We start from the raw sequence: 1148433 nt of genomic DNA on the forward strand, positions 1-1148433 counted from the left end.
GTTATTAAGCGACCAAGTTCTAAACAAATGATTTGGACTACGTGCAGATAGGAAAGTAGCACATTGTTACAGGAAATAATGGAATTCATTGTCGGTATTGTGACCTAGTTCAACTGCTCTTAGGCGGCAGATCCAAGCTGCCTCCCTCTGACGCAGAGTTAATTCTCTGTTGCCTCCTCTAGGATGAGGTGGAATATGGTCTATCCCTTGAAACCAAATATGTGCATCATTTGGGTGAGACAATATAATGTGGGAAGTGAGTGGATACTTGTTGTCATTATTCTTGATAGCACTTATGTGTTCCTGTATTCTTAGTTTTAATGGTCGTATAGTGCTGTCCACATAAATCTTGTTGCATATACATCCTAAGACATAAATCATGAATTTAGTATTACAGTTGATGAAATGCTTAATAGTACATGCCCTAGTAGTATTATAACAAAATTATTTGGACTTATCCAAACCATGAGCACAGATATTACATTCATGACATGTGAAAAAACCAATTGGTTTCGTGGAGAGCCAAGTGGTTGTATTTGCGATCAAGACATAACTGGGGCATAGTTGGTCCCTAAGTGTTATCCCTCTACGATAGGTGATCTTCGTTATTCTACATACAAGTCCTTTAAGTCCCGGAACATCAGTCAGCAAGTGCAAGTTGAATATCGGGTCACAAAAGACAGCTGTTCTGTGCCTTTCCTTTTCTCCTTCTTGGATTTCCCAGTAAGGGTATCTTTCCTAGAGGTTCCCATAATGTGTTTTTCCACTTTAGAAAGGATCTTGTCATTGTAACCTCTTTTAATGAATCTTTGTTTGACATGTTGAATTTGTATGAGAAATGTGTCTTTAGTACTGCAATTTGTGTCTCACACGCACCATCTCGCCAAAGGGAATGTTTTGGATCACAGATTGTGGATGGGCACTTGTAGCATGAAGGAGACTATTACAAGCTGTAGATTTCCTATATAGGACACTCTGAATACAATCATGTTCTACGACAATCTAATATCCAGAAAATCAATTGAATCTTTGCTATTGTGTAAACTCAGTTTAACATTATAAGGGTTATCATTAAGGAAAGCATAGTACATAGTTAGTTGTTCAATTGTCCCATTCCATAATATAATGATATCATCTATATATCTCCCCCAGAAGACAATAAATTCCGTCCACGGGGAAACATATTTCCCCCAAATGTGTATTTTCTCATACCAGCCCATAAACAAACCTTATAGTTGAAAAATCTAAGTATCACTGGTCTCAGTGAGGACCCCAGGGGAGGCTTAGCCCGCAGCCCTCTATGAGCCCATTCTATAGCAAACCAAGGTGTGAGGGAACTCGGTGGCACCCAAGATTTAAACTAGTCCTCTAGGTGGGAGGCAAGGGAGGAAGTCTCTTTGTTTTCAGCGACACCAGTTATGCAAATGTTGTTGCATCATGAGCGATTTTCGGTGTCCTCTGCTCTGCAGTGTAACTCAGATGTCTGCACAAGAAGCTGGGCGACCTGCATTTTAAGGATACTCATTTCGTCTTCCACGTTGGACAGTCTGGATTTCACCTCAGTGATCCTTGCAGTTGTGTCCGCAGGTCTTGACGCACCAGGGCCACGTCCACTCTGACCCCCCAAATTTGTGTCTCTACTGCTATTTGGGAGGAATGTATGGCCTGAAGGATGGTGGTCACATCCCCTGAGTGGGGGGACTTCCCTCCTGTCCCCCCTCGCCAGCAGAAGTCGAGCCCGCATCCGTGGCAAACTGGTCTATGCACATTTGTGCCGTTGTTGACCGGGCCGCTATAACCAAAGCAAGTATTTTAAGACTCCAACGTCTGTCACTCCAAGGTCCAGCGCAAATCGATGTGGAGCTCTCCGCCCACATGTCTTCCTTGCGCGGCCTGCGGCCGTACCCTTCCTTCCTCAACATCTGAAGTAGCTACCCAGTTCACTGGGACCCTCTCCTATATCCACCAAATTCCAGCAGGTCTGCACCGCGGTGCCTCTCGCCCCTCTGTGTTTGTGCTGCCACCCCTCCTCCTCAGATCCGCACCGCAGGGCACTTTAGGTCCTCTCTGGGTGCCACCAGTCTCCAGTGTGGGCCTCCCCTGATATCAGTTGGGCCCCCCGGCGGCTCTAGCCAGATCACTCAGGGAGAAGGGCCATCATAGTCTCTCATTCAAGGAGGGGGGGGAACCGGCAGTCCAATCCCCCTGCCTCGGTCCACAGTCCCTTGCCCCCCTTTACCTCCACTGTCAGAGGAGGCCGCGGGTTCCCTGGACCCAGGCTCCAAGCACTGCTGCTTCTTCTCTGGGGCCTGCCGAGTCGCGGACCCAGCCAGTGGCCCACATCTGGCGCAGCAGCCACACGGTCAGTCTCGGTCCTGTCCTCCACTGAGCTGCGTGACTGATGGATGGGGTGTGGGGATCCCCCCTCGCAGTTCAAGGCCGCCGCCCCTTTCAACCCAGTCGAGCAGCGGCACACCCAGCAGCCGCCACCTTCCAGGCCACAGCCTCAGTGGGGTCACCCGCCCTGGACCCTAATCCGGCCCCCAGGTACCTCTTTTTAGGTTCCTGGGCATCGGGCGGCCCTTCCTACTGCCATGATTGCAGAGATAACAGCTTCTCATACGGGACCCCAGGCTGCACCCAGGCCCCCCAAGCAGATGGGGCCCGGTGGGCGCCTCTCTAAGCCACCTCAGCACATCGCCCCTGTGTCTCTTCTCTCCTCGAGCGGCCTGAACTCAGTCGCTCCCAATGCCGAGGGGCCGCACCTCAGCTCGCTGCTCAGCTGGCGGCCACCATTTTGCGGGATGGCACCTTGATCCTCCAGATCTGCCCTGCCGGAGGTCTGCTCGCCCCTGGCACTCTGCAGTCAGAGCCCCGGGTTGCCCCAGGCTCCTGAGGCACTGGAAACTCCAAGAAGGACAGGGGTTTGCTGCGCTTAGACGAGGTCGGATGACCGAGGGCTCGGGAGCACTTCTAAAGTGCGGCCGCCATCTTGACGCCTCCGAAATTAGCCAACTTTTTAATAGCTACAATTAGAGCTAGAAAGAGAAGAGGTTGATAGCGACTCTATGTGATGAACTTTTTTGTTTCTAACTTTATTTTATTTCTAGCCAGCATGAATTTTTGAAGGATTTTGGTATGATTTTTTATTTTTATTTTTCAATCGATTTTGCACTCATGTTTCTTGATCATAATGTACTGACTGTATTTTTTATGGTATTAAGTAACCGAATAAGGATTAATTTGTTGTTCTTGCTCTCCAGTATTCAGAGTACAGCATCCAAGATTTTCAGCATGGATGTTTTTATGTGGAAATCATGGTTGATTTTCTTCTAGTGCATATTCTCTGGTAATGGTATTAGTTGATCTGTGATCCATCTCTTCGTATTTCCCTAGCCTCGGAAGGTTGGATACAGGGTAATAGTTGGACAACAGATCTGGATCAAAATTATTCTTTTAGTATTTGATAGGGTATCCAAGCTTCAAACAGTGTAATAAAAATAAGAATGTTTTTTGTTTGATATTTGCAGGTACATGATTTAGATAAATAGTCAGTCTGTGCAGCTTAAAAATGACATTTCAAATATAGTTTTTGATTGAGTTGAAAGAGTCCCAAGAATTTGTAGCTTGTTTTAGTGGTATATCCTTAAATGAAAGGTAAGCTATATGTTTGCTTTTAATGGAATGTATCCAGTCAGTAAAATAGTGGAAACCTTCCTCATATTTAGCTAATGAATGTGAGAATGTGGTTCTAAGCAAGGGATAAAAGGTGTCCCAGTGTTTCAGAAGATGTACTAAGGATACTTAGGTGAAGTGTTTTGATGTGTTTTTAGATAATGTTGGATTTGGTAGGGATTGTGTATTTGTAATCTCTAGTCATTATTTTTAGTTTGGTGTGGAAAATGGCAGATTTATTAATTTCCTATTTATTTAATACATTTCTGTTCAGTCTTCTATTATTGCATTGTAAGTCATAAAAAGCACAATCTTTTAGGTATGTTTTCAGTTGGGGAGGGCCCATTGAGTTGACTTCCATATTATTGCTATTAATATAAGCAAATGGACCGTAATGTTGCCCAAGTTTTACTAGCAGGTGAGATCAATTCATGCATTCCATCCATCACCTTGCTATTGTTGTTGCAGGTGATGCACTGAGTGTGATGGGTATTCCCAGACGGAGGTCCCGTGCACACTGTGCCACTGAAATCAAGCTATACCTGACAAATGAGCCCTAATAAGGGTGCAACTGGTTCTGGGTTGCTTGTGTTCCAGTTCAGGGAGGACCTGGCCTGGCAGTTCATGCTGGACTGTTCCTATTGTAGCAGGATCACAACTGATTTGCATATGACTGGGTCCAAACTGAGGTGGCATGGTGGACGAAAAACAATGGATTGATTGCCAGTGGCTGAGATTTATTCAAAGATTCCATCCATCAACTTGTTGGTATTACAGTTACTAGAGTCCTTGGTAGTGCTATTGGTGTCAGCCACTAGTTCCAGTTGCTTTATTTTAGGAGTAATGATGTCTTGGAATATGGTGACCAAATCCCTCTTTTTGTGATTAAGGTATTATAAATCAAGGTTAACGTTGAGGCATGAATGTGGAAGGGAACGTGATCTCACCAGTCACTTTAAATGGGTAGCCTATTTGCAGAGGTCTAGATCAATGACAATGAGATAAAAAACACAGGCAGTTTAAATGACTCCCTTCCACTCTGATTTTACAGATTTGATATGTGGAGTCACACAAGGGGCTGCTATTAGCCCTGCACTTTTTAATCTGGATTGGGATCTGTTGGATGACTTGATTGCCTTCTTTAGCTTTCAATCATGTGCTTACGCTGACGACACTGAGATCATCCTGCATTTAGAAGGTAATCGTCCTGCCAGGGGAACCACATGGGCTAACTTTAGGAGAAAAGCTCTGTAGCATTGGGGAAAGCAAGGGCTTGTGTTGCCGGATGCAGAGGTGCCTTGTACAGGAGGTCATTCTCTCTATAAATGGAGTGATCTTCAGAGGTTTCGCCAGCTGCCTGGGTTTCAGCTTGCCGCCTCATGCCCTTCAGGGTTGGGCATTCCTACTGTGCTTGTCAGAACTCCTCCCTGTTGGTTCTCCCTTCTGCTTGCTATCCAGCAAGCTCAGGCATGTCACCAAGGGAGGCAATGTCCTCCTCAGTGGGCTCTCCGCGGCCTCCTCTGCCACCTCATCCACCTGCTCTGGGAGACAAACAGTGGTTAGTTTCCCCCCCCCCCTGCCCTCCCCTATCTTGGTAGCTGTCTAGGCCACTTTTCCAGGCTCCAGACTTTCTTGACTTCCTTTCTGGGCAGCCATGGACCTGGTGGTCACACAGACCCACTGAGACAACCCCAACATTCCAAGGTTTGGCCTGAGCTCCACTTCCTTCCAGGCAGTGTGTGTAGGAAAGTACCATCTTCCTTGGCATGTTACCCTCTACCTGTATGTCAGTATGTTTTTGCATGTCTCACTGGGATCCTGCTGGTCAGGACCCCAGTGCTCATAGTTTATGGCCTAATGTGTGTGTCTTTATAGTGCTTGACTGTGTCACTAAGGCTCTGCTAACCAGAACCTCAGTGCTTATGCTCTCTCTGCCCTTTTAAATTTGCCACTGTAGGACAGTGACTTCATTTACCAATTTCAATTGGCACACTGGACCCCCCTTATAAGTCCCTAGTATAAGGTACCTAGGTACTCAGGGCATTGGGGTTCCAGGAGATCCATATGGGCTGCAGCATTTCTTTTGCCACCCATAAGGAGCTCAGACAACCCCTTACACAGGACTGCCACTGCAGCCTGTGTGAAATAGTGCATACACTATTTCACAGCCATTTTCACTGCACTCAAGTAACTTATAAGTCACCTATGTGTCTAACCTTCACTTGCTGAAGGTTAGATGCAAAGTTACTGTAGGAGGCTGGACTGGCTTGTAGTGAGTACCAAGGGCTACTTGCACCTTGCACCAGGCCCAGTTATCCCTTATTAGTGTATAGGGTGTCTAGCAGCTTAGGCTGATAGATAATGGTAGCTTAGCAGAGCAGCTTAGGCTGAACTAGGAGACGTGTGAAGCTACTACAGTACCACTTAGTGTCATATGCACAATATCATAAGAAAACACAATACACAGTTATACTAAAAATAAAGGTACTTTATTTTTATGACAATATGCCAAAGTATCTTAGAGTGTACCCTCAGTGAGAGGATAGGAAATATACACAAGATATATATACACAATAGCAAAAATATGCAGTATAGTCTTAGAAAACAGTGCAAACAATGTATAGTTACAATAGGATGCAATGGGGAAACATAGGGATAGGGGCAACACAAACCATATACTCCAAAAGTGGAATGCGAACCACGAATGGACCCCAAACCTATGTGACCTTGTAGAGGGTCGCTGGGACTATTAGAAAATAGTGAGAGTTAGAAAAATAACCCTCCCCAAGACCCTGAAAAGTGAGTGCAAAGTGCACTAAAGTTCCCCTAAGGACAAAATAGTCGTGTTAGAGGAATAATGCAGGAAAGACACAAACCAGCAATGCAACAACTGTGGATTTCCAATCTAGGGTACCTGTGGAACAAGGGGACCAAGTCCAAAAGTCACAAGCAAGTCGGAGATGGGCAGATGCCCAGGAAATGCCAGCTGCGGGTGCAAAGAAGCTTCGACTGGACAGAAGAAGCTGAGGTTTCTGCAGGAACGAAAAGGGCTAGAGACTTCCTCTTTGGTGGACGGATCCCTCTTGCCGTGGAGAGTCGTGCAAAAGTGTTTTCCCGCCGGAAGGATGCCAACAAGCCTTGCTACACGCAAATCGTGCGTTTGGCGTTTTTGGACGCTGCTGGGGCCCAGGAGGGACCAGGAGGTCGCAAATTGGACCTGAAGAAAGAGGGGACGTCGAGCAAGACAAAGAGCCCTCACTGAAGCAGGTAGCACCCGGAGAAGTGCCAGAAACAGGCACTAAGAGGATGCGTGAAACGGTGCTCGCCGAAGTTGCACAAAGGAGTCCCACGTCGCCGGAGACCAACTTAGAAAGTCGTGCAATGCAGGTTAGAGTGCCGTGGACCCAGGCTTGGCTGTGCACAAAGGATTTCTGCCGGAAGTGCACAGGGGCCGGAGTAGCTGCAAAGTCGCGGTTCCCAGCAATGCAGCCCAGCGAGGTGAGGCAAGGACTTACCTCCACCAAACTTGGGCTGAAGAGTCACTGGACTGTGGGGGTCACTTGGACAGAGTCGCTGGATTCGAGGGACCTCGCTCGTTGTGCTGAGAGGAGACCCAAGGGACCGGTGATGCAGCTTTTTGGTGCCTGTGGTTGCAGGGGGAAGATTCCGTCGACCCACGGGAGATTTCTTTGGAGCTTCTGGTGCAGAGAGGAGGCAGGCTACCCCCACAGCATGCACAAGCAGGAAAACAGTCGAGAAGGCGGCAGGATCAGCGTTACAGAGTTGCAGTAGTCGTCTTTGCTACTATGTTGCAGGTTTGCAGGCTTCCAGCGCGGTCAGCGGTCGTTTCCTTATCAGAAGGTGAAGAGAGAGATGCAGAGGAACTCGGCTGAGCTCATGCATTCGTTATCTAAAGTTTCCCCAGAGACAGAGACCCTAAATAGCCAGAAAAGAGGGTTTGGCTACCTAGGAGAGAGGAAAGGCTACTAACACCTGAAGGAGCCTATCACAAGGAGTCTCTGACGTCACCTGGTGGCACTGGCCACTCAGAGCAGTCCAGTGTGCCAGCAGCACCTCTGTTTCCAAGATGGCAGAGGTCTGGAGCACACTGGAGGAGCTCTGGACACCTCCCAGGGGAGGTGCAGGTCAGGGGAGTGGTCACTCCCCTTTCCTTTGTCCAGTTTCGCACCAGAGCAGGGGCTAAGGGGTCCCTGAACCGGTGTAGACTGGCTTATGCAGAATTGGGCACCTCTGTGCCCAACAAAGCATTTCCAGAGGCTGGGGGAGGCTACTCCTCCCCTGCCTTCACACCATTTTCCAAAGGGAGAGGGTGTCACACCCTCTCTCAGAGGAAGTTCTTTGTTCTGCCATCCTGGGCCAGGCCTGGCTGGACCCCAGGAGGGCAGCTGCCTGTCTGAGGGGTTGGCAGCAGCAGCAGCTGCAGTGAAACCCCAGGAAGGGCAGTTTGGCAGTACCAGGGTCTGTGCTACAGACCACTGGGATCATGGAATTGTACCAACAATGCCAGGATGGCATAGAGGGGGCAATTCCATGATCATAGACATGTTACATGGCCATATTCGGAGTTACCATGGTGAAGCTACATATAGGTAGTGACCTATATGTAGTGCACGCGTGTAATGGTGTCCCCGCACTCACAAAGTTCAGGGAATTGGCTCTGAACAATGTGGGGGCACCTTGGCTAGTGCCAGGGTGCCCTCACACTAAGTAACTTTGCACCTAACCTTTACCAGGTAAAGGTTAGACATATAGGTGACTTATAAGTTACTGAAGTGCAGTGTAAAATGGCTGTGAAATAACGTGGACGTTATTTCACTCAGGCTGCAGTGGCAGGCCTGTGTAAGAATTGTCAGAGCTCCCTATGGGTGGCAAAAGAAATGCTGCAGCCCATAGGGATCTCCTGGAACCCCAATACCCTGGGTACCTCAGTACCATATACTAGGGAATTATAAGGGTGTTCCAGTAAGCCAATGTAAATTGGTAAAAATGGTCACTAGCCTGTCAGTGACAATTTGAAAGTAATGAGAGAGCATAACCACTGAGGTTCTGGTTAGCAGAGCCTCAGTGAGACAGTTAGGCACCACACAGGGAACATATACATGCACACCTATGAGCACTGGGGCCCTGTGTGACAGGGTCCCAGTGACGCATACATATAGGCCACAAACATATGAGCACTGGGGTCCTGACCAGCAGGATCCCAGTGACACATAACAAACATACTGAAAACATAGTGTTCTCACTATGAGCACTGAGGCCTGGCTATCAGGATCCCAGTGAGACAGTGAAAACAGTGACAAACACTCTGACATACACTCACAAACAGGCCAAAAGTGGGGGTAACAAGGCTAGAAAGAGGCTACCTTCTCACACAACCCCCCCCCAAACAAAGGACAATAAGGCTAACCTTGGCCAGTTGAGACTTTATTGTCTAAGTGGTGATAAGTAGAGAGTAGCTCTGCAATAGACTGGTTACTCCCTTTATCATCCACTATATGGTTACTTCCCTGTGGGGATGTAAACCACCCTGTTTGAAGTTTTTTAGCTAACCAACAATGTGAAGATGTATTTTCAGAGTTTCTATCAGTAAGTTTTAGATTAGAGCAGTGGGAATTATCCACTGAACCTATTTGTAATGATGGAAATGCCAGACAGGGATGCTGTCTCAGTAAAGCCATAGCTGGGCAAAAACTTTGTCCATTTGGCTGGAAGAGAGAACAGGGATGCTGTTTCTCTTGAGTTGGAGCAGGGCAGGGATGCTGTCCTATGAGCTCCACACTAGGGCAGGGATGCTGTCCTAAGTGTTGTGAGGTAGTGCAGGGTTTCTGCACTAAAGTTTCTCTGGGAGGGTTGGAGGGATGCTCCATGTTAACTAAAATGGTGCTGTTTTTCTCACCAATGTTAGTTATCCCACAGAGAGGTACTTCCACCTCAGGGAGTCCAGCTTTTCCAGCTGATGATTCCCTTGGAACAGGTGCCACCCCAGGAGAGGTTTCTCCCACCACAGGAATAGTATCCTGAATGGTAGGGTGGTTAGGGGATACTGTGATACCCTTTTTACCTGTTGATGGAGAGGGATCCTGAGTTTTCAGGCCTTCTCTCCTTTGCTTTTTCATTTCATTTGAAATGAGAGGGAACAATTCCTCAGGGATGCCCAGCATGGCTGCATGGGCATAAAACTCTACATCAGCCCAACCTGAGGCCTCTAGGTCATTACCTAAGAGACAGTCTACAGGTAAGCTAGGTGATACCACCACCTGCTTAGGGCCAGTAACTCCACCCCAACTAAACTGAATTATAGCTAAGGGAAGAAACTTAGTGGAGTTATGGACATCAATAATCTTATACTGTTGTCCAATGATGTGTTGTTCAGGAGGCACTAGGTTTTCAGTCACCAAAGTGAAACTGGCACCTGTGTCCCTGTAGGCCAAGGCCTCAACACCATTTATTGAAACTGTCTGCCTGTACTTATCCATTGTAAGGGGACAAGCAGCCAGTGTGGCAAGGCCAATGCCACTAGTTGTGACAGAAACTGTCTTGGGACTGATTACATCAGTTTCCACTATGGACCCATAAGTGAACCCAACTACACCCTTTGCTTGACTGTTGCCAGCAGTCCCACCACTAGTACCACTACTGCTAGGGGCACTAGAGCTTGATGTATTAGTGGTGGTAGGCTCAGGGGGTTTACCTGGACAGGACTTATCCCCTGGCCTATGGCCTCTGTTTTTACACACAAAGCACCAAGGCTTTTTAATGTGTGCATGTTGGGAAGAAGAGGAAGAATTTGTTTTATCCCCACCCTCTGAAGAGTGTTTAAGATTTGAAGTGGGATCTTTGGTTTTACCCTTATCCCCATGCTTATCTTGAGATTTTTCACCATCTTTCTTCTTATTGCCATCTTTGTCACCCCCTGTATGAACTTTTCTGTTCACCCTTGTTCTGACCCATTTGTCTGCCTTCTTTCCCAATTCTTGGGGAGAGGTCAGATCAGAGTCTACCAGGTACTGGTGCAACAAATCAGACACACAATTATTAAGTATATGCTCTCTCAGGATTGTGTTATACAGGCTTTCATAATCAGTAACTTTACTGCCATGTAACCACCCCTCCAAGGCCTTCACTGAATGGTTAATGAAATCAACCCAGTCTTGTGAAGACTCCTTTTTGGTCTCTCTGAACTTTATCCTGTACTGTTCAGTGGTTAAGCCATAACCATCCAGGAGTGCATTCTTAAGAACTTGGAAATTATTAGCATCATTTTCTTTCACAGTAAGGAGCCTATCCCTACCTTTTCCACTAAATGATAGCCATAGGATAGCAGCCCACTGCCTTTGAGGGACATCCTGTACAACACAGGCCCTCTCAAGTGCAGCAAACCACTTGTTAATGTCATCCCCCTCCTTATAAGGGGGAACTATCTTGTGCAGATTCCTGGAATCATGCTCTTTTGCAGGATGACTATGGGGAATACTGCTGCTGCCACCATGGGTATCTAAACCCAACTTCTGTCTTTCCTTCTCTAATTCAAAAGACTGTCTATCCAAATCCAGCTGTTGCTTTTTAAGCTTCAGTCTGGTTTGTTCCACCCTCAACTTATTGAGTTCCCTCTCTAACATTCTGTCATCAGGGTTGGTGGGAGGGACATTTCTAGAAACAGAGCTATGATGGGAATGAACAGAAGGAGACCTGTCCCTTACAGAAGCCAACTTAACAGCTTGGTTTACAGAAACATTACTACCAGTATGGTGAGAATAAATGCTTTTGCTATGATGTGAGACAACACTATTTATTTGGTGTGGCTCATCATCATTACCATCTATGCTAGATTGTCTAGTAATGGGCAGGCTAGGAAGTTTCTTTCCTGAATCTTTTCCTGGGGGAGTCCCTGAATCAGATTGGGAACTATTAGGTACTTTTTCAACAGATGGGGCACCTATGGCCTTATCCTGTTCTTTAAGCATGTTAATTAACAGTTCCAAGGCAGGATTCTTCCCTACACTCAAACCTCTCTCTATACAGAGACTCCTTGCTCTTTTCCAGCTAAGGTTGTCATATGCAAGTTTGGACAGATCAACACTTTGGCCTGTGGCAGACATTTTTTAGAGAGAGTTAAAGTGATAGAGAAAGAGACAAAAGTTTTCAGAACTTTTTGGAAAGACAGAAAAAAAACTTTTAAAACTTTTAAGAACTTTTTGAAAGTTTAGGAGTACTTTTCAGCACTTAGAAAAGAGTGAAAAGAGGAAATGCAAAACTTTTTGGCTATGTGTATATACACTGACCTTGTTTTGTATATTTTTCTCTTATGAAAAGTACAATGACAAGAGTGGTAAGTAGTCTCAAGCACTTATCCCACCACTGCACAACCAATGTAGGAGGCTGGACTGGCTTGTAGTGAGTACCAAGGGGTACTTGCACCTTGCACCAGGCCCAGTTATCCCTTATTAGTGTATAGGGTGTCTAGCAGCTTAGGCTGATAGATAATGGTAGCTTAGCAGAGCAGCTTAGGCTGAACTAGGAGACGTGTGAAGCTACTACAGTACCACTTAGTGTCATATGCACAATATCATAAGAAAACACAATACACAGTTATACTAAAAATAAAGGTACTTTATTTTTATGACAATATGCCAAAGTATCTTAGAGTGTACCCTCAGTGAGAGGATAGGAAATATACACAAGATATATATACACAATAGCAAAAATATGCAGTATAGTCTTAGAAAACAGTGCAAACAATGTATAGTTACAATAGGATGCAATGGGGAAACATAGGGATAGGGGCAACACAAACCATATACTCCAAAAGTGGAATGCGAACCACGAATGGACCCCAAACCTATGTGACCTTGTAGAGGGTCGCTGGGACTATTAGAAAATAGTGAGAGTTAGAAAAATAACCCTCCCCAAGACCCTGAAAAGTGAGTGCAAAGTGCACTAAAGTTCCCCTAAGGACAAAATAGTCGTGTTAGAGGAATAATGCAGGAAAGACACAAACCAGCAATGCAACAACTGTGGATTTCCAATCTAGGGTACCTGTGGAACAAGGGGACCAAGTCCAAAAGTCACAAGCAAGTCGGAGATGGGCAGATGCCCAGGAAATGCCAGCTGCGGGTGCAAAGAAGCTTCGACTGGACAGAAGAAGCTGAGGTTTCTGCAGGAACGAAAAGGGCTAGAGACTTCCTCTTTGGTGGACAGATCCCTCTTGCCGTGGAGAGTCGTGCAAAAGTCTTTTCCCGCCGGAAGGATGCCAACAAGCCTTGCTACACGCAAATCGTGCGTTTGGCGTTTTTGGACGCTGCTGGGGCCCAGGAGGGACCAGGAGGTCGCAAATTGGACCTGAAGAAAGAGGGGACGTCGAGCAAGACAAAGAGCCCTCACTGAAGCAGGTAGCTCCCGGAGAAGTGCCAGAAACAGGCACTAAGAGGATGCGTGAAACGGTGCTCGCCGAAGTTGCACAAAGGAGTCCCACGTCGCCGGAGACCAACTTAGAAAGTCGTGCAATGCAGGTTAGAGTACCGTGGACCCAGGCTTGGCTGTGCACAAAGGATTTCCGCCGGAAGTGCACAGGGGCCGGAGTAGCTGCAAAGTCGCGGTTCCCAGCAATGCAGCCCAGCGAGGTGAGGCAAGGACTTACCTCCACCAAACTTGGGCTGAAGAGTCACTGGACTGTGGGGGTCACTTGGACAGAGTCGCTGGATTCGAGGGACCTCGCTCGTTGTGCTGAGAGGAGACCCAAGGGACTGGTGATGCAGCTTTTTGGTGCCTGCGGTTGCAGGGGGAAGATTCCGTCGACCCACGGGAGATTTCTTTGGAGCTTCTGGTGCAGAGAGGAGGCAGGCTACCCCCACAGCATGCACAAGCAGGAAAACAGTCGAGAAGGCGGCAGGATCAGCGTTACAGAGTTGCAGTAGTCGTCTTTGCTACTATGTTGCAGGTTTGCAGGCTTCCAGCGCGGTCAGCGGTCGTTTCCTTATCAGAAGGTGAAGAGAGAGATGCAGAGGAACTCGGCTGAGCTCATGCATTCGTTATCTAAAGTTTCCCCAGAGACAGAGACCCTAAATAGCCAGAAAAGAGGGTTTGGCTACCTAGGAGAGAGGAAAGGCTACTAACACCTGAAGGAGCCTATCACAAGGAGTCTCTGACGTCACCTGGTGGCACTGGCCACTCAGAGCAGTCCAGTGTGCCAGCAGCACCTCTGTTTCCAAGATGGCAGAGGTCTGGAGCACACTGGAGGAGCTCTGGACACCTCCCAGGGGAGGTGCAGGTCAGGGGAGTGGTCACTCCCCTTTCCTTTGTCCAGTTTCGCGCCAGAGCAGGGGCTAAGGGGTCCCTGAACCGGTGTAGACTGGCTTATGCAGAATTGGGCACCTCTGTGCCCAACAAAGCATTTCCAGAGGCTGGGGGAGGCTACTCCTCCCCTGCCTTCACACCATTTTCCAAAGGGAGAGGGTGTCACACCCTCTCTCAGAGGAAGTTCTTTGTTCTGCCATCCTGGGCCAGGCCTGGCTGGACCCCAGGAGGGCAGCTGCCTGTCTGAGGGGTTGGCAGCAGCAGCAGCTGCAGTGAAACCCCAGGAAGGGCAGTTTGGCAGTACCAGGGTCTGTGCTACAGACCACTGGGATCATGGAATTGTACCAACAATGCCAGGATGGCATAGAGGGGGCAATTCCATGATCATAGACATGTTACATGGCCATATTCGGAGTTACCATGGTGAAGCTACATATAGGTAGTGACCTATATGTAGTGCACGCGTGTAATGGTGTCCCCGCACTCACAAAGTTCAGGGAATTGGCTCTGAACAATGTGGGGGCACCTTGGCTAGTGCCAGGGTGCCCTCACACTAAGTAACTTTGCACCTAACCTTCCAGGTAAAGGTTAGACATATAGGTGACTTATAAGTTACTGAAGTGCAGTGTAAAATGGCTGTGAAATAACGTGGACGTTATTTCACTCAGGCTGCAGTGGCAGGCCTGTGTAAGAATTGTCAGAGCTCCCTATGGGTGGCAAAAGAAATGCTGCAGCCCATAGGGATCTCCTGGAACCCCAATACCCTGGGTACCTCAGTACCATATACTAGGGAATTATAAGGGTGTTCCAGTAAGCCAATGTAAATTGGTAAAAATGGTCACTAGCCTGTCAGTGACAATTTGAAAGTAATGAGAGAGCATAACCACTGAGGTTCTGGTTAGCAGAGCCTCAGTGAGACAGTTAGGCACCACACAGGGAACATATACATGCACACCTATGAGCACTGGGGCCCTGTGTGACAGGGTCCCAGTGACGCATACATATAGGCCACAAACTTATGAGCACTGGGGTCCTGACCCGCAGGATCCCAGTGACACATAACAAACATACTGAAAACATAGTGTTTTCACTATGAGCACTGAGGCCTGGCTATCAGGATCCCAGTGAGACAGTGAAAACAGTGACAAACACTCTGACATACACTCACAAACAGGCCAAAAGTGGGGGTAACAAGGCTAGAAAGAGGCTACCTTCTCACAGTTACTAAGTGTGAGGGCACTCTTGCACTAGCAAAGGTGCCCCCACATAGTTCAGGGCCATTTCCCAGGACTTTGTGAGTGCGGGGACGCCATTACACGTGTGCACTACATATAGGTCAATACCTATATGTAGCTTCACAATGGTAACTCTGAATATGGCCATGTAACATGTCTAAGATCATGGAAGTGTCCCCCCATTCCAAATCTGGTATTGGGGAGCCAATTCCATGCATCCTGGGGGCTCCACCATGGACCCTCAGTACTGCCAAAGCAGATCTCTGAGGCTTGCACTGCAGCAAAAGCTGGTGCAACCTCACAGACAGGGTTTTGCCCTCCTGGGGTATGGGCAGCCCAGTCCCAGGAAGGCAGAACAAAGCATTTCATCTGAGAGCAGGGGGTTACACCCTCTCCCTTTAGAAATAGGTGTTAGAGGCTCGGGAGGGGTAGCCTCCCACAGCCTCTGAAAATGCTTTGAATGGCACAGATGGGGCCTGGGGTGGTGCCCACAGCTCCTCCAGTGTGTCCCAGACTTCAGCCATCTTGCTTTGCAAGGTGTGGGGGCACTCTGGAGGGCTCTGAGTGGCCAGTGCCAGCAGGTGACGTCAGAGACCCCTCCTGATTGGTCCATACCTGATAAGGTAACCAATGCCCCTCTCAGGGCCATATAGGGTCTCTCCTGTGGGTTCTCTTCAGATTCTGCTTGCAAGTTTCCTTCAGGAATCCTCTGCAACTACTTCATCACCCTCTGACCTTGGATCAACCACAGCCTGCTCCAGGAACCGCTGTAACTGCAACAAAGTATCCGCAAGGGATATTTTTACTCTGCAACCTCAGCTCCAAGTCAGCAACTGCAACAGTTTCCACAGTGTGCAATCTCTAGGGACTCCCTGTCTTCATCCTGCACCAGAAGGACTGAAGAAATCTCCAGTGGGGTGATGGAGTCACTCCTCTGTTCCAGCAGGAACCTTCCCAGATGACAACCGGTACCCTTGGACTCCTCTCACAGCGACCAGCATGCTACTAAGGACACAGAGGGTGGACATCGTCGACATAGACTGTCCTGAGGTCCTGCTGATGCAATTTGGAGGAGGTAAGATCTTGCCTTCCCTGAGAGCGACGGTACCCCTGTGTACTGCGTTTTCTTCACCTCCTGAGGCCTCTGTGCACTGTTTGCAAAATTCCTCCGTGCACAGCTGGCCCAGGTCCCCAGCACTCGGTCCTGCAACGTTCAACTCGCTGAGTTGTTCTCCAGCACCGTGGGACCTTCCTTTGTTTTGCTGCATCAACCACATTTTGCACCGCCTTTGTCCCTATGTCCTGGAACTCTAGGGGGTCCTGGCTGGAATCCTGAGGGCTCTCTAAAGTGCTGGGAGCCCCCTCTTCCTCTTCACACAGAGTTGAGGCCCCCAGGTCCCTCCTGGGCCCATTCAGCACCATTTTGACACAAAACGCACCTTGGTCATAACCAGGGCTTGTTGGTGACTTCCAACACGAAATCACATCTTCAACGATCTTCACGCCGTGGGACATCCTTTGCATCATGCAGGAACCTGCTGGCATCTTCCTAGGGTGCATTCCTGCAGTCTTCGACTAACCAGGGACTCTTCTTTTGCACCCTCTTCTGGGTTGGCAGGGGCTCCTGTCCTTCCTGGAACTTCTTTCGACTTCTGGACTTGGTCCCCTTCCTTTGCAGGTCTTCAGGTCCAGGAATCCAGCAGTTGTTGTTCGCAGACTTGGTTGGTTGCTGCAAAATCCCAATCACGAGATGTAGTGTGTCCTAAGGAAACTTGCAGTACTTTACTCCTGCTTTTCTGGGCTCTGGGGTGGGGTAATTTACTTACCTTTACTGTATTCTTACTCTCCCAGCGATTCTGCACACACTACACTTTTCTAGAGGGGGAATTTGTGACTTGCATTCCACTTTCCTAGTATATGGTTTGTGTTGCCCCTAGACCTATTTTCTCCCATTGCATTCTATAGCATTTCTTATTGTTTGCATTGTTCTATGACTTTTTACTTGTCTAATGTTGGTGTCTAGTGTATATATTGTGTATAATACTTACCTCCAGAATGAGTATTGTCTCTAAGATATTTTTGGTAACACTGATTATTGTCTTTACTTGTGTATAAGTACTGTGTAACTATAAGCGGTATTGCAGGAGCTTTGCATGTCTCCTAGTTCAGCCTAAGCTTCTCTGCTATAGCTACCTCTATCAGCCTAAGCTGCTAGAACACTACTACATTTCACTAATAAGGGATAACTGGACCTGGTGTAAGGTGTAAGTACCCAAGGTACCCACTAAAAACCAGTGCAGCCTCCTACAGTGTGCTCCAGGTCATTTGCTAGAAGACAGTCTACAGGTATGGCAGGTCTCACAGTGAATTTCAGAAGACCGGAGACACCCCCTCCGCTCAAAGGGAACTAAAGCCACAGGGTAGCTGCTATCCCGGTTGTCTGCTACTACAACCTGGTGGAATGTATTAAGAATAAATTGCTGTGAGGACACCAAATGACACTGTATCATAGTCATACTGGCTCCTGTGTACCTCAGGCCCTCCACTCACTTCCCATTTATGGTGACCCACTGCCTATACTTTGCAGTATTGGGAGGCATGTGGGCTTTAGGCACCATCTTCTCTTCACCAAGGGACACTAGGATAAGCTCACCCACTTCTCCCCTACAAATTTGGCCAAATCCTCCCCAAGACTACAATCACCAACCATAAGGGCTTACCTTCAGTGGGAGGCTGTTCCCTCTTGGGGCACCTGGGATCACCTTTGTAGTGCTTATATTCATGACACTCATAGCACTTGAGGTTGGATTTGTTCTTGTTTAAGACACCTTTCTTCTGGTGGTCAGCTTGGGATTGTGACCCTCTCCCCTGAGAACTAGTTTGTGGGCTTGATATGGCTCCTTTCTTTTATCTCCCCCTCTTTTTTCTGGTGGGAACCCTGACCACCCTTTTAGGAGTCTATCCCCCCCCCCAGATTCCTTTTTAAACACTCTGGGGGGGACTTCTGGCCCAGAAGTCTGCCTCCTTAGTAAGCTTCCTGGCGTCATTCAGCTTGCTGTCTACTAGGTGTTGGCGCAGCTTAGTAAAACAACTATTGAGCATGTGCTCCCTCAGAATGAGGTTGTATAGCCCATTGAAATCGTCTACATAGCTGCCCCTTACCTAGTCCTTCAGTGCCTTGCTGGCATAATCGTTGAAGTCTACCCAAGACTGGTTTGGAAGATTGTGGGTGTCCCCGAACCGTTACCTGTATTTCTCAGGGGTTAACCCAAATTTATCAAGAAGAATGGCTTTCGTGGGAGCATACTTGGTCTGGTCCTCTATCTATTGTGTCAGAGTGTGTCCCACCCCTCCAGAGGCATATACTTCCACAAGCTCCCTCCTCTTCTGGACCCTTATGTACACTGAAGACTACCTCATAGGCTGAACGCCATGTGTCTATATCATCCCTCACCCCATAACTGGGCACCATGTCTTTCGGTATGCGGACTCTCACCTCTCCAGTAGACACTGCTGATTCCCTGCTATGATTGCTGCTGGTCCCCACTTGCTTGGCTTTAATTCCCAGCTCCTTGAGTCTGAGTTAATTTTCCATCTTTTTCTCATGTATTCTCAGCTTGGCCAGCTCCAACTTGAGCTTCCTTTTCTCCCTCCTGTCCTCCAACTCCACTTGTGACAGGCCTCTGGAAGATCCACTGCTCCCTGCCCCATCCTGGGCTTCCTGGTTCTCCTCTTGGGTGCAGGAGTGTTCCTCTTGCAGCTCTGGGTTCTCCTCATGGTCCTGGTTCTCATCCCAATTTGGTCCCAGATCCTCCTGAGGATCGTCCTCCTCTGTCACTGCTTGCAGCCTCTTGATCTCCTCATAGGCTCGGATGGCTATCTGTAGGTCCAACCTGGAAGCCTTCTTGCCCACATTCAGCCGCCTGTCCTTGCAGAGGTTTAGCAGATCAGCCCTGGTGAGGTTGTCAACATTGATCAGCTCCATCTCCATGGTAGGGTAATTAAGAAAAATCTGTTCTCATGCCAAATTATATATCTAGGATTTTGTGTAACACACATCACTGTATGGTACTGCACAAACACAAGTCCTGAACCACACTGCTGATCACCAATGGGAGAAATTGGGTTGTTGTTGACTGGGGTGTGACCCCTGATCAAGCAACAGTCACAATCCCTTGCAGGGTGAACCACAAAAAACATAAGTCACTAATTTATCCTGTGTTTAACCCTGGGTAGCTCGGCACAAAAAGCAGTCAGACTAAACTTAGAGGCAATGTATTTCTGCAGTACAAAAACAGCAAGACTGTGAAAATACAGCACAATATAAATCCCAGACCAATTTAGACAAACAGAGAATATTCTAATAAATCATTTCACACCAAAACCATGAAAATGCAATTAGCAGAATCAGAGTTATGAATTTTTAAAGCTTAAGATTAAAAATAGCAAGTCCTCAGTTTTAGAAAATGGCCACCGGGGCACCTTTAGCACCACAACCAAGGGTCCAGGAATGGATGGAGACCACTTGGGGGCTCAAGACTCACTCAGGCTGGGTCTGGGTTCATGTTACACCCAGTCGTGTGACCTAGAGCAGGATGCAGGCACAGAGGGCTAAGGGCAGGAAAATGCCAACTTTTCAAAAGTTGAATTTTCAAACTTGTAATGATAAATCCAACTTTACCATTTAAGGGGGTTTATCATTACAATTTCATAGATACCAAATATGACATATTAACCACCTCTGGTTTAGGAATTACAGCTTATTAAATATAATAAGGAATTCCCAACGTTATTCTATGGGAGGGCTAGGCCTCACAGTAGTGAAAAAAGGGATTTGAAAGTTTTTCAGTACTATGGCATGTAAAACTAAAAGGTACATGTTCTAACTTTTAAATACACAGCACCCTGCCCTATGGGCTACTTAGGGCCTACCTTAGGGGTGACTTATTTGTAATAAAAGAGGAGTTTAAGGCATGGCAAAGGGTTTTTAAATGCCAAGTCGACATGGCAGTGGGACACTGCCTTCAGGCAGCAATGCAACCCTCGGACATGTTTTAAGGTGCTACATAAGTGGGTGGCACAATAAGTGCTGCAGGGCCATTAGTAGAATTTAATTTACAGAACCTGGGTATGGTATACCACTCTACTAGGGACTTACATGTAAATTAAATATACCAATCAGCTGTATGCCAGTCAAACCATGTTTAAGGGAGTGGGCACATGCCACGACCATGGATCATCAAGGGAAGAAAATATCCTCCTCTTGTTTTGGCATACTGGGACTTCTTATAAAGATTTTCAAAATACTTCCGTCCATTGCAAAGAGGCTCATCATACAGGCCTTAATAATCTCTCGGCTGGATTATGGGAACGCCCTGTTTCTTGGTGCACCAAAATATGTTATGAAGAAATTGCAGGTGGTGTTGAACACTGCTGCCCGCCTTCTCTTCAATCTACCCAGGCATGAATCAGCCAAATCAGCTTTATCAACGTTGCACTGGCTTCCTTTGGAGCAACTGATAAAATTTAAATCTTTATGTTACATTCATAGAGCTCTATATGACAAAGGCCCACCAACACTGCAAACCCTGGCTTCTTTTTACAAACCTACCAGACATCTTAGATCATCCTCCACGACCCTAGCTGTCCTTCCCCCAATAAAAAAGGCCAAATGGGGAGGGAGATCAATATTGTATCTTGGAGCTAGACTGTGGAATTCATTACCACTGAATCTACATCAAACCAGCCACAAACCGTCGTTCCGGCGGCTATTAAAAACTTGGGGGCATATTTATACTCTGTTTGCGCCGAATGTGCGTCAAAATTTTTGACGCACAATCGGCGCAAACCCTGCCCCATATTTATACTTTGACGTCTGACCCTGCGGGTGTCAAAGTTCCACCATGTGCGTCATTTTTTGGAAGGGGGAACCAGCCTTGCGTTAATTATATGCAAGGTAGGCGTTCCCTTCCAAAAAATGACTTTAAGGCCTGTGCGCCTTATTTATACTGTGACATCATTTTGATGCACAGGAGGGGGCAGGCCTTAAAAAACGGCGCCCAGCCTGATGGCAGGGCAGGCGTTAAGGGACCTGTGGGCTCAGAAGGAGCCCAGAGGTGCCCTCCCATGCCCCCAGGGACACCCCCTGCCACCCTTGCCCACCCCAGGAGGACACCCAAGGATGGAGGGACCCATCCCAGGGAAGTTAAGGTAAGTTCAGGTAAGTTTTTTTTTCCATATTTTTTTTGTGGCATAGTGGGGCCTGATTTGTGCCCCCCTACATGCCACTATGCCCAATGACCATGCCCAGGGGACATAAGTCCCCTGGGCATGGCCATTGGGCAAGGGGGCATGACTCCTGTCTTTGCTAATACAGGAGTCATTTCAATGGGGGTTGGGCGTAAAAAAAAATGGCGCAAATCGGGTTGAGGCCAAAATTTTGCCTCAGACCTGACTTGCCCCATTTTTTGACGCCCAAGCTCCATTTTCCCCTACGCCGGCGCTGCCTGGTGTGAGTAATTTTTTTTGACACACACCAGTCCGCAGCGCCGGCTAACGTCATTCAATAAATAAGGCGCCCGCATGGCGCTTTGGAATGGCGTTAGCCGGCGGTAACATTTTTGACGCACAACTGCGTTGGCGCAGTTGTGCGTCAAAAAGTATAAATATGGGCCTTGGTTATTTTAGTTTGTGTCCCAAAGCCGTATATTCAAAGGTTTTTCTGTATAGCGCTGGGAGGCCTTCGGGTAGCTATGCGCTCTATAACTTTTCATAACATAACATAACTTTAGCAGCGGTTAACTGTGGTAAATTGCACAGAGTCCTAAGGCCAAGGCTGACAGGTCTGACAAATGAGAACATAACTATTCAGTAATGGAAGTTGTTTAGGGAATCATTTAATCTTGTGTACTGCAAGGGACCAAAAAAGATCTCGCAATAACTATAGCACACAATGCTCAGTTCACATTTAAAACAGATAACTCTCATCCAAGAACTGTTTTGATGAAGTTTGGGGATTATCGAGTTTATAAAAAAAGCTGACTGCAGCTTTAGGATGAAAAGAGTTCAAAGTAAATAATAAATGCATTTTTCAGGAGAACAAAGATTCATCAGTGACACTATGGGAAGCCTTTTAAACGGTACTTCAAAATAGAGCCCAGAACATCATAGCAAATAAACGGAAAAGAGAAGTGAATGAATTGGGAACTATAGAAGAAAAACTGCTGGCCCTAGAGGAATATTTGGGAGCAGAACCAGACACTCCGCACTCAAGAGATACTCCGAGGAGAGTATCGAGTCTGGCAGATAAAAAAGTGAGGACACAAATCTAAGCAACACAGCATAGGTTATACGACGCATGCGGTAAGGAGGGTAGATCACTGGCCTGATTGAGGCATGAAGAAGTCGAGGTTCGCTGAGTACACATGATGATAGATTAAACACACACAGTCCACAACACCAACAAAGCGATAGCCCAAGCATTTGCTCAGTATTACTCAGATTTCTATAGAGCACGTCCATTAGCAGACGCCCCACAAATAGATCAATACCTATGACATATCCCACTACCGACCCTACCAATAGATGACCATAAAACCCTGGAAGGCAAAATCGCTCTCCCAGAGGTAATAGACACAATAGCACGCCTTAAGCTGGGCAAGTTGCCTGGCCCCAATTGGCTGCCGGAAGAATTCTTTAAGAAAAACACTAATATCCTAGCACCTGACCTCCTACAACTCTATAACAGGAATAGAAAAGACGGGCACCTCACACCTGACTTGAGAAAGGCAATAATAGTGGTCATCCCAAAACCAGGAAAAGAAGCCACACAATTTGCCTCCTATCGCCCATTCTCTCTCCTCAATGTAGAGACCAAAATATTGGCAACAATACTGACCACGAGATTGATAGTGGTGATCTCTCCAATAATCTGAAATGAGTAATCTGGCTTTATGCTCAAAAGATCAACTAGATACAATCAGCGTAGAGTATATAACTGGATAGAAACAGTCAAGGAAAGGGAAGACCCAAATGCCTTACTTACATTGGATACTGAAAAAGCCTTCGTTGTGGTGCAATGGCCGTCTTAATGAAGGTCCTAGGGAAGTTTGGCATAGGACTCAAATTTCAGGAATGGATAGGCCAGAAAGTGTGCTTGCTGAAGGGAAAAGAATTTCGGTATACACCGATGATATCCTATACGTTTGAGACCCAAAAGAAACTATCCTGTGATATTAGAAGTCTTTGACACATAAAGGGCAAACTTTGGTTATACCATAAATTGGGGTAAGTCAGATCTTTACCCGTTGTAAGAACAACAAGAGATGAGAACCCTCCGTAGACAGCTGCAAGTCAGGAGAGAGGGCTTTAAATATCTCTGCATCTTTGTCACTTCAGCCAGATCAACACTTTAACCACAACTTAAGCCGCATTTTGCAGGATTTCCAGGTAGATGTAGACAGATGGAGGAAACTCCTGCTGACATTGCTAGGACGTCCAGCAATGTTCAAGATGATTACACTACTTAATTTTCTCCATATCCTCCAAAATTAGTACTATCCTATCTCAGACAACTACTTCATCAGACTTAACGGGGAATTCTGTAAACTACTGTGGGACAGAGACCACCCCAAAATAGCGCTACAAACCCTACAGCAGAATGCATACAATGGACGAAGAGCACTTTCTAATATTCAGGCATGTTACTAGGCAACTTACCTGATAGCCAGCTGTAGACACCAACCGTCATTCATTCCACATACACAGTGGAACGTCTCCAGTTCCAAACTAAGTTGTATCTGTACTACCTCTACAGAGGCAAAGGAGTACAGACACTGCTACCGGCAACACATTTAACTGTAGATGAAATGGACCAAAACATAAGATGCATAAGATGGAAAGGGAAACACACTAGGCAGACCCCGCTTTGGCTTGGAGCAAGGCTTTGTGAGATTAGCAAATTAGCAGATTTTAATGAGTGGGATCTTATCAGGATCTCCACACTAGGAGGCATACTTGAGAATGGAGAGTTAATTACCTTTGTCTCTCTCCACTCCAACAAGGCTATTTATTGCATGACTCACAATAATGTAAGTACATGCGACTACAACATGCATGGCGAGCAGAGAACCTAGATGTGACAGACATCCTGGGCTACAGCCCTCTGGAAGGTTGACTACTCCAGGAGGAATTAGAAAAGAAGATTATCTCATATATCTACAAAGCTGTCAACAATAATATGCCAGACAAGTGAAAGCAGCCAAAGGACAAATGGGAGGGTGAAATAAGGAACCTAGATGACACAGGCTGGGAAGCAGCCTTGATGCACCCAAGGGAATTGGCAATCAAGTTAAGGCTCTGATTGATCCAGCACAAAATCCTTTATGGAGCCTACTATGATCGGGCTCGAATTTACATAATTTTGGAAGGGCAGAGACACCTAACTGCTTGACATGTGGGGAACACAGGGGATCATTCTATCATCCTCTATAGGAATGTCCACATATACTGTAGATACATACTGGTCAGAGATTACTGTAGAACTAAACAGAATCCTCACCATAGCAATTCCATTAGACCCCCCAAATACATAATTCTTGGTATCCCGATGTATTTAGACATCCCAAGGGACCAACTCCTCTTGTGGTGATTGAGGCAAAAAGAGGTGTAGCAAGACATTGGGGAGCCTCAGAGATGCCTACCTTGGCAGAAGGGTGCAGGGGGATGGACCAACATATGGTAGCAGAGCAGGTCACGTATAAAGCGAGAGGTTGCCCAAGGAAGTTTGCTGAGATCTGAGGACCATGGTGTAAATACTACAACCTGATTGTGCCGACTGAAATTACACCGACACACGATTGATACCTTTGGTTGTCTCATGGTAAATAACCATGATGCTGTAGAGTGGTAGGGCGTAAACCTGACTGGGATAAGTGATAGCGAGGCCAACACAGACTGCCGTAATAATGTGAATCAATGTGTGTCGTTGGGGAGGGGAGTGAGGCTTGAGGACTTGATGAGTTATTTTCTTGTATTTTTTATTAGGAAAACAAATACAAATATTTAAAAAATAAAAAATAAATAAATTAATTCAAATTTCAAATGTTCTATGAAATGTGTTATGAAGCTGCAAGAAGGAAAATAGAGCTAAAACAGGAAATTCCTTCTTTCAAAACTTAGGAGCGCAAACAGTCCTCCTTCAGCCCGCCAAATTAATGATACTAACAAAGGGCATATTTACAATCTTCAGGGATACTGCATCTGCACGACCATACCTCTGCGATCTAGAAAAAGAAGGACTATTATAGCCTCATTTCGCATAACTAAGAGTGGTTTTGAGCAGTGAAAAAACATTTCCCTTTTTGCTCCGCATTTCCCCCTTTTTTAATAGGTTATAACTTTGGCTTCAGTGCATAGGGGTAGGGAATATGCTATATTGTGCTCAAAATGTGTACTGTTATTGGAGTGTATGTACATATCAGTATAAGTTTGTGCTGTCCTGAATTACTATGAACCCATGCATCTTTGAAGCATATAGGCAAACATTTGGCATTCTAGGTACCTAACTTTTTCTCAGTGTTAGACCTGGGTATTTCGTGGTGTGTATAACTAAGGAGTTGGGAGCTAATACCTGCTGGTCTATAAATCTTCCCTGGCCCTCCTTTTGTGTTTTGCATGACTAATTTCATACCTTATCCCACCCATTTAGGTAGTCTCATTTGGAAGTTTGCTAGGCTGGGATGCCACTTGGTAACTCTGTGTTAGCTAATGGGGCTACTAACTTTATCCACAGCAAAACAACAATTTTGAAGTGTTGCTTTTAAGACATATCCAAAAACATATGTCTTACTTACCAAAATACTACTCCCTGTCATAGGGCTCCGTGTGCCTTCCTTAGGCTGAGACTTATATGATAAGGGTGGCTTTGCCATTGGTTTAAATGCCAAAGTCGAACAGGAAGTTACAACACTGTCCTTCCAGTCCACAGTGGCAGACTGGGAGCCATTTTGTACATTATCACATGAAGAGTAGCACAAACAGTGCTGCTGCCCTGAGTGGAACCTCTGTTTTACATACCCTGGGTACCATGGGTACCATATACTAGGGACTTATATGTAAGTCAGTCCCTGCCAATTGAGTGTATTCAGTTCGACATGTAATTTGTATTGGGTTAGAACACTAGCACTGAGGTCTCGTTAGCAGGCCTCCGTGCACTCTCAGAGTCAAAAACCAACAGCATCAGTACACAAATGTGGGGGTGAACATGCAAAAAAAGAGGCAATTAGTTACAAGTTACATACCTACTATAGCACAGTGACCTATGAGCTGTTGTCAAAGAGCTATATGTAAACTGCATGGCATAGGTTAAAATGTTATGTGCGTTCCCCAGTCTTTCATTATCCTAACGTTGCTATAACAGTTTCATTTGGTGCTCATTTGTAAAGCAAACCCCAACCAATGTGGTACTTTTTAAATCCTGAGTTTCTCCAGACCAAACACTCTTAAAATATACTGCCTACAAGTATGGATAACATTTGATTCCTACATCTTGTAATCCTTATTGTCTTATGGAACATTTCCTAGCCGGTAGCAAGGGTTGTGAGGATACATTTGCCCTTGATGTTAGAGATAAATTATTAGCTTACAGCCTTATTCCCAGGGATTTGACAGCCAGATCACTCTCAAACCCTACAATGAGGTTCAAGCTGCATAGACCATCGACTGACGAATGCTCTCTACTAAGAATCCAAGATGCCACTTTTAGACAGCCAACTTACAATCATGACTCAATCGACCTTGAAGGAGTAGACTGACTGAGCAAGATTACAAAAACAGGCCACGGCCAAGAACCAAAGGGAATTCCATACTCAAGTCTGCATAGGGCTATGTGTCAGGCACCACAGAGGGACTGAAGAGGGAGATAGGGCAGCAGTCCCAGCGCTAGTCTAAGGCAAGAGGTTGCACTAGGTAACCTTAGTAAGCCTGATCTAGAATCCATAAGCCTGGTCTGGTGGGAACGTGGCAGGACTAAGGAGCAAGCTAATGGACCCAGATTGGCATTTATACATCGAACAGTTCCATCTCTGCCTCTTACAGGAGACCTGGCTACTGGACCCCCCACACATACAAGCTAGAGTTCAAAACCTAACATATTAATGCAATCCCCTCTCTGAGTGGTAGACCATCAGGGGGGCTGGCCCTGTGGACAGAAGTCTCCCTAAATGTCTCAGTGAGTACCTACCATATAGATTTGCCAGATAACTTGGGAGTTAAGCTAAGAGCTCATATTAGGAGCATGCTACACTTGTTCAATGTTTATGTAAGACCTAAGAGGAGTAACCTTGAGTCACAGGCTTTAGAAATACTTGATGGCCTAGTGCAAATTATGGAAGATGAGGACTTGGCAAGAGGCATCCCTCAATTAGTAGCCGGTTCATTGGTACCTTGCACAGTAGATGCCATGCAACTGTTACACCTTACATTAGAACATTGCGTGCGAGTGTTCAATGGCAGGATAAGTTCAGACACTGCTAGCTTACATACATTCAAAAGGGGCAGCACTCGATCAAGGCTCGATTACATCCTGCAAGGTATAGCAACATGGAAAAGGATATCTGCCTTTTAAATAGAGAAGACAGTGATAACTTCCTGTTATGTTTAGAGTTGGAAAGGTGTATGCCAGAAACATGCCTTCTTAGTAGGGGCACAGTACTAATACAACCGACCATTGGAAGTAATCATGTCAGTAAAATTACCTTCCATTTTGCCCAACTTTGGGACTATGGCCAACATTTACAACAACTTTTGTGGAGTAATGAGCCCATATGTTGACAGTGCCTTATGACATATATCAACTGCAGATATTCATTAATCCCTGGTTACAACTCTAATGCCATATTTAACAAAAGCACCAGTGCAGAAGAGGGACAGGGGGTTGCCTGTGCTACTCAGCATAACCCTTGGTGCACCAATGACTGTAGGGAGGCCATAAAGGTATTAGTCAACTACAAAGAAGTATTACGCAGGGCTGAAAGGAACTGGGAAGAGACAAACTGGAATAATCTACTCCATGCTGCTAAATCCAAAGATTTAACCACATTCTGGAAAATAGTTGCCCATGGGGGCAAAGATGCATTATCTAGCAATGAGCACTATTTAGACCCCAATTCCTGGACTAGGTATTTCACTGGCTTGTACTCTAAACCTTTGGGGCATTCACAAGAATTTGTAATGGGCCTTGACTAATTCCACAAATAAAGCCATTGAACCCCCCCCCCCCCCCCCCACCCGTCTTTAGCATGAAAGAAACTTTGGAGGCTATTGATGCCATCAAACTGGGAAAAGCCCAAGGCTTGGATAAAATCGTGGGAGACGTATTTAAACTTAGCAAGGATGTATGGTCTCGTACATAAATCTAATCAGTAAGGCAGTGGCTTCAGGAGCACCAGGCCCCCACCTGCATGGAAAGGGGTAGTCATAGTCCTGATATACAAGAAAGGGAGCAGGCAGGACCACTGTAATTATAGGCCTATAAGTCTCATACATGTACTCCAAAAATATATGCCCAACAGGTACTGAAGAAAGTGAACAATTGGATGGATGCTAATAGTACACTGTCAACCTCCAGGCAGGGTTTAGGTTGCCTGTAAGTGCTGTCGAACAGGTCTTTAGGTTCATGTGCATCCTGTGGAAGTACAGCAAACGGAGGGGAGGGCACATGTACATTGTATGACAGATCTAAGGGCGGCCTTTGATTTTGTTTCCAAAGGCCCTTTGTGGGCCTCACTGAAAAATCAAGGCATGCCCAATGACTTCCTGGCCCAGATAATTAGGTTGCATAAAGACAACTACACTAAAGTTCAATGGGGTTTGCATGTCAAGCTCAGAGAATCTATCCATGTAAAAAGGGGAGTTAGGCAGGGTTGTGTGCTTACACCAGCCCTATTTTCACACTTTGTAAATTATGTAGTTGACCACATCAAGAAGTACAGTCATGAGTTCCTTAAGCTATGTGGGGTCCCCGTCCCAGCACTAATCTTTGTGGATGATTCTAACTTGAGGTCTCAGACACCAAGGAGACTCAAAATCCTATTTGGTGGGTTCAATGAAAACTGCATAGCAAAGATGCTAGAAATTAACACCAGTAAGACCAAGTATATGACCATTATCCCCCATTTGGGCCTTCAAGAAAAATCTCTCGGGCTAAGAGCTAAAACTTGAGCATGTATCCAACTTTAGTTACCTAGGAATAACGCCCTATGCTAGGCTGTCGCGGTCCTTCACATGAACAAAGCAAAAGTGATCCTCGTACACAGCTCAATGGCTATCGCTAACAAACACCAAAGATCAATCTCACCCTGGCCAATGAGATCTGTAGATACAAGGCACAAGCTTCCACCTTATATGGTGCCCTAGGAGAAAATAAGTTCATGAGGGGGGTGCGGGGCCTACTTGCGTCAACACCATTGATATCCATGTACCCGGCTGTAAACTACAAACAAATAGAACAGATAGCAGCACTGAGACTCGTGCTTTATTGGGTAAAACTGTGAACAACCCAAGAACTGGTTCACTACAAAGAAGCTCTCAGGGAATTGCTGGAGCTCAATCGATTTGTAACCTTTTCATGGTTCTGACATGTTAAGACCTGTTTGTTACACTCAGCTTACCTTCGTTTTGGAACGAGACGCAAACATTTACACCACACTCAAAGGAGCAACTGAAACAAATGTATTGGGAGTATATTTTGAATACCCTTCACTTAAAGTCCATTCAAGGGAGGCTGACAGCACAATTTCTCATTGTCAGTGCTAAATAGACGTTTTTAGACACCACACAACCCCGTTTAGTAAAAACACTATATATGAAATTTCGCTATGAAAGCTTAAAAATCAAAGGCTTCGCTACAGAATAGAAGTCTCACAACAACACTGGCAAAGACCCTAGCTGCACTTTGTGCAGTAGTGAAAACATGTGCATATTGTTTTCTTGCAGGACTTCAACAAAGCTTAGAAGGAAATGGATTTGCCCGATCTGTAGAAACATGGTGTTTAGAAAACATATAGAAGCTCATCAAGAACGCCTTACGACACAGCCAAACCTCCGCCCTCCTAAGAGACATACACTGGCTGCCTATCGGCAAGAGAATCATTTTAAAGCTCCTGACCCACGCCTACAAGTCCTACACGATGCCGGACTAGCCTACCTCAACTACAGACTCTCCTTCTACACTCCCGCTAGACAACTCCGCTCCACAGACCAGGCCCTCACCAAGGTCAGAGGAAGATCCTTTTCCCACATCGTTGCCAAGACCTGGAACACCCTCCCCGTCCACCTCAGGCAATCTCCCACACTGTCTCAGTTCAGGAAGGACCTCAAGTCCTGGCTCTTCGACTGATCCTCAGCACCCCCTTCCTTTCCACCCCCAGCGCCTTGAGACCCTCACGGGTGAATAGCCGCGCTCTACAAATCCCTGATTGATTGATTGATTGATTGAGCTTTAAGAGTCCTAAAATATGATACAACTCCCCATGAAGGTTTTGCTCTGAGCAGCTATTTACTTGCGGTCGAATTTGTACGGGGAAAGCTGGGGTTGACATTTTAAACTTTCATGATTTTAGTTAATGCCCTGCTTGTTTTTATTTTGTTTCAGAAAAGCTGTATTACTACGTGAATCGAATTACAAATAAAATTGTTTGCATGTATTGATTTTCTAGCTAATGTTTGTGAATCGTATATATGCTTTTAATGTTTTTTAACCAAAATAAAAGTTGTGTTGTTGTTGACTATTGCAACGGGTGCCACCAACGTTAAAGCCAGCCTTGATGCAGTAACTCATGTTTTATAAAAGGTCTAATAAAACATCAATCACACTCAATTATTTAATATGAAAAGAGGCTTCTGAGCAACATAGCAGCTCTGCGGGGTGAACGTTTTTAAAAAGAGTGCAATTTAATGTGCAGGGGCTAGTGTTTTTCACTCCTGACTTTTTTTCTAATATCCTAGAAGATTGCCCGAGGTGTACAGAGCCTGAAAAATAGATACACATGATTTGGATGTGTCCATCCCTCCAGGAAATCTGAACCAATATTTGCAGTTATATAATACATTACTAAGAAACTCCGATAAATCCAAGTGCGATTTCAAAATTGTTAGTCTGTACAGGAGACTTGGGAATAAGACTCAAATCAATAAGGTGATGGTGGTGAGAGAGCGTAGCTTATATAATATATATTAACATGAAATGTTTATGAATTAATGTGTGATAATGCTGCATAGAAACTATAATAATAATTTTGCTTAAAACGTGCACTTGAAATGTGACCACAGGGAGTGGCAGCCAATGTATACGTAGACTAATAATGATGACTAAAATGTTTATATTGTGTTTAAATAAGTTTATACTAATGATTGCGTTATTGAATCTGTGCGGAAATCCTCATAGGCCTTAAGTTAGCTTGAGCCGAAGCTTAGTTGCTTGGCTGACATATTAAATGTATTTTTCCATTTTGCAGTGTGCTGACTCATAAAAGGACATGACCCTGTATGTTCTTTTTCTTCAAACTAGAGGACGAATGTAATCATGTTAGATCAGTTCTCATAGCCTTTCCTTGCTTGCAGAATAAATGTTAAAAACAAAATGAAACAATGTAGATTAATGTAATGTACAAGGTCATTCAAACCGGTGAAGACAATGGAGCTGCTGACCAATAGATGTGCAAAGAATTACAGAAAGATGAAATCATACCGGACGTGCCACCTCTGAAGACGTCAATTATGGAGACCAATCAAAGACTTGTAAATAATATGGGGTGAAGAGTTAGGTGACCTAATGTGTTTTCTGATAGGTGAAAGATAGTGGGGTATAACAAATGTCCAATAAAATTTTATGGGAATGTACAATGAAAAAGGGATAAAAACCCATGACACGGGAAGCCATTGTGAATTAGGTAGGGAATGCTATTGATTTTATCCAGAAACTTTGTCACTTTGCTTGGTGACTTGTTGCTTTACTTAAAACCATCCTCACCCTTAGATTTGTCCATTTTACACTTTACCTCCTTATGAGGGAAGTGCCCTTTTTGCCCCGGAGTTCTGACTGATGACGAATTGACTGATGTCCTGAAGACGAAGACTGAACCTGTGCGCTTACCTAAACCTTGGAGGGTAATTATGACAATGCATTTGTGATTTGTCTGTTTGCTTTTCCTTTCTAGGTACCAACTGCTTATTTTTGACAGAGACCTTAATTAGATGTTTTCCAAATTAGTGTTCTAAATTGTTTTGCATGAAGCCCAACATGCGAATGCTAATCAGTGGTTAGGACAGGTGTTCACCAAAACCGACGCAAGTAGACAAACGACCAAGACTATGCTTTGTTGAACTGACGCGTTATTGACACTCTCTTGAATTTGATCTATGTTCACGCCGTGTTATGTTCTGATGTTTGTGATTCTCGCTTTAATAAAATCTTACCAAAGTTGCCATATCGTGACTATGCTATTATGTTTCTTGGTGTTGAGATTAACACATCTGCTTTTAGATTGTAATTAATAGGGAATACAATTTATAACATTCTATTAAACTGGTGTGGTTATTCATGGCTGCAAGGTCATGGTAGAGTCTTGAATTGATTAATGACTTTGACTAAAGTGAAATGTATTGTCATGATAAATATTGAAGACATTATTGACGTATTGATTGACATATTGATTAGCTATCTTGTACGAAGGTGTCTCTCAACTGGGTCAAAAGATTCATTGGCCTAAAACGCGTCCTGATGTGTAATAAATTATCATAAAGGGACGCGTTAGCAGTTTAATATTGCAATTCTTACAGTAATCCTACCAATTGACAGTCACGAGCTCCACCACTATTTTCTGCCTGGCATGATTTTTTTTTTAAAGTGTATCATAGGGACAAAATAAGAATAACGAATTGGTACATTAAAGAAGTTCAGCAAGATCTAGATACATTATGAGAGGTATATTGAAACTAATTGATCTGCTCAATTTTATTGGGAGTAATGTAAGAGCATTTGAATAATATGGACATTGAGATGATTGATGATGTAGTAATCTATTTGTACTAATTCATGCATTGATTAGGAAACATAAGAATAAAATAAACAAGCATCTGCAATGCAATGGGTCTCGCATTTCTCCGAGTTAGAGCTATTAGCAGTTGTAAACTCCCAACCCGACTTTTCTTGCCTCAGTAAATGGAAAAAACAAGCGCGATCGCGCTGCTAAAAAATGGAAATTGAAATGGAAACGGTCTCGCGTTTGCTTGAGCTTGAGCAATTAGTATTGTAAACCCCTAACCGGACTTTCCTTGCCACATAAATTAAAAATGAAAATAAAACAGTTTCACATAACTAACTGGACTTGTCTTGCCATATAAACTGAAAAGTAAAAGTTTCACATAAGCGAGCTGATGGCCGCCATCAGTGCAAAGCAGTCACACAAATTGAAATAACAGTTCACTCGTAGTGAAACCTATTGGCAAAAGTGCAATTATCTACGTAACCGGCAAAAGTGCAATTAACTATGTAACAGGGTCGATGTCACGCAAAGCGCTCGACTTCTGCCAAGCGAGATCGCGCAGCGAAAAAGAGAAAAAGTAGTCCACAAACCAGACGGAAAACAGCGAGCCTCATATGTTTTCAGTACTTGGTCGCTGCGCTCGAGGAGTGCTAACCACCGGAAAAAGCATGACGTATGCATGCCTTCCACTAATGAAAGCAAGCACATTTTAAAAGGCAAGCCCACAAACCAATGAAAGACTCTGACATGACATGGGCGGGGCTCCGAGCCCTTTTCTAACTACTACAGAGTCTCTCAAGCTATACGCATGCGCTAGCGCATGCTATCATAGGCTCAACCTTAAAAACTGACAGAGGAACAGGGAGATTAGCAGTCCTGATGAGGTGGCTTAGTCACGGAGGGGCCCATGGGCCTGCACGATCTGGAATCTATTTGAGACCTGGCCTACTGCTGTTATAAGCCAGACTGACAGATCTACTCGAAATGTGACTTTCCAATGACCACATATAGGTGAATCAACTGAGGAGACAACGCAGACGCTCAACAAAGGCAGGGCCATTTCACCCCTGGTTCTGGTCTTTCTTGGGTTACTTTACTTTCGTGACGCGTGGCAAAAATCTTCAGACGGACATTTGGAAACATGACCCACAAGTAGGACATCTTATGTTGACACCATACAGTTGGGAGAATTCGGTGAGAGTGGCTCTTTCTGGTGCCTGATTGCTGCTGTGCGGAGCATGCATCTGCAACAGGTACTTCATGTTCTCGAAGTATGAGGTGTGTGGGGTTGGGAAATTGATATTTTTGTTATATGGGTTCATGGTTGGTGCAGACCGAGACCCCCAATGCTACTATCTCCCTCAGGATCTCGTGAATGGTAACCCTTAACCTGATGGCTGCGGTTAGTGCTGATTCCCAAGCAGTTCTTCTCGAATGTGAATGGCCAACTCGACAAAATAAAGAGAACAGCAGTGTTGCACCAGTCTAAACCACTACAGTCTTACATTTTATTCCTCCAAGGGACACTGTTAATGGGCAACAAAGTTCAATTTCTGGCCTGATATGGTTACTCCCAGTTCTATCACTCTGGGTTCACCAGGGAATCTAGGGGAATGGTGACCCTGATGAAAAGCAACCTGCCCTTTGTACCCCAGAAAGAATGGATTAACAGACTGGACAGATATGTGTCAGTGAGAAGGCAAAGGCACAGACTAACACTGGTTAGTGTCTATGCCCCACCAGCACAGTCTGGGTGATTTCTAGATACACTGGCATCCCTTAAGAGCAAGCTATCGGAGGGGCTGATGGTGATGGGGGAGGGACTGGAACAGAGTTGAAGACGAAACCCGGAACAGGCCCAGACAGGTGGAGGGGGGTACTAGGAGCCTCACGCTGAAGGCACCATTTATGACAGCAATAGAATTAGTAAACTTTTGGCGACTTAGCCACCTAAGGGATAAGCAGTATGCTTACCACTAAGGGGTGCACAGCACTTTCTCCCAACTTGATTATTTTCTCCTACCCGTGTTGGAAGCACAACAAATTACCCTGGCTCACATACATGCCTGAGGGTTGTCAGATCATTCTTCATTGGAAATCCGGTTTCAATTGGGTCCGGCTAGGTCGCAGAAGAGATGGAGGTCATCTCTCTGGTATCTCCAGAGCAAGACCTGCAGATCCAACAATGGCGAGGTGAAAGAGCAGTACTTCACCCTCAAATGTGATTCAGTACCCACCCCTGGTATGCTCAGGGAGGCCTTTTAGGGTAACAAATAGAGGGCATATCTTAAGTTACACCACTGGGAAGAAACGCAGACTGCTCCAGTTGATTACAGATGTAGAGTTGCAAGCCCAAGACCTGGAAATTCGATATTGCACAAATCAGCAACCAAAACTGGGCATTGACCTTGCATACACCCAAGCACTTCTTCACCAAACTCTAGTCAACTAGGCAAAGATAATGTGGATGGCACCCCGGTCCCAACTTTATCAATGGAGTGATAGGTCTAGCAGTATACTCCATAGGCTTTGTCACGCTATCTGGCATAATCCACTGATATTGTCCCTGGTTATCCCAGAGGGAGTGACAATTATGGGGTTAGGGACATTCCTACACAATTTTGGGGATGCTTCTCTAATCTATACGTCCAATGTGATACTGTATCACATAAACTTTTAGAGCATTTTGTACATAATCTTCCCTTATGTGTTCTTTTACATGCAGAATGCCATTCCTTAGAAAAAAACCTCAAGGAGGGGAAATTCTGAGGAGCTTTAAGCAAGTTGAACTATGGTAAGCCACTGGCCTGGAGGTTCTGCAGCTGGAATTATTTAAGGCCTTCATTCATGCACACAATGAAACAGGTGGCGCCGATGTGAGCCTGCTCCCAGATGTTCGAGAAGCTGAGATCATGGTGATCCCTAAGCCTGCGTGTCCTTCGAACTGTTGTTCCTCCTATCGCCCCATCTCCCTCCTCAACACAGAGGTTAAGATTATTGAGAAAGCGTTGGGGGAGTGGTTGATAGTGGTGGCGTCCTCACTAGTCCACCCAGACCAGGCAGGGATCATGCCGCAAAGGGTGACTAGGCCTATTATCAGATGCTTATACAATGCTCTAGCCCTGGCAGAAATGCTACACTGCTCGGCGGTGTTATTACTGGAAGACATTGGAAAAGCTATTCATTGAGTAGGAAGGCAATACTTTTTGATATTGCTCAGAAACCTACATTTTATTCTCAAATTCTTAAACTATGTACGACTCCTGCACACAGACATTTCTGCTCAAGTTTGGGTGGGACGGGAGGTGTTGGAGCCTTTACGTGGGGCTGCCCCCTCTCCCCGTTACTCTTTGCCGTAGCCATAGACATTCTGGTATTCTGGTACTGAATTGACACCCACATTAAAGGTTTTGAGTGGAAGGAGGGAATTTTCAGTGGAATAGTCCTCTATGGAGACTGTGTCCTTTTGTTTTAACGGACCCAGAGGAGTCCGGCCCACAGGCACACCAACTCCTACAAATCTTCTGTGAGACATCTGGCCTTCACATTAACATGTCCAAGAGTGTGATATTCCTGGCTAATACTAACACACAGAATCTAGGATGGGTAGCAAACCTACAAATAACAACATGGGGTTTCCAATATCTGGAGGTTTGCAATACCCCCAACACCCACATTGGCATGGAAGAAGAATATTGTACCACTGATGGAGAGGCTTGCTATAGATTTGTGTCTCTGGATGGCACTCCCCATGTCGCTTTTGGGTAGATCAGCCATATTCAAAATGGTGTTACTGCTGGGATTTTTATACCATTTGCAGTTTTACCCCTACAACATCTCTCCTCCTTTCTTCCGCAAAATCAACTCCATGCTTCATTGTTTTCTGTGGAATGAAGGCATCTTATGTATTCCCCTGGCTAAGTGCTTTAAATCCACATTTGATGGGGGTACAGTAAACATTGAGTCTTACTGCAGAGCCTCACACCTGATCATATTGAATGAATAGTGGTGCGTTGCTTCAGGAGATCCCACATATGTCTCTGAAAAATTTGCCTTAGTAGTGATGTTGAGCTGACATTTGTTATATGGGGGAAGCCATGTGCTCCTCTTCAGCTGGCGACAAAGGTGGTGCTCCGGCTGTGTAGGCTCACGCTGAGACAAGTGGGGTGGTAGTATAAGTTGATGGGTCTGACTCCTCTGTGGGAGGGCACCCTACTCAAACAGGTGGGGAACTTACCAGGGTTCTGGAAATTGAATATCATAGGAATCCCAATGTTGGGGGATATAATGGAGGGTACAACCCTTGATTCCTTCTGGATGCAGCAGAAAGAATACAGACTTCACTGAAGCTATTTCTGTCACTATCTGCAGCGCAAGCATGCCTTGACCCTGTACATCTCAGATTGAGAAGATCTCCAGGCTTATAACTTGTTGGAGGCAAAACTTTACATGGGGGAATTTGGAGATCACAAAGTCGCACAGGTCAAGTGAAAAATAATCAATGACATGGCTGACTGCTTTACTTCCGTGCAAGCTTCTTGGGAGCAAGACTTAGGGGCACTGACGGCCGAGGCCAAGCCAGCCCAATGGCATTCTGTGGTCTCCTCCAGACCATTCTTGATACAACTGAAGATCCTCCATAGAACTGACCTCATCCAACACAGATTGTGGAGGATGGGGGTGATAGCCTCCCGTCCTTTCTACAATCTGCAGAGCTGTTAGAAATTGGGTCTCTAGTAGGCATTGGTATGCACCCTGTTCAAGCAGGGACCACAATCCAAGTCAGGATAAGTCAGTTACACAATCTAAATTAACCTGTGCTCACCTTCTGGTTCTTGGCACAGACCAGGCAGAATTAACTTAGAAGGCAATGTGTAAAGTATTTGTGCAATACTCAAGCAATAATACCAATGAAACACCACAAAGAGGACTCCACATAAGTGTATTAAAAAATAGAGATCGTTTCTCTGAATAGGTTAAGACCAAAACATCAAAAATCCAATGACAATTCACTTTCAAGAGGTATCATAATAAGCGCACTTTGTATGAGGCTCATTTTAAAGCCTTTACTGTACTTTGAGACTACTGGTGTTCTTCTGTGAGGAGCACAGTGTAGTCTGATCGGGCCTTGGGGACGGACCCAGGTAGAGAGTATGAGGTGTTTACCTTTGGAATGCAGAGAGCGCAGCAGAAGCTGTAAGGCTGCTCAGGTCTTCTTGGTCTGGGAATGCACCACCACAGCTGTGGGTTGATGATGAAGAGACCTGAGTCCGGCCGTCTCAAGGGCAAGAAGAAGGTTGCACCCGGTTGGAAAAGGCAAGTGTGTTAAGCTCGTCTGTCACTTGGCAACACTGAAGCTGCACCGAAGTCCTGATGAGACGGGCAGAGGGGTGCCACAAAGCTGCTCTGAAGTCCTGATGAAAAGGGCCACACCGAAGTCTTTGTGAGACATGCAGCAGGTTGCCAGGAAGCCCCGCTGAAGTCTTGACTAAACAAGCAGCAGGCTGCAACAAAGCCACACTTGAGATCTTTGATGTCCCAAAGACCTTCGTAGAACCATGCGCAAGTCGGCAAGCCCTTGGAATCACACTGAGGGCAATTGTTGATTCTTGGGTTGCAGGGCAAAGATCAGCAGGGAAGCAGTCCTTGAAATTGCCAAGCACAGCAAAGTGGCTTTCCTCCAGCACAGCAGTCTTTACTCTGAAAGATTTTCCTTGAGTCCAGAAGTGTACTGTCTTTAGTGGGTCAGAGAATCAGTACTTACACTAAAAAGTGCCTTTGATGTGGGAATGACTTCAAAAGGTTTCTGTGAAGTGCACAGGTCCTCCTTTCAGCACACCCCAGCTCCGGACTATTAGTAGGAGGTAATCAGCCCTCAGTATGCAGATGAATGCAGATGCAGTTGAGTGTCCTGTGTTGTGTGTGTCTGGATGGAATGCACAAGTGAAGCTGTCACCTAGCCCAGGTCAGACATGTATTGGAGATAGGCTGTAGGCACACAGGACAGTGAGAGCGGAGAAATGCCCACTTTCTAAAAGATCCATTTATAAAATAGTAATAATAAATCCAACTTCACCATTAAAGAGGATTTATCATTACCATTCCAATAATACTAAACATGATGCAGCTACTTTTCTCTGACTTACAGCTTAAAAGTATTATAATGAATCCTCAATGCTGGCCTTTGAGAGGGGCAGGCCTCAGGGTAATGAAAAACTACCTAGGGGGGTTTCATTATGAGGACATGTAAAACCTAAATGTGTATGTCCTGCTTTTTACTTACATAGCACTCTGCTCTATGGGCTACACAGGGCCTGTCTTAAGGGTGACTTATATGTAAGAAAAAGGGAGTTTAAGTCTTGGCAAGAGGTTTTGAATGCCAAGTCGAGGTGGCAGTGAGACTGCACACAGGCTCTGCAGTGGCAGGCCTGAAACATGTTTACAGAGCTGCTTAAGTGGGTGGCACAATCAGCCCTGCAGGCCAACTAGTAGCATTACATTTCCAGAACCTGGGTATATGGTATACTACTTTACAAGGGACTTACAGGTAAATTAAATATGCAAATTGGGGATATACCAATGTTACCATGTTTAGCGGAGAAGCACATGCACTTTGGCACTGGTTAGCAATGGTAAAGTGAGAGTCCTAAGGCCAACAAAATAGTACAACAAAAACAGGAGGTGAAAGGTAAAAGGTTTGGGGTAAGACCACCCTAAGTACGCCAAGTCTAACAAAAGGCAAAGGGGAAGCTTCTACATAAGACCTGGGACTGCCTCAAATTATCACAATACTGGCCATGAGTGCTTTCTTGTCTGGGAGGGTTCCTGGGGTGGTCCATACTGCAGGACCTTATCATACTTAAATTCTGATCTAGATGATAGCAGGATGCAGACTCACGCTGTTAAGGCTCGTGCTCACGGTGGCCACCAGGTATATCGCACGAGTGGAAGGAAGAACAGCCTACAACAGAGGAGGAGTAGACGAAAGGGATGGACCAGTGCAGGAAAATCAAAAGACCAGTGTATGAGGCCAGACGCTGTCCCCATGGGCGAAATATAGAGGAATTTGCCTCCTAAAGGAAATCACCAGGACACACTGGCTTGAGACTGAAATATGCACATACATGGGGTGAAGTCAGAATAGCCCACGAAGGAGGGACAGAAAGTGGACCGTGTTCGAGGTCATGTGTTTGGCTATAACCGGATGGAGGGTAGGAAACAGTATGTTATGCAACTTAGTTGTACATTTTCATGGTCTTAAGGTTAATTTAAAAGCTGCATTACATTACCAAGTGTACTGTACTTTACAAAATGCAATAAAATGTGTTAGAAACAAATATAAAGAAAAGCTGTTGTCACTTATTTACAGTCTTGAGCTACTAGAGATGTGCCCATATTTTAAAGTTGTGTTGTATAAAGTATCGGCACTGTGCGTTGTTGCCTGAGATGAGTGTATAAATCTGAGTCATGGCTGTGTGTTTCTCTATATTGTATTAAGAGCTTGTATTAATTAACAGCTGACTTTTTGCTAGTAGTTATGGAAACACTATCACACGAGGCCAGGGAATTGACTCACGATCCTGATATCCATTAAATAAGAAATATTCCGTGCTGGCACATACTCAGTGGTATACCATTGTGAAAGGAATCACACCTGCATGTGTTAGGGTGACCAGACGTCCCGGATTTCCACGGACAGTCCCGGTTTTTAGAGAACTGTCCCGGTGTCCAGACGCTTCTCTTAATTTTAAATAAATGTCCCGGTTTTTGGGGCAATGGTCAGATCTTTAAATAAATGTCTCAGTTTTTGGAACAAAAGTCAGATCACCCAGGGAAGTATCAGTTAAAAACACCTACAAAGTATGAAATAATTAAAGTCATTTATCTGTTACTGTCAGGCAACACAGTCTCTTGTCTGCTCCCAGTAGAGAGACGGAGTGGGAAGCAGAGAGGGGTGGGTGCAGTGGTGGCTGGTGACTGAAAGCAGTGGTGGGGCACAAATACAAGACGGAATTGCACCTTGTGAGAGAGCCTCACTATCCCTGTATTTCCATTCACCTACTCACCCACTGCCTTTGGTCACCTACCCATTTACTCATCCACATTGTCATCCACTGCCATTCACACAACTCTTATACACAGACACCCACATTTTCTCAGCCACTCTGTCAGGCCCTGCAAACACATTCAAACAAACACACATTGCCTCACCCATCCAGTATCCAGCAGTTTCAGTGATAAAAGGTACACGTTTATTTGAGCTGCAGATTACATGTTTAATATGACATATCACGTCATTAGTCTGCAGAAGAAATAAAACAATAATTAGCCATGATAAATTACTGGAACCATTACTGCCTTTGAGAGACGAAATCACCTACAGAGGCAGTGAAAGGAGAGGAGAGCTGAGAGAACAGATTTTTTTCTTATTGTCTGTAAAAAAGATAGAGCTCCAACTTACTTGTGTGCAGGGTTGTCTTTGACATATTTATAAGAGACAGGGCTGCTGACCTTGAAGATGGGGATTATAAACACAAGAGGGACTGGGAGATTAATGGTCCAGTGTACTTTCTCCCTATGCATGAACCTATAATGAAAATAAGTACACTGTTCCAGGGTGAATTGTCACAGGGGATGAAAAAATAGAGACTGAGATAAAGATTTAGTAGAAGTGCCCTCAAGCATCACAAAAGGATGCTAGGCATCATCATCGGGCTGACTCCTCGTCAGACTGGCACTGCAATGTCTGACGGGCCAACATCCATAAGATGGAGGCACTTCAACCGAAAGGATGTTTAATAGGTCAAGTTGAGTCTGCAGAACATGCTGACAGAGGAGAAAAAGGAGAGTGAGGGGTATAAAATTGGCTCTGAACACCTCATACCTAATTTTAATGCTTACAATAAGGGTCAGGTCAAGATTAAAAACGCAATGGGAGTATTCAGGGAAATAATATACAGGCACGCGACCTCGGGTAGGCTCAGAACGGACCTCCGGATGAGTTGAATGTACTCACCTTGGGTATGAGGTTTTACGCGTCCCTATGATGCCCGGTTTCTACATGGGATGGGCGACTAACTAATTGACTGACTGAGACGACCGATCCACAGACTGTAAGTGACCTTCCAGCATTTATTGTCTCGTTTTCTATGGAGAAGTAACAATTACCGGTCCTGATGAAGCGCCATTGGATCAATTGCTGACCGTGTAGGCGCGAAACATGTCGACCAAGTGTTAGGAGCAAACATTTTTTCTCCTTTCTAGTTTGAAGGAGTATTGGTAGCATTATTTCCCTGAATACTCCCATTGCGTTTTTAATCTTGACCTGACCCTTATTGTAAGCATTAAAATTAGGTATGAGGTGTTCAGAGCCAATTTTATACCCCTCACTCTCCTTTTTCTCCTCTGTCAGCATGTTCTGCAGACTCAACTTGACCTATTAAACATCCTTTCGGTAGAAGTGCCTCCATCTTATGGATGTTGGCCCGTCAGACATTGCAGTGCCAGTCTGACGAGGAGTCAGCCCGATGATGATGCCTAGCATCCTATTGTGATGCTTGAGGGCACTCCTACTAAATCTTTATCTCAGTCTCTATTTTTTCGTCCCCTGTGACAATTCACCGTGGAACAGTGTACTTATTTTCATTATAGCTTGAAGATGGGGAACCAGGTTCGAGCCTCCACCTCAGCTCAACATCCTGTGATTCTGGACAAAAAACACTTAGGGGGTCATTACAACATCGGCGGTAAAAGCCGCTTACCGCCGTGCAGAAGACCGCCAATACACTGCCGCGGAATTCCGCCACAGCTATTATGACACACATCTCGAATTCCGCCGAAATTCAGACACCCACACAAGTCCGCCACACCAAAGGTCAGTGGAAAACTGGCGAAAAAAAAACCTCCACCTCCACGCCAACAGAAACACGCCCATGCTATCACGACCCACGAATCCACGCGGCGGTCTTTCATCCGCGGTATTCCATTGGCAGTACACACCGCCGCGCTCAAAATACACACACATCTCCAAAACACCGCCACATTGGACAATTCCAAATACATACACCTGATACACATACAAATACCATTCCCACATACCCAACACAATATAAAACACACACCCACATCACCCACAAACCCCTACGACCACAATTCACGACCGAAGGCCAGAGAGACAGAGAGCACAGCAACTGAGAACCCCACCACACAGAGGCACACAACACCATCACACATACAACATTACACGCACAATACACCACACACCACTACACATTACCACACACATCAACACTGACACCACCCCGCACATCACCCACACCACCCCATGTCACGCCAAAGACACCCCCGGTTTTCCGAGGAGGAGCTCAGGGTCATGGTGGAGGAAATCCTACGGGTAGAGCCACAGCTATTTGGCTCACAGGTGCAGCACACATCCATGGCCAGGAAGATGGAGCTATGGCGCAGAATAGTGGACAGGGTCAACGCAGTGGGACAGCATCCAAGAAATAGGGAGGACATCAGGAAGAGGTGGAACGACCTACGGGGGAAGGTGCGTTCAGTGGTCTCCATGCACAACATTGCAGTACAGCGGACTGGCGGCGGACCCCCACCTCCTCCCCCACAACTAACAACATGGGAGGAGCAAGTCTTGACCATCATGCATCCAGAGGGCCTCGGAGGAGTCGGTGGAGGAATGGACACTGGTAAGTCAAATCTTAACTATCATATCCCCCACCCTACCTGCATGCTATCACACACCCCCACCCTCACCCCCTCCCCTATCACTACAACTCCTCACTAATGTACCAATAACACAAACCACCCATCCCAACACCAAGCCCTGCATGACACAACTAAGCATGGTCACCCCTCACAAAAGCATGCCCACTGCACATACCCATAACAACCCCCTAACCATCATCACACAAACCCCCACACAGGAATGCTTGCACTGGGGTACACACCCACCCACCCATTGCACACCATTACACACACACATGCAATAATCATGATCTTATGTCCCTGCAGGACCACTAAGGAACGTCACCACACCGGAGGGTCCAGACAACTCCACTCCACCCACAGAAGAGGCCCACAGTGACGATAGCAGCTCTGCCCTACTGGATCCTGATGACCAGCCCGGACCATCGTGGGCCTCGGGACAGTCGGTTCCCCTTGCACAGGCACAGCCCAACACTGACGTTCCACCCTCTGGAAACACTAGCACAGCACCCACTCAGCGGGCCCATACCTCCGTACCCAGGACACGTCAATCAGAGGTGTGTCCACCACTACAGGGAACCCAGGATAACCCACCACCCCAAGAAAATCAGGGACCTGGGGGCAGTGGTAGTGGGCACACGGTCCAGGGGACGGAGGCACAGGAACACAGGGGAACTGGGAGGGCTGCTGTGCGACAGGGGGCGGACAGGCCAAGGGAACCCACTCTCCACGAGGCCCTCTGCTCCATCATGGGGTCATACCACCACTCCCAGGAGACGATGGCTACGGTCCTGGCCAAGTTTCAGGAGACCCAGCGCCTGCAGGAGGAACAGTATTTGGGGTTCAGAGAGGAACTCAGGACCATCAGCTCCGCCCTGGGCACCATTGTAGAGGTGCTGAAGGACATACAGAACACCATGAGGGACACCGTGGCACTCCAAGGGGCCCCTGACACTAGCCAGGACGATGAACTGCCCACCACCTCCGCCAGCGCTAGTGGACAGGACGCCCCGCCACAGGACCACCACACCAGCACCCCACCCTCTGCAGACGGACAACCACCACGCAAGCGGTCCCTGAGATCCAGGAACAGGACAGAGCAAGATGGCAAGACCCCCGCCAGGAAATGAGACCACCCTGATTGTCCTCCCACTGTCCCACTTTGTTACCCTGTCCATACTTAAACTGCCCCATCTCCACTTCCTATGCCCATATGGGCAGTGCACCTGTGTGACCAATGGACTGGACTCTGCCATGGACATTCCTCCACCGTCCCCCATCAACATATTACAACCCCACTCCATTTTTGAGCACTTCAATAAACACCCTTGAACCACAAAAAAATCTGGAGTCTGTCTGTGATTTGGAAAATATGTATTATCAATGACCGTTTCATAATGCGTTTCCAATTGTAAAGCCAACATACCTATGTCACACAACACAAGTCCTTGAAGGATGCAAGCAGATGACACACGTTGGTAACCACACCTGTGAAACCATAATAGAAAGGTACAACTCAGTGACCAAATACTGCTATTAAATGACATACAGGATAGAGGTAGACGTGTGAAAGTTAATTGGATGGTAAAAATGAATATGTTCTCACCTGTGTGTCACTGGAAATATTGCTGTATGACTGACTCTCTGTTGTCGATGTCTTCTTCCTCCGCTTCCTCCTCATCACTGTCCACAGCTGCCACAACACCGTCATCTGGACCATCCTCCTGCAGAAAAGGCACCTGGCGTCGCAAAGCAAGATTGTGAAGCATCGAGCAGGCGATGATGATCTGGCACACCTTCTTCGGTGAGTAGAATAGGGAACCACCTGTCATATGGAGGCACCTGAACCTGGCCTTCAGGAGGCTGAATGTGCGTTCGATCACCCTCCTAGTCCGCCCATGGGCCTCATTGTAGCGTTCCTCTGCCCTGGTCCTGGGATTCCTCACTGGGGTCAATAGCCATGACAGGTTGGGGTAACCAGAGTCCCCTAATAGCCACACCCGGTGCCTCTGGAGTTGACCCATCATATAAGGGATGCTGCTATTCCGCAGGATGTAGGCGTCATGCACTGAGCCAGGGAACATAGCAGTTACCTGCGAGATGTACTGGTCTGCCAAACATACCATCTGTACATTCACCGAATGATAACTCTTCCGGTTCCTGTACACCTGTTCACTCCTGTGGGGGGGACCAGAGCTACATGGGTCCCATCAATGGCACCGATGATGTTAGGGATATGTCCCCGGGCATAGAAGTCACCTTTCACTGTAGCCAAATCCTCCACCTCAGGGAAAACGATGTATCTCCTTACGTGTTTCAGCAGGGCAGCCAACACTCTGGACAACACATTGGAAAACATAGGCTGGGACATCCCTGATGCCATGGCCACTGTTGTCTGAAAAGGCCCACTTGCAAGGAAATGGAGCACTGACAGCACCTGCACGTCAGGGGGGATTCCAGTGGGATGGAGGATTGGTGACATCAGGTCTGGCTCCAACTGGGTACATAGTTCCTGGATAGTGGCACGGTCAAACCTGTAGGTGACGATTAAATGTCGCTCCTTCATTGTCAACAGGTCCACCAGCGGTCGGTACACCGGAGGATTCCGCCATCTTCTCAGATGTCCCAGCTGAAAGTGCCTAGGAAGGACAACAGCGACCACAGAGTCAACAAATTCCCAGGTATGTACCCACAGATACACAGAACACGACACAAAACACTTCCTGTATGTGTGTTGAGTGTAGGCCTAGCTATGTGTGACGCAGTAGTAAATGAAGCCATGTGGGCCCCTGAAATGGCGGCTGCCTGACCTCTAAACCGGGACAATGGGAATGTGAGGTCACTGCGCTGGCGTTGTACCCCGTCACGGTAGGCGGTCGTAGACCGCAGCGCAATGCTGAATTGGTTAACATTGGACCCTATGGGTCCCAGGAGCCAATGACGAAGTGCGCCGGCGGTGATGATACGCACCGCCGCGGACATCACCGCCATTTTCTATCTGTTCAATCACTCGATACCTGATCTTCGACAGGAGAGGACCTACACTGCATGTGCTGCTGTGACCTCGGTCTGGAAGAGACAATGGCTGCTGCGTCTGGGGAAAGGGCCCCTGCCTTCACTGCTCAGGAGTTGGAGAAGCTAGTCGACGGGGTCCTCCCCCAGTACACGCTACTCTACGGTCCTCCAGACCAACAGGTAAGTACACAGGGAGCACGTTGTATGGGCTATGCCTGGGTGGAGAGGGCTGGTTGTTTGAGGGAAGGGGGCAGAGTGCAGTGAACATGAAGGATTGTGAATGCATGTGCCACATGGCAAGGGTAGGGATGGGGGCCACTCACATGGGCGGTGCAGTTGCTAATAACTTCTCTTCTTCCCTTGTGCATGTCATGTAGGTCAGCGCCCACCAGAAAAAGGACATTTGGTGTGCCATCGCCAAAGACGTCCGGACCCTGGGGGTCCACCAGAGACGGGGCACCCACTGCCGGAAAAGATGGGAGGACATTCGCCGCTGGAGCAAGAAGACGGCGGAGGCCCAGCTGGGGATGGCCTCCCAACATGGGAGGGGTGCCCATCGCCCCATGACCCCCCTGATGTTCTGGATCCTGGCGGTGGCCTACCCGGAGTTGGATGGGCGCTTGAGGGCATCACAGCAGACACAAGGGGGTGAGTACACTCTCATTCTGGGGATTTGGCGCGCAGTTGAGGGGTCTGGATAGGGGAGGATGGCTGTGGGTGTACCTAGGCCAGGCAGAAATATGTAGGCTAGGCCCCTCCGTAATGCAGGGCATGTGGCACTCCACCCCACCTCAGTAGTGGGCCAAGTACAGGTACAGGTGCCCCTGTGGCATCCATGTGTGCAGATGTCCACCATAGCCTTGTAGGCCAGATCCCAGCAATTATATCAGAAGAGGCCAAGAGCACGGCGTAGTGCAGGGGGCTGCTGTGTCTGTATTGTCCGCCAACGGTAGCGGTAAGCCATGCACTCAACCTGTCTTTCTTCTGTCGTCCCCTCCCCCTTTTTCTGCTCTCCCTGTTCTTTTGTGCATCAGCATCATCAGGCGGAGGTACAGTGGCACCGGGGCACGAGGGAGCTGCATCCCACATGGCCATGGAGGGCCACACCATGGACTTAGAATGCACCAGTGGGACAGAGGGCGAGGGGTGCTACATGTCGGTCAGCGGATCACCAACCAGCGACACGGACTCGTCTGCCGATGGGAGCTCCCTTGTGGTGGCGGCACCATCTGTGCCCCCCACTTCTACAGGTACAGGCGCCACCTCCCCTACCAGCACCGCCCTCCCAGCAGCCCCTCAGCGTTCGCCCCGTGCCCGCTCACGCAGGAGGGTGGCCATCACCTTTGCCCCAGGCACCTCAGGCCCTGCCCAGTCACCCCTGCTGCCCTCAGTGAGGAGGCCATTGACCTACTCAGGTCACTCACTGTTGGGCAGTCTACCATTGTGAATGCCATCCAGGGTGTAGAAAGGCAGTTGCAACACACTAATGCATTCCTGGAGGGCATTCATTCTGGTCAGGCTGCCCATCATCGAACCCTGCAATCTCTGGCCTCAGCACTGATGGCAGCCATTGTCCCTGTCTCTAGCCTCCCCCTTCCAACTTCCTCCACCCAGACCCAATCCCCTGTACCCCAGCCTGTCCCAAGCACACTATCAGACAAGCATGCATACACCTCAACACCCAAAAGTAGCTCAGGCAAACATAGGCACCACACAACCCACAGGCACACACACAAGCATCACCCACATGCAGACACACCAACATCCACTGCCTCCACTGTGTCCCCCTCCTCGTGGTCTCCCTCCTCCCTCCCATTATCGTCGACACTCTCACCTGCATGCACTACATCTACAGGCACTAGGACTCGCACCAGAACACCCAGCACCACACCCCACTCACCTGCACTCACCACCCCCACTCCCATTTACACGTCCCCTGTGTCCTCTCCCAGTGTGTCTGTGACGCCCCCTCCCAAAGTACACAAATGCGGGCACCCACACACCTAACATCCATCCACCTCACGACAGCCTCCAGTACCTGCACCTGCACCCAAAACACCTAAAGTGACACCGCCTACAACCACCTCCTCTTCCTCCACTCCCAGACCCCCTCCAGCTACCCATCCCAGTGTTCGTCAGAAACTGTCCCTCAGCAACGTTGACCTCTTTGCCCCCCCCACCCCCCCACCCCTGCAAGTCATCAGTCCCGTCGTAGTGCCTCAGCCAAAAAGACTCCAGTACCAGTGGTGCGTGTTCAAGGTGTGTGGAGTGCACCGGCCACCAGGGCAGGCAGTGTGACACGGAGCCAAGACACTGCCAGTCCACCCCCTGTAAAGCATCTAAAGTTGGAATGTGGCCGACGGGACCGGGTGAAGACTCCTGGAGGAAAAACTACTCACAAGGGACCCAGGGGGATTGCAGAATCAGCTGTGACTCCTCCAAAGGTCGGAAACGGCCAGAAGAAGTCTGCACAGCCTGGTGTGAGCAGCATGGCGGAGAAGGGCGGCATCCTTCCCGGCGGGCGGGACGCCACCGCCAGCACCGTCGTCACTGGTCAGGAGACCACCGCCAGAGTCATTGCTCAGGAGGGCACAAGTATCGTCACTGGTCAGGAGACCACCGCCAGAGTCATTGCCCAGGACGGCACAAGTATCGTCACTGGTCAGGAGACCACCGCCAGAGTCATTGCCCAGGAGGGCCCAAGTATCGTCACTGGTCAGGAGACCACTGCCAGAGTCATTGCCCAGGAGGGCACAAGTATCGTCACTGGTCAGGAGACCACCGCCGTAGTCAGTGCCCAGAAGGGCCCCGGCTGTCACAGCCCCGCTGGGCAATGAGGGACCGTCATGCCACACACCAATGTACAGGTCAGAGACCACCATGGCAAAGCACAGCTGAACAAGGGAGTCACCGCCAAGGTGAAGACCGCTGAACAGGGCAAAGCACAGCTGAACAGGTCAGAGACCGCCATGGCAAAGCACCGCTGAACAGGGCAAAGACCACCATGGCGAGCACCGCTAGCCCATGAGCGGCAGGGGCAGTGACGCAACTGGGACCGTCACGGGGAGAGTGATGCACTCTGGGCACCAGTCCCCCTCCAGAACCAGTGGAGAGAGGCATCCACTCTGTCTGTCCTGCACAGGATGAAGCACTCTGAGCACCAGTCCCCCTCCAGAACCAGTGGAGAAAGGCATCCACTCTGTCTGTCCTGCACAGGATGAAGCACTCTGGGCACCAGTCCCCCTCCAGAGCCAGTGGAGACTGTTATCCACTTGAGAGACTGTGGCTTTGCACTCCCCAGGATGGTACAGTGGGCAACCCACCCACTGTAGACACTTGAGAGACTGTGGCTTTGCACTCCTCAGGATATAGCAGTGGGCAACCCACCCACTGTAGAGACTTGAGAGACTGTGGCTTTGCACTCTCCAGGATGGTACAGTGGGCAAGCCACCCACTATAGAGACTTGAGAGACTGTGGCTTGCACTCCCCAGGATACATCAATGGGCATGGAGCCCCGTCGTGGATTTGGCGTGGTGCTGTAATCCGGCTGAGGTGCCCCCCCTTCCCTTCCCCCTGAGGTGCCTGTTGTATTTCTCTCTGATGCCCCGGCAGTGTTCTCTCCGTTTGTGGACAGGTATCTTGTGTGGGCCTCGCCCATGCATTTTTGGACCAGTGGTGCACGGACATTGAGATGTGCATATCTGCACTACTTCTCGTAATGTATATACTTTTGAATGAGTTTATGTATATCTGTATATATTTGACACATGTATTTTGATACATTACAATGCTTGGACTGATTTCCTTTTGTGTTTGCATTCTACCGGGGGGGTTGTGGGCTGTTAATGTGATGTTTGGAGATGCCTTGGTGTGTGTGTTGTAATGTGCGAGGGTGGGGGTGGGGGTGTTTCGTGTGTGTCCCCCTGACTTTTGCCTCCCCCCTCCCCTATGTCGTAGGTGCAGTACTCACCGTTGTCTTCGCCGCCGCAGACGCTGGTGTTCGTAGATGAGTAGGAATACAAGGGCAGGTAGGATTTGTAATTCCGGCTCCATGGTGTCCTCCTTCCTCGTGGGATGTGTTAAGTTGAGCGTTTTCCCATTTCAAAAGCTGTTTCCGCTGTGTTTTTATCCACGGTAAATCCGCCCCGGAAAAAGTGGCGGATTGGCGGGTTGTGATACTGTGGGCGGTACATTGTCTTCCGCCTGTCTGTTGGCGGTGACCGCCGCGCTGCTTGTCTGTACCGCCGTGGCAGGCAGAGTGTTAAAGTGGCTGTCTATGTTGGTGGTTTCCGCCACGGTCATAATTCCCTTTTTTTGTCCGCCGGCCTGTTTGCGGTGTTACCGCAGCTTTAACACCGTCCTCCAGGGTTGTAATGACCCCCTTAATCTCCCTGTGCTACCAAAAATGAATGTGTCCCCATGTAACGTAGCTTGTGCTCATGTAAAGCGCTCCAGTACCTTCCGGTCGAGTTTGCGCTATATAAAACTGCAAAAAATAAAATAAAAAGCGAAGGGCCCTTCTTGGTGTAATGGCATGGTGCGGTTGTGATGGATGAAGGAAGGACTTCTTCTTGCTGGGAGGCTATAAATAAACGGGGAGTTAGACTTCCTCTTGCTGGGAGGATAGAAATAAATGGGGAGAATTGAGTTTGCGGTTCTTATGCCTCAACCTGAGCACCTGTGTGGTCCGTGTTTTTTATGTCACAGCAAGCACACGTGCAGGCCTAGAGAAGTGCCCCAATGCGCTGCCACACAGGCGACAACGGTGGTCCCCCTCCAACACAGGCCACTATCCGTCTGCCACCGGACGGAAGACGTGCCCCGGCCACCTGCCGCCCAGCCCTGCAACACACCAGCATTGCCTGCCGGCAGAGTCAGAAGCCTCTTACCTCCTGTGACAGCCTGGTGACCGCGAGGTGGACTCTAACCCAGTGGACACTACGTGCCTCCTGCCCGCAGCCACTCCTATAGTCATCACCGAAGTCGTCAAAGGCCCGCCCACCGACCACACCCGGACAGCTCTCCGAGGCCTGCCGAGATGCACGCTCATACACTGGCCTGGAAGAAGGCAAAATGTGAACAAATCAAAGCAAAAGAGAAAAAAACAAGAACAGTAGGTATAACAAATAAAGGAGCACATATCACCTTATGCCTGCTGCCACCAGCATTTATTCCAACAAGATAGCAGCGTGACCAGCCCAGTGTGTCGCCTCCACCTGCCCGACAGTGGTTTGCTGCCCAGAGGAAAGAAGTACGGTTCAGTCGCAGAAGAACCATTTCACAAGTGAGTTGCCTTTCTGCCACAAAGTTACATCATCTAAAGGTACCGTGCCACCCATTTGCCCCACGTGCTACCAGTGTGGGCCAGCAGCACCCCACCAACCAAGTATAGCACCATGGAAGTGGCAAGAGACATTGCACCACTCAGCCCACTGACTTGGGAACCTTTGACTCACACCCTGGCTGATGGCCAAACACCAGCCCACAACCCACCGCATCCTCCCCAATAGCACACCATGACAGGAACTTTCCCATCATTCAGTGAGCTGGCTGATCCAGCAACAGGGTCTCCTCACTCGAGAATATGGGTCGGCAGTCAGGAGAACTAGCCAACGAATGGGCAAGCAGCGAGAGAGAGGCTCACAAAACTATGGCAAGACCAGAACAAGCTAAGTTTAACCGAATTAAGCTGGTGCTAATGGACGGGTACTCTAAATATCCAGTAGTCAAGGTCATCGACTTTGCTGCCTTCAGCAACGTGCCACCCCCCCTCGAGAAGACCTTCGCTATGTTCGGGCTACCCTAAGAAATCAAGACGAACAATGGGCCCCCGTTTCAAGGGATGGCGTTCCAAGAGTTCATGAAAAGCCTAGGAATCCGACATCACCAAATCACCCTGCAGTAGCCCCAGGCTAAGACGATGTCGAGCGCTTCATGCACACGCTCAACAAGGCCCTCTGAATAACTATGTGGGAAGGGGGTAACCAGGAGCTCAATCTCCGTTGCTTCCTGAGAGAATATCAAGGAACACCCCACTGCACCACACAGCAAGCCCGGTGGTCCCTCACGCTCTCGGGAACCAGGAGATACCAGCACCTATCCCAGTTGACAACAACCCAGGTACTGCCCCAAAAACACTCAAATGAGACGGGGAGAGACAAATGACCAGGCACGTAGCAAGACAAGTGTGACAACCTGGCACCTACAAATTGGAGACTGAGTGATCATCAGGAACTGAAAACCCGGCTGGAAGTTTTGCACACCCTATGAGCCAAAAGTATTGACCGTTAGCAGTCTGCAAGCACCATGATAATGGCACAGAGAGTTAATGAGACTGTGTCCCGAAACATCTCTTGCTTTCGAAAAAGTGACATACACGGAGCCCCAAACCATGGAACCAGACCTGATCTAACCTCACCTCAAGCCTGGATCAGAAAGTCCGGAACCCCAATGCGCAAGGGACAGGGAGTCAGCGAATGAGCTAGACGCTCTAAGCTCCCCAGAGTTTGTGACTGGTGACCAGAATGCCAAAGAAGGATGTCCTCTGGCTAGGAGGATAACAATATATGCCCCAACCCGAGCACTGTTTGATCCGTGTTTTTTATGTCGCTTAAAGCATGCACGATTTAAGAAATGGCCTTCCATTTGGTGTGGTTTGGAACTTCTGAAACCCTCCAGTTCGGAGAAATGTCCCACTTAGCCAACACCAGACGGAGCCCAATAAAGGTCTTTCCATACCTTTTTAACATCTAGATCTTCAGTATATTCAACAGTGTTATTTGGAGGGTAGCTGTGGTTTAGCTTCCCATTAACTCCGCTGGAACTCTATCTATTGCCAACCCGTTTGCCTAGATGTTCCTGCAGCTCTGTACCTTACGAATTAAAACTGCCTCCTCTAAAAAAAAGATCTTAAACATAGAAGAGGTGAAATCCCTTCTCATGTTCCACAACTGGGTTGAGGTAAAGGAGACACAATGTAAGTAGTTCAATTGTATGAGCTTATAGCCAATTAGGATGGTAATTTCCCCAGATGCCATAAAGGCCAGAGGCCATACCTCATTTTCCATGAAATCCAGATCAGGCTCTCAAGCTATCCTAACTGCAAGGAGTGTTGGGTGTGTGCATGACCAACATTTAGTAGAACTGTGTCTTTATCTAGAAGGCAGATGTTCATTTAGCATGTAGGGTGTTGAAATGAGGCCGAGGTTCCGTGGCCATCAATTAAGATAGAAAAGCGTGTCTAGGCTCCAGGTACTGATTAAATTGCAAGCAAAGGAGGCTAATGTATTCTTCTGCAGTTCAACAAATGACATCATATAATTTAATGGCCCCACAACTGCTAATATGGAGATCCCCGGGGAATCCTACCTCTCTAACCGGATAATGCTGTCGCTTAAAGTAGACATGTGTCTACCCAGAACGATTTTCTGCCATTGATCTCTTAATTTATCCTATTATTCCCGAAGAATCTCTCTGAAATCTGCTCATCACTCTAGCTGCTGAAGGATGGAGTGGAGTATAACCATGCGGTGCTCACCTTTCAGTGCGGTGGGCTGTGTTTGAGTCTTGGCCTTGTCTGATCAATAATAAACACCAAGTGAGAAGCTTGGTAGTAGGCAGAATGTAAGCCCTTCCTAAGCTACTCTCAAAGGTTGATTTATTGCAGTTGGCCATTGACCCAGAAATGCTACGAGCATGCCATTACTTGTTGGAAGAAATGTGTGATAGCATTTTCTAGGGGAAATTCTGTAGCGTTTTTACTACTCTCGAAAATGCCACCATGTTCACCAGAAACACCCTGCTCATCAGAGACAGTGGGAATGGGCTCCAGGTGGGATGATCTCTCCTCCATGTATCGTATAGTGGAGCCACATTACTTGCCCAAACATCATCTTCACTTTTTTGCTTTCTAAAGTGCTACACTCAAGTTTAATGGGTGTGCCCGGACCTGAATCCTTGTTTACTGTACCATAGGACTCAAGCTACAAACTAATAAAGAAGGCCCAGTAGGCGGAAACTGGTCTTGGATTGCTCATGACAGGGTCGGCTTTAGGGCAACTGGTTCATCTGCACCTGGCGCTGACTTTGGTCTGGGGTTTGGTGTTTAAAAATAACTAATGGCTTTAAAAGCAAGTGAACTTCCTCGTGGGTCCAGCAGTTTCAGGCAACAATCAAAATGTCAAAATAACTCTGATGATTAATGTTACTGCTGGTGAGGGATTGGAATGTTGTCTTGTGGTAGTTTTGACTCATCCTCAAGTAGCACAGAGGGATAATGTGTCTACTGCAAAGAATGTGCACCATGCAGATCACAAACCTGAGCGTGAGTGAACAATAAGTAGCACTTAAAGAAACGAAATGTATGTCAGAGAGGGACTAAGGAGAGATTATGGGCTCTGTTGGAGAGTGGTAATGAGGGAATCTGTGGATTGCCAAAAAAGACTGTTGCACCAAGTGCTGCTAGCGCTAAAGCCAGCCCTCGCGTGATCCCATTCAGAGACTACCTGGTATTTTAGACTACAAGGTTCGTATTTGGGCAGAACCAAGGCTGATTTGCATATTTCTGATTCCTGTCTGAGGTGGCATGATGTGTAAAAGAATGAGGAACTGGGATGTGGCTCTGGTGGTTGAGATAAATTCAAGCATTTCTTTCAAGTCTTGATTGCTTTCTTCAGTAGACGCCTTAAGTGTAACTGGTATTCTCAGATGTCACCCTACTCATGAGAACATTTAGGCCAAAACTCAGTCTAAATATTCTCACGCTAGATTGTCAAAGACTTTTTCAAAGTCAATTAGGACTATCGTCAAGGGTCAGCGGAAACTGTCTGCCAAAGCCAGGGAATTAAATAAACTGTATATTTTGGCGCATTGATCTGTGTAGCATGGAACCATTCTGGCCCCTGTAAGTGAAGGAATGAAATATCCTGACCAGCCAATTTGCCAGCACTATATCTAGATTTTTTTTCCCCCACATTGAGGATTTTAATTGGCCTAGAAGACTCCCATTGGTCAGCTGTCCATCTGTACTTTGGAATCACCATAAATCTCACAGCAGCATGCCGCCCAGAGGCAAGTTACATCGTCAATAGGTGTAGAGCAAAGAGGTCTACAAGTATTTTTTAAAAACTCTGCAGAGGAAACGATTGGCCCTCAATGAACAAGCCTGATCCAGCGCAGCCTTCTCTGCATCGGAGAATATGGCAATGGGGAGGTCAGCAGCAAAGGTGAATAGTGCTTCTGGACCTCTGGTGATTCCCAAGCGAAAAATACTTTGGTGGCAGTAATCTGTGAACTCTTTGGCAGTTGCTAGAGCTATTATCACCAGCTGCCAATCTGTAGTCCACACCCCTCTAACACAACAACACTTTTCCTCCCTCTGCCACAGCCAATACAAACATTTCACAGCCTTATTTCCAGGCCCAGAAACTCTACATTGGACATTCGATATGTGTCATCCATCTATTAGAAGCTGCTGGCCTCACAGCCTGGAGTTCCCAGGTCAGGTAAATGTCTTCTGAATGATACCTATAGGATCGGTCTCTAAATTTGGTATACTCGAATTGAGGAATTTTAGTTTGGCCTGATCATCAGGCTTTAATTTAAAAATAAACTCAATTATTCTGTCTCAAACCTCTAGCGTAAATGCCTCCCGAACTGTAATTTGTTATTCTGCCAAACCCAAGTTAATTCGAAAATTAAATTGTGTTTCCTCCCTTAGCAACTCCCTCAATTTTGTGCTGGCAAACCACACCGCATCTCAGTGCCACAGCTGGTGGCTGTTGTCCCCTCCCAAATGTCACCTCAAGTGGTGCACGATCATAGTTGCTTTAGCATAACATAGAGCTGTGTCTCTGTTACCTTACCCAAGCCTGAAACCTAAAAGAAAATTTGGTCAATTCTTGAAAAACATTTATGGGCATCTAAGAAAATGTTGTGGACACGATTGTTGTGTGGCCTAAAAGCCAGATGTCTTTCAAACCATAGAAGGCCACAAAGCCTTCCTAAGCACACGCCTTAGGGGCTGCATCAGTACAAAGATATATTTCTTAGCCCGTGGAACTCCTCCCTAATAATCATAAGCCTCAGGGGTTCCTCCAAAAGATGGTTTCCATTAATTGCCAAAAACCTTTGGTACAGTCTCCCAGTGACCCCGACGACATCACATATCTGCTCAAGCAATCTCGCCAGAGTTGAGTTCCCTGGAATAGGAAATACCTGTTACACACCCCACTGCTCTCTTGCTCCAGGAATGGGTCAACCGTTGATACACAAGGCAGTGACTCTTTGTGGGACAAGGTTGATTGTGAAGTACAACTGATCAGTTGCCCCTTCAGAAAATTAAAGTTTGGCGAGTCCAGTATCCAATTATGTTATTTCCTGGTCCTTCGTCGTCTATCTGTCATCCGTGCTCCAATGAGACATGGTTGTTGATGATTGTCCTGTTTTTAACTTGGCCTCACACTCCGGTCTTGTCTTTCCTCCGGCCAGTCCCATACTGCTTCTAGCATTTTGAAGGAATAGGATTTAGGGCCATATTTATACTTTTTGACGCAAAACTTCGCCGGCACAGTTTTGCGTCAAAAATATTACCGCCGGCTAACGCCATTTTGGTGCTCCGTGCGGGCGTCAGATTTATACTTTGACACACGGCGGCGCAAACCACAGGTGGGAGTCATTTTTTTTTACGCACACCGCAGCGTCAAGTCGTAAAGCAAAACGATGTTAATGTGGCGGAAATGACTGTGGGTCGATTTACGACCCCGCAAACCGGATATGCACTGTTTTTTGACGCAATAGCGTAAAAAAAACGCAAACACTGCCATTTCACCAGAGGAGAGCCAACATGGATCTCAGATGCCACTACAGACCCCAGGAAGATGACAACAGACCAGGAACCAGCCAGGAGGACCCACACAAGAACCAGGACACTTATAAGAAGAAAAGAAAGTGTTGCTTCAGTGCAGAGGAGCAGGAAATTCTGGATAAAGAGGTGACGGAACATCAGCACCAACTGTTTGTCACCTCAAAGTTGCCAATCAGTAGGAGAGAGGCTATATGGCAACAAATTGTTGACAAGATTAACAGTGTGGCAGAAGTACACAGAACAGTCATCGAGTGCAAGAAACGCTGGCATGACTGCAAGCGCAGGACCAAGGAAAAAATGGGCAGGAACAGGAAGGCAGCACTGCAGACTGGAGGTGGGAGTCCAGCACACCAGGAGGCCCTGGACCACATGGAGGAGATGGTTGCAGCTGTCATCCCTGAGGAGATCGTCACAGGGATTCAAGGACAGGACAGCGCAGACTACCAGGAGACAACGCACATGCAGGGTAAGTCGCATGGGGAATTAAAATGCACTAATGTTAACCGTAAGCAGGGGGGGATACCGACCACAAAATGCATGGAAGTCATCATATACATGGAGTGGCATGGGTAAAGGGGCATGGCATGGGGGCATGGCCTGCACAGACAGAAGCTGGGGCACACCATTACACTACACCAACAACAGTCCCATGGGGGCATGCTGTCATGCCAATGATGGAGCAAAGGGAAATCCACGCCAGGAGGGAAGGACACAACGTCAAACTGACATCCCGGCACTCATCAGCAACCATACCCCCCACATTAACTAGGGCCCTCTTAACAACCTCTAGCCATAACAAAAACTGGAATGTAACTGCGACAACAGTTGCCACTACCACTTCCGCTCTGTGTGCAGCTTAAGTAGCCAATGGCAGTAACCTCCCCATGGATCATACACACCTAAATTAGGGGGTTGAGGATGACAACTTCAACAATCCCCTGAAAAAAGACAAAGGTCCCAGTACTGTCAAATGTCAATGCCCATAGTTGTTGCAAACATCAGCCAATTTCAACAACAATAGGAGCTACACAGCACTAAGGACATACCCATGCTGCATTTGTCAGGGTCCATCCTGTGCCTGGGTCACAATGTAACATCCCAAATGTCATACTGCTCAGACAACAGCATTGAGGGGGGGGGGCACATGTAACTGGTCACTGACATACACCTGCACAGTCAGAGGAGGAAATAGGACACTGCTACGACAATCAGGGCAATCCAATGTACCACACATTCCCCAACATCAGCAGTACACATTACCAATGGCAACATCCATTTTGTGTCATAACATTGCTATGCATAGGATATGCCACATGTCGAATACATTTAAGTGGATGTGAAAGATCAGAGATTGGGGCAGGTCCAGATTGTTAAGTGTGCTGCCAGTGCCATCAGAACACCCACAGCCAGTGAAAGGTCTCACCATGAGAATGGATGTAGACGGAGTGTTGAGTAGGACAAGAAGGTGGCAATTCTCTATTTGGCCAAGACCAACATCTAGAAGAGATGATGCAGACAAGTCTAATAACTTAATAACATACATGTGACATGCAGGTGGGCCATAGGCCTGGGAGAATGCCCATCTGAAGGACTGGAGCAATGAACACAAAACAAGATCACAATGTGAATTCATCACAAGGCAGGCATGTCACATCACTCATGCCACAACACAGACACACTATTTGTACCCTGTTTCATTGCAGAGGAAGATGGATCTCCTGCGGATATGCCTGTCCCAGATTACCCTGATGATATGGATGACGAGCTGATAAACATTCCCCAGGAGACTATCCAAAAAGTCCTTGAAACCTTGAAACCCTCCAGACCCCACCTTCAGTCACAAGGAGGAGAACAGAACAAGCAGCCATCGCAGAGGATCCACCCACCACCCCAATTGTAAGACCTGCCAGCTCCAATACAGCTGAGGACTCAGACGACACAGGCACCAGCTTTGAGAGAACTGTAGTTGGGGTACAGCGGGAGCTGGCCAAGGAGGTGCGGGTGGGGATGCAAACTATGGCAGACAGCCTAGAGGGGGTGCGTTCATGCATGATGTCATCTGCAGATCAGGCAGCAGCTATGCAAGCCCTAACATCTATCTTGCAGGAACAGCAAAAAAAACAGAAGGAAATCAGCACAGCTGTAATACAGTTGACCCAACACCTACAACAGCAATCCTGTCAACGCGTGCACAAATGCAACATTGAACCTCTCAGGGCCGACCTGGCTGCCTACCATCGTGATGTGGCTGCTATTCTCAAGAACCAGCAGATCCTCCTTGCTGCCGTACTGCCCTTAAGACCTTCACAGGGAGCAGCGACCGGGATGTCTGACTCCATGTCTTCTAACACTGAGGTGTGTGTTGTCCCTTCACAACCACCACCACCAATAACAGAGGAGGCAACACACACATCAGAAGAAGAAGACATGGAACAGATCACATTCACTAGGAAAAGTACCCGGAAGCACTAGTCCCTGCCACATGGCCAACTATTACCAAGGTCCTGCGCTTTGTAACATGCCAGTCTTGCAACAACTCTACTTATTGACTGTTCTGCTTACCACTGTATATCTTGTCAGCCTGCCCAGTGATTGTCTCTCTCCTACTCATTGGCAAATCCTGTCCCTCTGCACTGTCTGAAACATCACCCCAGCATGTCAAAAGCATTTCCGTAACTCCTTGTGTAGGATCACAATGTAAGATGTCACTCTAATGGACTCACAATCATGGACAATGTACAGATAGCACTACAGCACTTTTCAATAAATAGCACTTACACAACAAATCTATCTCTGGGTAATGTGACATATCAACTGTGCAGTAGATAACTGAAATGTGCCTACTGTCAAATTACATAGCTTGTCAATACAACTGTCCTGATATTATGTAGTCAGAGAAATCTGCACAGTGCCCATGATTGCATCATACACTGCCCATCCTGAGGGACATATCTGATGAAGTGAGAAACCATACACCATCATGCTGTGTTGGACAGAATAATGCTTCCTCAAGGGATATATAAGTCATCAAATAATGGCCGCAAAATGTTGTCACCATGCAATACTAACACATATAACAGTGCACACTAATCTAAGCAAACACTACAAAAACTCCATGAATGAAGGTGTCTGAGTTTACATACAAATAGGTAATCATGCTGAACTGTGTCACAAATGACGTATGTGAGTCATGAAGACAAGAATACTAGAGTGCCTACGAGAACTCATCTTATAAGGGTGTCCTTGATCATCACACTGCAGTCAGACCTAAAACTGTTCCCCCAATACCAAGTCTGGAAGCACTGTTTGTGACATAGAAAACACACTTATCAACAGAAACAGATTGTCATCCATATTAACTGTGATTGGTGGTTGCAACGAAGGGTGGAAACTTTGCAAGGTAGCTCTGGGGTAGCTGCCAATCTTACAGCTCAGTTGGGATTTGTTTGTAGCATAGGACACAAATGTAATAGTACAAAATTCATGTACACTGATTCCAAGCCCAGGATCAAGTACCATTTAACACATACTGTTAAGGGTTAACCAAATATTTATTAAATGCTAATCACAGAAGAGGAAACTGAGGGAAAATCTTACCTACCCTAATCTACCCTGACTACTCATTACCCACAACTGTCCCTAACTAACCTAAGCTACACTTACTTATCACATGTAATGAAACGTTCTAAACATCCACCCCCCACCCCCCTTATGAGATGGGACACATGGAGGACAACACATACTAACCTAAACACATACTATACTATCCTAAACAAATATATATATATTTTTATTATTATAATTTTTTTATTTTTTATTAAACACACAAGAACCCCAACATAGCCCCCCACCCACCCACCCACACATGTAATAAGAAAAAATAGAAACAATCAGGACCCCCCACCTACTAACACTAACTAAGCTAACAGCCTATACTAACCTAACACTAAGCCCCTTAAGCCCACTAAGTATAAGAACAAGCAAAGAGGAGGGAGGGGAGGGAATCATGTCCATATCAAAAACAGTATAGAGGTTGGCCCTGCGGAGGGTCCTCTTGATCGACTTCACACGCCGGTTAATGTGGCGCACATCCAGGCTCAGGTGGCTTAACTTGCGCAGCACACGGTCCATCTTCCGTTCCATGTTGTGGAAGGCTACAGGGTCAACAGATGGAGCTGGGGTAGTCTGGGTACCGGTGGAGGAGGTCTGTGTGTGTGTGGAGCCAAGGCCAGTGGGCTGTCCTGCACCTGTAGCAATGCTGGGGCCTGGAAGTTCAGCAGATGTAGGCACAACAGTCCCAGCTGTGGGTGGGGCCACTTTGCTTGAAGTGGTGGTTGTGCTGGTGGTGGCTGTGGTGGGAAAAGTAGGGCCACCCTGTGGGAAGGCCCTCCATGCCCCAGAGGCCCGTTCATGGTGATATTGACGGGCCAGCCTCCTGAACCCCGACTCCACCAGCAGGATGTGCTGGTATCTCATGGCCCACTGCTGGAATTCACGGACCTGGTCTGGAGTCATGTTTGCAGCTGTGAAGACAAATGCAAATATTCTACATTAGTAACTGCATTGTGTGAAATGGCACAAGAAGTTAATCAGACAATACATCTACTGTACTTGTAACAGCTCATATCACAATACAGATCATTGAATGTCCCTGAGGAAGTACATGGCAGGCCAGCCTACAAAGGTTACATCACAAATAGCACATCCATAACCTACAAGATGGGTAACAACTGGCTTTGACTTGCCATCTGAGTTCTGCCAGTTATCAGCTAACAATCATGTTGCATATCCTCCGCCAAGACCTGGGCTACAAATGTCAGTGTACGGAATGCAAAACTAAAGCCACATGGTCTGCAAGTTGTAACTGGACTTGCCTGTATAGTACCAAGTGCCAAACCTGAGTGTGTATACTAGGTTCCAACCAAACAGTGACTTATTCACATGTATGTGTAACATACTGGTAGCATCAGTACCAGGTACCCCATTCACAAACCCAAGCCTGTGTTTGAGGGTGGGGGGGTGGATAAACAACTATCAATTTCCAACAACATGTACACAGAGGAGTGTATAGAAAACTCCACACGTGTTTGGCTTTATACACACACCACAGGTAAGGTCTATCAACAATTAGGAGTCAGCAAACCCTAGACCAATCATAGGGCCACACATGTCAGGAAATGCAGAACTTGGTACAGAACATATACTTCCAGTAAGGCCAGACTTACATCAGACACAGAGTTGCAAGAACACCCATGATCATGATTAGCATGCACACCTAGGCCATTGCACTCAAGTTCCACATACTTGTAGCACTACATGTGGAAGTACATGCTGCTAGGAGGTTCTACCTACAGTTTAATAAGTACCTTGGTAAATAGGGAAGCAGAAGTCTATTGGAAAGAAATTTGCTGTACCAATCTTGGAGAATGTGGGCCTGACAGGTTGACTAAATCTGAGCTGACTTCCAGTGCAACTCTTGTTGATACAAGTGTCATCCACATGACTCACCCCAGTACTCACTGTGGTGCCTACAGGAATGGACTACAATCCCTAGTTAATACCATAGGATACGCATTGGCCAACTCAAAACATTTGAGAAACTGAAATCCCACTCATGGAACAAGACAAATGATTGCCCAGCGCATCACACCTTGCTATGCGTTCAACACACAGGAGTCCATAACCAGCAAACACAATGCATAACAGACATATCAAAACTTACTGGAGTGGTCGGGGTCCTCAAATGTAGCTACCTCTCCCACAGTGTAGGGTGCCGGTCCACCTGTAAGGCATGGAAGGAAGAATTGTGCTCAAAATCTGTGCACAGACCAACAATTCCATTAACATATACAATGTGTAGGCTGAATAAGGAAATGGCAGCCATTTAGACATGATGATACTGCATCTGATATATCACGGCCAACTTGTACATAGCATGGGTCTCCTGTGACAGTTACACACATATCTGCACACATGCATTGGCCCTAACTATCATGTGGTGGCAAATAGTACGTCATTGGTGACCTGAAAAAAATATGGAGTGTAATCGTCTCATCATGTGCATCCAAGAGAGACATCCAAAGCCTGGTTACTTGAGGACTGCATTACCAGTCAAACATGCTATGTGGCCATGACACATTTATGACACATAGGTACAATGTACAGAGGGACAGGGACTTTTGTAAGCCCTCATGTTGTTACAGTTTATTCATTTGATGTGGCCCAGCTATGGTGATTTGCACCAACCATGGAGATGTGAACCCATGTGCATTCCTTTGGACTGCCATCCCTAATTGGAATGTGGCACAACTAACTCCAACAAACATTCTAAGATGTTAGCTGAGGGCACCTTACACCTTTTCACGATGTTTCCAAATCCAGATCTGACATGTATCCAAAAAGATAAAGGACCACAATAATCCCAAACATTCATAGTACTTCCGTGAACGCTTTCCTTCCACACTCACCAGACTCACATGAGACATATGTCTGAGCCACTTTGCTATAATCAATTGACATGAAGCCAGCACTCATTTTCTGCATCATGCAGTGATTCTAAAGTCAGTCTAGCTATTGCGTCAACAAAGTTATCCAATATGTTGGTACATCTTTACTTCTCTGGCAAAAGTGCCCTATATAGACATGATTGGCTCCTATTTTGTTTGGTTGTCTGACACAAAGGCCGCACCAATTTACTTCACGGAAAAGTATCCTGTAAGTTTGCTGAGCACGTGCTACCTGACAGCTAGCAATTGTGATCCTTCCCATAGTGCATCAATTATCCCTGTATGTTTCCCCAGCATTACACACAGTCAGCAAGTTAGCTGGCAGACATAGTACAAATTATCTGATGTTACTACAGAGCATTTAATCGTGCACATTTACATAATTAGTATCATCATCATCATCAAACAGACTTTATTCGACTTTCAACAAGCCATAAAAGTATCAAATAATAGCAAACTGTACTCCAGTCACTCATAATCGGAAAGGTTACTAGCTGATGGAAGATATTTAAGCGGAATCTTGTAAGAACAAATCGATGTCTGGGATTTACCACGCTTACTAGGTAAGGCTGGACTGCATCTTTCGACAGAATTAGTTGGTTAGACATTACTGTAGATTTTTTTTGATTCCACTTCCCGTCTCTGTTCATCCAAGTGCTTCAAAGTCAGAGCCCTCAAATCTCTCCTGGTTATTTTTTCCAGTGATTGTGGGTTTTGGTAATATGCTTCGCAGCCCATATTTTTAAAAAAGGTCATAATATATCTCAGCCAGGGAACTCTAAGCAAGTGTGTTAGATTCATGCAGTCGGATAGTATGGCCTGGTTTAATCCGGTATGCTCAGAGGTCCACACTTTATGCCATAATAATAGAGGCTGTATCTTAATTAGATCAATTACAAAGTGGACCCCTAGTTCCGAATGGCTAATATATGATGACGTGCTATTTGGTGCCATTAGCAGGTATCTAAGGAAGTCATTTTCCACCAACTGAATCGCATGGCAGTTCGTATACCCCCAGATACATGCTCCATAAGTGGCCGCCGGGATACATTTGGCTTTGTAGATTTTTACCATGTTTGACGGGGAGATCCCCCCTAGTTTTTTGGAAAAGATCTTCAAGGCCGCCGTTGTTTTAATGATCTGGTCTTTTTTTGTTTTCACACAGTGTGCCCAAGTGGCCTGTTTATCGAACATTATGCCCAAATATGAGAAGGTGGGAGCTATCTTCACCTTGTCCTCGTGAATAGTGATTTTATAGGACTTGCTCAGTTTCCTGCCACAGTTCATTATGAACGTTTTCGAGCGGTTGAGTGTGAGGCCCAGGGCTGTCATGTAATTTATACAAGTGGTTAGGAGTTTCTGGAGGGCTAGCGGTGTCCTGGCCATGAGTACTGCATCGTCTGCGTAAAGGAGTGCAGGAACGGGGCGATTGCCTATTTGTGGAAGGTCTTTACATTTGCTTATCAATTCACTTTCTAGGTTGTTTATGTATAATGAAAATAGAAGTGGTGGGAGAACGCAGCCTTGACGCACCCCTCTGTATATGCCAAAAGACTTAGGGGGTCATTCTGACCTTGGCGGTCCATGACCGCCATGGCGGAGTGCGGCGGAAGCACAGCCAACAGGCTGGCGGTGCTTCCTGGGCGATTCTGACCGCGGCGGTAAAGCCGCAGTCGGAAAAGGGGAGCCGGCGGTTTCCTGCCGGTTTCCCGCTGGCCCAGGGAACCCGCCATGGCGGCGCTGCTTCCAGCACCGCCATGGGGATTCCGACCCCCATCCCGCCAGCCTGTTTCTGGCGGTGTCCACCGCCAGAACCAGGATGGCGGGAACGGGTGCCGTGGGGCCCCTGGGGGCCCCTGCACTGCCCATGCCACTGGCATGGGCAGTGCAGGGGCCCCCTAACAGGGCCCCACAAAGATTTTCACTGTCTGCCTAGCAGACAGTGAAAATCGCGACGGGTGCCACTGCACCCGTCGCACCCCTTCAACTCCACCGGCTCCATTCCGTGCCGGCTTCATTGTTGAAGGGGCTGTCCCGCTGGGCCGGCCGGCGGTCTTCTGGCGGTCGGCCGCCGCCCCAGCGGGAAAGCCGGAATGGCCGCTGCGGTCTTTTGACCGCGGTGCGGTCTTTCGGAGGGAACCGCTTGGCGGGCGCCGACCGCCGCGGTCAGAATGACCGCCTTAGTGTATTCCCCTCTCATCCCGTACCTTACTCTTGCTCTGCACCCAGTATACAAATCCTTTATGAAATGGACTATTGTTGATTCGACCCCAATGCTTATTAGAATATCCCATAACTTTTCATGCAAAACACAGTCAAATGCTGAGGACAAATCTATAAAGGCCAGGTGCAAATTACCCTCTCTGGTCTTCGTATACTTCCCCACTAGGATAGTTAAGTTCAGAGCCTGTTCCACTGTACCTAGTCCTGTGCGGAAGCCATACTGCACTGGGGATAGAATGTTATTTTCTTCCGCCCATGTTTGGAGTCTATTTAGAATTATTCTCCCCGCTAATTTGGCTGATGTATCGAGGAGAGAAATTGGCCTATAACAGGCTGGGTTAAGGCGATCCCCCTTTTTGTATATGGGTATGATGATAGAATGGCGCCATGTTGATGATGGGCCTTGTGTGCAAATGGCCCTCAGTACCTGCGTCAATAGAGGGCCCCATAAGTCGATGTTAGCTTTATATAGGTCAATTGTAACACCATCGGGCCCTGGCGCTTTCCCGGCTTTGCTTGTGTTTATAGCTTCTACTACCTCCTCTAAGGTAAACTGAGGTGATACTGCTAGGTGTCGTTCTTCCTCAAGGTCTGGGACTTTTAAAAGGTCCAGTTGAACTCTGTCATTGGGTTGACAGTATATCTTAGAAAAGTACGTGATCCAGTCCTCTTCCGAAATTGCAATTTCCATTCTAGGGGTATTATTGTCACCTAGAACGGGAGTATTTATTATTTTCCAGAAGAGGGCATTGTCTTTCGTCAGACTAGCTCTGTGTAAGTTGTCCCATGACTTCCCTCTCAAAGCGAGTTTCCTCTTTTTTGTGGCTGTCTTGTATGCCAGTCTACAGATACGTATTTCAGTCTGACATCTTATGGGGGCACTTAGGGCTTTTTTTAATCTTGTGTGCGCTTTCGTACAATCGTGGTCAAACCAGCCGGTTTCCCTTTTCTTACCCCCTGCCCCTCCTGTCCTAGTCATGAGGGCTTTTTTTACGGCATAGGTTATCTGTTGGAAAGCACTTAGACATTGTCCTGGGGCCGTATCATCACTAAGGCATTCAAGGAACACTTGGGTATGTTCACGTAATACATCTTTTAATAATACCTGTGGGTCGGTCTGAGTCCATCTCAGTATATAACCATTACCCGGGGCTAGTACAATATCGTTTGCCATCATTACCTCTCTGGCTTTAGCCTGTGTGGCAGGAATTAGTGAAAGTTCCAGGCTTTGAGGGAAATGGTCGCTTATTGCGATGTCGTGGATTATGTAATTAGTAAAATAGTGTGCAAAATGTGTTGACATTAAAATATAATCGATAACTGTATTTGCACCCCTTCCATTAAAGGTTGGTTTAAACTGTAGTTCTTTGGAAAATAATTCATTTACAAGAGACAGATTATGTTTTTGGGCCACTGAATTCATTGCCTCTCCTTGAATGGTATGTGAAAATTGCGGTCCTATGCCGATATCTTCGGTATCCCAACCACACACCTTTCCTGTGGGTTCCTTGCAAAGATGTACATTAAAGTCGCCCCCCCATATGATAAAAGTCTCGCGTCTATTGCTCGCACATATTTCCTCTAGGTCCTCACCCATCTCTGTTAAAATTTTGGGGACTTCTCTATGCGTTGCATTATTATAGAAGTTGATGAGTACTAGGTGCGTGTTCTGATCCAAGTTGCATTCAATCATTTGATAATAGGTTTTTGTGATTTGCATTTTTGGGTTGTGTAGCCATGCCTTGTTTGAGATATATGTGCATAGGCCTCCCTTTGGCCTGCCGTGATTAGCCTGTACAGCTGGTGTATGAAATGTCTTGTACCCATTTATGTGGACTGGATTTAATGTCCAAGTCTCCTGAAGACAGATACAAGGAAAATCCACAATGAAATTTACCCAGAGCTCGTTATTGATCTTATTAGTTAGGCCTGCCACATTCCAGGATTAGTACTCACCAACAGGGCCATCAATCACGATTCCCAGGTGGTCCAGGAGATCCTGCTCCCTGGTGATGAGGTCAGCCCACCGGTGCTTCAGCTGGTGGTCACTCCTCTGGCTGGCATACATATGCTGCAGGTGATGCAGCACCTTTCCCCACCGGATTCTGTGCGCCTGTGTGTGATACCCCTGCATCACCCTGCCCCCTGCCTCGATCATCAGTGGCAAGAAATGGCACACAAGCCATATGAAGCCCCCCAACTCCTCTTCACCCATCCTGCCAAGACGTGGACTACCAGCCATTGTAAAAATATGAAAGGGAATAGGGGTTAAATAAATAGAAAGGGGAAAAGGGGAAAAGTAGGGGTACAAATACAGAAGAAAAGTAAACTTAACCACTAAAAGAGCCCAACTATCCCCAAACTACCACTACCCACAACAGACTCCCACAAACAACAAAAACACTAGATAAATGGACAAATGTACACAAAACACAGTAGGACAGTATACACCAACAATATTTATTTCACAAATTGACAACAGAGACAGCACACAGGACAAAAAAGCACAAAATCTTAGGACACCACTCTCTACACAGCCACACAGTCTAGAAGAATCATAGACTGCAAAGTGAAAGTGAAAGTACACCCACTGTACATGATCTGTAAACAAGATATCCTATTACATCACTTCCTGTATAAAATGTCCGCCCTTTTTCGCGTTATGTGTCATTTTTTGTCCACCAATACTGTATTTGCATCATTTTTTTTGACGCACAGGAGTGAAAATTAGCCCGCATCCAAATAGTACATGGCCTGTACAAATATCTCGATGCGGCCTAATGTTCACTCCTGTGCGTAAAAAAAATGACGCAAATACAGTATAGGTGGACAAAAAATGACGCATAACGCTAGGAATGTCAAAATTTCAGTGCATGAACTGGTTTTGGCATTTTTTCTGTTTTTATGTTATGTTACATTTGGGACACATCAGAGATAGGCTGATGGCACCCACTATGGTGTTGATGGTGTATGTTCACGTGTGTGACATCACACTGCAGCAGTCCATGATCCGCTTCTTCCTTCACAGTATTTTTACGGTTGGCTGACGCACTAGATGGCCATATGCGTGGCCTACATATATGTGTTGCACAAATTGGGCATGTTTGGCATAAGGAGAGGATAGCAATGTGATGCACATATGTACAATACCTAAATGCCTTTGGCTCAATGTGTGTGCTTTGACAACTAATGTATTTGTTGACCAAGTGTGTGTGTATCACATGATGCATTATTGCACATGTGCTTGTATGAATGTGACGACCATGTGTCCAATCCTTAGATGCAAGTCATTGTGGAAACGAGAGAGGACATGTGTTAGTCATACATGTAGCAACATCCGTAATGTGGACTTCCAAGATTTAGGGTAACGTAGACACCACATGTGACAAAGCATGCACCAGATAGATGGCAGACACTTGCTCATGTCAATGGTCCACATTTTCAACATCCTATGTCCTAGAGTTTTGGTAACAGCTTCCTAGGCACTAGTTGGTGAATCCCACAGTGAGTCATTCACATTGTAGGAAAGTGCCATCTTGCCTGGCATGTTACCCCCATATTTCACTGTATATATGTTATTTTAGTGTATGTGTCACTGGGACCCTGCCAGCCAGGGCCCCAGTGCTCATAAGTGTGCCCTGTATGTGTTCCCTGTGTGATGACTAACTGTCTCACTGAGGCTCTGCTAACCAGAACCTCAGTGGTTATGCTCTCTCTGCTTTCCAAATTGTCACTAACAGGCTAGTGACCAATTTCACCAATTCACATTGGCATACTGGAACACCCTTATAATTCCCTAGTATATGGTACTGAGGTACCCAGGGTATTGGGGTTCCAGGAGATCCCTATGGACTGCAGCATTTCTTTTGCCACCCATAGGGAGCTCTGACAATTCTTACACAGGCCTGCCACTGCAGCCTGAGTGAAATAACGTCCACGTTATTTCACAGCCATTTACCACTGCCCTTAAGTAACTTATAAGTCACCTATATGTCTAACCTTCACCTGGTGAAGGTTGGGTGCAAAGTTACTTAGTGTGTGGGCACCCTGGAACTAGCCAAGGTGCCCCCACATCGTTCAGGGCAAATTCCCCGGACTTTGTGAGTGCGGGGACACCATTTCACGCGTGCACTATACATAGGTCACTACCTATGTATAGCGTCACAATGGTAACTCCGAACATGGCCATGTAACATGTCTAAGATCATGGAATTGTCACCCCAATGCCATTCTAGCATTGGGGAGACAATTCCATGATCCCCGAGTCTCTAGCACAGACCCGGGTACTGCCAAACTGCCTTTCCCGGGGTTTCACTGCAGCTGCTGCTGCTGCCAACCCCTCAGACAGGTTTCTGCCCTCCTGGGGTCCAGCCAGGCCTGGCCCAGGAAGGCAGAACAAAAGACTTCCTCAGAGATAGGGTGTTACACCCTCTCCCTTTGGAAAAAGGTGTCAGGGCTGGGGAGGAGTAGCCTCCCCCAGCCTCTGGAAATGCTTTGATGGGCACAGATGGTGCCCATCTCTGCATAAGCCAGTCTACACCGGTTCAGGGATCCCCCAGCCCTGCTCTGGCGCGAAACTGGACAAAGGAAAGGGGAGTGACCACTCCCCTGACCTGCACCTCCCAGGGTAGGTGCCCAGAGCTCCTCCAGCGTGCCCCAGACCTCTGCCATCTTGGATTCAGAGGTGTGCTGGCACACTGGACTGCTCTGAGTGGCCAGGGCCAGCAGGTGACGTCAGAGACTCCTTCTGATAGGCTCTCACCTGTCTTACTAGCCTATCCTCCTTCCTAGGTAGCCAAACCTCCTTTTCTGGCTATTTAGGGTCTCTGCTTTGGGGAATTCTTCAGATACCGAATGCAAGAGCTCATCAGAGTTCCTCTGCATCTCCCTCTTCACCTTCTGCCAAAATATCGACCGCTGACTGCTCAGGATGCCTGCAAAACCACAACAAAGTAGCAAAGATGACTACTGCAACCTTGTATCGCTCATCCTGCCGCCTTCTCGACTGTTTCCTGGTGGTGCAAGCTCTGGGGGTAGCCTGCCTCCTTCTTGCACCAGGAGCTCTGAAGAAATCTCCCGTGGGTCGACGGAATCTTCCCCCTGCAACCGCAGGCAACAAAAGACTGCATCACCGGTCCTCTGGGTCCCCTCTCAACACGACAAGCGTGGTCCCTGGAACTCAGCAACTCTGTCCAATTGACTCCCACAGTCCAGTGACTCTTCAGTCTAAGTTTGGTGGAGGTGAGTCCTTGCCTCCCCACGCTAGACTGCATTGCTGGGTACCGCGTGATTTGCAGTTGCTCCGGCTCCTGTGCACTCTTCCAGGATTTCCTTTGTGCACAGCCAAGCCTGGGTCCCCGACACTCTAACCTGCAGTGCACAACCTTCTGAGTTGTCCTCCGGCGTCGTGGGACTCCCTTTTGTGACTTCACGTGGACTCCGGTTCACTCCTCTTCTAAGTGCCTGTTCTGGTACTTCTGCGGGTGCTGCCTGCTTCTGTGAGGGCTCCCTGACTTGCTGGAGGCCCCCTCTGTCTCCTCATCCAAGTGGCGCCATCATGGTCCCTCCTGGGCCACAGCAGCATCCAAAAACCGTAACCGTGACCCTTGCAGCTAGCAAGGCTTGTTTGCGGTCTTTCTGCGTGGGAACTCCTCTGCAAGCTTCTTCACGACGTGGGACATCCATCCTCCAAAGGGGAAGTTCCTAGTCCTCTTCGTTCTTGCAGAAACCAAAGCTTCTTCCATCCAGTGGCAGCTTCTTTGCACCCTCAGCTGGCATTTCCTGGGCATCTCCCCTCTCTCGACATTGTCGCGACTCTTGGACTTGGTCCCCTTGTTTCACAGGTACTCAGGTCCAGAAATCCACTGGTATTGCTTTCCTGGTGTTGTTCTTCCTTGCAGAAACCCCCTATCACGACTTCTGTGCTCTCTGGGGGTTATAGGTGCACTTTACACCTACTTTTCAGGGTCTTGGGGTGGGCTATTTTTCTAACCCTCACTGTTTTCTTACAGTCCCAGCGACCCTCTACAAGCTCACATAGGTTTGGGGTCCATTCGTGGTTCGCATTCCACTTTTGGAATATATGGTTTGTGTTGCCCCTATACCTATGTGCTCCTATTGCAATCTACTGTAACTTTACACTACTTGCATTACTTCCTTTTGCTATTACTGCATATGTTTGGTATTGTGTACATATATCTTGTGTATATTTGGCATCCTCATACTGAGGGTACTCACTGAGATACTTTTGGCATATTGTCATAAAAATAAAGTACCTTTATTTTTAGTATATCTGTGTATTGTGTTTTCTTATGATATTGTGCATATGACACCAGTGGTATAGTAGGAGCTTTGCATGTCTCCTAGTTCAGCCTAAGCTGCTCTGCTATAGCTACCTTCTATCAGCCTAAGCTGCTAGGAACACCTCTTCTACACTAATAAGGGATAACTGGACCTGGTACAGAGTGTAAGTACCCCTTGGTACCCACTACAAGCCAGGCCAGCCTCCTACACACATGCATTGAGGAAGTGGGTACCATGTTGTTTGCCCAGACAGACAAAGGTGAGTCACAAATGTATGATGACACCACAGTTGAGGTCATAGAAGCGAGCCACAACTCTCAAGTGGCTGTGGTGGACCAGCAGACGAGGCAGCACGTGTCCACATATTTCCAGTGATCAATTGCACATAGGTGTCTTGTTCATGTGTGTGGTCCAATGATGATCCTGTATATTTTTGGGGGTGTAATTTGTCACAGTTCGGTCCAGGACTCATCATGAGTCAGTGGCAGCTATTCCTGTATCTACTGAGTATCCTTTGTTGATCAATGTGATTAAAGTGGATGTGGAAATGAGAACCTACATGGGGATGGTCCCACCCTTTGACTAAAGACGTGTAATGAGACAGTCAACAGGGCAACCTTGGTGTGCTGAGTGAGATAATGTCTCAGGTGTCATGTTCCGGCAGGTGTCATTACAACATTTGTACACAGGTTAGCCTCTGCAATTCCCACTGCATCTGGGAACATCATAGCCTCTGTGCTGATTATTCTCGCAGCTATTCACCACACACGGCCCATCAATATGTTGTGAGCACTGTGATTCTGTGTGTGAACTGTCAGGGTCCTGACATGTGTGGATTTTTCATGGACATTATCAGAGGTTGCTGGTTCTGCTGAAGGCCCCGTACCCAATCCCTGCATACGGCCCTGGGACACTGTCACACTTTGTCATTCATGCATAAATGAGACCCAGACAAGGGATGGGCCATGAATTTTGCTTTTCACAGAGGATTTAACTCATATGGTACAGTTAAAAGGCAGATGATGCTATACAATGTATTTGGGTATGCGTTGAAGAAGCCCATGCCCAAATACCCCCTGATGAATGTGAGGTTTGCTAACGCAAGTGTGGTACATATGTAGACACAGGGATACTTTAGTGTGACGCACAGACAGATGCCAGTCAGGCTGACAGAATGCAGGGTGAATCAGGATCCAGCAATTTGACAAGTTACATAATCAGTGGTCTGACTAAGACTGTTTGGAGGACAAACTAGAGAGTTGACATGTCAAACTGTGTATATCCTGTGTTTTTGAAGGTGACGAATGAACCCAAGGGCTGTGTTACACAGCTTAATTAGTATCAATGCTTAATGGTGTATTTGACAAAATGGCAACTCCTATGCTGTTCCAGGCATCAGCAGGGGCAGTGCTTGTTGAAATGGGTGGTGTGCATGGAGGTGATCACAGGTGTGGGCTGCATCTGTTTCACACAAGTCCTGTAGGTGAGATTTGCATTCTAATGGCCAACAGACTTTTTCACATGGGAAGCAATCTACAGGTGCTAACAGGGCTTAGAAACTAGAAGCCAGTGTATTAATTGACCTGACGTCCATGCCGTCAGATGTTCTATGACAATGGCATACCATAGGAAAGGGTGTAGCACACTGGATTGCTATTGACAGGCTGTGTGTGTAGAGGAGGGAATATCAGGGTACACATCTTAGTATTCCAGGGACCTCTTCAGACAGGTGGGTTGTGACCAGTTTCATGGGTGTGTCAGAAGTTAGGAAATGGGCTGACATGTACATGGAATGTCATGTGCGCAATGCTGCTCATATGTGTGGCACTTGTGCTGTCTATGTACAGCTTCTATGGAACTCTGGTCACAGATAGTCCTTGCAAATATTGGATGCAGTTGGAATAACTGCTGTCAAGGGTCTGGTCAGACATTCCTGTTACTGATGCAAAAGCACATCAACTGCCTCATGTATAAGGCTTGTTTTCCCCTTATTGAGTGATGGTGTCTTAGTTGTGTGCCATATGCTGCGTTGGACCTTGATTTCAACATGTATGTGTTAAATAGGTGTGGTCCTCTGCTATTGGCCTTCAAAGGAGAAATGTACATGATATATGTCATTTACAGTGTGTGTGTATGTGACCATTGTATGTTACGCATCACATTAGCTCTGGGATTTTCAGTGTCCTAATCAGTATATCAGCAATGCTCCATGAGGCAACACTCTTATTCTGATAGTTAGAGATGAAGGTGTGCAAAAATGATTAACCAGACCATGATATGGTGATTATTATAGGTGTTTATTTAAATTAGTTCATTAAAGTGGTGATGGTGATTATATTTAAAAGAAATTGTTCACAATATGTTGCCGCCTGCGTATACCAGCGGCCCTGTTCTGTAGTTCCCCCTCATGTTGCAGGCCAGCATCCTCCTCTTCCTCCTCTTCAGGCATGTGTGGCTCTGGTTCCAGGAGGGGAATGTTCCTTTTGATGCAAATGTTGTGCAATATTGCACATGTTAGGACGATCTTACAGACCATCTCCGGGGAATATAGGAGGCTACCACCAGTGATGTCGAGGCACCGGAACCTTGACTTGAGGATGCCGAAGGCCCTCTCGACTATGGTGCGTGTTCTCCTATGTGCGTCGTTGTAGGCACGCTCTGCTGCAGTACTCGGGTTGCCAATAGGTGTCATTATCCATGGCTGGATGCCATACCCCTGATCAGCTGCAAGAGAAAATGAATGGGATCATGTTGATGTAGCTAGCCCCATTGAAATCACCTCTCATGGCAGTAGTTGTCTTGTGTTGTCTGTGACTCTTTTGTGTTATAATGTCGCATCCTAGGCTTGTAGGATGTACCATCTGCATCGTGTTATTTCCTTGGCTGAATGAGTGTTTGGCTGCCGACCGTTTGTAAGCAGTATGTTTTGGGATTTGCAGTACAGTGTGCCCTCCCTAGCATTGTGACTTGTAATACAGGTGTCTGTGTGTCTTCACTGGGGGTGAGATGATAGTTTCGTACACAGAATCATTTTGACAGTGTTGTTAGCACGTTCATATCAATGTACCATGGACATCCCATACCTCTAGACTTATGCAATGGATTAATGTAAACGTCATTGGGACACTTACAATTTGCAAGGTGACATTTAGGCAACCCACTCCATACGTTGTGATCATTGACGTCTTAACATTAGGCTGTACAGTAATTTCAGATGTGTGACAGGTTCAATGGTGACCTAAGAAACATGGCTAGTGGTGTGACAACCTCAGTGTGTTCCTGTCCACATGTTGCTGTTGTGGTGTATGTGTTGTGTGTCCTAGAGGGTTGCTGTGCAGTGTGTATATAAGTAGGTTTTTGTACTTACCAACAAGTAGTCCATTGCCATACCGTCCATCCTGGAAGTGTTCATTGATGGTGCAGTGACGGAAGATGAAGGAGTCATGGACACTCCCAGGATATTTAGCCACGATGTTGGTGATCAATCCTTGGTGATCAACTATGGCCTGAACATTGATGGAATGTGTGTGCTTCCTGTTGCGGTAGAGGTGTTCAGTTGCAGCAGGTGGCACAAGGCGTACATATGTGCAGTCGATTGCACCAAGGACGTGTGGGAAGCCACTAATGAGGTAGAACCCCTGTTTTGTTTCCTGCTGCTTCTGCAGTGTGTTAGGGAAGTAGATGTGGCGGGGTGAAAGTCCAATGATGGCATCCAGTACTTTGGGCAAAAAGGCAGAGAATGACGGCTGTGATATTCCGGCAACCAGGGCACCAGTTGTTTGAAAAGAGCCACTTGCCAGCATGTGAAGTACGGCAAGCAGCTTGGTTTCTGTTGGGATGGTGCGGGGTGTCAGCAAAGTGGGTGCCAACTGCGGTTCAATGTTGCGCAGCAGCTGCTGAATGACCTGCCAGTTCAACCTGTACCTGTGGATGATGTTGTGTTCCCTGAGGCCATGAAGGGTTGTTCTGGGGCGGAATATCCTCTCCTGCCTTCTGCGCTGCCTTTGGGGTCCCTGCTGGTGTTGTTGTAGCTGCTGTTGTAGCTGCTGGGCTCTGCGTCTGCGTGCACGCTGGATAAGAATCACCTCCATGTCTCCCTTTTGCTGCTCTGCTGCTCTGCTTTTGCTTCTGTGTGTTCTGATTAAATACAGGTGTGTTTGCCCCATTTTAACGCCTGCCCTGACCCAGGCGCTAAATTTTGACGCAAATCGGGCTGTGCGTCATTTTCTGGCTCCGCCTCCCGGACGTGTGTCATTTTTGCCCGAAAGCATAAATACGACGCACAGCTGTTTAAGTCATTTTTTGGACGGGAAAGCCTACCTTGCATATCATTACCGAAAGGCAGGTTGCCGCGTCCAAAAAATGACGCACACGGCGGAATTTTGTCGTCCACGGGCTCGGGCGTCAAAGTTTAAATACGGGGCAACGTTTGTGCTGAATGTGCGTCAACATTTTTGACGCACATTCAGCGCAGACGGAGTATAAATATGCCCCTTAGTCTGTAAGTTTAAGCCTTGCTGGATGTACCAGCATGTAACAGATTCATGGCTCAGAGCTTTTACTTGACACCCTTGAAATATTTTGTTTGTTGCTATAGCTGCCTAGTTTGGTTAGGGAATATCATGATGTAATGAGACTGAAGAAGGGCTAACTTCTTTTCCTGTACTGATTTCAGAATCTCATCCCTGTCCTCATAATTAAATAATCTGGCTATCATTGGTTATGGTGGTTTCCTTGATGGGAGCTTCAGAAGGAGTATGTGGTGTGCTCACTCCGTGAATAAGCAAGTTGAGAATATCCCTACTGAACCAAAACTTATTTTCATTTAATTGAAAGAGTGTTTGTTAGGAGTGCAGGTCATGATGTGAACCAGAACAATATTTGGAAACATATTAGAAGTCACCCACTACCAAACTGGGCACTCGGTTCACAACAGAGAACTTTCTGTCCTTCATAATTACACAGGTACTGTGAAGAACTCGCTGATAGTCCTGGCACACCAGTGGCAACATACACCGACTCCTAGCCCAAAACTGGGTGTCTGAGCCTTTTCCTCTCAACAGGACCCTGGCAAAACTTTCCACAAATCTTAAAGATGCTATTGTGCTCATTACTTCACAACTATGTCCACTCTAGGGACACTGAGACAGTTACACATTCAGTGCAAAAAAAGACTTATACCATAGAGGTTTACCTTTCTCATTTTTATTTTGGGGGAAAGGACCTTGGTTCAGACTTTGTTAGTTTGAGCTGTGGTCCTAGCACAATATCATCATGCTGTTCTCAATCTGTACTGTTTCTGCTTCATAGCAGTTGGCAGTTATTTGTACCACCTGTTGTGAGAGGAAATAGTGGGGAAAAACATAAACTCTGAAAATTAACCACCATAGGTTCTGGGCTATCTAGTGCTGTTGTGTTTCGCTCTTGAGTGTGCCGGGATCCTTCACAGTTCCATACATGGACCACCTCATCCAGGAAAGAAGATGTGGAGATGTAATACAAGCTCTTAAGATCAAATTTCAATTACTGCTCTCTTTCAAACAAATGTAGGAGTCAGTTTGTAAGCAGGATATCCACTCGATCAACAAAAGAAACTGATTGAAGATACTGACCCAGAGACACACCCAGACGCCATCCTGCTCACCACCCCTAATTGTGATTTATTCCCACCCCAAGGCTTCTACAAATCTGCCACGTACAGGTCCAAAAATGCATGTGAGTATTGCCTCATTCCTGGAAACATCTAGGGCCTAGAACAGCTTTGAAAAATGCAAGTTTACATTCTCACACACCAAATGCATCCTGTAAGGATCCGTGTTACACTTGTATCTTTGAAGCTCTGGGTGCCTGAGACACATTGCTTCCACACTGCTTTTTGTGCCTTTAATGTCTTCACTCTGCCCTTCCCTGGTCTCACCTTTTGTTGATAAACTAGGATGGAAGGAGCAGATCTTTTGATGGGTTGGTATAGGCACCTATTTTGGGGTGTTTTTGGTGTCCGTTCCCCTGAAAGCCTTGTGGATGGTATGTAGGACTACGAATTTCATCCTTTGCTGCCAAGAAGCCAATGCAGGGACTAATGGTTGAGGTTCACTTGATCCTGATTCATGGCACTGAAGCCCACCCTGCCCATTTGTTCTGTATTATGGGCAGAAAGACCCCAGAGGATAAGGGCAGCTGGTTGACTTTTATCCAGAGCAGCAAACAGCTCCTGTCCAATGTCTCTCACAAATAGGTATATGTGTTTAAAAGTTCTGGACCATCATTATTAAATGTGAAGCACATTATTCACTTCTACTAAGCCTTGATCTATGGCTCCTGGGCAAGGAATAGTTAAAAATCAGACAGTTGATAGATGTCGAGGGGCAGCCCTGGTTTTTATGAGAAGTGTGTCTATTATAGTGTGTTTCAGTGGGTCGGGTAAGATGGTCATTCGAACTCAAACACTGAGTAGCATGAAGATATTTGGAAGCTCGTTCAGGATGTTCTTCTCCTTGATTTTGGTGGTAGTCTCTCACTTTTGTTGGACTTTTTGGTGCAAACAATGAGAAGGATAGCCTTTGCCATCTCGCCAATGGGAGAAAAGACTATCTGCCCCAAGAGTAGTCAATAGACACAAGGAACTCCATAACTGTTGTTTTTAGCTCAAGCATCATTTAGAAGGTTTTAACTTTTCACACTGTTCGACTACATTCCCTTTCAATTCTCATTCCCTTTTAATATTGGAACACCTTGTGCACCATTGCTCTTTTCAAAGCAAATCTGCTCTTACCTTCAGGTATATCCCCCCAATGCACCAGGTTGATATCTTTGACTGGGCTAGTTTCCATCCTTGCTTCTCTGTGTGGAACATTTTCAATATTCCTGCCAACTGTGCGTGTGCGATGCGAGCTGTGATTGCAATTAGCAATTTTTGGGATAATAAAGTAGGAAGAACAAAGTGGTAATCTACAGTGAGCAATTGTTGAATGCGGGATCCAAATCCCGCTCACTGTTCCTTCAGCTCGCTCTCCAAAAGTAAGTCATGAGCGTCAACAGGTCACCTGAGTCGCAGCTTAAGGTTATGTTAACGATGTCACGCTTATGCGCTGTTTGTAGGCCTCCATTTTGGATATTTACTTGTTCTACAGTTAAGCATGATTTTCGATTTCACCACTGGTCTGATTGCTGAACACCAATCACGGTACAAGCTGGATGACCCTCTGCATTGAAGGCATTTACGTTTTTTTACAACAGCCAGTTTGGTACGATTTTTTTTATTTTTCTTCTGCTTCTATTGTTTCCTTAAGTACTGGACATTGGTATTGATTTTGTGTTATGGCTTCTAGCAATCCATTCAGACTGACACCTCCTCAGTCTTACACATGATTCATAGGCGATTCATCATTGAAATGGCAGGAGTAGCTTAAATATATTTTTAAAATTCTATTTCAAGATGACAATGAAGATTTTACTTCCCAAAAAAGTAGTGTTACACTGCCTGGCCTGTTTAGGTTTGAAAATGTATTATCACATTGAATAGATACCTAGGTAACTCAGTCAAGGCAATGTTTTTTGCAGTGCAGTTGAAGACTTGGATATGTATTACGCACAATAATTGGAAGGTACACATTTTTAACTATAGAAAACACTCTAAAGAAGAATCTATTGAAGACTTAGGGGGTTATTCCAACTTTGGAGGAAGTGGTAATCCGTCCCAAAAGTGACGTAAAGTGACGGATATACCACCAGCCGTATTACGAGTCCATTTTATCCTATGGAACTCGTAATACGGCTGATGGTAAATCCGTCACATTTGGGACGGATTACCACCTCCTCCAAAGTTGGAATAACCCCCTATGTATCAGCATTAAAGAACCCAGCGTTAACATGTTGATTTGATGTGCTACACAATGGACTAATCAGAGATCAAATTGTTATACATGCAACTAATCAATCTATACATGATATCATGGGCTACAGGAGAAGCCTTGCTGCAGGAGGTAATAGATATTGTCAAACAAGTAGATCTCACTGGTTAATGTGCCACGGCAGTACTATCGGAGAACAAATGGGATCAAATGGAAGAAAGTAGATATGAACCCAGAGGTGTGGTCAATAAGGTTAAAACTGGAAAGAAACTCGTTGGGAAGATATGTGAGATTGGCAAGAAACCTGCTAGTTTCCAATAACCTAAATTTAATAAAAAGCTGGATGATTATGATACTGCTGTGAAATGTTACTGGTGTGGTTTCACAGGTCATCTTGCCCATGATAGGAAATATCCTGCCAACAATCAAAGGTGCCCAGGGTGTGGCATTATGGGACATTTCCAGAAGGTTTGCAAGAGAAGGAAGGATAGCACAATCAAAGTTTTGGATTGTGACTCTAGTTCAGAATTGCAGGGCACCGATAATGAGGATACTAATGTATGTGTCTTGAGCAAAGAGACTTCTCTAGAAATGCAGAACATATCTAGAAAAGAAAAAAGCCAACATGTGAACTACCTATTGGAGGTGTAAATGTAATGACTACTGCAGATTCTGGATCGCTCTATATAATAGTAAATGAAGATGTCTGATCAAAGAAATGTAAATCTAAATTAGGAGAAAAAATGAAACCTCCTGGTATTTCTCATACAAACTTCACTGAGGACCCCGTTAATTTGTTGGGATATCGGAAATTGCCTTTTGTATGTAAGAACAGGGAGGCAGATTGTAAATTAAATGTCTCGAATTTCTGGCCTATCAGTGTTGCAATGTTGGGACCAGGGTGAGCTAGGTATTATCCATGATCCCAGTAGTCAAGAACAAGATTTAGTTATTCAGGATAATCCAAAGGAAGAAGCCAAAAAAATAAATTAAGTTGTACCCAGATGTTTTATGGTACAATTACTGAACTAAAAGGGGTATTAGCACAACATTTTAAAAAAGATAATTCAGTTGTCCTTAACTAAAGGTGTGCAATGGTCCACCACCATAGACTTAACTTCTGCACGCCATCAGATTTTACTTCACCTGGAATTTCGCAGACCTACTGCTTTCACTGCCCCCTTTGGCCATTCTAGTTATGGGCACAGCATGGCTCTAAACTGAAGAAGGTTTAGGAAATTGTGAAGGATAAAAGATTAACTGCAGAATATAGCACATGTAGAATTGCAAAAAGAAATGTTACCTATCTGTTACGTTATGAGAATAATTCCTCCTGACAGACTTAGAGAAATGCTACTGGATACGTCACAAAGGACATTTAGAATTACCAAGACCAATAGTAGAGTGAAAGAGCTCTATTGGGGGCCTGGACGGACATGGTGATTGAAAGGAAAGCAAGGGAGTGTGTGTTATGTGGTGATTAAGAAAACAAAAGTAGTCACTTTTAAACCTCCACTAAGTCCAATTACGTATCCAGAAATGCTATAGGAAACACTGGTCTAGACATTATGAGTCCTATTTATGAAGGGGATGTACCCAAGTATACTATTACAGGTTTTGTTTATTTTGCCAAGTGGCCAGCAATTGATATTGGGTGAAGAGATGATTCCCAATTGATAGTACATTTACTGGATAAAACCTTCTTGAAAGAAGGTTTATTTAAATTTATTGTGACAGATAATAGTCTTCAATCCACCTCAGAAGATTTTAAAGCATATGTAAAAAGGAATGGTATTGTGCACAAAACCATTTCATTGTATTATCCCACAGGTCAGAGTGCCAATGAACTCTTCAAACGTGTGCTAAAAAACTCAATACAATTAGCAAGCAGTGCTGAGTTGTCATCAAGGAAAGAAGTATTGATGGCTGCATGGGTGCACAGAATTACAACTTTTGTGTCTTTAGGATACAGTCTGTTTGAACTCATGAGCGGCAGAATTCCATGGAAGAAAGATAATGTGAGGGGATGACTAAATCTGAGAAAAGTGAATGGACACCTGAGGCAGTTACGCAGAATGTAACCAAAGCATAGGAATGCTGTAAGGAGTTTTATGATAGTAAGCATAATTGCGAATAGGTAAACAAATACGCTGCGGATAAAGTGAATGTCAAGAAGCCAGGTGTAAATAAGAAAAGTGAAGTTAGACTTTATCAACCTTTGAGTGTGGTAAGTGTTCTATAGTTTGCTTTTCTGAATGATGGTGAGGTGTGGCATCTTAGGGCCTGATTTAGATATTGGCGGACTGGTTACTCCATGCCAATGCACAGACATCCCGTCCGCCCAAATCTAAATCCCATCATATCCAATGGGATTGAGATTTCAGCAGACGGGATATCCCTCATTGTTGTGACAGAGTAACCTATCCGACAATATCTGAAACAGGTCCTTAGTCCTGTTTCCCTATTCGAAGGAAAAGCTGTGACAGTGAGAGCTAATTTATCTAATACTAAAAACTCAGTATCAACAGCAAAAAAATCTGATTGGTTGTTTGGTGAAGTATTAGGAGATACTCTAAGCATCAGTAATGGATGTGGAATGTGTAACAATGTCACTAATGCTTCCGAAAGGGAAAAGTGTTGTTTGTTTTCATCCTTTAGTGGTTCATCCTTATCCAGCAAAGATGCAACTAAAATGAGAAGGTAGAAGGAGAATTTTTAAACCCACAAAATTCAGGAATTATGGTTCTAGTGATAAAGTTTGTATTTTATTTCACTTTAATTATTTATTTGTATTTGTTGTTTTTTCTGAAGAGGGAGGATGTGATATGAAGTAACACATATGTAATTATATAGGAGTTCTGTTGTACATTGTTATGTATGTAGGGTTATTTATTCCATGTTATGATACATTTGTCCCTTATGTACTTCCATAGTTAACTAGTTTGGAGAGTGTTAAGAGGGAAAATAGAATGTAGCCGGAAATAGAAGCCTAAGAACGGTGGAGAAGCATCAGCTGCTTTCTGTTCCCTCTGCCGTGCCGGGGTGTTAATTGATAATAAATTATACAAGACCTTTATCGGAGTGGTGTGGTTACTACAAAAGATACCGTCACTCATTTGCCAACGGGAGAAAATAATATCTACCCAGAGGGTAGTCCGTAGACATCGGGAACGGCTGACCTGTTTTTACCTCAAACATTATTTAGAAGGTTCTAACTTTTTATACTGTTCAGCTGCATTGCCTTTGAACTCTGATTCCCTTGTAATGTAGGAATACCTTATGCACTATTGCGCTTTCCAAAGTCAATCTGCCCTAGCCTTCATGTATAGCTGTAGGAAAGTACCATCTTGCCTGGCATGTTACCCCAATATTTCACTGTATATATGTTGTTTTAGTCTATGTGTCACTGGGACCCTGCCAGGCAGGGCCCCAGTGCTCATAAGTGTGCCCTGTATGTGTTCCCTGTGTGATGACTAACTGTCTCACTGAGGCTCTGCTAACCAGAACCTCAGTGGTTATGCTCTCTCTGCTTTCCAAATTTGTCACTAACAGGCTAGTGACTAAATTTACCAATTCACATTGGCATACTGGTACACCCATATAATTCCCTAGTATATGGTACTGAGGTGCCCAGGGTAGTGGGATTCCAGGAGATCCCTATGGGCTGCAGCATTCCTTTTGCCACCCATAGGAAGCTCTGACAATTCTTACACAGGCCTGCGAGTGCAGCCTGAGTGAACTAATGTCCACGTTATTTCACAGCCATTTACCACTGCACTTAAGTAACTTATAAGTCACCTATATGTCTAACCTTCACCTGGTGAAGGTTAGGGGCAAAGTTACTTAGGGGGGTCATTCTAACCCTGGCGGTCCAAGACCGCCAGGGCTAAAATGAAGGGGGCACCGCCAACAGGCTGGCGGTGCCCCGCTGGGCATTCTGACCGCGGCGGTTTGACCGCGGTCAGAAGTGGAAAACCGGCAGTCTCCCGCCGGTTTTCCGCTGCCCATTTGAATCCTCCATGGCGGCGCAGCTCGCTGCGCCGCCATGGGGATTCTGACAGCCCATACCGCCATCCTGTTCCTGGCGGTTCGCCCGCCAGGAACAGGATGGCGGTATGGGTTGTCGTGGGGCCCCCGTAAGAGGGCCCCACAAAGAATTTCACTGTCTGCATTGCAGACAGTGAAATTCGCGACGGGTGCCACTGCACCCGTCGCACCTTCCCACTCCGCCGGCTCCATTCGGAGCCGTCGTCCTCGTGGGAAGGTAGTTTTGCACTGGGCTGGCGGGCGGCCTTTTGGCGGTCGCCCGCCAGCCCAGTGCAAAACCCAGAATACCCTCGGCGGTCTTCCGACCGCGGAGCGGTATTTTGGAGGGGGAAGTCTGGCGGGCGGCCTCCGCCGCCCGCCAGACTTAGAATCACCCCCTTAGTGTGTGGGCACCCTGGCACTAGCCAAGGTGCCCCCCACATCGTTCAGGGTGAATTCCCCGGACTTTGTGAGTTCGGGGACACCATTACACGCGTGCACTGTACATAGGTCACCACCTATGTACAGCGTCACAATGGTAACTCCAAACATGGCCATGTAACATGTCTTAGATCATGGAATTGTCCCCCCAATGCCATTCTGGCATTGGGGGGACAATTCCATGATCCCCAGGGTCTCTAGCACAGAACCCAGGTACTGCCAAACTGCCTTTCCGGGGTCTCCACTGCAGCTGCTGCTGCTGAAAACCACTCAGACAGGTTACTGCCCTCCTGGGGTCCAGGCAGCCCTGGTCCAGGAAGGCAGAACAAAGGACTTCCTCTGAGAGAGGGTGTAACACCCTCTCCCTTTGGAAATAGGCGTGAGGGCTGGGGAGGAGTAGCCTCCCCCAGCCTCTGGAAATGCTTTGATTGGTACAGATGGTGCCCATCTCTGCATAAGCCACTCTACACCTGTTCAGGGATCCCCCAGCCCTGCTCTGGCGTGAAATTGGACAAAGGAAAGGGGAGTGACCACTCCCCTGACCTGCACCTCCCAGGGGAGGTGCCCAGAGCTCCTCCAGTGTGTCCAAGACCTCTGCCATCTTGGAAACAGAGGTGTTTGTGGCACACTGGACTGGTCTGAGTGGCCAGTGCCAGCAGGTGACATCAGAGGCTCCTTCTGGTAGGCTCTTACCTCTCTTGGTAGCCAATCCTCCTTCCTAGGTAGCCAAACCTCCATTTCTGGCTATTTAGGGTCTCAGCTTTGGGAATCTCACCAGATAACGAATGCAAGAGCTCACAAGAGTTCCTCCTCATCTCCCTCTTCAACTTCTGCCAAAGGATCGACTGCTGACTGCTCAGGACACCTGCAAAACCGCAACAAAGTAGCCAGACGACTACTAGCAACCTTGTATCGCTTCATCCTGCCGGCTTTCTCGACTGTTTCCAGGTGGTGCATGCTCTGGGGGTAGCCTGCCTCCTCTCTGCACCAGGAGCTCTGAAGAAATCTCCCGTGGGTCGACAGAATCTTCCCCCTGCAACCGCAGGTAACAAAAGACTGCATCACCGGTCCTCTGGGTCCCCTCTCAGTACAACGAGCGTGGTCACTGGAACTCAGCAACTCTGTCCAAGTGACTCCCACAGTCCAGTGACTCTTCAGTCCAAGTTTAGTGGAGGTAAGTCCTTGCCTCCCCACGCTAGACTGCAATGCTGGGTACTGCGTGATTTGCAGCTGCTCCGGCTCCTGTGCACTCTTCCAGGATTTCCTTCGTGCACAGCCAAGCCTGGGTCCCTGACACTCTAACCTGCAGTGCACAACCTTCTGAGTTGTCCTCCGGCATCGTGGGACTCCCTTTTGTGACTTTGTGTGGACTCCGGTTTACTCTTCTTCCAAGTGCCTGTTTAGGTACTTCTGTGGGTGCTGCCTGCTTCTGTGAGGGCTCTCTGACTTGCTGGGCACCCCTTCTGTCTCCTCATCCAAGTGGCGACATCCTGGTCCCTCCTGGGCCACAGCAGCACTCGGAAACCCTAACCGCAACCCTGGCAGCTAGCAAGGCTTGTTTGCGGTCTTTCTGCCTGGGAACACCCTCTGCAAGCTTCATCGTAACGTGGGACATCCATCCTCCAAAGGAGAAGTTCCTAGTCCTCTTCTTTCTTGCAGAACTCCAAGCTTCTTCCAACAGGTGGCAGCTTCCTTGCACCCTCAGCTGGCATTTCCTGGGCTCCTGCCCACTCTCGACACTGTCGCGACTTTTGGACTTGGTCCCCTTGTCTTACAGGTACTCAGGTCCGGAAATCCACTGTTGTTGCATTGCTGCTGTTTGTTCTTCCTGCAGAATCCCCCTATCACGACTTCTGTGCTCTTTGGGGGTAGTAGGTGCACTTTACACCTTCCTTTCAGGGTCTTGGGGTGGGCTATTTTTCTCACCCTCACTGTTTTCTTACAGTCCCAGCGACCCTCTACAAGCTCACATAGGTTTGGGGCCCGTTCGTGGATCACATTCCACTTTTTCAGAGTATATGGTTTGTGTTGCCCCAATACCTATGTGCTCCTATTGCAATCTACTGTAATTTTACATTGCTTGCATTACTTCCTTTTGCTATTATCTGCATAATTTTGGTTTGTGTACATATATCTTGTGTATATATCTTATCCTCATATTGAGGATACTCACTGAGATACTTCTGGCATATTGTAATAAAAATAAAGTACCCTTATTTTTAGTACTTCTGTGTATTGTGTTTTCTTATGATATTGTGCATATGACACCAGTGGTATAGTAGGAGCTTTACATGTCTCCTAGTTCAGCCTAAGCTGCTTTGCCATAGTTACCTACATTTAGCCTAAGCTGCTAGAAACACCTCTTCTACACTAAGAAGGGATAATTGGACCTGGCACAAGGTGTAAGTACCTCTGGTACCCACTACAAGCCAGGCCAGCCTCCTACAATAGCCCCCCAAAATGCCCCAGGCTGATACGTTTGCCTGGCTGGCTTACATGCTTACTCAATATCACCAGCAGTCACTCTCCAGCTTTTCCTACTTGACCCAGCCCCCACTTTCAGGGTCCTCAGGCCCTACAACCTTGATCAGCTCCCAGTGTTCCATGCCCTTCACTAAGCGTCAGACTGTGTACCACCAGTTCTGGGCGTGTGGGTGGAAGAGAGCTTCAGGATAGGATGGAAAGCATCGAGTTCCGCAGTTTATATAATTGTGCTTTTGTCTACAGTAAACACTGGCTTTTCATCAGCGTTAGTGAATAAAAGTTTGTTCATAATATATTATTAATTTTATGTATTTACAGGAATAATATTTAGAGTGCAGTGATCTGTCAGTACTGCTCCGAATTCTTTGTTTCCGGGATTATGCCAGGGTCATAAATCACTTTATGGCCACAAGAGAAAGTTTGATCCCTGAGATAAAGCACACCTATCCCACTTAAAATCTAGCATGGGGCCATACCTGCGCTATCTCGTCAGGAGGCGATCACTGCTCTTCCACTCCCTGACTCAAGTCTCGCTACTTCACTTGGTCAGTCACACCCAGTAAGGCCAGTGACCAGGATCGTACTTGGTTTGGAGCGTCTTAACAACGTTCTGTTGGCTCCCAGGCTGACTTGTTAGCTGTACTCTTTACATTACCGTCACATTGGTTTTGTCTGTGTTGGTCAATTGTCCCAGCCCTTCCTTTTTTCAAATCTGCAGTTGATGTCTACTTTTATATCAGCAATTGTGAAACTATGTACTTTTATAGAGATGTTTATAAAGCACAAAGTTAGCTGGGAAGTAAAGGAGTTGTGAACAGAAAGTGAGAGTCGTTAGGCAGATAATAGGATTTATTACTTAGGATGAAAGTGCTCTTTGACGACATGAGTCTTCAATTTCCCTTGGAGTTTTAGCAAGGTAGAAGCATTCGGATTTCTATAGGGATATTGTTGCAGTTGTTTGGTGTGTAAATGGAGAATGACAGCCTTCTATTCTTTTCCTTATTGCAGTTCTTCAATTCCAGTGTGCAATATCCTCGCTCTAGAAGTGGTGCTGTTCAGCCAAGATGGTTAGTTTTTCAGCTTCGCATATGTGGTGTTTCTGATGTTGTCCGAACCGCCAGTGTGGATGGACCGGCGCAGCCAGCAGCATGCATCTCCAGGCCGGCAGTTTTCCTACATCCATATTACGAGGCTCCACACTGCCAGGATTTCTGGGGGGGTCCCACAAATGATGGCACCACTGCAGAGGGACTGGGCCTGCCTCATCGGAATGTATCCCCACATATCTGCGCCCTTCTGCTCTCAACACTCTTCACAACCTACACTACACCCTCCTGGTCCTGTCATGGCTCTGACCTCTGTGCACACAGGTGACTCTGGCATTCCCAACCTTCCCTGGCTACTGACACCCGTGAGGCATCCGACTACAGCTACTGAAAACAGGTACAAAAAGTCCCACGGTAGTACAAGACGGGTGACTGAGCTGACCATTGGCCGGCTGAAGGGCAGATTCCGGTGTCTGCACATCTCCGGAGGTGCCCTACTCTACACACCACAGAAAGTGTGCCAGATCATTGATGCTTGCTTCATGCAACACAATATGGCCCTGAGATGTCACATCCCATTGCTGGATGCAGAGGAGGTGGCAGCTGTACCAGTGCCTGATGAAGGGGACATGGAGAGTGATTATGAGGAAGATGATGAGGATGCAGCTGACTCTGGAGCAGAGCTGATACAAAAATACTTCCACTGAGATACAGGTATGTGTCATATGTATTGTATATATACAGATCCACTGTCTGGCTTGTGTCATGGTACCACCTCCTGTCTGTAATAACTAGAGATATTGGTGTTCTGACTCTGGGTGGTTTGTGGGGTTTACATGTGGCCATGAGTTGGGTTGTTACTGTGTACAGGTCAGTGCTATTCTCATCTTGCTGTTGTGTTGCTGCACTTGTGACAACTATGTGCAGGACCATTGTTCCCTGAACTGCCAGATCCAGTGCAATATGTGTGCTACAATAGGTGGTTTCCTCTGTATTGCATCCTGTACTGGGATTCGACAATGGGAGGCGGTGCAACATTACTGTTCGTGGCAGTGTGAACTGCCTTACGTGAGGCTCTGTTTGCTGTGAGGGAAGGACCATGTGGGAGGTATGTTTTGTGAATGTGGGTTTGTTATGGCCATATGTTTTTCGACTTGACTTGCCATCTCAACCTTGGCTTCCTGTACTTATAGTGCATGTATGTTGATTTGGCCTTTGTGACACCTATAGTGATTGATGTCCCTGTCTTGTTCTACTTTCAGGAAATTTTTGGGGTTCACTCTGGTCCCTGCCTCACCTGTTGCCTACCTTGACCCATCTCTCCAGCCACTGCCTGCTCCACTGTAATCCTTGCTACGTATCGCTCCCCCTCTGTCACTCACACATACATTGGTAGGACATTGGGTTAACTGTTGCACACATAATGGCTGTACCTTTCGTGCTCATGACAACAAAGCTGTACGCAGTAATTGTGGTCAATGGTGTTTATTTGGGATCTACACGTGCTAGGGGTAACAAGTGGAGTCATGGCAGTGGGCTCATCAGAGTACTTGGGCCAGCTGTGGGTAGCCAAGGTCCAGTATGATGGCCATGGGAGTACAGAGACATGACAATGGACAGTCAACAGGGTGCCTCAGTGACACACAAGGGAGAATGTTCAGGAGAGGGTCACTTCCTGGTGGTGGTCTTGGACTTGGCATCAGTTCCGGCAGGATGTCTGGATGGAGGTCCTTGTTTGCTTGGGGGCTTGTTTTCTACAGAGGTAGGGGTGCTGGTTTCCTGTGGGTCCTGTGGCAGGGCCTCTATTCCACTAGCTGCCGCTGATGTGGAAGGCTCAGAAGTGATGTGGCTAGTGGAAGGGGCCTGCTGGTGGGAGATGGACTCACAAAGGATGGTGGTGAGTTCCTTCAGCACCCCAGTCATGGAGGCCATGGTGGTATTGTGGGCCTGACATTGTTGCATAGCCTCCTGATTGTAGTCACTTTGCAGCCTCTGGGTCTCCTTCACAGTGGTGAAGGTCTGGGCCATGGTGTCCTGGGTTTGGTGGTGTGCACCCAGGATTTGGATGAGGTCCTCCTGGGCAGCCAGTTGCTGGTTCTGCCCTGTCCATTGGGCCACTGCTCCCATCCCACTGCCACTAGCCCCCTGTGTCTGTGCCCCTGTCACAGGGTGCCCACTCCCAGTAGCACCAGGCCCTTCATTGTCTGGGGTGTGTGCCCACGACTCTGGACCTTGTACTGTGGGACACATTTCTGATTGAGAGGTCCCTGGGGCACAGGTTTGGGGAGGAGGGGGTGGCTGAGGTGTTGTATCCACATGGGATGGGGAGTCCGGTGTGTCCAGGGTGGGGCTGCTGGGAGTGGACTCACCAGTTACCCCAGATGGCCCAGCAAACTCGTCCACATCCAGACACCCACTGGGGCCTTCATCACAGGGACGGCTGTCTGAGCCTGGCATCCTCTGCTGGGTGGCAGTGGCAGGGGTACCTGTGGATGGAAAGAGGGAGAGTTTGTATGTGGATTGTAGTTGTCATTTTCATGGTGTGGTGCATGCAATGACTTAATTTGCTTCACAGTGATGGCAATGACACCTGCAGGAATGCAGACATTGATTTTGTTATGGGGACTGTGCCATGGTTTCTATGTGCCATGGTGGGTTGTTGATGGTGGTTGGCAATGCTGTCATTGCCATGTGTTGGGAGGCAATCGTAGAAAACAGTAGGTGTGGGCTGTGATATGGTTGTCCATGCAGGTGTCCCACTGTGAAGTGGTACAGTGAATTTTAGCTGTGTGGGGTGTGATGCATTGCGGGAGTTGTGGTTCTTCACATTGTGATCGTTATCCATGCATGGGGGGCAGTGTGTGGGTATGGTGGGAGAGGGGTGGTGTGGCATGCAGGGGAAAGGCGTGGAGTGATTGGGGGGTTGCAGTAGTGTTGGATGGGGTGGATAGGTGATTGGTGGGTAGGCACCTTCTCCTCCCAGAATGTTAGGTCAAGGAGTGGCGGTGGGGGCCCACTGCCAGTCTTGTTCAGGTCAATCCTTTGCCTGGACGCCATGGAATGGACCTTCCCCCTAAGGTTGTTCCACCTCTTCCTGATATCCTCTCTTGTGCATGGATAGGTGCAGACTGAAATGACCATGTCGACAATCCTTTGCCTTAACTCCATTTTCCTGGCCAATGATGTTTTCTGGACCTGGGCTCCCATCAGTTGTGGCTCAACTCTGACTATCTCGTCCACCATGACCCGCAACTCATTGTCTGTGAACCGTGGGTGCTTCTGGCGTGACAATTTGGGGGGATGCTATGCGAGTAGGGTGCAGTGGAGGGTGATTGGTGCTGTGGCGGTGTTTGGATGTGGGTGCTGGTGGGTTGTGGTGGTGGTGTGTGCAAAGTGTGCAATGTGCAAGTGTTTTTGTATATGGGGTGTGCTTTGTGGCTCATGTCTCTCTGGCTGGTCGTGGTAATCACACAGGATTGCTGGTGTATGGGAGGGTGTTACATGGTGCTGTGGGGAGGTGTCTGTGGTGTGTGTATGTGTTTCAGGTGTGGGGTATTCGAACTGTCCAATGCGGTGTTGGCTACTATTGGTGGTGCGTTTCTGTACCGCAGCGGTGCGGACCACTGTTGGTTTACCGCCGTGCATGTGCTGCTGTGCTGAAAAATGACTCGTAATAGGGCAGGCAGAATGGGGGTCGGCATGGCAGGGCCGGCAGTAGATCAGTCAGCTTTTCACCGTCGGACTGGCTGTGTTGGTTTTGTGGCTGTATTTGAGCAGTTTGTTCTTTGTGATTCGTATTACGGCGGTCGCTGTACCGCCACCACTGGCATTATGGTGATGGCATTTCGCATGGCGGTCTAGCACGAAAACAGTAAAAGTCGTAATGAGGGCCATAGCCTTCCCCATGGTAAAGTCTGAGGCTATACAGAACTGACTGTATAGCCCCTGTTCTACCTATGCCTGTCAGATGAAACACTATTTTGGTGTTATCGATAGCTTGACATCCCTGGATAAAGCCTTCTAGATCTGGATGAATAAAATCCTCCTTCTCCCACTGCAGACAAAGTGATGTGATTTTAGTGCATATTTTCACAATAATAATGAAGAGGGACATTAGGTGATTGGAGTTGCATTGACCATGGTCTTTACATGGCTTTACAATGAGGGATACTGTGGACTCTGTCATAGAGGGTGCGACCAGTCCTTCCTCCATCATTTCGAGGTATACTTTATGTAAGACTGCCAAAAGCATGGGTGCAAAGCATTTGTAGAAGGACGCTGTGAAGCCGTCCGGCCCTGGGGAGTTCGCACTGTCGAGTTTTGCTATTACCTCCAGGGGTTCTACCTGCTGAGGACTGAAGCACCGTCCCCCCATGGCCTGTGCCATTCATATGTACAGTGTGATCCCAGACCAAGGTATTCCTCGACATACAGGCATCTCTCACCCTGGGCTGAATCTGGGGAGTTGCCTTGTTGACCCAGATACCCGAGGTCTGACAGAACTCTGAGAGGGTTTGCTTCAAGTCCGTTCGCACAGAGCCAATTTCCTTTATCGTCTGTAACCATCTGGATCATAAAGCTCTTGGTAAGTTTGTCATCTTCAATAACTAGGTCTGCTGCAGTATTGGGGCACTCATTTTGGAGAATTTTTGGAGCTTTCACACCATCCCCCTCGCGTTTGTTGGCAGTAGTCCGGGGAAGCTCCTTGATGGTGCTGTCTCATGTGGCTCTGGTGGAAAATGATGAGTACTGACAGTATACTTTGCTGAGCCTTGCATCCTAGTGTTTTCAATGTGGTTACAGACAGGGTCGTTAGTGTCCCTCACCGGCCCCAGGAACTAATAGGCACCAGCCGAATCTCTAGTGTCTCCAGGCGGGCAAGGGGAGTGAAACAGGATGAAGGAGGGGGCCTCCCACTGTCTCAGGCTGATCCCAGTGGCCCCTCGATGGTCGCTGCTTGTAGGCCTTAACACCTGTGCTCGCCAGTCCATATATAACAACCCACTGACGTACTGAGTTTGCTAGTCCTGGGGAGATGAGGCCAGTAGGGGAATTTAGAATTTGCAGAATTCCTGTGCCTCCAGACCCCCAGGGGCTGTGTGAGAGGTGGGAACCAGGAGTCAGCTGCCCTCAGTCCTGTGCCGCAGGGCCCATTCTTCTGTGTCTCTTTTTCTTAACAGTCTGTGGTGGTGCCTGATCTCAAGATGGCATCAGTCAACGGGCTGTTGATCCTGCCCCGATCTCGGTCTTTAGCATCAGGTTTGAGTCATAACTCCCTATCTCCTTTCAATGCCCAGGCCATACCAGTCCTGTACAGAGGGGCCGTCAGCCTCCCAGTTGCAGATTTTCCTCCCCCTGCTTGTGCCCAGCTACATCTCCTCGCTTCAACTCAGGTGCCATCCCGCTGCCCTGGGGCTGGCTCAAAAGTGATAGGGACTCCAGGCTATTCTGTTGTATGTGACTGTAGTCATGAATTCCCAGGAAGAGCTATCAGGCCCAGGAGGGACGGGCAGCAGTATAGCTTCAGCAGCGGAATTCAGGATGTGACACCCCTCAAATCCACTCTTGAGTCCTAATTTATGTTGCAGAAATGGAGTACCCTTTCCACCAACATAATGGTCCATCCTCACAATTTAAATGCTGTGGACTTTTTGTGTAACGATAGGGGAGATCACTCCATCTCCAGCGTGATCACACACCTCTCATGACCCACCAGGGTAAGGGTTGACCAGTATGTCTGCCCTCCCGGAATACCCCGACAGTAAGGGGCAGTGAAAACTGCAAAATGTTCCTCTCACCATGGAGGTAACTCCCAAGGCTAGGGGGGGCATGCTTTGTTTTATTTTCAAAATGAAAATCCCGCTTTAGGGTTTTGTTTTTGAAAATAAAAAATATATACCTTTGCTTTCTGGCTCCATTATGTTTGTGAGCTGTACAGCAAAGATAAAATACATTGGCGGGAACCACCTTAATGGCGGTTCGTGTCAATGCTTGAAATGTTGGCTGGCCCGAAGGACATTTCAAAATGTGGTCATCGGGACCACTGCCAAGGTGACAGACTAATTTACTCCATCACCCTGGCAGAGGAGGGCCCAACTTCCAAATTTTAAATGGGACCCTTGGTTTAATAGTTGGATCCGGGGGCCCTGTGTTGGGTCTACCATGTCTGTCAGGTTTTTGACTCGTTCTCGTTTCATCAACATTTTTTGATTATTTTTGTTTTAACTTGTTCATTTTTTGGATTGGGATCTAATATATATATATATATATACACAAATATATATATTGATCGGTTTACCAAAAAGTAGTAAATCTGAACCAAGAAGTACTCCTTGTGCGGGTGTAAATTTACTACTTTTTGGAATTCACAAACATTGGCAGTAGTAGGCTTGGAAAGCTGTGCCAGTCTCATGTTTCCAGGCATACAACTTACAATCAAACATCCACAAGGCGATGGGATGAATGACTGCAAATAGTCTGATCAGATGCTGTCGCTCTTGGAAGCATTCCAACCCATCCTTTTTTGCTCATTGTGCCACTCCAGAGAGAAAGAGCCCACTTAATGCAAATCAAAACTGAACCTATTCCTGTTGGAAACAGTCTGTCTTGAATCTTAGTCGTCTCACCGCTCACCACACTGCAGCCCAATGCTTTTTTAATTGGGAAATATAAGATTTACACCCTGAATTTTATTGACTATGCTACGACCCCTTCTTTACTGCCCTTCACAAAGGGGAAATAGAACAGAAAAGATAGGTCTGCTTCATTGAATTTAGACACCAGAGTAAAGGTTGAGGGAGTTCATTGTTTTTTTCCGTCCATGAGGTTGTTCATAAGGGTTAACTAGCAGACCTGCTAAAGCAGCAATGCGGTTCTTCAGGTTCACAAGAGGTACCTGGGTAAGGATATCAATAATTTCTTTCCTTTAAGCTTTGCCAGCAGGTTTCAGCGAGCAGGGGATTTCCATGGCACTCCCGGCACTTGTTGATAGGGAGGTTCACCTTGATACAGCCAACTCTCACGTCTCTTCTAAACAGGTGACACCATCACAAGGACTAGCATTCAAAAACAGTTTGAAGGTGAGTCTCAATTGTAGATGAGGTCACTAGATGTACAAGAATTGGGCGTAGAAGGCAAAAGAGCATCTTTTATTGCCCATTTTCAGTTAATTCAAGCCCTCATGATGCAAAACAGTGCTGAACTAAATGTCAAACTTCATAATGGAGGCACACAAAAAGGTTGAAAGCTCAGACTGCTTAGCACATAATATTAAAATATGACCTAGGCACAAAACTCTTGAAATTATAGCGCTAATCGTTGGATATTTGTAATCACAAAAAACCTCCCTTCACAAATGTAATCCTTGCTTCAACAAGAATAATGAAAACACTACTCAGGAGATTTTCAGCATTCCATCTGGTAAAATCTGACATCTTATCTAGAATTCTCTCCCCCAGCCCTGTCCCTCCTCATGTTTTATTTGTACACTTTTCTGGCTAGACCGTGACATTTGGCTCAGCTGAGTAACATAAATGGTGGCAGGGGTGGAGGGTTTCAGGAGGCAATAGAATGTCAGAGGTAAAAAGAACAGTATATGCAAGAGTGGTGAAGTAAAGTGAGAAGGGAGGTAGAGATGGGGTAGAGCGAGAGGTAAAGTAGGGATAGACATAATATAAAGAGAAAATATTAAGTATAACGATACAGACAGGCAGAAAGAAGAAGGGGTAGGTAGAGACAGGGAGGTAGAGGGATATGTGATGTTTAAAATAAGGTAGATAAAGCAAAAAAAAGAGAGAAAGAAATGTACAGAGAAGGAGGTGGGTGAAATGTACACAAGTGAGGTAGATGGAGAGTATAGTAAAATGAGAGGCGAATTAGAGAGGGAGAGACCGAGACAGTTAGAGATAGACAGGTGAGGTAATGAGAGAGGTATAGAGGTGCATGGGAGAGGAGGAGTGGTGAGGTAGAGAGAGGCGAAATAACAACTAAGATTACATGAGACGGAGAGAGAGAGAGAGAGGCAGGCGCCAGGCAAAGCGAGTAGTAAAGCAGAGAAAAAAGGAAGAGAGAGTAGAGAATGTCAGGAAGAAATAGAAAAAGGCAGTTGAGGTTAGTACAACGATGGAGAGAGACATAAAGGGTGAGATAGAGAGTGGTGAGTGTAGGAAGGTAGCCTCCTTCTAGCCTTGTTACCCCCACTTTTAGCCTGTTTGTGAGTATATGTCAGGGTGTTTTTACTGTCTTGCTGGGATCCTACTAACCAGGGCCCAGTGGTCATAGTGAAAACCCTATGTTGTCAGTGTGTTTGATATGTGTCACTGGGATCCTGCTAGTCAGGACCCCAGTGATCATAAGTTTGTGGCCTATATGTGTTCCCTGTGTGGTGCCTAACTGTATCACTGAGGCTCTGCTAACCAGAACCTCAGTGTTTATGCTCTCTCTGCTTTTAAAATTATCACTGCAGGCTAGTGACTAATTTTACCATTTCTCATTGGCACACTGGAACACCCTTATAATTCCCTTGTATATGGTACTGAGGTACCCAGGGTATAGGGGTTCCAGGAGATCCCTATGGGCTGCAGCATTTCTTTTGCCACCCATAGGGAGCTCTGACAATTCTTACACAGGACTGCCAGTGCAGCCTGAGTGAACTAACGTCCACGTTATTTCACAGCCATTTACCACTGCACTTAAGTAACTTATAAGTCACCTATATGTCTAACCTTCACCTGGTGAAGGTTAGGTGCAAAGTTACTTACTGTGTGGGCACCCTGGCACTAGCCAAGGTGCCCCCCACATCGTTCAGGGCGAATTCCCCGGACTTTGTGAGTGCGGGGACACCATTACACGAGTGCACTGTACATAGGTCATCACCTATGTACAGCGTCACAATGGTAACTCGGACCATGCCCATGTAACATGTCTAGGATCAATGAATTGTCACCCCAATACCATTCTGGTATTGGGGGGACAATTTCATGCATCCCCGGGTCTCTAGCACAGAACCCGGGTACTGCCAAACTGCCTTTCTGGGGTCTCCACTGCAGCTGCTGCCAACCCCTCAGACAGGTTTCTGCCCCCCGGGGCCTTTGCAGCCTGGTCCCAGGAAGGCAGAACAAAGAATTTCCTCTGAGAGAGGGTGTTACACCCTCTCCCTTTGGAAATAGGTGTGAGGGGCTTGGGAGGAGTAGCCTCCCCCAGCCTCTGGAAATGCTTTCATGGGCACAGATGGTGCCATCTCTGCATAAGCCAGCCTACACCGGTTCAGGGATCCCCCAGCCCTGCTCTGGTGCGAAACTGGACAAAGGAAAGGGGAGTGACCACTCCCCGGACCTGCACCTCCCAGGGGAGGTGCCCAGAGCTCCTCCAGTGTGTCCCAGACATCTGCCATCTTGGATTCTGTGGTGTTGGGGCACAATGGACAACTCTGAGTGGCCAGTGCCAGCAGGTGACGTCAGAGACCCCTGCTGATAGGTGCTTACCTCGTTCAGTAGCCAAGCCTCCTTTCTTAGTAGCCAAACCTCCTTTTTTGGCTATTTAGTGTCCCTCCTCTGGGCTATTCCTCAGATAACGAATGCAAGAGGTCACCAGAGTTCCTCTGCACTTCCCTCTTCGACTTCTGCCAAGGATCAACCGGTGACTGCTCCAGGACGCCTGCAAAACCGCAACAAAGTAGCATGACGACTACCAGCAACATTGTAGCGCCTCATCCTGCCGGCTTTCTCGACTGTTTCCTGGTGGTGCATGCTCTGAGGGCTGTCTGCCTTCACCCTGCACTGGAAGCCAAGAAGAAATCTCCAGTGGGTCGACGGAATCTTCCCCCTGCTAACGCAGGCCCCAAACTTCTGCATCACCGGTCCTATGGGTCCCCTCTCATCCTGACGAGCTTGGTCCCTGGAACACAGGAGCTGGGTCCAAGTGTCTCCCACAGTCCAGCGGCCCTTCTTTCCAAATTTGGTGGAGGTAAGTCCTTGCCTCCCCACGCCAGACAGCAAACCAGTGTACTGTGTGATTTGCAGCTGCTCTGGCTTCTGTGCACTTTTCCAGGACTTCCTTTGTGCACAGCCTAGCCTGGGTCCCCAGCACTTCGTCCTGCATTGCCCAACTCACAGAGTTGGACTCCGACGTCGTGGGACCCTCCTTTGTGACTCTGAGTTGACTGCTGTCCTCAGATCTTCTAAGTGCATGTTCCAGTACTTCTGTGGGTGCTGCCTGCTTCTGTGGGGCCTCTCTCAGTTGCTGAGCGCTCCCTCTGTCTCTTCTTCCAAGCGGCGACATCCTGGACCTTCCTGGGCCCCAGCAGCACCCAAAATCCTCAACCCCAACTTTTGCAGCTAGCAAGGCTTGTTTGTGGTATTTCTGCCTGGAAACACTTTTGCAACCTCCAGCACGCCGTGGAACATCTTCCATCCAAAGGAGAAGTTCCTAGCCCTTTTTGTTGTTGCAGAATCTTTGGCTTCTTCCACCCAGAGGCAGCCCTTTTGCACGTTCATCTGGGGTTTAGTGGGCTCCTGCCACCCCTGGACACTTTCGTGACTCGTGGACTTGGTCCCCTTCCTTTACAGGTCCTCAGGTCCAGGAATCCGTCTTCAGTGTTTTGCTGGTTCTTGTGGTTATTGCAGAATCCCCTGTCACGACTATTCTGTCTTTCTGGGATAGTAGGGTAACTTTACTCCTACTTTTCAGGGTCTTGAGGTGGGGTATCTTGGACACCCTTACTGTTTTCTTACAGTCACAGCAACCCTCTACAACCTTCCATAGGTCTGGGGTCCATTCGTGATTCGCATTCCACTTTTGGAGTATATGGTTTGTGTTGCCCCTGGACCTATGTCTACCTCTTGCACCCTATTGTGATTCTACATTGTTTGCGCTACTTTTCTTACTGTTACTTACCTGTTTTGGGTTTGTGTACATATAATTTGTGTATATTACTTACCTCCTAAGTGAGGGTATCCTCTGAGATACTTTTGGCATATTGTCATAAAATAAAGTACCTTTATTTTTAGTAACTCTGAGTATTGTTTTCTTGTGATATTGTGCTATATGATATAAGTGGTATAGTAGGAGCTTTGTATGTCTCCTAGTTCAGCCTAAGCTGCTTTACCATAGCTACCTTCTATCAGTCTAAGCTGCTAGAAACACCTCTATTCTACTAATAAGGGATAACTGGACCTGGCACAGGGTGTTAGTACCACAAGGTACCCACTATAAGCCAGGCCAGCCTCCTACATTGGTGGTGCAGCGGTGGGATAAGTACTTGTAACTGCTTTTGTCATTTGGTGCTTTTCATAAGAAAATCTTATACCAAATAGTTCAGTATATGTACATTTAACCAAAAAAATTTACTTTTCTGCTCTAAAACTTTTCACTAAGTTTCTGAAAAGTTCTGAAAACTTTCAAAAGTTTTCCAAAAGTTTGAAAACGTTTTTCTCTGTGCTTTTTAAAGTTCTAAAACTTTTTCTCTCACTATCCTTAAACCTTTTCTATCATGTCTTCAGTAGAGCCCACTCCCAAAATTGTTCAAGCAACTTATATGACTTTAAACTATATAAGTTTGAGGGGTCTCTGCCTGGATAGAGGTTGAAGTATAGGTAAGAATCCAACAAAAGAGTTTCTCTTTAACCTGCTCTTACAAGAAGACCAGAACCAGTCTGGCCCATCTCAGGAGAGAGTAGAAAAAGGGGAGGCTTCCCAGTCAGACTCAGAGGAGTTCACTGAAGATGCTGGGGAGGGTTCTTACAAAGACCTGCCCCCTAGCAGGCCACCTAGTGACACTGGTAGTGTTAGAGGGTCACACATTAGTGGGGCATCTTTCACTCCTAGAGGCCAGGTTACTAGGGTCCAGCCAGTTAGGGACAGGTCTCTCTCTGCCAATTCTCATATCTCCTCTGTGTCCAAACATTCCCAAGCCTCCCACCCCGAGGATAGCTTAATGGAAAGGGAACTCATAAAGCTGAGGTTGGAAGAGACCAGACTGAAGCTTAAACAGTAGCAGCTGGCCTTAGACAGGGAATCCCTAGACATAGAGAGGGAAAGACAGAGATTGGGGTTAGTTCCCCATGGTGGCAGCAGCAGTGTTTGAGATAGTAATCCTGTTAGAGAGCAAGATTCCAGAAACCTGCATAAGATAGTCCCCCCTTACAAGGAGGGGGATGACATTAATAAGTGGTTTGCTGTACTTGAGAGGGCCTGAATGGTACAGTTGCTCCCTCAAAGGCAGTGGGCTGCTATCTTGTGGCTATCTTTCACTGGGAAGGGTAGGGATGGGCTCCTTACTGTCAGAGAAAGTGATGCCAATAACTACAAAGTTTTGAAGGATGCTCTCTTGGATGGATTTGGCTTAACCACTGAACAATACAGGATTAAGTTCAGAGACACCAGAAAAAAGGCCTCTCAAGACTGGACAGATTTTGTTGACTGTTCAGTGAAGGCCTTGGAGGGTTGGTTGCATGGCAGTAAAGTATCTGACTACGAAAGCCTGCACAATCTGATCCTGAGAGAGCATATTCTTAACAATTGTGTCTCTGATTTGTTGCACCGCTACTTGGTATACTCAGATCTGACCTCTCCCCAAGAATTGGGAAAGAAGGCAGACAAATGGTCAGTGCTAGAGTGAACAGAAAGGTTCATACAGGAGGTGACAAGGATGGCAAGAAGAAAGAAGGTGAGAAATCTCAGGATAAGCATGGGGATAAGGGAAAAACTAAAGATCCTTCTTCAAATCCTAAACACTCCTCAGGGGGTGGGGATAAATCATCTTCTTCCTCTTCTTCACAACCCACACACATTAAAAAGCCTTGGTGCTATGTGTGTAAAAAATAAAGGCCATAGGCCAGGGGATAAGTCCTGCCCAGTTAAACCCCCTGAGCCTACCACCACTAATACATCAAACTCTAGTGCCCCTAGCAGTAGTGGTAATAGTGGTGGGACTGCTGGCAACAGTCAAAATAAGGGTGTAGTTGGGTTCATTTATGGGTCCATCATAGAAACTGGGGTAGTCAATCCCAAGACAGTTTCTGTCACACCTGGTGGCATTGGCCTTGCCACACTGGCTGCTTGTCCCCTTGCAATTGATAAGTACAGGTAGACAGTTTCAATAAATGGTGTTGAGGCTCAGGCCTACAGGGACACAGGTGCCAGTATCACTTTGGTGACTGAGAACCTAGGGCCTGATTACAACTTTGGAGGAGGTGTTAATCCGTCCCAAAAGTGACGGTAAAGTGACGGATTTACCACCAGCCGTATTATGAGTCCATAGGATATAATGGACTCGTAATACGGCTGGTGGTATATCCGTCACTTTACCGTCACTTTTGGGACGGATTAACACCTCCTCCAAAATTGTAATCAGGCCCCTAGTGTCTCCTGAACAACACATCATTGGACAGCAGTACAAGATTATTGATGTCCATAACTCCACTAAGTTTCTTCCCTTCGCTATAATTCAGTTTAGCTGGGGTGGAGTTACTGGCCCTAAGCAGGTGGTAGTATCACCTAACTTACCTGTAGACTGTCTCTTAGGTAATGACCTAGAGGCTTCAGGTTGGGCTGAGGTAGAGTTTAATACCCATGAAGCCATGCTGGGTATCCCTGAGGAATTGCTTCTTCTCATTTCAGCTGAAATGAAAAAGCAAAGGAAGGAAAAAGGCCTGAAAACTCAGGATCCTTCTCCAACAACAGGTAAAAAGGGCATCAAAGTATTCCCTGCCCACCCTGCCATTCAGGATACCATTCCTGTGGTGGGAGAAACCTCTCCTGGGGTGGCACCTGTACCAAGGGAACCATCAGCTGGCACAGCTGCACTCCCTGAGGTGGAAGTACCTCTCTGTGGGATAACTAATATTGGTGAGAAAAAGTGCACCATTTTAGTTAACATAGAGCATCCCTCCAACCCTCCAAGAGAAACTTTAGTGCAGGAACCCTGCCTCACAACACTTAGGACCGGAGCCCTGCCCTAGTGTGGAGCTCATAGGACAGCATCCCTGCCCTGCTCCAACTCAAGAGAAACAGCAACCCTGTTCTCTCTTACAGCCATATGGACAAAATGTTTGCCCAGCTATGGCTTTATTGAGACAGCATCCCTGTCTGGCATTCTCATCACTTGATATAGGTCCAGTGGACAATTCCCACTGCTCTAAACTAAAACTTACTAATAGGAACTCTGAGAATATAACTTCACATTGTTGGCTAGCTAAAAAACTTCAAACAGGGTGGTTTACATCCCCACAGAGAAGTAACCATATAGTGGATGATAAAGGCAGTAACCAATCTATTGCAGAGCTACTCTCCACTTATCACCATTTAGACAATAAAGACTCAACTGGCCAAGGTTAGCCTTATTGTCCTTCGTTGGGGGGTTTTGTAGGAAGGTAGCCTCTTTCTAGCCTTGTTACCCCCACTTTTAGCCTGTTTGTGAGTATATGTCAGGGTGTTTTTACTGTCTCACTGAGATCCTGGTAGCCATGGCCCAGTGCTCATAGTGAACATCCTATGTTGTCAGTGTGTTTGATATGTGTCATTGGGATCCTGCTAGTCAGGACCCCAGTGCTCATACGTTTGTGGCCTATATGTGTTCCCTGTGTGGTGCCTAACTGTATCACTGAGGCTCTGCTAACCAGAACCTCAATGTTTATGATCTCTCTGCTTTTAAAATTGTCACTGCAGGCTAGTGACAAATTTTACCAATTCTCATTGACACATTAGAACACCCTTATCATTCCCATGTATATTGTACCTAGGTACCCAGGGTATTGGGGTTCCAGGAGATCCCTATGGGCTGCAGCATTTCTTTTGCCACCCATAGGGAGCAACAAAGTAGCAAGACGACTACCAGCAACATTGTAGTGCCTCATCCTGCAGGATTTCTCGACTGTGTCTTGGTGGTGCATGCTCTGATGGCTGTCTGCCTTCACCCTGCACTGGAAGCCAAGAAGAAATCTTCAGTGGGTCGATGGAATCTTCCCCCTGCTAACGCAGGCCCCAAACTTCTGCATCACCGGTCCTCTGGGTCCCCTCTCATCCTGACGAGCTTGGTCCATGGAACACAGGAGCTAGGTCCAAGTGTCTCCTACAGTCCAGTGGCCCTTCTGTCCAAATTTGGCAGAGGTAAGTCCTTGCCTCCCCACACCAGACAGCAAACCTGTATACTGTGTTATTTGCAGATGCTCTGGCTTCTGTGCACATTTCCAGGACTTACTTTGTGCACAGCCTATCCTGGGTCCCCAGCACTTTTTCCTGCATTGCCCAACTCACTGAGTTGGACTCTGACGTCGTGGGGCCCTCCTTTGCGACTCTGAGTTGACCGCTGTCCTCAGGTATTCCAAGTGCCTGTTCCGGTACTTCTGTGGGTGCTGCCTGCTTCTGTTGGGGCTCTCTGAGATTCTGAGTGCCCCCTCTGCCTCCTCCTCCAAGGGGCGACATCCTGGTCCTTCCTGGGCCCCGGCAGCACCCAAAATCCTCAACCGCGACTCTTGCAGCTAGCAAGGCTTGTTTGCGGTATTTCTGCCTGGAACACTTCTGCAGCCTCCAGCACGCTGTGGGACATCTTCCATCCAAAGGAGAAGTTCCTAGCCCTTTTCATTGTTGCAGAATCTTTGGCTTCTTCCACCCAGAGGCAGCCCTTTTGCACCTTCATCCGGGGTTTAGTGGGCTCCTGCCCCCCCTGGACACTTTTGTGACTCTTGGACTTGGTCCCCTTCCTTTACAGGTCCTCAGGTCCAGAAATCCGTCTTCAGTGTTTTGCTGGTGCTTGTGGTTCTTGCAGAATCCCCTATCACGACTATTCTGTCTTTCTGGGGTAGTAGTGTAACTTTACTCCTACTTTTCAGGGTCTTGGGGTGGGGTATTGTAGGAGGCTGGCCTGGCTTGTAGTGGGTACCTGAGGTACTTACACCTTGTGCCAGGTCCAGTCATCCCTTATTAGTGTAGAAGAGGTGTTTCTAGCAGCTTAGACTGATAGAAGGTAGCTTTGGTAAAGCAGCTTAGGCTGAACTAGGAGACATGCAAAGCTCCTACTATACCACTTATATCACATGTACAATATCATAAGAAAACACAATACACAGAGTTACTAAAAATAAAGGTACTTTATTTTTATGACAATATGCCAAAAGTATCTCAGTGAGTATCTTCTGTAAGAAGATAAGATATATACACAAGTTATATGTACACAAACCAAAATTAGGTAAGTAAGAGCAAGAAAAGTAATGCAAACAGTGTAGAATTACAATAGGTTGCAATAGGAGCACATAGGGATAGGGGCAACACAAACCATATACTCCAAAAGTGGAATGCGAACCACGAATGGACCCCAGACCTATGTGAGCTTGTAGAGGGTTGCTGGGACTGTAAGAAAACAGTGAGGGTTAGAAAAATACCCCACCCAAAGACCCTGAAAAGTAGGAGTAAAGTACACCTACTACCCCCAGAGAGCACAGAAGTCATGATAGGGGGATTCTGCAGGAAGAACACACACCAGCAGTGCACTGACAACGGATTTCCGGACCTGAGTACCTGTAAGACAAGGGGACCAAGTCCAATAGTCGCGACAGTGTTGCGAGTGGGCAGGAGCCCAGGAAATGCCAGCTGAAGGTGCAAGGAAGCTGCCACCGGTTGGAAGCAGCTTGGAGTTCTGCAAGAAAGAAGAGGACTAGGAACTTCTCCTTTGGAAGATGGATGTCCCCCGTCGCAATGAAGCTTGCAGAGGTGTTCCCACACAGAAAGACCGCAAACAAGCCTTGCTAGCTGCAAGGGTTGCGGTAGAGGTTTTTGGGTGCTGCTGAGGACCAGGAAGGACCAGGATGTCGCCTTTTGCAGGAGGAGACAGAGGGGGCGCTCAGCAACCCGGAGAGCCCTCACAGAAGCAGGCAGCACCTGCAGAAATACCCCAACCGGCACTTGGAAGAAGAGTGAACCTGAGTCCATGCAAAGTTACAAAGGGGAGTCCCGCGATGCCAGAGGACAACTCAGAAGGTTGTGCACTGCAGGACGGAGTACTGGGGACCTAGGCTTGGCTGTGCACAAAGGAAATCCTGGAAGAGTGCACAGGAGCCGGAGCAGCTGCAAATCACGTGGTACACAGCTTTGCAGTCTAGCGTGGGGAGGCAAGGACTTACATCCACCAAACTTGGAGTGAAGAGTCACTGGACTGTAGGAGTCACTTGGACAGAGTTGCTCTGTTCCAGGGACCACGCTCGTCAGGATGAGAAGGGACCCAGAGGACCAGTGTTGCAGTCTTTTGGTGCCTGCTCTAGCAGGGGGAAGATTCCGTCGACCCACCGGAGATTTCTTCGGAGCTTCTGGTGCAGGGTGAAGGCAGGCTACCCCCAGAGCATGCACCACCAGGAAACAGTCGAGAAAGCCGGCAGGATTAGGCGCTACAATGTTGCTGGTAGTTGTCTCGTTACTTTGTTGTTGTTTTGCAGGCGTCCTGGAGCAGTCAGCAGTCGATCCTTGGTAGAAGGTGAAGAGGGAGATGCAGAGGAACTCTGGTGAGCTCTTGCATTCGTTATCTGAAGAATTCCCCAAAGCAGAGACCCTAAATAGCCAGAAAAGGAGGTTTGGCTACCAGGTTAGGAGGATTGGCTACCAAGAGAGGTAAGAGCCTATCAGAAGGAGCCTCTGACATCACCTGCTGGCACTGGCCACTCAGAGCAGTCCAGTGTGCCCCCAACACCTCTGTTTCCAAGATGGCAGAGGTCTGGGACACACTGGAGGAGCTCTGGGCACCTCCCCTGGGAGGTACTGGTCAGGGGAGTGGTCACTCCCCTTTCCTTTGTCCAGTTTCGCGCCAGAGCAGGGCTGGTGGATCCCTGAACCGGTGTAGACTGGCTTATGCAGAGATGGCCACCATCTGTGCCCATCAAAGCATTTCCAGAGGCTGGGGGAGGCTACTCCTCCCCAGCCCTTCACACCTATTTCCAAAGGGAGAGGGCGTAACACCCTCTCTCAGTGGAAATCCTTTGTTCTGCCTTCCTGGGCCAGGGCTGCCTGAACCCCAGGAGGGCAGAAACCTGTCTGAGGGGTTAGCAGCAGCTGCAGTGGAGACCCCAAAAAGGCAGTTTGGCAGTACCCGGGTTCTGTGCTAGAGATCCGGGGGATCATGGAATTGTCTCCCCAATACCAGAATGGTATTGGGGTGACAATTCCATGATCTTAGACATGTTACATGGCCATGTTCCGAGTTACCATTGTGACACTATACAAAGGTAGTGACCTATGTATAGTGCACGCGTGTAATGGTGTCCCCGCACTCACAAAGTCCGGGGAATTTGCCCTGAACGATGTGGGGGCACCCTGGCTAGTGCCAGGGTGCCCACACACTAAGTAACTTTGCACCCAACCTTCACCAGGTGAAGGTTAGACATATAGGTGACTTATAAGTTACTTATTTGCAGTGGTAAATGGCTGTTAAATAATGTGGACGTTATTTCACGCAGGCTGCAGTGGCAGGCCTGTGTAAGAATTGTCAGAGCTCCATATGGGTGGCAAAAGAAATGCTGCAGCCCATAGGGATCTCCTGGAACCCCAATACCCTGGGCACCTCAGTACCATATACAATGGAATTGTATGGGTGCACCAGTATGCCAATGTGAATTGGTAAATTTAGTCACTAGCCTGTTAGTGACATATTTGGAAAGCAGACAGAGCATAACCACTGAGGTTCTGGTTAGCAGAGCCTCAGTGACACAGTTAGGCATCACACAGGGAACACATACAGAGCACATACTTATGAGCACTGGGGCCCTGCCTGGCAGGGTCCCAGTGACACATAGACTAAAACAACATATATACAGTGAAATATGGGGGTAACATGCCAGGCAAGATGGTACTTTCCTACAGGTATCTTGGACCCCTTTACTGTTTTCTCACAGTCCCAGCGGCCCTCTACAACCTCCCATAGGTCTGGGGTCCATTCGTGATTCGCATTCCACTTTTGTAGTATATGGCTTGTGTTGCCCCTAGACCTAGGTCTACCTATTGCATCCTATTGTGATTCTACATTGTTTGCACTACTCTTCTTACTGTTACTTACCTGTTTTGGGTTTGTGTACATATAATTTGTGTATATTACTTACCTCCTAAGTGAGGGTATCCTCCGAGATACATTTTGGCATATCGTCACTAAAATAAAGTACCTTTATTTTTAATAACTCTGAGTATTGTGTTTTCTTATGATATTGTGTTATATGATATAAGTGGTATAGTAGGAGCTTTGCATGTCTCCTAGTTCAGCCTAAGCTGCTTTGCCATAGCTACCTTCTATCAGCCTAAGCTGCTAGAAACACCTCTGTTCTACTAATAAGGGATAACTGGACCTGGCACAGAGTGTAAGTACCACAAGGTATCCAGTATAAGCCAGGCCAACCTCCTACAGTGAGGAAGATGGGGGGGAAGTAGAGATCGTGAATTGAAATATAGAAGGTGGCACAACGAGTGAGATACAGAGAATAGGTAATTATTTGTAGACAAAAATGGCTGCGGTACGATCAGAGGTAGGAATAAGATTGTGAGAAACAAATAAGATAGTGAGCGAGCCGTGGTAGAGAAAATAGAGGTAGAAAGCGAGAGAGAAGGAGTTGAAGCAAGTGAGCTAGTGTGGTAAATTGGGAGGTTAGGTTGTGAGTCAGAGTAGGGGATATGTGGGACAGAAAGATGCCTCCTTGAGAGAATTGTGAGGTAGAGAGAGAAATGAGGTAGAGAGAGATATGGAGAAAAATTAGATAAATGTAGGCGAGAAATAGGTAGTAGAGATAGGTGACAAAGATGTAGTCAGAAAATATGGAGTATATAGAGAAGTGAGATAGAGACAATCTGGGGATTTAATGATGTGTGAGGTAGAGAGAGAGAAAGAAGACACTGTTAGGCAAAGGGATAGCTAGAGAGATGAAATAGATGACAGTGATGTAGAAAGGAAGGGGCAAGGTACAGAGGGGTGGGGTAGCCCAAGGGAGGTAAGAGTGAGTTAGACAGACAAATAGAAAGAAGTGTAATGAGGGGTGAGCAAGGTACACAGAGAGATGGTCTAATGAGAGATATGAGGTCGACAAAGAAAGGTAGCTGGAAAGGTAGAGACTGGTGAGATAGTGCTAGCTAGGGCAACAGTCATTTTCTGAGGTAGGTGTAACAATGTGCCTTCTCGAAAGGATCACATCAAGCAATAGTAAAAGGGTGGAGGAAGTTTATTATCATGAGAAGAACTCATTCATCCAGTATCAGTATTTCCTCCCTTCTCCAGCTTCAGCTGCCACCCTCGCTCTCACAGGGTCTCCTGTGACCTCACTACATTCCAGCCTATAGTAAAAGGACCTAACCTAGCCTTAACATCTTACTGGTATAGTACACGTTCCCTTTTACAACACACTAAATTGTTGTTTTTTTTAAACAAAGCAAACAAAATAAACAAATGAGTAAATAAAATACAACAACATAAATAAAATTACATCACACTTACATATGTAATTTGATTAAGTTCCCAAAAGAAAACTGATGATAATGCAGAAAAGAATACAAGTAGACAAGTGGTGCAATAATTAGCACATAGACTTATCATAACTTATTTAATATAATCTTTCAAATAAACAGGAGATTTAAAACACATTATAAACTTTACATAAGTTATTTCATATAATCTGTCAAATAAGCAGTAGATTTAATTTATCTATAAGGTCTTTTACCCACACTCCATTGGGAGCTTTACTTTATTTATGGGGTCCTTTACTCAAAACTCCATCGTCTTTTTTCATGACTGAAACTGAACATCAGATGTTCAGTGGGAATTATCTTTTCTTTATAAGGAACAACTCTGTTAAGATTCCAAATGTGGGAAACCTTCATTTTCACAGCATTAGTGAACCGTTGTATAAATCTAAAAGATTTAGAAAGTCTCACTCTACTTTCATTGCGAATGTTTTTCTGATTATGACCCAATCACAACTTTCGCCACCACTCTTTTTACAGATTTTTGTCCTGTTAAAGCTTTTCTTGTAATCTTGCTCTTGTCTCTCTTCATTCAACCTTCAATCATTATTTCAGTTATCTCATTTGATTTTACTATTAAATCATTTCTCCAGTTAGGAACCACCAGGGTGTTTGGCTGTTTACCACAAAATAGCTCAAAGGAGTTTTTTCTGTGGTAGATTGTGGAGTAAATCTGTGTGCTTTAAACCTCTTGTAGACCTCATCTTTCCACACCAACTACTTTTCCTTGGCCATCTGTATTGTCTATTTCAAAACTCTGTTGAAGTGCTCCAAAATTCCATTGGTTTTGTGATGGTACAGCGGACATTATTATATATTTTATGCCACTTTCTTGTAAAAATCATTCTCCATCTTGTAGGACACAAGTTGAACACCATTATCGGTTAGTAACACTTGCGGTAAACCTTCTCTCCCAAATACATCTCTCAGAAATTTTATCACATGTTTGGTTTCAATTCCTCTTGTGAGACATATCTCAGGCCACCTGGAGTACATGTCCATTACCACTATGACATCACTTTCAAATGCATCACAATGTATTGGACCCAGTATGTCCAATGCAATTTCCTGCCAAGGATATGTGGGATGTTGTCGGATAGCCCTGGGTTGTACCCTGGGCTTCATAGCTTTCTCACTAAGAGCACATTTCATGCATTCGCTCACCATTCTTTCCACCTGCAAGTCCATGTCTGGCAACCGGTATGTCAACCAGAGCCTCCCTTAGGGTAGGCAAGGGGGTAGGCAGAGGAGGGTTGTCATAAAGAAGGAGAAAGAGATCAGTGCAAGAGCGAGAAAGGCAGAAATAGAAAAGGAGAGAGAGGAGAGAGGAGAGAGAGAGCCTCTTAAACTGCCATTGGCTCATCCAAATGGTAAATGTCAGGATCGCAGAAAGTCTGCTTTTTCTACAGCGTACCCCACTGATTCACCCTCTCGTCAATCTCTACATTGAACTCCATGATTCTGTACTCAACAACATCAAGATGCATCAATGAACTGATGACATTCAACTCTACCTTTGAAGTCTTCTAAGCTGATGGCAATCAGTGCCTCAAAACCTTGCTTTGACTATTCCAGTGATGCATATCACCACCAAGTTATAAACTCAATGTGACAAAGTTAGGATAACTTTGATTCACTAACAGCACTAAACAACCACAGATTCAAACTGGGGCAGCTAATATGAATGTAAACTGCTTTACTGTCCAAATGAGACCAATAAAATCACTCGGTTCACCATCCACACACACCTTTTCTTCAGAGAACAGATAACCAAGACTGGATAGTATCAACTTTCCCTCCTACAAAAGTGTCAATAGTCGTTGCAATATTTTACCCAAATCTTTTCCCAAATGTTGCACTGTGATGCACAGACATACAAAAAGCAGACTCTGGTGCTGTTCAGTCCTTCCCAACTTCACCTGCTTGATTTTTATACTTATCCTGTTGACATTCATTTTCAGGTCAGATCTGGCCTCTTTTTCATCTTCCTCAACTTTAGTGATTTGAACTCCTGCTGTTCTTTGGTTTTTGACATGGCCCATTCCTGACTTCTTGGTGTTGTAACCTTCTTGCTTTGTTGCTTTTGACTTGGCCTACCACTATGTCAATCATGATAAATTGTCCGGTAAAAGGACACGTCAAATTAAGGCCTGGAATTATGAGTTTGCCGTTATTGGATTTACCTCACCCAGAAAACCATCCATAAAACCAATAATAATATTGGATTTGTAAAAATTGTACTCAGAGTTTACGTAACAAGTGATGTTTGTTCAAGCACTGTTAATGGATTTTCACTTGGAAATAAAGAATTTATGGGCCCAGAATTAATCATGAATACACCAAAAAAAAACACAGAAACCCATCATTTTCATAGGAAAACAACACATCACTAACTGGAAGATCATTGTCCACCTCCTTAGCAGAGATTCTACCAGAAAAATGTTTAGCAGACGGCCACATTTTTTAAAATTATAAAAACAGTGAGGCTTAAATTCAATCCATCTCCATCGAGCTATAGTTGTCGCTATCCAGCTCCAAACAGATGACTATTTAACAACGTGACACATGTCGTAAGGTTAGATTTTATGAAAGGGAGCTGCAGATTCCTGCGGCTGAGGTAGGGAGTGAGGGCCACAGCTATTGGGTGTCCTCATAGTGAACACCAGGCGCGGCTCCTCCGCTAAGGCAAAGGAGCGTCGTCCCTTCCCCCCGCCAGCAGCAGCACCTGCCAAACTTTTACAATAAAACGATAATAAGCCATGTTTATTATTGTTTTATTGTAAAAGGAGCAGGCCACAGGCTGTGACGAGCACTGAGGTTCGCATGTATGTTTGGCCGGCTGTCTCGTGCCGCCCTAACACACATGTGCACTAGGTGCTCTCCAACCTGGCACTGCTTTGCCGGGTTGGAGACAGCAGGCAGAGACTCCCACTCTGCCTTGAATTGCCCTGGCTGAGTGCTCTGACCTATCCGAACGGTGCTGTCATGCTGCCAGCATTCAGATTGGCCGCAGGGCAGGCTGGGAGCCTGTGCCTGCAGTCTGCAGCTACAGCGAAGGCAAGAGGAGTGGCACGGTGGTGGTAGCCATTCAGGTAAGACTTTTTTTTATTTTTTATTAATTTTTCTCACCAAACTCCCACCACCCAACGCTAAGGTCCTTTCCCCTGACCCAGTCATCTGCAAAGCAACTGGTAACTGCTTCCCATCAGCAGCTCTTTCACACCTGGAGAGAGCCAGGGGGCATGCTGTGACAGACGGAGTAGCCCATTGTCATTCTGCCTCTGATAATTAGCCAGCTGCCCTGACTTCATTTGCACGGAGACAGGCTCAGTATATGTATGGAAAATCTATTATCACAGTCTTTCATGTTGTGCACTTGGGGGCATATTTATACTCCATTTGCGCTGAATTTGCGTCATTTTTTTACGCAAGTTCGGCACAAAACTAACTCCATATTTAGATTTTGACGCTAGACCTGTCTAACGTCAAAAATATTGGAGTTTGCACCATTTTTCAGATGCAGGAACCTACCTTGCGTCAATGAGATGTAAGGTAGGCGTTCCCATCTAAAGAATGGTGCTAACCCGGTAGACCATATTTATCCCCCCATGCTAAAATGACATAAGGGTGGGAGGAGGGTCCTAATAATGGTGCAAATCTTGCTTTGCACCATTATTTAACACCTGGGTCAGACCAGGCATTAGGGGACCTGTGGGCCCATTTCCATGGTTGAACACCATGGAATGGGACCACAGGTGCCCCCCACAAGCCCCAGGAATACACCCACCCACACCAGAGGAACACGGGAGGATGGGGGACCCCATCCCAGGTAAGTATGGTAAGTAGAGGTAAAGTGCCTATCAGGGTCCCAACTTGGGCCCCCTGCATGGCACAGGCTGCAGTGGCCAAGCCCAGGGGACCCTTGTCCCCTGTGCTGGCCATTGGGGTGGTGGGCATGACTCCTGTCTTTTATAAGACAGGATTCATGTGGTGTGGATGGTTTTGCGTTAGAAAATGACGCTAGGCTGATTAGATGCATTTTTTTTGGGTGCGAAACTCCCTTCTCCCATACCGCCACCCCCACCCAGCTAATGTCTTTTTTGTTTACGCTAGCCTACCCTTTGCCTACCCTTTGCGCAGGAATGCACCATTCCATAAATTTGGTGCCCAGCTGGCGTCCTGGAATGGCACAAGCCGGCGCTATACCTTTTGATGCAAAACTGCACAAACGCAGTTTTGCATCAAAAAGTCAAAATATTGGCCTTGGTGTCCTCCGAGGCAGCCAAAGCAGGTTGCATTGTTTAATAGACTGAAAAATCGGCCCATTAACTGACCCCAGGCACCGGTCCATCGGCCGATGCCCGATTGCCCACCTTGCCAATCCAAGGCTAGGGGCCCGAATGCAGCAGAAAGTTACTGATTATGTTAATGCAGTGTCCATTATGCCACGCACGGAGAAAGAGTAACAACACATTCTACTCACCTTAGGGGAAGAGTCAGCGGCATACTTTCCAAGCCCTGCTGTGATACCTTGAATGTCCTGCACCTGTACTGAAACAAACCTGAGTCCTGTAAGGAGACTTATCAGCACCGTCGTAAGCCCTGCCAGCCAGGAAGGAATTGTTGATGGTGTAAAGGACGAACAACGAACCTCGTAAGCTTTTCCATTTCTTAAACAAAATCAATATCCATGTAATTTACGTGACACATTTTTATACAGTTTCAAAGTTCCCTAAGATTGGTATTTAATTATGCTGATGCAAGATGTTATATGCACTATTTTTACATATCGTACCCATGTTTAAACCTTGCATTAGCAGTTTTTCTAAACACCGTGAGGCAGGTAGTGAGTGAGTAGATTTTTTTAAAACAGCTATGTCCACTATCTACATCTGAGGTACTTGTGAATTTGTTTTACAGGTGACATTGTCAAGGACCATGCCCTGCCACAAAAGAGAACGCTCAAGAAGAGAGACAAACCGTTAGGTACTACACCTTCAGCACCTACAAAAGTGCCACCACACGTTCATAGGAGCCCTGTATAAGGTTCAGTATTATCACAGAAGATCTGCCACAGTAAGTGTCGCCTCCTTTGCCGCCCTGGCTGACACACAAGCTGCAACCACCACTGAAGGAATCATGGAGAGCTTGATAATAGAGAAACTGTTAGTGTACGACTCTCCTCCACACTGGTCATGGGACAGATTCGAGGCTGACGGTGACTCTAGTGCTCAACCACATCCCGAGACCCTGAACTCTGCTGGTAGCTTGAAGTGATTGTAAAGTCTTATTGCCAACTCAGAAACCTCTACTACTACACTGGGCGCTTAACCAAACATACAGAACTTACTGCAGGATGTGGTGGCATTGCCTTCCCAGGAAGCAAGATCAGCACTGCATCAACGCAGATGATATAAGGGCAAGACAATGCTAATGGGACTTGCAGAGGTAGGCAGGCAGGGCAAAAGGGTGTCCCCGCTATAGTGTGGTTGCAGCAGTAAGGCAGTCTACAAGGCAAAAGGGTGATGGACACAAAGCATTCTGCAACGTTACACCTGCTGGCACAGAATCAGCTTGCACATACAATGGCAATCCAGTCGCACAGTCTTGCGATTGCAAGATTAGAAACCTATTTAATTTCTGTCATCCCACTCACTGCCTGGGACTCTGATCATAGTAGTACAACACATTCCCCGGTGTTATCTGCCTCCCTTTCCCAGGCATCACAGCCTGTATCTGCACTGAGGCCACGTCGTAGGTCTGCAGGCTGTGCTCAGTCCAGAGAGCCTACTGAGCCTCCTGCAAAAAACAAGCACTGGCAAACCTAATAGGTCTTGCCTATGCAAGAACTATTGGCTTTACCAATATGTTTGTCATGTTGTACACCAGCATGGCTGCTGTTCAGCATGGCTAAATGTTAGTGGGGTAAAAGAGAGCGGCGTGGAGTACAGTGGCATAAAGTGGGGTAGAGTGGAGTGTTATGGAGAGGCACAGAGCTGAATGGCATGGAATGAAGTGGAATGTCATGGAGTGGCGCACAGTGGACTGGTGTGGACTGTTGTGGAGTGTTGTAGAGGGGTTGAATGTTGTAGAGCATAGAGTGTAGCAGAGTTGAGTGTTGTAGAATGGAGTGGCACAGTGTCATGGAGTCGTGTAGAACAGAGTGGAGTGGCATAGAGGGTGGTGCATAGAGTGGAGTAGAATATTGTAGAATAGAGTGTCAGAGGGCGGAGTAGATTGTCATAGAGTGCATTGGCTTAGAGTGGAGTAGTGGAATGGCACAGAGGGCAGTAGTGTTTTAGAGTTATGTGGCATCGAGTGTTGTGGAATGGCATCGAGTGAAGTAGAGCAGAGTGGAATAGTGTGTCATTGAATACAGTGGAATAAAGTGGCATGGAGTGGCATAAAGTAAAGCTGAGTGGAGCAGATTTTAATGGAGCAGAGCATCATAGTCCTTGAGTGAAGTGGCCCAAAGTGCAGCGGTGCAGAGTAGAAGGGCATAGAGAGCAGTGGAATAGAGTGCATTGCTTTTGAGTAAAGTGATGTAGGCTACATTGGCATAGAGTGCAGTGATGTAGACTAGAGTGACATAGAGTGCAGTTGTGTAGAGTAGATTGCAGTGGCCCAGAGTGGAGCTTTGCACGGTAGAGTGGACAGGTGTAGTGTAGAGTGCAGTGATCTAAAGTAGAGTGGTGTGGAGGTGTCACAGTGCCCTTTCCTCGGGATCTGCATGCTGCTGAACAAAAGGCCCACCTCCCGGCGTCACCAACTCAGAAAGCTATCAGAGCACAGAGTTATGATGAAGCCAGGCAGGGGAAGGGAATTAGGGTAGGGAACTGCAGGGAGAGAGATCTGAAACGAAACAGTTAGCACAAATATGCATATACTCATTCATTACAGTATAAACTCACCAATAGACTCTTGAATAAAGGCGTGGTATCAGATTGAGACCCTTTGTGAATTGGGCGTAGTCCCTTCTTTCAATCATGGAACAAGAACAAACTGCAACCTCTGAACCTAGAGATGGCAAGAGCTTTGGACTATGGTCATACTCTGAATATCAATCATGTAACAATTATGCATTCATACCATAAACGTTTGATCTCAGCCTAGAAATTCTCAAAGACTTAAAGTTGTATCTCACATATTATGCTTCCCAAAAAACAATGAGACTATAATTTGCTTATCTCCCCAAAAAAATTCACATATACTACTAAGACCTGAAAGTTTTACTCATAGAACTTGAAGCGCTTTGTTCGTTGGGCAGAAGCACCTTGTTTGTTGTTCATGAAGCGCTTTGATTATCATACATGAAGCGCTTTGTTCATTATGCCAGAGAGCGCTTTTACTTGGTTTGTCTGAAACACTACGCTCGTTGTGCTAAGGAGCGCTTTACTCATGAGGCCTGAAGCATTTTGATCCTCGTGCAAAGACCGCTTTACCCATGTGGCCTGAAACACTTTGATTGTCGTGCCAAGGGCGCTTTACTCTTGTGACCTGAAGCGCTTTGCTCGTTGTGCTAAGGGGGCCCTTTACTCATGTGGCATGAAGCGTTTTGACCGTCGTGCCAAGGTCGCTTAACTCGTGTGGCCTAAAACGCTTTTGATTGTCGTGCCAATGGCGCTTTACTTGTGTGGCCTAAAGCGCCTTTGATTGTCTCGCCAAGGGCACTTTACTCTTGTGGACTGAAACGCTTTGATTATCGTGCCAAGGACGCTTTACTCATGTGGCCTGAAGCGCTTTACTCATGTGGTCCGAAACGCTTTGATCGTCGCATCAAGGCCGCTTTACTCATTTGGCTTGAAGCGCTTTTATCGTCGTGCCAGGAGCGCTTTACTCTTTGGACTGAAAACGCTTTGCTCATTGTGCTAAGGGGTGCTTTACTTTTGGAAGTAACAACTCCCCTCAAAATTGGCCTCATCAAGACCTTACCACTACAAATAGGACCTACTCGTATCTGAATTCACCATGGAAACAAGGATACTCCGATTTGCTGTCAATCTGCCATGCAGGAAATCTGCTCTTCTTCAGAGGAACCCCCACGAGTTCTGACTGCATCAAAGTCTTCAAAATAGTGAGCAATGTGCTTGGGTGTGGCTGGGCTTTATAGGCCTGCCACACCCCAAGATGGCCGCTGCCTCTAGAAACCTGGGAATTGGAGTCCCTTCATAGAATAGCACTGATAAGTGCATCTTGTCCACCAATGTCCTGACCCTGCAGCTACATGAGTTTTACCACAGCGCAGGCGACGCTGATAACTACTTCTAGAACTAGAGGGGATGACAAGTGGTGCGCATGAAGTGCCGCATATACGCGCAGCGGAGCCTCGGGCGGGACCTAGAACACGCACAGCCTTATTCCTGACAGGAGGGCAGTGGTGTAGAATAGATTAGAGTGGCACAGAGTAGAATGGCACAGAGTGGGGTAGCATGCAGTGGCGTAGACTGGAATATCGTAGAGCGTTGCAGAGTACAGTGGCGTTGAGCGCAGCGGTGCAGAGTAGTTGGCCTAGAATGCAGTGGGGTATAGAGTGCATTGGTTGTGAATAAAGTGGTACAGAGTTCAATGGCATAGAGTGCATTGGTTTTGAGTAAAGTGGTATAGAGTGCATTGGTGTAAAGCTCAGTGGAATAGAGTAGAGTGGTGTAGAGTAGGGTAGAGTGTTGCAGAGTGGTGCAGCATAGAGTGCAGTGGCATAGAGTGGAATTGCACAGAGTGGAGTGGCATAGAAAGCAGCGGCACAGAGTAGATTGTTTCAGAGTAGAGTGAAGTGGCGTAGAGTGGAGTGGTGAAGGGTAGAGTGCAGTGGCATAGAGTAGTGGCACAGTGTGCATTGGTGTAGAGTGCACTGGCATAAAGTACAGTGTTGTAGAGTAGAGTGGCATCAATCAATCATCAGATTTGTATAGCGCACTAATCACCTAGAGGGTATCCTGGCGCTGGAACCAGGCTGCTCAGGTGTCAGTTGAAGAGCCAGGTCGAGTCCCTTTCTGAATTCTAGAAGTGAGGGGATGTCATCAGACGGATGCAGCAACTGTTCCAGGATTTCGCAGCAAGGTATAAGAAGGAACGGCCTCCACTACTGCTGCGATGAATGCGTGAGGTGTGGGCAAGGGAGAGAGAGGCGGAGTGCAGGTGTCTGGAAGGTCGGTGGAAGTTAAGGTGCCAGTCTTTGGTTGTGCAGAGCTTTGTAGGAATGCATCAGCATCTTGAATAGGAATCTCTTGTGAATGAGAAGCCAGTGGAGCTTCCTCAGGTGGTGGTGGGGCAGGTGAGTGTGTGTGGGGGAGATTTGGGTCTGTTTCGGAAGGTCAAGTTTGGCCGCTGAGTTCTGGATGGTCTGAGGTTTCTTCAGGAGTGTGATGCGATTTTGGCGTAATGGGTGTTGCCATGTTCAGTCGGCTGGTGACGAGGGCTTGGGTGCTGAGTGATGGTTCATCAGGTGGATACAGAGAGCCATTTGAAGATCTTACAGAGCATGTGGGCGATGAGGAAGCAGGCAAAGGAGACTGCGCGGACCTGGTTCAGGTTTGCTGTCCAGAATGATTCCAAGATTCCGGGCTTGATCTGTGGGGGTGGGAGTACCAGGTTGACAGGCCTCCAGCAGTCGTCCCACAGTGAGGTGGTTCTCCCGAAGAGTAGTACTTCTGCCTTGTCTATGTCGAGTTTGAGGCAGTTGCTGATCAAGCACAGGTGGAAGTTTTCCTTTACAGGGAGTGGTCTTTGGAGAGCGTTATAATGAGCTGGGTGTCTTCCGCATAGGAGATGATGTTAAGTCCATGGTCTCTATCAATGTTGGCCAGAGGGGTCATATAGGTGTTGAAAAGGGTGAGGCTGAGGGATGAGCTTTGAGGATGGTGTTCTTAGACTCTGAGGTGAAGGGAAGAAGATGGGCCCTCTGAATTCTTCAGAGAGGAAGGATGCAATCCTAATGAGGGTGTTGTCTTGGATGCCAATCTGGTGGAGTCTTTTGATGAGGGTGGTGTGACAGGGGGTGTTGAAAGTCACCAAAAGGTCAAGGAGGATAAGGGTGGCTGAGTCTCCTCTGTCCAGGAGAGTTCTGATGCCATCTGTAGCAGCAATCAAAGCAGTGTCTGTGCTGTGGCTGGAGCGGAATCTAGATTGGGAAGCTTCCAGGAGGTGGCTATTCTCCAGGTATTCTGTGAGTTGCTAGTTGATGGCCTTTGAGGACTCTGGTGGGGAAGGGGAGCAGGGAGACTTGTTGGTAGTTTTTGAGCTCGTTGGGGCTGGCAAATGGTTTCTCGAGGAGGGATTTGATTTTGATATGCTTCCAGTCATTTGGAAAGGTGGCTGAAGTGATGGGCTTGTTGAAGATGACTGTGAACTTGCTGCTGATGGTGCTAATGCTGAGGTTGAACATGTGGTGTGGGCATGGGTCTGTGGGAGATCCATAGTGTACAGAGTGCATGATGTCGGCGGAGTTCTGTATTGTGAGCTGGTACCAGTTGGTGATCCTGTTAGCGGGGGCGCTCGCGGGGTTAGGAGGCTTAGGGTGTCAGCAGTGGTGAGTTTGGGTTCAAAATTTCTGTAGATGGTGGAGATTTTATTGTAGAAGGCGTTGGGGCGTTGGAGAACTCCTTGATGATGCTGAAGAGCTCTTTGCTGTGGTTAGTGTTGGCCTTGATGTGGTTGGTATGGCATTCCTTCTGGTGTCTTTCAGGAGTTTGTGGTACTGGCTGAGTGAAGTCTTAAATGTGGTCCGGTCCGCAGGCTCCTTAATGGTGGGCCATCTTCGCTCCAGTTGTTTGCAGTTGTGTTCTCAGTTTTGCGGTGTACCAGCTGGCTTGTCTGGTGGGTTTGGGAGGTTTGCTGGCGTGACTGTCAGCGCTGTAGGAGATCCAGGTTGTAAAGTTGTTTTTGATGACTTTTTTTAAGTTCAGGGAGGTTTCGGGAGAGGGTGGGTGAGGGTAATGGTCCATTGACTCTCAGCTACTCGGTCCAGCTGCAGTGGGGGGTGCTGGTTGGCCTGGCAGTGTGGCAGGGGGTGTGGTGTAGGTGAACTGGCCGATTGCGTGGTCTGTCCAGGTGAGCTTGGTGGTGTGGCTGTATCTGACTCTGTTGCTGGCAGTGAAGATGGGGTCTAGCGTGTGTCAGGTGGTGTGTCTGAGTTAGGTGGATGTTATCCATGTTGTCCCAAAGGTTGACAGTGTTGGAGTCGTTGGGGGTCTTTGAGATGGAAAATGAGGTCTCAGACAAAAATGTATTATTCAGTGTTTATGGCTTGGTGGGTGGGGAGGATGAAATCGGGGATGGCGTTGAAGTCTGAGCAGAGTCCTTGGGGGACTGTAGGCCAGGGTGCCTTTGGTGGTGGTTCTGCTGTCAATTCTGAGCTGGAAGTTGAGATGATCTATGATTGAGGTGTAGACATCTGTGGTGGTGGTGCAGTGGATGGATTCCTTGTGGATGATGGTGGTACCGCCTCCATGTTTGTTGATATAGTTGAGGTGTACGATCTTGTAGCCAGGGGGTGTGGCCAGGGCGATGTCTGGTGCAGAGGCAGGGTTGAGCCAGATCTCTGTGAGGAATATCGAAGGAAGACCGAGGAAGACTATGGCCCTCATTACAACCCTGGCGGTCGGTGTTAAAGTGGCAGTAATACCGCCAACAGGACAATGGTTAAAAAAATGGAATCACCACCACGGCGGAAACTGAACAACAAAGGGGAACCACTCACCTCTCAACACTCCATGAAGAACCAGGACGCCCTGGAGCCCGAATTGTAGATCCTACCCATGTTGGTGTATCTACTAATACACCACGAAGTAGAAAGAAGGCAGCGGCAGCGACGACAGTGAGTAATGCACCTAGCACACAGGGGAGGGGAAGAGGGAAAAGAGAGTGGCACACACGTGGCATGCAACACCCCCACCCCCTCACCCACAACACCATACACACAAACACATCCAACAACAATACTGATACACCCCTTCACCCCCTGGAAGAACGCAAGGACAAAAGGAAATGAGTCTAACCAGTGTTATATTGGAACATTCAGATATATCAAGAGAAAAGCAAATAATCAGTTTATATAAGTATTTACATTAAGTACACAAGGCCGTACACTGACCCTCGTTAATGTCCGTGGACCAGTGGTCCCAAAAAGCATGGGCGAAGCCCACACATGACACCTGCCTCATAACGGAGAGAACACTGCAGGGGCATCAGGTCGAAAAAACACAGGCACCTCAGGGGTAAGGGGAGGGGGCACCTCAGCCAGTAGATGGTACGACGCCACTGCTCCTCGAGCCACTGCTTGGTCCTGGGGAGTGCAAGGCCACAGTCTCTCAAGTGGGTAGTTTGCCCACTGCTTGCTCCTGGGTAGTGCAAAGGCACAGTCTCTCAAGTGGGTGGGTGGCCCACTGCCTGGTCCTGGGGAGTGCAAAGCCACAGTCTCTCAAGTGGGTGACATGTTCCACTGGTTCTGGAGGGGGCTTTGTGCCCAGAGTGCTTCATCCTGCCAAGGATTGGGTGAGTGGATGTATCTCTCCACTGGTTCTGGAGGGGGCTTTGTGCCCAGAGTGCTTCATCCTGCCAAGGATCGGGTGAGTGGATGTATCTCTCCACTGGTTCTGGAGGGGGCTTTGTGCCCAGAGTGCTTCATCCTGCCAAAGATCGGGTGAGTGGATGTATCTCTCCACTGGTTCTGGAGGGGGCTTTGTGCCCAAAGTCCTTCATCCTGCTAAGGATTGGGTGAGTGGATGTATCTCTCCACTGGTTCTGGAGGGGGCTTTGTGCCCAGAGTGTTTCATCTTGCCAAGGATTGGATGAGTGGATGCCTTTCTCCATTGGTTCTGGAGGGCATTTTGTGCCCAGAGTGCTTCATCCTGCCAAGGATTGGGTGAGTGGATGTATCTCTCCACTGGTTCTGGAGGGGGCTTTGTACCCAGAGTGCTTCATCCTGCCAAGGATTGGGTGAGTGGATGCCTTTCTCCACTGGTTCTGGAGGGGGCTTTGTGCCCAGGGTGTTTCATCCTGCCAAGAATTGGGTGAGTGGATGTATCTCGCCACTGGTTCTGGAGGGGGCTTTGTGCCCAGAGTGCTTCATCCTGCCAAGGATTGGGTGAGTGGATGCCTTTCTCCACTGGTTCTGGAGAGGGCTTTGTGCCCAGTGATGCTGCACCTGGGGTGTGGCAGTTAACATACTCTCACCTGGGTGTCTGAGCCACGTGATTTACCTGGAACAGGTAGCATGATACTCCATGGAGGCAGAGCCACACTCCATTCTGCGGCGACTTAGGCTGCCAACTGCTGGTCGTGCCAGTGCTGGAGGTGGTGCCTCAAGTGGCATGTACAGGGTCCAGGACATCACCTGCAGACTCGGACGGCTGCCCACTGGTGATGCTGCTGACATCCGACAGAGTGGTACCGGCTGGGCACATGGCGGTGCAAGTGGCGGTGGCTGCAGCGGAGACGCTGCTGGTTCTGGCCGTGGTGCAAGTGTCTTTTGTGGTGGAGGGAGACACCATACCGTCTCCGGCAGCCTTGGATGGCTGATCCTTGGGGAGGATGCTGCAGACTGACATTGTGGCAGCAGCGGTGCAGGTGGCGGTGCAGGTGGCGGTCATTGTGGCGGTAGTGCCTGTGGTGCAGGTCGCTGCCATCCCTGACAAAATGGTGGTTACCAGCCCCTCACCAGGAGGCATCGTGCCCTGAGGTGACTTGCCCTTTGTAATGTGGCCATTCCCCACCTTGGCAATCGCTGCAGGGACCTTGGCACTGTCCTCTCTGTGTTTGGGCGAGGCCTTGCTGGGTGGGTGGTGTGAATTTCCCCTGCTGGAAGCCGGGCCCTTTTTGACCTTTGCAGGTGGTGGAATAGGGTGGTTCTTCATATCTGTAGGTGGCACACTAGCAGCTCTGACGGGTGCCCCCTTCGATCCACCCCGACTTGCACGGACCACAGCAGACACAGATGTGGTGGCTGAGGTGCTAGGCTGTGATCTAGACATCCTGGCCCTAGGGGACGGACGGGGGGAGGTGTAGGGAAGAGGTTCAATTTAGCTAGGAAAAGTTTTTGACACACTGGGACGGGAAGATGGAGGGGGTGTGAGAGTGGAGGAAGAAGTAGTGGTTGTAGGAGGTGTACGTCTGCTGAGTTTGAGTAAACGTGCATGGGCTGGAGGCTGTTGTGAGGTGGATGGCTGTTGAGTGGGTGTGTGCCTGCGTTTGTGTACTTTGGGAGGAGGGCTCACAGACACACTCCGAGAGGACACCGGGGACGTGTGAATGGTAGTGGGGGTGGTGATTGCACGTGAGCGGTGTGTTGTTATGGGCGTGCTGGTGATGGAGGCAGTGGCTGATGATGTAGTGCATGCAGGTGTGAGTGGAGACGAGACTGGGAGGGAGGTGGAGGACGTGGAGGAGGGGAACACAGTGGAGGAAGCAGATGTTGGTATGTGTGCATGGGTATGGTGCTTGTGTGAGTGCCTGTGGGATGTGTGGTGCTTATGTTTTCATGAGCCACTTTTGTCTGTTGATGTGTGTGCATGCTGGTCTGATGGTGTGCTTGGGATAGGCTGAGGTGGAGGGGATTGGGCCTGGGTAGTGGAAGTTGGAGGGGGGAGGCTGGACAAAGGGGCAATGGCTGCCATCAGTGCTGAGGCTAGAGCCTGAAATGCTCTCTGTTGGGCCGCCACGCCAGAATTAATGCCCTCCAGGTATGCATTTGTTTGCTGAAAATGCCTCTCAACACCCTGGATGGCATTCAGAATGGTTGACTGCCCAACAGTGAGGGATCTCAGGAGGTCAATAGCCTCCTCACTGAGGGCAGCAGGGCTGACCGGGGCAGGGTCTGAGGTGCCTAGGGCGAAGGAGATGCCCACCTCCCTGGGTGAGCGGGCACGGGAAACACACTGGGGGGCTGCTGGGAGGGCAGTGCTGGTAGGGCGGTGGCGGCTACACCTGTCCTTGGGTGGGCACAGAGGTATCCGCCAGGGTGCTTCCATCAGAGGAGGAGTCGCTGTTGCTGGTATCCCCTCCTGTCCCAGTCGTGGAGCTCCCCTCGTCCTCCGTCCCACTGGTGCCTTCACCCTCTGTGGATTCCTGGCATGACTGCCCTGGCCTAGGGGCACCCACAGTGCACACCCCCCACCCAGATCCCTCCTGATCCGCGCAGAGTCAGCTTTATGACACTGTACTCACCCCCTTGTGGCTGCTGTGATGCCCTCAAGCGCCCATCCAACTCCGGAGAGGCCACCGCCAGGAAGCGAAACATCAGGGGGGTCATGGTGTGATGGGCACCCCTTCCACGTTGGGAGGCCAACCCCAGCTGGGCCTCCGCTGTCTTCTTGCTCCAGCGGCGCAGGTCCTCCCATCTCTTGCAGCAGTGGGTGCTCAGTCTGTGATAGACCCCCAGGGTCCGCACTTCCTTGGTGATGGCACGCCAAATACCCTTCTTCTGGTGGGCGCTGACCTAGTACAGGAGGAAAGGGAATTACTCACCCGTCCGGACCGTCATACTAATTGGCCACCAGTTCCCACCCATGCCCTGACGCACATACACTGACCATCCTCACGTGCAGCCCTCAGCCCCCCCCCCAACATGTGGCTTCCATCCACACCACTCCAAACATGCATTGCCCACCCATCATGCTCACAGTGTACTCACCTGTTTGTCTGGAGGACCGTAGAGTAGCGTGTACTGGGGGAGGACCCCATCCACCAGTTTGCCCAACTCCTCCGAAGTGAAGGGAGGGGCCCTTTCCCCTGACACTGTGGCCATTGTCGCTTACAGATGCAGGTCACAGCAGCATTTGCAGTGTAGGTCCTCTCCTGTTGATGGTCAGGTATCAAGTGAGTGAACAGATGGAAAATGGCGGCCACGTCTGCGGCAGTGTGTACCGTCCCCGCCGGCGTACATGGCCATTGGCTCCTGAAACCCATAGGGCCCAATGATAACCAATGCTGAGTTGCGCTGCGGTCTTAGACCGCCTACCGCGACTCTGCACAATGCGAGCACAGTTACCTCATTTCCACTTGTCCCTCCTCACAAGTCAGGCAGCCACCATTTCAGGGGTGCACATGGCATGGCACCTAACTGCGTCACAACACATTTTGGCACATATACGGACTAACTATTTCACACACGGATTTACTAACATTACTGCAGACACAGTTGTGCAACCTATGTGGTAAATGACCCTCTGCTCACCGTTCTCCTCCATAGGCTACAACCGCTGGGGCAGATGATGAGGCAGCGGCATCCTCCGGTGTACAGACCCCTGGTGGACCTGTCGACAATGGAAGACAGACACATCATAATCACATACAGATTTGATCGTGCCACAATCCAAGACCTGTGTGCCCAATTGGAGCCAGACCTGATGTCATCTATCCGCCAGCCCACAGGAATCCCCCTCTAGTGCAGGTCCAGTCAGTGCTCCATTTCCTGGCAAGAGATTCCTTTCAAACTACAGTGGCCATGGCATCAGGAATGTCTCAGCCAATGTTTTCTAACGTGTGAACCAGAGTTTTGTCTGCCCTACTGAAACACATGCACAGCTACATCGTGTTCCCCCAGGTTGAGGATTTGCCCACAGTGAAAGCTGACTTGTATGCCCTGGGACATATCCGCACCATCATTGGTGCCATTGATGGGACACATGTGCCATTTGTACCCCCGCAGAAATGAACAAGTGTACAGAAATAGAAAAAGCTACCCTTCAATGAATGTGCAAATGGTGTGTTTGGCGGACCAGTACATCTCCCATGTGAATGCCAAGTATCCTGGCTGTGTGCATGACGCCTATTTTTTGAGGAATAGCAGCATCCCTTATGTGATGGGCCAACTCCAGAGGCACCGGGTGTGGCTAATAGGTGATCCCAAGGTCCCCACATAGTATGAGTAGGTGTCTGGGTATGGGGTAGTCCCTAAGGGTTAGTGTGTGTCTAACAGGTGTCCCTCGACATTTGCAGGTGACTCTGGTTAGCCTAACCTCTCATGGCTACTGACCCCAGTGAGGAATGCCAGAACAAGGGCAGAGGACCGCTACAATGAGGCACATGTGCGAACTAGGTGTATTATTGAGAGGACATTCTGCCTCCTGAAGGCCAGATTCCGGTGCCTCCATCTCACAGGTGGCTCCCTATATTACTCACCCAAGAATGTGTCCCAGATAGTCGTGGCATGCTGCATGTTGCACAACCTGGCCTTGAGACGCCAGGTGCCTTTTCTGCTGGAGGATGAGCCTGGTGATGGTCTTGTGGCAGCGGTGGAGCCTGTGGACAGTGGGGAAGAAGAGGCAGAGGAAGAAGATATTGACAACAGAACGAACATCATCATGTAGTACTTCCAGTGACACACAGGTAAGAGACTGTAACTCCTCCTCACATTTCAGAATACTGTAGGACATTGTACATGTCAGCCTCTTCACCTCTGTCTATGGACACTGACTGTTCCATTTGGATTTACTTTTTGCAGATCTGGGTACCATAGTCTGCCTTCTGCTATATGTACTGCTGGCCAACAACTGTCATACATTGGTATGAGTAAATTAACATTTATATTGCTATTTGTTGCTAATGTTGTAATAATACATTTGTGAAAGATCAGACTGAGGTTTGTGATTAAAGGGTGTTTATTTTGGGGGCTAATGAGTACAGGGGTATGTGCAAGGGGCTGGGGTAATAGTGGAGGAAGGTCCATAGTAGAGTCCAGTCTCTTGGAATCACAGGTGCATTGTCCATTGGGGCATAGGAAGGGGAGTAATGGTAGTTCTAGGTGGACAGGGTGACAGAGTGGGACAGAAGGGTGACAATCAGGAGAGTCTTATTTCCTGGCGGGGGTCTTGGCAATGTTCTCTGTCTTCTGCCTGGATCACAGGGACTGTTTGCGGGGTGGTTCTCCTTCTGCAGGGAGTGGGGTGCTGGTGGCCTGGGTGTCCTGTGGCGGGGCCTCCTGTCCACTAGCGCCGGCAGAGGTGGAAGGCTGTTCCTCTGTTTGGCTAGTGTCAGTGGCCCTTTGTTGTGCCACTGCCTCCCTCATGGAATTGCCAATGTCAGCCAGCACCCCTGCTATGGTGACCAGGATGGTGTATGTTTTGGTGAGGTCATCCCTGATCCCCATGTAGTGTTCCTCCTGCAGCTGCTGGGTCTCCTGAAACTTGGCCAGTACCGTGCCCATGGTCTCCTGGGAATGGTGGTATGCTCCCATGACGTTGGAGAGCGGGTTCCCTGGGCCTGTCCTTCCTCTGTCGCACAGCAGTCCTCCCAGTTTCCCTGTTGTCCTGTGCCTCTGTCCCCTGAACCGTGTGCCCACTGCCACTGACCCCAGGTCCCTGATCGTCCTGGGTTAGTGGGTTTGCCTGGGGTCCCTGTAGTGGTGGGCACACTGCTGATTGATGTGTCCTGGGGACAGTGGCATGGGCCCGCTGGGTGGGTGCTGTGGTGGTGTTTCCTGAGTGGGGAGGTTCTGTGGTGGTTTGGGACTGTGGCAGGGGAACCGACTGTCCAGAGGTCCCAGATGGGCCAGGCTGGTCATCCTGATCCAGGCGTGCAGAGCTGCTGTCATCACTGGGCCTCTTCTGTGGGCAGACTGGATATGGCTGGCACCTCCTGTCCGGTGACGTTGGGTAGGGGTCCTGTTGGAATGTAAATGGGATGTAAATGCATTGTTATTGTATCTGTGTGTGTCATCTTGTGCAATGGGTGTGTTCCCCTGTATTATTGTGTTTGCACTGTCGCCTTGGCCTTGTGTGATTGGTGATTATGTGGGTTTGGTGAGTCTCTCTACTGGGCATGCTGTCGTGATGGGTGTCCATGCACGTCTGTGATGGGGGTCCTGCATTGTTGTTGCATGCAGGGCTTGGTACTGGTTTGGGTCGGTTGTGATGGTGGGGTATATGTGAGGCATAGAGTGCAGTACCATAAAGTGTAGTATTGAAGAGTAGAGTTGCATAGAGTGGAGAGGCATACAGTGGAGTCGTGCAGAGTACAGTGGAGTGGCCTACACTGAAGTGGTGTAGAGTGCAGTTGCGAACAGTGCAGTGGTGCATAATAGAGTGGGGTAGAGTGCACTGGCATAGAGGAGAGTGGTGCAGAGGAGAGAGAGAGAGTGCAGTGTCATAGAGTGCAGTAGTGCACATTAGATTAGAGTGGCGCAGAGTGGATTGGTATAGAATGTAGAGACATAGAGTGTAGTGATGTACAGTACATTGGCGGTAGAGTGGCACAGATTGGAGCTGTGGTGCAGAGTGGAGCTATGTTGCAGTGTAGAGTGCAGTGGGGTAAAATAGGGTGATGTAGAGTGCAGTGGGACAGAGTGTTGCAGAATATAGTGGTGTGCAGTCGCGCAGAGTAGATTAGCATGGAGCACAGTGGCGTAGAGTGCATAGGTTTTGAGTAAAGTGGTGGGAAGTGCATAGGCATAGAGTGCACTGGTATAGAATAGGGTGGCATTGAATGGAGCAGCTCAGGGTAGACTGGAGTGTCGTAGAGTAAATAGAGTGGAATGACACAGAGAGGAATAGTGTCCTAGTGTGCAGTGTCCTAGAATGCAGCGCAGAGTAGATTACAGTGGTTTAGAATAAATTGGAATAGAGTACAGTGGTGTAGAATGGAGCGATGTAGAGTGTAAGGGTGTACACTGCATTTGTGTAGAGCAGCATAGAATGGTGCAGAATAGAGTGCAGTGGCCCACAGTGCAGTGGTGCAGAGCAGAGTGGTGAAGACTTCAGTGGTGGAGAGTGCAGTATTGCAGAGTAGAATGGCATAGAGTGAAGTGGCATAGAATTGAGTGTAGTGGCGTAGAGTGCATTGGTGTAGAGTGGCATAGAGTAGAGTGGGGCAGAGTAGAGTGCAGTAGTGTAGAGTGCAGTTGGCTTAGACTACAGTGGCAAAGAGTTTTGCAGAGTAGAATATAATGGCACAGACATAGGTGGCGCAGAGTAGACTTCCATAGAGAGCAGTGGCTTGGAGTACATTGGTTTTGAGTAAGGTGGTGTAGAGTGCATTGGTGCAGACTGCAGAGGTTAAGGTAGAGTGCAGTTGTGTATAATAGAATGGTGCAGAGAAGAGTGGTGCAACAATAGTGCAGTGGAGCGAAGTGAAGTGGTGCCAAGTGCAGCAGCGCTGAGTACAGTGGCATAGAGTAGATTGTTTCAGAGTAGAGTGGAATGGTGCACAGATAAACTACAGTGGCATGGAGTAGGGTGGCATAGAGTGCAGTGGTGCAGAGCAGATTACAGTTTGTGTTTCAGGTTTGCACCAGGACACTCAGCCTGCAATGGCAGTGCTGGGTGCATCTGAATGCTTGCCCTAGGGGGAGGAACAATCAGTGCTGCTGCCCTCAAGAGCCTACCCTTACTACCCCATGCCCTGTGTACCTAGGTACCCATTTTACTAGGGACTTATAGTGGTAGTTAATAGTGCTTCTAATTACCTTTAAAATGTTTTTAGGGAAAGAACACTGGCACTGGGAACCTGGTTAGCAGGATCCCAGTGCACTCCAGTCCACGTTGCATTCAGAAACCAGGCAAAAAGTGGGGGGTACTGCAACAAGGTGCTAGTTTCCCACACTCAGCCTCAAAGAATATATTTGAATAACTAAGAAAACCTACTGTAGCTTCTCAACCTATGTATAAAATGTCTCTCTGTTGCAAGCATTATTTCAAAGTGTATCATGCAAGTTCTGGCCCAGGAAGAGTACTTAAACATACTCAATAGAGGTAACCAAGGTGACGGTAGCAAAGGGTCAATTTCTTGGTATTGAGCAATGGTGTCTTGTGTGTGTCTCTGTGCCCATTTGTGAGGTTTCAATCCATACCGCCATTATCTACAATAAACACTCAGTCTTTTTGAAAGACAAAACTGCAATCACTCATTGAATTTTAATGTGTGATTATGCTGCAAGGGTGTCACCATCACTCTATTACCTCAACGAAACCTTGACTGTCCACTGTTACTATTCTTTGAGAGTTAGTTGTAAAAAGGCTTGATGAATTGGAATTTAAAAGTATTTTAGGAAATGGGACACCAATAATAAAAACAGTATGTGTTGGACTTGGCCCTCTATGCAGGGTCACTTCGAAACATTCTGCCTTTGACAGACCTATTTGTTGGCATTTAGGACTCTGTGCACTTCCAAAGTGCTGTGCCCTCTCCTTTACACATGGTAAAGTTCTCTGACATCCAATTTGCACATTTAGGGGGTCATTCCAACCTGGCGGTCAATGACCGCCGGGTTGGAGGACCGCGGGAGCACCGCCGACAGGCCGGCGGTGCTCCCAAGGGCATTCCGACCGCGGTTGTAAAGCCGCGGTCGGACCGGCAACACTGGCGGTCTCCCGCCAGTGTACCGCCGCCCTTTGGAATCCTCCAAGGCGGCGCAGCTAGCTGCGCCGCCGAGGGGATTCCGACCCCCCCTACTGCCATCCAGTTCCCGGCGGTCCGCCCGCCGGGAACCGGATGGCGGTAGGGGGGGTCGCGGGGCCCCTGGGGGCCCCTGCAGTGCCCATGCCACTGGCATGGGCACTGCAGGGGCCCCCGTAAGAGGGCCCCTACAAGTATTTCACTGTCTGCTTGGCAGACAGTGAAATACGCGACGGGTGCAACAGCACCCGTCGCACCTTCCCACTCCGCCGGCTCGATTACGAGCCGGCATCCTCGTGGGAAGGGAGTTTTTCCCTGGGCTGGCGGGCGGTCTTTTGGCGACCGCCCGCCAGCCCAGGGAAAAACTTAGAATACCCTCCGCGGTCTTTCGACCGCGGAGCGGTATTTCGGAGGGGGGAACTCTGGCGGGCGGCCTCCGCCGCCCGTCAGGGTCAGAATGACCCCCTTAGTGTACTTATAAGTCCCTAACAAAGTGGTGCTACATGTCCCTAGAACCTGTAAATTAAGTGATACTCGTGGGTATGTAGCACTTATTGTGCCACCCATTTCAGTAGCCCTTTACAGCGTCTCACACCTGCCACTGTAGCTTGTAGTGCACTGTTACTCTTCCATTTCAACCTTACGAAATACACATTTTGCCAGGCCTAAACCTTCCTCTTTAATTTATATGTCACTCCCAGAATAGGCCCTAAACTGGTCAGAAGGCGGGATGCGCCATATTTAAAACACTGGCCATGTGCTTTTAAGTTTTACATTTCCTGGTAGAGAAAAACTCTTAAATTCATTTCTTACTACTGCAGGGCCTGCTTCCTCCTCTAGGGTAACATCGGGATACCATATTACATTTAATAAGTGATAACTTTCAATTGGAAACAGGTAGAAACGTATGGTGTCTAAAGAATTGTAATTCAACCCCCTCTTTAATGATAAAGTTGGATTTTATGTCATAATTCTGAAAATAACACATTTAGAAAGCTGGCATTTTCTTGTCCTAACCGTTTGGTGCCTGCAGTTTGTGTCCTGGGTCACATGACTGGATATAATTGACAGTTGGCCTTTGTGTTTTCCTCCCAGACAGTGAAACAAAGGGAAATTAGGTATTGGCAGGATGGAAGGAGCAGAGCTGTTCCCGGCCCAATTACATTTCAAAGGGCTGCCTCAGCACACTCACAAGAACTCAACACCAGTCAATCAGTCAATCAATCAGGAATTTGTAAAGTGCACTACTCACATGTGAGGGTCTCAGGCCTATTGTCACCCCAGGCCCCATGCAGCCCGGCAGGAGAAGGAAGGACATTCCAGAACCAGATCTGGGAGGAAATCTAGACGTTTCTCCTACTTCAAAGGTTGGCACTAGGTATAAATATTGGACCCTCAGACCAACTCTTCAGTACACTCCTAGACCTGTGAAGAACTACAAAAGGACTGCCTTATACTCCAGGGTACTGCCCAGCTAATTGAGGCCTGTCTTGTTTCTCAAAGGACTACCCTGCTGCTTGAAGCCTGCATTGTTTCTCAGAGGACTGCCCTGCTGCTATCAGAGGACTGCCCTGCTGCTTGAGGCCGGCTTGGTTTTCCAGAGGACTGCTCTTTTACTTGAGGTCTGCCTTGTTCTTCAGAAACTGCCCTCCTTCTTCAAGTCTATCTTGTTGCTTGAAAGAGAGAAGGTCATCTCTTTGATCCTAGGACTACCAGGGTGACTCTAAGGTTCAAGTGGCTGACCTCCTTTTATGAGCTACATGGACACAACAGGCTTCAGGGGCTTCCAGCACCTGTCCAGCCGACCTGCTGACTTGCTGCCGCTGGCCCTGCCTGGCCCCTTCAACTGAACCTGCAAGGGGATCTGCCTGAGCCCTGCTGGCCTTTGCTGGAGTGAGTTCCTGATCCCCAAGCGGTGCCCCTCCCCTCCTCCCCCCCCCAGTCCTGGACCTTTGGCTGGCATTAGTTGAGCTCCTTCTGTGAAATCCTGAAGTTTCGAATTCTGCGCTCAGGACTTTGCGAAGGTAAACTTTTTCAGTGGGACTAACCTGGCCCCTGCATCCAGCCCACAATCCATCGTGGTCAGCCCAAATGTATGACATTGTCCCAGTTTTGCGACCAGATAGACAGTTAGAGCTTTCTGCTTCTTGGTGCTATTTTTACTCAAACCTTTATAATTGTATATTTCTAATTAAACTGATTGAATATTTATCATTTTGGTCTCATTTCATCTATTACATTTAACTCTGTTTTCTAAATTGGTGTGTGGTTTTTCATGTGTTGTTTTCACTTTACTACAGTTTGAGTACTGTAAATACTTAACACTGTGCCTCTTAGTTAAACTTGACTGTTTTTGTGCCAATCTACCAGAAGGTTAAACACAGTATAATTTAGTGACTTCTGTTATTCACCCTGACCATGATTATGGTTGTTGCTCAAGAAGGGTTTCTACCCCACTCAATCAAAAACCCAATATCTTACAGTATTCATCATTCATTAACCACTTACTACCCCAGGCCTCTACAAGAGGCTACACAATCTGCTTTCAAAGAATGGAAGTGCTTAGAAACAATTCTATTAAAAAACCCTTGACCAGACCTCCAGTTGGCCATTCACTGGCATTAGCAGACAGCACCACTCCACTAAATTGGGTTATTTTTGTGTGTGTAAGTTTTAGTCAAAGAACTATAAGAGTCTGAATCTCAACTTCTCCTTTTTTTAATAGAAGTATGAAGTAATAAGCACTGCATTAAAATCTACACAAGGCTCCCAACAGTAGCATTTGTCCATGTTGGTAATTTCTGGGCATTTTCATCAGATCTTACTGTAGGAGGCTGGACTGGCTTGTAGTGAGTACCAAGGGGTACTTGCACCTTGCACCAGGCCCAGTTATCCCTTATTAGTGTATAGGGTGTCTAGCAGCATAGGCTGATAGATAATGGTAGCTTAGCAGAGCAGCTTAGGCTGAACTAGGAGACGAGTGAAGCTCCTACAGTACCACTTAGTGTCATATGCACAATATCATAAGAAAACACAATACACAGTTATACTAAAAATAAAGGTACTTTATTTTTATGACAATATGCCAAAGTATCTCAGAGTGTACCCTCAGTGAGAGGATAGGAAATATACACAAGATATATGTACACAATACCAAAAATATGCAGTATAGTCTTAGAAAACAGTGCAAACAATGTATAGTTACAATAGGATGCAATGGGGACACATAGGGATAGGGGCAACACAAACCATATACTCCAAAAGTGGAATGCGAACCACAAATGGACCCCAAACCTATGTGACCTTGTAGAGGGTCGCTGGGACTATTAGAAAATAGTAAGGGTTAGAAAAATAGCCCACCCCAAGACCCTGAAAAGTGAGTGCAAAGTGCACTAAAGTTCCCCAAAGGACATAGAAGTCGTGATAGGGGAATTCTGCAGGAAAGACACAAACCAGCAATGCAACAACGATGGATTTCCAGTCGAGGGTACCTGTGGAACAAGGGGACCAAGTCCAAAAGTCACAAGCAAGTCGGAGATGGGCAGATGCCCAGGAAATGCCAGCTGTGGGTGCAAAGAAGCTGCTACTGGACAGTAGACGCTTAGGTTTCTGCAGGAACGACAAGGGCTAGGGACTTCCCCTTTGGAGGATGGATCTCTCACGCCGTGGAGAGTTGTGCAGAAGTGTTTTCCTGCCAAAAGACCGCCAACAAGCCTTGCTAGCTGCAAATCATGCGAGAATGGTTTTTGGATGCTGCTGTGGCTCAGGAGGGACCAGGATGTCGCCAATTGCGTCTGGGGACAGAGGGGGCATCGAGCAAGACAAGGAATCCTCTCAGCAGCAGGCAGCACCCGCAGAAGTGCCAGAAACAGGCACTACGAGGATGCGTGAAACGGTGCTCACCTGAAGTTACACAAAGGAGTCCCACGTCGCCGGAGAACAACTTAGGAGGTCGTGCAATGCAGGTTAGAGTGCCGTGGACCCAGGCTGGACTGTGCACAAAGGATTTCCGCCGGAAGTGCATGGAGGCCGGAGTAGCTGCAAAAGTTGCGGTTCCCAGCAATGCAGTCTGGCGTGGGGAGGCAAGGACTTACCTCCACCAAACTTGGACTGAAGAGTCACTGGACTGTGGGGGTCACTTGGACACAGTTGCTGGATTCGAGGGACCTCGCTCGTCATGCTGTGAGGAGACCCAAGGGAACGGTGATGCAGTTCTTTGGTGCCTGCGGTAGCAGGGGGAACGATTCCGTCGACCCACGGGAGATTTCTTCGGAGCTTCTAGTGCAGAGAGGAGGCAGACTACCCCCACAGCATGCACCACCAGGAAAACAGTCAAGAAGGCGGCAGGATCAGCGTTACAGAGTTGCAGTAGTTGTCTTAGCTACTTTGTTGCAGTTTTGCAGGCTTCCAGCGCGGTCAGCAGTCGATTCCTTGGCAGAAGGTGAAGAGAGAGATGCAGAGGAACTCGGATGAGCTCTTGCATTCGTTATCTAAAGTTTCCCCAGAGACAGAGACCCTAAATAGCCAGAAAAGAGGGTTTGGCTACCTAGGAGAGAGGATAGGCTAGCAACACCTGAAGGAGCCTATCAGAAGGAGTCTCTGACGTCACCTGGTGGCACTGGCCACTCAGAGCAATCCAGTGTGCCAGCAGCACCTCTGTTTCCAAGATGGCAGAGGTCTGGAGCACACTGGAGGAGCTCTGGACACCTCCCAGGGGAGGTGCAGGTCAGGGGAGTGGTCACTCCCCTTTCCTTTGTCCAGTTTCGCGCCAGAGCAGGGCTAAGGGGTCCCTGAACCGGTGTAGACTGGCTTATGCATAAATGGGCACCAAAAGTGCCCATGAAAGCATTTCCAGAGGCTGGGGGAGGCTAATCCTCCCCTGCCTTCACACCATTTGCAAAGGGAGAGGGTGTAACACCCTCTCTCAGAGGAAGTCCTTTGTTCTGCCATCCTGGGACAAGCCTGGCTTGACCCCAGGAGGGCAGAAACCTGTCTGAGGGGTTGGCAGCAGCAGCAGCTGCAGTGAAACCCCAGGAAAGGCAGTTTGGCAGTACCAGGGTATGTGCTACAGACCACTGGGATCATGGGATTGTGCCAACTATGTCAGGATGGCATAGAGGGGGCAATTCCATGATCATAGACATGTTACATGGCCATATTCGGAGTTACCATTGTGAAGCTACATATAGGTAGTGACCTATATGTAGTGCACGCGTGTAATGGTGTCCCCGCACTCACAAAGTCCGGGGAATTGGTCCTGAACAATGTGGGGGCACCTTGGCTAGTGCCAGGGTGCCCTCACACTAAGTAACTTTGCACCTAACCTTTACCAGGTAAAGGTTAGACATATAGGTGACTTATAAGTTACTTAAGTGCAGTGTAAAATGGCTGTGAAATAACGTGGACGTTATTTCACTCAGGCTGCAGTGGCAGGCCTGTGTAAGAATTGTCAGAGCTCCCTATGGGTGGCAAAAGAAATGCTGCAGCCCATAGGGATCTCCTGGAACCCCAATACCCTAGGTACCTCAGTACCATATACTAGGGAATTATAAGGGTGTTCCAGTAAGCCAATGTAAATTGGTAAAATTGGTCACTAGCCTGTTAGTGTCAATTTGTACAGAGAGAGCTTAACCACTGAGGTTCTGGTTAGCAGAGCCTCAGTGAGACAGTTAGGCATCACACAGGGAACACATACATATAGGCCACAAACTTATGAGCACTGGGGTCCTGACTAGCAGGGTCCCAGTGACACATAACAAACATACTGAAAACATAGGGTTTTCACTATGAGCACTGGGCCCTGGCTGGCAGGATCCCAGTGAGACAGTGAAAACACCCTGACATACACTCACAAACAGGCCAAAAGTGGGGGTAACAAGGCTAGAAAGAGGCTACTTTCTCACACTTACCCCACCATAACTGCAGTGCTATGGGTATTGTGGAACCAAAAAAAATATTATTATTCCCAGCCTCTCCATTGCAAAACTGTGTGCTCATGGTCAATCATATTTTCAGCATATAACTCTTCTGCCATTGGTTTTAGCATTGCACAAGACGGGTAGTGAAGATTTTACCACAGACAGTTGAAGTGTATTGCTTGCTCTGGCTGGAAGGTGGAGATCGAGGCACTGTATGCACTCAAAGCACAAAAATAGAAAACACAAAAAAAAATCATTTGCTGTCTAATCTTCTGGGAGAATTAGTGCAGATGGATGCCACAAGTGTAGAGTGATTACCAACTTAATAGTTGAAGATGCAGACAAATGTGACATGAAATATACCTTCTGTATGAGATGCTCGCCAAATAAGTTGCAGTGTGTGTGTATTGGAAATAGATGCTTTAAAAATGTGACAAATCTGATGTGAAAGAAAGAGATACATAAAGCCTAGTATGTGAGATGCCTTGTAAAACAAGATGCAGTGTGTGTGTGTGTGTATGTGTGTTATGTTAGCTGTGTGACTCCCTTATCTTGACTAGAGTGAGGGTCCCTACTTGGACAGGGTGCAAACCATTGCCAATTAGAGACCCCATTTCTAACAGCCTGCATAATCACACAAGAGAGAAAATAAAAATACAGCCAATAGGAGTAGGCTACAATGGCTCAATTCTTCATCTGAGAGTTAAAAAAAGGGACCAGGAGAATTAAATATGTAAATAACCTCATTACGTTTTGGTAAAACAGCATAAATGCCTTTCAAAAACCCTTTTTTGAAGGAGTAGAAGGATGAAGTAAAGCAGGGCAGTGTAGCCCCATAGACTGCCATTATATGATTTGAATAAGAGACTGTGGGGGTCATTATGACCCTGGCGGTCTCCTGACCACAAGAGCCAACAGGCTGGTGGTCAAGACCTCCACAGTATGAGTGTGGCGGGCTGGCCTCTGCCAATCCGCCACATCTCCATTCATACCGCCATGGCGGTCGGAGCCGCTGGGCAGGAGATGTGGATCTCCGACCCGGCGGTCCACAGAAGACCACTGGCGGTATTAGGAGCCACCTTTCCACCAGGGTTTCCACTGTGGTAGCACCGCCACGAAAACCCTGGCGCCACGAAAGGCCACTGGTGACAGGGAATTTCTTCCCTGTCACCAGTAGATAACTCCCCCACCCTCCCCTGCAGCAATAAACCTCCCCACCCCCCCAGACACAGTGCCCCTCCACCAAACTCCCATCCCCCTCCAGACACAACGTCCCTGCCCCACCCCTTCCAGACACAGCACCCCCACCCCACATACATGCACACGCACACAGATACCCACACGCACCACGCATTCACTCATTCACCTACACTTACATACACACTTTCACTCACATGCATCCATACTCCCATTTACCTCAGCACTCATACACGCACTCAACCACGCATACTCACACCCATCCGATCAGCATACTCAAAAGTAGACAAACACTCATACTCACACGCAGACAAACATGCATACTCACACGCAGACATACACGAATTCACCACAACACTCATACTCGCATACACACTTACATGCATACAGGCACACACTTCTACATTCACACATATGACCACACATACACACATTCATGCACACACGTAGACAACACACACTCACACACGCACACACAACACCCACCACCCTCCTACCCTCCTCCCTTGTCAGACGGTCAACTTACCTGGTCTGGGGAGAAGGTCGTCAGTAGGGGAGGGGCGCTTCCACCTCCAGCAGCACCCCACCAGCAGGACACCGCCAGGCCATATTATTGCACATAATACGGTGGGCCGTGTCCTCCTGGTGAGGTGAGGCCAGTGGTAGAACTGCCCCAGCGCCTCCACCCGCCAGCACGACTTCTGCTGGAATTCTGCCCAAAGTGTGGAGGAAATCCAGCAGTACACGTAATATGGTGGGTGGTCTTCTGGCGCCCATGGCTTTGGCGGTCTTCAAGGAAGACCGCCAAAGTCGTAATGAGGGCCTGTGTCTTTAAGGACCCACAGGCCACCAATATCCCATCATATTCAGCAGGTGACAGTTGCTTCCGTTCTTTTTTCTGGTCCCCAGTGACAGGATCACAGGGCATTGAATTTGGACTTTTTAGGCTTTTTCTCTTCAAAATTTTCCAGTAGAATTTTGGTGACAACACCATCATTCGATGATTTTCATCTCTCCCTGCCTTTTTCTGTTTTTTTCTGACAGAAAAAGAGGTATTTTGTCAAATAAAATTACTTTTTCAGTTGACAAGTGCCCAGCCTGTGGGAGAAAGAAGGCCAAAACAGACCCTCATGAAGGCTGCATCATCTGCCTTCCAGCATCCCACATCCCTGATTAATTTCATCACTGCAGGAACTTTTCAAGATGCACTTTACATGAAAGAGAAGATTTGCCTCAATGGGACTGAAGAGCGATGACTGCAACAACACCAGACTGGAGGTGGGACCTCAGAGTAAGGGGAAGGCCTGTCTTCCACCTGGGCTCTTCCTTCAACCTCTGACAGACATGGGAGATCCAGAAAGAGGTTTTCGGTGCAGGAACAACATAGGTCCTGGTCGACGCCGAGACAAAGTACGGCTCCTACATGTTTGCTGTCAACAGCTGGGCCAATGTCGAGAAAGCAACGCCTTTGAGGCAACATCAGTCAACGTTGTGGACCCATAACCCATCTATATGCAGGCTGCGGTCGACGTCGGAGTGTCTCAACGTTGAGAAGGAGTGCATCAACGTCGAGACATAGGTGGAGGTCGCTGTCGAGGAGCAGATCAACATTGAGGAGTCACAGTAGAATGTCGAGGTTGAGGAGACACCAGGAGACAAGGAAGAAGAGGAGAACAATCTATTCATCTTCAGATTCTCCATAATGAAAATGTATTTGCTGTCTCTCATAGAAGTGCCATCTTCATCTCTGTGTCCACCATCTGAGCCTTCTCCTCCCCCCCCAGCTCCATCACTGCCACCACCACAGAAGTTGCCTCCTGCACCACCACCACAACCACCATCAAATCCTCTGCCACAACCTCCACTGACAGCGCCCCTTCCTACGACACCAATACCAGCAGTGAAGACTCAGATTCCAAGGAACAAGTCGCGCTCCCAAACGCACCACTGCTCTCGCCATCACTGACACAGTTCGAGGTGCTCAACTACATCTTTGTGGTATTCTCACCGACGTCATAGGTCATATTGCTCCAAAATCATGATCTAAGCCTTACACAGGATCTCATCATAGATCTAGAGATACAACATCCACGTCAACAAGAAGATATTCACCAATGTTATCTGACTCACCACTGACTCGTATCTCCCGGGTTGAAGACATTACAACCTTTCAAGAAGTACTGGTACTAGGGGCAGTCAAACTTGATATACAGATGTCACTATCCACACCCTCCACAAATGTAATATTCGAGACATTACACCAACAAATGGTCTCAAGGGCACTACTTACACTAGTCCCTGGCCTCCTAGAACGAGCCATGGAGCTGTTTTTGGCACTGGCATCAGTTAAGCCTGCTCCTTTGAGAAATACAGGCTCCAAAAGAAATACGGGCCTCCGGATCAAGATCCTCTGTTTCTCTACGCCGATCCTCCTCCAGACTATGCGGTTATTTTAGCAGCTAAAAAAACACCACTTCATTTCTCCAACGTCCGTCTGTTCCTCCTGATAAGGAAAGTAAGAAGCTGGACTCTGCAGCCTGAAAAGTCTTCATGAAGGTAGCCAGTGCTACGGCTCGCTTAGGCAGATATGACAGAGCCCTCTGCGACTCATTCAACATTTTGCTGAACATCTTCCCAGAGTCAAAAGAGGATTTATTGGAGATAGTCAACAAGAGTGCAATCAATTAATAAGTGCATGGGCGGATTCTTCCCTCTTAGCTGCACATGAATATTGCCACGGAGTGACTTTACGAAGCCATGCATGGCTCAGCTTAACATCGCTCAGCAACAGATCTAGGACCTGGCATCTTAGGTTCCACTCTCTTTGGAAGTCACACCGATGATGAGATGGAGCAAATGAAAACAAAAATTAAAACCCTTAAAGCAGTGAGTCTAGAGAGACCAAAAGAGCAGGGAAAAATGCTCAAACCCTACAAACATCGTTTTTGCCCTCATAGGATTCAAACCCCTAATTGGTACTCAGGTCGATCTCAGCAACAAAACCAAAGACCCTACCAACAACAGCAAAAGCAGACGAAAGATCATTTGAACCAACAACCTCCTCAAGGGGGTAAACAGACGGCAACAACCAAATCACAAGTCCTTCCTTTCCCCCTCTTCTGTTGCCCACTCCTGTAGAAGGAAGCATTTCTCATTATCTGGCAGAGTGGGAAAGCATCACCTAGATGCCTGGGTTCAGAATATTGTGCAAAATGGTTATTGTTCCAGGTTCACCAGCCCACCCCTGTCCATACCTCTGAAACCATCCAATTGCTATCTCCCATTGCTACAGTCGCAAGTCAATATCCTCGTACAAAAGAAGGTGGTGGAAACCATTCCTAACAAACATATGGGGAAAAGGTGTTTAGTCCAGGTACTTCCTGGTGAAAAAGAAAGACACAAAAAAATTCAGAACCATACCCAACCTCAAAGTAGCCAACAAGAGGATTCGGCAAGAAAAGTTCCAGATGCTGACTTTACATCAAATCTATTGCCAAACAACCAAGTACACCACGGAGATTGGCTTTGCTCGATTGATCTTCAAGATGCATATTTTCATATTCCCATCGCCAGAAAACATCAAAAGTGTTTGTGGTTTGTTGTGTGGCAGGTCCATTACCAGTACACAGTACTTCCATTTGGCCTAAAGTCAGTGTCCAGAACATTCTCAAAGTGCATTGCAGTATTGGCAGCCCATCTCAGGAAGCACTGAATCTTTATCTAGCCATATCTAGATGATTGACTCATAAAGCCATCAACTTCTCAAGAAGCCCAACGTCATTTCATTTGGACATGTGTCCTCCTACAACGATTGTGTCTTCATATAAATTAAAAGTCCACTTCCATTCCGGTTCAGAATTTACATTACTTGGGGGCTCTATCAACCCCATACAGGCAAAAGCCTGTCCTTCAGAGGAAAGACGTGTACCGATCCTTCAGAAGTGTCACTCTCACATGAAGGTATCTCACCCAACAGTGAGGGCAGTGTCCTTTCTTTTTGGTTCGATGGTATCCTGCATCGTCCTTACTCCAAACACTCAACTCCACATGCTGCCTCTCTAAGAATGCCTCGCGGACCAATAGGACCAACTGACAGACAATTGGTAGGACAATATCAAGATCTCTCCTCATGCCAAATGGTCCCTGAAATGATGGTGCTCTCCAGACAATCTCCAGAAAGGAATGCCATTCCACCAATGGTCCCATATTAAATCATAATGACGGAAGCATCACTACTAGGAAGGGGAGCTCACATGGATCACCTCTAGATTCAAGGCACGTGGTCTCAGAAAGAGATGACCTTTCAAATCAATCTCCTCGAGCTCCACGCATTTCACTTAGCGCTCAAGCCCTTCACCCGTCAATCACTGCCCAGACTCTGGTTGTTCAGACAGACAATACAACTACCATGTACAATCTCTACAAGCAGAGGGTACGAGGCCCAGGCCCTTGTCACAAGAGACCCAGGCAATTTGGAAGTGGCTCTTAGCCAGGAACCTCAACAACACAGCAACTCACCTCCCAGGTGTTCAAAATGCTCAGGCAGCTGCTTTCAGCAGAGTTCTGGAAGAAAATCACAAATGGATCTTGCACAACATCATCGTACGAAACATCTTCTTACTCGGGGCACTCCATCCATTGACTTGCTCACCACTGCAGAAAACAAAAATTGCAGCGACTTCTCCTCAAGTTACTTCCAAACAGGTATACTTGGGAATGCCCTATGGATCAATTGGTCAGACAAATTTCTTTAGGCTTTTCTGCCAATTCCCCTGTTACTGGCAGTCCTCATCAAGCTGTCCCACTCGAGAGCCAAGAGGATCCTAATAGGTCAAGAGTGATCATATCAATGGTGGTTCACAGACCTGCTTTACCAGTCAGAGCAGCCACATCTCAAGCTGCCATGCAGACCAAATCTTCTAACAAAATTCGGATGCCAGATGGTTCACCTCAATCTCTCCTCCTTGAATTTGACTGCATGGTTCCAGAGCTAGTATAATATGGACATATAAACTTGCCACAAGACTGCATGGAGATCCTCAAGGAGGCTAAGCTGCCTTCCATCCGTTGAGTATATGCCTTCAAGTGGGAGAGACTTTGCATTTGGGGTTCATCCAAGGAAGTGGACCTCCAAATAAAAGACTGTCTGCTGTACCTAACGAGCCCCCCTGTGACGGGGGGTATTATTTTCCAAAAGTGATTCTACCAGTGTCTCTGAAATGTATGTTTAGCTGGACAGGAGGCCCACAGATTTACAGCAGTTCTCCACCAGACCAAACTCTAAATGGGTCCCTTTCTATTTCATTTTTACCAGTGCAAACTCTTATCCTCTGTTTAGTATCTTTCTGCTTAATGAAGATGTATTTTGAATTGTGAACAGAATTTAAGACCCGATGTACGAAATTTCCATTCTCAAAAATTGGTTACAAATTAGGCACCAACTTTTTGCAGAGGGAAAATAATTTTGCAAACTGACTTAAGTACTAATAAATAAGTTCACAAAGTTTTAGATTGTAGTCATTCACAAACTGACATATCTTTATAATAATCATAAGGTAGTTTGCAAATTGCAGCTCATTACAATTGGATGCCATCATTGGGATGGTGGCATGCCGGGGTCAGCAAACCACTATATTCGTGATAGCATATAAGTAAGGTAAACCCAATTGTATGCAGTATTCTTGATGTCACTCTATGACTTTTAAACACATTCCTATCCCCTCTGAATCTGCCCAACATCCACAGATTATCCGATTGTCCAGGAGTAGTCCTTTAATTGTGCAATAGACTACAAGTTAGAAAGGGCATTATTTGAGTCCTTAGAAATTCTCAACCCAAAAAACAGGTAGATTCATTTGAGAGAGCGTAACTTATATAATCTAAATTAACATGAAATGTTTATGAATTAATGTGTGATAATGCTGCATAGAAACAATGATAATCATTTTTGCTTAAACGTGCACTTGAAATGTGACCAGGTGGAGTGGCTGCCAATGTATACGTAGACTAATAATAATGACCCACATGTTTTATATCACATTTAAATAAGTTTATACTAATGACTGCGTTATTGAATCTGTGCTGAAATCCTCATAGGTTTTAAGTTTAGCTGTTTGGCTTTCATATTAAATGTATTTTTCTATCTTGCAGTGTGCTGACTCATAAAAGGACACAACCTTATTATTATTCTCTCCCCAAGCTAAAAGATGAATGTAACCATGTTAGATCCGTTCTCACAGCCTTTCCTTGTTTGCAGAATAAATGTTAAAAACAAACTTAAACAGTGTAGATTAATGTAATGTACAAGGTCATTCAAACCGGTGAAGACAATGGGACTGCTGACCGAAAGATGTGCAAACAATTACAGAAAGATGAAATCATACCGGATGTGCCACCTCTGAAGACGTCAATTATGAGGACCAATCGAAGACTTGTAAAATAATATGGGGTGAAGAGTTAGTTAACCTAATATTGTTTCTGATAGGTTAAAGATAGTGGGGTATAACAGATGACCAATAGAATTTTGGGGGAATGTACAATGGAAAAGGGATAAAAACCCATGTCACAGGGAGTCATTGAGAATTAGGTAGGGAATGCTATTGATTTTATCCAGAAACGTTGTCACTCTGTTTGGTGATTTGTTGGTTTACTTAAAACCATCCTTGCCCTTAGAATTGTCCATTTTACACTTTGCCTCCTTATGAGGGAAGTGTCCTTTTGCCCTGGAGCTGAGTTCTGATTGATGGCGATTTGACTGATGTCCTGAAGACGAAGACTGAACCTGTGTGCTGACCTAAACTTTGGAGGGTAATTATGACAATGCAATTGTGATTTGTCTGTTTGCTTTACCTTTCTAGGTACCAACTGCTTACTTTTGACAGCGACCATAGTTAGATGTTTTCCAAATTAGTGTTCTAAATTGTTTTGCATGAAGCCCAACATGCGAATGCTAATCAGTGGTTAGGACAGGTGTTCACCAAAATTGACGCAAATAGATAAACAACCGAGACTATGCTTTGTTGAATTGACGCGTTATTGACACTCTGCTAAATTGATCTATGTTCACGCCTTATATTCTGATGTTTGTGATTCTCGCATTAATGAAATCCTACCAAAGTTGCCATATCGTGACTATTGTGTTTCTTCGTGTTGAAATTAACGCATCTGCTTCTAGATTGTAATTAATAGGGAATATAATTCTATTAAACTGGTGTGATTATTCATGGCTGAAAGGTCTTGGTAGCGTCTTGAATTGATTAATGACTTTGACTAAAGTAAAATGCATTGTTGTGATAAATATTGATGACTTTATTGATGTATTGATTGACATATTGATTAGCTATCTCGTCCTAAGGTGTCTCTCAACTGGGTCAAAAGATTCATTGGGCTAAAACGAGTCCTGATGTGTAATAAATTATCATAAAGGGACGCGTTAACAGTTCTGGTAGCAGAGCGACGGTTAGGCCCTTTGGGGCCCTAGGACGGAGAATTAGTGTTTAGACTGTTTTTCTGAGATAATGCAAATTGGAGGTATGATGTGTTTCTAAATTCACCATGACTTTCCCGGGATCTCGGAGCCTGCCTAAGTGAGTTGGGAATGTTCTGAGCGTCATAGCATGTGTGGTGTAGGATTTGCGCTTGACCAGCTTATGCATTTTGCAGGTGATTTATGAAGTTTGTGTGTATCTAGGCCAGGTAAATGTTGTTTTAGTAGGAGTGGGCATACTCCGCAGTATGAGAATAGGGAAGTCGGCTTTGTGCTAAAAAATTATCCACGTGGTTGGTTGTTCATGTACGGACCCGTCGTGGTCTAAGACTCCGGAGTATATTGACAAGTGTAAGAGACACTTGGGTTTATGTTGTAATTTGTGCAGTTTAATTAGGTCAATCGGGCGTGGTTGACAAGTCAAGTTTGAGTCAAATTGTATGTGTGAAACCTTCGATGGAGATTTGGCAAGTTCTAAAGTGCACTAGAACGAACCATTGACAAGTCGAGAGTAGGATTTGTGGGTCGAATTCTGCTTGCGGGTGCGGGAACTGAGAAGGAGAGAGTAGCGGCTGAGGCTTCAAGTTAAATCTCTGTAAAGTTCTGAAGCTAATATGTACCCTTCCTGTAGCAAACCGGCAAATTTGTGTTGTTGTTGTTAAGGTGCTCGCAGTAATTTTTGCATTAGTTTGGTGTGAATTTAGTGAGGGGCGGACGAGCCGCAAGACTTTGTCAGCTGCAGTGTGTGAGTGTGACGTCAGTGGTGCCGCGCTGAGATAGGTTGGTTGTCATCAGTGAGAGGCAATAGGTTGAGAAAGGTGGGTGAAGAGCATCCTGGGAATTAAAGTCACTTTTTGATCAAATACAAACAAAAGAAAAGACGCAAAGATTAATTTTGTCAAAGCTTTTAAGAGTGCTCTGAAAGGAGACACATACATTATAGCGAGTGAAGGGGAGCCTACACCGCCTGAGGGAACTCCAGCTTACATAGTCATGGAGAAAAAGGTGTCGCGCCTTGTTCATGGATGAAACAGTGGCGCAAATTGACAGAAAAAGAGGGATGTTTGGCGTTCCCAGAACACGGGACGTTCAATACGAGAGTTCTAGAGAACTTAAGGTGGATGTTAAGTGTACAGAAGCCTCCTCCGAGGCCAGCTCAGTATGAGGCTTTAGCAATTTGGAATTTAATGGCTATTAAGCAGAGACAAGAACAATTCCAAAGAAGAATAAAAAGGGCAGAAAATACTTTAGCGAAAGCCAGGTGGGACAATGAGAGCAAAATGTGAAGACGATGAATAGTTGATGGATTAAAATTGTTCCCAGCTATAACACAGGGAGATGAGACGCAGGGAAAGAAAGCCACATGTAAAACAGACAAAGACTCTAGTAAGGCTAAAGAAACTAAGAGATCTTGGGAAGAAGAAGATGATTCAGACGATGAAGAATTCCTAAATCAGATATTACATGATCGCCCGCCACCTTATGCGGTAAGCGATAATGTCCTGAGCATTAGCGCGGGTCCTGGGAACCAGACGCAGGAGAAGGGAGTTACTGATACAGTACAGACTAGTGATACGGGTTTGATACAGAATGGTGTCAGTGTACCCACTGCGCCAGACATGCAGATACAGTTGTAACTTACACCGCAGATACAGAGAATCTACCCACGCGTCCCGGTGCTTGAGACTACTACAAATCTGATAGTGCCGCCAGACCCAATATATACAAAATCGAGGTTAGTGCAGATTGAGTCAACTCCGCAATTGCTGCCCCAGCCGCAGCCACAACTGATACCGGGAAATAACCCAGCAGCACGACCTCCATTAATACCTGCCCTGGCTTCACTGGATCAGACCTTTGGAGTTGCTGCTCCACGAGGTTTGGGACCAGGTCAGACACCAGCTGCAATATCATTGACAATTACTGTTGGTCCACCGGTGCCATTGTATACACAAGGTAAGCCTGGTGTATGTGATCAGGGAGTGATGACCCAAGATGTGATAAGAGGAGGGTCCATAGGAACCCCCCAGTTAATGGCCCCAGGAGAGCAAGCGGTTGAAAAACCAAGGTCTTTGATAGACCTTAGCCCAGTTGAAGCACCGTTGGAGGCAATGAGACAGGCAGGGCTAGGAGTGTTAACCCCACAGGCAATAAGTATGAATGCTTCACAGTCGCCAGTGATGCATGCAGGGAACATTTCATTGCAAGGTTTTACGGTACAACAGTTGAATGAGTGGTTAGAGAAGACCTTTACTACGCAAAAGACTACAGTAACTGCAGTAGAACCGGAAAGGTCGGAGAAAGATGATTATCTGAACTTCGTGAGACTGGGCGTGGAAGCGGCTGAATTAATGGATGGAACAATGGGGTAAACAGATTAGAGTCATACACAGAAGCAGAATTGAGATATCTGTGCCCTAAGATTACTAAAGAAGTAGGCAAGGTACATCAGAAATTAGCAAACCTGGAAGACAAATACAATATTGATATTGAGAATACTAAACATTTAAAAAGAAGTTACAGGTTAGACTTTGATTCAAAAAACTTCGAGCATACGAGGTCTGCCGGAATGAAAGCGCATTTAAAGGAAATATTGCAAAGTGCGCAAATCTGGGGAGTGTTAGAAAAGTGGGAAGGCAAATGGGCTAAGAAAAGAGACAAGGAGAAAGGTGACAGCACAGGATCGAGTAAAGCTAAAACTACACCAGATACGGAATCAGTAAAGATGCTACCAATGAGAGAAACAGCTGGTGGGGTTCTAATTCATGTACCGTGGTCCAGGGGAGACATCCTATCTTTCACAAATGATTATCCCAGGTTGAGGGAGAAACCGATCAAGTGGTACCAACAAACAGATAGGTTTGTGAAGCTTGCGAAGTGTCTGTGGGAAGACCTGAATACCTTGTTTGAGATCATTGTTCCGCCCGACTTATGGCTTGAGTGCAAGAGAGGGGTAGGCTGGCCGACGCAGGAGCCGGCAAGGGATAAGGTGACCGGAGCACCCTCTGAGGAGGTAATGAAGTATTATCACAAAGTAATTGAGTTTTTGAAGCAGAAAGTGTCGCCGAAAGTGACTGATTGGCAGAAAATAGACCGGATCTCACAAGAGGTTAAAGAATCAATACATGCTTACTATGAGAGGTTGTTGAAGGCATTCAAACATTACAGTGGTACTGAGACCATTGAGCCGAATGACATGAACCATCTCGTGTTCAGATTTGTTGAAGGGCTGAGACCAGAGGTTAGCCAGACGATTAAGAATCATTTGATCTGTTGGCAAGCGAAGCCGATTGATGAGGTGTTGCAGTATGCGAAATACTATAGTGATGAGATTGAGCTGAAGCAGAAAAAGTTGAAGGAGAAAGTGATGGTGATGCAGATAAGGGATGCGCAGGCAGGAATGCAGGGAAATGGAATTCAGCAGATGATACAGCAGCAACCGCAAGGGAATGGTGTGTTTCAGGCACAACCAAGAGGTCGAGGTTTTGTGAATCGCGGTCCGGACTTGAATACTGTTGTGGTTCAAAATGACGCACAAGGGATGAAAAAGATGTCACCATGTCACGCGTGCGGGGTCGTGGGACATTGGAAGCGGGAATGCCCAAATGTGGTGCAGGATGGTGCCGTTCAACAAAGCACTAATGTCGGTACATTGCAAAATCTGAGAGGTCCAAAATTGAGAAATCAAAACCCGAACTTTCAAAGGTTCAGATGCAAGGGTTACAGCCCATGCAGCAAATGCAAATGCCGCGTGGTTCAACCAGCGCAAATGCAGCAAGTACAACAGCAGGTTCCCATGGTACCTAGACAGCAAATGCAACTACCAATGGCTCCAATGGGACAGCAACAGGTGATGCTTCCTCAGCAGGTCACAGGTCAAGTGATGAGCCAAAATAATACAGTACAGCAATTCACATTGCATGGTGAAGATGGAATGAATGAGGAATGGTCAGATGACAGTTCAGACAGTGAAGAGTGCAGGCTTGCAGCATCCCTAGAGGTAGATCAGAGGGGACCCTATGTAGAGGGAAAGGTAATGGGTCACAAGGTTTAATTCTTGGTTGATACGGGAGCTACACGCTACACGGTCAGAAGTGCAGAGGTTCCGAAATTGCCACTTTCGGGACGTACCATAAGAGTGGTCGGAGTGGCAAACCAGTACTTGACAACTCCAATTACAGATCCATCGCAAGTTGAGATTGGCAACTTCCAGGGACTGCATAAGTTTGTAGTCTGTGATTCAAGTCCGGTATCCCTACTGGGAAGAGACTTACTGTGCAAAACGAAATGCTCGATTACCTGTTCCAATGATGGAATTGAGGTACAGACAAACAGTGATGATGAAGGGGATGATGGTCAGTTCTCAGAGTTAGAGACAGAAACCGCGAATGAAGATTACCCTTTGATAACATTATTCCCAATGCTTGCAGTGACTGACTTACTGGCTGAATTACAGGGAACAGTGACAGAGAAGGTGTGGGATTTGACAGGAAAGGAAGTGGGACTGATAAGAGTAGTGGAACCAGTTAAAGTACAAGTAAAGCCAAATGCAGGGTTTCCCCAGGTGCCGCAGTACCATATGGCACAAGATGTCCTTATTCAGGTGTTGCAAATAATTGCAGGCTTTGTGAAACAGGAAGTCCTGAAGGAGGTATTGAGCAGACTATGTAATTCACCAATAATGGGTCTGAAAAAGCCCTGTGGGAAGGTTCGAATTGTGCAGGCTTTGAGAAAAATAAATGAGATTGTCGTGAAGTGTTGCCCCATAGTACCAAACCCGGCAGTAATCATGTTCCAGGTTCCGTGCGATGCTGAATGGTTCACCGTTGTAGATTTGTCTCAAGCTTTCTTTTCGGTGCCTCTTCATAAGCCAGTTTTTATTCAGTTTCAAATTCCTGGACAAAGTGTACAGTTGGTGCAGAATTCCACAAGGGTTTTCTGAGTCACCGTCCATCTTTAATCAGATATTGAAAAAGGACTTAGAATCCTTAGTACTGCCTTTCAATTCGACACTAGCACAATACATTGACAACTTGCTGATTGCGTCCAGGACAAAAGATGACTGTAAGTATGACACAATTGCCTTTCTGAATCATTTAGGAAAGAACAGACATAAAGTGTCACCAAAGAAGTTGCAGTACTGTCAGAAAGAGGTGAAGTACTTAAAACACCTCATTGAGAGAGGGTCCAGCAGAATATCGAAGGAAAGGGTGACAGCCATTTTGCAAATGAACCCCCGACAAGAAAGAGAGATGTCAGGATGTTTTTGGAAATGGTGGGCTACTGTCGTCAGTGGATACTCAACTTCTCAATTATCTCAAAACCATTGATAAAGCTGACAGGCAAAGAGATTAAGGATGAACCGTACACCATAACCCTATCCAAAGAAGAGCTTGAGTCATTCATGGAATTGAGAGAGTGCATGTGCAGGGCACCAGCTTTGGGTATGCCTGATTACACGAAACCTTTTCTACTGTTTTGTCATGAACGTGATGCTTGTTCTTTGTCTGTCTTAACACAGGTCCATGGAGGTGCAAACCGCCCTGTAGCATATTTTTCAGCTACCTTGGACCCCGTCGCAGCAGCCTTACCGGGTTGTTTGCGCGTAGTTGCAGCAGTTGGTCAAAGCCTCATGCAGTGTGAAGGCATAGAGATGGGACATCCCTTGACCATAATGGTTCCACATTCAGTTGAAAGTTTGCTGACTCGAACTAAAACCCAGCACATGACAAATGCCCGACTTACCAGATATGAAACAATCATTTTGGGATCGCCTAATGTTTCACTGAAGCGATGTACTGTAGTAAACCCGGCAACTCTACTTCCTGTTGAGATTAATAATGAAGAGGAAGTGGAGCATGATTGTCTTGAGGTAACAGAACAATATACCAAGCCCCGACCTGATATTCAATATACACAGTTAAAGGAAAATTATTGCATTATGTTGGTTGATGGATCCTGTTTGAGAGATTCACTCGGAATGCTGAGAGCTGGTTACGCTGTATGTACCATAACTGGTATCATCGAAGCTTTCTGGCTCAAGAGAGTGTATTCCGCACAAGTGGCAGAATTAATTGCCCCTACTAAGGCATGACACGCAGCTGAAAATCTGAGAGTCACTATTTATACTGACAGCAGATACGGATTTGGAATTGTACATGATGTTGGCCAATTGTGGTCACAGAGAGGTTTCATGACCTCTTCTGGTTCTCCAGTGAAAAATGGTGAACAAATTAAGGACTTGTTACATGCGATTCAGTTACCTCATGAAATTGCCGTGGTGAAATGCATTGCTCATCTTAAGTCACAAGACTTTAGTGGTCATTACAACCTCGGTGGTCTTTTTCCAAGACCGCTGAGGGACCGCCGTGCGGAAGACCGCCAGTGGTGGCGGTTTGCTGCTCGGCCTATTATGACCGGTGGCAGCTCTCTGTCCTTTTACGGACGGAGAGCCGCCAACAGCCATACTGGCGGGAGGCGGGAAGTGGAGGTTGCTCCACCTCCACCGCCACGCCAACAGAACACCGCCCAGCGAATCACGTCCTGTGATTCGCCATGGCGGTGTTCTGTTGGCGGTGTGGTGTCGGCGGAGCTGCCCCCATGGCTCCTGTCCTCTCCCGGAGGATCAAAGGAACAGGTAAGTCGATCGTCCGTTAGGGGAGGCGGGTGGGGGGGTGTTGTGTGTGTGTGGGTGCATGGGGGTGTCGCGCTGCGTAGTGCGTCGCGAGCCGAACATTCGGCTCGGGCCGCACAACGCGTCTACAGGATGCGGCGCGCCCCAAGTCTTTTATGCACCTTGCGAGGCCCCAGATTTGGCATGGGGCCTCGCTCTGCTTTTGTGCACCGCGTTTCTTGTGCCTCCTGACCCCTCTTACCTGTTCTTTTTCTTTTCTTTTCTTTTCTTCTTTTCCTGGGTCATCTGGTTGTACCTTCCTTTATGTTTTTTCCCCCTTCCCATGTTACCTTTTTCTTCCCAGCATTCCTTATTCCCTATTCTCTATGGTTCCTACTCTATTCTGTTCTATGTACTTTTCCCTATCTAAGATGGTGTCCTTTTACTTCCTGTTGGTCGTTTCCTGTTTCATGGTATTTAAGGGATGTGTTTTCTTCCTTTCCTTGCGCTGCAACACTTTCTGTTTTGATAGTGTCTTCGCTCCTGATTCTTTGCCTTTCGGTTCTGGATCTCGTCAATTCTGTGTTTACCTGCATTTTGCCTCTGTTGATTCCTGTTCTTTTGTTCTTGTTTCAGGAATCTTTCTGTTTGGAGGTTTTTTTCCCCTTTTTAGTTTTTTTTTCCCTCTGGCGCTATTTCTGAAGGGCACGGTCTGTTCTTGGCGTTTCCATTGCCTACAGCACCGTGGCTACCAGAAAGAGTCGCCCCTTTCTGGGCCAAAGCTGAACACTCAAGACCCACGCCACTCGATCTGCGGATTCCAGGCGTAAGCAGCACGTGAGTCGTGACAGATTGCAGCGCCAAATCCTCCCGACGTCCTCTAACACCATGGATGATACAGTGGCGGCTGCTGCAGATCCTGATCAATCTCTTCTGACAACAATTCAGCAACAAGCTCAGGAATTGCAACAACTACGCAATGAGAATGCTGCGTTACGACAGGCTTTGGCTTTCCGCAGTGGCGATGTTCTGACTATCTCCACCTCTACTCCTTGTTTCTCCGGTGAACCAACTAAACTACGTGAGTTCCTTGATGCATTAACGGTGTATTTCGCCTTCCGACCTACCCAATTCTCCCATGACAGGACAAAGGTGGGTTATCTTATCAGTGCTTTATCCGGTCCTGCCTTGGCCTGGGCAACCCCGATGGTATCATCCAACGACCCGGTATTGTCGGACTATTCCGCCTTCGTGAATCGCTTCAAACAAATGTTTAGTCGTCCAGGATTGGAGGCCTCTCCGGAAGAAGCCTTATATGACATCCAACAAGGCTCACAAGATGTCCTTCAATATATTACCCGTTTTTGTCAGCTAGCGGCAGAGACCACCTGGGTGGAACGTACTCTGGTGACTTTGTTTCGTAGAGGACTTAAAGAAGAAATAAAAGATGAATTAGTACACTCCACCAGAGTTGAAGATCTTCGTGGTCTGATGGATCAAGCACTTTCCATCGAGTACCGTCTTCAAGAACGACGATTGGAGAAGAGAAGGAGTAGAGGGTCTTCCCAGCCAAGCACTTCATGGGTTTATCTGCATCGTTCTGAGGAATCTTGCCCTCCTGCTAGAGACATAGAGGGGGAACCCATGCAAGTGGATACTACTCGAGGCCCGCTCTCCGCTAGCGAGCGGGAAGACAGACGTAAGAAGGGATTGTGCCTGTACTGCGGTTCTGATGGTCACATGCTTCGTACCTGCCCTGTATGTCCGCAAAGGCCATCGGGAAACACCACTTCCCGTCCTCTGTAAGAAGGGAGGGGACGGGATCATCGGCTATACCTTCCATCAGTTCATTTAAGGACAATACGACATCCTTGTTCATGTTACCTGTCATGTTACAACTACCTGACGGCCGTCAAGAAAAAACTATGGCATTACTAGATTGTGGTGCTAGTGGTATTTACATGGATAAGACTTGGGCCACTACTCAACAAATTCCAACACAACCCAAAGAAATTCCCGAACAAGTGCACACAGTGGATGGATCCTTGATATCCTCTGGTCCAGTCGATACTACTACCCTGATGTTAAGTTTACAGTTTGGTAACCATCAAGAACACATCTCTTTTGATCTCATATCATCCCCCAACCATACCATCATTCTAGGAATTCCGTGGTTCATAAGACATAATCCGTATGTGAATTGGGAAACCCGGACTATTTCCTTGTCTTCACAGTTTTGTCATGAGAATTGTTTTGCTTCCGACAAATATTGGTCACCGAAAAGATTAACACCTACTGAAAGTACTACCGGATATTCCATCAACACTGTCCAAGGAGTCCCTGAACACTATTTAGAGTTTCAAGATGTGTTCCAAAAACCGTCAAGACCTGTGTTACCTCCACATCGAGATTACAATTGTGCTATTCCCTTGGAACCTGGAACTGTTGTTCCCTTTGGGAGGATGTATTCCCTCACGGAACCCGAAAAGGAAGTTCTAAAAGAGTATCTGGAAGAAAATTTGCAGAGTGGTCTTATTGTTCCATCGTCTTCTCCGGCAGGGGCTCCTCTCTTTTTTGTACCCAAGAAGACAAAGGATCGTCGTCCTTGCCTGGATTTTCGAGGTCTGAATAAGATAACTATAAAGGATCGTTATCCTTTGCTTCTCATCAAGGATATTTTAGAAGCAGTCAGAGGGGCTCAACGTTTTACCAAACTGGATCTACTGGGAGCCTACCACCTTTTACGTATTAAAGAAGGAGACGAGTGGAAAACAGCTTTCAGGACCCCATTTGGTCACTTTGAGTACAAGGTTATGCCTTTTGGTCTCACTAATGCCCCCGCAATCTTCCAAAGATTTATGGACTCAGTGTTTTCTGACCTTTTGAACCAGACAGTTGTAATCTACTTAGACGATATTCTCATTTATTCTAGACGTCCTGAACTCCATTCTTCCCACGTAAAACAAGTCCTTCAAAGACTCAGGGTACATCAACTATCTTGTAAACCAGAAAAGTGTGAGTTCGACAAGACGGAAGTCAAATATCTGGGTTATCATTTAAGTCCCACCGGCATAGCTATGGACCAAGAAAAAGTAAAAGCCATTCTAGATTGGCCTTCTCCTTCTTCTATTAAAGAAACACAATGTTTTCTAGGATTAGCAAACTTTGATCGGCAGTTCATCTTAGACTTTGCGAAACAAACCAGCCACATAACTCACACTTTAAAAAAGGAAAATTTAACGAAAGGTTTTGTCTGGACTAAGGCGGCTGAAACAGCTTTTCAAGGTTTAAAGAAGGCTTTCACTCAAGCCCCCATCTTGAGACACCCAGATACCAACAAACAATTTTTTGTAGTTACCGATGCTTCCGAAAGAGCCATCGGAGCTGTCTTACTCCAACAACAAGAAGATGATGGTCTTGAACATCCTGTTTTCTATTTGTCCCATATACTCTCTACATCAGAACAACATTACTCAGTACTAGAAAGGGAGTTATTAGCTCTGAAAACAGCCTGCCTAGAATGGAGACAGTTTCTTATGGGTTCCAAGGAGCCTTTTGAGGTGAGAACAGACCATCGTAATCTACAATGTTTACGTAATTTTGTATGCCAGAATAGTCGCCAGGCTCGTTGGGCCTTTTTCTTCAGTAAGTATGATTTTTACATTACCTATATTCCTGGATCCCAAAACATTCTGGCTGATGCTCTGTCTCGCCGTTATCCAGATTGTACTCCTACCCCATCTGAGTATCTACTTGAACCTAGTAAGATCATTGGAGTAGCTCAGTCTTTCCTGGAGGAGGTACAACTGGAATACTACAGCCTATCTGACCGCGAAGCAGAGAAACTAAAACCCTTTATATGTAAAAAACAAGGATATTATTATTATCAGAATCTGTTATTCCTCCCTACTAACAGAGTTAGAGAAAAGGCATTACAAATGTGCCATGATTCGCCGGTTGCTGGTCATAGAGGCATCAAGGCCACACAAGAACTTCTTTCGCGATTTTTCTGGTGGCCTACCTGGAAGCCGGATGTTGAAAGATACGTTCAGGCTTGTCCCATATGTGCTCAAGTCAAGATTCCCCGTACCAGACCTGCAGGATTACTACAGCCTTTGCCTGTTCCACCAGCTCCCTGGCACACCATTTCTACTGATTTCATGTGTTCGCTCCCACCATCAGCAGGAAACCGGGTTATCATGGTCACTGTTGATTCCTTTACTAAAATGGCTCACTTCACTGCCCTGAAAAAGCTACCTACATCCCAAGAACTAAGCCAGATATTTATCGACCATATTTTCCGTCTCCATGGACTTCCACATACCATTGTATCTGACTGAGGACCTCAGTACATTTCCCGGTTTTGGAAATATTTTTGTAGGACACTAAATATCAATATAGCACTGTCATCGGGTTTCCATCCTCAGACCAATGGACAGACCGAGCGTCTGAACCAAGGATTAGAGCAATACCTTCGCTGTTTTTGTAATTCTACCCAAAGCAACTGGAACACTTATCTCCCTATTGCTGAATTTTCCTACAATAATACTGTCCATAGTGCCCCCAAGGTCACTCCTTTTTTCTGTTCTTATGGCTATCATCCTACCTCTTTTCCTACTTCTCCTCAGTCTACCTCTCCTCTGCCTGCGATTACTTCCCTTTCCAAACGACTGCTACAAATCCATAGACTAATTTGATCCAATTTGTTAAACAGCAAGAGATATATGAAGAAAATAGCAGACAAGAAACGTAGGAACACTCCAGACTATCACCTTCAAGATAAAGTCTGGCTTTCATCCAAATTCTTGCCCTCACGCCTTTCTCAGAATAAGTTCACACCTCGCTACTACGGGCCTTTCCGTATCCTTCAGTTGATTAATCCTGTCACTGTCCGTCTTCACTTGCCTCATACATGGAAAATTCATCCAGTCTTTCATGTTTCCCAGCTCAAACCTTATGTACCTGACCCTTTCTCTCGTCAGTTTCCTTGTCCTCCTCCTGTGTTCGTGGATGATGTACCTGAATATGAGGTACAAGAAATTTGTGACTCTCGTCTTTTTCACAAACGTCTTCAGTATCTGATTCATTGGAAGGGTTATCCTCTCAGTGAATGCTCTTGGGAAGATGCATCTTCTGTTCACGCACCTCTTCTGATTCATCGTTTTCACTGTTTATTTCCACTCAAACCTGGGCCTTCGGGGGGGGGGGGACCTACTGTCGCGCCGCGTGGTGCGGCGCGAGCCGAACATTTGGCTCGGGCCGCACAACGCGTCTACAGGACGCGGCGCGCCCCAAGTCTTTTATGCACCTTGCGAGGCCCCAGATTTGGCATGGGGCCTCGCTCTGCTTTTGTGCACCACGTTTCTTGTTCCTCCTGACCCCTCTTACCTGTTCTTTTTCTCTTCTTTTCTTTTCTTCTTTTCCTGGGTCATCTGGTTGTACCTTCCTTTATGTTTTTTCCCCCTTCCCATGTTACCTTTTTCTTCCCAGCATTCCTTGTTCCCTATTCTCTATGGTTCCTACTCTATTCTGTTCTATGTACTTTTCCCTACATAAGATGGTGTCCTTTTACTTCCTGTTGGTCGTTTCCTGTTTCATGGTATTTAAGGGATGTGTTTTCTTCCTTTCCTTGCGCTGCAACACTTTCTGTTTTGATAGTGTCTTCGCTCCTGATTCTTTGCCTTTCGGTTCTGGATCTCGTCAATTCTGTGTTTACCTGCATTTTGCCTCTTGTTGATTCCTGTTCTTTTGTTCTTGTTTCAGGAATCTTTCTGTTTGGAGGTTTTTTCCCCTTTTTAGGTTTTTTTTCCCTCTGGCGCTATTTCTGAAGGGCACGGTCTGTTCTTGGCGTTTGCATTGCCTACAGCACCGTGGCTACCAGAAAGAGTCGCCCCTTTCTGGGCCAAAGCTGAACACTCAAGACCCACGCCACTCGATCTGCGGATTCCAGGCGTAAGCAGCACGTGAATCGTGACAGGGGGTGTGCGTCTGTGTATGTAGAGGGGGTGTGTGAGTGCATGTATGCTTGCGGGGGTGTTGCGTGTTTTGGGAATGAGTGCGTGTATGTCTGTGGGTATGTCTGTATGGATGTGTGCGTGTATGTTTGTATGTGGGTGTGCATGTCTGACTGTGTGTGTGGATGTAGGCATGTATGTCGGCGTGTGTGCGTGTATGTGTGTAGGTGGTGCCTACGTGCGTGTCTTGTGGGTATGGGTGATGTGATGTTGGGGGTCGGGTGGGGAAGGGGGCCCTGCCCCCTTTGGGGGGTGGCAGGGGTGATGGGGAGGGAGTCGGGTAGGGGTGGGGGGTGGGGGAGACCCCTATCAGTGCCAGGGAAGGAATTCCCTGGCACTGATAGTGCTTACCGCCATGGATTTCATGGCGGTTCAAACCGCAGGAAATCCACGGCGGTAAGCCGGGTCAAAATACCGCTGCGGTATAGTGCCGGCCGCCGGCCTGGAGACCCATGTCTACAGCCCGGTGGTCGTCTCCGCCCTGGTGGGCGGAACGGAGAACCAGCGGATGACCATGGCGGTAACCGCCATGGTCATAATACAAAAAAAAAGACCGCCAGCCTGTTGGCGGTCTTACCGCCGCTTCTCCGCCTTCCGCCAGGGTCATAATGACCCCCTTTGTGTCCTTGGGAAACGGCTATGCAGATCAAGTCGCAAGATTTTGTGCATTGAACTCTATATATTTCAAGGACCAGTGGGAATTGTTACCGCAAACTGAAAATGACACCTGTTTGAACCTTGCATTAAGGGTGGTTGATACACTAGATGAGCTAAAAACACTACAGGGTCGTGCTAGCAAAGAGGAAAAACGCTCCTGGCAGAGAATGCAATGCGTACAAAGAGCTGATGACTTGTGGGTCTCAGAGGAAGGGAAACTGGTTTTGCCGAACAGTCTTCTGTCACAATTTGCGAGGCTTTACCATGGACAGGCACATCTTGGGAGAGATGCAATGATCAGGTCATTCAAGATTGACTGGTTTAACCCAAAATTCAGACATGACGCAGAGGTTATTTGTCACAGGTGCATCATCTGTCAACAGATGAATGCCGGAAAAGGGACTGTGGTACCTTTGAGCCACATAGGGAGAGCTGGTGGTCCATTTAGCAAGATGCAAATGGATTTCATTGAGATGCCTGTTTGTGGAGGATTGAAGTACGTGTTGGTGAGTGTGTGTGTTTTCAGCCACTGGATTGAAGCCTACCCCATACGTAGTTACGACAGTCTCACAGTTGCAAAGCTGCTGCTTAGGGAAATAATACCCAGGTTCGGGTTTCCGGTCTCTATAGAATCAGATAGGGGCAGACACTTTGACAATGAGGTGATTAAGCTCTTGTGTGCCGCATTAGACATCGAACAGAAGCTGCATTGTAGCTACCGCCCTGAAGCATCAGGACTAGTAGAACAAATGAACGGTACCTTGAAATCGAGAAAGATGTGCGCAGCTACCAAAAATGAAATGGCCAGATGTATTGCCCTTAGTGCTGATGTCGATGAGGAACACCCCTGATAAGAAGACAGGACTATCACCCCATGTGATCCTTTTGGATAGAGCTATGAGGCTGCCTGCAGTACCTGCAAATGCTCTTGTGAATATCACGGATGATATGGTGTCGGACTACTGCAAAATTTTGGCTGATGTGGTTCACTCTTTTTCTCACCAGGTGGAAGCCAACACATTGCCACCGATCAGTGATCCAGGTCACACTCTGCAAGTCGGTGACTGGGTGGTTGTCAAGAAGCACATGAGAAAGTCATGTTTGGAGCCGCGCTGGAAGGGGCCATATCAAGTAATATTGACAACAACCACTGCTGTGAAATGTGCAGGCGTTCCAAACTGGATACATTCCAGTCACACAAAGAAGGTAACGTGTCCAACTGATGAGGAACTTGAAGTTTCTGACTCAACAGGTCCAGAGGGGGAAGTCTCAGGGCCTGAAAATAGCCAAGAGGGAACTGAGACTGCAGGAGAGCCCACTGAGAACAGCCTAGTCCCTCAAACAATAAACGAGTTTGAGAGAGGTGACAATGTGCCTATCTCAGTAGAGGCAGCAGGAGAACTAAATCAAGGAGAGGTTCTCCCAGAAGTAGACGGATACGGGTTAGAGCTTGAACCCGTTACAGATCCAGAAGAAGAAGAAGGAGAAATAGTAGAAAGAGATCAAAGTACACCAGTATCCCCTGAGCCAGTTGCAGGTCCATCAAGAGAAAACACCATAGCACAAGAGGAGGGCGCTGTTCAGCGTACTGAAAGGACAAGCAGGAAAAAGACGCATAAGGGAGATAACTGGCCAGAGAAGCAGGCTGCGAAAGAAAGGGTCGCACCAGGTGAAACAATAACAGAAGAAACTGATACATCCCGAATAGAGGATCTAAGTGAAGGAGAATTGCAAGGCGAACGCAGATTGAAAAGGAAAAGAACCGCAAATAGAAGGTACACAGGTCCTGAATGGGCATATGCAACAACATCTGAATGGCAACAAGAATTCTTAGCGTTCTGTTTTGATCAAGAAGTACCAGGCTAATGCTACGGTACCTGAAATCAATCAGGAAAAGAGACTGTGTTAAAACTGAAATTGAAAAGAAATTGAAAGTTGGAAAAGCTAAGAAAGAGACTTATAAATTACCGGATGTGACACTGATAACCTGAATTGACTTTGAAAACCCGATTATGACAAGCTGCTAACCTGATTTGACAAAAGGGTCCTGGAGTGAGTGAAACGCTGTAAATATACGCAGAGAGAAAGAGACTTTTTGCATTAAGAAAAAAAAAAAAAAGAGAATTTTACATTGTCCTCAATTGATTATTGTTCTGCTATCTGAGTCTTTACAGACATGGCTTATAATAGAGGTAGTAACAAAAAGGGTAAGGTGTGTGGTTGGTTGAGTCTTATATTAGGTATCGTGTGTGTGATAATAATTGTAGGTGTGATTGTGGGAATGCAGTGGATGGATAAGAAAGCGACTAACAATGCTTCAACACCTGAGACTACAACACTAACACCGTGGGAAAAGTTTGAGCAGGATGCAAGACACTTGCATGAGGGAACTAACTCAAAGGGGGAACTTTCCACTAATGTCTTCTATCGCTTGCTGAATGAGTATGTTGAAACAATGGATGCGAAAAACTGTTATGTGTGCACAAAGATTCCTTCATCAGTGCAAGAAGGGGTCACCTATCATAGTCTTCCTTTAACATACGGGATAAGTTGTAGCTTGCTATTAACAAGATTCTATAATCAAGAGCATGTGCAATACTTCTATTCAAATTTGGATGTAGTGTTTTCTTTTGTGCCTGTGATTGAGTTTCTGAATAAGTTAGCTAAAGAGCATAGTATAAAATTAGTTAGAGGTTTATTTGAACCAACGCTTACATTTGGGACAGCTCATGCACATCTCAATAATCTGACTTGCTTATTGACACCTGTAGAGAAAAGTTTTTTAGATCACACTTACGATAGACGTAAAGCATTGAAAGAAAGATTAGAAAAGGGGCTAGAGAAACGCACATCTGCAAATGATTATGCTTACACTGCAATAAAGACGCAAGGCAAGTTAGCTATAGATGCATTACATGTAGGAAGGCTTTGTATATATAGGCCGAAATCTGAACATGACACTTTATTTGTGGAAACGAGTGAATGCAGGCATGTGTTTTTGTTTCAGAGTAAATGGACATTCATGTTAAATGGACAGGATCCAGCGATCCCTGGAATCTATTATATCTGTGGACTTAATGCTTATTACCGTCTCCCTAAGGGATGGTCTGGGACATGCTATTTGGGAATAGTTTTCCCAAAGATTTACCAGATTGATGACTTAAAGCAAATACCTAAAACGTCTGGATTACAACATACTAGACAAAAACAAGAGAAAGCGGCTGCTGTCGTTGGCAACATATTTGGAGCCATAATTCCTTCGGTAGGGGTTATTCTAAACTCCATGAAGATTCAAAAGTTGTCTACTATTGTGGATAACATGCTGACAAATTTTACAGGGGCTATACTCCTGATGGATACTGAACTTGCTGTGGAAAGAGCTATGACTCTTCAAAATCGGCTTGCTTTAGACATTCTTTTAGCAAAGAGTGGCGGAGTCTGCAAGATGCTCAACGAACGTCATTGTTGCTCATATATACCTGATAATAGTAAAAAGATTAGAGGTATGCTTACTAACCTAACTAAAGATAGTGCAGATTTGAAGGATTTGAAGGAACCTGGAGTGTGGGAGAAATTAGGAAGGGGAATTGCAAGAGTAGGGAGCTGGTTTAGCAATATTTGGAATGGGGTATTTGCAAAAATATTAGGTGGTCTATTAATTGTTCTGGCCTGTCTATTAGGATTATGGGAAGCTTGCAAAATTAATGACAAAATTAAAAGAAATTGGACAAAGAGGAGTAAAAAGCATGAAGAAAATGAAAGGGAGAAAATGTTTAATGAAATTTGGGAGAGTTCACACAAGGGACAACATGTTAAAATGCGCATTATGCGTAAAGTGAAAAATTAAAGGGAGGTCGAAGGGGAAAGGTCTCTGTGGTGACGAACGTCATCAGAGGAGGGACCTAGGGAGCGTAACTTATAGAATCTATATTAACATGAAATGTTTATGAATTAATGTGTGATAATGCTGCATAGAAACAATAATAATAATTTTTGCTTAAACGTGCACTTGAAATGTGACCACGGGGAGTGGCCGCCAATGTATACGTAGACTAATAATAATGACCAAAATGTTTTATATCACATTTGAATAAGTTTATACTAATGACTGCGTTATTGAATCTGTGCTGAAATCCTCATAGGCCTGAAGTTAGCATGAGCCGAAGTTTAGCTGTTTGGCTTTCACATTAAATGTATTTTTCTATCTTGCAGTGTGCTGACTCATAAAAGGACACAACCTTATTATTATTTTCTCCCCCAAGCTAAACAATGAATGTAACCATGTTAGATCCGTTCTCAAAGCCTTTCCTTGGTTGCAGAATAAATGTTAAAAACAAACTGAAACAGTGTAGATTAATGTAATGTACAAGGTCATTCAAACCGGTGAAGACAATGGAACTGCTGACCGAAAGATGTGCAAAGAATTACAGAAAGATGAAATCATACCGGATGTGCCACCTCTGAAGACGTCAATTATGAAGACCAATCAAAGACTTGTAAAATAATAGGGGGTGAAGAGTTAGGTTACCTAATATTTTTTCTGATAGGTTAAAGATAGTGGGGTATAACAGATGACCAATAGAATTTTGGGTTAATGTACAATGGAAAAGGGATAAAAACCCATGTCACAGGGAGTCATTGAGAATTAGATAGGGAATGCTATTGATTTTGTCCAGAAACTTTGTCACTCTGTTTGGTGATTTGTTGGTTTACTTAAAACCATCCTTGCCCTTAGAATTGTCCATTTTACACTTTGCCTCCTTATGAGGGAAGTGTCCTTTTGCCCTGGAGCTGAGTTCTGATTGATGGCGATTTGACTGATGTCCTGAAGACGAAGACTGAACCTGTGTGCTGACCTAAACTTTGGAGGGTAATTATGAGAATGCACTTGTGATTTGTCTGTTTGCTTTCCCTTTCTAGGTACCAACTGCTTACTTTTGCCAGCGACCATAGTTAGATGTTTTTCAAATTAGTGTTCCAAATTGTTTTGCATGAAGCCCAACATGCGAATGCTAATCAGTGGTTAGGACAGGTGTTCACCAAAATTGACGCAAAGAGATACACAACCGAGACTATGCTTTGTTGAATTAACGCGTAATTGACTGCTAAATTGATCTATGTTCACGCCTTGTTATGTTCTGATGTTTGTGATTCTCGCATTAATTAAATCTTACCAAAGTTGCCATATCGTGACTATGCTATTGTGTTTCTTGGTGTTGAAATTAACGCATCTGCTTCTAGATTGTAATTAATAGGGAATGCAACTTATAAAATTCTATTAAACTGGTGTGATTATTCATGGCTGAAAGGTCATGGTAGCGTCTTGAATTGATTAATGACTTTGACTAAAGTAAAATGCATTGTTGTGATAAATATTGATGACATTATTGATGTATTGATTGACATATTGATTAGCTATCTCGTCATAAGGTGTCTCTCAAATGGGTCAAAAGATTAATTGGCCTAAAACGAGTCCTGATGTGTAATAAATTATCATGAAGGGACGCGTTAACACATTTGAATTGTAATCTCCTGCATCCCCCACAAGGCATGGCTTAGAATAATTCACAGGGACTGGCTGTTTAGCATGTTAGGTCATTAATATGTGAAAAAGGGCTTAAGGCTCTCTTCTGCTGCAAAATTAGTCAGAAGCACTGTAGGAGGCTGGACTGGCTTGTAGTGAGTACCAAGGGGTACTTGCACCTTGCACCAGGCCCAGTTATCCCTTATTAGTGTATAGGGTGTCTAGCAGCTTAGGCTGATAGATAATGGTAGCTTAGCAGAGCAGCTTAGGCTGAACTAGGAGACGTGTGAAGCTACTACAGTACCACCTAGTGTCATATGCACAATATCATAAGAAAACACAATACACAGTTATACTAAAAATAAAGGTACTTTATTTTTATGACAATATGCCAAAGTATCTTAGAGTGTACCCTCAGTGAGAGGATAGGAAATATACACAAGATATATATACACAATAGCAAAAATATGCAGTATAGTCTTAGAAAACAGTGCAAACAATGTATAGTTACAATAGGATGCAATGGGGAAACATAGGGATAGGGGCAACACAAACCATATACTCCAAAAGTGGAATGCGAACCACGAATGGACCCCAAACCTATGTGACCTTGTAGAGGGTCGCTGGGACTATTAGAAAATAGTGAGAGTTAGAAAAATAACCCTCCCCAAGACCCTGAAAAGTGAGTGCAAAGTGCACTAAAGTTCCCCTAAGGACAAAGAAGTCGTGTTAGAGGAATAATGCAGGAAAGACACAAACCAGCAATGCAACAACTGTGGATTTCCAATCTAGGGTACCTGTGGAACAAGGGGACCAAGTCAAAAGTCACAAGCAAGTCGGAGATGGGCAGATGCCCAGGAAATGCCAGCTGCGGGTGCAAAGAAGCTTCGACTGGACAGAAGAAGCTTAGGTTTCTGCAGGAACGAAAAGGGCTAGAGACTTTCCCTTTGGTGGACGGATTGCTCTCGCCTTGGGGAGTCGTGCAGAAGTGTTTTCCTGCCGGAAGGACGCCCACAAGCCTTGCTAGTCGCAAATCGTGCGTTTGGCGTTTTTGGACGCTGCTGGGGCCCAGGAGGGACCAGGAGGTCGCAAATTGGACCTGAAGAGAGAGGGGACGTCAAGCAAGACATAAAGCCCTCACTGAAGCAGGTAGCACCCGGAGAAGTGCCAGAAACAGGCACTACGAGGATGTGTGAAACGGTGCTCGCCGAAGTTGCACAAAGGAGTCCCACGTCGCCGGAGACCAACTTAGAAAGTCGTGCAATGCAGGTTAGAGTGCCGTGGACCCAGGCTTGGCTGTGCACAAAGGATTTCCGCCGGAAGTGCACAGGGGCCGGAGTAGCTGCAAAGTCGCGGTTCCCAGCAATGCAGCCCAGCGAGGTGAGGCAAGGACTTACCTCCACCAAACTTGGGCTGAAGAGTCACTGGACTGTGGGGGTCACTTGGACAGAGTCGCTGGATTCGAGGGACCTCGCTCGTCGCGCTGAGAGGAGACCCAAGGGACCGGTAATGCAGCTTTTTGGTGCCTGCGGTTGCAGGGGGAAGATTCCGTCGACCCACGGGAGATTTCTTCGGAGCTTCTGGTGCAGAGAGGAGGCAGGCTACCCCCACAGCATGCACAAGCAGGAAAACAGTCGAGAAGGCGGCAGGATCAGCGTTACAGAGTTGCAGTAGTCGTCTTTGCTACTATGTTGCAGGTTTGCAGGCTTCCAGCGCGGTCAGCGGTCGATTCCTTATCAGAAGGTGAAGAGAGAGATGCAGAGGAACTCGGCTGAGCTCATGCATTCGTTATCTAAAGTTTCCCCAGAGACAGAGACCCTAAATAGCCAGAAAAGAGGGTTTGGCTACCTAGGAGAGAGGAAAGGCTACTAACACCTGAAGGAGCCTATCAGCAGGAGTCTCTGACGTCACCTGGTGGCACTGGCCACTCAGAGCAGTCCAGTGTGCCAGCAGCACCTCTGTTTCCAAGATGGCAGAGGTCTGGAGCACACTGGAGGAGCTCTGGACACCTCCCAGGGGAGGTGCAGGTCAGGGGAGTGGTCACTCCCCTTTCCTTTGTCCAGTTTCGCGCCAGAGCAGGGGCTAAGTGGTCCCTGAACCGGTGTAGACTGGCTTATGCAGAATTGGGCACATCTGTGCCCAACAAAGCATTTCCAGAGGCTGGGGGAGGCTACTCCTCCCCTGCCTTCACACCATTTTCCAAAGGGAGAGGGTGTCACACCCTCTCTCAGAGGAAGTTCTTTGTTCTGCCATCCTGGGCCAGGCCTGGCTGGACCCCAGGAGGGCAGCTGCCTGTCTGAGAGGTTGGCAGCAGCAGCAGCTGCAGTGAAACCCCAGGAAGGGCAGTCTGGCAGTACCAGGGTCTGTGCTACAGACCACTGGGATCATGGAATTGTACCAACAATGCCAGGATGGCATAGAGGGGGCAATTCCATGATCATAGACATGTTACATGGCCATATTCGGAGTTACCATGGTGAAGCTACATATAGGTAGTGACCTATATGTAGTGCACGCGTGTAATGGTGTCCCCGCACTCACAAAGTTCAGTGAATTGGCTCTGAACAATGTGGGGGCACCTTGGCTAGTGCCAGGGTGCCCTCACACTAAGTAACTTTGCACCTAACCTTTACCAGGTAAAGGTTAGACATATAGGTGACTTATAAGTTACTTAAGTGCAGTGGTAAATGGCTGTGAAATAACGTGGACGTTATTTCACTCAGGCTGCAGTGGCAGGCCTGTGTAAGAATTGTCAGAGCTCCCTATGGGTGGCAAAAGAAATGCTGCAGCCCATAGGGATCTCCTGGAACCCCAATACCCTGGGTACCTCAGTACCATATACTAGGGAATTATAAGGGTGTTCCAGTAAGCCAATGTAAATTGGTAAAAATGGTCACTAGCCTGTCAGTGACAATTTGGAAGTAATGAGAGAGCATAACCACTGAGGTTCTGGTTAGCAGAGCCTCAGTGAGACAGTTAGGCACCACACAGGGAACATATACATGCACACCTATGAGCACTGGGGCCCTGTGTGACAGGGTCCCAGTGACACATACATATAGGCCACAAACTTATGAGCACTGGGGTCCTGACCAGCAGGATCCCAGTGACACATAACAAACATACTGAAAACATAGTGTTTTCACTATGAGCACTGAGGCCTGGCTATCAGGATCCCAGTGAGACAGTGAAAACAGTGACAAACACCCTGACATACACTCACAAACAGGCCAAAAGTGGGGGTAACAAGGCTAGAAAGAGGCTACCTTCTCACAAGCACATTAACCATTAAGCTATGTCACCAGGTTATAGTCCACATTTAAAAACACAGAAAATAACATTGGTAGGTCAAATTTCACTGCATATATGGTCCTTTCAGATCAATTTGTCAATGAGCTCATTAGCTGCACCGAAAGTCTAATACATGAATTATAGATATTCTAAGTTTTTATATTAGGACCAGTACCCAGATGCTGCCTTTTAGCTGTCTGAGAATTCTGGAAAAGGAATGTTTCTTCCTCAACCTTACACTAATCCAATTGAGATGAACGGCGGGATGGTGTTGCGTTTACTGCTGTCTTTCACTGGTTTCAGAATTAACGAGTGTATCCCATTCAGTGTCAACCTTTTCTCCCTTTATTATCAAGGACTAGAATGAGAGTTGAGGCACACCTTTATTGTTTCAACAAAACATGTGTCAGAAGCCTACACAGCTGGTCTTAGTCACAGCAGAAGTAAGAAATGCGATGTGCAGAGGTCGAAACTTAATAGAAACATTGAATTACAAGACCATTTGGGACAGCAACTGGTATCTTTTGAAAATATCCAGTGTCTCAGGCATCGACCATCTGAACCTTGCTGTCTTCTTATCAAACTTGACATGTAGACTTTTAGTGGAGGTCATTGACAACCTAAACTTTTTTGACTAGCGTCAGTTTCCCTGTTAATTTTCTGCCCCGCATTTTTTATTTTTGGGGGCATTTGTCCACTTTTTCAGTAATCTGGACTCAAACTTATGCCCAGATTTATACCTTTTGATACAAATCTGCGTTAGTGCAGGTTTGCGTCAAAAAGTATAGCTCCGGCTAGCACCCTTCGAGGACGCCAGCCGGGCGCCATATTTAAGGAATGGCGCAAGCCACGCTAGGGCCCGGTTAGCGGCAAAATAAATGATGCTAACTGGGTGGGAGAGGCATAGGGCAAACTGGAGGTTGTGCAGGAAAGAATGGCTCTAGTCAGGTGAGAGTAAAAAAACTGGCTCAAACCTGACTAGCGTCATTTTTTTGACGCACAAGCCCCATGAGCATGACTCCTGTCTTAGTAAAAACAGGAGTCATGCCCCCCAGCCCAATGGCCCTGCCCAGGCCCAGGCCCAGCCCCCCCTACGGCACTTTTACAATAATAATAAAAAAACTTACCTGGCCTTACCTGGGATGGGTCCCTCCATCCTTTGGTGCCCTCCAGGTGTGGGTGGGTGCGGGTGGGGGTGTCCCTGGGTGCAGGGAAGGGCACCTGTGGGCTGTTTCCATGGTCTCTGATCATGGAAAATGGCCCAAAGGTCCCCTAACGCGTGCCCATACCCAGGTGTTAAATAATGGCGCTAAGCAGGCTTAGCACCATTACTTAAGGCCCTCCTCCTTCCGTGCATGATTTTTGCATGGGAGGATAAATAAGGTGCAAGGGCCTTAGAGTCATTTTTTACCCGGGAATGCCTACCTTGCATCTCATTGACGCAAGGTAGTTTTACGCAGGCAAAAAATGACGTTAACTCCAATATTTTGACACTAGACGGGTCTAGCGTCAAAATATCAATATTGAGTTACGTTTCCGCCGGATTTGCCTAAAACAAATTACGCAAATCTGGTGCAAACAGAGTATAAATATGGGCCTTAGAGTTGTTTCCTTGCATTCAACTGCACCGAAACAAGAACATCGGATTGGTGCATCATAACCAACTTAATGTATGAGAAAAATCTTTCTGGCACCTTTGTCTCTATAATTAGTGCCAACGAATACTGCAAGAGTAATTCAGTTGTGTTCCAGAGCTTGCAAGACTACCTGAGCAACACTGAAAGGTTTCCCGCTAGAAATGTTGGCCCTAGAGTAATGCCACTTGTACTTTAGTGCCCTACAGTGCATGCAGTATAATAGTTTTTTAGCCTCATGAACCTTCTGGTTTTCAGTGGTGTTCCTTAGCTAAACTTCCCTGATTTCCTATGTGTCAATAAAAGATTATTTTTAATAATGTCACTAGAAATTGTCTTCATTGAAAAAAATCACTTGCCTCATGCAGGCTCTGAGCTTCACACCTTTTACTATCTCTTGGAATATTTAGTGACAGCACATCCCCACTATCTTTGGAAACTCAAGTGTTCAGGGGTGCATTGAAAAAACAAAATGCATCAGTATCAATGTCATAGGGAAACTGGTGGTAAATAAAAGTACCCATCATGGATAATGCTAATTAACCACTGATTGCTCCAGGAACTGGAGAAAAGACCTGACATGTGTTAAGCAAACCTGCACAGGAGGGTGATGGGAGAGTTTATAATCCATGTCTAGCATTCCTTGGCCCTTTCCCTGAAATAATACCTCATGAGCTGGCTATGATTTTTGTTAGTGAAACGCTTATCTGTATTTATGTTCTCTCGCTTGAGCTTCCTCTTCTCTCCTTTCTATAACTTTACTTTTCTCCTTTCTCTCCTGATTCCCTTCATTTAATTACAGTCTTCTGCAATCGTATGCTCTCTCTCGTCCCTACAATTTATTTATTCTCACTCCTGTTTTCCTCACCCTTTTCAACTTTCTTCTTTCTTTTCTTTCAGCTCTCCTTGACTTCCAGGTGCATACTTCCTCATCCGCATTCTGTCCCGACAGTGGCCCATCTTGATTTCTCCTCCTCCTAGCTCCAATGTTCCAGCCGTTGAAGAGCTGCTTGTGTTGATGATTACGAATAACTGTTGACAGATCAGGGGAATAAGATGGGCAGGCTTTACACGGTTTTGGCATAGGCTCCTGCATCTTGATACCATGTATTTGTACAGGCAAGGCTCTCTTAAAAAATATCTAGATAACTGGGCACCGTTGACATGCCCTTCGTTCAGAGGTAATGAATGACATTCATACACTGATTTCACCTAATTTTAACCCTTTTAGCAATTTTTGTTATCTAGAAAAATGGCCACTTTCTTGGTGCATCTTCACCAAGTAAGTAAGGCCAATACATTTTGAAGGAAGTTTTAGCTAGATCACTTTCAGTTTTAAGAGGACACTCTAGCCACTTTGACAGGTTGAGAGTTGATGCCCCAATGACCCTAGCACTAGGCGTAAAGTGCCTATGGGCCTGAGCTAAGGTACTGTTAACACAACACCAAATCCTCTCACTATACAAAAAGACAAAACCATTGGCTTATGTTTGGCAACGATTTCTACATTTTTGGATAAAATATATCTCCGACTATCATGACTAGACTGGATGTTAAATGTTGATCTTCATCTCTGCTGAGTCTAGCCTGGAGAAGGATATTGTCCCAAATACCCTGCAATGAAAAAAAGGTTTGATGTGCTGTTTGAGTCATAAGTTTTTGGAAATACATTGTACTTTTTTTCATATAGAGATTCTACACTGTGTTTTTCTTTGTTTGATTGTATCTATTACTTGCTATGCACCTCAAAATATACCTGATGGAAGCAAATAATTTTGAACATCATGATAGTCTAGATATCTATCATGATTGAAAAGCTGCGTTACATATAGCGATATCTTTATTTTGAAAAATAATTATGTTTTGGAAATTTAGCAGTATCTTAAATATGTGTTTTGAATTCCCCAATTCTCTTTATTTATGTTACACTAATGGCAATGGCCAAAACATAATAATATGATAACTTTGAACATGTTTCTGATTGAAGGTTAAAGCTGCCTTTACAAACGGTTTAATACCAACCTTTTTCTCCAAGAGTGAGAGTTTGGGTGCTATGGTTCTACCCTAAAGTCTATTTTTTTTTTTATTATAGGACTATGTGATGTCTTTTACAGCATCATTGTCCAACCTTTCTGACTAAAGAGCTCTTGTTTTAAGGGCAGCTACTAAAGAGAAATTAATGAAATATTCTAGTGCTTTAGGTTTTGACCAGGTGCTCAGGAGCATGATTTTTCTGGAGCAGCAAATCATATGTGAGCCTCTAGGAAACCGATGTGTTGCACCTCTATGCCTGCTTACAGGCCTCAATTTGCTGCTAATCCCTCACCTCATCCAGCCTGCAAGCAGCCACTTGCCATTGTGCATAAAAGGCCGGCGTTGTAACCTGCATGGCTAGTTCTGCATTTGGCTGTCAAACCTACACCATAAGATGCATCGTTTCATCCAAGTTTGATACCGACCCATTGATATTGTGCACATACTGACAAGGTATATATTATAAAAGCAAGCATGATATTAATTTACAGTGCTGTTTGCCAATGTCTCCACCACAAACCAGAACGGATCCCACAGGAAAATCTATGGCAGGTATTGGCACAAAGAGTTCTAGAATCCTGTTTTTCTTGTTTACCATGAGAAACCTCCTAGGAAAGGCGATGAGGAAGTCCACGTATATGGTTATCAGATTTTCAGAGACCTAGATGAAGGAGATAGATAAAGGGCAATAAGATGGCCATCAACAATACAGACTTCAATGTGGCCAGTGCTATAGGAGAGAAGACTACATTGTATCATAAACCAAGTCAGTCATTTGCGACTGGGAGCGAGAACTCCGGTAGCATGTTGACCGACGACGGATCGTCGTTGCCCTTGTCTCATCCCCTCCTTTTTTCTAAAATTCTATTTGAATAGCCAAGTAGGCAAAAAAAAATAAAAAAAATTATTGGTACACACTGAATTACTTATAGATACATAATTGATTTATTCGTCATAGTCAACCCGATTTTTCCTTTTACTCCTCTATTCCTCATTCCCCCAAATTTCCCTATATTTTCCAACCCTTTGAGCATACAACTGCTCCCGCTTTTTGACCCGTTGCATCTTATTAACCCAAGATTAAAAATTAGGTGCTTCAGGAGATTTCCACATCTACAAAATTAACGACAGTGTAACCAGCAAGGAAATATAGAAAAATTGCTTCTGCCTCGATGGGGGAAACATGCCAACCAGTGCCTCTAAGGGTCTTGGTATTATCTCCATCTTCACTTGCCTGCCAATTGCTGCAAATGTACGTTGCCAACATTAATTTACAATGGTGCAAGCAAAGCATATATGCAGCCAATTGCCTGTTTATTACCAAACCCTAAACATTCAGCTGAAGTGACTGGATATATTTTTTGAAGGCACCTGGGGGTGTTATACACCCCCAGGCAAAAAAAAAGCCCACTCTTTGAAAGTTAGCGCCCTGGATGGCTTTATGCGTCATTACATTACAGTTGCCAAAAAGCGTAAATTCATCTCACAGCCAGGCATGGGCTTTTGGCTAATGCTGCTGAGGCCATCTCATCCTGTAGTTGTCGATAAAGGAAACAGTACCAGTTCCCTATCCCTTTTAGATTGCTGACAAAATAAGCTTTGCTAATTTGTTCGGAGAATGAATTTCTCTTGACCCGGTTATTGTGTATAAAATATCTACCTGCCAGATAATAAACTACTCGGGGGGCTAAACCGGGTTCACTGGTAGTCAGCACTTCCCAGGTCTTGACATCTCCTCCCAACATAAAGTCACTGAATCTAGAGATCCCTGTTTTTTTCCATTTTCCAATAACCCCAGTATCTATAATTGTTCCTAATTCCGTACACTTCCTGATGTGCATCTGGAGATGAAATAAGAGAAAAGATAATTGCTCCCTGGGCAGCTTAAATCTAGACTCAATCATATGTGGTATCTTATAGTGTGTCTGTTTGGGTATTTTGGGAGTCTAGAGAAATACGGGTAACTGTATTGCCACTTCCTGAAGCTCGCACTCCAGATAGAAACAATGAGTAGTGCTATTCATTGCTGCTGTCCCAGTAAGCCAATCATGAAAAGCAGATTGATAGTACATCTTGATGTGTGGTAGAGCGAGCCCACCATATTCTATGTTCAATTGAATTGTCGGCAGATTGGTATGTGCTTGTTCCCCCGCCACAAAAAATGACGAATTATCTGATCAACCTTGTCAAAAAACTGCTATCCTACTTTAATTATCACTTTTGAGAATATAAATAAAAACAACGGTAAAATAGCCATTTTTTCCAGAGTCATGTGTCCGACAACAGAAAAAGGTAGATTTTGCCATTTTAACAAGCGCACGAGTGCCTTGCTCAGAATTGTCTCTCGGAATTGTCATTTAGTTTAAAGAAAAAAGCTCTGTAATATCATGTGAGATGTGTATACTCAGATGTGTTATAGGGCGTACAGCAGAGTAATGCTGTCCTATTTCTGCAGATAATTTTAGGGGGAACTGTTAAGTAGCAACTCTTCAGACTTGCTGTGATTTTCTTTATATCTCCTGATGTTTGTAGACATCTGCAGCTTTGCGAAAGCAGAACTAAAATAAAATTCTGGGGCTGCCAAGTAGAGGTCCATATTGTCTGCGTAAAGCTTGACTTTTGGTGACCCTGCTATGGGGACCTCAAAAATTGATCTTGTCTCAATGCAGCTGCTAAGGGCTTGATTAAAAAAGCAAAGAGAACTGGTGACATAGGACAACCCTGCCTTGCACCCTTTCTTATAGTGACCCATCCTACCACCTGTGAATTAATAACTACATCTGCCTCATCCCTTCTATATAAGTTTTGCAATAACATAACAAACTTCGTTTGGAACCCATAGTGTTGAGGAATGGCGAACAATACCCCCCATTGCACCAAGTCAAATGCTTTTTCTGCATGTAACATATATGTGACCTTGATTTATTGAATGAATTGTAATCAACAGCCTGAACTACAAAAATGGTACTAGATTAAATAGATCCTGTAGATATAAAACAATTCTGATCACTATGAACTATAGTTTGAGCTGCAGGAACTAGTCTAGATAACAGAATTTTAGTAAGTAATTTATAATCAGTGTTCAATAAACTGATCGGACGGTATAAACCAGAGTGTTCCTGTGGCTTATCTTTTTAAGGAAGCTAACAATTACAACCTCAGTAAATGAGTGAGGTCATTCACTTCCCTCTAAAATTTCGTTAAAGAAGACATGTTCCAAGTCCCATCAAAGATGGTTTTGATGGATTTGATTGTCTCTTGGTTTAGTTTGCGTTTAGTTGACCACGCTAAGGATCAGCCTGCATTCTTGCTTTCCTCATAATGTCTGAAAGCAAGACTGCTAATTTATCGTTTCTTTGGAGATGTACTGATCTTCTAAACGCTGGCTTGCTTGAAGAAACTTGGCTTTAGATACTACGGAATTATGTATCAGATTGACAGCTTGATCTAATTCAAGCTGCAGGGCGGATATTGCTTCTCACCTCAGTTTAGTAACTTGTGCCTCAAATGAGATTGCTTTGTCTCTGATGAAGGCTTTACAGGCACTCCAGACTGCAAAACTTGAAGCCGTACCTATATTCCAATTAATATAGATCTCAGTACTCATGTGTGATACCCAGCCTTCCTCCTTTAAAAGCCAACATGGGTGGTCTATCCTAGAGGTATGCACTAGCATGTCAAAGTACAGGGCCGAGTGATCTGAAAAAGGATTTGCCAAATCACCTGATCTCTTTCTGTTGCATTTATGGGGTACTAGCAAGTAGTCAATTTGTGATACTGAATTGAAAATGTTTAGCATAGCAAGAGTACTCTTGTACTACAAGGAAATCCATTTGCCAAGAGTCAACTAAAGCAAAGTCCTTGCATAATTGCGCTAGAAGATGGACATCTTTGGGTTTATTTTGGAGCTTATTTTCCCAAGTGCAATCTAAGTGGATATCTGACACTATATTAAAAACACCCCTGATATTCAATAGCCCCTTCGTGGGAAGTAACATGTCATAAACCTCTCTTAAAGAGGAGACATGGTCTTCTTTGGGCGATAAAAACTGATATGATGCAAGAACTTGTTGCCCACAGCAAGACTCACCATTATTCACCGAGCCCTTGGATCTCTCACACCTGTGCTACCTCCACAACAAAATTGTGAGTTATAAGGATAGCCACTCCTCTAACTGCTGCATTAACTGATGCATAAAATGCATATGAAATAAAGCTGGGAGTTTGGGGCAGTCTGGCCTGGGATTTTAGGAGATCTCTTAGAGAAAAATTATCTGGGCTATTAAAGACTTCAACCAAGTTAAAATAGTTTAGAATTTTTTTTGTTTTTGTTAATACCGCTAACATTACAGGTAAAGGCTCTTCTACATGCAGGGCTCATTTTAGGGGTGATTGGGTCCATATGTCTGCCTCCTTGTTACTCTGCTGAACTGGCACTGTTTGCTCAACTCAATCACGTATTGTTGTCCTGATGTCTTGACTACTTGTCATTTCTTCAGTACTTTCCTGCTTACTCCTATTTGACTGTCCACCTGAATTGTCAGTGCTGAAGTACTCCCCCTCCACCTCCCCCACACCCCTCCTATCCTCCTTGCCAATGGAGCCTCACCAGTCATAGGCTCCCTGAAGAGCTTCGTCCCAACCACCCTATATTGTGCACCCCCTCAGACCACCAGAGTGAGTGCTATGACATTGCACCCCCAAGACTGAGACTGTGGTGGCCCAGGCGAACCAGTCTTTGACATGCATGTAATGCATTATGAACATCCAGCTGGCTCTCCCCTATGCACTTGCTCTAAAGCTCTTGAAGAGAAGCCATAAAGTTCTTTGACTGCTTAACTGTATGGAAAATGTGGGATTACCCCCAACTTGGACTGTTGAACAATCCCTGCTGAGGCCCCGTCCATCTGAAAACTGGCAATCAAAACTTTTAGGTTTTGCGTCACCGTGGGGCAGCAGCTGACATATCTGAAAATGTGTTAAAAACAGGGGTGCCTCCTCCATAAGGGCGGAGGAGTGTCACCCCCCCTGCCAGCAGCAGAAGCTGCAACTCTTTCAACACGAAGGGATAATAAACTAGGTTTATTATCTCTTTGTGATGAAAGAGGTGGGGCATTGGGGATGACAGCCTCGTAGGGGAGTGCACAGAGCACTCCCCTCAGAGCGCATGTGTGTTTGGCCACCAGTCTCAGGCCAGCCAAACACACATGCGCAGAGGGCTCTCTTGCTGGGCTAGAGAGAGCCTGCACAGGCTCCCAGTCAGGCTGGGCGCTCCCAGGCAATTAGCCACAGGGCAGGCTGGGAGCCTGTGCCTGCAGCTGGAGCGTCGAGGGACAGAGGTGCGGCGGCAATGGAGGAGGTAAGTTTTTTTAAATATTAAATGTTCCGCTCCCCCCTTCCCCGCACGCCGCACTCGCCTTGCCCCTTTAACTAGGAGCAAGCCGCAACTGGTTAAAAATTTAATTTTCGGTGGTATGATAGGTTTTGTCCTAAATGGCCCTGGAAAGGATGTGTTCCTTAGTCCGATTTACTAATATAGTTAGGGGATATTTAGTATTGGGATTAGAAAAGGGTGTCGTGAGAACGCGATGCACCCAAATGATGGTAAGTTCCATATTACTTGCCACAGTGTCTGCTTCAACATTTTTTTGTATTAGTTCAGAGATTAATCCAATTACTGTCTCTCCATTTTACTGGACTTCCAATACCCCTGTAAACCGTAGTTTAGAGTGAGGTATTCTGTTCTCTGCATCATCAAGCTTCAATTGTAGCCCTACCAACTAAGATTGAAGTTTGGAGATTATGCACTCCTGGCTCAGTTGGAGTCCTCTAAGTCTGACACTCTTTGCTGCACCACAACGACTCTTGATGTCAATAGTAGAATAATGGCATTGATCAGATTCAGTTGCTTGATTGTTTTTTGGGCTTCTTCATGAGAGATTTTGATTGCCCATAGTTCCTCTAATATTAGTAATAGCACATGCTGCGTAGATTGCACCTGCACCCTCCCATTTGGGATGCCACATCACTTGTTCTTGTTGTGCTTCTTTCCTTGCCTGGCGCTGAATCTCACGAGTCTCCAGCTTGGGGTGTAGAGGGCCCTGGCGAGTTCTGTGACCTCTCTATGTCGCTAATATAAACTGAGCTGGCATTATTCTGTGCCTGCATCTGCATTGGACCAGTAGTCTCATTCTGGGATGCCTTAAAACGGATAGCCAAAAACAAAGGATATACAGGGCAGTTGTTGCATCCATCATGAGGGTATTCGGAAAAATGTGTGCCCCGTTGCCTGATTGTCCAGGTTCGCCCTTTTCTGAGTATCCTGTGTTGAGGACCCATCCGCATTTGTTGTATTCAATTGAGCAGATAGAGCTGGGTCTGTTCCACTTGTAGTCCCAGGCGCCAGGAGGAGTGGTCCTTCCAATGTGCGTAATTGCATGTGAATATTTTTTATGAGTGGCTGGGTCTCGCACTGATCCTGGGGCTGAACCTGCAGGCGCTCCTGTAAGGAAGTTTGTAACGCCATTTCTAACGCCTTTGTTGCTTGTGCTGCATTGTTCTGGCTAGTTGTAGGAGGGTTACTATGTATCATGCCCCCTAGGGTCTTCCCAGGACGACTCGCGTTCCCTTGTGGGATGCTTCATTAACGGTGAAGGGAAATTTCAGCAGGTCACAGGGAAAAACATGATATATATTCAGTTGGGGCTGCCAGAGTTTACCCGGGGGAGCCACAAACCGCAACCGCTGCTACACGGACCGCTTCTGCAGCTTCCACTCGAGCATTCTCCACCTATTGGGGGGGGGGGTGCCTGTTCCACTCCTCTCAGGTTAGGGTGAGTCCCGGATTTCCCCAGAAAGTCTGGGTTTTCAGAGGACTGTCCCGGTGTCCCGACACTTTTATTAATTTTAAATAAATGCCCCAGTATTTGGGATAAGGGTCAGGTCAACCTGGAAACCAGAAGTTAAAGGTATTCACATGCACCTCTAAAGTCTTAAATAACTGAAGGAGTAATTTATTGGTTTCTGTCCACCCGCTGCTTGCTCCCATATCTATCTGTATATATATATATATATATATATATATATATATATATATATATATATATATATATATATATATATATATATAAAAGAGCAGTACCTTAAACATCAATAAGGCAACCGGCACTCCGTGAATGTGAAAATTAGGTTTAATTCAAACAAAACAGGAACGCGTTTCGGCGTTACCGCCTTTCTCAACCTGCGGGCCGCCATTTTGGCCCCCTTTATATATCATGTGTGATAGATTACAATTGGTTCACTTAAAGCAACATAGTGAATATAGAATGTGATATGTGAAAAAACGGCCTATAAATAAAGTGAATAACTGAAAAACATAATTAAATCTGAATTGTTAAATCACGTCTATGTAACCTATTTGTCATCTGTTTAGGACTTAATCAAGAAATAATTGTAATTGATGCTGCTAGCAATAGAGATTAATAATTAAACTGCAATGAACAAAAATAATGATTTTTGATGTTCAATTTTTGTCAAATATCTAATCTCTGGGGATTGTACTGATCTACTACAGACTTTATGTAGAAAAAACATATAGATAAAGTATCCCCGTTATCACATACATTATTCAATGCTATATCATCATTTACTGATATACAACTATTAGATCGTGGGTGAGAAACACATGTTAGCTCAACTGTATATATAGTTCCTCGCTCAAATCCAGCCCCACTGGTTCTCTTGAATCTAATGTCAGTATGTATCTGGACTCAAATTTTCTCAAATTTTTCTCCCTGTCACCTCCACGAACATCTTTTCTTATCCCATCAATTACGCAGTATTTGACATCTTCTACTTGTCCCCCATGGAACTCATGCACATGTCGAGCAACCGGATAGGAATCAACTTTGTTAACAATTGCCCTGAGGCGTTATAGTATCCTTTTATGTACTTGTAGTTTGGTACTACCAACATATAATTTGGGACAACTGCATTTTAAAATGTAAATAACGTATTCACTCTTACAGTCACATCTGTCTTTTATGGTATGTATAGTTCTATCTCCTTGCCTAATAGTTTTGATGTTTTCCCCATTTTTGCACGCCTTACATTTTGTGCATTTGAAAAATCCATTTTGTGATTTAAGCCAACTGGTTTGGGAAGTTTTACATTGTCTCACATCACTTTTCACCAGTACATCTCTCATAGATGTCCCTTTTCTGTATGTTATCGTTGGTCTATTCTTTAGTTCCGTACCTATAACAGGATTACTTTTCAGCATGTGCCAATGTTTCTGTAACAATTTTCTTACTGATTCATGAGCAGTGTTAAAGGTGGTTATAAATCTCACATTTGCGGTGTCCTTATGTGTCTCACTTTTCTTACTTACTGAGTTACCCTTCTGATCTGAGGTAAATAACAATTGACCCCTGGGGCGGGATTTGACTCTTGTGGCACTTTTCTCTAATATCTCACTGGAATATCCCCTCTGTTTTAATCTCTCTATCATATTTTCTTGAACATTTCAAATAATCATGCTCTTTACTATAAATCATTTTGGCTCTCAACAACTCTCCAAAGGGGATATTATTTTTCAATGCCTGGGGATGGTAACATCTGGCATGTAGTATACTGTTCCCCGCTGTAGCTTTCCTAAACAATGTTGTCTCTATTTTGTTATCTTCTATGCTTACTTTGATATCGAGAAATTCAATTTCTTGTTTGTCAACTTTGCCAGTGAATTTCAGATAACATTCATTGATGTTAATTTATTTGATAAAATTATTAGCAGTATCAGAGTCACCTTTCCAAATTACAAAAATATCATCAATGTATCTGAGCCACATGATAATATTGTCACTCCATTTGTCTAACGGGAAGTTGCTTAGAATCTGTTCTTCCCACCAACCCATCAATAAGTTGGCGTAGCTTGGAGCAAAGCAGGTTCCCATCGCTGTACTGCATACCTGCTCAAATATCTCACTGTTGAAATAGAACATATTGTGTTGTAGACACCATCGTATCATCTGGCTCAGCATTTTACTGTGAAGGTAAAAGTTGATAGATCTCATTCTTAAAATATACTCTACCGCCTGTACTCCTAAATTGTGAGGGATGCTGGTATACAATGCTGTTACATCAAGTGTCAACAAGAGAAATTCACTTTCCCAGCCTACATCAAAAATCCTTCTTAAAAAATCACCACTGTCCTGCAGATAAGAAGATAAATTTCTAACTAGCGGTTGTAAAAACGTATCTATGTACTGTGATACAAATTCAAATAAACTTCCTTTTATGGACACTATGGGTCTCCCCGGAGGTTTAACCCCTTCCCCGCCACGGACGTAATGGTTACGTCCATGGCAGCGCCCGTGTGGCGCCATGGGCGTAACCATTATGTCCTGGGACTGGCAGTCGGGGGAAGCGCAAGCGCTTCCCCCGAGGGCCGCCCCCCAACCCCCCCAGACCAGGGCTGAAAGGGGAATCTTCGTGCGGGGGGGGTGCTCTGAAAGAGGCATCGAGGGAAAGGAAAGGGTTTTCCTTTCCCTCGATGTCTCTTTGAGCATTCCTGCAGCCCGATCGCAATGCGATCGCCAGCAGGAATGCCCACTAGACACCAGGGATTTCAGTATGTGTGTGTGTTATATTAGTGTGGGGGAGCGACCCCTTGGGCAAGGGTCGCTCCCCTTTGGGGGCAAATTTATTTTGCATCGTTTCTGCCCCCCCTGGGGGCAGATTGGCCCTATTTTTAGGCCGATCTGCCCCCAAGGGGATCAGAAAGCCACTAGACACCAGGGATTTTATTGTTGTTTTTTATTTTTTGTGTTGGGGGGTGGCCCCTTGGTCAAGGGTCGCCCCCAGGGGCCCTCATGTATTTTTGGGCAGTTCTGCCCCCCTTGGGGCAGAGAGGCCTATTTTTTTTAGGCCTTTCTGCCCCCAAGGGGGGCAGAATCCCAATAGCGCCAGAAATATATGTTTGTATGTGTGCTTTGTGTTGGGGGGTGGCCCCTTGGGCAAGGGTCGCTCCCCCGGGGGGCGCAATGTATTTATCGTCGTTTCTGCAGATTGGCCCTATTTTTAGGCCGATCTGCCCCCAAGGGGGGCAGAAAGCCACTAGACACCAGGGATTTTATTGTTGGTTTTTATTTTTTGTGTTGGGGGGCGGCCCCTTGGGCAAGGGTCGCCCCCAGGGGCCCACATGTATTTTTGGGCAGTTCTGCCCCCCTTGGGGACAGATAGGCCTATTTTTTTTAGGCCTTTCTGCCCCCAAGGGGGGCAGAATCCCAATAGCGCCAGAAATATTATGTTTTGTATGTGTGCTTTGTGTTGGGGGGTGGCCCCTTGGGCAAGGGGCGCTCCCCCGGGGGGCGCAATGTATTTATCGTCGTTTCTGTCCCCCTTGGGGGCAGATTGGCCCTATTTTTAGGCCGATCTGCCCCCAAGGGGGGCAGAAAGCCACTAGACACCAGGGATTTTATTATTGTTTTTCATTTTTTGTGTTGGGGGCGGCCCCTTGGGCAAGGGTCGCCCCCAGGGGCCCACATGTATTTTTGGGCAGTTCTGCCCCCCTTGGGGACAGATAGGCCTATTTTTTTAGGCCTTTCTGCCCCCCCCAATAGCGCCAGAAATATTATGTTTTGTATGTGTGCTTTGTGTTGGGGGTTGGCCACTTGGGCAAGGGTCACTCCCCCTGGGGGGGCAATGTATTTATCGTCGTTTCTGCCCCCCTTGGGGGCAGATTGGCCTTATTTTTAGGCCAATCTGTCCCCAAGGGGGGCAGAAAGCCACTAGACACCAGGGATTTTATTGTTGTTTTTTTTTTATTTGTGTTGGGGGGCGGCCCCTTGGGCAAGGGTCGGCCCCAGGGGCCCATATGTATTATTGGGCAGTTCTGCCCCCCTTGGGGGCAGATATGCCTATTTTTTAGGCCTTTCTGTCCCCAAGGGGGGCAGAATCCCCATAGCGCCAGGGATACTATATGTGTTTGTGTGTGTGCTTTGTGTGGGGGTGTGGCCCCTTGGGCAAGGGTCGCCCCCCCCCAAAGGGTGCAATGTAATCTGGGCGATTTCTGCCCCCTCCCCTTGGGGGTGGATTGGCCTATTTTTTTTTAGGCCCATCTTCCCCCAAGCAGAGAACACTAGACACAAGGGAAAATTAAAAAATGGTTAGTGGCGGAGTGTTTGTCAACTGGCGAAGTATTTGCTTTTATGATAATAACAGTTTTTCTCCTTTTTGTTCTAGTTCAAAGCTTTTGCTGACTTTGCTGTGGCTTGTTGCAGTTTTGGCAGTAGTTGTCCTGCGGTTTGCGTAGTTGCATGTTTTAGGTAAGTAAATAAATTTACTCCAAGTGAGTATTGTTGCAATGCATGAATGACATGTTTGTAGGTGGTGTACTGAATGCAGGATTGTGTGTGAAATTGTCCTTAGATTTATGCACAATGATTATGGTGTTGTCTTATGTCTAATTTGCTTTTTTGTTTCTCTTTTTAGTGGGATATCGTTGGTGATTGCTGTGGCTGTGCAGAGTAGTTGCTGGTTAGTCAAGCTTTTTCAGGCAAGTGAGCAGTATAGTTTTTGAGTTTATAAATCTTAGTGATAAACCTATACTTTGTTACTTATCTTACACAGTGCTGGTTTTTGGTGGTGTATTTGTCCAGTTAATTTTTGTAGGAAGGATCATGGCTAGCCGTAGGATGACCGCTCAGCAGGTTGTTAGTGTGCTTTTTGAGTCATCTTCTGACCATGAATATGAGACTGACTCTGCATCTGAGGCAGAGGAGGAAGTGCAGGATTCTGGAAGTGAATTTTCTGTCAGAGATGAATCATCTGATGATGAAGCCACTCTCAGTGCTGATGAAGGGCCTGTTTTAGAGGAGGACAGTGATGTGCCAATGGTGCAGGAGCCAGCGGCTGAAAGGCTTCCCATTGGAAGACCTGACACATGGGTTGCACCAAACATGGAGCAGCCACAGTTGCCTGCGTTTACTGGTTTTCCAGGGTGTCGAGTTAATACGGAAAACTTTTTGCCCGTCAACTTTTTTGAGTTGTTTATGGACAATATATTTTTGGAAGAGATTGTTGAGCAGACTAATTTGTATGCAGAGCACTTTTTGAGGGACAACGCTGCCAGACTTAGGCCACACTCTAGAGCTAGCCGGTGGATTCCCACAAATCTGGAAGAGTTGAAAAAGTTCTTGGGTTTAACTTTTTTGATGGGGCTGATAAGGAAGCCATCGCTGTCTTCATATTGGTCTACTAGTCCCTTGATGGCAACTGCTATATTTCCTGCAATTATGAGTCTTAACCGGTATGATCTTCTTCTTTGGATGTTTTATTTCGTAGATAATGCTTTAGCCTTGCCACTAGATCATCCTGATTCTGACTGTCTTTTTAAGATTAGACCTGTCCTTGATCATTTGGTAGATCGGTTTTCAGAGATCTATGTTCCAGGGAAAGAAATATCTGTAGATGAGTCTTTGGTCCTGTTCAAGGGTCGTTTGGTTTTTAGGCAGTACATTCCTAGCAAGAGGGCACGGTATGGAATTAAATTGTATATGCTGTCAGAAAGTAGTACAGGATATGTTTATAATTTCCGGGTCTACACTGGTAGGGACTCCAATATTGACCCCCCAGGTTGTCCTCCCACTTTTGGAGTTAGTGAGAAAATTGTGTGGGAACTTGGTAGACGACTGTTTAACAAAGGTCACCATTTATATGTAGATAACTTCTACACTGGAGTTCGGTTGTTCAAGGAGTTGTTCAGAGTGGACACTGTTGCTTGTGGCACAATCCGCTCTAATCGGAAAGGCTATCCAAAAGAGCTTGTCTGTAAAAAACTTGAGAAGGGACAGTGCAGTGCCTTGCGGAATGATGAGCTGCTAGCTCTGAAATTTGTAGACAAGAGGGATGTATACATGCTAAGCACCATCCATGATGAGAGTACTTCACCTGTGGCTGTTTGGGGTCAGGTTGCCGAAGTGCGCAAACCTGTGTGCATCTTAGACTATAATAAGCACATAGGTGGTGTTGATAGAGTAGATCAGAGGTTAGAACCTTACACTGCTGCTCGTAAGTCTTATGTGTGGTATAAGAAATTAGCGGTTCACTTGTTCCACTTGGCAACTTTTAATGCTTTTGTTGTGTTTAAGGATAGTTCTCCAGAGTCAAGGATGACATTTGTGAAATTTCAGGAGTCTATCATAGCTAGCCTTGTTGTGCTGGAACAGGCAAGAGTTCCTAGAGAAGCAGTGGTGGAGGATGTGGCTAGATTGAAAGATCGTCACTTTGCTGAGCACATTCCTCCCACGGCCAAAAAAAACTTTCCTGCTAAGAGATGTAGAGTCTGTGCTCGAAGAGGTATCAGGAAGGAGACAAGGATGTACTGCCCTGATTGTCCTTCAAAGCCTGGGCTGTGTGTGGGTGGTTGTTTCAGGAGCTACCACACACAGAAGAATTATTGGGAAATTCCGTGAGCGTAAACTGGTGTTTTATATTTTTATATGTTCGGTTTCACGGTTGGCATTAGTCATGTCTTCAGTTAGAGCTTTTGTGTTTGTAGTTTTGTACTAATTTATGATTAGTGGTTTCTTTGTTGTTTAAAAACAGAAAAAAGGGGATGGCATGTGTAGGGTGGCGCTTGGCTGGCGGTGTGCGTGGGGTGGCGCTTGGCTGGCGGTGTGGGTGGGGTGGCGCTTGGCTGGCGGTGTGTGTGGGGTGGCGCTTGGCTGGCGATGTGGGTCGGGTGGCGCTGGGCTGGCGGTGTGGGTGGGGTGGCGCTTGGCTGGTGGTGTGGGTGGGGTGGCCCTTGGCTGGCAGTGTGTGTGGGGTGGCGCTTGGCTGGCGGTGTGGGTGGGATGGCGCTGGGCTGGCAGTGTGAGTGGGGTGGCACTTGGCTGGTGGTGTGGGTGGGGTGGTGCTTGGCTGGCAGTGCCAGCCAAACGCCAGTCCACACACTCATCAGCTGGTGTGATTGCTGTATCAGGCATGTGGGCGTATGAAAGTGATGGGCCCTTGACTGGCGCTGTCTGTGGATGCAAGTCTTGTAATGTGCTGGGCCCGTGGCTGGCGGCGTGAATGGTCTAGTGCATGTCATGTATGAAAGGTGTGTGAATGGACTGTAAAGCGGTTGGTGCCTTGTCGTGGCTTTACAGCTCACGAGCTGTGAGTCATTGGTTCAGTTTTTTGGCCTTTCAGTTATTACCAGTGCATTTCACTTTTGTGAAATCTCTTGTTAATAAAATTTGATCTACTGAACCATCACTCACCCTTGTGCCAAATCCAACCAGTATGTGTGGTAAAAATGACAAAACCTGCTCCGCTGTAATCAGGCGTCGCAGCACACTTGAGACACGCTAGGTGTCTCAGGTGGGACCCCGATGATGAAGCATGCCACCAACTTGGTTGGTGGGTGAGGGGTCTTTTTCACATAACCTAAGTGAGTTTCTTTTCACAATTTTAGTGCTTGGCACATCACAGACGTATGTGGACACATCAAAATGATATATTACAAAACTACCTGTGTTTGGGGGGGAGGGGCCACCTGTGTTTTTGGTCCTGGGTGCGGCCTTCATCTAGGGAAACCTACCAAACCCAGACATCTCCATTGCAGGGAGATGGGGCTTGCGTGGATCCCCCAACATTTTCTTACCCAGACGCCTCTGCAAACCGCAAAATTTGCATAAAAAAGCATATTTTCCTGAGTTTTGTTTGTACGATCACCGCTCCAGCACAAAATTCCTACTCCCCAGTGTTCCCCTCAGTCTCCCAAGTAAAATGACACCTCACTTATGTGGGTCCCCAAAGCAGAGTCAGTCTAAAGATGTATAAAAGAATATGTCCTTATAAACTCCCTGTGCTATTCCCTCTATCTCTACAAGTTCTGGGCCTTATTCTGTTGCAGGCACCTGGCCCACCCACACAAGTAAGGTATCATTTTTACCGGGAGACTTGGGGGAATGCTGGGTGGAAGGAAGTTTGTGGCTCCTCTCAGATTCCAGAACTTTCTGTCACCGAAATGTGAGGAAAACGTGTTTCTTTAGCCACATTTTGAGGTTTGCAAAGGATTCTGGGTAAAAGAACCTGGTCAGAGCCCCACAAGTCACTCCATCTTGGATTCCCCTAGGTCTCTAGTTTTCAACAATGCACAGGATTGGTAGGTTTCCCTAGGTGCCAGCTGAGCTAGAGGCCAAAATCCACAGGTAGGCACTGTTTTCTATGAAAAAATGTGATGTGTCCACGTTGTGTTTTGGGGCCGTTTCCTGTCGCGGGCACTAGGCCTACCCACACAAGTGAGGTATCATTTTTATCGGGAGACTTGGGGGAACGCTGGGTGGAAGGAAATTTGTGGCTCCTCTCAGACTCCAGAACTTTCTGCCACAGAAATGTGAGGAACATGTGTTTTTTTAGCCAAATTTTTAGGTTTGCAAAGGATTCTGGGTAACAGAACCTGGTCCGAGCCCCGCAAGTCACCCCTCCTTAGATTCCCCTGGGTCTCTAGTTTTCAGAAATGCACAGGTTCGGTAGGTTTTCCTAGGTGCCGGCTGAGCTAGAGGCCAAAATCTACAGGTAGGCACTTCGCAAAAAACACCTCTGTTTTCTTCCAAAAATTTGGATGTGTCCACGTTGCGCTTTGGGGCGTCTCCTGTCGCGGGCGCTAGGCCTACCCACACAAGTGAGGTATCATTTTTATCGGGAGACTTGGGGGAACGCTGGGTGGAAGGAAATTTGTGTCTCATCTCAGATTCCAGAACTTTCTGCCACAGAAATGTGAGGAACATGTGTTTTTTTAGCCAAACTTTGAGGTTTGCAAAGGATTCTGGGTAACAGACCCTGCTCCGAGCCCCGCAAGTCACCCCTCCTTAGATTCCCCTAGGTCTCTAGTTTTCAGAAATGCACAGGTTTGGTAGGTTTCCCTAGGTGCCGGCTGAGCTAGAGGCCAAAATCTACAGGTAGGCACTTTGCAAAAAACACCTCTGTTTTCTTCCAAAAATTTGGATGTGTCCACGTTGCGCTTTGGGCGTTTCCTGTCGCGGGAGCTAGACCTACCCACACAAGTGAGGTATCATTTTTATCGGGAGACTTGGGGGAACGCTGGGTGAAAGGAAATTTGTGGCTCCTCTCAGATTCCAGAACTTTCTGCCACAGAAATGTGAGGAACATGTGTTTTTTTAGCCAAATTTTGAGGTTTGTAAAGGATTCTGGGTAACAGAACCTGGTCCGAGCCCCGCAAGTCACCCCATCTTGGATTCCCCTAGGTCTCTAGTTTTCAGAAGTGCACAGGTTTGGTAGGTTTCCCTAGGTGCCGGCTGAGCTAGAGGCCAAAATCTACAGGTAGGCACTTCGCAAAAAACACCTCTGTTTTCTTCCAAAAATTTGGATGTGTCCATGTTGCGCTTTGGGGCGTTTCCTGTCGCAGGCGCTAGACCTACCCACACAAGTGAGGTATCATTTTTATCGGGAGACTTGGGGGAACGCTGGGTGGAAGGAAATTTGTGGCTCCTCTCAGATTCCAGAACTTTCTGCCACATAAATGTGAGGAACATGTGTTTTTTTAGCCAAATTTTGAGGTTTGCAAAGGATTCTGGGTAACAGAACCTGGTCCGAGCCCCGCAAGTCACCCCTCCTTAGATTCCCCTAGGTCTCTAGATTTCAGAAATGCACAGGTTTGGTAGGTTTCCCTAGGTGCCAGCTGAGCTAGAGGCCAAAATCTACAGGTAGGCACTTCGCAAAAAACACCTCTGTTTTCTTCCAAAAATTTGGATGTGTCCACGTTGCGCTTTGGGGCGTTTCCTGTCGCAGGCGCTAGGCCTACCCACACAAGTGAGGTATCATTTTTATCGGGAGACTTGGGGGAACGCTAGGTGGAAGGAAATTTGTGGCTACTCTCAGATTCCAGAACTTTCTGCCACAGAAATGTGAGGAACATGTGTTTTTTTAGCCAAATTTTGAGGTTTGCAAAGGATTCTGGGTAACAGAACCTGGTCCGAGCCCCGCAAGTCACCCCTCCTTAGATTCCCCTAGGTCTCTAGTTTTCAGAAATGCACAGGTTTGGTAGGTTTCCCTAGGTGCCGGCTGAGCTAGAGGCCAAAACCTACAGGTAGGCACTTCGCAAAAAACACCTCTGTTTTCTTTCAAAAATTTGGATGTGTCCACGTTGCGCTTTGGGGCGTTTCCTGTCGCGGGCATTAGGCCTACCCACACAAGTGAGGTATCATTTTTATCGGGAGACTTGGGGGAACATAGATTAGCAAAACAAGTGTTATTGCCCCTTTTCTTTCTCTACATTTTTTCCTTCCAAATATAGGAGAGTGTGTAAAAAAGACATCTATTTGAGAAATGCCCTGTAATTCACATGCTAGTATGGTCACCCCGGAATTCAGAGATGTGCAAATAACCACTGTCCCTCAACACCTTATCTTGTGCCCTTTTTGGAAATACAAAGGTTTTCTTGATAGCAATTTTTTACTCTTTATATTTCAGCAAATGAATTGCTGTATACCCGGTATAGAATGAAAATGCACTGCAGGGTGCAGCTCATTTATTGGCTCTGGGTACCTAGGGTTCTTGATGAACCTACAAGCCATATATATCCCCACAACCAGAGGAGTCCAGCAGACGTAACGGTATATTGCTTTCGATAATCTGACATTGCAGGGAAAAGTTACAGAGTAAAACGTAGAGAAACATTTATGTTTTTTTCACCTCAATTTCAATATTTTTCTTTTTCAGTTGTTATTTTCTGTAGGAAACCCTTGTAGGATCTAGGCAAATGACCCCTTGCTGAATTCAGAATTTTGTCTACTTTTCAGAAATGTTTAGGTTTCTGGGATCCAGCATTGGTTTCATGTCCATTTCTGTCACTGACTGGAAGGAGGCTGAAAGCACAAAAAATTGCAAAAATGGGGTATGTCCCAGTAAAATGCCAAAATTGTGTTGAAAAATTGGGTTTTCTGATTCACGTCTGCCTGTTCCTGAAAGCTGGGAAGCTGCTGAGTTTAGCACCACAAACCCTTTGTTGATGCTATTTTCAGGGGAAAAACCACAAGCCTTCTTCTGCAGCCACTTTTTCCAATTTATTTGAAAAAAACGAAATGTTCCCTGCATTTTGGCCAATTTTTTGGCCTCCTTCAGGGGAACCCACAAAGTCTGGGTACCTCTAGAATCCCTAGGATGTTGGAAAAAAAGGACGCAAATTTGGCTTGGTTAGCTTATGCGGACAAAAAGTTATGAGGGCCTAAGCGCGAACTGCCCCAAATAGGCAAAAAAAGGCCTGGCACAGGAGGGGGAAAAGGCCTGGCAACGAAGGGGTTAAGTGCATCCTTGTGAATCTTTGGTATCAGGTAAAACACTGATAATTTAGAAAAATCTACTTTGAGAAAACTGTACTCTTGTTGACTAATAAGACCTCTATCTCTCCATTGTGTCAGTTCTAAATCAAATTGCCTTTTGACATTCTCAACATGCTCTAAATCAATTCTTTTGTAACATTTTGTGTCATTTAACTGTTTATACGCCTCTTCCATGTATTGCTGTATGGACCAAATTACAATATTTCCTCCTTTGTCAGAACCTCTCACAACAATTTCTGAATTGTTAGACAGTTTGTTCAATGTCTTATGATATCCACTGTTCTTTATTTTAAGTTTATTCAACGAGTGGGCTCTCAGGGTCTTTAGTCCTTTGATTAAAGTTTCCGAAAATTGATCAATCATATCTCCACTGGGTGATGGGACAGTTCGTGACTTGGGCTTGAGGACTGATGCCCCTTCTTTTTCCAACCACACGCCTTCAGACTCCAGTCTCCCAATTACTTGTTCTTCATTAAATTTCTCTGTTGAACTGTCTTCCAATTCCCATAGGTCTCTCATTAACATCACATCTTCAATTAGTAAATTGTGACTCATTTGTCTCTCTATATTTGTGCTTGTCCCTTCTATGAAATCTCCCTGTGCTAACGTCCTTTTACTTTTGGCTGTATGAATCTTTAACAGTTTTAATTTCCGTATGAATAAAAACAAATCTATACGACTTTGCACGTAATCGAAAACATTGGGTTGGCAGTACGAGAGGCCTAACGATAAGTTTACTTTATCCTCTTCATCTAATATAATGTCTGACAGATTGACCATTGTTTTGTCATATGTCAATACCGTTTGTTGCTTCGAGTCACTTTTCCTCCTTCGTCGCTGTGAGTTTCTTTTGCCCCCTCGTCTTTTCTGCCTCTGCCTCTTCCTCTTGTTCTGGTTCCTCCTCTCCAAGGTCTGTGGTTTGTTCTCCGATCCTTCCTTAAAAAACAAACTCCTCTTGTAATGAAGTATGGTACCTTCTTCGTGACGATTCTTCAAAATCTGTGTCGGAACTCTCACTCATCCCTACATTGGATGTCCTTCTCTCAGTACTATAAATTTTACTCACTGATTCCTTCACTTTTTGTTGTCTCCAGTAGTTAAATTTCCTTGCAAATGTATATATTTGTCCTGTCTCATAATCAAATGTATCTCTGTTAAATTTACGTGATTTTTTCAAAATAATTTCCTCCTCGACTTTAGCTAATCTTTCTTCCATAGCATTGTTCAAAGACTCAACCAACTTTTTATCAGAAAACACTTCAAATTGTTTGGTAACATTGTCAATTTTCTCTATTACTTTCTCTCTCTCTATTTGAGCGTACTTGATCAATATTTTCATCATTCCAGCGGAACTGGTTGCATTGTGAGCTGCCCATTCTTTTAAAAGATCAGGATTTGGATCATCATAGGTAGGCATAATAAAAATCCTTAATCCCCTGGGTACTCTGTCTACTTCCAAATACTTGTTAAGAGATTCACACTCCCACCATTTGTTTAATTCCTTCTTTTTTAGTCTCTCTAATTCTTTAAATGTACAATAAATGTCTAAATTTATTCTTGTGGTTTCTCCCCTGATTGTTTGATCCTTCTCATTGATGACAGGTTTGGCAAAAGCTAATTCTGCTCTTAGTTTTCTGTTTTCATAGACATTTGTATTTTTATTAGCCATTTGTTATTCTCAGCGTGTAAATACTGAATTGCCAAATCAACATGAACCACAATGTCCACCAACCACTTCTTCCACACTAACTTGCTCCCGTTACTTTGTAATGTTAGTACCACAGCTCCGTAATCTGATATCACTGCACACTCTTCTTTTAATCGTTTTGCTGTCCGTTAATATTTCATGAAACTTTTCGTCAATTGAAACATATTGAAAAATTTAACTACACGACACTTAACTCCGATTATATTGTCGTAAGTCTCTGTATGAATACAATGTTTTCAATTTCCCATGGATGCAAGTGTCAATAGTTCTTCCTTTTCTCATGCAAAAGTCGGTAATGTTTCATACGGCTTTGCTGTCAGTTCAAATATTTAAAAGACATTTGACTCGGATCTTGTGAGATTTGTTTTCTATATGGATACAATGTTGCCAGTTCTTCGTGAACTCTTGTAATCGTGTTTTTCCCTTTGAACATTCATTCGCCGTGTAATTAGTCAAACAATTTCAGTCTCTACACAGCGCTTGGCTCCGCTTCGATTGTGATGAAATACAAACAGAACACCGCTTACCGCTCACGGCGACTGTCGGCTTTGGCGTCCTCCGACTCCGTGCGGACTATCCCCAGAGAACGGTGCAGTGTTCCCATTAGTCTGAATGTCAATTGCGGGGGCAGAGTGGTGAGTACAAACAACACTTGATTCGGCAATTCCCTCGAATCAAGTATTGTATCTATATATATATATATATATATATATATATATATATATATATATATACTTGTGAGACAACATTTGTGATTTAAGTATTGGAATGCAGATGTGGCAAAAAAATATGTGGGAAGTACAGTGAACAAGTTAAACCTTCGGATACTCCAACATTTAAGAGCAATCGACAATAAAGATATGACATGCTCAATGGCAAAGCATGTTTGGGAACAACACAATGGAGAATACACAGGACTACAATATTATGGGATACAGCGCATCAATCTCAATCCCAGAGGTGGAAATCAAGAACAACATCTGCGAAGAACTGAATCAAGATTGATTACCCTAATTGGAACTGAGAGTCCCTGGAGTTTGAATGCAGATGCAGAGTTACATGTTCATCTGTAACATTAGATCCCACGCAGGTTATTTAATATCGAGAGCATATTGCATGTCTCTATGAGAGAAAATCTGGTAGAGAGAAGATAGCAAAAATAAGATGAATTGGTATCCTCTGTAAGAATTTACTTTTCGATAACCATTAGTAACATACAGAATTTAATGAAAAGGACATGTACTTTATAGAACATTTGATTAGAACAAAACCTTTTAAGAGTAAAGCACAGGCACTTTATAGGGTATTTTCCCCTTGAACATATTTCCTCAGTCATTAAAATATCTTCAGTCATCATTTTATCTGACTAAAAACAATCTGTCGAATGAATTTTAACATCAAACGGGAAGAAACTAGTCAATATATTTTAGAAATTAATGGGTTCTAATATATTGCAGTTATGTTAGGTTTTATGAAATTATTTTTTTACATTCCTTAGATAACAATGCATCTGCACCTTTGAAAGGTATCTTACCACAATAGTATGATTGTAAAGATAACTAACAGTGCACATTATTCGATATACAATTATGTACATTTTTCAAAAATCTTGGATTTTTGTGAATAGCTGATTTTTTTTTTTTATAAAGATATCATGTAGCTATATTAATGCAAGGTGCAGTTATATTACTGTTAATCAATGCATTCCAAATATTCCCTAGATGACATATAAGTAAAATATCAGTAGAGGTATAATGATGACTGACAGGATATGCCAGTCCTTGACATTTTGGAACGAATATGGGAGTTACACATAGATGAGGCAATGAATCATTAGCATATGGTTACAATAATGCAATCATTATGGGGTAACAATAGATATGATTATTAAAGGGTACTTTACCGGGTGGAATTATATCATTAAAATACACCTTATATTATATGACAATGTAACCAGCTCAGACTCTACCAGTACACCCTACAAGGTACTAGAAATAAGGAAATAAAGCAATAAAAAGAACATTCGAAAACCGGGACTGGATGAATAACACTCCAATGGTTGTGGAGCACATGTGTGAAGTAGGAGTTTTTTTTTCTTTTGTATATAAAAGGGCACTCTATCACAATGAACTCTATGGTCTGTTGAAGGCAACAGCCAAAACGCATTACCATGTTTACGATCACCGAGCACTTTAAAATTTAATAAATGGAACAATAAAGATTTTGAATCTTATCCTAGTGGTACTGCCTTATTTCTCCATCTTGGGATTGGAATTTTCAACTAGCCTCGGGCAAGAGAGGCTCCTGGAGGGGAGAAACGAACTGTAACATATATATACATATATATATATATATATATATATATATATATATATATATATATATACACACACATACACACGCACACACACATTTACAGGACAGGCCAGATATAAAAGTGAGACTAAAGGCTTTAGTCCTACTTTTATGTCTGAACTGTCCCGATTTTTTCTTTTCAAAATCTGGTCACCCTATCTAAGGTTGCTTAACCCTTTAAGTACTAGTCAGGCCATTACTGGCCCCACACTGCTGCGCTCCACTATACACCACTGTACTGCTGCTGCTCCTTCAGTGCTTAAGTGTTAATTAGTCGATTTGCCCTTTAAGCATTAATCAAGATGAATCTCGTATGCTGTAATGTTGAGGCAGGAGTCCAAATATAGTCAGGGATAGTAAGATATGTCTTTATATCTTGTAGCAACTTGTAGCAATGCTCCTTTATGTTAACACCTCCAACTGTTTTTAATTGTAAGCTGCTCATTGTTCATGCTGCGCTCCTTTGTACTCCTGCTGCCTCTTAAGTGCTTAGTTAGCCAGTGTGCCTGATCATACCTTCGAAGGCGTTGCTGCCCCAAATCTTGCTAGCACATATGTCCAATGTTGAGTTTAAGGCTGGAGAGTGTTTCCATTCACTTAGTATTTTACTCCCGTCTGCGAGCACCAGAGCCCGTGTTTCACAATGTGCTTTCTCAAGGATAAATAAAGACAACCCTAGGTCTCTTTTTTTCCACAAATACATTGGGTGCATTCAGTGCTGCTGGGTCATGTACATGTCGATTCGTTCGAAGCAGAGAGGTGTGAGTAATTTTGCAGTCAGAAGAGCCATCAGAGTGGGAAGACAGCGAGCTACATGCCATCTTTTCAGATCACCTTCACTGCATCAGAAGCAGCCTCAGCCACGGAGCATGACAGGAGCTCTACGTGGACCTGTGATCTTCATGTGTTGAGCATCCCCTCCTTGTCGAGACCTCCCCAAACATTGGATAGGGTCTTCGATTGAGCGCTCAGTGATCCTTATTTGGTTTATCCGTCATAATCATTGGGCACCATAAAATCTCCTTTGTGGAAGTTCATGTATTTTTGACCCATATGTTCTCCCCAACCATCATTCCTCCAATGCCACTCACCTTTCCACCCTTTTAGTGGTTATTCATTTACAATCGAGTTTGCTAAATCTCTGTGCAGACTTTGCCCAGTCTTCAAACCCCAGCAATTTGTGAGAAACTCACTTCATGCAGATCTCTCGCCTTGCAAGCAGAACTAAGACAGAAGGGCTCTCTGTCTCTTATGCAACCTTATAATGGCCCCATCGCCTTCTAGGATTCTAAAAATCACCATTTGTAGGCTTACCTTAATCTCGCTCCCCATTATACTCGATAATGCCTTACCCACTTCCTGCCAAAAGAGTTGGATAGCAGGACACTGCCAAATCATGTGGACATCATCGGCCATTTCCATACTGCACTTAATTTCCTGCTATCCAACTCTTTTGGCAGGAAGTGGGTAAGGCTTTATCGATTTCCCAGGTTGGCCAGTTTTTTCAGCATCCACTACACTCTGTTTTGGGTGAATAAATGTTTTTTCTTAAGGGGTGCAGACTTTACTCTACTCCACTGTGTAGTCATAGATACTTGCAATAAAGATGCCACTTCCAGCAAATGGCAGGTCGCTTTTCCAAATCTATTCTCAAAGGCTCAAACCCTGCCCCTTTGCACTAACATCCAATACCACTTTGCCACCTCTCTTTTTTTGGGGGGGTGGGGGGAGTCCTCTTGCAATTTTTCTTCCTTATCTGGAATGCCTTTTCCATCTTAACTCCATATCCAACTGGACATCTGGTACTACATAAATCTAGATAACCTACTGTTTGTCAGATGGAAATTTCTTCCCAGGGTATCAGACTAACATTCTTAAAAATGGGGCCCCATTTGTCAATACCAGCTTCTCTCAAGGGTTTTACCAGACTGCCTTGCAAGCATTCAGGAGTTCTGGGTGAGCTTCAAATTGGGGCAAACTCACTAAAGTATGGTATCCCTAATATTCGGCTGATCTGGACCCATAATTTGCAAGCTACGTGAAGGATTTTGAGCTTCACTTTTTGAAAAACATAGGATGACCAAACATATATAAAAAGTGAGAGCCTTCACATGGCACACTAAGCAACATAGCCCACAGCATGTGAGAACTTTTTTTAGTTCCTCTTCTCATCAATGTTCTTATATTGTTCAATTGAAAGGCCCAGCATAGAATCTGAAGTCTGGGGCTGCTATCACATCTTCAGATCTTTTCCAACAAAGTTTTTTCCAGACAATTCTCCCGCTCCTTGATGACCAACTAAATCTACTGACTTCACCCTGTAATTTCTTAAACCATTCCGCCTTAATAGTTAATGGGATCATATTGAAGATGAACATAAATTTCGGAAGTACTGCTATCTTTATAATGTTGGTTCTTCCTGGGATTGTAGGTGGGAGGATGCTTCATGATCTCAACTACTTTTTGGTTCTCATCAGTGCTTTTCGAAGTTAATGTGTGCAATTTTATCTAGATCTTGTACCACTTGGATCCCAAGATACCTTATTTCCTTCCGGACAATGGGGCTACTGGTTTGGGTGATCCATTGCATAATCTCTGTTTTTTGCTGGTTCACCATGTAACCTGATATCTCTACAAATTCTTCCAAAGTCTGTAGGATGGCCAGAAATGAGGTTACAAATACCTAGTATATACCAAATGCATCTGCATATACAGCAGCCTTCTTTTTTTCCCAGACATTGATTTCAAATTGGACTATGTTAGGGCTTGCTTTTAGTCTATTTGCTACTGGCTCAATGTATAGATTAAAGAGCTATGGTGGCTAAGGACAACCTTGTCATGTTTCTCTGCACTGCTATTTGTTTAGTCAGTTTCCCATTCACTACTACTCTTACTGTCAGCTTCTTATATACTGATCTAATTGCTTTTGAGATTTCTTCTCCTAAACCAAGTTGTTTAATCACCCCCTGTAAAAAGGGCCAGCTCACTCTTTCAAAAAAAGCCTTGGCGGCATTGAATGTTAATACTGATAATGGTATTCCTGCTCCACTTGCCATATATATGGCTACCACCAGATTGTTAGTCAGCTCTTATAATTGCAGACGTTTGATAAAGCCTTTTTGGATTCCTTAAACTAGACCTCCTATTACTTTCTCTAGCCTCTTAGCTAATATGTGAATGTAAATCTGGTAGTCACTGTTCAACTGTAAAATCGGTTTATATGACTCACAAAATCTAGGGTGCCTGTTGGGTTTCAATAGTACACTAATTGTGGCTTCATCCCATGATCGTAGTGCGATTGGACCTTCTGTAAAGACACCTACCAATAAGTTGCTGAGTACCGGAGTTAGTTCATTCACCAGCACTATGTACAGCTTGTTTGGCAGGCCATAACGGCTTGATCTTTTCCCTTTTTTTTAGCCCTTTTGTTGCTGCCTTTGCTTCTTCCCAACTTATCTCTTGATTCAATTCCTGACATTGATCTAACCCTTATTTTGGAAGGGGATTCTTCCTAAGCCATTCTTCTATCTGGTCTTCCGAGACATCTAGGTCTTATGTATTAAGCTTCTGATAGAAACTTTTAAATGCTACCTCTATGTCTGAATTAGCTATACACCAGGCCACGGTCTCTTTATCAGTGATCCCTTTGATAACATTTCTCATTCTTTCCACCTTTGTCTTTCAGGCCAACAATTTTCCACAGCCTTCCCCATACTCATAACGAGCGAGGTACTGGCCTCCCACTTCTTGTGCAATACTTCTTGTAAATAATCTGCCAATTCATCTTTTGCCACTTTAATCTTGCTATTTAGTCAATGATTGTTGAACATGCATTACCAAACACTTTGTCAGCCACTCACCAAACCATAGCCACTGAATGGGCAAATATCAATTTTGTTTAAAATATTTTAATAATTTTTGCAAGTAATATGAGACCATACAAAAAATAATACCAAAAAGGTACATAATATAAAATAATACATATTACAATCTCAGATCCAAGTACCATAAAAGTGAAAACGAATTGCTAATTGTATAATAACCAAAAGTGATAAAACAGCAGAGAGACACTATATTTGTAAATTTAAAATTAAAGCAATATTTGGTCAATCCTATCTTACAAATAACTGTTTAATCATACACGTACAGAGATATAGGGCCAGATTTAGAACTCAGCGGATGGGTTACTCCATAACAACGGTGACCAATATCCTGTCCACTGAAATCAAAATCTTATTATATTCTGTGGGATCTAGATTTCAGCAGACAGGATATTTGTCAACATTGTGACGGAGTAACCCGTTCTCCGAGTTCTAAATCAGGCCCATAATCATCTACTGGTTTCCAGAACAACTTAAAAGAATGCTTATTACTAGAAATTCCAGTTATACATAAATTTGAACTGTGTCTAGTGAAAGTTATCCAAGACCACCAGGTACGACTATCTTGATTTTACAGGAGATACATGATTTATATGTCCCAATAGTAAATCATCAGCTCCCAGTAAGCATTTCATCCCCATCATCCACTGTGATGTGTGTAAAAATAATTCTAATCCTCAGATTCTAGTAACATCTCATCCATCGTTTTGCAGAACCATATCCTCCCTTTTCTAGGAAGCACATCATTCCCTTTGAGTAAACAGATTTTTTTGAATAAGCAGTTTGAGTACAGCTTACAGTAAGCAGTATCCAGGAGCACCATTAGCTGAGCTGCAGTAAGAACCTCCTTCCTGGGACACAGAAAGCCCCTTCTTAGTTAGAATATCTTGCCCTGATTACAGAAAACACCTTTCATGCAGTTTCAAGTAAGCAGGAGGGAGAATTTATTTTGCCTGCTAAAACAGAAGCAAATGTCCTGGGACACTAAGGCACACTTTTCACAAAAGGGCAGTCTTGATAAACCTACCTTTCTTTTCACCCTATCCACAGGGCCACTCATTTTGGTTTTGAAAACTTGACATTTTGTGTCATTCAGTGCACGAGTGGCACGCATCTCAAACACACCTGAAGTGACCTGCAAACTAGATTTGATATGTCAGAAGCGAGAAAAGATATACCAATGGAGACATTTGAATGCAACCACAACCTAAGAGCTCCAACTGCATGTCCCATGGAAGCACCAATAGGTCTCACAAGTATGGCATACATGTTAAGAGAGATGTTAGTGTCAATCTTTGTCAAAATGTACTAATACGGTAAAATGGCAGTAAGGCAGTACTCAAAACCACAGGTGGTTCCTGGTGTCGATTTCCATGTTTCAAGGTGTATCCCACTGTGATCTCTTAATGCCAAAGCTCTTGCCACAATGTCCTTTCCTGTATGGTCATTCAGAGGCAGAAAATTGATTCACCAAAACAGCCTGGCTTCAAGTGCTGCTGTACTGTCTGATACACTGGTCCTGGACATGCCACCAAATGTTGACATTGATGAGTACATAAATATGTGGCTTAGATGTGTTAGGTGTTCGGGGTGATTTGATATTTCCAGCTGTAACTTGGAATGAATTAATAGAAGTGCAAGAGGGCCCTTCTGGTCCATTGTATTGGGCCCAACATGCAGAGCATCATGTCTGAACCTCCATATGTAAAGTCTAGTGGAGTTTTATGCATATTGTGGTGTTTACTGCTTTGTTATGCAATGCGTGATTTGAAGTGAGCCATTTTTTTGCACACACTGCACAGTGGAACAACAGTTGTGCAAATCACAGCGGTGTTATGTAAATAGTGTTCAGGTTGTGCATGTGGCGAAAATGTGCACTGTTGTGCGTGAATTGTGCCTTTGATGAAGAAGTATTGAATTATGTGATTCATGTGCAAAGGTTGGTTAACCGATTTATGGAAATCCAATATCTTGAAATGTCTGCTAAAAAAGGAACATGGCATCATTCAGGTAATAGGTTAAAGGCCTGAAGACCTTATGAAGTCCTCACTAGTCTAGTTCTGTACGAACTTATAAGGGTAGTTTTGTTCATTTCTTTGTGCACGAAAACAGACGTGCTGACCCATAGGTAGGTTACCACTGGTCATGAACCTATCTTGGTGTGACACCTTAAGTGTTAAGATGTTTTCCTATTTGGTGGAGAGTTTAATTTTCCGTTCCATATCTTGGTAGGCAGACAAGATGAGGTTTATGTATTGAATTGGATGCACATTCGAATAAACCAGCAATTTTGCTAATAGAGGAGATGATTGACCCCCCTCAATTGGTACTCTTGCACAGCATACTGTGAAGGATCACGGATTACATATATATCTAGGGCCCTAAGCATGGAATAAAATTACTGCTGACAATAAAAAGTTAGTTTCCTAATTTGGTGCATTTGAAGTGAAAAAGATTGGGAAACTAAGGCGTGCCATATTTCAGATGCATCCGAAGCCAAGACCTGTGCAGTTTGAAGCTCTGAATGAGTCGGAATATTTGGCAAAAGAGAGATCGCATAAGATGATGCTAAAAGGACACATTTCTAAGACTTTTAACCATTCAATTGATGTGAGATTGCATTTACAGAAGAAAGCATTAAGATGGGCATTGCTAGAACTTACAGATGCTTTCCAGGCAATTACTGATGAAACAAAAGAAAAAAACAGATAATGAATGATGACAAAAATAAAGATAAGAAAGAGACAAAAAAGAATGAGTGATTCTGATGCAGATGATGAGTTTAAAAACAGTGTCGACTGAAGCAAGACCACGTCTGGATCATGACTCATGTGCAAACACAAGTGGAAGAGGTGGGGGCAGGAGCGGCGAGTGTCAGGGGAGGTGAGAAAGTGCCTGGTTTATCTTCACACAGTGAAACGAGGAGAGTGGTAAAAAAGAGGAGAGTAGTAGACAAAATGGAAAAAATCAGGAACTGATATAGGCAAAACCTCAAAGTATAACAAAGATGAATTAGCATATTTGACATGCTCATCAGTCATTTGAAAATCTTCAATAATTGGCATGGAGTCTTAAGGTGAATTTGGCAATCAAGAGCATTCACAAATCACATAAATAGGGGGGGGGGGTATGAATTATTCATTCACAATGCCAAAACTATACTGAATACTCTTATATAATTAATGGACACAATTATTAAATGGGAAGAAGTAGCAAGTTTTCTAGAACAGCGGTCAAAACCAGAACTGCCTTATGAGCCTGGGATGTAATAAAAGAGAAAACAGAGGAACAATGTGAGTGCGAGTGATTCTGATTGTGATGTGGCTATCAAAAAACTGTTTCCATTGCGAGGAGTGCATGGAGGAGCAATATATCCACATCTCATGGACAGAAGTGATCTCTGCACATTCACAGCACATTTTCCCAAGCTTTGAGATGAACCAGGAAGTGGTATATAGAGGTGGAGATTTCAGCAAAGAACTTCAGTAATTAATAGTGTTTTTTCACAATGTGCGTTTACACTCAAAAGTTCATACATGACCGGGTTCGGCACAATTATGGTGCCTAAGCGAAGCAGAGGACTGCATGTTCGGTGCAGTCCTACAGGTAGACCAGAACTGCCCTTTTATGGGAGGAGAAGTGAATATCAAGCCAGTATAATTTTAGATTGATATAGATGCTAACCGCTCCACAGTTAGACCAGTGGCGGTTCTTACCTTAGCCATCTAAAGAAAAGAAGTCCAAGTTGTAGATATGGCTAACAAACTAGTGACTAATAAGGTGTTGGATAATGTTCTAGTAAAAACTGGCATAATAGCAAATAATTATACATTTATAATCATTGAGACAAGTCTAGATAATATGCTTGAACATAAATAGCTCTTCAAATACATATTGTGTAATTTACTGTACACCGGATGGTGTTGCACTTCAAACAAACGACGAAGAATGGAACTTAAAAATACAATTACAAGACTCAGGAGTTAACTGTTGCAGTATTTACATAAGGCGACTTGCCTTTCAGGTTGAAGACGTACAGTGAAGAAGGGTTTTTTGGATTTTTCAGGAAAAGAGATTGGATTGCTCAAAACTGCAGAGCTAGTGCACATCCCTGTAAAAACATATGCAGTGTATCCCGAAAGTCCTCCATACAAAGTTAGGCATGAGGCAGAGGAGGGCATACATCTCTGGAGATACAAGGACAGAGTTGGTAACATTGTGCCATTTGTATTGTTCAGACTCTGAGTACTTCTTGTGTTGTACATTAGATATAGAAAGAAACTACTTGTGGACCTTAGAAAGAACTCCCTAGCCATCTTGTTCTTTTCCCACACAGAAAGTCCTTCATTCTTCTCTCAAATCCTGAAAAGTAGTCTGGGAAGTCTTAACTTGCCCTGTGACTCAATGCTAGTTGAGTGTAGTGATGGTCTGCTAGTTGCAGGTAAAATGAGAGTGGATTGTAGACTTGACACAATCACATTGCTAAACTGAGAAACTGCTGCCCTGATCACCCTCGACCTCTCAGGCGCATTCAACACTGTAGCCTACTACACCCTTATCACATTGAAATCCAAGGAAATGCCACAAAATGGACTGCCTCCTTCTGCACCAGAAGAACCCAGAGAATCCGCCTTCCAGCTTACACCTCAGAACTCAAGAACATCATCTGCAGCGTCCTGCAAAGCTCGTTCCTCAGCCCAACATTGTTCAACATCTACATGACCCCCTTGGCCAATATTGTCAGAACCCATGGAATGAACATATTTTCCTATGGAGACGATACCCAGCTAATCCTTTCACTATCAAAATAACTCTCCAGCAGGAGGGTCAACGTCCGCAGGTGCATGACGGGCATTGCTGAATGGATGAAAAACAACTGCCTAAAACTAAACACACACAAAACTGAAGTGCTGATTTTCGGGACCAACACCTCCCCAAAGAATGACTCCTAGTGGCCTTCCAAACTAGGACCTGCACCCATTCTGACAGACCATGCATCGCAACCTTGAAATCATCCTGGGCAGCAAGCTCACCATGAAGAACCAGATCAACGCAGTCATCTCTGCTGACTTCCTCACAGTTCCCATGCTTCTCATGCACCGTAAAATCTTCAAATGGTTCCCTGTCAACACCAGGTGAACTGGCACGCAAGCCCTAGTCACCACCCGGCTGGACTACAGCAACGCATTCTACATATGAGTCACCACGCACCTCCTGAAGAGACTACAGACCATAGAAAATTCAGTGGCCAGACTCATCCTCAACCTCCTCAAAAAGACCCACACAACCTCCTACCTCAAGAAACTTCACTGGTTCCCCATCAGAAAATATGTCCATTTAAGATGCTTATCTACACCTACAAGGCCCTTCACAATCAAGGACCAGCATACAGCAACCACTGCCTGAAATTCCAGCAACAGTGAAGGGCGCTCCTTCTCCTACCTTGCGGCAAACATCCTCAAACAACCTCCCCCTTCATCTACTGACTTCATCATCTCTTCTGGAATTAAGGAAAAGACTCAAGATCTGGCTGTTCAACTGAGTCCCTCAGCAGCAACTTTTTCATCACCTGGATACCTTTGCGGGTGATAAACCACATTTTATAAATCCGGATTGAGTGATTGATTTACTCTGGTGAGTAGTTCTGTTTTGGTAGCTGTGTGTGCAGGCTCACATATCGTCTCCTTCCCTCTTCAAACCTTACATCTCCATTTCATTAGAATGGAGCTCTGGTGACATTGGCACCTTGACAGTCAGGTCATGTTGTTAAGGAGCAGTGCTCTTGCACTCCTGGTTCAGATCTTTGTTGCTTAGTGTGAGCGTAAAGGTATAAAGTCCAGCTATCCCGTGGTCTTCTGTCTTCTTGTAAGTCTGTTCTATTACAAAGTTACTTTACAGATATTTCCAAAAAGTGAAAAGCCATTATCTTTAACATTACATTTGGGTTGCTAGAGGGAAGTCTTATTGTGGAGTGTATTCCAGACATAACGGGATAAGAACTCCTGTGGTATGTCCGGGGGACATGTTCTCCTTGGCACTCTCACATTGTCAGCATGATTCATTAATGGCTGGTTGTTGTCACAAACCTCTTGTTGACTTCTTGCAACATGATTCATCATCTGATAGATGTTGCTTATATGTCTACTGGACATCTTTCTGCTTCCATTTGCCATGATTAGTTCTTTGAATCTGTGTGATGCTTCTTTCCCACTTATTCTTTTTTTAAGTAGTTTGGAGGCAGTGTCATTTAAAAGAAATGCATGTGCCTGCCGTACCATGTCCCTTGGTTAGGTCTACTTTTTGCCTTTTGAAGTGGCCTGCCAGTGTTGGTGCTTAGTACTGGTTGTTTTCCCTTCTTATCTATAGCCATTAATGGTGTTAATGTCTTAGGAAAGATGTTGGGATGCTGGTGTGATGCTCACTGTGGTTCTGGCCTTGGCATGGCTCTTTTTGACCTTTTGCTTTCAGCTCCTTGTTTCACCTTTTCAGGGCAATAGTGGGGTCATTAGTGTTCTAGCTGTATTTGTTTTACTGTAGTGCTCCCATCTGTAGAGTAGTGTGGTATGGCTGTCTTCCATCTTGGAAGACTTCAATACGGGTTACATATATTGGTGCATTTTGAGGTGGCCTCACAATTCGTCTTCCTCTCTCACCTTGGGTTCTGTTCTGCATGGGCTTGTTCTGCTGTGGAATTCCTTGGTTTTTTTCAATCTTCTTTTCTTGTGGTGTGTACGCTTTCATCATTCTGATGACTCCAGGGTTGCTATGTCTGAGCTCATGGTGCTCCCTGTACTAACATTTTAATTGCTTTATAGGCTGTATTTGTTGAAGATAGAGCTGTGTTGGCTTCTAAAATGATTTGCTCAAGCTGCCTGGGAACGTGGAGAATCCTAAAATTATAAAAGACTACACACCTTTTAAACAGCCAGTAGGGGGATCGTTTATATGAGTTGGAAAGGAAAGCTGCAACCTTCAACATCTCAGGAGTCAATAATAAGAGTTGTAGTTAGAATTGTAAAAGTTTTATTTAGACGTTTTCAATCTTTATTTATTAGTTAATTAAGTTTTACAGAAGATTGCATAAAGTGTGTCCCATAAGCTATCCCTATTTTAACACTCAAAATCAGTAAAAGTAATTAATTTTAGCCAGAAAATAGCAAAAAAGAACAAATGTCATTAAAAAAAATGCATGTACCTGCCATGCCATGTCCCTTGGGTAGGTCGACTTTTTCTCTTTTGAACCGACCTGCCAGTGCCAGAGCTTAGTACTGGTTGTTTTCCCCTTCTTATCTATGGCCATTAATTGTGCTAACGTCTTAGGAAAGATATTGGGATGCTGGTGTGATGCTCGCTGTGGTTCTGGTCTTGGCATGGCTCTTTTCGACCTTTTCCTTTAAGCTCCTTGTTTCACTTTTTCAGGGCAATAATGGGGTCATTAGTGTTCTAGCTATGTTTGTTTTACTGTAGTGCTCCCTTTTGTAGAGTGGTGTGGTATGGCTGTCTTCCATCTGGGAAGACTTCAACAGGGGGTTACGTATATTTGTGCATTTTGAGGTGGCCTCACAATTCTTCTACCCCACTCCCCTTGGGTTTTGTTCTGCATGGACTTATTCTGCTGTGGAATTCTTCGGGTTTTTTGATCTTCTTTTCTTGAGGTGTGTACGTTTTCATCATTCTGATGACTTCAGGGTTGCTATGTCTGAGCTCATGGCGCTCCCTGAAATAACATTTTAATTGCTTTATAGACTGTATTTGTTGAAGGTAGAGCTGTGTTGGCTTCTAAAATGATTTGCTATAGCTGCTTGGGAGTGTGGAGAATCCTAAAGATATAAAAAACCATTTACCTTTTAAACACCCAGTAGGGGATCTTTTATATGAGTTTGAAAGGAAAGCTGCAATCCTCAACTTCTCAGGAGTCAATATTAAGAGTTGTAGTTAGAATTGTAAAAGTTTTATTTTAAAGTTTTAAATCTTTATTAGTCAATTACGTTTTACAGAAGATTGCATAAAGTGTGTCCCATAATCTATCCCTATTTTAACATTCTAAATCAGTCAAAGTAATTCATTTTAGCCAGAAAATAGCAAACAATAACAAATGTCTAAGAGGCAGTCTAGTCAGCAAAGTTATCAGTACTCACAGAATACTATAATAGACTCTGATAGAGAATAATCTAGCCTGACAGCAAAGTCTGTCTCAGTCTTGCAGTCAGAGGTTCTGTGTGCGAAGAAAGTGAGAGAATGGATCGAGCCTTAGAGGAAATTATCTGTTCTTTCGCTGGGACACTTTTCTACCAATAATACAATGATTCACAATTTTATACAATTGTTTCAGTGGAGGTTTTAGTCATCCAATCATAAATGAAAAAGTCACAAAACAGGAACAGTTTCTGTTGAAATGGTAACTTCTAACAAAAACAGCTCTTATACAAAATGCATTCAGCAAACATTTCTACATTGGCTGATACACGGAAAGCTTTTCTCAGCCGTCTGAGTCTCTATAAGAAAGAACATTCATGTAAGTTTAATGCACAAATAGTTTATATCAATTTAATTCTCACACTTCTTCACTCTGAAAGCTAGTCATAAAGAAGCTAGTTTCAGGTTAGTTTTGCAAGTGTCAAGATACCAATGCAGGTCACTCAGTTAAAAAGAATAAAACAATTTAGCTCTTTTTGTTAACACAGGAAGGTTGCATCATGCAAAGGCCATGCAAAACTCACAGTGCAAACATTTCTGCTGAGTTAAATCTGTTTGGAATTTGTTAACGTTAGCAAAACAAACAAGTCAAACAAATGTGGGCCATGCAAAGTTTAGAAAGGAAATGCACATTTAAAATACAGCTTTTGGTTAGGTGTAGATTTCATGCATACAGGTTACTAATTAATGTACTTTTATCAATAATGAAACCTCTAGAAACTTCCCCTCCTGATGGTTTGGAACCATCACAAAAAGTTTACTCACAAATGTATTTGTCATTGTTAATTTTCATCCTTCTTCTGCAGTATCTCATCTTTTCCTTTTATGATTTTCTCTTTCTTTTAATCTGTTATATTCATTCATAATTTTTATTACCTTGTACATAGCTAATGGTGAAAGAAAGAAAGCTACTACTAATAATATAGCAAATAATATTGTTTTAAGAATCCCTCATCCTATTGTCTTAAACAAACTAGCTACTATGAAAAATTATTTTGCAAAGCTTTGAAATATATTTGTGGTTTCTAAGGGTTCAACATCAAACTTTAGATCAGAATTATGCTTTGCATGCTCTTCTATCTTTCTACTTTCGTCAGGAATGTATGTGCAACAATTGTTACAATTTTGCAGATTCCACCTTTTTCAGAAAGTAGGATATCTAAAGCATAGCGATTCTACAAGACTATAAATATAATTGCTACAAGCTCAGTGATTTCTACAAATAAAGCTCCAGAGGTACTAGTTGCTAATCTATAAACTACTGTTGAAAGCTTTCTGATTTTCTCCTAATTCAAAACCAGCCCTACGGCAGGTATAATTGCTCCAAATATGTTTCCCACTAATTGTGTTTCCTCATTTACAGTCACAATATCTTTTGTGTGCAGGTGTCATTGTTAATGCATCTAAGATCTGTATGTGATACATTTTTGGAAAAAATAAACCTAAATAACAAATACCCTCACAGTACGCAGACAATCTAAAGTATGCATTCTCTCCACATATAAAGTACACTCCAGGTACTGTAGGATCATCTTCTTCGAAAATCTGCAATGTTCCTCTAGACAATCCAAACACATGCTTGCAATTACTACTTCTCACTGGTGTATTTTTCCTACCAATTCTTCCCTTAAACACACATACTTACCCTTTGTGTCTTTTATCTAATTTAAGCTTAGAAACAGACATTTTCCTTCTACATTCTTTTTCTGCTTTTCTCTATACATTCTTTTGAACATCCTCTTTCTTATGTGCACTTCCTGGAAATTGCTCATTTCTTTCTTCTAACATTTCAGCAAAAGCCTTTTCTAGTGAGTTAATTAAGCATTGTAAGTTTCTTTCATGCGTTTTAACAGTGTTTACAGGAAGAAACGATCTAAAGTAATTGCATGCAGTTTCCAGGGTGGATTCATACTCTTCATTAGTGGAACTTTAGAAAATACCATGTCAAAGTTTGATTAATAATATTCAAAATGTCCTTGTCTATGCACTAAACTGAGAAATATACTAAATGAGATACCAAAGGAAAGTGGAATATGATAGTAGGAAGCTTGATCATCTGCTCAGGATGCTATATAATCCCAACTAGAGACCCAATTTCTAACAGGGACCATGACTGTTAAATGATGTCCCATCACAATGTTTTCACATTGTTTTGAGACTCACATTCACTGCAGCTACTCCTTTGTGGCAGCCAGGCAAAGCAATGGTTGCAGGATCAAGTGTCACAGAAAAATAAGTCACAGGCTATTTGGCGTCTCCATGAATTTGAGTTAGGACAGAGAGAGTGCAGCCCTCCCTCTCACTGCAAAACAGTATGAACTATTTTGACCAGTCTGACATTCCCAGTGCCAGGGCATGACAGAAACTTTCTCTCAGTTCTAGGAACACTTTCATGCATTTGTGTCCTGTGGAATCAGGTCTGGTACATCTTTGTGTGTTAACCTCAGTAAAGGTTTTACCACAAAAGAAAAGTTGGGTATCTACTGTCTATAGTTCCTTTTTCAATGATGTGTCCCAAATATTGGACCTCTTTTTGACAATATTGAAATTTGTTTGGATACACTTTATGCCCATTCTCCGCCAAATGATTCAATAATGCAATGGTATCAACTTTGCGAGATTCTTTTGTCTCTGATGCAATAAGTAAATCATCATTATATTGCATCAAGACTGCACTTCGGACATGATCAATGTTGCTAGATTCTTTTTCAAGATCTGATTAAAAATGGAGGGACTCTCTGTGTACCCTTGTGGGACACGACACCATGGTAATACTTTCTTTCAGGACATGAAGGAGAACAAGTATTGACTCTGCTATGGAATCAAGAATAAAGCTTGACAGAGATTGATCATGGCAAACCCTTCAGCTGTACATGGGATTTGATAAGGTATGGTGGTTGGATTCTGTACCACAGGGCAATATGGGATTCTGATCTCATTCACCTTCCTCAAATCCTACACAATGCTAAATTTGCCATTGGGGTTTCGCATTCCCGTAATTGGTGAGTTGCCTGGACTCCCAATTATTTCTTTCAAAATGCCCTTTTCTAGCGTGTCATTAATTAAAGGTGTTACTCCCTGTATCACTTAAGGTGTCATGTGATAGGGGGGCATTCTAGGAAAAACTGCATTTGGTTTTATGTTTATTCTGACTGGTTCAACTCCTTTTGATTAATCCAATATCCTTTCCTGTGAAATCCCAAAACTCTGCATTGACGGTCCCTTTTCAATTTGCAGGAAAATCTTTTGTTGTTAACATTGGGTAGATCCCTCCTGTCTCTAGTTAGGCAATTTTAAACTCCATGTCCTCATCATCAGTTTGAAACTCAACAACTGAACTCGGATCAATCGGAGCACCTCTTCCGCTTCCTTGAGACACCATCATTCCTCTCTGTAGACGCTGCATTCCTGCTTGAAAACCACCTGTTTGCATTTCACTTATCTCTTGAACTGCACCACTATTTCCAAACAAATAACTGATTCTGATAATCTCATTGTACAAACTTAGTGGGTCATTACGAGTTTGGCGGTACCAGGACCATCATGTTGGCGGCAGCAGCTGCACCGACGGGCCGGCGGAGAAGACTGTCAAATTAGGACCATGGCGGTCTTCCAAACAGAAAACAGCCAAACCACCGCCAGTACTGCCAGTGTGGTCATGTTGCCACGGAGGTCAATCAATCAATCATTTGTAAATCACGCTACTCACCCGCTAGGGTCTCAAAGCGCTGGGGGGGGGAGGACTGCTACTGCTCGAATAACCAGGTCTTGAGGCATTTCCTGAAGGACAGGAGGTCCAGGGCCTGTCTAGGTGGGCAGGGAGGGTGTTCCAGGTCTTAACGGCGAGGTGGGAAAAGGATCTGCCACCGGTTGTAGTCCGATGGATGCGAGGGACGGTGGCAAGGGCAAGGTTGGCAGAGTGGAGTTGGCGGGTGGGAGTGTGGAAGGTGAGTTGCTTGTTGAGGTAGGCAGGGCCTGTGTTGTGAAGAGCTTTGTGGGAGTGGACAAGGAATTTATAGGTGATCTTCATGGTGACGGGGAGCCAGTGTAGGTCTCTGAGGTGGGCTGGGATGTGGTCGTGGCGTGGGATGTTGATGATGAGGCGTGCGTTGGGCTGAGAGAAGATCCTTGGGGAACGCCGCAGATGGTCTTGGTGACTTCCGACAGGAAGAGAGGGAGACGGACTCTCTGAGTTCTGCTGGAAAGGAAGGATGTGATCCAATCCAGGGCCTTGTGGCGGATCCCGGCATCGTAGAGGCGAGCACAGAGGGTGTGGTGGCAGACGGTGTCAAAAGCAACCATGAGGTTCAGGAGGATGAGGGCCGCGGTTTCTCCTTTGTCGAGCATGGTCCTGATGTCGTTGGTTGTGGCGATGAGGGCAGTCTCGGTGATGTGGTTCCTCCGGAATCCGGATTGGGAGTTGTCCAGCGTGTTGTTGTCCTGCAGGAAGCGGGTCAGTTGGCCGTTGACGATCTTCTCGATGACCTTCGCTGGGAAGGGAAGGAGGGAGATGGGTCGATAATTCTTGAGGTCTTAGGGGTCCGCTTTGGGTTTCTTTAGTAGGGCGTTGACTTTGGCATGCTTCCAGCTCTCCGGGAAGGTGGCGGTCTCAAAGGAGCTATTGATGATCATGCGGAGTTGGGGGGGCGATGACGGGGCTCGCTTTTTTGAAGACATGGTGGGGGCAGGGGTCGGAGGGAGATCCTGAGTGGATGATGCTCATGGTTTTGATGGTGTCCTCGTCGTTGATGTGGGTCCAGCGGTACAAGAACTTGGTGTGGCTGGGTGCATTGGGGTTGGTGGTGGCCGTGGTGGTAGTGGGGGTCGAGGAGTTGAAGCTCTCGTGGATTTCCGTGATCTTGCGATGGAAGAAGGTGGCGAGGGAGTTGCAGAATTCTTGCGGGGGGATCGATGGAGCATGACCTGGGGTTTGTAAGTTCTTTGATGATGCTGAAGAGCTCTTTTCTGTCGTGGGCGTGCTGTTGATGCAATCTTTGTATAAGGATCTTTTAGTGGTCCGGATGAGCTGGTGGTGCTTGCGGATGGCTGTCTTGAGGGCTGGGTGGTTGTTCTCTGTTGGTTCGTGGTGCCACTTATTTTCGATTTTCCAGCACTCCAGCTTGGAGGCCTGAAGGTCGGCGTGAACCAGATGGCCTTGGTGCGGGTGCGGTTGTTGGAGGATTTCCTGAGTGGAGCGAGGGTGTTAGCGCTGTCGTCTATCCAGTGTCTGAGGTTGAGGGTGGCTGTGTTGGGTCGGTGGTGCTGGGTGGCGGGGCCCGGCGAGGGTGGAGATCAGTTGGTCTTCCGAGATCTTGTTCTAGCTGTGTCTGGGGATCTGTTGTGGGTGGTGGTGAGTGGAGGGTTTCTGGAAGGTGAAGTGGACGCAGCAGTGATCGGTCCAGTGGAGTTCGGTGGTATGACTGAAGGTGACGTGGCTGCTGGTGGGGAGGATGGGGTCGAGCGTGTGGCCGGTGGAGTGGGTGGGCATCGTGACCAGTTGTTTGAGACCGAGGTTGGCGCGGTTGTCGATCAGGGCAGTGGAGTTGCTGTCGTTGGCGTTCTAGAGGGGAAAATTAAAATCACCGAGGAGAATGTAGTCTGTAGAGGCAAGGGCCTGGGTGCTGATTATGTCGGTGATGGAGTCACTGAACTGAGGTCGGGGGACTGGGGGCTTGGAGGCCTGTAGACAAGGGTTCCTCTGAGGGTGGTGTTGGCATTGGTGTGGGTCTGAAAATGTAGGTGTTCGGCGGCATCAACGGTGTCATCGGTGTTAGTTGAGATTCTGATGGTGTTCTTGTGGACTATGGTGATTCCTTCTCCTGGTCTGTTGGTGCGGTCTCTGTGGGTGATCTTGTAGCCTTCGGGGATGGCTATGGCGATGTCAGGTTCCAAGGAGGGAGTCATCCACGTTTCGGTGAGGAAGGCGACGTCTGGGGAAGATGAGGAGAGTAGGTCCCAGAGTTCGACTGAGTTTTCGTGGACGGAGCAGGTGTTGAGGAGGATGCAGCTGAGGAGGTTGTGTGGGGTTCTGGCGTGGTGCTTGGCGGCTTGGGGGCAGGTGAAGCTGCAGATCCGACAGAAGAAGGGTTCGTGGGTGTGCCTCAGGGTGGCTTGGAAGCAGGCGGTGGGGCAGCCTGGGTTGAGGGCGTGGAGTTTGTTGGCACTGTAGTAGCGTCTGGCAGTGCAGGGGCGTGTGAGCCAGGGGGACTGGTGCAGGGCGCGGTCCAGCAGCGGACGGGCTTGCCTCTGGCGCAGCCACCATTAAGAAGGGGAGGTGGGAGGGAGGAGAAGCTGGGAGGCGGAGTGGTGAACAAATGGGGGTGTGAGGGGGCGGGGCCGCAGGGACGCAGCGGCGGTAAAGAACAGCTTTAGAAGAGCCGAAAATGGGCGGAAGGGGCGAAAAGGCACATAAAAGGAAAAAGGCTAAAACAGGCACAGAAAATGGCACAAAACAAGGGGAAAAGAGGAAAACAACTAAACAAGCACAGAAAATGGCACAAAAACAAAGACAGATACAAAGCAACACAAAATAATTACGGAAACCCACTAGACACCAGGGATGAGGCGCAGGTGGGAGCCTGCGGGTGGTGGAGGGCCTCAAACTCGCGGTAGCAGCGAGGGCGAGGTAGAGGGCACGGGCAAAGTCTGGTGGAGCTGCACGGCATGTGGAGTGAGTTCTGGACCTTAAAGCAGGTCAGGGGTCACTCTTAGCACCGCTCAGCAGCTGTCATTAAGAAGGGGAGGTGGGAAGGAGGAGCAACTGGGAGGCGGGAGCAGTAAACGAATGGGGGCACGAGGGGGGCGGAGCCGCAGGGAGGCAGCGGTGGGAAAGAACGGCTTTAGAAGAGCCGAAAATGGGCGGAAGGGGCGCAAAGGCACAGAAAAGGAAAAAGGCTAAAACAGGCACAGAAAATGGCACAAAAAAGGGGAAAAAGAGGAAAACAACTAAACAAGCACAGAAAATGGCACACACAAAAAAGACAGATACAAAGCAACACAAAATACTTACGGAAACCCACTAGACACCAGGGATGAGGCGCAGGCGGGTGCCTGCGGGTGGTGGAGGGCCTCGAACTCGCGGCAGCACCGAGGGTGGGGTAGAGGGCACGGGCACAGTCTGGTTTCTGCCGTGGACACACCACCACAAAAACCCTGGTGGAATCCAATGCTATACAAGGAGACACACCGCCGGCCCAGTCCACCACAACTATACACAACACTACCAATTCACGCAACTACATCACAACCGCAACAACACAAATGCTACAGCAAGCTAACACATCACACACCTCAACATAACACTACATACATATAACAACGTTAAAACACCCAATAACGAATATACACAATCACGCAGCCATACAACGAAGCATACGTTATACCACGCTAACACAACCCACAACGCTTCTAACATACCAATCATCATATGCACGTACACACAAAAACCACACAACGGCACACAACACCACCATTACACATGTCAACACAAACAATACACAAATTATCAACATACATGCATGTTCCAAACACAAACATATCCTACACACAACACACATCAAAGCGGGACACATGGCGGGGCAACACCCACACATTCTGCCCAGACACAACAACTAGCACAACCAACACACACACATGTCACTCACACACAAATCAAAGCAGGCAAGACCAAAACATCCATGTGGAAAGAAAGGCAAGACAAGTATGTTACTATCAAACCAACTTGTTGGCCCAGATATAATAAATATATGGCAATAGATAAATAACGATGCACAAAGAGAAGGGCATTGGCCAGTATAAATTCCAAAGTGCACAAGGCACAAATGGCACTTCTGTGTGCCCCTACATGACTCCTGACTGCTAGATGACCTCCACATGGTAGGGGCATCAAGGGGACAGGCAGGCACCTCAGGGATTGGGGGGCAGAGTGGGGGGTTTAGGAGGAGGTCTATGGGCTTGGGAAGGGTCGACTTCTTGGCAGGGGAGGGGCATGGGTACTAGCAAGGGGGGCAGGGGAGGACTTTGAGGTGGAAGGGCTGGACTTGGGGAGGGACTCAGCCCGTTTGGGGGTATCACTGGTTGGGAGAGGAGTAAAGAACAGGGAAAACTTTGAGAGGAACACTTTCTTAGACACACGGGGCGATCATGACAAAAAGGTTTGGTATTTGACGTAGAGGGAGTGGTTGTTGGAGGTGTCTTGGTGAATGTCTTGTGTGCATATGCATATGAGGAATGCTTGTGGGTGCTGGGTTTCTCTTGGGTGGGTGAGTGCGGGAGTTTATATGTCTTGGGAGGAGGGGGAGAGGAGGTGCTGGGAGATGCTATGCTGATGGGTGGTGTCTGCAGGTATGGAAGATGTGCTGCATGTGGATGTGTCGATGGTTGAGGTGTCTGCGGATGTGGTGACTGGGGTGGATGTCTGCAGGTCTGATATTGTGGTGACTGTGGGTGAGATAAAAGTTGTGGCTGGATCAGTGAATGTTGGTGTGGTGGCTGCAGGTGTGTCTGGTGTAGTGTCTGTGAAGGTGGGGGAGTCTGCGCAGGTAGTGAGTGTTGGTGTGTCTGCAGGTGGGTGTTGTTTGTGTGCATGACGATGGGGAGTCTTGTGGTGCTTGTGTTTGTTTGCACTACCCTTGGATGTGGAGGTGGATGCATGTATGTATATCTGTGTGCTTTGGCTGGGTTTGAGAAGAGGGGACGGTAGACAAGGGGTGACTGGCTGAGGCCAGTGAGGAGGCCAGAGCCTGAAAGGATCTCTGTAGGTCAGCCAGTACACTGAATGTCCTCCAGGAGTACATTGCTCTGCTGGACTTGAGCTGCCAGTCCCTGAATGGCATTCACGATGGTCGACTGACCCACAGAGATGGACCTCAGGAGGTTACTAGCCTCCTCACTGAGGGCAGCAGGGCAGACTGGGTCAGGGGCAGAGGTGCCTGTGGTGAAGGAGACACCCACCCTCTTTGGTGAGCGGGCACAGGCAACTTGGTGGGGAGTAACAGGGAGGGCGGTAGTGTTCTGCTTTCCTTCTCTTATCTTATGACCGAGCTTACAGAACCTTTCTGGCATGCACTTCTGAGTTTAAAGAAGACATTTATTATTATTATTACTTCACAATGAGGTTCCTGAGAGTAGAAATTAGTAGGTTGGAAGCACACGAAAGTAGTCACAGCAATGAAAGCAAAATATATCAAAGTACTTCTCAGTTGCAATGCACACAGCAAATACATGTGATTATATTATAGCATAACTTCAAAGCAAAGCATAAAAGTCAAAATTGCATCACCACAGGACTATAGGGAACTCAGCTTCATCTTTCTGGGGCTTCAAGTTGATGACTCCGGTTCAACTGTGAGAAAGAGATTTTCTACCCAAACAGGGACAGGCAACTGATGTCCGTTCCTGTCTGAAGTCAAGATAGTTTCTATCTAACTCTGCTGTTGTCCAGAGCCATCCTTAAAAGCAATCTCAGTGTGAGAACCGAAGAAACTTGAAGAGTGGCCAATTCTCCAAGCCTCACTCGTTCTCAGACTGGATTGAGAGATAAACACAAAATCTACGCGCTCTTATCAGCTAGGGTCTGGTGTGAAAAACACAGCTTGATCTATCACGTGGAAAAACACAACTTGGAAAAACACAGCTCATCTGCAATGTCTCAACTGCAATGTCCAACTCCACGTTAAAGCCAATAGGCAGCTAACCTAAATATCAAATATAATGTCTAATGTCCTGTTAAAGCCAATAGGCAGCTAACCTGAATACAACATGTAATGTGCTACTGGTGAACATTGAGCAACTAATATGCCCAGTGTTGAAACACAAAGTCATTGGTCAAACACAATTAATAGCATCACAGGTAGTAAGGGGGAATCCCAGATGGGTCCACCACCGCCAGGGATTGCCCACTGGAGGAGGATTCCAAAGATGACGTGGAAGATCCAGTCTCCACCGTGGCAGTCCCCTCACCCTCTGTGCCACTTACATTTCCACCACAGATATGGCCTGTAGAGGACTGGACTAATGGCTTGATAGTTGTATACCCATATATTGGTCATCTGCAAACTATAGGGTACGTCAAGGCTGCTAAAGTTTGATACTTTTACATGTACATTTGATTAGCTCTGATTGGGTGTAAAGAAATGGCTCCCTGTTGCAGTTACCCCCCACTTTTTGCCTGATACTGATGCTGACTTGACTGAGAAGTGTGCTGGGACCCTGCTAACCAGGCCCCAGCACCAGTGTTCTTTCACCTAAAATGTACCATTGTTTCCACAATTGGCACAACCCTGGCACCTAGGTAAGTCCCTTGTAACTGGTAGCCCTGGTACCAAGGGCCCTGATGCCAGGGAAGGTCTCTAAGGGCTGCAGCATGTCTTATGCCACCCTAGGGACCCCTCACTCAGCACAGACACACTGCTTGCCAGCTTGTGTGTGCTGATGGGGAGAAAATGACTAAGTCGACATGGCACTCCCCTCAGGGTGCCATGCCAACCTCCCACTGCCTGTGGCATAGGTAAGTCACCCCTCTAGTAGGCCTTACAGCCCTAAGGCAGGGTGCACTATACCACAGGTGAGGGCATATGTGCATGAGCACTATGCCCCTACAGTGTCTAAGCAAAACCTTAGACATTGTAAGTGCAGGGTAGCCATAAGAGTATATGGGCTGGGAGTCTGTCAAAAACGAACTCCACAGCTCCATAATGGCTACACTGAATACTGGGAAGTTTAGTATCAAACTTCTCAGAATAATAAACCCACACTGATGCCAGTGTTGGATTTATTAAAAAATGCACACAGAGGGCATCTTAGAGATACCCCCTGTATTTTACCCAATTGTTCAGTGCAGGACTGACTGGTCTGTGCCAGCCTGCTGCTGAGAGACGAGTGTCTGACCTCATGCGGTGAGAGCCTTTGTGCTCTCTGAGGACAGAAACAAAGCCTGCTCTGGGTGGAGGTGCTTCACACCTCCCCCCTGCAGGAACTGTAACACCTAGCAGTGAGCTTCAAAGGCTCAAGCTTCGTGTTACAATGCCCCAGGGCACTCCAGCTAGTGGAGATGCCCGCCTCCTGGACCCAGCCCCCACTTTTGGCGGCAAGTCCAGGAGAGATAATGAGAATAACCAGGAGGAGTCACTGGCCAGTCAGGACAGCCCCTAAGGTGTCCTGAGCTGAGGTGACTCTAACTTTTAGAAATCCTCCATCTTGCAGATGGAGGATTCCCCCAATAGGATTAGGGATGTGACCCCCTCCCCTTGGGAGGAGGCACAAAGAGGGTGTACCCACCCTCAGGGCTAGTAGCCATTGGCTACTAACCCCCCAGACCTAAAAACACGCCCTTAAATTTAGTATTTAAGGGCTTCCCTGAACCTAAGATTTTAGATTCCTGCAACTACAAGAAGAAGGACTGCCTAGCTGAAAACCCCTGCAGAGGAAGACCAGAAGACAACAACTGCCTTGGCTCCAGAAACTCACCGGCCTGTCTCCTGCCTTCCAAAGAACTCTGCTCCAGCGACGCCTTCCAAAGGGACCAGCGACCTCTGAATCCTCTGAGGACTGCCCTGCTTCGACGACGACAAGAAACTCCAGAGGACAGCGGACCTGCTCCAAAAAGACTGCAACTTTATCCAAAGGAGCAGCTTTAAAGAACCCTGCAATCTCCCCGCAAGAAGCGTGAGACTTGCAACACTGCACCCGGCGACCCCGACTCGGCTGGTGGAGAACCAACACCTCAGGGAGGACCCCCGGACTACTCTACGACTGTGAGTACCAAAACCTGTCCCCCCTGAGCCCCCACAGCGCCGCCTGTAGAGGGAATCCCGAGGCTTCCCCTGACCGCGACTCTCTGAAACCTAAGTCCCGACGCCTGGAAAAGACCCTGCACCCGCAGCCCCCAGGACCTGAAGGACCGGACTTTCACTGCAGAAGGGACCCCCAGGAGTCCCTCTCCCTTGCCCAAGTGGAGGTTTCCCCGAGGAAGCCCCCCCTTGCCTGCCTGCAGCGCTGAAGAGATCCCTTGATCTCTCATTGACTTCCATTGCGAACCCGACGCTTGTTCTAACACTGCACCCGGCCGCCCCCGCGCTGCTGAGGGTGAAATTTCTGTGTGGGCTTGTGTCCCCCCCGGTGCCCTACAAAACCCCCCTGGTCTGCCCTCCGAAGACGCGGGTACTTACCTGCTGGCAGACTGGAACCGGGGCACCCCCTTCTCTCCATTGAAGCCTATGCGTTTTGGGCACCACTTTGAACTCTGCACCTGACCGGCCCTGAGCTGCTGGTGTGGTAACTTTGGGGTTGCTCTGAACCCCCAACGGTGGGCTACCTTGGACCAAGAACTGAACCCTGTAAGTGTCGTACTTACCTGGTAAACCTAACAAAAACTTACCTCCCCCAGGAACTGTGAAAAATTGCAGTGTGTCCACTTTTAAAATAGCTATTTGTGAATAACTTGAAAAGTATACATGCAATTGAAATGATTCAAAGTTCCTAATGTACTTACCTGCAATACCTTTCAAACAAGATATTACATGTTAAATTTGAACCTGTGGTTCTTAAAATAAACTAAGAAAAGATATTTTTCTATAACAAAACCTATTTGCTGGATTTGTCTCTGAGTGTGTGTACCTCATTTATTGTCTATGTGTATGTACAACAAATGCTTAACCCCTACTCCTTGGATAAGCCTACTGCTCGACCACACTACCACAAAATAGAGCATTAGTATTATCTCTTTTTACCACTATTTTACCTCTAAGGGGAACCCTTGGACTCTGTGCATGCTATTCCTTACTTTGAAATAGCACATACAGAGCCAACTTCCTACATTGGTGGATCAGCGGTGGGGTACAAGACTTTGCATTTGCTGGACTACTCAGCCAATACCTGATCACACGACAAATTCCAAAATTGTCATTAGAAATTGATTTTTGCAATTCGAAAAGATTTCTAAATTCTTTAAAGTCCTGCTAGGGCCTTGTGTTAGTCCCTGTTAGCATTTCTTTTAGAGTTTAAAAGTTTGGTAAAAGTTTGAATTAGAACCTAGAACTAGTTTTAGATTCTTAAAAAGTATTCCAACTTTTAGAAGCATAATGTCTAGTGCAGAGATGAATGTGGTGGAACTCGACACCACACCTTACCTCCATCTTAAGATGAGGGAGCTAAGGTCACTCTGTAAAATAAAGAAAATAGTAATGGGCCCCAGACCTTCCAAACTACAGCTCCAGGAGCTGTTGGCAGAGTTTGAAAAGGCCAACCCCTCTGAGGATGGCAACACAGAGGATGAAGATAGTGACTTGGAGGAAAATTCCCCCCTACCAGTCCTATTTAGGGAGAACAGGGCCTCTCAAGCCCTGACTCCACAAATAATAGTCAGAGATGCTGGTTCCCTCACAGGAGGGGCCAACAACTCTGAAATCACTGAGGATAACTCCAGTGAAGAGGACATCCAGTTAGCCAGGATGGCCAAAAGATTGGCTTTGGAAAGACAGATCCTAGCCATAGAAAGGGAAAGGCAAGAGATGGGCCTAGGACCCATCAATGGTGGCAGCAACATAAATAGGGTCAGAGATTCTCCTGACATGTTGAAAATCCCTAAAGGGATTGTAACTAAATATGAAGATGGTGATGACATCACCAAATGGTTCACAGCTTTTGAGAGGGCTTGTGTAACCAGAAAAGTGAACAAATCTCACTGGGGTGCTCTCCTTTGGGAAATGTTCACAGGAAAGTGTAGGGATAGACTCCTCACACTCTCTAAAAAAGATGCAGAATCTTATGACCTCATGAAGGGTACCCTGATTGAGGGCTTTGGATTCTCCACTGAGGAGTATAGAATTAGATTCAGGGGGGCTCAAAAATCCTCGAGCCAGACCTGGGTTGATTATGTTGACTACTCAGTGAAAACACTGGATGGTTGGGTAACTGGAAATGAAGTGTATGACTATGTTGGGCTTTATAATTTGTTTATGAAAGAACACATTTTAAGTAACTGCTTCAATGAAAAGTTGCATCAGTATCTGGTAGACCTAGGTCCAATTTCTCCCCAAGAATTGGGAAAGAAGGCAGACCACTGGGTCAAGACTAGGGTAACCAAAACTTCCACTGGGGGTGACCAAAAGAAAGGGGTTACAAAGCCTCCCCAGGAGAAAGTGGGTGACACTAGAAACAAAGAAAAAGAGTCCCCTGTAGGCCCCCAAAAACCAGACCAGGTGGGTGGGCCCAGAGACACAACCCAAAACAAAGGTGGGTACCAGGGTAAGAGCTGGGATGCCACTAAGGCATGGTGCCATAACTGTAAACAGACAGGGCACCACACCAAGGACACTTCTTGTCCCAAAAACAAACCCCCTAGCAAAATCCCAGGGGTGACCAGTGTAGCCATTGGGGATGACTCCTCAGATGAGGAGGTCTTCATAGCCTTCAACTGGAAAAAGGGCCCAACAGGTGAGTTGGAGATTCCAGAGGGAAGTAGACACTTCCACCACCTACTGGTGAATGGAATCCCAGCCACTGCCCTGAGAGACACTTGTGCCAGTCACACTATTGTGCATGACAGGCTGGTGTTCTCAAACCAGTACATCCCAGGTGAGATGGCCAGAGTAAGAGTTAGCCCAGACAGGGTCACTGATAGGCCTGTGGCTTTTGTGCCCATAGAAGTGGGTGGGACTTTTAGCTGGAGAAGGGTGGTAGTCAGTACAGACCTCCCCCTTGATTGTCTCCTTGGAAATGACTACCCAGAGGTTAGTCAGAGCCCAAGAGAGGAACTGGTCCAGTGCCAGTCCTCTCCCAAGGATTCTGGAGTGCCTGCCTCTGCAGTAAATGCAAGTAGGCCCCAGAAGAAAAAGAAAAGGAAACAGAGTAGGAAAGGTGGACAACCTTTAGCCAAGGTTCCAGCAAGCCAAGGAGATTCTGCTCCAGTAGAGGAGAACTCCAAAAGTGGCTCTGATAAAGTCCAACCTGACCCACAAAAAGTCCTGGCTAGTCGGGCAACTGTTAAGCCTGAGTGGGTGGCTCCTCAGCTAACAGAAGAAAGAGTGGAAGAAGGGGGCTTACTACAAGATGTGGTAACCCCCCACTCTAATACAGCAGACAGGCACCCTGAACCCAAAGAAGCCTGTAACTTAGCCCCTTCCCTTGTAGGTGAAGAGCTAAAGGTGTGGTTCTGGGCACTGACAGCTGTCAGTGGCCTCGGCTGGGTGTTAGCCTTTATGGCTGCACTATCCTTGGCATGGTGGTCTGACCCCATGCCAAATAACAAGTTAGGCCCCCTGACCCTGTTGGTCATGGTGGGGTTACTCCAGCTCTGGGTAACCTCTTTGGGTAAGCTAGGGGTGACCCTGGCTAAGATAAGATTAGCAGAGGTGGATACCTCTAGCCCCAAAATAGAGAGAATGGGTGAAGACATAAAAAGCACAGACAAGAGGCAGTTCAGACTAGGTCCTATCACTGTGGAAGTGGGTCAGTTCCCCAGAGGGAATGACCTGAACAGGAGGATGTAAGGCAGAGTAGGCCCTGCAACAAACCAGCCTATTTCCTCTACTCTTCCTCGCCTGACAGACTAGGAAGACTCTCCCAGCTTTGGCTGAGTCTCCTGGCCTGTGGGCTGGGGGGGGCTTGTGTAAAGAAATGGCTCCCTGTTGCAGTTACCCCCCACTTTTTGCCTGATACTGATGCTGACTTGACTGAGAAGTGTGCTGGGACCCTGCTAACCAGGCCCCAGCACCAGTGTTCTTTCACCTAAAATGTACCATTGTTTCCACAATTGGCACAACCCTGGCACCTAGGTAAGTCCCTTGTAACTGGTAGCCCTGGTACCAAGGGCCCTGATGCCAGGGAAGGTCTCTAAGGGCTGCAGCATGTCTTATGCCACCCTAGGGACCCCTCAATCAGCACAGACACACTGCTTGCCAGCTTGTGTGTGCTGATGGGGAGAAAATGACTAAGTCGACATGGCACTCCCCTCAGGGTGCCATGCCAACCTCCCACTGCCTGTGGCATAGGTAAGTCACCCCTCTAGTAGGCCTTACAGCCCTAAGGCAGGGTGCACTATACCACAGGTGAGGGCATATGTGCATGAGCACTATGCCCCTACAGTGTCTAAGCAAAACCTTAGACATTGTAAGTGCAGGGTAGCCATAAGAGTATATGGGCTGGGAGTCTGTCAAAAACGAACTCCACAGCTCCATAATGGCTACACTGAATACTGGGAAGTTTAGTATCAAACTTCTCAGAATAATAAACCCACACTGATGCCAGTGTTGGATTTATTAAAAAATGCACACAGAGGGCATCTTAGAGATACCCCCTGTATTTTACCCAATTGTTCAGTGCAGGACTGGCTGGTCTGTGCCAGCCTGCTGCTGAGAGACGAGTGTCTGACCTCATGCGGTGAGAGCCTTTGTGCTCTCTGAGGACAGAAACAAAGCCTGCTCTGGGTGGAGGTGCTTCACACCTCCCCCCTGCAGGAACTGTAACACCTAGCAGTGAGCTTCAAAGGCTCAAGCTTCGTGTTACAATGCCCCAGGGCACTCCAGCTAGTGGAGATGCCCGCCTCCTGGACCCAGCCCCCACTTTTGGCGGCAAGTCCAGGAGAGATAATGAGAATAACAAGGAGGAGTCACTGGCCAGTCAGGACAGCCCCTAAGGTGTCCTGAGCTGAGGTGACTCTAACTTTTAGAAATCCTCCATCTTGCAGATGGAGGATTCCCCCAATAGGATTAGGGATGTGACCCCCTCCCCTTGGGAGGAGGCACAAAGAGGGTGTACCCACCCTCAGGGCTAGTAGCCATTGGCTACTAACCCCCCAGACCTAAAAACACGCCCTTAAATTTAGTATTTAAGGGCTTCCCTGAACCTAAGATTTTAGATTCCTGCAACTACAAGAAGAAGGACTGCCTAGCTGAAAACCCCTGCAGAGGAAGACCAGAAGACAACAACTGCCTTGGCTCCAGAAACTCACCGGCCTGTCTCCTGCCTTCCAAAGAACTCTGCTCCAGCGACGCCTTCCAAAGGGACCAGCGACCTCTGAATCCTCTGAGGACTGCCCTGCTTCGACGACAACAAGAAACTCCTGAGGACAGCGGACCTGCTCCAAAAAGACTGCAACTTTATCCAAAGGAGCAGCTTTAAAGAACCCTGCAATCTCCCCGCAAGAAGCGTGAGACTTGCAACACTGCACCCGGCGACCCCGACTCGGCTGGTGGAGAACCAACACCTCAGGGAGGACCCCCGGACTACTCTACGACTGTGAGTACCAAAACCTGTCCCCCCTGAGCCCCCACAGCGCCGCCTGCAGAGGGAATCCCGAGGCTTCCCCTGACCGCGACTCTCTGAAACCTAAGTCCCGACGCCTGGAAAAGACCCTGCACCCGCAGCCCCCAGGACCTGAAGGACCGGACTTTCAATGCAGAAGGGACCCCCAGGAGTCCCTCTCCCTTGCCCAAGTGGAGGTTTCCCCGAGGAAGCCCCCCCTTGCCTGCCTGCAGCGCTGAAGAGATCCCTTGATCTCTCATTGACTTCCATTGCGAACCCGACGCTTGTTCTAACACTGCACCCGGCCGCCCCCGCGCTGCTGAGGGTGAAATTTCTGTGTGGGCTTGTGTCCCCCCCGGTGCCCTACAAAACCCCCCTGGTCTGCCCTCCGAAGACGCGGGTACTTACCTGCTGGCAGACTGGAACCGGGGCACCCCCTTCTCTCCATGGAAGCCTATGCGTTTTGGGCACCACTTTGAACTCTGCACCTGACCGGCCCTGAGCTGCTGGTGTGGTAACTTTGGGGTTGCTCTGAACCCCCAACGGTGGGCTACCTTGGACCAAGAACTGAACCCTGTAAGTGTCGTACTTACCTGGTAAACCTAACAAAAACTTACCTCCCCCAGGAACTGTGAAAATTGCAGTGTGTCCACTTTTAAAATAGCTATTTGTGAATAACTTGAAAAGTATACATGCAATTGAAATGATTCAAAGTTCCTAATGTACTTACCTGCAATACCTTTCAAACAAGATTTTACATGTTAAATTTGAACCTGTGGTTCTTAAAATAAACTAAGAAAAGATATTTTTCTATAACAAAACCTATTGGCTGGATTTGTCTCTGAGTGTGTGTACCTCATTTATTGTCTATGTGTATGTACAACAAATGCTTAACACTACTCCTTGGATAAGCCTACTGCTCGACCACACTACCACAAAATAGAGCATTAGTATTATCTCTTTTTACCACTATTTTACCTCTAAGGGGAACCCTTGGACTCTGTGCATGCTATTCCTTACTTTGAAATAGCACATACAGAGCCAACTTCCTACATTGGGCGTGTGTCTTAATGAGTACATATTGCATGCACAGGTATGCTATACGGATGGGAGTGGACCGACACCTTAGAGCCACAAATGCAGGTGGGGGGAGCGGGTCATACTCAATGGTTAAGGTGATACACAAGTTCACATCCATTGTTGTTAGACTTGGCATCCTTGGTGTGGTCTCCCCTAACTTTTTGCTTCTGTTTCCCAGGTTGTTTAAATGTGTTGGACTCTGTTTTTGATACTCTGGGCACTTTACCACAGCTATCCAGTGCTAAAGTGCAAGCGCTCCTATGTAAAATGTAGGTGTAATTGGATTTCCATGATTGGCATATTTGATTTACTAGTAATTCCCTAGTACAGTGCACTAGAGGTGCCCAGGGCCTGTAAATCAAATGCTACTAGTGGGCCTGTAGCACTGGTTGTGCCACCCACATTAGTAGCCCTGTGAACATGGCTTAGACCTGCCACTGCAGTGTCTGTGTGTGCAGTTTTAAACTGCCAATTCGACTTGGCAAGTGTACCCACTTGCCAGGCCTACACCTTCCCTTTTCTTTGATGTAAGGCACCCCTAAGGTAAGCTCTAGGTAACCTCATGGGCAGGGTGCAGTGTATGCCTAAGGTAGGACACATGCTAATGTGTTTTGTATGTCCTGATAGTGAAATACTGTGAACTTTGGTTTTTACTATGCAAGGCCTATCTCTCTTATAGGTTAACATGGGGGCTGGCTTTAAATATTATTAAAGTGCAGATTCCCTTAGGAATCAGATAGAAATATGGAGTTTAGGGACGCTGAACTCATAATTTAAAAATACATTTTTGGTAAAGGTTGATTTTAGATTGTGTGTTTGAAAATGCTACTTTTAGAAAGTAGGCATTTTCTTGCTTAAACTATTCTGTGACTCTGCCTGTTTGTGGATTCCCTGTCTGGGTCAGTTTGACAGTTGGGCTGTTTGCACCTCTCCTCTAGACAGTGACACAAAGGGAGCTGGAGTGTAGCCTGCATATTATGATGAGCCATCAGTGCTAGGAGGGGAGGGGAGGAGTGGTCACTTCACCTGAAAGGGCTGTGCCTGCCTTCACACAATGCAGTCCCCAACCCCCTGGTGTGTGTCTCGGGCCTCGCCTGGGAAAGGCAGGATCTTGAAAACAACAGAGACTTCTGCAGAAAGGGATATCAGAGGACCCAAAACCCCTGAAAATCAGATCACTTCCGGAATCAAAAGGAACCTCTGCCAAGGAGAAGAACTGAAGAGCAGAGGAGAAGTGCTGCTCCTGCCTGTGACTGTGCTTTGTTGGGCTATCCTCCAGTTGCTGCTTCGTCCTGTGAAAGGGGACAAAGACTGGACTTTGTTGTGCATTCCTGTTTGAGAAGAATCTCAAAGGGCTTGAACTGAGCTTGCCTCCTGTTGTTTAAGTCTCAGGGCGATCAAAGACTTCCCTTGCCAGCACCTGCCAAGTGGTGCCCTATCCAGTACCTGGGCCCTTGAGAGGTGAAGCTGGCAGCTAAAAACTGAAAATCCATGCACACGACACTGTGGGGGGAAATTTATGACACACCTTCTACAATGCAGCTGATAAACAACATACCACCGGGTTCGCAGCTAAATCCAACGCTCCACCTGCATCACGGCTGGTAGATCGATGCAATGTGGCTGGAGAAATGACGCGCAACACCTGCTTACTAAGGCTGATAATGAGGCAAACCACACGCAGCGTGTTTTTCTGATACCATGTGACCAGATTTTCCACGCATTGTCCCTGGGCGTCGAAGTCAACCCAACTCTGTGTGGCTCTTAGGTGCCCATCCGGAAATCTACGCATCGATCTCCTGCGAGGGAGAAAAATGCACGCTCGCCCATGCAGCTTTATTTTTGACGCTAGCCAGGTACTTTGTGTAACAATAGCATTTTCACTGTTTTCTAAGGATTAAGGCCCTCATTATGACATTGGTGGTCTTTTCCGAAGACTGCGATGGTGACGGCTGCCAACAGACCGGCGCGGAATTGGTAATCCACCCACCATATTATGACACACAAGCACAAAACCAACAGAAACCAGCCATAAGCACAATTCCGCCAGACCCAACGAAGGCGAAAAACTGTAGAACCCACCACCCTCCCCGCTACCCTTGCAACACACCGCCCTCCAAATTATGAACCACCAATCACCACAGCGCTCATTCAATGGCGGTTACTTATTGGCGGTGCAGGTCGACGTGGTCGATTTGACCACTCCACATCAACAAAAGCCAACATTGGACAGATTGAAAAGACCATACCTGACACTTCTACACACATCGTACACACCCACCAATGGCACTATAATACACCCCCCTACATAACCCACAAGTCTTTGCAAACGCAAAAACCTAGCTACACGTTGCTACCCCAAACATTCACAGAACTGCACACACAAACCACAACCACCTATACACCCGTCACGCATCACACACCACACCTCAGCACCTGACACCCTCTGCACAACACACACACTACACAATAGGCATTTCCCCACAAAAGAACTCCTGTTTCACTGATGAGGAGTTCTGGGTGAAGGTGGAAGAAATTGTCAGGGTAGAGCCACAGCATTCGGGGCAAAAGTCCAGCTGATATCCATTGCCAGGAAGATTGAGTTATGGCAGACGATTGTGGACAAGGTGAGCTCCGTGGGAACATATCCACCCACAAGGGATGACATTCGCAAGAGATGGAACGACCTACTGGGGAGGTGCATGCAGTGGCCTCCAGGTACCACGTTGCCATCATGAAGACTGACGGTGGACCCCTACCTCCTCCCCCACAGTTGACAGCTTCCTGTCTTGGCTATTCTGCATCCAGAGGGCTTCACTGGAATTACTGAAGGGATGGACACTCGTAAGTCACCATTAATACCCCACCACCACCGATACCTGCATAGCATGTCACCCCTTCACCCTGACTCCCTTCACCCCACTCCATCCCATACAGAGAACCACTCCCATTACCACCCTCAACTGTGTACCCCTGCATGCTCTACCCACTGCAAGCACACCCCTCCCAGCTCTGCATGCACACACAACAGTAATGCATGGGCTGCATGTAGCACTACCAGTCCAACAATCCATCACCATACACTAACCAAAGGTGGAAGCACAACACCCATCCCATAGCAAAAGCTACAAATGCTAAATACGTATCTGACAATTATTGTAACAAATCTTTTACATGTCCACAGGTACCCCAGCTAATGTCAGCGGCGACCATGTGCCATGACAACACATGTTAGTGGGAGTGGGCACACAGTTGAGGGAACACAGGCACAGGGGGCCAGGGCCTGTGAGAGGTTAGCTGTGTGCCAACGGGAGGCCCAACCCAGGGAACCGACTTCCCATGAGGCACTCACATGTGCAGGGAGCCTACCAGAAATCCCAGGACAGGATGGACCAGGTACTTGCCATGTTGCAGGAGAAACAGCAGCTGCAGGGAGAACACCTCCAGGAGGTCATGCAGCAGTTGCAGGGCTTAAATGGCAACATGGCCTCCATTGCAGGGGTGCTGGGTGACATGGCCAACATCATGCATGAGGACAAAACTCACCAGTGAGTCTCTTCCACTAGCCAGTGTACTCACCAGCCTTCCATATCTGCTGCAGCTAGTGGTCAGGAGGACCTGCCACAAGACTCAGAGGCCACCAGCAACCCCCCCCCCCCACCACCTCTGCAGCTGAAGAACTACCCTGCAAACGTTCCTTGCGACCCAGACAGAAACCAGAGACTTTAGCCAAGACCCAAATCCCTACCAGGAAATGAACCCCTCCTGTATGTCTCCCTTGTGTGCCACTGAGACACTTTGTTTACTTTGGACTGCCATTGCTCCTTTTCCTATGGACCCATGGATACTGGACTTGTGCTACAAACCAACTGGGCCACTACACTGAAGATTCCGTCTACCTTCACCCCCTTCTATTGCACTGTCCCTCCTTTTTGTCACTTCAATAAACACCCTTGAACACAACAGAACTTTCTGTGCTTTACATACAACAAAATGTAATGTCTTGACCTGTATAATTCTGTGCAAATATCATGTAAAGTGTGAATCCATCCACCAAATGTGTGAAAGCAGTATGTAGTCATCATATTAGTTCTCAGTTGTGACCACGCCAACATCTGCAAAAAGGGAAAGCACTAATGTCAGTCAATTGAGAAGTAAATGTATTTATGAGAAATTAGCCTCTTTCTAGCATGGTTACCCCCACGTTTGGCCTGTTTGTGAGTGTGTCAGTGTGTTTTTACTGTGTCACTGGGATCCTGCTAGCCAGAACCCCAGTGCTCATAGATAAAAATATATATGTCAGTGTGTTTTGCCTGTCTCACTGGGATCCTGCTAGCCAGGACCCCTGTGCTCATAGTTTGTGGCCTAATGTGTGTGTTGTCAGTAGTGCTTGACTGTGTCACTGAGGCTCTGATAACCAGAACCTCAGTTCTTATGCTTTCTCTGCTTTTAAATTTGTCACTGTAGGCTAGTGACTTCATATACCAATTTCAATTGGCACACTGGACCCCCCTTATAAGTCCCTAGTATATGGTACCTAGGTACCCAGGGTATTGGAGTTCCAGGAGAATCCTTATGGGCTTCAGAATTTCTTTTGCCACCCATAAGGAGCACAGACAAACCCTTTCACAGGCCTGCCATTGCAGCCTGTATGAAATAGTGCACACACTATCTCACAGCCATTTTCACTGCACTTAAGTAACTTATAAGTCACAGGACAAATGTGACCACAGCACACAGTGTATAAAGCAGTAATACAAAAACAGTAAGTTCAAAACTCTAGGTATGTCTACGTCCATGTTCTCCTCCTTCTTATGTATGCATACCCATTTATCTCTTTTCCTTCACCTACTACGGTTTAAACTGTTACTATGGGAACTGCATATCCGCTCCACATCAGCATACCACATGCTCGCACCTTTCAATTTTTTAGGTGTCTCTTTCCTATTCTTTGTAAATGGGTTCTGTTTGGCAGCTTTTATTGATCTCTTTCACCATCTTGACCACCTTGCGTTCTCACTTTGGTGTCTGCTTTAGTATCTCTACCACTCCCATTGCCATGTCTGTCTATTCCACTTGTACCACTTCCTGGGATCACTGACCCATGGTTTATGCACCCAGAAACAATTTTTTTTATTTATCATTTACACATGACCAGTCCATAATAAAATGAAACAATATTGTATATATTTTTCTTGCAGCCTTGAAAAAGTCACTTGTGTGACGAAACACGTGTTGACTGTGCTTGATGGACGTGTCTTTCTACTTACCAAACTGCTGTTCAAAATAAAAGATGTTTCCCATGAGAAACGTGAAAGACTGATGTGCTTCACTTGTCGCTGGACTTTTCATATTTTGAACTTACTGTTTTGTATTACTGCTTTATACGCTGTGTGCTGTGGTCACATTTGTCCATTGTCACTTGTGTATATCTATACACATCCTCTGTGCCTACGGGTAGTAAGGCATCTGACCACCTGCCCTAACTTATAAGTCACCTATATGTCTAACCCTCACTTGCTGAAGGTTAGGTGCAAAGTTACTAAGTGTGATGGCACCCTGGCACTAGCAAAGGTGCCCCCACATAGTTCAGGGCCAATTCCCGGGAGTTTGTGAGTGCGGGGAAGCCATTACACGCGTGCACTACATATAGGTCAATACCTATTTGTAGCTTCACAATGGTAACTTCGAATATGGCCATGTAACATGTCTAAGATCATGGAATTGTCCCCCACATTCCAAATCTGGTATTGGGGAGCCAATTCCATGCATCCTGGGGGCTCCACCATGGACCCCCAGTACTGCCAAACCAGCTCTCTGAGGCTTGCACTGCAGCGAAAGCTGCTGCCACCTCACAGACAGGGTTCTGCCCTAATGGGGTTTGAGCAGCTCAGTTCCAGGAAGGGGGAACAAAACTATTCCTCTGAGAGCAGGGTGTTACACCCTCTCCCTTTGGAAATAGGTGTTATAGGCTGGGGAAGGGTAGCCTCCCCCAGCCTCTGGAAATACTTTAAAGGACACAGATGATGCCCTCCTTGCATAAGCCAGTCTACACCGGTTCAGGGACCCCTTGTCCCCTGCTCTGGCGCGAAACTGAACAAATGAAAGGGGAGTGACCACACCCCTGTCCATCACCACCCTAGGGGTGGTGTCCAGAGCTCCTCCAGTGTGTCCCAGACTTCAGCCATCTTGCTTTGCAAGGTGTGGCGGCACTCTGGAAGGCTCTGAGTGGCTAGTGCCAGCAGGTGACATCAGAGACCCCTCCTGATAGGTCCTTACCTGATAAGGTAGCCAATCCCCCTCTCAGGACTCTTTAGGGTCTCTTCTGTGGGTTGTCTTCAGATTCTGCTTGCAAGTTTCCTTCAGGAATCCTCTGCAACTACTACTTCATCCTCTGACCTCAGATCAACCGCAGCCTGCTGAGGAACCGCTGTAAAAGCAACAAAGTATCCACAAAGGATATTTTTCCTCTGCAACTTCAGCTCCAGCCAGCAACTGCAACAGTTTCCACGGTGTGCATGCTCTGAGGACTCCCTGTCTTCATCCTGCACCAGAAGGACCAAAGAAATCTCCCGTAGGGTGACGGAGTCACTCCTCTGCTCACGCAGGCACCTTCTAAGACAACGACCGGTACACTTGGACCTCTCTCACAGCGACGAGCGTGCTTCTAAGGACACAGAGGGTGGACATCATTCTTCTTCGCCTCTGTGCACTCTTTGCAAAATTCCTTCATGCACAGCCTGGCCCAGGTCCCCTGCACTCCATCCTGCGACGCTCAACTCCCTGAGTTGTTCCCTGGCGGCATAGGACCTTCTTTTGTTATGCTACACCAACCGCGATTTGCACCTCCTTTGTCCCTGTGTCCTGAGACCCCGTGGGTTCTGTCTGGCATCCTGAGGGCTCTCTGAAGTGTTGAGAGCCCCCTCTTCCTCCCCCACAGAGTTGAGGCCCCCAGATCTCTCCTGGGTCCAGCCAGCACCATTTTGACGCAAAACGCATATTTGTCATAACCAAGGCTTGTTGGCAACTTCCAACACAAAGTCACGTCTGCATCCATCTTCATGTTGTGGGACATCTTCTGCATCATGCAGGAACCCGCTGGAATCATCCTAGGGTGCAGTCCTGCAGTCTTGCAGTCTTAGACTAACCGAGGGACTCTTCTTTTGCACCCTCTTCTGGGTTGGCAGGGGCTCCTGTCCTTCCTGGAACTTCTTTCAACTTCTGGACTTGGTCCCCTTCTTTTGCAGTTCTTCAGGTCCAGGAGTCCAGCAGTTGTTGTTTGCAGACTTGGTTGGTTACTGCAATATCTCAATCATGAGGTGTAGTGTGTACTAAGGAAACTTGCAGTACTTTACTCATGCTTTTCTGGGCTCTGGGGTGGGGTAATTTACTTACCTTTACTGTATTCTTACTTTCCCAGAGATTCTGCACTCACTACACTTGTCTAGGGGGGAATTCGTGATTTGCATTCCACTTTCTTAGTATATGGTTTGTGTTGCCCCTAGACCTATTTTCTCCCAATGCATTCTATAGCAGTTCCTATTGTTTGCACTATTCTATGACTAATTACTTGTCTAATTTTGGTGTCTAGTGTATATATTGTGTATAATACTTACCTCCAGAAGGAGTATTGCCTCTCAAATATTTTTGGTACTGTGTCACCCAAATAAATACCTTTATTTTTGGTAACACTGAGTATTGTCTTTACTTCTGTATAAGTACTGTGTAACTATAAGTGGTATTGTATGAGCTTTGCATGTCTCCTAGTTCAGCCTAAGCTGCTCTGCTATAGCTACCTCTATCAGCCTAACCTGCTAGAACACTAATACTTCACTAATAAGGGATAACTGGACCTGGTATAAGGTGTACGTACCCAAGGTACCCACTACAAACCAGCCCAGCCTCCTACAGTATTAGAGCAACATGAGTCCCTGTACCATAACAGCCTACATTCAGCTGGTCACTTCTACACAGTAATTTGCACAGCAATTGACACCAAACACCACTAGTGAGTAGAAACAACCCATTTCAGGCCCTCACACAAGATGCCACAGTTTTAGCAATGCCATGTTGATAGCATGTCAGTCCCTCCTCTTGACCACCTAGTCTGGGCAACACTGTCAGGGAAATAGAAGTCACAGATCAGTTGTGTAAGCACATTGTAAGTCACACGAAAGTCCTAGCAACATATGCAAAGTACTGTATGGAATGAGGACAGTTGCAGTAGCCATGTATTTGAGAAAGCTAAACAACTGACACCTTGCATGGGCAGAATAAGCTTGTACAACATCACCATAACACTGGCATGACTGACCACAGATGGAACAGTGTCTGCTCACATAATGCACACATTTTTGCTTGGCACAACACAGCAGCCGCACAGCGCTTAACTGTAATGGAGGTATGAACAGAGGTCCAGTCTTACCTGAATGTCATTGAAAGTACTGCTGTATCAGATGTGTCCTGTTGTCCACATCCTCCTCCTCATCAATGTATTCAGTGTTCTCTGCTGCCACATGTGTACTGTGTTTCCCCTCCTCCTGCAGGAATGGCACATGGCGTCTGAGGGCCAAATTATGCAGCATGCATCAAGCCACCATTATCTGGCAGACCTTTCCAGGGGCGTAGAGGAGGGATCCACCAGTTACACTGAGGTACCGGAACCTGGTTTTCAGTAGCCTATAAGTCCGTTCAATTATCCTTCTGGTATGACCATGTGCTTCATTGTACCAATTTTCTGCCCCTGTCCTCATTGGTGTCAACAGCCAGGATAGGTTTGGGTAGCTAGGGTCATCTGGAAGAAGTGAGAGACACACATTACCCATGTACAATGGCACAGAGGACAACTTCAGGTGGCATACAGTAATATACATTGTGGGAAAACTCAAGCTCACCTATGAGTCACACTCTTTTCCTCTGTAGTCGTGCCATCACCTGTGGATGGTGCTATTCCTCAACACATAGGCATCCTGCACAGATCCAGGGAACTTGGCAGTAACGTGAGAGATGTATTCATCAGCAAGGCACACCATCTGGACATTTGAGTGGTAACCCTTCCTATTCCTGTAGACCTGCTCATTTGTCCATGGAGGGACCAAGGCAATATAGGCCCCGTCAACGGCCCCAAGCACATGTGGTATGTGTCCCATGGTGTAGAATGCAGCCTTCACAGTGGGCAAATCTTCACTCTGGTGGAATGCAATATAGCTGGTCATGTGTTTCACCAAGGCAGACAAAACTCTTTTAAGCAAAATCAAAAACATTGGCTGTGAGATTCCTGCAGCCAAACCCACAGTCACCTGGAAAGAACCACTTTCCAGGAAGTGGAGCACTGTCGACCTGTACTGCAAAAGGTATTGCTGTAGCGCTACGAATAGCAGGAATCAGATCTGGCTCCAATTGTTGACACAGTTCGGTGATTGTTGCCCTTTCCAGACGATAGGTCATAATAATGTGCCGTTTCTCCAGTGTAGCCAAGTCGACTAGGGGTCTGTAAAAGGTGGCTTGCCTCCTCCTCCTCCGTAGTGGTTGGTATCTAAGTAAATCATACATCAGAAGTGTATGACTACAGGAAGGTTGGACACCCAATATCACAGTACACAGAGCAGTCACATCCAATATACTCAAACAATGATTGTAATTTGCACTGGTGTCCTCGACACACAAACGGACTTCCTCAAAAACTTGCAATACTGTTTATTAGCCATTGTGTCACACAGATGTAGTCAGAGTCATGTGTCGTGATTAGTAGTATCCCATTTGAAATGTACTGTCAACTACTCATCTTCATGCAGTGCACTGGTGTGAGATCTAATTTGAGTGCTAGAGTCTAGAGGCCAAACAAAGAATGTAGCGGACTAGAATTGCATTGCTGTCTACCATTGGTACCTATGACGCACATTAAATTGACTGCCATGAGTACCAGCATTAGGAATTGGCAACACCCTGTCCTGTATGCAGGGACAGGTGAAAGTGACTGCACTCCGCCGGCATTTGGCGTCATGGCGGAAGACGTTCTGCAACTCCTCATTGGTTAACATGGAAGTCTATGGAGCACAGGAGCCAATGATGATCACCGCCGGCAATGACAGTGTTCACTGGAGCGGACATGACCACCATTTACTCTATCCCACTTCACTTGATTCCTGACTCTCAACACATCAACACCTCCACTGCATATGATGCTGTGTCCTGTGCCTGAAAGTCACAATGGCTCGTGCTACAGGGGAAAGGGCCCCAGCCTTCACATCGGAGGAGCTGGAGAAGCTGGTGGGTGAGGTCCTACCCTCGTATGGACAGTTGTATGGGCCTCTAGACCAACAGGTGAGGCCCTTTTGGGTACTTTGTGTGCGACATGGATGTATGTAGAAATATGTGTGTGCTGGCAGTGTGTCATTTGGGTGGGGAGTGTATTTGTGCTGCATGCAATGTGTACCTAGATGTACGAGTAATGTGTGAGGTCAATGTAGGATCTATGCAGTATGTAAGCTATTGCTGTAACAGAATATAGTGTTGAGTTCATGGTGTCCTTTTGTCTATGCTCCCTATGCAGGTCAGCGTCCATCAGAAAAAAGGGTTATGCGTGCCATCGCCAAGGACATGCGGACCCTGCAGAGCACCCACTGCAGAAAGAGTGGGAGGACCTGCGACGCTGGGCACAGAAGTCTGCAGAGGTCCAGCTTAGGATGTCCTCCCAACGAGGGAGGGGTTCCCATCGGACCCTGACCCTCCTAATGGCCCACATACTGGTGGTGGCCAATCCGGAGTAGGATGGGCACTTGAGGGCAGCACAGCAGCCACAAGGGGGTGAGTACACACTGTGTGGAATTCTTTCTTGATGCCTGCCATGTTGTATGGGTGCAAGGTTCTAGTCAATGGATGGTCCAATATGCCTGTTTAGCTAATCTTGTAGAGTACTGCTTAGCAATGAAGAGTGGTATGTACATTTGGTATTGACAAGTAGCTGGCATACCATGACAGACATGGCTTAGTGAGTCCCAGTAAGTGTGCGGATGGTAGTGTCTTTGTTCATTTCTGCTGTAGCTCCCAGGCAATGGTTTTGTATTGTGGTTCATACTGCACAGAGTTAATCCCATTGAGTCCTTGTGATGTGTATTCCATATGTGCTGTTTGGGCTGTGATTGACCCTGTGCTCCCTTTCGTTCTCCCCACCTTCTCTCCTTTTGTCATCCTGTCCTTGTGTGCATCAGCATCATCTGGTGAAGGAGCAGGGGCACCGGCAAGTGGGGGAGCTGCAGCCCATGGGACCCAGGAGGCAGAGAGCACAGACGCCGAGGAGACCAGTGGGTTGGAGGGCAAGGGGAGCACCACGAGGGAGACAGGAGCCAATACTATTGACTCTGATTCCTCCTGCAATGGAAGCCCCCTGGTGGGGTCAGACCACTCTGGGACCACCCCAGCTGCTTCATCTTCCGCCACCCCCATACCAGCGCTGCCCTCCCAGTAGCCCCCACCCAGTTGCCCGTGTCTGCTCACCCAGGAGGGTGGGTTTCACCGTCGCCCCATGCACCTCAGGCCCTGCCCCAGTCAGCTCTGTTGCCCTCACTGAGGAGGCTATTGACCTCCTGAGATCCATCTCTATAGGGCGGTCAACCATATTTAATGCCATCCAGGGGCTGGCATCTCAGATGCAGCAATGCAATGCCTACCTGGAGGGCATTCACAGTGACTTGACTGCCCTACAGAGATGGTTTCAGGCTCTGGCCTCCTCTTTGATGGCAGCCAGTGTCCCTGGTTCTTCCATCGCCCCTCCAACTACCTGTTCCCAGTCCCAAAGCCCTCTCCCCCACCCATCCCAAACACACAATCAGACCAGCATGCACCCAAGTCAACAGACAGGACTCACACAGACAAACACATTCACCACAGGTCACACCACAGGCATACACACTGCCAACACACAGAAGCACACATAACAACAGCCACTGCCTCCACTGTCTCCCCTTCCTCCCTCACAGTCACATCAGCACTCACACCTGCAAGCACTGCATCATCAGTCCCAGATCCAGCCACCTGTACCGCCTTGCCCACAGTCAAACCAAAAGCAGACTAGCACCCCATTCACCACATGCGCAGTCACCACCATCAATACCACATGTAGCACACCCACCTCACTTGCAGACACCACCACAACATGCATGCACACAACCTGTTTGACCTCTCCTACCCTGTCTGCCCAACCCCCTCCCAAAACATATAAACGCTCCCACTCAGACACTCAACAGCCATCCACCTCACAAATGCACACTGTACATGGACCTGCAACCCAGTCCAGCACACCTACACCTCTGTTGTACCGAAAAAACTGTTACTTGCCCGTCTGGACCTCTTCCCTCCTCACCCCCACCCCGTTCTGTCTGGAAAAGGAAGGTCCCACTCCACCAGCCCAGTGCCTCCCAGTCCTCTCATGTCCCTCTCCCTGAAGCAAAACCTCCTACTAAGGGGCACAAGCCTGGCACTCAACCCCCTGTTCCAAGCTCACTCCTCTGCCCCTAAACAAAAGAGCAAAGCCTCACCCCCTCCCAAACCCAAGGACCCCGCCCCAACAAAAGGCCCCCCTCACCCCCTGAGGTGCCTGCCTTCCATTATAATGTCCCTGCCCAGTGGAGTGACTTGGGCTGCCAGGAGTCAAGTTGGCCCTTGTACGTTGCCCTGTGGGTTTTTCTGAACATTGGACTGGCCAATGGCCCTTTGTATATGGTTGCCTCATTTGTTGTGGGCGCAGGTCCACCGAAATACAGAGGTTGAACCAAAGGTATGTGTCCTGGCTTTCTTTACTTGTGACTTAGGTTGTTGTAGGATTTCTCTGCAGATTGTTCTCAGTGTGTGGTCTGTGTGTATGATGTGTGTTGTGAGTGTGGGTGTGTCACTCTCCCCTCCCTCCCTTGTGTGCTAGGCGGCTGTACTCACCGCCATCGTCGTTGCTGCTCCTGGACTGCCATCGCGTGGTACAGCATCGGCAGGGCTTCAAGTTCGGGTTCCATGGAGGCCGTGGACTCCTCTGTGTCCCTGGAGGTGAGTGGCTCCTTTTATATGATTTGTTTCCACTGGGCTTTTCATGGCGGTGGTCCCGCCCCGGAATTCCTGGCGGTCTGCTATGTCATTATATGGTGGGTGGGAAATGGTGTTCCGCCAGCCTAAAGATGTCAACCGCCATAGTCCGTGGGCGGACAACACTGGCGGTTCAGGTAGTACTTTGGCTATCTATGGGAGGGATCACCGCCATGGTCATAATTTGGCGGTCTTCACCGCCACCCTGGTAGACAGGGGGTAACCTGACTGCCAACCAAAGACCCCATTTTCAACAATTGTATAGGCAGGATGCAGTCACACATGTGCCACTGTCATTAGACCATCTCCAAAATCCAGACATGGAGATGTCTTGATATGGGAGATGTACATCCACTGACCTTAAACCATCAAAACACATCTACAACTTCTACTCAGCCCGGGTGATTACCACCTATTTCCACTAGTCTACATACATGTTGCATTGACTACACTGTCACATAATCTACAGTGAGGTAGCTAATCCCATACAACCAGAGCCAAGTCCCAGGAAACAGTCAGTACTCACCCCCTTGTGGCTGTTGTGCTGCCCTCAAACGCCCATCCACTTCAGAGTAGGCCACTGCCAAAATGTAGGGTGGTCAGGGTCTGATAGGCACCCCTCCCTCATTGGGAGGACATCCCCAGCCAGGTATCCGTGGTCTTCCGGGTCCAGAGTCTCAGGTCCTCCCATCGCTTGCAACAATGTGTGCTCTGCCGGATGTGGACCCCCAGTGTCAGCACTTGCTTGGCGATGGCACGCCAGATCCTTTTCTTCTGATGGGCATTTACCTGCATGGATTACACAGCAAAAGGAGAAAGTCATGTACACTGGCATATACCAACAGAAGTGGCCTGTACACATCTGACTCACTAAGTGCCCACACATACCCATCCTCTCGGCTCACACACCTTCACTTTATGCCCTCTGCATGCATGTACTCCCTCACTCGTACACTCACACCATTCACCATCACACGCACCCCTTTCACACGACTATAGCATTGAGCTCACATACACTTTTGGTGCCCCATACAGCTTTCCATACAGAGGTAGGACCCCTCCAGCTCTGGGGTGAAAGCTGGGGCCCTATCAACTGCAGGACGTGGCATGATGGCTCCCAGAGACAGTACACAGCAGCTCAGGTCATGGAGGTCTTGCTAGCAATAGTGTCAGGAGTCAAGTGAGCAACACTACAGAAAATGGCGGTCATGGCCGCCACATATAGGACTGTCACCACTGGCGCCCTTCGCCGCTGGCCCCATTCCGCCATAGGGAGCAATAATAACCAATGACAAGTTTCACAGAGGTTGCGACCGCCTACCGCCATGACGACACACACATCCGGACTTAAGTCACTTCCAACCGTCCAGTGCAGCAGGACAGGCAGCTGCCATTTTGTGAACATATCATGCTTTGATGTGCCAAAATAGTGCGCCATATACATATTCGCCTAAATGGCGGAGTAATCCTATGTTGTTCCACCATGGTAGTGCAGTGACATGCATGACATAGTGACGTGATGTGGCAGTATATTTGATGATAGGCGGCATTATATTGGTATATCCCATTGCTATTCAATTGATCAGTGCAGGACAACTCAGTGTGCCACATATGGTGTGCCACATATGGTGATATGTGTCCCATACAACTTACAGGTTCAGCAATGTGCTGCAAGGATGGTGTCCAAGGGGCTTCAGCATGCCCGTGATAGTATGTGTCAGCAGTGTTATGCATGTCCTACAGTGTTAGGTGTGTGCGAATTTTACATGTTCTGCGTACATGTGTCAAGTGGATTTGTTAATGTACATTCTCTCCTCTCTACCTAGATATCCTGCCATGAGGAGACTGAGACAACCACCAGAGTACTGTCCACTAGTTGACTTTGCAACCCTGAAGGACAGGCATATCATCCAGACCTATTGTCTGAATCGTCAGACCATCATGGATCTATGTACAAGGTTGGCGCCTGATCTCTTACCAGCCATACACAATCCCTATTGCATCCCTCCCACAGGACAACTTCTGTCGGTGCTACACTTTCTTGCCACAGGCTCCTTTCAGAATACAGTGGGCTTGACAGCAGGGATGTCACAGCCCATGTTCAGTCTTGTGTTAAAGGATGCACTGTATGCATTGTTGAAACACCTGGACAGCTACATCAGGTTCCGCCAACGTGCGGATTTGGCCTATGTGAATGCAGACTTTTATGATATGGGACACATCCCTCATGTGATAGGGGCCATTGATGGCACCCATATAGCCCTGGTCCCTCCCAGGGCCAAAAAACAGGTATATAGGAACAGGAAGAATTACCACTCTATAAATGTTCAGTTGGTGTGTCTGGAAAACCAGTACATCTCACAGGTCACAGCCAAGTTTCCTGGATCTCTGCATGGCTCCTACATTTTGAGGAACAGCAATGTCCCAACCATGATGGGATGACTACACACTGAGAAGGCCTGGCTCCTTGGTATGTGTGTATATAAATTTGTTTCACTGTTATGGGACCTGTGTTCACATTGTTCCCTGTCAGTGTTCCTCTATTTTCACTGGTCCTACATTTTTTAACACAGATGACTCTAGCTAGCCTAACCTTCCCAGACTGTTGACACCAGTGAAGTACCCTGCCACGGACTGGGAACTTCATTTCAGTGAGGCCCAGGGGAGGACAAGGCATGTATTTGAAAGAACATTTGGCCTCCTGAAGGCCAGATTCAGGTGCCTGGACCTATCTGGAGGTGCCCTCCTCTACTCGCCCCAAAAGGTCTGCCAGATAATAGTAGCCTGCTGCATGCTCCGCAATCTAGCCTTGAGACGTCAGATACCATTGCTAGCTGATGAGGGTGAGGCAGCTGGATGAAAGGCTGGTAATGCTGACATGGCAAGTGATGAGGAGGCAGAGGATGAAGGTGCAGATGACTCTATGATAGAGCTCATCAATCAGTACTTCCAGTGACATACAGGTATGGTGAGTGTGGGTCTCCAAATGTTGTATAGCCACATGAATTGTTGACAATAGTCCTCATGAGTTGACTAATCAGTGGGGGTATAATGTGGTCCTATCCCCATGTGTGTTGGGGGAGCTGACTGATGGAATGTAGGGTGCACAGTACTCAGTGTCTCAACTCTTGCAAATGTACTCGCTGGAGTTCCCTACATTCACATCTCCACTTCACAGACCACTATTGAGTTATGTTTGCTGCATCCTCCTGTTCTCATGTCATTCCACCCACTGACTGTGGTACTGAAATATGTGCCTTTGCTACATATGGCTTGAGGCATTCAAAGTCGTTAGCCATTGCGCAATGATTAGAGAATTGAGGATTGTACATGACAGATGGCAGCTAATGTGATTTGTGATGAATATTCTGTGACTGATGATGTATATGTAATCTCTGGGGGCCCCTGCTTAGGGGGTATTCTACACTGAGTACAACATCTATGAGCTGCATGTGTGCTTTTTGTGGCTCCATGCCTTCCATCCTGATGGTACTATCGGTCATTGTCTTTTTGCAGGTTGGAATACTGAATACTCTTATATCCTGAATTTTTGACACTAGCATCTGTCCTGGAACATATCTATTGTACTGTGTCTCCTGCCGAGGATGCCTCCCTCTGCTGTCCATTACTCTGCCTGTTGAATATAAGGGGGCATAACCAGATCCCATTTTGAAATCCTTACATGTGTTGATGTTTTAATGAAGACACATATACAGTAGCTGTCTTCCATTGGTGTTTATTGTGCATACAATGTAAATGTGACTAAAAAAGTATGGTGTATACATTGTTCAACAGGTGATGGGTGAGGTTATGGTAGATGGAATCATCAGAGTAGGTGGTACAGAAACTGGTTGCATAGGTCCAGTGTCCATATGCCAATGGGAAGATAGAGTTATATCATTTAACAGTCAGCAGGGTGACTCAGTGGCACACAAGAGAGACGAATCAGGTGAGGTCCACTTCCTGGCAGTGGGTTTGGTCTTGGCATCTGCTCCAGCCGGTGTCTGGATGGGTGACCACGTTTGCGGGGATATTCTTCTACTACAGAGGGAGGGGAGACTGGGGGCTGTAGTTTCCCTAGCAGGGCCTCCATTTCACTAACTGCCCCTGATGTAGATAGCTCAGATGTTTCGTTGCTAGAGGAAGAGGCCTGCTGGTGAGTGGTAGAAGCAAGCGGGGTGATGTTGATATCCCTCAGCACCCCTGCAATGGAGGCTATGGTGGCATTGTGTGCCTGCCACTGCTGCATGACCTGCTGGTGGTACTCCCTCTGCAGCCTTTGGTTTTCCCCCAACATGGTGATGATCTGGCCCATCCTGTCCTGGGATTATTGGTATGATACCAAGACTTGGGAGATGGTTTCCAGGTCAGTAGTGTCCCTTGGGGGCCCCATCCTCTTGCCCACAGCTTCCCTCTGCCCCCATGTGCCTGTGTCCATGGCACGGTGTGCCCACTCCCAGTGTTTGCAGGACCTTCATTGTCTGGGGCTTGAGGGGTCAACTCCGGTCCCAGTACTGTGGGGCACACAATAGTTTGAACAGTCCTTGAGATACAGGTTTGGGGACGAAGGGTTAGCTGTGATATAGAAGCCACAGGGTTAGGGGGGGATTGATGTGGACAGGGTCAGGCAGGGAGTTGTAGACTGGCCAGGTGTCCCAGATGGGCCAGGTATGTTGTCAGTGTCCTGACATCCAGGCGTGTTGTCCTCACTGGGGCCTTCATCCTGAGGAGGGCTGGCAGTCTCTGGTATCCTCTCTATGGTCACACTTGCAGGGGTAGCATGGAGTGAGAAAGGGATTTGAACATTTAATGTGTCTTTGGTTCTCTCTTTATCATATGCATTCAGTGGCTTGACATGATTTCTAGCAATGACAAGGACATATGCTGCACAGCATACCATTAGTGGTAGTTAGCAGTCTGCGACATGTCTACCATACTCCATTTTGGTTGGTGTCATTCAGATTTAGGCCCTCATTACATCCCTGGTGGTAAATGCTGCCTACCGCCGTGCTGACGGCCGCCAACATACCGTGACCGCAGCGGTAATCCGCAAAGGGTATTATGACCCACACATAGAAATCCACCACCATACAAACACCCACACAAGTCCGCCACACCAAAGGTCAGTGACAAACTGGCGATAGCAATACCCACACCGTTACATCAACAGGAATACGCCCACAGTATCACAACCCACACACACTAACCAAATTACACCACATTGGACAATTCAAACTACACACACATGACACACATACACACACCACACCCACACTAATATAAAACACACACTGATAATACCCACAACACCTTACAGCGAAAAAAAAGAGACCAAGCACAGAGAGACAAGCAAGGAGCACCCACTCGATCAGAGGCATTCACGCACATCACAGCATACACCACAACACATCACCCCACACATCCTAACACATATCACTCACACCACATCCATGGCACCCCAAAGACACCCCAGGTTTTCAGAGGAGGAGCTAAGGGTAATGGTGGAGGAAATCATCCGGGCACAGCCACAGCTATTCGGATGGTGCAGCAGACGTCCATTGCTAGGAAGATGGAGCTATGGTGGAGGATCGTGGACAGGGCCAACGCCGTGGGACAGCACCCAAGAACCAGGGATGACATCAGGAAGAGGTGAATGACCTACGGGGAAGGTGCGTTCCGTGGTATCAAGACACCAGATTGCTGTACAGAGGACTGGTGGTGGACCCCCACCTCCTCCCCCACAACACACAACATGGGAGGAGCAAGTCTTGGCAATAATGCATCCTGAGGGCCTCGCAGGAATAGCAGGAGGACTGGGCTCTGGTAAGGAAATTCTTTACTATTATATCCCCCCACCCTACCTGCATGCCATCACAAACTCATACCCCTACCCTCAACCCCATCACTCCACCCACACATCACTTAAACCCCACTATCACAAACCATTCATCCAAAAACCAAGCCCTGCAGTCAACAACAATGCATGGACACCTGTCACAGACCTGCATGGACACCCATCACCACAGCATGCCCAGTAGAGAGACTCACACAGCCCACAAAATCACCACTCACACAAGGGCAAGCCGACAGAGAAATCACAATCAGAGATGGAAACACACCCATTCACAATATGGCCCACGCAGATACATTGACAATGCATTTGCATCCCAACAAGACCCCTACTCAACGTCACCAGAGAGGAGGTGTCAGCTACATCCAGCCCCCCCCCCCCGAAGAGGCCCACAGTGACTACATCAGCTCTGCATGCCTGGATCAGGATGACCAACCTTGCCCATCAGGGGCCTCTGGACAGTCGGTTCCCCTGCCTCAGTCCCAACCCACCACAGAGCCTCCCCCCTCAGGAAACACCAGCACAGCACCCAGTGGGCCCATGCCACTGTCCCCAGGACACATCAATTAGCAGTGTGTCCACCACTACAGAGACCCCAGGCAACCCGACAAACACAGGACAATCAGGAACCTGGGGTCAGTGGCAGTGGGCACACGGTTCAGGGGACAGATGCACAGGACAACAGAGAAGCTGAGAGGACTGCTGTGCGACAGGGGGAGGACAGGCCCAGGGAACTCACTCTCCACGAGGCACTCTCAAACATCCTGGGAGCATACCACCATTCCTAGGAGACCATGGGCCAGATACTGGCCAAGTTGTAGGAGACCCAGCGGCTGCAGGAGGGACAGTACCTGGGGATCAGGGATAACCTAACAAAAATCTACACCATCATGGTCACCATTGCAGGGGTGCTGGCTGACATGGGCAAGACCATGAGGGAGGCAGTGACACGACAAAGGGCGCCTGACACTAGCCAAACCGAGGAACAGCCTTCCACCTCAGCCGGCACTAGTGGACAGGAGGCTCTGCCACAGGACCAACAGGCCACCAGCACCCCACCCCCTGCAGAAGGAGAACCACCCCGCAAACAGTCCCTGCAGTCCAGGCAAAAGACAGGGAACATTGCCAAGACCCCCATCAAGAAATAGGACTCTCCTGATAGTCACCCTTCTGTCCTACTCTGTAACCCTGTCCACCTCGAACTGCCATTGCTCCCCTTTCTATGCCTCCTTGGACAATGCACCTGTGATACCAGGAGACTGGACTCTACCATGGACTTCCCTCCATCACCCCAGCCCCTTGCACATACCCCTATACTTATTAGCACCTAAATAAACACCCTTGAAACAAATAACAATCTGGACTCAGTCTAATGATTCACAAATGTATTAGTACAACATTATCAAAGCATTGCAACGTTTATGTACAGTGAAATATACTACAGGATGACCTTTGGTGGGCAACAGTACATATAGGAGGAGCCAGAATAGGGCACAGTGATCTGAAAATAGAGAATCCAAAGAAAACAGTCAGTGGCCATAGACATAGAGTAAGAGGCAGCCTTGTACAATGTCGAACAGATAACTGAAATGTTAAGTGGAGTTACAGTATCTTACCTGTGTTTCACTGGAATTACTGCTGTATTATGTATGTTCTGTTGTCCACATCTTCTCCCTCTGTCCCTTCTTCGTCACTGTTCACAGGCTCCACCGCTGCCACAAGACCATCTCCAGTCACATCCTCCTGCAGAAAAGGCACCTGGAGTCTCAAGGCCAGGTTGTGCAACATACAGCATGCCACAATGATCTGGCACACCTTCTTGGGTGAGTAGTACAGGGAGCCACCAGTCAGATGGAAGCACCGGAACCTGGCCTTCAGGAGGCCAAAGGTCCTTTCTATAATCCTCCTTGTATGCCCATGTGCCTCATTGTAACGTTCCTCTGCCCTTTGTCCTGGCATTCCTCACTGGGGTCAGTAGCCATGAGAGGTTGGGGTAACCAGGGTCACCTGCAGATTTGGAGGGACAACTGTTAGACACACACTAATCCTTAGGGGCAATCCCATACCCAGACAACATATACTCGGATGGGGACCTTTGGCTCACCTATTAGCCACACCCGCTGCCTCTGGAGCTGACCCATCACATATGGGATGCTGCCATTCCTCAATATATAGGCATCATGCACAGAGCCAGGATATTTGGCATTCATACAGGAGATGTACTGGTCTGCCAAACACACCATCTGCACATTCATCGAGTGATAGCTTTTTCTATTCCTGTAAACCTGTTCATTTCTCCAGGGGGGGTGGGACAAATGCTACATGTGTACCATCAATGGCACCAATGATGTTGGGGATATGTCCCAGGGCATAAAAGTCAGCCTTCACTGTGGCCAAATCCTCCACCTGGGGGAACACGATGTAGCTGCGCATGTGTTTCAGCAGGGCAGACAACACTCTGGTCAACACGTTGGAGAACATTGGCTGAGACATCCCTAATGCCATGGCCACTGTTGTTTGGAAGGAACCACTTGCTAGGAAATGGAGCACTGACAGGACCTGCACTAGAGGGGGGGATTCCTGTGGGCTGGCGGATAGCTGACATCAGGTCTGGCTCCAATTGGGCACACAGTTCTATGATTGTGGCATGATCAAGTCTGTATGTGATGATAATATGTCTGTCCTCCATTGTCGCAAGGTCCACCAGGGGTCTGTACACCGGAGGATGCCGCCATCTCATATGCTGCCTCAGCAGTTGAAGCCTATGGAAGAGAATGGTGAGCAGAGGGTCATATTTCCACATCTATTGCACTAATGTTGATTATTTTAATTCACAGAAGCAGTATGTGAACTCGAGAGTTAGTTGATTTGCCAAGGTCTGCTGTGACGCAGTTAGGTGTTATGCCCTGTGCCCCCCTGAAATGGCGGCTGCCTGACCTGTGAGGAGGGACAAGTGGAAATGAGGTAATTGCGCTAGGGTTGTGCGCCGTCACAGTAGGCGGTCGATGACCGCCGCACAACTTCGCATTGGTTATTATTGGGCCCTATGGGTTCCAGGAGCCAATGGCGATGTACGCCGGCGGTGACGGTACGCACCGCCACGGACGTGACTGCCATTTTTTAACTATTCACTCACTTGCTACCTGACCTTCAACAACAGAGGACCTACACTGCAAGTGCTGCTGTGATCTGTGTCCGCAAGGGACAATGGCTCATGTGTCTGGGGGAAAGGGCCCCTGACTTCTCTGCAGAGGAGTTGGAGAAACTGGTGGATGGGGTCCTACCCCAGTACACATTACTCTACGGTCCTCCAGACAAACAGGTGAGTACACTGTGAGCATGATGCGTGGGCCATAAATGTATGGAGTGCTCTGGATGTAAGCCACATGTTGGGGGGTGCAGAGGTGTCCTGGCCAGAGTGCAGTATGTAAGTGTGAGAAAGTAGCCTCTTTCTAGCCTTGTTACCCCCACTTTTGGCCTGTTTGAGAGTATATGTCAGGGAATTTTCACGGTTTCACTGGGATCCTGCTAGCCAGGGCCCAGTGCTCATAGTGAAAACCCTATGTTGTCAATATGTTTGTTATGTGTCACTGGGACCCTGCTAGCCAGGACCCCAGTGCTCATAAGTTTGTGGCCTATATGTATGTGTTCCCTGTGTGATGCCTAACTGTCTCACTGAGGCTCTGCTAACCAGAACCTCAGTGGTTATGTTCTCTCTGCTTTCCAAATTGTCACTAACAGGCTAGTGACCAATTTCACCAATTCACATTGGCATACTGGTACACCCATATAATTCCCTAGTATATGGTACTGAGGTACCCAGGGTATTGGGGTTCCAGGAGACCCCTATGGGCTGCAGCATTTCTTTTGCCACCCATAGGGAGATCTGACAATTCTTACACAGGCCTGCCAGTGCAGCCTGAGTGAAATAACGTCCACGTTATTTCACAGCCACTTACCACTGCACTTACGTAACTTATAAGTCACCTATATGTCTAACCTTCACCTGGTGAAGGTTGGGTGCAAAGTTACTTAGTGTGAGGGCACCCTGGAACTAGCCAAGGTGCCCCCACAGTGTTTAGGGCAAATTCCCCGGACTTTGTGAGTGCGGGGACACCATTACACGGGTGGACTATACATAGGTCACTACCTATGTATAGCGTCACAATGGTAACTCCGAACATGGCCATGTAACATGTCTAAGATCTTGGAATTGTCGCCCCAATGCCATTCTGGCAATTCCATGATCCCCCGGGTCTCTAGCACAGAACTCGGGGACTGCCAAACTGCCTTTTCAGGGTTTGCACTGCAGCTGCTGCTGCTGCCAACCCCTCAGACAGGTTTCTGCCCCCCTGGGGTCCAGGCAGCCCTGGCCCAGGAAGGCAGAACAAAGGATTCCCTGAACTTTGTGAGTGCGGGGACACCATTACACGCGTGCACTACATATAGGTCAATACCTATATGTAGCTTCACAATGGTAACTCCGAATATGGCCATGTAACATGTCTAAGATCATGGAATTGCCCCCTCTATGCCATCCTGGCATTGTTGGCACAATTCCATGATCCCAGTGGTCTGTAGCACAGACCCTGGTACTGCCAAACTGCCTTTCCTGGGGTTTCACTGCAGCTGCTGCTGCCAACCCCTCAGACAGGTTTCTGCCCCCCTGGGGTCAAGCCAGGCTTGTCCCAGGATGGCAGAACAAAGGACTTCCTCTGAGAGTGGGTGTGACACCCTCTCCCTTTGGAAATAGGTGTGAAGGCTGGGGAGGAGTAGCCTCCCCCAGCCTCTGGAAATGCTTTGATGGGCACAGATGCTGCCCATCTCTGCATAAGCCAGTCTACACCGGTTTAGGGATCCCCCAGCCCTGCTCTGGCACGAAACTGGACAAAGGAAAGGGGAGTGACCACTCCCCTGACCTGCACCTCCCAGGGGAGGTGCCCAGAGCTCCTCCAGTGTGCCCCAGACCTCTGCCATCTTGGAAACAGAGGTGTTGCTGGCACACTGGACTGCTCTGAGTGGCAAGTGTCATCAGGTGACGTCAGAGACTCCTTCGGATAGGCTCTTACCTTTCTTACTAGCCTATCCTCCTTCCTAGGTAGCCAAACCTTCTTTTCTGGCTAGGTCTCTGCTTTGGGGAATTCTTCAGATACTGAATGCAAGAGCTCATCAGAGTTACTCTGCATCTCCCTCTTCACCTTCTGCCAAAGGATCGACCGCTGACTGCTCAGGACGGCTGCAAAACCGCAACAAAGTAGCAAAGATGACTACTGCAACCTTGTATTGCTTCATCCTGCCGGCTTTCTCGCCTGTTTCCTGGTGGTGCAAGCTCTGGGGGTAGCCTGCCTCCTTCTTGCACCAGGAGCTCTGAAGAAATCTCCTGTGGGTCAACGGAATCTTCCTCCTGCAACCGCAGGCAACAAAAGACTGCATCACCAGTCCTCTGGGTCCCCTCTCAGCATGACGAGCGTGGTCCCTGGAACTCAGCAACTCTGTCCAAGTGACTCCCACAGTCCAGTGACTCTTCAGTCCAAGTTTGGTGGAGGTAAGGCCTTGCCTCCCCACGCTAGACTGCATTGCTGGGTACCGCATGATTTGCAGCTGCTCCGGCTCCTATGCACTCTTCCAGGATTTCCTTTGTGCACAGCCAAGCCTGGGTCCCCGACACTCTAACCTGCAGTGCACAACCTTCTGAGTTGTCCTCCGGCGTCGTGGGACTCCCTTTAGTGACTTCGCGTGGACTCCGGTTCACTCCTCTTCTAAGTGCCTGTTCCGGTACTTCTGTGGGTGCTGTCTGCTTCTGTGAGGGCTCCCTGACTTGCTGGGCGCCCCCTGTCTCCTCATCCAAGTGGTGACATCCTGGTCCCTCCTGGGCCACAGCAGCATCCAAAAACCCTAACCGTGACCCTTGTAGCTAGCAAGGCTTGTGTGCGGTCTTTCTGCGTGGGAACACCTCTGCAAGCTTCTTCACGACGTGGGACATCCATCCTCCAAAGGGGAAGTTCCTAGTCCTCTTTGTTCTTGCAAAACACCAAGCTTCTTCCATCCGGTGGCAGCTTCCTTGCACCCTCAGCTGGCATTTCCTGGGCTCCTGCCCACTCTCGACACTGTCGCGACTCTTGGACTTGGTCCCCTTATCTTACAGGTACTCAGGTCCGGAAATCCACTGTTGTTGCATTGCTGGTGTTCGGTTTCCTTGCAGAATCCCCCTATCACGACTTCTGTGCTCACTGGGGGTTGTAGGTGCACTTTACACCTACCTTACAGGGTCTTGGGGTGGGCTATTTTTCTAACCCTCACTGTTTTCTTACAGTCCCAGTGACCCTCTACAAGCTCACATAGGTTTGGGGTCCATTCGTGGTTCGCATTCCACTTTTGGAGTATATGGTTTTTGTTGCCCCTATACCTATGTGCTCCTATTGCAATCTATTGTAACTTTACACTGCTTGAATTACTTCCTTTTGCTATTACTGCATATTTTTGGAACTGTGTACATATATCTTGTGTATATTTGGCATCCTCATACTGAGGGTACTCACTGAGATACTTTTGGCATATTGTCATAAAAATAAAGTACCTTTATTTTTAGTATATCTGTGTATTGTGTTTTCTTATGATATTGTGCATATGACACCAGTGGTATAGTAGGAGCTTTGCATGTCTCCTAGTTCAGCCTAAGCTCCTCTGCTATAGCTACCTTCTATCAGCCTAAGCTGCTAGAAACACCTCTTCTACACTAATAAGGGATAACTGGACCTGGCACAAGGTGTAAGTACCTCTGGTACCCACTATAAGCCAGGCCAGCCTCCTACAGTAAGGTGGTCGGTATATGTGCATCAGGGCATGGGTGGGAACTGGTGGGCAATGAGTATGATGGTCCGGGCGGGTGAGTGATTTCCATTTCTGCTGTTTTTTCCCTCCATAGCAGCGCCCACCAGAAAAAGGGTATTTGCAGTGCCATCGCCAAGGAGGTGTGGACCCTGGGGGTCTTTCACAGGCAGAGCACCCACTGCCGCAGGAGATGGGAGGACCTGCGCCGCTGGTCAAAGAAGACGGCGGAGGCCCAGCTGGGGCTGGCCTCCCAATGTGGAAGGGTTGCCTGTCGCACCATGACCCCACTAATGTTCTGCATCCTGGCGGTGGCCTATCCGGAGTTGGATGGGCGCTTCAGGGCATCACAGCAGCCACAAGGGGGTGAGTACAGATTCAGAATCATGACTTTGCGCACGTTAAGGTGTTACCTGGGTGGGGGATGTGGGCTGTGGGTGCCCCTAGGCCAGGGTGAACATGGCAGAGTAGGTACCTTGTTGGTCAGGCTCTGGAGCACTCCTACCACAATAGTGTAAGTGGCCATCTACTAAAGGGCAGGGTCCTGTGGGTTTCTGTTGTGCAGATGCTGGCGTTAGGCATTGAACCCCATGGGCTGGTGACTAGCTGTGTAACTGGTAGTGCATGGTCTAGTGGTGTATCCTCTGTCTCTCCCCCCCTTTTTGTTTTGTCACCCTGTCCTTGTGTGCATTAGCATCATCTGGCGGAGGAGCAGAAGCACCGTCGACGGAGGGAGCTGCATCCCACATGGACCTTGAGGCCGAATCCACTGCGGGTGAAGGCATCAGTGGGACGGAGGGTGAGGGGGAGCAACACGACAGGGACAGGAGGGGAGACCACAGACAGCAACTCCTCCTCCGATGGAAGCTCCCTGGGGGTGGCAGACACCTCTGTGCCCACCCCAACAACAGGTACGGCCGCCACCCCCCCTACCAGCACTGCCCTCCCAGCAGCCCCTCAGCATGTTTCCCGCACCCACTCACCCAGGAGGGTGGGCATCTCCTTCGCCCCAGGCACCTCAGGCAATGACCCTGTCAGCCCTGCTGCCCTCAGTGAGGAGGCTATTGACCTCCTGAGATCCCTCTCTGTTGGGCAGTCAACCATTCTGAATGCCATCCAAGGTGTCAAGAGGCATTTGAAACAAACAAATGCATACCTGGAGGGCATTCACTTTGGCGTGGCAGGCCAACAGAGAGCATTTCAGGCTCTGGCCTCAGCAGTGATGGCAGCCATTGTCCCTGTGTCTAGCCTCCCCCTCCAACTTCCTCTACCCAGTCCAAATCCCCTTAACCTCAGCCTCTCCCAAGCACACCTTCAGACCAGCATTCACCCAAATCACCAAACAAAAGTGGCTCAGACAAACATAAGCACCACACTTCATCTCACAGGCACTCACACAAGCACCATGCTCACACACACCAACATCCACTGCCTCCACGGTGTCCCCCTCCTCCTCATCGTCCACCTCCCTCCCAGTATCGTCTCCACTCACACCTGCATGCACTACATCCTCATCCACTACCTCCATCACCAGCACGCCCATCACAACACACCCCTCACTGGCAGTCACCACTCCCACAACCATGCACACATCCCCAGTGTCCTCTCCCAGTGTGTCTGTGACCCCTCCTCCCAAAGTACACAGACGCAAACACACACACACCCAACAGCCATCCACCTCACAACAGCATCCAGCCCATGCACCGTCACCCAAACTCAACAGACAGACACCTCCTACAACAACTCCCTCCTCCTCCACTTCCAAACCCTCTCCATCTTCCCGTCCCAGTGTGTCTAAAAAACCTTTCCTGGCTAACGTTGACCTCTTCCCTACCCCTCCCCCCGTCCTTCCCCTCGGGCCAGGGTGTCCAGATCCCAGGCCAGCACCTCAGCCACCAAGTCGGCGTCCGCTGTGGTCACTGCAACTCCCAGGGGATCAAAGGGGCACCCGTCAGGCCAGGCAGTGTGCCACTGACCCCTGCAAAGGACCAACCCATTCCGCCACCTGCCAAGGTGAAGAAGGGGCCAGCATGCAACACGGCCAATGAGCACCACCCACCCAGCAAGGCCTCTTCCAAAACTCAACCTGCCAGTGCCAAGGTCCCAGCAGCATCTGCCAAGGTGAGGAAGGGGCAGAAAAGCCAAGGCAAGGCACTTCAGGCCTTGGAGGCTCCAGGTGAGGAGCTGGTGCCCACCATCAGAACCGACAGCCCTGCCACCTGTAACGCCGCAAGCACCGTCACAAAGCACCGCCACCTGCCCTGCCGCTGCCACAACTGTCAGCAGCAGCATCCCCAGTGGGCAGCCATCCGAGGCTGCAGGAGACGGGCTGGTGCCTCCCTCCACCACTACCAGCACCTGCCCGACGGACAGCACCGCCAGCATCCCAGCCACAGGCACCGCCACCTGCCCCGCCACAGCCACAACAACTGTCAGCAGCAGGATCCTCAGTGTGCAGCCGTCCGAGGCTGCAGGAGACGGCCTGGAGCCTCCCACCACCACTGGAAGCACCCCCACCAGCACCGGCACTACCACCAGTATGCAGCCTTAGTCGCTGCAGGATGAAGTTTGGCCCTTCCTCCATGGAGTATCATGCTACCTGTTCCCTGCAAATCTCGTGCCTCAGACACCCAGGTGAGGGAATGTGAACTGCCACACCCCAAGTGCATCATCACTGGGCACAAAGCCCCCTCCAGAACCAGTGGAGAAATGCATCCACTCCCCTATCCTTGGCAGGATGAAGCAGACTGGGCACAAAGCCCCCTTCAGAACCAGTGGAGATGCCACCCACTAGAGAGACTGTGGCTTTGCTCTCCCCAGGACCAAGCAGTGGGCAAGCCACCCACTTGAGAGTCTGTGGCTTTGCACTCCCCAGGACCAAGCAGTGGCCAAACCACCCACTTGAGAGACTTGAGAGACTGTGGCTTTGCACTCCCCAGGACCAGGCAGTGGGCAAACAACCCACTAGAGAGATTGTGGCTTTGCACTCCCCAGGACCAAGCAGTGGGCAAACCACCCACTTGAGAGACTTGAGAGACTGTGGCTTTGCACTACCCAGGACCAAGGAGTAGGCAACCCACCCACTTGAGAGACTATGGCTTTGCACTCCCCAGGACATCGCAGTGGGCATGAAGGCCCCTCGAGGAGCAGTGGCGTAGTACCATCTTCTGCCTGAGGTGCCCCCCCTTCCCGCTGAGGTGCCTGTGTGTTTTCGACCTGATGCCCCTGCAGTGTTCTCCCCGTATTGAGGCAGGAGTCAAGTGTGGGCTTTGTCCATGATTTTTGGCCCAGTGGGCCACTGACATTTACAAAGGACAGTGTACGGCCTTCTGTACATATTGTAAATAATTGTATATACTGTTTTTCGATTCGTTAGGTATATCTGCCTATTTCTAAAATATCACTGATTTAACTAAATTCCTTTTGTCCTTGCATTCTTCCAGGGGTTTACTGGGTGTAAATGTAATGTTGATGCATGTTTTTGTGCGTATGGTGTTGGGGTGTTGCGTGTGTGTGTCACTCTCTTTTTCCTCCCCCCTCTGTGTGCTAGGTGCAGTACTCACTGTGGTCGTCGCCACCACCTCCTGTGATATTCCTCGTGTATGAGGCGGTAGACCAGCATGGGGAGGACCTGCAGCTCAGGCTCTATGGCGTCCTGGGTCTTCATTGATTGTCGGAAGGTGAGTGCTTTCCCTTCCAAAGTCTGTTTCTGACATGCTTTTGATGGCGTTGGTACCGCCCCGGAAAAGCTGGCGGATTGGTGGGTTGTGATAGGGTGGGCGGTACATTGTCTTCCGCCTGTCTGTTGGCAGTGACCGCCAGGGTGTTTGTTGCTACCGCCATGGCGGTCAATGTGTTGAAGTGGCTGTCTGTGTTGGCGGTTTCCGCTGTGGTCATGACCCCATTTTTGTTACCGCTGGCTTGTTGGCGGTATTACCGCCACTTTAACACTGACCGCCAGGGTTGTAATGAGGGCTTTAGTAACATTGGCTATGTGGATGGGTTCTGGTACTGTCTGTTAGTTCACATGAGTGTTCTGCACTGTTAGCTAGTGACTATTCAGGCTTGCTAGTTGTGTAATGGCTGTACATTGGAGCATGGTGTCGCGGTGGCAGAAGGGTATGTGTGTATGTTAAGTAAATTGTCCTGTCTGTGCATGTTGTGCATGGAGTTGGCCATCTTACATTTCATGCCACAGAGGGTCCATTTCTGGGTTGTGGATCCTGATTAGTGGCCAATTGGATTGGTCACAGTGCTGTAGCTGTGTTTAGGCTTGGTTGGCATTGTGTTGTGCCATTGGTAGATAGGTGGAGGTGTAATGAGACTAACAGTGAATTGGGGAGTATTTGGATGGTGAGAAGGCATGCAGGGCATGACAATTGTGTGACATGGAAGTTGTGGGTACTTACCAGAGTCCAGTCCCCCGGGTATTACAGCCAGGCCCTCGGGATGCAAAATGTCCAAGACCTTCTCCTCCCATGATGGGGAGTTGGGGGGGGGGGGGGGGGGCGGTGGGGGCCCACGCCAGTTTTGTGCACGACAATCTGGTGTTGTGATACCATGGAAAGCACCTTCCCCCTAAGGTCGTTCCACCTCTGCCTGATGTCCTCCCTTGTGCATGGATGGTTGCCTACTGAGTTGACCCTGTCCACCATTCCCTGCCACAACTCCATGTTTCTGGCTATCGAGGTTTGCTGGACCTGAGCTCCAAACAGTTGTGGCTCTACCTTTACGATTTCATCTACCATGACCCTCAACTCATCGTTTGTGAACCGTGGGTGCTTTTGTGGGGACACTGTAGTGGTTGTGTTGAAGGTGGGGGAGAGGGGTGTTGTGTGTATGTAAGGGTGCAGTGTAGAGTGATTGATGGGGTGTGGGTGGTGAATGAGAGATGCTTGTGGTGTGTGTGCGTGTGTGGTCGTTATGTGTGTTTTGTGTTGGTAGTGCAGTTGTGTGGTGTGTGCTAAGTGAGATGTGTACATGTGACTATGGTGTAATGGTGCTATATAAGTGTATTTGCCTGCTCTCGGTGTATGTGAAAACCACTGTGCTGTTTTGTGTCTTGTAATATGGTGGGTGGAATTGTATCGGGCTGGCAGTGCTGTAGAGGAACCGCCTCTTTCCAGCCCTCATGTCTCCTGGTGGTATCGGATTTGTGGCTATTTTTTGGCAGTCTTCACGGTGTGAGTCGTAATACGGTGGTCAGATTAGCGCCAACTTGGCAGTCTTTTGGCAGCCACCACTGCTGCAATCTTTCATAAAGACCGCCAAAGTCATGATGAGGGCCTAGCCTGAGTCAACATAAACTTCCCCTTAATCGTACACTGTTTCATCTCCTCCCCAAAACTGCAATACTGTGCATAATTCAAAATCTCATCTGAAGACTTTGGTGCTCATTATGAGTGTGGCCGTTAAAAAAACACCAGCCGGCATGGCGGGCCACAGTGCCACATAAAGAACCCCATGAGGGTCGCCATCAAGCAGCCTGGCGGCGGTCGGAAACATCATCCGTCAGGGCAGCGGTGCTGCCCCTCGGACAATGATTCCGCAGCCACCAGCCTTTCCCTGGAGGGTTTCCCCACCAGGGAAAGTCTGGCGGAAGGGGTGCACCAGGGCAACCACAATATCAAAAAAAGTATTTAAATCAATCTACAACACCTTTTAAATCTTAACAAACCTCTCGACGTATGTATAGAACTGCATTTGTCTTTCTCTCAATTTTAGCAAATTGTCCATAAATGATGCAAGGTCTTCCCTACTCCAAGACACATGTACATCTCTTGCACCTGGTATCTCCCTTACAGGATAGGCCATAGTTGTTTCTTGCTTTTCTGAACAGGCTGTTTGTTTTCTTTTCTCCCCAGCGTCTTCTGCCTGTTTTTTCTTTTCTTTTCATGTTTTTGTGAAAATTTTATTTCAAACTTGTCGAATTAATTCTGTTTGATTACACTTTTTATTAATTCAGTGCGATTACATTCATTAGGAACACATGTTTTCATCTGATTCATAAACTAATTGCACCCTAAAACGTCTTTGTAATGGTACACTTTTAAAAATATCAATCTCCTATTTTCTTGTCAATTCAGTTAATCTATCATGAACAGTTGCAGCTTTTCTCATAATTTCTTTGCACAAGTAAACCAATTCTTTCTCTTTGTTTATGTGGTCAAAATTCAAACATCCTCTAATAATATCTTCTAATTTGACTTTCATCTTGGGCACATTTAAAGGTCTTTCCTTTTAAGGAGCTAAACTGGTATCTGAACTTGACATAGTAATCTCGGCTTTCTTCATCCACACCTTTCACACAATTTTTAGCAGCTTGTTCAAACCAAGGAGGAAACAAACCACCTTCTAAATTACATTCACCTGGTACAGTTTGTGTTGTGAAGACGAATCGCCTTTCCTGTCAATGCTTGAATGGTCTGTGGAGGTATCCAAAATGTTGTGATGTTTGGATAAACCCATTTACTTGTGTACACCCAGTTGTTTCCTGGACCATTGTAACTGGTGTCTTAACAACCAGTGCAGGTACTATCTGCTGTGTAATAGATTTGGTAACCTGTGCTGGAGTTGTAACCACAGTAATTGGAGAATCTGTTCTTGTCACCATTTGAGTTGTACTCATTTGTGCTGTAGCACATTGTAGGAAAGTACCATCTTTGTTGAAATGTTACCCCCAATTTCTACCTCTTTGTCAGTATGTTTTGCCTGTCTCACTGGGATCCTGCTGTTCAGGATCCCCAGTGCTCATAGTTTGTGTCCTAATGTGTGTGTTGTCAGTAGTGCTTAACTGTGTCACTGCAGTTCTGCTAACCAGAACTTCAGTGCTTATTCTCTCTCTGCTTCCAAATTAGGCACTATAGTTTAGTGACTTCATATTCCAATTCCAATTGGCACATTGGACCCCCCCTTATAAGTTCCTAGTTTGTGGTACCCAGGGCATTGGGGGGTTCCAGGAGATCCTTATGGGCTGCAGCATTTATTTTGCCACCCCTAAGGAGCTCAGGCAAACCCTTTCACAGGACTGCCACTGCAGCTTGCGTGAAATAGTGTACGCACTATTTCACAGCCATTTTCACTGCACTTAAGAAACTCATAAGTCACCTATATGTCTAACCTTCATTTACTGAAGGCAAGGTGCAAAGTTACTGTGTGTGAGGGCACCCCTGCACTAGCAAAGGTGCCCCCACGCTGTCCAGGGCCAATTCCCCAGACTTCGTGAGTGCGGGGATGCCATTACACGCATGCACTACATATAGGTCAATACCTATATGTAGCTTCACAATGGTAACTCCGAATATGGCCATGTAAGGTGTCTAAGATCATAGAATTGTCCCCCATTCCAAATATGGTATTGGGAGGGCCAATCCCATGCATCCTGGGGGCTCCACCATGGACTCCCAGTACTGCCAAACCAGTTCTCTGAGGCTTGCACTGCAGCTACAGCTGCTGCCACCTCACAGACAGGGTTCTGCCCTCCTGGGGTCTAAGCAGGTCAGTCCCAGGAAGACAGAACAATGCATTTCCTTTGGGAGGAGGGTGTTACACCCTTCCCGTTTGGAAATAGGTGTTATAGGCTTAGGAGGGGTAGCCTCCCAGAGCCTCTGGAAATGCTTTGAAGGGCACAGATGGGGCCCTCCTGCATAAGCCAGTCTACACCGGTTCAGGGACCACCAGTCCTTGCTCTGGCACGAAACTGGACAAAGGAAAGGGGAGTGACCACTCCCCTGTCCATCACCACCCCAGGAGTGGTTCCCAGAGCTCCTCCAGGTGTGTCCCTGGCGATAGCCATCTTGTTTTCCAAGGTGTGGGGACATTTTGGAGATCTCTGAGAGGCCAGTGCCGGCAGGTGACGTCAGAGACCCCTCCTGATAGGTGCATACCTGGTTAGGTAGCCAATCCCCCACTTGGGGGCTATTTAGGATCTTTCCAGTGGGTTCCTCTCCAGATTCAGCTTGTAGGTTTCCTCTAGGAATCCTCTGCAACTTCTGCTTCAGCTTCTGACCATCGGATCAACCGCAGACTGCTCTAGGAACCGCTGTAACTGCAACAAAGTAGCCAGAAAGACTACTGTGACCTGCAACTTCAGCTCCAGCCAGCAACTGCAACAGTTCCCAAGGTGTGCATGCTCTGAGGACTCCCTGCCTTCACCCTGCACCAGAAGAACTGAAGGAATCTCCTGTGGAGAGACAGAGTCACTTCCCTGCTCCAGCAGGCACCTTCTAAGACGACGACTGGTTCTCTAGGACTCCGCTCCTGGTGACAAGCGTGGTCCCTGGAACACAGGTAGTGGACCACTTTCACCCAGAATGTCCTAAGGTCCAGCTGTCCAAATTTGGCGGAGGTAAGAGCTTGCCTTCTCGGTTTGCGACAGTACCCCTGTGCACCGTGTCATCTCTACCTCCTGAGGCCTCTGTTCACTATTTGCAAGAATCCTTCATGCACATCGTGGCACAAGTCCCTAGCACTCTATCCTGCAACGCACAACTCACCGAGTTGTTCTCCGCCGGCGTGGGACCTTCTTTTGTAGTGCTGCAGCAACCGCAATTTGCACCTTCTCTGTCCCCGTGCCCTGGGACTCCCGTGGGTGCTGGCTGGTCATCTGTGGGTTCCCTCCAGTGTTGGGTGCCCCCTCTGCCTCCTCAGTCCAAGTTGAGACCCCCAAGGTCCCGTCTGGGTCCAGGCAGCGCCATTTTGAAGCAAACCGCACCCTTGCTTGAACCAAGGCTTGTGGACGAATCCAGCACTGCAACTTGCCTGCATCCAACATCAACCTGGGACATCTCCTGAATCATGCAGGAACCTGCAGCCATCTTCTTTGGTGCTCTTCTGCAGACTTCTTCTAACCAGAGAATCCTCTTTTGCACCATCTTCTAGGTTGGCAGGGGCTCCTGTCCTTCCTGGAATCTTATGTGACTTCAGGACTTGGTCTCCTCTCTTCACAGGTCTTCAGGTCCAGGAATCCACCTCTTGTTGCTTGCAGTCTTGCTTGCTTCTTGCAATAACTCTAATCACGACTTGTAGTGTGTTCTGAGGAAACTTGCAGTACTTTACTCCTACTTTCATGGTCTCTGGGGTGAGGTGTTTTACTCACCTTTGTGGTTTTCATACAATCCCAGCACCCCTCTACAAACTACACTTGCCTAAGGGGGAATTCCCGATTCGCATTCCACTTTCTTAGTATATGGTTTGTGTTGCCCCAAGGCCTATTGCATTCTATTGTATTTTCTACTGTTTGCACTATTCTATGACTATTTACTTACCTGATGTTGGTGTATAAATTGTGTATAATACTTACCTCCAGAAGGAGTATTACCTCTAAGATATTTTTGGCCTTGTGTCACTAAAATAAAGTACCTTTATTTTTGGTAACACTGAGTATTGTCTTTTATTGTGTATTAGTACTGTGTAACTATAGTGGTATTGCAGGAGCCTTGCATGTCTCCTAGTTCAGCCTAAGCTGCTCTGCTACAGCTACCTCTAGACAGCCTAAGCAGCTAGAACACTGACTACATTTCACTAATAAGGGATAATTGGACCTGGTATTAGGTGTAAGTACCTAGGGTACCCAATACAAACCAGGCCAGCCTCTTACACACCTGCAACTGTGTGCTGAGTTACAGGCTGTGTTGTAACAGGCTGTGCAACAATTGGTTGAGTTATTACTGCGTGCAGCACAAGCCGCTCAGTCAATAGGGGTTGTGTATTTGCAAGCTGTATTGAATCAGACTAGTAACTTGTGGAACGCCTGTATCTATTGGAGCTGGAGCTGTGGTCACATTGTTAATCAATTGAGCTACGCCATTTAGCATAGGACCCACATAAGGTGGCAAACATGTAGCCAAAAGTTGATCTAATATATCATCACCCGATTCAGTATCGAAATAAAATTTTGTTTCAACTTTCACTTCTTTATGCCCTTTAATCTTTTTTCATAAATGCTTTTCAGATTCTTTAGTTTTTGTGTTCTCTTCCTTTAGAAGTACAGGGTACAGTCTAGCATCTTTAATTATAGCCATATTCCATACCTATGCTCTTAGTTTCTTTTAATCTTTCTTTGTCTTTAATTTGTGCCATTTTCCCCCATGCACTAGGTGCTTCAAATTGTGCAGGTCTAGGAGGTGGCTTCATTTCATGTAATACTTCTTGTAATCTGTCAATGGTTCCTACATTTAATGTTCCCCATTCAAAAAAACTTAGTACCCCTTTGTTTCAGTGATCTTCCACCACTGAGGAAGCCAAACACATGTATGTAACAGTTCTTCAATCATCATATGATATGCTGGCGTATCCTAAGGCGGTGCTTCCTCACCCTCCCTAACTGGAACCATTACATCACCTCTCATTAGACTCCTTAAAACTTTGACAAATTTCATGATTTCAAATTTAATTTAACAAATTCAATAAAATGACAGCATTTCAAATGTTTTGAAATTGTTCTTTATACACCAGACCACATAACCCCTTTTATTGAATCACAATGTAGTTCAGTAATTCAATCAATCAGTGACTTTGCAACTTTGCTGAGATTCAACCAATCACACTGTGGCGTTACACCAACCAACCAATACCAACATGGCATATTATGATGTCATAACTTGCTCCTCGCAGCACCTCACCTCCTGTACAATTTTCTCCTTTGTACAAACAAAAGACAAACCAATAACTAAGCAACATAAATGACATCAATCTTTGTCTGCTTCTTCAAAAGAAAACCGATAGTACAATTCAACAATCTAAACTGGGTTTTACACTTTCCAATTCTCAGTCAAAAATAATTTTCCACTCATGATGATAAGTTCTCAACCTAAAGCAAACCACCTAACTAATGTTGTGTCACCTTTGCGTATCAGGCTTCACAAACACTAATTAAAATTAATACAATCACAAACAAATGATTACGCCTCTATCTATTTGTGCAGTTGAAGACGTGTCATGACATACACTTCTCTTAGCAGATAAGAAAACCTCCTAGTTTTCTCCATATCTCTATCCTAAAATCTTGGGCTACTTCTTAGTCTGATAACTTCTTATCTCTTTGACGAAGCACATAAAACATAGAGCATAGCAATTGCAGTTCAAAATATCATTAGAAGATTTTCAATAAAAAAAAAAAATCACAAATCACAATATGCACAACTGACGCATTGCCCTATTAATACTCACACTCGTCAATTTCACCAGTTCTTCAGTTGCAATCCGCAAACTACACATCATCAGTCTTCGCAACCAGGTTATAAGCACTTTGGCTTTCTCTGCATTTGGGCAATATTTCTTTACTATTGCAGCTTATTTTCCTCATCATATTAACCTTGCCTATGCTACCAACTTTTTGGGAGTGCGGAGAACCAAATAATTATAAAACACTCTGCACCTCTTAAACACCCAGTATGTGATATTTTATACGACTTGAAAAGGAAAGCTGAAATTTTCTACATCAATTAATTTCTCTCAGAGATAATAATAAGAGTTGTAGTTAGAATTTTAAATGTTTTAAACATTTTAAGTTCTAAATCTTTATTAGTCAATTAGTGTTTACAGAACACTCCCTAATGCGTGTCCCATAATCTATCCCTATTTTAGCATTCTAAATTAGTGAAAGTAATTCATTTTAGCTAGAAAATAGCAAAAAGGAACAAATGTGTACGAGCCAGTCTGGTCAGCGAAGCTATCAGTACTCATAAAGAATACTGTAACAGGCTCTGATAGAGAATAATCTAGGCTGAGAACAAAGTCGGTCTGAGTCTCGCAGTCAGGAGCTCTGTGAATGAGAGAATGGATTGTGCCTAAGAGGAAATGATCTGTTCTTTCCCTGGGACACCTTTATTGTAATATTACAGTGATTCACAATTTTATACAATTGTTTCAGTTGAGTTTTTAGTCATCCAATCACAAACAAGAAAAGCTGCGAGACAGGAACAGTTTGTCAAGGTGGTAATGTCTTACAAAGACAGCTTTAATACAAGGTACATTTACCAAACATTTCTACATAGGCTGATGCACTGGACCATTTTCTCAGCCGTCCTGTTCTCTAGAAGAAAGAACATTCATGTACGTTTTATGCACAAATAGTTTGTCATTTTCACTCTCACACATCTTCACTCTGAAAGCTATTCATAAAGAGGCAAGTTTCAGATTTGTTTTCCAAGTTTTGAGGTTCTAATGCAGGTCATGTGGTTAAAAAGAATAAAATATAGCTCTTTTGTTAGCATAGGAAGTTTGTGTCATGCAAAGGCCACGCAAAAGTCATGATAGAAACATTTCTGGTGAGTTAAAGCTGTTTGAAATTTGTTAACATCAGCAAATTAAACAAGTCAAATAAATGCGGGTCATGCAAAGTTTAGAAAGGAAATGTGTAAAGAAATGGCTCCCTGTTGCAGTTACCCCCCACTTTTTGCCTGATACTGATGCTGACTTGACTGAGAAGTGTGCTGGGACCCTGCTAACCAGGTCCCAGCACCAGTGTTCTTTCACCTAAAATGTACCATTGTCTCCACAATTGGCACAACCCTGGCACCCAGGTAAGTCCCTTGTAACTGGTACCCCTGGTACCAAGGGCCCTGATGCCAGGGAAGGTCTCTAAGGGCTGCAGCATGAATTATGCCACCCTAGGGACCCCTCACTCAGCACAGACACACTGCTTGCCAGCTTGTGTGTGCTGGTGGGGAGAAAATGACTAAGTCGACATGGCACTCCCCTCAGGGTGCCATGCCAACCTCACACTGCCTGTGGCATAGGTAAGTCACCCCTCTAGCAGGCCTTACAGCCCTAAGGCAGGGTGCACTATACCACAGGTGAGGGCATATGTGCATGAGCACTATGCCCCTACAGTGTCTAAGCAAAACCTTAGACATTGTAAGTGCAGGGTAGCCATAAGAGTATATGGTCTAGGAGTCTGTCAAAAACGAACTCCACAGCTCCATAATGGCTACACTGAATACTGGGAAGTTTAGTATCAAACTTCTCAGAATAATAAACCCACACTGATGCCAGTGTTGGATGTATAAAAAAATGCACACAGAGGGCATCTTAGAGATGCCTCCTGTATTTTACCCAATTGTTCAGTGCAGGACTGACTGGTCTCTGCCAGCCTGCTGCTGAGAGACGAGTTTCTGACCCCATGCGGTGAGAGCCTTTGTGCTCTCTGAGGACAGAAACAAAGCCTGCTCTGGGTGGAGGTGCTTCACACCTCCCCCCTGCAGGAACTGTAACACCTAGCAGTGAGCTTCAAAGGCTCAAGCTTCGTGTTACAATGCCCCAGGGCACTCCAGCTACTGGAGATGCCCGCCTCCTGGACCCAGCCCCCACTTTTGGCGGCAAGTCCAGGAGAGATAATGAGAAAAACAAGGAGGAGTCACTGGCCAGTCAGGACAGCCCCTAAGGAGTCCTGAGCTGAGGTGACTCTGACTTTTAGAAATCCTCCATCTTGTAGAAGGAGGATTCCCCCAATAGGGATAGGAATGTGACCCCCTCCCCTTGGGAGGAGGCACAAAGAGGGTGTACCCACCCTCAGGGCTAGTAGCCATTGGCTACTAACCCCCCAGACCTAAACACGCCCTTAAATTTAGTATTTAAGGGCTCCCCAGAACCTAGGAACTCAGATTCCTGCAACCTAAGAAGAAGAGGACTGCTAAGCTGAAAAACCCTGCAGAGAAGACGGAGACACCAACTGCTTTGGCCCCAGCTCTACCGGCCTGTCTCCCCCCCTTCTAAAGACACTGCTCCAGCGACCCTTTCCCCAGGGACCAGCGACCTCTGAATCCTCAGAGGACTGCCGTGCTCTAGAAGGACCAAGAACTCCCGAGGACAGCGGCTCTGTTCACCCAAGACTGCAACTTTGTTACAAAGGAGCAACTTTAAAACAACTTGCGTTTCCCGCTGGAAGCGTGAAACTTGCTACTCTGCACCCGACGCCCCCGGCTCGACTTGTGGAGAACAAACACTTCAGGAGGACTCCCCGGCGACTGCGAGACCGTGAGTAGTCAGAGTTGCCCCCCCCTGAGCCCCCACAGCGACGCCTGCAGAGGGAATCCCGAGGCTCCCCCTGACCGCGACTGCCTGCTCCTCAGATCCCGACGCCTGGTAAAGACTCTGCACCCGCAGCCCCCAGGACCTGAAGGATCCGAACTCCAGTGCAGGAGTGACCCCCAGGAGGCCCTCTCCCTTGCCCAGGTGGTGGCTACCCTGAGGAGCCCCCCCTTGCCTGCCTGCAGCGCTGAAGAGACCCCTTGGTCTCCCATTGATTTCAATTACAAACCCGACGCGTGTTTGCACACTGCACCCGGCCGCCCCTGTGCTGCTGAGGGTGTACTTTCTGTGCTAACTTGTGTCCCCCCCCCCCCGGCGCCCTACAAAACCCCCCTGGTCTGCCCTCCGAAGACACGGGTACCTACCTGCTGGCAGACTGGAACCGGGGCACTCCCTTCTCCATTGAAGCCTATGTGTTTTGGGCACCACTTTGAACTCTGCACCTGACCGGCCCTGAGCTGCTGGTGTGGTAACTTTGGGGTTGCTCTGAACCCCCAACGGTGGGCTACCTTGGACCCAAACTTGAACCCCGTAGGTGGTATACTTACCTGCAAGAACTAACAATTACTTACCTCCCCTAGGAACTGTGAAAATTGCACTTAGTTTTAAAATAGCTATATGTGTTTTATTTGAAAAGTATATACGCTATTGTGATTATTCAAAGTTCCTAAAGTACTTACCTGCAATACCTTTCATGCAAAGTATTACATGTAGAATTTGAACCTGTGGTTCTTAAAATAAAGTAAGAAAATATATTTTTCTATACAAAAACCTATTGGCCTGGAATTGTCTCTGAGTGTGTGTTCCTCATTTATTGCCTGTGTGTATGTACAACAAATGCTTAACACTACTCCTTTGATAAGCCTACTGCTCAACCACACTACCACAAAATAGAGCATTAGTATTATCTCTTTTTGCCACTATCTTAACTCTAAGGGGAACCCTTGGACTCTGTGCATACTATTCCTTACTTTGAAATAGTGCATACAGAGCCAACTTCCTACATTGGTGGATCAGCGGTGGGGTACAAGACTTTGCATTTGCTGGACTACTCAGCCAATACCTGATCACACGACAAATTCCAAAAATTGTCATTAGAAATAGATTTTTGCAATTTGAACTATTTTTCTAAATTCTTAAAAGTCCTGCTAGGGCCTTGTGTTAGTCCCTGTTTAGCATTTCTTTTAGAGTTTAAAAGTTTTGTGAAAGTTTGAATTAGATTCTAGAACTAGTTTTAGATTCTTAAAAAGTATTCCAACTTTTAGAAACATAATGGCTAGTGCAGATGTGAATGTGATGGAACTCGACCTCACACCTTACCTCCATCTTAAGATGAGGGAGCTAAGGTCACTCTGCAAAATAAAGAAAATCACAATTGGCTCAAGACCCTCCAAACAACAGCTCCAGGAGCTTTTGGCAGAGTTTGAAAAAGCCAACCCCTCTGAGGATGACAACCCAGAGGATGATGTTAGTGAAATGGAAGAGAATTCCCCCCTTCCAGTCCTAACTAGGGAACCCAGGGACCCTCAATCCCTGATTCCAACTGTGATAGTCAGAGATGCTGCTTCCCTCACTGGAGGGGCCAGCCCCTCTGAAATCACTGAGGATAGCCTCAGTGAAGAGGACCTCTGTAGGAAAGTACCATCTTGCCTGGCATGTTACCCCCATTTTTCACTGTATATATGTTGTTTTAGTTGTATGTGTCACTGGGACCCTGGTAACCCAGGGCCCCAGTGCTCATAAGTGTGCCTGAATGTGTTACCTGTGTAGTGACTAACTGTCTCACTGAGGCTCTGCTAATCAGAACCTCAGTGGTTATGCTCTCTCATTTCTTTCCAAATTGTCACTAACAGGCTAGTGACCATTTTTACCAATTTACATTGGCTTACTGGAACACCCTTATAATTCCCTAGTATATGGTACGGAGGTACCCAGGGTATTGGGGTTCCAGGAGATCCCTATGGGCTGCAGCATTTCTTTTGCCACCCATAGGGAGCTCTGACAATTCTTACACAGGCCTGCCACTGCAGCCTGAGTGAAATAACGTCCACGTTATTTCACAGCCATTTTACACTGCACTTAAGTAACTTATAAGTCACCTATATGTCTAACCTTTACCTGGTAAAGGTTAGGTGCAAAGTTACTTAGTGTGAGGGCACCCTGGCACTAGCCAAGGTGCCCCCACATTGTTCAGAGCCAATTCCCTGAACTTTGTGAGTGCGGGGACACCATTACACGCGTGCACTACATATAGGTCACTACCTATATGTAGCTTCACAATGGTAACTCCGAATATGGCCATGTAACATGTCTATGATCATGGAATTGCCCCCTCTATGCCATCCTGGCATAGTTGGCACAATCCCATGATCCCAGTGGTCTGTAGCACAGACCCTGGTACTGCCAAACTGCCCTTCCTGGGGTTTCACTGCAGCTGCTGCTGCTGCCAACCCCTCAGACAGGCATCTGCCCTCCTGGGGTCCAGCCAGGCCTGGCCCAGGATGGCAGAACAAAGAACTTCCTCTGAGAGAGGGTGTGACACCCTCTCCCTTTGGAAAATGGTGTGAAGGCAGGGGAGGAGTAGCCTCCCCCAGCCTCTGGAAATGCTTTCTTGGGCACAGATGTGCCCAATTCTGCATAAGCCAGTCTACACCGGTTCAGGGACCCCTTAGCCCCTGCTCTGGCGCGAAACTGGACAAAGGAAAGGGGAGTGACCACTCCCCTGACCTGCACCTCCCCTGGGAGGTGTCCAGAGCTCCTCCAGTGTGCTCCAGACCTCTGCCATCTTGGAAACAGAGGTGCTGCTGGCACACTGGACTGCTCTGAGTGGCCAGTGCCACCAGGTGACGTCAGAGACTCCTGCTGATAGGCTCCTTCAGGTGTTAGTAGCCTATCCTCTCTCCTAGGTAGCCAAACCCTCTTTTCTGGCTATTTAGGGTCTCTGTCTCTGGGGAAACTTTAGATAACGAATGCATGAGCTCAGCCGAGTTCCTCTGCATCTCTCTCTTCACCTTCTGATAAGGAATCGACTGCTGACCGCGCTGGAAGCCTGCAAACCTGCAACATAGTAGCAAAGACGACTACTGCAACTCTGTAACGCTGATCCTGCCGCCTTCTCGACTGTTTTCCTGCTTGTGCATGCTGTGGGGGTAGCCTGCCTCCTCTCTGCACCAGAAGCTCCGAAGAAATCTCCCGTGGGTCGAAGGAATCTTCCCCCTGCAACCGCAGGCACCAAAAAGCTGCATTACCGGTCCCTTGGGTCTCCTCTCAGCACGACGAGCGAGGTCCCTCGAATCCAGCAACTCTGTCCAAGTGACCCCCACAGTCCAGTGACTCTTCAGTCCAAGTTTGGTGGAGGTAAGTCCTTGACTCACCTCGCTGGGCTGCATTGCTGGGAACCGCGACTTTGCAGCTACTCCAGCCCCTGTGCACTTCCGGAGGAAATCCTTTGTGCACAGCCAAGCCTGGGTCCATGGCACTCTAACCTGCATTGCACGACTTTCTAAGTTGGTCTCCGGCGACGTGGGACTCCTTTGTGCAACTTCGGCAAGCACCGTTTCACGCATCCTCGTAGTGCCTGTTTCTGGCACTTCTCCGGGTGCTACCTGCTTCAGTGAGGGCTCTTTGTCTTGCTCGACGTCCCCTCTCTCTTCAGGTCCAATTTGCGACCTCCTGGTCCCTCCTGGGCCCCAGCAGCGTCCAAAAACGCCAAACGCACGATTTGCAGCTAGCAAGGCTTGTTGGCGTTCTTTCGGCGGGAAACACTTCTGCACGACTCTCCACGGCGAGAGGGATCCGTCCACCAAAGGGGAAGTCTCTAGCCCTTTTCATTCCTGCAGAAACCTCAGCTTCTTCTGTCCAGTAGAAGCTTCTTTGCACCCACAGCTGGCATTTCCTGGGCATCTGCCCATCTCCGACTTGCTTGTGACTTTTGGACTTGGTCCCCTTGTTCCACAGGTACCCTAGATTGGAAATCCACAGTTGTTGCATTGCTGGTTTGTGTCTTTCCTGCATTATTCCTCTAACACGACTTCTTTGTCCTTAGGGGAACTTTAGTGCACTGTGCACTCACTTTTCAGGGTCTTGGGGAGGGTTATTTTTCTAACTCTCGCTATTTTCTAATAGTCCCAGCGACCCTCTACAAGGTCACATAGGTTTGGGGTCCATTCGTGGTTCGCATTCCACTTTTGGAGTATATGGTTTGTGTTGCCCCTATCCCTATGTTTCCCCATTGCATCCTATTGTAACTATACATTGTTTGCACTGTTTTCTAAGAATATACTGCATATTTTTGCTATTGTGTATATATATCTTGTGTATATTTCCTATCCTCTCACTGAGGGTACACTCTAAGATACTTTGGCATATTGTCATAAAAATAAAGTACCTTTATTTTTAGTATAACTGTGTATTGTGTTTTCTTATGATATTGTGCATATGACACTAAGTGGTACTGTAGTAGCTTCACACGTCTCCTAGTTCAGCCTAAGCTGCTCTGCTAAGCTACCATTATCTATCAGCCTAAGCTGCTAGACACCCTATACACTAATAAGGGATAACTGGGCCTGGTGCAAGGTGCAAGTACCCCTTGGTACTCACTACAAGCCAGTCCAGCCTCCTACAACCTCCTGCTAGCCAGGATGGCCAAAAGATTGGCTTTGGAAAGACAGATCCTAGCCATAGAAAGGGAAAGACAAGAGATGGGCCTAGGTCTCATCAATGGTGGCAGCAACTTAAATAGGGTCAGAGATTCTCCTGGCATGTTGAAAATCCCTAAAGGGATTGTGACTAAATATGAAGATGGTGATGACATCACCAAATGGTTCACAGCTTTTGAGAGGGCTTGTGCTACCAGAAAAGTAAACAGATCTCACTGGGGTGCTCTCCTTTGGGAAATGTTCACTGGAAAGTGTAGGGATAGACTCCTCACACTCTCTGGAAAAGATGCAGAATCCTATGACCTCATGAAGGGTACCCTGATTGAGGGCTTTGAATTCTCCACTGAGGAGTACAGGATTAGGTTCAGGGGGGCTCAAAAATCCTCGAGCCAGACCTGGGTTAATTTTGTAGACTACTCAGTGAAAACACTGGATGGTTGGGTAACTGGAAATGAAGTGCATGACTATGTTGGGCTTTATAATTTGTTTATGAAAAAACACATTTTAAGTAACTGCTTCAATGAAAAGTTGCATCAGTATCTGGTAGACCTAGGTCCAATTTCTCCCCAAGAATTGGGAAAGAAGGCAGACCACTGGGTCAAGACTAGGGTAACCAAAACTTCCACTGGGGGTGACCAAAAGAAAGGGGTTACAAAACTGCCTCAGGAGAAAGTGGGTGACACTAGAAACAAAGAAAAAGAGTCCTCTGTAGGCCCCCAAAAACCAGACCAGGTGGGTGGGCCCGAGACACAACCCAAAACAAAGGTGGGTACCAGGGTAAGAACTGGGATGCCACTAAGGCATGGTGCCATAACTGTAGACAGACAGGGCACCACACCAAGGACACTTCTTGTCCCAAAAATAAACCCCCTAGCAAAATCCCAGGGGTGACCAGTGTAGCCATTGGGGATGACTCCTCAGATGAGGTCTTCATAGCCTTCAACTGGAAAAAGGGCCCAACAGGTGAGTTGGAGATTCCAGAGGGAAGTAGACACTTCCACCACCTACTGGTGAATGGAATCCCAGCCACTGCCCTGAGAGACACTTGTGCAAGTCACACTATTGTGCATGACAGGCTGGTGTTCTCAAACCAGTACATCCCAGGTGAGATGGCCAGAGTAAGAGTTAGCCCAGACAGGGTCACTGATCGGCCTGTGGCTTTTGTGCCCATAGAAGTGGGTGGGACTTTTAGCTGGAGAAGGGTGGTAGTCAGTACAGACCTCCCCCTTGATTGTCTCCTTGGAAATGACTACCCAGAGGTTAGTCAGAGCCCAAGAGAGGAACTGGTCCAGTGCCAGTCCTCTCCCAAGGATTCTGAAGGTGCTACCCCTGCAGTAACTGCAAGTAGGCCCCAGAAGAAAAATAAAAGAAAACAGAGTAGGAAAGGTGGACAACCTTTAGCCAAGGTTCCAGCAAGCCAAGGAGATTCTGCTCCAGTAGGGGAGAACTCCAAAAGTGGCACTGGTACAGTCCAACTTGACCCACAAGAAGTCCTGGCTAGTCAGGCAACTGTTAAGCCTGAGTGGGTGGCTCCTCAGCTAACAGAAGAAAGAGTGGAAGAAGGGTGTTTACTACAAGATGTGGTAACCCCCCACTCTAATACAGCAGACAGGCACCCTGAACCCAAAGAAGCCTGTAACGTAGCCCCTTCCCTTGTAGGTGAAGAGCTAAAGGTGTGGTTCTGGCCACTGACAGCTGTCAGTGGCCTCTGCTGGGTGTTAGCCTTTATGGCTGCACTATCCTTGGCATGGTGGTCAGACCCCATGCCAAATAGCAAGTTAGGCCCCCTGACCCTGTTGGTCATGGTGGGGTTACTCCAGCTCTGGGTAACCTCTTTGGGTAAGCTAGGGGTGACCCTGGCTAAGATAAGATTAGCAGAGGTGGATACCTCTAACCCCAAAAAAGAGAGAATGGGTGAAGACATTAAAAGCACAGACAAGCTGCAGTTCAGATTAGGTCCTATCACTGTGGAAGTGGGTCAGTTCCCCAGAGGGAATGACCTGAACAGGAGGATGTAAGGCAGAGTAGGCCCTGCAACAAACCAGCCTATTTCCTCTACTCTTCCTCGCCTGACAGACTAGGAAGACTCTCCCAGCATTGGCTGAGTCTCCTGGCCTGTGGGCTGGGGGGGGGGGGGCTTGTGTAAAGAAATGGCTCCCTGTTGCGGTTACCCCCCACTTTTTGCCTGATACTGATGCTGACTTGACTGAGAAGTGTGCTGGGACCCTGCTAACCAGGCCCCAGCACCAGTGTTCTTTCACCTAAAATGTACCATTGTCTCCACAATTGGCACAACCCTGGCACCCAGGTAAGTCCCTTGTAACTGGTACCCCTGGTACCAAGGGCCCTGATGCCAGGGAAGGTCTCTAAGGGCTGCAGCATGACTTATGCCACCCTAGGGACCCCTCACTCAGCACAAACACACTGCTTGCCAGCTTGTGTGTGCTGGTGGGGAGAAAATGACTAAGTCGACATGGCACTCCCCTCAGGGTGCCATGCCAACCTCACACTGCCTGTGGCATAGGTAAGTCACCCCTCTAGCAGGCCTTACAGCCCTAAGGCAGGGTGCACTATACCACAGGTGAGGGCATATGTGCATGAGCACTATGCCCCTACAGTGTCTAAGCAAAACCTTAGACATTGTAAGTGCAGGGTAGCCATAAGAGTATATGGTCTGGGAGTCTGTCAAAAACGAACTCCACAGCTCCATAATGGCTACACTGAATACTGGGAAGTTTAGAATCAAACTTCTCAGAATAATAAACCCACACTGATGCCAGTGTTGGATTTATAAAACAATGCTCACAGAGGGCATCTTAGAGATGCCCCCTGTATTTTACCCAATTGTTCAGTGCAGGACTGACTGGTCTTTGCCAGCCTAATGCTGAGAGACGAGTTTCTGACCCCATGCGGTGAGAGCCTTTGTGCTCTCTGAGGACAGAAACAAAGTCTGCTCTGGGTGGAGGTGCTTCACACCTCCCCCCTGCAGGAACTGTAACACCTAGCAGTGAGCTTCAAAGGCTCAAGCTTTGTGTTACAATGCCCCAGGGCACTCCAGCTAGTGGAGATGCCTGCCCCCTGGACCCAGCCCCCACTTTTGGCGGCAAGTCCAGGAGAGATAATGAGAAAAACAAGTAGGAGTCACTGGCCAGTCAGGACAGCCCCTAAGGTGTCCTGAGCCGAGGTGACTCTGACTTTTAGAAATCCTCCATCTTGTAGAAGGAGGATTCCCCCAATAGGGATAGGAATGTGACCCCCCTCCCCTTGGGAGGAGGCACAAAGAGGGTGTACCCACCCTCAGGGCTAGTAGCCATTGGCTACTAACCCCCCAGACCTAAGCACACCCTTAAATTTAGTATTTAAGGGCTCCCCAGAACCTAGGAACTCAGATTCCTGCTACCTAAGAAGAAGAGGACTGCTAAGCTGAAAAACCCTGCAGAGAAGACGGAGACACCAACTGCTTTGGCCCCAGCTCTACCGGCCTGTCTCCCCCCCTTTTAAAGACTGCTCCAGCGACGCTTTCCCCAGGGACCAGCGACCTTTGAATCCTCAGAGGACTGCCCTGCTCTAGAAGGACCAAGAACTCCCGAGGACAGCGGCTCTGTTCACCCAAGACTGCAACTTTGTTACAAAGGAGCAACTTTAAAACAACTTGCGTTTCCCGCCGGAAGCGTGAGACTTGCTACTCTGCACCCGACGCCCCCGGCTCGACTTGGGGAGAACAAACACTTCAGGGAGGACTCCCTGGCGACTGCGTGACCGTGAGTAGCGAGAGTTGCCCCCTCTTGAGCCCCCACAGCGACGCCTGCAGAGGGAATCCCGAGGCTCCCCCTGACCGCAACTGCCTGCTCCTCAGATCCCGACGCCTGGTAAAGACTCTGCACCCGCAGCCCCCAGGACCTGAAGGCTCCGAACTCCAGTGCAGGAGTGACCCCCAGGAGGCCCTCTCCCTTGCCCAGGTGGTGGCTACCCCGAGGAGCCCCCCCCTTGCCTGCCTGCAGCGCTGAAGAGACCCCTTGGTCTCCCATTGATTTCAATTACAAACCCGACGCGTGTTTGCACACTGCACCCGGCCGCCCCTGTGCTGCTGAGGGTGTACTTTCTGTGCTAACTTGTGTCCCCCCCGGTGCCCTACAAAACCCCCCTGGTCTGCCCTCTGAAGACACGGGTACCTACCTGCTGGCAGACTGGAACCGGGGCACCCCCTTCTCCATTGAAGCCTATGTGTTTTGGGCACCACTTTGAACTCTGCACCTTACCGGCCCTGAGCTGCTGGTGTGGTAACTTTGGGGTTGCTCTGAACCCCTAACGGTGGGCTACCTTGGACCCAAACTTGAACCCCGTAGGTGGTATACTTACCTGCAAGAACTAACAATTACTTACCTCCCCTATCTGTGAAAATTGCACTGTCTAGTTTTGAAATAGCTATATGTGTTTTATTTGAAAAGTATATATGCTATTGTGATTATTCAAAGGTCCTAAAGTACTTACCTGCAATACCTTTCATGCAAAGTATTACATGTAGAATTTGAACCTGTGGTTCTTAAAATAAACTAAGAAAATATATTTTTCTATACAAAAACCTATTGGCCTGGAATTGTCTCTGAGTGTGTGTTCCTCATTTATTGCCTGTGTGTATGTACAACAAATGCTTAACACTACTCCTTTGATAAGCCTACTGCTCGACCACACTACCACAAAATAGAGCATTAGTATTATCTGTTTTTGCCACTATCTTACCTCTAAGGGGAACCCTTGGACTCTGTGCATACTATTCCTTACTTTGAAATAGTGCATACAGAGCCAACTTCCTACAAAATGCATGTTCAAAATGCAGCTTTTGGTTAGGCCTAGATTTCACTCATACGGGTTATTAATGAATTGTTTTTTATTTTGAAAGGTCTTTAGCATGCACATATTTTTGGCCTGTTCATATTGCTTGCATCCACTTGGTGGTCTTAGTCCACTGTTTTTTCCTGTTCGGCTCAATGGGCAAACAACGTCTTGTTTGAATCCTAGTGCCTCTGGGTGCCTGGTTGGCTTCTGAGGGTATCATTCCTTTGCTTTGGTATGATTGCCAGCTTTATATTCAACACCATTGATTCAGATGGTGAGTCTTTGCCATCACTTTCTACAAGATGACAGTGGTATCCGTTTTCCTTTAATTGTTCTCCTATGCTCCTTCTGTGGTCTTTTAGTAGGCTATACATTTAATGAGTTTCATCCCTGTCACTAATGGCAAAGGAACTCTCTGTTGAGGGTATTAACTATTCTGGCTGTGTTTTTTCTTTGCTTTCTCTCCCTAGTTAACAGGATTTTCCTGTGGGCCCTTTTGCTGTGTCATTCTAGTTGAAATAACAAAAGCGGAATGGAGTGGCTGACTAGGGGTGTTATTTTCATTCTGTTTCTGGCACAGCGTTTCTTTGTGGGTATCTGAAGGGTCCCACGTCTCTCCCCATTGTCCTCATGGAGTGGGTACCTTCTCCAATTTCTATTATTTTCCATTCTTCATGGTTCTCTATTATTTTCTGGTGACTCCCTCCACTTCTTCTCTGTGTATAGTATTTTTGTAATTTTGTAATCTGCCCTCATGCTATTATAGTTAAATGGTTAGGTCCTAATCTCTGGCTTTTAATTCCATTGCCCATGGTGATCTTGCTACTCGCCTACAGTCATGGTGTTGGTTTGGGCTTTTGTATGGTTTGCTTCATGTGTTAAGGTGGTCCAGGTGGAATCAGGATTTTGTGTCCAGCCCCAGTTACCCTGCTTTGCTTTGGAAGTATTCCTTCCATGTTTGAGTGTGACTTTCCAATTTTTTGGCTGGTATATCTCGGTGTATTCTGGATTGTAACAATCATTCCCCTTTGACACATCCTTATAGAATAGGGAATGGGAGTAGGAAGGGGCTGAGGAAGTAATGACTAGATTGCTTACTGGTAATCTTCATTACTCCGATACTCCTTTCCACATCCCAGTACATAAATCCCAAACCCTCCCAGAGGCATTTTTATTGCGCTTCTGTTCAGTGCTTGTCACTACAGGGGATGGAGTGCACTGAGAGACGGAGCCTATGGAGTGAGTAGGTCAAAATGTTTATTTTGGAGATATTTATGGTGCTTTACTTGGGATACCTGGTCTGAGGAAGCGAGGCCATCTAGAGTAACTACTGGGAAGAAGAAGGCAGAATTGGAGTAATGAAGATTACGGGTAAGCAATCCATGCTTTAGTCTACTCATTGTGCCATATGTTATGTGGATAGTGACATATGTTTGAGTTTTAAAAGCTTAGGGTGCACACGCCTTTGCAAGTGCTTTGGCATACATGCCAACATTATAAACATGAAACAGGGAGTTTTTGAAACAATAATTAGGAGTCTTTATTTTCCTCAACGACCTACATTGAAAAGGAGGCAATTTTAGGAGGGGAAAAAATAAAAGCATCTTTTGCCTTCAAAAATTGGCAGCCTTCCGCCTGAATTTGATCCATTGAATATAGGCTAAAAAAAATTAACTGTCCGTTTGATGTAAGAATGGCATCTCATTTGGTGACTGTGAAAACAGTCACTGCTGTAAAGCAAGCAATCACTGAAGAAGCAATTTAATGCATTTGGCGGGTGTATTGTCTGCTTTTTACCTGTGTTCGCAAAGGCCTCCAACACTTTTAACGGAGTAATCGGCTTTCAAACCTATATCATCCACCCAAAATGTGTTTATTCGCTATTGACCTTAATGGGAAAAACTAAAACGCCTGCCTACCCGCATTTTTGATGCACGCGTTTGAATAACATGCCACTATTCGAACTTGCAACCAGTACGTTAGTCTGAGACACCTCCGACACGTTAGACTACCGATTAGGTTCTTGCTTTTAGCGATTGCCATATTTTGGCCAGGCAAAATCTTCTATTAGGTTCTACCGTCCGCAGAAGTATGCCTGATCCTAACATGACCACTGCTCTTGCGCATTCAGAAATGTGAGGCTTTTATTTTAGTGTTCAGCTACCGCTTTCTGAAAATCACGTGTCTTGACAGGGGCTTCCCCGTTCTGATGTGTGTGACGTTCTGGGCGAGGCAGCCAATGAGAAGGAACAGCCGGTAGCAGGGGATTTCCAGGCCGATCTGCGTGCAGGTGGGAGACAGAAAGTAGAAGGCAGAGGAGTAAACAGAATCGTGCGATGAGGAACCAGAGGGATGCGTCGAGGAGCGGGTTTTCGGGGTCAGGTAAGGAGCAATACTGAATTTGGGGTGTTGGAAGGAATCGGACATCACACCAGAAAGGCTGTGGTGAGTAGTGGAACTGACTCTAAATAGTATAGGATTAGGGTATCTGACTGACTCTGGATGGAGTGGCAACATCATTCACATCAGAGATATGGGTAGGAGGGGACAGGAATTTGGACAGTCGGTAGGTAGAAATAGCTGTACGAATCCTGGTGGGAAGTAGAGCAACCGTAGTGATGTTGTTAAATATTGTGGTGGGAGTGGCAGAGATTACACTTTGGTGGGGTTAGTATCTGTTGTCATTGATGAACGGGACGGTGTGACATCATTCATCCAAAAGAAGACACTGTGACAGAAACCTTCAGCTTATCTTGCTGCTGCAGTGCTCTAAAGAAGGTGATGGGGGTAACAAGTGATTTGCAACATCCAGGATAAAAACCCCACAGTGGGGGGTTCTAATTGTGCAAAACAGTGTGCTTCACTGTTTATGATTGTTTTGAAGGGAGACAAAGCTTGCCTAATAACGCTGGTATGTGAGACTGCATCTGTGTGCACTTCAAAGACAATCTGTAGCAACTGACAAGGCAAACACTGCACATTTTCTTGACTTGCAAGTGGATTTATTTAGTACTCACTACTCCTGAGAGGAAATACACACTAAATAAATGCTAAAAAGGTAAGAGTTTTTTGTTTCTTAAAATGCAGTGACCATGGGGCCTTTCAGACTTTTCTTCCAATAGCAACTTTTATTGGGGGTGTTTGTGGATCTAAAAATGCCAAGTACTGATTAAAAAGATCAGAACTTGAAAAATTATGTTGGCAAAATAGAGCTGGGATGGGTAAATAACAAAGATGGTCAGTGGGTAGCAGTCCCAATTCCCTTGCTGCCTGTCGTTTTTTATTTGTGCAGTAATAAATAGAGCAAACCCAGTCCAAAGGCATCAGGGTGCTTTACATGAGTGCTGATTACATTACACAAAATATGATTATTTTTAGGCAGAAGGAGATTAAGTGATTTGCCCAGGATCACAGGATGGTGAGTTGATGCAGGGTTTCAAACATCATTTCTGAGTTCCTAATTTGGCAATTTCAGCCATTAGGCTAAGTCTTTTCAGTTAGTATTAACGTCAGTGTCGGCTGGTGTTCTTTGAAAATGATGGGGTGTAATACAGCCCAGAAGTTCACCCCATTTTTTCCTGAAATTTGCCTCATTCATACTCACACCATCTTAGACGGAGACCCAGAATAACACATATTTTGCAATGGGTTTGCATCACAAAAGTTTTTTTTTAGTGTACTTTCCAGACTAAAACCTGTTTTTCACTGGAAGGTTGCATTAAAGTAATGCAGGGCACTGCTAAATGTTTGTCAGCGTCAAGGGGGTGTTTCAGGGGTGGTACATAGGCATTCCCATTCAACAACCCCTGATTTTTTATGCAAAATCCTATCAACTAACAATAGTAGACTTTTCCCATTTTGCAATTGTGCTGCTCCCTATGGCACACTTCCCAAGTAGGAAACGTTTTGAAATTCGTAAAAGCACAGTATTATGTACTGGAAGGGCACCCAGTACAAAGCCTATGGATGATATGTGAATCCTACACCTTTTAGTCTTCTTTGTCAACATTTTCTATTCACTGATTTACACATGTGATTCATTGACTCTGTATGTGTATGTGATGTTAAGTGTTCCAATACCCTGCACTGGTAAGAGAGGTGCTATCAAACAGATGAAATGCATGTGAGAAAGGGGTTACAGTGAAATGAGAGGATCTGTTAGAGGGTGACAGGTGAGGGAATCATTGAAGAGTCCCAATAAAGATTGCGGTATCCTGGTGCACTGTAAGGTCATAATTTACTATGCTCTGCAAAAGAATACAATTGCCTGTATAATGAAAAATGTGTTGTAGAATGCACATTGCCTTTTTTTCAAACTTTTCTTGGGGGGATAATCCCCCAAACCCCACTGTAGTGGCCAGACTTGCTCCCAATACACCCAGTGGCAGCTAGTGTGACAACATTGTGGATGATGCCAATACCCATCTCTAAGAAACATTTTGGTCATTAGCACACTTTTGTTTTTAGCAAATTAAGCACTGGGTTGAAGTGAGCTGTTTTACATATGACATATTTACCTGGCAGCTACGTTTCAGAACTGTAAACAGTGGTCTAGTCCATTTTGAAATTATGTTTAATGTGGAACAACAAAAATACCTTCAGATACTGAAGGAGCTTGCATTTTATATACTCACTTCCCTGGCTTTATTGAAGCAGGCAAATCCCAAAGTTAGTGAATAGAGGAGTAAAGCATAAAACTTGTGAGGGCAGCTCAACTTCAAGGGTGCGATAGGTAGGATTTCTTGCAGGAGCCTGTGTTGGTGCATAGACTCTAATCATTAATAAATGGCTTGGTGGCACCACAAACAAAGGGAAGAACTCCAACCATGGTGCACTCAAATCATGGTCCCGAGTGGACAAAAGCTCTGTGTACTCCCCTATACTGCCAGCTGTACCTTCCATCTTCCTGCTAGACAGCACCAGGCATCTGTTCAGATGAAGGAATACGAGCTTCACACTGGCTTAGGATGTAAGCGTTGTGCACTGGCGGAAGCTATAGGAGTCCATTGAGAGCAATGCCGCAGGGTTATGGGCATGCACACACTTTTCCACATGAATGGGTCTACTTACAAGTCTCTTTCTGGCTATCTCAATCTACTCCTGTAGAAGTGTCTTATGCTGTCTGTGCTTACCATACCAAGAATACTTTAATTCTTTTACATGGCTACAGCTCCTTCACTAATATGGCTGCCAACACTACTTTCCATGATGAATTTCTGTTAAACATAGCTAACATTTAAATCTCTGCACCTTCTCCAACCTTCTTTCTAACAGTGAGAAAGTTTGGCTTAGGTGTAAGGGTGCACGTTTATAAGAAAATTAACCTACAGCTAACAAAATGGCAACTGGCACTATAGCTGTAATTTACAATATTTCCTCATTTTGCTCACAGCAGTGCTTAGCCATTTTAAAGAAGTATTGCAGGGCCAAAAACTGAAAAAGTATTAATTGAACACTACCTTAGATGACAGAAAATACCACATTGAGAAAGACATTCCTCCCCACCATTATTGCTGCTCCACATTGTTGAGTACAATCGAGATTACTGAGAAGTCATTACAACTTCAAGTAGAAATGTTCGTATTCCATGTTTTGATGCTTTTAATTGCACAAAAAGCAGTGGTGTAAAACCCATGTTATTTTAAGGAACCATGGAAAATATTTCACAGTTACATGTGAAATTCAGATTTTGTTGTCTTAGCGGTAGCTCCCAAATGACTACGCAGAGGTTTTACATGATCTAGACTACTAGGATTATGCAGCTTGGCCGATCAAGGTTATCTTTATAATATGCAGAAAAAAACACAAATTATGTGGCACTTTGGGGGTATCATTTTTATTTGTTTGAGCTAGAAACAACAATTTTGTTTAAATCTGCATATTTTGTAATTTATGTGCCAAACTCAGTAACTTCATAATTATGCTGTAAACTCTACAGCTACAGATTCACATAAATCCACTAATCTCATAAATTGCCTATTGTTTTATCAAGAATGTATTTGCTCACGATTTCAATTCCAGTCAATGCCCGTTGTTAGCTGCACTTTGAATAAACCAGCTTACTATATAGAAAACATATAATGGATACATTGTTGCTGCCAACTCAGACTTCTGGTGACATTTACAAACCAGGTGGCCAAAGATAACACCAGAACCCCTCAAATATAGTATTGGACCAAATTACACAGTTACCCGTTATGCATGCTCTGTATATACTTAACTTTAAACCATTGTGTATATGCAAATAGATACACCTCAATCGTAAACAACTGGTCGCTCAATTAGGTGCTACCCATGTATATCACAGAAATACCAAATAATTTATACTCTAATCGCTAGACAGCTTGAGGAATGTGGCCTTATGGCTATGTTAAAACATCCATAGAACATGGGTATTCACAAAATAAGGTCAAATAAAACAGAGCTTTTTTGAAAGTTTTATTACATCACCTAAGGAAAGAGATGTTGTCTTGAACTGTTGGTGAGCCCACCTCATTTTGTGTGACAGCCAGATAGAAGCCCTCCACTACTTTCTTTAGTCTGATTTATTCTTCACACCTCAAGTCTACATCTCAATGTCTGTGTGTGCACTTTCTAGGGCACATTAGGACTTTTGCCCCACACACATCATCTTGTTCCCTGGAAACATTTATCATTATGAAGATCATGCTACTTTTCATCAGAAAATACACTTTTCCAGTAAGCTTTCTTTTTTGTGCATCAGACAATCACAGGACTCGCTTGGTACCAACCAACTTGCAGGCATCCAAAGCTCCCAGGTGAACCGGACACTAAGTTCCAGCAGTGCTCAGTGTCTTTGGGTAATGCTCTGGAGAAGACAAAAGATGTGGCTTTAATGTACTAACACATGAAAGAACAGGCAGGCATATATGCCTTTTCGATGTATTAGCACATTAGAAGGATTTATTGACATTCAAATGTGTATTCTAATACTGCCTCGGCTTCCAGTGTGCAAAATGGTAGCCCCACCACCACTGAAAAAGGTGCTGTGGGACACGGGGAAAATTGGAATGCATGCAATAAAGACTCACTAAATTGCTGACATGCATTATATTATTATCTTAAAGTTAAACTGTTAATGTAAAGCATGTCACCGATTTAGCATACATTCAAAAGAATTAAAATAAGTATGCGTACCTTCAGGTATTTTTGAGTGCTCACGTAGCTAAGGAGAAAGGAAATGGTGAAAACAAGGCTAGCTATCAATAGTGCAGCAGGTAAAGTGGCCACGCGGCCCAGGAGCCGGAAGGTGGGAGCACTCAAAGTGAATTACGGCAGTATTTTACAACCAAAACTATGTGAAAGGGGGACATGTTTCTTCCCTCCACAGTGCCCATTTGTAAAGTGGGCATAATCTCGAAGGAACGCCTGTGCATGGAAATCTGCGACATTCAGCTGATTTTTCAAAGCATGAACTGATTCTCATAAATGATGGTCCGCGTGCCCTTCATTGAGTAGATGAAGACGGAAGGTCTCTGGCCTTTTGAAGGAAGAAACTTCAGAGCCTGGGATCATTAATGATGAATGAAGTAACAATACCCGCACTGTCCATAAAGATAAGTGATACAGACCCGATAGCTTAGTTGGACACAAGCAGCCCTATCACTCACTCCCGAGAGATTGTCAAAACATCCAGAGGGTATAGTGTAAGAACCTTTAGAGGAATTGCTTCAGCAACACCTGGTTCTGCCGAGTCCGCGGCTGGGAAAAGTACAGCTTTTGGGATTGGTTTTGAAACTGCAAAATTATTGTTCAGTTGCTAACTAAGGCGGAACGAAGCAAGTGTGTACCGTGCAAACAACCAAACGGAATCACATTGTTCAGTGAAAGAACGGAAGTCCCCACCATAATGTGGTAGCCACCTGGCTTTGAAGAGGGTGCCCCAATCAATATCCATTGATGCAGATCCCGCCCACGGACACCACATGGCTCTTACCAGTCTTGGAGGACGCTAGATTTTTCAGTGCAAGTTAATATCTCCCACTCGTCATTGTAGACGATTAATTCAGTTCCTACAATTAGTCTTTAAAGGGGGCGAATGAAATTGTTTTATAAGTACTCCCACTTTGGACAGGCGGGGCACCAGAAGCCGCTGCTGTGATTTGCCCAGGATTACACAAGGCACAGAATAGAGACTGACTATTCCTCTATGGCACTAGACCTCGAAGATTTCGGCCCCCTTCCTACTCCGGGGAGGACCCCACTGACTCAGACTCCCCGATCACACAGGCGGAGCCTATGCGATGCATAGACCTCAATTCACCAAAATGCCAGGGCTAGCGGAAGTGACATCACATGCCATTTCATCGCTACATTTACTCACACAGATATGCTTAGATTCAGTCATGCACACACACTCTTTTACATAAGCACACACTCGCACGCAAACATGCACACAATCTACGCTTAAAAGTGTACTTACTTACCTCGGCTACCAAGAAGGGTCATACTTCAGCTTACTGTACTCCATGTTTTATTACACCAATAGTGAATTATTTATTATTCACTATTCGTGTAATAGAAAAAACTGGATTGAAACTAGCAAGTGGCGCCCCAACGACCATAAGGAGGAGCTGCCCCGGTGTTCCTGGCACTGATTTTACCACCTCTAAGGCCAGGGGCAAGTTGGGGGTCGCAGCTGCGACCTCTAAATGACATCCATGATGCGATGGCACAGGGTCACCTGCCAGTAAGAGGCATCACGGAGGGAGTCGGGAGAAGGACGTGGACATTGAAAATGTCAGTGACAGCAGAGTGGGACCCGCTGACGAGCCAGGGCTCATCGGAGGACTAAATTAACAGGAAAATGCTCATACAAGAAAGGGAAGTAAAAACAAGTACTTACTTTGGGGACAGCTGCACGTTCTCGATGTCGTGTTCTCCTCCAGTCATCCAGCGCGGCCCCCATCAAACTCAATTAAGCTAATCCTGGCATTGCTCTCATGCTGTTCAGAGTGGGGGAGTACTGTGTTTGGAAACAACTTGCGGGTTGCTGCAGAGTTCTTTGTGTGCCCAGCAGTTTTCAGGCAACAATGAGAATGCCAAGATAACTCTGGTGATTAATGTTTCTGCAGGAGTTTGGAGTTTTGTCTAGTGGCAGTTTGGCTCATCATAAAGTAGTGCAGGGGGTTAATAAGCCTGCAGCAAAAATGTACATCATGCCGATCACACGACAATATTTATGTGGATAGCTCAGTGGGTTACTGCTTTTGTCACAGAGACCCGTTTGTTGTTTTCAGTTCATAAATTACAATCCTAATGTAGCACAATGACCTATGAACCTTCAAACAGCTGCATGCACACTGCATGGCTTATGATTTTTTTTACTCATTCTTTCATTATCCTAATGCTGCTAAAAAAGGGTGTGTTTAGGTAGAAATACATTTACATTAGTAAAGCCACCTCTGTGGTAATTTCTAAATCCCATGTTTTTGCTTCTCCAGACCAAACCCTCTGAAAATATTTTCAAAAACAGAGAGGCAATAGTCGTATTAATTTCAAACGTACACAAAAAAAAAAAAAAAAAAATCAGCCGCCTCTGTCTTTGGAATGAAGAAGAATAAAGAGAACATTATCCTTTACCTTAAAGTCTGAAGGCCTTTCTTCAATGGACTCTAAAATTCACAAGAGCCTTTCGTTTGAAATTAATGCGACCATTGTCTCCGTTTTTGAAAATGTTCTATGTTGGGTTGTTGAAAAGCCAATCCCTCAGAGATGGGCCATTTTTTAGACTACATGGAGGAAACATTCTTGGTAGTGAAGTGCTCTGTGTCCTTATCTTACAGTCCTGTGTACACTTTTAAAATATACTGCCTATTATTATGGATGACATGTGATTCCTACACCTTGTTATACTCATTGTATCAATGCAACATTTCCCATAGACTGATTTACACACGTATGATTCACTTTCTCTCTATAATATGTGTGTGTGATGTAAAGTGCTCCAACAAACTACACTGGTATGAGTAGTGTTATAAAATAAATGAAATGCAAGTGAGAGAGGGGCTATGGAGAAGGGAGGGGCACTGCTGGAGGGTGGTAGAGAGAGAATCTATGGAGAGGAGGTCATTGGGGGAGGGGGCAATAAAGGTTGCCATACCACATGCCACTAGCACTAAAGCTGGCTCTGATCACTGGCTCCTTTGGTCGGGCCAGGGCACAAGACACAATTACGGTACAAGACCAAATATTCTCTTCAGAGTAAATATTCAGAATAAGAACCACTGGTGTTAAAATTAAGGGAAGATACAAAGTGCCTCCTACACGGGGTACTACATTTTGTGCTGGCCTTTATCTTGAAACTAGACGGTCATAGCTGAGATTTTCTGTTAGGAGGTGCACTCACGGGACCTTGGGCACCCAGCGGGCTCAATCACAACTTCAGACACCAATAATGTGTGAACTGTAAGGTCTTTAGAGATGGATCTAGTGGTTCTTGAATCGGAACCAGGAGGGCATAATGCAAGCCCCTGCAATCTATGTGGTCTGGGGGTGCCCCCCCATTCAGACCACTGCCATTTAATATCTCTGACTTATATGAGATATGGATGGCCCCCTTGTTATGTAACTGATCATAGTGACTAGCTTTGAGCCACTGAACACAACAATAATACGGAGGTTAAAGAGGAAAATCCTAAGCTTCCCTCTAGGGTTTGAAAGGGAGGGACATAGACATCAACAAAGAAAGGGATCATATATGAGGCAATGCAGGCTCTCTCTACTGGCAGTCCTGCACGGTCTCTTGCAGGTCAATGATTCTGGTTCAGTGTAGATGCCATTACATTTGTTCCAGTCAGCTGGACGGCAGGGTCCTAGTGGCTCCTGGGCAGCTCACTGCTTGGAGGCGAACTCCCAAAGGCTTCAGCCTCGAGGGTCTTGTCCTTTGTCCTTCTGGTCAGTGATCTGTTCGGCTCCACCCAGGTAGCATGGCTTTCTGTCTTCAAGGGCAGATCAGAGGAGAAGACAGCCTTGAATTCATTCTAGTCTTGTGGAGCAAAAGTGACATTATAGCCAAGCATACTATGCTCTTGTAAGCGGTTTTCAAATTGAAGTTCAAAACTGTACATGTTACGGACTCATGGGAATATTGATCTATCTTGGGTCAGTATCCAATATCTTCGGAATTCAGAGTCCAAACTTTATTAAATAGGAAAATTTCAGCCAATCCTCGCCACGTGCATTTTTGAAGGAATTATTCCAGTGCTTTTGCAGGGCAAGACTGCAGTAGATAAATAAACTCATGTCAAGTCCTCCAGGGAGAAACCGGCCAGACGCTCCAGGCCATATCTGTGTTTTTAAGTGACGCTCAGCATGGACCCTCAAGTGGAAGCGGAGGTACTGGTAGTAGAAATATGTCTTAACCTAGCAGTAAGGTTTATGTTCTTGAGTCCTCCCAGATATCTGACACCGTTGTTACCACACATGATCTTTGAGTCACACAACACACGTGTGACATGAAGTATATACTCTTATAGGGAGAAAAGGTTATGGTGGTGAATAGGTTCAGTGTTATAATATCCACAACATCCAGGGGCTCAAAAGGCACAGTCTGAAGGGCCCGAAGAACTAAAAGGCAGATCCCATGCAGGAACCACTTAACAAACTTGAGGCCGCAATAAAAAAAAACCTCTGAGAAGGCGGGAACCCAAAGGAAGCAACTCAGGCACACCAAAAGGGGCAACAAAGCACCCTTATAGCACCCCACTGGACTTTTAAAATGGCAACTACCAGATCTTTCTGAAATCCCTTCTAAAGGAATTGAAAAATGTCAGAGGCAGGACAAGAAACAGGATCCACATGCATCCACCCAAACCACTGAACAAATGAAGACCAAGGATGAGCATAGGCCTTCTGAGTAAACTCCTTATGGGAGGGTTGAATGGAAGCAGCCACCGAAGAGGAAAGACCATGTAACCTCAAACCCCTCCTTTGAAGAGCCAAGCTATCAGACACATCCGTTGACCAGTGGCAGGAGAACAGTCCAGGGGACACAGGTGGAAATGCAGGGCCCACTCTGGTGGAGTCGCCATCAACCACAACAGAGGAAACCACGCCATCCAAGACCAAAGAGGGGCTACCAGAATGAGACATGCCGGCTCCCTCTACAGCCTGGCCAAGAGGTTGGGCAGAAGAGGAAACAGAGGGAAGGCATACAGAAGAACTGGAAGTCATGAAAGGGTCAGAGCATCCCCCCTCCAATACTCTGGCTCTGGGGAGGAGGCAAAGAAGTGCTGTAAGAGGCAATTCTCTGCTGGAGCAAACAGGTCCACCAGAGGAATGCAGAGCCTGCGTCATATTTTAGTGAAAATACAAGGGGCCAGACAAACGTGGAGGGAAGAAGGAAAACCCTGCTGAGTCTGTCAATCAGAACATTGACCATCCCTTGAATATACAATGCCGACAGAGAGTGTGTGAAGGTGGGAACAGCACCCCACTTGAAATGCCAGAGAGACCGTGCCAGTCTGTCTGGTTATGTAAGACTTGGCAGCAGTGTTGCTCCCTCCATTTCGACAAGAGCCTGCTCTCCTGAGGAGACCATCTTCCCTGAATCAACAGCCTGTCCAAAGTGGCACCTCACCCTAGATTGCTGGCATGGGTAGTAATCACCTTTTTTTTTGGGGGGGGGGAATAGCCACTGGAAAGCCCCTTGTCAAATTGGCAGGACTGAGCCACCATTGGAGCAAGTGCAAAATGTGGGGAGAGACATGAACCAGAGAGTCCAAATCCAAAGATTGAAGATTTTTTTTTGGGGGGGGGGTGAACCAATGAGACAGCAGATGTCTCACCAGAGGATCCAGGTGCAGACAAGCTCAAGGGACGACAAAGACGCAGGATGCCTGAAAGAAAAGAAAACAACATGAAGCAGGACATCAGAAAACAACAGCCAAGAGAAACAAAATCAGGACTACATACCATATCACCTTGAAGACGCAGCCATTCTCGAGCCGTTGCCACCCCTTTCCATCCCAGAGACCATAGAAGTTTGCACAGCAACTGAGCGCGGTCCACCGGAAGACTAACTCTGACCAGTATCATCTGGCAGCAAGCCCCCATAAACTGAAGATCCTCTGACGTGGTCAGACGTGACTTCCCCCAGTTCACCAGGAGGGCAAGGCTCTCCAGAGTCTTGCAGACCAGAACAATCTGGGACTGGATCGCAGACAGCAGAGGATGATGCAATAGCCAATTGTTCAGATAAGGATGATTCATCACCCCAAGTCTGTGAAGATGAGCCACGCGGGGGGCATGACCTCGGTGAACATCCTGGGAGAGGTAGCCAGGCTGAAGGCAAGGACCCTGAACTGCCAATGGACACAATTCACTCAAAATCTGAGAAACTTCTGATGAGAAGAAGCAATGGGAATGTGTAGCTACGTGTCCCTTAAGTCCAAGGAGGCAAGGCATTCGCATGGACGAATCAGTGGGATAATGCGCTGTAATGTGTCTATTTTGAACTATGGCTTCTTCAGAAACCTGTTCAGCTGTTTGAAATTGAAGATGAGGTGAACCTTTCCAGCAGGCTTTGGAACCAGAAAAACTGGCGAGTAAAATCCTTTCCCTTGTTTCCCTACAGGGACAGGAATCACAGCACATTTGTCTAGGACAGCAGTGCCAGCGAGGGACTCCACAGTACCTGAAGGAGGAGGGAGGCTTCAGAGTCGAGGGAGTACTCTTTGGGAATTATATTCAATACCAAGCGTCTGAAAATTGACTTTGCCAAGTAGGAAGAAAGGCAGCCAGATGACCCACAACCGGAAGGGTGGAATAGTCAGGAGCGCTGCCCAGGCTTGGGTGGCTGAGGTTTGGGGAAAGAGTGAGAAGGAAAGGAAGAGGACCGCTTGGATTTGGAGTGGAAACTACCAGAGAAACCTTGAGAACGCCTCTTAGAAGGAACTTTCCATGAAGGCTCACTCCATGGTCGAGAACGAAACAGCTGTGTAGGTTTCTGATTTTTTTAAGGCCTTATGATGCATTGGTTCCAAATCCTCACCAAAAAGACGGCTGCCAGTTAGGGGCATATGCAACAACCCAGACTTATGAGCAAAGTCTACCTTCCAATCACAAAGATACACAAGTCGCTGAGTCACGACAGAAGATGCCATGGCAGAAACAGAAGCCTTCAAGATATCACCAGACACATCAGCTAGAAACTTGGCCAGAGTCTCCATATTAGCAAACAAGGAGGAACATTCAACACCTCCCTGGAGAGCTAGAGTCAGGGAACTGGAAGTCCTTGACCAAGGGTTGAGAGGCATAAACGGCATAAATAGCAGTCCTAAGGGCGAGGTTCAGACCTGAAAAGCAGTTCTTCAAAGAGGCCTCCACTCGACGGTCCACAAAATCAGAAATGGGAGCCTCCTCAGACATAATAGGCAGGGGACCAGCTAAGTGAGAAAGAAGGGGATCAATCTTCAAGGAAGAGGGAAACTCTATATCACCCTTAGCCAAGCGATAAAGGCGAGTCAAAAACCAGGGGAGGTCTGCCTTCTCTGGATCCTTCCATTCCTCGAGCAGAAGATCCAACACCTCCTTGTTAACTGCCAATGAAGGAGGGCGAGAATGAAACTGCTGAAAAAGACCAGAACTGAAACCAGGAACATCAGCCTAAATAGGTATACCCAAGTTCTCCCTCAAATAACGGTACATGGCCAAAAGTTCTGCCTTTTAAAAGAAATTTGGAGCAAGCCAGCGTCTCCGCCACTGGAGAATCAACATCCTCATCATAATCTGTAGAAGGCCAAGAAAGAGAAGAGGAAGGAGATGAAACCACCAAAAAGGAGACAAAAGAGGTGTGAGAATAATGGGAACCCCCAGAAGTCTCAGATCTCAAAAAAGCATCAGAGGAGGATGCTAGGAATTGCTGAAACTGTTACCCTGAAAGCCCCAAGTCATGAGAAGAGTTGTGAAAACCCGCCTCCGCCTGTGGGTGCTTCCTCCCACCTCCTGGGTGTCATTAGAACAAGGGTGGGGGTAAGATGAGCTCTTCCTTTTGCTCCATGAGAGAAGGTGGAAGGAACTTAAATGGGAGCCCAAAAAAGAACCCATAGTAGACCAAACAAAAAGCCTAATCCAAAAGTTTGAATCAAAGGAAAGGAAAGGCCTTTCCTTTCATGACCCTCTCAGCATTTCTGCAGCCCGATCACGAAGCAATCGGGCTGCAGAAATGCCTGCTAGACACCAGGAAATTCATTTTTTTGTGTGAGTAAACAATAAAGGGGAGCGACCCCTTGGGCAAGGGTCGCTCCCCGGGGGTAGGGGGGGGGATTTGTTTTGGGCCTTTTCTGCCCTCCCTGGGGGCAGATCGGCCTATTATAATTAGGCCAATCTGCCCACAGGGATTTTTTTTTTTTTTTTTAAAGATGTGGGGAGCGACCCCTTAGGCACAGGTTTGGTAGGTTTCCCTAGGTGCCAAATGAGCTAGAGGCCAAAATACATAGCTAGGCACTTTGCAAAAAACAGGTCTGTTTTCTTTGGGAAAATGTGATGTGTCCACATTGTGTTTTGGGGCATTTCCTGTCGCAGGCACTAGGCCTAGCCACACAAGTGGGGTACCATTTTTATCTGGAGACTTGGCGGAATGCTGGGTGGAAGGTGTGTGGCTCCTCTCAGATTACAGAACTTTCTGTCACCGAAATTAGAGGAAAAAGTATTTTTTGGCCTAATTTTGAGGTTTGCAAAGGATTCTGGGGAACAGAACCTGGTGAGAGCTCAACAAGGAACCCCATCCTGGGTTCCCCTATGTGTCTAGTTTTTAAAAAAATGCACATGTTTGGTAGGTTTCCCTAGGTGCCGGCTGAGCTAGAGGCAAAAATCCACAGCTAGGAACTTTCCCCAAAATACGTCAGATTTCAATGTAAAAACAATGATGTGTCCGTGTTGCGTTTCCTGATGCGGGCATTAGGCCTACCCACGCAAGTGAGGTACCATGTGTATCGGGAGACTTGGGAGAACACAGAATAGAAGAACAAGTGTTAAAGCCCCTTGTCTTTCTCTACATTTTTTCCTTCCAAATCTAAGACAGTGTTTAAAAAAGACGTCTATTTGAGAAATGCCCTGTAATTCACACGCTAGTATAGGCACCCTGGAATCAGAGATGTGCAAATAACCACTGCTTCTCAACACATTATCTTGTGCCCATTTTGCAAATATAAAGGTTTCCTTCAAACTTATTTTTTACTCTTAATATTTCACCAATTGAATTGCTGTATACCCGGTATACAATGAGAACCCATTGGAAGGTGCAGCTGCTTTATTGGTTCTGCGTACCTAGGGTTCTTGATGAGCCTACAAGCCCAATATATCCCCACAACCAGAAGAGTCCAGCAGACGTAACAGTATATTACTTTTAAAAATCTGACATCGCAGGAAAAAGTTACAGGGTAAAACGTGGAGAAAAGTGGCTTTTTTTTTACTTCAATTTCAATATTGTTTTTTATTTCAATTGTTATTGTCTGTAGGAAAACATTGTAGGGTATACACAAATGATCCCTTGCTGAATTCATAATGTTGTCTACTTTTCAAAAATGTTTAGCTTTCTGGAATCCAGCATTGGTTTCGCACCCATTTCTGTCACTAACTGGAAGGAGGCTAAAAGCACAAAACAAATAGTAAAAATGGTGTATGTCCCAGTAAAAAGCAAAATTGTGGTTTTCTGATTCAAGTCTGCCTGTTCCTGAAAGCTGGGAAGATGGTGATTTTAGCACAGCAAACCCTTTGTTGATGCCATTTTCAGGAGAAAAAAAAAAAAAAAAAAAGAAACACAAGCCTTCTTCTGCAGCCCTGGTTTCCCTTTAAGAAAAAAAGGCAGCAGATTTGGCGTGGGTAGCTTATGTGGACAAAATGTTATGAGGGCCTAAGCACTAACTCTCCCGAATAGCCAAAAAAAGGCCTGGCACCTGAGGGGGAAAAGACCTTGCAGCGAAGGGGCTAAACAACAAACGAGTCGCCTCCCTGAGCCAGAAGTATTCCAGAATGCAGCACCCTGGAATGACGACTCAAGGGTTTAGACACCTTTGGAACCGAACCCGCATCGGTCAGTGCGAGGGTCCAGACCCTGTCCAGGACTCCACTGTCTTTGGGAGAAACCAGCAGGGCAACTGGGACTCCAGCAACCGGCTACCACGACCACTGAACAGGTAAGACACAAAGTCTAAAAAAAAATAGAAAACTACCCAAACACACACCATGTGCATGCCCAGCCAGCGCACGTGGAAGCATAGTGGCCCAGCCACTACAAGTCAACAAAAAGAAGCAGGAGGTTACAGAAGTGAAGCCCAGCAACCCAACCACTTCCAATCAATCCCACAGCATAGTGCCTAGCACAATGCCACAGCAGGGGACCAAATGGGGGAAAAAAAACAAAAAAAAAACAAGAGGCCCATCCTTCCCAGGGCTTACCTGACCAGAACAGCTTGGGAACCTGAGGAAACAAAACAAAAAAAAAAACAGGTTGTTTTCTGGGCTCCTTGCCCTTACATTGTATCTGGTAATTGGAGGAGAGGAGTTTCTTGGTACTTTTTTGATTGGACCTGGCTAGGGCGCATGCGCCTGGGTAGACGTGAAACACCTCATTTCTTAAGGGTTGAGACAAGAAATAAAGGTTGAGGGGATAATGATTAACATGAGCATGGTGACGCAACTTTCAGAGGTCTTCAAGCGTATTTGCCAACATTCTGTGCCTAAATAGAAGTATGAATTCTCAGGTTTGAAAAGCGCCAATTAGCATAACTACAATATAACGAAAATTGCTATCACATGACCTTAGACTCGGGAAATAACATCACGACAGTGGACGCATATTTAAGGAAATAACAGTGTTTTTTTTTTTTGTTTTTTTTTTACAAAAACGACACGTGTCATCCATTTTCTCAAGCTATGACCAAACGAATTATTGCTATAAATCAGTTAGAACTGTATTAGGCTTGATGTTTACCGCATTTAACTTTTTACAAATCGGGCAGAGAACACATGCTTCACCTTTTAACTGCAGTGCGGTTGTCAAAATATCCTATTGTTGGCCGTAGGTTTGCTGATGAGAATGGCTCTGCAGGGAGCTGGTGGATGTCACCTTGACTGGTAGTGGGGAAGAGCCCTCGCCCCCTGACCTAGATAGGTTAACTCGCTCCACGGAAATGCAGTTTAGTTTAAAATGTTGCACTCACACCAGCAATGTAAAATTCTTTGTAAATGCTTCTAATTTCCAGTATGATATTTAGATGTAGTTCAACAATGGCAGTATTATTTTTTTACCACTCTCGGCTGCCTTTTTAGCTAGGTTTCTGCTCTGCATTACTACATAAAAAAAATTAAAAAAAACATCTGACCTCACGAACTCTGCCAGATGTTGTAACTTGTGTTTTCTTTCATTTGGCAGTCAACAAAGTTCTTACATTGTAATAGTTGAACAAAAGGGCTAACTCCTGCAAGTGATCACTGAAGGCATATTTTTAGACTGACAATATGCACGCTGTGATATATATATTTTTTAATGATGATCCGCGATGTAGTAATTATTTTAAAGTATTTGACTAAATCAAGCTGCAGAAAAGGTGCTGCTTATGTGGTTTGGATACGGTTCTAGGGATGACCTGTAGTCCAGTGATTAAGTTGCCAACTGTGGATCGGCATCTTCACGTTGTATGGTCTTGGCAAAATTACTTAATTTCATGTGCTTTATTTTTCGTGTCGTTTAATATGAAAGCATTTGCAAAAATGTTAATCGCTGAAGGAACAGTTGAAGAGCTGGCCTGGGCATTACTTTAACTTTGTCAGTTAGAACCTGAAAAGTAACAAATACGGCATTGTGTGTGCCTTCCAAATGTTTCAGGGATATGCATGTCTTTACAGTGGCATTAATACACTTAGTAGATACGTTACCGAATGCATATCCAGACAACGTAGGTGTAATCCTGTCTTCCGCACAGAGTCAAATGCAGGGCATATAATTCCATTGCCCTTTGTGCTATTTCATGTGTACATTAACACTGGGAATGCTAAGAAGCTGTCTAGGTGCTCTATACACATACCTGGATTGGGGAGGATGGTTAAACCGCTAATAAGCTGCAGTGTCGTGCATGTCTGTGTTTTTGCCGTTATACAGGTAGTGGGGCAGATTGCAGTAGCCTTATTGCATCAACACATTGTCTGCTAAACTTTTCAAGGCACTTGACAAAGGACATATGTAGACGGGTCAAGTGTTCTTTGAACCTTTGTTTACTTCTAAACTGCTTTTTTAATATAACATTCATTTTATATTAAATATAATATATAAACCTAATTCACGTGCATTTATTATATAAAACACATTCTAAATGATTTGTAGAGCAGCAAAAATAAGACTTAAAAGGATACACTTAATTATATTTGGATGTGCTGTGAAGAAATGCGGTGGCCTGAAGAAAAGAAAAAAACAACAACACAACACTACCCAGGAGATAAGGCCAGCACTTCTGAAGCGGAGTCAAACCAGGAGAGTTCATATTAATGCAGTATTTCAAATAGCACTCCAAAACTTCAGCGTTTTATTTTGAATTATTACTGGGATCAAAATAGACTTTACAATTTGGACTGTCAATCATGCATAAGCGCTTTTGCATTTTCTTGTCTATGCAGACAACACAAGAAATGTTTAAGTAAGGTTATTTATACCTGTTCAGCCTTACCCTGGAGTGCAAACATCTGGCTGTCTCCTATTTGGATTAAACACTCATTTTCCATCTAGTCAGCCAAGCTTTGACTCTTTTCCTTGATAGAATAGCCACAACATAGAAACAGTTCTCTTTTCATCTGCTTAATATCTAGAGCACTAAAACATAATAGCGTTGGGGGCAGGTTGAGGGGGTGGGGGGGGATGCGTGGGGATTCTTGCAGATGGTTGAGTAAAACATTTCACCAAAATCAATTTTGATTCTGTAGAATTTGTAACGCTTCATATTCTGATCTGGATGGTAACGGTATTGGCATTAATATGTAGACAAGTTGGATCAGATCATTGAAGCCTTTCTTCCTAAAAGAACAAACAGAACAAAAAAATTCACATCTTTGCCAACTACAGCTTTTGTCTGGGACCTAAAAGCGCATTGACTTTGCTCTGGAGAATGTGGAATTTTGTGCCTAAGTATGTCAGTGTGCCACAGTGTCTTAGAAAGGCAATCTACTGCATATCAAACTGTTCAACTGTAGGAGGGTTTAACTATAACAATATATATATATATATATATATATATATATATATATATATATATATATATATATATATATATATATATATATATAAAAATATATATGGCTCTCACAATTAAATGGCCTAATTTACAAGATAGTTTCTTTCTGTAAAAATATCCAGCCATACAGCTCTGGATTGTAATGAAACAGAAGGAAATAATTTCGTGGTAAAAAACAATAAAGGTACATGATCGTAAAAATACATAGAACTGGTCCTGACAAGGCATTTTCACAATTGGAGACAGGCAACCTGAAACTGCTACTGTCCTATCATGGGCCTTGATATTATTAACCTTACAAGAAAAGTTGCACTACCTTACTGGTCATTATCACCAAACACTTTATTTGGTTTACAAATAAACCATAAAAGACAGCAAATATATACATACAAAAATTCTCAAATGTACAATAAATAACAATATTAAAAAGGATTTCGAATACCAAAGGCAGCATATATATAATTTAACAGTGCATGTATTATTTCTTCATTTCCCAAATTGTATAAATAGGAAAAAGCAAGAAGACTAGACCTAATGTCCTTGGATAAAAATATTGGACGTAAAAACCTTCTTCTAGGTACCATATAAAAAGTGCAAAAAAGTGCAAAGTGCTTTGGGGTGTTTTGCCATCAAAGCAGCATGGCGGAAGTTTCTTAAACTAGGTACCACTGGTGGGAAATGCTACTAAATAATGTATGGTATTCAGGCGCAACCTGGTAAGTAAACATTTATGACGTTCAGAGGTAATAATATCCAAATATAACATAGGGTGTAGTTGTTGTGGCGGCATCCTCTCCTGATCCTTAGTTATGGCAGTCTTTTGTTTTAGATCATAGATTGATTGCCAGTATATCTCCTTAAACCTTTTAATGTCCTGTCCCACTGAAGAGTCCGGGGCAAGAAAAAATTCCCCTGCCTCAAGACGAGATAAAGTAAAGTGGACGTATCTGAGCCAAGGTATGTCCATCGATCGTGATAATGGGAGACAGTCCTGGATCACTAATCTGGAGAGGCGAGCCTCAGGGTTTGTCCAAATTTTTTAACCATAGCAATACTGGTTGGAGTTTTATATAGTTCGATATGTCCCTCAAACCTACTTCACTATGGCAAAGCGTTACAGGGGTAGATTGTGGGACTGCGAATAACCTTCTTAAAAACGTATTCTCAACTACCTGAAGACTGAAACAGTCAGCATAGCCTCAAACTCCTGCTCCAAATGTTACAATAGAAGAGCACTTACTTTTAAAAACAGTCAGCATCTCTTAAAAGGGTTTGTGCCCCAGCTTTTTAGAAAATCTAAAAAGAGCATCAACGGCTCTTTGAAATTGCATTACACTGACACTTACTAAAAATTTCTAATTAAAATCTACGTCAATGGGAATCCCCAAATAAGTAAAATTTAAAAGCTCGAGTATTTCTACACCTTCCAGAACATTTTTTTTGCTTTTAGCTAATTTTGGGTCATTTTTAATAACAAATGGCTTTGTTCTGTGTGTCTGTTAAGACTGACGTTTCCCATAAACGTATTAAAAGCATTTAATTTAATAAGATTTGGAGACCGTTTGCTGTCCTTGAAATAAGTACAGCATCATCCGCGTAAAGGGGAACTGGAATAGGGGAATTATTAATGAGTGGTAAATCCTTCCCCGTCACACAAATAATTTTCCAGCCCATTTATGTAAAGGAGGAAAAGGAAGGGGGCCAACACACATCCCTGTCTTAACCCTTTCAAGGAGGCAAAACTATCCGTTAAATCACCCTCCTGGGAGAAACAAACTCACGCCGAGGTGCAAGCATGAAGCCTACTAAGTAAGACAATTATATCTTAGTCCACCCCCATATTTAGCATGACAGTCCACATTTTCACTAGGTCAACTTTGTCAAAGCTACAGGACAGATCCATGAAGGCTAAATGTAAACAGCCTTTTTTTTTAGCCTTTGTGTATTTCTGGACTATCAGGGTCAAGTTAAAAGTGTGTTTAACTGTCCCCAAACCTGGACGGAACCCATACTGAAGCTTTGACAAACAGTCTCCATTGCCCAATTTTCTAACTTGTTTAGAATCACTCGGCCTAACATCTTCACTGAGCTATCTAAGAGGGAGATTGTGCGATAGCATTGTGGGTCAGCCCTATCCCCCTTCCTAAAGATGGGTACAATAATTTCCTCTCTCCAAGTATCTACTAAGGGGGCCTTTAATAGCAGCTCTTAAAATATTAGTAAGCAATGGTCCTCAGAATTCTGGGATTGCTTTATATAGATCGTCTAGGATTCTATCAGGGCCTAGGGTTTATCAGTGGGGGCAGTCTTGGATTGCCTGTATTATGTCAGCTACATCTATCATGTTACAAAAAGCTGCACCTACTGAGGCATTTCTTATTGCCATAAAACAATTCATTTCATCCTGGGAGACACTATTCTCTGTAATAAAAATGTTTGAGAAATGGTCCACCCATATTTGGGCTGGTATAACAGTATTAATTGCAATTTTATCCTTAGCATTTAATGGGGAAGAATCAACCACTTGCCAAAAGGCCTTTGCATCTTTTTTTTGCTTGCTTCCATTAACTCATCCCACACATTCTCCCTCAGTTCGGTCTTCCTGGCAGCAAGTACATCCTTATATGTTTTTCTTGCCGCCTTGATGGCATGTGGATTTCGGGGGAAGATGTTGGTTATTTTTTCTAGGTCTTTAAGGGATGAGGTACATGCATAATTGAACCAACGAGGTCCTCTGTCTATACTGGTACTAGGTGATTGCAATTTATCAGCCATATACCTTGTCAAGGCAGAAAATGCCTAAATAATTTTATATGGGGGCATGTCTTCCCCCAGAGCAACCATGACCTCTTCCTTTTTGTTCAGCATTAGGTCTCTGAAAAAACTAGGCTTATCAACTTTTACCCATCTAATAGGCAAACCTTTCTGTGCAGAGAGCTTCATAGCAGGCAATCGTTCCGCTACACCCTTGAGTCTTTTTCCAAACCCAATCTTGTTTCTAAAATTAAGGGATTATGATTACTAATACAAGTTAACATCACCCTAACCTTCCCTACAAGAGGGATAAGTTCTCTAGAATAAACAATAAAATCAATAGTATGAGCATCTCCCCTTATAAACATGGGAATCCCCTCGACCACTGGTGTTGGAAAGAGCAAAGAATTTGCAGCCATCATACGGTTAAGTGCATTTCCATATGAGGAATGTTTAAAGTGCTGAAAGGGCGATCATATTCGTCAAGGAGCCCACAGCAGTCTATAATCTCTGATTCACAAACATAAGCATTAAAATCCCCGGCCCAAATTATTCTAAGATGCTTCTTACTCATTTTTAATGTCTTATGTACTAAATCCTCAAGATTATCAATTATACTAGTATCTGATGGATCAAAAACATTGTTATAATAATTAATCAGCAGTACATCATACGGCTCATTTAGAGGGCAAGATGTGGGGTTGCATCCATAGCACGCACATCCAACCCCTTTACCAATACTGATATAAAAATGGCAAGGCCTCCCTTATCCCTACCTGCAGAAGACTTAATTGTAGGGGCGCTATAAGTGGTATAACCATTAATGTATGGAGGGTCTATGAGCCATGTTTGACAGCAGATGTAGATGTTTTGAGTCACGACTTTTAACCAGTCCGGATTCTCCAGTTTGGACCTTAATCCTGCCACATTCCAAGAAATAATCTCTGAAGCTGGCACATCAGATGTATTAAGTTCTCCACTAGATTGCAAATTAGCCAGATATGGTCTATTTGTCTTTGGGGTTTTTTCTGGAGGGGAATCAATTAATAATGGTCAGTCCAATTGTTCCAGAGAATTCAAAGGCTCAGAACTATTGGAGAGCAGCAGGAGGGTATCAGAAGTCTTGGGCTCACAGGAGTAACACAGATTCTGTTTATCTGAATTGATTAAACTAAAGGTCTGATCCTTTGAGGAAGGACTAATAAATTCTGTTAGCCGTTGTACTCTGATAGATCCTAAATTTTCGTTGAAGTCAAAAAATTATGATGCAAGGTATTAGCTATCCATGGTCTTCTGAAATGTATTATTATACAATCCCCTGGAGAGGTCTTGATTGGATTGATGTACCAACCCAAGGGACCCTCCTTAAAGTTATAATTTTGCTCGAGAGATCTGTCCTCCACCCTGAGTACTTTCAAACCCAATGTAAAACTTTATTTAGCAGTGAAGAATGGGACTCAGAGTATGGGTTACTTAATTTGGGAACATTCTCCAAGATCAAAATATATGGGGCACATGCCGACGGGATTCTCGGGTAAAATGCTTCAGCTCTTAAAGACGAGATAAGCTGGGGCTGTACTAATCTCTTACAAATCTCCTGCTTACCTACCCCCTGCTGGTTTAAAGGGATTGCAGAATATCCTATTGTTGCAGGGCTCAGATTCTTTAGAACAGGGTTCTGCACTTGATTTAATCTTCCTCCTTCATTTAGCATAGTTTGTTGATCTGGTAAATGTACAGTCGCTGCAATCTTAGATTGGGGTTTACTCCTTGATAATAAAGAATTAGCGGAGATGTTTCTTGCCTCAAACAGGGTATTAACCTTTTCTTCTAATAGAACTGACTGACATAGTCATTAGAACTAGTAGAGGGATTCTTGTTTCTGGCTCGATACCCAGTGATCTTTTTATACACCTTTTTTTTGTAACTTCCACTCTCTGTTCCTGTTATGTCCTTCCCTAATGGGATGAAATTTGCACATGGCTAGGCTAAATCTGGGGATGTGCTTATAACACTAGAATGGGGCAAGTGTCTACTCCTTTTTAGAGGGGGGACTCTCAGAGGATGTGTGCGAAATTGACTCAATTTGGAGATCCTGGTCCAGTATGACACATGAATTCCTCAACTTAGTCACTGGAAGTTTTACAGAGGAGGCCAATTCTTCTGTCTTACTTTTTCCCCACTTTCTCTGAAGTTGTTCCTAAACTAGCTTCCACCCTCCCTATCTCTGAATCAATTGCGCCCATCACAGAGGTGAGATAGCTGGTTATCAACTATGGGCAAGAGGCCCCTGAAGATGTGCCAACTGTCTCATGGGCACCTTTGAGTTTCCTCATTAACCTATCGGTTAAACGTAGGAAGCTCAGATGGAAGGCTATTATAAGTTATATATAGTTATAATACTGTTGAAAACGTTATCTTACCAGATGGTTGTAACAGGGAGGTAAGAATTTGGGCCCAGCCCGGCCTGATCTGGTGGCAGACGGGCCTGCTCTTGGCCCAGGCGCGTCCTGCATGGCGGGCCCCAAGTGCGGCTGTAAGTACATCTTGGTGCGAGGTCAAGGGCGTCAGCGGCTCCCTGCCGCAAGGGTTTCTGGTAGCTGCAGTTCAATGCCCACCGGCCCGAGTAAAAGCATCCTGCGTGGCGGGCCTCAAGTGCGGCTGCAAGTACCTCCTGGCGCGAGTTCAAGGGTGTTGGTGGCTCCCTGTCGCAAGGGTTTCTGGGGGCTGCAGTTCAATGCCCCCGGCCCGAGTAAAAGCTTACTGGTCAGAAGAAGAAGCATCCCAAATACTTTGGACAATTTGACCAACAATATAGCAAAAAAAAAACAACAACAAAAAAGATACTAGATCCTTTTCATGCTGCTCGTTCGAAAGACTACAACACAAATGAAATGCCTATATGCTAGCTTAATTCCACAAGTACTACAAGACCTACTTAAACTGAGGAGTCTCGCAGCTTGCTGCCACTCTGTAGCAATAGAATATTCACTTAGTGAGTTAAAGTAAATACTTGGAGCGTAAAAAATAAAATAAAAGAGATAATGCTCCGGACCACAACACTGCTTCCTTTGTGTATATATATATATATCTATATACATATATTTTTTTTTTTTTACAAAACCTCTCTCTCTGGGCCTCCAAATGTGAACATTTTATTAATGCTGTAATAAATTCAGAGTATACTCACCCACCTTGGTATAGTTGTACCTGTTTAGATCAAGAATTAAAAATAGTTATTTTGAAAAGCTGAACAGGGTATGACAGCCAAGTGACGAGAACCTCTAAGGAATTTTGGATACACACTTAAAAATTGATTTCACTTTCACTGTAGTTGTTATGACTAGCTGAATAGCACTTAAGCAGGATTAAATGAAAATACACAAAGTGGACTGCACATGCAGATTCCACGATATCCACTACATACCATGAGGTGTTCTTGCTGTAGATGTAAAACTACATCTGTGACACCCTATCTGCGTTGTAGAGAACAAATCTCTTTAGATCACTTTACTGTTAGTTAAGTACTTTAAAATATGTGGCAATGAAAAAGATGTACTTAATTTAACGTAGAGGCAGCATTTTGAATCAGTTGACTTATTTGCTAAGGGAATCAGTGGTAACATGTAAGATAGACACTTCTCTAGTTCTCTTTCGTTAATTTTTCTACCAGATTAATGTTTCCCAATTTTTGCGGGCAAAGCATGGAAACAGCATGCCTTTTCACACTTACAGTGGGTGGCAGACAGGTTTGTGGACTGTCTCCCCACCTTGTGTAACCAAGGGCTGATATTCAATGACATCCCTGTGCTCATGTCCCACATCAAGCAAAAGGTGCAAGACTTTGAGGGTTTTTGCATGTTAAAAAATTAACCAAAGCAAGAAAACAAAGATACTGGTTTTGAATAAGAGAGAAAGTCCAAAACTAAGCCACACAGATAAAGATCATACAGTGGAAAATCGTCCCAGCATTTTCCCAATAACTATCCTCTGTCCCAGGGGCATTGCTCACTTTGGTGCAGTCGTATCAGGAGCCAGAGCCCAGAGGGGCACAGTGAGCCCTGACAGTGCTGTATTTTACTTCTCCAAAAGCATGCAAAGGGCCCATTGTCCTTGCTTGCACCAGGTCGCATGGCATCTATGCTACAGCTGCCACATAATCACCCTCTTAAGTGCTCATTCTTTTTTACCACTATGCTACGTTGGGACACAGACATTAAACTCAATGTTTGTTACCTTTCATGGGCATATCACTAGGGTGGTGTGTGTCCAATCTCTCCAACCGCTGCTTCTCGGTCACTTGGTGCTCATCCCTCTTTCTCTCCCCTCTCCCCCACACACACACACATATGTGAGTCAGCATTCCCCAAGGGATGTATTGTGAGTTTCTGTTTATAGTCCTGCTGCACCAGCTATCTTGGCAACATTATCTACTCTTTTAGTTTTTTACATCACGATGATAGAAAATATTCATCTCCTTTACCTCATTCTCTCCGTGCATTTAAAACAGAAAAAATCATGACTACATAACAGCCTTACCATGAATTCTTCCTCTGGAATACCACTAGGTTGAACTTTCATCTAGAACTACATTACTATTAAGCAATTAGTTATAACTAGAGTGTGAATAAAACCAAGGCCCATGTGTTTATCAAAATCCTTCAGCTTCTAGCCAGTGCAGTCTTTCAAAATGTTCTTACAAGCAATGCATAAAGACTGAGAACTATCTCATTGTTTAATATGAAAAGGGTACAGGTAGCTTTCTAACAAAGTCGGCCCTGGGACCGCATCCATGAAGGATTCTCAGGAGGCCTGGTGTACAGCTCAGTTCAGTATTCAGGACCAACAACCCTTTTTTAAACTACCTCACGCAGCTTCAGTCAGCCCTGTCCCATCATTCCGATAGGACTTTAGTCACTTGCAGATTTTGGCTGGCCCCAAGAATGATCACTTTAGTTAAAGCACACACCACATTCACACAGACCATACACAAGCCAAAATATACACAACCTAATACAGAGGACATTTGATGAAAAAGTGAAAAATAAAGAACTACGAAACTGTGACATAAATATGGTTACAAATATGTTATACTCCAAAATGGAAATCCTGGTAAGCAACAAACAGTGGCGAAATACTTATTGTCAAACGAAAATAATGGCATTTGCTATGTTTACTGTCAAGCAACTGACCAAACTCCAGCTAATGAAAATATCAACTGTAAATCTATTGCAGTTACTCATGCTGGAATAAGAGCAAGTAGGACCACCTGCCAAACAGCGCTATGTCTGGGCTACACACTATTTGATCTCGATTCTGGATACATAACGGCAATCTCAGCTGTTCATATTGTTTGAATAACACATTTTCTGCATCAGTGAATGACAGTCATACACAAAGTGTGAATCGAGGACAAATCGTGCATCACCTTAACTGATGCTGCATCAGAATGCGGTCCTAAGGTAATCGAGTATGGCTAGCAAGCAGATGTAATTTTCTATTCCGGTGCAACAAGATGTAACAATCCTTCAGCCAAATGTGTAACAGTGAATCACTATACCAAACGCAAAGTCTAAATCTGCGATTGCTAAAACCACATGAAACGCCATAACAAACTATAACGAATCAAAAACTGTCAAGCATGACTGAGTCACTAACATTGGACTCCCATTGAGTAGCGTGCTTCCTGTCTGTAACACCATTCCGCAATTCATCAGGGGTAGTAAGTGCTACGTAAATAGCCATACCATACCAAGTTACTGAAATCGCCAAGGCACCAAAAATCAACAATCTGATCAACAGTAAGGCCCGCGCTAATCATATTTCAAGAGATTTGTTTTTTGTTTTTAAATATTATAATGAAAAGGAAGGAATTTCTAAAAATGCCTATAACGTTTAAAAAGCAACGCATCCAGTTCAGCCTGAGGCCCCGAAATCTTTGCTGGGGTAGTAGGGGATCCAGCAGTCATTATTAAAAAGGATCCTAGATCCTTGCTGGCCCAGTAAAAAGTCCTGAATGTGTCCTGGGGCAAGCTGCCGAAACTGGGGCACATTCAGAAGCAACTGCACTTTGTGTGCTTCGCATCCAGGCCAGCAGCCTGCAGTGGGGAGGGATGTTGCTTAGTTTTAGTTCCAGCTGGTCCAACTTAAATGCCTCACTCAAAGAACCATAGGCACTCCTTTAGTTTGAATCTAATCCTGGGTGGGAGCAAGCTACAGCATAACGCCTTGCTTTGTGAAAAGAAAGGATTCATTTACCTAAAAGATAAACTATGCTACACATGCAGTTATGTTCTTTTCCAATCTGAGTGTAAGAGGTATACATGCACTGTAAGGATGTCAGATTTAGCAGTCTATACAAATAATTACACTAATCTTTTATATAAAAACGTACTAATAAGTGTTTATTGCGACCCAAAAGGTGGAGGGGGCTGTTCGGCAATCTTAGAATGACTAATAGCAAGGTTCTAAATATAAGTTATGCAGTTTGCAAGCATATCTGCAGCTGTATCAGTCAACCACAGAGACATTACATAAAATACAAAATTGTGGCCTAAATGTTATACACTGTGATTTGCAAAAGGCAAATTATCCCTCTGTGGTATTTTATGGTGACCGGACCCTGTGACTACACAGCACAAAGAGCACTCCAGCAAGTGTATCACTCCGCTCCCTTTGGTTGCCACCATTTTAACTTCAATTTTGGGGATCTCGGAGAATTATTACATTCCCCACATAGCCTAAAAGTCAGAATAAATTTATAAAACAATGTATTTTTCTTTTCGTGCGTCAAATACCACTAGAAAACACGTTCGCCGAAGAAGTGAAGGACATTAATAATTCACAATGTTAAGCGGAGTTTCTACAGACATTGTTTTATGTAACCATCAATGCAGCATGAATGTTTTCCTCCATGTCTTCATTTAGCGGGTACAAGTCCTCCCTGTTGACCCTGACCAACATAATCTTCTCCCATGAGCGCAACAAAGCTGCCGGGCTGCAGTTGTGCCTGTGCTGCTGGTGCCTGCTGTAATTCTTTAAAGGAGAATGGCAGAAGGGTTAACCTCTCCCATCTGGCTGCAGCTCCAGCAAGCTCACAGCCAATGTTCGCGAGTACGCGCACGGAAGTGTGTTTAGAGGGAGGGACTGGGTTTGGATTTAGCCCAATGAGAATCGCACTTCCCGGGGATGAGAGGTCGACGCAGGGGAGTCGTATAGTTACTAAGGGAGGCGAAGTGCAATTGGTGCAGGAAAATTTCTGGTCTAGACCCCTGGCTCTTGTTTAGTAATCTTCGCGTCAATCCAGGTAATCAAACAATTATTGCTTCTCTTCCAACCTTCAATTGATAAGAAGAAAGTAGCGGGTGAATTGCACGCAACAGGGGCCACGCAGCGAGTCTGGAAAAAGTTCAAAAGAAAAGCATGCAAGACATAACGACTATACAAACAACATTGCTTTGCAAGCAAGGGGGCGGGGTGGGGGACACTTTAAGCGTGGTGTTTATAGTTGGTGATTTTATTAACTGTTCTTTGGTCTCTAGAATTATATCGTTAGCTTTTAGAATAATTATGGTGAAAGGATTTTTCCCCGGGCGATGGGAGGTGATTAAATTGAATGCAAATGGTGACGCAGTTGTCCGTGTCTGTCATCATTAACTAATCCAACCATTTTTGCGTTCCGGAATCTTAAAGCATTTGTGTCTATAATGAAAATCAAACTACAAGTCGCAGAATACAAAGCGACGTTTCTTTAAAAAACAGATCTGGTTGAAGTTGTCGCAGATGGCATGCGGCCACTTGGGAGATATGTATGAACTACTCCTTTGGCGGGCCATATCTAGTCCACTTTCAAAAACCGAAAGAGCAGCACAACCAGTGTGCCTCGAAACAACTCATAATATGCAGTTAGAACGTTGTTTGTATTGGGCTGCTTGATATGAGCTTCCACTTTTTTCACAAACAGTTATAGATTTACACCTGCACTAAAATAACATTCAACCTGAAATTTCTACCCCCATCTCCACCCACCCTTAATTGATTGCTGCTCGGTACCTCTTTTGTATGGTAGGGACATTTGCTTTCTTTTTGGGATGTGAGTGAGAGGTGTGCATGCCTTTTCGAAGTAACCGCCGAGCCATTTGGCTGTTAATTGTTAATGTGTATATGATCATCTTTTATCAAGTGCAGCTGGCCACTGTAACTTTATCCAGAAATTATGATTCGTTAACCACAGTCTAAACGTTCGCGGTGTTTTTAAGCTGCCCTTGTGAAGGAAGTGTGTGGACAAACATTACATGCTCAGTCTGAGGTGTCTGCTATTGGTTTGTCTGCATCAGATCCACACTATACACCATCAAAACTTGTCTGCTCCGTTTGTTTTGCCTAAAAGCGAAATCTAAAATAAACGTAGTACCTGGCTTTGCGTTACCCACAGCAAGCAGATCAGCAGTGCTGAAGTTTTTAGGCAGTCTCTGAAATGACAGAAACATTTCACTGCTGTAAAATGTACCCATTTCACGTACTTCTCTTGTTTATGGCCTTTCGTAATGTAGCCTGTATTTGAAAAACCAACAATTATTCTTTTATTCTAAGACTGTCTAAAGATTTTGAAAATATTGGTGTTGTTTCTTTTAGGTATGGACGCGGTTATATTAAATAATGAGAACATTGAAAAAGTTACTCTTTGAGTGTCTGCAAACCTCCGATTTTAGCACAAGTCACTTACTTTCGTTTTTAAAAAGTGTTTGGTAATTGTGAATACCTCCCTTAGTTTCCCTTTGAAAGCATTAGGTTTTCTTGGTGAACTGCAACCATTTAAATATTAATGTTTCCCCTTTAAAAGTCTTACAAAACTTACCTTTTTTTCTAAAATTTCTTTAGAGTAATTCTGCTTGAAAATGCATAATTTGACCTGATTTTTCTTCAAGAGATGATCATGCTCGTTTACCTTTGAAATTAGGAATAAAGATTAAAAACACCTCTCCTCCCTCTTTTCAGAAATTATCAGCAGCATCCGATGATCCATTGGCAATGGATCATACATTGCTGCCAAAATCTACTCCGTACCAAAATTTACTAATGCAGCTAAGCCGATAATGTCTGGCCATTATTTCTGACATATACTTAAACTTGATTTAAAATGGTGCTTTTCTCCCGATATATAGATTTAGATCATTGATATATGCTGTCAAACCAACTGATGTTCTTGATTAGGTTTAAGCCAGGTTTAGGCTTGGTGTAGTCAAATCAACTAAAGAATGTTACTCTATTGGCCTATATAAGAATTACTCCCACTTCTTGCTTTAAATACTCAAACATGGTTAGACAGACAGATTCATATTAATGCACTTCCAGCACATGAGAAATTCAATTATAGGTTTAAGTATTCCCGCTTCCACACATTTATTGCCATACCAAAAATGTAGGATGTTTTTTTGTCAGAAGGGCACAAGTAAGGGTACGTGCGGGTAGATGGATTCCACCTACTATTTTAACAGGGTAGACGCCAGCCACCCTAGCAAGAAGTTGGACCCCACTAAAATGTGCTGAATTCGTCCTGAGTAGGTTTCAGACACCGGGACACTTTCAGCAGTGCCTGTATGTTGTTTCCAGCTGGCCCAAAACAAAGACCTTCTTTTTTTCGAATAGCCTAGCTGGGTTGCTGTCTTGAGCCTCACCCCTGAATGCAATGGAGGAGGAACAAAGGCACACAGTTTATCACATCACAGGCACTTAAGAGAGGCATGGTTTTGACATTGTTCTGTCCCTGTATATAGGACGCATGCATGCACTGTAAGAATGTCAGGTGTGTTTGTCTAAATACTGGGACAGACCATTTATTTAAATACCACTATTTTGTTTTATTTCTTTTGTAGCAGTACTCATCCCAGTGAAGGGTGTCGGAGCGCTTTACATCACACGTAAACATTATACATTGACAATAAATCATATGCGTGTAAATCAATGTACTGGGTGTATTACATAAAACAGTGAGGATTACACAGTGTAGGAGACAGAAGTCCTTCATAGCTTACTGTGCTATATTAGAAGTATTACAGTGTATGAACGGTATGCAACAAAAGGATCTTTGTGATAAAAGCACCCACTTACGTAGCTACATAAAATAAAAATCTGTCGACAGAATATTACATGATGTGCTTTGCAGGAGACACATTAAACCTGTATGCTATTTTGATTCAAAACTGGGGCTAGAAAACACACAGATCTCGTGCTCCACAGAGAGGAAGTGTGTACAGAGACAGAGCACTGGTTGAGTATGCACTCATCAAAAGTTCAGCTCAATATGGGGTCTGTTCTTAATGATTGACTAGGACGTCATAGTCCATCTTGAGTTAAGCCTACTGATGAAATATTACCAAAGGCCAATAAAGTGAATACAGGACGCAATGGGCTCCACATCCAAACAAAGGACGGGGTCATTTTCATGGCCACAAAAAAGCAAATTTGGAGAAGCAGCCCTGTTAAGTTGTTAGTGCTATGCCTTGGCTACATTCTCTGTTAAGATGTTGGTATGATGCGTTGGTCATATGCTTATCTGGCAGTCAAGACTCACTTCTATACATTTGTTAACCATCCTCCTGGAAACATTTCATACTGGAAGGCAACTTCACTCTCGACATGAATCACATCATAGAGACCCATCAGATTTATTTATCAAGAGCCAACACAGAAATAAACATTTTGGTAAATCATTTTGTGCTTGCAAACTAATGAAGTATACAAAACTGGTCAAAGGCAAAGTTCCTAGTCTTCTCAAACGCATACGAATCCTACAGCTGTATAGAATGTATTCATCTTTCAAAATGTATTGCACATTTTGCTTTAAAGTAACATGCCTAGAATCTGTCTCTGGCCTTGGAACTCTTTACATAACACATGACAATAGCAACACAGCTTCAAAAAAAAAGCATCTTAACAGTAAGATTACGTATTACTCTGTTAAATTGTGCCTTCTTGTTGATTAGGGTCAACACAGAACAGTTGATATAGCAACTTTGTCCAGCGATATCAGGTGTTCTGCAACTTGTGGATTGCATTCTATCAGTGCAATCCCAGCATACTGTATGTGCACAATCACGATGACCTTAATTGCGACCCATGAAGTAAAGATGATTGACAGGTTTGGGCAGCAAGGATCCCAAAAGATGTTCAGTTTAGTCTCATAAAGTAAGAAACCCTAAAAACAATTCTCTGATACACAGAAGGAAGAAGAACTGACTCCTGCCTGGACACTAAGAATTGAGCTTTGGTCAATTTAAGTTTGTGTCCACACTTCAGACTCCACTGTGTTTATGGATTCTGCTGTTGCTGGCAAGGGTACACCAGGGCTTTGTGGATACTTAGTCATCAGCAGTATCTGTGATGTTAGTTCTAATCAAGGGTATGAAAGCTGATTTAAGGATGTCTACAATGAACAGCTCCTTATAAATGCAGATGAAATAAACCAAATATATGATGAACTCCTTTTTGAATTGGGAACAGCTTTGACGATTCTCTGTTAACTGAGGCAACTGCATTGGTTGGTGTCACTTGCAGTTGTAGAGCTTGAAGTCATCAGATTGGGACAGAGACACAGGTGGTTCATGACTGACCAGATGACTTGGCATTCCACCCTGTCTAATGCTTTTCTTCCACTTAACATGGTTGTGACAGGGCTTCGGGGACCTTCTGCCCAGACAGTAACCGCTGTGGTGCTGTTAGAATCGGCAGTAGTCGCGGTATTGCCCATTTTCAGTGAAGTTCAAATGATCATGTTTGCAGTGAAAGATATCTGAGCGCTGACTTTCAAAGTAAAAACAGCAGTGAGTGGCCTCACTCCTCAGTGAAATGCTTTTGAAATAGAAATTCCTGGATTTAGTTCTCTTTGGTATGTGACCTGATGTTTTGAAATTAACGTATTATTTACTCTGTGTTTTCCTTATGGGTTGTCCACGTAAGGGGATGTCACTGGAGCCAGAAAACTCCCTTGGCCCGACCACACATTTAGAGATCACATGCCCTTATACAAAATCATTTTTAGGTCGAGAGTAAGCGTTAGACCTCCTGTATACTTTTAGTATACTTCCTATGGCTTAAAGCAATTTCATTTGTTGGTTGCAGTGTGCTTCAAAAAATCTTGCTCGCTAGTGGTCACTTCTGCCTTTTTCTCCCTCCTTTTTCTGTTTCAGAGCAGTGACAAACTACTGTATTATTCCACTTTGGTTTCTTCATCTGTTGCTGTGACAGACTACTTTTGTTATTTCTTTGTTGCTCCATTTTCACTGTGGGTGTTTTAGGCTGGTAGCTGCCTGCGTTTTATTACCTCATTCCGTTCCTCCCATGCCCCTGACATTTGTTTTGGTTTTTTTCCAGTGCTGTCTTCGTTTACCTCTGGCTCCTGGAACATTTCCTCCACCATTAAATCTTGAATAAAAGGTAGCTTCTAGGCTTCGTTTTTTTAATGTTATTTTACCACTACCTAGTGTCTGTTGAATAATGTTCTTTCAGTACAGCCCAGTGAATGCGCTGATTTAACTTGAAGTAAGCTTATTGTTTCAAGAGAAATTCTTCTACGCTTAAGCGCGTTAACTCCTCTATAGGTGTATTGCGCGTGTTTATGTAACATCAAAATAATCTTATTTTACAAAAGACCCGGTGCCTAAACGTTTAGCTCACTGCACAGGAAAGCCACAATATGCCCTTTCGTGTAGAATATAGCTAAATCTAGAAGCAATGATGTAAACTTGTAGAGCCGAGCCTCTGGAGTCTGTCTCTCCAGGGCCCCTCCCTGCCAGCCCACATGACATCCGCACACAGGGCATTGCTTAGCTCCTTTACTGGGGCCATAAATCTTCTCAGGCTGCTCTGCTATTGTTAACTTTTAGAGCTTTGTTGATATGCGAGGCAATAACTCTTGTTCCTAATAATGCAGGATATTTTGAGACGATGATAGTTGTCGCGCACACTACTGATTTTCGCTCTTCCGTTGGGGGATGTGAGGGAGAGTGGTGCCATTGTACTCGACCATGTCTCTCTTCATCAACACGCATTCAGTAACTCTACGTTCTAGAGAGGGCCTCACCATAAAAAAGTTACATGCTGCTCAAGTCAATTTTTCATAGTGTCTGCAAGTGTAACAGTAGTTGAAAAATGTATTTCTCGACAGGGACATGCACCAGATACTGTAGGACGTGATTAGTAAGCTCGTTTTGGGGATACAACTATCTTTCCCATCCTATTTATTGTTGTTTTAAATCACAAATTAAATAGCTAACAGATATATGGCTATTTAGTAACCAAAAATATCGAGAAGACTCCAGGAAAAGTAGTGTACAACTGGGAAAAAAAATATAAATTTTAAATAAACTTGCCTTTCCAGGTTGATCCTAGAACCGGGATTACTTGTTCATATTAAAATGATACGAGAACTATTCAAGTTCAGACCCATTTTATTACGTTTGTAGTTAAACCGTAAAAAAATAATGTTTGTTACATCGAGATACGATCCTAACCTCCATCGGTTGTCTGTATACCCTTGTAGCTTCATTTGCAGTTAGAACTGAAAGTTACATATGTATAGCAACCTACAGACATGGATGGTGTATAGTATACAATTGCAGGACTTTGTGTATTCCCTATTGTTTGTACATGATAGACATTATCATCACTCCAGGGGCATGGCAAGAGCTGCTATAAGATAAGTACATAGTTAAAGAGAACCTAGTCATCCACCACTGACCGGTGAGGATGGGGGGATAATCCCCTTGGGAGTGGTCATTAAGCGAGAAGTCTCATCCCATTGCTGATATTACACTGTGTCAGTGGTTCAGGAAACATCCAGCTCAGCTATACAAGTTTCCATACTTTGGACAGATATACAGACCATTTATATGCCCTTGTTGCTACTGAGTGTGGAATATTATCATCTGTATTTCCCATTAATGCCAATAATATTATGTCCCAAGCCTGGGCCATGGAGGTGTCTCTTCCTCCTCTCTGTATGTAAAGTCATACTCTCTAACACTGCCCATTTCCTCACTTCTTTCCTTCATTGGTATAGATATAGTGCTCTCAGTATCTTCTATGGCCAGCAATACAACTATTGTCGAGTAGCAAAGGAAGGTCTGCAAATCGTCTGTTTGAAACCTTTGTCCTCTATACATGCCAACAGGCCCAGTAGGCTGACCAGTCCTCGGTTACCGAAGTGAGAACTTTAGTAAGCACATCCCAGAAACCTAGGATATCCCAGAAGGACCAGACCGTGTAGTAGAACATACCTTAAGGGGCTCTCCTTCAATGACAGGAAGTGGAAACAGCTGTATTTATTTTGCTAGACTTTAATGGGTAAGGTAGGTCAAGTGCAAACAGTTAAATTGTAATAACTCAAATTGTGTTTTTTAGGCACATTTGCACTTCAGCTTAACATCAGTTTCCAATCCCCTTCAACCACTTATTGATCGATACCTTTAGGCCTTACATTGAAGGCATTCCAGGTCAACGTTTGGCATATTACAGAGTTGGTTGGTATAGTTGCGTGCTCTCTTCCATTCCAAGAGGATAAGAAAAAGGTGAAGCAGTTCATGTTTGAGTGTTTCAGTCCACCCAGAGAGATCTTATTTCACTAGCAAGATTTTCATATGCTAAGAATTGCCATGCCCAGTACAATGATTCAGCACAGTCACAAAATATTTTGTTCATCATAGACCCACTTCTACTGACGCATCAAGTGCCCTAGACCAGACCATTAACCCCAGAGCTGAGCAACCAATGTTGGCCTTTGATCAGTACGCAGTGCGAGCGAATCTTCGACACAACCTCTTTATACTTCTATACGAAAAGTATCTTAACTATTGTCAGCTCTGCAATTTCATGGACAACTTGCTATTACAATAAACTAGCTAGATGTGTCATTTGGAGCTCCCTCAAATTGCTTGTATGATTGACGTGCTCAAACTTTTCCAGGCAGTAATAGTTGGGTCTACACCCTGACATGCCCCAAATAAAGCAGTGTGTTGTACAGAGAGACAGTATGTGACATCCCATGTATAGTGCTACCCCTAGTAAAACCTTCCAGTCTTACTGAGTTGATGAAGGATTCTGTGGCGAGGACAACAATTAAAGGGGACCTTTATGGTCCAGTATGGCTTGAAATCTGCAAACCATTTGCACCTTGGGATTTCCCCTAACCAGATCTGAAATCTCCAGTTTAAACACACACACTGTGAGTAGGACTTCCAATTCGACCCTGTGGGTTGCCTCCTGAGTGTGCTCTACCTCACCATGTTTGCTACAAATACTTGTAGCTGCACCTCCTCAATGTTGTGGCTTGATCAGCCTAGCCAAAAGTCGACCTATTCTGTCTACTTCAGTATGTCTTGTTGACATGCATTCTTTATAATCTGAAGATATGAATCGCTTGATAAGGTGGGCACACTTTTCTTGCTCTTCATCTTTTCATCATAAATCATTTCAGACAAAAGTGGAACTCTCCTAGTCTGACCTCTGTCATCCCTAGTTTGCGATGCAGCTCCTTTCTTAATCCACCAGTAGTCTAATGCAGCAGTGTCTAATGACTGCTTTAAAATCCTCCCTTTCTACTAGGGCATCAGTTGCTGTTCCAACATTTTCCCGGATTTAGTGTCCTTATGTGCTGTGTCTTCCCATACATTAGCCTGCAGTCTCCACATAGAAAGCACATTGATGGACTTGCCACAAGCAAACATAAGTTTCATATGGTTATGATCTGATGTGGTTCTACAGTGGTATTCTGTTGTGGATAACTGATGTAGTTCATGGTTTTCTTTCTCAAATTGTATAAAAAATGTATTGTTTTTTATCCACCCTCATTTTGCCCCAGTGGGCTTATTTCATAAATAGTCACAAGATTTAAAAAAAAAAAAAAACGTTAACTTCTCCTTCTGTGGAGCAAAATAGCTCTTTTGCCTTCATCATGATGGTAACAAGACGTGTCTTTGTGATAATCTGATTCCTGAAACCAAAACAAAAGATCACATATAAAACAAGAACATTTCAGTTGCTTTTCTAAATATTAAGTGTTTTGGATATTAATCTTTTGTTGAATCGTTTTGGTATGGCCCACTCAGACGTGATTTATGGACTGATCTGTACACATTTTGATCTTTGGTGGTGAAATAATTTTTCACGTGTGTCGATTATGATTGTTCACATTGATTTCCAAAGAGCACAAATGATTATCATGACTGAAGTTTATTTTCCCAGTACATAGACTATTTGAGTATCAGTAATGTTTAAAGATGGCGCTTTGTAATTTTGAAGGTAAGCAGCTCGTTCTTTATGTTCAAGAAACCATGTTTGTTTATAAGAATGACGAGTACCGTACGACTGGGTCATTACCAAGGCTGTGTAAGCCGAAACGTATTGATGCTGTAGTTGCTGTCTGTTGCATTTTCAATTGATAAAGTATCAACAGTTAAGCTGCCTGTAGTGCTCTTTTCGTCAGGTACTGAGGACGGAGGTTGTACACAGATTAATTGCGCCCTGACAAAAAAACGGTTCAAGGCGGGGGTGCAAGTTATAGTTATTACCTTAGGGCAACAGTTCTAATTACTTGAGGTAACTCTAACTGTAACTGGTATGTTTTTGAACATATAAAATGTGAGCCTAACTATAAGCTCCCTGTAACCTTTGTTTTTTTTTAAGTGAATTTCTATGGTTTAAAAAAAATATTTTTCCTAACTATAACGTCCCTGTAAGCTTTGTTTTTTTCAATGAATATATATGTGTGTGTGTGTATACACACACACACACACACACATTATATATATATATATATATATATATATATATATATTCACATAAAACAAAGGTTACAGGGATGTTAGTTAGGTTCTGATTTTACTTGCATACAACCAGGGAAACTCAGCAGTTATCGTTATTTCAAGTAACTATAACTTGCGCCCTAAGGTAACTATAACTCACGCCCCCGCCATGCACAGTTTTTACTCAATAATTGGACCTCTAATGTTTCATTTATATTTTTGTTGACAGTATAGAAGTTGTCATGAGTGCTGTAATATCTGGGGAAATTAGCAGTGCATGGCAAGGGCACGAGTTATAGTTACCTTAGGACGTGAGTTATAGTTACTTGAGATAACTGTAACTATAACTGCTAAATCTTTGTGCGCCCCTCCTTTTTTTTAAGCCTCCAATGCCTCCGGAACCTGGCCCACCTGGGGGCAAAATAAAAGAAAAGGGCGGGAGCAAGGCTAGGGGATCACGGTGACCCCACCCTGGCCTTTTTTTTGTCTTTTCAATCTTTTTGTGAGACTCTGCTGAAGTGTTGGCAGCCAATCAGATATCAGCATGGGGACAGTTAGATCTGCAGAGGATCCATGTCTGTAGATATCTTTATTTTTTTAACCTCTAACATCGCAAAAACTACTGAACGGAGTTACGCCAAATAACAAAAAGCACGCTTTCTTGACCAAGAGCTAGTTTTCTCCCAAATTTGGTGTTATTCCGTCCAGTGGTTCGGGCTGTAGTCGTGTTCAAAATCCCTATGGGAAAATGCATGGGGAAAACGTGTTTTGGGACCCCTCTTTTTCTTGGCCCCCGCTGACGGATCACCCCAAAACTTTTAAGACAGCCGCTGAACCAACTGTTGTATTAGTTTTAAAAATCTCATGAAGGTTTGTTAAGCTGCACCAAAGTTATTGGCAAAACAAAAAACACTCTTCTTTACTATAGCTACCTACTGTGGACTGCCAGTAGGTTTTGTGTGTGTGTGTCTCTCTTTCTCTCTCTCTGTAAATATATATATATATATATATATATATATATATATATATATATATATATATATACACTCATTTTCTCTTATTGAAAAAAACAAAGAATTTAGGGACCTTATATAGTTAGGTGAAAACCGTTTTAAACAAACAAATCCACTGATATTCACCAGTTATAGTTATCTCAAGTAGCTAACTTGTGCCCTAAAGTAACTATAATTTATGCCCCTGCCATGCACAGTCTTGCCATCAATAATGTGATTTTAGATGTCATGTTATCAGTGATGTAATGGATCATGTCATGAGTGATGTAATATACGGGGTAGTTAGAAGTGCATGGCGACGGCGCAAATTAAAGTTTATTTAGATCACTAGTTATAGTTTCTTGAGATTATTATAACTGGTACTACGCAGCGCATGAGTGGTGTAGCTGTGCTGGGTGTATATTTGCTTGGAAAGTGTACAATACAGGATAATGCAGTACATTATGGGGTGCTCCTTCCCAGGGGCAGTGAATTACAAAAGTGCGGCTCCTGCAGCTCATTTATTATTTTTTTAAATATATGTTTAGGGGTGCCTAGCCGGGGCATCCACAACATGCTTAAATACTAGAGTTTGCAGTGAGAGCCATAAGGTACCTGTGACCTGTGTCTGCTCCGCAGCCAGAACCCATACAGGTGTGCTGGTGGGAACTGGTATATATTTTTTTTACAGTGAATGCGCACCAGGGCACCCACAACATGGCAAATCCTAGGAGGCCATGGTGCCACCCCATAACTCCACAGTCTCTGCAAACTCCCCAGCCAGCATCCATCTTTGGTGCGGCAGGAGCTGGCTTCGTCCTTTGCTCCTGCCCAGTCAGAGCAGCTTCTTTCCTTTTAACCGGGGCACCCGCAATATGCTGAAGTGTTGGGGGCTGCAGTGGGAGCCTGAATGCACCCATGGCGCCTGCCTGCTCTGCAGCCAGTTCCCATGCTGTGTGCTGGTGGGATATGGTATTTTTTTTTTTTTTTACAGTGGAAACGAGTAGTTTAAAAAAAAAACATTTTTATTTTTTTACAGTGTTCATTTGCTTCTGCCTAACCACAAGCTGCTTTTTTTTCTGTGCTCCTAATGGCCCGAAGTCGAATTGCCTTCCCTAATTGGGAGAGTGTGACAGCAAATAAAAGTTGTATTCCCTGCCTGCACTTTTCCTGGCAGGGAACAGCAGCAGTGTTCTGGGGAATGGGCCCCCCTGGACACTGCACTCATCTGGCCCTGGGGCATTGGGTCCCCAGAGTTAGTGTACAGCTTGGGTAGGGGGACCACAATTCTCCCTTTACCAAAATGTAAAGCTCGATCCTAGGGGATGGGGTGCCTGGGGACTCTTTGTGGCTCAAGGATGGGGTCAAACACCCTCTTCCCTAAATAAATTAATCTTGCCTGGGGATGGGGTCCTCGGGATCTCTATGAGGATCTGGGAGGGGCTGCTGGCCTACTGCAGGATGATTTTTGTTAAAAAATAAAAAGGGCATTTTTTTACCCGGGACATTCAAAGCAACCCCCCTAAATCTGTAAAACTCCTCAGCCATTTTAGAGAAATTAAGGTTTAAAAAAGATATCTGTTGTAGGGAGCCCCATGGAAGAAAACAACAGCCCAAAAAAGGATTCCAATTGGCTGGACCTGCTTGTCACCTGCAGGCTTGAGTGAAGTGATTGGCTGGTTGCATCGAAGAAAAATGTTGTCCCTTCCGTTCCTGGACTCGGGTACAGAGTCCTAAAAAGAAATGTAAAAAGGATTGTAAGGGACAAAGTAGGCTTACCCTGACCCCCCTGTTATGGGGTCCCAGAGAGACCCTCCATGGGCACAACAGTTTGTTGGGTCATTGCAGTCCTGTGCGAGCCATTGTGGTCCCCCTGTTTGGATCTGTGGGGCTTCCACAAGAACAAAAAATAATTCGAGAAGGGGGAATGCGAGTCTCTGTTCGCTTCACCACCCTCTGCACGTTGCCAGACCGTGCAATGCTTTGGATTGGCTTCAGATGTATCTTAATAAGATATTACTTCACACACAAAAATAGACATTCACTGGGGAAAAAAACGAAGGTTAAATTAGAGTTATACGTAAGTAGGACAGTAAGATTTTAACTTGCATAAAAAAGCAAAAATTAAATGTAATAAACAAAGTGGAGTTTTAAAGGGTCTTTTAGAAGCTACTGTTTCAGAACCAAAATACTACTGAAAGTAACCAGTTATACACAATTGAAATAAGTATAACATACACCTCTGTCAAGCATTGCTTATGACTTCACATATTATTACATCACTGATGACATCTGAAGTCTATGGCTGTTTAAGTTATACTTATGTCAATTAGGCATAATTTGGGATTTTATTTATTTTTTGCTTTTAAAACTGTAGTTTTCTTTATCATTACAGCACGTGTAAATTACTTAGAAATTCAGCAGTTATAGTGATACCTATACTTACATTAAGAGACTATAATTTGTGGCCTAAAGTTACTTAATGGCACAAGTTAAAGTTTCTTCACATAAGTATAACGGTAAGTATAACTATAACTGCTGAATATTCAATGGTTTTGTGTGGGTGACACGTGAACCTAACTATAATGTTCCTGTAAACTTTGTGGGTTTTTTTCCCCAGTGAATTTATATTTTTTTTTAATCTAATGTAAAGTAATATACAATTTTCATATGTTAATACAACCACTGCCGTGCACAGCTTTTGGCCGTGGGTAGCGTGGTTGGCTGTAGAGCCTGGCTGCAGCCAACACCGCATGTATCGGGGTTTGGTGTGTGAGTAGGTTTTTTCCCCATTGTTTATAAGATCTATGGATCCTTCATGATTTTTACACTGGGAGTCGTGCTGAACTCTACAATGGATCCACAGATCCGCAGAATTGGCAGAACAAAAAATTGGGCCAATTTTAGCCCATGAGGGGTCCTTCAGGGACCCTTGTATCTTTCATATGGGGTCAGAATTCCTATATTCTGACCCCTTATGTGTTTTTTAGACATTATTTTTCCCTCCTTTGGGTGATGCAACAAAGAAAATGGCTGCCGCAACTTTCCTGTCAGGTTGTGGCCAGCCACTCAGAGCCTTGCTTTGTGCCTGGATCTGTGGATCCCCCACGGGTAAATCTATGAAGGATCCACGTCTCTAGATATCTATTTTTTTCTTTAGTAACTCTGAAACTACTGAAGAGATTTACACAAAATAACAAAAAAGATCTTTATGGACCAAGATATAGCTTTCTGCCAATTTTTTTTGTGTAAATCCGTTCAGCCTTTCGGGCTGTAGTCTTGTTCAAAAACTACAAAATCCCTATAGACATTGCATGGGGGAAAAAAACGTTATGGGACTACTCCCTCTTTTTTTTCTCGGCCCCTGCTTGACAAATCACCCTGAAATGTCCCACACAGCAGCTAAGGAGAGTGGCACACTAGTTTAGATTTTTTTTTTTGAAGATTTGTCAAATGGCGCCAAAGTTCCTACCAAAGCAAAAAAGATGCTTTGTCTATGGGAAAAGTTGGTCCTAACTATAACTGTATCTCACAAAAGAACATACATTGCTTACTCTGTAGTTGCAAAATCCAGACAGTTTATTAAAACAGGTGATTCGCTTCTGCCTCTAGGGGCCTTGATATATCTTAACGTAAAAAACAAAGGTTATAGTGACATTGTAGTTAGGTGACAATTTCAGTCACAACATTTAAAACTAAAAAAATAAAAACACTGAAATTCACCAGTTATAGTTATCTCTAGTAGCTATAACTCGCACCCTAAGGTAACTATGACCATACAAGCTCCTCCCCATGCACAGTATTGTCATTAATGATGTAATTTCAAATTTTGTAGTGATATTATCACTGATGCCATTTACCTCATCACGGGTGATGTAATTAGCAGTGCATGGCGAAGGCACGAGTTATAGTTACCTTCAGGCACAAGTTATAGTTACTAGATATAACTATAACAGCTGAATTTCAGTGTCTTTTTTTTATTTTTTTATATAGTTTCAAACGTTACGTTGTCACTGAAATATTCACTTACTATAACGTTACTTTAACCTTTGTTCATCTCAGTGAATTTGTAGGGTTTTTTAATTAAAGTAATATTTTATTACCATATGTAAAGTTAACTTCCTGCTACGCCCTTCCTCTGGTCAGGCTCCGCAGCCAAACCCTCACAGGCAAGCAACCCATCGCAAAATAGATTCTTCAATCATGATATGTTATGCAAATCCAGAGCGAAGATGCAAGTACTACCTGTGGAAGACGCAAGCCGAAACATATTTGTGGAAATATATTTTTGTTCTTTGGTAAGTCCATCTCTTTGAGCCACTTCTTTCTTAGATATTTCATTTCTTTGTGACTGGTATCCTTTGGGATCCAGACTTTTGCTGTGGCTGACTGTTGTTTTCTTGTGATCCTTTTTCATACTTTAGTGTGTGTGTATATCTGTGTTGTGTGTGTGTGTTTATGTACATATATATATATATATATATATATTTGTTTCTGTCCCTCCTCTGTTCAGATATGCATACACATTAATTGCAGAGTTCATGCTTCTGATGTTCCTCTACAGAAACATGCCTTTATAAGGAGACATCATATGATGTTAGTCTTTCTGAGGGGTATTCCCCATCCTTCTCAGTAATCCCAGCCGTGTGTGTATTCCCAGATCGGGCGCTGAAAACGTATAGTCCCTTATGGTCATGATTTCCACTGTCAAAGTTGCAGCCCCAGAAAGGGCATCTCTTGTCAGCCTCTGACTACAGGCACTGCTCTCTTGTCCGCTTGCACTCCATGATGCGTCCTCCCTGAGAAGCACTCATCTGGAAGTTAGCAGGGCATAATGGCTGCCATCTTTGGAGACTCTACGTCTGCATTCAGAGCATCTCCTTATCTCGTTTTTGCAGCAGTCTGCAGCTCTTCCGCTTGAGGAAGCCTGGGCACCACCATCACCAGTGGGTGCCTTTTGTAGTCTCATAGCAACTGAAACAAGAGTTAACAAAGCCACTAGGTCTAGCTTTTTCGAACTCTGTGCTTTTCCAGTGCTGTTTGGTGGTGCTGTGCATCATCTGCAAAAAAAAGAAAAAAAGAATAGAAGTACAATGAGCAGCCGCTGGATGTGTCGTGCATGAAAACTTATTGAGCATACAGATCATCAGGTATGTGCTCTCCTACAAAATTACATGTTTTTTTTTTATTTACTGATCTAAGAAGGATCAGTTAAAAAAAATACCAGCATCAAAGTGCTTTTTGAAGGCAGAGGGAACAGCAGTAATTTACCCCCAGACCCTCAGGAAAAAAAAAAAAATTGTCTGTTTGGGTGGGCCATGGCGAAGTAGGTGGGTGAAAGAGTTGAGGGTGGGAAGCAGAGGGGAGTAGGTGGGGGGAGGCGGGCAAAAGAAGCCCACAAGAGAGATCACATCAGGGACAAAGTACTTTTGGGTGCAGGGGATGGGGGAGTTTGGCAGGCAAGAAGTACACGAGATAGAGCCAGCAACATAAGTGGCAGGGGAGAAGCACACAAGTGACAGAGCAACATGGAACATGGGGGAGTTTCACATGGAGAAACACATGAGCAAGAACAGCAAATGAGGGAGGGAGCAATCCCAGTGTGGCAGGGTAGTTATTTGGTGGGGTAGAATTACATGAGGCATAAATCTGAAATACACCTGCCCTCTCATGGAGTGCTCAACCGAAATGAAAAAATTAGTTCCCGAAAAGTGAGCACTAGCCAATCCAGTGGTAAAGAAGCTATGCTCCAGCTGATGAACAAACATAAGAAGAGGGATGTAAGCCATCCAGTAGGGACAAAGTAGACAAGTGCCCATAAACCCAAGCAGTGATAAATAATAAATGGGCAGTAAGCCTAAGGTAGGATTTTGGTAAGCCCACAAAAAGTCTTTTCAGCCAGGCAGCTTGTGCTCTCCGCTAGACAAGACCTAGAGATGAGGCTTGATCACTTCATTATGGTGTAGCAAGCATGCATTACATTTAGAATTCACAATTTTCTACCTTTTGAAAATTATTTGACTAACCAATTTGAATTTGATTTAATCGGTGTTCGTTTTTTTGTCTGGCTTAAAACTCAGATGTTGCTCTTACCTAATGTGATCAACAAAAAACAGCTTTCAGAGTACTACTGAAAGAGTGGCTTAGGCTCCACATAATTGTCGGTTCTCCTGTGTACAGTATTTGATTTGCCTATGTTATATGTCTCAAATGGAAAGAGTGCTTTCATAGCTCTTTTTGGCTTGTAGTAATGCTTCTGCACAATACAACAGTACTGAATTGGATATGGTAGTAAACCAGTGATCATAGTTGTAGACTTTATCTGTATATTATGCAATGCTACGATAAAGGCATGGACTTGACATTTATTGTATAAGCCATATTAAGTCCATTTAAGGGTGGATTGTTATAACTCTCTATAAAATCCTACATAGAAGGTTTTTTTTTACATGAAAACACAGTGATTACTGTAGTAGGCAAGAGTTTGGGTTGGTGTGACCAACTACAGGTCTATTGGGCGCACTGGGAAAAACTATGTCCGATGCCATCAGTGCGATCTGTTTATTATGAAAAGATATAACAAAAGCACTCGACGTAGCTTATTATTGTGAAAAGTATTTGTCAAAGCCGCTTGGCCTCTAACAGTCAATTGCTGCCACATTGTGTTACACGATATGTACTGGTATTTTATTATATGTAATTCCAGTAGAAGGCAATGGTTTGGTGTTGGCAACCCACTCTGACAACCCCAGGGAGTCTTCAAAGTGATGATGATTGTTAGGCTCTATTGAGATGGGCTTTATATTATTTTGCAAACTGCATTTTTTGACATATTTCTAATTGTATACCTGTACCCATGAGGGTTGCCATATTATGTGCACTTTAAAAGTCCGGTATTGGTTATGGTGTCAAGCAAATGGTAAATTATAAGCCTTAGCTGTTAATTTAGAAAAGGCATTCAAGAATCCATAGGTTCGCTCTGTTTATAATGCAAAGTTATGACTAAGGCAGTAGGCCTGATATACTTATTGTGAAAAGCATATGTAAAAGTCATTAGGCTTTTAAAGGTACAGTATTGCATGAGCTAAATCCATTGTGCAGGTGTTTCGTTACATAGAATTTCACAGATTACCATAGTTGTTAAATGTTTTTTATGCTGGTGACCCAACAGACCAAACCGTGGGGAGAGAACATTTGCAGTACAATAATGCTTACTGAGCTCCGTTTTGAGAGATTTGACATTGTTTTGACAACTGCAATTTTGAACAATTCTATAACTTTATCATGGTATATCAGATACCTTGTGGGAAAGCTTATGCCCAACACAGTAAATATGAGTTTGTTATGGTGACAAGCTAACAATGAAGGATTATAGGCCTGTTTTTTTTAATTTTATTTTTTAAAGTGTACGATATTGATAGTGAAAAGCATACTTCAAAATCAAAAGGCATTGAAGTGTTGATTGACCTTACACTGTATTATGCATGAGCGTAAATAATAATGATAGAGTACATGTATGAAGAATATTTGAGTGGCTAAATCTACCAGCCTACACAAAAAGCACAGTAATTAATAAGTCCGACCTATTGATATTGCCAATGCTAGCTTAATAGTTAACTGGGATGATTAAACTAACAGAACGAAAAAAAACCTCCATATTTAAGAACCTAATTAAGCTGGGTTCAAGGAAATTCTATGGTTTGTCGTTAGTGTGTGATTATTTTTTTAAATTTAGTGATCGCAAATCAACTCACCTTGATGCTGGTCGTGTGGTATTCGAAAATAAAGAGGTGCAAATGACAGATATAAAATGAAGAGGTCTGAGTTGATGAAATTTCAGTTTTTAGAGTGCTTGGTTGTAGTAGAAGATAGGGTCGTGTTTATGCAGGTTCTGCCTCCTAGAGAGTAGTTTCTTTGTGGTGTACTGCATCTTCAGAGAAGTCTAGAAGGGGCTTTGAGTAGTTTGTTTTATGGTTTACTCCATCTTCAGTGAAGTCTAGAAAGGGCTTTCTCGTGGGTAACCAGTGGAGTAAAGTCAGTACTCGGAGGACAGTTTGGATTAAAGTACACACAAATAAGCATGCAGCTGCATTTGGGCTTTCCGAGTTTACCAGTGGACAAGATGGGAAGTCGAAATATAGTAGAATATTTGGTGAACCCAGATGTGAGTAATGGAGAGACCAATCATCTTTGTGAATGAAAGGCAGCATGCAACAGTGCAGAATGGGATGAAAACCTACAGATCAACATCAATGAAATTTGAGGACACGGACCAATAAAAAAGGAAATCCGCTATGTCTTTCTTATGTATTTGTGCACAAAAAGGATTTATTTTAACTGAATATTGTTTCCGTGTAGCTCCGGTGCTACCCCCGTCATTGTAAAAGGATTCACTGTATTACCTTTCGGCCTGTAACAAAAAGATTGTGTGCTGTTTTAAAAATATTGAGTAGCAGTAATCCAGCAGACATTTGGATATTGCATACGGATCAGTTTACAAACAACGCTTTTCACCATTTTCTTTTTTTTAAACAAATATAGAGAAAGCCACAAGTGAAAGTTTTTAATGAGCTAATGCATGCAGTGCAAGGACATTAAAGCTGGACAAAGGAAAGAAAAACAAGCTGCACTGAATGCTGTCTTACCTTTTTATTTAGAAGTGTTTTTTGTTTTTATGTCAAAGGTCGGATAGCAAGGGATCCTTCGTTGTAGACCTTCTTTAGTTTCTATATGTGAAAGAAAGGAAGACACTATACTGCAGACTCGCTTACCACCCAACCTTCTTTTGATATGGAAAAAACATAAGGATCATACTGAAGGTAAAGGAGCCTTCTATGTAACCTGTAAACGAAAAAGTGTATGACGGCATGACAGAAGTAGGACTGCACCAAGGAAGGAGGACTATGTAATGCACAAGAGGAAGAGCTAGGAGTGAGCAAGGAGAAGGGTGACGGGTCAAGGCCAAAGAGCACAGAGGAACAGCATGAGGCATACATTTGGGAGCCAGCAGAAGTAGATCAGGCTATAGTTGAAAAGTAGTCCACCATGCAGTTCAAATCAAGTACTGCATTGTTGGTTGAAAGATATACCCTAAAGGGCCAAAAAAGTTACAAACTAATGGCTGAAAAAGGCTGGTTAAAAAAGGCAATGGGTGAAGAGGGCTGACCCAAAGCCCACACAAAGTGTTACGTAAACTGCACCATCTACCTAGACCTAATCATTTATTCTGTCTACTCCTGTAATTAAAGTCTTCTGTGTTACAGTAATACATTTTTCATCTCACTGAATTATTAAAATAATATTGCGACAATCACTTCTTCACTAAGACCGTTGGATAATTTTGCAGCTTTGACCTAATGTTTTCTTTTAACCCCCTTTACAAGTCACACCAAAAAATCTTGTTCTAGAGCAATGGTACTCAAAGTACGGCCCGCGGGCCGCCAGCGGCCCCACAGACCTAGCTTGGCAGCCCGCGAGACGCACACCAAACGCCATATCATAATGGCAGCCGTATGTAAACATAGAAGAGGGCCGCGGGAGCATGCTCCCGCGGCCCTCCTCTATGTTTACATATGGCGGCCATTGTTTATTGCGTTGCCCTGACGATCCTGGAAGCCAAAGCCCCATAAAAGTCAGCGCTTGCAGCTAACTTTTACAGGGCTTTGGTCGTCTGCTTGCTGTCACCGGCTCCACGTCTGCTGCCCGCCTGCCTGCCTGCTGTTCCAGATTTGTGGCATCTTTACAGTGCTTTGAGTCAGGTAAGGCTCTTTGGTTATTTATTTATTTGTTTTTAATGTAGTGTGTGTTACTGGGGTAGGCGTGAGAGCAGATTGCGCTGTGTGTGTGCGCTGTGTGTGTGTGTTACTGGGGTAGGGGTGAGAGCAGATGGCGCTGTGTGTGTGCGCGCTGTGTGTGTTACTGGGGTAGGGGTGAGAGCAGATGGCGCTGTATGTGTGCGCGCTGTGTGTGTTACTGGGGTAGGGGTGAGGGCAGATGGCGCTGTGTGTGTGTGTTACTGGGGTGGGGTGAGAGCAGATGGCGCTGTGTGCAGATGGCGCAGTGTGTGTTACTGGGGTAGGGGTGAGAGCAGATGGCACTGTGTGTGTTACTGGGGTAGGGGTGGGAGTAGATGGCGCTGTATGCAGATGGCGCTGTGTGTGTTACTGGGGTAGAGGTGAGAGCAGATGGCGCTGTGTGTGTGTGCGCTGTGTGTGTTACTGGGGTAGGGGTGAGAGCAGATGGCGCTGTATGTGTGCGCGCTGTGTGTGTTACTGGGGTAGGGGTGAGAGCAGATGGCGCTGTGTGTGTGCGCGCTGTGTGTGTTACTGGGGTGGGGTGAGAGCAGATGGCGCTGTGTGCAGATGGCGCAGTGTGTGTTACTGGGGTAGGGGTGAGAGCAGATGGCGCTGTGTGTGTTACTGGGGTAGGGGTGGGAGCAGATGGCGCTGTATGCAGATGGCGCTGTGTGTGTTACTGGGGTAGGAGTGAGAGCAGATGGCGCTGTGTGTGTGCGCGCTGTGTGTGTTACTGGCGTAGGGGTGAGAGCAGATGGCGCTGTATGTGTGCGCGCTGTGTGTGTTACTGGGGTAGGGGTGAGAGCAGATGGCGCTGTGTGTGTTACTGGCGTAGGGGTGAGAGCAGATGGCGCTGTGTGCAGATGGCGCTGTGTGTGTTACTGGGGTAGGGGTGAGAGCAGATGGCGCTGTGTGTGTTACTGGGGTAGGGGTGAGAGCAGATGGCGCTGTGTGTGTTACTGGGGTAGGGGTGAGAGCAGATGGCGCTGTGTGCAGATGGCGCTGTGTGTGTTACTGGGGTAGGGGTGGGAGCAGATGGCGCTGTGTGCAGATGGCGCAGTGTGTGTTACTGGGGTAGGGGTGAGAGCAGATGGCGCTGTGTGCAGATGGCGATAGGGGTGAGAGCAGATGGCGCTGTGTGTGATAGACCGGACCCTGCAAGGGTAAGAACTGTGCTGCTGTATCTTTGTCTTGTAATGCTTAGGCACCAAGTTAGACCTTTGTTTGTGCAACCTCTAAACAATAATGCTTACTTTTATAACCCATACCCACTAACCCAGTACAGCCAGAGAGAAACCACCCACCCATGAAAACTACCAAAAATCAGATGACAATCCCAATATAAATCAAACCATTTGTGAAGTGTCCAGTGGGGTACACTTTGTGTGATGGGCAAACACCTTCAGCTTACTCCTCCTCCCAGGGGTGCGGATGATAAATGGCTGCTGCATCTAATTAAATGTCTCTTGTGATTAGGATAGGGATATACTCTGGAACATTCCCATTTGGCTCTTGTGATTAGTGTAGGAATATACTACTAGAGCTGGGCTGTTGAAAATGTCTTACAATAATACACTTTTTTTTATCTGGCCCCTGGCATTTCGCGCACATTTGATTTCTATTGCTGTGTGACCCAGCATGCTGAAAAAAAACAGTTTCTAAAAAGAGGCCGGTATACCATTCATTGGCCTCATTATCACTCTAGTATTCCTAGCAGGTTGCAAGCATAATTGCAAAAAATACTTTTTATAACATGGTCCTCTGGGAATCGGCAAAGGCCAGCATGTGTGTTGCCAATTGTTAGATCACGGTATGCTTTGTTTCCTTTTACACATCACTTTATATTACTTTGCTGTTGTGCACAGAGGTCTGTAGCGAGACGCAGTGTTGGTCCATTGGTCGTGAGGTGGTGTCGGTCCATCGGTCGCTCGTGAAGTGTTGTCGCTCGTGAAGTGGTGTCGGTCCTTTGGCTGTGAGGGGAAAATCTGATTCCTGACCCTTGAAAATCATTGCACAAACTTGCTGAGACCAATGGCCTACAGTCCAGTTACCAAGCCTTGCAAACGACCCAGATCCATACAGAATGAACACAGATCATTCCAGGCAGCATGGGAAGAAGAGTACTTGTTTGTTGAATGGCCAAAGGAGAAAGCTACCTGTTTGCTTTGCAAAGAGAAAGTAAATGTTCTTAAGAGATATAACCTGGAACGGCACTACAAAACTCGACACGCAAGTTATAGTGAGAACTTCCCATTGCACTCACAACTGCGTTCAGCAAAAGTGGCATTGTTAAAGCAAACACTTCTTTCCCAGCAGAAGCTCTTCCTTTGCCAAATGAAGGAATCTGAGGCTGTTACAGAAGCATCATTCAAAATATGCTACCTGCTTGCCAAACATAAGAAGCCATTCACGGAGGCAGAGCTGGTGAAGAAATGTTTCCTTTCAGCAGCTGAAATTTTGTTTGAGAACTATAGCAACAAATCCAGCATTTTAAAAGAAATTGGTGCCTTACAGCTATCGGATTCCACTTGTGCACGCAGAATAGAGGCAATGGGTGAAAATATCCAGGAGCAGGTGATCAAAGCTGTCAGAGAGTCACCGTTCTTCAGCATTGCCATGGATGAGTCCACAGATATAGGCGATGTGGCCCAGTTATTAGTTTGGGTGAGGTATTTGGACCAATCACTTCATCCCAAAGAAGAGCTCCTGTGCCTTCTACCACTGCACGGGCACACAAGAGGAGAAGATATTCTGGACAGTATCTGCAACTACTTCGAAACACATCACATACCACTGGACAGTCTTGTTAGCATCACAACAGATGGCGCGCCTGCTATGGTAGGCCATGACAGAGGCTTTGTATCTTTGCTTAAAAAGAAGCTCACTGGACAGCCTGTAATGGACTACCACTGCATTATTCATCAGGAAGTTCTGTGTGCAAAATTAAAGCATGGTGAACTGAATAACGTCCTAAAACTTGCAGTGAAAATTGTTAATTTTATTCGTGCCAAAGCCCTTAACCATAGACTTTTTAAGGCTATGCTGCAGGATTCTGAAGCTGAATATACAGACCTCTTGATGCACACTGAAGTGCGATGGCTAAGCAAAGAGAAAGTTCTGGAGCGGTTCATTGCTTTGCTTCCTGAAATTGAACACTTTACAAACAGCAGAGGTCAAACATTCCCAGAACTAAAGGATGTGAAATGGCTTTTAATGGTCCATTTTCTTTCAGATCTATTTTCACACTTCAATGCACTTAATTTGATGCTGCAAGGCAAACAACAGCTTGTGTGGTCCATGATGAATGGTATTTACTCATTTGAAAGTAAGCTTGTGCTATTCAAAGAACAACTGGATGTTGCTGACTTCACCCACTTTCCAAAACTGTTGGCTGTGACTCAGAGGTTTCCAAATGCACAAGAAATGCTGCCAACGCTAAATCTTGGTGCATGTCTTGAGGAAATTTCTGGGGAGATCAAAAGGCGATTTTCTCAATTCAGAACCCTCACCCCCCTATTCAGGCTGGTTGAAAACCCCTGGATGGTGAGTGCACGAAATCTTGATGCTGTTGAACTTATTGGCGTGAAAAGACCGCAAGCACAAATGGAGCTGATAGACATGCAGCATAACTCAGCTCTTGAAGCATCTTTTTTGGGGCAGGCACCAGAAGAATTCTGGAACACTGTGCCTTCTGACAAATTTCCTGTTCTTTTTACAGTGGCCCAGAAAATAATTTGTATGTTTGGGTCAACATATGTTTGCGAAAGTTCGTTTTCCACTATGGGACTTTTGAAGAGTAAATTCAGAAATAAGCTAACAGACTTACATCTGGATCAGCTCTTAAGGCTTGCCGTTTCAGACATAATACCATATTACAGAACACTAATAAGAGACATGAAGTGCAAAATAAGTTCGTAGTATGTCTTCCTTTGACATACCTATTTTCCAGACTCAGAGAAAACTGTGCTGCATTGGGCCTGTGTTGAATATCCTGTTCACAAGAATTACCATGCCATGCCTCTTAAGATTACTATTGTCTGATAATAAAAATGTTTTTCAAAATGTCCCCTTTGTAGGTTTGTAGTTATACCTGGATTCAAAATACAGCATTGTTTAGCATTGTTTTGAAAAAGGGGGTGGGGTGGTTGTTCCCCCTCTAAGCCCCGCCCCCTCTAAGCCCCGTCCCCCGCTGTCACTTCAGTGCGGCCCTCGGCCGCAAACCATACTGCAATTTTGGCCCCCGAGGAAAAGTTTGTGAGTACCCATGTTCTAGAGCTACATATCGACTGGAATGTACTCACTGTCTCTACTACAGAAAAACAAGCACTATTTCTTACTGGCTCCTTTTTACTCCTCATTTTCGCTGCTGTTGTGTTTTTCGGATTCCCCATGTGTGGCGTTTTCTTTTCCTCCATACCAATGCTTTAAATGAGCCGGGACTGAGTACAGGCACTTTTTAATTTCAAGAGGGAGAGTACCTGCAGTTCTCCAGAAAAACGTAATACTTTTAATTGGAGCGTACCGGCACTTCTCAGAAGCAAGCAGGTACTCTGGTACATAGTACCTGCACTTCTATTTTTTAATTTCAAGCACTGCTCCACACGTCATCGAACATGCTTGTTCACTTCTGGTCTTTTTGTTTCCTACTTGCTTTGCAGTTTTGCTTTGTAATTTTTCGACCAGAGAGCAAAAATGTGCACGTTATATTGCTCATGCTCGGGTGGCTGGTCATAATTTGCCTCCCCAACCACTGATGATAAACAGCAGAATTTCCTGCATTTGCTGCATAATTAAAGTATGCCTAACAATATTCATGAAACCACAGAGATATCTGGTTTCCCTGGACCGTGCTTTAGTAGCTCATCCAGTCCCGGTTTATTTTTTGCATTCTGGGACTCGTCATCCTGATTTTACCAAGGATTAAAAAGGACTACAAATCCCAGATGCAAATAAAAAACTTGATTGGATGAGCCACTAACTCATGGATTTGGGATGCTTGAGAGCTCTTGAGTCCAGCAAAAGAAGTGGTCTGTGTGACAAATAGCTCTCAAAGGTACAATTGTCTTCCCCCCTCAAAGAAAACACGGATGTAAATACCTCATTTCACGTATCAGGGTAGCCTTGCGATCATAGCATTTCCAGTAATGCTCCAGCAGTTCTCCCTTAAACAGTACATCATTTTATTTAATTGTACTTTTAATACATAATAACTAAAATCATACATAGATATAAAACCAGCAGCCAGTGTAAAATGTGGTCCTTAATCATCTGAGGGCAGGCTAAACCTGTGCGCATAAAAATGGACTAGTAGTATGCTTCCTGGTCTACGTCTTAGAATTTCATGTCATAGTTTTAAAACTTGTTGTTTCCTTAATGTGCACTTGTACATACTGTATAGAAAAATGTTCTGGCTTTAGCGAAGGAAAGTTTCAGTTTTATTAAGGGCACAGAGGTGAAGATTGTGCTTTACTTTCTTCCACGTGTTTAACTCAGCAGCCCAACGCCATTTGAAACAACTATTACAACGCGACTGACTTAAAATGTCACGGTTTTCAATGGTCTTACCGTCGAAGCTGAAAGGCGTAGGGGAACGGCCCTTGTTCCGGCGGGTTCTGCTCTGGCTGAGGTAGGGGCGACCCCTTCCGGTAGCCACGGTGCTGTTTGGTATGAGCGAACCACTACAGTCCGTGCCCTCCAGAAGGAGTCCCAGAGGAAAAACCCCAGTAGGGTAAAAAACCTCCACAGGAACTCCCTGAAACGAAAGGAGGACACCAGGGCGTTAGAAACGAAGATCAGGAAGACTGGAAAACAAGGCAGGTCAAGAACACACAGGATTCGCAGGAGGAAATCAATCAGAGCGTGACTACCACCAAGGAGTGTTGCAACGCAATGGACAAGCAGTTGAGATCCCCTTATATACCCCTAAACAGGAAGTAGGAAACAGGAAGTAGAAATACCACCATCTTGGATTGGGGAAAAGAAAACAATAGTGAATCAGGTATGTGCGTCTAACAATGCATGCTGGGCAGAGAGGAAGTGGTCAGCATGCTGGGAAGAAAGAAGGCAAGTATAAAGTACACCAAGTGCAAGGGTTCGGTTTTGTTCTAAGGATATCGGTAAGTGGTGGGTAGGTAATGTACATGCAAGCAAATAAACGTTAAGCGCCTAATGCGCTGTATGCGGCCATGCCCGAAACCCCCTCGGGGTCTCGGGCCCTGCCGCGTCTGCCTTTATGGCAGAACTTGAAATAAGGGAAGCGGCGAGTGCCGCGACCCTTAGACCGGCTCCTAGGAGCCTCCATGGCTCTCGCTCGAGCCGCGGCATCCCCCGCGACCCGAGCGTCGGCTGCGGCGTTTACCGCGACCCGAGCGCCGGCCCCAGCGCTCTCCGCGACCCGGGCGCCGGCCGCGGCGAAACTAACATGCCGCGCTGCGGCAACCTGAGCCCGCGGCCGCGGCGAGCGCCGCGGCATAACAGTATGCCCCCCCCCCCCCGGGTTTGTGAGGGAAGAGCGGAAAAAAGCGGCGGATCAAAAGAGGAGCATGAACTGAAGAGGCATCCTCCCAGGAACACTCACTCATAGGGTATCCCTTCCAATGAATAAGATATTGGAGGCGCCCATGGAAAAACCGAGAGTCACAGATCTCTTGAACTTGGTACTCAGGCACATTGTCAACCAACAGAGGAGGGGGACAGGGTAACTGCCTATGAAAAGGATCAGGACGATAAGGTTTCAGTTGCGAGACATGGAACACCGGGTGGATCTTCCACGTCCGAGGTAGGCGAAGACGCACAGACACTGGGTTGATTTTCTTGAGAATTAGAAAGGGGCCATAAAAGCGGGGTTTGAATTTGTTTTGAGTGAGTCTGAGAGGTAGGAATCTAGAGGAGAGCCAGACTTTATCATGGACCTGATATGGAGGAGCCGCACAGCGTCTCCTATCTGCTATTTTCTTCATGCGGGACTTGGTGGACACAAGGTTGGAATGGATAATTCGTTGTATACCCCGTAGCTGTCGAACGTAGGAGGAGATGGCAGGAAGATTGGAGTTATCTCTCAGGGGAGTTGGGAAAGCCCTGGGATGGAAACCGTAGGAGCCATAGAAAGGAGAGACCTTTGAGGCACTGTGTAGGGAATTGTTATAGGAGAATTCTGCAAGCGGTAAGTAGGGAGCCCAATTAGTTTGTGTAGCATTGCAGAAGCTACGTAAGTACTGTTCGAGACCCTGATTGAGTCGTTCCGTTTGTCCATTGGTTTGAGGGTGGAACCCGGATAATAAGGCCACCTTGATCCCCAAGGTCTTACAGAATTGATTCCAGAATCGGGAGATATATTGAGGACCCCTGTCCGATATAATGACTTGGGGTAACCCATGTAGCCTGAAGATTTCTTGAGTAAAGATCTGCCCTAATTCTTTTGCTGTTGGTAACTTTCTTAAGGCTGTGAAATGGGCCATCTTGGTGAAGGAGTCCACAGTTACCATTATGACGTGGTTTCCCATTGAGGAAGGTAATGCGCACATAAAATCGGTGGATATGGTATGCCACGGGCCTGGGGGAACAGGTAATGGGCGAAGTAATCCCACAGGTCTGGTTCGGGGTGTCTTGGCTTGAGCACATGTAGGACAGGATAACACATATGCCTCAGTGTCCGCCTTGAGAGTAGGCCACCAGAAGGAGCGAAGCAAAAGATCTTGAGTGGCTTTCATTCCTCGATGACCTGCGTTATGGGAATCATGGCACATACGTAAGGCTTCGGTTTGCACTGTTTTAGTGGGTAAAAACAGGGCCTTATCATGATAATAATAGTCATGATCTGTGTGCAGCTGCGGACGTAACTTATTTAGTTCTGTTTCGTGTAGACGGGCATATTCGGACTTGACTTGATCTAAAAAAGTCTGTGCTACCCCTATGATCTTATTGTTGTCAAATAAGTTTTGAACAGTGGAATCACCGCACTCAGGATAACGTCGGGACAAGGCATCCGCCAGGATGTTCTGAGAACCCGGGATGTAGGTGATATAGAAGTCATATTGGCTGAAGAAGAAGGCCCATCGAGCCTGCCGGCTATTTTGACACTGAAAGTTTCTTAAGCACTGTAGATTTCTGTGATCGGTCTGGGCTTCAAAGGGTTCCTTTGATCCCATCAAAAAGTGTCTCCATTCTGTGCACGCGACTTTCAAGGCGAGTAATTCGCGTTCTAGCACGGAATAGTTTCGCTCAGAATCAGATAGAATGTGTGATAGATAAAATACAGGGTGTTCCAGATCATCATCGTCTTGTTTTTGCAACAAGGCAGCCCCAATGGCTCTTTTTGAGGCGTCTGTGACAACAATGAATTGTTTGCTGGTGTCTGGGTGTCGGAGAATAGGGGTTTGAATAAAGGCTTTCTTTAATTCCTGAAAAGCTGACTCTGCGCCTGGTGTCCAACAAAAACCTTTCTTTAGATGTTCTTTTTTAAGGGTTTGAGTAATGTAGCTGGTTCTCTGGGCAAAGTCTGCTATGAACTGTCGGTAGAAGTTGGCTAGTCCCAGAAAACATTGAGTCTCCTTGATGGAAGAAGGAGATGGCCAATTCAATATAGCCTGTACCTTGTCTGAGTCCATGGCAACTCCGGTTTGGTTTATGCAGTATCCCAAGTATTTTACTTCTAACTGATCAAACTCGCATTTTTCAGGTTTGCAGAACAAATGATGTTGTCGGAGTCTCTCTTAGACTTGGCGAACGTGCTTGGAATGTTCTTCTGGATGAACCGAATAGATTAGGATATCGTCAAGATACACCACCACTGTTTGTTGCAAAAGATCAGAAAAGATAGAATCCATGAATCTTTGAAAGATGGACGGGGCATTAGTGAGTCCGAATGGCATTACTCTATATTTGTAGTGACCAAAAGGGGTTCTAAAGGCGGTCTTCCACTCATCACCTTCTCTTATTCTTAGTAGATGATAGGCTCCTCGGAGATCCAGCTTGGTGAATCTCTTGGCTCCTCTGACTGCTTCTAAGATGTCCTTTATGAGGGGTAACGGATACCGGTCTTTAATAGTGATCCTGTTTAATCCCCTGAAATCGATACAAGGACGCAAATCTTTGGTTTTCTTTGGTACAAAGAAAAGAGGAGCCCCGGCGGGTGAAGAGGAGGGAGTAATCAACCCACTTTGTAGGTTCTCATCTAGGTACTCCTTCAAAACCTGTTTCTCTGGTTCTGTGAGAGAGTACATCCGCCCAAAAGGAACCACCGTGTCTGGTTCTAAAGGGATGGCACAGTCGTATTCTCTGTGGGGTGGCAGTTCAGGCTTTTCAGGCTTCTGGAACACATCAGCATAATCCTGGTAATGTCTGGGAACTCCCTGTAGGACATTAATGGATCCTCCCACCTGAGAAGGTGCTGTTGAGAGACTTTTTGGGGACCAATAATCCCCGGCGGAATAGCAGTGGTGTTGACAAAACTGGGAGGACACCGAAATGGTTTTTGTTTCCCAGTTGATGTAAGGATTGTGCTGTGTAAGCCATGGAATTCCCAGGATCATGACATGGTGTGGTGATGAAATTAAGTCAAACGAAAGATTTTCTTGGTGTTTTCCAAACTGTAAACAGAAGGTAGGGGTGGTATATTGTACAGGTCCAGAGGCCAGGAGTGACCCATCTACGGTATGTACCTGTTCTGGTACTTCCTTGGGTATTTGTGTTATCTGTTGTTCTTTGGCCCAGGTTTCATCTAAATAGAGGCCACTGGCTCCGCAGTCTAATAAGGCCAAGGTTCTTTCTTCCCGACCATCAGTTAAATGGAGGATAACTGGTAAGAGAAAAAGAGCAGTTCCTTCCTCCCTGGAAGAGCAAATAGAAGGTATATCACGATATCCCGTCCTCACCCTTCTTACTGAGGACGGGAGTTGGCGTTTCCCAAGGGCTTGGTTGGACGAATCGGGCAAGCGCGAATTAGGTGACCAGCTGCACCACAATATAGACAAAGCCCCTTCCTTCGTCTATGTTCCCTTTCACTGGCGGATAAAGGTCCTCGAGCCGTGTCAATCTGCATGGGCTCTTCCTCGGTATTCCCTTTGGGTTCAGGACGGACTTCCTCAGTACGATGAGGGAAGGAGCGAGATGGTACTGAGTGAGATGGCAAACGACTCTTCTTTTTCTCCATTCTTCGTTCATTCAACCGATATTCTATCGTCAGTGCCTGGTCCATTAATCCTTTGAGGTTTTCTATTCTAGCAGAGTGCACTAGTTCATCTTTAATGTCCTCTCTGAGACCTCTACGGAAGAGTGTCACCAAGGTACGTTCCACCCAGGTTGTTTCTGCTGCTAATTGTCTGAAACGGGTGATGTATTGTAATACATCTTGACTCCCTTGTTGGACTTCGCAAAGAGCCTCTTCTGCTGACGCCTCGAGTCCAGGGCGTTCAAACATCTGTTTAAAAGTAGTGATAAAGGTGGAATAATTAGATAGACAGGGATCGTTTCTGGTTACTAGAGGTGTGGCCCAAGCCAAGGCTGGCCCTGATAAGGCACTAATCAAATACCCCACCTTGGTCTTATCTTGTGCAAATTGCGAGGGGCGAAAGGCAAAATACACCGTCAAGGCATCCAGGAATTCTTTTAATTTGGTAGGATCCCCGGAAAAACGAGGTGTAGTGGCAGCTACTGCAGGGACATCTGTGGTCCTGGAGGCAAAGGCTTGTCGATAAACAGTATTTTCAGTACGTAACTGCTGGAGTTCTTGCGCCTGTTGTTGTATCGTCACCAGCAGGTCCTGGTTAGTAGGTTCCGTGCTTGCCACTGGATTATCCATAGTTCCAGGCTGCAACTGGAGTTTTGGGCGTTGCAATCTGTCACGGTTTTCAATGGTCTTACCGTCGAAGCTGAAAGGCGTAGGGGAACGGCCCTTGTTCCGGCGGGTTCTGCTCTGGCCGAGGTAGGGGCGACCCCCTCCGGTAGCCACGGTGCTGTTTGGTATGAGCGAACCACTACAGTCCGTGCCCTCCAGAAGGAGTCCCAGAGGAAAAACCCCAGTAGGGTAAAAAACCTCCACAGGAACTCCCTGAAACGAAAGGAGGACACCAGGGCGTTAGAACCGAAGATCAGGAAGACTGGAAAACAAGGCAGGTCAAGAACACACAGGATTCGCAGGAGGAAATCAATCAGAGCGTGACTACCACCAAGGAGTGTTGCAACGCAATGGACAAGCAGTTGAGATCCCCTTATATACCCCTAAACAGGAAGTAGGAAACAGGAAGTAGAAATACCACCATCTTGGATTGGGGAAAAGAAAACAATAGTGAATCAGGTATGTGCGTCTAACAATGCATGCTGGGCAGAGAGGAAGTGGTCAGCATGCTGGGAAGAAAGAAGGCAAGTATAAAGTACACCAAGTGCAAGGGTTCGGTTTTGTTCTAAGGATATCGGTAAGTGGTGGGCAGGTAATGTACATGCAAGCAAATAAACGTTAAGCGCATAATGCGCTGTATGCGGCCATGCCCGAAACCCCCTCGGGGTCTCAGGCCCTACTGCGTCTGCCTTTATGGCAGAACTTGAAATAAGGGAAGCGGCGAGTGCCGCGACCCTTAGACCGGCTCCTAGGAGCCTCCATGGCTCTCGCTCGAGCCGCGGCATCCCCCGCGACCCGAGCGTCGGCCGCGGCGTTTACCGCGACCCGAGCGCCGGCCTCGGCGCTCTCCGCGACCCGGGCGCCGGCCGCGGCGAAACTAACGTGCCGCGCCGCAGCAACCTGAGCCCACGGCCGCGGCAAGCGCCGCAGCATAACATAAAATCCCATGAGTCTGAGCAACTTTAAAGTCAACAGATCAGGTAGGTCAGACACCCAATAAGACCACCCTCAAGGTCTTTCTTCATGCAGAAGTCTCCAGTACCATAGGTCCTTTAATGGAAATCTTGCTTCTAATCATTATATGTAAAAATAATCTCTTACAATTTTCCTCGAGGTCCATGCATGAACATAAACATAAGTAAAACCATCTCAACAAAATTATCATAACACAACCACTTATGTGAAAATGTATATGACTGTTACAGCTTGCAAACCAAATTCAAAAAAACATAATTATACGAATGCACTTCCAAGAGTCATCAGCATGAGGGTGGGACATATGACTCCAGTGTCATGTTCGGTGGGATAATCTTCACCTCTGTGTCAGTTTTGCTGTACTTCAGACAGAGAGGTTACAAAATGAAAGGAATGCCAAGAATGTAGCACTCTTAGTCTGAGTAATTAATTCATTAAGGCACTTCTCAAGGTTTGTACAAGGAAAGCATAATGTGAGCGTTTAGGTCAAATGCAGCAACACAAGTGCACTTCTGAAAATAATCAGACCAGTAGACTAATAATGATTATAGAAACAAACAAAGAAAATACACTATTTCAACCATGGATAATATATCTATATATAGTGAATATATATTCATGCACAACACAAAGCTAAAAATAAGAATTCAAAATGCATCGTCATGGGGCTTGACATAGACCTCATCTCTTTGCCATCTTCAAGTCGTGAACCCAACCAACAGCAAAAAGAGAGAACTACCTACAATGGGATCTGAGCAAGGCGTCCTCTCCTGGAAATGAGTTCTGTCTAACCTCGGTTGTCAAGCTTTCCTCTTATGTACTTTAAACAAGCTGGAGAGGAGAATTCTAGAAACTCCCTCTCCCATACAGTAAGCTGTTGTTCAAACACTGGCTGTACCAGGTCGGTTTTGAAAGAGCACTTTTAGAAATTGGCCACATCCCAAAGTGCGCTCCCAAGACTGAACTGTTTCCTGCTGTACAATAAACATTCTCTGGTAGATCCGTATCTCTCCATCTCTCCTCCGTGTTATGTCCCTGCCTTGGTGAGAAAGAGCAAGAGGAGTGAAAAACATGTTGTATAAGTTGAGCACGGAAAAATACCTGCACCACAAATATGACGGTGTTTGAAGCTAAGCTAAGCACAAAATTGAGTCAGTGGTCAAGATGGAGCAGTAGTTAAATACAGATAGCATTACAGTGTCCTTAACAGAATTAAAACTTTCCTTCACGGTCACTAGGAATTTTTTTTACATTCTGTGTCAGGCGTGGAGGCTTCAGATTATGCCTCTGAAGCTTAATCACCACCATAGATAGCATGCTCATAAACAGATCAAAAATTAAACTTGAGTGGTGAGTCTGAGGACCAGTCTGATGCCCTCGGATATCCGCCAACTGGACTCCCACCACAAAGGCCTTCGAAGCCATGGCTCTCCTAGAAAAATGTGCCACATGTGATGCAGTGTCACTGCCTGCTTCTGGCATCAACCAGTGGACCCATTTGGCAGTTGTGGAAAAAGAACCTGACTTAAGGGGCTTCTTTAATTAAATCAACTTGATAATACCTGTGTGAGTGTTTCAAAAGCTCCAGTATGCCTCACTACATAAGGCTTAGGATGATCTAGAAAATAGGGTAGTGAACTGTCTTTGTGCTGGTCTTGGTGCCCCTGACACCATAAAGTTAGCACCCTCATATAAAAAAATCTTAGAAGACATATCTGTAGGAGGCTGGACTGGCTTGTAGTGAGTACCAAGGGGTACTTGCACCTTGCACCAGGCCCAGTTATCCCTTATTAGTGTATAGGGTGTCTAGCAGCTTAGGCTGATAGATAATGGTAGCTTAGCAGAGCAGCTTAGGCTGAACTAGGAGACGTGTGAAGCTACTACAGTACCACTTAGTGTCATATGCACAATATCATAAGAAAACACAATACACAGTTATACTAAAAATAAAGGTACTTTATTTTTATGACAATATGCCAAAGTATCTTAGAGTGTACCCTCAGTAAGAGGATAGGAAATATACACAAGATATATATACACAATAGCAAAAATATGCAGTATAGTCTTAGAAAACAGTGCAAACAATGTATAGTTACAATAGGATGCAATGGGGAAACATAGGGATAGGGGCAACACAAACCATATACTCCAGAAGTGGAATGTGAACCACGAATGGACCCCAAACCTATGTGACCTTGTAGAGGGTCGCTGGGACTATTAGAAAATAGTGAGAGTTAGCAAAATAACCCTCCCCAAGACCCTGAAAAGTGAGTGCAAAGTGCACTAAAGTTCCCCTAAGGACAAAAGAGTCGTGTTAGAGGAATAATGCAGGAAAGACACAAACCAGCAATGCAACAACTGTGGATTTCCAATCTAGGGTACCTGTGGAACAAGGGGACCAAGTCCAAAAGTCACAAGCAAGTCGGAGATGGGCAGATGCCCAGGAAATGCCAGCTGCGGGTGCAAAGAAGCTTCGACTGGACAGAAGAAGCTGAGGTTTCTGCAGGAACGAAAAGGGCTAGAGACTTCCCCTTTGGTGGACGGATCCCTCTCGCCTTGGAGAGTCGTGCAGAAGTGTTTTCCCGCCGGAAGGACGCCAACAAGCCTTGCTACTCGCAAATCGTGCGTTTGGCGTTTTTGGACGCTGCTGGGGCCCAGGAGGGACCAGGAGGTCGCAAATTGGACCTGCAGAGAGAGGGGACGTCGAGCAAGACAAAGAGCCCTCACTGAAGCAGGTAGCACCCGGAGAAGTGCCAGAAACAGGCACTACGAGGATGCGTGAAACGGTGCTCGCCGAAGTTGCACAAAGGAGTCCCACGTCGCCGGAGACCAACTTAGAAAGTCGTGCAATGCAGGTTAGAGTGCCGTGGACCCAGGCTTGGCTGTGCACGAAGGATTTCCGCCGGAAGTGCACAGGGGCCGGAGTAGCTGCAAAGTCGCGGTTCCCAGCAATGCAGCCCAGCGAGGTGAGGCAAGGACTTACCTCCACCAAACTTGGGCTGAAGAGTCACTGGACTGTGGGGGTCACTTGGACAGCGTCGCTGGATTCGAGGGACCTCGCTCGTCGTGCTGAGAGGAGACCCAAGGGACCGGTAATGCAGCTTTTTGGTGCCTGCGGTTGCAGGGGGAAGATTCCGTCGACCCACGGGAGATTTCTTCGGAGCTTCTGGTGCAGAGAGGAGGCAGACTACCCCCACAGCATGCACAAGCAGGAAAACAGTCGAGAAGGCGGCAGGATCAGCGTTACAGAGTTGCAGTAGTCGTCTTTGCTACTATGTTGCAGGTTTGCAGGCTTCCAGCGCGGTCAGCGGTCGATTCCTTATCAGAAGGTGAAGAGAGAGATGCAGAGGAACTCGGCTGAGCTCATGCATTCGTTATCTAAAGTTTCCCCAGAGACAGAGACCCTAAATAGCCAGAAAAGAGGGTTTGGCTACCTAGGAGAGAGGAAAGGCTACTAACACCTGAAGGAGCCTATCAGCAGGAGTCTCTGACGTCACCTGGTGGCACTGGCCACTCAGAGCAGTCCAGTGTGCCAGCAGCATCTCTGTTTCCAAGATGGCAGAGGTCTGGAGCACACTGGAGGAGCTCTGGACACCTCCCAGGGGAGGTGCAGGTCAGGGGAGTGGTCACTCCCCTTTCCTTTGTCCAGTTTCGCGCCAGAGCAGGGGCTAAGGGGTCCCTGAACCGGTGTAGACTGGCTTATGCAGAATTGGGCACATCTGTGCCCAACAAAGCATTTCCAGAGGCTGGGGGAGGCTACTCCTCCCCTGCCTTCACACCATTTTCCAAAGGGAGAGGGTGTCACACCCTCTCTCAGAGGAAGTTCTTTGTTCTGCCATCCTGGGCCAGGCCTGGCTGGACCCCAGGAGGGCAGCTGCCTGTCTGAGGGGTTGGCAGCAGCAGCAGCTGCAGTGAAACCCCAGGAAGGGCAGTCTGGCAGTACCAGGGTCTGTGCTACAGACCACTGGGATCATGGAATTGTACCAACAATGCCAGGATGGCATAGAGGGGGCAATTCCATGATCATAGACATGTTACATGGCCATATTCGGAGTTACCATGGTGAAGCTACATATAGGTAGTGACCTATATGTAGTGCACGCGTGTAATGGTGTCCCCGCACTCACAAAGTTCAGTGAATTGGCTCTGAACAATGTGGGGGCACCTTGGCTAGTGCCAGGGTGCCCTCACACTAAGTAACTTTGCACCTAACCTTTACCAGGTAAAGGTTAGACATATAGGTGACTTATAAATTACTTAAGTGCAGTGTAAAATGGCTGTGAAATAACGTGGACGTTATTTCACTCAGGCTGCAGTGGCAGGCCTGTGTAAGAATTGTCAGAGCTCCCTATGGGTGGCAAAAGAAATGCTGCAGCCCATAGGGATCTCCTGGAACCCCAATACCCTGGGTACCTCAGTACCATATACTAGGGAATTATAAGGGTGTTCCAGTAAGCCAATGTAAATTGGTAAAAATGGTCACTAGCCTGTCAGTAACAATTTGGAAAGACATGAGAGAGCATAACCACTGAGGTTCTGATTAGCAGAGCCTCAGTGAGACAGTTAGTCACTACACAGGTAACACATTCAGGCACACTTATGAGCACTGGGGCCCTGGGTTACCAGGGTCCCAGTGACACATACAACTAAAACAACATATATACAGTGAAAAATGGGGGTAACATGCCAGGCAAGATGGTACTTTCCTACAATATCCAACGCTCTCATGTTGGAGACTTGTTTGCAAGAATTCAAACATAAAAGCATTGCAAGGTCCCCTGCAAATTCCTTCCAGGATAGGTGACATTATACTGCCAGGGTTCAAATAGTGGCAACACCAAATTGACATCCTATAACTGAGAGTATCAGCACTGCAGGGGATTTGAAAGAAGCACCCCTCTCAGCAACTTACACACCAAAGTATGTTCTCACACCAAAACACTGTGCCATGGCTCATAAACAGCTGAGATTGCAGACCTAATAGTGTTAATTTTATGATTCGCTTTACCCCACTGAAATAATTCTGACAGAAAATTCAACTAAATGCACCATACAGGATCCACTTTCCTTCCCAAGCACCAACTGGTCCATCTGCGCCACACCAAGCAGAGCCATACTGTTTAGAAGTAGAATCAGCCCATGCTCTCCTGATGAGGTCTGATGCCTGTTTCAAAAGGCCTAGGAGAACCCATTGTCCCCGGTAATCCTAGCCCAGGTTGATCGGAATTTATGGGATCCACTAGGCTGGCGGCTCTGCATTTCAGGAACGCTTGTCTGAGTCGCACTAAGAGGTCTGAGGGAGGAGACCTCCGGGTCTTGGCCCCTACTTTGCCTTTATCATTATCCTTATTATCATGAGAGTCTCTTGAAATTGTATTGGACTCCAAGGAGCCTCACCTTCCATCCAGTGGGGGTGTGTGGGGGGGAGTGTGGGGGTGTGGTGGGGATTCTTGCTGTGCTGAGCAGCTACCAGTTATAACTACCTGATCGAGGCCAAGGGACATAGCCGCCTGCAGTGTGGCTTCCACAAAGTTGTTATCCATGGCTAGGGGACACTGTTCCACCCCAATCCTATAGGGGCTCCATTTCTTGACACCTGCCACTGTTGATAAGGGACCTTAAAAGACTTTTTAATGGCAAGGGAGTATAAGGCCTTTCTAAGTAAATGCAATGAGAAATCTGACCTGTATATGAAGTGGGCTTTGCACTGGCTCAAACTAATAGAGAAAACCTACAGCAGAGACCTAACACACTATTGCGCAGTCCTGCAACATTTGCAACATGTGCAACATGAATTGCCTAGGAAACCTGTGTTGGTATCAGGAAAAATTCAAGTGAGGTCCAGGATAGACTCAGTTTGCGCCACTCTTCTTCCTGACCTTCTCGAAGTAGCTGATACAGATGCGAACAGAGCACCAAAGTTCCCGAGCCTGCAACACCCTCTATTGGCACAAACTATGACTGCGCAGGAGGAAGCCATAAAGGGGCCACTACTGCATGCAGCGCCCTGTTGTGGCAGGGAGCTAAAACCTCGACCAGTACTATGGGCCATGTCTCTAGGGTGGGAACCCCTTGGAGAGGTTCTGCCTGCTTGCGAGCCATGCCAAAGCGGCAACAGGGCTGACACCCACTGAGACATGAGGTTGGTCAGAGGCCACCTATAAGGGAACCCTATGCCTGAAAATAAAAAAACTGTAAATTGTGAAAAGCACAAGGTCTCTTCAAAGCTGTATCAACAATGTCAAATCATAATTAAAACACACAATAAAGCATTATTAATGAAAGCAGTTATCTAGCTGCTGAGCAGTGAAGAAAGGTGAAGTGCATTTCGTTGAGGATGGTGTTGTGGGTTCCTTTTAGTGCCTAGATTGGGATCCCTCATTTTAGCTTGAGGACTGTAGCTGGTGCCCTTTTATACACATACACATTTTTGCTAGTTTATTGATTTTATTATTTTTTAGTGCAGCACATTTTTGCTTGGTTGTTTTTATATTTTAAACAACTGCCTGAGAAAGCATTGCTGTTTGTGTTCCACATTTATTTGTCCTTTGCATGTATTTCATTCTATGCCCTGCTCAGGGCTGCCATATTTGTACACAATAGTTTACCCAGTATTGCCGCTTCAAGAGTTACAGGTATCACTGAAAAGAGAGACATATCATCACGTCAGGCCTGTTGTTGGAACACAACATGTTTCGTAATATAAACACTGCATAGGCCTAAGAAGAGTAGAGGGCATTCAAGTCGTAGCCATATGATGCTGTGTGCCACTTTGTCCACAGCTTCGCTGATCCTGGCCTTGTCTTTCCAGCCAACCGTGAGGATTTCCAGCAGAACAACAGGCATTCCCTTGCCTTATGGTATGGGTTTGGGGTTGGGGTTGAGGCTCCTTCCATAGACCGGGAAGGGTAGAAGGTCTAACACCACTGTGCTCTCAGGGTTAGGCATCATGGTGTAGGTAGAAATCACTAGATTCATGATTAGATCAGGATGGTGGGACTGTTCATATGTTTTGCCCTAATAGTCACGATCATCACTGTATTATGTTTCATCTGTCTAATAATAGCAGCCTGTGCTTTTTATCATAGAATGTAGCCTCTTCAATAAATACAGTGAAACTTATCCTGCATCACTTTGTCTGCATTATCATGTGTGAGATTTTGTGTAACTGAGAGAAAAGGGTATGATCTGTTCCACCATGACTTCCCTGAGGAGTCAGTGTCCTATTTCTAGGATGCCACATATCACCTTAACTTTCTAGGGTTGTGTGAGGTGCTGCTAGCTAGCTGATGAGGTCAAGCCGGGAGCTTCCAGTTGGTGTAGGACTGACTCAGTCACCTACACGCGGTGTTGCTGTCGCCCTATACCAGGCAGTCTTACCCCCATGGCAAAAGTCCTATGACATGGTGCCACCAATATTTGTTCAGGCAAAAATGTAACATGTCTCTTGAGTACCAGTATCATGTTAATGGTACCCTACCTACCTTTATATGGAGACATCTGTGGTGTTGGGGGGAAATCTTCTCAGCTAAATAGGTTGCATCTATCTTAGCCTGTAGGTTGTTCAAGCTTGAACTTTAAAAGGATTCCCAAAATTGATGTTTTCAGAAGTACCCAATAGCAAACACATCTGCACAATACAGAGAATATGCATATTTAGAAATATTACTATTTGTTATCAAGAACACTAAAATTGGTTTGAAGGCTCCCTCCCACATGTAACACAAAATGTTATATTAGGTCCCCTAAGTAATGACTGACCAACATGGCCAGAGTTAGCCACATATACACCAAATCCCAGTGTACAAAAGATGCCATTAGCGGATGTACGCCGCTTATATAACAATTAAGTAGCTATATATAGACACTTAATACAGTTCATAATGTAGACCTTAAATACCGCCCCAGAGAGGGCTACTTGAGCAGCACCACATTTGGCTACAACCGGGATAAACCCAGCGACTGTGCACTCAATAATGGGTAAGGTACCCACCAAACGTGAAAAAATTCAGTTTTGGATAGCACAAAAAATTAATGTGCAGGAAGCAATGTTTCCCCATACGGGTCTTCAGGACAAACATAGAATTCTCACAATGTGCTTGCCCCTTGGGATAATTCCCTCAGTAGATAACTGTGCAACTTGGGGTGCAGTATTTGTTGCAATTTACACTATGGCAGATGGTACACCAGCACTTGCGAACCTTCCTGAAGTGTTAAAACAATTTAAGATGAGTATGGGGGGGCCCTGCCCTGGATTTGGGGGTGCAATTAATGGGCAACTTTGCCATGGCCTCCTCAATTATATTAATATTATAGGGGAAGCAGTAGCATTGGCAGTACGCCAGTGGTTCTGAGATGTTTCCTAACAAGATCAGGAACGCGAGCTGCCAAAGATTATTCTCAAGACTTATATTAGTATAGGTCAGGATAGTCTGGGATCCAGACAAGGTAAACCACAATTACAGACTAAATCCAGTAAGGATAAAGCCAAGCAAGTACAAGAGGATTTCAAAAAGTGTTGGGATTAGCAGAAAAATAATATGGATAAAGTAAAACAGAGAGGAGAAACTCCACACTTGGAGACTGTGAAAAAAGATACAATGTTATAAATCACAAAACTTCTGACAGATACCAGTATACTTATACTCGCCCATCTCATTCCCTTCAGGACTCACCCGACAAACGAAGTGAGAAAGGAGGGCGTTCAGACCACCAAAAATAGTATGTGAAAACAAGAAAGGAGTCACATGCTCTTCAGAGATTTCGGTTAAAATGGAAGAGAAACTTCCACAACAAAAACCCCAATTCTAAACAAAAAAGTTTGCCGCAATTTCAGCTAAACATGCCACACATATTGAAAACATTACGGAAGAGCAGGATGTGGGCAGTGACTCTGCTAGACAGCGCAGCAGAGGTCACAATATTTAGCCAGATTCTGGAAGAGCGTCTTGATGTGACACTAACTAAAGACTTCCTTGAAGTCAAAAAGCGGCTCGACTTCTGGGTGGGCTCACAAGATGTGGTGTGAGGGTCTGGAGATGTGAGACACCTGTTCAGAACTTTATCCAACTACTCTCTGGTGGTTTTGTAGCTCATTTTGCCCACTACTTGGGTGCAAGTGCCGTTTTGCAAACTTCAACCTAAGATGCTGATTGATGCGGTAGTTACGGATTAAATCCGTTCTGCAATTCTGAACTATATTGCTTTAAACAAGGGTTCTGTCACCACAGTAGCTACATTTTGAGTTGCGCTAAAGGCTGTTCTGCAGGGGCAATGCATTGCCAAGGGGCATGGCATGCTTAAATCAATCAAAGGGAGACCTACAAAGCTAGAAGAAGAGCCTAGAACTCTTTTTTGAGGATTCTAAAGATCAAAGCATACTAAGCCTAAATGGGACGCTTTTGATGGAATGCTGGGATGAGGCGGATAGGGAGGTAAAATTCCTAAGTAAATACACACTGGTCAGGAAATTTTGCAAAGGAGACGGATGAGGGAACACACTCCCCATGCTACTCAAAAGCCTGAGGACTGCTAATCATGTCCATATGGTTCACATTCCTGAGGGGCATTCTCAGCATGACCCTGAGAAGATAATGCTGGAATGTGTAGCCTTGTACTGAGGGCTGTACACTTCTCGCACACAGGCTACCAAGCAGTGCAAACCTAGTTGCAGCAGGTTTCACTTGCATGGGTGGATTGGGCGCACTGTGAGGTCCCTTGCCGATCCTTAATAGTTATGGAGATTAAACAGGTTGTTACAGCATTTAAGAATGGGAAAGCACCTGGGAGCGATGGACTCCCGGTAGAGTTAAATAAAATCTAAGCTGACGAGTTGGCACCTATATTACCTGAGGTCTATACAGAGGCGTTCCATCAGGGCAACTCCCCCTGACAATGAGAGAATGTATCAAAATCACGCTCCTCAAGCTGGGCAAGCCACCGATTAAATGCGACTCATACTACCCCCTCTCTCTTATTAACATGGATGGTAAGATTCTGGCTAAACTACTGGCAAACTGTATACTTCTCTTGATTCCCCACCTGACTCACCTGGACCAGTTTGGATCATCCTAGGCCGCTCCACAGCAGATCATCTTTGTTCTCTGTTTGCCCTTACCCACCAGCTAGACCCTGAGGTGCTGGTTATTGCAACAGTTTTAGACGCTGCTAAAGCGGTCAATACTGTTGAGTGGCCTTTCCTGCTCACGGTGCTCACTAGAGTAGGGCTCCGTGAATCGTTTGTGTAATGGGTGCGGCTGCTCTATACAGCACCGTCGGCTAGATGTGGCTTACCAGAGCCTTTTGAAATTGATTGTCCCTTATAGCCCCTTATTTTCGCCCTTACTGTAGAGCCAATGGCTTGTGCCTTACGTGAATCCCATCATAAGTGGGGGGTAAACTTGGGGTTCTGCCACACATTACATCCATGTATACCGATGAAGTGATGCTGGTGATTAAGGATCGGACTGTTAACTTAAACCCCATTATACAGGAGATAATGAATTTTGGTCGCTGCTCTGGGCTCCAGATCAACTGGACTAGGCAGCCAGCACTAAACCTGACACTCCATATCAGTTATAATGGTGAACTGACCTGGTCCAATACTTGGGCATTCTCTATCACAAAGATATTCCGCTATTATAGGGGCTAACTATAGGACTTATATGGAGGCTTTGCAATCCTGTATTGCTAAGTGGATAACCATTCTGCTCTCAATGGCGGGTAGGGGGGCCCTAATGAAAATGGTCATCCTTTCCAAGTTGCTGTACTTGTTCCAAAATATCCCAGTGTCTTTAATCAAAGTTTTTTTTGCCAGCCGCGCTCCCTCATGATTTTTCTGGCGTGGGTGGGTAGACAGCCTTGAATTAGGTGGCACACTTTACTATACCCATATCGGAAGGGTGGGTTAGCAGCACCTAGCTTCGAAGTTTACTATTTGTTGGCGCAAATACAATACATTCATCACTGGTTCCACAACAGCAGACATGCCCCCTCGTGGTCGGCAAGAGTGGCTTGATGGATCCCACCCCTCTCCGGCACTCCCTTTCGTCCAAATCCACAGACCAACTCAAGAAATTCATACTGCACCGTTAGGGCCTGGAATAGACTAGCCACCTTGTGCAGTGTCTCCTTAATTTACTCTAAATACACGCCCATTAGGCATTATCCAGGGTTTAAATTGAACAACGCTCTTGGGGGGTCTTGCAGTCACTGTGGAAGAGACATCTACTTACACTGGGAGATTTATTCAATGTAAATAAATTTGAAACTTAACAGGAATTTGTGGGAGCATCCCCTGCCACTATGGGAGATGTGCTTGCTTATGAGAAACTTGGGCATGAAGCTAAATGTCTTTTTTATATGTTTCCAGACGAACCACCGGAGTGGTCGAGTCTATCCCTCCCCCTTACTAACCCACAGCCATCTAAACTTATATCAGAATTATACACTGCAGCAATGGACTACTGGATCCCGGAACTACATAGGACACTCCGAGTGTGGGTGGATAATCTGGGGCAGGTCATAACAGATGAGCAATGGTATTTCTGCTGTCAACAAACTAAGGAGGTGTCCTCAACTGGTAGATACAGATTGATTTACTATAAATATCTGCATAGAGTGTATTTTTCCCCAGTGGACCTTTCCCACTCCTATTCTTTTGTTGATACTAAATGTGCCTGCTGTGGTATGCCAGAGGTGACCTTTCTACATCTCGCCTGAACATGTCCACTGGTAGCCACATTTTGGTCCCAGCTTATGACGGCACTACTCGAAATGACTGATCTTGCTTATAAACTCACCCACATGGTGGTGTTGCTGGGTTATGTTAAGGAGGTTCCAAAAATATTCTGAAAATGTACAACTCTTGCCCTGCTTTTGGGGAAACCTAGAGTGATGAGATGAGGCAGTAGACTCGCTCTGATGTTTTGTGACTCGTTGAAAGACAGACAGACGTGCGAAGAATGGTCAGGGTTCTATGTAGAAACCTTGCCACCGGTGACTCGCCCACATAACTTCTGGGATCTATTTCGATCATACCTGCTACACTCGATCCGAATGGAATAGTTGGGTTCCATATCTTGTAGTGTATTGTACAGATACCTCCCGATAGAGGTGTGTATTTGTTTGTTCTCTGCTCTTGTGATGATGCATGCCCGCTCTGTCCGGTGATGTGCTCTAACTGTATGCTGGTAAATAATGTGTAGCTTTTGTATTTACTATACTACCCTTAACAACTTTGGGTACGGGAGATGCCCACTACTAAGTAGCTTTCTACAGAACCATAATATGCTGTAGTGATTTGCTCATTTTAAATTTTTTTGACTGTAAACTGTCAGATTTAAAAATAAATTAAAAAAAGAAGTCGAAAAAGTGGACAGACGCGTCTCCCCACCCAACAGTTTTTACAAATTAAAAATTCAAATTGAGGGAGACACTGGGCGCACCATCAAAGTGATCTTCTGAGGAAGATTGACATTAAGTTATGTTATACTATTGGCAGAAATGGATTGGCCACCTGTCCATATGCTCCCACAATGAGAAGCTGTCATTTTGCCTCCTTTCTCAGTCCTTTTTCCTGACACAGTAAAAGAAACTTACACAGCAGATTGGGATTTGGGGCAGACTCCAGTGCTGTACCGCAACCATGTGGGATGGGGTAGGGATTCTTCCTATGGTGTTATTCTGATAAGATCCACTCCACAGATACAGAGTAAGGAGTATTTGTTTCAGTGGGTGGAAAAGACCCTGCATGTGCACTTTGTTGTTCCCCCCTTCCTCCTTTTTTCTCCTCACTAGTTTACGAGTTGGTTAACATCTATTGAGTGGGATTTACAAGGATTGGAGTTTATCCTGTTGTGTCAAGATTACAAGATTAGGAAAACAATGGCTCCATGAAGATATTTGTATATTGCTTTGGGGTGTAGCACATAATTGTAGCGAATATAAGGGCTAGATTTTGTGATAAAAGGTTGTGGATTGAAGTTAGGGGAATAAACTTTGTCTGGTGAACATTTGTTAATCTGCTACGCTTCCCTTAGAAATCTTCTTTGCTTTAAATATATGCAAATGTAGGGTTATTAGGCTTATCTATAATAATTTGAGTGTTTTGTACATTTGTTTTGAGGTAGATGAAGAAATCATGTAACAAAATAGCGAATATTTCTTAAATTGTTCAGGACGGAACAAATCTCAAAAGTAAATTATTAAAACTATAGAGGTCGTAGTATTGAACTTCATAGCAGTATGGTCATCAATAAGTTTAAAGATGTATATTGTTATATATCATAAATGCTGCTCATGTATATACCATATATTACTTCAGTGTAGTATTGTATGCAAATATACAGAAATACTTTTGATCATCACTTGTAAAGAAAAATTGCTATAAATTTGTCCCCAAAAAACTATAGAGAACTAAGTGGCAACTTAAAAAACTGTTTGTCATTCTAGTTGTTTGTAGAAAGAAACAAAGCATTATATGCACAAGTACACATTAAGGGATAGCTTTTTGTCACAACTCTATGGCCCAGTCGAAGGCTTTGCTGAAACATGCTGGCCATGTTCTGCCCTGTGGGGAGAAAATTCATGCCCTGCTTGTGCCTCTGTCTTTCTTTCCCAGGTTTGCTGGGAGGAAACGCCAACACTGGTGTGGCGAGAGAACTGTGTACCATACATTTTTATATATATATATATATATATATATATATATATATATATATATATATATATATATATATATTTATTCACTTAAACTCAAAGGTTTCATGAACGTTATAGTTGAATTCTGAATTTACTTGCACCAAACCAGAAAAATTCAGCAGTTTCTGTTAGTTATTTCAAATAACTATGATTAGTGCTCAAAGTTTTTTTAACTCGCGCCCTCGCCATGCATTGCTAACTACCCCAGATATTACAGTACTCCTGACAACCTTTATAACGTCATTAAAAATATCAAAGAAACATAAGCAATCAAAAACTGTGCATCGCAGTGACACGAGTTATAGTTACCTTAGGCCGCAAGATATAGTTACTTGAAATAATTCTTACTAGAACTATATTTCTCTGGTTTTGTGCAGGTAAATTCAGAACCTAACTGTAACATCCCTGTAACCTTTGGGTGGGGGAGAGTGGTGTGTGTGTGCGTGTGTGTGTGCGTGTGTGCGTGTGTGTGTGCGTGTGTGTGTGTGTGTGTGTGTGTTTTTATATATATATATATATACATATATATATATATCAGGCCTCGAAAACTCACAAAAATGTTACTAGACCTACAGGTCGAGCAGCTTGAATAATCTACTGGACCTAACTGTAATGTACTTGACCTGTAAATGGGTCTCAAATTGTGTGATCCTAGGCAAATATTGTATTTTACAGTCGCCTTTTTCTTCATTCTCACATATAAGTGCACCTTCAAATATGTGAGTTTAGCATTTCTGTTGTAAAAGAAATCCTCTTTTGTTTGATTAACTACACCAAACGTTTGCTCCATGTATAATAAATCTAGCGCACATATAGGGTACACATGATCCATGCATGACTTGCCTCTTAGTTTACTAATAACTTTGCCATCAGGGCATGAGTGTTCTTCAGTTTATGTTTAAACACTCACTTTAAATAAGTATATTACAAAAGCATGATGTGGTAGCGCACTGTCATTTACAGACAGTAAATTTCCAAGAAATGTCCAAAAACCTTCCCACTAACTTGCAGCTTTACTGCCAGAACTATATAATGTATTAACAATAATCTGTAAAAAAACTGGTTTCAGATTTCAGAAAACATTTATCATTTGCACATCACCAAGTAAAGTGTTCTGACGTTTTTCCATCGTATTAAAATATTTTTTTCGTCACACAGAAGTACAAAAAATGATCTTTCACTGCTACTGAAATATATTTTGTAATGTTTGTAAAGTTGACTTAGTTATATAAATGTTGTCTGTTAGGAAAAGTTGATACCTTTCACTTCACATAGGTCAGACAGTTTACCTTACAAAATCCTGGAACTCTGCAGTCACAAGGAAAGTATTTGCATTGCAAGAAGACAAACTGACTTTTGACCTCTGTCTCTGATCACAGAGCAATTGTGACAAGAATAAGATTTAAAGGTATCTTAATTGCTAATTCAGTTTCTGACTGAACAGAGCACCTGTTCTTTGTCCACTTGCCAGAAGGGTGAGTGGAATCTAAAAATAGCTCGACTTTATAAAATAAAAATTGCCACTTGGAGTGGTCTAGTACATTTCTGTGAACTCACAATTTAAAAATACATCTTTTAGTGAAGTTGGTTTTTAAATTGTCTGTTTGAAAATACCACTTTCTGAAAGTAGGCATTTTCTTGCTTATACCATTCTGTGACTCTGCCTGTTTGTGGATTGTCTGTCAGTTTGACAGATCGGCTGTTTTGCACCTCTCTAGACAGTGACACAAAAGGGGGCGGGGTGTAGCCTGCATATCCTGAGGAGCCATCTGAGCTAGAGAGGAGGGAGGAGTGGTGGTTCACACCTGAAAGGACTGTGCCTGCCCTCACTCAATGCAGTCTCCGATCCCCTGGTGTGCATCTGGGGCCTGGTTTGGACAAAGAAGGATCTTGCAAACACTTGAGACTTTGCTTTGAAGTTTGCCAACTTCAAAGGCAGAACTGGGTATAAGAAGAAGACCCAAAACCCCACACTTTTAGAATCTTTCTGGAATCAAGAGGAACCTCTGCCCAGGAGAAGAGCTGAAGGAGGAGTACTGTCCCTTTGCTGTGTTGCTGTGCTAAACTGGCCTGCAGTTGCTGCTTCTGCCTGAAAAGAGTGCAAAGGGTGAACTTTGCTGTGTGTCCTGCTTGAGAAAATTCTCCAAGGGCTTGGAGTAGAACTTGCCTCCTATTAGAAGTCTCAGGGACACCAAGGACTTCAGTTTCCTCGACCTGCAGCACTGGGAACTGTGTGCTTTGTGCTGTTCAAGAGGAGAACCCACCCCGACGGCACTAACGGCGCCACACGAAGTCGCATTGCCACACTTCGCACCGCAACCCTGGTCTCACCCCCACCGTCATCGGACGACTTCACTGAGCCACTGCTCCCACCGCGACCTATGGGCCCCGCACTCCGCTTCGCCTGCTCACACCGCAGCCTGGGCATCCCCGCCGCCTCTGCTCCTGCTGACACCGGCGCTGCTGCCTGCACCGTGGCCTGTGGACACTGCTCGTGAGGTACACGAAGCATCATCCCGTCCTGCACTGCAGCCCCGGTCCACCGACACCAGCACCATCGACTCCTGTGTCGTCACCAGGCATCCTGTCTGCACCATGGCCTGTGGACACCGCTCATGAGGGTCACGAAGAACTGTCCCGTCCCGCAGCGCTGGCTTGGGCATACTGATGACAGCGCTTCAGCAACGCCGCTGCCTGCACCGTGACCTGTGGACACCGCATGCCGCACCGCCACGCTTCACACCACAGCCCTGGTCTCACCGCCGTTGGACGCCGTCACCGAACCGCTGCCTGCACCGTGACCTGAGGACACCACATGTCGTATTGTCCTGCTTGGCACCGCATCCCCGACGCCATCCACGCTGCGCACCTGACTTCATCAGCCTGGAGTTCGATCCGCAATGCGTGTGACCTCAAGGGCCTGACGATTCCTGCGCTGGCTCTGGAACCGACACTGCGATGTCAGTGACGCCGCTCTCCGGAATTCACCTCGAGGATCACAACGCCCTGCAAATCTAAGGTACTGTTTGTGGGTCTTCCTGACACCGTAGCTGGCCCGCAATGCCGTGGATGGCCTGAACTGTTGGTTTTGTTGATCACGATGCCATGATAGCCCCAGATGGAGCTATTGGCTTCAAGGAACTGTATTTTTTAGTAAATCTTGCAGACTTTATATTTTTGTTACTGTATGTTGGATTTTTTATCGTATTCGGTCTTGCTTTATATAGATAAATATTGGCTATTTTTCTAAAACTGGTGTGGTGTCCGTTTGTAGTGTTTTCACTTGTTACTGAGTGTTATGCGCAAATGCTTTACACATTGCTTCTGAGATAAGCCTGACTGCTCGTGCCAAGCTACCAAGGGGGTGAGCAGGGGTTATCTGAGCGGGTATCTCCCTTATCCTGACTAGAGTGAGGGTCCCTACTTGGACAGGGTGCAAACCGACTGCCAACTAGAGACCCCATTTCTAACAATATATATATTCTCAGGATTTCTCTTGAAAACGAAGATGCTCTCTTGAGCAGGTTAATATTGTTGATTTTATTTTCAGCTTTCAATCTGATTTTTTTTCTAAAATTGTTTTTATTGATATTTCGTGCCAGTTTACATAAGACTTCAGGCCTCCCACCTCGTACTGCGCTTTCTCCCTGTCCCTCCCCGCCCAATTCAAAGCTTAACAGATAGCAGAGAGATACACATCTTATCACACCCTGCGTGCCCAGCAGTTGATAAAGTAAGCCTCTAGCTTCAGTAACATTAAACAAGTAAAGAACAATCAATCCGACTTTTAATATTTAGAATCATTCTGTTCGTGCCTGACGCATTTCGGGCCATCACAGCCCTTGTTCACAGGCTGAAATTGTGAAATCTGCACCTGTGCTCACTGAGCCTTAAATCTCATGCAAATTATAATTATTGCCCTCTGGTGAGTCTCTTCAGTGAGTCATTTATATGCATGATGGGATTTAGAGTCCAGTATAATTGATTCTCTCCCTCTGGTCGGTGTGCCTTTTCCACACTTCGTTTCCACACAGTTAAAACCCTACTGTGGTCCTCCCAAAGTCCAAAGTCCATTACATTTCATTTTTCCATCGTTGTTCCTGTCCTCCTGCAATCCAGTTTTTCACTACTTCCCAAAACCAAGCAGGCTCATTAATCAGGTCACTATGGTGGTGCAGACTCCCTGGCACGGCTGCCAGAATATCTCCTCTCAGAATTTCCCTTGAAAATGAAGACGCACTCTCGAGCAGGTTAATATTGTTGATTTATTTTCAGCTTTCAATGTCATTTTTAACATTTATCTATATATTTATTTAAATATATATAACACACACACACACACATATATATATATATATATATATATATATATATATATATATATATATATATATACACGCGCACACACACACAAAAGTTATAGTTAGGCTCACATTTTAAATGTTAAAACCATAGAAATTCACCAGTTATGGTTAGGGTTACCTCAAGTAAGTGTAACGCTTGCCCTAAAGTAACTATAACTCACCATGCACAGTTTTTTCGTCAAATATTTTACCACAGATATTACATTGATATTAACAATGATGTAATCAAAAATGTAATGAGTGCCGTAGTTTGTGGCTAATTAGCAGTACATGGCAAGGGTGCAAGTTAGTTACCTTAGGGCACAAGTTGTAGTTACTTGAGATACCTTTAACTATGATAGGTGAATTTCTATGATTTTGTAAGTTTGAAATGTGAGCCTAACTATAACATCCCTGTAACCTTTGTTTTTTTCAGTGAATTTCTATGGGTGTTTTAATTCTATTTCCTAACTATAATGTCCTTGTAAGCGTTGTTTTTTTTCGGTGAATACTGAAAAAAACAAAGTTTACAGGGACGTTTAGTTAGGTTGCTGTTATACCCGTACAAATCCATAGAAATTCAGCAGTTACAGTTATACTTAAAGTTATATTTATGTTAAGAAACCATAACTCATTGCCCAAAGTTACTTTCCGGCACAAGTTAGTTTCTTCAGATAAGTATAACTATAACTGCTGAATTTCTATGGTTTTTATAGGGGTGAAACGTCAACCTAACTTTAACGTCCCTGTAACTCTTTGTTTTTTTCAGTGAATTTCTATGGGTTTTTTTTTAAACCTGTATCCTGACACCTTATGTTTTTACACTGTGTTCCCCCCCCCCCCCAGCAATGCGAGAAACAAAATGGTGGCTGCAACTTCAAGTCAAACAAGGCCTTGTTTTTACTCCGAATCCGCAGCGGATCCGAGGAGGATGCAAGGAGCCTCTGCTTCCCTATATATACAAATTTGGTTGTTATTTAATAACTAGAAAACTACTGAACGGATTTGCACCAAATCACAAAAAGTCGCTTTCTGGACCAAGAACTAGCTTTCAGACAAATTTAGTGTAAATCCGTCCATAACTGTTCAAAATCCCTATGAAAAAATAAATAAACATGGAGTTTTGGGACGCCCCCTGCTTTTTCTCAGCCTCCGCTTGACAAATCACACTGAAACTTTCCAGAAAGCAGCTGACCTGAGCGTATAGCTTAATAGCAACCGCCACTAGGCTATATATATATATATATATATATATATATATATATATATATATATAATATATACACACACTTCTAATCACATTTTGAAGACTTTCTGACTTGGTGGGAAAAAAAGGATATTTTTTGAAGTCGAAGTGTAACTGCTACCCAATAGCATCTGCACGTTGTATCCCTGCTTGTAAGATATTTTAACTTCCTTTTGCATCTCTAGCACCTAATGATGAACAATTATAGTTGTAGCAGCTAGCAGTTCTAGCCCGTGGTTTGTAACATACTTTAGTGGTTACTGTGTGTGATAATAGAAGGGCTGAAGAGCTTTATAAGTTCCATGACCTTAGAATTGAAGACACCTAAACCTAGCCAGGTTCTCTAGTGTAGTGGGGGCAAACAGCTTTTCCCATGTTTACCTGGGACCACCTAGGGCATATAAGAAATTCGTTTTTATTAAGTGATAATGCAGTAATCCGTGAACATGCAGATGATATTCCCTGCAGGACCATCCTTATAGACTGCAGTGCCAGCTGTCATGGATCAGCAGCATACTTGCCACACCGAGAACACTGCAGTCTGAAAGAAGTTTGTTGCCTGGTGAGTATTAAATGCCTCATGAGTGAATTTGGCTAGTGTGCATATTTAGCCTCTGGTAGAGGTTTGAGGTGGAATGTTAGCTATTGAGTCATAGTGTGACACTTAGCGTGCATGACTAATCATGTTTTACCACATCAGAAAGACAGGATCTTTAGCCAAGTGTGCTTGTGCATGAAGAATAACACACACCAAGTGATCTTGTAGTCGTGTGGATGCTTATGACCATCTGTACTTGATGTTAGTTTTACTATGAGCCGTGCTGCTATTTAAATGTTGCACTCATCAATATAAATGCCTGCTAACACTGAGCTACATTAAAACTAATACATGGTCTGCATTTTCACAGATTGGGAGTGCATCTTCATTGAATATGTGACTGCTGACTCCAGACCTGTACCTACACTCTACAGAACAGATGAACTTCACCACCAGTGTTCATGGAAGAAACAGAATGAATGTAAACTCAGATCCTAGAAGGTCACTTCAGATGTCTGTCTGTCTACAAAGCTTACCCTCATATCTCTGTGACCTGGAAAGTGTGTGTCTACTTGTAAAGCAATGCCACTTAATATCACCATTAACATACACGTTCTACTACCTGCATAACAGTTTCTGTGTGTCCCAAGACAAAGGTGAAGGACCTTGTAAACAATGATAAGAGCAAATGATGAATGAAACATATACCAAGATGTAATTTAGTAATATATTTAAAGTTAAAATTATTTTATATTGTGGCCTTCTCACATCACAACGCATGTGCTACACATTTTTCCGTTTGAAATGAACATTTTACAACAAATGAAGTGTTCCAATACAAATTTGTAAACTGTGCAACAGCTATTAAATCATTACATTTCATTAATGTGAGTCAGTTTTATCCTTTAATTTGTTCCTGTGTGTCAGTTTTCCTCAAGTGTTGCTCACACCATAGATAGAAAATCTATAAAGTGGTGTTGGTCAGCTGTGAGAAGGTGGTTGGATCTGTCAATATCATTTCTACACTGAACGATGTGGAGGTGCTACCTTACTCTACTATTATTGCACTCTTTTTTAGGTAAATTGTATTCTTTCTCTTGCTTCAATAATAAGGCTGCCATAGCATGGCCTCAGTAAGCTTTTCTGCAATGATTCTCATGCCCCTTAGGCTTGCTGGGTGGCACCTGACATGATTTCAGAAATCTAACAGTTTTGCAGTTGTGATATAAGAAGTAGAGCTTGCTTGGCTTGTAGAAAATCACTTGCTTCAGAGCTCTGTTGTTCGACCATCCCGTCGCAGCTGCCTTACCTGTTGCATTGATTTATGGTAAGCAACACGCTGATCCCAATTGGCGACAGCCCTCATAATCACACTGGGATGGATTGGCTTTACCTCTTATTGACACTGGTTTGCAACCTATACTTGCCTGCCTGTCCCTCCAGCTCCTGAAGCAGTTAACGTAGCAGCCACTGGTAGAGAAGCCTGTACTACAGCACTTATGATCAGGCGCAGGTGAGGTAGCATAGGGTAGGGAGGAACTGGTGGCACTAGTGAGAGATGATTGGGTGTGTCGGTGCTCCACAAAGTCTGCCCAATTCCCCGTGTGCAGGGATCAGCAGTGGCTATAGCAAAGACAGCAGGAGATGAGAGGATTGCAGCAATTCAGTGTTATTATGAGCCTGGCAGCTAGATGTTCCTGCAGTTTGACGCTAAACTGCAGAAGCAGGCTCTTATTGCTCTTTGATGTCCATCATAGGAGAAGGAACTGGTAGTGACCTATCTTTTTGTAGCGTACCACATGAGGTGTTAAGACATTTCCTTCCAGACAGAGGAGAAGAATCAACAGAAGGGATGTGAGCAGATACTTTATTAAAACCATCCTCTCCTGCTCTCAAGACCTCTTGTCAGGCCACAGACTCCCCAGACTCCGAGACTTATAAAAGCATAGCCATGTTAAGGAGATTACTTAAGTCCATTCACTCTGACATAAACAACACAATTGGGGACATTAAAGAGGCAATTTACAAGATTAAGGGCCTGATTACAACTTTGGAGGAGGTGTTAATCCGTCCCAAAAGTGACGGTAAAGTGACGGATATACCACCAGCCGTATTACGAGTCCATTATATCCTATGGAACTCGTAATACGGCTGATGGTATATCCGTCACATTTGGGACGGATTAACACCTCCTCCAAAGTTGTAATCAGGCCCTAAAACTTAAGTGCAGACTCTAAAGGAAAGATTTATTTGAATTATGAATGGCATTTACAAAGTGGAGGACTATGTAGGAACGTCTTAGCACTCCTGCAATAAGATGGAGACTGACTTGGGAGCATTGTTTACTTTTGTAACTCTGGTGGGCATCTCATCAACATGAGAATGCGTATGACGTGGTCTGTACCCTGTTTAGGCGGAGTGATGCCTACTGACAAAGTCACCCACGTGCCTAGATAAGCCCCATCAACGAAAGTTCATCAAAGTGGCACTATTATGCTGGAGAGGAGGGCAAAAAAGGGTTTATTTCCTGACTTCTGCCTGGTTCCCTTCAGAATGAAGCAGCTGTTAGCGATGGAGGTTCTGGCGACAGAGTCATGTGGAGTGTCTGAGAGTGCAACATAGAAGAAAAGCAATTGATCCACAAGCACCCCAAAATAATTTTAAAAGTTCAAAGTTATATTAGATCTTATACTTTATTGTTATTGGAATACATTCTTGTTAAAGTTCATTACAACTCTAGCCAGCGTGTTTCGTTGCTAGTATGATTCCCCATTCACTTCCTTAGGGCTATTCTTATTACAAACAACAGATCTTCAAGGTTTAACAACCAATATCCTTATTAGCAGTCTCAAGTCATGAAGTAAGCATCACTAATAACGGGTCGAACAGAAAGCAAACCGAGAGTAATCTGAATTCATATCCATTACACACGTCTATTCACTTTCACACTGAGCAATCTGGCTGCATTTTCAATGAGGTCTCAAAAATCCTGGAACTAATCAGTCCTAAGCAGCCAGGGCATACCTTTAAAACCCAATACAGATTATAAGGCGGGATGAGAAACTATAAATGAAACTATTTGTTGATTTGCTTTCCAATTTGTTGATTGCAGCACTACAATGTACATGTACTATGTATAATGTAGTATTTATTGGTTTACCAATAAAGATGGTGTAAACATAGTTGGCACTGATATTCATCAGGAGTATTAAGGTCAGTTTTCGCTCCTTAGTTGTCGCTGGGTTCCACAGTCCTTTTAGAGCCTCCTCCTCTACATGTTCATTACCTTTGATTATTATCTCTTGCTCTATCTTCACATATGGCTGCATAGGAGCAATCAGATGGTGTAACCACTTTACCCCCACAATTTAGGATCGCCAGCAACGCAAAGTCAGTAGGTTCCTTGAAGTCGGGGATGTGCATATTCATCTTAATTGTTGTAGATTATACAGGGTTGAGTGAACTGAGCTGGCACGCTGTGGGAGGTAGTGGTACCAGTTGGAGTTCAGTCACAAATTCCTGACGGACAAATGCTTGTCCTTCAAGGCCTCCTTTTATAGTGCATTTTCTTGTAGCTGTAGAAGATGAATAACTGCACAGTAATTCTCTGTAGCTTATGTTTCTACCTTTCTTTTACATTGCCTCTGGCATGTTTGTTGTTGTTTTTGTTGTCAGCAAAGTTCCTTTAGCAACGTATTCTGGATTTGTTGTATATGGAAATGATTTAATTGGATCCACCCTTGTATCTCTATTGTGAGGACAGTTGCTTGTTTCAGTACCACTAATTGTTTCTCGGTTACCATCACCTATAAACAGTTGCACCCCTCCCCCTCTTCGCCAATGCCCATGTCCTGGTGCCAAACTGCTAGACCTGCCTACCTCCGAAAATATTGGCACCACTGCATCCTTAAAGCTTGTTTTGTACGTGCTACAGTGTTAACTTTTTCGAGTGTACCTTTCCATATAGTACGATTTATAATCAGTGGTGTATTTTAGCCTAGTGTGGTAAAAGAGTGGGAGCTCCTGTGCTAATACTCGGTCCTCCATAGTCTCTATTTCTTGTTCACTAAAATTAGTTGCCAGGCAAATGCCACAGGGACCATTTCATCAAGGTGTGCCAGAAAATGAAAAAGAGCCCTTAATGAATTTCTACGGGAACTGTGCGACGGTACACACAGCTGCATGCCAATGAAGGGTGTACAAAAGGACAAGAGCAAGGCACTTACTGGCATACTATTCCTCAACGCACTTGAGTAACATCTAGCAATAAATATGCATGTTGATTCTGTTTTTGTACTACTTTCTCTGTTTTACTGCAGTATTGTCTATTTGCAACTCTTTAGCTACTTAATGAATTTATTGCTGAAAGGCTTTTGGAGAATGCATTATGCAAGATTGTTCTGAGATGACAAATCCCAATGTTATGCCAAACCAAGATTTAAGTGTTCATTACAACCCTGGCGGACGGTGTTAAAGCGGCGGTAAGACCGCCAACAGGCCGGCGGTAAAAAATTTGGAATCATGACCGTGGCGGAAAGACAGCCACTTTAACACTCAGACCGCCACGGCGGTACAGACAAACAGCGCGGCGGTCACCGCCAACAGACAGGCGGAGGACAATGTACCGCCCACAGTATCACAACCTACCAATCTGCCACCTTCACCGGAGCGGATTTACCACGGATAAAAACACGGCGGAAACAGGAATTTCGAAGGAAAAACCCTCACCTCTACACACTCCACGAGGAAGGAGCCGGAACTCCATATTCTCCCTGCGATAGTCTTCCTGCTCCTATACGAGGATCATCAACACCGGCGGCGAAGACCACGGTGAGTACTGCACCTACGACATAGGGGAGGGGGGAGGCAAAAACACAGGGACACACACAACCAACATCCCAACCCCCACCCCGACCCTCACCCACTACAACACACACACACCAATGCATATCTATACATTACAGTAACACCCCCCAACCTCCCCCCCCCCCCCCCCCCCCCCCGGAAGAATGCAAAGACAAAAGGAAATGAGTTGAACCATTGTAATATATCAAAATACAGTGAGCAAATATATACACACATATATATATATATATATATATATATATATATATATACACACAATAAACAAAATATACACCACGATTAGTAGTGCAGGTATTGCACCATTCATAGTCCATGGACCACTGGGCCCAAAATGCATGGGCGAGGCCCACACAAGATACCCGATCAAAACAGAGAGAACACTGCAGGGGCATCAGATAGAAATACAACAGGCACCTCAGGGGAAAGGGAAGGGGGGGCACCTCAGCCGGATGAATGCACAACGCCAGATCCATGCCCATTGATGTAACCTGGGGAGTGCAGAGCCACAGTCTCTCAACTCTCTGCAGTGGGTGGTTTGCCCACTGTACCATCCTGGGGAGTGCAAAGCCACAGTCTCTCAAGTCTCTGCATTGGGTGGTTTGCCCCTGTACCATCCTGAGAAGTGCAAAGCCACAGTCTCTCAAGTCTCTGCAGTGGGTGGTTTGCCCACTGTACCATCCTGGGGAGTGCAAAGCCACAGTCTCTCAAGTCTCTACAGTGGGTGGTTTGCCCACTGTACCATCCTGGGGAGTGCAGAGCCACAGTCTCTCAAGTGGATGCAAGTCTCCACTGGTTCTGGAGGGGGCTTTGTGCCCAGAGTGCTTCATCCTGCCAAGGACTGAGGTAGTGGATGCCTTTCTCCACTGGTTCTGGAGGGGGCTTTGTGCTCAGAGTGCTTCATCCTGCCAAGGACTGAGGTAGTGGATGTATCTCTCCACTGGTTCTGGAGGGGGATTTGTGCCCAGAGTGATTCATCCTGTGCAGGACAGACGGAGTGGATGCAAGTCTCCACTGGTTCTGGAGGGGGACTGGTGCCCAGAGTGCAGCACACACCCCGTGACGGTCACAGTTGCGTCACTGCCCCTGCCGCAAATGGGCTAGCGGTGCATTCCATGGCGGTCTTTGCCCTGTTCAGCGGTCCCTGGCCTGTTCAGCAGTGCTTGAGTTGCCAGTGTCAGACCTGTTCTGCGGTCCATTCCATGGCGGTCTTTGCCCTGTTCAGCGGGCCCTGACCTGTTCAGCGGTGCTTGAGTTGCCAGTGTCGGACCTGTTCAGCGGTGCATTCCATGGCGGTCTTTGCCCTGTTCAGCGGTGCTTGAGTTGCCAGTGTCAGACCTGTTCAGCGGTGCATTCCATGGCAGTCTTTGCCCTGTTCAGCGGTCCCTGGCCTGTTCATCAGTCCTTGCCAAGGCGGTCCTTCATTGTCCAGCAGGGCTGTGGCTGGCGGTCCTTCATGGGTCAACTGGGCTGTGGCTTGCGGGGCCCTCGTGGCCAGCTGGGCTGTGGCTGGCGGTGGCCTCCTGGCCAGTGACGATGGGGCTGGCCTCCTGGGCAGTGACTCTGGCGGTGGCCTCCTGGCCAGTGACGATGGGGCTGGCCTCCTGGCCAGTGACGATGGGGCTGGTCTCCTGGACAGTGACGATGGGGCTGGCCTCCTGGACAGTGACTCTGGCGGTGGCCAGTGACGATGGGGCTGGCCTCCTGGGCAGTGACTCTGGCGGTGGCCTCCTGGCCAGTGACGATGGGGCTGGCGGTGGCCTCCTGGGCAGCGGGGACGATGGCGGTCTTCTCCGCTGTGCTGCTCCTCCCAGACTTTGGAGATTTCTTCTGCCCCTTCCCCACCTTGGGAGGAGTCACAGCTGAGTCGACACTCCACCCGGGACCCTTGTGAGCGGCTTTGCTGTCTGGAGTCTTCCCCCTCTCCCGCCGGGCACTGTCCAACTTCTGGTGTTTCACAGGGGGGGGGACTGGCTGTGCTGTGGCTCCGTGTCACACTGGCTGTCCTGGTGGCCGGTGCACTCCACATACCTGTAATAACAGGCTCCACTGGTCCCAGAGATTTTTTGGCTGAGGTGCTAGTACAGGACCTATGAGTTGGAAGGGGGGGGGATGGTGGGAAATAGGTTAAGGGGGGACAGGAAAAGTTTTTGGGAGACTCTGGGACGGGTAGCTGGAGGGGGTTTGGGAGTGGAGGAAGAGGTGGTGGTTGTAGGAGGTGTAACTTTTGTGGCTTTGGGTGCAGGTGCATGGGCTGGAGGCTGTCGTGAGGTGGATGGCTGTTGGGTGGGTGTGTGCCTGCGTTTGTGTATCTTCGGAGGGGGCATCACAGACACACTGGGAGAGGACACAGGGGACGTGGAAATGGTAGTGGGGGTGGTGACTGCACGTGAGTGGGTGTGCTGGTGCGGGACGTAGTAGCTGTAGTGGTAGTGCATGCAAGTGTGAGTGTAGACGAGACTGGGAGGGAGGAGGCAGACGACGAGGAGGGGAACACAGTGGAGGCAGTGGATGTTGATGTGTCTGTATGTGTGTGATGCTTGCATGAGTGCCTGTGGGATGTGTGATGCTTATGTTTGCCTGAGCTTCCCTTGTGTGGTGAGGTGTGTGCAGGGTGGTCTGATGGTGTGCTTGGGATAGGCTAGGGTACAGGGGATTGGGTCTGGGTGGAGGAAGTTGGAGGGGGGAGGCTAGATACAGGGACAATGGCTGCCATCAGTGCCGAGGCCAGAGTTTGCAGGGTTCGATGAAGGGCAGCCTGACCAGAATGAATGCCCTCCAGGAATGCATTTGTGTGTTGCAATTCCCTTTCTACACCCTGGATGGCATTCAAAATGGTAGACTGCCCAACAGTGAGGGACCTGAGGAGGTCAATGGCCTCCTCACTGAGGGCAGCAGAGGTGACAGGGGCAGGGGCTGAGGTGCCTGGGGCGAAGGTGATGCCCACCCTCCTGGGTGAGCGGGCACGGGGCAATGGCTGAGGGGCTGCTGGGAGGGCAGTGCTGGTAGGGGGGTGGCGGCTGTACCTGTAGAAGTGGGGGGTACAGATTTTGCCACCACCACAAGGGAGCTCCCATCGGAGGACGAGTCAGTGTCGCTGGTTGCAGATCCTGTGACCGCCGTGGTGCTCCCCTCGCCCTCCGTCCCACTGGTGTATTCTGAGTCCGTGGTGTGGCCCTCCATGGCCATGTGGGATGCAGCTCCCTCGTGCCCCCGTACCACTGTACCTCTGCCTGATGATGCTGATGCACACAAGAACAGGGAGACCACAAAAAGGGGGGGGGGTGACAGAAGAAAGGCAGGTTGAGTGCATGGCTTACCAATACCATTGGCGGACAATACAGACACAGCAGCCCCCTGCACTACGTTGTGCTGTTGGGCTCTACAGATGCAATTCCTGGGATATGGCCTACATGGCTATGGACGACATCTGCACACATAGATGACAGAGGGGCATGAATACCTGTACTTGGCACTCTACAGAGTTGGGGTGGGGTGCCACATGGCCTGCATTACGGAGGGGCCTAGCCTACGGAACTTGCCCTGGCCTAGGGAAACCCACAGCCCTCCTCCCCCACCCAGACACCTTCATTGCGCGCAAAGTCCACTGAATGATGTTTACTCACCCCCTTGTGTCTGCTGTTATGTCCTCAAGCGCCCCTCCAACTCAGGGTAGGCCACCGCCAGGATCCGGAACATCAGGGGGGTCATTGTTCGACTGGCACCCCTCCCACATTGGGAGGCCATCCCCAGCTGAGCCTCTGCCGTCTTCTTGCTCCAGCGGCGAATGTCCTCCCATCTCTTCCGGCAGTGGGTGCTCCGTCTGTGGTGGACCCCCAGGGTCCGGACGTCCTTGGCGATGGCACGCCAACTATCCTTCTTCTGGTGGGCGCTGACCTTCATGACATGTATAGGGGAAGAAGAGAAGTCATTACCAACTGCACCGTCTAAGTGAGTGGCCCACATCCCTACCCTTGCCATGTGGCACATGCATTCACAGTCCTTCATGCACGCAGAACTGTGCCCCCTTCATTCTTACAACCAGCCCTCTCCACACAGGCATAGCCCATACAACGTGCTCCCTGTGTACTTACCTATTGGTCTGGGGGACCGTAGAGTAGCGTGTACTGGGGGAGGACCCCATCGACGAGCTTCTCCAACTCCTCTGCAGTGAAGGCAGGGGCCCTTTCCCCAGACGCACGAGCCATTGTCTCTTCCTGACAGCACTTGCAGTGTAGGTCCTCTCCTGTCGAAGATAAGGTATCGAGTGATTGAACAGATAAAAAATGGCGGTCACGTCCACGGCGGTGCGTACCATTACCGCCGGCGTACATCTTCTTTGGCTCCTGGGACCCATAGGGTCCAATGTTAACCTATGCAGCATTGCGCCGCGGTCTTCGACGCCAGCACAGTTACCTCACATCCCATTGTCCCAGTTTAGAGGTCAGGCAGCCGCCATTTCAGGGGCCCACATGGCCTAATTACCAACTGCGTCACACATACCTAGGCCTTGTTTCACAACACAAATACAGGCCACATTTTGTGTATGAATGGTGTTCTGTGTAGACTGTGGGTACATACTTCTGAGTTGTTTGACTCTGTGGTCGCTGTTGTCCTTCCTACGAACCGTCCGCTGGGACATGTGAGGAGATGGCGGAATCCTCCGGTGTACCGACTGCTGGTGGACCTGTCGAAAATGGAGGAAAGAAGTTTGATCATCACCTACAGGTTTGACCGTGCCACAATCCAGGATCTGTGTGCCCAGTTGGAGCCTGACCTGATGTCAGCAATCCGCCATCCCACAGGAATCCCCCCTCAAGTGCAGGTGCTATCAGTGCTCCATTTCCTGGCAAGTGGGTCATTTCAAACAACAGCGGCCATGGCATCAGGGATGTCCCAGCCTATGTTTTCCAACGTGTTGTCCAGAGTGTTGTCTGCCCTGCTGAAACACATGCGGAGCTACATCGTTTTCCCTCAGGTGGAGGATTTGCCTAGAGTGAAAGGTGACTTCTATGCCCTTGGACATATCCCCAACATCATAGGTGCCATTGATGGGACCCATGTAGCTCTGGTCCCACCCCACAGGCGTGAATAGGTGTACAGGAACCGGAAGAGTTATCATTCCATGAATGTACAGATGGTATGTTTGGCAGACCAGTACATCTCCCAGGTAAATGCTATGTTCCCTGGCTCTGTGCATGACGCCTACATCCTGCGGAATAGCAGCATCCCTTATGTGATGGGTCAACTCCAGAGGCACCGGGTGTGGCTATTAGGGGACTCTGGTTACCCCAACCTGTCATGGCTACTGACCCCAGTGAGGAATCCCAGGACCAGGGCAGAGATACGCTACAATGAGGCCCATGGGCGGACTTCGAGGGTGATCGAACGCACCTTAGGCCTCCTGAAAGCCAGGTTCAGGTGCCTCCATATGACAGGTGGTTCCCTATTCTACTCACCAAAGAAGGTGTGCCAGATCATCGTGGCCTGCTGTATGCTTCACAACTTGGCTTTGCGACGACAGGTGCCTTTTCTGCAGGAGGATGGTCCAGATGACGGTGTTGTGGCAGCTGTGGAGCCTGTGGACAGTGATGAGGAGGAAGCAGAGGAAGAAGACATTGACAGCAGGGACTCAGTTATCCAGCAATATTTCCAGTGACACACAGGTGAGAAAACATTCCTGCCTACTACACGTACTTTCACACTTCTACCTCTATCCTGTCTGTCGATTTCAACCAGTATATGGTCACTGAGTTGTACATTTCCCTTACGGTGTCACAGGTGTGGTTTCCAACATGTGTCATCTTCTTAGATTCCTCATGGACTTGAGATGTGTGACATAGGTATGTTGACATTACATTTGAAAACGCATTTTGTCACTGTTATTGCTAATACACATTTTCGAAATCACAGACTGACTCCAGATTGTTTTGTGCTTCAAGGGTGTTTATTGAAGTGCTCAATATTGGAGGGGGGTTGTAAAATGGTGAGGGGTGATGGTGGAGGAATGTCCATGGCAGAGTCCAGTCTATTAGTCTCACAGGTGCATTGCCCATATGGGCATAGGAAGTGGAACTGGGGCAGTTCCAATTTGGACAGGGTTACAAAGTGGGACATGGTTTGACAATCAGGGTGGTCTCATTTCTTGGTGGGGGTCTTGGCATCGTTCTCTGTCTTGTTCCTGGATCTCAGGGACCGCTTGCGGGGTGGTTCTCCGTCTGCAGGGGGTGGGGTGCTGTTGTGGTGGTCCTGATGCGGTGCCTCCTGTCCACTTATCGCCGGCGGAGGTGGTGGGCAGTTCATCGTCCATGCTATTGTCAGGGGCCCCTTGTAGTGCCACAGTGTCCCTCCTGGTGTTGAGTATTTCCTTCAGCACCCCTACGATGATGCCCAGGGCGGAGCTGATGGTTCTGAGTTCCTCCCTGAACCCCAAATACTGTTCCTCCTGCATGCGCTGGGTCTCCTGAAACTCGGCCAGGACCGTTGCCATCGTCTCCTGGGAGTGGTGGTATGCTCCCATGAAGGAGGAGAGGGCCTCGTGGAGAGTGGGTTCCCTTGGCCTGTCCGCCCCCTGTCGCACGGCAGCCCTCCCAGTTCCCCTGTGTTCCTGTGCCTCCGTCCCCTGGACCGTGTGCCCTCTGCCACTGCCCCCAGGTCCCTGTTGTTGTTGGGGTGGTGGGTTATCCTGGGTTCCCTGTAGTGGTGGACACACAGCTGATTGACGTGTCCTGGGGACGGAGGTATGGACCCGCTGGGTGGGTGTTGTGCTGGTGTTACCAGAGGGTGGAAGGTCTGTGGTGGGCTGTACCTGTGTGAGGGGAACCGACTGTCCCGAGGCCCACGATGGTCCGGGCTTGTCATCTGGATCCAGTTGGACAGAGCTGCTGTCATCACTGTGGGCCTCTTCTGTGGGTGGGGTGGAGATGTCTGCACCCTCCTGTCTGGTGACGTTGGGTAGTGGTCCTGCAGGGGTGTAAAAGCATGATTATTGCATCTGTGTGTGTCATGGTGTGCAATGGGTGGGTGACCGTGTACCCCAGTGCTAGCATTCCTGTGTGGGGGATTGTGTGATGATGGTTGAGGGGGGTGTTATGGGTATGTGTAGTGGGCATGCTTTAGTGATGGGTGTCCATGCTTTGTTGTGTCATGCAGGGCTTGGTGTTGGGATGTGTGGTTTGTGTTATTAGTACATTTGTGAGGAGTTGTAGTGATAGGGGAGGGGTCGAGGGTGGGGGTCTGTGATAGCATGCAGGTAGGGTGGGGGATATGATAGTTAAGATTTTACTTACCAGAGTCCATTCCTCCACCGACTCCTGCGAGGCCCTTAGGATGCAGAATAGCTAAGACCTGCTCTTCCCATGTTGTTAGTTGTGGGTGAGGAGGTGGGGGTCCGCCGCCAGTCCGCTGTACTGCGATGTGGTGTCTTGAGACCACGGAACGCACCTTCCCCTGTAGGTCATTCCACCTCTTCCTAATGTCGTCCAGATTTCTTGGGTGCTGTCCCACTGCATTGACCCTGTTGACTATTCTTCACCATAGCTCCATCTTCCTAGCTATGGAGGTGTGCTGCACCTGTGCTCCAAATAGCTGTGGCTCTACCTGGACGATTTCCTCCACCATGACCCTGAGCTCCTCCTCCGAGAACCTGGGGTGTCTTTGCCGTGCTATGGGGTAGTGTAGGTGATGTGTGGGGTGGTGTGGGTGGTATTAAGTGTGGTGATATGTAGTGGTGTGTGGTGTTTTATGCGTGGAAGTTGTGTGGGTGATGGTGTTGAGCACCTGTGGCTGCTAGTTTGTTGATGGTGGTGTCTCTCTCTGGCCTTCTCTCGGTAATTGTGGTCGTAGGGGTTTGTGGGTGATGTGGGTGTGTGTTTTATGTTGTATTGGTTGTGTGGGAGTGGTGTGTGTATGTGTATCAGGTGTGTGTATTTCAGATTGTCCAATGTGGTGGTGTTTTGGAGACGTGTGTGTATTCGTGGGTCGTGATAGCATGGGCGTATTTCTGTTGGCGTGACGGTGGAGGTTTTGTTTTCGCCAGTTTATCACTGACCTTTGGTGTGGCAGACTTGTTTGGGTGTCTGGATTTTGTCGGATTTCGAGATGTGTGTCGTAATAGCTGTGGCGGATTTCCACGGCGGTGTGTTGGCGGTCTTCTGCACGGCGGTAAGCGGCTTTTACCGCCAATGTTGTAATAACCCCCTTAGTTCTTAACCCCTTTGCTGCCAGGCCTTTCCCCCTCAGGTGCAAAGCCTTTTTTTTTGGCTATTTGGGGCAACTCGTGCTTAGGCCCTCGTAATCTTTTGCCCACATAAGCTACCCACGCCAAATTTGCGTCCTTTTTTTCCAACATCCTAGGGTTTCTAGAGGTACCCAGAGTTTGTGGGTTCCCCTGGAGGAGACCAAGAAATTAGCCAAAATACAGCAAAAATGTATTTAAAAAAAATAAAATGGGGTAAAGGGCTGCAGGAGAAAGCTTGTAGTTTTTTCCCTGAAAATGGCCTCAAAAAATGGTTTGCTGTGCTAAAATCACTATCTTCCTAGCTTTTGGGAACAGGCAGACTTCAATCAGAAAATCACATTTTTCAACACAATTTTGGCATTTTACTGGGACATTCCCTATTTTTAGTATTTTTTGTGCTTTCATCCTCCTTCTAGTTAGTGGCAGAAATGGGTGTGAATCCAATGCTGGATCCCAGACAGCGAAACATTTCTGAAAAGTAGACAAAATTCTGAATTCAGCACAGGGTTATTTGTGTAGAATCCTTCAAGGTTTTCCTACAGAAGGTAACCGCTAAAATAAAATAATATTGAAATTGAGGTGAAAAAAACAGCCATTTCTGTCCACGTTTTCTTCTATAACTTTTTCCAGCTATGGCAGATTTTTGAAAGCAATATACCGTTACGTCTGCTGTACTCGTCTGGTTGCGGGGATATATAGGGCTTGTAGGTTCATCAAGAACCCTAGGTACCCAGAGCCAATAAATGAGCTGCACCTTGCAGTGGATTTTCATTGTACACCGGGTATACAGCAATTAATTTGGTGAAATATAAAGAGTGAAAATAAGGTATCAAATAAACCTTTGTGTTTTCAAAATGGGCACAAGATACGGTTTTGAGAAGCAGTCATTATTTGCACATCTCTGAATTCTGGGCCCCATACCAGAATGTGGGGCATTTCTCTAATAGACGTTTTTTTTTACACACTGTCTTACATTTGGAAGGAAAAAATGTACAGAAACACAAGCAGCAATAACACTTGTTCTTCTACTCTGTGTTCCTTCATGACTCCCGATAAAAATGGTACTTGTGTGGGTAGGCCTAACTCTCGCAACAGGAAATGCAAAATGGACAAATCACATTTTTACATTGAATATTTTACGTGTTTTTTTGGAAAGTGCCTAGCTGTGGATTTTGACCTGTAGTTCAGCCGGCACCTAAGGAAACCTACCAAACCTGTGCATTTTTTAAAACTAGACACCTAGGGGAATCCAGGATGGGGTGACTTGTGGGGCTCTCACCAGGTTCCCAGAATCCTTTGCAAACCTCAAAATTTAGCAAAAATGTTTCCATACATTTCAGTGATAGAAAGTTGTGGAATCTGAGAGGAGCCACAAATATCCTTCCACCCGGCATTCCCCAAAGTCTCATGATAAAAATGGTACCTCACTTGTGTGGGTAGGCCTAGTGCCCGCGAGAGGAAATGCCCCAACGTCAACACATCACATTTTCCCAAAGAAAACTGACCTGTTTTTTGCAAAGTGCTTAGCTGTGGATTTTGTCCTCTAGCACAGCCAGCACCTAGGGAAACCTAGCAAACCTATACATGTTTTAAAACTAGACATCTAGGGAAATTCAGAATGGGGTGACTTGTGGAGCTCTCACTAGGTTCTGATACCCAGATTCCATTTCAAACCTCAAAATTTGCCAAACAAAACACTTTCTCCTCAGATTTCGGTGATAGAAAGTTCTAGGAATCTGAGAGGAGCCACAAATTTCTTTCCACCCAGTTTCCCCCAAGTCTCCCGATAAAAATAGTACCTCACTTGTGTTAGTAGGCCTAGGGCCCACGACAGGAAATGCCCCAAAACACTACGTGGACATCAAATTTATCAAATACAAAACGACCTGTTTTTGCAGGAGGGGCACCTGTGTTTGTGGTCCTGGGCTCAGCAGCCATCTAGGGAAACCTGCCAAACCCAGGTATTTCTGAAAACTAGATACCCAAGGGAGTTCAGGGAAGTGTGACTTGCATAGATGCCCCCCAGTGTTTTCTTACCCAGAATCCTCAGCAAACCTCAAATTTAGCTAAAAAATACATTTTCCCCATATTTCAGTGTGGGATCACGGCACTGGCACACATTTCCTATTACCCAACGTCCCCCTCGGTCTCCTGGTAAAAATGATACCTCACTTGTGTAGGTGGGCCAAGTGCCTGTGACAGGGAAGAGCCAAAAACATGTCAAAATTGAGGGAAAACCAAAGTGGGTCCAAAAGGGCAGTTTGGTACAAGTGGGGCAAAATTTTTATCCGTATAGATGTGACAATGCTGGGTAGTAGGAATTTTGTGGATTCCTGCAGATTCTGGAACGTTCCATCACAAAAATGTGGAGAAAATGTGTGATTTCAAGCAAAGTTGGAGGTTTGCAGGGCATTGTGAGTAGGAAAATGGGGTGAGGTGCAGATGAAGCACACAACCTTGGACTCACCCGGATGTTTAGTTTTCAGATGTGTCTAGGTCGTGTAGATTTTTCTACATGGCAGCATCCCAAAGATCAAAAAGTGCCGCCCTCACCATTCCAAGTGGGACGATTTTGAGAGTTAGGCAAGCTCTCATGGCCCAAATGTAAAACCAAAATCCAAAATAATCAAATTTCCTCTTGCTTGCTGTGGGATAAGATGTTTTAGTGTGCAGGGAGATCTGAAAGACTGTTACCACCTTCAGTTGGGGTGGGGCATCACCATGCCCTTACTGGTTTGTAGCCACTGTTTTTTTTTTTTTAATTCCCTGGCATCTAGTAGACTTTCTGCCCACCCCCAGGGAGTGGATTGGGGGTAATTGCCCCATCTGCCCACCAGTGGGGAAAACAACTTTATCCCCATTTATTTGGGTGTGGGGGTATGGCCATACCCCAATTTTTTTTTTTTTAAATAAAATTTTCCCTGGTGTCTAGTGGGCTTTCTGCCCCCCCCCCCCTCACTTGGCGGCAGATGGGCCTTACAAAAATTGAGGATCTGCCAAGGGGGGCAGAAAATGCCAACAGTAACGTGCCCCCATGGGGAGTGACCCTTGCCCAAAGGGCTGCCCCCCAAACAAAAAATACACACCAATCCCTGTTGCCTAATTCTGCCCCTTCCCCCCCCCCCCCCCCCCCCCGGGGCAGATTGGACTAATAGAAATAGGCCAATCTGCCCCCAAGGAGGCAACGGGTCACTTCCCTTGTGTGAAATTGGTGCAAAAAAAATCCCTGGTGTCTAGTGGTTTCTGCCCCTCTTGGCGGCAGGTTGGCCTACGAAAGTTAGGCGGATCTGCCCCCAAGGTGGGCACAAATGGCCTAAAATAAAATTACCCCTCCCCCCCTCATTGAACGACCCTTGCCTAAGGAGTTGCTCCCTATCTGTACAAAAAATTTAAACATTTTAAAAATCGCTTGTGCCTAGTGGTTTCTCCCCCCAAGGGGGCCAGAAATGGCCTAAAATAAATTTGCCCCCAGGGGAGCGACCCTTGCCTAAGGGGTCACTTCCCTCCTGTAAAAAAAAAAAAAAAAAAAAAAAAGAAGTGAACAATCCCTGACGTCTAGAGGTTTCTGGCCTCCCTGGGGTCTGTTCGGCTTAATTACAATAGGCCGATCTGCCCCTGGGGGTGGGGAGGCAGGGCAAAAAAAAACTTAGAAAATGCCCCCCAGGGGAGCAACCCTTGTTCAAGGGTTCGCCCCCCTTCATCATGTATGGAGAAAAAAAAATCCCAAGTGGGCATTTCTGCAGCTCGATTGCTTCACAATTTGCTTTCCTTTCATGCCTCTGCCTTCACCCACCCCGATCAAAGAGAAATGCAAAGCTTTTCTCTTCTGATCGCGATGGAAGCAGGAGGGGGTCGGGGTGGAAGGGGAAGTGATTCCCCCTCATCCCTGCCCAAGGGAGGGGGGTGATAGGCCCACGGGGGAGCGCGACCCCCGAGGGCCGGGTGCAGTCCAAGCTGGTCTCGTCCTCGGCACACAGCAACCGCGGCGAAGGGCGAGACCAGCTCGTCCACGGCACCGGAGGGGTTAAAGTATAGACTAATGGTTGCATCTTGTAAGATGTTGCTTTGATATTGGGTAAGTCCTGTGCGTCTGTCAGTACCATTTTTCTAAATCTTAGGCATGAATGGCAAGCATGAGGAAAAAAACTAAATGAACAACATATTCTAGTTTATTCCCTATGCTACAGCTAAACACAATGGAGTGAGAAAAAGAAATGTTTTCTTATGTTAATCTTAAAATATACACTTGCACCACCCTTAACTTTGTCACTGCAGATAACTCGGAAACAAGAATCATAAAATGAATGATAGGGGCAAAATGTTATACTTATCAAACATAGTTCAAATGTAGAAAACCAAATAATCATGGTCATCTAACACAAGGCATGGAGGTAGAAATGTTGTTTGGCTACAGAAGGAAAACTAACAATGGGGCATAAGCACTATTAATTGAGTACTTGTGCTTACAAGAGGTTAGCTGTGCACCTCGGGATAAGAAACATCCACTCAGGAATAGAATAAATAATAAAGTTGAAGTAGGTTTATAGATTGGGACACAGGGGTTCAAGAACATGTGACCTGCAGACTCCGCGATACACGTTTTAGCCATGCACAGAGCAGAACAAACTCACCCTCATCAGATCCATTAGTCAGTCAACCACTGCTTTTCTGCCATGAAAGAAGCATCAAGGAAGAAAGACCTTCCACATGAGAGACACTCTTCATTCGTGCCATGAATAGCTATGTCGTATAACTGGCCTCCTATCACTTGGCCTCTCAGCCGTTCGGCTGCAGTTCCTGCCTTTTTCTGCTGTTGCGAACCCTAGGACTGTTAGGTTGTGTTTTCTTAGCTAATGGCAGACCCGGATAAATACTTCCTCTTAAGACTGAAAAGGAGCCAAAAGCCAGTACATCTTCAACAACCAGAATACATCTCTTACAACCCCTGCACATTTGTGCGGTGTACAATTCAAATCCAGCTCCAATCTCACTCACCATCTCAAGTACCTACACACACAACAGTCGCACATAACTTCAGACACATTCAGTTCTAGCAGTCATTTAATTTAGACTCGCCACCACCAAAAACTAATGCACCATAAACCTTAATCTTATAAGCGCTCACTTAGCAGTATACATCCACCACTCCACCCACATTTCCATATGATAATGCTCCAGGCTAGCATCCAACATCACCATCCCAACAGGGTTGGTGTTAACATAAAAATCTTCTTGGTCATGCACTCTCTAGCAACAACCCTCAATTAAGCCCTCTGAACACTTCACATGCCATTTCCCTTCTCAGCAGCACAGGCCAATGAACATCTACTCCCGGACCTTACCCAGCAACTTAATCCTCACAGGAGATTCTGCCACTGTACCCATGATGGAAGCTTTCTAGGGCTCCAAAAAACAACCACCATCTGACAGTATATTACACTCCCAACACACATCAAAGACAATAACCAGAGCTGCATTTACACCTCCCTCCCACCTCTGCCCTTGAACTGGCCAGATCACACTGCATTTACCTTGGATTGTCTGCACACCAGATCCTCCCGACAATTCAGAGCAAACTCACTCATCCATTGATGTCCACACCCAGCTCGACACCCTCAATTTCCTGCTCCAAGATAGTTTACATCCTTGCACACTGAAGCACTGGTCTTCAAAAGCCAAACCCTTAACAACATTATATACCCGCATAATCATGACAAGGCTATTGTCTGGAGGCAAGAAAAAAGTCAGGTGTACAGCTCCAGAAAAAAAGTACCACTCCGCACAGTGCACAGAAAACTTTTCCTTGAAGCTAAGGCGGGTTGTCAAATCAACATCATGAATGCAATCTTCTTTAGAAATAGGACTCTTCATGACCATCAAATAATGTCTCAACCATGGATCATTATCCTACATCCTGCATTTCTGAGAAAAACGTGCTTCTGTCACCCATTTCTCAAAGGCCAAAACAGATAAGATCCGAATATTCTTAGATGCCAGATACACCACCTGATTCCCTTCTGTGCCACATCGTGATGTGTTTTAAATGGGTACGTTTCAATATCCCAAATATTGAAGACCTCACAAAACTCCAACTCCCTAAAGTCCACATTCTAGGAAAGCCACCGTATCCCATTATTCATGGAGAAGATAACTACTGCTGAGGCACTCTTAACTCTGCTCAGCACCCATATTGCCTTTGTTACTGAAGGTATCTTCCCAGGCCACATTAAAACTAGACATTCCAACGTACCTCTACTGAGATGTAATTCTTTAATAGTGATAATGTTACCACTATTTCCCAATCACTTAACTCCTTTTCTCATCAGATGGATAAAAAATGGCTGTTACCAACCAGCTTTGTAAGCAAATCAGACCAAGGCCTGTCTTCATGATTATTTTTCAAGTTTCAGGTCACAATGGAGAATCAACAGTTAACATTATTGATGATACCTTGCTGGTCAATAACAACTGGGACCTCTGTTTCCTTGTCTTCTTAACATCGTGGCTTTAGCCGAGACACTACACGTCAGGCCCTCCTTTCCATTAGAATTGGTCCTGACATCACAGCCCTACACTGTTGCAGTTACCCCCCACTTTTTGCCTGATACTGAGGCTGACTTGACTGAGAAGTGTGCTGGGACCCTGCTAACCAGGCCCCAGCACCAGTGTTCTTTAACCTAAAATGTATCATTGTTTCCACAATTGGCACACCCCTGGCACACAGATAAGTCCCTTGCAAAAGGTACCAGTGGTACCAAGGGCCCTGTGACCAAGGAAGATCCCTAAGGGCTGCAACATATGTTGTGCCACACTAAGGGACCCCTCACCTAACACATGCACACTGCCATTGCAGATTGTGTGAGTTGGTGGGGAGAAAAAGGCAAAGTCAACATGGCATCCCCCTCAGGATGCCATGCACACAAAATGCTGCCTGTGGCATAGGTAAGTCACCCCTCTAGCAGGCCTTACAACCCTAAGGCAGGGTGCACTATACCACGGGTGAGGGCATAGCTGCATGAGCAATATGCCCCTACAGTGTCTAAGTCTATTCTTAGACCTTGTAAGTACAGTGTGGCCATATTAAGGATATGGTCTGGGACCTTGTCAGAATTGAACTCCACAGCACCATAATGGCTACACTGAATCCTGGGAAGTTTGGTATCAAACTTCTCAGAATAATAAACCCACACCGATGCCAGTGATGGATTTATTATAAAATGCACACAGAGGGCATCTTAGAGATGCCCCCTGTATTTTACCCAATCCTTCAGTGCAGGACTGACTGGTCTGTGCCAGCCTGCTGCTGAGAGACGAGTTTCTGACCCCCTGGGGTGAGAGCCTTTGTGCTCTCTGAGGACAGAAAAAAAGCCTGCTCTGGGTGGAGATGCTTCACACCTCCCCCCTGCAGGAACTGTAACACCTAGCAGTGAGCCTCAAAGGCTCAGGCTTCGTGTTACAATGCCCTAGGGCACTCCAGCTAGTGAAGATGCCCGCCTCCTGGACACAGCCCCCACTTTTGGCAGCAAGTCCAGGGGAGATAATGAGAAAAACAAGGAGGAGTCACCCACCAGTCAGGACAGCCCCTAAGGTGCTCTGAGCTGAGTTGACCCCTGCCTTTAGAAATCCTCCATCTTGGTTTTGGAGGATTCCCCCAATAGGAATAGGGATGTGCCCCCCTCCCCTCAGGGAGGAGGCACAAAGAGGGTGCAGGCACCCTCAAGGACAGTAGCCATTGGCTACTGCCCTCTCAGACCCAGACACACCCCTAAATTCAGTATTTATGGGCTCCCCAGATCCCAGGAAATCCTGCAACCTGAAGAAACAAGAACGACTGCTGACCTACAAGTCTGCAGAGAAGGAGGAAGACGACAACTGATTTGGCCCCAGCCCTACCGGCCTGTCTCCAACTTCGAAAACCTTCTCCAGCGATACATCCGACAGGGACCAGCGACCTCTGAAGCCTCAGAGGACTGCCCTGGACTACAGGACCAAGAAAGTCCAGCGAACAGCGGCCCTGTTCAAAACCTGCAACTTCTTTGCACCAAAAAAGCAACTTCCAAAGACTTCACGTTTCCGTCCGGAAGCGTGAGACTTCACACTCTGCACCTGACGCCCCTGGCTCGACCTGCAGAAAACCAACACCTCAGGGAGGACTCCCCGGCGACTGCGAGCCCGTGAGTAACCAGAGACAATCCCTCCTGATCCCCCACAGCGATGCCTACAGGAATAATCCAGAGGCTCCCCCTGACCGTGACTGCCTGTGACAAGGGACCCAACGCCTGGAACCAACACTGCACCCGCAGCCCCCAGGACCTGAAGGAACCGAACTTCAGTGCAAGAGAGACCCCCAGACGACCCTTTGCTTAGCCCAGGTGGTGGCTGTCCCAAGAAGCCCCCCCGTGCCTGCAATGCTAGAGTGACCCCTGGGTCCCTCCATTGTTTTCAATCTAAAACCTGACGCCTGCTTTGCTCACTGCACCTGGCCGCTCCTGTGCCACTGAGGGTGTACTTTGTGTGCCTTCTTGTGTCCCCCCCGGTGCTCTACAAAACCCCCCTGGTCTGCCCCCCGAGGACGCAAGTACTTACCTGCTGGCAGACTGGAACCGGAGCATCCCTGTTCCCCAAAGGCACCTGTGTGTTTTGGGCACCTCTTTGACCTCTGCACCTGACTGGCCCTGAGCTGCTGGTGTGGTAACTTTGGGGTTGCCTTGAACCCCCAACGGTGGGCTGCCTATGCCCCAAACTTGAGACTTGTAAGTGTTTTACTTACCTTCAAAACTAACCTTTACTTACCTCCCCCAGGAACTGTTGATTTTTGCAGTGTCCACTTTGAAAATAGCTTATTGCCATTTTTACAAAGACTGTACATGATATTGTTTTCATTCAAAGTTCCTAAAGTATCTAAGCGAAGTACCTTACATTTAAAGTATTAACTGTAAATCTTGAACCTGTGGTTCTTAAAATAAACTAAGAAAATATATTTTTCAATATAAAAACCTATTAGCCTGGAGTTAGTCTTTGAGTGTGTGTTCCTCATTTATTGCCTGTGCGTGTACAACAAATGCTTAACACTACCCTCTGATAAGCCTACTGCTCGACCACACTACCACAAAATAGAGCACATTAGAATTATCTACTTTTGCCACTATCTTACCTCTAAGGGGAACCCTTGGACTCTGTGCACACTATTTCTTACTTTGAAATAGTTTATACAGAGCCAACTTCCTACACCATCTATTCTACTTGCCCCCTCAAGATTGAGTACATGACTGTGGCCTCTTGTGTGCTGCAATGCTTCATCTGAGCCCTATTGAAATCCAACTTCTACGTGAAACTGGTTGAAGCACTGCCACTAGACAAGGACATCAAGTTATCAATCAGTGAAGAATTATCTTTACACATTGCTTTACTTAGGAATTGGAAACATGCAGTGAATAGTTCTTATCATGCTTTCAGCATTAATCCATTTTGTATTTTGGGTTAAAAGTGAGAGCATCGAATGTTTTTTAAATTGGGTCAAATGTTTTTTTCTCTTCAAATGTATTTTTATTGCCATTTTCAGCAATCATTATCAGAATCACAGTAAAGATACATGAGTGAGCGAGGTACATAATCAATAGCGGATATAAAGAAAGGTCACAGGGACCACAAGTGTAATACTTTTCTATTGATCACGGGACCATGCCGAATGTGACAGAATCTTGAAGGTAGTGCTGAAAACATCCTCAACATATGCTCATAGGCATTCATGGACAGCCAAATTGAAATGTTTGGCCATGCTGTATCCCAAAGCAAACCAGAATCGACAAAACTAATAGGTAAGTGCCTGTATAGTGAAGTGGAGAAATCCTTCCCAACGCTTGTAAGTCCAACTTTTTTTACAGAAATCTTCTGAAAAAAGTGAAAGAGGGATTCATTTAGGTTAGATGAAAACAGACAACACCGAGTATAGAAAAGGCAGTTCATGGTAGCCTTGGATAAAAATGTGGTTTAGTTTTGCTTTAAAAAAATACCAGAATAGCATGAATTGTCCATCTTAAACAAAGCAGCAATGGCCACCATGAATGATAAATAGAAGTGTACACTTAAGAACCTGCAAAGGCATGGAGGGATGAAAGTGGAAAAAGATCGGAACACATTGACCAACATTTGCAAAGCTTTGCCAATACCGTTTGCTGATGCGGTGCCGCACCAGTCAAAAGGAAAAAAATGAGCATTTATGCGACTGCTGCTGGCAGCCTTGTCATTTAGTAGGCAAAGGTATGCGTGATGTGCTTGCGCATGTGTGACCACTGATGCACGTCTACAAGATGATGCATGTGCCTTTTTTGGTTAATCACCAATCCAAGATTGATCAGTAAATAAACAGTAATTACATTTGACTAGCGCAACCATGCTTTTTTTGTACGGTGAAGTCCTTTGCAGCCAGGCCCTCATAAAAAAAAAACAAAAAAACATTGAACTACAAAAGAGTGAACCGTGTGAATTCAGGTGACCAACAACAGAGAAGGGGTCAGCAAAGCAAAGGAGAGTGGGTGGAGTGCAAGTAAGCAGTGTAGGAGCTGAAGGCTAGAACAAGGGAGGCCCATAAAGAATATTAAAGCCAGGGATGGGTAGAGAAAGCAATGAAGACATTTGTGAAGGATGGATGAGGAAGCAGCACAGAGCTCGCATGGGCAGGTGTTTTTTGGAGGGAAGAAGCATACGAAGGAAAGAGCCGGAAAACATATGCTGGAGTACTGAAAGAAAACAGTAGTTATCCAAATGTGAGCAGTGGAAAGAAGTATAAAAGTAATCCAATAAATGGATGATAAAGAAGCTGTTCTCATGGGAAGGGACAAACAGAAGAAGGGCGGAACAAACAAAAAATGGACAAGGATAGCCATTGATTTAAAAGCAAGCAAATAAGCGTGCCAAGCACACTGTCCGTTTTTGGTATGGTCCACTGTAGGCTAATAAAACGAGGATCACAATTGTAGAGCAGCTAAAAAATGAAATTATGGGCCTAAAGGAGAAGCAGAATAGGACAGCAAACCCATCATAGACAAATATAGAGAAGTCCAAGCTTTGGCAAACCCATCAGTCTCAAAACCAGTATAATATTCGTACTAAAAAAGTACAAATAGGAAGCTTGTTGTCATATGGATAGCAACGATGCTGTGCTCCCGCTGAACCACGTGATGCAAGTGTCTCAGAAAGTGAACTCCATTTCAGACCCGGAGGTATTGCATTTAGCTTTATATGCCTTCACTCCCCTATCACAGAGAAGCTATCCTTCGTGAGATAAAAAGATACAATGCCACCTATCCAAGAAAATGAGATTTATTTAGGAACCAGTCCAAGGTCTGTTCAATGCCAAATATTTCCTAAAGTTGTAAACGGCAGCCTTATGATTCGTTAAAAAAGCTATTGAAATAGCTGACAAAAAGACTACCTGATCGATTATATTGAGTAAAGATTTGCTAAAACTGAGAATAGAGTGACAGTAAGAAAACTGTGCTGTGAGACTGGCTGAATTACACTTTAATGACATTTTCTTGTCTCTTCGGTTCATAAGTTCTCTTCCTGAAAATGCCCCCTACTGCGACTTTCTGGTGAGCTCACCACAAATCCACAATAATTAAACTTGAACAGAGTGAAAAGCTGCGTGTCATAAAGGTCTTCTTGAAACAGGCAATTGTACTACATGTGGGTTTGCTCAGTAGCAGTTTTAAGGAAGGCCGAATGAAATCCTTTGATTACAGTCCCATCGACCCCCTGTTCTTTGCACCCTTCTTTCCAATACCATGTATTTGTCTGTTTTGATAATGTGGTCCCTTGTACCATGTTTATTTCGATCACAGGACGACATTTCGATGTTCTTGGGTTTGTAAGCCTTTGCACTCTCTCGTATTTCCTTATTTTACTCTATTTTTAATATGATTGTTTTGCTGTTGAGATTATTTTATATAACCTGCATCTGAACATGAGTCTCTTGAAACTGAAGTTTGTTAAATAAAATTTGGACCTTTGAAATTCAACCATCATTACGATGTACTGTTGACATAGCCTGTTGATCACTATATGACTTGAGTTTTGTATTTTGATGAAATTCCTATTGTAGTTGCATTTAGAGTTATTACTATTAAGCCGCACTACTGAAGGTAGTCTGGAAAATTATTTTGGGACCACGTTTTTTTAAAATGAAAGTGATAGATTGACTGACCCAATTAGACGTACAGTTCTGTGGCATCCGTATTCTGACTTGTCTTCTTTTGACTTGTGTCTAATCTGGAGTTTCTACATGGTCTTTGATTTTTTGCCATCATATAGCTGAAACCTTCCCCACAGCCCAAAGATTACAGCATTTAAAATGATTAAAAAAAATATACTTGGCATGGTAGCATTAGAAATCCTAGATGCGTTATTGAAATTGTGTTTTCATGTATTGCTACTACCAGACTGTAAGAGGAAAATAAGCATTCAGTTTTGCTCCTGCTAGTTTAGAAAGATGATTCTTGGTGTATGGGGCATGCTACCTTTTGCAGGTTTCTTAAGTTTGTAAGATGCCTTATTGAGTTGCATGCTAGCTGTTGAGATGTTACTTGCGGTCAATGTGGTAGAATCCGGTTAGGCCCATTCAATACGTCATCCTTTCATGGTGAATACATTGATTACAATTATATTGGGTAACACCTGCTGCGCTGAGTGCTTCAGAATTGTACACTGCTGTAGCATTTTCTATATAAAATAATGTTCTGTAGCACTTTGGTTTTACAAGCATTCCTTTACCTAGAAATCCGTTAATAGAGCAAGGCAGAACACCTTTTTTATAATAGAACTTTATTCTGTGAAACTCGGTGTTGAAAATAGTTCCTTTGTCCTCAACGTGAAGGGCTGTGCCGTTGTTTAGTAGGCAAGGCACAAAACCCCCCATAAATGTCCTGCACTTCTCTTTGTCACTATACCTCATTCAAAACAATAGCAGTATGGTTACTAGGTCTGGAAACGTCCATTCAACATGGGAGAAGCATTCTGTGTGTACTTCTGTATGCATTCCATACACTCCCAAAGAGCCACTCATTCTGAAATTAAGCTGAGCCCATGCTCTCGTTTCCATAGCTCGAACCTCATGTTGACAAATGTGCTTCTGCTATCTCCTGTCTATGTCAACAGGTAGTATGCTAGAATTCCCCATATGTATTTCCAGTTTCAGAGAAAGAGACTGGAGAGCTAAGACTATCACAGCAGCCATTCAGACTGCTCCTTTCCTTTCACACCCTCCTGGAAGATGAAAAAGTCCAGTCACCTGCCTGCATTTTGCTAAATTCCACATAACCATACTTCGACTTGAACCACACAAACACAAATGCCATTGCCCGCACATTTAACTCAAATAGCTTATCTGCAGCCATTCACTATCAGATAAGCATCACTCGTATGCCAAAGACTTCAACGTTTGCTTGGCAATGCACACTATACAGACACCCATGCACCTTGCATTATCACTTAAGACAACGCAGATTAACTTGTCAAAACTGAAACATGGTTCACTCCCACCTCCAAAAACATCCTCAACAATTTGATCCCTGCTGGTTGCAACATCCAGCCTTAAACATCATTCACAAAAAAAGCTGGGGGCTCCCAGTCGTACACAAGCCGTCCTGATCTTGCACATCCAACGAAACAGCAACTTTAAAGTTATTTGAGCTTCCCACTTGCTGCTCGTCCTATCAATATCTCAGATTGCCTTCTTTCAAATGATCTGTAGACCCTCTGGACCCAACAAAGCTTCCTAGAAACTCCTCACCCTGCCACTACTCAGCACATCCACTCTACATTCGTCAGAGACTTATGCATATCAAGCAACATCAGTATAGCGAGTATAATATAATCCTTCTACACACTCCTCAATACTCTGGAAATAAAGCAGCATATCACAGAGTCAAACTCATGCTAAAGGCAACATGATCGACTAGAGCCTGCCAGCCACCTTTACTATTCACTGCAAAGTCTCAATATCTCTACAGTCGACAAATCACTTTGCCCAGCCCTTTTCCATCCTGCTCCCTGTACCCTTATATCAAGGTGTACTGAAAAAAGAAAAACTAACATTCTACTCGTACAAAGCCCTCCAATGCATGGGGGTGCTCCAAGAATAACTCATCAACCTGCACAGTGTCTGCAGGCCTAAATCAGATATCAGCACACACCTCGGCACCTAAACCATGTATTGAAAAACTATGTAGAACTTTGTGCTCCCCTCAAAGCTCAGACCTCCAAACTAAAACTCTCTGCACCATACTGTCATCAAGACCTCTCCAAGAGCAACTGTGCTAAACACAGACAAGAAACAAAATGGAGATGCAATTTTCCAGATGACCTCATCCAGGTCAGGGCACTCCATATTTCCCATGATCGCTACTAAAGCCACATTCGACAAGGCCATCACCAACAAAGCAACTAGCAGAAGTAAAGCACTATTTAACGATGTCAAGAACTGCCTCAATCCAATACCAGACATGTCAAACCTTCCATCAGTGGACAGATGTCGTCAATCACTTCTTACTCGATCAACAAAGTTAGAGCCCATATTGACAACACAGACTCTAGTATCTCTCCAGGTTCATTTTATCTTCAAGACAAGCTGACATCTGATGGAGTGTGCCACACCTGGAGCCAGGACATTGCCAGACAGAAGACGAAAGGGTGCAAGAAAGGAAACACGTAGAAGACAGGTCTTTCATCTTTGCTTTAAAGGATCTGAAACAATATTCAAACTGAATTAGCTGCTGTCTACCTCATATAAGCAATTGCATGTTTTCTACTGGCTCACACCAGTTTTCTGTGCTTAGTTACTTTACAGTTATGTTTGTGGTGTGCAGATGCCACCACATACATTCATTCATACAAGATTATTGATCCCTTGTTCCAAATTTCCTAGTTCATATCACATTATCTAAATCATTCGCTTCAAAATATTGGTGCTGGAGGCTACCTGGAAGCAATTCACAGAAACACAGTACAGTAAGCCAGTGTCTCACAATCTGGTAATGGTTGCAACAGAAAGGCCTTCCTCAACACTTATCTTTTATATATGACCTTAGCCAAGGGAAAAGCTTGTCACATGTAAGAACTATACCTTCAATCATATCAGGGTATCCCTGTCATTTTATCTGTTTCAGACCATTACCTTGTGGAAAGATTCCCTTTGGGGAGGTCGCTGGTGTTTAAATCAGAACTTCAGACTGTTGCTGCTTCATGACTTCACTTTGAGATGGTAGACCTCTTTATCCACATATCCTACACTCAAGCTCAGTTCCTATTCTGTATCAACCAGAGATATCCCTTTTCTAGATTCCCAGCCTCTTTGTAAGATAGGTGATAAGCAGTGCAATCTGGATGGCAGTTTGCTTTGAAATTTCCATTACTGCTCCCTGTTGTTACTTTTGGGGAAATCCCAATATCAGAAACAGTCCCAAAGCTGTGGATTGCGAGTCGGATATCCTTTACTGCTTTCTCGGATGGTATTCCCTCCCAAGTTAGTGCACCCCACTCTTCAGGTGATCAGTTTTAGTATTTGTATTTTTCAAGAATGGCTCCATCTCTGAGACCCGTGCACTTGCCAGGCAGCTCCATGTGTGTACTTATAGGCAGTATCTAATTTGTGCAGGTTTGGGCGCTGCTAATTTGTTTGGGGAACTAGCACTTATTTTTCCTCATTGAAATCGAAGCTGACTAAAGTAGAAGTTGTTGCTGGGCTTTGTAATTTTTTTAGTTGAGACCAGAAAACTCCACAGAATGCGTTTGGCTACTACAGAAATTGTAGGTAGTGCAAAATCATGGCTGCAACAGACATCACAGCAAAAAGAATTACACATTGGGACGATTACTGCAGAATTATTTTCCTGCAGGCAGCATTGTCTAATTGAAACTTGACGATTTCATTAATTTTCAGCGTTTACAATATCAACCATGATGCATGTTCATGACAGAAACATTAACAGTGACACGGGGTATTATAAAACCATAACACATTGACATTGTGTTTAGTACTTAAGATGAATTGTAGTAATGTGCAGAGCATACGCATGCCCCTAATAATCCCGTCAGCTTGGTTTAATGCTTAAGTACATGCAGTTACATAGTCTTGTTAGACATGTACTGTAGCATTTCTCGAGGCTGATAATTTAGTACATGGTGTAGTAAACCTCAGAAAGTGAGCAGTCCCAGTTGCGGTCTGACGCTGTTAGAAACGTGCATAGAGTGTCCTGTAAATCTTTAGACCTTATGTTTTTTGGGCTTGCGATTGATAAACATTTCAGCATTTAAGTTGCATGTGGCAACATCTTTACTCCAGTCCTTTGCCTTCAGCGGTGGACAGGCTATTGTCGTTTTGTAAACGGCAGCAGCACCGCAGTTGACCCTAAGGACATTGTGAACTCATTTTAAGGGAACCTCTGTAACGTCAATAGGTTGCTCACTGCAGTTGATAAACTAGTTAAATATTGACTCCTTTGACGACTTTAGAGGCCAGGCGTGCTCACCTGCCTTGACTAGTTGTGTGATGCGACGTTTCTTTGTTTTAAAGTGTGTTAATCTGAAATCTCATTTCATGTCATCTTCATAGTAAGTGTTGGGTAAAGTAACGTTAAATAAATGCTCTTTGTGAGGGCAGTTTTAAATGTTTGTCCCAAACGCGCCTTTCTTTGTTTGCAGTAATGGTGCAAGTGTCAGTTATTTTAATGCACATTAGGATTGAAAAGCATCGGTCAATCAAGTTCTCCTGAGAATTTAGAACATCATGAACGTTTTAATGACCTCTTGCCTTTCTCCGACGGAAGGTAAGGGATGAGGAAAATCTTGATTTAGAGCAGAAGAAGGAGCTTGAAGTAGATGGAATACCCGATAAAGGAGATAGTGAGGGCATTGAAAAGGCAGGAATGGGTTCTCCTTTTTTTCAACCTGAAAACTTGAAGTGATGAAGTTGATGTAGTCAAGTTTTAGTATTAAGAAGGTGCCACCACTGAGTTCTTGAAGCTGGAGGGAATGCAGGAATGGTTTTGTAGAGGCTCCGTATTTATTTTTCTATTTTTTTATAGTTGGTGAAGTCCACTATCACCCGCCAGGGTATCCTGAATGGATTCTAAGTTTCTATGAGTGGTCAGATGTACTGCATTGAAGAGGGGAAACAATATGACCACACTCTCACCAGGGAGAGTTACGAGTCTGCTTGTATATCTCTGTCTATTTTGACTGTGTTACATCAATGATATTTATTTAACCACAAGCGTTTTGGTAGAGTAAGTGGGCTCTGAGACAGTTATAAGCACAGTAGAAAATAGACGTTTAGAAATAATTATGATAAAACTCCCATGTAATATAATAAATTGTCTGAGATTATTACTCAGACATTAGGGGATCATTTGCAGGAAAACCATTCATTGGTAGCAGCGTATAGGAAAGTACCCTCTTTCTTGACATGGTTACCCTCATTTTCTGCCTGTTGTCAGTGTGTTTGACTGTGTCTACTGGGATCCTGCTAACCAGGACCCCAGTAGTTATGTGCTCTCCTGTAAACTGAACTGTTTTTCTTCCCACAATTGGCATACTGGTCCCCCCAAGTAAGTCCCTAGTATATGGTATCTAGGTACCCAGGGCATTTGGGGTTCTAGGGGATCCCTATGGGCTATAGCATTTATTCTGCCACCCATAGGGAGCCCATGCAGAGGGTTCTGCAGGCCTGCCATTGTAGTCTGATGAAACCGGTATATCCACCCGTTTTCACTACAGGTCATCCCTATGGTAGTCTCTCTCAGCCCAGAGGGTAGGGTGCAGGTACCTGTGTGTGAGGGCACCCCTGCACTAGCAGAGGTGCCCCCACAAACTCCAGATCCATTTTCCTGGACTTTGTGAGTGCGGGATGCCATTTTATGCCTGTATTGGACATAGGTCACTACCTATGCCTAGCTACATAATGGTAACTCTGAACCTGGGCATGTTTGTTATCAAACATGTCGGAATCATACCCCAATAGTGTTGTAAGTATTAGAAGAATGATTCCATGCACTCTGGGGGCTCCTTAGAGGACCCCCAGCATTGGTACCACCAGTCTTACAGGGTTTTCCGAGCAGCCCAGCTGCTGCCACCGCTCGGACAGGTTTCTGCCCTTCAGCTGCTTGATCTGATCAAGCCCAGGAAGGCAGAACAAAGAATTTTCTTTGGGAGAGGGAGGTAAAAACCTCTCCCTTTGGAAATAGGTGCGACTGGCTTGGGAGGGGTGGCCTCCCCAAGCCACTGGTTTGCTTTGAAGGGCACATTTGGTCCCCTTTGTGCATAAACCAGTCCACACTGGTTCAGGGACCCCCTGCTCTGGCGCAAACCTGGGCAATAGAAAGGGGAGTGATGACTCCCCTGTCCATCACCACCCCAGGGGTGGTGCCCAAAGCTCCTCCGGAGGGTCCCTTGGTTCTGCCATCTTGTTTACAAGGTTGGCAGGGAACTCTGGGAGCATCTGAGTGGTCGGGCCAGGCAGGTGAAGTCAGAGCCCCCTCCTGATAGGTGTTTAACTGGTTAGGTGACAGTCCCCCTTTCAGGGCTATTTAGGGTCTCTCTCTTGGGTGGGTCCTCAGATTCGGCCTGCAAGACTCCAGCAGGATTTCTCTGCAACCTCCACTTAGACTTCTGGCTACTTGAACTGCGACTGGACCCTCCAGGAACCGACAGCGCTGCAATCAACGAAGAAGACTCTTCTACAACTTTGTTTCCACGTCTCCTGCCAGCTTTGCAACACTTCCCAGGTCGTGCATCCTCAGAAGACAGCAACTCTTCAGCCTGCACAAGAAGAAGAAGGAATCTCCCTTGGAGTGAAGGAGTCACTCCACTGCAACCACAGGCACCTACAGCATGTGACAACCGGCTGCGTGAATCTCCCCTCATCCTGAGCTGTGTGGATCCTGCCTCATGGGTGGTGGTCCAAAGTAGTCCTCTTGGTCCTCTCTGCCAGCTGTCCAACTTTGGTGGAGATAAGCCTTTGCCTTCCCACGCAGGACAGTACCCCAGTGCACCGTGTCTTTTGCAGTTGCCAAGGCTTGTTGGCATCTCCTCCAAGGGATCTTCAAGTAACGTGCAGCTCCAGCCCTCAGCCACTCCTTCCTGCAAACACAGCCTTCTGCTTGGTTTTCTGGCAGCGTGGGATCCTCTTTCATAGTGCTGCGTTGGGCTCCTACTGCGACTCCCGTGTACCAGTCCTGTGGGACTCCTGTGGGTGCTTCCTCTGCTCCTGTGGACTATATGCAATGCTGAGGGTCCCCTGTGCCTTCCCCTCCTGGGTTGGGTCCTCCTGGGCCTTGCTGGTCCCCAGCAGCACCACTTTTCCACTAACCGTGAGTTTGCCTTTGCCAAGGCCTGTTGAAATTCCTTTACCGACACCCGTCTGCATTCTTCACTCCAGCGTGGGACATCATCTGCATCCATCAGGAACTCTTCTCCGGCTCCAGGGCTGACCTGTTTTCATCACCGTCGACCAACTCCTGCAAGTGGGTGCGTAGTAGCTCCTACTCCTCCTGGACTCCACTGTGACTCTTGGACTTAGTCCCCTCTCTCCACAGGTCTTCTTTCTTCAGGAAAGACCACTTACTAGCTAGGGATCTACACTTATATCTAGTTTCAGGACATAGTCTCTGGGGTTTGGATAAGAGAGAGGTCTAGGCATAGCCCGTGCTCCAGACTTCTATAAGAGAGACTAGAAGTTAGGGAGGTTAGGCACACTCTATACCACTCTACCATGTCTTTAGGTCCTAGCACATCTCAAACCATGGGTTCTCACTATGAGGATCTTACCTTTCAGGAACTGAGGGAAGTGTGTAAGAGCAGGAAACTGAAGACAGGGAGGAACCCTAATAAGAGTCTGCTCCTAGGCCTGCTCCTCCAGGATGACCAGGACCAAGCTGGTAGCCAGGAGGAGAGGGAGGAGGATGTAGACTTTAACCCCCCAGTGTTAGAAAGAGAGGATCTGGACACTGTGGAGGGTCATAAGGGTCCCCCAGAGGATCTCAGGGTCCCTAGCAAACCCCCTAGTGTAGCTGGGAACACTACAGGTAGTGCCAAATGTGGCCATGTCAGTAGGTCCCCCCTTTGTATCCAGAGGGCTAGTCCAGAGGGTTAATAACACTATGAACCGATCCTCCTCTGCCCACTCTCATGTCACCTCCGTGCCTGAGGGAACATGCTGCTAAACTCCAGCAGAGGACTCCTTAGGCAGGGAGCTCAGGAAACTGAGGATGGAGGAGGCCAAGCTGAGGCTGCAACAGCTAGCACTAAATAGGGAGGCATTGGCAGTGTAGAGAGAGAGAGGCAGGGATTGGGGTTAGTACCCCATGGTGGCATCGGCTTTGGTTTCAGGGAACCTAGGATCAGGGAGGACTCTTTTTTGATTCCAGGAACCTTTGTACAGTTGCCCCCACTACAAGGTGGGGGGATGACATCCATAAGTGATTTTCTGCTCTGGAGAGGGCCTGCAAAGTTCAGAGTGTCCCCCAGAGACAGTGGGCTGCTATCCTTTGGCTCTCCTTCTCTGACAAGGGAAGGGATAGACCTCTTACTGTCAGAGAGGAGGATGCTGACAATTACACAGTTTTAAAGTATACTCTTTTTGATGGTTTTGGTCTCACCACAGAACGGTACAGGATAAAGTTTAGGAAGACCAGGAAAGAGTCCTCCCAAGATTCGGTTGATTTTGTGGATTACTCTGTGAAAGCTTCAAAACGCTGGTTACATGATAGCAAGGTCACTGATCATGCGGGTTTCTACAACCTGATTCTGAGAGAGCATATACTTAATAATTGTGAGTCTGATTTGTTACACCAGTACTTGTTAGACTCAGATCGGACCTCTCCCTAAGAATTGGGAAAGAAGGCAGACAAATGGGTAAGAACAAGCTCACACATGGGGTGACAATGACAAGAAAAAGGAAGCAGGTAAGTCTCAGGACAAAGGTGGGGGGAAAAACAAATTTAAAGAGTCTTCACCAGGCCCACAAAATTCCTCTGGGGGTGGGTTCAAATCATCTTCCTCTTCCCATAGCAAGACGCCTTGGTGCTATGTCTGTAGGAACAAGGGCCATAGGACAGGAAACAGCACCTGCCCTAAGAAAAGCACCAAGCTACCCTCTACTACAGCCCCCACCTCTACCACTAGTGCCCCACACACAAGGCCAGCTTCCTACACAGTGGATAACAAACCTATAGAAAATGAGAAGGTCAGGCTTCCCAAGCTATTGCAATAACTAAGCAGTCTGTGCCCCCACTCTTAATGGAAAAATGATTTGTTTCCAGAATGAAAGAATAGATCTAATGGTCCAAGATCCAAATTTACTTTGTCACCACTGTAGGTGAATAAAACTGAGAAGCTAACGAGTGAATGTGTCAAAGTAGTCTTTCAATAAATGTGTGCAAGTGTAAGAGTGGGAACTGCTTTTTGGCTTTCCCTAGTAAACAAGGAGGTTTAAAAAATATGTATGCTTTTATTTTGTTTTTCAGATCTGACCTCTTAAAGTCAGAAAGGCTTCACTCCAAAGGGAGTGATGTGTTTGTATTAAGGGGATCTCCTGCACTGACTGGGGATCTCCTGCACTGACTGGAATTCCCCTATTGGCAACTAAAATTGCTTATGTAGCCATAACAGCAGTATGTTAAGCTGTTAAAAACAATTGCGTGTTAATGTCTTGAGAGCTTGCTGGAAAATGATTACAGATTACCTGTTGGAGATCAGGGTGATGAGAGAGAGAAAACTAATGAGCCTTGAGATGGGCACAGTGCCAGTGCAAATGATGCTGCAGTTTCAAGCTGATATTTTGACCTTTTCAGTGAGCCAATGAGGGTTTGCAGACCCATGTGCCACACAGTAACTAGATAAGGTAATGGGTAAGAAGTACATTGTGGTGTATGAATTTGGTAGGTTGGCCGTCCAAGAAATGTTGACAAAACTAAGTAGGATGGTGCAGTTCCAGTAAGACAATTCTGCTTGGTGTGATTGTGCCACCTGCTTGCTGATGCCCTATGTTAGAAACGGGGTCTCTGGTTGTCAGTCAATATGCACTCTGTCCAAGCAGGGACCCTCAATCCAGTCAAGGTAAGGGAGATACACAGCTCATATAACCCCTGCTCACCCCGTTGGTAGCTTGGCACAAGCAGTCAGGCTTATCTCTGAGGCAACGTGTAAAGTATTCACCACAAAAGGACTCCACACCAGTTTAGACAAATAGCCAATATTTATCTAAATCAAACACCACCAAAACGACACAAATTTAACATACACAAGCAAAGATATGATTTTTTTTAATAAAAAGGGTTCTTAATCCATAGGAATCAATGGATGTGTTGTTTTAGCACAAAGTACCTGGTATGCGTTAATATAAAGCCGCACGGGCGAGCGTGCGTCGGAAAAGCAAATGATGTGTCAATTCCTTATTTGCAAGTGAGGCCGTGCACCAATTCTCTCTCTGCCAGGCAAGCGATGAGTCGATTCTTTCCTCTCAGGGAAGGGATGTGCCGATTTCCAGACAAGCAGCCTCAGTTCTGTGTGGTGATGTTGAAGATTTTGACACCCAGTGACGATGCATGGATGAATCAGCACTTAGCTGGTGATGTCATTTTTTTTTCAGCAGCAGTGCATGTGCTGCGTCAATTTTTCTGCCTCTCACACAGCAATGCGTGGATTTTCCCCCGCAGATTACCAGCGTCCACTTGTAAGGGCCGAGGGACTGGATTTGGCACCACTTATCAGGTCAGGACTCCAAGCAGAAAAGTCCAGGCACTAGCAGATGAAGTCTCTGATGTCCATGAGACTTCAGAACTGGGGACAAGGCAGCAGCAAGGCAGCACAGCAAAGCAACAGGCAGATGTGGCCAGTCCTCCTCAAGCCAGAAGCTTTTCTCCTTGGTAGAGGTTCCTCTTGATGCAGAAGCAATCTGAAAATCGGGGGTTTTGGGTCCACTACTTATACTCATTTCTGCCTTTAAAGTAGGCAGACGTCAAAGGAAAGTCTCTGCTGTTCACAAGATCCTGCCTTGCCCAGGCCTGGCCCCATACACACACCAGGGGGTTGGAGACTGCATTGTGTGAGGACAAGCACATCCCTTTCAGGTGTAAGTGTCAGCTCCTCGCTCCCCACTCTAACCCTGGATACTCATAAGGATATGCAGGACACTTGTCAGCTCCCTTTGTCTCGAGGGAATTCACAAAGAGCCCAACTGTCAGTCTGACCCAGACGTGGATTCCACAGGCAGGCAGAGGCACAGATTGGTTAAGCACGAAAATGCCCACTTTCTCAAAGTGGCATTTATTTTCAAACAGACAATCTAAAAACCAACTGCCAAAAGATGTATTTTTAAATTGTGAGTTCAGAGACCCCAAACTCAACATCTCAGTCTCCTCCCAAAGGGAAACTTCACTTAAAAGGTATTGAAAGGCAGTCCCAATGTTAACCTATAGGAGAGATAGGCCTTGCAATAGTGAAAACTGAATTTAGCAGTATTTCACTATCAGGACATGTAAAACACACCAGTACATGCCCTACCTTTTAAATACACTGCACCCTTCCCATGGGGCTACCTAGGACCTACCTTAGGGGTGACTTACATGTAGTTAAAGGGAAGGTTAGGGGCTGGCAAGTGGGTACACTTGACAGGTTGAATTGGTAGTGCAAAACTGCACACACAGACACTGCAGTGGCAGGTCTGAGACACCCTCCGTATGCTCAGCAGGATCTTCAAGTGAATTCCAACAGGAACCAGAAAGACGGTAACCCAAGCCCTCGTCAGTAGCAGACTCGACTACGGCAACGCACTCTACACAGGCATCCCAACAAAAGACATCAAACGACTCCAACGCATCCAGAACGCATCCGCCCGCCTGATCCTCGACATACCCCGCCGATGTCACATCTCCCCTCACCTGAGGGACCTCCACTGGCTCCCCGTGGACAAGAGGATCACCTTTAAACTCCTCACCCACGCACACAAGGCTCTACACGACACCGGACCCACCTACCTGAACACCAGACTCAACTTCTACGTTCCCTCACCTCAACTACGCTCTGCCAACCTTGCCCTCGCCATCGTCCCCCGAATCCAGCGCAAGACCTCTGGCGGCAGATCCTTCTCCTACCTCGCCGCCAAGACCTGGAACGCACTCCCGACCTCACTACGCCAGACCCAGGACCTCCTCACCTTCAGGAGACTCCTCAAGACATGGCTCTTCGAACGATAGCAGCACCACCACCCCCCCCCCCCCCAGCGCCTCGAAACCCTAACGGGTACATAGCGCGCTTTATAAATTATTGATTGATTGATTGATTGATTACTCATGTGGAGGCACAATCAGTGCTGCAGACCTACTAGTAGCATTTGATTTACAGGCCCTGGGCACACATAGTGCACTTTACTAGGGACTTACCAGCAAATCAAATGTGCCAATTATGGAAACCCAATTACCAATATCTTTTAGACAGAGAGCACTTGCACTGGTTAGCAGTGGTAAAGTGCACTGAGTATCAAAACCAACAAAAACAGATTACAGCACAGAATCTAAAAAATGGGTTCAGAAGCAAAAAAGTACTGGGAAACCACACCAAGAGCACCCAGGTTTAACACCCTAGCATTAGCCTACATTGCCTAATGAATAAAGGAGCTGCAGAGGTTTGACAGCAAGGAGAACCATACTCAAAACAATGTGGAGGCACACACAGCTAGTGAAAGCAACAGTAAGTGAAGGTTTTTGTGCAAAATTAACCGTGTAAACCATTGCTTGTAGTTGTTTAATTGGTACTGGTTTTGTTCCTACCCTGTTTTTAGATGTGGCCAGAGCCTTGCAATAGATCACAATGTTGATACCTAGATAGACTAAAAGTTCAGCCTTCTAGGCAATTGTTTGTTGTATAGAGCATTCCGATATTTATTGGTGCATAGTCATCAGACAATGTTGATTATAACTGTCAGTCATAAAGAATAGAGATTTTTCTATTTATATATGACCATTTCATTGGTAGAGCAATTGTGTGAGCTTGTGCGGAGATGAAAGCACTGTGCAACAAAGGAAATCCATTTTCATGCACAACCACTGTCTCCCCATCCATTCCCAACACTCACCTCCATGGCACAGCCTTGCAGTGCGTCTGGTGAGGCTAGAGACACTGCAGTGTGTGGCGGAGTACATCCCTAGTAATCCTCAGCTCTCACTGGTGCCGAGTGCCACCCATTGTTGAGTGCCATTTTGGCTGTACTGTCGTGGGCACCCTTTTTTTACAGTAAAGACTCACCTACTCAACTCTGGAGACAAGGACGTACTGGGTGTCGTGGGTACCCTTTTTTACGCTAAAGACTCATCCAATCAACTCTGGAGACTTGTTTTTTCTCCACATGTACATTCATTGTGCAGAGCTTCACTGCCTCTCAAGCTATGTGATTACGGGGTTGGTTGGGAAGCAGTACAAGGTTCTGGTGACACTAAGAGGGAAAAGACAACAGCACTCCACACACCACTCTCCTGGACCTGGCCAACTGAGGCAGCCAGCGGAGGAGAGCTTTTAGCCTACCAGTCAGCAAGCTCTTTTAGAAGTATCTACATATAGCATGCTCTGGTCGCTTTGCCAGCAAACAAAACATACATCCTACACCAGAAGAGACCTGACGCCTCTGTGTTTATAGCCATATCTCTACATTGCTCCTGCACCAATATTTAGGTATTCACAGATGGTTCCAACTATCGGTGATCTAGCAGTTTTTTTTGGTTATTGAACTTTCTATTCAGAAAACGTAGATGGGCAGTTTTTTGGTAAAGATTCTAGCCGAAAGATTTCAATCAAAGTGGCCAGAATCTAACTGAAGTAAGACATGCAATGATTTCAATTTCAGATCTGCATTTATTAACACTACATTGTGGCAGCAGAACACCCCCTGTACACGGCATGCCAAACAAGAAGAGGCACTGTGCAAAACAGCTTTATCCTTGTGACAGTTGTAAACTTTAAGAGGCGGTGATGATCATTTCACTCTCCCTAGTAGACAAGGTTCCCCATCAGGGGAGTGTAGCACTCCCTCTTCACACCTAACACACAACAGTTGTCTAGCTTATGGTCTCGAACAGTTGGATAGAATCCCTGCCGCAGAGCAAGTCCAGCAGATATCCATGTTCAATTGCAGATTTCGAAAGCAGAAAAATTTAACATCAGAAACGTGTATTAAGCGATAGGCCTTTATTTAGAGTAAGTGGAAGAATGAGGCAATGGGATGATCGATGAGGTTATGAATGGATGGGGGTGTGATTGATTAAGGGCCTCATTACGAGGCTGGCGGTCTTGAGACCTTCAGCCTCGCAGTGGCGGTACTGCCTGCTGCCAGTTTGGCGGTCAGACCGCCTAACGACCTCCGCTTCCGCTTGGAACAATGTTCCTGATAGGCTTGCGGCAGTCCAGGTCGGAATCAGTCAGGGGCGCGTTGACCTCGGCAACACCCTGCTGATTACGACCCTTTTCTCTGCTAGCCTTTTCATGGTGGTTTCACCACCACGAAAAGGCTTGCGGAGAACAGGTACAGGGCGCCACAGGGGGCCCCTGCACTTGGCATGGGCAGTGCTGAGGTCCCCCTGCCCAGCACCCTCGCAGTGCTCACTGTCTGCCCTAGCAGAGGGTGCTGGTGCATCCTGCGGACGGCAGCATTGCTTCCGGCTCTATTGCAAGCCTGCAACAATGCTGCCGTCTCTTTCCCACTGGGCTGCCCGAAAGTCCAGGGGTAAAGTAGTAATGGGTCTGGCGGGGAGGTAGCCAGTATGGCGACAACCTCCCCATCAGAAGTTCAGCGGACGTATCATCCCCTCTGCCGAACTCATATTCAGGCCCTAAGTGCCTGGATTGATGTGTGTACTCTCATCCATTCATCTATCCACTCATACCACACACAAATATTCATCCATGCATACACCCTCTTTTTCATCTAGCCACAGTCCTGTAAAAGTCATACATCTAATGGACGTACTTTGTGAATTTCGTGCATCACTGCAAAGTCACAGTGGCCTGCTCATAAGCTGATTCCCGCCTTCTGTGTGTCTTTTTCACTCTTTTCCCTTTCATCCTCTCCTAACCACGCACACACATTCTACAGACGTACTTTCACTTAATAAAACGTGGAAGACCTATTGGGCTTATCATGATCGTTTTTCTAAGTGAGCAAGCACAGCACTCTGTTTATCCCTCCTAGCCTGCTGTCCCTGCAGCTGTGAATATATGTGCCAAACCCCTCTATATTAGGTTTCACTTAATGGTGCTTGTGCAATTCATTGCGAATTATTGCATATAATGTACAAGAAACAACTGGGGTGACTGCTTTTGTAATTTTGTGAGCAAAAGTGGTCTACACATTCTTATTCAAATGTTTTCAAATGTGTTTTTTCATTGGATGCTTAGTGGCGCTGGAGCAAAAAAGGACAGTTTGGACAGAGAGTACTTTGACACTGATATGTATTGTGACTGCTTTGTATTCTATATTAATGGTCACTAGTGACATCCTTATGAAACGGGCCTCTGTCTATTGCATTCTCTGTCCTTTATCATTTATTGCATGAAAACAGTTGACAGTCAGAGGATAAGCACATGCTGATATCTGAGCATAGTAAAATAAATATGTTTAATTTGCTTAAAAGCAGGAATACAAAAATAAGCCATTATAAATACCAAATTAATGTTTTGCGTAGTAAGACCGAGTGTTGCTGGAGTACTCCTTGTAGCCTGGACCTTTGTTTTTCATAGGGAGATTTAATCTAGCAAAGCAGATAACTTTGGTCGTTGTAGTCTTCATTTGCTTGAATTGAGCCATGCATCCAGTAACAGTGGTTTGCAATGATAAACCCTAATCTTGGATACTTATTTTTGCTGTACATGGATTGATGTGGTCAACCTTAACTGTGCCATATATTAGCATTAAATAAATTGACACTGATTTTCACTGTACTCCTGAATGTATGTTGTCTTACCAAAGAGGCACAGGGCGCACTACCTGGCAATATGTGCATGTGTGAAATTACAATTACAGCATTACCACGACTACTGGTATCGGGCACAGCGAACGTTTGCACCTGACACTGGTATTTCTTAGGTAGTGACAATGAGAATTTGAGTGGGTTTCGATGAGATATAGGTGGTGCATCTTCTGTAGCTGAAGCTCAAACTTTGGATATTGTAGTGAGAAAAGCATTGACAAAATCAGTTGGTCTGGATTGATTGTGCTGACACTTGTTCAGGCGGGCATGCAACAAGGAGCTGACGAAGGGAATGGCGGGTGGGATACAAAATAGTTCTTGATACCTGTACTAAATTGGAGGTGTGAGAATAAAATACTCCCCTGGGCTGCACCCAGATGAGATTGAAAACTCTCAAGCCAGGTGTTGATTAAAAAAGCCAATATTTTTAATGGATGTGCCCAAGTTAGCTGTGCTATGAAACCCAGACCTAATAAGTTATATGGAGGGTAATAACAAATTGGTGTGAGCAGTATTAGGCAATGACTAGCTGAGTTTATGCTAATGTAGGCATTTTGGAGATGGGGGCCAAGTTAGTAGGCAAAACCCAAGAAGTGATCACCAGATAAGAATTGCTGAGTTTATGGAAACTGATGCAGGTCAGTGTAGATGATGATGGAGTTGGCTGTGGTCCCTTCAATATTAAAATCGTGTTAAGAAGGTGGATAAATAAAGGGTGTTGTGAAAAGTCAAGTGAATGACATCTTTATGCTAACTATGGGGTGTTGACCTGGGAAAGTAACACTTTTGAGGAACTGTGACCCCAACCCACAATGCTGTTGGATTAGAAGAGCAATGTCAACCTTAAGTAAGAGTACCAAAGTTACATTTTTGAAGAGAAGTTAGATGAGTTAGAAGATAGGGATACCACCTTTAAAGCTAATGCAAAGCATGTATGATTGATGTAGAGTCATGATTAGAGGCATGCGTGGGCCTCTCGAGGGACTTCATCTAAAAGCACAACCATTAAAACCCTGTTTGATACCTAATATAACATCAGTTAGCTCGGACGAGGCAGCTTCTATGGTGGAAATTCACCGGTCTTCTAACGGTGACTCTCCCCATTGCTGACCCTACTACCCACTCTGCTAATCGGTCCTTCTCGCCCCGAATGGGGTTAGAAACTCGGACCTCAGCAGGCTGTGCATGAACCTGAACTACCCCCGAGGCAGCTTCATATGTTCTGGTCATGGTTAGGATACCTGCTCTGACTGAGGGCAAACAGGAAGCATGGTGGGTGCTTAAATACAACTGTATACCATGGCTGCGAAACAGAATTGGCTTGACTAATGATATGTTTTCTAATGTGCTTATGCTTAGACAAGTAAATTGGTTGGGCAGAGGAGATAAAACGCACACGGGCGAATTGATTGGAAAGTTTCTCCACTTACTATCTAATGTGTATAACTTGTCCAAGTGTATTGCTGGTGTACTCCTAGGTTATTTGTACAGGCCCTCTGTGAGGACCTGTCGCTATGAGTCATAGGATAATCTTTGCCATCGCTAGACCTTGTACTCAAATAGAGACTGACTAGAGGAGGGGCAATCGATTTGAATGGCTTAGTGACCAGGATTGTTCACATTACATGAAATTTACCAGCACCTTCTACTATGATGGCCTCACAGATTTTGTTCATCCTCGTGACTTTAATGAGAACAGTTGGTTATAAATTGACCCCTTTTTGCCATCCTATACTTGTGCCAATAAGCCCTCCTAAGTGATCCTGCTCTATGGATATTTTGAGCACTGCTAGGGAGGAACAGCCTTTATCATGAAGGCTAAAGAACGAGAAGCCTTTACAATTAAAGGCTTTTATAATAACACGTTTTACAATGATTATGCATTTACAACGGATGCCTTTCACAACGAAAATCAAGAGAAATGTAAGTATTATATGTGGGGATATATGCTCCCCAAAAAAGCACTTTATCGACTGAAAGGCACTTTGACAAAAAATAAATATTGTGATAAATGTTTGTAAATAGATTAGAAAAGAAGAGCCAAATGGTGCATAAGAAGTTACTTAAGGAACGTATTTTTTTAAATAAGGGAACACTCTAAGTGGAAAAAGATAGCCATTTTTAAGTGAGTAAGCTCACTTGTAAATTTGTGAAAATATTTCCGAAGGGAAGCACCCTGTTGAAAAAGATATAGAAATAACTGCATTGAGAGACCATGTAAATGTTGTGAGGATGAGGGAAAAAGGAAAGTTACGTATGACATCATGGTCCTTTTTACGTGTATGTACCTTTATGGAAGAGGTGTAGACAAAAGGAGTGTGCTCCTTTAAATGTATGTTTTGCATTACACTATTGGATGGCCCAGTCGAAGGCTTCTGCCGAAACGCGTAGGCCATTTTTTCTGGTGGCACCCCTCACTTTGCACTTTCATTGTTATGAAACAATAAATTCTTTATAAAAAAGCAATAAGTCGTACCGGATTTGTGCTATATCCTGGGATTTGCAGAGTGAAGCAGGCTCCCTGGGTAAAGACGATATATATATATATATTCTCTGAAAAAAATAAAGGTTAGAGGGACGTTATAGTTAGGCTCACATTTCAAGCGTACAAAGCCATAGAAATTAAGCAGTTATTGTTAGTTATCTCAAGCAAGTATAACGTGTGCCCTAATGTAAATATAAATCACACCCGTGACATGCACAGTTTTTACCTCACATTTGTGGGATAATTAGCAGTGCGAGGCAAGGTTGCGAGTTATAGTTCCCCTGCAGTGCCATTGCTTCAGCAAGTACAGAGCTGCTTTGACAGCAGCTCCCTGCGTGCTGCAGCATTTCATCTCTGTCCCCTGCATGCGTGGGACAGAGATGAAAGCTCTGCTGGTTGACAGCAGGACCTGCTTTAAAGGTCCCGCTGTCAAACAGCAGTGTTTGCTGTGGCTTGGCTGCAGCTAAGCCACGCCACAGCAAACAGCTATTTCCTGGTTGTGTGCATCCCCGGGACATAGCAGAAGCTGGCCCTGGTGGGCGGTCCCCAGGTACATTGGAGGCTCTAAGAGGGGGGCCACGTGGCCCCCTCCAACCTGAAGATAGCCCATAGGGGTGGTGGTCCCTGGCACTGTTTTGGACCCCCTTTCAATTGTTTTCTGTTTGCCCTGGGGGGTGGTGGACCCCAGGGCACAGGGGGACCAGTGTTTGCTGTGGCTTGGCTGCAGCTACAATGCTGCAGCCAAGCCACAGCAAACAGCTATTTCCTGGGGATGGGCACCCCTGATTCTTGGCACAGGAGGCTGTGCTTTTTTTTTTTTTTACAGCGGATCCGCGGAACCTCTGCAAATCCGCCATGAATCAGACTGTAAAATAAAAAAAAACTGCTCTTTAGCCCAGGGGTGCGGGGAGGTGTCCCTTTGGTACCCGACCACCAGAGAAAAGGGGTCAGGGTGTTCGTACCTGTCTTATCCAGGTGGCTGGTTGACACCTGTTCGGTATAAGTCAATAAGGACGCTCAATGAAGGACCACACGCCAATTATGAATACAATTTAGCTTTACTATAATTTCAGGTAAATGCAGGCATTTAGCACATTAACAATAGTGGAATAAGAATGGCAATGAAAAGCATCTATTCATATATATGTACACTACAGATAGTATCTATGTATACAAATGAGCAAAGAGTTCATTGACAGAGTAAGAATAGCAAATAAAAAAAAAGTATCTATATATATGTATATATATATAAGTACACTACAAAGAGCATCTATGTATACATCTGAGTAAAGAGTTAATTGACAGATATAAACTTGGAATAACTGTATACCAACATGTGATACACTATGATGTTCCGGGAGCAGAATATTAACGAGTTGAATACTTCAGATAAGCTTTGATTTACTGCACACTAAAATGCACATTTCAATTACTGTGGCAGACTCACACTACGATGTTCAGTAAGGCAGGAAAAAACTGTAAACGAGCTGAATTTCTCAGATTATAAACACAGTGCAAGTATAATAATGAATCATAATAATAGAGCAGAGAAACAAAAAGCCTTTCATCCCTGGGTGGAACTTAACTTAGTCCACGAATGCTGGGAAGCCCTCTACCGCCCGCTTGGACCTCTCTCCCCCTCGAGCGTCACGGTCTTGGAACAGCAAAACAGGGAGGCAGCTCTGGGTCTGAAGATGACAGTTTCATAACTCCATCTGCGAGCTTCAAAATTCCCTCACCCACCTTTCAGTGTTTAAATAACCTGAAGCTTGGATTCTACCCCCTTCCAGTATTTTCTAGCTATGTTATCAGTATATGTCTCTTGGCTGACTTGCCATTCCCTGGCCATTGTTTTCATTCCATCTTTTACTGTGGTCTCATTCTCAAGGTTGAGACTGACTCTCCTTTACAGCCTGTTTCTCACACATGCAGCTGCGAATAAGTTTATCTACGGAATGTCAAAAGAAAACAAGCTTGAAAGCGAACATTGTGAATTTCTTCCACGTTGTTCTGGTTTCGCAGGCATCACGCTCATCTACACTGTTCAAGCTAATTAACCCTTCGCGTTACAATGTCTTCTGTACCTTTCCCTACTACTACACTGATCAGTACCTTGGCCCCTTTTTGTATTTTTTTATATTTTTTACTGGGACTCGGCTGACAACACTTCTGTTGTTGAAGTGTTATCAGCCAATCATATCTCTGCACGAGATCGGGAGGGGTCGCAAATCCTTTGCGTTCCTCTCTATATACAAATTTGGATTTTCTTATATTGCTCAAAAACTACTGAACGGATTAACACCAAATAACAAAAAGGACTCTTTCTGGACCAAGAGCTACCTTTCTGCCAAATTTGGTGTAATTTGTCCATTGGTTTTTGCCCTATCGCTGTTCAATTTTCCCTAAGGGAATTAACAATAGAAAAGCTCTAAATTCCCCCCCTTCATCTCGGACCCCGCTTCAACCCGAAATTCTCCAGCCAGCAGCTGACGTGACTGTCATTTTTTTGGGAAAGGTTTGTGAAGATTTGTCAAGTGGCGCAAAAGATATAGGCAAGCAAAAAACTGCTTTTCTATAGAAACTAGGTCCTAACTATAACTACCTACTGGCAACCACCAGTAGGTTATATATATATATATATATATATATATATATATATATATATATATATATATATATATATATTTTATGTTTGTTGGTATGGGTTTTTGCGTGGTAAGTCGTTTTTAGGGTTTAGGGTGGGTATAGGCTTTTGGGTGGTAAGGGAATTTTTAGGGTGGGTATAGGTTTTTGGGTGGTAAGGGAAATTTTAGGGTTTAGCGTGAGTATGGGTTTTTGGGTGGTAAGGGAAATTTAGGTTTTAGGGTGGGTATGGGTTTTTGAGTGGTAAGGGCATTTTTAGGGTTCGTGGTGGGTGTAGGTTTTTGGTTGGTAAGTGGAGTTTTAGGGTTTAGGGTGGGAATAGTTGTTTGGTTGGTAAGTGAATTTTTAGGGTGGGTATAGGTTTTGGGTGGTGAGGGGATTTTTAGGTTTTTGGGTGGGTATAGGTTTTTGGGTGGTAAGGGGATTTTTAGGTTTTAGGGTGGGTATGGGCTTTTGGATGGAAAGGACATTTTTAGGGTTTAGGGTGGGTATAGGTTTTTGGTTGGTGAGTGAATTTTTAGAGTGGGTATAGGTTTTTTGGTGGTAAGGGAATTTTTAGGTTTTGGGAGGGTATGGATTCTTGGGTGGTAAGGGAATGTGTAGGGTTTAGAGTGGTAATGGTTGTTTGTGGGTGGTAAGGGAATTTTGGGATGGGAAAGGATTTTGTTTTAGGGTTCAGGGGGTATTGGTTAAAAGGTGCGTGTGTATATATATATTAGTCTTGGAATAAACATATTTGTAATCATCACCTTCTATTAAAAAAAGGGAATAAAGCTCATCTAAAGACCTTCAGACTAATTTCCTTGTTGGAGGCAACAACTATAAGTTACTGGTGGTATACTCTTACATAGATTGGAAGAATGGGTTGTTGAGAACAACATCCTATCCAACACCCAGTACGGCTTTAAGAAAAGAAACGCCTAGGCACTGTTGATCAGTGCCTACATTTAAACCTAGATATTGGTAAATATATACTCAATGAAAAGGTACTGCTGTATTTTTGCCCTTTATGGACCTGTCAGTGGCCTTTGATTGTGTTAGCCATTCGAAACTATTGAATATTGTGTGAGATGGGAGTTGATCAGGATATCTTATCCTTTGTAAAAGATCTTAATAAGGGGGCCTTGGCCCGTGTCCGATATGGTAAGATGGTGAATGCACAGACACTTCTATGATCCATGGGGGCATAAGACAAGGATGTGTCCTGGCGCCATTTTTATTTTCCTTATATATAAATAAGGTACAGAACTTTTCAAAGGTGAGCACAAAGGATACCAAATACTTTGCGACAAATCCTTTACCCTTTTTTACTGTAAGCAGATGATGCGGTTTTAATAGCCAGAACAGGGAGAGGACTTCAAATTTAATTGATGATTTTACTGTAATTATGGATAAGTTAGATCTGAGGGTGAACAAAAACAAAACATTTACTATGATCTGTTGTGCCAGATTGACAGAAAAAAAACGCATTTTATCAATAATACTAAGATTATGCCGACCGCATCCTTCTCAATCCCGGAAGTTTTATTTGACACAAAACATAATGGAAACCAATGCTTGTGAATAGGAAAGACGTATTTGCAAAATCCATAAATAGTATACATACTTTCTGCAAAGAAAATGGTATTTCTACGATCTATACTCGTAAATGTGTGGCAGTCGCAACACACGGAGCAGGCATTTGGGATATCCCTAATATAAAACCTCTGCAATAAGTGGAAAATCCGTTTGAAAAATTAATTGGTGGTGCCACGCAGTTGTGCAAATTCCATTTGTCATGCCGAATAGGCCATGCCTTATATTCAGGTTAGAATTAAATAACCTCCCTTGTACTGTGGCACTTTGTTTGGATAAGGGAGAAGACCTCTTATATAAATTAATCCTAAATGATGTCTTAGCCTACAATCCGAACTAGATATCCCATGGCTAGTTTATCTGATGCAAGTGTTGAGAGTGGCCACCAAGGACTATTTGCTGCACCAGTTTCCTGCACTTTTTTTAGTAAAGGTAAATTAAAACAGTTTTTATGAAAAGGTGAGGCTGGCCAGAGATTTGGTTAACCGTCAAAAGAGGTCCTAGTGTCCCATATTTTGGTTTGCATGCAGGATGACCTTCAACCTTAGCAGTCCTATATCCAAAATAGACAGCAACACTTTATGCTCACCAGGTTCTGTTTTAATCTGCTTTTGTTGATGGTCGGCTTCCCTCCTAACTGTTTCACGCCATCCATCATGAGCCTTTGACAGGACGTGGATTCAGTTGACGCTCCATGTTATGTTTTTATGTTACTTTCATCAAACTCCTAGGAGGAATCTTTTATGCCCTATTCTTAAACCCTGTAACTTTCACCTAATGCAGTCCTACTCTTTTATCCATACAGCAAATGTATACCTCTTTCACATGTTGCATGGTCGCCTTTTTTTATTTGGCATATACTAAAAATTTGGAAAAATGTAACCTTGTGATACTTAAAGTATTCGGTATTTAGTACACAGTAGCACATTTTCATATTTTATCAAATGTATTTACTGTATTTTTCTTATTCCTTTTAATGTTTGATTCCTTAAAAACACGATCTCTATGTACTCAGTAGTTGCAACACAGCAGCACTTTGCTGTATTTTATCTAAATGTATGCACTGTACTTGTTTTGCTATCTTCATCCTTTAATGCCTCAGAAATCTGGTGAATGAAAACAATTTTTTGAATGTTAGAAGTTAATAATTGTTGGAAAATGCATGATGTCAGGACCGGAAGCTCAGATTATGCTTTCTTCACTTTATTAAGAGCAGCCATATTAAAGAAGCAAACAACCACATTTCCCAGAACCCACTGGGAAATTGGTAAAAACAAACAACAGACAACGTTTCCACCAGAGTCCATCCTCCAATCAGGTGTCAAAAGTTTCCATATAGTCCCTTGCCTCTATCTTCCAAATCCTTTCTTCGTTGCTCGCAGCCCATATAGGGTGACCACCTGGCAGTGATGCAAATTCTGGACAGGACTGTAAAAAATTAAGGACAAAGGGTCAAAATTCAGGACAAAAATTCAAGAACAAACGTCAGTTTTACAGACACACGCAAGAGAGGCCATGCCTCACTATTTATTCACTGTGGTCTTTTTGTGATTGCCTCCTGGTATGCTACGTTCAGATGTCACATTACGTCCTTGTTCAGTACAAAATTAATGCCCTTAAGCATTGCAGCAAGACCATCACCCTTACCCAAATCTACCCAATCTTTCTTAAAGAAAAAGTAACAGCTAATTTTTTATTATGTTTCTGAACATTTTAAAACCCCTGGCAAACAGTTTAGGAAACATTAAGGTAATTAACCTTATGCTAGTTTAAACAAATTGAACAAAAACATCTGGCTTACCTTAACCGCCCATTGACTTTCAACCTAAAAAAAATTAAAGAGGCAGGGCAGATGGTGTGGGCGACAGTCTCACACCTAATGTCAGGATGTGAGGTACCCACAACTTGTATGTAGTCTCACAGCACTAGAGTGTATGTCTGGGACTCTACATTTATCTCACATGAGTCTACTCTGCACTCTATGACACTGCACCACTCTGTATTACTGCACTCTCTGCCACTCTATTGTATGCCACTCTACTCCACTGCACTCTATGCTACTCTACCCCATGCCACTTTGTGCCACTGCACTCTGCACCAATGCACTCTAAACAACTGCACTGTATGCCACCGCCCTCTACTCTGCACCACTGTACTCTATGCCACTGCTGTCTGTGCCACTCTGCTCCACTCTACATCACTGCACTGACAGTCTACTCTGCAACATTGCACTCTCCGCCACTGTACTGTACACCAATCTACTATGTACTACTGCATTCTAGCCACTGCACACTATGCCACTGCACTCTATGCCAGTCCACTCTGCATCACTCCACTCTACGCGACTGCACTCTACAGCACTATACTCTACTCTGCACTGCACCACTCTACACTACAACACTGCAAGATGCTCTAATGGAAGGTGTAGTTTTGGCTGATTGTCTTACTGCTGAGCAGAAAGACCATTGCATAGATCTCCTGGGTCAGTTTTCTGAACTCTTCTCTACTGTGCCAGGTACCACTTCTTGGTGTGAGCACACTATAGATACTGGAGACAGCTTACCTGTCAAAAGTAAGATCTATAGGCAGCCTGACTATGTCAGGGACTGCATAAAGCAAGAGGTGCAGAAAATGTTAGAACTGGGAGTGGTTGAGCACTCTGAAAGTCCATGGGCTTCTCCTGTGGTACTTGTACCAAAACCTCATTCCAAAGATGGAAAGAAAGAAATGCGGTTTTGTGTTGACTACAGAGGTCCCAACCAGGTAACCAAAACTGATGCTCACCCTATACCCAGGGCAGATGAGCTCATAGATACACTGGCATCTGCCAAGTATCTAAGCACTTTTGATTTGACTGTAGGGTATTGGCAGATCAAATTATCAGAAGATGCTAAACCTAAAACTGCATTTTCAACCATTGGAGGCCATTACCAATTCACAGTAATGCCTTTTGGATTGAAAAATGCACCTGCCACTTTTCAGAGGTTGGTGAACACAGTCCTGCAAGGGCTGGAAGCTTTTAGTGCAGCATATCTGGACGAGATAGCTGTCTTTAGCTCCAGTTGGGATGATCACCTGGTCCACCTATGGAAAGTTTTAGAGGCCCTGCAAAAGGCAGGCCTCACTATCAAGACTTCAAAGTGCCAGATAGGGCAGGGGAAGGTGGTTTATCTGGGACACCTTGTTGGTGGGGAACAGATTGCACCACTTCAGGGGAAAATCCAAACTATTATAGATTGGGTTCCCCCTACTACTCAGACTCAGGTGAGAGCCTTCCTAGGCCTCACTGGGTATTACAGGAGGTTCATTAAGAACTATGGCTCCATTGCAGCCCCTCTTAATGATCTCACATCCAAGAAAATGCCTAAAAAGGTATTATGGACAGCAAACTGTCAGAAAGCTTTTGAGGAGCTGAAGCAGGCCATGTGTCGCTCCCCATGGCTTTGTGAGTGCGGGGACATCATTACACGCGTGCACTACATATAGGTCACTACCTATATGTAGCTTCACAATGGTAACTCCGAATATGGCCATGTAACATGTCTATGATCATGGAATTGCCCCCTCTATGCCATCCTGGCATAGTTGGCACAATCCCATGATCCCAGTGGTCTGTAGCACAGACCCTGGCACTGCCAAACTGCCTTTCCCGGGGTTTCACTGCAGCTGCTGCTGCTGCCAGCCCCTCAGACAGGCTTCTGCGCTCCTGGGGTCCAGCCAGGCCTGGCCCAGGATGGCAGAACAAAGGACTTCCTCTGAGAGAGGGTGTTACACCCTCTCCCTTTGGAAAATGGTGTGAAGGCAGGGGAGGAGTAGCCTCCCCCAGCCTCTGGAAATGCTTTCATGGGCACACATGGTGCCCATTTCTGCATAAGCCAGTCTACACCGGTTCAGGGACCCCTTAGCCCTGCTCTGGCGCGAAACTGGACAAAGGAAAGGGGAGTGACCACTCCCCTGACCTGTACCTCACCTGGGAGGTGCCCAGAGCTCCTCCAGTGTGCTCCAGACCTCTGCCATCTTGGAAACAGAGGTGCTGCTGGCACACTGGACTGCTCTGAGTGGCCAGTGCCATCAGGTGACGTCAGAGACTCCTCCTGATAGGCTCCTTCAGGTGTTGCTAGCCTATCTTCTCTCCTAAGTAGCCAAACCCTCTTTTCTGGCTATTTAGGGTCTCTGCTTTGGGGATTTAGTAGATAACGAATGCAAGAGCTCATCCGAGTTCCTCTGCATCTCTCTCTTCACCTTCTGCCAAGGAATCGACTGCTGACCGCGCTGGAAGCCTGCAAAACTGCAACAAAGTAGCGAAGACGACTACTGCAACTCTGTAACGCTGATCCTGCCGCCTTCTCAACTGTTTTCCTGGTGGTGCATGCTGTGGGGTTAGTCTGCCTCCTCTCTGCACTAGAAGCTCCGAAGAAATCTCCAGTGGGTCGACGGAATCGTCCCCCTGCAACCGCAGGCACCAAAGAACTGCATCACCGGTACCCTGGGTCGCCTCTCAGCACGACGAGCGAGGTCCCTTGAATCCAGCAACTCTGTCCAAGTGACTCCCACAGTCCAGTGACTCTTCAGTCCAAGTTTGGTGGAGGTAAGTCCTTGCCTCCCCACGCCAGACTGCATTGCTGGGAACCGCAACTTTTGCAGCTACTCCGGCCTCCGTGCACTTCCAGCGGAAATCCTTTGTGCACAGTCCAGCCTGGGTCCACGGCACTCTAACCTGCATTGCACGACCTCCTAAGTTGTCCTCCGGCGACGTGGGACTCCTTTGTGCGACTTCGGGTGAGCACCGTTTCTCTCCACTTCGTAGTGCCTGTTCCGGCACTTCTGCGGGTGCTGCCTGCTTCTGAGAGGGCTCTTTGTCTTGCTCGATGCCCCCTCTGTCCCCAGACGCAATTGGCGACATCCTGGTCCCTCCTGGGCCACAGCAGCATCCAAAAACCCTAACCGCACGATTTGCAGCTAGCAAGGCTTGTTGGCGGTCTTTCTTCAGGAAAACACTTCTGCACGACTCTCCACGGCGTGGGGGATCCATCCTCCAAAGGGGAAGTCTCTAGCCCTTGTCGTTCCTGCAGAATCCTCAGCTTCTACTGTCCAGTAGCAGCTTCTTTGCACCCACAGCTAGAAGTATCAGACATGCTTGATCCAGAGGAGCTCTTCCATCCTTCCTCGTTCGATTGGACCCCGTCCGCTAAGGTGGCGAACCACGTGACGAGTAGATAAGAGCCCTGTTTAGGAAGGAAGCTGTAATCACTTTAACGCAGAATGCTCATTGCCATCATTAGATGGCAAGGTAGCTCTGGCCTCGGTGCTCGACCCCAGGATGGCCACACTTCTGGCGAAATTCATAAAGGACCTGAAGAAGGGTATTTTTTTTTTTTACATAAGTTTTTATTGGCATTTCATGGTACATTGCAGTGAGGACAAATATGACATCCGTATAATACATTGACCTTCGTCTTGGTTGCGTCTGGAATATTATTGCGACATGTACAAATAGTACATTGGAGGTACGTATCGGAGAACAGGAGTTGACCCTCCGCCCCTTCCTCCCTCTCATTACGACATACATCTATGGGTCCCCCACCCCTCTGCGTGAGCCCAGATTTGAGTCAGTGTCTGCCCATCTCACTACAGACTCCTCCTGGATCCCGTTGGCACCAATAATAAGACTATTCCCTCCTCTTTCCTCTGCATCGCCTGTGTGCAGCTTATCGCGTTCTTGTCCGACAGACCATTCAGTAGAGATGCTCAGGTGAGTAGGTCCTCCCCTAGCTTCGGGTCTCTTTGCGTATGTCTTATATGACATTCATCCGCAGTTGCCCATTCTATCATGTCCTGCTTTCATTCATGCAGAGTAGGGACCCTTGGGGACTACCAGCGTATAGTCAAGCACTGCTTAGCCAGTACTAGGCCAAGCAATGTAAACTGTCTCATCATCTTTTGGGATTTCCTGTAAGGTACTATCCCCATTAGGCAGTAACCAATTTCCTTGGATTTTGTCCTTCCAGTGGTCTCACTCAACGCTGTCAGCACGTCTTCCGAGTATGTCTCAGTCACCGGGCACTGCCACATCTTATGTATGAAATCAGCCTTCCCTTGACCACATCTCGGACATTGTGATGATCTCAAGGGGTAGATGTTATGTAACGTTTTGGGGGATAAATACACCTCATGTATAACGTTATATTGTGTCAGCTTAAAGCGGGAGTTAGAGGAAACATTTCTAACCCCAGCTTGAAGCCCCGCAGTCCTTAGTTGTCAGTTGTTCAGGCATTGTCAATTGCCATTTATTTTGCAATGGGAGGTCTGCCAATCATCTCAGAGGGCCCTGTATAGGTGAGAGACTAACCTGCGTTCCCCTCTGCCCTCAGTGTCGGCAATGCCTCCAGCATCTGGGAGGTTCCTCCGCAAAGGAGGGCTGGACTTCCAGTGCTGTCACTGATATCTTTGCATATTGCAAGAATTGCACTGTGTTGAGCTGGAGATTCCAGCAGGGTTATAAATCTAACATCCGGGTATAGGTCTCCCCCTGATTCACGTCCCCCATCCCGCCATCGAGCCATGGTCATCAACTGTGCGATCTGTCTACAGCAGTGGTTCCCAACCTGTGGTCCGGGGACCAATAGGGGTCAGCGAAGCCTTCTCAGGGGGCCGCGACTGCTTACAAAATTAAAACATATGAACAAATATTGACATATTAGGTCTCATGCTTCCAGTAATGACTTAGTGGGGGTCCCTGGATTCCAGTGATTATTTACTGGGGGTCCCAGAGTTCCATTAATGATAAAGTGGTGGTCCACAGAAGTAAAAAGGTTAGGAATCACTGGTCTAAAGGGTTTAAGTATCCATAGGGGCATATCATTTGCAAAGGCTGCTTGCCGTATCGCCCCCTCGACAGCGTGTTGTCACGCCCCACAGACCCGCTTAATCATGTCAGGGAGATGCACCAGGGCTCCAGCGCCCAGCATAAGTAGCTCTGGCAAGGAGTGGCCCCCATAAGTCCCAGCCAGCAAACTTTTTTCCCAAGTTTCTGTGTCGTCCACCACATGCCGAAGTTGTGTGACTAGATAGTACCGTTCAAGGTTCAGCACCTCCAGTCCTCTCGTCTCCCAGGTCGGTCTGAGTGTGGCAAGTCCCACCCATTTTCTCCTTGATGCCCATAAAACCTTGACAATCTGCTTATCCATTTTTCAAAATTATTTTCTGGGGAGATCATAAAACATCCCCTGAAATACATATAGACATCGCGGGACAGCTATCATTTTCACTAGTGCCATTTTGCCCATTAATGAAAGGTGTAGAACATTCCAGAAATGTATATGGCAGCAAATTTGAACAATAGCGCCACCAGCATTGGAACTGAGCGCTCTGGGTGTTGTCCGAATATAAAGAGACCACATGAGTTCGATCGCTGGCCTGCATTCCCCAGTTTCACACGGCCACACATAACCGACAAGCCAGCGGCTCCATGGCCAATGCAAAGAGCAGGAGTGATAAGGGGCACCCCTATCGAGTTCCCCGATGTAATGGGAATTGTCTGGAGACCGTACCGCCCACCCTTACCCTGGCTATAGGATTTGCATAAAATAATCGTACCCAGCACGTGAAATTGACGCCTAGTCCCATTCTGCGCATAACCTCCCATAAATACTTCCAGCATAAGGAATCAAAGGCCTGCTTTATATCTAGGAGGGCCATGGCACTCCAATGCAAGCCTCCACAGGTTACCCATAGTGTTGCTGCATGGGATAAACCCACATTGATCCTTATGTATGAGACCGGGGAGGTGGTGTAGGAGCCATTCTGCCAAGACTATGCTCAGTATCTTAAAATCAACGTTGAGCATGGAAAGGGGGCCATATGATGAAATCTCCTCCCTGTCTCTATCTGTCTTGAGAAGCATGACTATAGCTGTCTTCCGCATGGAATCTGGGAGCATCCCCTTATTGAAGGCTTTCACATTTACTTCCAGAAGTTTATCTACCAGGAGATCAGCTCTACGCTGATAATATTCTGTGGGGAGGCCGTCGCTACTCAGGGCTTTAGCGTTTTTTAGTGACCGAATGGCTGCCACATTCTCCTCTAGGGAGATCAGAACACCCCCACCCCAATCATTTCACTGGAACTGCTCTCTGGGTTGGGCACAGCACGTGGTCATATTCCTGGGCAATGGCTACTAAGCGCTGTCCACTGAGCAAAGATGCTCTTTTTTGATTAAGTGGACCCTAAGCTGGGGGACTTGGCAGACACCGAAGCTGGGGTGGTGGCCCAAGGTGGAGTATTTGGTGAGCCTTTTATCAAAGAGCTCCAAAAATCTGTGAACACATTCACGTCTTTGGACAAAGCCCAGTCATCTTTGTAGAGGTGTTCTCCTCTTGGTTTTTACGCAGGGCTGGTCGAGGGAGGGGCCGCTCAACCAATCAGTTCTCCTCCCAATATTCCAGAGGGCAAGGCTCCAGGCATGGGCAATTCCAGGATCAGACCTGCTATGGCAACCTCTACCCGACCCAAGGCAGACGCTCCAGAGGCCGAGGTTTCAGAGGGAACGGCGCTGCCTCAAATTCCGGTAAGTGTATCCCATTCCTCCCTCTTAGATTTAGGAGGCAGATTGGCAGAATTTTTCCAAGTTCGGAAAACACGAGCGATGCATGGGTACTGCTAAAGGTATAGGGTCTCCACATAGAGTTCTGTGGTTTCCCATGCCAGGAGGTACATCGCACACCCATCTATTTTTCACAGCTCGAGGCAAAGCTAGTGGATATGGAGATCGCTTCACTCCTAGAAAAAGGGGCTATTTGTCCTACCTCTCCTCATCTGCAAGGCTTCATCAGCAACCTGTTCTTAATCAACAAGGCAGGTGAGGGTAAGTGACCTGTGCTCAATCTACGCAAATTCAACGAATGTCTGGTTTACCGCCATTTCAAGATGGAGGGGAATTCATATTTTTCAAGATATCTTGCGCCCAGTGGACCGGATGGTCTGACTGGACTTGAAGGATGCATACCTGGCTGTTCCTGTTTCCTCCACAAAGGAAGTTCCTTACGTTCTTCTTGCGACAGCAAATGTTCCACTTCCCGGGCCTTTGTGTTTGATGAAGGTGCTTAAGTGTGTTGTTGAGTATCTTCTTGCGCAGGGGATTGACCTGATTGTGTACCTCAATGATATTCTCCTCCTAGCACAGGATCCTCGCCAGTTGTCGGTTCAGTTGCAGTTGGCTGTCAGTCTTCTGGAAAGCCTGGGTTTTGTGAGAAACATGAAGCAATCCCTTCTGGTGCCGGCACAGAGGGCAATTTTTCTGGCTTTTTTCATAGATTCTACTCAGGCTGGGGCGCTCGGTATGGAAAGATTTCCACATGAGCGGGTGTTGCACAATAGCTCTTTGGAGCTTTTAGCGGGTTCCTTTGCAGTCCGCTTTTGGACTAGGGACAAAATCCATGTGTCCTGCTAAAAATGGACAGCATTTTAGCCGTCTGATATATAAACCACCTGGGTCGCACCCCTCTAAAGGTTCAGTTTGATCTGGTGAATTTTTTTTTGCAGTTCTGCCTCGACCATCTGATATCGGTGATGGCGGAGTACCTTCCCGGTCAAGAGAACCAAGTGGCGGTTTGACAGTCTCGCTATATTTGGGATTCCAGCCTGTGGAAACTACATGCAGAGGTTTTTCCAAACTCGGTGGGGTCCCTTTTCAGTGTCTCTTTTTGCCTCCAGGTTGGACCATCAGGTGGGATCCTCCGGTGGTTGCCACAGATGTGTTCCTACAGGACTGGGGGAAGGAGCAAGCCTATGCATTTCATGTTTGCGGTGATCGCAAGAGCTTTGGCCCAGATCAGACGGCAACATGCATACATAGTAAGTCCTGATCACCTCAGTTTGGAGACTGCAAGTATGGTTTCCAGTTCTTCCTGAACTTTCTTGGGATTTTCCAGTCTGTCTTCCCTGTTTCCAGAACTCCTTCTCAGTCCAGATCGGAACCCACATCAGATGGTGCTGGACGGATCTCTCAACCTGATGACATGGAGGATTACAGGGGTAGATGGTCGATCCAAGGCCTTTCAGCTCAGGCTGAAAACGTTTTGTCCAAGGCCTGGTTGGACCGCACAGTCAAGCAGTACAGGTCAGCTTAGGTGCGATTGTGTTGTTGGTGTGTGCGATTGAATTGCGATTCTGTGGGCACTGAGGTTGTTCAGATTCTGAATTCCTTGGCCAGTCTAGGCCTGCAGGCCATGGCCTATCGCTCTATCAATACCTTTCGGGTCGGCTATTTCGGCAGGGCATGTACCTGTTGAGGGTACCCAGGTAGAGGAGCACTCTTTTGTGTGCTACCTGCTAAGAGGTATCAGGTTATCTCTCCCGCCAGAACAAGAGTATTTGGAACTTTGGGATGTTAATAAGGTGCTCAACCTTTTCTTATCCTGGCAACCTAATAGGTTTCTCTCGCGTAAGGAGATTTCGGCAAAGCTGGCAATGCTTCCCTGTTTAATATCGTGCAGAAAGGTATCTGAATTTTTTTCTTCTATGGGAGTCTCTTTTACGATTAGTAGATGGACCAAATGTAACTCAAGGATTATAGAGTACCCAGCCTTTCCTGATTCTCTGAAACTTTGTGTAGTGCAATGTCTAAAGGCCTATGAAGAAATGTCATCATATTTCACGCCCCTAGGGGAGACAACTCCTGATTGTCCTCAGGAAACCTCATAAGGTGGTCTTGTCTCCCAATATAGCTTGTTGGGTTCGATGGGTCATGCAGGAAGCTGGCATAAATTTCACAATTGTTGGTGCCCATTCTACTAGGGAGGTAATGACCTTTTAGGTTTTCAGTCTAGGTGCACGATGGACATTATGAATGGGGCAGACTGGTCCTCAGATTCAACCTTTAAATGGTTCTATTTTGAGCCAATTTCAGAATGGCCCATTTGGTGGTAAGTAAGCTTTCAACCAGCATAATCCGAGCCTCCGGTCCTGACATAGAATTAAACCTTTTCTAGCTAACGTAACAAAGTTTCAATTCTATTAAGAACACGGAGGCGAGGATTATCCCACCTGCAGGTTCCTGAGCCAGAAGGGACTTCCCTTGACTAATAAGTAATGAGCCTTCTCTCCTGATTTTGAGAGTGAACATTTTGATACCATTAACTATGTTCTTGTGCATGCTTTTGCTTTTGAACGACTCTGGGGCAGTGATTCCCAACCTTTTGACTTTTGTGGACCCCCAATTTGTCAGTACTGGAACCCGGGGACCCCAACTGAATCATTATTGGAATCTGGGAACCCCTCTGTGGGTCATTATCGAAACTGGGGACCTAATCTGTTAATATTATTACATTTTCTAAGCATTCTTCGTAGACCCCAGGGGTCCCCAGACCACAGGTTGGGAACCACTGCTCTAGAGTCCAGATACTTGTGGTCATTTCAATTCTTTTGTTCCCGGCATGGATACTGGGAAACAAGATGCATAAAAAAGGATTTTGGCGTGACTCATGCGATGAAAGATGATTTGGAAGATAGAGACAAGGGACTATATGGAGAATCTGGACACCTGATTGGAAGAAGCACTGTGGTGGAATTGTTGCGTGTTGTTTGTTTTTACCAATTTCCCTGTGGATTCTGGGAAATGTGGTTGTTTGCTTCTTAAATATGGCTGCTGTTAATATAGTGAAGAAAGCAAAAGCATGATCCTCACCTCTGTGTCCTTAACTACTTGGGTGCCCAGTACGCAGAGGTCTTGGCCACGGTCGCCATGTGCCGAAGTCGAGACCAGCTCGTCCTGCACCCAGCTCAAAGGGGGAGTGCTAGCGCTCCCCCCCATGAGCCTCCCACCCACCCCCCAGGGCAGGGATGGAAGGGGAATCGCGACCCTTCCACACCTGAACCCCACCCCCCCACCTTAGGCAAGGGTCGCTCCCCTGGTGGGGGAAGGGGCAATTTTTTGTTAGGCCAATCTGCCCCCAAGGGGGACAGAAACCACTAGGCACCAGGGATTTGTATTGTTTTATTTTTTTACAGCTGGGGAGCGACCCCTTAGGCAAGGGTCACTCCCCTGAGGGGCAAATTTATTTTAGGCCCTTTCTGCCCCCATTGGGGGCTTATCGGCCTATTTTAATTAGGCCGATCTGCCCCCAAGGGGGGCAGAAACCACTAGGCACCAGGGATTTGTATTGTTTTATTTTTTTACAGATGGGGAGCGACCCCTTAGTCAAGGGTCGCTCCCCCTGGGGGACAAATTTACTTTAGGTAATTTCTGCCCCCCTTAGGGGCATATCGGCCTATTTCTATTAGGCCGATCTGCCCCCGGGGGAACAGAAACCACTTAGGCACGAGGAGTTGGTGTGTGTGTTGTTTGGGGGGGCAGCCCATGGGAGCACATTACTGTTGGCCATATCTGCCCCAGCTGAGGGCAGATAGGCCTATTTGTGGAAGGCCCATCTGCCTCCAAGAAAGCAACGCAGAGACCAGGGTAGAATTTAAAAAAAAAAAGAAAAGAGATTAGGGGTATGGCCCCATACCCCCACCCCAAGTAAATGGGGAAAAAGTTGTTCTGGGCAGATGGGGCAATTACCCCCCCCCCATATTCACTCCTCGGGGGGCAGAAAACCTACTAGATGCCAGAGGATTTTAAAAAATAATAATAATATTGGGGTGGTGGCTACCAACCAGTCTGGGCATGGTTATGCCCCCACCCCAACTGAAGGTGGTAACAGTCTTTCAGCTCTCCCCCGCACACCAAAACATCTTATCCCACTGCAAGCAAGAGGACATTTGATTATTATGGGTTTTGGTTTTACATTTGGGCCATGAGAGCTTGTCTGACTCTCAAAATCGTCCCACTTTGAATGGTGAGGACTACACTTTTTTGGACTTTGGGACGTTGCCATGTAGACAAATCTAAGGGACCTAGACACATCTGAAAACTAAACATCTGGGTGAGTCCAGGGTGGTGTGCTTCACATGCACCCGCACCATTTTCTTACCCACAATGCCCTGCAAACCTCCAACTTTGCTGGATATCACACATTTTCCCCACATTTTTGTGATTGAACCTTCTGGAATCTACAGAAACCCACAAAATTCCTACCACCCATCATTGTCACATCTATACCGATAAAAATTCTGCCCCACTTGTCAGCCTAAAAACGTTTTTTTTCAAACCGCCCTTTTGGACCCGCTTTGGTTCCACCTCCATTTTCAACATGTTTTTGTCTCTTACCTGTCACAGGCACTTGACCCACTTACACAAGCGAGGTATCAATTTTACCGGGAGACTGAGGGTAACGTTGGGTGGTAGGAAATTTGCACTGGTGCGGTGATCCCACAGAGAAATGTGGGGAAAAAGTTATTTTTTTAGCTAAATTTGAGGTTTACAGAGTATTCTGGGTAAGAAAACAAGGGGGATCCACACAAGTCGCACCTCCTTGGACTCTCTCGGGTGTCTAGTTTTCAGAAATGTTCGGGTTCGGCAGGTTTCCCTATATGGCTGCTGAGCCCAGGACCAAAAACACAGATGCCCCCCCTCCACAAAACAGGTAGTTTTGTATTTTATCATTTTGATGTGTTCACATAGTGTTTTGGGGAATTTCCTTTCGCAGGCACTAGGACTACCCACACAAGTGAGGTACCATTTTTATCGGGAGATTTGAGGGAACGCTGGGTGGAAGGAAATTTATGGCTCCTCTCAGATTCCAGAACTTTCTGTCACCGTAATGTGTGGAAAAGGTGAGAGCCCCATAAGTCACCCCATCTTGGATTCCCCTCGGTGTCTAGTTTTCAGAAATGCACAGGTTTGGTAGGTTTCCCTAGGAGCCGGCTGAGTTAGAGATCAAAATCCAGAGCTAGGCACTTTCCAAAAAATCAGTGTAATAATGTGATGTGTCCATGTTGTGTTTCTTGTGGCGGGCATGAGGCCTACCCACGCAAGTGAGGTACCAATTTTATCGAGAGACTTGAGGAAACACAGAATAGCAGAACAAATGTTATTACCCCTTGTCTTTCTCTACATTTTTTCCTTCCAAATGTAAGACAGTGTGTAAAAAAAGATATCTATTTGATAAATGCCCTGTAATTCACCTGCTAGCATGAGGACCCAGGAATTCAAAGATGTGTAAATAACCACTGCTTCTCTTGTGCCCATTTTGGAAATGGAAAGGTTTCCTTGATACCTATTTTTCACCCTTTATATTTCACCAAATGAATTGCTGTATACCAGGTATCCAATGAAAACCTATTGCAAGGTGCAGCTCCTTTATTGGCTCTGGGTACCTAGGATTCTTGATGAACCTACAAGCCCAATATATCCCTGCAACCAGAATAGTCCAGCAGACGTAACGGCATTATTGTTATTGAAAATCTGACATCGCAGGAAAAAGTTACAGAGTAAAACTTGGAGAAAAACGGCTTTTTTAAATCTCATTTTCGATATTTGTTTTATTTCAGCTGTTATTTTCTGTAGGAAAACCTTGTAAGAGCTACACAAATGCCCCTTAGTGGCAGAATTCTGTCTACTTTTCACAAATGTTTAGCTTTCCGGGATCCAGCATTGGTTTCACACCCATTTCTGCCATTAACTAGAAGGAGGCTAAAAGCACTAAAAAGAGTACAAATGGGGTATGTCCCTGTAAAATGCAAAAATTGTGTTGAAAATGTGGTTTTCTGATTCAAGTCTGCCTGTTCCTGAAAGCTGGGAAGATGGTGATTTTAGCACAGCAAACACTTTGTTGATGCCATTTTCAGGGGAAAGAAAACACATGCCTTCTTCTGCAGCATTTTTTCCCCATTTCTTCTTTTTTTTTTTTTAAATGAAACTTTCTCTGTATTTTGACTAATTTCTTGGTCTCTTCCAGGGGAACCCACACACTCTGGGCACCTCTGGAATCCCTAGGATGTTGGAAAAAAAGGACACAAATGTGGCGTGGGTAGCTTATGTGGACAAAACATTATGAGGACCTAAGAGCGAACTGCCCCAAATAGCCAAAAAAAGGCCTGGCACCTGAGGGGGAAAGGGCCTGGCAGTGAAGGGGTTAATAGAATTGAAACTTTCTGTTACGTTAGCTAGGAAATCTTTCATTCAGTATTTAATGGTTTAGATTATGAGTTGTCTATACCAAAGTGTGGGGATCTGATACCTTGTTAACCTTAACCTTAAGTGAAGAAAGGAATCTGTAGAATGATAAACATAATCATGGCAACATAAGAAAAGTAGACCTAAACTCCATAGTGAATGGATGTAAAGTGGATTTGGTGGGACATGCACCGCTGGAAGGAGGTTGTGAAGAGAATGTGAACGGTGACCATGGGCACAGGCAAGGGGATAGTGTTAGTGTTTTGAACACAACTCTTGCGGAGACATAGCTGTCGGCACTTCTCTCTCCTAATCTACTTTGTAGGTACAGTCTGATCCTGTCACTTGAGTAGAAACTGACATGGTTTGGAGCATATGATTTAGACATTCAGGAGAAAGGAGTAGCTTACATCAGATAACACAAAGCTGTCAGCTTGTTATTAGGGCCAAAGCACAAGTACTTATGTCTGTGATCTAACCACATAGATGATAGCCTAGACCTCTGAACTGAGGCCTGACTTAGCCCACAAGGCTCCCATAACCTGTGCATGAAGAGTGACTTGACTTGTTGTGTTGAACCAGCGCTAGGGTTGCCCGTGAACAGTTAAACGAAGACAATGGGGTCACCAAGATAGACCCTTGCAACAGCACTCTATGTCCCTATTTGTGGAGCAAACCTGGGATAGGCCATGGCCAACCATCAGGCAAAAGTCTGCAACGTCAATAGGATATTTGTGCAAGACTATGGATCATGACCGTAACACAAATTTCACTTATAAGTATCAAGTAACAGACCATCTAATGAAAGATTCAATGTGTCTGTAGTTTTGTGATTGAGGTTTTAATTATTAGAGAGTTAGGAGTTATAGATTAAATAATGGGAAATGATTTTTGTCTATTGTTTGGTCATCCATATTGGGATTTAAAGTATGCCCTTAAAGATTATAAAGTTAATATTGTGATATTGTTCATGTCATTTATCAGGAATTCCTGTCGCCCTTGCTGCACAAGAGATGCTTCAAGATCAGACCTCAGGTACAACATTTATCTAGTCTTCTCTGCAGCCCAGCGTACATCCTTTGCCTCTAGTGCAGTTTCTATCTGACCCTGTCCCTTGCACAAACTCCTGATTAGCACCTGTTTAGACTTTAGATCTCACATTTTCTTACGTGCCAAGACCCTTGTTTTCAAGAACACAGTCTCTAGATCTGCATCTTCCCTCTGAAGTTGGTGTCACTGTTGGTCCCCATTGAGAGAACTGGTACACAAATCAGTGTACTATAGCCTGATATTGTTCAAAGCTTCCCATTTCTCACATATGCTGGCTATATTGTGTTCATCATCCTTTGTGAGTACTGCAGGGGCTTCATATGCTAGAGTTTTTTTATTAATTGTAAAAGACGGTCTGCCTTGCAAAACAGGTTTTGTGGCCTTTCAGATTGCAATAAGAGGGTCTAAAAGAGGCAATCCCTTCCCCTTTGCTTATCGCAAAGGAATGTATCAATGGTTTGTGACCTTAATTGCTGTAGCATATGATTGAAACCACTTCTCAAGTTGGTGTGGTGATGATTCGCAAAGGGGAAGCTGTCCCAGTGGGAGAACGTCCTTTTATAAATTTGTCAGATAGCCTTTGGAGGGGCAGGGTTTGATGTGTTCCCAAATGCGAAACTTGTATTTAAAGCTGCACCTGTATCTTTAATGGACATGAAGTGGTTTTAACAAAAAATACTTCCTGTTTGGGAAAGCAAATGTGGGAATGGAGGTCTGCTGTATCTTTCAGGCCTCCATCTCTTCATTGAATGCCATTTGCAAGAATCACAAAATTTTACCTGCCTAATTAATATTCGTTGGTCAGATACTTTCCCGACTGCCTCTAAATGGGCAGTTTGTGATGCAACCTGTTAGTACCATAGATTGCATTGCAAATTAAATCCCATTTGAAAACTTCTTGATGTGCAATTTTCATAGATCTGGTTTGTGAATAGAGAGAACATGAGGCCCAAGATGCCCCCACAAATTCTTAGCCCTTTTTAGTAAGTTAATCTTGTGGTGCCAGCACATATGGAGGCTTGGATCATCATAGTAGGATATTTGATTAATACTTAAAGTATGAGTTATCCTTTACCACCAGAGATGTTTTATTAAACGCATTTGTTGATAGATAAGGGGAAATCCTATACTTTTTTCTGCTTTGAATTGTGAAGGGTAGCCATGCCAGGGTGTTTGACAATGACTTGAACCTTGTCATCAGCCAGTGTCGCTGAATCTGGATATGCAATAGTTATGATGAATGTCTGAGACCAAGCTTGGACTTCTCATTTGAGATACTAGGTACAATTGTGTAGTGCTATATTCTACTCGCATCTGTTTTTGTGATGACATACTAATTTCTTGTCTTTTCTCTCTCTCCTCCCTGCCCCCCAACCCCTCACAGCAGAGTTAGGTGAGTCGACTACCATCCTAGGTGCATGGGGAGACTCCATCCATTGATCGGACTTCTGTGGTGCAGAATCATCCAGCTGCTTTCAGATCTTCAGATAAGTGTTGGAAGTGAGGCGCATAAGCAAGGAAAGTTTTGAGTTAGACATTGTAACAATGAATGATGGAAAATTAAATACATTGGCCACAGTTTACTTTCTTTGTCCAACTTGAACAGCTTTTGATATTTTACTTTTCACTGTCTATAAAGATGAAGGGGAATGGCGATTCTCAGATTGGAATTGAAAGAGAATCAAGATTTCATTAAAGACTCGGAGGCTAACATTATGCATTATATCCTTTATTACCACTCACGGCAGAACCTACAAAGAACATCTACGCAACCACAATCCAGAACTAGAACACATTAGTCCATAAATAGATCCATCTCAGATCACTTGTCCCCTTTTAAATGCAGCGAAACAACCAATCTTCTAAGTATCTTTTCTGGTCATCCACCAAAAAGACATTTCCTTCTTCTCTCTTCTACTGTGTCTCTATAAAAATACATATATGTCAATAACGTAGATTTACTACCTATTTTAGCTCCACAGCTTTTCAAAATTATTTCTAAAGTTATATTTACAATACATATTAGAACTTTAATTCATTATCAACTTTGTACTCCTACATTTTTTTTAAAGAAATGGAAGAGGTGGAAAGGGATAATATTAGCATCCGTGTCTTTAGTGAAATTTTGATTCTATTTCCATTTCATTCTGAGAATCCCCATTTCATTTCAAGACCGAAGGCTTGCATTATGCATGCCGAAAGCCCTTTACCACCATGTTTGACAGATGCTTTATTGGTCTAAAGTAATGATTTGCAAAAGTATTAGCATTAGACCAATCAGCCATTTTAAGAATCTCCTCTAAACAATCCCCAGATATATACAACTTAATTGCCATTGCAACCCTTATGGAATATGTTTAAAATTTTCTACATCAGCACCTGTCTGCTTCATAATGTTTTTCACCCATCTTTTTATCATCGCCCTGCTTATCACTCTATGTGGTTTTACATATGAAATTAGCAGTGGTTCTTTCCCGTGTCGTCTGAACACCATCATTCTGTTCTCGTATTCTTTTAGACAATCTACCACACACAACATCCTCTCCTCTGGAAATATTGGATAAAATTTAGACTCTGACATGGTCTCAGTTGTTTTCCAGATTTCAAAATATACTACATCTGGAACATACATTTTCCTACTTACCTCCGAAGCCTTCACATCTGAAACTCTTTTGCATTAAATCAAACACAACAGAGTAGTCCATTTTTCTGAAAGTTTCTGTGTTTGAAAATACAGATACTGACTCAGAAATAATGATAAAGCCATATTCACATTCCATAAAACATCATAACACGCCCTTGGCGGTCTCTTTAACCTCATACTTTTTTTTTTTTTTTTTTTTAAACATTTATTTTATTTTGGCATTTATGATAACATAACCAATGTAACACATCTGAGAGGTCAATAATTACATCTTATAGAACAAAGTAGGCGTAAGGAGCAACAAAGTCGTATAACCATCTTACGTATGAATCAATAAAAAGGTGTCATGTCACCACTGATCACGGTATAAACACAACTGTATCTTTGAGACCTCCTGATGTGTACAATGAAGGGAAGGGAAGTAATAGCAACAGAGGGGGGCTAAGATCAGAATGAAAGTGAATAGAAAGAGAAAATGAGAGTGAAATTAAAAGCGAAAGGGGGGGGAATAGAGGAACATTGCAGCCGTCAGATCACCAGTATAAATGAAGGCAGTGGTAGATAGCATGGAAGGAGAGCATAACCATTGCCTGGTCAATGGGGAACGCTGGGCGACTGTATGCCGCTCGATGCATGGGTCTCCAAAAATGATTGCAGTGGGGCCCATATGTCTCTTTGTCGGGAGCACTTAGGCATAAGTTCCCAATATATCATTAGTTGTTCTTGACAATATGAAGCATCCCGCAACCATTCACAACAAAGGGGAGTTTGGTGACGCCCCCAGCACATCGCGTCCCTACGCTTAACCAGCAATAGCAGTAGTCCCACCAGTCTCCTGTGCGTGGCGGGAATCCCCTCAACATATCCCAAAAGGGCAAGTTTAGGGGTGTGCGAAAGTCCGAGTTCAGTCATCTCCGCAGTTGCCTGCAGCACCTCTGTCCAGTATTCGCGCAGTGCCATGCAGCTCCATGCGAGGTGCATAAAGTCTGCATCAGGGACAAACACCTATCGCAGCACGCATCAGCTCGGATACCCATAGTCTTCAATGTACGAGGCATATAATACAAATGATGTAAAAAGGTGAAGCGAATAAGGCGCAGTCTGTAGTTGGGGACAGTTCTCTCATATATGCGCAACATCGTCGCCACACATCATCAGGAATTGCTTCACCTATGTCCACACTCCCAGTGTGCTTTAGCTTTAATCTCGGTCTCGGACACCGCGTTCTGCGTGCAAATATAGAGCTTGGTGATAAGCCTGCACAGGGATTGCGTTTGATATATAAGTTCCAGCGCTCGGCATTTCGGGGGCTTTGCAGGGAAACAGGGGTAACGCGCGTGGAGCATGGCACGAATTCGGAGTAAGAATAATCGGTGCAGTACAGTGTCGCGCACATCACTAAGTGCAGCCTCTGAGGAGATGACATCCCATCAGAGAACCAAGAGCCCACGGTAGTTAAGTTAGGCTCACGAAGAAACTCACAGACTCGGGCATCCTCCGCCAACTGCATGTCAGCGACATCCAGCACCGGCATTGAAGGTGCAAAAGTCTCTCCTACATCACCGCGACAGTCCAGGCCCTTGCCGTGCAGGCCACCATATCGACCCCCTCGCTGTCTGGGTCTGATCGGGCCTCCAAGCACCCACTGTAATCTATCAGGCCACGCAGCGTCACTTTCAGGTGCCAAATGTGGCAGGTATCAGGTATCATGTAGGATGCAACCAAATATGCGCAAAATGTGCCTGCACACATTGATAATAGAGTGCTCGCTCCGGGCCACAAACCTCCCAGTTTAAACGGAAGTGTCAGTTTTTCCCATGAAATTCTGGGCTGCCTGTACCCCAGGCCAACGCCATGAGCGCCGACTTGAGTCGCTTCAGAAAACTCGTGTAAGGCCAAGAGGTAAATTGATAAATAAATATCGAAATTTGGCCAGAATTACCATCTTCGCTATTGCTATGCGACCCGTCAGCGAAAGTGGCAATGAGCGCCACACCTCCACCCTATCTTCCAACCACATAATAGCATTGCCGTAATTTGCTGACCAAAGTGTATTAATGTCCCTACTCAGCCAGATACCTAGGTAGCGCACAGGTCCGTCAACCCAGCCGAGGGGATATTTAGAGGGGAACTGCACCGTAGTCTCAGATAGAGGCAACACCACCGTCTTGGAACAGTTGACAGTGATCCCAGAGAACCGCCCAAAGCAAACTGTCTCATCTAATAGAGCGTCGAGGTGCAGCTGCAGATCGCAGATATACAGGGCAACATCGTCTGCATACATGGAAATTAATATTGGACGCTGCCGGAATGTCAGGCCCCCGTGATTGTGGTGCTGTCTCATGCGAGCCGCTAGCGGCTCCATCGTGACTGCAAAAAGCAGCGGAGACAGTGGGCAGCCTTGGCGAGTGCCCCTGGCAATCAGAAAGGGGTCAGAGATAGTCCCATTTACTCTCAGCCAGACAGAAGGCCGCGAGTACAGCAAGCAAATCAGCTGAATAAACCTAGAGCTCAACCCCACCGAGCCAGCAGAGCAAACATATAGGACCACGCAAGAGAGTCAAAGGCCTTAGTGGCATCAAGGAACACCGCCACTGCACGGTCATCAGGGTCAATCGTGCTAGATATCCCAAAATAAGTGCAGAGTTTGTATAAGGTGGAGCGTCCTGGCGCAAACCGGATTGATCCGGCAGCATCAGGGACGGGAGCAGAGACTGCAACTGAGCCACAGTCAGCTTCGCCAGAATCTCATTGTCTATATTGATTAATGAAAGGGGCCGATATGAATCGCTGCAGCTCGGGTCTTTCATGGGCTTTAAAATAGTCGCAATAAGAGCCTCCGCAGCGAGGCTGGGAGAACCCCGGTTTCAAAAGCTTCTGCATAAACCTCCAGGAGGTGCGGTGCTAATATTTCTGCATATTTCTTATAAAAGGACTGTGTCAGGCCATTCAGCGCAGGCGCCTTGTCACCCGGTAGACTGAGTATAGCCTGGATCACTTCGTCCACCGAAAAGGGAGCTTTTAGAAATAACCTATTCGTATTCTCAAACCACAACAGGCTGATATCTGCAAAGTAGTCATTGGCGCTGCTGAGTCCAACCCAGAAGGTTCAGCATGCAGGTCCATGTAAAAGTCAGTAAGGACACGCCTGATCCTCAGGGCCCGTATGCCGCTCACCAGTCAAATCAGACAGCTCAACAATATAATTACTTGCCCACGGGTCACGGTGCATTGTTGCCAGTGTTCGGCCAGCCCTCACATCCTCGCCATATCTCCTTGCCGTAGCATTCTTCCCTAGAAAGCAAACTTTGCGTAGGGCTGCCTCCTCATACTGTGTCATCTTTCTTCTCCGGGCGGCCAGAAGGTCCCCCGACCATTCATCGGCTAAGCGTTTTTCAAGATCGGCAAGATGGGCCTCCAGATCCGCCAGATCCTGCCTCAACACCTTCAGCACTCTGTGCTGTTTAGAGAGGCAGACCCCGCGGATTACCACCTTAAAAGCCTCCCAAACAGTGCCAGCAGAGGTTACAGACCCCTGATTCTCAGCAAAGTGGTGTACGATAGCATCGCAGATCTCATCCCTAAATACCTGATCTATAAGCGCACCATGGGGAATCCTCCACATAAAGGCACGACCGGGACCCCAGGGAACAGCCAGCTTCAACATGACCGGCGAAAGGTCCGATAAGGTGCGGGCCCTGTGCTCAGTTGACTGCGTCCAGAGCTCAACATCCCTGGTACCGAGCGATCTATCTGTGCGGGACCAACTACCATGCACAAAATGGGCACAGGTGCCTTCCCTGTCAGTTCCATGCTTTGCCCTCCATAGGTCCACCAAAGCACCTTCAGCCATCACGAGGGACAGGGCCTTGGCCACCGCCACATGCTGTGGTCTAGCCAGGCTTTCACGATCCGCCACAAAGTCCAATACCACGTTAAAGTCTCTCCGCCACAGCAGGGACCCAGGGCCCAGTGAGCCAATCAGCCGCCACACTTCCCGAAAAATTCAGGGTTATCAGTATTAGGGCAGTAAATCAACACCACTCTGCATGGTCTATCTAGCAGTGTGCCTCGCAACATAACATAATGACCATTCGGATCAACAAGTACCTTTTCAGTGCGCCACTGCAGCCCCTTCCGAATCGAAATCTCCACGCCTCGAGCATATCGCAAATACATCGCAGCGTGACACTCGCCAATCCAACCAGGTTTTATCCGGTGTTTTGTGGCCTCCACCAGGTGGGTCACCTGCAGCATACAAATATCAATCGCATGTTGCTGCATATAGGCAGACAGCAGTCTCATCTTGCGCCCATCATTCAGCCCACGAACATTCCAAGTGAGGCAACGCACAGACATCACGCTTTTCTGCACCATCCCAGCAACCTATCTAAGCACACATCCTCCTATACCATCACAATAGGGGCATCAGCGGCATGCAGGGAGAGGAGCAGGAGTGAAAGAAAAACGACAGAGGGAGTAAACCAAGTACAGAACATTACCAACCTCCACCCATGTTGACCCCCCAAATGGGTCAGTACTACAATCCCTCCCATCCCCAATGCATATCCAACAACATAATAATAAACAATGTGAATGGACTCATCCAATGGGGCGTAAGCGAGGCCATCCCAAAAACCATCCCACACAGGATGGAAGGGCAAGGGGACTCACAATATAGGGTATATAGTAGAGCAGCCAGCATGAACATTTAAATCAACAACAAATTTGCAGACCACAAGTCAACGAGCAAGGCCGCAGGGGCCACCAACAGTAGAATGGTATTTAGTCATTATCACTTAGGGCATCTGTAGGAAGTTGGCTCTGTATGTACTATTTCAAAGTAAGAAATAGCATGCACAAAGTCCAAGGGTTCCCCTTAGAGGTAAGATAGTGACAAAAAGAGATAATTCTAATGCTCTATTTTGTGGTAGTGTGGTCGAGCAGTAGGCTTATCAGAGGGTAGTGTTAAGCATTTGTTGTACACACACAGGCAATAAATGAGGAACACACCCCCAAAGACAATTCCAGGCCAATAGGTTTTTACATAGAAAAATATATTTTCTTAGTTTATTTTAAGAACCACAGGTTCAAGATTTACAATCAATACTTCAAATGAAAGGTACTTCACTCAGGTATCATAGGAACTTTGAATCAGCAAAATAGCACGTACAGTTGTGGCAATAAGCTATTTTAAAACTAGACAGTGTAAATTTCAACAGTTCCTGGGGGAGGTAAGTATTTGTTAGTTTTGCAGGTAAGTAAACCACCTACAGGGTTCAAAGTTGGGTCCAAGGTAGCCCACCTTTGGGGGTTCAGGGCAACCCCAAAGTTACCACACCAGCAGCTCGGGGCTGGTCAGGTGCAGAGGTCAAAGTGGTGCCCAAAACACATAGGGGGTCATTCTGACCCTGGCGGCCGGTGACCGCCAGGGTCACCGACCACGGGAGCACCGCCAACAGGCTGACCGCGCCGGTTCAGCCGCAGTCAGAAAGGGTAAACCGGCGGTCTCCCGCCGGTTTACCGCTGCCCCATTGAATCCTCCATGGATAGGGATTCAGACACCCCCAACCCGCCATGAACAGGATGGCGGTAGGGGGTGCCGCGGGGCCCCTGGGGGCCCCTGCAGTGCCCATGCCAATGGCATGGGCACTGCAGGGGCCCCCGTAAGAGGGCCCCACAAAGTTTTTCAGTGTCTGCTTTGCAGACACTGAAATACGCGATGGGTGCAACTGCACCCGTCGCACCTCTGCAACTACGCCGGCTCAATTCTGAGCCGGCGTCCTCGTTGCAGGGGCATTTCTGCTGGGCCGGCGGGCGCTCTTTCGGAGAGCGCCCGCCGGCCCAGCGGAAATGTTTAAATGGCCGCCGCGGTCTTTTGACCGCGGTGCGGTCATTTGGCGGCGGTACCTTGGCGGACGGCGGAGGCCGTCCGCCAAGGTTAAAATCACCCCCATAGGCTTCAATAGAAATAGGGGTGCCCCGGTTCCAGTCTGCCAGCAGGTAAGTACCTGCGACTTCGGAGGGCAGACCAGGGGGGTTTTGTAGGGCACCGGGGGGGACACAAGCAGGCACAGAAAGTACACCCTCAGTGGCACAGGGGCGGCCGGGTGCAGTGTGCAAACAGGCGTCGGGTTTGCAATAGGTTTCAATGGGAGACCCAGGGGTCTCTGCAGCGATGAAGGCAGGCAAAGGGCGGGGGGGGCTCCTCGGGGTAGCCACCACCTGGGCTAGGGAGAGGGCCTCCTGGGGGTCACTCCTGCACTGGAGTTCGGATCCTTCAGGTCCTGGGGGCTGCGGGTGCAGTGTCTTTAGCAGGCGGCGGGTTCCTTGAAGCAGGCAGCCAGGGGGAGCCTCTGGATTCCCTCTGCAGGCGTCGCTGTGGGGGTTCTACTCTGGCTACTCACGTGCTCGCAGTCGCCGGGGAGTCCTCCCTGTAGAGTTAGTTTTCCGCAGGTCCAGCCGGGGGTGTCAGGTGCAGAGTGGAAAGTCTCACGCTTCCGGCGGAAAACGGGTGGTCTTTAAAAGTTGCTTCTTTGTTGCAAAGTTGCAGTTTCTTTGGAACAGGGCCGCTATCCTGGGGAGTTCTTGGTCCTTTTAGATGCAGGGTAGTCCTCTGAGGCTTCAGAGGTCGCCGGACCCTGGGGGACGCGTCGCTGTTGCAGTTTTTCTTGAAGTGGGGAGACAGGCTAGTAGGGCTGGGGCCAAAGCAGTTGGTGTCTCCGTCTTCTCTGCAGGGCTTCAGGTCAGTAGTCCTTCTTCGTCTTCAGGTTGCAGGAATCTGATTTCCTGGGATCTGGGGAGCCTCTAAATACTGAATTTAGGGGTGTGTTTAGGCCTGGGAGGGCAGTAGCCAATGGCTACTGTCCTTGAGGGTGGCTACACTCTCTTTGTGTCTCCTCCCTGAGGGGAGGGGGGCACATCCTTATTCCTACTGGGGGAATCCTCCAAAATCAAGATGGAGGATTTCTAAAGGCAGGGGTCACCTCAGCTCAGGGCACCTTAGGGGCTGTTCTGACTGGTGGGTGACTCCTCTTTGTTTTTCTCATTATCTCTCCTGGACTTGCCGCCAAAAGTGGTGGCTGTGTCCAGGGGGCAGGCATCTCCACTAGCTGGAGTGCCCTGGGGCATTGTAACACGAAGCCTGAGCCTTTGAGGCTCACTGCTAGGTGTTACAGTTCCTGCAGGGGGGTGGTGTGAAGCACCTCCACCCAGAGCAGGCTTTGTTTCTGTCCTCAGAGAGCACAAAGGCTCTCACCACATGGGGTCAGAAACTCGTCTCTCAGCAGCAGGCTGGCACAGACCAGTCAGTCCTGCACTGAACAATTGGGTAAAATACAGGGGGCATCTCTAAGATGCCCTCCGTGTGCATTTGTTTAATAAATCCAACACTGGCATCAGTGTGGGTTTATTATTCTGAGAAGTTTGATACCAAACTTCCCAGTATTCAGTGTAGCCATTATGGAGCTGTGGAGTTCGTTTTTGACAGACTCCCAGACCATATACTTAATATGGCCACACTGTACTTACAATGTCTAAGAATAGACTTAGACACTGTAGGGGCATATTGCTCATGCAGCTATGCCTTCACCTGTGGTATAGTGCACCCTACCTTAGGGCTGTAAGGCCTGCTAGAGGGGTGACTTACCTATGCCACAGGCAGCATTTTGTGTGCATGGCATCCTGAGGGGGATGCCATGTTGACTTTGCCTTTTTCTCCCCACCAACACAAACAATCTGCAATGGCAGTGTGCATGTGTTAGGTGAGGGGTCCCTTAGGGTGGCACAACATATGCTGCAGCCCTTAGGGACCTTCCCTGGTCACAGGGCCCTTGGTACCACTGGTACCTTTTAGAAGGGACTTATCTGTGTGCCAGGGGTGTGCCAATTGTGGATTCAATGGTACATTTTAGGTGAAAGAACACTGATGCTGGGGCCTGGTTAGCAGGGTCCCAGCACACTTCTCAGTCAAGTGAGCATCAGTATCAGGCAAAAAGTGGGGGGTAACTGCAACAGGGAGCCATTTCCTTACAGCATCTCCCTCTTTTCCAGCAACCCACGGGCTCTCCAACGGTTCCTTTTTAGGTACAGATTTAGCATATTTAGCAGCCAGTTTCGGGTCAGTGAAGAAGTGCAGCTTGCCCTTAAGCTGCACACGCAGTTTAGCTGGATAAATGAGGGAGTATTTAGCATCGGTCTGGGCTCAGAGTGCGTTTGATCGGCAAGAAAGCCTTACGGGCCGCCTGCACCCTAGGTGTGTAGTCAGGGAAGATGCTCAGCTCAGTGTTATTATAAATCACAGGTCTACGCTCTCTGGCCAGTCTAAGCATAGTGTCCCTATCTCTAGTTCAGTAAGCGTACAATACTAGGACACGTCATGGCCCCAGGGATCTGTGGGTCCTCTCCACCACCAACACCCAGGAGAGCTCGCCAGAGAGTAACGCAGAAAGCATGGTTTCGACATAGTCCTCCATGCGCCCCATGGCCGTCGACTCCGGGAGGCCTAAAATGCAAATGTTATTACGACGGCAGGACCGGGCATCCAGGTCCTCGTTTTTATTCTGGATCACCTCCAGCACTTGCTCCATGCGTAGCAACTGTTCTCCGTCTCCGCGGCGACCATCCTCCAAATCCAAGGTGCGAGTTTCCAGCTGCTCAAAACCGGTGTCATGACCATCTACCCGTTCCTTTAGACGATCCACTTGCTCGGTCAAATGGTCAATCTTGGCGTCGATGCTAGCCAGGCTATGCTTGAGGTCTGGGAACATAGCCTTCACGGAGGACGCTGAAGTCTCCTCCTTAAGCGGCAGGTCATCCTCTGACCGACCGGCCGGCCGGGCCGCTTTTCTTTTTCCCACGTTCAAAAGTGAGCTTAGGCTGCTTCTGGTCAGCCTTCCCCATCCTCTACACAGCCAGCAAGGCCGGCGTCCATCACGGCATCACCGCACCACACCAGTAAAAGTCACCAGAGAGGTAGGGCCACCCAAAGACAGAAGCCCCACGTGGGTGCACACTCCCGCTGGTCGTTCACATCATATCATAGCATGGGAGAGGAGGGGGGCACAAGACCCCCAAGCCAGCCCTATGGCTGTCACCACAGGGCCGATCGCAGTCACATAAGCCAACTGCATCACCCCGCAGCAGTAGACTTCTCACCAACGGGGCCACGCGGCTTGAGTCCTGCCGCCAAACAGACCCCGCAGGTCATCAGTAGTGTGGCCCCAGCTGAGTCAGAAAGGCTAGGTCCTGGATCACGAGTTGGTCACCACTATGCAGTAAGAAGAGGGGGGGGTTAAAAAACACACCCCAGCTGCCCCAGGGGTCGCTCCCACAGTCCCAGGGCGTCAGCACTCTCTCTGAGGTTGTCAAGACACGGGGAGAGAAAGGCAGGAGGTACCAGCCTCCAAATCAAGTTCCTGCCGATGCTCCCTTGGGCGCCCGCGGCCCGAAACAGCTGCCGAATAGGCCCCGCAGGAGCGGGGCGACAAGGTGTTGATTGCGCGGGCCGGGGAGGCCGCCCCCGGATCACCAGTCCCTGATCGAGGGGCAAAGTATGAAGAAATGAAAAGGGGCCGTCCCCCGCAGCACTCACCAGTCCGGTCTCCACTTATTAGGCCTATCCAGGCCTGCCCAGCAAGGCCGGGCAGGCTAGCGTGGTCCATGGCATCAAAGCGGCAAAACGACACAACCAGCAGCTTCCCAGAGCCTTCCTTCACCGCTCCCGGTAAGGCGTAGGAGTTGGGCAGCTGCTCCCAAGGAGAGTTGTGGCGTTTAGGTCCCCTGCCGGGCAGAGCCTCACGGTGTGGCGGCCATCTTGCCGGACAGCCAGGCCACACCCCAACCTCATACTTTTAAGTACTCCAGAAACCAAAATGTTCCTACCTACTGACCTGCCATTAACAAAAGAATGGCCTGTCAAAATTGCAGATCTGTAACAATTCATAGGTCTGTAACACAAACTTTTCTCAAATTGTTCTGCCAAAAAGTTCATCACTTCTACGACAGGAGCCTCTACGGGATCCAGAATCCTTTCCAAGCACCAACATGTCCAAACTCTCCATATTCCTTTATATCTTCTTTGTCCTTACTGCCCATGACTCTTTCAATAATTCTGCAGCCCTGTTCGAAAGTCTCTTGACAGTCAGATCTCGTGATACCTTCCAGACAAGAAGATTCAACACTGTGCCCTGAATTAAGGATGCTGCTCTCCTCTGTTTGTAGTAAACCTTCCCTTGCTGGAATCAAATACGGAATTGCCATCATGCCATCTCCATCACATTTGGACACCATACCTGAGACACCCAAAATGGATTTACTAACACTATTTGACAGTTCTCCTCACTCACTTTCACAAGTACTCTTTGAATCATAGCAAAGGGTGGGAAGGCATAGCCTTTCTTTTCTTTCCAAGTCAGTTGAAACGCATCTACTGCTGATGCTATGGATCTGGCTTGCAGCTGAATAACACTTTAGGCCAGGTTACGAATTTGGAGGAGGGGATTACTCCCAAATGTGACTGATATCCCATCCGCTTTGTTACAAGTTCCATAGGATATAATTGAACTTGTAATATGGCGGGTGGGATGTCCATCACATTTGGAACTGAGCTATCCCCTCCACCAAGGTGGTAATCAGGCCCTTTATCTGATAAGTTATCCTGCTTGCAAACAAACCTACATCCAGAGGACCCAAAACCTCTTCTGGTTTCCAGAAACATTTCTGACCCAATTTCCAGTTGCTGAAAGCCTGTAAATGTTGAGAATTCCAATCTGCTGACTAGTTCAATACCCCTGGCCAATATTCTGCCTTCACCTTGCTTTCAGGCAAATATACCAAAATTATTTCACTAAATCCGAGAGAATATGGGATCTACTCCCTCCATATCTGTTGATATAAGCAACCACTGAAACACTGTGCATTTTTCTCAACACTGTTTGCGCTCTCAAAATTTCTCTGAAACTTTTTATTTTAAGGCATACAACCCAGCAGGCAACTCCGGGCAGTTTATGCGACTCAACCTTTCCTCATCTGTCCATTTTCCGCTTGTCTGCTGGTCTCCCAAACGTGCTCTCCAGACTCTTAGGCTTGCATCTGTTTCCAACACGTAATCTGGGACACCTCCAAATATAGCACGGCCATTCCACACTTGCATATTGTTCAGCCACCGGAGTAACTCATTTTTCGTCTCTCCATTCAGACATATCTTGTCTCCATACCATAGACCTTTCCTCAAGGCATCCCCTTTCATCCTCTGCAAAGTACGATAATGCAGGGGTTCTGGAAAAAGTGCATGTATTGAAGATGACAACCACCCTATTATCCGAGCTAGGTTCCTCAAAGACAACAAATCCTTTCTCAACACATGCAGAATCTCTTTTCTTATCAGCTTTACCTTTTTCTCTGGAAGCTTCTATCTTCAGAGTAAGACATATTTCTCTTTGTTTATCAGGAAACGTAAGCTAACAAACAATTCCTTCACCTGATTTAAATATTTTTCCAAATCCTCTTTGTTTTGATACATCAGTAAAATGTCGTCCAGGTACACAATCATACAAATTCCTCTCTTGTGTACGTATGCTGACACAACTCTCATTACTTTTGTGAAACACCATGGAGCAGATGAAAGCCTAAATGGAAGACGTTGGAACTGATAAAGATTGTTCCTTCATTGGAACTGCAAAAATCTCTGACTCATTTTCTTCATAAGTATACTGAATTACGCATCTTTTAGATCCAGCTTTGCCAGCCAATTGTTCCTTAGCCATAAATCTCTCAGACAAAGGATGCCCTCCATCTTGAAATGTCTGTACACTAAACATTTGTTGATTTCTCTTTATGTTGATTTATCACTGGCCTCCAATATTTCTCTTTTTTTCTGCAACACATATATTATGCTCACAAAGCACTTCAGTTTCCTCTATGTGTATTATAGCTCCTTTTTGAATTAAGAACTCCAGTTCTGCATCCACTACTTTCTTTTGTTCTTTCACCACTTTTAACTCTCTGGGGATCTGATTCGGATTCCCTATGAAATTTGTTACAAATCCTTGAATAATTTCCAGAACCCAGGAATCCTGAGTTAATTTCTTCCATTCCCTTATGAAAAAAACGACTCCCCCAACCCCCCCACACCCCCCCCTCCCCACCACTTATTCTCCATACTCACCTTGGGCTCCTGAAAAACTCTGACCTCTTTCTTTCAACATCCTTTCTCTTCCAGATCTTCCTGTTCTCCCACTATTTGGGAAGAAACCTGAAAATGTTTTGAATGCTCTTCCACGATATTGATTGTAGTAATGGGATGTTTGGATCCCTCGCCCAGCCGTGAGTCCCCTTCTATTTGCCCTTCCAAAAACACTGCTTCCAAACACCCTCCTCATATTCCCTTGAGCCTTATCAAAGGCTGAAAAGGTGGATACAAATTGTCCAAGGCTCTTAACTAGCCCTCCTCCAAAAAGTAAGCCTTTTGCATCTTTGCTAGGTTCTTTCTGTGCCATATCTCCCAATTTTGGGCTAATTTTCATTAGTATAGCCTTCCCTCTCTCAGCAAGCAAACCTGCGTTTGCATTTCGTAAAAGAACTGCAGCTCTCTGGCTTCATCCCCATGAGTAACTGCAGGTCAACATTAGTCTCATTCACATAAGCCTCCTCAGCCATATTCATTATTCTTGCCAAAGGACCCATCACATCTAATACTTTGTCCTGACAGATCTTCAGAGATCATTCCAGACCCTTCCTATGATCTCTGCCTAATCTAAACAAAAGATCTAATCAGCTCAGGGTCCAAGTTGAATTGTTGCACACTTTTTCTTCAATGGCAGGCCTAGAGCATTCCGCTCTCATTACTCGCCTTACTTCCTTATCTAAAGACTTATGAATCCATTTTTTAATTAAGCTGCCTTCATGCTCCATAGTCCACTATTCTCCACTCCATGGATGCCTAATGTTATATGGCTAAAACTTATCTGCCCCCAAAGGGTCTTTCATTGTCTCAGATGAACAACGCCCCTGAACACTTTCAAATTCATCCAAAAATACCTCATCTTGTTGAAAGTCTAAAACATATTCATCAAACTCTGTATGTTCATCTGTAATAGAAGAATGGCCCGGATCAACTTGCCGGAAAGGACACATCTTCTTTTAATAGTATCTAAACCATGTTTTCCTTTTTTGGACATATTCATGTCGTCCAAATGCTTTGTTTTCCTCGTTTTCGTACCCCCTGTAGTATTACTAGTATCCTCTTTTTCTGAAAGAGAATAAAACTCCTCTCAAGATTCCATTTCTTTTCTCCTTTTCAAAATACTATTGACTGTCTCTTGGACCTTGTTCCTTATCTCATGGTCAATTAATCTCGTCACAACGTCCTCATTTGTAACTGCACCAGTTACTTCCACACTACAACCTTGACCTTTCTCCATATGCAAAAAGAAAACTGTAAATAATATATGTACATCTTAAACACTTATTACCTGCTCTATTATATGAGAATGTCTATGACTAACTATTATATATGTTCTCTAAAATAACCTTCTTAAGTTCTCTCTATTTCTAAAAGGCTATTATAAACCTAGTGAAACTCCCCTGACACAAGCAATCTTCGTTACAATGCAAAAACAGTTGGTCAGATTTTCGTTTTGTTTCTAAAATAAGTGTTTGCGTATTACTCTTTGTCTTAAATAATACATAGACTGGCCCACGGCCAAAACCTGCGAGAATACTCGCGTCACCCCTACTATATTTTCCTCTGTGACTGAAATGCCTTCGTAAGACGCAGCATGCTCCCTTTCAGAAACCTAATGGTGACTTAGAGGCTTGCAAGATGCAGGGTGAAATAAACGCTCCAGGCCAGAAACACCAAGGCGGTAAGCCTGAGCATATCTTTTAATAGATGCTCTCACGACCTCAAGCAGTCGCATTCCACAAAATCGAAGCCTTTATAAATATATGCCTCCAGGATTCTTAAACATATTTCACTTTTTTTATTATTAAAGAAATCTTCGCTGCAGTTTATTTTATTTTTTTAATTACCAAAAGTTGAAAAAGTACAAATTGTAACTGTAGACTGCCATAAACGGATACAGCTTCTGTAAGTTAGAAGCCCTATAAATTATTAGAATTAAACAATATTCTTCTACGTAGCTATCAGTGTCAATTCAAATAAATGCACTTAACATCGTTTTTAAAAAAAGTACTAATCTCTTCTAAGAGCAGCAATTAAATGAGAACTAGTGGTCTCAGAGGGGTCTTTTTATGGACTAATGTGTTCTAGTTCTGGATTGTGATTGTGTAGATGTTCTTTGAAGGTGTTGCTGAGAGTGGCATTAAAGGATATAATGCATAATGGTAGCCTCTGTCTTGAAATGAAATTTAAGACAGCATATCATTACTTCTTAATAAAGTTGAATTTAGTACCAAAATAATATTCGTCCTTCAGTGTTTTTAATGCCCGAGATTTTGCATTTAGAATGACGTGACTAGAGTTATGTAGACAATTTGCTCTTCTTTAGTAAATGTTCAGTAAAAATGTTTGTTAGGTTCAGAGAAATGTTTGTTAAGGCGTCAGCAGAAAGAGAGAGATAATGCTCAAGTGCATTGGGTGTTTCATCTTCCAGTGTGTCATCCAAGGGCCGTTGTTTAAGCATGAACGCATATTAGTTGATCAGTCACCCTACAACGTTGACAAAGTACTATCCAGTAGAATGTAAATACTAGCCGGAATAACAATTTTCACTGGTGTTGGGGCGAAAATACTCCCTATGGATTTTCTTGCAAAACAAAAGACAACAATCACTTTCATAAACCAGAAAATACCCAAATACACAATTGAACAATAGCAATGCAAGAGAGTAACCACAATGATTTTGGAAAGATCCCTTGATCTTTTGTCTTGAAGAGGCTTTCTGATTCTCCTTCAACTAAAAGTAACATTTAAAGTTTTAAAAGCTTGGTGTTGTCTACTCTGTAAACTCCATGAAGCCAGGATGTGAACAGCAGCTCCTCGGAAGGCACCTCCAGGACTAACAGGACATCATCTCAGCAGTAAATGATGTCTGTTTTCAGCCCTAAAGCAGCAAAAAAAGTTGGATCATTGTATCATGTGTGAACTATTGGTACCAAATTTGTGCTCCAGTGTTGAGAATGGCCTCAGCTTTACAATCATGTGGAAATTACTAAGCAGAGATGTTGCACAATTGTGTATAGTGTATATTTAGCATTTGTTTAAACAAAACAATGTCAGTCTTAGGGTCCATAAACTTTTGAACATTTTTTCTGTTCATAAAAGTCCAATATAACTACAACTGTGTAAAGGCTTAGATATGTGAGTGTGTGCAGGGTGCACATCTGCATAGCCGACTGCCAGCCCATGCTTCAATATTTCTTATCATTTATGAGCTGGATTAAATCCTTTGTGGTTGAAATTGTCTATTTCTCTAGTCAAGTGTTATCCTTCCTGTAGTGGCTGACATTTCTATTATTTGTCCACGCTTCCAGTGATCTGCACATGGAGGCTACCAATTCTTTAATGTCAATCAGCAAGAACACCACACCCAGACTCACGACCACCAGTGCCTTTGCCAGAGGGGTCCTCCCTTTCACACTTACAGCCAGGCAGCCCCTACGGCCTTTTTGACCTTCATGACCAACCCTTAGGCCAAGGCGTCACTGATGATCCTTGGGATGATGGTAATGTGAATCCCCCAGGTAACCATAATCTAGACCATTACCCAATGAAAGCCTTAACCCCTGAGGACACCATGGCCTGTCAAGAGGTAAGTCAGAGGGCAGCAACCTTTCTGCCACCCTGCAGGAGGACGACTTCCTTGTGGAGATGCTCCCTAAATACAAGTGTAGCATCTAGTTCCTCCTCGTGTTGAAGGGCCTGTTAAAATCTATCTGCCCCTGATAACTTAAAGGAACCTGTCCAGGTGACGGTAGGACCCAGATGGTCAAAAGAAGTTCAGACCATATCCTAGTGACCCAGCATACATCAAGTGGCTGTTTCCACCAGGTGGCTTCTTCCTTGCCACCAGCGATACTCCTCCAGATAAAAATAGCAAAACATTTGATGCAGCAGGCAAGAAGGTGGCTGTTGGAGCATCAACCTATTGCCATCTATCCAATAAGCCTCAGATTGACAAGATGTTGGGAAAAAAAATAGAAAAAAACGTTACGAAAACAGCAAGGTCCATAGGTGTCTGCCAAACCACTCCATATAGGGGCTTCTTTTGTAAACAGCAGCACACAGATCCTTCCCTTTTCAAATCCTTTTTAAAGACCACTCCACAGTAAATAAATGTTGACGTTTCGACCCTTAAGGCAACTCAACAAGGGTCATCATCAGGACAACAGAACTTACAGGAGATATGTGAAAGCAAAACAACCATTTATCACTCTTTTAATCCAACATCTCTCAACCCATTTAAATAAGACAGTTCATTAACCCACAGAGGTAAGTGGCCAGTACTATCTATATATCAGTGTGGCAGAGGTATATCCCTGGACACAATGACATGGAGATCTATCCAGTGTGATGTTTGAGACCACTCATAATTACTCAGTTGGCTGCAGGTAGATATTAGGTTTCATATCACCTTGCAGAAGCTGCTCATCTGGCTGTGTGGGAACAGAATAAGGGAAACATTTTAAGTAAGGGATCTGGGTGTGAATACCTTAGACACAGGGGACCCCTAAGTGGCCATGAAATGGGAAATGTGCCCCAAAGATGGTCAGGAACCATTTCCAGTAAATAGCATCAAAATAGAAACTCCTTGGACCCCAGGAGCTTCTCAGTAATAAAGAAATGACCCTCCGGCTCGGGTACTTAAATAAAAGTTGGACGCCCATGTGGTGTCAAGAAAGTCACCAGGTAAAGTCCCCCACTTCTATGACCATATCATTGTATTGATTCCTAATAACCAAGGAACTCGCAATCCCACTAAATAGCAATTAGTAGGACATATCATTGACTAATGTAAGATATCACTGACACGCCGCTACTGTGACAGCCTAATACAGAAATATCCCACACCTAATTTGTGCATGCTTGTAAAGAGTTTTATTGTAATTCAGAACCCCAGAACAGCATGCTGGCACCAGGCAATTTATGCCAGCTACTGCTGAAATGTAAACAAACTGCGCTCTCTCATGAGAATACCCTCAGAGAAGCAGCATTCGAGAGCGGCTGGGAATAGAAACATTGTAACAGAGGGCTTACCTCTGTGAATTACTAAGCGGGGGAATTTTCTCCAGTGAGGTCCGTCATGTGAGAAAACAACAACGTCACAAGCCCTTCTAAGAAGGTCACATGCACTGGCCTGATTGCTGTGAAGGCTGAAAGGCGTGCGTTTGTGCGACCACCAAATTTACATGACTCCGTGTGCACGAAGACATGTGCAACAGACAGAGGCAAAAAGTGAAATTAGCATAAGCATCCTTCTCTCAATTGCGGTAACTATTTGTATCTCATCAAGTACATATGACTGGAGGCATATAACAAAACCAGAACAGCATATGTGAAATAGGGCAAATGTATCTAGAGAAAAATAATGAATCAATCAAAAGATCACTGAACAGCCCAAAATCGGGCAATATAAAGAGCATTCAGAAAAGACACAGGCAGCAAAACACAAGTCACAAGGTATGTGGTGCTAGGAAATAAAAGCGGACAATGTGCAAAAGAAATCCATGTATTTGAACGATGTGTACAATCATTCACCATACAGGATGCTCCCACAAAGTGTCAATGAGTGGGTAAACAGTTCCTTTTTCCTTGTAATTCCTCGCAGCCATGGTTTTGCTCTCGGAAATGTTCAAGCAGTGGTGCTCCAGTCGTTCCACATTTGTTCGACTTCTGTGCTGCAGAATTATAAATTTTACCTTTTGTGTGGCTTGATCATATAAATAACATATTGGGTGTTACAATTAGAAAACCAAGTCAGCACAATGTTCACATTCCTGTGTGTAAATATATTGGTATTCATGCTGTATTTGCAAGCTAGTTATTGTTGGCATTTATAATGACCTAATACTGCCGGGAGTTCTCAGAGGGTATTAAGAGTATTTCTGGGTGGCAGCGGTAGGGCAGCCTTCACTTAGGGCATCGTTAAGGTTCTTCCCCGTTTGAAGGAAAGAAAGGACTTTCTCTTTGTTGCTCAAGTGATCCCTTACTAATGCTAATGTCTTATGATTCTCATGATCTCATTGCTGGCTGGATTAAAGGTGGTTACACATACTAAATGATCCTTTACTGACCTCCCTGGTTTGAGTTTACAACAGATGGTCTCTATAGTTGTACTAGGCCCTTTTACGTGCTTGCCATACTAGTTGTCTTAGGTAGCCTCTGTCTATAAGTCTCTTAATCCCAATTCCTTAAAAAACCTACTCTTTTGGTACAATTCCTATGAATATGCAGGAATTGGCCAAATGGCCCATTATCCCTCAAACCTCTAGGGTGACTGCTGGTGTAGTGCAGAAGGGAATTCCTCTGTAGGTTTCCTGTAAAGTGATGCAAAAGCCTTATCCTGATCTATGGATACATTAAGGTCCAGGAATGGTATGCTATCAGAACTCTGATCCTTTGTGGATTGAATATCTGGGAACCTAGTGTTAAGCCAAGCATGAACTGAAACAAGGTTGTGCACTGAACCCCTCCGGATAAGGAAAACATTGTCTATGTATTGTAACCACAAATGTATCTTGTCTTGAAATGGGTTGTCTTGCGTGAAAATCTTATGTCTTTCAAAGTTGGCCATAAGGAGATTAGCCACATCCAGCACAAAGCTTGCACCCATCAGCACTCCCTTGGTTTGATAGTAAAAACTATTGTCAAATTAGAGATAGATCTTTGTCATGGCGATGTCCAATAGTTCAACTATAAACCAACTAGGAGCGTGTGCCGGTTGCTCATGTTCATCCATGATAACTCTGACCACCCTGAATGCTTCAGTCTGGGGAATGTTACTATACAATGATTGTATATCCATAGTGACCAGAGGGTCGGTGGTTGTCAGAAGGGGTGGCTTCAATCATGTTGATGAAATGCATGTTGTCTCTAATATTTGAGGTGGCCATTGGTACCCATGGTTTAAGGAACAGATCAAGTTATTGGCAAGGAGGCTCTAAAATTGAGCCATTCCCCGATATTATCAGACTTCCAGTTGGCCTATCCAATCTTTTGTTAATCTTGGGCAAAGTGTATATTACTGGTATCTGGGAATATTCTGTGTTCACTATCAGGACCCTTAGTTCAACCATGGGGTCCCTTGTGATGTTCTTATAGCAAGTACAGTCACTAAATTGGTTGAGTATTTCATTCCTATAGACCAGGGTATCCTGTATAACTATTCCACCTCCTTTATCAGCTTCTTTAATCACAACCTCTGTATTATTCCAGATTCCCTTGATTCACTCATCATAGGTGTGGTTATATTTGATATATCTCCTTTCTTTGCTGAGGGCATCAATGTCCTTCATGGCCATCTTTTCGAATGTCGGGAACCACGTGGCGGAAACAAACAATATAAAAGGAAACACTCAACGGAGGTACACAGAACATGCCGACGCAGACATGGAGCGAGAGTTGGAAATAAAACCCCCTCCCCACCCCCACCCCCCCCCCCCCCCTCCCCCACCTGACAGTGAAACGCTGCACAATGGCTCAACATTGTGCCAACAGCACTGCTGGGCACTCAAAGTTTATTGGAAGAAACAAAAAGAAGGTCCAAATAAGGCCATTGGCCAGTCCATTATAAAGTCCCTGAAGGGCAAATATAGCCCAGACCTCACCCCCATGTGTGTAAAGGCAACTCCACTGGTAAGGGGCATCAATGGAGCAGCCATGCACCTCAGGGAACAGGGGCAGGGGGTGGGGACTCAGGTCTTGAAGAGTGGGGTCTTGGGCTTAGGAGGTGGAGGGGTTTGGGCTTGCCCTTGGAAGTAGGGGAAGTGGGCCTGGACCGGGGGTGGCAGAGGGACCTGGGGCAACACGGGGCTTCTTCCTCCCTGAGGAAGGGGCACGGGAATGGGAAGGGCGGCCTGGGGCGGACTTAGACGAGGAAGGAGTGGACTGGGCAAGAGCATGGGAACATTTAGGGGCAAGACTGGGTGGGCCAGTGGGTTCAAACAGGTCAACACGGGATAGGAAAAGCTTCTTAGGTGTAGTTGGAGGGGATCTGGAGCGAGGTCTGGGAGTGGAGGTTGAGGGAGTGGTCGTACCAGGTGTAGGTGTGCTGGACGTGGATGCAGGTGCCTGTTTAGTATGCTTATATATGGTGGATGTGTGTGGTGTGGATGTGTGAACGTTTGAGTGTTTTGGGAGGAGGGGGGTGGACACAGTGGGAGAAGACAGGCTCCCAGTGTAGATGGATGTTGTGTGGGTGTCTGCAGGTCTGGTGAGTCTGCTGCAAGTGTCTGTGAATGTAGTTGTGGTGAGTGCAGGTCTGGTGTCTGGGGTGCATGTCAGGATGTTAGCTGTTGTAGTGACTGGAAGAATGGGGGCAGCAGCAGTGACTGAGGGTGCAGTGCATGTGGGTGTGCATGGTGAGGTGATAGACAGGATGGCGGGGGAGGTTGACACACTGGGGGAGGGGGATGTTGTTGTGTGTGCTTTGGTATGTTGGGTGTGTGCCTGCCTGTCGTGGGAAGTGTGGTGCTTGTGTTTTTCTGTGTGCTTCTTGTGTGTTGATCTGTGTGCATGGCTGTCATGTATGTGTGCTTGGGATGGGTGAAGGAAGTGGGGTGCTGGAAGGGGTAGAGGTGGTGGGAGGGGGGAAGGAAAGACCAGGGACACTAGCTGCCGTCAAAAGGGAGGCCAGAACCTGAAAAGATCTCTGTAGGCCAGACAGGGCACCGTGAATGCCTTCCAGGCATGCATTTAATTGCTGCATCTGGGATGCTAGCGCCTGGATGGCATTCACGATGGTTGTCTGCCCTACAGAGATGGTTCTCAGGAGGTCAATAGCCTCCTCTGTGAGGGCAGCAGGTCTGACTGGGACAGGGGATGAGGTGCCTGGGGTGAAGGAGACGCCCACCCTCCTGGCGAGCGGTCATGGGCAGCTCGGTGGGGAGCAACTGGGAGGGTGTTGATGGTATGGGGTGGCGGAAGATGACAAAGAATGGGTGGGCCGCGTAGGGTCCACCACCACCAGGGACCTGCCATCGGAGGAGGTGTCAGAGTCACTACCTCCAGTGGTAGTTGCCTCCCCGTGGTAGTCCCCATGCCCTCCAGCCCACTGGTGCCCTTGGTGTTGGTCGACTCTGCCTCCTTGGAACCATGGGCTGCTGCATCCCCACTTGCCGGTGCCTCAGCTGCCTCGCCAGATGATGCTAATATACACAGGGACACAAGAGCACAGGTGTGGGGAACCAAAACAAGAAAAAGTATGTCAGATCCCTGAAATAGGTACATTTTGGGACACAGACACTCTCACCCAGTCAGGCATGAACCCTCAGCAGACACAACATACGTTATGAATGTGCCCCTGATGTGAGAAGGTAGCCTCTTTCTAGCCTTGTTACCCCCACTTTTGGCCTGTTTGTGAGTGTATGCCAGGGTGTTTGTCACTGTTTTCACTGTCTCACCGGGATCCTGATAGCCAGGCCTCGGTGCTCATAGTGAAAAAACTATGTTTTCAGTATGTTTGTTATGGGTCACTGGGATCCTGCTGGTCAGGACCCCAGTGCTCATAGGTTTGTGGCCTATATGTATGTGTCACTGGGACCCTGTCACACAGGGCCCCAGTGCTCATAGGTGTGCATGTATATGTTCCCTGTGTGGTGCCTAACTGTCTCACTGAGGCTCTGCTAACCAGAACCTCAGTGGTTATGCTCTCTCATTACTTTCAAATTGTCACTAACAGGCTAGTGACCATTTTTACCAATTTACATTGGCTTACTGGAACACCCTTATAATTCCCTAGTATATGGTACTGAGGTACCCAGGGTATTGGGGTTCCAGGAGATCCCTATGGGCTGCAGCATTTCTTTTGCCACCCATAGGGAGCTCTGACAATTCTTACACAGGCCTGCCACTGCAGCCTGAGTGAAATAACGTCCACGTTATTTCACAGCCATTTTACACTGCACTTAAGTAACTTATAAGTCACCTATATGTCTAACCTTTACCTGGTAAAGGTTAGGTGCAAAGTTACTTAGTGTGAGGGCACCCTGGCACTAGCCAAGGTGCCCCCACATTGTTCAGAGCCAATTCCCTGAACTTTGTGAGTGCGGGGACACCATTACACGTGTGCACTACATATAGGTCACTACCTATATGTAGCTTCACAATGGTAACTCCGAATATGGCCATGTAACATGTCTATGATCATGGAATTGCCCCCTCTATGCCATCCTGGCATAGTTGGCACAATCCCATGATCCCAGTGGTCTGTAGCACAGACCCTGGTACTGCCAAACTGCCCTTCCTGGGGTTTCACTGCAGCTGCTGCTGCTGCCAACCCCTCAGACAGGCAGCTGCCCTCCTGGGGTCCAGCCAGGCCTGGCCCAGGATGGCAGAACAAAGAACTTCCTCTGAGAGAGGGTGTGACACCCTCTCCCTTTGGAAAATGGTGTGAAGGCAGGGGAGGAGTAGCCTCCCCCAGCCTCTGAAATGCTTTGTTGGGCACAGAGGTGCCCAATTCTGCATAAGCCAGTCTACACCGGTTCAGGGACCCCTTAGCCCCTGCTCTGGCGCGAAACTGGACAAAGGAAAGGGGAGTGACCACTCCCCTGACCTGCACCTCCCCTGGGAGGTGTCCAGAGCTCCTCCAGTGTGCTCCAGACCTCTGCCATCTTGGAAACAGAGGTGCTGCTGGCACACTGGACTGCTCTGAGTGGCCAGTGCCACCAGGTGACGTCAGAGACTCCTGCTGATAGGCTCCTTCAGGTGTTAGTAGCCTATCCTCTCTCCTAGGTAGCCAAACCCTCTTTTCTGGCTATTTAGGGTCTCTGTCTCTGGGGAAACTTCAGATAACGAATGCAAGAGCTCATCCGAGTTCCTCTGCATCTCTCTCTTCACCTTCTGATAAGGAATCGACTGCTGACCGCGCTGGAAGCCTGCAAACCTGCAACATAGTAGCAAAGACGACTACTGCAACTCTGTAACGCTGATCCTGCCGCCTTCTCGACTGTTTTCCTGCTTGTGCATGCTGTGGGGGTAGCCTGCCTCCTCTCTGCACCAGAAGCTCCGAAGAAATCTCCTGTGGGTCGACGGAATCTTCCCCCTGCAACCACAGGCACCAAAAAGCTGCATTACCGGTCCCTTGGGTCTCCTCTCAGCACGACGAGCGAGGTCCCTCGAATCCAGCGACTCTGTCCAAGTGACCCCCACAGTCCAGTGACTCTTCAGTCCAAGTTTGGTGGAGGTAAGTCCTTGCCTCACCTCGCTGGGCTGCATTGCTGGGAACCGCGACTTTACAGCTACTCCGGCCCCTGTGCACTTCCGGCGGAAATCCTTTGTGCACACCCAAGCCTGGGTCCACGGCACTCTAACCTGCATTGCACGACTTTCTAAGTTGGTCTCCGGCGACGTGGGACTCCTTTGTGCAACTTCGGCGAGCACCGTTTCACGCATCCTCGTAGTGCCTGTTTCTGGCACTTCTCCGGGTGCTACCTGCTTCAGTGAGGGCTCTTTGTCTTGCTCGACGTCCCCTCTCTCTTCAGGTCCAATTTGCGACCTCCTGGTCCCTCCTGGGCCCCAGCAGCGTCCAAAAACGCCAAACGCACGATTTGCAGCTAGCAAGGCTTGTTGGCGTTCTTTCGGCGGGAAAACACTTCTGCACGACTCTCCACGGCGAGAGGGATCCGTCCACCAAAGGGGAAGTCTCTAGACCTTTTCGTTCCTGCAGAAACCTCGGCTTCTTCTGTCCAGTCGAAGCTTCTTTGCACCCGCAGCTGGCATTTCCTGGGCATCTGCCCATCTCCGACTTGCTTGTGACTTTTGGACTTGGTCCCCTTGTTCCACAGGTACCCTAGATTGGAAATCCACAGTTGTTGCATTGCTGGTTTGTGTCTTTCCCGCATTATTCCTCTAACACGACTACTTTGTCCTTAGGGGAACTTTAGTGCACTTTGCACTCACTTTTCAGGGTCTTGGGGAGGGTTATTTTGCTAACTCTCACTATTTTCTAATAGTCCCAGCGACCCTCTACAAGGTCACATAGGTTTTGGGTCCATTCGTGGTTCGCATTCCACTTTTGGAGTATATGGTTTGTGTTGCCCCTATCCCTATGTTTCCCCATTGCATCCTATTGTAACTATACATTGTTTGCACTGTTTTCTAAGACTATACTGCATATTTTTGCTATTGTGTATATATATCTTGTGTATATTTCCTATCCTCTCACTGAGGGTACACTCTAAGATACTTTGGCATATTGTCATAAAAATAAAGTACCTTTATTTTTAGTATAACTGTGTATTGTGTTTTCTTGTGATATTGTGCATATGACACTAAGTGGTACTGTAGTAGCTTCACACGTCTCCTAGTTCAGCCTAAGCTGCTCTGCTAAGCTACCATTATCTATCAGCCTAAGCTGCTAGACACCCTATACACTAATAAGGGATAACTGGGCCTGGTGCAAGGTGCACGTACCCCCTTGGTACTCACTACAAGCCAGTCCAGCCTCCTACACCTGACTAGTAGGCATGATCCCAGAATACACTACATTACCTTCCTGAAACACGACTCTGCAACACTGTGTGAAGTGAACCCATAAGAGGCTATGCCAAGCCAATACATCTACAAGTTCATAAGGCCACAATGAATACCATTTGACAAAAATGGGACCCCTCACAGGCCTACAGACCCTGCCAAAACTAGCTATGACACTATCCCAAGGACGTGGAGGGAGGCAGGACTGTAGGGACACACCTCTGCCTGACACTAAAATGCATGCATCCTACAGCACCCAACTACACCCATCATAGTGGCATCACAATAGTGTTGGTACTCACCCACTTGTGGCTGCTGTGCTGCCTTCAAGCACCCATACAAATCTGGATAGGCCATTGACAGAATGTGGGCCATTAGGGGGGTCAGTGTCCGACGGGCACCCCTTTCTCATTGGGAGGCCTTCCCCAGCTGGGCCTCTCCGGTCTTCTTGGCCCAGCGCCTCAGGTCCTCCTATCGCTTCCTGCAGTGGGTGCTCTGCTGGTTGTAGATCCCCAGGGTCCGCACTTACTTGGCGATGGCTTGCCACAGGCCCCTCTTCTGGTGGTTGCTGACCTGCATGAGACACACAGAGTAAAGAAACAGACGTCAGTGTGGGTGCCCCATACACAAATGCCATGCCCGTTCATACTGACTTGGCCCATTGAGACTTGCAAATTAACAAATTTCAAACAGAAAGTGCCAAACACACTACGGATGGGCAGTCACACAGCGAACACAAATGCATACAGGCATCCTCCACAATCACACACATCTAAGGATGACAGATAGCAACTCACCTGCTCCTCTGGTCGCCCATACAACTTCGCATACAGGGGTAGGACCCTGTCCACCAGCTTTTCAAGGTCCTCTGCGGTGAAGGCCGGGACCCTTTCCCCTGTCACGCTCCATCTCAGGGACCACGGTCAGGACACAGCAACACATGCAGTGGAGTTCTACCCTTCACGTAATGCAGGAGTTAAGTGTCAAGGGTCTGTCAAAATGGCGGTAGATACCACGGCGGTGTGCACCGTCACCGCCGATCATGATTGGCCGAGGTTCCCCATTGACAACCATGTAATCCAGTGATCAGGTGCACAGCAGTGATCACCGCCTACCGTCATGATGACTAAGGCCAGAGGAATGAAGTCACTTCCACACTACCATACCTGGATGGCAGGAGGCTGCCATTTTGCTTTCGCCACGTCTCTATAGGCTGGCCGGGGGCCTACTCCATGGTCCCATTCTCTCTCCCATTCGTTGATTACTGACATAATTCTTTGATACCCACATGTACTCATGGTTGGAAGTGTGTCTACAATGTGATGCCATTATGACAGAGAAACCTCAGCACACATTAGCCTGACGGTGTACCCCATTCTTTCTGTTTGTGTGCATTACCTATGTGTCGCATTCTAGAAAAGTATAGTGACATCATGTGATGCAAGTGTATGTCGAAACTCAAAATGTGTTCTTTTGCCACCCATAGGTACAGACCCATGTGGCGAGGGAGGGCTCCATCTGTTTACAAACTCCTGGTAGATCTGGCCACTATGGAGGAAAGTCACATCATCATTACCTACCAACTTAATCAAGATACAATCCTTGACCTCTGTGCAGTTATGGATTCTGTTCTGAAGCCGGCCAATCGGAATCACCATGCCATACCCACAACTGTGCAAGTGCTATCTGTGCTCCATTTTTTGGCCACAGACTCATTTCAGGTGACAGTGGGCATGTCTGCAGGGGTATCACAGCCAATGTTCAGCCACATGCTGTCCAATTTCCTGGATGCATTCGTTCAACACTTGCAAATTTATGTCAAGTTTCCCCAAAGGGCTGAACTCACCGCCATCAAATCTGGATTCCCTGCCTTTGCTAATATCCTCCAAGTGATTGGTGCCATTGATGGAACCCACATAGCCCTCATATCCCCAAGAGTGAATGAACAGGTGTATAGGAATCGTAAGAACTATCACTCCATGAATGGCCAATTTGTGTGTACTGCTGATCAATACATTTCACATGTCAATGCAAGGTTCCCAGGACCAGTCCATGATTCATCTGTCCTGAGAAACCGCAGTGCCACACAAGAAGGGACAACTACAGGGGGACAGAGCTTGGCTCATAGGTGAGTGTGTATGACACTGGATCAGTTACATAGCTGACAGGCAGGCTGCATGCAAGTAAAATGTGTGAGTTCAAGTCCTCTTTCGCCCACTTTTGCAGGTGATTATGGCTACCCCAACATGCAATGGCTCCTGACACCTGTGAGGAATCCCATTGCAGATTCAGAGAGAAATTATAATGAGGCCCATGGTCGTACTAGGAGGGTGATAAAGTGCACCGTAGGACTCCTGAAAGTAAGATATTGTTGCCTTCATCTCTCTGGAGGATCCCTGTGCTATGTCCCTGAGAAGGTGTGTAAGATAGTGGTGGCCTGCTGCATGCTGCACAACTTGGCTGTGAGGAAAGCTATCCCACTTCTGGAAGAGGAGGGTGCTGCTCATCCAGCTCTGCTACCTCAGAGGAGGGATGAGATTGATGGTGAGGAAGAAGAAGGGGAAGATATCAACTCCAGGACCCAGCTAATCCGGCTATACTTCCAGTGCCTCTCAGGTACTGATCAATGATGCTGATGTCTTCACTGCATTGTTTCAGTCTGACTCATGTAATAAGTACTGTGGTGGCTTTTGTCAGTGACAATGTAAAATCATGACTGAAGTGGCAGATGCCAGGGAACGCAAGTGTATGTACAGTTTCACATACTTCAGATACTACAGTGTGTTGGATCCCTTCCTGCAATAAAAGTGGCATTATGAGGGTAACTGGCTAATGCATTCACAATGGATCTCTCATATTGATTAAGGACATATATTTTGAGTGCACAGGTGTATTTACTAATGTCAATATATTCATGAGTGTTGGGACAGTGAAAGGGAGTGGGCACATGGTGAGCAACATACTCAGGTACATATGCTCAGCTGTTGGTTGCACAGGGTATAGTATATTGGGCCATTGGAAGATGGTGAAATGGCTGTGGCATGTCAACAAAATAGTGCAGTGACACACAAGGGAGACCGTTCAGGGCAGAGTTACTTCCTGGCGCTGGTCTTGGTCTTGGCTGGTGTTTCTTTGGGATATCTGGGTCTGAGGGCACGTTTGCGAAGGTGCAACTGGGATGCATGGGTAAGGGTGCTGGTGTCCTGTGAGTCCTCTGGCAGTGCCACCAGTCCAGTGGATGCTGCAACTGTAGATGGCAGGGCAGTGTCCTGGCTAGTAGTAGGGGCCTGCAAGTGGGTGGAGGACTCAGGCTGGCTGTGGTACTGGTGCTGCAGCAACCCTGCAATGGAGGCCATGGTGGCATTGAGCTGTTTCCATTGCTCCATGGCCTCCTGGTGGTGTGATATCTGCAGCCTCTGATTCTGCTCCAAGGTGTGGCCAAGATCTGGCCCATCCTGCCCTGGGAATGTTGGTATGCTCTTAGGACCTCAGATGTTACCTCCTTGGCTGCTGCATCCATCCTTTGGCCACCCCCTGGGCCACAGATGCCCTCCCACTGTTACTAGCCCCCTGTGCCTGAGTCACCTGCACAGGTTTGGCAGTCCCACTTGCAGTTGGCCCTCCATCATCCTGCCTGTTGGTGGGTGGACACTCTGGCCTCTGTACGTGTGGGCAGCCAGTCCATGGCCTAGTGACACTGGTGTGGGGTCGTTTGGCCAGAGCTGATGTTGGTGGCTGAGTGGTAGGGGTGTCAGTGGTGTCCTGGGTGGAGCGTCTGGAGGTTGACTGTCCAGGGGTGTGGGATGGGTCAGGGATTTCCTCTCTATCCTGACATCCCTCTGCACTCTCCTGAGTGGGGCCTCCATCTTCAGGTGGAGGACTGGCACTCCTTGACGTCTCCGTCCGGGTGGCATGGGTGGTGGTGCCTTTGTGTGAGAGAATAGAAATGTGGGTGTCCTGTACATATGTGTCAATTGCAGCACTGGTCAGCACTAAGTGATACTTAAATTTCCATGTAGTGGCATGCAAAGTCCCTTTGTGTACATTTAGGTGCATTTTCTGAGGGGGGTGGAGGTTCGTTGTGGGTGCTATACTGCCACTGGGATTCTGTGCAGGGGTAGGTGACTGCGTACAGGGGGCTGGATGGTGATTTGTTTGGAGGATTGTGGGCATGTTGGGGACTTGGATTTGGGTGTGTGGGTGTTGTGGACTGGGTAGGGGATGAGGTCCTGGTGGTAGTGAGGGATGGGGTGATACATGCATTACAGGTGTGGTGACTGTTAAGGTATTGTAGTTGACTTACCTGAGTCCAGTCCTCCAGTGAGTCCAGTGAGGCCCTCCGGGTGCAGGATAGCTAGGACCTTCTCCTCCCAGTCTGTGTATTCGGGGAGAGGAGGTGGGGGACTACCACCAGTCTTCTGTAGGGCAATGTTGTTCCTGGATGCCCTGGACCGAACCTTACTGCGCAGGTCATTCCATCTCTTCCTGATGTCCTCCCTTGTGCATGGATGGTTTCTCACTGCGTTGACTCTGTTGACAATTGTCTGCCATAGCTCCATCTTCCTGGCCACGGGTGTCTGCTGCACCTGTGCCCCGAATAGGTGTGGCTCGACCCTCAGTATTTCGTCGACCATGGTCCTCCGCTCCCTGTCTGTGAAGCAGGGGTGCTTAGGGGGTGCCATGGTGTGTGTTGTGGGTGGTGTGTTGTAGGTGTATTGGTGAGAGTGATGTTGTGTGGTTAGGTGTGTGGCTTGTGATGGTGGTTGAGCAATGTATGAGTTTTGGTGGTGTTTTTGTGTGTGTGACTTGTGTGATGATTAGTTCAGTGTATGCGTGTTGTGGTGTCAATATCTGTTATGCTGTTGGCATTGCAAAGGATTGTGGGGTGTGTATGTGTGTGTTTTATAGTATTGTGGATGTGTGTCAGGTGTGTGGGTTTCAAACTTGCCAATGTGTGCATTTGTTGCAAGTGGGTCCTATTGCTGGCCCTGGCGCCACTGGTCATTCAACATTCTCTGTCCGCCAAGCTGATTTGTGCATCATTATTTGGTGGGCGGGGATTTGTCTGCATGGCGGTGGTAGGGTGAGGTGTTCTGCCTTTCCGCCATCGTTGGCCCTGGCGGTGGGTGGAGGTTGCAGGATTTTTGGAGGTTTGTCCTTTTAGCATCATTATACAGCAGTGTGCAGTTCACCGCCACTGGCGGTCTTTTGTTTACCAAAAGCACGGTGGTGATTGCTGCCAGGTTCATAATGAGGGCCTAGATCTCACCCACTGTCCCATACAGTTTAGCGTATTGTAAAACATAGCCGGGACCCACACCAAACATGATCCGAGCTTTCTAAATAGTAACAAAGACCTTTCCAGGGATACCGGTCTCACAGGGTGTCACAGCATCCCTCCGGCCATCCTAACATCATTATGACCCTGTCTATGTATTTAAATGGTAACAGTGACCAGATGTCCAACCCCCTTGCAAAAGGAGGTAATTTGAGTATTGTCTTGGTGATCCTTTCCATATGTTACCAGTCTGACTCACATTATATGGGGACTCCCCAGTGACACAACTGCCTCTCATAAGTAACTCCAAAAGGAACGTTTCTCCAAATGTCCCTTTTAGCAATCATTTCTCCCAGTTATCTTGGTCAACCACCCAGCTAGCAGCATTCTGGATATGTGCCAAATAGTAATAATATTCCATATCTGAAAGTCCGAGAGCTCCCTTGTCTAAGTCTCATTTCAGGATGTTAAGTGCCACCCTACTTCTCTTTCCTGCCCACATCAGGGTAATCAATATTTGTTTAAGGTCTTGAATGTTTGTTGAAAGAATATTGGACAAAGCAAATTCTGGAGCGCATAGAGACACCTTGGAAGGAAGACCATATTTGCCACTGCTACTCGATCCATGGGCGGAGGAGGAAAAGGGGAAGGGAAATTCAGAACCTCACTGATATTTCAAGTTGCCCCAGGACCCTCCCTATGATATAATTAGGGCTCCCGGTTTTATGATATTTTTTTTTTTTAACATTTCCGTCAGTGTTTAGCCATATTTTATTTTTCTGACCATCTTATTAGTAGTTATCCATAATTATTTTGTGTTTTGCGAATAACTGGAGGCAAAATTGGTATATCTCCATATTTATTTAGCTGATAAAAAGGCACACATGCTTTGGTGCTTGTCTCATTTTAGCAAATTCAGCAGCCAGATAGAGCAAAACAATACACCCACAGGTAAATATTAGCAATTTACTACAAATGTATTTTAACATATGCCTGTATTTAAAGATATCATAATCTGTTTTTTAACTTCCCATGCTATCTGCTCATATGTTGTCTTGGAATTCACAATAGACAGCGTGGAAAGTCACTCTTTAGAAGCACAATTTCCAGTAGTTTTCCACTTTTAAGAATAAAAACGGACAGAAAGCAAATTGTTTTCTTTCTGTATTTATCTGTAAAAATCAGTAAAACCTGAAAACTGGGAGCCTTAGGCATAATTGTATTGTGTTTCAGGTGTGTCCAAGTACTGAAACATATCTACTTACCAGCATAGAGGCAGCCTCTCATTGGACTATTAGAAATGGAAAACTCTTCTGCTTATTTGTTTTCAGACTGGAGACCTCTACAAACCTCTCTAGAGAAAGTCACAAATAGAACAGTGTGTCATCTACATAAAAGTAAGACTACATGTGTAACATCCTCAACCTTGATTCATCATTCTCTTAGCTCCATTTGAATCTTTATTGCCTGGGGCTCAAGGACCAGTGCAAATAAGTTGATCGAGAGGACACCCATGAGACCCCCATCCCACCTCCCATCTGTCTGAAATCACTCTGCCGTTTTGCACCTGTACCGTAGGAATTGCATGAAATAGACTCACTCACCTGAGAAAGACCAGACCAAACCCATATATTTAAGAATTTCCTTTAAGTAGTCCCAAATCAGTGTTGAAACTTTTTCCAGGTCTTCAACTCTAATAACATTTTCTCTGCTCTATATATACAGAGTGCATTATAGTGTCAGCCTTCTAAGGGGCAGGGCCTAATAGCCGACCATGATGGCCGCATGGATCTGAAGCTCCTGGGGCCTTGCCGCATTTTGCATGCACACCGCTGCTATCCTGCGCTCTGACCTGCTGCTTAGAGCGCGCTGTGTTGACTTGCTGCCGTTGGAACTTGTGGCCTGGGGCTGGCGCGTGGGTCGCAGTGAGGCCAGCCGCCAAGCGCGGCCCTCGGAGGCCCCGCGGCGATAGGGGCCATGAGGGAGCCTGAGGGCGGGGTTGCAGTAGCCCCAGTTTCCTCGATTGCTACCGGCCGCCCTGCTAAATGTCTACACCATTATTTGTCCACTGGGCTCTTCCACAATGCTGCTTGGACCACAGCGGCGAAGCACATCCATTTTGTGTATGCCGGCTTGAGCCAGAGGGCCTGCAGGGCCCCATCTGAGGCTGTCGGCCCGGGGCCTACCGTGACTCCTTACTGCGCTGTGGCTTCCTTGTGGCTGCTGCCATGACTCATTTCACTCTTTTCTTAGGACTCCTGGGAAGCGCAGTGAGTACCTTGGTGGTTGCGCTGCCTGGTTCATTTTGAATGCTTGCCCGGTTCTACCCTTTTTGGACACCCATCTGCTGCGGGCCAAGACTTTGGACCACCTGCTCACGGCCCTCTTCTCGTCCGTGAAACATCAGCCACCCTAATAACTCTTGCTGATCCGTAGCGGTCCCCTGGCCCCATTATGGCGAAGTCACCTGCTCCGGTAGGCACGGGGGCGCATACAGTTTGTAACTCCACGATCATGCATCACTTTGCCCCCTGCTACCTAAGTCTTTGGTTCCCTGAGCCTGGCTACCCAGGTTTTGAACCCCAACACTTCTCCTACCTCTAGCCTGGAGTAAACGATGGGGCACAGTGACCTAAAGCAGGTCCAAATATCATCTGGTGCCAATAAAACACCCCAAAGGCTGGACGGTGACAAGCCACATAGGTCTGCTGATGGGGCTGTGGCAATTGTGGTGGAGTTGAGGGTATGCACGAGTGCTTGGATTACCACTTCGTCAGACTTGTTGCTGCCGGGCCACGGATTTCTGACATGGAGGATGTGGCGGTGGTCCTGACTAAACGCGTGGAGCTGGCTGAGTGCCTAATTAAGGCAGTGGTGGCGAAAAATGAAGATTTGGAGGTGCGGTCTTGCTGCAATAAATTCTGCATTGTGGGGGTCACCAAATCAACCAACACCGGCCCCATGAGCGGGTACATCGAGCAGCTCTTGGTTGACCTATTCGGCAGAGAGTTATTAGGTCCCACCTTTGTTGTGGAGAGGGCGCACCGTTCTTTGGCCTCCCTACTGGTTCTGGTTGTTCCTCCCGCTTACTTAATGCCTATTTGCTAAATTACCAGGATCGGGACATTGCCCTCTGGATGGCTCATGACAAAGCCCCTGTACAAATATAGGGCAAGACATTATCCTTAACCCCATGGTTCAAGAAGCCTGGTGCAAATATGTGGCGGTGAAGAATACCCAGCAGAGTGCTGGACGACGCTACGGCATGCTTTACCCAGCTCGTCTCTGGATTGACTTAAGAGGCAAGTGCCACATCTTTTAGTCCCAGGAGGTGGCAGTCCTTTTTTGCCAGCAGTGGCGGTTGGGGTGTGCGGAATCAAAAGGTCCCTCGCCAGGGGATTCCCCCGTCACTTCCCTGGGCCCCCTCCTGACAATTCTGTGGACTGATAGTAGCCCTTTCATGAGTTGAAGGCATTGCTTCACCGTTCTGCTGTCCGGAGTTGCTGGATTTGATCTGCTTTTTCATGTTTACATTTAATGTTTACATCATGTTTACATTTACTGCTACAATTGACGTTTGTGCTACTTGACATGTATATGTAAGCGGTACTGTATTGCATTGAAATCTCTTTATTTGATCCTGTTTCCAGAGGCAAGTCCCCACCTTATTTAAGGAGCATTGCTACTTCAGTGTATTTGTGGGTAATTTTTTCATTATAGGTTTGGGTTACTTCGCCAGTATCACTGACTCTGGTGTGGGTTGGGGCTGAGGCTTGTTTTCTTTCTTGTTCAGTATAACGATGTTAATGTTATTACATTTCCTATCTACTATGTTGCACGGCATGCTTTTCATTAATTTATGACCTGCATCATGTTGCCCTTATGGCACGTCCCTCCATGACTGCGTCCACATTTGACATCACATGCACCACGTGGAACACTAGGGGGCTAAATAACCCTAGAAAGGGTAAGCAGGTTCTGATATATCTGAATAGACATGGTATCGAACTTTTATGCAGGAGACCCATCTAGCGTCCCATGCATCCTGCACTTTTGCTGTACAGCAGGGGAGGGGGGATAGATTTTTCTCATACTATAGCTCGTACTCAAGAGGAGTGTGTATCCTAATCCATAAAAGCTTACCATTCATATGCCATGAGACACTGTCTGAACGTGGGGGTCACTATGTGATTGTTCGGGGGACTCTGCTCGATCTCCCCATTTCACTGGTTAATGTTTATGCGCCCAACACAGATTCCCCTGAGTTTTTTCATGACATATCAGCACAAATTGGGTGCTTCCAAACTGACCATATCCTATTGGGTGGCGACCTCAACCTTACTCTACAACCACATTTGGCACCACTAGCCCTGTTCCCAGTAAGCAGTGAATACTCTGTTGGACACTTTTCATCTTACAAATACCTGGTGTGTTCGCAGCCCTTCCGCTACTGCTTACACATTTTATTTGAGCCCTCATAATATGTGGTCTCGTATTGATCAATGGCATGCCATTCCAGCGGTGCTCCTTTGGATTACAGGGATCTCCCTTCTTCCCCGCACATTGTCGGACCACTCCCCAGTGCTGGCATCCTTGCGTGTCCCATCCCAGTCCCTACCACTATACTCATGGCGCTTCCCCACCAATGCGTTACACGATGCATAACAAAGTGTTTCGCTCTGAGATGTGAGAGGCCATTTCCAAGTATTTTTCTCACAATATCGGCACAGTTCAGACATAGGCTATTCTCTGAGATGCATTCAGAGCTTACATCAGAGGGGTATCAACTGGAGTACTATGCTCTATTAGAGGAGATCTCACTAGAATAGAACGGAAACTACAGGCTCTAGACCAACAGTCTAGGCTGTTGCCTGCTCTCCCAATCCCCCCAACTAGAGCATCCTTACTTTGGGACTTAAGGGAGACCACAGGCTGTGAAGTACGGTATCTTGGTAGGTATGCTACAGCGCGTTTGTATGGTGAGGGGGAGAGACCTGGCCATACACTGGCCCGCTTGCTGCACGCTTCTTATCAGTCGTCTTACGTCACCGATTTCACTTGGAGAGGGGGGAACAGCCTCTGATACACCAGCTATCCTCTCCACTTTTAGGGCCTATTATCAATCCTTATACACTGCTCAGACCGACTTGGCCTCTGACGAGTTGTCGATTATTTGGCCGAGATTGCCATAGCGTGGCTGGACACCAGCCAGCAGCAGTTTTTGGCCTCTCCCATTACTGCGGACCAGGTGTCTCAGGCCACTAAGTTGCTTGGTAGCTCCAAGACCCCTGGGACTGACTGTTTCACATATGCTTTCTAAAAAGCATATTGGAAGGTCCTGATCCCTCATTTGCTTGAAGTCTGTGTGGAGTCCCTCGGACGGGGCACTCTCCCTCCTATCATGTGGGAAGCCGTAATTGTACTCCTCCTTAAACAGGGAAAACACCACAACATTGCACGTCATATCGTTCACTGTCCCTCCTCAGTTATGACAATAAGATGTTGGCCAAAATATTGGCCACACATCTATCTCTGTCATTGGATAGTATAATTGCCCCCATGCAATATGGATTTATGCCTTGCCGCTCTACCTCTACCAATCTGCGCACTGTTTTTGCAGTCCTTAAACAAATAGCCCTGGAGGTTCCTGCTGCCACGGTTTTGTTAAATGATGAAAATGGCTTTTGATACTCTCAATGCCTTTTCTATTTGCTTTGCTTGGCAAACTCAGTATGCCGTTTGGCTTTCGAGACCTGGTCGCATTGCTGTACAGATCTCCTTCTGCCAGGATCCAAGTTAACGGGGAAATCTCAGATCCGTTCACTTTGACCCAAAGTACTCGTCAGGGTTACTCCCTTTCCCCCCTTTTGTTTATACTCTGTCTGGACCCCTTGGTCTGCCATTTCTAAGAACGTCGTGTGCACTGAGGATTCCGTTTCTGACATGGTCTCCTTCTTGCCACACTATATGCCAATGACATCCTACTTCTCGTCCGCAAGCCGAGCACCAATCTTACCCCATTAATTGAGGAGGTTGTCAGGTTTGGTCTCTTCTCCAGCTTGTCTATTAATTGGAACAAGTCTGAGCTTTTCCCCTTAACTGATGCCACCACGCCTTGCTTCCTCTCTTACCTCTTATTATGGAAGGACAACTCAACTAAATATCTTGGTATCCACCTTTACAGAAGCGCCCCTGAAGTAATATAGCGCAGCTATGGCCCCACAATTGATAAGCTTGCCACTCACATTGATAGATGGATCACTTTACCCCTATCTCTCACGGGTCGTGTAGCTATAATCAACATGGTAGTTCTCCCTTGTTTTCTATATCTGTTGATCAATATTCCAGTTGCTCTCACTTATTGTTTTTTTTTACATGCTTCGTGGCCTACTTACACGCTTGGACTTGGACGGTCGGTGCCCTCGTCTGTGCTGGACGACTTTAACACATCGTTTGAGCAAAGCGGTTTCGGGGTTTTGGACTTTTTTTGTATTATCTAGTGGCTCAGGCACAGTTTGCTTACTACAGGTACCACTCTGATGGCAGGCTTAAGTATCTTAAACCGGAGTGATCTCAGACTTCTGTTTTGTCACTTTCTGTCCTGCCGTAGGGCATCCCCAGGAACCCCTCTGAAATACAGACCGTCCCAACCACTTGCTGGGACTGGGCCAGGCTTCGTTGTTATTTGGGCTTCGACTCCCTTTACTCACCTGACATCCCCCTTCCCAGTAAGCCATGGCTCCTGCTTGCATGCGAAAAACTGACTCAGCGTGTCCTCTTCTCTTTGTAAATGCATGTGATCGGCAACTTATTTGCGGACCCTAACATCCGCCCGGGGACAGAAATTGTGGAAGGGCGCAAAGCTTCACATATGGAGAGATTAATTTTACATAGACTCTGTAGCACCCTGCGATCCACACTGTGTACATTTCCAGTATAACCCATGAACTTTCCCCATTGACTTTGGATATTACTGCCCCTGAAAGCTCGCAGTTAATTTCCCAAATCTATAGCTCCTCGATGCAGCTTAGACCTATCCGCCTGGAAACATCTACGGAGGCATGGGAGAAAGACACTGGTCACCCTCTCCCAGACAAAGTCTGGGGTTACTGTTGCTCACAAACCAGGCTGGTATCTATCAACTATCGTCACAAACTGTTGCACTTTAAGTTTTTACATTGTACATATACCACTCCACGTGCCCTTGCCAAATTTGACCTCACACGATCACATCAATGTCCTAAGTGAAGGACCGACTTTCCAGACTTCGTCCATCTAACTTGGACGTGCACTTACATCCTGGCATATTGGGAGCAGGTATCTACTCTGGAGTGTCCCAGATGGTGGGCCAGGAGCTTGCCCCTTTCTCTCTCATGGCTTTGCTGAGCTATGTTAAACCACTCCCCAAATCTATCTGGCAGTTCGTAGCCATGGCTCTGTTGCTTGCCAAGTGCCAGATCACCCTTCACTGGGGCAGTGGTATCCATCCCACTACTGATGATGGTTGCGAGACCTCACGTACTGTGACATCACCAGTGAATTATATGCCTCATTACAGCCACTGGCATCCCGCCCCAAGGACATTTGGCAACCCCTATGCACCTATCTTCAGGCGCAGGTGTCTGCATTTCCTGATGTACATGGCAGCCCTACCTCTGGGCCACGGTGTGGCCAGTCGCCGCTCTCTGGTGTCGTCTCTGGAATTGATGCTCCGCTTGACACATTGAAGACTGCTGATGATGTCTCAGAATGGTTTCATTATATGTATTGACGTGGTTTACTGCTTGATCGTGGTCATGACATTACTGATGTTTCTACGCTTTGTGTGATATGTTTTGGCATTAAAAAAAAATACAATACATTTTTATTTTGAAAGAAAATAATGTCAGCCTTCTTATATTCATTGCCGTACTGAGGCCAGAAATAAAACCACACTGATGTTCATGTATCACATCACCAACCACATGGCTGAATCTGGAGGCTAATACACTACATTAGATTTCAGTGTCTGAGTATTCATGATCATAGGTGGGTAAGCTGTCTGACCCATCCAGAGACCCCTGGGTTTAAATTTCATAATATGACTCTCTATCTCATAATGGGTGGGAGAACCACCCCATCCGAAGTGTCTCTAGTAGTTTTTAAGTCAGCTGTGTTGCCAAGGATTGATATATTTCAGCTTCCTTCTGAAGGTTCTTGCTAACGTGAGAAATGTAAGTATTATTTAAAACAGCCTGCCAAACCTGCAGGAGACACCAAATCTGTATTACAGTAAATAATCCATAAATTGGCAGCCAATGTCCTATTTATGGCCCCCTGTGTTGTGGACACAGTGCCATCTTGATTATGTCACACCAGTGTAGGGGAGGATTGTGACGTCTGCAACAGAATCCAGGCCAGCAACTTAGTTGTTTTATCCCCCTCTCTGTGTAGTCATTGACAATGTATATTAATGTGAACTTATCCAGCCTGTCCTATGTGTCTCCCAGAGCATTCCTAGCACCTTGGATGCATACCCGGGGAAGGTAGACAATATTCTATACCTCTGCCAATTTCTGTTCCTGCTCCCCTCTAACATCTAACTCCATGTATAAAAACCTAAACATTCCCCCACAGCACTGCCTACATTGCCTCCCATTCATTCTGCCTGGAGCCTGTAGTCTCATTTGTCTTAAAGTAGGCCCCAATTGCTGTTCCCAAAGAGTCCATGTAGGAGGGTGCTTTGTAAGAATTCCAGCTGGAAGCCTGCAATTAAATTGAGTTTGTGCCACTCTGCAATACCTAATCTGAAAACTAAAATATGATCTAGTCAAATATAGGTATCAGGAGTCAGTGAATGGCAGGAAAATTGTGGAGCTGCTGAATGCTGAACTAAACGCTCCCCTCATGTTTGTCCATCCCATATGCTCCTTGACTTCTCTCAATGTTTGTGTCATTCCCAGCTTGGTACCCCGTTTACATGGAGCCCTATCAAAGAGTCCTTCCATTATGGAATTGAAATCCCCTGCCCATATGATCAGAATGTCAGCACATATAGTAAGAAGGCTCTGAGTCTTGTAAGAGTAAACTTTATCATCTGCAATACGGACATAGACATTCATATGCATACTTCTTTCCCATCCAATGTGCTATACAGAAAGAGATAATGCCCCTCCACATCAGCCTCCAAGTAACTTAATTCGAAGGGCACCCAGGCCGCCACCAAATCAAAATTACTCTGGAATAAGGGAGAGTAAGTTGATAAGTTCAACTGGACCTGCCATTTCGTTTTTATTTTCAAGTCCTCTGCATCATTGAGATGCATTTCTTGTAAACAGGAGATATGTCTTTTACATTGTCTAATGAATGACAGCTTTCTATAATGTTTGGTGTAGACGTTCAATTCGCTGACATTCCACATACCCTGTAATGTACTGCCATGTGTATGTAAATGAACAACCTGTGGAAGACCCACTACTCATAACTCCAAACCATCAACTTATCCCACCAGCACCCTTCTTCCCCATCACTGGAATTCCTATTTTGAAAACCCCCAACACAAAAAACGACGAGTATGTAATGGAAAGTGGTCTATGATTGTATTAAGTGGGAACTTCTTTTTTCCCTCCTGCAGGCCTGAGGCGGAAGCCCAAGGTTGAGGGAAAAGGACTCTCACTCCATCTGCACTGACAAGCCAAGTCAATACACTCACCTGCCCAATGAATGTTCTGCAACCTAAAACAGTGCATTTGTCCATTTACCTGAACCCGGTAGTCTCCAGAGAGGGGGTAAGCAAATATGCTTTCCAGTTCCATATAAGTAGCATCATTCCCCTGGGATCTCCTGGTTCTAATCTTGCTCCATTCCGGAGGCCTCTGATGGTGACAGTTCATGGGAAGCTTCCTGGAATCTTAAAAAGTGCCATTTTCATCCACCACTGGCCTGCCTGACTCCACTCCACCCCGCACCCACCTAACTCCCACATTGGGAACCGGGACACCAGGGCCGAGGCAAGAGCTCCACAGGTCCCTAGTCTGTCCCAAACCTGGTCGGGTGCCCTGAAAAAGTGGTATTTCCCTTCTTGTAAAACTTGCAGCTTAGCCAGTAGGAAAAGCATATACGTTACCTCAGGGACTTGAGCTTTTGCTTTACTGGTTCAAATGTGTGTTGCAGGCATTGAACCCTTTGCATATTATTGGGGAAGATTTGAATGATCGGCCCCTTATGTCTGATCTCAGAGATCTCTGTGGCTCATCGAAAAATGATATCCATGTCTCTATAGTTTCATATCTTGGCAATAAGGCCCTTGGGTGGGGTCCTCTGATGAAGAGTTGGGCCTCATGTGCCCTACCAATATTGAAGCATCGAGAAAGGCCCTTGGAGCAAAGGGGACTCACTACCAGTCCTCCAGCAGTGTTTCAAGGTACCACCCCTCCACTCCCTCAGAAAACATCTCTGTGCTGCCCTCTCTGCATCTTTCCCCCTATTGTGTAGGTGACAGGTCACATAAGACAATGAATGGATAGTCTTTTGCAGCTCCACCCATTCAGTTTGCATGTTTTGCACTGTCTCTTTTGTTTGGATGAATGCTTCATGGACCATCCTTAAGTCCTTTCTTAGATGATTAACCTTAAGGGATATAGCATCTATCTTGGCTAGATTGTTCACAGACTTCTCTAAGGTGGCTAGGATCCGCACCCTGATGGCACCACAGCTGCACCTGGTGGAAATGGCCTGTGGCCTGCACTGTGCCCATTGCGCAGAAGCAAAATAATCCATCTTCATCTGTTGTGCGGAATGGGTCTTCTAATGTTTCAGCACTTTGTGTAGTTTGTAATATCCGTTTGAAAGCCTTAACCAGTAGCCAGTTCTGAAGCAGCATCAAGTGCACCACAGGTGGATCTGTTTTTACCTTCTACAAATAAAATAAATGAGGATAGTGCTATTGTGATGTATACAGTACCCCTTAGGTTGCCTCACACTCTAAGACTGTAATGTCAAAGTCTGCTCAGTTGGCATGCATTATACTAGGAGGTCTGATAGTTCTAAACAAGGGACCTCTTCTTGCTGCTCTCTCTTCCGTGCCTTATAGGCAGCAGGCAAATCCCAGGCCCCAATTTTGAGTTCCCCACGCCTTTGTCCTCCACCAACAGAAAGGGACAACCAGCCCATCTCAACAGGGCAGAGGGAGTTCAAAAGAAGCACTCATACAGGAACTTCAAGGCACTCCATCACACCTCCAATCCTCATTGTGGTGCTCTCCAGGAGAAGTCACCAGAACAGCCATCATCCTACTACCCTCACGGTTAGGGCCTAACTGCTGACAGTCTATTTTCAGCCAATCACACCATGTGTGTCAACTCATGAGCCAAGTGCTAGAATCTACCCCTCCAACCAAGGGGACAGAGAGAGAGGGAAAAAATAAAGTAACATGGCACCGGCGGGAGCTGACTACAATGTGGTGCACTCCCACTCCTTCCTCCAAAGAACCCCGAAAGGTGGTACTTGCTCAGTGTTCTTCACGTGTCCTGAGAGACAAAAGCCTTCTCCGGGTGATCCAAGTTTTGGGTGCATTCACTTCATGTGACTTTCCCTGAGGAGGGGAATCCACAATCTATCCAGCCAGCCACATGCTGCAGCTCCTACGCGGCCCCACACGGTTTGCACAATACCTGAGCAATTGTGTTCCTCATAGGTAGTCCGGGCTCATCATCTCTGCTCCCCCTGGAAAGGCAGCCATACTCAGGTACAGCCAGGAGGCAGCAAAGTTCCCTTAATCACCCATCTGCAGGGTCGGATGCATGGCACTCTCCTCTCCAGTGCCCTCAGAACGTACCCAATCTGTGAGAGAAAGTATGATGAAAAATGATTGGGGCATTCTTAATCTTCATACCAATCTGAATATTATGTACTGGGTTGTTTATAATAATCACGATCATTCTTATAATATTGGTCATGTTGACAATACTGCATGTTCTATAATTATATAGGAATTGTGTGTGGGTATTGTGTTTGGGTATGGGAGAAGGGCTACATCTATTGTCACCTGCAGATGAGATTCTTTAACAGGATTGTCTGACTCCTAATGCCCTGTCTAATAGAGCACAACATGCTAGAGGAGGGCTGAGAGACACCTGTTAGTTCTCCTTTTCTTTGGAAAAGCTACCATTCCCTTAGGGGTCAAAGTAATTCTACCAGGTGTGATCCCAACACAATTAGGGTTAATACACATTTGTGACTAGCATATTGGGACTAATACTACATTAAGGCCCTCATTACAACCCTGGCGGTCAAAGACCACCAGGGCTGTTTCGACGGAGCACCGCCAACAGGCTGGCGGTGCTTCCCATGGGATTAAGACCATGGCGGAAGCGCTGTGGTCGCACCGCCGGGACCGGTGGTTTCCCGCCACATTGGTCCCGGCGGTTGTAATCCCCCAGGGCAGCGCTGCCCAGGGGATTATGAGTCCCCCTCCCGCCAACCTTTTCATGGCCGTATGAACTGCCATGAAAAGGCTGGTGAAAAGGGGAGTCGCGGGGCCCCTGGGGGCCCCAAGAAGCTTTTCACTGTCTGCACAGCAGACAGTGAAAACCACTACGGGTGCAACTGCACGCGTCGCACCGCCGCAACACCTCCGGCTCCTGTGTTGCGGCCGAGATCCCCGCTGGGCCCGCAAGCGGAAACTAGGTTTCCACCCGCGGCCCAGCAGGGATATCCAAATAGCCACTGCGGGAGTGCGGCCGCATTGGCGGCCGCGCTGCGGATTCAACTTGGCGGGCGGCCAAAGTTGAAATGAGGGCCTAAATGTCTGGAAGAAAGCATAATGTAATGGGTTCTGTATGTTGCTAAATTTTAATTGATCAACAGATTGGCCTTGGTCCGGATCTTCTTCAAAGACAACAACCTGCCCCTTTGTAACCAAACTGCTTTCTAATTAGGCAGAAGAATAGACTGTCGTGATCGCCATTTTGAACAGCCAAAAGATCACAGTCGGCAGAAATGAAGGGTCTGCTGTCTCACTACTAGACCCATCTATTGGTTTTGATACAGTCCATTGCCGTACACCACTGCGTTGGCTAAAAGGTCTCAGAATTAAAGCAGTTATCTTAGAATGGATCCGTAGTAGTAGTAGCTTTATTTCAGCAAAAAAGTTACCATAAAAGCACATTAACAATTACACAAATTCATCTAGAAATATAATACACTATATTACAAAGATGAGAATGTTCAATATCTCTCTTAGAATGGATCTCCTTATACCTCAGTGAGAAAAAAAGCATCATCTCGTTGACAGTGTACTCCTCAACTTCTTTCCATTGTGACTCTGGCATCCTGCATTGTTTCGTTGCCTCACTACTTTTCTTACTCCTTTTATCAAACCCTTTACGATTACATACATGACACACAGACCATCTTTCTAGGAGGCTGGCCTGGTTTGTAGTGGGTACCTAAGGTACTTACACCTTATATCAGGTCCAGATATCCTTTATTAGTGAAATGTGCAGTGTTCTAGCAGCTAATGCTGTCTAGGGGTAGCTGTAGCAGGGCAGCTTAGGCTGAACTAGGAGACATGCAAAGCTTCTGCAATGCCGCTATAGTTACACAGTACTTATACACAATAAAAGACAATACTCAGTGTTACCAAAAATAAAGGTACTTTATTTTAGTAACACAAGACCAAAAAAATCTTAGAGACAATATTCCTTCTGGAGGTAAGTATTATACGCAATATACACACCAGAGACCAAAATCAGGTAATGTTACACCTGATATGCCTTAGGGTGGTCACCCCTAACTTTTTGCCTGCCTCCCTCCGCTTTTTGGACTCTCTTTTGCTGGCTTTTAGACTCTGCGCACCTTACCACTGCTAACCAGTGCTAAATTCTGATTCGGCGTCTTGAGGAGGTGGGCGTTTCTGGCTCCTCCTTGCACTGGTTTCGTTCCTTCCTTATGGATAGGTCATTCCAGGTGGCGATCCCGCCCGGTAAGTCGTCACTCTACCCGTTAGACCAGGGAGTCCCACAGGGGTCTTCACTGAGTCCCACCCTTTTCAATCTGTATGTGAGACCGTTGGCTGCGGTCGTCAAGCGGTGGGGCCTAACCATGGTATCCTACGCAGATGATACGCAGCTGGCGGTCACACTGAGTGGGGACTCAGACCTGGAGGCTCCCAGGTTTTGTGATGGTCTGCGGGAAGTGGCTAACTGGATGAAATCCAACTGTCTCCAGTTAAACACCAAAAAGACGGAGATTATGGTGGTTGGTAAACAGGTGGTTTTGTGGGATGATAAATGGTGGCCTTCGGAGTTGGGTGTGACTCCCCTCCAGCGGCAGAGATAAAAAACTTGGGGGTATGGTTTGATTCTTCTCTGAGTTTCATCTGTCATACCAAGAAGGTGGCGGCTTCTTGCTATGGCATCATCAGAGGACTTCGACCTATCCTCAAATTCTTTGATGCACCTACAAGACAGCTGGTGGTTCAAGCATCAGTGCTGTCTAGGTTGGACTATGCCAACTCCCTACTGGCGGGGATAAACCAGTCAGAATTTCGGCGGCTCCAGCGGGTTCAAAACGCTGCGGCCCGACTGGTGACTGGTCTCCCCAGGCGATGTTCGGTGTCCAATACTCTGCGCTCTCTCCACTGGCTCCCTGTGCAGCAGAGGATTAGATTTAAGGTTCTCTGTTTTGCATTTAAAATCTTAAAGGGTACTTCCCCGCAAATCATGGAGAAATTGCTGATTCCTTATGTTCCCTCTCGCACTCTTAGATCGTTAGGCCAGAACTTAGCAGTGGTTCCGCGCTTTAAGCTGAGCAGAATTGGGGGCCGCTCTTTTTCGAGTCCTGGCAGCGAGTTGGTGGAATTCTCTTCCTCCACAAATCCGGGCCATTGATGAGCTCCTTCAGTTTAGGCGGGCTATTAAGACCTTTTTATTTGTCTAAGTTTATCTGTTGTGTTTTGTCTTCTTTTGCCCGCTTTTAGTGCTGTGTTGTGTTTACCTTCTCAAAGCGCCGGGACGCCCCTTTGCTGGGGCAGCTGTGCGCGGTACAAATAAAAATAACATAACATAACATAACATAAAGTACATATGCTCTCTCCCTTTTAAACATGGTAACCTTGGATCATAACTGATTGGACTATTTAATGTACTTATAAGTCCCTAGTAATGTGCACTATATGTGCCTAGGCCCTGTAGGTTAAATGCTGCTAGTGGGCCTGCAGCACTGGTTGTGCCACCCACTTAAGTAGCCCCTTTACCTTGTCCCAGGCCTGCCATTGCGAGGCCTGTGTGTGCAGTTTCACTGTCACCCGACTTGGCATTTAAAAGTACTTGCCAAGCCTAAACCTCCCCTTTCTCCACATGTAAGTCACCTCTAATGTGTGCCCTAGATAACCCCTAGAGCAGGGTGCTGTGTGGGTGAAAGGCAGGGCATGTACCTGTGTAGTTTACATGCCCTGGTAGTGTAAAACTCCTAAATTTGTTTTTGCACTACTGTGAGGCCTGCTACCTTCATAGGCTAACATTGGGGCTGCCCTCATACAGTATTGAAGTGGTAGCTGCTGATCTCAAAGGAGTAGGAAAGTCATATTTAGTATGGCCAGAATGGTAATACCAAACCCTGCTGACTGGTGAAGTTGGATTTGATATTACTATTCTAGAAATGCCACTTTTAGAAAGTGAGCATTTCTTTGCACTTAAATCTTTCTGTGCCTTACAATCCACATCTGGCTGGGCTTGGTTGACAGCTCCTTGTGCATTCACTCAGACACACCCCAAACACAGGGTACTCAGCCTCACTTGCATACATCTGCATTTTGAATGGGTCTTCCTGGGCTGGGAGGGTGGAGGGCCTGCTCTCACACAAAGGACTGCCACACCCCCTACTGGGACCCTGGCAGACAGGATTGAACTGAAAGGGGAACTGGTGCATTTCTTAGCCACTCTTTGAAGTCTCCCCCACTTCAAAGGCACATTTGGGTATAAAACAGGGCCTCTGCCCTACCTCATCAGACACTTGCTGGAGAAGAAACCTGAACCAGAAGCTGCATCCTGCAAAGAAGAACTGCCTGGCTGCTCAAAGGACTCACCTGACTGCTTTGTACAAAGGACTGCTGCCTTGCTGTTGGCCTGCTGCCTTGCTGAACTCTTGTCTGGCTGCAAAAGTGCTCTCCAAGGGCTTGGATAGAGCTTGCCTCCTGTTCCCTGAAGTCTCAGGACCAAAAAGACTTCTCTTTTTCATTTGGACGCACAGCTTGCGAGAAAAAACGCCGCACACCGACGCTGATCGACGCAACGCCTTCGGGACGAACAGAACTTCGACGCACGGCCTCGCAAGGACAACGGCGCCCGACTTCCAGAGGGGAAATCGACGCAACGCCTGCCGTGAGAGCGAAACTTCGACGCACAGCCCTGTGGAACGACGCGCAGCCAGAAAACACGCAGGAGAATCCACGCACAGACCCCGGGACATCTGGTAATCCCGCGACCCCCAGAAAGAGACTGTCCGTGCGCCGGAAAATGACACCCGACTTCCCCGCGTGAAAAATAACGACGCAAGTCCGTGTGTGCTGGGGAGAAATCGACGCACACACCATTTTTCCACGTATCTCTTCTTCTGCGGCCCTTTGTGGAGATTTTCCACTCCAAACCAGGTACTTTGTGCTTGAAAGAGACTTTGTTTGCTTTTTAATGACTTAAGACACTTTATATCACTTTCCAGTGATATCTCTACAATTTCACATTGCAACTTTATTCGTTTTGACCTACAATTATCCTGATAAATATTATATATTTTTCTAAACACTGTGTGGTGTATTTTTGTGGTGCTATATTGTGGTATTGTATGATTTATTGCACAAATACTTTACACATTGCCTTCTAAGTTAAGCCTGACTGCTCGTGTCAAGCTACCAGAGGGTGGGCACAGGCTGATTTTGGATTGTGTGTGACTTACCCTGACTAGAGTGAGGGTTCTTGCTTGGACAGAGGGTAACCTGACTGCCAACCAAAAACCCAATTTCTAACATTGGTGATCAGCGGTGAGGATAGGACTTGTATTTGTGCAGTGACATACAGTAGCTAAGTATTTCACTACCTACCCACAGTTGACGGTCAACTTGATTTTTATCTCTTTTTTGCAAAATTAGTTTTTCCAGACAATTTTCAAAAACTAAATCCTCACTCAACATGTCTCTGACGGGGTCTCAAGTAGGAGACTTTGACCTAGGCCTGTTGGATACATAAACGGTCAAACAGCTGAGAGGGTTCTGCAGGGCAATGAGGGTACCCACCCAAGGGGCCTCCAAAAAGGAGGACTTTCAAGTGGCGCAGAGGGCCTGGGCAGAAGCCCATTTAGAGGAGGATGATGAGGAAGAGGAGCCAGAAAATGGCCCCCCAGAGGATTTGTTGCTATCGGTGGATGATGTTACCACTGCAATTGTGCCCCCTTCCAGACCAGGGAGCAGTGTCTCTGTGCAAAGCCTGACCGCAGAGGAAAGGAGAGAGGAAAGGGAGTTCCAATTGCAAATGGCAAAACTGAAAATTGAGGCTCAACAGGAGGAAAGAAGGGCAGAGAGAGAAGCCAAGCAAGCTGAGGCTGACAGAGCAGCCAAATAGATTGAAGCTGAAAGAGCTGAAGCTGCAGCTGAGAGAGCCTTGGCTGAAAAGAAACTGCTATTGGCTCATGAACTGAGTCTCAAGGAGCTGGATCTCAAGGCAAAGCAGTCTGAATCCAGCAATAATGGTGGCAGCATACCGACAGGACCTGCTGGAGAAAAGAAGATACGTATATCCAAAAATGTGGTGCCCAGTTTTGTGGTGGGAGATGACATAGATAAATGGTTAGCTGCTTATGAAGTTGCACTAAGGGCTCATGTGGTTCCTGAAAGGCAATGGGGGGTAGCTATGTGGGGTTATGTGCCGCCATTGGGGAGGAACACACTTCTCACATTGGATCAACCGGATCAAAACACATACCCACTTCAGAAAGCCATTTTTCTTGCCAAGTTTGGGCTGACCCCTGAGGGATACTGTCAGAGGTTCAGGGACAGCACCAAACAAACCACACAAACATGGGTAGATTTATTTGACTTTTCCAGTAAGGCACTGAATGGATGGGTGCGGGGCAACAAAGTAGATAATTATAAAGGGTTATATGACTTGATTCTGAGAGAGCATATGCTCAATGTTACCTATACAGAGTTGCACCAGCACTTGGTAGATAGTAAGCTGACTGATCCCAGGAAGCTTGCTGAGGAGGCAGACCTCTGGGTTAGCACCAGAGTGTCCAAAAAGGTACCTGGGGGGGACACCCACAAAGGTGGTCAGGGTTCCCAACAGAAGAAAGAGGGGGGAGATAAACTTACAGATAAGGAACTCTCAAAAGGCCCCCAAAAGAATTCCCAGGTAGGGGGTGGCAACCATTCCTTTTCCACATTTGGGAAAAAGCCAGGGACATATGATAAGTCAGGGAAATCCAACCCCAAATGCATTGATTGTTACCAGTATGGTCACTATAAAGGCGACCCCCAGTGCTCCAAGAGGGCACCGTCCACTACCGGACAGACACCTGGGTTGACTAGTGTAGCGCTCGGGGGGGAGATGGACCCAGATAGCTTTGGGGAGCAGGTAGAGATTTCCCTAGTGTCCCTGGGAGAAAGAGAAATGGTGCCCAAAGCCCACATGCCCCGAAATACTTCCAAGTACAGGCAGTGGGTCACCATTGATAGGCAGAAGGTGGAGGCTCTGCGTGACACAGGAGCCAGTATGACTACTATCAAAAGTCAGCTGGTGTCAACAGAGCAGATAGTCCCTAATACATTCCACCAGGTCATATTCGCTGACAATCGTGAGAGTCACCTACCAGTGGCTCTGGTTCCTTTTGAGTGTGGGGGATGTCTCTGGTACTCTGAAAGTAGCTGTGAGTCCTGCCATGCCTGTAGATTGTCTGTTAGGCAATGATCTTGAGCATACTGCTTGGAAAGAAGTAGAGCTCAGATCTCACCTGGAGATGTTAGGGTTACCTGAGTGGGTCTGCATGACCACACGGTCCATGGCTGCCCGGGAAGGGAGTCAAGGGTGTCTGGAGCCTGGAAAGATGGCCCAGACAAATGCCAAAAGGGAGGGCAAGAGGCGCGGGAAACCCGCCTCCAATGTTCCCACAGAGGTAGACGAGGCCCCTGAGGAGGAGGAGGCCCCTGAACCAACTGGGGAGGACATAGCTGACCTGGGTAACCTACCTGAACTTGCTGGCTGGCAAGTAGAGGGGGAGCCAACCAGGGCAGCATTCTGCAAGGCGCAGAAGGAATGCCCCACCCTTGAGGGTCTGAGGAAACACGCCACAGCCCACGCAGCAGGAGACGCCTCTGGCGCTCACCATATTTACTGGGAGAATTATCTCCTTTACAGTGAGCGTAGGGTTCCAGGTCCTGGGGCACCCCCTGTGCTGGTGGTCCCCCAGTGTTACCGGAAATTCCTACTTGGCCTGGCTCACGACATTCCCCTGGCAGGACACCTGGGCTAAGACAAGACCTTTGACAGGCTTGACACCCACTTTCACTGGCCCAGAATGAGGACAGCCTCAGATAACTTCAGCAGAGCTTGCCCCACCTGCCAGGCGTGGGAAGACAGGGAAACAGCTTAAAGCTCCCCTGCTCCTACTCCCAGTCGTTGGCACCCCCTTAGAAAGGGTGGGCATCGACATTGTTGGTCCCTTGGACCCCAAAACTGCCTTGGGCAACAGGTTTATCCTGGTTTTGGTCGACCATGCCACCCGCTATCCGGAGGCAATCCCTCTGAGAACAGTGACTGCACCGGTGGTGACCAGAGCCTTGTTGGGAATATTTACCCGTGTGGGATTCCCTAAGGAGGTCGTGTCTGACAGGGGCACAAACTTCATGTCTGCCTACATGAAGGCCATGTGGGATGAGTGTGGGGTGACTTACCGGTTTACCACCCCTTATCATCCTCAATCCGATGGGCTTGTTGAGAGATTCAACCAGACCCTGAAAGGCATGATTGGTGGCCTGACTGAGGCCATGACGCGTAAGTGGGACGTCCTCTTACCCTGCCTGTTGTTTGCTTATAGATAGGTGCCCCAGAAAGGGGTGGGGTTCAGCCCCTTTGAGCTTCTCTATGGTCACCCTGTCAGGGGACCCCTAAGCATTGTTAAGGAGGGCTGGGAGAAAGCTCCCCAGTCACCTCCCCAGGATGTGGTCAGCTACATGCTGGCCCTCCGCAAACAAACCCAACGCTTCTGGAAGCAGGCCCAGAGTAACCTCGAGGCCAGTCAAGAGGTGATGAAGGAGTGGTATGACCAGAAGGCCACTCTAGTTGAGTTCTCACCTGGAGACAAAGTTTGGGTGATGGGGCCAGTAGAGCCCAGGGCTCTCCAGGACAGCTGGACTGGCCCCTTTGAGATCAAGGAGCGTAAAGGGGAGGCCACTTACCTAGTGGACCTCAAGACCCTTAGGCACCCCCTAAGGGTCCTCCATCACAACCGGCTCAAACCTCACTTTGAGAGGTCTGAGGTCAATATGCTCCCGGTCACAGATGAGGGCATGGAAGAGGAGAGTGAACCTCTCCCCGACCTCCTTGCTGTCAAAGAAGGGGATGGGTCAGTGGGGGGTGTCATTCTCTCTGACTCCCTGACTCTAACCCAGAGAGGGGACTGCTATGAACTGTTAAAGCAGTTCTCCCCCCTGTTCTCCCTTACTCCTGGACTAACCCACCTCTGTGTGCATGACATTGACACAGGTGACAGTCACCCTGTAAAGAACAAAATTTACAGGTTGTCGGATAAGGTGAAGGCCAGCATCAAGGAGGAGGTCTCCAAGATGTTGACTTTGGGGGTTATTGAGAAATCCAGTAGTCCCTGGGCCAGCCCTGTGGTATTGGTTCCTAAGGCTACTGCCCCAGGTGCGAAGCCAGAACTCCGGTGCTGTGTGGACTACCGGGGTCTCAATTCAGTCACCCGGACTGATGCTCACCCCGTCCCCCGAGCGGATGAGCTCGTTGACAGGCTAGGCGCTGCCAAGTTCCTGAGTACGTTCGATCTTACTTCCGGGTACTGGCAGATCGGCCTGACTGAGGGGGCTAAAGAAAGATCAGCTTTTTCCTCCCCTGATGGCCATTACCAATTCCGGGTGATGCCATTTGGGCTGAAAAATGCCCCCGCTACCTTCCAGCGGTTGGTTAACGGGGTCCTAGCTGGTAAAGATGCCTTCAGTGCAGCTTACCTGGACGACATAGCTGTCTACAGTTCCAGCTGGGAGGAACACCTGCTCCACCTCAAGGAGGTGCTTCAGGCTCTGCAACAGGCAGGCCTGACTATCAAGGCTAGTAAGTGCCAGATTGGGCAGGGTTCCGTGGTGTACTTGGGACACCTAGTAGGTGGTGGCAAGGTGCAGCCACTCCAGGCCAAGATTGAAACTATCAAGGCCTGGCAACCACCTAGAACACAGACTGAGGTAAGAGCCTTTTTGGGCCTCACTGGATACTACCGCAGGTTCGTCAAGGGATATGGCACCATTGTGTCCCCCTTGACAGAACTCACTTCCAAGAAACAACCTAGGTTGGTGAACTGGACAGAGGCCTGTCAGAAAGCCTTTGATTCTCTGAAGGAAGCCATGTGCACGGCCCCCATGCTCAAGGCCCCTGACTACTCCCAGGAATTTATTGTGCAGACAGACGCTTCAGAGCATGGCATAGGGGCTGTTCTAGCACAGCTGAATGAGGAGGGCTCAGACCAACCAGTAGTCTTTATTAGCAGAAGACTATTGCCACGGGAACAAAGGTGGAGTGCTATTAAGAGAGAAGCATTTGCTGTGGTCTGGGCACTGAAGAAGCTAAGACCCTACCTGTTTGGGACTCACTTCCCGGTTCAGACAGACCACAGGCCCCTCAGATGGCTCATGCAGATGAGGGGTGAGAATCCAAAACTCTTGAGGTGGTCCATTTCCCTACAGGGGATGGAGTTTACGGTGGAGCATCGCCCAGGGGTTGACCACGCTAATGCTGATGGGCTCTCCAGATACTTCGCCTTAGCGATGAGAGCTCCCAGGAGGTCGGGTAGCTCTCCCCACTTTCAGCTGGGGGGGGGGACACATGTTAGACCTGACATGCCTTAGGGTGGTTACCCCTAACGTTTTGCCTGCCTCCCTCCACTTTTTGGACTCTGTTTTGCTGGCTTTTAGACTGCGCACTTTACCACTGCTAACCAGTGCTAAATTACATATGCTCTCTCCCTTTTAAACATGGTAACCTTGCATCATACCTGGTTGGACTATTTAATTTACTTATAAGTCCCTAGTAATGTGCACTATATGTGCCTAGGGCCTGTAGATTAAATGCTACTAGTAGGCCTGCAGCACTGGTTGTGCCACCCACGTAAGCAGTCCCTTTACCTTGTCCCAGGCCTGCCATTGCAAGGCTTGTGTGTGTGCAGGTGTTCCTTTTTGTGTTGCTAATGTCGCCCTAAGTGGGAAGGGTATGCCCAGACGTGGGTCCCGTGCTTCCCATGCCACTGGATTCAAGCTAGCCTGGCTGATGAGGGGTGAAACCCTGAAACCGGTCCCAGGATGCTTGTTTCCAGTCCAGTGAAGACCTGCCGTGGCAGTTCGGGCTGGACTGTTCCCATGGGGAACAGGGTCAAGACTGATTTGCATATGGCTGGGTCCAAGCTGGAATGGCATGGGCAGCAAAAAAACGATGGATTAAACCCAGATCTGTGACTGGGGGTGAGTGTTTGCATTGTCAGCACTCCGTCCATCATCCTTTTTGTGTTGCTAATGTCGCCCTAAGTGGGAAGGGTATGCCCAGACGTGGGTCCTGTGCTTCCCATGCCACTGGATTCAAGCTAGCCTGGCTGATGAGGGGTGAAACCCCGAAACCGGTCCCAGGATGCTTGTTTCCAGTCCAGTGAAGACCTGGCCTGGCAGTTCGGGCTGGACTGTTCCCATGGGGAACAGGGTCAAGACTGATTTGCATATGGCTGGGTCCAAGCTGGAATGGCATGGGCAGCAAAAAAACGATGGATTAAACCCAGATCTGTGACTGGGGGTGAGTGTTTGCATTGTCAGCACTCCGTCCATCATCCTTTTTGTGTTGCTAATGCAGTTTCACTGTCACCCCGACTTGGCATTTAAAAGTACTTGCCAAGCCTAAACCTCCCCTTTCTCCACATGTAAGTCACCTCTAATGTGTGCCCTAGGTAACCCCTAGAGCAGGGTGCTGTGTGGGTGAAAGGCAGGGCATGTACCTGTGTAGTTTACATGCCCTGGTAGTGTAAAACTCCTAAATTTGTTTTTGGACTACTGTGAGGCCTGCTCCCTTCATAGGCTAACATTGGGGCTGCCCTCATACAGTATTAAGTGGTAGCTGCTGATCTGAAAGGAGTAGGAAGGTCATATTTAGTATGGCCAGAATGGTAATACCAAACCCTGCTGACTGGTGAAGTTGGATTTGATATTACTATTCTAGAAATGCCACTTTTAGAAAGTGAGCATTTCTTTGCACTTAAATCTTTCTGTGCCTTACAATCCACGTCTGGCTGGGCTTGGTTGACAGCTCCTTGTGCATTCACTCAGGCACACCCCAAACACGGGGTACTCAGCCTCACTTGCATACATCTGCATTTTGAATGGGTCTTCCTGGGCTGGGAGGGTGGAGGGCCTGCTCTCACACAAAGGACTGCCACACCCCCTACTGGGACCCTGGCAGACAGGATTGAACTGAAAGGGGACCTGGTGCACTTCTTAGCCACTCTTTGAAGTCTCCCCCACTTCAAAGGCACATTTGGGTATAAAACAGGGCCTCTGCCCTACCTCATCAGACACTTGCTGGAGAAGAAACCTGAACCAGAACCTGCATCCTGCCAAGAATAACTGCCTGGCTGCTCAAAGGACTCACCTGACTGCTTTGTACAAAGGACTGCTGCCTTGCTGTTGGCCTGCTGCCTTGCTGAACTCTTGTCTGGCTGTAAAAGTGCTCTCCAAGGGCTTGGATAGAGCTTGCCTCCTGTTCACTGAAGTCTCAGGACCAAAAAGACTTATCTTTTTCATTTGGACTCTTCGTGCGCCGAAAATTTCTACGCACAGCTTGCTCCGCGGCGAGAAAAACGCCGCACACCGACGCTGATCGACGCGACGCCTTCGGGACGACCGGAACTTCGACGCACTGCCTTGCAAGGACAACGCTGCCCAACTTCCAGAGGGGAAATTGACACGATGCCTGCAGTGAGAACGAAACTTCGACGCACAGCCCCGCGGAACGACGCGCAGCCGGAAAACACGCAGGAGAATCCATGCACAGACCCCGGGACATCTGGTAATCCCGCGACCCATAGAAAGAGACTGTCCGCGCGCCGGAAAACGACGCCCGACTTCCCCGCGTGAAAAATAACGACGCAAGTCCGTGTGTGCTGGGGAGAAATCGACACACACACTATTTTTCCACGTATCTCTTCTTCTGTGGCCCTTTGCGGAGATTTGCCACTCAAAACCAGGTACTTTGTGCTTGAAAGCGACTTTGTTTGCTTTTTAAAGACTTAAGACACTTTGGGGGTCATTCTGACCCTGGCGGCCGGTGGCCGCCAGGGCCACCGACCACGGGAGCACCGCCAACAGGCTGGCGGTGCTCCAACGAGCATTCTGACCGCGGCGGTTCAGCCGCGGTCAGAAGCGGAAAGTCAGCGGTCTCCCGCTGACTTTCCGCTGCTCGTTTGAATCCTCCATGGCTGCGGAGCGCGCTCCGCAGCCATGAGGATTCTGACCCCCCCCTACCGCCATCCTGTTCATTGCGGGAAAGCCGCCATGAACAGGATGGCGGTAGGGGGGGGTCGCGGGGCCCCTGGGGGCCCCTGCCGTGCCCATGCCAATGGCATGGGCACGGCAGGGGCCCCCGTAAGAGGGCCCCGCAAAGTATTTCAGTGTCTGCCTTGCAGACACTGAAATACGCGACGGGTGCCACTGCACCCGTCGCACCTTCCCACTCCGCCGGCTCGATTACGAGCCGGCATCCTCGTGGGAAGGGAGTTTTTCCCTGGGCTGGCGGGCGGTCTTTTGGAGACCGCCCGCCAGCCCAGGGAAAAACTCATAATACCCTCCGCGGTCTTCTGACCGCGGAGCGGTATAATGGGGGCGGAATTCTGGCGGGCGGCCTTCGCCGCCCGCCAGAATCAGAATCACCCCCTTTATATCACTTTCCAGTGATATATCTACAATTTCACATTGCAACTTTATTCATTTTGACCTACAATTATCCTGATAAATATTATATATTTTTCTAAACACTGTGTGGTGTAATTTTGTGGTGCTATATTGTGGTATTATATGATTTATTGAACAAATACTTTACACATTGCCTTCTAAGTTAAGCCTGACTGCTCGTGCCAAGCTACCAGAGGGTGGGCACAGGCTGAATACAATAGAATGCAATAGGCCTAGGGGCAACACAAACCATATACTAAGAAAGTGGAATGTGAATCACAAATTCCCCCCTAGGTAAGTGTAGTGTGTAGAGGGGCGCTGGGAGTGTAAGAAAATACCAAAGGTAAGTAAAATACCCCACCCAAGAGCCCAGGAAAGTAGGAGCAAAGTATTGCAAGTTTCCTCAGGACACACTACAAGTCGTGATAAGAGTTGTTGCAAGAACCAAGCAGGACTGCAATCAACAAATGGTGGATTGCTGGACCTGAAGACCTGTGAAGAGAGGAGACCAAGTCCTGAAGTTGCAGAAGATTCCAGGAAGGAGTCTCTGCCAACCTAGAAGATGAAGCAAAAGAGGATTCTCCGGTTAGAAGAAGTCTGCAGAAGAGCACCAAAGAAGATGGCTGCGGGTTCTTGCGTGGTTCAGGCGATGTCCCACGTCAAGATGTTGGATGCTCTTACCTCCTCCAAATTTGGACAGCTGGACCTTAGGACAGTCTGGGTCATGTTGGTCCACCACCTGTGTTCCAGGGAGCATGCTCGCAGTCAAGAGAGGAGTCCCAGAGAACCGGTCGTCGTCGCAGAAGGGTGCCTGCAGAAGCAGGGAAGTGGCTCCGTCACTCCACTGTAGATTCCTTCGGTTCTTCTGGTGCAGGGTGAAGACAGGGAGTCCTCAGAGCGTGCACACCTTGGAAACTGTTGTAAATGCTAGCTGAAGTTGCAGGTCACAGGAGGCGTCCTGGATACTTTGTTGCAGTTACAGCAGTTTCTGGAGCAGTCTGCGGTTGATCCAACGGTCAGAAGCTGAAGCAGAGGATGCAGAGGATTCCTTGAGGAGTCTTGCAAACTGAATCTGAAGAGACACCCACACGAGAGACCCTTATTAGCCCTGAGAGGGGGATTGGCTACCTACCCAGGTATGCCCCTATCAGGAGGGGTCTCTGATGTCACCTGCTGGCACTGGCCACTCAGAGATCTCCAGAGTGTCCCCACACCTTGGAAAACAAGATGGCTAACGCCAGGGACACAATAGAGGAGCTCTGGGCACCACCCCTGGCGTGGTGACGGACAGGGGAGTGACACTCCCCTTTCCTTTGTCCAGTTTTGCGCCAGAGCAGGGTGTGGGAGTCCCTGAACCGGTGTAGACTGGCTTATGCAAGGAGGGCACCATCTGTGCCCTTCAAAGCATTTTCAGAGGCTCTGGGAGGCTACCCCTCCCAAGACTGTAACACCTGTTTCCAAAGGGAGAGGGTGTAACACCCTCCTCCCAAAGGAAATGCTTTGTTCTGCCTTCCTGGGACTGAGCTGCTCAGACCCCAGGAGGGAAGACACCTGTCTGTGAGGTGGCAGCAGCTGGAGCTGCAGTGCAAACCTCAGAAAGCTGGTTTGGCAGTACTGGGGGTCCATGGTGGAGCCACCAGGATGCATGGGATTGCCCCCCCAATAGCAGATTTGGAATTCCATGATCTTAGACCCCTCACATTGCCATATGCGCAGTTACTATTGTGAAGCTACATATAGGTATTGACCTATATGTAGTGCCCGCGTGTAATGGTATTCCCGCACTCACAAAGTCCGGGGTATTGGCCCTGGACAGCGTGGGGTCACCTTTACTAGTGCAAGGGTTCCCTCACACTTAGTAACTTTGCACCTAGCCTTCAGTAAATGAAGGTTAGACATATAGGCAACTTATAAGTTACTTAAGTGCAGTGAAAATGGCTGTGAAATAGTGTGTGCACTATTTCACTCAGGCTGCAATGGCAGTCATGTGAAGGGTTTGTCTGAGCTCCTTGTGGGTGGCAAAAGAAATGCTGCAGCCCATAAGGATCTCCTGAAACCCCAGTGACCTGGGTACCTAACTATCATATACAAGGGACTTATAAGGGGAGGTCCAGTGTGCCTATTGGAATTGGAATATGAAGTCACTGAACTATAGTGACTAATTTGGAAGTAGAGAGAGCATAAGCACTGGAGTTCTGGTTAGCAGAACTTTAGTGACACAGTTAAGTACTACTGACAACACACACATAACCCCCAAACTGAGCAATGGGGTCCTGGTTAGCAGGATCCCGGTGAGTCAGTAAAAACACACTGACACACACTCACAAACAGGCCAAAAGTGGGGTAACCATACTAGAAGGAGCCTACTTTCTCACAATCTTTAGTTCATAAACCTGATATCTTCTCTTGCCTAGACAATGAGATCTGAGTCCTAGAGCAATAGATACTGATATACCATTTAAATCTCAACTGAGGCACTTATTACCCTGTGACTTGGCCTCAGTAACTTTGGTCTCCTTCAGAGATGAGTAAGGAATCTTTAAGTGACTGTGGAGAATGACCTAGACCCACAGCTGGAACAGGTTACCAAAAGTGCCTCCCTCATCATGCTAATCTTATGCCCAATTTTCTCTCTGAAAATTCAGTGGCCACTACTACACCCATTCCTATGTAACCATACCACTCCAGTCATTTTAGCATTATTCTTGTGTTCCACAGCAACATGGTCCTCCTTCAAAGCACTCTGCTTTACCCACAGGGAAATTTACGGTACTTAACCGTCCTCCATCCAAGTAACCCCTTAGTGATACAATGAAAATGGGAATCTCCATGAATAACACCCTTTTAGCCTGTTCCACCGTTTGAGAAATTAGGGGTACATTCTTGTTTATTCAGACATCCAACCTCAAGAACTCACTGCTTTTAAAGATAAGAATATTTTTCCAACATCTCGAATGAAGGGAGAGAGTAAAGACCTTGCTCGTCCTTGATTGATGAGCACCTTATAATGCTACCAGACCAGTATCAGACCGAGGCGACCTAATTGAAGGAAGTTTCTGTAATGTACAGACAACTCTGTCACCCATATTCTGTTTCTGCCCATGATAAAACACAAGTACAATTTCACTATGTCACAAAAGGATCATCCCTCTAGCCCTCATGCACAACACCAAAACTCTTCTGACATAGGCAACATTCTAAACCTACACTCTAAAGAGCTTACCACAATGAACAGAGTAGTGGTCCAGAGTTCAAATCCCAACAAGGCGAACAAAGGGGGTCATTACGACCCTGGCAGACGGCGTTAAAGCTGCGGAAATACCGCAAACAGGCCGGCGGACAAAAAAAGGGAATTATGACCCTGGCGGTAACCGCCAACAAAGACAGCCACTTTAACACTTCGCCCGCCACGGCGGTACAGACAAACAGCGCGGCGGTCACCGCCAACAGACAGGCGGGAGACAATGTACCGCCCACACTATCACAACACACCAATCCGCCACCTTTTCCGAGGCGGATTCACCGTGGATAAAAACACGGCGGAAACAGCTTTTGCTATGGGAAAACGCTCACCTGAACACACTCCACGAGAAACGATGACTCCATGGAGCCGGAACTCCAAATACTACCTGCCCTTGTCTTTCTGCTCCTCTACGAACAACAGCGACGTAGGCGCAGAACATACCGGTGAGTACTGCATCTACGACACGGGGGAGGGGGGAGGCAAAAGTTAGGGGGACACCCACCAAACACCCCCACCCTCGCATATCACAACATACACACCAATGCAGTCACAAAAATCACATTAACAACCCACAATCCCCCTGGAAGAATGAATACACAAAGCGAATTGCGGTCAAACATTGTAATGTGCCAATATACATGTCATACAAAAATATACTGGTTTATATCTCGAAATCTGTCATAATTATATATACAATACAAGAAGTAGTGCTGATATGTACACAGCAATGTCCGTGCACCAACAGTCTAAAAATGCATGGGCGAGGCCCACAATAGATACCTGACCAAAATCGGAGAGAACACTGCCTGGGCATCAGATTGAAACACTACAGGCACCTCAGGGGGAAGGGAAGGGGGGGCACCTCAGCCAGATGACTGCAAAGCCAGATCCACGACGGGGCTCCATGCCCACTGCTTTATCCTGGGGAGTGCAAAGCCACAGTCTCACAAGTCTCTACAGTGGGTGGGTTGCCCACTGTGCCATCCTGGGGAGTGCAAAGCCACAGTCTCACAAGTCTCTACAGTGGGTGGTTTTCCCACTGTGCCATCCTGGGGAGTGCAAAGCCACATTATCGCAAGTAGATGCAGTTCTCAACTGGTACTGGGTGGGACTGGTGCCCAGACTGGATGAGTCTCCCCGTGAAAGTTCCTGTCCTGTCACTGTCCCAGCTGCACATGGGATAAGGATGCCTGATGTGGCGGCCTACTCATACCCACACGGTGTTTGCCCTGTTCAGCGGTGCTTTGCCATGGCGGTCTTGGCCTTGTTCAGTGGTGCTCTGACATGGCGGTCTTGGCCTTGTTCATTGGTGCTTTGCCATGGCGGTCTTGGCCTTGTTCATTGGTGCTCTGACATGGCGGTCTTTGCCCTGTTCAGCGGTGCTTTGCCATGGCAGTCTTTGCCCTGTTCAGGGGTGCTTTAACATGGCGGTCTTGGCCTTGTTCAGTGGTGCTTTGCCATGGCGGTCTTGGCCTTGTTCATTGGTGCTTTGCCATGGCGGTCTTGACCTTGTTCATTGGTGCTCTGCCATGGCGGTCTTGACCTTGTTCATTGGTGCTCTGCCATGGCGGTCTTTGCCCTGTTCCGCGGTGCTTTGCCATGGCGGTCTTTGCCCTGTTCAGCGGTGCTTTGCCGTGGCGGTCTTGGCCTTGTTTAGCGGTGCTTTGCCATGGCGGTCTTGGCCTTGTTCATTGGTGCTTTGCCATGGCAGTCTTGGCCCTGTTCATTGGTGATCTGACATGGCGGTCTTTGCCCTGTTCAGCTGTGGTTTGCCATGGCGGTCTTTGCCCTGTTCAGCGGTGCTTTGCCATGGCGGTCTTGGCCTTGTTCAGCGGTGCTTTGCCATGGCGGTCTTGGCCTTGTTCATTGGTGCTCTGACATGGCGGTCTTCGCCCTGTTCAGCGGTGCTTTGCCATGGCGGTCTTTGCCCTGTTCAGCGGTGCTTTGCCATGGCGGTCTTTGCCCTGTTCAGCGGTGCTTTGCCATGGCGGTCTTTGCCCTGTTCAGCCGTGCTTTGCCATGGTGGTCTTTGCCCTGTTCAGCTGTGCTTTGCCATGGCGGTCTTGGCCTTGTTCATTGGTGCTCTGACATGGCGGTCTTGGCCTTGTTCAGCGGTGCTCTGACATGGCGGTTCGGATACTGACATTGGTGTGTGGCATGACGAACTCGACATTGGTGTGTGGCATGACGAACTCCACACTGGACATTGGTGTGTGGCATTACGAACTCCACACTGGACATTGGTGTGTGGCATGACGAACTCCACACTGGACATTGGTGTGTGGCTTGACATTCCATCATCGCCCAGCGGGCTGTGGGATCCTGGTCCCTCCTGGGCACTGACTCCGGCGGTGGTCTCCTGACCAGTAACGATACTTGGGCCCTCCTGGGCACTGACTCTGGCGGTGATCTCCTGACCAGTGATGATACTTGGGCCCTCCTGGGCACTGACTCTGGCGGTGGTCTCCTGACCAGTAACGATACTTGGACCCTCCTGGGCACTGACTCCGGCGGTGGTCTCCTGACCAGTAACGATACTTGGGCCCTCCTGGGCACTGACTCCGGCGGTGGTCTCCTGACCAGTGACGATACTTGGGCCCTCCTGGGCACTGACTCCGGCGGTGGTCTCTTGACCAGTAACGATACTTGGGCCCTCCTGGGCACTAACTCCGGCGGTGGTCTCCTGACCAGTGATGATACTTGGGCCCTCCTGGGCACTGACTCTGGCGGTGGTCTCCTGACCAGTAACGATACTTGGGCCCTCCTGGGCACTGACTCTGGCGGTGGTCTCCTGACCAGTAACGATGGTGCTGGTGGTTGTGTCCGGACCGCCGGAAATGATGGCGAACTTCTCCGCAGTGACACTCACAACAGGCTGGGGAGACTTCCTCTGGACCTTCCCCACCTTCTTTGGAGTTACAGCTGACTCCCCAATCGCCTTCGATCCCATTTCACTTGTTGTCCCACCAGGAGTCTTGACACGGTCCCGTCGTCCACTCTCCAATTTCAGAGCCTTTACAGGGGGTGGGCTGACAGTGCCTTGGCTCCGGGTCCTACTGCCTGCCCTGGTGGACGGTGCACTCCAAAAACCTGGAACACGCACCACTGGTACTGGAGGCTTTTTGGCTGAGGCGCTACGACGGAACTGATGAATTGGAGGGGGGGGGGTGGGGGCAAAAAGGTCAATTTGACAGAGGGACAGTTTCTGACAGACACTGGGATGGGTAGTTTGAGGGGGCCTGGAAGTGGAGGAAGAGGAGGTGGTTGTAGGAGGTGTCACTTTAGCTGTTTTGGGTGCAGGTACTGCAGGCTGTCGTGAGGTGGATGGATGTTGGGTGAGTGATTGCCGGCGTTTGTGTACTTTGGGAGGGGGCGTCACAGACACACTGGGAGAGGACACAGGGGACGTGTAAATGGCAGTGGAGGTGGTGAGTGCAGGTGAGAGGCTTGTGGTGCTGGGTGTCCTGGTGCGAGTCCTAGTGCCTGTAGATGTGGTGCATGCAGGTGTGTGTGTAGACGACACTGGGAGGGAGGAGGGAGGAGGGAGAAGAGGAGGAGGGGGACACAGTGGAGGCAGTGGATGTTGCTGTGTCTGTATGGGTGTGATGCTTGTGTGAGTGCCTGTGTTGTGTGTGGTGCCTATGTTTGCTTGAGCTACTTTTGGGTGTTGACTTGTGTGCATGCTGGTCTGTAGGTGTGCTTGGGATGGGCTGGGGTACAGGGGATTGGGTCTGGGTGGAGGAGGTTGGAGGGGGGAGGCTGGACACAGGGACAATGACTGCCATCAGTGCTGAGGCCAGAGATTACAGGGTTCGCTGAAGGGCAGCCTGACCAGAATGAATGCCCTCCAGGAATGCATTACCGTGTTGCAACTCCCTTTCTACACCCTGGATGGCATTCACAATGGTAGACTGCCCAACAGTGAGTGACCTGAGGAGGTCAATGGCCTCCTCACTAAGGGCAGCAGGGGTGACTGGGGCAGGGCCTGAGATGCCTGGGGCGAAGGTGATGCCCACCCTCCTGGGTGAGCGGGCACGGGGCGAACGCTGAGGGGCTGCTGGGAGGGCGGTGCTTGTAGGGGGGGGTGGCGGCTGTACCTTTTGAAGTGGGGGGGCACAGATGGTGCCGCCACCACAAGGGAGCTCCCATCGGCGGACGAGTCCGTGTCGCTGGTTGGTGATCCTGTGGCCGACGTGAAGCTCCCCTCGCCCTCCGTCCCACTGGTGTATTCAGAGTCTGTGGTATGGCCCTCCATGGCCATGTGGGATGCAGCTCCCTCGTGCTCCGGTGCCACTGTACCTCCGCCTGATGATGCTGATGTACAAAAGGACAGGGAGAGCAGGAAAAGGGGGGGGGAGACAGAAGAAAGAGAGTTTTAGTGCATGGCATACCGCTACCGTTGGCGGCCAAGAAAGACGCAGCAGCCCCATGCATTACGCCGTGCTCCTGCCCTCTGCACATGCAATTTCTGGGATATGGCCTACATGGCAATGGTAGAAATCTGCGCACATGGATGGCAAAGGGGCAACTATACCTCAACTTGCCACTGATCTGAGCTGGAGTAGAGTGCCACATGGCCTACATTACGGAGGGGCCTTGCCTACCTAACTCGCCCTGGCCTAGGGACACCCACAGCCCACCTCCCCGACCCAGACCCCTCTACTGTGTGCAAAGTCCACAGAATGAGGTTGTACTCACCCCCTTGTGTCTGCTGTGATGTCCTCAAGCGCCCATCCAACTCCGGGTAGGCCACCGCCAGGATCCGGAACATCAGGGGGGTCATGGTGTGACGGGCACCCCTCCCACGTTGGGAGGCCATCCCCAGCTGAGCCTCCGCCGTCTTCTTGCTGCAGCGGCGAATGTCCTCCCATCTCTTCCGGCAGTGGGTGCCCCGTCTCTGGTGGGCCCCCAGGGTCCGGACCTCCTTGGCGAGTGCACGCCAAATGTCCCTCTTCTGGTGGGCGCTGACCTACATGACATGCACAAGGAAAGAGGAACAGTCATTACCAACTGCACCGTCAATGTGAGTGTCCCCCTCCCAACTATGCCCATGTGGCCCATTCATCCCCATGCATTTCTGTTCTTAGAACTCTGCCCCCTTCCCTCTCCCACCCAGCCCTGTCCACCCCGGCCTAGCCCATCCAACGTGCTCCCAGTGTACTGACCTGTTGGTCTGGAGGACCGTAGAGTAGCGTGTACTGGGGGAGGACCCCATCCACAAGTTTCTCCAACTCCTGTGCAGTGAAGGCAGGGGCCCTTTCCCCAGACGCAGCAGCCATCGTCGCTTCCAGACCGAGGTCACAGCAGCACTAGCAGTGTAGGTCCTCTCCTGTTGAAGGTCAGGTATCTAGTGATTGAACAGATAGAAAATGGCGGTGACGTCCGCGGCGGTGCGCATCATCACCACCAGCGCACCTGTTCATTGGCTCCTGGGACACATAGGGTCCTATGTGAACCAATGCAGCATTGCGCCGCGGTCTACGACCGCCTACCGCGACGGTGTGCAACGCCAGCGCAGTTACCCCACAATCCCATTGTCCCAGTTTAGAGGTCAGACAGCCGCCATTTCAGGGGCCCACATGGCTTCATTTACTACTGCGTCACGCATAGCTAGGCCTATACTCAACACACATACAGGAAGGGTTTTTTGTCTGGTGTAGTCTTGTGTGTAACTGTGGGTACATACCTGGAGGAATAGTGACTGGTTCTTCGCTGTTGTCCTTCTTAGGCACCGTCAGCTGGGACATATGAGAAGATGGCGGAATCCTCCGGTGTACCGACCGCTGGTGGACCTGTTGACAATGGAAGAAAGACATATCATCGTCACCTACCGGTTTGACCGTGCTACAATCCAGGAACTATGTAACCAGTTGGAGCCAGACCTGATGTCACCGATCTGCCATCCGACTGGAATCCCCCCTGACGTGCAGGTGCTGTCAGTGCTCCATTTCCTAGCAAGTGGGTCTTTTCAGACAACTGTGGCCATGGCATCAGGGATGTCCCAGCCTATGTTTTCCAACGTCTTGTCCAGAGTGTTGTCTGCCCTGCTGAAACACGTAAGGAGATACATCATTTTCCCTGAGGTGGGGGATTTGCCTACAGTGAAAGGTGACTTCTATGCCCTTGGACATATCCCGAACGTCATAGGTGCTATTGATGGGACCCATGTAGCTCTTGTCCCCCCCGCAGGAGTGAACAGGTGAACAGGAAGAGTTATCATTCCATGAATGTCCAGATGGTCTGTTTGGCAGACCAGTACTTCTCTCAGGTAAATGCAATGTTCCCTGGCTCAGTGCACGACGCCTACATCCTGCAGAATAGCAGCATCCCTGATATGATGGGTCAACTCCAGAGGCACCGTGTATGGCTATTGGGGGACTCTGGTTACCCCAACCTTTCCTGGCTACTAACCCCAGTGAGGAATCCCAGGACCAGAGCAGAGGAACAGTACAATGAGGCCCATGGCCGGACTAGGAGGGTTATCGAACGCACCTTCGGCCTCCTTAAGGCCAGGTTCAGGTGCCTCCATATGACAGGTGGGTCCCTATTCTACTCACCGAAGAAGGTGTGCGACATCATCATCGCCTGCTCCATGCTCCATAACTTGGCATTGCGACGCCAGGTGCCTTTTCTGCAGGAGGGTTATCCAGATGACGGTGTTGTAGCAGCTGTGGAGCCTGTGGAGCTTGTGGACAGTGATGAGGATGAAGCTGAGGAAGAAGAAAACGACAACCGGGAGTCAGTCATACAGCAATATATCCAGTGAGACATAGGTGAGTACATTTTCATGTTTAACATTACATTAACTTTCACAGGTCTACCTCTATCCTGTACCTACATTTCACTCACTATTTGTTAACTGAGTTGTCCTCTTCCATTTCAGTTTCACAAATGTGGTAACCTACATGTCAACAGCTTGCACCCTTGAAGGGCTTGTGATGTGTGACACTGGTATGTTGGCCTTCCAATGGGTAACCCTTTTGGACACTGTAATTGACAATACACATTTCAAAATCATAGACTGACTCCAGTTTTATTGGTGTTTCAAGGGTGTTTATTTAAGTGCTAAAAAATGAAGGGGGGGTTGTGAAATGGTGATGGGTTATGGTGGAAGAATGTCCATGGCAGAGTCCCGTCTATTAGTCTCACAGGTACATTGCACATCTGGGCATTGGAAGTAGAGCTGGGCCAGTTCCAGTCTGGACAGGGTAACAAAGTGGGACAGTGGGAGGACAATCAAGGTGGTCTTATTTCCTAGCAGGGGTCTTGCCATCTTGCTCTGTCCTGTCCCTGGATCTCAGGAACCGCTTTCATGGTGGTTGTCCATCTGCAGGGTGTGGGGTGCTGGTGTGTTGGTCCTGTGGCGGGGCGTCCTGTCCACTAGCGCCGGCGGAGGTTGTGGGCATTTCATCGTCGTGGCTAGTGTCAGGGGCCCCTTGGAGTGCCACGGTGTCCCTCAATGTCTTATGAATGTCCGTCAGCACCCCTACAATGGTGCCCAGGGCGGAGCCTATGGTCCTGAGCTCCTCCCTGAACCCCAAATACTGCTCCTCCTGCAGATGCAGGGTCTCCTGCAACTTGTCCAGGACCGTTGCCATCGTCTCCTGGGAGTGGTGGTATGCTCCCATGATGGAGGAGAGGGCCTTGTTGAGAGTGGGTTCCCTTGACCTGTCCTTCCTCTGTCGCACAGCAGTCCTCCCAGTTCCCCTGTGTTCCTGTGCCTCCGTTCCCTGGACCGTGTGCCCACTACCACTGCCCCCAGGTCCCTGTTGTTGTTGGGGTGGTGGGTTAGCCTGGGTTCCCTGTAGTGGTGGACACACCGCTGATTGACCTGTCCTGGGTAGGGAGGTATGGGCCCGCTGGGTGGGTGCTGTGCTGGTGTTCCCAGAGGGTGGAAGGTCGGTGTTGGGCTGTGGCTGGGCAAGGGGAACTGACTGTCCTGAGGCCCACGATGGTCCAGGCTGGTCATCAAGAACCAGTAGGGCAGGGCTGCTGTCGTCACTGTGGGCCTCTTCTGGGGGTGGAGTGGTGTTGTCTGGACCCTCTGGTGTGGTGACGTTCCTTCGGGTTCCTGCGGGGGTATGAGTACATGATTATTGCATGTGTGTGTTTCATGGTGTGCAATGTTTGGGTGTGCGTGTACCCCAGTGCAGGCATTCCTGTGTGGGGGCTTGTGTGCTGATGGTTGGGGGGTGTTCTGGGTCTGTGCAGTGGGCATGCTTTAGTGATGGGTATCCATGCTTAGTTATGTCATGCAGGTCTTGGGGTTGGGATGGGTGGTTGGTGTTATGGGTAGATTATTGAGGATTTGGGGTGATAGGGGAGGGGATGAGGGTGTGTGATAGCATGCAGGTAGGGTGGGGGATATGGTAGTTAAGATTTGACTTACCAGTGTCCGTTCCTCCAACGACTCCTGCGAGGCCCTCAGGATGCAAGATGGTCAAGACTTGCTCCTCCCATGTTGTTAGTTGTGGGGGAGGAGGTGGGGGTCTGCCGCCAGTCCGCTGTACCGCGATGTGGTGCCTGGATACCGTGGAACGCACCTTCCCCCGTGGGTCGTTCCACCTCTTCCTGATGTCCTCCCTATTTCTTGGGTGCTGTCCCACAGCGTTGACCCTGTCGACTATTCTTTGCCATAGCTCCATCTTCCTGGCTATGGATGTGTGCTGTACCTGTGAGTCAAATAGCTGTGGCTCTACCCGTATGATTTCCTCCACCATGACCCTGAGCTCCTCCTCAGAGAAGCGGGGGTGTCTTTGGCGTGACATGGGGTGGTGTGTGTGATGTGTGGGGTGGTGTATGTGTTGATGAGTGTGGTGAGTGTAGTGGTATGTGGTGTTTTGTGCGTGGGTGTTGTGTGGGTGATGGTGTAGTGTGCCTCTGTGTGATGGGGTTCTCTATTCTGTGCTGTCTCTCTCTGGCCTTCTCTCTGTAATGTTGTTGTAGGGGTTTGTGGGTGATGTGGGTGTGTGTTTTATATTGTGTTAGATGTGTGGGAGTATTGTTTGTATGTGTATCAGGTGTGTGTATTTGTAATTGTCCAATGTGGCGGTGTTTTGGAGCTGTGTGTGTATTTTGAGTGCGGCGGTGTGTCCCACCAATGGAATACCGCTTTTGAAAGACCGCCGCGTGGATTCGTGGGTCATAATGGCATGGGCGTGTTTCTGTTGGCGTGGAGGTGGAGGATTTGTTTCCGCATGTTTATCGCTGACCTTTGGTGTGGCCGGATTGTGTGGGTGTCTGACTTTCGGCGGATTCCGAGATGTGTGTCATAATAGCTGTGGCGGGCTCCTGCCGCCGCCGCGGTGTATTGGCGGTCTTCTGCACGGCGGTAAGCGCCTTTTACCGCCAATGTTGTAATGACCCCCAAAGTCTTCAATCTTTATGAGGTCTGTGAAATGAGTAATAACACCTGCTATTTACAGTGTTTAGAAACAAAGTGTGTCAGGGTTTGCTGTTAAAAGTAACTGTATAATATTTATAATTTTGAGAGATAGTGTATATCTGACACACTGTTGTCAGGACCTGACACCTTATCTATACTGTGAAGTAATTGCTTAGTAGACTGCTTCTGCCAACCGGTGGCCCTCATTTGCCATCTCACAGTGAGGTTATCAGTTTGATATCCTATTCACAGTCTACAAAGACGTTATACCTACAAAACTAGCAACGATTGAAACCTGTTGTGTGGAGGAAGCAGCAGAATAATGCAGAATGCACAGTAGTCACTTCTCAAATTGGGATCATTTCAAAGGTGTACATGTTATACCAATTTCCTATAGCATACCCAAAAAACAGAGTTATTTGGTAGGGGGGGGGGAGTAAATACTGCAGACATGCAAATTATGAGAATGCAACATTATCTAACTCTATTGAATTCCAGTAGCTGATAGTGCAGGGATATTCCACCTATCTCAAGACCCTCCTTGACCTCTGACAAAACAACCTAGCCAACTGGTTTGATAGCCCTTCAGGTTTGCGATTGAGGAACCTATGCTTGGATATCGACTCAAAGATATGATGTAAGACACCATTATGTGTGGCCATGGTGCAGACAGGGACTACTGGGCCTCAGCCGTGAGGAGGTATAGGCTCATTTGCCTCTACTGTCCTGGGATCCATCCTACTATAGCCCTGCAAAATGTCAACTCTTGACTCTCAGCGGCAGCAGTGGTGAGCAGCCACAGGCTTCTCAGGTAGGTTAGTGTGTGGGGGGGGGGGGGGCGGGTGGTGCAGCAGGCTCAGAACTCAACTAGGCACCCAATAGCACAATAATGTGGTTGTCCACCCCAATACTTCTCTTTTAGGAAAGAAAAGGTCTTTGTTGTATTTTAAGACACAAATCACAAAAATGTCTCAGATACCTCATGTGCAGGTGTGAGTCCAATGTACTTCATAAATGGCTATGAACTCTACCGGTCTAGAGTTGCTTTCCTTTCCTTCTATCTTTGTTGGCTTCCACTGTACCCTCCCTCGCAGCAGTCAGGTCATTCAATGTGTGGTGTGTATTCTAAACAAGGTAATAGTTATATTAATCTATGAAAAAGCTGATGCAATAAAACCTATTGACAGACCGCAAAGCCAAACAAGGTGTTCCGAAAAAGAAAACTTTCAAAAACGGCCAAATGAGCCCAAAAAACAAGACACCAGCATGAGAGTTCAGTGAAAGAAACTGCGATTTCGCAAGTAAAACACTAGGGAGAGAGAGCAATTCACAGCTGCACAAGGATAAACAAATCGAAAACATGTATACTTCAATTTAAAAAGCATTGGTAGAGCAGATAGGTCTTGTCTATATGAGGAGCTATTTGCGTCATTTTTTAAGCAGTTACACATCAGTGCACATCTGCAAGTTAAAAAAAAACGCAATGAAAAAAAGTGCTATCACACAGCCAGAGCTGACCGCACTATAGTACTTTTTTAGGTTGAGCATAGCAGCTCGCATGCGCTGCTTTTCTGACGTGTTGGTATGTATCTGGCCTTTTAACAACACCCACCTCACGCCCATCACTGTCACTCGTTTGTGGGCCTGCCTTTCAAAAATCCTTTGACATTGGTAAAGGGTTTACGTCTGTCCCTCCTTGGATTGGTTTAGTTACCGCCTTGGCTATCGACCCGTTACATGGCTAATTGCACTTTTGCCTACAAGTTTGACTGAGAGCGAACTTCTTTTTCCTTTTGTGTCTTTCGTTGTCGCTGATGCTCATGGCGGCCGTGGCACTGTGAACCGGCTCGCTTATGTGAAGCTGTTTTTCTTTTGATTTTCAAGTTATGTGGCAAGAAAAGTCCAGTTAGGAGTTTATAACGCTAGTAGCTTTAACTCGAGCAAATGCGAGACCGATTGCATTGCAAATGCTTGCTTTCTTTTACTGTCAGGCATGCTACAGGGCAGTGTGCTGCTGTACAACACGGCTAAAAACAATTGACAAAGTCAATGCTTTTGTAAAGGTCAGATAGCCCACTTAAACATAGTGCTGTATCATATAATAATATAATTCTAACTTTTCTCAAACCGAAGCATTATTTACTTTTTTATGCTTTCAAACAGTGGTGGCCTGTCCTTTAGGGCGGAGAGGCCACCCACCCCCCCACCTTTTGCCCCCCATGAAGAGTATCTGTCAGGCTGAACAAAGGTCAGCCTGACAGACACTCTTCATGTTCAGGTCATGCAGCCAGGTGCAGACATGCGCAATTTGCGCAGACTCCTGGCTGGCTGAGCTGAACTTTGCTGTGCTGAGGAGATCACAGATCCTATGGGCGTGACCTCCTCAGCCCAGCAAAGGTGCCTCGAGGCCCTCCCCTGGATGACGAGGAAAGCGTCACCAATTGACACTCTCCCTGGGCGCTTCAGTTTAAGCCCTGAAGTGCCCAGGGCGAGTGTCAATCAGTGACCCTTTGTCACAGAGTGGGGTGGGGTCAGCAGTCTCACTGACCCCATCCCACTCTGTGACGAGGCTGGGACTGCTGCCTTCCCTCATTGGCTGACCTAAGGTCAGCCAATGAGGGAAGGCAGCAGTCCCAACCCTCCTGGGTCCTGGAGGCCGAAGGTAAGTGTGTGTGTGTGTGTGTGTGTGTGTGTGTGTGTGTGTGTGTGTGTGTGATGTTTCAAATTGAATGTTTGGTGCGTGCGTGCATGTTTGAATGGTATGAAAGTTGTTAATGGATGTGCGTGCATGTGTGAAAGAATGAGTGTGTGTGATGTTTTAAAATAAATGTTTGGTGCGTGCGTGCATGTTTGAATGGTATGAGTGTTGTTAATGGATGTGCGTGCGTGTCTGTGTGTGAAAGAATGAGTGTGTGTGTGTGTGTGTGTGTGTGCCTGCCCCGCCCGCCCCCTCCCTCCTAAAGCTGCCGGCCGCCAGTGCTTTCAAACTAAAATATTTTAAAAGTAAAACCTTCAAATGCATTTTTTCTGAAACTACTTTTTTCAAACTTTTGCTCTCTCTGGGCTTCTGAGCACTCCGGAGAGAGTCAAATTCTGTTCTCCCCAAGGGGCTCGGCACATAATTGCATAGGACTGACTGTGACTGGCAGAGGTTATACTGAAGTAGGACATTTTTTAAACCTCCATATTTTACAAAACATCGCAAACAGGCAGTAGCTATGAAATTAATCATTTAAATTATAAAGTTTTTATAATAGGAAGACACACATTAGCAATCACCTCGATGATCAAAAATAGCTGAGTGAGAACCAGCCACATGGCAGTGCTAACTGAAACAGCTGTGACTGTTAAAAAAAAATATTGGCAAGCAAAAAGTCAATAGCTGTATCAAAAAAATAGGAACACGCATGATTTGAACTCTATGCAGTTGTTACAGCTTGGCCCCAAAAGCTCTTTACGTTCATAGGTTTGAAAGACCATATTGGTGCCAAACAGACTGAGGCCTCTAGAAGCTATGGACAAGAAGCACTTGTGAACACAAGACCACTGAGAGGGAGATGAAGTTCAGCCACAGTGTTGCTGTGTCTTTGCCACATCTTGCCTCCACTCCATAATAAACTTACCTGGCATTCAATGCATCACCCCTGACAAACCGTTAACTTCACAAACAGCTAAATGGACATCGAGACAAAGCAAACCAGAGACTGGCCACTCCAACAATAAAGTATCAATGACATTCAGATCTGCACATTGGATGACCTATTGTTTTTGGCCCACTTGCATTTTGGTTCTTGTGTTTCTGTATTGTTTTGCATTTCAGATGACACTTGATTCAAACCTAATATATTCAGAAATATACACATGTGCATTTAAAAGGGCACTTCTGAAAACTTAGGGGGTTATTCTAACTTTGGAGGAGGTGTTAATCCGTCCCAAAAGTGACGGAAAAGTGACGGATTTACCACCAGCCGTATTACGAGTCCATTATATCCTATGGAACTCGTAATACGGCTGGTGGTATATCCGTCACTTTACCGTCACTTTTGGGACGGATTAACACTCCTCCAAAGTTAGAATAACCCCCTTAATGTAATAACATTTGTAGAAGGTGGTTCTGAGGGAACAGGTGTGTCGGGTCCTGGCATAGTTTTCGCATTTCAGTTTCCCATCAATGCTTCCCCATAGGTGGCTGATACCGTAATAATCAAAGTGTTATTATGTTATTTAAACACTAAAATTAAACTACGTTATTTCATCAAGTAACTTTGCATTATTTGTGAGAAAAACTGATAATGTTTTTTCTTCAATTGGAAAGCCATTACTTCCACTGGGCCTAATTTACGTGTCTGCAGATATTGCTGGAGTCAAGTTATTTAATTTCTATTCAGCAGCAGATTTTCAAACTAGGGTTTGGAGTATTTTCTTACATACCAGTACTATTCTATCTTCAGGGTGGTTGGGCCTGCTGCTTCCACTCATGCACAAGTCCCACAAGGTTCGGATCGCTGCTGGCATTGCAAGATGCAGGTGTGAGATAAATAGGGTGACCAGATTTTGAAGAGCAAAAACGGGGACAGGTCAGACATAAAAGAAGGGACTAAAGACCTTACACTCACTTTTAAATCTGGCATGTCCCGTTTTGTTTTTTTGCGTAGTTTGTGAATGTGTGCCTATACGTGTGTGTGTGTGTGTGTGTGTATATATACACACACACACACACACTTACAAGACTACATATGTAAAATTAGCTATGGCTTGACCTCCCACCCTGCACCCCCCAACCTGCCCCCACCCACCTCTCTCTGCTCCCCACTCGTCTCTGCTGGGAGCTGGCAGGGAACTGTGTTGCCTGATAATAACAGATAAATTTAACCATTTCATGCTTTGTAGATGTCTGTTAAAGGAGAGAATACCTTTAATTTATGCTTCCCTAGATAATCTGACCTTTGTCCCAAAAACTGGGACATTTTCGTAACGACCTGACCTTTGTCCCCAAAACCGGGACATTTGTTTAAAATAAAGAGAAGCGTCGGACACCGGGACAGTCCTTTAAAAACTGGGACTGTCCGGGGAAATCCGGGACGTCTGGTCACCCTAGAGATAAACCAACTCGGGTATTTGATCTTATGATGCACTTTGCATTTTGTGCTGCTATCCAGACCGTGCGAGCTGGCTCAAAACACCAGTGCGCAGAACCGATCCAAACGCATGCAAAGAGGCCCCCATTCATCCACCACAGTACCATTGAGATTTACTGCGCCTGCGCACTACTGTGCCACCAGGCAATCTATGCTGGCAAAGCAAAACACTGTACGTGGGAATGCAGACACAGGATTCTTCAAAGGCGATGGAGCTTAGGGCAGTTATGTCTTGTCAGCCATGTTACTTGGCCACAGCCCCCACGGAAAATGTTACTTAAACTAGTTTGTGGTACGGTATATTAACATGTGCATTCCCTCCTCCTCGGAAGCCTATGACTTTTGCAGATCTCCTGCTTACTGTATTTCACTGCACATTGCACTTCACCCTCCAGCGTAATGTTTACACTCCCTACATACCCTCATCTGCTGTGCATAAACTAACATGGAGTTGGTGCTCATGTGCAAGGTACACCAAAAGAAAGAGTCATACCATACCTCATGACTCGACAGACTTCTTCGAAGAAACAACTTTCAGAAGTCTGAGCCCTGTACTAGATGACAGGACTATGCTAAACACATGAACCTACAGTAGTACACACTACAGAGAGATGTTTATAGGTTAAATAGCATTTTCCTGACCTTTCTCACTATGACCAGCATCTATCCACATATTTAGTCTCCATAAGAGGAGAAGCATGAATTGCAGCTGTTTGGGCTTCACCCTCTGTTGTACTGCCTTGTAGGATCCTATCTTTAATTATCAAGCAAATAAAAAATAGAAATTCTTAACTCAAAGCTCTTCCAATAACCAAGACTGCAGGGAGGAGCAGACATTCAGCAACATTAACCACAAATCCAAAATGTCTGGTTGACTAGAATGCTTCTCTGGAAACAATGAAAGGATACTCGACCACAGTCAGGGATAATGTCACCTTCTTAAATAATTTTTGTAGCTACCGTTCCCCAAAAATCCCCTCTTGTCCCCTCTAGCCTCTACAAAACATCCAACAGGCTGTTAGGATTCTTAGCAGATATGCATGACATGGAACGAGCCTTGAAATAATGTTGACATCATGCCTTTTAAGCCCAGAGGAACACCCAATTTGTGGCTTCCTATCATATCCTGTAATAAAAAGGCAGTTTCATATCAATCTAATGGTGGTGGTGTTCATGCTGATCATTTATATGTCTGCTGGTCTGAAAGGTGTAGAAAATCATAGAAGTGATCAAAAAGACCTTAAAAGTGGCTGCAGACTTAAAATGTTTGAAGGGGAATTACAAGGACAATACCTGTGGGAGGAAGCTAGAATTAAAGCGTTCACGGTCTGGGACCTAGTAAGGATATCCAGACTTGATGAGGTGTGGGCCAAATCGGTAGAGATCTTTAACTACTTCAGATGGAATTTGATCTGAGCAAAAAGGAGTAATAAATACTTCTGCTTTGACATGCTTCACATAACTGCATGGGTATAGGAGGTGTAATGGGAGCCGTAACATATTTTTTTTCCATTAGAAGCTAGAGTATCGACCGAAGAACAAACAAAGGGTCAGATGTCAGTAATTATTAGATAGAACTCTGATAAACAATACAAATAAACAGACTGGCGGCACCTTGATGATCGAGATCGGAAAGAGATTTACGAACAAAGAAAATCTCAGACTGGAAGGTGGCCTTGATATATGCCAAAGGGGCAACTATAAGTGCACGCCACAGAGCGGTATAACTTCAAATACATCATCAAACTTACGGTACTTGTTCAAGGCTCGGGGTGTTGGAGCAAGCCAATAGAGCAGCATGCTTGCAATGTGCAGGAGAAGAAGGTAAAAAATAAATAAAAAAAACACGCGCACACACACACACACACACACACACCACCACCACCACCACCCCCACCCCCCCCCGAGAGGCCCAGACCTACACAAAAAGGCTGTTCACTCTCGGACTGATGGTTACCAGGGGTGTGGCATTTAACAAAATATCTACTTGTCCAGGGGGCAGGTTGCTTCATAAATCTCCTTGCCCTGTTAAACATAATCTATTTGTCCCTTTAGTGCCATGTAGTGCAGCAACATTATGGCAGCAGTCTCATTGTGTAAGAGCACTGATGATAGCCTCTCTGATTATGTCAGGACTAATACTAGCAATACTAATACTAGCAATGGATACTAGCAATTTCAAGCCCTACTGTAGCAATTTCTTTATTTTGCTCCCTTTCCGCAGATCTACATACTGGAGCTGGAGGAAGTAATAAGCAGTAATTTCAGGTCTGGAATTCCTTTGAGTCTATGCAATAACACTTGCATGTTTTAAGGATTTTCACCAGCTCCTCTGTAATATTTTTCCATACTGAGAAAGGTTGGAAATGTACTCCTTACAAGGGCAGAAATAGACGTTCTTCCAGGGTTGGGAAAAAAGTGGTTGGAGGGAAATTTAACTTGTAAACACACAATCAGTTTTCACATGAGCATATCTACACATGCATGTTAGCTCATGCTAAAATAAAGTTCACAAATATTTTCAAGAGTACGATTTCCTGGTCTACTTCTGTAAATTCTTGTGAACTCGTGAAAGCCACTAATGCAAATAAATACACCATGGGTGCAATTTTGTGACTTTCTTCAAGAATTGAGCTCCTAATTAGGTTCTGGTATTAACAAAGACATTTTGGGCCTGATTACAACTTTGGAGGACGGTGTTAATCCGTCCCAAATGTGACGGATATACCACCTACCGTATTACGAGTCCATTATATCCTATGGAACTCGTAATACGGTAGGTGGTATATCCGTCACATTTGGGACGGATTAACACCGTCCTCCAAAGTTATAATCAGGCCCTTTGTTTTTATTAAAACCCTAGTTCTCTCTTTCCATCTGTCAGCTGGCTTTACAGTGAGTGATAGCTCTTCATTCTGCTCTTCCACAAGGAACATATTGGCATACGAAGTAGTTTTGTTCAGTGCCACTACTATGGCAATGTGTGCTTTTTGGACCCACATTTTTGTTTTTTGCTAATGTTTGTTACAATTGTGAGGCCCTGGCAGTTCCCACAACAATTAAGTGTTACAAAAGCCATGTCAAAACAAGACACACTTTGAAAAAACCCAACAAACTGTCCACCAATGTCGGATCAGTTGATTTGGCCATTGCTTGTTTATTTTCATGTTTCCAATAATCTTGTTGAAAATGGTTGCACTGATTTTCCATTATGAATATTTTTTTTAAAATACTAGCATGCATCAACACATTTTACTATATGATGCTTCAAAGAAATAGTACCAAATATGTCACAGTAAATTTAGCAAAACATTTGTTTCTTACTTGCTCTGAACATTTTATTTTGAAAGCAAAGAACCATCAATCTTGCTTACAAGCTTCTCCACACATTTGTATCTAATCAGAGAGCATTCTTGGAGCATTCTATGTAGCGTCATGTTGTTAAACTTTTCAGACGTGTGTGTACACATATTTTTACTGACACCACTGTCAGTAGTGCAGTATGACCTTAAAACATTTATTTACAGCGCTCATCGTAATAATAAAGGCTTTGCATTTGTGAACCATAAATACTAGTTTGAACAGCATTAACATATGGACGCAAAGGTTACCTCAACTGTAGACAGTCTTCTTCCCTGTAAACAGTATATTGTGCTGCAGGGGGTTGGGTCTACTTGTCCCAACGACAAAATAAACATGAAAACGTGTTGCCCTTGACACCAAACAATATTTTCCTGGGTGGCAGGCTGTAGGAATTCCACACCCCTGGTTACAAAATATATAAGACAGAATTCCACAACTCTGGTTACATGATAAAAAGGACAGAAATGGGAGATCGCTGTTGTATTGCGGGATGGATTGTCAGTACAAATTGTATATAAAAAAGTAAAGGTGTAGAAAGAAAATTTGAAACCTGTGGCACAAGTTTTTTTGAGCTGACGTGTTTGGCAAGGACTGAATGCATGTTGGAGTGGTGTGATTATTTGGAGGCGAAAGACACAGAAAATTAATTACTGTATGATCTGAGTAATTTTTTTTATTTTGGATATAGATTGGAAAATGTGCAAGTTAGAAGACTTCTTCTTGTGAGCTTTAAACGTTGTCCTAAAAAACTAATAAATAATTTCAAAAATCTTTTGTTGGACGGGGAGGCAGAGGGACGAAATCCTTCTTACACTTGTATTGAGGTGGGGGCCAGAGTGCCAAATAGGCATTTATGTGGAATGAGAAGGAGATGATGGTCAGGGAAGTCGTGAGGGATGCTGGATCATAAGATGAATAAGGGTGTTGTCTTCATTTGAATAAGAAGGAGCAGATAGAAGCTCCAAACTAGATGTAGATAACTATTTTGATGTTTTATTCACTCTCTGGTTCGACACTGGTCCATCCTGCACCAAGAAAAACTTCTTAACTGCTCTTTGAATTACTGTCTGTTGCAGTCAACAAATTGCACGACTGAGAAGTACAGCTGAAAGTCTGCCCTCTACTGATTGATGCATCACTGCAGGTGACTGCATTTTGAGATCTGTCAAAAAGTCTATAAAGGGCTCAGGTATGCTTAAGAAGCAGCATGCATGTGCACCAAAGTATAGGGTAGGTAATACTCGCTACAGACTTTCTTCATTGTAGTCTCTAAATTGTTAAGTTGACTGTTAACATAGAAGAGGGGTAGATATGTGCTGTAAAACTTGTTTTGAATTCTGTAGTTATCATATTGTTTCTTGACAATACCTAGGAAGCAGGAGTGGAGATGGGGACAAAAAGAAAAAAACACCAAAAATATTTTTGAGTCCAGATATATCGAGAAACACAACTAGCTGTACGAAGTTTTATTGGCCAGAATAAAGGAAAGTATGTCAGCTCTGTTTGGAAGGTGTGGTTGGGAGCACTAATAATTCCGGAAGTTTCTAATGCATATTTCTAATTATAGATTACTCGACTTTAGAATATCTCCCAGGCGCCAGACTTGATTGAAGAATTTCTCAGCTATGCTCTTGTGTGCTGGTAGGTAGCATCATGCAGCTCCTCAATGACTCCATACCACCCTCGTAATGATGGAGCGGAGCCGCATATGAACTCCACCCTTCACATTAATGTGAATTATTTTTGTCCTCTGCCATATGACACGAATCTGTAGCTCTGCTCCTGTCTTTGAGGATCTTTAGTGTTTCAATATTGATGTCAGACACACACTTTCACCAGGTGTGTGTTTGGTGCCTGGGCTCCATTTATGACTCAGAAGCGTTTGACCAGTATGCCGCAATGCACTCGAAGTTGATCTAAGAAAAGGAGGCAAAACTATATATCACATAGCATAAGAAGCAGTCTCGGAAATGGCTCAGGTCCCATTCCTGGTCCAAGTTGTGGACCTGGCCTCGTTTCTGGACTACTCCACTTTCTACTTAGAATCTTCATAGAAGTTGAAAAAGAAGTCCAAATGCAAACACAGGAAAGCCAATAAATCATTACTTCCTGCTAGGGCTGCTATTCATTTTATCTGGCAGATCGGTCTTACACATTATTCAGAGGAGTTACATGTATGCCCTTCCTTTCATTTCCTCCCTAACCAACCTTCCTCCCACACCAGAATGAATTTCAGAGCAGCATCTTCCATTCTTTTGCAGGATGTATTTCTCCTAGGGCCACATGTGCGTAGCTTCTTTTTTGGTAGCACATGGCGCCTATTCGCACAAGGAAAGCATTTTTCCTATGTACATAACTCTATTTTGTGATTTAGAAACCTATTACCGAATCACAAAATAGGTTAGCGATTCGGTATTAAGAAGGGGTGTGTTAAGTGCGTCCCTTCCTAGTAGCGACTTGCATTACTATGTACAAATGTTTTGAGACCAGAATGCGGTTCGCTTTTAAACACCAATTTCAAATTGGTGCTAACGCATTCACAAATGAGAAGAGTTCCCCAAGGGACCCCTCCCCTCTGTGAATGCATGCAAAAACGATTTTTAAGAGCAGGCAGTGGTTCCACGGACTACTGCCTACTCTTAAAAATGAAACTGGAACATCTCATTTTTTTTTTTTTTTTTTTAAATGCATCCCATTTTCCATTAAGGTCAACGGGCGGCGTTTAAAAAAAAAAAGATTGCTTTATTTAAAAGCAATCACAGACATAGTAGTCATCCATGTGATTTTTGCGATTCTCAGTAGTTTGCAAATTGTAACCTACCTCATTAATACTAATGAAGTAGGTATATTTGTGACCCACCGGGAATCTCAAAAGAAACTCATTGGAGTTATGTACATTTGGAATTGCGGTTTCCTAATTGCGATTCACATAGAATTGCAGTTAGGAAATCACAATTCCTAACGTATGTACATGTGGCCCCCAGTCTTTAGAAGTACCCTCAAATGGGTACCAGACTCAAAGGGAGGTGTGAAATGTTATTCACACTATGTCCTTGTTCCAAAAAAGAGCAGTTGCCTCAGGCCTATACTGAAACTTCAGACTTTGAATGACTTTGGCCCTCATTCCAAGCGGGAACCGCCAGAAGACCGTACCGCGGTCAAAAGACCGCGGCGGTCATTCTGAGTTTCCCGCTGGGCTGGCGGGCGACCGCCAGAAGGCCGCCCGCCCGCCCAGCGGGAAACCCCCTTCCACGAGGATACCGGCTCCGAATGGAGCCGGCGGAGTCGAAGGGGTGCGACGGGTGCAGTTGCACCCATCGCGATTTTCAGTGTCTGCCACGCAGACACTGAAAATCTATGTGGGGCCCTGTTAGGGGGCCCCTGCAGTGCCCATGCCAGTGGCATGGGCACTGCAGGGGCCCCCAGGGGCCCCACGACACCCGTTCCCGCCAGCCAGGTTCTGGCGGTGAAAACCGCCAGAACCCGGCTGGCGGGGAGGGGGTCGGAATCCCCATGGCGGCGCTGCTTGCAGCGCCGCAGTGGAGGATTCCCTGGGGAAGCCTTTTCTGACCGCGACTTTACCGCCGCGGTCAGAATGCCCCCGGAAGCACCGCCAGCCTGTTGGCGGTGCTTCCTCCGTCACCTACCCTGGCGGTCATAGACCGCCAGGGTAGGAATGACCCCCTTTGTGTGGAAGGACAAATTCAGAATTCTCACATTGACTCAAATTCTGTCAGCCCCAGACCCGGATGGTGCCTCTGGTCCTGCAGGGCACTTATTTTCATAAATCCATCATGCAGTCCACAGGCTAAACCTGTGGTTCTAGGTAGGACTGAAACTCTTTCAATTTTTCTTTGCTTCCACTCACCCTCACCTCGACCCCTCAGGTGTTCACAGAGGTGATGGCAGTGGTCGCTCCCCATCTTCAGTGGTCGGGAGTTGCTATATTTCCATACCTCGGCAACTGACTGTTGAAGGCAGCTCACTGCAGTCAGTTGTAGACCACATCTGGACAATGGTAGACCTCTTAGCATTGTTGGGTTTCACTGTAAACTAGCCAAAGTCCTACCTGATTTTGGCACAGTGGCTTCAATTTATTGCTTCCATCCTGGTCAGGGCGAGGATCTAGGCCTTTTGTCTGCCATAGTGAGTCTGGAACATTCAGGCTGTAGTCGGGATGCCTTGGGTTCCATCCTGGATCTTGGGGAGGATGTCTCTGGAGTTTCTTGATCTCTTTGCCTCGTCAGCAACATGACACATACTTGTCCTGCAATGGAGCTTGAAATCCCAGTGCACCCAGCATCAAGGCTGCCTCTCCCACTCTATCCAGATCTTGAGGGAGACAATCCAAGATCTGTAGAGATAGCTGATCAGTCCCGCTTTGTCCTGCAGTAGACCATTGTCCCCTACACAGAGCTCACAGTAGTGACAGATATATTGCTATTGGATTAGGGTGTCATATAGGAGAGGTGGCGATCTAAGGCCTCGGCTCTTCAGTGGAGACTCCACTGCACATCAACTTGAGCTTTGGCCATTCATTTGGCCCAAAATGCTTTCCGGCTATCCGTCAAGGGTAGACTGGTGTTGTTTCTCACAGAAAACACCTCTACCATGGGTTACTGCAACAAGCAGGGTGGAGTATGGCCCTGGGTCCTGTGCCAAGAGCAGCAAAACATATAACCATGCCAGAATGCCATAGCACATGCGCTGAGCAGCTGTTTCCGAGCAGATCAGGAATGGAGTCTACATCCTGATGTGGCACAAAGTATTTGAAAAACAGGAAGCGTCCTGGCCAGAAGTATTCACCAGTGCCCAGAACGTGCAATATCAACAATTTTGTGCACTGAAATTTCTGAGCGAGCACTCTTTGGGAGATGCATCCTAGCTGGAAAAGACAAAGTTCTCCTCTACGCCTCCTAACCACTACCTCTACCTGTCCTGTCCAGAGTTGTGAGGAAGCTCAGGAACGATCAGGCTAAAGTAATTCTTGTTGCTCCGAACTGTGCCACAATGGTTGTTAAACCTGAAATGCATGAGCCTGTGTCCTCAGATGAGGCTAAAACGGCAAGAAGATCTCTTTTCTCAGCAAGAGGGCAGGACCCTTCTTTAGAACCTTTGCAATCAAGTTTGGAGACTGAGCGGTTGCAATTAACTGCTCTTGAGTTTTCAAGCCTTCTGTTTCAAGACTTTGCATAGGGACACTAATAAAAGACTATTAGTCGACCTTTTTGTCTATTATACGTTTGCCAGCCCTTGTTTCATTTACCAGTTGTGATGTGGTGTATTAAAGGTTTGATACACATGCTCTCGCCCAAAACATTTGTGATGCCTCAGTGGGTCCTTAACTTTGTTTTGATATTTCCTATGTGTATGTCCCTTGAGCCTATTCTGAATTGCTCGCTGCATCTCTTGATCCTGAAAACTGTCTACCTCATTGTGAATATGTCAGCGAAGAAACAGTAAGATGTACAAAAGAGAACACTGTTGGGGTGAATTGTAACCTGAATCAAGATGTGCTGTGCACTGGCCCAGAAATAGCCCCTTGAAGGTCTAAGGGTGCAATCCACCAGTGCTAAGGCCGCTACAATGGCATTGGCTTGATGGGTGCCTACTCATACCATTGGCTACACTGTGACATGAGTGTGCATTCAGTCACAAAGCATTATTGTCTTGATGACCAGGTCTGGCAGAAAGGACATTTTGGCCACTTGGTTCTTCAGGACTTTTTGAGTTGAGATCCCTCCATGACCTTCACCTTTGGAAGGCACTGCTTTAGTGTCTATTTTAAAGGTGATAAATCTGCATATACAAGCTTGGACCAGAAGACAAGTTACTTACTTTCTGTAACCTTCTATGTGGTGTATACTCTAAGTAACCACTGATTCCTCATTACTGCCTCACTTCCCTATTCGGTGGAGTTATCTCTTAACATCTAAAGAAGTCCCAGGTTAACAGTCAAGGCACTGTCACCAACAGTTGTTTTTTACACTCCATGGCAGAGGGTAAGGAAAGGGGAAAAGGCAAAGAGACTGTAAGTGCACAGGGGTGACCCTTAGATGTAACCCTGCTCCATAATTTCTGGAGCGGTACTGAGCCAGCATGGAATTGCACAACGCCACCTCTAGCATTGTGGAGCATTTTTGCAAAATTCTTTGAATCCAGTCTAGCTCCTGGTGGTTATTCTAAAAGTGAAGAATCTGCAGCTGGGCATAGTACACAGCAGGGGGGCGTGGCCTGCAAGAATGACTAGAAGTCCTCGTCGGCTCCTAAGCTCTGCATCTTGTATAATCCTGTGCCACTTCATGTCTCATGACCCTTAACCTTTAGATGGCGGCATGCCCTACTGTTGGCAACCTGCTGGGGGCCTCAAAAAGGCTATGTGTGAGCCCTCTACCTGAAATAAAATGGTGGGATTAGTCGGCCCTGGAATCTGGGTGGTGAACAGACCGAAGAGACAAGAGGAGAACTGAGTGGGCAGGCATCACGGACCTGCCTGTGCTGTGGTGCGGTTGGTTAGCAGTGCGTGCGCCTCCGCGACTGTTGACTGTTAGAAGCCACCCAAGAGGGTATTGCGAGCCTGGCGGGTGAAAGTGGCCAGGGCTGTGAATGCGGCATGCCCTGTGTCGGACTTCTAGCAGCTCTGTGTGGGAGCAGCGCAGCTGCTGGCTCGGAGGAGACATCAAAGAGTGGGCCCTTCTGGACTATCCTGCAGTTGGGAAGCAGGCTCAAGTGACTGCAGCGGCCCCGGCCAGTGAGTTCACCGCCATGCTGCCAGGTTGCTCCTGCTGCGTCTGTGTCAGGGCAAAGGCCTGGTGAGTTGGCACCGGTAGGGGCGGGGGGCAGGACCACGCCTTGACTAAAGATGAGCCTGCGAACACGCAGAGTGGGACCTGATAATGCCCCTCATAATGTGGCGCCCTCCCACACAATAATTTCAAACACACTGCTCCAATAAGGGAAAGGGCATATCAATCGTGGCCTGCTAAGCAATGAGGCCCTTCCTGTGGCCCTGGGCTGCGGTAGATTGTCTGAATGTGTGATTTCCTTGTTGTGCATATGGACTCCTGATCGCTGCAGTGAAGCTCTGCTGGGAGAGAGCCTTACCAGGGCTGTTGGATGTAAACTGTGGCCTGTTGGGTGAGCCTGCATACCCTACTTCCTACACATAAATCCATAAATGTCTTTTGCGGAGAGCCGACCCGAGACCTTGTGAGATGATCATAGAGTTGCAGACGTTGGTTGCGGGTGCACAGTCAGACAGGCAATAATGTCTCATCCTAGGCAACCCCTAGAACTGTTGGCAATGAGGAAGGACAAGGGGTGCAATTGGCGCAAGCCAACAAAATTTATCAGCAAACTGTGAAGCTGCTGGAGGGGCCACCGACGGATCCACCCGGGAAGCAGTCCACATTCACACTGGTGCAGGCTCCTACAGCTGTTGATCTCCTTGTGGTGATACATGGCACCCGAGTTGCGCTGGAGGGGACCACGGACTTCTTGGCCATGGAGAGTAATCAACATGTGCGTGCACACAGCCCTCCCATATATGAGAATAAGCACATTTTTATTTACCCTAGCTATACTCGGAAGGTCCAGTCTATGTGCAACAATTTTGTGGCTGTGAAACAGAAACTGAGAGACCGAAACATCAAATACATCTTACTGTTCAATGCTAAACTACGCATTTAGTATGAGGTCCGTTTCCACTTTTATAAATCTTCTCATGATTTGGTGGAGTGGCTGGACACTGGGTCATCAGGGTAGTTCTGGTACCCCAGGAAGTTGTGAACCTTGAAAGGTCACGGTGTGCTGCTCTTCCTTCAAGAGGAAGACCCCGCTCGAAAATGTGGAGAGGCTGGGGATCACAGCTATGAGTCGAGTTCCTGTTTGCCCACATGGCACCTTGAGGTCGGAAGTACCGGGATCAACGGATCACAGTGCTTTTTCACAGATTTGACTGGTGCCAGACACATTGAGTGACCGTGCTGATGACAGATAGGCTCTGCACATGTCCCGAAACATTAGGCACGAAGGGGGACTTTTTGTTTAGGCATTGGCGCCAGATCTAAAGACTGTGGGGCGGGAAGCCCTCTGTGTGGGATGACCACAGAGGGTCCCTGGTGCCCGAATGGTCAAGACATCCTGCGCAGTACTAGTGAAGTTGAAAGAAGCTTCTAAAACGAGTAATTAATATTTTGTTTGCAAGTTAAATGCTGATAATTTGCTGCCTGTTGATGTCTCTGGGACTGCTTCTAATTGACTTTAGGGTGCCTTGGAGGTGTAGTTTGTGTTCCAGGATGCAGGACAGGTATGAAGGGCAATGTAATGGACTGCTCTGTGGTGGGAGGTGGCGGGCGGGCCTGTCATCTCTTGGTCTGTTGAGTGCCTGGTTAGGACTCGTGGATCGGGGTGTTCTAGTTAATACTCAGGTTGTTTTTATTGGGGCGGTGACAGGTTCCCTTTCGGTCATTATTTGCGGTGGGTGGGGTTGCCTGCAATCAATATTAATCAATATTTTATTATCATGATTTGGAACTCCTAAGAGATCCACATGAATAGTGATACAAAAAAAATCATATTGGCTCAACATAAAATGATACACATTACTAAGACGGGGCATATAAATACATAGTAAACTAGTACACAATTTAAAACACAAAGATCCAAAATAACTGCAAGAATGATTGAAAAAAATAAAAAATCCTGTAACAAAATCTTTCATGGGGGGGAGGGGTATAACATAAATCTAAGGCCTCTCTATGAGATCTAATATGAAGCCGCAAATAGAGAGGTTTCAACCATAGTTTCCTTGGTGCGGCTAAAGCAGGATAGACAAACGGAACGTATGAAAGAGTCTGTATCCCGCCTTGACACAGATCGCAAATGTTAGTAGAGTCATCCCACCTAGACGTAAGAACTCTCAGGGGCATTCTATTAAGTCTAAGCAGGATACACACTCGCCTCAACCCATGGTCTAGATTCCAGGTCAGATAGGATTGCACCATTTTCATAGTTACAGAGTTAGTTAAATTGTCTAGACCTCTTCCTTGGCGGCACACATCCCGGTCCAGCAGGAAGCCTTTGGAAACCTTCAATGTTTTTTTTTAACAATACATAAGAAATTGAAAGGCAGAGGTCCAAGTCTAGCTCTAAGAGCCAAATTGCTTTTGTATAATTTCGAAAGAACCCAGACTTTTCTCTCAGGTTGTTAAAGATCTCACAATAGGCCAGGTTTCTCAATGTGAATTCCTCGCTATGCATGAGGTTATGCGCCCTTCTTATCACTGTCGCAAGGCCTTGCACAAAAATATTCTTAATGCCAAATTCAAGACGTAATGCTGCCCCTGAGACTTCATGAATGCAAGAAACCATGCGTCTCAGAATGCGGCCTTCTGTCTTGTCAAGAAAATCCCATTTGGTTAAATCAATACATTCAATTGTATATAAGAGAGACGCTGGAATCTTGACCTGGTAGGCAGATAGTAAGTGTAAAAAGCCAACAGACCTTGAGCAAGTGAAATAGCCTTATTGGTATTATGACAAATGTGGTCTTGATCCTTTGTTGAAGCCGAAAAGATCTTACCCAAAAACTGGTATGAGACTTGCTGTTCCAGCTTATGTTCACCCAAAACCCATGGATAAGAGACTTTACTTCTGTTTTTCTTCCTGGAGAAGCAAACCACCTGGAACTTTGCTGTATTAATTCTCAGGAAGTGCTTCTCTGAGTAGGTTTTTAAGGTGGCTAAGCAGCGGTTTAGGCATTTTAGGGTAAGGTCGTACACTACTATATCATCTGCATACATTAGGCACGCGATTGGCCGGCCACCGCCACCGGGGCATCTCCCGGAGAGTTCCTAAGACTTAAGGGAAGGTCATGGATATAAAGGTAAAAAAAGCAATGGGGCCAGTAGACAGCCTTGTTTCAGGCCATTTTTGGTCACAACCTTTTGAAGATAATCCCTGCTCTCCACCCATTAAAATTTTGCACCATGTCGATGAGTGTAGGGCAATCACCAATTGCAGGAGGCCAGGAGGGACCCCTAGATCTTGTAGTTTCTTCCACCGTATTCCCCATCCACTCTATCAAATGCTGTGGAGTAATCAATAAATGCTGCATACAGTATACCTCCCCTTAACTGGACATACTTAACAATTATAATTTGCATAATCAGTATATTATCTAGGGTATTATGGTCCTTTCAAAAACCTGCCTGTTCTAGTCGTAGAGTACCATTTTCCTCCACCCAATCAGTCGATTGCAATAAAATGCTATTTGCGAATATCTTTCCAATTACGTCTAATAAGGCGATTTGTCTGTAATTGGATGGTATTGTTCTGTCTCCTTTTTTATATAGAGGAAGAATTATACTACCTGTCCGTGATTCCGGGATGTTACCTTGGGCATAACAGGAGCCAAATGCTGGTTGAAGTGGTTTTGCCCAGAGCGAAGGCTCCCTTTTAATTAGGGTCATTGGGACCTCATCGGGACCCATAGCACCTGAGGGGCGCATTGATTTTATGATCCCTTCTAATTCCACCACTGTTGGAGCCCCTGTATTATCCATTTCTCCCCCTCTGTTTAATGCTAACACCTTTCTCCCCGAGTCAACACCATGATTTTCAGTGTAAAGATCTTGAATATACAATTTCCAATCTTCCTCCGCTATCAGGAGGCGGCTAAGGTTTAACAGTTTCGGCACGACTCTGAGATAATAGCCCAACATTTTCTGGGATTTCTTTTTACGGCTGCTTCCCTTAATGCAATCCATTTATGGTCCTCTTCTTTTTTTCGTATTGCCAGTTTCAGCCATGATCTTCTTCTCCTAACTTTTGTTATTTCCCTATTCCCTATTTCCCTATTCCCTTAGACTTGTGTTCCAATTGACGCCGTACTAGCTTATTTATTACTCTGTTCAGATTCAGAATAGGAAGCTGAATTTTTTTCACTCTAATTATATTACACTCTGGCTGCTTATGCGAAGTAATATGATTTATTAAGTTGAAAAATTGTATTAAGACAGCTTTCTCCCACATCTCCATATTTCCCACAATATTTTCCAATAATGGCTTAATCAATATCATTTTAACTGTTGTCCAGAACATTATCCTATTTTTTCCGTTAATACTAAGGTTTGCGCCTTTTAAAGACCATGAGTCTGTGGCCCCTATCTTCAAGCTCAAAGTAAGCCTTAAGATTTTGTGGTCACTGTAGAGGGTGTCTAATAGAGCCATATCCTCAACTTTTTGAGCTATGTTGTACGAAGCACAGATGTAGTCTATAATGGAGTTATTATTAGCCGACCTATAGGTGGGGGCTGCGGGTGAGTTCATACTGAAGCACCTATTCAGAATAATACAACTCAAGGACCTTAGACCTTTCAAAAAGATTAATCATCTTTTATCTGTCCTAATTCTAGGAGGGAACATGATAGAAGGGATATTCAATGCGTTTTCCCTATCTAGATTACTGAAGGAATAAAGCGTAGAATTAGAAACTTTACAATTTAATTCCCCCATTAAAATTAGATGAACAGGATTTCTTATAGCATGAATTTGTAAAAAGAGTTGTTGTAAAGTAATATCCCATTCCTTTTCGGGAGGGATAAATGCATTTAATATCGTAAGGGGCATCTTCCCGCCCTTCTCCCCCTGAACTTGTACTTGTACTATTTGACAAAAATGTGAAGAGTCGGGGATGCCGACATATTCCCAATTATATCTGTCACTTAAAAGCATGGCAATGCCCCCTTTAGCACACCCTTTTTTTGAGGGGAGTGCTTTTTTGCTTAAAATCGTGCAACCCGGACATGTAAACTCATTTGAACACAAGGTCTCTTGAATGCAAATCAAATCGGCCATTATTGAACATAAAACTTGTAATTTACACTGATCTTTACCTAGACCTGCAGCATTCCAAGAGACCAGGGAAAGGCCAGTGCTAGTAACGTGACTGATTCAGCTTATCCCTGGTCCTAGGTCTATTCAACGCCCCCGCTAACCAATTCCAGTTTTCTTGGTTGAGACCGTAGCCCTGAGATTTAGGCACTTCAAAGACATTCACTTCCCTTGTATCTTGATATAACGAGACTTGGACGCTTTCACCTGAGGTAAGAGGGAAATTTCTCCCCCAATTCACGATTGAGTTTGTAGAATCTAATCCAGGAGTCATAGTGCGCCCATAGAGGTACATTGACCTCTCCCGGACTGGGATTACGTTTATACCCCTGCGCTGAAGTTGGGCACAATTAACCAAAATTAATTTCACAATTATTTTAGAAGAGAACCAAACCTTTGCCTTACTCCTGCCCCTGCTGTGGTCAAGTAAGACCCTCACAATATCAGTACTCTCAATTAAATTGAGCTCCTCTATTTCCAGAAAGCACGTCAGTAGGAACGAGCAATTTAAACATACATGTGAGTCAAATATAGTCAAAAACTCCAGGTAGTCTGGTAATTCCTGCAGCCCATCAAGGGCATTATCCCCACTGAGATTTTCTCCCACTTTCTGGATACTTAATCTGGGTGAAACTCCTTTACCACAGGATTAACAGGATCAAGCGGAAACGTGATTGTGGAGTCAGATCTAACCCATGGAATCGCTTGTTGGACCGTCTGATAATGGACTTGAGAAGGTACACCTACAGACGCCCCCTCAGTCCTGTTCTGGAAGTTCTTAAATGAGGAGACCTGTTCTGCGCTGTCCGTAAGTTCCACCTGCTCTCTCTCCTCAAACTTGACCCATGTCGTTTTCATTTTGTTCAACCTGCTTTATTGATGAATGATCTTTGAGAAGAAAGATTAGAAATGGTAATGCTCTGGAATTTGGTGCATCTTCCTTTATCTGGACTTCATGAACCGGTGGGTTAATATTAGGCAGTGAGTTTGTATTTAAGAACAGGTTACCCAGAGAATATATCTTGTTCTCTTCAAAGTCCTGAATTACTGTTGTAGTAGCTCCTTCGGCCAAATGTGGTTTTCCTGCTTGGATTCCTCTATCTGAGTGAGAGAGATTATCATCTGTGAACTTCAAGTCCTCAGCACTTGGGAGCTGCAAGCTAGTACCATTTGTGTTTAGACCTAACCTCTTACACACTTCCTTTTTTATTGTCGGAGTCGTAGTCAACTCTGCAGGGGAGTGGTTCATGTCTTGATTTGCTAGTAAGACTTTTAGAATGGAAACAAGGATGTCTTGAGTATGGTCTGAATTCTTTATAGATTTCTCCAAAAGTTCCAGACTGGATGATCAGATTCTTTCAAGGCACTTGAGAGATTCAGAAAGGACTACATGTTGTGCTGATGGACATGCTAAATCTGGGGAATAAGATGGAGTTAAGTCGGAGAGAAAGTGATCCGAGGGGGTGCTACTGAATATCTTCACAATAGGGGAATCAATGTTAGATTGTGCTGCTACGGGCGTTGTTGGTATAGATGAAGAAGCTATTCTGCTGACAAGCACCTCACCCGGATCTATATCAGGGAGGGTAAATCCTGTAACTTTGACTTGATTTGACTCCCTCACGGGGGTGGGGGCAACAAAACCAGCAAACCCCTCGGTGTCAGTGACGGTGGTGCCCTTGCCCACCAAAGTATTCAGATCATTACCCTGAGCGAGACCTTGAAGATAATTATTGTTGACACCAGATGTATTTCCTGCCTTAGCCATTATTATCTCACAGGGTGCCTTCGAAAGGAATGGGAGGATAGAATTCAGACTTTTATATTTAATTGCTGCACCCCCTTATTTCTCAGGGGGGTTGATTTTGTTTTTTTACAGAGTCAGCTAAGGAAAGACCTACTCCTTCTCGTGCATTTAGGAGTCATTCTCTTTGCTCCTGTACTTTTATTTTATCCTCCTCAAGAAGCAGCAGGGCTGAAAAGGGAAACAGGATCGGGTGGAAGTGGAGGACCATTGCTACTACCAGCCCTTCTGACTCTCAACATTCCCAGCCCGCTCTCCCCTGCTTCAGCTCATGCTTCGGGCTTCAAGGCTACAGGGGCCCCTGCCGGTGAGGGAGCTGCCAAGCTGCCCAGCAGCAGTTCCGGAAACAGTCACGGCAGCTAAAGCAGCTTCTGTGTGTCAATGGGAGATGTTACGAGTCAATAGACGAGGATATGAGGAGGTGTGAGGTGGCGTACGGCAAAGTCAGGGTGAGCTGGGGGAACCGGGAATCTGGGAAGCTAGTAGCAGGTGCAGAAGCCAGGGGGCAAAATAACAAGTGACAAGAAAGGTAAAAAAAAAAAAAGGGTCCGGAGGCCAACTACCCGCTGCCTCCAGCTCACGCGGTCCATTCTTCTCGAGTTCCGTTCGCCGCTCCCCTCCTCCAATCATCAGTCCTCCGGTTCTCTGCATGACCACTCCTCCTCTTCCTCCTGCACCTCCTCCAGCGCTGGCGTTTCCCCTGCACTGGGCTCAAGCTTGTGGTCCTCCTGCACCTCCTCCTGCGCTGGCGTTTCCCCTGCGCTGGGCTCACGCTTGTGGTACGTCTCGGCGAGGGTGAGGGCTCTGACGCTCTCCCAGCACACAGTTTGCAGGCGCTGATCACCCGGGCCGCTAGGGGGGCTCAATGGTGGACTTGTGCTCTGCTCTGCTCTTCACAGGCACAGTATTACGGGGTTGGAATAGGGGTTGGAATGCAGATTCCGAGGTCCCGAGATCTCAGCAGCACCCAGGTCCGGGATCGCTCCGGTGCACCACACACCGCGCTCCGGACAATGGCTTGCTCGTTTACGAACTCAGCACGAGCTGGAACTGGAAACACTTCATTTCCGGGTCACCGTATGCAGCCTGCATATTCTGCCTGAGGGAGGCTGGGGAGGAGGAGAGTTTGGGATATTGTTGCCTATAGTTTTCATTGATTATGTTCTTTTGGGGGAAGTGCTTTTGCTGCTAGTCAGCTTTGGGCTGCATTGCCCATACTTCTACAGCCTAGTGGGAGGGCTCGTTGTCTGGATCACAGGACCATGCTGGGTTTGGTATATGACAACAAGGGCCAGATGTAGCAAGGTCAGAATTTGCAATTCTGAAATTGCGAGTCGTGCGACTCGCAATTTCAAAATCGCAAATCCTGATGCAGAACGGTGTCTCAGACACCGTCTGCGACTCGCTATGGGGTCGCAAAGACCCACCTCATAAATATTAATGAGGTGGGTCGCATTTTGCGACCCCATAGCGAGTCCCTGCACTCACAGGGATGGTGGCCTGCTGAAGTCAGCAGACCTCCATGTCTGTGACTGCTTTTTCAATAAAGCAGTTTTTTTTATTTTATTTTGCAGCCCGTTTTCCTTAAAGGAAAACGAGTTGCGAAATAAAAAAAAATAACGAAACCATTTGGTTTCGTTTTTTCAGAGTAGGCAGTGGTCCATTTGACCACTGCCTGCTCTGAAAAAACCTTTTGGGCAACATTCACAAAGGGGAAGGGGTCCCATGGGGACCCCTTCCCTTTTGTGAATGAGTTACCACCAGTGTGACACTGGTGGTAACTGCGAATTGCGATACGAGTCGCAAATAGGAAGGGAACACCCCTTCCTATTTGCGAATCGCATTCACAATTGTGAATGTGCATCGCAGAAGGCTGTTTGTATGGCACAAACTGCGATTTTCGCAGTTTGCGCCATGCAAACAGCTTACTACATCTGGCCCCAAATTCCTTACGTGGACCATTAGGGGGTTAAACAGGCCAGAGAAATACCATAAAATCTTCGCATACCTCAAGCGCTATCGGGTCTCAATTGCGTTCCTGCAAGAGACTCATCTGTGAGACAACTGTATAGCCTCCCTCTGCCGGATGTGGGGAGGGCAGGTCAGTGCAACTTTGTATTTTAGACTTTGTGAGAGGGACCCTTATCTGGGTGGGCCCTGGGGTCCCTTTCCAAAAAATGGGGGTCTGTGTGGATCCGGACAGGAGGTATGCCATCCTGCATGGTACACTGGATGCTCACACGCTTTGTCTGGTCTGTGATATGCTCTCAACATAGACAACTGCACCTTCTTTGGAAAAGTTTTCGTAGCAGCGCAAGGGTTCTTGCCCGCGGAGATGATTATATCCAAGAACTATAACTGTGTGGTAGTTAGAGAAATAGACCGATTCCCCTCCCGAGAGGCCACTAAACCTAATATGACAGAAGCCCTGAGACAAATTATGCAGGGCATGGGTTTGGTGCACATTTGGAGGGCCCAGGCATGTGCATACTCCTGTTACACCCCTGCGGCTGATACACACAGTAGGCTATACTACTTTTTCACACAAATGGAAGCCACTCAGAGAGCAACTGACATAACATATCTAGCCAGATACATCTTGGACCACTCACCCTTCTCCCTTACTCTTTGATCCGAAGAGCCCCATGACTACCACTGTGGCAGATGACGGCGAAAGCTCTCACAGATCCAGCTTACAGGAGTAAATTGCAGAGGCCCTAACTGATTACTTCAATCTTAATTGAGAGAACACCAAGCCCAGAGTGACGGAATGGGGAGCCCTGATGGTGGTACACAGGGGCCTGGGCACAGCAACCACAACAGGTTTCTGACATAAATTGGAAAGGGACCTGACAAGTCAGGAAGAACTGCTAGTGACTCTTGAAAGAGCACTGCCAATGGATCTGACAGCTCACCCTGCACGGGAAGACGCAAAAAAAACAAGTTATCTCCTTGTGGGAGTGCCTGGAAAAACATGTCAGTCTTTCTATAGACAACGTCTATGTATGGAGGGTGTTAGGGCAGGCAGGTTACTTGGCATGGTGGTACAGCAGGACACCACTCTGACCCTATACTATTGATTAGGGATCCACTTGGCTGAGAGGTTTTCACACAGCAGGCCATCAATGAGATCCTGACGGATCACTTCGGTGAGCTGTACAGGTCACCTGGCGTTACTCTAGTGGACAAAGTGGTGGACTACCTAGACTTGCTGCCACTGGCACGGTTGGATGATCCTGAGCAGGCAGAACAAGAAGGTCCTCTAACAAAACAGGAGATAGCACAAACCATAGACTCCCTCAAGAAGGCTAAAGCCCCAGGTGGGACGGTCTGCCCGCTGAGCTCTACAGGGCGCTTCCAGGGACTATAGCTAATAGCTTGCTCCTGGTGTACCAGGAAACCCTGGAAAGGTGGGGTGCTCCCTGCATCTACGCGTTAGGTGCTGATAGTGCTAATACCCAAACCTGGGAAGGACTCCTTAGACGTGGCCTCTTACTGCCCTTTGTCCTTATTGAACGTGGACCAGGAGATACTTGGGCAGGTACTTGCTAGATGTTTATAATGACACCTTCCGAAGCTAGTCCACCCCAACCAATCAGGATTTATTCCCCACAGAAATACTCTTTGCAACCAGCACCAGCTTTTTTCATGTTCTCTGACTGGATTACAATCAGTATGCCCTTGCCTTTCTAGATATGGAAAAAGCACTTGATTTAATTAGCTGGGAGTATATCTGGCAAGTATTTGACAAAATGGGGCTAGGACCTAAATTTATTGTATGGGTAATTCAGATCTACACACAGCCACTGGCAGGGGTAAATATGGATGATCTGGTGTCAGGTGATTCGACTGCAGTGGGGAGGTAGACGTGGGTGCCCCTTGTCCACTCTACTATCACCTGGCGAAGGAGCTGGTGGCATGTTGGTTACGATATATGTTGTACTGCTGGGATATACAGACGGAACAGACGACCCACTTTGTATCCTTTTATGCAGATGGGGCAATGATGATGGTGTATTTGTGTCAGCCGGACATTTCGGCCCCAATCCTGATAAATGTAATGAGGGAGAATTTTGAGAACTTTTGGGCTCTTACGTCAATCATTTGAAATCTGCATTGTTCCCATTGGGTCAACTGAGGAGCGCTGAGGCTGCCTGGCTCCCGAGTCGAGGAATCCCCTGGAATACTGATAGTGTTTGCTACCTTGGAATGCATGTGGCATCCAGGGCACTGCAGTGCCACATTTTATATATGGGGCACGTGATAGTTAACCTTCGACCGTCCACTACATTTTGGAACACACTCAAGTTCTCCTTAATGGGCTAGATAGCCCTAATCAAAATGGTTGTGCTGCCCCGGTGCTTTTATATTTTACAGGGAACCATGTAGAGTTTCCTCAATCTGCCTTTTGGGAACTGGATGAGCTCCTGGTGGACCTCTTGTGGGCATGGAAGTGGTGCAGGTTTGGACTGGCCACACTAAGGTTGGATTAGGACAAAGGGGGAATGAAAGTACCTGACCTCGCTCCTACAACATGCAGTACACTGGTTTGATGATGGACCTAAGTGGGAGAAATCCCTGTTGGCCAGTACTACTGGGGGAGTTGACCTTTAATCCCTCCTGCTTTGTGGCAATAGAACACACTGGTCTGTGACACAGTTATTGAAACTGGTGTTCAGGCTCTGGGAACAAGCGGTGTGGGTGGTACTCCACAGGGCACCTTACATGCCAGGGCTCGAGGTGTGGAAAATTCGCCCTTTCGTACAAATTGCAAAGACTGTGTCTATTACTTGCTGGTGAGAGGGGTGTGTGCCTCCTTAGATGACTTCTATCCATTGGGCTGGTTTGTCACTCAGCAGAATGCAATGGAAACCTTTGGTGTGGGGGATGTCAGTTTCTCCAGTATGCCAAGATAGCAGCCACAGCAAGGGAAATCTGGACAAGATTCCCTGATGCCCTTGAGCCCCCTCAGACACTAGCTGCGCTGCTAACGCTGGCGGGCGAAAGGAGGCTTATAACTCATTTGTACTACACACTGTGAGAGGACAGACTTAGACTTCCTCTTAATAGTGAGGGAACGTGGCAGCACATCAGTGAGCACCCAGTTATGACTGAAGAATGCAAAAGGGTACACAGAGAGGTGAGGTAGGTATCTGCCAACACACAGTTTAAATTCACTTAATTCAATATAGTACATATCACATACCTTCTGCCGAAGACTTTGCACACCATATACCCCTCTAGGAATCGGAGGTGTGCACGGTGTCATAGGTTACTGGAAAGAGGTCCTGGGGCACCTACATAATGTTACGGGGTGGGCGATACCTAAAGACTTGAAACAATGTCTGCTGGGGTTGGTAACTGTTAAGAAAAAAAGGAAGCTCATTAGAAATTTGCAATCCTTGGACTGACTGTGGCCAAACGATATATAGCCATCAGATAACTGAGCCCAACACCTCCTCAGTCGGCTGAAGGATTTGATGGAATGGGCAAGGGCTTAGGAAGCACATATCGCAAAGGTGAGGCCCGATGATAGGTTGGCAGCTGATCTTTTGGCATGGGAGCCATGGTACTTGACCTAACCAGTGGTAGAGCTGTTGTTTCCATCACTGTGACGAGTGACGATGAAGAAGAACCTACTCAGACATCTCACTCCCAGACTACGTTGAGAGAAGGATGAATTGCTTGGTAGGATGGATATTGGTAATGAGAGTTGGGAACAGCTGCGGAGTGAACAACAGTGGTTGACTTGAAATGTTGGGGGTCCTTTGGAGCGTAGACATTGTAAAGAGCAAAGCACGGGATGGGGGAAGTGGGAGTTCTTTAATGCACATTGGTATAGGGGATTTTCAAGATTGGATTCAAATGAAATTGGATTGGAATGACTGCACTGCATTTGGTGCTACGCAATGTGATGACAATTGCTTGGTAGACCCATACGGCGATCTGGCTCATATTGTGGAGTGCTGTGTTGCTGGTTATGGATTTAATGACTGGCAATACTGTGCATGCTCCAGATATATGTAATGCTGAAATGCCAATAAAAAGAGTTTTTTTTAAAGTACACAGCACAAGGGGCCAGATGTACCATCACGGCCCATTGCGATTCGGTAATAGCGATTTTTAAGAAATCGCTATTACCGATTCGCAAAGGGCCATGTATCACAGTTGCGAATTGGTAATAGCGATTTCTTAAAAATCGCAAATGCTATTACCGATTCGCAAATTGCGATACCGGCCCCATTAGCTGCGAATTTTTTGCATTTCCAAAATTGCGATTTCTGAACCAGAAATTGCAATTTTGGAAATGCAAAAGGCCAGGGTGCTGGGGGCCTAAGGCCCCCTCTCCTGCACCCCAATTTTTTTTTTTTTTAACTTGTAAGGTACACACATGCCAAAAGGGCATGTGTGCTTTACATGTTCAATTTAAAAATTGAGTTTTACTGCATTTTTAAATTTTGCACCAGGTTACCACCTGGTTGCAGATCATGGTATTTTGCATGTGCAAAATACCATTCTGCGAAAAATCTACATTTGCGATTTTTTGCAGCATTGCCTTGCGACCTGGATTTTGTGAATCGCAAATTGTGATTCGCAAAATCCAGGTCGCAACGCTAAAAATCGCAATTTTTGCGATTTCTACTTTGTGGTCTGCGAATGCCTTTCATGCATTGCAGACCACTATTTTGCACTCACAAACGGCCGATTTTACCGTTTGCGAGTGCAAAATATTTTCATACATCTGGCCCAAAGAGTGTTACTGAAGGTGTGTAACTTGTTCATCCTGGCTCCAGTGTTGAGAGTATCAGCATTGAGCCCAAAAAGGGGAGATAAACAGGAGAAGGCAAGGGGTGGTGGACCAAAGTGAATAGCATTAAACTGGATGAACTGGCTAATAAGGGTCTTTCCGCATTTGGGGTTAGTTTGCTTGCATGGTTAGAATTCTGTTTGTAATTATGTTCAATCAATGAGCAGTTTTTGATTATGAGGTGAGCAGAGTTTAGCCTTACTTCACTTCGTGATGGACAGTTTGGTGCAATTTGAAATTTCATAACCTCTCTTTTTCTATAGAAATCATTGCAGAGTTCATCGAAGAAGATACCAGACCCACACAAAACTTGTCAATCAAGGGTTGTACGCCTGAGATGAAGAGCTGCATAAAACAAGAGGCCAGAGAAGCACACCAACTGCCTAAGAGCCACCGGGTGCTAGAGAGTGTTTCAGCAGAAAGGACCACTCTCTTGGTAGCCAGAGGCTCAAATCCTGAGCTTTCTGTTCAACAAAAGGAGTTAACAGTGTCCTCTAATGTTCATAATATTCCTGATATGTGTAATTATACAGCTCAATATCCAGGTACCAATATCACCAAAATGTTCAACAGTGTGACGTTCATGAACCCAGACTCAAATTCAGTTTCTCCAACTCTTATTCCACGAAGTACGGCACCACTTAGTCATGGCCAGTGGGCTACACACAAGGAACCCTCTGCTTCCAAGGTACACCATGCTGAGAGCACAAGCAATGTACTTGAGGAATTTCTTCAGAAGAAGACACCAAAGTTGCATATAAAGGAGCAGCCGAAGCAGCGGGGAATGCGGTTCCGCTACGTTTGTGAAGGGCGATTCGCTGGCAGCATACTTGGAGCTAGTAGCACAGATGAGAACAAAACTCTTCCCACAATTGAGGTGAGTTTGTGAAAATTATATTAAAGTACAATATCCTTGTTCCTCGCATTAGTGAGTAATTTCTTGTGTACAGTGCATAGTGTAGAATGAATCTCCCTTTGAAGTTTGATGTTTACTACAAATCTCATTCAATTACATACAATTACCTTAGACTTCACTGAAATGTATACTTGAATATAGAACAAATAGCTAGTCAAAAAGAACTACATTTATTGCACGGACAGTGACTGAATCAGCACAAATATTTTGCTCCCTAATGTCTTCCTAAAGAAGAACATTCTATATCTGTGTTAGTCTGAAACTCCACAGAATGCACAGTGTAATGTAGAATACTAAACCTGTGCTCTACTTTGGAAATATAGCAACTGCATTTCTTGATAGGGCACAACCCTAACTGACATTAGTGCTAGTTGGAGCATATTTTTTGTATCTGAGCCACTAACTGCTTCACCAATGTGTGTAAAACTCCTATAGCCACAGACCAGTTGGAGTATGTACCATACACTGATATTGAGATGGGGGTACCGTACATATCACACTTTAATTATTTGAACCAGGTATAAACTTAGTATGTGCTTTATAATTTCACTCATTTGTTAAGATGGTTATCCTCAGCCCCAGTGGTCTGGGTCATCAAGAAATAAGACACATTTAATGCGTAAAATGCATGAGTAACTTTGACAGAGCAGTTTGCCTTCTAGTGTTTACTCTTGTGTGAACTTGTTTGTTGTAAGACCATAACAATATTTATCATTAGCATGCCACTGTATTCTCAGACACCATACCAGATGGTTTCATCCCATCCCTTTGTTTCAGTCAAATTACTGCAGCTGGTTTGTAAAGTTAGCAACAGACCTGCCCTTGGCTACCATATTTAATTGCCTGTCTCAACCAGAAATAATGTGCATATTTCAGCATATAGCTTCTAGAGAGTAGGGGCCAAATATAGTGACATTAAATGATGGCTGAGCATGATTAGTTTAATGTCAAGCACAACCCTGTCTTTTAAAGATCTCATGCATTACACTGGGACACAACTGTGACCCTCATTAACTTTCCTCCATCCCTGCCCCACTTACTTCACACAGAAGCATAGTTTGTTGCATAGGCTGCTGTAGAGGATGTACTTTACACATTCCTGCCATTTAGTGTTGGATGTGTAGTTTGTAAGATGTTTTTCATCAAGGTAGAGGTTTGGGGTTTTGAGTTGGCTCTTAATACCTCTCCTGAAATGTACAATGCACCAGGACATATAGTTCACCTTAGATTAATTTTCCCCCTGCTGTCCGTTTTTGTCATGTTATAGAAGCAAAATCCTCTAAATCAGTTTTCTTCCACTGCTACTCTGAACTCATGAAGACATTGTGCGACTGACGACTGCATTGGAACCAAAACAGATTAAATTCACTGCCATTTGGTATTGGAATGGTTTGGGGGGGGGGGCGCATTATGTAGAAAACACCTTCCCAGTACTGCCCTGAGTGCCGCAGCAAGTGCCTGTAATGAACAAGTGCCTGTTTGCAACCTCTGTCTTCCTAGGTAAGGATGGGTGGAATTTTTAATTCTACCAGTGGAATTGGAGTAATTTAGTAATTCTGCGTTATTCATGCAGCGCAGAATTACTAGTTAATTCCGCTGTTCTGCCAGCGTAATTAAATCAGCACTGTAATGGTACTTAAACAGGGCTTAGAGGGAGTAGTCATACTATTTAAAAAAAAAAAAAAAAAAAAACCCTGCAGATTTAACTGTAATCTGCAGTGATCTTTAAACATAGAGGGACTGCTCCCTCTTCCAGTCCTGTTTAAGTACCACTGCAGTGCACATACACCACAGTGATTGTACATGCTTCTGTAAGGGCAGAGAGGGTTCGCATGTACCCACTTTGCCCCTTGGCAGAATTCCATAGAATTTTGATGTAACTCCACGGAATGAAACTCTGCCAATTCCTCCCACCCCTAAAAAAGACCGTCTGGCACTGAAAATAAATGTGGTGGAGGCATTATAAGATACAGAGCTGAGGTGCTTCATGAGCCACTGACCGCACAATGGATTCAAAGATATCAAGGGACCTACATTGATAGAAAGAGAGGCCTCCGAGTACTGGAGGACCAGATTCCTTAGTATATCTTGCCTATTGCCTTTTACAGGAGAGAAAATTCAGCTCCAGGCCCCCCAATAAAAACCACTGCCAGCACAAAGTCTACACCTTAGGTTTCTTGTTCAACACTTTTTGCGGATCCTTCTTCCAAAGTTTGATCTCGAGTGAAGCCTTGGCTTCAGGACACAGAACCACCTTGAGAGAGCCATGCCTTAAGTCCAGAACCACCTCCAAGAAGTTATCAACAGTCTGCACTGTTTACTGTTCCAGACCTGCCTCGGCCCGAAAGCTGACTGCTGCTCTATAAAAGCCTTGAGACTTAGGATATAAACTTTGGCACGGAGATACTCCTCCTCTGCCCCAAACAACACCACTTGAAGGAGATGCAGGAGTCACAGACCCCTTCCAGAAACTTTTAAGAAGCCTAGAAGAAAGCATGTTCAGCAGTGGAAAAGCATCTCCAACACTAACATTACAGGTGTGCTACATACAGCGGACTGTGCCCCCAGGTAAATTAACATTGGCCTTTTCTTCTGAAAGCATGCCTGGTTGTAAATTATTGGATTCTGCCCTGAAGTCAAACAGCACCTCCTCAGTATGGCTTTTAATGAGAAACACATTTTTGGCTCTCTGGTGGACTTTGTGTTGGAAAGGTCACTGAAGATACAGGGAAGGCCATGGAAGCACTCCAAACCCAATGTACAAAATCAGTGTTTCGAAGGCAGCCAGATTGAGCTGGATCCAAGACAGCATTCACCTGCCAACCCTCTGCAGCAGCACTCCTTTTCAGAGGGTCAGGCAGCCGGACCCTACTCTGGGAGAAGCCAAACCTTACCTCAGTGTTTGTTTTAGCCAGGGTTTAGCACAAACTATTATGGCGGAACCAAAAACTTGTTAGAGGCTGGTCATTCCTCCAGCCACAAGTCACTATCAACTCTCCCTCGCAGGGTGGAGAATACACTTGAGCCACCTCTCAAGCCAGAGCAAATGGTCACCTCACCAAATGAGTCTCAATATCAGTGTACCCAAACTGATTGCAGTTCAGTTTGCGGTTTGAGGGTTTTGCAAAATCACTTGCAACAAAATAGTGCTAAGTCAGAGGGACAACATGACCGTCATGCACTACCTACAAAAACAAGGGAGCATACACTCCATACAGTTGTTCAGGCTAGCTTAGACAATCTGGCATTGGACAATTCATAAACAAATCCTTTGTGAACCTGCTTAGAAGGATGTATGAGTAAACACAGAAATATGAAATCAATGCATAGGTGATCCATCAATACCTCAAACTCCTTGACACCCACGGGAACGGAAAATGCCAAAGCTTTGCATCCAGGTACACACAACAACAATCCGTGGGCACTGCTTTCTGCATAAATTGTTCAGGGATATTTGGGTACATTTTTCTTCCACTGCCCTTGGAAAACAATTGCCAGTGGGGCTCATTTCCTTGCCACCAACATGTGCAAGGCAGCCATGGTACTCATTACTTCTGAAAATGTCAATACAGCCTTACAAAAAGCTACCTCCACATCCAGATCCTCTCACCCAACTTCAGTGTCAGCTACAGGATCCTCCTAATTCCTGCCACGGTACAGGATATTGCAGTTTGGCACCTGATTTCCTACAGTTTGGTTATCCCTAACTTCCAGAAGTGCACATGCACATTTTTGAAGAAGCCTACATGCCCACTACATCAGCTTGGTATGCGCCGAAATAGAAAAGATTTGTCCATTACTGAGGAGTCTTCATAATCAGCCTTTACAGACCTGAGTGCAAGATATTTGTTATTTGTTTCACCTACAAAAGACAGATTTAGTCTACTGTTTCATAGTGCTACATGTTGCTGGGATGGCAGCTTATCAGAAAAATAGGGACCACCACACATAACCTACCTGTTGTTAGGGCCTGTCTGGAAAGCCTGAAAAGATTGATTAGTTTAAGAATCCCATGGGACCTCACAAATGTTCTGACCCTGCTTACGGGTGAGTCCACCATTTGAGCTTTTACACTCATGTCAACTGAGGTTACTTTCTTAGAAGTTGCCCTTCCTGATTGTAGTTCAGTTAATAAAGTTCAAGCATGGAAGAGCCATTCATTCAGGTGCATACACACACTTGGTTTTCCTTAGAACTAGCCTTTGTTTTCTGAATAAGGGCATCTTCTGATTCCAGGTCACTCAAATATTGATTGACCAGTTTTTCTCCCCATAGCCTAAGTCGCTTGCGGAAAGCACCTTATACACTAGATGTCAGAAGAAACCTCTTTCCAAAGCAAGCAATGCAAATACATTGTCAAATGCATTCAGATTTTCTGTGCTAAATCCAAGTCACATTGCACTCTGGGTCTAGAGCACATATCACTAGTAACAAGGGAGCCTCTGGCTTTCCTAGGTATCCAACTTGCAGACATATGTTAATGGTGCATAACGGTCTAATACCCATACTTTTACCAATTATTATTATTAGTACATTCATGCCTGAAAAGAGGCACAAGTTGAGAAAACTGTTGTTAAAACTCTGTTCCAAATATCTCCTACTCCAGCTTGTAAGCCACCATTTTAAGAAGAAGTACATTATGTTTTCATTCTGTGCAAAGAATATGACCTACAGTGGCACCTGTTCTAGAAATAGAAAATGTTATAGAACCTACCTGTAACGTTTCATATGTAGCTTGTAGGACTGTATATTCACATATGTCCTTCCACTTTCCCAGGTGCAAACTCAGAGCATGTTATTTATAAGAGTATTTAAGTTTAAACATTTTTACCAACATTACGCCAATGCATAGATTGCCCTGTTTTGCATTGGCACAGCTACTTGATCTCACCCATATAGGAAAGACACAATCCAAGGTGAAGTCTAAGTCCCAGTGGATTTTAGGGACTGTGTCGCCTTGAATCCAAAATGCAATGTCTATGCTCAACATTAGATGGAAGGAGTGTGCAGAGCATGTGACTCTACGGCACTACAAGCTACAAACGGAATGTTACAGGTAAGTAACATTTCCTTAAACCTGATGGGGCAGTGTCAGGGAAATAGAAATGAGGGTGATGGTGCTAGTGCTAGTGTACTCCACAGGGACAGAGGCAGGCTGATAGTTCCTGTCCCATTCTAAGTCCCGTTCCCCCTCCAGAGTTTGTAGGGACTTATATAATGACCTTGTATAGAAAAGGAATAAAATAAATTTACAATGATAAATTCACAGGCCAGTATTTCTAAAGGAGTTTAAATAGTGATTGATTAGGGCACAATAGAACACTATAGAGACCAGAGCATACATGCATTTTAGACTATATACAAGATGGTTTTAGATAGTAATTAATACAAGGCTGATAAAGGACACTGATTTCTAGAAATCTTAAAGCCTTTCTATTCCAGTTCCAGGGTGTGGAATTTATTAAAATATCTTCTTGTCCATGGTGCAGGTTGCTTCATAAATTTACGTGTCCTGTAGAAAATTCAACTTCTCCCTTTGGTGCCATGTAGTGCGGCCACAAATGGCAGCTATCTCATTAGGTAAGAGCTCTAAATATAGCCTCAATGATTATGCCAAAGCTCATACTATCATTGTAATGTTATCTGCTCTTTCACAAGAAGCTTATTGGCAAACAGGGCCAGATACACTAAAATGCAATTTTGCATTTCCTAAATAGCGACTTCATAGAAATTGCTATTTAGGAAATGCAAAATGCTATGTACAGATACCGATTTTCTAATAGCGATTCCTACAAAGTAGGAATCCCTATTAGGAAATCGTCAATAAGAAATCCCATGCCATTTGAGACCGTGGACCGGTTTTGCATTTCCCAAAAAGTGATTTCCTATTAGGTAATCGCTATTTGGGAAAATGCAAAATCAAGGATGGTTATGGGCAAAGGGTCACCCGAAACGCACCCTGAAAAAAGTTGTGCACATGTAAAGCGCATACATGCCCTAAGGGCACGTGTGTACTTATTGCACTTTAACCCCTTGGGTGCCCTGGACGTAAAGGTTACGTCGTGAGCAGCACCACTCGGGTACCCAGGACGTAACCGTTACGTCCAGGAAGGGGCCCTCGGAGGAAGCGCTAGTGCTCCCCCCGGGGGCCTGGCACACCCCTCCCCTGGGCAGGGATAGAAGGGGAATTGCCTCCCCTTCTGCCCCCGCACCCTCTCCTGACCCCCCTTGTGGCGTCTGGACCAATTGCGCGCTGACCTCATCAGAGGCCTACGCCTGAGCTTCCAACGTGGATCGGAGGAGAAATGCAGAAGCATTTCTCCTCCGATCATGTGGAGGGGCCGAAAGAGCCATCAAAGGAAAGGAAAGGAAAGGCCTTTCCTTTCCTTTGATGTCTGTCTTTGCATTTCTGCTGCCCGATCTCGATGTGATGGGGCTGCAGAAATGTCCACTAGACACCAGGAAGTTTTTTGTTTTTGTTTTATATCTATAGGGCAAGGGCTGCTCCCCCGGGGGGGTGGAGGGCAAATTATTTTACAGCCATTTCTGATATCCCTCCCCACCCGGGGACAGATCGGCCTATTATAATTGGGCCGATTTGCCCCCGGGGGGGCAGAAACCACTAGACACCAGGGATATTTCTTTTTGTTTCTTTTTAAAAAAATGTTTTATATATATATATATATATGTTCAACAAAAAGCGCTGCACTCCCGGAGGTTTCTTTTAGTAATTTTCATTTATTGATCAAAGCAGCATGAAACCAGACCCCACAACGCGTTTCGACTGACGTCTTTTTCAAGTGGTATGTAGCCTGTATTTAATGTTGAAATGTATGGAGCCATGTGAAGCGCAAATGAGAAGATAATGAGTCACAGGAGACTAATAAACCCCAGCTGGATTACATATGAGAAACTGCAAATCCCAGAATGCACTAATATAATGAACATGTCCCAGAATGCTCTGCATATATAAAAAAGCTTTTGATTGTGAAAACGATGTGAATACAGGCTACATACCACTTGAAAAAGACGTCAGTCGAAACGCGTTGTGGGGTCTGGTTTCATGCTGCTTTGATCAATAAATGAAAATTACTAAAAGAAACCTCCGGGAGTGCAGCGCTTTTTGTTGAACTTATTTACCAGGGGTGGTGGTCTTCACCCTTCACGTTTGCACCAGCAGTCAGAGTGCCCTGTTTTGAAGACCATTTGTTGTGGAATTTAATTCTACGGAGGCACCCGGTATTTTAAACATCAGAAACTGTGGAAAGAGGAGGCGAGGGGATACGATGCCTCTGCGTTTGTACTAAACAATGGAAGACTTGGGACTAAAGTTGTCAGAACTTCTAATGCGCCTTGCGCCACTCTGCCACTTAAGGGATAATCTCAACAAGATGTAAGGTGAGCAGATGTCCCTTTATTTATGACGAAATACCGATGCGGCCCTTTATTTGGAGGGCCTGGAGGTGAGGTTAAACAAACTAAGCACGGGGTTTTTCTCAAGGAATATGGGCTGAAAATGGAAAATGTAATTAGCTCCGTGACATGGTACATCGTAACACAGAAGCATGGCTTGTTAATATTATTGGAAATCGGCATGAAAGATAAATGTGCAGTTGCACGGAAAAAATGAAAATGAAATACTTGATGGATTTATGGAAGCCTCATTTAATGTTGAAATGTATGGAGCCATGTGAAGCGCAAATGAGAAGATAATGAGTCACAGGAGACTAACAAACCCCAGCTGGATTACATATGAGAAACTGCAAATCCCAGAATGCACTAATATAATGAACATGTCCCAGAATGCTCTGCATATATAAAAAAGCTTTTGATTGTGAAAACGATGTGAATACAGGCTACATACCACTTGAAAAAGACGTCAGTCGAAACGCGTTGTGGGGTCTGGTTTCATGCTGCTTTGATCAATAAATGAAAATTACTAAAAGAAACCTCCGGGAGTGCAGCGCTTTTTGTTGAACTTATTTACCAGGGGTGGTGGTCTTCACCCTTCACGTTTGCACCAGCAGTCAGAGTGCCCTGTTTTGAAGACCATTTGTTGTGGAATATATATATATATATATATATATATATGTGCGGAGCGACCCCTTAGCCAAGGGTCGCTCCCTTGGGGAATATTTAATTTTAGGCCATTTCTGCCCCCCTTTGGGGGCATATCAGCCTATTTTTATTAGGCCAATCTGTCCCCAAGGGGGGCAGAAACCACTAGACACCAGGGATTTTGTTTTTTGTCAGTTTCATGTGAGAGGAGCGACCCCTTAGGCAAGGGTCACTCCCCTAGGGGGGCATATTTGTTGTTGGCAATTTCTGCCCTCCTTGGGGGCAGATCGGCCTATTGTAATTGTAATTAGGCCGATCTCCCTTGGGGGTCAGAAAACCCTAGACACCGGGGATTTGTTTTTGTTGTTAATTTTTTTTTTATATGTTGAGAACGACCCGTTAGGTAAGGGTCAATCCCCTGGCGGGCTGATTGTCTTTAGGACATTTCTGCCACCCTTGGGGGAAGATCGGCCTATTTTTATTAGGCCAGTCTGCCCCCAGGGGGGCAGAAACCACTAGACACCAAGGATTTGTACTTTTTGCATCAATTTCACGCAAGGGGAGCGACTACTTAGGCAAGGATAGTTCCCCTAGGGGGAAATTTATTTTAGACCATTTCTGCCCCCCTTAGGGGCAGATCGGACTATTTTTATTAGGCCAATCTGCCCCAAGGGGGGCAGAAACCACTAGGCCCCAGGGATTTTTTTGTGCCAATTTTAAGCAAGGGGAGCGACCCCTTAGGCAATGGTCGCTCCCCTGGGGTGGTAGATTTATTTTAGGCCATTTCTGCTCCCCTTGGGGGCAGATTGGTCTATTTTTAATTGGCCTATCTGCCCCCTGGGGGGCAGAAACCACCTAGGCACCAGGGATTGGTGTGTTTGTATGTGTGTGTTTTGTTTGAGGGGGCAGCCCTTTGGGCAAGGGTCGCTCCTCATGGGGGCACATTACTGTTGGCCATATCTGCCCCTCCTTGGGGGCAGATCGGCCTATTTTTTGAAGGCCCATCGGCAGAAAGCCCACCAGAGACCAGGGAAGATTTTTTTTTTCCAAAATAAGAGGGTGGGGATATGGCCTTAGCCCCACCCCAAATAAATGGGGCCAAAGTTGTTCTGCCCACCAGTGGCCAGATGGGGCAATTACCCCCGATCCACACCCCCGGGGGGGCAGAAAGACTACTAGATGCCAGGGAATTAAAAAAAGGAAAATAGTGGGGTGGTGGCTACCAACCAGTATGGGCCTGGTTATGCCCCCAATTGAAGAGGGTAACAGTCTTTCAGCTCTCCCCCCAAACACTGAAACATCTTATCCCACAGCAAGCAAGAGGACATTTGATTATTTTGGGTTTTGGTTTTACATTTGGGCCATGAGAGCTTGGCTAACTCTCAAAATCGTCCCACTTGGAATGGTGAGGGCTGCACTTTTGGGAATTTGGGATGCTGCCTTGTAGAAAAATCCACAAGACCTAGACACATCTGAAAACTAAACATCTGTGTGATCCCAGGGTGGTGTGCTTCACATGCACCCTGCCCCTTTTTCTTATCCACAATGCCCTGCAAACCTCCAACTTTGCTGGAAATCACACATTTTTTCCACATTTTTGTGATGGAACCTTCCGGAATCTGCAGGAATCCACAAAATTCCTACTACCCAACATTATCTAATCTATACCGATAGAAAATCTGCTGCACTTGTCAGCCTAAAAATGTTTTTTTTTTTCAAACTGTCCTTTTGGACTCGCCTTGGTACCTCCTCAATTTCAACATGTTTTTGGCTCTTCCCTGTCACAGGCACTTGGCCCACCTACACAAGTGAGGTACCATTTTTACCGGTAGACTGAGGGGAACGTTGGGTGGTAGGAAATTTGTCCCGATGATCCCACACCGAAATGTGGGAAAAATGTGTTTTTTTTTTTTAGCTAAATTTTAGGTTTGCTGAGGATTCTGGGTAAGAAAAAATTGGGGGATCCATGCAAGTCACACCTCCCTGGATTCCCTTGGGTGACAGGTTTTCAGAAATGTTTGGGTTTGGTAGGTTTCCCTAGATGACTGCTGAGCCTAGGACCAAAAACACAGGCTGCAAAAACAGGTAGTTTTGTATTTGATCATTTTGATGTGTCCACATAGTGTTTTGGGGGCATTTCCTTTCGCGGGCACTATGCCTACCCACACAAGTGAGGTACCATTTTTATCGGGAGACTTGGGGGAACGCTGGGTTTGCAAAAGATTCTGGGTAACAGAACCTGGTGAGAGCCCCACAAGTCACCCCATCCTGGATTCCCCTAGGTGTCTAGTTTTAAAAAATGCACAGGTTTGGTAGGTTTCCCTAGGTGCCGGCTGAGCTTGAGGCTAAAATCCACAGCTTGGCACTTTGCAACAAAACAGCCCTGTTTTCTTTGGGAAAATGTGATGTGTCAATGTTGTGTTTTGGGGCATTTCCTGTCGCAGGCGCTAGGCCTACCCTCACAAGTGAGGTACCATTTATATCGGGAGACTTGGGGGAATGCTGGGTGGAAGGAAATTTGTGGCTCCTCTCAGATTCCAGAACTTTCTGTCACTGAATTTGAGGAAAAAGTGTTTTTTTGGCCTAATTGTGAGTTTTGCAAAGAATTCTGGGTAACCGAACCTGGTGGGAGTCCCATAAGTCACCCCATCCTGGATTCCCCTAGGTGTCTAGTTTTTCAGAAAAGCATAGGTTTCCTAAGTACCGGCAGATCTAGAGGCCAAAATCCATAGCTAGGCACTTTCCAAAAAACACGTCAGTTTTCTTTGGGAAAATGTGATGTGTCCATGTTGTGTTTCCTGTAGTGGGCATTAGGCCTAACCACGCAAGTGAGATACCATTTTTATCGGGAGACTTGGGGGAACACAGAATAGCAGAGCAAGTGTTACTCCCCCTTGTGTGTCTCTACATTTTTTTTCCTTTCAAATAAAAGACAGTGTGTAAAAAAGACGTCTATTTGAGAAATGCCCTGTAATTCACATGCTAGTATGGGGACCCCAGAATTCAGAGATGTGCTAATAACCACTGCTTCTCATCACCTTATCTTGTGGCCATTTTGGAAATACAAAGGTTTTCTTGATACCTATTTTTCACTCTTTATATTTCACCAAATGAATTGCTGTGTACCCAGTATAGAATGAAAACCCCTTGCAAGGTGCAGCTCATTTATTGGCTCTGGGTACCTAGGGTTCTTGATGAACCTACAAGCCCTATTTATCCCCACAACCAGAAGAGTCCAGCAGACGTAACGGTATATTGCTGTCAAAAATCTGACATCGCAGGAGAAAGTTACAGAGTAAAACTTGGAGAAAAATTGCCTTTTTTTTCACCTCAATTTCAATATTTTCTTTTTATTTCGGCTCTTATTGTCTGTAGGAAAACCTTGTAGGACCTACACAAATTACCCCTGCTGAATTCAGAATTTGGTCTACTTTTCAGAAATGTTTAGCTTTCTGGGATCCAGCATTGGTTTCACACCCATTTCTGTTACTAACTGGAAAGAGGCTGAAAGCACAAAAAAATAGTAAAAATGGGGTATGTCCCAGTAAAATGCCACAATTGTGTTGAAAAATTGGGTTTTCTGATTCAAGCCTGCCTGTTCCTGAAAGCTGGGAAGATGGTGATTTTAGCACTGCAAACCCTGTGTTGATGCCATTTTCAAGGAAAAAAACACAAGCCTTCTTCTGCAACCCTTTTTTCCCATTTCTTTTTTTAAAAATGAAATGTAGTTGTATTTTAGCTAATTTCTTAGTCTCCTAAAGGGGAACCCACAAACTCTGGGTACCTTCAGAATCCCTAGGATGTTGGAAAGAAAGGACACAGATTTGGCGTGGGTAACTTATGTGGACAAAAAGTTATGAGGGCCTAAGCGCGAACTGCCCCAAATAGCCAAAAAAAGGCCTGGCACCTGAGGGGGAAAAGGACTGGCAGCGAAGGGGTTAAATGCTTTTTTTTTTATTGCACATGGTTACCATCCACTTGAAGTCAATGGGAATTGCATTTCCTAAATGCTTATTTGGAATTTAGGAAATGCTTTGTACATGTGCCAAGAAATCGCAGATAGGAAATCCCTGTTTCTGATTTCCTATTTAGTGGTTCACAAAATGCGATTTCTGCAGGGTAGAAATCACATATTGCGATTCCCTAAAGGCCAGTGTACATAGGAAAAGGCTGTTTTGCGTTTCTTAACAGGATGAAATTGTTAAGAAATGCAAAAGGCAAAAGGCGTTTGTACATCTGGCCCACAGTTGTTCAGTGCCAGGAACTACTGTGGTAATGTGTTTTTTTGTTTTTTTTTGCGACCAAAAAATATTTTTTCTTTTTGCCAATATTTATTACAATGATGTGGGCCCAGCAGCTTCCACAACAATAAAGTTTTTCAAAAGCTGTGTCGAAACAGGACACACATTGGCAAAACCAAAAAAACTGCCTGCTCAATGTCAGACCTATTGGCTTTGCGAGTGCTTGCTTGTATTCTTGTTTCCCATAATCTTGTTGAAACTGGTTACACTGACCTTAAATTATTAATATTTTTTGGAAGTACTAGCATGCATCAACATAGTTTTTCTAAATAATGCTTAAAAGAAATGGTACATAAAATTTCACAGTAGTTTAGCAAAAAGAATTCGTAGTTGCATTTTTTTGCGAACATTTTATTTCGAAGGCAAAAAACATCAAGTTTGCTTTCCAGCTTCTGCAAATATTTGCATTTAATCAGAGAGCATTCTGGGTGAAATATATGTAGCCTCATATTTTTAAACTTTGTAAAGGCATGTACGCAATTTTTTTTTACCACATTTTTTTTTACTGGAACCACTTTCAGTAGTGCAGCCCGAGCTTACAACATTTAGGGGGTTATTACAACTTTGGAGGAGGTGTTAATCCGTCCCAAAAGTGACGGTAAAGTGACGGATATACCACCAGCCGTATTACGAGTCCATTATATCCTATGGAACTCGTAATACGGCAGGAGGTATATCCGTCACTTGACCGTCACTTTTGGGACGGATTAACACCTCCTCCAAAGTTGTAATAACCCCCTTATTTAGAACGCTCAATCTAATAACAGAGGCTTTTTATTAATAAACCATAAATACAAGTTCGAACAGCATTAACACATGGACACACATATTATATTAATTGCAGACAATTCCCTTCTCCATAACGTGGTACTCTAAACTGGCAGCCAAAGGGTTTGTGCTGCAGGTGGTTGGGCCTGCATAGCCCAATGACAAAATAAACCTGAAAACGTGTTTGTCCTTGACCCCAAACTATATGTCCTGGGGGTCGGACTATAGAAATTACACACTCCTGCAGTTCACAAGTCTGGCAAGAAATCCCCCAAACTAGTCAAGGTAAAAATGATAGGGGGTCAAAAAATCAATACCCTAAGTTGTTGGAAGAGATGAGGTAACAGACAGGTACTAAGGAGAGATACAGTCAGAAAAGAAATGTTTTTATTCTTGCCCATCAACCCAATATTTCTGAGGTTTGCTTGGAATGATAAGAAATACATCTTATGAATAGCCAAGAAATGAAGAGATTCTTGAGAATCCGGAAAGAAAGCAGCATTTTTCAGGTCTTGCAAAAGGAGTAGGATAAGATGAAATTTAATGAGGGCAACCATAGAGGTGAAGAAATAACATAGACCCTTGGGGAATGATGGTAATTGCTATATGGTAATTTAAAAGTACCCCATATCTTCATAACACTGGAAATTGAAAGGGGTGAAAATGAGGAAGTAAGCAAACAAAATGCAGTAGTCTATGGGAAAAATCTAATGTAACAAAAATAACAGAGTGAGCTAAAGCTCTCTATATTTTCAGTTTAATGTTAAAACAGTTCCATATCAATGAGGGTAATACATCTTATGTAGATTCTCCAATTGATTTGGTGATAGTACAGGGTTTGTGGGGCAGTTATCTTGATTTCTTCATAACAAAATTGACTTTTACTGTTTGGCATTCAAATAATGTAAAGGCTACTATGCTTTACAACAACATGCAGGGACCAGTAATAGAGGGACTCTTCCAGGGAAGGTATGTTCTGTTCAAATGAATGGGCTGACCAGTCGGGTGAGAAACGACATGCACATTCAACCTAAGACCCTCATTTCGACACAGACTACATAAGAGACTAATATCTTACTAACATGCAGCATACTGAACTTAGAAGCAATTGGTAGGGTACTTTTTTTGAAGATACTGACAGTATTTAAAATATCTTATTTCAGCAAAGCACTTCAGAGAGCAAGGCGTTACGTGCCACCACATGCCTGCAATAAGAGTGTAGACAGATGGTTACAAAAGCAGAGGAGTAGCATGAAACATTAGTGCTACAGTAAGGCGTACTATTCGAGGCGTCATGATTACTGAATTTACATAATTTACTTTATTTACGTTGCAGGTTCCATGAGGGGCTGGAATTGAATGAAGGCATGTGCAGTGGCATTAGACGGCGTGAGTTCTTTTGAAGGGCGGGCCTGACCTGTTTGTCCTAGCTGAGGGAAGCTGTTTCAGAGGGAATGAGTGAAGAAATAAGAGGCTTGTTTTGTTGTTTTCTTCCTACTTGGTTTTGGGAACTTCGAGGATCACTAAGCCGATACTTTGGATGTATGAGCACAGCAGCCAAGAAATGTTTTTCGTTCAGTTTTTGCATCTGAACGGCCTTGTAGTTATTGAACATGTGTTAATATTTCATACAGGCTATAAAAAGGAGCGAGCACATTTTGACTGTGGAGACGATGTCGTAAACATACAGTTCTTCGGAGATGAGATGGGCTGTTGCTATTATGGTATCTTTGACATGAGCGTGAAGTTGAGGACGCCAGTAAGGAAGAGAACACTGTCCCTGCCAAGTGTGGATAGGTCAAACACATCTACTCTTTAGCATGTTTGTGTTCATCATTTTTATTGTTCTCTACAGCTTATTCCAAGCCGGTCAGGATTATGTTTTTTTGCCTCTTAGATGTGTAACTTTTACATTTTTTTCCCCTCCAAAAATGTTTTATTTTGCATAAACAACGGTTATAAACCAAAAAATACAAAGGCACATCTTTCACAGCGCCCTCAAACCCAGGCCCATTTCCACCCTTTCCTCACAGTGGAACCCATCAAACAAGCATTGCATTTGCCCAGCGCTGGTCTCCCTGTCTGGAAGCTCGGGTTCCAGTGTCACCGGGTCCAATGATTGTATATGCAACCTCTACGACCTTTTTATGACTGAAGTGCCCTAATCATCTCCCCCTCCCCTTCTGCGGAGTCCCAGGTGCACTATCTTCCCTTCTAGCCCCACTGTTTATTCCCCAGCCACCCCATATTTTATCACACTTGTGTGGGCACCCCCTTCCCTTGTAGACTTCCTTTTCCAGCAGTATGCAGCTATCCATACCCGCAACCCATTCTTGTATCTTTGGGGCTGTTTCACTCTCCCATATTCGTGCGATATCCCTCTTAGCCACCATCCAGCCTAAATTTACATAATAACCGTTCATCGATCAGACGTGTGATTTGTTTTGCCGGAAGCAGGGCAATACCTGGCGGCCACATTGCCTCGCGGGCTACATGGCCCGCCCCCCCAAAAGCAGCAACACCAAAAAAGCAAATAACCCAAGGGGGAAGGCCAACGCTACTAGGTGGGACACAGCCACACAGAGGGTGCTAGGAGGAGTTTGAGTGGGAGGCGAGCGCTTACGAAGAGGAGACAAATTGCCGGAGAAGGTGTGCAGCGAGGGGGCGCCCTCCTTTATGAAGCTGTAGTGGTCCTCACTGAAGAAGTCGGGCCCTGGAGGCCCACCTGCGTGGCTCCTACACCTGGGGTCAAGAGATTCTGCATAGGTGAGTCATACTGGGGCCCAGGGAAGCTGGGGCCCAGGGAAGCTGCTGAAAGGACTTTGTCTCATTAGTCCTGACTATTGCGCTGACCCTAATATATCCTTGAGTGACTGAAGAAGAGGACAGACGGAGACGGCGCTACCGCTGGGTATAGTGGGGAAACTCTTAGAGCGTTTCTCATGAGCTATTGACTGCCGGACAATGAAGACCTGACTGCTCTCATAAGCTCGCCTTAGGGCGTGTACTGCTGCTCATACAGTCAAGGACCACCAACGTGCCCGGAGAGGTCGAGCCTTACAGGCAGTTCAATGCTGTCAGTGAGTTGGGGAGGACGGGACCTGCCTTGTTGGGCGTTTACACCCCCGAATAGACACGAAGTGGATATTCCCCTTACTATTTGGTTGAGAAATTACTGTTTGGATGAAGGGGGGCATCCTGATTTTCCTGGGTTTGGAGAGTTTAAAGGGTTATTGTTATTTGTTAACAAGTTGGGGGTTCCGTAGGTATTCTGGATGGCTGCTCTGAACTGTCATGGAGCGAGAAGGGTCTGGATCCTGAAGTCTTTTTACCTAGTGGAGAGAAATGCCCATCACTATCACATCATCGCACCATAGCAACCCCCATGACATATAAAATGATCACTTGGAACATCCGAGAGATGAATTCTATGACCAAGAGGTACAAAGTTCACTCCTATCTACAGCGTGGGTGGTACAGATTGCACTCCTTCAAAAAACACATCTGACTGCTAAAGAAAGCTTGTCGCTGCAGCGCAGGTAGAGAGGACAGGTTTTTTGAACAACATATTCAGCATATGCGTAAAGGGTGTTCACTTGGATTCGGACAGGCATCCGCTTCCAGCACACCGGCCACGTGGTCGATTCAGCCGGCCGCTACATGATTGTAATGGGTAGGCTTGATGATGAGACATTGCCCTGGTAGCATATATGGTCCCAATGTGGATCATGCACATTTTTTTGCTGCACTATTTTGGATACTTACCTCCGATTGGATAGTGATAGAAATTGGGTTTTTGGTTGGCAGTCAGGTTACCCTCTGTCCAAGCAAAAACCAGCACTCTAGTCAGGGTAAGTCACACACAATCCAAGATTATCCTGTGCCCACCCTCTGGTAGCTTGGCACGAGCAGTTAGGCTTAATTTAGAAGGCAATGTGTAAAGTATTTGTGCAATAAATCATGCAATACCACCATATAGCACCACAAAAATACACCACACAGTGTTTAGAAAAATATATAATATTTATCAGGATAATTGTAGGTCAAAACAAATAAAGTTGCAATGTGAATTTGTAGAGATATCACTGAAAAGTGATATAAAGTGTCTTAAGTCTTTAAAAAGCAAACAAAGTCTCTTTCAAGCACAAAGTACCTGGTTTGGAGTGGAAAATCTCCTCAGAGGGCCACCGAAGAAGAGATACGTGGAAAAATGGTGTGTGCGTCGATTTCTCCCCAGCACACACGGACTTGCGTCGTTATTTTTCACGCAGGGAAGTCGGGCGTCTTTTCTGGCGCGCGGACAGTCTCTTTCTGTGGATCGCGGGGATTACCAGATGTCCAGGGTCTGTGCGTGGATTCTCCTGCTTGTTTTTCGGCTGCACGTCGTTCTGCAGGGCTGCGTGTTGAAATTTTGCTCTCACGGCAGGCGTCGCGTCGATTTCTCCTCTGGAGGTCGGGCACCGTTGTCCTTGCGAAGCTGTGCGTCGAAGTTCCGGTCATCCCGAAGGCATCGCGTCGATCAGCGTCGGTGTGCAGCGTTTTTCTCGCCGCAGAACAAGCTGTGCGTTGAAAATTTCGGCGCACGAAGCGTCCAAGTGAAAAAGAGAAGTCTTTTTGGTCCTGAGACTTCAGGGAACAGGAGGCAAGCTCTATCCAAGCCCTTGGAGAGCATTTTCACAGCCAGACAAGAGTTCAGCAAGACAGCAGGGCAACAGCAAGGCAGCAGTTCTTTGTAGAAAGCAGTCAGGTGAGTCCTTTAGGCAGCCAGGCAGTTCTTCTTGGCAGGATGCAGGTTCTGGTTCAGGTTTCTTCTCCAGCAAGTGTCTGATGAGGTAGGGGAGAGGCCCTGTTTTATACCCAAATGTGCCTTTGAAGTGGGGGAGACTTCAAAGAGTGGCTAAGAAGTGCACCAGGTCCCCTTTCAGTTTGATTCTGTCTGCCAGGGTCCCAGTAGGGGGTGTGGCAGTCCTTTGTGTGAGAGCAGGCCCTCCACCCTCCCAGCCCAGGAAGACCCATTCAAAATGCAGATGTATGCAAGTGAGGCTGAGTACCCTGTGTTTGGGGTGTGCCTGAGTGAATGCACAAGGAGCTGTCAACTAAGCGCAGCCAGACGTGGATTGTAAGGCACAGAAAGATTTAAGTGCAAAGAAATGCTCACTTTCTAAAAGTGGCATTTCTAGAATAGTAATATTAAATCCAACTTCACCAGTCAGCAGGATTTTATATTACCATTCTGGCCATACTAAATAGGACCTTCCTACTCCTTTCAGATCAGCAGCTACCACTTCAATACTGTATGAGGGCAGCCCCAATGTTAGCCTATGAAGGGAGCAGGCCTCACAGTAGTCCAAAAACGAATTTAGGAGTTTTACACTACCAGGACATGTAAACTATACAGGTACATGTCCTGCCTTTCACCCTCACGGCACCCTGCTCTAGGGGTTACCTAGGGCACACATTAGAGGTGACGTATATGTGGAAAAAGGGGAGGTTTAGGCTTGGCAAGTACTTTTAAATGCCAAGTCGAGGTGACAGTGAAACTGAACACACAGGCCTTGCAATGGCAGGCCTGAGACAAGGAAAAGGGGCTACTTAAGTGGGTGTCACAACCAGTGCTGCAGGCCCACTAGTAGCATTTAATCTACAGGCCCTAGGCACATAGAGTGCCCATTACTAGGGACTTATAAGTAAATTAAATAGTCCAATCAGGTATGATTCAAGGTTACCATGTTTAAAGGGAGAGAGCATATGCACTTTAGCACTGGTTAGCAGTGGTAAAGTGAGCATAGTCTAAAAAGCCAGCAAAAACACTGTCCAAAAAGTGGAGGGAGGCAGACAAAAAGGTAGGGGTGACCACCCTAAGGCTGTCCAGTCTAACATGTGTCCCCCCCTAGCTGAAAGTGGGGAGAGTAAGGCGGAAGTATCTGGAGAGACCATCAGCATTGGCGTGGTCAACCCCGGGGCGATGTTCCACCGTAAAGTCCATCCCCTGTAGGGAAATGGACCACCTCAAGAGTTTTGGATTCTCACCCCTCATCTGCATGAGCCATCTGAGGGGCCTGTGGTCTGTCTGAACCCGGAAGTGAGTCCCAAACAGGTAGGGTCTTAGCTTCTTCAGTGCCCAGACCACAGCAAAAGCTTCTCTTTCAATAGCACTCAACCTCTGTTCCCTTGGTAATAGCCTTCTGCTAATAAAGACTACTGGTTGGTCTAGGCCCTCCTCATTTAGCTGTGCTTGGACCGCCCCTATGCCATGCTCTGAAGCGTCTGTCTGCACGATAAATTCCTGGGAGTAGTCAGGGGCCTTGAGCACGTGGGCCGTGCACATGGCTTCCTTCAGGGAGTCAAAGGCTTTCTGACAAGCCTCTGTCCAAATCACCAACCTAGGTTGTTTCTTGGAAGTGAGTTCTGTCAAGGGTGACACAATGGTACCATAGCCCTTGACAAATCTGCGGTAGTATCGTGTGAGGCCTAAAAAGGCTCTCACCTCAGTCTGAGTTCTAGGTGGTTGCCAGGCCTTAATAGTTTCAATCTTGGCCTGGAGTGGCTGCACCTTGCCACCACCCAATAGGTGTCCCAAGTACACCACGGAACCCTGCCCAATCTGGCACTTACTAGCCTTGATGGTCAGGCCTGCCTGTTGCAGGGCCTGAAGCACCTCCTTGAGGTGGAGCAGGTGTTCCTCCCAGCTGGAACTGTAGACAGCTATGTCATCCAGGTATGCTGCACAGAAGGCATCCTTGCCAGCTAGGACCCCGTTAACCAACCGTTGGAAAGTAGCGGGGCATTTTTCAATCCAAATGGCATCACCCGGAACTGGTAATCGCCATCAGGTGTTGAAAATGCAGATCTCTCTTTAGCCCCCTCAGTCAGGCCGATCTGCCAGTACCCTGAAGTAAGATCAAAAGTACTCAGGAACTTGGCAGCGCCCAGCCTGTCAACGAGCTCATCAGCTCGGGGGATGGAGTGAGCATCAGTCCGTGTTACTGAGTTGAGACCCCGGTAGTCCACACAGAACCGGAGTTCTGGCTTCGCACCTGGGGCAGTAGCCTTAGGGACCAACACCACTGGGCTGGCCCATGGACTACTGGATTTCTCGATAACCCTTAAAGCTAACATCTTGGAGACCTCTTCCTTGATGCTGGCTTTCACCTTATCCGATAACCTGTAAATTTTGTTCTTCACAGGGAGACTGTCACCAGTGTCAATGTCATGAACACAGAGGTGGGTCAGTCCAGGAGTAAGGGAGAGCAGGGGGGAGAACTGCTCCAACAGCTCATAGCAGTCTCCTTTCTGGTTTAGAGTCACGGAGTCAGAGAGAATGACCCCTTTCACTGACCCATCACCTTCTTGGGCAGAGAGGAGGTCGGGGAGAGGTTCACTCTCCTCTTCCATTCCTTCATCTGTGACCAGAAGCATGTTGACCTCAGACCTCTCAAAATGAGCCTTTAGTCGATTGACATGGAGCACCCTTAGGGGGTTCCTAGGGGTTTGGAGGTCCACTAGGTAAGTGGCCTCCCCTTCCCGCTCCTTTACTTCAAATGGGCCAGACCAGCGGTCCTGGAGAGCTCTAGGCTCTACTGGCTCCATTACCCACACTTTGTCTCCAGGTTGAAACTCTACCAGGGTGGCCTTCTGGTCATACCAGCGTTTCATTACCTCTTGACTGGCCTCAAGGTTACTTTGGGCCTTTTTCCAGAAGCGGGTCATCTTGTTGCGGAGGGCCAACATGTAGCTGACCACATCCTGAGGGGGCGCCTTTGGAGCTTTCTCCAACCCCTCCTTGACAATGCTTAAGGGTCCCCTGACACGGTACCCATAGAGAAGCTCAAAGGGACTGAACCCTACCCCCCTCTGGGGGACCTCTCTGTAAGCAAAGAGAAGGCATAGTAAGAGGACGTCCCACTTACGCCTCATGGCCTCAGGGAGGCCACCATTCATGCCTTTCAAGGTCTTGTTGAATCTCTCCACAAGACCATTAGATTGGGGGTGATAGGATGTGGTGAGCTTGTAGGGTACACCACACGCATCCCACAGAGGCTTCATGTATGCAGACATGAAGTTAGTGCCTCTGTCAGACACTATCTCCTTTGGGAATCCCACACGGGTAAATATCCCCATCAGAGTTCTGGTCACCACCGATGCAGTTACGGTCCTCAGAGGGATTGCCTCTGGGTAACGGGTGGCATGGTCCACCAAAACCAGGATGAACCTGTTGCCTAAGGCAGTTTTGGGGTCCAATGGACCAACAATGTCGATGCCCACCCTTTCAAAGGGGGTGCCAACGACAGGAAGTGGAATCAGGGGGTGTTAACCCTTTTTCCTGCTTTACCACTGGCCTGGCAGGTAGGACAAGATCTACAGAACTTATCTGAGTTTGTCCTCATTCTGGGCCAATAAAAGTGGGTGATAAGCCTGTCAAAGGTCTTGCCTTGCCCCAAATGTCCTGCCAGGGGAATGTCGTGAGCCAGACCCAGTAGGAAGGTTCGGTAACACTGGGGGACCACCAGCGCATGCGCTTCCCCAAAGGCCGGAACCTTAGGCTCACTGTAGAGGAGATCATTCTCCCAATATATGTGGTGATCGCCAGAGGCTTCACCTGCCGCCATGTCTGAGGCTTGCTTCCTCAGACCCTCTAGAGTGGGACATTCTTTCTGCGCCTTGCAGAATTCCTCCCTGGTGGGTACACCCTCAACTTGCCAGCCAGCAAGCTCAGGTAGGTCACCTAGGGTGGCAATGTCTTCCCCAGTTGGTTTGGGAGCCTCCTCCTCAGGACCCCCGTCAACCACTGCGGGAACTTCTGGGACCCGTTTCCCGCGCCCCTTGCCCCTCCTCTTGGCAGTTCTCTGGGCCATTGTTCCAGGCTCCAGACGCCCTTGACTTTCCTTTCGGTCAGCCATGGACCGTGTGGTCATGCAGACCCACTCAGGTAACCCTAACATCTCCAGGTGAGATCTGAGCTCCACTTCTTTCCAAGCAGTATGCTCAAGATCATTGCCTAACAGACAATCTACAGGCATGGCGGGACTCACAGCTACTTTCAGAGTACCAGAGACCCCCCCCCCCCACTCAAAGGGAACCAGAGCCGCCGGTAGATGACTCTCACGATTGTCAGCGACTATGACCTGGTGGAATGTATTAGGGACTATCTGCTCTGTTGACACCGGCTGACTCTTGATAGTAGTCATACTGGCTCCTGTGTCACGCAGAGCCTCCACCTTCTGCCCATCAATGGTGACCCACTGCCTGTACTTAGAAGTATTTTGGGGCATGTGGGCTTTGGGCACCATTTCTCCTTCTCCCAGGGACACTAGGGAAATCTCTACCTGTTCCCCAAAGCTATCTGGGTCCATCTCCCCCGAGCCCTACACTAGTCAACCCAGGTGTCTGTCCGGTAGTGGACGGTGCTCTCTTGGAGCACTGGGGGTCACCCTTATAGTGACCATACTGGTAGCACTCCATGCATTTGGGGTTGGATTTCCCTGACCTATCATATGTCCCTGGCTTTTTCCCAAATCTGGAAAAGGAATGGTTGCCACCCCCTCTCTGGGAATTCTTTTGGGGGCCTTTGGAGAGTTCCTTATCTGTAAGTTTATATCCCCCCCTCTTTCTTCTGTTGGGAACCCTGGCCACCTTTGTGGGTGTCCCCCCCCCCCCCCCCCCCCCACCCCAGGTACCTTCTTGGACACTCTGGTGCTAACCCAGAGGTCCGCCTCCTCAGCAAGCTTCCTGGGATCAGTCAGCTTACTATCCACTAAGTGCTGGCGCAACTCTGTAAAAGTACTATTAAGCATATGCTCTCTCAGAATCAAGTCATATAACCCTTTATAATCATCTTCTTTGGTGCCCCGCGCCCATCCATTCAGTGCCTTACTGGAAAAGTCAAAGAAATCTACCCATGTTTGTGTGGTTTGTTTGGTGCTGTCCCTGAACCTCTGACGGTATCCTTCAGGGGTCAGCCCAAACTTGGCAAGTAAAGTGGCTTTCTGAAGTGGGTATGTGTTTTGATCCGGTTGATCCAATGTGAGAAGTGTGTCCCTCCCAATGGCGGCACATAACCCCACATAGCTACCCCCCATTGCCCTTCAGGAACCTCATGAGCCCTTAGTGCAACTTCATAAGCAGCTAACCATTTATCTATGTCATCTCCCACCACAAAACTGGGCACCACATTTTTGGGTATACGAACCTTCTTTACTCCAGCAGGTCCTGTCTGTATACTGCCACCATTATTGCTGGATTCAGACTGTCTCGCCTTGTTCTCCAGCTCCTTGAGACTCAGTTCATGAGCCAGCAATAGTTTCTTTTCAGCCAAAGCTCTTTCAGCTTCCTTGGCTTCTCTCTCTGTCCTTCTTTCCTCCTGTTGAGCCTCAATTTTCAGTTTTGCCATTTGCAATTGGAACTCCCTTTCCTCTCTCCTTTCCTCTGCGGTCAGGCTTTGCACAGAGACACTACTCCCTGGTCTGGAAGGGGGCACAATTGCATTGGTAACACCTTCCACAGCTAGCAACAAATCCTCTGAGGGGCCATTTTCTGGCTCCTCTTCCTCATCATCCTCTTCTAAATGGGCTTCTGCCCGGCCCTCAGCGCCACTTGAAAGTCCTCCTTTTTGGAGGCCCCTTGGGTGGGTACCCTCATTGCTCTTCAGAACCCTTTTGGTTGCTTGACCGTATATGTATCCAACAGGACTAGGTCAAAGTCTCCTATCTGAGACCCAGTCAGAGACATGTTGAGTGAGGATTTAGTTTTTGAAAATTGTCAGGAAAAAAAAAACGAATTTGCAAACCCAAAGCACATAGGGCACAAGATAGAGTCATGACAGCAACTGCCTCCCAAAAGGTTCTCAATTATGGGCAGTACCATTAAATATGGTAAGTGAGACTTTCATCCCACAGTGTCCTATGCAGACTGCATCACCCACCTTCCCCATTCAGGGATGTGGAATTCCTATTGCCCGATGCCCTGGACATATTGTTTGGGGTCAGAGGCAACAAGGTTTCATGTTTATTTTGTTCTTCGGACAAGTAGACCCTACCCCCTGCAGCACAATCCCTTTGGCTGCCAGTTTACAGAGAAGGGCACTGTCTGCAGTTGAGGTAATGTGTGTCCGTATGTCAATGCCGTTCAAACTTGTATTTATGGGTCATTAATTAAAAGCCTTCATTATTAGGATGAGCGCTGTAAATAAACATTTTATGGTCACAGGTAACACTGCACTACTGACAATTGTTCCAAAAATAAAAAATAAAACACTTTTGACAGGTTTAACAATATGAGGCTAAGCATAATGCTCCCAGAATGCTCTCTGATTAGATGCAAATCTCCGCAGAAGCTTGTAAGCAAGAGTGATCATTCTTTGCTTTCAAAATAAAATGTTCAGACAAAAATGCAAGTAGGAAAAAACTATAATTTTAGGTGCTATTTCTTTGAAGCGTCATTTAGTAAAATGTGTTGATGCATGCTAGTATTTCCAAAAAATATTCCTAAAGGAAAATCAGTGTAACCATTTTCAACAAGATTATGGAAAACATGAAAATAAACAAGCACTGGCAAAGCCAACCAATCTGACATTTTTTTGTGAGTCTTTTGGTTTCACCAATGCCTGTCTTGTTTTGACATGGCTTTTGTAACACTTTATTTTTGTGGGAGCTGGCCAGCCATCACCATTGTAACAAGCACTTGCAAAAAGGGAAAAAAATGGTTTTGGTCTCAAAAAGCACACATTGCCATCGGTGGTGTAACAAAGGCCCTGCAGACACCTTCCAGGGGGCTCCCTCAGCACAGCATCTGCCCTGAGTGAGTCTGGAGGGTAGGGGGCCTTCTTGTTCTTTGCAGGGGGGCTCCGTCCAGTTTTGTTACGCCACTGATTGCCTCAGTGGTTCCTGGCACTGAACAAAACTACTTTGTGAACAAATATGCTCTTTTTGAAAGAGCAGAATGCGATTACTCACAGTAAAACCACCCCATAGAGAAAGAAATAAGTTTAATAAAAACAAAATGTCTTTAACGCCAGACCTAATTAGGGACCCGATTCTTAAAGAAAGTCACAAAAGTGCACACATGCTGTATGTCTTTGAATTAGAGACTTTCGTGAATTCACAAGAGCTTACAGAAGTAGACCAGGAAATCGTACTCCTAGAAAATATTTGTGAATTGTATTTTAGCGCAAGCAAATATGCATATGTAGATTTGCTCATGAGAAAATCTATTGAGCGTTTACAAGTTCACTTTTCCTCCAACCACTTTTTTCCTAACCCTGGTAGAACTTCTGCTTCTGCCTTTGTCAGGAGTAAATTTCCAACTTTCTCATTGTGGGAAAAGATTAGAGAAGATCTGGTGAAAACCCTTAAAACATGCAGGTTAGTAGGTTTGCAGACTCCGAGGCACTCCAGCCCTGGAACTATTGCTTACTGCTTCTTCCAGGCCTAGTATGTAGATCTGCAGAAAGGTGACAAAATAAGGAATATAGTAGGGATTGAAATTGCAAGTATTCAAGCCCTACTATAGTAGTAGCCCTGACATAATCCAAGAGGCTAATATCAGAGCTCTTACATAATGAGATTGCTGCTGTAATTGGTCACAGCGCTACATGACACCAAAAGGACAAATAGATTTTTTACCAGACAAGTAGATTTTAGAATCACCCTGTCCTATGGACAAGTAGATATTTTATTACATTCCACACCCCTGCCATTGTAAACAGCAAAGCCCCCGAATAATATGTCTTTTGGAGAATCTTCGGTTGAATTAAACGGAAGCGTGCTTTAATTGCTGTTTACCCAGGGAAGCCCAGTGCTACCTGCCAGTTTTCATCGTCTAGCTCTCCCATGTCCCCAACTCAACGATTCCTCCATCTTCCTAGCTCCCTTTGTATATTCCTCAACAATGAGCCATCGGCTAGCAAGATGGCCTTTGTCCTAATACGTCCGTTCAGTAATCTCCCATCTAGTGCAGAGTATTCTTGTGTCGCCTCCTCCCTAGTAATGCGACTCTGGAGTGTGTGCCTCAGCTGCCTATATTTGAGCCACTGCATCCCAGACATCTTATACACCCTCTGCAGGGGTTCAAATTGGTCAATCCCATTTGCATCTCACACATCTGCCAACACCAAAAGGCCGATGTCATCCCAACTGTGGAAGCCCTGCATCCTCAACACAAGTTTCATTCAAGTCCCTTCCCACAGTGGGGTTTTCGGTGTTAAACATTTGTCCCATTTCATTTCTTTAAACAGTCTGTGCCACATCGACACCCCTATCAACGTGGCTGGGCCCGCAGTTGGGCTCATCTTTCTGACGTACAGAGGATGCAAATAACTTCTCTCATCCCAGTCCACGTAGGCCCAGTCATTTGTTACGTTAACCTGGGAGGCCTCATAATGTTTCCTGATGTTTGGTAATGCTAGCACGCTAGTGCTGCAGCACTGACATAGCAATGCGGGGCTGACCCCTGGCCCACAGAGGCGTTATGAGCAGAGCCTCCATCCTAGTAAAGAAGGTGTCCGGGATACACTATGGGCTATTCTACAACACATAGAGGAGCCTAGGCAATGAGGTCCTCTTAAACAGTGCAGCTCAACCAAGAATGGAGAGCGGGCGTGTATTTCAGTGTCTAACATAATTTTCTAGCACCTTTACCATTGGTCCCCGGTTCACCTTGTAGTGGGCTTCAGCTCCCCTGGTCACTCAATTGCCTAGGTACTTGAATTTATGGGGCTCCTCTCAAATCGGCAGCGGTAGCTGTCCATCGTGCATCCAGCAATCAATCGGAAACAGCAGAGACTTAACCCAGTTGATCATAAAGCTGAAGTATCTCCCATAAATATGAAAGATATCCCGCAATCTGGTGAGGGATTGGGTTTGATTCGCAAGATATAATTGTGTCTCGTCTGCCTGGAGCAATATTCTCTCTTGCAAGTCTGTGTCCCCTTTCCATCCCCATATTTGTGCATCTACACACACCCATTCCACCAGTGCCTCTATTACCAGTGCGAAAAGCATTTGCACTAGGGGGCAGCCCTGTCTCATCCCTCGCTCAATTGGAAATTCCTGGCAGAGGCAGCCATTGAGCTTCACCGTAGCTCACACACCACTATAGAGTAGCCTTACCCACCTGATTAATCTGGATCCAATCCATCTTTCTTACTATTTAAAAAATGAACAGCCACTCAACTTAATCATATGCCTTATTAGCGTCAAGGGAGCTAGAAACCCATGGATCCACTCCCACCCAGGCACGGACCTTGCAGTTGGTTGTGGAGTCATCCGAGGTCCAGCCTTGTTGGCCTGTGTCACAAAAAGCCAGTTTGGTCTGAGTGGACAAGTTCATCCACCATTGTGCCTAGTATATTTGCTAACACTTTCACTGGGACCTTGGCATCTGCATTAAGCTGAGATATTGGTCTACAGGAATCACATCTGTCCCAAGGCTTCCCTTCCTTGGGGATGAGAACAGTAGTTGCTGTGTGGATATCTTAACGATAGTTCCCAATTTTGATATGCCTCTTTATACATCACATGTAAGGGGGCAGTGACAGACCTAACGGTCTTTTGGAAGAACTCTAAGGGAAATCTATTTTGTGCAGGAGCTTTTTCCGACTGCATTTGTGTGAGTGCCTGTGATGCCTCCTCCTCCTTCCAGTTCTCTCCCATTAGATGATTTCAGTTTTCTCATCGAGTATTCCCGCACAAACTCCTCACCTCCACCCAGGGCTCAGGCAGTCTGGACTCATAAAAGTACATCATACTCTGGGAATGCCTCTGCTATGATCCTGCTTCCATCATTTAGGCCCTATTCTCCATTCTAAGCTCTCTAATATGTAGTTCCTCCCTCTCTCGGCTCCCCAACCACACCAGCAGTTCCCAGGCCTCGTATAGTCTTTTCTGTTTGGTTACATATGAAGTTTTGATCTACTCACGCACAACTACGCAGTATTCTTCCCACTTATGTGTGAGGCTGCCATTCAGCATGGGTGTCGGAGAAGCAGCATGTTCATATTCCAAGCATAACAGCTTAGTCTCCAAATAAAAAAAGTGCTTAATCCTTTTTCTCATGTCACCCAACTCTCCGACTATGAGTGTTCCTCTCATTGTGGCTTTGTATGCCTCCCAGAGCGTAAGTGCGTCACCACTGATCAAGCAGTTTCCTTGAAATATTGCTGTGTGGCTCTGTTTAGGCGTTTCACCTCCTGTTTATTCTTGAGCTTCCAGGTTGCCATCCTCCTGTCACTGCTCTTTAGCAGTCTATTTGAGGTCAGCGTAATGATCAGAGGAGAGTGTTCGATGATCCCCACACTAAATACCTAGCCACTGTAAACTTGTTAATGGTGGCCAGGGGCGTCAGGAAGCAATCTAAACTAGACACAATATTGTGTTCTTTGGAATAAAAGGAATATCCTCTCTTCTGTCCGTCGAGAGAGCGTTGGATATCACCTAGCTCAAGTACCCTCATGAACCCCTCCAGCTTCCCCTCTGTTGCTTCCTCCTCTGGTCTAGTGCTCATCCTGTCCAGCTGAGAGTTCAGCACTAAATTGAAAACACATCCCACTACCGCAAGGGCTGGGGTTATGTTCATCAGCAGGAGGCCCAGATTTCTCACGGTCTGCAACCCTGGTAGGGTGTATACATTAAGTAGGATAATGAATTAACCTTCCCACCCCCCATGTACCGCTGTGTAGCCGGCCGTTGCATCTGACCATGTGTGGGTGACATAGAATGCTAGTGATTTTTTTTTAAACAAAATTACCACACCCCTGGAGCCTGACTTATATTGTGCGCTGCTAGCCACTCAATATTTCCCCTTACCTAAGTAGCTATGTTGGTTGCCCACCATGTGTGTCTCCTGGAGGAAGATTATTTCCACTTTGTGTCTAGTCAGCGCCTTGGAGACCAGTCCTCTTGTAGTCCTGTTTCCCAGTCCATTGACATTCCAGGTTAGCAGTGCCAATCCATGTTGTGTCACCGGGTCTGACTATGTCTCCACCCCAACTCCCTACCCTTGTATGTGGACCTGCTCCCTATCTCTGTGGTTTGCACTCCGGGGCTGTCTGTGTCAAGAACGTACCCTTCCCCACCCCCTTCACTACCTTACAGTGCTGTGATCCTGAAACTGACCACCCCCCAATTCACAGTGTGTGTGTGTTCCCAAACCAAAAGCAACATTTTACTATGCAAAATGCCTTAGGCTGGGGGTGCTGTTACCAGCACTGTTCTTACTCTAGGCATGTCTCTGGGAGCTTCTTGCCATTGTTTCTAACACAGTACCTTCAATGCCATACTGAGCCCCTACTGGCACCCCAGATTCTGTGTCCAGAGACTCAGGCCCCCAGGTGGGCCACTTCCCCCCTCACGAGTGTGGGTCAGTACGTTTATTTTAGGCAGTTGGGCCCCTTCTGTCAATATTCTCTGCCATCTTTGGGGTGACAACTGACCATCTCTCCTTCTCAATGTCCGGCCTATTCTCCCAAACCTCAGAGCCACTGTCTTCATTCTCCACGAACAGCGACTGCCATCTGTTGTTGTCTAAGGCTTTTTGATGTTGCCGGACGTCTTGTACAGTTTTGATTCGTGCAGCCCGCGTTTGCGACTCAGTTTGGGATGCAACATGTTTGTTTATGTTCATCCTGCAGGAAGGGACGTTAGTCCAATTTGCATCAGAGACCTGGTAGGCGGTTCAGACCTAATCCCTTGCTGTTCAAACCAGTTCCATACCTCCTGGGCTGATTGAAAAAAGTGAGCCCTCTCCTTATGTATAATTTGTAGCTTGGCAGAGAAGAGCGCATATTCTGGGTATATATTGCAGGCCTAAAAAAATCTACTTGCCCACTCACTATGAAGAGTCAGATTTTATCAGGTTGAGCTGTTTATAGGAACTACTCTTCCGTTCAGGCAGTGAACTTAAACTGGAAAGGAACAGGTGTTCTTTTTATTCAGAAAGTGAATGAACAATAAAGATGCCTTTAAATCTTTTTTTTTTAACTTGACACATTTGATGTCTGTTCAAGGACAGGGGTCAAATGCCAGTTTGTTTTTTTACTAATTGTTTCTTATCTTATCCTGGAAAATGGTTGTTTACATTTCCTACTCTTATTACAGTTAGAGGTTTTTGTCAAGTATCTATCTGACAGTCATTATGAAACAAAAGGCTGCAAATTGTCAGTTTTTCCCCCAACACACAATATTTAAACACCTTGTTAATGAACAGTACAAATATTTCTAAATACATCGGGAATTACAAAACCACATTTTTTTTGTAATTCAGAAGCTTGAGGCAAAGAAAGATTTAAACAGGAGCAAAACAAATCAGAATACTTCTTGGTTATGTGCAGGTGACTGATATTTGAAGAAACTTGTTTTTTTAGCAGAAACTCGATTTCTAAACATTATTTGTTTAATATATAGTTTTATCAGTAAAACCCCATATCAGTGGGAAATGTTGTTACTGTTTCAAAGGAAAATCTGCTGATTGCAAATGAGTGTGCTACTACTTCATGGTTTAGGTATGTATCTATTTAAAGTTGATAAACATGATTTGAGAAACATTCCTGCCATGATGGCAATGCTGTTAATGAACTAAGACGAATGTCAGCAGTTATGTGTATCCTATATGTGGCTAGATTTGTATTCTACATGGAGCTAAAGGTTAGTCTATTAAATCAAATAAAAGTGGTTTTTGTGTATAAAGACATGCTGAACTCATAGGTTTGAAGGTGCTCTCATATATGATAAAGAAGAAAATAGTGGCTCAGTAAATTAAAATATTTGCTGAGGATCACATCATTTGAAACAAGTTTGTAGGTCAAGAGCATTATAATTAGGTTAAGTAGAATATTGAAGTCTCTAGACCTGCAGGTCTAGTAACATTTTTCTGATTTTTGAGGCCTGTATTGACTTCACTCCCTTATAGTGTCCAAGGGGTGTGTTTGCGTGCCATCTGGAGGATGTTGTCACGGTCCCTAAAGTTAATCAGTCAGCCTTTAATTGGCCTGGAAGTACCCCTAGTGCAGGTGCCAATCCCGGAATCCTATGGCTCTTTCCACTGAGAAAAATTGTGAGGGCTTCCCCCATACCACTGACTCAGCCAGCCATTTTCCCACAAAGGGTTCAGTGTTGGGGACTTCGCCTTTCTCTGGGACTCCGACCAGTCCCACATTATGTCTTCTCAATCTTCCTTCAGCGTCTTCCATGGTGGCACATTTTTGTGTCAAGCCTTTCACTGTTGGGCAGGCCTCCTGGAGTTGTGTTTTAGAATCCTTCACTCACACTATCTGTTTCTTGTGGTCACCTCTCAGGATCACATCAAGATGATGGATGGAGTACTGAAACTTTTCAAAAACTCACCCCCAGTTACAAATCTGGGATAAAGCCGTGGTTCTTATGCTCACTATGCCACCCCAGTTTGGACCCAGCCATATTTTTCTTTTTGCTTTTGTCACCCTGAGTGAGAAGGGTGTGCCCAGACTTGGGTCCCGTGATCACTGCACCACTGGATTCAAGCTAGCTTGACTGATGCGGGTGATACTCTGAAGCCGTTCTCAGGAGGCTTGTTTCTGGTCCAGGGGGGGCCTGGTTAGGCAGTTTGGGCTTGACTGTTCGAAGGGGACCAGGGTCAAGACTGATTTGCGTATGGCTGGGTCCTATCTGAGGTGCCATGGTGGGCAAAAAAACAATGGATTAAACCCAGATCTTTGTGACTGAGAAAGAATGCTTGCATTGTTCAGCATTCCATCCATCATCTGTTCTTTTGATTTTCATCTCTCAGGATCTCCACCTAATTGACCACAGCAGCTATTTAAGCTTCCAGCAAAACCGTGGTGAACTTGACCGCCACCAGAATTGTGCTGTGTGGGTCTCCAGCGATGTGCCTGCACCATCTGCTTGCCTGCATGTCATCTACGCCCAGTGTCATCAGCGAATCATGCAGTCTTAGCTTGGCTGGTCGGAGCTTCCCCATCGCCATCTGTCTTTCCAGTGAGCCCCACTGTGCCACTGCTGCTTACCTAGACTCCTCCCCTGTCCTCCCCCCCTCAGAGGTGCCAGCAGCCTGCACCACTGCCTTCTACAGTACGGCCTTTTTCAGGCCCATGGGAGTACTGAGCCCCTTCTTTCAGGCTCCACAACAGGCACATCTATCCCCCACTGGGGAAGAAACCAGCAGGCTTTGTCCACAGGGGCAGACGTACCTACCCAAGCGTTACAAGATCTCTGCGAGGTGCAGAATGGGAAGCAGTGGGTCCTAGGTCCGTCCCTGATGCTGCAGTGCACCTTCATATGGCAGTCTCTCTCACTCGCCCCATGGAGGAAACCCAGGTCAACTTCAGCCTTCTGTCTCTGTGCTGGGGGAGCATGGCACAAGCGGCATGGGAGGGCCACTCACCCCGAAGCATGGCCCTTCTGTCCCCTGTGCACATTGGTAGTCCCTGGGGCATCCTTCTCCATCCCCACCTGAAGCACATCCTGTTGTCGCCAGGGTGGGATCAACTCAGGCATGCCACAACTCGCTCTGGTCACCTGGGAGTATTTCACCAGCCGCCCTGCAGGCCCTCTCAGCACCGGACATTACCGGCAAATAGCCTCATTGCTGCTGTCTCACACCAGGCCCTCTTGGGTACAGACAAGCCTCTTCCTGATCCCCATTCCGCTTGAGTTGCCTGCTGCGGGCTTCTCGAGTCGGGGAGGGGTACTCCACTCCTTTTTCCCCCGACTTTCGGTCAACACACAATGCACTGTGTCGCGTTTCTCCAGGCTGTTAGGCTGCTCACAAGATGTCCCTGATGCAGGAAGCGCCTGCAGCCATTTTAAGTCTGCGTGGCTCCGACTTGCCACTACAAGCACGGGGCCTGTATTGGCAACCGGGGGTAGCACTCCGCCACTCCAGGAGGGGACACACCGCCCCACCTGTAGGTACAACAGCTATATATGGCAGGATTACTGGCCTTGGGTTTATTGCCAGCGGGAGTGCCGCAATTTTTGACTTGCTTCAGGGCCTCTCAAGCCACGCCCCTAACTTTGACCTTTTTAATGCTTTAAATATTTTTTATCTCTTATAATTGTTGACTTAGTGTTTTTTTGTGGCACAAGGGGAACTGTGTTTGGCGGCTTATTCTTATCTGGTGTTTTCCTGGTTGTTTAACTTTTGTGGCAAGCTGCCATCTAGAGTATAGGCAGGCTTGGGTCATGTCTAGATGCAATATTGACTGTCTTTTTAGCTGATAATTTCCATACAAGAATCATGTATACATGTGTATAATAGCAATGCAGACTATGTTGATAAACAAGCTAAAATGCTTTATTTCTATGGAGTTTTTTTTTTTTCATTAATACATTAACACTCTCCCTTATAATTACAAAAAACTTTCTGAAGCCCAATTGGAGGGCACAGAAAAAATACCAGCAACACATGTGAAAAGAGAAAAAACTACATTGAAAATAACAGAGCATTATTAGCCAATAGGCTGCATGCAAGTCAATACAGCAGAACCGCAAAATTTGGCACCGGGCCTTTAAGACCTTGAGCACCTCCAGTATCCCACCATGCCTCAGGGGTGAAGGAGAGGTGACAGTTGGTTCATAGTTAGGTCAGTTCTTTTTTACGGTGACAAAGAATCCTATAGATTAGATAGATGGTCTGTACTGCACTTCTAGGAGAATCGCGACCAGGGAGGAGGGTGGGTTGTTTATGACTTTGATGAGGATACCCCTGGAAGAGAACTAGGATTTACAGGTAAGTAACTTATCCTTCTCTTCCAGGGGATCCTCATCAATAGTCATAAACATTAAATAGGTTAGCAAGCCCATCCCTTATCTCTGCGGACTGTCTAATAGAAGTGCAGGAAAAGACATACACTATGCAAATAAATTTCTCAGAGACGCTTGGCCAACTTGTGCGTCTGCTTTGGCATCTGAATCTAAACAGTAATGCCTAGTAAACATATGTACAGATCTCCATGTAGCAGCCTTACAGATCTCCGAGATTGGAACATTGTTAAGGAGGGCATCAGTAGCCGCTTTTCCTCTTGTTGAATGAGCCTTAGGCCTAGCCAATAACTGCTTGTTAGCCAATTGATAGGCAGTTACAATACATGAGACTATCCACCTAGAAATAGTTTGTTTTGAGGCAGCATCGCCTGTTCTTGTATGTCCATAGTTTACAAACAGGTGGTGAGATTGTCTAATCAATTTGGTCTTATCCAGGTAAAGTTTTAGCACTCTCTTAAGATCCAGGGAGTGCAAGGCTTTCTCCGCCGGAGTATAAGGATTGGGGAAAAAAGTTGGGAGTGATATAGTCTGATTGATGTGAAAATCCGACACCACCTTGGGTAAGAATGATGGATGAGTTCTCAGAACAACTCTATTATCATGGAAAACTGTGTACGGTTCCCTGGAGGACAAAGCCTTAATCTCACTGACCCTCCTAGCCAAAGTAATGGCTACGAGAAAAGCTGTCTTCCACATAAGGTGTTGCAAAGAAGCTGTGTGAATAGGCTCGAAAGGAGGGCCCATGAGTTTAGATAACACTATGTTAAGCTCCCATTTTCGAATGGGTGGAAAAACCTTCTTTAAACCTTCTAAGAAAATCCTTGACTACTGGCATGGTAAAGCTACCAGCCGCCCACCTGCATTATGACCGTAGATGGAAGAATTCCACCAGAAGGCAGGCGGAATTCCGTTCACGGTCATGACGGCCTGCAGCTGCGCCATGCCAGCAAAACACCACCTACCGTATCCTGAGCCATGATACGGCCTGGCGGTGTTTTTCTGGTGGACGCTGCTGCTGGCAGCAGCGCCGCATCCCGTCTCCTGCCGGAGGACCCCCTGCAAGCAGGTAGGTCGGGGTTTCCAACAGGAGAGGGAGGTAGGGGGTGGGCGGTGTTGTCTGTGTGTGGGTGTGTGTGTGTCTGTTATTGTATGTGTGAATGCGGATGTGAGTCACGTTGAATGCGTGCATGAATGACTGAATGTGAGTGTATGTTGTGAATGCGTGTGCATGACAATGTATGTTAGTGTGTGTTGGTGTGTGGGTATGTATGCGTGCATGTGTGGGTGAATGTCTGTATGCGTGTGTGTATGAGTGTGTATGTGGGTGTATAAAGGTGTGGGGAGGGTGGAGGAGGACTTTGGGGAGGGGGAGACCCCTATCAGTGCCAGGGAAGAAATTCCCTGGCACTGATAGAGCCTGCTGCCATGGTTTTCGTGGCGGTATGATTGCCACGAAAACCATGGCGGTAGGTGGGGTTATAATCCCGAGGGTGGGATTGTGACAGCCGCCTGGCTGGAGACCGAAGTCTCCAGCCTTGCGGCCGTTACCACCCTGGTGGACAGAGTGGTACATTGGCGGTTATGTCATAATTTGGGAAAAGGTACTGCCAGCCTGACAGCCTTTCCCCAAATTACTGCCGTCCTCCAGGGTTATAATGACCCCCTAAATGTTGCGATTTAGACATTTGGATAAGCAAGGTCAGAGTCTGTATGGTTGGTGGCTCAAGTATTTCTTCACCCAACGATTCTCGCAATGTGTATTGTACCCTGTAGTAGTAAAAACGCATGAGTGAGGTGATCCGGATCTCGCCTGTTTGTCCTCCCAATCCAGAAACTTCCCCTCCTTGAAGAGGTCTCCCATTGCAGTGATACCCAACTCATAGAGTGCCTTCAGTTCCTGTGAGATCGGGAAACATTTGCAGCAATTCAGAGGTATTTAGGGTGTGTACAACAGTGATCCAGCTTCTCCATCTAGTATCTTGTGCCGTGCATAGAGCGTAACGTTTAGTGAATATAATACCCTGTAGAGTCTGGTTGAGGACCAAACAGAAATCTCTGCAATGGGCAGGGGGCTGCAGCTCCTCGTTCTGTTCGCTAATGCAGCACATGATGCGCACCATGCACCCAGTAGTGAGCATATTGTGCCTGCCCGGCCCAGTAATTTGCCTCCAAATCAGGGGCATTATAGCCGCCAATGTCAAAAGGAAGGGTTAAAGTCTTCCCAATTTAAGCTGTTTGCTCGCCCATGCTAAACGCTCTGAACTTATCAAACACCGCACATGTGAGTATCATGGATATTCAAAGAAAGGAATAGAAAGCGTGGCAAGACTACCATCTTCATCATTACCACTCGTTCAGCGAGTGAGAAGGGTAAACAAATCTAGTGCTCCACTGCGTCTGCCAAAAGCTGTAGTCCCCTACCATAATTTTCTTGAAAAAGTATTGCCGGGTCCATGTGTACGCGGATCCCTGTATACTGCACGGAATCATCAGTCCACTGTAGTGGGTATTCAATAGGTACTGGCGTTGTGACTGATGTAAGCGGGAACACCATTGATTTGTCCCTATTCCTCCGGATGCCCGCATGGCCTCCAAACAACACCACTTTCCTCAATACTGGCATCAAATTGCGATCAGGATCCCCGACATACAATAAGGTGTTGTCAGCGTATGTTGATATTATGAGGTTGTAATGCAGGAATCGCAGCCCCCTGTGGGAGTGATACTCTTTAACATAGCTTGGCAACTAAGGCATACAATAAGGGGGACAGCGGGCACCCCTGTCGAGTCCCACTTTCTATTTTGATAGGATTGGTTATTATTCCATTCACTCTGATACACGCGTCAGGCCACTTATACAGTACCCTGATCAGTTGAAAGAATATATCCCCTAACCCTATACGATGCACGACAGCCTGCATAAAAGCCCCATTCAACTGAATCAAAGGCTTTATCTGTGTTGAGAAAAACTGCCACCACCTTCTTTTCTTTATCTAGCTTCTGCATGGCCCCAAACAGTGTATGGAGGTTATACGTCAAGTTGCGCCCAGGCACAAAAGCTGCCTGCTCTGCACCCACCCACCACCACCAGCAATAAAGGCGCTAGTCTGTTGGCCACAATTTTTGCATACATTTTCGTGTCAACATCCATAAGTGATGGGCCTTTAAGAGGTGCATTGCTCTGGTGGTTTATCCGGCTTTTCAGTAGCACTACCAGTAGTGCCTCCCACATAGTAGGTGGCATGCAGGCAGATACATAGATACTTTATTGCTCGATTAATAAAAACCATTGCAATATAAAACATGGTAAAACATACTACAAAAATAAAAAATAACTCTTAAAAATGCCTGATGGCAATTGAATACTGAGGCTGCTTAATGTCATTGTCGGGCTCATTACGGTCATTAATATATCTGCATCTACTATCCTAGACGTGTTTTAAACAGATATCCAAAGAGAGTGGGAAACATATAAGCTTGCATATATAATTTTGACAACTAAGAGACACTATTTTGTCATGAGACTGCCAGTTCTAAGAGAAAAAAAAATTTGTGAACAGTATACTCGTAAGTCATAGATGAAGTTTAAATCTGCAATCTTGAAACGTGATAAGACATTTGAGCTGTTTCCTTACGGGCTGTCGTCCGTGGATCTATGCATGTCAAGCAATTATCCCAAGTCCGCCTAATTCAGTTTCTTATGGTGTAGTTGTAAAAACTTTACCCCCCTGCAGCAGAATGGAATTGACTCACCCTTGAGCCAAATTATTGCAGCCGGTCTGCGGAAGTGGATGTTATTGGCTAGAAAATCATGTTTTAGTAGCTTCCTTCTTTCCGGTCCTAGAGCTAGACAGATGCAAAAGGCGTCCAACAAGGACTCCTGATTGTAGCCACATACGCGGAAAGTTTGGTCAGTATACTGATCTTTCCAGGATGACGAGGTCTTTGGTGTCTAAGATCTCCCTACAACAAAGCAGAAATTGATGTTTCATTTGACGGAAAAATGCTCAGTTAGATAACCTTGTGGGGACAAAATCGAATAAGACCCCAAGACTGCCCAGGCACGAAGACTTTTGGCCTAGATGGCTTTGTCTGTGATGAGCGAGAAGGAGCGGACAACGATGTTGGCTAATCTATTAAATTCGGGCTTCCCCATGCTACATTTCCATACTTCTTCCATTCCTAGGCTAATAATAAACTGGTTTAGGTAACTTCCTCAAATTCTTTTCCTGTTGCAGAGTTGTTGCGCCTGCACTTTTTGCACTTCTTGCCAACAGGAGTGGAGTATGGAGGTGTTCTCTGCCAACCGTAGCCTCCATGACGCTTTAAGAAAGGCACCCTGTTGCTAAAAACTCTTTTTTTAAGCCCATTTCCAATCTAACCTGGGCCGGCAAGGCACTTTTTGAAATATTAAAAACGGCCTTGTATGCTTTGACTTGACTGTTGTTTAGTCCACGGATCTCCCAACCCTTCAATACTTCGGTCCCATAAGAAATGGCTGGCAGCAGCGGTGCTGAATGATTATGACGAGATGGGACCAATGTGGGCAATCCAGCTATATGTTAATGAGTGGGCCTTTGCCTTGATCGACAACAGATGGTGCTTCCATTTCAGCAGTGGTTCGAGGTATACTCCTAAAATTTATTTGACTGCACCATTTTCACTTTTTTCCCTCCCAGGTACAAATTGAACGGTTTATAGTTTGCCCCAAGGAACCTTAACAGTTCAGTTTTGCCAAGATTTATTGCTAGGCCTTGCTGGTCCATAAAAGTGTTAAGGGCTGATAGACTCCGATGCAGGCTTTGTGGGTTATGACTCAGCAATAAAATATCATTGGTGTATTCTAGGCATCCAATTTTCTCTGGATCTAACGCCGGGGGAGACTATTTACCTGTGCTAATGTGCCAGCAAGGTCTGCCAGGTATAAATTAAAGAGAGTTGGAGCTAGAACACAGCCTTGCTTTAGGCCAGATTTTGTGTGTATTCTGTTTGTTAATCTTGAACCATCTCTGATTTTAACCTGGATCCAGGTGTCAGTATAAACATCTATAATGACCCTCAGTAGGTTGTACAGGATACCCCATTTGGCCAGCTTGGACCACGACCTTTCCCTGGGAACCCGGTTAAAGGCTAATTTGAGATAGATGAAACATGTGTAGAGGCCCCGCTTCCTGTGGCTGGTCTTTTCCACAATAAGGGAAAGCGTGATTAGATTTGGTGACGTTCCCATGCCTGCCCTGTAGCCCGTTTGAAATTTCGGGAGTAGCTTGTTTTCGTCAGCCCAGGTTTGAAGATGTTGTAACAAGCAGGAGCCGAAATGCTTGGCTTCCACGTTGATAAGGGTTATCGGCCTGTAGTTTGAAGGCAGGGCAAGGTTTACGCTTTTATAGATGGTATGCATAATGCTGCCTCTCCATGATTCTGGGATCTGGTTGGTGTAAGTGATGGAATTAAAAAGTGGCAAGAAATACTGCACCCCGTAATCTGGATCACCTTTAAAGATTGCGTTTGGTAGCCCATTTGGTCCAGCTGCCCCTTCGGACTTTATCTTCCTAATCAAACCGGCTAGTTGTTCTAACTCCCAGACTTGATCTTGATTTTCATTCTCGGAGATGTCCAAAAGCTTCCCCTCGTCCTGGAGACTTGGCAGATGGTTATTGCTCAAGGGTGGTTGAATCCCCTTCATTATGGGTGGAGGCCTGGCTGATGTTTCTCTGCCATTTGTCAGCCCATACAGACTGCTGACGTGTCTCTCCCAGGCAGTTCAATCTACCCCGAAGTTGTGATGTCTGTTTTTTTCCAATGCCAGTTCATTCACCAGCCCCAGAAGAGTTTGCTGTTGAACATTCGACTTGCCCACAATAATTTGGACCAAGAGTGTTCTTGAAATCTTTTCTTTGCGGACCAGCAATCTAAGCAGTATTTTTTCCCATGGCCCACAGGGTGAGCTTATCTCTGCCCTCTCCCCGAAGGATCGCTTTTACCAGTTTCCTTGTTTGCTGTGAAATTTGTCATTTCTGGGCACAAGGCTTTGTTAAACCAGGGCTGACTGACTCGATCACTTTTTGATACGGAGGCCAATCCCTGGAAGGTTGAGTTAGAAGTGACCGGGAATTATGCAAGCAAACCGTGACTTAGCACAGCCCAGTCATCGTTCCAGTCCCCTTTGAGAGTGGGCTCCTTTTGTTGCATAACTGCAAGATTTGTTCTCTCTTCTAGGGAGCCTGCCATACGATACACCTTATCCATCAAGGCCGCTACCCCTTTCTCACGCCATTTTAATCTCTTAAGATTCAACATGGTTGGGAGTCTCATTAAGTCATTTGAGGGCTGCAATAACTCGGGTTTGTATGCCAGCTTCAATGCTTGTGGAAAATGGTCACTCTCTGCGCTGCATTTAATTTGAAAGCTCCGCACCAGGGCCACCGCAGAGTTATTTATCAGAGTGTAATCGATGGTTGAGCTTATTTTCCCGCTTACAAAGGTTATGGATGCTGGTAAGTCCTTCTCACTGATTCCGTTTAGAAATGTAAGGCCTAATTGCTCCAGCTGTTTCCTATGAGCACTTGCGATTCGGTTCTTCGTGATTCCTCCTTTTGAGGTCAGCAGATTAAGATTGAGATCGCCACTGATGATGAGTGTAGGCTCATGGTAGTCTTTGTTTGACCTTGATGAATTCGCCAAGGTTTCCACTTTTCCCCCGTTTTGAGCTTTTTTGGGTGAATATACACATTTATGAGAATTAACTCTAATTGGCTACACTGCGGCCTACTTATTGTGACCTTGACAGCCTGGATCCAGTTTGACTTGATGTCGATTGAAACTTTATGGAATATGAGAGCCGTGGAGACCAAAGTTGCCAGGCCTCCTTTTGTGTGACCATATTTGCTATGGCTCCTTGCTTGAATGTGTGAAACATCGTACCTGAACACCGCAATCAGCACTGTACTCCAGGTTTCCTGGAGTAGGATGATGTCATACTCCTGGAAAAATGACTGCGCTTCTGGGTCATGAAAAAGCGATTGAATGTCGTGGGTGTTCCTTGAACAGATGTTGACATATGGTCTGACTGCACCTTGGTCCCCAACCTTTTGGCTGTTGTCAGGGACGTTTTTATAGGAGGCTGGAGTTCTTTAGAGGCCCAAAGAATGTGGCCTATTCATGTTTCACGACTGTTAGATTTCCCATAGCCGATGAGATTGTATCTGCTTTTGTCGCCCCTCTTAGCACTGATTTATTGCAGTACCTGGGAGCCCGCAATGGAGCTGGGTAGCGAGGACTGTCTACTTGTCGCAGTTCAATGCCCCATGAATAAAAAATATCGGAAAACGAAATTAGTTGATGCACTAGGCCTGCTGTAGTCCATGTAGTAAGTGTGGCCTCTCGGTCACTCTTAAGTGGATGGGGTTTAAATTTGATGGAGAGAAGGTCTACCTATGAGACCTGGGATAAGTTTCCTATTTCCCCAATCAATTTTAAAATGTCTTCTCTATTGACGATGTCAAAATTCCCTTCTGACTTAAAGTGTGGAATGAGGACTAGTTTATGCTCCTCTGTAGGGGTGGCTGCTGTTGGGACCATCGATAATCCTTCTCTGCCCTGGATCTGGATTGTAACTTGCTTCCCGTCGACACTGAGATAGATAGTTTAACTGCAGGCTGCGGCTAGATATACTCCTTTCTTCCCCTCTTTGGTCCTTGGCCTCTTCCTCAGGCTCCTGGTTAGTGTAATCTGTTAATATATGCTGATCTTCTATTGCACTACAAGGCTCTGTGTTTGTCAGAAAGTTCACTGATGTAAGTTCCATGGGGGCTGGTCTTTTACTGGCCGACTTACTGATAGGATATGTCTCTTTTGCCTTATTGTTTTTTCCCCTCTGTTAATTGTCCAAAAAAGGAGCTTTGTTCCTTGCTTCTCTGGCCCCTGTCTTCTGGGGATACAGGAGATCTTTGGGAGTTTGAACCTGTACTGGGCCATTCCTCAACTGTTGCAGAGTGTTTGGTGCCTGATGGTAAGAGTGAATTTGCATTGGTATTACTGATGTTCGGCGCGGCTGGCTGCTTCTGTTGCGCAAAGAATTACCATATGCTCTTCTGCTTGTCCGTTCTTGCTTTTTTCCTTGCTTTCCTTTGCTTCTTTTTATCCCTTTCTGGACCCTTGGGGCCCATGGAAAAATCTTCTTACCTTTTGGTGAATCCTGTAAATGCTGATGGTCAGGGTGCCTGTGCTGAAACTGCTCCAACTGTACCAACCTCTTCATCGAGAACAGAGAGGTCAGTCAATATGGTTAGCTGCAGCAGGCAGACTGATACGGTTTCTGTGGCAGCTGGAGGGGGTGGCCAACTGCTGTTTGGTAATGACAATCTGAATCAGTCAATGGCCAGGCCGTCCCCGGCCTGTTTGGATCTCCCCCCTGCGTGAGCCCCTTATGTGGTAGTGCTGACGAATGTGCATGCTCTTGTCCAAGGGGCAACTGAGTCTACAAACCAACTCATAAATAAGGCTGGGCATTGGCTGAGCAAAGATTGTGATTTTTCATGTAAGGACTTCAAGGATATCCTGTTTGCCAGAAGAATTGGGTGGGTCGGTCCTAAAAATAAAATGGGGAAGGGCGACTGTATTATTATAAATGTTAGATATCCCGCCCTGACTAAAAGACTTCTCTCTAGCTATCGCTCTCCTGTCTCTAATGCCAGTTCTATGGGTATGGTTCCCTTGGGCTATTTTTATGATCACATGCGAGTGTGTACTGGGGTCTCTTCTGGATCTGGTAGGAATCTCCCCCTGGGACAATTCAGCCTGCAGGCATATAGTAGAAGAATAGATAGCAACCTATCCCTGGAAGGGGTTGATTGACAATGCACCAAGGCACTGGCTATACAAGAAGAGGTGCCCCCACAGTGTAATCTTATCTCATGGAATATTGCGGGCTATGACGCTGTTATCTGATCAAGCATGGGTTGGGTGTGTGGCTAACTATGATGTTATCATGCTTCAGGAAACTTGGTCGGCGGGACTGGCTGTGTGGGATGGGTATGACAGATATGCAATTCCAGCTGTACAGTCTCTTGGTGGTCGCTCGAAAGGTGGCCTGGTCACTCTAATTTGCCTCTCTAAGATAGTGGGTGCTTTCCAAATTAACTGTAACCATCAAGGTATATTGCTGGTATCCAATCATTTTAATGTATTATTGGTCAACTTTTACAATGATGTGTGGGGTATGGGGTGCCAAATTGGGGCCCTGTTCTCCATTCTTAAGATTATGAAATATAGAATGGAGAAGGTGGGATTGGAATTTCGTGCCATCATCTCCGGGGACTTTAATGCCAAGTTGGGCCGGTCCAGTACTGGGGTTAATCCCTTCATCCGTGACTGTGAGGTCTATTCAGCGCAGGGTCCGCTGGATTCGAGAGGGAGAGATCTACTAAAGGAACTCGGGGAGATGGGCCTCTTGAATTTCTATGATATTGAAGCAGTAGGCACTCACCAACTTCCAACCTATGTCGGAAGAGGGTCTGGCGCCACCATCGACTATATTTTTGTGTCCCCTCCTATGAGAGACTTGGTGATTGGGGGTATAGTGTTATGGGAGTGTTTTAGCAATCATAATCCCCTTATATTGTTCTTTAAACTCCCTGGGGCCCTATGCTCACTAGGACGAGGCAGGCCTGTAACGGTGGTGACAAAGGACCAGGGTAGGCGGCTTGGGTGGAAGCAAGTAGACCCCCAAAAAGTTGTGGGAAGGGTTGTGGGGGATAACCTACATCTATTTATGGAAATACTCCTGACAGAAGCGCCAAATCCCACGACTGTTATAGATGCGATAACAGTAGTTTTTGCAGCTGTCAGAGACTGTCTCTTTTTAGTAGGCAACCACCCTAATAAACGTAAATGTGGCTGGTACGACAAAGCCTGCTATGATGCAAGGGCAAAGTTAAAGATGGCTACCAAGACTCACCCTAGAGATTGGGTTCTCGTAAAAGAAGCCAGATTAAGGTATAAAAGGACCCTGAGGGATAGCAAGCTAAAATATAAAGATAAAGCCTGGGAAGAGTTAGAGTGTGCTACAGCTTTGAAAGACCCCGGCCTGTTTTGGAAGGTGGTGAATAGAGGTTCGTTTGAAACAGAAACCTCTGAGGGCCTTGGATGTAATATTGCCCCGGAGGCCTGGGTAACACATTTCTGTAATATATTTGATGGTACCCCCCTAAGAAATATGCGGGAAAATGTGTATGATGTGGCTCCTAACCTAGCAATCAGATTCTCACTACAGGAGGTTTTTGATGCAATACAGAGTTGTGCGCATAATAAAGCACCGGGCCCGGAATCAATCCCGATGGACCTATATAAAGCTAACCCTCAGTTATGGGCACCCATTCTCCTAAATGTTCTCAATGCAGCCGTTACTGTGGGCATTCCTGCCTCTTGGAGATTGGCATGCATAGTCCCAGTGTTTAAAAAGGGTGATCGAAATGATCCTAAGTCTTATCGCCCTATCTCACTGTTGGATTCCTCTGTGAAGATTCTGGGACGGATTATCTTAGGCCGTCTGGAGGCCTGGATGACAGGAAATGATATTTTAAGTCAGGAACAGTATGGCTTCAGAGAAGGCCTCGGCACGCAAGAACAGTGTCTTAATTTACTGATAATAATCACCAAATACACGCAGGCCAGGAAAGGTACCCTTTATCTTGCTTTTATGGACCTTAGCTGTGCTTTTGATAAAGTGAACCGGTCTTTATTATGGGAGAGACTAATTCAGTCAGGGTTGGACCCTAATATTGTAGAGCTTCTCCGATATCTCCATACAGGGACAGTTGCAAACGTGAGGGTGGGCCCAAATGGGGAATGCTCGTAGGCTTTCAAGCTTTCAAGGGGTGTGCGCCAGGGGTGTGTCTTGGCCCCTACCTTGTTCCTTCTATACACAAATGTACTGTCAGATTTTCTGATTGAACACTGCAGGGATGTCCCGAAGGTGAAGGGTATTGATATCCCTGTGCTGACGTATGCGGATGACGCGGTCCTTATGGCCCGCACGATGAATGGTCTCCGTGTATTAGTTAGAGCCTATGTCGTTTTTATGTCAGCTTTGGGACTGGAGGTCAATTTTAAGAAGTCGCACTTTATGGTTTGTGGTAAACCTATGAGTAGGGTGGGGGAGCTAAGGGTGGAGGATCAAATTATTAGCAGAGTCCATGAGTTCCCATACTTAGGGGTCATTTTTTATGAGAAAGGATCTTGGAAACCCTGTATTGCTAGAAGGATTGTGCTTTTTCATGCAACAGTTGGTGCATCCTTTGACTTTGCGGCTAGGGTAGGTAGTAAACCTATCAAACCCCTGCTTGAAATCTATAGGCGGAAATGCCTACCTGTCCTTCTGTATGGTTCAGCACTGTGGAGGTTTAGGGATACCCGAACCCTTACGGTGGAAGAAAATCATTTTTGTAGAAGGCTTCTGGGTGTTGGACAAAATATTCCTGGATTTTGCCTTCACCTGGAACTGGACCTTGAGTATGTACAGGACACTACCCAGCTAGCTCCCCTTTTGTTATGGATTTCAATTTGGAGTAACAAACATGCCTCTCTTAATAGGGATATCCTAAGGGATTGTTTGGCCTGCGACAATGTAAAGCATATTCCCTGGTTGTCGCACATAAGGAAGATGGCACATGACCTGGGGCGGTCTGAATTGTTTGATCATCCAGAGGACCTGATTAGCTATGATAAGAAATGGATCAAGGATAACTTTCAGAGAATACAGGAGACCAAGAGGGAGGAGGAGGCTCTAAGGAAAAAATCGATCAGGGAATTTACTATGCTAAAGATGTGGGTGGGTCCGGAGCGATATACTACCGCTCCTTAGGCCCAAGGGTTTTGTACAATACCGTCCTGCTTTCATGTGGCTGCAAATGGCCTCAGATGTACTGGTGTGGAAGGGCTTGGGATCATTCCTGAAGGGAGCTACTACTTGGCACAAAAATGTTGAATTTTTAGAATGATTTTACTTATTTCGTCTCCAGTTTTTATGAATGAGGTTTTTATCTTCTTCTGTTTTTTATTCTTATATATAGATATATATATATAATTATATGTACTTGTTTTTATGATGGGTGCTTTTATTATACATGGTTTTTATTGGTATTTTTACAATGTTTTGGTGATTATGTATTGTATTGTATTGTAATCGTATTTATATAGCGCTTACTACCCCTGACGAGGCGTCGAAGCGCTTTTTTCGATGAGTAGCACGCTACTCCGGTACCCAAAAGAATTAGTGATGGATTAGTATAATTTAATAAGGAGTACAGTTTTAGTATTATTATGAGTTAATTTGAGTTGCGGATATGAGAGTTTGTTAGTTAGGTTGACTGGAGTAATGGAGGGGTGGAGGAGGAAAGAAATCCAGAAGTGTTAATTGGGAGTTTATCCTTCATTTACTCAATCCAAAGGCTTGAGATGAATAAAAGGGGGAGCGGAGGGGAAGGAGGATGTGGAAGGGTTAGGGAGAGCATAGTAGGAGGGTGAGATGAATGCAGGAGAATTTAGTAGGGTTGTGTGGGAGGTCACAGAGGTACAGTGAGGTTTGGTGAGTTAGATGTGGAGGTGGAGGGAAGAGCTTAGGCAGAGATGTTTAGGAGATGAGAGTGGTCGAAGGGATTTGGGATGAGTCCGAGTGAGAATGGAGGATAGTTTGATAGAGACATGACGTAAGAGTGATGAGTAGATAAGTGTGATAAAAGAGAGCAGAAATTCATAGATATCTAGTATAACAACCCAAAAAACCAGGAGCCATGCAAAGATCCACAAACATGCCAGGCACAGAAACAACATATACACATACATACACATATATATATATATATATTCAAAAAACAAGACTCCCCCTCCGCTCCAGCAAGAGAAAAACCGCACTCCGTCGTTGTGGCACAACAACAGAGTGCGGCCCCCTCCCGCCAAAACAGAAAGAGAATCCTGTCCCCCGAAAATATGGTTGTCCTGCCTCAAACCAGCACCACCGGAGAATTAAGTGCGCCGTAACACGCAGATCAGGACATCTTTTCTTTTATATATATATATATATATATATATATATATATATATATATATATATATATATATATATTTATACACACACACATATGAATACAACACACATATGCACATATAATACATAATTAGAATCATGGGTAAAAAATACTTAGTCATCCATCCATCATCCTGGTAAAAGGCGGGAATTCCTTTACCTACTTCGAGGGTGGACGGGGTGTCGCTCAGCGGGCGGAGCTTATAGGTGCTTTATAAAGGGAGAGCCTTCTACTCTGTGTCTCCAGCAGAGGAAGATAGAACCCGCGCGTCTCAGTCATATACAGATTACGCTCCAGTACATCCTCAGTTCACCTCCAGGAAGGATTCTAGATCTTTTCTGCTATGGGATCTCTGAGCGCACAGCCTTGCTTTATCTTTGCCAAGTCCAAGAGTTAGGGTGGCTTGTCCTTTCCAGAAGGTGAGCTTCAACTGCGGCATCTGCTGCGTTTATATTGTACACTAGGGGTACGTGATGGGCCATGGGGTAAACGTCTCCAGCAACCTTGTGTGCCTTTGGCAATGTTATTGTTACTAGTGCGTCTTTGTGGAGATGTCCTCGTGCTTCTGAGCATCAATAACGCACCACGTGAATCGGCGGTAAACGCAGTGGGGTCGTTTGGAAAGATGACCATCATCCTGGTAAGAGGCGGGAATTCCTTTACCTACTTCGAGGGTGGACGGGGCGTGGCTCAGCGGTCGGAGCTTACAGGTGCTTTATGAAGGGAGAACCTTCTACTCTGTGTCTCCGGAGAGGAAGATAGAACCCGCGCGTCACAGTCAGATACAGATTACGCTCCAGTACATCATCAGTTCACCTCCAGAAGCTAAGCTTCAACTGCGGCACCTGCTACGATTATAATTGTAAGTACTTCCTTTGAGGATTAGTTTCTGTAAAATGAGCATCGTGGCCTACTCAACCGGAGTATTTTCTACGAGTATGTCAGTAAGCGTTACCTAGCATGTTTCATACGCCCCGTTTGTATTGTACACTAAGGGTACGTGATGGGCCACGGGGTAAACGTCTCCAGAAACCTTGTTTTCCTTTGGCAATGCAATTGTTACTAGTGCGTCTTTGTGGAGATGTCTTCGTGCTTCTGAGCATCAACAACGCACCACCGGAATCGGCGTTAAAAACGCATTGGGTCGTTTTGGAAAGCTGTCCATCATCCTGGTAAAAGGCGGGAATTCCTTTACCTACTTCGAGGGTGGACGGGCGTGGCTCAGCGGGCGGAGCTTACAGGTGCTTTATGAAGGGAGAAACCTTCTACTCTGTGTCTCCAGGAGAGGAAGATAGAAACCGCGCGTCACAGTCAGATACAGATTACGCTCCAGTACATCATCAGTTCAACCTCCAGGAAGGATTCTACAGGGAGTGCAGAATTATTAGGCAAGTTGTATTTTTGAGGATTAATTTTATTATTGAACAACAACCATGTTCTCAATGAACCCAAAAAACTCATTAATATCAAAGCTGAATATTTTTGGAAGTAGTTTTTAGTTTGTTTTTAGTTTTAGCTATGTTAGGGGGATATCTGTGTGTGCAGGTGACTATTACTGTGCATAATTATTAGGCAACTTAACAAAAAAAATATATATACCCATTTCAATTATTTATTATTACCAGTGAAACCAATATAACATCTCAACATTCACAAATATACATTTCTGACAAAAAACAAAACAAAAACAAATCAGTGACCAATATAGCCACCTTTCTTTGCAAGGACACTCAAAAGCCTGCCATCCATGGATTCTGTCAGTGTTTTGATCTGTTCACCATCAACATTGCGTGCAGCAGCAACCACAGCCTCCCAGACACTGTTCAGAGAGGTGTACTGTTTTCCCTCCTTGTAAATCTCACATTTGATGATGGACCACAGGTTCTCAATGGGGTTCAGATCAGGTGAACAAGGAGGCCATGTCATTAGATTTCCTTCTTTTATACCCTTTCTTGCCAGCCACGCTGTGGAGTACTTGGACGCGTGTGATGGAGCATTGTCCTGCATGAAAACCATGTTTTTCTTGAAGGATGCAGACTTCTTCCTGTACCACTGCTTGAAGAAGGTGTCTTCCAGGAACTGGCAGTAGGACTGGAAGTTGAGCTTGACTCCATCCTCAACCCGAAAAGGCCCCACAAGCTCATCTTTGATGATACCAGCCCAAACCAGTACTCCACCTCCACCTTGCTGGCGTCTGAGTCGGACTGGAGCTCTCTGCCCTTTACCAATCCAGCCACGGGCCCATCCATCTGGCCCATCAAGACTCACTCTCATTTCATCAGTCCATAAAACCTTAGAAAAATCAGTCTTGAGATATTTATTGGCCCAGTCTTGACGTTTCAGCTTGTGTGTCTTGTTCAGTGGTGGTCGTCTTTCAGCCTTTCTTACCTTGGCCATGTCTCTGAGTATTGCACACCTTGTGCTTTTGGGCACTCCAGTGATGTTGCAGCTCTGAAATATGGCCAAACTGGTGGCAAGTGGCATTGTGGCAGCTGCACGCTTGACTTTTCTCAGTTCATGGGCAGTTATTTTGCGCCTTGGTTTTTCCACACGCTTCTTGCGACCCTGTTGACTATTTTGAATGAAACGCTTGATTGTTCGATGATCACGCTTCAGAAGCTTTGCAATTTTAAGAGTGCTGCATCCCTCTGCAAGATATCTCACTATTTTTGACTTTTCGGAGCCTGTCAAGTCCTTCTTTTGACCCATTTTGCCAAAGGAAAGGAAGTTGCCTAATAATTATGCACACCTGATATAGGGTGTTGATGTCATTAGACCACACCCCTTCTCATTACAGAGATGCACATCACCTAATATGCTTAATTGGTAGTAGGCTTTCGAGCCTATACAGCTTGGAGTAAGACAACATGCATAAAGAGGATGATGTGGTCAAAATACTCATTTGCCTAATAATTCTGCACTCCCTGTAGATCTTTTTTTGCTATGGGATCTCTGAGCGCACAGCCTTGCTTTATCTTTGCCAAGCCCAAGAGTTATGGTGGCTTGTCCTTTCCAGAAGCTGAGCTTCAACTGCGGCACCTGCTACGTTTATATTTGAAAGTGCTTCCTTTGAGGTTTAGTTTCTGTAAAATGAGCATCGTGGCCTACCCAACCGGGGTATTTTCTACAAGTATGTCAGTAGGCGTTACCTAGCATGTTTTATACGCCCGTTTATATTGTACACTAAGGGTACGTGATGGGCCACGGGGTAAAAACGTCTCCAGCAACCTTGTGTGCCTTGGCAATGTGATTGTTACTAGTACGTCTTTGTGGAGATGTCCCCGTGCTTCTGAGCACGAACAACGCACCATCGGAATCGGCGGAAAACGCGGTGGGGTCGTTTTGGAAAGCTGTCCATCATCCTGGTAAGAGGCGGGAATTCCTTTACCTACTTCGAGGGTGGACGGGGCGTGGCTCAGCGGGCGGAGCTTACAGGTGCTTTATAAAGGGTGAACCTTCTACTCTGTGTCTCCAGCAGAGGAAGACAGAACCCGCGCGTCACAGTCAGGTACAGCCTACGCTTCAGTACATCATCAGTTCACCTCAAGGAAGGATTGTAGATCTTTTCCTGCTATGGGATCTCTGAGCACATAGCCTTGCTTTATCTTTGCCAAGCTCAAGAGTTAGGGTGGCTTGTCCTTTCCAGAAGCTGAGCTTCGACTGCGGCACCTGCTACGTTTATATTTGGAAGTGCTTCCTTTGAGGTTTAGTTTCTGTAAAAAAGAGCATCGTGGCCTACCAAAAACCGGGGTATTTTCTATGAGTATGCCAGTAAGCGTTACCTAGCATGTTTTAAACGCCCCGTTTATATTGTACACTAAGGGTACGTGATGGGCCACGGGGTAAAACGTCTCCAGCAACCTTGTGTTCCTTTGGCAATGTGATTGTTACTAGTGCGTCTTTGTGGAGATGTCCTCGTGCTTCAGAGCATCAACAACGCACCACCTGAATCGGCGGTAAAACGCATTGGGGTCGTTTTTGGAAGGCTGTCCATCATCCTGGTAAAAGGCGGGAATTCCTTTACCTACTTCGAGGGTGGACGGGCGTGGCTCAGCGGGCGGAGCTTACAGGTGCTTTATAAAGGGAGAACCTTCTACTCTGTGTCTCCAGGAGAGGAGGATAGAAACCGCGCGTCACAGTCAGATACAGCTTACGCTCCAGTACATCATCAGTTCACCTCCAGGAAGGATTCTAGATCTATTCTGATATGGGATCTCTGAGCGCACAGCCTTGCTTTAGTTTCCAAAGAAACTATAAATAAATAGAAATATACATATAATCTCAAAAAATAATTATCCACATAGGCATATGCAGTTCATAGTTGTTTGAAAAAGGTGGTTATGAAGGAAAGAGCCAACTCTTGAGTAGTTTCCTGAAAACAAGAAAGTTATCTGTGGCTCTTATAGTTGGGGGTAATGAATTCCATAGTTTGGCTGCTTGGACGGAGAAGGATGTACCACCTACGGTCTTTTTCTTGTATGGTGGTGTTCTAAGGCGGGGTGCCAGTCTTGAGCGGAGGGTTCTTTGTTGGATGTATTTGGTAATTTTTTTTTCTGATGAAAAGCGGTCCTGTTCCATGTATAGCTTTGTGGGTGATACAAAGCAGCTTGAAAGTGCATCTTCTGGCAACGGGTAACCAGTGTAGTGCTCTCAAGGCAGGGGAGATGTGGGCTTGCGGCTTTATATGTAGTAGTAGCCTGGCTGCGGAATTCTGGATACGTTGTAGTTTTTTCATAACAGATAGAGATGATCCATGGTAGAGGCTATTGGCATAATCCAGTTTGGATAATACAAGTGAGATAGTAGCTTGCACCTTGTGTGGAAATCCGAGGTGAGGGAAAATGCGTCGTAAAGTCTTTAAGGTGATGAAGCTTGTGCGTGCTAATTTGTCTACTTGGGTATTCATAGTTAGTTTGGAATCCATGGTGATACCTAGGTTTTTCACTTCCTTGGATAATTGAGGAGGTGGTCCGAGATCGTCAGGCCAGACGCACAGAGGGTCATAATGTTTCCAGTCACCACATGTGAGTATTTCAGTTTTGGAGGTATTTAGTTTGAGATGGCTCCAGGTCATCCACTGATCAACGGCTCTGAGGCAACTGAAGATTTGTGAGTTTTCAATGTTTTTGGGGTCTTCTAATTGAAGTAGTATTTGTGTGTCATCTGCATAGTTGTAGCATGTGAGATGGAAATCATTGATCAGTTCTGGTAAAGATATCATGTAGATGTTAAAAAGCAAAGGTGAGATGATTGACCCTTGGGGGACCCCTGTTTTTGTGAGGTAGGGTTCGGATGAGAAGGGGGGTGAGTGGATGATATTTGCTCTTTTGGAGATAGGAAGTAATCCAGTCGAGCGCAATCCCTTGTATGCCGGCTTCGTGGAGTCTTTGAGTTAGGGTGTCATGGTCAACCGTATCAAAGGCAGCTGAGAGGTCCAAGAGAAGTAGTGCAGCAACTCCATTTCGGTCAACTGTGTTTTTAAGATCGTCCCAGATTGCCATGAGTGCCGATTCAGTGCTTCTTCCTGGGCGGAATACAGTTTGGAAGTCTGAAAGTATAGAATTGTCTTCAATGAATTGTGACATCTGGGCGAATGCTGCTCTTTCTATCAATTTGCCCAGGAAAGGTCCATTTGTGATAGGTCTGTAGTTGTTGGGGTCTTGCGGGTCTAGATTTGTTTTCTTTAATAATGGTCGTATGTATGCCTTTTTCAGGTCTGTAGGAAAAGTTCCTGAAGTTAAAGAGTTGTTGATGATTCTTCTTACAGGTGTGGCAGCGGAAGTAGATAGCAGGATGTTCTTGAAGATCTGTGGTGGGCAAGGGTCAGAAGGGCAACCAGAAGGTCTGCTTGCTTTGACCAAATCCATAAATTCATCCTGGGATATTTGTTTGAAGGACTGTAGAGGTTGGGATGGTTTATTCTTTAAGGGTATTTTAGTAAAGGGGTTGGTGCTGATGGTTTTCTTCTGTTTTAAATAGGAGTCCAATGTGTCTGCCTTGGTTGTGTAGTGAGTTGCCAATTTGTTTGTGAAATCTTGAGTGGTGGGATGACTTCCTTCCATGCATGTGGGTTTTCGAAATTCATTGAGGATTTTGTAAAATTCCTTGGTTGTAGATTGAGCATTTAGAATTCTGTCTGAGTAGTATCTTTTTTTAGCTTTTTTGATTGATGATTTGTATATCCTGTTAAGTTTGTGTAGCTGCAGTTTGTCTTGACTGTTGTTTGTTTTGAGCCAGGTCCGCTGCAACTTTCTGATTTGTTTTTTAATCTTTTTAAGTTCTGTGTTTCTCCAAGGTGTTGTTTTTCTTTTGTCATGTTTAGTTTTTCTGAGTGGTATTAGGACATCAAAAGCTTCCTGTAGCCACTCATAAAGTTTAGGTACAGAATTGATTGTATCTAGATCTGTGTTTGCTGTTAGTTGTGTTTCTAAGTGATCCAAATTGAGTTTTCTCCATGGTCGATAGGTGTATGTATGTAAGTGGTGGTGGGGTGTGTTGATTTGTGGAGTTGTCTGTCGGAAAGTTATCAGATGGTGGTCTGACCAGGTGGTTGGTGTGATGCTATGAATAGTAACAAGTTCAGGCTTAGCAAAAATTACATCTAGGATGTGACCAGCGATGTGTGTGGGATTGTGTACAATCTGATGTAGATTCAATGCGAGTAGGCCAGTGGTGATAGCTTTTGGATGGGGCATATTGGGTTTGTCAAACCAAATGTTTAGATCCCCAAGAATGCATAGATTGGAGTATAGTGTAATAAGGTTTGAGACTATGTCAAGAAAGGCATCTGGGAAAGTGGAGTTGTTAGGTGGGGGTCTGTAAAGGAGGAGAAAGTTACAGGTAGAAGTTGGAGTAGGGTGGCATCTGGTAAGGAGGGCTTCACAACCTTGTATGGAGATGTTGTCTGTTTTACTGAGGTTTATTGCCTGTTTGAATATAATAGCTAGTCCACCTCCCCTCTTGCCTATACGGTTTTGTGTGATGGTTTGATAGCCTGGAGGAAGGGCTTCGTGCAATACTGGTGCCATGTCATCTCCCAACCAGGTTTCCGTAATGAATAGTAAGTCAGGTTGTGTGTCTGTGAGCAGGTCGTAGATGTGGTGCTTGTTTTTTGAGAGTGATCGAGCATTTATGAGCTGGCAGTTTAGATAGGGTGTGTTAGTGGTAGTGTTGTTTTGTTTAGTAGAAGGGTAAGTAATATAATGTGAGCTTGAAGCAGGAGTGTTGCTAGTTGTGTTAACTGTTTGAGGCTCACAATAGTCTTGCTTTTCAACATAGTGTTCCTCTTCCAGCAGGTTAAGGAGGCATTTTGTTGGGTCTGTGTGTGTGGGTGGTGAACTTGGTGGCTGAGAGAGCCATGAGGAGTGTAGTGTTTTTTGTAGGGTAGTTTTATTATGAAACAAACAAGGGGATGCGAGGTTGCTATGAGTGGCATGTTTTTTATTTTGTTTGCGTTTGTTTAGTGTGGATGGAGTATGGGTTAGGGGTGGTGGAGGAGCATGTGGATCATGATGTAAGGCTCTAAATTGTGCAATGGAGGAGAGGCGAGTGAATGAAGGTTGCTGGGATGGGGTGCTAGTGGTAGGTGTTTGTGAAGAGTGGGGGGTAGGGGTGGAGATAGGGTGGAATTTGTATCCTTTGTGTAGTCTTGGGGGTGAGAGTGGGTATGATGATTGTAATGTAAGTTTGTGTTGCTTTGATGTGCTGATGTTTGTGGTTGGTATTGTTTTTGTGGAATAATGAGAGGGGCTATTGGTGTAGTTGTTTTTGGTGAGGGACTTGTATGTGAGTTAGTGCTGTTAAGTGGAATTTGAGTGTTAGATGGGGTGTTGATGTGTTTTGGAGATGAATGTATGAGGTGTATATGGGGTGATGGATGTGTGTCAGGGAGATAAGTATTAGTTGAGATGACTGGAAGAGGTAATATGTGTGGTGGAGTGAAATGTGGGGATTGTATGGTTGTGTGTAATTTGTGAGCAGAGGGGAAGAGTGTGTGTAGATGATGTGTTTGAAGGCAGGGTTTTGGCATTGCTATGAGTTCAGGCGGTCTGTGTGAAGCGAACAGCGGATAGTGTTTTTGGTTTGTATGTGTAGAGTGTGTGTATCTGGGAGACTGAGGCTGAGAGAATTGTATGTTGTAGTTTTGTATTGTGTGGGCGGTGGCAGGTAGTGTTAGTGGGAGGGGACAGAGGAGTGTTTGCTGTGAGTATGAAGGTGTTTGACTGTAGTAGTTATGGGGTGTATGTGTATATGTGTTGTATGTAGGGTATTGTGTTGGGTGGTGGGGCAATGCAATATGTCTGTGGTCAGTTTGTGATGCATGAGTTGGATGTCTTTGCAGATAATGTGTTTGCATGTTGAGGTATGTGTTGGGGTAGAAACCATTCCTGGTGAAATATGAATTGGGCAGCATTTCTGGCCCTAGTCCCTAGTCCCTAGTCCCTACCTGTCCCGAACAGACCCAAACAGACAGCTGCCCTTGTCCTCTCTGCCCTTTGCCGAGACGCCCTGAATCCTAGCCTTTTATAGCCCTACTGGTCAATAAGAGGCTGGTCCTAACCCTAGCCAATCCGATTTTTAAACCCTGATTTAGCCAATTAATGGGACACCCAGCCCTATCCACCAATCACAGCCCTAGAACCAACAGCCAATCAGAATCCCAGCCCTACCCACCAATCACAGCCCTAGAACCAACAGCCAATCAGAATCCCAGCCCTACCCACCAATCACAGCCCTAGAACCAACAGCCAATCAGAATCCCAGCCCTACCCACCAATCACAGCCCTAGAACCAACAGCCAATCAGAATCCCAGCCCTACCCACCAATCACAGCCCTAGAACCAACAGCCAATCAGAATCTCAACCCTATCCACCAATCATAAATGCATCCCTGGAGCTAGCAACCAATGAAACACCATCTCCCAAAAAAACCCAAAAAACTATCATAACAGTATATGCAACAACCACGAGGAACCTATAAAAGGGAGCAAGTTAACTAAAGTCCAGTCCCTGGGGCCTGGGGGGAGGTTACTGGTGCTCTATTCAGTATCTCCTTGGATACAGACAGGCTGAATCCACACTTTCAAGCTAGCAGAGTCTACTTTTCAGGTAAGGGGGAGATTGTTTAAGAGACAAACACTGCAATAGTTCTGGGCGCACACTCTAAAAATCGGGCTTTTTTAAGGCAAAAAATACAGGGGGGCAGACAGCTTTTAAGCACAATTTAAATCACACAAACAGATTAAAAAACAGTCTCCTAATAACCACACTCTGAAAGATCTATGTAGTCTTTTTACTAAGAATAGGGGTGAAAAAAGGGGGGCAGAGGGGGGGGGGGAAATGGGACGGGGGGGGGGGGGCACAAACTAGCAAGGAAATTCACACAGTCACAGCAAAAACGATTTTGAAACAAACACCACTTTAAAAGAGGCCAGGCTGCCTGAAAACACAGAGAGTCCACAGTAATACAAACACTTTTTGAAACAATTAATACTATTTGACTAGAAAATATCTTTGGGCTCCTTACCTAGGTCTCTTTGCAATCCTTGAACACTGGGCTGTATCAGGACACAGGAGAGAATGCACAGAGGAACACAAAATGGAGGTGCCTGTCTTTGGCCTTCCTTCCACAAACTTAAGGAGCCAGAGCAGGTGGGGGGGGGGCGGGTCTCAGGTGCAGCAGAGACTCAGGGAGCCAATCAGCTAAGTCCAGCCCCTGGGGCCTGGGGGGAGGTTACTGGTGCTCTATTCAGTATCTCCTTGGATACAGACAGGCTGAATCCACACTTTCAAGCTAGCAGAGTCTACTTTTCAGGTAAGGGGGAGATTGTTTAAGAGACAAACACTGCAATAGTTCTGGGCGCACACTCTAAAAATCGGGCTTTTTTAAGGCAAAAAATACAGGGGGGCAGACAGCTTTTAAGCACAATTTAAATCACACAAACAGATTAAAAAACAGTCTCCTAAAAACCACACTCTGAAAGATCTATGTAGTCTTTTTACTAAGAATAGGGGTGAAAAAAGGGGGGCAGAGGGGGGGGGGAGCCACAAACTAGCAAGGAAATTCACACAGTCACAGCAAAAACGATTTTGAAACAAACACCACTTTAAAAGAGGCCAGGCTGCCTGAAAACACAGAGAGTCCACAGTAATACAAACACTTTTTGAAACAATTAATACTATTTGACTAGAAAATATCTTTGGGCTCCTTACCTAGGTCTCTTTGCAATCCTTGAACACTGGGCTGTATCAGGACACAGGAGAGAATGCACAGAGGAACACAAAATGGAGGTGCCTGTCTTTGGCCTTCCTTCCACAAACTTAAGGAGCCAGAGCAGGTGGGGGGGGCAGGTCTCAGGTGCAGCAGAGACTCAGGGAGCCAATCAGCTAAGTCCAGCCCCTGGGGCCTGGGGGGAGGTTACTGGTGCTCTATTCAGTATCTCCTTGGATACAGACAGGCTGAATCCACACTTTCAAGCTAGCAGAGTCTACTTTTCAGGTAAGGGGGAGATTGTTTAAGAGACAAACACTGCAATAGTTCTGGGCGCACACTCTAAAAAATCGGGCTTTTTTAAGGCAAAAAATACAGGGGGGCAGACAGCTTTTAAGCACAATTTAAATCACACAAACAGATTAAAAAACAGTCTCCTAAAAACCACACTCTGAAAGATCTATGTAGTCTTTTTACTAAGAATAGGGGTGAAAAAAGGGGGGCAGAGTGGGGGGGGGGGGAAATGGGGGGGGGGGAGCCACAAACTAGCAAGGAAATTCACACAGTCACAGCAAAAACGATTTTGAAACAAACACCACTTTAAAAGAGGCCAGGCTGCCTGAAAACACAGAGAGTCCACAGTAATACAAACACTTTTTGAAACAATTAATACTATTTGACTAGAAAATATCTTTGGGCTCCTTACCTAGGTCTCTTTGCAATCCTTGAACACTGGGCTGTATCAGGACACAGGAGAGAATGCACAGAGGAACACAAAATGGAGGTGCCTGTCTTTGGCCTTCCTTCCACAAACTTAAGGAGTCAGAGCAGGTGGGGGGGGGCGGGTCTCAGGTGCAGCAGAGACTCAGGGAGCCAATCAGCTAAGTCCAGCCCCTGGGGCCTGGGGGGAGGTTACTGGTGCTCTATTCAGTATCTCCTTGGATACAGACAGGCTGAATCCACACTTTCAAGCTAGCAGAGTCTACTTTTCAGGTAAGGGGGAGATTGTTTAAGAGACAAACACTGCAATAGTTCTGGGCGCACACTCTAAAAATCGGGCTTTTTTAAGGCAAAAAATACAGGGGGGCAGACTGCTTTTAAGCACAATTTAAATCACACAAACAGATTAAAAAACAGTCTCCTAAAAACCACACTCTGAAAGATCTATGTAGTCTTTTTACTAAGAATAGGGGTGAAAAAAGGGGGGTGGGGGAGGGGGAGCCACAAACTAGCAAGGAAATTCACACAGTCACAGCAAAAACGATTTTGAAACAAACACCACTTTAAAAGAGGCCAGGCTGCCTGAAAACACAGAGAGTCCACAGTAATACAAACACTTTTTGAAACAATTAATACTATTTGACTAGAAAATATCTTTGGGCTCCTTACCTAGGTCTCTTTGCAATCCTTGAACACTGGGCTGTATCAGGACACAGGAGAGAATGCACAGAGGAACACAAAATGGAGGTGCCTGTCTTTGGCCTTCCTTCCACAAAATGTGTTGTAATGGATGAATTTTCTCATACCGAATAAAGCTTCTTCTTCTTCTTCTTCTATCCCTTTCTGATTTTAACTGCTCTGGGCTTTGTGGATCACTGTGGGGGGCATTCACCTCCGTTGTTATGATGAAGCTTATACTCTTGCTAATGTTCCCCTTCATGTGGACAGCTTGGTGACCTTCCAGGCTCTGTTTGCCCCGTTGCCTGTGGGGAGATAATTTGAGTGGCTCCCTTAACAAGTTTTCCATGGCTATGTTTTTTCCTTCACATTCATCTAATTCATCTAATTCTGAAATACGGAGCCTTTCCCTTGCGTTTATGGCCTGGGCCCTGACTTCCACAAGTATTTCATTGAGAATGGGCGCGATGACCTGGGACTTGTTCCCTGAAAGCGCACAATCGCATGCCACTTGTTTTACATAGTTGTGTTTTTGGGCTCTGTGAAGCAGATTATTAAGGGCTTGTAACTTTGAATCGATACCCACAATATATTTGATCATGATGTTAATTAGGTCGGCTTGAACATCTTGTTTGTCTGCCTGATGCTTTATTGCAGTTGCCATTACGTCCAATGTCGACAGAAGTGAGTCCCACATGTTGGCTGGGACCTCCGACTGTGGCCGGGAATTTTGGGTTCTATCCTGGAAGGGACTTAAGGCAATGATGGTGTACAACGATTCCTCTTCATACTTTTGGATGGATTCATGAGGAGGAACATTATTTTCTTGTGCCATACTTGTGTCGCGCCCAGAGGAGTCCATATCGAAGAGTTCTATTAGAGGATGGTCGTGGGTACCGACAGGATCCGGAAGATCCGGCTCCTTCCTTATACATGAGCTTGGGGATTGATCCTCCCAACTGATAAAAAAACAGGGCTAAAACAGAGTCTGAGAAATCCGGTCTGTCGGTTTCGACCTTCAAGCTCCTCTTGATGGAATCTTACCGTTCAGGCTCTCGCGGTTTGGAAGATTCAATTATTGGGGGGGGAGGGGGTCAGTCCACTTGGGGATCTTTCTCAGAGTTATCCCGTTACTATATCTATTGAATCTATTGTATCTATTGGTTCTTTACGTTCCTGCGATTGTCGGTGCCAGGCAGGAAAAAAAAGTCTGTGATTTTGTATGATGTTTCGGAATTGTTTTCCCTCTGTTTCACAGGCTGAACACCATCATTTCGAGAGGCACTTGAGCATACTGCTAATGAGTTCAATGGGGAGCTTTACTTTGTTCTTTTTGGGGGCCTTTTCCTCCCCTCATAGGCACCCCACCTGAAGCTTGCTGGATTGCATTGTTCTTGCCTGCTGGTGTTGAAGAGAACAGCAGCGAAGTCATCACCTGAGAATTTGTTGAAGATTTTAGTTTCTACTCCCTGAGATGTCAAGGATCACCGTTTTCGTGTTGCTTTCTCCCTGTGTTCTACCATAAGCCACTTCATAGTTATATGGGTCAGGTAATCCATCACCGCCTCCTCTCAGTATTTCAGATGCAAACTGTACAAATCTCTGTAATACCTATAAAAGCACTCCGCTACCTGGCTGAGTTCCCTCAGAATCAGCCCGCTTTAATCCTGAATCTGTAGTTTTGTATCGCACACTCATTTGGGGTGCATGAGCGCTGCCAACATAGCCCCGGGCACTCCCCCTTGTCATATATGCGCACCACTTCATATTTCCCAAGATGTGTCACCTCGTTTTGGGACACTTCCTGGAACTCCCCAATCTTTGCATTGATACTGCTCATAATGGTCATATCCCCCCGAAACTCAAGCTGTCGTTCCAGATCTGCTAGCTCCCTTTCTTAACGTTGAAGCCAACCTCGAAGTGCTTTCAGTACCCCAGCGTGTTTTGCTATTGTGACTCCCCTAACATACACTTTAAAGTCCTCCCACACTGTGGCAAATATGGGAACTGTACCTATATTCAACTTGAAGAACTCCACTCACTATATCGTTCCCCTATTACTCTCTAAATACAGCATCTAGGAGCAAATTTGGGAGGAAGCGCCAGGAAAACGCAGTCGGAGGCTTTGAGTGTAGATGCAACTCCATAATAATTGGGTAATGATCTGAGTAAGTGTGCGGCAAAACCTCGCAACTGGATTTGAGGGACCAAACAGCACAAGAGCAACCAATAATCTATCCGTGTGTGTATGTCATAAGCTGAGGAATAGTGCGTATACCCACCGAATTGTTGGGACCACACATCCAGCAACCCTTCCCATTGCATTATCTTGTGTATAGCTGAAGATTTACTTGGGGGACCCGTAGATCTAACCTGGTAAGGGTTAAGTATAGAATTAAGGTCTTCTGCCCCATACCTGAGGCAAGTCGCCCCATTGCTGCAATCTGGAGGCAAGTGCATGATAAAAATTTGGGTCATCGTAATTTGGTCCATATACACCCACTAAAAGTATCTCTATGTTTCCTATTGTACATTTAGTTACAACAAATCTGCCTCCCAAATCAGCATGGAGCCTGTGTAGCCGCACCCCGACCCTTTCCTAGAACACATCAGGACTCCCCTGGCATGTGATGTAAACCCTGCCTCACATACCTGTCCTTGCATCCTGCGCTGTGTGAGAACCCCATTACTCTGAAGTAAACGTGTTTCTTGTAGGATAGCTACAGCCACTTCATGGCTCTGTAAGTAAGCCACTACCTTTTGCAGTTTCCAGTTGTTAGTAAGACTGCGCACATTCCATGTAAGCAGCCTGAATGGGCTAGGTCCAGTGGGATGTGCAAAATGCTTACGCCCCATTAGTCAGTTTGTGACTTGTGGTAACCCTGGACTCAGAAGGTTAGTTCCATCCATGTGCACAGTGCAAACATAGATATCTGCCATCAAACATTGAATGCCCCATTTAGTATGCTTCCCTCCCCCCACCCATATCACGCTGCTCCCAAACTGGGACCATTACTTACCCTGCCGTGCCTCCCCAATACTCACAAAACCAGTAAACAAACCCTCTAAGTGGTGCACACAATGGTGCAGATGTTGACAAGGCTTCTCACCTCCTTACATGTACAGTGTCAGACAAAAAAGTACATTTTACCATAGTATGCATCAAAAGCATAAAGGCTATACATTATATTGAAAGTCTATGCGTCAGAAAAATTGGTTCGCATTCTTAAATAGAAACAAGCATAAGGTCTGTCTCGCCCCATATCCATGCAGTGTAATCTTAACCCACCATGGTCTTTGTTTAACTGTCCTGAGAGCCAGTCCTTGCATGGTACCCCAATGTATTTTCCCTCACCTTCTTCTTACTGCTTGCCACCAGCTAATAGCACAGCTTCTATGCATAGGCCAGTGCGCCATCCATGAGCCCTCTGCCCCACTCGGACTCCTGCACTTGCGAGAAGTGCGGAAGGGGGGGCGGCGATACTGTCACCATACCTGACCCCCTCTCCCACTGCGTCACTCCATGTTGTCCATTTCTGTGTCCGGGTCCTGGTGATCAGTTCTTGGCTATTTCTTCCAAGCTGTAGCTGCTTCCCAGCGGGCAATGAATTGCTGGAGTTTCTTGGGGTCAGTAAAGAAGTGCACTTTCCCATCCAGCATCACCCTTAGGTGCGTGGGGTAAAGCATACTATAGTCTATCTGCAGCTTTCACAGTCTTCACTTTTCCTGTTGGAATAGTCATCGCGACTCTTGCACTCGTTGCGTGAAGTCCGGGTAGAGTGCTATCACAACACCTTCATAGCACTGGGTGCCTAATTCTTGTGCCTTCCACAGAGCCGCATCTCTACTGCTATAGTTAAGGAGATTCGCCACGATAAGGCGCAGGGGCCCCTGGGACCGGGCTCGGCCCTAACATGCGCTTGTTCGACCACAAACCTAGTTGAAAAAGTTTCACGGACGAGGACATCAGTGAGTTACTGTTGCACATAGGGTTCCATATTGTCTATATTGTGTAACAATTTTGCTGATTTTTGTCATGTACATAATGCCTAATGTAAGAGCATATTTTACTAAAGAGTCTTTTTATGTTCCTAATTTGTTGACTATAACACCTCCTTAGCAGGAAATGCATCCGTTATGAGCTTGTTGGGAGCAATGAGAAACAGCCATTTTATAACAAAGGTTCATTACTCGTGCTAGATTTATGAAAATCCTTCTGCTGAATAACACATAACACACCCTTATTCCTAATTTATTTAAATTGTACATGACTCAAAAGGAATTTTTCCCTCCAGTTGGAAATGTCCAATTGTAAAATATCTTCTCAGGAAGCTCTCATTGAAACGTACGGTTCTTCTAATTTCTGGCTAATTTAATTATTTCCGTATTTGGGAAACATTTTCAAAAGACTGGTCCTTGATCAATTTCAGTCTATATGATTTTTAGACAGGCTTTCCAGTGGGCTCCAATACTGACTTGTTAGTTCTTTCTTCTCCTGACGATCTAAGGATATTGGTAGACTCAGGACAAGTTTGTCTGTTTAGGTTGTTAGGTATGTCCACAGCACTTAATACTATTGATCACAGCATTTTGTTTTCTACTCATGACCAGGTCAGCATGAAAGGCACCGTACTCCAATGATTAAGCTCTTTTTATGAACAAATTGCAGTAGGTGACCATGTCTTTGTTTTCTATCTGAGCCAAAGCCAAGCCACCTGCTTACTGTGTCCCTTAGGCTTCCACCCTTTACCCTTTTTTGTTTAACTTGTACATACATCAATTTGTGTGTGCTCAAACCGCAGTAATTTACTGAACCCCAATATTTCAGTCGCTCTAAAAATTACTTCTGGTAGACTGTAGCTCCCTTGATCTAGCCATAGGAGACACTACCGTCCATGACATCAGGCTCAACAAATTCTCAGAGTAAATATAGTGACTGGAACAACTCTAAAACTAAGTTCAAAATCGATAAAAAGTTAGAGTGTTATGGCAGAAAATGTAGAATAGACAATACGGGATAATGCATTACATGCCAAGAATCTCAGATACAGAGTACAAAATCAGAAATCATTCAGAAGGTCTCTAAATGGCAGGTCCTTAAGGAACACAAATAGCATTTCTATTACGGAAAAGAAATCTCTTGGACAGAGTTTCATGAGGAAAATTAAATAGTTTTGGTCCTCGAGGAAAAATAAGTCTTCAACAGAAAATCAGGGGGGTTTCACACATTTTGCATATAAACAATGAGCATAACTTAAGATTCAGCATTTGAAAAATAATCAAGAATCATCTGATACATCACCTACATTGCTCCGTGGAAACTTTGAGGAGAGAAGACTTGCAGGGGGACGTTGAGTGGGAAAGAGAATGAGCAGGAGCAGAATGAACAAAACATTAATATTTGATTCCATTTTAATAACATGGTATCGTCACAAATATCTAATGTAACTAAACTACATTATTAATTGACCTCTAAACATTACTATTAATTAGTTTCAAGTGCAATATCATTGATTCATCAGTTACAACATGTATCCATCGTACTAAAATGAATGTACACAATTTATTCATTACCGAAAATTGCACCTGAGAAAACAACAGTTCCCTCCCCTAATTATTTTTAAATAGTCACTTGTAAGCCATTAATAGATGTTATCTATTAATCAATTATTAGACGTCTTTATTTACTTTGGTTGTCAAACATTCTCCTCGACCATCTTTAACTGGTTGTAAACATGTTTCTTAAAATCCCCCATTGTCATTTTGATTGATCTTTTCTCATTCTATTTACTATTATTCTTATATCTTCTAATCATACACAATCAGTTTTAGCAAAAGAAATAGAATAATTGCACAAGTCATTGTTTATTACAGGAGTTAGAATTTACTGGAAGACACCACCACCTATTTTACCTAACCTCCCACCAATCTTGCCAAAACTCCTCCCTATCTCTCTAAACCAAGACCCTACAAACCTAATCTTATTAACTAAATTAGTCATATTAGTAATAAAAAAATTGATAACTTTACTATTATTATGTTTATATGTGCAACACCTCTTTGCCTTAATCACTTTACAGACTGTTGCCTCTTTTGTCTAAATAATATCCAAAACAGGGCAATTATATATTGTCACAGCCCTGATTGCTATAATTTCTACACTTATTAGCTTAAAAGACCCTGCCATATATAAAGCATGTCTACTTACTACTGGAGACAAATGCATTATTTTCACATCATTCATCACTACGCAAGTAGAAGGAATAGTAGCACCTAATATATATGACTATTTGTCAAAAACTATGTTTCACTCTTCTCAAACTATGCTTGTCATTCTGTTCATCGATATAATAAATGCTACGAAATACTGAAGCTAAATAATATGTCCCAACCCAGTTTCTAAGTAAATTCAAATAAGCAGTCTTCCCACAAACATAAAAACTTGCCTCAGAATGGGTTCTTATCCAAGCAAATAATCTCTACTAACTCCATATGTTCTATCATACACACTCTCCCCTACAAATTCCACTCTACCAGTTTCTGAGAAACTTTGCCTTACCATACACAACTCACCTCTCCTCTTGTGCTCCATTCTCAGTCTAGGATGCAAACCTGACAATCTAAATCCTCTTCCAAACCGGACGGTCTAAATTCCTCTTCTTCCTTTAATTTCCCAATGTAATGTCCTGTTCTTACGAGTTTTTCACCATCTTTACTCCTCTTTCATTTAATTTTTTAATAAAATCATGCTCTTCTCCTCTCTAAAGAGAGCCATAGCTTTTAACAGGTTTAGCATCATACCTGTTTTTTGCAATCATGCTAAAATGTTTACCATATTTAATTTGCCTGTTATCTTGCCCAGTAGGCAAATTCTCTATAGACACATTAAGATCAATCAAGTGTGGAGAAAGAAATTAATTGTGGTTAAAAATTGCAACATAAATATTTCAAGATAAAGAATATGAAATTGGTAAATGCACATTATTAGATCCCTCCCCAGCAGATGGTAGTAGGAAGATATCATCCACTAACCTTTATATCTGTGTATTCGCTAGTCATTTTAGTATAGACATTGGGCCTGATTATGACCTGATTATGACCTTGGTGGATGGGATACGCCATCACAAATGTGATGGATATCCAGTCTGCTGTATTATAAATTCTATTGTATCCTATCAAACTGATATCCGTCACACATGTGACGGAGTATCCCATCTGCCAAGGTTGTAATCAGGCCTATTATATTTAAAACCAATAAGTATTCTCTATCTATTAGTATGTTATGTTTCAAAATATTTCTCTTAGTAATCATTTCAGCAGCAATATTGACACGGTCTGAATTATATCCTTCAGGAGCTAATAAGCACAGCAGTCCCACTAAAACTATTAATACTGTTATCAGTATTGTGAACCCTATAATTTGACAGCTGTACTCTATCTTCTTTTGAGACAAAAAAAAGTTCTTATTGTAGCAACCTCAAAAATCACCAACAATTTTCTTTAAAACAATCTTTTCTTATTTTATTAAAACAAAAATTGAAACAAAACCCTAAAATCTTCTCAGTTCTTTCTTTAAACATCAGTCTCAAAACGTTTCTTTCAAAGTTCATCAAAACAAGCCAGCAAAAGTTTAACCTTGCTCAAAATAGGAAAATATCTCTTCAAATTTGTCAAAGTCTCTTAAAAGCCTCTTACTGAAAATCTCTTTGTCATCAGTTTCAGATTTCACGTTTATTCAACAGTCTCTATTTCACACTCAAGGAGGCTCTTCTTCTCTCTCCAGCATAGTCTCTGATTCACTTCCAAACTTGTGTTGGCACTTATCAATGAATAATCATGTGAAATTTCATCTTCTTCAGAAACAGTAGCTAAATACACCCATTCAGGCAAGACTTATTTTTGATTTGGAACTCTCTTCCTTACAGCAACTAGAGATGCACTCCCACTAGTATTTTCAGAATCTAATTGTCTCTAAGATTTTTCTTTCTATCTCACAATACTTCCTTTCACAAGTTATATTCCTCTTCAGATTTTTCTCTTTTGGCAACAGTCTTTGTCTCTGAATTCTCAGCAGAACTTTAACTTATGCACAAACTCAAACCTGAACTTTGATCAGCTTTGTCTTTGTCTCTGCTCTGTTCACATTGAACTTGTTCTCTCCTTTGGGGGTCTTTGTACCTCTGATTCTTATCTGCAACTTTTCACTGCTTGGACTACTTATTTTTGCTGCCACTCATACTTTTGTCCTTTGCACTGTAACAGCTCTTCACTCTCCTCACTGTTTTGAAACTTGACTTTAGGAATTTCAGGATCTTCATCAGAGATTTCACTAACCTGAAACGTCACTCGTTTAGTTTGCGTTTACTCTTTTTCTTCACCAGTTTCAAAAGCAAAATGTTGACGCTGGATTCATGCTAAAAACCTGAGCTTGACTTTGAACTTGACTTTGTACAGTTGGTGTGCTCCTTTGGAATAGCCATGTATTCTTCTGTTGATATATTCACCTGCTGATCTACCGATTTCACCAGATGAGCCAGACCCTTGCAATAATCCAGCATGACGTCATCAGTTGTTTTTTAACTGAATGCAACTCAAAGTATAAATGCAGGCCTCATAGCGCAACCCATGATGACTTCATGGGGTGATTAACCAGTTTTGTTTGTCATGAGTACTTCTCATGCTCATCAAAACAAGAGGTAGAACATCAGTCTGTTTCAAATCAGTCGAAGCACACATCTTTTCCACTTTATTTGTAAGAGTTACATTTGCTATTTCCACAAGACTAGAAGATTGTGGCCTATGAATGTAATTGAACCTCTGATTGATTTTGAATGGTGTACAGAAAATCTATTTTTTTAAATGGGCACCACGATCAGTCTCAATAGAAGCTGGAAGACCGAATTGCAACACCAGCTGCCTCAGCAATAGTTTGGCAACTGTAAGGCTATCTGCTCTTCTTGTGGGAAATGCCTCCACCATATAGAAAACAAGTAGTTACCTTCTAAGAAATACTTCTAGCCATTACAATTTGGCATCTTAATAAAAATCTTTTTCGAGTCTTGTAAATGGGCCTTCTGATTTGCCAATATGATTAATGGCTGTAGCTGTTCTTTTGCCCTGATTATTCAAATGACATGTCAAACATCAGCTACAAACATCCTCAGCAACATTTCAAAATCCTGTATTTTCCCAATACGTTTCCTGACCAAACTACCTTTACCTTCATGCATTTGATTGTTCAGATTCTTGCACATAGAAAGTAGCATTGAAGCAGGGAGTACATACTTCTGTTCTGTATTGACATAGATATCATGATAATTCTTTTTGTAACGTAGTATCTCCCATTTTCTTTTTCTAGGGCATCTTCTTGCAAATCTCTCACTCACTCAAATAAATTTGCATTGAATGCATAAAGGAACAATGCACATGCTTTACACGTTGTTCAGAATTTATGTCCAATTTTTTAGTTTTGTTTTCCTTCACAATTGACTCCTCTTGAAATGCACAGTATTTTGCCATGCGATCAGCATATCTATTCCGAAGAGTAATCATATGTTTGCCAGCCTTAAGGGCTTTACTATTTACAACAGCAACTTCTTTTGGCTTCTGTATGGCTTTTAGTAAATCAAATATGTACACACTGGGCCCAGTTCATGCAGGTAACTTATGTATAGTAAAGTTACGACTGTGAAGTCTCCACACTCGGGTGGAATCTCTGCACTGCGCACGGCAGACATTTGGCAGTGCGGAGATTCTACCCGGAATGCGGAGACTCTGCAGTCCTAACTTTAGTACACCTAAGTGCCTTAGTGAATCAGGTCTTGTAAGAAATTGGGTCACTGGTTTACTGGGTTGTGAGCCCTGCTCAAGCAGCAAACACAATCCTTTTCAAGGTAAGACACAGTCAAACCCCAAATTAACCTATGCTTAACCCCCTGGTAGCTTGGCACAAAGCAGTCAGGCTTAACTTACAATCAGTGATGTAAGTGTCTGTGCAACACTTCAAACAGTAAAATAGTGAAAACACCACACAAAATCACCCCATACAGTTTAGAACAATAGAGCTGAATTAAATAAAAAAGACCCAACCAACAAAAATCCAATCAGTAGAACCGGAGCTATGATTGGGGGAAAAAAAAGTGTAAAATAGCCCCTAAAAGTCCACAGCACCAACCGCTATCTGATCAGTCTGGACTGGGTCGACCCAGATGGAGAGCAGGTACAGTCCCAGGTTAGTCCAGCTGAAGGTTTATCTTTTCAAGTTCATGCAAAGAGTCCTGTTCACTTTGCAGAGGGCGGCAAGGAGCAGGGAGAGCATCAAAGGAAGCTGTTGGCACAGCGCAAATAGCCGACCGCTGTCGCTGGTGGGCAATGCTGAATCTTTGCGGTGGCTGTCCCCAGGAGCAGTCGATGCTTCAGTGTGACGAGTTGATCGAGCTTTGCACTGATTTGCAGTGCTAGCTACTAAGTCCTGCTGCAAACGGATCTGTTTGCATTTGTGAAGAGTCCAAAAGCTTGATTTCAGCTACTGAGAGCCACACCAAGATCCAGGACCTGAGAGACAACATTTGGGGACAGGAATTTGCTGCAGCTGGGTCCAGGGGCTGTTTCAGGATGTTGGGGAGCATTTTATGTCCCTGAGGCTCAAATCAGGAGGCCAGCAGACTAGCCCCTGGGTTCAAGATGAAGTTGCGGGTCCAGTTCCCCTTCCCCAGGCAAGAGGGCAGCAGATCAGCAGTTCCTTTAGAGCAGCAGTTCAGCTGAGTGGTAATCCTTGTAGCAGCATAGCACTTCTTCTTCCTAGCAGAGTATCCACAGATACTCAAGAGTTAGTATCTGAGGGTCAGTATTTTTAGATAGTTGTGCCTTTGAAGTGGGGAGAAGCTTTTGGAGGCATGCCTTTGAAGTGGACAGATGGTCTGCCTTCCTGGCCCTGGCTGACTAAAGGGGGCATGCAGCCCTTTGTGTGGCAGTAGGACACAGCCTATTCAAGTGTAAGTATAAGTGGGGCTGGGCCTGGCTCCTCCCACTTATCCTACTAGTGATGGCCCATCCAGTCACACCGAAGCGCCCCATAGTGTGTGGCTGTCTAGGAGGAAATCACAAAGGTCAGCTGTTTCCTACAACCAGTCATGTGATTCAGAGACAGGCTGCACGGACCAAGGGCCAGATGTAGCAAAGGGTTTTCCCATTCTGTGTCAATGGGAAAATGTGTTCGTACATATGGCCCCAAGTGGCTAATGCAAAAAAGGCCAACTGTCTAAAAGTTGCCTTTTCAAAATTGGAATTTAAAATCCAACTTCACCATAAGTTAGGATTTTAAATTTCAATTCCAGAGACACCCAATATGAACTAGTTATCTATTCCCATTTGGATATTACACTTATAAAATGGAATAAAGCAGTTCTAGTGTAGTCCTGTTGAAGAGGTAAGCCTTGCTGTAGTGAAAGACAATTTACATTTGTCACTACCAGGACATGTAAAACTAAAATAAAAAGTACATGTCTAACTTTTTAAATACATTGCACCCACCCTCTGGGCTACCCAGGACCTGTCCTAGGGGTGACTTATATGTATTAAAAATAAAGGTTTGGGGTCGGCAAAAGGTTTACATTTCCAGGTCGAAATGGCATTTTAAAATTTGCCATCCAGGTTCTGCAATGGCAGGTTTGAGACATGGTTTAAGTGCTACTTTAGTGGGTAGCACAACCAGTGCTGCAGGCATGCTAGAAGCATTTAATTTACAGGCCTGCGATACATGTAGTGCCACTTTACTAGGGACTTATATGTACATTAATTATGCCAAGTGGGTATAGGCCAGTCTAAGATGTTTTAAGAAGAAAGCTCAAGCTATTTAGCACTGGTTAGTAGTGATAAAGTATGCAGAGTCCTAAGGGCAACAAAAACAAACTCATCAAAAATAAGAGGAGCGAAGGCAACAAGTTGGTGGATGACCCTGCTGAAAGGGCCAAGTCCAACAGGCGCCACTATTTTATATGGGAGCTCCTGAATATATCATGAATTCCCTTTGTAACCATAGATGCCTACAATCATGAACAACATTAAAACAATACTTGCTATCTGTGTAGATCATCACATTCAAATTCTCTGATAGGCAGCAAGCCCTTGTTAAAGCAACCAATTCTGCCACCTACGCTGAAGTTACATTCGGTAAAGGAGATTCGTCTAGCTTTTCAGAAAAGGTACATACTGCATAGGTAACTCTCAGTCCTCCATAATGGTCTTTTAAACAGGAACTATCAACAAATAATGTCAGATCAGCCATTTCTAATGGTCTTTCTTTATTGACTAGTCTTAGCTTTGTGCATTAATAGGGCACCTCAAGGCATTTTAGTGGATCATCAATTTCCCTGTCTTCAGAAACCTTGTCTGAAATAAGAAGCAGTGTTACTTGGTTCAAAATATTACCTATCCGAATGAAAATGTTCTCTGCTGCTAGTATGATCAGCTCATAACGAATCACTGTTTGTCATATTTTGGGGTCTTGTCCTTGTCAAAAGAATCTCAACTGCCACTGCGTCTACCTTTCTTTTCAAAAGATTTAACATTCACCACACTGGCTGAAACCTGAGGTCAGCAAACCTGTTACTTCTTGATACCCTCAAAGTGTAGAACACTACTTTTGGGGATCAGCCTTTCAGCTGCTAAACATTGGTATGCTCTTCTACCAAGCTTTACGACTGGTGCTAGACCTCCTACAATTCACTTGTCATCTAAAAACGTGATGTTCTGATGGATTATTCCTGTGGCGCCAGACTGGACCTAAATAACTTTTCTTTAACCAATGTTCCCGCATTTCACTTGACGGCATAGTGCGGCAATGTGCTGACTTAACACTGCTCAGGAAGTGACCAAGTGGAGCGACATATAAGCACCACTGTTGCGTGCACACATTAGATCCTTTCTTTCATTGCCTTCTAATATGGATCTAGAGCTGCACTCCTGATTTCCTATATTTTTTTCCGATTATTTTCAAGTAATTTCACCATGTGCTGGGGAACGTTGTCTCCTCCCAAAATGTCAGGTTTCAGCACATGCACCGACTGCAGGAAGGAGATGGTCACGGACCTACCCAAGGTCTCTCTTTGGTGTCAGGCTGGTTGTGCAAAAAGTACACTCTCATTCACTCAAAGGCAACCGGACGTGAGGAGGTGAAGCAGTGTGTCACTGAACAAAAGAAGAAGTTGCAGCCTTCATGTAGGCCAAACCCCTAATGCAAGTTGCAGGCCTGATGCCAAACAAATGGTGCCTGGGTGTCACAATGTTAGTCACACCTCTTGGAGGTGAGGTGTCCTGCCATAGAAAGAGTCCTCAGCTTGTACTAACTTGCCCTGAATTCCCAGGCCATCATTGACCGTGCAGCAGATTGAGGCCTTCAAGGATGCCATATTGCAAATATTGGGTGTTCTTCTGGGTCTCTGATGCTTCTTTGGACCCCATGGAACCGCAGGGTCCACAGTTGGTTTACATCCAGAGAGTCCATCCCTGATGCTGTCTGTCCTTCTGGAACCCATTACCGGGCCTGTACTGATTCCGGTATAGAGCTACATTCCATCCCCTATATCCTTGCCAGTGCCAGCTACACTGGCGCCAGAAGAGTACCGAGTGCTGACACCAATATCCGACCCCGAACAGACTTTGGTTTGAGCCTGACTGATAATGCGCTACAAAATATCAAATGTGCAACTGGTCATCTTGCATATGTACTCTAACTTGGTGCCTGTGCCAGGTTACACCTGTAAACAGAACAGATGGTGGACAAAATGCAAAACTAATCAAACAATCACCCCCAGTCACAGATCTGGGTTTAATCCATTGCTTTTTTGTTCACCATGCCACCCCAGTTTGGACCCAGCCATATGCAAATCAGTCTTGACCCTACTCCGCATGGGAACAGTCCAGTCTGAACTGCAAGGCCAGGTCCTCCCTGGACTGGAAACTAGCATCCTGGGACAAGTTTCAGGGGATCACTCCTCATCAGCCAGGCTAGCTTGAATCCAGTGGCACAGGGCGCACAGGACCCGCGTCTGGGCATACCCCTCCTACTCAGGGTGACAAAAGCAAAAAGAACAGATGATTGACGGAATGAGGAACAAATCAAACATCACCCCAGTCACAGATCTGGGTTTAATCAATCAATCGTTTTTTTGCTCACCATGCCACCCCAGTTTGGAGCGAGTTCTATGCAAATCAGCCTTGACCCTGCTCCCCATGGGAACAGTCCAGCCCAAACTGGCAGGTTATCTCCTCTTTGGACTGTAAACAAACTTTCTCGGACCGGTTTTGGGGTATCATCCCCATCTATCAGGCTACCTTGAATCCAGTGGCACAGAGTGCAAGGAACCCAAGTCTGGGCATACCCTTCCTACTCAGGGTGACAAAAGCGAAAAGAACAGATGATAGAAATATTGAGGAACAACTAAAACATTAATTACACCGGTCAGCAGAGGCTTCATTATCATTTTGGTTCTGGATCTGATACTATGCCAGATCAGGGGGGAACCCGAAGAGGTTGATAAGTATGATGGTGATAGGAATGGACTGCTCCCCCTCACTATACTGATGATGGCTTGTACATTGATGTACAGAATGCCAGAGAGCTTGACATTTCATCAGAGACAGAGCTTGAGTCACTGTTTGGATCACCAATAAAAAAGCCTTCCTAATCTGCAGAGGTGGTTCGGATGGCAGGTGAGGAACTAACATTACCCTCCATTAAGACTAAAACAAATGTCCTTATAGAGATCTTACTGCTTGGGTCAAATGCTTCTGGCCCCTTGCTTCTCTTTAACTATGCTGTCACTGATACTTTGATGGCTACTTGGTCGAAGACTTTTTCTTGACCACATGTAAATAGGTAAGTGGCCAGACCGGTACCTTGTTACTCAGGTTTTCTCAACAAGAATGCCATCCTAGAGAACCTTTTTTTTTTAATAAACATTTTTTATTATTTTCAAAGGGAAGGGAAAAAAAAGGGAAAGGGTACAAAGCAAGGGGCTCATGCATCTTACAAAATTTGTATCATTTCCATCTTCATAGTTGTATTTAGACAGCATTGTTGTTGTTTGAGGGGCTGACAATTGTTGTAGTAGCCTTCCATGCCTCTTTACCATATTACAATCATGCAACATTACAGTATTTTTAGTATTTTTAGCCATGTGATCTTTCTGGTTTATGTCAATAATTCTAACCATCGTCCCCAGATCTTTCGGAATTTTTGTGGGCATCCTCTGGATTCGAAAACTATTTTCTCCTGGTTAGCACACCAGTCCACCCCTCTCTTCCATTTTTTGAGAGATGGGCCCCCAGGGAGACTCCATGCTGCTGCAAAGTCTCTTTTGGCAACTATCAATGCTGTGGCTACTAGGGCGCGTTTTGCACGTGTTCCATCCATTTCTTCCATTATTCCTAATAAAGTTAATTTTGCGGACCTGTGTATATCCTGCCCCAGGGCTCTTTCCAATTCCTGAAATACCCCATCCCAGTACTTCTGTATTATTGGGCAGGTCCATACCATGTGGAAGAAGTCTGCTGGGTCACTCGGGCATCTGGGAGAGGGGCGGGCTCCTATTTTGTGAAGTCTAGATGGTGTCAGGTATGCTTCGTATAGGTAATAAAATTGTATTACACAGAATCTAGTTGACACCGCCAGTACCTTGGGTGCCATCATGGCTTCTCTCCATTCTGCCTCTTCCAGGGTTCCCACCCAGGTTTCCCACTTGGTCCTAATTGGGGCTAGTTTATCTGGGATGTTATTAATTAGTGTCTTGTAAATTTGCGAGATGCCTTTCCCTTCTAGGTTTCCCAAGTCCTAAGTAGTTTGGCTTCGAGTGGGTTAAATTCTGGCATATGGCCTGTGGTGGGCAAGTGTATTCTCAGGGCGTGTTGTAGTTGGAGGTATCTGAAGAATTGTGTTACGTTTAGTTGAAAATCTGTCTGGAGTTCCTGACATTTTTTCATGGATTTCCCTCTCTATATGTCTCCCACCAAGGAAATACCTATTCGGTCCCATTCTGTAAATCCCTTTAATGCAGCTGAGGCGCTCAGCCATTTCCCTCTCCATAACGGGGTCTGGAGGGTGACAATGGTGTTCCAATTGGTGTACCGCAGAGCTGCTCGCCAAGCCATGAAGACTGCCTTGGTTACGTCCTCCATATCTCGGGGGAGCGGCGAACCGTACAGCATGTCAAGAACACAAGGGAAGCCCAGGATTGTCAGTTCTGTTTTGTAGGCCGGGTCGTCCCAGCCCCCAGTGAACCAATCGTGGATCACAATTAATTGGGTGGCCAGATAATACAGATAGGGGTCTGATGCGCCTAGGCCTCCGTCAAATACTCTTTTCCGACAGTGGTGTATTGCAACTCTGTGTCTGGCATCTCGCCAAAGGAACTTCCCTGTGATACCTTCGAGTTTTCTGAACCAGGAGTGAGGGATAGGAAGGGGAAAGTTCTGAAATATGTATAGGAGTCTTGGTAGGATCATCATTTTATATAGGGCCACTCGGCCCATCACGTTTAGTGGCAGGGTTTGCCATTTCTGTAAGTCTATTTTAATTTGTGTTAGCAAAGGGGATAGGTTTTTAGCCCATTTAATTTCAGGCAGGAGGGATACCCAGATACCTAAATATTTGAAGCTGAGCCTACGCACGGATATTGTGCTTTGCCAGTCAAAGCAATCACGTGAATTCGCCAACGGGATGAGAATTGATTTAGTAGAGTTCATCTTGAGTCCTGATATTTGTTCATATTTTCGTAAAAGATTAAGACTTCTTGGGCTGGTTATGTTGGGCTCTTCCATGTATAGCAAGACATCGTCAGCGTACAGTGCTATTGGGGCCCCATCTCCACCCGTGGTAGATTGCGTCTGTCCTGATCATCTGGGCCAAAGGCTCGATGGCCAGGGTAAACAAGAGAGGGGACAAGGGGCATCCCTGCTGCGTGCCCCTGCAGATATCAAATGCAGAGGACAGTGTCCCGTTGACTTGCACCCGAGCCGTAGGGTTGGTGTACAATGCTTGGACCAATCGACAGAATTGTGTTCCAAAACCTGCGCGTTGGAGCACCAGGAGAAGGTTTTGATACTTCATCGATACACACGCGTACTCGCTCTTCATGTTTTGACTCATTGGAAAGTGGATTGATATAACTGATATCAGCAGATAAGTTGCTTAACAGAATTATTCTGGGATTCGCTTGTAAGGAATACTTATGATATAGGACGCATCTACATATATGTTTAGCCCTGATGAAGTCATTGGGAAACTCCCGGACAAAACACGTGTTGGCTATCAATTTGGATGCAGCTGCTAAAATTGAAATAATAAGCTATATCATCCTTTGAAGAATATGATTGAACCTTGATTTGAGAAAATCTGGATTGGCTATCAATTTGGATGCGGCTGCTAAAGTTTAAATAATAAGCTATATCATCTTTTGAAGAATATGATTGAACTTTGATTAGAGAAATCTGGAGTTGTACTTTGGATCATAGCAATCTTGGAACAACAGATCAATTAATTCTACTATTTGGATTTGGACAGTGATACTGTAATTGGGGATTATGTTGGAAATAATCCTATTAATTTTCAGAAATATATGACAAAACATTGCCTATGTATACTGACTCATGAGTACTATTATTTTTCATGTTATAATGAGTGCCTCTTGTACTTTATATTTGCAATAGTGCTTTTAGCATCTATCAAGACCTTTTGGGTATGGTCTTTCAAGAGTGCACCATTTCGAGATTCGACATTCTTCGTTGATATTAACCTCGCTACCCAGAGCGCCTATTTTTCTCCCAGTACAATACACCCACATGTAGTTAGAACACCAGGAGAAGGAAGCCCCAATCAACCGAATCAAATGCCTTTTCGAAATCGATGAGCAGGAGGGCAAGGTTTTGGGGCAGTCGGTGTCTCTCCGTCAAAGCCACATGTAATCTGCGGATGTAGTGCCGTGTACTACGGGTTGCCATAAACCCACATTGATCTGGGTGTATTAGTTGCGGCAGGACCCTTTTGAGACGAGTGGCAAGGATGGATGCAAAGATTTTAACTTCCGTGTTTATTAGTGATATTGATCTATAGTCTGCGCAGTGTCGCGAGGGGGGTTGGGTTTTGGGGAGCACCACAATCTTGGCAGTGTCTAGCTCCTGGGGGATGGACCCTTTTTCTCCGACTTCCGTGTAAAGTTGCAACAGGTATGGGGTCAGTTCTTCCCTGTATGCCTTGTAATACTCCGAAGGGAACCAGGGCCTGGCGTCTTGCCCGTGCCTAGAGTTGAGATTGCTTCTCCAATTTCCTGTACCCCGATGGGTTCTTCCAATATTTGTATTTCTACCATGGGCAGTTGTGGGAGGGGGGTCCCTTCTAGTGCCTGATGTAGGTCTATTTGTGTGGATGCCTGGTATAGAGAAGTGTAGTATTTGGCAAAGGCATTTGCAATTTCGGAGTGCCCTGTAACTAGGGTGGTTCCCTTATCATAGACTTCGGGGACAATTCTAGAAGCATGTTGATGGGAAATTAGCGAGTATAGCATTTTGGCGGTTTTATCCCCCCACCCGTATAATCTCCCAGTGTTTGCCCTCCATATGTGTTTTGCAGTTTCTAGGGAGCGGTCTCGGATTTCCTCTCGGATTAGAAGGAGTTGCCTCCTTTGCTTCTCACTTGGGATTGTTGTGTTTTGGTTTTCAAGGGCGATCGCCCGGAGTTCTAGTTGTTTGATTAGTTGGGTTTTGGTGTGTTCTTGATTTCGTATCAGATTTTTCGCTACCCCTCGTAGTACTGCTTTACCCGCTGCCCATAGAGTGACTGTTGAGGACACTGATCTTTCATTGAAGTGAAAGTATTCTGTCAATGCCTGTTGTATTTGTTCCATGTATTGTTTGTCTTGAAGGTACCATGCATTTAGTCGCCATATCGGGCGGAGCTGGGTTTGGGGCTGGCCCAGACTAAGCCGGAGTGGAGCGTGATCTGAGATCCCTCTTGCTGCACATTCGGTGCTTGGGAGAAGCACCAGGTCTATTCTAGATTGGGAGCCATGAGCTGCTGAGGTGTAAGTGAATTGTCGGTTTCTAGGGTGCCATATTCGGCAGGCATCACATAGGTCTGTCGCTGAGAGCCAACCATTGATTTCTGTCACTAATGAGGACCTGTGTGTTGAGATTGGTCCGGTTATGTCAAGGGTTGGGTCTGGGGTTGCGTTGAAGTCGCCACCTAGTATAGTACATCCCGGGGGTAGGTCAGAAAGGAGTATGGTGAGTGCTTGGAGTGTTTTGCTGATCAAGGACGGAGGAGTGTAGACACTGATTAAGTTAATTATGGCTCCTTAAATTTTGCCGGTGAGGGCTATGTATCGACCTTCTTTGTCTCTCCTTACCTGGATGTGTGTCATGGGGAACGTGCAGCGTAGTATTATAGCTACCCCTCGTGATCCGCATGTAAATCCTGCATGATACACTCTGTCAAACCCGCGGCGGGCCAGAAAGGGACAGCTATCACCCAGCAGGTGCGTTTCTTGCAGCATAAGTATTTCTGATCGATATCTCTGTATATATGAGAATATTGCGGTGCGTTTGATTTTGTCAAGGAGACCATCGACATTACATGAAATAATCTGTGTCTGTCTCATGGAGGATGGGTGGTTTCGAGTAGAGTTTCACAATGGCTGTCTTTGTTTTTAGTTAAGGAGACATGCATTTGTGAGGGGCTTACGTCTTGTTTTCCCTTTAGCTGTTTTGGCGCCTCAGTTGTGTCAATAGTGTTTTTAAAACCCTTGCTTTGTGTGTGAATTAACAAATAAGAACATGAACATTGCAGTAACAGAACCAATTGAACAGTGGCCTTGGAAACTAGGCCTGAACCCCTTTGCCCCCCAACTCCCTCCCCTCCCCATACTTGCCCCCAGAAGCATCTGTCGCCCATAGATATGACACCTCACTTCTATAACTGGTGAGGTGGTTTTCAACTGGTGGGTTGTGGTACTGGTGGCGGTGGACCCCTCCGTAGTGTCAGATCATTGAAGAATGCATAATGAATAGTAGGTGTTCAAGTTCAGCCTTGCTTTCACTCATCGGTTAAATTTCAATTTCATCCCTCGGGCAGTTTTTGGGCCTGTGGTTTCATAGAGTCGGGCTCCGGGATAGATCTGTGTCCTCAGGTGTGTCCCTTTGTGTCTGGGTGGCCCTCCGTGGACTCTGGTTCTCGGGAGTATTAACAGAGTTTTTGGGAGACCATGATTCCCTCGGTCCCGGTCGGCGAGTCCCCATAGGGGAGCTCGAGCGAGATCCGTGTCTGTCCTTTCTTCGCTGTGAGCGAGTGCGCCGGTGCCGACCGGGCGGTCGCCCTTTTGAGTGGGTTGGCATTGTTTTGGGTGGTGGCCTTCGTCCCGGTTTGTCTATGTTCAATGGGATCTCTTCTGTCAACCACGTCCAGGCTGTCTGGCTGTTCAAAAAAGTGTGTCTTGTTTTTATAGATCACCCGGAGTCTTGCTGGAAACAGGAGGTGGTATTGGATATCCATAGATCTTAGTTTTTGTTTTACTTTGATAAATGCCTGGCGTTGTTGTTGGACTTCATATGTGTAGTCTGGGAAAAGGAGGACTTTGGTTCCATTATAAAGAAGATCTCCTTTGGAGCGTGCCTCTTGCAACACCATATCTTTGTCTTAAAAATTAAAGAGGCAGATTATTACCGGTCGGGGTGGGGATCCAGGTGGGGGTCTAGCTCGCAGTGATCTGTGGGCCCTTTCAATCATAAACCATTGTGTGCGGTGGTCTGTGGGCACCCAGGTTTTAATCCATTCCTCCAGGTGGGTGGCCAGGGATGATTCTGCGGTGGTTTCAGGGAGCCCTACCATGCGGAGGTTGTTGCGTCTTGATCTGTTCTCGGCATTTTCGGCTCTCCTGTGTAGTTCCGATGTGCGTGTAGTTAGCAATGAGACCTGGGTTTTAAGAGCAGCTAGTTCATCCTCTGTTGTGGAGATCCTGGATTCGGCTTCTGTGAATCGGGCCATGGCGTTACGCAGGTCTTGTCGGACTAGGGCGACATCCACCCTAACCTCTCCGATTTTGGATTCGACCGCTACCTGGGAGGCCTGGATCGCCTGAAGGATTGCTGCCAAGTTGCCAGATGTTGTCCGCTGTTCGCCGCCCTCGTTTGGGTTCGGGTCTTCCAACCGGGGGCCCGTCGCCCCTGTAGTGCATTGGTCTATGCGAGTTTGTGCTGTTGCCTGTTTGGCAGATTTGTCTTTGCCCATGGTGTTTGGTGTTGGTCTTGAGCTTACAAGGGCCGCAATGCTCAGCTGGTCATATGTTTTATTGAAGTTGTCTTGTTTTACTTGAAGGCCAAATGATATTCTTAGGTTTGGAGCTTTAGAAAAATTATTGTGCTTTAGCGTCTAGATTATATCTTTATTGTTGTTCGGGTGAGCCCTCAGTTTTGTGGTATTTTTAATTGTTCGCAAAAATGGTCTTGGGTCTGATCCCTTTCGTATTTGAGGGGGATCATGAGGCCAGAGCGAGAGGAGAAGAGATTCTCAGGAGGAGGAAAGGAGGCGAGGAGGGTCTGCTCCCCCCGGATATGCAGTGTACTGATTTGGAGTTGGGTCTTCCTCCCGATGAGAGAGCAAACGGGGGGAAGATTGTGAGGTGCAGTTGTCTCCTCACCTTATGGCTTTGTTTCTGCGCCCTATTCTCCACGCACTCACAGCATTTTATGGCCTTCTTCCCATCGCGTGCCTCCTTTCAAGGTGGTTCTTCGTGATGACCCAATTGTCTTTTCATCTTATGTGGCCCGCGGATTCTCTGTTCTTTAATTTCTTTATTTATGGGGGGGGGGGTGGACCTCCAATCAGTGTCTGGGTCCTATGCCGGATCCATGAGTTCCGATTTGGAGGAGGCCCGGTCTCGCGCGGGGGCGCCGCCTCCAGCGTATCCCGTATTATCCCCGCTTTTCGGTCCCCAGCTGCGGCTCACCTTTCAGGGTTTTTGCAGAGATGTATAATCTCGTTCGGCTCCCTCTGTGTTCCACCATCGGTCACTATCTGCACATTGCCACAAGACCCCAGCCATGATCCCAGGCCGGATCACTGGGCACGCCTCCTAACGCCGGGGACTTATTGCCAGGCACCCAGGTGTTCCGGACCGCCGCCGATTGCCCGTTCTGAGCATCTCGTCTCCCAGCCTTACTCCCCAGCCGCCATCTCGGCCCGCAGCGATTCCAGACGGATTGTCCAATATCAGGGCCGGGGAGGGTCGGAAAGTTCACCGCTGGTGTGGGGGCGAGACAGCGGGACCCTCAGGGATCGATCGCAGCACGATGGGAACGGATGGCCTTTCCCTACTTTAGGCGGATGACGGAGGGGTCCGGAGCACTACTAAAGTGCGACCGCCATCTTGACACCTTGGCCACGCCCCTCCATCCTAGAGAACCTTAATGTACAATCCTTGAACATTACAATGAGTTTTAACTCCTTTCCAACCATTCCTCCTGACAGCGAATCCAAAAGAATTGAGGCTTGTTTTTTCCTTCCAATCTAGCTTTGCATTCTGTGATTGATGTTTGTTTCCTGGGTTGTAACACACATGCCTTTTGGGACATGGCCAGCAAAATCTTGCCTGCAGTCCTGCAGAACCTTATGGCCTTTTTGGCAAAGACAATTTGTGATGGATACATTATGACTAAATGTTATTCAAGCAGCTATAGATACTACACATTGCCTGAGAAGGGCGGTAGGTAATAGTGTTGTACTTTGTCGACATGCATGGATGAGTTCCACCGGACTCTCCAGTTATCTTCTGCTACAGAGCTTCAAAAAGTTTAGGGGCTATTCTTGAGGTCTGGTTTATAGACAGTGATAGCCTTCCGAAACAGTGCAACAGACACCCCTGTCTTTTTGAGGCAGGGTATGTGGGTCTAGCAGGCAGCGTTAGGGCTAGCATGTACATCAGTCTTCAAATTCCTCTTCCCCTACTACAGCAAACACTAACCACATTAGTTTGCCCTTGGTGATGCATGCCCAACTGGTGGGTTGCAATCCATCACATCAGACAAATGGGTCTTTCGAATAGTTCTAAATGGCTGTGCCCCATCATTTATTTCTGCCCATTCTCTTACAGGAGGTGCAGCTTTAGCGTTCCAAAGGTACCATCGCAAGAGTTACAGATTCTGAAGAGGAAGGGGGTTGTTTTTCTATCTAGTTCCTTGTTCCGAAGTAGGGCAGGAGCCTAAGACCTGTTTTGGATCTCCGGCCTCTGACTGCCTTCCTTCAAAAGGACATGTTCAAAAAGCTTCCACTGACCTACATCCTGTTGCTCAGAACATAGGCGACTGGATGGTATCCTTAGACTTGCAGAACAAGTATTTTCATATCCCAGCCCTACAGCCCCACAAACGTCATTTGCTGTTCAAGGTAGGCTAAGAGCATTTTCAATTTGCTTTGCTGGATTTGGCCTCACGTATTCACAAAAGTTATAGCAGTGGCTGTGGTCCATTTTTGGACATCAAGGATGTCAATATTCCCATATCCTGATAACTAGCTGTTGAAAGCAGGCTCAGCACAGTCAGTCGTGGGCAACCCCTTGATGACAGTGATCCTCTTGACATCGTTGGAGTTCACTTTTAATGAGCCAAAGCCCCACAAAACTCCTCTACAGAGACTTCCATTAATTTGAGCAATCATGGACACAGTGATCTTTGAGGCTTTTCCTCTGTCACAATGAGTCCATGACTTTCAGGGCATGATCCCATTGTTTCTGTCTTGGTCGCGGATCATGGTGAGAGCAGCTGTGAGGCTTACTGGCCTCGTAGCCTCCTGCATCCTCCTTGTTAGCTGTTCCAGGTGGCACATCTATTCACGGTGATGACATTTGAAATTCCAGTAGGCACAGCACCAAGGCAATCTGGCCAGTGGCATTCAGGTTTCAATGGAGACTACCTGAGAGTTGCAGTGGTGGCTACTCAAATATAATTGGTCTAGCGCAGCCTCTCTGTCTTTCCTACCCAGAGCAGATGGTGGTCATGGTCATCTGGAAGAGGTGGAAATCAGGGAGCTCTGGTCTCCGGCAGAGGGCTGGCTCCATTCACATCAATCTGCTATAGTTGCAGGTCATTCGTCTGTCCTTGAAGGCCTTCAGTGAAAACCTGCACCAGCCTCTACTTGATGGACTGCACAAAGGGAGGCTGCTGCAGGTTATCACGGAGAACACCACCAACATGTGGTACAGCAACTAGAAGGGCGGAGTGGGATCCTGGGCCCTCTGTCAGGAAGCTCTGTGTCTCTGCAGATGGTTGGATTGCCAGGGTAGTTTCCTGATTGCGACCCACGTAGCGGAGCTCCTCAATGCCAGAGTGGATAAACTGAAAGGATTGTGTCAGGCAGATCACGAATGGTGTCTGCATCCCAAGGTGGCCAGGAGAGTGTGTTTACCTGCACCTTCTGGCCATGAGCAAATATCCTCCTATCAGGTTACCACTTTGCGAGGACCTCATGTCTCAGCAATATGGCGGGGTCTTCTTTCCGAAACTGCGAAACGTATACCTACATGCTTGGCAATTGAGCATCAGCAACTGATTGTGTTTATTCTGTCATCTGATGTTTAACTGCATATTCCTCATTGCCCTCCCACCTTCCCATTATGTGGAGTAGCCTGTTTATTCCCATCTAAAAAGCTCCCAGGTAATGTTCCATCACAATGATACCAACAGTTGTTCTTGCTCTACATCTAAGAGCGTGGAAAATTAAAAAATATTAAAAACTGAGGGGTGGCACTCTGTAGGTTCTGTGACACTGAAGAGTGAGCGCAAAGGCACACAAAGTACGTAGTGGCGCACTCTAAGCATCGCTTGGATTAAAGTTTTCCCGATCCAAGGGTTGGTGGACAGGGTCAAATTGGGGCAAGATTTTTTCTCCTAATGATATGTATAAAGGTATGTAAGGGGTGATACTATGTTATTTCATTTAAAATACATAAAAATATTCCCCAAAATGTTTTCCGGATCCAGTCTTGTTCCTGGGGAGTATTCTAAGGTGAGGAATCTGAGGTTAGATAGAGTATTTTAACCACCATAGCCTTTTTGCACCTCTTGACTAGACGGCTTTTATTTGGTTATATTGAAGTACCACCAGGGAGCTTCCAAAACACGTTGCTCTTTATAAATACATTATACCATAAAGTTGTTTAGTTTGTGGATGCTGTAAAAAAAGTTTTATCTTGCATGGGTAGCTGATGTGGCACAAGCTTGTCTGATCTTTCTGATTGTCCTGGTCTTTCATGGAAAGACAGATGTCAGAGTAGAAGCCCAGGGTCTTGGCATTACCAAAGAGGAAGGGATGACGGCATTTGATTTCATTCCGTTCAACCATCTGAAATTTTGTAGATGTGGTTTTAGGTACATGGTGTTTCAAGCATCAAATGGAATTTAGTCACTATTAGACATTGTCACTCTTTTTCCAAAAGAATCAGGCCTGGCCGATCAGGGGAATAAACGGGTATTCTTTGGTTTGGACCCATAATATTAACCCATTCTGTGCCCAGGACATAATGGTTACGTCCTGAGGCACAGTGCTGCTGTGCCCAGGACGTAACCATTACGTCCTGTGCACAGAGCCCAGAGGGAGCGCTAGCGCTCCCTCTGTGGGGTTCCCCCCCAAGTCAGGGATGGAAGGGGAAGCCCTTCCCCTCCCACCCCGACCCCCCCCATCCCCCCCTGTGACGTCAGCGCGCGAACACGCGCTGATTAGTCACAGGGTCTCCCCCATCGCGCAGAGCTTCCAGCGCGATTGAAAGAGAAATGCAAAGCATTTCTCTTTCAATCCCATGGGGGAGGCCCGGAGGGGCTTCAAAGGGAAGGAAATGTATTTCCTTCCCTTTGAAGCCTCTCACAGGGTTTCAAAAGCCGGATTGCTTGCAATCCGGCTTTTGAAACCCCACTAGACACCAGGGATTTTTTTTTTTTTACTGAAACTGTCAAAAGGGAGCGACCCCTTGGGCAAGGGTCGCTCCCAGGGGGGGCATTTTTTTGGGAAGGCCTTTTCTGCCCTCCCTGGGGGCAGATCGGCCTATTATTAGGGTCGCTCCCAGGGGGGGCAGAAACCTCTAGGCACCAGGGATAAAAAAAAATTATTTTTCTTTTTGTTATGTTTTCTTTTTTTTTTTAGGTGGGGAGCGACCCCTTAGGCAAGGGTCGCTCCCCTAGGGGGCAAATTATATTTAGGCCATTGGCCTATTTTGATGAGGCCAATCTGCCCCATTAGACACCAGGGAGTTTTTTTTGGGTTTGCGTGAATTTCACGCAACGGGAGCGACCCCTTGGGCAAGGGTCGCTCCCTGGGGGGGGGGGGGGAGGAATTATTTTAGGCCATTTCTGCCCCCCCCTGGGGGCAGATCGGCCTATTATAAGGCCAATCTGCCCCCAGGGGGCGCAGAAACCTCTAGGCGCCAGGGCAAAAAAAAAAATTTGTGTTTTTTTTTTTTTTTTTTTTTTTTTTTTTTTTTTTTTAGAGATGGGGAGCGACCCATCAGGCAAGGGTCGCTCCCCTGGGGGGCAAATTGTATTTAGACCATTTCTGCCCCCCTTGGGGGCAGATTGGCCAATTTTAGGTCAATCTGCCCCCAAGGGGACAGAAACCACTAGGCACCGGGGATTTGTTTTTTGGCGCCAATGTCACATAGGGGGACCGACCCCGTAGGCAAGGGTCGCTCCCGGGCAGGGGGGGGTTTGGGGGGGTGGGGGGTCAAATTTATTTTCTGCCCCCCCCTGGGGCCAGCTGAGCTAGAGGCTAAAATCCACAGGTAGGCACTTTGCAAAAAACACCTCTGTTTTCTGTGAAAAAATATGTTGTGTCCACATTGTGTTTTGGGCCATTTCCTTTCGTGGGCACTAGGCCTACCCACACAAGTGAGGTACCATTTTTATCTAGAGACTTAGGGGAACGCTGGGTGGAAGGAAATTTGTGGCTCCTCTCAGATTCCAGAACTTTCTGTCACCGAAATGAGAGGAAAAAGTGTTTTTTGGCCAAATTTTGATGTTTGCAAAGGATTCTGGGTAACATAACCTGGTCAGAGCCCCGCAAGTCACCCTATCTTGGATTCCCCTGGGCTTCTAGTTTTCAAAAATGCGCTGGTTTGCTAGGTTTCCCCAGGTGCCGGCTGAGCTAGAGGCCAAAATCCACAGGTAGGCACTGTTTTCTATGAAAAAATGGGATGTGTCCACGTTGTGTCTTGGGCCATTTCCTGTCGCGAGCGCTAGGCCTACCCACACAAGTGAGGTATCATTTTTATCGGGAGACTTGGGGGAACGCTGGGTGGAAGGAAATTTGTGGCTCATCTCAGATTCCAGAACTTTCTGCCACAGAAATGTGAGGAACATGTGTTTTTTTAGCCACATTTTGAGTTTTGCAAAGGATTCTGGGTAACAGAACCTGGTCCGAGCCACACAAGTCACCCCATCTTCGATTCCCTTAGGTCTCTAGTTTTAAAAAATGCACAGGTTTGGTAGGTTACCCTAGGTGCCGGCTGAGCTAGAGGCCAAAATCTACAGGTAGGCACTTTGCAAAAAACACTTCTGTTTTCTTTCAAAAATTTGGATGTGTCCACGTTGCGCTTTGGGGCGTTTCCTGTCGCGGGCGCTAGGCCTACCTACACAAGTGAGGTATCATTTTTATCGGGAGACTTTGGGGAATGCTGGGTGGAAGGAAATTTGTGGCTCCTCTCAGATTCCAGAACTTTCTGCCACAGAAATGTGAGGAACATGTGTTTTTTTAGCCAAATTTTGAGGTTTGCAAAGGATTCTGGGTAACAGAACCTGGTCCGAGCCACACAAGTCACCCCATCTTGGATTCCCGTAGGTCTCTAGTTTTCAGAAATGCACAGTTTTGGTAGGTTTCCCTAGGTGCCGGCTGAGCTAGAGGACAAAATCTACAGGTAGGCACTTTGCAAAAAACACCTCTGTTTTCTTTAAAAAAATTGGATGTGTCCACGTTGCGCTTTGGGGCGTTTCCTGTCGCGGCGCTAGGCCTACCCATACAAGTGAGGTATCATTTTTATCGGGAGACTTGGGGGAACACTGGGTGGAAGGAAATTTGTGGCTCCTCTCAGATTCCAGAACTTTCTGCCACAGAAATGTGAGGAACATGTGTTTTTTTAGCCAAATTTTGAGGTTTGCAAAGGATTCTGGGTAACAGAACCTGGTCAGAGCCCCACAAGTCACCCCATCTTGGATTCCCCTAGGTCTCTAGTTTTAAAAAATGCACAGGTTCGGTAGGTTTCCCTAGGTGCTGGCTGAGCTAGAGGCCAAAATCTACAGGTAGGCACTTTGCTAAAAACAGCTCTGTTTTCTGTGATGTGTCCACGTTGTGTTTTGGGGCATATCCTGTCGCGGGCGCTAGGCCTACCCACACAAGTGAGGTATCATTTTTATCGGGAGACTTGGGGGAACATAGAATAGCAAAACAAGTGTTATTGCCCCTTGTCTTTCTCTACATTTTTCCCTTCCAAATGTAAGACAGTGTGTAAAAAAGACGTCTATTTGAGAAATGCCCTGTAATTCACATGCTAGTATGGGCACCCCGGAATTCAGAGATGTGCAAATCACCACTGCTCCTCAACACCTTATCTTGTGCCCATTTTGGAAATACAAAGGTTTTCTTGATAGCTATTTTTTACTCTTTATATTTCAGCAAATGAATTGCTGTATACCCGGCATAGAATGAAAACCCACTGCAGGTCGCAGGTCATTTATTGGCTCTGGGTACCTAGAGTTCTTGATGAACCTACAAGCCCTATATATCCCCGCAACCAGAAGAGTCCAGCAGGCGTAACGGTATATTGCTTTCGAAAATCTGACATTGCAGGAAAAAGTTACAGAGTAAAACGTAGAGAAAAATTGATGTTTTTTCACCTCAATTTCAATATTTTTCTTTTTCAGTTGTTATTTTCTGTAGGAAACCCTTGTAGGATCTACACAAATTACCCCTTGCTGAATTCAGAATTTTGTCTACGTTTCAGAAATGTTGCGGTTTCATGCCCATTTCTGTCACTGACAGGAAGGAGGCTGAAAGCACAAAAAATCGTAAAAATGGGGTATGTCCCAGTAAAATGCCAAAATTGTGTTGAAAAATTGGGTTTTCTGATTCAAGTCTGCCTGTTCCTGAAAGCTGGGAAGCTGGTGATTTTAGCACCGCAAACCCTTTGTTGATGCCCTTTTCAGGGAAAAAAACACAAGCCTTCTTCTTCAGCCCCTTTTTCCCATTTTTTTGAAAAAAAAGAAATTTTCACTGTATTTTGGCTAATTTCTTGGCCTCCTTCTGGGGAACCCACAAAGTCTGGGTACCCCTAGAATCCCTAGGATGTTGGAAAAAAAGGACGCAAATTTGGCGTGGGTAGCTTATGTGAACAAAAAGTTATGAGGGCCTGAGCGCGAACTGCTCCAAATAGCCAAAAAAAGGCTCGGCACAAGAGGGGAAAAAGGCCTGGCAGCGAAGGGGTTAAAGGACTTGGGAGTATATCATACTTTCCACCAACTCATCCCAACCCACACAGCCAGAACATAGGAATATATTACAGTGAAGTTTAGATCCAATCGTTTACATGTCCGATCCCACCAGAACACTTAATTGCATGGTGCCTGTTTATATTGTCACAGTAGTCAGTATACCAGACCCAGTACCTGTAAATCTTGCACTCTGTACGGATAATAGCCCAACAAATGGAAGCGTAATTAATAGAAAGGATTCTTGTACGACAGATCACAAAATATTGTTGAGTAATTAAAAATAACACCTATTGCCTGAAAGCGGGTAAATAGGACTTAGAGGGTTATGTATAACACACTGCTGAATGGATAATTAAACACAATGAGAGATGTAGCCATCATTTCGAGTAATGACTAGGAAAGTAGGGAAAATGTAAAACAAAACATCATAAGAAAGCTGTTAAGGCAAAGACATGTATAGAATGCCAAAAAATCTTTTCACATTCAGTACATCCCAATTTAAAGACAGGTGCAGGCACTTAGCCAATATAAACAGCGAGCAACTTATAGAATAATGTAATTTACAGATAATGTGAGTAATTTGTGTACATTAAAAAATCTTACACATCTGAGAGGTCCTTCTTCCATAGTATAAAAAGCACCAGTATATATTTTAATATCTTTATTTAGAGAAAGTCTTAGGTCGCAATACTCCCTAGTGATAAGACATGTGTAAATTAGTTTGCTACTAGTGACCGCGTCGAAGCTATAACCCCAAGACCACTTTAGACTCCTGCTGAATTTTCTCAGCTCTGTTAGGGGCTGGATGAAGAGGTAGATGGGCATGAAAGCAAAACTTCAGTGAAACTTTGTCATTGACTACCTGTATAAAGAAAAAACTGTGGCTTCTTTCAGTAACTTTGGGTAAGTCGTGAAACCCAGACAAGTCGAAGTTCAAGTCCATTTGAAAGAAACAGGCATGCACAGTTAAATAAATAAAATTTTTCGAAAGGAAATAAAATACTAGTACAACATTATCAATAAAAAAACATACATTTGTTACCTTAACCTACTCCGACCGCCCTAGAATGAAAGTATCTCTTGATGTGCTGTATGCAAGATATTGTCTGGTCGATTCCCCTGCTGAACTGTCTGATGATTATACTTTTTTAAATTGAAATGGAACTCTTCTGTGCTGGAGACTAAGTGAACTGTTTATTTGACTTTTGGTTAAGCCACCTTGTTTATTCTTCTGCAGTGTCTTTGTTCTCTATTTCTTTTTCTGTGACACTCTGCATTTAGTATTTGAAAGGAAACTCCATGCGGTACTTCAAAGCAAGACCGTTTTATTTAGTAGTTTGATTAGGTTGCTTCGTGATGGAAAGCTGAGGCCTGGCTCTTTTCACACTTGCTCCCAGATTTTGCTTAGCTGCAAATATACAGTGTGACTTAAAATCTGGTGGCTTCTTTCTTCTGTTAACCACACGTGTGCCGTGATGAGACATTCCAATCAGTTTACTAAAGAGTGACCTGTAGCCCTGGTTCAAGGAATCTACTTACAGGCTATCAGGCAACAATTAGGCAGCTGAATCTATGGTTCAGGAGGTGGATCAATGCAAGTAGTGATAGGAGAAATGTATTTTCCAGGGCTAACAAAAGCTTCAGATATGAATCACGATGTAAGCCCCAAATGACACTTCCAAGACAAAAGTCATCTACCTGTACCAAGTCACGTAGCACAGAGGTAGGAGGTTTGCTGCCTAGAATATACCCACACCTCACAGCAAAATGTCCTAGCTGGAGGTCAGACTGGTCTTTAAAGGTCCAGAGAAGCTGCAGGCGAGCCTGGATATTGGATCCTCGTGGATCTGGAAAGGTCCTCTTTCTCCCTTTCAGAATATGCTAAACATTTTTACGATGGCCTTACACTGAACGTTTCAGTTATGTGCTGTGGACTTAAAAGCACCACTCGAAAAGTAACCTTTTAGTGTAGTTGTACATAAATTGAAGTGAACAAACACACAGAACTCTGAATGGCTAGAGCTCCAGACTGGACTTGGAAATGAAGTTGGGGGAACGAGAGTCCTGATAAGTTATGTGATTGTTATGAAATACTTGATGGATGTGTGACTAGGCAGACAGGCTACATCCTGCTAAATCTGCCATTTGTTCTGAAATAAGCAGAAATACGGGTTACCTCCTGAGCCATGGATAGCCTTGTTAGGGTTTTCCATATTGCTAGGCCTTAAGCTTATACTCTGGTATCAGTAGACCATAATCTACGAGGTGGTCCACAATATGCCTCAATTGTGTGTGTGGGGGGGGGGGGGGGCAGAGTGGTTGGATGTAGCTAATAATACTTATTAATAATTTAACTTCGATGCCTCATTCCTGTGAAATGTAAATTACAAACACCATTGTATGTTTCCATGTTTTCACAAAAATAATGATTTAAATATAAATGAACCATAGGTGTGCACATTTTATATGCTCTTCTTTACTTCGTTGTATAAGGGCTTATTAAAAACAATACCATGCCACTACAGTCAGCCCAATCAAAACTTCATGACTGCTCATGCAGCAGCCCCAAAATAGACTTCATGGTTGGAGGGAGTGTGTACTAGGCTGGACTGGCTTGTAGCGAGTACCAAGGGGTACTTGCACCTTGCACCAGGCCCAGTTATCCCTTATTAGTGTATAGGGTGTCTAGCAGCATAGGCTGATAGATAATGGTAGCTTAGCAGAGCAGCTTAGTCTGAACTAGGAGACAAGTGAAGCTCCTACAGTACCACTAGTGTCATATGCACAATATCATAAGAAAACACAATACACAGATATACTAAAAATAAAGGTACTTTATTTTTATGACAATATGCCAAAAGTATCTCCGTGAGTACCCTCAGTATGAGGATAGCAAATATACACAAGATATATGTACACAATACCAAAATATGCAGTAATAGTATTAGAAAACAGTGCAAACAATGTATAGTTACAATAGGATGCAATGGGGACGCATAGGGATAGGGGCAACACAAACCATATACTCCAAAAGTGGAATGCGAACCACGAATGGACCCCAAACCTATGTGACCTTGTAGAGGGTCGCTGGGACTACTAGAAAATAGTAAGGGTTAGAAAAATAGCCCACCCCAAGACCCTGAAAAGTGAGTGCAAAGTGCACTAAAGTTCCCCAAAGGACATAGAAGTCGTGATAGGGGAATTCTGCAGGAAAGACACAAACCAGCAATGCAACAACGATGGATTTCCAGTCGAGGGTACCTGTGGAACAAGGGGACCAAGTCCAAAAGTCACAAGCAAGTCGGAGATGGGCAGATGCCCAGGAAATGCCAGCTGTGGGTGCAAAGAAGCTGCTACTGGACAGTAGAAGCTGAGGATTCTGCAGGAACGACAAGGGCTAGAGACTTCCCCTTTGGAGGATGGATCCCCCACGCCGTGGAGAGTCGTGCAGAAGTGTTTTCCTGAAGAAAGACCGCCAACAAGCCTTGCTAGCTGCAAATCGTGCGGTTAGGGTTTTTCGATGCTGCTGTGGCCCAGGAGGGACCAGAATGTCGCCAATTGCGTCTGGGGACAGAGGGGGCATCGAGCAAGACAAAGAGCCCTCTCAGAAGCAGGCAGCACCCGCAGAAGTGCCGGAACAGGCACTACGAAGTGGAGAGAAACGGTGCTCACCCGAAGTCGCACAAAGGAGTCCCACGTCGCCGGAGGACAACTTAGGAGGTCGTGCAATGCAGGTTAGAGTGCCGTGGACCCAGGCTGGACTGTGCACAAAGGATTTCCGCTGGAAGTGCACGGAGGCCGGAGTAGCTGCAAAAGTCGCGGTTCCCAGCAATGCAGTCTGGCGTGGGGAGGCAAGGACTTACCTCCACCAAACTTGGACTGAAGAGTCACTGGACTGTGGGAGTCACTTGGACAGAGTTGCTGGATTCAAGGGACCTCGCTCGTCGTGCTGAGAGGCGACCCAGGGTACCGGTGATGCAGTTCTTTGGTGCCTGCGGTTGCAGGGGGACGATTCCGTCGACCCACTGGAGATTTCTTCGGAGCTTCTAGTGCAGAGAGGAGGCAGACTAACCCCACAGCATGCACCACCAGGAAAACAGTCGAGAAGGCGGCAGGATCAGCGTTACAGAGTTGCAGTAGTCATCTTCGCTACTTTGTTGCAGTTTTGCAGGCTTCCAGCGCGGTCAGCAGTCGATTCCTTGGCAGAAGGTGAAGAGAGAGATGCAGAGGAACTCGGATGAGCTCTTGCATTCGTTATCTACTAAATCCCCAAAGCAGAGACCCTAAATAGCCAGAAAAGAGGGTTTGGCTACTTAGGAGAGAAGATAGGCTAGCAACACCTGAAGGAGCCTATCAGGAGGAGTCTCTGACGTCACCTGATGGCACTGGCCACTCAGAGCAGTCCAGTGTGCCAGCAGCACCTCTGTTTCCAAGATGGCAGAGGTCTGGAGCACACTGGAGGAGCTCTGGGCACCTCCCAGGGGAGGTACAGGTCAGGGGAGTGGTCACTCCCCTTTCCTTTGTCCAGTTTCGCGCCAGAGCAGGGCTAAGGGGTCCCTGAACCGGTGTAGACTGGCTTATGCAGAAATGGGCACCATGTGTGCCCATGAAAGCATTTCCAGAGGCTGGGGGAGGCTACTCCTCCCCTGCCTTCACACCATTTTCCAAAGGGAGAGGGTGTAACACCCTCTCTCAGAGGAAGTCCTTTGTTCTGCCATCCTGGGCCAGGCCTGGCTGGACCCCAGGAGCGCAGAAGCCTGACTGAGGGGCTGGCAGCAGCAGCAGCTGCAGTGAAACCCCGGGAAAGGCAGTTTGGCAGTGCCAGGGTCTGTGCTACAGACCACTGGGATCATGGGATTGTGCCAACTATGCCAGGATGGCATAGAGGGGGCAATTCCATGATCATAGACATGTTACATGGCCATATTCGGAGTTACCATTGTGAAGCTACATATAGGTAGTGACCTATATGTAGTGCACGCGTGTAATGGTGTCCCCGCACTCACAAAGTCCGGGGAATTGGCCCTGAACAATGTGGGGGCACCTTGGCTAGTGCCAGGGTGCCCACACACTAAGTAACTTAGCACCCAACCTTTACCAGGTAAAGGTTAGACATATAGGTGACTTATAAGTTACTTAAGTGCAGTGTAAAATGGCTGTGAAATAACGTGGACGTTATTTCACTCAGGCTGCAGTGGCAGGCCTGTGTAAGAATTGTCAGAGCTCCCTATGGGTGGCAAAAGAAATGCTGCAGCCCATAGGGATCTCCTGGAACCCCAATACCCTGGGTACCTCAGTACCATATACTAGGGAATTATAAGGGTGTTCCAGTAAGCCAATGTAAATTGGTAAAATTGGTCACTAGCCTGTTAGTGACAATTTGAAAGAAATGAGAGAGCATAACCACTGAGGTTCTGATTAGCAGAGCCTCAGTGAGACAGTTATTCATAACACAGGTAACACATTCAGGCACACTTATGAGCACTGGGGCCCTGGCTGGCAGGGTCCCAGTGACACATACAACTAAAACAACATATATACAGTGAAAAATGGGGGTAACATGCCAGGCAAGATGGTACTTTCCTACACAACCCCCCCCCCCCCCCCCCCCAAACGAAGGACAATAAGACTAGCCATGACCTGATGAGTCTTCATTGTCTAAGTGGAAATATCTGGAGAGTCCATCTGCATTGGAGTGGCTACTCCCAGGTCTATGTTCCACTGTATAGTCCATTCCCTGTAGGGATATGGACCACCTCAACAATTTAGGATTTTCACCTTTCATTTGTTTTAGCCAAAGTAGAGGTTTGTGGTCTGTCTGAACAATGAAGTGAGTGCCAAACAGGTATGGCCTCAACTTCTTCAGTGCCCAGACCACAGCAAAGGCCTCCCTCTCAATGGCAGACCAACGCTTTTCTCTAGGGGTCAACCTTCTACTAATAAAAGCAACAGGTTGATCCTGGCCCTCAGAATTAAGTTGTGATAGGACTGCCCCTACTCCTAATTCAGATGCATCAGTTTGGACATAGAATTTTTTAGAGTAACAAGGGCTTTTCAGGACAGGTGCAGAGCACATGGCCTGCTTCAGCTCCTCAAAAGCTTTCTGACAGTTTGCTGTCCATAATACCTTTTTAGGCATTTTCTTGGATGTGAGATCATTAAGAGGGGCTGCAATGGAGCCATAGTTCTTAATGAACCTCCTGTAATACCCAGTGAGGCCTAGGAAGGCTCTCACCTGAGTCTGAGTAGTAGGGGGAACCCAATCTATAATAGTTTGGATTTTCCCCTGAAGTGGTGCAATCTGTTCCCCACCAACAAGGTGTCCCAGATAAACCACCTTCCCCTGCCCTATCTGGCACTTTGAAGTCTTGATAGTGAGGCCTGCCTTTTGCAGGGCCTCTAAAACTTTCCATAGGTGGACCAGGTGATCATCCCAACTGGAGCTAAAGACAGCTATCTCGTCCAGATATGCTGCACTAAAAGCTTCCAGCCCTTGCAGGACTGTGTTCACCAACCTCTGAAAAGTGGCAGGTGCATTTTTCAATCCAAAAGGCATTACTGTGAATTGGTAATGGCCTCCAATGGTTGAAAATGCAGTTTTAGGTTTAGCATCTTCTGATAATTTGATCTGCCAATACCCTACAGTCAAATCAAAAGTGCTTAGATACTTGGCAGATGCCAGTGTATCTATGAGCTCATCTGCCCTGGGTATAGGGTGAGCATCAGTTTTGGTTACCTGGTTGAGACCTCTGTAGTCAACACAAAACCGCATTTCTTTCTTTCCATCTTTGGAATGAGGTTTTGGTACAAGTACCACAGGAGAAGCCCATGGACTTTCAGAGTGCTCAACCACTCCCAGTTCTAACATTTTCTGCACCTCTTGCTTTATGCAGTCCCTGACATAGTCAGGCTGCCTATAGATCTTACTTTTGACAGGTAAGCTGTCTCCAGTATCTATAGTGTGCTCACACCAAGAAGTGGTACCTGGCACAGTAGAGAAGAGTTCAGAAAACTGACCCAGGAGATCTATGCAATGGTCATTCTGCTCAGCAGTAAGACAATCAGCCAAAACTACACCTTCCATTAGAGCATCTTGTTCTGTGGAAGAAAAGAGATCAGGTAGAGGATCACTGTCTTCTTCCTGTCCCTCATCAGTTGCCATGAGCAGGGTGAGATCAGCCCTGTCATAGTAGGGTTTCAGGCGATTGACATGGAGCACCCTAAGGGGACTCCTGGCAGTGCCTAAGTCAACTAAATAGGTGACTTCACCCTTTTTCTCAACAATTGTGTGGGGTCCACTCCATTTATCTTGGAGTGCTCTTGGGGCCACAGGCTCCAAGACCCACACTTTCTGCCCTGGTTGGTACTGAACCAAAACAGCCTTCTGGTCATGCCATTGCTTCTGGAGCTCTTGGCTGGCCTGAAGGTTTTTACTGGCCTTTTTCATGTACTCAGCCATCCTTGATCTGAGGCCAAGTACATAATCCACAATATCTTGCTTTGGAGCTTTTAAAGGTTGTTCCCAACCCTCCTTGACAAGTGTTAGTGGACCCCTAACAGGGTGTCCAAAGAGGAGTTCAAAGGGGCTGAAGCCCACTCCTTTCTGGGGTACCTCCCTGTAGGCAAAAAGGAGGCATGGTAACAGGATATCCCATCTCCTGCGGAGTTTTTCAGGGAGACCCATAATCATGCCTTTGAGAGTTTTGTTAAATCTCTCCACCAGTCCATTTGTTTGTGGATGATAGGGTGTAGTGAACTTGTAAATCACCCCACACTCCTTCCACATGGCCTTTAAGTAAGCAGACATGAAATTGCTTCCCCTGTCTGATACTACTTCCTTTGGGAAGCCCACCCTGGAAAATATTCCCAGGAGGGCCTTTGCCACTGCAGGTGCTGTAGTGGTCCTTAAAGGAATTGCTTCAGGATATCTTGTGGCATGGTCCACTACCACCAAGATAAACCTATTGCCTGAAGCAGTAGGAGGGTCAAGGGGCCAACTATGTCAACCCCTACCCTTTCAAAGGGAACCCCAACCACGGGCAGTGGAATAAGGGGTGCCTTTGGGGTGCCACCTGTCTTGCCACTGGCTTGACAGGTTTCACAGGACTTACAAAACTCTTTTCTGTCCCCAGACATTCTAGGCCAATGAAACAAGGGAACAAGCCTGTCCCAAGTTTTCATTTGTCCCAGATGTCCAGCTAGGGGAATGTTGTGGGCTAGAGTTAGGAGGAACTTTCTGTACTCCTGAGGAATCACTAACCTCCTGGCAGTTCCAGGTTTAGGATCCCTTGCTTCAGTATACAAGAGGTTGTCCTCCCAGTAAACTCTGTGAGAGTCACTGACATCCCCATTATCTTGTTTGACAGCTTGCTGTCTTAGACCCTCTAGTGTGGGACAGGTTTGCTGTGACACACTCAGCTCCTCCCTGGCAGGCCCCCCTTCACCCAAAAGCTCAGCAGTGTCTGCTTCCAGCTCCTCTGGTGTAGGTTCTGCACAGGTTGGAAATTCTTCTTCCTCAGAAGTAGAATCCACTGTATAGGGAGGGGTAGTAGGAAGTGCTTTACTTCTACTAGCCCTAGCTTTAGGGAGCACTTGGTCCATTGTCCCAGGATCCAAGTCACCCTGTCCTTTTTGCTTTTTGGCCTGAGCCCTTGTTAAAGCAAAAATATGCCCTGGGATGCCCAGCATTGCTGCATGGGCCTCCAACTCCACATCTGACCAAGCTGATGTCTCCAAATCATTTCCTAGTAGACAGTCTACAGGTAAATCTGAGGCTACCACAACTTTCTTTGGACCAGTAACCCCCCCCAAGCCCCCCCCCCCAGTTGAGATTTACAACAGCCATGGGGTGGCTAAGTGTGTTGTTGTGAGCATCGGTTACTTGGTACTGGTGACCAAGTAGGTGTTGTTCAGGGTGGACCAGTTTCTCTATCACCATTGTGACACTGGCACCTGTGTCCCTGTAGGCCTGAACCTCAACACCATTTATTAGGGGTAGTTGCTTGTACTTATCCATGTTAAGGGGACAAGCGACCAAGGTGGCTAAATCAATAGCCCCCTCAGAGACTATCACAGCCTCTGTGGTCTCCCTAAGCAGACCAACCCCAACTAAGTTACCAAAAGTGAGCCCAGCTACTCCCTTGGATTGGCTATTAGTAGGTTTGCTCCCACCACCACTGCTATTAGTAGGGACACTAGGTGTAGCAGTAGGGGTTGTAGTGGTAGGAGGCTTGGTGCTTTTCTTTGGACAACTGGGATCTGTTGTCCAATGGCCTTTTATTTTACATAAATAGCACCATGGTATCTTTTCTTTGTTTTGATTAGAAGAGGATTTGGGCCCACCACCCCCACCAGAGTGTTTTTGTGGGCCTGATGAAGACTCATTTTTTGATTTGTCCCCACCCTTGTCAGAAGACTTACCATCCTTCTTCTTGTTGCCATCTTTGTCACCCCCTGTATGAACTTTTCTGTTCACCCTTGTTCTGACCCATTTGTCTGCCTTCTTTCCCAATTCTTGGGGAGAGGTCAGATCAGAGTCCACCAGGTACTGGTGCAACAAATCAGACACACAATTATTAAGAATATGCTCTCTCAGGATTAAGTTATACAGGCTGTCATAATCAGTAACTTTACTGCCATGTAACCACCCCTCCAAGGCCTTCACTGAATGGTCAATGAAATCAACCCAGTCTTGTGAAGACTACTTTTTGGTCTCTCTGAACTTTATCCTGTATTGTTCAGTGGTTAAGCCATAACCATCCAGGAGTGCATTCTTAAGAACTTATTAATCATTGGCTTCACTTTCTTTCACAGTAAGGAGCCTATCCCTACCTTTTCCACTAAATGATAGCCATAGGATAGCAGCCCACTGCCTTTGAGGGACATCCTGTACAGCACAGGCCCTCTCAAGTGCAGCAAACCACTTGTTAATGTCATCCCCCTCCTTATAAGGGGGAACTATCTTGTGCAGATTCCTGGAATCATGCTCTTTTGCAGGATGACTATGGGGAATACTGCTGCTGCCACCATGGGTTTCTAAACCCAGTTTCTGTCTCTCCTTCTCTACTTCTAAGGTCTGTCTATCCAAATCCAGCTGTTGCTTCTTGAGCTTCAGTCTGGTTTGTTCCACCCTCAATCTATTGAGCTCCCTTTCTAACAATCTGTCATCAGGGTGGGTGGGTGGGACATGCCTTGAAACAGAAGTATGGTGAGAATGGACAGAAGGAGACCTATCCCTTACAGAAGGCACCCTAACAGCTTGGTTAACAGAAACATCACTTCTACTGTGGTGAGAAATAATACTCTTGCTATGATGTGAGATAACACTATCTGTATGGTGTACCTCTACATCAGTACCAACTATGCTAGACTGTCTAGTAATGGGCAGGCTAGGAAGTTTCTTTCCTAAATCTTTTCCCAGGGGAGTCCCTGGATCAGATTGGGAACCATTAGCTACTTTTTCAACAGATGGGGCCCTTCTGGCCTTATCTTGTTCTCTAAGCATGTTAAGCAACAATTCCAAGGAAGGATTCTTCCCTACACTCAAACCTCTTTCTATGCAGAGACTTCTTGCTCTTTCCCGGTAAGGTGATCATATGCAAGTTTGGACAGATCAACATTTTGGCCTGTGCCAGACATTTTTAGAAAGTGTTTAAGTGACAGAAAAAGTGAGAAAAAGTTTTTTAGTACTTTTTAAAGAACAGGAAAAAAAAACTTTTAAAACTTTTAAGAACTTTTTAGAAAGTTTAGAGGTACTTTTCAGCACTTTAGAAAAGAAGTGAGAAAAGAAATGCAAAACTTTTTGGTTAGGTGTACATACACTGAACTTGTTTTGTATATTTTTCTCTTATGAAAAGTGCAATGACAAAAGTGGTAAGTAGTCTCAAAGCACTTATCCCACCGCTGCACAGCCAATGTAGGAGGCTGGACTGGCTTGTAGTGAGTACCAAGGGGTACTTGCACCTTGCACCAGGCCCAGTTATCCCTTATTAGTGCATAGGGTGTCTAGCAGCATAGGCTGATAGATAATGGTAGCTTAGCAGAGCAGCTTAGGCTGAACTAGGAGACGAGTGAAGCTCCTACAGTACCACTAGTGTCATATGCACAATATCATAAGAAAACACAATACACAGATATACTAAAAATAAAGGTACTTTATTTTTATGACAATATGCCAAAAGTATCTCAGTGAGTACCCTCAGTATGAGGATAGCAAATATACACAAGATATATGTACACAATACCAAAATATGCAGTAATAGTATTAGAAAACAGTGCAAACAATGTATAGTTACAATAGGATGCAATGGGGACGCATAGGGATAGGGGCAACACAAACCATATACTCCAAAAGTGGAATGCGAACCACGAATGGACCCCAAACCTATGTGACCTTGTAGAGGGTCGCTGGGACTATTAGAAAATAGTAAGGGTTAGAAAAATAGCCCACCCCAAGACCCTGAAAAGTGAGTGCAAAGTGCACTAAAGTTCCCCAAAGGACATAGAAGTCGTGATAGGGGAATTCTGCAGGAAAGACACAAACCAGCAATGCAACAACGATGGATTTCCAGTCGAGGGTACCTGTGGAACAAGGGGACCAAGTCCAAAAGTCACAAGCAAGTCGGAGATGGGCAGATGCCCAGGAAATGCCAGCTGTGGGTGCAAAGAAGCTGCTACTGGACAGTAGAAGCTGAGGATTCTGCAGGAACGACAAGGGCTAGAGACTTCCCCTTTGGAGGATGGATCCCCCACGCCGTGGAGAGTCGTGCAGAAGTGTTTTCCTGAAGAAAGACCGCCAACAAGCCTTGCTAGCTGCAAATCGTGCGGTTAGGGTTTTTGGATGCTGCTGTGGCCCAGGAGGGACCAGGATGTCGCCAATTGCGTCTGGGGACAGAGGGGGCATCGAGCAAGACAAAGAGCCCTCTCAGAAGCAGGCAGCACCCGCAGAAGTGCCGCAACAGGCACTACGAAGTGGAGAGAAACGGTGCTCACCCGAAGTCGCACAAAGGAGTCCCACGTCGCCGGAGGACAACTTAGGAGGTCGTGCAATGCAGGTTAGAGTGCCGTGGACCCGGGCTGGACTGTGCACAAAGGATTTCCGCCGGAAGTGCACGGAGGCCGGAGTAGCTGCAAAAGTCGCGGTTCCCAGCAATGCAGTCTGGCGTGGGGAGGCAAGGACTTACCTCCACCAAACTTGGACTGAAGAGTCACTGGACTGTGGGAGTCACTTGGACAGAGTTGCTGGATTCAAGGGACCTCGCTCGTCGTGCTGAGAGGAGACCCAGGGTACCGGTGATGCAGTTCTTTGGTGCCTGCGGTTGCAGGGGGACGATTCCGTCGACCCACAGGAGATTTCTTCGGAGCTTCTAGTGCAGAAAGGAGGCAGACTACCCCCACAGCATGCACCACCAAGAAAACAGTTGAGAAGGTGGCAGGATCAGCGTTACAGAGTTGCAGTAGTCGTCTTCACTACTTTGTTGCAGTTTTGCAGGCTTCCAGCGTGGTCAGCAGTCGATTCCTTGGCAGAAGGTGAAGAGAGAGATGCAGAGGAACTCGGATGAGCTCTTGCATTCGTTATCTAAGGAAATCCCCAAAGCAGAGACCCTAAATAGCCAGAAAAGAGGGTTTGGCTACTTAGGAGAGAAGATAGGCTAGCAACACCTGAAGGAGCCTATCAGGAGGAGTCTCTGACGTCACCTGATGGCACTGGCCACTCAGAGCAGTCCAGTGTGCCAGCAGCACCTCTGTTTCCAAGATGGCAGAGGTCTGGAGCACACTGGAGGAGCTCTGGGCACCTCCCAGGGGAGGTACAGGTCAGGGGAGTGGTCACTCCCCTTTCCTTTGTCCAGTTTCACGCCAGAGCAGGGCTAAGGGGTCCCTGAACCGGTGTAGACTGGCTTATGCAGAAATGGGCACCATGTGTGCCCATGAAAGCATTTCCAGAGGCTGGGGGAGGCTACTCCTCCCCTGCCTTCACACCATTTTCCAAAGGGAGAGGGTGTAACACCCTCTCTCAGAGGAAGTCCTTTGTTCTGCCATCCTGGGCCAGGCCTGGCTGGACCCCAGGAGCGCAGAAGCCTATCTGAGGGGCTGGCAGCAGCAGCAGTTGCAGTGAAACCCCGGGAAAGGCAGTTTGGCAGTGCCAGGGTCTGTGCTACAGACCACTGGGATCATGGGATTGTGCCAACTATGCCAGGATGGCATAGAGGGGGCAATTCCATGATCATAGACATGTTACATGGCCATATTCGGAGTTACCATTGTGAAGCTACATATAGGTAGTGACCTATATGTAGTGCACGCGTGTAATGGTGTCCCCGCACTCACAAAGTCCGGGGAATTGGCCCTGAACAATGTGGGGGCACCTTGGCTAGTGCCAGGGTGCCCACACACTAAGTAACTTAGCACCCAACCTTTACCAGGTAAAGGTTAGACATATAGGTGACTTATAAGTTACTTAAGTGCAGTGTAAAATGGCTGTGAAATAACGTGGACGTTATTTCACTCAGGCTGCAGTGGCAGGCCTGTGTAAGAATTGTCAGAGCTCCCTATGGGTGGCAAAAGAAATGCTGCAGCCCATAGGGATCTCCTGGAACCCCAATACCCAGTGTACCTCAGTACCATATACTGGGAATTATAAGGGTGTTCCAGTAAGCCAATGTAAATTGGTAAAATTGGTCACTAGCCTGTTAGTGACAATTTGAAAGAAATGAGAGAGCATAACCACTGAGGTTCTGATTAGCAGAGCCTCAGTGAGACAGTTAGTCATAACACAGGTAACACATTCAGGCACACTTAGGAGCACTGGGGCCCTGGCTGGCAGGGTCCCAGTGACACATACAACTAAAACAACATATATACAGTGAAAAATGGGGGTAACATGCCAGGCAAGATGGTACTTTCCTACAGAGTGGAAATAGAAACTGCAAAAGGACAATCTAGGAAGTCTCAAGGTCCATTCACTCTTGGGGTGAAGTGAACTACTAATTCTGAGGAAAGAAGTAGCTAAAACAAATGGGGTAATGGCACATCACCAGCCTAAATGGATTAAAGTAATAAAACATAGCTAAATAAAATAAAGTATCATGTGGTAAAATACCTAACTAATAAGAAATGGGGAATGACAAACTTAGGGGTTTGAACAGCAGATGTATTGCGTACTGTAAATCAGTTTACCAATTGCATACATTTTAGTCATTAGTTCTTTCATAGGTCATTAGCTCTTTTATAGATTAACAAGCCTTGCATTGTTCTTCATTGTCATACTGATAAGCCCTGCTAAAAATAGCATAGCAATATTAATGACCTACATTAAACACAGACTATTTACTTCATAAGTGTTGGGGTTCGCTCTCCCACTGCTGAGCCCTTTTTTGGATATTTGCGGCAGTTTGTGCTTAAGCATTCGTACTTTTTGCCAACAAAAAGTATTGAGACCAAACTTGCATCCTTTTGTTATCACATGTCGAGGATTCTAAAGGAACCGATAGTTAATGGATACCCCTGGAGGTAACTGAGTAAATAGCCACAATAAAACAATCTTTTTTGTTGAAAAAATGATAAAACATGCTTTGAAAGTAAGTGCATATTTTTTTCTTCTGAAATTGGTATCAACATAATAGTTACTTTGCTTATATCAACCTCCTCCCAGCTTTTCATTTTTAAACACACTTTTTTGATTTTTCTAGGTGATAGCAGATTTTCCTATTTTTTGTTGTTCTTGCAGTTTGTCATAGATATGATAATAAAGTCCATGGGTGAACTTGAAAAGTTATACATTTCTTAAGAGTAGACAAAATTCAGAATATAGGAAGCAGCAATCTGTGCAGATCACTCAAGGTTTTCTCAAAGAAACTAATTATTAGAACCAAAACATAATGAAAATAAATTAATAAAAATATAAATAGGTGGCAACGTTTTTTATCTGTCATTTGTGCACTGATAGACGATTTACAGAAGTAATATGCCGTTATGTCCGCCAGACTCTTCAGGTCGCAGGGATGTATTGTGTTTGTTGGTTGTCCAAAAACATGTGATACCCAGAGCCAACAACTGAGATGCAGCTTCTAATGATATTTCATTGTGTACCAACCATGCATCAATTCATATGATAAAATGTAATGAATCAAAATGGTAATAAAGTAAACCAATGCATTTTTTAAATGTGCTCAGGGCAATGAGTTTAGGAACAATGTTTATTGGTAGAACTCTGAATTTGGGGCTGCTCATACTATCATGTGACTCAAGGCATATTGTAAAATGTGGTCCTCCTTGCACAGTGGCTTACATGTAGAAGCCAAAAATTAAGGGAAATTAATTTGATAAACAAATGTTCTGCTATTCTATGACCCACATGTCTGTTGATAGAAATGGTACTCTACTTGTGAAGGTGGGCTTAATGCCAGCAACAGAAAATGCTCCAGAATGCAGCAGGGATACATCAGTCTTTTGCCTTTCAAACTCACCATTCTGGCTATGTGGGTAACTAATGTATTTGGAGACGGGCTCGGCTGGCACCCAGGCATCCAGACGGTTCTGCAAACTAGACACTTATTTGAGTCCAGGATAGTGTGACATGAATAGATCCTACTATGTTTTCCTTTCCAGAATGCCCTGCAAACATCAACAATTATCTACAATCGCATATTTTCCTCATAGTTCTTGCGGGAAAGTTCCAGAATTTGTTTGGATCCACAAGATTCCTACCACCCAACATTCCTACACTGTCTGACAGATCAAAGGGAGTCGGCAAGCCCTGCAGACCATCACAGAAAAAGGAGAAACATTGTTGGGTGCAAGGTTTCCCACCCTCGCACTATACTGCATATCCCAAACCTGGTGACCAGAAAGTCTTTCGGTCTCTTGGTAGAAGCAGGTTTGGTAGGATTAGCTTCCTCTTCGTCTCTCTTATCTTTAAAAAGAACTGTACCCAAAGGACCCCAAACATCCTCTTGATTGCCATTGGGATGAGGATGCTCTAGACCTTGGAGGTGGAGGGAGGCCTGCCTGATTCCAGGGTGAAACACCCGTCCCTATTTTTACATTGCCTCAGAAAGCAGCCTATATTTAATTATTCTTTACGTGTCCCTCTGTGTAGTGCACTGTCCCCGCATGGTTACATTTTGAGGCATTCACATGAGGAAGTGTTCTATCTATATATTACACAGTGGTGATCGCCACTGTGTAGTTAAAAGTTGGGTCCCAGTTTCCATACGAAGACAATTTTGTGTTTCTTTAATAATGTTTGTGCAGTTTGAATCTGCACAAAACATTAAAAAAAAAAAAGGTTCAGCCACCTCGGCTTGTTCATAGAAAGTTTTCTGCAGATCCGTCAAGCAGGAGGCCAAGGAAAAGGGGGGGTGCCAAATCATTGATTTCCCTTGTTAATTCTCCTAGGAAGCTTTGCTCTATGAAAAGACTGCTGAATGGAATTGCGCCCAATTTGACAGAAAGTTAAAACTGTGCTAATTGTGATTTTGTGTAAATTTGTTCTGCTGCCTCTGAGAAATTAGCATTTAAAGTGGGGGGGTGGGTTGGACATGAAGGGGTTAAAATGGTATATCAAGAAGGTTGGTCCCGTGGTACTAAAATAAGTCTTTCTGATTAGCTGAGTGAGCATTTTCTTCTGTCTACCATTTCAGTACATCTGTAATTGTGCCAGTATCACAGTGCTGAGCAACCTGATTGGGTAGCCGTAATTCTGAAGAAAATGTTGCGACCACCATTACAGGACTCAGTCTCTGTGTCCTGAATTAGTTTTTTAAAAAGAGCATAAGGAGACAGGATAGGAACACCCTGACATTACAGGCACTTCTTGGAGGAGCCAGAGGTTAAACATTTTTATTGTGCACATGTGCGGCTGGTAGTTAGGATTCTGTTGATGGCTGCTTACCCATGAAAGTTGGTAATTGTGGGACATAAAAGTCGAATCTGTTTGTTGGAGATTTGTGGAATGCTTGTATTTAGAAAGTCGGGCCTTGAATTTACAATTTGAGATTTGTTCTATTTTCACAGCTGAGTGATTGTGATGGTATCCCTGAGGTGAAAGTGATAACCTGTTTAGTTTGGAAAGACTGGCCTTTCAGGATACATCCCCATGGACTTGTGGGTAAAGATTGCCACGACGGAATCTGTGAAATTACAATTAAGCCAAAAACTAACAAAAAGCACAGGTGAGTGCTTCTTCAAAAATGTTTAAATTTCTCCAAATAAATCTACCCATATTTATTTGTCTACCAATTAACCAATGTTTTTCTGTCAACAGAATTTATTTTTGAGGCTTTGTTACCCACCATTACCTATGCTTAACATTATTTGTCGATCTTATAATTATTATAAAGATGGGTAAATGTGTCACATAGTGAAGTTATATAGGTAGAAATATGATCTCTTTAACTCTATAACTGAAAGCAAAAGTCGGAGCAGCCTACCTATCCTTTACTGCAGGAGAAAGGTACACTAAATGCAAATATACATTGAGAGAGAGCGAACTGTGAGAAAGAGCAAGCTAAGGTTGACTGAGGGGGCTGGAGAGGAAGAGCACTGACTAAAAAGTGAATGTTGTTCAAGCTCACATTACATGATGTGGAAATGCAAGAGAACATATTGATTTGTGTGCTTCACTTGTTGATGATCTTCTTTTGCATCTACCTTTTTAGTTAGAAGTGCTGCAAAGTAGTCATTGTGTATGTTTTCCTGTATACTGGTGGATGATTGTGCAAGTACCGGCTTGGAGACTCATGGTGATGTGTTCATGCCAAAAATGAGAATGGCTGAGGCCGTAGATAGTGATCTAATCCTATTAAGGAAATGCTATTTCCTAGCTTATAAATGTCTGTTTACCATTGCAAACTCCAAATATTCTAATTACATTACATTACATTTCTGTAAACCCACTGCAGCAATTTTCTATACTCTAAAAGCCTGACTACATCCTTTCGGGGTCATGATATAATCTTTATCAAGAATGAAATAAGCCTTCTTGCTAGGAAACCATCTTTTTATAAGGACTGCCTGTTTCGATCTTAATCGTGCGATCTTAATTATTTACTGTAGTAAATTGTCTCTTTTCAGAAAAATGTTTGTTGGAGGATGGTTTTAAAGAGTTGTGTGTGTGTGTACACTTGGTAAAATGGAAAATAACCCCAGCGTATTGCTACTTAAGAGCAAGGCAGTTTAAAAGTGGTAATGAGTCTAATCTGTCTGTGGCTGACTGTTGTCCAAACTATTGTGTCTCCCTAGCATCTGCTTCTAGTCATTGGTGATTCTAGTCTTTTCAGAAACACACTCTTGAGTTGTCTGTAGAGGCATGTTACTCTCTTCTGGGATGATGCTCTTACTCTTGGACTATCTAAAAAAAAAAATCAAGGGAAACATCCCTTCATATGAGCTATCTAGAAATTAAAACCGTTTTGAAGCAGACTGGTATAACAACGATTCATTGTGAACTTGAAAACCTACCAAGCCTTTTTAGCTTGTCTATTTTGCCACTTTGGTATCCACGTAGGCTTGTAAAGAGTGAGTTGATTACAGCAGTAGGCAAAGACCTTTATCCTCAGGTGAGGTATTTCCCATATATGGTTAAATTTCTCCCTATAATATTTTGATTTTGAAATGATGAATTACATACAGAATCAGTATTTAAATCATCAAATTTTATTCTCTATGTTGAACTTATTTTTAAGGCTTCCTCCTCTAATAAATTTCAACAAGTTTGACGTACCAAAATCTGTCAGTGGGATGTGATAATTGTCATTTGCCAAAATCTGTCAGTGAGTGCGATAATTATCGCACAACTTGGAATTCCGATCTCTAGTGAGGGTTTTGGTCAGGAATAAGAGTTTGACTCTTGTTAGAAATTGGGTCTCTAGTTGGCAGAGGTATACACCCTGTCCGAGGAGGGATCACAATCCTATTCTGGGTAAGTCACAACGCAATCTAAATTATCCCGCACTCAACCTCCGGTAGCTTGGCACAGAGTAGGCAGGCTTAACTTAGAAGGCAATGTGTAAAATACATGTGCGATAACTCATACAATAACATCTTGAAAACCTCACAGAAAATACGCCACACCAGTTTAGACAAATACATAATATTTATCTGAATAAAATAACAACCAAAACGGTAAAAATCCAAAATTCACAAGAGAAGACACACATTTTTAAAGATTAAATGTAGTATACCGCTTAGAAACACAGTAGCGAGGTGAGGCATCGCTGGAGCCAGTGCAGCGTCAGTTCCTTATTTCTTCCATGGAGGTGAGACTTCGGTTTCTTACCGCTCGGCAGGGGAGGCGCTGGTTCCTTACGTTTGCAGAGGAGTTGATGTGGCGTTGGTCGTGAGGCGTCGGTTCCTTACGACACAGCAAGGTCGATGGATTCAGCAGGTCACGACGTGCGGTGCCGCCTTCACGGGGTTGCGATCACACCACTGGGCCACAGGTGCTGTGGCAGAGTCAGCATACGTCGGTGACAGAGCGCTCTGGACTTCGAAGGCGCTACAGTGGTGTTAGACCTGCGGCAGGGTCGAAGTCTGTGAGGAACATGGCTCCGGTGCAGGCAGTGGCATGGCATCAGAGTGTGGCGCTGGTCCTGAAATTGTTCTGGGCGTCTGTGCACTTGGTACACTGGTTTCTTCTTTGTTTCACCTGAACTCACTCTCAAGAGCCCAGGCATAGGGTTTGGCACCCATTTGGAAATCAGGATTCTCAGCAGGAGAGCCCAGGTGCTGGCAGATGAAGTCTTTGGTGTCCCTGAGACTTTTCAACAGGAGGCAAGCTCAGCCCAAACCCTTGGAGATCACTTGTGGGTGATGGCAAAGTCCTTCCAACAGATTCCGAGGGCAGCAGGCAGCAGGGCAACACGCATAAGAGCAGTCCTTCCAGAAAAGCAGCCTAGTTGAGTCCTTTGGGCAGCACTGCAGTCCTTCTGACAGTCCAGTTGCAGTTCCAGAAGTGACTGATTTGAGGAGTTCACAGCCCCAGTATATATACCAAATGTGTCTTTAAAGTGGAGGAGGCTTCAAAGAGTGGTTTTGAAGTGCACCAGTTCTCCTTTCAATTCAGTCCTGTCTGCCAGGAGCTATGTGGGTGGGTTATCAGTCCTTTGTGTGAGGTCAGGCCTCTAGCCGTTAAAATGTAAGTGAGTGCCCCCCCCCACCCACACCTTTCTTGCCCAGGGAGACTTATCAGTATGCAGATGCAGCTAAGTGTCCTGTGTTTATGGCTGTCTGGTTGGAATGCACAAGGATAGTTGTCAATCAGCACAGACCACACGTGGATTGGAGACAGACTGTAAGGCACAGAGAGCAGTAAGAGCAGAGAAATGCTGACTTTTTAAAAGTGGCATTTTCTAAAATAGTAATGTTGAATCCAACATCACCAGTAAGCAGGGTTTCTCACTACCATTCCAAACATGACAATGCCACTCTTTTCAGATCAGAAATGACCACTTAAAAGTATATAAGGGAATTTCCAATACTGGCCTATCAAAGAAGCAGGACTCACAATAGTGAAAAATGTCTTTAGGAGTTTTACACTACCAGGACAGGTAAAACTTATAAGTACAAGTCCTGACTTTTACTTACATAGCACCCCGCCCTATGGGTTACTTAGGAGTGACTTATATTTAATAAAAGGGAAGTTTAAGGCTTGGCAAGTAGTTTTAAATGCCAAGTCGAAGTTGCAGTGAAACTAGACACACAGGCCTTGCAATGGCAGGCCTTCAACATGGTTTAGGGGCTACTTATGTGGGTGGCACAATCAGTGCTGCAGGCCCACTAGTAGCATTTAATTTACAGGCCCTGGGCACATATAGTGCACTTTACTAGTACCATGTTTAGGCGTGAGATCACTAGCACTTTAGCACTGGCTAGCAGTTGTAAAGTGCGCAGAGTCCTAAAATGAGCAAAAACGAGATCAGAAAAATGGAGGGAGGCAGGCAGGCAAAAAGTTTGGGGAAGACCACCCTAAGGCTATCAGGTCTAAGCTCTTTATTGAAAATCTGGGGTTTAATGTTGTATTAGAACATTGGAAAGGTCAGAGCTCAACTGAAGACAATGGAGCAGCAGCAGCTTATATAAACTGATATAGGCCTGCTGCTTTCAACTTTGCAGATTTCTAATCCACAGCCTGTGCCTTTCTCTTTCCCCTACCTCTCCAAATATATGGAGTGGGCAAGGGAAAGCAAAAGACAGAGGCTGTGCTGTGGGGTACACCAGAGCCTTAATTCCCTCCCCCATAGATCACAGAATCACGTGAGCCTTTGAAAGAGGGAGGGGGAATGGTGTTCAGCTCCTAGATCTCCTTGGCCTGGCTGAACGAGAAGAAAACAGATGAACCAAGCCATGGGACAAGCAGGGACTTACTTCAGCCCCCTTTCACAGCTTTTGCTGTGAATGTTCAACAGCAAACAGCCCATGCCCTGCGCACGTCTGTTAGCAGTTGAACAATCACAGCAACAGATCTGAATCAAAGGCTTCAGAGTCGAGGGGATTTTGAGCTCCGAGAGGCCTTTCTCTTTATAATTAGTACATTCCGTCCTCAATAGGTGGAATGTTCTTACAGCTTTCCCTGCCTTGGCGAGCTATACTGGCCATTAAAGGCTTGCTCCCTTGTTAAAGGCCCTCGCCTTCGGCATCGGCCTTTAATGGCCGATATAGCCCATTATGGCAGCCTATAAAGCTATATTAGATCATTGTAATGTTGGGAGCTCCGTTGAAGACAGTGGGCTTGGGCTGATAATGACTGGTATAAACCTTCTGCCCCAACATTCCAATGTTTATTTTCATGTTTCTCCCTTTTTAATTTACAACCTTCTACCCTCAGTGGGTGGAATGTCCTTGTAGCCTTATAGCCCTTCTGCCTCGGGCTATACCAGTTGTTATAGGCCCTCTCTCTCGTTATAGGCCCTTACCAGCGTGTTATAAGACTATATGAGTGCATGCCCATAATTAGACTCCCACTTCTTATTTTAGCACCTTAAATTTCTCCCTTTTAACTACTGAAAGCTTTTCTGAATCTTTTACTTATTAAACCATTACTTTACTTTTCAAGTGATTTGGTAAACAATGTTGTCTATAGTCTGTCAGATGTTTTTCTGTATGGTCTACCAAAGCCTCACAGTGAAGTAACGAGAAGTTCTGCTGAAAATCCCAATTGTGTGGCATCAATTTTCCTCTGTTACCTTATGGAGCTCCTTTCATCCTTTTCTGTCTGAGCCTTCGATCGCTGTCATAATGACCTTAGTTCAGGTTTCCCGAGTCATGATAGTCCAATTATTATCAATGCAGTTGGTAGTTCAGGATCACTCACTAGTAGTTCTAACTACAATCTTACACGACTTAGTCAAACTTGATCTGAAAGTTTCTGTATAAGTGTATGCTAATTTTGGTATTCCAGCAATACTTCCATTCCATCATTCACTCCATTATCTGTGTTTTTATTAATTTATAATTATTTTATTTGTGTTATGGATTGTGGTAAAGTTGCATGGTTTTATTAGCCTTTATTTGAATAAACCAATAAAAAGACTAATTCTATGTGTCTTTGAAATATTAAACCTTACTTGGTCACCTACAAACAATTTATGGTCAATGAAGAGCTTCTCTTCATAGGATTTTTGTAGAAGACCTTGTACTATCGTGGTAACCCTTTTATTTTTTTAACCTGTTTCTGATTTATCATTATCTTTTCAAAGGTTTGCCCTTCTGAGCTGGAAAGAAGTCTTAACAATGGCACATTAGTGACTTGTACTGTTTCCTTTTTTTGCTAGTGTAAAAGTGCACTTCAAAATTATTCTAGCTTTATGTTATGCTATAGGTTTCTTGTATAGTGCTAATGTCACTCCTGTCGAAGTATCCCAGTGCTGAAGCAACACAACATATTCCGCCAAAGATACCTTGTCCCCCCAAACCACTTCTTAAAAAGCCATGTCTCAAGAGGTTTTTTTTAAAGGCTTGAATTTCTGGCAGGAGTGAATGGCCAGTGGACATTTGTTCCATTGACTTCCTCAGTGTTTGGAAACTTTAGCCCCTCAGACAAGATTACCTTTGAGGTCTTTCATCATGGAGGTGTTCATTTGTACTCTGGCACTCCAGAGTACCTGCCAGTGGTTAATGAGGCATTGGCCTGTCATGAATTTTCTCTTCAAAATATGTTTGTGAAATTGTGTTTTGGCTTTACTTTATGATTTTTGTCATCTGTTTAGGACTAAACCATTTTTTGTAGACGTACCATTCATTTTTCCTCTCAATTTTCCTCTGCTCTTTCCATTTACTACTCTCTCATCCTCTATCTCAATACTTTTTAAAAAATGGTTATCTCTGTTGAATGATAAACTATCTCTGCTTATTTGTCTACCAGACATACCTTGGATAAGTGCCTAGTTTGTCAAGCATTTTACATATAGGAGGATAGAGAGACATGGATGGAAGTTGAAAATTTTCTTCAAATCCGAGTGGACCTTTCTGTGGATCAGGGTACTAACCAAACTAAAGGGCATTCTTGCTGGGGCCAATTCGACACCTCCCAGGGTCATGGCAAGAAGGGCCGCAGTCAATGCAGTCATTCTCGTCAACACCAACTGTCTGACTGGTGACATGCTCATTACCACAGCATAAATTCTTCTTTGACATTGATTGCTTTGACATTAAAACTCCAGTTAAGAGCCTCAAGTAAGAGAATATGCCACAGTTGACATTAAAGGCCTTCATGCCAGTTGAGTTTTAGGGTCATCTTCCCAGAGCAAAACATGTAGGAAAGTTCTGTTTTTAGAAGGAAGAGCAGAACACTGCACAAGTCTTGCTCCAGTAATACAAAGCGGCTCTTCAAGCAATCCAGGGCTCATAGAGATCTGCCTCCTTTAAGAAGACCATACTATCAATTTCAGCACTGTTGGTAGTGCCCATATAATGTCTTCTCCAGAATAATCTCATCAGGGATTTGAACCTCAGCTGACCTATATAACTTTAAAGAAGTCCGAATGCAGCTGTTCTCAGTTTTACAGCTCTACATTCTCGAAATCATTTTTCAAAACCAGATGCTATTACATTTCTGAATCATTCTCATGAACATTAAAAGCATCTCTTTCACTTAGTGTTAAGAATGTTTGATGCACAAGGACACATTTTATCACCAGTTTCAGTAATAATATACTTTAACAATAACAATGTTTTATCCTTATGTAAAGAAGTAAGACATTTTCATTGCAGACTTTTTCCAGCACAGGGTTTCATCTTGTGCATAGCACTGAGACAGTTTTAGTCCTCATATTTGATGATCTCAGACTGGATCTTGATGCAGGAAAAATGTGTGTTATTATTCCTAGATCTGTCAACTACCTTTTGCTAGGTCAGTCATGATGTCTTACTGGACTGTGTGAAGGCATTCTGCATAGGGGCACGGCACTAAAATATTTTCAGTCAAGCTTGACAAACAGATCACAGGCGGTGTTGCTGACTCTGACCATCTCTGAAACAAAGAGTGCCTGCTTTGGTATACCTTAAGGGTTGGTGCCATCCTCACATCTGTTTAATATCTACATACTACCTCTAATGCATCGGAACTGGTGGCCAAAGCATACATGTAAATTGATGACACAGTTATTATTCCAATGAGACAATAACAGATGTGTTGTATCTAGCACTGAGTTTTAAAAACAATTATGCTTCACCTGGAATTAACTGGGGTACAACAGATTGAAGTTCAGTATGGAGAAAACTGAGGTCTTGATAGTGAATAGTCATGTGGATCTGTGGCTGGATTCATAGTGGACATATTGGCAGTGTCAGAAGCTCTTCACTGACAGGTCTTAATCAGGGATGCCTTTTGTGCATCACTTTATGTCTAGCTTATGTGAGTGATGCTGTAAGAATTGCAGAACTGTATCCTCCTAAATCTGCCTATTTCAGTATGGTGATGATACATTTCTCTTGGACAATGTGCCAAGAGAACTGTAAAATGGCTGGAATTCCCTGCATAGCTATTGTAATGAAAAGAATCTACTGCAACAACAAGGTGATGGATGGAATGCATCCTCTGCCTCCAAGAAGAACCCTGATTCCTTCCCCATATCCAATTACAACAGGGTATACAAGACAGACAACTGAGGCAACGGGGAAGGTCTTTCCTTTGGAGTTCCTTGCCCTGCATTCCATGAGTGCAACTGTTTTCCTAGTCCGCTGCGCCAATGGACCGCTAGAAATGGTGCATTTGGTTGTACCAAACATTCTTGATCGTTTTTGTGACCATTTAGTAGAGGTTGTGCAAGATGGTAAAGATGTGGCAAAACAAATTCAGCTCTCTGCATAGCATACCATGCATTCAGTGGCATGGTCCAAAGGATCCATGATTGCCATCCACCTCAGTGGTTGGATTCTTGGGTGATTTCCAACTGAATCCTAGTGACATGCCTTTCGATGGTACTTGCTGTTTGGTGACAAGGACGCTCTGGCAAATTCTTGCCTCTTCTTCCCTCTCCTCTGTTAGTACTCCTCTCATGGGTCTCCACCCCCTACAAAACCCAATGCCCTGCCACCTACTACTCACCAACTGCCCATGGCTTTCTCAGCATTCTGAAGCTTTCAAGCTAAAGGGATTATTCCCACTTCCTAAAACCTGCTTGTTCTCCCTTGTTAGGTTAGGGAGATTGCTCTTCCCCATTTTGAAACAGATATTCTGGTGAAAAATAACCATATCTATTTTCTTTTAGCATGCTACAACTTAGTGTTCTCCCTGGTTGATGGTGAGCTCTTATGTTCCCACTACGGGTCTACACACTTCTCCCTACAGACTTTGATTTTAGGGGTATTGTACATTCAATTCCTCACATTTATCCATTATCTTTTAGTTCTTCCCATATGTCTATATCCTTCCTTTTTGCATGCAATACTTTATTATGAATTTGGCTTGTACAAAACAATCCATGCCCAAATTCTGCAATATATCCTCCCTTCTATATATGCATGTTCCTCGTGCTTCCTTTTCCTACTTTCACTCTCCCTAAACTGTCACCTGCCTCTCTACTGCTCCACCTTCCCCAACTGTGTAGCTCAGTTCTGGAATGTATTTAACTTTTTTTCTCCTACACAATACAAGTCCTTTGTATCCTGCTTCTTACTCCCCTTCCCTACATTCCCTTCTATTTCCCCCATTCTCTTCTGCATTTATACATCCATCTGTATATAGTTATCTTCCAACTTCCAATGTTCCCCCTGTCCTTAAATTTCTAGGCCTTTGTTCCTCTCTTATTAGCCTCTCTAAATCTCTACATCGATCCTTGTATATCTGCATGCAGCTTTCTTCTTGCTTCCTCTGTGTAGTGATGCTTTTCGCTTTTTAATCCTCCTTCCTCTGCCCCCTCGGCCTTGCCGTTATTATTCTCCTTTTACTGTTCTCTCATAAGTCTTTCATCTTTTGTGTCGCCAAACTCTTACCTCTGCCTCTTACCTTAGATTTCTCCACTCCATCCCAACTTTCAGTTCAGTATAATGTCTTTCCCCAGTCCTTTCTTTCTCTTCATCTCTGTATCTCTCCGTTTTCCATCTGTTATCCCTTCTGTCTCTCAGTTTTCCGCTTTAGCTGTGCTTTGCTCTATCACTTTCTCTCCTGTATCTGTCCACCCCCTTGATTCACTCTCCACTGTACTCATTTCACCCCAATAGCCCCCTATTCTGTCATCAACCGCTAGATTCTCTCAATCTGTCGTTTTGTTTCTCCACCCTCCGGTTTTGCTTATCTTCTACATCTTCACCTTCCCTTTATCTGCCTGCTGCCTAGTATCTCTCTACTCATGCTATTTTCTGTTTATTTCCTCTGCCTGTCTTTTTATCTTTGTACCTCACCATCGAATTTCATTCACTCTTGACTTTCCCCTGCCTCTTGCTACTCTCCTTTGTAGACTCCCTGTTCACCTCTACATACCCCTATTCTTCCTAGTACCTACTCAATTTCTCTTATTTCTACTACTCTTTAAGTGACTTTTGTTTATGGCATTGGATCTCAGACACAACACAGTAAAATCCAGCATGATGGCTTCTGGAGGTTCTTGGGCTTTACTTGTTACTGTGACAGTTAACATGCCAAGAGTCATATATTGTTCAGTGTGCTTCAAGGAGTTCCAGCAAGCGGCACAGCTAAAGCAAAAGCAGTTTTGGAGCCCTCAAGATTCCCTTTGTCCATTCATAACTCATCAGTTGCTGGTTTTTGCTTTATATTCTTGGATTTTTAGTTATGTATAAAATTAGGACAATTAGTCACAGAATGAAAAGCATAAAAACCTGACTGGATGAGCCACTTATGCTTAGGCCTAGGAATCTTGAGAGCTCTGCAATTTCATTTGTGTCCAGTGTCTTTCCTTTGCTGCCAAGCGATACACTAATTTAAGCTCTCTTTATAGTGCTGTGAGCAACAAATTTGCAGTCTTTATACAGTGTTTCCTCACAGGACTCTTGTAGCAGGCTTCCACTTTCAGCATCACTAACAACTGAATTTGCATCTCTTCGGGGTAACTCTGGTGGCAAGTTTTCTTTTTATAAATCCCTTAGTCCAAGCTTCTCATCTATACACAGAATCGTCAGGGTGAGCCCCTCTACATGCCACTAGCACTAAGTTTCTCATCGTACAGTGATACTAGTACAAAGATTCCCATCACCTCACAGTGATCCCATCACAGACATTCCGATCCACTTATGCTGACCCCCCATAACCGAGCTTCCTCTTCCCTGATTGTAACACCAGCACCAAGCTTCCTTTCTCCTCTTAATGCCACTTGTGCCATGTGTCCCATCCCTTGATAGTGATGTCAGTGCCAAGCTGCTCCCCTTCTCAGAGTTATTACCATACCATCTCTGAGATTATGATGTACTCAGTGTCACCATGCTTTTCATTCCCAAACAGTAACACCAGTGTCAAGCTTCCCTTTATTCTCAATGCTACCAGGACCAAGCCTCCCATTTCATGAGAATGACCCCGGTGCTGAGCTGCCCAGCCCTTGGGAGCGATACCACCTCTGTTATTCCTATGTACTCTGTGACACTATAACTGAAATTCCTGGGCCCACCTTCTCACATTGTGTCTTCAAAACAATGCACAGACTGCACAGCTGTAGTGTAATTAATTGGACTTGACCCTCTCTGAAGAGTCACTCCCAAACTTTTTCACCTTCACCCTCCAAATCGTCTGAACATGTTTTTGTGGACTTTTAGGACTCTGTGCACTTTACCACTGCTGACTAGTGCTAAAGTGCATGTGCTCTCCCTTTTAAACATGGTAAAATTGGCTTTTCCCCAATTGGCACATTCAACTTACTTGTAAGTCTCCAGTAAAGTGTTACCACATGTACCCACAGCCTGTAAATTAAATGGTACTGGTGGGCCTGTTGCAGTCTTTGGGAATTCCATGTAAGTAGCCTTTTAGCCATGTCTCAGGGCTGCCATTGCGGCCTTTGTGTGCAGTTTTAAACTGCAATTTTGAACTTTGATCTGGCAAAATAAACCTTTTGCCAGTCCTAAAGCTTCTGTTTTAATGAATGTAAGTTACCCCTAGGGTAGGCCCTATGCAGCCCATAGGGCACAGTGCAGTGTATTGAAAATGTTGTACATAAACTTGTAAGTTTTACATGTCCTGCTAGTGAAAGACGTAAATTAATGTTTCACTACTGCAGCACTTACCTCCCCCATACAATAACTTTGGGTTTCCTTGTTACATTTAATAAGGGATAACTTTCAATAAGGAGCAGGTAGGAATGTCTAGTTAGGTGCATAAAGATTTGTAAAGAAAAAAATCCTCTTTAATGGTAAAGTGGGACTTTAAGTAACAATTCTCAATATTCCTCTTTTGGGAAGTTGGCATTTTTCTGTCCCAACTGTTTGGTGCCTGCAGCCTATATCCTTGGTCAGATGGCTGGGTGTAGCTGGATCGGCCATCTCTGACTTGATGTGAGGGGCAGTGTTGTCACCTACTTCAATTGAACATCACGAAGAATGCTTCAGAACACTCACAGAGGGCTTCACAATAGTCTTTTGTTTACCCAAAAAAGCTGAGGCAAGGGCAGGGAGGCAGGAAATTCCAGGCACCTCTATAGGGAGAGGACTCTAGAAACTTCTCCAGCTTCAAAGTGGGCTCCAGGTATAAGTAGTAGACCCTCATACCCAATTTTCACATCACTTCTGGACCTCTGGGCCACACCAGCAAAATGGGCTGCCCAGCTAGGAAGTCTGCCCTGCTGACCTGCATGCTGACTTAGAACAGCTTTGCAAGGAATGCTGTTGCAGCACTAGGACTCTTCTGCTACTCTGAGCTACACTGCCGAATCCAGCCTGCCTGTATGGGTCCAGACCTCCAGGAAATCTCCAAAGGTCAGTGGGCTGGCCCCCTGTTCAAGCCACAGGAGCATAACAGGCTTCTTGAACATCAAAGCATCTTCACCCATTTCAGAGTATCGGGACACAGCATGCCTTCGCCTCCGGCCCAGCACATCGCAGTTTACCCTTGATGCCAAAATATCTCAGCTCAAGTTCTTGCAAGCACCAGTGGCTTCTTTGATGCCGACACCAATATCGGCACAGCGCAACGTATCTCATCCCCTTAATGGCTCTTCAGTGCCGGCTTGTGCATTCTGACGCAAGAACTTTGCATCTCAACATCCAAGCCACAAGGTATTTTGTCAGCGGACTGATGTCAGTCCTGTATCAGTCCACGCTCCATGGTGGCTGGCCTGAACTTATGACTTGGACCCTGTCTGCTACGACCAGGTAATCGTTGTTGTTGCATTTTGCGTCTTAGTGATTGATTTTTACCAAACCGTTAAAATTGCATATCTCCATTTCTACTAATTCTATTTTTCTTGTTTTTTTCCTCAAATAATTAATACAATTTTTTTTTCTAACTTTGTGTGGGATTTGTCTTGTGTTGTGTTTTCAGTATGTTGTTGTTTGTGTGCTTCATAAATACTTTACATATTGCTTCTAAACTAAGCCTGACTCCTTTTGTGCCAAACTACCAGAGTGTTGAGCACATGTTAATTTGGGGTTTGCGTTCGTTTTCCCCTGACAAGAATTATGGTTACCACTTTAGTGGGGTTTCACCCCGCCCTGCCCAACCAGTAGCCTATTTTCTCACATTTGCAGATTCTGCCATTGATTGTGATTTAATTGACTTGAATAGATTTAAAGCACTTATTTTGAAAGAGAGGAAAAGGAGTTGAGAAAGAGGAGTGGAAAGAGTTAGAAAGCGAGAAGCAGAGGGCAGATGTGAGAGGGGCATTGACAGGTACAGAGTAGGTCGGGGGGAGGTAGTGGAGTCAGTGAATTAGACAGATATTGATAGGTATACATAGATAAGAATAGTTCTTCAGTATTGGATCTTTTATAGATTCACATGCTTGAGTCGTCGGGGTGGGTGTCCACGGTGACCTTAATTATACATAGCAGTAAGTGTATTACACTAGGCCTCAATGGCCTATACAGGCACTGTTATAGTCTACCCATGATCTTTTATTAAAAAGAAGAACCAAATCTGAACTACAGCCAGTCAGGCGACAGCACCCTCTAATACACTCCCAACAGAGGCCGTTTCCCTCGGATTTTCTACTGCACGTTGTGTGAAGGGAGTCTCCCTGAGCTCTGCTCAGCTTTTTTCTCTACAACTATTCTGACGGGAGCATTTGTTTCAGATATCTTGGATTTCCAGTGGTCAGGATGTCTCAACAAACTAAAAAGGGACTTTTCAGAAATTGTGACAATTGTGGGAGAAAAAGACTTTATATTGATGACCTCCGCAAGAAGTGCATTTACTGCCTACATCCAGACCATAAGGTGGGAGATTGCAAAAATGTGTTGCACCTTCAGTCATAAAACCCTGAAAGACAAAGAGGGTAGACTTTGGTAATGTCTACAAAAGCAGAAGGCTATGGCATACCCTTCTTATGAGGATAGTGAGGACTCCTCACAGGCTTCTCAATCCCTAAAAAGGCCTAAAAGTAAAGAAAGACTTTCTGCAGAACCTCTGAATAAAGTTTTAAAGAAATCTAAACACCTTCCTTTACACCAACAAAAAGGCCAAGGAAGCTATGCCTCATCATCTTCAGAAACCCAGTCAAAAGCCAAAAAGTGCTTCTCTGTCTTTGTCACCGATGAAGAAACTTAACCGCTTAGGTGCGGGCATCGGCCACTGGCCGACGCCCACACACCCTCCATGGTGCGGGTCACGACCAGTGGCCGACACCAGGAAGGGCATTAATAAATCCTCGGGTGCGTCGCACCCGAGGATTTTTTATTTTATTTTTTTCTTCCCTGGGGAGACACGGAAGCTACTGTGTCTCCCCCCGCCCCCCACCCGCCCCTTTGTGACATCAGCGCGCCGCGAGGCGCGCTGACGTTGCAAAGGTGTTTTCCCCATCAAAGCAGGAAGCAGCCTTGCGGCCGCTTCCTGCTTTGATGGGGAAAACGGCCTTTTCCACGTTTGGGAAGGTCTCGCAAGAAAGGGGAGAGTCTCCCCTTTCTTACGAGGCCTTCCTGAAAGTGTTTCCTGGCCCCCGGTCGCAGCTGTGCTGCGATCGGGGGCCAGAAACAGTTTCAGAAGGCCTCGTAAGAAAGGGGAGAGTCTCCCCTTTCTTACGAGGCCTTCTGAAACGGTTTCCTGGCCCCCGATCGCAGCACAGCTGCGATCGGGGGCCAGGAAACCCCACTAGACACCAGGGATTTCACTTTTGGGGGGCGGCCCCCCTGGAAAACGGGAAGCCCGCCCCCCACCCCCCCCCCCTCCCGGCATAATTTTTTTTTTTTAAAAGGTAGGAGCCCCCTGGGGGGGGGGCTCGATCGCGCCCCCCCCAGGGGATTTTTTTTTTGTTTCCAAAAAAAAAAAAAAAAAAAAAAAATGAAATGACAGGGGGTCGCCCGTGGGCAGGGTGACCCCCTGTGGGGGCAATTTTTTTTTTTAGATGTTGTAGGGTTTCCCTGGGGGCCATTTTGGCCCCCAAGGAAACCATACAACTACTAAAAAAAAATATATGTATATATCTATGTATATATCTATGTAGATAGATATATCTAGGTACATGGATATATCTATAGATCGCAGGCACCAGGCCTAACCACACAAGTGAGGTATCATATTTATCGGGAGACTTGGGGGAACGCTGGGTGGAAGGACATTTGTGGCTCCTCTCAGATTCCAGAACTTTCTGTCACCGAAATGTGAGGAAAACGTGTTATTTTAGCCACATTTTGAGGTTTGCAAAGGATTCTGGGTAACAGAACCTGGTCCGAGCCCCACAAGTCACCTCATCTTGGATTCCCCTGGGTTTCTAGTTTTCAAAAATGTGCTGGTTTGCTAGGTTTCCCCAGGTGCCGGCTGAGCTAGAGGCCAAAATCCACAGGTAGGCACTGTATTCTATGAAAAAATGTGATGTGTCCACGTTCTGTTTTGGGGCATTTCCTGTCGCGGGCGCTAGGCCTACCCACACAAGTGAGGTATCATTTTTATCGGGAGACTTAGGGGAACGCCGGGTGGAAGGAAATTTGTGGCTCCTCTCAGATTCCAGAACTTTCTGTCACCGAAATGTGAGGAAAACTTGTTTTTTTAGCCACTTTTTGAGGTTTGTAAAGGATTCTGGGTAATAGAACCTGGTCCGAGCCCCGCAAGTCACCCCTCCTTGGATTCCCCTAGGTCTCTAGTTTTCAGAAATGCACAGGTTTGGTAGGTTTCCCTAGGTGCCGGCTGAGCTAGAGGCCAAAATCTACAGGTAGGCACTTCTCAAAAAACACCTCTGTTTTCTTCCAAAAATTTTGATGTGTCCACGTTGCGCTTTGGGGCGTTTCCTGTCGCAGGCGCTAGGCCTACCCACACAAGTGAGGTATCATTTTTATCGGGAGACTTGGGGGAACGCCGGGTGGAAGGAAATTTGTGGCTCCTCTCAGATTCCAGAACTTTCTGTCACCGAAATGTGAGGAAAACTTGTTTTTTTAGCCACTTTTTGAGGTTTGCAAAGGATTCTGGGTAACAGAACCTGGTCCGAGCCCCGCAAGTCACCCCTCCTTGGATTCCCCTAGGTCTCTAGTTTTCAGAAATGCACAGGTTTGGTTGTTTTCCCTAGGTGCCGGCTGAGCTAGAGGCCAAAATCTACAGGTAGGCACTTCTCAAAAAACACCTCTGTTTTCTTCCAAAAATTTAGATGTGTCCACGTTGCGCTTTGGGGCGTTTCCTGTCGTAGGCGCTAGGCCTACCCACACAAGTGAGGTATCATTTTTATCGGGAGACTTGGGGGAACGCCGGGTGGAAGGAAATTTGTGGCTCCTCTCAGATTCCAGAACTTTCTGTCACCGAAATGTGAGGAAAACTTGTTTTTTTAGCCACTTTTTGAGGTTTGCAAAGGATTCTGGGTAACAGAACCTGGTCCGAGCCCCGCATATCACCCCTCCTTGGATTCCCCTAGGTCTCTAGTTTTCAGTAATGCACAGGTTTGGTAGGTTTCCCTATGTGCCGGCTGAGCTAGAGGCCAAAATCTACAGGTAGGCACTTTGGAAAAAACAGCTGTGTTTTCTATAAAAAAAAATAGGATGTGTCCATGTTGTGTTTTGGGGCATTTCCTGTCGCGGCCACTAGGCCTACCCACACAAGTGAGGTATCATTTTTATCGGGAGACTTGGGGGAACATAGAATAGCAAAGCAAGTGTTATTGCCCCTTATCTTTCTCTACATTTTTTCCTTCCAAATATAAGAGAGTGTGTAAAAAAGACGTCTATTTGAGAAATGCCCTGCAATTCACATGCTAGTATGGGCACCTCGGAATTCAGCGATGTGCAAATAACCACTGCTCCTCAAAACCTTATCTTGATCACATTTTGGAAATGCAAAGGTTTTCTTGATACCTCTTTTTCACTCTTCATATTTCAGCAAATGAATTGCTGCATACCCAGTATAGAATGAAAACCAACTGCAGGGTGCAGCTCATTTATTGGCTCTGGGTACCTAGGGTTCTTGATGAACCTACAAGCCCTTTATATCCCCGCAACCAGAAGAGTCCAGCAGACAAAACGGTATATAGCTTTCAGAAATCTGACATTGCAGGAAAAAGTTACAGAGTAAAACATAAAGAAAAATGGCTGTTGTTTTCAGCTCAATTTCAATATTTTTTTATTTCAGCTGTTATTTTCTGTAAGAAAACCTTGTAGGATCTACACAAATGACCCCTTGCTGAATTCAGAATTTTGTCTAGTTTTCAGAAATGTTTAGCATTCCGGAATCCAGCATTGGTTTCACACCCATTCCTGTCACTAACTGGAAGGAGGCTGAAAGCACCAAACATAGTAAAAATGGGGTATGTCCCAGTAAAATGCCAAATTTGTGTTGAAAAATTTGGTTTTCTGATTCAAGTCTGCCCGTTCCTGAAAGGTGGGAAGATAGTGATTTCAGCACCAGAAACCCTTTGTTGATGGCATTTTCAGGGAAAAAACCACAAGCCTTCTTCGACAGCCCTTTTTTCCCATTTTTTTGGAAAAACAAAATTTTCTCTGTATTTTTGCTATTTTCTTGGTCTCCTCCAGGGGAAACCACAAACTCTGGGTACCATTAGAATCCCTAGGATGTTGGAAAAAAAGGACGCAAATTTGGCGTGGTTAGCTTATGTGGACAAAAAGTTATGAAGCCCTAAGCGCGAACTACCCCAAATAGCCAAAAAAGGGCTCAGCACTGGGGGGGAAAAGGCCCAGCAGCTAAGGGGTTAAAAAATACCCTTCAGTCTCTGACAAAAAAGGCTTGTTGACGACAAAACTGTCAACGACCACGTCTACAGTAACAACGACGATCACGTTGACGTTCACCATGGCAGTGTCTCCTATGATAGTCACGTCATCACCACTGGGCGTTGTTCAACCAACAGCTATGCACGTGTCAACAAGAGACAAACCAACCAGGAGTGCGTCGACATCAGACCCGTCGACGAGACACAAATCGAATACAGTTCAGATGGACCCGTTGACGAGGGACACGTCGACAAGGGACCCGTCAATGATGCAACCGTCCACGACGCAACCGTCAATGTCTTGTCCGTCGACGGACACACCGATGAAAGAACCATTGTCAACCGACCCGATGAGGACCACTTAAGAAACGTCCAAATTTCTCCCTCTATCATTGATAACAGTGGGAAAGAAAGCATCTACAATCCTACCAATGCATAACTCCCCGAGTAAAGTATTACCATATCCTCCTCAACACCTATTAGATGACGACAATGGTGAATACTCTCAAGACAAAGGAATGTTTGGAGTGGCCAACAGTCCGTCACAACTCCATATCAAATGTCAGGACTTGGATGATGATGAGGATGATCAATATCAGGACAACTATTATGCATCAAAAGTCCAACCAGATCCGTGGTATTCCGCATATGGTGACAGAGACACCTCTGTCCTTGTGCCAAGGTCATTAGTGACAGATCTCCAAAACATGTTGCGTGACTACTATAGAAGATTTCCACCCTCAGTACCAGTATGTCCGACCCCACAGCAGTATGACCTGCAAGCAGGACTGCGGACCCCATCCCTAGCCATCCAGGGACACTGCTCAGACCGGATACGAACAACCCTTTTGCACAACCACCTCAGGATGACCCTCAGTCCACAGATGAAGAAAGGGAAGAGGGGGAAAGACCTGAAACCACTTCTTGTGAGTGGGACGAATACCTGATTCCTACGCCATCACCACCGTTTGCAGGACCAGTGGATTCCCCCCCAGATTACATGGGGGAGCGCAAATAATTTAATGGAAAGAGTGGCTAAGCATTTCGAACTTCCCATTCTCTCTCTCGAGAAACAATTGTTTCCTATGTGACTTTAAGGAACCATCAAAAAAGCCAGTTAGAGCCATACCTATAGTTGACTTTATATGGCAAAAAGGATTGAAAACAATGAAAAAGCCAGCTACAATACCTTCTCAAATCCCACGTTTGGAGAAAAAATGTAAAGCCCCGGAAAATTCACCAGCTTGTTTAATTGGCATGGTATCTCAGGTGGCGCAACACTGCTCGAAGAACCCTTCAACACCAATATCTTCCCTGCCAGATAGAGAAGGACGCCGTCTGGACAACATGGGAAAAAAGTTCTCCTTAGTAGCAGCAATAACAGTCAAAGCTGCTAACTCGTTAGCCATTCTAGGCAGATATGATCGACAAATGTGGGCAGACATGTCGTCATACATTGACCTCTTGCCCGAGGACGCTAAGCTAGAGGCAAAGAAAGTGCTGCAAGAGGAAGAACTGACCGCAGCCGAAGTGATTGATTGCGCGATCGATATCTTGCTGATGGGATTTAGACAACTGACGGGGCAGCAGTATTGCGCATACAGGGCTTGCAGAAATCTACCTCTTTTAGGCCAGAGGTACAAAGCAAAATACTTGACATGGCATATGATGGGGCATGCCTCTTTGGCAAGCATGTGGATGAGATGTTACAATCTATCAAGTTGGATACAGACACGGCTAAATCCCTAGGTACACTGCATTACAGAACACAGCCATTTCAACGGGCTAGGGGAAGTTACTCCTTTCGTGGTGGTTTCCAATCATAAAGACAATGTTACCAAACTACTCAAACAGGTTTTCGACAGCAGTACGGACAACAGCAGCAGTGTTGGACTTTTTCCCTTGTACATGGTCATCCCCAATCTTTTTGCCTCCTGCCTCCTATTTTTTTCTGACCTGTTGTTGTTGGCTTTTGAACTCTGAGAGTTGCCCCGGAGGGGGTGGGGGATTTTTTACCTTATGCAGGCTCATCCGCAACCTTTTTGCCTCCTGCCTCCTATTTTTTCTGACCTGTTGTTATTGGCTTTTGAACTCTGAGCACTGTACCACTGCTAGCCAGTGCTAAAGTGCATAAGCTTTCTGTGTTAATTGTATTGTTGATTGGTTTATCCATGATTGGCATATTTAATTTACTGGTAAGTCCCTAGTACAGTGCACTAGAGGTGCCCAGGGCTTGTAAATCAAATGCTACTAGTGGGCCTGAAGCACTGGTTGTGTCACCCACATTAGTAGGTCTGTAAACATGGCTCAGACCTGCCACTGCAGTGTCTGTGTGCAGTTTTAAACTGCCAATTCGACTTGGCAAGTGTACCCAGTTGCCAGGCCTAAACCTTCCCTTTTCTTATGTGTAAGGCACCCTTAAGGTAGGCCCTAGGTAGCCCCATGGGCAGGGTGCAGTATATGTTTAAGGTAGGACATATACTAATGTGTTTTAGATGTCCTAACAGTGAAATACTGCCAAATTTGTTTTTCACTGTTACAAGGCCTATCCCTCTCATAGGTTAACATGGAGGCTGCCTTTAGATATGATTAAAGTGTAGATTCCCTTAGGGAGCGGAAAGACATGTGGAGTTTGGGGTCCCTGAGTTCACAATTTAAAAATACATCTTTTAGTACAGTTGATTTTGAGATTGTGTGTTTAAAAATGTCACTTTTAGAAAGTGGGCATTTTCTTGCTTAAACCATTCTGTGACTCTACCTGTTTGTGGATTCCCTGTCTGGGTCAGTTTGACAGTTGGGCGGTTTGCACCTCTCCCTAGAAAGAGACACAAAAGGAGCTGGGGTGTGGCCTGCATATCCCGATGAGCAATCTGTGCTAGGAGGGAGGGGTGGAGTGGTCACTTGCACCTGAAAGGGCTGTTTCTGCCCCCACACAGTGCAGTCTCCAAACCCCTGGTATGTGTCTGGGGCCTGGCCCGGACAAGGCAGGATTTCACAAACAAGAGAGACTTTCCTTTGAAGTAAGCCTACTTCAAATGCCAAAATGGGTATAAGGAGAGCATCGAAAACCACAGACTTTAGATCACTTCTGGACATCATCATCATCATCATCATCAAACAGACTTTATTTGACTTTCAACAAGTCATAAAAGTATCAAATAAAAACACATCTATATATATAAACACAATAAATAAATAAAATAGTAAAAAGTAAATAGTAAAAAAGTAAAAATGCACATCATTAAATCACCTTAATAAATTTAGGCCAATGTGCCCATGGACTTCCTTACAGTTAGTACTAAGCATAAAAAATTTGCCAAAATTCCACACATTTCGATAGAAGATAAAACCTGTAAGCTAAAATACGCATCACAACACTGGCGTAAGTTAATCAATCTTAGAAATGGCAATAAAAAACGTTTTCTCTGTTTATAATAAAATTTACAAAAGAGGACCACGTGCATCGTAGATTGAGCTGGCTTCGCGTCACAGGGGCATACTCTTAAAACTGTGCTCCAGTCATTCATAGTCGGAAAAGTTATTAGACGATGGAAGGTGTCCAATTGTAATCTTGTAAGGACAAAACGATGTTGAGGGTTTGTCACGCTTACTAGATAAGGCTGCATGCCTTCCGTAGACAGAATTAGTTGGTTGAACATAACACTGGGCTTTTTCGATTCTGCTTCCCATCGCTGGTCTTCCAGGTACTTCAATGTCATGGCCCTCAATTCTTTCCTGGTTATTTTTCCCAATGATTCTGGGTTTGTATAATAGTCTTTACAACCCATGTTTCCAAAAAAGAACATAATATATTTCAACCAAGGAACTCCTAGCAAGTGAGTTAGCCTCATACAATCAGATAGGATGGCCTTGTTTAATCCAGTGTGCTCCGAGGTCCACACTTTGTGCCATAATAATAATGGCTGTATCTTTATCAAATCAGCTACAAAGGAAACCCCTAATTCCACGTGGCTAATGTATGATGATGTACCGTTTGGTACCATTAACAAGTATCGGAGGAAATCATTCTCCACCGTCTGAATCGGATTACAATTAGTATACCCCCAAATACATGATCCATACATGGCAGCCGGGATGCACTTATCTTTGTAGATTTTTACCATATTCGGCGGGGTAATCCTCCATAGCCTTTTAGAAAAAATCTTCAGAGCCGCCGTTGTTTAATGATCTGGTCTTTTTTAGTTTTCACACAATGTGCCCAGGAACCCTGTTTGTCAAACATTATGCCCAAATATGAAATGGTACGAGCTATCTCCACTTTGTCTTCATGGATGGTACTATTGTAAATCTTACCCGATTGCCTACCGCAATTCATTATAAAAGTTTTGGACCGATTGACTGTAAGTCCCAGATCTGTCATAAAGGTAATGCAGGTAGTTAAAAGTTTTTGGAGGGCTAATGGTGTCCTAGCCATAAGTACTGCATCATCTGCGTAAAGCAGTGCAGCGACAGCATGGTTACCTATTTGGGGAAGGTCTTTACATTTGCTTATCAGTTCTCGTTCTAGATTGTTTATGTATAGTGAGAGCAAGAGTGGAGCAAGAACGCTACCATGGCGCACCCCTCTATATATACCGAAGGGCCTAGTGCATTCCCCTCTCATCCTGTACCTTACTCTTGCTCTACATCCTGTATACATGTCCCGTATAAACTGAACTATTGTTAATTCGACCCCCATGCTACTTAAAATTTCCCATAACTTCTCATGTAATACGCAGTCAAATGCTGAGGATAAGTCTATAAAGGGCAGGTACAAGTTACCCTCTCTGGTCTTTGTGTACTTCCCGACTAGGAGGCTTAAATTCAGGCCCTGTTCCACTGTACCTATTCCTGTGCGGAAGCCATACTGCACTGGGTATAAGATGTCATTTCCTTCCGCCCATGTTTGGAGTCTATTTAAAATTATTGTCCCCGCTAGTTTAGCTGATGTGTCAAGCAGGGAGACTGGCCTATAGCAAGCTGGGTTGAGGCGGTCACCTTTTTTATATATAGGGATGATGATGGAGTCTCGCCACGTTGATGGGGGGCCCTGCGTACAAAAGGCCCTCAGTACCTGCGTCATTAAAGGGCCCCATAGGTGCTTGTTTGCCTTGTATAAATATATTGGGACGCCATCGGGGCCCGGCGCTTTCCCCGCTTTGCTTATATTTATGGCTTCCACTAACTCCTCTAAACTAAACTGGGGTATTACAGCCGAACATGGGCCTTCCTGGGTGTCTGGGGCCTTTAAAAAGACCGCATAGTCTATGTCAGTAGATTGGCGGTATATCTTGGAGAAATATACGATCCAATCCTCTTCCGAAATTGCAATTTTCATTCTGGGGATGTCCCTAACACAGGAGTATTTATTATTGTCCAGAAGAGGATGTTATCCTTCGCAAGACTAGCTTTATGTTAATTTTCCCACAGGTTACCTCTCAGGGTGGATTTCCTCTTTTTTATGGCTGTCTTATATGTCTGTCTGCACATGCGTATTTCAATTGGGCATCTTATTGGGGCACTTAAAGCTTTTTTTAATCTTGTGTGTGCTTTTGTGCAATCATGGTCAAACCAGCCACTTTTCCTTTTTTTCCCTGCCTTTCCCGGCCTGGTAGTGAGAAGTTCCTTCACGCCTTACATTATCTGAGAAAAAGCACTTAAACATTTTCCTGGTTCTATGTCCCCACTAAGGCAGTCTATGAAGGCTTGGTTATATTTACATAGTAGCTGTTTCAATAGAGCCTGTGAATCTATCTGAGACCATCTCAATGTATATCCATTGCTCGGGGCTAATTCAGTGTTGTTTACCATCATGACCTTCTCATCTTTAGCCAATGCAACAGGAGTTAGTGAAAGTTCCAAACTCTGAGGGAAGTCGTCGCTTATTGCAATGTCATGAATTGTATAGTTAGTAAAATAATATGAAAAATGAGTTGACATTAAAACATAATCGATCACCGTAACCGCGCCCCTTCCATTAAAAGTTGGTTTAAACTGTGGTTCTTTGAGATGTAATTCGTTTACAAAAGACAGATTATGTTTTTGGGCCACTAAGTTCATCGCGTCTCCTTGGATGGTATGAGAGAAATGAGGCCTTAAGCCAGTGTCTTCAGTGTTCCAACCGCACACCTTTTCCGAAAGCTCTTTACAAAGATAAACATTAAAATCACCGCCCCATATAATAAAAGTCTCACGTCTATTATTTGCACATATTTTCTCTAGGTCCTCTCCCATCTCCATTAAAATATTAAGAATTTCTCTTGGTGATGCATTGTTATAAAAATTAATAACTACTACCTGAGTATTCTGATCCAGGTTACTCTCTATCATTTGATAGTGTGGTCTCGTAATTTGCATTTTTAAATTCTGTAGCCACTGCTTATTGGAAATGTATGTGCATAATCCTCCTTATGGTCTACTATGCTTGGTCTGTACTGCTGGTGTGTGAAATGTCTTATAGCCATTTATGTGAACAGGGTTTAATACCCAGGTCTCCTGGAGGCATATACAGGAGAAATCTTCTATAAAGTTCACCCAAATCTCGTTATTGATCTTACTAGTTAGGCCTGCCACATTCCAATAAAGTATGGCTATTCCCATATTCTGATGAGATTGGGAACACACATTATCTGTGATTGGTGGAGGTATGCCGCCATCTGTTGTATAGATTGTTGTCAAGAGGAGATCTCTCAGGTTCAACTGGGTCTCTGCAGTGTTCCTATCAGATACCATTGCATGCGGTGTATCTACCCTGTTCATACTAGGCCTTTCTGTTTTTGCTTCCGGGACCATTTCGCGAGAGGAGTTTTTCTTATTCATGCTGAGTCAGTCCAGACCTTCTAGTGTTGTAAGAGATTGGAATCTATTACTAGAAAAAAAAAGGGTCTGGACTGTTTAAGGATTGGTTGCTTACTGAATGTAGGTTCCTAGGGTTATGCCCTAGAGGTCTTTGATAGAAAAATCCCAAGGGTAATAGGGAGATTCCTTGGTAGGTGACTTTCCTAGCTCCTAATTCACGAATAATACTATCCACTAAATTTGGAGATTTGAATAAAAGGACCACGAAGTCTCCTTCCAATTCTTTATCCCTACTTTCTATCCACTTGACTCTTCTAACCATTTTTATATCATCAAAGAGGTCCCCATCCTTCCAGATCCCAGACGTGTTCCTATCCAGTTCAAAGCCTTATTCCTCAGTGCCACCCACGTTTCCCGCTGTTGGTCACCTATAGAAGGAATATTTGCCAAGACCACCACGTAAGGAGTTGCCTCCGGAGGAAGGTGTAGAAAGTCGCTTGGGGTATATATAGACTTCAAAGGTCATATTCCACTACGTTGGCTCCCTCCTGTGTTTGGCTGGGACTGATTTGTCCTGGCTGATGGTGGAATATTAGGTGCTATTGTGGTTGATTTATAGCAAGTGTTTGATGCTATTAAAGAGTTTTGTAATTTAGTCGTAGGCTTTGAGGACAGGTGTGAGTGACTGATATTTGATAGTGTTAGTGGCCGCTGTAGTTTGGTCAGGGTCTTTGAGGTCAGATATGAATCATCTACCCTGTCTTGCATAGTAAGTTGTGTATTGCTCACAGGATTTAGAATCGACAAAGGTATGCTAGAATCTCGTCTCGTGTGGTGTAGGCCCTCAGGTTGTATGGACTTTATAATTCCTACGCCTGCCTCAACCTTACTCTCCACCACTTTTAAGCTCTCCGTCAAGGAATCCAGTGAGGCCCTGATTGATGATTTCAAAGTATTTACTAAATCATAAAGATTTGCAAGAAAGGTTCGAGTCGTGTCTACTGAGTTACTTGGGAGTTTCTTTCGTGATGGTTTCTTTAGTGGCTGTCTGCCAAGTGTAAATGCTGAATCTTTCTTGGTCACTTTTTTAGGAATATCAGCTACCTTCTCCGCCACCGGCTTCCTTGGGCGTTTGGCTACAGGTGAAAGATCGTCTGGGGTATAGATTATATCTGAGGTATTTTTAATACAACTGTTTGAATACCTTGCTTCTCTATTCACTGCCCGTTATCAATCTGATTAGAATCGTCAGGTAACCCAGTATACTTTGATGGTTAGTTAGTATGTTCTTTAGGTATCAGCATTTTTCCTTCTACATTGGTGATTTGTCTTTCTATCATCCCCATTGCCCCTGATATATATTTTAATATGGATGTACTATCTTTTAAATTTGGGGGGTGATTCAATGTTGAATGCTTTCTTTTACCCATGTTTTATGTAATATCACTTTGATTCCAATATGGAGGAATGAGGATGTATAGAGTATACCAGTTGGGTTGAATTGCTAACACCGAGGGAGCACCACCCCAATTAGATAAATTAGATGACTTAACCAAGAAAATTAAATACACGATTAAAGTCAATAATCAATATTTAGCGGTCTACTCAAAAAGTAAAGTCAGATGTCATATAAAAGAACGTTCTCACTTGTGTGTCCAATGCACAAGGGCTCCTAGAGTGATCCTAAGGTTGATGTCCCGCCGGGGCCTGGAAACGAGGCAAGAAGGTACCAAAATATTCCAAAAATGCTGCCGTCTGGCCCGGAATGAGTGAGGCTTCTCTTTCCCCTTCTCCGATTCAATTGATGTCTTTGTGAGGCTCTGTCTGCGGGCCCCCAGAGAGAAGATGTTAGAGGGAGGCCCCAGCCCAGACTTTTCCAGGCGAGGATGGGCCTGCCCTTGGCCCGGGCTTTGCCCGGGCGCCGCCCGCGCGCGTCCGGTGAGGCGGGATCGCTCTTGTAGATTTAAAGGGCCTTCCCTCGGCCCGGCAGCAGGAGTTAATTAGCGCGACCCACGAAGCGGGCGCTGCACAGTCCTTCAAAGGGACTCCTCCCTGCCCCAGTGTCCACGTAATGGCGCGTCCCGCGAGGCAGGAGCGCTCTTGTAGATTTAAAGGGCCTTCCCTCGGCCCGGCAGCAGGAGTTTATTACCGTGACCCGCAAAGCGGGTCGCGCTGCACAGTCCTTCAAAGGGGCCCCTTCCTGCCCCGGTCTCCATGTAACGACGCGTCCCGCTTCGGACATCAAAAGGAACCTCTGCCTGGAGAAGAGCTGAGGAGAAGTGCTGCCTTGCCTGTGACTGTGCTTTGAGGAGCTATCCTGCAGTTGCTGCTTCTGCCTGGTGAAAGGGGACAAAGACTGGATTTTGTTGTGCATTCCTGCTTGTGAAGAAATCTCCAAGGGCTTGACCTGAGCTTGCCTCCTGTTGTTGAAGTCTCAGGGCCATCAAAGACTTCCCCTGCCAGCACCTGGACTCTATGCTGAGACTCCTGCCCTGCCAAGTGGTGCCCTATCCAGTTGCTGGGGCCTTGACAGGTGAAGCTGGCGGGGCAAGATTGAAAATCCACACACAGCCCACCGAGCGGGGAAATTTCCAACACACCGTCCGAAACGCGGCTGAAGAAACGAGGCGCTGCCGGCTCCGTGGCTGAAATCAACGCACTGCCTGCAGCTTGGCTGGAAGATAGACGCACACGGCTGGAGAAACAAGGCACCCCATCGCTAATGGAGGCTGGTAACATCGCAACCCACTCAGCGAGGTTTTGCTAACTCCGTGCGGCAGGATTTCTGACGCAAACCTTGCTGGGCTCGTAAAAATTACGCAACACCTGCCTGGATCCGAGTGCTGCCCGGATCGACGCATCGCTACCCTGCGGACTGGAAATACAACACACGCCTACCGGAGAAGGAGAAGCAACACACTGTCTCGCTTGCGGGTGAGAAAGCGTCGCAGCGATTACCTTTTTCGACGCACACTCACCCATGTGTGTTATTTTGACGCTGCTCAGGTACTTTCCAACACTAACAGTGTTTTACTTATTTTACAAAAGGATTTAAGACTCTTTTGCTTTTAAATTTAATAACTTGACTTGTGTATGTTGGAATTTTGTCGTTTTGGTCTTGTTTTGTTTAGTTAAATATTTCCTATTTTCCTAAACCTGTGTTGTGCCATTTTGTAGTGTTTTCACTAAGTTACTGTGTGTGTTGGTACAAATACTTTACACCTCTGAAGTTAAGCCTGCCTTCTCGTGCCAAGCTACTAAGGGGCTGAGCGGGAGTTAGCTCAGGGTGATTCTCCTTTACCCTGACTAGAGTGAGGGTCCTTGCGTGGACAGGGGGTAACCTGACTGACAACCAAGACCTCATTTCTAACAAGCAGCAATACAGATTACCACTTACAGCTGCCTACAGGCACCTCCACGAGGGGAAGAACCAAAGCCTGTGGCAGAGACACAGGCAGAAAACAATGACCACGCATTTACCTGTGTTTCAAAGATTGGAGGCCGCATCACTTACCACATCCTTCAGTGGTCAAGGATAACATCAGACAAGTGGTTACTGGATATAGTATCCAAGGGACATACGCTAGAATTCATCCAGAAGCCTCCAAATACCCCTCCATCAGGACCACCCCCTCTAAGATTAAAACAGCTCCTCAACGAAGTATATTCAATGATGCGCAAAGGAGCAATAGAAGTTGTTCCAATTCGGCAGAGGGACCAGGGATTCTATTCCTGCTTTTTTCTAGGGAAAAAGCCTTCAGGGGATTGGAGTCCCATACTAGATTTGAGGGCTTTAAACAAGGTCCTGAAAAAATAAACATTTCGTATGGTAACGCATCAGGACATTCTGGGCCTGTTAAACACAGGAGATTGCATGACATCTCTTGACCTCCGAGATGTGTATTTCCATATCCCAATACATCAAAACCATCGGAAATTTCTCAGGTTCAAGGTAGCTGGTATGCATCTACTCTAGGCCTTACCATCAACTATCGCAAATCACACTTCCATCCCACGAAGCAGCTGAATTTTCTAGGAGTTTTACTGGATAAAGCAAGGCATTTCCTTCTCAAGAGAGACACCAAAAGATTTCCAAAATGGATCAAAAGCTATTAGCAAAAAGTGCATTTCAGTTTGACATAACAAATCATTCATTGGAATGATTTCCTCATGTATTCCACTAATCCCAAATTGCCAACTGCATATGCAACCTCGACAGGAGCAACTAAACACTCAGTGGCTCCAAGTGAATTGCTCCTTCGACGATCGAATTCAGATCACATCGTAAATGAAAACTGCCATGTCTTGGTGGAAAAATCAGTCAAACTTATCCAAGGGACTTTAATTTCTACAACAGGTGCCGAACTATATAATAACACCAGATGCGTAGCTCGAAGGTTGGGGTGCCCACCTTCAGGATCTACAGATAAGTGGCAACTGGACACAAAAGGAGAAGCAGCTTCACATAAACCAACTGGAGCTGAAAGCGATAGATCTGGCACTGAAGGCTTTCTTACCAAAAATACAAAACTAAAAAAATTCCCATCAGAACGGACAATACCACAAGTATATTTTACCTGAACAAACAGGGTGCCACAAAGTCCTTGGAGCTTTCACGTCAAGCTCAGAGTATATGGATATGGGCCAAAGAGAATCAAATTTCTTTGAAAGCAGAACACCTGCCAGGACAAGCCAACCTCCTGGCGGACTCTTTGAGCAGGACAATCATCCTGTATCATGAGTGGGAACTCAACCAACAAGTTCTCAAACAGCTTTTCCAGAAGTGGGGCAAGCCGAATCTGGATCTTTTTGCCACATATGAGAACAAGAAATGCTCATATTACGCAAGCTGGTATGCCCAAAAAGGGTCGTGGGGAAATGCTTTTTTGATGAGATGGTCAGGAATCTATGCATACACTTTCCCCCCGATTCCACGCATCCCCAGAGTGATCAGCAAAATGAAATCAGAGTGATGCCGTCTCCTCCTAGTGGCACCCAGGTGGCCCAGAAGATCTGGTTCACAGAACTCCTTCTGTATTTGGAACAACCACATGTTCTACTCAGACAGACATCAGCCTTGGGCCAAGTCAGGCATCCGAATCCTTCATCTTTACACTTATTGGCCTGGCTCCTGAATTCAATGAATTCTCCATCCTGAACATTTCATTGGAATGTAGAGAAATATTAGCCAAAGCCAAAGCGCACACTACCAATAAGACCTATAAACTTAAATGGAAGTGTTTCTGCTGTGATGTGTTACGGAAGCAATCCGTCCTATGTTGTCACCTCCAGAACAAATACTTCCTTATTTATTACATTTAGCAAAATCTGGACTTTCTTATTCCTCAATAAAGGTACATGTGGAAGCAATTTCAAGATTCTGCTGCTCTCAGCAGACCTCCTCGCTATATTCTGCCAGGATTGAAAAACAATTCCTCAAGGGCCTTTTTAGAGTATTTCCACCGGTGCGTAAACCTCCACCTTTATGGTTATTAAACATAGTGTTAGGACAACACATGAAGCCTCCTTTTGAGCCAATCCGCAGGTCAGAGTTAAAATTCATCTCTTGGAAGACATTGCTTTTACTAGCTCTCACATCAGCAAAAAGAGTGAGTGACATACAAGCCTTCACTGTCAAGGAACCTTTTCTTCAGTTCACTCCAAATGTTGTTATACTTCAAACACACCCTAAGTATATACCAAAAATACCACAAACCTTCATCTAAATGAGACATCTGTTCCATTAAGCTGAGCCTCTCTGGTTATCCCACCTTCCACTTGAAAGGTATGTGATCAACACTTGCCCAATGGTATCGTTGCTATTATTATTATTATTATCATTGTTATTAATATTATTATTATTTTTATTGTTATTATTCTTATTATCATTCTCAATACACATGTGTATTGCTTTCTAATATTAGATGAATGTAGCATCATTCCTATTATAATGGATGTTATGGCTAGAATAAAAAATATTACTGCTCGCTTCTCCAATACTGGAGAAGAAAATTGGTTACTTAACGATAACTATAGTTCTCCAGTATTGGTATCTTTCATAGATTCACATGCGACCCACCCTCCTCCCCTCAGAGGATCCCCTTAATTATAAGACTATGTACTTCACACTCGTACTAGAAAACCTGAGGGAAACAGCCTCTGTTGGGAGTGTTCAATAGGGTGCTGTCGCCTGATTGGTTGTAGTTCAGATTTGGTTCTTTTTTATAAAAGAACATGGATAGGCTATAACAGTGCCTGTATAGGCCATTGAGGCCTAGTGTAATACACTTACTGCTATGTATATTTAAGGTTACTGTGGGACTCCCACCTCAACGACGGGGATGATTCAAGCATGTGAATCTATGAAAGATACCAATACTGGAGAACTATAGTTACAGGTACGTAACCAGTTTTCATATTTATACAAAGAGAAGTATTGATATAAATGGAGGGCTATAGATATGTCCAGAAATATGGACATATAGCTACATGAAGATAGGTATAATGAGAAAGATAGATACTGGTAGAGATAGATGATGGATACAGGTATGAATAGATATGTGTAGGTAGATGCAGATAGAGAGCCATAGAGGTTTAGAGTGAATAGTATATAGAGAGAATTAGCTAGGTACTGAGAAATAAATGTAGATTGATATATATATAGGTAAATGGGTACATAAAGATGAATATATCGATAGGAGTAGATAAATTGGTTTAGGTAGATAGGTAAAGGATATATAGATAGTATAGCAAAATTGATAGATATAAAGAGAGGTTGTAATAGAAAGAAAAGTGCGTATGGAATGTTTAATTCAGGAATTAAAATCTTCACTGAGCCACTGTTGTGAATGTGTAGCTATTATTTTTGTGTGGCATCTAAGAACTAGGGGGGTCATTACGACCCTGGCGGTCGGCGGAGAAGCGGCGGTCTTACCGCCAACAGGCTGGCGGTAAAAATTTTGAAATTATGACCATGACGGTTACCACCATGGTCATCCGCCACATCTCCGTTCCGCCCGCTGGGCTGGAGACCTGGGTCTCCATCCCAGCAGTCGTCACAATACCGCCGGTGGTATTATGACCCGGCTGACCGCCATGGATTTCATGGGGTTTGGAACCGCCATGAAATCCATGGCGGTAAGCACTATCAGTGCCAGGGAACTCCTTCCCTGGCACTGATAGGGGTCTTCCCCAGCACCAACCCCCACCCTGAGTCCTTCCCCTACACCCCCCACCACCCCTGCCACCCCCCAAAGGTGGCAGGACCCCCCTCCCCACCCCTACCTCCAACATTACCTTACACACACACACCCGACATGCACGCAGGCACCACCAACACACATACCCGCACACACATCAACATACATGCCAACAGCCACACACACAGTCATACACACACACCCACATTCAGACATACACGCACACATCCATACAGACATACATACAGACATACACGCACTCATTTCCAAACACACAACACCCCTGCATGCATACACACACTCACACAACCCCTCTACATACACACACGCACACCCCCCTGCACCCACACATCACACAACACCCCCCCACCCCCCTTCCCTAACGGACGATCAACTTACCTGGTTCGTTGATCCTCCGGAGGGGATGGGATCCATGGGGGCTGCTGTGCCGCCACCACACCGTCAACAGAACACCGCCACGCTGAATCACAGGACGTGATTCGGTGGGCGGTGTACTGTTGACGTAGCGGTGGAGGAGGAGCAACCTCCACTTCCCCGCCGCCCGCCAGTATGGCTGCTGGCGGCTCTCTGTCTGAAAAAGGACGGAGGGCTGCCAGCAGTCATAATACGCCGAGCGGAAAACCGCCAGCACGGCGGTCCCTCGGCGGTCTTGTCAAAAGACCGCCAAGGTCAAAATGACCCCCATGGTATTTAATGCTTGCCAGAGATGTGGGGCTCCTTGCCTGCCTGGGCCCATCTTGCTCGTCGTGACTGTGTCCCCCACCCCCCATTCCCCCCCCCATCCTCCTACCTCCCCCAATCACCTCTGTTTTTTCAAGAGCTAACATTGAGCAGCATGACCTCATGGATACAAAAATGTAAAAAAGTAACCTGCAGTCAATGAAGGGCAAGCCGGGCCTCCCACCCCTCTGGGACCCAGTGCTACTTCTTTGGCTGCACTACTGGCAGCTACACCACTGTTCATCATTATACTATGGGCCTGATTTTAACCTTGGCGGACGGCGGAGGCCGTCCGCCAAGGTTCCGCCGCCAAATGACCGCACCGCGGTCACAAGACCGCGGCGGCCATTCTAACATTTCCTCTGGGCCGGCGGGCGCTCTCCAAAAGAGCGCCCGCCGGCCCAGAGGAAATGCCCCTGCAACGAGGACGCCGGCTCAGAATAGTTGCAGGGGTGCGACGGGTGCAGTTTGAATGGCAGACACTGAAATACTTTGCGGGGCCCTCTTACGGGGGCCCCTGCCGTGCCCATGCCATTGGCATGGGCACGGCAGGGGCCCCCAGGGGCCCCGTGGCACCCCCTACCGCCATCCTGTTCATGGCGGGTTTCCCACCATGAACAGGATGGCGGTAGGGGCTGTCAGAATCCTCCGCCGCCATGAAGGATTCCCGCGAGCAGCGGTAAGTCGGCGGGAGCCCGCCGACTTGCCGCTTCTGACCGCGGCTGAACCGCCGCGGTCAGAATGCTCGTGGGAGCACCGCCAGCCTGTTGGCGGTGCTCCCGTGGTCGGTGGCCCTGGCGGCCACCGGCCGCCAGGGTCAGAATGACCCCCTATGTGTCTTCACACAGAAAGGACAATAAATATGGTCAAACTCCAAAAAATAAAAAATTGTGAGAAAAATGGAAATGGAAATGTACTAGAGGCTGGTTGATCTTGATTATCAACACAGCAAAAAAAGATCTCTGATACATTACTCATACAAATCCAAGTGAGTGAACAATTATTTAAAACTCAAACTACAAGTTTTAAAAAGAAACTAGACAAAACAAATAAGGAAGTGGCTGAATATAAAGAATTTCTTATGCAATCTAAAATCAATAAATTGCAAAAAGACTTTAAGAAATTCTCAAAGGAAAAAGTGTACCCCTACATCACCAATGAAAATGTAAAACAGAAAGATTTGGAGAGTACGACAGGTTTGAAACAGGATAGAGAGGATGACTTTTCGAGCTCTGGGAGTGAGGACAGTGACTGGGGTTTTAGACCTCGGCGGAGAGGTAGGGGAAGGGCTAGATTCCCTCAAAGGGGACATTTTTGCAACCATGGTAACTTTCCCCAACAACAACTACAAACCCCGGGTCCAAACCAGAATTTCGGTTGGCCACCTTTCTTCCCAGTGGGTCAGAGTTTCCCTCCATACCAATTCCAGCAAAGCAACCCTCCTTTTTTAGGCCGGGGCAGGTACAGAGGCAGGAACAGACAAAAAACAGGCCCAAGAGTACAGTGGGACGATATCAACCAGCGGGTAACAAGAAGTATGTCCCGGGAATTCCCAGCAGGGAACAGATTTGATTATGAATCTTTCTAAGATCACTCTCACAGAAGATCAACAGATAGTCCTGAATAAAGGACTGGGGTATGTGCTGACCAATAAGATGGACAATTTCAAAATAAGACAGGAGCTATCGGAATTTTTTAGACGTATTTGTCTCAAGGTTTTTTTTTTAGGGGAGTACAGAAATCTCCCAGCGACCAGGAGACACTGGTTTCGCCCCAAGTCTACCATTTACTCCAGATTTAGCCCAATTACCACAGGAGATCGCGGTTTTTGAATGGGCAGTAATTAAAGAGATTGAAACCTTGGGGAGAGATGATCAACATGCATTCATGAATCTCTCGAGATTGGAATATAAGGCCTTAGAAGAGTTAAATTCTAATCCAACCATCATTATTAAACCAGCTGATAAAGGTGGGGCGACAGTGATTCTTGATAAGGAGGTTTACCATCAGGAGTGTCTCTGACTCCTTTCTGATAGTCGTAACTATAAAACTTTGAAAACTGATCCTACTAAGGATATTCAAATGGAAATACAGATATTGGTAGAGGAAGCAATCAATAATGGGTTGATCACTGAGAAAGAAGGTAATTTCTTACACAATAAAAGACCTGTGACCCCCTATTTTTACATACTCCCCAAAGTGCACAAACCCAATAGGCCACCTCCTGGTCGTCCAATCGTATCTGGGATTGGGTCAATATTAGAACCACTTTCACAATTCTGTGAATTCTTTCTGAAACCGATAGTTTGGAAGAGCCCCTCGTATGTGAAAGACACACGAGATATTCTGAATCTCATCAATAATTTGGATTTTCACAATGAACAGGACTTTCTGGTGGGTCCGGATATAGAGTCCCTGTACACCAATATTCCCCAGTTAGAGACCCTGAGGGTGATTAAGGAGATTCTATATCAAGAGACCTGGCACTATAACACACCAAGGGCTTTCATCCTAGACTTGGCGGGTTTAGCCCCTCCAAAAAATCTTTTGAATATAAGGGCACTTTTTATTTACAGACCCACGGAACATCAGTGGGAAGTACTTTTGCCCCAAGTTTAGCATGCCTATATCTATTGGATTTTGAGCAGAATTTTTTTTTAAAAGTCACCATCCATGGCAGGAACATATCGGACTATGGCGCCGGTTTATTGATGATGTACTCCTCGTTTGGAGAGGGGATAGACAATCTATTGACAACTTTATCCTATGGCTGAATGAACGTGATCCATTGTTGCTGTTCACTGCAACAATCACCAAAGAGAGATTACCCTTTCTTGATTTAGAGATTGTACCTGAGGAGGGTAGATTGAATACAAGGGTGTACCATAAACCTACGGATAGGAATAGTCTACTCTCTTTCAAAAGTTTTCACCCCAAGACACTTCGTGAGAACTTGCCTTATGGACAATTTCTCGGGATTCGGAGAAATTGTTCTGACGTTAAAGATTGCAAGAAGGAATCAGACATCCTTACAGAAAAACTTATACAACGAGACTACCCTTTAGGAATCATCCAACAAGAACAGAAAAGAGGCAGAAATTGCAACAGAGAAGTTCTTTTGGAAGAAAGAAAAAGAGCGCTGAGTCAACGACTAATTTGTATTACCACTTTTAATACGCTCTTGAATCAAATAAAAGGGATTATCAATGAGAATTGGCAGATTTTGAACAGTGATGGTCTGGAGATTGATAAACCAATGTTTTCCTTCCGGAAGAGTGCCAATCTCCGTAACCTTCTTATACATACTCGACCAACACAGAGAATTGCCAACAATGGATGTACACAAGGCAATCTCTTACCTGTGGTGGGACATACTAAATGTGGATCTTGCAGTGTTTGCCATCTCACTAAAAATACAAAGTCTATTGATGTGGGTCTGGAGAGACCGTGGGTTCAGACAAAACATACGAATTGCAATTCAGAGAATATCATTTATGCAATATGGTGCCCTTGTGGACTCCTTTACATTGGAATGACCACTCGGAAAGCGAAGACCAGAATTATGGAACACAGAAGCAACATCAGGTGTCAAAAAACGAACACAAAGATGACAGCACATTATTTTGAAAATTCTCATGGTCCAGATGATATGATATGGACTATATTAGACAAACCTACTCCAAAAAATAATGGCACCAATATAGCAGACTACTTATTTTTCCATGAACAACGGTGGATCTATCGCACTAAGAGCAACAGCCAGGGATTGAATTATGATGTGCAATGGCTACAGTTACTTAATCAATAATGGGATTTATATTAGCAACCCTTGATTAGATAACATGTATGAAGAGAGACTATCTATATTTAGGTCACATTCAGTTAACATTTACAGTGGTTCGCCTGGATCTTTCTATAACTAGTAATTGACTAGTTCTAGCCCTCACTTCCCCATTCTTGTTTCTTAGTTTTGGTTTTTGTAACTACATTCCTGCTTTGAATGAATGGTAACTTTCCAAATAGTAATTTTTTCAGTATCTATTGAATCCTCCAGTGAGGAGTTTGCCAACTTTTGGAAAGTTTTGTAGGTTGTGAGTGTTTATTTCTTTGTTCACCCCTCTCTTTTTTGTTTACATTTTCAGGCTCCCTTTGAATATATCGTGGTTTACATTAGAAATGCACATTTCCAGAGTGTATTTTAAATGTGGATGGGTTCGATAAACTCGAACTCATCCACGATAGCCGCCGTTTGAAATGGAGGCGCCGGTCTAGTTTACCGGCAGGATATGGGTACGCCATACCCGGAAATGGCCTCTAATAGTTTACTGGCTCCGCGTTTCCTTCTCATCGCGGAACCGGGCTGAGGCAGACTGGCGGCAGCACTGGGCCCTTGAAGAAGTAAGGTGGGGGTGGGGGCCTCGGTGACTTTACCTTCACTTTTCAGCATATTTACGATGATGCGACCGGTTGGAAAGCAGGTCAATGACCAATATTAATGCTACATGCACCCGGCTCACGGGTAGTTGCCAGCTTATTGGAATCACTCAAAATATTGTGGCGATTATATACTAAGGGCCTGCGGGCGGATTATGAGTTTATCAAACTTTGATATTTTTCAAATGGGCACTACACAATGTTTTGAATACTTTCGTATGACCAATGTTAGTTAACTATGAGAGACCTGCGGTTGGCACCACGACATGAGACAAATTATCAGTCAACTGCCGACAGCCATTATCTATGTTTGCGAGATTTAAACACCGACAAAACATGAGCAGAGACACATGCGCTAGCCCTTATGGAAGTAAGAACGGGCCGGCGGATGGAAACATGAGATGACATTATTTCCCGGTTAAGAGAATTCCTTAAATGTCCCACAGCTCTGTGTTGATAGAACTGGAGGTTTAATACTATAGTTTCAGAGTATACACAGCCACTTCCTTGTTTTAAATTCATAATGACTTGTTTTTATACAGTGTGTGACTACAGGGTGGTGCTCCCACCCGGTTCCGATGAAGAGAGGTATTGATGAAACTCGGTAAGTGTACCAACTTCTGCCTGTTTGTTTTGGACCTGGGTATTACCACTTGGGTATACATGTATTAACGTGAGTAAATTAACTTTAATTAATATACACAGGTGCTATTTTTCTTACAACGATGTGCACTAGATTAAGGGATGTGCTTATGCACAACATGAATTATTTTTCACTTATATATCTAAGGTGAAAAGTATGGGGAGTATTATAGGAAATTGGATGCCACCTGCTTGCGGATTTAAATTGGAAAATTTCTTTCCCCACAGAATATCGAGTGTGCTGACGGACAAATGAGCAACTAACAGCACAATTTAATTAGCCTCCTGATCAGAGGACAGGTAGGGCTTGCTTTAGTATACGGGGACAGGGCGAAGGTCCTGATGAAGGCCGCATGACCCTTAAGGGCAGTTAAAGTAGGCTGAAACATGTTGACACTTTTCAGATTTTGGGGTGTATAGGTGATTAGTTCCTAAAACACCACCAACAATATTTTAATCCTGTCCAGGCTCCACCAGAATAAATTAGTGAAGTGATTAGCCTGAGTCAGTTTTAGATATTTTTTCCGTTGTTCGTCTGTGATCCCTGTACCATAATTGTTGGTCTTGTCTTTTGTGCTTATATGTTCCCCCACCCTTACTGCTCCACTCCAAAAGGGATTTATTATTTGGAGTGTGTTAGCAGGGCCCTATGATGAAGCATGCCACAAATTGTGGGTGAGGGTCGTTTTTTCTCACAATTTTAGATTTTTTTGAGTTTGACCATATTTCTTCTCCTTTCTGTGTGAAGACTTATTGATTGAGGGAGGTTGGACAGGAAATTCCTCTCACCCCTTTATAGTGTTTTGACATCATTATAATATGCCAACAAAGACTGGGGCTTCCATTCCGAACCTTTGTGTACTCAATGGATTTCTCTGCAAGAAGTTCAAAATTGTACCTCTATTGCAGTTTCTTAGGTCTGGAGCTGCAAGACTTGATGGTATATCTCGACTTGCAGAACATGTCTTTTCACGTACTGAGCCTCTGGTTGCACAAGAGTTTCCTGCACTTTTTGGTGGGTACCTTCCTCTGTCAAATTGTGGTCCTATTGCTAGGGTTAACACATGCGCTTTGAATCATCACAAAAATGACATTGGTGGTTGTGATACATCTTCGCATGCCAGAGATCTTGGTATTACCATACCTTGATGACTGGCTGCTGTAAGGTGGGCTTGCCTTAACTGGTATTGACTGTCTGCAGACCAACCTTCAACCTGGGAATTTCCATTAACCTCCCTCAGTGGAACATCCATCCCTCTTGTGTGGATACTGTCTCCCTCAAGGCCTTCCTGTCTTCCTAACAGGTTCAGGACATTCAAACTATGTTCATTTGGTTCAGGTCCTAACAGTCAACACTGAGGGATTGGGGTATTTGGGCCCCAAAAATCCTGATCTCCCACTTAATCACCTTTATCTTTAATGCATATGACAATGTATGTTTGGTGTATTAGTGCATCCCTGATGGTCCGGGTAGAGCCCCCTATCACAGTACTTAGTAAACAAGAATATATATATATATATATATATATATATATATATATGTTCGATGGCATGTGTAGCTGCAGATACACATGCTGTGCACATCCCGCCATCTGGTGTTGGGCTCGGAGTGTTACAAGTTGTTTTTCTTCGAAGAAGTCTTTTCGAGTCACGAGATCGAGGGACTCCTCCCATTTCGACTCCATTGCGCATGGGCGTCGACTCCATCTTAGATTGTTTTTTTCCGCCATCGGGTTCGGACGTGTTCATTTTCGCTCCGTGTTTCGGGTCGGAAAGTTAGTTAGAATCTCAGAAAAATCATCAGTATTGTTTGCGTTCGGTATCGGGTTAGTTACAATAGACCGACACCGACTTTTGAAGAGCTCCGGTGGCCCTTCGGGGTTTTTTTGATCCCCCGTCGGGGCCTGGTCGGTCCGGCCATCTGTCTCTTCAAGGCTGATGGAACGAACCCCATTCTGCTTCTGCCCAAAATGCCATAACAAGTATCCATATACAGATCAGCATCTAGTCTGTAACTTGTGTTTGTCGCCAGAACACAAGGAAGATACTTGTGAACCCTGTTGAGCGTTTCGGTCCAGGAAAACACTAAGAGAAAGAAGAGCAAGAAGACTGCAAATGGCATCGGCGCCGACAGGACAAGAGCGTTTCGAGGAGGAGGAAGAAACCTTCTCCATCCAAGAATCGGACTCGGATGAGGTCGATCCCAAAGAAACGCTGAAAACCGTGAGTAAGACGTCGAAACCAAAAACTCACGAAAAGAGCACAAAAGCCCAGGGGACGCCACCGCCAACAGGCCATGGCTTAACCCGAAAAATAGGTGACCGAACATCGGCACCGAAAAAGGGCACGCTGGTGTCGAAGTCATCCGACTCCGGTCGAGATACCGCCACACAGCAATCTCGGGCCCGAGATAGCGGCTCCGAGCAAGTTCGGCACCGAGACAGCGGCACCGAAATGAGTCGGCACCGAGAGACAACGACGCCGAAAACAAAAAAGGTTTTGTCGGAACCAAAAAAGGTAGCCGAAAAGGTTTCGATACCGAAACATCTGGCTTCGGAACTGAAATCAAGTTCCTACACAGAGGAACAAGGACTGTCCACACAAATGAAAATACATAGATTTGGACAGGAATTAGAGTCAATGGAGCCAGATTACACCCAAAGAAGGCTCCACATCAAAAAAGGAACGGGAAAGATCAGCACTCTCCCTCCTATTAGAATGAAACGCAAACTTGCCTTCTAGGAGAAAGGCAAGCAACCACAGGCAAAGGTGGCTAAACAAGTAAGCCCGCCACCGTCGCCACAACGCTCGCCGCAAACATCACCGGTAGCCACTCCACCTATGATGCAATCCCCGACCCACACAGGGATGAGTCAAGATGACCCTGATGCATGGGACCTTTATGATGCACCAGTGTCAGATAATAGTCCTGACTGTTATCCAGCTAGACCGTCGCCACCAGAAGATAGTACAGCCTACGCACAGGTGGTGTCGAGGGCAGCGGCACTTCATAATGTCAGCCTACATGCAGAGCCCATTGAAGACGACTTTCTATTTAATACACTGTCGTCCACACACAGCCAGTACCAGAGTCTTCCCATGCTACCTGGGATGCTAAAACACTCCAAACAAGTATTTGAGGAGCCTGTAAAAGGAAGAGCCATTACTCCAAGAGTGGAGAAAAAATATAAACCGCCACCAACAGACCCCGTGTACATCACACAACAGCTAACACCGGACTCAGTTGTAGTAGGGGCAGCTCATAAGAGAGCAAACTCACATACTTCAGGAGATGCACCACCTCCAGATAAAGAAAGTCGCAAATTCGACGCAGCAGGCAAAAGGGTGGCGGCACAAGCAGCAAACCAGTGGCATATTGCAAATTCTCAGGCTTTGTTGGCCAGATACGATAGGGCTCATTGGGACGAGATGCAACATTTTATAGAACATTTGCCCAAGGAGTTCCAAAAAAGAGCACAGCAAGTAGAAGAAGAAGGACAGAGTATCTCCAACAATCAGATACGGTCAGCAATGGATGCTGCAGACACGGCTGCTAGAATTGTCAACACAGCAGTGACAATAAGGAGACATGCATGGCTGCGTACATCAGGATTTAAACCAGAAATACAGCAAGCTGTGTTGAATATGCCATTTAACGGACAGCAGTTGTTTGGGCCGGAGGTGGACACTGCCATCGAAAAACTTAAGAAGGACACTGACACGGCCAAAGCCATGGGCGTGCTCTACTCCCCACAGAGCAGAGGTACATTTCGAAAGACGCAGTTTAGAGGGGGGTTTCGAGGGCAAAGCACAGAACCCTCAACCTCACAAACAAGACCCACTTACCAGAGCCAATATCAGCGGGGAAGTTTTCGGGGACAATATAGAGGGGGACAATTCCAAAAGAATAGAGGGAAGTTCCGAAGTCCCAAAACTCCTCAAAACAAGCAGTGACTTCCACGTCACACATCCCCAACACATAACACCTGTGGGGGGGAGACTAACCAAATTTTACAAACATTGGGAGGAAATAACAACAGATACTTGGGTACTAGCAATTATCCAGCATGGTTATTGCATAGAATTTCTCAAATTCCCTCCAAACGTCCCACCGAAAACACACAATATGTCAAAACAACATATAGATCTTCTAGGACTAGAAGTTCAGGCTTTACTACAGAAAGAGGCAATAGAATTAGTACCAAACCAACAGAAAGGAACAGGAGTTTACTCTCTGTACTTTCTCATACCCAAAAAAGACAAGTCTGAGACCTATATTAGATCTCAGAACATTAAATACCTACATCAAATCAGATCACTTTCACATGGTGACATTACAGGACATAATCCCACTGCTCAAACAACAAGACTACATGACAACACTAGACCTAAAGGATGCATATTTCCATATACCGATACATCCTTCACACAGAAAGTACTTAAGGTTTGTATTCCAAGGGGTACACTACCAATTCAAGGTGTTGCCATTCGGAATAACAACTGCGCCAAGAGTTTTTACAAAATGCCTAGCAGTCGTAGCTGCACATATCAGAAGGCAGCAAATACATGTGTTCCCGTACCTAGACGATTGGTTAATCAAAACCAACACGCTAGAACGGTGTTCACAACACACAAAGTATGTCATAGAAACCCTCTACAAACTAGATTTCTCAATCAACTACACAAAGTCACACCTTCTGCCGTGTCAAACACAGCAATACTTAGGGGCGACAATCAACACAGCAAAAGGGATTACCACTCCAAGCCCACAAAGGGTTCAGGCATTTCACAATGTAATACAGGCCATGTATCCAAAACAAAAAATACAAGTCAAAATGGTGATGAAACTCCTAGGCATGATGTCCTCATGCATAGCCATTGTCCCAAACGCAAGGTTGCACATGCGGCCCTTACAACAGTGCCTAGCATCACAATGGTCACAGGCACAAGGTCAACTTCTAGATCTGGTGTTGGTAGACCGCCAAACATACATCTCGCTTCAATGGTGGAATAGTATAAATTTAAACCAAGGGCGGCCTTTCCAAGACCCAGTGCCACAATATGTAATAACAACAGATGCCTCCATGATAGGGTGGGGAGCACACCTCAATCAACACAGCATCCAAGGACAATGGAACACTCAGCAAAGACAGTTTCACATAAATCACTTAGAACTATTGGCAGTATTTCTAGCGCTCAAAGCTTTTCAACCCATAATAAGCCACAAACACATTCTTGTCAAAACAGACAACATGACAACTATGTATTACCTAAACAAACAGGGGGGGACACACTCAACACAGTTGTGTCTCCTAGCACAGAGAATATGGCATTGGGCGATTCACAACCACATTCGCCTAATAGCACAATTTATTCCAGGAATTCAGAATCAGTTAGCAGACAATCTCTCTCGGGATCACCAATAGATACACGAATGGGAGATTCACCCCCAAATACTGAACACTTACTTCCAGAATTGGGGAACACCACAAATAGATCTATTTGCAACAAAGGAAAACGCAAAATGCCGAAACTTCGCATCCAGGTACCCACAAGATCAGTCTCAGGGCAATGCGTTATGGATGAGTTGGTCAGGGATATTTGCTTACGCTTTTCCCCCTCTCCCACTCCTTCCATATCTGGTAAACAAGTTGAGTCAAAGCAAACTCAGACTCATACTAATAGCGCCAACATGGGCAAGACAACCTTGGTACACAACACTACTAGACCTCTCAGTAGTGCCTCATGTCAAACTACCAAACAGACCAGATCTGTTAACGCAACACAAACAACAGATCAGACATCCAAATCCAGCATCGCTGAATCTAGCAATTTGGCTCCTGAAGTCCTAGAGTTCGGACACTTAGACCTTACACAGGAGTGTATGGAGGTCATAAAACAAGCTAGGAAACCTACCACTAGACATTGCTATGCAAATAAATGGAAAAGATTTGTTTATTACTGCCATAATAATCAAATTCAACCCTTACACGCATCTGCCAAAGACATCGAAACATACTTACTACATTTGCAAAAGTCAAAGCTAGCTTTTTCTTCCATTAAGATACATCTTACAGCAATTTCAGCTTACCTGCAAATTACGCACTCAACTTCTCTATTTAGGATACCAGTCATAAAAGCATTTATGGCAGGCCTAAAGAGAATTATACCACCAGGAACACCACCAGTTCCTTCATGGAACCTCAACATTGTCTTAACACGACTCACGGGCCCACCTTTTGAGCCCATGCACTCTTGTGAAATGCAATATTTAACATGGAAAGTTGCATTTTTAATTGCCATCACATCTCTAAGAAGAGTAAGTGAGATTCAAGCATTTACCATACAAGAACCATTTATTCAAATACACAAGCATAAAGTAGTTCTGCGGACAAATCCTAAATTTTTATCAAAGGTCATATCACCGTTCCACTTGAATCAAACAGTAGAATTGCAAGTGTTCTTCCCACAGCCAGACTCTGTAGCTGAAAGAGCACTACATACATTAGACATCAAAAGAGCGTTAATGTACTACATTGACAGAACAAAAATAATTTGAAAAACAAAACAATTATTTGTTGCTTTCCAAAAACCTCATACAGGAAATCCAATTTCTAAACAAGGCAGATGGATAGTTAAGTGCATTCAAACCTGTTACCTTAAAGCAAAAAGAGAACTGCCTATTATACCAAAGGCACACTCAACTAGAAAGAAAGGTGCTACTATGGCCTTTCTAGGAAATATTCCAATGACCGAAATATGTAAGGCAGCTACATGGTCTACGCCTCATACATTTACCAAACACTACTGTGTAGATGTTTTAACGGCACAACAAGCCACAGTAGGTCAAGCAGTACTACGAACATTGTTTCAAACAACTTCAACTCCTACAGGCTGAACCACTGCTTTTGGGGAGATAACTGCTTACTAGTCTATGCACAGCATCTGCAGCTACACATCCCATCGAACGGAAAATGTCACTTACCCAGTATACATCTGTTCGTGGCATTAGTTGCTGCAGATTCACATGCGCCCACCCGCCTCCCCGGGAGCCTGTAGCCGTTTAGAAGTTGATCTTGAACATTTATAAATTTGTAAATATATTATTTTAAACTACATTATGTATATACGTATTCACTCCATTGCATGGGCACTATTACTAGCATACACAACTCCTACCTCACCCTCTGCGGGGAAAACCATCTAAGATGGAGTCGACGCCCATGCGCAATGGAGTCGAAATGGGAGGAGTCCCTCGATCTCGTGACTCGAAAAGACTTCTTCGAAGAAAAACAACTTGTAACTCTCCGAGCCCAACGCCAGATGGCGGGATGTGCACAGCATGTGAATCTGCAGCAACTAATGCCACGAACAGATGTACACTGGGTAAGTGACATTTTCCATATAATGCAACCACTAAAAATGGAAAGAAAGCACAATTATTTCAGGTATACAACACTATCAAGACAAGAGAAATAAATTAAACCGTTTTTTTGTTGAACTTGAAGACATTATACAATTTTTCTGATATTGAGTTGGCTTTTATTCAAATTCTTAGCCATTAAAAAATCCTTGATCTCTTCATGGCCAACAAAACATCTCAGTTGCTTTATTTCTGTTATTGTGGTATTACTACCATACTTGAAATCACTGTGCTTTCATTAACGTTTTAGTAGTTGCATCCCATATATGCAAACTAAAGAAGAACACTGCAGTGATGCTGTACTTCACAAGCAAGCAAGATGTCTTAGGGTTAGGCTCATGATTTATGGCTGATTGAGACTCATCTGTCAGACCTCTAAACATGTGGACCATGGACCTGAGTTTGCACTATCTTGTTGCTTGCAAGTGGTGTCTTGACCCACAGGTGGTTCAGTCCATCTTCTACCGCTTCTACAGTGGACCATTTTACCGCTCACAAGAACAAGCACTTCACTTAGTTCTGTGGCCTCTAGTTTCCTCTGTAAGGAGCCCCTTCTCATTTCGGGTGAGTCTTCCATCTCCACTCACGTTTCCACCAAGCCCTCTAATATAGGACTTCTGCCATCATGCGAGGAGATTAAGTAGGGCAGTCCGAGTAAATTAGACGGTGGACGTGATTTTGACGGCTGGTCGCCGCTCTACCAAATCTGGTTATTCTGCCTATTGGCTTCAGTTTTTCTTTCCGTGTGTAGAATATGACCCCCTCAAGGTGCATTTGTCTGTGTTGCATTTTTCACATCCTTAGTGCAGCAATGCTTGCTTTGGGCACTGTTAAATGATATTTGTCCAAACTTTTGGCTTTTGTTTACCAGATCAGCCATTGTTGTTTAAGTCTCTAGTTACATATTTTCTGATGGGGTTGGCCCATTTGTTGCTTCCCTTTTTCATTTGTTAATTGGACCTTAATGTGGGGCTCACATACTTGACAGGATCAAACTTGGAGGCTGTGCACAGTTGTCCTTTGTGGTTGCTAACTTTGAAGACTGTATTCTTGATCACTATTATTTTGGCTCGGTGTGTTTGAGCTGCAGGCTTTGTCTATTCATCCTCCTTTTACCAGATATTTTTCCAGGCAAGCAGGTTCTTGCTGAAGGTTATACCTCGATTAACAGAGGCCGGTCCATCACTCTGCCACTATTCCACCTGTTTCCTCAGCCAAGCGGAGAAGAGACTGCGCTGCCTGGATCTTCACAAGACCCTTAGTTTTTTTTATTGGCATGAACCTTTGAGTAATACTGCTGTGAAGAAGGAGACTCCTGGGTTCATTAGGGTCTATTACATCAGGGCAAAGACTTCTTCTTCGACGTTGCAAGGGTGTTCATGTCCTGGGTATCTGATGGGTAGTGATATGGGCCTAAAACAATAATACCTTCAGTAGGTATTATTGTTTTGGGTCTGAAGTCCATAGGGATCGCCACTTCTCCAGTTCTGTTTTGCAGAACCTGTTAGCTTGGCCGTCTCCTAAGCCCCTCCACCTTACACATACTGCTTCGGTATTGACTGCAAATGTGAGAAATCTGTAGGTAGAAGGCTACTGCAAGATTACTGGATCCAGTCTGGTGACTTGACTGCAGACTAATATCAACTGCTTTGGTCTAGTGTTCAGCTACTTAGCCATCTTCCGGACTTAAGAGCTTTTAGGCATACCGTGGTAGCGCAAGAGGTTGGAGACTTTGGACACGTGCAGTGTGGTTTATGGTGCACCCTCCATACAATCAACTGGAGAGATTCTCCTCTATGTACAAATATTTACATAGCCAGCGAGAGCTGGGGTTTTTAGCAGGGTAATGGAATAGGTAATAGGACTGGTACATTACATACAAAAAGCTTCCTTAGTGTAGCTACAAGGGCATATGACTAGCGTAGTATCCATTTGAGAGCTAGCAGCCGCTTGGCTAATGCTAGAGCTACGTCCTAGAATATAACCTGCACTGTGGTGAGGAGAGAAATCAGGGCTGAAGGAGAGACATAATCCTGATACCAAGTATAGGATTTACCACTGTAATTACTGTGTGCCAAAACTGGTTTGCAAGTAGGAAATCTCACACCACCAGTTATATAAAGTGATTCCAAAGAACGAATTTCTATGGCCCAATTCTCTCTTCCTTTGGAATGCCTTTTTCTATGTTTTTGTAGGTGATCAGATGGGTAATGGGACAATTTTGCCCCAAGTCATAGCCTTAAAGTGATTAAAAATTGAAAACCCACTTGGTGAATTTAAGGTTTTTATTAAAGTCAATTTTCAACAGAAATTGTAGACACTTTAGTGAAGAGCCTTAAGGTCCAAGTCCATTATATTCAATCTATGAGCGGAGACACTGGATGTCCCGCACCGAGGAATTCAGACATCCAGTGTCTCCGCTCACAGATTGAATATAATGACCCACCAATAAGTGTTCTTAAAATGGACTTACTTTGATGACGCCAATTAGCCTTGGAAAAGCCTCAGGTTGACTCACCAAGGGGGTGAAATACGTGTTGGCTCTGGCTTTTTTGTCTAAAATGTCTACGACCTCTGTTTGAAATAGACATTTAAAATAACCTTGGACCTTAAGGCTCTTCGCTCAAGTGTCTACAATTTCTGTTGAAAGTGGACTTTAATAAATAACCTTGAAGTCACCAAGTGGGTTTTCAATCTTTTATCACTTATATAAAGTGTTTGTCAGCTGTGCATGGTGGGCATATTGGACTGAATTCTCAGCTGATTTTATTTCATTCTTCAAAGCTGCACCACGTAATTGTGAACATGTGTTCTGCAAAGACTATTTATATTTGTATTTGGCCTACAATTGCTCCGCAGTCAGTAAATACCACCACTTAATTTTTCCATGGAACACAGCTCTCTCTTTGCAAAGGTCACCCTCATTGGAGTGTATTGCTTTCTAGACCAGAGGGAGGCCTCTACCAAATCTTTCAATGTATAAGTGGGGAACAAACTGCCATCTGCACACACACATCTAGAAACTGTAGACCACGTACCACCCACCTGAAGCAATCATGCACTAACAATTGAGTATCATCATTGAGGCAACTGGAACCTGGGATGTAAGGGCTTTGAAGCTCTGGGAAGCACAAAACATTTAATAACTATCACCACATCTCGGTTGCCTAATCATTGATGATCTCTTTGCATTTCCACAGTGACGCAGCAGGAGAAATTTCCATAGGAATAGATTCTGGGAACCACTTCATATCAATTTAAGATTCATTGTTTGTGTCATCCAACTAAGGCTGAACAAGTTGTAATTGGGCTGTGACTGTGCAGATCGGGGACACTAAAACCATCCCTAGGAAGTGTCCTGTTAAAAACATCCAATTCATTTCTCAAGAATTTACTTCCAAACTAGCTTTAGAAAGACAGAGCTACACTTTGGTAAGGTAAGTCCTTGGGGAATTCAGGGCATGTTCAAGGAGACAATGAGAAATTTATGAAGAATTATCCTTTTTCAGAGAGCTACCCTGCTTGTTATTAGGAAGATTAAAATGTTCTGTATTTATTAAAGTGAAGGCATGATGGTGTCAGGGTGCCCCTTAAAAGTGAGATAGCCTATCATTGCAACATCAGGCAGAGAGATGCAGCATGCCCTCATATTTGACCCAGTTATTGTACACTCCATAAATCTCCCCAAACTGGCCAATCAAGTCTCCCACCCATGGTAAATTACCATTGGATTCTAATAGGGACAGGATTACATCATCAGCATTTGGAGACACCAAAGTGTTAACTGTATATGCCATAATCTCTGAACAGCCTATCCCTGCCCCTCTCAACAGAATCTAGTTCCTTCAAAACCAAAGCAAAGCCATTTTCCAGGTTACTTCTAATGAAGGTCGTAGTCTGCAGATTTTCCTCAGCCTAGGAGTTACTAATACTAAGGGTATTGGTAACTCAGAAACTGTAAAGATCTGAGCTATTACCCTAAGGTCCCATTAAAAATGAGAAAACATGGTTATGCTTGATCTTCTTCTATTAGACTAAATCACATAACGGACTCTACGTACCGCAGTGTACCTGTAACTAGATTGAAGGTGTGCCTTTAGTTTTGCATCTTGTTATTGTTGCTTATAAAGACATTGAAGTACCTTAATAAAGATTTTGGAGACAAAAAATGAGGAATTACCAGGGGGGTATGTAATTCTGGGGCCAATGCCACATTATATAATCTGTCACTATTCAATGTTGAGCACCTCAGTGTAAACCAAATTTCCCAGTGGATTGAGTCTAGCCGCAATCAGAGATCCAAATTTACCATCAACAATTATAAGGGACAGCAGCCATTATAAACTCCAACATTTTGGATATCTCACAGTTTTCAGTAAGATAGTAGTCCCTGCTTCCAATGTTTGAGGGGGTTGCATGCTTCCACTTTATTGATTATCTCATAATTTAGGAGCATGGATTAGAGCATGAGTCATTGTAGAAATGCATTCAGCAAGGATTGTTACCAGATTTTAGCCCTTTGGTCGCCCTCATGATTTTTCTGCACTGTGATGAGAGCACAAGCGATTCACGCTTCTCAGGCGATTCACATGTCTCAGGCTAGAATAAGTTTAACTCAAACTTTACAATGTGCATGTCAACTTGATCATCTCAGTGGGCTAACTTAGGTATTCAGACTTTCATAGCACTCAAATAATCATTTAGCCCCTCGAAAGCACAAAGATGTGTCTCACGTCCCCCTCGATGACAGCAACTTTATGTGAGTCACAACTTCCATCAGTGAGGGCACTGTCCTGTCCAAGGAACCTATGCATCCTCTACAGCAGTGTCTTTCTCGTCAGTGGTCTCAGTCACAGAGTCTCTTCAGGATCTAGTGTTGTTGGACCGCCAGACTCACCACTCTTTGCAATGGTGGAATCCCACCAACGTTTCAAAAAGGTGGTCCTTGCAAGAACCTATGCCTCAGATCACTCTCACGACAGATGCATCACAGATGGGTTGAAGAGCTCACCTCAACAACCTTGCAATGCATGGGAAATGGGATCCCATTCAACAGACTTATCACATCAACTATTTGGAGTTTCTAGCAGTCTTCCAACCGCTCAAAGCATTCCTGACACAAACCTCTCACAAAGTGGTTCGAGTCCGTACAGACCACATGACTACTTTGTATTATCTAGAGAAACAGTGAGGGGCAGAACAAATTCATCTCAATTGTCCCTTGTAGCTCAGACTATTTGGAAGTGGGTGATTCACAATCACATTTAATTACTGTCAGAATATCTCTAAGGAATGGACAATCAGTTCACTGGCCTATTAAGCAGGATGTAGCAATATGTCCACGAGTGGGAAATTCACCCACAAGTACTTCACAAATACTTTTGCCTCTGGAGAACACCAGAAATAGATCTCTTTAATTTAAATGCCAAAACCTCACGTCCAGATACCCACACTCTCAGTCCAAGGGCAATGCTCTATGGATGAATTGGTCAGGGATATTTACTTACACTTTTCCGCCTTTCCCACTCATTCTATTTCTGCTACTCAAATTGAGACAAACATCAAACACCATGATCCTTGTAGCTCCCACTTGAACATGTCAAGCTTGCTACACAACACTATTGGATCTGTCTGTAGTTCCCCTTCACAAACTTCCAAACAGACCAGACCTTTTGACTCAAAAGAGAGGTCAAATCTGACATCCAGACCCCAAAATGCTCAGGCCCTCATTACGAGTGTGGCGGTCTTACCGCTGCAGTCTCTGCGGTAAAGACCGCTGCATTGCGAGTTTGGCGGCTTGGCCGAAGCCAAACCGCCACAACGCCGCCAGTTCCACCGGTGCGGTCAGACCACCGCAGCCGTAGGTGAGCACCTCTTGGTGGGCGGCATACCAAAGGCCGCCGGCCATATTACAAGGCAGCAAACCGCCAGGCTTTTCGCAGTGGTCGCCCCGCCACAAAAACCCAGGTGGTAATGGATCCGGTGACAGGAATCCCCATTCCTGTCACTGGCTCATGCACCCCCACACGTTCACACACTTGCAGACACACACCCCACTCACCCACACACTTGCCGACATATCCCCCGCTCGCCCACTTTCTTCCTGACACACACCCCCACCTGACCGCACGCATACATATACACCCCACCTGACCGCATGCATACATATAAACACCCCCACCTGACCGCACACATACATACAAACACCTCCACCTGACCACACGCATACATACAAACACCCCCACCTGACTGCACGCACACATACAAACACCCCCACCTAACCGCATGCATACATACAAACACCCCCTCTGCATTCAGACACACACATCCCCGCTTTACATACATGCACCCCCCCGCATACAGGCACATACCCCCCTTTGCATACATGTACACACACACACCCCTCCGCATACAGACACACAAACACACACAAACCCCTTCACACACGCATGTTCGGATACATACACGCACACATATGCACCTACCACACACACACACACCCACCACGTCCCTTTTTTGGTCGGTCCACCTACCTGTCTGGGCCGCACAGCAGCCCACATCGAGGTGGTCATCCTATCTCCTGTATCCAAGACATCAGGCCACAGGAAGAGTTCCAAGAGACAACTGCGGCGGAAGAGGAGGCCTTATCAATTTTGGAATCGGGATCCAAATTGGAAGTTGAAGATGGCTTGCAGTCAGAACAGGTACCATCAGCGCAGCACGCAGTGAGTACAATGCCCCATATTCAGAAGAAACATGCATACAGACACACCCCCCCCTTTGCATACATGCACACACATACCTCTCCGCATACAGACACACAAATGCACGCACACCCCTTCACACACTCATGTTTGCACACATACACGCACACATATGCACCTCCCTTTTTCGGTCGGTCCACCTACCTGTCTGGGCCGCACAGCAGCCCACATTGAGGTGGCCATCCGGAGGGGATGGATGTCGACGGTCCCACCGCCAGTGCTGCACCGCTGTACAAGGACTGTAGTGCCAAATTACTTCTCGTAATATGGCGGGCGGAGTCCTCGCGGTGTGTCCTGCTGGTGGTGGAACAGCCTCTCACCCGCCGTCAGTCAGGCCGACGGTGTCAGATTTCTGCCTGTTTATGGGCGGAAATCCGTTGGTGAGTCGTAATGCGGCGGTCTTTTGGTGCCCGCTTCAACACCGCCAAAGTCAAAATGAGCACCTCTGTCTTGCAATAGGGCTCCTGAAGTCATAGATTGTGAATATTTACAACTTCCCTCTGAATGTATGGACATTCTTATAGAAGCACATGAATTAGACAGTGTTATGCTACAAAATGGAAATGTTTTGTACATTACTGTCAAACTAAACACACTGATCCACTCAAAGCGTCAGCACAAGACATTGTTTGTTATTTGCTACATTTACAAAAGACAAATTTAGCGTACTCCTGTTATTAAGGCATTTATGGAAAGATTTAAGAGAGTTATTCCACCCAGGGTTCTTCCAGCTCCAGTATGGGACCTTAACATTGTCCTTACTAGACTTATGGGTCCACCATTTGAATGCATGCATTCCTGTTCTTTGCAGTTTCCTTCATGGATAGTTGCCTTTTTGGTAGCTCTAACTTCATTAACACGTGTAAGTGAAATACAAGCGTTCACTTTAGAGGAACCTTTTTTTCTAAGTACATAAAGAGATTAGTTCTTAGGACAACTGTAAAGTTTTACCTAAAGTAGTTTCACCATTTAATATTAATCAGTCAGTTGAATTACCTGTTTTTTCCCCACTGCGAGACACAGTCGCTGAAAGAGCTCTGCCCTCCCTAGATGTTAAACAAGCTCTTATGTATTACATTGACAGGAAAAAAAGTTTTTGAAAATCAAAACAACTTTTTCTAGCTTTTTCAATGCCTCACAGAGGTAATCCCATTTAAAAAAATGGATTAGCTAGATGGATAGTCAAGTGTATTTAAACTTGTTATCTCAAAGCTAAAATACAGTTACCAACAACTCCTAAAGCACACTGTACCAGGAAAAAAAGGTGCTTCTATGGCCTTTTTGGTAAACATTCCAATAGCAGATATTTGGAAAACAGATATTTGCAAAGCTGCTACCTGGTCTTCACCACGCACATCTACTAAACATTATTGTGTAGATGTTTTAGGTCCCCCAGCAGGCAAATGTTGGTCAAGCAGTCCTCAGGGCACTTTTTCAAGCTACTTCAACTCCTACAGGTGAGCCACCGCTTATTTGGAGGGGACTGCTGTACAGTCTATGCAAAAAATGTGTATCTACAGCCACACATGCCATCGAATGGAAAATCTTACTTACTTTGCATGTTACTTACTGTGAATCTACGTGCTGTAGATTCACATGCACCCTCCTTACTCCCCGTAAGCCTTTATTCGTTGTAGTACAACATATTGTAAATATGTACATACAATGCATGGGCATCACATAGCAATATATCTTGATTACCTCACCCACCTGCAGGAAAACAATCTAAGAAAGGCTCAATGTCCATGCGCACTATCACAGAGAGGAGGAGTCACTCGATCTTTTGACTCCAAAAGATTCTTCGAAGAAAAACAACTTTTCAAACTCCGAGCCAAACACTAGATGGCGGACTTATGTGAATCTACAGCACTACATGCCAGGAACAGATGTCTACTCTGTAAGTAACTTTCCCTTTCTTTCTGCCATCGGGTTCGGACGTGTTCGTCTGTGCTTCGGTTCGAGATCACCTCAGGCCCCCTTTGGAATAGTTATAATTATTATATTCGTCAGTATTGTTTTCACTTGCATTATACTCACATGCTGACAACTCGGTGTAGTTTGTCTACGGCCTTCGGGCCTTGCCCGATCAGGCATCTATATTTTCAAAACTTTGGTATCTAATTGAAATGTGCAGCTGATGGAACGGACACCTTTTTGTTTTTGCCCCAGGTATCACGCCAATTACCCCCACACAGACCTCCACTTGGTGTGCAATCTTTGTTTATCACCAGACCATAACGAAGAGGACTGTGAGGCCTGGTGATTGTTTCGGTCAAAAAAGCCACTACAAGATTGTCGAGCATGTCGAAAAGAAATGCAGCGAAAGGACATCGAAGAAACACCAGATATCTTCTGTATCCAAGACATCGAGCCACAGGAAGAGTTCCAAGAGACAGCTGCGGCGGAAGAGGAAGCCTTATCAATTTCGGAATCGGGATCCAAATTGGAAGTTGAAGATGGCTTGCAGTCACAACAGGTACCATCAGCGCAGCACACAGTGAGTACAATGCCCCATAGTCCGAAGAAGCATGCTGCTTCAACAGAGACTAAGGCTATTGGGCCACCACTGCCAGCAGGCTATGGTCGGCACAGAACAGTTGCCAGGGATGCCCCACCTTCCACTTGGCAATGAAGGCCAAGCATAAAGAATCCTCACACAAAACAGCTTCCAAGGTTTCTGCACCAACCTATCCTCGGCTGTCTTCGTATCCAACAACATTGGCATCTAGTTTTTCGACATCTAAGCCAAAGCATTCTTCGGTACCGAAAGCGTTCACATTCGGATCAAAATCATCTGTTTCGGTGCCAGAGCCTGTTTTACAGAGTGTGGCTATTACTGGTAGGATCTTTGCAAAATTTGCCCATCCTAAAACACAGACTTCAGTTAAGGAGGATACTAATATACAACCACCTCCAAAGAAGAAAAGGAAGAAGGACATTGCCACCATCTTTTCCACCTCCATCACAGTACTCACACTTCGAGGTGGAGGATTTACAGCATCACACTCCATTAGGGTCACCACACTCCTACATAGAAGATCAAGGGAGGGAGGGATGATGATACACAACAGCCACAATTTGATTCCTGGGACACGTGATATTGACCTCCTAGGGGACACATATCCTGATTTGTTTCTGGCAAAACCATCTCCATGGGATAACAGTACATCTTTTAATGAGCTAGTTGCTAGAGCAGCTGCATAGCATCAGGTTCCATTACATAAAGACCCCATAGAAGATTATTTACTACTCAAAACCCTTTCTTTCACAAATAGGGCATCTCAATATATCCCTATGTTAAATGTGATGACTAGGCATGCAGAAGAAATGTTTAAACATAGTGTTTGTGCCCAAATCATTACACCTAGGGTTGATAAAACATATAAACAAGCCCTACCAGTTCCTACTTATATTAACCCCTTCGCTGCCAGGCCTTTTCCCTTCCTGTGCCGAGCCTTTTTTTTACTATTTGGGGCAGTTCGCGCTTAGGCCCTCATAACTTTTTGTTCACATAAGCTACCCACGCCAAATTTGCGTCCTTTTTTTTCCAACATCCTAGGGATTCTAGAGGTACCCAGACTTTGTGGGTTCCCCTTAAGGAGACCAAGAAATTAGCCAAAATACTGTGAAAATTTTAAAAAATGGGAAAAAAGGGCTGCAGAAGGCGGCTTGTGGATGTCCCTGAAAATGGCATCAACAAAGGGTTTGCGGTGGCAAGATCACCATCGTCCCAGCTTTCAGGAACAGGCAGACTTGAATTGAAAAACCCAATTTTTCAATACAATTTTGAAATTTTACTGGGACATACCCCATTTTTACTGTTTTTTGTGCTTTCAGCCTCCTTCCAGTTAGTGACCAAAATGGGTGAGAAACCAATGCTGGATCCCAGACAGCTAAACATTTCTGAAAAGTAGACAAAATTCTGAATTCAGCAAGGGGTCATTTGTGTAGATCCTACAAGTGTTTCCTACAGACAATAACAGCTGAAAGAAAAAATATTGAAATTGAGGTAAAAAAACAGCAATTTTTCTCCACGTTTTACTCTGTAACTTTTTCCTGCAATGTCAGATTTTTGAAAGCAATATACCGTTACGTCAGCTGGACTCGTCTGGTTGCGGGGATATATAGGGCTTGTAGATTCATCAAGAACCCTAAGTACCCAGAGCCAATAAATGAGCTGCACCTTGCAATGGGTTTTTATTCTATACCGGGTAAACAGTAATTAATTTGCTGAAATATAAAAAGTGAAAAATAGGTATTAAGAAAACCTTTGTATTTCCAAAATGGCCACAAAATAAGGTGTTGAGAAGCAGTGATTATTTGCACATCTCTGAATTCCGGGGTGCCCATACTAGCATGTGAATTACAGGGCATTTCTCAAATAGATGTCTTTTTTACACACTGCCTTACATTTGGAAGGAAGAAATGTAGAGAAAGACAAGGGGCAATAACACTTGTTTTGCTATTCTGTGTTCCCCCACGTCTCCCGATAAAAATGCGCCCACGAAAGGTAATGGCCCAAAACACAACGTGGGCACATCACATTTTTCCACAGAAAACAGAGGTGTTTTTTACAAAGTGCCTGCCTGTGGATTTTGGCCTCTAGATCAGCCGGCACCTGGGGAAACCAAGCAAACCAGCGCTTTTTTGAAAAAGAGACACCTAGGGGAATCCAAAATGGGATGACTTGTGGTGCTCTGACCAGGTTCTGTTACCCAGAATCCTTTGAAAACCTCAACATTTGGCCAAAAAAACACTTTTTCCTCTCATTTCGGTGACAGAAAGTTCTGGAATCTGAGAGGAGCCACAAATTTCCTTCCACCCAGCGTTCCCCCATGTCTCCAGATAAAAATGGTACCTCACTTGTGTGGGTAGGCTTAGCGCCCACAAAAGGAAATGGCCCAAAACACAACGTGGACACATCACATTTTTTCACAGAAAACAGAGGTGTTTTTTAACAAAGTGCCTACCTGTGGATTGTGGCCTCTAGCTCAGCCGGCACCTGGGGAAACCTAGCAAACTAGTGCATTTTTGAAAACTAGACACCTAGGGGAATCCAAGATGGGGTGACTTGTGGGGCTCTGACCAGGTTCTGTTACCCAGAATCCTTTGCAAACCTCAAAATTTGGCCAAAAAAAACTTTTTCCTCTCATTTCGGTGACAGAAAGTTCTGGAATCTGAGAGGAGCCACAATTTTCCTTCCACCCAGCGTTCCCCCAAGTCTCCCGATAAAAAATGGTACCTCACTTTTGTGGGTGGGCCTACTGCCTGCGAAAGAAAATGCCCCAAAACACTATCTGGACACATCAAAATTATCAAATACAAAACTACCTGTTTTTGCGGGGGCACCTGCATTTTTGGTCCTGGGTTCAGCAGCCTTCTAGGGAAACCTACCAAACCCAGACATTTCTGAAAACTAGACACCTGAGGGAGTCCAGTGAGATGTGACTTGCGTGGATTCCCCCTATGTTTTCTTACCCAGAATCCTCAGCAAACCTCAAATTTAGCTAAAAAATAAATTTTTCCCACATTTCTGTGTGGGATCACCGCACTGGGACAAATTTCATACCACCCAATGTTCCCCTCAGTCTCCCGGTAAAAATGTTACCTCATTTGTGTAGGTGGACCAAGTGCTTGTGAAAGGGAAGAGCCAAAAACATGTTGATATTAAGGGGGAACCAAAGGGGATCCAAAAGGGCAGTTTGCAAAAAAAACATTTTTACGCTGACAAGTGCAGCAGAATTTTTATCGGTATAGATGAGACAATGCTGGGTGGTAGGAATTTTGTGGAATCCTGCAGATTCCGGAAGGTTCCATCACAAAAACCTGGGAAAAATGTGTGATTTCCAGCAAAGATGGAGGTTTGCAGGGGATTGTGGGTACAAAAATGGTGCAGGGTGCATGTGAAACACACCACCCTGGAATCACCCAGATGTTTAGTTTTCAGATGTGTCTAGGTCTTGTGGATTTTTCTACATGGCAGCGTCCCAAAGTCCATAAAGTGCAGCCCTCACTATTTCAAGTGGGATGATTTTGAGAGTAAGCCAAGCTATCAGGGCCCAAATTTAAAACTAAAACCCATATAATCAAATGTCTCCTTGATTGCTGTGGGATAAGATGTTTTAGAGTGCGGGGAGAGCTGAAAGACTGTTACCCCCTTCAATTGAGGTGGGGCGTAACCAGGACCGTACTGGTTAGTAACACCACCCCAATATATATATGTTTTTTAAATTCCCTGGCATCTAGTAGACTTTCTGCCACCCCCGGGGTGTGGATCAGGGGTAATTGCCCCATCTGCCCACTGGTGGGCAGAACAACTTTGGCCCCATTTATTTGGGGTGGGGGTATGGACATACCCCCACCCTCTTATTTTGGAAAAAAAGTCCCTGGCCTCTGGTGGGCTTTCTGCCCCCCCTTGGGGGCAGATGGGCCTTCCAAAAATAGGCCCATCTGCCCCCAATGGGGGGCAGATATGGCCAACAGTAATGTGCCCCCATGGGGAGCGACACTTACCCAAGGGGCTGCCCCCCTAAAGAAAACACACGCATACATACACCAATCCCTGGTGCCTAAGTGGTTTCTGCCCCCATGGAGGCAGATTGGCCTAACGATTGGCCAAGGGAGCGCCCGCCTGCCCAGCGGGAAAGGGCCTGCAACACTGAAGCCGGCTCCGAATGGAGCCGGCGGTGTTGCAGGTGTGCGACGGGTGCAGTAGCACCCGTCGCACTTTTCACTGTCTGCTATGCAGACAGTGAAAAGCTTAATGGGGCCCTGTTAGGGGGCCCCTGCACTGCACATGCCAGTGGCATGGGTAGTGCAGGGGCCCCAGGACACCCGTTCCCGCCATCCTGTTCCTGGCTGTGAAAACCTCCAGAAACAGGCTGGCGGGAAGGGGGTCGGATCAAGCAGCGCCGCCATGGAGGATTGGGCCAACCGGGGTTAATCCGGCGGGAAACCGCCGGACCCGGTTTTTGCGGTCAGAATGGCCCAGGAAGCACCTCCAGCCTGTTGGCGGTGCTTTCCGTGGTCCGCGGCCCTGGAGTTTTTACCGCCAGGGTCAGAATGAGGCCCATAGTTTGCTGTTTGTTACACTTACAAACCAGTGGTCTAACATATTATTCAATACAGTTGCATTTGGCAGCAATAGCAGCTTATCTACAAAATAGGCAGTATTTAACACTATTCAAAATTCCAGTCATTAAAGCATTTATGGAAGGTCTTTTGGGACCTCCATTTGAACCTTTACATAAATATCCAATTCAGTTTCTTTATTTGAAAGTAGCATTTTTGGTCGCAATCACTTCACTAAGATGTGTGAATGAAATTCAGGCATCTACCTTAGAAGAACCTTTCTTCCAGATACATAAAGATAGGATAGTACTTCGTACTAACTGAGAATTTCTTCCAAAAGTGATTTACACTTTTCACTTGAACCAATTGGTTGAGTTGCCGTATTTTTCCCTCAACCTGATTCAGTTTCTGAAAGAGCTCTACATACCTTAGATGTCAAAAGAGCATTATGATACTATAACGATAGACCTGAAGATTTTCATAATACTAAATAACTTTTTGTGGCTTTTTCACCTCCACATAAAGGTAAAGCTATATCTAAAGCAGGTTTTGCAAAATGGATTATCAAATGTGTCCAAACATGCTGTATTAAAGCTAAATGAAATTTACATGTACCTCCTAGAGCACGCTCAAATAGGTGCATCTATGGCTTTTTTGGGGAACATACCAATTAGTGTGAAATCTGCAAAGCAGCCACATGGTCAAATACACACACATTTACCAAACATTATTGTGTAGATGTCTTTGCATGGCAACAAGCAAATGTTGGACAAGCTGTGCTCCGTACTCTTTTTAAAAAAAACTGAAACACCCACGGGTTAGCAACTGCATTTGGGGACGGCACAGCATGTATATCTATAGCCAAACATGCCATTGAACGGATTATGTTACGTACCCTGTAAGCATCTGCTTGTGGCATGTAGTGGTGTAGATGCACATGCGCCCGCCCACCTCCCTGGACACTTATGACTGTTGCAGTATTCTTTATTACACTTCACATGCATGGACATCTCTTACTGACATTATATTTACACTCCATTCTCACCCGACTGCCGGAAAACAATCCAACACTGGAGGCAATGAACATGCGCAGTATCACCGAAAGGAGGGGTCTCTTTACCTTGTGACTCTGACGACGACTTTGAAGAAAAAAACTTGTATCCGTCGGGACCCAACACTAGATTTCAGAAGTATGCACAGCATGTGAATCTACAGCACTACATGCCACAAACAGATGCTTACAAGGTAAGTAACATAATCCTTCCTTTCCCGCATCAGTGCCATATACATCTTTGTATTTTCTTATGTTATATAGCAAAGATTCCTTCATTGAGATGTCTTATTTGGATTCCAGACCATTTAATATGACCTCTATGTTGGTTAACCCACTGGTAAGGAGCAGAACAACATCCTGTAGTATTAGCTATAGATCTCCAAATAAATGCCTTGATTGCATTCTGGGTAACTACCCACAAGTTATCATCTAGATCAATATGCTTGTAATATCACTTGATTTTATCTAGCAGTGGGATGGCAAAAACTATGGGCCCGATTCACAAAAGTAAGCTTAGACTTAAGTCTAAATTTACAACTTTTTAGTATTCATGAAGGTAAGTTTCTGCTTATAACTTTACTACTAGTAAACCTGCTGTCAGTAAAGTTACCAGTAATAAAGTTACTACTGGTATGTTTACTAGTAGTAAAGTTACTAGTAGTAACTTACCTTTGTGAATACAAAAACGTAGTAAACTTGGACTTAAGTATAAGTTTACCATAGTGAATTAGGCCTGATAGCAGTAACTTTGGCATCCTTAAATCTTCAACTACTCAGCAGTGGAAATTAATTGAGCATGGCGGAAGGTGTTTAACCAGCCCATTGTGTACATAATACAGTGGTGAATCCCTTCACAGGTAGCATGACATCTGTCATTGATGAGGTATTATGAAGAGTATATTAGTGAGTACATTTTCTTCTCAGTCATACTTCAGGAATCGCCCATTCCTTTAATCTTGTCAGCAGACTTGGAAACCATTTTGACTGCGGGAAGAGCAATCCAATTCCAATTCTAGGATGGTTTTAATTTCTTTCCCCACTTTCAGGCCTTCTTCCAGAGAACCCCACCATAGATCAAAGGCAGTTTCAAAGAGTAAAGGGAATATATGTTAAAAAGTGTTATGTTCACCAAACGATGATACAACCAAAGATGCACAGTCTAGCCTTGACCGCCTAGTTGGCCAGAATTATAGCCCCTTTACAGCTAATGGTAGAGTACGATTCATGGAATCTGTGATAACCCCAAAATTTCACAAACAGCCAATGGTAGAGTATGAGGCATTGGATCTGTTGTAACACCAAAATTTCACACACAAGTGAGAGTTTTGCAAGAATGCTATTTCCAGCCATTTTAAATATTGTTTCACAATATTGTTTAGGCCCCTAATGTCCATAAACAAAAACTTTTCCTTTGCCCCCTTTGTGGCAAGTTGAATCAAGATTTCTACTCATTATGTACCTGAGCCGCACAGTGACAAAATCCTCATGCCTTACAAGAAACCAGTGTATCCATGCTGGCTCTTGACCACATACTCATCTGATTTAATCCTACTGCAAACCTCTGTTCATACTTTGGCCTGGTGACGGTACTACCAGACAGTAATGCCATTTCATAAATATAAAAAATGTGAAAAATAGATAAAACCAATTCAGAACTAGTGTCCCACGAAAGGGTAATGGGGGATACTACCTCCATGCTGATGGTGACTTACTCATGGAGCTGCCAGGAAATTTAGTCTTACCCTGCTGTACATCTTGAACTGCACCAAGTCTGAACCACTAATAATGTGTACAGTCCCCTACCTTCTTACTGGTCAGTGGTTCCAAAGCATGATGCTTTGCATCCTGAGGAGTACCCAGTATTGTCCAAGTATCTTGAAAAGTGGTATCCGAAGGCAACCACCACATACACAAAATCATTTCCTGCCATATCTTCTTTACTACATTCTCATAAAAGATGGTTAGGTCACTCAGGGCCACGCAACACCCTTAACTAAAGACATGACCGGTTTAAAGAACACATCAATAGGACCAACCAGAACCTAAATATCCAGCAGTATCTGTAGTATGGGCAGCTCACACCAAAACTGTTTGACTCCGAGGACAGAAGAAGCCTAACTCATAACACTCTCTAGGGCTCGTTTTTCTGTCACTTGCTGAGTTTCATTCGCAGTACCTTATTTAGGAGATCTCATCCCTCCACAATGTTGCCAGTGAGAGGGGGCCCACAACATCTTCGCCTCCCCCAGGGACACCATTTTGGATTGACTGCCTCGCCCATGCTGGAACCTCTCTGTGAATCTCCTGAAAATAATTCTAGAACTCCCACCACACAGCCAGGCACTCTGAACGTTTTCAAAGTTCACCACTGGAAGAAACCATAGCAAAAGAAGCAGCACTTCCACCATTACCTCGGTGGCTTCTAGTTGGTCAAGCGAGTCCCCAAGCAATACTGTGCTTCCAGGTCCCCTTGCGACACCAGCTGCGAGGGTGGAGGTATCAATATGCAATTGTAGGTGGAGAAGAAGAAGGATTTTTAACCAAAAAGCAGTCATAGTCCACTCAAGTAGATCCCTGTGGGCATACCTTTCAAAGACGATATACAGTGATCACCTTGTAGTAATGTGGAACTTTAGAGACAACAATCATTGTTTGATGACCCCAGTGTCTACCACCTTCAGTAACAGGCAAAACCTTAGACAAAAGTACTTGTCCATGCCATTCAAACCACAAACAAAAATAACTAATCTCCATATTAGTGCCTCAACGCAATTTCTGTTTAACTTGTGAACCTTAAGCAAGGTAATTTGGGCTGAAGCTTAAGTGTTAGAACAGCAGCCTCACAGTTTTGTGTACCAGTAGTGCAGTGAAGCCCCTTTTTAATAGGAATTTGAAAGATGATTGAAGTAAGCAGAAGTCTCACTCGATAAACAGGGGCAGGCCGTCAATTAAGTGAGCCCAACACTGGCTGCTGTGATTAGAAGAGAGGAGAAGGCTTCCTTTCTATTAACTCCATGGGAGCTGTAGGATCTGTGACGAGGTGAGCTCCGTCATCAGGCATAATCTTTAGGCAGTCTTCCTTGGAGTGTCCCAGGACTGGAAACTTAGGAAACAGATGTTAATCAACTGTGTTTGGCGTCTGGAAATCAATGTGGCCCATGGGATCCATGCACGCTTTCAGAAATAAGCATGCCTGATTGATAAGCTGCTGGAAGTTTTTTGTGAATAAAGGAAGCTGTTAGCAGCTCTGTTGGCCAATCTCCATTGGCTCCAGATCACCTCCTGATTCTTAACGCTCATAACAGGCATTTTAGATCAAAAGAAAGCGTACTGTGACTGGATTCCATGGGATTTGCTCTGTCCTCTAAAGAGCTGATCCTGTTCTGCATGCACCCAGTTTTAGCAGGGGGTCTCACTTTTTGGTTTAGTAAATCAAATTTCAAAAGAACCCGTTTACCCATAAGCAGCATTTTCTCTTTTGATTCCTTTCTTTCCACTCAGAAGAACAAGATTTCCATGCATAGCATGCCCTTGAATCAGAATATCTGAAAAAAAAATCCAGTCGAGTCGTCATAAAAAATGACCACACCTGGTACTTATTTTGGAAGTGGTGGGAGCTCAAGTCACACACAACCTCTCAGCAGCTTGGCATTGCATGATCCCCATTATCACTACACTTCAGTTTTGTTTTTCGTGGCAGGAAAGGGTTGACAAAAAGAGGGTTCCACAACTAAATGCCATTCGTAGTGTTGAGATGCAATTTACAGTTGGACACCTAAATAAATGAACCATAAAATGTTATATGCAGAATGATATACAGTGTTTTACGGGATGCTTTGCTTGAGCATACCTATGATGGGATGCTACAGTTAAAGGTAAGTAACCTTTCTGTCAGATCAGTACAATGCCATGTTGCAATGTTGGCATTTCTTAAGGTTTTGCAAGAGTTGCCAGAACTCAAGCAGTTTCATATGTATTGCACCTCTGCGCTGGTACTGAAAATTGACAAGCACGCTGCTGTTTTGTATTTTCTCATATCTTGTATAGCACTAAAGAGTTTCTAGCTGCATACACTTTCACCAACCCACCAGACACTGCCTCACTCTCACTCGTACACATTCCCCGCATCCACAAAAGTAAAACTCGAGGTCGCTCCTTCTCCTACATCGCACCCAATACTTGAAAAGACCTCCTGCAACACATCAGGGCCTCTGCCGTCTCACTTCACGAGTTCCGCAAGAAGCTGAAGACATTGCTCTTCATATAAACACAGTGGGAAACACACACCTACCTACACCCTTGCCCAAGTGCCTGGAAATCCTTTCAGATGATTAGTACTCTATAAAAGTCAGCGTAACACTGAACACGGTTTTCAGGTACAAAATGTAATTTATTAGAACATAAATACATACATCAAGTAAAAACATAGCTTAGATCACTGTGTTGACAATGATGTAAGAAATCCATATGGCCTCTAAAAGTGTTCAGGTAGGAGGAGGAAGGTGGAAAAAGAGGGGAGGACATAAGGGTACAGTGGTAAAGGGAGGGCAGTGGAGAGCAAATGGGGGTGGATGCAATAGTAAGTGAATGGTAATCAGGAAATTGGATTGATAAATTTGTATGAGAGGCTGAAGGTAAAGCATTAAATCGGTAATGTACAACTAAATAAAAGTGAAAACAGCAAAGCCTTATGGATGTCATTCAGTGATAGGAAAGTCAAAATGTAGATCCGAGTAATGCTGCTTTGCTCCATTCACTGCACATTAACCATATTTTCAGGAGGATGTTGGTGTTGTATATAAAGTGGGTTTTTATTCAAGCCCTGGGTGGGAAAGACGCATATTTACACATACTCCCACTGCATGATTGATATGGCATTTTGGAAACACTCCATGCTTCAATCAGTTCGTTGCAATGTTTAGGTGTGCCCATCACCTTGTCTGCTTTGTTTAGCTACCTCTTCATCCAGGTGCAAGAGCATTTGTGAAGTGCTTTGACAGCGGCACATGTGTTTTGTCTAGGGAATGTGAGCCATCTATTAGCATCTAGTTCCTTAGAAAGCTTCGTTTGCTGTTTTCATACAAATGAGATGATCCGAGAAGGTGGCTATTGAGTTTGACGTTTATCTTTACTTATCTTTACAGTTACAGCAACCTGGGAATCCAGTGTGTGAAGAAAAAAGAGATTGAAGCTGCTGTAGAGAAAAAGATAAACATGGGATTTGATCCCTACAAAGGTATAGCTCCAAATCATTAGTTAAAGTGTTGTGAAGGAATACTTTTATAGGTTATAATATACAAGTGTGTTTGTGTATATGTCTGTGTTTGCATGCATAAATATATTATCATGTCTGCAATTGAGAACCCCTAGTTAAGTTTGCAGTTAGTCTTCTGGCATTCAGTACAGTTTACCATCAACTCTTTCTCAAGCACATTGTGTTTAACTGCATGTAGGGTCGAGTTCGACAGTGGTTTTCTTCAGTTCAGTTTATAACCCTTTATTCGGCACATAAAATGGCCATAAAAGGTACATAAATAGATACAACACAGATGTAGCAGACATCGTAACTGTTTAAAAGTTGAATAACAAACAGCGCGTCCATGCACTTTCTAAACCTCATAGGCTTTAAAATCGGCTTAAAAATAGAATAAAATACATTTAATTAAATTTACAAAAAAAACTGCAACAAAGACTGCTCAGACTGTCCATCGCAGGGACAAGCCGATTCTGGCATTCCCAAGGAGCCATAAGTTCCATACTAATTAAAAAGCTGCCCCACTGTTCCAGCCCTAAAGCGAAAAAGGAAAATATCTTTCCCAATGAGAGAGCAGTATTGCAAGATACTGTACAGGCTCCTCAGATACAAAGAACTTGAGGTACTCTTTGATGGCACTTTTGCTTGACTCATTGTGCAATCTCTGGGTGTGACAAAACCCTAAGAAGTAGCGCTTCACCATCATCTTGTCATATTTTCTTAAAGTAAGAGGTGCATCGAAAAAATCATGTAGGTTTACCATGTCACATTGTTTTGTACATACGCCAGCCACGGAATTGAGGGGCCGTTGTCTAGTTTGAGGCAGTCTACAGTGAAATCTCTAATCAGACCAGCCTCCGTGTTGGCCCGCACACTGGCCGAAAGTAAGAGAGGCACTATTTTAACTTTGTCGGATATATGCCGGAGATTAATCTCTGAGTACATAGTAAAATGTGAGCTTGTGGGCAGCAGGCAAAGAGCTTCATGCAGATACGGTTTTCCTCAGTCTGTAAGGTTGTAACATCCTGATAATCTTATATTCCATTACCATATAGCGGCGCAGATACTCTGTGCATTGTAAATATTTAGAAAAGGAGAAACTGTCCCGCTGCCTGGGGTAAATTAAATTAATCTCCCGCCGCCCTGCTGAGCTTCTGTCATGAGCAATTGATTTGCAGCTGCCAAGAACCAGAGCAACTAAAACAACCCCAAGATAGTTAAAATCATTCACACTGCTTAGTGATTGTCGCCTTACCGTTAAGTTGGATATGTTTTTCTTTCCTGGTCCGCATGCCATTAATGCAATTTCGCATTGTTCATAACCAGGTCATCTATAAAGGATATAAAAGGTTCCACCAACATGGGTAGAGCCCCATGAGTCGTGCAATAGGTCCTGCCTAATCTGCGTAGAGCAGCGCCAGTACAGGAACTTGGGAAATCATTGAAATATCTTGAGCGGCTTTAACCAAAGCAGGACACAGATTATTCTTTTTAAAGACTGTATTTATTGAGTTTTCAAGAACTAACAACATTTAAGACTGTATTGCGTTTTCATAAATACAACACATTGCCCATTTGAATCAGAGGACTTGATATCATATAAGACGTTGCAGTCACAGAAGAAAACGAAAAATGGCTTTGCTAGAGAACAATACAATGTATTAAAGAGGCTCTTTAAGTAGTGATGAATAGATAAGAAGGTAGGTTAGTCCAGGTGTGGTAGTAGCATTATCATGGGATATTTCCAAACGTCAGTCAGTATTCCAATGGAGAGTGGTGGGGGGATATAATGTAAGTGGGTAGGGAAGGGGGCGGAAAAAAGTCTGATGTGTCCGCTTCGAAGGGAAGTATGTAGTCTCTAAGTGGCCACCAGATATCCCTGGGTCTGGATGTGAGTGGTTGTAGCTGCACACAATTATCACTGATTTTGTCACAATGTGTCTTGCTTTTCTGCCAGGCCTGTTTAGTGCGGTGATGGCTGCTGCCACAGTGTAGTGCCAATTCTCGCTTTGCAAGCAGTAATGTGATGGAGGTGAACCTGCGTAGGGATTGGGGAATGTTATCTGTACTGCATCAAGTGGGGTAGGCACAGTTGTAACCCCCAGTAATTATAGAGAGTAGGTAGAAATTTGTGGTCCAATATTGTTGTATAAATGGGCTGGTCGAAGTCAAGTGTATAAAGTCAGTGTTAGGCCCATGGCATTTGGGACACTAAGACAATTGTGTGGGGTTGAGATGAGCCAAGAATTGAGAGTGGTGTAGGCCCGGAGTAGAAATTTAAAATGGAGCAGTTTATGATTAATAGATATAGGTTTTGTTTTGGAACAGCAGTATGTCCAGACATTATCAGATAGTAGGTGTCCGAGATCAGCACCCCGAGCTTCTCAAGCACGCCTGGACCAGTCAGGTTTCCAGGCTTGCTCGGTATAGTCGAGAGACCAGGTGTTCTCTGTCAGTGTCAGATATGACTAACGTCAGTGGTGCCAAGGGGTAGGATGGTAGATGGACACGCAGAGTGTTATGGAGTCTCCATAATACATAAAACAGAATGATCCATATATGAGGCGGAATGGAAGCAAATATTGTCATCACACATGAGAGGACATGCCCATCTGGGAATAAGTCTTCCGTGGTATGCAAGTTATGGTGCTGTAAAGTACATTGCACTAATTTCTCACAAATGAGGGGCAGCCAGGGATTGTCAAGTAGTGGTAGGGCAGGAGAGGTAGAGTATTCCTCTTCCTAGTACATGCCTTAGTTTCCACCAGGCCCAACACATGGAGGGTTAGGGTTTATCGGTAGGATCTAGAGGGATCCCTTTGGGCAAGATAGAGGACAATGGTAAATCTCCAAGTAGGTTTGAGATAGGAGATCTGTGCATCTGGATGATACCAGTGGTAGATGTGCTGATATTGTGCAGCGAGGTAGTAAAGCTGCGGGTCGGGGATGTAGGAAGCTGGCCTGGTTTGTGGTGAGCACTAATGGTGTTATCACCTTATACCAGGTCCAGGTTTTCCCTGTTAGTGAAGTGCAGGAAGTATCTAGGAAGCCAGAGCTGTCTTGAGGTAGCTGTTGATGAGCAGCCAAGACTTATCTAGGAGACATGTAAAGCTTTTGCAATACCCCTATAGTCACACAGCACTTACACACATGAAAGAACCACACAGTGTTACAAAAATAAAGGTACTTTATTATATTAACACAAATACTAAATTACTGTATAGGCAATCCCCCAACTGGAGGTAAGTAAACACACTATTATATACACATTAGCAATCAGTAAATAGCATAGAAATCAATAGGCATTGGTAAAAGCAGTAGCAAATAGTGAGGGCCCTAGGGACAAACCATATAGTGAAAGAGTGGAATGTGAAAGGCAGTCCCCCCACCCAAGGAAGTGGAATCAGTAGAGGGGAGCTGGAAGAACTAGGGACCCCAAGAGGTGAGTTCCAGAGTGACAGGAGAGCAGAGGTAAGTACCTGGTTTTCCCCAAAACCAACCAGAGGACTTTACAAAAGGATTGTAGAAGACCCGGACAAGACTGGAAGAACCCAAAGGCGGATCCTGACAGAAGAGGACCTGCGAAGGAAGGGGAACAAGTCCAGTTTGAGTTGGAGTGTCCAGTTGTGGCAGGAGCCACTACCCACCCTTCTGTGGATGAAGGACCAGGTCAACGGTGGACGACAAAAGCCAGCAGTGCAGCACAGGAGCTGAAGAGGAGTTCCAGAAGTAAGGCATGTGATGTCCAGCATCGGCGGCCATGATGCAGCTGGTCAGTGGTGCTGGAAAACCCCCAACAAGCCTTGGCAAATGCAAGAGTCAGAGAAGAAGGTTTTGCAAGGCTGAAGAGGACCAGCTAGGTACAGGGGACTCGACCCAAGGAGGGGAGTCCCAGTTTGACCCTCAGCAGCTGGGAGAGTCACAAGAAGAGGAGGCAGCCCCCACTGGCAACAGGCACAAGGAGTTGCAGTGAGACCCACTCAGCACACCTGAAGAGGAGCCCCAATTCGCTGGAGGAGCAGTCAGGGAACTGTGCTTTGCAGAAAGAAGTGCTGGAAGCCGGGGATACACAGAGCTTGAAGATACTTTGGAGGAGGAGCAAACAAGCCTTGGTAGCTGCAAAAGTCGCGGTGCACAGGGGTATAGTTCTGCAAGGAGAGGCAAGGGCTTACCGTCTCCCAAGTTGGACAGCTGATAGAGAGGACCAAGGAGACCACTCCAGACCACCACCAGTGATGCAGGAACCATGGAGCTATGGAGGAGAGATGATCCACGAAGCCGTTTGTCGTTGAAGTTGGTGCCTGCAGTTGCAGAGGAGTGACTCCTTCACTCCAAGGGAGATTCCATCTTACTTCTTGTGCAGGCTGAAAACTCGTCGCCCTCAGAGGATGCACAGCTGGGGAAATGTTGCAGTTGCAGTTGCTGGGGAGTTATGGAGAAACGGTGTTGCAGGGCTGAGGTGTCGCTGAAGTTGCAAATTGGCGGTTCCTGGAGGGTCCAGTTGCAGTCCCAGTGGCAAGAAGATGAAGTAAACGATGCAGCGGAGGGAGACTCTGAATAGCCCAGGAAGGGGGATTGGTCACCTAACAGGGTGACCACCTATCAGGAGGGAGCTGTGACATCACCTACCTGACCTGGCCACTCAGATGCTCCCAGGGGCTTCTGACCACCTTGAATTCAAGATGGCAGAATAAAGTGTCCACCTGGAGGAGCTTTATGCACCACTCCTGGGGTGGTGATGGACAGGGGAGTGGTCACGCCCCTTTCCATTGTCCAGTTTCACGCCAGAGCAGGAACCGGGGGTCCTTGGACTGGTGATAACCAGTTTATGCAAGGAGGGCACCATATGTGCCCTTAAAAGCATACCGGTTGCCTGGGTAGGCTACCGCTCCCAAGCCTTCTCACACCTATTTACAAGGGATAGGGCGTTACGTCCCTCTCCCACAGGAAAACATTTGTTCTGCCTTCCTCTGTCTGAGCTGGTCAATCAGCAGGAGGGTAGAAACCTGTGTTTGCGGTGGCAGTAGCGCGGGCTGCCTGGAAAACCACAGAGAACTATAAGGAGCAATGCCTGGGATCCTCCTAGGAGCCACCATAGTGCATGGAATCATACAACCAATACTGGCAATACTGATACCAAACATGCCCAGTTTCGAAGTTACCATTATGTAGCTGGACACACCTGTGTCCAGTACAAGGGTAAAATGGCTTCCCCACACTTACAAAGTCCAATGTAATGGAGCTGGAGTTCATAGGAGCACCTCTGCTCATGCTGGGGTGCCCTCACCCACAGGTACCTGCACCCTTCTCTCTGGGCTAGGAGGGCCTACCATAGGGGTTACTTACAGTGACCTGGTGCAGTGAATTGTAGTGAAAGGGTGCATGCACCTTTTCACGCAAGCTGCAATGGCAGGCCTGCAGACACATTTTGTATGAGCTCCCATGGGTGGCACAATGCATGCTGCAGCCCATGGGTAACCTCTGGTGCCCCGATGCTATATACTAGGGACTTATATGGGAGCACCAGTATGCCAATTGTGGGATGTGCAAAGTCCTAAGAAACCAAATTTAGAGGGAGAGAGCACAAAGAGGTTAGTAGGATCCCAGTGTAAACAATGAAAGCATACTCACAGCAGGCAAAATGTGGGGGTAACCATGCCAACAAGAACATACTTTCCTACAGGGGACTCCAAGTCTGCTGCATTCATAAGGGAGGGATAATGTGTCCCACAGAACGTAAGTGGTTTCAGCAGCCCATATAAGTCGCAGAAGGAGGGACCTGAGCGTGAGGAAGAAACTGTGCGTCAGTGGTATAGGGATGTTTAGAAAAAGATAAACAAAACTGGGAGTAGGACCATTTTTATTATTGCTACGCATCCTGCCATGGAGAGGAGGGTTTACTCCATCGCTCCCTCAGCATCGAGAGTTTGTCCGTGGCAGAGGTAGGTGAGTTTCGTGGAGAAAGGCTATTTTGATGGCATGATGTGTTAGATAAGAAAGAACCTTTTCTCCTTGTGCGGGTTATTAACCCCTTCGCTGCCAGGCCTTTTCCCCTCCTGTGCTGAGCCTTTTTTTGGCTATTTGGGGCAGTTCGCGCTAAGGCCCTCATAACTTTTTGTTCACATAAGCTACCCATGCCAAATTTGCGTCCTTTATTTCCAACATCCTAGGGATTCTAGAGGTACCCAGACTTTGTGAGTTCCCCTGTAGGAGACCAAGAAATTAGCCAAAATACATTGAAAAGTTAGTTTAAAAAAAAAACAAATGGGAAAAAAGGGCTGCAGAAGGCTGCTCGTGGTTTTGTCCCTGAAAATGGCATCAACAAAGGGTTTGCGGTGGCAAGATCACCATCTTCCCAGCTTTCAGGAACAGGCAGACTTGAATTAGAAAACCCAATTTTTCAATACAATTTTGACACTTTACTGGGACATACCCCATTTTTACTATTTTTTGTGCTTTCAGCCTCCTTCCAGTTAGTGACCAAATGGGTGAGAAACCAATGCTGGATCCCAGAAAGCTAAACATTTCTGAGAAGTAGACAAAAAACTGAATTCAGCAAGTGGTCATTTGTGTAGATCCTACAAGTGTGTCCTACAGAAAATAACAGCTGAAACAAAAAAATATTGAAATTGAGGTGAAATAAACAGCCATTTTTCCTCCACGTTTTACTCTGTAACTTTTTCCTGCAATGTCAGATGTTTTAAAGCAATATACCGTTACGTCCGCTGGACTCTTCTTGTTGCGGGATATATAGGTCTTGTAGGTTCATCAAGAACCCTAGGTACCCAGAGCCAATAAATGAGCTGCACCTTGCAATGGGTTTTTATTCTATACCGGGCATACAGCAATTAATTTGCTGAAATATAAAAAGTGAAAAATAGGTATCAAGAAAACCTTTGTATTTCCAGAATGGGCACAAGATAAGGTGTTGAGAAGTAGTGGTTATTTGCACATCTCTGAATTCCGGGGTGCCCATACTAGCATGTGAATTACAGGGCATTTCTCAAATAGACGTCTTTTTTACACACTGTCTTATATTTGGAAGTAAAAAATGTAGAGAAAGACAAGGGGCAATAACACTTGTTGCTATTCTGTGTTCCCCCACGTCTCCCGATAAAAATGGTACCTCACTTGCGTAGATAGGGCTAGCACCCGCAACAGGAAATGCCCCAAAACACAATGTGGACACATCACATTTTCACAAAGAAAACAGAGCTGTTTTTTGCAAAGTGCCTAGCTGTGGATGTTGGCCTCTAGCTCAGCCGGCACCTAGGGAAACCTATAAAACCTGCGCAGTTTTGAAAACTAGACACCTAGGGGAATCCAAGATGGGGTGACTTGTGGGGCTCTGACCAGGTTCTGTTACCCAGAATCCTTTGCAAACCTCAAAATTTGGCCAAAAAAACACTTATTCCTCTCATTTCGGTGACTGAAAGTTCTGGAATCTGAGAGGAGCCACAAATTTCCTTCCACCCAGCGTTCCCCCAAGTCTCCCGATAAAAATGGTACCTCACTTTTGTGGGTGGGCCTACTGCCCGCGAAAGGAAATGCCCCAAAACACTATCTGGACACATCAAAATTATCAAATACAAAACTACCTGTTTTTGCGGGGGGCACCTGCGTTTTTGCTCCTGGGCTCAGCATCCTTCTAGGGAAACCTACCAAACCCAGACATTCCTGAAAACTAGACACCCGAGGGAGTCCAGTGAGATATGACTTGCGTGGATTCCCCCTATGTTTTCTTACCCAGAATCCTCAGCAAACCTCAAATTTAGCTAAAAAATAATTTTTTTCCCACATTTCTGTGTGGGATCACTGCACTGGGACACATTTCATACCGCCCAATGTTCCCCTCAGTCTCCCGGTAAAAATGATACCTCATTTGTGTAGGTGGGCCAAGTGCTTGTGAAAGGGAAGAGCCAAAAACATGTTGATATTGAGGGGGGAAAAAAAGGGGGTCCAAAAGGGCAGTTTGCAAAAAAACATTTTTAGGCTGACAAGTGCAGCAGAATTTTTCTCAGTACAGATGAGACAATGCTGGGTGGATGGAATTTTGTGGATTCCTGCAGATTCCGGAAGGTTCCATCACAAAAACGTGGGAAAAATGTGTGATTTCCAGCAAAGGTGGAGGTTTGCAGGGGATTGTGGGTACAAAATGGTGCGGGGTGCATGTGAAACACACCACCCTGGAATCACCCAGATGTTTAGTTTTTAGATGTGTCTAGGTCTTGTGGATTTTTCTACATGGCAGCGTCCCAAAGTCCATAAAGTGCAGCCCTCACCATTCCAAGTGGGACGATTTTGAGAGTAAGCCAAGCTCTCATTGCCCAAATGTAAAATTAAAACCCAAAATAATCAAATGTCTTCTTGCTTGCTGTGGGATAAGATGTTTTAGAGTGCAGGGGAGAGCTGAAAGACTGTTACCCCCTTCAGTTGAGGTGGGGGCGTAACCAGGCCCATACTGGTTGGTAGCCACCACCCCAATATATATATATTTTTTTAATTCCCTGGCATCTAGTAGACTTTCTGCCCCCCCCCCCGGTTTGTGGATCAGGGATAATTGCCCCATCTGCCCACTGGTGGGCAGAACAGCTTTGGCCCCATTTATTTGGGGTGGGGGTATGGCCATACCCCCTACCCTCTTATTTTTTTTTTTTTAAACGTACCTGGCCTCTGGTGGGCTTTCTGCCTCCCCCCCCTCCACCCCCCCCCCTTGGGGGCAGATGGGCCTTCCAAAAATAGGCCCATCTGCCCCCAATGGGCGACAGTAATGTGCCCCCATGGGTAGCGACCCTTACCCAAGGGGCTGCCCCCCCCCTAAAGAAAACACACGCATACACACACACCAATCCCTGGTGCCTAAGTGGTTTCTGCCCCCATGGTGGCAGATTGGCCTAACAAAAATCGGCCAATCTGCCCCCAAGGGGGGCAGAAATGGTCTAAATACAATTTGCCCCCCAGGGGAGTGACCCTTGACTAAGGGGTCGCTCTCCACCTCTAAAAAACAAAACAAAAATCCCCATAAAATGTATCTCTGGCGCCTAGAGGCTTCTGCCCCCCCTGGGGGCACACCTGCCTACTAACAATAGGCTGGTCTGCCCTCGGGGGCAGAAATGGCCTAAAATATATTTGCCACCCTGCTCATCCACCCCCCGCCGCCTCACCCCCTAAATACAATTTGCCTCTCCGGGGGAGCGACCCTTCTGCAAGGGGTCGCCCCCCTTCTGTAAAACAACAACAAAACAAAAAAATTCCCAGTGCCTAGTGGTTTGATCGGCCTAATTAAAATAGGCTGATCTGCCCCCCAGGGAGGAAGAAATGGCCTAAAATAAAGTTGCCCCCCAGGGGAACGACCCTTGCCTAAGGGGTCTCTCCCCTTGCATGAAATTCACGCAAAAAAAAAAAACTCCTTGGTGTTTAGTGGTTTCTGTCCCACTTGCGGGGCAGATTGGCCTCATAAAAATAGGCCAATTGGTCCCCAAGGGTGGGCAGAAATGGCCTAAATATAATTTGCCCCCTAGGGGAGCGACCCTTGCCTAAGGTCCCCTCATGCCAGTTTCCTTTTATAAAATAAATCCTTGGTGTCTAGTGGGCATTTTAGCAGCCGTTGCTAAAAGGCTCAGAGAGACTTCAAAGGGAAGGAAATTCCTTTCCTTCCCTTTGATGCCTCTCAGGCCTCCTCCACGTGATCGGAAGAGAAATGCTGCTTCCAGTGTGATGGGAGGAGGCCTCTGTGATAGTCAGCGTGCGATCGCGCCCTGACGTCACAGGGGGGTGTGGGGGGTTCGGGGGGGCTGTCGGGGGTGGAAGGGGAATGGCTTCCCCTTCCATCCCTGCGTTGGGGGGGTGTGGTGGAACCCCACAGAGGGAGCGCTGGGATCTGTGCCCAGGACGTAATGGTTACGTCCTGGGCACACAAGCACAGTGCCGCAGGACGTAACCATTACGTCCGCGGCACAGAAGGAGTTAAGGCCGCAGAAGTTCCAATTGAGAAGGGTGAACTCTGCCACCATCTTCCGGATGTCACATAGGGAATGGAACGTGAGTGAGCGTACAATGTGTGAAACGTTATAATAGGAAATTAACAGAACTAACCCACAGAAACATCATTTTCCCTCCCTCCACCTGCATTAGATGGAAAAGGAATCCAGTGAATATCAAGAACAAGTAACACAAACAAACATACCCCCATAGATAACTTTACGGTATAGACCTCAGGGGTAATTAATGTTACCAAGAGTGCTGTCTGCACGGTCAATAACTGTTACTAGCAAAGATTAAGAGACAGAGTCCGGGCGCCTAATGTTCATGGATTCAGTCATGCCCAGTATACAGATATTGGGCCACATGTACGATTGCCATATTTTTCAGCTTCCTAATTGAGACTTTTTGTGACTTCGCAAAGTGATTCCCAGTTGGTCGCAAATGGAACTGCCTCATCAGTACTCATGATGGAGGTCGCGATTTGCGACCCATTGTGAATGGCCAAAATCACAGGGATGATAGGCTGCTGGTGTCAGCAGATCACCATGTCTGTGATTGCTTTTTAAAAAAGCCTTTTATTTGTAATGCAACCCGTTTTCCTTAAATGAAAATGGGATGAGTTTCAAAAACACAAATTAAAACTTTTCTTCTCATTTTTAAAAAAAAGGCAGTGGTCCGTAGGACCACTGCCAGCCCTTAAAAAATGTTTGCGCCCCCATTCGCAAAGGGAAAGGTGTCTGTTGGGGACCCCTTCCCATTTGCAAATGTGTTACCACCAACTTGAAGGTTGTGGTAAACTGCAAATGTTTTAAGACTGCATTCCGGTCGCAAAACATTCATAAATCCTCCTGCAACTCGCTATTATGATGGGACACCCTTAACACTCCCCTTCCTAATAATGATTCGCAAGCCTAGTTTGTTATTTGGTCATAGGTTACCAAATCGCAAAATGGTGTTGGTGCATGTCAAAAGGCAGTTGCAAAAGGCCCAAATCTCCGTTTGCAACCGTCAAACCCCTTTTTACATGTGGCCCATAATGCCTATGGGATTGGGCCTCTAAATCCGGTTCGAAGTTCGGCCATTATGGCAACAGTACGGTTAGTGGCTTCAGCACCAGTGTCCCAGTCCAGAAGGTCTACTGCATCTGAATGATGGCTCTGATGTCATGCGGGCTTGGACAGTTCAAAGTGTAATGTACTCTGTTTTGGATCACCACGGCCCATCATAGATGCCAGCTAGAATGTGGTTCATGGGCTGGGAGAGCGAGCAGTCTGGATGGCCTGGTAGCGGCTGCAGAGTGTAGAAATAGGGACCCAGTGCTCTTAGGTCAAAAACAAAGCCTGCGGCCTATAGAGTCTGTTTCCACAGTCCCTTTGGAGTTCAGGGTGGTGCCAGATAATGAATAAGCAGGGCGCTCTGCCAGGATGTACAGAGATATCAGACGCAAGGAACAGCCGCACAGACATCGAGATACAGTCTGTGGGCGGACAGTGCTCCAGTAGCATCCATCAGAAGGGAAAGAGGTACAAAAGTCAGTGTCCAACCCTATGGTGTTTCCCCGGCCTCACCCTATCACATCTCTTGCAGCAGTAATTGTGAAGTCAAAAGCTGTGTAGTGATGGGTAATGTAGCTTGGAAGCAAGGTCCGGTCGTCAAGTGGGGTCATGTAAATGGCTTGAGGCATATAGGTGAAAGAGAGGGCATTGAGTCACTTCTGTGCCCAGGGTCCACAGAAGACAGGCCTTCAGTTAGGTGATCATCAGTGAATGAGCGGTTTTGTCCATCACTGAGCCCAGGGGGGAGAGCGGTTGCCTGGTTGATCGGATGTGGTGTGCCGGGTTTGCAGTAGCATTCTCGATTGTGGGGGAGAGGGGGCGCACTCACCAACTCTCTGTCGCATTGCCTCCGGGTCGAGGGTCACAGGTGCAGGGACCCAGTTCACAGCAAAGTAGCATTATAGGGCCCTCGAGAGTAGTAGCCCACACAACAGGCGGAGCCACCAGACAGCTGGCACCTGTAATAACTGCAAGCGTGTTGGTGCCCAGTGCATTTGGAACTCACACCAGGTGCCCATAAGGGGTAGCCTGCTGCACTCAAATTTAAGTTTAAGCTCTGTTCCACTGCACCCTACCTCTGACGAAATCCAGATTTGAAGAGGCACAAAATTTTATATCAGTTTGCCCATGATTTTAAACAATTAAATATCAGCCACCCAATGACCTTAACCATACTATCAATAAGAGAAATCGGACAGTAAGATTTGGGTGACATACAGTCTACTTTTTTTAAAATAGGAATTATTGTAGAAAATGACCCGGAGGTGGTGATCTTGCTTCCTAAGGAGTTATTAAAAACATTTGTTATCGGGGGACCCCAAAGGTCCATGTTAGACTTAATTAGATCTTTGAGGACCCCGTCCGGCCCAAGCTTTTCCATTCAGGCTATGCCTGATAGCTATCATAACTTCATGCAGACTGACAACCATTGTTGGTGAATGAGATAGTTTGCCCCTCAACTATTCCTTCAAGCACCCATCTTCCGCCAAGTCGTAAATAGCTTGAAATTGTGTAACCCTGTCTGAGCCTGGGATGCTTCAATTAAAAAAAGGGATTAGGTGAAGACTCCCTTTGTTTGATCTTATTTACCGTGTCCCATAAAATCCTACTTTTCTTAGTAAGGAACACACTTTCCAAGAGTTCCCAGTCCCTATTATACAAAGCCTTCTTCCTGGATCTCAAGTATTTTTATAGGACTTATGGCCTCACACACCAAAATGGGACCTTTCAGAATGCTAGGAAGGCCCTTCCTTAACCTGTGTTTAGCTACAGAGCAGTGAGTATCGGACCAATGGGGGTTTGCCTATCCACGCCTAATTGCCTGTAATATTAGCTGACTAATTCTCAGATTTAAGGTGTTGAAGTGGGCTAGCATTTAGTCCCCACCCCACACATCAGACAGGCAGTGCAAAAATATCGTAAGATAGGACTTTAGCAATGTGACAAGAATGGCCCCTAGGTCTTTCATATGCCACATGAGCCTTAATCCACCGCTGGTGTACTGGGCAATAGGTATTTTAGGCTCAGGGGAGATTGGTTTATGCATTGTAAATTGTCCTCCTGCATAAAGCATTTTGGTCACCCCATTCTGTTGCTAGGATAGCACCATGCAAGAACTGTGTTGAGATATTTCTTGTTGCAAATATATAGTCCATAATCAAGGCCCTACCATGCCCCTTAAACAAGGCCATCATTGCTCCATTTGTACCAAACAATTCAACGAAACCAACCAGATCATGCTCATTAAGGTACCTGCTTACCTCCTCCCCTCTGCTATCAGGGCTCACCCAGAATGCAAAACGTTCCAGGCCCTGTGCCTTATCAATCAATCAATCAATCAAAAGTTTTCATAGAGCGCGCTACTCACCCGTGAGGGTCTCAAGGCGCTTGTGGGGGGGGGTTACTGTTCAAACAACCATGTCTTGAGGTTTTTTCTGAAGAGTAGGAGGTCTTTGGTTTTGCGGAGGTTGGTGGGGAGGGAGTTCCAGGTTGTGGTGGCGAGGTAGGAGAAGGCCCTGCCTCCTGTGGTGGTTCGTTGGATGCGGGGGACTGTAGCTAGTGCGAGGTCGGCTGATCGGAGGTTGCGGGTGGGAGTGTGGAATTAGTCCCTATTTTGGAATTGAAATCCTCAAAGTGGGGAGGTTGTTAGGACATGTGCCAAGCTCCTGTGGACTTCAACTTTGCAAGGAATACAAACAAACATTGATGATAGGTACATACAGGATTTGAAAAATCATTACTGTAAAAGTTAATTAAGTAAAATATAAAAAGAACTTAATTTGTCCTTTATACGCAAGGCAATAAAGACCGAACTCTCGGTGTCTGAAACGGAGACTTCCACTTTCAGATTCAAATTGACCCATAGCAAAAGACCCCTCTTAGGTCTACAACGTTCAGAGGGGATATCAGGGCAAGAATAACATGCAAAACTGGAACAGGAAAGATAATTAGTGTCCCAGGATTCCTGTAATACCACAAAATCATATTTTGCAACTAAATTTAGCCAAGCAGGGTTAATAACCTTATATTTTAAGGCAGCAATGTTAAAACTCAGCAAAAAAAATAACCCCTCATACTGATATGCTTGGGGCTCTTTGTACAAACTCTGTCACCCAACCAATTAAAAGTCTCGAGAGTACAGGAAAAAGCTAAAATACGCTCTTGGGTTCTATCTGGAAGTCAATCCACATTGGGTAGGACATTGTACCTGAATGAAAGGACCAAGAGGGGTGGCCCAGGTCAGCCTCCACCGGGCTCCGCCAGGTGTGGATAGACCCGCCTTTGGCCTGTGGTTTGCCTGGGCGCGTCCCTCTCTTTAAAAGACCACTGCCCCCTATGAGTTCGTACAAAGCAGTTGAATCCTGGTGATTGAAGTCCTCTCCCGCCACTGTGCGGGGAAGTGTCCTGCACCGCAGGAGACCATTTTGCCTTATGAGGCCATAGCAAGCAGGTGACATCCTGGGGGGTTGAAGTCTGCTTCCCCTGATTAGCCAAGATCACTACTTCGTGCAGTGGCGCATTATTTTTCAGTGGCCCATGGCAAATGGTTTTGAGGCATATTCAGATGTCTTCATTCTTGCTTCATCAGTTTGGTCAGTTTGTGAATTTCCAAAAACGCCTTGAAGCTTGATGCCCTGAAAGTTGAGATTATCTTCAAGTATTCAGCACTGGTCAAGGATTCCTCTTTTGGCTGTTAGCCGCCACAGTATTAGTATTTTTGTGTGCTACTTGGAAGGTGCTCCCAAAGTTTTAGCTATCAAATTTGCTCAATCACTCTCCTCCGCACCCCTCCAGTATCCCACCATAATCCTCTCGACAGCCATCCTTTCCCTCATTGTTGTATCTCTCTCCAAAGTCCTGCTATCTCTTTATTTTTATTTTTCTATCCCTCTTCTCTCCCGTTCTGCCATCTGTCTTTCTTCTGTCCCTCTCCATTGTCCTGCTTTCCTTCTGTGATTGTCATTTCCGTCTCTGTTGTGCGCCTCTCCGCCATCCTCCTTCTTTCTGCATTTGCACTCCTTAAACTTTGTGTTTCCATTCAGCAGCAAGACAGCACTCTGGAATGAGAAAGTTAGGTAACAGCAACACAGTACTCAAAGATCTCCTCTGGCTTCCTGTAGAAGCCAGAATTTGTTTCAAATTGCCTTGTATTATTTCCAAGGCACTTCATTCCTGCATCCTTTATACATCGATGCTCGTTTAAAAGTCTCAAGTGGAAAGAAAAAAGCATTAAAGACAGAGACAGCATAAGACCAGAATCCACAAAATTCAGTTCCCATGAGGCTGCATCACAAAATATTTCAGGGACAGCTCGTGAGCTAATGATCTCTGTTCATGAATACCTTATGCACCGAGATGATCTCCTTCAGCTTAGGGAAAAAATGAACTCTCCTCAGTCGCTTTTTATGTTATAGTGGTCATCACTTTCCAGTTACCCATGAATTCCTCCACTCCCTGAGTTCAGTGAGACTATTATTTTAACTCTCCTTTATGAAGTCTTAACCTAATTTCTTTTGTTCTCCTGCACCACAGGAGTTTGCCTCTCTATGTTACCTATTATGTAAAGTGTGTCGTAGTTTGGACTCTTGCTCTGAGCAAGACTGCTGGTTTGGGGATGACAGTACTTTTGTTTGTAAGCAACTACGTCTTTCCTACAACAAGTCACAACTGTTTTCCCAACCTTACCGGCTCACTAGCAGTACCTCACCAGGAACACAATAGTAAAAGGTGATTTATGGCAGCCATTACGCATGGACTCGAGAATAAGATATCTCAGGGAGTGTTGTGGTTAAACGGAAATTACCCTTTTCTCACAGATTTATCATGTCTCATACAAACACAGGCAATGACACAGATGCAGTAGAGTTACAATAGTTTTTATTTAACATAACTGCAATTTGCGATAAGTTGCATGGGCTGCAATGATTAGGATAATAAAGAATGCAAGAAACAGAATTGTGAAGACGAGAGTCATTATTACAAAGACCCCCACCATCTTGCAGTAGATATATGAGATGTAATATGCCCTAATACCCTAATGTGAAAGGCCTAACCTCCTACCTAAAGGAGAGCTGGGTTTGTTAAACCTAATCCGCCAATGCCATGTCCTAAGAGGAACCCCCAACCCTCGTTTCCTTGGAATGAGGTCTCTATCTCAGACTCCGCAGGGACACGAAGACTGGGTCAGCGTCAAGACGACTGCAGCATCGGTATTAGCGATGGTGGCAATGCCCTCTGGTCGGAATCCCTCTGATTATCTGTCTAAAGTGTGATGTATTTATACAGATCTACAAGGTCCCCTGTCATAGGTGTTTTCCTAAACAATAGATAACAGACAAGCTTGGGACGGCAATTAATATCAACAATCCCTCGAAAGTATAGAGAGGGAAAATCCCTAAATGTGAACACCTACTGTTTGTTTGTCTTTGGTGCTTGATCTTGACGCCTTGGCGCGGTGACACTGATAATGTTACCCATAACAAGTGGCCTAACTATAAACAAGGCAGCCATCTTAGAAGAAATAAATAATTAAATGGGCTAAGACAGAGCAAGCTAAGTAGGTTAAAAGTCACTAGGTGACGGGGGCACGAGTCTACAAGCCAGGGGCTAAGCTAACTCCTGTTCTCCCATTAAAACAAACTAGGATTCACTACACCCTCCCCATTCCCGTAACAGGTATGACGAAGGTATATGAACCCAAATGCTAAAACTTGCTTCTGAACTAAAAGCAAAAAAACAAGCAAAAAACCTCTAGCATGTGTTAAAAATATGTTAAAACAAATCTGTTAAAATACATACAGAGATGTTAATGTCAACCATGACAAGCACAGCGTGCAACAGCAAATGTCAATTTAAATGCATAATTTGGAATCGGGAATGGCAAGTCAATTCATCAAATTATTTGTTATACGCATGATCTTGAAGAATGTCATCGAAGTCACCAACCAAGGACCTCAAAAATGAGTCAACATCGTCCGATGTTAAGTCGAGTGCTGGGCGGACAAACAGATCCACAGAGCAGAAGTGAGCCGTACTTCCTGGTGCATCCTTATCCGTTGTAGTGTTCTCATCCATGGTAAATCTCACAACGGAAGGCTCATAGGTGGCCTCGCGGAGCAACCTCAGTCTCAAGGGGCATGACCATGTATGAACCCTCATCGGGGACATCAGCAGTTCGTGGTCCACAGGAGATGTCGGTGCAACAGCAAGACAGACCCTAGGCAGATGTTCAAAGAGACACCAAATGCAGCAGAAGACTGGTTGTACACACCAGAGAAGGGGTCGAAATGACAACGACCAGTCAAGCTCCAGTTCCATCAGCAAAGGTGCACCGAAGATCCGAACCATGCTCTCAAGGCACAGTGGAGTTGATGGGAGCGGCTCCATTGCTCTGTGTTGCTGGAAAGAAACAACCACTGCGAATCAGAAGAAATAGCAGTTGTAGTCCGCCAATGAAAGCCAAAATAATTGGAAAGCCACCAAACACACTTGAAAAGAGAGTATGGATGGCTGATGGGATGACTCCAAAGACAGTCTGGAAGATGGACACGAAACCAGACCCAACAGCCTTAAAGAAATTAACAATCCCAGTGGTGCTCGAAGCATTGAATATTCTGGATACCAGTTCTCCAAAGTGTTTGGGGAAATTGGTATTTAAAAGGGATTGTATCTCAGCTGATGATCTAGCAATCTGGAGAGCATACGTCTCCTTTGCGGATGTCAAGGCGACCTGTTTTTGAAACAATAGCGCCTGTAGCCTACTCAGCTTGTCATAGTTCACATTAATGGTATCTATGTGTGGCCACATGTCAGATTCTCTAATCTCTCGTGTGGGGGGAAACAAAACATGTCCACAACACGTAACGGCCTTTGTGACCGAGATTGCGAAGGCAATTCCAGGTCGCATACAGCAACAACTTTGATCGTTCAGTACTACATAACTTCCATTGGAAAGTACATGAAATACCGGGCGAATCAAAGGGACGGGAGTACCCTTCAGAAAACAGGCCTGCTCGAAATAAAGCCTCCCTACCCTGTATTTGCCAATCTTGTGTTCCCCATACACTTTTCAAGTCAACAGTGCTCTTCCAGTATTCGTAACCCTCAACTGCGAGCTGGGAAACAAAGGGATCTGAATAAATCAATTTTGTATCAGTTAGCAAAATGTTCCTAATTTGGGCCGGATGTATTTTAAAATAATATGACTCTGCTTTTCTTGTGTCATGCCCAGAAAAGTATGTATATTTATCACTATAATACTTTGGACTCCCCACCAGTGGTGTAGAACAGTGTTCCCACTGTGTGTAGTTCAAGACTGGCCTGTATCTAGTGGCACGGTGTAGGTACTGATGTCACCAATTGTTATAGCAGAACATTTCCCCATAATTCATTGTATAATCATATACATCATCACTTTCAAAAGCGGAATAGTCCTTCATTTCAGTTAGCATGGAATCAACTGTTCGGACATCCCAATCATCAGAAACAACATCAGGTGTTATTACATCAGTCATTTAAATTTTGAACACGTATGGTATTTGAATAATTTCTGTAGGCCCGTATATATCGAATGGAACTTTGTCCCACACAATCCCATCAGTAATCGGTATTGCTGTAATATTTACAGGGGGCAAATCTCTGCGGACCTTATGTGAAGAATGATGTGGTGTTAAAACTTCATCAACAGACTCCACTGAGGAGCGATCAGGAATATAGTGACCATTTATAAGCAAAAAGAAAACAGTCACAAAACCAATCCATAAAAATAATGCAAAAAATGTCAAATAGAACCACAAGTAGTTCCATGGGTATTTCAAATAGTTCTTTTTAAGCCATTGATACAGCCTACTACTCTTTGAAACATTTTCAATCACAGTAGTGGATGAATCTGAAGAAAAATCATCAATGTCAATGAAATAGCCAGAGGTAGTCTCTGCAAACACAGGAGTCTGTATACTTTGATCCACTGCACGTGGAGGCTCTTGGTACACAACGTCATCTGTTGTTGAAGTGTTTGTGTAAAACACAGCTAAATCTTGAAGCAGGGTGACTGGAACCAACAAAAGTTCATTTTCTGCCCTCCCCATGGTCGAGGAGGTGTCTGGAACAGCAGTCGACATTGTTGCATAGTCTGTAGTATTGATGTTCATCCTATTATGTAGATGGATGTCCTGTTGGGTAGTGAGAGGGGATCGGGAACCACCCAAGGGACCTCCTGGTCTACTGTGAAGGATCAGCCACATGGTGTAATTTGATGTCATCAATGGAGATTAATCTGTTCGTCTTAGAACCAGACAGCGGTGGTAAGATGACAGTCCTGGTGCCTTGTATTCCCAAGATTGGTACAGGTGCTCTGTATGATGGACTGCACTCCTTCTTCACAGCGATCTTCTCTCAAACCAGATCCCCAATTTTAGGAATCCAGCCAGTTGAAGTTGTCGCCAAATCCCTTATTCCTAAAGTGGCAGCATTTGCAGATGATTTATCATCCTGAAATTGTTGAAGCTCCTGTAAAACAGTGAGACGTTCTTTTATGTCAAATGGTGTTTCTGCTGCCACCATACCAGGGGCATCAAGATCTGGGACATACATAGGTATCCCAAAGAGAACCTCATATGGAGAGCGTCCCCCCAAGGACCATCTTGGCAGATTATTCAGTGCTCTCTCGACCCCATACAGGTGATGTAACCAACTGCGGCCTGAACCTAATACTCGAGCTGTTAAGGACTGCTTTAGATCACGATTCCGCCTCTCCACGACTGAATTTCCCTCGGGATGGTATAGTGAGTAGTAATGGAGTACAACACCCATCGTCCCCATGGTGTCCCTGAACGCCTTAGAGGCAAATGCAGGGCCCTGGTCCTAATGGAATGCTGCAACCGCATATGTACCGATAAAGATCAGCAAGTCTTTTATAACAGTCCAGGCGTCAGCCGACCGCTGTGGCCATACCCACAGGAATCTAGAACAGGAATCTACAGCTACTAAAATGTATTTGTATGCACCATCAGGCTGTAAGGGACCACAATGGTCCAGGTACACACACTGTAGTGGCTTGTTGGACACTAAGAGGGATGTCTGCAGTGGGCGTTTGATATTAGAGCCCTTGATCTGCTGGCAAATGTCACAGCAAAGGACATACTGCTTTGTTCGTCTGCAAAGACCAGGCCATCAGACGCCTTGCTGTAGGAGTGTTATCGTGGCCTGTATACCAGCATGTGCAGACGCGACACCCTCATGCGCTGCTTTAATTGGATCTAATCTCTGGTCTTCATTGGGGATCACTCGATCTCCAACCCCAGGAATCGTTGTGTAAGCAACATTCTGTGCACTGATATGGTAAGTATAGTTTGTAGGGTATTCTTTCGGAAGGGGCTTGCCTGCAGCCGAAGCTTTAACGGCAATCAGTATTTCATTTTCCAATCTCGTCCGAGAACGAGTCACTACAGCCACAGAAGCCGTAGCTACTGATGCTTTGCCTGCTTCATCAGCCAATGTATTACCGGTAACGTGTACTCCTACATGGTGGTGTCCCAATGTATGGACTACATGGACACACGGTAGCTTATCCTTAAGTTCAGCCACCCTTCCCCACAATGTCTTATGTTTAATGGTGTTCCCTTTAGAATCTCTAAACCCGTTCAGTTTCCAATGATTGAGATATTCATTGTGCGACTGGACGCAGTAATATGAGTCACAGGCTATCAAAGTCTGGCTTCCTGTCTCAGTATGTTCGAGCGCTAGAATAAGAGCTTTAAGCTCAGCCAACTGTGCCGTGCAGTCCCCTAAGGTCTGCGTGTAGGTATTGTGAGGGTGGAAAACTCCATCTTCCATCACTCCGCTCACGGCTGCGCAAGCTGCCGAGTATTGATGTTTAGTACCTACAGCCGGTTGTGCCGAACCATAAGTGTATGTGACAGTTTGATAGCTGTCAAGTGGCAAGATATTCAGAGGAGCGGGGTACTCTTGTTCATACTGAAGAAATTCTTGGGTCTGAAGTTTGGGATCGAATATATAATCGACATCAGTGGCGGTCAGAGACGTTGCCCATTGAATCCAACGTGGATGTAATGCTTTTGCGTTAGGAACGCTTGCTTTGGTGACAGTCTCTAAAGCCAGCACCGGGGAGACAACTATTATACGCTTCCCCTGTGCAAGTGGCCTCTCCTTTATGACGGCCATCTGAACTGCCATTAGAATCTTTTCTGTAGGTGCAAAACGCTGTTCAGCATTTGAGTATAAATGTGATTTATATGCTATTGGTACAGTGTCATTCTCATTAAAGGTGACATAAGTAAATCCAATGGCACCAGCAATTATTCTGATGACCAAGTTTGTTTTATTGTCACGTGTGTGTCAGTGTTTAGCTTCTAGCATGTCCTGTTGCATGTCTCTAAGGATGTGCGTGTGTTCAATTGTCCAGTGTCTGCTAGAAAATTTAGGCTGAACTAAGTCATAAAGTGGCTTTTTTATTTATTTATTTTTTAATATATTTTTATTAATAGTTCGCTGTTTACTTTTCACAGTTACATTTATGGGAACATATAATCCACGTTATTTACAACACTTAAAACGATACTTCACTTTGCATGTGTTCACAGATGTTTCATGCCGTGTTTTAACGCACAACTAGGTCTGTATCTAATTTCTGTTGCCTGTTAGCTCTAGGGTTCTATATTTATTTCCTTGAGTGTCTAATTCCTTGTCCCTTTGTTACCCAATTGTTTTACATGCTCATTTAACAGCTTCAACTTGAACTTAACTATGTACATACTTAATGGCTATTTGTGGGTGGTTTTTGTATTAGGTGGTGAGAGTCGCTCCCTGTGGGGGCTATATCTGGAGGGATAGTCATCTGCTATATGCGTTCTCCTATTGCTCCTTATGTGTGATTGTACTCAACTCAGCTCTGCACCTTGCAGTTTATCATGAGTTGTCAGTGTTCTCTACTAGCTATTTCAGTGTTATGTTTTCTCACTCTCGCCAGCGGTGTTCCTAGGTTTATCCCTTATCCCCTTACAGTATCTGTTTAGGTTTCCATTTCTGCTGGTGCTATATTGGGATTTAATGGTTCTTCCCCTGTGCTATTCCAGCCCAGCAGTAGTTCTTCCCATCCTGGGGCCACGGGGGTCTGCCGGATACCCTTTGCTTCTTCGGTTTTTAGGACCTGCAATTCTGCCCCAGCCCACCTCTTGACGTCATTTTTCCATTCAGCTAATGGGGGGGGGGGGGGGTTAGCAGCCTTCCAACCCCTCATAATTAATCTTTTGTAGCGGGCCAGGGCGAGATCCAGGAAGCGACTCCTAATCTTCCCTAGATGGATATCTGTCTTTAGGCCCAACAGACAGACATCGGGGGCGAACAGCAGTTTCGTGTCATATAGTCTTGATATGCTCTCTATCACAGCCCTCCAGCCCGTTTGTAACACTGCGCATTTCCACATCATGTGGTCAAAGTCTGCCTCGCCCTCACCACATCTGGGACATATCTTAGGGGTTCCCCCATATATTCGGAACAGTCGGTGAGGGGTAAGATAAGTTCTATGCAGGTAGTTATATTGGATATATTGTAGCCGGGTGTTACGCGAGATCCTCCGGGGATAAGCCAGAGCTCTGTTCCAGTCTGCCTCAGACAGTGTATGTCCGATCGTTTTCTCCCACTTCTCCCTGAGTGAGTGCAGGGGATCCAATGCAGCTTCTATCTGGGCTCGATATATTTTCGTGATTAAGTGGGATTCTTCTCCCGAGGTCAGCAGGAGGTGCAACACTCCGTGGGTCCCGGGCTCTGCATTAATCGTATCCCAGTGGCCTTTCAGAGTGTGCACCAGCCTCCTGTACATCAGAAATTGACCCTGAGGGACCCCCTTCCCTACCAATTCGTTGAAGCTCTGTAGTGTACCTTCCCTGAAGACCTCCCCCACCGTCACCACTCCCGCATCTCTCCATGGGCCCAGTCCCCGGCCCCCAGCCCCGGTTCCCTTCAGTTCCACGAGCAATACCGAAATCGGTAGTGCCGGGGAGTAGGGTGGACCAGCTCCAGTCCTGCTCGCGCATCTTTTCCAGCACAACTTCATGGTGTTAGTCATTAGGTTGTCTCCAATGGGGGACAGTTTCTTCTCTATCATACGTGCTATTATTCGGTCTATGTCCATCGAACCGTGGAGGTTAATTAGGTCCAGCTGCCCCTTGCCCACCATCCATCCAGCCACCCACTCTAGTTGGGATGCCAAGTAATATGCCTCAAAGTCAGGAGCCCCTAATCCACCCGCTCGCATCGGTCTGCACATGGTAGTCAATGCTGTACGTCTTCGGCCCTCATCCCATACCAATTCCCGGAGCAGGGTGTTCAGTTCACGGAACCATGCAGGGGGGACCCATACCGGTAGATTAGCAAAGAAGTAGAGGAGGCGGGGCAGCATCACCATCTTAGACAATGCCACTCTGGCCATTGTTGGTAGTTTGAGCGACCGCCAAAACCCAACTGAGGCGCGTAGGGATCGGAGCGCCCCACCCAGGTTGCTATCTCGAAGGTCGGCCAGCTCATGAAATATTCGGATCCCTAGATATTTGATAGTCCGCGGGGCCCAGTTCATATCTTTCAGACATGTTTCAGGGCGCACAATGTTTGGTAGTATGGGGAAGACAAATGTTTTGCCGCGGTTAAGATGAAGTCCCGACAATTCCCCGTAGCTCTCCAGTATCTTTAAAACCCACGGGAGGCCACTGGTTCCGTCTCTCAAATACACCAGAATATCGTCTGCATATAGGGAGATAATATGCTCGTTTGGCCCCCAGTTAATTCCTCTACCGACTCCTTCCTGTCGCATTTGGGCCGCTAGAGGTTCAATTGCCAGGGCAAACAGCAGCGGTGATAGAGGACATCCCTGTCTGGTTCCTCGATACACCGGGTATGTGTCGGATATCGTTCTGCCCGTCTTCACCCTAGCCAATGGGGAGGAGTACAGTAGATCCACCCACTTCACCCATCTTTCACCTAATCCCATCTTTAGCATCACAGCCCTAAGGTAGTCCCACCTGATCGAATCGAAGGCCTTTTCGAAGTCCACCGCTAATAATACCCCTGTCGGAGGCTTTTCTGTTGCTGGCATGTGTAAGATGGCAAAGACCCTCCTCAGGTTCAATGAAGTGCTGCGACCAGGGACGAAACCATTATGGTCTGTGTGCACCAGTGTGGTCATTAGGGGGATCAGCCTGTTAGCCATGATCTTACTGAGGATCTTAAAGTCACTATTTAGCATTGATAATGGGCGGAAGTCGGTCACTGGTGCTTCCCTGTTTTTTGTTTTAGGTAGTGGTATCACCAAAGCCTCCCGTAATGTGCCCGGTAGCTCTCCTCTACGTAATGCCTCCGCGTATACCTCGGTCAGCTGGGGTACTAACAATGTCCTATATTTTTTGTAAAAGTCCATTGGAAGGCCATCGGTACCAGGAGTCTTTCCAGGAGCCAGCTGCAATATAGCCTCACTTATCTCCTCTGCTGTTACAGGTCCCCCCAGGCTATCCCTCCCCACATGGTCCAAGGCTGGGAGAGCGATTCGCTGTAGGGAGTCTCGGAAGGCCTCCACCCCCAGGTCGTGGGGTTTCCTATACAAGTGCATGTAGTATCCCTTAAAAGCTTCGTTGATTGGGCCTGGGCTTCGCCTGCATATTCCCCTTTTGTCTTGTACACTTGTGATGGGCTCTCCCCCTCCGCTTGGGCGTGTCAGCCAAGCTAGGAGCCTTCCCGATCTACCTTCCTCTGATTGCACTGATGCCAGGTATTTTTGTGCGTTGTGGCACCTAAGTTGTGCCTCGATCTGGGAGTGTTCTCTGCGGGCCCGCTTATATTCCTCATCCTCCTGGGGTCCAATGTCTTGTCTCACTTCCCATTCGTGTATTTTCTTCTCTAAGGAGATCAATTCCCTTTCAAGTGTGCGTTTCACCCCCGCTGTTTGACCCAGGCAGAATCCTCTTGTTACTACCTTAAGTGTTTCCCATTCTGTGGCTCTGGTCGTGGCGGATCCACTATTAATTTTGTTATGTTCTGTCAAGTGGCATCGAAGGGCCTCTCTATACGACTGATCCTCTAACGCAGTGGGGGACAGTCTCCATGATGGGATTGGGGGTCTGTCCTCTATAATACTCAATGTGATCAGCAAGGGGTTATGGTCTGATAGTGTGCGGCCAAGATACTCTGAGTGGGTTACATAACGTGCAAGGCCCGCAGTGCATGTCATTCTGTCAATTCTAGTGTGTAGCCGGTGGAGGCCTGAATAATAAGAATAGTCACTGTCTTTTGGGTGCTGTTCCCGCCATACATCCACCAGCCCCCAGGAGTCCAGCCATTCACAGAGTTTTTTGGCTATTCTAGTGGACCCTGCGCCCTGTAGTGGCGGGGTCGATCTGTCCTTGTTAATGTCCATTACTGCATTGAAGTCCCCTCCCACTATTAATTCTCCTGTGCTGTGGCGGGTGAGGTGGCTTGATAATTTGGTCAGGAAGGGGACTTGATCCTGATTGGGAGCATAAATACAACTCATAACAACTGGGATACCGTGTAGTCTCCCTTCTAGCACCACAAATCTGCCCTCTTGATCTATGTCAGTTGAGTCTATTATCAGTGGGACCCCAGCTCTGACCCATATCAATGCTCCCCTCGCATATGCTGAATACTCTGTGGCAAACACCTGTCCCCTCCATCTGCGTCTCAGTTTCTCAACCTCTCCAGCTATCAAGTGGGTCTCTTGTAGCATTGCCACCTGCACCCCTCTTCTCTTCAAGTAGGAGAGGACTCTGTGTCTTTTGGTCGGAGTGCTCATCCCCCTGACATTCCATGTTAAAAGATTATAGTTTGCCATGTTGATAAGTTAATTTTATAATAGCATCCCTGGCGCCCCCAGAGTACAACTCTACTCCCACCCATGTTCAAACCTTTACTGCTATCGTATATCGTCACCCACTTAGCCAAGTTAACTAATAACTGTAAAACCCAACTCCCCCACCCCAGGGCGCCTACCAATCTGTAGGCAGCCCAGAAAATCACGCAAAGGTGCAACATATTTAAACATATAGTTACAGCTCGCCAGGCTAGCTTCGACCAGCGAGTTACTGGTTCGGGGGGCGGTCAGGTCCGGAGGGGCCACATATTCTTCTGTTGTACCGCTAAGCCAGGCCAACTTGTGCAATGTTTATCCAAGCTCATCAGCGGACCGCGGCGTCACCCTGGGAGCACGTGTCGAGCAGGTCGAGTCTCCAGCCGAGGACACCATTGTACCTTCTGAATCTTCTCCTGAGTCCTCCGGGGGGGGGGGCTCCACCACCAACTCGGGCCGCCGCCTCCAGAGCCGCCCTCTTATCTTTTTCCTTTTGCGTTTGTGTTGGCTCTAACTTCGACCGGATCCCGGGTTTTCGCGCCCTTGGAGCTCGGCGAGCTCTGCCCACAGTCGTGTTCTCACCACTGGGTCGCCCCACTTGGAGCCCTTGTTTCTCGAGCCATTCCCATGCTTCCTCTGGAGTTTGGAGGAAGGAGGTTTTCCCCTCTAGTATCACTCTGTCTGGCAGGATACAGCAATGAATATTGAATCCCTTCGTTCCTAAGGGCCCTTTTGACTGCCAGGAACGAGGTTCGCTTGTTCTGAACATCCAAAGTGTAGTCCGGGTATAGCGTCACCTCCCCATTCGCTATCTTAAACGGGCCCATCTCTCTGGCCTTCTGTATGAGAGTGTCTCTGTCCTTGTAGTGCAGTAGTTTGGCAATTACCACACGAGGAGGCCTACCGGGGGCGAGAGGCCTTGACGGCATTCGGTGCGCTCGCTCCAGCGTGTAAAAGGGAGTTAGGCATCCAGGTGCCACCGTTGTACTAAACCACTTCTCCAAGAAGTCCACCATGTTAGTTCCCTCGACTCCCTCTGGAAGGCCCACCACGCGCACGTTGTTCCTTCTGTTTCTGCCCTCCGCGTCCTCAGCTCTTCGTTCTAGTTGTGTTACTCTAGCAGTCAGGGAGGTCACTTCAGCTGTTAGATCCTTTTGTTTCGGTTCAACTATTGCCAATATGGATTCCGTTTCCTTGACTCTGTCCGCCAGTTTGTGGTGTTCTGCCCTTAGGAGGCCTACTTCAACTGCTACTTGGCTGATTTCGTGTTGTAGCGTTGTCTTTGTATCTTCAATCGCCCCCAGTATTCTGTCCAGGGTTTCCTGTACGTTGGTTTGTGAGTTGGACTGTTCTTCCACTTCTTTGCGTGCTGGAGGGGGCGCCATGTCCGTGACCTTCTTCTTGTGACGGGCCCTAGGGGCATCAGCCAAGCCGCGTGGGGGAGACCGCACCCCCAAGGCGTAGGCCCGAGTCTCTTCACAGGCTCTCTTTCCACTGTGATTTCGTGCTCTGGCAGGCGCAGACCCAGTCTCAGTCCCTGGATGGGCGTCAGTGAGGACCTGTCCATCCCCTCTGTACTTTGTTGGGCTCTGTTTTCGTCTATTATGGCAATCGCCCCTGGGTGGCTCTAGTCTCAGGGCCAATCGTTCTCTCTTGCTGGGGTGGCGTCTTTTTTTCTTTATTATTTTCTTTTCTTTCTGGGTCCTGTCACTCTTCTATTACCTTTTTTTTTTTTTTTTTTTCTTCCCACTGTCTTCTTTTTTTTTTTTTTCCTTTTTTTTTTTTTTTCCTTTCCGCAGGATTCTTTCACATGTTTTTTTTTTTCCCCCGGCGGTTTACTTGCCCCCGTGGGTAGTGTCTCGTTGGGGGGCCTTCTGCCGCTCAGTGTCGTTTCCGCGCTCCCGCGGGAGCGTCCCTCGAACCCCGGTCACTCTCCCAGCAAGATGGCGGCTCCGTGCCTCCTCCACCAGGGGCTTCCAGCCCACGCTGCGTCACCCGAGACCGAGCGCGGCTCACCTTCGGCTTCACTTCCTCTCAGAGGGGGTTCCCGGCCCTCCGTCCCCCGCACCAGGGCCCCATCAGGTGGGACCGCCTCTCCGGCCCGGGCCGGCCGCGCACGCTCGTCCGCAGCACCCCGCCTCACCTGAGGCCGCGGCTCACCGCGGGAGGAGAGGCCGCAGGCCCGCTCCGGCGCCAGCGAGCCGATCCCGCTCTCTCGAACGTCCCGGATCCAAAGCGGGGAACCCAACCGCTTCCAGGCTCGGTCCGCGGATCAGCAGCAGTCTATTGGCGTTGGCCCGCCCGGAGACGGCACGCTTACAACTATAAGTTAAAGCGGCCCCTCCGGAGCGAGCAGATTAAGCGTCCGCCATCTCCCGCAGTTGGCCACGCCCCCAAGTCATAAAGTGGCTTGATGGATTCTGCATAATCTGGAATGTATGTTCTGCCAAAATTGAAGAAACCCAGTAATGACTGCAATTTCTTAAGTTTGTTTAGAGGCTGTAGTTGAGCACATTTCTCCAGAAAGTGCGGGCCAGGCTCTTGCCCTTGCTTGATAGCTCATATCCCAGGAATAATACGCTAAGAAAAGCTAGCTTGTTTTTCTTAAAATTTAATTTATAACCGAGGTCTGCAAACCCCAAAATGATCCGATCGACCCTCGCAAGATGAATGTCGAGGATGTAATCTCTGAGATATATGTCATCCACATAGGACAATGCCTTGGAATCAATATCATGTAATATTGATGTTACACAGGCTGAAAACAGGTCTGAGTTATTTTTATAGCCTTGAGGTAAACAACAAAAGCGTTTCTGAGAGCCAAATGAAATGCACTTAGGTCCCGGCTTTCATGTGCTAAATTCTGGCAGAAGAATCCATTAGATATGTCTAATGTTGTTTTATATTTTTTACGCACTATGTTGTTTATTAGTGCTGTGCTGTGTGAATTTTGTATAGCATACGTGCGTGTATGACTATTTAAGTGTCTATAATCATTGACTATTGTATATGAATGGTCTGGCTTTGCAACGGGGAATAACGGATTATTCATTGCAGATGTATAAGGCTCAGTTACTCCCTGGTACTCAAGTTGTGATAGGATCTCCTTCACCAGAGCTTTCGCTTCATGTTTAACAGGGTATTGCGACTGCGGTTGGGGTGTAGATTGCGATATAGTGCAGGTGCCTGCACTGAAGCCCATTCAGAAGCATAGGGTTCTTTATCTGCTTTTGGAACAAGATCGGAGAAAGAAGGCAAAATGACATCTTCCCCATGCAGGAGCTTGTGGACGTGTTTAGGTGGCCAATCTCTTTCGGCCAATAGGATATCACTAGTTAGTTCATCCCAAAATATCACACTAATAGTGCGCTCCACGTCTCCCTCTATCTGAATTTTTAAACCATAAACGCTATCGGGGAGAAGAACGCGGCCATCCGCTGTTTCAACCGCGATGTAATCGCTAGTTGCTGTTGCATCCAGATGATCTTTCAGACTCTGGTGATATATTGTGACTTCTGCCGCACTGTCTAACAGACTCACTGCCCACGTCTTGTTCCTCCACAGCGTTCTCAATTTTACTGGCATTTTTAACTGTCAGAGCTGCCACCTTCTTCTTTTTAAACTGTGGCTTTTGCTCAGGAGTCTTTTCTCCTTTTTTAATGGTTGACTGTTGTGAGTCTTTCTTCTCTTTCATGTATTCCAGACGTCGATCTTGACGGCCCCCTCTCTCGCTACGTCTATCCGGTGCGTCCTGAAAGGAACGAGAAGGACGTGAATCAGTATATCTGTCTGGAGTTTTAATGTTCTCCCTATTTCTGAGATTATATCTCCTTTCGGAGTTCTCCGGGTGTGGAGAATCAGCTCTCTTATTCCTTCTTTCTTTGAAATCTTTTTGTTTGTCCCAGCGCTTCTTTGAGCCCTCTTGTGCCTGCTTTGTACCCTCCTTGTGGGCAGTACCTTGTATTTCCTATTTTTTAGGTTTGGCTCCCAAACTATCCCGTCCTATACTAGTATAGGTATCGGAAATTATTTTTGGTAGCTGTCTCTCTTGTTCCTGGTGTGGAGTTTCCCAGAGACGCTGGCGTATTGCTAGTGCTACCGCTTCCCCCTTAATATTACTGAGTATTATGGAGGATACGGCGTCAAAGTTACGCATTAATTTCATCCCCAGATCCAGGGCCGGTGCTGCCCCATGCTCATTTTGTATCTGCTTCAACACTTCCGCCAAGTTGGCAAGCGTCGGGGTACCATGTGTGGTAGTATATATGGCAGCGAAGACTGTACCCCATGTGGCACAGTCATCTACCGAGGGAACCATCCCAAAAGGCAAGCACATAGTGAGCAATCTATGTTTTTCCTGTGGTCCCGTATGGGGAAACACTGCTTCCAGCTGATTCGTTTTCTGGGCAATCCAGAACGGTATTTTTTCCCGTTCCGTGGGCACTTTACCCATAATAGTATGCACTGTTTGAGGATTAATCCCAGTAGCCAATTGATGACCACCAGCTACTGGCGGTGCTGGATGCGCTGGTGTTGTGTTTTAATGTTCGTAGTACGAACTGGACTAATCGTCTATATAATGCCACTAATTCATTATATAAAACTCGTAAATCTGCTATTGGCATATTTTGTAAGCCTGGGTGAGGTGTGTATGTGGCAAACATAGGCCACGTAGGTCCATCATTACTTAAGGGACCTAACCTTACTCTCTGTAGTACATGTGGTAGTGCGCCTTCGAAACCAGTTCTGATGCTCCTGGTATGTGAGCGATATTTCATGATACTGGTATGCTTTGTACCGTAAAGGTACGTTTGCAACTTCATATGTGTGAAATGTGTGCGTTCTTTCGTTAACCTCAGGAAAGGTGATCCAACAGTAAAATGTTTCTATTTGATATGCTTCATTAGCTTCTATGATCAGAGTAACATCCCCGCCCTCATCTGTAAAGCCATGCGTTAATAAATGTTGTGTTAGTGCATGTCTAGCATTTTCAGGAATGTCCATGGCATCAGCCAGATTTGTTTAGAGAAATGGAACACCAGATAGGGGAAGTATTTTCCTTTTATGAGTTTGAGCTCGAACAACCTACAGCTTAATCAGATGTTACCCTTTCAGCTGAGGAGGATTCTCCCAAAGACCACGGACGTCTCTGTATAATGGTACTAAGGGTACCTGATGTCTGTGAGACAGTGACAGTCAGGGTATCCGTAAATTAGTGCCTAAACACCATCGTTGGTGGCGCCATGTCGTAGTTTGGACTCTTGCTCTGAGCAAGACTGCTGGTTTAGGGATGACAGTACTTTAGTTTGTAAGCGACTATGTCTTTCCTACAACAAGTCGCAACTGTTGTCCCAACCTTACCGGCTCACTAGCAGCACGTCACCAGAAACACAATAGTAAAAGGTGATTTATGGCAGCTGTTACGCATGGACTCGAGAATAAGATATCTCAGGGAGTGTTGTGGTTAAACGGAAATTACCCTTTTCTCACAGATTTATCATGTCTCATACAAAGACATGCAATGACACAGATGCAGTAGAGTTACAATAGTTTTTATTTAACATAACTGCAATTTGCGATAAGTTGCATGGGCTTCAATGATTAGGATAATAAAGAATGCAAGAAACAGAATTGTGAAGACGAGATTCATTATTACAAAGACCCCCCCATCTTGCAATACGTAAAAAAGATATACGAGATATAATATGCCCTAATACCCTAATGTGAAAGGCCTAACCTCCTACCTAAAGGAGAGCTGGGTTTGTTAAACCTAATCTGCCAATGCCATGTCCATGAGAGGAGCCCCCAACCCTCATTACCTTGGAATGAGGTCTCTATCTCAGACTCCGCAGGGACACGAAGACTGAGTCAGCGTCAAGACGACTGCAGCATCGGTATTAGCGATGGTGGAAATGCCCTCTGGTCGGAATCCCTCTGATTATCTGTCTAAAGTGTGATGTATTTATACAGATCTACAAGGTCCCCTGACGTAGGTGTGTTCCTAAACAATAGATAACAGACATGCTTGGGACGGCAATTAATATCAAAAATCCCTCGAAAGTATAGATAGGGAAAATCCCTAAGTGTGAACACCGACTGTTTGTTTGTCTTTGGTGCTTGATCTTGACGCCTTGGCGCGGTGACACTGATAATGTTACCCATAACAAGTGGCCTAACTATAAATAAGGCAGCCATCTTAGAAGAAATAAATAATTAAATGGGCTAAGACAGAGCAAGCTAAGTAGGTTAAAAGTCACTAGGTGACCGGGGCACAAGTCTACAAGCCAGGGGCTAAGCTAACTCCTGTTCTCCCATTAAAACGAACTAGGATTCACTACAAGTGTACTTACCCTCATCTTGGGTGTAGTAGCAATTTATACAAATGTTAATTTCCTAAAAATGTGCTCGCTTTTTTCATCATACCATCTCTCTGCTAACTGGAGAGCTATCACACTGGTAGCAGAAGTAACATCATGCCTCATAAGAGCCTGATGACTTCACAGGGTTACTTTCTTAGCTCCTCCAAAACATCCTGTTTGCTACTGAGGTGCTTGGAAAAGGAGGCGGACCTGCAGAAAGTAATTAGGCTGTTTTCTGTTGTATTTATTTCAGGAGATGTTATGCACCCTGCACAAGAGGAAATAACTAAACTAGAAATTGGCCTAAAACGATGAATGAGTTTTGCCAGTTGTCTATCTTCTACCTGCTGGCACTGCAATCAGGAGAATGCAATTCCTCATCATTTCTTCTACAATTGTGACGTGAAAGTTTTGAATGAATGAATGAATGAACAAACAGTAAAATATGTTTTTTTTTAAATGTGCTTTAGAGGGAACGTGTTTGTAAAAAAAATATATATATATTGTATATCTGTCACCTCCCCTATATTGTTTTTTCATAACCTTGGTCACAGTCCGCGCATTTTATCATTTGTTTTCAGTGCGTTTCTGCTTGCTGAACTAGCTGTCGCTCATCTAGGGATCAATTTGACCCCACCCACATTGAGTCATTGGTGGTCTGTGTTACAGAGGCTTTGAACAGCAAAAATGATGTAAGGCAGGGGTATCTTCATAGTAAATGTTCTTCAATTTTCTTAACAACCTTTTGAAGTGATGCCTTTTTTGAGGATTCAAAGAGACGAGTCCTGCAAAGTTTTCAATAAATGTTTAATTTTGGCCTCCTGAATTGAACTTGCTACTGCCTATAATGAAATAGTTTGTGGTAAAAAAAAAAGAAAAAAGGAAATGTTTTGCATGTAGCTTTCTAGACGTCTGGATTCAGGGCCCGACATCCTATGCCCTCGTTAAGTCATCCTCCAAAACAATGTCTTGCTGCTGTGGCCTTCTCCCTTTCAAGTTGCCCTGTTTGTAGGAAGTGCAATCCGTTATTCCTAGTTAAGAAAGGAATTTAAAGACTACTGGGTGCTGGACGCCGTGGTTCTTTGTCTTAATTTCCCATTGAGTATAAAAAAGCAGCAACAACAAAAAACAGTTCTTCTGGTCAACAATAAGGGACAGGAAGCCAAAGGAGAGAATATAAAACTGTAGATGCTTGACACATTTGGACAAAAAGAATGTTGCAATAGATACATATTACAGTTCATTGCTGACCATTATTTTGAGAAAACCCACATCAGCCTCAGATCTACCATGCTTATTTTTGTTTCCTTGTAGGAAAAGGTCACATGTGCTTTCATGGTATTCCTATGGACACTGGCAATTAGTTATAAAACATTCTATTTTTCAGTTTAAGCCCAGCATAAGATTTTCGTATAAAGTTCGTAATATTGGTGGCAGCCCACCTCACAAAGCAATGTTTTCACATGTATCCCTATCTAGTTGGTGAAAGAATACTTGAGCCATATTTCATTATTCACACTAGTTTAGTTTCCTCTAAACACTACAATTTCTGCCTCGTATACAGTAATCATGTCTCCTCTTTGGAAGTGAGAATTGACACAGGGTCTATGACACTTTATCCCTCACTGGGGAAATGTCTGTCTTTTCAGAAATACAGAATCTGCTGCCAGAGTCTTTTTGCCACAAGAACATTCGCCTTTCTACTGAAATTCATTTTGTTGTACATTCAGTTTCTGGGTCAAGGAAATTTAAACATGACATATTTACACAATTATCAATAGAGGCAATGGAGACACATTTCAGTACCATGGGGTCACTAAGATCATCAGCTTATATCCGGCTGTTCACAACCTTCTGCGGGGGACTGTTCTACACAAAACCACACTGATGGATATCTGTCTGAAAAGTAAGGGAAGCAAGCTCTCACCGTGGGGAAATTCCCAGGGCTCTCCATCCGTTACTTCCAACTCTCACTGGGTAATAGTTGTTTATCCAAACAAGCATTGTGAACATGGCGTTCTGTATCAGGGCACAATGCGCTGGTTGGAAAGAAACCCAGTTCGTCATGACTGCCATAGTTCTCCTACTTGTCAATAATAAATCCCAAATTGAAAAATGATTCGTCTTCTTTGTTCTAAAAAAGTGTTCTCAATTGTTTATTAATCTTATTGGCTTTTCAGTTTCTCTCCATACTCCGTGACCAATCACTTTAGTATGAAAGTACATATATTGTCAATTCATTTCACAGTGCGTTAGGACTGATCTCTCTATTTGTAGTGGAAAGAACAAATAACAGTATCAGTTAGCATTCACTGTAGAATAAATTATTACTATTCAAATAAAAACAAAATGTATGTTTCACTTCTAAGACATACATATTTATATGTTCTGCGATAAATGTTTAAGTGATTTCTGTCAAAATAAAATAGTTTGCAAAGAGGAATGTTGGATCCTTGCATCATGCACAAGTTTTAGTGCCATCCTAAGCACAGGGGAGGTCACAAGCAAGGAGCAGAGATTGATCCTGATCTTTAAGAAAGGTGACCTACGTCTTCCTATGAAAGGTTGCCCAATTTCTTTAACGGATATGATGGCAAAAAGTACTCTTAAAGGTACTTTTATCTCACATCCATGGGTTCCTTGATGAAAGGGAAATATTTACCCCTGTTAAAGAAGGATTTGAGGAGGGGATGGTACTTTCAAACTGAATTTAGGACTATATTTAACCTAGATCAAATATATAGTTAAATAAATGTCAACTATTTTTAGCAGTTGTGAATTTCATCGCTCCTTTTAACTCTATCAACAATAGTCTTTCTGGATATCTTGTCCAAAGATTGTGATGGGTGAGCCTTTGGTGCAGTTGATGGCAGGCATTTATAGCAGCTGTTTTGTAGGGTTCGGATTTGATCACATTTTGAAGCTTGTGTACATTAGGGATGCCCTCTTACCCTTATTGTTTCTGATATATTTGTATACGACCTCTCTGATAAAATCTCTTCCAACTTGGACCTTCACTCAAACTGAAAGTGTGCTGTATGCGGTACTAAACATATTCTCGAAGAATTGCAAGTAAAAATTGTTAGCCAGCAATTAATCAAACACCAGAACTATGATTATGGGTCCAAAATACACTTATTCTTTTAGAGTATGTGCTATGTAACTCATTACTTTATTTTCTATTTAAGTATCAGGGTCTCTATTATGGGTTTAGTGAATCTCCACTTGGAAAAACGAGCTTGACCTTGTTTCGAAACATGTGTAACATCTTGAAATACTAAGTCACACTTTGGGGGCTATTCTGTTTCCAAAATGATGTGTGACTGTCCAGCTAAATGTGTAGCTGATGCCACTCTAGGTGCTGTGCTCTGGGACATGCAAATTGCACCCACCTGGTTAATTCTCAAATTAGAATTTTGAGGAGCCACCTTCAATGTGGACAGGGTGCTCCAGTTGTCTATATGATAATCGAACTAGCCGTTTATAATATTGGAATGGTGGTGGCACTAATCCCATTCTATTTTGTGTGAGACTGTGGAATTCGAAGGAAGAGGTCTTTAATCTTCATATGGTGCCAACTCTGTCATTTAGTGGAACATCTGGGGCCATATTACAGCAGTGCCCCGGGGGGGCATGTATGCCTGCTTTGCGCGCCCTCGGGGCACTTTGGTATTACAGAAGGGGCTGCTACTGCTTGTGAGGCCCCTTCTGTAATACCGATAGCGCTGGTGTGCATATAGCACCAGTTCTGTCACAAGAGGGTGTTCTCTCGCTCACATGGGGGCGTGGCCCCATGCAAATGAGGGAATCCTTTTGCCTCTGTGCCCGTGCTGAATTATTGACACAGGTGCAACAAAGCTGTCAGGAGGTGCACTAACGGGACGCCACATTCAATACGCCCCCTGATGGAAGCCCTGTGGTGGAGGGAAAGGGGTTCTCATGGACCCCCCAGACATCCCCTTGCAGGTGGGTGCAGTCACTCACTATACCTGTCTGCAAGAGGATCTCTAATCCCCCTGAAAAGTGCAGACGGGTTGCCGACTGCACTGCACAGTCAAAAACGCAGCAGCTTTAAAGCAGCCGCTATGTTTTTCACATGAATGCGCTGCCCTGAGGCAGCACAAGTTCGTGTCTGCCCTGGGGGTAGTACATTCATGCTCATATGTCACATTCTCCTTGTTTGCACCAGCAACACCTTTTAAAAAGCGCACCTTTTGCAAACATAAAAAATGCGTCATATGTGTGATACGGCCCCTGGACTACTATGGTTCAGACAAGTTTAATCAGATTTAAGAAATTGCGACTTGACCTATGTGTAGCTTCACCTAGAAAATATAATGAAAGGGAAGCATCAAGTCTTGAAGCCATCATATTGGGAAAACAAGTGGCTTTACGTTTTTTTAGTTGGCATCGAAAACCACCACAGGGCCAAATTACTTATTAATACAACCCTTGCTTAAGGAGTATGTAACCCCCTACATGACCCATAAGTGTATTCCCTTTAGCATCATAACAACGCATTAGAATGGTATCAGTTATAATTATCTTGTCTGCGACTTGCAGATTTGATTGTATTTCCATTGAAAAAAATATCACTCCTGTTTTTTGTACCTTAGTTATGTTGTTTCCTATGAGTTTAAGACAGTTGGGGAAACGGTGTGTTTTTTCTGTGCAGATAGTGTATTTGCTTTTGAAAAGCTTACATGAAAGTCTTTGAAAATTGGGAATAGACAAAATGCTCTTTAGAGTTTAACATTGACTCCTGAATAGGGAAAGAAGCTTTATGCACTTTGACTTTGTGTAGTTTATTGGTGTCAGGTGTGGGCTGAATCAATCCATTGTTTTGATTGTCTTTTAAGGTTTTAATATTGTATTCTTTATTACAGATATTGATAGTTATTTGCAATATGTATTCATATTCTTAGTGTTTCTGTGTTATTTGCATGTTAATGGCTTTTTAAACACAAAATTAAATGTGACTATGACCTTTAAATTAAAAGAATATTATTAAGTGAACCTTTAGCCATTTCTGTGAAAATAAAATGTTTTATCATCAGCCTGAGTCCTCTGTGGTGTACAGTGTGAATCTTGCAACAATAACTGTCCCACAAGTCATTTCAGTTTGGTTCCGGTAGTAATATGTGTTCAAAACGATCTTTTAATGTCAGTGTCAATATTCTTAGTGCTAGCCATCCAGAATTAAATGGGCTGAAAAGAATTGCCTATCCTACCTTTCTTTGTAATTTCAAACAATCAGTCAGAATTTGTAAAGCGCAACTAATCACCCAACAGGATATCCAGGCGCTTGCAGGTCGCAGAAAAAGCAGGGCATATGAGGGAAAAGCTAGGAGAAGGCAGTGAAAACGAGGGAAAAGCAAGGAGAAGGCACACAAAGAGTGGGGGAAATGTAAGGGGAAAACAGTGAAAAATGAGGGAAAAGCCACAAGAAAGCACAAAAAGGGGTAAAAAGCAAGGAGAAAGCAATAAAAAATGAGGGAAAAGCAAAGAGAAGGCACACAAAAACAGGTAAAAAAGCAAGGAGACAGCAGTGAAAATAAGGGAAAAGCAAGGAGAGGGCACACACAAAAACAGAGGGAAAAAGCTAGGAGAAAGTAGTGAGAACGAGGGAAGAGCAAGGAGAAGGCACTCGAAAACAGTGGGAAATGCAAGGAGAAAACCGGAGCAAGAGCAATGCAGCAGCACAGGGATAGCAGGGCCTTCATTCTCTACCTCACAAAACACTAGACCTCGGAAGCATTCTTTCGTGTATGTACAACAATGGTCCATCCATTCTTCTCTTTATAAACAACACATTTAATCTTTTGATGATATAGTGCACAACATATTAATTCAATGTCTCATTTTGTGAGGGTATTATATTTGTGTTCTCCTTTCCTTAAAGGTCTGATACATTCTGCAACTCAGAACCTCATTTTCATTTAAAAATGACATTGTTACAGAAAAAGTTTACCCAGAGGTGATAAAGTGTTTCCTATTCTGTTGTTGTACTTATATTCTTGGCATTAAAATTTTAATTTAATAGCAGTTTTATTCAAATAATAGAACCTAAAGGAGCAGCAGATGATTTAAATAACAAAACTGCTATCACCATTGTAGCAGAGTTTGATTCTGGTTGCTCTCAGAGCATGTGAGTGAAAATTGCATCCCTTTTGTTATATTATGAAAATTATTGCAATTTAATTCACACCTCTCTCAGTCTCAATTAGGAAATGCTTCACGTTCATTCCCCTTTCATGAACAGGTTGTTGACTTGATGGAAATAATTTGTTTAAGCTATTGTCTTGCTTGAGCTTTTTGCCATGTTTAGGACAACATTTTTAATGTTATTGGTAGCTGTTGATGTATTTAACATTAGCCTTTCATTTTCTTTTCACATTGTCAATTTTGTGATCCTTTTACTTAATTTAAATATATATTTTCTTTTGTTCATGTCTGCTTAAAAACTTGGATTAATAAACTTTATGTTCGAGGTATGTGTGACTGTAAATCCCCTGTGCATACTCCTGCCATCTAGTGTTGGGTCCGGATGTGTGCAAGTTGTTTTTCTTTGAAGAATTCTTCTGGAGTCACAAGGTAGTGTGAGTCCACCTCCTGCTGGTCATGCACATGGTCATTGGCTCCATTGTTAGATTGTTTCATTTTCTCTGTCCGTTTCAGACATGTGTTACAGAGCTCCAGATCAACTCTGTTGCAGTGTTCTCTTTGAGTCCTCTTCCTTCCATTGATATGGTTTTTCTATCTTGGTTTCCATTTCCTGCATTGCCTTAACGCAGGCATCTTCGATCGAACGGGCATCGGTCTGACTTCGAGCTTCAGAGGGTTATAGCCCTTCGAGGCCTTCCCTGTCTTTTTTGCTCAGTCATTTCCATGCCCTGCCTGTGATGTAACATACGCCTTTGTAGTACTGTCCTTTGTGTTGTGCAAAATACTGCTGGGGCGATCTACAACAGGTTTGGAACCTCGGTCTCTTGGCTGAGCACTGCAAAAACTCCTGCAACGCTTGCCGCTCCTTCCGGTTGAAGAAGACTTTTCGAGACTATCTAGCCTTGAGACAACACCCAAGACCTCTTTGGCGCCGAGGACCTCGAGGCGGAACATTAGCTGGAGCCACCAGCAGCCGAGATGAAGGCCTTCCCACCCAAGCCAGGTTCCAGCTCCATCTCCGACATGGGGTTCAAAGCCCTCTAGCCCACCCAACTAGTTCTGAATACGTGCAGTCCCTCTCCACTACCACCTTGACACTGCTCACACTCCAAACAAGCCCCTCCCAAGGGCCAAACAGCTGCGCCTAAGGCTCAGAGACAGGCTTCCAGGCTGCCACTGCCATTGGGCCATAATTGGCACTGAGCATATGCCACTTCGGACCTCGCGCTCAGCCATGGCTCAGCACCAAAGGAAATCCTAACCAAAAGCCCTTCGGAGCAGAAGCCTTTGACTCTGAATGTCCGCTTGGCGCTGGCGACTCGTGTGCCAACACCGAAGCCCTTGGCGCCAAAACCAATGTCTTCCACCTGCTGTCCAGAATCTGTCCTCCAGAAGTTTCAGGATGAACTTTGCATCCCCGCCGGTACATCATGATCCCCACACGGGACGGATCCCCGCCCCGCTACCAGTGCCCTCCATGCAGACATCAAGAAGACTGCCCAACTTCGAGGAGGCTCTAGAACCTCCACCACCGAAGCAGAGGACGCGATACAACAAGGCTACCAGCCCTCTTCCACAGCCTCAGCCACTTGTCCCCTCCATACCTTCTCCCCGGCTACAAACCCATACTCCCCACCTCATCTCCCTGCTGACCCCCTTCTTTACACACCAAGGGTCACTACACTCTGAGTTTGGGGATCAACAGATCTGAGGTTTACCATCAACACTGTAAAGTGCAACCTCCAAACCCTTTTTAGGGGCAATTTAATGCAGAAGTGGGCAAGGTGTTTCCCAGCCCTCAAGTGTCTAGTTCTTCTGTGTGCCGATCCCTCTTTTTCAGCCTGATCAACAGGTCACAGTCCAGATGGTCATGCATCTTCTTGGCATTATAGCTTCCAGCATTGCTTTGGTTCCCCACTTCAGATTACACATGTTCCCATTTCAGGAATGCTTAATGTATCAGTGGTCTTGGACAGAGGTTCTGCAGTGGTGGAACACCAACAATCTGTTGCATGGGCAGCCTTTTCTCAACCCAGTTCCACAGATTACCATTACAACTGACACATCTCTCACAGGTTGCAGTGCACATCTACAGAACCGAACTGTTCAAGACCAGTGGAATCCCAGTCAGTGTAGTCTCCACATCAGCTATTTAGAGCTGTTAGTCATCCATCTAATACTGGAGGCCTTCCTTCCCCACCTGGTGACCAAGGAAGATTTCATCCACATGGGCAACATAAGAGCCATGCATGACCTACAGAAACAGATAGGCCTTGGCTCTCCCCAGCTTTCTCTGCTAGTCCAGGCCATCAGGAGGTGGGCTCTCTACCACAAGATCCATCTGCTGTTGGAGTACTTGCCAGTAGAGAACAACACATTTGCCGACCTCCTCAGCTGAATGCGGCAACAAGTCTACGAGTTGGAACTCCACCTGCCAATCCTCCTGCCAAACATCTGACAATGGGGGTTTCCTGAAGTGGACCTCTTCACGGGGAAAAAAACAAAATGCTCAAACTTCACCTGTAGATTCCCACACCCACAATCCATGGGCAATGCTTTATTGATGAACTGGGCAGGGATATTTGCCTATCCTTTCTTCCTCCCCGTTCCTACCATTTGTGGTTCTGAGGATTCAGCAAACCTCTCTCACCCTCATCTTAGTGGCCCCCACCAGACAGCCATGGTTCACCACTCCTATCGAGCTTTCAGTGGTTCTGCACAAGAGGCTCAACTTTGGGCTCCCCAATAGGCCAGACCTTCCCATGCTCAAGCATGAAGAAACCGGGCACCCCGACCCCAGGAGTCTCAATATTGCAATCTGGCTCCTGAAGTCCTTGGCTACCTTAACCTATCTCCTGAATGCATAAATAAACTCAATCAACCAATCAGTATTTGTAAAGCATGGCTACTCACCTGTGGGGGTCTCAAGGCGCTGGGGGAAGGGGGAGAGGGGCCTCCTCCGAAGAGCCACGTCTTGAGGTTCTTCCTGAAGAAGGCAGGTTCTTCCTCAAGGAGGCACGTAGGCCTACTGCCCATGACTGATATGCTGCAAATGGAGAGAGTATTTCTGTTGCTACCCCTCAATACACACTGACCATTTAGCAGCTAAAGTCTAAGACATCGTCTGCTACCTACTTTACCTACAGAGTTGTTGGCTAGATTTCACCTCCATCTGACTGCATTTAGCTGATGTGGCTGCTAAACTTTAAAGTAGGTTACATGTCCTTCTTTAAGATTCAAGTCTTTAAAACTTTGTAGAGGGCCTCAAGGGGTCATTCCTCCATGGGTCCACTGCTGTGGAATCTCAATAGCATCCTTACAAGACTTATCGTCCTCCATTTGAGCCCCTTCATTCATCCCACCTTCAGTTGCTATCTTCAAAGGTGGCATTTCTTGTGGCTATCACCCCACTCAGGCGTGTAATTGAACTCTAAGCTTTAACATTGGAAGAACCCTTCTTTCAGGTTCATAGAGATAGGGTTGTCTTCGCACTAAACGTACATTTTGTCCTAAGATGATGTCTCTATTCCACCTTAATCAATCTATTGAACTCCCAGTTTACTTTCCTCAACCTGACTCAGTTGCAGAACAAGCCCTTCAAACCTTAGATGTTAAGTGAACCTTAATGTGTTTTGTGGATAGGACAAAACCCTTTCAAAAGACTAAACAACTCTTTGTTGTCTTTTCCAAACCACATAAAGGGAAAGTCTTATCAAAGTTAGGTGTTGCCAGGGGAATTGTTAAATGTATTGAGACACTTAATGCAAAAGCTAAGAGTTTTGATTGTTCCTCCAAGATCCCAATATACTAGAAAAAAAGGGACCATTATGGCTTTTTTCGAAAACCTCCCCATAGCTGACATTTATAACACAGCCAATTTGTCTACACCACAGACTTTCACTAAGCAGTATTGTTTGGAAGTACTAGCACGCTAACGTTGGTCAAGCTGTACTCTTCAACCTCTTTCAGTCTTCAGCAAACCCACAGGCTAGCCACCACATATGGGAGGACTGCTTTACAGTATATGCACACCAGGTTTATCTACAGCCACGCATGCCTCGAATAGAAAATGTTATTTACCCTCTAGGCATCTGTTCCAGGCATGTAGTGCTGATATTCACAGGCGCCTATCCTCCTCCCCGGAGGCCTATGGCTATTGCAGTTATCTTTCCGTCTTACTTCTCTTGCATTGTCATCTTTTTTCTCTCTCCTGTATCGCTTTGCTGCAGCTCCATCCTTACCTGCTGTACAGAAAACAGTTTAACAATGGAGTATGACTAAGCGCATTACCAGCAACAGATGGAGTCACGCTACCTCATGACTCAAGAAGATTTCTTCAAAGAAAAACAACTTGCACACATCTGGACCCAACACTAGATGGCAGAAGTATGCACATTATGTGAATCTACAGCACTACATGCCTCATACAGATGCTTACAGTGTAAGTAACATTTTCCTTCTTCATGCTGCAAGAGATCTCAGATTTGATAGTCAAATAAAAGGCCTTCTTAGTCCTAATTATTCCTTAATTGTTTTGTTGAACCAATTTATAACAGTTAGACCTAGCATCCTTGGCATGGTTTCCCCTACCTTTGTACCTTCAGACCTCCTGTGTTTGCCCACTTTGTTGTTGATGTCCTTAGGACTCTGAGCACTTTATTACTGTGAACCAGTGCTAAAGTGCATGTGAGGGCAGGGTGCAGTATAATTAAAAGGTTAGACATATACGTTGAACTCTGTCATCTGTAAGTGCTGCCCTCCCAAGTGGTGCCACCCCAGTCCTAGACCCTTGGAAATGGGCCTGAAAGTGCTTCTGTCAAGCCCTGCTGTGGTCCTCATCAGAAGTGTTGCAAAGCAACGTGAAGCGCCACAGAGCCTCAGTGCATAGCTGTCAGCCACACCTGATTCAATGCAGAATGGTGCAGAACCCTGCAAAGCCTCGCATCACAGCTGCCAGCTCATCAGAACTGGTGCACAGTGATGCCAAGCCCTGCAAAGCCTTGCTCCACAGCTTCCCGGTACTGAAGCAAAGAGACACCAAGTATCGCAAAGCTTCGATGCACAGCTCCCCAGGACTGATGCAAAGAGACACCAAGTACCGCAAAGCTTCGCTGACAGCTCCCCTGGACTGGTGCAAAACGAAGCCAAGCCCCTCCGCGCAACTTCTCGGAACCAATGACACGAAGCCTCGCAAATCAATGCTGTGCAGACTGCACACCAGGATTTAAGATTCTGTGTTGAGTGGTCGCAAGTGGGTCCCTGTATCTGGCCCCCACTCCATCGCAGTTGGCCTGAACGTGTGACCTTGTCCCAGTCTGTTGCGACTAGATAACTGCAAGTGGCGCTTTATGCTTTTATGTGGTATTTTTATCTAAATCTTTAAAACTGCATATTTCAGGATCTAATGATGGGAATATTTTTGTTTAGGTCTTGTTTTATTTATTAAATGAAGCTCTTTCTTTTTTTAACCTGGTGTGGGATCTTTTTGTATGATGTTGTCACAGTTTTACTGTTTGAAGGGGTGCACTAATGCTAGTACCTTACCCTGACTAGGATTGTGGTTGTTGCTTGATCAGGGCTTACACCTTAGTCAACCAGTAATCCAGTTTCTAACAATAACGAGTCCACTTGATCTGTGTGTGCCATGAACAATAGGTTTTCGCATCAAACATATATTGTCAATACAGTTACGTGTATTACATCTCTTACAAACGTTTCAGCTTCGTTAAGTGTAAACCTTTAATTTTTCTACTGTTCATAGAGGGTAATGTATTTTGATATCCGATAACGTTTGTGTGCAAATACAGAATTGCAGCTTTGTTTTTTAACCATTTAGACTGAGACAATTTTCTTAAATCCATACACATAGTCTACAGCAAATGTTTTGATATTGCAGCAGATCTGTTGTAGTCTTTCCCGTCAGTTTAAATATAATTTGTGTCATTAATGTATGTGGGATGTATTCTGTTATCCAATTGAAGTAACTAGTGTAGAGGCTCTGTGCAGATATTGAACAGGCAAAGTGGCAAATAACACCGGTGGTACCCGTCCCGTGACCAAAAAGAAAAAAACACCGATGGCCACATAACTCAAGAGGCCAAACATAAAAGGCAGAAATCTATTCCTTGTTGGGTGAGACATCTACCAACGTTACCAAGCGCTGGCTGTTCGGCAAAAGCTATTATAAAAATGTTCACAGGTCCCTGTGTGGAGAAAGCTGTACACATTTACCTTCTCTCAGAGATATGCAGCGTGAGTAAAAGTGTCTGTTTGAATCAGTAATTCTTGCAATGGTTTGCAAATTCAAGTGGGCTGAATGAGGCAGACTTTAAAGTCACTCTGGATAATTAAGAAGCCCAAAAAAGCAAGGTATGGTGCACAGAGAACATTTGTAGCCTCTGCTTGCCAGGCAGCTGCACCCTGTTTGTACTGAGTAAATGGCATGATACATGCCACGCTGTGTGTGTAAAACACTTCAGTGGTTCTAGTGGGGTGATATAAAAAAAAAATCTGAATTCAATACACAATATAATTTGCCCTTCTATATTTTTCATTTTGTATTTTTCCTCGCTGGTTGTAACCTGCCAATCACCTGAGCTTCGTCATAGCTGGGATTTAGCAACCTATTTCATGGATCTGAAGTCATTTTCATTAAATAATTGATTTAAAGAGACTAATGAATGTTACGCAATATTGGCCATACTTGTAGTTAAGTAAGTTGTTAGTGTTTGTATACAGCTAGGTAATTGTATACTTCGGAAAGAATATGGGTGTACATGTAGCTTTTTGAACTTATATAGCTATCTGCTGAAAAAAAACATTTACAAAACATTCCCTAGTGTTATGTCCCCTTACTGCAATGTCTGCAATACTTGCTTATGTATTTATTATGGTGTAAAGTCTTCAGGTGGCTTGTCTTTGTGCATGTAAACCATGACAATATTTTCTATTATACGTATTCTAAATGGATACAGAGTTGAAAAGGAACAAACATATGTGGTGTTTTGTTGGATTTACCACCAGCAAGGGTATTTTCTTTTATTTTCCTGTAGTCATTTTCTTTAATTAGGCTGCTTACAGTCTTTCTAGTTGAAATGCCCCCTTCGTCCTCCAAATTCACATTACTTTCTATCCATTTTATTGCAGATTAATGAAACTATTTATTCTTGTCATTCTCTTCCTCAGCTGGCCATTGGAAGAACCAAGAGGAGGTGGATATGAATGTTGTACGGCTGTGCTTTCAGGCCTCCTACCAGGACCACAAAGGACAGACGCACCAACTGGAGCCAGTCTTGTCAGATCCCATTTACGACAAGAGTAAGATGTCTGATGTGTCATGTATTTTGTTATTGTATGGAATCTGCAAAATGGTATGTACTGCTGAATAAAGCAGGCCATTAATTGCAACATAGAGAATATCAAAGTGTGTAGTTAAAGTGTGGAAGTTTCCTGGTTTTATATCCCGAGAGAGTAGTTTTTAAGTGATCTCAAGCAACCCCTCATAAATAAAGGTATTTACAATGTACCCACTAATTTTATGGAGCTTTGTAGTATCCATATACTTACAACTTAGTGTACCGTTCAAACAATCAGTCTTCCTCCAAAACCAGTAGATGTGTGTTCATGAGCACAACATGGCTGATACTTGGAAACTCCAGTATCTCCCATAACTTTGAAATTGGACTGTGCAAGCTTCTCTCAGACCCTATAGCAAAAGGGCACATTCTAGAGAGAGAGAGGAGGAATGGAAGAATATTTTTCTCTGCCATTTAAAATGGGATTTTACTTGAAAGGAGTCACCTATAAGGGTGAGAGGCTGAATGTTTCACAATTTTAATTTTAAATGTGGTCTGCTAGAATTGATTAACTATGGGTGTTAGATTGAAATTTAATTTCCAGTTCAATGTCTTCCTTCATCGACCCTTAGAAAGACGACCAATAGTGGATACTTGAAGAGGATCCTTAAGCTTAGAATAAAAAATGGACAGTCCTTGTTCTTTATTCAGACGTAGGCAAAGGTTAGTACTTTATTGGTGCCTCTGTGGTCACCGCCATGGATGATGGTAATTTCCTGATGTTTGACTTTAATCACCACTCTTGACAATTTGCAGTGAGTGTGCCCATTGTAATCCAGTTAACTGTAAAAAGTTAGGATTCCAGTGACCTGCTTCGTTAGACAACCCTTTGGTTTCTGATTTATGTTGTAGTGCCCTCATACTGTGATTCCGACCTTCATTCTGTGTGCACTAGTAAGAAATTGCCACACATGAAATGACAGACAACATCATTAAATGGATGTGAACCAAAGTTTGAGCAAAGCCGGTTGTGTAAATCAATCCTATATCTCATAACCTACTTTTTCTATCTTATTGCCCCCCCCCGTCTTTCACAGAATCCACCAACACTTCAGAACTGAAGATTTACCGGCTTAATAAAAACATGGGGCAGTGCTCAGGTGGTGATGAGGTGTATCTCTTGTGTGACAAGGTGCAGAAAGGTGAGTAGGATTGACTGAAACAAGGAACTTGTTCTGTGACAAGGTGTACAAAGGTATCTATGTCTGAGAATCTAGCTATACCTCTTGCTAAATGTGCATCACGTTCTGTCTTTCAAAGAAATGAGATGTCCTTCACTTCAGTGACTGAGAATGAGTCTAAGGTTCTTGTGTGGTAATTGGTGAAGTCAACACTTATCACTTCTCTCTTTGGAATTGCCACCCAGATGCACAGCCCTGTACTTAGTGGCATGCTGTTTTCTGGAAAGCTGAAAGGAAAGCATCACTAAATAATCATACAATTTACTTTAACAGAAATCTCCCTATTTACTGGTGCATTTTCTGTTGATACTATCTGCATTGGAAGTAGCTCTAAAGTCCGGTGTTTTGCAGGTGCTGTACTCCCCATTGCACGTGAGAGAGAGATAGGAATAGTATAAAGTTGCAGGAAAGTACACTCCTTCTTGGCATGGTTACCCCCTTTTTTCTGCCTGATGTCAGTGTGTTTGACTGTGTTCACTGGGATCCTGCTAACCAGGACCCCAGTGATTATGCTCTCTCTCTCCCAAAACTCTGTATTTCATCCCACAGTTGGCATACTGATACCCCCATGTAAGCCCCTAGTACATGGTACCTAGGTACCCAGGGCATTGGGGTTCCAGGGGATCCCTATGGGCTTCAGAAATTATTCTGCCACCCATAGGGAGCCCATGCAAAGGGCTTGGCAGGACTGCCATCACAGACTGCGTGAACCGGGTGCATGCACCTGTTTTCACTATAGGTCCCTGCACCAGGTCACTATGAGTCACCCCTAGGATAGGCCCACTCAGCTCAGAGGGCAGTGTGCAGGTACCTGTGTGTGAGGGTACTCCTGCACTAGCAGAGGTGCCCCATAAAAGCTCCAGAACCACTTTACTGGACATTGTGAGTGTGGAGACACCATTTTACGCATATATTGGACATAGGTAACTACCTATGTCCAGCTACATAATGGTAACTCCAAAACTATGCATGTTTGGTATCAAACATGTTAGAATCATACCCCAATACTTTTCCAAGTATTGGTTGTATGATTCCATGCACTCTAGGGCTCCTTTGAAGACCCCCAGCATTGCTTCCACAGACTCCTGAGGTTTTCAGGCAGCCGCAGATGCTGCCATCTCACAGACAGGTTTCTGCCCTCCTGTTGATTGAGCAGCTCAAGCTCAGGAAGGCAGAAAAAAGGATTTCCTTTTGGAGAGGGGTGTTACACCCTCTCCTTTTGGAAATAGGAGTTACATGGCATGGGAGGGCAGCCTCCCTAATCCACTGGTATGCTTTGAAGGGCGCATTTGGTGCCCTCTGTGCATAAACCAGTCTACACCAGTTGAGGGACCACCAGTCCCTGCTCTGGTGCAAAACTGGACAATGGAAATGGGAGTGACCACTCCCCTGTCCATCGCCACCCCAGGGGTGGTGCCCAGAGCTCCTCCAGAGGGTCCCTGCGTTCTGCCATCTTGAATCCAAGGTTGGCAGGGATCTCTGGGAGCATCTGAGTGGCCAGGCCAGGCAGATGTTGTCAGAGCCCCCTCCTGATATGTGGTCACCCAGCTAGGTGATCAATCCCCCTTTCAGGGCTGTTCAGGGTCTCTCCTTTGGGTGGTTCCTCAGATCTGGCTTGCAAGATTCCAACAGGATTCCTTTGCATCCCTTTCTTTGACTTCTGACCAAAGAAACTGCATCTGGACTCTCCAGGACCCGACAGTCTGCAACAAAGATGAAGACTTCGCCTGCAACATTGTTTCTCCAATGCCTTCCAGCTTTTACAACATTTCCCCGGTTGTGCATCTTCTGAGGACAGCCCGTCTTCAGTATGCACAGGAAAGAAGTAGGAATCTCCCTTGAAGTGAAGGAGTCACTCCCCTGAATCTGCAGGCACCAACAACAACGATGACCGGCTGTGTGGCACCCTTCTCCTTCTGAGCTGCATTGATCCGGCAACACAGGTGCTGGTCGAAAATGGTCCAGACGGTCCTCTCTACCAGGTGTCCAACTTGGGTGGAGGTAAGCTCCTGCCTTCCCACGCAGGACAGTACCCCCATGCACCACATCCCTTGCAGCTTCCAAGGCTTGTTGTCACTTCTTCCAAGAGTTCTTCAGTCTTCGTGTAGCTCCAGCCCCCAGCACTCCTTCCTGTGACGCACAGCTCCCTGAGTGACTCTCCTGCGGCGTGGAACTTCTTTTCGTAGTACTGCGTGGGCTCAGTTTGCACCTTCTGTGTCCCCGTCATGTGGGACTCCTGTGTGTGCTGCCTGGGCTTCTGTGGTCTCTCTGCGACACTGAGGGCCCCATCTGATTACCCCCTCCTGATTTGAGTCCTGGGCCTTTCTGGTCCCCGGCAGCACCACTTTCCGCCAACTGCGAGTTTTGCCTGTGCCAAGGCTTGTTGGTGGAATCCAGACACGCAAACCTGACTGCAATCTTCCTTCTGAGGTGGGACATCACCTGAATCCTCAAGGAACTCGAATCCGTCTCCAGAGATGCAGTGCTGACTTTCCTTATGCACCATCGACCAACTCCTGCAATCCTCAGCTCGGTGGGTAGGGGCTTCTGCCCCCATTGAACTCTGCTGTCTTCTGGACTTGGCCCTCTCTTTCTGCAGGTCTTCCTCTTCAGGAATCCACCATTGGTTTCTTGCAGTCAGCTCTGGGTTATGCAATTCTCTTCTTCTAAGTGTGTGTTATGGGGAAATTCTAGTAATTTAATCCCGCTTTCCTGGTTGCTGGGGGGTGTTGTGGTACTTACCTTTGAGTTTTCCTGGTACCCCCAGCGCCCCTCTGCACACTTCACTTACCTGGGTGGGGATGACATTCTCGCATTCCATTTCTTTCAGTATATGGTTTGTGCTCCCCCTAGGTCCACTATTCTCTATTGTGTTTTACACTATTTGCACTGTTTTCTAACTATTGTAACGCCTATTTCTGACAACTAGTGTATATAACTTGTGTATTACTTACCTCCTAAGGGAATATTGCCTCTATAGTCATTTTGGTGTTGTGTTACCATAATAAAGTTCCTTTATTTTTGTAACACTGGGTGTATTCTTTCATGTGCTGTGTGGCTACAGTGGTATTGCATGAGCTTTGCATGTCTCCTAGATAATTCTTGGCTGCTCATTCACAGCTTCCTTTAGAGAGCCTGACATCTAGACACTGCCTACATTTCACTAATAGGGGATACCTGGTATAAGGTTGTTAGTACCTTAGGTATTCACCACACACCAGGCCAGCTTCCTACAAAAGTCCTCTGCAAATCTGCAGGAACAGTGATAATACCCATTCAGCATTATATAGGTGTACAACCTCTACAACGTGTCCCATGTGCACAGTAGTAAGAACCATCTGATGAAAGGATGATTACCTTTCTCCACATCCTAAGGTGGTAAAAAAGTGGACCATTTTGTGCTGTGTGTTTTTTGGCTAACCATACTTCTCTGGAATAACACAGCAAATTGTTTTGTTCTCCCCTAGCACATGCAGTTACTCTCTTAGACAGCGATAAGATCATGGGTGAAAATGCTTGAATTCATCGGATTCACCCAGACTTAAAAAGGAGCACTCCATTCTGTGCTCTAATAAAGAATAGGAGGCTATCGTGTGTAAACACCAGCTATGGTACAGCCTCAAAAATGGCATTCCAGCCCGATCTGCAAGGCCGCTTTCCTTCTGAATTTGAACATAGGAAACCCTCAGTACATTTCAGTCTTGTAGGGCCTTGTCAGTGAGGTGCAATTTCTGTTCCTCTGGAATAGCAAGTCTCAGTGGGTGAAGTTAGGAATTCTACTAAAAATCCCTGTAAATAGGAAAAAAGGTCAAAGATCTATGTACCATACTCTACCACTTCATTTCAACCATTTCTAGTCTTTGGATGAAATGAATTTGTCCATTTAGGAACACTACTCAGTTTGTACCACAGCTGTTTAAAAGGCATACTTCTGCGTTACTGTTTCACAACCTCAAGTTTCATTTGCAGGAGACGTTAATTATTACTAAACACTGGTACCCTTTGTTAATAATTCTGGACCTAGAACATCTTCAAACGTCATGACAAGGATACTTATTTAACAACCTTCTTAAGGCATGACACACTTCCCTATTCAGAGGACTGCTATGTATGTTTACATCTTTTGAACACAGCCCATGGGCCTGCCCTTGGCCCTGAGACAATGCAGTGTACTTAGTACATTGTATTGTCTCCGCTGATGATGTTTTTACCACACCTATCAGGTATTCCCCCCTCTGAAGACAATGTAATCACTCAAGAAAATACTGATTTGCTTGAAATACTACTTGTTGATTCTGGGCCACCAGTCCTCGGTGTTCATGTTGTTTCTCTCAACAGGCTCCAAATGCTGGAAGCAAACCTTTATTTGCTCAACCTCAAAGGGTCCTGAATCCAAACCAGTTGTGAAGGCATCACTAGTTTGGATAAATTAACAGCAGAGCTCATCAGAGAGCACAAGTCTCACTTATTGAGAATAAAGATTTCACATTTGGAGGTTCTGTTGAGCATTGACTCGGAACAGGCTAGATATCATACATTCTAATCAGGGCTAGAATCTCAACTCTAAAAGCAACCATTTTCACAGCTTTGCTCTGTACACAGCAGTGCATGGGAACGGAAGAAACTCCAGACCTCTCCACACACTGCTTCAGTTATTGTAAGAAACTGCTTAGAACCCATAAGAATGCTGCTTTGCTGCTTTATACTTTAATATTTATGTCTGTTTTATTCATGTTATCATAGATCACAAAGTTTGTGTGTCATCACTTTCTGTGATTTCATCAATACCATATACTTCTCAGTCCCATGAACTAATAACACTTGAGAGCTCTGGGGTTCTGTTCACTCCAATCATAACAGAACCCCAAGGCCACAGTTGCCATATATTGCTCAGTGGCCTCTTAATACCTAATTGAAAACAGCTCCCAAATTATCTCTGAGTAGAATCAGAATGCAGTGGAAAATTGCCATACAGAAAGAGCTCAGTAAAATAGTCAAACTGAAAAAGCCCTACAAAATAGGTAGTTTTTGAGACAGCCCTGACAGTACTTACAGTGCTAGACCAGTTGAAAACAACTCCCTCTCCAGAGGCAACAATACCTAATCTGGAATACATGTCTGCGGGCCCATAGCCCACGCTAGAACCATGTGATGTTGGAATCAACTTCATCAGTACACACAAATCTACAACTGAAACAGGAGCAGCCAGAAGCAAAAAATGCAATTTCGTATGGTCACCGCCCGCTTTTCCAGACTAGAATGTTAATGACTTCCTCCTTTTAGAAATAGACACAAAAGGAGGTGCATCTGATAGAAGATTCTAGCCATAGATTCCTTAGCTTAAAATATTCCCAAAGTGTCAGACTGGATCCGGAAAATCTTGAGAAATACTGCTGCGCTCTGGTAGGCGGCACCGATTAGCTTTGTAGGCACCATCTGCACAAGATGTCATGTTCATGGTGCCTATATAGGGGCAACCTGGAGCCAGACCACAACGCCCATTCCTGCCCTGATTGCTGTGCAAAGAATCCCACAGCGGTCCATGTAGGAGGCTGGCCTGGCTTGTAGTGGGTACCAAGGGGTACTTACACTCTGTACCAGGTCCAGTTATCCCATATTAGTGTAGAAGAGGTGTTTCTAGCAGCTTAGTCTGGTAGAAGGTAGCTATAGCAGTGCAGCTTAGGCTGAACTAGGAGACATGCAAAGCTCCTACTATACCACTGGTGTCATATGCACAATATCATAAGAAAACACAATACACAGATATACTAAAAATAAAGGTACTTTATTTTTATGACAATTTGCCAAAAGTATCTCAGTGAGTACCCTCAGTATGAGGATGCCAAATATACACAAGATATATGTACACAATACCAAAAATATGCAGTAATAGCAAAAGGAAGTAATGCAAGCAATGTATAGTCACAATAGATTGCAATAGGAGCACATAGGTATAGGGGCAACACAAACCATATACTCCAAAAGTGGAATGCGAACCACGAGTGGACCCCAAACCTATGTGACCTTGTAGAGGGTCGCTGGGACTGTAAGAAAACTGTGAGGGTTAGAAAAATAGCCCATCCCAAGATCCTGAAAAGTAGGTGTAAAGTGCACCTATATTCCCCAGAGAGCACAGAAGTCGTGATAGGGGAATTCTGCAAGGAAGACCAACACCAGCAATGCAACCAAAGTGGATTTCCGGACGAGAGTACCTGTGGAACAAGGGGACCAAGTCCAGAGTCGCAACAAAGTCGAGATTGGGCAGATGCCCAGGAAATGCCAGCTGAGGGTGCAAAGAAGCTGCCACCGGATGGTAGAAGCTGTGGATTCTGCAAGAACGAAGAGGACTAGGAACTTCCCGTTTGGAGGATGGATGTCCCACGTCATGAAGAAGCTTGCAGAGGTGTTCCCACGCAGAAAGACCGCAAACAAGCCTTGCTAGCTGCAAGGGTCGCGGTTAGGGTTTTTGGATGCTGCTGTGGCCCAGGAGGGACCAGGATGTCGCCACTTGGATGAGGAGACAGAGGGGGCACCCAGCAAGTCAGGGAGACCTCACAGGAGCAGGCAGCACCCAGAGAAGTGCCAGAACAGGCACTACGAAGAGGAGTGAACCGGAGCTCACCCGAAGACACAAAAGGGAGTCCCACGACGCCCGTGGACAACTCAAAAGGTTGTGCACTGCAGGTCAGAGTGTCGGGGACCCAGGCTTGGCTGTGCACGAAGGAAATCCTGGAAGAGTGCACAGGAGCCGGAGCAGCTACAAATCATGCGGTACCCAGCAATGCAGTCTAGCGTGGGGAGGCAAGGACTTACCTCCACCAAACTTGGACTGAAGAGTCACTGGACTGTGGGAGTCACTTGGACAGAGTTGCTGAGTTCTAGGGACCACGCTCGTCGTGCTGAGAGGGGACCCAGAGGACCGGTGATGCAGTCTTTTGGTGCCTGTGGTTGCAGGGGGAAGATTCCGTCGACCCACTGGAGATTTCTTCAGAGCTCCTAGTGCAGAGAGGAGGCAGGCTACCCCCACTGCAGGCACCACCAGGAAAACAGTAGAGAAGGCAGCAGGATCAGCGATACAAGGTTGCAGTTGTCATCTTTGCTACTTTGTTGCGGTTTTGCAGGCTTCCTGCGCAGTCAGCGGTCGATCCTTTGGCAGAAGGTGAAGAGAGAGATGCAGAGGAACTCGGATGAGCACTTGCATTCGTTATCTGAGGAATTCCCCAAAGCAGAGACCCTTAATAGCCAGAAAAGGAGGTTTGGCTACCTAGGAAGGAGGATAGGCTAGCAACACAGGTAAGAGCCTATCAGAAGGAGTCTCTGACGTCGCCTGACACCTTCGTTAGATTTATTTTCCGCTGTCAGGTTCAAATATGTGTGCCTTTTCTCTGTCTATCGACTCTCTTCAGTTAATTGTTTCCTTACAGTCTTTCCTTCTCCAATCTGACGGTATTGTTATCATTCAGGCTTCTCCCACCTTAGTGCTTTCACCAATCCAGAGGGTTGGGCACCGATCAACTGCCCCATGTGGTGCCTGCTTCAGGCCTAGCTCCATGGGGCTTTGGCATCGACGGGAATGGTTCCCTGGTGGAACGAACTCCATTCTGCTTCTGTCCTCGGTAGCAACCCAAGTTCCTGCACACTGAACAACATCTTGTGTGCAACCTCTGTCTCTCTCCTGAACATCACAAGGCCGACTGTGATGCTTGCAAGACTTGCCGGTCCAAAAACATACTTACGGATCGTCAAGCTTGTCGGATGCAAATGGCCCACAAGACTCCAGACAGCACCCCAGATATCTTCGGAGAGGAACATGCTCAGGAGGAAAAAGCCTTTCCCTACAGGACAGCTCCAACTTGGACGTCGAATCAGATATTGAAAACCGCATTGTCTTCTCTGCCCAGCGCATGGGTACTGTGGCCCCTGCTGTCCCACTCAAGTCTTTCAAAAAGACTTTTACAATTCATCCTTTAGTTCGCCAGTCTGCCACTGACACCCAGCCTTGGTCGATACTGAAAAACTGCTTTGGTCGCTCCCCTGTCTGACTCAGTGCTGAAAATGGCCGCTAAGGCTAAAGCCACATCATCGGCTTTGAACTCCATATTTTCGACTGAGAGATTGTTTCAGTGTTGATCTGAACTTTGGGACCGAGCCACCAGCCATAACTTTGGTATCAACCATGGTTTCCAAACACAAAATCTCGGCACCAAGGATTTTGAACCCAGAAAAAACCTCAGAAGCCAAAAAATCGGGCCGGGCCAGTCTTTCATCAGCCATTTCCATTCAAACCGATCCTGGAGTAAATGGACTCTCAGCAGTGCAAGCTCCAGATCCAAGAGGGCACAGGTCGGATCATTGCCACTCCTTCCTCTCCTGTGCTTCCTAAAAGTAAACTCTCTTTTCAAAAGGTTTTGAACTTTCCTGTCCCTTTCAAAAAGAAAGCCTAGGACAAGGCTACTAGCCCTCCATGAAAGCCTTCGCCTCCTCATCCCCACTACTTCCTCTATCTTCACCTTTACCCCTCCCACTCCACAATCTCCCACATCACATATACCAAGGGATTACACTCTACAAGATTGCCCACAACCATTCTCTTGGAAACTGAGGGATCCTCAATGTGACACTGACCCGTGGGATGCCTACAACACTGATCCCATCCTTGTAATGACCCTAACCCCTACCCTGCAAGGCCCTCGTCACCAGAAGACACTACCTCTTACCAACAGGTAGTTGCTAGAGCAGCTGCATTCCACATGTAGCTGCACAAAGATCCTATTTAGAAGTATTTCTTGTTTGACACTTCTGCCACAACTCACAGAGAGACACAGTACCTCCGTATGCTCCCTGTCAGGCTTTGTTCTGCTGAAGACATATTTAAGGTGCCTGTCTGCTCCTGGGGAATGACACCATGGGTTGACAAAAAGTACAAGGACCCTCTGACCCTCTTTACATCAGGGCACAGGTACCACCTTATTCCATTGTGGCAACCACCGCTCGTAAACGGGCTAACAGCTAAGCTACTGGGGAGTCTCCTCCCCCAGAGAAAGAGAGTAAAAGAATCAATGCTGCTGGCAATAGGGTAGCGACACAGGCCACAAACAACTGGCGTATAGCCAACACTCAAGCACTTTAGGCCCGGTACTACCTGGTCCATTGCGATGAGATGGAGGAGTACATTTCCGAAGAGCATCGCAAGACAGGCCAACAAATTGTTTTGAAGGGCCAGACTTTCGCCAGAAATGCTATCAGATGCGCCCTGAATGCCACCGACATAGCGGCTTGCGGCATAAACACCAGTGTCCTTTTTAGATGGCATGCCTGGCTGCGTTCCTCAGGTTTTAAACCTGCGGTCCAGGCAGGCAGACCTCAGCATCCCCTTTGATAAAGAGCACCTATCTGGGCCACAGGTAGACACCACCGTAGAGAAGCTTAAAAAGTACACCAACAGTGCTAAGGCCATGGGTGTCCTTCAGACTACTTCACAAAGAGCTTCCTTTTGCCGTCCTAGGTTCAGGGGATCATATCCACATCAAAGGTGTCTATCTCACACTATAGTCAGCCTCTGTCCAAATTCGTCAGAGGTTGTTACAGAGGGTCCAACAAGTGGAGAGGAAAGACCACTGCCACAGCGGGTCTTCCTCCATTGTCAAGCAGTGACTACCTCCACATTCCCCCCAATAAACCAACACCTGTCGGGGGAAGACTCCAACAGTTCTACTCCACCTGGGATGCAATTACCAGGGACCAGTGGGTCCTTGGCAGTATTCAACATGGTTATTGTCTGAAGCTCACTACCACTCCTCATAATATCCCCTCTCGCACTCACAGGCTATCTCAGGAACACTTAACCCTTCTAAAGGTCCAGGCCCTTCTCAAAGGAGCCATAGAACTAATTCCTCCACAGCATCAAACGTTAGGATTATATTCCCTATACTTCCTCATTCCCAAAAAGGATAAGTTTCTCAGACCAATACTAGACCTTTGACCTCTTAACACATAAACCCTCTCAGAACTCTTCCATATGGTTACTCTTCAGGACGTCATTCCACTTCAACAATAGGGTGACAATATGACAGCTGCATTTCTAAAGGATGCCTACTTTTATATACCTATTCACTCTGCACACCAAAAATATTTAGGATCTGTCATTGCATACGAACATAACCAGTTCAAAGCACTTTCTTTGGGAGTTACTACCACTCCCAGGGTGTTCACAAAATGTCTAGCAGTAGTTTCAGCATACAAAGACAAAATGTCCATGTCTTTCCTTACCTGGGCAACTGGCTCATTAAAGCCAGTACATTACACCAGTTCCAGATGCACACTCAAATGACACAAGCTTGGTTTCACTCTCAACATTCCCAAATCTCATCTCAAACCACTTCAGGTTGAGTCTTAGCTAGAGACCATTTTGCACGCAGAGTTAGGGTTAGCACACCCCAATCCAGCCTGTATCAAATGTTTTCAGTCACTTCTTCCTCAGTTTAGGGAAAATCTGTCATCCACATTCAGTTACATCATGCGTCTGTTTTGGGTGATGCCTTCTTGCATCACCATAGTTACCGATGCCAGACCACAGATTAATCCTCTTCAGCAGTGTCTGTCTCATCGGAGGTCCCAGTCACAGGATCCCCTGGAAGATCTAGTGTTGTTAGACCTCCAAACTCACCGTTCTCTGCAATGATGGAACACCATCAATCTCCTGAAGGGGCGGCCTTTTCTAGACCCTGTGTTTTACATCACATTGACCACAGATGCATCACGGACGAGTTGTGGCGCTCATCTCCAGGACTTGACAGTTCAAGGTCTCCTAGATGCAAAACACCAGTCACTACACATCAACTACCTTAGGCTGCAGGAAATATTCCTAGCACTGAAAGCTTTTCTTCCTCACCTGTCTGACAGCCTTGTAACATTGATAAAAACACAGCGGGACACAGACTTCACAGCTATCACACCTCTCTTAGACCATCTGGAATTGGCCTCTTCACTACCAAATTAACCTGTTGGTGGAGTATCTCCCGGGGGCAGACAATGAATTTGCAGATCTGCTCAGCAGAATGCAGCAACAAATCCATGAGTGGGAACTCCACCTGCAAGTCCTCCAGTCATACTTCAAAAGTTGGGGGGCTTTTCACATAGATCTTTTTACCATAACAGAAAATGAAAAATGCCCAAGCTTTGCCTCTAGGTATCCACACCCAATATCAAACGCTCTATGGATGAGTTGGTCAAGGATATTTGCCTACGCTTTTCCACCTCTCCCGCTTATTCCATTTCTGGTTTGGAAGATCAGGCAAATATCCCTCACCATGATCTTCGTGGCTCCCACCTGGGCACGCCAGCCTTGGTTCACCACACTCCTGGAGGAGTGACTCCTCCTCTGGCTGATATTTCCCCTGGGCATTGACTCCTTTGTTAGATTGTTTTCCTGCAGGTGGGTGAGAAAGGAGGGAGTAGGAAAAGAGATGTTTCTGAGACTGCTGTATCTGATGGCCTCCTGCAACTTGGCAGAGAAGTACACTTGATGGCTTACGTGGACTTTGCCGAACACCAGGGTAATCTCTCCGACCTGGTCTAGATATTGATGGGCACTGTAAAAGATCTGCATTGGTGGCTGACAAACTGCGATTAGGTCAGCAGCAGACTCCTCTCCCTTCCCCACCCAGAGCTTACAGTAGTGACAGATGCATAATGGGGTGGTCATTCGGCAGAGCTGGAGATCAGAAGACTGGTCTCCGGTAGAGTCTAAGCTCCACATTACCTTGTTGGAATTGACAGCAATTTGTTTGGCATTGAAAGCCTTTCTCTGATCCATCAAGGGAAGGCTTGTTCAGATGTTCAAGGACAGCACTACCACCACATGGTACTGCAACAAGCAAGAAAGAGTGTGTCCATGGACCCTGTGCCATGAAGCCCAGAGTTCTGAAGAAGATAAGGTCAGACTAGGCCCACGTCATTCTAGTGGCTTTAGATTGGGCATGGAGAGTATGGTATCCTGAACTCCTCAGCAAAGCATTGGTCCTCCTGTCAGGCTCCCCCTTCTGGATGATCTCATGTCACGGCAACAGGGCAGGGCCCTTCACCCAAACCTGCTTAGGCTCCGCCTTCATGCGTAGAGTGTGAGCTGCAGAAGTTGAGTCTTCAGTTTCCCTCCCGAAGTTTGTGAGGTCATCTTAGCAGCCAGGCATCCTTCAATAAAGAGAGAATATGCCTGGTATTGGGAGATGTTTCTGACTAGGTTTGCTGAGAAACATATTGATCTACTTTTAACACCCCTTTCTGAAGTGGTGTTGTTTGTTCTCTCCTTGATTCTGAAGTTGCACAGGAAGTATCTCCGTTTAATGGTGGGGTCACATCACTACCAGTTTGTGGTCCTTCTTTTTGGTCTTACTTCTGCACCTCCAGTTTTCACAAAGGTGATGGCAGTGGTTGCAGCATATCTCAGAAGGAAAGAAATATCTGTATTCCCTTACCTGGATGATTGGTTGATCAAAGCCTAGTCCCTAGATTTAGTGCTGTACTATTTGCCGGTGACAACCCAGTTGTTGTTCAACCTGGGCTCTTTGTTGAACTTGCCCAAATCCTACCTGGAGCCCTCTCAGTGCCTCTTGTTCATAGGGGCGGTACTGGACACATCTTTGAATCATGCCTACACTCCTCAGAGGATTCTGGACATTCAGGCTATGATTCCAATATTTAAAAATGGAGCACCCTAACGGTCCTACACCTGCTCGGTCTGTTTGCTTCCTGTATTCTGTTTTTCACTGAAGCACTTTGGCACATGAGGACTCTCCAGTGGTGCTTCTGCAAGCAGTGGTTTCAACACAAAGGGGATCTGTAGGAATTAATGACAATCTCCAGAGTTGCTGCAGCGGATCTTCGATGGTGGAGTGTGGGTGGCAACCTGTCTTAAGGAATGCCTTTTTGTCTTCCACCTCCGGTGACCTTAGTCATAACAGATGCTTCCACTCTAGGAAGGGGGGCACATCTGGGGGATCTGGAGATCAAAGGTCTTTGGTCTCCAGTAGAATAGATGTTTCACATCAATCTGTTGGAGTTGCGGGCGATATGTCTGGCTCTCAAATCCTTTCTCCTGTCCATTTGCAGTCAGTTGGTTTCGGCCTTAACAGACAACACTACTGCAGTGTGGTACATCAACAAACAGGGAAGAGTAGGGTCGCACCATCTCTTCAAAGAGGCTTTGCGGCTCTGGTCCTGGGCTTGGGACCATCGGATTTGCATAGTAGCAAACCATTTGGCCGGAGTTCTCAACGTATGTGTGGACGGTTTCAGCCGATCATGAGTGGCGTCTCCATTTGGAGGTAGTTCTTCAGGTCTTCCAATTGTGGAGAGCGCCCGTCGTTCTGCAGCCTCCAGTATCAGATACAGGGTGCATTGGGGGACAAGTTTCAGCTGAACTCGAGCAACTGTCTGATTTACGCGTTTCCTCCCATACCTTTGATTCCTGAGGTTCTGAGGAAGATTTGCCAGGACTGGGCACAAGTCACCTAATAGCCCCGGATTGGCCAACAAGGGGGTGGTACACGGACCTCCTTCGCCTCTCGCTGTGCCCTCTGCTCTGTCTCCCTCTCAGGGCAGACCTCCTCTTGCAGGGGCAGGTTTTACACCGCTACCTCCGGAGCCTGCACCTACAGGCCTGGAAATTGAACGGGGCAATCTGAATTCTTTTACTCTTCCCCCTGAAATGGTAGATGTTATTTTATCGGCCAGGTGACACTCCACCAAGACTGCTGGTAGATGGGCAAAATGTGTTAATTGGTGTGAGGAGAGACACATTGATTCTTTAAAGGCCTATTTGTCAAATGTGTTACAATTTGCCCCTTCCTTTGTGCAGTTGCAACAGTGAAATGTTACCTATATGCACTGTCTGCTGTTATTTGTTTACCTGATCAACCCTCCTTGTTTAAGTCCCATATAGTATTAAGGTTTCTTAAGGGTTTATCTAATAGGTTTCCTGCCACTCCATCTGTTTTTCTAAGTTATCACATCTGCTAGGCGTGTTAGCAAGCTTCAAGCTCTTAGTGTTAAACCCCCTTTTACTACCTTCCATGCTAATAAGATGGTTGTGATCACCAGGGCAACTTTCCTACCTAAGGTAGTGACACCCTTCCATTTAGGGCAGTCTATCACTCTTCTGTCCTTATACCCTCCTCCCCATTCTTTGAAGGAGGAGGAAAGACTGCATCATCCGGGTCCAAAGAGGGCCCTGAGCTTTTATGTGCAAAGGACAAAGGACTTTAGATCAGATGATCAGCTCTTTGTTGACTATGTGGACAAGATGAAGGGCAAAGCCGTCCACAAGAGAACACTGTCAAGGTGGGTCACTCTTTGCATAAAAATGTTATTCGCTTGCAATGAGGGATCCTCCTGAGGGCATTAGAGCTAATTTGAGGAGAGCTAAGTCTGCCACTTCTGCTTTGGCTAAAGGTGTGCCTGTTGTTGGCATTTGTAAGGCAGCAACTTGGGCATCCCTTCACACTTTTGCAAAACATTATTGTTTAGACTCGAAAGTGAGGAGGGACAGTCATTTTGCTTGTTCGTGCTACAGGATTTCTTGGTATAGCCAGACAGGCACCCACCTCCTAGTGCGTGACTGCTGTAGGATTCTGTTCAAAAGGTGAGGAATCCACAGTTATATGTAGTCATCAGAAGAACAAGTTAGTTACGGTTGGTAACACTTTTTCTGGTGGATACAGTATCTACGATTGGATTCCTCACGGTTTCAGTGATTCATACTCACGCAACACTACATCTCTCCCTCTGTTAAATAAAAATGTAAAAATTTTTTACAAACATCTACACAATCTTAGCTCTTTAATAAGCCTTCTTGGCCCTTTGATTACTTGTCCCGGTCATGTCTTCGGAAACTGGGAATCAGCAACAGGAGTGTCCCTGATCAGTGTTGGTAATGTGGGAGCAATGGCAGTCTGGGGTTTTCCAGCTGTCCTTTTCCGAACCAGTATCTGTGTTAACATCACTATCTGACAAGTGATGAGCCACATGTCTGAAATGTGAGGAATCTCACATGATGGATTTCCCAGGATGGTGGGCAGTCACGATGTGTCCTTTGCTGGTTACGACATGGAATGGCTTGGCATCAAACGGTGCTCGGCATCAATTGGTTTGGTGTAAATTTGTCACAACTGATATTGTCACTTGAACTTGTGGGCATGCGTCAAACGTTGCTTCAGGAACGTTCCGTCGGCCATTTTGTTGCCTTGTAGTGAGGCACCTTTTCTTTCGCCTTGCAAACCGTTATGTACTGGTTCTTCTTACTGCAGCCTTTGCATATCTTTCCAATAGTATAACATTTACCTTCTTGTGGAAACAGCAGTAGGCACGGAGACACAAGTTCTTTATTTTTTGGAGACATCACCTTGTGTCCTGCAGCTGTGTGTTTGCGATTGCGTTTCATGTTCATGACTGACTCACTTTGGGCACCTCCAGCCTCCATGTCAGAAGCTTGTCGATCAACACACTCTTCAGCTCTGGCAGCCGTGATAACTTGCTCCAGACTAGGAGTTTCTCTCAGCATTCATCTTCTGAATGAATCTGACAGGCATCCGTCAATAACTCTGAGATGTATTGCTTCCTCATCATTAAATTAGTTGACTCAGCAGTGTTTGATAAGCATATTGAGTCTCTCAACTAATTTGTCTATGGTTTCACCAACTCTTCATCATTCTTGACTAAAAATGTACCTTTTGTAATCTACATTCAGCATTGGATTGAATTTGAGATTCAAATTTTCTTTAATTTGACATTACGTAGCTTCATCAGCTGGAGCATTTTCTTTGACACACCGTCACACCAAGATTCCCCAGGTACTTGATAATCTTTTTGTTATCGGTTTTTCCTAGCGCATAAATTAAATCATCAAATGTCTCTAACCAAGCAGCCTATCTATCGGCAATATTTTGCTTTTTGGCAGTATTGAATGGTGGTGGTGGTTTTAGGAAGACGGTTATAACCATTTGCAGGACTTTCTGACATTGATATCTGAGAGCTCTTAAGCTTCATCTGCTGTCCATCAGGACCTGTTCCATTTATACACCAGCCAGGCCCTGTGACTTGCTGGCCTCTGAGTCATCTTTTAGAACTGCAGGGAATGTGGCTTCTTCCTTGTTTTCCATTGGAAGAATAGCTTTCTACAGTGCCTCTCGCCGCTTCTGGTGTGGACGACTCCATAAGCACTACCCTGGGCACTTCTCCTTGGGCCACTTCCCAGTGCTGTGGTGTGATGACTCTCTTTAATCAGTTCTGGTAAGCAGATGACCTTTACTTGTATTTGAACTGTTGCATTTTCAGGTGTTCTTTTGCACTCTTTGACACCTGGTTGATCTGCGCTTTGCAGCACTGCTTATTTCGGTTTATCACGTACACTTGCTGCACTTTCAAAGCCTGGTTGTATCCTCCTTCAGCAGTAGGGCTCTGTGTAAAAGCCCTCCTTCATTCAAGTGCTCCTCTTCCAACAAACACTACAAAATATGACCACTTTAACTCCATTTATTTTGAGAGACCTCCATTACCTACTGCTGGAAAAATGGATTATTATATCTGCCTGTTTGACCTTCAAAGCTTTGAAACAAGGACAATTGACCTAACTTCCCTCCTTGTTCCACATATCCGGTGTAGAAAAATGTATCAAGTGCAAGGAGCCTTCTGCCTCGAAAGCACAAAGTTGAAATCCTTCTAGGCTTCATACCAATCCTTCACTGGTTCAGCCTCCACATTTTGGAACTGTCTCCGCCAAAGGGGCAGATGAGAAGATGATGTTGGCGCGCCTGGTCCTTAACAAGTAAACTCACAAGGGGACGCGCATAGGTCGATGAACCTTTAGATTTGCATGGAGTATCCTAGCTATGATGTGACCAATATTTCTCAATAATCAATACACAAAATTCAATAACCATTAGTTTGTTCGTTAATCAGCAATTAATAGTCATCCCACCATGACCTTTCAGTCATGAATAACCACAACTCAGTATACGTTTTAGCAATTTTATTTCCCTATTAATTACAATACTAAGTCATGGGATTAATTCAACTTTATTCAATTTGAGAAATTCTCATTCATTTATTAGAAGACGCCAAAAACATAACATCACCAAAACTTGCATTAGAATACACTCTAAAGCATTAGCATAAGTCATCAATTGACTCAAAGGCGAATAGGTCAACATAAATAGTAGGGATCAGCAATTCAGTCTGTCAATCATTTGTCTCTGTAATCCTGTCTGTGTCGTAGAGTAGGAACCTCACCTAACCCAGATTAGCATCAGCATGTGGGACTTCATGCAAAAAATAGTTTAAAACAAGAATTTGGAAAACATCTAACTAAGGGGAAACATTTTAGACAGCGCAGTTGGTACCTAGAAAGGAAAGGCACAAAAGATATTTCAGTCACATTGTCATATCTACCTATCCTCGGTATGGATCAGGAACGAAGTCAGTCTTCGTCTTCAGGTCATCTGTCGATCAGCATCACATCAGGCTCTCTAAGGACTGAGGTCTTTCCTCTCTGTCACGTTGTTATATCAAAGTCACCCAGACTATCCCCCAATTCCTAATTTGTCAATTAATCATACGATTTATCTCCACCCAATAATTTTTGTAACTCAAATCTATGAATTCTAATATTACACAGTTCTCATGTCGCTGATTGGTTCACTTTACAATGTCCTCATCATCCAGCTCATCAGGTATCGAAAATGTTGCATCTTCTTCTCCAGTCAGTGTCTTAATTGTTCAAGTTCTGGGAAAGTACACTCAGTGTGCTTTACACGTTAGTTGTTACATTTCTGGTTCCATCATCTCCTGTCTGTCGGTTAACGCAAAGGGTTCAGCTTAAACAAATGTTATTAAACTATTAGCAGTTCACGGTTAGTTCAGTTTGTCAGCATTTTTCATTGAACGTTAAAGATTCAACTTCTGCATGAGGCCTGGCAAGACTAGGCCAAGACTTTAGCTAAGTTAAGCCCTACAATTCAGTGCAAAGCATAGGATATATCTCTCAATATGACTCATTACTACATTAATCTAATACATTTTCAATATTTCATATATGTTAGTTGCGCCTTTAATATAATTTGTGAATTCTGGTGGTCGCTCTCCGAGGTCACAATTTCAAACGTGCCCATTGTTTTCTACGTTAGTCATTTTCTACATTTTTCATTATTCAGAATACATAAACATTCATTAATAATTTCAATGTTAAATATTTGTGTTAACAAGGGCCTGGGTGCTTTCGAAAAAAAAAAAAACGAAAAACCTTTCACTTCAAACTGCTCTAAAAAGTGTGTTTGCAACTACCATCTCCTTTACATTCTACCCAACTTTCCCCTCCATCCATATGCTTTCTTTTGCTCAAGAGTCCTTGATGGCGATAACCATCCGTTATTCACTTCCAACAGGTACATGTACACCATTGACTCCTCAGGTTCACTTGTTTGTTTGCAAAGCGCTCTGACACTCTGAAGGTAGAAAATAAATATAATTTTAATTGAACCTGAGGCTACGTTCTTGGCTCTCAGAGAAATGGACTAGTCCCCTAGATCAACATTTTACAATATCTACTGTGCACAGGCAAGGTGCAGTCACTCGCCTCATCTATGTGCCATTTTACTTTCCTTGGGGCTTTTTAGCCCTAATAAAAAAAATAAGCAGAATGTAGATGACTTGATGGCGGTATCTGGAATTATCTTATCTGGTCTTTATTCCCGCACCTACATCCGGCTTTTATTGTCAGTGCAGGGAATAAGGGGCCAGATGTAGGTAGCGTTTTGCAGGGCGCAAACTGAAAAAATCGCAGTTTGCGCCATGCAAAACGTTCATTGCGATGCTCATTCCCATTTTGCGAGTCGGTACCGACTCGCAAAATGGGAATGCGACTCGCAAATAGGAAGGGGTGTTCCCTTCCTATTTGCGACTCTCACAGCGATGCTAAATTGCTTTGGGACCGCGAACGCGGTCGCAAAACAATTCGCAGTTACCACCAGTGTCACACTGGTGGTAACCCATTCGCAAAAGGGGGGACCCCTTCCCCTTTGTGAATGTCGCCGGTAAATTTTTTTTCAGAGCAGTAAGTGGTCCAGTGGACCACTGCCTACTCTGAAAAACCGAAACCAAATGGTTTCGTTATTTTTTTTGTATTGCAACTCGTTTTCCTTTAAGGAAAACGGGCTGCAATACAAAAAAAATAACTGCTTTATTTAAAAAGCAGTCACAGAAATGGAGGTCTGCTGTCTCCAGCAGGCCACCATCCCTGTGAGTGCAGGGAATCTCAATGGGGTCGCAAAATGCGACCCACCTCATTTATATTAATGAGGTGGGTCTTTGCGACCCCATTGATATTCGCAGACGGTGTCTGAGACACCGTTCTGCATCTGATTTTGCGACTCGGAAATTGCTACATCTGGCCGAAGATAAGGATCTGACATTGTGGGTCCAAATCAGCATGTGCAACCTCCCTTTCACTCCAGTTTACCACCTACTCAGGTGGGTCATGGGTGTGAGGTCTTGTGCATGAGGGTATGTGATGTGGTTGTGCCAAGCAGAGTAGAACGTTATGTGCTCCCAGTGGCTCAGAAGAGGCTTGGTCAAAGGCTGGGCTGTTTCTCCAGCCTTATCATCGTATGATTTAACTGATCTGTAAAATCAGGCCTGTTCTTTCCTCACCTACCGGGTGCTGGAACATCAGACCAATTATGATGGGGGCCTTTCTGGGCTTACTGAACTTGGAGTTACACAGGCTCAACTGGTTACCATTTTGTGGCACATAAGTGATATCTCAATTATGCAGTGGTTGGTGTGCTATCCCACAGATACATTCAGCTGCTAAAATACATTGCAAATGCCCTCTTTAATATTGTAAATTAGCAAGTATGAGACCTCTAAGATGTCGTATTCTGTCTTAATCATATGAATGTCTTTATTTAATTCTTCTAAGTTCAATACTTCAGCATAACATCAGAAGATTTGAAATTGCATAGAGTCGTCTTTTGCCCGGCTTTTAGTCTATCTTCTAACATTCTGCCGATAGAAATGCCATCCTTTTGTCTAAGGTAGACAGCGCAGTTCTACACATTGACTTGTGTAAGCGGAGGCATAGCTGTCAATAGTGCAGCAGATGGACTAGCACAGGAGCCAATAAGTGAGAGGGGGTTTGTGCATCCCAGTAATGGTTATATGGAAGTATTAAACAAAGGAGAAGAAATATCTGTTTTGCTTGCTTTCAGTAGTCCCTGTCATTGCTGCTGCTACATTGTGTTTAAGTCATATTTTTCAGTCTTTGATAACTACAGAAATAGATATGAACCTTTAATGTTAGAAATTGGGCAGGTCAGAGACGTTTTATGGGATTTTACATATTTGTGAGTTAGAAATTTCATCCTGTAAGATTGCAATATTGTTTTACCTGTGTTCGTACGCCTTGAATCATTCTTGTTCCCAGTCACTGAGTAACCTGTTTTCTACTTGGATGACTAGAATTTTTTTTTCAAGGCATGAGGATTCTTACGTGGTTACATCCTCTTGTCCTGTCTAGGTTTACACCTTCACCAGCTGCCTTTCTTCAGTGCTTTGAGTGAGGATGAATCTACTATTTCACTCAGTGCTCCAGGCCTGCAGTTTTCCCAGATTTCCATTTAGTTTCTAGGTCTGACATAAAGACAGCTTTTACTGCTTCACCAGCTTCATGTTATCTGAAAATCCATGAAAAAAAAGTACACACTTGTATGTACACACCAGTGGCGGCCCGTCCTTTAGGGGGGAGGTCCCCCCCCCCCACCTTTTGCCCCCCATGAAGAGTGTCTGTCAGGCTGAACAAAGGTCAGCTTGACAGACACTCTTCATGCTCAGGTCAGGCAGCCAGGAGCAGACATGCGTGATTTGCGCAGACTCCTGGCTGCCTGAGCTGAACTTTGCTGGGCTGAGGAGATCACAGCTCCTATGGGCGTTACCTCCTCGGCCCAGCAAAGGTGCCTTGAGGCCCTCCCCTGGGTGACTAGGAAAGCGTCACCAATTGACACTCTCCCTGGGCGCTTCAGTTTAAGCCCTGAAGTGCCCAGGGCGAGTGTCAATCAGTGACACTTCGTCACAGAGTGGGGTGGGGTCATCAGTCTCACTGACCCCATCCCACTCTGTGACGAGGCTGGGACTGCTGCCTTCCCTCATTGGCTGACCTAAGGTCAGCCAATGAGGGAAGGCAGCAGTCCCAACCCCCCTGGGACCTGGAGGCCGAAGGTAAGTGTATGTGTGTGATGTTTCAGATTGAATGTTTGGTGCATGCGTGCATGTTTGAATGGTATGACTGTTGTTAATGGATGTGCGTGTGTGAAAGAATGAGTGTGTGCGATGTTTTAAAATGAATGTTTGGTGCGTGCGTGCATGTTTGAATGGTATGAGTGTTGTTAATGGATGTGCGTGCATGTCTGTGTGTGAAAGAATGAGAGCGTGTGTGTGGGTGCCCCGCCGGCCCCCCTCCCTCCTAAAGCTGCCAGCCGCCACTGATACACACATAACTGGCTTTTGCTCAGTCGTTTTCATCAATTGGCCTGTTCAAATGTAATTAACGTTTTGCTTCTGACCACTACAGTATATCTCAGAGCAAAAAGCCAGCCTGCTTCTGCCATTTGTTCTCTTGCCTTATGATTGACAGCATTTTTCCTTGTCTGTGCATGTCTGTCTTAAAAGAAGTGCATGTCATTAGCAGAGCTAGTGGGCCAATATTTGCCTTGTGTTGCATTTCTTTCCGTTCTTTATCCTTTGCTATTTATTTTTTAGTCATTTGTGTGTGTTAAAACTATGTTTTCAAAGCTAATAATACCTTTTGTATAAACCAGTAAGAATTATATTTTCATGCAATGTGCATTAAAAATAAAAAAGGTGTTTAAAGTTGTTCTCTACACCTACCAGGTAGGAAGCACTCTTACTTTTCTACTAAAATCCTCTGCAATGGTTATTTTTTTAAATATATTTTTTATTGGAAGCACGTGTCTGCCACATTTAGGTGACATGTTTTCTGTTTTTTCTCTTTTAATTTTTGTGGCATATGGGTGCAGTAAATATAAAGTTACCATTTTACCAGACAAGGCCACACTAATTCACTTTTCCAGTGCTTGTTTTTGTTGCATGCCAGCTCTCTATGTGCAGTGACTTTGGTAACATCACAAAATAATTGTCTGGTGTGCATGCAGAATCCAGACACTCCTCTACCACAACTGGTATTCAGTTCAATGTTTAGTGCATGTACTGCCCTTGCAAAACCTCTTATAAACAAAACAAAATAAAAGCTTAAGAGGGATTTAGAACTTGCTGGTTACATACCATTGGTTGGTTTGCACATCTTTTTGTTTCCTTGCTTTTGTTGGTAAGCAGATTGCTTGGCTTCTTTCTTCCACCTTGGCTTCAAGTTTCAGTCCTTGCCGTGGATCATAGACCAACTACAATTTCATGTCTCCAGCCAGTGTCCTTCCACTGGCGACAGGCTCCGTCAGGTACATGTTTTTTGTTTTAGACATGCACTCTTGTAGAGTGCATGTCTCTGCAGTGTGACTCCCTCCCTCGTCCCGATCCACCGTATAGCTTTCCCCACTACACACCCCTCCTTCCACTGTCTAATATTGGCGATCCTACCCCTCTCCCCCTCCACCACCACATCGGTTGTTGCTCCTCCATCTAACATTAACAAAACCAAATAGAGCTATTTGGCTTTGTTAGTGTTTTGCGAAGTTGTTACACAGCAGTGTCGGATGCTGTGCAACATAAATTAAAGTAAACAAAATAAGTGCTATAACGCAGTCAGCGCTGGCCGTGCCATAGAGCTTTGTTTCTTTTTTTGTTTCTTTTTTTTGTTTTTTAATACTTTAAGCCATGTTGCACAGCAGCTCAAGCTACTGTGCAGCGAGGTTAAAATACATTGACAATGGCAATAGAACTTGCATAGGCTAAACCTGTTGGCAATTACAGGGACTGGGACACTTTGGTTGACAGTAGACACTTCTTCAATCCACGAGAACTGAGGCACCCTTTCCAATGGTCAACCCCTGCCACGTGGGTGTTACCTACATTGGCCAAACACAACCCTTATAGTATGTGTTAGGAACCCCCAGCATGCCGCAGACTTTTCCAAGGTTCCTTTTGACTTTTCCAGCAGGATACACATGGCACGGTCCTACAAAAGGAAGAGGAAGACATTGCTTTTAAACAATCAGTCAGTCTTTGTACATAAGAGTCACCACTAGGATTTATTTTTGCTTTATGTCAAATATCACACATGTGCTGTACTTCAATATACACAACCCACTCTTCTAGACTCACCTCAATATCCCATTTGTCAAACTTTCTGAATTGTTAAAATATTATTTACTCAATCTCGCAAACTCTGTCTTTGCTTCTCAAACACAATACATAGATCTAAGAAATTGGGTTATTAGTTGAGGGAGTTAAGTGCCCAACACAAATAACAATCATAATCCTTGTCAGGGTGAACCACTAAAGTTGCTAAATTAACCTGCGCTTAACCCTCAGGTAGCTATGGCACAAGGCAGATTGGCTTAACTTAGAGGCAATATGTAAAATATTTATGCAGTACTAAAACAGTAATAAAGTTGAAATGCAAAATAATAAAAAACCCAAAACGAATTAGAATATCAGTGTATAATTGAATAGACAAAATGACACCAAATGACAAAAATCAAGTGATGGGAATCTGAGATATGAGTTTTTAAAGTTTAAATTAGGAATAGTGCCAAGAAGCACAAAGTGTCAATGGTCGTAGAAGAACAGGACCTAGGCACAATATGAGGTTGGCCGCAATGGAGCTTGGGTCACATATTCCGACCAGATTCGCCATGGACAAAAGATTTTACCTTCTGAGTGCTTCTTCATAGGCTTTCATGAAGGGGAAGGGAATTGTAAGGGTAGGTGCTGTTGAGTATATGCTCTGATATGGCTAGTGGCTAGAAAATGATGTATGTTGCCTTGTCCAATCAGACATGTGTGAGTTTAGGCTTCAAGGGCAGCATCATGGATGACCACAAAGGACAAATATCGCTTGGAGGAGGACCGCCATCTTGTGCATCACTTTTACACTTCATTTTACCCCCGTCGTACTGCACGTGGTTTCCCAGTCACACTCACATGCATATTACAAACACACACTCTCTTTCTCTCACAAACTTCGCTTAGCTCCACTCCACACGTTTAGGAGAAATGAAGATCCACATTTTGGGAGGGGTGAGACAGTAGACTTACAACCCACCAGTACTACTTGTAAAGAAGACCATGCCCCTGACCTAAATGACTGAACACATTAATAGCTTCTCTGGACCAGGAGAGGCCGAAGTTGGGCTAACTGCATGCCATCAATACATGGAGCATCTCAAGTGGACATGGAGATTGGGGTAACTTCACAGAGTAGCCAGAAAAAAGGTTGATAGGGCAGGGTGACACACTCCCTTAGTTATATATTCCCTTGCGATGCAAGGGCTTTCTTACTTTGCATTTTTGTAGAACTGGCTCTTCTAATAGAATGTTTCCTGGAAACAAAGTCAGACAGGAGAGGCTAGTCATCATTACAAAAAGCAAGCTAAAAGTGACTAGCAAACTGGTGTAGGATTTTTCAAGGCAATAGAAAGAAGCAACTGTAGAAATCTGAAGGAGTGTACAAAATAATACAAACCATAGCTGGCTGTACATTGAAGACAGAAAAACAGTAGTGAACTGTGGCATGGCACTAGAGATGAGCTCTACAATTGCAGTCATGAGAAGGACTAGGAGAGAAAGCTTGAAACGTCCTCAGATGATGCCAGGATTTCTCACTGACCTAAGGAAAATACTCCGTAGAATGCCAACACATTCCTGAGATGCATAGCTAGTGTCAAAGACACTTGAAGTCTGCAACTACTTGTTGGAGACGAGCTGTGGATATGCTTTGAAAATAGTCTTCCTGGCCTGCAGAGAGATGGGGAGCAGAGCATACCCTGAAGGAGGACGTCTGCCCAGAAGAGAAGCCCTGCCACTGAAATATATGAGAGAATTGCCCTGAAGAGCAGACTCATTGAGGGATGTCACAGGAGCTAACACGAGTGCTGGAGTGGGTGTCTCCTTGTTTGAGACAGGCATTCTGTTCGAAAAAGGCCAATTGTCACTGCTGCCTGTGGTCACACCCATCCAGAATGGGCACCCCAGAAACCAACACAAGTGCTGTAGTGGGTGTTCTATTCCTTTGTGAGCATAGAGTACTGCACAAAAAGAAGCATGCCTATCCTCATTTGGTCGTGCTCCTGCTGTGCCCTCCAGAACTCTGATGTGTCCTGACACCAGCCTTGACCTTTGACACACCAGGGCCCCCTATTGGACTTACTGGTAAACTGTGGAAGGTATCTCATCACCTTTTTGGGTTAGGAAGGGCATGTGTTTGGAACTGAATTACACGATCGAAGATTGCAGCCTTCCCTGTTGAACATCCATAGCATCATTGATTTCACCGTTGGTGCTGAAAGAATGTGCATCGCATCCAAAGACCGAGATCCTGCTGCACATAAGAAGCTAAATGTTAAATAAACATTGCCCAAGATACGCCATTGGCTAAGAACTAAAACGTTGGACCTAATTTCTAACTGCTAAGAAACCTGATGCCATTAATAGATTGACCTACGATTCAAGTATTCGGTGCACAGTAATCTGGTTGCACTTCTCTCTGTATCTGTAATTTTCCTTCATAGATTGTGTTAGCCTGATCTGCAGCACCTTGGTAGAACCTTGTATTCCTCTGCATAATGAACTTAGGTTGTAATACTATTACTGGCTTAGTAAAGTACTTTTCCTTTTTCATACAGCTAAATCATCGGACTAGACATTCAACAGTGAAGTTTCTTATGTGATTATTGAGTTCTGTGTTTTTTCCCTCACACAGCCTTCCTAAAAAGTGCTTGCCTCACAACTCTGATAGACATGTGCTGAACAAGTGTACTTGGTGCTCAGGTTTCCATAGCACAACAGGTCAGCAGTGGGACATCAGTGCATAAAGCCCCCAACCCTTTAGCTTTGGCTCATTTATCAGTGTGTACCTTGGGACCACCACAGCAGTTCTGACAATTGTTGGCTAGCAGTACAAGATCACTAGATTCTAGTTCAGCTATTTCAAATAGCCCTTTATAAGTTCATCAACATCTTTATGCCAAGACCTGCATAAAAAGACGGCAGATACAAGATGGGAAGGAGTAGACCAAGACTCCCACCTAACACTTTGCTGACCATAATAGCAATACCTACATTACAAATCTATATCCTTTCTGAAAATGTTGATCCATGAAGGAGCACCAGGCAAGGCACAATAAAATAACAGCATTTATGCAGGGGTTTGGTGCATTTCTGTTATATTTGATTTTCTTCTCTGAGTGCTACTTGGTGATTCAAATTTGATCCATTAAAATATTTGAGGCTTGCATTACATAGGGTTATCCAATTACAACACGTTTAGGTTATTTTAAAATTTTGGATGACCATCAGTTTGTAGTCTGATTAAAATTGTATTTTAATGGAGTAGTACAGTGGTTCTTAACCTGCGGTCCAGGACTCCTGGAGGTCCATGAAGTCTCTTCAAGGGGCCTGTGACTGTTTTACAAAATTAAATTATATTCATTAATAAATAAAATCAATAAAGTACATATAAATAATGAAGCAGAATTGAAAATGTGTTGATTTTCCCTAGTTTCAATATGAATTAAACTAAACATTCCTATATTTGTGCATTTGTTTTATGTATACATGTTTTTGTGTATTGTTTTGAGGTTCAAATCATAGAAATTACTTAGGGTTGCGGGTCCCTGGCTTCTAATGATGACTCAGTGGGCTGCCCTGAATTACAGTAATGATTTAGTGGGGTCCACATCAGTCAAAAGGTTAAGAACAGCTGGAGTAGTAAAATAGAACACAACTTATTCTGCAGTGCTACTGACAATTATTTTAACTACCGACTCCAGTATTTTACATTGCTTCTTTTTCAGGAGATTGTGAAAATGTACAGCTATATGAGTGGCTCTTCGTGAAAACTGGAAACCCTACTGTCTTGTCTATTTTATAGTCTGGATGAGGTTTGGCCAAGCAATGCTGCACAATGTCTCTTTTTAACTTTTCAGTAATTTGCTTGGGACCTTCCTGTAACCACTTCCCAGACATGCTTCTGTTTGTAACTGCGAAAGGTAGTTCATAATAGGAACATCATTTGTTACCTGAATGGTTCAAATTGTTAGCCTCTTTTCAGTTACCAGCACCCTTTTCTTAATCCCAGCTATGGGAGTAGATGATATATGAGGAGTGCGCACAGCATCTGTCATCTTTTTCAGTAGCAAGATTAACTTTAGAGTCCCCGCCTTGAAGCAGTTTCAGTGAATTGCAAAGCTGCATTTTTAGATGAGTAATCGACCCTGTTACTCTCTTGCTTGGTGAGAATAAATTGTCTGTTGTTTGCAGGGCGGCTCCTCCGTTAGGTCGGGGGAGCGTCTGTCCCCCGCCAGCAGAAGCTGCAAACTTTCACAACGAGGGCATAACTAACTATGTTTATTACCCCTCGTTGGGAAAGGGTGGTGTATCTCGGATGAGAGCTCAGCACTCCCCCTCACTACGCATGTATGTTTAGCCGGCCAAACACACGTGCGGTAGGCACTCTCCCACCCAGCAACACGGTTGCTGGGCTGGAGAGGGCCTTCACAGGCTCCCAGTTTGCCTGGGAGCGCCCATCCTGACACTACTTTGAGCATCGTCAGGTTTGGCCACAGGGCAGCCAGCAGGGTAGAGGAGCGCGGCGCGGGACGGCCTGGAAAAGGTGTTTTTTAAAATTAATTTTATTCAATTTTAGAATACCCCCCCCTCCCTTTTCCCCTGGCGCCGCCCCCTCCCCGCTTCTTTAGAAAGAAGCGAGCCGCGACTGGTTGTTTAGGAGTAATGATTCCTTTTCTTCCTTCTTTTCAGAGGACATTGCTGTGGTGTTTCACAAAGAGTCCTGGGAGGCTAAAGCAGACTTCTCCCAGGCCGACGTACACCGTCAGATTGCTATTGTTTTCAAGACGCCCAGTTACCAAGATCTTGACATCACCGAGCCGGTCTGTGTTGAGGTGTGCTTAGAGCGAGTGACTGACAAAGTCCGAAGTGAAGACTTCTACTTTACGTATCTTCCAAAAGACCATGGTAAGCGGCTCCAATATTCCAAAGAGATGTGCTCACAGTTTCTCTGTTATGCCTTAAAGGATAATTGCACCCCAGTTCATTAAGTACTTGGATGTGTACAGCAACCAATCATAGGACAAAGGGTTATTCCCTGTTGGCCTCAGATACCCAAAAATCATTTCCAATAAGTCAGTTTTACTGAATGCAATGACTGTCTCATAAACATATATATTTGAAGGTCATAGAAATTGTACGCCCCTTGTGAAGCATTTCTTGATTGGGGTCTTAGATCAATGTTATAATCACAACTCTAAGTATATAACTGTCTCCTGAGTTACTGCCAGAGTTGAGTCATTTAACATAGGCAACTATTGTGCGTTTTACATTTTAGAAGTATGTTTTTGGTATCTGTAAACTCAGTACACAAGTGAGGTGGAGAGCTTTACAGAAAGCTGGTTATTTTGTATCACCCCAGGTTACAGGAGCACATGTGGACTTGTACAAAATCTTAGTAGAAGCAGGACAAATTACAGTTTCTGTTAGACGCAGAATACACAAAGACATAAGGTACAATAATTATATAATTTACATAATTCACATTATTTATGTGGTAGATGAATGAGGATTTGGGATTAGATGCAAAGGATGCATTGAGAAGTGTAGGATCTTGAGTTGTTTTCTGAATGCTGCTTGTGGTGAAGCAATCATAGGTGAATGAGTCTGTTCAATGGGTAGGTAGTGAAGGAGGAAAATGCTTACATTCTTGTTTTCTTTTCAGTATTTGGGTACATCCAGCAGCACTCAGTTAGTGGCGGGGCTGGACCATGCATGGCCAGTGGAGGCATCTTTTTCTGCTAGGCAGTATACCTTTTATAGAGTTTGTATATGGTTCTGTGGTATTGCTGTTGATGCACCATGTTTTAAATTTCATGTCTGTTGGTATTTGGAGTCTCTGGAATTTTCTGGTGTTGTAGGAATGATGTGGCAAAATGTTGGTTGTCATGCCAGTAGGTGGTGTCTTTGATGGACGGATTTGAATTGGATGATCAGGGATGCAGTTCTATGTCAGTGTAGGATAGCTCTAGGGTTTGTATGGTCATGGGGAAGCTGGTTCTGGTTGAAACCATTATATTCTGTGTCATATGCTGATAAGGTATCAGAATCTTTGAGGCACATTAAATCATATTAAATGTGTCCTTCACAGAAAGACTTGAGTCCCTTTAAAAGACAAAGGATTTGGCATTTTCACAAATGGAGGAAGTGAAGCTATGTAGGTACATTTAATTGAATTTCATTCACCCAATTTATAATCCATAATTGTAAGTTTGCTTCCCCCGAGAAGTATGAATTCTGTTGTTCTGGGGTTTAGTTTTAGATAGTATTTGGACAATGTTGAATGAATGGAATGTATGCGATGCTTGAGAGGTTACTTGTTGTTGGGGATGACTTCTTAAAATTAAGTTAATCTCATAATGATGTTGGTGAAGGGAGATATGTTGGTTGGCTAGAAGCATTATGAGACTCTCCATGTTGAGATTGACTGAGGCAGAGGGTTATGGAGATTTTGAGGAGTCTATTTAAATATTTGCCTTTTTTCTATAGAGTCAAGTGTAGAAGTTGAGGATAGTGTCAGAGATGCCCTTTTATGTGAATTGACTGTCAAACAGTAGGTGGTGGTTGACTGTTTTCAATGCCAGTGAGAGCTTAAGCAGGAACGTAGGCGGGTGGCGGGGGTAGGGGGGCTATATCAACTTTCTAATTCAAAGGACATAAGTGAACACTTTTCGGATAGCTGCCTGCCTTGACAGCAGATGTTAGGTTGTGGTGCTCAGTGGGATTTTTGGAGCTGCAGTGCTACTGATTTATCCAGAATTGTGCCAAGGAAGATGATTTGAAACATGGACTCGTAGTTTGCGGCATTGCCAGAGTCCACGCTGGACTTTTTCTATAGGAGTGTTTGATTTTCAGGACTATTACAGAGAGGCATGTTTCACTTCAGATGTGCATGATATCAAGAGAAGGAGAGATAAAAGTGAAAGAGAGGAATTTGATGATGTGAGGGATATATGTCACTGGAGTGATCTGACATGTGCCAGTATTCCCTTTGGGTTGTTTTCCCAAGCGGATATGTGGGAAAGTAATGTGAGTTAGGTATAGGTATTACTTATAATTCGTGTTTCAAAGGTGAAGAAGTGCTTAATATTAATCGCTTGTTCAATTGGGGGTTGGGTAATTGGGGGTGTTATATTTGCAGAGTTTAAACTTCTTTGACTAGGTCTTTGCTTTTGTTCTCACTGTTGGCGATGATTTTAGAAGTATATTCTGAGTTCGACAGGCCTTTGGAATGTGTGGGGCAGAGTTTGTGGTTCTGAGGTCAAAAAGGCCTTCAAGTGAGCAGGATGAAAACCAATCCTTTTCTAGCTTCTTTTGCATATAGATTAATTCCAGGCAATGGATAACTGTGGTGCATTGGACTTTGGTTTCATATTTTTGATATAGCATGGTTGTCTGGGTATCAGTAAAGGATCTTTGTGTGGAGCTAAGTGTTTCTAGGATGGTATCAAGTTCGGAATAATTGAAATGAAAGGTGGATAAATTATGTTGGTGGGACTTTAAAGGGACTGGATGTGGCTGGTGCGTTTTTCAACTGTGCTTTGTGAGAAAGCTTGGGCAATGTATCATGGGACCATCAAAAGGGAGTAGGGTGTGTGCATGCAAGGGTTGAAGTATTGGAAATATAAGGTTGACATGTGGATGTACCCCTGATGTGTGAGTGAGATTGAGGCTATCACGTTTAATAGGATGGCTCCAGCAGTCTGTGTTTTGAGCGTCATAGAGATCAAAGTCAGCTATGTAGGTATAGTTGGTGTTGAGAGGGAAAGAGGGAAGAGAGAGACTTGTTCAGGGGCACTTGAAGCTGCATGATTTGTGTGATTGGAGAGAATGGAGATAATGAGTTTGTGGGTGATGGAGAACCCGCCACAATTTTTATGTGGGTAGGTCATTTGTGAATATTTTCTTTGTAATCTTCTGGTATGAGATCTTCAGATATTTTAGTAAAGTCCCAATACCCAAGTGTACGGTGGGTTTGAGGCTTGTCAGCTTAGTATTTGTGGGTGGAATTTGAGTTGATGAGCATAAGAGAGAGTTGTAGGTCTCTGTGGATGCCTTGTTTAACATTCTGTTGGGATGCATATATGGTTAGTGGATTAGTGTCTGCTGCTATGCTTGGATCTCTCATGGTTTTTTATGATTGGGTCAGGGAAAGTTTTAGTGGGTTGTGAGGCACAGGCCTTTGCCATTTAGAATGCTGGAGTGTTGCATTGTGTTTGATGTAGGTAATTGAGACTTATAGTTGATGCCATTGCCAATTTGTTAGGGTTTAGCCATATGAACACTCAGAGTATGTTGAATTTTTTCAGATGGGTACGTTCTTACTTCACTTAACTGCAGTGTTTATTAGGCAGCAAACAATAGTTTCATAGTTCTCCTAAATGAGATCTTGAATGAGGAGTGCACTAGCACGATTTGCTTTAGTTCAGACTGTAAGAGAGGATATATACTTGAACAGATAACTGTAGGGCAACTCCCAGATAGTGGATGGGGACCTGGCACAGCTCCTTCTGATTGTATGCAATTAGATGCAGCCCCTGTATGGTTGGCAATGCTAGTCTTGGTTAATCTTTGTTTTAGTGCTGCAAGTATTTTGAGGTTAGAAATGGCCCAAAAGGCAGGTAAGGGTGCAGGAATGAGAAGTCAACTACACATCACTCCCTACATGGTGAAGGGGAAGCCTGACTCCAGGTCTAGGTGAAGCAGTTAAATTGATTGTATCCTCATATTGTTGGAAATGCACCAGTTGTCTTTCAATGCAGAGTCTTTCAGTTTGAAGTCAGGCATGCAATGAGTAGAGATGTAGCAACAACCAGTCAGGTTTAGTTCGGCATCCCAGATGGTGAAGAATTATCCTCTATCTCATAGACTTCAGTTCTAGAAGAGGAATTTAGAAAGTGTGTTTCAATTAATTATAGGCATATAAATTTAGCCCTTGAGATGCCTCACAGTATAAGACAACAATTCCTATGCCCAAAGTTTTTAATACCACATCACATTCACATGCCAGATACTCATGCAAATAAGTGCAGACAATAAAATGACAAGAGGAAAACGAATAAAGTCCAACATAAAAGATAAAGTGAATAGCTAAATCTTGAAGAAATTTTTAAGCATATAAATCCAAGAAGAGCTATTAGGTTGCATTATAGTTGCAAAGTGTAATTTCTTAAAAATAAAATCTTTCTAACAGCCAAAAAAGAAAATATTTGAAATCCATGTACCCAGAACCAGTTTACACAGCTTTACTTTCAGCAGCATCAGATTAAACTCTTAATGCAGACATATGCTCATTGACTTTACACTTTATAGTGTTTGCAGGCAGTCAAGTGAACAAAATCACTGTCCTCAAAAGCTTATACATTATATTTCTGGATAATAATTCAAGCTTGACATTCCTGGGGGATGATTTTGATGCTCATCATATATATCCCAGACATGAATTCCAATCGGTTAGGGAGTTGGTGTAACCATCTGGTCTTATGGCAAACAAAATATTTGGCCAAATATCACTTATTTAAAGGCTTGCGTTAAAATACAATGAAAAGGGGAACAATCCAGTGTTAATACCATTGGCTTTAAATGGGTTTTCAATGTCACAAGAGAAAGGAGATTATTGTAAAAAGGAGATTATTGTAAAAAAACAGATTATGCAGTTCTTCCTTTTTTGTTCCGTAGATGCCTATGGAGTTAATCTTAAGAGGAAGCGAGGTTTTCCGGACGTCATTGGAGAACTTTCCAGCTGTGGTAAGCACATCTGCTCATTCCACCTTTGACTCACACCTGCAAGGACGGTGGGCTGTGCGGTGTAGCTACTTATTTACTTTCAGTCTGAAGTATAAGCCCTCATTGCAAAAGACTCGTAGGCCTCTTATTTACAGAATTGTGTGCAGAGATTCCCAGAGACAGCTGGCAGCTAGAATTACTGTAACCGTCTGAATATCCACCTGTAAGTCCTGCAGAAAGAAGTTAAATGCCTTGTATTGGGAATAGCTATATTAACTTGGATTTAGCAACCAGAATTGTGCATGAGATGCCGATTGTCTTAGTGATTTCGAAAGAGGCAGTTATCGCATCATTTTAGAATTTTCATTTTTGACCACCTGTTGGCTCTTTTACATGACATTCAAATTTACACTATCACTGGTGAATTCATTTTGTTGATTTTCTAGAATTCTCTTCAAGAATGAAGACTGGCCATCTCTTAGTCATGTAGCCAAGTACTGGGTGACGGGGGGTACCATGCAGTGTGATTTAGCTCTGTGACACACACTTCTTGTTCAAAAAGTTAATCAGTTAAGCAGCTGCCACCATATCTTATAACATCCTTCACTTATACAGAGATAATGGAATTGTGTATTACTAGATATGCCACTCTCATGTACAGTAATCACTAATGAGATAATGGCTTTAACCATTTTCATGTGTCAATGAAAAGTAATGCACATATGTTGTTGTTGGAGCTTTGTCCACCCTTCATTCATGAAGGTCCTCTAGTTCTGCAACTCAATAGTTTGGGGTGTCAGAGGGGCGGTGGATAATTGTTGAATGGGAGAAGGGGGAATTGGAAGAGAAGGATACGAATGGCAGTAGTTTGTGGATGTACAGTGTAGGACTAATCGAGTCATATTAGGTCATACAGGATGACATTGTTTTAAATATTTGGGTGAAAAACAAAAGTGTTAAAGCACTAATCGTTTGTTACGTCTGTTTTTCTTACCAGACAGGTCAGAGAGCATTTTTGATTCCAAAAGCACATACACATCACATAATACATAATTCATTAGTACAATTTGTGTTTCCCACTTAATGGGAGGAACGTCCAAGTAGTCATATAATTAAGCTTTGTTATCTGGTTATGCCATGTCACTTTAATTCTATAAAGCAAATTCAAAATAAAGATGACCCACAAACCATACATAATGAAAATCAGCACAAAGAAGGGGTCTAAAAGAAAACAACAGGTTAGAGATTGGAAGCACACCCTAGGAGACCTGTAAATGCTTACTCTCATTACTGATTTATCATAAATCAGTAATGAGAGTAAGCATTTACTGAGAACTCAATTCCATCACTAGTACCCCTTCCTCTTGAAACTTCTATGTAGATTTCTCTGTTCCTCCAGGTGCATAACTCTATATACGTTAGACATTTTCTTAGTTCACTGATGCATTCAAATAAGACCTAAACTGCTTATGTGGTCGAAAAAGTCCCCTGCATGGTGACAGATTTGCACCCATGCCCTGATTGAAGCAGCTGTATGGATATTGAGATCCCTGGTACTGATTTACGGTCACAGATGAACATGGAACATGTGTGCATGATGATTTAGGCCTGTCTCATTGTAATGTGGATTGTTAGACATAGAGGGGTACAGTAAGTATTACCTTTATAGTGATAGAGGACACTGCTCTTGCCAGGAGTGAGGTGACACAAGTGTGGTGGTGGATGTACCCCATTTTATGTCAGTTATCTGTACCAATGGAGTTGTGCCTACTAACCCAATCATGTAAAATTTTGTTGCTGTGTGCTTAACTCACCCTTGGCCTACATGGTGACTGTGTGTAGCGCTTTCCTGCTCCGATCATACAAATAAGTGGATGCAACGTGGTCACATTTTCAGTCATCTATTGCATACAGCAAGGCTTATTTAGCCCACCATTAGGAAGGAATATATTTGCCACCAAATGAGACGACCTTACAGGCGAGTGATACGCAGCTGAGAGGTGCTTGGTCAGATGGATTCTCTGTCCTGATGGTACCTAATATAATTAATTTGTGGGTCTAAACGTAGACACTTTGGTCATCTGGTTCAGTATTTATGCTGGACTGTTTACTTTGAATGATTGGATACCTACGCTTATATATGTATCATATTTTCTACTACTGCACTATGAGCACTGCGACATCTGCTTCGTAATGATAAGTTGTCTAGCACCTGTTGTAAAGAACAATAAAATTGTGATCTTGTAGATATTTAAACATTGAATTGCAATTTTACCTAATTGGGATGTTTTAGTGAGTCCCATGGAACCATTTGCCATTTATGTTTGTATACCCAGGTTCCATTGATTGGGCAAACTGGGGTTTGCTTCTGTGGTATTTCTATGTGTGTAACACTGGGTAGCGCATGATGCCTGCTTGTTAGTGCTGGGATGTACATGTGCCTGTTTATGGTACATACCACAGAAGCCTGTAGATTCCATTTTGATCGCCCAGGGCTTTGAAAGGCTAGTGGAGTTAGGGACTGCAATCCACAGACAGTAGACGTAGATCGCTGACATTCCTGAGGGCTGGATGGGAACACACAATTGCAGTAAGGGGTGCAGACCATCCTCTGTGCACCTCAGAGGTCTCTGTAATTCTAGGAAGAGTTACTAGTTTATTATAAAGCGAGATGGGGGTGGTCTGATAAGGTCGGCACTGTAGCACCAGTTTCTGTAGACCTTTTGTGAGGCATACTTAAGTGGCTTCTGACAGCCAGGTGGGATACACAGGCACTTCCTGTGGCATAATCAAAATTAGAGCCACTTGTTGTGGCAGACTGTCCTTTTGGCAGAGGACAGGACAGGAAGGAAGGAATCTGAAAGAAATGCACACCCACAATCAAAGGATCAGACTCTCAATTACATACTTGCTTGATTTGGACTATAAAGGTGGGAGCCTGAGTGCAACAAGTTGCTCAACAGCACTGTTCGACAGGAGTGATGATCACCAAGACTTCTAGCTGTTGAAACCAGGACCAAGAACCAAGGTTTGTTGGTCTCCCTGCTGAGTGGCGGCGGCCATCACCCAGGAAGTCCAGACCAATTGCCTGGAAAACAAGCCTTCTGCATGCCTGCTAAGACTAGTGGACCCTTTGAGGAGGAGGAGAGCACCTGGAAGAAGGAGAGGCTCAGTGGGGATCTTGTCGAGTGTATCATGGCGAGCGACTTGTGAGATAGCCAGTCTGGTTGGGGCTGCTGCAAGAATGCAGGCTGCGTAACTGTTCTTGGGAAGTCTGTGATCCCCGTATGCCAGGAAGAAGGGCAACTTTAAACTAGGGCCATCGCCCTTATGTCAGCAAAGTTGGTGACCACCTTATGCCCGGAAGGGGTCACTATGAAACAAGGGCTGTGACCCTTGTACCAAAGTCGGTGACCCCCATATGCCAGGAGGGGGCTACCATGAAATTAAGACTGTCTCCTTTGTTCAGACATAGTCAGTGATCCCTGCGTGCCGGGAGAGAGCCTATGTGAGTTATGGTCGTTGCCCTTGTGCAAGCCCCGTGTGCCAGGAGGGGTCCACAGTGAAGTGCTGGGCCATTGACCTCGAGTGCTGTACCATGGCTGCAGAGAAGAATACTTACTATTAAAGTATTTACTGATTGTTAAAGGAGTAGTGGAGAGGATGTCTGACACAGCCTCTAGACTTCCGAAGACTGAGGAGGTCCAAGATGTCATCACGATAAGACAGTGAGAGGTCGCAGACCATTAATATTGGGACACCAGAGACTAGCTATGCCCCTGTCCTGCACTTGCACGGCAGCCACTGGGTTAGGTAAAACTGTTAGAGGCTGTCATGTCTGTCAGGGACTTGTATGAACTGAGCACATTGTTATGCTGAAGTTGAGGTCAAACTTAGACTTTTCTTATGGTGACTTACATGGGCCACACCTGAAAGTAATCTCCATTATCAAATCAGGAATAACAAGCCCCTTTAGAAAGGACAAAGGGACTAGGGGATAGCACCCAGGATGACAACAGTTCACAGACTGGGAATATTGTTTGTCTCTATGCTTTGTGTACTTATATTAAAAACGATTTTTTAAAATAAAATCAAGTATTTGACTGGACAGTCAGCATATTGCATTAATGTATTTGCATTACTGTATTTACTTTAAGCCTTGCACCTCTGTATGCCTCACTCTTACCCCCACCTCCACCCCTCGCCACTCCCCCCACCCCCAATCGAAGAGCTTTACACTCCTCAGCCCATGTTCTCCCGGAGAGTCAAGTGCTGAAAGGGGTAATACTTGCCCCAGATAAACAGGTCTCATAGAAGGTGGGGCCCCAAGACAACAGGAGTAAAAGGTCACAGCCCGAACGGTTGTGCCCAGAAACCAGTGCCTGTCTAGTGGCCCTCTAAAAAGTGTTTGCCATTGTTCTTTTTGCTAAAAGCTAATTCAGGTTTTTCTTTGGTGTGCTCATGCGCAAATGTTTACAAACCAGATTACAATAGTAGCACTTTAAAGTCCAATACAGCTGACATTTGTGTATTGCACATTTTATAATTTTACCAGCTATCTTCATAAATATTTGTAATTCAGATGTATAATGGGGGAAATCCTGTTTAACCCTGGCCAATAGTACATATGTCTGGTTTAGGATGAGATGAAAACAGATGCTGTGTCTGTAAAAGCAGTTATGTTAAACACTTTAAATACCCATGAGGTTTTGTAAATATGGTTTCTTATTCCACCCCTGTATTATATTGATCCACCATAAAAATTATTAAAACCAGTTCTTCAAGTCACCATTAGGGCTGACTTTTAACACACACCCTACAATATGTCCTTGAACATACAATGTAGCTCAACAGACTACACACAACAAATGTGGGCATGGGTAAGCTTGAAATGTGTTACTATATCTTTTATACATCTAAATCTATCTTTTGCAATTTGAGGAGCCTAATCATGTTAGCTTGTTGCTGCAATTTGAAAGTTCAGTAGACCGGAAACGTATCCCCTTTGTCACAAAGAATTGCCTATGTCTTGTGAAGTATTTCTCAGTTCTATCTGCAATTACCTCTTTTGGGAGCCCATAACCTCTACTGAAGGGCTTACATTCTACAGCATTTCCATCCTTAATATGTGTTTGTGGCAGTTTACTGGGGGGAAGCATCTTTTTGCCCAGAAGTCATTACCCTTTTTGCAGTAGGAGAGGGACAATTTGTTATTTGTCCAACTGCAGCCAAGACAAATCAATCATGGGCACTTTATAGCCTTCTTTTTCCTGGCAGATGTTTCATAGTAGTCCATTTTAAGCAGTCCTTGAATTGCGCCTTACATCTGAAGCCTTATTTTCGTTGCCAAACTTCTCACATGTCAGATATCTTGAATGCCAACTATATAAGAGGGACCAACTCAGAGTCGGACTTTGAAAACGAGATGGTCAAGCTTAACAATCAACAAGGTGGCAGCCAGACCGGGAGGGATATTATGAAGTCTCAGAAGCCAGATGATATCAGCTCAACCACTTGCGTAAGAGAAGCCTCCGAAAACCATATTTGCATGATACCTGGTTGCTACTCAGGAGAAATGGACCCCATTTGTATGCTAAAATAGCACGCCACATTCCACTACAGACAAGCAGCCTTCTTTGGGATGACTCTGTGCACCAGTTCACATCTCCCCACCACCATGGTAATTTTAAATAACAACCAAATACTGGACAATTGATTTCAGATAGCTGATTCTCCCAGGAGGGATACAATGCCTTTTAAAATCTTATGAGACGATGGACAATGCTATATATGTTCTTCTTAGTTCACATTGTCAAGAGTATAGCAAAGACACAACAGCACAGCGGATAACAAATCTTAAGATACAAATTGTGGTATGAAGAATCTCAAAATAAGTAACTTTGTTTGGCAGTTGAATCGATGCAATAGAGAAACATATAAGCAAGCTCGAGGGGTCTCACTTGTGAGCAGATATCTAACCAGGAGAAACAGATCAAAGATACTGAATTCAAAATGAAACATAAAAAACCAAAAGCGCTGACAGTATCTGAGAGTCCAGGGCATAGAGAAAGGCACGGAGGGTGATAATCCAAGTGGCTTTGTTGTACAACTAATTCAGAAGGCCATCCCCATTCCTTTAAAAAAAATATATATATTTCTTTTTAGATCCAAGGCCACACCTATACTGATATATAGTGGCAACTTTATTTTTCAGCAGCTTTATGAAATTGCCTGCCCAACCAACCAGCCAAAGAGGGCTCTCCCATATTTTTGTTTCGCTCAGATTTCTGCCAACAGACCTTACAGCGTTTTCAGGCTGCAGGGGCACAGGCCTTTCTGCAGGAACCATCCAAACTCAAAATTATAACAGACTCACACACTCAGTCAGAAGAAAAAGCACTTGCATTTCTGGAACCCTGACCAAACAGTGGCTTTTTCAGTAATGACTAAGGGGATAGGAGATAGGGGTCTCTCAAAAAAGGAGGAAATAACCTCTTTTATGATTAGATCCTGAATCAAGTGCACCATTATTATACGCCATACAAAATGTATTCATATTCAGCTTGCTAAAACTGGTATTGCATATTTCTTAGAATAGTCTCTGTGTTAGAGGTAGTTCTAGTAGGTATAAATTGAATAATTCACTTATCTTAGTAATGGGGTGTCTAGAGTCACTCCTCCTTTGCCATAAATGGGTCAACAAGAGAATGGGTATGACAGTGGTCTTTGACCTTTTATACCCCAAAGATGAGGTGTGTGGGGCATATAGATGCCCGCAAGGGCAGTTTGGTTGGGGCTGGAAGGTTGGAGGAGGGCTATAGGTAAGGAGGAGGATAGTTCGAATTCATGGAGATATACAGAAAAAAAAGTTGTGTCTTTTCTGAAGGTTTATGTTTTTTTTAAGCTGTGGCTTGGTCATATATAGTTTCATCAGGTGACGCCAAGCTCTTCACTTGGAATGTCACTGGACTACACTCCACTCAAAATCAGGCTGATTCAGGAAGAATTCAGTGGTAAAATATTCGAACTTGTATGTTTTCAAGAAACGTAATGGACAACAATAGATAAGAGAATTTGTTTTGGGGGGTATAAAACTATTGCAGCTACTCAACAACATTTTCCTATTTGAGAGGCAGTGTTATTGGTCAGAAACTCCAGAGGGGCTGTGTGGAAATGTTATACTTGACTCTAAAGGCGGCTGGTTAATCTGGAAAGGTTCTTTTATAATCAGAGTCTGTAACCTATATGCCCCTAACATTGACAATTCAAGTATGTTTAGAGACCCTTTTATTGAATTCCTGCCTGGGGAAGATTCCCTGGATTCATCGGTTATTCGTGGAGATATAAACCTATCTCTTGAACCAGTTTAAAACTCAGCCAGCCCAGCTACATCTTTACGGTTGTAGTAGTCCAGAGCAGCTCTACTACATATCAAGGACTCGCTTAGCCTTGAGAATGTTTGAAGATCCGAGTGTGCTGAACCAGGATATACTTATTACTCTGCTAGATACCAGACAAGCTTTATTAGATCTGTGTAATCCCTTGAGGCTGTCCCTAGCAGGCAGGGTGCTTAATGAGCCAGTGAGTTTGTTGACAATGTTTTTTTTTTATCATAATCTTTTAATGGATATTTTTCTAAAATATGACAGACCCAATTTCTGAATATATAGCAAATATTTTTCATTAATCGCCTACTAATGTGGTAATCAGATATCAGAGCATGGACAATATAGAATTTGGAGAGACAAAGAAGGAAGGCAGAACCAGGAGCGACTTAATGAAAAGCTACCACATAAGCAAATGATTTGGCATTCCCACTGCAGGGAGGCTTAAATAGATCATGAGTCTCTGATGAACAAGCTAACATCTAACAAAATGAGTATTTAAAAATTGTGCTGGGGTAGGTTTTGTCGCAGATTGACTCACAGCAGATTAAAGAACTTTAAGAAAAGCTAATATTAAAGAAGAAGCTGCTAAGAGCAACATCCCTGGCACTGAATGAGCAGAAGATAAAGTTACTCGTGTTAAAGGGCAAATAATATCAACCTTCAGTAATTATTATTCCAAATTGGACGAGCAAAGCAGACAACCATAAAATATGGGCATTAAAACGTACATTAAGACAACTAAACTATATAAAATCTCAGAAACTCAATGCAAGGCGTTAGAAGCTTCCATGATTAAACAGGAGCTGGAAAAGGTTGCTAAGAAGCTTCCCTCAGGGAACATTACAGTACCAGAATTGATTCTGGAATTTTATATGATTCTTTTCACACCCTGGGCCCACTAATGCTTATATTGTTAAATTCAGTCTGCAAAAATGGTTTTGCGATACCTTAATTTGAAGAGAAACTAATAGTGCAGTATTTCTTAGGAAGGATAAAAAATTAACTCGGCTGCAGTTCATACTACCCTATCTAAATTTTTGGCTGACAGGTTTTCCCCCATGCAGTGCAGCTTTGTCCCCCAAGGAGATACATACCATTCATCATACTAATCTGGCTGTCTTATTATTCGAGATTGCTAGTGTACAAGGGATAGAAGCTGATATAACACTTATTTACGCTGAGAAGGGGTGCAACTGAGTTTAATGGTAATTCCTCTGGCAGGTTATGGGTAAGCTAAGAGTTGGTCCTTTAAATGTCAGTCAGCAGGATTAAAGCCCTGTATTGGGGTCAGACAGATGAATTATAATAGACACAAAATTAGAAAGCTTTAAAATTCAAATAGCCATCCGTCAAAGATGCCCTTTTTCACCCAAACTATTCTCACAGTACCTTACCTGAATTAAAAAAAAATATTCTCCATATCCCCTCCTACCATTATAAATGGCCAATTTTGTAAACTTGCTGCATATTCAGTTGACATCTCCATAATTACTCCTCACCCCCATACTCCCCTATGCACTACCAGCAACTGAAAATGCAGCTGTAACATTAGGAGATGTCTGAGGCCATCTCCTCAATGGTACTCAAATGAGTGTAAGATGCAAGTACTCTATAACAGAAAACAGTCACCTGACTGATGCATGTTATGTTACATCTACTACCTTCCTTGGGATTCAAATTTCAGAGGATCATGAGCATATTTTTCGCTTAAACTAAGAAGCTTTCATGTTAAAAAATGTTAAACCGCGTAGCCAAATACAATAAATTACAATGAAGTGTCATGGGCCGATGTAATATCAATTACTCAAAAAGTTTTCACTGTTATTTGTCAAACACATCTCAAACAGTCCATCAATACATAAACAGATTAAAAAAATGATTTAAAAATCAATCATTGATCTTAATTCAACATATTTGGATAAAAATCTGCCACATGATAAACAATTTTTCTGAACTGTAAATTCAATAAGGCAGGTCTAGCCTGGGTGAAGTTCTTTTCTTTCAAGTAGGGAAGTAGGGAACTAAAGCAAGGTTATTCAACTACTTATAAAAACAGCACAATGAAATAAAACAAATATTTTGTAAAGAGAGAGTCACATTTACAAGGAGCTAGCAAAGAGTTTTGGGGTCAACTTTAGGAACAACAAGTAAATAGTGAATACTTTTTAACCTGAATCGTGGTAGCAAAAAATAATGTGCATTTCTTGTAGCAATGAATAAGCAAAATAAAAGATCTCACAGTGTGTTTACATCATTTATCTGACTCTTGTGAGAAATTGGGCTGTTGATTGACTGGGGTGTGAGCTAAATTCACTTGAGCTTAATCCTGGGTAGACTGGCACAAACATTAGTCAGGCTTAACTTAGAGGCGAAGTGTAATGTATTTTTGCAGTACACAAACAGTAATAAAGTGAAAACACAACACAATAAAAATCCCAAACCAATTTAAAACCCTAAACATTTTAATAAATGATTTGACACCAAAACCATTAACATTTAATTAGTAGAACCAGAGTTATGAGTTTTTAAAGTTTACGTTTCAAACTAGCAAGTCCTCAGTTTTGGAAAATGGCCACCTGGGCACCTTTAGCACCACAACCAAGGGTTTGTGAGTGGATAGAGACCTCTTGGGGTTTCAAGACTCACTCAGGCTGGGTCCAGGTGCGGGTCCAAGATGTCCCCGTGACTCTGAACATGAGGCCAGCAAAAACTAGCTCTTGAAATCCTGAGTGCAGGTGAAGATGCAGGTCTGGCCTCTAAAGGTTCAAGGCAGGCTCCAGGCAGCAAAGCGGTCCTTCCAGGTACAGCAGCAGTCTGGCACAGCAGGTCACAGAAGTAGGCTGTCCTCTTAGAGTCCTTCCACAGGTCCTGTAGTAAACCAAAGAGTGGGTCTGAAAGCCCTATATTTATACCCTTGTGCCCTGCTCCTAGAAGTTGGGAGAAGTTTCCAGAAGAGTTCTTTGACATTTCAGGAGTTTCCTGCCTCCCCTAGCTCCTATCTGGATGCACTGACAATACAAGATCATTATGCCTATTATGTGATGGTACAGCCCAGCCCATTTAGGTGCAAGTGCCCGTCTCCCCCCAGCCCCCCCCCCTCCCAAAGTCAATGTTGGGCCTCACCTTACAGGGCTTACTCCCTTCTCTCTATCCTATCTTTCCACCAGGCCTCAACGGTGATGGAACAGACTCCATTCTCGTATTGTCCTGGATGCCACACAAAATATCCTCGGACCGACCTCCATCAGGTCTGCAGTCTGTTCCTGTTCCCAGAACACAACGAGGCGGCCTGTGACGCTTGCCTCTCCTTCTGCTCTAAGAAGACACTTTTGGACTGTCAAACTTGTCGACTAAAGATGTCGCATAGGGGTGGAGACAACACCCCAGACCTCTTTGGTACCGAGGACGTCCCCTCTCTTCTGGATGATTCCACGTTCTACCACACCAATACCTCCCAGAGAAGCATAGAAAAAGGGTACGAGAGATAGTTTCTGTGGGTAAGCTGATATCTATCACCTCTACTCACTGAGCCCTCGATGCAGCAGGCACTGCTGCTGGAGGTGGGGGGTAAATCCTAGTGTTTTGCTATGCAGACACTCATGGCTCCATATGTCTAGCTTCAAGCCAGAAGTTCGACAGAACCTGCCCTTTGATGGAGAGCATCTCTTTGGTCCACAAGTAGACCAAACCTTAGAGAAGATCAAAAAGGATACGGAAACCGCTAAAGTGACGGAGCACTTCAAACACCTGCTCCCATAAGGCTCCTTTCACCGCACCCCTTACAGTGGAAACTCAAAGACCACCTCCTCTGAAGCCTCCACGTCCTATCAGCTCACCCAGGTCAAGCAAACCTCCCCCAAGAGTTATTTTACAGGGTCCTAGAGGGCCAACAATTCCAGAGGCAATGGTAGATCCCCAAAAGGAGCTACAACCGCCACCAAACCCATACTTCCCACTTCTTCTTCACCTTATACACAGCACTGGTCAGGGGTGCCTACAAAGCTTCTGTCCCACATGGCAGACCATCATCTCAGACCAGTGGGTGTTGAATATTATCAAACATGGTTATTGCTCACTTCCACGCCTTCCACAATTCCACCTCGGAAATACAAACTCTCAACAGAACACCAAAGGCTATTCAAGGATGAGGTCAAATTGCTCCTCGTCGAAAGCGCGATAGAACCCATGCCACGCCATCAACAAGGCATGAGAGTGTACTCACTGTGTACTTCCTAATGTCCAAAAAAGATCAGTCTCTCAGGCCCATTCTTTTTTTTCATTTAAATAATTATTTATTGGTGTTTCTGCGGACACAAAAGCTGGTCAGGGCAGGCTGCCCCACTGTAGGCATGCATAAATCAACAGTTGTGAGGTAGTCCTATGGCATCACCCACTCCCACCAAGAGTTACAAATTGCTGAGTAGTGACGGCAGTTATCCAGTACATCACAAACAATGAGCATTACACCTACCCCACCCCAGGTGGGTGCATGTGGGAGCCCGATCACCAGAGAAGAAAACACACATATAAACAAAGAAGTAAAGGAAAGAAAAGGAGCAGAAAACTTGACTCAGTACTTGGCCGGCATAAACCTCTGCCCTTATCCATTTGTGCACTATATTCAGCAGAGAGGGTGGAAAAAAGAAAGAAGACGTTGCAGGGAAGCTGTTGGGGTGGCGGGGTAGGTCAGTGCCATCTAATGGTTCTGCATATGGTGTTATTGTCTGAACAGAGCGAGTAATGATAGTGAGACTTTACTCTAAGAGATGTCCTGCTTAGGTCCTTACGTGTTGTCACGATCAATAGCTAGGAGCTCCTCCTTGTCACTAACCAGAAAGTCCTCCAACACTTCCAACCAAAGCCCTGCCATAGCCCCCCTCCTCCCCACCCTCCCTGAGTCAGCAGAGTCGCGGCTTCTGACCCAGAATTCCTGAGATGAGTGCCAGAGAGTGGGCTGGGGACCCTCCTGTGACCTCCAATGTAGGGCAATCTCTGTTTTGCCAAGACCATGGCTAGGTCAAGAAACCTATCCATACTCTGTGCTGTCTTTTCCCCGGTTAAATGCCTAGCAAACAGACAGCCATGGCACCAATACCCTTCCTACCGAGCAGGCGCTCCACATCATTGATCACTGCGTTCCAGAATCGCCTGATCTCAGGGCATTCTCGCTCCGGCCCATTCTTGACCTCAGGCCACTAAGTGAATACATCCTGTCAGAGAATTTCCATCTGATTACCCTTCAGGATGTCATTCAACTTCTCATGCAAGGCAACTTTATGACTGCTCTCAACCTAAAGGATGCCTGTTTACACATACCAATACATCCGGCTTATCACTGGTATTTCAGGTTTGTGGTCAGCTGAAAGCATTAACAATTCAAAGTTCTCCCCTTTGGGGTCACTACTGCGCCTCGGATGTTTACTGAGTGCTTTGCAGTGGTGGCTGCACACCTGTGCAGACAGAGCGTCCACTTTTTCCCATACCAGGACGGCTTACTGATCAAAAGGTACCTGCCAGCAGTGCTGGGAACACACAGAGGTCACAATAGACATTCTTTATTGCTGAGGATTTACCAACAACGCTACAAAATCCCACCTTCAACCCCTCCAGATCCAACCCTATATAGGAGCTACTCTCAACTTTAAGTGTACAAATCCTTTCAGGCAACTGCTCCCTTTGTTCCAACCATATCAATAACTCACAGTCAGAACAGTCATGCGTCTTCTAAGCATGATGGCCTCCTGCATTGCCATAGTTCGTCTTGTCGGGTTCACAGTTGTCTGCTGCAAGAATGCTTAGTGCAACAGTGGTCTCAAATGAAGAGAATGCTTAGTGCAACAGTGGTCTCAAATGAAGGTCATTGGAATGATCTAGTGTTGATTGGCGTATCACTCTCTGCATGGGTGGAAAACCATCAACCTGTAGCGTGGCGGCCTTTTCTCGACCCTGTTCCGCTAAGGATTGTTACTAAGGATGCCTCCTTAACAGGTTGGAGAGCACACTTACAGGATCTGACTGCCCAGGGTCAGTGGGAAGCAAAGCACCAGGGCCTCTACATCAACTACCGGGAACGTCTAGCTGTTCACCTACTGTTGAAGGCTCTCCTATCTCACCTGATAGGCAAGGTTGTTCTCGTCCAGACAGACTATATGACAGCCATGTATTACCCTCAGAAACAGGGGGATACACACTCCACAACTATCTTGGCTGTCCCAGAGCGTTTGACGTTGTGCTCTCCACCACAACATTAATTTGCTTTCAGAGTATCTTCCAGGGATGGACAACAAATTTGCCAACCTCCTCAGCAGGATGCAGCAACAAGTCCACGAGTAGGAACTCTACCAGGAAGTTCTTCTTAGCTACTTCCATAGATGGGATTCAAACAAATAGACCTATTTGCAACAGCAGGAAAGCCAAATGCCCAAACTTCACACCCAGGTTCCCACGCCCACAGTCTGGCGGCAATGCAGTATGGATGAAACAGTCAGGGATATTTACCTATGCTTTTCCTCCTCTCCCTCTTCTTCCCTTTGTGGTTCAGAGACTTCGACAGATGTCCCCCACGCTCATCAAGGTGGCATTGACCTGGGCCCACCAGCCCTGATTCACTACTCTGCTGAAACTCTCTCTGGTTCCAGACAAGAGGTTCCCCAACAGCTGGACCTTCTTATACAGAACTTTGGAGAAATCAGGCACCCGGATCCCAACTTCGTCAACCTTGCGATCTAGCGTCTAAGATCGTAGAATTTGGATACCCTAATCTTCCATCTAAATGCATGAGCATTCTCAAAGAAGCGCGCAGACCTTCACCAACGCCTGTTATGCAGCCAAGTGGAAAATATTTGTGTACTACTGTAACTCAAAATGTATCAATGCTTTGAAAGCCGCAGCACAGAGCTTTGTCTGTTACTTCACTTGCAGGTTTTAGGTATAGCCTTTACCTCCATACGATTACACCTGGCCTTCGTGGCTGCCGACTTTCAGAAAAGATAACATCTCTCTTTCTTCAGAATACCAATCATTACAGCTTTCATGGAGGGTGTCAAAGGGGTCATTCCTCCCAAGGTCCTACCGGCACCCACATGAAATCTCAACATTATATACACACAAATCATGTGCCCTCCTTTTGCACCTATCCATTCCCGCCCCTTTCAGTTTCTGTCTTGGAAGGTGGCTTTTCTGGTTGCAATCACTTCATCCAGGCATGTCAGTGAACATCAGGAATTAACCCTAGAAGAACCTTTCTTCCAAGTACATAGGAATAGGGTTGTCCTCTGCACCAACCCTAAACTCCTCCCTAAGGTACTGTCTCACTTCCACCGTAATCAGTCTGTTGGCCTTCCTGTCTTCTTCACATAACCTGATTCAGTTGCAGAATGGGCTCTCCATACTTTGGATCTAAAATGAGCCCTCATGCACCATGCTGATAGAACCAGACCATTTAGAAGGACACAACAACTTTTTTTTTGCTTTGTTCAAACCCCACAAAGGGAATGCTCTAGCCAAGTCAGACATTGACAGATGGATAGTTAAATGCACCAAGACATGATATGCTAAAGCTAAGGGATTCGCCTTACTCATCATAGAGCACACTCTACTCAAAGGAAGAATCCTCAATGGCCTTACTGGGTAACGTCCCTGTAGCTATTAAATGCAAAGCAGTTATCTGGTCCACACCACACAGTTTTACAAAACATTACTGTGTGGATGTACTAACCCGCCAACAAGCTAATGTTGGTCAGGCAGTTGTCTGTACATTCTTTGAGTCTTCTGCAACACCCACTGGCTAACCACCGCTTTTTTGCTCTGTAGCTACTGCCAGACTTGAATTGAACAGAAAATGTTAAGCATCTGTTTGTGGCATGTGGTGCTGTAGATTCACCTGCGCCCACCCTCCTCCCCAGATGTGTGGGTGTTGCATTATCTTTTATGATCTTTTTCCTCTTATGCATAAGACACTCTCTCTCTCGCTCTCGCTCTCTCTCTTTCTATATATATGTTTTATATATATATATATATATGTGATATGAGAGTGTGTGTGTGTGTGTGTGCGTGTGTAAAGATATATATATATATATCATCGTTTCCCATTGCATCCTCACCTTGCGTGCAGGGAAAACAATCTAATGATGGAGTCGATTGCCAAGCGCATTATCACCAAGAGGAGGAGTCACAGTACCTCATGTCTCGGAAGACTTCTTTGACGAAAAACAACCTGCACATATTCGGGCCCAACACTAGATGGCAGGAGTATGCACAGGATGTAAATCTTGAACCTACAGCACTACATGCCACAAACAGATGGTTACAGAGTGAGTAACAGTTTCCTTTTCTTTGAGTCTCCACTGTTTTATATCTAGTTGTGAAAGCAACTACTTCTGATCCAACTCTGAGAGCCATTATGAAATCATGCTGTGCACAGAACGTGGATGATCAAACCACCTGCATACAATTGTTGAACTAGACTTTTTATCAATAGCCAAAAAAGTATTGTCACTAATGCAAATATACTGAAAGGAAGCAAGCATCCCAACCAAGAGGAGAAATCAATCAGAATCACTAGAAAATCAGGCAGGAACTAGTAAGCATTTGTTTGGTAAAAAAAAAAAAAAAGACATTATTTATTAACCCCTCCGCTGCCAGGCCTTTTCCCCCTCAGGTGCCAGGCCTTTGTTTGGCTATTTGGGGCAGTTCACGCTTAGGTCCTCATAACTTTTTTCCACATAAGCTACCCACGCCGAATTTGCACCCTTTTTTTCTACATCATAGGGTTTCTAGAGGTACCCAGAGTATGTGGGTTCCCCTGAAGGAGACCAATAAATTATCCAAAATAGATCGAAAATTTGGTTTTGTTTTTTTTTAAATGGGACACAAGGGCTGCAGAAGAAGGCTTGTGGTGTTTTTCCCTGAAAATTGCATCAACAAAGGGCTTGAGGTGCTAAAATCACCATCTCCCCCAGCTTTCAGGAACAGGCAGACTTGAATCAGAAAACCCAATTTTCAACACAATTTTAGCATTTTACTGGGACATACCCCATGTTTACTATTTTTTGTGCTTTCAGCCCAAAGCTGAAAAGTCGACAAAATTCTGAATTCAGCAAGGGGTAATTTGTGTAGATCCTACAAGGTTTTCCTACAGAAAATAACAGGTGAAAAAAAAAATAATGAAATTGCGGTTAAAAAAACAGCCATTTTTCTCCACGTTTTACTCTGTAACTTTTTCCTGCAATGTCAGATTTTTTAAAGCAATATACCCTTACGTCTTCTGGACTCTTCTGGTTGCGGGCATATATAAGGCTTGTAGGTTCATCAAGAACCTTAGGTACCCAGAGCCAATAAATGAGCTGCACCTTGCAATGGATTTTCATTCTATACCGGGTACACAGAAATTAATTTGTTGAAATATAAAGAGTGAAAAATAGGTATCAAGAAAACGTCTGTATTTCCAAAATGGGCACAAGATAAGGTGTTGAGAAGCAGTGGTTATTTGCACATCTCTGAAGTCCGGGGTGCCCATACTAGAATATGAATTAAAGGGCATTTCTCAAGTAGACGTCTTTTTTACACACTGCCTTAGACTTGGAAGGAAACAATGTAGGGAAAGATGAGAGGCAATAACACTTTTGCTATTCTGTATTCCCCCATCTCTCCCGATAAAAATGGTACCTCACTTGCGTGGGTAGGCCTAATGCTCACGACAGGAAACGCAACATGGACACATTTACATTGCAAAACACATGTCAGATTTCAAAGTGCCTAGCTGTAGATTTTGGCTTCTAGCTCAGCCGGCACCTAGGGAAACCTACCAAACCTGTTCATTTTTGAAAACTAGACACTTTGTTGGGCTCGCCCCAGGTTCTGTTACCCAGAATCCTTTGCAAACCTCAACATTGGCCCAAAAAACACTTTTTCCTCACATTTTGGTGACAGAAAGTTCTGGAATTTGAGAGGGGCCACAAATTTTCTTCAACCCAGCGTTCCCGCAAGTCTCACAATAAAAATGGTACCTCACTTGTGTGGGTAGGCCTAGCGCCCGCGACAGGAAATACCCCAAAACACAATGTGGACACACCACATTTTCCCAAAGAAAACAGAGCTGTTTTTTGGAAAGTGCCTAGCTGTGGATTTTGGCCTCTAGCTCAGCCGGCACCTAAGGAAACCTAACAAACCTATGCATTTTTTAATACCAGACACCTAGAGAAGTCCAATATGGGGTGACTTGTGGGGCTCTCACCACGTTCTGTTACCCAGAAACCTTTGCAAACCTCAAAATGTGGCCAAAAAAACACTTTTTCCTCACATTTTGGTAACTGAAAGTTCTGGAATCTGAGAGGAGCCACAAATTTCCTTCCACCCAACATCCCCTCAAGTCTCCCGATAAAAATAGTATCTCACTTGTGTGGGTGCGCCTAGCGCCCACAACAGAAGATGCTCCAAAACACAACATGGGCACAGCACATTTTCCCAATGAAAACAGAGCTGCTTTTTGGAAAGCGCCTAGCTGTGGATTATGGCCTCTAGCTCAGCCAGCACATAAGGAAACCTACCAAACCTGTGCTTTTTTTAAACTTAGACACCTAGGGGAATCCAAGATGGGGTGACCTGTGGGACTCTCACCAGGTTCTGTTACCCAAAAACCTTTGCAAACCTTTTGGTGACAGAAAGTTCTGGAATCTGAGAGAAGCCACGCATTTCCTTCCACTCAGCGCCCCCCGAAGTCTTCCGATAAAAATGGTATCTCACTTGTGTGGGTACGCCTAGCGCCCACGACAGGAAATGGCCCAAAACACAACGTGGACACATCACATTTTTCCAAAGAAAACAGAGCTGTTTTTTGGAAAGTGCCTAGCTGTGGATTTTGGCCTCCAGCTCTGCCGGGACTTAAGGAAACCTACCAAACCTGTGCTTTTTTGAAAACTAGACACCTAGGGGAATCCAAGATGGGGTGACTTGTGGGGCTCTCACCAGGTTCTGTTACCCAGAATCCTTTGCAAACCTCAAGATTTGGCCAAGGAAACACTTTTTCCTCACATTTCGGTGACAGAAAGTTATGGAATCTGAGAGGAGCCACAAATTTCCTTCCACCCACCGTTCCCCCAAGTCTCCCCAAAAAAAGGTACCTCACTTGTGTGGGTAGGCCTAGTGCCCGCGATAGGAATGCCCCAAAACACTATCCGGACACATCAAAATTATCATATACAAAACTACCTGTTTTGCAGGGGCACCTGCGATTTTAGTCCTGGGCTCAGCAGCCATCTAGGGAACCCTACCAAACCCAGACATTTCTGAAAACTAGACACCCGAGGGAGTCCAGAGAGGTGTGACTTGCGTGGATCCCTCAGTGTTTTCTTACCCAGAATCCTCAGCAAACCTCAAATTTAGCTAAAAAATTACATTTTTCCCACATTTCTGTGTGGGATCACTGCACCGGGACAAATTTCCTACCACCCTAAGTTCCCCTCAGTCTCCCGGTAAAAATGATACCTCACTTGTGTAGGTGGGCCCAGTGCCTGTGACAAGGAAGAGCCAAAAACATGTCTAAATTGAGGGGGAACCAAAGCAGGTCCAAAAGGGGAAGTTTGAAAATACAATATTTAGGCTGACAAGTGGGGCAGACTTTTTTTCCGTATAGATGAGTAAGAATTTTGTGGATTCCTGCAGATTCCGGAAGGTTTCATCACAAAAATGTGGAAAAAATGTGTAATTTCCAGCACAGTTGGAGGTTTGCAGGGCATTGTGGGTAAGAAAATGGTGCGCGGTGCATGTGAAGCACACCACCCTGGACTCACCCAGATGTTTAGTTTTCAGACGTGTCTAAGTCTTGTGGATCTTTCTACATGGCAGCGTCCCATAGTCCAAAACGTGCAGTCCTCACCATTCCAAGTGGGACGGTTTTGAGAGTTAACCAAGCTCTCATGGCCCACATGTAAAACCAAAACCCCAAATAATCAATTGTCCTCTTGCTTGCCATGGAATAATATGTTTTAGTGTGCTGGGGGAGAGCTGAAAGACTGTTACCCCCTTTAGTTGGGGTGGGGGCATAACCATGGCCATACTGGTTGGTAGCCACCACCACACTATTTTTTTTTTAATTCCCTGGCATCTAGTAGACGTTCTGAAAGCCCATTCCCCCCCGCCCACTGGTGGGCAAAACAACTTTAGCCCCAATTATTTGGGGTGGGGGTAGGGCCATACTTCCACCCTATTATTTTGAACAAAAACGTATTCCCTGGTTTCTGGTGGGCTTTCTGACCTTTGGGGGCAGATGTGCCTTCCAAAAAATGGGCTGATCTGCCCAGGGGCAGATAAGGCCAACATTAATGTGCCCCCATGGGGTGCGACCCTTGCCCAAGGGGCTGCCCTCCTAAATAAAACACACACATACACACACACCAATCCCTGGTACCTAAGTGGTTTCTGCACCCTCCTCCCACCCCCTGGGGGCAGATCGGCCTAGTAGAAATAGGCCGATCTGCCGCCAAGGGGAGCAGAAATGGTCTAAAATAAATCCCACCCCCCCCCAACCCCCAGGGGAGCGACCCTTGCCTAAGGGGTCGCTCCCCTTGCATGAAATTGGCGCAAAAAAATCCCTGGTGCCTAGTGGTTTCTGCCCCCTTTGTGGGCAGATCGGCCTAATAAAAATAGGCTGATCTGCCCCCAAGGGGGGCAGAAATGGCCTAAAATAAATGTGCCCCCCTTGGGAACGACCTTTGCCTAAGGAGTCAATCAATCAATCAGGAATTTATAAAGCGCACTACTCACCCGTGAGGGTCTCAAGGCACTGAGGAAGGGGGAGGAAAAGAGAGGGGGTGGTGCTGCTACTGCTCGAACAGCCAGGTCTTGAGAAGTTTCCTGAAGGTAAGAAGGTCTTTGGTCTGGCGCAGGTGGGTGGAAAGAGTGTTCCACATTTTGGCGGCGAGGTGTGAGAATGATCTACTGCTGGTTGTAGTTCTTCGGACGTGTGGGACGGTTGTTGGGACGAGGTCGGCGGAGCGGAGATGCCAGGTCGGGGTGTAGAAGGAGAGCCGTCTGTTCAGGTATTCTGGTCTGGTGTTGTGCAGTGCTTTGTGGGTGAGGAGTTTGAAGGTGATTCTCTTCTTGGCTGGGAGCCAGTGCAGGCGTTCTGGATGCGTTGCAGCCACTTCTGGAGTTTGGCCGTGGTTCCTGCGTAGAGGGCATTGCCGTAGTCCAGTTTGCTGCTTACTAGGGCTTGGGTGACTGTTCTTCTAGTTTTGGTGGGTATCCATTTGTAAATCTTTCGGAGCATGCAGAGGGTGTTGAAGCAGGAGGAGGAGATGGCGTTGACTTGCTGGGTCATGGATAATGAGGATTCCAAGATGAATCCTAGGTTGCGTGCGTGGTCGGTGGGAGTCGGAGCAGATCCGAGAGTGTTAGGCCACCAGCAGTCATCCCATGCGGAGGGGTTGGAGCCGAAGATGAGGACTTCCGTCTTGTAGGAATTGAGTTTGAGGCAGCTGCTCTTCATCTATTCGGCGATGGCCTTCATTCCTTCATGGAGGTTGGTCTTGGCGGAGTCCTTGGTGAGGGAGAGGATCAGCTGGGTGTCGTCGGCATATGAGATGATGTTGAGGTTGTGGGATCGTGCAATGTTAACGAGCGGGCCATGTAAACGTTTTTCCAACATTCATAGTATTTCTTTGGCCTGTAGAGGATAAACCATGTTCTTCCACACATTAATTCCTCACTGATTGCCCACCACAGCAGAAATTAAAAAATATATATTAGGAGGCTTATGGGAGGTGTCCTTAGGATCATTACTAAAAGCTAATATAGCTTTTCTTTGCCCCTCTCAGGTCTCGGATTGGTGCTGATGGGCCCTTTCTTGGTTTAGGCATGCCCCACGCTGTAGGAGAGAAAGCTTCTACTTATGGCGCTATGTTGCTCACCTTATCTTCCCAAGCACGCAGCAGGTTGGTCCTGATAGTCCTTCAAATAGCCCTCCAAGGCATCTGAAAGCAATTAGGCGTCCTTGATCTAATGTCATAAAAATTACAATTTTACCTACATTTTTATGTGTGTTTTGATTGCTACCCATTTTAATAATTAATGAGGTTGCGCTCTGGCATCATTAAAATACCATTATTGAGCTTCCCTCTCCTCGAGATTGTCACAAATGATCGGAATCACCAAGATTTCATGGACCTTCCAAGGCTTTTACCTTGATTTACACAGCAACACTGGATTTATTTGATCCGTCCTACTTTAAAAAGACCAGGTTTAAAACAGTGTCTGTTTGTCCTTATCTTATATCCAAAAAGTTGAAGATGCCTAAACATACATGCTCTACATTACTGTGGCACAATGCTAGTCTTCCTTGTTTCTCCCATGACAACTTTGTGAATCAGTAGTCCAGCATGCAGTTAAATAGCATTGGTCAGCTCTTTACGTCTTTGGTGCTGTTCCCTCTCAATTCCAACCACTGGGTTTTTAAGTACTTGCAAATGCATTTTTTTTGTTTTGTTTTTTGGCAAGAAATTAACAGCAGAGGTGTTTCACTTTTGTTTATACTGATGCCAGATTTACTTTCATCCACTGTTCATAAAAGAATCATACACTGTGTCTGTCAGCTTTAATCGATGATCATGAGGATAATTTACAACAGCCGTCTGATCATTGGCCTTTTGAAATGGACACAATATCTAAGCCTAGTACTAGAGAAGAACTGGTATCCAGTGTCTCTTACTGTTAAGAGTACTTAAACATATCCTGGCTAAAAGTACATCACTACAAAGTAGTTCAGAACATTTATTATTCTACCAAAAGATTTAATAAATGGGACAGCTGAAATAATCTTAACTGTTTTCAATGCTTTGACTCAGATTTAGCATCTACCCACATTTGTATTGACTGTAGGGCAAACCAGAGTTTTTGAACCCAGGTTTTTCGAGAAATCAGTAAGCTCATTAATTTTAACAGTCTTCTGACACCGGCAACCATTAAACTTGAATCAGGGCTAACAGTCCTCCCACATAACACTGGGTTAGTAGTCGTCTCAGCTAGATTAGTCATAGCTCATGAATGGCTAGAAAAGAACTATCCTACTGTTAGCGAATGGTGGTATCACTTTATCAATATTGGTGGTATGCAGATAGTAATATTAGAGGCTATTAAGCAAAACAAGAAGCAGAGATAAGCTTGGGCACCTATAACTAAATGTATTACATTACAGCTCATATAAGTGCATTCAGGGCAGGGGATGAAAAGAAAGAACTAAAAAATTGGAAATGTGAATATAATTTATGCGCATTATCCAGTATGTCACTTGATTGCTTTGCTAAATGATTGCCATATGTTGATTTTTTATAATCTCCTTTTGTGTTGGAAGTACATTAGTTACCAACAAATCCCTTATTTTTGGACCTATTTATTATCATCTAAACCTCCACTTCAAGCCTTGTTTCTGTACTAGAGTTGAGTTTGACCCTTAAAAGGTTCACTTGTAGGGTATGATCCACTTTTGTGGGCTAAGATGGACGCTCTTTGCATAGAAGATATTATTTAAAAAGGCAGACGCATTTTTATTTTCATTTACAAAAGTGGCTATGGTAATATTGTCCTCTACATCGATATCTAAGAAGATCACCAGTTTTTTATTTATGTGGTTATTGAATTCTAGATTTAAATCATTGTCATTGTACAGATCTACAAATATTTTCACCTCCTTGTTGACCATTCCACATAAAAAATAGATCATCAAAGTATCTAATCCAAACACAAACCTTTTCTATGTATGCATCCAAGGATGTCCCATGGAGTGCCTACTCCTCCCACCAGCTTATATGAAAATGTACATCGCTGGGGCCTATGCAGGTACCCATAGCAGCCCCTCTTAATTGCTTTACAGTACATCAATAAAGAGAAAAAATCTCATCTAAACACTCATATGTCGTTTTCAGCAAAATTATAGACTGATCAAAAAGTCTTGCTGTTCTTGAACTGAGGAAATATTGGCAAGCTCTCAGGCCAACTTAGAACCTAATACGTGTATACAGTGATCTAACATCCATAGTGTCCAATATGTACTCCTGATCCCATCTTGCATCAAAGATTTGACTTAAGTAATCTGCAGAATCTCTGATGTAGTAGGATAATGTTTCCACATGTGGGCATAAGCAGGAATCAGCAAGAGGTATTTCCAGTAGTCTAGCTTATCGGTCTACCTGGGAGTTTCCTATTGTGTTTGTGTACCTATGGTAAAAGCTATAGGACTGGTATTTTCGGTTAGTCATTCCTAAGAAAGTAGTTTTCATCTCTTTCAAGTAGACCTATTTCTCACCAATTCTGTACGAAATTTATGCCATAACTCAGTGTAATACATATTTGGTATTTCACCCTAACATTCTTTCTCAGAAATCTGTTGTATGGCTTCTTCTAAATAGAATTCTTGTGACCAAAACACCTTATTGCCACCCTTATCAACTGGCTTCACAAGTATACTTTTGTCTATTGCTAAGTATCTAATAAAGGAATGGAGTTTGTCCTTCCGTTTTCTGATTTATTTTTTATTGCTGTCTCTTTGTACAGTTTGGAATAATATTTTCATATCAGATATTACTAGCTCATTAAAGGTATCAATAGACTCATTTGTAATATATGGAAAGAAAGTAGAGGAAGGATGAAAGTGTGTATCAGCAGTCTGTAGCCTCAAGACCCAATTCTCTGATAATCTCAGAATCATTTATCTCAAAACCTGATTTTGACATTGTTACCCATAATGATTCCTGGTCTAATGAGATTAAATCATACGATCTTTCTATATCATTCATGCATAATTTTGTGTTGGTGCAGAACATTTGTTCTTCTGCTTTACGTTCGATATAGACATAGCAAAACATTTTATCAGTTTAAAATTTCTAATAAATGGTTGTGCATCCACCCTAGTTTGTCTGTATGCAAATGACATCCCTGGAAAGTATGATAGCCCTATACGTAGCAATAGTGGGCCTGATTCACAAAGGTAAACTTACACATATATGTAAGTTTACAATTGTTTGCTGTTTACAAAGATATTTTACGAGTAGTATCTTTATGACTGCAGCATCTCTGCCTAAAGATTGTACTAGTGAAATACCTTTGTGAATACAAACAATCGTAAACTCACACAAAAGTGTAAGTTAAGTCACTTATCTTTTTTTGGACTTCTGACCCCAAACCCCCCTCTACAGGATATGTTTTAAACCCAGAGCTGTTGTCAGAAATTAAAATGTGTTAGTAAATTTCTAATATAGTCTATTCATATCCATACTTTTCTTCTTCTTTAATGGTATGAATTGCCTCGCAAAGTTATATACATGCCCAAACTCATAATCTTGTTTATCCCACACGTATATCAATTATTTATTCTGTTCAATTGTTTAATCTTTTTCAGTCTTAGGTGCATCACTTTTTGAGATATTTCAATTACCCTCTGATGCTTAAAACATTTGCGTTCCTCCCATAGTTTCACTATTTCATCCAGCATTTGCTTTCTGACTATTATGGCATATGTGATCAAAATCTTTTGCGTTGGTGTTGAGGCAGACACATTATTTTCTGCCCATTTGTGTACCAATAACTAGTTGAGACTTCCATAACTGGGGATCATGGCACGTGGCCACACCTGCAAAGTTTTGTACTTAGCTATTCTATCACCGCTTCAACAGTTCACATTTGATTAATTTCAGCAATTTTCATACTTTTTTTCTTTAATGTTCTCTTTGGCTTTGGAGGGTAGCTTCTCATTCATTTCAGTATTATTTTGTCTTCTGAGAAAAGTGTCACCACTGCCATCTCAAGGTCTTTTTCCATATCCATGTTTGTGCGTTTATTTGAACAACATTGTCACGCACTTTGTGATTAAAGTAAGAATGTTCTTTTTAAAGCAATCGCATACCTTTGCTCCGAGGGAGCTTCCCAGTTCCTGCAGATCCTCGACCGTCAGGGACATGCATTGCTTCCAACATGTTTCGCCTGTAGATTCAAAAGCAAAAAAGAGAATGGGGGGGGTTGTTAGGGGTTTTAGGGTGTGGGGGGTGTATTGCGCTGGTAAATCAGTCCTCAAAACCAAAGACTCTGGTTACTCCGTAGAGGCCTGAACCCAGCGATTGCCAGTATACGTGAAAAGGAGTAAACTGCTTTTTCAAAAAAAAAATCAGTAGTTTATTAAGTGTAGCACAAACATCGGATGATCAACACTTTATGTATGTGTGTGTATATATGTATATAAAATATTTTTTTTATATGATTACTGCAATGTAAGATATATTTTATGATGTAGTTACACACAACATAACAGCTGTAATTTGTTTGTAATGACTTAACCATCAAGTGGACATAAATGGTGATTGGTGCTGCAAGTGATTAACTATATCTCTCTTTTATACCACCCCTCCCATGACAGGAAGAATAAGCTATCCCACAGGAAGAATCCATGCCCCTCTTCTCTTGGTAATCTCTACTGCTTGTTACATTTTGGGCCTCATTATGACCCTGGTGGCCGGCGGTAAGCTGGCGGTAACACCGCCAACAGGCTGGCGGTGTTCCACCAGCTATTATGACCACGGCGCAATAGCCACGGCCATACCGCCGGCCCCTCCACTATACCGCCAGGCTTTCGCCTGGAGGTCATAATCCCCAACCGCTAGCCTTGCCACGGCAGTAAACACCGCCATGGAAAGGCTGGCGGTAAGGGGGACTTGGGGTGCCCCTGGGGGACCCTGCACTGCCCATGCACTTGGCATGGGCAGTGCTGGGGCCCCCAGGCATAGCCCCGTCGCGCATTTCACTGCCTGAATATAGGGCAGTGAAATGTGCGACGGGTGCTACTGCACCCGCTGCACATCAGCATTGCCACTGGCTCTATTACGAGCCGGCAGTAATGTTGATGTGACTTTTCCACTTGGCCAGCGGACGGTAACACTGTTACGATCCACTGGCCCAGCGGAAAAGTTGAAATAGGGAGTCAGAAATACCCCCAGCACTGGCGGTATTCTGGTGCCCGCAGCCTCTTGTAATGAGGACCTTTGTCTGTTTGTGATGCCTCTTTTGACTGCATAATCACTAACCCAGTAGTGCACTGGTCACTGACTACCCTGTTAGGAAATTATTATCAATAACATATTATGCTGTTAAGGAGACAGCTTTAATATGTGTCCAAATATTATTTATTTTTATTTTTTTGCATTGGTCTGAAAGTAATCTAAAATCATTCTGTGAGTCTCATAAACTGTGATACCTCTTTTGTGTAATAAAAAAAAAAAAAACATGATGAAGAGTAGTCTTAGTCTTATGACACGGGCCTCAAGCCATTAAACGTTCTAACAAATAAAGAGTAATTGTAGAAGTAAAAGGAGACTGTTTTCTTTAGATTCGAAAAGTTAAAGAAAGATAATTGTTTCTTCCCATCCTGGCATGGGATCACACCGATTTCATTTGTCTCATCAATAAGACCACAATGCATTGTTTCATGAAGCAACCTTAAAGCATACTGCCTGTGCCAGATGTGCTTGTACTGATCCTTTATTCTCTTTCATGTTAGATCCACATGGTATTGAAGCAAAGAGGAGAAAAACGAAGCCACATTTTAAGGATCACTGCAGTCTAGGCTCCGAAGAAGGTAGGATGATTGTCACAAGCTCATGTGCTGCTCTGGGCATTTCATTGCATAGAGATGTATACTTCCAAGCGCCGGTTGTGCCTGTGTATCATATTAGGTGTAGAGCTGGATGTCAGTTTCCAGTTGCGATCCCGCCATTAGTAACAAAAGCTATATTGAGCAGCTTTACATTGATAATTAAAAGTACGGACTATGTTTCAGATTTCAAATACCACAACATACATAATGTTGTTAGATCTGCACCATACTTGCATCATTTGAAAACTCACACTTTACTTCATCAAGTTGCATTTAACATTCTATTACATGTAAACTGCTCAGTTCTTAAATCAATCATAATGCATAGTGTTACTAATGCTTAGAGTTCACACTAAAAAAAAAGTAAACTCTCGGTCTGGTACTCCTATTATAAGGAACACAACTATTGGGGGAAAAACTGTGACTTTCGTGTTCTCCAGCTTCACAAAGGGATACGGGTGGGGCAAGCTTTCATGCATCATAGATCCTTTCCGAAAACAGTCAAGGCAGTACACAGTGATAGGTTGAGGTGTTTTGACATGATTAGGATAAGAATGTTTCTTAAAAGCTACTCCCTCTTATGTATTACACAGCGATTAGCACTTAGTCGCATGCCTTTGTTCCGAGGAGCATCCCAGTTTCTGCAGGTCCTCTGAATCACAGTTGGGCTAGACCTCGACCATCAGGAACATGCATTGCTTCCATCATGCTTCTCTTGTAAATTCAAAAGCAAAGAAGGGAGTTGGGGGTGCACTGCTAAATCAGTCCTCAAAACCAAAGACTATGCTTGCTCCGTAGAGGTCTGAACACAGCTGGTGCCAGTGTACATGAAAAGAAGTACACATTGATAGGTTGAGGTGTTTTGTGATGCTAACCAGATTGCTTGACGTGTGCACTTTAATTAGCATCTCTGACCCATCTGTGTTAATTTGCAATATCCCATAGCAGAAATACTGACAACTTCACCCCCTGGGATAACAATGGTGAGGGAGTGGTTTCAAATCAGTAATGGCACCTGAAATTAACACAAAGAAACCAAACTCAGGGCAGAGCTCAACCCCCGCCCCACCCCAGACACACACACCCACAAACCCCCTCAAAACAACTGGATGGTCACACTGAGGTGTAGTTATTTGGACATACTGCATATGACTCATTTAGGAAACGGGAAATACATGTATTAGCCCTCCCCTTATTGTTCCTTCTCCCTAATAAACTTCTTCTTGATCTCTACCATTGAGGTAGTAGGAACATGCATCCTTCTAAGAATTCTGTCAAACCACTCACTTCTAGAGATACACCTGTCCTCCTCAAGAAGAGATCCCTGGGGATTTTGACACTTCTTCAAAACTCACTGGCTATTAGTAGAAAACTTCTTGGTGTTCCTCCGGGAAGAAATTGGGGTCTTCTTTGCTTTAATTCTAAATACAGTGCCCTCAGAGACCACATTATGGGGGGCCTGTAAAACTGTCATCAGGACAAAGGTTATTCTTTCAAAACAGAAGAGCTAAGGAAAGAGAATGCAAGATCATATCTTTTGAGAATATAGTATCATTAATTCTCTGAAGGGAAAACTCACATTAGTGCACCATAACATCCTCCACCAGCCGGAGGCTGCCAGATTGTTCCTCAAACAGCATCTGCTCAACGCTGCTAGACTGGCCTGCGGTGCATCCCAGTACAGAATTTAGAAGGCAGGAGATATGGCTGGTCAAATTATTGTATTGGCTTGTTAACCGAGCAGTGGCAACTAGGATTATAACTATGATCCAGAACTCTTTGAAGTTCTAGTTGGTGGCTCTCTTGAAATTGCAGGCACTTATGCGAATTACTGTAAGTGCACATGGAACACTGCCCACCAATACTCAACACTGAAGATCCTATAGTAAATGTTCACAAATTGCGTGATGTAAACAAATTCCAACAAGACATTCCTTTAACACCATAAGACATCCATTACACAGTCACTACAATGGCAAAATACCCAGACCAGACTTTTCCCCAGTAGAATATATTTTGCTGGCTATATTCGAGGAGACCCTGCTGACTAAGAACCTGCCAGATGATCTCCATGGAGTCACAATTACTGTTTTACTACAGTAGTCCTGGGAACCCCAAAACTGATTGTGCCTCATACCAGCCCAAATAACTCATTACTATAGAAATTAAAATCCTGCCCAAATTTTCTTCAGTGGGTTAATTAAAATATTCTGAGCTTTGATCCACAGAGATCAAAATATCTTTATGCCAGGACATTCCATTAGATACCTACAACTAGTTCTGGCGAAGGCAAAAGAGTTTCAGGATTCCACCACACCTGTCCTGCTGGACTTTGGAAGGGCTTTCAACTCGGTTGATTGGCATGTTCACCACCAAGGTCTGGAAAAAATGATCTGTGGAACCCATGTTCTTGTCAATGCTCAGGCCCATGTTTATAGAATACTCCCCTCTACTCACCCCATAAAGCAAGGCACCAGACAAGGGTACTCTTATCTTCGCTTTTATTCATGCTTATCATTGAGTCGCTCACTGAGTGGATTAGACGAGATGCTCAGATCTGGGGGTTTAAGTGGAAAGGGGACTACTAAAATAGGTTATCATTATATGCAGATGATATGCTCCTTTGCACCCAGAAACCTAAAAGCACTGTACCAAGACTGATGCACATGTTGCAGGTCAGTAACGCCTCTGGCATAGGATAAATTGAGAGGATCCTTCCGACGTCCCCATAGATCGCAACTTGAAAGCACCATACCAGCGTTCGTGAAGATCTTCAGGTGTATGGTGACGTCCCTGGACTTAGGATAAATTGTGAAAAGTCTATATAAGTCCCAATCAGTGGCAACAATCTTATGAATCCAAACATCTCAAGACTACGATGGGTGGCAGATCATTTCAAATTTCTGGGTGTATGCATAGTGACAGATGTGAGGTTATCCTGGGACCTTAATATAAAACCATTGCACCATGTGAAGTGTGATTTAGAAATCTGAAGCACAGCTCCACCGTGCATACTTGGAAACTATGAACTAATCAAGATGTTGCTTCCCCGAATACTGTATGTTCTGCAAAACGTCCCAAATATTAGTCCCCCAGGCTTCTTTATGGGAGTGCAGTTCCCTCTACACAACTACCTAGGGGCACGTCAAACCATCAAGGGGTCTTTTTTCTGAAATGTGTATAGCCTCACTATGAGGGAGACCTAGAGACAGCAGGACTGTATACTGGGCTGCACAGTTAACCCTAATTAATGACTACCTATTTGAAAACAGAATTGACCCATCCTGTAGACTTGACCTAGACCTTTGTGAGAAACAGTGACTACTTGACCTATGGTATAGCTCTTCAATCATAAAAAGCATTTTCCCTGATCACTAGAATCCCTGTTGGATGCTGGTACTGTCCAGTGAAATGGATTAACTGGGAAGTACACTCACTAATGAAATACCCCCTGTAGCGCAGTACTTGGTTGGCTGAAGTGTAATGCCTGTTCCACTTAGGGAATTGATTGGAATATTGAAACTTGGAGATGTGTGGGGGTTCAGTCATGTTAAAACTTTTTAGTAACTTTTGCTAGAGTTCCTCGTCCATAAATTGAAATGTTTCCTCTGTTTACAATTATGTCATGCCCTTGATGCATATAGGGACCGAGCTGTAGCTATGCCCAAATTTAAACCCCTAAAATCTAAACTAAAACTGCAATGACTTCAAAGTAATGTATTTTCAGATTTTGTTAATCCCTACTGCTAAGCACACCTGTCCCCCTGAAAGACCTCCGGACCCATTAGGAGATGGACTTGGGCACTTTAAAAGAGGAGAAATGGACAGAGGCTACGATGCCTCTGTATGTTAGCAGTATTGTCCCACCTTCGTTTGATCCAGTTGAAGTACTGCCATAGAGTTTATTATCACCCTGAACGACGCTAGGAAATGGTTAGCTGTCTTGCATCTAGCTGCTTGATATGTAAAACGGTCATAGGCAGTTATCATCCTTTAAAATGGAAATGTTCCATTATTGAATACTGCTGGTCATGTATAGACGATACACTAGTGCGGTTGACAAGGAATGCCCATAATGGCATACTCTAAAATAGCACTTGTGGGAGTAACCATCCTGCTGTTCTTGCTTACTGATAGCAATGGGTCTACTTATGAGGGGCCTTGCCTGCCACTGGCAACTCAACGAGACTCCTATATATGAGTGGCTGAGAGAAATTGACCTTTCTGCTTACGGCACAGGAGTCTGCATATAAGCAAGGATCTGTTTAAAAAGCATCAAAGAACAGATGTATCCCTGTGAAGTTGCTGTATCATTATAAATGAAAAGGTAGAAAGATTTATATTCTAAGAATTTTTTTATTACATCACGAATCAAGAAGTAAATGTGTAAAATTAAATGCATTGTAATACAATCCTCAGGAAAATGTACTTCAATTAATTTCCAACTTTAAATTGTACCTAGTCTCCTCTCTGCCTCTGCTCAGCTATAAAAATACCCCTCATTTCTATCCATCCCTTAACAAAACCAGACAATCCCAATCAACTTGTAACCTCCAAGTGTTGACACCATGTGGTCCAGACACAATTACTATCTACAGGTCTTTTCCCTGCGCCTCCAGCCTGCATTAAAAAAACAGATGACTGAGTGAATGATCACCGGCTTCTCACTTTACTTCATCATTTCTCCCATTTTCTTCAGAGGCAGCGTTTAAAATAATCTTTAGCAGGACTCTGTATGTATGACTCTGGAGTATAAGAGTCATACATCCACTCCATTCCAAACCAAAACACATGGGTAAAAAACATGGTCGTCTACAACGCCAATAGCTCTGACTCTAGCAAATGCGAGACCTATTGCATTGCAAATACTTGGTAGTTTTCCCATTCAAATGGCTCAGTTTGAGGATTCAGCACAAAACTTTAGTCACATAGCATATGGGGCTAAGGTTCGAAGGTCAAGCCCCAGGGCACTAACACCCCTGGTTTGGTAGAACTGAGGCTGGCAGCACCCTAAGTGTGCTGTGCACTGCCGAAGGTCGCGCACAGCTGCTTCAGCGGTACAGTACGTGAACGTACGTACGTTAAACAACGGCGCAACGGTTGGGCGGTGGCCTGCATCTACTCCTCCTGTGCATAGTTGAGAGGAGTGTACAGCGAGTTACGCCGAAGGGCTTAGCGGGAAGGCATTGAGTATAACCAAAGTTGGGAACATGCCGGGATTGATGTCATTCAGACCGCTCCGCCCCCACTACAAACAGCTAAATAATGTATGCTGTCAGGTTTTGGGCACATTGGAAGTTGGTCACAGTGTCGTCAGCTAATTCCTTTTGTGCATGCACTATGCAGCAGGGTTTAAGGAATGAAGTGTGTGCGCAAAAAAATACAGAAAAGCCTTTGTTAATGCTAAGTGAATTTATATATGTGAGTATGTAGTTGGAAGATGAGTGATTACAAAATTTCTGTCTTGGTGTACCTCTTTTGTGCCTGTATTTGAAGATAGTGATATTGCTATTTGCGCGGTGCCTGTTGTGATTGTGACGGAAGCTTGCACCTCTGTGTTCCAAGCTACACTGTTTCTGTATGTTGGTGATCCTGTGCTGGTGCTGGTGCTGCTGTACCTCACAGAGGAGATTGCATGGTAGTTGTGCTGCCCCTGTGAATCTTGTACTATTGATGCACTGAACATTTTCTATCCGTGTTTATAATGCATGCACTTGTTGCTGCCCCTGAACTTCCTGTTCTGAGGCTGGTTGTGAAGTTTGCACTCTTGCTGCTATACCATATCTGTCATTTGTGTAAGTGAAGAATGCTTTGTTGACACCTATGCTGTAACTGTTTTGTTTGTATGAAGTGCGCTTATATCACTGCTTCTTGTGCCCTTCCTATTCTGTGTCAAGGAAGTCTTAATTGTTATTGTCTGTACCATCTGTTATCTGTGTGTGTGGAGTTTACACGGCTGGAACACTTGCTACATCTGTTCTCTGTGTGTTGGGGTCACAATAGTTTTCAAAAATTGCTTGGGGTGGGGAATTTGTGTTTTGTGAAGCATAGAGTGTCACCTCGCAGTAGCTTTGAAACATTATTCACAATCTGAGAGATTTCCCACAAACTAAAATAGAGGTCTTCGAAATTAAGGAGAGGGCTTACATTGCATAAAACAATGTGCTGCATAAGACGCTTCGCACAGTCACCTTGTCTTCGGATGAAGAAGCTGATGTTCTCTAGGTTCTTTGCTAGCCACTCTATCATACCCTGGTAGGTTATCCCCTGTCAGGTGAGACTTACGGCTGCTCTTAAAAGCAGAATGACCCTTTTGTCAACTTGCTTGGGGGGGAGGGGGGCAGGTCTGAGCGATGGGGTGTCTATCATTGCTTTCACATTGGTATGTCATCCATGATCAAGAGGGTGTCATACCTTGCTGCAAGTTTGCGTCCAGACCGACATTGGCAAGTGCAGGTTTTTTTTGGCTCAGTAGTTTTTATTGGTTCTGCAATTATAACAAAAAGAAAGTAGAATGTTTGGATTGATAAAAAAGATAGAATACATTCCCACCTGCCGGCCCTCCATCCCACAGTGCTTTACAGTCATCACTCACTTATGGTAGTAATGTCTATCCACTAAGTGATCTAGTCCCTGTTTGTGTTGCAGCAGTATCAAAGTGGGAGAGGGGATGTATCCCAGCACGCCTTTAATATGACTAAAGACCTCTTTCCAAAAAAGGATATACCACGGCATTCCCACCAAATGTGGATGAAGGTGCCAACCTGTTTTGTGCATCACCAGCACTTGTACAATACTGTGGAGAAAACCTGATGCTGCCTTTCTAATGTCATATCCCATTGATACAACACTTTATTAATTGATTCCCTCTATGAAATACTGCTATAACACTTAGGTAAGCTCTGCCATATTTCCTCCCATTCTCCCTTCTGGATCTCCGTTTCAGTGTTGCGCCCTATCTCCCTGGTATTCCCAGAAGGACCCCTTTGCCTCCTTTGGCAAGTTCAGATATCCCCTAACAAACTTTTCAAGTGGCATCACAGATGTTGTGGTAGCTTTTTTGTGTGCCCATAGGATCCTGATCCTTAGTTGCAGATACTGTAGTCAGTTTCTTAAACCTGAAAGTTTGCTTTATTTTCTTGAAATGTTTGGATTTGTCCCGGAAAGAAAACTTCTGAGATTGTTCTGCATTTGCCACCTCTCTGTTGTTTAAGCTACTAGCCCTTGAGACTAGGTGTAAAGTTTGAGTTAACATGCACCACCCATCAGTAGATCCCACAATTTCATGACCTGACCAGAGTAACTAAACAAGCTATGGGGATGGAGGAAGGTCCCCTGCAAGGCTCTGTAGTGCACAAACCTCTGCCTCCAAGTCTCCATTACACGCTTTAGTGTCTTACCCCCCGCCTCCAACCCCCCAGCTCAATGCGCATGATTATCATGCATATGCGCTGAGACTTCCAAGAAGCAGGTTGAGGCCCAGATTAAGACTCTGTGGTCGTGAAGGCCCACAATGTGTGCGTCATCTCACTGGTCTGCAAAGGACTTAAAGAAAAGTCAAGTAATTGTAGTTCCAGGACAGGCCTTTTTTCCTATCACCTATTTGGGTGAGCAACCAACTGGACTCTCTTATTTTTCTAATTATTCTGCCAAATCCTTACAATCAGGTCCTTAGCTCATCCTTGTAGACTTGGCTGTTTTGTGTATGTGTGTGTATGTGTACCACTAGTGTAAAGTGGATACATACAGAACGCAAATGATACATGTGGCTGTCGCCACAGTGGGTTACATTTTGAATCAGGCATATTTATATGTATTAAATTGGAGGCATGGCTGGGGAGCCCCAATACAAGATGTATATCACCGTGCCCCCCACCCCCAGGCATTCTAAGGATCTTTTTCAGTGTGTCAGATAGAGAAGTGCTGTTGGTGTTAGGGGAAGAAAAAGAGGGCCCCTTAAATGTAGGAAGTTTGTTCTTGCTCCACTGTTCTGTTGGGGAGGTTGCCTCCCACAGGTTAACGGGTGCTTAAGTGGGGCAGCCTCACTTGCTTATGTGCTCTTGTTTTGAGTTTCTTCTTATACCAGACTCCCAGCTCACCCCAGCTTCCTACTCGGTTGCAAGTAAGGCTATAATTGGACCAGTCTGTGTTGAAATTGCAAAATTGCAGAACTGGCCAGAACCCATCATACACCTGAACTGTTGGAATACACATGGACTGCCAGTTAAAAGATGGGAAAGAAACTTCCAGTCAGTGTACCAAGATATCATGAGTAGAAGTTTGGTGTCCATCACAGTGGCGATCGGTAGAGTCCTTCAAGTTCCCGGTTTGGTGTATGTACCACCAGCTCTTCTTGCCAGATTTCATACGAGTAACCTAGGGAAAATTTTAAAAGCCTGCCAGAAAAGTGAACAAATATCCTACACGCGGGATGGAGCTGACTGACTGCTCAGGCATTGCATTGCAGGCGCCCTTGCATGGAGAAGATACTGCTTAGAAGAAGCGGAAGTCTGCATGAAGCTCAGGCGAAGTGAAGCAACCACTGCAACATGGGGTGGAACACATGCTGGGATATGGGGAGTGAGATCTGGAGATCCAGGCGAGTCTTCCCTGTAGAGGTGGCATTGACGTGACTGAGGGTGCCTAGGAATTAGACAAGACCTGATTTGAAATGTGAGATCTAGTACCAAGACTGTGGATGCTAGTTGTAGTCTGAGCTACAAGAAACTTCAAGTACCAAGAGAAGACCAATAACTTCAGAGGAGTGTGATTGCGGTGACCCAGAATAGGCATTTCCTTGTTCCTGGCAGGTGGCGAGAAGTCTGGATTGCGGTTGCAGGATTGGGTTTTGGCCTGAGGAAAACACAAGCTGCTATAGATATCTGTGACCATGAGCTCCACGACCCCAGCCCACCTGTTGATCAGTGGTGCAGGCACTGCTATGATTTGCCTGAGATTGCAAGCTCCATCTCGTAAGCTTCAAGATGGACCTCAATTGGCTGCACAGAGTGTGGACACACACCACTGGAGCACTTCTGCCTCCTCTGGCAGCGCTGCCTATGGAAGGACATTCACAAACTCTGCAACCAAGACAACAAAGGTACTGTGACATTAATCCTCAAAGGAAGGGAAGGGTGCATACCAAGATGAGGGCTGAATAATTAATTTGCTGTGGTTAAGTGTGTTGAGAATAGCAAAAGCTACCCCCAACAATGCACTTTGATATTCCCTTCTCAGCTCCAAGAGCCAATGCACCCAACTAGTTAGGACTGTCCCCCCAGTATACCATGGGTACTGTTCCAAAGTGTGCCCCATTAGAACAGCTCTGTGTTAAATTGTCTACAGTGACATTCATTGAGTGAGCAGCAAATAACCTTTCTTTTTCTTTTATGAACAAAATGCTAGCTGGAAAGTGATGTATTGCTTGCCACCTGGTGTCTATTGAGTGCTCCGTCTCTAATCCAATATTGCATTGCTGAATAAGCCTAGGACTGCTCTCGAAGTCGCTACTTTAACAGTCCGGTGCTAAAGAGGTGTATCTAGTGATCAGGTTTGCAGCTCTCCCATGTCCCTCTGGGTAATTATTGTATTCTAATTATACAACAAAAAAGAGGCAATGTTTTTCCAATCAATTACAAAAAAGTTCTTTAGTTCAGAGTACAAATAATAAAGCTCCAAAAAGTTGTCTGTTCATGATAAAACAGCCATTGGCAGCTCAAAACAAGGACTCATGGGGTAGACGCTACACACAGCATCTCCACATACTGACAAAATCTTTCAATGAGAATATGCACAATCACTCATTTTGAAATCAGAAGCTTAGATGACAACAGGCTTGTTATGTTATAATATGTGTAAACTGCAAGCCCTGCCAAATTTCTTGTATGAGCTAAACATATTGGCTGGTTTGGATGTTCTATCATGAAGAGACAACTAATAAAGAACGACTTAAAAAAAAGAAAACCCGTTGGGAATTTCTGGGACGTTATTATTTGGACTTTGAACTAAAGAATCTTTTTGTAGTTGATGGAAAAAAATACTGCCTCTCTTGTTCCTTCTATAATTCTAAAAACTGAAGTGTTGATCAGCTATCCCAGAAAGGTGGACAACAATCTGATAGAAATAGTAAGGGAAATCTATTGGTGTTGTGGTGCATTGGTGTATAGCTGTCCTAGACATATGGCTATTTCCTAATTAATCTGTGTCTTCGTTCCTCCCCAAAGTCCATAAGGGCACACTGTAGGGACTTAAATTCTGCTGTGGGTGTGGAAGTGAGAAGATCTTGGAAGAGATTCAGCAATCTGGTTATAATGTTTATTTTATAAGTGTTAAATCTTCCCAGCCACAAGAGGTATCATGATTGCCACTTCTTCAAATTCACCAGTATTTGCCTAGGCATGGGCATCCAATTTCCACAACATCAGCTATCACATTTACTAGTGAGCTGGACACCCAGATATTTTATTGCTTTTGTTGCCTAGCTGAATAGGAATATTTGTTGTAATCCACTTTCAATATTCACATTGAGAGATCTAGAGGATCACTGGATTTTTGTTTGTAATTAAGGCCTGATACAAGATTACGGGGGTTATTACAACTTTGGAGGAGGTGTTAATCCGTCCCAAAAGTGACGGTATAGTGACGGATATACCACCAGCCGTATTACGAGTCCATTATATCCTATGGAACTCGTAATACGGCTGGTGGTATATCCGTCACATTTGGGACAGATTAATACCTCCTCCAAAGTTGTAATAACCCCCTACATTCCCCGAATACCCTTATTACATTCAGCGTGGACCACCCTGGGCCTTGTCAATTCAAGAAAGATGTCCTCATCCAAGAAGCACATCTTATGTTTGTCTACACCAATGGGTGCCTCCATCCCCCCATCTGCACCTGAAGTTTGATTGCTAATGGTTAAACCACTAGTGTGAATAGCAGAGGAGATGGCAGGCACCCCTCACTTGTGCCCACCTGCAGAGTGAAGCCACTTGACTGTACAACATTTACTCAAATTTTTAACTTTGAAGTGTTGTAACCAGGAATTATTCATCCCATCCAATAGCCTCCAACACCACTTTCAGGAGCAACTAGCTAACTGGCCAAATGCGTTTTCTGCATCTAGACGAAGTACAAAGGCTAGGATTATTTTCTGTCGGCTTTCTCTATCCTTTGTGCCACTCTCCTAATGTCATGTCCTTGTCTACGTCTTTAAATCGGACCTGGTCTGAGTTAACCAGATATAACATTGATTTGACTGATGTATTCCCCAGGATTTTAGTGAACACTTTGGCATAATTGTTCAGCAAGGCTATTGGCCTTTATAATGAACTCTCACCTGGGACCTTTCCTGGTTTAGGGATGTATGATGTTTACCTCACACATTGATGGGGCTAGACCGGTCTGCAAAGAAAATGTGTTAAACAGGATCATCAGCAATTTTTAGATGTGTACCAGAAAGGTTTTATAAAACAAAACCTGGAGCCCGTCTGGCCCTAGCGTTTTGTTTAGGTGCAACTCCTTCAGGGCTGCACCTACCTCTCTTTTTCAGAATGTTTTCCATCTCCTCGATCCAGTTGGAGAGAATTCAGGGGATTTCTCAGGGGTACAAAAATCCTCAACTTGTATTCCCTCATCCTCTCCTCCAGTCAATAACCATTAATAGTATTTCCTAAAGGCGACTCATTTATACCTCTTGCTTATTGGTTCAAGTTCCATCATACCGCCTGACTTTGCATAAATATGCTTTGGCCTTGCACAGGATTACTAAAGGAAGGTAGCTTACATGAAAGAAAGGATGTTGTTAAAATTCACAATTTTAAGGGGTGCCTTGCCCTTCTGAACCATCAGCACCAAAACAAATGTAGGAAATAATCGAATATGGTGGAATAAAACTTACAGGTTCAAGACTCCCAAATCAGGATTATCCCACAGGCTACACAGATCCAGATGTTTTGTCTTTAGACCACAGATACAAATGCTCTACCTTTAGACAGAAGAAATATTCCTTAGCAGACATAGCTCCCACATAGTCAAGCACCACACAACAGAGCTATTCCTTGGATGACAGAAAAAATATACAGCCTCACGCCTCACAAAGCATAGCCATTCTTCTGGTTTGACAGAGCTTACATGCTTTAGGTTTAGACAGAAGAATGATCCCTCAGGTTCACAGATCGTATAGGCATTGGTATTTATATAGCAGAACTGTTGCCCATTTTTGATAAACATTATAGATCTTTCAGTGTGATGTTCATCAACAGGGCCATTCATCAACTTACACAAAAGAGCCATTCATCAGCTTACACAAAACCTAAAGCTACAGGCTTTAGATTGGGGAACTAGCCCTCATATAAACAATTTGCAAGCTCAGGCCTCAGAAACCAGAGGTATCTTGGAGACTCGGTCATGAGACAATAAAGCTAACTCACTCATTACCCATATTTAATAATCAAAGGGCTCAGGCAACAGAGCTATACCTCAGATTACACTGTTTCTTTTATGAGATTGAATAGATATAACATAGATCAGTCAAGTGAGTTACTGAGTATCACTCTCAATGTCAATCTGGCACTTTGTCACTTGAAGCACATTCCTTCCTATTCTCTGGTAGATGGGCCTCCAAATACTCAGTGCATCACATGAAATTAAAAAGCACCTGACAAAAAAATCATAAATGTTGCATCACTGCTCCCAAATCCAAATTTCCTCAAGATCTACTTGCGTTGTCCTCTAATCCATCTACATGTGCCCTTACTTCCATTCTAATATCACTCCTGTCAGATCTGTGTCTATTAAACAAATCAGTATCCTTCAGTCAAAATGTTGTCAGTCATTGACAATCTACCTCATGCTTCATACTCAGAAGCAATACCTCATCCTCCGATGGAATATCTCCTCTTAAAACTATCAGTGCCAGGACCTCCTGTGTCCCTAACAGCACTGAGGAGCATACCTTGACCATTAAACATCTGACACCTACCAACTACTAACAGCACATCTCAGTTGCAAAAATGATCAAATCCAATTTCCCTTTCCTAGGGAATGTTTCATAACCTGCTGAAATATAGCCAGATTACATCCATTCTGAGAATATCTCAGATCCCCCTTGCTCTCCCGTTATATACATGTCCCTAACCACAATTGTTTGTCAAAGCTGTTGAGAGATGTACATCTTTTCAACTTTTAGCTTTCATTATCAAAGGGCAGTTCCTTAAAGTTCTTCAATCCAGATTCCAACTGTATCACCGATGTAGCCATTCAAGACAGTGTACATCAAGTATTGTATTGTGGGAGGGGGAGGAACTGTCTACTGACAGTTTCAATACTATTGATCATACCCACTTAATCTCGAATTTGGAGCATCAAATGAGTCTGCTGTCAATTCATGATTTGGTGCTCCTCTTTTTTAACCAACCATTCTGAGTTGATGCACCAATATGCACTTTTAAAACAGTAGTGAAGGGGAGTGCACTGCCTGTCTATGTGCACGCACCAGACCTCCCAATACATTCAGGTAGATGCAGTTCTTAGTAGGGCTAATCATGTGTTTGCCACCCAGTCTTGTCACAGCAGTTTTTGGATATCCTTGGACATATGTTTCATGCCAAGTACATGCATCAATAAGGGGCAACCTGTTAGTTAAGGGGAGCTTGGGAAGATGCTTTCAATATATTGGGTTCTGACACACTCCAAATTTATAGATGCAGTCCCAGAGTTTGTGAACCCACCATTCTTAAAGAAATGTAAACAGTGGTAAAGGGTAGCACACTGCCTTCCGGCACCAGTCTCCTGAGTGCAGTCCTGTAGGTGCTGTACTCAGTAGTGTTCATACTCACAATCAAGTGTTTGTCACCCAGTGTAGGCACCTGTTCAAGAATATTCTCCCAGGATGATAAAACTGTGTTACAGGTAAGTAAATGATCATGATTCACAATCAATGTGCCAATTCTTCTCAGTGGATTCATTCACTTTAAGAGATATCTCCAACTTTGCAGGGTTCAGCTCCAACTAAATATACATTTTTAGCATGCGTGGCTGCAGATACGCAGGCTCTGCATATTCCTGCCATGCATTGTTGGGCTCAGATGCTTGCAACGTGTTTTTCTGTGAAGAAGTTCTTTAAGTCACAAGATGTGCTGTGACTCTTCCCTTGACTCACAACGTATGTGAACACTGACTCCATCTTAGATTGTTTTTTTCACGCCATCAGGTTTGGACATACACCAAGAAGATTCTAACTTTGTTGTGTTCCTTACAAATGTTTCTGGCCCATGCTGTTCAATTTTGACACAAACATATTCAGAAGAACAGTCAACATCTAGGCCACACTTCATCTCGCTGCTTCACCAGACTCCTTAAGGAGATTGCCAACCACCTATCTAAACCCTGGGTAGTGCAACTCAAAGTATCTACAGTCAAATCACCACGCCTGTAATCTGTTCCCCTCACCTGACCAAAATCCTACCTCTCCTTCCTTTCAAAGACAACCTTATGGCCAGAGAGAGACAACCTTATGTAGAGAGAGGCACTGGACGCATCACAAAATGACACAACAGACATCCTCTGAAACTCCAGATATTTCTGGAGAATATTCCTTCAGGGCCAAAGACACCTACTTCCGTATAATCATCCACCCTGTTGATCAGTGTACCTTCACTTTGTGGTAAGTGGACATCACTGCCAATTCAATGGGATTACTTCCTTTTGGGATTGCCATGGCTGCTACTGGTAATGGCCGCCCATCTGTGAAAAAGCTGGTTAAGAGCAGTGGTAGGCAGCAATGCCTAGCCCACGCTCAAGCAGCAATCTCCCTTCTCCAGAGTTTGGGATTTACTAAAGATGCCACCAATTGATATCTCCAAATGCAGCAGGTCCAGCCCTACCCGGGAGCTCTGTTGAACACAAATACAGGGGAAACCTACCCCAAACAACAGAAATAGCTAGTATTCTAGCAGCTGCTGCTTCTTTTTCAGCCTAGTTATCAGCTCATGGTCAGAACTGTGATGCGCCTCCAGGGGATGATTGCCTCCTGCATCTCTGTTGTACCCCACACAAGGCTCCCCTTGCATCCACTACAATACTGTCTTGCAAAGCAAGTGTCACTGGGAGGTCTAGAGTGGGTAAAGGCTAGCACTTACTGCTGTCTAAATTGAGGAGACAGCAACAACTTGTTGCTGTGCAGACCTTTCTTAGACCCCATTCTGCATTTGGCCATTATCATGGATGCCTCCTTCACTGGCTATGGCCGTGAAGGGAGTGTGGCCCTCTCAACAAGAGGTCCACCCACATCAATTACCTATAAATACTGATGTTATGCCTATACCTTAAAGCCTTCTCTGAGGCCCTTTGAAGGAAGGTAGTCTTCATTAAGACTCAACATGATTTCTGTGTATGACCTACAGAAACAGGGTACCATTGACTCTACCCAGCTTTTGTGATAGTGCAAGGGAGTTGGCACTGGGCAGTCTGCCACAACATGCAACTCCTAGAGGAACATTGACTTTACAGACTCGTTCAGCAGGATGCATCAACAAGTCCACAGTTGGGAACTCCACCTACAGGTCCTTCACAGGTACTTCCAGACTTGCAGCATCCGGCAAACAGACTTGTTTATCTCCTCTGAAAGTGCAAAAGGCCCAAATATGTACTTCAGTTACCCACAGCCCATGGGCAGTGCACTATGCCTGAACTGGTTAGGGATCCTTGCCTAAGCTTTTCCTTCTCCTTTTACCATACATGGTGAGTAAAATGAGACAAGCATCCCTGATGCTCATCTTAGTGGTTCCCATTAGAGCCAGGCAGCCCTGATCCTCCATTCTCCTGCAAATATCCATCTGGCCCCACTCAGGCTGGGCCTTCTCAAACAGGGACCAGGCCAGATGAGACAGCCAGACTCCAAACAGCTCAACCTAGCCATCTGGCACCCGAGGTCCTAGAGTTTGGCTATCTAATTGTCCTCCAGGAATAGGTGCCCATCCTGCGGGAAGGATCTAGGTCCATCACACAAGCTTATTACACAGGAAGGAGGTAAAGACTTGTCCACTACTGCCTTTCTAAAAACCTGTACCCGATAAAGTCTAACATCCTTGACAATGTCTGCTTTTACATTTTCAGGCGCCAGGCCTCATCTACACATCAGTATGTCTACACCTAGATAGCCGTGGCTGTTTACAGGCAAAACAGGGAATTCTCATCCCTCTTTTAGCAACCCTGTAGTCTTTGCTTTCACTGAGGGTCTTACCTACTCAAATAACTCTCTCTCCCTGTGGAACCTTAATGTAGTCACAACGAGGTTCGTGGAGCCACCATTTGAGCATTTACACCTATGCCCCCTAGGGTTCCTTTAATGAAAGGCCGCCTTAGTGGCCATAACTCTCCTCAGACATGTTAGCAAACTGCAACCACTCACCTTACAAGAGCCCTTTCATTCAGGCTTACAAATATAGAGTTGTTACACAGATACCTCTAAGTTTCTCCCAAGTTAGCATTGCCCTTTATCATCAGTTACACTATAGCGTTCATAGCCTTCTTTCTGCAGACAAATTGGTAATAGAAAGAGCTCTACACAAGTTAGGTGGTAAAAGAGCTCGTATGTATTACATTAAGAGGACCAAGTCCTTTTGCAAATCTGACCTCTTTTTAGCAGTTGTGAAACCTAACAAGGGGCCTCTCATCACCAAGGCAGGCATTGCTAGATTGATAGTCATATGCATCCAAACCTGCTACCACAAAGCCATCTGGTGAACACCAAACACTTCTACTAACCACTACTGCTGGTTACTGACATCTGCAAAGCAGCCATCTGGTGAACACCAAACACCTTTAGTAACCACTACTGCAGGGACATCTTAGACTTACAGCAGGTTATTGTTGGCCTCACAGTTTTAAGGACTTTGCTCCAGACATCTGCATCATTTACTCGCTAGCCCTCACTTAGAATTGGCATAACTTATAAATTGATGCATAGCATGTCTATCTACAGCCACACATGCTATGAGTGGAAAATTGTACCTAGCCTCACAGTACTGTAGATTCACATGCTGTCACCCTCTTCCTCAGAAATGTGTGATGAATGCATATTCCTTCCTTTATTACCCATTTCTCACAGCACAATACGCATGGTGCACCAAACTATGCCCCGTTTGACGCACAATACACACTCTCACCTGTTGTGGGAAAACAATCTAAGATGGAGTTGGTGCTCATGTGCATTGTGAACCAGGTGAACCGGTAACACATCCCATGACTCACAGGACCTCTTAAAAGAAAAACAACTTACAAACATCGAGGCCCAACACTAGGTGGCATGATTTTGCAGAGCACCTACAGCACTAAACCCTGCAAACAGATGCTTACAGTATAAGTAACATTTTCCTTCGCCAGGTTTAATTAAACATTTCAGAATTTAGACATAGGGTTCCATAGGACACAAGTGCAGGTGGGCATTCCAAGCATGGCTCCTTGTTCTTTCACCATGTATGTTTTTAAACTTGTGTCATTTTACGTCCATTCACTTGACTTGAGAAGTGTTAACGATTTCAACCCTGATTACGAGTGAGATGGATAGGACTAACGTATTTACTGCACTTTATAAATACCAACACGTCAAGGGAAGGCTTTGTATTCTGTTTTCACTTGCTGAATGGTGCATAACATTTGTAGTTTAATGCTTATAAAATTGAATTTCACGTGTATTGGCATGTACCTGGCATTGTCCCGTGGTAAATTTATGCAGGCTGACCTTCAGATGTTGCTTGGGAAAAATTGCAGGTGGGGTACAGTAAAGACAGCCATCAGTGCTCTGAATTCCAATATGAGCGGTAACATAAGCCCACTCATGATCAGGTCATTAGTAATTCATGTCAGTGTTTCTATGAAGGCTGCAGGTACAGGGCCTCATTTACAAACATTGGGCGTAGGCAGCACCTCAAGCCTTTTAGCTGCACTGCCCTACGCCAAATCGAAAGCGCAAGAATGCACCATAGTTACGTGGTATGGTGCATTCCTGTCCTTTCAGCCAGCGCAGAAATTGCTGCCAAACACCAATGCAGGCAGCCTTTTCACCATAGTGCACGGGTGCCTGCATTGTTGGTACGATTGTTTTTATGAAGGAAGGGATACCTTCCGGCACAAAAATAATCAATGATGGCGTTTTCCTCTTTCTATGTGTGCTGCAGAATGCAGCACATCTAAAAAGAGTTAAAAATGAGGAGACATTGTTAGTTCTCCTCGTTACGCCTCCCTGGTTGAGACTGCATTGCAGCGCTTTGAGCTACCTTGCCTTACTCCATAACTATGAGGCCATGTAAAATCATGCAGGGTGGCTTTGCCTCGCCTCATAGATATGATAGAGGGGCCTGCGCCACCAGAGCGTCATAAAAAGTGACGTTCCGGCGGCACAGGCCTCTTGTAAATGAGGACCACAGTTCTTAATATTCATGGTTCTTTGCACATTGCAATTACTCCAGGCATGGTTTAATATTACATGACAACTGTCCATACATTCCCTCATATTTTTACTCTTTCCTTTCTTGTATTCAGTGTGTTTGCCATCTTTTGGGCTTCCAGTTGAATCCGGAGAGTATGAAGACGCCTTCAGTTATGTTGAGAACAATTTGAACCAAGGGCCAGTGGAAAGTACTGTGGAGGATTTCTTCAATTTCCCAGAATTGGACCCCATGAACCTTTATCACTCTGAATACAACGGATTGAGCTCTGACTTCGATTTGTCAATGAGGAACTTACCTGGACCTTTTCAAAACTTCATACAGGACTGTGATCCATCCCCGTTTCTTCTTTCTGCAGTGGAACCATCCTCCGAGAACACTGCATTGAACAGTGATGCAGATCATCCCAACACTGCAAGCCTCATAGCCAACAGCATGTTTCCAAGTCAGTACAAGATGGAGGGCTTTGAGTTCCAGGCATGCCTGGATCACCAAGAACGCAAGGAACTAACGTAGCAATTACAACCCTGCTTGTGACACTGTGGCTCCAGGGCTGCTTACCTATGACCTCACTGCCTCTATGGCTACTACCAAAACGCTAACTGGAGACAGAAGCTTTCCCTTCAGTACAAAGACCCGGGAAACACAAGCCCCCTGGGGCACTGTGAAGGGAGGTTTTACTTTGCTGGGCAGTGCATGTTTTGGAAATTGGTCACTGGATTATGTTAGTGGCCCATTCTGATCCGTGTTCAGGATCACTGCCAGCTACTAGGCTGTATACAATTGCTATTCCCTTGCTGTGTGTTCACTATGTGTATATGCTATTAATCATCTTGTGATCTTAAAATCTGTTTCCTTATGTCTCAGATCACACTTTTACATGAAGACAATGTAAACCTTTCTAGTAATGTAGCTATAGGCGTGCACAGATTTGAAAACTGTAAGAAGAAAATGGAGATGAAACTGCTCTCATCCCTAGGGGTATAACTGCCTAGACCAGTGGTTCTCAACCTGTGGTCCAGGGACCCCTGGGGGTCCATGAAGCCTCCTCAGGGGGTCCGCAACTGCTTAGAAAATTAAATAATATGAACAGATTAGGCCGCCAGCTTTTTGTAACTACTCAGTTGGAGGGGAGGGGAGGGGAGGGGAGGGGGAGGAGGTCCCTGGAATCCAATAATGATTCAGTGGGGGTCCCTGGTTCCAATAATAATAAAATGGAGGTCCACAGAAGTCAAAAGGTTAGAACCACTGGCCCTAGATAAAGGCCACGATTTTAAACACGTTCCAAGAATAATCTTCCCTATCACTCTGATATGTTGCCTCCTAAAAACGGAACAAAAGTGCCTATCATCTGTAGAGTTGGGGTCATCAGAGAAGAATAAAAAACGGTGTTAGGAGTAGGAAAGTCGGTTTTGTGCCTGTACTTCAGGTAAATGAAGGACATGCATTTCAGTGCATTTAAGGCCAAAACCTTTAAGTGTACTCCATTAAATATGTATGCTTTATATTTAAAGAAATGGACTTGGCCTTGATTAGCTGCTGTTCAGCAAACCTAAGTAGTTTGATTGGCCACAGTAGAAAGGGTCATCCTAGACAATCAGCAGGCTAAAGTTCGTATACGTAGCTAGTGAAGTGTGAACCATAGCTATATGATTTCTGGCGTGTTGCCTTTCTACTGGCTTATCAGAACCTTCTGGTTCGCAGAAGCTTTATCTTCGTTCTCTTATTTCGACTTGTATTTTAACTAATCCGACTTGCTGAGACTGCAGCTCATTGTGTTAGAGCCTGCACTGATTCTGTATGCTCACACATTTTATATTTGTTGGAGTAGAATAAGTGATTCTCCTCTGCCCCTCTCACATATATTCTCCTATTTTTAAGAACTATGTATTTTGTTCAGGCGAGACGTTCTAATTTTGTTATATAGCACTTTAAAATTGTTACTTTTAACCACAGTGGTTTTCCAAATATGTGTTTTCAAATCCAGGTTAAGAGGACTCAGTTGTTCACAGTCTAGCAAATGATAACCAGATTCCAGTAGGTCCCAGTCTAAGGAAGTACCGAGGCATTTGTTTTTGGGGCTGCCCTCCATGATATTTTCGCATACCCACACTACTAAGCATTACCACCTGTCAAGATGACAATGATTAAAAAATTCCACAATCTCCTCACCATATAAGCACATGTGCACACCTTCCACCAATAATTACACTAATCCCAAAACAATACTGAAGAATCGGTCACTAGATGATACAAGTGCCTTGCCGGAGGTTATTATTCTGCCTGTAATATTGTTTGTGCAATAGCTGATAGACCCAGCAGTCTGTGTTTACCGTTATTTGCATGTGAAGAAGATCGGTGTTTCATCTAGTCTCTCTTGGCATCACTTAAAATAGGATTGTCTGTGTTGTTTCTCACATTGGAGGCTCCAATGAAGAAGGTGCCAGGGGGGTATTCCTAAGTATTGGTTGAAAAGCATTTCTGTACATTAGATTATGAAGTCTAGCTTACCTTGTGCATTACCCTGGATAAAACACTATGCGTTCTCCTGGAGTGTCTCAAGCTGTTTTGTTGTGTGTAATTGTGTTGTGACTTCTGTGTTTCCTTGCTTGATCCTCTAAACCAGCATTGTCATTCCTTTACCTAGGTAAATCTTCTAAGATGAAATAAATAAGCATTCATTACGAGTTTGCCCATTGCTTGGCTCAAACATGAAGTAGAATTAAGACAGAATGTGTTTGCTTTTCGATGATCTCACTCTCACTTAGCTTATGAAGCACAATTTTGAGAAGTTGGACTCTACCAGATGTGGTGGCTATTCCATAATTCTAGCACTGCTTTGGTGAAGTGCTTTATAAAGAGGGGAGTGTTCCTATTTCACCTCCTTTAGGTCCTACTGGTCCTCAAAGCACATTCGACCAGAGCAAATTAGTGAGCCAAGTAAGCATGTGTAGACCTAGTAAGTTTGTGTACGCATTTTGGAAGTATCACAAGCAACGCTTTCTCAATAAGAATGTGAGTGGTTATTTTCCCCTGCATTACTTAATGTCTGCTTACTAGGAGACGACCTTTGGCATCTAAAATAATTTAGTATTCGCGCTTTCATTAATTTAATATAAGCCTTTATTGTTTTCAGCCAGACATTCTGGTATAGCTATTTCAGCCATTTGCTGGATCATATTAACTTCAATCACCTATGATGCAAGGAAGGGGCACCTTTCATTTGGCTTGTGACTCCTTATTTGTCTAGGGACGTGAAAATAATGTGTACTCTGAAATATTTGCTGCTTTTATTGTGGAATCTACATGGGTGAACAATTCAGTTTCAGAACCCGGAGTATGCACCACCAGGACAAGTGCATGTCTTGAAAATGTACAGAATTGAAATGACTTTTAAAAACGTAAGGGCTTATTTACAAGCCCCTTGCGCCGCCGGTGCATCACTTTCTATATGAGAAAAAGTGATGCACCCGCGGCGGAAGGGGCTTGTAAAGAAGCACCTTGCGTTCACCGGCAAATATTGTTTTTGAGCTATGCAAGTGTAAAATTGCACTATACCATTACATAAGGTCATGATGCCCAAGTGGGGAATGATTCTGGGGTGATCATGTATTCTCTACAATGTGACTTCGGTGGGGAATGATTCTGGGGTGATCATGTATTCTCTACAATGTGACTTCTTCTGCAGTCTAAGTTGGAAATAAAATAGCTCCCTTTAACTTCTCTGGTACTCCTAATCCTTCATCTTATCACCCTTTTTAGATTTATTTAGAGTGAAAATGGAAAGGCTATTGAAATTGCTTTAGAGGAGAGAGTTTTGTACTTCTTTTATGGAAGTGATATCTATAAGAATTACAGCTTGTGGAGCCGAAGCAGCCCAGATAAGAGAAGCAGCGTTTTACAAAATGGCATTCAAATTCTAGGTTTCACATAGACTGTCCGTTGACAGTTGTAAGTTCTACAGTGCCTAAGAATGAAGAAACATGCTATGGAAGCCTTGAGGAAAGCCAGATATTTAAGGAAACTACGAGGGTCTGCCAGCATGGAATGCGTGGTCTTGCTAACCATTAAAAGTTCCAGAACAGGCCCACAGAATCAGGACTGTAAAAAGAGACAAGCAACATTTTTATTGGATGGCAGTGGATAAAAAGGGGAAGGATCTTCGTACAAAGATTAATTTTCTAGAAAGGTATACAGGATGCCAGAGAGTGGTGGAAACCTCTGAAACAATATTAGAAGTTGTTGCGATTCCTGTTCCTGAAACTAGAAAGAGAGCAAAAAGCTGCTGCGATGATGGAGAGCTGCTTTTAGTGGAAACCAAAAGGAGAAACAAAGGAAAAGGAACCCCAGTGTGCGGAAGGAGCGAGTTTTTTTTATGAGAAATGCTTAAACAGTGATGGTAGACAGCCATTTTGAGTATAATGTGCCTTTTGAATGGACCACAGCAGAAGTGAGGCCCACGCTCCCAAGAGAACTTCTGCAGGAGGAAGTCTGGGAATAATTTTGCGAGATAAGCTGTTGAACAGGATAGATTAACTGCTTAAAGAAGACACCATCAGATGGGTGTGCTGTGAAAGAAGAACCACTGGAAGAAAGTGTGTCGTAGGAGACTGGTCTGAAGACCAAATAGATGTTGCATGAGGTGATAAAAAGGATGCTTTTATTGGTATCAAGCCGTCTGTGTTTGCTAATAGTAATAAAATGTCTACACCTTTAGGTTATTTAATGCAAATCCCCTTTCCTGGAATGAAAACATGGCTGTAAAATGAATGTGCGAATGTTGCGACACAATTTGTTGGTCGACACCAGAGTTAAAATAATCTAATTATATACTTTTTTTCTGGTATAATGCAGTAAAGCCACAAGTAAAAACACATTTGCCAGCCTTTTCAAACACCTGCAAACATATCGATATACAATGTAAAGCTGTTTATGTCAAGAGGCTTTTACCCGAGGTACCATTTTCAATGCTGGTACTGGTGGAATTTGAATTAAGAATATAGGTAGCAATAGCAGAAATAAGACAACTAGAACTACCGTTATGTAGGCTAATATTTATTTTGTTGTGTGTCAGAAATTCTGTGCAGAAATACACTGGATATGCCTGCTCGCTCTAAAAGGTAGATGCTGGTGTGTTCACCACACATTAGAAGCGGGTGCTGTCTTACAGCAAAGGATCAGCAGACTGTGAGGGTTACAGGAAGAGGACGAATCCAACCTCTCTCACCTCCATAATGACCTGAGATCCCAATAAGGAGGTTATGAGAATTAAAAAGGCAGAGACTTCATTGTGTATGAGGCACAAATACTAAGAAATGTGAAACACTAAAGAACACGCTTGCAAAACTACTAATACTTGCCTGTTAACAGCTATCAAGATTCCAGCACAGTACCACATTAAAATGGGATCATCACTCTCTGTTTAGAAAGCCAGTATAGGCCAAGGTCTCCAGTTTTTCCACTATTTATTAACTTTTACATGAGACCTTCTATTCTGATCATCACCCATTACTGACAGTTCCAAATGTACGTAGATCATATTCAAATCTACTCCACCTGGGCAAATCGTCAGAGGAGGAAAGCAAGTAAAACAATGACCCGAAACTCATCCACCCTTGCTTGAGTTGTCTTCATTAGAATGGAATAAAAAGAAAAAAGGGTGAGCTGGTTGGGGGGATCTTCAAATTCTGTTGTCACCCCTGTTTGCGGCCTCAAGCCTCGAGGTCACCAATAAGAACGTGATGGGTCCCACTAATGGTGTCTACTCCAACAAACAACTAAATGATGTAAATCATTCTTAAACTACCCTCAGTTACTGGTGGGTGCTCTGGGCACATTCCTGTCCATTGCTTTTCTCCCGTTGTGCCACTCTAGACAGAGATCAATCCTATTCAAATCAACTTTGGTCCTTTCCGAATAGAAACAGTGTAACCACAGTGTAGGATGATTATGTTTTTGCCTGATGGTGACTAATTTGGCACTACAGGTTAGAAAAAGGGTTGAATTTGAACACAAATGCTTGGATCTAGAATTGGAGAAGGAGCTATTTGGGTCACCAGATTGAGGAAAGATACAAACAGTTTTTAGTACAGAATAGCCAAGCTGTCCGTGGAAATGGGCTTTAATGGGCACAAATTTATCAATATATCAATATATATGTTATTAGCACCTGCATGGATCCAGAACTGATATTTCAGACAGATTCTAGTAAAGTATGGACAGTATATGCAGGGATTATCTAGGTGGTTTGGGCGGCCATTAAGAATGGAGGCAGTGATGTAATGAAATCCTTGAATGAGTGGAATGATCTGGAGAGCAGGGAATGAAAACTGTCTGCTGCCAGTTTTAGAGGAAAATAAAACGAGCAGAAATGATGGGAGGCCTGAGAGAGGCATCCAAAAGTTAGTTAAGACAGAAGGTCGCGATTGAATATAGGAATTGGCAAAAATCCGGGGAAGCAGTTGCCGAAAAAGATTATAATGTTTTGGAAAAGAATGGGTACAGAAGACGTAGTCCCCAATAAGTATTCAGCAACTAGTGTGCCTTTTGATATTGAGGTATTTCAATTCTTTAGCCTCTATGAACAAAGAAAGCCAGAGAATGATGTGATAAAGAGTAGTATGGCTCTGTGTGTTGTGCCTGCCTACACCATAAAGAAGGTGGAGAACGTCTTAAAGGCTTCAAGGCCTAGTAAATCTGATGTTGACTTAGTTACTATACACTTTAATAAAGCAAACCTTCACTTATGAGAGCTGTTCCTGACCATTGTATCAAATGCTGTGTTGAGATGTGAAACATTCCCCTCTGTCCTCCTACCCGTTCATGAGAATGACAATAATAGTACCATTATTAACAAAGAGGCAACATGTCTGTCCAGGCCTGTCATTGGGCAGTCTCTCTATTGGATGCGAATTCTAATGAGATTGCTAGCATATTATAATCCAGGATACAGCAGTGTGGGAGGAAGAGGAGATTATGATGGAGATTGTGCAGACGGGCTTCAGAGAAGGGCCTGACACTTAAGAAAAGTGTATGATGCTAACCTAGTACTTGCAAGATGTGTGATACTAAATAATTCTCCCTGTTCCTACCATTCGTAAAATGCCAACAAGATTTTGATTTTACATCACTTGGTTTGCTTTAGGCATGGCTTGTGAACTATGGCTTTGAGAACCCCTTACTGAACTATTTAAAACCATTTATACCAATAATAGTGCTTGGGCGAGATGTGGTCCAAATTTGCCATATTCTGGTCTTGCTGAATATTCACAAAGGGTGTGTGCTTGCACCCCTCTTTCAGAATGTCCTTCAAATTGCCCTGTGAAAGATAACCCAAGATGTGCCCCAAGTGGAACGGAGCAGGCTTCTGGTGCAGTACTAAGCAAACAAGCCCATCCTTGAAACTCGAAGAACCAAGTGCGTGGAGTAAAAGGGGATAATGTTACAGTAAAGGAAGATTTTAGACCTCCCTTAGTAGAATAACATGCTTAGTGCCACACCAAGTAGTATAATTTGCCTTTTTGTTTTACATTAGGTCACTATGATGACAAGTCTCTGCTTTATTTCACTTGGAGCAGTTGCCTGTTTACTTGAAAACTACGGGTTGGGTATGGTCATTGTATGGGAGTCCTAACGTTTTAGTGTGTTTCCTTCATTGTGCCACAGATTTTACTCAGAAAATTAGGAAATCTGTAGTTATTCTGGTTGCCGACTTTGATTTACTTAACAATATGTAACTTATTTTTAAGATAGCTTTAGAACACACAGAACCACATCCATGGTGATAAGTAACTACGTTGTTACCACAACGTGATCCATTTATGTACGTTTGTGAACTCCCAAGGCAGCAGTACGTAGGAGATAATCATAGAAAATAAATGTGTTAGCAAAGAAGCCCATATATGCGTTACTCACAAATTCAAAAATTATAACCAAAATATTCAGCATATTAGTCCATTTCGGTATTATGCTTCAATCAATGAGAGACCAAGGCGCGCCACGCTCACACCTGTATTTTGTAAGTCTGCACCGCTTTTCCGTGAAAACATGACGCTAATGCAACGCACAAAAATAGTATAAATCAGGGCCTAACTTCTAAGAAGGGAAGATAAGTATCTTTCCTTCAAAATGTAATTGAGCGAGACAGCTCTATTGTCCATCCTATAGCACTTTCCTAATACTTGTGAGGCCCGAGGAGCTTTTACATCAGAAACAATTTAAGAAGGATTTTGTATTCTGATTAAAAGTAAAATAAATGTTTATATAATATTAGAAGATAAATGTCATTGAACTTTTTTTTTTTAGTGCCTTGAAACTATTCCTAACATAAGGCACTATTCAAATAGAATCTTCAATAAAAACGTTGCATTCTGTCATGAGGTTCTATCAATGACTTTTATTAATGACCCAGCGCTCCACATCTATCCATTCTTCTAAAGTGCAACATGTTTGAGTGAACTATGAAGTGTATCTGGCATTTTTCTTCCTTGGAAGCTGATTTGTGGGTAATTGGTTAAACTTATGTGCCCTTTCACTATTTGAATCATGGGGCCACATGAACGAACCTTTGGAATTGCGATTTCCTAATTGTGATTACATGCAAATCGCAATTAGGAAATCTCAATTCCAAATGTATGAAACTCCATTGAATTTGTCTGTGATTGCTTTTAAATAAAGCAATCTTTTTCTTTTTAAACGTAGCCCGTTTTCCTTAAATGTCAACAGCTATGAAAAGAATAACTCACACACCAAACATCCTAGAGTCCAGGCGCTCTTGCTGATGGTTTGTGGACCACAGAGGCTGTTCTGAGGATGACCACAAACCCAGCCTCATGGCTAGCAAACTTGGTGGCAAAATTGTAATTTTTAAATAAATAAATAACATGTTGGCTTCCTTTGGGGCCCCTTACCTGAGCCAACTGGTCAGAGGATAATGCCCCTACATCTTATAAGCTTTCATGTTTTTTTTTTTTTTCAGAAGGCCAGGACGAAGTCCCTGTAATGACAACTGCAGTATTTTTGTTCAAAATGCAGTCAGAGAGCTCAGGGTCAGCAAACCCAGCATAGGGATTACAGGACCAAAATGAACAATGAGAGAAAAAGCTTCTTGTTCAATTGGATTTTTTTTTATTTGGATCTTTCAGATATTTCACGAACACAGGTTCATAGACCAACTAACAGTCCAGATAAGTCTATGCTCCAAAGCTTGACTTAACAGAACAGCTCAATTTGAGGTCTACAAAACCACTTTTCTAATGCTACGTTTTCAAAACATTTGAATGGATTTACACTAAACTAAGGAAAGTTATTTCTTGAGTAAAGTTCTACTAAGTTTGGTGTAATTACATTCACCTATTTTTTAAATCTCCATCAATAGCTACCTGTAAGAAAAACAAATGAGAAGCATCACTATTTGTACTTTTTTGGACGCGTCCCCATTTGTTTTGTCCCCAGTTTATCCCCATATATCTTCTAGGCCTCTCACAAGGGAGCAAATCAATGGAGGTGGTTGTATGTCTTAGACCTCCTAATTGTGGCAATAATTTGCATTTATGTTTTCACTTGTTTTATGTTGCCCATTGACACCACCCTGCTGCAGCACAGGTGGATAATTTCAAAAGAAAGTTGAGCAGAAGTGCAGTCCTGAAGTTCATCTCTTCCTGATGATATCTCCGGAATATGGGCTAGTATGAGTTGACAGCAGAATACTGGAGTCCCTGGACTCTGAGCAAATGTTACCAAACCATAAATGTCTATATTTTGCAATCTGTGAAAAATCGATTGAAAAGCATTGACACAACCATCCCTAATTTATTTCCTTTAAGACTGTGCAGAAATAGCTATTTTGAAAATTGCTGAAATGGTGACCTTTCGCTATAGCCCCCTCACCCTGGAGCATAGGTGTTTTGAAGGTCTGTGTTCCCATTTTCTCCTTTATTGTGTTTTGTTATATGGATTTGTAGAGTACACTATCGCCCGGGAGGGACAATAAGCAGGTGAGAGTCTAGGCTTGCCTAGGGCAAGGCAAGGCTATTCGAAGGGCCGGGTCTTTAGCTACTTGCGGAACCCAAGAAGAGGAGGGTGTAGAAGAGGAGCCAGCCTCCAGATCCATTTCTGTTTATGCGTGGGATGCTGCAAGTAGGAGTCTAGCTGAGCAGAGGTGTCTGGAGGGTTTGTGGAAGGAGATGTGACGGTTTAGGTAGCCAGGGTTGATGTTGTGCAGTGCCATGAAAGTGTGAGCGAGGAGTTTGAACTGAGCATGTTTGTGTATTGGGAACGAGTGGAGCTCCATGAAGTGAGGTGTGGTGTGATTAAGTTTCTGCGTGGCAGGTTGAGGGTGAGTCTAGCTGCCATGATCTAGATGGTTTGATGCCTTCTGGTGAGTTGCTTGCTGATTCCTGCATAGAGGGAGTTCCCATAGTCTAACTTGATGGTGACTAGGGCATGTGTGACTGTCTTTCGGGTGTTGCTGTGAAGTCATTGGAAGGTTTTCTTCAGCATCTTGAGGGGAAAGCAGGATGCTGTGATGGCATTGATTTGCCTGGTCAAGTCCAGTTTATTGTCAGTGAAGATCCTGTGGTTCCTGGTGTTGGTGCTAGGGGTGGGTGTGGGTCCAAGGTTGAAAGGCAACCAGGTGGAGTATCATAGTGAGGTTCTCTTGCCAAAAATCACTCCTTCTGTCTTCTCGATGTTTAACTTGAGATAGCTGAACTTCATCCAGTTGATGACTTCAGTCATGCAGGGTGTGAACTTATTCCGTATTTTGGGGGTCTTGTCTCAGAGAGAGAGTATGATTTGCATGTTGTCAGTGGAGGAGAAGTTGATGTGGTGTGGATGACCCTACTCAGAGAGATCATGTAAGCTTTGAAGATGGTGGGGCAGAGAGACGAGCCTTGTGGCAGGTACCAATACAGAAGCATTACACAAGGAAAACACACTTCTTTGTGCACATGTTCAGTTTAAAAAAAATAAGTGTGTACAACATATGTTCTCCTTTTACTAGTATAGATGTTTAGGACCACCCTTATAGAGAATGTGGACATTCTTCCAGAAAGCGATCTTAAGAAATTAGTAACAAAAATATGCATTTTTTAAAGCACATGGCCCATCCAACATTTATTCCTAATTATTTGTGTGGGTTTGACACTATTTGCTCTGGGTTGTAGAATAGAACTGAAAGCTGGTTGTTATAATGTATTCTATGACATAGTACTGTCTTTCGGAGTGACGTCCTCACAGGAAAAAGCACCAGATTGGTGGCTTTCTTCATGGCTATAGCTTAATTATGCATTCCGTAAGAGAACTGCTCAACGTGGGGTGCTCGCATCAGTTTTGTTTTTAAAATCGTTCAGATTCATGGCAAAGCGATTATCAAGTCATAGTATTGCTAATTAACTGAGTGAAATTCAGCCCATCTCTGGTTTGATTCCAGATTCATCTTTCATTCCTCCTGTCACTTGGCCAGTTGTAGACCCCAACCAGGTGTGTTCACCCACTAATCTCAGTTTTTGTAACTTGTGCATGAGTGCAGAATATCTGCCTGATGAGCAGACTGTAATCAAACCTGGGGTTAGCAATCAGGCAAGAGCACCTTTCTGAACATGCAATTATAAATACTTAATGAGCGTGTTATCCTGCCAAGAAAGAATTGACTGCGAGCTGCGAAAAAGGGCCAACGTTTTGAAATAACTGTACAAAAACTGGCTTTAATATGCTTTGCACTGAACTCTGATAAAACTGTTTGTTACTTCATTTCTCTCAACCCCTCCTTTAAAGTTCTCTGTATGTAGCCTACAAACATTGTAAAATCCACAAAACATGTTTCTTCTAATAGAATTGTTTTTGTCCAATATGTTTAAAATACACAGCTCGTAACTATTTTGTATTGGTTCTGATAATAACTCCGCCCCAAACTGTTTGGAATATTTGCTCCCCCTCGATTGCTTGTTGTGTTAGCCCTTCCCCCTTTGTAAATTGGCCCCTAGTGAGATTGAGACGCATTGACAATATATGAAAAAGACAAGCAATTGGAAATATGGACACCAATAAGATCAAAATTCATCCCTGTAAATTGGCCACCAATAAAACTGAAACCGGCACACGTCAGTTGAGGCCTCTGGCATTTATCTTTTTGGAAGGCAAGGGTTCTTGCAAGTGTGGAGTAGCCTTCTCTGCAGGTGCGGACAGCAAATGTGCCTAGAAGGCTTGGATTGGGTTTGATCCTTTGGGGCTGTAGTGGGTTGAACTTGGTAATAATTCGGAGCGAGGAGTAAGTGGAATAGTTAGCTAAACTCCGTTCTCCTGTTTTAGAAAACTGGAGAACAAAGCACGGTCAAAGTTTTTTTTGCAGTAAGTCATCCTGGATAAAGAGGAATTAGGTATTTTTTATTATAAAAAAGGAGCAATTCTTACTCGATTCACTTGGGGATTTTTTCACTCAAAGTTGGGTTTTATAAAAACTGCTGCAACTATTCGCAAGCTCCGGGGGACTTATAAGAAAGAAAGAAATCTACTTGAGAGAATTTCCAACTGCCTGGTGAGGTATAGAGGAGCGTAGATTGCTGCATTGCCTTGAATGTCTGAACCTGAATGAAATGGTTCTCTGAAGGCCAGGAAAGATGATATTTTCTGACCCTCTGTGTGAAGGGGTGCAGGCCTGTCTAGAAGGATTCTGCCTACTTTGGAACATATTTTGATGTAACCTGAAAAGTGTGAAAGATCCAGCAGACCAAAGGAGCTGCATCACTGAAGAAATAAAAAAGCATCTCAGACCAAATGTTTAACCCACAACCTAACCACACAATCCCATGGGTTGAAACTACTCCTCTGTATTACCCTCACAGCAAAATACTTCTACACAGCAAAGGCTTATGACTCATCAGACGATTCATGTATGTATTCTTCAGGACACACTCCTTAAAAGCACTCTGGCTGCGGCCATAATCAATCACTCCTTAGGAATTGGAGCCTTCCCATATAAACTTAAAATTATACATATCAAACCTATTTTTAAAAGCCTGGCTCTGATCCTGCAGCCTCAAATAATTACTTACGGTGATTGCCCCTTTTGTTGTCCTTTATTGAGGAGAATAACTGGCTTTCTATCAAAATGGACTCCACCTTGGACCTGGCACTGAGCCACCACTGATAGCAACATGGGATAACACCAAAACCAAAGTTGGCTTTAAAGGAGTAGCAGATAATAGCACTGCATCTTTTATTGACTTTTGACATGGTACACCACCACACACTCTTCGATGTGGCACAAGTAAATCAAATAACCAAAGAACGTTTTCACCTGATGAGCTTGCTCGGACTAATTTTTCCATTCCTAGTATTTCCAGAAGAGGGCCACGCCACCATCACATTAATACTCTCCCACCTTGACTGCATCTTTGGACTGTACCATGGAGCACCTCTCAACACTACGGAGACTACAGGGAATGCAAAGACATTTGTTTAACCAACTGGCTGTTTCCCAAATCACACCTAGCCTCTTTTCCCTACACTGGCTACCAGTAGCTAAGGTCACTCTGAAAGCAATATGCACAGCTTACCGAGCTTCCCATAGCTCTGAAGCACTCTTCCCTGATGATGATAATGAGTCTCCTGTCCTAGAACGATAGCTTTTGGGGATAGTCAAAAGAAAACAGGAGGAAGAATGAACATTGCAGAAGGGACGGCAGGGAGAAAACGATTTTTCAGAAGAGAGGACTGGTCTCGTGGATGGCTCTGTGAGCCAAGCACCTGGCTTTAAAGTGTATTCGGGCAGGGACAGGAAGCCAATGAGCCTTTGGAAGAGCAGGGGAAATTTGGAAGGATTTGTGGAGGTTGATAATGAGTCTGGTAGCAACATGTTGGATGCAGTAAGATGATGGATGAGGTAATAAAGTAAACCAAGATAAATTGAGTTGCAGTAGTCCAGTCTGGCAAGAATGACAGATTGGACCACAAGTTGATGGGAAGCTAAGGGTGGTAATGAAAGAACTTTCTATAGCAAACAAAGATGATGAAAACAGGAGAAGGAAACCTTATTAATCGGAGTGTGAAGGGAGAGGGAATTGTTGAACCAGACACCCAACTTCTGCAACTAGGGTCAGGGAGGCTACTCCAGCTGGCCATAAGGGAACTGATAAATGACTGCTGGAAAGTTTGCCAAAGGGGAGAGTTTCTGTTTTGTCTGTATTAATCAGGTGGTTAGCTGTAATCCAAGGAACCATAGAAAGAAGACAATGATGAAGGGTGGCAGAAGGATTGTCAAGGTGAGTGGTCAGCATAAGAGAGAGAAGCCCAAACAACATATATGTTGAACCAGTGAGGCAACATACATGTTTGAAAGAGTAGGACTGAGGGAGGAGCTCTGTGTAACACCTGCTGAAATGTTGCAAAAGATGAGAAAGAGGAGAAGAAACGTGTTTGAGAGTGTTCATGAGCAGCAATGAGGAATCTGACAGAATACTGACGATCCAGGAGTATAGAGTGGGAGAAAGTGTCAAAGGTTGCAGATAGATCAAGAAAGATTAGAGATGTAATTCCTGATCTATCAATAGCCCAATATTGCCTAGGATAGAGAGAAGTGCAGATTCTGAACTGCGAAACAGCCCTGTGGGGAATCTAAAATATTGTGAGTTGAAGAAAGCAGAAATGTCATGTTCCGGTTCACTTCTTTCTCAAGTAAAAATGTTCAGAAGAGGTGTGAGAGAGGACAAAAGTTGATGAGCAATGTCAGATAAACTGCGGAATTCTTTAAAGGTGAAACAACTAGTGCCGGTTTCCTACCGAAATGGACTGTGCCGTTGCTAATGGAACCTTTGAAGAGGCCTTTAAAAATTGGGCTAAAGAGGGGCAATGTCCCTGATGGGGGTAAGACAAGGATCTAAAGGTAGTCACATTTAGGGGCATATTTACAAGCCCCTAGCACCACTGAAGTGGTGGCGCTGTGCACTTCGCCATATTTGCAATGTGGCGCAAAGCTATGTTTTTTTGGCTTAACGCCGCCTAGTAAATATGGGCTCTCCAATGCAGTTTTATGCAGCAGAGGGGCATGTAATAGGTGTTGCTGTGAGCGTTCCACCGCGGAACCCATTGCTTTTGACACTGCCCCAGATTTACAAGGAATCGTAAATCTGAAGCAGCGCAAAAAACTACAACCACCCCAGGGGCAGTCTAAGCATGGCGCAACAAGGAGAAATATTTATATTTCTCCTCGTTTTTGCTTAATTGCCAAATCGCCATTGTAGATTTTTTATGTGCAGGAAGGGACACCATTCCTGCACATAAACAATCATTCCCTTGCACTTTGGTACATGGATGTTGGCGCTAGGCAGCTAAATTTAGCGCCAGCGCTAGGGGAAACACATGGGTGCACCTTATTTTTGGAAATAAGGCCCATCCCTACATTTCAGGACTAGAAAGCGGCACTGCTAATTTTGGCACCACGCTGTGCCATTTCCTTGTAAATCCGGCCTTAGTGCGAAGGAGAAGATAAGTAGTTTTCTCGAGAGCTAATGGGGAGAACTGAGAAATAACAGAATCAAGAGGAAGAGGAACAAGATTAAATCAGCACTAGAAAAGCCTGTGGAAAACAACAGCGGAGGAAGGCCCGTATTTATACTTTTTTTGCGCGGCATTTACGTCGTTTTTTGACGCAAAAACGGCGCAAACTTGCAAAATACCATTGTATTTTGTAGGTTTGCGCCGTTTTGCGTCAAAAAGCGGCTCAAATGCAGCGCTAAAAAAAGTATAAATACGGGCCGAAATGTTTTGCAAATTTTAGTGATCTTGTCATGAAAGTAGAGGGGATGTAAGTTAGACATCCAGACACGGTGTGATAGCCCGAGAGAAGTACTCTGTTTTAGGGAGTGAATTCGAACTTCAAAAGATTCCTTTAGCTGAGTTGGAGGGATGAGATATGCTGTCAGCACAAAAAGATGCCTGTGTAGATGGAAGAAGAGCCATATAAGAACACAAGGCAGACTGGAAAGAGGTACATGTAGAAAAGGAATAGGAGTGTCTCTAAATCCATTCTGCCTGTTTACAGAGTAATTTGGAAGACGTCGACTTCTGAGAGTACCAAGGTGCATAGAAGCGGCAGCCATGATTATTCTTATGAGATATAAAAAGCACAAGTGGTGAAGATTTGATCCAAGAGTTGAATTGCAGATAAGCTTCAAGTAGTGCGACCAATAAAGGGGGAAGGGTAAAGGTGAGAGTTTGTGTCAAAGTGCTGGGGTGGAAGTATACCCCAGTGGCGAGTTTTGTGACAGTGAAATTAATGTGGGGCGATCAGGAATAGGGCGCTGGAGAGAAAAAGAAAGGAATAGCACAGTGATCCATTCAGGTGGAAGGTATAGGAGATGGAACTGTGATGGAGTCATTATTGGAGAACATCATTTTTAGAGTGTGACCAGAAGAGTGCATGGGGCCAGTAACAATCTGTTTGAGGCCAAACGACTTGCAAGATTTGAAGAGAAGTGTGGGATCTGGATAAGACGGAACATCCACCCAAACATTAAAATTGTCCAAAAGTAGGAAATGTCAAGAGGCCAGAAAATGCGGGAAGATGAAATCTGTGAAGGAGTAACCAAATAAAGATAGGCCAGTAGAGAAGTAAGCAAAGAAAAGTGTAGCTAAGTGTAGTTGCCAGGGGGATGCCAAGGTACTTTGCAAGGGAGAGAGGACCAAGTTCATCCTTGGTGGACTGAAGGAATTTTTTGTTAAACAGCTTTACTGCACTATTTTTTTACTCAAACGAGGGACGTGAATAGCTTTATAGTTTGGGGTAACAGGTTCGCACAAAGTCGAATGCAAGATGCATAATTGGACAAAGATTCAATGGCAAACTAAATGTCCGTTGAGCGGTGGACACTAAACATGGATTTCGTGGCAGTCACTATAAAGGGACCGTGGTGGTCATTCTGACCCTGGCGGTCTTTGACCGCCAGGGCGGAGGACCGCGGGAGCACCGCCGACAGGCCGGCGGTGCTCCAATGGGGATTCCGACCGCGGCGGTAAAGCCGCGGTCGGACCGGCACCACTGGCGGGCTCCCGCCAGTGTACCGCCGCCCCATTGAATCCTCCACGGCGGCGCAGCTTGCTGCACCGCCGCGGGGATTCCGACCCCCCCTACCGCCATCCAGATCCCGGCGGTCGGACTGCCGGGATCCGGATGGCGGTAGGGGGGGTCGCGGGGCCCCTGCAGTGCCCATGCCACTGGCATGGGCATTGCAGGGGCCCCCGTAAGAGGGCCCCTACATGTATTTCACTGTCTGCTGCGCAGACCGTGAAATACGCGACGGGTGCAACTGCACCCGTCGCACAGCTTCCACTCCGCCGGCTCGATTCCGAGCCGGCTTCATCGTGGAAGCCTCTTTCCCGCTGGGCTGGCTGGCGGTCTGAAGGCGACCGCCCGCCAGCCCAGCGGGAAAGTCAGAATGACCGCTGCGGTCTTTCGACCGCGGAACGGTAATCTGACGGCGGGACTTTTGCGGGCGGCCTCCGCCGCCCGCCAAGGTCAGAATGAGGGCCCGTATGTTAAGGAGAATACAGGAAACCATGCAACCATTTGCCCCAAAATAAGCAACAATAGAAGGAGATAAGCGAAGGGGTAAAGGTGGGAAGAAAATGAGAAGAAAGAGGTGATGGTTTAAGGGTGAGCCGGGATTCTCGCAAAGAGGAGAGACGAGCACATACTTCCATATCCCTACTGTGGCCGGTATCATGGCTGGTTCTGCCTGCGGCAAAGGGCAGACAAGGCTTTGCGTAGGTGTACAGAGGAGCATCTGCAGCAGTGACCATTTTATAAGACTTAGGCTCATGGGTGTATCAGGGTGGGTGGGCGCGATCAACCACACCAAACCTAGTGGGAAATGTGGTTTAAGAAAAAAAAAACGCCAACGTGAGGCCATAATCCAAGAACTAAACTAAAGTCCAGCTGTCCCTAGTGCAGGGAGTTGCGTCACTCTCTAGCACTATACTGGGAAATAAATGTTTACCTAAAACAATTGGTAGTCAAGAAACCAATCGCTGGGTAAAATTATAAGCCGCACACTGAGCGTCAATATGCTGTCCAACATAAAATAAGAAGTTCAAATAACAAACGAGGCACTGGACTAGGCAACCTGAAAGGTACACAAGAAAAAGAAAATGGTATTAAAATAAACATAGTTTGGTAAGAAATAGCGGAGCTTAAACCTCAATGATGGATTTACCAGCAGATTCCTGATTTCACAAAGACTCCAGATGTATTGCCAAACAAGGGGCCAGATGTACAAACCATTTTACTGGTCACAAACAGCCCATCAGGCCCTTTGCGACCGTTAAAATGCATTTTGCCATATACAAAAGACAAAATGCTACTTGATAATTTGTCACCGAATCTTATTTTGCACTTCGGTATTAGGAAGTGGTGTGTTTAGGGCATCCCTTCCTAATACCAAATAGCACTGGAATGTATGAATGTTTTGCGACCTGAATGCGGTCACAAAACATTCATATTTTTCCGACTCGGTAGGGAAGGCGGTAACCCATTCGCAAATTGGAAGTGGTCCCCAAAGAACACCTTCCTCTTTGTGAATGTGGGTGAAAACATTTTATAAGAGCAGGCAGTGGTCCCACGGATCACTGCCTACTCTTAAAAAATGAAAAGAAAAACTTTATAGTTTTCTTTTTGTAATGCATCCAGTTTTCCTTAAACGAAAACGGGCTGCATTATGTAAGAAAAAAAACTGCTTCACTTAAAAAGCACTCACAGACATAGTGGTCTGCTGAGACCAGCATCCTTGGGAGTGCTGGCCATTCCCAGTGGGTTGCAAATTCCGACCTGCCTCATGAATATTGATGAGGCAGGTCCCTTGCAACCCATTTGGGAACAGCAAACGGTGTTAAACACACTGTAGTACATCACAGTTTGCAATTTTCTAATTGCAAATCACAAAGATTTGCAATTAGAAAATCACAAACTGCATTTTCGTACATCTGGCCTGTAACCTCTGCACTCAGTTATTGATTGTGTCTCCATTCATAAAGACTTAGGGCCAGATGTACGAAGTGTTTCTCAGGTCCCGTTTGTGATTGGAAAAGTGATTTTTGCCATGTACGAAAGGCAAAATGCAACTCTTTAACTTGTTACTGGATCACATTTTGCTTTTGGAATTCAGTATTAGGAAGGGGCGTATTTAGGGCATTCCTTTCTAATACCAAATTGCACTGGTATGTATGAATGTTTTGCGACCGGAATGCGTTTGCAAAACAGACTTTACCGACTCCGTCAAGGACGTGGTAACTCATTTACAAATAGAAAGGGGTTCCCAAAGGACCCCTTCCTCTTTGTGAATGGGGGCACCAATATTTTTAGGAACAGGCAGTGGTGCTACAGACCACTGCATACTCTTAAAAAATAAAATTAAAATTTTCATTTTTGTTTTAGAAAACGGCCTGCATTACAAAAAAAATACTTTATTTGAAAGTAGTCATAGACATGGTGGTCTGCTGACCACAGCAGGTCACCATCCTTGTGATTGTGGCCATTCCGAATGGGCCACAAATTGCAGCCTTCCTCTTGAATATTAATGAGGCAGGTCCCTTGTGACCCATTTGGGAATCGCAAACAGTGTCTGAGACACTGTAGTACATTGCAGTTTGCAAATTCCTAATTGCGAATCGCAAAAAAACGCTATTAGGAAATGGAACACTACTTTTTTAGTGCAGCTAGCCCTTAGGCCCATATTCATGGGCAATTGGCGTAGGGTAGCACTGCAAGTCTTCTTACTGAGCTGCTCTACGGCAATGTAAAAGGCCATGAATGCACCGTATTTATGAAATGCAGAGTATTCCTGACCCTTCCTCTACGCTGGTGCCATTTTGGCAGCCTCGGGCCAATGCAGGAGGGTGCCTACATTGCATGTAGGATTGTTTTGTGCAGGAAGGAACACCTTCCTGCACAAAAACAATCCAGAGAGGTGCAGAATGCAGCACACATGGAAAGAGGGAAAAAACGAGAAGAAATGAGAACATGTTTCCTCATTACACCTGCTCTGGGGAGGCGTAAGGTTTTGGTGCTGCCCGAAGTTTACATTATTAGGTAAATCTGTGGCAGCGTAGAAATCGATAGGTGTTAGTGAGAAAACCCACTGCAACACACATGGAAGGCCTCTCTGGCACAGAATAAGGCAACGCAGCGAGTTGCGCTGCTTTGTCTTACTCCATATCTAGGGGGCCATGCAAAGCCACACAAAGTGGCTTTGCGTGGCCTCATAGCGATGGTAGAGAGGCTTGCGCCACTGGAGCATCAACAAAAGTGACTATCTGGCAGTGCAGGCCTCTCATAAATATGCCTTTAAACTCGAAATTTGAGGGATTCTGTTAGTGGGATGTCAATTGAATCTCCTGATTGGTAGATGTATGGGAATCTAGTTATCCTACATCTTTTAAGATACTCTCTGAAGAATAAGGACTGCATTGCTCACAGTTCTTTTAGACATTTACAACTGTGTCACACATTAGATCAACACCAGCCCAAATGAACTTTTACGCGTCTCCTAGGAAAGTTCATTGGGAGATGATGACTGTACGATGTGAGATTGGGACGATGTGAACTCGTCGTCCTAGCATGTTTTACCACATCTAAAACCCTTCCAACCTTACACCTCTGAAAGGGAGCCCAAGATTCATTGAAAAGTGGAGAGCTTTGCAGTCTCCTCAGAGTTATGAAGCACTATACATATGCCCCAATACAATCAGACCAGAAGAAAACAAGCAAAACCAGTGATAATGGCTTTTAGTTGTGTTCTAGAAAGAGGTGGGCAAACATTTGTCTGCTTAAACCCGTGGGTTGGTGTTTGAAAAGCCTTCCCTGGAAGTTTGGACATTTTGGAGCGCCAGAAAAGAAGTTCTAGTACTTATGTACAATTTGTGACTAAACGTATTTTTATTACTGAGGACAAGGGCAAAATGCTGCAGCTCTCCAACAAAGATGTGACTTTGCCGGGGACAGTTTCCTGGTTTGTCCTGAGTTTTTTTTACCACAAGATTCAAGGCTCTGCCCAGGTGCAGGTTTCAATCATGCTTTTCTGTTTAATTTTAACTTCCAGAAAAAGATTTAAAGTCCCATTTTAGCCAACTCTGACCTTTTACCACAGTGAGACAGCAAAATCACTATTTTTGACGCTTGGAGCTCTGCTTGGCCACAACTTTTCACTGTACACCACTAACAGATGATGATTTCATAACAGTAACCAAGCCACTAAGTATAACCCTTGTCTATGATGAATCATGGACCCATACCCACCTTTGTTCGATCACCGGCCAACCTTGGACAATGCGTAAAACCCAGTCAATCACATCCCACTGGAGAGCATTAGATTTTCAATTTCCTGATTAAGCTTTTCTGATATCTTCATAGCTCATGATCCCTGTATTTTAATTGGTTGTTTAATGTCAATTTAATCGTTAAATTGTATTTGTTTTAAATAACTTTTATTAGGAATTGTAACTTGTTTATTTCTTGCATGCAATGTTGGTATGAGTTGGCTGTGCTTGTATTGTGCAGTTTTCTCAGATTAAGTCCTTTCTGCTTGTACCAATTTAGCAAGAGCAAATTAATAAGCAAGCCCATTACTGTGAATAATTACTCACAGAAACGTGTTTTCGTATTAGGACCTGCATTGTTTTGACTATGGTGGTTGTGGTAGAGATCCTATCGCAAAGCTTCTCTCTTGCCCCATAGTTTCACAATCTAGGCCCAGATTTAGGAGGGCCTAGCGCCATTCTAACAACACATTAGCGTCATTTTTTTTACATTAATGTGGCGTTAGATGGCCGAAAACGCTGCACCATATTTACAAAGTGGCACAGTGCATGCATTGCACCTCTTTGTAACCCTTTGCGCTACATTATGCCTGCGCCAGGCATAATGTGTGCAAAGGGGGCGTTCCCCATTAGGGGAGGGGAGCAGAAAAAATGGTGCAAATTCATTTTTTTTTGGCACTTTTAATGTCTGCTCTGAGCAGACGTTAAAAGGAGGCTCCCATTGGTTACAATGGCCTCTGGTCGCTTTCCTTACATTTTGGAGGCAAATCCTGCAATGCGCCGAACTAGTATAAAAAAAATCTAATGCTGCTTTCCTAACTACCGTCATGGTGTGCTGTATGTTAAATACAGCGCACACATGGTGGCATTACGGGGGCGCTAGGGGGCACAAGTAAAGTAGTGCTGCACTGGGTGCAGGACCACTTTTCATAACTATGCCCCCTAGTTTCATACAGTGATGGCAAGCAGGAGGAAGCACACACACTTTTGTAACCAGGTCCTCTCGGAAATAATAATTCACTTCTTAATCTAACCATCCGATGAGTGCTTAAGAGTGGCATGCCTAACTCCTATTTTATGTGGAAGGAATCTACGATTGCCACTCACGTTAAAATTTTCCACTCAACCCATGCCCTACTAGCAAGTGTACACCATTTCTCATTTTATAGGGAGAATGTAAAATCAACAGAGAAGATTGGTTAAGGTGTTCGACTAAACTATGAACGTTCGTCTGTTATTTTTGCTGCACATGTTTATTTATATTTTCTATGTTTTCTTTTACATGTATAATGCATATGGAATTTTGCACCTGTACGTATACTTACTACCTACTGTTACAAAAGGGCCAGCATTATACCAAGGCATGACAAAGACATTCATAATGTACCAAGAACTACCATCTTTAAGCCATGATCAGAACTATACCAAATGGTGCACAATGAGCACTATCACATTTTGGATGCTCAAAATATTCTAGAAATTACCACTGTTCTGTTAAGGTCAGCACTAAAGCAAGGGTGGGGGTCACATGATCATGCCATGAATGCCACCACATGGCAGGAATTATCATTACTGTGTCATTGTGAACCTTTTATATGAGATGGACACCATCATACCATGGATGGACGCATGTTGGCAAGGAGTATTACCATTATTCTAGTGTCAGCATTTAACTGTGAATAAGCATGACACTGATACACATTGACACGTGGACAAATATATACATGCATGCACCCTCGGCATTCAAGATATTCTTTTCTCAATCCTACCTTCCACTGCTCCCCTGACTCCTGCTGATTTGCCACATTTGACACCTAATCCATTGTTTGCTGCAAAATCTGCAGATTTTAACTAAAAAAAGGATTGTTTATAAGTCAAACAGATCAAAAGTTACTAAAAATGTGGTGACACATGTTGCTGCTCAGGGAAAGGCCCTCCGCAATGGGCGACTGATCACCTTTCGGTTGCTTTTTGCTGTATTAGGGTGTCAAACTGGTATTAACATGTAAAACATGAGGTAATACTATCATAAAATGTACCACATTATGCCACTTAATTGCATTTTCTTTCTCCATAATTTAGTCAGTCTTGCCACATAATTTGGTCCTCCACTGCTGCATAATTCCAGTGGCCCTGCCTGTAGCCATGGCTACTTTTTAATATATGGCCAGAGACCCCTTGAGATGACTGTGCAGACTAGAGTCACTAGAGAGAAGTTAATCAAAAATCAAGTAGTGTTGCGAGAAAGTGAAAGGCTGCTTAGATAAAGTAGGTGGTTGCAAATGTACTACCATATTTTTCACTAGGAGCCTCTATGAGTCAACCAACGTTAAAACTTGTTTCTGGTCTACTTGCTAAACTTGTATAGACAAAGAAGATGCTTTACATTGGTATTGATAAGAAGACTGTGTGGGCCTCTTCTCTTAGACAAGGATCAGGCGTATAAAGATCAAACTACATTGACTAGAGAGAGAACTAAAGATACAGGATTTTTAGGGACCTAACTAGTCGAGCCTGATGTGGCATCATAATATGTATTACATTGGTAGCTTTCTGATGGCAGGGCACAGGAAATGTATCATATATATGTTTTCAGAAATGAGGCATCCCACTTGCTTTTACGCTACTGACAGGTTGTATGACGGAACGATGCATGGTATTTCCATGCATGCTTTTACCAAACATCCATTACCACACAATGCCTGTATCACACATTGCCTGTAATAATATTACCTAATGGTGGTCGCTACTAGGCAGTTAGAGTTAGGACCCAGTTTCTATTAAAAAAAGTGTTTTTTTAACTTGCATACATCCTTGGTGCTGCTTGACGAATCTTCATGAAATTTTCACCCAAGAAAATTCAACCGTCACGTCAGCTGCTGACTGGAAAGTTTCAGGGTGATCCATCAAGCGGGGTCCGAGAAAAAAGGGGAGGGTCAAAAGAGGTGTGTTTCCAATGTTAATTAACATAGGGATTTTGAACAGGTCTACAGCTCGAACCACTGGACTGAATTACACCAAATTTGGCAGAAAGGTATCTCTTTGTCCAGAAAGCGCCCTTTTTGTGATCTGATGTAAATAGTTTTTGAGTAATAAAAGAAAAAACGAATTTGTATATATAGGGACGCAAAGGCTCTGCAAAACCTCCTGTTCTCGTGCTGAGATCTGATTGGCTGCCAACACTTCAACAAGGAAGTGTTGGCAGCCATGTTGGGACTCCAAGAAAGAGTCCCAGAAAAAATATAGGAAAAAACGCTAAAGGGGCCATGGTAGGGAAACTCGGACCCCTAAGCTATGGTGGTGGGGTCCCAGAGCAAAAAAAGCATTAAAAATATATATATATATATATTTCGGCCAGAGCTGCAGCAGATCTGCCTAAAATTAAAAAAACAAGCGTGGGCTCCAGCGCTTGTTTTACTTCAGTCCCAGGGGCATTCCAATTATGAAATGCGGTGCGACCACCCAGCCACCCTGCAGCCACAGGCACCGCCACGTCCCAGGGGCTTTCAATAAATATAATGCAGGGAGGCTGCCAGACATTACTCATACATGAGATCAGCTTGGGAAAGGTGCTGCGCAGCCCCCTCACCCCCCCAAAAAAATATAAGGCCGGGCCCCAGGGATGCAGTCCTTCTCCCCCCAAAAATAAAATTAATATCTAGGCTGGCCCTCGGGGGATGGGGTCCCCGGGGCCAAGACTGGCCAGGGGAGGGGAGCTGCGTGGCCCCCTCCCCAAAAACACAATTAAATATTTAGGCTGGGTTTGGTGGTTATCTGCATCCAACCCCTGCTGCGTTCAGTCGGGTGGTTATGGGGTTGGCTGCAGGCCCTGCGGCCAGCTGCCGCCATGCACGGCCGGAGTCTGTGCGCACTGGTGGTTGGATTAATGTATAGTAATGAAAATGATTTTACTTTTTTTAAAAAGTAGAATTTCACTGGAAAAAACAAAGGTTACAGGGATGTTATAGTTAGGAAATAGATTTTTTTTAAACCATAGAAATTCAATTAAAAATCAAAGATTATAGGGATCTTGTAGTTAAGCTCACATTTTAAACGTACAAAACCATAACAATTCACCTGTTATAGTTAGTTATTTGAAGTACCTATAACTTGCGCCCTAAGGTAACTATAACTCGCACCCTCGCCATGCACTGCTAATAACCACACAAATTACACCACTCATGACATCTTCCATAACATCAGTGATAATGCAGATCATATTTGCATTAATAACCATGTAACCTTTATGTCCGTTAAGATTTTCTTTTTCTTCTTATAAACAACGTGTTAATTGTTCATGAGCTTTTCTTATATTTGTTTTGGAGTCATAACTGTAACAGCTTTTAATTGAAATACAATGTTACATATTTTTCCTTTGTTTTATGGTCAACTTTGTTGAAGAAAAATATGTGCACTCTTGCTTATCCCCAATGCAGCATGCTCGGTGAGACTATGAGTCCGTTTATTTGTATTAGTTGCAACATGGAGGAATGTGTGAGTCTGTTGTCACTGTTTTCACTTTAGGTGAGTTTGTTTTTTTAAGGGACGTTGTGCACGGTTTCCAATATGGCTATGACGAAGATCCTTGAGATCGAAAAGCGTTGCTGCAATAAATTTTCCAAGTGAAACTCAGTCCTGAAGTGCAAGCCTGGTGTTCATGTGAAAAACCTTCGATACTGCACCTTTGATTTTAGTGGAATCCCCACTCGCTCGTCTCGCACCGGCCTGGCGAGGTGGAAGTAACCAGAATGAGTCGGGGTAATCCATTGTCATATATATATATATATATATATATATATATCAAAAACGAAGTTGTCCTCATGTGAAAGCGCACTCCAAACAGGTTATATAAACGGGAAGAAAAAGCAAAGCCAGCAACTCACAGTGAATTCTTTAAGCAGTTTAATTATTCCAGGCCTTAAGTTATAAAATCATCTCTGGACATATATATATCAAGAGATTTACACATACATACACACAGGCACCAAACCCTCAGACCACGAGATCTAAGGCACAAAAGCAGGAGGCTCATAAGTTGCAGCTGCCTCAAAAACACAAACACACCCGAAATAATAATGGAAACGAAAATATTATTCTGTCTGATGGAAATCTAAATGAGGCAGATAAGTATTCGTCTTGGCTCAATAGCCCATTATTCTGCCACTATTAGTTCAGACTTACAGTATGTTGCAATGTTACCTGTCTCAATTTTTTACAGTTCCTCCTCACATAGCACTCCTCATTTTCCAGTTGATTATATGCCTTTTGTTGTTTATTTTTTTATAGATGAATCAGCCAGAGGACAATACTGCCCCCCCTTGTCGAAGTTTCTGATAACATTCTCATGTGATCTCAATTTATCTATTAAGGCTTGATACTTCCTTTGTTGAGATTTGTTTGCCATTGCCCTTTTATTCATGGCCTCATACATAAACTCACTAACTAAGTGGAATTAACAACCAAAGTACATACTGCTTTTACCTAGAATTATCTGAACAGACAAACACAAACATTACTTACTGTAACTTACCAAGCAAGCACGCACAGCTATTGACTGAAATCCGACCTAATGTCCTCTGAAACTGACAGAGATGGGGTCTGCAAATGTTACATGGGATTCACATGAGGCATACAGATTCTGCCCAGGATCTGATATGAAGTACGTGTGTGTTAACTTGAACCACACTGCAGGAACATGCACATATTACCAAGACATGATCCAGGAGGCATACACAGATTTTTCCTGTAAATGTGAGAACAGGCACCCATAAGTATTATTTGTTGGATCACATACAGCAAGAACACACAAATATCACCTGTAAGCAGCAAAGTAGGGGCACATAGAGGTTAAGTCGAATTAACAGGAGGCATACACAGATACAACCTAGATCCTACGCGTTATTTTGTACTTACACTTCAGACACATGCAAACATTACTCATACATGAGACAGGAGGCAAACATGTAGTATATATGCTCACCCAGCAGCCCAGTTCCACAGCACAGACAGTCATTATTACCCGGACTTCACAGCCAAAAGCTGTACAAAAAGTAGTCCCACTGCATCAATACTCTGACCAGGCCATGATGTCACAGACCAGTCACTTGTCCTAGTGTTACTTGAGTAGGGGTGTGCTCATCGAGCCTACTGGGCTGGGGTTTGCCATATTCCACCGCTGGGGTTGAAAAATGTCTTGTGTTGGCTATACCCACCATATCACATGTAAATTGAAGATCGAGTGTCTTTGAGTAGGACATATTCATGAGTAAGACTTTAAGGAACACGATTATAGGTCACACTTCTTACACGTTGGCATTGGTGATCACCAGCTCCTGCCTCTCTCTCTGTGAAGGTCTTTCTTCCAAAGGTAAGTCAGCCTCCAATGAAGTATCGGTCCCGGTACAGCACAGGTGCTTAGAGCAAGCATTGCCACATGATAAGCTGCAGAGCAGGGTGGCCTCATTGGCAGAAGTAAATTCAGGCTGGATGGTGAAGAAGTGTACACCGTGGGTCAGGAAGACTGCCTGCATCTGTCGGGACAAGGCCAGGTAGGTGCCAAGACTGGCACATTTCATATGAACTGATGCCATTGTGTGCCCATGACTCAGGTGCCATACATGCAGCTCGTGTGTGCCCACCATCCCAGGTAAGCTGTTCAAGGTGTTAGTTAATTTAGTGACACTGACATGTCCAGGCACACCCTGGAGAAGCACAAATCCTGCTCTCTTCACCTGTGGGAGGGCATCCACAAGTAGGAAAACGAGAGCTGCCAAGCAAAAGAGGGGATCGAGGTAAAAGAAGAACAGGCATGTCCGAGCATGGAGGCACTCATGGTCCATGAAATAGTACAGGAGACTGTTGATGAGCACCAGCGAGGAGCAAAACAGGCACCTGAGCTGGCTGTGCACCCAGCGGCGTGAGCAGCCACCTTGGGAGGGTATCATTCCTTCATTGTTTATTCTTGCGTTAACACGTTTCTCATTCTCTGAAAAAGAAAGAACTAGGTTACATTCAAACTTCATGAGAATGACGAGTAGTACAGCACATATACATTTTGTTGCACTTTAAATCTGTCCCAGTTTCAAATCCAGGGCATCAGGCAACAGATTTGCAGACTGAAGGATAACTGCCAAATGCCGCTGGCCAACACAGAACTTCAATGTAGTCCACCAGAAAAGGTCCCAACAAGCTACATTCTATAACTGCTTTTTGGCATCTCGCAATGACAATGAGCTATGGGGCGATATTAACAAACCACACCCCATCAGCTCTCTCCACCACTTCTCCCTCCAACGTATGCCTGATCATAAACAAAATATCTCGGATTGGACAACCTAGTGCAGTAACCTGCTAAGTGGGTTACGATCATAGGAAATGCCATAAAGTGATCTCCAGAGCTGTTCAAAGCTGCCAGCTTGCTGAAAAACTGTGCACCTCTCTTGCACACTTTTTTATCTATCGCACTGCTAAGCGATGCGTCCCTTAACACGATAATCACACCTCAGTGTCATCACGCAGAACAGCGGAGCACTTATTAAATTGAATCAAAACAAAAGCAACAAACGTTCAGCCATTCAACTTATACAATATAGTGTGCTACCTATGTAGACAAGAGCTTTCACACACCACATTATCATTGTAAGAGCTATATAAATGTTGCTATACCATACAGTACTCCTGTTTGGCACAATGCAGCACAGCAAGCAAAGTTGCTTTACTGCCTTATATCAATAGGAAAAACAAAAAAACACCATATCTTCAAAGATATGGCACTGTTTTTGTCTCCCCCAGCACACGTTTGGCTGCCATGCGCCAGCGCAGGCCCTCTTGCACCATAATGCATAGTGTCAGGCATAGGTTTTGTACTGGAAGGTGACCCTTCCAGTACAAAATAGTAGGCTTTACTACATTTCACACTTTGTGTGTGCTATACAGGGCAGTTCAGATGCAAAGTTTGAAAAGTCTCGAGAACAGAAAATATTTCTCCAACTTTATGTATGACTCAAGGACTCATTTTGTGGCACATATACCTTTCTACTAATGTTAGTAGATAGGGAATTGCATAAAAAAACATGGAAAACCAATGGAATTCCTCAATGCCACAATAGCGTATAGCACTACTTTATGTTACCTTAGACAACTTTCCAAGGCAAATCAGAATGTGCGTTACAAAGTAACCTCAACACAACAATTTGTTCTGGGTTTGCATCACTTTTGTGACTCAAACCCAGCACAAAGTATTGATAAATGTTCCTCTGAATATATAAATATCTACTGCTGCGCCTCATTGATTACTGCTCTCCCTCCTGCGATATCCAACTATTTTGGTCAGCTCACATCTTTACTATTGCACCACAATACTAATATTTGTACTCATCCCTATTATAACTACTGATATGGAGCCCTCATCCCTCAATAACCAACTAGTGTCAACCGAAATCTACAGAAATGTTTCTGGATACTTGCCTGTCTTACTCAAACTTGTTATGTTGAATATTTATAAAGTGCTGTGCTACCCAGTTAAGGGCATCGTTGTGCTAAGATACCATATTTGAGCATGCCATGAAAGAGAAACTGAATCAAGACTTTTGAAAAAGCCAGATCTCTAAGAGGCATGTTTAAGAAAAGTGCAGCTACACACATTGCAGTGCCACTTTTCTTGCGCCCCTTAGCGCCCCCCTAATGCCACCATGTGTACGCCATATTTAAAATAGGCTCACCATGGCGGTAGTTAGGGGACTAACGTCATAATTGTTTAAGCTAGTCTAGAACTTTGCATGGTTAGGGTCCGATATGTTGACGCTAATCCTGCAAATCCCATTGTAATCAATGGTGTGCCTCCTTTTAACGCCTGCTCTGAGCAGGCGTTAAAAGTGCTGAAACAAATGACCTAAAGAAATCTCTTAGATTTATTTGCACCATTGTATTGGCACCTCTAACAGGGGAACACCCTCTGTGCATAAATTATGCCTGGTGCCAGCTTAATGTAGTGCAAAGGGTTACAAAGTGGAGCAGTGCATGCATTGTGCCACTTTGCAAATATGGCGTGGGGATTTTGGCCTCGTTGGGCCATATTAGCGTTAAAAAAAAAACAATGCTAATGTGGCGCTAGCGGCTCTAAAATATGCCCCAAACATTTTCTTCAACAGTGGAAAAATGATTTCCTTTCAGTTAGAAATGGGTAGTTCAAAAAAGGAGAAAGCGTGGCCACTGGCATGACATTGAAAGATGCACGGGATAGCCACAAGGGAGGCCTTTGATAAACTTATGTTCTCTCAGGGACGATAAAGGAGGATTGTCCGAGCGAGATACTGTGTCCCTTTCTATTCAGTGTACTTTGAAGTAGACAGAGAGACTTAAAAAGGACTCTCTCGCAAAGTGGGAGCCAATGTAGTGCCATTCAAAAGGAAGACATGTATAGAAGGACAACCTAGGTGTCAGACCAGCTGGCTAGGGGAGAAGAGCTTACTAATGTCACCAAGACTCCTGTGGTGCAGAGCTCTGTGAACCATGAACAGGCCCAAATGTATAGAAAATTGTGCCCTATAGCATTAGTTGAACATATACTCCACAAAGTTGTGCAAACAATAAATAACTGTGCAGTGTTGTAAGGTTGGTTGCCTGTAATGCCACTTATCGCAATTGCTCTAAAAATGCGGTACTACCTCAACTTTAAACTGTGGAACCACAGTACAAAGGTGAGCAAGCGGCGTCTTGTGTCAGAAATTACACATTAGGCATGGAAATATCGTGATATTCAGCTTGCCCATTGTTTGTGTGTAGGAAAGTGGGTTATTAGTAGGTTCATGTATTCATTTTCCGCTAGTAATGATACCACAATCACTAAGAGGTTCGGTCAAGTCTCAGTAAATTAATCCTTGCTCTGCCCTTGGTAGCTTAGCAAATGAGCAGTCAGGCTTAATTTAGGAGACAGGTATGTGTACACCATTTAATACCACCAAAACAGTAAATAAGTAAAAGACACAATACAATAAAAATTCAACACCAATTTATAAAAACAAAGAATATTTTATCTTTAAAATTATAACAAAACTACAAAAATCCATAAAGGGAACCTGAGATATGAATTTTTCAAAGATTAAATGAAAAATTGTGCATTCTAGTGCCGAAACTCTTAAAGCACCACTTGCGGCTAACTGGCCGTGTTGGACAGGGACAAAGTCAAAGTTTTAGGCTGACCACAATAGAGTGCGGGTTGGATAAGTTGAGGGCTAGGTCAAAAGTTTACCTCCAGACTTAAAGACATACTGTATTTTTGACAAAATGGCACAGTACAGTGCAGCAAGTTACCTTGCTGTGCTGCACTGCATCACTGGGAAAAGGCAGGCAAGCACTGTTTTTAAAGCAATATGGCGCATTTCTGTGGTTTCCCCTGGGCTAGCGCACAATGGGCATCCTAGCTCCAATGCAGGATTGTTTTTGTGCAGGAAGGGGCACCTTCCCGCACACAAAAAAAATATTGATGATTTTTCCTCTTTCTATGTGTGTTGCAGAATGCAGCACGCATGAAAAGAGTAAAAAACGAGAAGTAAGGATATTTCTCCTCGTTATGCCTCTCCTGGGGAGGCATATATTTTTGGCACATTCCCAGGGTTACCTGTTCTTGTAAATCTTGGAATGTATTAAATAACATGGATGTTGCGTGAAAACACCCACACAGCACCCATGGAAATGCCTCTCTGGTGTAGAGTAATGCAACACAGCGATTTGCGCTGCATTACATTACTCAAGATTTATGAAACCACGCAGGGCCACGCAAGGTGGCCTTGCATGTTTACACAAGCTTCACTTTTCATTTGCAGTGCTCTTGCACAACATTACGTGGTGCAAGAGCAAAGCAAAGGGGCTCATAAATGTGTCCCTTAGTCTTTTTCTTGGAGCTTTTCTCCCAACAACGAGTCTTCAGATCTGGAGTTCAATTCGACAACAGTGACCTGCTGTAGCACAATGTCTCGGTGCGCCTCTAGAAGTCTTTGTCCTTGACATTGACAGTGAGGAGCTCCGTAGCTTTCAGCAGGACAAACCTGCAAGGTCAGTCCGATTTGTGTGTCGAAGCTGGCAGCTTGACTCATATTGCTGAGCTGGCCTCCTGGAGCTTTTCTGCAAAACTTTGTTGAAAGTCTCTAAACTTTGAGTTCTTGCAGTTTCCTGGCTCCTTTGGATACAATAAGGGTCCAGAAGCACCAGCCACGGGTTCAGAGACTGGATTGCCTCTTGGGGACTAGAATTCAATTTCCCACAATGCACCTGTACAGTCCAGGGAGAAAAAACAGTTGCAACTAGTCAGCTGGGATGGTTCTCTCTTTGGCTTGGCAGGGGACTTCTTCCAGTTCTGTTGTACCTGTTGCTGATCAGGGAATCCACTCCTCTTCATTTGAGTCAGGGACAGTCCTTTCGTTATGGAGCCTTGAGAGTGCAGCAGGCGTTGTCCTTTTGAGTGCAAGTCTTCTGTGGTGCAAACAAGGTTCCAGTAGGGCAGCCCTTCTGATGTTCCAGGCATTGATTTGAGAAGCTCCTGCAGCTCACCCATATTTATCCTCCATTCTGGGCTGGCAGGAGGGGGGCACTGCAACTAATAACCCAGAGGTGTTGCTGGCATCTGACTAAACTCCTCTTCCAGCAGCCACTCCCCTAATCAAATTAGGGGGCTCCCATCCGGCAGAGATTAGGGAAGTGAGGGCTGGCCTGGGTCCTAGGACATTTGTCCCCTGCCTTTGAAGTCCAGCTTATCTCCCCAGCCCCCTTCCTCTCTCTGGCTTCTCCAGGAAACAAATCACTCCCATCTAATGGCTGTATTGTTTCAGCCCCAGCCCTCTTCACACGTATTCAGGGACCAGCTTGGCCTAGGATGTAAAAAACTGACTAATCAGAAAAGGCTGCTACAGGGCTTCCTTAGGTAACTTCAGGGTAGTAAGTTGTAAAACTACTTTCCTGTAATACTTATAATAACTCCAACCTTGGCAAGTTGTTGGATTTAATGTAACCAATATTTTGATACTTTGAATGATGTATCTAGCTAGCATCATTCAAAAGGTGGACTTTATTAAGTTTAATAAAGCCTTCACATGTTAGCCTATAGGGCAGCCAGCACAACAATAGGGAACATGCATTGGCCAAGTCAATAGGTTTCGCCTATGAGAAATATATTGGCTTTGTCAATGTTTTTACATGTTGTACAGCAGTGCAATCTGCTGTTATGTACATGGCTTAAAGAAAAAAAAAAATCACAATGATGCAGTTAGCACTGACCCCGTCATTATTTTTTATTTTTACTTTAAGCCATGTTGCACAGCAGCTTGCACTGCAGTGAAACATGTAAAACTCTCCAAACCAAGTAAATGATCTTATGTGCAGCTGCCACTGGGAACCGGCCACCAAAGATCATGTACAAGAACAAGCAGTAGTAGTGGGGGAAGGCAAAACTGATAGCGAGAAGAGGGCGGGCGTTATGCTGGTGAAACCTAAAAATTAACTCCCAGGCTAAACTGCATTGTGGCTTTAAAGAACACCCTCTTGAAAGACTCAGGTGCCTAATGCAAACATTTCTGAGTTTATATTCAGCACAGCACTTAAAATTGCTCTCCGGGAAGAAACTCCCGTGGTCAACAGATTCATAGCATAATGGCAGTGTTATTTCTCCCGTGCTTCTAACCCAGAAATTGCAGCACATACTTTCAATGCAGATAAGATGGTACAATCAACTGAACTAACGGAAGAGAGGAGGTATAATCGTAACTGCATGCTGTTCATCATTTTCACACAACTAAGCAGCAATTTACATTTACATATTACACCCGCATTTAGCATCAACCTCTTTTTTCTTTTTATTATAAAGGGCATTGGCTTAATGATAGGTCTTGGAAAAATAATGTGATTGTAAGAAGTAGATTCAAGGGTGAGACTACGTAGTACAACCCCCTATGTGCCTTGTGCGAAATTCAAGTTTTCATTCCAAGGTGAGGTACAGTGTGAGAAAGGTCAATAAGATGGTGAGGAATGGAGTCAAAGCCCTTGCCTCAATTGACAGTAACATGAGGTTTGATGAGGCTTTTACTGAGGCAATTCAGCAGCAGTTGCCTAAACGAAGCTTCTGCTATATATGACAGAAACAATGTGGGAAAAGCGCTGGGGAGGAGAGGAGATGGCCTGCACCTGCACCTGCACTCGTATGGAGTGCTAGCTAGCAAATAAATAAAAAATATACATTCTGAATGCGTAGCCAGTGGAAGGACACTGGCCACTAGCCAGTAGCCAGCGACCAATAACTGTGCTTGGACCATGCTCCATAGCATACTTCAGGGGTTCTTGCTGCTGAAAGCAGCAAACAAGTACAGACTTTAATAAACTTTGCCAATCCTGTGAGCACAGTAGTACTTCCTGATAAACAATATTTTTAAAAACATGTTTTTTACATTTGTTTTATTGATTTCTCAATTAAAGTGGCATACAGTTCCAATTCACTTATTTTAAAGGTCCATCATCCAAATATACCCATGTATGCCCAATTTTAGCAACATTTCAGCCAACCTCATTGGTTGGAGGGTAAAATTGGAGGGATTTATTATATCAGAGTAATTTTATACCTGCAGGATAACACTGATATCAGTTTCTTTTCCAAGCATTTCACACCCCAGGTAGTTACTTTATGTTTCAGGCTCCTTAAAAAAATGAGAAATAATGAAGAAAATACATGTGCATCTTTTTTAATTCTGTACATGTGGTGTGTATATATTTAGCATAGTTTATTTATATAGCATGTTATGCCCACCTAGGAACGTTGCAGTCATTTACTGAAGGATTTCCATATGATTCACTAGTCTTTTAGTGTTGGATTAATCATATCTGCAAAGTTAGGCCCAGATATACTATTTTTCATGCCCGCGCATGCACAATATTAAGTGATGTGAACAGAAGTGTTGATTAACTTTTACATGCAAACATTTTTTGTACTGAAAAGTTGATGCAGTCCAGAACTTGTTGTGTCACTGCTATAAATCACTATACAGGACATTAAGATGAAAACACAGTTGGGGGGTGGCCTGCCTGGTGTCAGGATGGCCGCATCAACCTGGACCTCCTGCAATCAGTGCCTCCGGGGTGTATACATGATGGAAAAGGGTCTGTCTGCCTAGTGGAAAACTAGGTTATGGGAGTTTGAAGACCGGTCTGCGTTACCTACATACCGAGCGAGGGCCATGATGTGCCCGCCACTCGTCTACCTAAGCAGGTGAAGCTGCAGTAGGGTGGACAAAATGGCAGCCACAACCTAATTACTCCCTTGGCTGCTGTGATCTGAGCCTTGGGGCCCTGAGGCTCTCTGAGATCCCCTGGGGGCTGAAACTGGGAGTTTGAAGACTGTTCTGCGTCACCTATACACCGAGCGAGGGCCATGATGTGCCCGCCACGCGTCGGAGGGCTCAGCAGGTGAAGCTGCAGCAGGGTGGACAAAATGGCAGCCATGACCTAATTACTGCAGGCAAAACTGCTTGGTTGCTGTGATCCGGAGCCTTGTGGCCGTGAGGCTATCTGAGATCCCCCGGGGTCTGAAGCGGAGCAAACTCTGGTAAGATTTGAGTAACAAAGCTGCGGCTGCACTGATAAAATGGTGCCACTGGTGTAAATGCTGATGATGTCTCTCAGTGGCAGCTGGGACCTCTGCACTGAGGGATTGGCCCGACTGCAGACCTGCTTCAGCGGAGCTGAGACAGTTGGGAGCTTTTTGGAGCTGAGGAGGCCCCTGCTGGAGGGCAGAGGATCCTGGGGCTGTGTGTCCTGAAAGTCACTGGTGAGGAGAGTGGTTAGGTGGTGTGAGGAGCAACTAGTGGTGCCTATCTGGGTCTGGTGGTGATCTTTGTGTCATATATATGCTTCTGAACTACAAGAAAGAAGGCCTCACCTGCCTGCCTGGTATGATCTACTGAGTACTGTTGCTGGGCAGTACAGCTGTGGCACAGGTGCCTATGAGCGTGAGGTGTGCATAGTGGACCTGGTCCTTGGTGCCTGGTGGTGTGGATAGCAGTTATGGTGCAGGGTTGCTGTGAGCCCAGGAACAAGGAGCAGTTGCTGTGGTTGTGCCTTACCCTATAGTATGGTTCAGCATCATGGAGGCTTCACTGCAAGGCATGGGGAACACATCTGACACCAGACAGTCTGAACTGCAGTTTGAAGGGTGCAGGGCACAAAAATAGACAGAGGTTCAAGACCCCTCCTCGGAGATGGCCCCAGAATCAGGCCCCCTAGAGGGCAATCAACTGCTACAAAATTTGCAGTCTAGCCTCACTGCTATTGATAAAAAACTAATCAAGTTAAATTTCAGGATGGACACTATTGCTGCCAAGTTGGAGAGGCATGAAGGTGACCTCACTGAAGCAGAGCACTGTACCTCCGCTGTCGAGGATTTGCAGCAGGTGGATAAAGAAAGGCTGCACCATATGGATCAAGTTCTGAAAGTGGTTACGGATAAAAATGAGGATCTAGAGGCCAGGTCTAGATGCAATAATGTGTGCATTCTAAGAGTAGCTAAGATGACCAACAAATGGACGATGGAGGACCTTGCGGAGTCCCTATTTACAACTCTATTTGGAATGGACTCTCTCCAAGATATTTCTTGTTGAGGGAGCCCATTGATCATAAGCTGCCCAGCCTACAACTGGGGCACCTACTCATCCTATTATAGCCAAACATCTCAATTACCAAGGTAGAGACACTGCACTCTAGTTGGCGAGAGAATGTGGTGGTCTGCAATATCACAGTGACTGCTCGTTCTAGCAGGTCAAGAAGAAACTCACAAAAGCTCAACATACAGTATGCTATATAATACCCAGCAAGTCTGCACATTTCTCTTCAAGGAACCATCAAGTTCTTCACTGAACCACAGCAGTTGGCCGCCTAAATCAAGAAACTCCACCTGTCCTCTGCCCGTGGCGTGACATGGGGCCTGATCGCTCCCCTGCAGCTTCTGATAAAGAATTGGTGACCCCGGCCTTGTCAGGATCTAGAGAGCCCCATTGGCCCACATATGATGGATTGCCATTAAACAGTGCAAATGTTTAACAGCTTCCCTGGTACGGTAGGGAACTACCTCAAGAGTTATTTCATTGGCTACTGCTTGACAATATGAATCAGCGAACCTAACATTTATAATTCAGAGGCTACCATGGTGGAGCCCCCAGGATTTGTCCATCCTCCATTGGTAAACTCCAGTACGAGAATTTCTATTATGTTGATCTGACGGATTGCTACTTCATGGTGTTTCCAAATCGATTGGTTGGACATGTTGAATAATTGAGGGGGGATTCAATTCATCAGTGATGTTCGGAGGCTGGCGTGGGTGGGGGGCAGGGGGGTGTTTGGGGGATATGTACGGCAATGCTTAATTTATTTCTATTATGTTGGTGCAGACTGATTGGAGCTGGAGTCCTATACATGGTGCACTATAGGCAATAACACAACATCATTTTCAATGGTTGGTTTTATTTAGGAAAGTTGAATCCTGGCGTCAGATTCTACATTTCCCAAGCAATTTCTGTTTTTATTTTTTAGGTACATAAGATCTGAGAAACCTTTTTCACATAAAATGTGGGGGAGAAAGAAAGTAAAACCATAAGGGCATATCTCCTCTCCATAACTTCTCTGTTGCATGTAATTCACTTTTTATAGCACCTCTCATACCAGTGTAGAGTGTCGGAGCACGTTACAGGGACTACAAGGTGCGGATTCACATGTCATCCACACTGGTAGGCATTTTCTAAGAGTGCTTGGTCCGGAGGAGCACAAACTCAGGATTCAGAACATAACACAGTGATTAGCATTGGCTTTAATAATATGAATGTATTTCCACGCAACCAAACCTTTTTTAGCAGCATAAGGAGAATCAAAGACTGGGGAAAAAAAACATAACTTTCTAATTTGTGCCATGCAGTTTGCATGCAGGACTGTGATGGCAGTGTATTGCTCACTGTGCTAGATTAAGATTGTAATTTATGAACTGCTCAGCAACAAAAGATTCTCTGTACCGCGGTATGCACATAAAACATTGTTCTTTGCATGATAAACGTTCTTTGCAGCAGGCATATTAACCATATGCTACCTTAGATGAGTCAAAACTGCCAATAGACAAAACTCCCATCTCTCTCCAGGATGTACATTAATCACCAGAGTTATCTTGACGCTTTTATTTTTGCCCAAACATGGCTTTGCAGTGCTTTTAAAACTGCTGCACAAAGGAAGTAATAAATATAAAAACACACATCTTTTCTGTCAGAGGCCCCAGCTGGAAAAGAGCCTTTCTGCCGGCCCAGGTCTGCGGACCCCTTGGGAATGTGTCATGGACACCTGGCGGGCTTCAGGCACCAGGTTGGGAACCGCTGGGTTACTCTGTTCCAGCTGGTACACATTGTAGCAGACCCCGAGTGAAGATTTCTAGTTCTGGCGGGAGTATTGGCAGCGCAGCCTTTGACAGATAATCTAGAATTTTATCATCAGCTGTGGGCTCTGGTGAAAACAGTTGGACACATTGTCTTGGGGGGTTGATTTCAGCATAAATATTGATCTGCATTTAGACAGCTTGCACTCACCAGCTCAAGGTTACGTCAACTCTGCTGTGGCCCTTAATCACATTATCGAAGAAGGATGTTTGAGAAAAGTCTGCCATCTCAGAAATCCTGATGATCTACTTAGCGTTCCATGATATGTGTTTGAGGTTTGATTTTTGGCTAGTGACAAATGATGTTAGCACCAGGACTGAGGACATGGTGCACTTAGGGGCATATTTATACCCCATTTGCGCCAAATTTGCAGCATTTTTCTTTTTACGCAAATTCAGCACAACCCTAACTCCAAATTTATACTTTGGCACTAGACCTGTCTAGCGCCAAAGTTTTGGAGTTAAAGTAATTTTTTGCCTGCGGGAAACTACCTTGCATCAACAAGATGCAAGGTAGACGTTCCTGGGCAAAAAATGACGATATGGCCTTAGCGCCATATCTATTCCCTGTGCTAAAATCAAGCGTGTGGTAAGGGGGCCTTAAATAATGGCGCTAAGATTGCTTAGAGACATTATTTAACTACTGGGTCAGGGCAGGCGTTAGGGGACCTGTGGGCTATTTCCATGGTCAGAAACCATGGAATGGGCCCACAGGTACCCTTCCCTAGCCCAGGGACACTCCCACCCACACCAGAAGGACGCCAGAGGATGGGGGACCCAATTTTCTAGCGAGTAACGTAAGTTTAGGTAAGTATATATATATTTTTTTAAAGTGCCATGGGGGGCCTAACTTGGGCCCCCCTACATGACACTGGGCCCAATGGCCATGCCCAGGGGACATATGTCCCCTGGGCATGACCATTGGGGTGGTGGGCATGACTCCTGTCTTTACCAAAACAGGAGTCATGTCCGTGGGGGGTGGGCGTCAAAGGATGACACTAGTCTGGTTAGAGGCATTATTTATGCCTCTTCCCACACTAGCGTCATCCTTTGATGCGCAACCTCCCCTACGCCTCTCCCGCACGTTAAAAAGTATAAATCAGGGCCTTAGTTCGTACATTATCTGATCACTTGCTGATCTTCCTCCACTTACAGCCTACCCTGTGACAACTCCCAAAAAACGCATTGCTAGACCCTGTATTCCATGGGGAACTTTGAACAGTGATAGACCACTACTTTCATGACAATAAGAGATCAGTGGACATGCATATCTCTCTGTGCCAGGCCTTCAAGGTGGTGCTCAGAGGGAAATGCAATTCAAATCAGCACAGGGTGTTGCGAACATTGCACTCATATCTGGGCAAGCTAGAAACTGACAACAAACGGTTAGAAAGCAGTAAGGTTAGTGACTCCACCCCAGTCTTCCCGGAAGCCTTGTGTAATAAGATCTTGGAGTACAATGATACTGCAGAAAGGGAGACTCACTACTTAGGGAAATATGCACAAGCATGCGCATACTGTGAGGGAGGCAGACTGGGGAAGGCCTTAGCCCAACCAATAGGAAACCATGAGCGGCAGTGGCAGTGACACAAACTTGCAGTTCAGAAGGTGAGTTGCAGTATACTTTGGGCGACATTGGGAGGGTGTTTGTAGATCATTTTAAGACATTGTGGCCTGTATTTATACTTTTTTAGCGCCGCTTTTTGACGCAAAAACGGCGCAAACTTACTTTTGTATTTTGTAAGTTTGTGCCGATTGTGCGCCAAAAAACTACGCAAATGCGGCGTTAAAAAAGTATAAATATGGGCCTGTATGCTTTGTGTAAGCAACACAACAGCGACAGTATCATGCAGTATCTAGACAAAGTTACCTTGGCCTGGCTAAGTGATGCTCAGAGGCTCTTTTCAGCATGTTCCATAAGTTTTGGAGAAATTACTGATGCTATTAAAGAACTACCTAATGGAAAGTTGCCATACTTGGATGGGTTCCCTCCTGAGCTTCATAAAATGTATATCGATCTGCTGGGACTCTATGTGCATGCTATCTATGTGGAAGCGTCTGAGAGGGGAATTGCCTGATTCCATGCGGGGAGCCATTATAGTCATGCTACTCAAGCCAAATAAGACTGACACTGACTGTGATTCTTATCGGCCACGGTCGCTGATTAATTACAGTAGTAAAATCCTAGCACAAATCCTGGCAAACCGGCTTGCATTGCTTCTGCCCAACCTGATTTTGCCGGACTAAACAGGGTTTGTCCTAGGCAGACCTACAGCCCATAATCTTCGCCCCATTGAATCAAGTTAATCTGGAAAAGGAGGCGGCAGCGATCTCTCTTGATGCCACAAAGGATTTTTATTCCCTTGAATAGGATTTTCTGTTCACTACGCTTCAATATATGGGTATTGCCCACTATTTTGTGCGGCTGGTTCAACTGTTATATTCGAAGCTAGTTGGCAGATTGTATTTGAATGGCCAGGTCTCTGCACCTATTGAGGTGCATAGGGCGACCTGGAAGGGGTGCCATCTATCTCCAGTACTGTTTGCAATAATGCTGGAGCCCCTAGCAGCTATATTGTGCCAATGGCCAGGGATCAGCCCCTTTTGAGGTGCATAGGGGAACCTGGAAGGGTTGCCCTCTATCTCCTATTCTGTTTGCAGTAGTGCTGGAGCCCATAGTGGCTATATTGTGCCAAAGACACAGTGGATATTCCCTGCGATTTGAGGTAGACCTCTTTTAATTTCACTCAGCGCAGGTGATATTACATTGTATGTTTGTAATCTGCAGAGTGGGCTCCACCCCATCATCTGAGCCTTCATTCAATTTAGGGAGTGGTCCGGACGCTCTATAAAATTGTACATCTTTCCCTTCACACCTTGCATATGCCAGTTTGAGCTGGAATACTTGTTAGCGTGGGCGGACTCCTCCAGCAAGTTCTTGGAGGTCTGGATAAGTCTAGATAAGTAGGAAGTCCTGACTTTAAACTACAGCAGATCTATCTCTAGGCTGGATGACAGAATCGCTAGATCCCTTAGGTTGCCAATGTCAATGGCAGGGAGTATTGGCTTGATAAAAATGGTGGTTTAGCTGTGGTTTCTTTAGTATTTTTGTGAATATACCTATTCCCCTGACTAAACATTTTTTCAAACTCTCACCAATCTGCTCAGTTCACCTAGATTGGGCAGGAAAACAGCCACGGAGGGCCTGGTCTGCATCCACATTGCCATATAATTTGGTAGGGTTCGCTGTGCCAGATATGGAACTCTATTACCTCAAGCTCAAGCGCATTGTGCCTACCGTTGGTTTCATCCCACTAAATGCTTACCCCATCTGGCTGTCAAAACTGATGTAGCTCACCAGCATCCATTAAATGTAGTCCTCTGGGTTAGGGCACTCCACAGAGTTAATGAAATTAACATTGTACTATGCACAGTGATGTGTGGGACAAAATATGTATTCCTGGGCTTTTGTATACCCCTGCAGGTCTGCTATGGGCTCATCCATTGTTTAGTGTAGCTGCAGAGCCCGAGGCGTGTGCCAAGCTTTGCAATCACTAGCACGACATTTACTAAAGTGGACCAGCTCGCACTCCACCACACACCCTCGCCGCTGGACTATTACCTACTTCCTAGGCTTAAAATGACAAGCAAGAAGGTTATTCCGATGTTCTCTCGGGAACCAAACATATCTGGCCCACTTTAAATTTTGGTTACTGCTACCAGTCCCAAAAAACATAATTTCCCGTATTTATAGTGCTGTACAGAAGTCAGCCACCAGTTCTATTCCCCTGGCAGGTTTGGCAGGGGAAGATCTTAATCGTTCACATAACGCAGGAGATGGGGTTCTACTGCTGTGCGCAAACAGGAAAATTACTCTCAAGTAATAGATTACATTTTATACACTTCTGCTTTCTTCATCATCTTTAATACACCCCGTGGAAGTTCTACAAAAGGAGTTTGAGTGACAATTCTAATTGTGCGCGATGTGGCTCTGGGGAGGCAGATTTTAGTCATCTGGCATGCCAGTGTGAACCGATCCAGAACTTCTGGTCACAGATTATGCATTTACCTCAGGAAATGGTGGATCTTAGGGGACAAATAACCCCACTAGTTGCATTGTTGGGATAGGTCCAAAGGATTCCAAATACTGATCGTAAATGCATTGCTCTTGCTCTGCTGTTAGCTAAGAGATTAGTGGTGAGGCATTGGGGATGTGGCAAAGCTGGAATGAAAGACCAATGGTTACCGGAACTCACATACTGTAGCAAACAAACGAACTGTATAGTGACTTGTTACCTGCATACTCTGGGTCACAGGATATCTGGGCACCATTTCAGAACTGTTTGCTCACATCAGGTACTGCGCCGCCAGATTAATTTGATTGGTTTATTTAATTCTGATGGGGAAGATGCTGCCAGAGACACATGGCTGATTGATGGTGACATCACTGTGCTGCTGGGCATTAACCAATGTATTGTTTGTTTGTCTCCCCTAGAGTTACTGCACCATGTTGATAAAGATATACTGTGCTGTACTGTTGTTTGAAAATAAAAAGCAATACAAGTGTTAAAAAAGATGAAGACACAGTTAATTGAAATAACTTGATACAGGATACCACCTTTCCTGAAGAAGCCCTACATGTGTGATACAGTATGTGGCTCTGAGCTCTAAACATTCGAGTTAACACCATAACTTATAAATTGCAACAGGGAAAGTTCTCAAAAAAGTAGTCACATCCAGGGGGTCCATTAACAACTTCGCACTTTGCTGTCTACCAAGAACTGGGGTTTGAGTATGTTGAAGACCTGATCAATTTAGCACCCCTGCAATTGTGGTGTTCGTTCTGGTGCACTATGCAAGCTTCTTTAAACAAAGAGATAATATTAGATGGCCTATCTTGTGACTATAGGAACTGAATGCCTGGCTTAATTATCTCAAATATTCTACCACTGCTCTTGGCTGCCCCTCCATCTTTGAGAATCCCACTAAACTTATCAAGAAAAACAAAGGGTGAATTAGTGAGAGTTTTATGTCTAATAGGAGGGTGGTAAATAAATGATGAAGCCTTCTGTGAGACAATACTGTATGGTACAAAACAATTCTGGGGGTGGAGCCTTACTTGGACATGGTCACAGACACAGGGGATCGGATGTCATTGACCTGGTTTAGGCTGGGATCTATTTTGTGGACACTTTGTTTTCTTCAGGGACAATATGGGACATCTAGCATATGCTCTTGCCCAGGTGTTGAGGTTTCTCTCCAGACTTTGTTGCACTTTATATTTTTCTGTAAATTTTATCAATCTTTTACTAAAACATTTTTACAATCTCCCATCCGGAAGTGCAATCTTACTAAGTGTAGCGCAGGCTTGTTATATTGGCAACAACTTAATTGTCCAGAAACCTGCTCAGTTGTGGGTCTTTTTTTAAAATCATCCGTACATTTGCGTAATGCAATGACAGCTCATAAAGACCTATTGATGTTAACTTTTCCTCCATCTTCTATTTTGGCGGCAGATATTGCGTGCGTGAATTGATATTATTTGGGTTTTTTTAATAGATTTTATTAGATTTGAACCAACTAAACTTTTTGTTTTTTATTCAGTGTTTTTATTCATATGTATATGTAAATGTCATCTTTATGATCTGTTTTTTAAATTATCGAATAAAGATAAACTTTATTGAATCAATTGAGTTGGTATATGCTAATGACCAAAGAAAAATAATATTATTTTCAGACTGCATGAGAGAGGACAGGTTCATCTGGATGACTAAGAGATTTCTGAATCGAACCCTGACAAGGTATCCTACCTACCCTTTAAGGTTAAATGTCCATTGCCAGCATGTCATGGCAGGAATTCCAACATAGCAAAATGTGCATCTACATGTTCGCTCTCCCCACCCCTAATTCCTCAGAATGTGGCTCTTCCCAGAGAAAACAAAATCAAGTACAGTGGTACTCTGTGATTATTTTCAACACAAGTATATTGTGTATATCCAATCTGTCGAGATTAATCCCACAATTCAAGTAACAGCAACAAATGCACACACGGGCAACTCAATATAAGAAACAGTGTATTGTATTATTGCATTATCATAATGCTATTCTTATTCAACATTAATGCAGGTGGTGCAGTGTATGAAAGTGACACACTTATAAGGAAATAGGTATCACAGCATTTGTCCTACATAAAAAGTCCAACTCCAGTCTTGGGTCGGGGTTTTTTCAAAAGACATCCCTAGAACCGTGTTGACATTTTGACACTATTTGCTCAGTATGTGAGTCTCATCAGGACATCGGCCATCTGTCTAACCACCTTTCCAGTAGATCCAGCCTACAATCTTCCACATGGATCTAATAATCTTTTATTCAAATTTATGTTGAACCTTCAATTATTATTAACCTTCATCGATTCACACTACAGTTCAGTAAATCATCTCCCACCACTGGTGCCTGAGCAAAAGTAGTGTATCTGTTTGTGAAAGCAGCACTTTGCCCAAATCCCAAATTCCTGTTGGGGAGATGCTCCTGATCTATGGAGTAGATCATTCACTACAGTCACCGTACACAAGCATGGACACTCTAACATTTTGCAGGAATCAAGGGGTGAGGGAGTGTTAAGAGGAAAAAGGCTATCATCATGGGTTGCACCTCTGCCTCCGTCTGTAGGATGGCAACCATTTATTTACTAGGGTGGCCCACCACATTTATCACTCCAGTACAGACCTGGACTTGGAATATAGTACCCAGGGCAAATGGAACGATGCAGCAGAAGAGGACCAAATTATGCGGCAGCGTTGACTAAATTATACAGCAAGAAAAGGCAAATAATGCAAAGTAATGCAATTTTCTGATAACATCATTTCATTATTTTGGCACTGTTACTTATGGTAATACTGACTGTGCAAACATTTCACCATATTATTACCAGTTTACTGTCCAACTACAGCAATAAGATGTTGAAAGATGGGCAATCAACCTTTTCGTAGGGCCTTCCACAGCGACGGAGCTCATGAGCTTTTCTTCCATAACTTTTTATATGTTTGAGATACAAACAATTGTTTTTGCTAAAATCTCAGATTATGCAGCATATGATTTATTATGTGGCAAATGCACCAAATTCATTACTATGTAGAAAACGCTTCAGCTGTAGAATCACATCATTTCAGCGACCCATGATAATACACAGCTAGGCCTGTGCTTTCAAAGGCCCTATACACCTCCTCCCAACATTAATTTACATGCTTTAAAGCAAGCTTGCCTGTTATGAAAAGGCAGCTAAATGCGGCCATGACATTATATGGCGCCAGATGATAGCAATGGAGTGAGTTTTCTCATTTCCCTGGAAAATACTTTTTAAAGTTTCGTGTGCACCGCGCTTGTGCTGTGCTTGTGAAATCTATTGTATTTAATATAAAATCTTAAAGGGGGCTTACATCCCTCCCTTATTTTTCATTGGTTCCTTTGCTTGCCACTTCCTTTTTCTCTGTGTCTATTGGCTGTTCCTCATGTGTTTCTCTTGTCAGTGTCCCAAGTACTGTTTTCATCCACTTTGTGGAACATTTTTTTATGTTTTGCCTGCACAGCACTACACTATGCTTGTTTTTTTTGCTTGTGTTTATTTACCACCCGTCCACTGTTTGTTCTATTTTTGAGCCATTTTACATAGCCAGATCCGAGCGCTTTACACAAGCACCAGTTCCATTAGAGATGGACACATTCACAAAGAGATTAAGGCGGTCATTCAGACCGCGGCGGGCGGTGGTCGCCGCCCGCCATGCGGTTACCGCCGAATGACCGCACCGCGGTCAAAAGACCGCGGCGGTCATTCCAACTTTCCCGCTGGGCCGGCGGGCGACCGCCAAAAGGCCGTCCGCCGGCCCAGCGGGAAAGCCCCTGCAACGAGGAGGCCGGCTCCGAATGGAACCGGCGGAGTTGCAGGGGTGCGACGGGTGCAGTGGCACCCGTCGCAATTTTCACTGTCTGCAAAGCAGACAGTGAAAATCTTTGTGGGGCCCTGTTAGGGGGCCCCTGCACTGCCCATGCCAGTGGCATGGGCAGTGCAGGGGCGCCCAGGGGCCCCACGGCACCCGTTTCCGCCATCCTGGTTCTGGCGGTGGACACCGCCAGAAACAGGCTGGCGGGAAGGGGGTCGGAATCCCCATGGCGGTGCTGCAAGCAGCGCCACCATGGCGGATACCCTAGGCCAGGGGAAAACCGTCGGGAAACCGCCGGTTCCCCTTTTCTGACCACAGCTTTACCGCCGTGGTCAAAATAGCCCAGGAAGCACCGCCAGCCTGTTGGCCGTGCTTCCGCCGCCCTCCGCCATGGCGGTCATGGACCGCCAGGGTCGGAATGACCCCCTAAGTGTAAGTGATTTGCCCAGAATAGCTTGATGTTAAGCCTCGCCGAGACTCAAACCCAGTTCCCCAGCTTCAAGTTTGGCTGATGTAGCCCTCATGGTACTTTCCCTGCTCTATATTACTATTCGAGAAGACTAGCATATAAAATGGCTGGCTCTCCTTTGAAACGCACAACTAAAATGCATTGCCATTATGCATTCCAAAGCAGCGCCCTCCATTTTGTTTATTTCATTTCTCTTACAAGAGTACATGCACCACTGTTGCTAATAAGGATCTTGTTTTGTTTGTCCTCTGTGTTCTGTTTTTTTTTGGTAAGCATTTGCTGCTTTCCCTCCACACTGCCCCCTTGTGCTCCCTGTTTTCCTCCCTGTAGCTCATCCACTGCTTCTCGACCCTCTCCTAACACCCCCTCAGCTCTGTTGTTGCAGCATTCCCTGCAGCTCCTACCACTTATTGTTTTTTCACTTTCTCTCCACCCCAGCCTGCTCCACCGCTCTCCCACTTTGTTTTAGCTCATTTTGGGGGCAGAGAGGGCAGTTGCTGTTTGTTGTGGGACATATTATCATGATATATGGCTTATGTTAGGTTCCAGAGAAAAAGGGAAACTCAATGTGAAAATGATATAGTCATGTCTCATGTGGATACCCTAGCAGTCTTTCTGTAACTGTTTTTATTTCTGTGACATGCAGTGCTATTAACCGCTTTTATTGTTGTGTAACGGGAAAGTTGGAGCTGGAAATTAAGTTGACCCATGAGTATTGAAGCAGGCTGGACCTTTTCTATGCATAATATCGCCAGCAAATCTTAGCCCTAACATGCAAATCGGTAGATACATTGGGCTTGAATCGTCAGTCAGCTGGGGATGTGTTAGTGTCTGTCTGACCAATATAGGACTTCGCATTAGTGAGGAAACCACCGGCCAAGCCAGCAACGGCATGCCATGCACTGCATGAATAACTGGAAACTCCTGACCTGCTCTGCACCGTTACAGTGTTTACATGTTTTGCCTTGGAGACAGACTTTTGTTGCAAGGAGGAATGTCAACACAGGCCCGCTGGAGTGTCCTGTTTGTGTTTATGTGTCTTGCGACCATAAATCTGGCCCAATGATGTGTGGGGTGTCTTCTACCCCACACAATTCTGAAACTTTTTATTGCCACATAGCCTCAGCTAAGTGTATAGGCACCCATAACGTGAGCATTTGTAAATGGTTATATATTTCCTTGTATGCGCACACATACGTGTGTGCATGTGCCTATCTATGTAGGTGCACATATGTTCGCCTATGTGTGCGACACACACACAGCACACACAGATGTGTAGAGTTTAATAAGCTATTTATTACCATCATCCAGTGTGGTAATAGAGCAGAACTATGAAGGATTTAGTGGTCAACAAAACCCCTTGGCTCTTTCAACACTGCTCGTCAATAGCTTGTTACTCTCTACGCATATGAAGATTATGCCATACTGATTGTTCATATGTAGCAATTCTAAACTAAGGTATTTAACTAGAACCAGTATACAAGGAGTTAAACCAGTCAACCTAAAATCACATTGAAGCTGCCTTGTGAAAATGTGCCCAGTTGCTTTGTTCTGAAAGTCAATCGAATATGCAATGAATATGCGAGGAAGTGATGTGTTCTCGCATTAGTTGAGGTGTTTTATGGCAGTGACATCAAATTTGACTTTTATATTGTAGTAATAGGAGGATGTATATGTGTTTGTTAGTACACTTGTTCTATATAAGACGTTTATATTGGGCCACATTTATTCTCCCTATCGTGACATGAAGACATGTCTATATTGTGGAGCTGCAGCACCTTTTGCTGACATCTGTAAAAGTCGTCTCCTCAAAGCTCACATCACTTCTCTGCTCTGCTCTGGGGAGTAGGACAAATGTTTCTTAGGTAGCTAATCACAAGCTACTGGTCCTATATGATCTATTTACTATTTAGTCGTAGGTGTCATCTTTCCTTTCAAAATTAATCATTGAGCATCCTGACACTTGATAAGGCCATATATTTATGTGTGCTTTCATATTCACTTTTTGTGCACTCTTTACCTTTCTATTTCTTATTCATAGATTTGTATTTCAATAAATTACTGTGTGAATTCAATTTAAGGTAAAGAAAATAGGTAGACCTGAAATTAATTTACTGTATCCTCCTAATGGTCGATATGTAGAAAGTTTGTGACTCCTGAAAACATTTTGGGGCATATTTTTTAAAAAGTGGCGCTGCACACAGTGCAGCACCACTTTTCTTGCGCCCCTTAGTGCCCCCCTAACTCCATTATGTGTGTGCTGTATTTAAAATACGGCACACCATGGTGGTAGTTAGCGGACTAGCATCAGAATTTTTAACGCTAGTCAGGCGCTTTGCAGGATTAGCGTAAAAAATGTTGATGCTAATTCTGGAAAGCACCCAGAGGCCCCTTGTAACTAATGGAAGCCTCCTTTGACACTTGCTCAGAGCAGGCGTTAAAAGTGCCGTAGACAAATTACACAAAGAAATCTGATAGACTTCTTTGCGCCATTTTTGTGGCCTCCGTAACGGAGGAACGCCCCCTTTGAATACACTATGCCTGGCACAGGCATAATGTAGCACAAAGGGTTAAAAAGTGGCACAATGCATGCATTGCGGCACTTTGTTAATGTGGCGTGGCGTTTTTGGCTTTCTAACGCCACATTAGCATAAAAAAATTATGCTAATGCAGCATTAGAATGGCACTTGGGGCTCTCAATATTCCCTTTGTTCATTAAATCCAATGTGCTTTTTAGACCTCTCTTCCAGGCAGCTTTAGCTGGATGTTGTTGTAGACATGTTGTTTCTAATATATTAGGGCTTTGGGTCTGCCCCTTGCCCTTAATTTGATAGTTTTCTTGTCTATCTCATGTCCTTGTCCTTGTTCTTATGCAACGGGGTTTCTCCATATTTTTTGTTTTCCCTGCCTCTGGAGCATTTGTTCTTTACTGTGTTTGTATTGAATGAGGTGTCGTTTCACAGCTTGCATCAGGGGTACTACTGTTTTCATGTGTTATCTTGTTCGATCCCTTATGTGCTGCTTCCCTCCACAAAGTCCCTAACCCTCAGTGTTCTCCCCTTCCTCCAACAGCTATTCCGTTGCTTCAGCTTTTTATTCAAAAAATGTAACCCCTGTTTCTTTATTGCTTCTTGACCCACCCATCAGCTGCTTTCGCCGATGACGGCATTGACTTCCTACCCTCCTCATGATCCTTTGCTATTCTTCAGTCCTTACAAGTTACATTCTTTTTAATGTTTATTGCTTCAAATCAGCAAATTGCAGTTTCTGAGCTCTCTCTCTCTCTAAAAATAAATGTCTGTAATGGCAGTGTGCTACCATACTGTGAACACTCCACTCAACACCACTCTACTCTACTCTGCACCACTCCACACCACTGCACTCTACTCTGTACCACGCCACTTTACACTACTCCATACCACTAACCTATGTACCACTCAACTCTACACCACTGCACTCACAACACCTCACACTACGCCTTGCTACTCTACCCTGCACCGCTCTACCATATGCCAATACCCTCTTCCCCACTATGTTCTGCACCACAGCACTCTTCGCCACTGCACTCTACACCACTCCAGTCTAGGCCATACCAATCTACTCTGCACAACTCCACTCTCGGCCGATGTACTTTACACCACTCTTCAACACTGCACTCTACACCAAGGCACTCTATGCCATTACACTCTATGCCAATGCACTTTACTCTAATACTCAACACTATGCCAACGCACTCTACTCCAATCCACTGTTCACCACTCTAATCTACGTGGCAAGCAAAATAACGATGGATTAAACCCAGATCTGTGATTGGGGGTGAGTGTTTTAAAAGTTTCAACACTCCGTCCATCATTTTATTTTGTGATGTTGCCTTGTGCACCCTAAGTGGCTAGGGTATGCCCAGACGTGGGTCCCTTGCTTGCTGCGCCACTGGATTCAAGCTAGCCTGGCTGATGAAGGGTGAAACCCTGAAACCGGTCCCAAGATGCTTGAATCCTGTCCAGGGAGGACCTGGCTTGGCAGTTCGGGCTGGACTGCTCCCATTGGGAGAAGGGTCAAGACTGATTTGCATATAGAGGGGTCCAAACTGGGGTGACGTGGCAAGCAAAATAACGATGGATTAAACCCAGATCTGTGACTGGGGTTGAGTGTTTGAAATGTTTCAACACTCTGTCCATCACTTTATTTTGTGATGTTGCCTTGTGCGCCCCAGGTGGCTAGGGTATGCCCAGACGTGGGGGCCCTTGCTTGCTGCGCCACTGGATTCAAGCTAGCCTGGCTGATGAAGGGTGAAACCCTGAAACCGGTCCCAGGATGCTTGAATCCTGTCCAGGGAGGACATGGCTTGGCAGTTCGGGCTGGACTGCTCCCATTGGGAGCAGGGTCAAGACTGATTTGCATATAGCTGGGTCCAAACTGGGGTGATGTGGCAAGCAAAATAACGATGGATTAAACCCAGATCTGTGACTGGGGGTGAGTGTTTGAAAAGTTTCAACACTCCGTCCATCATTTTATTTTGTGATGTCACCACTCTAATCTACTCTGCACCACTGCATTCTAAGCCACTCCACTCTAGACCACTTTACACCATTACATTCTATGCCACTCTACGCAACTGCACTCTGTCCTACACCACCCACTCTACCCCACTTCGCTCTACTCAGAAACAATCTACTCTACACCACTGCACTATATGCCACTCTACTCCACTCTGCACCACTCCACTCTATATCTCTGCACTCTACGCCACTCTCCTCTTAACCACTGCACTCTATGCTAACGCACTCGACACAGCTGCACTGTCACTGCACTCTACATCACTGTACTCTATGCCACTGCTCTATGCATGACTATACTCCACTCGACACCTTTGCACTCTGACACTCTACTCTGCAACACTGCACTCTGCCATTGAACTCTACGCCACTCTACTCTGCACTCCTCCACTCTATGCCACTGCACTATACAGTACTATATTTTACTCAGTACTACTCTATGCTACTCCACTCTGCACCACTCTATGCCACTGCACTCTATGACACTCAACTCTACTCTGCACTCTATGCCACTGCTCCTCTATGCCACTCGACTTTGCCCTCTGCATCACTCAATTCTACACCACTCCACTCTGCACCCCTCTACAACACTCTACGCCACTCCCCTCTACGCCACTCTACTCTCTGCACTCTAGTCAGCTGCACTCTACCCTACACCACTGCATTCTTCTATGCACCACTCTAACCTACGCCACTGCATTCTACGCTGCTGAATTCAGTGCCACTGCACTTTATACCACTATACTCTGCAACACTCTATGCCAATGCACTTTACACCAGTCCACTATACTCTGTCCCACTCCAGTGTGTGCCACTTTACGCATTTCCACACTATGACACTCCAAAACACGACACTCTCTGCCTCTCCACTCTACAACACTCTACTCCACTCTTTGCCATTCCACTCTACAAAACTGCATGGCACTCTCCTCTATGCCACTAACTTTTAACCAATCTGAACAGCAGCCATGCTGGTGTACAACATGGTTAAAACACATTGACAAACCCAGTAGGTCTTGCATAGGTGAGAGCTATTGCCTTTGTCAATGCTTGTTATGTACTTAGCCCCAGATTTACTTTGATTTTGTATTGGTTGCATCACTTTTGTGGCACGCTCTGGCGCAAAATCTTTTTAACATTCACTAAGCAACGCAAAGCCACTTTGCGCCTTTTAATAAATATGTTACTTTGCATCAGATAGGACTTACATGGGTGGAGCATGGGCGTTCCCACGTATCCACCATTGTACTTGATGCAAACCCACATTTAAAAAGGTATTCCTTCCTGCACAAAAACAATCCTGCCCATAACTCAGGCACCCCAGCACTATGGTGCAAGAGTGCCCGCATTGACGATAAGCAGCACACAGTGCATCACCACAAGAAGAAAGCGGAAATGCTCCATTTCCTTGAAAACCTGGAGCATTTCTACTGTCTCTCTTTCACGCAATGCAGCACATCAAATTCCCATGCTGCATCACTATGCATGAAGTAATAGCAAATGTGCCTCTTATAAGCAAGGAGTCGGAGGCCAGGCAAATCCTTCAGACACTCCTGAAGAGGAGAAGAGGAATCAGAAAGGGGCAGGAGAACCTTAGCAGATTATGAAAGGACAGGCGACTGTGAAGAGGTGGATAGGCTAAATTATAGGAGAGAAGGGAGATGGTTGCAAAGCAGGAAGGAAGCCAGACAAGGAGAACTAACTTTGGTCTAAAATAGTCATAACGGATAAGTTATTTTACATAAAGTTTAAACCTGACGGTTTTCAGTTTTATTTTGAATAACAGGAAGGATACAGAACGTTAGATATTTGCTGGTAAAGCATTCTAGATAGAGATTCCAACTCAAAAGAGAGTTTGCATGCCTGATTTCGAGTGCTGAATTTTTGATTTTCATGGTCAGACTGTGAAGACACCTCAGTCTAGCTGCTGTTTCGCAGAAGAAAATTGTAAGGAATCCAGTCAGATACGAAGCACAGTGCCCCGAAGGTGCAAAGGAACCATAATCCTCTCAAATCTAGTAAAATCCGAGGTTCATCGACATATGACCGTGGGCCCAAATTAAACAGTTCTAGTTCGTAGTAAGTGGGACTAGTCAAATGTTGAATATGGGAGAAGCACTGGGACAAGCCACAAGGCAATGAGGTTTTGAGAATAAAAATGTCCTAATTTGACACTCAGAGATCTGTTGGAGAAGAAATCCGTAAACTTCAAAGAGGTGTAATGAGTTGCATTTGACACTGATGTATACTTTCTCGAATAGGATCACGTGATCTATCATACTGAAGATCGTGCTTATGAGGGCAAATAATGTTCAATATCCCTCATCAGCTGCTTTAAGGGACTGTTTTTAAACCACAAGAGCACTGTCTTCGTTCCACGTTGAGACTAAAATCGGACCGAGGCAGGTAAAGATCTCAAGATGGTTTGACATCTGCATCTGCAACTGTTCCGTGAATGACCTTGGCAACACCAGGGAGGCATGTGAAGGGGCTAAAGTTAGAGAAAGTAGCCTTATTTAAGTTAGGATTCTTTAGGAAGGGTGGTCCCACCGTGCCATAAAGGAAAGGAGAAAAGTATGGTTTACAGAGAGATTTAGTGATCGAAGAAAGAACGACAAGGACATGAGAATCAGTATGATCCCACAGCATCCAGCTAGCTACTGGGCCGGCATCACACAGTGGGTTTGATAAGCCAATGTAGGGAAGGAACTACGGCAGTTAAGTAGCATTTGGCTGTAAAAGGTGGGAGGCGGTGTGACACTAGTGAAAATACCAACAGGAGGAGGACGGCCCTTTAACATTAATACACAATCGTTCCTTATTTGCAGTTGTAGAATGACTGCGAAGGAGACAGAGTTAGTTGGCACCAAATGCCACTCAGATCTCCTTGTTGAATGGAGTGGGTTTGTCACAATTAGGGCAAGGTGTATGCCCCAGCATCTGATTTTAGTTTTAAAAAACAATGGTCGGAAGCCACTGAAAATTCTGATAATCCATCATTTTGCCACTGGTAGATTCCTAGAACTGCCAGAAACACCACCTCGGTGCGCAGGGCCCAGAATAAGCAGAACAGCCATATACTGAACTAGTTAAAGCCAGAGGATTAAGGGAAGCGACAGACATACACATAAATAGTGCTCATAGTCATGGCAGGAGGACATTTTACAACCATTTGCTTTGGAAGGAGATCAAAAGTTCGGAGACACGTACAGGTGTGTATGAGGGCCCATGTGAGTGCTCGAGGACTGCAGCTGGTGCCTTGTTTACTGAGCAGTAAATAGCACACATGCCTGGGCCCTCAGATGAAGCAAACAAACATCTCCTCTTGCAAGAAAGGTTAATGCAAGGGCTAGTAAGGTAATGGGTTCTTGTGTGCTTTGGAGCTGTGTTGGCCGACCGGCTAACCACAAGTGTGTGATTTTTTTTAGATTGCAACATCTAAATGCTGGGTTATTTAAGAGCTAGTCTCAGGGAATAGGGCCATGTGGGTGGGTACTGCCCAAAGGGCAGCACTACAGAGCCTCTTCCCTACCAAGTCTGACTTGGGTAACTGAGACCTGATATCGTCTCTGAAAGGAAGGGGAACCCTATTAGTCCACGTAACCTTGCTTGAAAGGAAGGACCAAACCCTAATTGAGAACCAAGATCGCCACAGCCAGGCAATAGGCATAATCGAGCCAATGGTGTGATTTGGTCATAGAATCCATCTTGGCCAGAATGTAGAAGGTTTGTTAGACATGACCCAAGAGCACAATCGCCTTAAGAAGGCCTAGAGGGTTTTCATCGGCCATTGAAAGGATTTTGTGCTGTACTCTATGAAACTTGGCTGTGACCAACTTTAGAGGGTTGTGGCACCATAGTAGACAACTGTTGTAGCTAGCCTTTCAACCTCTGAATGAATCTATGAAAGTGAATAGGCTGTAGGTAATCCAAGTTTTCTGATGTAACTCACCATCTCTACAGCGTTCAATATAATTGAACATAATGTCATTGTTAACATACTACAGATGCACAAGGGTTTAGGTAGCCCAACAGTAATCTATTTCTCTTCCTTGCCAATTGACCAAAACTTCAAAAAATAGGGACAATTCAGTTCCCTAATTCCAACTCAATTTATAAATGAAGAAACTGTGCATGCTCCACAGCACCATGAACATTATGAACCACCAGCATGCAGACGATATTCATCTCAAAAAGACATTCATCCATTAGATGTCTACCTTAAGGTCATTTGACACTGGATACTAAGGCCCATATTTATACTTTTTTAGCGCCTTATTTGCATCATTTTTTGACGCAAAAGCGGCCCAAACTTACAAAATACATTTGTATTTTGTAAGTCTGTGCTGCTTTTGCATCAAAAAGCGGCGCTAAAAAAGCATAAATAAAGGCCTAAGCCTTCTTATACTGAATATCAAAAAGATGGAGAGACAGATTACTATTCATTTTTTTGCTGTTGCAAACACTCCAAATCAGAGTTTGTGACAACAAAAATTGACTTTTCAATGAACAAATCCCATTTTAGGACTCCGTAATGTTTCACCAAGAACTAAAATGGGATTGTAAATAGATACATATTCCATATTAGAAGGGACATGTTGTAGACATCCCTTCCAAATACCAAATGGGTATGTGATGTATCAATGTATTGTGATCGAAATCAAGTCACAAGGCATTTAAAAAATTAGCATCTCAAGTTGGGGTGGTAATATATTTCCACAAGCGAATGGTGAATCCTTGAAAACCCCTTCTCTCTACGAATTTAAAAACAATTATTGCAGACTAGGCAGAAGTCCAAAAGACCATTGCCAACTTTTAAACAAACTTGAAAAAGCAAGTAAATTTTTTAAAAACATTGCTCCAATTCCTTTAAGGAAAATGGGCTGCATTGACAAACAGCTTACCTTATTTAAAGGCAACCACAGACATGGCGATGTTCTGACCCTAGTGATGGCCACCAGTGAAGTGAGATGCAATATGGGGCCTACCTCATTAAAATTTATGAGGTAGTTCAGATCACGACCAGCTGCGATTCGACATCGTAAGAACTGACCTATTACTACATAGGTTGGTGGATATAATTCAGTATTGGTTTCCAACTATTTTTTGCGATCAGCACTTAATACATTTGACCTTGAGTTTTTTGGATGTACCCTGCAGAACTGCATGTTTCCTGTGCTGCTTTGGATTCCTGAGATATCTATTGATGGCTCTGATTTATAACAGTTCCTCAAGTCACTTTGATAGGGTCCTGCTAAGGACAGAGCCCAGCATGTCAGCTCCTATCAAATATATCATCAATCTGATCAATATCATCTCCTGTTGTTAGAAAGGACCAGATAGTGCATTCCCGCCAATAATCTCTGAATTAACATCCAAGCATATATTGTAGGCTGTATGATGCAAACTCTGTTCTTGTAGGGATCTCGAAATCTGTATTTTATACCCCTTACTGTGGCACTTGATTCCACCGTCGGACTGGTAGCTGGAGCAACAAACTTGAAGTGTATGATGCCCCATTTGCATGTACTCTGTTGGAGACCCTTGGATGCTACTTTGTACTTTAAGGTAAACGATTTAACCTACCTATGGAACAAATCCACCTCCACCACTAGTGCATTTAATCCAAACTGATCAGTTCTGGCTGTAGGAAAGTACCATCTTGCCTGGCATGTTACCCCCATTTTTCACTGTATATATGTTGTTTTAGTTGTATGTGTCACTGGGACCCTGGTAACCCAGGGCCCCAGTGCTCATAAGTGTGCCTGAATGTGTTACCTGTGTAGTGACTAACTGTCTCACTGAGGCTCTGCTAATCAGAACCTCAGTGGTTATGCTCTCTCATTTCTTTCCAAATTGTCACTAACAGGCTAGTGACAATTTTTACCAATTTACATTGGCTTACTGGAACACCCTTATAATTCCCTAGTATATGGTACTGAGGTACCTAGGGTATTGGGGTTCCAGGAGATCCCTATGGGCTGCAGCATTTCTTTTGCCACCCATAGGGAGCTCTGACAATTCTTACACAGGCCTGCCACTGCAGCCTGAGTGAAATAACGTCCACGTTATTTCACAGCCATTTTACACTGCACTTAAGTAACTTATAAGTCACCTATATGTCTAACCTTTACCTGGTAAAGGTTGGGTGCAAAGTTACTTAGTGTGTGGGCACCCTGGCACTAGCCAAGGTGCCCCCACATTGTTCAGAGCCAATGCACTGAACTTTGTGAGTGCGGGGACACCATTACACGCGTGCACTACATATAGGTCACTACCTATATGTAGCTTCACAATGGTAACTCCGAAAATGGCCATGTAACATGTCTATGATCATGGAATTGCCCCCTCTATGCCATCCTGGCATAGTTGGCACAATCCCATGATCCCAGTGGTCTGTAGCACAGACCCTGGTACTGCCAAACTGCCCTTCCTGGGGTTTCACTGCAGCTGCTGCTGCTGCCAACCCCTCAGACAGGCATCTGCCCTCCTGGGGTCCAGCCAGGCCTGGCCCAGGATGGCAGAACAAAGAACTTCCTCTGAGAGAGGGTGTGACACCCTCTCCCTTTGGAAAATGGTGTGAAGGCAGGGGAAGAGTAGCCTCCCCCAGCCTCTGGAAATGCTTTGTTGGGCACAGATGTGCCCAATTCTGTATAAGCCAGTCTACACCGGTTCAGGGACCCCTTAGCCCCTGCTCTGGCGCGAAACTGGACAAAGGAAAGGGGAGTGACCACTCCCCTGGGAGGTGTCCAGAGCTCCTCCAGTGTGCTCCAGACCTCTGCCATCTTGGAAACAGAGGTGCTGCTGGCACACTGGACTGCTCTGAGTGGCCAGTGCCACCAGGTGACGTCAGAGACTCCTGCTGATAGGCTCCTTCAGGTGTTAGTAGCCTATCCTCTCTCCTAGGTAGCCAAACCCTCTTTTCTGGCTATTTAGGGTCTCTGTCTCTGGGGAAACTTCAGATAACGAATGCAAGAGCTCATCCGAGTTCCTCTGCATCTCTCTCTTCACCTTCTGATAAGGAATCGACTGCTGACCGCGCTGGAAGCCTGCAAACCTGCAACATAGTAGCAAAGACGACTACTGCAACTCTGTAACGCTGATCCTGCCGCCTTCTCGACTGTTTTCCTGCTTGTGCATGCTGTGGGGGTAGTCTGCCTCCTCTCTGCACCAGAAGCTCCGAAGAAATCTCCCGTGGGTCGACGGAATCTTCCCCCTGCAACCGCAGGCACCAAAAAGCTGCATTACCGGTCCCTTGGGTCTCCTCTCAGCACGACGAGCGAGGTCCCTCGAATCCAGCGACTCTGTCCAAGTGACCCCCACAGTCCAGTGACTCTTCAGTCCAAGTTTGGTGGAGGTAAGTCCTTGCCTCACCTCGCTGGGCTGCATTGCTGGGAACCGCGACTTTGCAGCTACTCCGGCCCCTGTGCACTTCCGGCGGAAATCCTTTGTGCACAGCCAAGCCTGGGTCCACGGCACTCTAACCTGCATTGCACGACTTTCTAAGTTGGTCTCCGGCGACGTGGGACTCCTTTGTGCAACTTCGGCGAGCACCGTTTCACGCATCCTCGTAGTGCCTGTTTCTGGCACTTCTCCGGGTGCTACCTGCTTCAGTGAGGGCTCTTTGTCTTGCTCGACGTCCCCTCTCTCTTCAGGTCCAATTTGCGACCTCCTGGTCCCTCCTGGGCCCCAGCAGCATCCAAAAACGCCAAACGCACGATTTGCGACTAGCAAGGCTTGTTGGCGTCCTTCCGGCGGGAAAACACTTCTGCACGACTCTCCAAGGCGAGAGGGATCCGTCCACCAAAGGGGAAGTCTCTAGCCCTTTTCGTTCCTGCAGAAACCTCAGCTTCTTCTGTCCAGTAGAAGCTTCTTTGCACCCGCAGCTGGCATTTCCTGGGCATCTGCCCATCTCCGACTTGCTTGTGACTTTTGGACTTGGTCCCCTTGTTCCACAGGTACCCTAGATTGGAAATCCACAGTTGTTGCATTGCTGGTTTGTGTCTTTCCTGCATTATTCCTCTAACACGACTTCTTTGTCCTTAGGGGAACTTTAGTGCACTTTGCACTCACTTTTCAGGGTCTTGGGGAGGGTTATTTTTCTAACTCTCACTATTTTCTAATAGTCCCAGCGACCCTCTACAAGGTCACATAGGTTTGGGGTCCATTCGTGGTTCGCATTCCACTTTTGGAGTATATGGTTTGTGTTGCCCCTATCCCTATGTTTCCCCATTGCATCCTATTGTAACTATACATTGTTTGCACTGTTTTCTAAGACTATACTGCATATTTTTGCTATTGTGTATATATATCTTGTGTATATTTCCTATCCTCTCACTGAGGGTACACTCTAAGATACTTTGGCATATTGTCATAAAAATAAAGTACCTTTATTTTTAGTATAACTGTGTATTGTGTTTTCTTATGATATTGTGCATATGACACTAAGTGGTACTGTAGTAGCTTCACACGTCTCCTAGTTCAGCCTAAGCTGCTCTGCTAAGCTACCATTATCTATCAGCCTAAGCTGCTAGACACCCTATACACTAATAAGGGATAACTGGGCCTGGTGCAAGGTGCAAGTACCCCTTGGTACTCACTACAAGCCAGTCCAGCCTCCTACATTGGTTGTGCAGTGGTGGGATAAGTGCTTGAGACTACTTACCACTCTTGTCATTGTACTTTTCATAAGAGAAAAATATACAAAACAAGGTCAGTGTATATACACATAGCCAAAAAGTTTTGCATTTCCTCTTTTCACTCTTTTCTAAGTGCTGAAAAGTATTTCTAAACTTTCAAAAAGTTCTTAAAAGTTTAAAAAGTTTTTTCTGTCTTTCCAAAAAGTTCTGAAAACGTTTTTCTCTTTTTCTATCACTTTAACTCTCTCTAAAAAATGTCTGGCACAGGCCAAAATGTTGATCTGTCCAAACTTGCATATGACAACCTTAGCTGGAAAAGAGCAAGGAGTCTCTGTATAGAGAGAGGTTTGAGTGTAGGGAAGAATCCTTCCTTGGAACTGTTACTTAACATGCTTAGAGAACAGGATAAGGCCATAGGTGCCTCATCTGTTGAAAAAGTACCTAATAGTTCTCAATCTGATTCAGGGACTCCCCCAGGAAAAGATTCAGGAAAGAAACTTCCTAGCCTGCCCATTACTAGACAGTCTAGCATAGTTGGTAATGATGATGAGCCACACCATATAAATAGTGTTGTCTCACATCATAGCAAAAGCATTTATTCTCACCATACTGGTAGTAATGTTTCTGTTAACCAAGCTGTTAGGGTGGCTTCTGTAAGGGACAGGTCTCCTTCTGTTCATTCCCATCATAGCTCTGTTTCAAGGAATGTCCCTCCCACCAACCCTGATGACAGAATGTTAGAGAGGGAACTCAATAAGTTGAGGGTGGAACAAACCAGACTGAAGCTTAAAAAGCAACAGCTGGATTTGGATAGACAGTCTTTTGAATTAGAGAAGGAAAGACAGAAGTTGGGTTTAGATACCCATGGTGGCAGCAGCAGTATTCCCCATAGTCATCCTGCAAAAGAGCATGATTCCAGGAATCTGCACAAGATAGTTCCCCCTTATAAGGAGGGGGATGACATTAACAAGTGGTTTGCTGCACTTGAGAGGGCCTGTGTTGTACAGGATGTCCCTCAAAGGCAGTGGGCTGCTATCCTATGGCTATCATTTAGTGGAAAAGGTAGGGATAGGCTCCTTACTGTGAAAGAAAATGATGCTAATAATTTCCAAGTTCTTAAGAATGCACTCCTGGATGGTTATGGCTTAACCACTGAACAGTACAGGATAAAGTTCAGAGAGACCAAAAAGGAGTCTTCACAAGACTGGGTTGATTTCATTGACCATTCAGTGAAGGCCTTGGAGGGGTGGTTACATGGCAGTAAAGTTACTGATTATGATAGCCTGTATAACTTAATCCTGAGAGAGCATATTCTTAATAATTGTGTGTCTGATTTGTTGCACCAGTACTTGGTGGACTCTGATCTGACCTCTCTTCAAGAATTGGGAAAGAAGGCAGACAAATGGGTCAGAACAAGAGTGAACAGAAAAGTTCATACAGGGGGTGACAAAGATGGCAACAAAAAGAAGGATGGTAAGTCTTCAGACAAGGGTGGGGACAAATCTAAAAATGAGTCTTCATCAGGCCCACAAAAACACTCTGGTGGGGGTGGTGGGTCCAAATCCTCTTTTAATCAGAACAAGGAAAAGAAACCATGGTGCTATTTATGTAAAATAAAAGGCCATTGGACAACAGATCCCAGTTGTCCAAAGAAAGGCACCACTGCTCCTACCACTACAACCCCTACTGCTACACCTAGTGTCCCTACTAATAGCAGTGGTGGTGGGAGCAAACCTACTAATAGCCAATCCAAGGGAGTAGCTGGGCTCACTTTTGGTAACTTAGTTGGGGTTGGTCTGATTAGGGAGACCACAGAGGCTACTTTAGTCTCTGAAGGGGCTATTGATTTAGCCACTTTGGTTGCTTGCCCCCATAACTTGGAGAAGTACAAGCAACTAACCCTAATAAATGGTGTTGAGGTCCAGGCCTACAGGGACACAGGTGCCAGTGTCACAATGGTGATTGAGAAACTGGTGCACCCTGAACAACACATACTTGGACACCAGTACCAAGTAACCGATGCTCACAACATAACACAAAGCCACCCCATGGCTGTTGTAAATCTCAACTGGGGGGGAGTAACTGGTCCAAAGAAAGTTGTGGTAGCTTCAGATTTACCTGTAGACTGTCTATTAGGGAATGATTTGGAGACATCAGCTTGGTCAGATGTGGAGTTGGAGGCCCATGCAGCAATGCTGGGCATCCCAGGGCATATTTTTGCTTTGACAAGGGCTCAGGCCAAAAAGCAAAAAGGACAGGGAAGCTTGGATCCTGGAACAATGGACCAAGTGCTCCCTAAAGCTAGGGGTAGTAGAAGCAAACCACTTCCTACTATCCCTCCCTCTACAGTGGATTCTACTTCTGAGGAAGAAGAATTCCCTCCATGTGCAGAACCTACACCAGAGGAGCTGGAAGCAGACACTGCTGAGCTTTTGGGTAAAGGGGGGCCTGCCAGAGAGGAGCTGAGTGTGGCACAGCAAACCTGTCCCACATTAGAGGGTCTCAGACAGCAAGCTGTCAAACAGGCTAATGGGGATGTCAGTGACGCTCACAGAGTTTACTGGGAGGACAACCTCTTGTACACTGAGCATAGGGATCCTAAACCTGGAGCTGCCAGGAGATTAGTGATTCCTCAGGAGTACAGAAAGTTCCTCCTAACACTGGCACATGACATTCCCTTAGCTGGGCATCTAGGACAAATGAAAACTTGGGACAGGCTTGTTCCCCTGTTTCATTGGCCTAGGATGTCTGAGGACACAAAGGAATTTTGTAAGTCCTGTGAAACCTGTCAAGCCAGTGGCAAAACAGGTGGCACCCCAAAGGCACCCCTTATCCCACTGCCTGTGGTTGGGGTTCCCTTTGAAAGGGTAGGGGTTGACATAGTTGGCCCCCTTGACCTTCCTACTGCTTCAGGCAATAGGTTTATCTTGGTGGTAGTGGACCATGCCACAAGATATCCTGAAGCAATTCCTTTAAGGACCACTACAGCTCCTGCAGTGGCAAAGGCCCTCCTGGGAATATTTTCCAGGGTGGGCTTCCCAAAGGAAGTAGTATCAGACAGAGGAAGCAATTTCATGTCTGCATACTTAAAGGCCATGTGGAAGGAGTGTGGTGTAACGTACAAGTTCACAACACCCTATCATCCACAAACAAATGGACTGGTGGAGAGATTTAATACAACTCTCAAAGGCATGATTATGGGTCTCCCTGAAAAACTCCGCAGGAGATGGGATATCCTTCTACCATGCCTCCTTTTTGCCTACAGGGAGGTACCCCAGAAAGGAGTGGGCTTCAGCCCCTTTGAACTTCTTTTTGGACACCCTGTTAGGGGTCCACTCACACTTGTAAAGGAGGGTTGGGAACAACCTTTAAAAGCTCCTAAGCAGGATATTGTGGATTATGTACTTGGCCTCAGATCAAGGATGGCTGAGTACATGAAAAAGGCCAGTAAAAACCTTCAGGCCAGCCAAGAGCTCCAGAAGCAATGGCATGATCAGAAGGCTGTTTTGGTTCAGTACCAACCAGGGCAGAAAGTGTGGGTCTTGGAGCCTGTGGCCCCAAGAGCACTCCAAGATAAATGGAGTGGACCCCACACAATTGTTGAAAAGAAGGGTGAAGTCACCTACTTGGTTGACTTAGGCACTGCCAGGAGTCCCCTTAGGGTGCTCCATGTCAACCGCCTGAAACCCTACTATGACAGGGCTGATCTCACCCTGCTCATGGCAACTGATGAGGGACAGGGAGAAGACAGTGATCCTCTACCTGATCTCTTCTCTTCCACAGAACAAGATGCTCTTGTGGAAGGTGTAGTTTTGGCAGATTGTCTTACTGCTGAGCAGAAAGACCATTGCATAAATCTCCTAGGACAATTTTCAGAACTCTTCTCTACTGTGCCAGGCACCACTTCTTGGTGTGAGCACACTATAGATACTGGAGACAGTTTACCTGTCAAAAGTAAGATCTATAGGCAGCCTGACCATGTCAGGGACTGCATAAAGCATGAAGTTCAGAAAATGTTGGAACTAGGAGTGGTTGAGCACTCTGACAGTCCATGGGCTTCTCCTGTGGTACTGGTACCAAAACCCAATTCTAAAGAAGGAAAGAAGGAAATGCGGTTTTGTGTAGACTATAGAGGTCTCAACTTGGTAACCAAAACTGATGCTCACCCTATACCCAGGGCAGATGAGCTTATAGATACACGGGCATCTGCCAAGTATCTAAGCACTTTTGATTTGACTGCAGGGTATTGGCAGATCAAATTATCAGAAGATGCTAAACCTAAGACTGCATTTTCTACCATTGGAGGACATTACCAGTTTACTGTAATGCCTTTTGGTTTGAAAAATGCACCTGCCACTTTTCAGAGGTTGGTGAACACAGTCCTGCAAGGGCTGGAAGCTTTCAGTGCAGCATATTTGGACGATATAGCTGTCTTTAGCTCCAGCTGGGATGATCACCTGGTCCACCTATGGAAAGTTTTAGAGGCCCTGCAAAAGGCAGGCCTCACTATCAAGGCTTCAAAGTGCCAGATAGGGCAGGGTAAGGTGGTTTATCTGGGACACCTTGTTGGTGGGGAACAGATTGCACCACTTCAGGGGAAAATCCAAACAATTATTGATTGGGTTCCCCCTACCACTCAGACTCAGGTGAGAGCCTTCCTAGGCCTCACTGGGTATTACAGGAGGTTCATTAAGAACTATGGCTCCATTGCAGCCCCTCTTAATGACCTCACATCCAAGAAAATGCCTAAAAAGGTATTATGGACAGCAAACTGTCAGAAAGCTTTTGAGGAGCTGAAGCAGGCCATGTGCTCTGCACCTGTCCTGAAAAGCCCTTGTTACTCTAAAAAATTCTATGTCCAAACTGATGCATCTGAATTAGGAGTAGGGGCAGTCCTATCACAACTTAATTCTGAGGGCCAGGATCAACCTGTTGCTTTTATTAGTAGGAGGTTGACCCCTAGAGAAAAGCGTTGGTCTGCCATTGAGAGGGAGGCCTTTGCTGTGGTCTGGGCTCTGAAGAAGTTGAGGCCATACCTGTTTGGCACTCACTTCATTGTTCAGACAGACCACAAACCTCTACTTTGGCTAAAACAAATGAAAGGTGAAAATCCTAAACTGTTGAGGTGGTCCATATCCCTACAGGGAATGGACTATACAGTGGAACATAGACCTGGGAGTAGCCACTCCAATGCAGATGGACTCTCCAGATATTTCCACTTAGACAATGAAGACTCATCAGGTCATAGCTAGTCTTATTGTCCTTCGTTTGGGGGGGGGTTGTGTAGGAAAGTACCATCTTGCCTGGCATGTTACCCCCATTTTTCACTGTATATATGTTGTTTTAGTTGTATGTGTCACTGGGACCCTGGTAACCCAGGGCCCCAGTGCTCATAAGTGTGCCTGAATGTGTTACCTGTGTAGTGACTAACTGTCTCACTGAGGCTCTGCTAATCAGAACCTCAGTGGTTATGCTCTCTCATTTCTTTCCAAATTGTCACTAACAGGCTAGTGACCATTTTTACCAATTTACATTGGCTTACTGGAACACCCTTATAATTCCCTAGTATATGGTACTGAGGTACCCAGGGTATTGGGGTTCCAGGAGATCCCTATGGGCTGCAGCATTTCTTTTGCCACCCATAGGGAGCTCTGACAATTCTTACACAGGCCTGCCACTGCAGCCTGAGTGAAATAACGTCCACGTTATTTCACAGCCATTTTACACTGCACTTAAGTAACTTATAAGTCACCTATATGTCTAACCTTTACCTGGTAAAGGTTAGGTGCAAAGTTACTTAGTGTGTGGGCACCCTGGCACTAGCCAAGGTGCCCCCACATTGTTCAGAGCCAATGCACTGAACTTTGTGAGTGCGGGGACACCATTACACGCGTGCACTACATATAGGTCACTACCTATATGTAGCTTCACAATGGTAACTCCGAAAATGGCCATGTAACATGTCTATGATCATGGAATTGCCCCCTCTATGCCATCCTGGCATAGTTGGCACAATCCCATGATCCCAGTGGTCTGTAGCACAGACCCTGGTACTGCCAAACTGCCCTTCCTGGGGTTTCACTGCAGCTGCTGCCAACCCCTCAGACAGGCATCTGCCCTCCTGGGGTCCAGCCAGGCCTGGCCCAGGATGGCAGAACAAAGAACTTCCTCTGAGAGAGGGTGTGACACCCTCTCCCTTTGGAAAATGGTGTGAAGGCAGGGGAAGAGTAGCCTCCCCCAGCCTCTGGAAATGCTTTGTTGGGCACAGATGTGCCCAATTCTGCATAAGCCAGTCTACACCGGTTCAGGGACCCCTTAGCCCCTGCTCTGGCGCGAAACTGGACAAAGGAAAGGGGAGTGACCACTCCCCTGACCTGCACCTCCCCTGGGAGGTATCCAGAGCTCCTCCAGTGTGCTCCAGACCTCTGCCATCTTGGAAACAGAGGTGCTGCTGGCACACTGGACTGCTCTGAGTGGCCAGTGCCACCAGGTGACGTCAGAGACTCCTGCTGATAGGCTCCTTCAGGTGTTAGTAGCCTATCCTCTCTCCTAGGTAGCCAAACCCTCTTTTCTGGCTATTTAGGGTCTCTGTCTCTGGGGAAACTTCAGATAACGAATGCAAGAGCTCATCCGAGTTCCTCTGCATCTCTCTCTTCAACTTCTGATAAGGAATCGACTGCTGACCGCGCTGGAAGCCTGCAAACCTGCAACATAGTAGCAAAGACGACTACTGCAACTCTGTAACGCTGATCCTGCCGCCTTCTCGACTGTTTTCCTGCTTGTGCATGCTGTGGGGGTAGTCTGCCTCCTGTCTGCACCAGAAGCTCCGAAGAAATCTCCCGTGGGTCGACGGAATCTTCCCCCTGCAACCGCAGGCACCAAAAAGCTGCATTACCGGTAAGGGACGAGCGAGGTCCCTCGAATCCAGCGACTCTGTCCAAGTGACCCCCACAGTCCAGTGACTCTTCAGTCCAAGTTTGGTGGAGGTAAGTCCTTGCCTCACCTCGCTGGGCTGCATTGCTGGGAACCGCGACTTTGCAGCTACTCCGGCCCCTGTGCACTTCCGACGGAAATCCTTTGTGCACAGCCAAGCCTGGGTCCACGGCACTCTAACCTGCATTGCACGACTTTCTAAGTTGGTCTCCGGCGACGTGGGACTCCTTTGTGCAACTTCGGCGAGCACCGTTTCACGCATCCTCGTAGTGCCTGTTTCTGGCACTTCTCCGGGTGCTACCTGCTTCAGTGAGGGCTCTTTGTCTTGCTCGACGTCCCCTCTCTCTTCAGGTCCAATTTGCGACCTCCTGGTCCCTCCTGGGCCCCAGCAGCATCCAAAAACGCCAAACGCACGATTTGCGACTAGCAAGGCTTGTTGGCGTCCTTCCGGCGGGAAAACACTTCTGCACGACTCTCCAAGGCGAGAGGGATCCGTCCACCAAAGGGGAAGTCTCTAGCCCTTTTCGTTCCTGCAGAAACCTCAGCTTCTTCTGTCCAGTAGAAGCTTCTTTGCACCCGCAGCTGGCATTTCCTGGGCATCTGCCCATCTCCGACTTGCTTGTGACTTTTGGACTTGGTCCCCTTGTTCCACAGGTACCCTAGATTGGAAATCCACAGTTGTTGCATTGCTGGTTTGTGTCTTTCCTGCATTATTCCTCTAACACGACTTCTTTGTCCTTAGGGGAACTTTAGTGCACTTTGCACTCACTTTTCAGGGTCTTGGGGAGGGTTATTTTTCTAACTCTCACTATTTTCTAATAGTCCCAGCGACCCTCTACAAGGTCACATAGGTTTGGGGTCCATTCGTGGTTCGCATTCCACTTTTGGAGTATATGGTTTGTGTTGCCCCTATCCCTATGTTTCCCCATTGCATCCTATTGTAACTATACATTGTTTGCACTGTTTTCTAAGACTATACTGCATATTTTTGCTATTGTGTATATATATCTTGTGTATATTTCCTATCCTCTCACTGAGGGTACACTCTAAGATACTTTGGCATATTGTCATAAAAATAAAGTACCTTTATTTTTAGTATAACTGTGTATTGTGTTTTCTTATGATATTGTGCATATGACACTAAGTGGTACTGTAGTAGCTTCACACGTCTCCTAGTTCAGCCTAAGCTGCTCTGCTAAGCTACCATTATCTATCAGCCTAAGCTGCTAGACACCCTATACACTAATAAGGGATAACTGGGCCTGGTGCAAGGTGCAAGTACCCCTTGGTACTCACTACAAGCCAGTCCAGCCTCCTACATTGGTTGTGCAGTGGTGGGATAAGTGCTTGAGACTACTTACCACTCTTGTCATTGTACTTTTCATAAGAGAAAAATATACAAAACAAGGTCAGTGTATATACACATAGCCAAAAAGTTTTGCATTTCCTCTTTTCACTCTTTTCTAAGTGCTGAAAAGTACTTCTAAACTTTCAAAAAGTTCTTAAAAGTTTAAAAAGTTTTTTCTGTCTTTCCAAAAAGTTCTGAAAACTTTTTTCTCTTTTTCTATCACTTTAACTCTCTCTAAAAAATGTCTGGCACAGGCCAAAATGTTGATCTGTCCAAACTTGCATATGACAACCTTAGCTGCCACTGCAGCCTGAGTGAAATAACGTCCACGTTATTTCACAGCCATTTTACACTGCACTTAAGTAACTTATAAGTCACCTATATGTCTAACCTTTACCTGGTAAAGGTTAGGTGCAAAGTTACTTAGTGTGTGGGCACCCTGGCACTAGCCAAGGTGCCCCCACATTGTTCAGAGCCAATGCACTGAACTTTGTGAGTGCGGGGACACCATTACACGCGTGCACTACATATAGGTCACTACCTATATGTAGCTTCACAATGGTAACTCCGAAAATGGCCATGTAACATGTCTATGATCATGGAATTGCCCCCTCTATGCCATCCTGGCATAGTTGGCACAATCCCATGATCCCAGTGGTCTGTAGCACAGACCCTGGTACTGCCAAACTGCCCTTCCTGGGGTTTCACTGCAGCTGCTGCTGCTGCCAACCCCTCAGACAGGCATCTGCCCTCCTGGGGTCCAGCCAGGCCTGGCCCAGGATGGCAGAACAAAGAACTTCCTCTGAGAGAGGGTGTGACACCCTCTCCCTTTGGAAAATGGTGTGAAGGCAGGGGAAGAGTAGCCTCCCCCAGCCTCTGGAAATGCTTTGTTGGGCACAGATGTGCCCAATTCTGCATAAGCCAGTCTACACCGGTTCAGGGACCCCTTAGCCCCTGCTCTGGCGCGAAACTGGACAAAGGAAAGGGGAGTGACCACTCCCCTGACCTGCACCTCCCCTGGGAGGTGTCCAGAGCTCCTCCAGTGTGCTCCAGACCTCTGCCATCTTGGAAACAGAGGTGCTGCTGGCACACTGGACTGCTCTGAGTGGCCAGTGCCACCAGGTGACGTCAGAGACTCCTGCTGATAGGCTCCTTCAGGTGTTAGTAGCCTATCCTCTCTCCTAGGTAGCCAAACCCTCTTTTCTGGCTATTTAGGGTCTCTGTCTCTGGGGAAACTTCAGATAACGAATGCAAGAGCTCATCCGAGTTCCTCTGCATCTCTCTCTTCAACTTCTGATAAGGAATCGACTGCTGACCGCGCTGGAAGCCTGCAAACCTGCAACATAGTAGCAAAGACGACTACTGCAACTCTGTAACGCTGATCGTGCTGCCTTCTCAACTGTTTTCCTGCTTGTGCATGCTGTGGGGGTAGTCTGCCTCCTCTCTGCACCAGAAGCTCCGAAGAAATCTCCCGTGGGTCGACGGAATCTTCCCCCTGCAACCGCAGGCACCAAAAAGCTGCATTACCGGTCCCTTGGGTCTCCTCTCAGCACGACGAGCGAGGTCCCTCGAATCCAGCGACTCTGTCCAAGTGACCCCCACAGTCCAGTGACTCTTCAGTCCAAGTTTGGTGGAGGTAAGTCCTTGCCTCACCTCGCTGGGCTGCATTGCTGGGAACCGCGACTTTGCAGCTACTCCGGCCCCTGTGCACTTCCGGCGGAAATCCTTTGTGCACAGCCAAGCCTGGGTCCACGGCACTCTAACCTGCCTTGCACGACTTTCTAAGTTGGTCTCCGGCGACGTGGGACTCCTTTGTGCAACTTCGGCGAGCACCGTTTCACGCATCCTACTAGTGCCTGTTTCTGGCACTTCTCCGGGTGCTACCTGCTTCAGTGAGGGCTCTTTGTCTTGCTCGACGTCTCCTCTCTCTTCAGGTCAAATTTGCGACCTCCTGGTCCCTCCTGGGCCCCAGCAGCGTCCAAAAACGCCAAACGCACGATTTGCGACTAGCAAGGCTTGTTGGCGTCCTTCCGGCAGGAAAACACTTCTGCACGACTCTCCAAGGCGAGAGGGATCCGTCCACCAAAGGGGAAGTCTCTAGCCCTTTTCGTTCCTGCAGAAACCTCAGCTTCTTCTGTCCAGTAGAAGCTTCTTTGCACCCGCAGCTGGCATTTCCTGGGCATCTGCCCATCTCCGACTTGCTTGTGACTTTTGGACTTGGTCCCCTTGTTCCACAGGTACCCTAGATTGGAAATCCACAGTTGTTGCATTGCTGGTTTGTGTCTTTCCTGCATTATTCCTCTAACACGACTTCTTTGTCCTTAGGGGAACTTTAGTGCACTTTGCACTCACTTTTCAGGGTCTTGGGGAGGGTTATTTTTCTAACTCTCACTATTTTCTAATAGTCCCAGCGACCCTCTACAAGGTCACATAGGTTTGGGGTCCATTCGTGGTTCGCATTCCACTTTTGGAGTATATGGTTTGTGTTGCCCCTATCCCTATGTTTCCCCATTGCATCCTATTGTAACTATACATTGTTTGCACTGTTTTCTAAGACTATACTGCATATTTTTGCTATTGTGTATATATATCTTGTGTATATTTCCTATCCTCTCACTGAGGGTACACTCTAAGATACTTTGGCATATTGTCATAAAAATAAAGTACCTTTATTTTTAGTATAACTGTGTATTGTGTTTTCTTATGATATTGTGCATATGACACTAAGTGGTACTGTAGTAGCTTCACACGTCTCCTAGTTCAGCCTAAGCTGCTCTGCTAAGCTACCATTATCTATCAGCCTAAGCTGCTAGACACCCTATACACTAATAAGGGATAATTGGGCCTGGTGCAAGGTGCAAGTACCCCTTGGTACTCACTACAAGCCAGTCCAGCCTCCTACACTGGCGTCCAGGATGATCTTGCCATCAGTCTACCTTGATTGCTCAGTTTTTTCGAAAAATTTACTCTGTCAACCCTTATTGAACATCACTACCTTGTTCTTCAATGCTTTACTCCTCAATATCCGGTTGATTCCTGGCTACATGTGCTTTGGAAAATACTAAATTTAATCTAATCTGTATTTTGAACATAGTTTTTTGGTCTGGTCTGACTTATTTAGTCATTTCTTTTTTAACAATGTATATGTTTTAGTCTTATCTGAAGCCTCCAATGTCTTTTCCCTAGCGCTCAGTGAACAAATATAAATTAAAATAAGGAATCAAGATTTGCAAGTATAGATTTAGTTAGGGTTCGACTGTTTTTAAGCAACAGGACACATCCTGAGGTCATCTAGAAAGCCTGCAACAGAAGGGTTCTCTTCAAAATACCAAATATGTCAGAATAACAGATGGTTTGAACGTGTTTTCTGGTGACAAAAATCATTTGATACCACAGATACTACTCTCGCACACTGGGCCACAGATGTCCTTCTTAATAAAAAGGAAAATCAACCAGGAGCTGTTTTTTCTATCCCTTCACCTTTTGACAATCTTGCTCTCTTTCTTTAAAATCTTTATTCATCTTATGCACATAAAAACCATAAAAGAACATCAAAACATTACATCATTTGACTGATAATAAATTATACAAAGCTAATTAATTGGGTAATATCCTAAATTCATAATCCAATTTCTCTAAATGCAAGATGCTTACTCTTGCACAATGGCCAATAACTCAAAAGACATAAGAGCAGAGCAAACTTGTCAAGGCCGACTGGGTGTACCAGGCATCTGGCATTCCCCCGGGAGGGTGGAAGGGTAAGGGGGTGAGATCTGTTTTTTCACTGGGGGACAGTTTTGTAGCAGTGCAGAGTTCCTTGTTATTTAGCAGTTTTCAGGCAACAATAAACTTGTTAAGGTAACTCTGGTGATTAATGTAACGACTGGAGACAGATCTGAGTTTTGTCTAGTGGCAGTTTTGACTCATCTAAATTAGCACAGAGGTTTAATATTTGTGCTGCAAATAACGTGTACTGTACAACTCACAGAACAGTATTTTATGTGCATGCTTAGTGGGTTACTGCTCTTGTCACAGAGATCCTTTTGTTGCTGTGCAGTTCATAAGTTACAATCGTAATCTAGCACAGTGAGCTATGAATCGCCATCAAAGAGCAGCATGTGAATTGCAAGGTACAGGTTAGAAAGTTATTTTTTTTTACCATTCTTTCGTATTATAATGTTGCTACAAAGGGTTTGTTTTGTGTAGAAATACATGGTAAAGCAAACCCTAACCACTTTGTTATGTTCAGAATCCTCAGTTAGTGCTTCTTTCTTAAAAAAGGCCTCCAGTATGGATGACATGAGAATCCTACACCCCTTTTTCTTATGTAACATTTTCTATACACTGATGTATACACCTGTGATTCATTGTCTCTGTATATGTGTGATGTGAAGTTCCCTGATACTCTACGCTAGTATAAGCAGTGCTATAAAACAAATGAAATATATGTGAGAGAGGAGCTATGGAGAGAGTAGAGGCTCTGATGGAGGGTGATAGTAAGGGAATCATTAAAAAGCCGAACCAAGATTGTTGTATCCTAATGCAATGTAAGGTCATAATTTACTGTGCTTTTAAAGTCAATACAATTGAATATATAATGAAAATGTGTATTAGAATGAAGCATTTTTGCCATTATTTTGCAAATTTTCTTGCGGGAGTACCCCCGAAGTCCCATTGTAGCGGCCAGGCTCGCTCGCTATACACCCTGTGGGGCCTGGCCTGATAAAATTTGCCTGGGCTGCTTTGGGTTCTCAGTCTGGCCCTGAACCTTGTGCATCCTCTAGGGTATGCAAGTAAAAAAATTCTGCCCGAAATTGTTACAATTCCTATTTACAAATAATGGTTTTAAAAAGTAATCCCTTAAATTCAAAAGAAGATAAAGTACAGGTTTTTTGTCTCGAGTTCTATTACAAGGACACTTTGGCCTGGCCTTGCTCCACTGACCCATTTTTGAAAATGTGATCATGTTTTCTACAATACTCAAACAAATTGAGTCAGAATGTGTCGATGTTGAATGCTAGTAACTATAAGGATAACATTTTGTACTGTTTTACACTAAAGCAAGTAGGTCGTTTCTAACGGTTGGTTGGTTAGTTTCTTCGAGGTTCTCAGGTCCTCTGTATTATTATTAAGTAGCAACTTTAATTCATTCCTAGAATAATATATATTTAGATTCTGGATTTTCCATTAGGGCAGGGCCACTGAATCTACTTAATACGTCTCTGATATGTAGAAACTATGGGGTTTTAAAAAAAAGTCAAGAGACATGCATTCTTTTGCAATGGCCTTAGTAAATGATGTCTCTTCCATGTTCTAAATAGCGTGCCATAAGAGAACATGCTTTAAATAGTCCTCTCTATTTAGCAATCACAGCTCTTTATGTATGATAAGTGCAGGTATAGATTGTGGGGCTGCATGTATGTGATGCAGGAAGTGATTTTCCTGTGCTTGCAAAAATCACAGCATTGCCAAAATCCCATAGGCCACACCCATACATAGCCACAGACAGAGATTTTTCTTTTATAGATGGCCAGCTTTCTTTTACTACCCAATTTTGTCACAAATCTCAATACTCTTTGAATAGAGCGCATCAAGTTTAAACAGCAAATTTGTCTCTGTTTATCCTATGTATCATTAGGGGTAAACTTTATTCCCAAATAAAAGAATTGAACTCTCTATGGGGACACCTTTCATATATAACGCGTCTTCGGTGTTCCCCAACCACAAATCATTGCAAATATCTTTTTTAAGTTAACTTTCAGGTACCTATCCTTCAAATACGTAGAAAAATTATCAATAAACTGTTGTAGGCCATTTGCTGTCCGATAGAGTAGGACTGCATCTTCTGAGTATAATAATAATAATGAAACAAGGAGGGGCATGGACAGCAAGCTTGCCGAACTGTCGCACTAAGCTGGTACTCCCGACCCTCTATTGTTATCCTGCATAATCCTCCGAACCCAATTGTGCAACCGAGCCCCGAAGATCTGTGTCTGGGAGCTGCAGCTGTGGGACACAGTGACTGGTTCTAGCTCAGCCCTAACAGTAGATTGCAACAAGGCGCTTGCGGGCCTAACCAATCGGCATCCACGTCGCATGGACTCAGCTAGGCCTGCCCGGAGCCTAGTCTGTCAAGGGGCAGATAGAAGCTGCCCCTGCGCTGCCAGAGTCGGAGAAGTCATAGGAGCTATGTCCAGACGACTCAAAAGCAATGGACCAGGTGTGGACCGGGAGGCCCTGACGACTTTGCCTGTGTTGCAGGCCTTGAGTGGCACCAGTTTTGGGACCTGGGCCTCCAGGGTGACGGGATAGGTCATCCTGGACTTGGTGGCACCCTCTCCGTGCCAGAGTTACTGCAGACAGGGGAGTGGAGGCCCTTCCGCACCCGACTGACCCTCCTGGCCTGATATAGCCACGTCATGCGGCACCCACTGCTCCACCACCACAATAATCGGAGAAGAGAGGTGTGTTTGTCAGGCCCTGAGGTGAGCAGTGGAGACTGCTGGCATCCTGAACGGATCGCAGAGGCTCTATCTAGGGGATTGGTTGGCCGTGCAGAGGATATCACACCCCTGATTGGCTGGGGCCCAGGCCTACTGCACTGAAGGGAGAGAAGGGCTTGGAATCAGTGACATTTATCCTCCAGTGGCGGCTCTACATTGGGCTCTCTGTCCCCTGAAGCAGTCAGGCAAGCTGCCCAGATTATATTGGCACAGCGCTTCACTCCCAACTGGTCCATCCTCCTCCTCGGTCAGAACTGGACTATAGTTTAGAGCTGCCTTCAAAGACTTTGGGACACTGGGGTACGATGGGGCACCAGACAAAAGGAAAGTATGAGGATGGAGGAGTGCAAAGTTTAGGGGGCAAGCAGGAGCGGAGTAGTAGACGGTGGTGCAAAGAGGTATGGTATTCCACGGAACTAGGCACTGAGGGCATCTGAGCTGGCGCTCGGAGTCCAATCTCCGTATTCGCTTTGAGACGGATTTCCGCTACCCCCCCTCCTCCACTGTGCCCCCTCTATATGATCCCTGAACGAACAGTTGGGACATGAAGGCTACAACACCCATTTGAGCATTTGTTCCAGCAGACGAGGTGACTGAAGTGCACCCACTGACATTGTCATGGCATGCACCGCCAATTCCCCCATTGCCTTGGAGTTGAATTAACCACACAACTATAACACTGATATTGTGCTTGAACACAGGAGGAGCCTCTTCCCTAGGACCACATAATGGTTTGCGGCAAGAAATCTTGCACAATCCAGCAGACCACCATGTACCAGTAGGCAGCCCATGGCTCAATTGGAGCCCAAAGGACAGTGGAAACCAATGATTTGCATATCCCACTAGGTCCGACTGGGGCCCAAATCTTGGCGGCCATCGAAGCCTCCAGTGCAACAACGCAAAGTAAAATTGACGCAATGGCATTAGACATGAACCTCCTATGCGGTGATGTCCGGAAAGTGACAGCAAGACTATACTACAAGCAGAAATGAAGACCCTCAAAGCCACTGTGGGTCAGAACGGGATACCCGGGCTTGAAAATTAGAACTACGTGCATAAGATACAGAAGGAAGATCCTGCAGATGCATCCTGCGTTTTGTGGGATTCCCGGATAAGGCTGAGGGCCCCAGGCCAGAGCTGTTCCTGGAGGAATGGTTTTGGGTGCAACATCCAGACATTGGTTTGTCCCAATTTTATGTAGTGGAAAGAGCCCACAGATTGTTGGCACACCCTCCCCCCGGGGGGGTGCTCCCAGGACCATCATTGTGAAGATACCTAATTATAGAGACCAAGATGCTATTATGCAGGGGGTGCACAGTGGGTAAGATATCTCCTTTGATAACCCTGTAATCCATATATTGCCAGACTATATCAAGTCTGTGCAGCAACAATAACAGTCATTCACTAGGGTTACACAGAAACTGAGGGCCATGGAACTTCAATATATGCTGTTGTACCCAGCTAAACTAATAGTGCTACACGATGGCTGCACACATTTCTTCACTTCGCCGGAAGACGCATTGGACTGGATGGAGATACATGTTAATGTCAAGGGAGGACAAGGCGGAGCCAGATGTAGATCAGAAGATGACTCCAAGGAGTAGGAGGTGAAGTAGACCGAGGCGATGATCTGCTCCGGGTCTCGAGTGGTGGTCTGCATATATGGCACACTAGACTTAGAGCAGCCGAGACAGGAGCACAAACAAGCCAGGACCCTGGTGGAGTCTGTAACATCTGCCTAATTGGCTAGCCCCAGTTCGGATCGACTAGAGGACTCCCCACCCACTGATGCTAAACAGTCATTGGCCAGACAGTAACGTTTCAATGGGCTTCCTGCAAAGGAGAGGTGGGGCGGAAAACCTCCGACCGACAGTGTATCCTTTATAAGTGATGGTCACATCTCTATTGAATCACTAGATGCAGCACAGTCTTATTACATGTGCTGAGTGTGTAAGTTGAGGGTCTGACAGAATGTCTTGCTGCAGGATACACCAAGGTGCAAAGAAGGCAAAGGGGTTCAGACTCCTGGGGAGCGTTCATGCAGCGGGTGGGACATTGCTCACACACTGGTTTATAGGCACCCCCTTCCCTTGTATGAATGAGTCCCGCTCAAACTCTGAGCATCGCTTGAGAAGAGTAGGGCGAGAGGCAGAATATAAGGTTGTATGGATGCAAGTGTGCAAGTGTGCAAGTGGTAGGGACACCATAGTGGTTTCCCTGGAACTAAGGCTGGAATTAGCTGGTCTGGACCCAGATTTCGCCCTTGGGAGATAAGGCAGACTACAGGGAGGAAGTGATACATAATTCTATTCTAAAGTTCTCGTTGAAGCCTGATGGGCATGTTGGGAGTGATACAACTCTCCCTCTCTTCCTAATGCTTCCTCACTTTGCACATGCTACGTAAGATCTTCAAGTGGCTACCCTTACACACGAGATGCATCATAACACAGGCCCTCATCACCAGCCAACTAGACTACAGCAACACCCTCTACATAGGAATCACTGCACACCTCCTACAGAGACATCAGACCATACAGAATTCCACAGCCACACTTATCCTCGGCCTTCCCTGACGAACCCACATCACACCCCACCTCAAGCAGCTCCACTGGCTCCCCGTACAGAAGAGATGCCAATTCAAGCTACTGACCCACACACACACGGATCCACAACCAAGAACCCGCGTACATTAACTGCTGCCTGAACTTCCAGCAACCCTCGAAAAGACTTTGCTCTGCCTCCCTTTCACTTGCTCATATTCCTCGCATCTGCTGAAGCAGAAGTAGAGGATGCTCCTTCTCTCACATCGCAGCAAAAACCTGAAACAGCCTCCCCAGACACCTTCGGACCATCACTTCTCTTCCACGATTCTGAATGGCCTTTAAGACCTGGCCATTCGAATAAGCCTCCTGGACCTGCAAGCACCTGAATATCCTAATCAGGTGATTAGCCGTGCTTTAAAAATCTTGATTGATTGATTGACTGATTGATAAAACCATTTACAAAATGCTATTTGGGCATTTTGGAGATGCAATTACCACTAACTTATAGTCAGTTGTAACCAGGTGCAATTTAAAAAAAGCAACCCAGGGTGCTCTTTTTTAATTGTAATAGAGTACACACATGCCCCTTAGACATATCTGTTCTCTACAGGTGCATCCCTATTTTTGGGGTGCACCAAGGCAGGCCTTTTTCCCATTGCCATCCCTGGTTTTTCGTTTCATAAATAGCGATTTCTTAATAAGAAATTGCTATTTAGGAAATGCCAGACCGGCCCATTGAATAAAATGCAATGGGATTTCTTAATACTGATTTTCTAATAGTGATTCATAATGTGTAAGAATCGCTATTAGGAAATCAATATCTTTGTACATAGCATTTTGCATTTCTTAAATAGCGATTTCTATGAAGTCGATATTTAAGAAATGCAAAATTGCATTTCTGTACATCTGGCCCTGAACTTCTACATTATGTGGATATGCCCATACTATGTGGGGGTGACTTTAACTGCATGCTTGATGGTGCGTTAGATAGACACCCGCAACGATTGGACACCAAACTCACCATGACAGCCAATCTGATGTAGACCATACACATACTGCAATGTAGAGATATCTGGAGAGAACTGTACCCTACGAAGACAGAGTTCTTTTATTATCCTCCCACTAACCACGCTCATAGCAGGTTAGATTGGTTTCTTACCATCACAGGGAGAGCGCTAAATGTCAGGGAGGGCGCATTATGAGGTCAGAATCTGGGATCATATAGATAAATAGCTATGCTAAATGTAGATGTCAAGTTATTGGCGCAGGTCCTGGCTACATGACTGTGCTAGGTGGTCTCTCGGTTGATTCAGTGTAGGTTTCTGTCAGGCGGGGCACACACATCTACCTCAGGAGGCTCTTACATGTAATGCATGCCACCAAAAACTCAAGGGTGGAGGCTGTGTTAGCGGCTTTAGACACAGATAACGCCTTTGACATGGTGCTTCGGAGAATGGGGTTCAGTCCACAGTACATGGCCTGGATTTGCTTGTTGTATACGGCACCCAGGGCTCGAAAGCTATGTAAATAATGTGTTGTTTAAGATGGTGACAGCAGCGCTCTGCATGGGAGAGAGGGAGGGGGAAGGGGAGAGGGGAGAGGTAGTTTCGGAGGTCTTTGACTTTGGGAGGGGTACCCGGCAGGAATGCACATTTTCGCCACTCCTTTTTGCCCTAGTCCTTGAGCCTCTGGCAAGTTACCTGCTGGATAAACGCTGCGACGAGCGGATAAAGGTGGAAGACACCACACATATTGTATCCATGTACACAGAAAATATTCTCCTTTATGTGACTGATCTGATCCACACTGTCCCGCAACTCCTACAGCTCATGTCAAATATTGGACATGTTCTGGGTCTCCAGGTGTTGTGTTGTTTCCTTGGGCTGCATTAGCCTTGGGCCCGGTGATGAGCCTCCCGGCAGTGGGTCTTCCCTGGGAATTGAGCCATTTTTGATACCTAGGAATCCAGGTGAGACATACCATCCACATGCAGTATGACCTGAACATGGGCAGCACAATGCGAGATCTTACCCGACCAGTGGAATTTTGGAAGACATTACCGCTATCACTCATGGGATGTGTGGCTTTGGGTACTATTACCAAGATGCCTATATGTGATGCAGAACTCCTTTTGCATTTTACCACCGACATATGGATGGACTGCTGGTGTCTCTGGTCTGGGCAGACAAACGCAGCAGAGTAAAACTTGAGACTCTAAAATTAGACAAAGAGCAGGGAGGTCTGGGACTACCACATCTCCAGATGTATTACTTTGCAGGGCTACTTCACTACGCAGCACTGTGGTGTGAGGACAACTCCAACTGGTAAAAAAGGCTACTAGCAGGAATTGGTACCTTTGACCGGTCTCCCAAAGCTCCTGATGGGTGTGACCATAGAGTCCTGAAGGGCACACCTTTTATAGTGTTACAGGTAACTCAAGCCTGGGAGAGGGTAGTGACATATGTGCTAAAAGGTGCACCATACACAAAAATGCTCCCACTCTGGTGGCTCACTGCCTTTTTACGTCTGAAAGACTCCATAAACATAATACCCTAGATAGCAGGAAACTGCAGAACTGCTGGAGATTTGTACCTAAACAGTAAGTTTAATACTCTGGCAGAGGTGGGCGAGCTGTTTATGGTTGGCCCGAGACAATTTCAGTATGCGGGTATATCCTGCACGGCTTGCAATATATGGACCAGCTATCCGGATGAACCAGAAGAATCACAGTTGTTGCAAGCCTTGTTGGACCTAGGATCACCGATGGGCCTTATTTCTTGGATCTATGTGGCCCTAATAAGTGACAGGCAAGTCAGTACTGCAAAGTCTCATCTTAGGTGGGACGAGGACCTGGATAGCCTTTTAACTGATGAGGAATGGCAAAGAGCAGGGGCACAGGTATTGGAGACAGCAGGTAATGCCAGGTTTACGCTCACACAAGCCTACTACCTTTCACAGGGCATATTTAACTCCCCAGTGCCTGAGTCACATTTATCCTATCCTCACGGCTGATTGGGTGCATTGCAGAGTGTCCCCAGCTGGCTCTATCCATGTTACGTGGAACTACAGGATTCTGCATTGGTTGTGACCTTGGTTACTGGAATAACTGGGTCCGATTGGATCTGACAATCAGACACTGCCTTCTGAGCCTCCTTCCCCTCCCTAGGAAAGGCCGACAATGGATTATAGATTTGCTCTCCTTGCTCTGATACTAGCCAGACATTGGATAACCATTCACTGGGCGCGAGCTACACCCCTAACCGACGGCAGATGGCAAAAAGATGTATTGGAGTGGACAATTGCAGAGGGAGTTCACCTCCGTTGGGTCCATACGGGTGACCATCCCGAGAGAGACCTTACACGATCGGACAAGCTGGTTAAGCGTGTAGGAAACGACCATGGGGGGGGGGGGGAGTGACCATACCAGGGTCCTCTCTCGAGCTTCCTTGGGCTATTTCTCCTACTCCTTACTGTGTTTGAGGCCGACAGATGTATAGAGGTGAGCTACACGCCATCGAGTCATGCATACGCCTAGCAGAGATAATGTATGACTTGGCAAAAGGGGAGTGTGGCTGATTTGCAGTTTCGACTGGTGGCCCTGCATTGGTGTGGGTGTGTCTCTGTTTTTGCTTCCTCATCCTAGCTCTGATCCCAGGATCCCCCCCCCCCTCCCTTCCTCGGGCTCATTGAAATATTCTGATGATTATCCCAAAAAAGCAAACATCTCATTCCCTACACCCCTACAGCTCCGGGATTACACACTTTGAATACAGAACATACTGTAAATATCATTGTACACAGAATATGAAGATGCTGTGTGCCACTATCAGATGTGTTGTTACTTTGGCTAACTGTCTAAAATTTTAATAAAGGCAAACATAATTTTATTTTAAAAATAGACCAGGTACCCGTTATGGGGGAATCAGTAAGTATAACCTGAAGCTCTCGATGTACTCCTTTAACAGATATGGAAAAAAAGAATGGGACAGGATGCAGCCCTGCCTAACCCCTCTTGAAAGGTAAGTGTATTCCCCATTAGGACCATAGTGTACCCTGGTAGTTAGATTCATGTATATTAGTGCCAGATGTATCACTATGCCTTCTGGAGCACCTAGAGATATCATAGTTTGCCATAATGTGGGATGGTTAACAAAATCAACGGCACTGCTCAAGGCCTACTATATTTCCCTGTTATAAGATTCAGGTTTAGACACTGCTCCACAATACCAAAGACTCGCCTAAATGTGTACTGCATCTCAGTGAATATAGACTATAGAGTCTCAGTCAGTATAGAGTTTCCTTTGCCCACATTTCTATCCTATCCAAGATAACTTTCCCCATAAACTGTGCAGACCAGTGGTAGCATTCGGGGTCACTGTAATTACCTTTCTTATATATGGAGTAGATTATTCATTCCTACCAGGTAGCTGGGATACTCCTCGCTCCTGCTGTCACATTTAGGACAAGTGTTGGACTGGGACCCACAGGGCGGTAATCTCTTATATACATCTACAGGTACCCCATCAGGGCCAGCTGCTTTATCTTTTACACGTATATTAATCGCAGAAGTCAATTAATTGAAAGTAATCAAAACGTTTCCCACCATTGGGGCTAAAAATAATGGCTTGTTGTCTCCAATAGCAAACTTATTTGTAGGACTGAAAATTGATTTAAAATGATCAATCCATTCTTGGGCTGATATCAGCGACTCTACTTGGGGTGCAGCATTGCCCCTTAAAAAGGTCAAATTTATGGCATTCCAGAATAAGCAATTATCATTTGTCTCGGCTGCTTGCACTAGACGTGCCCTAAACTTGTAATTCCCATTTTCTATCTGCTAGCACTAGTTTGTAATTTATTCACAATTGTCGAATTGCGTCCTTATCTCTTGGTTTTGTGTGAAGTAACTCTTTTAGCCTTCTAAGAGTTCCTATGCACTTGTGGTCAAACCAAACTTTAGAGAAGGTTATAGAGGATTTATTAGCCCCCATCTTCGTTGTTGATATAAAATTAATTGATTTGGAAATCTTCTAGTGAGCGTCCCTAATTTGGCTATACTCCTTGAGATGGTCGGTAAAACCATAACTACAGTTGCAATACATTTACTTGGGTTCACCCTGGACCACTTTTGTCTTACCCTGTTTGGGCTTTCTGCCACAATAGTCTCTAATGTATAGAGCTCAGTATGTTTTAGAGTATTTAAATTAAAATTATGTTGTAAGTGTTCCTGCCCTTCTCCCTGCCACCCCATCCCCCCCCCCCACGACAATACAAACCTCTTTAGAGAGGAGGGGACATTTATTGATATTAAAGTGTCCTGCCCATATTAAGAAATTATGCGCTCCCACTAGCAAAAATGAGTCCCAATCCTTCTCCAAATTAGTAACCAGTTCAACACGAGTGAAATCAAATTTCTTATTATAAAAAGTAATTAGCAGAACATCTGTATTATCCTCTATGACTAGATGTGTGAACTAGTAAAATGGAGATGCTGTCTGTCTTTTTAATTTGAGCAAATATTAAGGTTGAAAGGAAAATCGTAAGCCCACCTTTTGCTCTTACTGCATTTGAAGATATCGTTGGTGCGAAGATTGACAAAAATCCACCAATAAAGATGTTGTATGTTGCCCATGTTTCTTGTACACACATATTATGTGTTGATGCAACATATTTTTTTTATAACCAAATTTTATTGAGTTCACAAAGCGAGTATCATCCAGTTCGACACACTAATCAATACCAAAGCGACTCTGGAGCATAGAAGTACATAAAACAGTCATTTCAAACCATAGAACCATCATGAGGGTATTCCATAGTAGGTCCACGAATTCCCCCATATTTTATCATGCTTCTGGGCACAGCCACATACCACGTATAACGGTTTCTCTTGGTGAGCGCACCAGTCAACTCCTTTGTGCCATAGTTGCAATGAGGGGGATGAGTGGTATTTCCATAGAAGAGCAACATCTCTCCTGGCTATCAGACACACTATCCCTATGAAAGTCCTCTCAGTGTGTGGTCTTCCACAGGAGGATTGCAGCAGGCATAGGCCGGATGAGCGGACAGGGCCATCCGTAGTATAGGGTGTAGGGACAGGGAGGTCACATGCAAATAGTTAATTTCGTCCAGAGAAAATGCCAACTCCCTAGAGGACTGGAAAGCCTCTCTCCAATCATCATCGTCCAGTTCGCCCACCCAGCCCTCCCACTTCTGTTGCAGGGTGGAGAAGCCATCGGGGGCATTGATAATCCTGGAGCAGTAGATCACAGAGACCGCCCCCTCTCCCAAGTGGCTCATAAGGATTTTGGCTTCAAGCGGGCTAAATTCAGGAAGATGAGTTATTGAGGGGAGATTAGCCCATCAAGCATAGCGCAGCTGCAGGAAGCAATAAAACTGTGTATTAGATAAGGTGTAGTGGTCTTGTAATCCCTGAAAGAACATCAAAGCCCACCCCTGATATAGGTCCCCCAAGTATGTAATCCCAATGTGGTCTCAGTAGGCAAAACCTTTGAGGCTAGACACCTGTTGGAGCCAGGTGCCCCACCAAAAAGGAGTCAAGGCCATCAGGCAGTGATCCCAGCAGATAAAGTGTAGCGCAGCCCTCCAGCACATCACAGCCATGCAGGTGCACAATGGAATAGTTGGGTCCGTTCGACTGCCATAGAGTAGATCAAAGATTCCTTCAGAACCTATAAAATGGAGCTGTAGGCGGTAGGTAGGGTCATCCCAACCCCCATGAACCATTAGTTTATGGACACTGAGTATGCTGCCAGAAAATAGTAAAAGATGTCTGGTGTACCCAGTGCAACATCAAAGGGAGACTTACGTGCTGAGATAAACAATGGTGCTTATCGGCCCATAGAAAGGATGTAAGCTTAGAGGTTGGGGAGCGGAATCAACTCAGGGGATCGGATGAGGATAGCTAGACAAGATGTATACGTTTCGAAGGAGGCACCTCATTTTAAATAATGCAATGCGACCCATAGCGTTGAGAGGCATTTGGTTCCACCCAAGGAGGTCACGATCCAGGGACACATCCAAGGGCTGAAAGTTGAGGGTCCAGGCCAGATCAGGGAGGGAGGGAGGACACATGGATTCCCAAATAGAGGAAGGAGTTCTGGCTTAGAGGTATGCCAGGGCACCAGTGTCGCCCTGCTGCATCCCCAGACACCTCCACCAGCAAGGATTTATGAATGTTGACTTGTAGGCCTGAGGCTTCCCTATGATGGTGAAGGATCTCAAAGCATCGAGAATTGGAGGATGAAGGATCAGAAATAAAGAGGAGAATGTCATCGGCATAGAGAGTGATTTGGTCTTCAAATCCAGTGCCCCAACTCCAGCCCAAAATCTGAGGGGCATATTTATACTTTTTGCTGCAAAACTGCACTAACGCGGTTTTGAACCAAAAGGTTTAGCACCGGCTTGCGCCATTCCTGAGCACCTGCCGGGCGCCATATTTATGGAATGGCGCAAGCTGGTGCAAAGGGTGGGCTAGCGTTAAAAAAATGACATTAGTCGGGTGGGGCTGGCAATATGGGAGAAAGGGGTTTTGCACCAAAAAATGACGTTAGGCTGGTTAGAGTAAAAAAGATTACTCTAACCAGCCTAGTGTCATTTTCTGACGCAAAACCATCCATACTTCATGACTCCTTTCTTAGTAAAGACAGGAGTAATGCCTACCACCCCAATGGCCAGCACATGGGACCAGTGTTCCCTGAGCATGGCCATTGCACCCTGTGCCATACAGGGGGCCCCAAGTTGGGCCCCGATGGAACTTTAATTAAAAAATATATATATATTTACCTATACTTACCCTACTTACCTGGGATAGGGTCCCCCATCCTCCGATGTCCCTCTGGTGTGGGTGGGGGTGTTCCTGGGACTTGAGGAGGGCACCTGTGGGCCCATTCCATGGTGTTTAACCATGGAAATAGATCCACAGGTCCCTTAACGCCTGGTCTGACCCAAGGGTTAAATAAAGGTGCAAAGCAAGCTTTGCACCATTATTTAGCCCCTCCTCCCACCCGTGCATCAATTTAGCACGGGGGATTAATATAGGGCTATGAGGTTAGCACCATTTTTTAGATGGGAACGCCTACCTTGTAACTCATTGACCCAAGGTAGGTTCACACATCTGAAAAAAGGTGCAAACTCCAATATGTTTACGTTAGAAAGGTCTAATGTCAAAATATAAATATGGAGTTAGTTTTGTGCCAAATTTATGTAAACAAATTACGCAAATTCTGTGAAAATGGGGTATAAATATGGCCCTGAGTATCACAGTGGATCCGACGGGCCAACAGGTCAATACCTAAGGCAAATAGTAGTGGGGAAAGGAGGGCAGTCTTGGCATGTACACTGTTAGATCAGAAAGGAGGGGGATTGACTCCGTTGACACGGACCCAGGCCATTTGAGCATTGTATAGGAGCTGCACTATTCTGCAGAATAATGAGCCGATCCCCGCTTGTAGGAGGACAGCATCTAAGAAGACTAGGAGACCATGTCAAAAGCCTTGCAAATGTCTACTAAAAGAAGGGCTAAGTTATGGCCTAGATGATGGGTCCGAGGGAAGGTCAATTGCACTCAAGGGATACAGTGGTGGGTACTTCTGCCTGGCATAAAGCTGCATTGGTCTGGGTGAATAAGATGAGACTGGGTGAGTTGTAACCTGTTCACCAGGATTTTGGCAAAGATTTTAATATCAGCATTGATAAGAGAGATCAGCCGGTAAAAAGAGCCACAGGAATTTCCATTTTTGGAAGGACAACTATAGTGCCACAGTCAAGATCTGATGGAAGGGACCCTTGTTGTATCATCTCCATATAGAGGGCCAACAGGTGGGGTGTCAAAATAGTGCAATAAATCCTATATTATTAGATGGGGAAGCCATCTAGACCGTGTAATGTCCCCGATCGGAGCCCCTAGATGGCCAGATCAATCTTTTCAGTTGTTAGGCCCTGGTCGAGATTGCCAGCCAGGGAACTTGGGATAGAACATAGGGGAAGTCCCGAAGAGGTTGCTCGACCTCCAGCGGGGATGTGGGTGCATCTCATACAGGTCTCGATAAAATGCTGTGGAAGCTCTGGCAATCTCCATCTGGTCCCCCTGAAGGAGGCTTGTTGCATGTCTGATGGCGGGCACTATTCTAGTAGAGGTGTTGCGGGTTACCAACCAGAATAGCAGTTTACCAGATTTATCACCTAATTCGTAAACTCTTTGGGTCAAGGCCCTCTAGCACTGCTTTGCCTCCTCGAAGGAGACCTCCTACAACCTGGACTGAGCTATTGCAAGGAGGTGTTTTGCCTCTACTTTGTCTGAACCGTAAACCTGATGTTCCAAGGCGAGTATCTGATCCTCCAAATCTGTCACTTGCGTCTGTCAGAGGGACTCCTGTCAACGCACATAGCCCTTGAATATTCCCCACAAGGTAGGTTTACCTACCACCCTCAATGTGGCCTCTGAGGGAACGGAACCCATGTTGGTATGTTAAAAAGCCTGCAATTCCCTATCTATGAAAGCAGTGCATTCGTGGTCCGTGTGGTGCCACGCATTAAATCTCCATTCAGAAATGAAGGGGTCATGATCAGATATGCCGTGAGGGAAAATATGGATGGACCACAGCGACAGGAGATCTGCTTCTGGCAGCCATAGCAGGTCAATTCGCAAGTCAGAGCTATGGGCAGCAGATTGACGTGTGTATGAACGCTGTGAGGGATGCCATGAATGCCAAACATCACAGAGACCCACCTAGTTGACTAGGTATGTAGTGCGCGCCCCCCAGCCGGGACGGGGGTCACTGGAGGTGCCCCATCCAGGGTCTAGGACCGCATTCAAGACCACATCCACAAAAGTTGTACCTGGGAGAAGGGCCACCACTAGGAAGTGGAGGGCCTGCAAGGTGGGTGGCAGCAGCTGAGGGGGAATATAACAAGAAATGAAGTTGCAGTGTTGTGCGACCATGCGTCCTTCAGCCCCCACATACCTTCCCTGGGAGTCATTGTGCACCCTGGTAACAGTCAGAGGGAAGAATTTGTGCAGGAGAAGGGTAACTCCCTTCAAGTGGAAGACCCTGCTGTAGCCAAACCGACCCAGAAAGGAGCATTGGGAGCCTAGAGGGTGTGTCTCCTGTAACAGGATGGCAGCAGAGTTATAGCGTTTAACGTAGCGTAAGGGCAGTGATCTCTTTATGTGGTTAAGAAGACCATTAACATTCCAGGAGATGATGGTAATTATGTGGAAGAGTGATAATAGCATTGTGGATAAGGACCCGTCAGAGGGAGAAAGGTTGTACACAGTGGCCCAGAGTTGTGTCAAGAAATCAAGGGTGCCTCATTGGAGAGCTTGTAAGAGATTACCTGAAAAGCAAAAACAAACTTATAACAATATGACAATCCCCCAAATACCAATGCATATCCCCCCTCCTAACTCTCCCACTCCACACTTCTACCCTTGCAGCATCTGTCGCCCTTAAACAAAACATAAGTCACAAAAGGAACTATAAGAATACAGGAAAGCTTGGTGGGGTGCGAGAGCAATTGGCATCACCTATAAATCGGATCTTGTGCCTGACAGCAATGGTGCAAATAGCTAGGTTCAGATGCCTAACTAGACAATCATACATTATTAATCCATTAGATTCATACAGTCTCATGAAAGTAGTGCAGAACACTCATATACCCCTCCCTCCGCGGCTGCAGAGCTAGAAGGTACAATACCACTCCAAATGTCTTCATACAGTTTTGCCTCACGGCAGACCCCAATTCTCATTGCAATGCTGTGAAGGGAGAAGAATGATTAAACCAAGGAGTCAGAAACACTGTCCAGTGAGCCGAATAGTTGTGGGGTGGTCTCCAAGGCTTTGTCATGTTCCCCAACAGCTGGAGCTTCCATCACGGGGGTGGACTCGCCAAGGTCCCAACTTCCCGTCGGGTGGGCCTCGGTCTCCGGGATCTGAAGCACTTTCTTTGAAGTTCCCTGGTGGTGGTAATTCCCTCTGATCCCCTGGTTCGGTAGGAGGCAATCAGGGCCTCTCCGTAGCCCGTTCCAGGGTATAAAAGAAATAGGTTGAGGTTTGGAAGATGACCTTAAGGAAAGACGGAAACTGAAGCATATAGCAAAGATTGAGAGCACAGAGTTTCTGTCTGACCTCCTCAAAGGAGCGAAGCTTCTGCTGGACCACGCTCAAGTAGTCCGGAAAGATCATTATCTTTGAATTCAAATGTTGAAGGTTCAGATGATTACAAGCCTCACAGAGGATGGTGTCCTGGTAATTAAGGATATGTAGTATCACCAAACGGAGTGGGGCTCCTGGAGGAAGCATCTTAGGCCCTCATTACAACCCTGGCGGTCGGTGTTAAAGTGGCGGTAAATCCGCCAACAGGCAGGCAGTAAAAAAAATGGAATCACGACCATGGCGGAAACCACCAACATAGACAGCCACTTTAACACTCCGACCGCCACGGCGGTACAAACAAACACTGCGACGGCAACCGCCAACAGCCTGGCGGAAGACAATGTACCACCCACAGTATTACAACAGGCCAATCCGCCACCTTTTCTGGGGCGGGTTCACCCCGAACAAAAACATGGCAGAAACAGGACTTGGAAGGGAAAACGCTCACCTCTACACACCCCACGAGGAACCAGGACGCCATGGAGCCCGAACTCCATATACTACCTGCCTTTGTCTGCCTGCTCCTCTACCAGGAGCACGAACACCAGCGGCGAAGACCACGGTGAGTACTGCACCTATGACACAGGGGAGGGGGGAGGGAAAAGAGAGTGACACACACACGCAACACGCAACCCCCCCACTCCCACCCTCACCCACAACAACATACACACAAATACATGTAGATACATTACAGTTACACACCCCCAACCCCCCGGAAGAATGCAAAGACAAAAGGAAATGATTGTAACCATTGTAATCAATTCAAATCCAGTACTCAAATATATATATACACTATTAACAAATATATACACCAAGATTTCAAGTCCATGTACTGCACATACATAGTTCGTGGACCACTGGGCCCAAAATGTATTGGCGAAGCCCACACAAGATACCCGATAAAAACAGGGAGAGAACACTGCTGGGGCATCAGTTAGAAATACAACAGGCATCTCAGGGGGAAGGGGGGCACCTCAACCGGATGAGTGCACGACGCCAGCTCCAGGAGGGTGCTCCATACCCATTGATGTATCCTGGGGACTGCAAAGCCACAGTCTCTCAAGCCTTTTCAGTGGTTGGTTTGCCCACTACTTCATCCTGGGGAGTGCAAAGCCACAGTCTCTCAAGTCTTTTCAGTAGGTGGTTTGTTTGCCCACTGCTTTATCCTGGGGAGTGCAAAAACACAGTCTCTCAAGTCTTTTAGGTGGGTGGTTTGCCCACTGCTTTATCCAGGGGAGTGCAAGACCACAGTCTCTCAAGTGGATGTCTTTCTCCACTGGTTCTGGATGGGGCTTTGTGCCCAGAGTGCTTCATCCTGCCAAGGACTGAAGAAGTGGATGTGATACTCCACTGGTTCTGGAGGGATTCATCCTGCCAATGACTGAGGTAGTGGATGTGCTACTCCACTGGTTCTGGAGGGGGCCTTGTGCCCAGACTGCCTCATCCTGCCAAGGACTGAGGTAGTGGATGTGATACTCCACTGGTTCTGGAGGGGGCTTTGTGCCCAGAGTGCTTCATCCTGCCAAGGACTGAGGTAGTGGATGCCTTTCTGGAGGGGGCTTTGTGCCCAGAGTGCTTCATCCTGATGGTGGCGGCCTCAGTAGCGTCGGTGCTTGCGGCGCTCATTGGCCTGCGGTGCTGGTGGGTGTCTCAGTGAGCATGCTGGTGGTGGCGGTGTCCTTGGTAGTGGTGCTGGTGGCGGCGGTGTCCTGGGAAGCGGTGCTGGTGGCGGCGGTGTCCTTGGCAGCGGTGCTGGTGGCGGCGGTGTCCTGGGAAGCGGTGCTGGTGGCGGCGGTGTCCTTGGCAGCGATGCTGGTGGCGGCGGTGTCCTGGGAAGCGGTGCTGGTGGCGGCGGTGTCCTTGGCAGTGGTGCTGGTGGCGGCGGTGTCCTGGGAAGCGGTGCTGATGGCGGCAGTGTCCTTGGCAGCGGTGCTGGTGGCGGCGGTGTCCTTGGCAGCAGTGCTGGTGGCGGCAGTGTCCTTGGCATCAGTGCTGGTGGCGGTCTTGTCCGCCGTGCAGGTTTGCGGCGACTTGCCTTTCTTTCTGTGCCCCTTCCCCACCTTAGATGGTGGCGCAGCTGTCTTCCCACTCCCAATTGTACTCCTGGGAGAGCCCTTGGTGGCAGGTGTTTTGCCCTTCTCCCTCCAGGCAGTGGCCAACTTCTTATGCTTTTGAGGTGGGGGACTGTCCGTGGTATGGCTCGTTGGCACACTGGCTGCCCTGCTGCTTGGCGGACTCCAGAAGCCGGTTACTGCTGACACCACTGTTCCCGCTGATGTGGTGGCTGAGGTGCTGGGTTGGGACCTGAAAAGGTGGGCCCTAGGGGACTGAAGGGGTGGGGGAGGTAAGGGGAAGAGGTCAAGGTTGGACAGGAAAGGTTTTTTAGACACACTGGGACGGGTAGATGGAGGGGGTATGGGAGTGGAGGAAGAGGTAGTGGTTGTAGGAGATGTACGTTTGGTGACTTTGGGTAAAGGTGCATGGGCTGGAGGCTGTCGTGAGGTAGATGGCTGATGGGTGGGTGTGTGACTGTGTTTGTGTACCTTGGGAGGTGGGCTCACAGACACACTGGGAGAGGACACAGGGGATGTGTGAATGGTAGTGGGGGTGGTGAGTACACATGAGTGGTGTGTGGTGATGGGTGTGCTGATGATGGAGGTAGTGGCTGAAGATGTAGTGCATGCAGGTGTGAGTGGAGATGAGACAGGGAGGGAGGAGGGAGACGTGGAGGAGGGGGACACAGTGGAGGCAGTGGATGTTGGTATGTGTGCATGGGTATGATGCTTCTGTGAGTGACTGTGGGATGTGTGGTGCTTATGTTTGCCAGAGCTTCCCTTGTGTGTTGAGGTGTGTGCATGCTGGTCTGAGGGTGTGCTTGGGATAGGCTGAGGTATAGGGATTTGGGTCTGGGTGGAGGAAGTTGGAGGGGAGAGGCTGGACACAGGGACAATGGCTGCCATCAGTGCTGAGGCCAGAGTCTGAAAAGCTCGCTGTTGGGCTGCCTGACCAGAAGGAATGCCCTCCAGGTATGCATCGATCTGTTGCAACTGCCTCTCTACACCCTGGATGGCATTCAGAATGGTAGACTGTCCAACAGTGAGGGATCTGAGGAGGTCAATGGCCTCCTCACTGAGGGCAGCAGGGCTGACAGGGGCAGGGGCTGAGGTGCCTTGGGCAAAGGAGATGCCCACCCTCCTGGGTGAACGTCCACGGGGCACACACTGAGGGGCTGCTGGGAGGGCTGTGCTGGTATGGGGGTGGCAGCTGTACCTGTAGATGCAGGGGGCACAGAGGGGCCTGCCACTGCAAGGGAGCTCCCATCAGAGTAGGAGTCCATGTCGCTGTTTTCAGCTCCTGTCCCAGCCGTGGAGCTCCCCTTGCCCTCCGTCCCACTGGTGGCTTCAGACTCCGTTGTCCCGCCCTCCACGGCCATGTGGGATGCAGCTCCCTCCTGCTCCGGTGCCACTGCTTCTCCGTCTGATGATGCTATTGCACACAAGAACAGGGAGACCACAAAAAGGCGGGGGAAGACGGAAGAAAGGCATGTTCAGTGCATGCAATACTGCTACCTTTGGCGGACAATACAGACACAGAAGCCCTCTGCACTACGCCGTGCACTTTGAGTTCCCTAATGAATCACAGGGACATGGGGTACCAGGCCTATGCCCGATTGCTGCACACATGGAAGTCACAGGAGCCTGACTAGGTTTAGTTGGCTCTGAACACTGGTGGGGTGGGGTGCCACATGGCCTGCCGTACGAAGGGACCTTGCCTACTAAACTCCCCCTCGCCTAGGGGAACCCACAGCCCACCTCCCTCACCCAGACACCTCCAATGCGCGCTGAATCAGCTGAATGAGAGTGTACTCACCCTCTTGTGGCTGCTGTGATGCCCTCAAGGGCCCATCCAACTCCGGGTACACCACCGCCAGGATCCGGAACATCAGGGGGTCATGGTGCGACGGGCACCCCTCCACGTTGGGAGGCCATCCCCAGCTGGGCCTCCGCCGTCTTCTTGCTCCAGTGGCAAAGGTCCTCCCATCTTTTACGGCAGTGGGTGCTCCGTCTGTAGTGGACCCCAAGGGTCCGGACTTCCTTGGCGATGGCATGCCAAATAGCCTTCTTCTGGTGGGCGCTGACCTACAGGAATAGTACAGGAATAGTACAGGGGAAAAGGAAAAGATATAACCATCCGGACCGTCACAGTCATTGGCCCGCCTCCCTACCCTTGCCATGACGCACATCCACTCACCGTCGTTTCATGCACGCCTCATTCTCCCCCCCATATCTTCCATCCACACCACTCCACACAGGCATTGCCCATCCATTATGCTCACAGTGTACTTACCTGTTTGTCTGGAGGACCGTAGAGTAGCATGTACTGGGGGAGGACCCCATCCACTAGTTTCTCCAACTCCTCCGTGCTGAAGGCAGGGGCCCTTTCCCCAGACACATGAGCCATTGTCACTTCCAGACTGAGGTCACAGCAGCACTTGCAGTGTAGGTCCTCTACTGTCGAAGATCAGGTATCAAGTGAGTGAACAGAGAGAAAATGGCGGTCACGTCCGCGGCGGTGCGTACCGTCACCGCCGGCGTACATCGTCATTGGCTCCTGGGACCCATAGGGTCCAATGTTAACCAATGCAGGATTGCGCCGCGGTCTTCGACTGCCTACCGCAACTGTGTACAACGCCAGCGCAGTTACCTCATATCCCCTCGTCCTACATTACAGGTCAGGCAGCCGCCATTTCAGAGGGCCACATGGCATTAATTGTAAATGCGTCACACATATCTAGACCTTGATTACACACTAAGACTGGCACATAGCGGATTTCAAAATTTGGGGAATAAAGTTGTGTTTTCGTACCTCAGTGTTGGCTGACCCTCTGCTCGCTGTTCTCCATAGAGCACGTCCGCTGGGGCAAGTGAGGAGATGGCGGCATCCTCCGGTGTACAGACCACTGGTGGACCTGTCGACAATGGAAGAGCGACATGTAATTTTCACCTACAGACTGGACTGTGCCACAATCCATGAACTGTGTGCCCAGTTGGAGCCGGACCTGATGTCAGCTATCCGCCATCCCACAGGGATACCCCCTCTAGTGCAGGTGCTGTCAGTACTCCATTTCCTGTCAAGTGGGTCTTTTCAGACGACAGTGGCTATAGCATCAGGTATGTCCCAGCCTATGTTCTCCAACGTGTTGTCTGCCCTGCTGAAACACACGTGCAGCGACATCGTGTTCCCTCAGGTGGAGGATTTGCCTACAGTGAAAGGTGAATTCTATGCTCTGGGACATATCCCCAACATCATAGGTGCCATTGATGGGACATATGTGGCCTTGGTCCCCCCCGCAGGAGTGAACAGGTGTACAGAAACTGGAAGAGTTACTATCCGATGAATGTGCAGATGGTGTGTTTGGCCGACAAGTACATCTCCCATGTGAATGCCAAGTTTCCTGGCTCAGTGCATGATGCTTACATATAGCAGCATCCCTTATGTGATGGGGCAACACCAGAGGCACCGTGTGTGGCTATTAGGTGAGAACAGGGACCCTATACAGTGTGACTAGGTGTCTGGGTCTGGGGTTGTCCGTAAGAGTTAGTGTGTGTCTAACAGCTGTCCCTCGACATTTGCAGGTGACTCTGGGTTCCCCAACCTGTCATGGCTACTGACCCCAGTGAGAAATCCCAGGACAAGGGCAGAGGAACGCTACAATGAGGCCCATGAGAGAACTAGGAGGGTTATAGAGAGGACCTTCGGCCTCCAGAAGGCCAGGTTCAGGTGCCTCCATATGACAGGTGGTTCCCTATTCTACTCACCAAAGAAGGTGTGCCAGATCATCATGGCCTGCTGTATGCTTCACAACTTGGCTTTGCGACGACAGGTGCCTTTTCTGCAGGAGGATGGTCCAGCTGGAGGTCTTGTGGCAGCTGTGGAGCCTGTGGACAGTGAAGACGAGGAAGCAGAAGAAGAGGATATCGACAACAGAAACATGGTGTCTGTCACTTTCACCCAGTGTATGGACCCTGAGTTATACCTTTCACTTTCAGTTTCACAGATGTGGGTCCCACTGTGTGACATCTGCTTTGTTTCCTCATGGACTAGAGCTGTGTGACATAGGTATGTTGAGAATACAATGGATATTGCATTTTTCCTCAGTTATTGCAAATACACATTTTCAAAAGCACAGACTGACTCCATATAGTTTTGGGATTTAATGGTGTTTATTTAAGTGCTAAATAGTGGAGGGGGTTGTAAAATGGTCAGGGGTGATGGTGGAGGAATGTCCATGGCAGAGTCCAGTCTATTAGTCTCACAGGTGCATTGTCCAAAGGGGTATAGGAAGTGGAGCTGGGGCAGTTGATGGATGGACAGGGTGACAAAGTGGGACAAAAGGATGGCAATCAGGGTGGTCTCATTTTTTGGCGGGGGTCTTGGCATTGTTCTCTGACTTTGTCCTGGATCTCAGGGACCGTTTGCGGGGTGGTTCTCCATCTGCAGGGGGTGGGGTGCTGGTGTTGTGCTCCTGTCCACTAGCACCGGCGGAGGTGGTGGGCAGTTCATCGTCCAGGCTAGTGCCAGGGGCCCCTTGGAGTGCCACAGTGTCCCTCCTGGTGTTGACGAGTTCCTTCAGCACCCCTACAATGGTGCCCAGGGTGGTATTGATGGTTTTGAGTTCCTCCCTGAACCCCAAATACTGTTCCTCCTGCAGCTGCTGGGTCTCCTGAAACTTGGCCAGTACCGTTGCCATCGTCTCCTGGGAATGGTGGTAGGCTCCCATGATGGTGGAGAGGGCCTCGTGGAGAGTGGGTTCCCTGGGCCTGTCCTCCACCTGTCGCACAGCAGCCCTCCCAGTTCCCCTGTGTTCCTGGGCCTCTGTCCCCTGAAGCGTGTGCCCACTGCCACTGCCCAAGGTCCCTGCTGTTGTTGGGGTGGTGGGTTAGCCTGGGTTCCCTGTAGTGGTGGACACACTGCTGCTTGACGTGTCCTGGGGACAGAGGTATGGGCCCGCTGGGTGGGTGCTGTGCTGGTGTTTCCAGAGGGGGAGGCTCTGTTGTGGCTTGTGCCAGTGTGAGGGGAACCGACTGTCCCGAGGTCCCTGATGGGCTGGGCTGGCCATCTAGATCCAGTTAGACAGTGCTGCTGTCATCACTGTGGGCACTTATGTGGGGGGAGTCGACATGTCTGGAACATCCTGTCCGGTGACGTTGGGTAGGGGTCCTGCAGGGGTGTAAAGGCATGATTATTGCATCTGTGTGTGCCATGGTGTGCAATAAGTGGGTGACCCTGTACTCCAGTGCTTGCATTTTTGTGTAGGACCTTGTGTGATAATTGTTTAGGGGTGTGTGTGGGTATGTGCAGTGGCCATGCATTGGTGATGGGTGTCCATGCTTTGGTGTTGCATGCAGGGCTTGGTGTTGGGATGTGTGGTTTGTGATAGTGGGACATATGTGAGGAGTTGGAGTGATGGGGGTGAGGGTGGGGGTATGTAATAGCATGCAGGTAGGGTGGGGGAAGAAGTAGTTAAAGCTTTGACTTACTAGAGTGCATTCCTCCAGCTACTCCTGCGAGGCCCTCAAAATGCAGTATAGCCAAGACCTGCTCCTCCCATGTTGTTAGTTGTGGGGGAGGAGGTGGGGGTCCGCCGCCAGTCCTCTGAACTGCAATCTGGTATCTTGAGACCACGGAACGTACCTCCCCCGGTAGGTCGTTCCACCTCTTCCTGATGTCATCCCGTGTTCTTGGGTGTTGTCCCACTGCTTTGACCCTGTCCACGATTCTGCACGTTAGCTCCATCTTCCTAGCTATGGTGGTGTGCTGCACCTGTGATCCGAATAGCTGTGGCTCTACCCGGATGATTTCCTTCACCATGACCCTGAGCTTCTCCTCAGAAAACCTGGGGTGTCTTTGCGGTGCCATGGAGTGGTGTGGGTGATGTGTGGGGTGGTGTGTGTTGTGATGTGTGGGGTGATGTTTAGGGGTGTGAGCTGTTTTGTGCGTGGATGTGTGATGGTGTTGTGTGCCTCTGTATGGTGGGGTTGTCTATGCTGTGCTGTCTCTCTGGCCTTCGTCTAAATTTTTGGTCATAAGGGTTTGTGGGTGGGTGTTTTATATTGTATTGGGTGTGTGGGAGTGGTTTGTGTATGTGTATCAGGTGTGTGTATTTCGATTTGTCCAATGTGGTAGTGTTTTGTAAATGTGTGTGTATTTTGAGCACGGCGGTGTGTACCGCCAATGGAATACCATGGCTGAAAGACCACCACGTGGATTTGTGGGTCGTGATAGTGTGGGCGTATTCCTGTTGGCGTGACGGTTTCGGTTTTGTTATCGGCAGTTTATCACTGACCTTTGGTGTGGCGGACTTGTGTGGGTGTCTGGATTTTGGCGGATTCCGGGCTGTGGGTCGTAATAGCTGTGGCGGAATTCCGCGGTGGTGTGTTGGCGGTCTTCTGCACGGCGGTAAGCGGCATTTACTGCCAATGTTGTAATGACCCCCTTAGTCAGGGACTGGTGTGCTCTTTCAATAACAAAACAGTTGGACAGTTTATTCGCCAAAACCCATTAACTGAACGAGTTTTCAAGAAGTTCCCCAACTCTGGGCCTTCCACAGCCTCGGGGAACCCTATGAGGCACATGTTATTGTGCCTGGTATGGTTCTCAGCGTCTTCCGCTCTTTTATCTAGGGCCGCCACAGATGCCATCAGGTTGGATACTTTTTTTTTAAAACGTTATTTTCCAATTTACGTGTTTTTAGAATACCACACAAGACAGACACGGATTCCCACACATGGGTGTATGCGGTTGCTGATGTATGTACTATATATTGAGAGCAACAAAAACATAGTATACATTGGTATTGCGTCTCCACATATGCCAGATAATAACAAGAAAGGGAAGGGGGAACTCCATGTAAAATCACAAGTTACAAAAAGAGTGAAGCAGGGTCCTACAATTCCTGTGTTGGCAAATTGTCTCAAAGAGGCTGCCAAATGTCCCTGAGCCCCGAGGTGAGTGGTTGGAGGGATTCAAATTATTCACTGTTGGTATCACAATACATTAGGCTTTTGATCTATACTTTTGTTGTAGGAGGGTGGGTGCTACCCCAGAGGATTGAAATCTCCCATTTGGCTAGAAGTAGAACAATTGCAAAATATCAACATAGTGATTTAGGTATGCCCCGGACATATCCGAGGAGAGCTAGTAACGGGTTAGGGTCAAGTGCAATATGATGATCTGGAATAGTTTATGAAATACCTCCCTCTAGTAAGGCACAACAGTGCTGTAGCCCATGACATATGAGCAAAATCTGTGGTCCATTCCTGACATTTAGGGTATTCTGTGGTTTGTGTGGGGTCTGTGTGAGCCTGCATTGTGGGCATGAAGTATGCTCTGCATAAACATTTATAGTGGATGACTTTATGGCTATGATTGAATGAGATTAATCGAGTCTAGGTTCGGAGTTTAGAGTCTCAGGTCGGTAGTAGGTTTAGGAAGGTGCGATAAACATGCAATATTAACGTATCTCTCTCACCATCAGTAATTATCAGTGTCAGAGGGGTGAAGTCATCTGGAGGGAGTGGGTAGGATGGGATTTAAACTTTAAGTGGACTCTGAAGGCGACGCAGTACAAAATGATCCATCTGTGTGGCATCCTGAAAACCATCATGGTCTGTACGGGAGGATGTCCATCAGGGAAGAGGTCTCCACTGGGTCAGTTTGGATACGTATTGTTTAAGAGTCACTAAATCATGAGTGAGAGGTCTATTTAGCAGCGATCTACCTTAGTTTCAACCGCCTCTCTCTAATCCTGGGTAGCCCTAAGGATTGTGTCCAGATCTGTAGTGGGCTGAGGTGGAGCCATGGACTAGGGAGCCCTCAGTTGCCTCCTTGTTTTCAGAATGTGGTACCGTACATTGACCCATTTTGGTTTGGGCTATTGAGCCCAGCCTCGTTCAGGCTTGGACTGGCCAGATGGGTCTTTCTTGGTCCGTTCTTCCCATGCTGTAGGAGAACACACATGTTTTTATGGTGTGTCGCCACCTCTTTCTCAGACCAACAAGAATTCTGGACCTTGTTGGCCACAGGTGAGGCACAGGTAAGGCAGCCAAACAAAGGAGAACCCGGGTTGCGGGAGAATGCACCAATTTTTATGGTGTCTCCTGTTCGCCTTCTCGGTCCAGCCGGTTTCTGACCTTGTTGTTCACAGGTGAGATGCAGGTAAGGCAGACAAACAAAAAAAGAACCTGTGCTGTGGGAGAATGTCCCAATTTTTATGGCATCTTCTCACCTCCTTCTCAAGCGAGCAGGATTCTCGACCTTGTTGTCCACAGGTCAGACAATGGCAAGGCAGTCAAACAAAGAAGAACCATTTTGACAATCTTGTTACTGCAGTTGGGACATGGGCCTTCTTAACTATGGTTTATCTCTTGTACTGGTCAGTGAAGTCCACTATCTACTGTGAGACTTGCCGTTCATTTCAAAATCATTGCAAGGCACCTGAAAGGAAATGTCTAGCAATACTCACATTGAAATGTGAGGATCAACCCATACCTAAGTGTTTCAAAACAAAAAACGAAGACCTTTTCTTGATCAGCTATGTGGAACTGCCACCAACTTCGACAAACACAAAAAATAATAGGTGAATAGAAGAGCTCTGTGTCCAAAACTTTGAAGGCAATAAGTTCTTGCACACTAATAAGTGTCAAAATGTAAACTGAAGCACAATGTCCAGTATCCCCTTTCAGCTTAAAACAATAAATTCTTCTGGGACTAGACCCAGACTGTGCAGTTGGGATATAGATAGGTATTGCACAGATGCACGTATGTCTTAATATTTATATAGGGCAATGCTACCTAGGAAGCAAAGAAGCACTGTATATTATGTGGGGTGTTGTGAGATGATCTACAACATGGATACTCAAAGTACGGCCCGGGGGCCGCATACGGCCCCCTTGACCTTTACATGCGGCCCCCTGGACTACAGGAGTACAGGGTTGCTGTTCACGCGATCGACAGAGAGACAATTGTTTATTTCAAGGTTAACTGGTGTTAAGGAAAGGAAGTAACCAGGGAGTCCTGAGCCTCACTTTAGAAGCAAGTTCATTTTTAAAGACATCTTGCAGCAAAAGTGTAAAAATATAACAGTCACTTCAAAATTCAAAAAGTGTACTGAGTTAACATGCAGTCCATTTCACCTAAGTATAATTTATTGTATCAGTACAATGAGAAGTATTCATTTAATGTGATACTTTTCAAACAAGAATTTAGAAACATAAATTTTCACCCCTACCCTGACAAATACGCCAATAGTGAATTTAACAAGCGAGTCAGATGTTATGTGCACTTTTTGAGTTATCTGGGTTACTATTATAGATGAACAGCATTATAGTTTATTAAATCAAACAGAGGAGCTGATTTGTACAATGCAGACCCTGAACCTAATAGTAAGCAATTGCCTAGGATCACACAATTTGCAAAAGTGGGGAAGCCAAGATTAATCCCAGGTTTTCTAGTTTGATATTGCTCATTTCAGCCTCTAGATTTATATCATTTGCTTCGCCTACCAATACTTAACCGCCAGTACTCCCAACCCTCTTGCCCGACCACCATTCCGCTGGCATTGATGCGGCCCTCGGGCACATCACAGACCAAACTTTTTGGCCCCTGGGAAAATGTTTGCGAGTACCCATGATCTACAAGATTGTGTACCTCCAGTAGGGCTTACTTAAATAAATTTCACATATTGTATTTCACATGTTAATCAATTGTTTGCATCATTAATTATTACGAAATGATCTCTCACTACTAATATTCACTACACACAGATCATAACTTTTAAAAGTTGCAGATACAGTTTGTTATCCAAGTCAGCAAGTGGTAACCATTAAAAGTAGTCGGATTTTGTTGGTGTGGTACATTAATCCACTTTGAGCCCTGCTGAGGCTTATGTGCTCATATGAGCTATAGAACATAACTTTGGGGGTCTGGGTTAATGTTGCTAGAAATTGAAATAGGGTATTATTGTCTGGGAGATGGCCTCCTCCATCTCACACTTGTGTTGTTGGGGGATGTGAGAGCATCTCAATCTTAATTAGAATCTTACATAAAGAACTGCTTTTGCTAATTGTGTTTGTACATGTGTCACAGATGGACCCTCCATACTTACCAGTTTCTTCCAAGCTTGAATTCACTAAGTTGTGTAATCTGCCAGTCCTGTTGACGGATACTATTAATCTGTCAGGCAGGTTTAGGAAATTCTAATTCTGCAGGATTTCGCATGGCTACTCAATGGGCCTTCCAGCAATGGCAACATAACAACAGCCCCAGGAGATCTCTGCATACCTCAGCAGGAACTAGAATAAGAAAGTCTTCAGTTACTTCCAAAAGCTGAGCTCTGATTGAATCATTCTAATAGTCAATCGAGGGGCATTTCACAGTTTTGGAACCAAATAGGCAAAGGAGCAACTGCCACTTCTTGCACTTTTGATTCTGGGGACTGACAGTAATCTTTTTTCCATGGAATGTAGAGGTCTTCTTGGGATGTGGGAGTTCAGCAGATGCTGTATTAACTGAGGACCCTTATTATGTATAGCATAGTGGGCTAGACATAGTGAATTGAACTGGATCCTTTTGTGCAATTCACCAGAAGCCAGTGCAGAGCTGCTAGAGCTAGTGCAGCAGAATGGTACTTGATCATTTTGTGGCGGATCCAGGCAGTGGTGTTCTGGATGACTTTCAGCCTCCTTATCACGTATTTGGGACTATCCAAGTAAAGGGAGTTCCCACAGTCCAGGTGTGAGTTGACCAGGCTTTGCACTATCACTCTTCATAGCGTGGGGGGGAATCTAGCTCAAAGAGTCCTGAGTGTGCCAAAACAACAGGCTGCAGGTTTTCTGTCTTGTATCTCCATAGAAAGTTTGTTGTTGATCCAAAAACCCAGCCTTATTATTGCAGAGGGAGCCAAAGAGTGTGGACCAAGGCTGTCTGGCCAGTTTAGTTCCATCAATCTTTTCCATCCCAGAGAGAGCACTCAGTGGCCCTGGGTGATTTGGTGTCAAAGTCTTTCTCCTTGCCTTGTGGAGTACCACAGGGCTCATCTTTAAGCCTGACCTTGTTTAACATTTATGTTGCCACTTTAGCTAACTTAATTTGCTCTTTTGATTTTATCCTGGTGGCTTATGTGGACGACACGCAATTAATCGTTTCCATCCCAGGTGATTCCCAGACTACAGCAGCTCGTTTTAGTAGTTGCATGAGGCCTATCATCCATTGGATCAATAGCAACAGCTTGATGTTGAACTCCAACAAAACAAAGGTTCTTTTTTCGGCAAGTCAGATCCAATCTGGAATGGCGCCTGGTGGCCACAAAGCCTGTGAACTTAGCCTGTACCCATACCTGCAGCCAAAAATCTTGGGATTCTTTTCGATCAAAACTTAGCTTTCATTCCCAGATGAATAAATTGACAGCAACATGCTACTTTCTGTTGCAAAATATCAGGAAGGTGTGTCAGTACGTTCTGTTGGAGTTACAGAAGACTGTAGTAACTTCACTAATTTTATCTAAACCAGATTGTTGTAATGCCTTATATCTAGGCATTTCTCAACACCCCTTAAAGAAACTTCAATGTCTTCAAAATGCAGCAGCTCAGTTCTTGAATAAGATCCCTAAATTCCAATCTGTGACTAAAACTTTGAAGCATCTTCATTGGTTACCTGTATCAAGTTCAAAGCGCAATGCCTTGCACATAAATCCCTTTATGTTACGGCCCCAGACTATTTGAAGAGAAAGTTTGGTATCAGCCCCGTAGAGTGCGAACATCATCAGCTTCCAGAACAATTAATGGGCAAACATTTAGGAGGCAGAAATGGGGAGGCAAAAGTATTTTTTACATCACAGCACTAATTTGGAATAAACTACTTCTTCAGTTGAGAGCCCAGGCAAGCTACCTTACCTTTAGGAAGCATCTTAAAACCAAGTTGTTCCCTGAAGGCTTTGATGGATAGATGAATCCTGACCTTGGTTTCTAGTAAGTTGCGGTTCTGACCTTTAGCGCCAAGACACCATTGGCATTCGTGCACTTTACAAATATTAAATATCAGTCGAGAGGGATTGTTGCCTACAACTGGGACCTTTGTTTTTTTCCCATTCAATTTCAAACAGTTGGTGACCATCCAATTTGTTACCTGCTTCAGGCAGGTATTTAGTTGTTCAGAGACTTTTCTATTGTCCGCTGAGGATGTGAGAACACGATCTGTGTGTCATCTGCGTAAGAGGCCATTGGAAGGCCATGAGCCCGCACTATCCCAGCCAATGGGTCCACATAAAGTTTAAAACGTGTGGGACTAAAGGACGAGCCCTGTGGGACCCCACATTTTAGCGGGTGGATTGCCCCAAAAATGGGGTCTTTATGTACCTGAAAGTTTCTTTTTTGGAAAAAGGTGGTGAGCCATTTGATTGCGGCTCCCATTATTCCTGCCTCTTCCAGCCTTTGCGCTCAGATCTAGCAAGCTCATTGCTGCTGAGCCACATTGAGCCAAAATTGCTCTCAATTCTTCTGTAGCTGCTAGTAGCGCAGTCTATGTGCTGCTACCCGGCCTGCTACCTGGCCTAAACCCTGTTTGTGTAGGGTGTAGGATTGTGTGTGTCTCTAGAAAAGAGGATAGATGCTTATTGACATGCTTCTCAAGAGCCTGGCTGACTCCTGGGAGGAGGGAAATTGGTCTTTAAGTCTCTGTGCAAGGGGGTCTGCGGACGGCCTTTTCGAAAGGGGTCTGACAACTGCCTGTTTCCTCGCCGAGGGGACACTCTCACTTTCCAAGGAGTGATTATAAATGTCCATAAGACTTGAAAGGATTGTATACCTATTTTATTGAGTATATCAGGGGGTGCTGGGTCAAGTGGTGACCCAGATTTGATTAATTTAAGGATTTCTTCCATATCATCTACACTGAATGCCGGATAGGCAGACAGAATTCCATCTGGCTGTTCCTGTATCATTAAGTCAAGGGAGTACGCTCAGAATCTACTCTACCATCAGGCACACAACAAAGGTTCTACTAATCAATATTTGTGTCTGACGGCCTATATCTGTAAGGGTTGTGGTGGGATACCTCTCAGCTGTACTAGTACCAATCAATGGAGGGGACTTCTATAGTCTTAAGAAAACGAACAAAGTATCCACGTATGTCCCATTTCGTTTCCCAAGACATTCAAATCTGACTCCCTGTGGTTTCTGCACATAATTATTCCTCCAAAGAAGAACAGTTTTTCAGGTGGGAGGAGTATTCAAGCTCTGGAACTCCAAACCTCTTGAACGCAGAGTTTTAGATAGCTCTGCATTGTTCAAGCACCAGCGGAATATCAAGTTCTCTCCCACTTATTTACTATATAGCACTTTGATCCACTCAATAGTAGAAGATCAGCAGCAAGAGGAGGTTGGCTGCAATATACATTGCATGCATAACTTCACTTGCCCACTCAATCGCTTCAAACCTACATTACTGTCAATCAAACAATGTGTGCGTATGTATGTAGGTATAGTCACTTGTTTCTGACAACAAGTAAATTATGGGTTTGGCAATCACTAGACTTATTTTATTCTCCTTAGAGTTTACCCAACTGTAGGGGACTGTAGCTTTTCATGCTCAGCTTCTATTACTTAGTGACATCCAACAGCACAGAAGACTGCGTCAATGGTGAATTAAGCTTTTCTTAAAATAGGACCTGTAACACCCATGGTTTTTCTTTCTGCTCGGGCCCATGTATATGTGGCGCATGCAAATAGGCACCCTCTTTCCATTGTTCCCCTTTTATCACACCACTCAACTTCTCCTCTAATAATTTGCATTTGCAGAGTTTGACTTCTCTCTTGGGCCAGCTCTGAACCTGTTCTGTTATTGCAAATGGAATTATTTACAAGGAATAAGGGTGTCCTAGCAAGCAGAAAAAAGGAAAAATAAGACAAATTAATCAGGCCTGTGTCTGTGATATAGACATCCTTCTAGGGTTGCCATTTAATCTGTACATAAATATTGCTCACCGTTCACCTTCTCCAAACCAGTGGTTGTCGATGGTAGAGTAGTTTCGAGTGTCTCTGCACAAGCATTCTGGAATACAAGGCACGCTGTTGCCTCTTTCCCGTCTGAGAGAGGGGAGATTTTCTCGAAGGTGTCACCCAGCTGCCTTTCGTGAGTTTTTTCATCTGCATGAGCCTTCTCTGGCGTACTGCCACCGGAGCAGGCAAAGCAGTATCTCGAGGTGGCCATTTTGTCCTCTCTTACTGCTGATGGAGTCGCACCAACGGCTTCGTATGAGGGTGGGTTATTCTGACTGCACCCAGGCTCTATCCCAATTTGAAGGTCACCGGCAGCCCCTGCCTTTAGATTCTCCTGGAGTTTCAAATTGTGGGTCTCTCTCCGCCTGTCCCATTGTTCTTCCTGCTCTGAACATGCTGTACAGAAATAAGCAGAGACAACACAAGTCAGAGGAATCCACTTAATGTCTCAGTAACGTTAGCTCAGTCTAAAGCATGCAAGAATACCAAATCCCTTAAATTGGTTAGACAAGACCAACCAATCATGAAGCTGAAAATTAATAACCTTCATCAGGTCTGTATCGATTTCATAGGTTAAAGTAACCTCATCCAGTGTCTCAATCTGCATAATGCAGTGACTGCATTACACAGATTTAGATGATGGACGCAGTTACTTTTCCGAAAATGGTTTGGATGCCAGGATTTTTTCTACTCTATGAATTTGATGCCGACCTGAAGAAGGTTGTTAATTTTCCTTTTCACGATTAAGGACAGATCCTGAAATAGTTGATCTTGGATGTTGGTCTTGTCTAACTGATATTGATGATTTGTTTGATTTTGTTCACCTTCAAAGCCTAGATCTGGCCTGAGGGAGACCATAACATGGTGAAACCCGTTGGCTGCACTTGTATATTTATGAAGAAACAAGATTAAAAAGACATCGAGCACAAAGGATCTACTTGCCCTACTCGGTTCATAGTGTGACTGTTTCTTACATTTTCTCTGTTTATGTTGCCTCTCTATTATTTCATTAGTTTCTAATGTTAGACCCATTGGCAGCTAGTCTTAGAGGTGGGCAATAAGTGTTCTTGATGTTGTGAGTACTACAGGTGGTGCAGCAACAGGTTCAGTATTTGTTCAATTCATTTTAAGAACAAACACTGGTAAGGCAAATATATTTGGTCTTGGCAAGCCTGCGTTTTTTAAAATGTATTTTTCTTTGCAAATAGGCCTTAACGAACAGTAGTATTAACAATTAAAAATACCACCTTCTCCCGAGTGTTACATATTTATGGGAAGAAAACGAGTAAGTGACGTTTTTCAAAAATGAATTTTAGAAACGTAAAAGGAAGCAAAATGAACGCAGAGATTGATCTACTAATCCTGGCACAGAAGTGGGCTACTTTTTAGGCAAATGTGCACTTTTGCATAATTAAAAATACCCCCACTCACACTGAAAACAGCGATTTACTGAAGTGGGCTGATCCATTGTCCCATGCTGTGGGGGTGGCTGCAAAAAGTAAATGACACTTGAACAGACCCATGAATGAAAAGAGCTGACTGAAAGCCCCAGTATGCATGCAGTAAAGTATGTGTCTAGGCCAGACCTAGAAAGGGGAGTGAGATGGGGGTTGCTCACACTGTCCCCCCCTGGTTCGGAATCTTTTATGGCGTTCACTTGTGACAGTGATGAGGAGTAAGGTATGCTTCTCTGTTGGAGACAACAATATGTTTATCTGAATCATCAAGAGGTAGAATAAAACGAGGTGTACATTGGCAAAGCTACTCGGAAGGTGTCTTCTTGGGTTCAAAGTGCTACAGAGTAATGCAGTTAGGGCACAGTTATCCTGAAGAACACTTAGGGCCCTTCGTATGCATTTTGGGTCTTAAATGTTATCCACCAGGGTGAGATCACATGGAATGGCCAGATAATATGCCAACGTCGTTCAGTTAACCCCAGGAATGTTGGTTTGCATAAGAAAAGCTGTCAGCAAAAGGAAGATATGTTGCCAGGAACGTGCCAGTTCTGAGGTCAGAAACAGTGAAGACATTAGAAAGCCAAACACAATAGTGCATGCTTTGAAGCGCAAGATCTGCAAGGAGAGATTGACGAATTTACACATGTGTGAACTGAAGCACCTTGGTGGGGCTGGTGTCTATGAGAGAAACATTTGAAATCCTACAGAGAGTCAATAAAATACTGACTGAAGGATAGTTTTAAAGGAAGAACACTTCAAGACTAGAAATGAGCCTGGAAAGAGGGTGAGCTCAGGAATAACTTGCATTTCTTTCTTCACACAAAGGCAAGCAAGTGTATTCCCATTCCTTGCAGTAGAGCGGGTAAATATTAAGCAGGAAATTATTTCTAAAAGGCTAGGATATAGTGTTGACATGGAGTAAAAAATAGTAGCGACAGTGGATCGGGTTGTTGTGCTTACAATACCAGATGTAAACACTTCTGTTTCCATAACCCAAATTTGCAACTATATCCCACATTTTTGCATTATTGATTCTAAGCTTCAGAGATGTGTATGTACAGTGTACATCGCTAAGTCTCTCCAGACTTTCCATTGGACTTAAAGGCCGTCTCTTACAAGTGCTGGAAGATACGTCAAGGATTTTTCTCCAAGATTTTGAAGACATTATCATCAGTGTACATCATCACCAAGGCAGTGACACTGGGAAGAAAGAGACAGGAATATTTAAGTAAAGTGCCTCACATGTGATTGTGATGAAGGATTCTGTAGGGTGAGGGTGAAATAAATTACTTATGCATTGGAGGAAGTAGAAGGAAGCTGACTAACACTGTGTGGTAGATGGAAAAACTATGCTGTTCAGGTAGATACCAGCAGTAAAATTCTGATGATAACAAACACTGTAGTTAAGCAGGAAGACTATTCAAGCTGGTGTTAACAGTGACTCTGCATAGCCCTGCCTTAGAAGTACTGTATTCCTACTGTATATTACGTAAAAAAAGGTCAGCACTCACCTGTAGTTGTCAAAACATTGCTGGTGCATTCTTGTGAATCTTGGTCCTCCCAAATTCTCCATCCCTGTCTTGAAGAAGCTGCTATCACCACCAGATTAATGACAATACCAGCTACTCCAGCTCCCATGGAGAGGTGGGGTCTGTGGGGTGGGTGTGTATTGACAAAGCGCCCCAGGGCATTAAGGGTGACTGAGAAACACAGAGATGACAAAAGCACAGATGAAGTCAGGATCCAGAGATGAGGCAATCGATTCCAGCTGAAGGTGAGCCAAGCGGGGCAAGGCCTACCAGCTACAATCCTGAGGACAACTGGCATGGCCAATGAGAGGCAAACAGAAAGAGTATGGAAGGAGTCAACCAAGGTTGTCAAGGAATCACAAATACGGCTTACGATGACCTCTGTCACCAGAAAACAAAGGGATAAAGTCAGCAGAGCCCATTGTTTGCTCCCAATTTCATAGAGAGGCATTCTGCAAAAAAGCGAAGGACAAATAGTCATACTACGTTATTATTTAGACAAAATTACAGAATGTCATAGATATGACAGTTTTCAATAGTAAATGTAGGATACCTTTATCTTCATATTTACTTCTGTACTACTAGTTTTAGAATGTCTGTCATTATTAGCCAAATGGATATGGTTCAACTGCTTCATAAACTGGTACAAAACATGGATACCATTATGCAGGCATGCTGCCGCTTCCTGTCCTTGGATCTGTTGATCATTTATTTAATTTCAGCTAATATGACATTTTTTGACGTGCATGGTCAGTGAAGAGGAAAGTATGGGTATATGTGTTGGTTATAGGAGACCACATACGTTTAGGAATAAAGGTGTCAACCTAAAGGTGAATGTTTGTCTTGGTTGTCGAGATTTGTTACAGTTTCATCAACTTTCACAAAATCAGACACAAGAAAGCTAGCTGAAAGAAGGAAGGTTGTAGACAACCAGGCTCCCTAGTCACTTCAGAATTACATAAATAATGTGCTTCATGTTTGCTTTCCTAACTGCTGAATGTGTACTATTCATTTACAAGTATTTACATTTTGTTGTGTTACAAAGAAAAATGACATCCTACAGCCTTTCCTTTTGCACTCGCTTTACCCCAGCAAGACTATCATGTAATTCACTTTGCATATCTGACAGCAAAGTGAGAGGATTTTGTAAACATCAGTCCCCTTGTTAACAAACTAGAAGACATAGCCTTACTTTTGACCTCTGGCTTGAACTTTTGAAACCCAGCAAAATTGGTTCCCCGCCTATCAGTGGATTGTGACCCACAGTTTGGGTAACACTGCTCTATCATAAGAAGACAACACATAAATTATCACTAGATTAAGCCACTGAGCTCATAATTCTACAGTCAGACTGAAGGTTTTCCTCAATGCAATCTGCCAGTGGATGAATTACAATTTGCTAAAATGGAGTGCAGATAGAACTGAGCTTTGTTTTACAGGAAAATGTATAGCCACATGAACTGAAACACACAAAAGTTGTTGGGAGGAATGCTTGCAATGTATCTAACCACTGGCAATCTCTCGGGGTAACATCCCAACCCAAACTTCTTTGCTCACCATGTGATCTCAGTTTGGACACAGCCATATACAAATCAGTCTTGAGCCTGCTCCTCATAGGAACAGTCTAGCCCGAACAACCAGACTATGGCTTCCCTGAACACGAATACAGGCAACACAGGAGCAGTTTTGCCCTAATTATGGGCTCATCAGCCAGGTACAGCTTGGTTCCAGTGACACAGTGATCATGGGACCCACGTTTAGGCATCCTCATACCACTTAGGGAGGTAAATGGAACACACAAAAGGTGATGGGAGGAATACTTGCAATTTATATAACCACTCGCAATTGCTCGGGGTAGCATTCCCCGACCTATCATTCTTTTGCTCACCATGCCACCTAAGCTTGGACCCAGCCATATGCAAGTCAGACTTGACCCTGCTTCTCATGGGAACAGCCCAGCCTGAACTGCCAGACCAATCCCTCCCTGAACCAGAACACAAGCAACACAGGAATGGATTTGTCCTAGTTATGGGCTCATCAGCCAGTGTTAGAAATCCTACAGCTCATCCCACAACACGCACTACAGTGACACATAACACCTGAAGGCCATATGCTCTATGGCTCTATAGTTAAGTACCCTCCTTCCCCCAATTATATACATACTGCTTTTGGTTGGTGCATTATATTGTGAATACACATTTTCCCTTGTGGCGGTGGTAGGCAGTGCACATTTATTAAAATCAGTATTTATTTCTATGTATATTGTCATGTGGCACTGATTTTCCCTGGTGGCAGTGGTGGACAGTGCTTCTGCACTCATGTTGCTCACCGTTACTTGTTGTTCATGTATTTCTAGCCACTTCCAAACAGTAAGGCACATGACTCATGCAAACTGTCAAAGAACTCAGGGGCACGTGGACCTTTTTGTGTACATCCTTGCATGCTCACGACGCGTGCCAGGAACGCGCCGTACTCTAACAAGTGGCACCTGCAAACCGCTGCCTTCAGTCTATGTGTGCAACCAGCACCTAGTTTAATGAGCCCTGCCGCCTCACACATGTCATCTAACAACTGCTTCCAAAATGGTATAAAAGCCACCCCGGTGCTGAGCCTCATTTCCCCTTCGGCACTCACCTGCTTCTCCAGCCTTCCTCGTTGTTTCCTGGCTCAGTGCTCCTGAATTCCCTCTAGACTTTCAGGATCCCTATGTCCCTGCAAAAACAAAAGAGAGAAAGGACTCAGCAACTCAGCCGCCTGGTTTCGAGCTTAGGTAAACACAGACAAAGTTGTCAAGCGTTCAACAACAGAAGGTAATAGCATGTTTTTTCTTTTATTTTGGAACTGCAAGACACTTTTCAATGTACTCTAGCCTACCCCTGAGCAGTGCATTGGAAGGCATTGCACCACTTGGAGGCAAGAACAGCTCCAAATCCTCTCTGATGTTTTCATGTTCTAGACTTGCACCAAGCATGGACTCTGTGCATATTGTGATAGTTTTCTTTGCATAACAATGAGTGAACATTCATTCTTGATGAAAAAATGGTGTGAACATTGTTTTCTTGTAGAACACGGAGTGGGCATTGAACTAAGTACTCCTTAACAATGCTTAGTAATGTAAGATTTATGGACACACACCTGACTAATGACATTGTAACTTTGGTTCGTGGATCCTAATTCCAAACCTGCATGGTGTTTAATGCAGAATTGTTGAATCTAACATTAGGGTTTGATTGTATCCATATGTTTAATGAATTATTCATGTTCGGCTTGTCTGTAACCTCATGGTGACATTGTCCTCCTTCACAGAATCTAACGCTTGCCAGATTGCAGCTTGAGCAGTGTGCATGCCCAATCACCTGATGCAGCCCACTGCTTAGAAGTGTCCGGGACTTTTTTCTCTCTCTCATTTCCAACCCCTCTTCCCCTTGGGGTCTTCAGTTGGAGCCGTTTTCTACCTTTGCTGCTAACCACGTTTAGACCTCAGAGGGAGTTGGGGACTGTCCTTACCCCATTGGAACCAGCTGGAGTTTCATATGAGTGGCTCTCAACAGCCAGTTTTAGCTTGGTTCCAGTGACACAGTGAGCTTGAGACCCATGGCTGGGCATACCCATGACATGCAGGATGGTACATAAGACAAACGCAAAAGGAGACTTGAGCCCCCCACACCCCACCTCGGAGACCTTCACTGGCTACCAGTATCAAAGAGGATCACCTTCAAACTCCGCATCCACGCACACAAGGCCCTCCATGACACGGGCCCAGCCTACCTCAACGACAGACTCACCTTCCACACCCCCACCCGCAATCTTCGCTCCGCCAGCCTCGCCCTCGACTCCATCCCCTGCATCCGCCACACCACTGCCGGAGGAAGGTCCTTCTCTCACCTAGCCACCAAGACCTGGAACTCCCTACCACTCCACCTTCGCAAGACCTAAGACCTCTTGACATTCAGGAAACGCCTCAAGACATGGCTCTACGACCAGTAGCTCCCTTCCCCCAGGGCCTTGAGACCCTAAAGGGTGATTAGTGCGCTCTATAAATCCTTGATTGATTGATTGAATGCTTGCAATTTGTCTAACCAATGGCAATTGGTCGGGGTAGCATCCCAAACTATTGATCTTTCGCTCACCATGTCATCTCAGTTTGGACCCAGCCATATCCAAATCAACCTTGACCCACCTACTCATGGGAACAGTCCAGCCCGTACTGCCACACCAGCATCTCCCTGAACCAAAACACGAGCAACCCAGGACCAGTTTTACTCTAGTTATGTCCTCAAGTGTTTATTCACTGTGGGCGAATGATTAACATCACCCAGAAGCTGAACCTGAGTGTATACTGCATGTCTGTGTCATTGATGATAAACAATTCGACTGGCAAAGTGGCCCACATGGAACTGGTAGTGGCACCTTGCCTGTTGTTCTTTTCTAGCAAGGTGCCTGCCCCCTGCACTGACTACGCAGGGTAATTGGCCAAAGGGGTGAACAGGTGGCAGGTTTTATTCTGCTGCAACCCTCCTTGCCAGATTGAATCTTTAACAGTCCACATTGTATGCTGCTGAATGAGGAACACTCACTTGGGATGGAGGGTAGTACTGCTATGCGCTGCTATGTGCCAGGGACACAGAATTCTTAAATCTCAGCACCACTTACTCACTCTTTCAAACAGTAGAGTTTTGCAAAGCATAACATTATATTCATATGTAATTCCCATATCTGAGATCCTGCAAACTACACATCCTACTCACCAAGGGCCACTTTTTTTCTAGTTACGTCTCAGTAGCTCAGATTAATTTTTTTATTTTATTTTTTAGGGATGATGGGATTAAGTGATTTGACCAGAACTACAGTATGTTAAGCCGACGTCAGGACTCAACTGTGTTTCCACAGTTTCAACATCAGCAGCTCTGAACTTAACCTAATTTCGACCATTTTAGTCTAGAAACACAAACAGCAGTCACAGGGAATAATAAAAGAATGACAGAAAACAAAGGTGTGGGAGTGGAGTATAGAGATGTGTGTGGGGGAGAGGGAGTGATGAGGGAGAGGAAAGGCCTAAGGACACAAGAAGGATGGGAGGAGTTAGAGGGAAGGGAATTACAAATGAAGCAGGATGACATTACAAGAATAGCGAGGCAAAGGTGGAGGTGAAAGAGTAGGAGATATGCAAAAGGTGTTCGGTGAGAGAGAAAGAGGAACATGCAGAGAAGGGAGGAAAAGATAACAGAGGTGGAGAGGTGAAGGAAAATGGGAGTAAAGACAAGAGGGGGATGAATTGAGTGAGTGGAATGGAGCTGCAGGATAGTTTAGGACTGAGGGAAAGTAAACCGTGGAGACTGTGCTAGAGAGCAAGTCAGACGTAGGACACTTAGGCACAACTTTGACCAAAAGTATCCAAGTTTTTACAGCAAACTTGTGAATAAGGACTGTGAGCTACATTGAAGGAATGCGTGTTCCATCTCATCCTTCCCTATTTTGTACTTTGTTTCAGCACTTAAGGAAAGTTGCGGTTATTTTAAGGCCAATTACACTTTGCATTTCAGAAATGAGAAATGTCTGACAGACGTAACTGCCTTCTTTCACTCATATCACATGTAAGGCATTGTATGCACAATGCAGTCATGAAAGTGTTACACACTGGCAAATGAAAACTTGACAGCTCTGGTTTTGTTATATTTATCTTTTTACATAGACTTGATAGCTTGGTTTACTCGTGTTAATGTGTCACTCCAAGTGTCACACATTTGGCTACAGAATGTCCCTCATATGCACTCTGAAGCCATGGAAATGTCACACATAAGCAATCTGAAACCTTCGTAGCTATGTTGGTCTCATGTCATGAGCGGCCACTTCAGCCATACCGATATTTTAGTCACCTGCACAATGTATCTTGAACATGCTAGTTGTGATTTTTAACATGCTAAGCAGTGTTTTGAGTGGGTAAGGTCCTATCTCTACTGAGCCCTAATTTATGTCCTTGACAGTTCTGTCTCACCAAAAGAAATCTGTAAGCAAAAAACAAATCTGAGTGACAGGCTTGAAGGCTGTACCTCACTAAAGTCATTGTGGAGTAAGGCTGGGGAATGAAGGACCAAGACCAGTAGGAGGAGGAGGAGTATGCCAAGTAGAAGAATAAGGACTAGGAGGTGGACCGCCAGGAGGGCTAAGATGACCAGAATAAGAAGGACCAGGCCCAGGGAGATCTAGTCTACAAGGACCAGGGTTACCAATGTCAAAGGGGACCAGGAACAAATAGATGTAGAGAAATAGGACAGGGAAAAACAGGACTAGGGGGGCCCAGACCCAGGGTGAGATGGATCATGAGGGCCAGGAGGATGTGGAACAGAGTTATCTGGACCCAGTGGACATGGGCCTGAAGGAACAGAAGATCCATGGGTAGAAGGAACAGGAGGTCCCTGATCATTACGACAACGAGGGCTAGGAAGGCCTAAGTGTACCAACCAGAGGGATGAGGAGGACAAGGTCAGAAGTAGCAGATCAAGGTAGGCAGACCAAAGCGGACCAATACTAGGAGACCAGTAGAAGAAGGACCAGAGGCAGGAGGGCTAAGTCTACAGAGATTAGATCAGGGAGGACCAAGGAGCAAGAAGCAAATAGACTACCATTGGGAAGACCATGACTGGAAAGGACCAGGGCTAGCAGGCCCTGGGGACACCAGATTAGAATAACCAGGGGAGTATAATAGACTGGGAAGGCTAGGCCCGGTGGGATCAGGATGAGAAGGTCCATGAGGATCATACTCAGGGGGATCCCAAACCAGGGTGACAAGGACTACATAAACCAGGGTGACCCGCTACATGGGAATTAGACAAACCAGTGCCAGAGAGATGAGAAGACCAGATGACTCAGGAGGATCATTACTAGGAGAACTAAGATAGAGGGGACCAGAGTCAGATTGGCAAGAACAAGATGAAGCTGGCAAAAAAGGAGGACTAGTAAAAATAGGGTAGGACAGGAATACCGGGGGTCTAGGAGGGATAGGGAAAGCAAGGCCAGTGGGACCAGCACCAGAAAACACGATGCATGAGGATGAGACACAGGAGTATCAAAACTAAGACCAGGGGGGCGGGGCCAGCCAACATGGCTGATCGGACGTGAGCTTCGGCGGCTCCGTCAAAAATCCCCTAAGACCATGTGTAAAGGAGTGTCGTGGGGGAGCACATGAACCCCCTGGCCTGGTAGAGCAGCCGTGTCTCCCGGGAAGGGGAGTGGGCTGCCGGGGACGGGCCACTGGGCAGCACGAGACGTGGAGCGAGGACCCCCGACCCGGTGGCAGGCCCGCCTCATGGTGTGGGCCTGGAGGCGGTTGGAGGAGCGGAGCGGAGGAGGCTGGGAACTGGGGCCCTGTGAAAGAGTTGGGGGCCGCCAGCAATGCTGGGCGAGGGGAGGAGCTGGTACCCCGCTAGACGGACAAGGTGCTGCGGCAGGCTCCGCTGGAGTGACGGGAGCCCACGCAGCAAAGAAGCGGTGTGGCTGGGACTGGATGGCTCGGGCCCAGCGATGCTCGGGGCTGTGGCCCGAGTGAATCTGGAGGCCGTGGCCCGGTGAATGAGTTGGGGCCGCGGGTGTCACCCTCAGGGAGAGGGTGCTGGCCTCCTTAAGTTATGGAGATGTTTCCATGGGCTCCCCTGTGGTAACGGGGGCCCGCGCACCAGTGAAGCACGGCGGCCATGCCCTGGAGGGTGCCGAGGCCTGTGGAGACCGGCTGCTCCCGGGAAGTCAGAGTGGAGGATGCCATCGTGGACGAGGTGACCCGGTGGAGCCCAGGTGCAGCGAACTAGAGCATGAGGGTGAGCTAACGGGCGGCTGAAGGAGAGGCCCTTAGACGATGGGAGCCGGACCCTCGGGTTAGCCCCAGGTGGCTGATCTGCAAGGGCACCGACAGGGTCTTGAGGGGGGGAGGGGTGTCTATCCCACCCTCGCTATGTGTGCAGAGGCCCTGGTGGGAGCCCCCTCGGTGAACTGAGACGCACCAGTGGGGGGAGCGAGCCCATGGACCAATATGAGACAGTGCCAGTGTGCGTCTCTGAGCGATCAGTCCCCGGGGGGAGCATATGCCTCGGCGGAAGGTGCAGGCCAACAGGGTGTCCAGTTATTTTGCACCAGTTGGAGCGGGAAGCACCGGCTTGCCACAGGAGGGAGAAATGACGCTCACGAAGCTGGACCTCCCTCCTGTCCTCCCTTCGCATCTTCAAGGCCGAACTCCAAGAGGAACTTACGGCCAACATTAAGGCGACGTTGGCCGCGTTCCAAGCTGCCTTTAATAGGAAATTGTCCTCACTTCAGGCTGATGTGGATTTGGTTTGGGCCCGCACTCTCGATCTGGAAACACAGGTCCAGGAAATGCAACAGAAGGTTGCCCCAATGGAGAGTGAGATCACAAGTATTAAAACGCAACTTCACCTCACAATGCTCAAGTGCGAAGATCAAGAAAATCGTACTTGCCGGGACAACATCAGGGTGCGGGGTCTGGAAGAGGGATCCGAGGGAGCGGACCTGGAGGCCTTTGTGGCTGGCCTTTTCTCCACCCTCTTGGGAGAGGATCAGTCGGAGGTTCAAGTGGAGAGGGTGCACAGAGTGGGCAACTGGGCAGCAAGTGAAGGGAGAAGGCCTAGAGACATTTTGGTAAAGCTGAGCTTGTTTAAGGTCAAGGAACGCATTCCATTACGGGTGCGATGACAGGACAATGTCTCCTTTCAGGGGGCACACTGCACCCTCTATCAGGACATCATGCCGGCGATGCTGGCCCGACGGCAGCAGTTCCGCCCTGTGACGGAAGCCTTAGAGCAAAAAACATAAGGTGCCGTTGGAGATTTCCCTTTGGTCTGGCTTTCAAACTTTATAACAAGGCTTGCCACTTTACGGCTGTTGACGAGGTGGCAGCTGCATTGGGCCTACAGGCAGAGAGGGCGGGTGGCGACCTCACCGCCACTGGGGACAATCACGGAGGGGATGCACCTTCCGCATCGGCGGAGCAATGGAAACAACAGGGGAGGCGGAGGAAGACTCCCAGGAAGTGACATTATCCAACTGTCCGGCATTTACAATGGGTCCGGCGAGGTCCCGTGGTGGCCTCTGGCGCGGCCCCAAGCAGGGGCCATATTGGAGGCCAGGCGGTGGGGAAGGCTCCCCATCGTGAAGGGCAGTCCGACTTTGAGGAGCTCGGTATTGACTCACCCACTTGTAGCCTAGCCCGGCGTGGCTCTGCCCCTGTCACATTCGAGGGATGCGGGGGTGTTCCTCCGTTAATGCTGACTTGGAAATGGTGAAAGGTCTGGGGCGGGGGGGAGAGGGGCAGTTACATACCCCTTTCCCGCAATGAAGAATGTAAGGAGGTTTGCTATTCTGCGTTTTCTTATTCATGAATTTGTTTCTCATATGAGATGTTGTTTCTGTTAAGTCATTGTCCATTATCCCTTTTTGTCGTGAGAGGGCTTTGTGAGGGGCCAGGGGAATGCTTGGGGCACTAGGTGGGAGAGGACGTGGGGAAGGGTGCTGGAGTCGGGGATGATATGGAGCGCTTGGATGAAAACACTTGGGTTACTGCGGTGTAATGTTGAAATTGTTATGGAATGTTAGGGGGTTGAACTCACCCACTAAGCGGTCACAGCTGAGAAAGTACTTCGATGATCATCATTATTATATTGTGGCCTTACAGGAAACGCATCTTAAGAGGGGGAGGGACACCGCTTATGCCACAAACAGTACCCTCAAATATTTTCGGCTTCTGCGCCAACGAAACACTGTGGGGTGGCCCTGTTGTTTCACAGGTCTATTCACTTCCAGGAAGCGGGATCCAAGCAGGATAAGGATGGCAGATACTTAATGGTCAAGGGCAGTCTGGGGGGAAGTTGCACGTTAGCTACTCCTTACGCACATAACAGTGAACAGATAAATTTCTTCTGAATTTCCTGGGAGAGCTGGAGGGTTTTGCAGAGGGAGCGATAATTTTATTGGGTGATTTCAATCTGGTGTGGGATCCCGCTGTAGACACAACACACCCACAGAGATCTCAGACAAGTGCTTTTGCCAGATCAGTGAAGTCCGTCTTCCACCGATTAGGGATCTTTGACTCATGGTGTGCCCTCAAACCCACGGAGAGGGATTATACCTTCTTCTCACACTGCCATCGATCCTACTCAAGGATAGATCATATATTTCTGAGTAGGCCGCTGCGGCAGACTCTTTGATTGGTGGCCATCCATTCAATTATTATATCAGACCATGCCCCTGTGGAGGCTTGCCTGGAGTGGTCCCTTGCGCGCTTCAACACCAGGCGTTGGTATTTCCCTAATGTCCTGATCCGTGACTCAGCTTCCCGTAATGATTTGCGGAGAGCTATCAGAGAGTATTTCCAACATAGGTGGAGGACACCGCCTCCCCATTCTGTGGAATGCCTTCAAGGCGGTCATCAGGGGCACATGCATCTACCTGGCGTCCGCGCTAAATCGGTTAAAAGCTGAAGACCAGCGCCTCTTGGAAAACTAGCCTAAAGCAGCTGAATGGGCAATAAGCTGTCCCCGACCTGGCAGGCCCGGTGAAGGTGGTCACCATTAAAGGTAAACTGCAATCCATCTATACGAATAGAGCAGAAATAGTACTGTTGAGGCTTCAGAAAACTAATTACGAAAAGGGCAATAAGATAGGCACTCCACTGGCGAGACAACTACGAATCAAACAAGCTAAGGATTATATAGGGCAGGTTAATGATGAGCTTGGGGAACATTTCTCCGAGGAGGAAAAGGCACTGGCATTCAGATGGTTCCATGCCCGTCTCTATCAATCAGATCAACCCCCTGCCCATACTCAGGAAAGCTATTTACAAAATACCTAGCTTCCACAGGTCTCCAGGGAGAATAATGAAGTGCTGGAGGCACCGTTTACAGTAGAAGAGGTTCAAGCGGCTATTGACTCCATCCCTCTGCATAAGGCCCGACAGGTTTACTGCCCACTTTTACAAGTCCTTTAGTGTGGAGTTGTCAGAACATCTCACTGCACTGTTTAATTATGTAAGAGGAGAGGGGTCGGTGTCCCCCACTATGGGAGAGGCGCTGGTCACACTTATTCCCAAGGTGGGGAAGGACCCTCAGCTATGTGCCTCTTATAGGCCTATTGCCCTCCTTAACCTCGATGCCAAATTATACTCTAAAATTCTGGCGAGGAGACTGGAGGATGTTATGCTGGAGTTGATACATCTGGACCAATCGGGCTTTATCAAGGGCCGCCAAACGCATGACAATTTGCAGCGTGTCATCCACCTGATGGAAAAGGTATCTAAGAAACGGGTGCCTGCGCTTTTGTTGGTGCTCAATGCTGAAAAAGCATTCAACAGGGTGGAGTGGTCATTCCTGGTGGCGACAATGCACCATTTCGGATTCGGGAAACAATTTATAACAATGGTAATAAGCAATTACTCTTGCCCCTGGTCCCGCATTCTGGTGAACGGTGTGACCTCTAATTTGTTTGACTTGTCGCGGGGTACGAGGCAGGGGTGTCCTCTTTCCCCGCTACTCTTTGCACTCAGTGTTGAACCCCTGGCAGAACGAGTAAGGGCATGCCCAGGTTTTCCGGGCATCAAGTTTGGCTCCGACCACCATAAAATTTCCCTGTTCGCGGATGACATTTTACTGTTCGTCACTGAACCCCACACGCCTCTTTTGGCAATTCGGGAAGAGTTGACGCTCTTCAAGCAAGTGGCAGGCTTTAAAGTAAACACGGGGAAATCCTTTATCCTCAACCTGACTCCACCCACCGCTGCAATGGCCCAGATAGCTACCTTGTCTCCATGTACATATCTGGGTGTTAGGCTTGTCCCTAAGGTGTCCGATATGTTTCGAGCCAACTACCCAATCCTACTCAAATCATTGCGAGAGGGCTTTAAGAGGTGGTCATCGCTCTGGCTTTCCTGGCTGGGGCGAATCAATAGTATCAAGATGACAGTGCATCCTCGCCTCCTATACAGCTTTCAAAGCCAACCCATCGACATCCAGACAGAATTTTTGGCGGAAATCCGAGCAATGTTCATGAGGTTTATTTGGCAGGGGTCAAAGGCTAGATTATCTCATAAGGTGCTTATGTGCCCCAAAGAGGAGGGCGGACTGGCACTCCCAACCTCCTCCGGTATTATAGAGCTGCACAACTGCCGGTGCTGGCTGAGTGGTCCCTCCGAGAGTCGGATAAGTTGTGGCTTCATATGGACAGGGCAGTGACAGGAAGGACTTTGTGGAATGTTCCTTGGAGGCCCAGAGGGGCACGACCACAGAATGCATACCTTAGTACCCCCACCACCATACCCTAAAGGTGTGGGACAAGGTGACAAGAGCTTGTGAGATTACATCCTTTCCTTCGCCACATACAGCCATCCATTTCAACAAGGCTTCTCCTCTGGGGGAATCACCAGGGCCCTTTGATAGATGGAGGGAGGGGGGTGCTTGTGGATCGCAGATCTCTATCATGGAGACCAGCTGCGTACATTTGCTAACTGTTGCAGAGATTTTCATCTTCCAGCATTCGAACACTTCCATTACATGCAGCTAGTGCATTGGGTCACACAGCCTCACATGCGGGAGGCGGCCACCAGGGATCTCCCAATGGAACGTTTCATGCCACGGGGAGGAGTTGCAAGGGGCAGAATATCTATGCTGTACAACATATTAGCCTCAGCGCAATAGGCGCCGTTCGCTCAACACATCCCTTTTTGGGAAACAGGTGCTGGGCATCTCAGTGGGGAGGACCGTTGGCGACACCTATTTCATGACATATCCAAGCATAATCGATTGATGGGCACTAGGGAAGCACACTACAAACTACTCTGCAATTGGTACCTCTACCCGGAGAAGCTTAAGAAAATATAGCCCCAGGCGTCTGACCGGTGTTGGCGAGGCTGTGGCATGCTGGGGGATTTAGGCATATTTGGTGGGGCTGCCCTGCTATCCTCCTTTATTGGAACAAAATCCCCTCCCACTTAAAAGAGATATTGGGCTACCCCTTACCGACATCTCCAGAGCAAATCCTGTTGGGACTTCACGCCCCGGAGCTTAAACATCAATTGCAGGGGGATCCTGCCATTCTGTGGTTGGTGTTGGGGGCTGCAAAGACAACTTTACCGTCTTTCTGAAAGAAAGTTGACCCACCCCCAATAGCCCTGTGGCTCACGAGGTTATGGCGGGGCCTCGACATGGAGCGTCTAGCTGACAAAATGGATTGCTCTCGCAGTTGTTTTGACTTTATCTGGGACCCTTTGGTCACGTTCCTCTCACAGGCCCTGCCCTTTACAGCATGTAGTCCTCGTCTTCGGACGCTGCATCTTTTCCACGTATGGAAGCCAAAAACGGAGGGTAGTTGAGTGTGATTAGGATTGTTCTTTCTGGCTCGGGGGGGGAGCTCTCAGCCCAATGGCCCCTTAATTCGCTTCAGAAACATAAAAGGGATAGGACACTTGTTGTGTTGTAAGGTTTTGTTCTTTATTTGTTTTCAGGTAAAAGAAGCTAATGGCTTTGTTCACCATTTGCAGGGTGAAAGCGATGTCTTAAGCATGTGTTTCTCTCTGATGTTTCTTAAACATGCCTTGAGAGGGACAGGGAGAAGGCACAGAACATGGTGGGAAGCCTGAAGTCTTATGTACATGGGCATGTTCACTTTATTGTACTGAAATATCAATAAAGACAATTTGACAAAAGAAATCTAAGACCAGGACTACGCGGACCAGGAGAATCAGGAGTAGAAAGATTAGGCATAGGCAAACGGGGGAATAGATAAACAAGGAGAGCAGGACTAGGAGTACTAATGGATGAGAATTAGAGTGAGCAGGATGAAAAGATTCAGGACTGGGAGTCTTTGAAGCAGGATGCCCATGATACAAAGGACTATGTGCAGGAGTACAAGGAGTACATGTGAAAGATGACCAGGCAGACCAGGAAATACAGGGACAGGAAGTTCTAAGATTAGAATGAACCAGAAGCCAAGGAACATCAGAACTAGGAAAGGCTAGGATGATCGGTGGTGGGCCAGCAGGACAAGTTATTGCAAAACTATAAAGGCAAGGAGCAGGAGAACTAGGGCCAAGAGGATCAGGGCGACACTGAAGAGGACTACAAAAATCAGTTCCTGGTGGGCAATGTCCAGTAGTACCATGAAACCAAGATAAGCAGGACAGGGACTAGGAAGACCAATTGGGTAGTACCAAGGGTGCCCAGAAGACCAGAGCAAGAAGGACTAGGTGAACTAAAAGGATCACGATCAGGAAGACTGGAAACAGGGCTAAGAGGGCCATGAAGCTCAGGACCGGGGGCCTTCTCTTGGTTTACCAAGTGGAGCAGAGAAAGGTGACTGGACAGTGTTGGCCAGGAGAACCAGGGCAAAAATGACCAGGCATAGGAGGACCCGAACAAGTGGGCCAGGATCAATTGTTGCAGTAGGACTAATAGGACAAGGAACAGATCCAGGAGGACCAGGGAAACCCAAATAATGAGGACAAATACTAAGAGGGCAAGGACATGAGAGGCCAGATGGACCAGGACCTGCAGTATAAGTGCCAGGAGGAAAATAATCAGGACAAGGTGACCAGGGCTGAGAGGACCAAAAAGGAACAGCTGTAGGAAGATGGTTCTGTATATACTAACTCAAAGTGAGAGATAGTGTGCACAGAGTCCAAGGGTTGACCTTAGAGGTAAGATAGTGGCAAAATTAGATAATTCCAATGCTCTATTTTGTGGTAGTGTGGTCGAGCAGTAGGCTTATCAGAGGGTAATGTTAAGCATTTGTTGTACACACACAGGCAATAAATGAAGAACACACACTCAAAGACTTAACTCCAGGCCAATAGTTTTTATATAGAAAAATATATTTTCTTAATTTCTTTTTAGAACCACAAGTTCAAGATTTGAAGTAAATACATAAAATGCAAGGTATTCCACACAGGAAAGTTAGGATCTTTGAATTAGAGCAATAACATATACAGTTTCTGTTAAAATGGCAATAAGCTATTTTAAAAGTAGACACAGTGCAAACAATTAACAGTTCCTGGGGGAGGTAAGTATTGGTTAGATTGTGAGGTAAGTAAGACACTTACAAGTCTCAGTTCCTGGGCATAGGCAGCCTACTACTGGGGGATCACGGCAACCCCAAAGTTACCACACCAGCAGCTCAGGGCCGGTCAGGTGCAGAGCTAAAAGAGGTGCCCAAAACACATAGGTGCCTATGGAGAACAGGGGTGCTCCGGTTCCAGTCTGCCAGCACGGAAGTACCCGCGTCCTCGGGGGAAGACCAGGGGGGTTTTGTAGAGCACTGGGGGGACACAAGTAGGCACACAAAACACACCCTCAGCGGCACAGGGGCGGCCTGGTGCAGTGTGCAAAGCAGGCGTTGAGTTTTGTATTGAATTCAATGGAGGGACCTGGGGGTCACTCTAGCGGTGCAGGCAGGGCACAAGGGGGGCTTCTCGGGCCAGCCACCGACTGGGCTAGGCAGAGGGACTCCTGGGGGCCACTCCTGTACTGAGGTCCGGTTCCTTCTGGTCCTGGGGGCTGCGGGTGCAGTGCTTGGTCCAGGCGTCGTGTCCCTTGTTACAGGAAGTCGCGGTCAGGGGATCCTCTGGATTCTCTCTGCATGTGTCGCTGTGGGAGTCCAGGGGGGTCGTCTCAGGCTACTCACGGGGTCGCAGTAGCCTGGGAGTCCTCCCTGTGGTGTTGGTTCTCTGGATCTGAAGCCAGGGGCGTCGGGTGCAGGGAGTGTAGTCTCACGCTTCCAACGGGAAAAGTGAGGACTTGGAAAGTTGCAATATTGTTTCTGTTTGTTGAGCAGAGCCGCTGCTCATGGGAGTTTCTTGGTCCTTAGGTTCAGGACAGTCCTCTGAGGCTTCGGAGGTCACTGGTCCCTGGTGGATGTGTTGCTGTTACAGTTTTTCAGTCAGGAGACAGGCCGGTAGGGCTGGGGCCAAAGCAGTTGTAGTCTTCCATCGTCTCTGCAGGGCTTTCAGGTCAGCAGTCTTTCTTCTTGTTTCAGGTTGTAGGAATCTGATTTCCTGGGTTCTTGGGTGCCCCTAAATACTAAATTTAGGGGGGGTGTTTAGGTCTGGGAGGGCAGTAGCCAATGGCTACTGTCCTGGAGGGTGGCTACACCCTCTTTGTGCCTCATCCCTGAGGGGAGGGGGGCACATCCCTAATCCTATTGGGGGAATCCTCCAAACTTAAGATGGAGGATTTCTAAAGGCATGGGTCACCTCAGCTCTGGGCACCTTAGGGGCTGACTGGTGGGTGACTCCTCCTTGTTTTTCTAATTATTTTCTCCAGCCGTGCTGCCAAAAGTGGGGGCAGTGGCCAGAGGGGCGGGTATCTCCACTAGCTTGGATGCCCTGTGGCGCTGTAGCAAAAGGGGTGAGCCTTTGAGGCTCACCGCCAGGTGTTACTGTTCTTGCAGGGGTGGTGAGAAGCACCTCCACCCAGTACAGGCTTTGTTCCTGGCCACAGAGTGACAAAGGCACTCTCCCCATGAGGCCAGAAACTCGTCTGGTTGTGGTAGGCTGGCAGAAACTGGTAAGCCTAACACTAGAAGTCGAATTGGTATTCAGAGGGCATCTCTAAGATGCCCTCTGGGTGCTTTGTACAATACATTCCACATTGGCATCAGTGTGCATTTATTGTGCTGAGAAGTTTGATACCAAACTTCCCAGATTTCAGTGTAGCCATTATCGAGCTGTGGAATTCGTGTTTAACAAACTCCCAGACCATATACTCTTATGGCTACCCTGCACTTACAATGTCTAAGGTTTTGCTGAGACACTGTAGGGACATGGACCCTCATTACAACATTGGCGGGTGGCAACCGCTGCCCGCCAAGTTGTAACTGCTGTGCGGCCGCCAATGCAGCCGCACTCCCGCGCTGGCCATTACGAGATCCCCGCTGGGCCGGCGGGCGGAAACTAAGTTTGTTGATCGCAACACCGGAGCTGTCTCCAAATGGAGCTGGCGGTGTTGCAGCGGTGCGACGGGTGCAGTTGCTATGCAGACAGTGAAAAGCTCCATGGGGCCGTGGCAGGGGGCCCCTGCACTGCCCATGCCGGATGCATGGGCAGTTTAGGGGCCCCACGACTCCCCTTTCTGCCAGCCTTTTCATGGCGGTTCCTACCGCAATGAAAAGGCTGGTGGGAGGGGGACTCGTAATCCCCTGGGCAGCGCTGCAGCAGGACCAACGTGACGGTAAACCGCCAGTCCCGGCGGTGCGACCGCAGCGCTTCTTCCTCGGTCGTAATTAGTAAGTTTGCACCGCCAGCCTGTTGGTGGTGCAATTGTCAGAACAGCCCTGGCGGTCTTTGACCGCCAGGGTTGTAATGAGGGCCATAGTGCTCATGCACATATGCCCTCACCTGTGGTATAGTGCACCCTGCCCTAGGGCTGTAAGGCCTGCTAAAGGGGTGACTTATCTATACCACAGGCAGTGTGAGGTTGGCATGGCACTCTGAGAGGAGTGCCATGTCAACTTAGTCATTTTCTCCCCACCAGCACACACAAGCTGTGAGGCAGTGTGCATGTGCTGAGTGAGGGGTCCCCAGGGTGGCATAAGACATGATGCAGCCCTTAGAGGCCTTCCCTGGCATCAGGGCCCTTGGTACCAGGGGTACCAGTTATAAGGGACTTATCTGAGTGCCAGGGCTGTGCCAATTGTGGAAGCAAAGGTACAGTTTAGGGAAAGAACACTGGTGCTGGGGCATGGTTATCAGGGTCCCAGCACACTTTCATTCATAACTTGGCATCAGCAAAAGGCAAAAATTCAGGGGGTAACCATGCCAAGGAGGCAATTCCTTACACAACCCCCCAAAATGAAAGAGGATGAGACTAACCTTTCCCAAGAGAGTCTTCATTGTCTAAGTGGAAGAACCTGGAAAGGCCATTAGCATTGGCATGGGCAGTTCCAGGTCTGTGTTCCACTACAGAGTCCATTCCCTTTAGGGAAATGGACCACCTCGTCAGTTTAGGGTTTTCTCCTTTCATTTGCCTTAGCCATCTGAGAGGTCTGTGGTCAGTTTGAACTATGAAGTGAGTACCAAAAAGGTATGGTCTCAGCTACTTCAGGGACCAAACCACAGTAAAGGCCTCCCTCTCAATGGCACTCCAACTCTGCTCCCTGGGGAGTAACCTCCTGCTAAAAAAAGCAACAGGCTGGTCAAGGCCATCATCATTTGTTTGGGATAGGACTGCTCCTATCCCATGTTCAGAGGCACCTGTCTGCACAATAAACTGCTTAGAGTAATCTGTAGCTTTCAAAACTGGTGCTGTACACATTGCTTGCTTCAGGGTGTCAAAGGGCTTTTGACAGTCCACATTCCAGTCCACCCTCTTGGGCATTTTCTTGGAGGTCAGTTCTGTGAGGGGTGTCACTATTGATCCATAACCCTTCACTCACCTCCTATAGTACCCAGTCAAGCCAATGAATGCCCTGACTTGAGTCTGGGTTTTTGGAGCTATCCAGTCCAGAATAGTCTGGATCTTGGGTTGGAGTGGCTGAACTTGGCCTCCACCTACAAGGTGACCCAAGTAAACCACAGTACCCTGCCCTATCTGACATTTAGATGCCTTGATAGAGAGGCCTGCTGCTTGCAGGGCCTGCAAAACCTTCTTCAGGTGGACCAGGTGATCCTGCTAGTTGGAGCTAAAGACAGCAATATCATCAAGATAAGCTGCACTAAAGGACTCCAAGCCAGCAAGGACTTGATTCACCAACCTTTGGCAGGGGCACTCTTTAAGCCAAAGGGCATCACAGTAAACTGGTAGTGCCCATCAGGTGTAGAGAATGCTGGTTTTTCTTTTGCTCCAGGTGCCATTTTTATTTGCCAGTACCCTGCTGTCAAGTCAAAGGTACTTAAGTATTTGGCAGCACCTAATTTGTCTATGAGCTCATCTGCCCTTGGAATGGGGTGAGCATCTGTCTTGGTGACAGAGTTAAGCCCTCTGTAGTCCACACAAACCCTCATCTCTCTCTTGCCATCTTTTGTGTAAGGTTTGGGGGCCAAGACCACTGGGCTAGCCCAGGGACAGTCAGAGTGCTCAATCACTCCCAACTCCAGCCTCTTGTGGACTTCCACTTTGATGCTTTCCTTAACTTGGTCAGACTGTCTAAATATTTTGTTTTTGACAGGCATGCTGTCTCCTGTGTCCACATCATGGGTACACAGGTGTGTCTGACCAGGGGTCAAAGAAAAGAGCTCATCAAACTGCTGGAGAACTTGCCTGCAGTCAGCCTGCTGTTAGCCAGAGAGTGTGTCTGAATAGATCACTTCATCTACTGAGCCATCTTTAGGGTCAGTGAAGAGGAGAATAGGGAGAGGTTCACTCTCTGCTTCCTGGTCCTCATCTGTAACCATTAACATGTTTACATCTGCCCTATCATGAAAGAGTTTGAGGTGGTTCACATGGATCACCCTCTTGGGGGTCCTCTTAGTGCCTAGGTCAGTCAGGTAGGTGTTCTGACTCTTTTTCTCAAGAACTGGGTAAGGGCCACTCCATCTGTCCTGAAGTGCCCTTGGAGCCAAAGGATCCAGAACCCAGACTTTCTGCCCTGGCTGAAACTCCACCATAGCAGCCTTTTGGTCATACCACATCTTCTGGAGTTGTTGGCTGGCCTCAAGGTTTTTGCTTGCCTTTTCCATGTACTCTTCCATAATTGAACGTAGGCCTAGTACATAGTCCACCACATCTTGTTTAGGCTCATGGAGAGGTCTCTCCCGGCCTTCTTTTACAAGTGCTAGTGGTCCCCTAACAGGATGTCCAAATAGAAGTTCAAAGAGGGAAAACCCTACTGCCTTCTGAGGCACCTCTCTGTAGGCGAAAAACAGACATGGCAAGAGGATATCCCATCTCCTTTTGAGTTTTTCAGGGAGCCCCATGATCATGCCCTTCAATGTCTTGTTGAATCTCTCAACGAGGCCATTGGTTTGTGGATGGTATGGTGTGGTGAATTTATAAGTCACCCCACACTCATTCCACATGTGTTTTAGGTAAGCTAACATGAAGTTAGTACCTCTGTCAGAAACTACCTCCTTAGGAAATCCCACTCTGGTAAAAATACCTATGAGTGCTTTGGCTACTGCAGGGCCAGTGATGGACCTGAAGGAAATTGCCTTAGGGTATCTAGTAGCATGATGCACTACTACTAGGATATACTGGCTCCCTGATGCTGTGGGAGGTTCAAGTGGATCCACTATATCCACTCCCACTCTTTCAAAGGGGCCCCCCACCACTGGAAATGGAATGAGGGGGGCCTTTGGATGGCCAACTGTCTTACCACTAGCTTGACAGGTGACCCAGGAGGTGCAAAACTCCTTTACCTTCTGGGACATATTGGGCCAATAGAAATGGTTGACTAACGTCTCCCATGTCTTGGTTTGCCCAAATGCCCAGCAAGGGGAATGTCATGGGCTAAGGTCAGAATGAACTCCCTAAACTCCTGAGGCACTACCACTCTCCTAGTGGCACCAGGTTTGGGATCTCTTGCCTCAGTGTAAAGGAGTCCATCTTCCCAATAGACCCTGTGTGTTCCACTGACATTTCCTTTTTCTTGCTCAGCTGCTTGCTGTCTTAGGCCTTCAAGCGAGGTGCAAGTTTCATGCCCCTTGCCCCCTGGACCTAGGAGCTCAACCTGGTAAGGTCCCAGTTCCATGGACTCGGTTCCCTCAGGTGATAGAACTTCTTCCTGGGAAGAGAGGTTCTATTTCTTGTGCTGTGTTGAAGCCGGTTCCCCAGTCTTCTTTCCTTTTCTCTTGGAAGGTTGGGCCATTATTCCAGACTCCAACACTTCTTTTTCACCCTGAGCCCTGCACTGTGCCCTTGTCTTGACACACACCAGTTCAGGGATACCTAGCATGGCCGCATGGGTTTTGAGTTCTACCTCAGCCCATGCTGAGGACTCTGGATCATTTCCAAGCAGACATTCTACTGGTATTGCAGAAGAGACTACCACCTGTTTCAGGCCAGTGACCCCTCCCCATTCTAAAGTTACCATTGCCATGGGATGGAGTTTAGTCTGATTGTCAGTATTGGTTACTGGATATGTCTGTCCAGCCAGGTACTGTCCTGGGGAAACCAGTTTATCTGTCACCATAGTGACACTGGCACCTGTATCCCTCAGGGATTCTACTCCAGTCCCATTGATTGAGAACTGCTGCCTGTATTTGTGCATGTTAGACGGCCAGGCAGCAAGTGTGGCTAGGTCCACCCCACCCTCTGAGACTAATGTAGCTTCAGTGTGAACCCTGATTTGCTCAGGGCACACTGTTGATCCCACCTGGAGACTGGCTATTCCAGTGCTAACTGGAGTAGTAGTTGTGGGACCTTTCTTGGGACAGGCGTTGTCTCCAGTTTGAGTACAGATGCGACACAAGGCTTTTTTGGGATCAAAGTTTTTACCCTTATAACCAAATGAGGATTGTGAAGAGGCTTTGGACTCACCCTCCTGATCAGGTTTTTGGGGGCCCTGTAGAAGACTCTTTACTTTTTCCCTTGAATGTCTCAACACTCTTCCCCCGGGGTGGCTTTGTGACCCCTTTCTTTTGGTCACCCCCTTTGGAAGTCTTGGTCACCGTAGTCTTGACCCAATGGTCTGCCTTCTTTCCCAATTCTTCGGGAGAAATTGGACCTAGGTCTACCAGATGCTGATGCAGTTTGTCATTGAAACAATTACTTAAAAGATGTTCTTTCATAAACAAGCTGTACAGTCCATCATAATCATTTACACCACTGCCATGTATCTAACCATCTACTGTTTTGACTGAGAAGTCAACAAAATCAACCCAGGTCTGGCTTGAGGATTTTTGAGCCCCCTGAACCTAATCCTGTACTCCTCAGTTGAGAATCCAAAGCCCTCAATCAGGGTAGTCTTCATGAGGTCATAGAATTCTGCATCTTTACCAGACAGTGTCCCGACACTTCCAGTGAACGTTTCCCAAAGGAGAGCACCCCAGTGAGATTTGTTTACTTTTCTGGTTGCACAAGCCACTTGAACCACTTGGTGATATCATCGCCATCTTCATATTGTGTTACAATCCCTTTGGGGATTTTTAGGATGTCAGTATTCTCTCTGACCCTATTTATGTTGCTGCCACCACTGATAGGAGCTAAACCCATCTCTTGTTTTTCCCTCTCTATGGCTAGGAGCTGTCTCTCCAAAGCCAATCTTTTGGCCATCCTGGCTAAGAGGAGGTCATCTTCATTGAGGCTGCCCTCAATGCTTCCAGAGTTTCTAGTCTCCCCTGTGGAAGACCCAGTCTCTCTGACTAACTATTGTGGAGTCAGGGTTTGAGGGACCATGGTCTCCCTGATTAGGACAGGAGGGAGGAAGTCATCCTCCTGGTCACTAATTTCTCCCTCTGTAGGATTATCCTCAGAGGGGTGGTCCTTTACAAACTCTGCCAAAAGCTCCTGGAGCTTAAATTTAGTAGGGTTGGACCCAGTCTTTATATTTTTTAGCTTACAGAGAGTCCTTAACTCTGACATCCCTAGATGCAGGTAAGGGGTGAGGTTGAGTTCCACCACCATCTCATTTGTGCTAGACATTATTTCTGTAAAAGTTGGGATTACTTTTTAAGAATCTAAAAACGACTTCTAGACCTTAAATCCAAACTTTTACAAACTTTTAAACTCTAAAAGCAATGCTAACAGGGACTTACACAAGGCCCTAGCAGGACTTTTAAAAATTTAGAAAAATAGTTCAAATTGCAAAAATCTGTTTCTAATGACAATTTTTGGAATTTAGTAATGTGATCAGGTATTGGCTGATTAGTCCAGCAAATGCAAAGCCTCAGACCCCACCGCTGATCCACCAATGTAGGAAGTTGGCTCTGTATTTACTATCTCAAAGTGAGAGATAGTGTGCACAGAGTCCAAGGGTTCCCCTTAGAGGTAAGATAGTGGCAAGATTAGATAATTCAAATGCTCTATTTTGTGGTAGTGTGGTCGAGCAGTAGGCTTATCAGAGCGTAGTGTTAAGCATTTGTTGTACACACACAGGCAATGAATGAAGAACACACACTCATAGACTTGACTCCAGGCCAATAGTTTTTATATAGAAAAATATATTTTCTTAATTTATTTTTAGAACCACAAGTTCAAGATTTGAAGTAAATACATAAAATGCAAGGTACTCCACACAGGTAAGTTAGGAACTTTGAATTAGAGCAATAACATATACAGTTTTTGTTAAAATGGCAATAAGCTATTTTAAAAGTAGACACAGTGCAAAAATCAACAGTTCCTGGGGGAGGTAAGTATTGGTTAGATTGCGAGGTAAGTAAGACACTTACAAGTCTCAGTTCCTGGGCATAGGCAGCCCACCGTTGGGAGTTCGAGGCAACCCCAAAGTTACCACACCAGCAGCTCAGGGCCGGTCAGGTGCAGAGGTCAAAGAGGTGCCCAAAACACATAGGCGCCTATGGAGAACAGGGGTTCTCCGGTTCCAGTCTGCCAGCAGGTAAGTACCCGCGTCCTCGGGGGGCAGACCAGAGGGGTTTTGTAGAGCACTGGGGGGGACACAAGTAGGCACACAAAACACACCCTCAGCGGCACAGGGGCGGCCGGGTGCAGTGTGCAAAGCAGGCGTCGGGTTTTGTATTGGATTCAATGGAGGGAGCCGGGGGTCACTCTAGCGGTGCAGGCAGGGCACAGGGGGGCTTCTCGGCCAGCCACCAACTGGGCTAGGCAGAGGGTCGCATGGGGACACTCCTGCACTGAGGTTCGGTTCCTTCTGGTCCTGGGGGCTGCGGGTGCAGTGCTTGGTCCAGGCGTCAGGTCCCTTGTTACAGGCAGTTGCGGTCAGGGGGAGCCTCTGGATTCTCTCTGCATGCGTCGCTGTGGGAGTCCAGGGGGGTCGTCTCAGGCTACTCACGGGGTCGCCGTCGCTTGGGAGTCCTCCCTGTGGTGTTGGTTCTCTGGACCTCGAGCCGGGAGTGTCGGGTGCAGAGGGTGAAGTCTCACACTTCCGGCGGGAAGAGTGATGTCCTTGAAAGTTGCAGAAAAGTTGTAATATTGTTGCTGTTTGTTGAGCAGAGCTGCTTCTCACGGGAGTTTCTTGGTCCTTAGGTTCAGGGCAGCCCTCTGAGGCTTCGGAAGTCGCTGGTCCCTGTTGGATGTGTCGCTGTTGCAGTTTTTCGAGTCAGGAGACAGGCCGGTAGGGCTGGGGCCAAAGCAGTTGTAGTCTTCCGTCTTCTCTGCAGGGCTTTCAGGTCAGCAGTCCTTCTTCTTGTTTCAGGTTGCAGGAATATGATTTCCTGGGTTCTTGGGTGCCCCTAAATACTAAATTTAGGGGGGTGTTTAGGTCTGGGAGAGCAATAGCCAATGGCTACTGTCCTGGAGGGTGGCTACACCCTCTTTGCGCCTCCTCCCTAAGGGGAGGGGGCCACATCCCTAATCCTATTGGGGGAATCCTCCAAACCTAAGATGGAGAATTTCTAAAGGCAGGGGTCATCTCAGCTCAGGGCATCTTAGGAGGCTGTCCTGACTGGTGGGTGACTCCTCCTTGTTTTTCTAATTATCTCCTCCAGCCTTGCCGCCAAAAGTGGGGGCAGTGGCCTGAGGGGCGGGCATCTCCACTAGCTGGGATGCCCTGTGGCGCTGTAACAAAAGGGGGGAGCCTTTGAGGCTCACCGCCAGGTGTTACAGTTCCTGCAGGGGGAGGTGAGAAGCACCTCCATCCAGTACAGCCTTTGTTCCTAGCCACAGAGTGACAAAGGCACTCTCCCATCTGTCCAGCAACTTGTCTGGTTGTGGTAGGCTGGCAGAAACTGGTCAGCCTAACACTAGAAGTTGGACTGGTATTCAGGGGGCATCTCTAATATGCCCTCTGGGTGCTTTGTACAATAAATTCCAGACTGGCATCAGTGTGCATTTATTGTGCTGGGAAGTTTGATACCAAACTTCCCAGATTTCAGTGTAGCCATTATGGAGCTGTGGAGTTCGTGTTTGACAAACTCCCAGACCATATACTCTTATGGCTACTCTGCACTTACAATGCCTAAGGTTTTGCTTAGACACTGTAGGGACATAGGGGGTCATTCCGACCCTGGTGGTCCATGACCGCCAGGGCCGGGGACCGCGGAAGCACCGCCAACAGGCTGGCGGTGCTTCCAGGGCTATTCTGACCGCAGCGGTAAAGCCGCGGTCAGAAAAGGGGAACCGGCGGTTTCCCGCCGGTTTTCCCCTGGCCCAGGGAATCCTCCCCTGGGGGCCCCTGCTTTCCCATGCCACTGGCATGGGCAGTGCAGGGGCCCCCTAACAGGGCCCCACAAAGATTTTCACTGTCTGCTAAGCAGACAGTGAAAATCGCGACGGGTGCCACTGCACCCGTTGCACCCCTGCATCTCCGCCGGCTCCGTTCGGAGCCGGCTTCATTGCTGCAGGGGCTTTCCCGCTGGGCCGGCGGGCGCTCTTTTGGAGGGCGCCCATCGGCCCAGCGGGAAAGTTGGAATGGCCGCTGCGGTCTTTTGACCACGGGGCGGTCATTCGTCGGTGACCGCATGGCAGGCGGCGACCGCCGCCCGCCGCGGTCAGAATGACCGCCATAGTGCTCATGCACATATGCCCTCACCTATGGTATAGTGCACCCTACCTTAGGGCTGTAAGGCCTGGTAGAGGGGTGACTTATCTATGCCACAGGCAGTTTGAGGTTGGCATGGCACTCTGTGGGGAGTGCCATGTTGACTTAGTCATTTTCTCCCCACCAGCACATACAAGCTGTGAGGCAGTGTGCATGTGCTGAGTGAGGGGTCCACAGGGTGGCATAAGACATGCTGCAGCCCTTAGAGATCTTCCCTGGCATCAGGGCCCTTGGTACCAGGGGTACCAGTTACACAGGACTTATCTGAGTGCCAGGGCTGTGCCAATTGTGGAAGCAAAGGTACAGTTTAGGGAAAGAACACTGGTGCTGGGGCCTGGTTAGCAGGGTCCCAGCTCACTTTCAATGATAACTTGGCATCAGCAAAAGGCAAAAAGTCAGGGGGTAAACATGCCAAGGAGACATTTCCTTACAAGACCCATATCAGGTAAGACTTGGGGAACAAATAAAGGTCCGTACCTAGGAGACCAAGGCTAGGATGGGTGGTAAGCCAGGTCCATGGGAACTAGGTACAGAAGAAACAAAACTATAAGATCAGGATCAAAAGAATCAAGGCCAATGGGCACACAATCTTGAGAAGGATGAGGACTATGAAAAACAGGAATAGCATGACCATAGCTAGGACTTCCAGGGGAGTTGAGACCAGGGACAACAGAGCCAGAAGGAAATCTTTTATGAGGCTTAGGAAACAAAGGACTAGGGGGACAAGGAAGCTCAGGGCAAAAAGGATCAGGACCTTGAGTACCAAGATGAAGAGCATCGGGGTGAGGAGGAAATGCAGGATCGGGACCAGAGAGGTCATGATTGATTGACCACTGGAAGTTCAAGTCACAGGGTCAGGAACAAAATGGTCTGGAGGATGAGGAACAGGAAAGCCAGGACAAGGATGACCAGAGCAAGGAGCACTGTGATTTGTTGGTAAGGAAGCATGAGGATAAACAGCTAGAGGATTAGGACAGGATCCTGGAAGATCTAGAAAGATTAGAAGCAGGAGGATTATAGCCAAAAGAACCAGTGGACCAGAATAAGCAAGGACGATGAAGGGGCCAGTACCAAGGATACCATCAGAGCCAGGAGGACCAAGATCAAAGCAAGGATCAGCAGTAAGAAGACCAGGGACAGGCCTCTGAGTGCCATGGGACCATGACCATAGGACCAGGGCCCGGAGCAACATGTGGAGCAGAAAAAACAAGACCTGGGGATAGGAGGATCAGGGTGAAGAACAGAAGGCAGACCAGAACAGACAGAACTAAGAACATTGCGAGGACTGGACCTTGATGTTCAGGACAACATATACAAAAATGCTGTGGATCAGAAGGACCCTCACAAGGAAACGAGGACCACTGAGACGGCCCAGAACATTGGGTGCACTGCCAGAAGGACAACAAGAACAAGGCACAGGACAGGAGGACTAGGGTGATGCAAACCAGGAAGACGAGGATTAAGATGACAAGGCCTAAGAGGACCAAGACACAACAGGCCAGGTAAACTGAGGGGACCAGCAGGATCAGGAGCTAGTGAACTAGAAATTGGATGAGCAGGGTGAGAAGGATCAGAATGACCTGGTTAAGGGGACAGGGATCAAAAGGATCAGGAAGGAATAGGAGGAACTAAGAGAAGGGGGCCCTAAAGGACCAGGATGGCCAGGAGAACCAGAACCAAGAGGATTAGGCATGCCAAGATCCAAACAAGGACGACCAGAAACAAGAGGATCAAGACTAGTGAGCACAAAACCAGGAAGAGAACGCAAACCTTGTGGCCCTGGAAAAGGAAGACCAGTGCTAAGCAAATCAAACTGTGAGTGATGAAGACTATGAGAATAGGACCTGGAGAATAAGAAGGAGATGGCCAGGCAACCAGAGCCAGCAGGACAAGAGCCTAGAGGCCTGGGGTGAGGAGCACCAGTGGAACCACAACCAAGGGGAACAGGAAGATCATGTCACAGAGGCCCAGGAGTATCATGACCTGGCAATTAGGACAAGGAGGACCAGGGCAAGGAGAAAAAGGCAGACCAGGACAAGGAGAGCCAGGATGACCAAGCCGGGTGACTAAAAACAGGATGGCCTGAGCAAGGAGGATCAAGACTAAATAGCCAGGTTAGGCCAGAATCAGGATGACAAGGAGCAGGAGGACCAGGGCAAGGGTATCATGACAAGTTGGAAGAGGACCAGGAAAACTAGTCAGGGCAGGTGGACTATGTCTAGGAACCAGATTGGGGAGGATTAAGTGGACTGGAAGAACCAGAATAAGCAGGATGGGGAATAGGACTATGTTGTCCATGAAGGGCTAATATAAGGAAGGGCCAGGAGGATGTGGCCTGGAAAGACTAGAACAAGAAGCACCAGATTCAGGAAACCAGTATCAAGATGACCAGAAATAGCTGGACATGGTTCAGTATCAGGAGGACCTAAACAACCCAGAAAAAGAGGACTTGAAACATGACAGGATGAGGGCCCGCACCAGAAGGCATAGATAGACCTGCAAAAGAAGGAGGAAGACCAGGAGCAGGAGGAAATCTGTGATTGTACTCCCATATATTAGGATTTCCCTTTTGTGAACGATTCTTATTCATACTTCTTATGCTGTCAACCCCCAGAAACCTCCACATTTTTAACCTATGTATTGAAAAGAGAAGTGTTTGCTGAAAAATCAGAGAATGCAATAGGAGAAAGAAACCAGGACTGTTACATTCTGACCTCTAAATGTTAGCAGACACTGTCTGATGCTGGCACAGTAGTCTAAAGGTGGGTCTGGTGGCAGAGGGACTGAACCTTAGCAGAGGGTTATAAAGGTGAATGGGTGAAAAGGAATGTGGACTGTGAAGAATGTCTGAAAGGGTTTGAGAAACTCAGATGGCTGGTCATCAGTGATGGTTGATGACTAACAAAGGGGGGAGACAAAGAGGGGAGTGAGGGAGGTTCCAGGTATATCATCTCTGATGGCCGAAAGAGGAATTCTGAGTTGCAAAGGGTTCTGATTGCCAGCTGTGATAGCACTGAGAACCAAGGCCACCAGTGATAGCTTCAGCACCAGACTAGTGGTCTGTGAAACGGATACATGAAGGGTGGTGGAGATACATATGTGGAAGAAGTGTTTGGAAGGATAATAAAAAGGCATTGAGTGTCAACACCAATAGAATCGTCATATATGACCCCCAGACCTTTAACCTGACATTCTATGTGTGTGTATGTGTGTGTGTGTGCAGTCAATATATAGCACACGTGTAGTAGTAAGCCTCTGTGTGAGGTGAAAGATAAGTTTAAGGATCAATGGGATGCATTTTGCATGATGCGATGGAGAGTGGATACAGGTTCCCTAGACAGTGGAAGTATATTGACTGCATCCCTGCAACTGGAGGGTGGAGACCAGATAGTGAAGTGAAGGAGGGTGGATAAAAGGCTACTCAAAGAAATGATGTGAGGTCCTTGTTAGCAAAGGGCTGCTAATTAGTTATAACTGAGTGATTACATAGGGTAGATGTCAGGAGTGAGGAATGGGTCAAAGAGCTGGTGATTAGTTATTTCTGAGTGATGAAATAGGGTACAGGTTAGAAGTGAGGGGTAGGTAAGAGGTTTCTCTGGTTAAAGGTGACAAAGTTTCTAAGCAACGCTGTCCTTTTTTCTGAGCCTGATGACAGGGGCTGAGATCTCATGCTTCATTGTGTCTTTGTTGTGGATACTCCTGCTAGGAGCCAACACTAGTGCTACCTCTTTGAAAACCATCAGCTAGCACAAAAGCTGTGTCTGCGGTACAGCCAGAAAATAACATTAAAAAGAGAATCAGCCAAAATAATTTCTGAAACCTCAACAGTGGACCAACAACCCCAGTCTGGAAAATTAGTATAAAATTGGAATCTGTATGTAACAAGATGAAGGCAACACAATTTCTCTGTTTATTCTGTGTCTTATTTCTTACATTATTTTTTATAAAATGATTAAACTATCTTGGAGTTTCCTTTTTTCTGTGCCTTTGATGCCTATTTGTCTTTCTGATTTACTGGAAATATTCATTCACATTCCCATGACATTCAGTACAATTAATTATAGTCCTATCTCTTTGATTATGGCTCCTAGGGGGAATTTAGCAGCTTCACAGTGTAGGGTTCATCAAAGGAAGAACTCTACACCATCGATTCTATTAAGGGTAAAACCTGGCTGTTAGGAACAGGAAACAAATAATGATGCAGACACCCTGGGAGAAAACTCCCAGCATGTGGAGTCCAAGTTCTGCTTTGCATTAATAAACTCCCACTGTGGAAGTTTGTTTCTGAAAAGCATAGAACAGTTCAAAAGTTAGCTGGCCGGCCATCATGCCTGACTGCATTGTCTGTCAATTTTATTTCTGCATAGACAGGAATGGCCATGAAAGCTGTTCCTGTCAATGTAGAGAGTTGTCCACAGGGCCAGTGGACAACTCTAAATTTATCAGGCGTAGGTCTGTCAGGATGGTGAAGCTATTGTCCTCTGTGATCCAGATGGAGTTAACTAGATCCCTTAAACTCTAAATTGAGCATATAATTTTTCTTCCTTCCATCATGAGATTGTAATGAAGTCTCTCAATTATACTGTGCTGGTGAATTCATAAAGGGCCTATGAAATTGTTTCTATTTTGATAAGATCAACCAAAATATGAAATGGATATGTCACTGGGATACATTTGCAGTTTTGGCGGTTGCTTTCACAAATCATTATTTCCAGGTGCTTTAGTCTAATTTGTTTCAGGTGAGGTGTAACGAGGAGATATATGTTTATTTCTCCTAGTTGTTTTCCTCTTTCTCTGTGTGCTGTAGAATAGAAAATGCCACAGGGGATTGTTTTTGTGCACAAAGGTGTCCCTTCCTGCACAAAAACAATCCTGCTTACAACTCAGGCACCCCTGCACCATAGTACAAGAGTGTCAGCGTTGGCATGAGGCAGCACATTGTGTGCCAGTGCTGGGAAAAGGCGCAGTATAATTTAGATACTGTGCATTCCTGCCCTTTTCCAGTCACACAGCCCAGCGCAGCAAGGTGACTTGCTGCACAACTTTGATAAATGTGCCTCTAGGTTTATTTGCAAGGCCGCTGGCCAAATTGTAAATCTCTGCTGTTTTGCCAGCAGCCAGGTAACAAGACAAGTTTCTCTGCTGTTTGCTTGACTGCTGCCCAAATAGTACATAACCCCTGCTAAGCCAATGAACATGTAAATAGTAACAGTTTTGTTATTTGCATGGCTGCTGGCCAAACAGTGCAGATTCTCATCTACTTATTCAGTGGCCGGGTAAATAGTGAAGTTTATCTGCTATTTGCATGGTTGGCAGCCAAATAGTAAATCATTTCTATTTAGGCAGTGGCCAAGTAAAAAACAGAATAAATTCACTATTTACCCCGAGTTACTACCAAGTTAGTTGAACAGTCTGGGAAGAATGAAAGGCTGGATCAAGTTTTATTCCCATCAATTAGCCTGCAGTGATAGTCATATTATGTTTCACCCACCAACCCTCACCACAAAGACTGGGAGTCTAAGTATGGGGCAGGTGAGTAGGTACAATCTGGAATAGTTCCAGAACTGAAGGGGATCAAAGGCGGCCTGTGCTTGCACAAAAAGCCATCATATGCAGAAACTGTAAGGGACAGCCTCAAAACGGTAAGGAACCTGAAGGAGTCCAAAATGACATAAGAATTACAGTGAAAAAACACTGGGGCAATCATAGGGCACATATTGTATAGGAGTGTAGGTGAAACAGACACAAAAGATTGTCATACAGAGATTGAGCTAACAACAGTATGCACAAGGATGGCCAGAGGTCGTGGGTAACAGGCAGACAGAGGCCTGCAGATGAAAAGCAGAGACTCAAACAGGAACAAAAAGCCCAAGGCTGCCAGTTATGTGCATCATACCAAGACATGTTAAGAACCATCCCTGTGGCATTCCCCCTACACTTCCACAACATTCCCCACTTCCCCTCGTACTACTACCATAGTCTCCAACTGCACAGAATCTACAGTGAAACATCAGTCATTATCTGACAATAGGCTTACTAGTTTGGAATGTCAGTTATTTAACCAACGATAGCATAAATTGTAAATTTTCTTCACCAAATGGTATTTACAGCCGTATTTATACTTTTTTTGCGCCGCATTTGCGCCGCTTTTTGACGCAAAAACGGCGCAAACCTACAAAATACAATGGTATTTTGCAAGTTTGCGCCGTTTTTGCGTCAAAAAGCGGCGCAAATACGGCGCTAAAAAAAGTATAAATACGGGCCTTAATCTCTGCTATTTTGTTGGTTTCTGGGTAAACAGCAAAGCTTCTTTGCTATTTGCACAACCACCAACCAAATAGTACATGATCTCTGCCATTTAGTTGGTGGCCGGGTGAACAGTGAAGTTTCTTTGCTGTTTGCACGGCCGCTGGCCAAACAGTACATACTCTCTGCTAGTCAGTGGCCAGGTAAATAATGAAGTTTGCTACCTATTTACATGGTCACCGGTAAAATAGTGCATGATTTCTGTTATTTAGCCAAGCAGCCTTGTAAATAGCAGTGGAAATTCCCTATTTACCTGGCGGCTGGGTAAATACACCTTTAACTAAACTCCAAGTTACCCAGAACTATGCAAGCAGCATAAATTTGAACATGTCTCAAATACACGCCACCTCTTTACAATTATCACCAGTACAGCATTGCATAGGGTTGAAGGCCCTACACCATGAGCACAGAATTTAATATGATCACGAACTATACAACTTAAAGCTTCTTCTACTTACCCCACATTGCCCCATGTGCTTACTTTTTCCAAAGAGCAACTCAGGGTATCCAGAGTGAACCCACAGTGACATTATAGAGGATGATCCTTTCCAGTGGTGGCTAGTAATTTTGACAGGGAGAGATGTGGGTGGGCCACATATGCACACATAAGCACTCACTCACACCCAATCATTCACAACTGTGCACACACACACACACACACACATTCATGACATTCACAGCAAATTCATACAATTACACATGCACAGGAATGTTTGCACCAAACATTAAAAAAATAAAACTTACCTGCCTTGCAGCTCTGGGAGAGGAGAGCCTCTGAGGTCCCAGGAGGGTTGGGACTTCTGCATTCCCTCATTGGCTGACCCTAGGTCAGCCAATGAGGAGAAAGCAGCAGTTTCCCATTCAGAACAGACTAGGACAGTGAGAGTTGCTGACCTCACCCAGTCTGTGACGAGTTGTCACTGACAGACACTCAGCCCTGGCCACTTCAGGGCTTAAAACTGAAGTGCCTAGGTCCAAGGCAATCAGTGACACTCCCCCTCATCTCGAGGGGGAGAGCCTTCAGGCACTTTTGCCAGACTGAGGAGGTCCCGCGCACGGGGCTGTGAAATCCACAGCCTGGCAAAGTTCAGCTTTGGCAGCCAGGAGCCTGCACATTTAGCGCATGGCTCACTTCTGGCTGCTTGACCTGAACAAGAAGAGCATCTGTCGGGCTGAACTTTGCTCAGCCTGGCAGACACTCTTCCTGTCTGGGAAAAGTTGAGGGGGTTTCCCCTTCACCCATATGGACGGGCCATGGCTGATCATTTTGCTATCTTACCCATAAGATGTAAAACTCACTTCCTTTCCACATCAGAGCCATTACTAATCAACCAGCATATAGATTTGCATTGAAAATCTTCCGGCTCATCTAATATTAAGTCCTTATTTATTCCTCTGTTATTCAAGTGGCAGGAAACTTTCAGTGTTAGTGCACTTTATAGATATGGTAAAGGGGTATGGCAGCAAGGGAAAGGAATGGAAGTGAATCTGTGATTCTGCTCCTTCCCCACACAGAAAGCCTGCAATAGACCTACGCAGACACTCCCAGGGGCAGTTAATACCAGGCGCAGGACTAGTGAACTATACAAAACACATGTTGAATTGAAGCTGACTGTGATTGCATAGGTATCTGTCCAAAGTCGGGCTGGGACAGAAAATAGGCCCAGGCATCAAAATAAAGGTGGCTTCCGATTATCAAATCCCATAGCTCAAAAACGAACCCGTGTTTGCAAATTGGGAAAGTTTTGAACTGTGTGTGTTGCAAGGTTTGAGAAACTGCATGGATTTGAGCTTGCTCCAGGCAGCGTTTGCTTTAGTATCTGGAAAATTAACAGTAAAAAAACATCAAAGCAAACCATAAAAAAGACCCACTTACAATCAGAACAAGCAGTGGTAAAGCCAATAGGTCTTGCCTATACAAGAGCTATTGACTTAATGACTTGGCAATGTGTTTTTACCATGTTGTACACCAGTGTGGCTGCTTTTCAACATGGCTAAAAGTTAGAGGTGTGGAGTGACAAAGAGTGGAGTGGGGGAGTAGTGTTGTAGAGTGGATTTGTTGGAGTAGAGTGTTGTAGAGAGGAGTAGAGTGTCATAGAGTTGAGGGGGGTAGAGAGTGTCTGAGTGCATTGTCGTAGAGTGGAGTGGTGTAGTGTGGAGTGAGGTGGAATATGGTGGAGTGGGTTGGATTGGATTGGATTGGAGTAGAGTAGGGTGGATAAGAGTGAGGTGGGTTGGGGTGGATTGGAGTGGGTGGACTGGATGGGGTGAGGTGGATTGGAGTGTGGATGATTGGAGTGCAGTAGATTAGATTGGATTAGGGTTTGTGGACTGAATTTGAGTGATAGGATTGGGGTGGATTACATTGGGGTGAGGGGGGATTGGATTGGGGTGGAATCATTTGGGGTGGAGTGGAGTGAATTGGAGTGGAGTAGATTTGAGTAGGGTCGGTGGATTAGATTGGGCTCAAGAGGGGTGGATTAGATTGAAAAGGAGTGGGGTGGACTGGAGTGGGTTGGATTGGATTGGAGTGGGGTGGGGTGAAAGATTTGGAGTGGAATGGGACAAGTGGTTTAGGCCTGTATTTATACTTTTTTAGCGCCGCATTTGAGCCGCTTTTTGACGCAAAAATGGCGCAAACCTACAAAATACAATTGTATTTTGCAAGTTTGCGCTGATTTTGCATCAAAAAATGACGCAAATGCGGCGCAAAAAAAGTATAAATACGGGCCTTAGTGTGGAGTGAGTTGGATTGGACTGGTCTGGGGTCAAGTGGATTGAGTGGGGTGGCTTGGTGTGGGGTGAGGTGGGGTGGCTTGGTGTAGATTGGAGTGGGGTGAATTGGATTGAATGGGCTGGACTGGGGAGCACTGCACTATTATGTGTTAAAGCATAATTTTGAAAATTACACATAAAAAAACAATGTCACTTTGCAAAAGTTAGAACTAGATCATTGCCATGTTTTGAGAACTGTGCCTACGAGCAATAACAAAAGATGGGTGCAAAGTGAGAAAAGAAGTCTTGACGCAATAAAAGAAAAGAGTTAACTTTAGAAAATAAAATTTAGCAATTTTATTTATCTTTTTGGGCATGTTTTTTCCAGGCACATGCCTTCTGTTTTCAGGGCCCTGGAAGTTAAAAAGAAGTATGTTGATCATGTTGGGATGGGCATTGATTAGGTTGAATCAGTTAGTGCTTAGTCCCAGCTCCAGAGACAGGAATGGAAATTATGCTAGGCCTGTAATGATGAATTACAAGGCTGTAAAAAAGAGTGCCATGCAACTCAACAAATGGTAAGCGACAGGCGGGCTCCAAGCCCTATTTAGTTAACAACAGAGTCTCGCAAGCGAGACACATGTGCTAGTGCATGCTCTCGCAGTCTCGATCCTAAAAAGGCCCAAACACTGACCTATCATATTAACACTTCCAGGGCTGCTTGTTTTCCCTTTAGGCCAGTTTGACCCTGTGTCTGGCCCATTCTCATCACTCCCCTTACTGGCAACAAACTTGCTGAACGTGCACAGCAGTGGCTTGGAAGAGAAAGGGTGAGAGCCTCAACATGCACTGTCTGGATCAAATGAAGGTGAAACAGAGGATGGTGGCCATGACTTGGTCTCAAGACACTGCTCATGCAGGCTGGGCACTTGGGTGCTAAAACAGGCGGAGCTGGAGGGGCCCTGCTTCTGTGGAGGCACTGATGAATTGTCAGTCACTGTCACAGTAGGACCTGGGCATGCCCTACAGCAGTCTGGGGTTGTCACTCCACAAAAGTTCTTTACCTGCAGATGGGGGGGTCTGATGGCCACATCAGAGAGCCCTGAAATTGGGCACAAGCTTAGTGGGCAGTAATCTGACCCCATAGTTAGCACTTGACGGCCACCATCTTGCAAACAGCCATGTGAAGAATGGGCAACTGTCTCAGGGAGCCACTGAAGCACTACACAGAGAAGAAGATGCAGTAAACTCTTCCCTAGGAAACAAGGGAGTGGCAGATTGCACAATAATGTTTCAACAGGCAACAGACTTTAGACCTTAGCCATACCAGGGAGCAAAGACCACCAGAGACAATGTGATAAGTGTCTTTGAATAGTCGCCTACAGGTGGAATGTCAAATACATAGTGCCATGTACATTCTTCCCAGAGTCTAAAGAGGTCAAAGGTTGAGAAGAACATTATGGCCCTTTCAGAGTCAGCACCTAAAGTGTCCCCCATGCTGTCTCGCAGTCTTGATGCTTTGGAGATTCCCATTGTTGTCCACAGAGCCTGGGGCCATATTGTTGGTGGGGTGGGGGCTAGACCCTTTGGGACTGAACAGGACCAAGGCCACTGAGGAGTCAAGAAACCACCATAATGTGACAAGGCGGCACAGCATCACACACAAACAAACGCAGTTAATAGAGATGCTCAGAGAGTCCTCAAAGTGGGGATGTTGGGCAGCAGGAGGAGAAAATACAAAAGGACGGCAAGAATGTACTGAGTGCGAATCCTGGCCAGTTATCCCATGAAGTGCCAATGGCTCGATAGAGGGCCACTTTTCATTGCAGGAATGTGCCATAAGAAACTCATGGAACATAACTATGGCGTCCAACAATCCAACAGAGGGTGAAGAGACACAACCATCAAAGAAATGCTACCAGCTAAATGAAGGTAGGAAGTCAAGGGAGACAAAGCAATGCAATCCACGAGATCCTCACCAGGACAGAGAAGTGGACCATGAACTATCATATCCCAAGAATTTCTAGAACATTTTCCTATGGAAATTAAAGGCAGATGCCCCGCCCTAGACTGACCGGTACTGGTCTTCCAGCCAGTCAAGGCCCTTTCTGACCCAGCTCATGCCTCCGGTGCTGCTGCTCTCTCTCCTCCTCTGCCCTCTCTCTCTCTCCCCTCAGGGACTCTTCTGTCACCTTTCTTCCACTTTTTTCTGCCTTTTCTGTGACTCATTTTATGACTCTGTTTCCCGCTCTTTTGCTTTTTTCTGACTCCTTTTGTCACTCTCTCCCCCATTCTTTTACCTTTCTGTGACTCACACCCCTGTCCATTTGCCTTTCCTGTGTCTCTCACCCTTGTTCTTTTGCTTTTTATGTGACTCCTTTTGTGAATCACTCCCTCGTTCTTTTGCCTTTTCTGTGACTCCTTTTGTAACTCTCTCCCCATTCTTTTGCCTTTTCTGTGACTCATTGGTCACATTTCTCCCATGGATTCACTCCTTACCTGCTCTCCGGCATATCGTCTTCTAGCCTCTCCTTCCTTGTTAACCCCGGCCACCACCCCCCTCTCCATTGCGTCCCCAGCACCTACTTAATAGTGGCCACAACATGAATATACTGCAGATGCACCAAAAGCAAACCAGTCTGCACCCATCCATGCTTGGAACGCACCCAGCGCCGTGAACCCTGGTCCGGTCATCCTCCGCAGACGCACTACAGTGTTTCTTCACTCACTTGACCCGGGTTGCTGCTCTACCCATTTCAGCTGCGCAAAAGGAGAGTGTTAACTGAGAAAGCAGAAGCAATCTTCAAGAGCTGCAAGGAGATCTCTTCAATTTTAAAAAAATTACCCACCCCAAAGCAGCAGCCAACACCATCACCCCATCACAGAAGCTCTGTACCAGCGTGTCCAGTTTCTTCTACAACAAAAAAGAGAAGATCTACAGCAACTTCAAACAACAAACAGACCTCTAAGATCAACAACCTGACCACCATTGAAGACGAACACCTGACAGAACACCTGACGGAATGGAAAACACTCACAGAAGACACTGCAACAATCATGAAAATAGTACTCTGTGGGGTACCAATGGACCCATGCCCCCACCAAATCAACACCAATCTGCAGCGCCCTCGCCCACATCACCAACATCTCCATCAAATCTACTACCTTCCTTGAAGACTGAAAACATGCAACAGTCAACGTCCTCCTTAAAAAATCATCAGCTGACTCAAGCAGATTTAGTAACTTGTGGCCCACCTCCCTGCTCTCTTAGTTAGCCAAAGTGGTGGAAAAGGCCATCAACAGACAACTCACAAGGTACTTTGAATACCACAACCTACTGGACCACATTAAATCTGGATTCTGAAGCAACCCCAGCATTGAAACAGCACTCATTGCGGCCACAGATGACATCCGCCCCTTATTGGACTGTGGAGAGACCGCAGCCCTAATCTTACTTGACCTCACCGCAGCCTTCAATACAGTCTCCACCACACCCTTGTGAGGATACTGTATGACATAGGAATCCATGGAGTGGCCCTCAAATGGATAGGATCCATCCTCACAATAAGAACACAGCGAGCCAGAATACCACCATACATCAACAGAACTCAAGAATCTAATATTCGGAAACAAGAACTCCCCATGGGACTCCACTTGGTTCTGAGCTCGGCGCTACACCCACTCCAACCGCGCACACCACAAACCAGGGAATCATGGACAGCAAGCTCAGCATGACAGTGCAGGTCAACGCAGTCAGTTTCTCTGCTTCCTCAACCTTCGCATGCTGTACAAGATTGTCAAATGGCTATCCTAGAACACGAAACAGACTGCCACACAAGCCTTCATCACAAGCAGACTGGACCATGGCACCTTGATGCCAGACTTTTGAACTTGAAGCTCGAAAGACACCAGGCGGACAACCTCCCCCTGGCGTCCCTTCTCTCAAAGGGCTTGCCCTGAGAACCTAGGGACAGCCACACCCTCTGTACCACGTGTTGGGCATGGTCCCAGCTTAGACAATACCTGGATGTGATACCCTCTGCTCACCAGACATCCCTCTTCAGGACAACCCATGGCTCCAAATGACACTGGAAACACTAGTGAAACACACACTATACACCCACCTGATCCGTATAATGGGTGACCTTTTCAATAATGGTAAGCTGGATCTCGGCTCCATCTTCGAGGCCGGCGGCACAGTTTCCATGATGGACCGTTTTGTCAGTATCCGGCTAGATAGTACCCTATGGGAGATACTGCCCACCTTCCCGGAGGAGCCACCTGACTTCCCCCTCTCACTATAATTATCTTCACAGCCTGGAAGCACAATTTTAACTCCTTCATTCCTGACAAAGTATGGTGCTTCTGTTGCCTACAAACCAAGCTGGTTTCAATTAATAGTCAACACAAACTCTTGCACTATAAGTTCCTCCACCGAGCAAACACCACTTCCCAGGCCCTTGCTAAATTTGATTGCTCTCACAAATGCCCTAAATGTACTGCAGACAATGCAGATTTCGCCCATCTCACCTGGACTTGCACCACTACAAAAAGATTTTGGCAAGCTATATTTTCCCTTCTGTCAGACATGCTCAACCAAGTGCTTGTCCCTGAACCCCTCTTAGCACTTTTAGGATCTGTCAAACCTCTTGCACTGCAGCACAGACGATTTGCAGCGGTGGTGCTTCTACTATCTGAGCACGCATTGCTATGCTAACGGGTAGCAGTAGGAGACCTACCACGCCTCACTGATTACGAGACCTCATTTATTGTGACAATACGAGTGAGCTATCTGCCTCTCTCCTCCCCCTTACGCCCAGACCCAAGGACATCTGGAATCCTCTTTGCTCATACTTACTGAATCATGAAGTGCTTGACCCCTCTGTTGATGTGCCTGACCCTTAATCATTTTGCTGATTTCATGGCCTATACTTTGTAACCACTTACTGATCTGTGAATGTTGCCTGAATGCAGTTTCTCTCCTTTAGCTTTCACCAAGCTATGTATTACAGATTGCGGCTCTGTCTGTTGTTTTTTTTGGAAAAATGTAAATAAAACATTATGGAAAAAAACACAGGGGGGGTGGCAGCTCAGCACATACTCAGATACTAGCGAAGCTCCGGTATCTGGTGGCTTGGTATTGGTAGACTGGTAGAAAGTAGAAGTGTCCAGGCAATGGTGTTACATATACTATTTAATACTTGCTACTCCACTTTGCCAGGTGCTGTGTAAGCTTCGGTATTAGAATAGCTTGGAATTATACTCCTCTCCAGTAACCAGAGCAACCTCGTCCATTTAGGCTTAACATAGCTCCCATCCTATTCACTGCTGTATGCTTTAATTCAGATTTTTCTAAGCCATTGGGAAAACAAAGCTTCCAAAGATGTAGGGACAGCATTTGTGTCATAGTGGGGTCCTTATTTCATAAAGGCCATATGAAATCATTCAAGAACATCAAAAGACAATATAATCTCTTAGGAACAGAGGGGATCACATACATGCAAATTAGGCACTGGATACGTCATACTTCAATCATAGTTGGAGCAGCTTGCCCAGTCACCACTTTCGAAAAATTCTTGAAAAATGTGACATGGGGCCGCCAGGTCATTTCTAGCCTTTAAACGCAGTTACTAGGCCCTGCCCGCATGGACAGAAACCCCGACAGAGGCAGTGGGAACGGGAACTTGACTGGGACAACCCCTAAAAAAGCTGGGAACTATACAACAAAGCCTGCATTGCTGACCGGAGTGTGAAAGTGAGAGAAAAACACTACAAAATTCTCATGTACTGATATGATACCCTTGACAAAATATCTCAGTGGAACAACTCAAGACCCATCCCATGTCAGAGAGGGTGCAGAGCTAGTAGCACCTTTATACATTGACTGTGCTTGGAGGTGAATGCATGTTATAAGGATATAAGAATGATTGTAAGTATACATTTTGCACTAAGAAATAGCGCTAAATGCAACAAAACATGAATATGGGGCGCAAGCAGGCACTCGCACTTTCTAAATGTGGTCATGGAGTAGGATTTTTTCACAAGTTACTAACGGCATGTAGCACTATTTTCTTAGCGCAAAATGCACCATTACATCCGTAATGGACGCAAGGATGCATTTTTGGCTGATAAACAGCAGTAAATGCAGCAGAACATGAGTATCGAGCGCGAGCAGCCTCTCACACTTGATAAATGTGGTCTGACTGTAGGATCCCCCCCCCCCCCCAATCACTTAAAAATGCAAGGATGAGTAATTGCATAATTTAATTACTCAGATTACTCTGGTGTAATTGAAATTCCACTCAGGCTCAATGACGACTACTGGAATAACATGGTACAATTCTAAGTAACTTTGCTGGTAACTTAAGCACATGTACACCACAAGGCATCGTTGAGGCCTTGCATCTGAGACTAAAACAGGGTAACCAAGGAAACAAGTGTTGGCACTCTCCATCATCCTAGCTAAAACGCCCTCTGGCTGATAGAATGGAGAGAACTGGCTGCGGTAGAGTGTGTGCGGGAAAGAGGGATGAAATGATCAGGATAGACTGCCCAATGACAAACCTGACTACCCCTTGTGAGTCTCCAGGACATCACGTTTCAATGTCCCCATGGACAGACATGTGAAGATGGGGGTTTGATGATCACCAAAAGCACTCCACCACATCAATCACACGACTTCATATGGCACACCGGTGTCCTACGCCTGCCTCGTTTGTGCTGAGCATTGTTTGTTTATTTATAGAAAATGGTAACAATAGTTTCAAACAAAAAAGAAGCTTGAACTAGTGTTCTTCATCAGAAGCCCGCACTGGTAGTCAATATGGGGCAAAGGCAAGCAGTGGAAGAAGCTTGCGCTCATGATCATTTTGAGGAGGTGGCACTAATGATTATTGTCAACATTGGCTGATCATTGCGGCAGCTTGTGCTGGTGGTCACTGCCAGTAGCTGGCACTGGTGGGTAGTGTGAGTAGCTGGTTGCACTGATGTGCAATGCTGCCAACGGTGACCGTTTTAAGAAGCCAGGCCGGTGATTATTCTGATTGGCTGTCCCTGGGGGTCACTGTGTAAAAGTGGTACTGGTGATCGGTCTGAGAGCCTGGCACCGGTGATGTCTGTGGAGATCATTGGGAAAAGCTGCTAAAGGTAGACATTGGGATAGATGGAACATTGTGAGAAGCCAGCACCGATATGCAAAACTGACACTGGTAACTGGTAATCGGTGAACAAGAAGCCGGCACTGGTGGCACTAGTGATTTGTTAGAAACTGCCACTGAGGATTACCGTGAGAAGCCAGCACAAGTGACCATTAAGCGAAGCTGCTGAAAGTAGGAATGGGGAGAAGCCATCAGTTTTGTACCAGAGCTCCTTTGAGAAGCTGGCACTTGTGATCATCGTGAGAATGTGATACCCGTGGTACTACAAATGATAAGAGGCTCGCACTAAACTGGAGATAATCATTAGAGGCCAGCGCTGAGGTTCTTTGTGAATGTTTGGCCCTGGTACTTATAGTGAGAGGCTGGCGCCGAGTACCTTTGTGAGAAGCCATCACTAGTGGTCACTCTGAGAAGCAGGCCTTGGTAGGGACTGCATGAAGCTGACACTTGAGGCGCGTGATGAAAAGTGGACTCCTGCAATGTGGGAGCTGGCACCAGTGATAGCTGAAGAAGGGGAAGTACTGATGGACAGCGTGAGAAGGCGCCATAATGAATATTGAGCTGGCAGTCGTGTGCACTTTAAAGAATTCTAACACTGGTGAGCCATGGAAGAAGCTGTCTCTATTGATCCTTGTGAGATGTTGTATTCAGTCACGTTTGTGAGAAGATGGCACTAAGGCCCGTATTTATACTTTTTTTGCGCCGCATTTGCGTCGTTTTTTGACGCAAAAACGGCGCAAACTTGCAAAATGTCATTGTATTTTGTAGGTTTGCGCCGTTTTGCGTCAAAAAGCGGCGCAAATGCGGCGCTAAAAAAAGTATAAATACGGACCACAATTGTATTTTGCAAGTTGGTGTCGCTTTTACGTCAAAAATGACGCAAATGAGGCGCTAAAAAAGTATAAATATGGGCCTAAGTGTAAACTGGCATGGATGAACCCTACCTTGAAGGTGTGCCTTGTGTGCAGCGACAGAAGCTGTCACTTGTGATCAATGTGTGTAGCTGTGTAATAAACAGGCTAGTGAACATTATGAGTAGCAACAGTGAAAATGAGTGTGAGAGCCTGGCACGGGAAATCATTGTTATAGTATAGTGTAGAATTATACGGTCAGTGTAAGAAACTGGCCATGGGGGTGACTGTGAGAAGTTGCCACTGATAATGCAAGTAGACACCACTGAGGATGAATATGCAAAGCAGGCCCTAGGGTTACTGCGAGAATCTAGCACTGGGGACCATGGTCAGAAGCCGCCAGTGGCGGCCACCCTGAGAATCTGGCACTGGTAAGCACGGTCAGTACCTCGCACAATAACCCCACTCCCACGCTACGCCAGGCCTTCAGCATGACAATGCATGCTTTGCATATGACACAACTTGGCGAATTGTGATAAAACTGTATAACTTCTCAAAATACGCCCACGAATGTAACATTTGGGGGAAATCGCACTCGGAACATTTTCCCCAGTAATGTTTCCACTGAACTCATACTTCAGCTACCCACATGTTTTTTGTAAATAGTATACTGCGTGCTCGTTTCCAATAAAGAATCTGCTGTAATGCAACATTTATCTAATAAGCGTGACTTCTTCCAGCCCTAAAGTGTCTCAATCCAACACTATTCAGAAGAACATTGGACTGATAAAAATAAAATAAAAATCTTCCTACCGGGCGGTTTACTGCGGCGCTCACAATGCTTGCACATTTGAATGCCTCTAGTGCGAATGTCATGACTTCTATCAGCTTCAGGCCAAGTACGATGTCCCAGTGTTTCGGTGTGGCCCTCTTTTATGGGCTAGACCCTGCTGAGATGTGCAGACACACTCCCTTTAAAACTGAAGAAGCGCTTTGTCCCAGTACTTCTACACAATGTAAAGGTTGCATTTTTGCTACATCTTGGTCAGAGCAAACATTGACGTTGCTCCTGTCTGGCTGGGAAATTGTTGCATACAACGCCAACAGAAAAAAAGGTTTCCCTCATTCACCGTAGCCCTGTAGTATTTGTAAAGAGAATTATTTTCATAGATCCATGATTTGTACAAATCCGTTTCTAGTCAAACATTTGAGTGTTGCCATAGTGGAAATGCCATCAGACCGGTTTCAAGTGGCTTCGAATTGGTCGGCCTTTTTTGCATTACCACTGGACAGCTACGTAGAAATGTCTGTCTTCGTCTTAAACTGACTTTTAGCTTCTAATGTTGTGCATTTGTATTTTAAATGACCGCAGTGCTTAGTTTGAGCCGGTGGTTGCTGGTGGGGCACTTATTTTGAGGGCCGGCGCTTAGTTTTCTGTATCAGGCATTTACTGCGACCAAACGACACATATGGGAAAGACAGAGGAAGAGAAAAACGAGAACGCGCCAGGAAGGGAGAAAGCAGAAAGGTACAAGAGTGAGTTGAAGGGACAGGAAGTGGCTGTCAATGGATTAAAGAGGCCCGAGGTGGCTTCAAGATTACTCAGACTCGGCATTCTGTCCTCCACATTTAAATGCAGCAGCCGCCTGTTTCAGAGGAGAGCTGTGGGCACTGGCACGTTTTTATTTACAAATTAAGCACTGAATGACCGACAGGATTTGCCCCCCTTTCCACTGTACAAATAGTGCTCAATATCCAAAAACCCTAGGGCTGAAATGAAGCCAGTAGAAATCATTTGTAACTGGGCAAATAGAATTTCTAACTCACCGTGGACTCCTTTTCAATCGGTTACCAAAAGTGGACCGGACCCATTACCTTATTTCCACATCACTAAGCTGCATGATTCTTGGAATGTGCTGGTAGGCATCACCAGGCGAGTTTGTTACAGGGTTAAGGCGATCCCCGTGGCGACATCCGTGGGTTTGAGACAAACTGGCACAGAGGAAAGAAAATACAAACAACTCCAGATTGACTTGTTGTTAAATTGTCATTACCAAGGCAAACATCCATACTGAGCCATCGGCAGGTATTACGCACTTTTATGTAAAACATTTCCGATCGTACTTCATCCAAGGAAGATAAAACACTCTCCCCTGACCCCAAAGTCTGTGAAGGGAACATACTTGTAGACAAACCTTGCTAGCCTCCAATGCACCTTGCCGCTCACAGCTCGACGGACGGGCTGCGGCCGCGCCACGCCAGTGCCGGCCGGTAGGGCGAGCCCCCTCCGCGAGCTGCTGTGCGCTCCAAACGACCTAATCCCTTCCAGTTTGTGGCTGTGCAGGATGAATGGCGACCAATGTCCCATTTAGCTCAAGACACACTACAATCAGACCTCATCCCTTCCAAGTTCGTCCTATTTCAGGGGACCCCGTTTGTTTGAGCCCCTCTAACTTAAGGTGACGGTGTTCGGGAACCTTTTTGAGACGTAACTCTAAGCTATCACTTTCTCTCAGGACGTAACTCCACCCCACACCGATATCACTGACTGTGCCCTTGATATGGCCCCCGACACGTACCTGAGCAGTGGTTACAGAGGGCCTCGCGCGCTGCCTGCTCCTGCCCCGCACACGGTCCGAGTGCTCGCAGTGTGCCCTGGCAGACTCACGCGCCTGCTGTTTTCTGAAGTTTGGGGTGTGTAGAGGGTCCGGGCCTCCTCCCTGGATCTTTACTGTCTCCTCCCCCTGTACTTCACTCCGGCTCTCTCGTCCCTCCACCCCTATTCCCTGCGCTTGCCTTTCTCTCTCACACCCGCTTCCAAAGCGTGTCTTTGTATCAGAGGGCAGTGCCATGCAAGGACCAAAACAGTCACAAGACACAACTTTGCGCTGTGTGACTTTGTTAGAAATATCCTCCCAGGTGTATATAATGGATAGCAAGGAAACTGCGTGATAGTTTCAATGACACTATTTGTAATTTCCATTAAAATTACACGGTATGTGACTGACCCTTGTGTAGTTATCTGCTTAGGACGTGTTCTACTTTAAGGCGCGCCTTAAGTGCAACGTTCATGAAAAACGTAACTCGCTCATCTGTGCTCAGCGGCGCAGAGCTAAGCCGCGTTTAGCATCTCGCACACCCAGACAATTAGCGCATGTACCGTCGATCAAACCACCGGCATGCAATACTTGCAAATACAGCACGGTGCTATTTTTTCCTTTTGGGCAGCCCACTATTGCAGATTTTCCTACAGTAATGCATTGCATGCATCTGAGAAAATCTTTGCCTTAGTGTCTTATGGGCCATTTTAAGGCCCAGGTCTGCATACAAATAAAAGAGGCACAAGGCCAGCATAATGAAATGCACACATTAGGGTGAACCAACTCTATGATTCAACATTTCCGCATTCAAAGTCATTTGGCATCGCCTGAAACCGCAATGCATCAAAATCCCTACACTGGATGCAAAACAAGCATAACTGGGTGACAGCAATCCAAAGTGCTATCATCACTCATGCTAAGGGACATTTGCCCTGCTCAGCATAAGTAGTACAACTTAACACATTGGAAAATCTGAGCCGAAAGTTTACGTCAACTAAACACCTGAGTCAACAAGGGGCAATCATGAAATCCATAAGAAAGTCATATATAATCTACCCCCTTCTCTACTCGACCCCCCAGACCACACTGAGCTGCAGTGATGGTGGTAATACACCGACACAGACACATGCTGCTGTAAATAGAAAGAAATTGACAAAGAAGAAGGCCGAGCAGGTTTAAAAACTGAGAATAAGGATCACACTAATTTGGGGACAAAAAACATCGTAAAGTAAAGGTATAGAATAAGCCGTACTACCATATCAGAACTCCTGAATAAAGCGCACATTCCCTTGAACCAACACCAGGCAGTTCCTCTGCAATAGATAGATAGAAATACTTTATTCGATTGTGTATCAACAACCATAAAAGCACATACAAAATAATAAATACCAATGTATGTAGAAGTAATTGCTGTACTTCACCCACCCTCCTCTGTCCCACTCAAGAGCACATGTGCCGCAGTGCATAAGAAACTGCATTTTCTGTCCATGTTTCACATGTCTTGGAAATGATCATGGCCATCTCACCACCATACATGAGGTTTCCTAAACTGGAGCCCAATGTGCAACTAGCACATGCTAGTTTCTGTGCGGTAGCAATTTTCCCTGTCGTTAGAGCCATATATTGGACACATCTCATTTTGCACCATCTACTAACATGGCAAACCCACACAGGAAAAGAAAACACATTCTCCATAAATGTACAGGCATTATGTGATGTGAAGCAGAGCTTTAGAAAATGTTGTAGCCAGTTTCACGGGAAATACACATGACTCTTGGAATTTCAGATGTAGTATAATTTACAATCAATGTTTTGAACATGTTTCTTAAAGACAAAGTGCCTGATTTAGAGTTTGGCGAACAGGCTACTCCTTCATTAATGTGACTGATATTCCACCTACCAAACTCAAAATTACGCCCAAAGTCCTTTTTTGTGTTTTAATACATATCTATTTAAAGGAATACAGTGGACAATACATAACTTTGACAGATGCTAACATTAACTTAAGACAGATGTTTTTGTTACATATTCTGTCAAAGGTATGCTTCATAAGCAATTGAAATAAAGAACAATTTATAATGTTATTTTTTTATGGATTACATATGCCGTTCCAAAATGCATAATAGCAAAGTTTTGAACTATCGGTCGAATTTGATGATATTTATTGTAATTCATTTTCAATAAATATATTCAGTAATTTACCTTTCATTGAGGGCAGTTGAAATTCTTTAATTATGCTGCCAAGGAAAATATTTTGCAGAGATAGGGGAACATTAGTTTGAAATATAATTCATGTTTTGCCAAACAAGTTTAAAAGCAACCCATAACAAGACTGCATTCGTAGATAATGGGGCTCACTACGACTTTTGCGGGTGGCGGAGGCCTATGTGGCCATCCCTCCCTGTCCTATTACGAGTTTCCCGCTGGGCCAGCGTTTCCACCCGCCAGCCCAGCGGGAAACTCACCACAACATTGATGCCGGCTCGTAATCGAGCTGGCGGCAATGTTGCGGCTTTTCACTGTAATTGTAAACCGGGCAGGGAAAAGCGCAATGGGGTTGTCCTTGGAGGCCCCTGCACTGCCCATGCCAAGTACATGAGCAGTGCAGGGGCCTCCAGCGGGCCCCCGACATCACCTTTTTGCCAGTCTTTGCATGGTGTTCCGACAGCCATGCAAAGGCTGGCGGAAAGGGGACTTGTAATCTGGAGGGCAGCTCTGCCCTGGCAGATTACGACCGCCGAGACCACCAGGCTGTTGACTGGTGGCATCCTGGCAGTTCCAGCAATTGAACCGTGGTGCCTCCGCCACTGTCATAATATGGAAGTCAGACCACCACTATGGCGGCGGTCTGACCACCACCGCGAGTGTGGTGGTCTTAAGACCGCCACACTCATAATAAGGGCCAATATGTTAACAAGGAGAAAGTGGGGGGACCAACAAGAAGTGGGTATTAGAGCAATTACATTTATTAATGAAAATAGGAGTAAATCATGCTTACTTAAGAAGAGAATACAGAATTTGGGTAACACTGGTGACACCTGACGTAGAAAAAATCTCTGTCCTTATATTATTCCATATTAAAGGTGAAAAATGTCTTTCAAGGTCCTTTTTCCCATTCCACCTTTATTTTACACCTGACTTCATGAACCTTTGCACCATTCAATATTGAATATATTACAGAAGCTTTAGGAGGTAAGTTAAACACACATAAGTCCTAGGTAATATTGAAGTAGTCACACATTGTTAAAGTTAGAAGTAATTATTTTTAATGTGCTTTGTTGATTTGAACAGGATTTTAGTAAACAGTACTTATTTTGTAATTGAGCTTAAGGCAGCAACTCGGTATTATCAAAGTGTTGATGTACCCCAACATACCTCTTGTCAGAAAACATCTGTTAAACCAGTCTTAATGTTCCAGATAGGAAAGGAAATACGTATATTATTACCACCTATTTTATTATGAGAAACACACATTTGATATAGTTTGCACATATTTTTGTAAATTGGTAAAGTTAAAGAGACAGATTTTTGTCATATAGAAATAAAATTGGAGAAATAGAAGGGGGTCAACAAAGACTACACATCTCAATACATATCAGATAGTCACTGGAAGGCGACTCCTACATTACAAAACCAAAGATATCTAAGGAAAAAATCATCATTAGAATGTGAAAATGAGGGAATTTGACTCTTTTCTTTAGGTAGCATTGTTATAAAGAGGTATTCTAGGTTTTTTATTTTGCCATACAAATTTACATAATAAAATATCTAGCTTATCAAAGAAGGACTTTGGTATATTAACCTGTAACATGGGACGTGAGTATATAATTATCCTGAAATTATCACTTTAATAAAATCCAATCTAGCTCACCAGGCTAGATACAACAGGAAACATGTTGACAAAAAAATCAATTTTCCCATACTATAGTGCAAGTTATATTTTAAGGTATTTTTGATCGACGTAGAGAACCAAACACCAGATACTTTGGGCCAGATTTATGGAACCTTTGCGTTGTTCCATCTCCAGATTAGCGTCATTTGTTTTACGCTAATGTGGCGTTGGAAGAGGAAAATTGCTGCACCATATTTACAAAGTGGCACAATGCATGCATTGCGCCACTTTGTAACCCCTTGCACCACATTATGCCTGCGCGAGGCAAAATGTATGCAAGGTGTTCCAGGGGGTAGGGGGGTTGAAAAGATGGGTCAAAGGAATCTATGAGATTATTTTGCACCATTTTTATTGGCATTTTTTAACACCTACTATGTGCAGTCATTAAAAAGATCCTCCTATTCATTACAGTGGGCTTCTGGATACTTTGCAGGATCAGCGTCATCATTTTTGACGCTAGTCCTGCAAATCGCCAGACTAGTGTAAACAATTATGACGCTAGTCACCCTAACTACCGCCATGGTGCGCAGTATTATAAATACAGTACTACCATGGTGGCGTTAGGGGGAGTGCTAAGGGGCACAAGAAAAGTGGTGCTGCACTAGGTGCAGTGCCACTTTTCATAAATATGCCCCTTCATTTTTTCATTACACCAAATTAAGTCATAATTTTTAAAAATGTCTTTGAAACAGAATTTATTTAAAGGGAGATCTTTCAATTTATTTAAATTTAGCTTATATCCAGAAAAATAAGAACATTTTCCGACTTCTTCATAAAAGCTAGCGATGAACTCTCAGTATTAAGCATCTTAAGCATGAATCCATCTGAATTCACAGAATATTTAATTTGAACAGATCTACAATGGAACCCTTCAATATTAGAGTTTTGTCGGATCCAGACAAAAATGTTTCAAGAGATAAAATACAAATAAGCCTTGTTCCTCTGGTAATCAGGAAGAGAGATTAAATAATATTGTTCAGAAAAGAACAAGCTGATGGATTCTCATATATAAAATAAAATCATATTTAAAAATGTAGGTCCTGAACCATTACTTTCAATATCCTTAACATAAAGTCCCAATAAAAGCGGGCAAAGGCTTTTTCAGCATCCAAACACAATGCCGCCAGGGGGATTTCCTCAACTTCAGTATGCTAATAATATTTTTTTTAAACCTGTCGTCTGAAGCAAACCCTTCTTTTCACAAAACCAAGTTGCTCTGATTTTGTGAAACTAGGGAGAAAATGCTCGAATCGATTAGCTAATATTTTAACAAATATTTTGAAATAATTATTAATTAATGATATTGGACAATTGTTCCTACGAATATATGTATCTTTCCCAGGTTTAGAGATTAGGCAAATCATAACTTGCAAAAAGGTGCCTTGAGGATTGGAGGTAGATCAAAAATTTTCATATGGGGCCAATAGTTAAGACGCCAACAATGGGAATACAAGTCTAAAAAAAAACACCCGGCCCACAGGCTTTCCTTTCTTTCATTGTTTTATCAATATTACTGTTAATTCACCTCTGAGATAAAATCCCATACAAATACATCGCAACAGACAGATGTCATATGTAAAATAATATATTGCAGTGTTCCAAATTTCACAAGTAGCCAATAGCATTGGGATTCCGACTGTATAGTCACATCGTTAAAAGCTACGGCATAGCTGTTTGCATAAAACGTGGCTTAAACAGTCAAGTGCATCAATAGTAGCAGGTATTAACAGTAATTACTAAAAATTGCATTAAGCTAGCCTGGCTGCACGGCGTGACCTACCCCTGAACCTCCTTGGTAGAGTTGCACTAATAAAAATTATGATACTCCCCCATTTTCTTTATATACTACAAAACTTCCCGCTCTACATTCCAAATAACTGGTTCACGGAAATAGTGTGTCTACTTCGCACCTTCGTCTGGCTTGGACACCAGCCCCGAATAGCTATCAAAATGAGGGCCCCTGAAAAGAGACTCTCTGAAGACAGCAAACCTGGGAAAATGACTGAAAAAGAACCACATAAACCGCCTACAGGTAATGAAAAAACAAAAACGTAATTCTTGCTTTCAAATAATACCACACATTGAAGCAACAGAGATAAGGTTAGAGGCAAACTTGGATTGCCCATGATTTTATTAAACTCAAGTTCTCATTATATGATTCAAACAATATCTTAATACAATGAAAAACACATCCAGTGCTTAATTTGTGCTTGTTGTTTCTGGTGCTGAGCACCGGCACTTATTTTTGAGGGCCGGGGCTTAGTCTTCTGCCTCAATCATTTGCAGCGAGCAAAAGACACATATGGGAAAGACGGAGGAAGGGAAAAACGAAAAAGCGTCACATTGAGAGAAAGCAGAAAGCTACAAGAGTGAGCTGAAGGGGCAGGGAGTGGCTTTAAATGGATTAAAGAGGCCCGAGAAGGCTTCAGGATTGCGCTGCCTCAGTATTCTGTGTTCTTACATTTCATTGCAGCAGCCGCTGTTTAAGAGAAGGGCTTTGAGCACGCACCTTTTTATTTACAAATTAAGCACTGAACACATCCACACAATTGAAAATATCTGTATATAAATTGTGGGGTCAAGCCCAAAGAAAAGCAAGTATATTTGTACATCTGGGTCACAGACATCTCATAATAAAAATGTACAACATATACATTCACACTGAAATCATACCACACACACAACCCAAGCACAATAGAATCATACCACACAAAATATTATTGAAAACAATGCTAGTCATACACAGGGGTATTGTGTGGTCACATGTTTAGGCAGTATATAGATCAGATACATTCATATAGAAGAAAATCAATAAAGAGGATGCATATTCTATAACAGTAGTACCATCTGTATGGCAATGACAACAAAGAGGTTATGACACATATATGGATCCAGATCTCTTATATACAGAAAAACTTGATGCTACAACAATATATAAGTTGTGATTCTTCCTTCTCCCTGTGTTACTCTGACACGCGTTTCTGTGGGACCGCAGAGTGGGAGCCACCTTCTTCAGGGTGCACTAAGTGGCAGATGTACAATATCTGTAGAATCTGCAACTCAGAACATGATCGATAGGATAAAGAAAGGTAGGAGAATAAATACATAGCAAAAAAGCATAAGGTAGATCAAAATAGTATGCCTCCAGGTGCTCCAACATATCCATTGCTAGAAATTTTTTTATTAAAAAAATGGATAAAAAAGCCCTACCTATAGGAAATCGTATAATGTGTAGCGCCTGAAAAAGAAAGCCATCACACCTCATTCTTTAATCAAGCATGTTGTAGTAATAAACCAGTGCCCAATAACCCTGCCCGAAAAGCCCAGATTACATGTTGGCGCTCCGTTTATGAGGTAGGAATTGGAGCAGTGGACATTCCTCTATATTAATGGGTGTTCCACTTTCTTGTCATTAACGACTGGTTGACGGTTGGTTGGAATGACCCAGCATACCAACTGGAACTTAGTGGCCTAGGGTTGAAGGGGGTAATTAATTACCTGTACGGTTCCTCGCTTCCCTTTACACTACCAGAAGTGACCAAGGTGATCTTGCTATGGTGGGGAGCTCTTAGATTCATGGGTTGGAACAAGCGCCTAATGGGGCAAACTCCCCTAAGGAAAGGCCAATGGCTGGAGAAGCTGGCTGGACTTGAACGATTCCACCATTGGTATCTCATTGGCCTTTCTACTTTATCTGATGTTTGGTGGGGATCCACTATGTGTTCCACTATGTGTTCCTTCGCCAAACTTCAGGCACAGTTTTCTTTATCTACCACGCAATTCCACCAATACCTACAGGTGCATTACACCGTTGACTCCTACTTTGAGGAACTTCAGGACCTCCCAGACTTTAATCCCCTCAAAACCCAGCTGATGTTCAGGAGGCTGGGTGAAAGGGGAGTTTCCCTGCTATATCGTGCACTGGTGAGCAATGCCCCAGGATCCCTAGACTCACTGCGCTTCAGGTTGGAGGGCTGCATCGGGGCGTTAGACAAATTTGAATTGTGGGAGGTCAGAATGACCCCAACATAGCTGGCGATATCGGCCAGATTGTGGCTGATACAACAGAACTATCTCCACCGAGCCTATATGACTTCCCAGAGGTTGGGCTGCGTGCAAGTCATTAGAGATCCCAGATGTCCGTGCTGCCAATCCTCGGAAGCTGACTTCTTTCATATGGTATGACCATACTGGTCTTGTGCTGGCACTACACTGTCTGCGGTCCTAGGCACCCCCGAACAATTAACCCACTGTTTGGCACTATCTGGCACTACTGGGTGTGCTGGATGGGCCTCGTTCATACAGAACATTAACTAGACTGAAAACTCTGATAGCCAAAATAAATATTGCTCATGCTTGGAAACAGTCTTCCCCATCAACAATGAAGCAATGGCGTGCTGGAATGGAGTGGTGAGCTAAGCTGGAGGAACCAATTTACATCGCCCCGCTTTCCCTGCAAAGTTTTCCAAGATCTGGGGTAGATGGTGGGATAATTATAGGCTCTTCCATACTGGTATTCTTGGAGGGTCATGTAATCTAAATTTTGAATGGGGTATTGGTGGGGTATTTTGGTCCTCAAAAATTCAATAAAATCTGTTTATTTTTTAAAAAGTGCAATAATAAAAAAAAACTCCTTGTTATATTACTAGCAATCCTGTCATTTTTTAACTTTGTTAAAATATACAACACTGCTTTCACATGGGAACACAGACCAAAGCAACAAAGTGCAGTGACAATAGCAGGTGTTCAAGGCAGTTACAGTACAGTGAATTAGTAGTAGAAAAAATAAGATACCTAATGAAATTATTAGAGATTCCTCATATGTTAAAATCTTTTAATGCACAACCTTACTTTCACCTAATGCTACAGATCAAAAACAGTAAAATGCATTAACTATAACGGATATTTAAGGCAATTGCAAATGCCTTCGTGTTAAAGAAATAAGATGTCAAATGGTGTTACTAGCAGCATAATTAGGGCACGAGGCAAGCAATGTACACTGTATTAAGGAACATTCCCTAAGTTTGCATCATCATTATTCAGATAAAAACAATCTTAAGAACTGTATTTATAACCAATAAATTGTGGGCAAATGAAATTATGGCAGTCAACCTGCAGCGAAGTTGGTATTTACAAAGATCATTTATTAATAGACACCTTTGAAAATTGGCCAATAGCAAAAGTGATTTCAGCCGAGAGAAGAGTAAAGATTAAATTTAAGGCTATGGCCCAGTCCTGCCACCTATTTAAAAAAAAGACAGGGCAAAGGATGTTTTTCCCCTCTTCCAAGAGAAAAAGACAGTTGAGGTAGTTTATTGTATTCAATAGTTCATCTATATTTAAACTGACTTCTAAAAGGAGATAGCTCTGAAGGAGGCTAAAAAGCTTTTAATATTCCTGAAAAATGTTTATCAATTTTAATGTACGAAGGAAAGGAACCAGGAAAATATAAATTGGAATAGAAATTAAGGAAAGTATCTGCAATATCTTTATGTGCCATCTTGAAACATCCAGGCCCATATTTATACTTTTTTAGCACTGCGTTTGCGCCACTTGTTGACGCAAAAGCGGCGCAAACTTACAAAATACAATTGTATTTTGTAAGTTTGCGCTGCTTTTGCATCAAAAAGTGGTGCAAAAGCAGCGCAAAAAAAGTATAAATATGGGCCCTAGGACAATTCAGTCTCATATATAAATGACAAACAGAAGCAGTATATGTTTCAATGATAGTTTAATAAAACGACTGCATCTCAGATAGCAAAGCGTGAGCTGCAATAACCAGGACGACACAACATGACAGTATTAAAATGGCGACGAGAAGAGTGAAGCATAAAAATAACGCTATCATATTGTCACTATGATCGATGGATCATTTCCTATCTAAGTTATAATTTGAGCACAGCATGTTAAGCTCTAATTCTGCCTTTCAGGTTCCCCCGGGAAGACATCAACCCTCATACCTGAGCAAAGGCCTGTAGTCTGCGTTAGCATCTGCAGTGAAGCATTCAGCAATCAGCATACAGTAATGGTTCCCTGGCTGGAATCTCCCTCTTAATGTGTAATGGGACTAGGAAGTGTTTTTATAAAAACACAGCTAATGTTCTGAGAAAATGTCCCTACATAAGGATGTGTATTTTCTACGAATGTTGGAGACTAAGGCCCATATTTATACTTTTTGACGCAAAACTGCGCCAACGCAGTTTTGAGTCAAAAAAATTAGCGCCGGCTAACGCCATTCTGAAGTGCCATGCGGGCGCCGTATTTATTGAATGACGTTAGCCGGCGTTAGCCGCCAGCGCCGTCTGGTGTGCGTTAAAAAAAACAACGTACACCAGGCAGCGCCGGCGTAGGGGGATATGGGGCTTGGGCGTCAAGAAATGGGGCAAGTCAGGTTGAGGCAATTTTTTTGCCTCAACCCGATTTGCGCCATTTTTTTTCACTCCCAACCCCCATAGAAATGACTCCTGTCTTAGCAAAGACAGGAGTCATGCCCCCTTGCCCAATGGCCATGCCCAGGGGACTTCTGTCCCCTGGGCATGGTCATTGGGCATAGTGGCATGTAGGGGGGCACAAATCAGGCCCCCGTATGCCACAAAAAAAAAAAAAAAAACCACTTACCTGAACTTACCTTAATGTCCCTGGGATGGGTCCCTCCAGCCTTGGGTGTCCTCCTGGGGCGGGCATGGGTGACAGGGGGTGTCCCTGGGGGCATGGGGGGGCACCTGTGGGCTCCTTCAGAGCCCACAGGTCCCTTAACACCTGCCTTTTGCAGGCGCTAAAAAACGGCGCAAAAGCGGCCGTACGTCATTTTTTTTTACCTGCCCACTCCCAGGCGTGATTTTTGCCCGGGAGTATAAATCCCACGCACATGCCTCGGAGTCGATTTTTTAGACGGGAACGCCTACCTTGCATATAATTAACGCAAAGTAGGTGTCCACGCTAAAAAATGACGCTAACTCCATGGACTTTGGCACTAGACGCGTCTAACGCCAAAGTATAAATATGGAGTTCGTTTTGCGTCGAAATTGCGTCAAAAAAAACGACGCAATTCCAGCGCAAACGGAGTATAAATATGCCCCTAAGGCCCATATTTATACTTTTTGACGCAAAACTGCGCCAACGCAGTTTTGCGTCAAAAAAATTAGCGCCGGCTAACGCCATTCTGAAGCGCCATGCGGGTGCCATATTTATTGAATGACATTAGCCGGCGTTAGCCGCCGGCGCCGTCTGGTGTGCGTTAAAAAAAACAACGTACACCAGGCAGCGCCGGCGTAGTGGGATATGGGGCTTGGGCGTCAAGAAATGGGGCAAGTCAGGTTGAGGCAATTTTTTTGCCTCAACCCGATTTGCGCCATTTTTTTTCACTCCCAACCCCCATAGAAATGACTCCTGTCTTAGCAAAGACAGGAGTCATGCCCCCTTGCCCAATGGCCACGCCCAGGGGACTTCTGTCCCCTGGGCATGGTCATTGGGCATAGTGGCATGTAGGGGGGCACAAATCAGGCCCCCCTATGCCACAAAAAAAACAAAAAAAAACCACTTACCTGAACTTACCTTAATGTCCCTGGGATGGGTCCCTCCAGCCTTGGGTGTCCTCCTGGGGTGGGCATGGGTGACAGGGGGTGTCCCTGGGGGCATGGGGGGGCACCTGTGGGCTCCTTCAGTGCCCACAGGTCCCTTAACGCCTGCCTTTTGCAGGCGCAAAAAAACGGCGCAAAAGCGGCCGTACGTCATTTTTTTTGACCCGCCCACTCCCGGGCGTGATTTTTGCCCAGGAGTATAAATCCCACGCACATGCCTCGGAGTCGATTTTTTAGACGGGAACGCCTACCTTGCATATAATTAACGCAAAGTAGGTGTCCACGCTAAAAAATGACGCTAACTCCATGGACTTTGGCACTAGACGCGTCTAACGCCAAAGTATAAATATGGAGTTCGTTTTGCGTCGAAATTGCGTCAAAAAAAACGACGCAATTCCAGCGCAAATGGAGTATAAATATGCCCCTAAGGCCCATATTTATACTTTTTGACGCAAAACTGCGCCAACGCAGTTTTGCGTCAAAAAAATTAGCGCCGGCTAACGCCATTCTGAAGCGCCATGCGGGCGCCGTATTTATTGAATGACATTAGCCGGCGTTAGCCGCCGGCGCCGTCTGGTGTGCGTTAAAAAAAACGACGTACACCAGGCAGCGCCGGCGTAGGGGGATATGGGGCTTGGGCGTCAAGAAATGGGGCAAGTCAGGTTGAGGCAATTTTTTTTGCCTCAACCCGATTTGCTCCATTTTTTTTCACTCCCAACCCCCATAGAAATGACTCCTGTCTTAGCAAAGACAGGAGTCGTGCCCCCTTGCCCAATGGCCATGCCCAGGGGACTTCTGTCCCCTGGGCATGGTCATTGGGCATAGTGGCATGTAGGGGGGCACAAATCAGGCCCCCGTATGCCACAAAAAAAACAAAAAAAAACACTTACCTGAACTTACCTTAATGTCCCTGGGATGGGTCCCTCCAGCCTTGGGTGTCCTCCTGGGGTGGGCATGGGTGACAGGGGGTGTCCCTGGGGGCATGGGGGGCACCTGTGGGCTCCTTCAGAGCCCACAGGTCCCTTAACGCCTGCCTTTTACAGGCCCTAAAAAACGGCGCAAAAGCGGCCGTACGTCATTTTTTTTGACCCGCCCACTCCCGGGCGTGATTTTTGCCCGGGAGTATAAATCCCACGCACATGCCTCGGAGTCTATTTTTTAGACGGGAACGCCTACCTTGCATATAATTAACGCAAAGTAGGTGTCCACGCTAAAAAATGACGCTAACTCCATGGACTTTGGCGCTAGATGCGTCTAACGCCAAAGTATAAATATGGAGTTAGTTTTGCGTCGAAATTGCGTAAAAAAAAACGACGCAATTTCGTCGCAAACGGAGTATAAATATGCCCCTAAACTTCTACCACGTTCACCGGCAATGTACCAAACTGTAGCCTTGAATGAAGCACAGAGTGATCAAGAATGTCTTGTTTGAGAACACAGTGCGAGGCTAAGCAAAAACAGTTAGATAGATGAAAATAAAACAAGACTGTGAAAATGGTTATTGTAAGAATAACAATACGAGGCCGAATAAAATATTTTTAGGTTAAGGTGCACAGCAGCCTAGTGTGTTAAAATATCATGCATGGAGCTATAACTAAAATGGCTACACAACACCCTCCCCTTGTCGGTTGAAAGTGGTTCAAAGCCAAAACTAAAATTTCAGTGCTAAAAGCTCAACCTAAGATATATATAAAAACCAGGTCAATTTGGACAAGTTCAAGGGACACACAAGCATACTACGTGGCAATTTAAAACATGAGCATGTGACTTATAATCAAATTAAAAAGACATGTCAATTTAGAAATTTTCCAAACTAGGTACGAGTCATGGAGAACAGGAGATCTTCCACTTTGGCAGACGCCAAAGCCAGAAAGTCCTCGCCAAAAAGGATCAAGGAGCAGGTGTGTTCCATAGCCCCAGTGTCAACCAAGGTGGCATCCTGTGGAGTGGCCATTGATGAGTTGTCGACAACTTCCTCTAGGAAGGGTAACTCATAATTAGCTTCACGCAGCAAACGCAACCTCAATGCGCATGTCTGGTAATGAACCCTCAGCGAGAACATCAACAGATCAGCATCTACTGCTGGCAAGCGCTGCTGTGAAAGACAGACTTCCAGTGCATGTTCGAAAGAGCACCAGAGGCACCGAAACACGGGCTGCACACAATACAAAACCGGTCTGAATGACAAAGACCAGTCACACTCCAATTGCTCCAGGAGTGTTGCTCCAAAATACTGCATCATACGCTCACGACACAGCTGCGCTGATGAGAGCACCGTCATTTCTCCTTGTTGAGGCGGGACAGCCATTGCGCATAAACAACAGCAACAGCAGGATGCCAGCTAATAAAGCCAAAGTTATCAGAAATCCCCCTAAAATACTACAGAAAATTGAGTGGATAGCTGAAGTTATTAATCCAAATATAGAGGAGAAGGTGTGATCAAAACCAGAACCAACAGCTTTGAAAAAATGTGTGATTCCAGTTGTACTGGATGCATTAAATATTCGTCCCATGAGTTCACCAAAGTGTCTCAGAAAGTTTGTATTTAAAGGGACTGTATTTCTGCCGATGACCTTGCCACTTGAAGTGCGTAGGTCTCACGCGCAGATGTAAGGGCCACATGCTTTTGAAACAATAAAGCCTTGAGTCTGCTTAACTTGTCAAAATTCACGTTTGAAGTAGTAATGTGAGGCCAAATATCAGCTACCTCCTTAAATTTAGTGGGGGGAAACAGTACGTTCCCGCAGCATGCAACGACCTTAGAGACCTAAACAACAAACTATTCCAGCCTGCATGCCACAACAGTCTTCACCATTGAGGAGGACGTAGCTGCTGTTTGAAAGCACCTGGAACGTAGGTCTAATCAAGGGGACTGGAACTCCCTTCAGGTAACAAGCCAAGTTCGCAGTAGACGCGTTACACGCCCCATGCAAGGACAGCTGTTTACAAGCCATCGAGTGGCTGACCGAAGTCTCGCATTCACTACCGCTAAGACCTCTTTCATGCCACTGAAGCATTTGTATGAGAAGGGAAGCTCCCACACCTCATGAATGAAACTATTTCCCAGTTTTTCATATCTGCCTACCAGAATGTATTTTAAACAGGAGGTGAATTGTAGTGTGGAAATAGGCAGATTAATAACCCCATGTATTAACCACTCAGCCGATGGTATTTCGGCCACAGTAAAAGGCAACTTTTCTAATTTCTCAATGTTAAGCATGACATAAGTTGCTTCCTTCTTAGCCATTAGTTGTTGTTGTCACGTTAGATTAAAAGAAGAAAATATCTCCCTTGCACTGACGTGCTGCCATGGGACGCGACCTGCCTTCAGTGTTTGAAGCGTCCAACCCAACTGCATAATGGACCTGATCTGACTCTGTCCATGGTGTAAAGAAGAAATATCGGATTGTATAATGTCTATAGCAGAAGAGACAATATTATTTATGGTGTATATCCGGTCAGACAAGGTGTTAATCCCATTATCCACAACAGCTAATGCCTTTTTAGATTTCCCTGCTCTATTTGCCTTAACCGGGCAGCAGCATCTTGTTGGGAAAGTTTCCAAATCTCATTATATACTGCATATAAGAAACGCTTCCTACGTGGTGTTCTGGGGCCTGACAAGAAATCTTGTAAGTCAGTGGAGTTAGACAGGAGACTGAGGTGTTCTCTAACCGCGTCTAGTGAGGATGATTTTAGCCACTGCTGGCATAATATTCCCACACTAAGGGGGTCATTACAACCCTGGCGGACGGTGTTAAAGCTGCGGAAATACCGCAAACAGGCCGGCGGACAAAAAAAGGGAATTACGACCCTGGCGGAAACCGCCAACAAAGACAGCCACTTTAACACATCGCCCGCCACGGCGGTACAGACAAACAGCGCGGCGGTCACCGTCAACAGACAGGCGGGAGACAATGTACCGCCCACACTATTATGACAGGCCAATCCGCCACCTTTTCCGGGGCGGATTCTCCGTGGATAAAAACATGGCGGAAACAGCTTTTGCTATGGGAAAACGCTCACCTTAACACATTCCACGAGGAACAATGACTCCATGGAGCCGGAACTCCAAATCCTACGTGCCTTTGCCTTTCTGCTCCTCTACGACCAACAGCGACATAGGCACAGAAGATACCGGTGAGTACTGCAACTACGACACGGGGGGAGGCAAAAGTTAGGGGGACACCCACCAAACACCCTCACCCCCACCCTTGCATATTACAACATACACACCAATGCATTTACAAAAATCACATGAACAACCCACAATCCCCCCGGAAGAATGCAAAGACAATGCAAATTTCGGGCAAACATTGTAATGTGCCAATATACATGTCATACAAAAATATACTGATATATATCTCGAAATCTGTCATAATTATATATACAATACAAGAAGTAGTGCAGATATGTACACAACAATGTCCGTGCACCAACAGTCCAAAAATGCATGGGCGAGGCCCACAATAGATACCTGACCAAAATCCGAGAGAACACTGCCGGGGCATCAGATAGAAACACTACAGGCACCTCAGGGGGAAGGGGAGGGGGGGCACCTCAGCCAGATGAATGCGAAGCCAGATCCACGACGGGGCTCCATGCCCATTGATGTATCCTGGGGAGTGCAAAGCCACAGTCTCTCAAGTCTCACAAGTGGGTGGGTTGCCCACTGTGCCATCCTGGTGAGTGCAAAGCCACAGTCTCACAAGTCTCTACAGTGGGTGGCTTGCCCACTGTTACATCCTGGGGAGTGCAAAGCCACAGTCTCACAAGTCTCTACAGTGGGTGGCTTGCCCACTGTTACATCCTGGGGAGTGCAAAGCCACAGTCTCACAAGTCTCTACAGTGGGTGGGTTGCCCACTGTTACATCCTGGGGAGTGCAAAGCCACAGTCTCACAAGTCTTTACAGTGGGTGGGTTGCCCACTAGACCATCCTGGGGAATGCAAAGCTAAATTTTCGCAATTATCTGCACTTCTCTACTGGTACTGGGTGGGACTGGTGCCCAGACAGGATGAGTCTCCCCGTGAAAGTTCATGTCCTGTCACTGTCCCAGCTGCACATGGGATAAGGATGCCTGATGTGGCGGCCTATTCATACCCACACGGTGCTTGCCTTGTTCAGCGGTCTTCACCATGGCAGTCTTTGCCCTGTTCAGCGGTCTTCACCATGGCGGTCTTTGCCCTGTTCAGCGGTGCTTAGCCATGGCAGTCTTTGCCCTGTTCAGCGGTCTTCACCATGGCGGTCTTTGCCCTGTTCAGCAGTGCTTAGCCATGGCAGTCTTTACCCTGTTCAGCGGTCTTCACCATGGTGGTCTTTGCCCTGTTTAGCGGTCTTCACCATGGCAGTCTTTGCCCTGTTCAGCAGTGCTTAGCCATGGCAGTCTTTGCCCTGTTCAGCAGTCTTCACCATGGCAGTCTTTGCCCTGTTCAGCGGTCTTCACCATGGCGGTCTTTGCCCTGTTCAGCGGTGCTTAGCCATGGCAGTCTTTGCCCTGTTCAGCGGTCTTCACCATGGCGGTCTTTGCCCTGTTCAGCGGTGCTTAGCCATGGCAGTCTTTGCCCTGTTCAGCGGTGCTTAGCCATGGCAGTCTTTGCCCTGTTCAGCGGTCTTCACCATGGCGGTCTTTGCCCTGTTCAGCGGTGCTTAGCCATGGCAGTCTTTGCCCTGTTCAGCGGTCTTCACCATGGCGGTCTTTGCCCTGTTCAGCGGTGCTTAGCCATGGTAGTCTTTGCCCTGTTCAGCGGTCTTCACCATGGCGGTCTTTGCCCTGTTCAGCGGTGCTTAGCCATGGCAGTCTTTGCCCTGTTCAGCGGTGCTTAGCCATGGCAGTCTTTGCCCTGTTCAGAGGTGCTCTGACATGGCGGTTCGGATACTGACATTGGTGTGTGGCATGATGATCTCCACACTGGACATTGGTGTGTGGCATGACGATCTCCACACTGGACATTGGTGTGTGGCTTGACGTTCCATCATTGCCCAGCGGGGCTGTGGGATCCTGGGACCTCCTGGGCTGTGACTCCGGCAGTGGTCTCCTGACCAGTAACGATACTTGGGCCCTCCTGGGCTGTGACTCCGGCGGTGGTCTCCTGACCAGTAACGAGACTTGGGCCCTCCTGGGCTGTGACTCTGGCGGTGGTCTCCTGACCAGTAACAAGACTTGGGCCCTCCTGGGCTGTGACTCCGGTGGTGGTCTCCTGACCAGTAACGATACTTGGGCCCTCCTGGGCTGTGACTCCGGCGGTGGTCTCCTGACCAGTAACGATACTTGGGCCCTCCTGGGCTGTGACTCCGGCGGTGGTCTCCTGACCAGTAACAATACTTGGGCCCTCCTGGGCTGTGACTCTGGCGGTGGTCTCCTGACCAGTAACGACGGTGCTGGCGGTTGTGTCTCGACCGCCGGAAATGATGGCGCACTTCTCCACCGTGACACTCACAACAGGCTGGGCAGACTTCCTCGGGACCTTCCCCACCTTCTTTGGAGTTACAGCTGACTCACCAATCGCCTTCGATCCCATTTCAGTTGTTGTCCTACCAGGAGTCTTGACACGGTCCCGTCGTCCACTCTCCAATTTCAGAGCCTTTACAGGGGGTGGGCTGCCAGTGCCTTGGCTCCGGGTCCTACTGCCTGCCCTGGTGGACGGTGCACTCCAAAAACCTGGAACACGCACCACTGGCACTGGAGGCTTTTTGGCTGAGGCGCTACGACGGGACTGATGAACTGGAGGGAGGGGTGGGGGCAAACAGCTCAATTTGACATAGGGACAGTTTCTGACGGACACTGGGATGGGTAGCTGGAGGGGGTCTGGGAGTGGAGGTAGAGGAGGTGGCTGTAGGAGGTGTCACTTTAGGTGTTTTGGGTGCAGGTGCAGGTACAGGAGGCTGTCGTGAGGTGGATGGATGTTGGGTGAGTGATTGCCGGCGTTTGGGTACTTTGGGAGGGGGCGTCACAGACACACTGGGAGAGGACACAGGGGACGTGTAAATGGCAGTGGAGGTGGTGAGTGCAGGTGAGCGGCTTGTGGTGCTGGGTGTCCTGGTGCGAGTCCTAGTGCCTGTAGATGTGGTGCATGCAGGTGTGTGTGTAGACGACACTGGGAGGGAGGAGGGAGAAGAGGAGGAGAGGGACACAGTGGAGACAGTGGATGTTGCTGTGTCTGTATGGGTGTGATGCTTGTGTGAGTGCCTGTGGTGTGTGTGGTGCCTATGTTTGCTTGAGCTACTTTTGGGTGTTGATTTGTGTGCCTGCTGGTCTGTAGGTGTGCTTGGGATGGTCTGGGGTACAGGGGATTGGGTCTGGGTGGAGGAAGTTGGAGGGGGGAGGCTGGACACAGGGACAATGGCTGCCATCAGTACTGAGGCCAGAGATTGCAGGGTTCGCTGAAGGACAGCCTGACCAGAATGAATGCCTTCCAGGAATGCATTACCGTGTTGCAACTCTCGTTCTACACCCTGGATGGCATTCACAATGGTAGACTGCCCAACAGTGATTGACCTGAGGAGGTCAATGGCCTCCTCACTGAGAGCAGCAGGGGTGACTGGGGCAGGGCCTGAGGTGCCTGGGGCGAAGGTGATGCCCACCCTCCTGGGTGAGTGGGCGCGGGGCGAACGCTGAGGGGCTGCTGGGAGGGCAGGGCTGGTAGGGGAGGTGGCGGCTGTACCTGTAGAAGTGGGGCGCACAGATGGTGCCGCCACCACAGGGGAGCTCACATCGGCGGACGAGTCCGTGTCGCTGGTTGGTGATCCTGTGGCCAACGTGAAGCTCCCCTCGCCCTCCGTCCCACTGGTGCATTCAGAGTCTGTGGTGTGGCCCTCCATGGCCATGTGGGATGCAGCTCCCTCGTGCTCCGGTGCCACTGTACCTCCGCCTGATGATGCTGATGTACAAAAGGGCAGGGAGAGCAGGAAAAGGGGGGGAGATAGAAGAAAGAGAGTTTTAGTGCATGGCATACCGCTACCGTTGGCGGACAAGACAGACGCAGCAGCCCCATGCATTACTCCGTGCTCCTGCCCTCTGCACATGCAATTTCTGGGATATGGCCTACATAGCAATGGTAGAAATCTGCGCACATGGATGGCAAAGGGGCAACTATACATCAACTTGCCTCTGTTCTGAGCTGGGGTAGAGTCCCACATGGCCTACATTACGGAGGGGCCTTGCCTACCTAACTCGCCCTGGCCTAGGGACACCCACAGCCCACCTCCCCCACCCAGACACCTCCACTGCACGCAAAGTCCACAGAATGAGGTTGTACTCACCCCCTTGTGTCTGCTGTGATGTCCATAAGCGCCCATCCAACTCCGGGTAGGCCACCGGCAGGATCCGGAACATCAGGGGGGTCATGGTGCAATGGGCACCCCTCCCACGTTGGGAGGCCATCCCCAGCTGAGCCTCTGCCGTCTTCTTCTGGCAGTGGGTGCCCCGTCTCTGGTGGGCCCCCAGGGTCCGGACTTCCTTGGCGATGGCACACCAAATGTCCCTCTTCTGGTGGGCGCTGACCTACATGACATGCACAAGGAAAGAGGAACAGTCATTACCTACTGCACCGTCAATGTGAGTGGCCCCCTCACAACTCTGTCCATGTGGCCCATTCATCCCCATGCATTTCTGTGGTAAGAACTCTTCCCCCTTCCCTCTCCCACCCAGCCCTGTCCACCCAGGCCTAGCCCATCCAACGTGCTCCCTGTGTACTAACCTGTTGGTCTGGAGGACCGTAGAGTAGCATGTACTGGAGGAGGACCCCATTCACAAGTTTCTCCAACTCCTGTGCAGTGAAGGCAGGGGCCCTTTCCCCAGACGCAGCAGCCATTGTCGCTTCCAGACCGAGGTCACAGCAGTACTAGCAGTGTAGGTCCTCTCCTGTCGAAGGTCAGGTATCTAGTGATTGAAGAGATAGAAAATGGTGGTGATGTCCGCGGCGGGATGCATCATCACCGCCGGCGCACCTGTTCATTGGCTCCTGGGACCCATATGGTCCAATGTTAACCAATGCAGCATTGCGCCGCGCTCTACGACCGCCTACCGCGACGGTGTCCAACGCCAGCGCAGTTACCCCACAATTCCATTGTCCCAGTTTAGAGGTCAGGCAGCCGCCATTTCAGGGGCCCACATGGCTTCATTTACTACTGCGTCACACATACCGAGGGCCTACACTCAAAACATTTCCCGGATGGGTTAATTGTCTGTTGTAGTCTTGTGTGTGACTGTGGGTACATACCTGGAGGAATGGTGACAATTTCTTCGCTGTTGTCCTTCTTAGGCACCATCAGTTGGGACATATTGGAAGATGGCGGAACCCGCCGGTGTACCGACCGCTGGTGGACATGTTGACAATGGAAGAGAGACATTTGATCGTGACCTACCGGTTCGACCGTGCCACAATCCAGGAACTATGTAGCCAGTTGGAGCCAGACCTGATGTCAGCAATCCGCCATCCGACTGGAATCCCCCCTGACGTTCAGGTGCTGTCAGTGCTCCATTTCCTTGCAAGTGGGTCATTTCAGACTACTGTGGCCATGGCATCAGGGATGTCCCAGCCTATGTTTTCCAACGTGTTGTCCAGAGTGTTGTCTGCCCTGCTGAAACACGTAAGGAGATACATCATTTTCCCTGAGGTGGAGGATTTGCCTACAGTAAAAGGTGACTTCTATGCCCTTGGACATATCCTGAACGTCATAGGTGCCATTGATAGGACCCATGTAGCTTAGGTCCCCCCGCAGGAGTGAACATGTGTACAGGAACAGGAAGAGTTATCATTCCATGAATGTCCAGATGGTCTGTTTGGCAGACCAGTACATCTCGCAGGTAAATGCTATGTTCCCTGGCTCAGTGCATGACGCCTACATCCTGCGGAATAGCAGCATCCCTGATATGATGGGTCAACTCCAGAGGCAGCGTGTATGGCTATTGGGGGACTCTGGTTACCCCAACCTGTCCTGGCTATTGACCCCAGTGAGGAATCCCAGGACCAGGGCGGAGGAACGGTACAATGAGGCCCATGGGCGGACTAGGAGGGTGATCGAACGCACCTTCGGCCTCCTGAAGGCGAGGTTCAGGTGCCTCCATATGACAGGTGGGTCCCTATTCTACTCACTGAAGAAGGTGTGCGACATCATCATCGCCTGCTCCATGCTCCATAACTTGGCATTGCGACGCCAGGTGCCTTTTCTGCAGGAGGATGATCCAGATGACGGTGTTGTAGCAGCGGTGGAGCCTGTGGACAGTGATGAGGATGAAGCTGATGAAGAAGAAAACGACAACAGGGAGTCAGTCATACAGCAATATTTCCAGTGAGACACAGGTGAGTACATTTTCAGGTTTAACATAACATTAACTTCCACACGTCTACCTCTATCCTGTACCTACATTTCACTCACTATTTGTTAACTGAGTTGTCCCCTTCCATTTCAGTTTCACAAATGTGGTAACCTACGTGTCAACAGCTTGCACCCTTGAAAGGCTTGTGATGTGTGACATTGGTATGTTGGCCTTCCAATGGGTAACCATTTTTGACACTGTAATTGACAATACAAAGTTCAAAATCATTGACTGGCTCCAGTTTTATTAGTGTTTCAAGGGTGTTTATTTAAGTCCATAACAATGAAGGGGGGTTGTGAAATGGGGATGGGTTATGGTGGAAGAATGTCCATGGCAGAGTCCAGTCAATTAGTCTCACAGGTACATTGCACATCTGGCCATTGGAAGTGAAGCTGGGGCAGTTCTGATTTGGACAGGGTAACAAAGTGGTAAAGTGGGGGGACAATCAGGGTGGTCTTATTTCCTGGCGGGGGTCTTGCCATCTTGCTCTGTCCTGTTCCTGGATCTCAGGGACCGCTTTCATGGTGGTTGTCCATCTGCAGGGGGTGGGGTGCTGGTGTGTTGGTCCTGTGGCGGGGCGTCCTGTCCACTTGCACCGGCGGAGGTGGTGGGCATGTCATCGTCCTGGCTAGTGTCAGGGGCCCCTTGGAGTGCCACGGTGTCCCTCAAGGTCTTTTGAATGTCCGTCAGCACCCCTACAATGGTGCCCAGGGCGGAGCCGATGGTCCTGAGCTCCTCCCTGAACCCCAAATACTGCTCCTCCTGCAGACGCAAGGTCTCCTGCAACTTGTCCAGGACCGTTGCCATCGTCTCCTGGGAGTGGTGGTATGCTCCAGTGATGGAGGAGAGGGCCTCGTTGAGAGTAGGTTCCCTTGGCCTGTCCTCCCTCTGTCGCACAGCAGCCCTCCCAGTTCCCCTGTGTTCCTGTGCCTCCGTCCCCTGTACCGTGTGCCCACTACCACTGCCCCCAGGTCCCTGTTGTTGTTGGGGTGTTGGGTTAGCCTGGGTGCCCTGTAGTGGTGGACACACCGCTGATTGACCTGTCCTGGGTAGGGAGGTATGGGCCCGCTGGGTGGGTGCTGTGCTGGTGTTACCAGAGGGTGGAAGTTCGGTGTTGGGCTGTGGCTGGGCATGGGGAACCGACTGTCCTGAGGCCCACGATGGTCCCGGCTGGTCATCAAGATCCAGTAGGGCAGAGCTGCTGTCGTCACTGTGGGCCTCTTCTGGGGGTGGAGTGGTGTTGTCTGGACCCTCTGGTGTGGTGACGTTCCTTCGGGTTCCTGCGGGGGTATAAGTACATGATTATTGCATGTGTGTGTTTCATGGTGTGCAATGGTTGGGTGTGCGTGTACACCAGTGCAGGCATTCCTGTGTGGGGGCTTGTGTGCTGATGGTTGGGGGGTGTTCTGGGTATGTGCAGTGGGCATGCTTTAGTGATGGGTATCCATGCTTAGTTGTGTCATGCAGGTCTTGGTGTTGGGATGGGTGGTTGGTGTTATGGGTACATTAGTGAAGAGTTAGGGTGATAGGGGAGGGTGTGAGGGTGGGGGTGTGTGATAGCATGCAGGTAAGGTGGGGGATATGATAGTTAAGATTTGACTTACCAGTGTCCGTTCCTCCAACGACTCCTGCGAGGCCCTCAGGATGCAAGATGGACAAGACTTGCTCCTCCCATGTTGTTAGTTGTGGGGGAGGAGGTGGGGGTCCGCCGCCAGTCCGCTGAACCGCGATGTGGTGCCTGGATACCGTGGAACGCACCTTCCCCGGTAGGTCGTTCCACCTCTTCCTGATGTCCTCCCTATTTCTTAGATGTTGTCCCACAGCGTTGACCCTGTCGAGTATTCTTTGCCATAGCTCCATCTTCTTGGCTATGGATGTGTGCTGTACCTGTGAGCCAAATAGCTGTGTCTCTACCCGTACGATTTCCTCCACCATGACCCTGAGCTCCTCTTCGGAAAAGCGGGGGTGTCTTTGGCGTACCATGGGGTGGTGTGTGTGATGTGTGAGGTGGTGTATATGGTGATGAGTGTGGTGAGTGTAGTGGTATGTGGTGTTTTGTGTGTGGATGTTGTGTGGGTGATGGTGTAGTGTGCCTCTGTGTGATGGGGTTCTCTATTCTGTGCTGTCTCTCTCTGGCCTTCTCTCTAATTTTGGGTCGTAGGGGTTTGAGGGTGATGTGGGTGTGTGTTTTATATTGTTGGGTGTGTGGGAGTGTTGTGTGTATGTGTATCAGGTGTGTGTATTTGGAATTGTCCAATGTGGCGGTGTTTTGTAGATGTGTGTGTATTTTGAGCGCAGCGGTGTGTACCGCCAATGGAATACCGCAGTTGAAATACCGCCGCGTGGATTCGTGGGTCGTGATAGCATGGGCGTGTTTCTGTTGGCGTGGAGGTGGAGGATTTGTTTCCGCATGTTTATCGCTGACCTTTGGTTTGGCGGTATTGTGTGGGTGTCTGAATTTCGGCGGATTCCGTGATGTGTGTCATAATAGCAGTGGCGGTCTGCCGCGACGGTGTATTGGCGGTCTTCTGCACGGCGGTACGCGCCTTATACCGCCAATGTTGTAATGATCCCCTAAATGTTGTAATTATACCCGCATGTTCTGATGATGTATAGCGAGGGTCGGGCCTACTCGTCCTAAAACCCCGAGAAGTTAATAAAACGTTGATGACACCCATTGGTATCTATTGGCCACAATAACCACCCGCCAGGACATATCAGTGATGCATTAAATGTACCATTCTGGACCCACTCATCGAGCTCATTTTCAGTTGCTTTGTATATTTTTGCCATTTATAAAACTTTGCGGGGGCAGGTATACTGGGCATGTTTAATACCCTAATTTTAGTTAAGCCTAAACAGCTGTTGTACTGTTTCGTTTAAAAAAAATCATTTGTACAGGAATAAGGCATGCTCTAAACAAGGCTTCTTTTCCCTTAATTTGCCAATTTCTTGTTCCCCACACACCTTTCAGATCAATTGATTTAAGCAAATATTCATAGCCTTCTATCAATACCTGGGAAACAAAGGATTCTGAATATATGAATTTCGTATTGGTCATTAACATATGTATATCCTTTGTAGGTGGTACTTTAAAGTAATATGACTCAGCATTCTTTTGATTATGCCCAGAAAAATATGCAAACTTTTCAGAATATGTTTTGGAACTCCCCTGTGGCGGAGTCGGGCAATGTTCCCATTGCGTGTAATCAAAAACAGTTCTGGGACTGCTCGCTCTATGTATGAAATGGTGCCCATAATAATTATCACATATCACCATAATTTTCTTTAAATTGGTAAACATCGTTGTTCTCAAAGACAGTAAAGTATTACAATTCAGTCATCATAGAATTAACTGTTCTCACATCCTAATCATCAGAAACAATGCCTGGTATTACTATATCATTCATTGATAATTTGAACACATACGGTATTTAAATAACTTCCGTGGGACCATATATATCAAACATTACTTTGTCACACACAATTCCATCAGGAACTGGCACTGCGGAAATGTTCACAAGCATAAATCTCTTCAGACTTTATGTGGTGAAAAATGTGGTTTCAAAACCTCCTCCACCAGTTCAACTGTTGATCTTTCAGGGAAAAAATGACCGTGTATTAATAAGAAAAAGGTAATGACAAAACCAATCAAAAGTAGAAAGGCTAAGACAGTCAGGGAAAGCCATAGATAGTTCCATGGAAAAATAAAATATGTTTCTTTAAGCCAGTTTGTTAGCCTACGTGTTCTTGACAAATCAGCTGTCGAAGAGTCGAACGAGTCAGAGAAATCATTGCTGAAGTCGGCAAAATAACGAGAGGCAGTTTTGCAAATGGCAGAGCTGTTGTCAGTGGTGGAGTTGGTGTTTCCTGCGGTGGCACACTATAGATAGCACCATCCGTTTGTGTTGGAGTTGAGTTGACTTGGTCAAATGTTTCTAAATTAGTTGATGTTAGTGGAACCGATGCAAGATCATCTTCCACCATTCCCAAGATCGGAGAGGTGTCGGTGTTGGTGTAAACAACTGTAGAGGAACTTCTTCACCAGTAGCGAGAGGGATTCGGGAACTACTGGATGCTCCTCTTGGTCGGCTGTGCAGGATCGGCCACATGGTGTAGTTTGACATTGTCGATGGAGACAAAACGATTTTCTTTGGCACCCGCCAACGGTGGTAGAATAACAGTTCTGGTACCGTGTATTCCTGGTATAGGGACAGGTGCTCGATAAGAAGGGACAAATTCCTTTTTCACAGCGACTTTCTCACGTACAAGATCCCCAACTCTGGAAATCCAGCTGATAGATGTTACAGGCACATCCTTAATTCCTGTGGAGGTGGCACTGTTAGAAGAATTATCCTCACGGAACTGTTGCAATTCCTGTAAGACAGTGACACGTTCATGTATGTCAAAAGGGGTTTCTGCTGCCTACACGCCAGGACCATCAAGATCTGGAACATACATTTGAGTTCCGAACAGGCACTCATATGAAGTACGACCCCCCCAGGGACCTTCTAGGCAGATTATTTAGTGCTCTCTGAACTCCATACAGGTGGTTCAGCCAACTATGACCCGTACCTAAGACTGTGGCTGTTAAGGATTGCTTTAAATCACTGTTTAATCGCTCCACAACACTATTTCCCTCGGGATGAAATGGAGACGAGTGCTGGAGTTGGACCCCCAACGAAGCCATGGCGTCCCTGAATGCCTTTGAGGCGAAAGCAGGGCCCTGGTCCGAATGGAAAGCCGCAACTGCAAATGTACCGATAAAGACTTGCAAATCTTTAATAACAGTTCGAGCGTCAGCTGAGCATTGTGGCCACACTATTAAAAATCTGGAGCATGAATCAACAGCGACTAAAATATATTTGTATGCACTATCAGGTGTTAGGTACCACAGTGGTCCAAGTACACACATTGTAACGTTTTTTTAGAAATTAGAAGGGTGTCTACGGCGGGCGCTTGGCAGTGGAACTTTGTTGACAGATGTCACAACAAAGGACATACTGCTTTGTCTCTTTGTAGAGACCTGGCCACCAACAACGGGCCTTCAAGATCGAAATTGTAGCCGCCACACCAGCATGGGCAGATGCCACCCCCTCATGTGCTGCTTTAATCAATTGTGATCTTATGTCTTTGTTGGGGATGTCTCGTACACCTACACCTGGTATTTTAACCTCAGCGTTCAGCATACTTCCCATCTGATAGTGATACTTGTTAGGAAATCCTTTAGGATAGGGCGTACCATCAGCCGTAGCTGTTACGGCAGCCCAAATATCTGCGTCCGGTTTTGAACTCAAGCGAGTCACTGCAGCTACAGCGGCCACAGCCACTGCTGACTTTGCAGCTTCATCAGCCAGTGTATTCCCAGCAACCTGTATTCCAATGCGCTGGTGTCCAAGTGTGTGTACAATGTGGACATTTGGTAGCGTCTCTTTCAGGTCAGCTACTTTCCCCCACAGAAGACTGTGTTTAATGGTGTTGCCTTTTGAATCACTGAACCCATTCTGGCGCCAATAATGCAGGTATACATTAAAGGACTGGACACAATAATACGAATCACAAACAATCAGCGTAAGCTGTGCAGAATCCGTGTGTTCCAGTGCCATCAGCAGAGCTTTTAGCTCTGCCAATTGTGCTGTGCAATCTTCTAGGGTTTGCGTAAGCTATGTAGAGGACTACATTTATTGCCCTCCATGTCGCCACTTACCACTGCGCAAGCAGCAGAATATTGGTGTTTAGTTCCAATTGCACGTTGTGCTGAGCCATCAGTATACATGACTCTATGATATTGTTCAATAGGCAATGTATTTGCTGGAACTGTGTATTCTATTTCGTATTGTAAAAATGATTGAGTTTGTAACTTTGGGTCAAAAATGTAGTCTACATCAGTGGCTGTCAGAGACGTAGTCCATTGTATCCAACGTGGATGTAATGCTTTTGCGTTTGGAACGCTGGCTTTTGTAACAGCCTCTAGGGCTGGGATCGGCGAAACGACAATAATGCGTTTTCCTTGGGTAAGAGGTCTTTCTTTAATTACAGCCATCTGTACAGAAGTGAGAATTTTCTCAGTGGGAACAAAGCGTAGTTTTGCCGCTGAATATAAGTGTGATTTGTTTGCAATTGGGACTGTCTCACCTTCATTGTCATATAGGTGAAACCGATGGCCCCAGCTATTACTCTGATCACCAAATGTGTTTTGTTGACCCTCGTGTGTAAGAGTTGTGCCGCAAGCATGTCTGTTTGCAACTCTCGAAGAATGTGTGTATGTTCAATTGTCCAGAATTTACTTGAAAAATTGGGGCGTATTAAGTCATATAAAGGTTTTATGCATGTAGCATAATCTGAAATGTAAATTCTGCCAAAATTTAGGAAACTCAATAGTGATTTGAGTTTTTTAATTGTATTTGGTGGTTGTAACTGTGCACATTTCTCTAAGAAATGTGGCGCTAGGCTCTTCCCTTCACTTGACAGCTCATATCCTAGAAACAGGACGCTGAGGAAGGCTTGCTTTGTTTTTTTGAAGTTGAATTTGTAGCCAAATTCAGCAAATCCTACAACAGTGTGGGCTACCCATCCTAAATGTTGTAGTAATTCATCATCCGTGAGATAGATATCATCTACATAGGACTATGCTTCAGGGTCAATCTCGTGCAAAATTGCAGTGACACGAGCTGCGAACAGTCCTGGGCTGTTCTTATACCCCTGAGGTAAACAACTGATTTTTTTCTGGGAGCCTAGTGCACTGAAACTTGTTAAGTCTCTACTTTCAGGCGCTATAATCTGGCAGCAAAAAACATTGGAAATGTCCGTTGTTGTTTTGTATTTTTTACACACTATGTTGCTCATTAGTGCTGTGCGAGTTTTGGATAGCATAGGTATGTGTATGACTGTTTAAGTGTCTGTAGTCTAAGACTATTCTATATAAATGGTCTGGTTTAGCTACGGGGAATAATGGGTTATTCATTGGCGAGACACAGGGTACACTCACACCCTGGTACTCTAATTGCGTGAGTATTTCTCTCACCAGTGCTTTTGCTTCATGTTTTATAGGATACTGCGGTTGTGGCTGAGGTTAATTTTTAATTGGAATTACATGGTAGGGGGATTCTTTATCCCATCCTACGTGATTTCTGTATAATGCAGGTGCTTGTGCTAAAGCCCAGTCAATGGAATAGGATTCAGCGAGTTCCTCTGGAACAAGGGGCGAGAAAGAAGGCTAAATGACTTCTTCTCCATATTGGCAGTGTAGGAAAGTACCATCTTGCCTGGCATGTTACCCCCATTTTTCACTGTATATATGTTGTTTTAGTTGTATGTGTCACTGGGACCCTGGTAACCCAGGGCCCCAGTGCTCATAAGTGTGCCTGAATGTGTTACCTGTGTAGTGACTAACTGTCTCACTGAGGCTCTGCTAATCAGAACCTCAGTGGTTATGCTCTCTCATTTCTTTCCAAATTGTCACTAACAGGCTAGTGACCATTTTTACCAATTTACATTGGCTTACTGGAACACCCTTGTAATTCCCTAGTATATGGTACTGAGGTACCCAGGGTATTGGGGTTCCAGGAGATCCCTATGGGCTGCAGCATTTCTTTTGCCACCCATAGGGAGCTCTGACAAATCTTACACAGGCCTGCCACTGCAGCCTGAGTGAAATAACTTCCACGTTATTTCACAGCCATTTTACACTGCACTTAAGTAACTTATAAGTCACCTATATGTCTAACCTTTACCTGGTAAAGGTTAGGTGCAAAGTTACTTAGTGTGAGGGCACCCTGGCACTAGCCAAGGTGCCCCCACATTGTTCAGAGCCAATTCCCTGAACTTTGTGAGTGCGGCACACCATTACACGCGTGCACTACATATAGGTCACTACCTATATGTAGCTTCACAATGGTAACTCGGAATATGGCCATGTAACATGTCTATGATCATGGAATTGCCCCCTCTATGCCATCCTGGCATAGTTGGCACAATCCCATGATCCCAGTGGTCTGTAGCACAGACCCTGGTACTGCCAAACTGCCCTTCCTGGGGTTTCACTGCAGCTGCTGCTGCTGCCAACCCCTCAGACAGGCAGCTGCCCTCCTGGGGTCCAGCCAGGCCTGGCCCAGGATGGCAGAACAAAGAACTTCCTCTGAGAGAGGGTGTGACACCCTCTCCCTTTGGAAAATGGTGTGAAGGCAGGGGAGGAGTAGCCTCCCCCAGCCTCTGGAAATGCTTTGTTGGGCACAGATGTGCCCAATTCTGCATAAGCCAGTCTACACCGGTTCAGGGACCCCTTAGCCCCTGCTCTGGCGCGAAACTGGACAAAGGAAAGGGGAGTGACCACTCCCCTGACCTGCACCTCCCCTGGGAGGTGTCCAGAGCTCCTCCAGTGTGCTCCAGACCTCTGCCATCTTGGAAACAGAGGTGCTGCTGGCACACTGGACTGCTCTGAGTGGCCAGTGCCACCAGGTGACGTCAGAGACTCCTTGTGATAGGCTCCTTCAGGTGTTGCTAGCCTATCCTCTCTCCTAGGTAGCCAAACCCTCTTTTCTGGCTATTTAGGGTCTCTGTCTCTGGGGAAACTTCAGATAACGAATGCAAGAGCTCATCCGAGTTCCTCTGCATCTCTCTCTTCACCTTCTGATAAGGAAACGACTGCTGACCGCGCTGGAAGCCTGCAAACCTGCAACATAGTAGCAAAGACGACTACTGCAACTCTGTAACGCTGATCCTGCCGCCTTCTCGACTGTTTTCCTGCTTGTGCATGCTGTGGGGGTAGCCTGCCTCCTCTCTGCACCAGAAGCTCCGAAGAAATCTCCCGTGGGTCGACGGAATCTTCCCCCTGCAACCGCAGGCACCAAAAAGCTGCATTACCGGTCCCTTGGGTCTCCTCTCAGCACGACGAGCGAGGTCCCTCGAATCCAGCGACTCTGTCCAGGTGACCCCCACAGTCCAGTGACTCTTCAGCCCAAGTTTGGTGGAGGTAAGTCCTTGCCTCACCTCGCTGGGCTGCATTGCTGGGATCCGCGACTTTGCAGCTACTCCGGCCCCTGTGCACTTCCAGCAGAAATCCTTTGTGCACAGCCAAGCCTGGGTCCACGGCACTCTAACCTGCATTGCACGACTTTCTAAGTTGGTCTCCGGCGACGTGGGACTCCTTTGTGCAACTTCGGCGAGCACCGTTTCACGCATCCTTGTAGTGCCTGTTTCTGGCACTTCTCCGGGTGCTACCTGCTTCAGTGAGGGCTCTTTGTCTTGCTCGACGTCCCCTCTCTCTTCAGGTCCAATTTGCGACCTCCTGGTCCCTCCTGGGCCCCAGCAGCGTCCAAAAACGCCAAACGCACGATTTGCAGCTAGCAAGGCTTGTTGGCGTTCTTTCAGCGGGAAAACACTTCTGCACGACTCTCCACGGCGAGAGGGATCCGTCCACCAAAGGGGAAGTCTCTAGCCCTTTTCGTTCCTGCAGAAACCTCAGCTTCTTCTGTCCAGTCAAAGCTTCTTTGCACCCGCAGCTGGCATTTCCTGGGCATCTGCCCATCTCCGACTTGCTTGTGACTTTTGGACTTGGTCCCCTTGTTCCACAGGTACCCTAGATTGGAAATCCACAGTCGTTGCATTGCTGGTTTGTGTCTTTCCTGCATTATTCCCCTAACACGACTACTTTGTCCTTAGGGGACCTTTAGTGCACTTTGCACTCACTTTTCAGGGTCTTGGGGAGGGTTATTTTTCTAACTCTCACTATTTTCTAATAGTCCCAGCGACCCTCTACAAGGTCACATAGGTTTGGGGTCCATTCGTGGTTCGCATTCCACTTTTGGAGTATATGGTTTGTGTTGCCCCTATCCCTATGTTTCCCCATTGCATCCTATTGTAACTATACATTGTTTGCACTGTTTTCTAAGACTATACTGCATATTTTTGCTATTGTGTATATATATCTTGTGTATATTTCCTATCCTCTCACTGAGGGTACACTCTAAGATACTTTGGCATATTGTCATAAAAATAAAGTACCTTTATTTTTAGTATAACTGTGTATTGTGTTTTCTTATGATATTGTGCATATGACACTAAGTGGTACTGTAGTAGCTTCACACGTCTCCTAGTTCAGCCTAAGCTGCTCTGCTAAGCTACCATTATCTATCAGCCTAAGCTGCTAGACACCCTATACACTAATAAGGGATAACTGGGCCTGGTGCAAGGTGCAAGTACCCCTTGGTACTCACTACAAGCCAGTCCAGCCTCCTACATTGGTTGTGCAGTGGTGGGATAAGTGCTTGAGACTACTTACCACTCTTGTCATCGTACTTTTCATAAGAGAAAAATATACAAAACAAGGTCAGTGTATATACACATAGCCAAAAAGTTTTGCATTTCCTCTTTTCACTCTTTTCTAAGTGCTGAAAAGTACTTCTAAACTTTCAAAAAGTTCTTAAAAGTTTAAAAAGTTTTTTCTGTCTTTCCAAAAAGTTCTGAAAAGTTTTTTCTCTTTTTCTATCACTTTAACTCTCTCTAAAAAATGTCTGGCACAGGCCAAAGTGTTGATCTGTCCAAACTTGCATATGACAACCTTAGCTGGAAAAGAACAAGGAGTCTCTGTATAGAGAGAGGTTTGAGTGTAGGGAAAAATCCTTCCTTGGAACTGTTACTTAACATGCTTAGAGAACAGGATAAGGCCATAGGTGCCCCATCTGTTGAAAAAGTACCTAATAGTTCCCAATCTGATTCAGGGACTCCCCCAGGAAAAGATTCAGGAAAGAAACTTCCTAGCCTGCCCATTACTAGACAATCTAGCATAGATGGTAATGATGATGAGCCACACCAAATAAATAGTGTTGTCTCACATCATAGCAAAAGCATTTATTCTCACCATACTGGTAGTAATGTTTCTGTAAACCAAGCTGTTAGGGTGGCTTCTGTAAGGGACAGGTCTCCTTCTGTTCATTCCCATCATAGCTCTGTTTCTAGAAATGTCCCTCCCACCAACCCTGATGACAGAATGTTAGAGAGGGAACTCAATAAGTTGAGGGTGGAACAAACCAGACTGAAGCTTAAAAAGCAACAGCTGGATTTGGATAGACAGTCTTTTGAATTAGAGAAGGAAAGACAGAAGTTGGGTTTAGATACCCATGGTGGCAGCAGCAGTATTCCCCATAGTCATCCTGCAAAAGAGCATGATTCCAGGAATCTGCACAAGATAGTTCCCCCTTATAAGGAGGGGGATGACATTAACAAGTGGTTTGCTGCACTTGAGAGGGCCTGTGTTGTACAGGATGTCCCTCAAAGGCAGTGGGCTGCTATCCTATGGCTATCATTTAGTGGAAAAGGTAGGGATAGGCTCCTTACTGTGAAAGAAAATGATGCTAATAGTTTCCAAGTTCTTAAGAATGCACTCCTGGATGGTTATGGCTTAACCACTGAACAGTACAGGATAAAGTTCAGAGAGACCAAAAAGGAGTCTTCACAAGACTGGGTTGATTTCATTGACCAGGCAGTGAAGGCCTTGGAGGGGTGGTTACATGGCAGTAAAGTTACTGATTATGACAGCCTGTATAACTTGATCCTGAGAGAGCATATTCTTAATAATTGTGTGTCTGATTTGTTGCACCAGTACTTGGTGGACTCTGATCTGACCTCTCCCCAAGAATTGGGAAAGAAGGCAGACAAATGGGTCAGAACAAGAGTGAACAGAAAAGTTCATACAGGGGGTGACAAAGATGGCAACAAAAAGAAGGATGGTAAGTCTTCTGACAAGGGTGGGGACAAATCTAAAAATGAGTCTTCATCAGGCCCACAAAAACACTCTGGTGGGGGTGGTGGGTCCAAATCCTCCTTTAATCAGAACAAGGAAAAGAAACCATGGTGCTATTTATGTAAAATAAAAGGCCATTGGACAACAGATCCCAGTTGTCCAAAGAAAGGCACCACTGCTCCTACCACTACAACCCCTACTGCTACACCTAGTGTCCCTACTAATAGCAGTGGTGGTGGGAGCAAACCTACTAATAGCCAATCCAAGGGAGTAGCTGGGCTCACTTTTGGTAACTTAGTTGGGGTTGGTCTGATTAGGGAGACCACAGAGGCTACTTTAGTCTCTGAAGGGGCTATTGATTTAGCCACTTTGGTTGCTTGCCCCCATAACTTGGAGAAGTACAAGCAACTAACCCTAATAAATGGTGTTGAGGTCCAGGCCTACAGGGACACAGGTGCCAGTGTCACAATGGTGATTGAGAAACTGGTGCACCCTGAACAACACATACTTGGACACCAGTACCAAGTAACCGATGCTCACAACATAACACAAAGCCACCCCATGGCTGTTGTAAATCTCAACTGGGGGGGGGGGGTAACTGGTCCAAAGAAAGTTGTGGTAGCTTCAGATTTACCTGTAGACTGTCTATTAGGGAATGATTTGGAGACATCAGCTTGGTCAGATGTGGAGTTGGAGGCCCATGCAGCAATGCTGGGCATTCCAGGGCATATTTTTGCTTTGACAAGGGCTCAGGCCAAAAAGCAAAAAGGACAGGGAAGCTTGGATCCTGGAACAATGGACCAAGTGCTCCCTAAAGCTAGGGCTAGTAGAAGCAAACCACTTCCTACTATCCCTCCCTCTACAGTGGATTCAACTTCTGAGGAAGAAGAATTCCCTCCCTGTGCAGAACCTACACCAGAGGAGCTGGAAGCAGACACTGCTGAGCTTTTGGGTGAAGGGGGGCCTGCCAGGGAGGAGCTGAGTGTGGCACAGCAAACCTGTCCCACATTAGAGGGTCTCAGACAGCAAGCTGTCAAACAGGCTAATGGGGATGTCAGTGACTCTCACAGAGTTTACTGGGAGGACAACCTCTTGTACACTGAGCATAGGGATCCTAAACCTGGAGCTGCCAGGAGATTAGTGATTCCTCAGGAGTACAGAAAGTTCCTCCTAACACTGGCACATGACATTCCCCTAGCTGGGCACCTGGGTCAAATGAAAACTTGGGACAGATTGGTTCCATTGTTTCATTGGCCTAGGATGTCTGAGGACACAAAGGAATTTTGTAAGTCCTGTGAAACCTGTCAAGCCAGTGGCAAGACAGGTGGCACTCCAAAGGCACCCCTTATCCCACTGCCTGTGGTTGGGGTTCCCTTTGAAAGGGTAGGGGTTGACATAGTTGGCCCCCTTGACCCTCCTACTGCTTCAGGCAATAGGTTTATCTTGGTGGTAGTGGACCATGCCACAAGATACCCTGAAGCAATTCCTTTAAGGACCACTACAGCTCCTGCAGTGGCAAAGGCCCTCCTGGGAATATTTTCCAGGGTGGGCTTCCCAAAGGAAGTAGTATCAGACAGAGGAAGCAATTTCATGTCTGCATACTTAAAGGCCATGTGGAAGGAGTGTGGTGTAACGTACAAGTTCACAACACCCTATCATCCACAAACAAATGGACTGGTGGAGAGATTTAATAAAACTCTCAAAGGCATGATTATGGGACTCCCTGAAAAACTCCGCAGGAGATGGGATATCCTTCTACCATGCCTCCTTTTTGCCTACAGGGAGGTACCCCAGAAAGGAGTGGGCTTCAGCCCCTTTGAACTTCTTTTTGGACACCCTGTTAGGGGTCCACTCACACTTGTAAAGGAGGGTTTGGGAACAACCTTTAAAAGCTCCTAAGCAGGATATTGTGGATTATGTACTTGGCCCCAGATCAAGGATGGCTGAGTACATGAAAAAGGCCAGTAAAAACCTTCAGGCCAGCCAAGAGCTCCAGAAGCAATGGCATGATCAGAAGGCTGTTTTGGTTCAGTACCAACCAGGGCAGAAAGTGTGGGTCTTGGAGCCTGTGGCCCCAAGAGCACTCCAAGATAAATGGAGTGGACCCCACACAATTGTTGAAAAGAAGGGTGAAGTCACCTACTTGGTTGACTTAGGCACTGCCAGGAGTCCCCTTAGGGTGCTCCATGTCAACCGCCTGAAACCCTACTATGACAGGGCTGATCTCACCCTGCTCATAGCAACTGATGAGGGACACAAAGAAGACAGTGATCCTCTACCTGATCTCTTCTCTTCCACAGAACAAGATGCTCTTGTGGAAGGTGTAGTTTTGGCAGATTGTCTTACTGCTGAGCAGAAAGACCATTGCATAAATCTCCTAGGACAATTTTCAGAACTCTTCTCTACTGTGCCAGGCACCACTTCTTGGTGTGAGCACACTATAGATACTGGAGACAGTTTACCTGTCAAAAGTAAGATCTATAGGCAGCCTGACCATGTCAGGGACTGCATAAAGCAAGAAGTTCAGAAAATGTTGGAACTAGGAGTGGTTGAGCACTCTGACAGTCCATGGGCTTCCCCTGTGGTACTGGTACCAAAACCCAATTCTAAAGATGGAAAGAAGGAAATGCGGTTTTGTGTAGACTATAGAGGTCTCAACTTGGTAACCAAAACTGATGCTCACCCTATACCCAGGGCAGATGAGCTTATAGATACACTGGCATCTGCCAAGTATCTAAGCACTTTTGATTTGACTGCAGGGTATTGGCAGATCAAATTATCAGAAGATGCTAAATCTAAGACTGCATTTTCTACCATTGGAGGACATTACCAGTTTACTGTAATACCTTTTGGTTTGAAAAATGCACCTGCCACTTTTCAGAGGTTGGTGAACACAGTCCTGCAAGGGCTGGAAGCTTTCAGTGCAGCATATTTGGACGATATAGCTGTCTTTAGCTCCAGCTGGGATGATCACCTGGTCCACCTATGGAAAGTTTTGGAGGCCCTGCAAAAGGCAGGCCTCACTATCAAGGCTTCAAAGTGCCAGATAGGGCAGGGTAAGGTGGTTTATCTGGGACACCTTGTTGGTGGGGAACAGATTGCACCACTTCAGGGGAAAATCCAAACAATTATTGATTGGGTTCCCCCTACCACTCAGACTCAGGTGAGAGCCTTCCTAGGCCTCACTGGGTACTACAGGAGGTTCATTAAGAACTATGGCTCCATTGCAGCCCCTCTTAATGACCTCACATCCAAGAAAATGCCTAAAAAGGTATTATGGACAGCAAACTGTCAGAAAGCTTTTGAGGAGCTGAAGCAGGCCATGTGCTCTGCACCTGTCCTGAAAAGCCCTTGTTACTCTAAAAAATTCTATGTCCAAACTGATGCCTCTGAATTAGGAGTAGGGGCAGTCCTATCACAACTTAATTCTGAGGGCCAGGATCAACCTGTCTGCCATTGAGAGGGAGGCCTTTGCTGTGGTCTGGGCTCTGAAGAAGTTGAGGCCATACCTGTTTGGCACTCACTTCATTGTTCAAACAGACCACAAACCTCTACTTTGGCTAAAACAAATGAAAGGTGAAAATCCTAAATTGTTGAGGTGGTCCATATCCCTACAGGGAATGGACTATACAGTGGAATATAGACCTGGGAGTAGCCACTCCAATGCAGATGGACTCTCCAGATATTTCCACTTAGACAATGAAGACTCATCAGGTCATGGCTAGTCTTATTGTCCTTCGTTTGGGGGGGGGTTGTGTAGGAAAGTACCATCTTGCCTGGCATGTTACCCCCATTTTTCACTGTATATATGTTGTTTTAGTTGTATGTGTCACTGGGACACTGGTAACCCAGGGCCCCAGTGCTCATAAGTGTGCCTGAATGTGTTACCTGTGTAGTGACTAACTGTCTCACTGAGGCTCTGCTAATCAGAACCTCAGTGGTTATGCTCTCTCATTTCTTTCCAAATTGTCACTAACAGGCTAGTGACCATTTTTACCAATTTACATTAGCTTACTGGAACACCCTTGTAATTCCCTAGTATATGGTACTGAGGTACCCAGGGTATTGGGGTTCCAGGAGATCCCTATGGGCTGCAGCATTTCTTTTGCCACCCATAGGGAGCTCTGACAAATGTTACACAGGCCTGCCACTGCAGCCTGAGTGAAATAACGTCCACGTTATTTCACAGCCATTTTACACTGCACTTAAGTAACTTATAAGTCACCTATATGTCTAACCTTTACCTGGTAAAGGTTAGGTGCAAAGTTACTTAGTGTGAGGGCACCCTGGCACTAGCCAAGGTGCCCCCACATTGTTCAGAGCCAATTCCCTGAACTTTGTGAGTGCGGGGACACCATTACACGCGTGCACTACATATAGGTCACTACCTATATGTAGCTTCACAATGGTAACTCCGAATATGGCCATGTAACATGTCTATGATCATGGAATTGCCCCCTCTATGCCATCCTGGCATAGTTGGCACAATCCCATGATCCCAGTGGTCTGTAGCACAGACCCTGGTACTGCCAAACTGCCCTTCCTGGGGTTTCACTGCAGCTGCTGCTGCTGCCAACCCCTCAGACAGGCAGCTGCCCTCCTGGGGTCCAGCCAGGCCTGGCCCAGGATGGCAGAACAAAGAACTTCCTCTGAGAGAGGGTGTGACACCCTCTCCCTTTGGAAAATGGTGTGAAGGCAGGGGAGGAGTAGCCTCCCCCAGCCTCTGGAAATGCTTTGTTGGGCACAGATGTGCCCAATTCTGCATAAGCCAGTCTACACCGGTTCAGGGACCCCTTAGCCCCTGCTCTGGCGCGAAACTGGACAAAGGAAAGGGGAGTGACCACTCCCCTGACCTGCACCTCCCCTGGGAGGTGTCCAGAGCTCCTCCAGTGTGCTCCAGACCTCTGCCATCTTGGAAACAGAGGTGCTGCTGGCACACTGGACTGCTCTGAGTGGCCAGTGCCACCAGGTGACGTCAGAGACTCCTTGTGATAGGCTCCTTCAGGTGTTGCTAGCCTATCCTCTCTCCTAGGTAGCCAAACCCTCTTTTCTGGCTATTTAGGGTCTCTGTCTCTGGGGAAACTTCAGATAACGAATGCAAGAGCTCATCCGAGTTCCTCTGCATCTCTCTCTTCACCTTCTGATAAGGAAACGACTGCTGACCGCGCTGGAAGCCTGCAAACCTGCAACATAGTAGCAAAGACGACTACTGCAACTCTGTAACGCTGATCCTGCCGCCTTCTCGACTGTTTTCCTGCTTGTGCATGCTGTGGGGGTAGCCTGCCTCCTCTCTGCACCAGAAGCTCCGAAGAAATCTCCCGTGGGTCGACGGAATCTTCCCCCTGCAACCGCAGGCACCAAAAAGCTGCATTACCGGTCCCTTGGGTCTCCTCTCAGCACGACGAGCGAGGTCCCTCGAATCCAGCGACTCTGTCCAAGTGACCCCCACAGTCCAGTGACTCTTCAGCCCAAGTTTGGTGGAGGTAAGTCCTTGCCTCACCTCGCTGGGCTGCATTGCTGGGAACCGCAACTTTGCAGCTACTCCGGCCCCTGTGCACTTCCGGCGGAAATCCTTTGTGCACAGCCAAGCCTGGGTCCACGGCACTCTAACCTGCATTGCACGACTTTCTAAGTTGGTCTCCGGCGACGTGGGACTCCTTTGTGCAACTTCGGCGAGCACCGTTTCACGCATCCTCGTAGTGCCTGTTTCTGGCACTTCTCCGGGTGCTACCTGCTTCAGTGAGGGCTCTTTGTCTTGCTCGACGTCCCCTCTCTCTTCAGGTCCAATTTGCGACCTCCTGGTCCCTCCTGGGCCCCAGCAGCGTCCAAAAACGCCAAACGCACGATTTGCAGCTAGCAAGGTTTGTTGGCGTTCTTTCAGCGGGAAAACACTTCTGCACGACTCTCCACGGCGAGAGGGATCCGTCCACCAAAGGGGAAGTCTCTAGCCCTTTTCGTTCCTGCAGAAACCTCAGCTTCTTCTGTCCAGTCGAAGCTTCTTTGCACCCGCAGCTGGCATTTCCTGGGCATCTGCCCATCTCCGACTTGCTTGTGACTTTTGGACTTGGTCCCCTTGTTCCACAGGTACCCTAGATTGGAAATCCACAGTCGTTGCATTGCTGGTTTGTGTCTTTCCTGCATTATTCCTCTAACACGACTACTTTGTCCTTAGGGGAACTTTAGTGCACTTTGCACTCACTTTTCAGGGTCTTGGGGAGGGTTATTTTTCTAACTCTCACTATTTTCTAATAGTCCCAGCGACCCTCTACAAGGTCACATAGGTTTGGGGTCCATTCGTGGTTCGCATTCCACTTTTGGAGTATATGGTTTGTGTTGCCCCTATCCCTATGTTTCCCCATTGCATCCTATTGTAACTATACATTGTTTGCACTGTTTTCTAAGACTATACTGCATATTTTTGCTATTGTGTATATATATCTTGTGTATATTTCCTATCCTCTCACTGAGGGTACACTCTAAGATACTTTGGCATATTGTCATAAAAATAAAGTACCTTTATTTTTAGTATAACTGTGTATTGTGTTTTCTTATGATATTGTGCATATGACACTAAGTGGTACTGTAGTAGCTTCACACGTCTCCTAGTTCAGCCTAAGCTGCTCTGCTAAGCTACCATTATCTATCAGCCTAAGCTGCTAGACACCCTATACACTAATAAGGGATAACTGGGCCTGGTGCAAGGTGCAAGTACCCCTTGGTACTCACTACAAGCCAGTCCAGCCTCCTACAGGCAGGTACAGACAAAGTCAGGTGGCCAATCTTGTTCGACCAACAAGACATCATATACTTTCACTACGCGATCCCAAAAGATTGCATCTATTATATGTTCAATATCTCCTTCTAAGTGTAACGTTACTTTGTACACCCTATCAGGCGTGGAGACACACATGTCCGCAGTCTCTACTTGTATAAAGTCATCAGTTGCTTTCACCTCCAGATGCTCTAGAAGATTCCGGCGAACTATTGTGACCTCTGCTGCGCTGTCTAGCAATGCTAGAGCCCAATTCTTGTTCTTCAAGAGGACCCTCTTCCTGAGTGGCATGTCGGACTGCGACTGCTGCCAATTTTTCTTTTTAAATTGTGGTTTTTGTTGGGTGGGTTTCTCTTCCTTTTTAACAGAAACCTCCGAAGAGTGTTGTGATTCTTGTCTCGCTTTCATGTACTCTATCCTTCGCTCTGATCGCCCACCTCTCTCATTTCTTTTTTCCAATGAGTCCAGAAAGGAACGAGATTGGCGTGTATTAGTATATTGATATCTATCAGACGTTTTTATATTATCTCTATTTCTGAGATTATACCTATTCTGTGGGGTCTCCATACGCGGAAATACTCCCCTCTCTTTTTTAGGAGCTTGTTGCTTTTTATCCCAGTGTTTCTTATTACCCTCAGGTGCTTGCTTGGGGGTATCTTTGTTCGATTAACCCTAAAATTGTGGTTTCTGCGATCTGGCCCCTAAGCTATCTCGACCAATACTTGAATAGGTCTCTGCTATTATTTTAGGCTGCTCTTGTTCCTGATCCTGTTGTGGAACGTCACAGAGCTGCATGCGCACTGCAAGCACCACCGCTTCTCCTTTAAGATAGCTTAAAATGATTGAGAATACCTTGGCAAAATTGCCCATCAATTGCATCCCCAAGTCTAGGGTCGGGGCAGCCCCGTATTCGTCTTAAATTTGTTTCAACACCTCTGGTAAATTGGCAAGTGTCGGTGTTCCATGTGCGGTTGTTTAGAGTGTGGCAAATACCGTGCCCCAGGTATTACAGTTTTCTACCGTAGGGACCATCCCAAAAGGCAAGCACATTGTTAATATTCTATGTTTATCCTGAGGTCCCGTATGGGGAAATACTGCCTCTATCGTATTAATTTTCTGTGCTAACCAAAACTGAGTTTCCTCTAGTTTAGCGGGTACTTTACCCATGATCGAATGTACAGTCGCAGGATTTATACCTGGCGTTGCTGCATGTGGATGTGCTGGAGCAGCACATGCTGGGTTTGTATTTAGTGTTTGCATCACAAATTGTACTAATCGTCTATATATCACTATTAATTCAATATATAAACGGCGAACCTCAGCTACTGCTAGATTTGCAACCGCAGGATGTGGTGTATAGCTGGCCAATAAAGGCCAGGTAGGACCATCATTACTTAGTGGACCTAACCTTACTGGTAATATTGTGTGGGGTAGGGCGACATCAAGCCAATTATTATGTTCTTGGTAAGATAGAGGTATCTCTAAATATACGTATGCTCTGTATTGTCCAGGCGCATTCGCAGGTGTATACTGGTGAAATGTATTTGTGTTCCCATCAACTGCTGGAAATGTGACCCAAGAGTAAAAAGGTTCTGTTCTATAGACTGCATGGGCGTCCACCACAAATGTGACTGGATCCCCTGGCCCGTTAGGCCATTCGTTAATAAATGTGCAGTTAGAGGTTGTCTCATATTAACCGCTATTTGTACCTGTTGTGGATTTGCCATAATAGTGACACTATGAGTTCAGAGAGGGCACACTAAATAGGGCTTTCCTTTTAAAGTTCAAGCTTGAACAACCTCCAGCTGCACTAGGATAACCTTCGCAGCTGTGGTGGAAGTCCTCAGCACCACGGACCTCTCTGCATATGGTATTGAGGTGTCATTATATATAATGAAACAGAGATACTCCAGAGGAACCGAAAATTAGAGCCTGACCAAATGTTGGCGGCGCCATGTCGCATGGGCTCTCATTATTCTAATGAGACTACTGGATTTTGAGCAGCAGGATCGTCCACGGCGTGGGAGACTGAGTATTACCCACTGCGGTTGACACCTGTCGCTCTAAATCTGGGTTTTGCTCCGGCTAACTAGCAGTGCCTCATCTCTACCAAAAGATAGTGATGATTGGACAGCCGAGCGCATGACATATGAGGTTTCTCAGGCAAGTCTTGGTCACTCAGGTTGCATCCGGTTCTCTCATTTCCAATTCAGTCTCATATATAAATGACAAACAGAAGCAGTATATGTTTCAATGATAGTTTAATAAAACAACTGCATCTTAGATAGCAAAGCGTGAGCTGCAATAACCAGGACGACACAACATGACAGTATTAAAATGGTGACGAGAAGAGTGAAGCATAAAAATAACGCGATCATATTGTCACTATGATCAATGGATCATTTCCTATCTAAGTTTAATTTGAGCACAGCATGTTAAGCTCTAATTCTGCCTTTCAGGTTCCCCTGGGAAGACATCAACCCTCATACCTGAGCAAAGGCCTGTAGTCTGCGTTAGCATCTGCAGTGAAGCATTCGGCAATCAACATACAGTATCGGTTCCCTGGCTGGAATCTCCCTCTTAACATATAGTGGGACTAGGAAGTGTTTTTATAATAACACAGCTGATGTTCTTAGAAAATGTCCCTACGTAAGGATGTGTATTTTCTACGAATGTTGGAGACTAAACTTCTACCACGTTCACCGGCAATGTACCAAACTGTAGCCTTGAATGAAGCACAGAGTGATCAAGAATGTCTTGTTTGAGAACACAGTGCTAGGCTAAGCAAAAACGGTTAGATAGATGAAAATAAAACAAGAAGGTAAAACAAATTGAGAAAATTGAGACATGATCTAAAATCAGCTATTTCAGAATGTAGCAAAATAGCAGTAAGATGTGTGCAGGAGAAAATATAGTATAACCTAGACTGCAAATGATGTACAGGGTCGTCACGTGTATACTTATACTTATTTGGATTACAAATTCTCCATGAGCCTAAGAACGCTTGTTCTGTAATAAGTGTTTGAACAACATGTGCAATTTATCAGGAAGAAATTTAGTTTCCGATTTGCAATCTAAAAAAATAAGGATCAAGAGGCAAATTAAACTCAACTGTCTCAAATCAAATAGATTTGCATCATCACATTGTAATCTTTTTTTACCTTAGTAGAGGACCATAATGACAAGTTAATACTATTAGGATAATATATATTAAATAGGGATAATGAAACACCATTATCTGTAATATGAGTAAAACACCATCGACTTTCCAATCATTATATTTTTACTTATCAAATCTTTTGGGTTCACAGTAGTTGCTTACGATATCCAAATGGTGGTATCAGTGTCTATTATCCTGAAGATACAGCTTCCCAAATTAACAAATGCATGAACCACATAGACAATTGGATGAGAACAAATTGTCTTAAACTAAACTCTGAGAAGATGGAGGTCCTTCTACTGGGAGGCAATACCTCCTTTTGGACATTTAACTGGTGGCCCCAATATCTAGGCCCTTTACCATCTCCGGTGAACAAAGTCAGAAACCTAGGCATCATTTTTGATAGTACGTTGACTTTTGGTGACCAGGTAAATGCTCTGACCTCTGCTGTGTTTTTTATCCTCAGGATTATCAGGAAAATGTGTCATTTCATTCCTGTGGATCTTTAAAAAGATGTGGTGATGCTCTGCCATAGCCAAATTGGATTACTGCAATGCTCTTTTCTTGAATGCTCCACATAAAGTAATTTGCAAACTTCAAATACTGCAAAATGCTTATGCTCACCTGCTATTGGGTATGCCCAAGTTTAAATCCACATCTCAAGCTTTAGTTAAGTTTTTATAGATGCTGATGAAGAACGATGTAGCATTTAAGGCCCTTTGTATAGCGTTTAATGCATTGCACAACTTTGGTCCAGAGTTTCTAAGAAACAAGATTGTCTGGTATACTCTGCCTAGAACTCTTCGTTCCTCCTCTGCTAAATGTATTGTTGTCCCCAGGTTTAAAAGAGCCTATTGTGGAGGTAGAAGTGTTATAGTGAGGATTGCTAAACTGTGGAAATCCCTTCCTCGAACAATGAGGGAAAGTCACAGTCTCCTATCTTTCACAAAATCTCCTAAAACCTAACTTTTTGCCCAACAATCTTGTTTTAACCTCTCTTTCCAAGATGTGGCAGTTTCTCCTTCAACAGTGGTAGCGCCTAGACGCCTTCGGGCAGTACAGCACTTTATAAATTCTCAAACCAATTCAAATCAAATCCCAACCAGGTATGGTCTCAGCTTCTTCAGGGAACAAACTACAGCAAAGCCTTCCCTCTCAATGGCACTCCAGCACTGCTCTCTCTGGAGGAGCTGCCTGCTGATGTAGGCAACTGGATACGATTTTCTTCTAGTGACATAGTACTGTTCCCTTGTGAATCAAACATTTATGCTCTGCTTATGCCTTGCGTACACATGCATGCCATATGTCTTCATATCTTCGCTGCATGTGTCTCAAGTAAATTCCTTCATATGGGCAGACATATTTTCAAAATTGCAGTCTTTATTTCATCAGATAAGCACCACAGTTATTGCTAAAGCCTACTTCACATGTTGTCAATTGATGTCTCAATGCCACCAATTGTAGAATGGTCCAGTAAGGTAAGAATGCCTGGTCATCTTTGGCATTGGTGGCTTTGTGACTCTGAAACTACAAATATATGAGCTGTTATATCTTTGTTGTCATCCTGGTGTCTGTATGTAAGTCCCTTGTTTCCAAGTGCCTCATGTCAGTTATATTGTAGGTCTTCTTTCTATTGGCCTATCCAGTTGTTTCCTGGTGTGATTTAGTCGTGTTCTTTAGCATTAGCATTACCACAGTATCATCCCTACATAGCTCAAACTCTGACATAACAATGACTTGGGATGGTTGTTTTCTTATGCCTGTCAACAGGCAACTACCTATGACTGATGATGGAACATTTCAGCTTCATATTTGTACATCATTGTAATTTTAACCAAAATAGGTAGCATTGTAACATGTAACATGTTACAGTAAAAGGGACACCTAAGATGGTCATTTCATTGATGATGAATGCAATTGGTCATACCGGTCAATTATTCACTCAGAGATTAATATCAGGTGATTATTCTTAGCTTGATAAATTTCAGAATCCTGTTTTTTACAATAAGTTTTAAAACATGTGAGATTATTTTTCCAAGAAACTCCTCAAGTAATTCTTGATTTTGTCTACTTGGAAAGACTTGTAATCCCACCTTCCTTAACACCCTCTTTTGATCTATTATTGTTTTAACCCTTCCCATGTCCCTTGTGATATTCGAACCATCGTCCTAACACTAACAACTTGATACTCACCTATATCCTGTTCATATTTTTTCAGTTTATGCTTTATTTTAACATTTTTCCCCATACTGTTTGCATCTCAGTGTTTCTATTTAAAATAAAAGCACATGCTATTCCCATATTAGAAGACAGTTCATTTTAGTGGTGAGGTATGGTATTTTCTCAGTGTAATACATGTCTTCTGCAGAACTATGGGATTCTCATTCCATGCACAGACAACTCTTCTTGCCCATTTCCCTCCATGTAACCTTCCTGCTAGTAGAACCACTTATTTATTGTGGGGCATATTTATTATTGAGTTGCGTTGCCCTTGCGCCACACAAGGGGGCGCAAAAGTGTTGCAACTTTTAAGTCATGTTTATCAAGTCACGTAAGGGCAACTTGCGTGGCCCTGAATGGCTTGATAATATCTAGAGTAACACAACCCAGCGCAAATCACTGCATTGCGTTACTCTGCCCCAGGGAGGCGTTCAGTGCGTGAAGCTTGAGTGTTCCGACGCATCCACCCATGGATTGTGGTGCATTCCCAGATTTACCAACACTGGTAAACCTGGGAATGCATCAAAATGTTACACCTTCCCAAGAGAGGCGCAGCGAGGAGAACTATATTTCTTCTTGTTGTTTCCTCTCTCTAAGTGGGCTGCAGAAGAGGAAAATGCCTCTGAGTTACAGTTACCTTAGGGCACGAGTTATAGTTACTTGATATTAACTCTAACTATAACAGGTGAATTTCTATGGTTTCGTTCATTTAAAATCTGAGCCTATCTACAACGTCCTTGTAACCTTTGGTTTTTAAAGTAAATTTCAATGTTTTTTAAATTCTATTTCCTAAATATAATGTCCTGTAACCTTTGTTTTTTTCAGTGAATTTCTATAGTTTTTCTTTCATAAAGTCCTTTTCATTACTATACGTTGATCCAACCACAGCCATGCATGGCCAAGGCCAGACCCTACAGCCAACACCACTAGCCACGGCCTGTCTCTCTGGGTGTGAGAATAGGTGTAAAAGGGTGTATCTGGGGGTTAGAGTGACTGTGGGAGTGTCTGGGTGTGACAGTGGGTGCATCAGTGTCTTAGTGGGTGTGTCAGTGCCTGTGTGGGTCCGTGAGTGGGTGCGTGAAGGTTTCAGTGGGTCTGTGAATGGGTGTGTAAGAGTGTGTCTGTGAGTAGGTGTATGAGTGTCAGTGCAGGTGTGAGAGCGGGTGCATCAGCGTTTGTGTTGGTCTGTGAATGGGTGTGTGAGGGTTTCAGTAGGACTTTGACTTTGTGTGTGAGAGTCTGATTGGGTCTGTGAGTGGGTGCATGAGTGTCTGAGTGGGGCTGTAAGTGGTTGCGTGAGGCTGTGATTGGGGCTCTGAGTGGGTGCGCAAGGGTCTGAGTGGGTCTGTAATTGGGTGCATAAGTGTCTGAGTGGGACTGTAAGTGGGTGCGTAAGGGTCTGAGTAGGTGTGTGAGTGGGAGAAAGATTGTAAAAGAGAAATTGAGAGAGAAAAAGAGTGAGAGGGAAGGAGATAGAGAGTTTTTTAGGCTATGATGAATGCTATACTTAGACAGAGATATTTCTGGACAAATTGAAAAGAAAAATGTATTTGACAATGAAAAAAGAGTGAGATCACCTTTCAGTATGAACCTTAAACTTTTAAAGTTTAAAAGAAATTAAAGAAGGAAAATGACCACAGACACACCTGGACTAGAGCCCTCAACTTTCAGTGTGAGGGTCTGTGACCTTAACCATTATGCCACAGGTGACTGCTTACAGTAACCATTGCACGGAGAGGCCATTGTAACGACTATCTTTATCTCTCTCTCTTCCATCCCAGTATTGGATGGAAGTGAGGGTGAGGGTGAGGGAGAGAGAGAGAGAGAGAGAGAGAGAGAGAGAGAGACAGAGAGAGAGACAGAGAGAGAGATAGAGAGAGAGAGAGAGAGAGAGAGAGAGAGAGAGAGAGAGAGGACCACGGGGAGCCTCAAGGCCCCTCTGGTCCTAGCCGGGTGCCCGTGTCCTGTGGGAGCCTGTATTGCTCCCACAAGCAGTGAGCTGCTTAAAAAAGCAGCTCACTGCTTGTTGGAGCAATGTTTTTATCTGTTTCCCTGCATGCATATTTGTGTGCAGGGAAACAGAAGAAAACTCTGCTTTCTGACAGCGAGAGCTGTTTGACAGCTCCCGATTTCACAAAGCAGACTTTGTGAGCTTTTGCTTGGTAGAAGCTGTCAGCTCCCACCAAGCAAAAGCAAACAGCTATGTCCCAGGGGTGGGTGCCACAGAACACAGCAGGAGCCGGCCCTAGGGGGTGGAGGTCACAGCCATCTGTGGCACCTCAATGGGGGACCCCTCCAACTTTAATAGTCCTGGGGAGATGGTGGTCCCCGGAGCTTGGGGGTCTGAACCTGACCCCCTGTGTGTTTGAAAATGTGTGCCCATGGGTGGTGGCGGTTCCCGGGGCTGGAGCGCACTGTGTTTAGTTCCCCGGGGAGATATATTATCTATTGGGGGTCACCAATAGGTAGTTATAGTTAGGACCAAGTTTCCATAGAAAAATATTTTTTTTACTTGCCTATGTCTTTGGTGCCATTTGAAGAATCTTCATTAAATTTTCCTAAAAAGGTGTTCCCCAGAATCTTGTTATGCATGGGAAGTTTTGGGGTGATCCATCAAGCAGGGGCCGAGAAATAGGAGGTGTCAAAAAAGTTGCGTTTCCCATGTTAATTCTATTTTGAACATGATTACAGACCGAACTGCTGAACAGAATTACACTAAAATTGGCAGAAAGGTAGCTTTTCGCCCAAAAAGAAGTATTTTTCTTGCTTGGTGTAAATCTGTTTGGTAGTTTTTGATATAGTAAAAGAAAAAGAAATATAGATTTCTAGAGGCGTGAAGGATTCTTGAATAATTCACGAATATTCATGAATACGTGCATGAATAGAACGTTGTTTTGACTGGCCACAAGCTGAACAGAAAGTTCTGCCCACCATTTTAATGTCCCGGGACACAGTCCACGGGGCTGAAAAACAAAATGAAAGTAGCCAATGGGTCAGGGTGGAGTACCCAGACCCCGGGGTTGTGATATAGGGTCGTTTGACGGTCAAATTATGGGTTTAAAATTTGTTTTTTACCATGCGCGAGAATAATTCGCGAATATTGCACATGGTGAAAAAACTTTTTTTTTTACATTCACCGACTCATTCATAAACAAATTCATTAACTCATACATGCAGCCAGAGATTTATGCACCCACTCACACACCCACTCAGACACTCATGCACCCACTCAGACCTACTCATAGACACACACCAACTTTCAGACCCACTCAGACACTCATGCACCCACTCACAGATCCACTGACAGAGACAGACCCTGTGGCCAAACCTTGCTGTGCACGGCCAAAGGCCCTGCACAGCCTGGAGTTGGGTGGTTATAAGGGCTTGGCTGTAGACCCTGCGATCAAGATCTGCCGCGCACGGCCGAAGGCGACCCGTGTCAGTGGTTGGATTAACACATAGTATTTAAAATTAATTTACATTAAAAAAAACATAGAAATTCACTGAAAAAACAAAGGTTACATGGATGTCATAGTTAGGTTCTGAATTAACTCACACAAAACCATAGAAATTCAGCAGTTATAGTCAGTGGCGGCTGCCACTGAATGGGGGTGGTGGGGCGGGGGTTATAAAAAAGAATTAAAAAAAAAAACACCTGCTCCATCGGGAGATGGGTTTGTCTTCTCTGTTCTCATTCTGAGCTGCTGTGTCCTCTTCAGGGAAGCACACAGGCTCCCACACTCCCCTAAGCCAATCATGATGCTGCTGTCACTAGCATGACAGCAGCGTCGTGATTGGTTTGAGCGGCCTGGCTTAGCGCTCACAATGGAAGTGGGACCCTGTGCACTTTCTCCTCTCCTTTGTACAATACAGCCAGGTGGAGAAATGGTAAGTGTGAATGTCTGTTTGGCCGGCCCAACATGGCCGGCCAAACAGACATGCGCACTCATGGTGCACATACTGATCCTCCTCCAGGTCTTCTCCAGCCCCCTCCACTCCCCCCCCACTAATCTGGCTCCAGATAAATATAAAATGATAATAACATTCCATTCTTATTATTTTATTTTTCCTTCTCCTAAAACAGTGGGGCGATGCTCCTCTGCCTTAGGGGAGGAGCCACTGCTGGTTATAGTTATTTCAAGTAACTATAACTTGCGCTCTGAGGTAACTATAACTCACGCCTTCGCCATGCACCTTTAATGGCACCTTTGATATTATCACTGCAACATTTGCAATAAAATTATTGATGAGAAACCTGTGCATGGTGAAGGCGCAAGTTATATGCACCTTAGGACCCAAGTTATAGTTCCTTGAAATAACTCTAACTGTAACTGCTGAATTTCTATGGTTTTGTATGAGTAAATTCAGAACCTAACTGTAACGTCCCTGTAACCTTTGGGTTTTTCAGTGAAAATATATATATATATATATATATATATATATATATATATATATATATATATATATAGGTAAACTTTTTCAAAGTGCAATAGGTTGTTTGAGTTTTTTATCATTTGTGCTAGACGCCATGCAATATTGTGAGTTTTACGTTGATTACATGTGCAGCTACACAGATGTCGAGTCATAATGTGCTTTGTAGACCCAGTATAACACAATTATGTTTACTGAAAGCAACACGCTGTGCTGCCTTGCACCGAATCTGGCCAGTCCAGGCCTTAGAGACACCTTCGTTCCTTGCTTTTTCATGTTTGTGCTCAACCTTATTTTTTGTTCCACGTATTTCAATTTTCATATGCCTCCTTGTATGCGCCTTAGTTCAATGACTGCTTAATTGTATTTTCAGCACTTGTTCTGATTCTGGGAACCGTCTCCAAGCGCTACGCTGCTCTAGAGTCTGAGCTCTGCTCTGGGTTACTTAGGAAGCCATAAACTGACACCTCCTTCAGAATGATGGGCACCGCATGTGGAAGGGCGGGTTCTGCCAGATAATTGTAGGCACGTGTGGGGACGTGATGGATAGTAATTGCAAACACGTAGTGTTGTTTTTGTCTGTAGTTATATAGATTTCGTGATGGCTCTCTCATTTTAGAAATGTTGGAAGTTTCCTACAGATATCTGAAGCTATGACACATTCTTGCAGATTTGGGACATTTTCAAAATTTCTAGCAGATTATACATTTCTTGCTAAATTTCTGTGCGGAGCAAAAGCCTACAAGACCGCGTCAGGAAGGAGGAAAACCACTGGCAAAGGGCATAAGGCAACAGTTGCAACTATGAACATAAGAAAGCAACTCGGTTATTCATAATAACAGCTCAGACAAGAGGTAGCTGGGCTAACTGTGAATGGGCACCCTTTTTTGTTGTACATGGTTTTTGAAAGCGAAGCATCTGGCATATTGGCCATTTTCAGTGTTTGCGTTCACAAATACACGCAGACATAAATAACAATGTTATCAGGTGTTGAACTGCTGCGAGATTGCTGAACAGTCCTACTGTATTTGCCCAGGAGATAGGCTGAGACACGTCCTAAACTGTGTCTTTCTAAATCGCTGCACAGCATCCAAACTGAATTATCAAACCGCAGTTCTGATTCGTGAAACAGCAGACCTTTTCGACAGTTCTGGTTGGTTGTCATCAACCAATTAAAACTTGTATCTATGGTTGGGCTATTTGGATTGGCTACTGAACAGGCAGTCGCGCTTTCCTAAAATGCTTTACAGTCTTCGGGTAAGTGGGCGCCCTAGCTAGAAGCGCTTTCCCACTATTTGAGATATGGAATCCACCCTTCTATTGCCGCATATCAGGTGGAGTCAAAATAAGGGGCTGATTCCACACTTTAATTTTTTTATCATTTCCCCCAACCACTACAATATTTCTGGCAAGGTGCTTCTTACAGATAGACAAATTAGTCTTCAACATGGCACAATGTAAGAATAAATATTACATTTAGCTAGTAACGCTGCATGGGTTTTATACTGTTGTACACAAATGTATTTCCTCAACCAAAAAACTATGAGCAAATTTGTTTCAATTAGTTTTTCTGCCAATTGTTTTCTAGCCTGACACCTTATACTCAGTGGATTTTTCCCCTTGTCTGAGCGCAAGGCGAGGCTCCTTCCAGCCTTGAACAGTAGTACTTGTCTCATCCCTCTCATTTTTTCTAAAGGAGAGGGGAGCAGCTAGTGCCTTCCTGTAGAGAGCAGTTCCAGGTTGTATCACCAGTTAAATGATTCCCTGGATTTTCGGACTAGTGTTGGGGTTTCATGAGCAAAAATGTACCAGGGTCTAGGGAATAGTGGTATAGGGGTGAGTTCCCCCATCTTATGATGTGGGAAACACGTCAACAGAGCCATTGCCTCCACGTCCCCGTCCTTACTAATGAGGCGATTCCACCTCACTGAGACAGGAAAACGGTAACAAGGCTGCAAATAAAAGCCTGTCCTCTTACTGGGGGCCATACAAATAGCTTTCATTCTCGCCATCCTTCTGTATTTCCTGTCTTGACTGTGACAAGGTATGTAGGTTTGAGAGGTCCTGATCTCTGGATTTTTTTATTTTTATTAGTCATCAAGCTCCTTCCCTACGTGGCTTGGGGAGGGGGCAATGAGCTCTTCCTCAAGTTTTAAGGACTATATCACTGTAAAGTCCACGATTACAGATGTATTCTCTGTAATTCTTAAAGTTTGGTTTGAATTCTCTGCTATTATTAAAGTTTGGCAATAGAATAGCACTTCAATTCAAATATTTTTGGCACTTTCAGTTGGTCCCATGACTTGATTAGGTAGAGGCTGGTTGGAGCCTGTGGATTAGGTTTGGTTTCAGCGTCCTTGTTATAACGAAGAGCGGAGATTAGGAGCAGCGGCAGTCACATATGTGTGGTTAGCCGCGGATTGACTGCTCATGTGCACACCATCATTTTGCAGCCGAAGAGAGAAGGACAATTAAATCACTTCGGATAAACGGCTCCAGAGCAGAGACGTTTTAAGGCACGGGTAAAATGGGCCCCCGGGCCAGGGCCCCAGCCTTTTAGGCGGACCACTTATAGAGCTAGCTCTGCTCTGCAGTCTTGTCCTGATGACGCTGAATAATTCTTAAACAAATTGTTTTAAATACCGTTTTCCTTTAATTTATTTTAAATGTGGGTGGTGTGTGAGAGTCTATTACAGACATTTTGCAGAGAAATGTTGTGTTTGTTTAATACAACATCAATGAAAAGTTTTTTAGATCAAAATAGGACCTCACATATAAGAAACGAGAGGGCGTCACATAGATTATTTGCAGTAATATTAGTGAGCAGCTGTTGTGTTACAATATTTAAAACACAAGTCACTATCCCTGAATACTAGATGTAAACACATTTAAAATTTGGACCGGTGCGCCTGTGCACTGTCAGTGACCTAGATAAATAGAGCATTAAGAAGTTGAAATTCGACCATCAATTCAAATCTGTTCTGAGCAGGGACCCCTAAATCCTTAAGATATCCCTGCCACAGCATCACCAGGTAAGCATTTGGACAAAAGGCGGTACTGAGAACGTGATTGTTGATTTTTCTGTCATGCAAAGATTTCTATTAGCATGAGGAAACTTTGTAGCACAAAGGAGACATGTTTCGCCCTGATCTTCCAGCAATTCTAGATCACAGTCGTGCACAATCCAAGAGGTATAAGTCTGCATCCAGAGACACTGAGGATAATAGAGTCCAAATATTAATTATCAAGACTTTAGCTGAGATGGACAAAAAATGCCTTTGACCATGATCACAGAAGGAAGCCTCCTGTTGTGTTGGGTTTAGAAGCTTCTGGATCAGAGAGCATGGAAATAGATTCTTCGCTGGAATAGCAGAGCAGCAAATATGTGAAAAAAGACTTGCTTCCTGGCATTTCAACTCATGTGAGAGAGAATATGCGGTTTCCAGCCTTGAAGAGCCTGAACCTTCTTCAGAGACTGTACTAAGACAGTTTGTTCATTCTCCGCAGCTTGGTCTTCATATTCATCTAGGTGTCATGGATGTGCTGCTCACAGAGTGGAAGGCTCTGGTAGAAATGATGCTGCAAGAAAGCATGCAATATCTTTACACCTCAAGCAAAATGGCACAAACATGTCTGACTTGCTTCCTGGATACTATGGCGAACTTCTATGACAGGAAAAACACTCCTTAAAGTTGCAACATACAAGAAAGTTGACTGTGCTTAAATAGGTCTGTGCCTAAAACGTCCCTTCTGGCTCCCAGTAGTCTTTAATATCAGGCACATGTGGGCTAATTTCCCATATCAGACTTTCAAAAGCTCTTTAAAGCAGTGGAAGAAGGCACATAATGTTCTGCTATACTAGAAGCAATAGAGAAGAAAATTCAGTTTATCTGAAATGCATTCTTTACGTCATGGGATCAGCATATTTGGCAGGGGTTGTGTCAATAGCTACCAGACATAATTTGTGCCTGAGATGCTGGCATACTGAAAAACCCTCGGCTCTTCTTACGCCCTTTGAGGGGACATATCTTTATGGGCAGGAGCTGGAAGAGAAGGTGAAGAAATCGTTTAAAGAAAAGACACTTTCATCCTGTTTTGTAAACATCTTCATCAGAATGCTTCTACACCCAGGGATTCAGGATAAAAATAATTTCTTCAGTGGCCAAGACATCAACAAAAGCAATCATCCTTCAAAAATCGTGGCAAAGGATTTCAGCGCAAATATCCTCAGAAGCAGAAGTTAGGAGTTGGCAAAGCCCAGAGATCCTGACTATGATGGAGTTGGTCAAGCATGGCCAGTTGGAGAAAGTATTCAATGTTTCAGAATGTAGTGGGAGGAATCCACCTGTAAAGGGTGGCATCACTAGATTATCAGAAATGGAAATCAGATAGAGTTTATATCTCCTCCAGGGGTCAAAAACACTCCATGATCAAAGTGGCCACAGAAGAGGACTGCATTTGTTCAAGCAATTCAAGATCTTGTGTTATGGAAAGCTGCGATTCGAGTTCCACATCTGTAAAAAGGCAAGGATTTGTATTCCTTCACTTTTCTGGTCCCCAAAGTTACAGAATGATACAGAATAGTGATCGACCTCACACAAGTGAATCAGTGGTTCCATTTGATTACCTTCAACATGGATATACTGCAAAGAGTTATTTGTTTGATTCCAGCTGGATAATCTATGGTGACCATAGATCTCAGGGACGCTTACTTCCATGTCTCAGAATTATCTGATATTCTATGTGAAGGAAAAGCACTATCAATTCCAGGATCTACAATTCTTCTGTGACTGGTGTTTACAAAAGTGATGACTTAATTGTTAGCTCACCTGTAAGGTTCGTCTCGTTTTATTACTGGCTGCTTCTTGCTTCATTCAAGACCAAGATGCTGTAAGGTCTAGAAGCAGTTTGCCATTCTTTGAGGAATTATAAGTTTCAGATCAACAAAGCCAAGTGTCAGATGCTTCCTTCACAAGATCAAACCTTTTGTAGGAGCAAGGATCAGGACACCCATAGATATAGTGTTTCCTCCACGAACCAGAGCAGTCCGCATTTAATTTGAGCAGGGCTGGCCTGGCTACTGGGCAATTTGGTATCTTGGCAGGGTGGAGTCCGGTTTTACTGCTGTGGGAACCATTTTTGATGCTGGGGACCTGCCAGCCACGTCCCTGCTTAAAGTACTTCTAAATAAACAATGGAAAAACAAATGGTTTTAAAGGGTGCTTAAAGCATACTTTTTGTTTTTTCATTGTTTATTTAGAAATTACTACAAGTAGGAACGTAGGCTGGAAGGTCCCCTGTAAAAAAACACAGCCCCCACCTTGTCAACCCACTGAAATATCTGATGCCCTTTAAGCCAGCCTGGCCCTGCTTGGACATGACTGGGCGTTGGTGCACCTGAGACTGCTCTTGGGCTACATGAAGATGTACTGGAGACCCAGCTCACAGAACTACAAAGCAATAATCCAAGGCTCAGATCTAATCAAGTAACTGATGTGGTGTATAAATCTGCACAATCTTTGCAATAGTTTTCCACTCCACACTGGAAAGCCAAAGACTGTTGTAATGATTCAGGACCGTTAGACAGCCAGAGCGAAAATTCATTCCTCCAATTATGAAACATTGTTGGCTGTGTTCAAAGACCTTAAGAGGTCAACATGGTGATGGTGGCATACATCATTCTCCATGGAAGAATGAGGTCCTTCTCTCTAGAGTATGTGAGTCATTTGATGGGATGTTGGGCATGATGTAATTTCCTTTCCCTAAGAACTCTGCATACTGGGGGTCAGACAGTGTATTGATGGACATTTTGAGCAGGCAGTTTCTCCCCTCCAAAGAGTTTTTCCTGTTGTCTCTAACATTACAGAAGATTTGCAAGAAATTTGGGTCCCCAGTAATAGATCTATTTGCCGCAAAGTTCAACAATCACGTTCCCCTCTTTTGATTCAGGGTTCCAGTGGTGGGAGCATGGGGTGGAAGCCCTTTCAGTTCTGCCTCCAGTTCTATTATATCCTCCCTCTTTGGCATGATTGCCAAAGTATTGTCTATGCTCCAGTTTGGGAAAAGGGAGATGATACTGTTGGTTCCCTTCTGGTACAGGAGATTGTGGTTTTCATTTCTGAAATCAATTGCAGTGGCCCCCAACTTGGAGAATCCTTACGTCTCCCAGCTCCTGGTCTTCCAGGTGAATACTTCTTACAGACAAGATGGCCTTGCTGGTTTGGAATCTGAGATAATCAGTTTACAGTGGAAGAGGTTGCCTGTCCACTTAGAGAATGGGGCTTAAAACTCTAGAAGGCCTAGCACTCTTAAATCTTACTCTAGACATTGAAAGTCCTTTCAACATGGTGTGATTCATATTCCATGGTTCACTGTAATGTGGGATTCCTGAGATTCTTCAATTGTTGTGGGATTGTTTTAACCTAAATTTTGCTCTTTTAACCCTTAAATTCAAGTATGCACTAATAAGAGTCTTTGAGGGAGTCCTGTGTTTTATTGGAAGAAGAATAGTTGGCATCTAAATTGTTCAAAAGTTTTTTTGTCTAGACCTTTAGTTACACCTGTGGTTCCTCCGTGCGATCTTCCATTAGTTTTGAAGTCTCTTTAGGCACCCATTCAAGCCCTTGAGTCTGGTTGATGTGAAATTCCTTACCATGTAGACAGCTTTTTTTGGTTGCATTATTTGGGGCCAGAGGGTTGGGAGTATGGGCTGCTCTTTTGTGAAGATCCCTCTGTTTGCCTTTCTGTGATGATGGCGCTATATTAAAACTAGATCCTTCCTTTCTACCTAACACTGCCCGTTCCTTTCACAATCTCAGGAACTGGTTCTTCCAGTGTTTCTTGATAAGTCATCCTCAGCTGAGAATGTGTTAAGATATTTGAAGATCTATTTGGATAGATCCAAATCATTCAGACACTCTGAGTCTTTTTGTTATGTTTGGTGGATCTGATCAAGAGAAGATTGCCTCATTGTTAAGTTTCAGTCACTGGATTAGGTGTACTATTGGTTTGCCCATTTCTCTAGCTGATCTGTCTGTTGGAATTCAGGGAGATTCAACTAGAAGTTTAGCAGCCTCTTGGGCAGAATTTAATGGTACGCCCTTGGTCAGGGGTCTTAAAACTAGGGGCGGGCTCCCCTAGGGAGTACCTCAAGTGAACCCAAGGGGTGGGGTGCCAGAGTGTGAAGAAGCATGGTAATTACAGGGCTTTGTTTTAAGCTGAGTACATGAGCAGCAGTAAACCCCTCTGTGATGGGCCATCACTAGAATGTTTTGTCATTCATATCCAAGATGGGAGAATGTGTCAAATGGGAAAGGACTCCAGATACACTTCAAAACCCCCACACGCACTTCTGATAATCACACTATGGATACCTTTACATGTTTGTAAGGCCTGCCTGAACAGAATAGTATGTTTGCCATCATGTTTTTGATTGTATTTGTAAAACATTAACAGAACTTAACTGCAATGTTTAAATAAATGGAGACATATTTAAGCATTGTCAATTTAATAGAATAATTGTGAAAAATTCAGAGGTTAGCCTGATGATTTTTTTTTCCCACTGGGGAGGGCATGGCAATAAAAAGTTTGAAGACCACTACCTTAGGTTGAGATCTCCAAAGCTGCTATCGGGTCATCCCCTGAAACGTCTTTCATTGTGATAGACTTTAGGGGTTTCAAAATGTGGACCAACTTTTTTGATCGGGGTGTTCTACATTCTGTTATGTCATGGAATATTTCAATTCAACTAAACCACTGGTGTGCATTGAATTTTCTTGGTTTTGGACTTACTTTAGATGAAGCCCATATTGCATCGGTATGCCTCATTAGTAATGACTGGGATGAGGACAAGGAACTTAAAGGAAATACTTTGTTTATTTAAAGTAATCTTCAATAGAAATGACTGGGATGAGTATTAGGAGGACTATGAATAATGAAGATTACCAGTCAGTAATAGGGATATTCCATTAAACAGTTTCCCTGCAAAGTATTTTAGAGAAAATAATTAATAGTTTTAGGAGGGACCAAAGAAAGATAAATTAAGACAGCATTAATAACCATTTACGAAATGTTAGTTTACATGCACTTGTTACTTGTCAACACAGGTGGGACACCAATATTTAACCTAGAAAAGGAAAACCTTCAAATGTGGCTCCTGGGGACAAAGTTATGTAATAGAACAGATGCAGCTGCACAAACTTCACAAGAATAAATAAAAATAGAGCTGGTGCTGTAACCTACGTATTATTTTGGTCATCCAATTGTATAATTGGCTCCCCTGGTGGCAAAAATAAAATGTGTGAGAGAGAGCAGCATGGGGTATGCATCGTCCGCAGAAAGAATTTTAAAAGCGTATAATTCTACAAGTTACTTGGGAAAAGAGATGCATTCAACACCTATGTTAGCCACATTAATGCCAGCTGTACAAAACATTTGTTTCAGATCCACAAACTCTGATTTAGTTTATGAAATCCTAAACCGTTCATTTCGGTGTAAGAAACCCATTTTAGTAGTCAGTATACTTGTATGACTCCTAAAATGGGCGTCCCGAATGGTTATCGAATCATAGTTTGGAACGGCCTGGAATTCCGTCTGAAAACTATTGAAAAATACAAACTCCCAAGTTACCAACTCGCAAATGACCACTACCAACTGTTTTGGAAACTTATAAAAAAAAACAAATGTTTTCTTTTTATAAAACACACTTTTTTCCTTTAAGGGAATCTGGCTCATTTAATAAAAAAACAAAAAACGTTTACTTTATTTAAAGTCAATCATTCTAATGGTCATCTTTTGAGACCTACTTAATGAATATTAATCAGGTAGGACGGATTCCGATTCACTCCAAATCCTTGTTGTGCATCCGACATATTAGTGCCCTGGCTCCCAACCTATGGTCCGGGAACCCCTGGGGGTCCACGAAGCGTCCTCAGGGGGTCCGCAACTACTTAGAAAATGTAATAATTTTAACCGATTAGGTCCTCACCTTTCAGTAATGACTGGGGGGGGGGGGTCCTTGGATTCCAATAATGATTCAGTGGGGGTCCTGGGGTTCCAGTATTGATAAAGTGTGGGTCCACAGAAGTCAAAAGGTTGGGAACCACTGTATTAGTGTATTCGTCGATTCCCACAATACGTTTTTGGCCTCAAAAAGACAAGTAGCAAACTGCAATGCGTTTTGCAACCAAAACAAACAGCATCTGGGCCCCAGCTGCCCAATATTACATCAGCTGGTACTCTGAGGTGGAGAGGATGGGCCGGAGATGCTGACACTTGTCAGTATCTCCACTCCAATTAACAGCCATTGAGAATTACCAGTGTTACTCAAATGTTTCTCCTATATAAAGCAAAAAGGAGAAAGTGTGTGAAACCGCTGGTGCAATAGTCCACCTGGTAAAAAATGAAATCCGATGAGGCACTATCCCCATGGCTTCCACGGGGTAGTGCTCCACCTGACTCCTAATAATGGCCTGAAGGAGCTATAAATATATTCACTGTCGTCAGAAACACAATTCATCCACTCTGTCAGGCAGAGGGGCATTTAGTGTGCCCTGAAATACACATGGTTAGTGTGGTACTCCATGATACCATCACTCCAACCTCAATGGCTTGAAATAACATCAATACCCTGAAATGAAATAATAATTATGACACTTTATCTCCCTTTCTCAATCATTTTGTTGTAGTTCTTCCACTATGTCTTTTTCTTCAGTTTCTAGGTCTCGCCTGCGTTATTAAATATACTGCACGCGCTTACTTGCAAGAGGTATTGTATACAACAAAGGGCTTGGAGCCATACCATTGTTTAACATTCGTTGGCCTCATGGCCACTTATTTTCTGCCTCCTAATTGGGAAATGCGTGTTGGCTTCGTTTACTCTTCTTTCCTGGGCATCATGGACCAAGAAGAGATTGGTTCATCTTGATTGGGGTCCCTCTGCGGCTTCTGCAGGGCTTGAGGTACTGTTGTTTCTTTTTTTTCCTTTTCTTTCCTTATGGCTTCTTTTTTTATTATAGCACTTTTTTTCTAATTTTTAAACAAGCTGCACAGCAGCCACGCTTCAATACAGCATGGCTAAAAGACATTGACAAAGTTGTTAGGTCTCACAAAGTCGAGACCTATTGGCCTTGCCAATTCTTGTTCTCTTTCATTTTCTTCCTTTGTCATTCTCCCCATCGTTTTTCATTCCTCTCGCCCTCGTTTTCTCCTTTTCACTCCATGCATTTTTTCCACTTCATCTTCTTGCACTCTTTCTCCATCTCTCCTCATGTATTCCTCTCCTGGGCCCCACCTAGATTTCCAGACTCCTCTTTCTCCTCCCTTATTTCTTTGCATCCTGGTATTTTTCTCTCTCCATTAGTCATTTAATTCCATTCCGTTTCACCATCTTTCTTTGTCCGTTTCTTTACTCTTCTCGTCTACCTTCTCTTCATTACTGTTGTATTTTGCTATTTTCTTCTTTCCTTTACTTCTTCTTTCGACCTTTCGCCTGTAGCTCTGCTGTATTCCTAACTGTCTTTCGTTTTGTATAAATACTTTCCCCCCAATTTATCTATCTTTTTCCTCTTCCCGATTGCAGTATTTCTTTCACTCTTTATTTTCTTCCCGTCTTCCTCTTTGCACGTTTACCTCTCCCTTCCTGGCATCGCCGTCCCTCTCGCCTCCCCCTCTTTGCCCTCACACCCTCACCTCTCTTCGGTTTGGCAGCCATGTGATTACAGAAATCCCCCGCTTTCCGCTTCATTTGCAGAGGCACAAAGGCAGGTGCTTTGTGCTGTCAACCGAAAAAGTAAAAGAAACAAGTTCAGAAAGGAAGGTTTACTTTGGTTTGGGAAAGTGGTAAAGGAATGAGAAGAATGTTTCAAACAGCATAGAATTATCTCAGTATACCCGGGAATTCAAGCAGCTTTACATCTTAAGAGGTTACGTCTCCTCAAGGCACTTTCAGAAAATACCGAAGGGAAGGCGGAGGCAATAGTCACTGATGATGTTAATACTACGAATAATAATACTTTGTTTTTAGTGCTGCACCTGTAGCCACAGTTCTCTTTTTGTACTTCATAGGCTGGTGTCACTATAGACCAATACCGTACGCTACTGTAGACTACATGAGCGGTATGTGGCTTCTGTACGAAAGCACAGGAACCAAAATCCATCATAACGCAAGGAAAGGTGGTTAAAATTCAAGATTTTCGCATTAAGCGGTAGGCCATTACCAATACAACAAAAAAGTGTGCCTGCAGTGCTTAGTTTGAGCGGTGATTGCAGGTGAGCCCGTCGCCACTCATTTTCGGCCTGGCACTTATTTTTCCCAATTAGACTTTGACTGAGAGCAAACCAAGAACACCAAAGATGGAAAGAAGGAGGAAGTGAAAGATGGAAAACACAGGACAAAGGGAGAAAGCAGGGATGAAAAAAACCCTGCAAGAGTGAGATAAAGGGGCCGTGAGTGTCTGGTGGTGAATTAGAGAGCCATGAGGTGGAATCAAGAATACGCAGCCTTGGTAGTTGGCATGCCCCATCACTTATATTAAAAATGATCAGTGTGTTTGTATATCATGGGAACAGCACACACAAAGCAAATAATAATTTTTTTCTAACCAAAACTAATATTACTGTAGGAAATTAGGTTATTGGTTGAGAGGGGTGGAAGCCCCACTCAGGCAACCACAATCCTTGTCACAGAGAACCACAAAAGTCCTTAAATTAATCTGGGCTTAACCCTCTGGTAGGGTGACACAAAGCTGCAAGGCTTAAAGTAGAGGTTCTCAAAGTCCAGCACAAAGAGTTCTGTTTGAGTTGGAGAAAGAAGCGAGAAAAAGAGAAAGCATTGTGGATGGTCATAAAAAGCAGGCTGGGCTTGGTGGGCTACCTTTGCGCTATCTCGAATTGACGTTGGGCATTGCAGACTATAGTTGCAGGGACTTTGTGTTGGCAGTTGCCACAGGCTGTTGTTGCTGTAGAGCGGAGTGCACATCTCTCATTACTGGTCATCGCTGTAGTGTGAAGAGTCAGGATCACTGTAACTTCATGTTGGCAGCCGTTGTGGATGGCAAAGTCTTGATGCAAACTGATCGGTTCGCAATCACAAAGAACCCATATCTTCAGGATGTCACTCTTTCCAGGAGTAGCTCAACTGATGGTAGCCAAGCACCCATAACCTGGAAAGGGACCTCTTGGTGGGTGAGGAACTCATTCCAGCAGAGGCCAGCAGGGCTCAGGCTGGTCCAGTTGTAGGTCCAGGCAGGTCCAGTACAGCAGGTCAGCTTGGCAGTTGCAGGGAGGCCCCTAGAGCTGTCCCTATATATCATACAGGATGTCAGCCACCTGATCCTTGGAGTCACTCAGGTTAGCCTTGGATGAAGGGATCAGGCCCAGTCTTCGATCTCAGAGAGCAAGGCAGTCTTCAAGCAACAGGGTAGTCCTCTGGTAGCAGCAGGGTAGTCTTCTGGAGGCAGGGCGGCCCCTCTTCTGTAATGCATACAGGTCTAGGAGTGTACTAAAGAGTGGGTCTGGAGGTACAATATTTATAAATGTGCCAGGCTTTGATGTGAGGGTGATTCTCTATACTGCCCACACATATGGTTCTGGAGAGTTCTTCCTTTCCCCTGCCAAGGATCCAATAAGTCTCAGGCGACAAAAGACAGAGCCGTCCTGGTGTTAGATTCTATTGTGTACAAGAGGGAAAGCCCTTTGAAACATAAGTGGGGCTGAGTGCATCCCCTCCCAATCATCCTGCTGGATGGCCCATCCTGCCCACAGCTAAGGCCCCTTTGTGTTACTGCCTGGAAGCAATACACAAAGCCCAACAATAGAGCTATTTATAGTCATGTGACCCAGGGCACTGGCTGATGGCACAAATGGTTAAGAGAAGAAAATGCCAACTTTCTAAAATTGCCATTTTTAGAATTGTGACTTAAAATCTGACTTTAAGATCACAAAGGACTTTAAATTACAATTTATTTGAGTGTAAACAGCATCTCGTCCTCTGACACCAATCCAAAGTTATCACTTATTAAATGTAATAAGGTAATCTACTGTTAATCAATGGGAGGGATAGGCCTGACAACAGTCAAAAGCAACTTTAGGAGTTTTTCACAGCCAAGACATGTAAAACTTTTTTTTTAATTTTGTTTATTATTTTGTTTATTAAATTTGTCATAGAAGGAAAACATAGACACAGTACATACATTTCACCTCTAGCATGGCATCCCTTCTACTGACATGACTAAACAATAATAACACAATTAGCTTAGTCCACACCGAGGGCCATGTCACTGCGAGAAGGGGCACAGGTTGTAAGGGGATACCTCATCGGCTCCAGAGGTATGCAATGATGTTGGCAGTGACTCTCTGTTACACTGCAAATAGAGAGGGAATAGAGCCCATATGTCCCTGGGATGAGCAGCTGGACATAACAGTTTAAACATATTGTTCTGAAAAGTCTTGGCTGTAAGCAGCATCCCATAGCCACCCCTTCAAAGTTGATGCTCTCTTCAGCATCCACATCATGGCCACACATCTCTTGGCCAATACCAGTAGAACAGAGGTAAGACCACAATTTGCTGGAGATAATGTGTGAGTGTGGGGTCAGTTGGTATCCCTGCAATCTCAGAGACCACCGAGAATATGTTTGTCCAGTCCGTGACAAGCCCATGGCAGTCCCACAACATATGAAGGAAATTTGGATTAGCTATATCACATCTAGCATATTTGGTGTTGGTGTTGCTGCTAAATTTAGCTATTCACTCAGGAGTGTAGTAATATTGAGGCAAATATTTAAAGTGTGTGTGTTTATGCTTGTAGGTGAGTGGGATATTCTTAACTTGTGCATAGGAATATGTCCATACTTGTCAGTCAGTTGATGCCCCAGAGAAGTCTCAAATTGGAGTCTGTCTTTCAGAAGTTTGTCCAACATGCCATCCAGGACAGCAGAGTGTGGATAGGATAAGGAATGCTTTCAGTTGGCCCTGCCTATGTTTGTTGTAAGGAGCTGCATTTCTGGCGATTGTGCAGAGTAAGTGGAGAGTTCATTCTTGACTGCAGATTGAAGCATGAGTTAGCAGTAGGTCGCACGCGAACTTGCACCACCGCAAGCAGGGAATCTAGTATGTGAAATAAATAACTTATCTTAATATAAATCCTCCAGGGTAAGTATATCTATCTGCCTGTTAAAGCAGCCCTTTGACCATTTTCTCCTTTGCAGGAGGTAAGAGGAGATTGTCAGCAACTGGCATTACACATGAGCAGAGGATGTAATAGTGCAGTTTCCAGGCCAGCTTTCACCATACACGGCTTGTCAGGGCCACATGGGATATATCCACATCTCGCATGGTCACTCAAGGCGGTGCACATACCCTCCCCAACAGTGACTGAGAGCGAGCTAGTGCTTGCTCTGCCCTCACATGCATGTGCTCCATAGGTTTCCAGTATTTTATGTAATGGGCCTGCGCAATTAGGTAATAGGTGTAAAAATCCGGAAGCTCAAGATCTCCAAACCATATGGTTCGTGTTAGCACCTCCCAGGATATCCGAGGTTGGCCCTCTCACCATACCAGACAGGAGAGGACCTGGCACAATTGTTGAAAAAAGTGAAATGAGAGGTACACAGGAACATTTGCAAACAAGTATAAAAGCTTAGGTAAGATCACCATATTTATTAAGGAGATCCTCCCAAGAAGGGACTGTGTGAGTTGAATCCATCTCAGGTTGTTCATCTTGATTTTATTAGAGTGGCAAAAAAAACCTACTGTGGATCAGTAGGTCAACATCCCGGTGACCCAGACACCCAGGTAACGCACCCTGTCTGGACTCCATTGAAAGGGGTACTCCTGTGTCGGTGCCACGCAGGAGTTATTCAGAGGAAACAACTCTGATTTAGACCAGTCAATCTGTAACCTGGAGTATCTCCCAAATTGGATTGTATCTCTGACAATTGGTGCCAAATAGACTTCTGGATGTTGTATGTACAGTATGATGTAATCGTTGTGTAGCAAGATAATTAACAACTTGTTTCCAAGTGATATGACTCAGTGCGAGTGCAGCTCCTGTAGGTAGTAGGCTAAAGGCTCTTTTAATAAAGTTAAGATTAAAAGGGATAGAGGACACCCCTGTCGGGTGTCCCTAATGATGGCAATAGAGCTAGAGTGCAAAGCGTTGGCAAAGACATTCGCTGTTGGAGTTGTGTAAAAAACCTTGATGTGCGACAAATAGTTCCCTAGCCCTAGCCTACATATCGCCTCTCTCATGAATGACCAATGAAGCAAATTCAAATGCCCTCTCTGTATCCAGGAGGATGGAGGCCGATGTAAGTTGGCTGTCCACCTAGGCAGTATGGCTATTAAGGTGCAGAGATTAAATGAGGTGGAACGCTGAGGGATAAATCCCGATTGATCAGGTAATACTAAAATTGCATTAACGGTGTGGTCTTGGTGGTCCATTCATTATTGAAAACTATTAAGGCAGGCAGATAACGTGTCTATCTTGTTATCAGTGGATTTAAACTCTCTTTAAGTTCTTCAAACCTCTCGTCACAGTGGTCTTCTCCAGATCCTGTTCTCCAGAGGCCTGTTGCTCCTGTGGCATAGCGGATTTGTGTTTGTCAAACTTGCAATTTGGCTTGTCGTTAATCCGCCGTGCCCATGGCAGAGGGCATTCAGGGAGAGCAGGGACAAGAATATCACTAGTAGCAGTACAGCTCCGGTCGGTGGCCAGATCCAGAACTACCCACCAGGTGCCGTTAGTCAGGGCACCTGAGCAGAAGTTGGCAATTTGGGTATGCAACCAGCTAGTGCACCAATGGATTGCCTCAACTGCCCAGTGGCTGGGTGGCACACAGTAAGGAGGAACAATTATAGCAAATAGGGCAGTCAGAACAACAGACCTGGGCCTCCCAATGGTCTATATGCAAGGCTGCCCAACTCAAGCCAACCTCAGACACAGCCATCCAGGAGGTCCACGGGTAGACCTTGATGCACACAGCCAGCCACTCAGCAGCCATATCCGCCTCAGCGGGCCCCTGCACTAAAATAGCAGCCCACAGGTAGCAAGTATAGTGGCTAGCCATGTGACAGTGGTAAAAGGCCCCAACAGACCCCAGCTCTATGTCAGCCTGAGGATAATCAATGAGTAAGTATAGCGGCCGGCCACGCAACAGCAATAAAAGGCCACAACATGCGCCAGGTTGAAGTCAGCCCCACAGCTAAGCAGTCAGTAAATATAATGGCTGGCTCATAGACAGTGGTGCAAGGAGCTGTCAGGCCCTGGCCTCAAGCAACTGTATTTGTAGTGGTGCAGTACACACAACAAGGCTTAAAACAGCGGTGTGTGTTGGCTCCATGCCTCTTCAAACCTTTCATGGCCAACCTCTCTCCTGCTCTTGATGAAATTAACAGCCACCCTCCCATCTCCGCACTCTAGCACTGAATCATTTATTATATGCTAATGACGTGGGCCTGTGTAGTCCAACTATAGTAGGCCTGCAAAGACTGATAAACACACTGCACTTGCACTCCACGCACAATGACCAGGTTGTTAGCAGAAAAAAAACAAGGTGACGATGGTCAGCAAAACAATATTATGCCATGTGATGTTATAGGCATTTAAAGAGCGCACTAAACCAGATGGTATCAAGGCAGAGGAGCACTTATTCAGTCAAAGCTATTCTGAGTAAAGAGACAATTTTTCAGTAGTTTTTTTTAAGACTGGGAAGATTCCCACATCTGCAATATCATGCGGCAGATATTCCATAATTTGGCTGCTCCCACCAAAAAAGACCTTCTTCCCTATCTGGCTCTAAAACATCTAGGGACAATTGCCAGTGTGTGATAGGTAGTTCTGAAAGGTCTTGCATGTACATACCAATGGCACATGCCATTAAGATATCCGTGTGTTTAAGATAAAGGGCTTTATGGACCATACACAAGACTTTGAAAGCAATTCTCTTTCTGATGGGAAGCCAGTAAAGAGCTGCAGACCTTCCCTAACTGAAACCTGCCTGGGAATATTCAAAATGAGCTGAGCAGCAGCGTTTTGGGGTCACCTGCAACTTGTTAATACTTCTCTTACCCTTATTTAGATAGAGGGAGCAATGACAACCATCTGTCGTAGTTCATCAGGAATGAAAGGGAAAATCTTCCTCAGTACTCTGATATAAAAACAGGTGTTGGACGTGTGACTAGCTTGGGTGTTAAAGTTCAAAGAATTATCTACTAAGATACCCAGGTTTCTGGCAGAATCCACAGGAGTGGGAAGAGATTCATACTCCTCAGGCCACAAGTTACCAGACCATATTGAGTACTAGGCACCAAAAACCAGCACCTCTGTCTTTCCAGCATTGAATTTGAGCGAATTGTTGCTCATCCATTTTTCAGTGCTGGACATACACTGCCTAAAAGACTGGGTGACAGAGGTCATATCATTGGAGATCGTCACCATTATCTGCGTGACATCATCATAAGATTAAACCTCAAAGCCAAAGGACCAGACCAGGGCTGCCAGAGGCACCACACAGATGCTAAGGAGAGTCAGACTCATCGCAGAGCCATGGAATCTGGCGGTGAGGAAAGAAGATAGTAGATTGAGAACGCGCCTGCCAACTCCAATCTCCTCCAGCCGTTGAATCATCCGAGCAGGCCAAATTGTGTCAAATGCAGCAGACAAATCAAGCAAGAGTAGAATGGCTGCACCACCCTGATCAACATGGTGCCGAATGTTATCAGCTACTGTCACAAGAGCGGTTTCTGTATTATGGCTGGATCTAAAACCATTTTGTGAGGTATCCAAGGAGCTCTCTGTTTCAATAAAATCAACAAGTTTCTGATTTAAAAATGTTTCTACGACTTTGGCAGGAAAAGGGAGCAAAGAGATAGGGCGATAATTCTTAAAATCCTCCGGATCAACATTGGGTTTTTTCAGAAGAGGGGTAACAGAGGCTTGTTTCTAAGAAGTAGGAAACATGCCTGTTTGTAGAATATGCTTCTGTTTTTTAAGAGATCTGCAATATGCTCAGGGGCCAGATTGAAAGTTTTAGCAGCACAAGGATCTAATGGAGACCCAGATTTAATCCTCAAAAGTAGCTCTTGGTCTGTTGGAGAGAAATTATGTAAAAATTCAGCAGTTTTTGCTCTGTGGAGCCCATTGTAGTAGGCAAGAAGCCTGAAGCAGATGAAACGTCATAAAGAGAGAATAAATCAAGAATGGGCTATTGCAGACAAATAAAATATTAGGCTCACAAGGCAAGACAAAGCAGCAGAGGAAGACCTGCTAACTGGGGAGAAATTATTAATAGGATGACAGAGACCCTTGATGTCAGGCCCCTGTTAATCCCACAATATAACAGAGAGTGAAGGGGGTCAGGAGGGCCTGGGACTCTGGGAGAAACTGAACTATGTAGAATGTGTCCATAACAGTGTGGATTGAGTCCAGATGTTCATACCTGAACAAGTTGAACCCCTTGAACAATGCGTTACTCTGTTGTTTATGGTAACAAAAATGTCAATAAAAAATATGAAAAAAGTACATCTGTCCTATCTTTTAAATACAATGCATTCTGCCCGATGAGCCTTCAGGACTTACCTTAGGGGTGACATATGTATTAAAAAGGAAGGTTTAAGCCTAGTGAAAGGTTTAACTTGCCATGTCGAAATGGCAGTTTAAGACTGCATGTCAATGCAATAGCAGGTCTGAGACATCTCTTAGAAGGCTACTTTAGTGGGTGGCACAAGGAGTACTGCACGCCCACTAGTATGATTTAATTTACAGGCCCTAGGTACATGTAGTACTATTTATTAGGGACCTACAAGTAAAATAAACGCACCATTAGATGTAGACCATTTTTATTGTATTTTAGGGAGAGATCACAAGCACTTTAGCACTGGCTAGCAGTGGTAAGCTGCCCAGTCATAGAGGCAATAAAAACAAATTCAGCACAACAGACTGAGTGAAGGCAAAATGTTTGGGGGAATACCATACTAAGAATGTTTAATCTAACATCTGTCCCCCCAGCTGAAAGCCTTATTCATGGGAGTTCTCATTGCTAAGGTGGAAGAACCTGGAAAGACCATCAGCACTGGTATGGTCAGTTTCAGGACAATGCTTCACTGTAAAGTCCATTCTCTGTAAGGACATTGATCACCTCAACAGTGTTGGATTCTTACCCTTCTTCTACATTAGCTTTCTGAGGGGCCTGTCTGAACCTGGAAATGAGTCTCAATCAAAAATGGTCTTAACTTCTTCAGGGTTGAGACCACTGCAAAGGGTTCCCTTTCAATTACACTCCACCTTTGTTCCCTGTGAAGTGCCCTCCTGGTAATGAAGTCTACAGGTTGGTCTAGGCCCTCTGTTTAACTGTAAGACCACATCCCCTATACTATGCTCTGAGGCGCCCATCTGGACAATGAACTCTTTGGAGAAGTCTGGAGCCTTGCACATGGGTGTTGTACACATGGCCTCATTCAAGGTGTCAAAAGTGTTCTGGCACGCATCTCTACACATCACCTTTTTGGACTGCTTTTTGGAAGTCAGCTCTGCTAAGGAAGCAACAAGGGAGCCATGGACTTTGACAAATCTCCTGAAATATCTAGTGAGGCCCACAATGTCTCTCACCTCAGTCTGGGTCTTAAGGGGTTTCCAAGTGTGGACAGTATGAATTTTGGCCTGGAGGAGCTGTATCTAGCCTCCACCAACTTGCAGTACCAAGTAGAGCAGCGATCCCTACCCTATCTGGCACTTACTAGACTTGATAGTAAGGCCTGCCATTTGCAGGTTCTGAAGCACTTCCTTAGGTGGAACAGGTTGTGCTCTCAGCTGCGACTGTTTTTAAAAAAAACAAATTGTATTAGGTTTTAGATGTAGCAAACAATATTGACAATCATAGACTTTCAATCCCCTTTCAAACACTCTCAAACCTCTCCTCATCATCAATACTGATAATCCCGCCCTCTTTTGATTCACACACACTTGCAACCTTGTACACCTGGTTTGTGCCAAACCCCTCTTCAGTAGGATGGGCCTTTCCAGTCCCTGGCCTATGGAAACTTTACTGTAGGTGAAGAGCTATCTACAGACATCACCGTTTTAGTGTAATGCTGGCTGAAGTGATTTACTTGGTGAAGACTTTGGAGTGTCATTTTCTGGGTCATTCAGATGTTCAACTAGTGCTTCCTAGGCTCTAGCTACTTCGATAGATCCTAGGCCCCTACCTCTCTCAACAACACTCTTCCTTCGCACACCCCACCTCCACCCTTTTTCTAGCTCCATCTTCCAAGCCGTTATTCAGGGTGCCCCAGCGATCTTCCGGTGTCCAGTAATTTCCCTTTCAGCAACTAGGAAAGCTAAGTCTTGAAATATACTAGTGACTATAATTTTAACAGTTTGTGGAAACCAACTGAGAAGACAATGGCCGGGAGTACATGGGACCGCTTTTTCTATTACTGAAGCAACGGTGCTGGCAACCTCTTCCCAGTAACTAGTCAGGGTTGGGCAGTCCCACAACATACTGCTCCTACTTCTCCACAGCCAAGGCATGCTGAGTCAGTCATATGATAGAATTTATTGATGCCTCCAAGAGGAGAGAGATATGCTCTATGTAGTATGTAATCATTAATCAAGTTAAACCTTGCATTCCAGGACACCCTGAGGATTCTTTCCAAGATGCATTCCCATTCCCTCTCCGATATACAGTAGAGATCCCCAGGTCTTCCTCACACTTCACTCGCAAGGTTTCTAGTGGTCTAATCATATCTTCCCTCAACTTCCTGCATAGGCAATTTAGTGCTTTGAAGATTCCCGAAGATTGAGAGATGTAGCGACAGCCCATATGCACTTGTGGTTCTACAGAGTCCATCCGCCAGTGTTTGCGGAAGGCCGCTGGCACTGCACCATTGAGCAGGAAGGGTCACTGTGGTATGTCCAACTCCAATTGAAAGTCCTCAAATGGCAGGAGCTCCCCTCTCTAAACAGGTCTCCCATCAAAGTCGCTACTGTGGCGACCCAGTCGTCCATGAGGCAGTACAGATAGCATGGTGACCAGAAGTTCGGGGTACACTGTTTTTTGTACGCTCTTATTCCAGCACTTCTTCATTACATGAAACTCTTGCATCTCTCCACCCGGGCCTACTCACCTTCAGCATCACTCCTATTAGGTCATTAACCCCTAGGGTGCCTTGGACGAGGTGATCTCGTCCAAGGCACCAGTTCCCGGGTGCCTTGGATGAGATCACCTAGTCCTGCACCCCGGAAATGGGGGGAGCGCTAGCGCTCACCCCATGTGCAAAAAAGGCAGGGATGGAAGGGGAAGCCCTTCCCCTTCCACCCCCGAGCCCCCCACCCCCGACCCCCCACCCCCCCGAGACGTCAGCGTGCATCGCCCAAGGGGGACAGAACCCACTAGACACCAGAGAGTTTTTTTTTTTACACGTGAATTTCACGCAAGGGGAGCAACCCCTTAGGCAAGGGTCGCTCCCCTGGGGGGAAAATTTATTTTAGGCCATTTCTGCCCCCCTGGGGGGCAGATCAGCCTATTTTGATTAGGCCGATCTGCCCCCAAGGGGGGCAGAAACCACTAGGCACCAGGGATTTTTTTGTTTTTTTTGTTTTTTTTTTGTTTTACAGATGGGGAGCGACCCCTTGGACAAGGGTCGCTCCCCTGTAGGGGAAAATTGTATTTAGGCCATTTCTGCCCCCTTTGGGGGCAGATCGGCTGATTTTTGCTACGCCAATCTGCCCCCAAGGGGGGCAGAAACCACTAGGTACCGGGGATTTTTTTTTTGCGCCAATGTCACGCAGGGGGAGGGACCCCGTAGGCAAGGGTCGCTCCCGGGCGGGGGTTGCGGGGGGAATTTATTTTAGGCCATTTCTGCCCCCAGGGGGGGCAGAAACCTCTAGGCGCCAGGGCAAATAATTTTTTGTGTTTTTTTTTTTGTTTGTTTGTTTTTTAGAGATGGGGAGCAACCCATTAGGCAAGGGTCGCTCCCCTGGGGGGCAAATTGTATTTAGACCATTTCTGCCCCCCTTGGGGGCAGATCGGCCGATTTTAGGTCAATCTGCCCCCAAGGGGGCAGCAACCACTAGGCACCGGAATTTTTTTTTTGTGCCAATATCACGCAGGGGGAGCGACCCCGTAGGCCTTTTCTGCCCCCCCTGGGGCCGGCTGAGCTAGAGGTCAAAATCCACAGATAGGCACTTTGCAAAAAACACCTCTGTTTTCTATGAAAAAATGTGATGTGTCCACGTTGTGTTTTGGACGATTTCCTTTTGTGGGCGCTAGGCCTACCCACACAAGTGAGGTATCATTTGTATCGGGAGACTTGGGGGAATGCTGGGCGGAAGGGAATTTGTGGCTTCTCTCAGATTCCAGAACTTTCTGTCACCGAAATGTGAGGAAAACATGTTTTTTTAGCCAAATTCTGAGGTTTGCGAAGGATTCTGGGTAACAGAACCTGGTCAGAGCCCCACAAGTCACCCCATCTTGGATTCCCCTAGGTCTCTAGTTTTCAAAAATGCACAGGTTTGGTAGGTTTCCCTAGGTGCCGGCTGAGCTAGAGGCCAAAATCTACAGGTAGGCTCTTTACAAAAAACACCTCTGTTTTCTGTCAAAAAATGTGATGTGTCCACGTTGTGTTTTAGGGCATTTCCTGTCGCGGGCGCTAGACCTACCCACACAAGTGAGGTATCATTTTTATCGGGAGACTTGGGGGAACGCTGGGTGGAAGGAAATTTGCGGCTCCTCTCAGATTCCAGAACTTTCTGTCACTGAAATGTGAGGAAAATGTGTTTTTTTAGCCAAATTTTGAGGTTTGCGAAGGATTCTGGGTAACAGAACCTGGTCAGAGCCCCACAAGTCACCCCATCTTGGATTCCCCTAGGTCTCTAGTTTTCAAAAATGCACAGGTTTGGTAGGTTTCCCTAGGTGCCGGCTGAACTAGAGGCCAAAACCTACAGGTAGGCACTTTGCAAAAAACACCTCTGTTTTCTGTCAAAAAATGTGATGTGTCCACGTTGAGTTTTGGGGCATTTCCTGTCGAGGGCGCTAGGCCTACCCACACAAGTGAGGTATCATTTCTATCGGGAGACTTGGGGGAACATAGAATAGCAAAACAAGTGTTATTGCCCCTTGTCTTTCTCTACATTTTTTCCTTCCAAATATAAGAGAGTGTGTAAAAAAGACGTCTATTTGAGAAATGCCCTGTAATTCACATGCTAGTATGGTCACCCCAGAATTCAGAGATATGCAAATAACCACTGCTTCTCATCACCTTATCTTGTGCCCATTTTGGAAATACAAAGGTTTTCTTGATAGCTATTTTTCACTCTTTATATTTCAGCAAATGAATTGCTGTATACCCGGTATAGAATGAAAACGCACTGCAGGGTGCAGCTCATTTATTGACTCTGGGTACCTAGGTTCTTGATGAACCTACAAGCCCTATATATCCCCGCAACCAGAAGAGTCCAGCAGATGTAACTGTATATTGCTTTAAAAAATCTGACATTGCAGGAAAAAGTTACAGAGTAAAACACAGAGAAAAATTGCAGTTTTTTTAACCTCAATTTCAATATTTTTCTTATTCAGTTGTTATTTTCTGTAGGAAACCCTTGTAGGATCTACACAAATCACCCCTTGCTGAATTCAGAATTTTGTCTTCTTTTCAGAATTGTTTAGGTTTCTGGGATCCAGCATTGGTTTCACACCCATTTCTGTCACTGACTGGAAGGAGGCTGAAAGCACAAAAATATCGTAAAAATGGGGTATGTCGCAGTAAAATGCCAAATTTGTGTTGAAAAATTGGGTTTTCTGATTCAAGTCTGCCTGTTCCTGAAAGCTGGGAAGCTGGTGATTTTAGCACCACAAACCCTTTGTTGATGCCATTTTCAGGGGTAAAACCACAACCCTTATTCTGCAGCCACTTTTTCCAATTTATTTGAAAAAAAACAAGATTTTCACTGTATTTTGGCTACTTTCTTGGCCTCCTTCAAGGGAACCCACAAAGTCTGGGTACCTCTAGAATCCCTAGGATTTTGGGAAAAAAGTACGCAAATTTGGCTTGGCTAGCCTATGTGGACAAAAAGTTATGAGGGCCTAAGCACGAACTGCCCCAAATAGCCAAAAAAAGGCCTGGCACAGGAGGGGGAAAAGGCCTGGCAGCGAAGGGGTTAAGCACTCGAATGCCTTGTCCCACCACTCGAGCTCATGTCTATCTATTCGTCAACCATTGTGTAAACCACTGGAGCTGCGCTGCTAGGTAATACATTTCAAAATCAGGGACTGCAATACCTCCCCTCCCCCCCCTCTCGGCTTTTGGGCGCTACAAAGTGGTCAAAGTCATTCTTCTGGGACCTGCTCTCTTTATAAAGGAGGCGATCAGGGAATCCAACTCCCGGAACAGTGCTCTGGGTATCCATATACCAAGTGTCATGAGGAAATATAACAACCTGGGTGGTGCCACCATCTTCAACAGGGCAATCCACCCCACAACCAACAGGGCTCTCCAAAAGCTTATGTGGGTTCATAGTGACCGGATGGCTAGTCCTAAATTCTCATCCAGGAGGTCCTGTGTCTCATGGAAGATCTTAACCCCCAGGTAGGGCAGGCAATGAGGACCCCACCAAAACAATCCCAAGTTATCTGGTGGCCCACGGCCCTCCTTCATGGGGAAAAGACTTCATTTCTGCAAGTTCACTTTTTAACACCGAGAGGCAGCCAAACTCACTGAGCAAGCTCCTGACACCTCCAAGATCCGCTTCAGTGTTCCTAGGGAGAATTAATAGGTCATTTGCATAGAGCGCTATCCGATGAAGGAGCGCTCCAACTTGTAAACCCCAATAATGAGTCCCCTTTACCTAGCCATGCTGGACAATGGCTCAATAGCCAGAGCTAACAGTAGTGAGGAGAGGGGGCATCCCATCCTTGTCCCTATCTCTATCCCATAGCTCTCCGAAATGGTTCGGCCCATGCAAACCCTACCCATTGGCGCTGAACACAGCAGGCTAGTCTATTGCACAAAGCCTATACCCAAGCGCATGCACAGCATTACACGATATAGAAAGCCCCATTCTAAGCTGTCAAAGGCTTTTTCAGTGTTAACCACAAAAACTGTGCTTCCCACCAATCATACGTGCTAGCCTCCAGTATCAAGATGTATCAACTCAGTCATGAGTGGCAGGACTCTAGTAGCTAGGATTTTACTTAAAATTTTATAGTCGATGTTTAACATCAACAGCGGTCTGTATGCTCAGCAGTCATGTGCCGGTTTCAGTAGGGGCCTCACACGTTGAGCTGAGGAGTCTGCCCGAATCCCTTGCTGCTTTTTAGAGCTCTGCTAATTTAGGGGCCAACTCCTCCGCATAGGTATTATAAAACTCAGTGGGCAGCCTGTCAGTTCCTCGTGTCTTACTTCACGCCAGCCCCTTGATTGCAACACTTATGTCCTGTATTGTGATGTCTCCATCCAAAGAGTCCGCTTCCTCGTTTGTTATATGAGGTACGGGTAGGTGCTACCTTATAAAGGAGGCGATCAGGGAATCCAACTCCCGGAACAGTGCTCTGGGTATCCATATACCAAGTGTCATGAGGAAATTTAACAACCTGGGTGGTGCCACCATCTTCAACAGGGCAATCCACCACACAACCAACAGGGCTCTCCAAAAGCCTATGTGGGTTCGTAGTGACCGGATGGCTAGTCCTAAATTCTCCTCCAGGAGGTCCTGTGTCTCATGGTAGATATTAACCCCCAGGTAGGGCAGGCAATGAGGATCCCACCAAAAGGATCCCAAGTTATCTGGTGGCCCACGGCCCTCCTTCATGGGGAAAAGACTTAGGGGGTCATTACAACATTGGCGGTAAAAGCCGCTTACCGCCGTGCAGAAGACCGCCAATACACTGCCGCGGCCGCGGAATTCCGCCACAGCTATTATGACCCACATCTCGCAATCCGCCAAAATTCAGACACCCACACAAGTCCACCACACCAAAGGTCAGTGATAAACTGGCGAAAACAATTCCTCCAACGTCACGCCAACAGAAACACGCCCATGCTATCACGACACACGAATCCACGCGACGGTCTTTCAACCGCGGTATTCCATTGGCGGTACACTCCGCCGCGCTCAAAATACACACACATCTCCAAAACACCGCCACATTGGACAATTCCAAATACACACACCTGATACACATACAAATGCAACTCCCACACACCCAATTTAATATAAAACACACACCCACATCACCCACAAACCCCTACGACCAGAAATTTTGAGGAAGCCGAGAGACAGAGAGCACAGCAATTGAGAACCCCACCACACAGAGGCACACAACACCATCACCCATACAACATTCCACACACAAAACACCACACACCACTACACATCACCACACACATCAACACTTACACCACCGTACACATCACCCACACCACCCCATGTCACGCCAAAGACACCCCAGGTTTTCCGAGGAGGAGCTCAGGGTCATGGTGGAGGAAATCCTACGGGTAGAGCCACAGCTATTTGGATCACAGGTGCAGCACACCTCCATAGCCAGGAAGATGGAGCTATGGCGAAGAATCGTGGACAGGGTCAACGTTGTGGGACAGCATCCAAGAAATCGGGAGGACATCAGGAAGAGGTGGAACGACCTACGGGGGAAGGTGCGTTCAGCGGTCTCCAGGCACAACATTGCGGTTCAGCGGACTGGCGGCGGACCCCCACCTCCTCCCCGACAACTAACAACATGGGAGGAGCAAGTCTTGACCATCATGCATCCAGAGGGCCTCAGAGGAGTCGGTGGAGGAATGGACACTGGTAAGTCAAATCTTAACTATCATATCCCCCACCCTACCTGCATGCTATCACACCCCCCCACCCTCACCCCCTCCCCTATCACTCCAACACCTCACTAATATACTAATAACACAAACCACCCATCCCAACACCAAGCCCTGCATGACACAACTAAGCATGGTCACCCCTCACCAAAGCATGCTCACTGCACATATCCATAACAACCCCCTAACCATCATCACACAAACCCACACACAGGAATGCTTGCACTGGGGTACACGCACACCCACCCATTGCACACCATTACACACACACATGCAATAATCATGCTCTTATATCCCTGCAGGACCACTACGGAACGTCACCACACAGGAGGGTCCAGACATTTCCACTCCACCCACAGAAGAGGCCCACAGTGACGACAGCAGCTCTGCCGTACTGGATCCTGATGACCAGTCCGGACCATCGTGGGCCTTGGGACAGTCGGTTCCCTTTGCACAGGCACATGCCAACACTGACCTTCCACCCTCTGGTAACACCAGCACAGCACCCACCCAGCGGGCCCATACCTCCGTACCCAGGACACGTCAATCAGCGGTGTGTCCACCACTACAGGGAACCCAGGATAACCCACCACCCCAACAAGAACAGGGACCTGGGGGCAGTGGTAGTGGGCACACGGTCCAGTGGATGGAGGCACAGGAACACAGGGGAACTGGGAGGGCTGCTGTGCGACAGGGGGTGGACAGGCCAAGGGAACCCACTCTCCACGAGGCCCTCTCCTCCATCATGGGAGCATACCACCACTCCCAGGAGACGATGGCGACGGTCCTGGACAAGTTTCAGGAGACCCAGCGCCTGCAGGAGGAGCAGTATTTGGGGTTCAGGGAGGAGCTCAGAACCATCAGCTCCGCCCTGCGCACCATCGTAGGGGTGCTGAAGGACATACAGAAGACCATGAGGGACACTGTGGCACTCCAAGGGGCCCCTGAACACTAGCCAGGACGATGAACTGCCCACCACCTCCGCCGGCGCTAGTGGACAGGACGCCCCGCCACAGGACCACCACACCAGCACCCCACCCCCTGCAGACAGACAACCACCCCGCAAGCGGTCCCTGAGATCCAGGAACAGGACAGAGCAAGATGGCAAGACCCCCGCCAGGAAATGAGACCACCCTGATTGTCCTCCCACTGTCCCACTTTGTTACCCTGTCCATACTTAAACTGCCCCAGCTCCACTTCCTATGCCCATATGGGCAGTGCACCTGTGTGACCAATAGACTGGACTCTGCCATGGACATTCCTCCACCGTCCCCCATCACCATTTTACAACCCCCCTCCATTTTTGAGCACGTAAATAAACACCCTTGAAGCACAAAACAATCTGGAGTCAGTCTGTGATTTGGTAAAATTGTATTATCAATGACAGTGTCAAAATGCGTGTTCAATTGTAAAGCCAACATACTTATGTCACACATCACAAGTCCATGAAGGATACAGGCAGATGACACACGTTGGTAACCACACCTGTGAAACCGTAATGGAAAGGTACAACTCAATTACCAAATACTGCTACTAAATGACAGACAGGATAGAGGTAGAAGTGTGAAAGGGAATGTAATAGTAAAATAAAATGTTCTCACCTGTGTGTCACTGGAAATATTGCTGTATGACTGACTCCCTGTTGTCTATGTCTTCTTCCTCAGCTTCCTCCTCATCACTGTCCACAGGCTCCACAGCTGCCACAACACCGCCATCTGGACCATCCTCCTGCAGAAAAGGCACCTGGCGTCGCAAAGCAAGATTGTGGAGCATCGAGCAGGCGATGATGATCTGGCACATCTTCTTCGGTGAGTAGAATAAGGAACCACCTGTCATATGGAGGCACCTGAACCTGGCCTCAGGAGGCCGAAGGTGCGTTCGATCACCCTCCTAGTCCACCCATAGGCCTCATTGTAGTGTTCTTCTGCCCTTGTCCTGGGATTCCTCACTGGGGTCAATAGCCAGGACAGGTTAGGGTAACCAGAGTCCCCTAATAGCCACACCCGGTGCCTCTGGAGTTGACCCATCACATAAGGGATGCTGCTATTCCGCAGGATGTAGGCGTCATGCACAGAGCCAGGGAACATAGCATTTACCTGGGAGATGTACTGGTCTGCCAAACATACCATCTGTACATGCATAGAATGATAACTCTTCCGGTTCCTCTACACCTGTTCACTCCTGTGGGGGGGGGGAACCAGAGCTACATGGGTGCCATCAATAGCACCTATGATGTTGGGGATATGTCCAAGGGCATAGAAGTCACCTTTAACTGTAGCCAAATCCTCCACCTGAGGGAAACGATGTAGCTCCGTACGTGTTTCAGCAGGAAAGACAACACTCTGAACAACTCAGTGGAAAACATAGGCTGGGACATCCCTGATGCCATGGCCACTGTTGTCTGAAAAGACCCACTTGCAAGGAAATGGAGCACTGGCAGCACCTGCACGTCAGGGGGGATTCCAGTGGGATGGCGGATTGGTGACATCAGGTCTGGCTCCAACTGGGTACATAGTTCCTGAATAGTGGCACGGTCAAACCTGTAGGTGATGATTAAATGTCGCTCCTCCATTGTCAACAGGTCCACCAGCGGTCGGTACACCAGAGGATTCCACCATCTTCTCAAATGTCCCAGCTGACGGCGCCTAGGAAGGACAACAGCGACCACAGAGTCAACAAATTTCCAGGTATGTGCCCACAGATACACAGAACACGACACCAAACACAAAACTCTTCCTTTATGTGTGTTGAGTGTAGGCCTAGGTATGTGTGACGCAGTAGTAAATTAAGCCATGTGGGCCCCTGAAATGGCGGCTGCCTGACCTCTAAACTGGGACAATGGGATGTGAGGTAGCTGCATTGGTTAACATAGGACCGTATGGGTCCCAGGAGCCAATAATGAAGTGCGCCGGTGGTGATGATATGCACCGCCGCAGATGTCACCGCCGCGGACGTGACCGACATTTTCTATCTGTTCAATCACTCGATACCTGATCTTCGACAGGAGAGGACCTACACTGCAAGTGCTGCTGTGACCTCGGTCTGGAAGAGACAATGGCTGCTGCGTCTGGGGAAAGGGCCCCTGCCTTCACTGCTCAGGAGTTGGAAAAGCTCGTGGACGGGGTCCTCCCCCAGTACACGCTACTCTACGGTCCTCCAGACCAACAGGTAAGTACACAGGGAGCACGTTGTATGGGCTATGCCTGGGTGGAGAGGGCTGGATGTTAGTTAGAAGGGGGCAGAGTTCAGGGAACATGAAGGACTGTGAATGCATGTGCCACATGGCAAGGGTAGGGATGGGGGCCACTCACATTGACGGTGCAATTGGTAATGACTTCTCTTCTTCCCCTGTGCATGTCATGTAGGTCAGCGCCCACCAGAAGAAGGACATTTGGCGTGCCATCGCCAAGGACGTCCGGACCCTGGGGGTCCACCAGAGACGGGGCACCCACTGCCAGAAAAGATGGGAGGACATTCGCCGGTGGAGCAATAAGACGGCAGAGAATCAGCTGGGGATGGCCTCCCAACGTGGGACGGGGTGCCCGTCGCACCATGACCCCCCTGATGTTCAGGATCCTGGCGTTGGCCTACCCGGAGTTGAATGGGCGCTTGAGGGCATCACAGCAGACAAAAGGGGGTGAGTACACTCTCATTCTGGGGACTTTGCGCGCAGTGGAGGGGTCTAGGTGGGGGAGGAGGGCTGTGGGTTTCCCTAGGCCAGGGCTGGTTCCGTATGCTAGGCCCCTCCGTAATGCAGGCCATGTGGCACTCCGCCCCACCTCAGTAGAGTGCCAAGTACAGGTATTAAGGCCCCTGTGGCATCTATGTGTGCAGATGTCCACCATAGCCATGTAGGCCAGATCCCAGGAATTGCATCTGTAGAGGCCAAGAGCACGGCGTAGTGCAGGGGGCTGCTGTGTCTGTATTGTCCGCCAACGGAAGCGGTAAGCCATGCACTTAACCTGTCTTTCTTCTGTCGTCCACCCCCCCCTTTTTCTGCTCTCCCTGTTCTTTTGTGCATCAGCATCATCAGGCGGATGTACAGTGGCACCGGAGCACGAGGGAGCTGCATCCCACATGGCCATGGAGGGCCACACCACAGACTCTGAATACACCAGTGGGACGGAGGGGAGCTTCACGTCGGTCACCGGATCACCAAACAGTGACACGGACTCGTCTGCCGATGGGAGCTCCCTTGTGGTGGCGCCACCATCTGTGCCCCCCACTTCTACAGGTACAGCCGCCACCTCCCCTACCAGCACCGCGCTCCCAGCAGCCCCTCAGCATTCGCCCTGTGCCCGCTCACCCAGGAGGGTGGGCATCACCTTCGCCCCAGGCAACTCAGACCCTGCCCCTGTCACCCCTGCTGCCCTCAGTGAGGAGGCCATTGACCTCCTCAGGTCACTCACTGTTGGGCAGTCTACCATTGTGAATGCCATCCAGGGTGTAGAACGAGAGTTGCAACACGGTAATGCATTCCTGGAGGGCATTCATTCTGGTCAGGCTGCCCTTCATCGAACCCTGCAATCTCTGGCCTGAGCACTGATGTCAGCCATTGTCCCTGTGTCTAGCCTCCCCCTCCAACTTCCTCCACCCAGACCCAATCCCCTATACCCCAGCCTATCCCAAGCACACCATCAGACAAGCATGCATACAACTCAACACACACAAGTAGCTCAGGCAAACATAAGCACCACACAACCCACAGGCACTCACGCAAGCATCACCCACATACAGACACAGCAACATCCACTGCCTCCACTGTGTCCCCCTCGTCGTCGTCTCCCTCCTCCCTCCCAGTGTCGTCTACACTCTCACCTGCATGCACTACATCTACAGGCACTAGGACTCGCACCAGAACAACCAGAACCACACCCCGCTCACCTGCACTCACCACCCCCACTACCATTTACACGTCCCCTGTGTCCACTCCCAGTGTGTCTGTGACGCCCCCTCCCAAAGTACACAAACGCGGGCACCCACACACCCAACAGCCATCCACCTCACGACAGCCTCCAGTACCTGCACCTGCACCCAAATCACCTAAAGTTACACCTCCTACAACCACCTCCTCTTCCTCCACTCCCAGACCCCCTCCAGCTACCCATCCCAGTCTTCGTCAGCAACTCTTCCTCAGCAACGTTGACCTCTTTGCCCCCACCCCCACCCCTCCAATTGATAGGTCCCGTAGTAGCACCTCAGCCAAAAAAAGTCCTGTACCAGTGGTGCGTGTTAAAGGTGTGTGGAGTGCACCGGCCACCAGGGCAGCCAGTGTGACACGGAGCCAAAGCACTGCCAGTCCACCCCCTGTAAAGCACCTCAAGTTGGAAAGTGGCCGACGGGACAGGGTGAAGGATCCTGGCGGCAAAACTGCTCACAAGGGTCCCAGGGGGATTGCAGAGTCAGCTGTGACTCCTCCAAAGGTGGTGAAGGGCCAGAAGAAGTCTGCACAGTCTGGGAAGAGCAGCACAGCGGAGAAGGGCGCCATCCTCCCCGGTGGCCGGGACGCCACCGCCAGCACTGTTGTCACTGGTCCTGAGACCACCGCCAGAGTCAGTGCCCAGGAGGGCAGCACAAACGTCACTGGTCCTGAGACCACCGCCAGAGTCATTGCCCAGGAGGGCAGCACAATCGTCACTGGTCCTGAGACCACCGCCAGAGTCAATGCCCAGGAGGGCAGCACAATCGTCACTGGTCCTGAGACCACCGCCAGAGTCAGTGCCCAGGAGGGCAGCACAATCGTCACTGGTCCTGAGACCACCGCCAGAGTCATTGCCCAGGAGGGCAGCACAATCGTCACTGGTCCTGAGACCACCGCCAGAGTCATTGCCCAGAAGGGCAGCACAATTGTCACTGGTCCTGAGACCACCGCCAGAGTCAATGCCCAGGAGGGCGAGTCAGTGCCCAGGAGGGCAGCACAATCGTCACTGGTCCTGAGACCACCACCAGAGTCAGTGCCCAGGAGGATCCCGGCAGCCACAGCCCCGCTGGGCAATGAGGGACCGTCATGCCACACACCAATGCACAGGTCAGAGACCGCCATGGCAAGCACCGCTCAACAGGGCAGAGACCGCCATGGCAAAGCACCGCTGAACAGGGAAAACACCGCCATGGTGAAGACCGCTGAACAGGGCAAAGCACCGCTGAACAAGGCAAAGCACCGCTCAACAGGGCAGAGACCGCCATGGCAAAGCACCGCTGAACAGGGAAAACACCGCCATGGTGAAGACCGCTGAACAGGGCAAAGCACCGCTCAACAGGGCAGGGACCGACATGCCAGAGCACCGCTGGACAGGGATAAAACCGCCACATGAAGCATCGTTATCCCATTTGCAGCTGGGACAGTGATGGAACAGGAATGGTCACGGGGAGCCTGATGCAGTCTGGGCACCAGTCGCCCTCCAGAACCAGTGGAGACTGTTATCCACTTGAGAGACTGTGGCTTTGCACTCCCCAGGATGGTACAGTGGGCAACCCACCCACTGTAGAGACTTGAGAGACTGTGGCTTTGCACTCCCCAGGATGGTACAGTGGGCAACTCACCCACTGTAGAGACTTGAGAGACTGTGGCTTTGCACTCCCCAGGATGGTACAGTGGGCAAGCCACCCACTGTAGAGACTTGAGAGACTGTGGCTTTGCACTCCCCAGGATGGTACAGTGGGCAAGCCACCCACTGTAGAGACTTGAGAGACTGTGGCTTTGCACTCCCCAGGATGGTACAGTGGGCAACTCACCCACTGTAGAAACTTGAGAGACTGTGGCTTTGCACTCCCCAGGATACATCAATGGGCATGGAGCCCCGTCGTGGATCTGGCGTGGTGCTGTAATCCGGCTGAGGTGCCCCCCCCCTTCCCTTCCCCCTGAGGTGCCTGTTGTATTTCTATCTGATGCCCCTGCAGTGTTCTCTCTGTTTGTGGACAGGTATCTAGTGTGGGCCTCGCCCATGCATTTTGGGCCCAGTGGTGCACGGACATTGATATGTGCATACCTCCACTACTTCTCGTAATGTATAAAATCTGGAATGTGTATATATTTGGTAACTGTATTTTGATACATTACAATGTTTGAACTGATTTCCTTTTGTCTTTGCATTCTTCCGGGGGGGTTGTGGGTTGTTACTGTGAAGTTTGGAAATGCATTGGTGTGTGTGTTGTAATGTGCGAGGGTGGGGGTGTTGCGTGTGTGTCCCCCTGACTTTTGCCTCCCCTATGTCGTAGGTGCAGTACTCACCGTTGTCTTCGGCGCCGCCGTTGCTGGTGTTCGTAGATGAGCAGGAACACAAGGGCAGGGAGTATTTGTAGTTCCGGCTCCATGGTGTCCTCCTTCCTCGTGGAGTGTGTTAAGGTGAGCGTTTTCCCATTGCAAAAGCTGTTTCCGCCGTGTTTTTATCCACGGTGAATCCGCCCCGGAAAAGGTGGCGGATTGGCGGGTTGTGATACTGTGGGCGGTACATTGTCTTCCGCCTGTCTGTTGGCGGTGACCGCCGCGCTGCTTGTCTGTACTGCCGTGGCGGGCGGAGTGTTAAAGTGGCTGTCTATGTTGGTGGTTTCCGCCACGGTCATAATTCCCGGCCTGTGTGCGGTATTACCACACCTTTAACACCGTATGCCAGGGTTGTAATGACCCCCTTAATTTCTGCAAGTTCACTTTTTAACACCGAGAGGCAGCCAAACTCACTGAGCAAGCTCCTGACACATCCGAGATCCGCTTCAGTGTTCCTAAGGAGAATTAATAGGTCATTTGCATAGAGCCCTATCTGATGAAGGAGCGCTCCAACTTGTAAACCCCAATAACGAGTCCCCTTTACCTAGCCAGGCTGGATAATGGCTCAATAGCCAGAGCAAACAGTAGTGAGGAGAGGGGGCATCCCTTCCTTGTCCCTATCTCTATCCCATAGCTCTCCGAAATGGTTCAGCCCATGCAAACCCTACCCATTGGTGCTGAACACAGCAGGCTAGTCTATTGCACAAAGCCTATACCCAAGCGCATGCACAGCATTACACCATGTAGAAAGCCCCATTCTAGGCTGTCAAAGGCTCTTTCAGTGTTAACCACAAAAACTGTGCTTCCCACCAGTCATACGTGCTAGCCTCCAGTATCAAGATGTATCAACTCAGTCATGAGTGGCAAGACTTTAGTAGCTAGGATTTTACTTAAAATTTTATAGTCGATGTTTAACATCAACAGCGGTCTGTATGCTTAGCAGTCATGTGCCGGTTTCAGTAGGGGCCTCACACGTTGAGCTGAGGAGTCTGCCCAAATCCCTTGCTGCTTTATAGAGCTCTGCTAATTTAGGGGCCAACTCCTCCGCATAGGTATTATAAAACTCAGTGGGGAGCCTGTCAGTCCCTTGTGTCTTACTTCACGCCAGCCCCTTGATTGCAGCACTTATGTCCTGTATTGTGATGTCTCCATCCAAAGAGTCCGCTTCCTCGTTACTTATATGAGGTACGGGTAGGTGATATAAAAAGTCACCCAGATCCCTCGTCATGCCTTGTGGTGCTGCTATAACATTTCACATAGTATTAAAAGACGTGATGATTAATTTTGCCCTGTCTGTACCCCTCAATTTCCAAAAGTGGAGATCCCCTCTTATTTGGATTCACTAGCCAAGCTACCAATGCCCCAGCTCTGTCCCGCTCAGTGTGGGTGTGCTCCGTATATTTTTTTATAGTCAAAGCACCTAATTTTTACCACCTGAACTGCCACCTTTTCCTAAGCATTTATTAATGACTGTTGTACCTCTGGGTGTCCTGACTGCCGTTGTTTCACCTCTGAAGTACTGCTCTGCCATCAACATCTCACTCATCAGGGTCTTCCTGACTACCATTGGGCCCTCTATGCACTGACCCTTGATCACCAGCTTAAAAGCATCCCACTCTACTTGAACGGACGCGGTCAAATCCTTACTATTCCCAAAATATTGACTGATTTTTTTCTCTGATCATATCATGGAATGGTTGATCCTCCAGGGATTTATGTTTCAACCTCCAGGTGGAGATAGGAGGTCTGGGTCTTTCCCAATTCAGTTGTAAAAGTACTGGATTATGATCAGATATGGATCTGGCCAGATATACTAAAGCATTGACCTCTGGGGTACACAGGAAGGTATCTAAATGAGTAATCCCTGTGTGTATTCTGTGATCTCTCTCTAGTGCAAAAAATGAGAAGCTCCCTGTCGCTACTTCCTTCCAGAGCCATTTCTCCAGATAGGTCAGCATATTGTTACCTTCTATTCTTTCAGGTAATCCTACCACATGGATGTTATTCCTTCTCAATCTATTTTTGGTGTCTTCCATCTACAATTCCGGTGTGTGGTTCTTTGCTTCCATAGTTGTCAGGCGAGCACATGTAGTTGTCAGGCAGACAGAATCTTTGTTAGGTCTTTATATGTACTGCAACCTGCTCCACCAGCCAACAGTGGTTGTCCATTAAGAATCCTAGATCTGCTCACTGGGCATCTATCTTGGTCTCCAATACTTCTCAGGAGATGTTTATTGCTTGCAGAATGTCCTGGAGGGAGGGGCACCCTGGTTGCCCAGACTGCGTGGTTGAGCCCTCTTCGTTCATCATCCCGTCCCCTGTGCCTTCTGGTGGCATGCCGCCCCAATCTTGGCCATTTTTGCTGGTGCTCTTGCTTGTGACTGTGGGGGTCAATAGAGTCGGTGCTGGTGTAGAAAATGCTCTCTCCCCTATGTGTTCTCCAGCCCTCAGGGTGAGTACAATTTACCTAATGCTCAAGCAGGGTTTTGTTTATGTTACTCTACAGTGTCACTCCATCTCTAGTGTGTTCTCACTTTTGTGCACCATGTTCCTTCACTCCTTGTGGGTTATAAGCAGCATGCAGTGTGCAAATTGCATCTGCAACCTCAACTCTGTGTGCCACAGCATCATGCGATCCAACACACTTGTCTGGTCTGTTGAGGGTGCTCTAATAGGGCCACTTGCCACCCCGGGTTAACCAGTTCACCCTACAGTCTCACTTTGCTCACCCCTCAAAGCGTTACTCTCATGGTCCTCCTGGCATATCAGTACTTAAGGGCTTGCGGGGGCCCTCCACTGTGGATCCCTGGGCATCCCCACTCTTCACTCCACTGCCCCAGCCACTCCCATTCTCCAATGCTGTGCTCTGCCCTTCTAGGGACTCCTCTGTCATGTGCTAACCTGCTCGACTGGTCCCCAAGGTGGGCGTTCACCCCAGTCTCTCCACTCCTATTTGCAACACCCTCTGTGGGATGCCACTACCCAGCTGCCCTGGCTGTGCTCTCTCTCAGCTCCCCAGCCACTAAGACCCCATCTAGGTCAGGCCCAGTTCCAATGTTCCCTTGGGGGGCCCCCTCCTCACTACTCACAGCTCAGGGGGACTGTTATAAGCATCAGGTGGGGCCTTGTCTGCATGAGCGCCACTCCGTGCATCCTACTCCATCACCCCAAGGCCATACCTCCAACACTGTTTTCAGTCATGGCAGGCCGATTAAAAAAAGTTTGAATGTTTCCCTTGCCACCCTTTCCTGCCCTTTTCCCAGTGTCCTTTGTGGCCAAGAGCTCCATTTCATAAAGGGTGCAATTATCAGCTGAATGTCTTGGTTGCTTTTCCGTCTTCCCCAGCTCAGGTAATTTTTCAATGGCTTTACTTTTCACCATCATGGCAGATTTTAGTTACTTGTAATACCCCAGTTTGATGTATCACCACAGCAATAAAGTATATTTGAGGTTAGGTACACCCGTTTAAGATGTTCTTCAACCAACTCAACATTAGACAGATAACAGCAGCAGATGGGCCAAGCAAAAACGAGCATTAACCCTGACAAAATTCAACTAGCTGTGAGAGCAAAACCTTAGGTAGCCATTACCAGTAGTTTATCAATAGTGCGTCCAGGCTCAATTTCCAAAGTGAAGCGCCAAGAGGGGTGACCCAGCCTGGCCCCTTCAGGACTCTGATGGGCGCAGAAGAGACTGATCTTCGCCTGGCCTTTGCCCGGGCATGCACCAGGGTGCGTCCTGTGTTGCAGGAATGCAGTGGTTGCCCCTTCTCCTGGACTAAGGGACTGCTGGGGGATGTATTCCTATCACAGCTGTGGCCAGAAATTATGTCTGCAGCTCCCGCGCTGTATGGAATAAAGTCTGTGGCCACCCACACTGAGGAACCTGGATGGTGCCCTTAGCACATTAGTTGCCCCTCCCCCTGGGCTAAGGGACTGCTGGGGGACATAGTCCCACCCAGGCTGTGAGCAGAAATGAGGTCTCTGGCTCCTGCTCTGCAGGAAACCCATGAAACAAAGTCTGTGGCCACCGGCGCTGCGGGAACTGGAGGGCACCTTTAGAACCTTAGTTGCCCCTCCCACCAGGATAAGAGACTGCTGGGGGACATAGTCCTACTCCAGCTGCAGACGGAAATGAGGTCTGCAGCTCCTGCATTAGGAGGCATAAAGCCGGCAACCTCCTGCGCTGAGGGAAGTGGATGCCTTGCCTTTAGCATGGTTTGTTTGCCCCTCCTCCTAGGATAAGGGACTGCTAGAGGACGTACTCCAACCACAGCTGCAGGCATACAAGAGGTCTGCGGCTCCCACACTGCGGGGAACTTTTCTGTGGTCATCTGTACTGCTGGAACTAGAAGGTGTCTTTAGCTCATTGGTTGCCCCTCCTCCTCGGCTAAGGGATTGTTGGGGGACATAGTCCCACCCCAGCTGTGACCAATAATAAGGTTTACAGCTCCTGCATTGTGAGGAACAAAGTCTGTTGCCACTCACGCTGTGGGAACTGTATGGAGTCTTTAGCGTGTTAATTGCCCCTCCACCTGGCTTAAGGGAATGCTGGGGACATAGTCCTACCCCAGCTACAGCCAGAAATTGAGATCTGCGGCTCCCACACTGCAGGGAACAAAGTCTGCACCAACCCACGCTGCAGGAACTGTATGGCACCTTTAATTTGTTAGTGGTACCTCCTTCGAGGCTAAGGGACTGCCGGGGGACATAATCCCACCCCAGCTCCGTCTAGGAATTAAGTCTGTGGCTCCCGCTCTGTAGGGAACAATGTCTGTAGCCACTCCTCAGATGTATTCTGTAGGCCATGCTCTACCTGCCAGGCCAGGGGGAATTTAAGGGGAAAGCAAAAGGCTCCACTGGTTCCATTCCTGTAGAAGGCACTGCCTTTGAGTGGATGGGCATCAACATTGTTGGGCATTGGACCCCAAGACTGCATTAGGCAACAGGTTCATCCTGGTAGACCATACCCCCGGTTACCCGGAGGCTATACCCCTGAGAACAGTGACTGCACCCACAGTGGCCAGGGCATTGATGAGGATCTTTACCCGAGTGGTCTCCCAAAGGAAGCATTATCTGACCAGGGTACCAACTTCATGTCTGCATACATGAAGTCAATGTGGGATGGCTGTAGAGTAACCTAAACTTTTTCTACACCATCTCATCCCCAGGCTAATGGGCTTGTTGAGGGATTCAACAAAATCCTCAAAGGCATGATCATGGGCCTGTCTGAGCCCTTGAGACAGAAGTGGGATGCCCTTTTACCATGTCTGTTGTTTATTTATAGAGAAATGACACCGAAGGGAGTATGTTTTAACCCCATTGAGCATCTGTCAGAGGGTCTCTCAGCCTTGTGAAGGAGGAGTGGGAGCAAGCTCCCAAGAAAGTCCCCCAGGATGTATTCAGCTACACACTGGTACTCCAGACTCATATGAAGTGCTTTTAGAAGAAAGCCACTGAGAATCTAGATGCCAGCCATTACGTTATGAAATTCTGGCATGACTAGAAGGCCACTCTGGTTGAGTTTTAGCCTGGTCAAAAAGTGTTGTTAATGGAGCCAGTGGAACACCTCTTCTTGCAGGAGTGCTGGTCTGGGCCCAATGAGGTGAAGGAACGCACGGAGGAGGTCGCCTACCTGGTGGATCTCAAGATTCCCCAGTAACCCCTTGAGGGTCCTACATGTCAATTGCTTCAAGCCCCACTATGAGAGGTCCGCTGTCATCATGTTCCTGGTGACAGATGATGGAGTAGAGGAGGAGACTGAACCTCTCCCTGACCTCCTAACTTGTAAGGAGTCAGATGGGTCAGTGGAAGGTGTTGTCCTCTCCCCTACTCTGCAGCAGCAGAGAGACTGTCACCAATTGCTAAAGCAGTTCACCTCTCACTGCATCTCACTGACTTTGGGGCTCACCACAGATATTGACTCTGGGGGACAGAATGCCTTTTAGTAAAATCTACAGGCTTACAAAGTCAGGGTCAGCATTCAAGATGCTGGAGTTAGGAGTGACTGATCACTCTAACAGCCCTTGGTCTAGTGCAAGGGTTCCGGTACCCACGGCAGCCCCACCAAGTGCCACACCTGAACTCTGAGCACATTTATTCTAACATACAGGTACTGGCAGATTGCCTTAACTAAAGGGGCTAAGGAGAGACCTGTATTTTCCATCCCAGAGGACCATTTCCAGTTTAGGGTGATGCCCTTTAGATTAAAAAGAGCTCCTGTCACCTTCAAGAGGTTTGTCAACAGGGTCCTGGCTGGGAAGGAGGCTTTCGGTGCAGCCTACCTCGACAAAACTGCGGTCAACAAACAGTCCCAGCTGGGGGTGTGACCTGGAGCAATGGAGTAGGACTTGCGGAACAGAGCTGCCGCAAGCCAGGCCCCATCTAATGCCATCCTGACTAATGGGGGTCCCACAAATATCACCCAGAAACTCCCAAACCAAGTGAGATTAGTGCAGGGGTGTAGGAAAGTACCATCTTGCCTGGCATGTTACCCCCATTTTTCACTGTATATATGTTGTTTTAGTTGTATGTGTCACTGGGACCCTGGTAACCCAGGGCCCCAGTGCTCATAAGTGTGCCTGAATGTGTTACCTGTGTAGTGACTAACTGTCTCACTGAGGCTCTGCTAATCAGAACCTCAGTGGTTATGCTCTCTCATTTCTTTCCAAATCGTCACTGACAGGCTAGTGACCATTTTTACCAATTTACATTGGCTTACTGGAACACCCTTATAATTCCCTAGTATATGGTACTGAGGTACCCAGGGTATTGGGGTTCCAGGAGATCCCTATGGGCTGCAGCATTTCTTTTGCCACCCATAGGGAGCTCTGACAATTCTTACACAGGCCTGCCACTGCAGCATGAGTGAAATAACGTCCACGTTATTTCACAGCCATTTTACACTGCACTTAAATAACTTATAAGTCACCTATATGTCTAACCTTTACCTGGTAAAGGTTAGGTGCAAAGTTACTTAGTGTGAGGGCACCCTGGCACTAGCCAAGGTGCCCCCACATGGTTCAGAACCAATTCCCTGAACTTTGTGAGTGCGGGGACACCATTACACGCGTGCACTACATATAGGTCACTACCTATATGTAGCTTCACAATGGTAACTCCGAATATGGCCATGTAACATGTCTATGATCATGGAATTGCCCCCTCTATGCCATCCTGGCATAGTTGGCACAATCCCATGATCCCAGTGGTCTGTAGCACAGACCCTGGTACTGCCAAACTGCCCTTCCTGGGGTTTCTCTGCAGCTGCTGCTGCTGCCAACCCCTCAGACAGGCATCTGCCCTCCTGGGGTCCAGCCAGGCCTGGCCCAGGATGGCAGAACAAAGAACTTCCTCTGAGAGAGGGTGTGACACCCTCTCCCTTTGGAAAATGGTGTGAAGGCAGGGGAGGAGTAGCCTCCCCCAGCCTCTGGAAATGCTTTCTTGGGCACAGATGTGCCCAATTCAGCATAAGCCAGTCTACACCGGTTCAGGGACCCCTTAGCCCCTGCTCTGGCGCGAAACTGGACAAAGGAAAGGGGAGTGACCACTCCCCTGACCTGCACCTCCCCTGGGAGGTGTCCAGAGCTCCTCCAGTGTGCTCCAGACCTCTGCCATCTTGGAAACAGAGGTGCTGCTGGCACACTGGACTGCTCTGAGTGGCCAGTGCCACCAGGTGATGTCAGAGACTCCTGCTGATAGGCTCCTTCAGGTGTTAGTAGCCTATCCTCTCTCCTAGGTAGCCAAACCCTCCTTTCTGGCTATTTAGGGTCTCTGTCTCTGGGGAAACTTCAGATAACGAATGCATGAGCTCAGCCGAGTTCCTCTGCATCTCTCTCTTCACCTTCTGATAAGGAATCGACTGCTGACCGCGCTGGAAGCCTGCAAACCTGCAACATAGTAGCAAAGACGACTACTGCAACTCTGTAACGCTGATCCTGCCGCCTTCTCGACTGTTTTCCTGCTTGTGCATGCTGTGGGGGTAGTCTGCCTCCTCTCTGCACCAGAAGCTCCGAAGAAATCTCCCGTGGGTCGACGGAATCTTCCCCCTGCAACCGCAGGCACCAAAAAGCTGCATTACCGGTCCCTTGGGTCTCCTCTCAGCACGACGAGCGAGGTCCCTCGAATCCAGCGACTCTGTCCAAGTGACCCACACAGTCCAGTGACTCTTCAGTCCAAGTTTGGTGGAGGTAAGTCCTTGCCTCACCTCGCTGGGCTGCATTGCTGGGAACCGCGACTTTGCAGCTACTCCGGCCCCTGTGCACTTCCGGCGGAAATCCTTTGTGCACAGCCAAGCCTGGGTCCACGGCACTCTAACCTGCATTGCACGACTTTCTAAGTTGGTCTCCGGCGACGTGGGACTCCTTTGTGCAACTTCGGCGAGCACCGTTTCACGCATCCTCGTAGTGCCTGTTTCTGGCACTTCTCCGGGTGCTACCTGCTTCAGTGAGGGCTCTTTGTCTTGCTCGACGTCCCCTCTCTCTTCAGGTCCAATTTGCGACCTCCTGGTCCCTCCTGGGCCCCAGCAGCGTCCAAAAATGCCAAACGCACGATTTGCAGCTAGCAAGGCTTGTTGGCGTTCTTTCGGCGGGAAAACACTTCTGCACGACTCTCCAAGGCGAGAGGGATCCGTCCACCAAAGGGGAAGTCTCTAGCCCTTTTCGTTCCTGCAGAAACCTCAGCTTCTTCTGTCCAGTCGAAGCTTCTTTGCACCCGCAGCTGGCATTTCCTGGGCATCTGCCCATCTCCGACTTGTTTGTGACTTTTGGACTTGGTCCCCTTGTTCCACAGGTACCCTAGATTGGAAATCCACAGTTGTTGCATTGCTGGTTTGTGTCTTTCCTGCATTATTCCTCTAACACGACTACTTTGTCCTTAGGGGAACTTTAGTGCACTTTGCACTCACTTTTCAGGGTCTTGGGGAGGGTTATTTTTCTAACTCTCACTATTTTCTAATAGTCCCAGCGACCCTCTACAAGGTCACATAGGTTTGGGGTCCATTCGTGGTTCGCATTCCACTTTTGGAGTATATGGTTTGTGTTGCCCCAATCCCTATGTTTCCCCATTGCATCCTATTGTAACTATACATTGTTTGCACTGTTTTCTAAGACTATACTGCATATTTTTGCTATTGTGAATATATATCTTGTGTATATTTTCTATCCTCTCACTGAGGGTACACTCTAAGATACTTTGGCATATTGTCATAAAAATAAAGTACCTTTATTTTTAGTATAACTGTGTATTGTGTTTTCTTATGATATTGTGCATATGACACTAAGTGGTACTGTAGTAGCTTCACACGTCTCCTAGTTCAGCCTAAGCTGCTCTGCTAAGCTACCATTATCTATCAGCCTAAGCTGCTAGACACCCTATACACTAATAAGGGATAACTGGGCCTGGTGCAAGGTGCAAGTACCCCTTGGTACTCACTACAAGCCAGTCCAGCCTCCTACATTGGTTGTGCAGTGGTGGGATAAGTGCTTGAGACTACTTACCACTCTTGTCATTGTACTTTTCATAAGAGAAAAATATACAAAACAAGGTCAGTGTATATACACATAGCCAAAAAGTTTTGCATTTCCTCTTTTCACTCTTTTCTAAGTGCTGAAAAGTACTTCTAAAACTTTCAAAAAGTTCTTAAAAGTTTAAAAAGTTTTTTTTCTGTCTTTCCAAAAAGTTCTGAAAACTTTTTTCTCTTTTTCTATCACTTTAACTCTCTCTAAAAAATGTCTGGCACAGGCCAAAGTGTTGATCTGTCCAAACTTGCATATGACAACCTTAGCTGGAAAAGAGCAAGGAGTCTCTGTATAGAGAGAGGTTTGAGTGTAGGGAAGAATCCTTCCTTGGAACTGTTACTTAACATGCTTAGAGAACAGGATAAGGCCATAGGTGCCCCATCTGTTGAAAAAGTACCTAATAGTTCTCAATCTGATTCAGGGACTCCCCCAGGAAAAGATTCAGGAAAGAAACTTCCTAGCCTGCCCATTACTAGACAGTCTAGCATAGATGGTAATGATGATGAACCACACCATATAAATAGTGTTGTCTCACATCATAGCAAAAGCATTTATTCTCACCATACTGGTAGTAATGTTTCTGTTAACCAAGCTGTTAGGGTGGCTTCTGTAAGGGACAGGTCTCCTTCTGTTCATTCCCATCATAGCTCTGTTTCTAGGAATGTCCCTCCCACCAACCCTGATGACAGAATGTTAGAGAGGGAACTCAATAAGTTGAGGGTGGAACAAACCAGACTGCAGCTTAAAAAGCAACAGCTGGATTTGGAAAGACAGTCTTTTGAATTAGAGAAGGAAAGACAGAAGTTGGGTTTAGAAACCCATGGTGGCAGCAGCAGTATTCCCCATAGTCATCCTGCAAAAGAGCATGATTCCAGGAATCTGCACAAGATAGTTCCCCCTTATAAGGAGGGGGATGACATTAACAAGTGGTTTGCTGCACTTGAGAGGGCCTGTGTTGTACAGGATGTCCCTCAAAGGCAGTGGGCTGCTATCCTATGGCTATCATTTAGTGGAAAAGGTAGGGATAGGCTCCTTACTGTGAAAGAAAATTATGCTAATAATTTCCAAGTTCTTAAGAATGCACTCCTGGATGGTTATGGCTTAACCACTGAACAGTACAGGATAAAGTTCAGAGAGACCAAAAAGGAGTCTTCACAAGACTGGGTTGATTTCATTGACCAGGCAGTGAAGGCCTTGGAGGGGTGGTTACATGGCAGTAAAGTTACTGATTATGACAGCCTGTATAACTTGATCCTGAGAGAGCATATTCTTAATAATTGTGTGTCTGATTTGTTGCACCAGTACTTGGTGGACTCTGATCTGACCTCTCCCCAAGAATTGGGAAAGAAGGCAGACAAATGGGTCAGAACAAGAGTGAACAGAAAAGTTCATACAGGGGGTGACAAAGATGGCAACAAAAAGAAGGATGGTAAGTCTTCTGACAAGGGTGGGGACAAATCTAAAAATGAGTCTTCATCAGGCCCACAAAAACACTCTGGTGGGGGTGGTGGGTCCAAATCCTCCTTTAATCAGAACAAGGAAAAGAAACCATGGTGCTATTTATGTAAAATAAAAGGCCATTGGACAACAGATCCCAGTTGTCCAAAGAAAGGCACCACAGCTCCTACCACTACAACCCCTACTGCTACACCTAGTGTCCCTACTAATAGCAGTGGTGGTGGGAGCAAACCTACTAATAGCCAATCCAAGGGAGTAGCTGGGCTCACTTTTGGTAATTTAGTTGGGGTTGGTCTAATTAGGGAGACCACAGAGGCTACTTTAGTCTCTGAAGGGGCTATTAATTTAGCCACTTTGGTTGCTTGCCCCCATAACTTGGAGAAGTACAAGCAACTAACCCTAATAAATGGTGTTGAGGTCCAGGCCTACAGGGACACAGGTGCCAGTGTCACAATGGTGATTGAGAAACTGGTGCACCCTGAACAACACATACTTGGACACCAGTACCAAGTAACCGATGCTCACAACATAACACAAAGCCACCCCATGGCTGTTGTAAATCTCAACTGGGGGGGGGTAACTGGTCCAAAGAAAGTTGTGGTAGCTTCAGATTTACCTGTAGACTGTCTATTAGGGAATGATTTGGAGACATCAGCTTGGTCAGATGTCGAGTTGGAGGCCCACGCAGCAATGCTGGGCATCCCAGGGCATATTTTTGCTTTGACAAGGGCTCAGGCCAAAAAGCAAAAAGGACAGGGAAGCTTGGATCCTGGAACAATGGACCAAGTGCTCCCTAAAGCTAGGGCTAGTAGAAGCAAACCACTTCCTACTATCCCTCCCTCTACAGTGGATTCTACTTCTGAGGAAGAAGAATTCCCTCCCTGTGCAGAACCTACACCAGAGGAGCTGGAAGCAGACACTGCTGAGCTTTTGGGTGAAGGGGGGCCTGCCAGAGAGGAGCTGAGTGTGGCACAGCAAACCTGTCCCACATTAGAGGGTCTCAGACAGCAAGCTGTCAAACAGGCTAATGGGGATGTCAGTGACTCTCACAGAGTTTACTGGGAGGACAACCTCTTGTACACTGAGCATAGGGATCCTAAACCTGGAGCTGCCAGGAGATTAGTGATCCCTCAGGAGTACAGAAAGTTCCTCCTAACACTGGCACATGACATTCCCTTAGCTGGGCATCTAGGACAAATGAAAACTTGGGACAGACTTGTTCCCCTGTTTCATTGGCCTAGGATGTCTGAGGACACAAAGGAATTTTGTAAGTCCTGTGAAACCTGTCAAGCCAGTGGCAAGACAGGTGGCACCCCAAAGGCACCCCTTATCCCACTGCCTGTGGTTGGGGTTCCCTTTGAAAGGGTAGGGGTTGACATAGTTGGCCCCCTTGACCCTCCTACTGCTTCAGGCAATAGGTTTATCTTAGTGGTAGTGGACCATGCCACAAGATATCCTGAAGCTATTCCTTTAAGGACCACTACAGCACCTGCAGTGGCAAAGGCCCTCCTGGGAATATTTTCCAGGGTGGGCTTCCCAAAGGAAGTAGTATCAGACAGAGGAAGCAATTTCATGTCTGCATACTTAAAGGCCATGTGGAAGGAGTGTGGTGTAACGTACAAGTTCACAACACCCTATCATCCACAAACAAATGGACTGGTGGAGAGATTTAATAAAACTCTCAAAGGCATGATTATGGGTCTCCCTGAAAAACTCCGCAGGAGATGGGATATCCTTCTACCATGCCTCTTTTTGCCTACAGGGAGGTACCCCAGAAAGGAGTGGGCTTCAGCCCCTTTGAACTTCTTTTTGGACACCCTGTTAGGGGTCCACTCACACTTGTAAAGGAGGGTTGGGAACAACCTTTAAAAGCTCCTAAGCAGGATATTGTGGATTATGTACTTGGCCTCAGATCAAGGATGGCTGAGTACATGAAATAGGCCAGTAAAAACCTTCAGGCCAGCCAAGAGCTCCAGAAGCAATGGCATGATCAGAAGGCTGTTTTGGTTCAGTACCAACCAGGGCAGAAAGTGTGGGTCTTGGAGCCTGTGGCCCCAAGAGCACTCCAAGATAAATGGAGTGGTCCCCACACAATTGTTGAAAAGAAGGGTGAAGTCACCTACTTGGTTGACTTAGGCACTGCCAGGAGTCCCCTTAGGGTGCTCCATGTCAACCGCCTGAAACAAACCCTACTATGACAGGGCTGATCTCACCCTGCTCATGGCAACTGATGAGGGACAGGAAGAAGACAGTGATCCTCTACCTGATCTCTTCTCTTCCACAGAACAAGATGCTCTTGTGGAAGGTGTAGTTTTGGCTGATTGTCTTACTGCTGAGCAGAAAGATAATTGCATAAATCTCCTAGGACAATTTTCAGAACTCTTCTCTACTGTGCCAGGCACCACTTCTTGGTGTGAGCACACTATAGATACTGGAGACAGTTTACCTGTCAAAAGTAAGATCTATAGGCAGCCTGACCATGTCAGGGACTGCATAAAGCAAGAAGTTCAGAAAATGTTGGAACTAGGAGTGGTTGAGCACTCTGACAGTCCATGGGCTTCTCCTGTGGTACTGGTACCAAAACCCAATTCTAAAGATGGAAAGAAGGAAATGCGGTTTTGTGAAGACTATAGAGGTCTCAACTTGGTAACCAAAACTGATGCTCACCCTATACCCAGGGCAGATGAGCTCATAGATACACTGGCATCTGCCAAGTATCTAAGCACTTTTGATTTGACTGCAGGGTATTGGCAGATCAAATTGTCAGAAGATGCTAAACCTAAGACTGCATTTTCTACCATTGGAGGACATTACCAGTTTACTGTAATGCCTTTTGGTTTGAAAAATGCACCTGCCACTTTTCAGAGGTTGGTGAACACAGTCCTGCAAGGGCTGGAAGCTTTCAGTGCAGCATATTTGGACGATATAGCTGTCTTTAGCTCCAGCTGGGATGATCACCTGGTCCACCTATGGAAAGTTTTGGAGGCTCTGCAAAAGGCAGGCCTCACTATCAAGGCTTCAAAGTGCCAGATAGGGCAGGGTAAGGTGGTTTATCTGGGACACCTTGTTGGTGGGGAACAGATTGCACCACTTCAGGGGAAAATCCAAACAATTATTGATTGGGTTCCCCCTACCACTCAGACTCAGGTGAGAGCCTTCCTAGGCCTCACTGGGTACTACAGGAGGTTCATTAAGAACTATGGCTCCATTGCAGCCCCTCTTAATGACCTCACATCCAAGAAAATGCCTAAAAAGGTATTATGGACAGCAAACTGTCAGAAAGCTTTTGAGGAGCTGAAGCAGGCCATGTGCTCTGCACCTGTCCTGAAAAGCCCTTGTTACTCTAAAACATTCTATGTCCAAACTGATGCATCTGAATTAGGAGTAGGGGCAGTCCTATCACAACTTAATTCTGAGGGCCAGGATCAACCTGTTGCTTTTATTAGTAGGAGGTTGACCCCTAGAGAAAAGCGTTGGTCTGACATTGAGAGGGAGGCCTTTGCTGTGGTCTGGGCTCTGAAGAAGTTGAGGCCATACCTGTTTGGCACTCACTTCATTGTTCAGACAGACCACAAACCTCTACTTTGGCTAAAACAAATGAAAGGTGAAAATCCTAAATTGTTGAGGTGGTCCATATCCCTACAGGGAATGGACTATACAGTGGAACATAGACCTGGGAGTAGCCACTCCAATGCAGATGGACTCTCCAGATATTTCCACTTAGACAATGAAGACTCATCAGGTCATGGCTAGTCTTATTGTCCTTCGTTTCGGGGGGGGTTGTGTAGGAAAGTACCATCTTGCCTGGCATGTTACCCCCATTTTTCACTGTATATATGTTGTTTTAGTTGTATGTGTCACTGGGACCCTGGTAACCCAGGGCCCCAGTGCTCATAAGTGTGCCTGAATGTGTTACCTGTGTAGTGACTAACTGTCTCACTGAGGCTCTGCTAATCAGAACCTCAGTGGTTATGCTCTCTCATTTCTTTCCAAATCGTCACTGACAGGCTAGTGACCATTTTTACCAATTTACATTGGCTTACTGGAACACCCTTATAATTCCCTAGTATATGGTACTGAGGTACCCAGGGTATTGGGGTTCCAGGAGATCCCTATGGGCTGCAGCATTTCTTTTGCCACCCATAGGGAGCTCTGACAATTCTTACACAGGCCTGCCACTGCAGCCTGAGGGAAATAACGTCCACGTTATTTCACAGCCATTTTACACTGCACTTAAGTAACTTATAAGTCACCTATATGTCTAACCTTTACCTGGTAAAGGTTAGGTGCAAAGTTACTTAGTGTGAGGGCACCCTGGCACTAGCCAAGGTGCCCCCACATGGTTCAGAACCAATTCCCTGAACTTTGTGAGTGCGGGGACACCATTACACGCGTGCACTACATATAGGTCACTACCTATATGTAGCTTCACAATGGTAACTCCGAATATGGCCATGTAACATGTCTATGATCATGGAATTGCCCCCTCTATGCCATCCTGGCATAGTTGGCACAATCCCATGATCCCAGTGGTCTGTAGCACAGACCCTGGTACTGCCAAACTGCCCTTCCTGGGGTTTCTCTGCAGCTGCTGCTGCTGCCAACCCCTCAGACAGGCATCTGCCCTCCTGGGGTCCAGCCAGGCCTGGCCCAGGATGGCAGAACAAAGAACTTCCTCTGTGAGAGGGTGTGACACCCTCTCCCTTTGGAAAATGGTGTGAAGGCAGGGGAGGAGTAGCCTCCCCCAGCCTCTGGAAATGCTTTCTTGGGCACAGATGTGCCCAATTCTGCATAAGCCAGTCTACACCGGTTCAGGGACCCCTTAGCCCCTGCTCTGGCGCGAAACTGGACAAAGGAAAGGGGAGTGACCACTCCCCTGACCTGCACCTCCCCTGGGAGGTGTCCAGAGCTCCTCCAGTGTGCTCCAGACCTCTGCCATCTTGGAAACAGAGGTGCTGCTGGCACACTGGACTGCTCTGAGTGGCCAGTGCCACCAGGTGACGTCAGAGACTCCTGCTGATAGGCTCCTTCAGGTGTTAGTAGCCTATCCTCTCTCCTAGATAGCCAAACCCTCCTTTCTGGCTATTTAGGGTCTCTGTCTCTGGGGAAACTTCAGATAACGAATGCATGAGCTCAGCCGAGTTCCTCTGCATCTCTCTCTTCACCTTCTGATAAGGAATCGACTGCTGACCGCGCTGGAAGCCTGCAAACCTGCAACATAGTAGCAAAGACGACTACTGCAACTCTGTAACGCTGATCCTGCCGCCTTCTCGACTGTTTTCCTGCTTGTGCATGCTGTGGGGGTAGTCTGCCTCCTCTCTGCACCAGAAGCTCCGAAGAAATCTCCCGTGGGTCGACGGAATCTTCCCCCTGCAACCGCAGGCACCAAAAAGCTGCATTACCGGTCCCTTGGGTCTCCTCTCAGCACGACGAGCGAGGTCCCTCGAATCCAGCGACTCTGTCCAAGTGACCCACACAGTCCAGTGACTCTTCAGTCCAAGTTTGGTGGAGGTAAGTCCTTGCCTCACCTCGCTGGGCTGCATTGCTGGGAACCGCGACTTTGCAGCTACTCCGGCCCCTGTGCACTTCCGGCGGAAATCCTTTGTGCCCAGCCAAGCCTGGGTCCACGGCACTCTAACCTGCATTGCACGACTTTCTAAGTTGGTCTCCGGCGACGTGGGACTCCTTTGTGCAACTTCGGCGAGCACCGTTTCACGCATCCTCGTAGTGCCTGTTTCTGGCACTTCTCCGGGTGCTACCTGCTTCAGTGAGGGCTCTTTGTCTTGCTCGACGTCCCCTCTCTCTTCAGGTCCAATTTGCGACCTCCTGGTCCCTCCTGGGCCCCAGCAGCGTCCAAAAATGCCAAACGCACGATTTGCAGCTAGCAAGGCTTGTTGGCGTTCTTTCGGCGGGAAAACACTTCTGCACGACTCTCCAAGGCGAGAGGGATCCGTCCACCGAAGGGGAAGTCTCTAGCCCTTTTCGTTTCTGCAGAAACCTCAGCTTCTTCTGTCCAGTAGAAGCTTCTTTGCACCCGCAGCTGGCATTTCCTGGGCATCTGCCCATCTCCGACTTGCTTGTGACTTTTGGACTTGGTCCCCTTGTTCCACAGGTACCCTAGATTGGAAATCCACAGTTGTTGCATTGCTGGTTTGTGTCTTTCCTGCATTATTCCTCTAACACGACTACTTTGTCCTTAGGGGAACTTTAGTGCACTTTGCACTCACTTTTCAGGGTCTTGGGGAGGGTTATTTTTCTAACTCTCACTATTTTCTAATAGTCCCAGCGACCCTCTACAAGGTCACATAGGTTTGGGGTCCATTCGTGGTTCGCATTCCACTTTTGGAGTATATGGTTTGTGTTGCCCCTATCCCTATGTTTCCCCATTGCATCCTATTGTAACTATACATTGTTTGCACTGTTTTCTAAGACTATACTGCATATTTTTGCTATTGTGTATATATATCTTGTGTATATTTTCTATCCTCTCACTGAGGGTACACTCTAAGATACTTTGGCATATTGTCATAAAAATAAAGTACCTTTATTTTTAGTATAACTGTGTATTGTGTTTTCTTATGATATTGTGCATATGACACTAAGTGGTACTGTAGTAGCTTCACACGTCTCCTAGTTCAGCCTAAGCTGCTCTGCTAAGCTACCATTATCTATCAGCCTAAGCTGCTAGACACCCTATACACTAATAAGGGATAACTGGGCCTGGTGCAAGGTGCAAGTACCCCTTGGTACTCACTACAAGCCAGTCCAGCCTCCTACAAGGGGTGACAGCAGTTGCCAAGGAGTGGTTTGCACAACAAGAAAGTGAGGATGCCCTGAGCAGCCCTACTCACAAGATGGTACCCACTGCCATCTTCCGCAGAGCCAGTACAGCGATGCTCTGACCTTCTGGTGGCCACAAAAGAACAACACAAGGGCAACCCTGACCTACCACTGAAGCCCCGGGGGCCAGAGGCACTGAACTGAGGTGAGGCACCTGGAGAGAGGGTAGTTGACTCGTGAGTGGGGACGTGTGGAGAGGAGGCCTTAACTGGCTGGGGGCCCGGTGTGGATGAGCTCAGGCCACGAGGCAGCTGCTGAGGGGTGAGGCAGCACCCGAGGGGTGGGGGCTGGTGTCCCTTCCCCCTCCAGCAAAGTTGTAAAGGGACGAGCGGCGCTGAGGCTGACCACGGCTGAGAAGGAGCATGAGAGATGAGCCTGCTGTCCCACCTGCCCTGCTCTGCTTGAGTGCGGCATGGGGAACAGAGACACTGACAGTTGCATCTGAAGGTGAGAAATGTTGGGGGCATCGGGCGAGGCCTCCAGTGCTCGCCCTGTCCCCCCTGAACTGAACTGGACGGGATGAGAAGGGCATCCCCCCTGAGGGTACACATGCAGATGGACCGGTCTCACCAAGGTCCCCTAGATGGAGGGGCCAAGAAAAATCCCACTCAGAGCAGCCAGAGCAGTGACATCCCACAAAGGGCTGCGTGGCTGGAGGTAGCAAGGACCGTGCCTTGAATACCAGGCTGACAGGTCAGTGCATGGATGAGGAGACCCTGGAAGGGAGGTCCACCACACAAGAGACTGGATGAGGCTGAGGCCATGGAGTAAGGGGCGGGGAGACACCCAGGGGCTCACAATGAAGGGCCCACACACGATTGTTTACCCTGTGATATGCCAGATGATCCTTGTGTAAAAAGCCCCAGGCAGCAAGTAGAGAGAGTTTGTGGAGCAAACTGGCTTGCTGGGGGGACTGGTGGCCCCGGGGGAGCACCCCCTCAAGGCCACCTGAGAATTATCAGAATCCTGCCCTCTATGTGGACTGAGAAGAGATTGGACCCTGACACCACTATCCTCCAAGACAACCATAAAAGGTACACTAGCAGACAGACTACCAGGACCACATCCAGCTTTCTGTAATGCCATCAGCAATATAATTGCCCCCTCGCCATGGACTCCCTCCACTACATGCTGCTCTGCAACCTCAACTTCCACATCAAGGACCTCAAGGACGCCAAGTCCACATCCCTACTGGAGAACCTTAATAAAATCATACTCACCCAACTAGTCTCCAAACTCACCCACAGCGCCGGACACATCCTCGACACCATCTTCTCCTCCAGTGAGAGAATCAAATTCACCCACACCACGGAACTCTCCTGCACTGACTACACAGTCACCGACTTCACCATCTCCAAGACCCAGCACACCATCACCAAGCACTGGAGCGCCATCCACTGCAGCTGGGGCAAAGTAACTGAGAGCCAATGGATGCAGGCTCTCAGCACCACACCACCCAACACATCAAACAACCTCAACCAGGCTGTCCTCAACTTCTCCGCCTGGATCAATAAATGCACCAACAAAGTTGCCGCTCTGAATTTGTCAAAAGCCAACAGAACATCAAGATAAGCCACCTGGGACACCCCAAAGCTCAGAACTACAAAGTGTAACTGTCTTCCACTCAAGAAGCGATGGTGCATCTCCAACGACCCCTCCGACAGAGCCGCACACAAAACATCACTCAACGACTACTTCTGGCGCATCAAGGTGGCCAAAAAACAGCCATCACGTACTGCATTGATCACACCAAGAAACTCTTCAAGATCATCAAGGAATTCTCCAACCCGACTGACACAGAAAACACAGTACATCCCTCCCAACAACTCTGCGACTCACTATACAACTACTTCCACAGAAAGATTGCCAAGATCTACAACAACTTTAACCATCAACCCACTTTGTTCAGCCTCTTCCAACCAGCGAATCCAAGCCCACCCACAACCACCTGGTTCCCACTCGATATCCAGACTACCACTACCATCATGTTCTCCCACCCACTCGGGGGCACCCCCGACCCCTGCCCCCACCATCTCTTCAACCTTCAATCCAACATAATCAACACTGAATTTACCAACCTCCTCAACGCTTCCATCTCCACAGTATCCTTCCCAGATGGATGGAAAAATGCATACTTCAGACCACCTTCTAAAGAAGCCCTCAGTTGATCCCAGTGACATCAAGTACTACTGCCCAATTTCCCTGCTCGCACACCCAGCCAAAGTACTCGATAAGGCCATCAAGGAACCACCTACTTGACGCATCACAATCAGGTTTAAGGGCCAACCATAGCAATGAAACTGTACTCATTGCAGCAAGAGATGACATCAGAACCCTACTCGACCAAGGAGAAACAGTGGCTCTGATTCTCCTCGACCTGTCTGCAGCATTCAACACTGTTGCCCATCACATCCTCTTTGACAGACCACAACATTGGCATTCAGCAACATGGCTTTAAGTGGATCACCTCATTCCTCTCAGGATGCACCCAGAGCATCCGCCTACCTTCTTTCACCTCTGCTCCTAAGAACACCATATGCGGCGTGCCGCAAGGATCATCGTTCAGCCCTATGCTGTTCAACATCTACATGACCCCCCTCGCGGACATAGTGAGATCCCACGGGCTCAACATCATCTCCTATGCTGACAACACTCAGCTCGTCCTCTCGCTCACCAAAGACCTCTCCAACACCAAAACCAACCTCCACAACACCATGACCGATGTAGTCGACTGGATGAGAGACAGCTGCCTCAAATTGAACTCTGACAAAACCGAGGTACTGATCTTTGGAAAGAACACCTCCGCCTGGGACCACAGCTGGTGGCCGGAAGAACTCGAACCCACTCCCACACCGACTGACCATGCTTGCAACCTTGGTATAATCTTGGACAGCCAACTTACCATAAAACAACAAGTCAATGTAGTCGCCTTCTCCTGTTTCCACCCCCTCCTGCAAGATCTTTAGATGGAGTCCAGTAAACACCAGAAAGGTCATCTCACAAGCCCTCCTCACCAACCGCCTCGAGTACGGGAATGCGCTCTACACTGGCACCTCCTCGAAGCTCCTCAGAAGACTCCAGACAATACAGAACAAGGTAGCTAGACTCATCTTAGGCCTCCCTAAGCATACCCACATCACTCCTCACCTCAGAAAACTCCACTGGCTCCCTGTCCAGAAAAGGTGCCAGTTCAAGACACTTGCATACGCCTACAAAGCTCTCCACAAACCTGGACCATCGTACATCAACTACCGGCTGAACTTCCATCTTCCCTTATGACACCTGCGCTTCACTTCACTCATCCTTGCACATGACCCCCGCATCCATTGCACCCGCAGCGGGGTCTGCACATTCTTCTACATCTCTGCCAAAGCCTGCAATGACCTCCCATTCCAACTCTGAATAGAACCCTCCCTTGCAGAATTCAGAAAGCAACTCAAAACCTGGCTTTTCGACGCAGATGCAGCAATCTAGGCGCTCAAACACCCCTAGGGTGATAGTGTTGTCAGCTAACTAAGGCGACTGGTGAGGGCAGTATCTAACTCATCTTTAGGTGACCAGTTTTTCTTGTTGCAGGGTTTGCATCTCAACCTGTACATCAGCTAATGCCTGAGCTAAATCATCAACCTGCAATTGGTCGTCAATATCGTCCTAGCTGTGGAAGCTGCAAGGCTTGGCCTTCTGTCACACAGTCACCTGGTTCCAACCGTGGAGACGATGCTCGACCTCCAATCCCAACTGAAGCTGAGCAGTGTAACAAGTTACGACTGTCTGGTTCCACCAACAGCCCACGGGGGCTAAAGAGGGGCGGGATAAACAAGAAAAAGAAGAACCCATCATCACTGTGGAAACTGTTCGACTGCGTTGTACACTGTTAGAAGGTTTGGGATCCCTGGAACTTGACATCTTCTACGTAGATGCAATACACTACAAAAGATAAAAAACAATGGCCCTCATTACAACCCTGGCGGTCGGTGATAAAGCGGCTGTAATACCGCCGATAGGCCGTGGTAAAAAAAAATGGAATTTTGACCACGGCCGAAACCGCCAACACAGACAGCCTCTTTAACACACTGACCGCCATGGCGGTAGCAACAAGCACCACGGCGGTAACCGGCAACAGCCAGGCGGAAGACAATGAACCGCCCACAGTATTACAACAAGCCAATCCACCAACTTTTCCAGGGCGGTACCAATGCCATCAAAAGCACAGCAGAAACAATACACAGAAGGGAAACAACTCACCTCTCGACACTCAAGGAAGAACCACAACGCCATGTAGCCCGAACTGCAGATCTTCCCCATGCTGGTGTACCTCCTCCAACACCAGGAACACGAACGGAGGCGAAGACAACCACGGTGAGTACCGCACCTAGCACACAAGGGAGAGGGACAATGCCCAGTCCAAAATGTCCATGGCCCACAGGTCCATAACACATAGTCAAAGGCCACACTTGACTCCTGCCTCAATACAGAGAGAACACTGCTGGGGCATCAGGTCGAAGATACACAGTCACCTCAGGGGGAAGAGGAACAGGGGGCACCTCAACCGGAAGATGGTAAAACGCCACTGCTCCTGGAGGGGGCTACATGCCCTCTGCGATGTCCTGTGGAGTGCAAAGCCACAGTCTCTCTAGTGGGTGGTTTGCCCACTGCTTGGTCCTGGGGAGTGCAAAGCCACAGTCTCTCTAGTGGGTGGTTTACCCACTGGTTGGTCCTGGGGAGTGCACGGCCAGTCTCTCTAGTGGATGCCTTCTTCCACTGGCTCTGGAGGGGCCCTTGTGCCCAGTGTGCTTCATCCTGGCAAGGAGGGGGTGAGTGGATGCCTTCTTCCACTGGTTCTGGAGGGGGCTTTGTGCCCAGTGATGCAGATCCTGGATGGTGCAAGGTCACAGTCTTTCACCTGGGTGTCACACCTACAGTTGTTGCAGGGGCCAGGACGCACTACAGCCCATGTAGGCACGATTACACACTGCCCGCCGGCAGTGACGGCTGCTCAGTGGTAGCAGTAGCGGGGCTGGCGGGGGTGCTGCCAGTGGTGGGGGGAGGCTAAAGCCCTTCCCCTGCAGCCTTGGACGGCTGCCCACTGGGGCTGCTGCTGGCGGCGGTGCAGGTGGCGGTGCTGCCAGTGGTGGGGGGAGGCTCCAGCCCTTCCCCCGCTGCCTCAGACGGCTGAATTGCCATGGCTAGTGTTGTTTGCCCAGATGCTGCTACAGCACCAGGCACCAGATCCATCCTGCCTGCGGCGTCTATGCCTTTTTCATTGCCCTTGGCAGCTGGTGTTCCCTTCCTGCCCTTGGCAGCTGGTGGTGCCTCCTTGCCCTTGCTAGCTGGTGGACCCTTCTTGCCCTTGGCAGCTGGTGCAGGCACACTGGCAGTGCTGATGGGTGTCTCCTTGGAACCTCTCACACCTGCAGTAGCTGCAGAAACTAGAGTGGCCGTGGACTGGGTGGCTGAGGTGCTGGTCTGGGTTCTGATCACCCTGTCCGGAAGTGAAGGTCAGGGATGGGGGGGAAGGGAATAGGCCAAGGGTGGAGAGGAAAAGCCTTTTATGGACACTGGGGCTGGAAGAGGGTGAAGGTTTGGGAGGGGGGAAGAGGGAGTGGTTGTAGGAGGTGTCTGCTGTGTTTGGGTGCAGGTGCATGGGCTGGATGCTGTCGTGAGGTGGATGGCTGTTGGGTGTCTGAGTGCTTCCGTTTGTTTACTTTGGGAGGAGGGGGCACAGACACAGTGGGAGAGGATACAGCGGACCTGTGCATGGATGTGGGGGTGGAGACTGCCAGTGAGGTGCGTGTAGTAATAGGCGTGATGGTGATGGAGGTAGTGGATGAGGTGTAGTGCATGCAGGTGTAAGTGGAGACGCTACTGGAAGGGAGGTGGACTAGGAGGAGGAGGGGGACACAGTGGAGGCAGTGGATCTTGGTGTGTCTGCATCTGGATGGTGCTTGTGTGGGTGCCTGTGGGATGAAGTGTGGTGCTTGTGTTTGCCTGAGCCACTTCTGTGTGTTGATTTGGGTGCATGCTGGTCTGAAGGTGTGCTTGGGATAGGCTAGAGTTGAGTGGATTGGGACTGGGTAGAGGAAGTTAAAAGAGGAAGGCTAGAGACAGGGACAATGGCTGCCATCAATGAGTTCGCCAGAGCCTGGAATGATCTCTGTTGGGCCACCACGCCAGAGTGAATGCCCTCCAGGAATGAATTTGTTTGTTGCAAATGCCCTGCCAGCCCCTTGATGGCATTCAGTATGGTTGACTGCCCAACAGGGATGGATTTCAGGAGGTCCATAGCCTCCTCACTGAGGGCAACAGAGCTGACTGGGGCAGGGCCTGAAGTGCCTGGGGGCGAAGGAGATGCCCACCCTCCTGGGTGTGCGGGCACGGGAAACACGCTGAGGGGCTGCTGGGAGGGTGGTACTGGTACAGGGTGGCCACCACCATCAGGGAGCTTCCTTCAGAGGAGGTGTCAGAACTGTCCCTCCAGTCTCCGCCGTGGTGCTCCCCTCGCCCGCCGTCCCACTGGTGCCCTCACAGTCGGTGGATTCGGCCTCATGGGCAATGTGGGATGCAGCTCCCTCCATCGCTGGTGCCTCTGCTCCTCCACCAGATGATGCTAATGCACACAAGGACAGGGTGACAAAACAAAAAGGGGGGGGGGGGGAAGAGACAGAGGATACACTTGGTCAATGCCAGCAACAACATCACAGTTGCCGTCAGTTGCCGTACACAACACAAAGGAAACAGCCCTATGCACTAGGCTACGCACTACCAGTTACAATGCTAGTCACCAGGCCATGGGGTACAATGCCTAATGCCAATAGCAGCACACCTCAAACCCACAGGACCCTGCCCAGTAGTAGATGCCCACTAGCATTTTTGGAGTTGGACTGCATCTGAGCCTGCCCATCATGGAACCTACCCTGCCATGTTCGTCACGGCCTAAGGGCACCCAAAGACCCACATCCCCCACCCAGATAACACCTCAACACGTGCAATTTCATGATTCAGAAACTGTACTCACCCCCTGGTGGTTCCTGTGATGCCTTCAAGCGCCCATCCAATCCCGGATAGGCCACCGCCAGGATGCGGAACATCAGGGTGGTCAGGGTATGACGGACACCCCTTCCTCGTTGGGAGGCCATCCCCAGCTGGGCCTCTGCCGTCTTCCTTTCCCAGCGGCGCAGGTCCTCCCACTGTTTGCGACAGTGGGTGCTCCGCCTGTCAAAGACCCCAGGGTCCACACCTCCTTGGTGATGGCACGCCAAATACCCTTTTTCTGATGGGCGCTGACCTGCAGAAAAAGATACATAAGAAAAGGTACTAGTCATACCGTCCGGCCTGTTACACTCATGGCCCACCATATCCCTCCCATCCCCTTACGCACAGACACTGACCACCATACATGCAGCACTCTGCCCAGGACCACTCAGCAACTCCCCCCCTACACGAGGCTTACACACACAGCACTCCATACATTCATGCCCCATCCATTGTGCTCACAGTGTACTCACATGTTGGTCTGGAGGACCATAAAGTAAACGGTACTGGGGCAGGACCCCATCCACTAGTCTCTCCAACTCCTCCGAAGTGAAGGCAGGGTCCCTTTCCCCAGACACTCAAGCCATGGTCGCTTCCAGACAGGTCACAGCAGCACTTGAGGTGTAGGTCCTCTCCTGTTGAAAGTCAGGTAGCAAGTGAGTGAACAGATAGAAAATGGTGGTCACGTCCGCGGCGGTGCGTAGCGTCACTGCCAGCATACATCACCATTGGCTCCTGGAACCCGAAGGACCCAATGATAACCAATGAGGTGTTGCATGGTGGTCGACCTCCTCCCGCAACGGCGCACAACATCTGCGTAATTACCTCATTTCCACTTGTCCCTCCTCACAGGTCAGGCGGCCGCCATTTCAGGGGGGAACAGGCCATGGCAATTAAATGCGTCACAGCAGACATAGGCAAATTTACGGAATTATACATTCACATGCTGTTTCTTTCAGAACTTGCCAGGCATTTTACTCTGAGGATATTGAATATGACCATCTGCTCACCGTTTTTCACCCTAGAGTTCAACCAGTGAGGATGAATAGGAGATGAAGACATACCCCCGTGTACAGACCCCTGGTGGACCTGGCGACAATGGAGGACTGGCACATTTTCCTAACCTACAGACTTGACAGGGCCACAATCCAAGAGCTGTGTGCCCAATTGGAACCAAACCTGATCTCAGCTATCTGCCACCCCACTGGTATCCTCCCTCTTGTGCAGGTCCTGTCAGTACTCCATTTCTTGGCAAGTGGGTCCTTCCAAGCGACAGTAGCCATGGAAACAGGGATCTCACAGCCTATGTTCTCAAACTCGCTGACCAGAGTGTTGTCAGCCCTGATGAAACACATGTGCAGCTACATTGTATTTCTCCAGGTGGAAGATTTGCCCACAGTGAAGGCTGACTTCTATGCACTGGGACATATCCCCAACATCATTGGTGCTATTGTTGGTACACATATTGCCTTTGTCCCCCCTCTGGAGAAATGAACAGGTGTTCAGAAATCGAAAGAGCTTTCTCTCTCTGAATGTGCAGATAGTGTGTCTGGCGGACCAGTACATCTCCCATGTCAATGCAAAGTATCCTGGGTCTGTGCATGATGCCTTTATCTTGAAGAATAGCAGCATTCCATATGTGATGTCTCAACTCCAGAGGCACAGGGTGTGACTAATAGGTGAGCCCATGGTCCCCACCCAGTGTCTGTTGGTATATGGGTGTGGGGTTGGCCCTAAAGGTGAGGGTCTGGCTAACAGGTATCCCTCGATATTTACAGGTGACTCTGGTTACCCCAACATCTCATGGCTACTGACCACTTTGAGGAATGCCAGGACAAGGGAGAAGAACGTTACAATGAGGCACATGGGCAAACAAGGAGGATCTTTGAGCGCACCTTTGGCCTCCTGAAGGCCAGATTCTGGTACCTCCATCTGACAGGTGGATCCCTGTGCTACTAACCCAAGAAGGTGTGCCAGATCATCGTTGCATGTTGCATGTTGCACAACCTGGCCTTGAGACGCCAGGTGCCTTTTCTGCAGGAGGATGAGGCTGGAGATGGTCGTGTGGCAGTGGTGGAGCCTGTGGACAGTGACGAAGAGGAGGCAGAGGAAGAGAATGTGGACAACAGAACAACTATAATTCAACAGTACTTCCAGTGACACACAGGTAAGACACTGTAACTTCACCTTCCATTGCAGTTTTGTGTTGAACATTGCACATGGCAGCCTGTTTTTTCAAATTCTATGACCACTTACTGTACCCTTTGGCATCTCTATTTTCAGATACCTGTGCCTCACTCTGGCTCCTGGTGTGTTTACTGGCACCCACTGCAGGTCATACCTATGTATACATAACTGTACAGTTGAATTGCAATGTTTACATCTTGTTAAACAAATACATATTCCAATCAATTGACAGACTCCATACTTGTATTTGTTCCAAGGGTGTTTGTTTATGTGCTAATAAGTGGAGGGGGTATTTCAATGGGCTGGGTTGCTGATGGAGGAAAGTCCAGGATAGAGTCCAGTCTATTGGTATCACAGGTGCGTTGTCCAAGGGGGCATAGGAAGTGGTGCAATAGCAGTTCAAGGTGGACAGGGTGACAGAGTGGGACACAAGGGTGACATTCAGGGGAGTCTTATTTCCTGGCGAGGATCTTGGCAATGTTCTCTGGCTTCTGCCTGGATCGCAGGGACCTTTTGCTTGGTGGTTCCCCTTCTGCAGGGGGAGGGATGCGGGTGGCCTGTTGTTCCTGTGGCGGGCCTCCTGTCCACTAGCGTCAGCGAAGGTGGAGGGCTCTGCATCGGTGTGGCTAGTGTCAGGGGCCCGTTGGTGTGCCACTGCCTCCCTTTTGGTGTTGGCCATGTCTGCCAGAACCCCTGCAATGGTGACCAGGGTGGTGTAGATGTCCCTCAGGTCCTCCTTGATCCCCAGGTACTGTCCCTCCTACAACCGCTGGGTGTCCTGAAACGTGGCCAGTAACTGGCCGATGGTCTCCTGGGAATGGTGTTAGGCTCCCAGGATGCTGGTGAGTGCCTCATGGCGAGTCAGTTCCCTAGGCCTGTCCTCCCCCTGTCTCACAGCAGTCCTCCCAGCTTCCCAGTTGTCCTGTGCCTCTGTCCCCTGAACCGTGTGCCCACTGCCACTGACCCCAGGTCCCTGATCATCCTGTGTTTGTGGGGCTGCCTGGGGTCCCTGTAGTGGAGGACACACTGCTGATTGACGTGTCCTGGGGACAGAGGGATGGGCCCGCTGGGTGGGTGCTGTGGTGGTGTTTCCTGAGGGGTATTCTCTGTGGTGGTATGGGACTGTGCTTGGGTAACCAACTGTCCAGAGGTCCCTGATGGGCAGGTTGGTCATCCTGATTCAGGCATGCAGAGCTACTGTCATCACAGTGGGCCTCTTTGGGGAGGGGACTGGATGTTGCTGGCACCTCCCTCCAGTGACGTTGTGTGGGGGTCTTGTGGGTATGTGAAGGCAGTGTCATTGTTACTGCGTGTGACATCTTGTGCATGGGTATGCTTCCCCCTATGGTTGTTATTACCAAGGCAGCTTTGGCTTGTGTGAGTTGTACATGCAATGCTGGTTACTGGGATGGGTGGGTTGTATTGGTGGGTTATATGTGAGGTGGTGGGGTGATGGGGGTGATGGTAGGGGTGAAGGTATGTGATGGCATGCAGGTAAGGGGATGAAAGGGGGTAAAAGTAGTAAAGATTTGACTTACCAGAGTCCAGTCCTCCTGCTACTCTTGCCAGGCCCTCAGGATGCATGATTGCCAAGACTTGCTCCTCCCATGTTGTTAGTTGTGGGGGAGGAGGTGGGGGTCCACCGCCAGTCCTCTGTACTGCTATCTGGTGTCTTGCTACCATGGAACGCACCTTCCCCTGTAGGTCGTTCCTGATGTCATCCCTTGTTCTGGGGTGCTGTCCCACAGCGTTGACCCTGTCCACGATTCCCTGCCTTAGCTCCATCTTCCTAGCAATGGACGTCTGCTGCACCTGTGATCCGAATAGCTGTGGCTCTACATGGATGATTTCCTCCACCATGACCCTTAGCTCCTCCTCTGAGAACCTGGGGTGTCTTTGTGGTGCCATGGGTGTAGTGTGAGTGGTGTGTGTGGGGGGTGATGTGTTGGGATGTGTGCTGTGAGGTGTGTGGATGGTGTATGGGTGATGGTGTTCTGTGGCTCTGGTTCTGTGGAAGATCCTGGCATGTCTCTCTCTCTCAGTTGTAAATTGTTTGTAGTGGTAAAGGGTTGTGGGTAATGTGGGTGTGTGTTTTATAGTGGTTTGTGGGCGTAGTGTGTGTATGTGTGTCAGGTGTGTGTAGTTTGAATTGTCCAATGTGGTGTTGTTTTGTTAGTGTGTGTGTATTTTAAGTGCGGCGGTATGTACTGCTAATGGTTTACTGCGGTTGAATGTCCGCCGCGGTAATTCGTGGGTCATAATGCTGTGGGCGTATTTCTGTTGGCGTAACGGCGTGGGTTTTGGTACCACCAGTTTATCACTGACATTTGGGCTGGCGGACTTGTGTGTGTGTCTGTATAGTGGCTGATTTCTATGTGTGGGTCATAAAACGCATATCGGTATACCGCCGCGGTTGCGGTATGTTGGAGGCAGTCAGCATGGCTGTAAGCGGCACTTACTGCCAATGTCATAATGCGGGCCAATGTTTTTTACGATTCCCTACTTAGAACTCCAACAATTCCTTACACTTCAGATACACTTATAGGCATAATCATAAACACTTCATGAAAGACAGAAGAGCAACAAATTCAAGAACAGCTGAAGAACTTCCAGAACTCCGGAACATACAGGAAATCTGAGTCTGGATGAATACAACTATAGTCTCTCTGAACTTATTCCAAGGTGCCAGAGACAACTTCTACAGAACACAGTGACAAAATGTCAGTTTGTATATGAAGAGCTCAGATCACTACGACAAGAGTTAAAAGCGCTGGGCCTCAGGGGGAGGGATCAATACTCTAACAAAGTTCAGAGTTCAAAACAGGAATACATCTCTAGAAGAACATCTTGAAATATCACAACTCTATGGGCTATAAGCTGAGAGTTAAGTACTTGACCTTAACAATACTGGAACTGGAATCCAAAACTACAGGAAACTTGGTGCAAGAAGCTCCACAGTAGCGGAGTTGTAACTTGTGGAAGAAAACACTGGAAGCTTTGCAGATGCCAGAATCATGGAGTCATCAGAAGGGCTAGGAAGACTAGAGCACTGGAAACTCCGGGTGAATCACGAGACGATCACAGGGAAGAGACTTATGCTGGATGGGACAGAGGAAGATGAGTGCAGGAAGGATCCTGGTGCACAATAGGAAAAGTTATGAGGCCAAGGGCTGATGCAGGTTCAGGAGGGTATTTATGCAGGAAGGCAAGAGTGTTCTAGAAGGGCAAGTAGCCCACATGGAGGTGTGGAATAGTCCAATGAACTTGAGGTGGGGGAAATACATGTGTTGCATAACAGGAGAAATGGGTCTACCCAGTAGCAGGTGCAAACAGTGATTGACATACGACCATTACAACAGAGCCCACGAACAAGATGGTACAGTTCAGTGTTCTTCGGAGGAAATGTGGTTATTCTAACTGGGCACTTGATACCTGCAGGTGCAAACTGAATGAAACTTGCAGAGCAACAAAACAGGAGGGTCAATGATTCAGACTTCAGAGGGAGGGGGAAACCATAGAGAGCACCACAGGCCTGAGTGGTGCCACTGGGGAAGCAAGCAGGACTGGGATTATTGAGGTTAGAGAGGTTACACAAAGGAAAAGTGGACATGGGCCTGGTGGGTAAAACCCACAGCACACAGGGCACAAGATAGATTAGTGGCAGTACAAGTGTATCAAGTCCTGGTGCTCTATGGTGTTTGGGTGGGCTGACCAGCAGCAGATGAGTATGATCAGATGTGGTGGAGGATAAGTGTACTCGTTCCAGACTCCAGACGTCAATCCCTGTAACAGCAGGTCCTGCTCAGCACCCAAAGACCACACAAACATTGCACTTTAACCATCCTAATCACCATACAAAACACAAACCAGTTTTACTTACATCCTTCCACTCACTCACCTTCAACCTTCACCCATCTATCTTCACCCACTCAGGTTAATCTACATGCATTAAGCATCCCTACACACATTCATTCATCAGTGTACACTTATAAAGTTGCTCACATTCACCCATGTTAACACCTGCATTCACCTACACACATCTACCTATGCACTCAATCAACCAAAACATTTGTTGACTTTCACATCCAGACAACCTTGCACAAATCCATATACAAACTCACTCATCAATTAACAACCACTTTCAGTAAGAAAAAGCTAGACTTACTGACTTGATCAAAAGTTTGCTTAAGTCATTCTACACATTCGCTCTTTAACCAGACTTCTACAAAATCAAAGCCTATTGGCTTTTTCAATGCTTCCTTAATTCACCGGAACATTTCAATCGTTTGTCATTAGCCATCCCTCAAGTATCATTTCTTTTAATTCATGCTGCATACGTCCCAGTGAAGTATCCTAAACAGAGCAAAACTTTGTACCTAAGAAGCATCTTTGAAAAGTGTGTGTTAATGCTCTACTGAATTTGTAAAATAATAAATGCCAGGGCCCAAGGTTTTGCTCAGATGCCCGTGTATGTCTCTGGTCCAGTTTTGAGTCTACCTCCTGCCTCTTTCATCCAGCACGCTACATTTCCTGCCCCTTTACTTCATTCGTGTAGGCTCTTTTTCACATCTTCTTTCTCCCTTTGTCACTGCTGTCCGTCTTTTGCTTCCTTTTTCTTTCCCCGTTTTCTGCCTTTCAGGTTCTGGATCAAAATCTGTTGATGAAAATTAAGGCTTGGTCCCCAGAAATGAGCGCCTATGGGCCCCATCTGAAAACACCAGGTCAAATTAAGTACTGTGCTTATGACTGAAATTGCAGCTTCTGGCAATTGAAGTATATATTGTGTATTTATATACCCAGAGTTGTTGTTTGAGTGTTGATTGTGGTGTGGCGAGTGAATTATGGGCAGTACGTTTTTTCAGTGCCGGGTATTAGCATAGGTGATAGGCCTGACACAAAAGCAGAAGTACATTTTAAAATTTCACATCTGTCAAGATGTCTCTTCTGGCTTCATATTAAATAAACTTCACACCAGAAGTTTCATCGACCAGCAAACATATGCCATTTACAGTAACCGACTGCATACCTCTAAGTTTTTCCAGGTCCATGCATGAAGTGCTTCTCCAGTATAAAATTTTGTTTCCTGGGACTTGTCCTGTAGTATAATGGAATAAAAAAAGACTCCAAGTCCCAGAATTCCAAGAAAGAAATGGACTGAAGTAGCAAATCACGCTTGGGCCTGGGAAACCTGTCACCGCTGCGACTGAGTGTGCGCCATATGATCCTGGCTGGTAACTGCAATGTAAGGATGGTGTGAAATTGAAGTTGCATACAAACAGGTTAAAGACATCTAATACACGCCGTTAGAAAAAACACTATGCACACCCAGCAGAGTTGATGCAGTTTGATACATTTGGCAGCTCTGGGTCGCTCCATTTTCTTTTGGTGCAGCCGAAGACTTTCTGAGAGTGCACGGACTTATGACTGGAATATTTAAATTAATTTGTGGCTGCAATCTACATGTAGGTTGTGCTTTGTCACAGCAAATGACAACATAGACACGATATGAACAATGATGTTACTGCCGCCTAACAGCATTCACAGTCTCCAAAGGAAACAGAGGAACCTAGAATGCACTTACAATAGACAGTAATAAATATTTCACATGTGCCAAGTAGCACCAGCACAGCAGTTTATGAAACCTGGGGCTGTATCATGAATATTTGCACTCGCTCAGAACAGTTCAGTACCTGTTTTATGCATCTGCACTGTTTGAAGTGCATTTACTTGAATCCGATATTTCGGGGAGTTAGTGCACTACATTCAGACAGTATGAGAATACAACAGCTAACCTTAAATTCACGGGAACCTGGGTGGTGAGTGATCATAGACAACAGTGGCTCCCATAGGTATAAATTGCTACACAGTTTCAGGATAATCAGCCCAATCGTTGCAGGCATTTAATGCAATTCGCAATAAAAGCCACACAAACTTCCACCATTCTCATTTTGTAAGAAAAAAACATTCAAGACTTAGATTTATAACAATCCGTGCAGTACATAAAGCTCCAGTTTTCTTAGAGATAGGTGACCCCAGTGGAGTGAGTGAACTACCGCAACCAGAGTATGCGAAAGACGTGAGAATTAAATACAGTTGTCCCTCTGTGTTTCTTTCAACAAACAACAGTTGTTAGTTCGAAATTATTCATTGATATTGAGTAATTTGTTTGTTGTGTTATCAGTGACGACATTTCGACCCGTATATTGATATGACGGCCTCATGATGACAGAAGAATTACTCGCGCTTCTGAAATAAACAATGAATGTATTATCTCATAGTATGAGAGAATCTGATGTAAACTAATAGTCTTATGTGTTGCAATTATCTGCCGTAACCTCGTGTACAACAAATAGGCAAGGTTGAAGCGGTGTTATAAAAATAAGTGCCCACCTGTGCAAGATAATAAATAATACTCACACAGAGGTAGCCATGTACCTACAATTTCAAAAGGCAGCCATTAGTGGTGAACTTATATGGCTAAGGGGTATTAACCATTTGACTTGCACTTACCCTGGTGGTACAGTGTTTTGATAAATGGCCTGTGGGAAACTGCCCACAAATTAAGCCTATACCTTATTGGAGTCAGCGCGGTGGTTTGGCTGCCAATGCCGGCGATAGCTGACCCTGGGTACAGGTAATAGTGCCCCTCGTTTCAAATATATACATGGCAACACAGCAGTGTGCCCGCCACTTACAGCGTTTGATCCGTGTCCTCGTATCGCTGTAAGTGTGGCGCCACCAAGGAGGGGCCTATTGTGGAAACGAGGCTAGGAACGCAACATGTAAGTGGCTTCTCATTATCCTATATACGCGGGATGCGCTCACGCAAAATAGGAAGCACAAGGTGTGCTTCAAACTATTGCAATGTGCGTGCAACCGTATGCCATAAATCAAGGGTAGTGCAGGACAGAAAGTTTCATTGTGCAATCGTAAACGACATGCAAAACAATGAATACACATGAGTCGGAGTAGACACCCAGCATTGCCTAAAAATGCAATAACATGCTTCTGCTTAAAACAAAGGCCTGTTATCTGTATCATGCTTCTTTTGGCTAGAATCTGGCGCCCCCCCTGGGATCACTTGAGGCCCCCCAAGGGGGGCCCGCCCCCCAGTTTGAAGACTTCTGGCTTAAATCATTCTTGATAACAACTGTGCCAAATATTGGCGCATGTAGTTCATTACAAAGCATTGTCTAGTAGTTCATAAATTACACTAAATAATAGCCAGGATAGCCGATGACAAAGTTTTATTGCACAATCTTTAGGTTAGTGCAAATAACGACTAAATACGACTGCGATAGGCACACGACATCATTTAAACAATTATGGAAACATTTGTGCCTCATATTGGCATATGTAGTGACTTATATGACATTGTCTAGTCCATAATTTTCACAAAATAACATTATCACATTCCTTAATGTCTGTAGGATGGAATGCAAAGATACTAGCTCTCCAGTAGTACTGCGCCCAGTAGCTACACCTTAAATGCAACACAAAGTCCAAGATTAAGGTTAGTGTTGTTTTTTGCAAGGTTACATTGCCTTCCGTTCCTGCTGCACTCAAGCCACATTCACAGAGTTGCATTTAGTTGTGTGTTTTTAAATTCAGACAGAGCAGGATAGAGGCAAGCCCTGCTCACTGTTTCCAGTGCTGGGCCTGCCTAGCAGGCCCTTTAGCACTGTCAAATGGTCTAGTTCAAGAGCCCAGTGTGTGCAGTGAGCCCTGACGGGACGAAAAACATCAGAGTGCTCAAGAGATCAGCCCAACAGCCCAACAATGACTGTTTTCAAGATGTACCTTCAGAGAGTCAAGCTCTAAGACCCTGTTTCAATGTTCAGGGCTAAATTCCTATTCTCGTGCTACAGGAGTTTGCACAAGGATTGGAGTTGCAGTTTGAGCTATTGTATTTACCGTATGTTCTGTTTCCGACACCGGGTCAATATCATTACTCCTTGTAAACAAGGCTATACTCAGCAAAAACTTCTAAGTGACTGCACCGAATGAAAGCCAGTTCAATGGCATAAAGACAGGAATTCTGTGCGGAGGCTGACTAAAGTATACAAAAGAGTGATGGATGGAATCATGCCACCTCCGTTTGGACCCAGCCATATGCATTTAGCGTTGACCCTACTCCAATTGGAACAGTCCAACCCGAACTGCCAGGACAGGTCTACCCGAGGCAGGTGGACAAACTAAAGTTTACAATAAAGTTATGGATGATATAATTGAATTAATCTCAGCCACTGCTAATTACTCAGGCTGCATCCCCAGCCACCACAGTTTTGACCCAGTCATATAAAAATCAGTCGTGACCCGGCTCCAATAGAAACATCGCAACTCGAAGTGCTAAATCAAGTCCTCCCTCAATAGGAAGACAAGCAACAAATGACTGGTTTCTCCCTAGTTAGGGATCATCAGCCAGGTATAGCTTGATTCCAGCCTGGCAGGGCAGATGTCCATGATACAACCCTGCCTCCAAAGAGAGCACACGTCGTCTGAACCAAAACCTATTGCAACCCCTTTTGGACCCCAAAGCATTGTGACTCTCAGCAGTTTTACAGAAAATGGCTCTCTTGTGTGAAATGCCCTCTCATCACCCCATTTCAGCCTCGTGCTTGCTTGCTCCGCAATAATATTCCCCTGAAAGGCTCCTGTTCTCCCAGAATCGCCCGAGGAACAGAAGCACGAGCACCGACTAACCACGACGCCAGCAGGGTTGCTGCGAAAAAACAACGGCGGCGCTCTTGTGGATTCCTCTCACGGGTCAAAGCACTCTGTTGGTATGCCGAAGGCGCAGCCCATCGGCCTCCAGGCCCTGTTTCGCTGTGTTCTTTCCCCAAATTAGATAAGTGAAAAACAACACTTTAATAGAGTATGTTGCATGAAGTAACAATTCCCTCACAAAACCAAATGATTGAAGTAAACAGAGAAAAAAAATATACCGTTTTCCTCATACTTTTGTTAATTTGGTTCACAAAGAAATACAGTGTTAGGTAAAAGAAAGTCATAAACAGCCATGCGCATCGTTTTTTCCAGAGACACCCCACGCAGGAGCTCATCCAAGAAACAGCACGATCCCTTCATCTGCCATTCATTAAATCCATAAGTTCTTAGTGACATACAGAGGTTCTACAGTAGGGTTCTGTGATCCAAACATACTCTTAGCTGCATAACCAAGAATACTTTATCAGATAAATTTCCCTTTCACCCCAGAAATGCAAAACAGATCACTACAAGAGAGACACACCCAGCAAGAGGTACACACACATTCTCGCATGAAACATCAACATCACATATTTGCTCTCACACTCACACCAAGCACCAGCAAACACTGAACGTCAACCCACCTTTACCAATCTATCCTTGTTCAAAGTTCATGCCACCAAAAACCATCACGTGCTTCAATCTAACCTTTTTTGAACAGTTTTTATTGTTTGTTTTCCCAAACATTACAATAACATGAGGCATATGCATATCCCATAGAACATGAATTTATCTCATGCATAGAGATAATATCTTTTGAGAAGACAAGTTCACTAAGCATACAATTCAACTCTATTTTAAAACATCATTTATAGCAGATGGGGGGGGGGGGGGGGGGCACCAATGCAACTTTTGGCGACAGAAGTTCACATATAGCTCGATAACCTTTCCATTGGCCCTAGATCTGAATATTTGGGGCAGCACGATCCTCATACATGAACCTTTTGCCACCCATACACCAGTCCATGTTGTTGCACCACTGCTCGAATAAGAGCATTAGGGATCTCCTCACAGATTAGCTATATTTGTCGGCTACAACTATACATACATTTCAGAACAACTTGCCTGTGCCAGTATACCCCCCCATAATGCAAGAATGCATAATTTCTTGTTTCTTGAGTCAACTAAATTCCAGTGACCTCAGCCAAACACTTCATCACATCATCCCAATACTTCCTGACCCCGGTGCATCCCCATATGGTGGGTATAATTGTCCGAGACAGAACACATCCCCGGAGGTATCTATTGATTTCAGTTCGCCCAATTTTTGCCATCATCTCTCTACTGCAGTATATCTTAAAGAGTATATTCAATTGTCCATGGGAGAAAAGTACAGCCTATACCACCATTGGGTTTTGAGGGGGACACAATCCTGAGGCAGTTGGGTGCTTTTTGAGGGCCCCGGCTTCTCCCTGTCCATTGGGGATAAACCCAACTCTAATTACGACCTCTCTAAGACCTTGCATAACCACACTCCAGCCCTTTCCCAATAAATCCCCAAATCCTGCATTCATTTTTCCCAAAGCAACACTAGTGCTTCCGTCAGGTAGTTGATAATTTTCTTAGAAATGAAAAATATAACTTTCTGCAGTGGGTTTTCTGTCAATAGTCTGTCTTCTAGGAGGTTGATAATCTCCACAATATGTCTTTAGTTACGTCAGCTTGAAGGGTGTGCCTGAATAGAAGGTATCAGAAGACCTCCCCAGATTCCTCCTTAATAGTCTGAAATGTCTTCAAAGCTGTGTAACCCCCTCCCCAGTTTACTGATACCTATTCATTATCAACCTCTAAATACAGTCAATTTGCCTATTTCACACACCCTCACAGAATCCCAGAGTGAAGTTTCCCATGTTAGAATAATATGCCATCCTAGTTGTTTGATCACTTTTTCCAATATCTGCAGGACCACCAGTATGTAAGTCAGCCAACCTGTCCTGCACCATTTCCCACAGATGGTAAAAAGATAACTTCAATCCAAAATTGACCATTTCTCAAGATCAAACCACTTTGATTCTCCCCTCTGACAAAACCCTTTTTTTTTTTAGTAAATCGTCCATTTCAAGATCTTCACATTGCCTTGCACATTAACTGACATCTTTACACCTTACTTTTTACCATACCCAAAGTCACACAAATTTCATCACAACCCAACTGAGTGCTGGGCCCCTTCCTTCCATCAGAGAAAAAAATGACATGTTGCATCACACTGTGTGGTGTAGAGAGAGAAGCCCATAAAACCTTGCCAAATCACTTCTTCAACATATTAGCCCTGTCAATGCTATACACTTTTGTTAAATTCAATGACATGCCAAAAATTAATTAATTTCTCTAGAGCACGGCATTATCTATTAACAGAACATTTTGGACATCTTCCTTCAGGATAGGTGGACTCCAGCGTTGGCTTTTCTTCCGCAGTTCTACTGCTGTCTTTTGTCTACCAATGGATTTTTTTGAATGTGTTTCAGATTATCATCCATTTCACTCCTTCTAGGGACGTCGCTACAGGCCTTCGCTATACTTTCAATGGAAAAATATGTTTTTGTCATATTCCAGACCAACCCCTTTCTGTCATTTTATATACAGTTCAAAGGATGCTCTGGGCACTCAAAAAGTATAAAATGCATTTTCCTTATTTGTAATGTGCACTTTATTTTCTGCAAAATAAATCTTCATAATTCATGCTGGCCCAAACCAAAACATGCTGTCAACCCCTATATTGTGCTACAATTACATACCCAAGGGTCTTGGTCTCAAGTCTTCCGAATTAAACAAGTCTATATGTCAAGGTAACTGCTTCCTGTATCCAGATAAGCATCTGTTATGGACAGCACAGATGGGAGAAACCTTGACAGATAGACTTGTTTAGTACGGGAGATTTGAGACCAAGGCCCCTGGGTATGTACTGTAGCACAATATTCCTAACATGCACACTGGAGTGTGAATTCCTGACTGCACACAGGATGCTAGCTGTTGGGGCCAAGGGGCCACGCATCACCCAGACTACAGCTCCTAGGACCCTTTGCCCACAGAGGCCGCCACCACCAGTCTTCGCACCCAGAGGTGCTTTTCAGTGCACCAGATGGCCCGTTGCGTGTGACACTAGCTGTTGGGGCTAGGCATCACCCAGACTAAAGCTCCCAGGAGCCTTTGCCCACAGAGGCCGCTCACCACCAGTCTTTGCGCCCGGAGGTGCCTTTCAGTGCACCAGTTGGCCCACTGTGTTGGACGCTATCTGTTGGGGCCAGGGGCCGCGCATCACCCAGATTACAGCTTCCAGGAGCCTTTGCCCACAGAGGCCGCTCACCACCAGTCTTTGCGCCCGGAGGTGCCTTTCAGTGCACCAGTTGGCCCACTGCGCTGGACGCTATCTGTTGGGGCCAGGGGCCGCGCATCACCCAGATTACAGCTCCCAGGAGCCTTTGCCCACAGAGGCCACCCACCCACCACCAGTCAGCATGCCCGGAGGTGCTTTGCAGTGCACCAGTTGGCCCACTGAGTGGGACACTAGCTGGTGGGGCCAGGGGGCTGCACATCACCCAGATTACAGCTCCCAGGAGCCTTTGCCCCCGGAGGCCGCCCACTACCAGTCTTCATGCCCGTAGGTGCTTTTCAGTGCACTAGTTGGCCCACTGCGCGGGACGCGACTAGGTGAAGACCAGGCCAAGAGCAGGCCCATCTGCACCCATCCGCGGCTGGCCGAGTCTAGGCTGGGCCTTCTCTCATGGTATGTGAAGTAAGTGAAGTTGAAGCTTTTCATCGCTCACATTAATATCTTTTTATTCTGGTGTGGAGGGCTCTGGCTGTATTTTACAGGTGCCAACCTTTAACTGAGGGTTTCATGTCTGCACCTAGCTGTGGCCATGGGTAAGCACAAGACAGTAAGCCAAAAGCCAGCCCCTGATACAACATGTTCCACCATTGACTCCTCTCTAGTACTGGCGGTGGGGGTTATTACTAAGAAGGTAGACTTGGTGGAAAGGCATCTATCCCTGGGGTGGCTGAGCTCAGTGAAGCCACAGTATCTCCGGCTGGCCCAGTGGATTTACCAACTGATTCTGCCGATGTCTTCGACAAAGGGGTAGAGAGATGTAGTGAAGACGCATAAGGCCCTTTGGATTCCGTTGCCGTCGTCTCCAGTTCAGTCACTCATTTACTTGCCACTAAATGGAAGAACCGCTGCAGAAAGGAGGCCACTGGTGATCCAGACACCCCTGTTCTAGCTAGTTCAAAGGATAATGACATTCCCAGGGAAGAACTTCGAAGAGGTTCATCTTGGAATAATCTCCTAACTGCTATTAGTGATTTGCTGACACCTCTTAAAGAAATATTGTACAAACTACAAGGGGAGGGTGGGAATATTATTGCTTTATGTCAGAAACTCTCCTCCTCAACTTTGGTCTCTAACGGTCTAGTAGGCATGCAACAAAACAGGCAACGTAATATAATAACCAGGCAAGTAGCAGATAACATAGTAGGTAATATAGAGGGGACTTGTTTGAGGGGCCCAAATACCAGGCAAACAAGTGAGTGGTTCGGAGCAGGGCAAACCCTGGGGCAGGACACACCTCCCTGCGGACAACTACGAGTCCCAAAAGTGGGTAATTTAACTTCTAGCTCAATCCCCAAAGGAGCCCCCGGCAACAGACCGCAATATAGAGACAGATGATTCTGTTGTCTTTCCCCCAGTGGGCGAGCCTACTACCATCGATCTACCACCAGCCTGTTGCCCATATGTTGCTGTCCTGGTAAATGTCCCGCCCTTGCATCCAGGCCAGACCATATCTTCTGAGACCTTGAAGAATAAAGTTATGCACTGGTTGGCTTTATATGACATATTTTTTCCTGACAGAGCTCAGCAACTACTCTTAACCAGGAGAGTGGGGTGGGTTGGCCCTTTTACGAAGAATTTTGGTGGTGATTGCATTATTGTTAACATTTGGAGTCCTAGACCTCTAGGGGAAATATTATCTAGGGTTAGGCCATGCCCACCATATGGCACGTCCCTGATGCTTCTCTCCTTGGGCTTCTTTTACTGCCATCTGCAACCTTTGTTTCATCCCTGTACTGAGTCAATGTGGCTGCAGCTTAAGAGGAGATTGGTACAGCATAATCATCCCACCCTGCCATCTATACCTACAAGCAATAGGTATCAGGTTCTGAGATCATTATCTGCTAATGAGTGACCAAACCATTGTGGCCAGGAAGATAAGAATGGTGAGGGGCTTTACCTTGAGGGGCCCAAAAGGGGAATAATGAATGGTAGCATCAGAAGGGACTCTGATGTTTTTATGGGCTTAGCTGAGGGTGCCAGTATGCTGAGTACTAATATTATTGGCAGGGAAGTTTTAGAGGGGAACTTGCCCACCCCCAGGTTGCCTGGGGTGGACCTGAGGCAGGAACTGTAAGCAGTATAAGTAAGGGAGTTATACATTTGCTACGTGGAACGTGGGAGGGCTTCGAAATAAGATGGGGACACAGGAGTGGAATAATATCAATAATGATCTTGATATCATCTGTACATAAAAGATGTGGTGTGTATTTTGACTTTTAATAGATTGGATTCAGGTACTGTTACTAGTTTCTCCTTGTAGGGTTCTGTGCATTGCAGAGCTGCACATATCTAAAGAATTGGGTTTTTGCTAAGGGCAAATTCATTTGCCAGCTGTTTGAATGGTTTGACTCAATGTCTACACATCCCCTACCTCTGAGATGGCAATAAGATCCAAGAGCAGAATCCCTTTGGACCTGTTACCTGGTGAAGCTGTATTTCTCGCCACAGTGAGGTTGCATTACTTAACTCACTCTGCCACTTGATTTGCTTCTAAACTGTATTCTAGTATAATTGGGGTGTTCTAGCGATGCTTGGAGGATGAGTGTTCTGTTCTGTACAACATGGTGAACACGTGAGTGGCTCCAAGAGATCCAGGGCCAGATATATCAAAGACCCGGTTTGCATTTTTTAAATAGCAAATTTTAAGAAATCGCTATTTGGGAAATGCAAAATGGGATGTAAGAAAATAGCGATACCCTAATAGTGATTTCTTAAAATTCGCAATCGCTATTAGGGAATCGCTTTTAGGGAATGGGACTCCATTCATCCCTATGGGCCTGAAGGCCCACAGGTGTGAATGGTGTTGCATTTCCCAATTTGCAAATTCCTGTTAGGAATTCGCAAATTTGGTAATGCAGATCCAAGGATGCTCCCCCCTATGAAATTGTGCATATGTAAAGCGCACATATGCCCTAAGGGGCATGTGTGCGCTACATGCCACTTTTAAAAATGCATTCCCAATGCATTTTTTAAATTGCACATGGTCACAACCAGATTTAAATTTGTGGTAATTGCATTTCCTAAATGCCCAGTTTGCATTTAGGAAATGCAAGATACATGTGCTTTGGAAATCACAAATAGGAATTCCCTATTTGCAATTTCCTACTTAGGGAATCGCAATTTGCGATTCCCTATTCAAAGTCGCAATTTTAGGGATTCGCTAAAAATTGCGATTCCCTAAAACTGCACTGCACTGCCTTTCATACATCATGAAAGGCGATTTGGATTCACAAACGGTGGTATTTACAGATTCGCACTGTTTGCGAATGCAAAATCCTTTGACACATCTGATCCCTAGTTCAAGGCTGACCTCTGAGTCAGACCAATTGTAAAAAAACAAAAAAAAACATTACTTGATTAAGATCTGTTGAGAAGTCCAGTAATTTTGCTGGATGTCAGGTATTCCTAACCCACCTTTGTAAGTGGATTTCACACATTTTTCAAATGAGACCCTTGTTGTGCTGCCCTCCCATAGAAAATTACAGAGTAGTGACTGCAAGGGATGGAAGAACCTTGTTGTAAGCAGATATGGGTCGTTTTTCACTAATGTAAAAAAAGGGGGTAACATGACCATCTAAAGTAGGGCTCCCCATTATGGATAATGGCAAGGATGCCCATCCTGCAAGTTCTTGTTTCCCCCAGCTGAAGCAACAAGGTGATGTTCAGGTCCCAATACATCCTCTCATCTTTTGCTACCATCATACACAAGTACCTAACAAAAGTTTTCGTCTGTGATGCACAGGTTGGTTAATTCTAGTTCTGTTGGCCTTTTAACCCTTCACTCAAACTTGCGAAACGTAACAGGAGAAATGGTTGCAATGATTCTAACCACTGACAATCACTCTGGATAGCATTTCAACCCATAATTCTTTTGTCCACCATGCCACTTCAGATTAGAACCAGACATATAGAAATCAGTCTTGGTCCTGCTCCAATTGGAACAGTCCAGCCTGAACTGCCTAGCCAGGTCCTCTCTGAACAAGAAACACAAGCTATCCAACAAGGGCAGAACTGGTCTGGGGTTGCTTGTGTTCCCTTCTGAAGGTGGCCTTGTCTTGCAGTTCACTTTGGACTGATCCTATCATGACCAGGGTCAGTACTGATTTGCTTAAAGCGAGCCTGTGTTAGAAAGGCACAGTGGGTGAAAAATGATGGGTTGGAGTGCCACCTATAGTATTTGGAAGCATTCCTTTCATCACATTTTGTGTGACTGAGTTTTCCCTTCATTGCCAGGTATATAGACTTGTTCCAACTTACCCAAAGGTCCGAGGCATCTCCATAGATCCTTAGCATTTGAAATATGCACAGGATGGACTTTGTAAGTTGCTGGGCATAAAGATGCATATCGTCCCCATAAAGCAACACTCTCCTCATCTCCTCTGCTCCACTGGAAGCACACCAATTGCGCATTTTGGCATAGCCACTCAGCCAGGGATTAACTCATTAGCGCAAATACAGTAAGAGTGGTGAAAGTAGGCAGCCCTGGCATGTGCTGCATTTAATGGGAAAGGGAACTGCTATTACCCCATTTGCTCTCACTGGAACCCAAGGGGTCTGTGTAGAGCATTGCAACATACCTTAAGAAGTGGGGGCCGACGGCCCTCTTCAGCATTATCTGTTGCAAAAAAGTCCATGGAACTGTATTGAATGCTCTTTCAAAGTTTACTAATAGTAGGGCTGCCGGACCTCTAAGTTCATATAAGCATGCCAGAGCCACTTGTAGGCGACTGAGGCAATGCTCGGTGCTCCTATCAGGCACAAACCATTTTGGTCACTATAGATTAGAGTACGTATCACCTTAGTCAGTCTGGTGGCAAGAAATTTGGCAAGGAGTTTTGCTTGGATGGTTAGTAGTGATTAGGGTTGGTATGAAAAGGTATTACTAGGCAAGGGGTTTGTCAGGTTTTGGAATTATAAAAAACCCATAAAACTCATGGAAGAACACAGGTGGCCAGTGCCTCCACGAAGAGTGCTTGTAAATGTGGCAGTAACAGCTAGGTGTATTTCTTCAGAAATTCTAATATAAATCAATTCGGCCAGGGACCTTACCTAAGGGCATGTCCATAATAGCCCAATGGATCTCCTCAGCTGTTAGCTGGGAGGTGTAGCCTGGCTTGGTTTTCTAACGACAGAGCATCTAAGACATGATCTTATGCTATTGGATGCTCTATTTCTATCTGCAGGGGGGTCTTGTCTAGCAGATATTGTTTTATAGTACTTCTCGAATGCATCCACGATTTGAAAAGCATAATTGACCAACTGACGAAGGGGCTATCCTTGTTTCTACCTCCAGCTCCTGTTTCCTGTCCAGCCCTCTCACAACCATCTTACATGCTTCCAAACCCACCTTATATTCAAAATACTCTGGAACTATACCATTGAGTAGTTATTCATCTTATAGCCACCAGACATTCAACCACCATATCCCACTCAGGCCTCTACCTACTCTTTGAACACGTATTTCAATTGGTGAGTGGTCAGAGAGTCCCTTTAGGAGGGTTCACCATCTGAGCAACTATGGTAGATTCTGCCGCTGGGACTAAATGTAGTTAATGCAGGAGGAGGAGCGATTTGAGTTAGAGTAATAAGTTAGAGTAATAAGTAAACTGCTTTTCTTTCCCATGTCTGTGGTGCAATCTGTCAATAAGACCTAGGGAGTCTGCCCATTTACTTCGAGCCAGTGATCTGCTAGTGGAGGTTGTAATATAGACTTTTTGTGTGGGGTCTCATTACCAGTTTGGATTGTCCTCTTATAATTGTCATCTCAAGTGGGGTACTCAGTAGAGAGTTGGGGATGAGGTTCAGTATGTTTTGGGTGTTCCTCATCCTACCTCTTTACCATGACAATCCAATATAGAGGGCCTGCCTGTCCTTCTGCCAGAATAAAAGAGGATGTTTCTCAAAGGAGGATAGAGAACCATCTGGAACGCAAGGCAAAACCTGAGTGGGATACTCTTGGAATGAAGGCATGTAAGTGTGACACAGGGCCTACCAACCTAACTCGTGCAATGTATTTAGCTGCTTGTTTACTGCTGCTCCACCACCATTACCAAAATAAGTCATAGCACTAGTGTTATTATCCGCACTAAAAGTCTGTGTGCCCACTGTTTTCTTCACCGGCTCCAGGTCTCACAACGACTGTTGTTAGATACTTTTCTCTCCTCGACCCAGTCCAATGCTGACTCTGAGGCATCAAAGAAGAAGGTTCTGCCATTGAAATTAACTTGGAGTCTAGCAGGTCTCACGCAGTGGTTTTGCAATACTTTTCTCTCCTCAACCCAGTCCAATGCTGACTCTGATACTACTGAGGCAAAACTGATATATAGTATGTATTAGGTCGCGACCCCCAGCGAGACAAAGGGAGACAGTTGATTTATTAAAAGTACAAACATTAGTAATAATACAGCGTTTCCAGTGATTAATTAAGGTTTTCACTGTGATGTTTAAAATATATGCAATTTTCCCTACTATATATCAGTTTTGCCTCCGTGGTGTTGTCTAGCCCAGATATGGTGGGGTTACTTGGGCTTTCTCCCATTTTTTGCAATGCTGACTCTGAGGCATCAAAGACGAAGATTCTGCCATTTAAATTAACTTGTAGTCTAGCAGGGTACATCAATAAGTAGTTGCATTGCCTTGAGTTTTTGTTTCATTGCAATGAAATAGTGTAATTGTTATTGTACCACATGGGTGTAATTGGAGAACACCAGGATTTTATGGTTCTCGTACAGGATTGTGCCAATCATGTGAGCCTTTCCCAGTATAATGTTTCTGTCATTGGAATTTATCAGGCGTGCAATAACGGATTATGCAGGAGCCCGGGCAAAGGGGTTTTGTTGCTTGAGTTTAGTGTGCTCTTTCCACAACAGAACATTAGGGAATAGCTCCTGAGATAATCCATGACTTCAACCAGTTTGTGAGGAAGCCCTCTGTGCATATGCCCTCCGACTCTTCTTAACTGCCTACAATACTGATAATTATTCTCTGGGGCTTCCTCTCAGCATCCTCAGCTCCCTTCTAAGTGTCTGCTAAATTCCAGTAGGAGATTGAAGATTGTGGCTTGTATTGCATGGACCTGGTTCTCCATCACAGAGATGAGTACCTCTGCTTCTGTCACCCACTCTACTGTGTTGCAGAGGTCATGCTGTAGCAGGGATATGCCTGTTCATCTTTGGTTCATTTTTTACAGGGGTACCCTAGTGTCAATAATGGTTTGTAATATTGTCTCAGCAAGATGACAGTTTGTTCTTGTGTGTAGTTTGAGGCCATCCAGTGGCACAGCCACCACACTCTGGGTACCCTTGTGCAACGTTTCATCTTTACTTGCGATTGGTAATTGCCTTTCTAAATGTCCATGGTTGTTTCCCTCCAACAGTCTCTGTTTGTTTTTTGGGTACCCCAAGTTACTAGCAGAGCTGGTCACTGCTGTCTAGAGGCTTTTGAATTAGGCCAGTGGATAGGGAGATGCAGGGGCCCTCAATAAGCACCCAACTGCCTCAGTACTTTGTCCCCCTCAAAACCCAATGATGGTGTAGGCTGTATGTCTCTCCAATAGGCAGGAGAAGGGGGGACACCAACCACTTGCCCTCTACTCTTGGAGCGTCCCTCTGCCCCTCTAGTTGCTCCTTACCTGTCCCCAGCATCAAAATCCACTTATACCATGAGGTGAGTGGGATGAGGGATGTGCCACTGTCAACTGCAATGCTTGCTCTATACTAAATGTCTTTCTTCCTTTTTCCTCAGACACTAGTTCCATTCAGCACAGGCCAGGTACCGCCCGTGCCACAGAACTGGGTACCTTTGGGCTGCTAAATCAGGAAAGGAAGGGAAGGTCCATCACCAACATGGTCCCAATCCTTCAGCACTCTCCAGGCACTTGTCTGCAATCAGCAGCGCTTGATGGATGCCAGGTGAGCATATAGCACCGGGATCAGCAGAGGCTCTTCACCCTGTCCACCATGAGAAACCCCCTGCACCATGGGCTGCACTCCTCAGCTGCCTAACACAGTGCAAGCATGTTTCTTGGCTGCAGTGGGTCTTCCTTTTAGAATCCAAGAGCGGTCACTTGTTCACTGTAGTCGGGTGTGGATTGTTGAAGGATGGTAATGGATGATGGGCGTTATAGAGAGACCCCAGATCAAGTGTCCACCATCTTCGTTCATTGACCATGCCACCCAACCCTACAACTTTCTGTAGGTGTGCAATAACCTTTCTGCAGAATCGTTAAGCAACTCTGTGTGCCCACAACATATGAACACAGTTAGCTTCCCCGTGAAGGCATCTGAGGTAGTTACCAGATATGTTGTGGTATATTCTATGTAGAATAGGGGGGGTAAGATATTACCTATGTATAAATTTAAAGTGTGTGAATCAGAATCTAACATTTCTCAACACCTTTTTTGAGTAAGATGGCTCTCTGTTCCATTCCTCGTCTGGCACCTGTACTCCACAGTCTTTCTGGTGTTCTTTATAGAGTACTCTATATAATGCAAACAACAACCTCCCTCCCTGTGTTAATGATATTAATTAATTAAGCTTGCACTCTGTATGTCTACCTGGAAATCTCTTCCATGTATCATGAGGTGCCTGCAACAGTCTTACAAACAACAAGAAACACATCCTCCCTTCATCCCCAGACACAGATCTGTTCTCTGGCATCTTCAAAACTGTGAAAGGCTTTGCCTTTGAAACTATCTCCCATTGACTTGCACCCATTTTCTAAGCAGCCAGTCGCTCTGGCCTCTAGATAACATTTGCAGAATTCTCAGAGTCCCCACAGTGTCCCTTGTGAAACAGAGTGATCACAACCATTCTGGCCACTTAGTCCCACAATTGAGATATCACTGACTCCAAGTATGATATCCGTGGACTCTCTTTCTTCGAGGCAGGAAACAAATGACTAAGTTCCCTGTGTCATTGACAGTATTCAAATAATCTGTTTTTTCTAGGTGGGTTGTCTGCAAGCCATTTGGGAGGTTTTGGTGCCAGAAGGCCAAATCATAGCACTCCATGTCTGGCACACCCAATCCACCCTTTTTAAAGTTAATTTGAGTGTATCCAAGTTTACCCTTGGACCGTAACTGACCTATAGCATGGATGTCATCAAACTATCTAGTTCTCGGAATACATTGAATGGGTTCAGGCATAGGACTCCTGCAGGTAAAAGGGATCATTAGTTGTGTGACCTGCACAAGTAATGGGTCTACATTTGTCCTCCACTAGGAACCAAATATTCCATTGTAGCGCTTGACTCTCTCTAGGTAGCAAAGCAGAGCAGTCCAAGGCCTACTCAAGAAAGGTAGTGTGGGCTAGTAATCACCATCCACAGATACAGATTAATAACACTCAATAAATGATTGTCCAGTCTGTGCTTTTTTTTTTTAAAAAGAAAAAAGTACATTTCCTACACACACACCACTCAATACTATGTATACACAGTCTTTCCCTTCCTAAAGGGGACTCTAGGTCAGCAAATCAGGTTAAAACAGTCACGTGTATGAAGATTGCAGTACTTGAATTTAACCTTGAATAAAGGCACTTAATACTGGCAATAAAGCATATATATGTAGATGAAGAGTTACTGTCTATCTCATTATTTCAATAAAACATCTACAAAGAAAATGCAACTGCATGTTGGAATGATTTGTGTACCTTATAATACCTCCCAGCATGAAAAACACAATTAAAATGTATTTATAATCACAACCGCTATAGAATTATCCCCTTTTGATGTGTGTGCAACATGAAAGCTCAAGTTGAACACCTTAAGGACACAGACACTGCAGTCATAGTCATTACCAATTGAGGGCACTGCACTCCCAGCTGAAGAACAAAAGCTCAAACCTGGGGAAAGCTTGAGAATTCTTGGAAACCCTTGAAAGGTTATATTTTTAGAGCCTCCCCAGCTTAGGGTGGGAGCTTTGGAAAACATGTCAGGAGAAAAGACTGCATCCTCCTGACTTTGTGGGTGGTGACCCCATCGTCCTGGGGCCATCACAAGGGGAGAAACAGGCAAAACAAGTAAAAAATCAATAGGCCTGCATGGCATTATGGGGCGCTCTCCTGAGCTTTGTGCATGTTTTATTAGCAGCTTTTTGTGGTTAACAAGTGGGCTCACGCTGCATTTCTTGTTTTCCTTTGGGTGCCCGGTCCTGCCTGGGCACTAAACAATCAACTTCCTCATTGGAGGACAGCTCAGGGAGCCCCCACCCCGACTGTCTTTGTCGGCTCTCCGCGTGGCCAGCTGACTGACGTGATGCTATGGGAGCCGGCAGCATCTTCTGGTATGCCTATTTCTGCGGGGAGAGGGGCTGTTGTTGGATGGCCTCGCGCTCCCCCTAGACACGGGCTCAGAGAGCGGGGTGGGCTGGCCACATGGCAGGAGTGTGTGGACACTCTTCCCTTCCTCCTGTCAGCACATGGGTGCCCAGGGATGAAGTCTAGGGCCCCCTCCCTCCACTTTTGTGGGGGAGCACAATGGTGATCCCTCACCATGCTGGCTTCTTGGGGCTCAGGGATGGGGTCCTGGGCCCCCTCTCCTGAACCAAGGGGGTCCAGTGACTCTCCCTCCTGCAACCTTCTCCTTTTGGCCCAGGGATGGGTTCCTGGTCCCCTTGTGGACATCGTGGAGGGGCACAACAGCGTTACCTCACCCTCATATTTCTTCGGGCCCAGGGATGGGGTCCAGGCCCCCCGTTTTCAGTATCGTGGGGAAAACACAATGGCACTTCTCCGCATTCTACTTTTCTTGGGGTAGCCTCCAGGCGCTGGCACACCCTCGAGGCAAGAGTGGATCCAGCGGTGGAGCCCCACTTACTTCTTTGCCAGTAAAGTAAGCAAAGGTCACAAAAACTTTCAAGTGCAATTACTCCGGTCCCGTTCAGCCTATTTGGGTGATTTTGTCTTGTTTTCTTCCTGGTGGTGAGTCCTGGAAGACTTTCTTTAGGTCTCCTGACCTTAAAAATCTATGACCTTTGCAGGGAGATGGTTGCACCAGCATTTCACTTAGCTTTTCTTCTGTGTTTCTCGCCTTCCTTGCCCAGTCTTTTCCCTTACTGGTCCTCAGGAGGTTTAAGGGCACCAGCTTCCCTAGTCCTGGGGAATGCCCCACTGGTCATGGGGTCAATCAGACAGAGTCCATAGGACAGATGGCAGTCAGGGGGTTCATCCTTCCAATTGCACATTGTGGCTGCCTCAAGTTCTAGGGTCCAGCAGAAAAGCACACCCAAGAGAAAGCTCTCTTGCCTGCGCAGGACCTTTAAAGTGAGGACAGGAGTGTCCAGCAGGGTTGCTCCTCTGACCTACCCTGAGGTGCCACATCACTTCTCCGCCCCTGTCCCAAGCTCCCTGCATAGTCTTCTGGGATAGCTCAAAATGGCATCACCCAGGAGTCACTAGCCACATGTGCTCTGGGTGTCTCAGCTACACTCCTACCTGACCTCACTGCCAGGACCTTCCCCAGCAAATCTTCAAAGGAGCCCTCCTCCCAGTTTGGCTCCAGAGATCGGGACTCCCTCCTTTTTTTAGTGGCCTGGGGCAAGCCCTCTTCCTGGCAAAGTGTGACAGCTGGCTGATTGATGCAGAGCAGTCCGCCCCACCCCTTTCCTTCTCAGGAGCTGACTTAGACACTGTTAGTTGGTCTTTTGTGGGAGGAGGCATTTGTTCCTGCAGCTGGAGAGAAAGGTAATGAACTCAGCCCAGCAGGGTCAAAAAAGGCCTCGGCTCTAACCCTGAGCTGAGCCAGAGAAATAGGACATTCCTGGAAGACCCATAAGCTGTACCGTTACGTCTTTGGACTTTACAGAAATGATCTTGCCACACAAGATACACTATACATCGGTACGTCTCTGAAGTCTGTAGACCAAAGAGGGAGCAGAACTGCGCCCTATGGCAGCCTTCCCCATAACTGTGTAATGGAGTTTAACTACAGACAAGACAGTAAACCACAATGATTTTCCCTACATGTGTACACCCACAGTACAAGGCCTATCCCAGGTCAGTTTTCAACCCTGCGTAGTCTCTTTTGTGCCAGGCTACCTGTGCGAAGTTCTTGGGTTGTGCCGACAGGAGTCTCCTACACACAACCCTCACACATGTGTACATGCTTGTGCACAAGCGTTCACGTATAGCCAACTAAATGCCTCTTACCCTTCAACGCACAGCAGCGGCCTTATCTTAAAGGCAGACAGTGGCTGTGGACATGTGCAGTCCATTTGCCATTAATTTACTGTGGGTGAGTCCCAGGTTATGAGGCCCCACCATATTAAAAGGGTCTAAAACCAGATGAGCAAAAAGTGTAAAATCTGAGGGAATTAGGTGGACAGAACCACCTTCTCACAACTCCTTAAAATACAGTATCTTACAATACTACAGTTTTAATTAATGTAATTCTGCCCATCATGATAAATGAATTTTATCGATTCGCATATTCCATCCAACATGCATCTTTTGTTCAGCTTAATGGACTCATTATCTTAAAAGAGGGTTCTACACAAATTTTTCATAATGCCATTCTAACCTCAAATCAGGAAAGGTCATGTCATCCAAGTGTGCCCACCTGCCCAGCGGGAATATCCATGACTTAGTCCAGTTTCTACAGTCTCTCCAAATTTGACAATATTAATCTTGTGTGCATAGGAGTATCACGACAGATTGGACTGGCTTCTTCAGGTATACTATGTTGTCCTGACCTTACTGGAACACCACATGGTTAGTACTTCCTATTCTAATCCCCAATTCTCCCTTCCCCTATCTCAGCATGTCCACCAAAGGCTCTACCACCAGAACGTGCAATATTGGTGATATTAGATTTCTTGATCGGTGTCTCTTTCTAAGGTCCAACTGTCAGATACCACCGGCTTGTACACACTCTTGCCTATGGTCTTGTTTATGTTAGTCATATCCAACAGCTTCACTTTACTTCCAGAATTCCAAATTGCTGTCAAGACCTGGCTGTTTGAATAAGCCTTCAGTACTTGCAAAGGCCTGGATTTTAGTTATAGTTCAATTACATTTTTACATTTTTACATTTTTACATTTTTGATCACCCCCGCCTTCAAAGCTTTGAGAACCATCTTTTTGCATCTCCACAAACATATCCAAAAAGACTAACCCCCTGGGAAGTTCTAAGACACCTGACTCTGTAAATTGGGTGGCCATGACACCTACACAGGTAGTATGTGACTGAACACCTATCAGGCACACTTCTGCTGACAAATGTATATTCAACCCTACTATAAGACCCATGTAGGGGTGAGTTAAAAGTTAAAGTGATGGTATAGTTATGTATGGTAATAGGCTTTTTGCTTATAAAAAAAAATAGAAATTCACTTAAAAAACAAAGGTGAAAATGACAATAAAGTTAGATGTTGCATTAAGATAAAAACTAACTTTTAAGGACAAATACACTGATATTCATCAGTTATAGTTTATAGTTATAAAGTGTTGCATAAATTATGCAAATGGCAAAAGACTGTAGTTTTCCTAGCTTGGCGTGGATCGGTCTATGTTAACCCTAAGCTTAAAAACTCTGCTAGCAAAACAGACATTTGAATGAGTAATTTTACAGTGTTTGTGGTGTTCTACAGTGCTTCTTGTAAGGAAGTTGCTCTCCACATAAAATTTGGGAAATACCCAAGGTTCCCTACTTATTTTTTGCATGATTTATGTGGCACACTAAGCTTGAAAGGGTATTGTTTTGATTTATACTAGGTGCTCCCTTGTGTCTGACTGACTTATCTATCTCTGGCAATCTCTAATGAGAGCAAAACACATCAGGAGCTGCATTATTCATTCCGGGTTGACTTGGGTGGTATTTTACCAACCCAAGGCTGTAATACTGTGCCTGGAGTGGTAAAAGGCTTTTCTCATTTTTCATTTCGGTGTGAATGGCACTAGCTAATCCTATGCTTCAGGGCTTTGCTGCGAAAATGACAAAAGGCTTTGTCACTTTTCTAGGTGGTCATGGATGGCACTATGCTAATCCTATGCTTAAAAAATCTGCTAAAAAATCAGATATTTGAGGTGAGCAGTATTAGAACATCGGTGTTGTTGCAGAGTGCTCTTCACCTAAAACCCATGGATCCCTACTTCCTCTTTTGCATAATTTATGTGGCACACTAAGCCTGAAAGTGTATTGCTTTGACTTATACTAGGTGCTCCATTGTGTCTGACAGTTATGCCTCTCAGACAATCTCTAATGAGAGTGAAACACATGTGTCTGGGACTCCTTTTATTAATTCCAGGTTGATTTAGATTGAATTTTACCAGTCTAAAGCTGTAATAGTGTGCCTTGAGTGAATAAAGTCTTTTGCCATATTTTTGCCTCGACTTGCAGCAAAAATGATAAAAAACGTTGATACATTTCTAGCTCAGTGGAGGGCACTATGCTAGTCCTATGAGCAAAAACATTGCTATAAAAACAGACATTTGAGGTGAGCAGTACTTGAGTGTTGGTGGTGTTGTACAGTGCTTCAAATAAAGGAGCTGCTCTTTGCCTACACTTTGAGAACTACCCACGGTTCCCTACTGCCTTTTATGCACAGTTTATATGGCACTCTAAGCCTGAAAAGGTATTTTGTTGATATGTAAATATGTATATAAATGAAGCTTGAACAGTCATCATTAGTTCATCATTTGTTCTCCAAGAAGTGTAAACAACACGTTTGTGGTTCTTGTTATTCTTTAAATAAAAAGTCCTTGAATGTCCGAAATCTTAATTCTAACTTTCCTAAATTCATAAAAAGTGACAGACAAAAAGAAGTTTAAAGAAAGCAAATGATTCCAATAGCACCAAGGAGAGGAAGAATATTCCAGGACTTGGCGGAAACTACCGCAAAGCACAGTCACCAGACTGAGCAAATGTGAATCTTGGTACCATTAGAAGGTGGGCATTCAAAGAGTGAAGACACCTAACAGACGTACAGGAGGCACATAGGCTGTCATTATGAACATGGCGGTAAAGACCGCTGACCGCCGTTGCGCCGGTGAACAGAATCCCGCCGGCGGCGGCGAATGGAAACCCGCCATATAATGAACAAAAAACCCAACACTGCCAAACATTCCCACACCACCACTCCCCGCCAGGACCCTGTCGGCGGGAATCACAGCCCACCCGACCCCGCCACCGCCAAGCACACCCACATCCCGCCCTCCAAATAAAGATGCACAAATAACTTCGGTGGACAGTGGAGGCCGGATGACCATTGGCGGCTGCGACCACCACGGCGGCAAGTGGGCCAAACAGCAACCACTGCACACATTGGCTAGGCTTAGCACCCACACACCTGACACACATCCAGAACACCATAAAACACTCCCAGACACACCCCACAATCCCTTGCAACCAGGACCAGAAGACAGAGAGCACCAGAGCCAGACAGAGAACACCAGCCGACACCGTCCCCAGTCCCAACGCCATCCACCACCCTCACCATGTCCCCCCAAAAAATCCATGCTTCACCAAAAGGGAGCTAAGGACCATGGTGGACGAGATCCTAAAAGTGGAGCCACAAATATTCAGCTCCGAGGTGCAGCACACACCCATTGCCCGGAAAATGGAGCTGTGGCAGACCATCGTCAACAGGGTGAATGCAGTGGGACACCATCCACGCACCAGTGACGACATCTGCAAGAGATGGAGCGACCTGCAGGGGAAGGTCCGGGCCATGGCATCCAGGCACCACATCGCAGTGCAGAAGACTGGGGGAAGGCCGCCACCAACACCACCCGACTACACCGACAGGGAGGAGAAGGTACTCGCCATCCTGCACCCAGAGAGACTCACTGGAGGAATGGACTCGGATAAGTTGTCTACATTTACCCCATATACACCCTACCTGTAATGCATGCACCACCCCACCCCACCCACACCCACCTAGACCCACACCCCTCCCAGCCATTACCCACGAAATCCACCACGCTGCATCACCCACAACTCACTACCAGGCCCACATCACTCCCGCTGTGCACAGCCACCCACCCCTGCACGTTCCCACAATGGAATAATAACCCCCACCACAATGTAACGCCACCACTGCCACTGGATGCTATGTCCACCTCACAAAGGCACCCCTGAAGGCCACTGAAAGGCACACCAGCACTAAATTGTACAGTACTTCCCACCTCAAACCCTCATGCATATGAAACAAACACTTCTATGTCCCCCAACAGGCACCACCACCCGTGCAACCCTAATGGAGGGGACAAGGAGTGCCACAGCATTCCAGGGAGACAGAGGCACATCACAGGACACTGGTGAAGGATCCCTGGACACTGATGAGCAGGTAGGCCCTTCACACAGCCCTGGATGCTCACCGTACAGCAGCCCCACCCAGGAAAACACTGTCACCCCTAACACCCAGTCAAGACCAGAAGCAAGGGGAGGCGTGCCCACACCAGTGGACCCAGGGCACAAACAGGTGGAACACAGCAACAGAGGCCACAGTCTCCCACCCCCAACATACAGGAAGACGAGGGCCCCAGTACTAGTGGCACGTCCAGACCTGCGCAGGGGACACAGGCACAGGGGGCCAGGGCAAGGTCAAGTGCCCCAGTGGGTCAGGGGGTAGGGCACCGGAAAGTTGCAGCAGCCCAGGACGTCATTGCAGAGGTATTGGGGGCATACCAACATACCCAAGACAGGTTGGCACAGATTGTAACCACCCTGGAGCAAAGTCAGAGGATGCAGCTGGAACATCACCAACAGGCCATGAAGCAGTGGCAAGAACACAATGCAACAATGGCCATCATTGCTGGAGCAATGCTGCAGTTGGTCAACAAACCCTCAGACACCCACACCGGACAAGAGACCCCCACAACAGCCATGGACAACCAGCAACAGTTGTCCCAAGCAGCTGAAACTACACAGGAAAAACCCTCCCAGGAATCACAAGGGCCGACCATGTCACCCCAAGTAGCTCCACAGCAGGTGCCCAAACGTAGCCTCAGGCCAAGATATGGCACTGGATACCCAGCAAAGAACAAGCCCCCTACCAACAATTGACACTGCTGCTACTGCCAAACAACCAACACACCCATTCCCAAACTGCACTTAGTTGAGGGCTAAATGATGAACAGAACTACAAATAGGACCCACCTATGAAATCAAACAGGCCTGCCACCAAGTCGGTTTTGAGGACAACCAACCATAACGGATTTCATCACTGTACAAAGCACATTTCACAGTATTCCACCAATAAACAACATATCTCACCTGTAACACTGTCCCCTGTTTTCAATATTGAACAAAGTGGAGTAATGATGCAACAGGCAGGGATAAACTTTATTGTCAAATTGTGCATGCTGGTGGTACAGTGTGTTTCTAAAAAGTCAAGAAGGGAATGCTTATGTTGTCTGTCTGTACCATGCTGAAGAGGTCCATGACTCGCATATCATGACCAATTCCCCCTAGTTGACATGGCACATTTATAGTATCAGTCACTAACCACATATACAGGCTGAAGTCCCAGACAGTTATTGGAAGTAGAGTTGTATCAGTTGGTTTCTGGAATTTACATCTTCCCCTTCCTCATCCTCACCATCACTCTCCTCACCTCTCTGAGGTAACAGATCAGGACCAATAGCACCCTCCACCTCCAAAAGGGGGATTGAATGTCTCACGGCCACGTTGTGCAGCATGCAGCAGGCAACCACTATCCTACACACCTTATCAGGCCCATAGGCCAGGGAGCCACCAGAGATATGTAGGCACCGAAATCTAGCCTTCAGGAGACCTATAGTACGCTCTATCATGCTCCTAGTACATCCATTAGCCTCACTTTATTTCCTCTCTGCATCCGTCTTGGGATTCCTCACTGGTGTCAGGAGCCAACGCAAGTTTGGATAGCCATAATCACCTAGAGAAATGGTCAATACAGAGTCGTCATTGGAATGTCCTTAGTCTAACAGGCTGTTTTTCAGCAATGTGTCAGTTAGTGGCAGGCACACTTACCTATGATCCACCCTCTGTCCTCTTGGTTGTTCCATATTTTGTGGCACACTACTGTTCCTCCAAACAAATGAATCATGGACTGAACCAGGAAACATGGCATTCACATGGGATATGTACTGGTCTGCTGTACATACCAATTGGATGTTCATGGAGTGAAAGTTCTTCCTGTTTCTGTGCACCTGTTCACTAACTCTTGGGGGGATGATGGGTATGTGGGTTCCATCGATGGCACCAATAACATGGGGAATGTTTGCAAAGGCATGGAAGTCTGACTTGATGGCAGGGAGCTCAGCACTTTGGGGGAATCGCACATAAGATTGCAGATGTTGTACAAATGCATTTAGAAATCTTGTAAGTACCTGGCTGAACATTGGCTGTGAGAAACTAGCACCCATGCCCACTGTCACTTGAAAGGAGCCTGTGGCTAGGAAATGAAGTGCGGAGAGCACCTGCACCTCAGTTGGAATGGCATGCTGATTACAATTTCTGGGAGTCAGTGCAGGATCCAGTAATGCACAGAGGTCCTGAATAGTTGCACGTGTGAGTCTTAAGTGATAATGATCTGATGCTCCACCATTGTCCCCATATCCACAAGTGGTCTGTACACAGAAGGTGCCCTTCCTCGCCACAAGGGTCTGTACCTGTGAGGGGTAAAAACAAGGAGTCATGTACATACATACACAGGCATTTTTGCTAAACACATTCACTGCATTCTTCATAGTAGTGTCTGTACAATAACTGCAACCTGACAGATGTACATTGTCACCACTGAGAGGGAACGGAGTAAATCATGTGTGATAATATACTCTATGGATAGAGACATATGTGAATCATATGGCTAGTAGGCCCAGTATTGTGACTAAATTGAATTTCAAGATGCATAGGTGATGGCAAAATGTCTGCCCACTGTAGTTCTGCCCCTTCGTTGTGGAAGTGATCTAAGACCGCTAGCGGTTGACGTCACAGCATTCGGCAGTGTTTACCGCTGTTCGCACCCTCATTGGATAACATGGATGCCAATGGGGAATCTTGGCGTATCATGAGCGCCGCTGAACGTACGCACGTTCGTCATCATGTGCTCACTTGACTCCCTGATCTTCCACGTGGTGCAGGGGAAAGGGCCCCAGCCTTCACCCAGGAAGAACTGTAGAAACTGGTGGAAGGGGTCCTGCCCCTGTACGGCAGACTCTACATCCGGCCAGAGGTACAGGTGAGTCCGGGTTTGGGGGGCACTGTGTGTGTAATGGATGGAGTGGATTGCTCTGATGTGCGTTCCTGTGAGCCAGGATGGGGCTTGGTGCATGGAATGCTGCGTGCCGCTGTCCTGCATGTCTGGGAGTACTGTCTGCCCTATGTCTAACAATCAGCCAGCCATTGCCATCGTGCAGGTGCCTGACCTTTGTGATTCTTATCTGTGTCTCCCTACTAGGTCAACGCCCACTAGAAGAGGGCACATTAGCATGCCATCGCCAAGAAGGTACTGACCCTGGGGGTCTACAACCGGAGGAGCACCCACTGTTGGAAGAGGTGGGAGGACCTGCGGCGCTGGGCGCAGAAGATCAGTGAGGCCCAGCTGGGGTAGTCCTCCCAACGTGGTAGGGGTGTCCGTCGGGCACTGACCCCCTTAATGGGAAGGATCCTGGCAGTGGCGTACCCAGACCTGGATGGGCGCTTTAAGGCTGCACAGCAGTCACAAGGGGGTGAGTACTCACAGTCCATACTTCAGCCTGGAAGGATGAGTGTGTGTGCGATAGAGTCATGGGGTTTAGAGCAGGGTTTTGACTAGTGTCCAGCTACTGTCTGCTCCCCAAAGGGTTTAGGGGTGTCCCTGTCAGGTTTCACCTACCTCAGCTTCAATGCAATGACAGGATGTGGGTGTAGGTCACTATACTGCTCAGTAGTCAGGGCCATGGTCATGGGCCTAGTGCACGGTGCAGCCTGTTGGGTGTGTCTGCTGGGTAGGTGTCTGGCCATTGTGTATCAGCATTCAGCTACTTACAAGTGTCTCTCCTGTTTTGTCTCTCCATCCCTGTTCTCTTTTGTGTGTCTGGTACAGCATCAACATCAGGCGAGGGAGCTGAGGCACCGACTAGTGGGGAGACAGCGGCCCACGGATCCTCGGAGGCAGAGACAACGGATGCCCAGGGGACCAGTGGATGGGAGGGCGAGGGGACTTCCACGGCGAGGCTACTACCACCGGTGGTAGTGACTCCGAAACCTCCTCCGATGGGGGTCCTCTGGCGGTGGCGGACACTAGTGGACAAATCACAACCGTGACATCTTCCGCCACCACCCATACCATCAGTGCCCTCCCTTCTGCTCCCCACTGAGTTGGCCGTGCCCACCCACCCAGAAAGGTGGGCGTCTCCTTCGCCCCAGGCACCTCCTCCCCTGCCCCAGTCAGCCCTGCTGCCCTCACACAGGAGGCTATTGACCTCCTGAGAACCATCTCTGTAGGGCAGACAACCATTGTCAATGCCGTCCAGGGGCTAGCATCAGAGGTGCAGCAGACTAGTGCCTATCTGGATGGAATTCACAGGTCTGTGTCTGCCCTACAGAGATCTTTTCAGGCTCTGGCCTCCTCTTGGATGGCAGCCAGTTTCCCTGGCCATTCTGTCCCCCCTCCAACCTCCTCTACCCCTTCCAGCACCCCACTCCCTTCACCCGTCCAAGGCACACATTCAGACACGCAGTCAAGCACTTCAACACACAAAAAACACACTTCCAAACACAAGCACCACACCCCCCACCACAAGCATTCACACAGCCAACATACACCTGCACACACAACAACGTCCACTTCCCCCAGTGTGCCTGCCTCTTCTGCCTCCCTGTCTGTCCCCTCTACATGCACACCCTCATGCACTGCACCGTCACTCACTGTTACTGCTCCTCTTCCTGCACTCACCACAATAGCAGACAGCCATACATGCATCCCATACACCACACCTGCACTCACCACCTCCACTGTAGTTGACACATGCAGCACACTCACCAGACTTGCAGACAGACACCCAACATACATCCACACTAGCGGTCTGTCTTCTCCCACTGTGTCCACTCCCCCACCTCCCAAAACACTCAAACGCAGCAAGACACCCACCCATCAGACCTCCACCACACCACAGCATACTGAGCAGTCACCGGCACCCACTACATGCACACCTACACCCCATACATCAACTCCCTCTGCCTCCACTCCCATGCCCTCATCAACGCCCACCCCACTTGCTCCCAAGAAACTTTTCCTCTCCTGTGTAGACCTGTTTGGACCCACTGGCCCACCCCGTCTTGTCCCGAAACTTGCCCACCTCCTTGCCCTTTCCGCAGCCTTCCCATTTCCGTGTCCCTTCTCCAGTGAAGAAGAAGGCCCGCTCGGAGCCTAATGCATCCACCTCCACCTGAGCCAAAAAGCCCCCACCACCTTCAAAGGAGAAGCCCACCCCCTCCAACCTCCTCCCGCAAGTCTAAGTCCCACCCCCGTCGAAAATCCCCACCCCACCCCCCTGCCACCATTCCGTGAGGTGCCTGGATCCCCCTATGGTGCCCCGTTTTGTGGAGTACCCAGCACTTGTGGGAGTCAGGTGTGGCCAGTTATGGCCAGGGACAATTGAATCTTGTTGGACTGGCCATTGGCCCTGTTTGCTTCATCTAGCTCACTGAGCGAGTTAATAAAGTTTCTGTGTGGCCTGTGTTTGGGCTGCACGCAGATCCACCCTGGTGTTTGTTTAAATGATTTATGTGTATGGGGCTATTGTATGTCCTATGGCCACGTTGCAGTAGCCTCCAGTCGGGTACGTCCCTCTTGGTGTGGGGTGTCTGACTAGTGCTGCTGGGAATGGTTGGGGGGGCTTTGCGGGGTGGGGGTAGAGGGTGGGTATGTAAGTTTGCCCTTTCCTCCCTTGTGTCGCAGGTTGCGGTACTTATCATCGTCGTCTTCGTCGGCGGTCTCGGTCGGGTAGATTTATGGCAAGGAGCAAAGCTGGCATGATCTGCAGCTCTCTGTCCATAGCTGCCACTGCACGTTTTGTGGTACTCCGGTGAGTGTTTCCTTCTATTTATTTAATTTCCGCCTGGCTTTATGTGGCGGTGGTTCCCGACCCAGAACTGGCGGCGGAATGGTGTTCATAATTTGATGGGTGGGTTGGGTCTTTCCGACGGCCTGTGGGCGGACTCTGCCGTTGTCAGCGGGTCTACTTTCATGGCGGTGGGTGGTGCGCGGGATGTGAGAGTTTCATTTGGTTCATTATTTGGCGATCCGGACCGCTCCTCTGATGGCGGTTTCTGCCGCCACCGCTGGCGGTGCGGAACAGACTGACATGTTCATAATGAGGGCCATAGTCCCTGCATATAACCAGGGATGAAACCATAGACCCACTTTATGGCAAAGACAGAGCCCTTCAAAAAGGCATATTTTATGACTAGGCAGTCAGTGGAGCAAGCTAAGATAAGGAGGTATGCACCAAAGCAATCAGCAGCCCACCTAAGATTAGAGGATATGTGTGAGAGGCAGCTGCGACCAAGCATCAGCCTGGCATCCGTATTTTGAATGTTTTGAATCTAGCAGTCAGGAAGCTAGGGAGTGCAAGATACAAATAAACGCAATAGACCAATTAGGAGACACGTGCCTGAACAATTGATTTATGACAGGAACAACCTTACGCAAAGTCAGAAGCAAGAGAACGCGCACAGAGGTGAACTTGATGGAATGCAAAAACAGAGGGATAATTAGTGATCTAAAAGAAAACCAAGGTTGTGAGCAGAGGAATTAGGAACAGGAGGAGAATCAAGTTCCGGAGTTCACCATGAAGAACACCATACAAAGGTCTTCGCAAAGAGCGATACTTCAGTTTCATCAGTGTTTAGGCTCAGTAACTCTCTCTCTCTCTCTCTCTCTCTCTCTCTCTCTCATAGCTACAGCAGGGGAAGGGTTATTTACGTGGCTTGTTTTTTACTTGCAGCTAGGCAGATAAAAGCTTAAAATTATCTACCAAAGGAAGAAAAAAAAATCTGATGCGAAAGAGGGATGGACAAGAGGATGTATGAGAAAGTAAAAGGATGGAAGAGTTGGTGAAAGGATGGGTTGATGACAGGATGGATGGATGAGTGGGTGAAAGAATGGGTGGTTGAAAGGATAGATAGATAGATGAGTGGGTGAAAGGATGGGTGGATGAAAGGGTAGATGATTGAGTGGGTAAAAGGATGGGTAGATGAGTGGGTGAGATAATGGGTAAATGGGTGGCTAAAAGGAATGTGGAGTAAATGGAAATCAGAGAGTATGGATGAGTGGATGAAAAGATGCCAGAGTAAGGGGCATATTTATACTCCGTTTGCGCCGGAATTGCGTCATTTTTTTTTACGCAATTTCGACGCAAAACTAACTCCATATTTATACTTTGGCGTTAGACGCGTCTAGCGCCAAAGTCCATGGAGTTAGCGTCATTTTTTAGCGTGGACACCTACTTTGCGTTAATTATATGCAAGGTAGGCGTTCCCGTCTAAAAAATCGACTCCGAGGCATGTGCGTGGGATTTATACTCCCGGGCAAAAATCACGCCCGGGAGTGGGCGGGTCAAAAAAAATAACGTACGGCCGCTTTTGCGCCGTTTTTTAGCGCCTGCAAAAGGCAGGCGTTAAGGGACCTGTGGGCTCTGAAGGAGCCCACAGGTGCCCCCCCATGCCCCCAGGGACACCCCCTGTCACCCATGCCCACCCCAGGAGGACACCCAAGGCTGGAGGGACCCATCCCAGGGACATTAAGGTAAGTGTTTTTTTTAAAAAAAGAATTGTGGCATAGGGGGGCCTGATTTGTGCCCCCCTACATGCCACTATGCCCAATGACCATGCCCAGGGGACAGAAGTCCCCTGGGCATGGCCATTGGGCAAGGGGGCATGACTCCTGTCTTTGCTAAGACAGGAGTCATTTCTATGGGGGTTGGGAGTGAAAAAAAATGGCGCAAATCGGGTTGAGGCGAAAAAATTGCTTCAACCTGACTTGCCCCATTTCTTGACGCCCAAGCTCCATATCCCCCTACGCCGGCGCTGCCTGGTGTACGTCGTTTTTTTTAACGCACACCAGACGGCGCCGGCGGCTAACGCCGGCTAACGTCATTCAATAAATACGGCGCCCGCATGACGCTTCAGAATGGCGTTAGCCGGCGCTAATTTTTTTGACGCAAAACTGCGTTGGCGCAGTTTTGCGTCAAAAAGTATAAATATGGGCCTAAATGGAATTCTGAGATGAATGGATGGATGGATCGACAAAAAGATGGCAGAGTAAATTGAAATCTGATTGGATGGAAGGATGAGTGGAAGGGTGAAAGAATGGCAGAGTAAAATAAAATGTGATGATGGATAGATGGGTGGGTGAAAGGATGGCAGAGAAATTGGTAATTTGAGAGGGTGGGTGACTGTCATAGTAAATGGAAATCTGAGAGGATGGACAGCAACATAAATGGAAATTAGAGAGGATAGATGATGGATGGATGAATGAATGGGCAAAAGGATCAAATGATGTTTTAAAAACGTTATTGATGATAGATAAGTCAAATGATGGGTGTGTAGGTAGACTGATGTATAGATGGATACAAGCATAGATGATGGATTTCCAGAGAGGTCCAGTAGGATCATTGGAGCCTGTCCGAACCACCATTCAATTGTGCAATATTGCACAGCATCCCTATGACCATTATTTCCACTGAGTCAACAGTAATATTAATGTCAGTATTCCTGGCACATTATTCCTCATTGTCTATTCAAACCATTTCAGCCATGACTGTTGTGGCGATAACTGTTATTTCCCTATGGTCATATTTAACACCTTTCTTTACCTCAAGACTCTGAGAGAGTCGTTCAAAAGCTATTTCTGGAGATTTATTAACAGCATGAGCAAGTGATATACATAGCGAATGCGACAAACTATCACACCACATTTTTTTTTTACATTTAGCAATACTAGCTCCAAAACGTATCAATGAACCAAATACAAAGAAAAAATGCTGGGAACCCACCACAATTCCCTCCATTTTCCAGACTCACAAAAACACACATTTAAGCTCGTAGGTTTTTCCCTTTTTCCTCAATTGCTTGTTCAGTACCATGATTTTTCAAAATCCTTGTAATTTTAACGGCCAGCTGCAATGGCCAGAGGCCCGCCCTGAAAATGGTCCTAGCCCACTACCAGGCAGTTGCAAGGGATCCATGTCTATGTCCCATCTTGACAACACAGTCAGGGCATTATATCAAGACCACTTCACATATATTGTTAAGGTTATTTTGGAAGATACTCAAATATTCTGAGTGGAACAGTTATCTTTGGCTTTAATGGACAGAAGCAATATTTATTTCCACTCTGGTCGGATCAATTCTAACCTGCCTTAAGGCATCATCGGTGTAGCTTCAGGGATGGGGGTGGGGGGCGGAGGGGTTGCATTCTTGACCAGGCAGTTGGGTCAGGGGGGCCTGGGTCGGATCTGCTATGTCTGTGTTAGTTTTCTCACCTTCCTTAGTTTTTTTAAGAAGTTTTAACTTCATTTTTTGGATCAAGAACTTAATAGTAGTAAATCTGCATCCATCTAAGTATTCTTTGAATTGATGAACATGTACTACTTTTTGGAATTCGCAAACATTAGCCGATGTATACTTGGAAAGCTGCACCTGTCTCATGTTTCCAAAGTCTAACTACTGCTCCTGGTAGCATTGTAAAGCAATGCTTTTTGCCGCTGTGCCACTCTAGACAGAGGGTCTGAGTTAGGGTTTGGTGGACGGAGTAAAAGAAGACAGTATGACTGAGGACTTTGCATCAGCCAGCCTGCCTTTACTCCACACGCGAAAATTTAGAGATACTTGCTGGCCTGAAGGACATCTCTATACAGTGGCAGGAACTGCCCTCATGCCAGTTCCTGTCACTGTAGGAAAGGTTTGACAGACGACACCGTTAAATATGACCGCAGGCAATCAAACATTTCAACAGTTTTTTATTTTTCAAAAACAAACTCCTAAAGTGGACATTTGTTTTTGAAAAATACAAACCTAATGAGCCCCACAACATTGGAATTAAGGTGGGGGGTTATATTTTTTTTCAACTGGCCTTCACCGCCCGGATATACCTTGCAGTAAAGGACATCCACCGGTCCACTCTAAATACGGTGGACAGTTAGATGTCTTACCTCCTCCGATGGCCCTACTCAGTCGGGCATCAAAGGAGGTTTCACACGGGTGGAAAAGGTTTTACTCCGTCTGTGTAAAACTTGCGGTCTGCTCAACTCAAAATCATGTGGGCAGAACTTGAATTTGATGTATAGGGTACTATGCGCCATTGTCAAACTGTAAATCAGTCCTAGTGGCCCACCTAATGCAAGTGAGTACTGACCGTGCTCCTCATGGGGACAGTCTATCCCAAAACTTGGTTATCTCACCCATTCAACCTGTGGCGTCCCCAAATCTTACTGACTAAGCTATGCTACCATGAGGCGCACTGTTCGTGTTTTTTTTCTCTTTTAATAGAAAAGGACTGGTAGTGAATTAAGGTGTTTGGGAAAGAGGTCTCTCTGAAAAAAGTGCAAACGCTGTACAGAGATAGGCTGGGCACCACTGCAAGAACTTGTTGTTTTAACATCAAGTTTCATGTCAATGCAGTCACATCACATAGTAGCAGCCTGGGTTTTTTATAGCGCTTATTACCACAAGTTGTGGTAAAACACAAATGTGCTGTTCTCCACAATGAGGACATTCCATTATGTGGGATATATATTCATTTTACAATTAAAGCAACGTTTCAGTTCCAAGGTATTTGCAGGTAGGAGATAATGCCGGTGCCTCAAACAATGTCAACAGTGCCACCCTGCTCGAGGCACTGCTCCCAGCCCATCTGATCATGCCTTAAAAAGTGGTTTTGCAAGGGGTCTCAAGAATAAGAAAAAACTCTTCAAAGGCCTATGATTTTGAGTACTGAGGACGCTTTTGAGTGGATTTAATCTAGAGTATGTGGCCCCATCTACCTAATCTCCCTCTCTGGGCTAGGAGCTGCATGTTCGTGCTCTTAGCCTAGCGGCTTGTAGGGATGCGTCATGGGTAAGCAACACCATGTAGAGCGCCCGAGGGAGAGAGGTTTTGGATATTCCCCCATGAACGTGGTGTGGTTCACCCTGACGCTTCGTGTCAGGAAGTTAATAGATTGGAGCACGGGAGACGGATGTGGTCAGTAGTAAGGCCATGAGTGTATCAATCATTGTACCAGTGTGTTTTTACTAACCCGGTCTGCCTATGCCACACTACATTGGCGATGAGGAGGCAACGAGGATGCAACAATGACCCTCCTCCCACACTGGCGCCACCTACATTCTGCATGCATCGGTGCCTCATCGGCCAATGATACTCCAGCACGCCCTCGTGCTGCGACTGCCTACAGACCTCTGCAAGCATACCCCTCAGAGGCTGCTGATGCCTGCAGCCTGAGCAGAGTGCTTGCTGCAGACCGCCTCAGTCTGCAAGTCCCATGGCCCTGCTCTCGAGTTTGGCAGTGAGACCAGAGCAGGCAGTTACCACACTGGAGAGCCCCACCACCGCTTCCGGTGCGACGTGGAGGGCGTATTCTATCAGCTATGGCCCCACCCATGCTACTTCACTCGTGAGGGCCTACCCAGCTGCTCACTCTGGCTGAGGCTTGTCACAAAGGACAGTTAAGCCATTTCATCACAAGATCAGGAAGCCTCTGTTAGAATGTGCCATGCCTGATCCTGGCAAGCCACACCTGCTACCCATCACCAAACACTTTTTGCTGTTGGCACCCAGAGAGGCCGTCAGCATGTTGCTGACCTCAACTGTCTGAGCCCGCACTCCTGCCAGTGACTACCTGTGGTCCCTGAGTCACCTGCTCTGCCTACTCGCCCAGGCTAGCCTATACATTGGTGCAGACAGAATGTGCAAGTGCTCCATCCCGGCCCTGTGTGCTGCAGTGACCCCTCCATGTCATCCATCCCAGCCCTGGAACATTTGCTGCCACTAGGTCCCCACTAACTCAAGTCTGCCTGGCGGAAATCCAGGGTGTAGCGCCTCGAGAATTACTTTGAGGCTGTGGACATTGCTGGGGACAGGAAGAGACCAATGCTCCTCCACCTAGATGGAGCTGACGTGCACAATATCTCCAAATCTGTGGCAGAGGTTGGCCCACCACGCATGTACATAATGCTGAAGAATGCAATCAAGGCAAATTTTGAGCCTTGCGCTATTCCTGACTATGAGCTCTTCTTCCTCCGGCAGGCACATCAATGACTGCACTAGACAATTGACATGTTTCATAGATGCCTGAAACAGTTAGGAAGCACTTGCTCGCTGCCTGCTGAGGAGGACGAGGTGAGAGCACAGTTCATACATAGATATGCATCTTTGAAGCTCTAAGAATGCATTCTACAAGAGCCCAGAATATCCATGAGAGATATTCTAACCGTAGGGCAGTCCAAAGAACACTTCAAGGCCCGGGTGGCCCACATGGACTCAGTGCAAGTTTCACCCGTCAAGGAAGAACCCGTCAATGCCATCAGAAAGGATACCCGAAAACCCAAACTTGAAATGTCCAAGTCCAAAACACTAAAGCAGCCCTACAGATGGTGCATTGGGACATGCCCCCACACAGTCAAGTGCCCAGTGTGTGGAAAGACGTGGTATGAGTGGGAAATTGAACCATTTTTCCAAGGTAAGTTACTCCCCACGGAAGCAATCAGCAGCCCAGCCAGAAAAGAATGTAAGCACTGTTGAGTCACACCCCACCACACTTGCAGAGAGCGACATGGACGACGACAAACAAGGGGCAGTCCACATTGTCCGAATAGTAGTGCCTCATTGCCCCACACCCTAAATGGCCCCCTGTGCCTCCTCAGAATCCAAGGTCACCCAGTCCCTGCTATTATCGACACCGAAGCCTACATTAACCTTATGGCCACCAACTTGCACAACAAGCTGCTAGAATTGCCTGCTCTGTGTACCGTCAAGGTCAAGGTGTACACATTTGGTAACTGCTCGCCTCTACATCGGGCTGGTGTTTTCCACGTGGAAGTCTCCCATGATGTCACCTAGTCTAGTGATAAGGTCAACGTATCTCAAAAAGAGGCAGGATTCCGCCTGAGTTGCCGGACCACTCAAGATCTAAGGCCGGTGTGGTTTGTATTCAGTATCCACAATAGCGACATCAATAGACTGACACAAGAGTTTGTCTTCCTTTTTGATGGTATAGTGTGTCTGAAAGGCAAAGCCATCTGTCTACACATCCATGAATCAATTCTGCCAGTGGCGCTCCGCCACAGATGGGCAACCTTTGATCTACACCCCAAGGTAGAGAAGGAGCTGATGCTTCTCAAGGAAGCCGGCATCATTGAGAAAGTTGTTGGCTCAACCCCATGTGTATCCCCCATTTTGGTTGTGAAAAAAAACAAAGAGCCTGACGTGGTGTGGATCTGCATTGATATGATAGTGCCCAACCTGGCTATCAAATGGGACCGCCATCTTACACCAACTATACATGACATTATCAGAGAACTCTCAGGATTGAGATGGTTCTCTGAAATGGAACTTTGATCTGGCTACCACCAGATAGCGTTGCACCCAGACTCCTGCCCCATAACCAACTTCTCCACACACGTGGGTCTGTAGTGATGCACCAAGTTGAATTTCAGCATATCAAGTGCAGCTGAAGCTTTTCAGCACATAATCAAAGCGGTATTGACCAGTCTCCCTGGTGTGTTGTGAACGTGAGTGATGACATTCTGGTGCATGCCCCAACTCTGTACAACCACTTCACTTGCCTCCGTGCACTATTTGCCAGGCTTAAAGACCACGGCCTGACCCTTTATAGAGCAAAGTGCAAATTCTTGAGAAAGAGCATAACCTTCTTCGGCTACCAGTTCTCTGTCTGAGAAGTAGGTCCTGACCCAGAAAAAGTGAGGGACATTCAAGACACCCCAGCACCCACCTCCATGTCAGGAGCCCGCAGTTTTACTTGGCATGGTAACTTACTGTGGACGGTTCATGAAGAATCTGTCAGATATCACAGCCCCCCTTCGCGAACTTACCAAGTCTGCTAGGGTATGGGGAGAGGAACAAGAGCAGGCATTCCACAAAACCAATGCAGCTTTATCTGCTGACACGCTGTTTGTGTACTTTAACCCCAAAATAGAATCCCAGGTAGTGGTCGATAGGAGTGCCACAGGATTAGGGGCTGTACTGTTTCAGCATCAGGAGTGTGGGTAGTGGGTTTCAGTTGCATATGCTGGATACTCACACCAACTGAATAGAGATACTTTCAAATACTAGTATAAAGCCACTGCAATTCGCTGGGGATGTCAACACTTCTATATGTACCTGTACAGACATTAGTTTACCATTTTTACAGAGACTAAGCCATTACTTCCTTTGTTCCCGGATTCTGCATCTAAACCACTCCTGAGAATTGAGAAATGGATCCCGCAGGACAGGAGATCAACTTTATAGTCGAGTACCTGCCAGGCACTTGTAAACCTACTGAATTTGTTATTGCTCCATGCTCGGCCAGTGACTCCATATAAAGCCAAGGAGGCAAAAGAGACTGAGGAATATGTCTACGTGGTGATCAAATGCTCTAAGTTGATCCCCATGTCCCTGGGGGACGTTGTGAAAGCCACAGAGAGAGATGACTGCCTGCAAATTGCCATCCGAGCAGTATTAACTGGACAATGGCAGTATCTCCAATGTCACTCTGCTCACCACACTGAAGATGAAAAGCTAACTCTACAATCACTACACAACACTCATCAAGAACTCTCAGTAATGACTGAAGGCTGGCTCATGCAAGGGCAACGACTTGTTCTCCACAGCAGCCTAAGACAAAGGACTGTTCTCCTGGCTCTTGGAGCCCACCAAGGTGTAGCAAAATCCAAGATTAGGCTGGGGATCAAAGTCTGGTTTGCTGGCCTTGATCAACAAGTAGTAGAAACCTTCAGAGATTCTCCCGCTTGCCCAGCTACTAGTCAGCCAGAAACTCCTGCCCCCATCATCAAACAGGAAGGGCCCACTGCCCCCTGGCAATGAGTCAGTGCAGATTTTGGCAGTCTCTTTGATGACACCCATATGCTTATCCTCGTAGATGACTTTTTGCAGTACCCTGAAGTAGAAATCATGCAAATCACCTCAGCTTCTGAGGTCATCCCAAAAATTGAAAAAATGATGGCCACCCATGAACTGTTAGGGGAAATCTGCACTAACAATGGCCCGCCTTTCAATGGCCTTGTATGGGCAGAATACAGAAAATAGAACACCGCTGAGTCACACCTAAGTGACCTCAAGCAAATGGAGAAGTTAAGAGGTTTATAAGGACACTAATGAAGGTCATCCACATTGCTGTAGCAGAGGCCAGAAATGTGGAGCATTACATCTATACCTTTCTACACAAATATCTTTTGACACCCCACTCCACCACTCCCAAAGAGCTTGCAACAATGAATATGCCTCACTCAGGCAGCGTGCTGAGTGTCCCAGCTTCTGTGTGGGAGATTGAGTCCTGGTTAGAGGGGACCCCCGGGAGGTGAAGTTCTGCTTGCCTTTTGAAGCCAAACCCTAGAAAATCACATCAAAGGCACCACGGTAATAGCCATAAAAGGAACTGAGACCGTCACCCGGAATATGTACAAGTTCCAAAGGGCACCCCCAGCACTGAATGATATGCTGTCACACATTGACACCTTGGACTGCCCATCGGGGAGCTTTCCACCTAGTTCTAATAGGACCATTTAAAAGGTTACTAGTAACACCACGGCCGTTGATGGGTATCCCTAACCCCACCAGTCCTGGAACTGCCATCAATGATACTGTCTGCATCCATACATCCAGACCACAAGATCCCGATGAGGTCACCCAGATATCCACCATGACGAGTGGCAATAGCAGGTGTCATCTGAGGTCCAGCCAAGATCCATCTTGACAGTATATAGACTTCCTGGCTGACAGAGAAGGAGCCGGTACCACCCCCCAGAGCACTAAGCAAATGCATTACGTTCTGTTATACTTGTTTTGCAAGTTCATATGACACTGCAGCCAATATTTATACTCAGTTGCGCTGAATTAGCGTAATTCTTTTACGCTAATTCAGTGCAAACCTAACTCCATATTTATACTAGACACTTCTAGGGCCAAAGTTATGGAGTTAACGTTGTTTTCTGGACGTGAAAACCTACCTTGCGTCAATGAGATGCAAGGTAGGCATTCCAATACAGAAAAGGACGATATGGCCTTAGCCCCATATTTATTCATGTGCTAAAATCCAGCATGGTTGGGGGGCGGGGGCCTTGTATAATGGCCCTAAGCTTGCTTAGCACCATTATTTAACGCCTGGGTATGGGCAGGTGTTAGGAGATCCATAAGCATATTTCCATGGTCAGAGACCATGGAAAGAGCCAACAGGTGACCTTTCCTGGCCCAGGGACACCGCCACCCACACCAGAGGGACAGCACAGGATGGGAGACCCATCCCAGGTAAGTCCCGGTAAGTATATATTTTTTTTCCCATGCTTGGGGGCCCTGACTTGTGGCCCCCTGCGTGGCGCAGGCCCCCTGTCCCCTGGGCATGGCCATTGGGGTGGTGGGCATGGCTCCTATCTTTACTAAGACAGGAGCCATGTCCATAGGGGTTGTGCACCAGAAAATGGCGCTACACTGCTTAGAGGCATTTTTTTCCCTCTAAACAGTGTAGCTCCATCATTCGGCGCACAAGCTCTGGTTTCCCCTACGCCTCCCCCACCCTGTTAGCATCCTTTACAAGGACACTAACAGGGCATTAGTGCCGGCTAGTGCCATTCCATAAATATGGCGCCCTGCTGGCGTCTTGGAATGGCGCTAGCCGGCGCTATACTTTTTCACGCAAAACTGCACTAACACAGTTTTGCGTGAAAAAGTATAAATATGGGCCTGCGTCATGACTGTTGTTTGTTGCTCATGTGTTTTTATTCTGTGCAATGGAAGGAATGTAGTGTTGTCATGGGTAAGCAACACCATGCAGAGCGCCCGAGGGAGGAGTGTTTTGGATATTACCCCATGAGTTTGATGTGATGTGGATCCGAGAGACGGGCGTAGTCAGTAGTAAGGCCACAAGTGTAGCAACCATTGTGACCTTGTGTTTTTCCCTACCTGGCCCACCTGCGCCGCAGCACAGTGCTCCACCTGTAAGACTGTATAGCAGGTCATTTCATATTGTCTGTAGAGGGTGGCTGGGCGGTCTTATGGGGGGAGCTCTTAATGACACACGCACACACAATGAGTGGTTAACTCGAGCTGCCGCTGGGGTCAACGGCACTCCACTTTATTTCCTCGCTGCAGCAAACCCAACCCTCTTAACCTCTGTTAGAAACAAAGTAGGGGAAAGCCCGGGTGGCTCTCCACATCCCTCCCAGGTTTTAGTTATCAGAAAGAAAAACACCCATAGGGAAAATCACCTCTAGAACACATGGCCGAAGACCTTGATAGAAAAGTAGAGAGACAAAGAAAAAGTACAGATCAGTGAAAAAATAGAAACATTCAAACCCCTATTACTTTTGTTTCCTTTCAAACCCAACAGTGTATTTGTCAACATGCAAAATCCCTCAGTCTCTGGCTGGGTGCTGGATTAGTCCGCAAATGATACCTCTCACTCCGACCCACATCACCTGTTGTTCGCACAGGAACGCAAGCCTGCTGATAACCCAGTTCCTCCTCCGCCGGAATTTTCCCGCCTCCGTCCTCGTCCTTATCACGGGCATCGTCTCCCCATCCTCACAGGAACCTTCCACCCACATGAAACAAGATATGTTCTGGGTGACATGCCGCCCTACTCTATGGGCATGATCCCATTTATTTGGACCACCTTCCACCTTCCTGACTCATACGGAGTCTGACATTTTCCACCCAGATGTCGGTCTTTCACCACCACTTGAAAATCCAGACACCTGGTTCTTCTCCGCTTGCTTGCTTTTTGATTGGTCATCCTTCATCTTTGCCGGGCTGTTTCCACATTCAGTTCTGTTGGTTCCCAACCTAACCCAGCTGGAATACAGTCCCTCGGGGGCTGTTTAAACATCAAAGCTGTTGGTGCGCAGCAAGTAGTGCTATGGGGCGTTTGCCTGTATGCCCGGAGAAACTTGTGCATACACCACTCAACATCCTCCCCTTGTTCCACACCGATTCAGAGAGCTCTATTGAGAGTCCGCATTAATGTTTCTACATCACCATTAGCCTGTGGCCAATAGGGTGTGATCTTTTAGTGATGAATTGCCAGGTGACCTAAGTAGTCTCTGAACTCTTGGCCCTGAAATGGCGGACTGTATCAGTTCGGATCTCATCAGGGAGGCCAAATAAGGTAAACGTTTTCTCCAAGACTGGCCTTACGTTTTCAAAAGCAGTCGATGCAACTAATTCCACCACTGGGATCCGAGTACAGGAGTCCATCATGACTACCATCAGCCTCCTGTCGAGAAAACTCCCAAAGTCCATGCTGACCTTTGACCATGGCTTGGAGCTGGGTGATTCAGTGATCACCTGAGCGGTGGGCTGATCGATAGTGGTTTTGGCACTTTGCAACAAGAGTGTCCACCATGGCATCCATGGCAGGGAACCACAACTTGGCCCTAAGGTGAGCTTTGGTCTTAGCGGCCCCTTCGTGTCCTTGGTGAGCCAGATCAACCGCCCGGTCCCAAAGGCCCCGGGTAAGCACTATTTTTGGGCATCGCAGTAAAAGACCATCACTCCTAACTGACAGTTCGTCTCTTACTCTCCAGACTCCTTGCATGGCCACACGTTCCTCTTGATCAAGCGACCTCGTGCCTTCCAGAAAGCTTTTCCACTCCTGTTGATTCAAGCATCTTTGGTACAGCCGATAACCGGGTGTTTCCCAGACGCTTCGACTATCTCTTCTAGTGTTACAGCCACGGGACAGGCCGCTTGCACCACCATCTTCACAAAACTTTCCATCCTTTATCCTTTGTCCTCAGACCTGTCATCTGGTGAAGACAAGGGAGGTGCCTCGACAGATAGTCAGCCAGGTTGTTTACTTGCCAGTAGGCAAACCTATATGGTTGAAGCAAAACAGCCCAACGCGCAATCCTCGGGTGAACCAATCACGTGGATCCGGCAAAAAGCGACACAAGGGGGTTGTGATCTGTTATCACCTGGAATTCCTGGCTGTACAGGTATAGGTGAAAATGCTGAAAGGCCCAGCGGATTGCCAGCACCTCTCTTTCAATCTGTGCATAGCGAGCCTCCACTGCTGACAAGGTTCTGCTGGCGTACGCCACAGGTGCTGGGTCACGCTGTTCCTGCAGTAGACCTGCACCTAGCCCAACCGGACTAGCATCCATGACTACCTCAGTCTTTCCCCTGGAGTGGAAATAGGCCACTGTCACTTTATCCAGCAACGCCTCCTTCACCTCCTGAAATGCCTTTCTTGCATCAGGACTCCAGTCCCACTTGGTATCAACTTTCGTTAATCGACGCAAAGGTTCGTTCATCGTAGCCAAATGAGGTATAAAATGACCGCAGAATGTTGCCATACCCAGGAAGCTCCTGACTTCTGGTGCACTGCAAATGGCATCCACCTTCTTGGGGTCCACTTTCAACCCCTCACAAGAGAAAATGTATCCAAAGAAATCGACTGAGTTTTGGTAAAATGCATATTTCTTCTTGTGAAGTGTGAGACCTGCGTCAGACAAATGCTGAAGCGTGGCCCTCAACCTACGGTGATGGTCTTCCAACGTCTCCGAGAAGATCAGAATGTCATCACTTAGGTTCAGCACAACCTCCAGACCAGACAGTGTATCTCTAATAGCATTTTGAAAGACTTCAGCAGCCGACGACACATCACAGCTGAGCCTTTTGAAACTCCGTAGCCCCACATACGTGGAGAAAGTAGTAATGTTCCTGCTATCTGGAGCTAACTCCAGCTGGTGGTAGCCAGAGTTTAAATCAAGTTTTGAGAACCATTGTGCGCCATTTAAATCCGTCACAATCACGTCCATCGTAGGTGTGATGTGCCGTTCTCTCCTAATAGCATGATTCAGCAGTCGCATAGCTTCACATAGGCAGATGGCCCCAGCCTGCTTGAGTTTTGGTGCGATCACCAAAGGCGATATCCATGGGGTAGGCCCCGTAACCTTCTCGATCACCCCTGGTCCTCTAGGGCTTGCAGCTCTCTCTCCACCACTGGTCTGAGATTAAATGAAACACAGCAGTGAAGCAGCGCCGTGGGGGTCACTGCTGGGTCAATGTGCAGCTTGAACTGCTTCCCCTTGAGCTTTCCCAGTCCTACAAACAACTGTGGGAAGTCATCAAGTATGGCCTCTGCATGCGTGTCATGGACCTGACGTGCAAAGAAGACAAGGTCCAGGTCTTCAGCTGTGTGGCATCTGAGAAAGGTACACCTGTTCCCTTTTACTATGTAAAACTTGGCTTTAATCCAATGACCTTGGCTAACCACTTCCACGCCAATGGCACCTCGCAGCGGGAGCAGATCTCGTCCCCTGTAGGAGTAGATTTTTGTTTTGCAGGGCACCAGTTGTAGTCCCGGGGACAACTGGTCGTACAGCACATTGTCCATCACATTGACGGACGCTCTAGTGTCAATCAACGCGGTCGCCCTGGCACCAGGTATTTCCACATTGCACATGGAGGGCGTGCGTCGCTTCTGTTGCTTCCCTCCAGTGAATGGGATGACAAAAATGTCTTCCTCCTGTTCATCATCGTATTTCACACTTCCTAACCCACCTGCGCCACCATCTGTGCTTTCCCCAGAGGTCAGTTGCCTCACTGTGACAGTCTTGTCTGGTGCGGTCTTCTGTCTGAAACATCCAGCTCAACACACTCTGGCGAAGTGATTCACCTTCCCACACTTATTGCAGTTTTTTCCCCTCAGTGGGCACATGCCGGGCATTTTGTGGTAATAGCCGCAGCTACTGCTCTCTTTTTCTCCTTGTTTTTGGGCAAGTGGCAATCGCTTTATGACTTGATGTGTTTGCAGAATGTCAACCTGTCTCTCCTTCACCATGGGGTGCTTGGCAGCACTGGATGCCGCCCATGCCTGGTCTCGCGCGGCAGCCACATCGTCTGCATGTGTGGCCGAGAGCTCATGCAAGCGGGCGAGGATCAGTATCTCGTCCAACGTGATGCCCGGCTTTCGTAATATTCTTTTCCATAGCATGTTGGAACGGCATCCCTGAATAACCTGTGCATGGATCTCTTCGTGCTGGTTCAGGCCCACGCAGGTACTTGCTAATTTCCTCAACCTGATGTAGAACATATCCACCGACTCAGTGTCAGTTTGCTGTGCTTGGCAGAGCTTGAACCTTTCATAATCCGGATTTAACTGGGGATCAAAGTACAGGTTCAGTGCGTCCACCGCCGTGTCAGTCATTGGCTGCACCTGTGTTTGGGAGAGTGCTAAAGAGCTCATGCAGTTCATCCCCACTGTAGGAGGCTGGACTGGCTTGTAGTGATTACCAAGGGGTACTTGCACCTTGCACCAGGCCCAGTTATCCCTTATTAGTGTATAGGGTGTCTAGCAGCTTAGGCTGATAGATAATGGTAGCTTAGCAGAGCAGCTTAGGCTGAACTAGGAGACGTGTGAAGCTACTACAGTACCACTTAGTGTCATATGCACAATATCATAAGAAAACACAATACACAGTTATACTAAAAATAAAGGTACTTTATTTTTATGACAATATGCCAAAGTATCTTAGAGTGTACCCTCAGTGAGAGGATAGGAAATATACACAAGATATATATACACAATAGCAAAAATATGCAGTATAGTCTTAGAAAACAGTGCAAACAATGTATAGTTACAATAGGATGCAATGGGGAAACATAGGGATAGGGGCAACACAAACCATATACTCCAAAAGTGGAATGCGAACCACGAATGGACCCCAAACCTATGTGACCTTGTAGAGGGTCGCTGAGACTATTAGAAAATAGTGAGAGTTAGAAAAATAACCCTCCCCAAGACCCTGAAAAGTGAGTGCAAAGTGCACTAAAGTTCCCCTAAGGACAAAGAAGTCGTGTTAGAGGAATAATGCAGGAAAGACACAAACCAACAATGCAACAACTGTGGATTTCCAATCTAGGGTACCTGTGGAACAAGGGGACCAAGTCCAAAAGTCACAAGCAAGTCGGAGATGGGCAAATGCCCAGGAAATGCCAGCTGCGGGTGCAAAGAAGCTTCTACTGGACAGAAGAAGCTGAGGTTTCTGCAGGAACGAAAAGGGCTAGAGACTTCCCCTTTGGTGGACTGATCCCTCTCGCCGTGGAGAGTCGTACAGAAGTGTTTTCCCGCCGAAAGAACGCCAACAAGCCTTGCTAGCTGCAAATCATGCGGTTAGCGTTTTTGGATGCTGCTGTGGCCCAGGAGGGACCAGGAGGTCGCAAATTGGACCAGGAGAGAGAGGGAACGTCGAGCAAGACAAGGAGCCCTCTCAGCAGCAGGTAGCACCCGGAGAAGTGCCAGAAACAGGCACTACGAGGATGTGTGAAACGGTGCTCACCCGAAGTCGCACAAAGGAGTCCCCCGTCGCCGGAGACCAACTTAGAAAGTCGTGCAATGCAGGTTAGAGTGCCGTGGACCCAGGCTTGGCTGTGCACAAAGGATTTCCGCCGGAAGTGCACAGGGGCCGGAGTAGCTGCAAAAGTCGCGGTTCCCAGCAATGCAGTCCAGCGAGGTGAGGCAAGGAGTTACCTCCACCAAACTTGGACTGAAGAGTCACTGGACTGTGGGGGTCACTTGGACAGAGTAGCTGGATTCGAGGGACCTCGCTCGTCGTGCTGAGAGGAGACCCAAGGGACCGGTAATGCAGCTTTTTGGTGCCTGCGTTTGCAGGGGGAAGATTCCGTCGACCCACGGGAGATTTCTTCGGAGCTTCTGGTGCAGAGAGGAGGCAGACTACCCCCACAGCATGCACAAGCAGGAAAACAGCCGAGAAGGCGGCAGGATCAGCGTTATAGAGTTGCAGTAGTCGTCTTTGCTACTATGTTGCAGGTTTGCAGGCTTCCAGCGCGGTCAGCAGTCGATTCCTTGGCAGAAGGTGAAGAGAGAGATGCAGAGGAACTCGGATGAGCTCTTGCATTCGTTATCTAAAGTTTCCCCATAGACAGAGACCCTAAATAGCCAGAAAAGAGGGTTTGGCTACCTAGGAGAGAGGATAGGCTACTAACACCTGAAGGAGCCTATCAGCAGGAGTCTCTGACGTCACCTGGTGGCACTGGCCACTCAGAGCAGTCCAGTGTGCCAGCAGCACCTCTGTTTCCAAGATGGCAGAGGTCTGGAGCACACTGGAGGAGCTCTGGACACCTCCCAGGGGAGGTGCAGGTCAGGGGAGTGGTCACTCCCCTTTCCTTTGTCCAGTTTCGCGCCAGAGCAGGGCTAAGGGGTCCCCTGAACCGGTGTAGACTGGCTTATGCAGAATTGGGCACATCTGTGCCCAAGAGAGCATTTCCAGAGGCTGGGGGAGGCTACCCCTCCCCTGCCTTCACACCATTTTCCAAAGGGAGAGGGTGTAACACCCTCTCTCAGAGGAAGTCCTTTGTTCTGCCATCCTGGGACAAGCCTGGCTTGACCCCAGGGGGGCAGAAACCTGTCTGAGGGGTTGGCAGCAGCAGCAGCTGCAGTGAAACCCCAGGAAAGGCAGTTTGGCAGTACCAGGGTCTGTGCTACAGACCACTGGGATCATGGAATTGTGCCAACAATGCCAGGATGGCATAGAGGGGGCAATTCCATGATCTTAGACATGTTACATGGCCATATTCGGAGTTACCATTGTGAAGCTACATATAGGTATTGACCTATATGTAGTGCACGCGTGTAATGGTGTCCCCGCACTCACAAAGTTCAGGGAATTGGCCCTGAACAATGTGGGGGCACCTTGGCTAGTGCCAGGGTGCCCTCACACTAAGTAACTTTGCACCTAACCTTTACCAGGTAAAGGTTAGACGTATAGGTGACTTATAAGTTACTTAAGTGCAGTGTAAAATGGCTGTGAAATAACGTGGACGTTATTTCACTCAGGCTGCAGTGGCAGGCCTGTGTAAGAATTGTCAGAGCTCCCTATGGGTGGCAAAATAAATGCTGCAGTCCATAGGGATCTCCTGGAACCCCAATACCCTGGGTACCTCAGTACCATATACTAGGGGATTATAAGGGTGTTCCAGTAAGCCAATGTAAATTGGTAAAATTGGTCACTAGCCTGTCAGTGACAATTTGAAATAAATGAGAGAGCATAACCACTGAGGTTCTGGTTAGCAGAGCCTCAGTGAGACAGTTAGGCACCACACAGGGAACACATACATATAGGCCACAAACTTATGAGCACTGGGGTCCTGACTAGCAGGGTCCCAGTGACACATAACAAACATACTGAAAACATGGGGTTTTCACTATGATCACTGGGCCCTGGCTAGCAGGATCCCAGTGAGACAGTGAAAATACCCTGACATACACTCACAAACAGGCCAAAAGTGCGGGTAACAAGGCTAGAAAGAGGCTACTTTCTCACACAACCCCCCCCCAAACGAAGGACAATAAGGCTAACCTTGGCCAGTTGAGACTTTATTGTCTAAGTGGTGATAAGTAGAGAGTAGCTCTGCAATAGACTGGTTACTCCCTTTATCATCCACTATATGGTTACTTCCCTGTGGGGATGTAAACCACCCTGTTTGAAGTTTTTTAGCTAAGCAACAATGTGAAGATGTATTTTCAGAGTTTCTATCAGTAAGTTTTAGTTTAGAGCAGTGGGAATTGTCCACTGAACCTATTTGTAGTGATTGAAATGCCAGACAGGGATGCTGTCTCGGAAAAGCCATAGCTGGGCCAAAACTTTGTCCATACAGGGAGTGCAGAATTATTAGGCAAGTTGTATTTTTGAGGATTAATTTTATTATTGAACAACAACCATGTTCTCAATGAACCCAAAAAACTCATTAATATCAAAGCTGAATATTTTTGGAAGTAGTTTTTAGTTTGTTTTTAGTTTTAGCTATGTTAGGGGGATATCTGTGTGTGCAGGTGACTATTACTGTGCATAATTATTAGGCAACTTAACAAAACAAAATATATACCCATTTCAATTATTTATTATTACCAGTGAAACCAATATAACATCTCAACATTCACAAATATACATTTCTGACATTCAAAAACAAAACAAAAACAAATCAGTGACCAATATAGCCACCTTTCTTTGCAAGGACACTCAAAAGCCTGCCATACATGGATTCTGTCAGTGTTTTGATCTGTTCACCATCAACATTGCGTGCAGCAGCAACCACAGCCTCCCAGACATGTTCAGAGAGGTGTACTGTTTTCCCTCCTTGTAAATCTCACATTTGATGATGGACCACAGGTTCTCAATGGGGTTCAGATCAGGTGAACAAGGAGGCCATGTCATTAGATTTCCTTCTTTTATACCCTTTCTTGCCAGCCACGCTGTGGAGTACTTGGACGCGTGTGATGGAGCATTGTCCTGCATGAAAATCATGTTTTTCTTGAAGGATGCAGACTTCTTCCTGTACCACTGCTTGAAGAAGGTGTCTTCCAGGAACTGGCAGTAGGACTGGAAGTTGAGCTTGACTCCATCCTCAACCCGAAAAGGCCCCACAAGCTCATCTTTGATGATACCAGCCCAAACCAGTACTCCACCTCCACCTTGCTGGCGTCTGAGTCGGACTGGAGCTCTCTGCCCTTTACCATTCCAGCCACGGGCCCATCCATCTGGACCATCAAGACTCACTCTCATTTCATCAGTCCATAAAACCTTAGAAAAATCAGTCTTGCGATATTTCTTGGCCCAGTCTTGACGTTTCAGCTTGTGTGTCTTGTTCAGTGGTGGTCGTCTTTCAGCCTTTCTTACCTTGGCCATGTCTCTGAGTATTGCACACCTTGTGCTTTTGGGCACTCCAGTGATGTTGCAGCTCTGAAATATGGCCAAACTGGTGGCAAGTGGCATCGTGGCAGCTGCACGCTTGACTTTTCTCAGTTCATGGGCAGTTATTTTGCGCCTTGGTTTTTCCACACGCTTCTTGCGACCCTGTTGACTATTTTGAATGAAACGCTTGATTGTTCGATGATCACGCTTCAGAAGCTTTGCAATTTTAAGAGTGCTGCATCCCTCTGCAAGATATCTCACTATTTTTGACTTTTCTGAGCCTGTCAAGTCCTTCTTTTGACCCATTTTGCCAAAGGAAAGGAAGTTGCCTAATAATTATGCACACCTGATATAGGGTGTTGATGTCATTAGACCACACCCCTTCTCATTACAGAGATGCACATCACCTAATATGCTTAATTGGTAGTAGGCTTTCGAGCCTATACAGCTTGGAGTAAGACAACATGCATAAAGAGGATGATGTGGTCAAAATACTCATTTGCCTAATAATTCTGCACTCCCTGTATGGCTGGAAGAGAGAACAGGGATGCTGTTTCTCTTGAGTTGGAGCAGGGCAGGGATGCTGTCCTATGAGCTCCACACTAGGGCAGGGATGCTGTCCTAAGTGTTGTGAGGCAGTGCAGGGTTTCTGCACTAAAGTTTCTCTGGGAGGGTTGGAGGGATGCTCCATGTTAACTAAAATGGTGCTCTTTTTCTCACCAATGTTAGTTATCCCACAGAGAGGTACTTCTACCTCAGGGAGTACAGTTTTGCCAACTGATGATTCCCTTGGAACAGGTGCCACCCCAGGAGAGGTTTCTCCCACCACAGGAATGGTATCCTGAATGGTAGGGTGGTTAGGGGATACTGTGATACCCTTTTTACCTGTTGATGGAGAGGGATCCTGAGTTTTCAGGCCTTCTCTCCTTTGCTTTTTCATTTCAGTAGAAATGAGAGGGAACAATTCCTCAGGGATGCCCAGCATGGCTGCATGGGCATAAAACTCTACATCAGCCCAACCTGAGGCCTCTAGGTCATTACCTAAGAGACAGTTTACAGGTAAGCTAGGTGATACCACCACCTGCTTAGGGCCAGTAACTCCACCCCAACTAAACTGAATTATAGCTAAGGGAAGAAACTTAGTGGAGTTATGGACATCAATAATCTTATACTGTTGTCCAATGATGTGTTGATCAGGGTGCACTAGGTTTTCAGTCACCAAAGTGATACTGGCACCTGTGTCCCTGTAGGCCAAGGCCTCAACACCATTTATTGAAACTGTCTGCCTGTACTTATCCATTGTAAGGGGACAAGCAGCCAGTGTGGCAAGGCCAATGCCACTAGGTGTGACAGAAACTGTCTTGGGACTGACTACCCCAGTTTCTATTATGGACCCATAAGTGAACCCAACTACACCCTTAACTTGACTGTTGCCAGCAGTCCCACCACTAGTACCACTACTGCTAGGGGCACTAGAGCTTGATGTATTAGTGGTGGTAGGCTCAGAGGGTTTACCTGGACAGGACTTATCCCCTGGCCTATGGCCTCTGTTTTTACACACAAAGCACCAAGGCTTTTTAATGTGTGCAGGTTGAGAAGAAGAGGAAGAATTAGTTTTATCCCCACCCTCTGAAGAGTGTTTAAGATTTGAAGTGGGATCTTTGGTTTTACCCTTATCCCCATGCTTATCTTGAGATTTTTCACCATCTTTCTTCTTATTGCCATCTTTGTCACCCCCTGTATGAACTTTTCTGTTCACCCTTGTTCTGACCCATTTGTCTGCCTTCTTTCCCAATTCTTGGGGAGAGGTCAGATCAGAGTCTACCAGGTACTGGTGCAACAAATCAGACACACAATTATTAAGAATATGCTCTCTCGGGATCAAGTTATACAGGCTGTCATAATCAGTCACTTTACTGCCATGTAACCACCCCTCCAAGGCCTTCACTGAATGGTCAATGAAATCAACCCAGTCTTGTGAAGACTCCTTTTTGGTTTCTCTGAACTTTATCCTGTATTGTTCAGTGGTTAAGCCATAACCACCCAGGAGTGCATTCTTAAGAACTTGGAAATTATTAGCATCATTTTCTTTCACAGTAAGGAGCCTATCCCTACCTTTTCCACTAAATGATAGCCATAGGATAGCAGCCCACTGCCTTTGAGGGACATCCTGTACAACACAGGCCCTCTCAAGTGCAGCAAACCACTTGTTAATGTCATCCCCCTCCTTATAAGGGGGAACTATATTGTGCAGATTCCTGGAATCATGCTCTTTTGCAGGATGACTATGGGGAATACTGCTGCTGCCACCATGGGTTTCTAAACCCAGTTTCTGTCTCTCCTTCTCTACTTCTAAAGTCTGTCTATCCAAATCCAGCTGTTGCTTCTTGAGCTTCAGTCTGGTTTGTTCCACTCTCAATCTATTGAGCTCCCTTTCTAACAATCTGTCATCATGGTGGGTGGGAGGGACATGCCTTGAAACAGAAGTATGGTGAGAATGGACAGAAGGAGACCTGTCCCTTACAGAGGGCACCCTAACAGCTTGGCTAACAGAAACATCAGTACCACTGTGGTGTGAATAAATGCTTTTGCTATGATGTGAGACAACACTATTTGTATGGTGTGACCCAACATCATTACCAACTATGCTAGACTGTCTAGTAATGGGCAGGCTAGGAAGTTTCTTTCCTGAATCTTTTCCTGGGGGAGTCCCTGGATCAGATTGGGAACCATTAGCTACTTTTTCGACAGATGGGGCACTTCTTGCCTTATCTTGTTCTCTAAGCATGTTAAGTAACAATTCCAAGGAAGGATTCTTCTCTACACTCAAACCTCTCTCTATGCAGAGACTCCTTGCTCCTTTCCAGCTAAGGTGATCATATGCAAGTTTGGACAGATCAACATTTTGGCCTGTGCCAGACATTTTTAGAGAGAGTTAAAGTGATAGAAAAAGAGAAAAAAGTTTGTCAGAGCTTTTAGAAAGACAGAGAAAAAAAACTTTTAAAACTTTTTAGAACTTTTTAGAAAGTTAGAAGTACTTTTCAGCACTTAGAAAAGAGTGAAAAGAGGAAATGCAAAACTTTTTGGCTATGTGTATATACACTGACCTTGTTTTGTATATTTTTCTCTTATGAAAAGTACAATGACAAGAGTGGTAAGTAGTCTCAAAGCACTTATCCCACCGCTGCACAACCAATGTAGGAGGCTGGACTGGCTTGTAGTGAGTACCAAGGGGTACTTGCACCTTGTACCAGGCCCAGTTATCCCTTATTAGTGTATAGGGTGTCTAGCAGCTTAGGCTGATAGATAATGGTAGCTTAGCAGAGCAGCTTAGGCTGAACTAGGAGACGTGTGAAGCTACTACAGTACCACTTAGTGTCATATGCACAATATCATAAGAAAACACAATACACAGTTATACTAAAAATAAAGGTACTTTATTTTTATGACAATATGCCAAAGTATCTTAGAGTGTACCCTCAGTGAGAGGATAGGAAATATACACAAGATATATATACACAATAGCAAAAATATGCAGTATAGTCTTAGAAAACAGTGCAAACAATGTATAGTTACAATAGGATGCAATGGGGAAACATAGGGATAGGGGCAACACAAACCATATACTCCAAAAGTGGAATGCGAACCACGAATGGACCCCAAACCTATGTGACCTTGTAGAGGGTCGCTGGGACTATTAGAAAATAGTGAGAGTTAGAAAAATAACCCTCCCCAAGACCCTGAAAAGTGAGTGCAAAGTGCACTAAAGTTCCCCTAAGGACAAAGAAGTCGTGTTAGAGGAATAATGCAGGAAAGACACAAACCAACAATGCAACAACTGTCGATTTCCAATCTAGGGTACCTGTGGAACAAGGCGACCAAGTCCAAAAGTCACAAGCAAGTCGGAGATGGGCAAATGCCCAGGAAATGCCAGCTGCAGGTGCAAAGAAGATTCTACTGGACAGAAGAAGCTGAGGTTTCTGCAGGAACGAAAAGGCCTAGAGACTTCCCCTTTGGTGGACGGATCCCTCTCGCCGTGGAGAGTCGTGCACAAGTGTTTTCCCGCCGAAAGAATGCCAACAAGCTTTGCTAGCTGCAAATCGTGCAGTTAGCGTTTTTGGACGCTGCTGTGGCCCAGGAGGGACCAGGAGATCGCAAATTGGACCAGGAGAGAGAGGGGACGTCGAGCAAGACAAGGAGCCCTCTCAGCAGCAGGTAGCACCCGGAGAAGTGCCAGAAACAGGCACTACGACGATGCGTGAAACGGTGCTCACCCGAAGTCGCACAAAGGAGTCCCCCGTCGCCGAAGACCAACTTAGAAAGTCGTGCAATGCAGGTTAGAGTGCCGTGGACCCAGGCTTGGCTGTGCACAAAGGATTTCCGCCGGAAGTGCACAGGGGCCGGAGTAGCTGCAAAAGTCGCGGTTCCCAGCAATGCAGTCCAGCGAGGTGAGGCAAGGACTTACCTCCACCAAACTTGGACTGAAGAGTCACTGGACTGTGGGGGTCACTTGGACAGAGTCGCTGGATTCGAGGGACCTCGCTCGTCGTGCTGAGAGGAGACCCAAGGGACCGGTAATGCAGCTTTTTGGTACCTGCGGTTGCAGGGGGAAGATTCCGTCGACCCACGGGAGATTTCTTCGGAGCTTCTGGTGCAGAGAGGAGGCAGACTACCCCCACAGCATGCACAAGCAGGAAAACAGTTGAGAAGGCGGCAGGATCAGCGTTACCGAGTTGCAGTAGTCGTCTTTGCTACTATGTTGCAGGTTTGCAGGCTTCCAGCGCGGTCAGCAGTCGATTCCTTGGCAGAAGGTGAAGAGAGAGATGCAGAGGAACTCGGATGAGCTCTTGCATTCGTTATCTAAAGTTTCCCCAGAGACAGAGACCCTAAATAGCCAGAAAAGAGGGTTTGGCTACCTAGGAGAGAGGATAGGCTACTAACACCTGAAGGAGCCTATCAGCAGGAGTCTCTGACGTCACCTGGTGGCACTGGCCACTCAGAGCAGTCCAGTGTGCCAGCAGCACCTCTGTTTCCAAGATGGCAGAGGTCTGGAGCACACTGGAGGAGCTCTGGACACCTCCCAGGGGAGGTGCAGGTCAGCGGAGTGGTCACTCCCCTTTCCTTTGTCCAGTTTCGCGCCAGAGCAGGGCTAAGGGGTCCCCTGAACCGGTGTAGACTGGCTTATGCAGAATTGGGCACATCTGTGCCCAAGAAAGCATTTCCAGAGGCTGGGGGAGGCTACCCCTCCCCTGCCTTCACACCATTTTCCAAAGGGAGAGGGTGTAACACCCTCTCTCAGAGGAAGTCCTTTGTTCTGCCATCCTGGGACAAGCCTGGCTTGACCCCAGGGGGGCAGAAACCTGTCTGAGGGGTTGGCAGCAGCAGCAGCTGCAGTGAAACCCCAGGAAAGGCAGTTTGGCAGTACCAGGGTCTGTGCTACAGACCACTGGGATCATGGAATTGTGCCAACAATGCCAGGATGGCATAGAGGGGGCAATTCCATGATCTTAGACATGTTACATGGCCATATTCGGAGTTACCATTGTGAAGCTACATATAGGTATTGACCTATATGTAGTGCACGCGTGTAATGGTGTCCCCGCACTCACAAAGTTCAGGGAATTGGCCCTGAACAATGTGGGGGCACCTTGGCTAGTGCCAGGGTGCCCTCACACTAAGTAACTTTGCACCTAACCTTTACCAGGTAAAGGTTAGACATATAGGTGACTTATAAGTTACTTAAGTGCAGTGTAAAATGGCTGTGAAATAATGTGGACGTTATTTCACTCAGGCTGCAGTGGCAGGCCTGTGTAAGAATTGTCAGAGCTCCCTATGGGTGGCAAAATAAATGCTGCAGTCCATAGGGATCTCCTGGAACCCCAATACCATGGGTACCTCAGTACCATATACTAGGGGATTATAAGGGTGTTCCAGTAAGCCAATGTAAATTGGTAAAATTGGTCACTAGCCTGTCAGTGACAATTTGAAATAAATGAGAGAGCATAACCACTGAGGTTCTGGTTAGCAGAGCCTCAGTGAGACAGTTAGGCACCACACAGGGAACACATACATATAGGCCACAAACTTATGAGCACTGGGGTCCTGACTAGCAGGGTCCCAGTGACACATAACAAACATACTGAAAACATGGGGTTTTCATTATGAGCACTGGGCCCTGGCTAGCAGGATCCCAGTGAGACAGTGAAAATACCCTGACATACACTCACAAACAGGCCAAAAGTGGGGGTAACAAGGCTAGAAAGAGGCTACTTTCTCACACCCACCCATATGCAACATCAGGGACCTACGCAATGCACCATCTGTCTCCCTCGAGGCACAGAAAAAGTTATCCAGGCGGCCAAGCCAATGACACCATCGGGGCACCACTGTGGCAGGATCCACCAGCTGGCTGAAAGGGGGCATTGCTGGCACCGACCAATGGGCTCTCACAGTGTGTGGTGGAGGCTGCTGGTCACGGTTCTGCTGCAAAAAACTCATCACGGTTGCCTATCACCACTTGCACCACAGACACGCTTATTCAGTGGCCCGTTAGTCCAGTGTCTCTACCACTGGGGTACCCACATGAGGTGAGAGACTTCAAGTCTTTACTGTGTAATGCTTTCTGTTTGTTTTTTGAAAATGTTGTGCCTATTGATAATTACTTTTTTTTGTCTTTTTGTCTCTTATGTTTGAGCCATGTTTCTGTGTTTCCTGTACCTGGATTGCTTCTCACCACCAACAGACTCCTGGAAAAGGTGTGTCTTTGTTATCTGTTGTTTTCTTTTTCTACTAGGCCTCTGCACATGGCCAGCGACTCCATGCCCAGACCACTGGTGCAGGGGCAGAAAAGTTGAGCCTTATCATCAGGCACACGCAGGCAGCCTCAGGGCGGGGCCTTTCCCCTGCCGGTAGCATCGCAGAGAGAGCCGTCGCGAGGCACCCCCTGTCGCAACAGTACCGCAGGAGGAGGAGGGGGGTGTGTCAACGGCCCCAGCGCGCGCTCTCTCCCGCGCCAAAGCAGACACCAGCGCTCTCCTCCAGGAAAGCGGAGCATCGAGGTGAGTGTCGATATAAGGCTGCAAAATAGTGATTGTTCACTGTTTGCAGGCGTATGAAACCATAATTTAAAATACAACATCATTTAAAATAAAACAATACATTTTAACTATAAAGAAAGGAAAGTATCTGCTGACCAGCTATACTAATTGACTCATTTTTATTCATACTAATAGTTTGTATTGTTTTATGAGTATGTTATGATGTGATATACTGCATGTATCGTTTACCAAGGAGTATTTTGTACTTGATGCTCTTATACAGTAGGCTATTTCAAAGCACATTCTTAGTTATTCATAAATCGCTTGTACAACGAATGGAATCAAGCCGCTGAGAACACTGAGGTGAGTACGATCTATTGCGGACCAGACTAGAGGAAGATGGTGGGTTTTAAAACTTATCTGAAAGATAGATGAAATTCATTATATGAAGCAGCAAGTCATTCCAAAGTTTAGGTGCCAGAAAACGAAAGCAATGGTCCTTTACACATGCTACTTTCACTCGGTGTATAAAAAACTGCACCCAGGTAGAGAAACAAGCTGGTTTAAAAAGAATTAAGGACCCGGAGAGTTCAGATTTTTCCTGATCATAAAACATGTTATGCACAAGTGAAAGGCATCTGAATTGAACTTTTTTGCCGTATGCCTAAGCAAGGAAGTAGTTATCTGTGGACACCTGACACATGATTATATTTTTGCAGATTCCTGGCAAATGCCACTGCACAATTCTGGAATCACTGGAGCGATTTCAACATTTACTCTGGCAAACCTAGCTAGAAGCTTCATAAGTGATACACATGGCTAACAGCAAAGTAGGTAGGTATGGCAGGGTCTTTCTCGATATTTGGTGGCGGTGAAAGCAGGGATTCACCACCGAGTCCACTGCTTAAAGTGATCTCTTGAACGATCCCCTGATTTGACAGAGCTGCTAGGTTGGGTGGAGAGCCCATGCATGTAAACTAGAGCATAGAATCATAGTGGTCACTGTTGTTACCCACTAGAGGTAACTATAAGTTTCTTGTAATGAATTGCTTACAGACAGTCTTTGAGTTTGAGAATGGATGGAGGCATTCTGATCAAATCTAATAATAATAAGATGGGTATATTCCGATTAGGGCAAGGCGCTGCAGCCAAGTGATCTAATTAGGTTGACAAGGGCTAAAAGTAGACATTAAAAAAATGGAAAAAGGCGAGGCCTGAAGTACACCATAAGGTGTGCTAGCTGCAGCTGATATGTAGCCATGAGGAAATAGAGTCTGACATTTTGCTTGTAGGAAGATCCTAACCAGTTCAGCACTGTGCCGTCAATTCTCATGTCTGCTAGGCAGTGGATTAGAACTTTGTGGCCAACTGCATCAAACGTGGTAGAGAAATGGAGGAGTGTCGCCTCTCTGTATCGCTATTATTTACATGCCTGGCCAAAATTATTCCCAGGATTTTGCTCAATTCTGAAAGAAGAATTAAATCCCAGTCATTGGTAATATCAGTAGGATGTGAGTTGGAGTATTTTCAGAAGGGTATCATAACAAATTTCATTCAGAGGTCTAGCACCATTTCACTGCCAAGGCTTCCACTGTTATTATCTAGTACAGATTTAACAATGCTGGGAGCAAGCTCTTTTAAAATGTGTACAGGGCAGACATGTTCAGGAAAGCCTGATATATTTGTCTGAAGGCCTCTCAGTCTATCATCCGAGGAGACTTGATGAAAAACTTGGCAACCATCTCTCATGTCTGAAAGATGTGGATTTAGGAGACAAATATCTAGTTGGAGAGCACCACTGATACCCTCTTATATAGATTGAGTTTGGAGATAAAGTAGTGAATGAGCTGGTCACAGAATTCCTGACAAGCAGGAATACTGCTAGAGATATCTACTGGGTTGGTAGATGATTCTAGGATCGTGAATAAAAGACTCAGAAGCTTTTTGGCAATCAATAGTCTATCATATCAGAGAAAATAGAGGCTTTGCTTCAAATAAAGATTTTTTGTTTTACTTTAATGATGACTTAAAGTATATGTGTCTGTCTTTGTGTTTTTCTACAGGCACTGCCTAGTGGAGGGTTTTATGGATTTCCTTATTTTGGGAAACTCAGCACTGCAGGGCTTAGTTGCATTTTTCGCAGTGCATTTAGTGGAAAAATGTTCTCCAAATTTAAGAATATAGCACTCTAATGTCAAGATCGGTCATCAGAATCTTCTGGAGTTTGCTGAAGGTCGTCCTGATCCTATATGATGGTTCCTTAGTTATCTTTTCCCCACAATGTGATAATTGGAGTAAACACTGTGCAACTGGTAGTCTTAAACCCAGGTATGAATTGTACAAGGGATTGGACCGTCCAGCTCATAGGAGAGATTATGTTCACCTTGGCTAAACTTTCCTTCGCTTTTACAACATTTAACATGTAACCTGTTTCATACGTGTGTCATTTTACCAGTACAAGAGGCCAGGTTTCTCCATACTTGTAGTAGACTCAAGTGCACTTAATTTTTTAAGAAGTCTACATGTATGTTAAAGTTGCCAAGAATTATGGTGTGACTGTGGTGCATTTTTACCCACTCACATAATTCCATGAAGGCATTAATGGTGTCAATACATGTGTCTGGGAGGTGATAACACAAATTCAGTATAGATTTGATGGCAACTTCTACTGTTATGTGGAAGGACCAAACTAGTATTTCATGACAGACACATTTCCACTCTGGTGATGTGTCTTGGATTCAAGATTCTCATAAAAAATATCTGCAGGTCCTCCTCCAAGATGATTCCATCTGTTGCGGTGTATAATTGTAAACCAATCAAACAATGGGCCTGATTTAGAGTTTAGCGGAGGGGATTACTCCATCCCAAATGTGTCCCTTCTGCCGTGTTACGATCCCATAATAGCCTAAGGAGTCATAATTTGGTGGGTGGGATATTCGTCACGTTTGTGACTGAATAACTCGTCGGCCAAACTCTAAATCAGGCCCTATGTATTGGCAAATACAGGGAAGGTGGTGTCTTGCAGCCAGGTTTCTGCTAAATTAAATATTCCAATTTGAGGAGATTAATAAATCGAACACTTGCTTTGCAACCGGCCGGCACCCATTGCACTCAAAAGGGTGCACTGCATGTAGGTGTTGGAAGAAGGCATTCAGGAGTATCCCAGCACCCCCAAAATAACCATAGTGGAATTTCAAAAATGAATGAGCCTGAAACATGCCTTTAAATTTTGTTTTAATGTTGTCACATATGCTCGGCGTTCAAAGACGGAGGTCAAATGTCAATCTATTCTGACAAACTGCTGCATATTCTTATAACAGAGGCTGGTGTTTACTTTTCTTTCTCTTACTGCAGAGTGTGAGGATTTTGTAAAGTGAACTATGTGGCAATATTGCTGGTGTAAAAGGAAAGGCACTAGAATGGTGTTTTCTTTTAACACACAGAAAAAGTTTAATACCTATAAAGGAACTGTACAAGTATTTTAAAATAAACAGTTAGGAAAACACAAATGAAGCATTTTGTTTCTTAATTTAAAGTGTGATGGAAATAGATTTTAATAGGATCAAATCAAATCAAGACACTCGGTAGTGCACAAATGAGAAATATTTGCTGCAACCCAATTTCTGCATATTATTGTTTGTGCACAGTATAGTGTTAAATGTAAAACAGTATGGTAGTCATTATGACATTGGCGATAAATGCTGCTTACCACCGAGGTGACGGCCGCCAACATATCTTAGCGGAGGCAAACATCCCTTTGCCATATTATGACACACACACACACACACACACACACACACACACACACACACACTAAACCGACAGAATACGGCGACAAACACATATCCGCCAGTCCAAAGGTAAGTGGTAAAGTGTCGGTACTACCACCCATGCCATCACGCCAACAAAACAACACCCTACACATTATGACCCACGAATCACCATGGCAGACATTCAATGGCGGTAAACCATTGGCGGTACATACCGGCGCAGTCAGAATGGCCAATACCAAAAACGCAGACCTGACCCTGATACACACACCACACCCACCGACCAACAGCACTATAAAACACCCACCCACCTTACCCACAACCCTTTAACACAAAAAATAGCCAAAAGATAGCCACGCACATCACAGCAACACCTACACACACCACTAACACCCAGCCATCTGTCACACACCCCACACCCCACTACATTACTCAACACCCACTGCACAATACACAACACCCATGTCCCCACAAAGGCACCCCGTTTCACAGATGAGGAGTTGCAGGTCATGGTGGAGGAAATAGTCCGGGTAGAGCCACAGTGGTTTGGAGCACAGGTGCAGGAAATCTCCATTGCAAGGAAGATGGAGCTATGGCGGAGAATCGTGGACAGGGTGAACGCTGTGGGATAGCAACCAAGCACAAGGGACGACATCAGGAAGAGGTGGAACGATCTAAGGGGGAACATATGTTCCATAGCAGCAAGGAACCATCTTGTTATCCAGAGGAATGATGATGGACCCCCATCTCGTCCCCCACAGCTGACAGCATGGGAGGAGCAAGTCTTGGCAATACTGCATCCTGAGGGACTCATAGGAGTTGCCTGAGGACTGGACACTGGTGAGTCAATATTTACTACCTATCACCCCCCATACCTGCATGCTATCTCACCCTCTCACCCTGACTCCCATCACTCCACTCCATGCCACACAGTGCACCTACATATTTGACTAACCCCAATGCCAAGCCTTGCATGCCACACCAATGCATGTACAGCCCTCCCAGCCCTGCATGTATACCCACCACCAATGCATGCACAGCATGGAGAACTAACAATCCCACAATACATCACCATACACAACAAAGGTGGCAGGGCAACAGCAACAAAATCGGGGAAGCTAGGGATGTAGAATATGTCACAGACATGAAACATAATATATCACTTACATCCCCACAAGTGCCCCAGCCAATCCCAGCGGCGAGGAGGTGCCTCGACTATCCAGTCCCCCAAAAGAAGATGGTCCCTGTGATGACAATAACTCTGGACTTCTGGATCTGGATGAACTACCTGGCCCATCAGGGACCTCAGCCCACTCCTAGTCCACCACAGAGCCTCTCCCCTCAGTATCCAACACCACAGCATCCACCCAATGTCCCCACACCTCTGTCCCCAGGATATGTCAATCAGGAGTGTGCCCACCTGTACAGGGACCCCAGTCCACACCTCACAGTAAAGACAATCAGGGTTCTGGGGTCAGTGGCAGTGGGCACACCGTTCAGGGACAGAGGCATAGGGGGACAGGGACACTCAAAGGACAGCTGTGCACCAGGGGGAGGACAGGCTCACGGAACCGACTGTCCAGGAGGCACTCACTAATGTCCTGGGGGCTTATAACAATCCCAGGACAAGATGGGCCAGATTCTTAACAACATGCAGGAGGACCAGCGGCTGCAGGAGGTACACCATCAGGAGATCAGGAAAGATTTGCAGGCCCTCAACACCACCATGGTCTCCATAGCAGGGGTGCTGGCTGATATGGCCAACATCATGAGGGAATATACAGCACACCAGCGGGCCCCTTCCACTAACCAGTCCACCACATCTGTTGCAGCTAGTAGACAGGAGGTCCAGCCACAGGACCCACAGGCCACTAGCACCCCTCCCCCTGCAGAAGGTGAACCACCCCCAAACGTTTCCTGCGACCCAGACAGATGCCAGAGATACTTGCCAAGACCAAGACCACCGCCAGGAAATGAGACCCTCCTGAATGTCCCCCTTGAGTTACACTGTCTCACCTTCTCCACTTTAAACTGCCATTGCTCCCCTTTCTATGCCCCCCTGTACACTGGACCTGTGCTACAAACAGACTGGACCAATACCCTGGACTTACCTCTACCATCACCCCATTCCATTGCACTATTCCACCTATAGATTTCACTACAATAAACACCCTTGAATACAACTTGGGTGATAGTGCTTTATGTGATGAAAATGTGCAGTTATATAACAGTTACATCTTGTGCAATTGACCCGAACTTTGTGATAGCATACAAATAATGACCTGTAGCTCCGGGTGAGGTGTGTGCCAATGGAGATGGAAATTTAATTTGTGGGACATATGTGTGACAGGCTGGATTGTATGGTTAATGGTGTCCTCCTGTCTGTATTACCTCTGCAGGTCAGCGCCCATCAGAAGAAGGGACTGTGATGTGCCATCGCCAAAGAGGTGCGGACCCTGGGGGTGTATAGCAGGCAGAGCACCCACTGCAGGAAAAGGTGTGAGGACCTGAGATGCTGGGCCTGGCAGACTGCGGAGGCCCAGCTGGAGATGGCCCCGCAACGAGGGTGGGGTGCCTGTCGGAAGCTGACCCACCTGATGGTCTGCATACTGGCGGTGGCCTACCCAGAGCTGGATGGGCGCTTGAGGGCAGCACAGCAGCCACAAGGGGATGAGTACAGTGAGTGTGGCAACCATTTTTGTTGCCTGGCATGGGATCCTGTTGGTGGGTTTCAGTCAGTGGGTGCCCCTTAATGCCAGCTCAGACATTGCTGCGTGGTCCAGCTCAAGGTAAATGGGTGTATAGCAAATTCTTGTGACCTAGCTAGGTGGCATTCCATTTCAGACAGGGTTTGGTGGGTCCCAGGAGGGGTGCAGTTGGCGATAATGTGTATGTCATCTGTGGTGTTGTTGCTGTAATTGACCCAGTGCTCCCTTTCTCACCCCCCCCTGTTTTCTTCTATCATCCTGTCCACATGCGTATTAGCATCGTCTGGTGGAGGAGCAGGGGCATCAGCGACTGAGGGAGCTACATCCCACAGGACCCAGGAGGTAGAGTCCACTGATGCCGAGGGGACTAGTGGGATGGAGGGCGAGGGGAGCACCACAGCGGAGACAAGAGGTGACAACACTGACTCTGATTCCGCCTCCGATGGGAGCTCTCTGGTGGTGCCATACACCTCTGGATCCACTCCAGCTATAGCCCCCACCCGTGTACCAACACTGCCCTCCCAGTAGCCCCCGCCGAGTTTCTGTTGCCCGCTCACCCAAGAGGGTGGGCATTTCCTTCACCCCAGGCACCTCAGGCCCTGCCCCTATGAGCCCTGCTGCCCTCAGTGAGGAGGCTATTGACCTCCTGAGGGCCATCTCTGTGGAGCAGTCAACCATAGTGAATGCCATCCAGGAGCTGGCATCCAAGATGCAGCAATGCAATGCCTACCTGGAGGGCATCCACGGTGGGTTGGCGGTCCTACAGAGATTGTTTCAGGCTCTGGCCTCCTCTATGATGGCAGCCAGTGTCCCTGTTCCTACCATCTCCCCTCCAACTACCATTTCCTAGTCCCAGTCTCCTCAACCCCAACCCATCCCATGCACACATACAGACAAGTATGCACACAAAACATCACACCAGAGTAGCACAGTCAAACACAGGCAGCACACTTCAGGCCACAAGCACTCTCACAAATAACAGACAGTTGCACACACACCAACATCCACTGCCTCCACTGTCTCCCCCTCTTCCACCACCTCCTCCACCCCCTCACAGTCACATCCACACTCACACTTGCATGCACTTCATCAACAGCCACAGCCACCGCCACCATCACCACATCAAGCAGCACACACACCTCACTTGCAGACACCTCCACAACATCCATCCACGTGTCCCCTTTGTCCTTTCCCACCCTGTCTGCTCCCTCCTAAGAGATACAAAAGCATGCACTCAAACTCCCAACAGCCATCCACCTCACACACACTGCTCATGCACCTGCACCAAAGTCCAGCAGACGTGCACCTCCGACAACCACTCCCTCAACCTCCACTCCCATCTCTCCTCCCACATCCCACCCCAACGTCCCGTTGAAGCTTTTCCTAGCACATCTTGACCTGTTCTCTCCCCCTCCACTACACCATCCTGCCCGTAAGAGCAGGGTCCCAACGACCCAGCACAGCACCTCAGCCAAACAG

At 45.9% G+C, this 1148433-nt stretch overlaps 2 protein-coding genes and 1 long non-coding RNA gene across 6 annotated transcripts; 2 read left to right on the plus strand and 1 right to left on the minus strand.

Annotated features, from left to right (window-relative positions):
* The first annotated feature begins 275187 nt into the window (after window positions 1–275187).
* Window positions 275188–356110, plus strand: LOC138259829 (uncharacterized). The gene is made up of 3 exons (XR_011198764.1): window positions 275188–275384; window positions 355155–355248; window positions 355595–356110. It is a non-coding gene; the product is annotated as an uncharacterized lncRNA (long non-coding RNA).
* A 143502-nt stretch (window positions 356111–499612) lies between these two features.
* Window positions 499613–818850, plus strand: RELB (RELB proto-oncogene, NF-kB subunit). Of its 2 annotated transcripts, none has more exons than XM_069207723.1 (10): window positions 499613–499672; window positions 518802–519415; window positions 624555–624712; window positions 689548–689639; window positions 735278–735409; window positions 736485–736589; window positions 764625–764840; window positions 769611–769679; window positions 796584–796661; window positions 815226–818850. In XM_069207723.1, exons 1-10 carry the CDS (start codon window positions 499657–499659, stop codon window positions 815645–815647), a joined length of 1902 nt encoding a protein of 633 aa, XP_069063824.1. In that variant the 5' UTR covers window positions 499613–499656; the 3' UTR covers window positions 815648–818850. The 2 variants fall into 2 exon arrangements, with proteins under 2 accessions (XP_069063824.1, XP_069063825.1); XM_069207724.1 differs by lacking the exon at window positions 499613–499672 and adding an exon at window positions 510579–510734.
* Window positions 818851–841322: 22472 nt separating this feature from the next.
* LOC138259831 (proton-coupled zinc antiporter SLC30A1-like) lies at window positions 841323–968457 on the minus strand. Of its 3 annotated transcripts, none has more exons than XM_069207727.1 (6): window positions 968234–968457; window positions 967530–967646; window positions 925661–925738; window positions 923009–923478; window positions 920026–920436; window positions 841323–843422 (listed from the first exon to the last, which is right to left on the minus strand). In XM_069207727.1, the coding sequence occupies exons 4-6, from the start codon at window positions 923475–923477 to the stop codon at window positions 842740–842742; spliced, it is 1563 nt and encodes a 520-aa protein (XP_069063828.1). In that variant the 5' UTR covers window position 923478; window positions 925661–925738; window positions 967530–967646; window positions 968234–968457; the 3' UTR covers window positions 841323–842739. The 3 variants fall into 3 exon arrangements, with proteins under 3 accessions (XP_069063828.1, XP_069063827.1, XP_069063826.1); XM_069207726.1 differs by having other exon boundaries at window positions 967482–967646; window positions 968234–968382; XM_069207725.1 differs by lacking the exon at window positions 967530–967646 and having other exon boundaries at window positions 968234–968365.
* Window positions 968458–1148433: the final 179976 nt, after the last annotated feature.

This window comes from Pleurodeles waltl, chromosome 9 (assembly GCF_031143425.1).
Source record: "Pleurodeles waltl isolate 20211129_DDA chromosome 9, aPleWal1.hap1.20221129, whole genome shotgun sequence".
Classification (NCBI taxonomy): domain Eukaryota; kingdom Metazoa; phylum Chordata; class Amphibia; order Caudata; family Salamandridae; genus Pleurodeles; species Pleurodeles waltl.

Coding starts and splice junctions, on each gene's coding strand:
- RELB (XM_069207723.1), top strand. Junction 689,640..735,277: donor GGGATTTGATCCCTACAAAG/GTATAGCTCCAA, acceptor TCTCTTCCTCAG/CTGGCCATTGGAAGAACCAA. Junction 736,590..764,624: donor GTGTGACAAGGTGCAGAAAG/GTGAGTAGGATT, acceptor CCTTCTTTTCAG/AGGACATTGCTGTGGTGTTT.
- LOC138259831 (XM_069207727.1), bottom strand. CDS start 923,477: ATGCCTCTCTATGAAATTGGGAGCAAACAATGGGCTCTGCTGACTTTA. Junction 920,437..923,008: donor CAATGTTTTGACAACTACAG/GTGAGTGCTGAC, acceptor ATTTCTGTACAG/CATGTTCAGAGCAGGAAGAA. Junction 843,423..920,025: donor TGGTTTGGAGAAGGTGAACG/GTGAGCAATATT, acceptor TTTCTTTTTCAG/AGAATGAGAAACGTGTTAAC.